A 1,153,433-nucleotide genomic window follows, 5' to 3' on the forward strand; every position below is an offset into this window, starting at 1 on the left:
AATGATTTGTTGTTGCACAGATACTTAAATTTTATTAACATATTGCCATAGAAAATAAGCATGCAATTCAACTTGAGAAATACTTGAGAACCTACTATGTGCTTTCAGGAGTGACGAAGACCAAAAAAAAATGTGCTTTTTCAGCCTTCTAGAAGTATTTAGAACAAGAAAAGTGATTAATAGGTATGCAAATACCTAACACAGAAGGAGGCAAAAGCTAAGAATTAGAAGAAAAAGTACCACGAAAGGGATTAAGATAAAAATCCTTTTGGGTAGTTGTTGTTCCTCTTCCTCCTCCTCCCTCCTCCTCCTAAATCCTTTCGGGTAATTCTTCCTCCTCCTCTCCGTCTTCCCCCTCCCCCTCCTCCTCCTAAATCCTTTTGGGTAATTCTTCCTCCTCCTCCTCCTCCTTCTTTTCTTCTTTCTTCTTCCTTCTCCTTGGATCAAGGTTCTCTGCAACCTCTGCCTCCTGGGCTCACTTTATTAGCTCCACTTACTGAGATCCTGCTTACCGGGTTCCTGCACATAGTAAGTGGAAGATAACAAAACTAATATTGGATATTTGTCCTCCTACCTCAGCTTCCGGAGTAGCTGGGACTACAGGCACTGCGCGCTGCCACATCCAGCTCATTTTTTATTTTCTGTAGAGATGGGGGACTTGCCATGTTGCCCAGGCTGGTCTCGAACGCCTGGGCTCAGGCGATCGTCCACCTCTGCCTCCCAATGTGCTGGGAGTTCGAGACCAGCCTGGCCAATATGGTGAAACCTCGTCTCTACTAAAAATACAAAAATTAGCCGGGCGTGGTGGCGCGCGCCTGTAGTCCCAGGTACTCGGGAAGCTGAAGCAGAAGAATCGCTTGAACCTGGGAGGCGGAGGTTTCAGTGAGCCGAGATGGGGTCACTGAACTCCAGCCTGGGCGACAGAGCGAGTATAGAAAAGTTCTCGTAGAACACTGTTAAACAGATTAACGTTAAACTTCAATACTTGCTCTTCTCTGCTTGATTTCATTCAGTGTGGTGAGTAAAAATTTAAATTCCAAATATTATTTAAACGCAATTATATCCAGTAGAATTCCTGTTTGCTCAAATGGGGAGTCCCTAGCCGTTACTCATGTTGTCTTATGTCTGTATTGAACTCTTACTAGGTTGTAAAAGCTTTGGCAGTACTTTAAAATCAGATGGTATAGATTTTGCAAAGCCACTTCCTCTTACTACCACTGACTGGTCATCTGTCATTTATTGGGCTGCCGTAAAGCAGGAGTCCCCTCAAATCAAATTAAATTGGAATCACTTGAGTAAGGCTCAGGCACTAGTATTTTTTTTTTTTTTTTTTTTTGAGACGGGAGTCTGGCTGTGTCGCCCAGGCTGGAGTGCAGTGGCGCGATCTCGGCTCACTGCAAGCTCCCCCTCCCGGGGTTCACGCCATTCTCCTGCCTCAGCCTGCAGAATAGCTGGGACTACAGGCGCCCGCCACCACGCCCGGCTAATTTTTTGTATTTTTAGTAGAGACAGGGTTTCACCGTGTTAGCCAGGTTGGTCTCGATCTTCTGACCTCATGATCCGCCCGCCTCGGCCCCACAAAGTGCTGGGATTACAGGCGTGAGCCACCGCGCCCAGCCAGGCACTAGTATTTAAAAAAAAATTCTCCAAGTAATTTTAATGTGCAGCCGGAATTGCAACTCACCAGGCTAAATTCCAGTTGCGCAATTTTGGTCTTTTTGATACCTGATTTCTTTGCCTCTTCTCTTTTCTGGTTCAATGCATAATACGAATTTTCCAATATTAGTTTTATTAGCTTCCACTTACTAAATTCTGCTTACCGGGGGTTCCTGCTTAGTCTAGATAGTAAGCAGGAACTTACAAACTATGTAAGCTTATAGACTACATAAGCAGGAACCCTGTAAGCAAGAACTCAGTAAGTGGAAGCTAATTAAAACTATGTGCCAGGCAGGGTGCCAAGCATTTTTTGTGCATTATCTCATTTAACTTTCATAGCAACCCCGAAGTAGGTGCCATTTCTATGAAATCTGCCCAGTTACTGCCCCACTCCGCGGAACAAGCTCTTACCCACCGCTCCTCTTCTTCAATTCACTCCTGTTATGGAACTGTCGCGGCACTCCAAAGTCTCTATGTAGTTATAAATAAACGTTATCTGGAAGAGCAGCCGACCACAACTTTCAAGATCTCCAATTCCCCGACCCCACACTCCAACTGACGCCTTCAACCACAACTACTGAGCCCCACTTTCAAAGCTCACTCACTAATATTGGATAATATTTGTCTGCCTACCTCAGCCTCCGGAGTAGCTGGGACTACAGCGTCTTACTAGCCAGCTTCAGGGCTAGAATAGCCTTTATGTGCAAGTGGAAAAAACCTCAGGTATTTCCCAAATCGGTAGCTGCAGAGGGGCTCGATCCTTACTGGAGATGGAGAAAAGCCCTCTCGCGCCTTTTATGTCAACCAAAGCGACTCGTTAAGAGAGCGAAGGCTAGGGGCTGCCCAGGTCGCATCCCGAGAGCCTGAGGTCAGAGACCCTGCCCCTGGGGCAAACCGCGAGGGGTGGGACTGGTGGGTGCAGGCGGGGCGGAGGGTAGGAGCCGCCCTAGTGGCGGCCCCTCCGAGTGTCCTGTTCTTCGCCTTAAAGGAGGGCGCCAACGCAATTTCAGTATCTGGGAGACGGGCTGCCCCACCCCCGCGCGCAAAACCCTGATTTAGCTTAAGGGATGGAGGCGGGGACCCCTGCGCAGGCTTGCGGCGCGGGAGGCGGCCGCCCGCGCCCAACGACGCCACGCGCCTTGGAGGCTGAGAGTTCGGCCCCGGGAGGATCCCGGGGGCCGAGGAGCGCCTCGCCCGGTTGCCAAGGCAACCCCACGCGGCTGGAGAAGCGGGCGCTCGCAGCCCGGCCCTGGCCGCTGCCGGAAGTGACGCGAGTTCACCTGCCGAGCGGGGGCGGGGAGGAGGGGCGGAGGGTGCAGAGGTGCCGCCGCCGCCGCGAGCCAGTCGGGAGCGCGCGAGGCGCGGGGAGCCTGGGACCCCGAGCGAGAGCCGCCTACCTGCAGCCGCCGCCCACGGCACGGCAGCCACCATGGCGCTCCTGCTGCGCTTCGTGCTCCTGTGCGGAGTCGCGGGTGAGTGGGGGCCATGGGGTCCTCAGCACCCGCCCAGCCCGGGGGCGCTCGCTGCCCGCGGCCACCCAGGAACAATGGGGCGTGGGGGAGGGGGCGGGCGCGATTTGGGGGCGCTGCTGCAGGGGCGGCGGGGCGGGCAGAATTGCACAGGGGCGCTTTTGCTGGGCCGGGCGCACCAGCCTGGCCGGGTGGAGCCGTCCCGTAGGGCGCAGTGCAGGGCGCGCGGAGTGCCCGGGTACCGAGCCCCCGGCGGCGGGTGGAGGCGGGGGGGCTCGGGCGCGGCGTGTCGGGTGCGCCTCGCAGCTCTCCCACAGCATTCTCTGCCCGGGTGCGGGCTTGCCTTTCTTTGCTCTCGCCGTCTCCCTTGTCAGCCTTCGTGTCGGTTCTCTCCAGCGTTACCCGATTTCAAAAGCCTTGGGCGGCGAGTTTCAGGTGTCGAGTCGCCCAGGCGGGGAGGCTGAATTGCAAACGCCATTATTCAATGGACATGGAGCTGCCCCGTGCCTCGGATCGGCCAGGCTACCTCTAGGAAAGAGGCGCTGAGCGAACGCCAGCCTGGACGGTGTTAGTCTCCTGGAAGCAGCTCGCCCAGGCAGGAGCTGCTAACCAGACGCACATTGTGAAGGAGACCGTGGGAAATCAAAAGTGGGTTCCTGCAAAAATGTAGCATTGGTTTCTGCAGTCCTTGGGCAAAGTGCAAAGGAGAATTCAGTGACCTCGTTTTTGAGTTTGTAATGAGTCCTTCATTTTGGAGATAAGACGGGCTGAGTTGTACAGGGTAATTGCTAGAGGATTTGCCAAGTACGTTTGTCGACTGCTCCTTTCTCTGGGAGGGGAAAAAAGGCATGTGAAAAATGCGTGGACCATTAGGAGGCGTAATCATTTTGACACTTTAAAAAACGGATTTTCCATGTCAGTGTTTTAACCAACTGATCTTGTTTGTCAAACTAAGCACTTGCTGCGTTTTATAACCAAATAATTCATTTTAAAAAATCCGTAGATGGGATCCTAGGAGGCGCACTTAGTATAGCCTCTGGAAGGGTAATTTTTTGTTGTTAGGTGCTTTGAAGCAGGATCTAGTGGCCCTTTCAGTTGGGATGGCTCTCTGCTTCCTGTTGAAATGTTAATTCCATTGTTGGATGCCACAGATGTGAGCATTACTCATGGGATCAACATTCTATTAGCAAGTCTAATCTTCGATCTGAGCCTATAGCACTACCTCCACCTTTTATATATATATAATTTAGACTTGGCGGGCTGAAATGTCCAAAGTAACCCTTCCGGAGAAGATGAAGGGTCATAGAACCAGTTTACAGGTACATTCCTATCTTTTTTTTTTTTTTTTTTTTTGTCTAGGCCGAACCTGAAGATGAAGTTGAGAACACAGTGTGTTCTCTGGAAAAAAAAAAAAAAAAAGTTTTAGACCACATCTAAAGCAGAAAAATGGAAGAACATAAATTATGTGGAGGAACTATTTTTTTTTTTTAAATGGAGTTTCGCTCTTGTTGCCCAGGCTGGAGTGCAATGGCACGATCTTGCCTCACCACAACCTCCGCCTCCCGCGTTTAAGGGATTCTCCTGCCTCAGCCTCCTGAGTAGCTGGGATTACAGGCACCCCCGACCATGCCCGGCTAATTTTTTTATTTTTAGTAGAGACCATGTTGGTCAGGCTGGTCTCAAACTCCCGACCTCAGGTGATCCACCTGCCTCAGCCTCCCAGAGTGCTGAGATTACAAGCGTGAGCCACCATGCCTGGCAGGGACTAGTTGTTGTTGTTGTTTTAACGGGAATATTTAGATAATTGGATTTAATTTTTTTTTTTTTTGTAATGCCTCACTTTGATAGGCACAATTCTAAGAAATAATATTTTGATGCATAGAGTCATTGTGCTCATAAGCTATACACACGGGTACAGTGAACATCTACTCGAAGGGCCAGTGTCTCAGCTAAACAGGGCAACTGTTTTTATTCTAATTTTCCAGTTTAAGAAATAGCTGAGGCCAGGCATGGTGCTTGTAATCCCAGCAATTTGGGACGTTGAGACGGGAGGGTCATTTGAGTTTAGGAGTTTGAGACCAGCCTGGGCAACATGGCGAGACCCCATTTCTAGAAAAAATACAACAAAATAAAACCCCAAAAGAACTAGCTAGGTGCAATGATGCTTGTCATAGTCCCAGCTACTCGGGAGGCTGAGATGGGAGGATTGCTGGAGCCTGGGAGGTCGAAGCTGCAGTGAGCCACGATCATGACACTGCTCTCGAGCCTGGGCAACAGAGTGAGACCCTGTCTCAAAAAAAAAAAGGAAAAAAAGAAACAGGTCATACTAATTGATATATGGCTTTATTTCTTCAGATATTTCTGACCATTTAGAAATGCATTGGTATGGGCCGGGCGCGGTGGCTCACGCCTGTAATCCCAGCACTTTGGGAGGCCGACGCGGGCGGATCATGAGGTCAGGAGATTGAGACCATCCTGGCTAACACGGTGAAACCCCGTCTCTACTAAAAATACAAAAAAATTAGCCGAGCGTGGTGGCAGGTGCCTGTAGTACCAGCTGAGGCAGGAGAATGGCGTGAACCCGGGAGGCGGAGCTTGCAGTGAGCCCACATCGCGCCACTACACTCCAGCTTGGGCGACAGAGCTAGAACTCCGTCTCTGAAACAAATAAACAAAAAAAAGGCATTGTTATGAACTCAAGTTCACTGTTAACATGATTGACTCCTACTTCAGCAAAACAAGGAAAAGACTCATTCAGATTATACCGTCAGTGATAGATATTCCTCCAGCTCTGAAAGAGTTTTGTGGTATACTCTGGCTGCAGATGGGACTCCTTTTGATGCATTTTTATTGGCTGCCTACTAGTGAGTCATACTACTAGTAATCAGTAGTAGCAGCAGTAGTAAGTAGTGGCAGTAGCAGTAGTAGTAAAATTAAACCCTTGATCAGTTATGAAATGCCAGACACTATTCTAAGGGCTTTACATACCTATATACTCAATCCACCAAGCAACCCGAGAGGGTATTTATTGTACTTATCCCTGTTGTACAAATAGAGAAACGGAGGCACAGAGTCGTTATATAATTAACTTGCGAAGGTCACAGATTTGCTCTTGAATCTGTGTTCTCATCACACTACGCTCTTCTGTCCCTACAGCAGCCACTTCCTCTTACTACCACTGGTCATCTGTCATTTATTAAGAACCTACTGTTGGTTTGACTGTGTGTCAAATACTGAAGGCTTTTATTATTAGCTCTTCAATGTCATAGTCTTAATTGAATACTTTGAGGCGTTGTGAGGACGCTAGGATTCTCCAGGGCTTGGGTTGACATTGTAAACTAATGTGGCCTAGGGACCTGCAGCATCAGCATTAGTTAGGGATCTTGTTAAAGTTTGGTGTGGTGTTCTTCAATTGCCAACATGAATGGAACTAAAAAAGTCTGGTCTCCCAACTTCTTGTTAGCTATTTGATGGTGGCCAAGCCTCACTCTGTGTCTGTTGCCTTATGTGTGAAGAATGGGGATCCTGGGGCAGGTAATGGGGGTTGAAGGTGGGAGGGTTGGGTAGATGTTGGTCAAGGGTTACAAAATTAAATCCATATCCAACATGGTGACTATAGTTAATAACAATGTATTATGTTTTTGAAAATTGCTGTGAGTGGATTTTAAGTGTTCTCACCACAAAAAGTATGTGAGGTAATGCATATGTTAATTACCTTGATTTAGCCATTTCACAAGGCACACATTTCAAAATAATGTGTTCTGTGTAGATAAACATACACAATTTTTGTTAATGAAAAATAGAAAAAAAAACAGAAAAATACCAAATTTATGAAATAAATTGAGGTGTTTCGATGAAAAAAAAATACAAGAGCTTTGCCTTCATGTCTGTAGATCTCTTAATATATTATTGGTCTTGTACCTCAGATATCAAATAAAGATACCTAGCTGAACACAAAAGTTGGTAGCTGCAAGGTTAAGCTGTATTAGTTTGATGATGGGCCAGGAAATGATATATTTTCTAAATTTTATCCTTAAATATTGGCTGTAACAAATGCTGATATAACAAAACGTAAGCTTCTGTTAGACAGCTCAAGAGGGAAACTTGAGTGAATGAATGCAACTTACCTCCAAGTCCTCTTAAAGGAGGTAAAAAAATAAATGCTGTGTTTTACCAGTGCTCCCCGCAAAGCATTATTCTAAGCATGCAGGAGGGTATAGTGAGCAGCTACGATAGTAAGATCCAACCCAGAGATAGGTTCAAGGCCAAGAGTAGGAGAGTGGTTGAGGAAATCCTCCTAGGGCCAGTACCATTTCATAGAATGCCCATTTGTGCTGGGGGATGAGTCTATGGCCTATTTTCTTCTGATTCAAAAGGACATTCCCAATTTCAACCTTGCTGAAAAAGAGGCATTTTTGTACCTGCTATTAAGAACAGCTAGGATACAGGATAAGGCTGGCATAAAATTATTTAGCAAGCACATGCTAGCTATTCCAGTTTGAAATCTACCAAACTGTAAAATCAGGGAGAAATAAAAAGTTGAAGATGAAGTTGTTGTTCCTCAAGATGAGGGAACAAAATCTTACAAAAGGAGGGATTAGGCACTCGCTTAACTGTATATGGAGAACATCCTTCTCAAGCTAGGTGGAAGATGAGGAAGAATATTAGCAAAAGCTGACCAGGCCATTTGGAGACCAAAAGGAGAGGAAAAAAGGCATTTAGGAAGCAAGCTAGTAAATGAAGTTCTTCTGGGTCTGACTAGGTAAGTGAATCTAAGGGAACCATACCAAAGATATGTTACCCATTACTCCAGCATGAAGCCAGTGGCAAAATACCTCAAGACATTTTAAACCCAGAGAAGTGTATGAAAAATATGATAGTTAACCAAGCAAATTAAAATCAAACCACTAATGGTGAAAATCTCTTCAGATCTGAAATCCAAGATACTCACTTTCCATTAATTCTGTATCTTATGGAGGGAAAAGAAAAGTAACAAATATAAAGATTTTTTTTAATTTCTACTGGGAGGGAGGAGGATAAATAGAACTGTTTTCCAATTTGCTCTCCACTATATACACACATACCCACACACATACATAAGCAAACATACACCAAAAATACCCCAAACAAAAAACAAAAAAAACCTAGAATCAAAAACCAAAACACCGTCAAACTGCACCAGTACTTCATATTTTGACCAAAAAAATATCCTGGGAGGAAGTGCAAAATGCAAAATCAAATGACCGAAAAATGCTGAACAAACAGCATTAATATTACTGAACTAGTAACAGGTGATGTTCTCTGTGTCTGTAAAACTTTGGAACCACATAGCTGGTTTGTTAAATCTAGTCCATGCCAGTTTCCAAAAACCAAACTTTTAGTTAGCTTCATTCTTAGATGCCTCATCAAAATTTTCTACAAGATCAGGAACATCATCATCCTCCTCATCAATGTCTTCTGGTTTTGGTGCTTTACTGTCCAAAACTTGCTGTAGGAACTGTTCAGCTGACTTCCTACGGCTTGTTAAACTGTCAGCACCAATATCCCAGGTGGGACTTAATATCCCAGGAAGCATTTCTGTGATTGGTTTGGCTTCTGCATGACCAGTAATTGCAAAGGTGTTAGCAGAAAGGGAAGCTTGGACTTGGGATTGTTGAAGTGAATAACTGTCCCATCATCTTTAATCATGTTCACCTCTTCAATACCAGCTATATTATTCACAGCCAGTTTTTTTTAGAGAACTCTGAAGCTTTTTGTCATCAGCTGTGGCTGTTCTATGTACCACCTTCTTTCTGCGAGCTGTACCCTTGCTCCCTATCTGGACCTGAGCCTGAAGTTTGGCTAACTTTTCTTGATTCATGCTGTTGGTAAATCTGAAGCAGGGAGGGTCCTCCAACACCAGCACGAGGCAAGAGCAAGATGGCTGCCCGATATGCCCCCTCTTAATCTTTTCATTCCTGCAATTATACCACCGTCAGAGGAAAAGATGCCTCCCCTCCAAGGCAAGCCTCCCTACATTGGCTCCTTATCCTGTCTGTTGTGGGGTCTCCATCGATTACCAACTTAGCTCACTGCACTAGATCAGAGGACAGGGCCATTACCTATATTCATTGTTGCAGTCCCTGCATGGTCTTGTGGCTCCTGGCAGACAGCTAGTGGTCAGCAAGTCATTTTTGCATGACTAAAAGTTTTCAACTTCTTTGCCACTAGGCCTGTGTGTATGATAGAGCTCTCTTCAGTTCATCACTCTCTACCTTCTCATCTAATAAAGATGGTCCTTACAGTGATTATTCCACTAGTCATGTCTGAGTCAGTTTTTAATCTAAAGAAGCTGAACTTCTGCTTTATCTTCGACCTCGTTCTATTTTTTCTCCTGCTTCAGTTGCCAAAGGTTACAGTAATGCATGTGCCAAATTGGTTTATCTCTTTGGAACTCCTTGACACCTATTTTGGTTCTTTCCCACCCTGTTGACCTGCCCTTTACTGCCTTCTAAAATAGGTCCCTTGAATGTCAGCCTTCCTTATGGTTTAGCCCATAGTCAATCTTGATCTTAAACCTGGGTGACCTCTTGTTTCCATCATGGTAATCTCCCAAGTATTGGTAGTAAATTAAAAATATCAGCTCCCACCCTGGTCAACATGGTGAAACCCTGTCTGTACTAAAAATACAAAAATTAGCCAGGCGTGGTGATGTGCGTCTGTAATCCCAGCTACTCAGGAGGCTGAAGCAGGAGAATTGCTTGAACCTGGGAGGCTGAGGTTTCAGTGAACTGAGATCGCACCACTGCACTCCAGCTGGGGTGACAGAGCAAGACTCCATCTCAAAATAAATTAAATAAATAAATATACACACACACACACACACGTAAAATATATATTTGCGCCTCAGCCCCCACTATTTCCAACTGACTAACTATTCAACTTCCATTTGAATACCTAACACTCTTCACTCTCCAACTACACTCACCTGTTAATTAAGTGATACTTAATGTACTGATACTACTATGTGCAAAGCCGTGTGCTAGGTGCCCCTACAATAGAATATGACATTGCAAGTTGCAAAAGCTTTGGCAGAATTTTCCAATCAGGTGGTACAGCTTTTGCAAAGACATAGAGATCTGAAGGGTTTGATATGTCTTGGGAGTTGAGTAGTTCAGTGCATGTGAGGCATCTAACCAATGCTTCTCAAACTTTGTGCATCTGAATGATTCTTCCAAGGAAGTCTGGTGGGGCTTGTGAGTTTGCATTTTAACAAGTTTTACATGATGTCACTGCTGACCATGTTTTGTGTGGGCAAAAAGATCTAAAGGCCATACTGAGAGCTTGGTGGGAACTGACAGGTCTGTCAGGTTATGCACCGTAACCCCACAGTACTAAGACATTTGTGGAAGTGTCGAGAAGTAAGGTTATACACTGAGATTTATTTTATTGAATGGAAGCTATGTAGCAGTTCTCAAGGAAGGTAGAACTGATAGAGCTAACACAGGAATCCTCTGGGATGATCTGGACGTAAGCAGTCCCTATTGAAACACAGCAGAACAGTGTTGGGCTTCCGCTTTGATCTGGAAAGCTTTTCTGAAGAAGATAGTAGTGGAACCTGATGTCTGGTTGCTTGAATGAGTAGCACGAAAAAGTTGGAGAGATTTCTGGCTTGAGTGTATTATGATGTCACTAACCTACAGGAAATAAAAAGGAGCAGGTTTTAGGGAGATGACGATGAGCTTAAGTTTGGACAGGTAGTATTTGAGGTGCCTGAGAGGGAAGGAGGTAAAAAAATATTTGGTAGGAAGATTGCAACACAGAACTGGATTTCAGGAAAGAGACAGACATTGATGATACAGACTTGAGAATTCACTGCTGTTAGGTGGCGTCTGTGTAAAGTTAAGGAGGAAATGCAGGTAGGACTAGAAGAGAAGGTGAAATGTGAGGCGGGGGAAACATCAACTTCTAATAAGTACATGAGGAAGCAGCTGGGAGTAAGAAGGAGTGATAGGTGATATAAGAGACCTAGAGGATGAAGGTGTCCTAGAGAATGATGCAAAAGTGAGGCTAGTGGGTTTTAGCACTGGTAGACTGTTGAGAACATTAAGAAAGTTCCCATGGGGAAGACAGTTCTGCAGAGGTGAGAGTGAAGCCAGATTTTATTATTATTATCATTATTATTTTGAGACGGAGTCTTGTTCTGTTACCCAGGCTGGAGTGCAGTGGCACAATCTCGGCACACTGCAACTTCCACCTCCTGGGTTCAAGCGATTCTCCTGCCTCAGCCTCCTGAGTAGCTGGTACTACAGGCGCCCGCCACCACGCCTGGCTAATTTTTGCATTTTTAGTAGAGATGGGACTTCGCCATGTTGGCCAGGCTGGTCTCGAACTCCTGACCTCAGGTGATCCACTCGCCTTGGCTTCCCAAAGTGCTGGGATTATAGGTGTGAGCCACCGCACCTGGCCAGGCACCAAATTGTAATAGTGGAGTGGGCATCAGGTAAGTGGAGAGTGAAAAATAAACTTCGCATTTGCAGGTGGTTTGACAGTGAAGCTTTACATGTGTGGCCTTAATTCCAGAGGGCAGTAGCATATCCCAGGGGAGAGGGTAGAAGCCAGCAGGTAAAGACTCTCTTAACTTCCCTCCATCTAGGCCTACAATCTTGTCCACATCATCATTGCACAAAACATGGTATTTCTCCTTAAGGACGATTCCTGAACTTTGAACCTTTTGGCTTCTTAGAGATGTCACTCTGTTATCCCATCTATTATATCTGGATTCCATCAACTTTAACCAAGCTTATTTATCCCTCTTTATATCCCTTCGGTACTGTTGTCGCTTTGCCTTTATTTTTTATTTTTAAATTATTTATTTTTTTGGGACGGTGTCTCTCTCTGTTGCCCAGGCTGGAGTGCAGTGGGCTCAGGTGATTCTTCTATCTCAGCCTCCCAAGTAGCTGGGACTACAGGCGCCCAGCCTTATTTTTCTTTCTTTCTTTCTTTTTTTTTGAGACGGAGTTTTGCTCTTGTTGCCCAGGCTGGAGTGCAATGGCGCGATCTCGACTCACCACAACCTCTGCCTCCCGGGTTCAAGTGATTCTCCTGCCTCAGCCTCCTGAGTCGCTGCAGGCATGTACCACCATGCCCGGCTAATTTTGTATTTTTAGTAGAGCGGGGGTTTCTCCATGTTAGCCAGGCTGGTTGTGAACTCCCGACCTCAGGTGATCCGCCCGCCTTGGCCTCCCAAAGTGCTGGGATTACAGGTGTGAGCCACTGCGCTCAGCCTTTATTTTTCTTTATTAACCAGATTTCTGGAAAAAATGGCCTGCATGTACTGACTGCATTATTTTCTTTCATGCCCACTAATTCTTCCATCCTTTGCAATCTGATTTTCATCCCCTTCTACTTCTATGAAACTGCAGTTGCTGTAGATTGCAGTTAACACTATGGCTACATCTGGTGGTCACATCATACCTTCAGCCTCTTAAACCTCAGCACAAATAGCTCTATTGAACAGTTTCTTTCTGCTCTTGAGCTTATTCCTCATTTCCCTTTGTATAGTCCATTTCCTTCTTGTACCGTAAATGCCAACATTTCTCAGTTTATGGGTGCAGTTACTGTTTATTTGCCTACAGTCTCCAGCACATTTCTAGTCTCCCTTCTCCAGCTTTACCCGTATCAAACCATCCACTTAACATCTCTACACAGACTTCCCACAGGCATCTCCAGCTGATTCTGTTTCACACTCTTCTCTCTCATATTAATTGGCATTTTCAGCCACCAAAATGCCCAGGCGAAAATATGAATGTCTTACTTGGCCCTTCCTGTTTTCCCACCTGCTCATATCCAATTTCGAAGTCATTGTGTCCCTCCAGCCACTACCTGTAATCTGGGTTATACCATTATCTCTTCAGCTTGTTGAGATGCTTTCATAATTGGCCTCCTGTTGAGTGAACTTTACCCTGTCCTCCAGGCACATCCTGTTACTTACTGCAGCATGTTCTAACCTTTATCAAGCATGACGATATTGTCATTGTTTTCTCTTGCCAGAATGTACATTTCATAGGTCAGGGACTGTTTACATTGTATTCCCAGTATATGGCACAGGGCATGTTCATTGCATAAACGGGGAAAGTTATGCTAGACAGTAATTCATGTTTGTAGGCTTGGGAAGGACCTAGAGGAGAAAGAGCATTTGAAGATCAAGAATGGGTACCTCTTGGAAGAGGTGAGCAGGGTTGGGCTCTGTGTCCTGCACAAGTCAGCTTCGTGTCAGCTTTGCCAGGTGTTCAGGAGTGGAGTTTATATCACCACTCACATTTAGTTCTCCTACTTGCAGCCAGTTCTCTCCCCTTTCCTTGTTTCCACCTTTCATCTGTCATAGAAGTCATCATCAGATGAGAGTTGATGCTTTGTGTCATTAAATAAAGGAAATAATTGAGGCTGGGAACTTTGGATTCGGTTTATTTGGTGGCTAGCAAGTAGTTGATGTGAAGATAATTATTAAATTAATTATTAAAATAAGATAATTATTAAAATAATGCAGAAAACAATTAAAAATTATCCAACCAGAATGACCTGATGAGTTTATCTTACTGTCTTTCATCTAACTTTTGTTTCTTAAGAAAACAAACCTAGTAATCTAGAATAATAATTTTTCAATTGGGTTTGGATTTAGGTTGGTTCTTTTTCTTTTTTTTTTTTTTTTCTGAGACAGAGTCTTGCTCCATCGCCCAGGCTGGAGTGCAGTGGTGCGATCTCGCTTCACTGCGACCTCCGCCTCCCGGGTTCAAGCAATTCTCCTGCCTCAGCCTCCCAAGTAGCCGGGATTACAGGCGCTCACCACCATGCCCAGCTGAGTGTGTGTGTGTGTGTGTGTGTGTGTGTGTTTTTAGTAGAGTTGGGGTTTCCCCATGTTGGCCAGCCTGGTCTTGAACTTCTGACTCAGGTGATCCACCCGCCTCAGCCTCCCAAAGTGCTGGGATTACACATGTGAGCCACTGTGCCTGGCCTACATTGATCTCTTCCGTGCCTTCCCACTTGTCTTTCTTCCCTCACTTTATTGCCTCACCCGTTCTTTTTTTCAATAGTTACCCAGGGCCAGGCATGGTGGCTCATGCCTCTAATCCCAGCACTTTGGGAGGCCGAGGCAGGCGGATCACCTGAGGTCAGGCATTCGAGACCAGCCTGACCAACATAGTGAAACCCTGTCTCTACTAAAAATACAAAAATTAGCTGAGCGTGGTGGTGTGCGCCTGCAATCCCAGCTACCCAGGAGGCTGAGGCAGGAGAATCGCTGGAACCCGGGAGGCAGAGGCTGCAGTGAGCCGAGATCATGCCACTGCACTCCAGCCTGGGCGACGGAGCAAGACTCTATCTCAAAAAAAAAAAAAAAAAAAAAAGTTAGTCAGTTAGAGGCTGGGAGTGGTGGTGCGCGCCTCTAATTCCAGCACTTTGGAAGGCTGAGGTGGGAGAATCACCTGAGCTCAAGATTAACCTGTGCAACATGACAAGACCTCGTCTGTACAAAAAATACAAAAATTAGCCGCATGTGATACAAAAATTAGCCGGGTGTCATGGCACGTTCCTGTAGTCCCAGCTATTCGGGAGGCTGAGGTAGGAGAATCACTTGAGCCCAGGAGGTCAAGGCTGCAGTGAGCTATGATTGCACCACTGCACTCCAGCCTGGGCGACAGAGTGAAACCCTGTGTCCAAAAAAAGTTAGCCAATTAGACTTAAATTAAGCCTTTGAGTTTAACTTGACTCAGCAGTATTTGTCGTTTATTTCAATTGGTGGGGTGTTTGCAGAAGAAAAGACTGTTTCTTGATCTATTGATAAAAAAAGGAAGATAGGAAAAGGGAAGGAGATAATAATAGTAACAATATTTTTAGGGTAGGTGTGAGATCAGTGGTATGGTTCAGTTTGTCCTTTGGTACTTGGTGAGAAAAAGGATTAACAATTAAGTTAACCAACATTTATGCGTACTAAGGAAATGCAAATTTCTTTGGAAATGTTAAAAATCATTTTCATTCTTTCAAAGATGTTCTTACAAAGTGGAATGGGAATGGTTTTAATTTCATTTACTTCTTAGAAATAAAAGTATGTTAAGATTTTAAGAAGAAACAACATAACTAATTGCAGTTATTTTTTCACTTTCCCATCGTTAGATGTGTGTTCTATGTGAGTTTTAGACATTTTCAGAGGAAGTGTGGATTGACTATACGTTTGAAATTCTCTCAAGGAATCTCAAGGGACATACAATGAACCAAATTTGTTTAGCCCCCACCTTTGTTCAGTTGTTGGAGTGACTATCACTTATTCTCTTCAGTCTCTCACAAGTGTTTTAAACACTTGAATACTGGACAGTTCCCATGGGAGATTTCTCTCAAGGACCAGATACAAACTTTTGACTTTGTTTTGTGCCAGGGTAATTCTGCGGGAAGAATTGAGAAGACTCTTAACTTACTCAGTTGCACAGTGGAAATCTGATACTTCTAGAATGAACTTGTAAATCTGGACGAGCAAAGTGATCATATCTTATTTTTAAAGACAATTGCACATACATCTCATTTAGAGCCACTGTCTTAACCTTGGGATAGAAAGGACACATCATATTATTCTCATGTATAGGAAACAAGTCCTAAAGCCGAGGCAATTGTGGCATTGGTGTAGAACAGTGCCGTCCAACAGAAATATAATGCAAGCCATATATGTAATTTAAAATCTGCTAGTAGCCACAATAAAAGGCAAAAAGAAAGATGTGAAATGAAACAATATATTTCGTTTAACACAATACATACAAAATATGCTTTTTTCCATATGTAATCAAATGAAAAATATTGAGATATTAAAATGTTTTTCGTACTTTGCCAGAATCTGGTCTATGTTTGACCTACAGCACATCTCATTTGCACTAGCCATGTTTCAAGTGCCAGCAGCTACTGTGTTGGTCAGCACTGGGAGTTTTAGTTCCAGTCACCTTCCACCATAGTCCTCGAACATTTAACCTGAAAAAGCATGGGGGCAGTGTGCCATTGAAACAGCTTTCTCAAATGGAACATGCCTTTGGAATAGTTCTCATGAGATTTTACCTCTAAGATTGTTATTTTTTTTTTTGTCACATAGTATTTATTTCCTATTAGCGATGAGCTAAAATAAAGTTTCTTATTTCTTAATCTCTTGTAATCATCAAAATGTTTGTTACAGGCACACAAAATTGTATCAGCTCTCCTTATTCCATAGTTGAAGGCAATCACATCTTGAGTATAAAGCAGAGAAGTATATGCATAAGAATTATATTTTTAATTTGCCTATGGGGGAAATAAATGCATTTATGGAAAGGTACAAAAGAAGCAGGATAGAATGGCCCTAGGTAATGGTTGCTGGGGAAATTTGAATTCACTTAGAGATACTAAAAAGGAATCTATACCAAGATTGGGGCAATCAGGTTAGACATGCTCACAACAGGGATAATTTTCTTATTGGAGTTAACTCTTTCTTCGTTAACTTCAGGACTTTTCTATAAGGAAATACACTGTTTGCTCATTTTGCTAATAACATCTGTGTCTATTTCTTGGATTTCTTATTTTCTGTGATCACATCTTTATAAGACACTTCATCTGGGTGGGTTTTGGTGTTTTGTTTTTGTTTTTGTTTTGCTAGTCACTTTTCCTGTCTCATGTTAATTGAAGAGGAAGAGAAGCGAGCTGCAAGTTTTATATGAGCAAGGAGGCAAAGGAAGATTTCCTTATATGGAGTGATACATATTATTCTATGAAGGTGATGAAAATATTCACCATGGCAACTGATCTGCCTTACCCATAATGCAAAATACCCTATTTACATTTATTTTGCCGGAGAATTCTGAAATTAGGATCTATGTAGTAGAGAATATGGGGAAGGTAATATACTATTTCGGTTGAAAAGGAGAATAATTTTTCTTTTGACTAGTCAAGTGCAGTAGTAAGAAGGGAGGAAAGAGAAGAACAAAGAGTTGGATCTGTAACTGTGAACAATTGATTGAAATAATTCACTACTTTTAGACCGACCAAGAAGAAGAATAATTTTGACTAGAATTGGAATTTGAACGCTCCCCCAAGTTGAGTATGTCTGTGTGAGAGGGGAGTGGGGAAGGGTTGAGTCACAATCCAGTTCAGCAAATCTCTGCCAGGATGTTTACTTTTTAGCTCCCCTTATCTGATTTTCCATTGTAAATTTGTATTAAATATTTCTGATAAGCAGCCTCAATTCCTGTGGAAGTTTGAGGGCAAATAAATAATATAATATGTACTTATGGGCAAGGCATTGTAATAGTTGCTTCAGGAGATTTAAATGAGTAACACACCATTCTAGTACTCTTGGCAAGCTTAAATCCAGAGGGAGGAGTCAGACAATTATTCATGCAGCTATGGTACCAGGCAGAGCAAGGCAGGGATCATAGCAGATATGCTATCTGAAAATGTAAGGTATTCTGGTTATTCCTTCCATGCCTTAACTGGCATCTCTAAACCATTTTTCCCTCCACCTTGGGAACCCCTTATCCTTTGAGACTTCTGCCCTTTGCTTATATCTAACTTATAGTTGCTGCTCCATTTTTTTTTTTTTTTTTTTTTTTAATGAGACGGAGTCTCTCTCTGTCGCCCAGGCTGGAATGCAGCCTGCTTCTCCTTGTTGACAAGAAATGCTCAGCTTCATATTCACCCCCTCCCCCAGCATTATCTGGCATTTTAGTATTTACATTTTACAATGCACTTTTTTAACGTCCTTACACCACATTTCCTTGACCTTTCAAATACAGTGATTTTTTTTTTTTTAAGCAATTTTACTTAGGCAGTGCTCTCCTTATGCTTAGTTCTTTCTTTCTTCTTCTTTTTTTTTTTTTTTTTTTTTTTTTTTTAAGACAGAGTCTGGCTCTGTCGCCCAGGCTGGATTGCAGTGGTGAGATCACGGCTCACTGCAAGCTCCGCCTCCTGGGTTCACACCATTCTCCTGCCTCAGCCTCTCGAGTAGCTGGGACTACAGGTGCCCGCCACCTCGCCCGACTAATTTTTTTGTATTTTTAGTAAAGACGGGGTTTCACCATGTTGGCCAGGATGTTCTCGATTTCCTGACCTCGTGATCCGCCTGCCTTGGCCTCCCAAAGTGCTGGGATTACAGGCGTGAGCCACCGCGCCTGGCATGCTTAGTTCTTTTTTCTTTTTTCCCACGCTAAACCAGCGACCCTTTGTTTGAAACGGAGTTTCGCTCTTGTTACCCAGGCTGGAGTGCAGTGGCGCGATCTTGGCTCACCGCAACCTCCACCTCCCGGGTTCAAGCGATTCTCCTACCTCAGCCTCCCGAGTAGCTGGGACTACAGGCATGCGCCACCACGCCCAGCTAATTTTTTGTATTTTTTAGTAGAGACGGGGTTTCTTCATGTTGGTCAGGCTGGTCTTGAACTCCCGACCTCAGGTGATCCGCCCACCTTGGCCTCCCAAAGTGCTGGGATTACAAGTGTGAGGCACCACGCCTGGCCAACCAGAGACCCGTTAATGCTTAGATCTTCACTTCTACAATCTTGAACTCTAATATCATGCCTCCCAGCTTTCTCACTCTGCATCACACCTTCTTAATATCAGTGAGGCCTCCAGACCCTTCCCCAACTCTCACACCCCTACTGGTCTTCTGGCTACTTTAAAACCAGAATTTCATCACTAGTCCTGGTCAGACTCCAGCTCCCATTCCTGATGTGGATCAGTTCTACGGGGCAGTTTCTTTGCTCCTACTCACAGACCGTGATGCACCGCTGTGTGGATTGGGGAGGTACTTTTTATTGTCTAATTTGACTGGACTTTTTGTCTTTTTTTTTTTTTTTGAGACAGAGTCTCACTCTGTCACCTAGGCTGGAGTGCAGTGGCGCAATCTAGGCTCACTGCAACCTCTGCCTCCCTGGTTCAAGTGATTCTCCTGCCTCAGCCTCCTGAGTAGCTGGGATTACAGGAGCTCGCCACCATGCCTGGCTAATTTTTATAGTAGAGAAGTGGTTTCACCATGTTGGTCAAGCTGGTCTTGAACTCCTGACTTCGTGATCCACCTGCCTCAGCCTCCCAAAGTGCTGGGATTACCGGCTTGAGCCACTGCACCTGGCTTTTTTTTTGAGACACAGTTTCATTTTCCCTCCCAGGCTGCAGTGCAGTGGCATGATCTTAGCTCACTACAACCTCTGCCTCCCAGGTTCAGGTGATTCTCATGCCTCAACCTGTTGAATAGCTGGGATTACAGGCATGTGCCACCACGCCCTGCTAATTTTTGTATTTTTAATAGAGATAGGGTTTTTCCATGTTGGCCAGGCTAATCTCGAACTCCTGACCTCAAGTGATCCACCCACCTTGGTCTCCCAAAGTGCTAGGATTACAGGTGTGAGCCACTGCGCCTGGCTGCCTTTTTGAATTAGTTTTAAGTACATTAATAAAGCATTAGAACAGTACGTATTTAACACAAAGGCAATTTAAATTTGCTTTTTTGTTGCTTATTCCTTCAGGTATTCTAAAATTTGTTTTTAAGTAAAGCTTTTAATTGAAGTTATGACATGCACAGAATACCACACAGTTTAGAGCATTAATTTTTATAAACGTACAGGGTAGAGCATTGTCATAAAGTGGCCACACCTACATACCTAGCAACCTGATCCAGAAATAGAACCCAACCCACGTCTCAGAAGCCCTGTCATGCCCCTTCCATTCCCTTCCTTTACTATTTTTCTTTTTCTTTTTTTCTTTTTTTTTTTTTTTAATTTGAGATAGAGTCTTGCTCTGTTGCTCATGCTGGAGTGTAGTGGCTTGATCTCTGCTCACTGCAACCTACACCTCCTGGGTTCAAGCGATTCTCCTCCCTCAGCCTCCCGAGTAGCTGGGACTACAGGCGCATGCCACCATGCCAGGCTATTTTTTTTTTGCATTTTTTAGTAGAGACAGGGCTTTACCATACTGGCCAGGCTGGTCTCCAACTCTTGACCTCAAGTAAACACCCGCCTCGGCCTCCCAAAGTGCTGAGATTACAGGCGTGAGCCACTGGGCCCAGCCTCCTTCACTCTTTTTTCCATTCTTTTCTGATTTCTAACAATGTAGATTAGTGTTAACATTTTATATAAATAGAATTTTACAGTTTGTGTTTTTTGTCTTGTTTTACTTCTCATGTTTGTAAGATTATTCATGTTGTGTAGCTTTGTTTTATTCATTTGCATTGCTGTGTGATATTCTATTATGTGACTGTATCACAATTGATTTATTTATTCTACTGATGGACCCTTTTTCCCAGCTTTTTTGCCATTATGAAATAACTACTGTGAAGGCCGGGCGCGGTGGCTCACGCCTGTAATCCCAGCACTTTGGGAGGCCAAGGTGGGCCTATCACTTGAGGTTAGGAGTTCGAGACCAACCTGGCCAACATGGTGAAACCCCATCTCTACTAAAAATACAAAAATTAGCCGGGCGTGGTAGCGCACTCCTGTAATCCCAGCTACTAGGGAGGCTGAAGCAGGAGAATCACTTGAGCCCGGGAGGTGGAGGTTGCGGTGAGCCGAGATTGCGCCATTGCACCACAGCCTAGGCAACAGAGCGAGACTCAGTCTCAAAAAAAAGAAAAAGAAAATACTACTGTGACATTATCCTACATGTGTTTTCATGCATGTGCACATAAATTTCTCCCTATCAATGGAATTTCTGAGTCCTGTAGGTTATGCATAAGTTTTGCTGTGGTTCCAGTTAGTTTTCTAAAGCTAATTGTACCAGTTGACACTTTGATCAAAGAGTATGAACGTTCTAGTTGCGGTCAGGCGTGGTGGCTCACGACTGTAATCCCAGCACTTTGGGAGGTCGAGGCGGGCGGATCACGAGGTCAGGAGTTCAAGACCAGCCTGGCCATCGTGGTGAAACTCCATCTTTACTAAAAATACAAAGCTTAGTTGGTCGTGGTGGCAGGCGCCTATAATCCCAGCTATTCAGGAGGCTGAGGCAGGAGAATTGGTTGAACCAGGGAGGCGGAGGTTGCAGTGAGCTGAGATTGTGCTGTTGCACTCCAGCCTGGGTGACGGAACGAGACTGTGTCTCAAAAAAAAAAAAAAAAAAGAAAAGGAAGTTAAGAAAGTTCCAGTTGCTCTACATCCTTATCATGGCCTTCGTTCATTTTGACTATTCTGGTGGATGTGTTAGTGCCATCTCATTGTAATTTTCTTTTCTTATTTTTGTTATGGAAAATTTCAAATATATGTAAAACTAGAGAAAATTATATGGCACATCCCAGTATATCTTTGCTCAGCTTTATCAACTCTCAGCTCATATCGGACTTTTCTGCTGCTCTGTTGACTTTGATTTGTTTCCCCATTCCTCTTCACAGATGTCTCAGACTTGGACCAGTCTCTAAAATTCTCTACCTACAAAATTTTCAGCCTCTTGTATTCTAAGTTAATATTGTAGTCCCCCTTTGTCACAGAGGATATCAGGTACAAATTCTTGTAATTTCTTGTACTCTGATGTGTAAACTTAACGATAAGTGTGCCAATGCTTACATCTTTCCTCTAATCTCTTTTTGGTTTTTTAGAGGTAAGGTCTCACTGTGTTGTCCAGGCTAGTCGAGCAAGTGATGCTCCCTTCTTGTCTCCCAAAGTGTTGAGATTACAGGCCTGAGCTACGGTGCCTAAGGTCTAATAAAAGGTGTGTCTTATTCCCGATATTTGTTTGTTTTTTTTTTTTTTTTTTTGGTGGTGGGGGACAGGGTCTTTCTCTGTCACCCAAGCTGGAATGCAGTGATGCAGTCACAACTCACTGCAGCCTCGACCTCCCAGGCTCCCACCTCAGCCTTTTTAGTAGCTGGGACTGCAGGCATGCACCACCGCGTGCAACTAACTTAAAAATTTTTTTTTTTAGAGATGGTGCCTTCCTACGTTGCCCAGGTTGGTCTCAAACTCCTGGGCCTAAGCAGTCTTCCCGCTTCAACCTCCCAAAGTGTTGCTATTACAGGTGTAGCAAACAGGTCCTTATCCACAGTTTTCTAGGTCTCATTCTTTTTTGAGGGCTTATCTTTTAGTCTCTGGTGTTTGGCTATAAGATTTTTAACGTCTCCTATTCCATTTGCTTTTTCCTTTTGACTTATAAATGTACTCAATGTTTCTCATTTCAAAAAGAACCTTTCCTTGACCACATATCATACACTGTCTATTTTCTCCCCTCATCGAGAACAAATTTCTCAAACTACTAGTCATTTCTGTCTTTGCTCACATCTCTCAAGCACTGTGGTCAGATAATATCCTGTTGCAGCTCCCCAAAACCTTCACTAAATCTGATTTGGCCTAGGACACCGATGATGTTCTAATTGCCAAATCTAGTGGATACATTTCAGTGTCATTCTTTTTACATAATAAATTGTGAGTTCTTCCTAGTGGAAGGCACTGCTAAATGCCTTTTAAAAATAAAAGATGACAAGACATAGGGTTGTGTATCATAGTAGTATTAGCCTTATCAGATGACAGTGGATTTTAAAAATAAAAGACGACAAGACATAGGGTTGTGTATCATAGTAGAAGTATTAGGCTTATCAGATGACAGTGAATTGCCTACTAGCTACTGTTTATTGAAGAGTGAACACCAGGATGTGCTGCAGCTGTTCTAAGAGGCTTACATGTGTTATTTAATTTCTCCAATGAAGTAGGCATTATTATTCTTAATCTTCATTTTAAAGAGGAAAACATCTAGTCACGGAGAGGCTAGAAATTGCCTGTGGCCAAGCATTTAGTGAGATAAATTTGAATCTGAACCCAGATCTAACTTTAGAACTCCTACTGTTTGAGAAATGTCTGCATTTGTTGGGAGCTGGACTCAGAGAACTGCTAATGCCTTTGAGTTGTGGATACAGGGGATGGGAAGAAATGATTGTCAGGGAAGGCTTCTTGTCGGTTGATTGATCGATGGGCTAGAATTAGAACATACTTAGTTAGGTCTGAAATAAGATAATTTAGTTCAACACTCCTAATTTACATTTGAGCCCTAGGGAAGCAACTTGTCCAAAATGATACAGAGCTTTTTTGTGTAATAAATTTGGCAACAGTCAGATAACCTAGTCTGACATTTATTTTTCTGTTTTTCCAGAAAAGAAAAAGTTTCACCCAAACTCCTGAACCATGTGCTACCTAAAATGCTACTAGAAATGTAGCATAGAAGAAGAGTATAAATTCCAAACATTTCTCTACCATGGTGATTGGAATAGGATTTCTAATAATGCACCCACTGTATTTTATAGTGACTTCAGAAATGAAATCTTTATTACTGTTGTATGATGTTCGTGGATTGACTTCTACATACAGAGTGAGTGTGGCTCCAGAATCAGTCGGCCTAGATTTGAATCTTGCTCCTTCAGTAGCTTAGATGTATCTCAGTGTGTTTGTTTCTTCATTGCAAAACACAGATGGATAATATTAGTACCTTTTTCTTGGAGTTGTTGTGAGAATGGAAAGAATTAATATGTGTAGGGCATTTTGAAAAGTGCTTGGTCTGTCATAAGCACTCAGTAACTGTTTAGTTGCTGTTTATTGTTAAGGTGATGGTTTCCCCATTTCTATTCCAGTTTACTTCCTGGGGGCCTGCTTTTTGATTTCTCATTGGGGATAGGGAGCTGGGAATTGATGTTTGAAAAGTACAAAGAAGAGCAAGTGTGTATACTTATGCCATTTCTCATTGTTATTAATTTATCTTGCTGTATTAATTTCCTTAGCTCTGAGTACATATTAACAATCTATACTGAGTAACACTCATGGGAATTAAAGAACTAAAACTCCTAGACAATGAAGAGCATAATTTCTACCTCCCTGTATTTTCTTCTCTTTCTCAGCAATATATATATATATATATTTTTTCTTTTGAGATGGAGTCTCGCTGTGTTACCCAGGCTGGAGTGCAGTGGCGCGATCTTGGCTCACTGCAACCTCTGCCTCCGGGTTTCAAGCAATTCTTCTGCCTCTAGCTGGGACTACAGGCGCCTGCCACCACACCCAGCTAGTTTCTGTATTTTTAGTAGAGACGGGGTTTCGCCATGTTGGCCAGGCTGGTCTTGATGTCCTGACCTCATGATCTGCCTGTCGCAGCCTCCCAAAGTGCTGGGATTACAGGCGTGAGCCATGGCACCCGGCCACAGCAGTATTTAGAGGCTTAGTTGGTAGAGTTAATTAGTGTTAACATATTTAAAGTGTTTTTCCCTTCTAGAAACTGGGATACATTTAGATGACTTTCAAATATTGCTAATCTCAAAGCAACTTCCTGGGAAGAAGAAAGGCAAAGGTTGGAGTTAGGGTCTGGCAGAGGGGGAAAGGAAATGGGGCAAATAGCATGGTGGTCACCTTTTTGTATAGAGTTTAGAATATCTCAGTGACTTGCTAACCTAGACATCTATAGTATTTGTAATTAAATGCACAAAATTACACTTGTCTTTATCAATCTTCTTCTTCATTTTCTTGAACCTCTAAGTCTACTTATAAATCTTTTAACATACTAGTTCCTGATTTGTCTAACTTATTTCTTTTCTTTCTTTTTTTTTTTTTTTTTTTTTTTTTTTTTTTTTGAGAAGGACTCTTGCTCTGTCGCCAGGCTGGAGAGCAATGGTGCGATCTTGGCTCACTGCAGCCTCTGCCTCCCAGGTTCCAGTGATTCTCCTGCCTCAGCCTCCTGGGTAGCTGGGATTACAGGCACATGCCACCACGCCAAGCTAATTTTTGTGTTTTTAATACAGATGGGGTTTCACCATCCTGGCCAGGCTGGTCTCGAACTCTTGATTTCAGGTGATCCGCCTGCCTTGGCCTCCCAAAGTGCTGGGATTATAGGCATGAGCCACCGCGCCCGGCCTCTAACTTATTTCTTAAAGTTGCTGCAGTTTATCATTTTTTGACTATTATTGAGTGTGTGTTTTGACACAGTGTCTTGCTCTGTCGCCCCAGCTGGAGGGCAGAGGTGCAGTCATGGCTCATTACAGCCTCAGCTTCCCAGGCTCAAGTGATTCTCCTATTCAGCCTTCCTAGTAGCTGGGACCACAGGCGTGCACTACCACACTTGGCTGATGTTTTGATTTTTTGTAAATATGAGCTCTCACTATGATGTACCCTGCTTAGATCTACCATGCCTGGCTAATTTTTTTATTTTTTTGTAGGTATGAATTCTCACTATGTTGCCCAGGTTGGTCTTGAACTCCTGGACTCAAGTGATCTTTCCTTCTCGGCGCCTCCCAAAGTGCTGGGATGGTTACAGGGGTGAGCCATATTATTGTGTTTTTATAGTAAGTCTTCTGATTTCTATGATTCGAATTCAGCATTCACATTCAGAATGTGTTCTCCCTTTAAAATAGTAACCCTTATGACGTGTTTTGACATTTTTCACAAAGCTCAATATTAAATAAATTATTCATAACATTTGATATTAAGGTCATATCCCCTTTCCAAGCAACCGAACAAGCATGTAAGACTTTGGAATATAAATTTAAATTCCTCTTATTGGCTGGGCACGTTGGCTTACACCTGTACTCCCAGCACTTTGATAGCCCCAGGCAGTTGGATCGCCCGAGTTGGGAGTTCAAGACCAGCCTGAATAACACAGTAAGACCCCATCTCTACAAAAAAATACAAAAATTAGTGGGGCATGGTGGCGTGCACCTGTAGTCCCAGCTACTCTAGATGCTAAGGTGGGAGGATGGCTTGAGCCCAGGAGGTGGAGGCTGCAGTGAGCCAAGATTGTGTTACTGCACTCTAGCCTGGGTGACAGAGCCAGACTCTGTCTCCAAAAAAAAGAAAACTCCTCCTGTTTTTATTTGTAAAACTTTTCATTTTTTGTTAATTTCTTTGGAATGGAGGTAGATATTTTGAGAAGAATTATGTATCAGTGTGTAATTTTTTTTCCTTTATTTCGTCCTAGAGATAGCTGAAAGATAACAACTCTTTTCATCTATAGAATGAAGAATCCGTAGTTGGGATTTTTAGAGTATCCACAATGAAAGTTTTTCTTAACATACTTCTTTTATGTCAGCAACTATACATAAAGTAACATCAGTGTTAGTTTCTTCTCAGATTTGCTAACATTTCTCATCAAAAAATAAGTATCCTGTCTTTCCTTCCATCAGCATGTGACCAGGCTTGCTCAATTCCCTGAGCTGTCTCTCCCATCTAGGCTTCATTGTTCAGGTTCTTTGCTTCTCTGGATGCAGTCACCCCAGGGCTCCCTTCTCATGCCTTATGGTCCTCTCTCCCATCACCGTTCTGCTTTCAGATAGCTCCTTCATCTCATTTTCCCTCTACTCTGAGCTCCCTCCTTCTGCTCGTCCAAGGCTGGAAGGGAGAAGGCTGACTGAATAAATCTTGGGACACACCCTCCAGAGAGGAAGCACGGACACTTACAGTTAGGTTAGTATGTGCTTCAGAATAGGGACATGTAAATACCTAGAGGAAATGTATAAAACAGAGGAGGAAGCAATTAACACTGCCTGTGGGGATCAGGGGAACTTCTGAGATGAGCTGACAAGTAAAGTGCATTATTTATTTTTTTTTCTTTTTGAGACGGAGTCTCACTCTGTCTTCTAGGCTGAAGTGCAGTGGTGTGATGTCAGCTCACTGCAACCTCTGCCCCCCTGGTTCAAGCAATTCTCCTGCCTCAGCCTCCCGAGTAACTGGGACTACAGGCGCCCACCACCATGCCCAGCTAATTTTTTGTATTTTTAGTAGAGACGGGGTTTCACCATGTTGGCTAGGCTAGTCTCAAACTCTTGACCTTAAATGATCCGCCCGCCTCAGCCTCCCAAAGTGCTGAGATTACAGGCGTGAGCCACCATGCCCGACCTAAAATGTATTTTGATAAATGGGTAGAGGTGCTCTCTGGGGAGAAGGTGGAGCAAGAGAGAAAAGGGACCTTTCCACATAGAAGGAAAAGCATATACCAACAGTGTTCCACACATGTGGACTGATTTGTCTTTTTCCCCTTGGTGCCTCCTCTGGTTTGTTGTTTTTATTATTGGTCCCAGACCAAAACAGTCTCACTGTTGTGGTTAATTTTGTTGTCAATTTTTTTTCACTATTTGTAAATGTCATCGTCATTCATTCCTAGTGCAATTTCCCTTCTCTTATACAAAGGTGCTTGTGCCTGTGAACATTGTTTTGCCCGCCACTTCCCTCAGAGATCCCAAAATTGTTATCTGCTTACCTCCAGGCATCCAGACTTGCCTGATTGCTGTTTTATTGTTACAACAAAGTGCTTTGTTGACTGCTTAGATGTCAAGACAGATTATGCAGTTATGCAGTTGCCTAACACATAATTCATAGCTCTTCTCTGTCCCTGCTTGAATTCTACAGTGAGTCATGATCTTTAAAATCCCTGTGCATGTGCCATCACTCATCAGGGTTTACATCTAGCATCTTTCTGGGATAGGTTAAAAACACAGAAAATATGTTTCAAAGTTTTCCTTTGGTTTTGTTTCCTCAGTGATAGAAAAAAGAAAACCTTCATTCAACAAATGTTTGTTGAATGCCAAGTGCCCCAAATTTTGCTCTGCTAAAGAAAACCAGTGATGATCGAGAACAGCATGAGCTTTGCCACCAAAGTCAAATATGAAATAGTCCCTGGAGGCAGAGGGTGAGAGAAGTACACAGAGTAAAGCGCAGTTTCAGTAAAGTGAGGAAAGTGCCTGTGATGAAAGCATTGTTAGTGCTAGCCCAAGGAGTAATTAGAGGACATACGTTCTGGAGGAAGGCGCTGAACTGAGACCGTAGTAAGCCTAAAAGGTGGGATGGAGCAGAAGAGGAGGTATCTTTTTTTTTTTTTTTTTAAAGATGGAGTCTCTCTCTGTTGCCCAGGCTGGAGTGTAGTGGCGCGATCTCGGCTCACTGCAACCTCCACCTCCCGGGTTCAAGCGATTCTCCTGCTTCAGCCTCCCGAGCAGCTGAGACCGTAGGCATGTGCCACCACCTCCAGCTAATTTTTGTATTGTAGTAGAGACGGGGTTTCACCGTGTTAGCCAGGATGGTCTCGATCTCCTGACCTCGTGATCCGCCTGCCTTGGCCTCCCACAGTGCTGGGATTACAGGCGTGAGCCACCGCACCCAGCAAGAGGAGGTATCTTACACTGTGCTCGTGCTGAGTGAGGCGAGATGATGATGGAGACGATGATGGCTGTATTATAGTGTGGGAGTGGGAAGTGGTAAGAAGCTAAAGGTGCTAGAGGGCCTCTAGTCATAAAGGACCTTGAGGGAGAATTAAGGTGTCTGAATCAATGAGGAGCGACCAGAGATTGTCAGACATGTCAGTGACGTCTTTTTTACAAAAGGAGTTATAGGCTGGATGCAGTGACTCATGCCTGTAATTCCAGCATTTTGGGAGGCCGAGGTGGGAGGATTACTTGAGCCCTGGAGTTCAAGACCAGCTTGGGCAACATAACGAGACTGCATCTCCACTGGGAAAATAAAAATAAAAATAAAATTAGTGGGCATGGTGGCACACACCTGTAGTCCCAGCTCCTTGGGAGGCTGAGGCAGGAGAGGATCCCTTGAGCCCAGGGGTTTGAGGCCACAGTGAGCCTTGGTTGTGCCACAGCACTTCAGCCTGGGCAACAGAGTGAGACCCTGTTTCAAAAAAATAGATAAATAAAAGCAATTATATAGAGAACACTCTGGGTGAAGTATGGAGAACAAGTTAGAATGAGAAAGTGTGGATGCAGGGAAGCCAGTTAGCAAGCTACATCCAGGCCACGTGAAAGATAATAGTGGCCTGGATATAGGTAAAAATGGTTGGATTTGGAATGTATTAAAGAGGCAGAATTAATAGGACATAGTATGCTTTGAATGAGTTAACATCGATACCCTGCTGCCTTTCATTTTGTCTCCAGGTTTGTGCAGATGACTGGTGATGCAGCTATTTCTTGCATCTGTGATCTTATGCAGGGATTGATTGCCAGAAGTGTTGGTGGTAGGGTCATGTCACTGAGATAAGGAGCTCAAAGGAGAAATTTAGCATTGTGCTGGGGAAACAAACAGTTTGAACAAACATCATCTCAGCTTGCTGCCACTGGTCCCCCTGCCTCCAAATCAAGTATGTGGGTTGAATTATAAAATTACCCTCATATTTTCTTGTGTTATTAGAAGTCTTCCAGCCCAGCTTTAAAACTGTCACTGGTTTGTGCTTTCCTTATTTTAGATTCTCAGGGGATCTACAAGGATATCCCTATTACCTAAAGAGACTTCTTCCTGCTCTTGAATTTTCTTGTTTCATATCCTCATTTTTCTTATTTCAGTGCCTTTATGATCTTTCACTTCCCTCTTCTCCTTCCACATTAGTCTGGATTAAGTAACTGGTGTTATTCAACATTTACTTGGATTTTGCATAAGAAGCAGTTCTTTGATGTCATTGTCTGTAATGCCTGTTCCACAGGTTTTGTAAGGATCAAATGAAATAATCAAAGCCCTTTGCATGATGCTTGACTTACAGGTAAGCAATAAATTTAAATTCCTGTGCACTTCTATATATTAATGTACATAATTTTTTTTTCTCCTGAGAAGGACCATCCAGGCAGTTCCCTCGTGTCTTTATTGGCTGTGGATTGAAAAGTACATTTTTCCATCATTTTGCGAATTCCCAATATGTTTAAATCTTCTTGAGAATTTCTGCTGAATTCATTAACTTCATGTCCAGTTGAACAGTATACCCTGTGCATGATGAGAAACTTCGTTGCTCTGTATGCAGTCTGTATTAGTGTGCTCAGGCTGCCATAACAAAATGCCATAGACAAAATACCAGTACAAAATACCATAGATGCCTTAAACAATAGAAACTTGGTTTTTCACAGCTGTGGAGTCTGGGCAGTCCAAGATTAAGATGCCAGCAAGTTTGGTTTCTGGTGAGGGCCCTCTTCCTGGCTGGTAGACAGCTGCTGTCTCCCTTTGTCCTCACGTGGCAGAGAGAGTGCTCTGGTGTTTCCTTCTCTTAAGCAGGGTCAGTTCCATCTGTTCTGGGCTCTATGCTATGGCCTCATTTAATCTTAATCACTTCCTTAAAAGCCCTACCTCTAATACGGTCACATAGGAGGTTAGGGATTCAACATATGAATTTTGGGGGGGACATGATTTGCTCTACCACCGTCCCCCAAAAGTATTTTTATTCTATTAATATATTTATTAGTATACATTATTATATGTTTAATGTTATGTTCCTTTTGAAAGACCTAATTTGATTCGATGATTGTATACGCTGTTGGGTGAATGGAACCAAAGCTGAAGGTGGCAATATTTAGTCATACTTCTATTTATATGAGTGAAAGTCAGCGTTACTCCCCAGAAGCAATTTTAGTAGCATCTTTTTCCTGGAGGGGACTGGTTCTACCTGATCTGTTTGTCCTTGCTCTTTGTCTGAGGTAGATGAGCTTGAATTTCTTACTCTGATTTTCCTGCCTGTTGTTGGACATTTAGGTTGTTTTCAGATGTTTTTCTGTTTCAGAGAGCATCAGTGAGTAATATCCTTGTACATATGAGCTGTTCAGTTATCAGAGTTCAGCTGCAGTTCCTAAAAGTGGGTTAGCACACTGACATTTCACACGTCTTCTACTCTGTTGACAGTAGGTTGTACTGATTTACTTTCTGTGTTGCCACAGTTTCCAACACTTTTGCCAAGATTGGCCTTACTGAATTTTTTTAATCAATTTTATATTTGAAATATGTTACATTATTCTAATATATATTTATTTAATTATAAATATGGTTGTGTGCTCTCTTGTTAATCTTCTTTAAAAATAGATTTTATTTTATACAGCAGTTTTAGATTTACAGCAAAATCGAGCAGAAAGTACAGAGTTCCCCTGTATCCCCTTCCCCCAAGCACCACCATCTCCCTCGCTTGTCAGCACGCCCCCCACCAGAGTGTACCTTGTTAGGATTGATGAACCCGTACTGACATAACGTTACCACCTAGAGTCCATAGTTTACATCGGGGTTCACTCTTGGTTTTGTACATTCTACGGGTTTGGACAAATGGATGACATGCAGCCACCAGTATAGTATTACACAGAAGCATTTCCCTGCCCTAAAAATCCTATGTTCCGGCCGGGCGCAGTGGCTCACGCCTGTAATCCCAGCACTTTGGAAGGCCGAGGCGGGCGGATCATGAGGTCAGGAGATTGAGACCATCCTGGCTAACACGGTGAAACCCCGTCTCTATTAAAAATACAAAAAAAAATTTAGCTGGGTGTCGTGGCGGGCACCTGTAGTCCCAGCTACCCAGGAGGCTGAGACAGGAGAAATGATGTGAACCTGGGAGGCTGAGCTTGCAGTGAGCCGAGATCGCGCCACTGCACTTCAGCCTGGGCGACAGAGCAAGACTCCGTCTCAAAAAAAAAAAAAAGTCCTATGTTCCACCTATTCTCCTCTTCCCTCTTTCCCCTGCATCCATTGATTTTTTTTTTTTTTTTTTTTTTTTACTCTCTGTAGTTTTGCCTTTTCCAGAATGTCATATAGTTGTAATCATACAGTGGCTTTTTTCACTTAGTAATATGCATTTGTGTTTAAGTTTACTCCATGTCTTTTCATGGCTAGAGTATGCATTTTTGACTTGGTATGCAATACTACAGAAGTAATACTATGTTCTTTTCTAATCAGGAGGTACATAATGTCCATTTGTTCTAGTGAAGGTAAATTTGATCGTTTGATTAAGGTGATGTATACCAGATTTCTTCACTGTAAAGTTGCTACTTTTTCCTCTGTAATTAAAGTGTTTTGTGGGAAGATACTTTGACATTATGTAACAAATGCTGTTTCTCATCATACCTTTCAGCACCAATTTTCAATATTTTGCCTGAAACAATTATTACTCTGTTTTTGCCAAATGGTGATTTTCTAATAAGATTTTTAGTATAGTTAAATTTTTGTCTTCTTCCATAGCTTTTGTGTTTTTCTCTTCTACTTTTCTCTAAGGCTTTCCTCACTCAAAACATTATTAAAAATTCTCATGTTTACTTCTCTTTTTAAAAAACTAATGATAACATTTCGTGAGCACTTTCTAATGTTTATGATTTTAAGGTTGCCAGAAGGAAAAGATCACTGAAGACCATCTAGGTTAACAAACAGCTTAAATTTGAAAAAGCAAATGAAAGAAGCCAACGCATGTTATCAGTTCATAACATTACCTCCCTTCTAGAAGAACAGCTTCTTCCATTCTCTCCAGTTTGCTTCCAATCTTATAGTGGAACCAGATCTTCTAAGGCCTTAGTAGGAGATGACATCAAGGGCTAAAAAAATACTCTTTGATGAACTCATGTCACTTCGATGCTCAGATATAAGTCAGACTGTGCAGAAGAGAAGCTCTAAAGATCCAAGTGATTTAGAAACTGGAGATAAGAAAAGCAAGCAGAAAACTGGGAAATGTTATTTCAGTCACTGCTAATATGGGTTGTGGTTCTGTCTGTTTATTTATATAATATGATCTAGTGCTGTGCACTTATTAACTGGACTGCAAATACTTGCAGCTTAATAATGTGCCGCATATTTTATCACATCCTGAATATAAATTTGAATAAAATTGTAAGAAGATTTGATATTTGATTTACCTTTTAAACCGTGTTTCAACCTGCAAGTAGTTTGCAAGTTAAATTGTTAATCTACTTGCTGCATAAATAAAATTGGGCAGTATTAGGAAAAATGCCCAGGGCCGCTGCGTGAGACCAAGTGTCTGTCTTTTGTCTTATATAATTTGTGTCTGTTGCATACTTCAGCACTTGAAAAACTATGCCTCTGAAAAGAGGCCCTTCAGTGTTGCTAGGAAACCCAGGAACTGCTTTATATGATCTCAAGATTTTAATTCATTTCTAGTGCAACACAATGAAGAGGAATTGAAGGCTTTAACCATTTTTTGAAAGAAAAACAACAAAAAAATCTAAAAGTCATTAAAAAATCATTTTAAAATACCATAAGCAGCATACTCATTTTAAAAAATCTCAGAATAAAGCAGAAATGGACAGTCGTCTTCCTTAAAATCCTAATTCTCAAAAGTAATTGCTGTTAACAATTTGACATATATCTTTTCAGATTATTTTGTTACACATATATAACTTTTAAGGCAGTTTTTTAAAATTAATTTTTATGTATCAAACAAGAAAGAAAGATAATATAAAAACTAAGTTGTATTTTACTTTGATCACTTTGTGTAGTGTAAGTACTGAGAGCATGAATTTGGGGGATTTCAACTTTTACAAATGTAGGTGTCTAATTGAAGTTATTTAATATTTTTATTTGATTTCTACAAAATGAAAACTCTAAAAACACACAGTAACCAGGAAGTTTTTATTGTTATTGATAGCAGTTTTTCATTCTCACTTATATATTCTTAGCTCCATATTTGAACTATTTCTTGATTCGTTTTGGAATGAGATTTTTATTTTTAAGTGTACTTAGATTACTCTTATATTATTTGATGCATGATGTGTTAATAACCAAACTAAATTTCTAAAATTGATCAAATTTATAATTCACTCATTAATTCTTTTCTATTATGTGCAAAGAACTACAGCAGGAGATAGAGGTAGCCACAATTACAATTTCTTTTAGCCCTAATAGAGCTAATGATTTAATAGTAAATCAGAGCATGCATTTTAAAAGTTCGCAAAAATACAAGGTAGCATGGGAAGAATATAAGTTTCTCAACATCTAGGAAGATGTGACAGGCCAGGCACAGTGGCTGAAGCCTGTAATCCCAGCACTTTTGAAGGCAAAGGCAGGAGGATTACTTGAGCCTCAGGAGTTAGAGACCAGCCTGGGTAACATAGTGACACCTCATCTCTTAAAAAAATAAAAAATAGAAGATGTGACACAACTCTGGATGCCACCTAAGTCAGTTTCACCACAAAATTTATAGAGGAAAAAAAATTCCAAGGCAACATATGCTAAGTGCCGAGTAAGTGATGCCGATGGTAGAAAGTAAAGTACAATCAGCATTCACAGAGAAAGAAAGAAAAATCATTGTAGGGTGGAGAGGTAGAAATGCCTTAGTGAATGAGATAGGAATGGAACTGAGTTTATTAGAAATAATAGAGTATATTTAGGTTAAATAGGAACACTTGAGATTATGTACATAAATACCAAATCATATGATTTTAAATAGAAACATGGGCATGAAATGGAGGCCAGAGTAGTTGGACTTTTGGGCTGGATCAGTGGGTTTGGATGACGTCTAATCAATATTTGCTGTATAACAAAACAACTCAAACTCTAGAGGCTTAAAACAAAAATCATATATTCATGATCCTGTGGGTTGCTATTTAGACTAGGCTAGGATGGAAAATTATGGTCTCAACAGTGGGGCTGCAGAGAGCTGGTCTAGACTAAGGCTGAGTGTTCTAGGGTTGGCCAGACACGTCCGTTGTCCCTTCTGTGGTTTGTTCACACAGTGGCCGGTGACCAAGGAGGCAAGAGTGGGTGCAGCAAGGGTTTTTGAGGCCTAACCTCAGAACTACACAGGTCATTCCTGGCACATCCTGTTGGTCAAAGCTGGGTGGGCCTCAGGTTTAAGGGAGCAGGTGCAGATAATTTGAATCCCAATTTAAATTTATTTCAGGAGTGCATTTACATGTGATCGAAAGCTTACGATGGTGCCTAAACATAAATGGTGTTGAATGTAACCAGGATTTTCTTTAATTCTCAGTCTATTGGCTTTGACTTCATTAAAATTTTATTAGAATTGATAGTCTGTGTATATTAAGCTTATTTTAGGACTAATGGAAAGAATCATGCAGTTACTAACTCCTCTTCATTTTGGTTTGTTCTATCAAAATTTATTTGAAAAACAACATCAAGATAGTCACATGGAGAATTAGGACTTTGGATTGATTTACTCCTAATTTTGCTCTAATGTGTTTATTTTTTTGGTGGGAGCAGGGGAAAAGGGAGAGGAAGAGAGAGGCAGGCCCTGTGCACCATACCATATCTTAGTGCTTAGGGCCTCTTCCAGGTCATCGTCCAGCTCTGAAGGTTGTCAGAGTCAGGTAACATAGGTCCAAATAGAGTTGCTCTTCAACAGAAAGTAGTGAAACTTAATGGTTATGCATACTTTAGATGTTTGAATTTATACTCAAGAAAATGTTGGGTAATCACAAGTAAATGATAGATGTGACAAACTAGTGCTATGCATACTTTTATAGTGTGAATAGGAAAAAAAGTTTTATGTGATTGTTCACTTACAGACTAAATTTGCATTTAATTTTTTAATTTTTTGAGACAGCGTCTTGCTTTGTCACGCAGGCTGGAGGGCAGTGGCACGATCTTGGCTCACTGCAGCCTCTACCTCCCCAGTTCAGGCGATCCTCCTGCCTCAGCCTCCTGAGTAGCTGGGATTACAGGTGCACACCACCACACCCAGCTAGGCTAATTTTTGTATTTTTGGTAGAGATGGGGTTTCACCACATTGGTGAAATTAAGTTATGTAATTTTAAGATGTCTTTTATAAAATAAAGTAAATGTGATTATTGGCTTTTTTAGAAGGGAAATAAAAAGGGATGAACAGTAAGAAGTGTCTCAAAAATAATATGAGTCAACTATTTGGTAATTTTTTTTTTTTTTTGAGACAGAGTTTCGCTCTTATTGCAATGTTGGCTCACTGCAACCTCCGCCTCCCAGGTTCAAGCAGTTCTTCTGCCTCAGCCTCCCAAGTAGCTGGGATTACAGTCATGTGCCACCATGCCCAGCCAATTTTGTATTTTTAGTAGAGACGGGGTTTCACCATGTTGGTCAGGCTGATCTTGAACTCCTGACTTCAGATGATTCACCTACCTTGGCCTCCCCAAGTGCTGGGATTACAGGCGTGAGCCACCGTGCCTGGCTGTACATTTTTAAAAGATAAGTAAATTGACAGTGTTCCTTTTCTTTTTGAATTATCCTCATCAAAGCTTATTGCTTAGAAATATTTTTAAGCATTCAATAGAAGGTTATAGAATTAAATCTAATAAAAATTTAAAGAAGCCTTGGCAGAAACTGTGTCACAGTTGATCAGCATATACCCTACTGACAGTGACTTAGTTACCTGTGTGTTTGTGGTGAGCATGAATTAATGTAGCCTTGAATTTGTATGACATGACTGACCGTATTAGTCCATTCTCACACCGCTATAGAGAAATACCTAAAACTGGGTAATTTATAAAGAAAAGAGGTTTAATTGGCTCTGCAGGCTGTACAGAAAGCATGGCTGGGGAGACCTCAGGAAACTTACAATCATGGCAGAAGGCAAAGGGGAGGCAGGCACGTCTTACGTGGCCAGAGCAGAGAAGGGGGAGGTGCTACACACTTTTAAACAACCAGATCTCCTGAGAACTCACTCACTGTCAGCAATGGGGAAATCCACCCCCAAGATCCAGTCACCTCCCACCAGGCCTCTCTTCTAACACTGGGGATTACAGTTCAACATGAGATTTGGGCGGGGTCACAAATCCAAACTATGTCACTCACCTTTCAGAGATTCTAGCCAAATTCAGTTTTAAACATCTGCTTGCATATAGAAACCCTCTACCAGTAGAAACTTATATAATGTCAGGAAGTTCACAGCGTTCCTTAAGGGAATTGTATCAAATAAGATGATACTACTTGTGTCATTCTACTTTTACAAAGGCACAAATTAAAAACTGGGCATCTCTGAGTTTAGACTCCATTCCTCGGGACCCAAACCCCGTCCTGTATCCCTCGCATCAATGTGCTGCTTCTCGATGGCTGCGGGGCACTGTGTGGGCTGTCAGCGTAATAGCAAATGCTTAGTCCCATGTACATTTCTTTCTCTAGATTTTGCCAGAAGTTTGAGTATCACTACTCCTGAAGAGATGATTGAAAAAGCCAAAGGGGAAACTGCCTATCTGCCATGCAAATTTACGCTTAGTCCCGAAGACCAGGGACCGCTGGACATCGAGTGGCTGATATCACCAGCGGATAATCAGAAGGTGGATCAAGTGGTAAGTTTGATATGTCCTTGCTCACTTAGCAGCTGTCTGTGCAACTGTCTGATGTGTCCATCACCTTGCCAGTCACATGGATGGGCTGCAGGGAGCTAGGAAGGAAGCCCCCCAACTTCTCAGGCTTTATGGTCTGGGTGAGGAAGGCAATTGCTCTGGTGGAAATTGAGGACACATGTAATGGAGGGAAATAGATAATGAGTGTGACCTAAGGTTACAGAAGAGGAAAAGATCACTGGAGTTCTTAGAGACACTTCAGGGAAGAAGAGGAACTTATGAAAGTTCTGACAATCTGGATTTGAGGTGGGGAATAGCAGAGGCCTAGGTGGAGCAGGCATGACGTTGAGACAGGAGTGTGTGTCGTGTTAAGAGATGGCACATAACTGTGCTTTGTTAAACGTTAGACAGAATGGAAATTTTTAAGTTTTACCCAAGGATTCTGTCAGCAGTAGAAGTGTCATTAGCTATGGTGTAAAAACTACATAGTATTACAGTCTATTTTCCTTATTTTTTCAAGTTAAATATCCTGTCCAATGAATTTTTTAAAAAACGAAATCAAGTCTTTTTAAATTAATTTTTTTTTACTTTGACTTTAAAACTTCCCAGTGTAAAAATGAAGTCTTTGGAGCAAAAAACAATCTATAAAATATTTAGTCTTAAATTAATAAAATCTTAAAACATTATTTCAGTATTTTTTCTAATCAAAGTAATAAGAGTCTAATGTAGAAAACTTGGAAAGCCAAAAATAGCACAGAGGAGGAAACATGCCTAATAATCTCATCTCCAAATATATGTCATGTTTTACCTTTTCAGTGGTTCCAGAATACTTTATTTAGAATGTTGCATATTGGCTTTGTCTGACACATTTAATTTTTTAAAAAGTTAATAAATTATATTAGATCAGGGAGAGGAAAATGAGTCCAAATATTTAGGTAAATATAGTAATCTATATATTTGGAAGAGAAATTTTGTTTTTACTTCATTTGTTCATGTAAAAGAAGGGGATATTTAAAAGTTACAAGTAACATTCTTCCATATAGTGGCTGAATCAGTGCAGTTAGGTAATTAATATTTTTGGCAAATCCAGTCAGTTTGCCCTTCATGTTTATGTTGAGGAAATAATTAAGGTGCTTTCCCAAGTTGTGAGTGACTAGAGCCACCCCCTCCAAAGATGTAACCTCTGCCCTGATTCTGTTACCAGAACTTCTTTCTGTTTCCCTGAGCAAAATAAATCGGGCCTGACTCATTTTATCTCCTCAGCCTCATTGCCCTGTTCCCTGTCACTCTTACCTCCCCCTTCTCTCCCTTCTCTCTCTCTGGAGGTGCTGGCACCTAGAGTACAGGCTCCTGTCTGAGGTCCTTCAGTTCCCCCTTCCTGTGACAGTGCAGTGCCTGTCCCGCTTTAGAGCCCAGGACTCTGATCCTGTGCATAAGATAGGGGAAGCCTAAGATGCATGTGGAGAGCGTGGGTCTTCAGTGCTTCTGCTGAGTGAAGCTTGTGACCAGGTACATGTAGAGACCAAGAAGCACTGTGCCCTGAGCCACTAGCGTGTCTGTTAATGGGAAGAAGACTCCAAGTCGTCCATGCTGAGTGAGAGGCATGGCTTTGCTGTCTACAGGAGTTGTAAGATAATGTGAAACTGGGACTTGAATCTGAGTGACGGTTTCTGGGTTAAAAACCTAGCTTCTAACCTAAAACACAGTCACATCAGACCAAAAGAAAGAAGGGTTAGGAAGAGATTGATGCAGAAGAGGATGCATACATGGAATTTAAGCTACAGATGTTAACTGAACCCCTATTTTAATATATTTCAGCTAGTAGACAGAATGGTTAAAAACTAGGAATTGGAGGACTGAGCTGGAGAAACTTGCATTCTTATTCCTTGTGTGATGTCTTTAGTCAGCAGTTACTGTAAACAGTGTGCTTGGGCAGTGTTTTATATACTTTAATTGTATATACTTAAGTCTTAAAACAACATAGTAAGGTGAGAATTATTATACATATGGCAAGGAGGAAACAGAGGCCCAGAGATTTTCATGCCCAGAGTAACAAATGCAGTTGGAATTTGAACCCAGGTCCCTCTGACTCTCACAGCTGCTCTATTATCCTTTGCACTGTCCTGTGCTGCCTCCCGTGTTTCATAAACCTGTTTCCTCATGTGTAAAGTAGGAACAGCTATACCTAGCATCTCAGGGTCATTATAAGAATTCAGCAAAATACTGTATTCACAAGCATTCTGTAAGCTTGTAAATGATATTGCAGTGATAATCATATACTGTGCCAAGTTAAATGGATCTGGTCTGCATCTTTGTTGTATGACTTGGCAAAAGCTGATCAGTGAGAGCCACTTCTTTCCTCAGCCTAAATGTCAGTGTGGACAATGCCATCGTCCTTGCAGGGTTGTGAAGGGGAATCAGTGAAGACATGTAAAATTTCATGGTAAATTTCCCATTCCTTAACTAATATTTAGAACATTGTTTTCTGGGAAGACACTAAGCTAGCTTATAAAATAACCAACAGCGGGAATGCATCTTATTTCTCAAGCCCCCCTTTAAAGACTACTAAGGTGTGTGTGGAGCATAACGAGCTATTGGAAGTACAAGAGATTGAACTCTACGACCTTTAGAGTTAGATTCCACAGGCAAATTATGATAAGCCTTTTAATCAAAGGAAATTAATCAAAGGAAGATAAGAGTAGCCAGATTTGTGGAGTAGTCAGTGTTGCTCTTGACAAGTGGGTATGTCAAGAAGATTGAGCAAATAAAGTAATGGCTTGTGTTTACAGAGTAAGTCAGCTGTGGACCCTTCGACGACTACTTTTATTTATTTAGCAAACTGGTATTGAGTGCAACCTAGATGCACACAGCTCATATATAAATAAAAGATCTAGCTGGGTACGGTAGCTCATGCCTGTAGTCCCAGCACTTTGGGAGGCCGAGGCAGGTGGATCACAAGGTCAGGAGTTCGAGACCAACCAGGCCAATGTGGTAAAACCCTGTCTCTACTAAAAATACAAAAATTAGCAGGCGCGGTGGTGGGCACTCGTAGTCCCAGCTCCTCAGGAGGCTGAGGCAGGAGAATCGCTTTAACCCAGGAGGTGGAGGTTGCATTGAGCCAAGATCGCACCACTGCACTCCTGCCTGGGCGATAGAACAAGACTGTCTCAAAAAAAAAAAAAAAAAATCTTTGGTGGATTAGGGTGGGGTCAGTGTGGTTGGGAAGGAGATAATACAGAAGAGAACCCAAGTTCCTCCATTCAAGAAGTTTCTGCAGAATAAACCTGGAAAACAGTGTTCTTAGATGACATTTATTCTGATTATACTGCCCATAATTAGCACTCAGGTAAAAGAAATTAATTGCAGGATACAGGCCGTAGTTGTGTTTCCTGATTATTATTTGAGTTTTGGCATCACTGCTCGTTGGCCCATGGGTCTCATATAACCAGAATGAAGAGATTTCATCAGCAAAAAAGAAAAATTATAAAATGTGTTAAATTAATGTTAGAGATTGTTAGAGATGACTACTACAGTTCTCTTCCAAGAAAATATTCCAAACATGGATTTTATTTTCCCTCTAAAGCATCCAGCCTTTAGTAATTGCCTTCAAAGGCTATGTGTGGTTCAGAAAACTCACTGGATTAGGCACAGGTCTTTGCTTTAGTTACAGAAGATTCATTCAAAGGATTTCTTAACCTGGGTACACATATCTTAAGAGGTTTATTTTATTATTTTATCTGTTAGAGTCTAGAGCCCTCAAGTAACTCCAACTTAGTATTAAGACCAAACAAAGTTATCTTTTTGTTAGATTCCACAGGCAAATTATGATAAGCCTTTTATAGGGGCAAGGGGCAGTAGGTACTTGATTTTGTTACACTTGGTTGGCAAACTACAGCCTCAGAGGCAGTTGAAAAATAGAGTATATAAGAATGAGCAGGCCAGGCACGGTGACTCACACCTATAATCACAGCACTTTGGGAAGCCGAGGCGGGTGGATCCCCTGAGGTCAGAAGTTCGAGACCAGCCTGGCCAACGTGGTGAAATCCCTTGTCTACTAAAAATACAAAAATTAGCTGGCCGTGGTGGCACGTGCCTGAAGTCTCAGCTACTGGGGAGGCAGAGGCGAGAGAATTGCTTGAACCCGGGAGGCAGAGGGAGCCGAGATCTCACCATTGCACTCCAGCCTGGGCCACAGACACAGACTCCGTCTCAAAAAGAAAAGAAAAGGAAAAGAAAAGACAACGAACGAGCAAATCTGTGTTCTTGCCCAATCTTACTAGATTGCTCTCTAGGACAGTATAGGGCTTTACTATTTTATCATGTTGCATCTTGGTTTCCCCATTAAAAATAGAAATCTGGGACTATACCCAAGGATCACATTGATTCCTTTCCATTTTCTCATTCTGTGGTTTGGATAGTTTTAGGTTTCCCCATAATACTGTGTTCTTTTTCTTTTCTGGCGGAGGGTGGGGGGTGGTTCTGTAGCAGCAGGTGTATCCAGGGCTCCTTTAAGAGACAGTTTTTTGTGTGTGTGTTTGTTTTTCCTCCTGTCTAATTTTGGCTTTCTTTTAGATTATTTTATATTCTGGAGACAAAATTTATGATGACTACTATCCAGATCTGAAAGGCCGAGTACATTTTACGAGTAATGATCTCAAATCTGGTGATGCATCAATAAATGTAACGAATTTACAGCTGTCAGATATTGGCACATATCAGTGCAAAGTGAAAAAAGCTCCTGGTGTTGCAAATAAGAAGATTCATCTGGTAGTTCTTGGTAAGTTATTTTTATTTGTGTTAATGGGTTACTGAGTAAGAGAATGATTAGTCATAGTACTGTAGTAGCAGCACTTGTATAAGACAAAGCTTAATTTTTTAGAATAACAATTTTAAACACTTGAAGTACTTCTATGTTGGATAGCATCAAATATAAAACTAGCTTTTGGTTTTGGATAGGAAAAGTAAGAAGTGATCAACTTCTTCGTGAAATACATAAGAGTTTGAAAATAAGTGAACGAGTATTACCGTATGGAGAAAGAACCCTAAGCTAGGAGTTAGGAGATCTAGGGTTTTTGCATTGTCCTCAGAATTTGCCCTGAGAATTATGTAGAACCATGTTTCTATGATGAATAATTTAAGCATTTAGAATGGAGGTGAAGAAATATGGAAGAAGAAATATTGAATTCAAGTAAGGCCATTAGGCATCACATAGTATTTAAGCTTCTTGGCATCACTGTTTTTCATCATTAAAGTGAGGAGATGAGACATTCACTGATATCTTATAGCCCTCTCTATAATAGTTAAGAGGGAGGTAGTGTAAACTGCTTTATAAATTGCCAGACTACAGAGTTTATTATCCTTCTCTAGATTCTGTGATAATGTCTACAAGCACTCTTAATCCCTTCAAATTGAGAAACTGAAAGATAATAGTTCATAAATATACTTCTAAAACCATACTGTGGTAAGCTTTACACAAAATGTACATTGGCTACCATGTAGAAAAACATAGCTGTCTAGCTCTCTATTTAATGACAGTAAATTCCCCTGTCCTCATGTTTTAGGGGACACTTGGGGATTGACTTTCTTAGGAAAAGCTGATGCTAGAATTGTCTAGCATGACTGGAAATAACTGATCAGGGCAGGCCTCCCACATGAACATTTACCTCATTCCTTCTGTTTAGAGAACTGATTAGGGGTGGGGTAGAATATTCTAAAGAATACTCTTTATTTTAATTTTAATTTAATTTTATTTTATTTTATTTGAGATGGAGTCTCACTCTGTTGCCCAGGCTAGAGTGCAGTGGCACAATCTCTGCTCACTACAGCCTCTGCTTCCCAAGTTCAAGTGATTCTCTTGCCTCAGCCTCCCAAGTAGCTGGGATTACAGGCATGCACCACCACGCCTGGCTAATTTTTGTATTTTTAGTAGAAACAGGGTTTCACCAGGCTGGTCTCACTCCTGACCTCAGGTGATCCACCCACCTCGGCCACCCAAAGTGCTGAGATTACAAGAATACTCTTTAGGAGAGCAATGTTCAAGATGACTTGGGCACCCAACACTTAACTACTCCTACAAGTAGACCCAGCACTTAACTATTACTCCTAGAGACTAGGAACAAGAGTGGGGATTTTTGTGTACCTTCATGGCAAATTCATGCATTGTCTTGGTAGATAGAATCTGCTGGCAGCCTCATTGAATGGGGACCTGAAGAGGTCCTGGTGAAAAGCATCATTCTGAATTGCACTAACTAAAAATGTTTCTTCTGGTGTGAAAGTAAGTCAGTCTAAAAAAGGAACCAGGAAAAGGAATATGGTAATGTTGGAAATTTGAATTTTCTGTGTCTTCATTGAGTAAACATGGAGTAACTTTTCTTTGTTATAAATGTATAAGGAAGTGAAAGATTAACACCTGGTCCGAATTCTTTTTTTTTTTTTTTTTTTTTTGAGACTGAGTCTCACTGTCACCCAAGCTGGAGTGCAGTGGCGCCATCTCGGCTCACAGCAACCTCCGCCTCCCGGGTTCAAGCAATTCTCTTGTCTTGCCCTCCCGAGTAGTTGGGACTACAGGCGCCCGCCACCACACCTGGCTGATTTTTTTAATTTTTAGTAGAGACGGGGTTTCACCATGTTAGCCAGGATGGTCTCAATCTCCTGACCTCGTGATCTGCATGCCTTGGCCTCCCAAAGTGCTGGGATTACAGGTGTGAGCCACCGCATCCGGCTGCCTGGTCCGAATTCTTATCACAGACCCAGGAATTCCTGAGATTAACCCTGACTTTACTTTCTTCCAACACTGCTCTCTAGGAAGTATTAAGTTGGAAGATGTATACGGAATATTAACTAATTCATGATATGCGAAGCAGAAGATATTTGATTATCAGAATTATTTATTGTGAAACCCCTGTTTGATGGGACAGGTACACTGGGATTAATGGGGTTGGCACATATTCCCAGAAGAGTTGTGGACAAGCATGTTTGTGTGTTTGTGTATTGTCTGGATCCTGTGGGACCAGGTTCACGGTCACATTTGCAGTTCTCAACTGAAGAGAACATTACAGCAGAACATTTCCCAAAAAGGAACCTGAGTTGGGTGGTAGGGATGGCACATAATGTGGCTCAGTTCACTTATGCCAGGAGCCAGCTGTGACTGCCTGGCAGTAGGAATGGCCTTTTTATATTAAACTTTGAACCCCAGCATGTCCTAAGAATGGGTAAGTGGGAAGCATTGACACAGTTCACCCTGAGTTACTCCTGGGGAGAATTTTATAGCCAAGTCAGCCTTCAGTTCAAACCAAGGAGGGGGAGAGGGGATAAACTGGGGATGAGAGGAGAAAGCAGGGAAGTGATTGCCGAAGAGAAGTAGGGACGACTGGTACTCTGATCTGGATGAGGTGGCGTCAGAGCCAGAGAATTCCTTGTAGCTCTTTCTTCCATGTTTTTAGGTAAGTCATGACTGCTGCTGGGAGAACCACCAGAATTGTATTCTCTTGAAGGTGAAAATTAATTCGATTGAAGCTTATCTGTTAGTTTTACCTGGAAATTCTGCCTGGATTATCTGGGGCAAAAGATAAGATGAAGTGCCCCCTAGTGACCCAACTAAGTGGTGGTCACTGGAGCTCATTTGATTGACTGACAGTGGCTCTGCCTAATGCTTTGGTTCTTTTGTGGGAAATCTGAAGTAGTTGCCATCATGGCATTCACAGGGTAATGGCAGTGCATTCATTGAGCTTGTGTGTTATGTGGCCATTAACCCAGAGAGATGATTGATAGTCGTCTGGATGTGAGGGGCAGCATGTTGCTGTAGCTTGCTCCATTGTCGTGCCTGCCTTGTTCTTTCAGACACAGCAAAGCTCGTGTGGATGCAGCTCAGTAAAGAAGCGGAAGTGGGAAATGATAACAAAGAGAACTGATAGAAGGTTACTGTTGTGGCCATATATCACGGGCACCTTCCCCTGGAGCTCTGGAAGGGCCTGTTTATTGAAACCTTTTGATATAAAGAGACAGAGTTGTTTTGAAGAGCAGAACATGCACAGTTAACAATTCCTGGACATGTATGGTATACTCCCGCTGCACCATGCCACCAGATCACAGTGGCAACAGCAAGTGTAGTGGCTGAGTCATCACTGGCCTTAAAGGTCGTAAGGGATTTGCAGACCATTGATACTGGGCACGGCCCCTCACTACTTTTTATTTTAAAATAATTTTTAGTTTTATAGAAAAGTTGCAAAAATACGAGGAAGTTTCTAAGCGTGGACTCATCATCTAATTTCCCCTAATGTTAACATCTTACAAAATCATATTATAATTATCAAAACCAAGAAATTAACATTGATACAATACTATTAACTACATTACAGACCCAATTTGAATTTTACTGTTTTCCGGTAATGTCCTTTTTCTACTAGGATTGCATCTAGAATCCACATTGCATTTATATCTCCTTAATCTCCTCCAGTCACGTCCAGGGGCACATGATGTCATGTCTTATTGCTAATCGTGATCACTTGGTTTAAGTTTTATTTGATGGGCTTCTCCACTCTAGAGTTATTATTTTTCCCTCTATAATTAAAAAATGTCTTGGGGGAGCTACTTCGAGACTATGCAGATATACTGTTTCTTATTTAACTTTTGCCTATTGATTTTAGCATCTATTGATAGATTTTGCCTGGAGTCAGGGTATTTTTGAACCAATAAGAAATTATATTTCTTGGAAGGATGACATCATGATTAAAGTATCCCCTGTCTCATGTAGGGATTTAGAGAGTATTTCCCGTAGCCACTAGCAGGGAAAGATGATGAAGTAATACATGTATGGAGCAGAGCATTACTAAATTGGTGGGATACCATGTCCAGCTACAACTTGATGGTCACATACCCTTATCTGAGAAGGACTATTGTTTGTGTTAGTGATCATGGAGGCAGATGTTCTGAGGACAGTGGCCAGTATGTGGGAAGTCCAGACCAAAGAAACATTTAGGAGACAAGACTTTATTCGTGCTCTCTTTGTGGTTTTCTTCTGTTCCAGCAGAGTATCATGGGTTAAGAATTAATCTTCCTCGTAGTATAATGGTTGGATGTTGGCATGTAAAAGACTTGTACTTTCTCTTCCCAGTGGAAAGCAGGTGGGCCGCTCCAAAGTGTCATTCAGAAACCTGTGTTGGTAGAATCTTGTTTTATTGTGAACGGGTTGTAGTGAGGCCCTGAATTTCCTAGCAGCAATTTTAAATAACTATCCGTTATTAGATATATTTAGATTGCTGGTTATATGGGAGAAAATGGATATAGAAAGGAGGAGCATTAGAGTTAGAATACCATATTACCCATAGATGTTTGATGCACAAAGCATTGCATCAGTTATTTATTCTAATAAAGGATTTATTGGTAGTTTGAAGAAATGGAAGAGAACAAGGCTCATTTCATTGAAGACTCCCAGGATGAAATAATTTGCAAAACTTATTTAAAAGTCCAATTGATGTAGTCTCCAGAGCACCTGGTCAGATTGAAAAATAAACAGATTTGCTTGGAAAAATCAACAGTGCAGTTAAATATGTGTTGACCCTTATTTTAAAAATGTAAGTAGGAGCAGATGAAGGGGAATACAATTAAATTTGTTAAGGAGTTACTAAGAAGGAATAAGGTCATGGTTGATAACCTTAGTTGAAGATACCCCACTGAATATGATAAATCGTGTTGAGCCAGTTTTGGGAAACAATTTGACAATTTCTTACTGTGTTAAAATATGTACAGTCACCATATGATCCAGCAATTACTAAGACAAAGGAAAGCATACGCCAGTGTTTACATGAGTGTTCAAGCAGCGTTGTTCATAATACTGCAAAACAAAAATGCATTTACCTTTATTCATAGTAGTGAAAGAATAAAAACCCATTCATGACTGAAAAAATGAAAATCAGCTTAAACTAAAAAAGAAAAAAACAGTCTTGACGTTTATCAGCCGGAGGGACAGATACAGATTAAAGTCAGCCACAGAGTTTATAGAAAACATTATATCTCCCAAGGTTATAGAGCAGTAGTAAAGCATAGACTATTGCTGTCTTCTCTAATGTTGCCCCCAGACCCACATTTCTCTACCCATCCTTTACTGGAATAGTCAATTACTAAATGGCCCCACCTCCTCACAGCTCCCACTTCTTGTTTAATCCCCATTTTTCCTAATCTCAGAAACAGCTGATTGAGAGCTGATGGCTACTTCCTTACAACCTCCTGAGAATCCTTCAGCATCCCTGCTCTTGTCCAGTGGCATTCCGTGGTTCCTTGTAATGCCGTCCTCACTGGTCAGTCTGGATTTTGATAGACTACACACTTGCTCCTTGTCAATTTGGCTAACTAGGCTTTGACAGTAGCCCCAAACTGGAAACACAGTATTCATTAACAGGTGACTGGATAAGCAAACTTGGGTTATAGTCCATTGAAATACTAAAATAACTATATATACAATAACATGGCTCAATCTCAGAAATGTTATGCTGAATAAAAGAAGACAAAAAAATACATACTGTAGTATTCTATTCATGTGATTCCAGAAGAGCTAATCTACAGTGGTAGAAATCTGATCAGTGGCTTCCTGGGTCCAGGGTTTTGGAGTCACATCTACTGTAACCAGCATGAGGGAACTTTCTTGGGAGAGGGTTGGAGTGGTGCTTAATGGATATAGACACATTTATTAAAAGTAATCAGCCCACGTGATTAACATGTTAACTTTATTGTGTGAATATTATACCTTATTAAAATTCAGCAGAAGAGTATGCAATGCCAAGATGTTAATCCAGGATTGGGGTGAGTTGCAGGTAATGGAGTTAGTAGCTGTTCTAAACAGTTAACCAGAAACACCTGGAATATAACCTCAGATTTCCTTTTTTTTAATTAAATATTCTTTTTTACACATGAATTTCCAGGCTGTGAATATCTTTTTGATTCAGGGTCTGGTTCTGTCACCTAGGCTGGAGTGCAGTGACATGATCAAAGCTTCACTGCAGCCTCAAAATCCTGGTCTCAAGCCATCCTCCTACCCCAGCCTCCCAAGTAGCTACGACCACAGGCACACATCACCACACCCAGCTAATTTTTCGAAGTTTTTATAATGACAGAGTCTCGCTATGTTACCCAGGCTGGTCTCAAACCCCTGACCTCAAGTGATCCCGCCACGGCCTTGGCCTCCCAAAGTGCTGAGATTACACTATGCCCAGCCCAGGTTTTCTTTTTTGTAGCCTGCTCTTTGGATGGATTTGAGTTGATGTAAATGCAGAATGCTGGTTGTTCCTTGCTACACTAAGTGTTGTTAGTATTGTTGATGATAAACTGCCTGATTGTCAGGCTTATGACACCTAGAGGGATGTGACTTAGTACATACTGCCAGAGGGCTACGTGTCAAGCATGGGGAAGAATAGCTAAGGAATGGAAGGGAGAGCTTCCTTGACTCTCAAGTGGTCTTGCTGAAAAAAGCAAGTGTATCATTCTTGCTTTTTTTCAGGTGTGCCCCATGAAATGGACAGGCACCGAGCTATGCCTGAGATATTGCCATATCTACTAATGCAGTGGCTGCTTGTCTGAGCTTATTCTTTGCTGTTTTGTGTCAGATAAAGCTGAATAAACTGATGTTGATCACTTACTGTGGTCTTTCATTGTTTTGTGAATTCTGAACCCAGAACCAACTGATAATGAGTCAGTGGTTGTGTACAATGCTGTATTCATAAAAGTAAGTTCCATCCTCGTATGTAAATTTATAATTTGTTTTCTTTTTCAGTTAAGCCTTCAGGTGCAAGATGTTACGTTGATGGATCAGAAGAAATTGGAAGTGACTTTAAACTAAAATGTGAACCAAAAGAAGGTTCACTTCCATTACAGTATGAGTGGCAAAAATTGTCTGACTCACAGAAAATGCCCACTTTGTGGTTAGCAGGTACTGCTGATAATAGTATTTGTACCATATGCCATTGATTTGGACTAAGATCTAGTAGGGGTGTGTGTGTGATTTGAGATAGGGATTTGCTGTGTCACCCAGGCTCACTGCAATCACGGCTCAGTGAAGCTTCAACCTCCTAGGCTCAAGTCATCCTCCCACCTCAGCCTCCCAAGTAGCTGGAACTACAGGTGCATGCCATTGCACCCTGCTAATTAAAAAAAAAAAAAAAAATTTGTAGAGACAGGATCTCCCTGCGTTGCCTGTGCTGGTCTCAAACTCCTGGGCTCAAGGAGTCCTCTTTCCTTGGCCTCCCAAAGTGCTGGGATTACAGGCATGAGCCCAGGCATGTGCCCAGCCTGCTTATATATTGTAGATTCCCAAATGCTTTCTTTCCCTTTTCTACATAGAATAATCAGGATTTCCATGGGAATTATTCAGTGTTTTATAATATCAATTTAGTGTCATATATTATAAATGAAGAGCTATTCTATTATTTCTTTTTTTTAGGGTATTAGTTACTTTGGTATTTTTTTTTGTTTTTTTGTTTTTTTTCCGATACAAGGGGTCTCGCTCTGTCACCCAGACTGGGCGTGCAGTGGTAGCATCTCGGCTCCCTGCAGTCTTTACCTCCCAGGCTCAAGTGAGCCTCCCACTTCAGCCTCCCGAGTAGCTGAGACTACAGGCATGTGTCACCACACCCTGCTAATTTTTGTATTTTTTGTAGAGATGGAGTTTCTGCATGTTGCCCACACTGGTCTCAAACTCCTGGGCTCAAGCTCTCCACCCACCTCAGCCTCCCACAGTATAGGTGTGAGCCATTGCGCCTGGCCAATTTTTTTTTTTTTAATTGATGAAACATGTTCATGATTATAACTTAGATAGTGGCTAAAGTATAATAAGAGTTGGATCTTTAGTGTTTTGCCTAGATTGAAAATATAGTAATTTACCCATGGTGTGTCTAAAAATTAAAAGAAAACCTGTGTGACACTAACTAGAAAGTTACAAATTGTCCAAATCTGCTCACCTATGTGTTATAATTGACTTCTTAGTTCAAACTGATGACCAGGCTCCACCCCGCCATCCACTGTATCCTGGTCTTTAGTAGGTTTTCTCTCTGCCTCTCTTTTTTTCAAACTAAGAGACCAATCTGGGAGTCCTCTTCTGACTTCCTTTTGTATGTTTCTTCCATCTAGGGAGGAATAAAATAGGTTTTGTATATTTTCCTGCTGCATGAAAGATCCTTTGTGGAATGCAGTAGTGTTTATAGTCTGATATGCCCCAAAATGGGTTTGCAGCAGCTACACAGTGGACCAACACCCCTGCTCCAGCTGAGGCTGTGTGGTGCAGGGGATCATGGTTACTTTCACCTTGATACACGTGAACTGGAAGCATGATTGAATTCTGGAAACATCTGTGTGGCTCAATGCCAGTTTGCTTGCATCCACTCTTGGTCTGTCTTGCTTTTAACTGGATTGTTAAATTTGGAGAGGGCTATGTTTACTAACACCTGATAACAATACATACTATAAAAATGAGTTTGTTTTCTTTTTCCTCCTTCCATAGAAATGACTTCATCTGTTATATCTGTAAAAAATGCCTCTTCAGAGTACTCTGGGACATACAGCTGTACAGTCAGAAACAGAGTGGGCTCTGATCAGTGCCTGTTGCGTCTAAACGTTGTCCCTCGTAAGTATCTTCTTTCTGTTGGTGATTTTGTTTCTGTTATCTTTATACCACCTCCTTTAGTTCAGTCAGCAAGTGTGTATTAAGGGCAAAGGGACACTGACTTTGATCAGAACACTGTGGTTTGATTATTAGCTTTTCTAGAAAAATATATTTTATTAAAAAAACTTCGTAATGGCAATGATATATTAAGAAGGTAAGAGTTGTCAAATCAACCCTTGTACCATATTTAGCTATTATAAGTATGAGTAGCTTAGAACATTCTTATATGTTAACCAAGATAGCGTTGAATATTAAAATCTTTCAGACAGGTTTTATCATTTTAATGCTTGAAATAGATTATACAGTTCAAAGACAGTTCTTTTTATGAATTTTTCCCCCAGATCAAAAAGACTAAATAATTTGTCTCTTAAAGTTAATACATGTGATGAAATCAATCTCAAAATGTATAGCCTACCTTCAATATCTATACATGTATATATATATTTTTTTACTATTAATTCTTCTTATTTTAGCTTCAAATAAAGCTGGACTAATTGCAGGAGCCATTATAGGAACTTTGCTTGCTCTGGCGCTCATTGGTCTTATCATCTTTTGCTGTCGTAAAAAGCGCAGAGAAGAAAAATACGAAAAGGAAGTTCATCACGATATCAGGTAATTAAGTGAGACAGGAGTTGACTGATGTATACCAAATATATGTCATGTCTCTAAAGCATTAGTTCTCTTATTAACCACCCGAAGCATCTTTCTTAGGAGAATGGATGAAAGCTTTGGCCCCCTTCTTCTCAATACATTTGAAAGCATTTACTTCTAACTGCAAGTGCAGAGCTCCAACCACCATTCATTGTACCCCGCTCCCCAACCTTCTCGTACCCCATTTTAAGAACCACTGCGAAATGATTATCTCAAGGCTGCCTGCTTCTTGAGAAGAATCCCTGCCTGCAGTGGTAGGGATGAAGTGGATATTGAGGTTTGAAAAAAAAACTGACCTGATTGTATCAAGTAATCTGGAAGTTTGTAGAACAATTGGTAGTATAATTTTTATTTTCCTTAAATATTCTAAATCAGTAGGTCTTAACGAGAAGTGTGCATATTAGATAATAGAATTTTAGAAAGTAATAACACATGACTTCACACCCTAGAAATTGACATTTGGCAGGTCTAGGGTGGGGGTCTGGACACTTGTACAGGCACACTTCAAAGTTATCGCACACTGCAATAAATCGCATGAATTTTTTTGTTTTTCCAGTGCATAAAAGGTTATGTTTATACTATATTGTAGTCTAAAATGTGCAGTAGCATTATGTGTAAAAAAACAGTGTAGATACCCCAATTAAAAAAATACTTTATTGCTAAAAAATGCTAATGATTATATGAGCCTTCAGTGAGTCTTAATCTCTCTGCTGGTGGAAGGTCGTGCCTCAGTGTTGATGAATGGTGGCTGATCAGGATGGTAGTTGCTGAAGGTTGCAGTGGCTATGGCAATTTCTTTCTTTGGTTGCTGGGTTTTTTGTTGTTTGTTTTCTGAGACAAGGTCTCGCTCTCTGTTGCCCAGGCTGGAGTGGAGTGGTGCAGTTATGGCCCACTGCAGCCTCTGCCCCCTGGGTTCAAGTGATCCTCCCACCTCAGCTTCCCAAGTATCTGGGACTACAGGCATGAGCCACCACACCTGACTAATTCTCATATTTTTTTGTAGAGATGGGGTTTCACCATGTTGCCAAGGCTGGTCTCGAACTCCTGGGCTGCATTAGCTCCTGCCAAGATGTCAACCTGTCCTTTAAAGCTTTGAAGCCAGGCACTGACATCTTTAGCCATTAAAGGCCTAGATGGTGTCTTCTTCCAGTAGAAGTCTGTTTTGTCTCTATTGAAAATCTGTTACTTAGTGTAGTTACCTTCATCAACGATCTTTTAACTAGATCTTCTGGATAACTTTCTGTAGCTTCTTCATCAGCACTTTGTTGCTTCACTTTGTATTTTTATGTTATGGAAACAGCCATTTTCCCTAAACTCATTAACCAGCCTCTGTTAACTTCCAACTTTTCTTCTGCAGCTGCTTTAGCTCTCTCAGCCTTGATAGAATTGAATAGAATAGAGTTAGGGTCTTGCTCTGGATTGGGCTTTGGTGTAAGGGAATGTTGTGACTATTTTGATCCTCTATCCAGACCACTAAATTTTCTCCATATCAGCAATAAGACTGCTTCACTTTCTTATCAGTCACGTGTTCACTGGAGTAACACTTTGACTTCACTTTAAGAACTTTTTCTTTGCATTTACAATTTTGTTTGGCTGTTTGGTGCAAGATACTAGCTTTCAACCACTCTTGGTTTTCAACATGCTGTCCTCACTAAGGTTAATTATTTCTGGGTTTTGATTTAAAGAGAGCCTTGCTGATGATTGCTTGACTCCAGGAGTTTGAGCTTGCAGTGAGCTAGGATCGCAGCACTTGCACCCTAGCCTGGTTGACAGATCGAGACTGTCTCAAAATACATAAAATAATTTTTTAAAAAGTAGAGCCATGATAACTATTCCTTTTACTTGAACACTTAGAGGTCATTGTAGGGTTATTAAGTGGCCTAATTTCAGTATTATTGTGTCTCAGGAAATAGGGAGGCCTGAGGGAGGGGTGAGAGATGGGGAGGATGTTGGGGGGGATGGCCAGAACACACACAACATTTATTAAGTTGGCTGTCTCTTATGGGCATCGTTCATGGTGCCCCAAAACAATTAAAATAGTAACATCAAAGATCACTGATCACAGATCACCCTAACAGGTATGATTATGAGAAAGTTTGAACTGTTGTGAGAATTTCCAAAATGCAACACAGACATGAAGTGAGCACATGCTGTTGGAAAAATGATACTGGTGGCCGGGCACGGTGGCTCACACCTGTAATCCCAGCACTTTGGGAGGCCGAGGCAGGCTGATCACGAGGTCAGGAGATAGAGACCATCCTGGCTAACACGGTGAAACCCCGTCTCTACTAAAAATACAAAAATTAGCTGGGCGCGGTGGCGGGCGCCTGTAGTCCCAGCTACTGGGGAGGCTGAGGCAAGAGAATGGCGTGAACCTGGGAGGTGGAGCTTGCAGTGAGCCGAGATCATGCCACTGCACTCCAGCCTGGGTAACAGAGCAAGACTCTGTCTCAAAAAAAAAAAAAAAAAAAAAAGGCACTGGTACATTTGCTTGACACAAGGTTACCACAAACCTTCAATTTGTAAAAAAAAAAAAAAACAAATGCAGTAAGTATCTATGAAGTGTAATAAAAGCAAGGCACAATGAAACGAGTATGGCTGTATTTTTTAAATGCACCAAAGATAACTCATATACACAGTTATTCTTTGGTATCCGTGGAGGACCTCCTGCAGATACCAAAATCCAAGGATGCTCAAGTCCCTGATATAAAATGGCGGCCAGGCGCAGTGACTCACGCCTGTAATCCCAGCACTTTGGGAGGCGGAGATGGGAGGATCATTTGAGCCCAGGAGTTCAAGACACCAACCTGAGCAAGATGTCTCTATTTAAAAAAAAGGAAAAAGAAAAAGATACAATGTATATAACCTGCACACATTCTTCTGTATACTTGGAGTCATCTCTAGATCACTTATAATACCTAATATAATGTAAATACTATGTAAATAATTGTTATAATGTATTGTTTAGGGAATAATGACAAGAAAAAAATGTACATGTTAGGTATTTTAAAAATATTAAAACAAAATTTTCTATACGTGGTTTGTTGGCTTCACAGATGTGGAACCCGTGGATATGGAGGGCCAATTGAGCTCTCTGTCAGTGTTTGGTATGAAAATTCTTATGCCTAAATTCCCAGCAAACTTAAATCTATAGTGGTTTCAGCTAAGGTTTTAGATAACTTTAATAGAAAAAGAATTTTTTCCTTTTTTTAAAAATTTTAAAATTTATTATTTATTTCTCTTTTTTTGAGACAGAGTCTCACTCTGGCGCCCAGGCTGGAGTGCCGTGGCGTGATCTTGGCTCACTGCAACTTCTGCCTCCTGGGTTCAAGAGAGTCTCCTGCCTCACCCTCCAGAGTAGCTGGGATTACAGGCACCTGCCACCAAGCCCGGCTAATTTTTGTATTTTTGGTAGTGATGGGGTTTTGCCATATTGGCCAGGCTAGTCTTGAACTCCTGACCTCAAGTGATCTGCCCACCTCAGCTTCCCAAAGTGCCAGGATTACGGGTGTGATTAAGATAGAAATATATCTGTAGGTGTTAGTGTTTTCTCAACTATAAAGTGTTACATGGCTTTAACTAGATTATCTTGACCAGTGATACTAGAATATGAAACTATTTGAGATTTGTATTTTGTAAGACAACATTCTAGAATCATCTACATTTGTGTAAATACCATATTTCATTAAGTGTGAAGTTATAACTCTTTAATCAAAATGACAGATTGGAGACAGATACACAATTTATGACGTTATGGCTTGTAATTTTTGCTTTTTTGTGACACACACACACACTTTTATATGTTTAGTACCTAAATACAGGCTCTTATCCATGATTCTATAGCTTGCATAATTGTAGGTTTTTAGAAACTTATTCTCTTGACATGTATTGGGGATTTTGCTTTCCAGGGAAGATGTGCCACCTCCAAAGAGCCGTACGTCCACTGCCAGAAGCTACATCGGCAGTAATCATTCATCCCTGGGATCCATGTCTCCTTCCAACATGGAAGGATATTCCAAGACTCAGTATAACCAAGTACCAAGTGAAGACTTTGAACGCACTCCTCAGAGTCCGACTCTCCCACCTGCTAAGGTAGCTGCCCCTAATCTAAGTCGAATGGGCGCGATTCCTGTGATGATTCCAGCACAGAGCAAGGATGGGTCTATAGTATAGAGCTTCCATACGTCTCATCTGTGCTCTCCGTGTTCCTTTCCTTTTTTTGATATATCAAAACCTATTCTGGTCTAAATTTTGTAACTAGCCTCAAAATACATCAAAAAATAAGTTAATCAGGAACTGTACGGAATATATTTTTAAAAATTTTTGTTTGGTTATATTGAAATAGTTACAGGCATTAAAGTTAGTAAAGACAAGTTTACCATCTGAAAAAGCTAGATTTTCTTTAAGAGGTTGATTATAAAGGTTTCTAAATTTATCAGTACCAAAGTAAGATGTAGCACTTTGAATATGAAATCATAGGTGAAGACATTGGTGAACTTACTTGCATACCAAGTTGATACTTGAATAACCATCTGAAAGTGGTACTTGATAATTTTTACCATTATTTTTAGGATGTGTATTTCATTTATTTATGGCCCATCAGTCTCCCCCAAATTAGTACAGAAATATCCATGACAAAATTACTTATGTATGTTTGTACTTGTTTTTACAGCTCCTTTGAAAACTCTGTGTTTGTAATATCTCTAAAAATATAGAAAACACTACAGTGGTTTAGAAATTACTAATTTTACTTCTAAGTCATTCATAAACCTTGTCTATGAAATGACTTCTTAAATATTTAGTTGATAGACTGCTACAGGTAATAGGGACTTAGCAAGCTCTTTTATATGCTAAAGGAGCATCTATCAGATTAAGTTAGAACATTTGCTGTCAGCCACATACTGAGATGACACTAGGTGCAATAGCAGGGATAGATTTTGTTGGTGAGTAGTCTCATGCCTTGAGATCTGTGGTGGTCTTCAAAATGGTGGCCAGCCAGACCAAGGATGTAGTATCTCATAGTTCGCAGGTGATATTTTTCTTATTAGAAAAATATTATAACTCATTTATTGTTTGACAATTATAGATTGAAATTTCCTAATTTATTCTAAATTTTAAGTGGTTCTTCCGTCTCAGTGCTTTATGTTGTTGTTTTTGGATGGTGTTACATATTATATGTTCTAGAAACATGTAATCCTAAATTTACCCTCTTGAATATAATCCCTGGATGATATTTTTTATCATAAATGCAGAATAATCAAATACATTTTAAGCAAGTTAAGTGTCCTCCATCAATTCTGTATTCCAGACTTGGGAGGATGTACAGTGGCTGTTGTGTGATCAAACATGTCTCTGTGTAGTTCCAGCAAATCAAGCTGAGCTTTGAAAAAGTTTGAGTCTTAGTTTTGTGAAAGTGATTTATTCTTAAAAAAAAAAGAAAGAAAGAAAAAGAAAAAAAGATAAGAAAAAGGAGTAAAGGGACTACTCCTCCTTGCCAAATGTGCTAAATATCATTTTAGGAGAAGAAAGTGGATTTATTGTATTTCCCTTAAGATTGTGAGGGAGTGTGGATATAGTGGAATGAGCCAACAGTTTCTTTATAATAAATACGGTCTGCAATAAGTTATTTCACTAGCTCTAAAACCTTTCCCTAGATTTTAGTAGGGAGTTGGTTTCTGTTAATATCTTTGGGTGCTGTGGTGGTAAATGCTACATTATAAACGGTGGCATGTATTTACAGGTAGAGTATTGTGTGTACACTTTTTAATGGTAAACTTAAGCTGAATGTGTAATGGATTTGTGTATAGTTTTACATATTTGGAAGCATTTTAAAAACAGGTTTTAACCTTACGTAAAATTACTTTTATACTCGTGTTAACATTTTCATCTGTGCCTTTTGGGTAATTTAATTTCTGTTATGAATTTCTGGTGCCTATGATCTAGCTATCACCTACCTGAAAGGTGCTTAGAGGTGAAGGTACTGTTTCTAAAAACACATCACTGTGATACCTTTCTATCCTCACATTTTCAAGCTTGCCTCTTTTCTGTTCTTTGTGGATATAACTTAAGCGATTGTGTTATTCATAAAGATTTAGAAATTTCAATATTCCCAACACTCTGACTATGTTTCTGATTTTATAACAGTAGCCATTTTTGAATGTCAGATGTTTGGCCTGTTTTATATGAATAAAGTTTATTTATAAAATATTATAAAAATAAGTAAATAAACAGAACATTAATAATAAAATTTTGGTTCTTCCTATTCCTGACTTTCATATAATGAACATTATCCTATTGATCTAAGTAGAAGTTATCATAGAAAGTGGACACGTATAAGACTTTCCTTCCTTTTTTTGTTTTTAATAATATATGAGGAACAAGATTTTCTTCCCGAGGACATTGTTTTAAAGGCTTATGTCTCACTGTAAAATTCTGCCAGCCAAATAGTACCAATACATTTTCAAGTAGTTCTCACTGATAATTTAGTTGAACCAGAGATCAAATATTTGCTCCCGAATTACTACTGGTAATCAAGTAGTTGAACAAAAAATTACTAAAGCATTTCAGTTAGATCAGTCAAGGACAGTACTGCATCTGTTTTTTTTTTTGTTTTTTTTTTTAAGACGGAGTCTCGCTCTGTCGCTCAGGCTGGAGTGCAGTGGCGTGATCTCGGCTCACTGCAAGCTCTGCCTCCCAGGTTCATGCCATTCTCCTGCCTCAGCCTCCCGAGCAGCTGGGACTACAGGCACCCACCACCATGCCCGGCTAAGTTTTTGTATTTTTAGTAGAGACAGGGTTTCACCGTGTTAGCCAGGATGGTCTCAATCTCCTGACCTCATGATCCGCCTGCCTCGGCCTCCCAAAGTGCTGGGATTACAGGCGTGAACCACTGCGCCCGGCCCAGTACTACATCTTAACAGCAAAGCCATTTTATTCTACTTTATAACTGAGAGACTTGATACCATCCATCTCTTTAGGTTACAGAGGATAATTTGAAGAGAAATGATACTGTAGAATATATAGTTCTGTACTTTTTTTTTTTTTTTTTAAGAGATGGGGTTTCACTATTGCTCAGGCTGGTCTCAAACTGCTGCGCTCAAGAGATCCTCCTGCCTTGGCCTCCCAAATTGCTGGGATTACAGGTGTGAGCCGCAGCATCCAGCCAGTTCTGTACTTTGAATATGGAGTAGTTTACAGCTATTTTTTTTTCTTACTGGCAATCTTAACTAATATGATTCCCTTATTAGAGAGCCTCTCATTCCCCCACCCCCAAAAATGTCTGTTATTCATGACAGTAACCAATTATTCTGAACTAATTGCTTCTTTTTAATTTGAGCTATCTGCCATGGACTTTCTAAAATGGAAACACAGCCTGAGTGTATCTTAGGGAGAGTTTGATTGAAAAAATCCAAATCACTATCCATATAGATCATGGATATAAAGAGATACCTGATTTTTATTAAAAGGATACCTTTTCAAATTTAAGAGTTAATCTTGGAAATTTGGAATAAGTAAAGGGGCAAGTAAACCTTTTGATTAAATATAAAAGGAACTCATTGCATGAAGTCGACTATCAAATTCTGTGATGTGTGGCTTCTTAAAAATATTCTCAGTGTCTTTTGTGTGCGTGCAGCATGTACATTTGATGTTATGTGAATGTTAAGAGTTTTTTCTTCTAATTTTCACTTCAGCAGTGTTTAGGGCTTTCAGATGCCTTATTCCAGTGTGAACAGAAAAAGTTCATATTTTATGTGGTTAATGCTTTGATGTGTCACGTAAAGAGTAGTTTGTAGAAAATGTTGGCACAATTTTAACTTCTTAGTGGCTTGTGACATTATATATTATATATATATGTACATATATCTTTATAACATTCCTGTGTTTAGTGTAAATGTTCTGGGCAAGTTTTAAAATTTTGAATGCCTTTGGATATTCCAGCAATAAAGGCATCATGTTCTGCAATAGGATTTCTTACTCATTTACCTATTTTAACACTAAAATAGACCACAACTGAGCACAAATTCCTTTTATAAATGTTATAGAAGCAGGGAAGAATAATAAACACATTTGTGAATTGTGGTTCAGTTTATTTATCTTTAGGGAAGGCTGATCATTTATCTTATAGCAGATAACCCAGCCTCTTATTCATTAAGGTTAACTTTTATAATTTATCTTATTTTATAATTTAAGAATATAGTACATATCAGTTGGGTTTGGTTTTAGTCATCGAGACTAAAAGCTCCATCCAAACAGAACTTTGTGTTTTCTGCTAACTTATTTAATGACACAAGTTTTAAGAGAACCACAATTCATTGATTCACTTATTCTTTTCCCTAATTGTGAATTTTAATGATAAATACACCTGTACTACTGAGGAAAGTATTCTGACACTTCACATGTGCAAAGTATAGGACTGACAGTGTCAGTTTCAGATTTTGTATGTACGATTTCTGGCTTATATATCCAATGGTGCAGATTTTGAAATTTGTAAGAACAAAATTTGTTAAGAAAAACAACTTGCTCTAGTTTTGTGACCTTGTGTACTTTTGAAATAAAATCAAGAAAGCAGTTCTCTGCCTCATGGTGTGGCTTTATTGTGCCTTTTATATGATGTCCACTAAAGCTTTAATATTTTATTCCTCCCTGCTTGCTGTGTCATGGTTTCCTTTCCCCCCGTGTATCCTCTAAACAGAAAGAATAAAGATTGCAACAATCATATTAATACATTATTGAAAACATGTCAAGCATACAGACCATTATCTCCCCATTCCTGTGTGCTTATATAACAGTATATACTATTTGGGATGGAAACCGCCAACGTTCTGTGATCATTTCAGAATTTACAGTATAAACTCAAACATTTTTCAGATATATTGCCCAATGTGTGTATATATACACAGATATGAGGCTGGGAAGTCAAAGATCAAGGCACTGGCAGATTTGGTGTCTGGTGAGAGCTTACCTTCTATTTCAAAGATGGCGCGTCTTGCTGTATTCTCACATGACAGAAAGGAGGAAAGCTTCCTCTAGCCTCTTTCATAAGGCCGTTAATGCTATGCATGAGAGTGGAGTCCTCCTGACTTGATCACTTCCCAAAGGGGCCCCCACATCTGAGTGCTATCACGTTGGGTATTAAGATTTCAACATAATGGTGAGATTTGGGCTTCTGGCTAATAAAATGTATATATCAACATGAGAATTTTAGGGAGGCACAGATATTCGAACCAAAGTAACATCTCATTATGGCTTAAAGTATTTTCATTGACTGTAAATGTTGATTTCAGGAAAACCCAGAATGTGCCATTGATGCTACTGTAAGAAGCACGTTGAAGAATATTTTGTTTATACTAGGGTTTCTCAACCTCAGCACTATTAACATTTTGGGCTGGATAATTCTTTGTTGCAGGGGACTGTCCTGTGCATTGCAAGATGTTTGGCAGCACCCCTGGCTTCCACCCACTGGATATCAGTAGCACCCTGGTCCACCCCACCACAGCATCCCCACCACAGTTGTGACGATAAAAAGCATTTCCAAACATTACCAAATATCTCCCCTGGGGTTGAAGCCAAATCGCCTCCTTTTGAGAACCACTGATTTATACGATGTGAAATTTTCTACTCGGGGATTAAAAGGTGAAGGGCATAGGACTTAGAGTCAGGCATGTTTAAATACCACTTATTACTAGTTGCTTCACTTTGCTTCAGTTTCCTAGTGCTTAAAATGGTACAAAATACCTACTTCACAGGGGATGTTGGAAGATTTCAAAGAGATAGAATTGATATAATAATGAAAGTTCTTTGTATTTATCCTTGATAGCTGGGATGCTGATAATGATAAAAACTTTCAAAGAATTGAGATTACAGTACAATATGCTAAGTGGAACTGAGAATAATTAAATGCCTTTCATTTAGACCATATTTTAATCTTATAGCTCTAATGGCTGGATCATATTTCTGGTTAACAAATGGCAAAGCTGATTAAACTGAGACAACATTGGGTATGAAGTAACTTATTATTCAGTAAAAATAGTGTAAGTCTAAGGCATAATCAAAGATAATTTCAAGATGCAATGATACCAACAGTGAAAAAATCAAGAAGCTAGTCCAAGAAACTAAGCTCAGTTTTTCTGCTGGTATTTCCAAAATATAAGTCAAACATACTTTGTTACTTAGATGATTTTTAAATTGTGTTAAATATTTATAGGGGGAAAAGTTGCTACTCTAAGGTAACTATACAAAAAGAAGCTATTAGGTTTTCCAAATTAGGGATACTTCTGGACCCTCCTCAATGTCAGCACAGGTCTTTTATGGCACAAAACCTTTGCATTCTAATTGTTTCACATGCTTGATATACCTCCTTCAGTAACCTGAAGGTGATTTACCCACCTCAGTCCCCACTGCATAAGTCTGTGACTTCCAAATTGCTCAGTAAATGCTGAGTGGATATTTAGTAAGAAACCTATGGACACTAGGGACAAATACGTGTTCATTAAATATGCATCATATACTCTGCAAGGCACCTGGCCTGGTCTTTTCAAAAAGGCAGTATTGGCCAGGTTCGGTGGCTCACGTCTGTAATCCCAGCACTTTGGGAGGCCAAGGCAGGTGGATCACTTGAGGTCAGGAGTTCGAGACCAGCCTGTCCAATATGGTGAAACCCCATCTCTACTAAAAATACAAAAAAAAAAAAAAAAATTAGGCAGGCATGGTGGTGCATGCCTGTAATCCTAACTACCTGGGAGGCTGAAGTGGGAGGGTTGCTTGAACCTGGGAGGCAGAGGTTGCAGTGAGCCGAGATCGCGCCACTGCACACTCCAGCCTGGGTGACAGGGCGAGACTCCGTCTCAAAAAAAAAAGGGCAGTATCATGAGAAAAAGGATGAGTATGTACAATGAGGGGAAAGGCTGCACTTGGCTTAAAGAGTTAACTTGCCCAAATACAGCATGGGGTTACCTGACTCAGTAGTAGCGAACATGGAAACAAAACTCATTATAAGAAGCATTTTAGAAATATATTTCTAAAGCCCTTCTGACGGTTGCCCGCTGAGTAGGTCTAGGGTGAAATCAGTGACTCTTCTCTCCCAGATTATTTCAATAATTAACCAACTTAGGGAGCCTCTGAGTGCTTAGGAAACCCTTTGCAGATGACTGATTTCCATGCTGAGGCACTAACTAATGTTAAGTTTTTTTCCCTTGGGCTTCACAAAATTGCAGACTCTTAGTGTGGTTGAAAAAAAAAATACCTGCTTAAAAATTGTTGTTTAATTTTGGTATACTAATGATATATCTTAGTATCAGAATTTGAGGTGATCTGCTAAAATACCGAAAACAATTTCTTAGAAGATTTTAGCTTTCCAAAAGACCTAAAGAGTATTCTGTCAGTCTTTTTAAACGGATAGTCTTCTGAAATGCCTAGTCATTTACAGGTAATTTCTATGTGTGATTGTATTAGCTGTAACAAATGGCTACAAATTGCTTGAAGAACAGAAATGTGTTATAGTTCTGGAGCTGGAAGTCCAAAATCAAGGTGTTGGCAAGATTGGTTCCTTCTGAGGGCTGTGAGGGAAGGATCTGCTCCAGACCCGTGTCTTTGGCTTGTAGGTGACCATTTTCTCCATCTCTCTTCCCTCTATGCATGTCTGTCACCGTGTGTACATTTCCATTTTTTTAAGGACACCAGTCACTGAATTAGGACCTACCCATATAACCGCATCTCAACTAATGGCATCCGTAGCAAATCTGTTTCCAAACAAGGTCACATTCTGAGATTCTGGGGAATCTGACTTCAACATAGGAATTTAGAGGATGGGGACACTTCAACCCATAACAGTAATGATGACTGCACATTATGAGAGAGACTAATAAGATAGTGTGCATTGGTATAAAACATGTACCCAGAGGGTTCTCTGTTTAACTTTCAATGGCATAATAACAGCATCAACACCTAAATAACTATGCCAACATAGTTATTTCATGATCCTGAACTGCCTCCGCCTGCCCCAGGAATATACTATCTTTATTTCAAATATGGGTGACTTTGTTGACTTCACATCGCTTGTCAAGTGAAAAAGTAGTTGATGAAACGGTTATGAGGCTGGGCACGGTGGCTCACACCTGTAATCTTTGCACTTTGGGAGGCCGAGGTGAGTGGATCACTTGAGGCCAGCAGTTCGAGACCAGCCTGTCCAACATGGTGAAACCGCATGTCTACTAAAAATAGAAAAATTAGCTGGGTGGTGGCGCATGCCTGTAATCCCAGTTACTCGGGAGGCTGAGGCAAGAGGATTGCTTGAACCCAGGAGGCGGAGGCTGCAGTGAGCCGAGATCGTGCCTCTGCACTCCAGCCTGGGCAACAGAGCAGATCCTGTAAAAGAGAAAAAAAGATTATGAATTTGTCTTTTTAAGTGAATCTTGCTGACAAGATAAAACTACTTTTTGAGGGAAGTAAAGCTTAGAGGAACTTCTACATTTCACACTTGATCTTAGCCAAAAGGCCAGGAAGTGATAAGAACTTCTACATTTTAAGTTATTCACAAGATAACTATTAATGAACCTGAAATAGTTTGTAAAGTATTTCAGAAAGGTAATGCACAAAGTATGGAGTGAAATCTAACCCTCTCACCCGTATTTCCCAGTTTCTGTCCCCACTTCCCCTTCAAAAGGCATTAACTGATTGCTTCAATTTTGGTAATTTTTGAATAGGTCATCTGTTTCATAGAATAAAATTCAAAAGGTCTGAGTATATAGTGAAAAATATGATCAGTTTTTATTTACCCTTCTAGGAATGCTCTAAACATATTCCAGTACTTGTGTATGTGTGTTTGTGAGTTTATCCTGAATATTTATTTAAAAAAGTTATCAGTGAATGGATTGGTCATGATGGGTGAGTGGATATTAGGTTTTCGGTTGGAGCAGCTGTGTGGGAAATTATGATACTAAACTAGGAAAGACAGAAGGATTAGCAAATTTGAAAGCAGAATCCTGTTTTAGCCATGCAACATATAAAATGTCTGTTAGAATCCAGGCATGATGATAGGAGGCAGGTGAATTACCAACTTGGACCTGAGTAGAAAATTCCGAAATGGAGAGAAAATTTGGCAGTTTTAAGCCTTAAGGCAGATTTTAGACAGGAATAGATGAAGTCATCATCTCAGAGAATGCAGAGAGAAGCAAAGGCAGTGGCCAGAGCGCTAATTCTTTGAATGTTCGGAAGTGAAGCTAAGGAAATCAGTTTTGAGCATGTTGAGTTTGAGAAGTTTGTTAGATATGCAAATGGAGATGTCGAATAGATACCTAGATGTATCTGGAGTAGGAGAGAGGACTGGAGATAGAAAAATGTTGATTACCAAGAATGAGTGTGATATAAACAAGTGCCCAAACTATGGGCACTTCACTCAAATAGGAAGTAAGGAAATGGAAAAATATGGAATATATATATATTACACACACACACACACACACACACACAGTAGGGAAATGGAAAAATATGGAATATATATATTACATATACACACACACACACACACACACCCACACACCCACACACACACATACATACCTAAGGGTTGATATTTAGGGGTCCAATGCTGTCAGCCAGTGAGAAAGATAATATTCCTGGCAATCTTGAATAAAGTGTCTCATTCTATCTGCTGCTCCTCCTGTTGGGAAGGCTTTTCTGTTTTTTGTTTTGTTTTGTTTTTTTGAGACAGGGTCCTGCTCTATTGCCCAGGTCGGAGTGCAGTGGTGCGATTATAGCTCACTGCAGCCTCGATCTTCTTTGCTCAGCAATACTCCTGCCTCAGCCTCTCAAGTAGCTGGGATAACAGGTGTGCCAACATGCCTGGCTAATTTTTTTGATTTTTGGTAGAGAGAGGTCTTGCTGTGTTGCCCGGGCTGGTTTTGAACTCCTGAACTCAAGTGATACCCCTGCCTCGGCCTCCTAAGTCCTGGGATTACAGGTGTGAGCCACCATGCCTGTCCTCAATTGTAAAAAAATTTTTTTTTTTTTTTTTTTGAGACGGAGTCTTGCTCGCCCAGGCTGGAGTGCAGTGGCGCGATCTCTGCTCACTGCAAGCTCCACCACCCGGGTTCACGCCATTCTCCTGCCTCAGCCTCCCAAGTAGCTGGGACTACAGGCGTCCACCACCAAGCCCGGCTAATTTTTTTTTGTATTTTTAGTAGAAACGGGGTTCACTGTGTTAGTCAGGATGGTCTCGATCTCCTGACCTCGTGATCCACCCGCCTCAGCCTCCCAAAGTGCTGGGATTAATTTGTAAAATTTTTAAAGTTAAAAAAAAATGATTTTAGGCTGGGCGCAGTGGCTCACGCCTGTAATCCCAGCACTTTGGGAGGCCGGAGGCTGGTGGATCACCTGAGGTCAGGAGTTCAAGACCAGCCTGACCAACATGGTGAAACCCTGTCTCTACTAAAAATACAAAAATTAGCCAGGCGTGGTGGTGGGTGCCTGTAGTCCCAGCTACTTGGGAGGCTGAGGCAGGAGAATCACTTGAACCTGGGAGGCAGAGGTTGCAGTGAGCCGAGATCATGCCACTGCACTCCAGCCTGGGTGACAGACCATGACTCCATCTCAAAAAAAAAAAAAAAGTTTTTAAGGGCTTTGAAAAGGAGGAAAAAGAAACATTCCCAACAGGGTTCCATTGATTGAACAAATTTAATTTGGTACAAATGCAGTAAGTGCTTAATAGGCTGTTGGCAAGGAGATAGGGAATCCTCCAAAAATACTTTGGTCAGGATAACACCATAAAAGGAGCTTGGGAGATAGCCAGCTCTGGTTCCATCTCTGGCTTCACTACTTACTAGCTGGATGACCTTAGACAAACCACTTAACCTCTCTATACTCCTTTACCTCACGAATAAAATAGGATAATAGTATCTACCTTGTAGTATCTATCCCAATTTTTATGGGATTGCTGTTTACATATGTCAAGTATACAGGCTGGCACCTGGTCAGTGCTCAGTTAAGTGTTTTAGCTTTTAGCATCGTTATTATTCTTGTATTATACTAGTAATATTTGTCTCATATCTCACTAATATAAGGTGACTGTATCCCACTTTTCCGGGGGTAGATTTATGTCTGTTACTTCGGTGTAATTGATAACAGCAATAAATCATTTGCTCTCAAAAGTATGTTGGATTGGGCAGTAAGATTTATGGTTACCCTGCCTTTGGGATTTTTACAGTAACTCGGAAGTAGTCCCTTGGTGTTATGTACTAACCATGAGAAAAATAAATGTCTCTATTCACACTTTCTCTGTCACTGTTCAATCAAAGGCAGAACCAGCAGGTCCAAAGATAGTGAGTTATCTCCATTAAATGTTCACAGTTACAGGTCAAGCTCTTTGTTCTACTCTTTGCCCCTTCTCACTTCTGCACTTGACTAGTCTTTATTTTAAAACAAAAAAGCACTATATTTATAGTTAAATATGTTACATTTCCATGCTGTTTAGACTATCTCCAAAACTCTAGGATATACACCAGTACTGCTATAATGTGTGACATCATTTACTGTGTTATATCAAAATACCTGCCAGTAACGAGAACTATTGAAATAATTTCTCTATAAGCCAGCATGTGTTTAATTCATTTATTATCCAAATTCAAATTTGATTTTCATCTGACTTGATTGTGAAATATTTAAAAAATTGTTTTCCAGCCTGGCGCAGTAGCTCACACCTGTAATCCCAGCACTTTGGGAGGCCAAGGAGGGTGGATTGCTTGAGCCTAGGCGTTCAAAACCAGCCTAGGCAACATTAGCGAAACCCCGTCTCTACAGAAAATACAAAAATTAGCTGGATGTGGTGGCACATGCCTGTAGTCCCAGCTATTTGCCAGGCTGAGGTGAGAGAATCACTTGAGCTCAGGAGGTCAAGGCTGCAGTGAGCTGTGAGTGTGCCTCTGCACTTCAGTCTGGGCTACAGAGTGAGAAGCTGTCTCGAAAAAAAAAAAAAATTGTTTCCTTGTTAAGATAACACTGTGACCAATAGTAAATGAATTTTAAAATATTTTACCTGACATCATCATCAAAACCTGTCTGTCCTATTTCACTTCTGGCATATCTAAATATATATGTTTTATTTTTAAAGTGCATGTTCTCTGATTTTTTTTCTACTTAATATTATTGTATCATAAACATCTGTTGTTGGAAGTATTTCATATATATCCATTTTAATGAAGCATGATGTTTCATTAAGTTGATGTTCTATAACTCATCATTTTCTTATTTGTGGACCTAGAGATTGTTTTTAATTTTATATCATATGTAATGTTGCATTCCTGGAGTCTTTTTCATTCTTTTGAGCATTCAGAGCACAGGTATTAAGACAATGGGTTGTTGGGAAAAATGAAATGAAATTTAAGTGAAACCACTTTTTCTCACACGTCAGACCATTCTGCAAGCTTTTTTTTTTTTTTTTTAATTGATGCATTGGTCTCTAGAACACAATTTAAGAAACCTTGGTAAGGAAAAAAAGTGAACTTCTGGCCTTTTTTTTTTTTAATTGTGGTAAAAATATTTAACATGAGAACTTAATCATCTTGCATAATTAAAACTTTTTACCTGTTGAATAGCAATTCCCCATTTCTCCCTCCCCGTTTCTCTCTATTTTATATACCTCATAAAAGTGGTTTTATGCAATATTTGTCCTCCTGAGACTGCCTTATTTTACTTGGCAAAATGTCCTCCAGGTTCATTCATGTTGGATATAGGAGGACTTTTTTTTGAAGGCCGAGTAATATTCCATTGTATTTAGATACCATTTTCTTAATCTATTCATCCATCTATTAACATCTAGGTTGTTTCCACATCTTGACTATTGTGAATAATGCTGCAGAGAACATAGGAGTGCAAATAGCTCTTCAGTATCTCGATTTCAGTTCTTCTGAAAATACCAAAAGATTGGTAGGATTGCTGGATCATAGGGTAGTTCTATTTTTAATTTTTTGAGGAACCTCCATACTGTTTTCTATAATGGCTGTACCAATTTACATTACCAACAGCAGTGTACAGGAGTTCCAATTTCTCCACATTTTCACCAGCACTTACCTTTGATTTGTTTTTGTCTGTTTGTTTAATAGCTAAACTAACAGGTGTGAGGTGAGAAGTTCTGGCCTTTCTAAGTGAAAGGCATATGGGGAAATCACCAGGTAAGAGTGTATAGAGTGAGAAGAAGCCCAAGTCAGCGCCCTGGGGCACGCAGGAACTAAGAAAACCCTACTGTGAAAATGAAATCATACATGATGATGGACCAGTTCTGGTAGGATGGTTGGGTTAACACTTAGAACAGTGGATTAAAGAAATCTAAGGAAGCAGGGCTGGGCTCAGTGGCTCACGCCTGTAATCCTAGCACTTTGGGAGGCCGAGGCAGGCAGAGCCCAGGAGTTCGAGACCAGTCTGGCCAACATGGCAAAGCCCCGTCTCTGCAAAAAATACAAAAATTAGCCGGGCATGGTGGCACGTGCCTGTTGTCCCAGCTACTCAGGAGGCTGAAGTGGGAGGATTGCTTGAGCCCCAAGGGTGCAGTGAGCCATGATAGCACCACTGCACTCCAGCCTGGGTGACAGAGCAAAAGACCTTGTCTTCAAAAAAAAATTAAGAAATCTAAGGAAGCAGTACATTTTGCATATACCTGTCTCAAATGAAATCCTATGTAAGGTTCAAATCATATCAGATGAAATGGTTATTGTTTATCTTCTCTTTGCCTCTCCACATCCCCCCTTCACCAGATCCCCCACTAGTTCCAGAGATAACTGATTCATAAGACCCAATATAAAAGCTAATAGACTATTCTTTCAAAGTCCTTGGTGGTGAAGGGAAGGAAAAAGCAAGAGGGCACAGTAACTAGAGGCAGGGCAAAGGTTAGTTTAAGATAGGAGAGATGCAAGCATAATTAATGTAGGCTGTGGAAAGAGAGCCTGGAAAGAAGGGGCCAAGATGAAATGAAGAACTTCAGAAAGTGAGTTGGATGCAGATTTAATACATTTGTGACTGTGTGGATAGGATGTTATTAGATGGTCTTACTTTTCTTTTTCCTTTCTTCTCTTTTTTCTTTTCTTCTTCTTTTTTTTTTTTTTTTGAGATGGAATCTCACTCTGTTGCCCAGGTTGGAGTGCAGTGGTGCAATCTTGGCTCACTGCAACCTCCGCCTCCCAGGTTCCAGTGATTCTCCTGCCTCAGCCTCCCAAGTAGCTGGGACTACAGGTGCACGCCACCACACCCGGCTAATTTTTTGTGTTTTTAGTAGAGACGGGGTTTCACCGTGTTAGCCAGGATGGTCTCAATCTCCTGACCTCATGATCTGCCCGCCTTGGCCTCCCAAAGTGTTGGGATTACAGGCGTGATCCACTGTGCCCTGCCGGTCTCACTTTTCTTTATGACGTATAGGTGAGGCCATTCCCTGGGCGGGTTGCCAGTTGTAGGGTAGGGTAAGAAGACAGAAAAGAGATGAAATTTAGGAAATTTGGGATGAAGAATGGGAGAGAGAAGAGGCTTAGAACACAGAAAGCAGTCCTTGAGTGGTGATGGTGCTGGTGAGGTTTGAATCACAAACTTGTTACACTGGCCATTTAGGGCCTGGATATTAGCTGGCAGAGTAAGTGTTCAATAAAAGTGTGTTTGTATGAAGGCATGATTTGTTCCATTCCTGTTGTATTTTATAAAAAGAAACAACCTTTCCTATTCATTTACTATTGCATATAGAGGATTTGGATGCATCTAACCTCAGGAAGACATGAAGAGGTGATGGACTACTTTATTTATTTACTTATATTTTTTATAGAGATGGGATCTTGCTACGTTATCTAAGCTGGTCTCAAACTCCTGGCCTCAAGCAGTCTTTAGCCTTTGCCTCCCAAAGTGCTGGGATTATAGGCATGAGTCACCGTACCTGGCCCTGGACCACTTTAGAAAGAAATATGAATCCACTTGATTATGAAAACCACCATTTATTAAATTTATGAATTTATTAAACAGCCTCTGCAGTTAAGTATGTTCTCCTAGATAAGCGTTGACGAAAACTCTCGCTTCTAGGTTAACTTTCTTAAAACACTTATGTTCATTCTCTTGCTCAAAAGCTTTCCTAGACAACTTCCAATATAAAGAATTGTAGGCCAGGCATGTAGGCTAACACCTATAATCCCAGCACTTTGGGAGGCCGAGGCAGGCAGATATCTTGAACCCAGGAGTTGGAGACCAGCCTGGCCAACATGGTGAAACCTGTCTCTAGTAAAAATACAAAAGTTAGCTGGGTGTGGTGGTGGGCACCAGATACTTGGGAGGCTGAAGTAGGAGGATCACCTGAGCCTGAGGAGGTCAAGGCTGCAGTGAATTGTGATTGCACCACTGAACTCCGGCCTGGGTGACAGAGTGAGACCTTGTCTCAAAACCAAGAACACGTAAATAAAGACTAAAGTCTAAACCATAGGTTTAGTGGCTTCAGACTTTTACATCTGACCTCCACTATTATACTTACTCTATCCTTATACTGGCATATACATGTATTTTTTAAAAAATAAAAGTTTATACAATGTTTCTTTTTTGAGACAGAGTCTTGCTCTGTCACCCAGGCTGGAGTGCAGAGGTGTGATCATGGCTCACTGCAGCCTCAACCTCCAGGGCTCAAGCAGTTCTCCCACCTCATCCTCCCAAGTAACTGTAACTGTGGGCACGCACCAGTACACCTGGCCAATCTTTAATTCTTTTGTAGTAAGGAGGTCTCACTATGTTGTCCAGGCTGGTCTCAAACTCTTGGGCTCAAGTGATCCTCCTGCCTTAGCCTCCCAAAGAGCTGGGATTATAGGCATGAACCACCTTGCTAGGCCACAAACTTGTTTTTAATTTAACAATTGCTCTCAGGTCATTCTGTATTTCCCTTTGTATCTACTATCTTTGGTACAAAGAAAGCTTTTTTTTCTCCCGAAACTGTGTAGTATTACATCAGAGTGATACACTATAATGTATATAATCAGTTTCCAATTGATGGTCATTTAAATTAATCCCATCCTTTTGGTATAACAAATAAAATTACAATCAATATACATGTATGTATGTCATTTTGTGTACGTATAAATATATCTTTAAAATAAATTTCTAAAAGAGGAGCAACTGAGTAAAGAATATTTTGATAGATATTATTAAAACAGCATCCTAAGTGTTGTGGCAGCTTATGCTTTCAATATATGAGAGTGTTTATCCCCTGCAAATCTTCACCATACTTTTATCCAACTTCTTGATCTTTCCTGACCTCAGGAGAAAATTATCACATGGTTTAAAAGTCTACTTCTCTTTCAATTTGCTCCATTGAGCATCTTTTTCTATGTTTAAAAACCATTTGTAGGACCAGACATGGTGGCTCATACCGGTAATCTCAGCACTTTGGGAGGCTGAGGTGGGAGGATCACTTGAGGCCAGGAGTTCAAGACCAGCCGGGGCAACATAGTTGAGACCCTATCTCTACAAAAAATAAAAAATTAGCTGGATGTGGTGGCATGTGCCTGTACTCCCAGCTACTCAGGAGGCTGAGGTGGGAGGATCACTTGAGCCCAGAAGATTGAGGCTGCAGTGAGCTCTGACACCACTGCACTCCAGCCTGGGTGACAAAGCTAGACTCTGTCTCAAAAAAAAATTATATTTTTGAGAATTCCATTGATATCCTTTGCCATTTTTCCTTTGTACTACTATTCTGCTAATTTGGAGGAGTTTTTTGTTTTTTTTGATGGAGTTTCACTCTTTGTTGCCTAGGCTGGAGTGCAGTGGCACAATCTCGGTCCACTGCAACCTCTGCCCTCCCGGGTTCAAGTGATTCTCCTGTCTCAGCCTCCTGAGTGGCTGGGATTACAGGCACCCGCCACCATTTCCTAAGGCCACATAGCTAGGAATGGAATCTAGGTCTCCTGATTCCTGGTCTAGCCAAACAATGCCCAGCTAATTTTTGTATTTTTAGTAGAGACAAGGTTTCACCATGTAGGCCAGGCTGGTCTTGAACTCCTAACCGCAGGTGATGCACCCACCTTGGCCTCCCAAAGTGCTAGGATTACAGGCATGAGCCACCGCACCCCGCTGGAGGAGCTTTTAAATATTAATAATATTAGTTATTTGTGATTTGACCCACAACTTTTCCCCTCAAGTTATCTTTGACTGTTTATATTTGCCCTTTTATGGCTATGTAATCTTAATCCTTTCTAAGTCCCACAGAGAAGCCATTTCCAAACCATTCTGGTTCAGCCTGACTTATCTCTCCCTCCTTGAAATTGTGCCCTCACTGGCAGCTCAGGGTCACCTGTCTTTTCATGTGTTTATCTCCTATCTCTAAGCAGATGTCAGAGTTCTGAAAGGCAGAAACATCTTTACATCTAACTGTTCAACACATAAACTCTCAGTAATCTTTGCTGATGATAATAATTGCAGCAGCTCTGGCTATGTTCGTATCAAGTCATTGCCGCATGTATCCCCATAACAGTGTGTCTCCTTGATTTATCTTTGGTTTCTTCAAGTTGTCGGAATTTTTGCCAAGAGCAGTTTTATGGAATCAGCACAAACTAATGAAGAAAATGAGTTATCTTGCATTTGAAAAGATGTGTCTAGGTTACATCTTAGGTCAGCTGTCACACACTATCCCAAGTTCAATGTTGGCTGCTGGCACTGTGCTCTTTTAATGTTGCTAAGTAAGACATCTTCTTACATAGTTCCAGAACTGTCAACAATGAGATAATTTTTTGGGAACAGGAGAATGACCTTGCGATTCTGGGAGGAGAGAACGTGATAGAAAAGATATCAGTGACTGCAATTTGCAACCTGTTGGGAAATCATAGTCCTCTAACATTCACCAGTCTTTTAATCTGACAAGGAGGGGACATTTTACGTGTTCACAGAAACGAGAGAACACAAAGTAAAATTAAACAATTACATGAGAGGAACCGTAATCTCTGCCTTGTCCAGTAAAAGATACTATCTGCTATGTTCGGGACACGATAAAGATGCGCTATATAGTAGACAAGGAGAGCTTTATGAAAGTGTGTATATATAGATTCGATTTAAACTTCTTGTAATGTTATGGGCAAAAGATTTGTGGTACAGTTAAGTGAAGAAATTTACATAGCAGTTAAATTTCTGCGAAAAACAGAAATGTCCATAGGCTATTTTAAATGTTAAGAAAAACCTTTAAATGTCTATAGTAGTCATAGGAAAGATATACCAAATTTTAAGAGATTAACTTGGGGTGGTTGTTTTTCAAATTTTCTCCAACATATATGTATAACTTTTGTACATCATCCATTTTAGTATCAGAGCAATACTTGAAATACGCTACCATCTCATCAAAATAGCCATCAGATGATTTGGCCATGCTGACACACACTCGAAAATCCACTCTGCTCCCCCTGGTATCAGTGAACAGACATATTTTAATGATTAAATACACAAATGTTAACTAAGAAATACATGTATAGTCCTGTCTTTGAGTTTGCTCAAAGGCTGAGGAAGAAGAGAGAAGTATCTTAAAGAGATTTTTAAAATTCAGCACTATCCTAATGATCGCATGGGATTCCTTTTTGGACCCTTTCTTTGAGGACAGTTTACCAGGAAGACGTCATTATGATCTGGTCCCATCTCTGTTAAAATTACCTTGTAATGGATCTACAGGGCTGCTCACGGGTGTAGTACCTCACACAGAATGGATGTTAACCTCCTTCCTTCCTTTTGTTGCTGTGTTAGAAAGGGATCCATTATAGCCACAAGTTAGTGCTTTCCAGGCTTGCATACATAGCACATGCTTATTCCTGGGGGTGTGTGTGTGTGTGTGTGTGTGTGTGTATGCAATCAACTCAGTTGGGAAAGATTTGTGCTTACTCATGATTTAAGATAAATGGAAGGATTCTGTTAGAAGAAGTAAATGTAATGGTTAAGAGTTTGGACTCTGGAGTTAGAGGTTATCCTGGCTCAGCCACTGAACAAATGAAGAACAAACTATAGACCTCAAGAACATACATGAGATAGTCCATGTAAAGCACCTAGCCCAGCATTTGGCTGATATGAAGCCATCAATAAGTGATGATTTTTAATTAAAGACGTAGCTTTGGCTTTTTATTTTATTTATTTTGGTCTGTAACAGCGATGTGAAGATCATCTTCTAAGGAAAGAGAGTATTGTAGCACAGGGTGGTTAACGTACACATCATTGTGCCATCCTGCATTCACAAGTTTGGTTATTCTGTCTTGCAAACGTTCAAATGGTTCCTAATGTATTTGGACATCTTACTATTATTAAGGTCTTGCGAATCTGAAAGTTTTAAAAAGTCCTGCCCCTAGGCCGGGCGTGATGGCTCACGCCTGTAATCCCAGCACTTTGGGAGGCCGAGGAGGGCGGATCACAAGGTCAGGAGTTTGAGACCAGCCTGGCCAACATAGTGAAACCCTGTCTCTACTAAAAATACAAAAAATTAGCGGGACATGGTGGCGGGCGCCTGTAATCCCAGCTACTCTGGAGGCTGAGGCAGGAGAATCACTTGAACCCAGGAGGCGGAGGTTGCAGTGAGCCGAGATTGCACCACTGCACTCCACGACAGAGAGAGACTCCGTCTCAAAAAACAAACAAACAAAAACTAAAATAACAAAACTGACTTTATATTTTCATGTTATAGTCACTTGAAACAAAGTTCAAAAATTTTAAATACATTTTCAATCAGTAATATTTTATCACTTCTTCTTTAGAAGTGGTTGATGGATGATTTATAAGATGCAAAAACAATGTTTGTTTTTTTCCATAGAGTTTAGTAAAACAAAATCACACTGACTGTTTTTCCATTGAATTTTGTGGCTTTACTTATTAAATTAACTCTGAAAAATATATTGTCTATATTTTTTATGTGTGAATTCATAAAGTTGGTAGTTCTGAGATTAACTTGTCCGTCTATTTCTGGACTTTAAATGAATACTCCTGACCAACATCTGACATCGAGATATATGATCGGTATGCATCGAGATATATGATTGAAAAGATATTTCTGAAAGAGATTTGTAGCTTAAAATCTAGTAACAAAGATTTGTTAAATCAATTACAGCACATACATATGAGTACCATGAAACTATAAAAAATCATGTTTTAGGAAAAAAAACAATGGCGTAAGAAAACATTCCATGTTTTTGAATTGTGACCATAAAATGAATATATTTCATATCATATACAACAGTATAGGAGTATATAAAGTAAAAGCTCCCCCATCCATTAAACTATTAATAGTGGTTTTCGATTCTGATGATCTGTCTTTGTGCTTCTGGGTGTTTAATTATTATTATTTTTTGAGACTGAGTCTCGCTCTGTCGTCACGCTGGAGTACAGTGGCGCGATCTCGGCTCACTGCAACCTCCGCCTCCCAGGTTCAAGCGATTTTCCTGCCTCAGCCTCCTGAGTAGCTGGGATTACAGGTGCGTGCCACTACACCCAGCTAATTTTTCTGTATTTTTAGTACAGACGGGGTTTCACCATGTTGGCCAGGATAGTCTCTATCTTTTGAGCTCATGATCCGCCCGCCTTGGCCTCCCAAAGTGCTGGGATTACAGGCATGAGCCACCGCGCCCGGTTTTAATTCTTTTCTTAAATGAACAATACTACTTTTATTAACAGAAAAATGATTATAGTAAAGAAATGTTTTGTATAATAACTATGACATAATTCATTAAAATTCTCCATTACCAGTGACAATTTTTACATGTAGACCCATAGGAAAAGAAGTGATTTAAGCTATAACCACTAACACTTTTCATGTAGAAGCTAGAAGCTAGAATATAGTATTTAGCTAAGTTGGAAAGGGAAATCTGATGCCCTCTTGTGGCCAGTAATTTTTATAGGCGATTTATTCCTTTTCATCTAGTCTAAATATGGTCTCAATTTATAGTTCCCTCGTCATTAGTGTGCCATTGCCTCATCTTCTAATGTTTTTAGCCATTTGTGTTTCTTTATTGATTTGGCCCTACTAAATGATTTACTTTAATTATATGCAGACCCTTTTTGTATATAGTGACATTAATTCATTTTCTTTTACACATTTTGTGAAAATTTAAAATTTTTTCCCCATTCCAAATGGCCTGTCTTCCAATTTTGGGAATATTGGAATATTTTGGGAATATTTACCAAAGCTAAAGTTTTTATATATATATATTTTTATATATATATAAAAAATATAGTTTATATGTATAATATATATATAATATATATAAATGAAGGATGTATATATCCTTTATATATATCCTATATATATCTCCTATATATATATATCTTATATATATATATCCTCTCTATATATATCTCCTATATATCTCCTATATATATCTCCTATATATATATCTCATATATATATCTCCTATATATATATATGTCTCCTATATATATATCTCCTATATATATATATCTCCTATATATATATATCTCCTATATATATATCTCCTATATATATATATCTCCTATATATATATCTCCTATATATATATATCTCCTATATATATATCTCCTATATATATATATCTCCTATATATATATCTCCTATATATATATCTATCTCCTATATATATATATATCTCCTATATATATATATATATAAAGGAAGGATATATATATATATATATATCCTTCCGTATTTCCTCTCAGTTCTTTTATTTATTTTTATTCTTGGCAGAGATGGGGTCTCACTTTGTTGCCGAAGTTGGTCTCAAACTTCTGGCCTCAAACAGTTCTCCTACCTTGGCCTCCCAAAGTGCTGAGATTACAGGTGTGAGTCAGCCTCTTCTCAGTACTCCTATAGTTTTATAACTTACGTGATTTCTTTAATATATTTGGAATCTATTTTTATGGTTTGAAGTAGGGGTTTAATTTTTGAAAATGGATAGCCAATTACCTATTAATTTTTGTTTTGTTTTTGTTTCTGTTTTTTTATTTTTATTTTTTATTATTATTATACTTTAAGTTTTAGGATACATGTGCACAACGTGCAGATTTGTTACATATGTATACATGTGCCATGTTGGTGTGCTGCACTCATTAACTCGTCATTTAGCATTAGGTGTATCCCCTAATGCTATCCCTCCTCCCTCCCCTCACCCCACAACAGTCCCCGGTGTGTGATGTTCCCCTTCCTGTGTCCATGTGTTCTCGTTGTTCAATTCCCACCTATGAGTGAGAACATGCGGTGTTTGGTTTTTTGTCCTTGCGATAGTTTGCTGAGAATGATGGTTTCCAGCTTCATCCAAGTCCCTACAAAGGACATGAACTCATCATTTTTTATGGCTGCATAGTATTCCATGGTGTATATGTGCCACATTTTCTTAATCCAGTCTATCATTGTTGGACATTTGGGTTGGTTCCAAGTCTTTGCTATTGTGAATAGTGCCGCAATAAACATACATGTGCATGTGTTTTTATAGCAGCATGATATATAATCCTTTGGGTATATACCCAGTAATAGGATGGCTGGGTCAAATGGTATTTCTAGTTCTAGATCCCTGAGGAATCGCCACACTGACTTCCACAAGGGTTGAACTAGTTTACAGTCCCACCAACAGCACATAAGTGTTCCTATTTCTCCACATCCTCTCCAGCACCTGTTGTTTCCTGACTTTTTAATGATTGCCATTCTAACTGGTGTGAGATGGTATCTCATTGTGGTTTTGATTTGCATTTCTCTGATGGCCAGTGATGATGAGCATTTTTTCATGTGTCTTTTGGCTGCATAAATGTCTTCTTTTGAGAAGTGTCTGTTCATGTCCTTTGCCCACTTTTTGATGGGGTTGTTTTTTTCTTGTAAATTTGTTGGAGTTCATTGTAGATTCTGGATATTAGCCCTTTGTCAGATGAGTAGGTTGCAAAAATTTTCTCCCATTCTGTAGGTTGCCTGTTCACTCTGATGGTAGTTTCTTTTGCTGTGCAGAAGCTCTTTAGTTTAATTAGATCCCATTTGTCAATTTTGGCTTTTGTTGCCATTGCTTTTGGTGTTTTAGACATGAAGTCCTTGCCCATGCCTGTGTCCTGAATGGTATTGCCTAGGTTTTCTTCTAGGGTTTTTATGGTTTTAGGTCTAACATGTAAGTCTTTAATCCATCTTGAATTAATTTTTGTATAAGGTGTAAGGAACGGATCCAGTTTCAGCTTTCTACATGTGGCTAGCCAGTTTTCCCAGCACCATTTATTAAATAGGGAATCCTTTCCCCATTGCTTGTTTTTGTCAGGTTTGTCAAAGATCAGATAGTTGTAGATATGCGGCATTATTTCTGAGGGCTCTGTTCTGTTCCATTGATCTATATCTCTGTTTTGGTACCAGTACCATGCTGTTTTGGTTACTGTAGCCTTGTAGTATAGTTTGAAGTCAGGTAGCATGATGCCTCCAGCTTTGTTCTTTTGGCTTAGGATTGACTTGGCGATGCGGGCTCTTTTTTGGTTCCATATGAACTTTAAAGTAGTTTTTTCCAATTCTGTGAAGAAAGTCATTTGTAGCTTGATGGGGATGGCATTGAATCTATAAATTACCTTGGGCAGTATGGCCATTTTCATGATATTGATTCTTCCTACCCATGACTATGGAATGTTCTTCCATTTGTTTGTATCCTCTTTTATTTCATTGACAGTGGTTTGTAGTTCTCCTTGAAGAGGTCCTTCACATCCCTTGTAAGTTGGATTCCTAGGTATTTTATTCTCTTTGAAGCAATTGTGAATGGGAGTTCACTCACGATTTGGCTCTCTGTTTGTCTGTTATTGATGTATAAGAATACCTATTAATTTTTGATTAGTGGATTCTTCATCTTTAATTTGAAAAGCCCCATTCACCAAACTTCTGTATATAAATGTTTCTGGTTCTGGAGCTGTAATGCTGTTTCACTGGTGAATTAGTTTATTCCTGTGTTATACTTCAGAGTATATATTAATAAATAATGTAAAAGGAAAAATACTCTCTGCTCATTGTTTTACGTAAAACAATTCTTGGTAATTCTTGAAATTTATTCTTCCATGTAAACTTAAAATCAGGCTTTCTAGTTACATAAAATTTTGCTGCGATTTTAAAATTATGATTTATATTGACTATATATTAATTTGTAGAAAAGTAAAGCTTATATAATGTCGAGCCCATTTAAAAATGATATATTCTTCTATTTAGTTTTTGTCTTTCACCAAATTTTAATAATTTTCTTCTCTATAGGACTCACTCCTTTTTGTTGTTGTTAATTTCCAGGTATTTAATAAATTTTCTTTCTCTTTTCTTTTTTGCATCCCTCTACTCTCTAATACTTTTTCTTAATAATGGGGTTTTCTCCCACCAAGTACTATATTTAACATTTTTCTCATGAATATTATCATATTATATATAATGGGAACACTGGAGGAAACTATGTACTATCGCTGCCCCATTATAAGTATTTACTATTTCAGAATATTTCCTTGTAGACACAGTATGATTACAAACATAAAACTGTAGCCACATTGCAATTGTTTAATTCAGAAATATAACAGATTGTCCACGAAACATACAATTTGATTATCACTGATGGCAGCATTTGCATTTGCTAAAAATAAACCCATTGAACTTGTCTTAAAGCCCTTTGAGAAAGTGTCTTTTTACCCTCCAGTTACAAAGTAATAATGCTCAATATAAAAATTTAAAGATCAAAATGTTCAAAGTAGAAAAATAATATTCTCTGTATTTGTTCCATTCCCCGCCTCTGAGAACACTAACTACCATGAACAATTTTTTGCCCCCCACAATACTAGCACCATTCTAGGCATACCATTTTTTTTTTATTCTACTCTTTTTTAATGGCTATATGGTATTTTCCACAGCATTTCCTTGAACAGATGTTCAAATTTTGTTAAACTGTTCATCTATTGGTGGTTACTTGGGCTTTTGTTATTTTTGCCACCCAAAACAATTTTGCAGTGAACACATTACGTAGGTAATGGTCCTCTTGTTTGAGTACTTCTGTAGATTAATTTCTAGAAGTACGTACAATTGCTTGATCAAGGGATATATACTTCAAGGTGTAACTGCCCTCCTCTTTAAGCCTCTACTAACACTGTAAGAGACTGCTTCCCCTACACCCTCACCAATATTGGGCATTATTAATTTTGATCCCCAAAATAAATGTTTTAATTTGTATTTAGTGTTCATATATTTATTGGTCATAACACTAATATTATACACAGAAATGATCCATTAAACCTCTAGTCTAGATAGAAATGTGTTTCACCCATATTCCCTATAGATTTATATTTTATAAATTTTATGTATGTATATGTATACACACAAATAAACGTTTTTTAGCCATGGCATTGCTGTCTAAATCATAATTAGTATTTTTAAGTCCTATGAAATTTAAGCACAAAGTCTCCCATGATTATGTTTCTTAACTTTTATGGAAGTAATTTTTGTAGCTAGGTATTTCTTTTTTGATAGGAGAAACAAATTCAGTACTTTTATTTGTGCTGATTTTGTGCTTTACAGAATAAACATCAAACTACCCTAACTGCAGTGATGTATCTGCTACAAGTCTTAATGGTGAATTTGTTTTTGATAAGGGTTAAACATGCTTCCACTTTTGTCCTTATGTTATCCTTAAAAGTATATGTGAAAGAACAAAGGAACATAGAAGATGGCCTAATGCTATTAAATTTGGAAGCAGGTGATGGTTTCTGCAATGAATAAAGTGCACGTATTTTAAAGAGGAATTGCATGAGCCTTCCCTTGTGCTCATGAGTGCTTGTGTGACAACTTCGCAGTATGAGTCAATGCCATGAAGTGCCATATGCAATGCAGGGATATTGCTGTGTTTCCGTAAGAGCCTCACAATGTTATTGCTTCATCCACTGGAATAGATTCCAGAGTATATGAAGAAATTTGGCACAAAGTTTACTAACGTTGTACACTCTGTTAAACTGCCAAATAACTGATAAGAAAAAAAAGTTAAAGACTATGAGACTTGGGAATTACTACTCATTATGTGTGATCTTTCCATGTAACAAGCCATTGGTACAGTTTGCCTTGTCATCTGTCTTCAGTCTACTGGGTTGTACTGTTTATTGCAATTTAATTTCCATTTCCAGCAAATAAAACTATCAGATGATCAGCCAGCTCCCTCTTCAGATATATCTGAGTAGTTTGTAACAAGAAACTTGGCCAAAGATTTATTAGTGGTTAATCAATAGATACTTTAATGTCTTATATATTCTCATTCATTTACCTTCGCACTGGTTCCTTTTTTAAAAAAAATCTTGGTCTGATAATGAACCTTCTTACAAGTTTCAAAATTTGGTAGATTTTACAGGTAACAAAATGAATCTGGTGGCAAGGTACCATGGCATGGGCCTGGAAAAAGCCCAGCTGGGGTTTAAGTCAGAGCTTCATTATTTAATTTTCTGTGATCTTGGGCATTTTTAACTTCTCTGGAATCCTTATCTAAACTGGGATGATAATGGTACCTACCCCCTGAGGCTGTGATAATTAAATAAGTTGTTGCCATGTGGTAATAAAAATTTAAAACATTATTTACTATTATGTGTAAAATGGACAGAATGGCTGCACAATAAACTGTACATGGTAGGTGTTTGTATTTTTCCCTCTTCCTAATCATAAAATAACAAATTAACACATACCTCTGTTAGCTGAGAAGTTAACATAAATGCTTTATTATCTTAGCTTGGAACCATAGAAGTTTACTAAAAAGTTAAATACTTTGAGATGAACATTATACTAATAAACCAGAAATAAGCACTTCTTTAGTATTAATGTGATAGAACTTACCAAAAAAATTTTTTTTCAAATATCCAAGTTTAACCTATAAAATTTAGAGCTTTGCAGTTATGCCTACAAATATAAAAATAAAATGGAGAATTTAAACAAATTATTGTTCAGTGATAAACCACTCCTGCTTGAAATAGCCCGATAAGGCTTTCAAGCTGAAATTATGTAGCCATGTTTTAAGAGTCCCCTTGGAGTTGTCTAAGGGAGACAAACTTAAGAGACCAAAGCACCTAGTCATAATTACTACTAAAAAAGGGTTTGGCAAACTTTTGTACCCCATGCTTGCTAGAGCTTAAGACCCAGTTCCTGAGTGACAGTTTTATTTCATTGGGAATAGATTGGAAAAGCCATATTTATGAGAGCTTTCTTTTGCTCTAAGTAAGTTTCAGGACAAGGTGGAGGATGGGTAGTCGAAACACTGGCAGAATCTTCTATGCGTAAGTAATACATCTACCTGTATGCAGCTGAATTCAAAACTAGTGGTTTCCCCAAGAGGCCCTGTCATTTACTCATCAGAACTAATTAAGGAGATTTTGTAGTAACATGCAATGTTCTGGCTACTAGGTATGTGCCAAAAATAACACTTCCTTCTTGACACTATTATGCTTCTGATTTTCCCAACAAGCCTATATAGTCATCCCTCAGTATCCTTGGAGGATTGGTTCCAGGACCCTCCTGGATACCAAAATCCTCAGATGCTCAAGTGCCTTATATAAAATGGCTTCATATTTGCATATAACCTATGTGCATCCTTTAAATCTAGATAATACCTAATGCAATGTAAATAGTTACATTTTAAAATTTGTATTTTTTAATTTTTATTTTGAATATTTTCCATACATGGTTAAATACACAGATGAAAAACCTACAGATGAGGACCAATTTGCTCATAAGCAAAGCAACAAATAAATTCTATCTGCTAACTTCATGATAAAAATACTTGAAACTTTCCAACTTTACACCAATCACCTACAAATCTGCCATTATCACCACAAAACTCTCAAGGACCCATAAGGAAGCAGTGTGATAACTTTGAGAATAATTTTTTTTTCCTTTCTTTCAATAACTTTGGTTAAAAAAAATTGATAAAACACATCTCCCTTGTGACACTAATAAACATGCTCACGTTTAAATAGGCAGTCACTAGATTTCAGGAAAAGAGTAGATATGGTTTAGAGAGATGTTAAAATTGTGTATGGCTTAACAGAGTACAATATTAAAACTAGAAAAGTCTCTAAGGTTTAAAAATGAGTTTTCTGAAGTTGCAAACTTTAAAAACTGACTTTACATTTTCATACTATTGAGCTATACCTTTATGATTTGTGCAGTTTTGTATTTCAATAGAATTTATCTTCCTAAAAAATAACAATTTGTGGAATAGCCATGGCCATCCAATGATTTATTAGCAAGTTGTGATTTTTCTGGTAAGTCAAATAATTTAAGACTGCAAATTTAAAGATGAAGGTGATGGAAAAAGTATTGCTGATCTTAGTTTTTAAAAATTTACCTTTGGAGAAAAATCAAAACTCTTATAGAGATATCTCTTTTTTTCTTTTTGTAGTTCAAGTACCCTTACAAGACTGATGGAATTACAGTTGTATAAATATGAAGGACTACTGAAGAATCTGAAGTATTGTATTATTTGACTTTATTTCAGGCCTCTAGTAAAGACTTAAATTTTTTTTTAAAAAAAGCACAAGGCACAGAGATTACAGCAGCTGTAAGAACACATCCACTTTATGCAATGGCATTAGACATGTAAGTCAGATGTCATGTCAAAATTAGTACGAGCCAAATTCTTGGTTAAAAAAAACCCTATGCATAGTGACACTGATAGTTAAAAGATGTTTTATTATATTTTCAATAACTACCACTAACAAATTTTTAACTTTTCATATGCATATTTTGATATGTGGTCTTTTAGGAAAAGTATGGTTAATAGTTGATTTTTCAAAGGAAATTTTAAAATTCTTACATTTTAATGTTTTTGCTATTTTAATGTTTTTGCTATTTAGTTTAATGTTTTTGCTATTTAGTTAAATACATTGAAGGGAAATACCCGTTCTTTTTCCCTTTTTTATGCACACAACAGAAACACGCGTTGTCATGCCTCAAACTATTTTTTATTTGCAACTACATGATTTCACACAATTCTTTTAAACAACGACATAAAATAGATTTCCTTGTATATAAATAACTTACATACGCTCCATAAAGTAAATGCTCAAAGGTGCTAGAACAGATCGTCCACTTCTACAGTGTTCTCGTATCCAACAGAGTTGATGCACAATATATAAATACTCAAGTCCAATATTAAAAACTTAGGCACTTGACTAACTTTAATAAAATTTCTCAAACTATATCAATATATCTAAAGTGCATATATTTTTTAAGAAAGATTATTCTCAATAACTTCTATAAAAATAAGTTTGATGGTTTGGCCCATCTAACTTCACTACTATTAGTAAGAACTTTTAACTTTTAATGTGTAGTAAGGTTTATTCTACCTTTATCTCAACATGACACCAACACAATCAAAAAACGAAGTTAGTGAGGTGCTAACATGTGAGGATTAATCCAGTGATTCCGGTCACAATGCATTCCAGGAGGAGGTACCCATGTCACTGGAATTGGGCGATATGGTTTATTTTTCCTTCCCTGATTTGGATAACCAAATGGAACAGGAGGAGGATAGTGATTCTGATGGCCATTCCCTCGATACATTCCTGGCTTTTTTCTGGGCAAAGGGTGCCACATTGGAAGAGGTGGAAATATAAGTTCTGAAATCTGTAAGGAAGAGAACACATTAAGTTAATTCAAAGGAAAAATTCATCATCTATGTTCCAGATTTCTCATTAAAGACAAACAAAGTTACCCACAACCCTAAGATCACATCTAAGTGACATTCCTATTGTCAGGTCTAAATACATTAAAAACCTCATTTGTAATAGGCGTATAATGTATAACAGTTGACCAATGTTTTCTGAATGCATAAAGAAATGAATAAACTCAAACACAGTACTTCCTAAACAACTTCAACCAGAAAAGACCAAAACATGGAACGAATGGGTAAGGACATACTTGTTTTAGTCCAGTGGTTTCCACAGCTGGCTAAGCCAGGAGTCACTTGGAGGCTTTTAAATACAAAACATTGGAGGTGGAGGCCATTATCCTTAGCAAACTAATGCAGAAACAGAAAATCAACTACCACATGTTCTCACTTATAAGTGGGAGGTAATGATAAGAACTTATGAACACAAAGAAGGAAACAATAGACACTGGAGTCTATTTGAGAGGGGAGGGTGGGAGAAGGAAAAGGAGCAGAAAAGATAACTATTGAGTACTGGGCTTCACACCTGGGTGATGAAATAATATGTGCAACAAATCCCTGTGACCCATGTTTACCTATGGAACAAACCTTCATGTGTATCCCTAAACCTAAAATAAAAGTTAAAAAAAAAAAAAAAAGATAAACACAAAACATTCATGCCCTAGCACTGGTCTAATGAACAATAATAAAATCTCAGAACTAGAGACCAGGTATTTTGACAAAGCTCCCCAGGTGATTCTTATGTAGCCAGTTTAGTATTTGGGAATAATAGCTTTAGATTATCCCATAAATCAGGTGGGCACATCAAGTTCACATTATTCAAAATGTTCTTATCAGCAGTTTTAGTCCTCTCTGCTTAGAATGCCACATCTTCTTAAATTTCTGATTTTGCTGATCTCTAATCTGCATTTCTAAGTATAGGATTTTTAAAAAAAAAATATATTGTGTATAGCATTGCATTCATGATAGAAAATTCAAAAGGTACAAAAGGGTAAACTGTGGAAAGTCCCTCTTTTTTTATCTCACCCTTTATCTTCTTTATCTTAACCCTTCTCAAGGGCAACTAACACCAAACATTTTTTTAAATATACCTTTAGAGATATTCTATCCACATCTATACACATTTTAAAAATATATATGTATACTGGATTGCATCCTGCTTTTTACATTTCATAATAATTCATTTCAGAAACATATCAATACATAAAGATCTCTCTCATTTTTCTACAGCTAGATAGTATAGCAATGACTATAAATTAAATGGTTTCCTAGTAATGGGACATTGAGGCTGTTTTCAGTCTCTTACTATTAAAACAACGATACACAATGAACAAAACAATGCTGCAATGAATAACAGCACAGTAAATTCTAATATAAGGCTTTACAGGCATATTTTCGTTTCTTTTGGTAAATATTTAATACTTAGGAGTGGAACTGCTGAGTAATAGAAGAGTTACACATTTATCCTTAAAAAGTGCCAGTTTTCCGAAGTAGTGGCACTATTTTACATGGCTACCAAGTTTATGAATCTAGCTGCTTCACATCCTTGCTAACATTTCATGCTGTTAGACTTTTAAATTGTGCAGTTCTGGAAGAACTAGTGTTTCATATGGATTTAATTTGCATTCCTCTGATGATAAATGAAGCCACTCATAGAACTCCTTTTGTAAAGTGTTTATTCACATCTTTTGCTCCTCCCGCCCTTTTTTTGAGATTACAGCAGGATATGCCCATTATTTTTCATTGAGTCATTTACCTTTTACTAGAGATTTGTGAGCGATTTTTTAAAAAGTATATTCTGGAAATAAGTCCTTTACAGATATATGTAATGAGAATATTCTGTCCTAGTCTATGGTTTGCCCATTTTCTTAATGGTTTCTTTGATGAACAAAAAGATGATTAATTTTGATGAAGTCCAGTTTGTCAATTTTTTTCCCTTATTAGTTACTGTTTGTCACCCACTAGAAGAAATATTTGCCGTCACAAAATAAAGATGATATTTCCCTATGTTTTCTTCTAAAAGTGTCAGGGATTTATCTTTTATATCTAGGTACATGATCCATCTCAAATCAATATTTTTGTGTATGGTGTCAGCTAAGTTAGGTTCGTTTTTTTTCCTACACAGATCATCCAGTTGTTTCAGCACAAGTTCTTGAAGACTTTCCCCATTGAATTGCTTTGGCACTTTTGTTAAAAGGGAGAAAAAATACTAACTGTATGTATGTGGGTCTACTTCTGGACTCTCTATCCTGTGCCATCAATATATTTGTATGTTTTTAAACCATTACCACACTGTCTTGATGAATATATAATAGCTTTGAATTAGTGTGAGCCCTCCAACTGATCCTTTTTAAAAATTTTGAATCAATTTGACACTTCCCAGAAAAAAACCTTTTAAGATGTTCATTGATACTGAATTGGATCTACAGATCTATTTCAGAAGAACTGACACAATCTTCATTTCTTCGTTTTTTAAGATATGAATAATTCTTTATCCCCTCTCTTGGGATACCTTTTAGGAAACAGTAGAGAACAAAAATTCCAAGCTAGAAATTTTTTTGTCCTTATTTGATAAAACTTTTTTAAAGCTTGTGGCAATGCCAGATTCAAGATACTAGAAAGAAAAAATAAAAGTGGGCCATTTGCACTAGCTTTCACACAAGGACTCACAGTAGTAGTGTTTCTCTATTATAAAATGTTTTGCTAATGAGTATTATGCCAAGGAGAAATGTTTTCCTTAAAAAGCACGTAAGAGACACCTCAATTTCCATAACTTTCTGTTATCCTAAGTCTTTCAACATGAGGGAAAATAAGTGCAATTTAATTTTAAAAGAAATCCTAAAAATTAAAGGTTAATTTGCTTGTAAAAAATTAGCAGCAATCAATTTAATTTGAGACTTACATTCTTGCTTAACAACAAATAAAATTCTGAGGTAAAATTGCCACACATTTGGATGAATTCCAGAAAATTCAATATACCTAATTTGCAATATATAATCCATCACACAGAGAAAAAAAAATGCCTCAAATATTTATGGCAAGGGTTTTAAAAATGATCCTGAAGTACAAATACTATGTTTACTTATTTATATAGGGAATCTCTCTGGAAGGATACTAAAAAAAAAAAGAAAAAAAAACCTGGTAATGAATGTCTCTGTGGAAATGCATAGGACTGGTGGTTGGGGAGAAAGAGGACGTCTCACTATTATACTGTCTTGTACTGTTTGAAGTTTCATAAAGCCAGGTACATGTTATATACATATACATATACATATATTCCTAAATTATGATAATCTTCAGAAATAATCTTCCCCTCAAGTCTAGGAAGAATAATTCAACTGAGAAAAAAATGAGAAACCAAAAATTAAGTTACACTGAAATAATGTTCATTATGTAAATGTATGCTGAATTTAAAAGTTTAGTTTATCATACTAAAAGCTCCAATATTCTGCTTCTTACTCATTAGTTCTGAATTTTCATTTTTAGCTCAACCTTACCACAAACCTAGTATGTTTCATTACATTTAATCAAAGCAAGTAAGTAAAAATAGATACCTTTAAAAATTAGTAATAAGTATATTTACAGAATAAGGCTCAACTCAAAAAATCTCTTTAAATTGTTCTGACTTTAAAATATCTTTCCTGTTGAAGAATGCTGTTTGGTCAACAATTTTTTAAAGTCGATTAAATGTTCTTTGGTATGTAGATATAAGTAGTAAATCAGTCAATGGATCTGTAAGTGCAGGCACACTAGCTATATGACTTTTCAACTAGTAAAGCAAAAAGGGAGACAATGTTTCAGCTTGAGTAAAATATTAATTATAATATAATAAATTTAGAGAGGTTTCTCTTTAATCATGGAACGGGAGAGAACAGAAAGTTAAACCCAAAGGTACAAAACAAAGTGTTACATACTACAAAAAAATAAGTGGTAACTTTTGAATGAGATTTTAAAATATCGGGAATGTTTTACCATCATGAATTTTCTACTTTTTGCCAATTTTTCTGAAATATATTTATCCTAGTTATCGTATAGTGAAGCTGACCTTTGATAAAATGACTCAGGATGCCTATTTACGTGCCAGAGAAACAGCTTTCCCTTAGCATGGGGGAAGGCAAGAACTATTATCCAGAATCTCAAATCAGAAACCTTGGGCAATGCCAAGAAGGACTACCTGAAAGGTCCTGGCAATCCCTGCACATCCCTTTAAAACTGAGCTGTTTTCGTGGTTACCTGGTACACAGGACTTGCGGCTGCAGTCACCGAATTGGGTTTCACTTCCATTTCCTTACTTGTTTCTTCATCTGAAGAAGAGGATCCTGAATGATAATCAGAGGTAACCTTATCAAGGGCCCTGGTAACTTTCCTGGAGATCTCATCCTTGTTCTCATCTTCATTTTCAAAGCTGGCAACAATGAATGCATTGTTTTTCTCTCCGTACCTAAGAATAAAATTAAAAACTTACAAATCTTGAAGTCACATCAGCAAAGCAAAAAATGTCCATAAAAACAAAGAGAGATCTCTTGTTGATGGACATGCCATCAATACAAGGCAAAGATCAAATCATCATAGAACTTGACCCTACACATTTAATATCCTGATACAGTTCAATGCCAGCAAGCAAACCAGTTTTCTACTTCTGGTCTATTTAAGTATTCATAAACATAACCCCATTTTCTTTCCTTATTTTCTTTCTACTAATTCCTTAAAAAAAATTGTTTAAAACATCAAAAAAGTCCATTGTTTTGATTACATTTTTGCATGTGCTAATGAAATTGGTTGTACAATAAAACATTCTGATGTATTTTTATTTTTTTGAGATGGGTTTCACTCTGTTGCCCAGGCTGGAGTGCAGTGGCACAATCACAGCTCACTGCAGACTCTACCTCCTGGGCTCAGGTGATCGATCCTCCAACCTCAAACCTCCCAAGAGGCTGGGACTACAGGAGTGTACCACCATGCCCAGCTAATTTATATACATTTTTAGAGACAGGGTTTCACCATGTTGCTGAGGCTGGCCCCGAACTCCTAGGCTCAAGAGATCCACCCACTTCAGCCACCCAAAGTGCTAGAATTACAGGCATGCGCCACTGGCTGATTTTTTTTTTTTTTTTTTGAGACGGAGTCTCACTCTGTTGCCCAGGCTGGAGTGCAATGGGTGCAATCTCGGCCCACTACAACCTCCACCTCCCAGGTGTTCAAGTGATTCTCCTGCCTCAGCCTCCTAAATAGCTGGGATTACAGGTGTCCGCCACCACGCCCAGCTAATTTTTGTATTTTTAGTAGAGATGAGGTTTCACCATGCTGGCCAGGCTGGTCTTGAACTCCTGACCTCAGGTGATCCACCCGCCTCGGCATCCCAAAGTGCTGGGATTATAGGCGTGAGCCATCACGCCCAGCCCCAGCTGTACTTATAAATGTAACGTATATGCTAGTAAGTCAAGTCACAGATCGACTAGAAATTTCCTATAAAATTGACTTTAACCCCAATTAAATAAAAAAGGGGGCCTGTTATTTATACTCACAAAAATGAGAACTGAGGCAGTTATTGAGATTAAAGAGAAAAGATCGTTGTTAAAGAACATAGAGGTTTTGCTTAAATTATATTGCTTACTTCAGAGTTTCCTAGGATAACTACTCACCTCTCATCTTTATTTTTTTTAAGGTAAGATGAAAAAATCTTGTTATTCTTCCAAAACATTTTTGAGACTTTTGATTTTTTTTTTAAGTTGTCAAAATATGTAACCTATGCTGCTGGTTACTTAAAAAAAAAATTCTGAACTGTAGGAAAATAGTGTAATAAACTCAAGTAAAACCAAGAGTTTTTATTCAGTGGACATAGGAGAAATCCACAAATCTATTTAAATAGATTGCACAACGTCAACACTATCAAACAATTTCTAGCATCAGGACAAAGGATATTGTTAAGCAGTTCTTACAAAACACATACAGTTAGAAATGCAATTAAAGTGATTCTAAGTTTGAAAAAAGATAAAAATAAGTAACTAAGTAGAAATAATGTCAAGCTTTTGATTCAATAGTTAGCTGATGTTAATTCATTTCAAGATAGCACTTGTCTCAAATCATTTTTGAATCAGAATGGTTATCTATTATAAAGTAAAAGGCTTAACTGCTATAAAGCCTTTGAAAATGTACATGAGGCTGGGTGCAGTGGCTTACACCTGTAATCCCAGCACTTCAGGAGGCCTAGGTGGGCAGATTGCTTGAGCCCAGGAATTTGAGACCAGTCTAGGTAACATGGTGAGACCCTGTCTCTCAAAAAAAATAAAAAAACAAAAAGAAAATGTATGTGGAAATCTAGTAGTCTCAGAGATCACAGATAGATGAGTTCTATTTCTTCAGATAGCTATGCTGTCTTCCATTCCTATAGGCCAAATGAAACTATAAATACTACTTAAATATAGTACATAACCTCGCTTTTCTATTCTTTTTTAGTTTACCTCATAAAAGTTGCTACAGGGGCCGGGCGCGGTGGCTCATGCCTGTAATCCCAGCACTTTGGGAGGCCAAGGCGGGCGGATCATGAGGTCAGGCGTTCGAGGCCAGCCTGGCCAACATGGTAAAACCCTGTCTCTACTAAAAATACAAAAAATAGCCGGGCATGGTGGTGTGCGCCTGTAATCCCAGCTACTCAGGAGGCTGAGGCAGGAGAATTGCTTGAACCTGGGAGGCAGAGGTTGCAGTGAGCTGAGATCGCGCCACTGCACTCCAGCCTGGGCGACAGAGCGAGACTCCATCTCAAAAAAAAAAAAAAAAAGTTGCTACGGGATGGTGGAATGGTGGAAGGGGCATTAGACTAGTTTCTCATCTCATTCTGGCTCTGCCACTGACTAGCTCTGGTCACCAGAGGCAAGTCACTTAATTTCCCTAGGCCTTAGTTTCCTATATGCTGGACGAGGAAGCTGGAGCTGGCTAGATAGTGGTTGATCTACGGCTGGTGACTCTTCGTAGTGTAAAATACCTAAACAGAAGCTGGACATGGTAGCTTACATCTGTAATTCTAGTACTTTGGAAGGTCAAGGCAGGAGGATTGCTTGAGCCCAGGAGTTCACGATTACAGTGAGCTATGATCATGCCACCGCATTCCAGCCTGGACAACAGAGCAAGATCCTCTCTCTAAAACAAAACAAAACAAACAAAAAATAAAATTCCTAAACAATTGAGTTCCTCACAACATAAAATTTGTGTTCTCTAATTTCAAGTTTACTTAGCATAAGGTTTTAGCAATACACATTTACTCCATGTCCTCTCCACAGCTGGAAGACTCAACAAATTTCAAGACAATCAAGGGTTAATTCATGTGTTAATGACACTAATATAACAATGGCTTAGGCCTATCTTCAGTTTTGCCCATTAATGGAATCAAAATTCAAAAATGGAAAGGCAAGACATTTGAGAAAAATTCCTGCCTTTGTAGAAAGAAACCTTAACCAAGGGCAAATATCTAATGATTGAAGGATGAGCATTATTAACTCAGATTTCTTTGACACCCAATTCGGTTCTGCATTTTTCCCTTTGTACTATTTTGGTATGAGGGCTCTCTCTTCATGGTAAGAGAAGCTGCTGACTATACTACTATAACATTACAATGTGCAGTCGATCCCTTAGGAGAATTAGTAAACACCTGGACAACTTTTAAACTTTCCATTTTTCAATGATCACTGGTAAAACATCAAGGCTAATTTAGTTATTTAGAAACAATCAATAGTATTTAACACTCTATTGGGGAAAAAAAAGGATTGCAGAAATCACCAAAAAAAAAAAAAAGTTGTAAAATATGTTGAGTAGATAATGAAGCTGGCATCTATTCTCAGAACTTCTCATCACAGGCAAGATTTATTTTCTAATCTGTATCACTAAGTGATAACCTTCCTAACTATATGGCACTCTTTGTACTCTTGCAGCATTTTATTCTGTCAGAGTAAGTGAAGACTATGAAGAATGTTCTCAGTGCATCTCAATTTTTTTTACAATCTTAGTCTCTAGTATACCAATGAGTTATTATTTTTAAAGATTCTCAGATATTTGATCAATTGTATACTTGCTAGATCAGCTTTAATTTTCAAAATATCTATGTTTCCAGTTTTGGTGAAAAAATATTTCTCAATGTCTTTTTCCTCTGTTAACTTGTATCAACCACCTCTACTCAATGGTTAATACGTCTTTCTTTTTGGGGTTCTGTTATTGAATGAACACCTGACACTCGCAGGTGATTTCTATTAGCTGTGAAAAAAATCACATCAGAGCCAATTTTTGGCAAAATTTTACATATAAATTAGAAGCCTACTAAATGCAAAGGTTTTCTAAGATTAATAAGATGAAAGCAAAGTAGCAGTTTTTTCCTACCAGGCATCATCAAGTAATGAAATGTCTACTGAAGTAGAATGTCCATATAACTAAAGTTTTTATGTTCAGGTACTGAGACTTATTTTAAGCATTTTAAATACATAGGTCCAAAATGTTTATATAATTATGTAACCTGTTAAACATCCTTGGACATAAAAACTTTCCCCTGATGGTTTAGGATCATTATATTGAACATAAACTATTTGATTGTGTGATAACATAATTGTGCTGATTTTTTAGCTTTTTCATTTTTGCCTCTATGTCAGACCACATGACATTTTTTGGTAGCATCTGACTGATCAACCCTCTTTCAAATGCTGCTTCTCATATTTCATGGGTTAAGAAACCACACAACTAACTTAACTGTGTGTTAAATAGGAGCCAAGTAGGATCTAAGTGCAGGTCAAATTAAAAAGTAAACAATTCAATATAGTAGCTTTTTGACAGCTATTTCTTATAAAGGGAGGTCTTCTGCACAGGTTCAGTGGCCAAAGTTTTCCAAGTCTGAAACTAGCCTAAAGTAAGTCCTTAATTAGTCCCAGAATCTAAAAATGTTTATTTTCTCAGACCTAAATTTGAGATAGCTTGCTCCCCTTTTCTACCCGAGAAAGAAGTATTGGAGAATGTTTATCACAAACCTCTACCACCTACACCTGGTTTCCAAAAGCAGTTAAACTTACACCAACCACTGGCAAATCAGGTAGTAACCTCAAGCGGTGGTCCTGACAAAATTTAATGGAAGAATAATTATGTAATTCAGCTCTCCTGTCTTCACCTCCACCTTCATTGCTGGAATCAGGTCAGTCTGCGACCACCTTAGGAGTACATAGTTAGGGTTCCTTCAAAAAGCAACTTTACTACGATCAATAAAGAGGCCAGGTGGTCAGGTGAATTGTACCTCAAAACCAAATACAAACATCCTAAAGGTAGAGCCACAGGAAAATTCTTGCAAGAATTCCATGCCTCTGTTCATCTTCTTCCTGCTAGTTAGAACATCCTTCCCACCTTGTCACCTGGTCAACCATGGCTCATCCTTCACCTCCCAGCTCAAGTATCACCTACTCAGTAGTCTCCTGACTCCTCACCAGATGCAGCAACTTTCTACTTTGTGCAACCTACCATTGCATTTTGTACACACTTCTAACATAAATCAGATAACAATGTAATTTGCTTACTTTTCTTCTCCTTAATTTCAAACTGAACTACCTAAAAGCAGAATGTTGCTTTCGTTTTTGAAAACCCTACAACTGACAGTGCCCGGTCCGCAAATAATGGTTTTTGAGCAAGTGGAGTTCAAAAAGATTTCATACCTAGCACTGATCTTTCACAACTCTATTCATTAGGAGATGTGAAAAATAACCTCCATTATAAAAATAAAACCACGAACGTATCAGTCACTTACATAATCAAAAAGGAGGAGGCCGGGCGCAGTGGCTCACGCCTGTAATCCCAGCGCTTTGGGAGGCCAAGGCGGGCGGATCACGAGGTCAGGAGTTTGAGACCAGTCTGACCAACACAGTGAAACCCCATCTCTACTAAAAATACAAAAAAAAAATTAGCCAGGCACAGTGGTGGGCGCCTGTAATTCCAGCTACTCAGGAGGCTGAGGCAGGAGAATCACTTTAACCCAGCAGGCAGAGGTTGCAGACAGCCAAGAATGCACCATTGCGCTCCAGCCTGGGCAACAAGAGTGAAACTCCGTCCCAAAAAAAAAGAGGAGAGAGGGAGAATAAACAGAAACAGAAACAAACCAAAAGTGGTTATCCAGTATTATTTGGGATTAGCTTCTTAATTTGAAGACAGACAAGTGCACCACCAATTAAAGATAATAGACACCTAGCGGAATCTAGGTGTCTACTTCTTGGTCTACAATAAGCTTCTTGGCAAAGCACTACTAGAAAACCCCCGCCTAATCAGTTTCTTTTTTCAGCTATAAAGCAGGAATGTAACTAGTCCTTCAACATCACCTCCAGAAAAGTATTTCATAAAATTTACATCTGAGAGAGTTAAACCACCAGCTCCTGGCCATAGACAGGCAGGCCGTACATGACAGAATGTCATAAAATTAGTTCCAGCATGGTCATCAGTTCAGCCTCTAAACTTGAGAACTCACCGACAGCACACCTCACATGGGTCCACCCAGAGAGTGAGCTCCTTTGGCAAGCCCAGGTCACTATACAAGATGCAGCTGTTTTCACAGGCTTTCAGGACATCAGGATCAACTCTCTGAAATTTATTGACACGAATACATCTACAACAAAGTGGAGTTATGTTAATGGATTTAAATGAATTTAATCATAAACACCGTAATATCTATTCATACTTGCCAAGGTGAGTAATAAAATAGTAATAAAAAAATACCCTGGTAGAGAACCTAGGAGCATATCTATCCTAAACAGATAATAAATGTGAACTACAGGCACAGAGGCAGCCTGAAAAAAAGATGGCACCTATGTGAGCCCAAGGAAATCACTAGTACTGGGTCTACCTCAGTCTACCCAGAGACTTGACCACCCATGTACATTAAATGAGCAAGGAGTATGAAAGTTGCACGAAATTTTAGAACTCTGAAGGTAAAAGTTTCTATAGGCCAAGTTCCTATACAAAAAAATCTCTAACAAAAGGCCCCATCTAATGTTTCAGATGGTATTTGGAAATGCTTATGACAAGTTCTGATCTGTCATTAACTTGCTTTTATATCTCAGATAGTAAAGTGGTAAGAGGACACACTTGCTTTACCTATAATTGTTCTATAAATAAAGGATAAGTGAAGGACACAGATTCATTCATATCATGTACTTATGATTAAAATACCTAACTAACATGTTATTGGCTTATTTCATTTAACTTCTATTTACCCAAGGACTTTTATTTAAATAGCTGTCAAAATTAAGTGAGGAAAATTTCTAAACCAATAGAGCCTCTGTCCCATCTTTTTTTAACCTATTATACGACATCTACCTAATGGACTGTTCAATAAATACAAAAATATGCATTCCGTTAAATGATAAGCATTCTGATTAAGTAGGGAAATAGGGCCTATGAAGGAAAAGTATTTACTGCCTACAATGAAGAATCAATCAAGAGAACTTGGATTTCAGCACTAATCCTAGTATTTATCAGGTAAGCTTAGTTAAATCACTGTACCTCTTTCTCAGACCTGTAACTATAAAACATGGAAATACAAGTTAATTGATAAATAGTAATTACGCTGTAAAATACAATGATATAAAAACTAATATGCTATTTAAAGTTTTTGTAAGAGTTAAATTATTAGTTGGTTTTAATTTCTATTTAAAAAATGAAAAAGTTCTCAATAGGTAATAGGAATAAGTGTTTCTACATAATAATATTAACAATAATAACCATTTTTAAAAATTTATTATGCAATGGACAATTTCCTAAATGCTTTGCATGTATTAACTCTTTAATTCTCATGATCGTCCTGTGAGTTAGATACTTTTTTCCTCAGCATAAAGAAAAAAGGAGGCAGAGAGAGTTTGAGTAACTTCCCAACATTACACAGCTAGTAAGTGATGGATCTAGGGTTCAAATCCAGGCCACTAGACTCCAAAGAGCAAGTTATTTCCTTAATACTCAACCCTGTATATATGTACCTATCTTAGCATCACCATTAACAATATAACAAAGGCAAAGTGAGAAAAATTATTTTCTAGTATGTAAAATACTGCTTAGTCCTTTTAAAAACATGGTCTTATGCTATAGATTCTAATATTGTATAGGGTAATTTGAAAGATTCCATGTGCTCTGGGACCAAAAGCGGTTAAGGATAAAAAGATATATCTTAGATGTATGTGTTTTTCTTATCTACAATGAAGGTGATACAGGCTCTAAGCTTACAAATTATATATAAATACAGATGCTTAAACAGAGACTATACTTCAACAAAATCTGCATACCTTACATGTTTTGTACTGTTTTTTTCACTCTACATACTGACTACTTATCCATTAACTACTCTTCAAAAACAAAATTTTAAAAGTTGCATAAAAATATTCTATCATTTACTTAATGTTGACAGTTTAGTTCTTTCTATTTTTGCAATTACAAAGTATAAGAAACATCCATATTCATACATGTTCGTCTGCATTTCTAATTATACTTCTAGAATAGATTCTTGGGAGACTTACTGTTCAAAAGGTATGAATATTTTTACAGATCTTGATAATATTGCCAAATTGCTCTCCACAAGTATCTTATTTTTATTGCAGAAAAACAATTTCAACTTACAAACATTTTGTAAGAGAAAGAACACTCCACCTACTCTATCGACTGAAGAGTCTCCACCTATTCTATGGACTGAAGTCTCTACTAACTTGGTTAATCTTATATTCTATTCATTTTTATAATAGTAACAACTCACTATTTTTTCTACTTCAAATACAGCTTTAATATGACTCAGTAATGATACTTCCGATCACATGCCAATTTAATCTTGTTTCAGTTTTTTTCTCAAGTTTTTAGAATTAATAGAAGTGAAATTGTACACTGTCTGACCTTTAAGTATTTACTTGACAGTGCCTCCTTTTTCAGTAATAGTATGGTGGCTTGGCACTTCCAAAAAGACTTCATCCAATGTCAGTTAAATCAGAATAAAAAGCCTCAACGGTTCTAACTTACGAAAGCTGTTCACTCTATCGGAAATGAAAATATGCAAAAAAAAAATTAAGATAATCAAGTGATAAGATAAAAAATGACTTGCGCCTGTGTTAGCATGCACATTTCTATTTTAATTCACATTTTCCAATTTACTGGAACCTCTTTGGATTACAAATGAAAAGGAAAATATACTATTTTGATTTTCTTCTTGTCAATAGAACACAAGCTCACTTGACTTTCAGTACATGAGAAATTAGCAAATAATATGTTTGCCTCCTTTTTAGACTCCTTGAATAGTGCTGTACTTGCAAGAGCTCAGTGGCAGAAAGGAAGTCCTTCTGACATCAAAGCACAAAGTGTTGATTTGTGTAGGAAACTTTGGGGACATCAATATATACAAATAAAAGAGAATTTCTGTAGTTATTACTATAGTCACTGTTCCACTTTTATTTCTTGTGGCCACATCCACAAAATGGGACAATGTTTGACAGCTGAGTTTAGCAGAACATGCTCAACTGAGGTTCCTGAGCAGTCACATAAATACTACAGTGAGCATGCCAGGGCATGTTTTATAGGAGTCTGCTCTTCTTTACTTTAAGCTGTAAATGTACCTTACAAAGCAGAGTACAAAAGACAGCTGCAAGTGAGAATTACCTTCCTTCTCAGTGCCAAAACAGTGGTAGCACTGTGGTGTGCAGAAAGCCCATGAAAACATGGGGTCATGTAGACCTGAGTTCAAATCCCAGAACCTTGGCCAGGCATGGTGGCTCACGCCTGTAATCCTAACATTCTGGGAGGCAAAGGTAGAAGATCGCGTGAGGCCACGAGTTTGAGACTCACCTGGGTAACACAGCGAGATCCCATTTATACAAAAAAAAAATTTTTTTTTTAATTAGCCTGGTGTGTTGGCACATGTCTATAATCCTAGCTACTTCGGACTCTGAGGCAGTAGGATTGCTTGAGCCCAGGAGTCTGAGGCTGCAGTGAGCTATGGTTACACCACTGCACTCTAGACTGGGTGACAGAGCAAAAACAATACCACACAAAAAAAAAAAAAAAAAAAAAAAAAAAGGCCCCCAAAAAAGCAAATCCCAGAGCCATTATTTACTAGTCGTGGATCACAGGTCAGTCACATTCATCTAGAAAATAGTTATACTGACTTCTACCACAAATATATAAATGAGATTATTCCTGTATTAACGACATATCAGGTTAATCTTAGTTCCCTTTTTCCATACTTTTTCTCAAAGAACATATAACATGTAATTTACTTTTCGATGCAAGATTCACTTCTTTCAACTCCTACCATGCCCATTAACGTGTTATTAGGGGTCCTCTAGAATTGTGAAAATCCCTAAGTATGTGTGATAAACAGAAATGCACTGTTAGGAGCCAGGCTATAACCACAAAAGACTAACTCCTATAACCCCATAGCATTGGCCTCCTGTGTCCAGGCAGTGGGACTCCACCACTCCACCAACAAATACTTGTTTTAAAATGAGTAAGGAGAAAATATACAAACACCCCAGAGTTCTATATTTTGCAGATGAAATATCTGTAGACATGGTCTGCACACCCTTCAATCATCTGGCCTTGAACCCACCTCAGGGGTTGATCAGCCTCTGCTTAATCCAATCTAATCCTTTACCTGTAGGCCTGTCCTTTTGATGGTTTTTCTGGATACCAGTGATTTTTATATTTTTCTTGAAGTATTAGGGTCAATTTCTCAGCAAACCTCTCAACTGCCTCTTTTTTCAACTTATCATGTTTTCGAACTAGCCTTGTGAAAAAGAAGACAACGGCAGCAATTTCGTTCTTCATTTTTTTCCCTGCAAAGATAAAACATGTTTTCTCAAAAAACCAAAATATAAAAACTGGGAAGATGAAGCTCTGTAAGATATACCTTCTTTACAGCTCTCCCCTTCCTCCTTCCAATTTTATCTTGTATTTCTTTGGCTCATACCTGGAGTAGAGAACAATCTACTTATCTTTATGCCATAAAGGCCTTATTATAAAATACTACTTAAAAATCTTACCACTTAGCTTCATGAAGAAATTCCGTAAAGAGAGCACATTGCTCCTGTTGGCTACAATAAAACCAGACCTATCAGTAAAAGAGAAGCACTACAATAAACGATATGACATAGATGTTACTGTGTGTGTCAATATTTAGCTGCAATAATCTAAGTATAAAATTCTGTGAAATGATTTGAACTTTAAAACATAAAAAATGTCTACTTTAAAATCTAGAACTGTAGAGCTATTTTATAACAGAAAAGTTCGGCAGTTCCTAGAAAGGTTAAATACAGACTTATCATATGACACGGCCAATTCTACTTCTAACTATTTGCCCAAGAGAAATGAAAACATATGTCCACACCAAAACCTTGTACAGAAATGCCCATAGCAGTATTCATAATAGCTAAAAAGTGAAAACAATCAGTATGTTTACCAACTAAAGAATGGATAAATACTGTGGTATACACATGTACGGAATATTATTCAGCGATGAAAAGGAATGAGTACTAATACAAGCTACAATATGGGTGAACCTTGAATACAGAAATGCCCATAGCAGTATTCATAATGGCTAAAAAGTAAAAACAATCTATATGTTTACCAACTAAGGAATGGACAAATACTGTGGTATACACATGTAATGGAATACTATTCAGCAATTAAAAAGAATGAGTACTAATATAAGCTACGACATGGGTGAACCTTGAATACATCACACTAAGGGAAAGAAGCCATTCACAAATGACCACATATTGTACGATTCCATTGATATGAAATATCCAGAATAAGCAAATCTATATAGACAGAAAACAGATTAGTGGCCTACGGGGAAGTGGGAAGCCAAGAAAAGGAGCATTGCTAATAAGTACAGGGTTACTTTTCGGGGTGATAAAAATATTTACTAAATTTCACTATAGTAATGGTTGTACAACTTTGTGAATATACTAAAACCGTTGAACTGTACATTTTAAATGGGTGAATTACATGGTATATAAATTAAATCCCAAAACTGTTCTACATAAAAAATTTCAGCATTGACTTTCCGAAAGTACTCTTTCAGGAAGAGAGATACATTTATCCACAAGTTAAGAGACACAAAAGCTAGTGGCTCTATCAGGACATATTTAAGAAATGGGAATTCAGGTCACCCACAGAAAAACAAACTAAAAGAAATAATCAGAGATTTAGCTACATTTTGGATTGCCTCAAAGGACTTTAAAAATGGTATATCTGATTTATCATTGATGAATCCTTAAAGGCAAACCCTTGTCCTAAGATTGTTTTGATGTATGTTGTCTCTACTCAGTGAGCTCATTCATCTGGCTGCTGTAACCTGGAGTTATTAAGATGCTGCATTTAGTAAGCAACATCACCTTTTTGGGAGCCAATTACGTATTAAAAACATACAGCCTCTGCTATGTTTAGAATAAAAACAACTAACCTAGCAGTAGTTTGTGTTCCCACATTTCCAAAAAAAAAAAGCTGATTGTTAGCTTTCTTTTCTCAAACTGCTCTTTAAGTCTCTCTTCAGAATGTGACTCTCCTTTATTCCAAGTGCAAATTCAAACAAGGAACCTCACGGTGAAATAAATTCTACACAGTTATCTGAGAGGTGTGCTGGCAGCCACAGATAGCCTGATCCTGGAGGGGAAGGCACACAAATCTTCCTCCCAGAACCCTAGAATGAGAAATTCACCTTCTACAGCCAGCTACCAGGCACTGGGCATGGGTCCACACACGAGTGTTCAAGTATACATAACCCCAGCCCACCACGACTGCTGTGCAGCCTCCTCCTGAAAAATGTAAGCCATTTCCACTTTGTAAAGCTACATTTATATTCCACCACGATACGATGGAAAAGAAAACCCAAGGCAATTTAATATACGGGTTGGGAAGAAGTTTTGCTGATGGAACTACCTTAGCCTCCACTCCAGCAAAGCAAACAAGGAACCACACTGAAGAAATTTACTGAATCTTTAACTAGATCATTCTCCTCATTCATTACATTTGCCAACTATGTGCCACATATCTGAGTTCTGGATTTGTTTTTGTTTGCTCTGCTTCATATAAAAAAAATAGAAAAGAAGGAAAGAACCACTTAGTGGTTGCTTTTGGTTGTAACACAAGATGACTCATTTGGACTTTTGTTTTCCCCATCTGAAGAAATGATAGCTGGAACAGCTGAAAAATAAGCCCACTCCCACCAGTATTCTAGGAGTACCAAAAGGTGAAAGAGGGAGAGTTACAGTGAGGGCGAGAACCACCAGAGGCAAGCAGGGCCAAGAAGACCTCAGGCGTCTTGAGTAAGTAGGCGTCCTCCACCCACACTCAGAGCAAAAGGCTCCCATTTTAAATATCGCACAGTGACGTCATCCTGGGACCTCGTCACCGCGGCGGCTGCTCCTCAAGTTCTACTTTGTTCCACAAGGCTCCTCTGCTCACGGTTGCGTGGATAAAACCCAAACGGAATCCAGAATCAAGCTCGGCCTCGCAGGAGTTTATAACTTTGTACTTTTCCCTCCCTTGTAACGAAAAGCTAATCGCAAACGTTTCTAGGAACACATTTTTCTCCTGATAGACGTTCCCAAGGTGGAGGGCGCGACAAGACTGGCCCGTGGGGTGAGGAGCCCCAGCCCGGCCTCAGCGGCGCCACAAAGCGGGCTCCAAACCATGAAGAGGGGAAATAATTTTCCAAGGGGCTAGGAGTTGGACTTTTTGAAGCCATCGAAACCTGCTGCTAGGCTCTCCCCCTGGGGTTTTGAGAGGTAGGTGAGGAGGGATCAAACATCTTCACCCACTCTTGAAAGAACCGCCTTGAGCTGCGCCCAACTTCTGCAATCCCGGTTTTCCCCAAGTTCAAGGGGAAGGGCCCTGGCGCCCAATGCCCAGCCTCCCCGACAACATCCTCGCCAGGGTGCGCCTGCCCCGCCGGCCCGCGGGTCCGCTGTCCCCGGCGGGCGGCCCTGGTTTCGAGGACCCGGCTTCCCGGAGGCGCGACTCTCCGGCAAACAAGCGGGGCTCCAGAAAACCCACCGACGCGAAGCGGGTGGGCAGAGGGTGGGAAGCCGCGGGGCTGTCGCCCACCCGGAGGCGGAAGGTAACGCGCTGTGGGAAACGTGGCAGGAGCCCTGAGGCGGCGTCTTTTTCCTCAGGCGCCCGCCGAGGGTCCCGCGGAAAGCCTCCCGGGCCGCCCTCGCGGCCCGCAGCCCTGCTCTGGCGCCGAGCCGGAGCCCATGCAACCTGGTTCCATCCCCTGCCCCTCCCCTGTCCCCGGTGCGCCGCCCGCCAGCGAGCCTTCGACGTGGCCGCAGGGGCGCCGGGACCACCCTCCCCCGATACCCACAGCCCCGCCATGTCTGCCTTTCCCCGGCCCGGTCTCCTCACCGCCGCTGCCGCCGCCGCTCTCCGGCCGGAGATTCGGCGGCCCAGACCGTGTCCTGGCCGGGAACTGAGGGCTCCGCCTCAACCGGCCCGCGCTGGGCAACAGGGAGCGCAGCGAGCCTCGTCCGGCGCGTGCGGCTCCCGCGTCGTCGGGCGGCCAAGCGCGCGTTGAGAGGACTGGCGGGCGGGCGAGCGCGCACACGAGCGAGCGCAGCCCCAAAGCGGCGCGCAGGGGGCTCGCGGCCCGGAAGAGAGGAGGGGCGATGACCCGGGAAAGGGTTGGCGCCGCGCGGGATCGGCTCGCGCGCCTGAGGGGCGGTGCCGGGGGCGGGGCTTCGCCGCGAGGCCGCCACCGAGCCTCGGGCCTAGCCGCACCGGAGGCGACACACCCTCGCCCTGCCCTGAGCCTGGCGCAGACCCTCGACCGCGACGGCGCGGTCCGCAGAACCGCGGGCTTCCCTCCCCGGCAAAAAGCGGCGCTGAGGGCCTGTAGGACCCCCGCCCGGCCGCCCTACGTGCGTCAGCGCCTTCGGGGATCGCGCGGGCTTGGTCCTTTCGGCTGTCTCGGCCTTTTTGTTTCCTCCTCAGGTCTCTCCACGCTGCACTTGACACCTTCAGGGCGGGATGGCGAGTTCTAGACCCAGCTCTCTAGACCTGGGGCTTCATGGGGGACACGGACTCGACGGGAAGGGGAACTTGGCATTTATGGACAGATCCTCATCCTTCTTGCTGTAGTCAATTACACGCACGTTAACCGTGCAGCCGCCCTGCTGTATTTTAGGCGGTTGTTGGCACTCCTAGTTGGGCCCTTCCCTGGCCCCTCACAGCAGGGACTGCCTCCTGTGGACGCTTGTGTGCTGCCCTGGCACCGGCCACTGTGTTTTGCACAAAGGAGAGGCTCCAAAGATGTTGGCCAAAGGAATGAAGCCTTGAGAGTCCAGGCTTTCTATTTCTGAGACACTCTACTCAAGGACTTCCCAGATGCAAAGCTTCATCTTTGAGCAAATACAAATATGGAGAGGGAACATTAACTTTCTGAAGAAAAGAAGGAACATCTTTTTCAACCTTTTATCCTGAGTTAGCACCATGGTCTTAGTTTTGTGAAAGCACTTTAATACATCCAACTAGCGGGAGGAATACAAGATATTCCTACCTTTTTATTATTATTATTAAAAGAGGGCTAAAACATGTTGTAAATTACTTAAGAACTGAATGTTCAAGTTATACAGTATACTGGCCAGATTCCTTACTACCCACTAGGCCTGGGAGCATGTTTTCAGCTCAGTTTTATGAATGTTTTAAATTTTTATTACTGATGTTTGTTATTATAGCCTATTAGCAATTCAAAATGATAATTTTTTTAGCAGTAATAAATATACCATCCCCCAAACAGTACAATAAACTTTATTTGTAAAAAAAAAAATTATACTGTTCTAGGACTTAGTCTACTTACTGGTACATTTAAAGAGGATATTTACACCTTGGAGTCTTCTAGGAGGTGTGAAGGTGTTTTTATTTTAAAATCATAACAATCTGATGAGGTTATTTTTACAGATAAAAGCCTTTAATTCTGCAGTTTCATAAAATAGCTAGGTAACCACCCACATTACTCAAAATTTGTCCAGAAATTTCTATAGTTTAGGATTAGTATTTTGCGTAGTATTTATAAATCTATCGTCCACATTTTCCAGTCTTAGAGTAGTACCATATTCAAAAAACACAGGCAAGAACCTGAAACCCAATTTCAAAATGACTTTTAAAAAATTCTCAGGCTGAGCACTGTAGCTCATGCCTGTAATTCCAGTACTTTGGGAGGTCAAGAAGAGAGGATCATTTGAGTCCAGGAGTTCAAGACCAACCTGGCCAACATCATGAAACCCAATCTCTACAAAAAATACACAAATTAGCCAGGTGTGGTTGCATGCAGCTGTAGTCTCAGATACTCTGAAGGCTGGGGTGAGAGGATCACGAGCCCAGGAAATTGAGGCTGCAGTGAGCTATGATGACATCGTGGCACTCCAGCCTGGAAGACAGAGCAAGACTCTGTCTAAAAAAAGAAAAAAAAAATTCTCATAGCTGAACACTGTGAAATAGACACATAGCAAACAATGTATCTTTAACACTTTTTCTCTCATCCACTTCCCTTGCACACACAGTATTTGTTTTTATGTCTCTTTCAAAACTTGCCCTACTCTTGTGTGCTTCAGATGCTTTGCCCCAGCTGTCTTTCCTTCTGAGTTGGAATCACAAAATCACAAATGAATTGGTCTGGCAAGGCAGAGCCCTCCTCTTTATGGGACTGAAAGAGGAGAGCTGCTGTAAACTAAATGTTTGTGTCCCTCGCAATATTCATATGTTGGAGACTAAATCCCCAATGTGATGGTATTTGGAGGTGGGGCCTTTGGGAGACACTTAGGTCATGAGGGTGGAACCTTCATGAATGGGATTAGTGCCATTGTAAGTGGAAACATGAGAGAGATGATCACTCTGTCTGCTCTCTTGCCAAGTGAGGATGCAAGGAGAAGACAGCAAACCAGAAAGCATACCTTCACCAGACACCGGATCTGCTGGCACCTTGATCTTTAACTTCCCTGCCTCGAAACTGTGAGAAATTTCTGTTGTTTAAGCCACACAGTCTATTCTGTTATAGCATCCTGGAACAAGACAAGAGCAGAGCTGATGTAAATAATTAGAGTAGTTCCCCCTTATTCACGGTAGGATATGTTCCAGGATCCCCAGTGGATGTCTGAAACTGCACATGGTACCAAACCCTATGTATAATTTATAAATTAGGAACAGTAAGAGATTAACAATAATAATAATAACATAGAACAATTATTATAGTATACTGTAATAAAAGTTATGTGAATGTATGCTCGCTGTCTCTCAAAATATCTTATTGTACTGTACCACTGGTAACTAAAACTGGTGAAAATGAAACCAGGGATAAGAGGAAACTACTATACTCATTAATATGTATTTCCATTTCACAGCTAACTTTAAGATATTCACTTCTATTGTGTGTTAATGGTGTAGTTTGCTTTTAGCACAAGTGGTTTCTTATGAAAATGAGCCACTCTAATAGGTCTAGGGCTTTATAATCACAGGAATCATCACACACATCCTGTGGTTGTATCTCAGAGTTGCAGAGAATGCAACTTAGAATCAACAAAATCTGTGAAATAGCTTTCAAAATTAGGACTTATTTTCACTAAATATGTGAGTCTTTAAAATCCTCTGGACTCAAGAGTTCAGCATTAAAAACAAAACAGTCGGCGGGGCATGGTGGCTCACACCTGTAATCCCAGAATTTTGGGAGGCTGAGGCAGGTGGATCACCTGAGGTCAGGAGTTCGAGACCAGCCTGGCCAACGTGGTGAAACCCCATCTCTGCTAAAAATACAAAAATTATCTAGGCATGGTGGCATGCCCCTGTAATCCCAGCTGCTCAGGAGGCTGAGGCAGGAGAATGGCTTGAACCTGGGAGGCGGAGGTTGCAGCGAACTGAGATCATCGTGCTCTGCACTGCAGCCTGAGCAACAGAGCAAGACACTATCTAAAAAAGAAAAGAAGAAAAAAAAAAAAAACAGTCTTGGGTACCATCTTCTCAATTCACTTGTCAAGTTTGAATCTGAATACAAAACAGTCTTTTTTTTTTTTTTTTTTTTTGAGACAGAGTCTCGCTCTGTTGCCCAGGCTGGAGTGCAGTGGTGCGATCTCAGCTCACTGCAAGCTCCACCTCCCGGGTTCACGCCATTCTCCTGCCTCAGCCTCCTGAGTAGCTGGGACTACAGGCGCCCACCATCACACATGGCTAATTTTTTATATTTTTAGTAAAGACAAGGTTTCACTGTGTTACCTAGGATGGTCTCGATCTCCTAACCTCGTGATCTGCCAAAACAGTCACTTTTTTAATGGACATGGAGGATTTTGTGTTATGCTAGTTGCATTAGCTATGTAGAGAAACTGGTATGTAACATAGAGGATGTTACGTTACATAGCATATGTTACATTATGCTATGTAACATCAAGGAAAAGTGTGTGCAGCCTTCTGGGGCCTTTGGAGGTCCAGCAAGTAGGATCTGAGACTATAATTTTAAGAACACTTCAGCACATTTCTTCAGAAATTTCCAGAACTTAGCCATGTAACTAAATTAAAAAAGACTAAATCTACTTCACTTGCGTTAGCTTCTTAAATATCCATAAAGCAGCAGTGATTAAAGTATAAGCATAAAGAAAATTTGCAATCTTCATTATTTTCTCCATTACATCATGCCATAAAACTGACTTCCAAAAGTCAAAACACAAACTCTCTTGATGAATGAGGCAATGGAAACTGGGCACACCAACCTCCTATTCTGAGTTGCATTAACTGTGGAAACTTTCCTCCCTACCTCAAAGAGGCCTCAAACTTGGCTCATCTTTTTCAGAAGAAAATGTTTTGATCAAACTTTTCATATTATTGTTTGATAATTGGTTAGGATTTATGTGAACTAGGTTAGGGTGATGTATAAGTTATGACACTCAAGTGGGCCAGACACTCTATGCTTAGGTAGAGCTTCATATTGGAAATACCTGGTGTAAAATTTCCCAGCTTGGCAGGAGAGGTGCCATTATTGTTGTTGTTGTTGTTTGGCAATACTCTCCTATTCTCCATGCCAGCAGAGAAACTGACTTTTATTAGTGAGTAATGCATAAACTCCTATCTTTATTTTAGTATATGTGCTGCCGAAGCGAGCACAACTCCTATCTTTATTTTAGTGCAACAAAATTAAGAATATAAGAATATAGGTATTCAGGCATACCTCAGAGATATTGCGGGTTCAGTTCCAAACCACCACAATTAAGTGAATATTGCAATAATGCAAGTCACATACTTTTTGATTTCCTGTGCATATTAAAGTTATGTTTACACTATTTGTAGTCTATTAAGTGTGCAGTAGCATTGTGTCTAAAAAGTACTTAATTAAAAAATATTTTATTGCTAAAAATGCTAATGATCATCTGAGCCTTCAGGGAGTCCTAATCTCTCCGCAGGTGGAGGTCTTGCCTCAATGCTGGTGACTGCTAACTGGTCAGTGTGGCGGGTGATGAAGGTCGGGGTGGCTGTGGCAATTTAAAAAAATAAGACAGTAATGAAGTTTGCTCCATTGGTTGACTCTTCTTTTCATGAAAGATTTCTCTGGTAGCTTGTGATGTTGTTTGGTAGCATTTTACTCACGGTAGTACTTCTTTCAAAATGCAAGTCCATCTTCTCAAACCCTGCTGCTGCTTTATCACTAAGTTTATGTAATATTCTAAATTCTATGTTGTCATTTCAACAATGTTCGTAGCATCTTCACTAAGAGTAGATTCTATCTCAAAACACCATTTTGTAGCCAGGCACCGTGGCTCACACTTGTAATCCTAGCAACTTGGGAGGGATCGCTTGAGTCCAGGGAGTTAAAGGCTACAGTAAGCCATGATCGCACCGCTGCACTTCAGCCTGGGCAACAGGAGACACTCCTCATTCATTCAAATTTTATCATTAAATTACACCAATTCAGCCACATCTTCAGGGTCCACTTCTAATTCTAATTCTCTTGCTATTTCTACCGCATCTGCAGTTACTTCCTCCACTGAATTCTTGAATCCCTCAAAGTCATTCATGATAGTTGGAATCGGCTTCTTCCAAACTCCTATTAATGTTGATATTTTACCTTTCTCCTGTGAATTGTGAATGTTTCTAATGGCATCTACAATAGTAAATCCTTTCCATAGGTTTTCAGTTTACTTTGCTCAGAGCCATCAGAGAAATCACTACCTATGGCAGCTATAGCCTTATAAATATATTTCTTTTTCTTTTCTTTTTTTTTGGGAGGAGGGGATGGAATCTTGCTCTGTCGCCCAGGCTGGAGTGCAATGACACAATCTTGGCTCACTGCAACCTCCGCCTCCTGGTTAAAGCAATTCTCTGGCCTCAGCCTCCCGAGTAGCTAGGATTACAGGCATGCACCACCACGCCTGGCTAATTTTTGTATTTTTAGTAGAGACAGGGTTTCACTATGTTAGCCAGGCTGGTCTTGAACTCCTGACCTCGTGATCCGCCCGCCTTGGCCTCACAAAGTGCTAGGATTACAAGCGTGAGCCACCGCTCCCAGCCATGAATGTATTTCTTAAATAATAAGACTTGAAATTCTAAATTATCCCTTGATCCATGGGCTGCACAATGGATGTTGTGTTAGAGGGCATGAAACAACATTAATCTCCTTGTAGATATCCATCAGAGCTCTTGGGTGACTAGGTAAATTGTCAATGAGCAGTAATATTTTAAGAGGAATACTTTTTTCTGAGCAATAAGTCACTTAAGTAGGCTTATTTTAAGTAGGCTTAAAATATTCAGTAAACCGTGCTGTAAACAGATGTGCTGTCATCTAGGCTTTGTTGTTTTATTTCTAGAACATAAGCAGAGAAGATTTGGCATAATTCGTAAGGGCCCTAGGGTTTTCAGAATGGTAAATGACCACTGACTTCAACTTAAAGTCACCAGCTGCATTATCCCCTATTAAGAGAGTCAGCCAGGCTGGGCGCAATGCCTCAAGGCTGTAATCTCAACACTTGGGAAAGTCGAGGTGGGTGGATCACGTAAAACCAGGAGTTCAAGACCCACATGGCACTCAAGGAGTTCAAGACCAGGAGTTCAAGACCAAAGGAGTTCACGGCCAACATGGCAAAACCCTGTCTCTACTAAAAATAAAAAATACAAAATTAAAATACAAAATTTAGCTGGGCATGGTGGTGCATGCCTGTAATCCCAGCTACATAGAGGGCTGAGGCAGGAGAATCGCTTGAGCCTGGGAGGCAGAGGTTTCAGTGAGCCAAGATGGTGCCGTTGTACTCCAGTCTGGCAGCCTGGGCAACAGAGCAAGGCTCTGTTTCAAAAAAAAAAAAAAAAGAGAGAGAGAGAGATTCAGGCTATACTTTGAAGATCTGAAGCTAGGTACTGACTTCTCTCCAGTTATGAAGGCCTAGATGGCATCTGCTTCCATTATAAGGTTGCTTTGTCTCCATTGAAAATCTGCTGTTTAGTGTAGTCACCTTCAACCATGTTCTTAGCTAGATCTTCGGATAAATTGCTTCAGTTTCTCTATCAGCATTTACTGCTTTGCCTTGCACTTTTATGTTACGGAGATGGCTTTTTTCCATAAACCTCATGGACCAACCTCTGATAGCTTCCAACTTTTCATCTGCAGCTGCCTCACCTCTCTCAGCCTGGTAGAATTGAAGAGAGTTAGGGGCTTGCTCTTGATTAGGCTTTGGCTTAAGGGAATGTTGTGGCTGGTTTGATCTTCCATCCAGAGACTAAAACTTTCTCCATATCAGCAATATCATGCTATCTTATCATTCATGTATTCCCTGGAGCAGCACTTTTAATTTCCTTCAAGAACTTTTCTTTTGTATTCACAACTTGGCTGACGGGTTGGCACAAGAGCCCTACCTTTCAGCCTGTCTCGACTGACTTTTGCCATCCACACTAAACTTAATCATCTCTAGCTCTTGATTTAAAATGAGATATGTGTGACTCTTTTTTTCACTTGAACATTTGGAGGCCATTGTAGGGTTATCAGTTGGCCTAATTTCAATGTTGTTGTGTTTCAGAAATGGAGAAGCCCAAGGAGAGAGAGACAGTGGAATGGCAAAGGTCGGTAGAGCAGTCAGAACACATGTAACATTTATCCATTAAGTTAACTGTCTTATATGGGTGTGGTTCATGGCACCTCATAACAATCAAAATAGTAACATCAAAGATCACTGATCACAAATCACCTTAACAGATATATTAATTTTGAAAAAGTTTGAAATATTGTGAGAATTACCAAAATGTGACACAGAGACACAAAGTGATCACAAGCTGTTGGAAAAATGATGCTTATACACTTACTTGACACAAGGTTGCCAAAATCTTCAATTTGTAAAAAAACATGCAATATCTGCAAGTTCCAATTAAGTGAAGGGCAATAAAACTAGATATGCCTGCATTCAATTAGCAAAAGGTTCAGAAATAATGTAAAAAACATAACTGCTTGAAATACAACTGCATTAATCAGGGTCCTCTAGAGTCAGAACCAATAGGAGGCATAGAGAGAAAATAAATAAATAATTTTAAAAGAAAAAAGACAGAGAGGAGAGATTTATTTTAAACAATTGGCTCATGCAACTGTGGGAGCTAGCAAGTTCGAAATCTATAGGGCAAGCTGGCAGGCTGGTAACTCAGGCAAGAGTTGAAGTTACAGTCTTAAACCCAAAATCCACTGGCAAGATTTTTATGTTATGGTTTTGAGGCAGAATTTCTTCTCTAAGAAACCTCAGTTTTTGCTCTTAAAGTGTTCAACTGGTTGATATCCACCCACATTATTTATTCAGGATAATCTTCTTTACTTAAAGTCAACTGAGTCTAAATATTAAGCACATTCACATCTACCAATCTGGATGTGGGCACCATAGCTTAGCCAAGTTGACACATACAATCAACCATCACAACAACCTTCATTCAATAGCATTTTCTTACAGGCATGATGATAAATAGGTTTTAAAACATAAATCCCCTAGTGAACGACATAAAGCATGCTTTTATTAAGAAAACAAATTACCTTGCTTTTATTTTTCTTTGCTCTTTTCAGTCCATTGTGTGGTAGTGAGGATGGGGTGGGGACAGGGGAAGGAGGATTGGATGTCTGTTTTCAGGAGCATCTGCAGCATAACCATGTCAAATATTTGTGCTAGAGCATTGGGAACAGTGCCCACATTAGAAAGGATCAAAAGGAAATAATAAATCGCTCACAATCCAGTCAAAGATACTGCTATAAATTAATGTCACCCCTGCAAAATTCAGGTGTTGCTGATGCTATCAACAGTACCAAGAGGTGGGACCTTTAGAAGGTAATTAGGCCATGAGGGCTCCTCTCTCATGAACAGGATTAGATGCCCTTATAAAAGGGCTTGATGGAGGCTCTTCATCCCACTTGCCTTCAGCCATGTGAGGGCACATCATTCCTCTTCTCTAGAGGATGCACCTCTCACCAGATAGTAGAACCTGCTGGTAACTTGATTTTGGACTTCCCAGTCTCCAGAACTGTGAGAAATAAATTTCTGTTGTTTATAAATTACCCAGTTCCAAGTATTTTGTTGTAGCAGCACAAACAGACTAAGACATACGTGAGCAGTCTACTTTACACATTGCAAGTTGTATTATGAATTAAATACCACATAAACGTATAAAGACAATAATGGTGTAGATATATAAAGGGGTTTGTATGTGGTTGGGCTCCCAGCTGAAAGGAAGTTTCACAGACTTATGAGGGCATCATTGCAAACCTTCTTTGTAATTTTCTGATACAGACTGGTGGAAAGGGAGAAGGCATAAACATAAAGAAATTGCCTCTGAGGCAGAGTCACTCCTTTAATACAGGCAACATCAGTTGCACCACAGAGATGGCTAGAATTAATCAGATTCACACAGCAAGTCCTGACACTTGATGGCTTAATTAGGGTGATTACGGGTAGGCTTTTAAAATTCTGCTTTGTCAGCAGATGACCCAATAAAATGTTACCATAAAGAGCTTGTTCCCACACCACCCCAGCCCAGGAGGAGCTCAAAACTTGGACTATAGTTAGTACATTAATAATGTTTGTGATGTGGTTGGCAAAATATTTTGTAATGATGTGCTTATAAAAGTGCTTTAGGAGGTAATTGCAGCAGGTCAGGTTTTTCTTTACCTTGTAGGAAGTTACAACTAACTCTTTTTGTGATACAAAAGGACATGTCTGTACCTATATATAATGCATATATGTATATGCTTTATTTCAGGGAGGCATGAAAAGAGATTTATGACAGAACATTTTTTGTCAGTGTTTTTATCCTAGCGTAATGTGCTCACAAATAACTGTTTTTTTTTTGAAGGAAAGTTGGTGAGACTAATAAACTATGACGTGTATCATTAGCAATGACCAAAACACAATGGAGGTATTATGTATAGAAGGAAAGAGAGTAGAACGAAGTTGTTAGATTGGTGACTCTGTTTTGTTTTGTTTTTGTTTGTAATTGTAGACTTGTAAATATTGAACTATCATGGAGCTGAGGAACGAATAGGAGAGAATAATTCTTCTCACTGAATGTTCAACGTAAATATAATATAAAAAGGTGCACCATTCTAAGACGCTAAAATGTTTCAGAGCAACAACTATTGGGAGAATATATTCACTGGTCCTTCAATATGGGTGTGTAGCTTATGCTAATTTCACTGGGGATCCTCAAGTATATAATCTGTTTAATTTGGAATATCTAAAATTAAGTGATGACTCTTTTTTTTTTTTTTTTTTGAGACAGGGTCTTGCTGTGTCGCCCACCTCAAGCAATCCTCCCACCTCAGCCTCCTGAGTTGCTGGGACAACATGCATGTGCCATCATGCGCAGCTAATTTTTGTAGTTTTTTGTAGAGATGGGGTTTCACCATGTTGCCCAGGCTGTTCCTGAACTCCTGGGCTCAAGCCATCCACCCACCTTGGCCTCTCAAAGTACTGAGATTACAGGTGTGAGCCACTACACCCAGCCAAAGTGATGACTCTTCATTTTGGAAGTATTTATTTATTCTGGACCCTTTATTTCTTTGATGTATTTTTTAATTCAATTTTATTATCTTATAGACAGATAATTCATTAAATACATAACTAAATGTTTTAAACAGTGTTTTGGTGTGTGTGCTTACTGATATATTTGTATTCACAAATCAGAAAAAAAAATTGTAATGTAAGAGAGACTTTCGAAAACAATTAAGCCCAAATGCAGCATCACTCCTCTCTTTACATTCATTTCCTCTGTGTTTGAACTCACCTCATGGTTTTGAGTACTGCCTGTGTGAGAGGACTCCCTAATTAATCATTCCAGCTCTTGATAATCCTCTGAATTTCAAACTTGTGTATCTAACAATGTGATGGACACCTCCACTTGGATACCTGATAGGCATTTCATACATAACATGTCCCAAGATAAACCCTTGTTTGCCCTTGTCCCACAACTCCCACTAAACTTGCCACTCCTCTTTGTTATCTCATTATGTCTTTTTTCTCCATGGCTGGGACCAAAAATTTTGGAGTCAACAATGACACCCCTCTTTCCCCAACACCCCATAAGCTATCCCTGAGCAAATCCTCTTGATTCAACCTAATTTTCAACTCTTTTTGAGACACTCAAGTAGCAGTTTTAAATAGTTCAATCCAACATATCCAGAATCTGACCATTCCTATGTCGATTGTAATTTCCCTAGTTCAAGCTGTTGCATGAACGATGGCAACATTTGTCTAATTGCATTCTACACAGGGTAGTTCACAGTGATCCTTTTATCGTGTAAGGCTGATCGTGTCATGCCTCTGCCCCAAACCCCCATAGGCTCTCCATTTCACCCACAGTAAAAGACAAAGGTCTCACAATGTTCTACTAAGCCCCACAGTAGCTGACCCCTCATTTCCTTTCTTCCCCCAGCCCATGTTTTCTCCCTCTCTTGCTTCATCTCCTGCTATACTCCCCTCCCATTTCAATCAAGTCTCATAGCATTAGTTTTCTATTACTTCCACAACAAATGACCACAAATTGCCACACACTTAGCAGTTTAAAGCAACATAAATTTATTATCTCACAGTTCTGTAGTTTGGAAGTCCGAACTGTCTTGGCTGTTTCCTGTGTTGGTAGAATCCAGTGCCTTCAGTCTGCAAGACTGAGGTCCCCGTTTCCTCACTGGTGTCAGCTAGGGCCCACCCTTATCTCCCAGAGGACAATCCTTGCTCATGGGTCTCCATATCTCAGAGCCAGAAACAGTGCATGCTATCCTCATGTTTGGAATCTCTCTGATTTTTCCCTTCTGCTGAATCTCTCTTGCTGCAACCAGAAAACGTTTTTTGCTTTTAAGAGCTCATGTGACTCTATTGGACCCACCTGGATAATCTAGGATAATCTCTTTATCTTAAGGTCTGAAATGCCATTTCCATCTGCAATTTCTTTGCCACATAATGTAACAAATTTACAGGTGCCAGGCATGTGGGCATGGACATCTTTGGGGCACCACTATCTGCCTACCATATGGTCTCTTAGCCATGCATGCTTCCATCTCTGGGCCCATATGCTTGCTGTCCTGCTACCTGGAATATTGTTCCCTTGGTTAATTACGAAGCTCATTACACAGCAGGTCCTTGCCCAGGTATCACCAGATCCTATCAGCCTCTCTGACCAGCCTGTAAAAGAAACATCCCCCATTACACTTTTTTTTACCTCTTAACCTGCTTTTTGTTTTCTTTCTCTAACCACCATCTGACAGAATATATTTGTGTATCTATTATATGTCTCCCTCTACTCAGACCTTTGGGAGCAGAAACTTTGATTTATTCACTCCTGGATTTGCCCTACCTAGACCTGTTTCTTGTACTTGGTAAAATGTTCAATAAATATTTGTTGAATCACCAAAAAAAGCCCCAGAGGCCCCACTGCATTAATCATGTTTGGGCAAAAACATGAGTCCACGAACTCTGAATTTTACCTAAGGAACCATTTGTTTTTTAAAAAAAACTTATTCATAGGAATACCATTAGTTTGTCAAATGCCTTGCTGAGGTCATTATAGCAACTTCTATAGGTATCTCCTGAAGCTCTGAAAGAAAAAAATTTATCGCAGATTTCAAAATAGACAGAAAAGGAGAATTCTAATGTTGCCAACACAAAGAAAAGTGTTTGAGGTGATAAATATCCCAATTACCCTGATTTGATCATTACACATTGTATATATGTATCAAAATAATGATGTACCCCAAAATATGTACAACTGTGATATATAATTGATATATTAATTTTAAAAAAGAAAAGAAGTAGCTTGGCATTACTGTCCTTGGTATACCTAAACTAGCTCAAAGTGTTCATCTCTTTCATCTCTAATTGCTGATAAACTTTTTATTAATCTGTGCTAAAATCTTTAAAGAGCTCGAGATCAAGTCTGTAGTTTTCGAATCACTTTTCATCTTCTTTCAAAATCAGGACATATACCATTTGCAAATTCTTGATATTTCTCTTATATTATACATTTCCTCATTTAATTACTTATCAACAGCATACCCTAAATCTACAAATGATTCTAGCACCAGAGATATTACTCCCCTCAAAGTTACTATTTCTTCTTTTTCTTTAACTCCTCACCTTAGGACGTTAGCTCTGTTCTTTTTTATTTAAGGTTGCTTTTCTTGGAATAAAGAATGAAACAAAATGAGATTCTGAAGATTTTACTTTTGCCTCCATCTGCACTGAGCGGGAGTCTGAAGACTTTCTCTGAACTTAGCAAAACAGCTTTTTGAGAACCATCAGCCCATTTTTGACATTTAGCCTTCCCTTCCCCATTGTTATGGGTTTCAGCCAATGACTTTTTCATTTGCAGCTGGTCTACTTTATGCAGTCTTTTTGGTTTCCTATGCATTTCCCCCTTTTCTTTCTTCGTGGGTATTATTTTTCATATACGGACAGACTATTTTAGAGTTACCCATTTCTCATGAGCCATTTTCTGTTTTAGATCTTTGTCAATGCAAACATACCTATCCCCTTGGAATTAAAACAGGTTTTTTAAAAAATAATTTTTGAGCACATGCTAAATGTAAGCAAGAAAATGTGCTATATACTGCAGAGCAGTTTCTTCTCAAAGTTGGTTCCTGGACCATCTGAATCTGAATCATGGGGTGGCGATAATGGTATTTATTACCATGTAAATTACCAATTACTCAATCAGAATTAGAAGGGGATAGATGGGAGACTTGGGAATCAACATTTTTTTTTCTTTATTTCTTACCTGATGAAAAGTTTCCCAAGGAATCAGCATTTTTTTAGCAAGTTTCTCAGGTTATACTTTTCAAAGCCTGACAACTTTATCTGTCAAGGATATGCAGAAGCATAAGTCCCTGCTGATAAGGAGCTAATACTATATTTAAGATGATATGGCACAAAAATAACATAAATAATGAGTGGCATAGACAATCAGCGCTCTTGAGTCAGCAAGTGCAGCTGCTGGGAATGGGGGAGTGGGTGTTAAGACTGGCTTCATAGAGCAGGTGTTTATTGCTCATAAAAAGCACTCAAGAACTGTTTGTTGAATTAATGACAAAAGCTGTGCTGAAAGGTAAAGAAACCATAATATTTTTTTAGTTGAGAAAGAACTTAGAACCCTTTTGTTTTCCCCCATTATCATATAGATAAAGAAATTGAGTTCCAGAAGAGTAATTGACACAATTGCCCCATGTCACACAACATGGTGGTATTGAAACAGACAAGAAGCAAGGTTTCCCAACTTCAAACTTTGTGCTTTCTCCACTATCCCATGAGAGAATTTGGACTGGCTACAAGCAAGGGGTAAGGCATTTTGAGAACTGGAGTAGGCCAGGTGCAGTGTCTCATGCCTGTAATCCCAGCACTTTGGGAGGCTGAGGCGGGCAGATCACCTGAGGTCGGGAGTTCGAGACCAGACTGACCAACATGCAGAAACCCCGTCTCTACTAAAATACAAAATTAGCCAGGCGTGGTGGCTCATGCCTGTAATCCCCACTACTCAGGAGGCTGAGGCAAGAGAATCACTTCAACCTAGGAGGCAGAGGTTGCGGTGAGCCAAGATTACACCATTGCACTCCAGCCTGGGCAACAAGAGCGAAACTTCACCTCAAAAAGAAAAAGAGAACTGGAGTAAATTTAGTTAGATGTGTAATAAATGGGTTGTCATTAACCAACAAGGAAGGACAAAGGACTTCATTGAGAGATTGATGAAAGACAGGCTGGAAAAGGCAAGTTAAGACTGTGAGGCTGCATGTGGCACCTCACGCACCTGATCTCACCATCCTGTAATCCCAACACTTTGGGAGGCCAAGGCAGGAGAATTGCTTGAGCCCAAGAGTTCAAGACCATCGGGAAACATGGTCTCTACAAAATATTTAAAAGTAAATAGAAGATAAGATTGTGAGTCACTTGAATACCAGAGCAAAAGGAGTAGATATTAGAGAGCTGCTAAAAATTTTGAGACAAGATAAAAGCAATGTTAGGAAAATTAACTTGTAGTTGCTACTCGGAAAGATGAGAGAGACAAAAGTCCAGAGCCAGTGAGATGCCAGATTAGGATCCAGCTTTGTGGACCATGATGAGAAAATTAAGACCCAGATTGGTAAAAGTATGGATGTGTGAACAAATTTAAAGTTTGGGTCAACACAATATGGAAACAAGTCCAATTCTGGTCTAGTTCAGTAGTTTCTTTCTTTTAGTTGATTAAGTTTTTAGATGATTTTTTCTAAAAGCAAGTAATTCTCTTTTCTTCACACTAATGTAGAACACAACTTTTCCTCTTCTCAAAGCCCAACTTTTTTTATACACAAACAAATCAATAATCACAAAAAAGTTATATACTTAAGAGACTATAAAAGCACCATTTCATTCAGCAAACCTTTAAAAGAAGCATCTACTCTTTGTTAGGCACTGTTCCAAGTTCTGGGCCTTTAGAAATGCATAAGATATGGTCTCTGTTTTAGTCAGGGTTCTCCAGAGAAACAGAACCAATAAGATGTGTATAAATATATATAAAGAGATTTATTTTAAGGAATTGGCTCACACGATTATGAAAGCGGGCAAGTCCCAAGATCTGTAAGATAAGTTGGGAAGCTGGAGACCCAGGGGAGCCAATGGTGTAGTTCTAGCCTGCGTCTGAAAGCCTGGGAACCAGGAGAGTCCACGGTGTAATTCCAGTCCCATTGCCGGCGGGCTTGAGACCCAGGAAGAGCTGACGTTTCAGTTGGAGTCCGAAGGCAGAAAAACGTCAATGTCCCAGTTCTTTTTTTTTTGAGACGGAGTCTCCCTCTGTCACCCAGGCTGGAGTGCAATGGCGTGATTTCGGCTCACTGCAACCTCTGCCTTCTGGGTCCAAGCGATTCTCCTGTCTCAGCCTCCCGAGTAGCTGGAATTACAGGCACACACCACCACGCCCAGCTAATTTTTTTGCATTTTTAGTAGAGATGGTGTTTCACCATGTTGGCCAGACTGGTCTCGAACTCCTGACCTCAGGCAATCCACCCGCCTTGGCCTCCCAAAGTGCTGGGATTACAGGCGTGAGCTACAGTGCCCGGCCAGTGTCCCAGTTCTTAGAAAGTAATCAGGCAGCAAGAATTCTCTCTCACTTGGGAGGTCAGCCTTTTTGTTCTGTTGAGGCCTTCAACTGATTAGAGGAGTCACATCCACAGCATGGAGGGCAATCTGCTTTACTAGGTCTACTGATTTAAATGTTGATCTCACCCAAAAACACCCTCACAGACACACTGAATGATGCTGGGCTAAATAGATGGGCATCCTATGGCCAGTCAAGTTGACATATACAATTAACCATCACAGTCTCTGTCTTCAAGGAGCTTACAACTTACTGGGGGTAAGAGACAAGGAGGCCAATGAATCACAGCACTTTGGGAGGCCGAGGTGGGCCAATCACTTGAACCCAGGAATTTGAGACCAGTCTGGCCAACATAGCAAAACCCCATTTCTACTAAAAATACAAAAATTAGCTGGGTATGGTGATGCAGGCCTGTAGTCTCAGCTACTCAGGAGGCAGAAGTGGGAGGATCGCTTGAACCTGGGAGGCGGAGATTGTAGTGAGCTGAGATGGCACCACTGTACTCCAGCCTGGGCGACAGAGAGAGCTAGACTGTGTCTCAAAAAAAAAAAAAAAATTAAAATTAAAAAATCAGCCATGTATATTGGTATATGCCTGTAGTCCCGGCTACTTAGGAGGCTGATGTCAGAGGATTACCTGAGTCCAGGAGGTTGAGGCTGTGGTTAGCTGTGATTGTGCCACTGCGCTCCAGCCTGGAAACAGAGTGAGACCCTGTCTCAAACAAAACAAAACCAAACCCAAAAAGAGGCAAAAAACAAAACAGACAAATAAAATTATAACTTGTAATTAATACTCTAATATAGGTCTTTATTTTAATTCTATGAAAACACCAAATGGAGGAGCTGGGCATGGTAGTGGATGCCTGTAATGCCAGCTACTCGGAGGCTGAGGCAGGAAGATCACTTGAGCCCAGGAGTTTGAGACCAGCTTGGGCAACACAGTGAGACCCTGGTGCTATAAAAAAACAAACAAATAAGCAAATAAATAAATAAAACAAAGTGGAGAGTGATAAACTCTGCCTGTGGAGAAAGGTGAAGTCAATAAAGTTACAGGGAAAATAGTTTCTGTTTAGGAAAACACCAAGATGGGCCATTTTATTTATGGCTATCAAGCTGTCTGAGCATTGCCAGAATAACCCAGGATGTCTCCAAACTGCCCCAGGTAGGAGATAAATGGGCTTCTGGGGGTTGGATGTAGTTGGGAGATTAAGAGTGAGATTCTAAGAAATCAAGGCTACCCAAAAATATATTGGGCTCTTTTTGAATTAAAAAAAGACACTCAAATGAAAGTTTCTAAGATTCAGGATTTATCAAGAGACCTAAGAACAGGAATATGTTATTTTTTACTTCTAAATTAGAAAATTGTATGAAGTGAAAAATTTTAAACATATCCAAAAATAGAGAGCAAAGCACAATGCAGCCCAATATCCATCGAGATTTAAAATTATCAAGATTGTGTCACACTTGCGTAATTGCTTTTTCTTTCTTTGCTAAATATTTGAAAACAAATCTCAGAAATCCTGTCATTTCACTCCTACATACTTCAAGATGCATCCCTAAAAAATATGGTCTTTTAAAAATTCATAATGCCATTTTTACATCTAACAAAATTAATAGTAATTCCTGGTATTTTTGGTATTATGGAATACCCAGCGATATTAAAATATCCCTGTCTAAAAAATTTCTGTATACTGTTGGTTAGTTAAATGGTAACGCAAAGTCCACATATTTAAATGTTTTGACTCTCCTGTCTTTTAAATGTAGAGAAGACTTCCTACTTCCTTTTTTTTTTTTTTTTTTTGGTTTCTCATGGTATTGATTTGTTGAAGAAAATGCATCTATTGTCTTTAAAAATGTTCCATATATTGAATTTGTTTTAATATTCATTTTAAGTTATTTTTTCTGCAATATAATCTACATTTCACTGTATTCTTTCAGAAATTCTGCTTCCTACTCAGCTTTAAGTCAAAGGTAATTATGGGAGCAAAGGAACTTAGGAGATGCTTTCCAGGAAGGTAATGGATTACAGAAAAGAGGAAGGAAGTGCAGAATTCGAAATGCAGGTTGTCGAACAAAAAGACAAAGAAAGCAGCAATGGAGAAAGAGAGATGACGCAGAGAGAGGTAAGGCAACTCCCTGGCTCCCTTGTACTTACCAAAAAAAGTGAACCAAATTTGAGACTCTCTAAGATAGTTGTAAAAAGATCAGTATTATATTAAAAGAATGATGGAAATCTGAATAGTAAAATGTATTGAACCTACTAAATAGATTGTCACATTAGCACTGTGGGTTCTTTAGCCTAAATATAGAACTTACCATTTTTTTCTTGAGGAAAAGATAGATTATGACACTTACGGTAGAATCATGTAAAATTCAGTGGTAAATAGGTTCGTGTAGTTTTACAGTTCGTTGCTTTTATAGTCTTAGACTATAAAATAAAACAGTTGAACTGAAAATGTCTGCTCTTACCCAGTTTTATCATCCCACTGCTTTTCACGCTCTTTTGCTTTTTGTTGGCCAGCACACTAGTTCGTTTTTAGCCAAGTATTTCAAAGTGTCAAATAAAAGTACTGCTGCAGCCAGGCAGCAGCTGACTTCATTTTTACTCAAGTGTGAGATAGCACTCACAGATGTCAACTTGTATTCTTTTTTAATGAAATAATTTTGATGAATTCTAAATATACTAAAGCATTGTCAGAATCAGCTTTGAAAACTCAGGGTTTAGTAATCAGTGCAAACTCCAGCGACACCTCAAACATACCAAATATTCGTTCTCATAGAGACCTGGTGAGATTAACATGACAGTATTAATGATTTTAGCTTTCTATATTCACTCTTGGTATTGCTGTCATTTTATACATTTCTCCACATTACTGCCATCTAAGATAGACTCTAAGCTAAAGACATTTATTTGTTTTGCTCAGCTACCCCTAAGTGTGGTAGACTAGATACCACTTGATTATGATGACAATGAAAAGAAGATGAGGCTTAAAAAATGTTTGAATTTGCATCATGGCTCACTGCAGCCTCTATCTCCTAGGCTCAATAGATCCTTCCACCTCAGCCTCCTGAGCAGCTGGGACCACAGGCATGCACCACCACACCTGGCTAATTTTTCAATTTTTTTATAGAGACAGGATTTTGTCATGTTACCCAGGCTGGTCTCGAACTCCAGGGTTCAAGCAATCCACCAGCCTTGGCCTCCCAAAGTGCTTGGGACCACAGGCATGAGCCACCACACCCGGCCTGAATTTGGAAATTTTAACAGAAAGCAGCAAACATGTTTGAGAATTTGAGTATAAACAACTTATTTATTTATGTATTTCCAGTTTCAGTACCACATAGTGAAAGATTCAGAGTGGACCATTTGCAGTTGACAAAATTCACACTTCTCCCCAAGAGTTTGAAGGGTTTTACAGTCTAGGTTAAGATTGAAGCCTGAGTGAAAATGTCTGTGAAAAACAAAGTTTAAGAGCTCAGAGGGAAACTTAAGAGAACACCATGTAAGTGAACAGCCTATTAAGAAAGATCAAGGATAAGAAGAACTATAAAAAGAACGGATAAGGAAAGCACTCAGAATAACAGTTGCATATTGATGTGGAGGCTCCACTCAAAGGGGGTTAGAACAAGCTGGTCAAGGTTTCCAAAGGGCGACATTTAGGAGACACAAACAAACTTGGCAAGTCATGTGGTCATTAACCTGTACTTAAAACTGAAGAGAGGCCGGGCGCGGTGACTCACGCCTGTAATCCCAGCATTTTGGGAGGCCGAGGCGGGCGGATCACGAGGTCAGAAGATTGGGACCATCCTGGCTAACACGGTGAAACCCCATCTCTACTAAAAATACAAAAAACATTAGCCGGGCGTGGCGGCAGGCGCCTGTAGTCCCAGCTACTCGGGAGGCTGAGGCAGGAGAATGGCGTGAACCCGGGAGGCAGAGCTTGAGAATGACGTGAACGCGGGAGGCAGAGCTTGCAGTGAGCCGAGATCGCCACTGCACTCCAGCCTGGGCGACAGAGTGAGACTCTGTTTCAAAAAAATAAAAAAATCAAAAAAAAAAACTCTGAAGAGAAGGGTGTGAAGAGTTTGAAGGAGGGTGCTCAGATTTGGCTAGGTATATAATCACAGTGGTCCCAAGGTTTAGGTGGTCTTATTCTCTAAACCTGTGCTAAGATAATTGGATAATGTTGGGGCTCAGAAAATGATGTCTCATAGTGTGGCTCTATAGCATGTTGAACACAGTGAATTAAAGAAAATTGGAAGGCCTGAGAAGCTGCCTCAGAATCAAGGTCTCTCTGATCTTCCTTTATTTTCCTTCCCCAGGCACAGGGAGAGCTCTCCCTGAAGTTCTGACTGAGGGAATTCCTTCCAAAAGAAACACAATTGTCTTCAATCTCCTGTCTGAAATCTCACTAACCAGGGAAGATTAATCACCAAAGAAGAAATTAAAGATTATCAGCTGGGCACGGTGGCTCATGCCTATAAGCTCAGCACTTTGAGAGGCCAAGGCGGGAGGATGGCTTGAGCCTAGGAGTCGGAGACCAGCCTGGGCAATATAGTGAGACTCCATCTCTACAAAAAATAATAGCTGGGTGAGTTGGTGCACATCTGTACTCCCAGCTACTCAGGAGGCTGCGACAGGAGAGTCACTTGAGCTGGGTGGAGGCTGCAGTGAGCTGTGATCGTGCCACTGCACTTCAGCCAGAGCAACAAAGCAAGACCCCTCAAAAAAAATTAAAAGAAAAGATTGTCCCCACATAGTCCCAGACACACTTTTTATCTATTCTTCTGAGGAATGGTGCCTGAGAGACTTTATATGCGTAATTAGACAGCCTTTGTTCACAGTGCAGTTCTGCCACTAAACTTCTCATAAATTGTCACCATCTCTCTCAGAGCCCAGACTAACTTTGTCCCAGGCTATTGTCTGTTCTTTGAGCCAATTCATCTCCCCTAAAAATTATCTATTCTTCCCCTAAAATTACCTACATCCCTTCCTTCCCTCTGCCTTATGAAGAAGGTATTTAACCTTCAATAATCTGGCCCTTCTTTGAGTTTTATACTTTGTCTGACTCCCATGTGCTTGTACATTTATAAATTTGTATGCCTGTTCTCCCATTAATCTGTCTATTGTAAGTTTGTTTATAGATTCGAATTCTCAAACCTTCAGGAGGTGAAAAGAAAGCTCCTTTTGCCCTTAAAACAACGTGAGACTAGCCCTGAAGTTTTCATTAGCTATGTGAAGCTTATATCTCAGAATAGCCTCACATACACTAATAAAGATTAGCAGGTCATTTGGACTGATGGCATAGTCTGGAATAACAGAGGAGGAAATAAAATTTTAAAAGCTCATGAACCCAATAGTATGATCTTCAGAGGAGAAATTTCCTATCTCTTAAATTCTACGTAAATAGTGAAGTCCTATATGGGGGGATCCTTCATCTGGGGCCTACCTTGGGCAGAATCATGTAGTTGTACCTCATTCTATCATAGTTAAAAGACAAAGTACTTTTCAAGACTTTGCAAAATTTTGTTCATGTTGCGTATCTTTTTAAAGTCTGACTCTCTGCACTAAAATAAGATAGCCTAAACAGGGCTCTTTTCGGAGTAAAATTATTATGAGCCCAGTAGTTTTCCCAGTAAGTAAGCAATCAGAACTTACAAAAATATGAGACAGAGCTTTGCAGATGTAGCTAGAGAAAGGTCAGTTGGTGGACTTGAACTTGTTTTTAGTTTATTTATGTATTCTTCAATACTCTAGACTGTTCTAGAAATCACTAGAGAGAAATAATGGTGGTATTCCATGCCTATGATATATCATAGACTACATTTGGAGGACTGCAGAAAGAAGCAAAAACAGAAGTTTCCATAACGAGTGGTAGAGACATGCTAAATGTCTTCTTTTTCAAACTTTAATTTGTAATTTTTAATTTTTTTTAGAGATGGGATATTGCTATATTGCCCAGGCTATAGTGCAGTGACTATTCACAGGTGCAGTCATAGTACACTGCAACACTGAACTCCTGGGTTCAAGCAATCCTCCTGCCTAAGCATCCTGGGTAGTTAGAACTACAGGTGCATGCCACCATGCTGGGCTTAAATGCCTTCTTTACTGATCCTTGATGGCAAAGGGGAAGACCATTTTAGAACCTTTGATTCGTTGGACATAATCCCATGGTACTGCTCTTTAATAAAGATAAATTATAAGGAATCGGATTCTATAGGGAAGAAATGGATGGAAGTTGTATCAAAATGTAATAGTAATGAAATATTAATAGAAAGGCCTAAATAGAATCTGTGGTATAACTCTCAAAATAGTCCTTTAATAACCTCCTTTTGAAAATGTCAAGGTTAAGAACTAGAGATGTAAAGTCCTGCCCAAAGTCAATTGTCTGGTTAGTGGCACACAGAGCACTAAAGTTTACATCAGCAGGTTCCCAGTTCAGTACATTTTCTAGAGCTTCCAAAATTAATGTTAAGATAGTCTTTGCTCTATTGAAGCATGATTATAAACATCAAATATTTGTAAAATATCTTCTATATAGTAGGATGTTTTTCCTTTTATTTATTAGTAAATTTACCACAATATTAATTTAGTTAGTAAATTAGAATTTTTCTTTCCCATTCATCATTTATGTCACCAGCAGTTAATCCTACTCCATCCTCCCACCACATCCCATTTCATTATCACCTGGCCTCCAAAGGGTGGAATCACCTGGGCACTGCTCAAGCTCATGAGATCTTCAAATTTATTTTTAAAATATTTCAAATCAAAAAGTTTATGAGCTATGAAATTTATTTTAATAATATATTGAGCTTTCTTCTAGCCTTTTATCCACTAATTCTACTCTTAGAAATCACTTCTTAAAAAAATACTTTTTAAAAAAACCACACACACACAAAATGTCCTCTAAATTTGTTCTTCTTTCTTCCAAGTTGTTTTGTCTGTTCTAGATCTTTTGCACTTTAATTTAAACTTTAGAGTCAGCTTGCTACTTCTACAAAGTAGCTGGCTGGGATTTCTATTAGAATGCCTTGAATATACAGATCAATTTGGAAGAACTGACGTCTTAACAATATACAGTCATCTAATCTAGGAATATGGTATATTTCTTAATTGACTTAGGTCTTCTTTAATATTTAATTTTACTCAGCAATGTTTTATAGTTTTCAGTGTACAGGTCTTGAACATCTTTTGTCGGATTTATCCTTAAGCATTTTACAGTTTTGATTCCACCGTACATGGCAAATTTTAATTTTAATTTCTGATTGTTTATTGCTAATATAAAGAAATACAATTGGTTTTTGATATTGACTTTGTACCCTGCCACCTAAGTAAACTCACTTTCAGTTCTAACAGCTTATTTGCAGATTCTTTAGGGTTTTTTGATAGATAATATCGTCCGTGAATAAACAGAGATTTATGTCTCCCTTTCCAGTCTATTTGCTTTTTATTATTTCTCTTTCCTTATTATAGTGTTAGAACCTCCAGGATAATGTTGAATAAAAATAGTGGGAGTGGCCATCTGCAATGGTTAATTTTTAAAATTAATTAATTAAGTTGCTTCCAAAGGATGCAGCGTTGCAAGATGGCTCCAGACTTTGAATCCTGTTTTTGGGCAGTAAGATCAAAAGCTGAAGGCAAAAGGTATATACTAACTGATTCTGTCCCTTTTCGTTAGGAATAAAATGGCTTTCCTGGAAGATCTAACCAGTAAATGTTCATTTACATTTAATTAATCAGAAATGAATTACATGTCAACTAACATGTCACATTGTGAGGTATCTGGGGAAATAAGTTTTTGTAACTGGGTATTTTGCTGCGTCAAAGAAAATTGAGGTTTAGAAGGTAGGAGAGAGGTTATTGGGTAATTAGCAGACATGATATTGATACTAACAGTTGCTGTTTCATTTATCTAATGCTGTGCAACAAAATATGGCAAAGTCTAGTGACTTAAACAATGACGACATTTAATATGCTCAGGTCTGGATTGCGGCAGGGATCAGCTGCAGTAGCTCAAGGACTAAGGCTGGAAGAATCTGAAATCTTGCTTCCTCACATGTCTGGGAGTTGATTTTGGCTGTTAGCTGATGCCTCCACTGGGGCAGTGCCTGGAACAGCTTCACCGGCTCCTCCATGCAGCTGCTTGGCATCTGCACAGAAGGGTGGCTGAGTTGCTTTTTATGACTCAGCCTTGGATATCACATGGTGTTACTATTGCTGTAGTCATAGGCTTACCTCTCTATTCAAGGGAAGAGGACCTGACCCCACATTCTTTTCTTTAAGTCTCCCATCACTTCACTACTTTTTTTTTTTTTTTTTTTTTGAGACAAGTCTCACTTTGTCACCCAGGCTGGAGTGCAGTGGTGAAATCTTGGCTCAATGCAACCTCCACCTCCCAGGTTCAAGTGATTCTCCCGCCTCAGCTTCCCGAGTAGCTGGATTACAGGCTCCTGCCACCACGCCAGGCTAATTTGTGTTTGTTTTTTTTTTTTGTATTTTTAGTAGAGACGGGGTTTCACCATGTTGGCCAGGCTGGTCCCAGACTTCTGACCTCAGGTGATCTACCTGCCTGGGCTTCCCTGAAGGCAGGGATTACAGGCCTGAACAACTCCCCGCGGCCAGACCCCACTTCTTGACAGTAGAATGCCAGATATAATTTGCCCGAAAGTGCTTACATGCCCATGTGCTAATGTCTGAACAAGGTTGTTTCCCTGCTACAAATGTTAGCCAAAACACTCTTTTTCCCTCCCTCCCTCCCTCCATTCGTTCCTTCCTTCCTTCCTTCCCTTTTCCCAGATAATTTTTTTAAAAAGAAAAACTGGGCCATGTTGTTTGCTCACTTAAAATGTTTCAATACTTCTCATTATAAATCAAATACAGCCAGGCGTGGTGACTCATGCCTGTAATCCCAACACTTTGGAAGGCCAAGGCAGGTGGCTTGATACCTGAGGTCAGGAGTTCAAAAACAGCCTGGCCAACATGGTGAAACCCTGTCTCTACTAAAAAATACAAAATTTAGCCGGGTGTGGTGGCACGGTCCTGTAGTTCAAGCAACTCAGCAACTCAGGAGGCTGAGGCGGGAGAATTGCTTGAACCTGGAGATGGAGGTTGCAGTGAGCCGAGTGAGAGCTCACCACTGCACTCCAGCCTAGACGACAGAGTGAGACTCTGTTTCAAAAATAAATAAATAACTAAAAAGAAATAAATCAAATACAATGAATTTTTTTTTTTTTTTTGCTACAGTTTATGAGGCCTGGTTTATCACTCCAATTTCATCTCATTTTATTCTGCCCTCTCCTTGCTGTGCTGTTACTGGACATGTCAGCTCCGCAAACATATCTGCCTCTTTTATTCTAGTGCTTTGCACATGCTCTTTGTTCCTCCTGGGACACTTCCTCCAGCACATTGAATGGGCCAGCCCCTGCTCATTCTTCACTTCTCAGGGGACCTTTTAATAGATTACCAGCTAAGACATTACACATCAACGTTTATGTTTACTAATTTATTGTTTATTTCCCCCGTGATATAAAGTTTCACAGCCACAGAAACCTTGCCAGTTTGGTCACTACTGTATATCTGTTAGTAGTATGTTTGGCATGTCATCATAATCTGATGAACTAGATACTCTTATCATTCCTATTTTATCAATAGGAACTGAAGCCCAAGGCTCAGAAATGGCACAGCCACACTGGAATCCAGGTTCTCGGACTCCAGAAGCAATATTCTTATTTGCCCTGCTCTGGATGATTTAGCAAAAGAGGGAAAGGATGCATTGGTTGGGTATGTCATAGTTAATTGAGAAAGGACTCCATAAAGGCAAGGCCACTTGCACAGGGCCTTGAGTGATGCATATGCATACAATTTTGTCAGATGGTGATTGAAAAAAAGGGTATTACAGGTGGTGGGAACAGTGTGAACAGAAATAGAGTTGAGAAAGCACTTGTACAGCCTAAGAATAGTGAGTAATTGTAGAATAGGTTGTGGAGGATTTAAAACTGGAAAGGTAGGTTGCATCATTCTGTAGGTAATTAGAGGACATTAACATTGTTTTGTTAAGAGGAGACTCCATCTGTGCTTAGAAAGCTGAAGCTGCACAGGCAAAGTGTAAGGAGTCAGATGTGGGTCTTGAACAAATCATATATATACCTAGAATACCATTTTACTTATTTATAAAATGGAAGCTGAGTGCAATGGCTCACAACTGTGATCCCAACACTTTGGGGGCTGACATGGGAGGATTGCTTGAGGCTAGGATTTTAAGACCAGCCTAGGCAACAGAGTGAGCCCCTTTCTCATAAAAAGTAAAAAATAAATACAATTTAAAAGATGAGAATATGAATAACATCATGTTCATAGTTTTTGGTGAGAGTTAAATAAGATGATTATGTGAAAGTACTTTGCAAACTATAAAGCACTACACAAATATTAACATTTTCATCATAAGTGTTCTGGGGTAGGGAGAGTGTACAAGTAGGCACATAACCAGAGTAGTTGGGCAATGGCAGAGATCCAGGTAAAATGTGACCAAAGTCTAAAAGAGGATAAGATAATAAGATAACATTGTCCTCAAAGTCAAATTTAAGTAGGTTGTATTAGTCCATTCTTGCACTGCTGTAAAGAAACATCTGAGGCTAGGTAATTTATAAATAAAAGAGGTTTAACTGGCACAGTTTTGCAGGCTGTACAGGAACCATAGCAACTTTTCCTTCTGGAGAGGCCTCAAGAAATTCACAATCATGGCAGAAGGTGAAAGAGAAGCAGGCACATCTTACATGACCTGAGTAGGAGGAAGAGAGAAGGGGGAGGTGCTACCCACATTTAAACAACCAGATCTCATGAGAACTCACTATCATGAGAACAGCACTAGGGGGATGGTGCTAAACCACTCATGAGAAACCATCCCCATGATTCAATCACCTCCCACCACACCCCACCTCCAACATTGGAGATTACAATTTGACATGAGATTTAGGCGGGGACACAGATCCAAACCATATCATTCCCCCCTTGGCCCCTCCCAAACCTCATGTTCTTTTCACATTGCAAAATATGATCATGGCTTCCCCACAGGCTCTCCAAAGTTTTAATTCATTTCAGCATTGACTCAAAAGTCTCAAGTCCAAAGTCTCATCTGGAACCAGGCAAACTCCTTCCACATATGAGCTTGTAAAATAAAAAACAAGTTAGTTACTTCCACTATACAATAAAGGTACAGGTATTGGGTAAATACTCCTGTTCCAAAAGGGAGAAATAGGCCAAAAGAAAGGGGCTACAGGCCTCACAGAATTCCAAAACCCAGCAGAGCAGTAATTAAACCTCAGAGGTCCAAAATAATCTTTTTGACTCCATGTCTCACATTCAGGTTATTACTGGTGCAAGGGGTGGGCTCCCAAAGCCTTGGGCATCCCTGCCCCTGTGGTTTTACAGGGTTCAGCACCTGCAGCTGCTTTCATGGGCTGGCATTGAGTGCCTGAGCTTTTCCAGGCACACAGTGCAAGCTGTTGATGACTCTACCATTCTGGGCTCTGGAGGATAATGGCCCTCTTGTCACAGCTCCACTAGGCAGTGCTCCAGTGGGGACACTGTCTGGGGGGGCTACAACCCCACATTTCCCCTCTGCACTGCTCTAGTAGAGGATCTCTGTGAGGGCTCCACCCTGGCTACAGGCTTCAGCCCGGACATCCAGGCTTTTTTGTACATCCTCTGAAATCTAGGCAGAGGATCCCAAGCCTCAATTCCTGCACTCTGTGCACCCGTAGGCTTAGCACCATGTGGAAGCCACCAAACCTTATGGTTTCCACCCTCTGAAGCAGTGACCCAAGCTGTACCTTAGTCCCTTTTAGCTATGGCTGGAGCTGGAGAAGTTGGGATGCAAGGGGAGCAGGGTCCTGAGGCTGTGCAGGGTAGTGGGGCCTTGGGCCCAGCCCAGAAAATCATTCTTCCCTCCTAGGCCTCTAGGCTTGTGATGGGAGGATCTGCTGTGAAGGTCTTTAAAATGCCTTTGAGGCCTTTTCCCCAGTGTTTTGGCTAACAGCACTTGGCTCTTTTTCACTTATGCAAATTTCTGCAGCCTGCTTGAATTCCTTCCCTAAAAATGAGCTTTTCTTTTCTACCACATGGTCAGGCTCCAAATTTTCCAAACTTTTATGCTCTGCTTCCCTTTTAAATATAAGTTCTGATTTCAGGTTATTTCTTTGCTCACAAATATAAACAAAGGCTACTAGAAGCAACCAGGTCACATCGTGAATGCTTTGCTGTTTAGAAATTTCTTCTACCAGATACACTAAATCATCACTCTCAAGTTCAAAGTCCTGCAGATCCCCAGGGCACTGGCACAATCCAACCGAGCTCTTTACTAAAGTGTAGCAAGAGTGACCTTTACTCCAGCTCCCAATAAGTTCGTTATTTCCATCTGAGACCTCCTTAGCCTGGACTTCATGTCCATATCACTACTGGCATTTTGGTCGCAACAATTTAACAAGTCTCTAGGAAGTTCCAAACTTTCCCTCATCTTCCTGTCTTCTTCTGATCCCTGCAAACTGTTCCAACCTCTGCGCATTACCCGATTCCAAAGCTGCTTCCACATTTTCAGGTATCTTTATAGCAATGGCCCACTCCTTAGTACCAATTTTCTGTATTAGTCTGTTCTTGCGCTGCTATAAAGAAGTACCTGAGGGTGGATAATTTATAAAGAAAAGAGGTTTACTTGGCTCACAGTTCTGCAGGCTGTCTGGGAAGCCTAGTGGCTTATGCTTCTGAGGAGGCCTCAGGAAATTTACAATCATGGCAGAAAGTGAAGGGGAAGCAGGCACATCTTACATCTTACAGAGCCCAGCAGAAGGAGGCTAGAGAGGTGGGAGGTGCTACACACTTTTAAACAATCAGATCTCATGAGAACTCAGTCACTGTCATGAGAACAGCACCAGTAGGATGGTACAAAACCATTCATGAAAAACCACCCCCATGATCCAATCACCTCCCAACAGGCCCCACCTGGGAGGGCCCTCAATTTGACATGAGATTTGGGCAGCCACACAGACCCAAATCATATCAGGTTTATATTCACAAAGCTCTTAGAAGATCACCTGGATGATAACTCAAAATAAGTGATTATATATACACATCAATCTGTCTACCTATCCATCTATGTTTGCCAAGTAATAGAAATGCAAAAGACATTTAATGATGAAACCAATCAAGATTATATGCTTTATTATATGAAGGCCATTTACAGAGAGGAAAGAATCAAGGTTAACAAGAAATTGTTACACAGAGTGCCTGGGAGAATGTTCATTAATTGAGATAGGGAAGAAACAACAGTTTTTAGAGAAGATTAAGACTTACTTTGAAGATGATAGCTTGTCTATAAAAAACACATATCAAGTGTTCAAAAGCTTGTTGAAAATGGAGACATAATATACAGGATGGAAGGAGCTCACGGTCAGAAGAATAGATCTTGGGATTTTTGCTTGTAATTAAAGCATTTTGTAGTTGTTGTTCAGTTTTGTTTTGTTTGAGACAGGACCTCGCTCTGTCACCCAGGCTGGAGTGCAGTGGAACCATCAGGGCTCACTATAGCCTGAATTTCCCAGGCTCAACTGATTCTTTCATCTCAGCCTCCCCAGTAGCTGAGACTATGTGTGCACCACCACACCCAGCTAACTGTTTTTTTGTTTTTTTGTTTTTTTTTGGTAGAGATAACAGCTCCCTACGTTGCCCAAGCTAGTCTCAAACTCCTGGGCTCAAGTGATCCTCCCACCTTGGCCTTTCAAAGTGCTGGAATTACAGGTGTGGGCCGCCACGCTCAGCCTGGTTAGTAGAAGTTTTGGATCAGACTATCAAGAATAGAAAGAAAGCAGGTTAGAGAAAATGTCCAAGGGCAGACCCTTAGAGCTATGCTTCTCAAGCTTTACATGTGCATGAATCATCTGAGCAGGTACTTAAAATTCAGATCCTGGGATTCTGATTCAGCAGGTCTTAGAAGGGGCCTGAGATGCCATATTTCTGACAAGCTTGCAGATCACTGCTATATTGTTAGTCCATGGCCACAGAGTAGCAAGGCCCTCCAACATGGTGTACTGAGGCATGACTAGAAAATTCAGGGCCAGGGTGGAGTAGGAGTAAATGGAAATTGAGAATGCAATATAATTAATAAATGGAGAAGAAAGTTTCCAAAAAAAAAAAAAAAGAGAGAGAGAGAGCGAGCAAGAGAGAGAGAGAGTTTCTTAGTGCAAGGACAATAATTGGAGTTGTTAATTTTGGCAATTAAGCCAAAAGTTATAAATGGGAGAATAGTTTAAGTAGATGAATGATGGAGGTCAGATTACAGATAGCAGGTAGAAAAACTGAGCAGTGATTGTAAACCATCCAGTGGAAAATTCAGCAGAGAAAGAAAGATGGGTGGTGGCTGGTAGCTTAATAGGGTAGTAACTTTATGAGAAGTATTGCTTTTAGGAGCAAAAATACTCTAGTGGAGAAGAAAAGAGAAAGAAGAGAGGAGGACAGACAGAATATGGCCTAGAGAACAAAAGGAGGACTTAAATCTGATCACAGGCAAAAATTAGACTTGGGAAGAGGATAGGTGAAAAATACAGAGATGATTTCAAGCAGAGGAGAGGCTAGGAAATAGATGCATTAATTTTCAATAATTTTATCTGCTGAGAGTGGAGTACAGAACTAAGACAGGTGATTCAAGGAGCATAGAAAATATTTCTAATAGTCTTTCTGGGTGACATGACAAAAAACAAAGAGGAGTGAAATAAAGATGGCCCTGCAGAATGAGGACACATTGAGGCTAGATAGCATGAATTCATAGTGATGCCAAATGGCACCACTATGTGACTTTCTCAAGCAATACACAGATGCTTACAAATGAAACAGAAGTAGATGGCTGGGCTTATACAGGTGTTGGGAGATGGACAACACGAGAAAGTCATGCTGCTCACATTTTAATATCTTTGATTGTTGCTTCACATTTGGGTAAAGAGCTAAGTGAAACCAGGAGAGAGGGCAGAGTCAGTGGGTCGAAGCAACATGATACAGAGGAATGAACACCAGACTGACAGACTGAGAACCAGGAGACTTGGGTTCCAATTCTAGTTCCACTTTCTAGATGGCTGACTTTGTCCCTTCACCTTCATAACAAAAGTATTGACGTAAATCAGTTCACAACCTTGGCTATGCGTAGAATTGCCTGGGGATGTTTACACAGTATTATTCCTGGTCCCTATTTTAGAACAACAAATCAGATTAGGAGATGTCAACTGGATATTTATGTTTTTAAAGCATGTCGGGTGATTTCGATTAAACAGCCAGGGTTGAGGACAGCTAGGAAAGATGATCTCTAAAGTTTATTTTTCTTTCTAGTCTTTTTTAGATTCTCAAAGAAAGATAATGGTAAAAGACCAGAGGCAAAATCAAATTCAGTAATAGTGGATATGCTTAGTCCGTTAAGGCTGCTATAACAGAATACTCTAAACTGATTGCCTTATAAACAACATAAATTTATTTCTCACAGTTCTGGAGCCTGAGAAGTTCAAGAGGAAGGTGCTGGCAGATTTGATGTCTAGTGAGAGCCCACTTCCTGGTTCATAGATGCCACCTTTTTGCTGTGTCCTCACGTGGTAGAAGAGGTCAGGAAGCTCTCTAGGGTCCCTTTTATAAGGTCACTAATCCCATTCATGAGGGCTTTTCCCTATGGTCTCATCACCTCCCAAATGTACCACCTCTAAATACTACCACATTGGGGATTAGGCTTCAACATATGAATTCTGGGGGACATAAACATTCAGTCAAGTGCAGTGAGTGATAAGAAATGTTGAAAAAATAGATCAGAAAGTGAAATGTCAGGGCGATGATGAGGTTGGGGGAAAGGCCTTCCATGTGGGTGGCAAACACTACCAAAGGTTAAATGCTGTGGCAGCACAGAAATAGTTTTTTATTCTTTTTCCATGAAGAACTTACAGAGTTTGGATGTCCCTTCCAAATCTCATGCTGGGATGTAATCCCCAGTGTTGGAAATGGGGCCTGGTGAGAAGTGTTTGGCTCATGGGGGTGGATTTCTCATGAATGGCTTGAGCCATCTTCTTGGTAATGAGTGAGCTCTCACTCTGAGCTCACACAAAATCTGGTCGTTTAAAAATGTGTGGCACCTCCCCCCACACATTGCTCTTGCTCTCTTGCTCTCTCTCTCTCTTGCTCCTGATTCTGCCATGTGGGATGCTTGTTCCCCCTTTGCCTTCTGCCATGACAGGAAGCTTCATGAGACCTCCCCGGAAGCAGATGCCACTATGCTTCCTCTACAGCCTGTAGAACCATGAGACAATTAAACTTCTTTTCTTATAAATTATCCAGTCTCAGGTATGTCTTTATAGCACTGTAAGAATGGCCTAATACAGGGATATTGTGCAAAGAATCTGTAGAACAAAGCCCATGGTCAAAACAGTTGACAGCATATGGGATCTAGCCAGAGTGAATCTGAGCACTTAGGCTGGGCCAAAGACTAACATAATTGGTCACCTGGCAGCCGAGCCCGGGGTGAAATGACAAAACCACAGAAACTTACTGGCTATTAATTCGTTTCATGTCTCTCAAAGCTCTCACCCTCAGGTCTAGAATGCAGCCTCCTCAGCGGTCTCTCTCCTTCGTATTTTCTTCTCCATCCTGCTCTGTGATTCGTTTCTCTGGGTCATCTTCCTATCACTTCCAATGGCTGACCTCTCTCACAATTCTTCTACTGCTCTCTAGAAATTTCATTCTATTTTCTATGACATCCGCAGTGTCTTTGCAGAACTCATTATGTTCTTGTCCTAATGGAAACTTGGCTTTTCCTTGATGTCATCACTTCTCTGGCAGTTTTCTCTGAAGAAGCTGGCCATTCTTCCTTTCTGTATCTCTGGGCCAGGAGATGATAGTGACTTAGACCTTCATGGCCACTTCCAAAGTTTAACTCTACAATCTTATCCAAAAAGCCCTCTTTCCTTCGTTGTATGACATCTAAGTCTAACATGCACTACCCTGCATCAACTAATGTGGTCACTTCCACAATCAATTAGAACTATGACAATTGGTTCCTCATCAAAAAGAATATGAAAAGAAAATGGCCTTGCCCCTATGTCTTCCAGTCTCTTATTACTTTACTTTGGAAGCAACTTTTATCACCAGTTTTTGGATATCCTTCAAAGGTATTTTGTGCAAATATAATCATATGCATAGATATGCACATATAAATGCATATGTCTATATAAATTTTTGGTTTCTTAAAGATAAACAAATGGTAGAAAATTATATATCCTGTTCTAAAACCTTTCTTTTTTTAAACAAAATATTTTAAAGACTTTTTCTTATCAGTGCATACAAATTTTTCTTTTAGAAATATTACTGCATAGTATTTTATCTGGATGTTCAATAATTTATTTAACCTGTCCCCTACTGATGAGCAACTAGATTCATTCTAGTGTTTCTAGTCTTCTGCTATTGCAAACAAGACTTCTATAAACAACATTCTACTGATGTCACCTTTTACTTTTACAAGTTATTTGGGTCAAAAGTTATTTGCTTTTTAAAAGTTTTGATAGATACTGAAAAAATTGTACTGCATGAGCTGTGCACTAATTTATATACCCATTAACTACGTTTAAAAGAACCAGTTTCCCATTAGCCTTGCTAACATAATATTTTACACTTTTTTTTTTACTTTGCCAAGAACATAATTGAAAATATTTCATTGAAATTTTAATTTACGTTTTTCCTATGTTGAGTGAAGTTGAGCATCTTTGCAAATGTTTAACACTGTACTTTCTTTCCTGGGCATCTCCTCTGCCTATTTTCCTATCGTTTTATTGCAAGTCTTTCCATAGTAAGGAAAGTAGACTTCTACTAAAATATGAGTTGCAATATTTTTTTCTTAGTTTGTTGAATTGTCATTTTGGTGTTTGTCATGCAGAACAATTTTATTTGCATGTTGTTTAGTTTATAAATCTCTTCATTTTGCTATCTATATTTTATATCATACTTCATACTTGTTCTATTTTGGATAATTTTTTAAAAATTATTTTAACACTTCCATCTTTTTTTATTTTTTATTTTTTAACACAAATCATCGGGCCATCTGAAATCCTAGTCTTCTTTCCAATTCTTGCCTCGATCGTGGATCACTTCAGTGTTGACGTCACCTACACAAACCCCACCCACCATGTTCCTGGATCTCCTCTGCTCAGACAACCACCTCCCTTTTCACCTCTCATGACAACATCCTGGAGTGTCTTATCCCTTGTGTGATGCTTCTCCATTTCTAAAACTGTAAAACTCTCACATTCTATTATTCTCACTCCCTCAACATAATCTCTTATCCTTCTTGGTCTCTTGCTCTCTTAGTTCTGTTACATATTTGTAATAGTTTCATTTAAACCTCAGGTGTTTCAAATCTCCCTTTTCTCTCATATGTCTGCCCTTGCTAGGCAGGGCCACATCATGACTTAAGCACTTTTGCCTTTTGGGGCCCCTTCCTCCATAAAAGAATATTAAAAGGTACATTTTATGATTACCTTATAAAGATAAATATATCACTATGCATAAAAACATTTTTTTGGTCTGAAAGTTTTTCTTTATTCTGATTCTAAAAATAAAATAAAACATTTTTGTGGGCCCCAGAAGCCTAGTGAACCCCAGGTTCCATTCTTACTATGCGTAAAGTATCAGTCAGCTCTGATCCTAGGCACTGATTTACTACTACCTTTTTAAAATTGAGACAGGGTCTCACTCTGTCTGGAGTGCAGTAGTGCGATCTCAGCTCATTGTAACCTCTGCCTCCAGGGCTCAAGCAATCCTCCCACGTCAGCCAGCCTCCCAAGTAGTAATTTTTTTTGTATTTTTGGTAGAGAAAGGGTTGCCCAGGCTGGTCTCAAACTCCAGGACTCAAGCTGTACGCCTGCCTTGGCCTCCCAGAATACTGGGATTACAGGCGTGAGCCACTGTGCCTGGCCCGAACCACTTTTCTCCCTTGGCCCTTGTTTTCCCTGTGTATCTGCATTGCCCACCTCCAACCCTAGATACATCTGTTGAGCTCTACTAGAGAAAATTATAAAGAGGGCTGATGCTATCAAAGGTTTAGGGTCTATGACATAAATTGGGCCCTCAACACTGCTTAACCATTTTTCTACGTGTCCCTGATGAATTTTTTGTTTCATTCCTCAAATTAACCATTCCATATCATTTAGCAGTCTCCCAAACTAAGAGAAAATAGTGTGAATTATCTTAATTCCCTGTCCTTTCATATTCTGATTAGCCCTGGCTAAGTAGCAAAATAACCCGAGATGTAGTGGCTTAAAGCAAAATTTATTTTTCTCTCAAGAGTCTATGTACTGATGGCACGGCGGGGCAGTTCTCATTGTGGGTCTCTTATGTGACCTCCATCACCATATTGAAACTATTCTTTTTTGGTCACTAAAGACTTCTCAATTGTCTAATCTAATAGGTACTTTAAAACCTTTATCTTAACCTTTTCATAATATTTAAAGGTATTGATTACTCCCCTGTTCTTGAAACTATTTGTGGGCTTTTCTGAATCTTAGTTTTTCATATGACTTCTTGGTAAAATATAGATGCTGAAGTCTTAGAGAATGAAAATAAAGAATAGGATAGTGTATTAGTTTCCCATGGTTACTAGAACAAATTACCACAAACTTGGTTTAAAACAACAGAAATTTGTTCTTTCACACTTCTGGAGGCCAGAGGTCAAAAGTTAGCATCAGTGGGCTGCAATCAAGGTGTTGGCAGGGCCATGTTTCCTCCAGAAGTTCCAGAAAACAATCCGTTTCTTGCCACTTCCAGCTGCTGGTAGCTGTCAGAATCCCTTGGCTTGTGGGTACATCACTCCAATCTTCAAAGCTAGCATCTTAAATCTCTCTGTCTTCCATCTTCATATTGCTTTCTCTCCGTGTGTGTCAAATCTCCTCTTGCCTCTTTCTTATAAAGACACACGTGACAACATTTAGGGACCACACAGATAATCCAAGACAATCTCTTCAAATTGACATCCTTTATTTAATCACATCTGCAAAGACATTTTTTCAAATAAGGTGACATTTACAGACTTCAGGGATTAGATCACGAATATCTTTCAGAGAACCATTTTTCAGTGTCATATTGGAGAAGAAAACTGACCTAGGAATTCCAAACTATTTTGAAAGTCATGGATAATCGGCTGAGGTGAATCTAGCTAGTGTAAACAAATACATGAATTTCAAAAGTTCAGTACAAATCATTCAGAGTGTTTTTTGTTTGTTTGTTTTAAGAAAAGACTGGAAGCTATACTCTGGAAGAGGAAAATGCTGACTCTCTTGCAGGTTTAAGACTAGTAGAAGGAAGTGGCTGTCACTGAAATGGGCTTCAAGGGAAGAAATCAGGAGAAAGCTAAATTTCAGTTAGGACAGGAAGGTAGTGTGGGGGGCTTGGAGCACTACTGTAGTCCCAGCTACTTGAGAGGCTGAGGCAGAAGGACCATTTGAGCCCTGGAGTTCAAAGATCTAGCGTGCGATGATTCGTGAATAGCCACTGCACTCCAGGCAACAAAGTGAGACCCTGCCTCTGAAAAACAAAAATAACAAAGGTAGAAGTAGCATTAAGTGAATATCGACTTTGATATAACAGTTATGATAAAGTGAAATCTTGTTAGTGTAGGGAGAGACTATCATAAGTTAATTTGAAACAGTATTTATTTCAAATTTATATAGTGGTAGCAGAAACCACTAGAATAGATACTGTATAGTTAATGCATCAGTAATTAATTACTGTTGATATGGAAAGACTATTCAAATTCCAAACAATAGTGCTTAACTGTGCACTTATTCAATAACTTTAATTAAACAGAATTAATTGAATTGATCATTTAATGAACATAGTGATCTTTAGAAGTCTGGCATCACATAGCTGTAGAACAATTGTCCCAGGAGACTCTTTTGAGCCCTGACCTGTCATGGGGTAAGCATACTTCCTCATGTTATCAAGTAGTCATTTACATATACAGCTCCTTAAATCCAATTTTTATACTGTTTTCTTCTTCTTTACTTTCAATCTAAAACAGTAAAAATTTTAAAAGCAGTTAATTGTTAATGGTAATAAAATCATATTTTAAATTACCATGAATTTGCTTTGAAGTGTAGAGACAGTTTTTAGTGTTGAACACGGTAGACTGAAATTCAAAAAGAACAAAGTCAAAAATGCACCATAATTGCTCCTGAAGCAGAGGCTATTGATTTCTTGCCCATTATCTCATCACACAGAAAGTGAAGGGAGAAAAATACAAGTTCAAAGACACCGACTACTCAGGTAACAGGCAGGAGCTTCAAGTGAAAATTTCTGCCTCATTAAAAACATTTAAAGGAAGCAGCTTTTCTTTATGTAGGAATCATTATTCCCAGTTTGAGTTCATCCTCTGGAGTTTTCACCTCTTCAGAAGGGCACATTCTGTGCAATTTCTAAGAGGTGCTTCTTTAATGGGAGGGATTTATGTTAAGTTGGTTCAGGGGAGGTAGACCATTGTGGAGCCTTTTTAATGGACTACAAAAGACTGTCGAGTAATTAAATAGATTTCCTTTCCCTTAGACTGTTCCATGGTTCTAAAAACACTCAGCTGAGCATGTAAAATCAATTTCCATTACTGGCCTTGACCTTTGCAGTTTTATAAACATGTTTTTTCCCTGGCTTTGGAATGTGGTTCAAAGGCAATAGCAGAAGACTAGAGGATGAGACAGGTTCTCTTAATGAAAGTTAACTTTTTTTTACAGTGAAAATCTCCTTTTCTCACAGACATTCATTCAACTGCATATGTTTTAAATGTAATTATATACACACCTGCTTATTTATGTTTATATACATATGTATATGTGTATTTATATTGGAGTATATAAATATATGTATTTATTTTTTTAATTGACAAATCATAATTGTGTACATTCATGGGGCACCATGTTATGTTTTATGTATCTATACAATATGAAGTGACTAAATCTAGCTAATTAACATATCCATCACCTCACTCACTTATAATTTTTTTTTTTGTGGTGAGACATTTGAAATTTACTCTAAGTTATTTTGGAATATACTATACAATATTGACTATGGTTACTCTGCTGTGCAATAGATTTCAAAACTTATTCCTCCTAATCATACATTTGTGCCCTTTGACCACCAACTCCCCATTCCCTGCCCCCACAAAATATAGGAATTTATACATCTTTTTGTTTTCCTCCACAGATACGTGTTTTGTTTTCACTGCTCAAAGGTATTTTCCCCCTTCCCATTCCAAGAAAATAGCCAAGCCATTGTGTTCCAGGGGCTTTGGATGGTCGAATGGAAAGCAGATATTCCCCAAGAACAGCTTCATTCCATTTTCGTTTTGTTTTGTTTGGATGATTAGACCTACTGCGGGGATTATGCCACATCACACAGAGTGGAAGAAAAGAAAGATGAGGTCTTCTAGGGGGTGCTGGGAGGTGGAGGCAGAATTGATTTCAGGTAGCAAATTCCTCGAGACAAGAAGGAAGGGAGTTTGGGTGGTTTTCAAAGAGGGTAGCCCAGGTCCTGCTTGTTAACTCCTAGTTGGGTGGATTGCCTCAGGACACAGGGAAGACCTCTAGGAGCCCTGGTCTCAGGAATTGCCTTGATAGAGAAGTGAGAGACCTTTGTCCAAGCTTATCGGTGAGTACCGCTTCCCTCAGGGACTAGATCATGAAAGCCTGGACAATAAGCATATCAGTGAGGACCAGTGGAGGCCATACACCTTTCTTTCAGGATTTAGGACCTAAGAAGACATCCCCACTCCCGATTTCTGTGTCACCTGGAAGTGAGATTGGAAGAGGGACGTCCAGAAATGATTGAAATGCAATTTCCTACTTGCTGACGCAGCTCAATTTGATTTAAACAAAATTTGTGATACTTCTTTTACTCAGAGCTAAGGTGAAATTTTCACTGCTTTTTCTTTCCCTTACCATTTGTTCATCTGCAAAATGGTGATTATTGTACTCACCTTGCAGAGTTGTTTTTAGCATTAAATCAAATGACCTGTGTAGAGTGACTATATCACCACCGTAATAGAAGATGCTCAATAAATTGTCACTAGGAAATATTTACATTATATGTGTTCATAGTGTTGCAAAAATGGAATCAGGTGCTACATTTTTAAAGCACAAGACATACTTCTAGTTTTCAAGAATTTTATATTATAATTATAAAGCTATCTAGAAGTACTAGGTTCATATCTCTAAGCAAGAAATACAGGCAGGTGAATCATGGGAAATTGAATTCCATTCCATTTCATAAGTAAATTGAATGGAAGAATTTGGAGGCAGAAGTCATTATATAAGACAGAAAACCTATGGGAAGCTTAGGAGAGAAGATAGCAACACTAAAGGTGAAAGGAATTTGTCTGTGATGCTATCATTAGAAAATCTCATAAACAGAGAGAAAGAAAATCTTCTCCAACACACAACATTTGGACAGCAGATTTAGATTTTCTTCATATTTTTTCTCTTCAATTTTTTTCCACTGCAAGGATAAGCTAAGAGATTGATTTTATTTCAAGAATAACTAAGGGTATACTAATATGCATATCTCAAAATAACATTGAATTATTGAAGACATACTGTTCCAATAGTCAAACAGTTAACTGAGAGGGGACAAGAACCAACAAACTGGAAAAACACCCCTGTATTATACATAAAAATCAGTGGTCAATATTTCTCCAGTTATTCTCAAAAGAAAAATACCCAACAAGTTAAAAACTGAAAAGCTTTGCTTAAAAGCTAAACAAAACAAAACAAACCTTCCATGTAAAAGATAAGCTCAGCCCCTTAAAAACCAGACTGTTGGTGGGAGTGTAAAATAGTTTAACCATTGTGGAAGACAGTGTGGTAATTCCTCAAGGATCTAGAACCAGAAATACCATTTGACCCAGAAATCCCATTACCAGGTATATACCCAAAGGATTATAAATCATTCTACTATAAAGACACATGCACACGTATGTTTATTGCAGCACTATTCACAATAGCAAAGACTTGGAACCAACCCAAATGCCCATGAATGATAGACTGGATAAAGAAAATGTGGCACATATACACCATGGAATATTATGCAGCCATAAAAAGGATGTGTTCATGTCCTTTGAAGGGACATGGATAAAGCTTAGCATCATCCTTAGCGAACTAACACAGGAATAGAAAACCAAACGCTGCATGTTGTCACTCATAAGTGGGAGTTGAACAATGAGAGCACATGGACGCAGGGAGGGGAACATCCCACACCGGGGCCTGTCAGGGGCTTGGGGGAAAGGGGAGGGATAGCATTAGGAGAAATACCTAATGTATATGATGGGTTGATGGGTGCAGCAAACCACCATGGCACGTGTATACCTATATAACAAACCTGCACATTCTGCACATGTGCCCCAGAACTTAAAGTATAATAAAAAAGATTTAAAAAAAACAAAACAAACAAACAAAAACCAGATAGACATCCATAAAGTAAAACAAATGAGAAAAACTGGCTAAACTTCTCAAACTAAATTATATCAAATATATATATGCATTTTTGCAAAATAAAGCACTAAACTATACTTTGTAGACATATTCATTACATTTATTTTAATCACTACTTTGATATAGGTTGACTGGCTCTACTCTATTTGTTAAAGAAGGCAAATGTTCCCAGCCATATTTTGCATTAACATGAATTATACTGCCTTTTTTGTTTTTTTGTTTTGTTTTGTTTTGTTTTGTTTTTAAAGCGGATTTCACTCTTGTTGCCCAGGCTGGAGTGCAATGGTGTGATCTCTGCTCACCACAACTTCCACCTCCTGGGTTCAAGCGATTCTCCTGCCTCAGCCTCCGAGTAGCTGGGATTACAGGCATGCGCCACCACGCCCGGCTAATTTTTGTATCTTTTAGTAGAGATGGGGTTTCTCCATGTTGGTCAGGCTGGTCTCGAACTCCTGACCTCAGGTGATCCGCCCACCTCAGCCTCCCAAAGTGCTGGGATTATAGGAGCGAGCCACCGTGCCCAGCCTGAATTATACTGCTTAATGAAGACCCAGCTTTTCATTTGTTTTAAATCAAAGTTATACGTGCACAAAGTTTAAAAAATAAAATAATTCAACAGAATATTCCAAATACTCCTTAGCTCCTGTGATCCATTTTTTTCTACCCAGGATCAACCACTTTCAACTCTTACCTGTTTTGTTTCTTTCTCAGGTATATGACCTTGATGTTTCTAAATAATGTGCTAATATTTCCAGTCTTGTTTTTTTCCCAGCCATTATCTATTAATATTTACATCCCATTTTGTTTTGTTAAAATTTTTTATTCTTAATTACGGATACAAAATAGTGGTATAGCTTCCCATTTTGGAAAATGGTGACTCCTTTACTTCTCATATCTATACTCCACCCCCATCCCATCACATGAATTCTTCTTTGCTCCCCATCTTTCTAATGTAGTTATATCATTATTTAAGTTATAACAAATTATTGTATGATGATGATGATGATGCAAATGCTATTCACAACTATGCCTTGTAGAATACAATGATTTATACAAATATGATTATTCTTCCTATTTAAAGCTTGGTTTTTTCTGAATTAAATAGCTGTCCTTAAATATTTTTATATTAGTTTTCTATATAATCCTAATTCATACTGTCTGCCAATTGCCTAAATCTCTTCTGGTGTTGCATACCCCTGATGCACTCCTTCTCGAAGATGATAATTTGTTTTAATCTGGAAAGGCTGATCTCAGAGCTGGTCACACAGTTATATTCATGGAATTGACTATGACCACATTCCTGCCATTTCATTCACCTCTCTCCCCTGTCTCCAGGGTTTCATGTCTTCCTTTTTCTTGATTTACCCACTGACTTTACTTAAGCACATTCTCCAGGTGGTTATCTTAGAGAGGGTGCAGGTGACGTAAGATTCTTGATACCTGAATGTCTGAAAACATTCTTATTCTTCTCTCACACTCAATTGATAGCTTGGCTAGATATAGATGTCTATATTGAGAAATGCTTTCTTTCAGAATTTTTAAGATGTTGCTTTTCCAACTTCCAGTGTGCTGCTGAAAAATCCAAGGCTATTCAGATTCTAGGTCTTTTTAGGTGACCATTTCCCCTCCTCTTTGGAAGCTTGCCTTTGTCCCCAGTTTTAAGACTTTGTGATGATGTGACTTCAGTATGGTTTACTCTTAGCCATCATCTGCGCACTATGAATTCTCTTTTAATCGGAATACTTAGGTCATTCTGTTCTGAGAAACTCACTTGAAATACTTCTTAAATAATTTTATCAGCCTTATTTTCTCTGTTCTATTTCTTGAGAACTCTTATTTGAATATTGAACTTATGAACTTGTCCTTTAAGTTTCTGATTTTTTCCTTCTCTTTTTTATTTTTATTTTTGGTTCTGCTTTCTGGAAGATTTCTCCAATTTTATTTTGTGAAACTTCTATTGAGTTTTTCATTTATGCCATTACACATATTTTTCTTTTCACTTAGCACATTCTAGTCTCACCACTATATTTTTAAAGAATCTAATATTTTATATTTTTATTTATTGGATATTCCTTTTCTTATGGCAGGCTATACTTGTTTCATGGAAACAATATCTTCTCATAGTTCCCTGAGGATATTAATGATAATACGTTTTCTTCCCTCTGTGTCATCTCTGGTTCTTTTGGTTTGCTTAAACTTTAACTTTGTTTTCTATTTTTTGTATTAGATGTCTTCAGTATCTAGTGATCCTTCATTGTTTGCATATATTTAAGAATATGGCTCATTTAGAGTGTGTAAGTGGAGATTGTGAACTTTGTTGTGGGGATATTTGTGTAGGTCAGTGCCACGTAATATTGTTAGCAGTGGTAAATCTGTACAGGTCTGCAGTGACTCAATTCTTTCCTCCTCCGAGGAAAGAATTTGGCTAAGGGGCATAAGATAGACTGAGAGACTGAGGCAAGTTTTAGAGCAGGAGTGAAAGTTTATTAAAAAGTTTCAGAGCAGGAATGAAAGGAAGTAAAATGCACTTGAAAGAGGGCCAAGTGGGCAACTTGAGAGCTCCAAGTGCCCTGTCTGACCCTTAACTTGGGATTTTATACATTGCTGTGATTCTGGGATTTGCATTTCTTTTTCCCTAACTCTTCCTTTGGGGTGGGCCCTCCGCATGTGCAGTGGCTTGCCAGCACTTGGGCTGGGCTGCATGCACAGTGAGTTTACTGAAGTTGTACACATGTTCACTTGAAGTGTTTTTCCCTTACCAATCGAGCGTTCTTAGAGACAAGTCATATACCATTTACGTCCTGCCATTTTGCCTCAGTCCACGTGCTTGAGCCCATTTGCCCAACCCCTGATATTTTATTGAGAACCTGCTGATAAACAGCTTCAGCTATTTTCTGGCTACTTCCTTGGCACCAGCTGCAACCAATTATTATTTTAGAGAGACAGTTTTAACAACTGCCTGACCATCACCTGATGGTCATCTGACATTCCTGGGGGTTGGGGGGCAACCCTCTTCTGCCCTGCTCATGTCTGCCTGGCTACCTGCTCTAACAATATAACTTTATGTGATGTTGGACATGTTCTATATTTGCACTGTGCGATACTATAGCTACTAGCCACACGTGCCTATTGATCCCTTGAAATGTGACTAGTGTGACTGAGGAACTGGTGTTTTAATTTTACTTGATTTTATTACTTTAAGTTTTAGAATAAATTGCCACAAGTGGCTACTTCCTACTTCATCGGACAACACAGATCTAGGCTGTCTCTGAATTTTTTCTATAGTCAGTTTGGTGGATTCATTAGAGAAAGAGTTTTTAACTTCTTTCTGGAAGATTTAGGCCTGATTGCTAGCATGAATGAATTTTAGTTTTTAATATGTCAACATCTACCTAATCCTAATTTTCTGTTCAGTATTGCAGTTCTCACTTCTCCCAGCACCCTCTGTGTTAGCTTTGCCCAAAAAATAAATTTCCAGGCTTTTCTTGAAAGTAGATAGGAGACTTGAGGCTCTAATTGTTTGTTTTTTGCTCTTTACGATTTTACTTTCAGAGCCACCCAACACCACCAGCTCCTAAGACTTGTGTTGTAATCAATGGCTTCTTAGCTTTTCTCCTACCATCTTGGCAGCCAGCACTTTTTCTGTATGCTACATCAGTTTTCTTTCATTTATGTCCTTTCCAACTTCCTTTTTCTTTTTTTTTTTGAGATGGAGTCTTGCCCTGTCACCAGGCTGGAATGCAGTGGTGCAATCTCAGCTCACTGCAACCTCTGCCTCCCAGGTTCAAGTGATTCTCCTGCCTCAGCCTCTTGAGTAGCTGGGACTACAAGTGCGCGCCACCACGCCCAGCTAATTTTTGTATTTTTAGAGATGGGGTTTCACCATGTTGGCCAGGATGGTCTTGATCTTTTGACCTCGTGATCCATCCGCCTCAGCCTCCCAAAGGGCTGGGATTACAGGCGTGAGCTACCACGCCTGGCCTTCTTTTTCTTTTTTCTGTCACATGGGCTGGAGTGAAGTGGCACGATCACACTCACTGCAACCTTGAATTCTCAAGCTCAAGCAATCCTCCTGCTTCAGCCTCCAGAGTGGCTGGGACTACAGGTGCGAGCCACCATGCCTGACTAATTTATTTTTGCTTTTATCTTTTGTAGAGACAAGGGTCTCACTATGTTGCCCAGGCTGGTCTCGAACTCCTGAGCTCAAGCAATCTTGCCCCAGCCTCCCAAAGTGCTCAGATTATAGGCATGAGCCACCACATCTGGCCCCAACTTCCAAATTTTGATGCTGTTGTCTCTTCCCTCATTTTTGCTCCCTATAATTTTATGTTCTGGAAAAAAAAAACACCTCTTTATCATGTTTTAGTGGGGGTTCAAAACACAAATGAATATGTTCATTTAGCCATCTTTACTCCAGCATTGGTTTATTTCATATGTGAATCTGTATTTATAATCTTTCCAATATAATCACTTAGTCTACTGTTTTTTAAGTTGTCCTTTAAATGGAACATTTACAGTGTTACCCAACTGTTATAATTTAGAATTCATACCTCCAGGAATCATTACAAATCTGTGTAAAATATTTTTGCCTTCTTTTTTTACCAATGCCATCAGCTGACCCCTATAAGCATTTTAAACTTGCACTGATTGAGACTGAATCAGAACATCGTGTCTCCTCACAATGAGCTTTTCAAAATAATTGGAAAGGCCTCTCATAACAGGAAAGATTTTGTACAGATTAAAATATAAGGTGAATTCTTGTATCTCTAAGAAAAAAAATGGGAAAAACTACACTTTATATTCATATCTGTATAATTAGCTGTTCAAAATAATTGAATAGGACTCCTATAACTGCATAGATTTTATAAAGACTCCAATATAAGGGAATTCATTTTATTTGTATGAAAAAATGTTCAGGGGAAAATGTCATCTTACATTGAAGTATTTACGGTATTTAGGCAAATCCGCACAAAATAAAAAGCATGAGTGTGACTTAAATACATAATCATTGCTACTGTGTTTTCTTTTCTCTTCTCCCACTATAGGGGTGGTCATCAATAATGACTACAGTTGTATATTTTCCTGGGCATAAAGATTCTGATTAGCTATAAAAGTGCCATTGATTGTACCTCCATGTTCACGGGATTGGGCATAAGCCCATTATATTTAAGGGAATATCTGACAAGGGGGATAAGCAGAGTCATAGGAAGAAGAGTAAGCCATTCTAATCTTACAAGGCACTACATTTTGAAACTTACATTTCAGCTTGTACCTTTTCTGGAATGGTATGATTTATTTCTGCTCCTTGTTTTCTAACTGTAAACTGACTTTTCTTGCAAAATAAAGATGGTGGCTCATCTCTTAAACACCACGGGTGGACCCAGTCAAGGCCCACGCTTAGAACCTTCAAAGCTCACCAGTCTTCGAGAATGTTACTTTGGGGAGCAAGTAACTAGAGCTAGCTGCTTTTGCTTGCATGCCCTTTGGGTGCTAAAAATGAGCCTTAGTGTATTGGTCTTCTGTTTTTGTTAGACCTACTGTATGACTTCTGTGCAAATCTTGACAGTTGGCAAATCACGCTTATGTTTGTTTTTCTGTTCAGTGGTTGAAGCTATTGCTGCACCCTCATTGTTCTTTCTTTTCCCTGAATTCCTACCCCACCCAGAATTTGTAACACACAATTTTCTATCTAATTATATAGTGTCGTTTTGTTGCTACTTGCTTCAGGTAGTCCCACTCTCCCTACCTCCTTCCTTCCCGCCTCCATCTAACTAAACGGTGGTGGTTCAGAAGACAAAAGTCATGCATTGTCTGTCTTTGTAACCCCCACGTGCTGCTTGCAGAGACACTCGGATAATAAGACTCTTGCAGGGAGAAAATTTCCCCTTTGCCCCCTAAAGACTCACTGAAAATCAACAGACAAAAAGCACATTAATAAAAGAAAACGCATAAAGAATTTATTTGATGTGTACAAGACGGGAGAATCGCTGGAGAATGATTACCCAATAACCCAGGGTGGTATAGAAGCTTATATATGCTTTGTCCCGGGGAGGGGAGAGATGAGGAACGTGGAAAATTCTTTTGAGGGGCAGCAAATCATTTGAGAGAATGAATGGACCCAGAAGATGGGAGGCAGACATTTTGGGAAGGTGAGAGGTGGGGCTGCACAGGAATGAAGGTTGACTTATTACGAAGCAAAGTCCTCTAGGTAATCACTTGGAGCTGTCCTCAGAAGAACAGATGAAAAGTCTGTTGGGGACATGGTGATGACTCCCAGTCTCTTCTTTTCTCTGGTGGTTGATCTTCCCTGGTTGTTTGATGAGATTCCCTAGAAAAGGGGTTTAAGACAATTACAATTCTTTTGGAAAGAAACTTTCTTGGTCAGATAAGGACATTCCAGAAAGAATCACTCCCTGTGCTTGAGGTGGAGGAACAAGTCAAGGTTAGAAGGACCTTGATTCTGAGGCAGTTTTTAAGTCCTCTCTGCATTTCAAAGCACCAGCCTTTGGGGTATCGCTTTCTGAGCCCCAACACTCTCATAGTGAGAGACATGACTATCGCATGTGTTACCATTTATAGTGTACATCCTCTGTCCCAAGTGCTGTGAAAGCACTTCATGTATTATTTCTCATTCTTACATAGATCCTTCAAGGGAAATGATATTTTTACTTCCTTTGCCAGTTGAATCTAAGACTCAGAGAAGGCCAATAAATTCTATACAGCTAGAAAGCATCAGTCAGGATTTGAAGCCAGGTTGAACCCAGCATTTGAATCCATGCTCTTTCTACACTTGTAGTATACCAACTCCTTTCATTCTCAGAACTCACATAAGGTCTGCATATTACAGATAAGCTTCTTCTACAAGCATATTCTAGCAGCATTATTGAATTTTCATCTAGAGCTGTAATGTGGACTACTAACCTAGATGGAATCGAAATCCATCTAGGATGGACTCAATGCTGAGACATACAATGTTAGCTCTGTCCTTTTGGGAATTAGGTGACCAGTTTTCCAAGCAAATGTACGTGTCTCCTTAGGGCCATTGGATCCTGGTGAGAACCTGGGAGAGTCAAGATATCGTCAATGAGCAGCCTGGTTCTGAAATTCAGAACCCCTCCTGAGTCTAACAATGGCAGAAAGCTCTTAACTTATTCTTCATTTCCTTCTCTGCATTTCCTTACTCCCCAGATTTAAAAACGACACTCTCTCTATGATATAATTATGGGCAAGCACTCTGAGTTTTCAAGTGATAAGTGAGTGTCAGAGGTATTTTATTTGTCTTGGGAAGATGTAAATTCCTGGGTCTATGCAGATTCCAGTGGCTTTCCGAGGGAAAGAGCATGCTGCTTTTCTTAAGAAAGGCCACCAATGGGAATGATTTCTGGTGATGCAATGTTGATATTTTAGTACCATTCTAGAAAAGGGAAGAGGTGGGGTTTCTCTGGAGCCAGATTAACTCATAATTAGTTCTCACGCAGGCTGCTTAAGTAATTATGGTGAAACCAAATCACATTACTTTTTTCTCCTGTTCCTGATAAAAGCTTCAACCCCACTCCTTCTGCCCCATAGGGCACTTGGCTGGCCATTGTACCCTACACTACAGGCACTATTCTTCAGTTCTGTTTCCAGGCTACAACTGTCACTGTGTAAAATAAGAAGTGTGGGGGAAAAATGTACACCTCTCGGTCTCACTACTTCAGAGGCACCTAGCAACCCTGTCTCCAGGCAGGCAGCACGCATCTCCCTGGTAGTTTACTGCCCACTCACAGCAGAGGCGGCATGCTCTCTGCAAATAGCCTACGTCTTTGCTGGTGCCAGCTTGGCAGTGGGGTGGTGGTGTCATTTGGTGTCCTCAGGGACGTTTGGTTCTTCTTCTGGGAAGACTAGGGCAAAGCAATGACTATTTCACCAAAACTGCCTGAGGGATTAGAAATTAGGTCAAGCAGTTCTGTACTTGGGGTTGCATTGTCTAAAATCAAAAGCAATGGTTTTTAATCTTTGTTTTTCTCCAGTCTTCGGGACATTTCTGTCATAAACCTTCCAGTATGTTTGGGAAGATAGAAAAGGATGTTTCTGGCAGGGCGCAGTGGCTCATGCCTGTAATCCCAGCACTTTGGAAGGCCGAGGCGGGCAGATCATGAGGTCAGGAGATCGAGACCATCCTGGCTAACATGGTGAAACCCCGTCTCTACTAAAAATAAAAATTAGCCAGGCATGGTGGCGGGCACCTGTAATCCTAGCTACTTAGGAGGCTGAGGCAGGAGAATTGCTTGAACCCAGGAGGCGGAGGTTACAGTGAGTCAAGATCGCGCCACTGCACTCCAGCCTGGCGACAGAGTGAGACCTCACCTCAAAAAAAAAAAAAAAAAAAGTTGTTTCTAAAAGGTATATTGGCCAGGCGTGGTGGCTCATACGTGTAATCCCAGCACTTTGGGAGGCCGAGGCGGGTGGATCACCTGAGGTCAGGAGTTTGCGAACAGCCTGACCAACATGGTGAAAGCCTGTCTCTACTAAAATCCAAAAAGTTAGCCAGGCATGGTGGTGCATGCCTTTAATCCCACCTACTCGGGAGACTAAGGCAGGAGAATCGCTTGAACCTGGGAGGTGGAGGTTGCAGTGAGCCAAGATCACACCATTGCAGTCCAGCCTGGACAACAAGAGCAAAACTGTCTCTCAAGAATAATAAATAAATAATAAACATAGAAGGTGTATTTATGCAATGAGCAACTCCGCTGGCCACTTTGTCTATCTGCCAGCCCACTAACAATGATACACATCAGCCATTCTCACATCCATCCTCTGCTTCCAGAATGTCAGCTGGGCTGAAGAGCATCTTGCACTGGTTTACCAACAAGCCCACATGAACATTCCATTTCAGGCTCAAGTACCACAGGATATTATACATAGATACTGTGACTTTAAATTAGATTTCTGTACCTGAGGGAATTTGTAAAGATTCTTTGTTTCTTAACTTCTTGCATTTGACTTCATTTTAAGCTCCCCCTGGAAGAAGGGCCCTGGAGAATGAAAGTTGTATCTCTTTGGGAGGCACACAAAGCTTTTCCTCTGCAGTAATTGATTAAAGAATGGAAGGATGCAGGCTTTTAGGAAAATAAGGCCTGGGAAACTGAGTCCTGCTTGGTAGAGAGATGATCTGAAGACATCAGGAAGGGGCCAGGCGCGGTGGCTCACGCCTGTAATCCCAGCACTTTGGGAGGCCGAGGTGGGCGGATCACGAGGTCAGGAGATCGAGACCATTCTGGCTAACACGGTGAAACCCCGTCTCTACTAAAAATACAAAAACTTAGCTGGGCGTGGTGGCGGGCACCTGTAGTCCCAGTTGCTCAGGAGGCTGAGGCAGGAGAATGGCGTGAACCCGGGAGGCGGAGCTTGCAGTGAGCCGAGACCGCGCCACTGCACTCCAGCCTGGGCGACAGAGCGAGACTCCGTCTCAAAAAAAAAAAAAAAAAAAAAAAAGATATCACGAGGGAACAAGGTTTTATCCTGCAAGAGTCATTCACTCACTCATAGAACAGTTATTGAATTCCTACCATGCGCCAGGCCCTCTGCTAGCAAGGGAAACAAATATGAATGACAAGTGTAAACCACAAGCTCATAGTCTACAGGATATTTTAGTAAAAGCAATAATTAGAAACAATGTCAGATTTGTTGTAATGCAAGGAAGTGCATAGCCCTTTGGAATCTCAGACAGTAATGGGAGACCTCTCTAGGGAGATGAAAGGGAGGGAGGAAGAGAGGGCTATATAATTTAAATTTTGATAATAGCCACGTTTAACAATTGGCTGCAAAATTTCTGAAAATTTAACACTCCACTCTCATGAGCTGATAAAAACTGGCTCCACAACACCGTGGGATGAAGGTGAAATTGGGAAGTGTAGACATGTCTTGTTGCCACGCTTAAGGAGGTTGGACTCATTCCACAAGGCAGGATGATTTGAAATACTAATTAGTGCTTTTATTTTTCTTGTTTTATATGTTTTTACTTTCCCTCACCAAAGAAGTTACCTAACTTCTGTTTTTCCTTGTCTCAGGGTCTTCTGTACTGCTAGGCAGAAACCAAATATTTTAAAGAAATAAGGCTGTTATTACCTGTCTTCATAGCACCTTGTAGATATTGTAGAGGTGAAGAACAGTAGACAGCATTGTAGGCAAAGACCAGAGGGCCTATTTCTGAATATTCTGGATGACAGTCCTGTAAATTTCAAAAGATCTTTGATAGAAAAGGAAGGAGCACAATAAAAAGACTGAAATTGAATTTCTCACTGGCTGAGTGGAAGAGGTTTGAATATAATTTAACAACTGCAGAGAATTTAAGGGAAGTGAACTTCCTTGCACTCTAGTGTTACAGAGTAAGACTGATACCTGCTAGTCATACACATGTTTTAACCAGACTTATGACCTGATTTTATCTAAATTTTGAAAGGATAACTCTGCCACCTGCATACAGAAGGAATTGGAAAGGGGAGAACCGGATGAGCTTGTTGCAATCATCTATGATGATAAGGAGAGTAGCCAGGGTAGTCTAGATAAAAAAGAGGAGGGGATAGACTCCAGAATATTTCAGAGGATAAATCACAATTGATGTCAATATAACTTTGAGGATTTAAAATACGAGTGGTGTGATTTAGAGGCAAATGCAAACTCCATGCCTATTTTGGTTATATCTCTATTTTCTGCCTGGCACAAGGCCTGGCAGTTAGCAGGTGCTCAATAAATATATGTTGAATGAATGAAAGAGCAAATACATGAGTAAGTCAAATGCACAAACAACTAGGCATGTTTTCATTACATTAAAAGACTAGTCAAAAGAATAAGACAAATCATAGATTAAGAAAAAAATCTTGGCAAAAGACAGATCTGACAAAGGTCTGCTATCCAAAATATACAAAAACCTTTTAAAACTCAATAATTAAAAAGCATCCCAATTAAAAAGGAGGCAAAAGACTTGAACAGAGACCTCACCAAAGAAGTTACACAGATGGCAAATAAGCATATGAAGAGATGCTCTAGTTCATATGTCATTAGGGAACTAAAATCAAAGTAACAGTAATCCCTGTCCACTAGATGCCTAATCACTAGATGCCTGCTAGAATGACCAAAATCCAGAACACTGACAGCACCAAATGCTTATGGAAATGAGGAGCAACAAGAACTCTCATTCATTGCTGGTGGGAATGCAGAATGGCACAGTAACTTTGGAAGGCAGGTTGGCAGTTTCTCACAAGGCTATATATACTCTTACCATATGATCCAGCAATCATATTCCTTGATGTTTACCCAAATGAGTTGAAAACTGCTGTCCACACAAAAACCTGCACAGATGTTTTTAGCAGCTTTATTCATAATTGCCAAAACTTGGAAGCAACCAAAATGTCTTTCAGCTGGGTGAATGGATAAACAAACTGTGGCACATCCAGACAATGGAATGCTATTCAACATCAAAAAGAAATGAGCTGGCTGGGCACAGTGGCTCATACCTGTAATCCTAGCACTTTGGGAGCTTAAGGAAGAGGATCCCTTAAGGTTGAGACCAGTCTAGGCAATGTGGCGAAACCCTGTCTCTACAAAAAATACAAAAATTAACCAGGCATGGTGGTGTGCGCCTGTGGTCCCAGCTACTTCGAAGGCTAAGGTGGGAGGATTCCTTGACCCTGGGAGGTGGAGGCTGCAGTGAGCTGTGACTGGGCCACTGCACTCTAGCCTGGGTGACAGAGGAAGACCCTGTCTCAAAAAAAAAAAAAAAAAAGAAAGAAAGAAAAGAAAAAGAAAAGAGCTATGAAAAGACATGGAGGAAACTGAAATGAAAACTACTAAGAGAAATAAGCTAATCTGAAAAGGCACACACTTTACAATTCCAACATGTAACATTCTGAAAAAGCCAAAACTACGGGTATGGTAAAAAGATTGGAGCTTGCTGGAGCTGGAGGAAAGGAAGGGATGAATAGGCAGAGCACATAGGATTTTTAGGGTAGTGAAACTATTCTGTATGATATTGTCATGGTGGATACATGTCATCATATACTTATCAAAACCCATACAATATGTAACACCCAGAGTGAATCCTAATGTAAACTATAGACTTTGAGTGATAAACACAATTTATGGGAGGCCATTGTTTTGAGCTAGCTTTCCACATGAGGCTCCAGCAGACCAGACCAAACTAGGATGGAGTCACTTATGTTCCACATTATCAAACTGAACCTTAAAACGGGCCAGTTTAAAAAAAAACAGCCCAGGACATTCCAGGCAATCTGAGTCAATGTAATAAGGGAGTGCCCTCTGTTTCAACCTTACAAAGAAAGTAACTTTGAAACCACCAATACACTTTTTGTTCTCTGTTTCTGCTTTCTTCAACACTTTCCTGTCTATAAAGCCAATCTCCTCTGTTCAGCTTATCAGAACACTCATTCTGTTTTATAGAATGTGGTATTGCCTGATTCTAGAATCTCAAATAGAAGCCAGTTAAATTTTTAAACTAAATTTGGGGTAATTTGATCTTTTGACAGTGATGGTGATTTGTTAATGTAGGTTCATCAGTTTTAACAAATGTACCACTGTGAGGCAGGATGTTGATTGCAGGCAAGGCTGTGTGTGTGTGTGTGTGTGTGTGTTGGCGGGTGGGGGAGGTGCATGTGGCAGTTATAGGACCTCTTTGGACATTACGCCCAGTTTTTCTCTGAACCTTAAAGTGCTCTAAAAATAAAAGTCTAGGCCAGCTGCAGTGGCTCACGCCTGTAATCCCAGCACTTTGGGAGGCCGAGGCGGGCGGATCACGAGGTCAGGAGATCGAGACCATCCTGGCTAACATGGTGAAACCTCGTCTCTACTAAAAATACAAAAAATTAGCCGGGCATGGTGGTGTGCACCTGTAATCCCAGCTACTCGGGAGGCTGACGCAGGGGAATCACTTGAACCCAGGAGGTGGAGGTTGCACTGAGCCAAGATCACACGACTGCACTCCAGTCTGGGCAACAGAGCGAGACTCCATCTCAAAAAAAAAAAAAAAAGTCTATTTAAAATGAACAAAATATGAGTCTCAAAGTGACATGAGAATTTGTGACTCGGTATCGGAATAGTGGTTATGGAAACTTCACTTCTAAGTCACCTGCAGATGATATTCTGACCAGTAGACTGTACTTGTGTAAAGATCAATGAACATGATCAGAAAAACAAATGCTAGTGTGGCAGAAGGAAACTGAGATATAACGGATCATTATGAGGTCTGTGTTGAAGAAGAGGGTATGAGAATTTGAACCAAGAGTTCTATGAATGTCAAATGACTTTGGGCTTCATTGGAACTCTCTACTCGTTAGAAGGGGTGAATTTCCAATGCACTAGCTTACTACCGGGCAGTTGTAGCTATTAACATACGACCATGAGATCTATGGAAGAAGGAAAAAGGAAAAAACTTTATTTTCTGAGAAACAATTTGCAGATTAGGGAAATGTGCTTTCAAGGAAACCAAAACCACGCAGAAGGGAAGGAAACAGTGGAATTTAGGTCTTCCAGGGTCTGTCTTACGTGCATATTCATCAGGCTTGGGAAATAGCTATTAATATTTATGGGAAAAGTCAAGCTCATGTCCAGTGAGTTAACATGTATGTAACATACATTCCATGTTCACTTTGGGGTGGGGTTTTATCGTTAAAGTGAGGTGGAATTTGACTTTTTACCTCAAAAAGTGAATTATAGGGCACAAAGACATTTGTGCACAGTCTCTGAAAGCTGGCTGGGACTGGATTAGGGTCTGTAGCTGCTTATCAGGAAACAATGTTTGTAAGGCAGGTCTCTTGTACAATGGGTGCTGCTGGCAGGATCCCCAAGGTAGGGGTCCACCCAAATGAGTCTGGCAATGTTTTCCTAGAACAGGTTTCAGTCTAACTGCAGAAAGAAAACTTTATAGCAGTTAACAAGCCTTTTAGTAGTGATGCAGGATTTTTTGCTCCTTTTCTCAGCTAAAATCCAAGTTCTTGTCTCACAACCAGGAAAAATCAGGTACACGGACACATTGAAAGGTGAGGAGAGCGGAATTTATTAAAACAAAGCTCTCAGCAAAAAGAGGGGGTCCTGCCAATAGGCTCCCACCTCACAGACTGAATACCAGGCCACCACACACGAGCTGAAGAAGCCAGACTCTTTCCCCTGATTAGGCAGAATTCCTGGTGGCTCCATCCCATTCCCCCAGTGCTCACATGAGCCCCCAGTCCATTGCAGGCATGCCCAGGTAAGATCCTGGGCAAATTCCCTTATCTGTCTCCTGGATCTATCGGTAGTTAACAATGTACAGGTACATGACCAAACCCTTTTCTCTGTTATGGCCGCTTAATTTTCTCTTGAGGGTCTCAGCCACAGAGAGTTCATCTCATCTGTCAGCTGGGGGTATGTTAATGTTAATATACTAAATGTCATTTCAGACCATATTGTTCTAAGCAAACAAATATTTGCTTGTAAGCAGGCACAACACAATTTTACAGCCCGTAGAGACTTGGAATATTTTCACTTTCAACCCTTGAACATCACCTTCATGAAAAGATTTCTGCATGATGGAGGCAGGTAGGTTCTGATCGATGAAAGGGCAGCCCTTTTGGTCAGATCTGATGACAGGATTGTCTGCTAAGAGGAGGAGCACACGACCACTGGGGCCTTCGATCTAGAAGCTGCTCTTTGGTATGAAAGACTGGCCCACACAGGTATTTATTTATATGTAACTCCTGCAAATATGGAGATGTCTAACTTCCAACAATCACACAACTTAAACCCCATTAATTTCGCCAATGAAAAATTCTAACATGCTAAATAATAAACCTTCTGTATGTTGACTTCATACATATACTTTTTAATGCCACCTGGCCAATTCTTTTTTTTTTTTTTTGTGATGTAGTTTTGCTCTTGTCTTCCAGGCTGGAGTGCAATGACCCGATCTCGGCTCACTGCAACCTTTGCCTCTTGGGTTCAAGTGATTCTCCAGCCTCAGCCTCCCGAGTAGCTGAGATTACAGGCACCTGCCACCATGCCTGGCTAATTTTTGTATTTTTAGTACAGATGGGGTTTCACCATGTTTCCCAGGCTGCTCTCAAACTCCTGACCTCAGGTAATCTGCCCACCTCAGCAACCCAAAGTGCTGGGATTACAGGCCACGCACCTGGCCCCGCTTGGCCAATTCTTAGGGTGTTAATTCTATTAGGTTACTTCATGCGCTAATTGATCCCTAGAGTACAAATTAGAGTTAATTGCTGCACGCAGAGTTCCCACTGTTTACATACCATAGTATTGTAAAGTGAATTACAACACACAATGAAATCAAAAGAAACATCAAAAAGAAAATTTTAAGAAGTCCCCAACATCAAAATGACTGTATGTCTGCTTTACATTGTATCAGTTATAGCTGCCTAATAACTGAGATTCAATTGTGCAAGCCACCAATTATTGTGTTGGAGGGCATGAGCATATATGGGGCTTTGTAACATTTTAATAAAACAGTTTGAAATAATTTACTGTCTTGATTGTTGTAGCATCATGGCTCTTTTAGAGATTCCCCATTAACAAAAGGTAGCCCTTTACTTATAATTGCATGTAATTTTTTTTTTTTTCGATTAACAGGAAGAACCGTGAGTACTATGGATGTCTGGGGAGAGCAGTCAGATATCCCAGGGAGAGGTTGTCATAGAAACTGTGCTGGAGAGCAGCTATACACAGGGTAAAATGCACCCTCCAAAGAAGAGAGGATGGACATGATTGTGAAGCTGCCCTTTCTATCAGTTTCAGAGTGTAAATCTCTTAATGAATGTCTTTGTGGAAATCATCCTCAGTGATAGCAAGTGTAGGTAGAATAGAAGGATGCTGGGGCTAATGATATATGCCTCAGCTGGGTGCAGTGGCTCATGTCTATAATCCCAGCACTTTGGGAGGCCAAGGCGGGAGGATTACTTGAGGCCAGGAGTTTGAGACCAGCCTGGGCAACAAACATAACAAGACCCCCGTCTACAAAAACAAAAACCTTCATAGGATTGTTATAGAAAATAAAATAGATAACAATCATAAAACACCCACTATGTATAGTCCTTGGAAAATATTAATAGAAATGATAATAATTTTTACATTTATTATCTCATATAATTCTCACTAGAGCAATCTGAGGAAGGCACAGTCATTATTTCCAACAATTTTTGGATACAAAAATTTATTTTCAATCATTTTTGGACATGGGGAAGGAAGAGGTATATTCTAGAATTCTATCAGAAGATTAACATCACTTGAGCAACTGCTCAGTCATACCTCTGAGAATAGTCATTTTAAATAAAATAATAACTTTTTTTTTTTTTTTTTTTTTTTGAGATGGAGTCTCACACTGTTTCCCAGGCTGCAATGGCGTGATCTCAGCTCACCGCAACCTCCGCCTCCCAGGTTCAAGTGATTCTCCTACCTCAGCCTCCCAAGTAGCTGAGATTACAGGCGCCTGCCACCACGCCTGGCTAATTTTTTGTACTTTTAGTAGAGACGGGGTTTCACTATGTTGGCCAGGCTGGTCTCGAACTCCTGACCTCGTGATCCGCCCACCTCAGCCTCTCAAAATGCTGGGATTACATGCGTGAGGCACCATGCCTAGCCAAAATATTTCCGTTTTTCCAATGAGAAAATGAGGATCAGAGAAGTTGAGTTGCTCAAGGTCACATCGAAAGTAGCAGAGCTGGAACCCAAACGCAAGGTTGTCCAGCTCTAGGGCCCTTGCCCTTAACATCTCTGCTGGACTGAACTAGTAGGCAATCAATAACTGGTAATGATTACAAGAATGGTGGTAGAATAATAAATAGTGGAAGTTTTGATTGCCATGCTATATGTATGGCAGAATGTCATAGCATTTGTTGATTTTGTTCATTTCCTAAGTTTATTTTTCCCAATGGACGTGGAGGAAAGTGTCATCCTATAGGATGACAACCAAATTGTTCTGTTCTCTCCTCCTGACTCCCTAATGCAGAGCTCCAGGCTGCTCCAACCAATCTATGGCAGATAGCACTTAAGTTAAAACCTGTTGGTCATCTCCACCTAATCTTAGTCCTTCTTCAAAACTCTAGGAAAACCAGGAATTTTCTCTCTCTCTCTCTCTCTCCATCTCCCAAAGGAGCAATTTATAGCTGGAACTTCCTTACCATAGTTTCCCCAATGTTTTAAGACCCTATGTTTTGGGCTGAATTGTGTTCCACTTCTCTCAATTTATATGTTGAAATTTTAACCCTTAGTACCTCAGAATGTGACTGTGTTTGGAGACAGGACTTGTAAAGAGAGGATTAAGGTAAAATGAGGTCATAGGGTTGGACCCTAATACAATATGACTGAGGTCCCCATTAGAAGAGATTAGGACGCCGACATACACAAAGGAAATACCATGTGAAGACATTACAAGACAACAGTGTTGGGGCTCAGGACAAAATACTGCAAGGTATGGCCCCTTGGCATGTTGAGTAGTTTGAACTGAAAGAGATAGGGAGGGCTCAGAAGCAAGGTCTCTCTGACCTCTTACCTTCCTTTCTCTCTCTCTCCTTTTCCCTCCAAGGCAGGTCATAGAAACTAGAACTCCTCTCCCCACAGCTGTAAAACCTAAAATTGTCACTCTCTGACCCTCTCACTTTTCCCTTGAAGGCTTTCATGTGACAGGTGTCCTGACCTGTACCCGGAGAAAGGAATGCTACACAGAGAGGCCAAAAAGAATTTGAACAAACAGGCCTCGCTAAGTTGCCTCCTCAGTTAATTACCATTAGAGCATACCATATTTGTCCAATCACATTTCTATTCTTCATTGAACCTAAGCATAAAAATACATAGGGTGATACACAAGTTCTCTGGGCCTTCATTTCTTTTTTTCTTTCTTTTTTTTTTTTTTTTTCTGAGATGGAGTCTCTCTCTGTTGCCCAGGCTGGAGTGCAGTAGTGTGATGTCTGCTCACTGCAACCTCTGCCTCCCAGATTCAAACAATTCTCCTGCCTCAGCCTCCCGGGTAGCTGAGATTACAGGTGGCTGCCATCACACATGGGTCATTTTTGTATTTTTAGCAGAGATGGGGCTTCACCATGTTGGTCAGGCTGGTCTCAAACTCCTGACCTCAAGGGATTTGCCCACCACAGCCTCCCAAAGTGCTGGGATTACAGGAGTGAGCCACCGCGCCCAGCCTGGGTCTTCATTTCTGAAAACTTCCATGTCACATAAAACACTGATTAAATACATTTGTTACACTTTTCTCTTGCTAACCTATCTTTTGTTTAGGAGTGTTGGCTGTGACCCTTGTGATGGGTGAGGAAGAGGTATTATAGCTTTTTGCCCCTACAACAACCATCTACAAGCCAAGGAGAGAGGGGTCTCCAAAGGAACCAATCATGCTGAAGTCTTATCTTAGACTTCTAGCCTCCAGAACTCTAAGGCAATAAAATTGTGTTATTTAAGCCCCCCTGTGACACTTTGCTATGGAAGCCCTAGAAAATGAATGCACTGCACAGCGGCCTGAGCACCATGGCTCTGTTCAAACCCGCACCTTTTCCTCCAGTCCTCTTCACTTTTGACATTTTGTCACTGTGTTGGTTTCCCCAGTAGTTAAGCGCCAGGTGTGCAATGAGAACCCATTGTGTAAAATGGCACAGGTCCACATTGCAATTGGCTCTGGGGAGGCTAAGTCCAAGGAAAATTAGTCAAGATGTGTACTTTCCTTTGTGTTCTTGTGCCTGACTCCCACTTGCTCATGCTCTCCCAGGGCATGGTGCCTTCCTCAGAGCTAACACAACACTGCGTTCATATCTAGATGAAAGTTCTCACAGGACTGTGACACCATTAATTTTTTTCTGTGCCTGTTTGCCACCTCAACCCTATCTCCAGTTAAATTCTGAATTCACAGACACTGAGATTATGGCTATGAATTATTCATTTTGGTACCCCAGCATCTGCTACAATTCTAGTGGTTCAAAGAAGGCATAAATTTATATTTGGATTTTTTGAGTGGATATCTTTTTTTCTGATTTCTTTCTTCTATACCTCTGTGAAGGGAGTTTTATAATACAGATGTAAGGGAAAGAAATTTTAAATACATTAAATATGTTGGTCAGGCATGGTGGCTCACGCCTGTAATCCCAGCACTTTGGGAAGCTAAGGTGGAAGGATCGCTTGAGCCCTAGGAATTTGAGACCAGCCTGGGCAGACCCTGTCTCTATGAAAAAATTTAAAAATGAGCTGAGTGTGGTGGCACACACCTGTAGTCCCATCTACTTGGAAGGCTGAGGTGGGAGGATCATTGAGCTCAGGAGTTGGAGACTGCAGTAAGGCATGATTGTACCACTGCACTCCAGTCTGGGTGACAAGCAAGACTCTGTCTCAAAAATAAACAAACAAATGAATAAATATGTTATGCTATCAGCAGTGGTCAATGTTTTAAGAAAAAGTGTTCTTCTTTATCTTAAATGCTCTAATCAGAAGATTCTAAAATGTCTAAGCTTCTTCTTAGGAGGGAAAATCCAAGCACAGGGAAGGTTGAGCTGTCCAGGAAAAACAGTCCTCAGGACCTCAAGGATCTTACTGCTCCCTCCACCTGCAAGATGGAGCCAGAGCCCAGGGAGAGGAGATGGTTCTAAAATAGGTACTTTTCAGCTGGAGCTGCCCTAGAAAGTCACTCTTAATGCTTGATGAAGCTGTAGACAAGGAATTACCCTCAAGTAGTTGAAGCTTCTGTTCCATTGTTGAGGAGACAGGGAGAGAAGGGAGACTGCAGAAGAAAGAGACTCCCTCGTGCCCACCCAAGACAGACTCTGTAAGGACTGTCAGGCAGTGGGTTGGAAAATAAATGCTTTGCCTCTAGACTCCTCTGAACTCTTTGTGCGTTTGGATCAGTTACTAGTAGGATTGCTTCTTTTTTGGCAATGAATTGTCTCTCAACCGCCTTGAACTTTTTGGACAGAACAGAGGAAGATAGTAATATATTTAGATTGTTATGAACTGTATCTAGCTTGTCATATTGAAACATGGAAACACTACCCTCATCCACTCCTTAGTGAATCTCCTGTTTTATCATGGGATCTGGTTGGAAAGAAAGTATGGTCTTTCTGCCCTTCACCCGTCTCTCCTAGAGACACAATCCAAGGATGGTCAACTTCTTTTTACAGCTGGGTCATGAGCTTTGGTTATTTTTAGACAACAATAGGCGATGGATGAAGCAAGTTTGTAAATAGGAATGCGTGGTTTGCACTGCTTGGAATGCAGTTTGCCTTCGGGGGTTTACTGTTTGTAAGACAATTGGCAACACCCCACAGATTTGTGTCAGGAACACCAAAGAATTAGAATCAATCATTTGTGAAGAAGCAGAACAGTCTTCCATTAGACTTTACATATTAATAAAAATGAGCACAAGTGAAGGTCAGATCTGTTCACCAGGTCCCTAATTATAATTCAGAGAGCGGGGGGAGGAAAGAGAAAAAAGTAAAAAAAAAAGAAGACTGCCTGACGTTTGGGAACACTAAACAGAGACAGAAGATTTTTCTGTCTTTCACATCAAACATCCAGCCACATGGTCACTTTTTTTCCTTGAAAGGCATTTAATGTTGTGGTATTATATTTTTCTTTCTGACTCCTAGAAAAATATAAATGTCATCAACTGTTTGATCTCATCTGGGTAGTTTGAAGGCTCTTTGTTTGTGGGTAGGAAAGTTAATGCCACAAAATGTACTAAAATTCAAAAACATTCCAACTTAAAATGATTCACAGCAAAGTCAGAATGCAGGTCAGATGCTGTATTTCTGATATTTAAAAAATACAAAAAGAATTCTTTGAAAGTATGTTTCCAAAAGACAGTAGACATTTGTACTATTTGTCATTCAGCAAGAGCTAAATAGCATAGGAACATGGTTATTCTAAGTTACATTTTGAAAAAAGAGAAACAAAACAATTATTTCTGAAAACAGCAAAAACATCAAGCTTGCTAATTTGAACAGTTTTGACAGTTGACACAAAGGAGAGAAAAGGGCCTTTTATGTGTTGTATAAGGAAGATCTGTTGAAGAAAATTAGCTCCTACAGGAATAGGATTGATAATGTGACATATACTCACTCTGATCTAAATTTAACATCTTCCCACATTCTCATTGCTCCAATGCCCTTCCAGTTACTATAGTGATCCTACCTTGCCACTCAACATTTAATTCCTAGGTAACAGACAACAATCATGGCGACCAGGGAAGGAATAGGCAAAAATCTATTTATTAAATATTATCTGGAATTACTTGCTTGAAAAAACATCTCCCCCACAACCCCAGCAGATTTTGGGCTTGGTTACATCGAATGAGTAGACTGAAACCCCTCCAAATATAAATTGTACGAGAAGAACCAAGAAGAATTTTCAGGCTCCAATTTTGAGTGTTAGAATCTTGACATAATGGCACAGACCCCCAAAATAAAGATTCTGAAATAAGCACTTTTCATCTGGAGCTGGCCTAGAAAGTCTCTCTTAATGCTTGATGGAGCTGTAGGCAAGGAAATACCCTCAACGAGTTGCGGCTTCTGTTCCATCCACTGATGTTGTACCATATGCTTATCCTTCCTCTAAAATGGGCAGATACATGATGTGAGAGTTTTTTCTCACAAAATTAGCTTGCATTAGAAACTTCCAAATGAAAAGACTCTTCTGACCACTGGAAAAAGAGAGTAAGTACTTACTAGGTTCGTGCAAAAGTAATTGAGGTTTTTGCATCACTTTAATGGCAAAACGGCAATTAACTTTTGCACTAAACCTAATACATACATCATGTAAGTATACTTATATACATACTTTAAAAATATCTTCTCAGTAGCCTTCTCTTTCAGCTCTCCAGTAAAAGGGTGTCCAAAGATGGTAGGCTTCTCTTTCAGCTCTTCAATAAAAGGGTGTCCAAAAATGCATACCTGAGGTGCACAAAAATACCCCGCTATTTCCAGGTATTGGTCCTGTGGCAGGCCAGGTCTCACTAATGCAGGCTTCCGTAACACCTGCTTCAGTACTGACTGAGTGGCTAAGTGTTAAAAGCCAGTGCCCTTATACAAAGACTGGAATGTCACAAAAGCCCACCAAGAGTTTTGCCTAGGCTTTTCCTGAGCCTTATAGCATAACAAAATAATGAAGGAATCCTTAACAGGACCCATTTAGGATTAAACAAGTTTTACTGGGAGTCTGAAGAAACTCCCCAGGCTTCACAAACAAGCTTATTGGGGTTCTGAAGGAACTCCCCAAACCTCCATGATTTAGCAGCAGACAAGATAAGGGTAATCACCCCAGCACTTGGACCCATTTAGATTAAGTAAATTTATTGAGGTTCCAGGGGAAGGTCTCAGGACTCAGACCTTAGTTATAGATTAAAAGAAGTTAATCACGGCCAGGCATGGTGGCTCAAGCCTGTAATCTCAGCAGTTTGGGAGGCCGAGGCAGGTGGATTGCCTGAGGTCAGGAGTTCGAGACAGCCTGGCCAACATGGTGAAACCCCATCTCTACTAAAAATACAAAAATTAGCTGGGTGTGGTGGCAGGTGCCTGTAATCCCAGCTACTTGGGAGGATGAGCCAGGAGAATCGCTTAGAACCTGGGAGGTGGAGATTGCAGTGAGCCAAGATTTCACCACTGCATTCCTGCCTGGGTGACAGAGTGAGATTCTGCCTCAAAAAAAAAAAAAAGGAAAAAAGTTAATCACATGTGTCTTTAGATGAATGCACACTTACATGTAGACATATAGCTTACAAGGTATATAAGCGCTAGAAAACTTTGTAATTTTGAGTTGGTCTGGTGATAATTTCCAGGCCTTCTCCCTGTAAATGGTTGCAGAAATAAAAACTCTCTTTCTCCCCAGTTCATCTGCATCTCGTTATTGGGCCATGAGAAATAGCAGCCTGATAGTCAGTTTCGTCTGGGAACAGTCCTACAATGCAGTTTTCTGTGTTAGAAATAGCATTAAATCCATTCGAATGCAGGGTCCTGAAATAAGAACCCGTATTTTAAAATCTTTTTCATTGCCATGAAGTAAGCAAAGGGGAACACAAACAAAAAATTAATAAAAGCAGACCAAAAGTACACTAGAAAAGTAGACCGTGAAAAAAGGAAAGGAGAGATAGATATGACGAAAATAAAGTGTTATATTCAGAAATCAGAAAGTAATACTGATTGTAACATTTGTTAAACTCTTCCTTTATCCCCAGGCTCATGCTAAGCACCTTACCTTCATTATTGTATGAAGTCCTCATGGCAGCTATGTGGGCTTGCCACTATTAATATTTCAATATTACAGACATATGGGGTCCAGCCCTACGGAGCTTGGCGGGTGTTCTCCTCGTGTGCAGAGACGAGAGATTGTAATAAATAAAGACACAAGACAAAGCGATAAAGAGAAAACAGCTGGGCCTGGGGACCACTACCATCAAGACGTGTAGACTGGTAGTGGCCCCGAACAGCTAGACGCACTGATATTTATTGCATACAAGACAAAGGAGCAGGGTAAGGAGGGTGAATCTTCTAAGTGATTGACAAGGTGAAGCCAGTCACATGATCACAGGACAGGGGGCCCTTCCTTCTTAGGTAGCCAAAGCACAGACGGGGCAGCGTAGGTCAGTGTTTTCTTCTATGCACTTATAAGAAAGATCAAAGACTTTAAGACTGTCACTATTTCTGCTACCGCTATCTACTACGAACTTCAAAGAGGAACTAGGAGTACGGGAGGAACATCAAAGTGGACAAGGAGCATGACTATTGAAGCACAGCACCACAGGGAGGGGTTTAGGCCTCCGGATGACTGCGCGCAGGCCTGGATAATATCCAGCCTTCCACAAGAAGCTGCTGGAGCAGAGTGTTCCCTGACTCCGCCGAGGAAAGGAGACTCCCTTTCACAGTCTGCTAAGTAATGGGTGCCTTCCCAGAGACTAGCGTTACCACTTGACCAAGGAGCCCTCAAGCAGCCCTTATGCAGGCGTGACAGAAGGCTCACATCTTGCCTTCTAGGTCACTTCTCGCAATGTCCCTTCAGCACCTGACCCTATGCCCACCGGTTATTCCTAGGTTATATTAGTAATGCAACAAAGAGTAATATTGAAAGCTAATGATTAATAATGTTTATAATAATGATTGATAATTGTCCATGATCATCTCTATATCTAATTTGTATTATGACTATTCTTATTCTAACTATTTTCTTTATTATACTGAAACAGTTTGTGCCTTCAGTCTCTTGCCTCGGCACCTGGGTAATCCTCCGCCCTCACAGACAACGAATCAAGGATGAGTCCATTAAAGCAATTTGCACAAGAAATCCCCAGTAAGAAAGTAAGTGGGCGGGGCTGGGTGGCTCATGCCTGTAATCCCAGCACTTTGGGAGGCCTAGGCAGGCGGAACACGAGGTCAGGAGATCAAGACCACCCTGGCTAACACAGTGAAACCCTGTCTCTACTAAAAATACAAAAAAAAAAAAAAAAAAATTAGCTGGTCATGGTGGCAGGTGCCTGTAGTCCCAGCTACTCAGGAGGCTGAGGCAGGAGAATGGCGTCAACCTGGGAGGCAGAGCTTGCAGTGAGCCGAGATCGCGCTACTGCACTCCAGCCTAGGCAACAGAGCGAGACTCCATCTCAAAAAAAAAAGTAAGTGGTAGAACTTGCATATATTAAAAAAAAAAAAAAAAAAGCCCAAGCTGTCTGGACTCCAGAATCTGAACTCATAGTGGGTATCATGGAGAGAGGGAAAAGTATAAATATAAAAAAGAGAAAATATGTAACAAAAGAGAAATTAATTCCTGCCGTATGTGGAGGAGACATTACAGGTAATTGGTCTCACAAGTGCCAAAATATATGCTACAGCAGGTGTCCCCAGCTACTGGGCCAGGGACTGGTGCTTGTCTGTAGCCTATTAGGAGCCGGTTCACACAGCAGGAGGTGAGCGGTGGACGAGTCAGCATTACCACCTGAGCTCTGCCTCCTGTCAGATGAGCAGCAGCGTTAGATTCTCATAAGATTGCAAACCCTGTTGTGGACTGCACATGCAATGGATCTAGGCTGCATGCTCTTTTTGAGAATCTAATGCCTGATGATCTGTCACTGTCTCCCAGCACCCCCAGATGGGACTGTCTAGTTGCAGGAAAACAAGCTCAGGGCTCCCACTGATTCTACATGATGGTGAGTTGTATAATTATTTCATTATATATTACAATGTAACATAATAGAAATAAACTGCGCAATAAATGTAATGCGCTTGAATAATCTTGAAACCATCCCCCCACCCAGTCCGTGGAAAAATTGTTTTCCATGAAACTGGTCCCTGGTGCCAAAAAGATTGGAGACCACTGCTCTATGGGATCCATGAGCCTTGTACTTTACCCTAAACCAATGAATTCACAAAGTCAAGGAGTCAGAATGGGTTTCCAAAGCTCCCCTCGAATGGAAGCAACCAGAAACTGTGGTGTAGATTTTACTTTTACAAAAGTGAAATAATTCTTTTGAATAGAATAACTTTTTATTCTCCTGCTTAGGAGAATGTTCATGTGTCCTTTGATAAAAATATTTACACTTATGTATGTATTCACATCTCCGAGTTGGAAAGCAGAATAGGTGGAAGTTCTTTATAACACCTGATATGCAAGAATATGATAATTTTAGACTTTTTGTCCTACAGAGTAGTCCTACAGACCAAAAGTGGATGGCAGATTTATTACTGTTCTTGGGAATTCAGGATGGGTGTCAAACAGCGATAATCATATTTCATTATGGTCTAGAGTAATTTTAGAAGTTCATTCTGAAAGTTCCAGCATATATTATTGATTATTGTTCTATATGAATTAATCACAGATGAAATGTAAGATAGAGTGGTGTCTTGTACAATGAGTTACATAAAATTTAACGGGTCTATACAAAACTTCTTAGTGGTAGAAAAGAACAGTAACTGCAATACACCACAAGAGGGCAAACTGGTACTGTTGAATATCAGTAACTTGGCTGCAAAGAGTGTGCATGTCAGATCCAAGCCAGTTTACTTTTCTGCAATCATTCAAAGATCAAATCAGAAAGCTTTTCTTTAGTAACTTTTGTGGTATTTGAGAAAAGCAATAAGGTCTTACTAGTTAATAAATAAAGCACACTGCTTTTTACTTTCATTGAAAAAAATAAGATTTGTCTCTAAAAATAAATTTTCCTGGGTTAATATTGTATTAGATGCATACTTTGTATCATCACCAATTATCAAGAAAGTTTGGGGAAAATTAAAAGAAAAAATTGTTTTCTTTTTTATCAGCAATGTACAGCAATATAGCAAAACAAGTTACAAATAGGTGAAATTGGGGTTCACTTTAGCAGACAGGAGAAAGGTTAACAAGGTTAAGGTTAACATGATAAATAAATTATGGTAGAGAATTGAGGCAAGCGAATAGAGATTCAGACAATTCTCCCTGACGCTTCCCCTTACACATGTAACTAGGTAATTCATTGTATATTAAAGAATGCTGTTCGACTGGGCATGGTGGCTCACGTCTGTAATCCCAGCACTTTGGGAGGCCGAGGCGGGCAGATCACGAGGTCAGGAGATTGAGACCATCCTGGCCGACATGGTGAAACTCCATCTCTACTAAAATACAAAAATTAGCCAGGTGTGGTTGCGGGCACCTGTAATCCCAGCTACTCAGGAGGCTGAGGCAGGAGAATCGCTTGAACCCGAGAGGTGGAGGCTGCAGTGAGCCGAGATCCCACCACTGCACTCCAGCCTGGGTGACAGAGCAAGACCCTGTCTCAAAAAAAAAAAAAAAAAAAAAGCATTTATAAACAAGACTGTCCATTAATTTTTAGGCCCTAAATTGTCTTCTTAATAATGAGTGCAATCTGAAAATGAGGTTCTTTGTATGTTGTGGCCTGAAGATAACGATAAAAAATAAAGAAACATTGGCAAAATCCTCACAGCACATGCAGTTTGGAGTGATGCTAGAAGTAATGTGATGTTTCCCTATTGAAAGAAAACTTATAAATATTTTCACTAGGAATGTTCCATTAGTCCAGGGGTTGGCAACTTTTCCTTTAAAGAGCCAGATAGGGCCAGGCGCGGTGGCTCACGCCTGTAATCCCAGCACTTTGGGAGGCCGAGGTGGGAGGATCACAAGGTCAGGAGTTCGAGACCATCCTGGCTAACACAGTGAAACCCCGTCTCTACTGAAAATAGAAAAAAATTAGCCAGGCGTGGTGGCGGGCGCCTGTCATCTCAGCTACTCGGGAGGCTGAGGCAGGAGAATGGAGTGAACCCAGGAGGCAGAGGTTGCAGTGAGCCGAGATCACGCCACTGCACTCCAGCCTGGGCGACAGAGCGAGACTCCGTCTCAAAAAAAACAACAAGAACAACAAAAAAGAGCCAGATAATAAATACTTCTGGTTTTGCAGGCCATCTGGTCTCTGTCTACTTCTGGCTACTCCTTTTTGCCACTGTAGTGTAAAAACAGTCAGAGACAAGCAAATGAATGGACATCATTGTGTTCCAATAAAACTTTGGTTAACAAAAATAGATGTCAGGCTAGAATTGGCCCCTGGGTTGCAGTTCGTTAAACCCCAGTTTAGTCTAGCTGTGGACCCCTTCATAGTAAGGGAGTAAATGAGAAGGAGAAATAAACTTGAGACTTGGACATAGGGACACAAATGACCTATAACTGGAGAGCAGGTTATAAAAGTCTCCACCTCAGGTCCCAAGAGATGTTCAACACTCAGAGTCTTAACAAGAAGCAAAAATTGTCTTAGGAAAAAGCGTCTTTTAGAAAATTGGTTGAAACACATCCATAGCCTCATGCCTCAAATATGTAAATCCCGAAAGTGAAATAAATCTAAAAATGTATGAGCTGGGGAGTCTGTCCTGAGCATCAGAAGCCGTCAAGAAGTAAGGAAATGCTTGAATCTTGCAGGAAACAGTAGGGTTTTGCAGCAAGACCATTGTGGGTGACAAATTGGCTCCAAAAAGCACCCTCATTTTCTGAACGTAAGGAAATATCCCATAAATTACACCTCACAGACATTTCTAAAAGACCATTAGAAATTTAAAAGTTTTGAAAACTTATTTCGTCGTTTGTATAAAGAACAAATTTTCAAAGAGTGACACATGCATTCTACTTTGATTTGAAAGATGAGCTAAGTTTTTCATGAAATCAACTAATTAATTGCTGGGGGACAAAATGGCTTAAAAGAGTATATACTGCAATGGTGCCCAAGTCTGGCTGTAGGAAAATGTCAAGGAGACTTTTGTCAATGAAAAGTGGCAAACTGTGAAATATTTGAAGAGATATATTCTCAGGTAAATATGAGTGACCAACTGCCTCTGACACAGCCCTCAGAAGATTTTGAGAACATGCACCCAAGGTGTTTGGCGTACAGCTTGGTTTTATACATTTTTGGGAGACATGAGACATCAATGAATACATGTAAGATGTTTATTGGTTTGGTCCAGAAAGGTGGGACAACTCAAAGCAGGAGAACTTCCAGGTTATATGTAGATTTAAAGATTTTCTGATTGGCAATTTGTTGAAAGAGTTATTATCAATAGAAAGGAAGGTCTGGTTACAATAAGGGGTTGTAGAAACCAAGGTTTTATCATGCAGATGAAGTCTCCTGGTAGCAGCCTTCAGAGAATAGATTGTAAATGTTTCTTATCAGATTTAAAGAGTCTGTTCTGTGAATGATTCCAAAATAGAGGAGGGTATAATGAGGCATGTCCGGCTCCCCACTCCCATTGTGGCCTGAACTAGTTTTTTCAGGTTAACTTTGAAATGCCCTTGGCTGAGAGGAGGGGTCCATTCTGTTGGTTGGGGGGGCCTTAGAATTTTATTTTTTGATTTACTTTTTTTTTAAAAAAAAGCAACACAGCTTCCCAGATTTTACTCCGAACACTGAATTGGATTTTCTGGAGCCTATGTGTGACCCAGACATTTTTATGACACTTCCCAGGTGAGTCTTGGTAGAAACCAGGCTAGCACCAGTCCAGGGACTGGTATTTAGGAAAGAAAACGACAAAGGATAAAACCTAGGTTTGATTTTGACCATTGTTGGGGCCAAGGAAAAACTATTTCACCCTCTGAAGGTTTGGTGAAAAATCAACTCACAAAAGGCATAAACATTTATTAATGTGCACACAGGGGAGAATCACAGAGTGCATGCAAGGACAAAGCTGAACTGCAATAGGAATTTGGAATTGAAAGCCAGTTCCAGTCCCTAATGGGGTGCAGAAGCTTATATACCATCCTGAAGTACAGAAAGGATAGAGGCTCAGAGCATGGCCAATAAAAGGTTATGGTGGTAAATCAGGTTATAGTGATAAGACAGGCTACAAGAGGGAGAGAAGAGGAGGCCTGGCTAGCAAAGGTGGTCTTGTTATGTAGCAGACCTCAGACTGAATAGATGATGAATGTTTCTTTCAGGCCTTTAAAGGTGTCAAACTTTCAGTTTATCTTTCCTAGATCCAGACAAGAAAGGGCCTGGGTGCACCAATGCAGATCCTCTACAGATGTGAATCTTCCTCACAAAAGACAGCTTTGCAGGACAACTTCTGTTTACTGGCTCTGTAAGAGCCATCTCAAAATACGTCAACTAAATATATTTGCATTAAAATATTTTGACTTCCTTCACTATGCTGAGTTCAAAGCTGCACCCTGCCTTGTATTAGTCATTTGTCCCTGAGCTGGTGATGTACTCTTTTAAGGCTTCAGTTACCATCCCCATGACATGAAGCCAATGTTTGTCCCTAAGATAAGGATGGAAAATCTGAGAATGTGACTCTGTGTGGGCCTCAAGTATACATGCTTTATCTCTTTCACACCCTTCTCCTCTTTCTTCTTGGGAACAATATAACTGGATTTGCTTCACTCAGCAATACACAGAATTTTACTGAAAATGAGAGCCTTTGGAGAAAATATATTATTTTAGCTTTGTTCCATTGAAGCATGTCTTCCTGAATTTCCTGAGAACTCTGGGTTTATTTATTTTTTAGACTTTTTATTTTATTTATTTATTTATTTTAACTCTTTTTTTCCAATAAGTTATTGGGGTTCAGGTGGTATTTGGTTACATGGGTAGGTTCTTTAGTGGTGATTCGTGAGATTTTGGTGCACCCATCACCCAGGCAGTATACACTGCACCATATTTGTAGTCTTTTATCCCTCATCCCCCTCTCACTCTTCCCCCTAAGTCCCCAAAGTCCATTGTATCATTCTTATGCCTGTGTCCTCATAGCTTAACTCCCACCCATCAGTGAGAACATATGACGTTTGGTTTTCCATTCCTGAGTTACTTCACTTAGAATAATAGTCTCCAATCTCATACAGGTAACTGCAAATGCTGTTAATTCATTCCTTTTTATGCCTGTGTAGTATTCCAATGTGTGTATATATATATATATATATATACACATTGTGATATATATATATATATACACACTGTGATATATATATATACACACTGTGATATATATATATACACACTGTGATATATATATATACACACTGTGATATATATATATACACACTGTGATATATATATACACACTGTGATATATATATATACACACTGTGATATATATATATACACACTGTGATATATATATATACACACTGTGATATATATATACACATTGTGATATATATATACACACTGTGTATATATATACACATTGTGAATATATATATACACATTGTGATATATATATACACGTTGTGATATATATATACACGTTGTGATATATATATATACACGTTGTGATATATATATATACACGTTGTGATATATATATATATACACGTTGTGATATATATATATATACACGTTGTGATATATATATATATACACGTTGTGATATATATATATATACACGTTGTGATATATATATATATATATATACACCTCTCACAGTTTCTTTATACACTTGTTGATTGATGGGCATTTGGACTGGTTCCATGATTTTGCAATTGTGAATTGTGCTGCTATAAACATGCATGTGCAAGTATCTTTTTTGAATAATGACTTCTTTGCCTCTGGGTAGTAGTGGGACTGCTGAATCAAATGGTAGTTCTTCTTTTAGTTCTTTAAGGAATCTCCACACTGTTTTCCATAGTGGCTGTTCTAGTTTCCATTCCCACCAGCAGTGTAGAAGTGTTCCCTGTTCATCATATCCATGCCAAACATCTACTGTGTTTTGATTTTTTGATTATGGCCATTCTTGCAAGAGTAAGGTGGTATTGCATTGTGGTTTTGATTTGCATTTCCCTGATCATTAGTGATGTTGAGCATTTTTCCATATGTTTGTTGGCCATTTGTATATCTTCTTTTGAGAATTGTCTATTCATATCTTTAGCCCAGCTTTGATGGGATTGTTAGTTTTTTTCTTACTGATTTGTTTGAGTTCATTGTAGATTCTGGATATTAGTCCTCTGTCAGATGTGTAGATTGTGAAGATTTTCTCCCACTCTGTCTGTTTACTCTGCTGACTGTTCCTTTTACCGTGCAAAAGCTCTTTAGTTTAATTAGGTCCCAACTATTTATCTTTGTTTTTGCTCCATTTGCTTTTGGGTTCTTGGTCATGAAATTCTTGCCTCAGCCAGTGTCTAGAAGGGTGTTTCCAATGTTATCTTCTAGAATTTTTTTATAGTTTCTGGTCTTAGGTTTAAGTCCTTAATCCATCTTGAGTTAATTTTTTATAAGGTGAGAGATGAGGATCCAGTTTCATTCTCCTACATGTGTCTAGCCAATTATCCCAGGATCACTTCTTGAAAATGGTGTCCTTTCCCCACTTTATGTTTTCATTAGCTTTGTTGAAAATCAGTTGGCTGAAAGTATTGGGTTTATTTCTAGATTCTTTTTTCCATTGGTCTATGTGCCTATTTTTATACCAGTACCATGCTGTTTTGGTGACTATGGCCTTATAGTATGAGTTCTGCTCTGATCTTGGTTATTTCCTATCTGCTGCTGGGTTTGCATTTGAAATCAAGTAGTGTGATGCCTCCAGATTTGTTCTTTTTGCTAAGTCTTGCTTTGGCTATGTGGGCTTTTTTTTTGGTGCCATATGAATTTTAGAATTGTTTTTTCTAATTCTGTGAAGAAAGATGGTGGTATTTTGATGGGGATTGCATTGGATTTGTAGATTGCTTTTGGCAGTATGGTCATTTTCAAACAATATTGATTCCACCCATCCATGAGCATGAGATATGTTTCCATTTGTGCCGTCTATGATTTCTTTCAGTAGTGTTTTTTAGTTTTCCTTGTAGAAGTCTTTTGACTCCGTTGTTAGGTATAATCCTAAGGTTTTTGTTTGTTTGTTTGTTGTTGTTGTTTTTCAGCTATCATAAAAGGGGTTGAGTTCTTGATTTGATTCTCTGCTTGGTTGCTGCTGGTGTTTAGAAAAGGTACTGATTTGTATACATTAATCTTGTCTCTGGAAACTTTGCTGAATTCTTCTATCAGTTCTAGGAGCTTTCTGGAGGAATCCTTAGGGTTTTCAAGGTAAACAGTCAGCGTTGTCTGATTGCTCTGGCTAGGATTTCCAGTACTATGTTGAAGAGGAGTGGTGAGAGTGGACATCCTTGTCTTGTTCCCATTCTCAGAGGAAATGCTTTCAACTTTTCCCCATTCATTATTATGTTGATTGTGGGTTTTTCATAGATGGCTTTTATTACATTAAGGTATGTCCCTTATATGCCGATTTTGCTGAGAGTTTTAACCATAAAGGGATGCTGGATTTTGTCAAATTGTTTTTCTGCATCTATTGAGATGATCATGTGATTTTTGTTTTTAATTCTGTTTATGTGGTGTATCACATTTATTGACTTGCATATGTTAAACCATCCCTGCATTCCTGGTATTAAACCCACTCGCTCATGATGGATTATCTTTTTGATATGTTGCTGGATTCAATTAGCTAGTATTTTGTTAAGGATTTTAGAATCTATGTTCTTCAAGGATATTGGTCTGTAGTTTTCTTTTTTTGGTTATGTGCTTTTCTGGTTTAGGTATTAGGGTGATATTGGCTTCACAGAATGAATTAGGGAGGGTTCCTTCTTTCTCTATCTTGTGGAATAGTGTCAATAGGATTGGTATCAATTCTTCTTTGAATGTCTGGTAGAATTCTGCTGTGATTCTGTCTGGTCCTGGACTTTTTTTTGTTGGTGATTTTTAAATTACAATTTCAATCTCACTGCTTGTTACTGGTCTGTTCAGGGTATCTAATTCTTCCTGATTTAAGCTAGGAGGGTTGTATTTTTCAAGGAGTTTATCCATCTATTTTAGGTTTTCTAGTTTATATGCATAAGGGTGTTCATAGTAGCCTTGAATGATCTTTTGTATTTCAGTGGAGTCAGTTGTAATATCTCCTGTTTCCTTTCTTAGTGAGGTTATTTAGATTTTCTTTCTTCTTTTTGTGGTTATCTTGATAATGGTCTATCAATTTTACTTATCTCTCAAAGAACCAGCTGTTTGTTTCATTTATCTTCTGTCTTGTCTTTTTGTTTCAATTTCATTTAGTTCTGCTCTGACCTTGGTTATTTCCTCTCTTCTGCTGGGTTTGGGTTTGGTTTGTTCATGTTTCTCTAGTTCCTTGAGATGTAACCATAGATTGTCTATTTGTGATCTTTCAGACTTTTTGATGTAGGCATTTATGACTATGCAGTTTCCTCTTAGCACTGCCTTTGTTGTATCCCAGAGGTTTTGATAGATTGTGTCGTTATTTCATTCAGTTTGAAGAATTTTTAAAATTCCATCTTGATTTCCTTTTTGACCCAATGCTCATTGAGGAGCCAGTTATTTAATTTCCATGTATTTGCATGGTTTTGAAGATTCCTTTTGGAGTTGGTTCCCAGTTATATTCCACTGTGGTCTGATAGAGTGCTTGATATAATTTTGATTTTCTTAAAATTTTTGAGGCTCATTTTATGGCCTATCATATTGTGTATCCTGGAGAAAGTTCCATGTGCTGTTGAATAGAATGTGTATTCTGTGGCTGTTGGATGAAATGTTCTGTGTATATCTGTTAAGTCCATTTGTTCCAAGATATAGTTTAAGTCCATTGTTTCTTTGTTGAATTTCTGTCTTGATGACCTGTCTAGTGCTGTCTGTGGAGTATTGAAGTCCCCCACTATTATTATGTTGCTGTCTATCTCATCTCTTAGGTCTATTAGCAATCGTTTTATAAATTTGAGACCTCCAGTGTTAGGTGCATATATGTTTAGGGCTGTGATATTTTCCCATTGGACAAGGCCTTGTACCTCTTTGTCTCTTAACTGCTGTTGCTTTAAAATTTGTTTTGTCTGGTATAAGAATAGCTACCCCTGCTTGCTTTTGGTGTTCATTTGCATGAAATACCTTTTTACACCCCTTTACTTTAAACTAATGTGAGTGCTTATGTGTTAGTTGAGTCTCTTCAAGGCAGCATATAGTCGGTGAGTTCTTATCCATTCCGTGGTTCTCTATCTTTTAAGTGCAGCATTTAGGCCATTTACAGTCAATGTTAGGTACCATTGCTTTCATCATGCTCTTTGTTGCCTGTGTACTTTGGTGGTTTTTTTTTTGTTTTTGCTTTTTAACTTGTATTTTTGTTTTATAGGTTCTTTGTGATTTATGTTTTAAAGAGGTTCTATTTTGATGTGTTTCCAGGATTTGTTTCAAGATTTAGAGCTCCTTTAAGCAGTTCTTGTAGTGGTGGCTTGGAAGTGGTAAATTCCCTCTACATTTGTTTGTCTGAAAAAGACTGTATTTTTTCTTCATGTATGATGCTTAGTTTCACTGCATACCAAATTCTTGGCTCATAATTGTTTTGTTTGAGGAGGCTGAAGATATGTCCCCAATCCCTTCTAGCTTGTAGGGTTTCTGCTGAGAAATATGCTGTTAATCTGATAGGTGTTCCTTTGTGGGTTACTTGGTGCTACTGTCTTATGGTTCTTAAGATTCTTTCCCTTGTCTTAACTTTGGATAACCTGATGACAATGTGGCTAGGCAAAGATCTTTTTGCAATGAATTTCCCAGGTGTCCTTTGTGCTTCTTGTATTTGGCTCTCTAGATCTCTCACAAGGCCAGGGAAGTTTTCCTGAATTATTCCCTCAAACATGTTTTCCAGGCTTTTAGAATTCTCTTCTTCCTCAGGTACACCAATTTTTCTTAGGTTTGGTTGTTTAACATAATCCCAGACTTCTTGGAGGCTTTGTTTATATTTTCTTATTCTTTTCTCTTTGTCTTTGTTAGATTGGGTTAATTCAAAGACCTTGTCTTTGAGTTCTGAATTTCTTCCTTCTACTTGTTCAATTGTATTGCTGTGACTTTCCAGAGCATTTCAGATTTCTAGAAGTGTGTCCAAAGTTTCCTGAATTTTTTATTGTTTTTTCTTTAAGCGATCTATATCCATGAATATTTCTCCCTTCACTTCTTGTATCGTTTTTTGGATTTCTTTGCATTGTGCTTCACCTTTCTCTGGTCCCTCCCTGATTAGCTTAATAACTAACCTCCTGAATTCTTTTTTCAGGTAAATCAGGGATTTCTTCTTGGTTTGGATCCATTGCTGGTGAACGAGCGTGATTTTTTGGGGGTATTGAAGAACCTTGTTTTTGTCATATTACCAGGATTGTTTTTCTTGTTCTTTCTCATTTGGGTAGGCTCTGTCAGAGGGAAGGTCTAGGGCTGAAGGCTGTTGTTCAGATTCTTTTGTCCCATGGGGTGTTCTCTTGATGTAGTACTGTCTCCCTTTTCCTATAGATGTGGCTTCCTGTGAGCTGAACTGCAGTGATTGTTGTCTCTCTTCTGGGTCTAGCCACCCAGCGAGTTTCCCAGCCCTGGGCTGGTACTGGGGGTTGTCTGCACAGAGTCCTGTGATGTGAACCATCTATGGGTCTCTCAGCCGTGGATACCAGCACCTTTTCGGGTGGAACTGGCAGAGGGTGCAATGGGCTCTGTGAGGGTCCTTAGCTTTGGTGGTTTAATGCTCTATTTTTGTGCTGTTTGGCCTCCTGCCAGGAGGTGGTGCTTTCCAGAAAGCATCAGCTGCAGTAGTGTGGAGAGGGACTGGCAGTGGGTGTGGCCCTAGAACTCCCAAGATTATATGCCCTTTGTCTTGCACTACCAGGGTGGATAGGCAAGGACCACCAGGTGGCGGCAGGGCTGGGTGTGTCTGAGCTCAGACTCTCCATGGGCGTGTCTTGCTGCTGCTGCTGCTGTGGGGGATAGGGTTGAGGTTCCCAGGTCACTGGACTTGTGTACCTAGGAGGATGATGGCTGCCTCTGCTGAGTCATGCAGGTTGTCAGGAAAGTAGGGGAAAGCCAGCAGTCACAGACCTCACCAGCTCCCATGCAAACTGAAGGGCTGGTCTCACTCCCACCATGCCCTGGCCAACAGCCCGGAATCTGTTTCCAGGAGGAGGGTGAGATGGGCTTAAAAATTTCCCTGAGGCTATTCACCTCCCAGCTGGGAGAGAAAAACGCTTTAATTCTTCTCCTGCCTGTGAAGTCTGCAAGCCTGGTTCGTGCCCTCCCGAGTTCTTGCCCAGAGGCTTCTTGCCCTGTTCAAATTGTTACAAAGTTCAGCTAGAGAATTCCTTCTGCCTGTAGAGTTTCACCCCCTGCTTCTCTGGCCACCATCCTGATGTGTGGTCCCAGGCAGGAATGGGCTGCTTAGGGACCCAGCGAGCTCCCAGGGCCTTTCTGCTGCTTCCTCTACCCCGTATTTCACTCAGCTCTCTAACTGGGCTCAGCACCAGGTAAAGTCGAAAACTTCTCCCTCAAACAGACCTTCGGTTTCTCCAGTGGGTGTGTGTGTCCGGGACAGGTGGGTCTTCCTTTCTCACTTCCATGGTTGGGACACTCACAGTATTTGGGGTGTCTCCCAGGTCCTGCAGGAGCAGTCTGCTTCCTTCAGAGGATCTGTAGGTCCTCTCGGTGTTGCTGGTTTGTTTTTGCAGTTGATGTATTTGACTTTTTAAAATTCTGGTCCAACTTATTTTAAATCCCCAATTCATGGGTTATAACCACAAAAGACATGAGGATGAATTTGAGGCTCTGGAACTGAGCTCCTGGGTCTCTGTCTTGCCTGATCTTCTTAGCTGGAGGCAGAGTCAGAGCTCTGGGTTTAGGTCACTTGAGCAGGTACAGAATAGTATGAGTGATGGATGGGTTAATATGCCTACCATCTCTTCTCTTAAGCACCAGCTGGGGAGAAGACCAGGCAGGGAGATGTCAAGTCCTCATGTCAGGGGCATTTGAACCAGAGTGACTCCATCTTGAATGGGGGCTGGGTAAAATAAGGCTGAGACTTGCTGGGCTGCATTCCCAGGAGGTTAAGGCATTCTTAGTCACGGGATGAGACAGGAGGTCAGTACAAGATACAGGTAACAAAGACCTTGCTGATAAAACAGCATGTGGTAAAGAAGCTGGCCAAATCCCACCAATACCAAGATGGCGACAAAAGTGACTTCTGATCACTTTCATTATATGCTAATTGATCATTATACACTAATTAGAATGTATTAACATCCTAAAAGACATACCCACCAGCACAACAATTTACAAATGCCATGGCAATGTCAGGACAGTCTAAAAAACAGGGGTAACCCTCAGTTCCAGGAATTGCCCACCTTTTCCTGGGAAATTCATGAATAATCCACCCCTTCTTTAGCAGATAATCAAGAAATAAACATAAAAATAGGCAACCGGAAGCCCTTGGGGGTGCTCTGCCTATGGAGTAGCCATTCTTTTATTCCCTTACTTTCTTAATAAACTTGCTTTCACTTTATGGACTTGCCCTGGATTCTCTTACACAAGGTCCAAGAACCCTCTCTTGGAGTGTGGATCAAGACCCTTTTCTGTTAACGCTCAGATATCCCTTCAAGTCTTAGCTTGTGCTGACTTTCTTGGCTTAAGGCAATTCCAAACTTATTGCTCAGAAACTGGCTTTCAATTCCAAATTCCTGATGCACTTGAGCTGTGTTCTTACATGCAGGTGTAGGAGGTTTTTGCTCCTTTGTTAGAGGTTAAAGCAGCAGTGAAGTAAGCCACCCCTGCTGCTCCTTAATTTATTTATTTTTTCATTTTCTCTCTGGTTTATTTGAAGGAAGAAGAACAGAACAATGTTAGCCCCTCTGAATCTTGAATGTGGAAAATTACGGGGCAGCCTACCAATTGTTATGGCAGGAGACGTGATAGAGAGCCAGGAGCTGACAAACTCTCATTCCTCTGGCCAGGAGTTTTCTTCTTACTCGTTAGCAATTATTTATCTGCTCTTTGGAAGGAGGAGTTGTTCCTCCTTCTTGCACGTGCTATGCTGAATGAACTCACCAGAAGGAAAATAATTTCATAGTGCATTTTTTTTTTTTTTTTTTTTTTGAGACAGAGTCTCGCTGTCACCCAGGCTGGAGTGCAGTGGCATGATCTCGGCTCACTGCAGGCTCCGCACCCCCGGGTTCACGCCATTCTCTTGCCTCAGCCTCCCGCGTAGCTGGGACTACAGGCGCCTGCCACCTCGCCCGGCTAATTTTTTGTATTTTTAGTAGAGACGGGGTTTCACCGTGTTAGCCAGGATGGTCTTGATCTCCTGACCTCGTGATCCGCCCGCCTCGGCCTCCCAAAGTGCTGGGATTACAGGCGTGAGCTACCGCACCCGGCCTCATAGTGCATGTTTCTAAAGCTCCCTCCATGGTAGGAAAGTTTTTGTGGAACAGAAGAAAATTGGAGGTTAGCAATCATTTTATTATTTTGTTAAATGAAGAAAGCCAGGAAAAATAAAATTCCTGGTAAAGAAAGAGTTGCTTCAGTTTACTGGTCTGGGGTGGCTTCTCCAGTGATTCTGGCTGGTGCATTAGGAAGCCAAGTTTGCGTTTTGGAGGTTGTGGACTCAGCATATGAGTCAAGTTTCTTTGCAAAGAAAACCTGAGGGTTTTGTTGTATGCTAATTTATAATTAGGCATTAGGCAAAGTAGCAATGAAGGCTCTTACTTCAGCAGGTTTACTGCTTAATTTTGCTTTTGGTTCTACTTAGCAACTTTAAGTAGAGTAAAGGAAGCAGCTATACTCCTTCAGGGAATCAAGATATGACAATTGGACATTTGGATATTCATGTGTTTTTTTAGGATGGAACCTCTATAAATGGAATGACACTTCTAAGGTCCAAAAGTAAATATAAATTTTAAATTGTTCTTTTAAATCTATGCACATTTCTCAGAATCTCAGAAAAAATAAACATTCCAAGAATAAAATGTGATTTGTATTATTTCTACTAAAAAAAAAATCTCCCAAGCCAAATACCAAAGCAATGCACATCTGTTGAAATTAGGAATACAGTTATTAAATAAAGCTAAAAAATACACATATGAAAAATAAAAGGCAACACAAAGATTAGTGACTTGCTACTATTTTTTTATTTTATTTTATTTTCACGTTAGCAATCCTGAAATGAAAAACAGTCTCACCTTGAAAGATAAACTAAGTATTCATGGTTTTTATTTTTTATTTTATTTGTTTATTTTTTTGAGACAGAGTCTCACTCTGTCGCCCAGGCTGGAGTACAGTGGCGCAATCTTAGCTCACTGCAACCTCCGCCTCCTGGATTCAAGCAATTCTCTGCCTCAGCCTCCTGAGTAACTGGAATTACAGGCGCCCACCACCACGCCCAGCTAATTTTTGTATTTTTAGTAGAGACGGGGTTTCACCCTCTTGGCCTGGCTGGTCTTGAACTTCGGACTTCGTGATCCACCTGCCTCGGCCTCCCAAAGTGCTGGGATTGTAGGCGTGAGCCACTGCACTCGGCCTCTTGGTTTTTATTTTTACAAGATAGCAGTTCAAGGGATTATTTTGAAGTGAAAATAATAGTGTTACTTTTAGTGGTTAAATGATTGCTTTACCATTTCCAAGCACTTTTGACATCCGTGGTGGAGGAACTTTGTTTAAGCCAGAAGAAAGGTTTTCGATGCTGCTCTCCTTACAGTGCTTTCTAGAGATGGGCTATGACACACAGTGATGTTGGTTAATAATAGTACTTCTCTATGAGTGAACATTTTGAGTATGGTTAAAAAAATAGGTAACAAATGATGCAAAAGCAATATAGCTGATCTAGCTAAAATGTTGCTTTATAAAAACTAGATATCTTGGCGCCATCTTTGCCTTTGTCCCGTCTGCCTCTAATCTGTGACCAAGTTCTCAGTCCCTTCCTCTCCATTCTCTCTGCCACTACTTTGAGAAGTTCTTCCTTCACTGTCTTTTTCCCTAAACCATGACACCAGTTTCTTTCTTTTTTTTTTTTTTTTTTTTTTTTTAGACAGAGTCTTGCTCTTTCGCCCAGGCTGGAGTGCAGTGGTGCGATCTCGGCTCACTGCAAGCTCCGCCTCCTGGGTTCACGCCATTGTCCTGCCTCAGCCTCCCGAGTAGCTGGGACTACAGGCGCCCACCACTGCGCCCGGCTAATTTTTGTATTTTTTTTAGTAGAAACGGGGTTTCACCGTGTTAGCCAGGATGGTCTCAATCTCCTGACCTCGTGATCCACCCGCCTCGGCCTCCCAAAGTGTTGGGATTACAGGCGTGAGCCACCGCACCCGGCTGACACCAGTTTCTAAACGCTTTGCTGCATTTCCCCTATTTTTTTTTTAATAATTCATCCTCCTGAAACATAAACCCCAAAATGTCATCCACCTGCTGAAAACCTTTGTTTGCATAACTTTGTTTGCAAGAACTGTTTTCTCTGGGGTTCTCTCTATTTTGGGTTAAGACCTTCACTAACGGCCAGGACTCAGCCCACAGAAAAGGGAGTGTCAGGGTGTGGCAGATTGTTAGGCCCCAGTCAAGTAATTTAAGAGTTCTTCCTGCAGCTGCCAGCTTTGGGGAAGACTGGGTTGCTGCTGATGATGTTGAGTCAGGATCCCAGCTATGTACACTGGGCACATGTGGGTAAGGATGGGAGAAGGCTGGAGCCCCAGTGGCCATTAATTGCCCAAGCACTCAGGCAATGCACAGTAATAGCAGGACTAAATCCAGACCCTGCACTCTGATGGATACGAGAAAACCAACCCACTTCCTGCCTTGTTCAGGAACTCTACAAGGCCAAACCTATTCATTTTATTTATTTATTTATTTAGAGATGGAGTCTCACTCACTTTGTCGTCCAGGCTGCAGTGCAGTGGTGCAACCTCGGTTTACTGCAACCTCTGCCTCCCGGATTCAAGCGATTCTTCTGCTGAAGGGGTGGGTTGCCCCTCCACACCTGTGGGTGTTTCTCGTTAGGTGGAACAAGAGACTTGGAAAAGAAAGAGACACGAAGGCAAAGTATAGAGAAAGAAATAAGGGGGCCCAGGGGACCAGCATTCAGCATACGGAGGATCCTGCCGGCTTCTGAGTTCCCTCAGTATTTATTGATCACTCTCGGGTGTTTCTCAGAGAGGGGGATGTGGCAGGGTCATAGGATAATAGTGGAGAGAAGGTGAGCAGATAAGCAGGTGAACAAAGGTCTCTGCATCATACACAAGGTAAAGAATTAAGTGCTGTGCTATAGATATGTGTACACATAAACATCTCGATGCCTTAAAGAGCAGTATTGCTGCGTGCATGTCCCACCTCCAGCCCTAAGGCGGTTTTCCCGTATCCCAGTAGATGGAATATACAATCCCGGTTTTACACCGAGACATTCCATTGCCCAGGGACAGGCAGGAGACAGAAGCCTTTCTCTTATCTCAACTGCAAAGAGGCATTCCTTCCTCTTTTACTAATCCTCCTCAGCACAGACCCTTTACGGGTGTCTGGCTGGGGGACGGTCAGGTCTTTCCCTTCCCACGAGGCCATATTTCAGACTATCACATGGGGAGAAACCTTGTGTCCCTGGGTACTTGAGATTAGGGAGTGGTGATGACTCTTAATGAGCATGCTACCTTCAAGCATCTGTTTAACAAAGCTCATCTTGCACAGCCCTTAATCCATTTAACCCTGAGTTGACACAGCACATGTTTCAGGGAGCACAGGGTTGGGGGTAAGATTACAGATTAACAGCATCTCAAGGCAGAATAATTTTTCTTAGTACAGAACAAAATGGAGTCTCCTATATCTACTTCTTTCTACACAGACACAGTAACAATCTTATCTCTCTTTCTTTTCCCCACATTCTGCTTCAGCCTCTTGAGCGGCTGGGACAACAGGTGTGCATCACCATGCCCGGCTAATTTTCTTATTTTTAGTAGACATGGGTTTTCACCATGTTGGCCAGGCTGGTCTTGAGCTCCTGACCTCAAGTGATCTGCCTGCTTTGGCCTCCCAAAGTTCTGGGATTACAGGCATGAGCCACTGTGCCCGGCTCCCATTTTAGATATTGGTAACGCAAGCGGATAAAGACTAAGAATGACTTACTCCATTCTCTAAAGTAGTAGTTCCTAACATGGGCTAATCATATGAATTTCTTGGGAAGATTCCAGGGACCCATTATGAATGGTCTGAATCAGATTACCCAAGCAGATCTGACCCCAGGAATATGAATTTTAATGCAGTTTTCCAGGTGATTCCCACATAGTCGGTTTGACAAGGCCTGGGGAACCAGTGAATAAGAGGGGGAAAATCAACATTCCTCACCATGACACCCAAGGCTGTTTACCACCAAGGTCTTATCATTCTGTAGCCATTCAGCTTTGCAGGTATTTTTTAATTTATTTTTTGCTCCTCTCCTCTCTGGTATGTGATAATCCTGTGCACTTCTGTACATTTGCTCATATTTTTTGCTTTGATTTGAATGCTGTTTCCTATCTTCTTCATTTGGGAAGAAAAATCTTGTATTTATTTCAAGATGCAACAACTGATTCATTGTGAGGATTCCCTTGATCCTACCAGCAGAATGAATTGCTTCTTTTATGCTTTCAAAAAGCTTTGTTCATACCATTGGTAAGTATTTATCACACAGATTTATAGTTATAAGGTCAAGACATTCTGAGTCACAAACCAGGACACATAATCCTGCAACCAGAATTGCCCCAGATAATGTAAGATCCTTGATTACCACAGTTACAGTTGCTTTTGTCTTCCCTGATAAAAGTATGAACTCTTATAGGCCAGAGATAGTCCTGTATTCACCAGTGTAACTCACACAACCTTCAATATGGTACAATGGAAATAGAAGGTGTCTAATAAACGTTGGGTGTCCATGTGAGCATGGTGCTGCCATTTTGAGTGTCAAGATACACTTAGCACCACTCAGAACTGGGAGCACGACTCCTCTTAGAAGGTGAATGGAAAGAATGTTTTGTCTTTCTTTTTATTTGCCATATTTCAGTTAAGATCAGGCATAAAGTGTCATGCGTGTCTGTGTGAAGAGATACCACCAAACAGGCTTTGTGTGAGCAACAGGGCTGTTTATTTCACCTGATGCAGGTGGGCTGAGTCCGTAAAAGGAGTCAGCAAAGGGTGGTGGGATTATCATTAGTTCTTATAGGTTTGGGATAGGCAGTGGAGTTAGGAGCAATTTGTTGTGGGCAGGGCAGAGAGAATATCACAAAGTACCTTCTTAAGGGCAGGGGAATATTACGAAGTACCTTCTTAAGGGCGGGGGAATATCACAAAGTACCTTCTTAAGGGCAGGGGAATATTACCAAGTACCTTCTTAAGGGCAGGGGAAAATCACAAGTACCTTTTTAAGGGTGGGGAAATATCACAAGTACCTTCTTAAGGGCAGCGGAATATCACAAAGTACCTTCTTAAGGGTGGGGGAATATCACAAAGTACCTTCTTAAGGGTGGGGGAATATCAGAAAGTACATCATCGCAAGGGCAGGGAGGGTGTATTGTCATAAGGTCAATTGATCAGTTAGGATGGGGCAGGAACAGGTCACAATGGTGGAATGTCACCTTTTGTGGATCTTCAGTTGCTTCAGGCCATCTGGATGTATACATTCTGGTCACAGGGGATATGATGGCTTAGCTTGGGCTCAGAGGCTTGACATAAAGCATGTTGGGATGTTAGTAGTACTGGGCCTGGAGGGTGAGGGAGGGAGGAATCCATGACCAGCTAGAATGGGGACAGGAGTTGGATGTATAAGATATATACAAGATCCCTGTTCTCATAAGACTTACATTCTAGCAGGGGAGATGGGCCAAACCAATTAGAACAAATACAGTATTTCCAAAATGATAAGTTCTTAATTTAGCAGAGGAAACAGAGAATAAGTAAATACCCAAATCAGATGATTCAAACAGTGATAAGAGCTATGAAGAAAATGAGAGATAATATCTCCAAAGGGGTCTACTTGTTAAGGGGTGGGGGTGCAAAGGGGTAGGATTAGATGGGGTGAAGGGCTCTCAGAGATGACTTTTGTTGAGAGCAGACATAAGGAAGGAACTAGCTATGCAAAGAGTTGGCAAGAGGCAGTTCTAGGAAGAGGAAACCTCAAGTGTCACAACCTTGAGATATGAATGAACTGGAGCATTTGGGGAGCAGAAAGAGACATAATGTGGCAAGAGCCAAGTAAGCGAGGAGCCAAGCTGTGGGGAGTGTGGGTGAGATAGACACAGGGCAGACTATGTGGGGTCTTGGAATATTCCTTTTATGCCAAGAGCAGTGGAAAGACCTTGGAGTGTTTTTATTTTTTATTTTTATTTTATTTTATGTTATTTCATTTTATCTTATTTTATTTTATTTTATTTGAGGCAGAGTTTTGCTCTTGTTGCCCAAGCTAGAGTGCAATGGTGTGATCTCAGCTCACTGCAATCTCCACCTCCTGGGTTCAAGCGATTCTCCTGCCTTAGCCTCCCAAGTAGCTGGGATTACAGGTGCATGCCACCACACCTGGCTAATTTTTTGTATTTTTAGTACAGACAGGGTTTCACCATGTTGGTCAGGCTGGTCTCGAATACCTCAGGTGATCTGCTCACCTTGGCCTCCCAAAGTGCTGGGATTACAGGCTTGAACCACCGTACCCAGCCGCTATTGGTGTTTTAAGCAGGGAGTGGCATAATCAATTCTGAGAAATCTTAAAGAGGTAACATTCTCAGAATTAGGTAATTTCTAAAAATACATTTAAAGGAGAGACGTTCAAAGATTCAAAGGTGAGGGCCAGGCGCGGTGGCTCACGCCTGTAATCCCAGCACTTTGGGAGGCTGAGGCAGGCGGATCATAAGGTCAAGAGTTTGAGACTGGCCTGACCAATATGGTGAAACCCCATCTCTACTAAAAATACAAGAATTACCCGGGCGTGGTGGCGGGTGCCTGTGGTCCTAGCTACTCAAGAGGCTGAGGCAGGAAGATCGCTTGAACCCAGGAGGTGGAGGTTGCAGTGAGCCGAAATCATGCCACTGCACTCCAGTCTGGGCAACAGAGTATGCTCAGGTTTTCAATTTAGCTAATTGGGTGGATATGGGTGCTACAGAAGGAGAAGGCTTTGCATAGAAATTGATGTTTTATTTTAGACACGCTGAATCTGAGATTTCCATGGGGCATCTGGTTGCAAACTGTGTGTATGTTTCAGACAGGATCTTGTTCTGTCACCCAGGCTAGAGTGCAGTGGCGGGATCTCGGCTCACTGCAATCTCCGCCTCCTGGGTTCAAGCAATCCTCCCACTTCAGCCTCCCTAGTAGCTGGGACTACCGATGTGTGCCACCACACCCAGCTAATTTTTATATTTTCAGTAGAGGTGGGTTTCACCATGTTGGCCAGGCTGGTCTCGAACTCTTGACCTCAGGTAGTCCTCCCACCTCAGCCTCCCAAAGTGCTGGGATTACAGGCGTGAGCCACCGTGCCTGGCCCAAATGTGTTTTTTGTTTTTTAAGATGGTATCTCACTCTGTTGCCCAGGCTGGAGTGCAGTGGTATGATCGTGGCTCACTGCAGCCTCAACCTACCGGACTCAAGCAATCCTCCCACCTCGGCCTCCTGGGTAGCTGGGACTACAGGTGTGTGCTACTAAGCCCAGCTGATTTTTTAAAAAAAATTTTGGTAGAGATGGTGGGGTCTTACTATGTTGCCCAGGCTGGTCTCAAACTCCTGAGCTCATGTCATTCTCCCACCTTGGCCTCCTAAAGTTTTGGGATTACAGGTGTGAGCCACTGTGCCCTGCTGCAGGTGGAAATGTTAAGTGAGAAATTGGATATATGTGTCTGAAGTTTTGGGGAAACATCTCGTTCTAGGATATAGACTAGAGATTCATCATCCTATAGGTCATTGTTAGAATGACAAGAGTGGCTAAAATTACACAGAGTGTGAAGCATGAATGGGTTGAGGATGGGCTCTTGGGAAGACAAATATTTCAAGAGTGGATGGAGATGACAGTACCAACACAGGATATGTGGAAACAAATCAAAGGATTTGTCTGTGGACAAAAAAATGCAAAGGGCTTTCTCTACTCTCTCATTCAGCAACGATCAACACAGAAAACCACATTCTGTGACCAATTGTGGGTGCGCTTTTCCCCACACAAGTGAGCAATCAAGTTCTCCAGTGGACCGCAGCTGGATGGCTCCAATTCAGTTCAATTCTGACACTGTGTACCTGAGATAGTGTCAGATCCCACAGGTTGAGGACTTGGTCCCACAAGAATGGCCCTTCTTCCAATGTCAATCCCAAGCCCCTGGTTGTTCTGCCAGGGCTTCTAACTGCCTGTAAACATTGTGGAAACTGCCAGAGTTTCCACAATATTGTGTCAGGTTCGAATCAGCCTAGTTGTGCTAACTCTGACTTAGGAGCTGGGAGGTATCAGGATGACTCAGTGGCCAATTAAATGCTTTTGAATTCACGGTTTATTGTGAGGTTTTCACACATCAACAATCATGCAAATATATTCAACACACACACAAGCAGCAATAAGAGAGAGAGGGGACCAGCATGCTGAGGAGGGATGAACAGGACAGGTCTGGATTTCCCTGGAAACGCCAACCAGCAGAGTGAGTGGGAGGCTGCCGCTTTTCTCCCCACAGCTTCTGGTGGCCACTGCCAATGGAGAAGAGGCTTCAGAATTCTGAGGCAGAGCTTCTGCAGGCATCTTGGCCATGGTCAGTTTCTTTGCTGTTTTTATGTCCCTCCTCAGGTATGTCCATGGTCAATATCACAGCTGCCTTTTGGCTTCCTTTTTTTTTTTTTTTTTTTTTTTTTGTGAAACAGAATGTCACTCTGTCGCCAGGCTGGAGTGCAGTGCTGTGATCTTGGCTCACTGCAACCTCCACCTCCTGGGTTCAAGTGATTCTCCTGCCTAGCCTCCCGAGTAGCTGGGACTACAGGTGTGCGGCACCATGTCCAGCTAATTTTTGTATTTTTAGTAGAGATGGGGTTTCACCATGTTGGCCAGAATGGTCTCGATCTCTTGACCTCATGATCCACCCACCTCGGCCTCCCAAAGTGTTGGGATTACAGGTGTGAGCCACTGCACCCGATGTGGCTTCACTTTCTTGTTGGGTCTTGGGGGTGCCTGGCCAAGCAAGTGTTATCTTATCACCTCAGTTCACCATACATATGCTTATCACTTTGAGGGGTCAGCAATTTCCGATTTCACTCTGGGCTCTCACTTGTCACAAGTGAGTCCATTTTGAGACATGTTAAATCACATTATACTAATGTGTACAGTATAATTAGTATAATGTGATTTAACTAAAATGTGTCAATGAAGAGTCTAACTCTGTAAAATAGTTGAAGACATTTATTCTGAGCTAAATATGAGTGACCATGGCCCATGGCATGGCCCTCAGGAGGTCCTGCGAACACGTGCCCAAGGTAGTCAAGGTGCAGCTTGGTTTTATGCATTTTAGGGAGGCATGAGACATCAATCAAATACATTTAGGAAATACATTGGTTTGGTCCATTGGTTTGGTCTAGAAAGGCAAGACAACTCAAAGTGGGAACTTCCAGGCTATAGGTAAATGTAAACATTTTCTGCTTGACAATTTGTTAAGTTTGTCTAAATACCTTAGATCTATAGAAAGCAAATGCTCACGTTAAGATAAAAGACAAACGAATGCTGAAAGAATTCGCCACTACCAAGCCACCACTACAAGAACAGCTAAAAGGAGCTCCAAATCTTGAAACAAATCCTGGAAACACATGAAAACAGACCCCTTTAAAGCATAAATCTCACAGGACCTATAAAACAAAAATACAATATAAAAAAAACCCTCAAATAACAAAAAAACCAAGGTATACAGGCAACAAATAGTATGATGAATGAAATGGTAACTCCCATCTCAATACTAATGTTGAATGTAAATGGCCTAAATGCTCCACTTAAAAGATACAGAATTGCAGAATGGATAAGAACTCACCAACCATCTGCTGCTTTTGAGACTCACCTAACACATAAGGACTCACATAAACTTAAAGGGATGGAAAAAGACATTCCGTGCAAATGGACACCAAAAGTGAGCAAGAGTGGCTATTCCTATATCAGACAGAACAAACTTTAAAGCAACAGCAGTTAAAAAAGACAAAGAGGGACATTATATAAATGATAAAATATCTTGTTCAACAGGAAAATATTACAATCCTAAATATATATGCACCTAACACTGGAGGTCCCTAATTTATAAAACAATTACTAATAGACTCAAGAAATGAGATAGCAACACAATAATAGTTGGGGACTTCAGTACTCCACTGACAGCACTAGACAGGTCATCAAGACAGAAATTCAGCAAAGAAACCATCAATTTAAACTATACCCTGGAACAAATGGATTTGACAGATATATACAGAACATTCTACCCAACAACCACAGAATATACATTTTATTCAACAGCATATGTAACTTTCTCCAAGATAGACCATATAATAGGCCATAAAATCAGCCTCAATAAATTTAAGAAAAACACTCTCTCAGACCATAGTGGAATAAAACTAGAAATCAACTCCAAAAGGAACCACCTTCAAAACCATGCAAATACATGGAAATTAAATAACCTGTTCCTGAATGATCATTGGGTCAAAAATGAAATCTAGATGGACATTAGAAAATTCTTCAAGCTGAACGGCAAGAGTGACACAAATTATCAAAGCCCCTGGGATACAGCAAAGGCGGTGCTAAGAGTAAAACTTCATAGCCATAAATGCCTCCATCAAGAAGTCTGAAAGAACACAAACAATCTAAGGTCACACCTCAAGGAACTAAAGAAACAAGAACAAACCAAACCCAAACCTAGCAGAAGAAAGGAAATAACCAAGATCAGAACAGAACTAAATGAAATTGAAACAATCAATACAAAAGATAAATAAAACAAAAAGCTGGTTCTTTGAAAAGATAAATAAAATTGATAGACCATTAGCAAGCAAAGACTCTTTTTTTAATGTCCAACTTTTATTTTAAGTTCAGGGGTACAAGCGCAGGATGTGCAAATTTGTTACATAGTTAAATGTGTGCCATGGTGATTGGCTGCACAGATCATCCCATCACCTAGGTATTAGCCTAGTGTTCCATTATTGGAACACTAAGCATGTGGGACTTATTTATATCCTACTGCTCAAGGTCATTGCCAAGGTCTGATTGATTGCAAAAAATCAAAAAATTTCAACCTCAGGCATAAATAGGTTAAGCCCAGTACCCTTTACCTATTCTTCCTGATGCTCTGCCTCTCCCCTCCCCTTCCCCCAACCCTCCAACAGGCCCCAGTGTGTGTTGTTTCCCCCACGTGTCCATGCATTCTCATCATTCAGCTCCCACTTATAAGTGAGAATATGCAATATTTGATTTTCTGTAGAACAGACTCTTCAAGTTGGGTAAGAAACAGTTACAATCTATTCTCCCTGGAGGCTGCTACTTGAAGGTTTCACCTGCATGATGAAACCTTGGTCTCCACAACCTCTTATCATAATCCAGAAATTCCTTTCGACTGATTCCAGGTCTTTAGATAATAACCAATTGCCAATCAGAAAATCTTTGAATCTGGCTATGACCTGGAATCCCTCCCCACCGGCAACTGCCACTTCCAGTTGTACCGCCTTTTCAAACAGAGTCATTGTACATCTTACATGTATTGATTGATGTCTTATGTTTCCCTAAAATTTATAAAACCAAGTTGTAGCCCAACCACGTTGGGCACATGTCATCAGGATCTCCTGAGGCTGTCCTTAGGACAGGCATGTCACGGGCATGTCCTTAATCTTGTCCTGAGGCATGTCATGGGCATATCCTTAACCTTGGCAAAATAAACTTCTAAATTGATTGAGACGGTTTCAGATACTTTTTAGTTTACAGTACATTCACAATTGCTATGCAACTGCCATGTGTATTCAGTGCTAAAATATTTTCATCTTTAATTGGCTGTGGTAGCACATGCCTGTAGTTCTAGCTACTCAGGAGGATGAGGCAGCAGGATCACTTGAGCCCAGGATTTAGAGGCTGCAGTGAGCTGTGATTGCACCACTGCACTCCAGCCTGGGTGACAGAGTGAGACCCCATCTCTAAAAACAAAAACCAAAAAACCCCACCCCACACATTATTCTCACCCCCAAAGAAAAACCCGTATCTTCCCTTCAGCTCCTAGAAGCCACTAATATATGTTCCGTCTTTATGGACTTATCTATTCTGATATTTTCTATAAATGGAGTCACATAATATATGACCTATTATGTCTGGTTTCCTTCACTTTGAATAGTTTCAAGGGTTACCTTCATTGCAGCATGTATCAGAACTGCATTCCTTTTTATGGCTGAGTAATATATCCCATATTTGTTTATCTGTTCATTTGTTGATGGACCTTTGAGCTGTTTCCCATATCATCTTAACTATTTTTAAGTGTACAGTACAGTAGCATTAACTATATGCATATTGTTGTACAGCAGATCTCTAGAACTTTTCATCTTGCAAAACTGAAAGTCTATACTCCATTGAGCAATGACTACTTATTTCCCCTTCCCTCCAGCCTCTAGTGACCACATTAACGTTCTGTTTCTGTGAGTCTGACTACTTTAGATACCTTATATACATGGAATCATGCAGTATTTGTCTTTTTTTGTGACTGGCTTATTTCACTTAGCATAATGTCCTCAAGGTTCATGCACTTCTAGTATATGACAGGATTTCCTTCTTTTTAAAAACTGAATAGTATTCCATTGTATGTATATACCACATTTTCTTTATCTATTTAACTGTCAATGGACATTTAGGTTGTTTGCTCCCACCTCGTGGCTATTGTGAATATTATTGCAATTAATATGAGTGTGTGCATATTCTCTTGCAGATCCTGTTTTCATTTGTTTTGGGTAAATACCCAGGAGTGGGATTGCTGAATCACATAATAATTCTACTTTTATTGTTTTGAGAAATCTCCATACTGTTTTCCATAGCAGCTGCACTATTTTACATTCCCACCATCAGTGCACAGGGTTTCCAATTTTTCCACATTCTCACCAGCATTTGTTATTTTCTAATTTTTGGATAATGGCCATTCTAATAGTTAGGAGGTGATACGTCATTGTGGTTTTGATTTGCATTTCTCCAATGATTAGTGACATTGAGCATCTTTTCATTTGCTTGTTGGTCCTTTGTATATCTTCTTTAGAGAAATGTCTATTCAGGTCCTTTGCTCACTTTTAAATCAGGTTTTTGTGTTTTTTTGATGTTGAGTTGTAGGAGTTCTTTATATATTCTAGATATTAACCGCTTATCAGATATATTGTTTGCAAATATTTTCTCCCGTTCTTTAGGATACCTTTTTACTTTACTGGTTGTTTCCTTTGCTGCTCAGGAGTTTTTAAACTTGATATAGTCCCATTTGTCTATTTTTCCTTTTATCGCTTGGGGTTATCAGGTCATATCCAAGAAATCGTTGCCAAATACATTATCACAAAGCTTCTGCCTTATGTTTTCTTATAGTTAGTAGTTTTATAGTTTCAGATCTTATGGTTAGGTGCCACTTCGAGTTGATTTTTATATATGGTATAGGGTATCCAACGTTTTTTTTTGCAATTGGATATCTGGGTTTCCCAACACCATTTGTTGAAGAGACTACAATTTCCCCATTGTGTAGTCTTGGTGCTCTTGTCGCAGATCATTCGACCACACATGTGAGGGTTTATTTCTGGGCTCTCTATTCTGTTCCATTAATATATATGCTTGTCTTTATGCCAGAATTATACTGTTTTGATTAATGTGACTTTGTAATATATTTTGAAATTATAAAGTGTGAGGCCTTTAGCTTTGTTTTTGTTTGTTTGTTTGTTTCAGGATTGGCTTGGCTACTCAGAGTTCTTTGAGATTTCCATATAAATTTTAGCATTTTTGTTCTATTTCTTAAAAAAATACCATTGGGATTTTGATAGGAACTGCATTGAATCCGTAGATAGCTTTAGGTAGTATAGACATTTTGACAATATTGTCTTCCAGTCCATGAACAGAAGAGGCTTTTTTATTTGTGTCCTTTTAATTCTTTTCAGGAATATTTTGCAGTTTTCAGTGTACACGTCTTTTGCCTCCTTGGTTAAGTTTATTCCTTAGTACTTTATTTATTTATTTATTTTTTTTGATGCTATTGTATACTCAGTCTTAGCCAAAGGCCAAAAGGCCAAATCATCCTATTGTAAATAGGATGATTTTCTAAATTTCCTTTTCATATTGTTTATTGTTATTATATAGAAATATAGCTGATTTTTTGTGTTAATTTTGTGTTCTGCAGCTTTTCCAAATTTGTTTATTATTTCTAGCAGTTATTTTTAGTCTTTAGTGTTTTCTACATATGGAATCATATCATCTTCAGAAAGAGATCATTCTATTCTTCCTTTCCAATTTGAATGCCTTTTATTTCTTTTTCTTCCTTATTCTGGCTAGGACTTGTAGGATTATGTTGAATAGAAGTGATAGTGGTCATCCTTACCTTGCTCCAGATCTTATCAAAAAAACTTTCAGCTTTTCACCATTGAGTATGATGTTAGCTGGGAGCTTTTTGTATATGGCTTTTATAAAGTTCAGGTAATTTTCTTATATTCCTAGTTTATTAAGTGTTTTTATCACAGTTTTGAATTTTGTTGAAGGTTTTTCATGCATCAATTAAGATAATCATGTGATTTTTTTCATTTATTCTGATAATGTAGTGGTCACATTGATTGATTTTAATATGTTGAACGATCCTTGCATCCTAAATAAATCCCATTTGGCCATGGTATGTGATTCTTTCAATGTGCTGTGCTGTTAAACTTGGTTTATTAGTATTTTGTTGAGGATTTCATTTGTGTTTTTGAGACCCAACACAGAAGGACAGATGACAGGAACAGGATGAGAACTGGATGGAGGAAGGATGGAGATTCTAGTCCTTGGGTGGGAGTTGGAGATGGCAGGTTTAGAAGAAGGAGCTGGAGAATTAGGAAAATAGCCAGTCAGAAATGATTGACAGTCAGGAAAAAGCTGGCAACTGGATCAAAATATTTGGTACAAAAACAAACCATACTAAGTCCAGGGGTGGTTTAGTAGCCGAAGAATCTTAAACAGTCAGCAACTGTGGAGTTAATTTGTCACCAGGCCCTGTTGTAGCAGTCTGAGTTAATTCTGACATGTATCTGCAGGGAGGCTATGATTAAGTAACCTCCTTTCTCTGACTATAAAATGGGGTTGAGCAAGAGCTTGCAGTGGGAGATAATCATCAGAGACTTCAGATGCAGAGAGCAGATCCAGGGGCTGGGAAAGCCAGGCAGGGGTTCAGCATTCACTCTCAAAACCTCATAACTTTTCTCATCACTCACCTCACCCTCTTCTACCACCCTCCACTTTTATCTTCCTTCCTTCTCCCTTCTCCTCCTCCTCCTCTTCCTTCTCTCTTTCTTCCCCTCCCCCTCTTTCTCTTTCATCCTTTTTCTTCCTTCTTGCTGCTATTTTTCTTAAATCCTCATGGACACTGTGTACAGAAAATAGATAGGGAGGAGATAACATTATTTGTCTTTGCTACACTCTTGTTATCTTTATACTCTCAGTTCCCTGCACATTCACATCCCCTCCCCAGTATAGATCACTTGAGCTGAGAGGCTGTAACCGGACAGAAGTTTGTTGATTTTTAAAAATAATTTATATTGTATATATATTAAAGGTAGACAACATGATGTTATAAGATACATACAGATGGCAAAATGGTTAATGTAGTAAAGCAAATGAACATATTCATTATCTCACTTAGTAACCTGCTTTTTTAAATGTGTTTTGTTTTTCTTGAGCAAAAGCAGCTAAAATCTATTAATTTCACAAAATTGGTGAATACAATACAATATTATTAACTATTGTCCTCATATTTTATATTAGATCTCTAGGCTTGTTTATCCTCTATATCTGCCACTTTATATCCTTTGACCTACATCTCCTTGTTTTCTCCTTTCTCAACTTCCAACCTCCACTTTCTATCCCTAGTAACCATTGTTTTATTCTCTCTCATATGTATTTGCCTTTTTTTTTTTAATTTCACAAAATAAATGAGATCATGCAATATTTGTCTTTCTGTGTCTGGATTATTTTTTTTCTTTTCCAACTCTGACTTTAGGCTGCACACAGCATGAGGACCCTGGGCCCAGCTATGAAACCACTTTTTCCTTCTAGGCCTCTGGACCTGTGATGGGGGGTTTTGACATGAAGACCTCTGGCATGCCCTGGAAAAATTTTCCACATTGTCTTGGGTGGAAATTTGGCTTCTCATTACTTATGCAAATTTCTGCTTGAATTTCTCCTCAGAAAATGGGATTTTATTTTCTATTGCATTGTCCGTCTACAAATTGTTTGAACTTTTATGCTGTGCTTCCCTTATAAAACTGACTGCCTTTAACAGCACCTAAGTCACCTCTTGAATGCTTTTCTGCTTAGAAATTTATTCTGCAAGATACCCGAAATCATCTCCCTCAAGTTCAAAGTTCCACAAATCTCTAGGGCAGGAGCAAAATACCACCAGTGTCTTCGGTAAAACCTAGCAAGAGTCACCTTTGCTCTGGTTCCCAACAAGTTCTTCATTTCCATCTGAGACCTCCTCAGCCTGGACTTTACTGTCCAGATTGCTATCAGCATTTTGGGCAAAGCCATTCAACAAGTCCCTAGGAAGTTCCAAACTTTCCCATATTTTCCCGTCTTCTTCTGAACCCTCTAAACTCTTCCAACTTCTGCCTGTTACCCAGTTCCAGAGTCGCTTCCACATTTTCAGGTATCTTTTCAGCCACACCCCACTGTGGTACCAATTTACTGTATTAGTCCGTTTTCATGGTGCTGATAAAGACATACCCGAGGCTGGGTAATCTATACAGGAAAAAGGGTTTAATGGACTTACATTTCCACATGGCTGGGGAGGCCTCACAATCATGGTGGAGGGCAAGGAGGAGCAAGTCACATCTTATGTGGATGGCAGCAGGCAAAGAGAGAGCTCGTGCAGGGAAACTCTCATTTTTAAAACCATCAGATCTTGTGAGACTCATTCACTATCATTATAATTCAATCACCTCCACAGGGTTCCTCTGATGACACATGGAAATTGTGGGAGTTACATATCCCATATAGCCAAATCATATCAGGCAGGGTATGTTAACTGAACATTTACTCATGCTTTTGTACTTTCTTATATTCACTTTTTTGTTGTTGCTAAAGTTTCCTTATATAAATATTCATCTTTCTTTGCCTTTGCCAGGGGAAGAGGAAAAAAGAAGGTTTTGGTTCATGTCTAGGCCTGGAGAGGGGAGCCATTTATCACAAAAATTAAGTTAGCACTTAGCATTAAGAGTAGCCTAGAAGAGAGGTGAGAATTCAGCGGGTGAGGGAGGTCTGGCCAGAGACCTCTTGAGCAGTTCTTCCTGACCATCTGGAGTTGTCTAGGCACAAGCTCATCTTTGTGTATTGCTTTGAGAATTTGTATTTGATGTGTCTTAGAGTGGTGAAAATACTTCCAAATTGCACAGCTGGTGGGTGAGGTAGGTTCAGGAGGAGGGGGAGAGGACGCTTAGATTTGGTTTGCCAGTCTGTATGTTCCAAGAATCCCAAGAGGGAGCTTTGGATAAGGTTTCATATAGTAGTCATTTATCAGGTATACTTGCATTCAGTGAGTTTGTTTACCTTAGGTGAACTAAGTTGGCACCCCTTAGCACCACCCACCCCTGAATTCTGTCTAAAAAGATACGATTTCACATCTTGGACAACTGTACTTGATGTGAACTCCTGATGCGCTGGTCAATCGAAACTATCTGCACGTAAAACAGCTTTGTTGTTCCTTGCCCTGTAATGGATCATATTAATACATAGTCCTGCTCAAGACCAAAACTGTTTAGGACCAGCCTAGTGTAATTCCTCTTGGCCAGCTCTGGAGAGGACTGGGCTATGAATCATGCACAAAAGCCTAAGTGAAATGAACATGGACATCTTCATTCCTGGGTAGTCTGAGTTTCCAGTCAGTTAATCTTTTCTATGTTCAAGGCTCATTTATACTGGAGGTTGTGCTGGGTAGAGAAAAACACTGATGATGAACCTATTGCAACAATTTGGTTGACCTGGGAGGTAGACTGGCCCATGATAAATTAGGATGACCTTTAGATTCTTACAGGCAATTGATAATGATGTTTACATTCCAGAAAAGGCCTAAAAGGTTATCTTCCAGACCTTGTTAAAAAGTGATGACTGAATTAGAGGAAATCTCTAAGAGACTTCTGAGCAGCTACAATAGTCAGGTGGTTAAATAACACACCAATCTCAAACATAATAAAAGCTTCTCTGCCCTTTGAAGCAGAATTTGGAGTGCTCTGGTAAAACAACTTTCTCAATGCTCCCTATCATATCTTGTTTGCTTTTTAACATCTCTTAATTTTATCTCTTTCTTTTCTCAATTCTCAGATTGCCAAAGAGAATATTTGAGATCTCATAGACTATTTTTTTTTGAGACAGAGACTTCCTCTGTCACCCAGACTAGAAAGCAGTGGCATGATCTCGGCTCACTGCAACGTCCACCTCCTGGGTTCAAGCAATTTCCTGCCTCATCCTCCCAAGTAGCTGGGACTACAGGCACAAGACGCCCAGCTAATTTTTGTATTTTTAGTAGAGACATGTTTCACCATGTTGGCCAGGCCAGTCTCGAATTCCTGATTTCAAGTGATCCACCTGCCTCGGCCTCCCAAAGTGCTGGGATTATAGGTGTGAGCCACCGTGCCTGGCCTCATAGACTACCCTCGACAACAAATGTGTATACCCATATTTTCTAGGGGATGATGGTTGGGAGGGATATAATCAAGGATATTTATCCTAACCATAACAGGTTCTGGCTAAGAGCCTTTACTAGAGTAATTCCTCAGTTTCAGATCAAAATTTTAAACTAATTATTGGCATTGCTTTTTGGATATTGGAAGGGCTTTCCCTTATGAGCTTCCTAGGGCCACCATAACAAAATACCACAAAACTGGGTGGCTTAAAGCAACAGAAATTTATTCTTTCATAGTTCTAGAGGCTGGAAGTCTGAAATCCAGGTGTTAGTAGGATTGGTTCATTCTGGAGGATGTGAGAAAGAATTTGCTTTATGCCTGTCTTTTAGCTTCTGATAGCTTCTGGCAATCCTTGGCGTTTATGACTTATAGACACATCTCTTCAATCTCTGCCTCCAACTTCACATGGCCGTCTCCATTTATGTGTGTCTGTGTGTGTCTTCAACTCCCTTTCTCCTTATGAGGACATCAATCATAAGATTTAGGGCCTATTGAAGTTTATAGCCTTGAATGTCTACACAAAAAACACACAAAAATAGAAAGATCACAAATTAACAACCTAATGTCACATCTCAAGCAACTAGAAAAACAAGAACAAACCAAACCCAAAGCTAGCAGAAGAAAAGAAATAACAACGATCAGAGGAGAACTAAATGAAATTGAGACCAAAAACAAAACCCAGTGGATCAATGAAACAAAAAGTTTGTTCTTTGAAAAGATAAAATTGATAAACCACTAGCTAGACTAAGAAAAGAAGAAAAGAAGAGGGCAGATCCAAATAAACACAATCAGAAATAAAAAAGAAATTACCGCTGAGACCACAGAAATACAAAAGATCATCAGAGATTTATAAACAACTGTGTGCTCACAAACTAGAACACCTAAAGAAATTGGATAAATTCCTGGAACATACAACCTTCCAAGATTGAACGAGGAAGAAATAGAAATTATGAACAGACCAATAATGAGTAGTGAGATCAGTAATGAAAAAACCTCCCAGCAACAATAAAAAAAGCCCAGGACTGAATGGATTCACAGGCGAATTCTACCAAATGTACAAAGAACTGGTACCAGTCCTCCAGAAACTGTTCCAAAAAATCAAGGTGGAGGAAATTATCCCTAACTCATTCTTTTTAATTTTTTTTCTTTTCCTTGAGATAGAGTCTCACTCTGTCACCCAGGCTGGTGTGTAGTGGTGCAATCTTGGCTCACTGCAACCTCCACCTCCTTGGTTCAAGCAATTCTCATGTCTCTGCCACCCAAGTAGCTGGGATTACAGGTATGTACCACCACGCCCGGCTAATTTTTGCATTTTTTTCCTTTGGAAGAGACAGGGTTTCGCCACGTTGTCCAAGCTAGTCTTGAACTCCTGGCCTCAAGTGATCCCCCTGCCTTGGCCTCCCAAAGTTCTGGGATTATTTAAGTGAGCCACCATGCCTGGCCCAATTCCCTAACTCATTCTATGAGGCCAGTATCACCCTGATACTGAAGCCAGACAAGGACACAACAACAAAAGAACCTACAGACCAATATCCCTGATGAACGTAGATGCAAAAGTCCTCAACAAAATACTAGCAAACCCAACCCAACAATATATAAAAAAGATAATACACCATGATGAAGCGAGTTTTATTCCAGGGGTACAAAGACAGTTCAACACACACACTCAATAAATGTGATTCATCACATAAACAGAATTAAGGATGAAAACCAGATGATTATCTCAATATATGCAAAAAAAAAAAGCATTTGATAAAATTCAACATCCCTTCATAATAAAAACACTTGACAAACTAGATACAGAAGGAGTATACCTCAAAATAATAAAGGCAGTATATGACAAACCTACAATCAATATTACACTAAATGGGGAGAAGTTGAAAGCATTCCCCCTAAGAACTGGAAGAGACAAGGATGCACACTTTTACCTCTCCTATATGTCATAGTACTGGAAGCCTTAGCCAGAGACGTCAGGTGAGAAAAAAAAAAAAAGAAAACATTTTTTGCAAAAGAAGTCAAATTATTTCTGTTCAGTGATGATATGATCTTAGAACATCCAAAAGATTCCACCAATATCTCTTACATTTGGTAAATGAATTCAATAAGTATATTGGTCCATTCTCATGCTACTATAAAGGACTACCGGGCCGAGCGCAGTGGCTCACGCCTGTAATCCCAGCACTTTGGGAGGCCAAGGCGGATGGATTACGAGGTCAGGAGATTGAGACTATCCTGACTAACACGGTGAAACCCCGTCTCTACTGAAAAATACAAAAAAATTAGCAGGGCGTGGTGGCGGGCGCCTGTAGTCCCAGCTACTCCGGAGGCTGAGGAGATTGGCTTGAACCTGGGAGGCAGAGCTTGCAGTGTAGCTGAGACTACGCCACTGCACTCCAGCCTGGGCGACAGAGCAAGACTCCGTCTCAAAAAAACAAACTAACAAACAAACAAACAAACAAAAACCAAAAAGGGACTACCCAAGATTCGGTAATTTATAAAGGGAAGAGCTTTAATTGACTCACAGTTCAGTAAGGCTGGGGAGGCCTCAGGAAACTTAACATTCATGGCAGAAGGGGAAGCAAACACAATCTTCTCCACATGATGGCAGGAAGGAGAAGTGCCGAGCAAAAGGGGGAAAAGCCCCTTACAAAACCATCAGATCCCATGAGAACTCACTCACTATCACAACAACAGCAGCATGGGGGTAACCACACCCGTGATTCAATTACCTCCCCCCAAGTCCCTCTCACAACACGTGGGGATTATGGGAACTACAATTCAAGATGTAATTTAGGTGGGGACACAGCCAAACCATATCAGTAAGGTTTCAGGATACAAAATCAATGTGTGAAAATCACTAGTATTTCTATATACCAATTATGATCATGCTGACAACCAAATTAAGAAGGCAATCCCATTTACAGTAGCTACAAAAAAAAAATACCTAGGAATATATTTAACTGAGGAGGTGAAATATTTCTACAAGGAAAACTATAAAATATTGATGAAAGAAATTGTAGATGACACAAACAAATGGAAAACTATCTTATTTAATGGATCAGAAGAATTAGTGTCATTAAAATGACCATAATGCCCAAAACAATCTACAGATTTAATGCAATTTCCATCAAAATGCCAACATCGAGTTTCACAGAATTGGGGAAAAAAATCTTAAAATGTATATGGAACCAAAAAAAAGCCCAAATAGTGAAAGCAATCCTAAGCAAAAAGAACAAAGCTGGAGGCATCACATTAACTGACTTCAAGCTACACTACAAAATAGCAAGGTACTGATACAAAAATAGACACATAGACAAGTGGAACAGAATAGAGAAGGCAGAAATAAAGCAGCATACCTATAACCAATTGATCTTCAACAAAGTCAACAAAAACAAGCTAATGGAAAAAGGATCCCTATTCAATAAATGATGCCGGGAAAACTGGCTAGCCATATGCAGAAGAGTGAAACAGGACCCCTATCTCTCATCATAAACAAAAAGCAACTCAAGATGAATTAAAGACTTATATGTAAGACTTGAAACTATAAAAATATTAGAAGAAAACCTCGTAAAAACTCTTCTGGACATTAGGCAAATAATTCGTTACTAAGACCTCAAAAGCACAAGCGACAACAACAAAAATAGACAAATGGGACTTAATTAACCTAAAAAGCTGCTGCACAGCAAAATAAATAATCAACAGAATGAACAATCTTCAGAATGGGAGAAAATATTCGCAAACTATGCATCCAACAGGGGACTAATATCCAAAATTTACGAGGAATTCAAATGACTCAAGAACAACAAAAAATCCAAGTAATCCCATTAAAAAGTGGGCAAAAACCATAAATAGACATGTCTTCTCGAAAGAAGACATACAAATGGCTAACAAACATGTGAAAGAATGCTCATTATATCACTAATCATCAGACAAATGCAGATTAAAACCACAATGAGATATCATCTCACACCAGTTGGAATAACTATTATTAAAAAGTCAAAAAAAAAACAAACAGATGTTGGTGAAAATGTGAAGAAAAGGGAATGCTTATACACTTCTGGTGGCAATATAAATTAGTATAACAATTACGGAAAATAGTATGAAGAGTTCGCAAAGAACTAAAAATAGAACTAACATTTGATCCAGCAATCACACTACTGGATGTATAACCAAAGGTAAAGAAATAATTATATCAAAAGATACCTACACTCATACTTATCTTAGCACTATTCACAATAACAAACATATGAAATCAACCTACGTGTCCATCAATGGATAATTAGATAAAGAAAATATGGTATATACTCACAGCATAATATTATTCAGTCATAAAAAGAATGAAATCATGTCTCTTACAGCAACAGGGATGGGACTGGAGGCCATTATCCTAAGTGAAGCAATTCACTAATAGAAAGTCAAGGCCGGGTATGGTGGCTCAAGCATGTAATCCCAGCACTTTGGGAGGCCGAGATGGGAGGATCATGAGGTCAGGGGTTCGAGACCAGCCTGGCTAATATGGTGAAACCCCATCTGTACTAAAAATACAAAAAAAAAAAAAAAATTAGCTGCACATAGGGGCAGGCGCCTGTAATCCCAGCTACTCAGGAGGCTGAGGGAGGAGAATTGCTTGAATCAGGGAGGCAGAGGTTGCAGTGAGCCAAGACTGCGCCGTTGCACTCCAGCCTGGGCAACAGAGTGAGACTCCATCTCAAAAAAAAAAAAAGGTCAAACACCAAATGTTCTCAGTTATAAGTGGGAGCTAAATAATATGTATACATGGACATGTAGTGTGGAACAATAGACACTGGAGACTTGGAGTGGTGGGGGGTGGTGGTGACAGATGAGAAATTACTTATGTACATTATTCAGGTGATGGCTATATTAAAAGCCCAGACTTCAACACTATGTAATATATTCACGTAACAAAACTGCACTTATACCCCTTAAATTTATAAAAAGAAAAAAATTAGGGCCTACCCTAATCCAATATGACCTCATCATAACTTGATTACATCTATTGTCTGTTACGTTTCGAAATAAGGTCACATTCACACGTACCGGGGTTAGACTTCAACATATGTTTTTGGGAGGCCCACTTCAACTCACAGTAGTCCCCATCAACAATTCCAAAGCCCAAATCATGATCTCACCCTTAAAACTCTGCGTCAAACTTTCCATTTAGTTCAGTCATTCATTTATTCAGCATTGCTAGGCTTAATTGTTGGTGCCAAAATAAGACAGTGAAAATCAAGAAAAACCATGAAAATCATTTGTGCAAGTCTGAAAGCATTTTATATGTTATCACATCCGCCCATTCCCAAATCCAAACAATTATCAAGTCTTGCTGACTTTATTTTTTGAATATGTCTCACATCCATTCCTTTTTTTTTTTCCAATTCCACCTCTACCTTCATCTCTGGAGTCCAAATTCTCATATTCTCCTGCCTGGACATCTGTAATAGCCTTCTAAGTGCAAATCACATTTAATTCTCATTCTGTCTAATGAGTTACCACTCTAAGGTTAGATTTCCTCCTACAACCTCCTCCCTGCCCAGACTTAAAACACTTCAATGACTTTCCAATATTTTTAGAATAAAGCCAGAGTTGAGTTGGGCGCAGTGGCACGTGCCTGTAGTCCCAACTACTTGTGAGGCTGAGGCAGGAGCATCTTTTGAGCCCATTCACTTGAGCCCAGGAGTTTCAGGCCATCCTGGGCAACATAACTCATCTCTTTAAAAAAAAAAAGAATAAAGCCAAACTCCACAACATGGCTGATGAAACTGTGGGTGGTGGACTTTCCCCACCTGTCTAGCTTCCGCTCACACCATGCCCCACCCCTCACTTCCTTAGCTCCAAACACATTGGTCTTCTTTCAGTCTCTCAAATTTTAAAATGTGTACAGATTGCTAGGGAATCTTGTTAAAATGCAGATTCTGGTTAAGTCAATCTGGAATTGTGCCTGAGAGTCTGCGTTTCTGATTAGCTCCCACGTGCTACAAAGGTTGATGGTCCAAAACTCTGTTTGAATCCAAAGGTTTGCCAGTTTCCATGCTCCCTTGGCATATGCTTTTGCACATGTTCCTGGCTTTCCTCAACACTCTTTCCTCCTCTCTTCACTTGAACCCGTTGTTCAGATCTCAATTATTATCTTTTCTCGGGGAAGTCTTCTCTGACTTCCCTGACTAGGCCAAATCCCCCCAATCCCAGTGCGAAGTCTCAGGGAACTCTGTGTCTCTCCTTAGCACTTAGCATAGTTAGAGTTCTATGTTTTCTGTGCACATTTTTAAAATCATATATTTGTCTCCCCCAAGACCATTGGTTCCATGATGGAGTGTCTGACTGTTTCTGATTGCCATTGCATCCCCAGAACCCACATAGCATGGGGTTTTCAGATGAGACACTTAATAAATATTTGTGGAGGCACTTGGATCTCTCAAGTCGCGCACTTGGCCCTCTTCCAATTGTACGTTACTTCCTGCCATTTGGGGTCAAAAACTTTTTTTTTTTTTTTTTTTTGAGACGGGGTCTCGCTCTGTCGCCCAGGCTGGAGTGCAGTGGCGCCATCTCGGCTCACTGCAAGCTCCGCCTCCCGGGTTCACGCCATTCTCCTGCCTCAGCCTCCCGAGTAGCTGGGACTACAGGCGCCCGTCATCATTCACTCCTGCTCTAAAATTTGCCTTGGTCTCTTCCTCTGTTTTATGCCCCTCTGCCGAATTCTTTCCTCTTAGGAGGCAAGAATCGAGTTTGTTGCAGACTCTTTGGATTCGCTGCTGCCACATGACTTGGATAGTTCCCTAGTGGTAAGACACCTCTAATCCCTTGCCTTCTTTGGCTGGAGGCATTTCACCCCGTGTGTGGTTTCCTTAAAAATAAATGGATGAATAAATAAATAAATAAATAAATAAATAAATAAATAAATAAAAAATAAATATTTGTTGAATGAATGAATCAGTGGTACCGAGTTCTTAACAGCATTTTCCTTTACTAACAGGGTAAAAGGATGATTTAATTAAGTTGCCCTGTGGATGTTTAGACTCTCTATAAGAAAATGGCTTTGGTTTCCCCTGACTGTTCAGCAGAGATTCTGCTCCTTCTATTCTGGGTTGCTTCTGATGTTAACAACCTTTGCACACACTCTGGGTTTGTTTCTGCCTTGTGGCTGCTGAGCTCAGATGGTGACCTGGGGTTAATAAAATCATGTCTCTGCAAGCAAGAGAGAGCCTCTCTCGTTATTTCAAATAGTGGGGGCTTGATTGTAAGGTTGTATGTGGAAATTAGGTAGATGGGATCTTAGCTGGGTAGGCAGTCCTCTCAGACAACAGAGCACTACAAGGTTGCCTGGAGTTAAATGCAGCTCTTGAGGCAGCTCTTGTCACTGTGTCAATATTGCAAGTTGATTGCTCTCTGCTGTATGGCTCCACCACTAAGACAGCTCAGCTGTTCTTCCTATCCCTGCATTACTTGGAGTATCTTTCAATTTCTGTTTTTGCCACTGCTTGTTCTCTCCCACTATGAAGTGCTAGCTCACAGTTTCCATCGCTTTCTGGTTTCTGTGGCATCACTGCATCTGCTGGCTGCCTTCTTAGCTTTTACTCCCTGGTGTCTGCTGCTCGTATTCTCCAAATACCTTGCATTCAAATTTTATTGCTTTGTTTAATCACAATGTTGTCTTTTTCTGATTCTCACACCACAAGCCTAGGCCACTAACAGGCCCATATCATCATATTTGCTGCCTGTGAGCTTGATGCTCTCCTGGTCCAAGCAGGTCTGAAAAGGACAGTATGCTTACATGCAGCAGCGTGCTGGAGATCTCCAAGAGCTGATTGTTAAATATTTAGGAAATTGATGAGCCCAGTTAAACAGCTGGTAGCTTGAAATCAGCCAAAGTAGGAAAATTTACACCACAGAAATTGGCAAAGGATATATATATACATATATATATATATGTCAGGGCCCCATTTTTCCCTATAGAGCCAGTTTGCCAACACATGAATAGAATAAAGAACAAGGCTCCACTCCAAGGAAGCATTCAGAGCCATTTCCCTTGGTTATGTGGTTGCTATTCCAAGGCTTCCCTAATGGGGCAGTATAATCAGCAAATCCCTTATGTAGCTAGTTCAGTCTAACCTGGTCACTCCCAGGACTTCCAAAGTAGACACAGATACCTTTCATTGCTGTTGCTACCCAATTGCTGCTATACTTATGTTTTAGAATGAGTTTCTTAGGAAACAAAGTCCAAGATGAGAATTTTTGTGCAGAATCTTATTAGGGAGCGCTCTTGGGTTCAACTCTTAGAGTGGAAAGGAGGTACGATTATACAAAGGGAGGAGTTAAACTGCGATGCAGTCATCAAAAAAGGCATCAGGCAATTCCATCAGGAGGACCAGTCATTAGATGAGGGCTGCCTGTCAGAGCAGCTCTCTTCAGAATACAGTGAGTCCCGGGGAGAAACTCTGGGCTGAGAACCATCAGCCACCAACACTCCCGGTGCCTGGGGGAATGAGTGCCTCAATTTTGAAGGGGAATCTGTACGGCTCATGCATATTCACTTATATGAAGGGAAAAAAGTGTAAGAGTTATTAAAGTTTCTTTAGAACATATTAAAGTTGTTTTCATTAAGTTCTTGAGCAGGAAATCTTTGATAATTTGATAGCAAATCTCTAATGGTTGTAACTCTACTTCTGTATCTTTCTGTTTTTCAGAGCCTTCATCTCCTGAAAACAATTGTGACCCCAGTTTCCTCACCAGGAGGATCAGAGGACAAAATCACTGACATTTCATAGTATCACACTTACCTATCTTAATCTTCTGTGCTTAACTCTGCCCTTCTCTCCACTCAGGGCATTCCTGCCTCCAGCATTAGGTGTAACAGACTCAGGATTACATAGTGCTTATGCTGCAGACTTTTTCCCTTTACCTTCACACCCCTCCATCCTGGCATTGGTTTTAATGTTTCCCACCCCTCCCTTTCTGGCAGGCCTCTTGTACTTTTTTGTAAGTTGACTTGCCGAATTACAGATTTGGTCCTTCCAAGAAGTGTGACCTTGGAGGAACCTTGGCAGATATGGCACTTTAAGGATGGTTACAAGTTTTTTGACTTTCTTTCCATCAGGAGATTATATGGGGGTGGGACGTCTACGGCCTTTTGCCTTGAAAATGTGTGGCTCAGTGACTGCTTTGATAGTAGAAAATGGCGGAACTAATATCGTACTACCTGTCGAGCCCAGCCTTTAAGAAATTAGCAGGTTCTATTCTGGTTCTTAGAAAACTTTAAGAGCCCTAAGCCATGTAAGAAGTGCAACTACCTGAGGCCTCATGCCGGAGAGGCCAGCATGGGTGCTCTGGTCTGTGGCCCCAGCTGAGCCTAGCCAGCCAGTCATCCCTGCCAGGGTGCCAGACATGGGCATGAAGCCACATTGGATCCTCCGCGCAACATATCTGCCAGCCAAATACCTGAGCAACCTCAGTCAATGCTGCACGGAGTGGAAAAATCACCCAGGTGAGTCCTGCCTGAATTCCTGATACACAAGATCTTATAAATACACAAGATATAATAAAACAAGTACTGCTTTAAGCTGTTAACGTTTGAATTGATCTATTACATAGCAATAAATCATGGAAACACCAGGTATGTAGCATTCTAAATCACTGACCAAGATGATGGTGGTTTTTTTTTTTCCTTTTTCTTTTTTTTTGGAGACAAAGTCGTGTTTTGTCACCCAGGTTGGAGTGGCATAATCACGGCTCACTGCAGCCTCAACTTCCCAGGTTCAAGTGATCCTCCCACCTCAGCCTCCTAAGTAGCTGAGACTACAGGCACGCACCACTACACCCAGCTAATTTTTGTATTTTTTGCAGAGACAGCGTTTCACCATGTTTCCCAGGCTGGTCTTGATCTCCTGAACTCAAGTGATCCACCTGCCTTGGCCTCCCAACGTGGTAGTATTTTCTTCATAATTGTTTAAAAAATGCTACAACTAAGTGTCCCAAAATGTATTGCCAATTTAAATATGTAGTTCAAATTTCACTGAGAAACTAAGAGGCTAAGTTCTCTTTCTGTTATCTGCCTGGACATAAAGACGTATGTTTGGAGTTGGCAGCCTTTTTTTCTGTTAGATGAGTAGATATGGAGAGTGCCAGGTACTTGTCTTTATGTTTTCTCCTTTCTTTTCCCTTTCCCATGGATTATAGTCCTTTTGATCCAACTTACATATAGAAAGGAATAGAGGGTTAAAAGCTATGGTGTTTGGGGCCTCCTTCCTTCCTTTCAGAATACAGTGTAATCCTAGGACTTATGCCATTTACCCTTTGGGAGATGTATCTCTCCACAAGGACAGAGGGTTAGATTTTCAATTCTTGGGGACAATAAGTTTATTCATTTGAAGCGAAGCTCCAAAAGTCTGACCTTGCTAAGAAGATGCTATTATCTGATCTCCTTCCACTGGGGAGAAACCACTTTTCAATGAAAAATTGCTATTGTTTTTACAAAGAGAGAATATAATTTTTACTAAATTGCAATGAACATGATGTAGACCTTATGGAAGGAAATAGGATTGAGAAATTATCTCTAAATGAAATCAGACAGTGCACAAAGAGAACATAACTTGTGCATACAGAGGCTTTGTTCCTATGAGCCTTGCTATTGTAAAATCTCACATAGTCAAAGAAGAAAAGATACTTCACGCAGAATCCTGAGAATTCTTGTAATTTGCTTCCTAATTCTGCATTCTCTGCCCTTCCCTGGTGTGCTTTTAGGTAAGCATGGAGAAGATGAATGAACACACAGGGAAATAGAACAGAAATGTTAACTACATTGTTCACAAGAGTAACTCAATCACACTTTCTTATGTGCATTAGAATTATAGAGATGAAGACGGATTTGATTCCAATCCCCTCTTTTACTCATTAGGTAAAAGGAGGCACAGAGAATTTAAATGGCTTGTTCAGAATCACATAGCCAGTTTTTGTTAAATTGGGATTAGAAAACCAGCATTGTTTGTACTATGACTACATCAATTCCTACTTTAATAACAATATTTATCCTTTCCAGAGTATTTATTGACCTCTATCTCATATAGAGGACTGTGCCAGTCATTGGTTATGAGGAGCTGAATAAGACAGAGACAGCCTTGGCGTCATGGAACTTACTCAAAGCAAGCTGGTGGGACAGTAAAAAATGGTACCATTCAATGCGGTATGGTGCTAATAAGATGACAATCAAATTAAACCTTTCTTAGCATAGTCTTACTTATTGAACTGATGGGAGAGCCAGCATAGTTTCCTTTAGGATACTCTGATTCCCAAACATTCTAAGGGGAGAAAATTTACTCTTGGATCCTGCTTTTATTAAAGAAATTAGATATTAACTTTACAGACTTTTTTCTGTTACTTTGCTGCAAGATCTGTCCTTGTTCTCACAGAATCTTGGAGGCTGGTTAGTCAATCTCAGTTCTTCCTGCTAAGGGGAAGTCCTATAAAGGCTTATTAGTCTAATTTAGTTGTCAAGGAGGGCCACTTTTTACCCAGCCTCTTTTGGTTTAAACTCCTTGTCAAGCAGAACTGATTGAAACAAATGGAAAGAAAGACAAGTTGCTATTTTAATATAGAACATTTTGGTTTGTTAGAATTAGTATCTGGAAAAAGATTCCAGAGCAACAGAAAGATAAGACTCAGTTATACTTCCTGCATAAACATCTGAGCAGCAACAATTAAGTAAGAAACACATGTAAAGACAAGATGGGATGGGAATGTATTAGGATAAGCCACATGGAATTCCCTATATGCAACAATTTTGGCCTACAAAAATGCCAATGTCCTATAATTCAAATATGTTCTATTGCATGTATCAAAATCAGTTCGATTTAGTAAATGTTCATGTTTATTTTTGAGCAAGGGCTGTGGGTAATTTTATCTCTGCATGATTCAGTTTCCTTATTTGAAAAGTTGGTACAATAGATGTTGTTTATTTATTTATTTACTGTTAAAATCAATTCGGCCAGGCGCGGTGACTCACGCCTGTAATCCTAGCACTTTGGGAGGCTCAGGCGGGTGGATCCCAAGGTCGGGAGATCGAGACCATCCTGGCTAACACGGTGAAATCCCGTCTCTACTAAAAATACAAAAAATTAGCCGGGCGTAGTGGCAGGCACCTGTAGTCCCAGCTACTCGGGAGGCTGAGGCAGGAGAATGGCGTGAACCTGGGAGGTGGAGCTGGCAGTGAGCCGAGACGGCGCCACTGCACTCCAGCCTGGAATTCCAACAAACTTAAATGTGGCAGTGAGAACTGCTTAGGAGATACATGTGGCCTTCTGAAATATGCTGAGTGGGGAACACTGAGCTGTATCACCACTGTGCTATAGTTGATTCACTTATTTTGTCCTCTGGGTGCAATCTGCAGTTCTGAACACAAGCCCTTGTACCATTGTCAATATCTTTGCTGGCCCAGTTCCCTGTTACGTATCGTGCTGGCTGAAATTTTATCCATACTTTAAAGGTGATTCCAAATACTACCTGCTCCATAAAACCTTTCTTAAATCCACCCCCTGCCAGCCTTGCATGTTGTTTCGAGGTTTGATAACATATTGCAGCAAGCAAAGTAGAAATAGCAATGGGCTGGGGACTACACCAAGCTCCAGTTCTGTGCAAACCAATAGCATCGGAGCATGTATACTCATAATCAGTTTTTGTTGAATGGCTGCATGACTGACTAAATGGATGAATCGGTTGCCTTGGGTGAGAAACTTTTGGAGCCTTAATATCTTTATCTGTGGAATAAGGTCATTATAAAGAATTTCCTTTCCCTAAAAGTGGTCCTTTAAATACCTGGTTCTTGTTTAATGGTGAGTCCCATCCTTCTATTGGAACCAGAATCACTGGGGGCCTGAGAATCTGTGTTTGACATATACCCTTGGTGATCATTATACTCAATAAAATTGGAAAAGCATTGAACTGGTGGTTATCTGTTCAATCAAAGCAATGTGATGGCAGTTGCAAATGTATGACCTTGGTATTTATAAAGATGAGAAATTCCTTTTTTTTTTTGAGATGGAGTCTCACTGTTTTGCCCAGGCTGGAATGCAGTGGTGCAATCTCAGCTCAATGCAACCTCTGCCTCCCAGGTTCAAGTGATTCTCCTGCCTTACCCTCCTGAGCAGCTGGGATTATAGGTGTGTGCCACCACGCCCAGCTAATTTTTGTATTTTTAGTAGAGACGAGGTTTCATCATGTTGGCCAGGCTGGTCTCGAACTCCTGACCTCAGGTGATCCGTCCACCTTGGCCTCCCAAAGAGCTGGGATTACAGGCGTGAGCCACCACACCCAACCAGAGAAATTCTTTTTGTTGAAAGAAGGTGGAAGAAATCTGGTTGAAAAAACATTTAAGTAGTGGAAAAAACCTGAAATACTCCAGGAATATTAGGATTGTCTCCAGGTGGAGTTAAGTTGGGGCCGAGTGAGAATGACACATATGAATATCATTAATTATTCACATATCCTTCCCCTTTACAGTCAATGATTATGCATTAATTACCTGGTCATCTGGCTAAGCCAAGCACTGAGGAATGATTTTTGCCATAACCTTTTTATGTAGATGTGGCCTTTATTATTATTCATCCTTGATGATGTCAGCTCCAGAACCAGGAACAGAAGCCCTAGGATGTAATTGAGTCCTATTTCCAAAATACTCCACTGTCCCACGGTCTTCTTACAGAGTCTGGAACTATGAATTGGAACTTCTTGCCTGCCTGCCTGCCTGCCTTCTTTCCTTCCTTCCTTCTTTCCTTCCTTCCTCCCTTCCTTCCTTTCTTCCTTTTTTTTTTCTGATGAGGTCTTGCTCTGTTGCCCAGGCTAGAGTGCAGTGGTGTGATCATAGCTCATTGTAGCCTTGAACTTCTGGGCTGAAGAGATCCTCCCAGCCCAGCCTCCCAGGTAGCTAGAGCTATAGGTGCATGCCACCATACCAGCTAGCTACGTACTTTTTTATTGGGATCTATGGATTCTGTTTTCCATAGGAACGACTCTCTGAATTTTATAAATGAGATAGGTGGGGAAGGATAAGATATTCTTTATAGGGTGTTTTTTTTTTTTAGCTATCTTTGCTGTAACGTACCAGATCTAAGTGAGGATTACAAGTTATGTTACAGGTTTTTGGATTGAAAATCTTCTAAGGATAATAAGTCACCAGCCGTGAAGACTTTATTCCTTCCCAAATCAGTATTCAACTTCAGACGAATTTTCTAGTCATCAAAGAAAGAGTGGACTTGCTGTGTTTCTGATTAATTTTCAGTGACCTTCTTGTTAGAAAAACTAGCTTCTATTTCTGACTGTATCACTGAGCCACTGTGTGACCTTAAGTATATTAAAATGCTTTGGGATATCTTGGTTTCACATTCTGTAAAGTGGAGATAAAATATATTGCATACATCTTTCAGAAACAACATGAGGATTAATGAGATAATGTTATTAGGCATATTAAAGTCACCCAACTTTTTCCATACTAAGATTTCGAATTCATTTCCTAATACTAAAATAGGGTCATGTATTAAAATAGAAAGCAAACGACTATGCAGGATTAAGATTATAGTGAGCTGTCATAGTTATTTCCCAAAAAGAACGAACAGATGACAAATAGGATTATGAAGCTTCTATATATAAATCCTATATATAAATCTTTCATTTTACTTTAATTCTGTGTTTCACTAATACTTTGGAAGAGAGAATCTTTTACAGTTCTAGGAATCTTGATCCATATGCCAGGCTGTCTGCTTAATTTAAAAATTACCGAAATGAACTAAAACCTTACATTGTCAATAATAATTTGCTTTACTGAGTAATGAGGGTGTTATCCCTAAGCAAGCATTCAGCCCAGAGCCCAGCCCCTGGTAGAGTGTTATCTCTGGGACAACTCAGTCCTTGCTGGAGGAAACCCACGAACCAAAATTCAGAGGGGCTATCCATCACTGCTGGCCCATCCATCATGCTGTTGCTCCACCTTGAACAGGTCATTTGCCTGCCATGAATTTCATCATTGGCTGTATTTCGTAAGTCGAGTCTGGTCATCAGACAGGGTCACCCTGCAATCCCTTCTGGTGAGTGAGGCATCACGTGGCTGCATTTCTCTTCTGGATTGATGGCATTTCCCAGCCTCTGGAGGTTTTAAAGGTATGAAAAGCAGCTCAGAAAAGGCCAAGGGAGCAGCTCTGCTAGCACATAAGTGGACACAAACAATAGGAATTGGAGGTTGGGTGGGAGGAGAGGGCCTGGAGGGTGGAAAGAAGAGGGAAGAGAAAAAGCGGAAAAACAAAAAGAAAAAAATATAAGCTGGGTCGGAGGATGGACATCACAGAACTCTACATAAAAGTGGGGATAAAGGCCGGGCACGGTGGCTCGTGCCTGTAATCCCAGCACTTTGGGGCCAAGGCGGGGGATCAAGAAGTCAGGAGATTGAGACTATTTTGGCCAACATGGTGAAACCCTGTCTCTACTAAAAATACAAAAATTAGCCTGGCAGCAGTGGCACGTGCCTGTAATCCCAGCTACTCAGGAGGCTGAGGCAGGAGAATCGCTTGAACCCGGGAAGCGGAGGTTGCAGTGAGCCGAGATCACGCCACTGCACTCCAGCCTGGGCAACAGAGCAAGACTCTGTCTCAAAAAAAAAATAATAATAATAAATAAATTAAATAAGTGGGGATAAAAGGAAAAGAGCACAGATAGTGTGATAAACCAGAAAGTTACAGAAAGTTACTTATGTTTACATTTACTGAGATGATAGGTTTGGGAGCTGGCAAGTCGACCTATACCTATTTTCCCAAGAGTGTTTCATTTTCAAACTGTTTACTTATATGTACCCCACTGGAGCCCTTCCATAAGATAGGCCAATATTATCCCTTTTTCATATGTTAAAAAAAAAAAGAGGCCGGGCGCGGTGGCTCACACCTGTAATCCCAGCACTTTGGGAGGCCAATATGGGCGGATCACGAGGTCAGGAGATCGAGACCATCCTGGCTAACACGGTGAAACCCCGTCTCTACTAAAAAATACAAAAAATTAGCCGAGCATGGTGGCAGGCGCCTGTAGTCCCAGCTACTCGGGAGGCCGAGGCAGGAGAATGGTGTGAACCTGGGAGGCTGGAGCTTGTAGTGAGCCGAGATCGCGTCACTGCACTCCAGCCTGGGCAATAGAGCAAGACTCCGTCCCCAAAAAAAAAAAAAAAAAAGAAGAGAGAAAAAAAAGCTTAAGCTCGTAAATTTGATGCAATCCCATTTGTCTGTTTCTGCTTTTGTTGCCTCTGTGTATCCAATGAATCATTGCCCAGATCAATGTGGTAGAGCTTTTCCCTTATGTTTCCTTCTAGTAGCTTTATAGTTTCAGGTCTTATATTTAAGTCTTTAATCCATTCTGAGTTGATTTTTGTATGTGGTGTAAGACAAGGGTCCAATTTCGTTTTTCTCCATATGAGTGTCCAGTTTTCTCAATGTCATTTATTGAAGAGACTATCCTTTTTCCATTGGGTGTTCTTGGCACCTTTGTTGAAAATCAGTTGACTATAAATGCATAGGTTTATTTCTGTGCTCTCTGTCCTGTTCCATTGGTCAATGTGTCTATTTTTATATTAGTACCATGCTGTTTTCAGTAGCACAGGATCCAGCTAAGACTCTGGGAGGGGCCCTAAGAATGTGATTACATCATCACATATTGTTGTAAACTTTACAAGAGAAACTACAATCTTCAGACTGGTGCAGTCTCTTTCCTTTCTGACTTGCCCTTCATCATGGTTCACCTCATGCTGGGTGACATTGGGCATTTTTGGCAATTGGCTGAGGGAAGTTGAGTTGCGGATGCATTTAGACAGAGCAGAATACATTTGGGGGCTTCTGGTTACTTCCATGTATAGTTAAGTTGTGGCTAGTTGTTCCGAGGTGGGAGTAATTCCCAGATGTGTCTCATGGAATCTGGTTCTGTTAGCAGAAGAGAAAGAAAGCTTGGAATGGAGGGCATTAGAAACAAGTTTGGGGAAAATTTTTCCGGTCATCAAATGTGCAAAATTGCAAGCAAAGAATTCACTTGTTTTTGAAGCCTCATTAAAGTGGAGCTTCCCTTTTGCAGCACATTGTAATGATAAGTACCCCAGTTTTCTTTTTTTGATGGGGATCCGACCAAACAGAATTTACTATAATTCTTGTGTTTATAAAGTAAAACGAGTCGTAGAAATACAAGTACATCTAAATGTGAAGTTACTTTTTAAAAATAAAACCCAACTATAATATTAGAAAAGCAATTTCAGTCAGTCATGTTAAAACAAATTTTTTAACTCCTTTTAGAAAATATTATGAAACTGTTACCATATAAATATATCAATGAATATGTAGCAAAAAAATGTAGCATGAAAAGTATTATGTCAGGCAGAATAAAAACATCTTATTTTTCAGAATTTCTTGGTATCTGTGGCTTTTATCAACTTCTAAATATTTTTATTCTAAAATATTTTATTTATTTATTTATTTATTTATCTTGAGACCGGGTCTCACTCTGACACCCAGGCAGGGGTGCAGTGGCATGATTTTGGCTCACTGCAGCCTTGATCTCGGGGGCTCAAGTGATTTCCCACCTCAGCCTCCTGAGTAGCTGGAGCTATAGGCCCATCACCACCACATCCGGCTAATTTTTTTTTTTTTTTTTTGAGATGGAGTCTTGCTCTGTTGCCCAGGCTGGAGTGCAGTGGCACGATCTCGGCTTACTGCAAGCTCCGCCTCCCGGGTTCACACCATTCTCCTGCCTCAGCCTCCCGAGTAGCTGGGAATACAGGCGCCCGCCACCATGCCTAGCTAATTTTTTGTATTTTTAGTAGAGACAGGGTTGCACTGTGTTAGCCAGGATGGTCTCGATCTCCTGACCTCGTGGTCTGCCTGCCTCGGCCTCCAAAAGTGCTGGGATTACAGGCGTGAGCCACCGCGCCCAGCCACACCTGGCTAGTTTTTTGTATTTAATTTTTTTAATTGCTCTGATTTTATTTATCATATAAGTATTTCCCTTTATACTTAATTTTAGATTAACAATTGGGTAATTTTCTTAAAGAGGGTCTCTGAATCATGTATAATGTTTACTTCCTACAAAACCTGGATTGAATCCTGAAAAGATCAGATACATAGTTTTTCTAAGGTCACGTAGCAATTGACAAAAGAAGCCAACAGAGCACAGAGCAGCTGTGCCCTCTTTGGCCTTCTGCCCAGTAATTTAGTCTTTCTCTAGCTTTAAGAGAAATGTTAAACACAGTGCTACATTGGATATGCATTCCAGAAGGTATTCACATATTTAAATTGCTGTTACAAAATACATGAACATCAGAAGGATGTGACCCAAAAAGTAATGATTAATAATTCAATATTTTTATTAAGTGGCAAATTTAGTTATCAAAAGATATTAAGTAAAATAAAAAATTAGCTGCATTTACTGTTTGTTTTACTTTTACATGTAGATAAGTAGAGTACAAATGTATATTCAACAGGCAAGAGGAAATAGCATCAAACCTGAAATCAGAAGGTCTTGATTAAAGGCTCCCTTCCACTTCTAAGATGCCCGGAAATGTGGTAGATTTGGATAATTGTCCCCATAATTATCTCTCTTTTTCTTCTTGAGTTGTAGCCCCCCAGCTGGACTACATTCCCCAGCCTTCTTTAGGTTAGGAGTAGCCATGTGGCTAAGTTTGGTTAACGGGTTGCAAATTAAAATGATGTGGGCAATTGTGTACAATGTCCTTAACTATAAGACGCTGCTTCCTAATCTTCTTTCCTCTTCTCTCTGGGCTGGCGTGCAGATGTGGTGGATCCTGTTTTTACCTAATGACAGGGGCAAACCCAAGAACAGCAAGATAGCAGCCTGGGCCCTCAATTTCATGACATCTTTTGACTGTTTCAGGAGAAAAATAAGAAATAATTTTTTTGAGCTGTTGCATTTTCAAAATCTTCTTGTAAAAATAGCTTAGCTTGTGCCCTAACCAACACAGTGAAATATGGGCAAGTCACCACCTCTCAAAACGTCCATTTCCTCACATGTAAAATAAGGGCAATAATATCAAGCCTGGCAACACATGTAACTGCTTGGAGTATTAAATAAAATCGTATGGATCAGAGATGAATACATTGCATAATATAAAATGTTATTTTATATTTTACTATTGCAGCTGCCAGAGGGGAGAAAATAAGATGAAGGTTTTATTTCTTATTTTGTACATAAACTTTTTATTCTGGAATAAGCTAAGATTAACAGAGAATTAGCAAAATAAGTACTGAGTTTCCATATACCCCTCAATCAGTTTCTCTAATGTTAACCATTTACATTCTCATGACAGATTTGTCAAAACTAAAACCCAGCACTGGTACTTTACTACTACTTAGGTTATTTGGATGTCACTAGTTTTTCCATGAATGTCCTTTTTCTCTTCCAGGATCCAATGCAGGAGGTAATATTGCATTTGTTGCCATGTCTTTTAGTCTGTTCTGTTCCGAATACTTCCTCAGTCTTTCTTTATTTGTCATGATCTCGACAAATTCAGGGAGTACTGGCCAGGTATTTTGTAGAAGGTTCCTCTGCTTGAGTTTGTGTTTTCATGATTAGATTGGGGTGATCGAGGTAGGGGGAGGTGTATTAGTCTGTTCTCACATTGCTGTAAAGAAATACCTGAGACTGGGTAATTTATAAAGAAAAGAGGTTTAATTGGCTCATGGTTCTGCAGACTGTCCAGGAAGCATGGCAGCTTCTGCTTCTGGGGAGGCCTCTGGAAGATTCCTGTCATGGCAGAAGGCAAAGGGGAGCCAGTGCTTCACATGGTCAGAGCAGGAGGAAGAGAGAGAGGAGGGAGGTGCCACACACTTTTAAACAAGCAGATCTCACTGTTGCAATGACAGCTCCAATGGGGATGGCAATAAACCATGAGCTAATCACCTCTCACCAGGCCCCACCTCCAGCATTGGGGATTACATTTCAACATGAGATTTAGACGGGGACACAGATCCAACCCATACTGGGGGAGGATTTTATTTTTAATAAAAAGGGTAATTCGGAATAAAAATGCAGTGTGTGTGAGAGAATAAACCTCGTTTTTCAATTTGATTGCCTTATCAAGTCTAACTGCTGTTCTAGGTAGTGTGCCCCTGTTGTGGAGTAGAATTGCTTACTCAAGTTCTATGAGGTACCTTTGAGAATCACAACAATGCATTCAGCCTCCTGTTTTTCTCCTGGTACCTCTGGAGAAGACTGAGCTGCTCTCTGCTGCTTCTTTGTCACATTCATTCTGGAAAGATGTCTAAAAAGCACTGGGTTGTGAGTCTGGAACTTGATAACAGGTAGACCAGTGTCTAGTCCAGTTGAACAGAAAAGAGTATATTTTAGAAAAACTGTCCATTGACAGCTTCATACCACAGTGAACTGATCAGCAAATTCTCAACACATTGGGACGGTTTTATTGTTATTGTTTTGTTTTTTTAGAGTGAGGGAGGGAGGTAAGAAGGAAGGGTGAGAGGGAAAGAGGAACAGAGGACTATTAAAGCAAATGTGAATTATAGATGAGAAAAGAGATGGGACTTGGTGAATTTAGAATCTTAAGGAAAAGTCTAGGTGAAGAGGGAGACTAAAATCTTTTCTTGGATGCTGACCTATAGTTTGACTCCCCAGATACAATAAGGAGAAAGCAGTATTTTGATTGGGACAGGAGTTAACCTATTTCTTTCTATATTTACTTTTCGAGTTGAGCAAGATCTGGGAAAGGGCCTGCTAGCTAATTTTGTTTTTACTATTTCAAACAAAGATATCCATCTTGAATGGTGTTAGACTTTCAAAAAAATTTAGTGTGTTATTTCTTTCTGGCTATCCAAGGTCTTGATTATACAAAATTCCCATCAGAACACACACACACGCTCTCTCTCTCTCTCCTATACTTAAGAAAAAAATCTAAATAGAGAAAACTATGACTGAAGAGAGCTTAATTTTGATTAAATTTCAGGGTCCATTCTTTCAAGAGCTCTTTCAGCTAAATGCTCAAATCCAATCTGTGGGTAGCTCTTAGTATCTGTCTTTCTTTAAAGGTCCAGCTCTGCAAATCTTGTCCTGGCCTCCAAAGACAACATCTCAGAGGCCACTTGGTGTATTTCAACTTGATCTTTGTCCACACACTCCTTTCTCTACACTTGGCTTTCCTCTGACCATGTATCTTTTTACTGACCATTATTTCTCTATTTCTCTACTTCTCAATAATCCCCCCGCCCAACTCTCTCTTCCTTCAGCCTCACAGCCCAGTCTTTACCACACTCTGCTGAACCTTTTTTTTTGTTTGTTTGTTTGTTTTTGAGACAGAGTCTTGCTCAATTGCCCAGGCTGGAGTGCAGTGGCTCGATCTCTGCTCACTACAAGCTCCGCCTCCTGGGTTCACACCATTCTCCTGCCTCAGCCTCCCGAGTAGCTGGGACTACAGGCGCCTACCACCACGCCCGGCTATTATTTTTTGTATTTTTAGTAGAGACGGGGTTTCACTGTGTTAGCCAGGATGGTCTCGATCTCCTGACCTCGTGATCCACCCTCCTCGGCCTCCCAAAGTGCTGGGATTACAGGCGTGAGCCACCGCGCCGGGCCTGAACCTTCTTAAATGCATGTCTATTCCATCCATTTCTTTCTATCTCTATTGGCTGGGTCTGGTACAAGCTACTTCTGCTTTTCTCCTGGACTAATTCATAATCCCAACAAAGCTAGAGTGATATTTCTGAGACATAATTCTCTTTGTATCAGTTCTACATGCTTTAAGCTTTTCATTGGCTTCATTTTTCTTTCCTTGAGGGCAGTCAAAATTCTGGAGAAAATTGCTGATAATAGATGTAGCCCTGCTAGATCTGGTTCACCCTAATTTCCCCGGTCAGCTCTCCTTGCATTCCCTCCTGCTGTCCTTATTCGCCGTCTCTCCACCTGCTTTCCCCCCTTGTCCTTCCCATCTCTCTCCATCGTTGACACTGCAGTCACTCCTTTTAGTCCCTGGAGGATTCCCTGGTTTTGCTTTCTCTTCTCAAGGCCTTTAGTCAACACTCTCCAAATCCCCCTCCTTTTCCTCCTTTAGGACACTATGCTCTCGTTCAACCCCCAGGAGAATCTTCCTGACCTCCTCTTCTACTAATTTAGGTTGGTTTTCTCCACTGTGTGTCCATAGAACTCTAACTTTCCCTTTAGTAAATCATCCTTTTTTGTGATTGTTCATGCGCTTGTTTGTATTTCCCTTGGTATTTAACTCCTTGTTAAATAGTTTGTAAATAAATTTCTTGACCATTTCAAAGATGTACACATCCTAGAACCTCTCATGAACCACATTACAGAGGAACAGAAGATTCATTTGAGTTACAAAATATGGCAAGTAAATGGTGGAAGGATCTATTACCTGTTGTTGTTGTTTTTGAGACGGGGGTCTCTCTCTGTTGTCCAGGCTGGAGTGCAGTGGTGTGATCATGGCTCACTGAAGCCTCCAACTCTTGAAGTGATTCTCTCACTTCAGCTTCCTGAATAGCTAGTACTATAGGTATACACCACCAGGCCCAGCTAATTTTTAATGCTTTGTAGAGATTGGGTCTCACTATGTTGCCCAGGCTGGTCTTGAACTCCTAGATCAAGTGATCCTCCCATCTCAGCCTCCCTAAGTGCTGGGACTATAGGTGTGAGCCACTGCGTTTGGCCCTGGTTTTTCTTCTTAGTGCGCAAGTTTTCTTTTACTATACACATATTATTGATGACTGCTCTATATTGCACTGTAAAATAGCTGCAACCTATAGGAAAATGTAGCAGTTTCTTTTTGATAGTATACTCGGAATTTAATTTTCTCTATTCCTCTTATCTACCCTAAGCGAGGGCCCATAGTAGAAGGCACTGGGTGTTGTAGTTTAACAAGTTATGATACTTATGTAGAGAATTAAGCATGCCTGGGATTACTCACAGAAAAATGACTGGCTGTAACCGACAACCTTGATTTTGTTACATGCCTGCATAAGTAGTTATATTCTTTTTTTTTTTTTTTTTTTTGAGACAGAGTCTCACACTGTCGCCCAGGCTGGAGTGTAGTGGCGCGATCTCAGCTCACTGCAACCTCCACCTCCTGGGTTCAAGCGTTTCTCCTGCCTCAACCTCCCAAGTAGCTGGGACTACAGGTGCGCGCCACCATGCCCACCTACTTTTTGTATTTTTAGTAGAGATGGTGTTTCACAATGTTGGCCAGGATGGTCTGAATTTCTTGCCTTTATGATCCGCCCACCTCGGCCTCCCAAATTGCTGGGATTACAGGCATGAGCCACCAGTGCCAGGCCAGTAGTTATATTCTTAAATTGATATCCAAATGCAGTTAACTGTAACAACTGTGAGAAGGGTTGCATGCTTCCAGAACGATGAATTATACATGAAGAGAAAAGTACAATTGTCAATTTTGGTAGAAATTTTAAAAAGATTTAGAATCTCTGATTTAGATGCGATAAAGGTTTCTTCTAAACACTTCACTCTTATGTGGAAGCATCCAATGTGTCTACACTTAACATTTCTATTCCTTTGCCTTCCATGTTCGTGAATGTTGATATGTTTGATTATGAGTCTCTCCCCTTTGAAAACATTATGTATTTTCCCTTGACAATTTCTAGAGGAATAGTTTTCATTTTAAGTTATAAAACTGGTTTTAAGTTTAATCTTGACAAATTTCCTTTTGGAGCTAGAAATCTAGATGTTGTTCTTTGGAAGCTATTGAATATAACGAACACATTTCTGTCATCTCTACTTATATCTACTCACATTTAGAGATAAAGTGCAATTTTACCTATTTATAGTGTTATGTAACTAGGAGCCTGAGTTTTATCCCAACTGAACATAGTGAATTGTGGAAAAACGCCTAAGAATGTTTCTGTGTTTTTATTACGGCTACGATTGACTTGCTGTGACAGTCTATCCTCCTAATAAATGCAATATTACTGCTAAAATGTCCCCATTTGGCAGAAATGCATAAACAAGGAAGGGAAGTAATGTAATTTTAGCTTATATTTACCTTTGACTTGTGGTTCCCAGTTTTGGATGGCGGCCACAAAAAGCCAAGCAAATTCCCAGGACGCCAGGCCACAAGGCAGTTTCCAGCAACAGCAAGTGATTGCAGCTTTCTTAGAACTTTCCAAATATAACTTCTTCATAACAAGTATTTAAAGGCAAATAGAGTTACATTCTCTTGCTTATGAACATCTATCTTATAAACATCTGTTAAAAGAAAACCTTTAGACAAATTAAATGTAACAGCATTTAATCGAGCAAAGAACTATTTGTGCGTCGGGCAAGCCTCAGAACCAGAACAGTTAATGAAAGACTCCTGAGGCTGCCACATGGCCGGTTAATGTTTACGGACAAAAAAAGGTAATTGAAGAACAGAAGATGGAAGGAGGTATACAGACAGCTCAACTAGTTAAAGCTTGGTATTTGCCTATTGAACCTGGTTTGAATAGCTGGCCACCTGTGATTGACTGAAGCTCGGCTGCTGTGATTGGCCAAGACTCAGCTATTTGTTACAAAGGCAAATTCCTAAGTGAGGTTTTCAGTTTGTTTCCCTACTAAGTTAAGTCGCAGGTTGTCATGCAGGGCTCATATAGAGACTTCTAAAGCTTAAATTTAGTTTGATTTAAACATCTCTTTTGTGCACTTTCCTGTTGCTCCTGCCATGGTGCTCCCCTCCCTCCCTGGTGTTGGGGACTTTCTTATTCTGTTGGTCCAGGTGACAAAACCCTGTGGCTGTTCATACCCTTCACACATGCCTGCCACCTCCCCCTTTCCTAGTGCCACTGCTGGCGCTAACTGCTCTTGTCATCCCTCTTTTCTTGATGCTGGAGCAGAGTTGAGTTTCGTAACTCTGGGCTTATGGACATTCCAGATAGAGCATGAACTGGAACTCTAAATGTGTTTTCCTTTAGGAATTCACATGGTAAACCACCTTATTCATTGTGGAGGGTTGAATGGGTTTTTTCCTCTGCCTTAGAACTAAATTGTCACACGATAATGGTTGTGTGGAAAGTGTGTTAAACACTGACTTAGGAAGGGTGGATAGTAATTTGTGAAAAACTGGAATTGCCTTGGCCTCCAGCACTATTCATATTTATGTAGTATCTATATTAATTTAGTAACAAAATGGATTATGATTTTAAGAAACGTATCAGTTTTGAAACAAGTGAAACTACTATTGTATGAGTAGTTTAGGGGCAGAAAGATGCGATCCCTTTTTTTAAAAATCCATTATAAGGGTAACAATCAACACTCCTATAACAAAAACAGGTTAACAAGAGAAAAGCATAACAAATTTATTTAACCAAAGTTTTATATGAACAGGACACTTCAGAAGTGATGACTCAATGAGCTGGGGAAAATGGCCTACTTTTATGCTTAGGTTTGATGAAGCATGGACAGCCATGTAAAAATGTGATTGAACAAAAAGAGTACAATCTAGTGGTAATAGACTGAGGGGGGAAACATAGCAAGGTCTATCTGTTCAGATTCTTCTAGATGTCTCTGGGTAGCATTTCCCCTGAACCCCACTGTATGGGGCAGAACTCCTCTGGAATGAGGGTCTTCAAGGAAGAAAGGAGAAGGCAGAGAGTAACCTTTCTGGATTTTATGGTTTGCTTTGAAGAGAGGTTCTAGTTTCTATGACACACCTTAAGTAAGAGAAAAATCCTGGGGTTGGTGTGATGGCTCATGCTTGTAATCCCAACACTTTAGGAGGCTAAGGCAGGAGGATCACTTGAGGCCAATAGTTCAGAACCAGCCTGAGCAACATGGTGAGATCCTTTCTCTATTTAAGTATATTTTTTAAAATAAAAAATTTAAAAAAGGAAAGAGGAATTCTGGTTTCTATTACTTGCTTTGAAGCAGAAAGAGGGATGGGAGACAGGAGAAGGTCAGAGAGATTTTTGGTTTTGCACTGCTTCTGAGGTCTTTCCATTTTCTTTAGTTCAAAGTACTGAGCATACCACAATGCCATACTTTGGGGCATCATTTTCTGAGTTTGCAAAATAGTATAGCAATCAACTCAAAAGTAAAACACAAGGTTCGGTCGACTGGCATTTGAGTAGCCCTGTCCCATGTTTACAAAAGTGTTGGAATTCTAGAATTTTGCCAAAGGATACTCATGTGACAAATGCAGAATCAAGATGACTGGGAATAATTTTCAGTTTGACTTTTCCCTTTTACCACTCCCATCTCTAAAACACATACACTTGGAAAGCAGATTTAGAAATATTCAATGCTTTGTCAGGTTATCTATGCTTAAAAATTTAGTTTTAAAGGAAATGTTGTCTATTGAGCCTGAATCACTATGCTCTTCCGGAATTTAGTAAGAAGTAATTGGATGTGAAACAGAAGGTGCAGGTGGTTGGGGAGGTCCTGTCACTTCAGGAATGAAGATGAATTTCATTAATTAAAATGAAATACTCAAAGTGGAAATCACACAGGAAATAAATTGTTAGAGGAAATAGAGAGAAAATTCTTTGGTAAGAATTAAGTGATTAAGTGACTGAAAATGGTCTAGCATATAACCATATAATTATATGGATGTTTTTTCTTTGATGAAAGGAAAACTGGTGATTTGGGGACTAAAAATGGGGGAACAGAGTGGAGAGAACAAGCTAGGTATAGGAAGGATTTTTATTCTGCAGCCAAAATATTCCAATTGATGCCTTATCCTTTTGAAAGAATTATGAGGATTACATTTTCTCTAAAAGGTGAAGTTTCAGTACATGATTCATATCTTTTACTATTCGACTTTTACACTCTAAATTTCTTCACTTAATAAAAGTAGCTCTACGGAAGGGTACCTTCAAAAGTATCAGGAGAATTATGAGTAGCAAGAAGATGGGACAAACTGAGAAGAAGCAGGGCAGGGAGGGAACGAGAGGAGCTGAGTGCGGAAAAGAAATTACTTCTTAGTACAGAAACGTCCGTTCACAGAAGAGAAAAAAGCAGGAGGGGCACCAAGCTTACAGAAAGGAAATCAAAGTCAAAATACCATGCCAAGCTAAAGAGAAGGCACGATTCAGAATCCAGGAAACTAGGTCTGAATTTAATGAATTTGATTTTCAAAGATTCAAGTGTATATCAAGAGACTCACACAGAAAAAGGCCAGGAAGGGTAACCTGAATTCCAGGCCAGCAGAACTCAGTTCCAATTATGGAGTGCATGAAAAACACACCATGGGCCAGAAACTCTTCTGGGTTCATAGTGCAGAAGACACAGTCAGAGAGGTAAGTTGGCATGTGTGAGTATCTAAAGGTTTAAGTGACAGAAGGGACGAACAGGGTAAGGTGTGAGTAGGCGGAGGGGAAGAAAATATCTCTTTTTCTACTCATCTTAGGTTCATGGGTGAGGCCCCTATAAAGCCCTTGGCTCCAAAAAGTTTTGCTGAAAATTACCAACATAAGGCAGATTGGTTAATAAAACAAAAGGTATACAGATTTATTTAACATGTATACATGAGAGGTTTCAGAATGAAGACCAAAAGATATAGAAGAAATTGTCCATTTTTACGCTTAGGTTTAACAAAGTATGGACAGCCATATAGAAACACGATTGAACAAAAAGAGTAGGCTCTAATTTTAATAGACAGAATGGAAAACCCAGCAAGCCCTGTATAGATTCTTCACAGCCTCTCTGAGCAAGCATTCATTTCTTCTCAGTAGGGGGAAGAGCCCTCTCTGGAATGGGATCTTATGACCTACAGTCAAACAAGGTAGGTCAGATAGTTTCTTTATGGCTAGTTTTACATAGAAAGGTGGAGGGAATATTAGAATAATAGTTTTAGGTTTTATGACTAATTTGGGGGAGAAGGGTTCTGGTTCTAAGACCCACCAGAAGGAAGAAGGATTCTAGTTTCTATGGCTAGCCTTGGGAAAGAATGGGACTGAGAGATAGCAGGGCAGGAGAAGGTCAGAGAAAAACTTGCTTCTGAGGCTGCTGCTGAGGCCTTCATTTTGGGCTGTTGTTTTCTGATTCACAACATTCCCCATTGTGAAACTTTCCCAAGAAGTTTCATAGGCCAGAAATAGAGTTGCTGGATTGTCTTATAAGCTATTAAACCAGTTTTTCAGCCCAGAGAATAGGCCAGTCCAGTTAAATAGTTAACAGTGAATCAGGCAGTGCTGTTGTTGATGGGCTTCCCCCAAAGTCAGTCCTCTACGTGATTTGAGCAACTGGATATTTAGTAAGAGGAACTTCTATGCATATCAAAGAAAAACCAGAGTTAATGGTTAGAACAAACTATAAACTCAGTTTTTTAGTCCAGAGTTCAGCCAGTTGAGAGGATTTTTAGATGTTGAGCTTGAAGCATGTTCAGATGAAGTCAGAGAAGATAGTGGCAATCTAGTTTGCAGTTTACATCGGATATTCCAGGAAACTTTCTGCGTAGTCAATACATCAACAAGCATGAAGACTGTTCAGATATTTAGTTGCTATAGTGATTTCTCTTAAAATTTATATCAAGTTGTCTAGCTTCAGCTCGTGGGGCTTTAGGAAAAAGCAGTTTTAATTTCAGTGATTCCAAGTCAGACATATGGGGAAAAATGAGAAACATTAGTTATAGACTTATAACTACAGGAGAGTTCAGGATTGAGTCCAAATTGTAGATAAACAATAAAAACTGAAAAGCAATAGATGAGGTTATAATCTAATAATAGCTGTACTATAGTTTTTTTCTGAAACATAATTTCTTTCTCTCTGGTTTCCCATTTTTATTAAGGATGAATCATAGTACAACCAACTTATTTGCGAAACAAGTTTTACTCTTATTATACTTGGCTTGATGATTTGCATAAAGTGCAGCAAGCATAGTGATTGGTCATATAGGCTCCTTTAAATTGGCTTTGCTGAAACTTTTAAAATATGAAACCTCAAATTAGACTTTTAAAAGACTCTCTAGGTTAGCCAAGCTGATAATTTATTTGTGCCTGCAGATACCTGTATAAATTGGGTAAATTCTTCTCTTCTTGAGTTCCCAAAATAACTTGAGGTTCCTGGGCCTGTCAAGAAAGTGACATTCTTTACTTACCACAGGTCAGAAATTTTGTAAAGAAATTGCTTAGGCAAGGTATGAGGCCAGTATTTTGAAGGGGCTTTTTATCAGTTCTATTAATTCACTTCAGTTCCTCAAAGCAGTCTGGTCATACGCCACTCCAGTCAAACCCTTGGTAAAATAACCAGTGTTTCCAGTTGTGTCCTGTTACAAAAGAAAACAGATTCTTACTGAATTTATGCAAATAACTATATTGCCATAAATTAAGAATACTCACAAATCATTTCAAATTCTGGAGAAATCCGGTAGAGAGAAAGAAAAATGCTTTCATTTTGCTTGCAAAAGTGTATTTTACCCAATTTGTTGTAAGTTATAAATAGCTTCAAAGAAAAAAAAGTTCTCTTTACCCTGGAAAACCAAACATTAAAAGAATCAGCAATGTTTCTAACAAAAAAAGTCATTAAATTTATTTCAGACAATATGAATAATCATACCACAAAATACCGAAAGGTACACCAGAGTCACTATACCAAGACCAGTCATACACAAATGTTTTTCTTCCACTAATGAAAACTTTGCAGAGGAGACAAGTGGTCATTTTCATTGGCTGCTCAACCAGATCATACATAGAGAGAGGCTGGGAGTCTGACTGGTAGAAAAATTCTTATCCTTTTGCTGGTGTGTCAGGTACTCAGGTTCTCATCTTTGTAGCTTCTAGAACAGCAGAGCAGGTTGGGTGATCCCGTTTGTAACACCAAACTACAGGAGCCAAGGCCGTTGACCCCCTAAATTTTTGCTTGAAATCTCTGACGTGAGGCAGATTGATTAATAAAATAAAAATTTATTTATCTTTTAAGACAGTGTCTTGCTCTGTTGTCCAGGTTGGAGTGCAATGGCGTGATCTTGGCTCACTGCAGCATCAACCTCCTGGGCTTCAGTGATCCTCTCACCTCAGCCTCCCAAGTAGCTCAGGCCACAGGGACCATGCCTGACTAATTGTTTATATTTTTTCTAGATATGGGGTCTCCCTATGCTGCCCAGGCTAGTCTTGAACTTCTGGGCTCAAGGGATCCTCCTGCTTCGGCCTCCCAAAAGTGGTGGCAATACAGGTGTGACCCACTGTGCCCAGCTTCAAATTTACGTAATGTGCATACATGAATCTTCAGAATGAAGAGCCAAAGATAGAGGAGAAATTGTCCATTTTTATGTTTAGATTTAACAAAGTTAGATAGCCATGTAGAAATGTGATTGGATGGCCGGGCATGGTGGCTCACGCCTGTAATCCCAGAACTTTGGGAGGCTGAGGCCGGCGGATCACTTGAGGTCAGGAATTCAGGGCCAGGCACTGTGGCTCACGCCTGTAATCCCAGCACTTTGGGAGGCCAAGGCGGGTGGATCACGAGGTCAGGGGATCAAGACCATCCTGGCTAACACGGTGAAACTCCGTCTCTACTAAAAATACAAAAAAAAAAAAAAAATTAGCCGGGTGTGGCAGTGTGTACCTGCAGTAACAGCCGCTGGGGAGGCTGAGGCAGGAGAATGGCGTGAACCCGGGAGGTGGAGCTTGCAGTGAGCTGAGATTGCACCACTGCACTCCAGCCTGGGCGACAGAGCGAGACTCCGTCTCAAAAAAAAAAAAAAAAAAGGAGTTCGGGACCAGGTGTGGTGGTGGGCGCCTATAATCCCTGCTACTTGGGAGGCTGAGGCAGGAGGATCGCTTGAACCTGGGAGGCAGAGGTTGCAGTGAGCTGAGATTGTGCCACTGCACTACAGCCTGGGTGACAGAGTGAGAGTTTGTCTCAAAAAAAAAAAAAAAAGAGATGTGACTCGACAAAAAGGGTAGAATCTAATGTAAATAGGCTGAGTGGGGAAACCCAGCCAGCCCCGTCTGTCTAGATTCTTCTCAGCCTGTCCGAGCACACATTCCTTTCTTCTGGGTATGGGGCAGGATCCTTTCTGGAATGGGGGTCTTATGACCTGTAGTCAAACAAGGTAGGTCAGATAATTTCTTTGTGGTCAGTTTTTACACAGAAAGGCAGAGGGAAAATTAGAATAATCGTTTGAGGCTTTGTGACTAACTTTGGGGAGAAGGGGTTCTGGTTTCTTTTCTTTTCTTTTCTTTTTTTTTTTTTTTTTGAGACGGAGTCTCACTCTGTCACCCAGGCTGGAGTGCAGTGGCGTGATCTTGGCTCACTGCAAGCTCCACCTCCCGGGTGCACGCCATTCTCCTGCCTCAGCCTCCCAAGTAGCTGGGGCTACAGGCGCCCGCCACTATGCCCGGGTAATTATTTTGTATTTTTAGTAGAGACGGGGTTTCTCCGTGTTAGCCAGGATGGTCTCGATCTCCCGACCTCGTGATCCACCCGCCTCGGCCTCCCAAAGTGCTGGGATTACAGGCGTGAGCTACTGCGCCTGGCCAGGGTTTCTGGTTTCTAAGACCCACCGTGGGGAAGAGGGATTCTAGTTTCTATGGCCAGTCTCCAGGGAAAATGGGACTGGGTGATAGTAGGGCAGGGAAAAACTTTTGCTTCTGAGGCTGCTGTTGAGGCCCTCATTTGGGGGTGTTGTATTCTGAGCCCTAACATTAATAAGAGAAAAGCCATACCAATTAAAGTTTTACATGACGTGGGAGCTGGGAGCCTTCATAAGGAAATGAAGACCCGAAGAAACAAACCTGAATGCTTTTTACAGTAGGTTTGATCAAGAGTAGACAGTCATGGAGAAATAAGATAGGACAAAGAGGGTTTAAACTAAATGTAATCAATGGAGGAAAACTTAGTAAAGTCTATTTGTTCAAATTCTTTTTTGTGTCTCTGTGTCTTCAGATATAAGGATGTTCCTTTCCTGTGGGTATGGGGAGGGTGTTATGACCTGCTCCAGGGAACAAGGGTAGGGCAAGATCAGAGTGACCTTTCTACTTCTGTGGTGTTCTTAAATTCCTTCGGCTTTGGGGTAACATGTGTTTAACCCCACCATGGGAAAGCGGACAACAGTATCAACGGCTTCTAATTCTTACAGTAAAAATGTCTCATAAATATTACATAAAATCTGGCTTTAAAGAAGGTAAAATTGGATTTATCCAACACTGTTACAGGGAAGCATTTCTAATGATTCAAGGGGACAGAAAACTGAACAAATGATGTTGGCAATGTTGAATATGTGTACAGGAGCTCACTGAGGAGGGAACTTGGCTTAGTCCTCTCGGGGTCTTTAGGACCTACAGCTTAGACCTGACTTATAGCTTAATAAAGTGTTTACTGTTCCTTATAAGATCCTTTAAAATTCTTCCTTAGTGACCATGGGAAGGCAGTTTTTATCTTCCCAGAAACAGATTTGAATAATTTAAAACCGGTTGTAGCCACAGTGGGGTTGTAGAGTATCGAAGTTAACAGTTGAGGGGCTGAATTCAAGCCGCAGACAAATTAATTTTTTTGTCTTTATCAGCTCAGATTGTAAAACATTAAATTTAGATTCCCTTGGAAGAGAAGTACACTCTCCAGTTTTAAACTTTCTCTGTACTCTCTTAAGGTTCAATAATTTGTGTCTCTGGAACAAACTGATAGTAGGCAGATTCACAGAAGGAAAAGCATACAATTCATTACTTGCAATTGAACAGAAGCCTCACAAAATATAAGAGTCAAAGAAAGACCAGATGACTAAAGTTGTTATGCCACATGGAAAGGAATTGAAGCTAGGGTGCCCTGGAGGGTGGTGGCAACAAGCTATGGAGGCAAGAGGAGGAACTGTACAGTGAGTAAAAGCTGTCTTATTATGCGGATCAAGTCTCTATGGCAGCAGCCCTCAGAAGAATAGATGATAGCCGGTGGTACAAGTTTCTCTGAAGGAGGTATCAGACTATTATTCTCTTTCTGTGAGTTAATCTTTCGTGGTTGCTATTTTTCTGGGGAACTTCCCTCAGTCAGATAGGCAAGATCAGAGAAAGCCCTTACCTGCATTTGCTGCTTTCCAGGTGCTCTCGGTTTGAAGTGTAAAGCAGCATATTTGAGGGTATCAGTGTCTGAGCTGCAACACAAGTGTTTCTTATTATATGACGATTGTTTTGCTAGCCTCATGCCTGAAGGCACTGGAGTTTGACCCTTTCTCAATACCTGAGAAACAAAGAAGCGCAGCTAGCTGAGTGAGCTGATGTAAAAAACCCAAAATCAATGTTTTCAAGCTTGCATTGCTACATCAAGTGACTTCCTAAACCAGGGAAAGATACTTGCATCTTCTTATTTGTTCAATTTGCCTCTCTGGTTTCCAGTTGCCCTATTAGCAGGCAATCTAGAACCTCCTTTTTAATGACCCGCTCCAGCCAGGTAGGTCCTATTTGCAAACACCAGATTTTCCAGGCACCATTAGACACTGATGGCACCACTGGCTTACAAAATTCTTTTGGTGCACCTCCCAGGCTTAGGGCTTATTTTCCAAACACAACTGCTGAGGTCAGATTCTGGGCCTGGCCTGTGTGTCTAGCATCAATTTCCCACTGTGCTCAAACCAGTGTTTCCCTCTCACCCAACAACAACTTCCTACACCTTTATCTGGGAAGCTCAGACTTGGCGTATATCAGGAAGGGAACAGGCATATGATTTGGATGCAGCACCAAATTGTTTCTTGAACCCTGGTCCCCAGCTAGACTGACCTCCCCTCCAGGTGGCTGTTTTTTTTTTTCTTTTTCTTTTCTTTTTTATTTTATTTATTTATTTTTTATTATACTTTAAGTTTTAGGGTACATGTGCACAACGTGCAGGTTAGTTACATATGTATACATGTGCCATGCTGGTGTGCTGCACCCAGTAACTCGTCATTTAGCATTAGGCATATCTCCTAATGCTATCCCTTCCCCCTCCCCCCACCCCACAACAGGCCCCGGTGTGTGATGTTCCCCTTCCTGTGTCCATGTGTTCTCATTGTTCAATTCCCACCTATGAGTGAGAACATGCAGTGTTTGGTTTTTTGTCCTTGTGATAGTTTGCTGAGAATGATGGTTTCCAGCTTCATCCATGTCCCTACAAAGGACATTAACTCATCATTTTTTATGGCTGCATGGTATTCCATGGTGTATATGTGCCACATTTTCTTAATCCAGTCTATCATTGTTGGACATTTGGCTTGGTTCCAAGTCTTTGCTATTGTGAATAGTGCCGCAATAAACTTACGTGTGCATGTGTCTTTATAGCAGCATGATTTATAGTCCTTTGGGTATATACCCAGTAATGGGATGGCTGGGTCAAATGGTATTTCTAGTTCTAGATCCCTGAAGAATCGCCACACTGACTTCCACAATGGTTGAACTAGTTTACAGTCCCACCAACAGTGTAAGAGTGTTCCTATTTCTCCATATCCTCTCCAGCACTTGTTTCCTGACTTTTTAACGATTGCCATTCTAACTGGTGTGAGATGGTATCTCATTGTGGTTTTGATTTGCATTTCTCTGATGGCCAGTGGTGATGAGCATTTTTTCATGTGTCTTTTGGCTGCATGAATGTCTTCTTTTGAGAAGTGTCTGTTCATATCCTTTGCCCACTTTTTGATGGGGTTGTTTGTTTTTTTCTTGTAAATTTGTTGGGATTCATTGTAGATTCTGGATATTAGCTCTTTGTCAGATGAGTAGATTGCAAAAATTTTCTCCCATTCTGTAGGTTGCCTGTTCACTCTGATGGTAGTTTCTTTTGCTTTGCAGAAGCTCTTTAGTTTAATTAGATCCCATTTATCAATTTTGGCTTTTGTTCCCATTGCTTTTGGTGTTTTAGACATGAAGTCCTTGCCCATGCCTATGTCCTGAATGGTATTGCCTAGGTTTTCTTCTAGGGTTTTTATGATTTTAGGTCTAATATTTACGTCTTTAATCCATCTTGAATTAATTTTTGTATAAGGTGTAAGGAAGGGATCCAGTTTCAGCTTTCTACATATTGCTAGCCAGTTTTCCCAGCACCATTTATTAAATAGGGAATCCTTTCCCCATTGCTTGTTTTTGTCAGGTTTGTCAAAGATCAGATGGTTGTAGATACACAGCATTATTTCTGAGGGCTCTGTTCTGTTCCATTGGTCTATATCTCTGTTTTGGTACCAGTACCATGCTGTTTTGGTTACTGTAGCCTTGTAGTATAGTTTGAAGTCAGGTAGTGTGATGCCTCCAGCTTTGTTCTTTTGCTTTAGGATTGACTTGGCAATGTGGGCTCTTTTTTTTGGTTCCATATGAACTTTAAAGTAGTTTTTTCCAATTCTGTGAAGAAAGTCATTTGTAGCTTGATGGGGATGGCATTGAATCTATAAATTACCTTGGGCAATATGGCCATTTTCACGATACTGATTCCATGAGCATGGAATGTTCTTCCATTTGTTTGTATCCTCTTTTATTTCATTGAGCAGTGGTTTGTAGTTCTCCTTGAGGAGGTCCTTCACCTCCCTTGTAAGTTGGATTCCTAGGTATTTTATTCTCTTTGAAGCATTTGTGAATGGGAGTTCACTCATGATTTGGCTGTTTGTCTGTTATTGGTGTATAAGAATGCTTGTGATTTTTGCACATTGATTTTGTATCCTGAGACTTTGCTGAAGTTGCCTATCAGCTTAAGGAGATTTTGGGCTGAGATGATGAGATTTTATAGATATACAATCATGTCATCTGCAAACAGGGATAATTTGACTTCCTCTTTTCCTAATTGAGTACCCTTTATTTCCTTTTCCTGCCTGATTGCCCTGGCCAGAACTTCCAACACCATGTTGAATAGGAGTGGTGAGAGAGGGCATCCCTGTCTTGTGCCAGTTCTCAAAGTGAATGCTTCCAGTTTTTGCCCATGCGGTATCATGTTGGCTGTGGGTTTGTCCTAGATAGCTCTTATTATTTTGAGATATGTCCCATCAATACCTAATTTATTGAGAGTTTTTAGCATGAATGGTTGTTGAATTTTGTCAAAGGCCTTTTCTGCATCTATTGAGATAATTGTATGGTTTTTGTCACTGGTTCTGTTTATATGCTGGATTATGTTTATTGATTTGCATATGTTGAACCAGGCTTGCATCCCAGGGATGAAGCCCACTTGATCATGGTGGATAAGCTTTTTGATGTGCTGCTGGATTCTGCTTGCCAGTATTTTATTGAGGATTTTTGCATCGATGTTCATCAGGGATATTGGTCTAAAATTCTCTTTTTTTGTTGTGTCTCTGCCAGGCTTTGGTATCAGAATGATGCTGGCCCCATAAAATGAGTTAGGGAGGATTCCCTCTTTTTCTATTGATTGGAATACTTTCAGAAGGAATGGTACCAGTTCCTCCTTGTACCTCTGGTAGAATTCGGCTGTGAATCCATCTGGTCCTGGACTTTTTTTGGTTGGTAAGCTATTAATTATTGCCTCAATTTCAGATCCTGTTATTGGTCTATTCAGAGATTCAACTTCTTCCTGATTTAGTCTTGGGAGGGTGTATATGTCAAGGAATTTATCCATTTCTTCTAGATTTTCTAGTTTATTTGCATAGAGGTGCTTGTAGTATTCTCTGATGGTAGTTTGTATTTCTGTGGGATCGGTGGTGATATGCACTTTATCATTTTTTATTGTGTCTATTTGATTCTTCTTTCTTTTCTTCTTTATTAGTCTTGCTACTGGTCTATCAATTTTGTTGATCTTTTCAAAAAACCAGCTCCTGGATTCATTGATTTTTTGAAGGGTTTTTTGTGTCTCCATGTCCTTCAGTTCTGCTCTGATCTTAGTTATTTCTTGCCTTCTGCTAGCTTTTGAATGTATTTGCTCTTGCTTCTCTAGTTCTTTTAAATGTGATGTTAGGGTGTCAATTTTAGATCTTTCCTGCTTTCTCTTGTGGGCATTTAGTGCTATAAATTTCCCTCTACACACTACTTTGAATGTGTCCCAGAGATTCTGGTATGTTGTGTCTTTGTTCTCGTTGGTTTCAAAGAACATCTTTATTTCTGCCTTCATTTCGTTATGTACCCAGTAGTCATTCAGGAGCAGGTTGTTCAGTTTCCATGTAGTTGAGCGGTTTTGAGTGAGTTTCTTAATCCTGGGTTCTAGTTTGATTGCACTGTGATCTGAGAGACAGTTTGTTATAATTTCTGTTCTTTTACATATGCTGAGGAGTGCTTTACTTCCAACTATGTGGTCAATTTTGGAATAAGTGCGGTGTGGTGCTGAGAAGAATGTATATTCTGTTGATTTGGGGTGGAGAGTTCTATAGATGTCTATTAGGTCTGCTTGGTGCATAGCTGAGTTCATTTCCTGGATATCCTTGTTAACTTTCTGTCTCGTTGATCTGTCTAATGTTGACAGTGGGGTGTTAAAGTCTCCCATTATTATTGGGAGTCTAAGTCTCTTTGTAGGTCTCTAAGGACTTGCTTTATGAATCTGGGTGCTCCTGTATTGGGTGCATATATATTTAGGATAGTTAGCTCTTCTTGTTGAATTGATCCCTTTACCATTATATAATGACCTTGTCTCTTTTGATCTTTGTTGGTTTAAAGTCTGTTTTATCAGAGACTAGGATTGCAACCCCTGCCTTTTTTTGTTTTCCATTGGCTTGGTAGATCTTCCTCCATCCCTTTATTTTGAGCCTATGTGTGTCTGTGCATGTGAGATGGGTTTCCTGAATACAGCACACTGATGGGTCTTGACTCTTTATCCAATTTGCCAGTCTGTGTCTTTTAATTGGACCATTTAGCCCATTGACATTTAAGGTTAATATTGTTATGTGTGAATTTGATCCTGTCATTATGATGTTAGCTGGTTATTTTGCTGGTGAGTTGATGCAGTTTCTTCCTAGCCTCGACAGTCTTTACAATTTGGCATGTTTTTGCAGTGGCTGGTACTGGTTGTTCCTTTCCATGTTTAGTGCTTCCTTCAGGAGCTCTTGCAGGGCAGGCCTCCCTCCAGGTGACTGTTGACCCTGACAGAATTTTCCTAACTTCAAGGTTCTGGGAACAGAGTTGGACTGTTGATATCCTCCTTCCCAGAAGGCTCTAGATTCTTTATGTGAGCAGATCCATTTCCTCCCAAGTGACAGCTTTGGTTACCTTGTGTTTCCTTGAAACACTAGACCTTTGCTGGAATAACAAAAACTCTTTTTCACGGTCTGGAGCTCTGCACCCATGCCATCAGGTCTATTCTCTCCACATTTACTAATTAAGAAAGATCACTCAAATCCTTCCTGCAATAGAGAAGACTTGCTTGCTTCCTGGTGACTTTCCCTAATTTATTTTTAAACCACGTCAAGCATCCTGTTGGCTCCTGCACAGGGATCCTACTGCATTCACATTTTTCACATGGAACTTTGTGTTGACTTAGAAAACAGAAACTCGTATATAAATAATTCACAAAGAAAGATGATAGGATCTAGTAATGTGGGCAAATTCTGTGAAATGGTTACCTGAATTATAAATTATAAGGGTCTATAAAGTCTCAGTTTTCAGAAGGCTTTTACCAAATACAATAATTAAGTGCATTGCCAGAACTTTCTAGATTCTGAGCTGCTTTCCGACAGGGTCCCATTTATGCTCCTTTCTATTTCATACATAATTTAAAAATCTCAAAGAATGTACCGTGGGAATATTCTAAATACGAGTGGCCAGATCCTGTCCAATAATAAAAAAAAGACTTTAAGATCAGTTCTACCAATGTGACTCCATCTGATTGAATTGAGAAAGTAATTGATCACATTTGGTAGTAAGGCAGCCCTTTTACTAAATTATAAATGTGTTAACTAAATGGTACTGCATCCAAATCATATGCCTGTTCCCTTCCTGATATACTCCAAGTCTGAGCTTCCCAGATAAATATTCAATGAAAAGGCTTTAGGCACAGAGCTTCTCCTACTGGGCATTGAAACAATGAGGTGTAGGAATGTTTCAGGAGAAATGTAGGCATTTATGATTTTAATTGACTATTTTTCAATTTTAACTCATAACAGACTTAATTGTAGCCTAAGTTGCATGTGCCCACTAGAGACACTTCCGGTTTTTAAAAATTTTTGTTACTTTAAAAATATTAATGAATCCACCTGGTTAGAAACACCTATACAATCTATCCAGTGAGTAGGCTCGTTTCCACCCCTGTCCTACGCTGCCTTAGTTGTCACCATCTTTCCAATAGGGTAACATTTATTCCATTAACTTAGAGATTTTAAATTTATGTGTGTGTATATGCATGCATGTATGTATATACAGATTGTTGGAGTTCAAAACACAATACCCCGAAGTATGGTGCTTTGGCATGCTCAGTACTTTAAAATGAAGGACATTGGAAAGGCCTCAGAACCAAGGTCTCTCTGACCCTCTGCTGCTTTCCTGTCTTCCACCCCCTTCCTCCTCCAAACTGAGTTATAGTAACTAGAATTTCTCTTGCCCCAGGTGGATCATAGAAACTAGAACCCCTCTCTTCCAAATCAAGCCATAAAACCTAGGAAGATCACTTTATCCCTTCTCTCCTGAAGACCCTCATTCCAGAGAGGTCCTGCCCCATACCCGGGAGGATGGATTGCTACATGGAGAAGTCAAGAAGAATCTGAACAGACAGGCCGGGCTGGGTTTCCTGCCTCCATCTACTACCATTAAATCATACCCTTTTGTGCAGTCACATTTCCACACTGCTGTCCACGCTTCATCAAAACTGAGCATAAAAAGAAACAGTTTTCTGTGGGTCTTTGGGTTTTCATTTCTGAAGACTCTCATGTCATATAAACTTTGATTAATGCACTTGTTATGCCTTTTCCTTATTAACTTGTCTTTTGTTATAGAAGTGTCAGCCTGATAATTGGTGAGAAAATGTATCATACCTTTCTGCTCCTACAACATACACATATGTGAACATATATACATGTGCCTTGTATGTATGTAGGTACATATGTTGTGTGTGTGTGTCTGGAGGAGGCTGGAGGTGAGGGAGGGAGACAGGAATACAAATAGGGAGTGGGAGAGAAATAGAAATGAACTCGGTTAATATATAAGCGGTCACTAATGTTACTTTCCTGTCCTTTTTACGCAAATGGCAGGCAGCATCCTATACTGATTGTTCTACATCTTGTTTTATTTCATATTTATTACTATATCTTGAAGATAATTATATAACAGTATATAAATAGCCTCTGTATTCTTTTTATAGCTGCGTAGAATTTTGAGTTGTTTCCAATTTTATGTAATTACAAATAATGCTTTATATGACATAATAACTGTGACATATATTATTTGACATATGCCCAAGTACTTCTGTAGAATAAAATTTTGAAATTGGAATTGCTAATTCCAAAGGTATATTATGAACGTTTTTATTCTTGTAGATGTCTAATTACATTCCATTAGTAAATATGCCAAGTTACAGCCCCACTAGCATTGTGGGAGTGTTGACTTTTTCCACAGTTTAATCAACACAATGTATTTTCAAACTTTTGAGTTTTTATCCATTTAACAGGAAAAAATGAGCAACCTAATGTAGTTTTAATCTGTATCACTTATGGTTGAGATTATACATGTTTTTCATATAGTTAAGATCCTTTTATATTTCCTTCTTTGTGAATTATTCTTTATCATTTATTTATCACTTTAAATAGCATTTTTCTTATTTGTTGAAACATACTTTAGATTTTAGAGATATTGATTCTTTGTCTACAATATAAACTTGCAGTATCCTTTCCAATTTGTCATTTAGTTTTATTTTTGCTTATAGGTGTTTATTTTTTATTTTTTGGTTTGTTTTAGTTTTTACACCAAAGTTTTGATTATAGAGTTGAGTTTATCCACTTTGTATAGCTTCTCGATAATGGATTCACTGTTGGAAATGTCTGCCTATTTTTATTTTTTAGTACGTTGATGGCCTCCTTTTTTTTTTTTTTTTTTTTTTTTTGATACAGGATCTTGCTGTGTCACTCAGGCTGGAGGGCAGTGGCACAATCACGGCTCATTGTAACTCGACTAGCCGGGCTCAAGCAATCCTCCCACCTCAACCTCCAAAGTAGCTATGATACAGGTGTGGCCATGCCTAGCTAACTTTTAAAATTTGTTCTAGAGATGGGGTCTCACTCTATTGCCCAGGCTGGTCTTGAACTCCTGAGCTCAAATGTCCCACCAACCTCGTGCTCCCAAAGTACTGGGATTATGAGTGTGAGCCACTGCATGTGGTGGCTTCCTTTTTTTAATCTCAATTTTTTATTCCTTAAAAATTTTTCCAGGTGTATATTGTAAAGTTTGTTTTCTATTTTACCATTTTTCCAGATGGCTACCCAGTTGTCCCAACAGCATATATTAAATATTCTGTCTTCCCTATTGATGTGAATTGCCATCCTTAACATTTACTAAATTTGCTTATTATTGATTGATTGATTTTTGAGAAGGGTCTCACTTTGTCATCCAGGCTGAAGTGCAGAGGTGTAATTACAGCTCACTGCAGCCTCTACCTTCTGGGCTCAAGTGATCCTCCCCACTCAGCCTCCTGAGTAGCTGGGACCACAGGCATGTGCCACCATGACTGGCTAATTTTTACATTTTTTGTAGCGATAGGGTCTCTCTATGTTGCCCCAGCTGGTCTCCAACTCCTGGGTTCAAGGAATGCTCCCACCTCTGCCTCCCAAAGTGCTGGGATTACAGACATGACCCACTGTGCCCAGGCTGCTTATTTTTATTTTTATTTTTTTGAGACAAGATTTTGCTCTGTCACCTAGCCTGGAGTATGCAGTGGCACGATCTCGGCTCACTGCAACCTCGACTTTCTGAGCTCAGGTGATTCTCCCACCTCAGCCTTCCAAGTAGCTGGGACTACAGGCCCACATCACCATGCCAGGCTAACTTTTGTATTTTTAATAGAGACAGGGTTTCAGCGTGTTGCCCAGGCTGGTCTCAAACTCCTGGGCTCAAGCAATCCTCCCACCTTGGGCTCCAAAAGTGCTGGGATTACAGGCGTGAGCCACCCAGCCTGGCCTGCTTATGAATTTTGGTCTAGTTTTAGACATCCTATTCTACGACTTGGCTTGTCTTTTTATTCATGTGTCAGCTGTTTAACTGTTAAGGTGTCGTTATATGTCCATATCTAGAAGGGCCGATCCTGCGTTGCTCTTTGTTGTTATATTTCCTGGTTGTTTTTGCTTATTTATCTTTTCAAATGAATGTCAGTGTTAACTTGTCTAGTTTAAAAAACCTTATTTTATTGAAGTTGTATTAACAGAATAAAAAACTGTGGATAATTAAAATTTTTATGGTGTCATTTTTTCTCTCATTCTAACACAAAGTATGACTTTCCTTTTTTTTTTTTTTGTCTTGAGATGGAGTCTTGCTGTGTCGCCCAGGCTGGAGTGCAGTGGCTCGATCTCAGCTCACTGCAGCCTCTGCCTCCCAGGTACAAGTGATTCTCCTGCCTCAGCCTCCTGAGTAGCTGGGATTACAGGTACGTACCATGATGCCTAGTTTTGATCGATCCTTCTTTTGTGTCCTTGAAAGGGTTTTAAAATTGTCTACCTTTAGCTCTTGTTCATTTCTTATTAAGATAATTTCTAAGTATTCTATAATTTTTGTTGCTATTGCTGGGGCTTGGAACACAATACCCCATAGTATGGCACCTTGGCAGGCTGAATACTTTGGACTGAAGGAAATTGGAAAGGCCTCAGAAGCAAGCTCTTTCTGACCTTCTCCCATCCTCCTGTTCCTCTGTCTCCCCTAAATCTAAGTGAGTCTTAAAAACCAGAATTCCTCTTCCCCAAGGTAGGTCATAAAAACTTGAACCCCTCTACCCCAAATCAAATCGTAAAACCTATAAATGTCACTCTCTCCCTTCTCCCTTAAGACCCTTATTAGATGCAGGTCCTCCCCTATATCTGGGAAAAAGGCATCCCTCACAGAGAAATCAAGAAGTATCTGAACAGAGAGGCCTGCTGGTTTCCCCACTGCTGTGGTTTGGATATAGTTTGTTTGGCCCCACTGAGTCTCATGTTGAAATCTGATTCCAATGTTGAAAGTGGGGTGTGGTAAGAGATGTTTGGGCCGTGAGGGTGGATCCTTCATGAATGACTTGGTGCCATTCTCATAGGAGTGGGTGAGTTCTCACTCTTAGCTCCCAAAACAACTGTTTGTTGAAAAGAGCCTGATACTGCCTCCTCTTTTCCTCTTGCCTCCTGTCCTGCTGTGTGACCTGTGTACACTTCGGGTCTCCTTTGCCTTCTGCCATGAGTGGAAGCAGCCTGACACTCTTGCCAGAGCAGATACTAGTGCTATGCTTCTGGCACGGCCAGCAGAACTGTGAGCCACATTTTCTTTTTAAATTACCCAGCCTCAGGTATTTCTTTATTGCAACACAAATAAGTTAAGGCACCCTCTCAGTCTATTACCATTAGATTGTGTCCATTGTCTAATCACATTTCTCCACAGCTGTCCACTCTTCATTGGACCTAAGCCCTGGGTCTTTGGGTCTTCATTTCTGAAGGTTCCTGTGTTACCTAAAACTTCAGTTAAATGCATTTGTTATGCTTTTCTCTTGTTAACCTGCCTTTTGTTAGAGGAGTGTCAGCTGTGATCCTTATGATGGGTGAGAAAATGTATCACATCTTTCTGCCCCTACAGTATTGTAAATGGGACGATCACTCGTTACTAATGTCAATAGAAATGACTCCTATGTAGTGCAGCAGTAAGAATGGCTTCTTACTGGGTCAGCTGATACCACAGAGTGGATTAAAACAAGTTCATTTCTAGGAAAACATTCTCTCCATCACATTAAAAAATTTATTTTTTAAAATTCGCAGATAAAATTATATATATTTATCATGTATTATATATATATTTTTATGATATATATGATATTATATATATTTATCATGTCTTGAAATATATAATTCCAAAGGGCTGGGATTACAGATGTGAGCCACCGTGCCTGGCCCAAAGGGAAATTTTTATGTGAGGTTTCTAAAAATGTTCCTTAAAGGGAATTGACTCATCTTAGACAAATACAGACTAAAGAGTCTTAGCTTCTCCCTCTTAAAAGTAAGAGAAGATATCACTCTCCTCCTTTTTCTTAGAGTGTTTACTTTGGAACCTTATAACTGCAAGTACTTTCTGCTCTCTTAGAAATGTATGTAAATTGTTTTGAAAAGTAGATATGCCCTTTGTCAACTTGACCCTAGAATGCCTTTCTCAAGAACTCAGGAAGGAACCATCTTTGAATGTAAACATTCAAGGAAGATAGCTTCCTATCTCCTAGTTTCAGTAGGAGAGTAGGGGAGTAATTTTAGCCTGACTCCAAGTTGTAAAACTACCTCTTGTCCAAACAATATGAGAAGTTTATTTTTCCTTTGTATAAAGTCAGTTAACTTACGCAGATGGTCACCGCAATTACCAGGTAAATTTAGGATAAACTAAGTGTAATGAAATGGTGCTGTCAAGACCTCTCACTTGAAGACTAGTTATGATTTATCTTGAGAACGTGTATGCAACAGGTTGTATGTGCTTGGGTGTATGAAGGGTGAGATTTCTCTCTGTGCAATCTCTTATCAAATTGCCTGTGATGTGCATTACATTCTGGTTTCATGCTTATTCAAAAATAAAAGGGCTTTCTTCCTCTATCACTTTTGTGGAGAGGATTTCTGGATTGAGAGAATATTTGTTTTTTAAATTATAGTTCCCCAACACTCAGTTGAGAGTCGTGCCCACTTTCTTCTCCCCTCTTCATACTTGTGAGGCAGGCATGTTTGCAAAGGCCATGGCTGCCATCTTGGACCATGTAGATGACCTTGAAGATGGAAACCAACCAGCACGTTCAGAAAAAGGGAAGGACGAACCTTGGTCCCTGATAATTATGGAGCCATTGCACCAGTCCTGAATTGCCTATCTTTAGACTTCTTTTATATAAGAGAGAAATAAAATTCTCTTGTTTCAGCCACTGTTATTTTGGTTCTTCTGTTAAATGAGGGTGAAGCTTATTCTAACTGATATATTGCCAGAAAGAATAACTTCAGCTAAAATATAGCCAAATCAGCTTTCTTATTTAAGCATCCACTAACATTCAACTGTTTTTTTGCTTACACCCATGTACTGCAAGTCAACTGATTTAGTTATCAAGACATACATTTTGTGACCAGTTTATTTTTAGTCCTTCACCATAAAGTCATTTGCTCAAATCTAAATGTTCTCTGGGTGCTGTTCTGGCTTTAAAAAGGTGACTAAGATGGACTTTTGATAACACTTGCTTGGCTTTATTTATTTCAGGCAAAAATATTAAAATTTGGTCAAATTTTGATCAATTTCTCATTTATGCATATGTTGAAATGAGCCTAAAATGTTCTTAAGGGAAAGCTTGGCCCTCTCATCAGTTCACTTTTATGCAGAAGTAGCTACATCTTCTATTCCCATGTCAGACGGAAAGGCTCTTCAGCTTTTGTTAAAGGATGTTAATTCAGTGCTAACTTTGTTGATGATTAAAACCCATCATTCTGTCCCACAGCAACACCTGATAATACCTCCAGGCACTTGTCGGGAAGTAGAACATTAATTCACAGCCACTCAGTGTCATGCAAAAGTCTGCTGAGAAGAGTAATATTTATGGAGGACAGTTTAAAAGAATACGTAGTCCTTTATTTTCTCAGATGATCTGAAATCCATCCTTAAACAGATAATCACAGGGCTGTTCATTTAAATTCCTTTGTTTTGGTCCCTTGTACAACGGCTTTTACTCAGTTATGTTCGGTTATTATGACCTCTGCCTACATTTAAATATACTCTAAGTAACCTCTCTGGGAACTTATAATCATTAGTGTGAAGATGTTGTTTATTCATTACAGGGCATGTGTCTTCTTTACGAGGTCACATGTGCTGATTTTCTCTTTGATTTCATTATAAAAATATTGTGTATCCACTTAGTGAATAGTTAATTTTTATTGAGCAACTGGTTTATTTTTATAGACATTGCATTTTTGTGTTGCATATAATTTACTAAGTCCAATGACTATTTTTCTGAAACAAGGGAAATAAAAATAAATAACTGGGCTTAATGTACCCTTCCCTTTCACACTTTTACGTATTGTCCTCCTTTTTCATGATCGCTATGTCAGTGATTTTCTACCTTGACTGCTGTGGTCTAAAAGTTTGTGTTCCCCTAAAATTCATATGTCAATCTTAACCTCCAAGGTATTTGAAGTTGGGACCTTTGGGAGGTGATTAGGTCATGGGGGTGGAGACCTCACAAATGGAATTGATGCTCATATAAAAAGAGTCCGAAAGAGATTCTTCACCCCTTCCACCATGTGAGGATGCTGTAAAAAGATGCAGTTTCTGAACCAGGAAGCAGACCCCCATCAATACAAAATATGCCAACATCTCGCTTTCGGACTGGCCAGCCTCCGGAACTGTGAGAAATACATTTCTGTAGTTTAAAAGCCACAGAGTTGATTGTATTTTGTTGTAGCAGCCCAAATGAACTAAGGAACTGGCTTATGGCTTTGTCTCTTTGGGGTAAAGGTAAAGAAGGATATTTGGATCATCCCATTTTTCTTAGCAGGATCATCCCATTTTTTTTTTTTTTCTTTTTAGAATGTAAAAGTTATGCTGAGCTTTTAGGAAAAACAACTTCGAAACTGAAGTCCTTCAGGATGATTAAGAGAAATCAGAATTTCTAGTTTATATTTTAGGCAATTTATTTAGAGTTGGGGTCTTGTTCTGTTGCCCAGGTTATTTTAAAAAATCTGTTTAAAATTCTCATTTTAATACACTTATCTTTTAATAGATAATACATTTATGCAGCTCTAAGTCTAAAAGAATAAAAAAGGTATGCAATGAAGTCTCTCCCAGCTCATGTCCTAGCCCCTTAGTTGTCTTCCTTGGAAGCTGCCAAGGTTATGTTTTTTTTGTAGCCATATATTTTGGTGTATTTTTTTGTAAATAAAAATACATATAAACTCTTTTTTTTCTGATTTGTCTTCTTTTTGAGATAGGGTCTCACTCTGTCACCCAGGCTGGAGTGCAGTGGCGCAGTCATAGCTCATTGTAGCTTCGAACTCCTGGACTCAAGTGATCCTCCCACCTTAGCCTCCCAGAGTACTGAGATTACAGACATTTTTTTCTGATTTTTTAATTGTAAAATACTGATCACATTGTGCTGTCATTTTCATTTGTCACAAACTGTATATTATGAAGCTTTCTGCATATTGAAGGGGATAAAGTGCTTCCTTATTCTTTGCTCTGATCACCAAGTACTCTATGGCTATACTTTACTTAACCAGTTCCCTATTCACGTCATTCTTGTTGCTTCTAATTCTTTTTAAAAATTGTTATTACAAACAATACTTTATTGGCTAACCTTTTACAGAGCCAAGTTTCCAGTACGATAAAGCCCTATAAGTATAACTTTTGGCTCACATTTTACTGGATTTTAGGTTTTGATGGGTATTGCCAACTTGCTGTCCATAGAAGTAGCACTATTTTACATTCCCCTGGCTATTTTTGTATTGCTTTTTAAATGAGGCCTTCAAAGCTTCAAATTAGTTTATGTCATTTGAGTGCTGTACAGCATCATAGATGGTTTTGCCCTCAAGAACTAACATTCAAAAGAAATCAATTTTTTGCCAAGCACATACATATTTTTTAATGGGCTGTTTTGCTTATTGTAATCTGTGCATATTTCTTTGTGAAAGAGTGAGTGTAATGAATCAGGCAGAAATAGCTAGAAAGGTAGTTTAACAAATGACATTCCTCCCTTGCCTCAGGGCCCATCGTGTTGTCATAGATGGCTCTTGTCCCTGGATTTAGACAGGCTGGCAGCTGCCTATTACCCCATCCATAACACCGTGCAGGAGATGAGGGTGGAGAGAGATGAGCTGGAAGTCTGGTGGCTAAAAGCGGAAGATTAAACACACCCTTGCTCAGGAAAACTTTCCAAACTACAAATTACTCTTGACTTAAAAAAAAAATGAACAAAATATATCACCCAAAAAAACCTGTCCTCAAGAAGGAGTCTGATGTGAAAGAATAAAAAGTCGATTTACGAACAGCATGCTATTCATCACCTGGCAAGGGCCTGAAGAATCCTCTAGTTTCACAAGGTGGGCCAGCAACGTGGCTCTGTTTCCAAATGACTGTAAACTTGTTTCTGCCTATCTCACTTTACCTGTGAAATAAATGGACAAATACATTTTTCTCTTTGTCAGAATGGCATCACAGATCACTTAGATGCTTTTCCCTGGAATCACACAGTGGCCAAAACTGAACAGGAAGCTGAGACCCCCCTTCAAACAGGGCTCAGAACGCAGCTCTTAGTCTCATTCTGGGAAGTCCAAATTCTGCCTCACACTCAAGGCCCTTACTCCAGAAGCTGGCCCCATACTGTTATTCTGGTTTATTCCCGGATTAATCCTTCCCACAGAATCCACAATCCAAGGCAATGGAATTATATGCTTATCTGGAAACACACTCTATTCTTTTCCACCTCATGCCTTTATGCTCTTTCTGTGCTTGTACGTTTCTCTTCCCCATGTCTATTCATCAAAATCCTAGTTGTAGAATAACTAGAATTGTAGAATAATCAGTAGTTGTAGAAGAAAACTTTCCTTAAGTTTTCCCTAACTATGCTTCAACAAGTTCTATGTAATCTCTTCCCTGGGTCAAACACATATTATATTTTCTGGTACTTCTCACCCAGAATTCCGGGCAGTTATTCATGTTTATGAATTTGACTCTTTCATTCCGCTGCATTGGATTATAAACCCTTTTATGACACATACCGTTAACCTTATATCCATTGCAGTGCCTGGCTCACTTCAGAGGCTTAAACACACACACACACACACACACACTCTCACACACACACTCCTACATGTATTTAATATATGGATAAAAAGAATTTTGATGGAAGTAAATGACAGAATGAATCAATATGTGTTTCCTCAGTAGGTCAAATGGTGAAGGACATTAATCGTAATTGATACTACGTATTTGCAGCTGGAAACTCTTGTCTCTTTCATGCCTAAGCCAGTGGTTCTTAGTGACATCAGAATCACCTTGGTAGCTTGGTAAAACACATGTTGTTAGGCCCCATCCCCAGAATTTGATTTGATAGATCTGAGATTGTACTTTTCTAACAAATTCCCAGTGGGTGTTGATGCTGCAGGTTCAGCCGCCAGATTTTGAGAGCCGTTGTGATTGTATAGCAGTCTATTGTAATTGTGTGTGTGCTAACAGGATTGTTGCCAAGTCACTTTTGTTTAATTAGCTCTGATCTGTTTACCCAGGAGGATGTTTGATAGTCCTCAGGAACAGATCCGACTCTGCCAATGTATTAATGGACTGTGATTGACAGGAAGACCAACGTTCATGGCTGGCATTGTTTGGAAATTGTTGCTCCCTTGAACCTGTGATGCAATCCAAAAAAAATTCTTTCATCATGGTCCTTAACTCTCAGAGGAAGAACAGTAGCACCTGCAGCTCAGCCGCTATTTGGACTTCAGTACTCTGCTGTGATAATGCCTGGGATAGTGAAAACCACATACAGCTCAGGCGCTGTGCCGATATAAAACCTGTGCAGTCCCGATGCCTAGATTTCAAAAGGCTGGGGTCATTAGAACATACTTTGTGGGACATCATGGAAAATAAAAATGAGGGGAAAATAATACTTATAATTAAATTATAAATAATTTAAAAATATAATCTAATTTATAAATACATTATAACTAAAATAATAATAAAAACATGATTAAGGATTTCAAGATGGCAAAAGGAGAACATTAAACATGGGGTCTACTGGGCATAGGACTCTGTGTGACTGCCCAGGTTGCATGTCCATGAATTTGCTCTGAACTTGGCTGTGTAGCGCTTTCAGCCATTCTGGAAGAGAGAGTAGATGGCAGGAAAAGGGACTGGATAAGGCAGGAGGAGTTGGATGGTGCATGAGTAGACAGAGAAGTAGGAAGATGGTGTTAGAGATGGCTTTCCTGGCTCTTCTTTCTCTCCACATTGTGAGAGTGTTGCTTTTTTGGGTGGGGTAGGAGGGTGCCTCAACATCTGGTGTCTGAACCTGTAGCATCAGCATCAGCTGGGAATTTGGGAGTTCCCTGGAACACAAAGCAGGAAACTCCCCGTGAAGTTTTGGCATGTTGCTCAGCACATGGGGGATATGATGGATTAAGAAAGAATGACAAGGACAAGGACACCAACAACACCCCCATTTGTCCCAAAGCAATGAAGAACACTGACAAGTTCCAGGCTGCCCGAGAGCAGCAAGGCCCCCCTAGGTAGGGTACCAGAACTTGGAATCACTCTTGTTCTCTTCCTTTAGTGTGTCTTCCTCTTCAACTTCTCTTTAACTTTTCAAAAAATAAATTATATCGGCCGGGTGTGGTGGCTCACGGCTGTAATCTCAGCACTTTGGGAGGCCAAGGCGGGAGGATCACAAGGTCAGGAGATCAAGACCATCCTGGCTAACACGGTGAAACCCCATCTCTACTAAAAATACAAAAAATTAGCCGGGCGTGGTGGCGGGCGGCTCTAGTCCCAGCTACTCAGGAGGCTGAGGCAGGAGAATGGCGTGAACCCAGGAGGTGGAGCTTGCAGTGAGCTGAGATCACACCACTGCACTCCAGCCTGGGCGACAGAGTGAGACTCTGTCTCAAAAAAAAAAAAAAAAAGAAAGAAAGAAAGAAAAGAAAAGAAAAAAAAGAAAAAACGAATAAATTATATCTACTATTTTTCTGTGGAAAATTTTTTTCTTGAAAAATTGTATTTATTTAAAAAAATAAAGGAATCCCTGGCTTCTGCATTAAGTGCTCAGTAGATGACAAGCTCCTCAGGGGCCAAGATCCACCTCATTCATCTTTGTGTCCTCGTTCACAGGACCCAAAGTGGTATACACATGTTGAAACACTGAATGGAATTGCTTTTTGCATTTGCTCAGAAGCTTCAAATTCTCTCCACATTGTTGAGCACAGTGAGCACAGGGTTATTGTTTAAATATTAAAAGAGAACACAGCTAATTTGAAGCACACATTTGGGTTCTGGACTATGGTTATGCCAGCTTCATTATGAAGTTTTTCATCACTTTTTGGCCTTTTGGCTAAGATTGAGTATATTATGTTGTTTTTCTTGTTAGGATAAAACCCTTTGCTGGATTATATATCCAGAAATTTTTTAAGGCTTTTGAGGAGATTTAATTTGATACACAGCTGCATGATCTGGGTAAGTCAATTAACACATCTGGATCTTATTTTCCTCATGCATTAATGTAACATCTAATTGAGCAATCCATTTACTGACACCCATTTATGAGTCAGGATCATAACACCCACTATTTTAGCTTGAACAGCTGTAACCAAGTACCATAGACTGGGAGGGGGCTTCTAAACAACAAATTTATGTCCCACAGTTCTGGAGGCTGGAAGTTGAGATCACGGTGCCATCATGGCGGCGTTCCAGTGAGGATGCTCTTCTGGGTTACAGACTGCCAACTTCTGGCTGTATCCTCACATGGCAGAAAGAGGAGAGAGCTCTCTGGGGTCATTTTTATAAGGGCACTATTCTTATTCATAAGGGCTCCACCCTCATGACCTAATCACCTCCCAAAGGCCCTACCTCCTAATACAACCATATCAAGGATTAGGATTTCAACATAAGAATTTTGGAGAGTGGGTCACAAACATTCAGTCCATTGCAATACATTGGCAAACGGTTCTTATCGTCTTATCAACTAGTGCTCATGGACATGTAAAAAATAATAATGCAATTGCGGCACATAGCAAAAGAGCGCTGGGAAGAAGGGCTCTGGAACATAGAGGAGAAGTCCCTGCTCTCTGCCTGGGGAGCTGAGACAGACTCCACAAAGAGAGTGCACCTGAAAAGCGAGTGTCTCCAGAAGTGGTGGATGGGCTCCCTGAAAACAGCTTCACACTGCTCCTTCTGAGCGTGTTGGTCAGAATGGAAGAATCTCTAACATTCCCTCCAGACCTGGCGAATGAAAATACTGGGATTTAGGAGATGGCCTAAGAAATGTTTGGGAGCAGCACATGTTTCTATTTCCCTGCTTTGTTTTTTTTCCTTTCAGATGCTTGGTTGTCTCCCATTTCAAGACATGTCTGTTTTGACTGCGTAGTTACATTTGTTGTGGTGAGCAGACTGCTCATTAATATTTTAGTTAAGGAACACAATTTCTGTCCTCACTGTCCCCATATACTAGTTCTGCTTTTTTCCACTTTCTTTAAAAAAAAAATCCTTGGAAAAGCTTTGTTTTATAGAACTCTCTTGAGCAACAGCAAATTTGTTTTCTCCGCAAAATTAAAGGTGAGCTATCTTGGAAATATATAGACCTTTCCATATCCCTGATTTCCTGAATTTCTAGTGAGATTCCCTTGTCTTCTGATGAAAATATTTGCTGGCAGTCATTTGTAATGCAAACAGCTTCCCTAACCATCTCTCTAGAGGGTGGAAGGGAATCTGTTTCTAAAGAAACCATGTGACATTGAGGACTTCTATGACTGTTACAATTTTAGGAAAATTTTAATTTGACCTTTTTTAAAGAAAAAAATTAGATGTAAAGTTTAATCCTTCCAATTCTTCAGAGTCTGAGAACTTGTTAAAGAGGGAGGCTCCCTGAGATCTAGAGTTCTTGAAATGAATGTCCCTAACCTTGAACAACTTTTCTATGTTCTCAAAATCGCTACAATAGAACCCCTGAAGGACTTGAACTTCTGTGAACTTGAAAACAGCAAGTTCTTAGAACCTCAAGTTCTCTATCTACCAAATTAAAACAATTCCCATCTCATGATGACATTGCTTCCATTTTATTCCCTCAATATTATTTTGAATATTAGGGAGTGGGTGGGTAGGTCTGGGAATATCACAGGCATGGGTTTATCGTTTGTTTCCATAACGTGACACATGCAATGGTGGATAGCTTGTGTCATTATCAAAGAAAGCAAGAAAACTACTGAGTTCTGTGCTTTCCTATTTGGTACAAAGATGCTGTGGACTTCGTCTGCCAAATTCTGCTCCCATTTTGGGAGAAGGAGTGGGTTGGAAAAACCATAGAAATAAGTTTGATGGGAGGCAAACACTCTCAGTGTCCCCAAGAACCATCATTGGTCACCCCCCAAAATGGGCAAAGACTGATTTTTGTCTATTTTATAGCATTGCTCTGCCTCCCTCCTTCCTCACTGCCTCCCCCTGAAAAATTTGAAGCACATGTTGCTGAAGAGACGATGCTGCCAACACTCCATAGTCTCAGGAACACTGAGAATGTTGAAATATTTGAGTTTGATTCTCTCCTCTGCATGTTTGTCCATGGATTTAAAAAAAAAAACCGTAGTTACTGAAACAGGTTTCATTTGGCAACTCTTACAACTCCTAGGCTACTATTGTCCTGTTAACTTACTTTCCCCCATGTGGAAACTATTTCTTTCAAATACTCCTTTTATTGCTAAACTAAAGGCAAAATAAAAATGAATTAGGATGACAAATTCTTAAGAAATGTTTCACTATTTTATTTGCTCACTCAGAATAAGGTACAATCATTCACATAAAGAAAATCTTCCCACTCAGCAGAATTTGCTTTTGTTTTCCTCCCTGTAATTTACTGCCTGGTTAGGGTTTAATAGCACAATATACTCTCATTCACTGTCCCCATAAAATCTGCAGGCAGAGAAACAGCTACAGTCGGATATGTTCCCACTCTGGGTTAAGAAATGGGATCCTGAAGTTGAATCTTGGTGGAAGTGGAGCTGTGAAATTATAAGGCAAATTGACTTTACAGGCATTTTTGCTGAGAATAGGGTGCTAGACACTCAAGCTCTGCGAACCTCCTGGGGCCTGTCTCATTCAGCACACTCCACTGCTTTCACTCGGTTTAATTTCTGAATATTATTTGTGTTGATTGTTAATGTCACGTGATACAATATTGCAAGAGTTATGATTGAGTTGAACAGTGTTTCTAGAGCTTACTCAAAGAAGAGAAAACACTCTTGGATACCAGTGGGGTTAAGTATACAGTGATTTCAGCATAGTTTTTGTTGTTGTTGTTGTTGTTGTTTTTTAAATTATACTTTTAGTTCTGGAACACATGTGCAGAACGTGCAGGTTTGTTACATAGGTATACACATGCCATGGTGGTTTGCTGCACTCATCGACCTCATCATCTACATTAGCTATTTCTCCTAATGCTATCCCTCCCATAGCCCCCTACCCGCTGACAGGCCCTGGTGTGTGATGTTCCCCTCTCTGTGTCTATGTGTTCTCATTGTTCAACTCCCACTTATGAGTGAGAACATGCAGTGTTTGGTTTTCTGTTCCTGTGTTAGTTTGCTGAGAATGGTGGTTTCCAGCTTCATCAATGTCCCTGCAAAGGACATGAACTCATCCTTTTATATAGCTGCATAGTATTCACATATACACATAGTGTATATGTGCCACATTTTCTTTATCCAGTCTGTCATTGATGGGCATTTGGGTTGGTTCCATGTCTTTGCTATTGTGAATAGTGCCGCTGTAAACATACGTGTGCATGTGTCTTTATAGTAGAATGATTTATAATTCTTTGAGTATATACCCAGTAATGGGATTCCTGGGTCAAATGGTATTTCTGGTTCTAGATCCTTGAGGAATCACCACACTGTCTTCCACAATGGTTGAACGAATTTACACTCCCACCAACAATGTAAAAGTGTCCCTATTTCTCCACATCCTCTCCAGCATCTGTTATTTCCTTTTTAATGATTGTCATTCTAATTTGAGTGAGATGGTATCTCATTGTGGTTTTGATTTGCATTTCTCTAATGACCAGTGATGATGTGCTTTTTTTATATGTTTATTGGCTGCATAAATATGTTCTTTTGAGAAGCATCTGTTCATATCCTTCACCCACATTTTGATGGGGTTGTTTTTTTCTTAAAATTTGTTTAAATTCTTTGTAGATTCTGGATATTAGCCCTTTGTCAGATGGATAGATTGCAAAAATTTTCTCCCATTCTGTAGGTTGCCTGTTCACTCTGATGATAGTTTCTTTTGCTATGCAGAAGCTCTTTAGTTTAATTAGATCTCATTTGTCTGTTTTGGCTTTTGTTGCCATTGCTTTTGGTGTTTTAGTCATGAAGTCTTTGCCCATGCTTATGTCCTGAATGGTATTGCCTAGGTTTTCTTCTAGGGTTTTTATGGTTTTTAGGTCTTATGTTTAAGTCTTTAATCCATCTTGAGTTAATTTTTGTATAATGTGTAAGGAAGGGGTCCAGTTTCAGCTTTCTGCATATGGCTAGCCAGTTTCCCAATGCCATTTATTAAATAGGGGATCCTTTCCCCATTGCTTGTTTTCATCAGCTTTGTCAAAGATCAGATGATTGTAGATGTGTGGCATCTACTTTTGAGGCCTCTGTTCTGTTCCATTGGTCTATATATCTGTTTTGGTACCAGTACCATGCTGTTTTGGTTACTGTAGCCTTGTAGTATAGTTTGAAGTCAGGTAGTGTGATGCCTCCAACTTTGTTCTTTTTGCCTAGGATTGTCTAGGCTATGTGGGCTCTTTTTTGGTTCCGTATGAAATTTAAAGTAGCTTTTTCTAATTCTGTGAAGAAAGTTAATGGTAGCTTGATGGGGATGGCATTAAATCTATAAATTACTTTGGGCAGTACGGCCATTTTCACAATACTGATTCTTCCTATCCATGAGCATGCAATGTTTTTCCATTTGTTTGTGTCCTCTCTTATTTCCTTGAGCAGTGGTTCATCGTTCTCCTTGAAGAGGTCCTTCACATCCCTTGTAAGTTGTATTCTCAGGTATTTTATTCACTTTGTAGCAATTTTGAATGGGAGTTCACTCATGATTTGGCTCTCTGTTTTTCTATTATTGGTGTATAGGAATGCTTGTGATTTTTGATTTTTGCATGCTGATTTTGTATCCTGAGACTTTGCTGAAGTTGCTTATCAGCTTCAGGAGATTTTGGGCTGAGACGATGGGGTTTTCTAAACAGACAATCATGTCATCTGCAAACAGAGACAATTTGACTTTCTTTCTTCCTATTTGAATACCTTTTATTTCTTTCTCTTGCCTGATTGCCCTGGCCAGAACTTCCAATACTATGTTGAATAGGAGTGGTGAGAGAGGGCATCCTTGTCTTGTGCCACTTTTCAGAGGGAATGCTTCCAGCTTCTGCCCATTCAGTATGATATTGTCTGTGGATTTGTCATAAATAGCTCTTATTATTTTGAGATTCTTTTCATCAATACCTAAGTTTTTAGCAAGAACGGGTGTTGAATTTTATCAAAGGTCTTTTCTGCATCTATTGAGATCATCATGTGGTTTTTGTCATTGGTTCTGTTTATGTGATGGATTACATTGATTCATTTGCAGATGTTGAACCAGCCTTGCATTCCAGGGATGAAGCCGATTCGATCACGGTGGATAAGCTTTTTGATCTGTTGCTGGATTCAGTTTGCCAGTATTTTATTGAGGATTTTTGTGTCGATGTTCATCAGGGATATTGGCCTGAAATTTTCTTTTTTTGTTGTGTCTCTGTCAGGTTTTGGTATCAGGATGACACTTACCTCATAAAATTAGTTAGGGAGGAGTCCCTCTTTTTCTATTGTTTGGAATAGTTTCAGAAGGAATGGTACGAGCTCCTCTTTGTACCTCTGGTAGAATTTGGCTGTGAATCCGTCTGGTTGGTCCTGGACTTGTTTTGGTTGGTAGGCTATTAATTACTGCCTCAATTTCAGAACTTGTTATTGGTCTGTTCAGGGATTTGACTTCTTCTTGGTTTTAGTCTTGGGAGGGTGTATTTGTCCAGGAATTTATCCATTTCTTCTAAATTTCCTAGTTTATTTGCATAGAGTTGTTTATAGTATTCTCTGATGGTAGTTTGTATTTCTGTGGGATCAGTGGTGATATCCCCTTTATCATTTTTTATTGTGTCTATTTGATTCTTCTGTCTTTTCTTCTTTGTCTGGCTAGCAGTCTATTTTGTTAATCTTTTCAAAAAAACAGCTCCTGGATTCATTGATTTTTTGAAGGGCTTTTCGTGTATCTATCTCCTTCAGTTCTGCTCTGATCTTAGTTATTTCTTGTCTTCTGCTAGCTTTTGAATTTGTTTGCTCTTGCTTCTCTAGTTCTTTTAATTGCAATGTTAGGGTGTTGATTTTAGTTCTTTCCTGCTTTCTCCTGTGGGCATTTGGTGCTATAAATTCCCTTCTAAACAGTGCTTTAGCTGTGTCCCAGAGATTCTGGTACATTGTGTCTTCGTTCTCGTTGGTTTCAAAGAACTTATTTATTTCTGCCTTAATTTTGTTATTTACCCAGTAGTCATTCAGGAGCTGGTGGTTCAGTTTCCATGTAGTTGTGTGGTTTTGAGTGAGTTTCTTAATCCTGAGTTCTAATTTGATTGCACTGTGGTCTGAGAGACTATTTGTTATGATTTCTGTTCTTCTGCATTTCCTGAGGAGGGTTTTACTTCCAATTATGTGGTCAATTTTAGAATAAATGCGATGTGGTGCTGAGAAGAATGTATATTCTGTTGATTTAGGGTGGAGAATTCTGTAGATGTCTATTAGGTCTGCTTGGTCCAGGGCTGAGTTCAAGTCCTGAATATCCTTGTTAATTTTCTGTCTCGTTGATCTAATATTGACAGTGTGGTGTTAAAGTCTCCCACCATTATTATGTGGGTGTCGAAGTCTCTTTGTATTTCTTTAAGAAGCTGCTTTATGAACCTGAATGCTTCTGTATTGGGTGCCTATATATTTAGGATAGTTACTTCTTGTTGTTGCATTGATGTGTTTACCATTATGTAATGCCCTTCTTTGTCATTTTTTTTAATCTTTGTTGGTTTAAAGTCTGTTTTGTCAGAGACTAGGATTGCAACCTCTGCTGTTTTTTTTTTTTCTTTTCATTTGCTTGGTAAATATTCCTCCATCCCTTTATTTTGAGCCTATGTGCATCTTTGCACATGAGATGGGTCTCCTGAATACACCACATCGATGGGTCTTGACTTTTTATCCAATTTGTCAGTCTGTGTCTTTTAATTGGGGCATTTAGCCTGTTTACATTTAAGGTCAATATTGTTGTGTATGAATTTGATCTTGTCATTATGATGCTAGCTGGTTATTTTGCCTGTTAGCTGATGCAGTTTCTTCATAGTGTCAATGGTCTGTACAATTTGGTATGTTTTTGCAGTGGCTGGTACTGGTTTTTCCTTTCCATATTTAGTGCTTCCTTCAGGAGCTCCTGTAAGGCAGGCCAGGTAGTGACAAAATATTTCAGCATTTGCTTGTCTGTAAAGGATTTTATTTCTCCTTCACTTATGAAGCTTAGTTTGGCTGGATATGAAATTCTGTGTTGAAAATTCTTTTCTTTAAGAATGTTGAATATTGGCCCCCACTCTCTTCTGGTTTGTAGCGTTTCTGCAGAGAGATCCGCTGTTAGTCTGATGGGCTTCCCTTTGTGGGCAACCTGACCTTTCTCTCTGGCTACCCTTAACATTTTTTCCTCCATCTCAACCTTGGTGAATCTGATAATTATGTGTCTTGAGGTTGCTCTTCTCGAGGAGTATCTTTGTGTGGTGTTCTCTGTATATCCTGAATTTGAATGTTGGCCTGCCTTGCAAGGATAATATCCTGAAGAGTGTTTTCCAACTTGGTTCCGTTTTCCCCATCACTTTCAGGTCCACCAATCAAATGTAGGTTTGCTCTTTTCACATAGTCCCATATTTCTTGGAGTCTTTGTTTGTTCCTTTTCATTCCTTTTTCTCTAATCTTGTCTTCACACTTTATTTCATTAAGCTGATCTTCGGTCTCATATCTTTTCTTCTGCTTGATGGATTCGGCTATTGATACTTGTGTATGCTCACAAAGTTCTTGTGCTGTGTTTTTCAGTTCCATCAGGTCATTTATGTTCTTCTCCTAACTGGTTATTCTAGTTAGCAATTCCTCTAACCTTTTTTTAAGGTTCTTAGCTTCCTTGCATTGGGTTAGAACATGCTTCTTTAGCTCGGAGGAGTTTGTTATAACCCACCTTCTGAAGCCTACTTCTGTCAATTCGTCAAACTCATTCTCTGTCCAGTTTTGTTCCTTTGCTAGAGAGGAGTTGTGATCCTTTGGAGGAGAAGAGGCGTTCTGGTTTTTGGAATTTTTAGCCTTTTTGCACTGGTTTTTCCTCATCTTCATGGATTTATCTACCTTTAGTCTTTAATGTCGGTGACCTGCAGATGGGGTTTCCGTGTGGATGTCCTTTTTGTTGATGCTATTCCTTTCTGTTTGTTAGTTTTCCTTCTAACAGTCAGCCCCTCTGCTGCAGGTCTGCTGGAGTTTGCTGGGGTGCACTCTAGACCCTGTTTGCCTGGGTATCACCAGCAGAGGCTGCAGAAGAGCAAAGATTGCTGCCTGCTTCTTCCTCTGGAAGCATTGTCCCAGAGGGGCACCCGCCAGATACCAGCCGTAGCTCTCCTGTACGAGGTGTCTGTTGACCCCTGCAGGGAGATGACTCCCAGTCAGGAGGCACAGGGGTCAGGGACCCACTTGAGGAGGGCATCTGTTCCTTAGCAGAGCTCGAGCACTGTGCTGAGACGTCCACTGCTCTCTTGAGAGCCAGCAGGCAGGAAGGTTTAAGTCTGCTGAAGCTGTGCGCACAGCCACCCCTTCCCCCAGGTGCTCTGTCCCAGGGAGATGGGAGTTTTATTTATAAGCTCCTGACTGGGGCTGCTGCCTTTCTTTCAAGATGCCCTGACCAGAGGGGAAGAATCTAGAGAGGCAGGCTGGCTATATAGCAGCTTTGCTGAGCTGTGGTGGGCTCCACCCAGTTTGAACTTCTGAGAGGCCTTGTTTACACTATGAGGGGGAAACCACCTACTGAACCCTCAGTAATGGCGGATGCCCCTCCCTTCACCAAGCTCGAGTGTCCCAGGTCGACTTCAGACTGCCGTGCTGCCAGCGAGAATTTCAAGCCAGTGGATCTTAGCTTGCTGGGCTCTGTGGAAGTGGGATCTGCTGAACTAGACCACTTGGCTCCCTGGCTTCAGCCCCCTTTCCAGGGGAGTGAATGGTTCTGTCTCGCTGGCATTCCAGGTGCCACTGGTGTATGAAAAAAATTCCTGCAGCTAGCTTGGTGTCTGCCCAACGGCCGCCCAGTTTTGTGCTTGAAACCCTGGGCCCTGGTGGTATAGGTACCAGAGGGAATCTCCTGGTCTTCGGGTTGCAAAGATCATGGGAAAAGCGTAGTATCTGGGTCAGAGTGCGCCGTTCCTCATGGTACAGTCCTTCATGACTTCCCGTGGCTAGGGGAGGGAGTTCCCTGACCCATTGCACTTCCCAGCTGAGGTGACGCCCCACCCTGCTTCAGCTCGCCCTCTGTGGGCTGCACCCACTGTCTAACCAGTCTTAATGAGAGGAGCCGGGTACCTCAGTTGGAAATGCAGAAATCACCTGCCTTCTGCACTGATCTCTCTGGGAGCTGCAGACCAGAGCTGTTCCTGTTTGGCCATCTTGCCAGCCACTCCTGTTGTCTGTTTTTTAAGAGAAGCATTTTACACTTTGTTGGTAATGAATAGAATGGGGTGCAGAATCATTGAATTATGGGAGGCATCTGTTTATGTGCCTGTTATAAAATAGGAGTTTTTATGACCCAGGGACAGACTGATGAATAGGCCTTTGAATGATAGCTGAAGAAACAGCAATTTTATAGTCTCCTACTTTTTAAACTAAAAGATCATCTATGAACAGCAAATTCGATCTATGATCTGGTTCATTTAATTAATATCACATGACTATTTGAATGTATAAATTCTCCTTTCATATAGATAACTCTTTAGCACAAGAGCAGCTTGCAAGGCAAATTTGCTGATGCTTAAAAACCCAAACAAATGGGGTAAGTCATAAGAGGCGATAAGAACAGTACATTTTGTCAATAGATACTAGACTTACTGGAAGTTGGAGCTAGACTCTGTTAGCCAGAAGGGCTGTCTCAAATCCCAGCTCCACCCCTTATAATAGAACAATTTCGTCAATGCAAATGTGCGCCTTTGTTTCCCATCTGTAAAGTAATAGTTCCCACTTTTTAGGTTTGTTAAGAGGATGAACTCATTTAATGATTGTAAAGTATTAGAACAACTCATGGCACTTGGTGGTTTTTGTATAGCATTTTATTATTATGTATTATTATTATTTACTCCCATGTCCTTTGGACTTTTAGTCTAGTCGCTCCTTCTTTTGTACTACTGCCACCCAGAAAAACAAAAAAAGAACCTAATATGCTGGCTCAAATACATCATTTTGGCAAATGTATGTATGTATGTATGTGTGTATGTCTACATATGGGCAGTCTCACTTCACAGAAATGTCTCTGCCCCCCTTCATTGAGGAGGGGCCATTTAGACCATCGTAGGTGGCTCCCAAGTAATCTCTCCTTAGCGACCACTCTCACCACACTGTCCCAGAGTGACCTCTCATTCAAATGTTGAAGCCTCTACTAGTGAAAGTTTTAAGATCACTGGTGCTATAGTTAGCAGTTAAAAACCTTCTCAAAGAAATGTCTCTACAGGATAGCTTATTAGAGGCTCTGTTTACACAAGCCATCTGTGGGGGACTTTGGAATTTGGTAACTCATCAGTAGTTATAATGATCACAATCACCAGCCCCAAGACCAGGAAAACACCTCCAGAAGCTGTACATTTTCATAAGTGACACAAGGTATTCATCATTGATCACAATCAGCATTGGATTTATTGTTTCAGTTTTCAAGAATCTCACTCTGTTCTGAAAACCATGAAGTTTCCTCACTTAAAAGCCAAAATGTAAATGTGTGACATGTATATTTCCCCAAGGCAAGTGAGTCACTGCAGATGCAGTGACAAGCTATCCTTCAGTTTGATAGTTGATCAGTGAACTGGATGTAAAACTGCAGCAAGTCTGCAATATGAGGAAATTAGATAAGCAAGATTATCTCTAAAATAAACCTCTACTTTTAAAAATATCTATTACTCCAGCCAAAGTACACAGGGACTGAGGTCCCAGAGATGATTTGGGGGACAACATTAATAGATCATAGATGATTGATTCAATGTGAGAAGGAATAGAACTAAAGGTTAGAATTAAGGATTAAAACAGTCAGTGTAATGATTAAATACACAGGCATAAGAGTTAAACTACCTGGGTTCACCCCTCTAATAGTATGATGGGCTAGGTTCTTAAATTCTCTGCACCTGTTTCCTCATCTGTAGGATGGAGATAATTGTACCTACCTCGTAAAGAAATTGTGAAAACCAAATGTGATGATGTCTATAAAACATTAAGAACAATGCTTGCGTTTGAGTAAAACTCCACAAATGCTAGATAGTATTTTATCACTTATAATAACTAAAGATTTCAAACTGCTAACATTTGAAACTTTGATGATCAAGGATCAAGAATTTGTGAATACTAATGATAGTATTTATTTTAGCAATTTAAAGTAGCTTCTTTCAACTTGCTAACATTTGAAACTCTAAGGATCAATGATTTGATGAAGGATGAAGGATTTCTCAATTTGGGAGCCATTATATCATTTTTTTCATAGTAAAAGCTTTTCCATTTATATTTTGTTTCAAGCACTGTGTTATGATTGGATAGTCTTAATTGATAATATTTGTTATTTGTTTTCTTTCAATGAGTAAGCTTTCAATGAGTAAGACCTAAGAATAACAAAGATTTTTAAAAAATTTTCACTATTTTATGTATATATATATATTTTTACCACAGTTATACATTCATATTGTCTTTAAAGGTCAAATTGTATTTTCTTTTTTTTGGTTGTTTCTTTTTTTTTTTTTGAGATGGAGTTTCGCTCTTGTCGCCCAGGCTGGAGTGCAATGGCTCAATCTTGGCTCACTACAACCTCCCTCTCCTGGGTTCAAGCGATTCTCCTGCCTCAGCCTTCCAAGTAGCTGGGATTACAGGCGCCTACTACCACGCCCAGCTAATTTTGTATTTTTAGTAAAGACGGAGTTTCACTATGTTGGCCAGGCTGGTCTTGAACTTCTGACCTCAGGTGATCTGCCTGCCTTGGCCTCCCAAAGTGCTGGGATTACAGGCATGAGCCACCATGCCCAGCCCAAATTGTATTTTCTTAAGGAAAATATTTAGCAGTCTCACATCTTTTCTTACCCCGTCCTCATCCTCACTGCCTAACATCAACTTTGATCACTTGATTAGAGTCGAGTCTGTTAGGCTTCTCCACCAAAAAGTAATTCTTTCCCTTTTGTAATTAATAATTATTTGGAAGGATGTATTTTGAGATTATGTAAATAGTTCATCTCTTATGAAAAACTCAATTTATGTATTCATTTCATCACACAGATTTTCCTATTTTATTCAATGGATTCACTAAGTATTTGGGTGCTTACATTGCCTCTGATTTGGCTAGTGGGGACTCCTTCAATATAGTTCTCTGTTATTTTGACATGTCCCCATCTTTTTTTAGTATTTCTGTACTTTCTGGAACAAAAATATATTCAACTTATCTTGTACCCCAAAGTCAATCGTTTCTCCAAAAGGGGCCCTGATTTAGTGGAGAACAGTTTTGAGAAAGCAGTATTTGGGTTCTAGTTGTTACTCATCACTTTTGTTGGGGGTCACTCTCCCAGACCCCCTTCTCAATGGCCAAGCACAAAGGTGCATTTACATCTGTGTGTATCTAGATTTGTATCTTATCTATGTATTGAAAATCATGCATTTACCCCATTATCTTCAATTGCAACCAGACTCATAGGGTTCATTCTGGTTCTCTTCTTTCATATTTGTAACTCTTTGAGGAATGAGAAACCGAACTGCCCAAATTCTTAATATATTTACTTATTTAAATTCCTTCCTATATAACCAACCCTGTGTTGCCACTTTGTCCCTATAAAAGAAATCAGAATCTTGGGACCTCAAACCCACTATGCCAAAAGGAAAGTAAGCCTGGGAACTGAGTCATGCAAATATTGCCTTCCTTCTTCCTCAAACAGATAGCTGTCATTTCACAATTCTGTGTCATAACATTGTATGTAAGCCAGGTTCCCAACATGGCAAAAGGCCATATACATCCCCAGATGGCCCCCTTCACAGATTGCTCTCAAGGAAATTCCGTTAGCTCCAAAATCTTTCAGGATACATATTCCCCTATAAAATCAACACATGCCAATTGTAACCTTGGTTCTGCCACCTAAGTTTAACTCCTAAAACCGAGTTCTGTTAAATCTCACCCTGACCATGTCAATTACGAGCTTATCTTCCAAGGTACAGAACAAGTACAAGACATGAACCACTCCTGTGCCTACTCTGAGATGGATGCATAATTGACTCTTTACTTTCTCTTTTCAAATGTTCACCTTCTTTTATGTAAAACATAGATTCCTTTAGTGCTAGTTTAGGCCTCACAAGGATGTAACTATTTGTTTCACTGCCTACCCTCCTTCCCTTCCCCCCGCCCCACCGCTTGCTTTTTCCCCTTAAGTAATGAGTTCCCCAAACCCTCTTCGGAAAGCCCAGGTTACAGATGCTCCTGTGACTTGTGTTTTTCCTGGGTCATCCTCAAACTTTGGCTTAATAAACCTCTACTAATTGAGACATCTGCCTCGTTTTTGTTTATAACCTTTCCCCCTGCTGATGCTTCCTCCGCCCACTGAGACTCTGGCACCCCACCCCCAATCTCCTGCTCCCTGCTGTCCCCATGGGTGCCCTCCTCCTCCCACTCTAGATCTGACAGCCTGCGTCAGACCTCCCCACCCACCCCATGCTAGGCCCTCCTGGTTTGCTCCAGCTCAAACACACCTCACCATGCCCCTGTGAATGAGGATTAACCCTAACCTTGCTTGTTGCACCTGATAGCTCTAGGATGGAATTGTTCCAGAAGGAAAGGGGAAGGAATAGCATAAACTCCATTCTGGGGTTTTCTTAGGGGATTTTGCTGGTGCTATTTCTGGCATCTACCAGTAATGAGATTTTACCCAAGTTGACTGATCAGAACAATTCAGCATACCCAGAACATGTGGCTAAGCCGCAGGCTGCTCACAGGCATGAATTCTTTCTTAGCGGTAGTCTGTTTTCCTGTTCATTAGCACAACAGGAAACCAAGCACTGGTAATTGGATAAGTCCTCCTTTTACTTGTAATGAGCACCAAGTTAGTGGTGATGACTAAGAGGGCTACTTAACTGAGTTTCAGATCTTGTTCTAAAATTCTTTGTATCTAAGTGAGCTTCCATTTCAAATTCGTTCAGGTATGAGATTGGAATTTGGCTTCTTATGAGCTTATCTGCCATTCCATTTACCGTAGCCTTCTCTTTGGTTCCAGGATATGGTGCCAAAAAATATATTTCTGCACAAGAGATGCTAATATGATAAGGGACATCTGGGGGCTTTTGTACACATTGCTGTGATTTTCTTTTGTTGACAAGAAAATCCTAGCCACACAGTATCCACAGGCCCTTGAACGTATGACTACAATATATAATTTGAGCTGCTTTACTTTGAAGATCTAGTCAGGAGCAGGAGGGTAAGCGATTTCCCCCACCCCGCACCAGGTAATCGCAATAGACGTGTGTAAGCTTTGAAATTTCCTATAAACAAATTTTGCTGAAACTGGCTTTTTGACGTGAAGCAGCATTTGTTATGCAAGTTCTACTGCTATTACTCTTCCCACAGTCTATCTTGGTTGACTTTCAGGATGAAGACATCTAAGCTACTTCTGGATTCCCTAGAAAACTTGTGCTGCCTATTCTTTTCCAACTGTGTAGTCCTCTCCTGGCTGTTTCTGTGGTCCAGCAGACTGTGGAGAAATAGCTTACTATTCCATTAGAAAGAAGATCTTGTGTAATAAAAATAAGAAGTGGTATCAGGTCATGGGAGCTTTGGAAATGGAATCAGGAGATTTGGTGCTTGTTTTTGCCTCTGTGGCTAACAAGGTATAGAATGTTTGGAAGTTTCTTAACTGACTTAGGCCACCTAAAGGTATTAGAGTAGACAAGCAGTTTCTAAAAGGTGCTTTGCAGGTAGCCAGGGGCCTGCTGGTCTCTCATAGCTGCCTCAGAGGCTCATGATAGAAGGTTTGGGAAACTAGGGGATTGTGACTGAGAGGGATACAAAGGGGACTTTGGTCGAATAATCTTCATTGTCTTTCGAGCAGAACAGCAGCAGCTCTATTTCCTATACATTTCACATAATTCTTGAAGGATTTTTTTTTAAAACAAAGACCTCTGCTAAAACCAAACCAAACCAAATCAAATCAAATAAAAGCTACAAGACTCCTGAAGGTCCCTCTAGCTCTACATTTTTAGTACTTTCCTGTGATATTTATATATCTCACATGCTGGTTCACTTTGTCATCTGAGATGAGACCAATCTGTGTCCATCTGGGATAGAAATTTCTTCCGTACTTTGATGAAAAGCAGTGTAGTCCTGCAAGATGTGAGTCTATTTCCCCATACTTTATTCACACAGGTATGAAGATGAGAAGAGATGGAGGCAGCAAAGGAAATGTGGTTTTGCATGTCACTAGCTCAAGTCCCTCTGCATTTTCTTTTAAGCAAGGGAGGTGCCCCATTGTCTCTATAAGGCAACAGCAGTTCACTGGGTCCCCACATTTTTCTGGGGCTTTTGTGAGAAGCAGTAGGCAGGAACAGTGAAGAGAAACTTAGCAGGAGGCCCAGGTGCTGTCTTTTCTAGTTTCAGAGCTATCTGATCAGGACAAAAAGGAACAAGCTTGTCCACAGCAAGATGGCCAGCAACTTGGTTATTTACCCAGTTAGTCTTGGGGAACGCTAGAGCTCTTCCAATAGCTGGGCTATTTAAATTTTTTCAAGGAAACATATGCTGTGGGTTGGTGGTAGATGGGATTCAGGAGGATCCTTCTCTTATACAAGATGACTTTCTGGGTAGGTGTTTGTGGGGTACAGAGGGAGAGAGCAAGGAGAATAAGAGAGGAACAAACCAAATATTCAACATTCTAACACTCTCTTTAATAATTTATCTAAAATTATTGGATATTGAATTATTAGAGGCATTGAATCTTTTACTTTTTGTATGACACTCAGTCTTCAAATAATTTGATTGAACACTAGATTAAGAGGAAAAAATAACACCACAAATGAAATAACTTGTATTTTTGTTACGCAAAGGATTATTCTAAAAAATAATACGCTGTTCCTTTAACCCTTTTAGAATACATGGAAAACTTCAGAATAGTTTAAGAGCTTCTTACATGCACTTCTTTCTTTGGCGATTGTGATGACCCAAGTAGAGGATTTAGGATTGGATTGTGCTGCTCAGAGACAACTGTTTGGATAAAATAATGCCAGATTCATGGTTTCCAGACTTGTCAAATTCATGGAGTATTAAAATAAAATTGAAATAAAATGGAAAATACGATGCCCAGTTGTTTTGTCAAAACCAGTCTAGGTGTTGCTTTGAAAGTAGTTTTTAGATATGATTAACATTTAAATCAGTAGGCTTTGAGTAAAGCAGATTACTCTCTGTAATGTGGGTGGGCCTTGTCCTATCAGTCGAAGGTCTGAAAAGACTGAAGTCCCCTGAAGAGCAAGGAATTCTGCCTCTGATCTGCCTTCAGACTCAAGACTGCAGCATCAACTCTCAGAGTTTCCACCCATCCAGCCTGCCCTGCAGGTTTCAGACTTGTCAGCCCCCAGAGCTGGTTTAGGGAATTAAACCAATCTTTCTCTCTCCACATATATACATACTTTGTTTTGTGTCTCTGGAGAACCCTGACTAATAGACCAATACAAGATTGTGGTTTTAATTTCACCAAGTAAGGACTGAAAACTAAACAAATAAACAAAAATGAAAATCTACCATCTATTGTCATCACTTCATGAAAGAAAGAAAAATTTACTATTCCCATAGGAAAGACATAATCTCAGAACAAAGAACAATTTTATTGATGAATAAATTCTATCCTATTAACTAGCTTACCACATTGCCTTTACGTGTCTCATTTTCCACACACAGGAGCCAGCCTTCAGGAACTGTACTGGAGGTGACCCAACTTCTGATTGTGTGGGAGAACTATCCCACTGTTACTCCTAAGAGAACATTCTCTCCCAATAGTTCCCCCTGATATGGAATGTGAGAGAGTAACAAGATGCCAAAATATATAGGCCTCTTTTTCTTTCTACAACATAGATGCTCTTAAACAGTATGCAGACGACTGTGTAGCTGCTTATAATAGGAGCCAGGCTGACTCAGCTCTCTTTTCTCTTTTGTCACAGGTGATCACAGAAATAGCTTGCTATAACAGCACCTCACAGTTTCCTCTTAAAATGAAACCACATTTTCTTTGTGCCCTTTCAGCTCAGTTCTGCTGTTCATACAGGGGCTTGGGAGATTTTCCATTGTAGGTTTCTTAAAATTCATTACACTTGTAGAATGTCAGAGCTGGAAGGTTCCCTAAAGATCATAAAGTTCAATTTCATTTTTTACAGATGAGAAAACAGAGGCTAAGAGAGGTAAAGAGGTGCTTAGTTGTAGCAGATTAGAAGAGAAGTTCCTGCATGTCGGTTTAGCAATCATCTTGCTCATTACAACTTCCTCTTGTGCCTTAATCACTTTTCAGTTCAGTTGCCTCTTTCCTCTAGACTAGCCTTTCTCTATTCACACTGCATTTTCTTTGCTTTGAAGTTACAGATCTGAAACTCTTGCGTTAGCTATGCTATGGTTTTCTTCTACATTCTGTACCTTGTACTGACCATCCTCTTATAAGCCTCTTCTCATCTAGGTTAAAGATTTCTTGACTTCCCTCTGGTGAAGCTTGATACCAACTGACCTATAAGGGCTTGGTTTTCACAACAGAGTCTTAGTCCACCCTTGCCATCGCACCAAATACTGAGAGAACAAATAAAATTATTGCTTGAAAAAACTAAGTAAAGACTATAGTATTCATATTTTTCCCACATGCCATTTGCAGTAGCTTTTCATATTTCTCATCTATCCCACACCAGAAATTTCATCTACTGGTTTTGTAAATTTTCTTTTTGAGCCATAAATTTATCTCAGTTTCAGATTCTAATCTATTTTCAGTAGTGCTTTCAGTTTAGTTTACTCCCATTTCAAAAATACTCCCTCTTGTTCTTTACAGCAATAAAATCCAAATGCAAATTCTGACCACCTCAGCCAATGGTGAGTCATGGTCCCTCATTTCCACCTCTTCTAAACGGTCATGGTCGCTCATTTTCACTCTTCTAAGCACCTCTTCTTTACAGCAACAAAATCAGAAAGCAAATTCAGGCAACCTTATCCAATGGTGAGTCATGGTTCCTCATTTCCACCTCTTCTAAACCCCTCCTCTGATGGTCAGGACCCTTCTCATTCCTCAAGTAGTAGCTATTCAGCACTTTACCACTTCCCTTGAGTCTCTGACCCCATTATCTTTTTCGTCTTTCTCATAGAAAATACAGGCAGCCATTTAAGTACTTTCTCAACTTACTCTCCAACAAATCTGATTCAAATACGTTCATCTGTAGTTTTACCTTCTCTCTAGTGTCAAAACCTGAGGTAATCCTAAACCTTTTCAAAGACAAGTCATTCTCGGTGTGATACTCTGTTCTGTGTCTTCAAACTGGGCTCCTTTGATTATTGCTAACTCTCTATCATTAGCCTTTCTACTGGCTCTGTCCTCTTAGTATTTATTCATGTTCAAGTACTTCCCAACCTTAAAAAAAAACCTTGGACCCAACATCCTCTTTGCCTCAACTTCACTTCATAAAATTTTAAAGACATCATACCTCAAATCCACTATCCTACCTGTCTTAGTCTATTTTATGTTGCTATAACAGAGTACTACAGAATGGATAATTAATAATAGTTATTGATTTGGCTTATAGTCCTGGAGGTTGGGAAGTCCAAGGGCATGGTGATAGCATCTGGCAAGACAGCAAGACTTCATGCAAAAGAGGATGTGAGCAAGCAAACAAGAGGGGGCTGAACTTGCTTTTATAACAAAGGTACTCTCATGATAACTAACCCACTCTGTCCATAACATTAATTCATCCGTGAGGACAGAGTCTTCATGACTTAATCACCTCTTAGTAGACTCCACCTCTCGATGCTGTTGCTTTTGGGATTAAGTTTCCAACACATGAACTTCAGGGAACACATGAACTTCAGGGAACACATTCAAATCATGGTACTACCTTGCATCCATGTAACAATCTGTTGTGACCTACTTTTGTCCCCACAGGTCCATTAAAACTGTACTCCATGAATTTCTGGTTGCTAAATACAATGAACATTATTCAATCCTTATTCTTTCAATCTCTTGGCAGAATACTTTCCATTTGACCAACAGAGTCTTGTTGGCTTTTATATCCCTTAGACCCAAAGACTTACAGGGCTTGGTGGAGTTTCTGGCAACATAACGAAATCTGAAAATTGATGAAAGATTTAAAATGGAAAATAAGTGGATGCCAAATGGTGAAGGCTTTAAATGCTAAACTGTGGGGACTGGCTTTTATTTTGTAGGCAGTGATAATCTAGAAAGGTCTCTTAGCAGGAAGGTAGCATTACCACATCTTTTGGTAAGTAAATTCTGGGGCAGTTTATGGTTTGGAGCAGTGGTTTCCTTTTTTTCTCTTTTTTTTTTTTTTTTTTTTTTTTGAGACAAGGTCTTGCTCTGTCACTCAGGCTAGACTGCAGTGGCACAATCACGGCTCACTGCAGCCTTGACCTCCCGGGCTCAAGCAATCCTCCCACCTCAGTCTCTGCCCCACCAAGTAGCTGGGACTACAGGCCTATGCCACCATGCCAGGCTAATTTTTATATTTTTTGTACATACAGAGTCTTGCTACATCGCCCAGGCTGGTCTCAAACTCCTGGACTGAAGCAATCTACCGGCCTTGGCCTCCCAAAGTGCTGGGATTATAGGCATGCGCCAACGTGCCTATCCTAAAGCACATTCTTAACAGGAAAACTGACATCTGCATTACCAAGAGGTTTAATTTCTCTTCAGAATCTTCCCATCAGATTCACTTGACTCAAAAGGCAGCCCATGTGGCTGAGGGTTAGTTTAGATATGCATTGGCTCTTAGCAGTTCACCTCTGGAAATGAATTTCATAAGATCTCAGAGTAGAACACAGGACATAGACCCAGTGGAAGAGGTTAGGTTTAACAAGAGTTCTGAGTTGCAAGCTAGAGAAAGCAACTAGTTGACTTAGGCTATAAAGGAATTTATTCAATGGGGAGAGATCACCCAGAAGGCTGGGAAACCACGCAGGAACAACGGTGATGTAATCAACTACTAGGATCACAGTCTAATGTACACAAGGCAATGGCTATTCAAACACCAGATGTCAGGAACTTACCTGTTGTACTTACTGGATATGGGATAATGGCTGTTGTCCCTGCTGACAGTTAGCCATTGATGCCCTCAACACAGGCCTTCTCCTATCCAGTTTTCTTTGCTTTACCAGTCAAGGCAAGGTGCCTCAGATACACAGGAGGTTGAAGTTTTTGCTTCTAGAGGTGGTGACTTGTGCCATCCAAACACTAGAAAGGGATTCAGATGTGGAAGAACAGCAAAAAACCACAAAACCAAAATCAAAAATAGAAAATAAAACCCAAAGACATAAACTTGCAAGGATCCAATGCATCACTTTTATCAGATTCTAAAAGCAAAACCTTTCGAACAGCTTTTTATGAATTTAGAGTATCAATATATAAAACAGGCCTTGTTCTGCCTGCAGCTCCCCTTCCTATTCTATCCATCATCCACGTATGACTTGGCAGCCTCTAAGACACCTGCAAAGAATTTCTGGTCCTATGATGACATTAAAAATTAGGGGAGAGCAAACCATTTTACAAATAGTTTGAAAATTCCCAAGAAGGCTGGGAAACTGAGCATGAGCAAAGCCTAACAAATTCAGGCTTAGAAAAGTTACAATTTCTCTTAATGTCACTTAGTTAAAGCTAAACAGGAGAACTTCATTTGTAGTCTGGTACTCTTTCCAAACCAGACTCTTGGTCTCCATTTCCTCTCCTGAAAAACAAAGCAGTATGACTATTAGACTTTGAAGAAACTTTCAAAATGACAGATTCTTCTAGTACCCCACGAAATGTTTCAATTCTCCAGCAATCCTTATTTTGTAATTTGCCTCTGATCTTTTGTAAAATCATCTGTTTCCTAGTTTTAAACTGCTTGTTGCCATAAAAGCATCATATAAATGACTTTAAAAATCATTTGTGGAAAAAAAACTGGTAATGTAGTATTCAGATTCATCATGCTAACTAAAAGTGACCTTGAATATTTTGTTGTATTCCTATTCTAATATTTTTTAAAGCCGATTTAAAAATATTCATATTCATATAAGCCCCAAACTAAAAACAACTCAAATGTCCATCAACAGGTGTATAATTAAATTATGATATATTCATACAAAGGAGCAGTAGTCAGCCAAAAAAAAAAAAAAAAGGAAATGAACTATGAACTATTACTGATCTTTGAGCTAACATGGATGAATTTTAAGAACATCCAGTGGAATGAAAAAAGCCTGGAGCAAAAGAACATATGCTGTATCACTACATTTATGTAAAGTTTTTAATGCAGGCAAATGCAAAGTACAGTAATAAAGACAGAACAATCAGGCCAGGTGCAGTGGCTCACACCTGTAATCCCAGCACTTTGGGAGGCTGAGGCAGGCAGATCACCTGAGGTCGGGAGTTCAAGACCAGCCTGGGCAACAAGGCAAAACCCCGTCTCTAGTAAAAATGCAAAAGTTAGCCGGGCATGGTGGTCTGCACCTGTAATCCTAGCTACTCAGGAGGATGAGGCAGGAGAATCGCTTGAACATGGGAGGTGGAGGTTGCAGTGAGTTGAAATCGTGCCACTGCACTCCAGCCTGGACAAGAGTGAGACTCTCATCTCAAAAAAAAAAGGATCAGGACAATCAGTGGAAGGGAAATGGAAAGTGAAGTGACTGTGAAGGGAACCAAAGGGAATGATGGTTCTACAGCTGCATATATTTGTTAAAACTCAAACAATACAGTAAAATGCTTGTGTGCTTACTATATATATATTAATTACACCCCAATTAAAAAAATTGCATACACATCTAGTAAGTCACAGGCATCTTATTTCCTGCTTCTGTATTGTTGGGAGACAGAGAATATTAAGTATCAGAGATAAGGTAAGATTATTACAAGAAATTGTCAGATAAGATCATTTATAGACTCCCTAAACCTGCAAAGCAAAACCCTTCATATAGACCCACTATTTAAAAAAATATAGCTACTTTTCAAAGCATCCACTCAAGCTAGCAGATAACAAAATACTTATTTTATTGTTGTAAAATTAAAAATAGTAGACAAGCATATATACACTTCCCAAGCAGAGCAATACAAATATATAAATTATTGCAGTTTTCAAAGAAAATATAACAGCCAAATAATTGTCTAAATACTTTTTTGAAACAAACTTGGTTTTTACCACAGCAGTTTCATTTTCTTTTTCCAAAAGTCTTAACACAATTTTGTAAAGTAAATTTCTAACACCAGAGAGACTAAGTTCAATGACCAAAGTATATGCTACTGTTTTAAAGCAAGGTTAACACACACACACACACACACACACACACACACACACACACAAAAAATGGAATTGAACAAAAGTTACTACTTAATACTTTCTAAATTGCCTCTTTTGGAGGTATGGTGAAAGAAAAACATACTAGATGTGTCTGAAAGAAACAAGGTACACACACTTACTAAAATTCCCCTTTGCTTTAGGTGTAGTTGAGGGAAGTTCAACTCATCTTTAAACCTTTTTTGGGAGAGGGCAATACTCATCTTCATGATTTTTTGTTTACTTTGGTAAACTTAAAATTGTGAAATAATTAAATATTATTAAAATGTATTAGTAATGTGGACTCAAACTAAAAAGAACGGGGAAAGTGCATGTTACAAACTAGATGTTTTGGAGACTTGATATAATATGGTTCATATCAATGTTACTATAGCCAAAAGTTGCTTAATAGGTTAGACTGCACCATAATATGGGCAATTATGAAAGGATGAAGTGAAATGAAAATACTGAGATGCAAGCATTATAACCCTCCTCCAAGTTACCTTTATTTTGTGTGAGGGCTCTGGTATTCTGGTAAATAAACTCTTCCCTGCCCCATGACCACAAAACTTTACTTGGTAAGAATAAACTGTTGGGGGTTCTATCTCTTACTAATTTTCACCACAAATTTCCTCAAATAGTTACTCCCACCAACGTAAAGTTAAAAATACAATCATACACTGAAACGGCCTCAATTATCTTTGCTTTACATCTGAACAAAAAGTATTAACATTTTTTTATAGCGTATTACACTTCTTAATAAGCACTTAGTAACAACATTTGTCAGTAAATGAACTGGCAAACATCAGAAAGAGTGACGATACAAGAATTTTACATGGTACCATTTAAAATTTTCATGTACAAGTAACCCACTTTATTTATGGTCACTAACCTGAACCTCCTAATAAGCTACACAAATAATTTACTCTTTAAAAATTCCTACTTTAGAGCATTTACATTTTATAATTTAATAATGAAAGCAGATTCTTCCAAAACAAAACAAAACCCAAACTGGGAAACATTAAAACACAAATAGATCTAAAAGCTTACTTTAAAAAAACTACAAAAATGGACTAACAAGCCTTACCAGTGTAAACACTAAGGTAAAAAAATATATAAACAACATAAAGAAAACACAAAACTATTTTCAGTCATAAAGAATATGGTAAAATGAAAAACCAAATCTCAAGATACCTGTCAAGATGTATTTGACTATATATTTTGACTATATTTCTGAAATCACTAACATGAACTTGACATTAAAAAAAAATCCTTAAATGTATATAAAAATGGGCACTTTGTGGTAAAATGAACATGTATTTTGAAAAACTAAGAACGTGTCTTTGCTCCACCATTGTGCATAGTCAACGACACAACAAAACACTATTCTGCTGCCTGAATCATCTATTACTGGAGTCTCAAGTGCATGCCTTTTAAAAAAGACTAATTTAGATATTAATATGAGGATCAAAGGATAAGATGATAATCTCAAAGTAAAATATAATTGATTTTTAGCTTCATTATAAGGCTGAACTTTAAAGAGAACAACCTGTGTGGTCAAAAACACTTTTCTAATTTTTAAAACTCAATTTAACGTGTCAAATTATAAAACTGAACGTGAAAAAGATTAGTCTTATCTCACTCCCCTTAATCATATAAGCTCTGAAAATCTAGTAATGGATGACTGGCAGTCTGTTTTGCCACTTTTTAAACAGTATTACATGAGATATGCTTCAAAACATTCTCAAAAATTACTAACAACTGTAGAGAATAGCCAAGTGTGGAAAACAATATTTGTGATATTTCATGTTCTCGTTAGAACTCAACTCTGTACCTGATACTTATATTTGCATATACAGTAATTGCATATTTGATTAAGAAAACTAACAAAACTAACATAGGACTAAATTATAAGTTTACCAAATATTTGGATAAACTGCTGTGCAAAATACTTCAACAAAAATTTTTTTACTAGGAACTCATCCAAATAAAGTAGTGTGAGTACCAGCACCACAAAGTTTTTAAGAGCACCTCTCCTTTTTAGAGCTTAAGTAGAAATATCTAAATGGAATAAATCAGAGTCCCACTTAAGACCTTAGCACATGCACACTTTCATCCACTTGTTCCATACCCATTAGTAAAGCTATGTATTTGTCAGAAAACTCCTTTCTTTGGATAACACTGTTGTATTCAGGACTGCAACTTATGGCTCATATCCTGGAAATATGCTACTACTGATATCAAATGCAACATATCCCCAACTTTTATGACTGTCCCTAACTCATCTAAACACAAACCCAAATGTGTGCAAACACACTGGCTGGTAACAATCTTACTGAATTACGCCAAAAAAGAGTAAAGTCAAATTTGAAAATGTGGGAACAATTAAGCACTAAGATATTAATCAGGAAATGTATTTACCCAACTTGTAAGTTTGAATATTTTGATATTGCACACATTTAATTTAAAGCTCATCAAAACTAAGGCAATGCATCCATACTCCCTGGATTTTAAATTCATTTTGCATGACTTAAAGAATTGAGAGAAATCAAAAGCATCTTTCAAAAATTCCCTCCAAAAAGTAATGTTATACTTCAAAGAAAAACAAAACAAAATCAACAGATATCAATTAATACCCTCAGGCCAATTTAACACGTCAGCATTACAAAAAGTTGTTTTCAATTAAATTGAAGTGTTTATTTGCTTAAATACTTTCTTGTGTTCAAGAACAAAATCTGACCCAAGCCAGGGTAGGCTGCCAAATTTAAGGCAAATGTCATTTATATCTTTATGCATGAAGCTGCCACGTTACTGGGCTTTTCTGCAGATACTTTCAAGCAAGGATCTACCTCATAAGTACATTCTAAACACGAGTTAAAAACAAACAGAATTTAGAGCCCATTTTAATTCTACATTGGTTATAGCTTTTACTATAATACATTATTGAAACTTATCTAGCTATTAGGGACAATCTGTTAGATAAAAACTCTTTGGAAGCATCATAGGCAACTTACGAGAACATTCTCTTAATACATAGGCTTATTTTTTTTTAATTAGGAGTTCTGCTTTTCTTCTGTCAAGCAATCCTATATTTCTCCATAGAGTCTAAAGTTTAGAAAAATACCTCACAATGCTTTCTTTGAGCACTAAGTTCAATGATGGTGATAATACAATTTGGACAGTTTAAGTATTTTTGAAACTTTACCCAAAGCGGCACACAAAATAATCTTACTTTTTTTTTCAAAGACAGAACAATTTCACAGCACATTCAATTTGAAGACAGACATTATATTTGAATTGGAAGTGAGGCTTGACTTACTCTGTCCAAATTCTAATGCATCACAGTCATTGGTGTGAAGCTAATAATGAAAGAAGCAGAGGAGGCTTTCATTTCTACGGAGACAAACTGACATAGAAGCCAGATTAGTCTTTTCTTCCTGAACTAAGAACTGCTTTTGTTAGAAAACAAAATAATGTATTTTATTTACTTGAATACTGCTTTAAAAAGTTATTAATTCCTCTTTTATAAGAGGTATTAGAAATTAAAACAACTCAACTAGATTTCTAATCCAAAATACATTTATCTTTGGAAAGCAAGGTAACCATTGTAAAAACATTGTATTAAGAGAATAAAATGCAGTGACCTGAAATATGGGTGAACATATTCACACGATAGTGTAAATAAATATACAGAACCACTCAAATACACATTTATAAAGAGAATGGCAAAGTACCTAAAATAGCATTTTTACATATAAAATTTTTATATTAAAATATTGCTCATAATAAATAAGAGGTGATATGAATTCCATTTCCCTCTTAAAAATTATCTCTAGTAGTTTAGACTAAGGAGTTAATCTGTTGTTTTGACAGGTGAATTACATTAAAATGTTTAATAAAATGACACTGTAACAGTATATTTAAGTAGTCACATGTGATAAAATTTGTTTAGTAATTCTGGGAAAAAAGAGTCCCCAAATGAGCCAAAATGATTAGCCCTTGAAGACTAGAGTATAATGATCTGCTTTATTTGACAAAGATGTTAAATACTGCCTTCTGTTTAGCAAATTTAATGACCATAAAAAAAAGGACCAAAACTTTCTTCAAACCTCTTCAAAGTTTGCATGTCTGGGAGACCAATAAAGGGCAGGGCATACATAGTAAGTCTGTTTAGGTCAGTTGTTTATGGGTAGGTGTGACTTCATTCCTGTTCGCCCTACTTGCAAACATGGTAACTTAGAATAGTTCTTCAGAAGCTGTTCGATGGCAACGTGGCGGACATGGAGCTGTGAGGCCAAAGAATCTTTTTCTTGCACTTGGTGTGTTAACTCTTCAAAAACTTCTGTAAAAGATTTAAAAACTTTCATTTTTAGTATGCAGAAAGCCAGTGCTATGATTTATATTTCAAGAACTCTAACTGAAATCTATGCATTGGGCAAAGTGTCACAGTGAAACTGATTTGATACCAAGGAAACAGTTCTGTTCTCTACAAAGCATATCAGTTCTGATCATCCTAGGCATCTGTATACTTTACATAGCCAAATGGAATTTGGCTCTTCTCCATCAAGTGACTACAGAGATACACAGCAAAAATGGTGGTTGCTACTGTAGCTGAGCTACTTTTCTCAATTAGAATCTATAAACAGATTCAATTAGTATATAATGTGACTTATGGACAAGAAGTGCCTGTTAGTATTCAGGTCTGGAACCCCTTCTAAGAGGCTTTGGAATCAGACTACCAAGAGTTTTGAATCCTTGTTCCTACTCTTACGTGCCTTAGGCAAGCAACTTTTGGTTTCAATTTCCTTTTCTGTGTAACATTAATAATGATAGTAAGCACTTCACCAGGCTACTGTAAAAATTAAATGAGATCATATTTGTAAAGTACTCATACATTTCTACTACAACTATTATTGTGATTATTTTTATTACTCTGAGAAGCTGTGTGGTTAAGCTTTGGAGTTTAAATCCTTGATCTGCTACTGATTGGATGCATGATCTCTGTAAGCAACATCTCTGAAGTACAATTTTCTCATCTAAAAGGAAATAAACTGAAAAGGAGACAACTGGGGAATCTGAACATTAATTGTTAGTGTTAGCATTATACTTGATGATGTTAAGGAATTATTAACTTTAAATGGTGTGATAATGAGACTGTGACTATTTTTTAAAAAGTTATCTTTTAGAGGAAATCCTAAACTATCTATGGACAAAAAACAATGTGTTAGCTAGGATTTGTTTGAAAATAATCCATGCTACGGGTAGTGCAATGGGAATGGATGCAAGTAGAGATTATTATTATGCCTTTGGTAACAGTTGAAGCTGGTGAAGATGGCTTAAAGGGTTCACTATACTAGTCTCACTACTTTTATATATGTTTGAAATTGTTTATAATTTAACAAAAAAGACTAATATCACACGCCTTAAAGAACTCTTTGGGAGGACTCCCACATAGTGCCTGGTGCAATGGTGGGTAGTCAATAAAATGTTAGTAAGAGGTTGGAGTTTCCATTTTCACTTAGAAAAGAAAAATGTGGCCGGGCACAGTGGCTCACACCTATAATGCCAGCTCTTTGGGAGGTTGAGGCAGGAGGGCTGTTTCAGCCCAGGAGCTCAAGATCAGCCTGGACAATATGATGAAACCCCGTCCCTATAAAAAATAGAAAATTAGCTGGGTGTAATGGCGCACCATGACAGTTAAGTCCCAGCTACTCGGGAGGATCACCACTGCACTCCAGCTAGGGTGATAAAGCAAGATTCTGTTGCAAAAAAAAAAAAAAGGAAAAATGTATTTCTTCTGCAACTGAAAGTTGTTTCTTTCTTATTCTTTTTGCTCTGAAAACTCTAACAGGTTTGAATATCTCATTTCCAAATTTAAATGTAGATAAAGCCAATGGTGTCCTATCATAGGTGATTTTCTATGTCAAAATTTTTCACACACAAAAAAGCATTGACAGTGATTCTTACCCTGGATTTGCTGTAGGAGCTTTGCATTCAGTTGCTCTACCTCACCAAGAGTCATCGAATTCACTGAAACATGAAAATGTATTCACTATTACCACAACAACCTAGAAAAACATGCTGCTTACATCACCAACACAATATCCTATTTTTAAAAATCAGCACTTAACTGCCAACACAACATTCAGCAGTACTCCAGTATTCAACCATTAACGCTCTTAAATGTGGAGTAGAAGCTTTCAAACCCTGACCACAACCCATGGTAAGAAAATTTTATTTTTATTCTTTTTTGAGACAGGGTCTCACTTTGTCACCCAGGTGGGAGTGCAGTGGTGCGATCAATGGCTCACTGTTGCCTCAACCTCCCTGGGCTCAAGTGATTCCTCCCACCTCAGCCTCCCTAGGAGCTGGAACCATAGGCGTGTGCCACCACACCTAATTTTTTTATTTTTTGTAGAGATGGGGTCTCCCTGTGTTGTTTAGGCTGGTCTTGAACTCCTGGGCTCCAGTGATCCTCCCACCTTGGCCTCCCAAAGTGCTGGGATTATAGGTGTGAGCCATTGTGCCTGGCCAGAAACATATTTTTTATCACTCCCAGTATATCACCACCCTCCAATGAAACAAAAGTTTCACCAAAAAATAGTAGCAGGTCCAATGAATTCTGATATCTCCTATTCTGTTTCAGTTTTTAAAAAGTGTTAGTCACTACCCATTAAGCTTATTTTGTTAAGCATTACACAGTTTATAACCTGCAGTTTGAAAAATCAATTTGTCTATCTAGATATACAATCTTAAATAATTCACATTTAGAATCAAGAAGTTGTATAACAAGATACCAGAGGTCCCTTCTGACTCTGAAAACATGATTTCAAGACAATTAAAATCACCTCAGCTTCTGTAAATTTTTGTAGAAATAGATGTAGAGAGAATGAGTCACCCTTTCTAACTTTACAATAAGTGCACACATTACCTTTGGCCTTTAGTAAAATGTCAGATTTTTGCTTATGAAATGCCACCACCAGTCAATTAGTCTTGCAGGGATCAGCAACATGACAATGTGTATTAGCCAATAGACGAAGCTGTACTTCTAAACTATACGAGTCCTAGATGTTCCAATTCAGTTTGTTGATTCCATTTAGTGTAATCATTTTAAATGGCAAAACAAACATGGAAATTGCTTACCTTCAATGCTTAGAAGACAGAATCCCAGTAAATGAAAAATTTTAAGATGTCTCATTTTTGCTAAGGTGAACCTGTTAAATAAAATGTTTCCCAAATCTACCATTCCACAGCAAAATTCTTGACCCATTACACATCTGTACAAATGTACAAAAATCCCAAACCACCCAACTTTTACTCTTCTCCCCATTTTACTTACATTCCTCTCTGCTGTAATGTGGATGCTGGGTCTGGACATTAGCCTCTGGACTAGAGATTGTCTCTTCTTTTTTCTGTGCCTGGTTGTGACTATGAGGCCACAAAACACTGTTATGACATAAAGTGGCACCTGAATCTTGTAACATAGCAAGTCCAAAGTCTGTATTTTCCCTCTGCTCCAAAATTCTTTGTGTACAGTTAGAGATGCCACCTGCACTTCCATCTATCCATTTTGCAGAATATTTTGGTACTTGGGAGTCAAACTGTGGGAGTAATTTTTCTTCTGGCTTATGCCTGAAATTAAACAGATGATGCTGAGGGTTTTTAGAACATTCAGAATCTGAATCCAGATCCTTATTTTGTGCATACTGCACAATCCAGTTTAACTTCTTACTCAAAATGGTTTTAACTTCTTCATAAGTACTTTTTGAAAGCTTAGATCGAGGACAACCCTGGTTTGCAATTAAATGGTATTTTTCAAAGCAGTCTTTATGGCCCCTTAATGATTTGGTGTGCAAGAGATCAGACTTTGGTACCCCTATGGAAAAAAAAGAGAAACAAAAGACTTGAGAAATTTTGTTTTCTATAAGTCACTTTAAGAACATACAAATCTTAGTAAAATCACAGAGTCCCTGATAGTCTGTGAATTAGAGGAAAAATGCTAAAGAATATTAGTATTAATATACAATGTGGCCTAATAATTTCTGCTTCAATTTAATATTCAGTAATATTAAATTCTTATGGATAGCAAAATCTTTCTAAGAACCTAATTATTCAATTTTAATCCTAGTCCAGAGATGTTACTGCACAATATAAAAAAATACTACTGAACCCAGCAATTTACCTTTACAGATTCTTGGCCTTTACATTATAGTGCTTTCTTCATGAAACCTTCTGAAGTACACACTTGCAAAAATATCTATAATATTATGAGGTTCAATAACAGAAATACTCAACAAGTTTTCCTCCCTAAAACACAGTAAATCATGTTCTTAAACTATGTTGTGTTTATTGAAAAAAAAAACCAGAACCAGAAAAATGCAAATAAATAAAAGTCAAAAATTCAATAAACTATTTAGATTTATTTTTTAAGAAAATCAAAGCATCTAACATTTTTCACATCTCCATTTTATAGTTACTAAAACCTTATCAAGATCATTTTATTTTCTAGAAGAAATGCATTATACATAATCATTTTCCATACAGCAGTAAATTCAATCTGCCAAGATTCAACAGCCAGTAATTCCTCAACTCACAAATGTTCATTATATACCATAAATAACAGAAATACTACTTTTATATCTCTCAACTTAGTAGAGTGTAAGGAGGCTACCTCAATTGTTTAAAAATATAAAAATTATAAAAATATAAAACATTTTCAAATACTTAATACATTTCAAAATACAGACTATATTCACACATTTTTATAAGTTCAAGCCATATTATTAAACTCAAACAGCGCTACTTTTATACTGAAGGTGAATTAGGAATGTGGACCTGAAAATTTATGTCTGCCAGAACTAACCAGTTTAAATCTGCTTAGCTTTTTAAATGCAGTAAGCAGAGAGCCACTCAGGAGCTAGTTTAAAAAAAAGTTTTAGCTGATTCATCAGAAAAAAATACATTTTGTAATTCCTCCTTTGCTTTGAAAATTGAACTCATAGTTATTTTATTTGAACTCCAAAGTCTGGCTAAAAGAAAGATAATGAAGCATTTGCACTTTAATGGTATGAAATAAAGTATTAGCATACTTGTGAATATTAATGTTTTTAAAAATATATATAATATCAGCCAATGGTGGGACTTGATGAGACTGTCAAAACCAAGTGTTAAATTGGTTATCAGTTCCCTCAACAGTTACTGTAAGCTATGTGAACACACCTCTAAAACACATTAATATTATAAGCACATGTAAACAACTGCTCTCATGAGGTAAACTCAAATATCTGAGCCTTGTTTTTTCCAATGGGTACAAAAATTGCTAGAAATGTAAACGGAATTTAATATACATTTTATTTATCACTTTGCTCCTTGTACTGCAATTGTGAGCACGTATACATTTCTACCAGTTATTATCTGATTACGTCAAATTTCCAGCAACATTAGAATATGTAAATTATAAATCTCAAAGCTTTATTTGATAATAGAGTATACATCTTTAAAAATGGGAAACTGACATAAAAAGGAAGCTCACAAGCCCTGCTTTATTAAAAGTTTTATTATTACGCATTTTAGATAATACGACAAAACAGTAGTTATCACAAGTTATACACCAAAGGAAGAATGGTTCCATTCTGCTATCTGATTCCAATGCTTAGTTTTCTGGGAAACACTGGTATGCAGAGAGAACCTGAAGCTTGCCTATTACTAACTGGAACATTTATTAAAGAGCTCCCCTACCCTCTGCAAACTCTTTTAGGTCTTGTTGCCAACAGATGGTTAGCTAATCCCTCAAAACCATAAATGGTCTCATTCTCAGTATACTGCCTCAGCTCTATGTAGCAATGAAATTCTTTAGCATATAAAAAAGGTTGTGAACCAGGCTATGGAAAGTAATATTTATTGTTAAATTTTGTGGGTTTTTTAGTATTTATACAGAAACTCCAATGAAAAAGTAATTACATTAAATAACTAATTTTCTGATGTACTCTAGAGCTTCAACAACAGGTCAATATAATAGATATCTATTTGCAGAATAATGAGGACTTGTAAAGTTTATCTACTGTTTCTTAATAATTCATGTAATATAATTTCCACTTAGATGTACCTATTAGCTCCTCGAACTCATCTTACTGAACATTTAACTCCTTTATCTCTCTCACCACACACCTCCAAAGCTGATCCCCTTACTGAATGTGGCATCACCAACTGCTCAAGGAAGAAACCTGGGTGTCCTCCTTGAAAGCTCTTCACTCCCCCCAATCCCAGAGGTTTTGCTGACTGTCGTTAACAGATTTCTCCCCCATAAAATCTAGCACCTGCAACATCTGAAATCCTTCTGCTTCACTCAAGCACCACTCCCACTACAAATGTGGGTCATGATCATCATCACCTCCTGTCTAGTTCTCATTTCCCCTAAGAAGCGTCGTCTAACCCAAACATCTGGGTTAGTTTATCACACTAGATTTTACAATTGCCTCTTTCGTGGCCTGTATCTCCTGACAAAATGTAGGTTCTGTGAAAAATACGGACCATGTCTATCTTACTCATATATTCTCAGTGTCAAAATGCCTGGCACATAGTAGGTACTCAAAAGTAGTTAAATGCATAAAAGAAAATTAAAAATATATTTTAAAACACCAAAAACAAATCAATTATCACTCAAGGTCCCTTGCAAGGTCCCTCCTAGGAAGGGAACTAGAATTTGCAGTTCTGCCAGGCTGCTCAGCGGGTAATTAAAGGCATCTTTCAGTGAAGTTACTCCTATATTTAGTCTAATGGGCTATTAGTCTAAAGAACATATCAGTGGCACTGATACAGAAATGGCATTCCTGTGGCATCATTCAATCTGTCAAAGAAAATAATGAATTTCTACTTGAATATATATTTTTAAATAGAAATTTACATACAGAAAATATACAAGAAGATGGTTTTATGTTAACTGTAGCTCATTCATCTAGATACATACCTCTAATTTCTTTAGTTACATCAGTCATACTAAAATTTAAAAACCTGACTGAGTTTTAAAGTTCAATTAGAAACATTTGTTTTATAAACATATTTTAAAATATCCTGTGCGGCAGTAGCATAGGAAACAAAAACTTCTATAATACACTGACTACTTCATATACTTGAAAAAAATTACTTTTTAATCTAGAAAATAATGTGAGTAGCTCACTTAATTTGCATCAGTAATACACATATCATTTTATAAACTCTTGAAGTGATTTGTTTTTTCTACCTCATCAGTTCAAATTATTATAGCAGAAACAACCATTGCTATTTCAAGAGATCCCAGTGGGTTTCCCAACTGACTTTTCAATTTTAACTGCATTTACAAGCGTAAACAGCCCTGAGCACTAATTTGTTTCCTAAGCAGCTTTTGAAAGGGAATAAATCTAAATGCAACACAATCAGTTGATACTTTTGAGGAGCTGAGTTATAATAATTTCCAAACCAGTCTAACCAAGATTGTACTACAACTTGCTTGCTAATAAAAATTTTGAAGGCCAACGTAATTGACTTCCTATTATAAAAACATCTTTAAGATACTTCAAAGATATCCATGTCACTTTTTTAAAAATCATAAAGTCATTATTAGAGAACCAAGACCTTAATTGGCAACCAAAAGTCTTAATCTTTTTTTAAAGTATGGGTTTCTTAACAGATGCTGGAGAGGATGTGGAGAAATAGGAATGCTTTTACACTGTTGGTGGCATTGTAAATTAGTCCAACCATTGTGGAAGACAGTGTTATGATTCCTCAAGGATCTAGAACCAGAAATACCATTTGACCCAGCAAGCTCATTACTGGGTATATACCCAAAGGATTAAAAATCATTCTACTATAAAGACACATGTACATGTATGTTTACTGCAGCACTAGTCACATAGCAAAGACATGGAACCAATACAAATGCCCATGAAAGATAGACTGGATAAAGAAAATGTGGCACATATACACCATGGAATGTTATGCAGCCATAAAAAAGGATGAGTTCATGTCTAACACAGGAACAGAAAACTAAACACTGTATGTTCTTTTTTTTTTTTTTTTTTTGAGACGGAGTCTCACTCTGTTGCCCAGGCTGGAGTGCAGTGGTGCGATCTCGGCTCACTGCAAGCTCCGCCTCCCAGGTTCATGTCATTCTCCTGCCTCAGCCTCCTGAGTAGCTGGGACTACAGGCACCCGCCATCACGCCTGGCTAATTTTTTGTATTTTTAGTAGAGATGGGGTTTCACCGTGTTAGCCAGGATGGTCTCGATCTCCTTGTGATCCGCCCGCCTGGGCCTCCCAAAGTGCTGGGATTATAGGCTTGAGCCACCGCGCCCGGCCCGTATGTTCTTATTCAAAAGTGGGAGTTGAACAATGAGAACACATGGACACATGGAAGGGAACATCACACACTGGGGCCTGTTGGGAAGGAGGGGGCTAGGGACATCACAAACTGGGGCCTGTCGGGGGGTGGGGGGCTAGGGGAGGGATAGCATTAGGAGAAATACCTAATGTAGGTGACGGGTTGATAGGTGCAGCAAACCACCACGGCATGTGTACACCTATGTAACGAACCTGCACGTTCTGCACATGTATCCCAGAACTTAAAGTATTAAAATATATATATATATATGGGTTTCTTCTCACTAGAGGCTATTTAGAAATGTATATAGGCCGTATTTCTGAATGAATAGTAGTATTTTAAAAAGCTGTTCCTATTCAATAATTTTATTTTTCTTTTATCTTTTCCCATTTTATCTGAGTTTTTATACTATTATTCTGTACTCTGAAACCCTCCCTCTAACCCATCTGGCATGCTAGCCCCACCTCTATCCTTTAAGTTCCTCTTTAGAATAAATTGCTTTAAGAAAACTTGGTTAAATCCATCCTAAAAGTGCAAAGGCTACTCAAATGTTTAGATGTTTAGCTCTAGTTACGATCATTACTCTTATTTTTTTGAGACGGAGTCTCGCCTTGTTGCCCAGGCTGGAGTGCAGTGGTACAATCTCAGCTCACCGCAACCTCTGCCTTCTGGGTTCAAGCAATCATCATACCCCAGCCCCCCAAGTAGCTGGGACTACAGGCACGCATCACCACACGTGGTTAATTTTTGTGTTTTTAGTAGACATGGAGTTTCACCATGTCAGCCAGGCTGGTCTCAAACTCCCCACCTCAGGTGATCCACCTGCCTCAACCTAGCAAAGTGCTGGGATTACATGTGGCATGTAATTCTGGGATCACAGTGGCGTGAGCCACTGTGCCTGGCCCACTGTTACCCTTTTAAAAGAATGATTAGATTGTATTTAATTCGCCAATTGTAGGAACAATTTTTTTCGTAACAAAAATACTCCTCCAAATGGCACTAAAAAAACCCCACAAATATCAAAATGCTTAAAGTTCTACCACATGTCCCATGATCCTCTGCTTTTACCCCTAGCCTCTTGAAGAAGAATTGATTTATAACTTGGTAGTAATAAGTAAGCTAGGCAATCTTTTCCTGATGATTCACCAGCTGGTCCTGTCAAATAGCACTGTCTCTCAGCTGTCTACACTGATGCTGAATGCCTTTATACTTCACACATTCTTGAATCATGTCATCTGACTCTCTTACACTTTTTGTGGTCAATTAGACTATATGTTGAATTTGATTACATATTCCATTTCCCAACCAAAGGACTGGCTTTACATAACTTGGTGCTCCACAAGGAGAGCAAATATAATACAACCATCAGTGGATGTGAAGTTGTAATATGCAGTATCACATCAGTAGGAGATTGGAAAGCACTAAGAAAGCAGGCACTCCAACTTTTACCTCAAACTTAGAGCAGAATTAGGGAACTGGGAGTATGGGTTTGCTAAATGGTGGGGTTATGTGTTCTTTCTTAATGTTTAAATAAGGCAAAAAAATTAAGTATCCAGTTGTTAACATGCTGTGAAAAAATTTTAAGCACATTGCCTTAAAACATGATAAATGTATTTGTGCAACAATACATGCAGTATTGCTTCAAAATATTTTTTGGCCAGGTGTGGTGGCTCATGCCTATAATCCCAGCACTTTGGGAGGTCAAGCCAGGTGGACTGCCTGACCCCAGGAATTCGAGAGTTGTCTGGGCAACACTGTGAAACCTGGTCTCTAGAAAAAATACAAAAATTAGCCCAGCACGGTGCATGCACCTATAGTCCCAGCTACTTAAGTGGGAGGATTGCTTGGGCCAGAGAGGCGCAGGCTGCGATGAGCCGCGACTGCACCTCTACACTCTATCTAGCCTGGGCAACAGAGTGAGACCGTGTGTCTTAAAAAAAAGAAAAAAAAGTTTTTTATGGAGGCTCACATTTAGCGCAGCCTAAGTAATTTTCCAAGATTAAAGGTGTTTTTCTTTTTGTGATGATGTTATCTTGGATGCTAAGAAACGGAGTACAGGTACTCGAATATGTATGTGTTGTCCATATTAAGTAACAATAATCTTGTGCTTCTTTAAGCAAGTGTTCACTGTAAAAATGGGAGGGTAGCCAAATTGCATGTTATTAGGAAAGACAACGGATTAAAATGTTACTTGTTTCTGAGGCGCAGACAACCATTCCTGATAAAAGGAATAAAGGAAAAGCCCCGTGGGTAGAAGTGGCACTCCCACGGACTGAAAGCTGGATCCATACTGCAGGTAAGTTTTGTTTAGCCCACAAATATTTTAAAGAGAAAAATTAAAAACAAAATGAGAGGATCTGGCAGGAACTGGCTGCTGAACTGGGTATGTGCTCTTCAATTCCAAATAGTTATTATTATTTCCTTAATGAAAGCACTTGTACCTGTGAGCCTGCAGGCTCCACATCCATGTCCGGTCACCTGTACTGTACTGAGACTAGGCTGGATTGCTGCAGTGTAAATACTACTTGCCCCAGCGATGGTTTTGCGCTCAATTCGACTAGACTACCATGCATTTGATGAGCAAGCAGTGGCCAAGCCATCATTCAAGAAGTTATTACCATGATTATCTATTGTCAAGCACTGCCACTGAGTGGGAGGGTGCTCAGTTTGTCTATCCTGTCATGTGACCAAGGCAGAAGATTAGACTAAAAGTGGGATGGCAAGGATGAATAGCTGGAGTACCTACTTCCCACAAAAGGACAGGCTTCTGCCTCTTAAAATTTTTATCAGTTGTCCTAGGTGTCTTAGAAAGTACTGTGATAAAGAGTACCTCATTTCCTCACCCTCATGCCTTTAGCTAACTCAGGAGCCACTTAAATGACTAAATAGTCTGCCATATTCAAGTACCCGACATACCGTTTAAAAGGTAACTGCTTATCTCTGCCTTGGTAGCAGATGAAATATTGGCAACCACATGAAGCCAACACACAGATGGGTTCAGAAACTTGCTTCCCCACATTTTGAGAATTACTGCCCTAAAGAAAGATTTATCAACAGGTGGCCTTTAGATGGCAGATTTCAGCTTAAGAGATGTGCATGCCATTTTAAAGTTCCTGTGTGTGCTAAGGATTAGAGCAGTTAATCAAAGCAGCTTAATCTAATAAATGAATTGTAAAGGAAAATTTCAATGAGCTAAGAGTTCAGAGAGACAATGATAAACCTCACCCTCAACCAAGGAGGCCAGAGCAGAACTGAGATCTTTTATTGATAGATGTATACATTGCAAATGACTTGTTAAAAATAAAACCTCTCTCAGTGAATTCTACTTTTTCACTCTAACAGTTGGAAAGTTGGGGAAACACATCTACATAACAACTATTTATTACTAAAAAGGCACAAAACTAATCCAAACTCAATTCTACTCCCTAATGTAGCTACCTGTTTTTTAACAGCAATGCCCAACAGAACTTTCTGTGATGATGGACAAGTTGTATGTATAACTGAGTTATGCAATAAGGTAGCCAGTAGCCACAAATGGCTATTTAGCATCTGAAATGTAGCTAGTCTGACTGAAGAACTGAAGTTTTAATTTTAATTTAAATGAATTCAATGTGGCTAGGCTACTGAATTGGACAAGGCAGCTTGTCCATAGGTAACTAAGCAAAAGGGTACTTGCAAAGAGAACATGGATAGAAGCTATCACCATTTCTTTTAAAACCATACTGACTGATTGATCGATTTTAGATGGAGTTTTGCTTTTGTCACCTAGGCTGGAGTGCAATGGCGCAATCTTGGCTCACTGCAACCTCTGCCTCCCAGGTTCAAGCGATTCTCCTGCCTCAGCCTCCCGTGTAGCCAGGATTACAGGCGCCCACCACCACACCTGGGTAGTTTTTGTATTTTTAGTAAAGACAGGGTTTCACCATGTTGGCCAGGGTGGTCTCGAACTCCTGATCTCAGGTGACCCACCCACCTCGGCCTCCCAAAGTGCTGGGATTACAGGCGTGAGCCACCACACCCGGCTAGTGTACTGATATATTAATATGGGATATTACACTCACAACAGCACGATATAGAAAGGTAAATTTGTTTTTCTGGTAAAGTAAATCAAATTTGGACTATAAGGTTTAATTAACATTATGTTACAAAAAATTTTAAGCCAATAGTCCAGTGGACCCAAGTAACCCTCTACTTGTTCCATATTCCCCTCAAGGATTTAAGTGAATGTACTGACATTTATTCTAAAAAAATTTTTCTGCATAAAATTGTCATAAGACATCTAAAAAGCTATTCAAATTAACTGTAACTGAATTACTAGTTTTAAATATCCAGTTACATGGGGCATATGGAGACACCAACTTACAGCAAAACAAAAACACAACAAAGTTTCCTAATGATAGACAAGATTAAAAAGATGTTACTTAAACAAATGATAGCCTTAAAAATGCCTTCATAATAATAACCAGATGAATGAGGGCACACTATTATGACAAAGCAAATTTAGGGTTTGAAAGCAAGAAATGTGATAACTCTGTCTCTTTGCCTTTCATCTCCTCAACTGCCACCTGCTCAACTTAAGTTCTAACTGAGAAAGTGATCTATTTTCTTACAAACATCAGACTTTCAAAATTACAATAACACGAACCTGTTTATTGCCTAGATAGCTAGGTGATCACTGGTGAGAGCAAAAGAGGGTGGCAAATTAGAGGGCACGAAGAATAGTTGGGAGGAGAAATAAGAGACCCTAAATGAACTGCTCTTTAAAGAACTATGGCTTAAGGAAAAAAGGGAAAAGTTTTTTCCTTGACTTTTTCTTTTAAAATGGGAGACATGAACATTTCTGATATGCTAATCATTCTTTTGGCCAATCTGCCAGGTTACATAGAAAATAACTGTAGGTTGCCAAGCTGATGAGTTAGTAAAAAAAATGGAGGAGAGGGTAAATAGATGAATTAAGAGGGGGAGGCTGGGCACAGTGGCTCATGCCTGTAATCCCAACACTTTGGGAGGCCAAGGCAGGTGGATCATCCTGAGGTCAGAAGTTTGAGATCAGCCTGGCCAACATGGTGAAATCCCATCTCCACTAAAAATACAAAAATTAGCTGGGCATGGTGGCAGGTACCTGTAATCCCAGCTACTCGGGAGGCTGAGGCAGAAAAACCACTCGAACCTGGGAGGCAGAGGTTGCAGTGAGCCAAGATCCTGTCACTGCACTCCAGCCTGGGCAACAAAGCAAGGCTCCATCCAAAAAAAAAGAGTGGGAGGTAGAAAAGACAGAGGCTGTAAGAAGTGTAAAAGAAATTAAATTGGTCTATATTCACTCTCAATTGAGAATTGAGATTTCCCAGAATATCTATGACTGATATTTATCCAATACACTTTGTTAATAAATAACCTGGTAATCTAAAACTGACTTTTCTGGAGAACTTTCTAATACATAGGAATTATATTTTATCTATACTGTATTTATTCTACTGTGTAGTAGAAATAAAATTGATATGGTTTCCATTTGTGTTCCCACCCAAATATCATGTCAAATTGTAATACGCAATGTTGGAGGAGGGCGCTGGTAGGAGGTGACTGGATCATGGGAGCAAACTTCCCCCTTGCTGTTCTCATGATAGTCAATCTCACAAAATCTGGTTGTTCAAAAGTGTTAACACCTCCCCCTTCTCTCTTCCTCCTTCTCCAGCCATGTAAGATGTGCCTGCTTCCCCTTCACCTTCTGTCATGATTATAAGTTTTCTGAGGCCTCCCCAGCTATGAATCCTAGCTATGAATCCTATACAGCCTGTGGAACCGTGACCCAATCTCAGGTAGTTCTTTATAGCAATGCAAGAATCAATACAGAAAATCGGTACTGGGAATGGGGCATTGCTATAAAGATACCTGAAAATGTAGAAGCGACTTTGGAACTGGATAATGCGCAGAGGTTGGAACAGTTTGGAGGGCTCAGAAAAAGATAGGCTGATAAGGGAAAGTTCGGAACTTCCTAGACCCTTGTTAAATTATTGTGCCCAAAATGCTGACGGTGATATGGACAATGAAGTCCAGGAGTAGGTGGTCTCAGATGGAGATGATAAATTTATTGGGAACTGGAGTAAAGGTCACTCTTGCTATGCTTTACCAAAGAGACTGATTGCATTGTACCCCTGGTGAAGGGATCTGTGGACCTTTGAACTTGAGAGTGATGATTGCTATCTGGTGGAAGAAATTTCTAAGCAGTAAAGTGTTCAAGATGTGGCCTGGCTGCTTCTAACAGACTATGGTCATATATGTGAACAAAGAGATGATCTGAAACTGGAACTTATATTTACAAGGGAAGTAGAGTATAAGACTTCAGAAAATTTGCAGCCTGACCATGTGGTAGAAAAGAAAAGCCCATTTTCTGGGGGAGGAATTCAAGCCAGCTGCAGTAAAGAGGAGCTGAATAGCCAAGACAATGGGAAAATGCCTTGAAGGCATTTCAGAGACCTTTGTTGCAGCCGTTCCCATCACAGGCCCAGAGGCCTAGGAGGAAAGAATGGTTTCATGGCCTAGGCCCAGGGCCCTGCCGCCCTGCACAACCTTGAGACACTGCTCATGTCCCAGCCACTTCAGCTCCAGCCATGGCTAAAAGGGCCCAGGATATGTCTCAGGCCTCTGCTCCAGAGAGTGCAAGCTGTAAGCCTTGGGGGCTTCCACGTGGTGTTAACCCTGCAGGTGTGCAGAGGGCAAGAGTTGAGGCTTGGGAGCCTCTACCTAGATTTCAGAGGATGTATGGAAATGCCTGGATGTCCAGGCAGAAGGCTGCTGCAGAGGGGGAGCCCTCATGGAGAACCTCTAAGGCAGTGCAGATGGGAAATGTGGGGTTGGAGCCCCCACAAAGAGTCCCCACTGCGGCACTGCCTAGTGGAGCTGTGGGAAGAGGGTCACCGTACTCCAGACTCCAAAATGCTAGATTCACTGACAGCTTTCACTGCACGCCTGGAAAAGCTGCAGGCACATAACCCCAGTCTGTGATGTCACCTCACTGTATCTTGGAAGTAACTAACTTGTTTTTTAGAGGCTTATAGACGGAAAGGACTTAATTTGTCTCATATGAGACTTTGGACTGTGGACTTTTGAGTTAATGCCAAAATGAGTTAAGTCTATGAGGGACTGTTGATAAGGGATGATTGCGTTTTCCAATGCAAGAGAGACATGAGATTTGGGAGGGGACAGGGACAGAATGATATGGTTTGGATTTGTGTCCCCACTCAAATCTCAGGTTAAACTGTAATCCCCAATATTGGAGGAGGGGCTTGGTGGGAGGTGATTAGATCATGGGGGCAGACGTCCCCCTTGCAGTTCTCATGATAGTGAGTTCTCACAAGATATGGTTGTTTAAAAGTATGTAGCACCTTCTTCTTCTCTCTCTCTTCCTCCTTCTTTGGCCATTAAGACATTCCTTCACCTTCTGGTATAATTGTTAAGTTTTCTGTGGCCTCCCCAGCCATGCTTCCTGTAGAGCCTGCAGAGCTGTGAGAAAATTAAACCTTTTTCTTCATAAATTACCCAGTCTCAGGTAGTTCTTTATAGCAGTGTGAGAACTAATACAATAATGAAAATGTTGATTTATCAGGATAAATGGAAAATAATTTGTTCAGCCAAATTAACATGGTCAAAATTATGAAGGATATTAAGTAAAAGAAATGTCCTCAGAGTAAACAGTAATATAAAAACTTTATTTTCTACTGTCCAAAATACTTAAAGATACTGAAGATCCTCTTTAATATTTGAAGATAGCAGTATAAAAGTATGAATGAAGGAGTATTCCATGTTAATCTTGAAACACTCCTCCCAAATAACACAACCAGATTTTCTCAATGTATGGGCTCTAATTTTCAAAACAGAGTAGCAATTATCATTAATTAAGTTCATGGTAGATATTATTCCACCAGTAATACGTTTAGGACAGATATTAAAAAATGTCATTAAGTATATTTGTATAGCACTTCAGAAACTGGAAGGTGCTTTTAGTGTCTATTATACTTCATAGTGGCAAATAATCCTGTATTACATTCCAATATGCCATATAATTTATTGATTCTATTGTCTTTTTCCTCCTCTCATGTAAGCCTCATGATGTTGGGGATTTGTTTATTTTTGCTAACTCCATTATCTCTAGCTACTAGAGAATTTCTGACACTTAGTAGTTGCTCAATTAGTATTTATTGAAGGAATATGTTTAAAATTATGGTGAAATCAACCATAGAGCTTTCATTTTGAGATTCAGATTTATGGGTACACACAAATCATTATTTTGCCTTACTGTTGTACAACTCAGACAGTAACAGCAAAGAGCTACCAGAAATAGATATATTAATTGAAAATTATTTAGAAAGAACAGACACTGTCCCCTTGTTAAAATGATAAATCCAAAGCTCAGAGTTTAATGGGTTTATTCTCCTTATCAAATTCCTAACAGATGGCATGACAAATTGAATTAGAATAATTTAAATTCACTCCAACCAGAACTGTGGTTAACAGTTTGATAACTCTGCAACTTTACTTAGCTACTTTGATTTCAATCACTCATACATTTTTCATGTCTTGCCTTATTTAAAATTCACATTTAATGCTCATTTCCCATAATATGGTGATTAAATGTAACAGCAAAATCACCTTCCAACCTCTAAAGTGCTATACAAATATAATTATATTGTTTTTAATTTATATTCAGTAATAAACATTGAAAAAATTTTGTTTTAATTTTGAACTGTAAACAGAGGAACAGTATTTCTAAATATGTTCTACATATTTCTAAAATGTTCTATTGACATAGTTAAGTTTAATGCTGATTATCTTCTAAAATTCAGAAACTAGGAAGCTCAACATTAATGAACACTTTCTTTTCTCTCTGGTTGTCCCAGCATCAGCTATTGAGGCTGATAAGCAAAAGGGAGCTGCTGTGCAATTTCAGGATTGGTGCTGACATCTTCACCTGTGCTCACACCGTCTGCTTCCACTCACTCATAATCCTGTTCTCTCTCTTGAAAGAAAGGCTAATCAGGATAAATATGCTAGTCTGCCTTACTTGGATGGTGGAAGGACAGAGAGCAGTGTTAGAATCACTGTTTCACTACCAGCTGACATCTGCATGGTTCTTCTGGGTAAGGACCAGCAACAAGACTGTCTTGTGTGTCCTTTTTCTTCCTAGTTCCTCCCATCTCTCTGATTAACACTAATCCAATAAAAATTTCTCAAAACTATATTATGTTGGCATATTATTGTTTGTTTAGATTACAATCTATATGGAAATTGCATCACTCCACTCTCTTAGGTCATCAGAAATGAGTATTTTTGGCTATTCCACAGAATGTGTATTCATTAAATATCATGAGTAGAAATTATTTAAAAATTAAGCATGTCTTAGGACCCAAACTTTAGTCCTTGCTTGAATATTCACATTTGTGTAATTCATTTCCAATCTTGCCTAAAAGTTACTTAATAGCTCCTAAATTCCTAAGAGTCTATGTCATTTTCTTTGGAAGCAGAAATTTAGGCACCTGGACATTTTGGAATCAGAGACCCTGGGTCTCTAACCTTTGTGATTTTTGGAACAGTTACCCAGACTCTCTACTCACTTTCCTTATTCATCAAACTGGGATAACACAGAACCTACTTCATATAGTTGTATTAAGAATAAAATCAAAAACTGCAAGTAAAGTGTACAATACCTGGTAAATAACATCCAACTATTATTTAGATAAGAGACTTACCTAAAAGTATAAATTCCCTAAATATTTACTGAGCATAAGGTGGACTAGTTTCTTCCAACTAGAGGGTGACACTTCACTTCCTCTAGAGTAGAGATAAATCTATCTTTGTCTTCTTTCTTCACAGGCCATTATTATTTGCATGTAATAAGAAAAATTACACTTTTAGTCTCTATTATACTTCATAAAGGCAAATAATCCCTTCTGGACAGGTGATGTCTCTTTATCAGTTTTCCAGTAACAGTTATCGTAAGTTATTTCAACATAAAAACTGTATCTTTGAGAATATTTTTGATCCAAGTAGTAAAGACATTCAATTTAGATTTAAGTTGTTTTCATATATCTCATAAAACATTTCTTTTCATCTCTATCAGACTACTGGGATAAATGAATTATGACTCTGAACCAGAAAGTCATTTCTATGTATCCTAATAAATCATTTTAATTTATAATTATGATATTCTTATTAGTAGGATATTCTGGGTTATACAGTCTGCCTGTTTTCAACTTTAAATCACTGATTTAAAAGAACATATTTTTATCACTGACTTAAAAAGCACTCAAGATCATCACTATGAACATATATACTCGTCTGTTGCAGAGGAAATATCTTCACAACCAAAATTTAAGTGTGATCTAAATTTTAAACGCACCCTAGACACCCTAATAAAGTTAGGCAGGAGGAAAAAAAAAATGAGGCTACCATCAATAGGACAAGGATAAAAGTCTGGAAACTGGCTCCTCATATATGAGTTGTTAGTTAAATCACAAATCTTTACCAGATATTGTTAGCCTAGTTTCAATGATTTTTCTTTAAAAATATTCTATTATTTAAACTTATCACCAATTAAGCCTACTTTTACTCTCACCCATCCCTACTCCTGTTCAAATAAAGTATTACTACCAGAGCTATTTTTAAAGTGTTCAAACTAAGTGATATTAAAAGGAAGTTAAGAAAAAAAAAATAACCTTGAGCCTTTATTTTCAAGTTGCTATGGTGTGAACGTGTCCCTCAAAGTTCATGTTTTGGAAACAATCCTTAAAGCAACAGTGTTGGGAGGTGGGGTCTAATAGGTGATTAGGTAATGAGGGCTCTGACCAAATGAATGAAGCAATGTCATTATCGTCGGAGTGGGTTAGTTATCTTGAGATAACTTTTGTAAGAAACCACTGTTGGCCCGGCATGGTGGCTCACGCCTGTAATCCCAGCACTTCGGGAGGCCGAGGTGGGCGCAATACGAGGTCAGGAGATCGAGACCATCCTGGCTAACCTGGTGAAACCCCGTCTCTACTAAAAATACAAAAAATTAGCCAGGCATGGTGGCGGGTGCCTGTAGTCCCAGCTACTCAGGAGGCTGAAGCAGGAGAATGGTGTGAACCTGGGAGGCGGAGCTTGCAGTGAGCCGAGATTGCACCACTGCACTCCAGCCTGGGTGACAGAGCGAGACTCCATCTTGGAAAAAAACAAAAGAAAACCAAAAAAACCCACTTTTGTTATAAAAGTGAGTTTAACTCTCTCGACTTCCTGCCTTCTGCCATGGGATGATGCAGCATGAAGACCCTTGTCCAAATGCAGGGCCTTCAACCTCCAGAACTAAGAAATAAATCTGTGTTCTTTATAAATTACCCAGTCTCAGCTATCCTGTTATAGCAGCTCAAAATAGACTAAGATAAGAATATTAAAGATCACCAAGCTAAAGTTCAGAATTCCCATTAGGCTTTATACTTCAAAGTGCAACTTTTAGTTAATACATGATGTTTGCCATTACAGGATGGGAAATGAGAAAGAGGCTAATGCCAGATTGAATTAGCTCTTTACAGCTTCCTGATCACAAGTGGTGGGGCCCCTTACTTAAGTGGAAAAAAGTTAGTGTGTCAGAAGCACGACACAGAGGAACAGTTTATGTCCTCTCCGAGTAATAAACAACAAGTTCTGACTTCCAAACCAAATCAAGAATTTCATATTGAGATTCAAATTGGTCCCTGACTACTGACCACAAACAGTATATAAAAGACACGGAGAATCAAGGAACAGTAAGATTAAACGTAGGCACTAATTCACCTACGACTTAACCAAGATTACAGATTTTTCTTGCTGGAAAGATTGCTAAGGAGCTGACTTTGGGTCTCCTTCTAGAATGGTTCTAGAAAGAACTAATTGAAAGTAGTCCAAGAGGCACTACACAGAGAGCAGCCAGATACATACTTACTCATAACTGGCAAGGTCAACTTACACTGAAAACTTCGTTTGGTACAGATTGAGTATCTCTTATCTGAAATACTTGAGACCAGAACTGTTTCAAATTTCAGATTTTGGAATATTTGTATTATACTTACTGGTTGAGGATTCCAAATAACAAAAATCTAAAATCCGAAATGCTCCAATGAGCATCTCCTTTGAGCATCATGTAGGTTTTCAAAAAGTTTTAGATTTTCGATTTTGAATGCTCAACCTGTATAACAGGAATTGGTCCAATCTTATAAAAAAAGTTTTAGCCAGGTGTAAGGTGATGCACACCTGTAATCTCAGCTTCCTGAGAGACTGAGGTGGGAGAATTGCTCGAGGTCAGCCTAAGCAACATAGTGACACCCTTATTTTAATAAAATAAAGAAAAGAAAAAAAGCTAAACTAAGCTAAGCTAGCTTAAAAAAAGGGGGGGTTTTCTCTATGGAAAAGAAAGCAGGCCAATTATAGGAAGAGAGAAATGCTCTAAGAATTATTTGTACACTATTTTGGTACAAGATGAAAACTGATAGTATGAACCAACAGTACTGAAACCCCGGATCTTTTCCTGCTCAGGTCTCACTTTGGGCTTTGTTACCTTGCAGTTGAGTTTCATTACTAGCTCCTAACTACCCTGGGCTGCCTTCCTCTTTGCCATTCCTTAGGGAATGGTAGTGAGTTGGTCATTAAATATCTTTAGAGATTTTAGCAATTTGAACTATGATGCATATTAGAGTATGTGATCACTAATATGTATGAAAAAGTTCATAGTGTCTTAGGGTCAAGGCTGTAAGTATTTAGGAAGTTTATGCATCTGTCTCCTAATCTGAGAAGCAGACAATTTATTTTAATGGTGTATCAGTCCATTCTTGCATTGCTATAAAGAAATACCTGAGACAGGGTAATTTATAAAGAAAAGAGGTTTAACTGGCTCACAATTCCGCAGGCTGTACAAGAAGCACGGTAGCATCAGCTTCTGCGGAGGCCTCAGGGAACTTACAATCAGGGCAGAAGGCAAAGAGGGAGCCAGCACCTGAATTGGCTAGAGTAGGAGGAAGAGAGTGAGGGGGGGAGGTGCTACACACTTTTGAGCAACCAGATCTCACGATAACTCACTCACTGACTATCATGAGAACAGCACTGAGGGGATGGTGCTAACCCATTCATGTGAATTCCGCCTCTAGTCTCTGCCTAGAACACTGGGGATTACATTTCAACATGAGATTTGGGTGGGGACACAGATCCAAACCATTATCAAATGGTGAAGCATAGGTTAAAAAAGAAAATCAATCTTGTGAACATTTAAAAATATCTGAGTCCTCAAAGTGTGTTTCTCAGGTCCTTAAAGCATATCACCTGTGGCTTGGAAGTATATAAAATGTAGGCTCCCCTTTCTTTTTCATTATTGTAAAGTCAGAGAAAAAGCCAACTTAGAGCCATGCCCACAATACAAAATCTGTTCAACAAGATTAGATTGTCTTTTGTTATTTCTTCCTTCCTTTGTCTTCATTTTATAAACGTATGCATGCACACAGCTTTTAAACAAGAGGCTAGTTGATTAGGAAACCAGTGTTGATTTGATGTAAGCAACAATCCAAAAATTAGAAAATATTATTATTGTTTACTACAAATGTAAGGACTCAAAACTAGCTTGTTATTATTCCTCAAGAGGAATATTTTTACTCAGCCTCTTCTCGGAGAAGAGTGCTTTAGACCAAAGTTAGCAATTATAAAGCTAAGAAATCAGGCAACTGCAATACTACCAAACTACAAAAAAATTTACACTAAACTAGTAAAGTTAAATATCATTTTTAAAAAGACCCTCTTACATTCTATTGACAGGCATTGTGTTGGGAACTTGGTAGAGGAAAGAAAACTTCAAAAACATTTAAAACGATTTACTGACAACAAATACACCTTGTTATTTTTCTAGTACGTAATTATTATGACTTTTTCCCCCCACTAATTTCTAAAGACCTGTATACTGATATAAAAACTAAAATTTTGTGCAATTCAAGATGCTCATTTCCCTCCTCTTTTCTAAACTAATTTTTTTTTTTTTTGAGATGGAGTTTCGCTCTTGTTGTCCAGGATGGAGTGCGATGGCACAATCTCAGCTCACTGCAACCTCCACCTCCTGGGTTCAAGCAATTCTCTTGCCTCAGCCTCCCGAGTAGCTGAGATTACAGGCATGTGCCACCACGCCTGGTTAATTTTGTATTTTTAGTAGAGATGGGGTTTTTCCATGTTGGTCAGGCTGGTCCCAAACTCCCGACCTCAGGTGATCCACCTGCCTTGGCCTCCCAAAGTGTTGGGATTACAGGAATGAGCTACTGTGCTGGCCTACGATAATCTTAAACAAAAAAGTTGTAATACACTAGCTGATCACTGTAGTGAAAATGAAAATGTGTATTTGTGAGAGCTGAGAACTGACACCAGATAGAGAAGAAATTATTTGATTCTAATTTATCTTACAAAGATTAAATTGGGATTTTAATATATAAAACCTTTAATATACATAGAGTATTAAACGAAATAGTTCTAATTCAAATTGAGAATTGTCTTTTACACTGAAGGGAACTATGATTTCAAAAACAAAGGACTTATTCCATGCTTACATGCTGAGATATTATCAGAGCTGAAATGTTAAGAGATGGTACCTAAGGTAATATTTGTATATTCTCTATATAATGACTGAGAACCAGTTAAAAGCTTATTTTAAAAAGCTAGAAAAGCAATTATGAAAATTTAGGGTTCTGTGGAAAAATTCGATCATGGCATGAACTCCGTTAATGATGATTTGCCAGCAAACACTGGTTAGAAAAAGCTGGCTGAGAGAATAGCAAGGATAACCAATTAGGATTAGAACATCAGCCCTACTGTTATAAAATAACTATCGACAGTAGATCAATGGTATTAAGATCACATATACTAGAACCAGACTGCCAGGCTTTACAGTCCAGGACCGTCAATTATGAGCTGTGTGACTTCAAACTGTATTTCTTAGGTCTCCAAGGTTCAGTTCTATCACATTTAAAATAGAAAATGACAGTAGTCATTCCAAAGCTATCTTGAGTTAAATAAGATAATCCACATAAGGGGTTTAGCACAGTGCCTGGCACATAACAACAGCTTGCCATCACCACTACAGCAACCCTGGGCAGTCCAACTTTTTGGCTGTTTCCTTAAATGTAAAATACAGGGTTTGGACTAGATAATTTCTAATGTCTTTACCCATCTAAAATTAAAATTCTACAATGTATCAACAATATATAAGCCAAGTCTATTTCAAAAGAACATAAATTTGGATTTTCACCCTAGCATGATTTAAGTACTGTAAAAGAAACTTATTTTTAAGATATCCTTTTATTTTTATTTTTTTTTTAGAGATGGGGTCTTGCTATGTAGCCCAAACTGGACTTGAACTCCTAAGCTCAAGCAATCCTCTCACCTTAACCTCTGGAGTAGCTGAGATTGTAGGAATACACCACTGTTCCTGTTATGTCATCTTTTGAAATTAGCTATAATCACTACATTTATTAAAGCCAAAGTTATAGATATTCTATGTAATCCACAAGAAATCCATAATCTTCCATCACATACTGTTTGGTGACCATAATAATTTCTGAATAACAAGTCCTAACAGGAATTTCAAGGTATATAATCTCCCACTGTTTTTTTTAAACAATAAGAACATTTCATACCCCATACTTAGTAAACAGAAAATAAAGATCATGAACAATTTCAAATATATAATACAGAAAAAAGGAAAGAACCATTTTGAAACTGTCCAAAATCTAGAGGTTTAATAAAGTCTCTCTACTGATATGTTACAACTCAAAACTCAAATTACAGGCCAAATTTTTTTTGCAGGAATATTAAGTTTTTTTTTTAGTATGACTCATAAATATCTAAACCAAAAATCAATTTTAATATGACAACACTAACTGCACCAACCCAAATAAATCCTTCCAATAGGGCTTCTTTTTGGGTTTCTTTTTGGATTTGGAGAATTTTTCTTCATATATCTTAGGGACATTATTAAAAAATTTTTAAAAACCTTTTCAGTTTTTAAAAATTACTGTGTGTGTGATCACTGAAAAGAGGTTAATCTAAAAATTTTAAAATATTTTTCCAGATAATAAGATCATACTGGTGAGAAAAGAGTCGGGCTCATCTCACTCAAATACTTGCATAATAGGCTCGAAAGAATAAAAAAATTGTTATGTTACTTCTTAATATGAAAAACACACACGTCTGTTAAAATCTGACAATTCAATAAGCTCTCAAACCAGAAAACACGTTTCCCAGTCAACACTCATACTTATTTCTGTATTAGGAAAAATGGGGTTGTTGCAGGGGTCTTTAAAAAAAAAAAAAAAAGATTTCTCGTTCAACCAATCTACAGAGCTAAGTAAAGTCTTCAGTGATGCTACAACCAAAAAAAAAAAAAAAAAAAAAAAAAAAAGATTTCTCTTAAATTCGTAACTCTGTTAACTGCACCTTCATTTCCAGAAACCTTATCTTTAATAAATCTCTACCGTATTCATACTTAGCACAATTTCCAATCATTGAAGATATTTTAGTTTTACCTTACAGTCAGTATAAAGCAGCTGTGTTAAATTCATGCCATAAAATCAAAACTATACTCTGTCCTTACCCTCAATATTTAGCTCAAAACAAATGTGGCAGAAGGAGAGTGTTTCTTTGTCTGTTCCCAGTTTACAAACACTGCAAACGTTGTCATCATTCAAATCAATGTTTACAAACTGCTCCTCTTCGTTCATAGTGCCCCTATTAAGAAACAGAAAAGGAAAGTTACACAATTTCAAGAACCTGCCTTTGGGGTAGTTCCCTTTACTAGGAACTTCTAGGAAATAAGGATGCTGTTCAGCTCATCTAAAGCAAAAGCTTCATCAAACAAGCATCGCCATACTTGCACTTCAACATTGCACTTTTCCTGTGGAATGACACAAAGCTACTAAAACTTAAAGCCAGGCCATAGGTGACACTATGTCCGTGTCTTTTTTGTCCTATAGTTCACTGGGTTAAGGGGACCTGAAGGAAAGAGGTTTGCGGGCATTCTAGTCCTCTTCCTTCTTCCCCCAACCTCGAAGAATCAGAGAGAGGGCTTAGCAGCGAGGCCTTTTCAGCTACCAGGTTCTGCCAACCTAGTTAACGCTGTGAGAAACAGGAAAAACGACCTGCACGGGACACTGCTTTGCTAACTTTATTGGGGGAACCTCAGATGCGCCTCGCGAACTCGGAGTTGCGAAGCTTCGCATCGAACGGAGGTCGGCGGCAGCAAAATGCACGTGGGTACCGAACACCCGGGGAGGGCGTCCCGCCGTGTCCGGGGTAACTACACCGAAGGCCGAGCGGCGGCTTCAGGGTACCGGCCGGGCACCGCCGGAGGGGCCCAAGTCGGAGCTGGGAGAGCCGCAGCATCCTGGAGCCCGGCGGGCGGGAGAGCCTCGTCCCATCGCTCCGCGATTCCTCCCAGAGGGAAGAAAGCGTCCGAGGGCCACGGCGGCCGGTCCGCCCAGCCTCAGCGTCTCGGGGAGCCGGGTCCTGGCCCGGCCTTCAGCGTAGGGGGCGCGCGGCCGCCCCCAGGGAGTCGCGGACCCAAGTCCGTCTCTCCGTCGGTCTGTCCGTCGGGGATCCTGGCGCGCAGCAGCGCGAGGGGCCACGGGGCTCGGAACTCGAAGGAGGCGGGACGATGGGACTGGGGGTGGGGGCTCAGGTGGGATGGGAGCAGGGGTGCGGGGTCTTTACCGTCCGGCTCCGCGGGCCACCACCGCCGTTCCGCGCGGCTCGGGTTCCTCCACTATTGTTTCCGGCCGCAGCGGAGGCGGCCGCCGCGCGCCTGGCCCCGCCCTCTCCCGCCGGCGCCATCCCGTAAACGCTGCGGGGGGGTGGCGCGGCCGCGGGCACACCTGCGCGCTCGCAGGGCTGCTACAAGCCCGCGCCTCCGCTCCTGTACCGACGCCGCACCTTAGCCTCGAGTTCTCCTGTGATCCCGTGCGTCCTGGCCGGAGTTTCTTACCGTTCCCTGAGACGTAGCTCCTCACACCCCCCTGGTCGAGGTGCGTAGATAGACGAATCCGTTCCACCTCTCCCTTCAGCATAGTGCAAACTACTGCCCCGGGGCGGGGGCCGAGGCGGCGGGGGTAGGAAAGCCGCGGGTGGATGACAGAACGGGAGAGGTGCGTGGGTGGCACTTTGACTTCAGGAGAAAGAAGCAGAATACTGTCACTGAACTTACAGTTAAGTGCCAGTTGAAGTATCCAACGAAGGAAAAGTTCATATTCAGGTGTCATGATAGAGGCATAATTTCAAATACAGAAGCTTTTTAAATAGATTATTTGTTGTGGGGCGCCCCTGCCCCCAATATGGTACATCCCTCAACGCCCACGGGGAAAATCCCAAAGCCGCACCTCTTATTTTTAGTCCTGCTTGGTTCTCAGATTCTTTGCTTGACTTTTGTTTAAGCTGTTCTGGTTTTTTTAGGGTTGGTTCATGCAGTACTTTCACTTACATTTTCTACTGTAGTCCTCACAGTAACCTACAGAGGAGAGACAGGAACTGTTCTCTCATGTTGCAGCCTACAAGTAATTGACCCAGGTTATCACAGTTGGTTAGAAAAAGGCTGGGACTTGAACCCAAGGCTACTGACCTAAGATCAATGTTATTTTCTACAGCATCATATGTATGTGTTCTGGTTGCACTCACATAGAAAGAGGGCTGGCCTGTCAATCTACATGTAGGTATTCTTGAACTGATGGTTAAGAATGGACTCTCTAGATCTTGGAAACTTCTGGGCCAAATTAGCACTCCAAGTATGGCATTTGTGCCTCGCAGTAGCGATCTGTGTCCTTGCCACCTAAATTGTAGTAGATGAACAAGCAACGTTGACATTACCTGGTTTCCTGTTAGAAATGTAGAATCTCAGGCCCCACTTGAGATTTCCTAAATCAATACTTGCACTTTAACAAGACCCCCAGGAGATTCCTATGTTCATCGAAGTTTGAGATGCACTAATTGAAATGAAAAGCCTGCGCTTTTTCTCTTCGAATTTCTCATTCTAGGTAACTACGACTAAAATTCTTGCATCTTGGATTCTACCCGTCTTTTCAATAAAAAGGATTCTTTTAAAAAGGACTCTTTTGAAGTGATTCAATAAAAGTGTTCTAAAATCACTAAAATTTAAAAATTGAAACAAGTTCTTTTCAATTCTCAGAATCGTCTTCCTTCCTATGGCATTTCACATTGTTTACTTGCTGTTCTTAAAACTCTTCTCTCTTGTTGTTGGCTTTTTTAAAAAAATCAAGGAATAATTTACAGAAATAAAATGCTCCCATTTTAAAAGCATTATTTGATGAGTTTTGGCAAATATATACACCTGAGTAACCACCACCCCAGTGAGGATACAGAACATTTCCACAGCCCCAACATTTCTTTCTGTTCCTTCTTGGTCAAGCTCCTTCAACATGGGATCTAATTTATATGACTAAGTGTTTTAATTTTGTCTGTTATAGGAATTCATATACATAGAATTAAGCAGTGTGTGTTCATTTGTGATGAGCTATTGTCATTCAGCATGTTTTTGAGATTCACGATGGTATTTTGTAACAGTGCTTTCTTTTTACTGCTTGTCTTAGTCAGTTTGTGTTCCTATAAAGGAATACCCAAGGCTGGATAATTTATATAGAAAAGAGGTTTATTTGGCTGATGGTTCTGGAGGCTGTACAAGAAGCATGGTGCCAGCATCTGCTTCTGGTGATGGCCTCAGGCTGATTCTATTCATGATAAGAGGCAAAGGGGAGCCAGTGTGCGCAGAGATCATGTGGCCAGAGGGCAAGCAAGAGAGAGAGGGGAGGAAATTCCAAGCTTGCTCTCTCTTTATTTTTTTATTTTTTATTTTATTTTATTTAAAAACTAGTTCCATTGGGAATTAAGAGTGGGAATTGATTCACACCCTAGAGAATGGCACCAAGCCATTCATCAGGGATCCATAACTAAGCTCCAACCCCTTGCTCCCCGCTCCCCAACCAAGCTTCACCTCCAACGCTAGGGAATCAGTGGGGCCTGGGGGCTCATACCTGTAATCTTAGCACTTTGGGAGGCTGAGGTGGGCTGATCGTTTGAGTCTAGGTGTTCGAGACCAGCTTGGGCAACATTGTGAAACCCCATCTCTACCAAAAAAACCCCACAAAAATTAGCCAGGCATGGTGGTGCATGCCTGTATTCCCATCTACTCAGAAGGCTGAGGTGGGAGACTGGCTTGAGTCCTAGAGGTAGATGTTGTGTGAGCTGAGATTGTGCCACTTCACTCCAGCTTGGGTGAGAGAGTAAGACTCTGTCTCAAAAAAAAAAAAAAAAAAAAAAAGAGAAAAAGTAAAAGAAAAAGATGTCCACACCCTAATTGTTGGATCTTTTGAATATGTATGTAACATAGCAAAAGAGACTTTGTAGATACAATTAAGGTTATAAACTTTAAAATAGGTTTTCCTGGATTATTGGGGTGAGCCCAGTCTAATCACATGAGCCCTTATAACCAGAGATCTTTCTCCGAGTAAGCTCAGAGAAATGTAGCAAAGAGAAAGTCAAAGTGATTGGAAGCATGAGAGGGACTTGACCCACCATTGCTCTAGGAGCAAACACTGGTCTCCAGCTGGTAGCCAGCAAGGAAATGGGAGCCACAGTCTTTAAACTGCAAGGAACAGAATTCAGCCAACAGCCTGCATGGATTGGGAAGCTCATTTGAACAATCTCCCAACATTTTGATTTTAGCCTTATGAGATTCTAAATAGAGGATTCAACTGAATCATGCTGTACTGGAATTTTTACCTACAGAACTGTGAGATAATAAATGGGTGTTGTTTCAAGCCATTAAACTTGTGTTAGTTATGCCAGCATTAAAAAGATTGCATGTCAAAATTTTTAAAGAAGGTTGAGATTTATTTTGGGAAGATGTTACTCAGTGGCTGATCAGCTTGCTTCTTTAGAGACTTGTTTGTAAACCTTGTGAAAGTCTACACTATCATTTTGTAATATGGATATCTTAGTCCAGTCCTTGAAGAGTGGCTTCTTAGACGCTCTATTGTATGTCATGGGTATTTAATAAAGATTCTGCACTCTAGTTGATTAAAACTCAAATGACTCCTGTCCCTGTGAGTTCCAGCAGGTGTTCAGTTTGTAGTTCCCCAGTAATTGTTCTTTCGGTGATAGTTATTTTTTTGCCCTGGTATTTAAATTTTCTGTAAAGTCTCGCCCCATACATGCACAGCTTAGTATTCAGCCAAAGACTTAAAGAGTATTCTGAAACTTTCTATGTATAGTTTTTCCTTTCTGCCACTTTTTATTGCAAATTCCAGCCCGTCTTAGACTTCCCAAACTCAAATCTTTTTCTCCCCAGAGCAACTTTGCTTGGATTTCCTTATGTGGACCATGGTCTGAAAGTATTTCCAGGTGTAAAATCAGGGTAATCATAGGTCTCCTCTCATTTGTTTCTTTCCTATTATGGATCACATGTTTGTACTGTCTGTGTTTCAGTGTCCTAGAATTCATATTTTCTAGATTTTGGTTGTCTGCCGCCATGTGAGATGCGCTTTTCACCTTCCACCATGATTGTGAGGCCTCCCTAGCCAATTGGAACTGTAAGTCCATTAAACCTCTTTCTTTTGTAAATTGCCCAGTCTTGGGTATGTCTTTATTAGCAGTGTGAGAACAGATTAATACAGATTCCTAACTAAGCCTAAAGTCAAAGTAATGTCTGTTTTAGGCCAAGAGCTAATTACAAAACTAGTCATTGTATATCACTTTATAGTTTATAACACATTTTTGCACACTTCACTGAGTTACTAAATTAGTAAGAATTGTAGTTAGTTAAAGGTAAAATCCTTGACTATTCAAAGACCTAGGCTTTGAACCTGTACAGCATGTGACTATACTGAATACTATAGGCAATTATAAGGCAATGGTAAGTATTTGTGTATCTAGACATACTAAAGGTATGGTAAAAACACTGTATAAAATAAAAAAATGGTATATCAGGCACTGATTATGAATGGAGGCTGCAGGAGTAAAAGTTGCTCTGAGTGGGTCAGTGAGTAAATGGTGACTGAATGTGAAGGGCTAGGACATTACTAAAAATCACTGTAGACTTTATAAACACTGTACATGTATACTACACTGTTTATTTTATAAATTTTTCTTTTATCAATAATTAACCTTAACTTGCTATAAAGTTTTTACTCAATAAACTTTAATTTTTTAAATATTTTGACTATTTTGTAATAACAGCTATATTAGTCCATTTTCACACTGCTCTAAAGAACTACCTGACATTAGATAATTTATGAAGAAAAGGTTTATTTGATTCACAGTTCCACAGGCTGCACAGGAAGCATGGAGGCCTTAGGAAACTACAACCATGGCGGAAGGCAAAGGGGAAAAAAGCATGTCTTACCATGGTGGAGAAGGGGAGAGAGACAGAGCAAAGGAGGAAGTGCCACCCACTTTCAAACAACCAGATCTCATGAGAACTCACTCACTATAACGAGAACGGCAAGGGAAAAGTCTACCCTCATGATTCAGTCACCTCCCACCAGGCCCCTCCCCTGACATGTGAAGATTACAATTCAAGATGCAATTTGTGTGGGGACACAGAGCCAAGCCATATCATTCCACCCTGGCCCCTCCCAAATCTCATGTCCTTTTCACATGTAAAATCACAACCATGCCTTCCCAACAGTCCCCCAAATTCTTAACTCATTCCAGCATTAATTCAAAAGCCCAAGTCCAAAGTTTCATCTGAGACAAGTCCCTTCTACCTATGAGCCTGTAAAATCAAAAGCAAGTTAGTTGTTTCCAACATACAATGTGGATATAGACTTTGGGTAAATAGTCCCATTCCAAAAGGGAGAAATTGGCCAAAATAAAGGGGTTACAGGCCCCATGCAAGTCTGAAATCTAGCGGGGCAGCCATTAAATCTTAAAGTTCCAAAATAAACTCCTTTGACTCCATGTCTCACATCCAAGGCATGCTGATGCAAGGGGTGGGCTCCCAAGGTCTTGGGCAGCTCTGCCTACATGGCTCTGCAAGGTACAGCCCCTGAGGCTGCTTTCATGAGCTGGCTTTGAGTGCCTACAGCTTTTCCAGGTGCAAGGTGAAAGCCGTCAGTGGATCTACCATTCTGGGATCTGGAGGACAGTGACCCTCTTATCACAACTCCACTAGGCAGTATCACAGAGGGCACTCTGTGTGGGGGCTCCAACCCCACATCTCCCATCTGCACTGCCCTAGTAGGTCTCCATGAGGGAGACCAACAATATCTGTTAGAGAGATCGTATAATGTTTTTTTCTGAAAATCATTGCACTACCTCTACAATGGTGAAAATTTTTCTCATCATTTAAAGTCCAATTCAAATGAATGTCTGCTACAAAAATATCTCTAATCCTTTTACTTTCTTGAATTCCCACAATGCTTGCCCATACCACTACTATTGTTAGTATGTTTTTCTGACATGGCCCCATTTTTAAAATAAAGGATTTAGTATATTAGATATAGTCATCCACCCATCTCTCACCTATTTGTTTCTCCTCCTATGTTATCTAATTCTCTCCAGTTAGAGAGGTGCTTTTTCCATTTAGCCAGGAAGGTTGGCATATGTAGCCCCAGGCTCAAAGCCTTCTGGTACCATGATCCTGAAGGTACTAGAAATTCAAGATGGTGTGACCGATTGATTGAATTATTATTTCCACTTCTTCACCCCCTTTCTCTTACATGTGACCTTATAGTTCACTGTAGTGAGCAGAATATATTTCCCCATCCCAATGAGATATTAATGAACATGACAATGAGCAGAGACCTTAAATGTGGTTGTATGCCTTAGCTTGGCTTCTTTATCTCTGTCCTATGTCCCAAGAAGACCTTCATCCAGGTATTTGCTGGTCCAAGAAAGATGAGAGAGATGTAGAGATCAAACAGATTGAAGGGTCCAACTTGCAGCCTAATGCTGGGTTGCCCCAGCTGACCTATAGATCCATGATGTTTGTTATTAAAGTACTGATATGGTTTGGCTGTGTCCCCACCCAAATCTCATGTTGAATTCTAATCCCCAATGTTGGGGAAAGGAGCTTGTGGGAGGTGATTAGATCACGGAGGTGGATTTCCCCCTTGCTGTTCTCGTGATAGTGAGTTCTCATGATATATGGTTGAAAGTGTGTAGCATTTTCCCCTTTGCACTCTCTTTCTCCTGTCACTGTGTGAAGATGTGCTTGCTTCCCCTTCACCTTCCACCATGATTTTAAGTTTCTTGTGGCTTCTCCAGCCATGCTTGCTGTACAGCCTGTGGTACTGTGAGTCAATTAAACATCTTTTCTTTAAAAACTACCCAGTCTCAGGTAGTTTTTAATAGCAATGTGAGAACAGATTAATACAAGTACTGAGTTGGGGGTTGTACAATTATGCAACATTTTGCAGTGATAGCTGATTAATACAGCGGGATTCTGAATGGCCAAATGTGATTCATATGCTTGTCTCTGAATCAATCACAATTGCTAGTACTTTAATTGGCCAGGCTCTATTACATTTCCAGCTCTTCCTCCATTCCCAAATAATTGAAGTTGGCTCAAGTGTGGGGGTATAGGAATTAAAATTTGATCTCAAGATATGGAAGACAAGTTTCCCAAAAGGAAAGTGATTGCTGTCACCAGAGGAAGGGAATTGGTTTGAAACCTATTAAACAGGAAAAATCTGTCATAATCCAGTCTGGTACTCTTTCTGCATCATTATTTATTGCTAAATTTTAAGCTGATTTGTATGCAGAAACTCTGCCTTACTCATCTTGTATTTAACACTTACAAATTATAATATCTTGTAATTTGTGTTTGAATCCAGTAGGATTAAGTTTCACTGCAAGTAATATAAAAATCCCCAAGTAACAGTGACATAAAAAGTTAGACATGGGCAGACATGCTGGCTCTTGCCTGTAATCCCAGCACTTTGGAAGGCTGAGGCAGGAGGGTCACTTGAGCCCAAGAATTCATGACCAGCCTGGGCAACATGGTGAAACCCCATCTCTACAAAAAAATTAGCCGGGTGTGGTGGCGCAGGCCTGTAGTACCAGCTACTCAGGAAGCTGAGGTGGGAGGATTGCTTGAGTATGGGAGGTCAAGGCTGCAGTTAGCTGGGATCGTGCCACTGAACTCCAGCCTGGGCAACAGAGTGAGACCTTGTCTCAAAAAAAAAAAAAAAAAAAAAAAAGTTGGACTTTATTATTTTCTCTTGTGTTGAAGTCTAGAATTGAGCAGCTAGGGTGAGTGTGGTGACTCTGATCTTCAAAGTTCTTAGGCATGCATTTTGCTTTGTTTTTTTTTTCCATGAGACAGAGTTGCTCTGTCACCCAGGCTTGAGTTCAGTGGTGCAATCTTGATTTATTGCAATCTCCGTCTCCTAGACTCAAACTGAGGTGGGGGCTTGGGGACCACATCTTTATTCCAGGTGACCATATGGCCAGCTAAAAGTCAGGGCTTCTAAAAGAGGGAGCATAGATACTGCAACTTACAGCAAGCAATCTCTACTGCAGTGCTCAATATTTATTAAATGAATGAATCACATTAAAAATTAAAATTGATTAATAAACACTGACAATTAAATTTTTAATCTTAGATGAAATGCTGGATTAAAGAATATATTTGAGTCTGGGGGTGTTGGCTCACACCTGTAATCCTAGTACTTTGGGAGGCTCAGCCAGGTAGATCACCAGGTCAGGAGATGGAGACCATCTTGGCCAACATGGTGAAACCCCGTCTCAATTTGGCAGGCTTATTTCAGTTTTATTCATCCATTTTCTAAAAGTGTAATTCTTATAAGATTCTACACAGGGAGTCTAGCGCTGCTCTCTTGGAATCTTTAACCCTGAAGAAAATATCACTCTTAAAATTATGGCTCCTCTTAAGCTTAGACAAGCATCCCTCTGAAAATTTGAGATACAGATATTTGCATTAAAGGGATTTATTACCTATAGTTTTAGTAATGCTGACATTATGGGTAAGCTGGTTGCTGATCCATTGTCTTGTTTTGCAAGCAGAACAACGCAAACCTGTTTCTAGTCTGTGGATAAATTCTGTGCTGGCATTTCTGGGAGAAGATTGGGAGTTAACTACCAAGCTATTGATTTTTTTTTGTTTCTGCTGTGAGCCAAATCCAGTCTTCAGTAATGTGCACAGTTCCCCCTGTTAAATTCAAGGTGATAAAAGGAAAGTTTAGTATTGATGTCTGAAGTTAGAAAAGTCTGTTTCATAATTTACCAGAGGTTTATTTTTATATTCCATTGTATAAGTATCAGTCTTTGGGTATAGAATACTCAAGCTAGAAATTAAAATCCAGACATGTTTCTGAGTTTACTATTGGTGTACCCATTGAATGAGATACAATTTTGAAGTTTGATGATGAGAGAATTATAGCATTGTTAAAAGAAAAACTTTAGACAAATTAAATTTAATGGAGTTTAATTGAGCAAGAAAAAAATGATTCACAAATCAGGCAGCCTCCAGAATCATAGCAGATTCATAGAGATTCCAGGGATGCCTCGTGGTCAGAGCAATTTATAGAAAAAAAAAAAAAAAAGGAAAAAAAAGAAAGTAACACACAGAAAATGGAAGCGAGGTACAGAAACAGCTGGATTGGTTACAGCTTGGCATTTGCCTTATTTGAACACAGTTGGAACATTGAGCAGTGTGTGAGTGGCCAAAGTATGGCTCCTGGGATTGGCTGAGATTCAGCTATTGCCACAGAAGCATTCTCCTAAGTTAGGTGTTCAGTCTTGTCTACCTACTGTGTTAGGTTATGGTTTGTCCAATAGGACTCAAGTATGGAAATAGAGAGGCTTTCTCAGGCCATATTTACTTCCATTTATCAGCATTAAGGGTAGCAAAAAAAAGTACAACTTTTTTGCTTTTCTGCTTTTTGAATTTCTACTAAACTTTTTTTTTCACAAAAGTTAAAACCAATGAAAAATGAAATTCCTTCATTCAATCAATCATTGAGTTATTCATTCAGTAATTATTTATTAAATGCACATTATATGTGAGATACTGTGCCGGATATTAGTTACACAGTAGAGAGCAAAACAAAGTCCTTCCTCTTGAGAAATTTACTGCTTAGTATAAGTGAAAGGCATTAAGTAATTGCATTTGGAAAGAGTTTTTAATGGCAATGGAATACATTTGCATTTCAATTGCTGTAGCACCATGAAGATGTCTAAGTACCACATTGGCAAATAACTTTTATTTCTTGCTTTTTTCACTATTTTGCTAAATCTTGTATGTTAAGCATATTAATAATTCATTATCTATAGTCTGTAATAAGGGATCCCACCGTAGTATTTGTTTTCAAAATAATTGGAAAATGTAGGTTTCAAAACTGAAAACATTTTAGCTATTTTGAAAGAAAGGCTTCCAAAGTGTATTATATTCTTTTTTGCCATCTTAAAATATATAGGAGATAATTTATACATTAGCAAAATATGTGTGTTAGTGGAGGATAAATTCTTATAAACCCTGACTTAGAAATTCAGTGACTTAATAAACAAGAAAATGGTTTTCCCTCATGCAACAACTGAAGGTAGGTACCCCAGGTTGGTAGTAGCTCTCCTTCACATGGTGATTTAAGGACTCAGGTTTCTTCCAACCCCTAGGACCTTGTCATCTGATGCAAGGTCAGGATTGCATCCAGATTTCAGCCACTGGAAAGGGGGATAGTGTGGAGGAAGCACACCTCTTTTAAAAGGCCCGTTCCTGAAGAGGCAGGCACATACCACATCTACTCGTATTTCACATTTCATTATTGAGAACTTAGTCACGTGGTTACATCGGTCTGTGAGGGAGACGGGGAAATGTAACCTATTTTTGTGCCTAGGAATAACGAGTGGATAATTTTTAGTAGATGACTAGCTGTCTCTCCCACAGCCTGAAACTCTGGCTGTCAAGTTTCTGTGTATATCCTTCTCATACTCATCCTCTCTCTGGGCAAGCCCCAAGGAGCACATTCACCCCTTCCCCCAGGGAGACAATTCAAGGTTATATTCAGCTGCTGCATCCAGCTCAGCATCCATAGGTATGTTGATTGGTGATGATCAGTCCTCTCACTCACATCCATAGGTAGCTCCTAGTTATCTGGTGACCTATAAGTTGAAGGTAAAATACTTTTCCTCTCTTTCTGTCACCCCTTCCTCCCACCAGAATAAATGGTGGACCAGAGACAGGATAACTGCAATTAAAACTCCTATTCAGAAAAGGGAAGAAGGAGAAACACAGCAGTCACTGGTCCATAGCACTGATAGAAACCAGCTTGACAGGGTGGGGGTCAAAGACCTCTGTCTTAGTAGTGAAGGAACTTCCTTGATTGGGCCTTATTTCTGCTTTATGGGAGTAAATTCTTGTCCATTGGTCTCTGGCCCCCTGCTGTGCTCTCTGGAAGTAACTTCTTTGCCTATTATTCTTCTTGATCAGATCTAAGAGGGCTTTGGGGAATTTGTTCCTCTTGAAAGCTGCATATATTTTACAGCTTAGTTTGTAGGCCCATAGAGTCACAAGGCTATTTAGTTCTTAGGCTCATAGATTCTTTAGCAACACAGTTTCCTCAATCTCAGTAAATTCTAAGTTTATTTGCTTCCAAGGTGCCTGTAAGCACAACCAAAACATTTTCTGGATGTTTTCTAAATAGTACTTCAGCGTTTGCTTTCTTGCTCTTTCTCTGACATATTCTTTCACATTAATAGCAGCCATCTCGAGGCTATCTGAATAATTAGGCTTTACTGGGAAGGCAATAATCTGAACTTTTGCCATTTAGAATGCAGAAATCAGCTTTTCAGGTGAGAGGGTGTCTTAATTTTTGGCCCCTTCTCCTTGAAATTATTGTCACTTTTCAAGGAGGTCTTCTCTGATCACCCTATTTGAAACTTCCACCTGGACCCATCTTAGTGTGATTTTTTTTTAAACACTACTTGTCACTTTCATATATGTGTGTATATATATATATATAAAATATAATTATTTATTATACTAATTGTTTATCATCTGTCTTCCTCCTTTGGCATGTAAACTCCATGAGGTTTAGAAGTTACATTATATTCTCTGATGTCTCTCAGGTATAGAGAACAGTGCCTGCTGCATGGTAGGTGCTCAACAAATCTATGTTATGTGAGTGAATGAATAATTTGAGAGTATGTTTATTTTTCAGGATCTGCTATATATCGTGCTATATGTCAGCTATGCAAATACTGCAGGTTACAGTTATTCTTTCCTATTGCACATAGATAGAATTTTTACTTTGCTCATTTGGCAGTGTAGGGCAGGATGAGTGCATCTGTTTTTTCTCTGTTCCCTCCATAGAGACCTATTCTATGCCAATTATGGAAATTCCATTATTCTTGTTGGTGATCCATCTAACAATGGACCAGTGAAGCATGTTGGCCCGTGAGGGATAAGCAAAAGTATGGTAGCATGAAGGATCTCTAGAAAAAATTTTGTTTTCCTTTCACTTCCTTCCTTTCTGCTGTGGGTTTTGTTTTTGTTTTTGTTTTTGGTAGAGACAGGGTCTCACTCTGTCACCCAGGCTGGAGTGCAGTGGCACATCACTGTAGCTCACTGTAGCCCCAAAATCTTGGGCTAAAGTGATCCTCCTGCCTCAACCTCCCGAGTAGCTGGGACCACAGGTGTGCATCACCACACCCAGCTAATTTTTGTATTTTGTGTAGAGATGGGGTGTCGCCACATTGCCTAGGCTGGTCTCGAACTCCTGAGCTCAGGCAATTCACCCACCTCAGCCTCCCAAAGTGCTGGGATTCTGTGAGTATTTTTTATTCTCACGATGATACGATGTTGGAACTTCAGCACCTGTCTTATGATCATGAAGGCAGACATTGCTAACATTCCGAGGTTTAATGACGGGAAAGACAGAAAGAATCTCAACCCATATAACATAATTGAATCCCTGTTCCGATGTTGGAATAATTTTCTTTTTAAATGAGATAATACGCTTCTACTTTATTTAACCCATTTTGGTCTACTGTTCTGTCATGTGTTGATGTACCTGAAAACATCCTAACTGATACAGCAGCTGTATCTTCAGTAGCTACTGAGACTAATTTGCTACCACACTGCAACTCATTCAACCGTTTGTCCATTCATTCATTTATTGAGTAAATTTTCTATATACTAGGCTCTATGCAAAACCTAGAGGTAAAAAGATAAAGATGCAGTTTGTGCATGTCCTCATGGAACTGACAATAGTGGAACAATTACAAATTCAGTAAACAAGTAGTAGTTGTACAAGAGTTCCACTAGTTCTACTGAATTTGAATAATGGTAAGCATTTGCTCTGTGATAAGTGTCCTAGACAGATAATTTGTCTTCTAGGCATATGAAGATGGATTTCACCTATCCATCCTTCACCATTTGAGGGATGTTCTCTTCTGTTGCCACAGAAGAAGTGGCACCAATGTAGGCAATTGTGACCATATTATTTAGTTCCTATCTATTGAGACATAAACTCATAGGTGGAGAAGATTATATAGAGTTAAACGCAAGATAGCTTGCTAGTTTGCTTCTTTCTTCTCTATGCCCACTTATAGGTTTTTCTTAAATACTTAGAAAAATAGAACTCTGACTGTGGTTAGAATGCATACATCGAATTGTAGCTGTTTAAATATGCTCCTATAGGCTCTTGGTCAATTTTGCGTGTATGCCTGGAAAATAAATTAGAATTGCAGATTGTTAAATATTTTAGTTTTATCCTCTGGGAAACTACAGTTTTGTGTGTGTATGTCTTTTTAAAAAAAACAAAACCCTACAGCTTTATCAATCCAAGCCAGCTATCTAGTCATTGATATACTGAACAATTTTATTTGCAAAGCTGTTCAATATCTGCAAATGGTAATGCTAGTGGCCAAATGAGTATATGGGCTTTATAACTCAAACTCAGTAAGAGATGTTGTGTATTCCCCACCCCTTTTTGATAATTTGAATTCAAATGACAAATACATGTATGCTTAGGATGAAAAAGTATGTCATAAAATACTAGGTTCACTGGACTACTTTTCATATTAGGCTCATTGAAAGTTTATCTAGAGAAGTCTAGGCGCAGTGGCTCATGCCTGTAATCCCAGCACTTTGGGAGGCGGAGGCAGGTAGATCACTTGGGGTCAGGAGTTTGAGACCAGCCTGGCCAACATGGTGAAACTCCGTCTCTACTCAAAATACAAAAATTATCTGGGCATGGTAGCACACACCTGTAGTCCCAGCTACTTGGGAGGCCGAGGCAGGAGAATCCCTTGAACTTGGGAGGTGGAGATGGCAGTGAGCTGAGATCGTGCCATATAATTGGCTATAATTTATAAGAATGTTGTCATCGAGTGTGTCACTTAAGGTCTTAGACTGTGAACCTAACCATATTTAATGAAATGGTTTACTGTACAAAAAGTCTAAACCAAAGGTTCTCAGGGAACAAAGCACATGTGCAGTTTTAAAACAAAGCAGTGTTTTGTCCCATTGCTGTGATTTGTGGTAATACTTTACTCACTCTGAAATCCAATTAACACTAAAGGATTAAGTGTGAGATTTTGGCTTATGCTATTTCTGTATCTCATACTACTCCCTCTTTTTTTTTTTGAGACGGAGTCTCGCTCTGTCGCCCAGGCTGGAGTGCAGTGGCGCGATCTCGGCTCACTGTAAGCTCCGCCTCCCGGGTTCACGCCATTCTCCTGCCTCAGCCTCCCGAGTGGCTGGGACTACAGGTGCCCGCCACCATGCCTGGCTAATTTTTTGTATTTTTAGTAGAGATGGGGTTTCACCGTGTTTGCCAGGATGGTCTTGATCTTCTGACTTCATGATCCGCCCTCCTCGGCCTCCCAAAGTGCTGGATTACAGGCATGAGCCACAACGCCCGGCCCCCATACTACTCCCTCTTAATAAACAAGTTTCCACTGATGATGTAAAGGGCTGGTATAAAAATGTCTTTAAATGAGTAAGCTTTCTTTGGTAACATTAAATCATACAAATTATTTTTAAAACCTTCTGATATATACAATATTTAGCCCAGTTTTCTAATTTTCTGGATGTAAAACAAAAGGTTTAACATACATTCCTTGAGCTGTTAGTGCTATTGAAATCTTTTGTCCCATTTAAGTCCTAAACACTTTTGGTTTGTTGAGTAGGATGTGAGTTTTTTTGGGTCTCATAGCATGCTTTTTGGCTTAATTTGAGGTTTATATATATAAATAAAGGAATTAAGTAAAAATAAAGTTTCAGTTACTTTTTGAAAGCACCTGAAATCTTGGACTGGAATAGGTTGTCTATTTCAAGTCTAAAGCTGTGGTTTTCCCTTTCTGCTTTACCCTTCTTCAAATGTTGTTTTAATGTAATTCTTTCCTGAGCTTTCCCTATTTCCTTAATAATGCATAGGATGGCAATAAAAATAGTTTTAAATCTCATCCCTCCATGAGAGGTTAGCTCCCCAAGTGTAGGCTCCTTTTGTATTGTACTTGTAATTGCTCATTCAATGTTGGTATTGCCCGGTAGACTGTAAGTTTCCTGAGGGCCAAGAATGCTTCTGCCTCTTCCATTGTTGTTTCCCCAGTACCTTCTGTATATTTCATAACCAAATAATGAAAATGATTTATTCCATTTAAAGGGTCAAAAAAAGTTTAGAAAGAAAGTTTATGTGGGAAGAAAAGGTAATATACTGTTTTCCCACAGACATAACAGGTAGATTAATTTATATGCATGTGGAAGCTGTTCAGGAGCTACTCTTAGTTTGCTTTATGTATTTAAAGTTTGTTTTAAGTATCTTTAATTCTTAAGTATCCCTATTTTTTTCCTCTTTTCTAGAATGATTTTGGAATTTCCACTTTTTATTCTTGTCTACTTTGTGATTACCAAGTTCTCTAATGGTATTTGACAGTTCCCTTTGTTTTGATTTGTGACATATGATGGATACGTATAGTTAACAGATATAGAGGGGAAATTGTCACATTTAATACATGTAAACCTGTAATTTTAAAAAGAGGAACTACTAATATATATGTCTGTGATAAAACAAAAAATAGATTATCTCATATCTAGAAATAAAAAAAGGTTATTAAAATTCAGAGGAAATAAAGCTAGCAACCCTGACAATACCAAAGAATATTTTGATTTTCATAGTGCCTTTTGTCAACTAAAGAAAGAAACTGAGGCAAATTAACATAAGTCGAGAATTTATTTGGGCCAAATTTGGGGACTGCAACCAAGGAGACACAGATTCAAGTTGCCATGAATATATGCTTTGATTAGCAGAGTTACAAGTGGGCTTTCAATACTCATGTCTCTCTGGATCTGATACATTTTGCATACCTCACATAGCTCAGACATCTCTGAGCTACTTTTCTTCTCATTTCCCCCTTTTGATTGAGATCTTCCTCTTCTGAAAGCATTGATAATCAACATTTTAAATGTAGCTTTTCCCCACATTGCTAGGAAGGCTCATTCCCGGGTAATCTCTCTCTACATTGGAGGGAAAGAGGAGAGGCACTACAGCTTAAGAATTTAGTAAAGTCTTAGGCTAAATTAACTGGCAACACAAAGGGACAGAGGAATTGGGTCTCAGTTAGGATTTCATCCACTTACAAAGGAAGTATGGTGTGTTGATTAATTTCTATGCATCTAGCTATCGTGAGTTTAGTTTCTGTCAAACACTTTAGATAGAGAAATGCAAAGCATAATCGATTTAAGAATCAAAAATATGACACAAATAAGGACAATTACTAATTAAACAATTTGAAACCCAAATGTGAGAAATATTCCTATACCTGAAGGTAACCAGTCAAATAAATCATATAAGGGGTCTGTCTTTCCAACCATGGGTTGTCTTGTAGCCATTTAGCCTTTTGAGTGATCTTTTTAAACTGAGTTTCAATTTCTCGTTCTGGTCTGAAGAACCAGGTGACTGGCTGCAGGTCAGCTTCAGTTGGAGATCTCTGATGATGGAAGATGCCTACTCACGCAGGGCTACCTTTTTAAAATGAGAAATGTAAATCCATGAGTCAATGCCTTTGAGTTTAGCTGCACAAGTATTGATAAACAATACTTGATATAGCTTCTTCCAACATGATTAGAGGGAATCCAAAACTCTCAAAGTTGGAAGCCATGAGATTTGATATCATAAACTCCCAAGAGCTTCCTGTTAAAAGAATCCTCAATTAATTTAGAATTTTTAATGAAATGCTTTTTAATGCCTTGGCAATAATGAAGAATATCATCTTTAAGGAGAGCTGGTTTGTAGACTCCTTCTTGCTCTTGCAGGCACATGGGGCTTCCTGGTATCATTTTAAAGGGAAAAAGCTGATGTTTTGCAATTGGGTAGAATGTAAGTTAAGCAATAACAATGGAAGAGCCTTAGGCCAGGGAAAGTTAAATGTTTCTATAAGCTTTGTCAATTTATTTTCTTATTATCCCATTTGTGTGTTCTACTAGTCTGGAAGATGGAGGGGGGTATGCCCAGTGGAAATGCTGAAAAATTGACCATATGTTACAAATGGACTGAGTTATTTGTCTAGTGAAATAGGTTCCTTGGTCACTGGGAAGACTGGAAGGAACTTTCCAAGAAAGAATAAGACAAGTATTAAAATGGCCATGGTTAAAGATGCAATTGACAAGGAAATTTGTGCATTTTCTTTTTTTGTTGCCTACAATTCAACATACTAATCATAATTATGACTGATAACATATACCAAGATATATTAGATTTTTAGTAATCTCATACAATTTTGGGACACACTAACACATTTATATATATATACCACAAAGCTAAATGCCATTTCTTATTTGACGGTGTTTTCTGTATGATTTTTTACATACTGAATAAGCCTAGTATCTCTCTTTGGAACTTCCAGGGGTTCTTTTTGGGATGTCCAAAAGTTAGTTCCTGATGAAAAGACTTAATTTAGAATTTGAAATTTGATTTTGAGAAGTTTATTAAATATTAAAGGTTTAAAACCCTGGATCAAAATGGAATCATTTATTTAGCCAAAGTGATGATTAAAATATTTCAAAAAGCAAAAAAACAAAATGAAACAAAAATCTCTTATCTTTGATAGAGGAGATTCAGTTTTTTAAACATCAAGACTTAATAAAGACAGCATGAGACCAATAGAATCTCTCTCTCCTTCTCTCCCTATTTTTTTTTTGCAGTTTACTCAAAAGATGAAATCCTTTTACTACTTCTTATTAATATTATACAAAAATCTTATTCACAAGAGAAAACCAAATTCTACCTTTGTATTATTAATGGTGAAAGTAATTTTAATAAAACCTTACAAATAGATCTATCCAATCTCAATCAGCTTTAACCACACAAGATAAGATTTCTATAAAACTTTTATAACCTCTTACAATTTAATTCTTTCTTTCCCAAACTTTCTATATCCATTTGGTTTTTTTATTCCTTTAATTTAAAATAACCTTCAAATAACCTCTAAGCTAAATTACTTTTCCTTTAATCAAAACCATATTCTTATAACCTTCTTATAACCTTCTTTCTTATAACCTTCTTTACCAAAAAACATATCCTTCTTTTCTTATGTACTCTGTATACAAAAGTATTCTTTTGCATCTAGTAGTTTTAGTTACATATTAACTATAATTTTACCTCCTAGTGACTCTAATTTTCATTGAAAAACCTAGTAAGTAAGAAATTTTAATTATGTATCAGGTGCAGAAGCTAGGACAAAGGGCATAGCTGTGAAGACAATACCTAGAGACCCTTACCCTGCTCAAGCATGGTTATAAGACATAACTGGGCCAGAGAAGACACATTGGGTTTGGCTCTGACATGCAGCTGGTGGACTAAGTGCTGTCAACATACACATGTTTTCGGGCATCACCATGGCCACCTGTCTAGATTTCAGAATCTAAAGGCTCAAAACCAAAGACATAGGCTCACAAACAATTAAGCAGGTATAAAAAAAAATCATGGAAGCAACCACTGTAGGATGTTTAAAACATCTAGCAAAGACAGTATAAATTTGTCTTACCTGTAGACCCAGGTAAAAATATCTAAAGTTAAATTTAATTTCGTCAATCTTGAAGACATTTCTATTCTGTTTTGCCAACAATTTAAAGACTAGTTTTGTTTACAAAGATTACTAAAGTCTTACGAATTTGAAAAGTGTTTAGTCTTATTTACTTAATTTATGAACACTCATTTCTTTATAAGTCAGTTTGGTACCATGTGGACAACATGCAAACACAGACACGTGCACATGTACACATAAAAATACAGATACACACAAATAAAATCTTATAACTTTGATTTTAAAATTCCAGCCATGAGACTGGTAAAATTCTCTAGTTTAAAAGGACAGTTGGATTAAACTATACCTCTGTAAATGGAGCAAGTTAATCAGTCCCCAGGGTAGCAAGTTTACATCTCAAAGCACAGGGAGAGAATTTAAGCTTTATTACTATTATTTAAGGAGTTTGGATATATTACTTGGAGGAAGATTAAAAATGGATACCAAGGTAACACAAAAGCATAAGCATTCACCACAGGACTTTATAAGAGAACAATTTCATTTAGATAGGTAGCTTCTAATTTAGTCTCCATTTTCTAACTGGACCTCTGAGCTCCAGGAGGAGCCCATTAACAAACAGTCCTAACAAAAAATTAGCAGTTTGCAGGAGGCAGAGCATCAAGGTCTTTAAAAATCAAGGATCTCATCTTTACACGAAATCCTGGGTCCCCCTAAAGAGGGAAATGCCTTGGGATGGGGCTACACAATGTTTCCGCAGTGCTACTCACTACAAAGACATTCCCCTGGGGCTGGGGCGGTGGGTGACCCAATGCCATCAGCCCCCTCTGTGATCAGCCCATTTCCCGAGAGAGTTTTATCCCTTGGTGATGAGGGTTTCTATATCCTCCAAATGTTCAAACTGCGCCTTTCTTATCTAAAGACACAAAGAAATGAGTGGCCCTCTGCAGTAGTAACCATTCATTGTAACTGCTGTCAGCCACTTCCAAAACTGCAGTTCTTGCCAGTGACTTGCCAGCTGCAAAGAGGTTACAGAAAGATCAAGTTTCGTCTGATAGTACAAGGTAATCCTTGTTACTTCAAAAGCCAAAAAAAAATCAGGTAACTCAATGCAGAAGAGAACAAAGCTTTAGACCTGAGAGGAGCCTTCAAATGACTCTCAGAACTCCACAAGGATGACAGAAAACCTCCAAGCGAGGGGTGTGCATGGCACCTTTTTCTGTGTTTCTCAAGGGGTATCGGGATGTTAGAAGGCTCTTCTAGATTTCTTCATGTGGCACTGAAGATGGTAAAGGGAAGGAGGAGCAGAGTAGAAGGAAATGGAAGAGCGAGTCTTAGAGGAGCAAATTTGGGGAGAACTTTCTAAAAGGCCAGTGAAGTTTTATATTTTTCTCAGCAAAAATCATGCCAACAAGAAAGGAAGCAAACAGAGGGAGCAAGCATACAACTAAAAAGGAGTTTTAGGAGTTTTAGTTGACTGGAAAAATTCCTGGAAGTGGATCTAAAAGGGAGCAGAAATGCCTTGCTTTTAAAGCATAGATGTTTAACAAACAAAAACCTTCAAATCCCTTATAATCAGATTTCAGCCAGGACAAACAGAAAGTAGGCCTCTCATTCAATTTGTTTGGTTCTAAAATGTGATTTGTTTTTCAATTGTGTGTGCAAATATATTAATTTAGGAATTTTAAATCACCCTCATTTTTGCCATTGTGATGGCCATTTGGGGGTCATCTTGAGTCATGTGGGTCCATTTACGTAAGTATTTGCCAGATGGAGCTTCATAGGTATTACATGAAAACCCAGCTAGTGTTTCCAAGGGAGATTGTCCCTTCAGGGAAAGCTCAGTTTTGATGAGCAGTTTCCCATAATTTTAGAAATTCCTTTTCAAATGTGACCAAGGCCAGGACAGTGTATCAGGTTGAAGTGTGCTGTTTTGTGAGTGTTACTTCTCAAAGAGTCACCAGAGAGTCATGACTTGCTTTTCATGTGTCTTGTAATCTCTGATCACCTTATGGTGGCAGAGTGTTCAAGATGCCAGGCAACTAGCCCTCGCACATACCTTCTGGCTGAGCTGAAAGTCATCACAAGTGTTCTTGCAGACAGGACCTATGATACTATGATACATCTTGAACAAATGTTCTGTATCTTCATAAAGTCTTTAGTCACCTACAGCACTCAATTGAGTTTGGAGGTAGCAAGTTTCTCTCAAATTTCAGGGTGAGAGAGTTCAACCTCATGCATCTTTTGGCTTAAAACTAGCAGAAACTAGTCACAAATAAAATGACAATTGTGAATCACAAGCAGTAAGAAGCAGCTACAATTTTAAAAGAATGTAATTTATGTAATTTCAGGCCAAAAAGAGGGAAAATGGCAGTGCCATAACCTGAACCTCTTGCCATGAGGTGGAGGCAGAGAAGGCAGAAATTTTCTGCAGAGTGGTGTGCTGCACCATGACCTGAACCTCCTACCATGGGGCAGAGGTAGGGAAAGTAGTTCTCTGCAGAGGTTTTCACCTGAAGCTCCCATTCAGAGACGGAGACCAAAGCCTTCAGTCTTTAAAAACAACAACAACAACAACAACAAAAAAAACCCAGCCCAAATAAAGCCTAGACCTCAACTGAGAAGAAAGAAGTTCAGATTCAGTAGGACTTGCCTTTTGTACTCAGGGAAAGATGTGGAGACAGAGAAACACAGTAGGTTTGTGCTGGTGCTGAGTGCTGAGTCCAGGAGAGGTCACTAGGTGATCCAGGGTGTGAGGAGGTTGCTCTGAATCCTGACAGCTGCATCAGATATGTTGACCTAAAGAAAGAAACTGGGGCAAAATTAATATTAGTAGAGAATTTATTTGGGCCAAATTTGGGGACCATAACCCAGGAGTCACAGATTCAAGCTGCCCTGATGGTATGCTTTCATTAGTAGCAGTTACAAGTGGATTTTAAAGGAAAAAAGGAGTGGTTCTTACATTGGTTCATTAAAATATCATAAGCTAGTGATTGGCTATACATATTGTTCTTTGTATCACAAATTCTAGAACCATAAAGATAATGAGTGAGGGTCACATTGTGCAACTTGTGATAACATTTTAGGTAATTTATCAGCTAGTCTGGAAACTACAGAGAAGCAAAGAAAGAACAAAATGCCTTCAAATAATTGCCCCTGGGAATGGGTGCACCAGGAGTATGCTGAAGTTTCATACTCATGTCTCTCTGGGCCTGATTAATTTTACATACCTCACATAGCACAGACTGCTCTGAGCTACTTTTCTTTCTCACTTTCTTCTAAGGAGATCACAAGTATTTCATGTATTACCTTATGTTCATGACATTCTTACTATTGTATATCTGCTTTATGTTGTGGCATTGAAGGTTCATCTCCATGGTGGCAGAGATGAACATGACTCTGAGAGCAATGACTTTCCCATCAATCATGAAACACATACTTATTCACCACCATTCTGTATTAGGGATCCTATTGTGTACTGAGTTACTGCAATACCCACAAGGGAGTCTCTGAAAATTCTGACCCACAGGACCTCTATAGGGCATACTTCGCATCAGATTTAATTGGAAAAGCAGAAGGCAAGCCATGCGGCATGCCAGAATGACAGCATCAGGTGTCCCTTTTTAATAAGACTTCTTGCGGAAGTCCTCACACCAATCAAAAAGCAAATCTCTGGCTTTTAAGTTGACAGTTAAGGTGCGAGGAGATGAGACATGTACATATGGTCCATCTTGGCTTAGAAGCCTCATGTCTCCAATAAGATCCTATATTTCTTACAATGTTTGAGGCATTAATTCCAGAGTCCCTGCAGTGAGCCTGCCCAGCTGTGAGAGTCATCACACCCATGGATCCCAAAGCTATGGTTTCCCACTAGGTATTTATAGTTTATATATAGTTTCTCTCCTGTCAGATGCAATTTGTCATTTTTTTATCATAAGAAATATTGCCTAGTAGCAAGCAATATTTTCATCCTACCCTTTTCAGATCTCCAGGGAAACAGTGCTATAAAGTTAACTCAAGGTCAAGTTTGTTCATATAGGACAGAAGATTTTGTTAATGCTTTAACCACAGATAATGCAGTCTTTTTTATACTATTAGGACTAGGTCACAGGTTTAGCGGATCTTATTAGTTACTGATCAGTTGACACATTTTCTTTGGTTCTTGGTAAAATGAAGTCAGTTACGTTTAATTTACTAGCTAACAAAAATATTTTCCAACCTTTTTGTCTTATAAACAAAATCCTGTTGTACTGTATTTTGTATTTACGACTATAGGAAGAGATAGAATTAGCTCTTGGCATTTGTCTAATAGAACAGATCAAATGTAGGGCAGAATGCAGCCCCACTGTTAGGAATTCCTAGTGAGTTAAAATGTAATCCAGAGTGGAACAACCTCCAATGTATAATCTTGACCCTCCATTTACATCTAAAAAGGTGCAGATGAGGCCAGATCTTTCCAGGCATACAGAAAATACAGGCATACCCCAACAGTATTTCTCCCAGTTTAACATTTTTCCATCAGAATGCCCTGTGACTTTTAATATCTGAACTTCATAAAGCATACACATCTCTTAGCCAATGCACATTTAGGACAAATTTATATTTGTGCCTATAAAATGTGATATGGTATGTATTTTTTAATGTATAATTTTCATGTGATAAAATGCATAGATTTTAAGTATATTGTTCAATAACAAAATGAATATACCATAACATTATAATAGCAACATAACCCCACACCATTGTCAATAACAATGTAAGCTACATCATTGTTGAGATATAAAACATTTCCAACACTTTATAGTAAATTCCCTCATGCCCCTTCCTGGGCTCTTTTCTCCTCATCCTGAGATAACGACTCTTAATTTCCATCAATATCAATTAGTTTTACCTATTCTGAGCTTCATGTAAATGGAATCATAAAGTGTATGGTCTTTTCTGTGTCTGTCTTCTTTTGCTCAACATGTTTTTGTGATTGATCTATTATATACATCAGTAGTTCATTCATCAATGTATGAATATACCACAATTTGTTAATCTCCTACCTATTGTTGGACCATTATGCTATTTCCAGTTTTAAGCTATTATGAATATGGCTGTGATAAATATTTTTGTGTGAGCTTTTTGTGGACATGTTTTCACTTCTCTTGAGTAAATACCTAGAGTGAAATTTCTGGGTCATAGAGTAGGTACATGATTAACATTGTAAGAACCTTCCAAACAATTTTCCAAAGTAATTTCCATTTAACTGTATCATTTTGTGCACTAATACACACATCTTTGCTTGCATTAGGTGTTGTCAAACTATTTTTAGCCATTCTAGTATGTAAAGCTTCAGAAGAAAGAAACACGGCGATAACTTTGTGACCTTGAGGTAGGAAAATATTTCTTAAACAGGACATAGAAATCACTAACCGTGAAAGAAACAATTGAATTATTGGATTATAAAAATCAAAACTTCTCTTCCTTGAAACCCATGGTTAAAATAATGAAGAGCAAATCACAAACTGAAGAAAAATGTTCACAATACATGTGCTTGACAAAGGACTTGTATCCAGTGTCTAGAAAGAACTCATCTCTCAGTAATAAAAGTACATACAATTGGGCTGGGTGCGGTGGCTCATGCCTGTAATCCCAGCACTGTGGGAGGCCGAGGTGGGTGGATCACAAGGTCAGGAGATCGAGACCATCCCGGCTAACATGGTGAAACCCCGTCTCTACTAAAAATACAAAAAATTAGCTGGGCGTGGTGGCGGGCACCTGTAGTCCCAGCTACTGGGGAGGCTGAGGCAGGAGAATGGCGTGAACCCGGGAGGCGGAGCTTGCAGTGAGCCGAGATCGAGCCACTGTACTCCAGCCTGGGCGACAGAGCGAGACTCCGTCTCAAAAAACAAAAAAAACAAAAAAAACCCCATGCAATTGAATTTAAAAAATGTTCAAATTACTTTAATAGACATTTAACAAAAGATGATATACAAATACATGGCAGGCACATAAAACGATGTGTGACATTATTATCAGTGAAGTTAACAATAATAAAAGAATTTCAGTGAAACAATGGGAGTTTTAAAGTAATTTCAACCACAGCATCCAAGTCACATGTTGATATTTTGAAAAATTCTTGAGGCTTCAAAAAGAAGATGTTTAGTATTTTGCTATATACCACATAACCGATTATGAGGTATATTAATTTATTGGTTATTAAGAAGTAATGTTCCTCTTGAGCATTTTACCCCCAACAAGACAGTTTTTTATTTATTTATAGATGTTTTATTGAGTTTTAATTATGTTTGAGGAAATTGGCTGTGGGTTGTGGTTGACATATTCTGCATTATAATTTTTCCCATGTAAAATCATGATAATTAGGCTCCCGGTTAGCATTTTTTTCAATAGAACTAACCAAGAACAGATTATTGAAATTAAGACAGAGATGACGTATTGATTGATTGATTAATTGAATTCTACGTTTTAAAGGAAGAAAGTATTTAAAGAATTTCAATTTTTTTTTGGGTGTTAAATATTTCTTAAAATAATTTAATAAACAATCTAAGTTTTGTCTAAGGCTTCTCCAGAAAAAAAAGAGCCTATGTACACCAAATGTCTTATATTAACTAAAAGTGGTTGGTCAACTTGAAGAGGCTGCTGGGATTCTGAAGTGGGTAGGCTTCTAACTCACCTCTAGAGTAGATTTCTCAATCCTGGTATTAATGACATTTTGGCCCACATAATTCCTTGTTGTGGGGGTTGTCTGTGCATCAAGTGTTGTTTAGCAGCATCTTTGGCTTCTACCTACTAGTTGCTGGTTGTGACACCCTCACTTGTGACAACCAAAACTATCTCCAGACTTTGCTAACTGTCCTATGGGGAGGAGACCCCCTATACCCAAACCCCGTTGAGTAAAACTACTCTAGATTTTATCTTAACTATAGGTCCATTTTGTATTAATCCATTCTCACACTGCTATAAAGAGCTACCCGAGGCTGGATAATCCATAAAGAAAAGAGGTTTAATTGACTCACTGCTCTGCAGGCTGTACAGGAAGCATGACTGGGAGGCCTCAGGAAACTTACAATTTTAAACCATCAGATCTTGTGAGAACTCACTATCACAAGAAGAGCAAGGGGGAAATCTGCCCCCATGATCCAGTTACCTCCTACCAGGTCCCTCCTTCAACACTGGGAATTACAATTCAACATGAGATTTGAGGGGGAACACAGAGCCAAACCATATCACATGTCAATGGCTAATATATCTGTTCTGAGTCTTCTAGACTTTGATTGACTCATGAATGGACTAGAAATATTTGGATTGTACTGAAGAATATTGACTGGAATCACCCTGGTGACCCAAACCAATTAGGATTAAATTTAATCTAATTTAATTAGAATTAAATTAGAATCAGAACATGCCTTAGAGGGAGAGCCAGGCATGGGGAAAATAGCAATTCACTTTAATTTCAACTTACAGTTGAACCATTTCAGCCAATAATTTATTTTTTTTAATGAAACCTGTTATAGTTCCACAAAAAGAACTCTTAATCCTCTTACAAATGGAGTAAGCTCCTTTGTACCTATTGTAAGTATAATTTTCATAGGCCTTAAAGTCATACATACAAACTAGGTAATATTTTATTTTTGGGTAATTGAACTTAGTTTCTATTATATGCCCTATTTCCCCTGATATTATAATGCAAAATCTAGTCATTTCTAGATGGATTTAGCCTTTGTCTTTCTTTTGTCATGTCATCCTTTGTCGTGTAACTTCAAGTTTAAAATCATGTCATTTCTGGACTTTGCCTTTGCCTCCTGCTCTTCGGGGTGGTATTCCTGTTCCCTAGTTTATTCTAGACGGGATAGAGATAGGGAGTCAGGGAAAAGGGACCTGTTCTTCAGTGGTCATGGTATTTGTCAGTCTTCCAGAAGGCCACCTCCTGAAATCTCTGCAACTGTGAGTGCCTCAGCTGCATAATGCACACTTGCATTTGGGTTAAAAATTCTAGACCCTTGGGTCCTAAGCTGTCTCTTTCAAGTACCTTCTGAGCCCTGCTTGGGGAAGTGGAAGGTTTCTTTGTCCACTTCTAACGGGTGACCTTAAGGTAGGATCAGAGCCATCATCAGAATCTCTTTGCCCCTTGATGTCACACTGAGCCACATCTAACTGTTGGCCCAATGTAACTGACCATTTTTGTTCTGATGTTGGGGTACTAAGTTGATGTGGTAGATCTAGAACACGCTTTTTCCAACCTTCTCTCTCCTCAAACTATACACCTAGGAAAGAGTAAGTCTTCAGTCTTCTCTCATGTGCATTTAACCCTTTTGCTGCTCCTCCATGAATTATTTTCATCCTATCAGGAGGCTTTCACCTATTGGACACCTAAACCTGCATGGAGATGAAGGGTGTAACCTTTCTGTTAGTACTCTTCCAAAGTCTTTGCTGTTCTACAACATTGCTTTTTGAAGCTAAAAGCAAAAAACGACATCCCTTTTATTCTGTTCTGCAGTAATTTTTCCTTTCCTGAGTTTGAAAATACCTTAGAATAAACAGGATGAAGGAAAGGTCTTTGGGAAACAAGAAAATTACCATAATTTAAAAAAAAATTCATTTTTTTGTCATGATATATGAACGTACTCCTTCCTCTCCCTCCATCCCAGAACCAGTCAGATTCCAACATCTTCTTAATTTCATTTCATGCATCTGGCTCTTCTCTTCCATTAGTGTGGCTAGCCCTTTCCACTCTCAGCCTACTACATTTTGCAGTAGGTTGCTGGCTAGGCTCTGGCCTCACTCTCTTATTTGCATCCTACACACTGAATATAGGTGAATCTTTCTAATAAATAGTACAAAAACCTTTAATGACATTATGTTGCCTATGAGATAGGCTGCATTTATATCCTGCATAATCTGACACCAACCTATTTTATGAGTGACCTCTCATTTCATGAATCTCTAGTTTATTTATGTAGAAATAAACACTGAGGTCTTGATATGTTTCAGACACCATGCCAGGCACTGGGGAATGAATGAAAGATTTCAGTCACTCAGGTCAAAAGATGCTTGATGATAAGAACCAATGAGGAACTGAGTAAACAATGGGAATCCTAATTACTTTGCTAGGTTTCAGGCCTCTGTGCATTTTTCTAATATAACCAGGGCTGGGGAAGGCAGAAGTCAGAGAAAATTTCCCAAGGAAGATGAAGAGGAATTATTAAAATAGAGAAAGATAAGGAGTGTGTTTAGGCATGGTTCTCAGCAACAGTAAAGAATGAAGGTATGAAATATTATAGTATACATAATAGCATTTGTTTTTTGGTTTGATGACCCAGCATCTGAACACCCTTCCTGCACTGGAGAATTCTCTATTTTATTAAAGGGAAATGATTTCCATTGTAGAAACCAAAGATACCAATGTGAAACTAGGGCATGAGCACACAACTTAGGTTCCATTAATTAGATGGAGACTCCCTAGACTTTGAATTGAGTGTAGTGATACCAAAAAAATCAAAACAAAACACAATCCATTCTGGTGAGCTTGGCAGCCATGGTAGGAGGTACATGCCCTTTCCAGAGACCCTAGTAGTGGTGCCATGTTCAGTATCAGTAGGTCAGCCATGCAAGCTGCAGTTTCTGGGTCTAGCAGGAGGGGTGGTGGGGTTTCCAATGCACTAGTTCTGTGGTGTGATTTGAAAAATGATATTATTTAGATTTTGTTGCATAACTGATCATCCCATAACTCAGTGATAAGTCGCAAAGACTCTCTTCTTGACTGAACTTTAGATAAGCTCTTCTGAGTTCTCTTTTTGACCATGCCCCAGTGTAGGCTTATAAAAACTGCAGACTCTCGGCATACGTGATTTTTGTCTATTTTCCGTACTCCACTCCCACACTAAAATATTTGAGCAAAAACTCATATAGTTTCTAGCAGCTCAAAGCTACATTCCTAGAATGACCCTAGCCCCTTAAACTGCTCACCTTGGAAAGCTCAAGACTGATCCAGTCCAAACCAGTAATAAACAGGCCCCTGAACCTTCCCCTCTTAGAGCAGTTGTAGTTTAGGAAGCTTGCAGTTGTAATTCCTTTCTCTTCCCCTTTGAGATGTAGATCTTCTACCACCCAAAATGAACATTCAGGGAAATAATTCCCCCTCTGGTGCCTAGCCCCATGGCACCTTGCCTCTAATTTACACCACTGCCTTCTGCCATATAAATATAAGAACTTTGCTTCTCCTTTAGATAAGCACCAATTAACAAGACCAGTTTCTGCTTAAGCCCCTGCTCATTCCCCCTTCCTTACTCCCTCATTGTCCCTTTAACATGCCAAGTCACCTCTGCACAAATCAGAGTTCAGTTCATGTTGGAACCTCTTTCCCTTTGCCATGATAATTACTGAATAAAGTTTATCCTTAGTGCTTTAACCAGTGTCTAACCAGTGTCTGGATTTATCTTTGACACGAGTCATCTCAGAACTTAGTAACTTATATTTAGCTTATTTATGATCTTGTGAAAACAGCAGTTTGAATTGGGTTTAACTGAACAGCTCTGGGCTCATTCATGTGTTTGGTGTTGGCTGCTGGTCAATGAGGCAGCTCTGTTGCTGTGGTTTGGCTGACTGTCAGCTGAGGCTATGGGGATGACCGGACCACATGTCCCTATCACCAAACAGTCCAGCCCGGGGTTGTTCACATGACCGGTCAGCAGGGTTCCAAGAAGTAGAGCTCCTGTGAAGTCTACATTCAGAACTGATATAACCATCACTTCTGCCACATTCTTTTGGCCAAAGCAAGTCACAAGGCCAGCACCAAATCAAAGGGTAAAGAAACACACCCTACCTCCTGATGGGAGGAACTTCAAAGTCACATTGTTAAGGGATGTGGATACAGGAAGAAAAATGATGGCAGGTATTTTGCAGACTGTCTCTATACAATTGTACCCGCTGTGCAGCCTCCAAGCTTGATTCTTTGGTCCAGGTTTTGGAGCCTCCTTTAATCTTTAATGAAGTCTTTCTTACATCCGCCTAAATTGTTTCTGTGGCTTGCAATTAAACATTTTGTTGAATATTCTGAGTCACACATACATTCTCTCTCTCTCTCTTCACACCATGACTTTTTCCTATAATGTTCAGAGCAGCACTGTCCAATAGATGTACACAAGCCTTAATATAACTTAAAAAATTTGGGTAGCCATATTTTAAAACATGAGAAGAAACAAGTGGAATTAATGTTAATACTATATTTTATTTCACCCAATATATCCACAGTGTTATTTCAACTAATCAATCTACAAATTATTATATCATGAGATACTTTACTTTTTTTATTCTAAGTTTTTGAAATCTCTTGTAAAGCTTACACTGTCAGCAACTCTCAATTTGAATTGGCCTCATTTCAAGTCCTCAGTGGCCTCACGAGGCTACCATATTTAGGACATTGTTTTTTCCCAGAGTGAGTCATTGCTTAGATCTGGATATCTGATTCACAAGTAAAGAATGACACTACTGAAGAGGCATAGGAAAGGAAACCATCATGTACTAACCATGAATTTTATACTGGACTCTTTTTTTTTTTTTTGAGACAGAGTCTTGCTCTGTCACCAGGCTGGAAGGCTGGAGTGCAGTGGCGCGATCTCAGCTCACTGCAACCTCTGCCTCCCGAGTTCAAGTGATTCTCCTGCCTCAGCCTCCCAAGTAGCTGGGACTACAGGTGTGTACCACCACGCCCAGCTAATTTTTGTATTTTTAGTAGAGATGGGGTTTGACCATGTTGGCCAAGATTGTTTCAATCTCTTGACCTCGTGATCTACCTGCCTTAGCCTCCCAAAGTGCTGGGATTACAGGCGTGAGCCACTACACCTGGCCACAGGGCGCTATTAAAAGCACTTTAACTAATATCTTAGTTTGGGTTCTCCCCCTAGCAAAGCTTGAGACACACATTTGGGTGAAAATAATTTATTTGAGGAATGATTCCAGGAGCCAATTAAAGATATATTATTGAGACAGTTATTGCTATGGAGAACTGGCTCAATTCCGTGGACCCCTTAGGGAGCCATATAGAATGAGTTTCAGAATTGTTCCTCTGAAGAACAGAAGACTGAGGCATTTATTTACTGACTCCCATTTCTCACTGGCTGAGGGTTGTGCCCATGGATGTTAGTGCCCCAACATTTCTGGACTGTCCTATATAAGGCTGAGGAATCTTATAGCTTCAGAACGAGTCCTGAGGCAGAAAAGCTGAGCCATAATGCAAAATTCTGGCATAAGGTTTTTCCAGTATGTATGGGAATTGTCTGCCACCAGTTGGAACTGGAATCAGTGATGGGCCAGGTACATGGCAAAGCCTCTGCTATGCATACATTGTACAATTGTCTTCTTTTGTTAAGGCTGCTATAACAGAATCCCATAAATTGGGTGGTTTATAAACAACATGAATTCATTTTTTACAGTTGTAGAGGCTGGGAAGTCCAAGACCAAGGCACCAGCATATTTGATATATGGTGAAGGCTCATTTCCTGGTTCATAGAATGGTACCTTCTTGCTGTTTTCTCACATGGTGGAAGGGAAGAACTCTGGTCTCTTCAGACTCTTAAAAGGGCATAATCTCCCTATGAGGGCTCCAACCTTATGACCTAATCACTTTCCAAAGGCCCCACATCCTAATGCCTTCACATTGGGAATTACTTTTTAACATATAAATTTTGGGGGAACCCAAATATATTTTTCAACAACACTTGCAAAACAGACATTATGATTTCCAATTTAAAGAGGAAACTGAGTATAATAAAAATTCCAATAGTATTCAAGATGATATACTCTTAAGTGACGGAGTGTGTTTCTTCACAAATATGACTTATTACAAGGTCCACAAAGAACATATTTTTTGGGATTTTTTTTCCTTTTGGGGGAAATGTCCAGAGATTTTTTTTTTGGCTTGTGTATTTATTTATTATTTCAGAAATTTAGACAAATCTACAAAGTAGGTTTTGTTTGAGTTATCTTTAATCAGTTTTTTTTTTGAAAGAGTACTGCCATAAAACAGAGTCTCATAAGAATGTGGTATATATATTTAAAAAATACACATTTGCTATTGTGCTTGTTATATTTTCTGACCTTCAGAAAGAAATTCCAATAAATTTTGTAACCTCACTTATTTCCATCATTCACTGCTGAATTTCTAGTGCAGAGCTCATTTTCAAGTCTATATTAGTACAGCAGATTCTCCCTAAATGAAAGGGACTGAACACATCACAGACTGGACAGCTCCCATTATCTGAAATAGCCATAAGCGGCTTTAATGCTGGAGATTTAGTTTAAAGGATTGTCCTCCTGGAAGACTGGCTGCAGTTGTTTGTGAGGCAGAACAAATTATAAAATGATTATGGCTTCAGAGAGGTATGTTTCTAAACGATTGCTTCACCAGTCCATAAAATGTCTGCTTTAAAAAAACAGGTGAAATATGAGAGCCTTAAGAGATTGGATCTTTGGGATATTATTAAAAATGTCTTTATAGGGTCTGGATGCAAGGCCACCGGAGTATATAACTTACCAAGAATACTGACAGGAAGTCATCAGCATAAAGAAAGAAAGGCAAATTTAAAGATGAAAAAGAAAAACCTTAAGAATGAGCTTAGAATATAAACCTAAGCTAGAAAAACAGTTGGAAAAGTTCAGCCCAAATGTTAACCATATTTTCCTCTGCAAAGTCTTTAGAATTTGAGGATAGTCATGGGTGTTTGCTTCTGTATTTACTTGAATTTTTCAATACACAAACATGTATCGTGTACAATTCGTGCAATTAAAAATAATGTTAAAAGAAAATGCCAGCCAGGTATGTGGCTCATGCCTGTAATCTCAGCATTTTGGGAGGCCAAGGTGGGCAGATCACTTGAGCTCAGGAATTCAAGACCAGCCTGGGGCAACATGGTGAAACCCTGTCTCTACAAAAAATACAAAAATTAGCCAGGCTTGGTGGTGCACACCTGTAGTCCCAGCTACTTGGGAGGCTGAGGTAGGAGGATTGCTTAAGCCTGGGAGGCAGATGTTGCAGTGAGCCAAGATCATGCCACTGCACTCCAGCCTGGGTGACACAGTGACACTCTGTCTCAATAAAAAAATAAAAATAAAAAAAAAAAAAAAAAAATAAATAAATAAATATAAAGAAAGAGCCATTAATAGACTGAGTTTTCAGTTTTATCCTGTTATTTTGCCTCCAATCTGACTTACAAGTCTAATAACACACAGTAAGTATTCACTAGACATTCACTGAAGAGGGACTCCTCAGATTTTTTGATGTCATCAACAGTTTCATTTTGCAGTCAGGGATATATTTCAGCTACTCCGTGTTTTCTAATAATGTAAATTTTACTGTTAAGTATGATTTTATGCCTGCCAGACTCCTTCTATGCAATGAAAGATATGGTGCCTTATACTAACAGTCCCTCCTCAGAAGCTTTCTAGAAATCACAATTATGAAAAGCTACCTGAAACAGAGAATAAATATTTGACCAGAGGAAACTAAGTTTTTAATATTTTGTTATCTCCCCTGATCTATTCATGTATTTAAAAATACTTGTTCTTATTATGAAAGTCATAATAAGACATTTTTTGGGGTCTTGCTTGGCCTGTTTTATTGGAATTGCCTCTCTTCTCAGTATTTGGCTGACATAATGGGGTTGGGTGGCCAGTGGCTGCCATATTTTGATTAGTTGACTTCTACTCCTGTTTCCAGCTAATTGAACAAAACAGGGAATCTTGATCCAAGCTGAGCCAACTAGCTTGTCTCTTGTGGATTCTATCTAAGAAGAATAAAGATTCAGTCAGGCGATGGTGGTTTCTGGGAATATGGGCTAAGACAAGAGCAGCTATGTTGGAGGCCATGTGTTGTTTGTCAAGCACAAAGACTCAAGGGAATGCAGATGCTCAGAAGGAAACATACACAGGAGACAACACACTCAGTGAGAGAAAAGATGAAGAGAATTGCCATGTTTTATTGCTTTCAGATTTAAATTTCTTGTGGGACCTGGCTCTACTACTTTCTCTTTAGTTATATGGGATAGTCCTGAATACTAATTGACTTAAGATAGGTTAATTTTGAGTTTTGCAAAAAAATTTAGAGAATATGGAAGAAAATAAAAACTGCCTGTAAAACCATAGCCATCCATACATGTCTTTAGTGTGTTTTTATTCTATGGGAATGCTATAATATGCTTCTATGTAAAATTTCCTATCTTTTTAAAATAAAATTATGAACATGTTCATATTTTGTTAATTCCAATCTTGGTAGATCTCGCTCTTAGTTTATTAAGGTCTGTCTCTGTGTGGCTAAATGTGCCTGGGAAAAAATAGTACCTTGCCGACTGGTTGAATTTTGAATTCATTGTTATTAATCACAAGTGGATGCCTGGCACCATACTGCATTTTCCTAGTCCTCCACTTGCCCATCTCCCAGAGACTATTTTCTTTTCTTTTCTTCTTATTTTTTTTGAGACAGAGTCACACTCTGTCACCCAGGCTGGCATGCAGTGGTGCGATCTGAGCTCACTGCAACTTCTCCCTCCCAGGCTCAAGCAATTCTCGTGCCTCAGCCTCCCCAATAGTTGTGACTACAGGCATGTGCCACCATGCCTGGCTAATTTTTGTATTTTTAGTAGAGACAGGGTCTCACCATGTTGGCCAAGCTGGCTTCGATCTCTTGGTCTCAAGTGATCTGCCCACCTTGACCTTCCAAAGTGCTGGGATTGCAAGCATGAGCCATTGCGCCCAGCCGGAGGCTATTTTCTTCTTGTTCCTCTTTCCTCAGTACCTCCTCCCTGTTCCTTATTCTTTGCTGTGACCTTGTTTCCCATTTTACTGGGATAATAAAAGCCACTAGAAAACATGTCCTGCATTTTGCTGCCAGCATAGCTACCCACCCGCTTGCTCTGTGCCCACATACTCTGCTTTTCACTAGCAGCAAGCTCTCTACACTCCAGCCCTCTCCACTCCTTCACCAGTTTCTATTCTCTCTCATGTATTCGAGGACATCACATCAGCAGCAGGCATCTCTCTTCTTGTAACATCATGTTTTTTTTATTGCTTGATCATTTCCATGAGCTTATAAATGCTATTAATTTTCCTATCTTAAGAGAGAAGACAATTTTCCAGACTCTTTTTCCCCTGCAGTTACTGGATCACTTCTCTGCTCCTGTAAAAGGCAACTCTTCTCAATAGTTATGTCTACTTGATATCTACAATTTGCTTGTCTCTCATTTTCTAATCAGGCATTCATTCTCGTGCCTCTTACAAAACAGCTCTTGTCAAATTGCTATTGACTTCCACATAGCTAAAACCAATGATGGTTGTTAGTTTTCATCTTACTTGAACTGTTGGCAGCATTTGACAGAGGTGATCTCTGTCAAGGTCTTGCTTTACTGGCCCTCTCCTTTTAAGGCTTATTTGCTTGTCCTTTTATCTATTTCTAACCTCTAATCATTGGTGTGCCCCGAACAATGTCTCAGGTCTCTTCTATTTATTTTCTACACTCACTTTCTAGGTGATGTCAGCTAGTACAATGGTTTTAAATACTATTCATATATTAAGGACTCTCAAATTGATTTCTTATGCCCAGACCTCTCTCCTGAACTTCAAATTTACATACTCAAACTCCTATTCAGAATTTCATCTTGGATGTTTAATAAGTATCACAAATCTCTAAATAGTCAATGGCCCTAGGACTCAAATCTTAGAACTTTCCTCTTTACAATGATATTATTGAGATATAATTCACATGGCATGCAAATCAACCATTTGAAGTGTACAATTCAAGGGCTTTTAGTGCATTTCAGAGTTATTCAACCATTACCATAATCAATTTTAGAACATTCTCATTATCCCCCTTAAACCCATCTTGGACATTTCATATAAATGTAATCATATAATATGTGGTCTTTTGTGTAAAGACTTTAGAGTGTTCTAATTTGTTTTATGCAATTTTTTTTGCAAATTTGACTGCATGAAAGTGCATTATCACAATGTTGACCTTGTGTGTGACGTTGCACATGTGCATAAAAACGAAAATGTTGAAACTTCCTCAATAAATGAAGAGATGTCCTTTTTGTACACCTGCATTTGTGAAAGGTAAAACTTCTTGAGATCTCAACTCTCTAGGCGATTACATATGTAGTTGTAACACATTGTGGTTTCTTATCGATCTCATCAAAAGACATAGGTCATCTGTCATGTTATTTCAGATGACCACAGTTATAAAACTGGATGAGCACAATTACCAACCATAGTGATAAGTGTTTATACATTTTCTTTTGGACCGATTTATGAATATGGTTCATCTGCTTATAACTGTTATACCCATGTTTCTGTTGTTAGTATATCTGAGTTCTTATGCTTATAAAAATGTTATTGTTGCCTATTTTATTGTATAAAGTGGCAACTTTATACAACTTTATCATGTATTTTATTGTATACTATGAAATATTCTGTCATGTTTTTATATGTTGCTCAAATAAATCTTTTTTACAAATATAAATAAATGTCTTTTAAAGAATTAAATTTTTTTCCAGAATTATATTTTTAGAATTTTCAATTTTTAGGATTGTGATTTCTGATATTATGGTGTTTAGAATTATGTCTTTTGGTATTATGGCCCAACTCTAGTTTTTGTGACTGGCTTCTTTTGTTTAACATGTTTTCAAGGTTCATCCACATTGTAGTATGTACAAGTACTTCATTCCTTTCAATTACCAAATAATATTCTATTGAACAGCTATGCCATACTTTATCCATTCACCAGTTGATGATAATTTGGATTGTTTCCATCTTTTAGCTACTGTGAATTCTTCTTCTGTAAACATTCATACACAAGATTTTGTGTGGACACAAGTTTTCACTTGTCTTGGATATATACCTAGGAGGGGAATTGCCAAATCATATGGTAACTCTACGTATAGAGGAATTGCCAGACTATTTTCCAAAGTGGCTTGGAATTCTTCTATTGGTGCTCACTGCATTGGTGCATGGCATCTAGGCCATGGTTTTAAATATCATCTCTATACTGAAGTCTCACAAACTTGCCTCTGAACTCCAGATCCACATGACCCATTCATTGCCTGCCCACATGTCCATCACCTAACTCCTGACTTTCCCCTTCACTTCACACCCCTAACCTCAAGCCTGCTTTTCCTCTTATCTTCTTCTCAATTAATGGATTCCCTTCTTCCAGTTGCTCAGGACAAAAACCTCAGAGTTGCTCTTGACTCCTCTCTTTCTATCCCATCCCATATCTAATCTGTCAGCAAATCCTATTTGCTTTACTTTCAAAATACTGTCCCCACTCCCTGTCTGCAGTGGCTCCTCTGCTGCCACCCTGATCCAAATCACTCTCACTTCTTTATCACATTGTTGCAACAGCCTCCTAACTTGCCTTCCAGCTCCAGCTTGATTAACCTTCAGTCTATTCTCAACAGAGTATTCTGGATGAACTTTAAATAACTCTAATTGCTTTCCATTTGAGACTATTGCATTGGGGAGTGTGTCTTTTGGGATTATTATTGGCTCCAACATGCGCACGCAGGTTGAAAGTGCCAGGAAGTTAACATTCCCAGGATTAACCTTCCCTCTATTATCTTCATCCTCAGGGTAGCACAACACTGAAGTGTCTTGTAAACAGTGTCCCAAAGGTCCCAGAGGGACCGAACCCTAGTTGCTCTCTTCATTAATGCATCTTTGAATGGATTTTCTTTCCTGTTTTGCTTTCCACAACTCCCTACTGATGCTTCTGGGATAATCTCACAAATAAGCTACCTATTTCGGTGTCTACTTTTGGAGGAATCCAGCTAAGATAAAAATCTTTAAAGGAAATCTTGCCTATATTTCTGTTTCTTATAGTCGTGAAAAAGGAAATGCTAGTTCAAAAAGTGATTTTTTTTTTTAAACTGAGATTTGAGTTCTCTGTGTCAAAACCACCATCTGTATCTGGGGAATTCCACTTTATAAGTCTTGGTGGGAGGGAAGAGTTTGTCTCTTTCTTAGAAGATAGAAACACCATATATTCACTCTGTTAGCCTCTCGAAACTATAGTATTAACATATGACTCAGGTTTGGCTAAGCAGATGGATCTTTCCTAGATTATGTTTGGGAGGTAGAAATGCAAAGAAGACAAGATAGGGAAGACTCTTCCCTGTTGGTGTTAGTTGTTTTAACAACTTCCAGTTTTTGGAGACCACATTGGTGGTGGTGACCATGGCAATTACTAGAATCCAGTTCTCACAGGGTTAGCAACACAAGCTGCGGTGTGAAGGGCAGCGCTGCCCAATAGAAATGTAATATAAGGCCAGGAGTGGTGGCTCACGCCTGTAATCCCAGCACTTTGGGAGGCCAAGGCGGGTGGATCACGTGAGGTTAGGAGTTCAAGAGCAGCCTGGCCAATGTGGTGAAACCCCGTCTGTACTAAAAATACAAAAATTAGCCGGGCGTGGTGGCTTATCCCTGTAATCCCAGCTACTGGGGAGGCTGAGGCAGGAGAATCACTTGAAGCCGGGAAGCAGAGGTTGCAGTGAGCCAGGATCGCACCACTGCACTCCAGCCTGGGTGACAAGAGTGAAACTCTGTCTCAATTAAAAAAAAAAAAAGAAATGTAATATAAGCCACACATGCCATTGAAAACTTTCTAGTAGTATAATTTTTTTTTAAAAAAGTAAAAAAAGAAACAAGTAGAATTAATTTTAAGAATGTATTTTTCTTAACCCAAATATCCCAAATGCTATCAGTTTAGCATGTAATCTATTTAATAAATTATTGAGCTATTTTATAATTTTTCCTTTGCACTTTAGTTATCTGGTGTGTATTTTGCACTTAGAGTACATCTGAATTTGGATTAGCCATACTTCAAATGCTCAGTAGCTGATTGTGGCTGGGGACTCCCATATCGGGCAGTGTAGGCCTAGAGCTGAGAGGCAGTGGGCAGCCATGTCTTCACACAAGACTAGATCTGTACTGTGCTGTGATTTATGCACTGTTACTTTTTGAGTCTCTAAGCCTAGTGTTTCAATTCCCTGGTTGCATTTGTTAGCAATTTAACATATTTCCATTTCTACCTAAATCAGCCCTAGTTAAGTTTCTGTTGTTTGCAACTAAGAACCGTATTGTTATAGAAATTTCAATGAGAAGTTTTATAGGCACAGACATTCAAAGAAATGAGGAGATCTGGGACTGTGTATCTGGCCTTGTTAGAAATATGATAGTTTAGATTACTGTTCAGCAAATATTCATTTTCTTTTTCCTCCTCCTGTGGGTAGAATATATTACCCTGCTTCATGATGTTGGAGTTGACCATGTGACTTGCTTTGGCTACTGAGATGTTAGTGGATATAATGTGGGCAAAGTGCTGAGATGTGTTTGTGCAATGGTTTCCTGGCCTCTGCTGTCACCATGAGGAAAATATGCCCCTGCTAGCCGGTGGGTAAAGGAAAATGAAAGGTATGTGAAATAATTTGAAGACCTAGTTAAGTTAGATTAGTTAAACTCAATCTGAAGTTAAAAGAAAAAGCATAAGTGATTATATTAAGCCATCTAGTTATGTTATGTAGCATTATTGTTGGAATGACTGAAACAGAACTAAAGGTAGCAAAAGTTATAGCTAGTAAACAATGATTCTCTAACATATGATATGCAGAGGAGACAGAGTATATTAAATTATTCACCCTGCAATGTAGTGCTAATGAAGCAAACTTTTGAGGAACAAATTAGCTTCTGTTAGAGGATAGTAAAATGAGTTATATAAGACTTGTAGTATATAGTATTTATTGTTAAAATTTCCAAATATTTTAAAGAAATAGATTTATAGTTGTACAATTTGCAATTGTACCATTTTCTGCTTAAGACATTGATTGAAAATCAGTGACTTTTTTTTTTTTTTTTGGCTAAAGAAACATCACATTTCTTTCAGTCACTGCGTTGAGAGAGCCAAAATATATACACACAAAAACTGAGTCTTTGGTTTGCCAAAATTCAATGTCAGTTGAATTTACAGCCTTGCCGTGTGTCTGATACAAAGTTTGGGCATTGATGTTATCCTCAGTAAACTAACACAGGAACAGAAAACCAAATGCCCCATGTTCTGCCTTGTAAGTGGAAGCTGAACAATGAGAACACATGGACAGAGGGAGGGAAACAATGAACACTGGGGCCTGTGGGTCGGAGGAACAACGGAGACAGGGAGAGCATCAGGATAAATAGCTAATGCTTGTGGGGCTTAATAGCTAATGCATGTGGGTGCAGCAAATCACCATGGCACACGTTAACCTATGTAACAAACCTGCACGTCCTGCACATGTATCCTGGAATTCAAAATCCAATTAAATTTAAAAAAATCTATTACTTTTTCTTGTTTAAAAAAATGAGTTACAAGTTACATACAATAAAATATGCCCTTTTGAATGTGTAGTCCTATGAGTTTTGAGAAACATTTGTAGTTATGTAGTGATCGCTACGGCCATGATCAAGATATGGAATATTTTTATCACCTCTCAAAAAAAAAAAAAATAAAGTTTGGGCATTGATCCAGAAGAAATAGAATGCTGAGAATGAAAGTCTTATATGGGAGGAACTTCAACTCCTCGATGAGTTTTATTGGCAACTAAAGCCCCCTTTCTCTTTCTGATGATGCTCTTTCCCCTTGGCTTAAGACTCTTAACAAGCCCTTAAACAGGCTCATCTAAGAGATTTACCTGACCAGAAACCCTAATTTGTCTTTTGTTCCATCCATACCCTCTTCTTTGTCTCTAAGGCCTTAAATGTCAGATCCCAACATGTGCTGGGAGCCAATTTAAAGGCAAATTTGCAAGATGACAGAATACCCACAAAAAATTGCAAAACTTTGTTAATTTATATCAGACTTGTGGGTTTGTGTGTATGTGTGTGTATTCTGAATGAGTAGGCCAAAGAGGGAACTGATGATTTTAGATCAGGCTGATTTTAGCATCATGGGGACAACTCACTGAGATTCTGGATTCAATGTGCCTCTTCGAGCTGAGAGTAATTCTAATTGTTTGTTTGCTTGGTTGACTTGTCGTGGAAACAAAGCCTTACTTTGTGTTTGAATCAGAAACAACCAGTGGCATTATTATTCTAAAAAACAGCAGATGTTGGAAAAGAAGAGCAAATTGAACCAATTTCTCCTCACTCAAAAGTTTTTTGTAGTAGATATAGATTGGAAAGATGTAGAAGTGGAGAAGAAAATAAATTGGGAATGTTCAACAGTGTAAGTGAATAAGATCAGGCATATAATTCATGAAGCAATATTGTTGGTTTTTCACACAATGGAATACTCTTAAATAAAATTTAAGAGGTAGGATGTTGAAGAGAAAATTTCATTTGTTCATTCATTCATTCAAATGTTCATTAAATGTCTAATATGTTCACACATAGTATTTTAGGTACTGGAGATATAGCAATAAACTAGGGAAATTAAAATTTTCTCATGTAACTTATATTCTAGTGGAGAAAGAGGATGAACAAATACATTAAAATATACAGCATTTTAGAAGGTTATCTATGTAATACAAACCCCAAAGTACCTGAGACAGGTCTCAATTTAGCCAAAGTTAGTCATGCACTTGTGACACAGCCTCAGGAGATCCTGATGACATGTACTCAAGGTTATTGGGGGTACAGCTTGCTTTTATACATTTTAGGGAGAAATAATACATCAATCAATGCATTTATGATTTACATTGGTTCGACCTGGAAATGTGGGAAAACTTGGAGCCATGGCTTCCAGGTCATATGTAGATTTAAAAATTTTCTGATTGGCAATTGTTTGAAAGAGTTATTATGAATAAAAAGGAATATCTGGGTTATGATAAGGGATTGTGGAGACCAAGGTTTTATCATGCAGCATGACGTCTCCAGGTAGCAGGCTTCAGAGAGAATCAATTGTATATATTTCTTACCAGACTTAAGATCTGTGTTGATGTTAATTCTGGTTGGCTCTTCCTAAATTCCAAAAGGGAGGAAGAACTAATGAGGAATATTCGACCCCTGCTTCCCATCATGGCCTGAACTAGTTTTTCAGGTTAATTTTGGAATGCCCTTGGCCAAGAGGAGAGGTCTATTCAGATGGTTGGGGGTGGGTCTTAGAATTTTATTTTTGTTTACAGTAATAAGAAAATAAATCTGCTTAAATCAGGATTGCCAGGGTGTAGAAGAGTACAATTTAAAAAACGGTTGTCAGGGATGATGTCAATGAGAATGTCACATTTGAGTAATAGCCTGAAAGGAGGCATTAAAGTAGCCCTGTGCATCTCCAAGGGAAGACTATTCTAGGCAGAAAGGACCAGGGAAAAGATTGGGACCTTAACTGGCCCCATGGAGTGGAGTGAACCAGGGTGATACTAGTAGGAGATGAAGTCAGAGGTATAGAGTGGAGCCTGATTGGATTATTTCCCACAAAGACAAAAGATAGAGAATTATAAGCAGTGGAAAATTAGAAACCAACATTGAAGTTAGACACGGTCAGAAGTGCTTCATCGGCAAGTGGAAGTGGATTCCACTAATATCCAGGATTAGGTCCACGCCAATTGTGAAGGCAGAAATAAGTTGCATAAATAACTTTACGAACACTCTCCTTGCCTCCTCCTGCTGCCATTGTGCTCTTGTGGGGGAATTTCTTCATATCAGTTGACTGAAGAGGAAAACATTTGATTCTTTTAAAAGGATGGCTCTGCTTATTTGTGTACCAACCAAAAATAGATTGCTGAGGCATTACTTTCACCCTCAGGAGTGGTCCTGAAGGACAGTCAAAATGGAAATTCTCCCACTGAAAAGAAATGTATACAATTTATCTTATTGTCCACTTTGTCAGTTAGTAGAAAGCCCGAGGTAGGTATCTGTACTGATTGATGGGCAGTGGTTAATGGTATAATCAGATTGTCAGGGACCTAAAAGAAGCAGAATTGTAAGATCGATCACAAAGTGTTTGGGGAAGACACTTACATATGGACCCCTCTGAACGGGGTTTCTGAGTGTGACTAAATATAGCCTATGCAACTGACCAACAAAAGGCTACAGTGAATGAGGGTTTTAATTATCAGGTGGACAAGATGACTCACTATTTATGTCAGTCTGCTTTTTTCCCATTTCCTTAGTACTTGATTAAAGTGGATATGGTGACAGACATTAACACATGGACTTTTTCTAAAAAATCTGACCTTGTGTACTTTCCAGAAACAGCAATTAACCCTGAGCTTGTAATACAATACCATGCCCTAGGGAGGCCAGCGAGACTTCTATCAAGGAGGAGGTTATGACACTTTCTATTTTAATTTGCCTTTCTTCCTAATTTTGCTTCTTTCAGTACCACTATACATGGAATGGCTATTTTATACACAGTTATGATATTCCACCCAGCCTTTCTCTGATCAAGGAAGTCTATTTTACAGTGAAAAAAAAAGTGAGGCTAAGGGTGATTGACAAGTCTAAGATACCCAAGGCTCAGAAACAGCTATGGCCGATTGGAGTCTCACATATAGGAGAGCTTAGACACAACACCTTGTGAGTAGAGGACTGTCTCGTAATATCCTTTTAGCCAAGGATCAATATACAGTATTATATCTCCCACAGACTGAATACATGCATTTGGAGACAATAGGCTGGAAGTGAGAGTAGAGTTTCTCCCTAACTAGGAGACAGTGAAATCACTTAATAATCTATTTGCAGATGTTTTACCTCCCATCCTCACTCTTTCAGACTTTGAAGATTTTAGTACTGAAGAGTAGAATGTTTCCTTCTGGGATACTTGGCAAATGATTCCTTTAAAGTTGAAGCTTAGACTATAGCTTACCCATTCAGAGTTCTTCATGCCACTGAGTAAATGAGCAAAATGAAGTTATGTTGTTAACTAATTAATCCTGTCAAGGGTTTTACTACACAGTGGGTACAGAGAGAGGCATGATAGAGCTAAAATAATATTCTGAATTTCCTCCTAGTACAGCCATGCCCAATAGTACAATTTAACAAAAGTGAAAACATCACTTTATAAGCAGAATAATCTATGGCTCAGGTATTATACATTAGGACTAAGATTTTGAGTCACCTATTGGTTGAAGGGCCACGACTATCTGGAGTGCTGGTTAAAGACAAAGGCACATGGAATAAGTAATGGAGAAGGGCAGTCATAAGTACCTTATTTTCTCAACTGAAAGCTTTGGAGTTTATCAAAGCATCCAGCCTCCCTTTCTCTGTGTGAGTGTGTGTGTGTGTGTGTGTGTGTGTGTGTATGTGTGTGTGTTTTAATTTTTTTTATTATTTATTTATTTATTTATTTATTTTAGAGATTGTGGGTCACTGCAACCTCCACCTTCTAGGCTCAAGCGATCCTCCACCTCAGCCTCCTGAGTTCCTGGAACTACAGGCACATGCCAACATGACTGGCTAATTCTTGTTTTCTTTTTTTAATAGAGACTAGGTTTTGCCATATTGTCTAGTCTGGTCTCCAACTCCTGGGCTCAAGGGATCCTCCCACCTTGGCCTCCCAAAATGTTGGGATTATAGGGGTGAGCCAGTGTGCCTAGCCACTTCATGAGTCTTTAACTTTTATTCCCCAGCTCTTATCACTCTATAGCAAGCTCTGCTCATCTTCTGAACTTACATCTAGAATTAGCAAATGCCCTAAGAGGAAAAGTCACCCTGACTGTTGGGTTCACCTCTCGGCAATATCCTCCTTTCTTGGATTTTGGCCCATCAAGAGCTCTCAATCTTGGTAGCTTTATGACACATTCAAACATTTTTTTTTTTGAAATCCTTTTTTTTTTTTAGTTTTCTCAGTAAGATGGTTAGTCTAAAACAATCTAGTCTGCATTTAGCAAACTCATAAAACCATATTTCTTTTCTTCATAGCACTTGTCTCAGTTTGCAATTAGAAACTCATTTCTGTGATTATTTGCTAAATATCTCTCTCCCCCACAACACATAATTAGAGACTGTACCCGTTTTTGCTCACTGGATTATATATGGCCTAGCACAGTGCTAGGCACATAGTAGATACTTAATATTTACTGAGCCAATTAATGAATGAACCTTGGGCAAGTTGCTTATTATTAACAATAGCAAGCACCTGTTAAGTGCAAAACACTAGGGTCAAGGTATGGCACTTTGAGTCTAAAGACTTTTGCTCTTATATCCTACCATTTATCCTTAACAATGAAACAACACAAAATGTTTTGCCCTCTGGATCAAGGCTTTTTCAGATATAGATTTTAAATGGCTCAGAAAGGAATGAATATTTGAAGAAAGAATTGTACATAGATTTAACTGGGAGGGAGGAGCCCAAGGAATTTAACACAGAAATGGTTAGTGGCACAGACCCTAAAAAATTCATAGTCACTCAGAGAATGGGCACTGATGATGTGAAAAAGTTAGGGTTGGCCAGGTGTGGTGGTTCACGCCTGTAATCCCAGCACTTTGAGAAGCCAAGGTGGGCGGATCGCTTGAATTTAGGGGTTCAAGACCAGCCTGGGTAACATGGCAAAAACCTCTTCTCTACTAAAAATACAAAAAATTAGCCAGGTGTAGTGGCACACACCTGAAGTCCCAGCTACTTGGGTGGCTGAGGTGGGAGAATTGCTTGAGCCTGGGGAAGTCAAGGCTGCACAAGTGTGCCATGATTGTACCACTGCACTCCAGCTTGGGTCTGGGGACTGAGACCCTGCGTCCAAAAAAAAAAAAAAGTTACCATTAAGTGCCTGGAAAAAAGGCTACATGGTGTCAGTGTCTAAGTATCAACTGAATAGAGTTTAAACTGAGTCAATACAGTGGGAAAATGGCCTGTGATGGCCCTAAAGAGGGGATAAGGTGGCCAGGTGTGGTGGCTCATGCCTGTAATCCTAGCACTTTGGGAGGCCGAGGCGGGCGGATTGCCTGAGCTCAGGAGTTCAAGACCAGCCTAGGCAATACGATGAAACCCTGTCTCTACTAAAATACAAAAAAAAAATCAGCCAGTTGTGGTGGCATACACCTGTAGTCCCAGCTACTCTGGAGGCTGAGACAGAAGAATTGCTTGAACCCGGGAGGCAGAGGTTGCAGTGAGCCGAGATTGTGCCACTGCACTCCAGCCCGGGCAACACAGTGAGACTCCATCTCAAAAAAAAAAAAAAAAAAAAGAGGGGATAAGGTAAACAAGTCAATAGTTAGAAACACAAAATACGAAAACTGTTAAGTCAGAGACCTGAAATCTTGTGTATTCTTGAAATTTGTGCATGTGTATTTTGTTGTTTTTATCATTTTGTTTCATACTTTATAGAGAGACTAACTTAATAATTTATGTTTGCTGTCTTCATAAATATTTATATCTGTGCATACATATAGATACACGTAATTTAGAGTATACATATAGGATGTTTTATTAATGCTTTCTTGGTTGTAAATCCTTGAAAGAATGCTAATTACTCTGTCTTTATTTCTTAATTAGGCACTATGCAGCCTCCATAATAACTACTAGCTGTGAACCAGAGTACTATAAAAGTTACTCAAGTAATTGCCTTACAAACTACAACTCTACTTAAGTGACAAGTCACATGAGTTAAATAAAAATTGTAAAAACAAAGTAGCCTCCTATCTATTAAAAGTCCTTCAGCATTTCAGTTCCTGGATGATGGTGAAAGGAGCTATACATTTAGAAATAGAAGAATATCCATCTTAGATGATCCCAAAGAAGCATCTTTTCATGCTTTTTTTTTTTTTTTCTTAAGATACTGGATCTCACTGTGTTGGCCAGACTGTGTTGGAGTGCAGTGGTGTGATCATAGCTCACTGCAGTCTCTGAACTCCTGGGCTAAAGTGATCCTCCTACCTCAGCTTCCGGAGTAGCTGGGACTACAGGCACGTGACACTATGCCTGACTAATTTTTCAAATTTCTTGTAGAGATAGAGTCTTGTTTTTTTGCCCAGGCTGGTCTCAAACTCCTGCCCTGAAGTGATCCTCCTGCCTCAGCCTCCTAAAGTGTTAGGATTAAAAGTGTGAGCCACCAAGCCCTGCCCATGATCAATTTTAACTTGGAATTGCATCATTTAAGAAGAAAGTTTTATTCAGAGCTAGTAGCTACAGCTAGCAGTACATTCAGTTGCTGGTAACAAAATCCAGACAGACTAAACAAAGTAGGGGTCATATTCTCTCATGTAAAGACAAACTAAAATAAAGCTATCCTGGGCTGGTATGAAAGCTCAAAGGTTAATAGAGAACCAGACTCCCATCTTTCTTTAGGGCATGCCCTTTGCATCTTCAAGCACACATATGATGTTTCCTAGAACTCCAGACATTGTGAACATGTTTTAGGAAGAAAGGGGAAAAATAATGACAAAATTTAGTTAGCCTCCTTTAAAGCAGTTTCCAAAAAGCCATCCGTGACTTCTTTTACCTCATTGGTCTTCAGTCCCGCAAGGGAGGATGGGAAATATAGTCATTGAGCTGGGCACATTATCACTGGAAAAAAATTTGAATTCTGTTAAGAAGAAAGGGCAAAACAGATTGAGTTGTGTCACAGAGATTCAAAATGTTCTAAAAAATTTCAGGGCAAGAAGCTATTTTTAGATACCTAATATATGCCAGGCTGTCTACTGCATCCCAGGGGACAAAGACAAATATGAGATTGGGCCTGCTCTCAAGGAGCTGACTGTTTAGTGGGGGTGGCAGACTGTAAAAAACATATCTCAATTTATGTCTTGATAATGATATTCCAGGACTTTTCCTTAGTTCAGCTAAAGAGGGGGTCTTTGCCCCACAGCCACAAAAATTTAGGCTCGCAGATGATTTGAAGGGTGAGAATAATGGGATTTATAGGGCAAAAAGGAAAAAAGGGGGAACAGGGGCTCTCTGCAAGGACAGAGTTCCTGCTAGTGTGCTCGCCACCTCACAGCTTGAATTCCAGCCACCCAGGAAGCCTGGCTGTCTCAGTGAGAGGTTTGATGGGGTGTTGTGGGAGAGCAGAGATAAATTCAATCAAACCTGGAAGTCTTGGCTTCTGGGAAGTGATATTCTCAGAATCTAATCTTGAAGGATGAGTAAGAGCCAGATGACATTCCAGGCTTAGGAAACATCACAAGGAGAGCCAGGATAAGGAAAACATCATTGTTTACCAAGAATTGCTAGCAGCTAGGGATTATTAGAAGGCAAAATAGAGGGTAGTTGCAGACGACATGATTTTATATTTTAAAAAATCCATCATCTCAGCCCAAAAACTTCCTGAACTGATGAGCAACTTCAGCAAAATTTCAGGATATAAAATCAATGTGTAAAAATCGCAAGCATTCCTTTACACCAACAATAGGCAAGCAGAGAGCCAAATCATGAATGAACTCCCATTCATAATCTCTACAAAGAAAAAAAATATCTAAGGAATACAGCTAACAAGGGATGTGAAGGACCTCTTCAAGAAGAACTACATACAACTGCTCAAGGAAATAAGAGAGGACAAAAACAAATGGGAAAACATTCCATCCTCATGGATAGGAAGAATCAATATTGTGAAAATGGTCATACTGCCCAAAGTAATTTATAGATTCAATGCCATTCCCATCAAACTATCATTGACATTCTTCATAGAGTTAGAAAAAACTATTTAAAACTTCATATGGAATCAGAGAAGACCCCATATAGCCAAGACAATCCTAAGCAAAAAGAACAAAGCTGGAGGAATCAATCTACCTGACTTCAAACTATACTGCAGGGCTACAGTAACCAAAACAGCATGGTACTGGTACCAAAACAGACTTATACACCAATGGAACAGAACAGAGACCTCAGAAATAACACTGCACATCTACAACCATCTGATCTTTGACAAATCTGACAAAAACAAGCAATGGGGAAAGGATCTCCTATTCAGTAAATGGTGCTGGGAAAACTGGCTAGCCATATGCAGAAAACTGAAACTGGACCCCTTCCTTACACATTATACAAAAATTAACTCAAGATGGATTAAAGACTTAAAATCCAAAACCATAAAACCCTGAAAGAAAAGCTAGGCAATACCATTCAGGACACAGGCATGGGCAAAGACTTCATGACAAAAATGCCAAAAGCAATTGCAGCAAAAGCCAAAAATGACAAATGGACCCAATTAAACTAAAGAGCTTCTGTATAGCAAAAGAAACTATCATCAGAGTGAACAGACAACCTACAGAGTGGGAGAAAATTTTCACAATCTATCCATCTGACAAAGGGCTAATATCCAGAATTTACATGGAACTTAAACATATTTATAAGAAAAAAACAACCCCATCAAAAAGTGAGTAAAGGATACGAACATTCTCAAAACAAGACATTTATGTGGCTGACAAACATATGAAAAAAGCTCAATATCATGATCATCAGAGAAATGAAAATCAAAACTACAATGGAATACTATCTCATGCCAGTCAGAATGGCGATTATTAAAGAGTCAGGAAACAATAGATGCTGGCAAGGCTGTGGAGAAATCGGAATGCTTTTACACTGTTGGTGGGAATGTAAATTAGTTCGATCATTGTGGAAGACAGTATGGCGATTCCTCAAGGATCTAGAACCAGAAATACCATTTGACCCAGCAATCCCATTACTGGGTATATACCCAAAGGAGTATAAATCATTCTACTATAAAGATACATGCACAAGTATGTTTACTGCAGCACTGTTTACAGTAGCAAAGACATGGAACCAACCCAAATGCCCATCAATGATAGACTGGATAAAGAAAATGTGGTACATATACATCATGGAATACTACGCAGCCATAAAAAGAAACGAGATCATGTCCTTTGCAGGGACATGGATGAAGCTGGAAGCCATCATCCTCAGCAAACTAACATAGGAACAGAAAACTAAACACCGCATGTTCTCACTCATAAGTGGGAGTCGAACATTGAGAACTCATGTGCACAGAGAGGGGAACAACATGCACCAGGGCCTATTGGGGGGTGGGGGTGAGGGAAGAGAACTCAGAGGATGGGTCAATAGGTGCAGCAAACCACCATGGCACATGTATACCTGTGTAACAAACCTGCACATTCTGCACATGTATCCTTTTTTTTTTAAGAAATTTAAAAAAAAGAAGGTAAAATAGAGGGTAGAGGTGAAGAAGTAAATAGGTTACAAAAGGCCCAGTTTGTTAGTTGAGTAACCAGGCTATGGAAAGCCTTGGAAGAGATTTCAACCTGGTAATTCAACCATCAAACAGAATTTTAGATGTCTCATTCTGGATGTTCTGTGGAGGAAGCATCAAAGGAGGGAAAAATTGAGAGACAGAGAGTCATTAGGAGGCTATTTCAGTAGTCAAGGTAAGAAAGAATGGAATCCTAATTAGGCAGTAGTAGTAGGGATGGGGAGGAAAAAAAGGATTACAGAACCAAGTAGGAGGAATAATTAGTGAATGAAAAGATGTGGGTAGAAGGGGAGAAAGGAATTTAGAATGACTACAAGATTTCTGCTTTAGGAAACTAGGTGGATGATGGCACCATTAATTGTCATTGTAAATGCAAGAGTGGGAGGAGCAGGTGGGATGGGGATGGAGGAGTGGGAGAAATATTAGCTCAGTTGGAACACGTTGAGTTTGAAGTGTCTCTGTGGAAATACTTAGTAGGCAATTAGACATAAAACTCTAAATCTTGTGATTAAGGTGTGTATTAATCAGGATTTGCCAGAGAAACAGAACCAATAGGAGACATATATATGAGGAGATTTCTAATGGGAATTGGTTTAAGTGATTATGAAGGCCAAGGAGTCCCACCATCTGCCATCCGCAAGCTGGGGGACCAGGAAAGCCAGTGGTGTAATTCAGACGGAGTCCAAAGGCATGAGAGCTAGGGGAGCCTACGATAGAAGTCTTGATCTGAGTCTGAAGACCTGAGAACAGTGGGGTTGGGGGCAATGGTGTAAGGTCAGTCTGAGTCCCAAGGCCTGAGAACCAGGAGCACTGATGTCCAAGGGCAGGAAAAGATGGCTATCCTGGCTCAAACAGAAAGAGCGAGTTTGCACTTCACCACTTTTTTGTTCTATTCTGGCTCTCAACAGGTTGGATAATTCATATTCACATTGGTGAGGGTGGATCTTCTTCACTTAGTTTACTGGTTTAAATGTTAATCTCTTCCAGAAACACCCTCACAGACACACCCAGAAATAATGTTCACCAGCTATCTAGGCATCCCTCAGCCCAGTCAAGTTGACACATAAAATTAACCATCACAAGTCCACCCCTTGTCAACTTGGCACCAATACCTATCTCCTTAAACCATACTTAACTTCCAGATAAAGACAATAACAGGGTAATAAGCACCTAACGTGATACAAATATTTTGTGTATAACTCTCATCTCTTCCCCAGATGAGAAATAAAGTCTTTGAGTGATGTTTACTCATCTTCTCATATTCTATAACTTAAATATTATGATGTAAAATTAACAATATTAAAACACTAATACTGTTAACATATATGTTACATAATAAAGGAATAAGAGAGGAAATAAGACAATGATATTTACTTAATATATCTATGTCTACATACAAATGTATTTCTAACAAAATAAGGGGGGACATCTTCATAACAGCCTTTGTTTCTGTAACTGGTCACGTGGTCACAGCAGGTATTTATAATGACCATATTTATTATTTATTCTTTTTTCTCTTTGCTTTCATTGAGCATCTTGACTGGTGCTTCTGCTTAGTAGTCCAGATCAATCACTCCAGCTAATACTACGACTCTGTTATAGACTCAGAGGCATGAGAAGCTCAAAGTGGCCAGATGACAGTCTTAACTTCCAGTTCAATGGGATCATTGTTGTGCTTCTTGGTGGAAGCTGGAACTAAGATTTTTAGGCCAGCAGAGCATAAGGTTGTGGGAACAGGAAGAAAACATTTCGGGTAATATTGAGTAGTGCCACTCCCATTTCCACCCCTTGATTCCTGTAAATCCCAGCTATCAGAGAAACAGAACCATATGTTGTACATGCTCAGTTTTATGACTTAGCAGGTCAGATAACACCTGGTTTATGATGGAAGTCTCAGGTTGTGTAGTAACTTGATAGCCCACAGTCAAGTGTTCGGCTTCTCCTACCTCCCAGTAGCAAAGAGCTGTCTCTCAAAAGGAGAGTACTTATCTGCAAATGATGGCAGAGCTGTGCTCCAAAATCCTAAAGGCCTGTGCTGCAGTTCATCTATTGCAGCTTGCAAATGTCTCCAAATGGCATTCCTATCTGTCACTGAAACTGCAAGCACCACTGGATCTGCTAGATCCTATGTTCCAAGTGGCATAGCAGCCTAGACCTTTTATAGAGCTTTCTTTTATTCCAGAGCCCACCCACAACTAGCAGCTTTTTGGTCACCTGGTAGATGAACTGGAGTAACACACCCAAATGAAGAGATATTGCCTTTAAAATCTTTAGTTTTTAGTTATAACTAAATAGGCTCTTTAGTTATTGTACCTCTTTCTTGATTGGGAGGGGTCAAATGCAACAACTTATCCTCGACCTTAAAAGGGATATCTTGATAGGCCCCACACCACTGGACCCTTAGAAATTTCACTAAGATAGAAAGACTCTGAATTTTAGTTGGCTTTATTTTTTATCCTCTAACGTACACTCTGTTAACAATATGTCTAGAATAGTTGTGACTTTTTGCTCACTAGATCCAATAAGCATAATGTCATTGATGTAATGAACCAGTGTGATATCTTGTTGAAGGGAAAGGCAGTCAAGATGCCTGTTAACTAAATTATGACATAGGGCTGGGGAGTTGATATAATTTTGAGGACAGAGAAGGTATATTGCTGGCCTTGCCAGCTGAGGGAAAACTACTTCTGGTGGGCCTTATAGACAGAGAAAAAGACATGTGCCACATCAATAGCTGAATACCAGCTATCAGAGGACGTGTTAATTTGCTCAGTGAATGAAACCAAATCTTGTACAGCAGCTACAATTGGAGCCATTACATGGCTAAGCTTATGATAATCATACTGTCATTCTCCAAGATCAGTCTGTGTCTTTTGCACAGGCCAAATAAGAGTTTTGAACGGGGATGTGGTGAGAATCACCACCTCTGCATCTTTCAAGTCTTTGATGGTGGCATTAATCTCTGCGATCCCTCTAGGAATGCAGTATTGCTTTTGATTTACTATTTTCCTAGGTAGAGGCAGTTCTAATGGCTTCCATTTGGCCTTTCCTACCATCATAGCCATTATTTTATAGATCAGGGAACTAGTGTGGCAGTTCTGCCAGCTGCTAAGTATGTGTGTTTCAATTATGCATTTGGAAGTGGGAAAATAACCACAGATTGGGCTCAGGAACCCACTGGACCCACTGTGAGACAGACCAGAGCTAAAACCCTATTGATCACCTGAACTTTATAAGCCACTACTCTGATAAAGGGCCACAGTGACATTTTGGGTCTCCTGTAATTACTGTCATTTCAGAGCCAGTGTCCAGTAGTCGCCTAAATGTCTGATTATTTTCTTTTTTCCCAGTGCACAGTTATGATGATAAAAGGCCCTATGTCTCTTTAGGGAAGGTTAGGAGAAAGATTAACAGTATAAGTTTCAGGTAATGTACTGTGTTTTTCCTTGAGGGGAGATTGCCTCCACTTCATTCAAGGAGTTCTAGGTCTGTAAACTGGCCCAAGTCTAGAAATTGATTGAAGGGCAATGTCTCTCTGTTTTTGAAATACACTTGACTTAGAACTTTTCTGCTTGTTCAGATCAAGTAACAATTTGTAGGCTTTCTATTTCATTTGTAGGAACACTGTGATTAGCCAATGTCATTGCTCTGCAAGGGTCGGAATATTCTGACTGCTGCTTTGACTCTACTGACCATTAGGGTAACTACATCCATCTTGCCTTTGGTGGTTGAGTGCCAGACTTGGCCCTGGCCACCCAAGATCGAATTACTCCCATTACATTAAGTGTTGTCAAGGATGCTGGGGCTTCCTTCACAAACTTATTTCTCAAAGTATTGGTGAAGGGTATGTTTTCTGGACCCTCCTAGTGTGGGTGAGTAGGTCTACTCTAATATACTTCAATATTTTGCTCTCTCTAAGCCTTTGAATACCTTCCTCTCCATTAAACCAAGGGCGGTCAAGCATTCCCAATTCATTTATGGTGGGCGGTGGGCCATGGGCCATCTTTTGACTCATGTTTCAGTCAACCAGCCCAACAAACTGTTAAGCCCTTGTTTTTAAATTAAATTAAAATTTTTGATTGTGAATGGTGTAAAACAAAACTCTAAATTCATCAGTCCTACCCTGGTATATAGCCAGGTATTCCTAGAACTCTTTACAGAGTAATCCGTCTTTTCCTCACTATAGTCAGCATTGCAGTATTTGTCATACATCATATTCTATGTAGAGTCAGTTTGGGGGCTCTTTACTCCTCAGTTAGCCTGTTTGCCTGCACTGCACTAATACAATTGCTATAACAATTTTAATTACTGTTATAATGGCTACAATTTAAAAATATTTAAATTTTTTAAATATCTATTTTAAAATTGTAGCCATTATAACAGCTGTATAATTATAATGTAGCAATTATAATTAAAATTATAGCAGTTATAGGACAAATCTGCTATCCCATTTTTCTTCCTTAAAATTGCCTTAGCTATCTTGGATTTTCCTCTTCTTTAGTATGTATAATCTTTTAAACTGGGAAAAAAACCTGTCAAGACTGGGATTAATTGAATTAAAATTATAATCTGGGTGAGAATTAATCTCTATGGAGTCTTCCTAACATGAAGATGGTATGTCTATTCATTTATTTAGATTTTCTTTAATGTTTTTATTTTACATAAGTTTCATAATTTTCTACATAAAAAAGTTCACACAGATCTTTTATTACATTTGTTTTTAGGTACCATTGTTTATCTGTTTCATTTATATATATATATTTTTAAAAGTAAATCTTCACTTATGGCTCCTATCTAGAAATAAAATTGATTTTTATATATTGATCTAATATCTAAAAAATTAAATTAAGCTTTTTATTAAAGGATTTTTTTTGAAGTAGATCTCACTCTGTCACCCAGGTTGGAGTGCAGTGGCATGGTCCTGGCTAACTGCAGCCTCTACTTTCCAAGGTCAACTGATCCTCCCACCTCAGCCTCCTGAGTAGCTGGGACTATATAGCATGCCACCAAGCCTGGCTAATTTAAATTTTTTTTTTTGTAGAGACACTATCTGTCTTGTTATGTTGCTTAGGCTGGTTTCAAGCTCCTGGGCTCAAGCAATTCTCCTGCCTTGGTCTCTCAAAGTGTTGGGATTACGGGTGTAAGCCATGGCGTCTGGCCTAGAGTCCTTTCTGTCACCCTTGGCTGCAACATTAACTGCAGAATTTCTGCCTAGTGAGCTCATATCAATAAATTTAGCCTGATTCAACATTTTGTTCCTTCCACCATTATCCCGCATTCATAAGTGTTCCCACACATGTTCCCCAGATTTCTGCTTGTATAAATTAGAAAGCTCAAGCACTGCTTTTAAATAAGTGTATTGCATCTCCTCTTGGCTCACACTTTGTATATCATCTTTAGGAATCTCCTGGGACTTGAGTCTAGTTATAGGTCTAGAAGCAAAAAGTGGGGGTGGGTCCTGAGGAGAATCAGCATTGTCTTGCATGGCAACTGCCTCAGGGAAGGCCATTACCATTTCTTCAGTCAACAGAAGCTAGCTCCTCAGATGGAGTTGAGAAGGTCGCTATCACTGTGGATGGGAAGGCCACTTTCGCTGCGATGAGGGAGGCTAATTCCACTAAGGATGAGAAGGCTGCTTCCAGTGACACTGGGAAGACCTCTTTCACTAGCAAAGAAGAATCATTAGAATGTAGGGACTTAATGTCTCCAGCTTCATCAGAGTCTTTCCACACAGCCCCATCCCAATTCATAGAATCCCACTTTTTTCCCAAACAATGGCCTCACTTTAACAGTAGACATTCTGTAAGACTGCAAGTTCAACTTGTATTATAATTCAGCCAATTGAAGGATGAGGTCCTATGTTTGATTTTCAGCAATTTCAGCCCTGTGACTACAGGAGATAAGGAACTCCTTCCGAGCACACATAGAAGCTCTTAGGCCATTTATTCAGCACTTGAGTTGGGAACTGGAATCCCTGAGGTCATCCTTTAAAAAACAAAGGAAAGCAAAACAAACCAAAACAAAACACACTTCTTCTAGACATTAGGAGCAAAGAACCAACATCCTTATATTCCTTAGTTTTCAAAAAATGTTGGACGTTATGATGTACAGTCATTTAGCTCTTTGATTCTCATAAATGGTTGATTAGGACTATCTAATGCAGATATTTTGCATATCATAGCCATTTACTATTAGTGCTCTCTTTACTACTAGAAATAGAATTATTATCATTTAAAAACCTGATCAGATTAGTAATCCAATTCCATAAACCCCAGAACAAATTCACAACAATTATTCATAAAATTATGTTCCTCTAGAACTACTCTTAGTACAAAAGTCTGTACTAGTCAGGGTTCTCCAGAGAAATAGAACCAATAGAACTCAAAATATATGAAGAGATTTATTGTGGAAATTGGCTCAAGCAATTATGGAGACCAAGAAAGTCTCACGATTTTCTGTTTGAGAGCTGGAGAACCAGGAAAGCAGGTGGTGTAAGTCCTGGTCTCACTCTGAAGACCTCCAAACTGAGGATAAAAAAGTGGAGAGGTTAAGTCTCTGTCCCAGTCCCAAGGCCCAAGAACCAGGACCATGAATGTCTAAGAGGAAAGAAGGATGGATATCCAGGCTCAAATAAAAAGTGTAAGTTTATCCTTTCTCTGCCTTTTCATTCTATTCAGGCTTTCAGAAGATTGGATCATGTGTACCCACATTGGTGAGCGTCATCTCTACTCAGTCTACTTACTCAAATGTTACTTTCTTCCAGAAATACTCTCACAGACATACCCAGAAATAATGTTTCACCAACTAGCTGGACATCCCTTAGCCCAGTCAAGATAACACATAAAATTAACCATCACAGTGTGAAGAAGTTTATTTTTAAGTTATAGCATATAGCTGGTAGTTAAATGCATGTGAATAGATGAGACTGCCTTTGGGTAGAGGGTAGCCAGAGAAGACCATGAAGTTAAGGCAAAAACTCTGCTAACACCAACATTTAAGGAATAAACACCTGCTAAGGGCAATGAAAAATTATTAAACTGAGTGGTTATTAAGTTAATCAAAATAAAATAAAATAGATTTACTAAAGGCTTCCCATGGACCAGGCACTGTGCTGTGGCTTATAATTCTGCCATGAACAAGGCAGACTTAGTCCTTTTCTTCCTGGAGCTTAGAGTATAGAGATGCATACATTTAAGAGAACTTTAATCGAGAATGGAACAAATGAAAATAATCGGGTTTTTTGGAGCTCAAAAGGTGGTGATTAGAGCTAGTTTGGAAAAGCCTTCTCTACAGAAGTAATACTTAAGCTAATACATAATAGGAAGATAATTTGGTGTGGGGAGGTGGTTAAGAATCAAGACAAAAGTATACAGGGTATACAACAGTACCACATGACTAAACGCTCTGAATTTGGTGAGAACTTGGTGCATTTGAATTATGATATCAACATGGTAGAATACAAAAAAGAGGAGAGAGAAGTATTTGACAAACCTAGAGAGATAGAGGGGGGCTAGGTCACATGAGACCAAATAGTCCATGTTTATTCCATATTCCAAGGGAAATAGAGGCCATGTGCAATGACCATTAAATTTTCTTTTTATCTGCCTAGTTTCCCACTGCTTCATGTTTAAACATTTCCTCTTCTGCCCCATGAGATCTTGGTTGAATTTCCAATTACCTGGATCAGTTTACACCCCAAGATAGCTAATAAGAGGACTCCATCCCTTTGGAGACCAAAGATTAGGTTAGTGGAAATATGTAATTTAAGCAGGGCTAATCATAGTCTAATTTATGTGGATCCTTGGATGAAAAAGTTTTACTTTCCTCTCCTTAGATTTGCCAGCAGCCATCTTGATACAACATGAAGAAAGCTTGTTTGAGACAAAAGCCAAGTGGAGGCAAAGTAGCCAAGAGATGGGGAGACAGTAGTACAGATCCCAGTGATCTCATTTGATTCTTGAATTCATCCAGAGTACCTCTTGGACTTTTCAGTTTCTAAATGCCATTGCATTTATTTTTGATTATCTAATTTAAATTGGGTCTCTGCTGTGTAAAGTTAAAACAACATAGATATCAAAGGATACAATGCAAATATATAGAAATAAATTTTATATCTTAAAGAGATCATTTATAATAACACCAAAAATAAAATACATAGAACAAATCTAATGAGAGATAGGCAGGAACTCAACAAAAAACTATACATTTAAACCAAGAGAAATTAAAGACCTAAATAAATGGAGGACTCCAACAAGTTCAAGGGTTAGAAAAATTATTATTCTAAATATTTCTGTTTTAAAAATTGATCTATAAAAGCCATGCAATCCCAATCAAAATTTCAATCGATGTATGTATGTGTATATTTATACAAAATACATAAAAAATATATATATACACATACACGCACACACACATATATGCACATATATTTGTGTGTGTAGAGCTGATTCTACAATTTATAGAGTTTTTTTTTTAAGCCAAGCATAGCCAAGACAATCTTGAAGAAAAAAGAAGAAGTCATGTTACATAGCTACAGCAAATTAAGGTAGTGTGGTATTGGCACAAGGATATACACATAAACTAATGGAACAAAATAGGGAGTCTAGAAATAGCCTCAGACATATAAGGTCACATGAAATTACAAAAATGTCACACTGTTATGCAATGGGAAAAAATATTGTCTCTTAAATAATGGTTCTGTGTAAATTGGGTAAACATATGGAAAAAGATGGAGGTTGACTACCAATGTACATGATACAGTACAATCAGTTTTAGGTGGATTGCATCTAAATGGAAATGGTAAAATAATAAAACTTTGAGAAAATAACACAGACTTCTTGGCATTCTGGTAGGCAAGTTTTTTTTTTTTCTTTTTTGAGAATATAAAAAGTATTAACCATAAAGGAGAAAATTGATAATTTAGACTACTTTAAGGTTAAGAATTTCAATCATCAAAAGACCTCATTAAGAAGTGGAAAAGACAAGTCAAAGGATGGAAGGAAGGAGATAATTGAAATATATATGTTATCTATATATATGTTTGATAAAGGACTATCAGAAATTAAAAAGAAGGCAGAAACCTAATAGAAAAAAAACAAATGACTTTAACAAACACTTCACAAAAAGTACGTCCAAATAGCAAATAAGCACATGAAAAGGTATCTTATTCATCAGGGAAATGCAAATCAAAACACAGTAAGATACCACTACACAATCATGAGAACAGCTATCATTAAAAAAAACTGACATTATGGCCAGCGCAGTGGCTCACTTCTGTAATCCCAGCACTTTGGGAGACCAAGGCAGGTGGATCATGAGGTCAGGAGTTTGAGACCAGCCTGGCCAAAATACAAAAATTAGCTGAGCATGGTGGCGGGCGCCTGTAGTCCCAGCTACTCGGGAGGGTGAGGCAGATGAATTGCTTGAACCCGGGAGGTGGAGGTTGCAGTGAGCCAAGATCGTGCCACTGTACTCTAGCCTGGGTGACAGAGTGAGACTCTGTCTCAAAAAACAAACAAAACAAAACAAAAACTGACAATATTAAGTGTTAATGCAAACAGGGAGTAATTGGAATTCTCAAATGTTAATGAGAGTTGAAATTGCTAAAACCACTTCAAAAAATTGTGTGGCAGTATCTACTATGTAGCTAAACACATAATCCTATGATTTAGTAGTACTATTCCTAGGTGTATTACTAACAGAAATACAAACATATGCATACCAAAAGGCATGTATAAGAATGTTCTTAGCATCTTTGTTTACAATAGCCTTAAACTGGAAACAATTAAAATGTCCATCAGCAGTAGAATGAGTAAGTAAATTTTATACAGGGGAAATCCACAGAGCAATAAAAATGAATAAGCTATTGCCATGTGCAACACTGAGGGATGAGTCTCGCATATGTAATTTGAGGGAAAAAACCCAGATCCAAAAAAGCACAGTGTGTGATACCACTTTCATGAAGTTAAAAAACTAGTAAAGTTAATGAATAATGATGGAAGTCCGCATAGTAAGTTCTTTTGGGGTGTGGGTGGGAGACTGTTCACATTCTGCTTCCTGACCTATGGCAGTGACAAGGGTATATTTCACTTGGTGAACATTCATCAAGCTGTACATTCATAATCTGTGTGCGTTTCTGTTTGTACGTGATACATCAGTAAAAAGGTTACTTAAAGAGAAATAGTTTCAAGAGGGAATGCATGTATTGGACTGGGTACTTAATTATATTTGAATTTGTTTCCGAATAAAATTTCAAGATAATTAAAACTGAGATTTTTTCTTTTCCGCATTTTTTTCTTAATGTTGCATGGTCTTTACGCTTTCAGTCAGTGGCATCTGGTATTTAAGAGGAAAAACAGATTCAGCCAAGCAAAGAAGACAGTTTATTATTTGGAGATCATGGAAATAATAAAGATCTTAAAAGCCTAAGTTTTGGCTGGGTGCAGTGGCTCATGCCAGTAATCCCAGCACTTTGGGAGGCTGAGGTGGGTGGATCACCTGAGGTCAGAAGTTCGAGACCAGCCTGGCCAACATGGTGAAACCCCATCTCTACTAAAAATACAAAAATCAGCCATGTGTGGTGGCACGTACCTGTAATCTCAGCTACTCAGGAGGCTGAGGCAGGAGAATTGCTTGAACCTGGGAGGCAGAGGTTGCAGTGAGCTGAGATCGTGCCACTGCACTCCAGCCTCCTGGGCGAGAGAGCAAGACTCCATCTCAAAAAAAAAAAAAGGAAGCCTAAAGTTTAAATGAAGAGCCTAATTTTTGAGCCAGAAAAAGTTTTTATAAATCTCCCCAAAGCAAGATTTTTAGCATCAGTTTTCAAAGCTTGCAGAAAGAATACATCAAATTTATCCATAAACAACACAGCAGGGTGAGAATAGATTCAAAGCCAGTTTTTCTGACACACGGAGATTTTTTTTTGTCTTTTTAATTTTTAAAATATTCTTGGCATGTGAGTGGAGCTTCAGAATTAAGAAAAGGAAGCGAGATAGTTAGCAGCTGGTGTGAGTTTCTAAAGCTGGTAGGGCACCATTTTGTCTCTTAAGATTTAGGTCTCGGTAGGGTTGGGGTTGGAGGAATTATAGGAATGTCTGACCCACTGGGTGAATCTGAGAGCAGAGGGGCCCATATCTTGCTCTGTTGGGAGTAGCCTGGGGAGACTACAATTATTGTAGAGAAGCCTTATGCCCGCTGTGATCCTGGAGTGACAGAAGAGCAGTGGTTCAGTGAGATGTTGGGCTGACCCGGTTTATGGGCAGACTGAAAGTTCAGCACATACATGCAGTGTGGTGTGGAAAAAACAACAACATGGAATACAAAAATTAGCCAGGCGTGGTGGCCTGCACTTGTAGTCCCAGCTACACAGGAGGCTGAGGTGGTAGGATTGCTTGAGCCTGGGAGGTTGAGGCTACAGCGGGCTATGGTCATGCCACTGCAGTCCAATCTGGATGAAACCGTGTCTCAAAAAAAAAAAAAAAAAAAAAAGGGAAAAGCAACATAGGCTCTGAACTCTGAATGTCCTAGGAGGGGGAAGAAGGTGTGTGCAAGGGCTAAGAGATGCCAGTCACATCCAAAGGGCTATGAAGGAAATGAACTGATACATGTAAAGGCCTTAGAATAAAAGCCGTTGTTGTTGATGTAGTTTTTCACTTCTGAGTATATATGGGGGCTTTAGAACTAAGTTGTTAATAATAAAGAGTTGAAAACAAGTGCACTCATTAAGAATATAATGAGTGCACTTTTTTTTTCTTTCTTGCTATTTGCTTGCACATACGACAAACAAATAGAGATTGAGAAACTCAGTCATGACCAAAGCAGGCATTAATAAGAGTAGGGAGTCAAGAAAAAACTTTTGGCCCAGCGTGGTGGCTCACACCTGTAATTCCAGCACTTTGGGAGGCCAAGGTGGGTGGATCACTTGAGCTCAGGAGTTCAAGACCAGCCTGGGCACTCTGGCGAAACCCTGTCGCTACAAAAATACAAAAATTAGCCAGACGTGGTGGTGCACACCTGTAGTCCCAGCTACTCGGGAGGCTAAGGTGGGGTGATTGCTTGAGTCCAACAGGTGAGGCTTCAGTGAGCCGAGATGGCACCACTGCACTCCGGCTTGAGTGACAGAGGGAGACCATTCTCAAAAAAAAAAAAAAAGCAAATAGCAAGAAAGAAAAAAAAATCTTTCAGGCCATAAAGGCCTATGTGGTTATTACACTTGTGCTGACATTAAGCTTTGGGTTTCCTGGCAATCAAAGCAAGCAGAAAGATCTATTGCTCCTTTTCATAAAGGAAAGAGGATTTCAGTTACTCAGGGAAGGCAAACTGTTTGTTTTTAGCACTGAGTTCTGAAAAGCATTTTCAATGTGGTGCTTTATATAAGGGGCACTGAACAAGACAATAGACAACATGCTTGACTTCTTCCAAATAGCAAGCACAGGAATGGAATCTATATGACGACTTCTTGTGTTGTCTTTAGATAATAGTGATATAACCTTAAAATGCATCTCAATGGATGCGATTATGTGGGGACTTGGCTCTGACGAAACGAAGCTGCCTAGACAAGATGAATTTTATCCATAGATAAAATTCCAAGAACCAGTCCAAGAAAAAGAGTTGAACAAATCCAGTTTTTCCTTGGGAAAAGTTCATCTTCACTATCAGCAGTGTCTTAGCCATTTCAGTGCCCCTTTCTGGCACCAATACAGTTGTTGGTCTTTTGTTAATTTTGGCATCTTGCTCTCAGCTAGCTGTTATTATAATTCTCACAGCAGTCATAAGCGCCATTGGAGCCATAAGAGTTAAGAGTTTTGGACTTGCTGAGTTTTGAAAAGTTTAAAATTCCTTTAAAAAATAATCGTTGAACTCTTCAGAGTGTTTTATATGCTCATATATATATTGTGACTCTGTAAGAGAGAAAAATAATGTTCAGTATTTCTTCATCATATTTGATCATGGAACCCCTTAGTCATGTACCAGATACCTGTTGGCAAATGCTGTTGAAAGTTATTCTTTGATAATGACTTTTAATGTAGACATTACAAGATCCCTTGCAGGGATATTGGCACTTTAGTATAGGATTAATGATAGTCAACAAATGTTTGAAATTGAAAGCTATGAATTTTCAGTAAAGCATCCTTGGTGCCCTTGCAAGTAGATGAAATATATTTGGGCAGGTGGAACTTTCTAGAATCCTCATGTCATACCACGTATTTATAAGACCAGCCCTCACAATCTTGGTCATGGCCTAAAAGTCTTTCTTTATCTATAAAATCAAGATTGTATTCTTCAGCTTAATCTTTGAATATCAATTGAATAAAATAATCAGTCAAAATACTGTTGAGACATTTGAAATGTAATCATTTTAAACTACCACTTAAAAAGAATACAGCATAATAATCTTTGGGTAAAATTTATAAAGAATACACTAGATAATGGCTTTCTGTTTTTTTTTTTTTTTGAGACGGAGTCTTGCTCTGTCGCCCAGGCTGGAGTGAGTGGTGTGATCTCGGCTCACTGCAACCTCCGCCTCCTGGGTTCAAAAGCGATTCTTCTGCCTCAGCCTTCCGAATAGCTGGAATTACAGGCACACGGATGCCATCACGCCCAGATAATTTTTTTGTGTTTTTAGTAGAGACGGGGTTTCACCAAGTTAGCCAGGATGGTCTCAATCTCCTGACCTTGTGATCTGCCTGCCTCGGCCTCCCAAAGTGCTGGGATTACAGGCATGAGCCACCATGCCCGGCCAATAATGGCTTTCAAAAATGCACATTACTCTCACTATGACACAAAATAATGTGAATACACATTTTAATAGCAAAGGCATTTTAAAACAAAACAGTTAATTAGGGGCGTCATGCATGGTGTAATTCTTTAAAGGTAGACATTGCTTAAGACCTTGAGACTGGATAGAGTGAAAAGATATCTCATCTTTTACATCTTAGAAATAAATATTTGTAACCACCTGGAGTCTATTTTCTTGATTAAAGAGAAGAGCAATAATCACACAAATTTATCTTTGAAATGTCACTTCTAACATTTGCTAGTTGAACAATACTATAGCTTCCCCCCTCCATTACACTATCAAATATATTCTCCCTAAAAATATAATTTTAACATCTTGAAACAAAAGTAGTTTCTATTCTCTAAGCTAAAACATTAGTCACTAGAGAATGGAATTCTGTCTGAAGATTAGGTTTCTCTATCATGCTCCAGTGAGACTAAACTGAACATTCTTAACTCTTCTGCTCTTCTGTGCATTTGGCTGATTATTATGTTTACCTGCAGGGAATTCTTCCCAACACATGATGAACACTTATTCATCTTCCAAAACCCAACATGCTTTCCTTTTCCAAGGACGCTTATCTTCCTCCCATTTTATCCATCTCTCCTGTATGCTACCTGCTGCATATACCTATTTCTATTTTTTCATTTATCATATGGAAAAAATTCCATAAGAACATAAAACTATGTTCTTAGAGTATGAGTTCAAAGGAGGCATGAACTACCTCTAATTTGTTTGCTATAGTTGATTGCATCTAGCTCTGCATACCCCAGTTCTGCTGCCGGTGGAGGCATGAACGTGGTAGAAAACACTTAACTTGTCTATGAGAGGTAACAGCCTTTTCTGGTTTAACAAACGTTTTCTTCTGATTGGTTTAGCATTTGTGATTAATTAGCCTTTAGATGGGTGGTAGAATAAAATATTATTTCAAAGTTCAAACTTCCTATCAAGATTGTCTCCTCACTTCTCACAAGCTCTCTCTTCTCCTCTTCCCCCCAAGATGCCATGTTTTTTCCAAGAGAAGATTGGATTGTTTAATTCAGTATGCAGGAGTCTTCTGGTGTGGGGCTGCCTTCTCGACACTGAGGAATGATTAACCTGTTCAGTGCCTGGTTCCCTTGGGTTGGTGTTCACTAAGGCATAGATAATCCCACCAATCTATCTGGGCTTCTTGCTGGGACCACCTCTTGATGCGATAGTCCTTTCAGTTTGGGTTTTCTAGGGTCCTGTGTTTTATGGTCTCATTCTCCCAGTACCAGATCTTTCAAATTTCTCAACATCAAGTCTCTCAAGTTCCTCATCTTGGGTCAAGAGAACTCCAAGTTCTCCTACATACCAAATGTTGCTTGTGGGGAATATGCTGCTCACTACCGTCTGTTTGTGTCTAATCTTTCACATCCACTTCATGATGGATTCAGTGGAGAAAGAGGGAACAACTCTGGACATTCTGATCCTCTCTCTCAAATAATCTAGAGTCTCTATCAAGGGTTCTGTCATTTTTGTTTTTCTTTATTGGAACTTGAGTTTGGGAAACCAAGTTCCTTCTCAAAGACCCAGGCTATATTCTCATCCTAGTGAAATTCCTTCCAGATACTTCTTTCTTTCTTACTGAATTAGATGAATGTCATTTACATTGAATTCTTACTCTATCTTAGAGCTTTTAGTAAAACTCTGTGATTCAAGTCAAGTCATCTAGGTTTGGCTCCTGACGTGAGAATGAAGCTTTTATAGTTTAGAGACCACCTTTCTTTATCACAATAGGCTGGCTTGCAAGACTAATGCTTCACTGTGGACTCAAGAGTTTCTTTGGGTTTTTCTGGTAGTCAAAAGCTGAATATTAGATATATCCTTCTTTTTTTGCATTCCTACTTTCATATGTAGATTCACACAGCTGGCAAGAGGAAGGTTGATATTTTTTATCACCAGCACCTTAATGTTGACTTGGGTTTTTCTCGTTTGTCAAACCTACTCCTTTTCAGCCTCTCCACAGACTTTGTGGTTCTGCTATATTTGGCCCTATATGATTATGCTGTATTGACCCAGTTGCTCCTAATCATGCTGCTTGTGCTCAGTACCTGCATAAAAGATAAGATATTTCTTTTTCCTCTTCTCTTCAGAGCTAAACAACAGTTTCGAGCTTCCTTGCAGATAGGTGGGACTCTATGTCTAAGTTCTGGCCAGGGAATATGTGTGGAAATGACACACCCTACTTCCAAGGCTGCCTTCTAACACTTCTTTTGCAGTCCTGCATAAACTTTTTTATAGTTTGTGAGTTGGCCAGAGGGAGAGGATTCACTGAAGGAAGGGCCCTGAGGTCCTAGGGTATGACAGGTCTACCAGATCAACTTTCTGGGTCTATTTATTATTCACTGACCTCTAATTAAAATTTAAGATCTCTTTTAATTGTGAATGTAGTCTTAACTTGAAGAGTATTTCCAGTATCTCTTACTTTGTCACTTATAGAATTATAGATATTTTTATATTGCACTACAGATATCTCAAAATATTAATTATACTCATTTCTATTTTGACATTGAACTAGTTATTATTAGACTTGCCACTGAATCTTGTTATTTAATGTATTAAAAACAAGTACATAATTAGCTTATTCGAAGTTTAAAAGATATTTTTAGGGCTGGCCACAATGGCTTACACCTGTAATCCCAGGATTTGGGGAGGCTGAGGGAGGAGGATTGCTTGAGACCAGGAGTTTGAGACTAGCCTGGGTAACATAGTGAGAAACAGTCTCTACAAAAAATTTAAAACCTAGCTGGGCGTGGTGGCATGTGCCTGTAGTCTTAGCTACTCGGGAGGCTAAGGCAGGAGGATCACTTGAGCCCAAGAGTTAGAGGCTGTGGAGAGCAATGATTATGCTACTGTGCCACAGAACAAGACCTTGTCTCTTAAAAAAAATATATATAAAACTGTATTTAAGTATACTTGCTTTCATTTTCATCTTATGTATTTTATCTGTGTTTTTTTTTTTCCTTGATTTTTTGGCCCTTTGTGCTATCTCTCGCCATATCTGGTAATTTTTGATTAAGTGATGGATATTACCATGGTATTTTTGGTTAAATGCAGAAGGAAAGCCATTTAAGAAAGTCACTGGGCCAGGATGTGTATCTTAAATATATTATACTGTTTTACCCCCTTACTCTATCAATGTTTCTCAATTTGGCTTTATTAAAAGGATTAAACCCTAGAGAAAATGAAATCATTGTGTGACCATTTTCCATAGGTGGTCTTTAGCTGGTATAATTTTAGATGCACAGGGACACAGTCAATTCATTATACCTATAGTAGTTGCCTCATGGCATTGAGTTTGATTCTCTCTCAGAACCCTGGTTGAGAAAGGCTGCTCTGGATGACAGGAAAATTTTAAGAGACAGGGCAGCTTCAATTCATCTGATCCCTGCAAAGGAGTGACCAGCCAGAAAATTATTGTCTTAAGACAGTTTAGGGGAATCAGCAAAAATGGAGTAGATTTCGCCATTCTTATTTGTGGAAAGAGGGCATTCAGTTAGCCTCTGTTGGGCCATTAAGCCTCTAGAAAACGGTGGTCTGATCAGCTCAGAGTGTTGATCTAGAATTACTGTAAAAGCAAAAATTAAAGAAAGATAATGTGCTTTCAGCTGTAGGCACTTTGATAACCTTGAGGTTGTTTGGGATTGATGCCTTCAAGAAATATTAGGGAGATATTGTCAGACTTTTGCATAATAATTTCTATTATTAGTTCACAGTAAAAACTGCTGTCAAGGTTGGCCAATGGGATTGCTTACGCACCATTGCCTAATCCTTGGGGGAAGTAAATGAATGTGACATTCTTCTTTGTACCTCTTCCATTAAAACACTATCTGTGAAAGAATAGAATCTGATGGGTAATGCACAGAAACTAAATCATTGAATAATACTCATTACTCTCAGAGATTATTCGGCTTGGCATTATTTGCTTTCCCTCTTCTGATGAAAATCTCTAAAAATTTTTGAGGAGCTATGAATATAAAAATTATAACCTAAGGATTCCCAGCAGGTTGAATTATTTGCTGAAACACTTACGAACAGCAGGTGTTTAGAGAATATGTGGCATCAAAAGCCATTTTATGTCAGCCAAAGCATTCTTTTCACATGGAGGTATAAAATGCTATCAAGATTCAGATTTAAAAATGCTGAGGCAGTCTGTTATTTTTCTCTCCCATCTCTGTATTTGAGTTTTTTTTTTCATTTTTAGGTTATTTTAGGCATTTTGTCTTTTGTATCTTTTGGTAGTAAACAAAATATTATTTATTTATTATTATTTTTTCTGTAATTCTTTGGACTTAATCACTTGTAGACAAATTAAACATATTCATTATACAATTTTTAGTCAGTAGTTCTCTGATTACTCCCTTTCTGAGGTTAATAGGAATTATAGGCATTACCATTTAATTTAGCACTAAATTATATGATTTTGTCATTTTTTACTATTATTTGTTGTTTATCTTATTTCTTCCCTAAATAATTTTTTTAATGTGTATATATGGGTACGATGGTTAGTTTTATGTGTCACTTTGACTGGGGTACAAGTGCCCTGACATTCAGCTAAACATTATTCTGGGTGTGTCTTTGCAGGTGTTTCTGGGTGAGATTAACCACATTGGTAAACTGAGTCAAGCAGATGACCCTCTCTAATGTGGGTGTGACTCAACCAATCAGTTGAAAACCTGAATACAACAAAAGGTTGAGTAAGAGGGAAGTCCTCCTGCCTGACTGCTTTGAGCTGGAACATTGGCTCTCCCCAGGTCTTGAGCTTGCCAACCTTCAGACTGGAACCAGCACTATTGACTCTCCTGGGTCTCCAGCTTACTGACTGAAGAACTTGGGACATAGCCTCCATAATGAAATGAGTCAATTTCTGAGAGAGAGAGTGAGAGGGAAACTTTCATCCTATTGGTTCTGTTTTTCTGTAGAACTCTGACTAATCCAGTGGATCATGTCTTTGATATTAATTTTGTATATCCATAGCACATAGTAGTACATCATGAGTATGTTAGAAACTTAAAATAGACTTTTAGAAGCAGAGTGTTCCTTGATCAAATGATTCATAAAACTTAAAGTCAGTTACTCTGACATAAAAAGTGACTACATATTTGCTAAATCCTTGAGTGCAGGTACTGTTGCACTTGTTCAGTTTGATATAGGTGGAAATAAAGGCAGTGAGAAATGCAGTATTGATCTTAATTAGGTGGTATGCTGAGTCACTATATTTGAATGAGGAATTGTAATTATAGCACATAATACAGCATGATTTTCATAATAAAAGGTATTATTTAAATGACAGGTTAAACTCATTTACCTTCGTCAAAAGCCCGTGTAGATCTTCTGAAAATTCATAATATTGTAAGTGACAGGAGAAAGGTTCTATTTATCAACACTACCATAAGATTTGTAAACCAGTTAAAGCATGTCATCTTTCCTGCAGCGATTAGTGCTTTTGATCCAAGTCAGGGCATGCATTTAGAGTTGTTTTTCAAATTGTGGTGATGAATATCTTGTCTGATTTCACCTATAACCCTTGAAATGGATATGCAGGAAGACTAATCAAGATAAAAGTTTTAATGCGTTATTATAAAACAGAGTGAAATTATGACTGGTTCATGCTCAGTTTTAACTCCACAGCCTTAGCCTCATTGGGTTGTGTAGTAACCGAATTAATGGATTAAAGTTAGAAAATGTGCCAAACCATAAACCAGACATAAGTAAGCAGAAAACTGCACTGTCATGAGTGGACATCGTTCTAGTCACTTCTGAGTGTGATGGCATGAGTATTCTCACATGAAAGACTATTGTAAACTCTTACATTTATTAAAACCAAACACTTACAAACAGTCTTTACGTGAACATTATAAACACAATTTATAAAAATATATAATGTTTCTTTTCTCTTGAGATGTTTCAGCTGAGAAATCTGAGAAGGTAGAAACATTGAATTGCAAAATGCAACTCTCCTCTAAAATACCTGGTAGTCTAGATTTGCTACTGATCTAATTTTTATACACATTTCAGAAAGTAATTTTTTCCCCAATACTTTGCTGGATTGCCGATAGAAATATTAAAAAAACACACATGCTAATGTTGCCCACTTGATATTGAGCAGCATGATAGAGTTAGACTCCTGAGCTGCAACTTCTAGGTCAAAAGTTGATGCTATTTCAGGGTAGTAAGCACAGCATCCCTGTTGCTAGGAGGAAATGTATTTTCAGCTCTGCTCTCATTAGGTGGGTTTTTGTCCTCTTCAAATATGAGGAAAATAAAATCCTCTTCATCACCTCAACACAGTGGGGACTCAAAGTGCATACTCCCCAAGGGACACAGAGGGCTCAGAATAGAGACAAATGGGGATGACATTTTGCAGATATATTGGAGAACAGTGAAGACAACCACTTTAGCAGAATAACTTTTTTTTTTTCTTTTGAGATAGAGTCTTGTTCTGTCACCCAGGCTGGAATACAGCAGTGTGATCTCAGCTCACTGAAACCTCTGTCTCCTGGGTTCAAGCGAGACGGCCACCTGAGTAGCTGGAATTAAAGGCCCACTTAAGTTTTGCATTTTTATTAGAGACGGGGTTTTACCATGTTGGACAGTCTGGTCTCGAACTCCTGGCCTCAAGTGATCCACTGGCCTCGGCCTCCCACAGTGCTGGGATTACAGGCGTGAGCCACTGCACCCAGCCCAGAGTAACTATTAAGAGTGGATATTAAATGGAACATTGCACAATCTCATGAGCAGATAGTAAGAATGACAACTCTGCTAGAAGGTAGTGACCTTTGGTACGTACCTGTAAAACCTGTAAAACCATGAACAGTGTGTGGCTTTCAACAGAAGAGATGCCACAATTGGATAAAGATAGAGACAGAGAAATTGTATCTGGATTAAACTAAAATAGTGATGATTTTCTGAATCATCCTTGATTAAGGATTTTCACCAAAGACTTATTGAGGAATACTGTAAATTAATATGATAATTTATCTGCATGTATGCCATTTATTGTTTGTATTCCATATATAATTATGATTCATTAACTATATAGTAAAATGTATTAGGTGGATGCAAAAGTAATTGTGGTTTTTGCCATGACTTTCAATGGCAAAAACCCCAATTACTTTTGCACCAACCTATGTGTAATTTTCATTTTCCAGTGCAGATCCATTCGGTCTAAATTAATCCTTTTATCGTCACAAAGTTCTTGAGTTTAAGAGTATTTCACATGTTGTTGTAGGTGACTGGACTGGGAAGACACTACCTGAAAACAGCAGTCTACATCTGGGCCCAGAGGATCCAAATCTGGAAATCAGCTCATTGTCTAGAACGCTACCTTTGCCATACTCGTTTCAGTCTAGGATACTAGACGTATCCATTTTTTTTTAGAGATCATCAGGATTTTTGTAAGACGGCTTCTGGGGGCAGGCGTGGGGCGTGATGAGGAGGTGAACGGGATGACAAAGAATGCCTTTAGAACTTCATTCAAAACACTATACTCTATCACTTACTAAGCATGACTAGTCTTTGTGAGAGTATGCCAGAGGAGAATTCAGACATTTATGATTCCCAACTAAGACCATGAATTTGAAGGAGGCGTGCTTCCTATCCAACTTCAGAAATGGAAGCAAATCAAGTAACAAATATTTTTTATCCCTTTTTATGGGCCCATCACTGAGCTAACTGCAAGGTATACTAAATAGAGACTAACTGTACTCATTACCCTTAAATAATTACTCTAATTACATAAAAATACAAAAGAAAGAATTGTCACAGTCTAAAACATTTCATATTAGCTAGAGAGGCAATGGGAGACAAATTGTAAAAAATTAACTGGTTCTTGAACAAATAGGTTTTATAGAAGAAACATACTTAGTGATGTTCCTTCACGGAAGAGAAGGGCGGGGGAGGGGAATGGGTAGGAGATAGGAGAAGCAAGTCCACAGCACTAACAAACCCATTCCTGGACATCCTTGAGCTTCAGCCCAGCTTTTGCAGGCAGCAGTGACCCTGTATTTCGATTGTTAATGCCATGATACCCCTATATAGAAGAAATTCCATGATTGCTTTCTTAAAACTGTTTCTGATATTCAGTTCCTTCCTAATTTCATTTTACTTTATCCTCTTGGCTATTTGTCCTCCTTGAGAAGAAAGAGTCCGAGAGAGAGAGACATGGTCTTTGGTTTCAAGAATTGCATGTATAATTTTCTGAGCTAGCTTTTCTCAGGAGGAGTTATTCCTTCTGTCTATAAGTGTCCCCAAATCTTTATGAAATAAGATACTAATCGCGGCCAAGATGCTGGTGCTCACGAGCACCTGTATTCTCTTCTTTATCCTGAGCCCCAAGGTAGACCACACTTTCTAGGCTCCCTTGCAGATAGGTGTAGCCATGTGAGAGTTCTGGTAAATGGCAAGCAGAAATGATGGGACCATTTTCAGACTGACACATAGAGAACCTCCCATGTGCAATTCTCTAAGCTCTTGGCTGATTAGAGAGGACTCTGGGATACCAAAAGAGAATGGAGCCTCTGGTGGGAAGGACCCTGGGCCCCTAAACTGTGGGTATAAGACAGAGCCTTCCCTTCCTCCCAGTGCCTCATATTGGACTGTGGTGTGATGTAAGCTACAAATAACTCTGATTGCATTAGCTGAATCTCCAGTTGGTTGCTCATTGATTCATTTAACATATATTATTGGACCACTTCTCATGTTCAATACCATAATCCTATTGATTTTCCAAAGCAATGTCACTATCAATTTAAAGCACACGAATAAATTTATTATAATAGAGCATAGCCATTTTGGACAAATGTTTAAAAAACTTTATTTAGAAGAATTTCAAGGTAACAGTTGTGAGAACAGCACAAAGAACACTTGTATGCTCTTCACCCACATTCACCTACATTTTGTTCCATTGGCTTCATCTCTTGTTCTTTCTTCACGTATACACATATTTTTCATATTTTTCTGAACCTGATCCCTGTCTAAAAACAAGGACACTCACCTACACAACAGCAGTACAGTTGTCAAACTAAAGAAAATTTCTCACATCTATTCAATCCACTGTCTGTATTCCAGTTTATGAATTGACCCCAACCTGTCTTTCATAACATTTTTTTGTCACTTATAGAGTAGCCCAGTCTAGGAGCATGCACTGATTTTAATGGTTGTATCTTTTTAGTCTCCCTTAATCTTTGTCTTTACCTTTAATTTCTGTCTTTACCTTTAATTTCTGTCTTTTATGACATTGACATTTTAAAAGAATACAGTCCTATCTTTCTAATAGAATGTTTTTCATTTTGACTTTGTCTCGTTTGTCATCATTGGAGTTGGGATATGGATTCTTTTTAAAAATATTTTTATTGAAGTACAATAAGCAAACATTTTGAACCAAAACTTTGATAGCTCATTGAACAAGGGTGAGGGATTGAGGTATCCGATTGTAGTTGTTTCATTGCTAGGTTATGAGGTAGATGCCGTTTCTTCTTCTTTTAAAATTTTTTTAAAAACCAGAACATTTATTGCGTGACTAATCATTGAAATTCTTAAGATGAACTGGATGCTGCAACAGTTGTCTTTCTGGGTTTAGGTGTTGTTCCTTCACGGAATCTATGGCTGAATATGCAGTACCCAATTTTTAGGTGCCTCACTTTACTGGTCCCAGTGGTATTTTGTCTTTTAGACTTGACACTCGAGTTATACTTCCTCTTGCACTTGGCAGAGTAGCCACATTTGCCACAGGTCACTTCTGAAGGTGGTAGGCCTTAGACCCACAGCAGGGACACAATGTGTGCATCTTATTGTGGGGCTTTCCAAACTATGACATTCCCTTTGTCATCTCGCTTCTGTGGCTAAGACCAAAGAGCAGTAGATGCAAATTCTTGTTTTCTTTTTAATTTTTCCGTAAGTTATTGGGGTACAGGTGGTGTTTGGTTATATGAGTAAGTTCTTTAGTGAGATTTTGATTCACCCATTACCTGAGTAGTATGCACTGCACCCAATTCGTGGTCTTTTATTCCTCATCCCTTTCTCCCAGTCTTTCTCCCTGAGTCCATCGTGTCATTCTTATGCCATTGCATCATCATAACTTAGCTCCCACATATCAGTGAGAACATACAATGTTTGGTTTTCCATTCCTGAGTTACTTCACTTAGAATAATAGTACTCAATCTCATCCAGGTCTCTGGAAATGCCATTAATTCATTCCTTTTTATGGCTGAGTAGTATTCCACTGTATAAATATACCAAACTTTCTTTATCCGCTAGTTGATTAATAGGCATTTGGGTTGGTTCCACGATTTTGCAATTGCAAATTGTGCGGCTATAAATATGCATGTGCAAGTATCTTTTTTGTATAATGACTTCTTTTCCTCAGGGTAGATATCCAGTAGTGGGATTGCTGGATCAAATGGTAGTTCTACTTTTAGTTCTTTAAGGAATCTCCACACTATTTTCCATGGTGGCTGTGCTATACTTTACATTCCCACTTGCAGTATAGAAGTTCCCTGTTCACCACATCCATACCAACATCTACTGTTTTGTTTTTTTTTCTTTAATGGCCATTCTTGCTGGAGTAAGGTGGTATCCTATTGTGGTTTTGATTTGCGTTTCCCTGATCATTAGTGATATTGAGCATTTTTTCATATATTTGTTGGCCATTTGTATATCTTCTTTTTTTTTTTTTTTTTTTTGAGACAGAGCCTTGCTCTGTCGCCCAGGCTGGAGTGCAGTGGTGCAATCTTGGCTCACTGCAACCTCCGCCTCCCAGGTTCACACCATTCTCCTGCCTCAGCCTCCCGAGTACCTGGGACTACAGGCGCCTGCCACCATGCCCGGCTAAGATTTTGTATTTTTAGTAGAGATGTATTTTAGTAGAGATTTTGTATTTTTAGGTTTTACTGTGTTAGCCAGGATGGTCTCGATCTCCTGACCTCATGATCTGCCCGCCTCAGCCTCTCAAAGTGCTGGGATTACAGGCGTGAGCCACCATGCCCGGCCTGTATATCTTCTTTTGAGAATTGTCTATTCATGTCCTTAGCCCACTTTTTGATGGGACTGTTTGTTTTTCTCTTACTGTTTGAGTTTGTTGCAGATTCTGCATATTAGTCCTTTGTCAGATGTATAGATTGTGAAGAACTTCTCCCACTCTGTGAGTTGTCTATGTACTCTGCTGACTGTTCCTTTTGCTGTGCAAAAGCTCTTCAGTTTAATTAAGTTCCAATTATTTATCTTTGTTTTTATTGCATTTACTTTTGGGTTCTTGGTTATGAAATCCTTGCCTAGGCCAATGTCTAGAAGGGTTTTCCAATGTTATCTTATAGAATTTTTGTAGTTTCATGTTTTAGATTTAAGTCCTTAATCCATCTTGAGTTGAGGATCCAGTTTCATTCTCCTATACATGGCTAGCCAGTTATCCCAGCACCATTTGTTGAAAAGGGTGTCCTTTCCCCACTTTATGTTTTTGTTTGCTTTGTGGAAGGTCAGTTGGCTGTGTTTGAATTTATTTGTGGGTTCTCTATTCTGTTCCATTGGTCTATGTGCCTATTTTTATACAAGTACCATGCTGTTTCAGTGACTATGGGCTTATAGTATAGTTTGAAATCAGGTAGTGTGATACCTCCAGATTTGTTCTTTTTGACTAGTGTTGCTTTGGCTATGAGGGCCTTTTTTGGTTCCATATGAATTTTAGAATTGTTTTTTTCTAATTCTGTGAAGAATGATGGTGGTATTTTGATGGGGATTGTGTTGAATTTGTAAACTGCTTTTGGCAGTATGGTCATTTTCACAATGTTGATTATATCCATCTATGAGCATGGGATATATTTCCATTTGTGTTGTCTATGATTTCTTTCAGCAGTGTTTTGAATTTTTCCTTGTAGAGGTCTTTCACCTCATTGGTTAGGTAGATTCCCAAGTATTTTTTTTTTCAGCTATTGTAAAAGGGGTTGAATTCTTGATTTGATTCTCCACTTGGTTTGTGTTGCTGTATAGAAGAGCTACTGATTTGTGTATGTTAATTTTGTATTCAGAAACTTTGCTGAATTATTTTATCAGTTCTAGGAACTTTCTGGAGGAGTCTTTAATGTTTTCTAGGTAAATGATCATACTGTCAGCAAACAGTGACAGTTTGACTTCCTCTTTACTGATTTGGATGCCCTTTATTTCTTTCTCTTGTCTGATTGCTCTGGCTAGGATTTCCAGTACTGTGTTGAAGAGGAGTGGTGAGTGAGAGTGGACATCCTTGTCTTGTTCCAGTTCTCGGAGGGAATCCTTTCATCTTTTCCCCATTCAGTATTATGTTGGCGGTGGGTTTGTCATAGATGGCTTTTATTACATTTAGGTATGTCCCTTGTATGCTGATTTTGCTGAGAGTTTTAATCATAAAGGGATGCTGGATTTTGTGCAATGCTTTTTCTGCATCTATTGAGATGACTTTGTGATTTCTGTTTTTAATTTTGTTTGTGTGGCATATCACATTTATTGACTTGCGTATGTTAAACCATTCCTGTTTCTCTGGTATGAAACCCACTTGATCATAGTGGATTATCTTTCTGATATGTTGTTGGGTTCAGTTAGCTAGTATTTAGTTAAGGATTTTAACATCTAAGTTCATCAAGGATATTGGTCTGTAGTCTTCTTTTTGGTTATGTCCTTTCCTGGTTTTGGTATTAGGGTTATGCTGGCTTCATAGAATGAATTCGGGTGGGTTCCTTCTTTCTTTATCTTGTGGAATAGTGTCAATAGGATTGGAAACAACTCTTCTTTGAGTGTCTGGTAGAATTCTGCTGTGAATCCGTCTGGTCCTGGACTTTTTTGTGTTGGTAATTTTTTAATTACCGTTTCAATCTCACTACTTGTTATTGGTCTGTTCAGGGTATCTAATTCTTCCTGATTTAAGCTAGGGGGTTGTATTTTTTTCAGGATTATCCATCTCTTCTAGGTTTTCTAGTTTATGTGCGTAAGGGTGTTCATAGTAGCCTTGAATAATCTTTTGTATTTCTGTGGTGTCTGTTGTAATATCTCCTGTTTTGTTTCTTAATGAGGTTATTTGGATTTTCTTTCTTCTTTTCTTGGGTTAATCTTGCTAATGGTCTATCAATTTTATTTATCTTTTCAAGGAAGCAGCTTTTTGTTTCATTTATCTTTTGATATTGTTTCTGTTTGTTTCAATTTCATTTAGCTCTGCTCTGATCTTGGTTGTTTCCTTTTCTGCTGGGGTTGGGTTTGGGTTTGGTTTGTTCTTGTTTCTCTTGTTCCTTGAGGTATGGCCTTAGAGTGTCAGTTTGTACTCTTTCAGTCTTTTTGATGTAGGCATATAGGGCTATGAACTTTCCTCTTAGCACTGCCTTTGCCGTATCCCAGAGGTTTTGATAGGTTGTGTCATTATTGTTTTTCAGTTTGAAGAATTTTTTAATTTCCATTTTGATTTTGTTTTTGACCCAAAGTTCATTCGGGAGCAGGTTATTTAATTTCCATGTATTTGCATGGTTTCAAAAGTTCCTTTTGGAGTTGATTTCCAATTTTATATAAGCATTGGTGGTTCAGTGGTAGAATTCTCACCTGCCAATTTTATTACACCGTGGTCTGAGACAGTGACTGATAAAATTTCAAGTTTCTTAATTTTACTGAGGCTCCTTTTTTGGCCTATCATACAGTCTATCTTGGAGAAAGTTCCATGCGCTATTGAATAGAATGTGTATTCTGCAGTTGTTGGATGAAATGTTCTGTATATATCTGTTAAGTCCATTTGTTCCAAGATAAAGTTTAAATCCATTGTTTCTTTGTTGACTTCCTGGCTTGATGCCCTGTCTAGTGCTGTCATTGGAGTATTGAAGTCCCCCACTATTATTGTGTTGCTTTATATCTCATTTCCTAGGTCTATTAGTAATTGTTTTATAAATTTGGGAGCTCCAGTGTTAGGTGCATATATGTTTAGGCTTGTGATATTTTCCCGTTGGACAAGGCCTTTTACCATTATACAATGTCCCTCTTTGTCACTTTTAATTGCTGTTGCTTTAAAGTTTGTTTTGTCTGATATAAGAATAGCTACCCCTACTTGCTTTTGTTGTTCATTTGCATGAAATGCCTTTTTCACCCCTTTAATTTAAGTTTATGTGAGTCCTTATGTCAGGCGAGTCTCTTGAAGGCAGCAGATGGTTGGTGAGTTCTTATCCATTCTGCAGTTCTGTATCTTTTAAGTGGAGCATTTAGGCCATTTACACTCAATGTTAGTATTGAGATGTGAGGTACCATTGCTTTCATCTTGCTATTTGTTGCCTTTGTACCTTGCTTTTTGTTTTTGCTTTTCAACTTGTATTTTTGTTTTATAGGTCCTGTGTGATTTATGCTTTAAAGAGGTTCTGTTTTGATGTGTTTCCACGATTCATTTCAAGATTTAGAGCTCCTTTTAGCAGTTCTTGTAGTGGTGGCTTGAAAGTGGCAAATTCTCTCAGCATTTGTTTGTCTGAAAAAGACTGTATCTTTCCTTCATATATGATGCTTAGTTTTGCTGGATACAAGATTCTTGGCTGATAATTGTTTTGCTTGAGGAGGCTGAAGATAGGGCCCCAACCCCTTCTAGCTTTTAGGGTTTCTGCTGAGAAATCTGCTGTTAATCTGATGGGTTTTCCTTTATAGGTTACCTGGTGCTTCTGTCTCACAGCTCTTAAGATTCTTTCCTTTGTCTTAACTTTAGATAACCTGATGACAATGAGCCTAGGTGATGATCTTTTTGTGATGAAGTTCCCAAGTGTTCTTTGTGCTTCTTGTATTTTGATGTCTAGATCTCTAGCAAGGCTGGGGATGTTTTCCCTGATTATTCCCCCAAATATGTTTTCTAAACTTTTAAATTTCTTGTCTTCCTTAGGAACAGCAACTATTCTTAGGTTTGGTTGTTTAACATAATCCCAAACTTCTTGGAGGCTTTGTTCATATTTTCTTATTCTTTTTTCTTTGGATTTGGTTAATTCAAAGACCTTATTTTCGAGCTCTGAAGTTCAGAGCATTTTGCATTTCTATAAGTGTATCCAATGTTTCCTGAATTTTTTATTGTTTTTTCTTTATGCTATCTAGTTCCTTGGATATGTCTCCCTTCACTTCTTTCACTCGCGTCCATGTGAAGAGACCACCAAACAGGCTTTGTGTGAGCAACAAGGCTGTTTATTTCACCTGGGTGCAGGCGGGCTGAGTCCGAAAAGAGAGTCAGCGAAGGGAGATGGGGTGGGGCTGTTTGATAAGATTTGGGTAGGTAAAGGAAAATTACAGTCAAAGGGGGGTTGTTCTCTGGCGGGCAGGAGTGGGGATCACAAGGTGCTCAGTGGGGGAGCTTTTGAGCCAGATGAGCCAGGAGAAGGAATTTCACAAGATAATGTCATCAGCTAAGGCAAGAACAGGCCATTTTCACTTCTTTTGTGGTGGAATGTCATCAGTTAAGGCAGGAACTGGCCATCTGGATGTGTACGTGAAGGTCAAAGGGGATATGATGGCTTAGCTTGGGCTCAGAGGCCTGACAAATTCTTTTATCAGTTTTTGAATTTCCTTGCATTGGTCTTTCCCTTTCTCTGGTGCCTCCCTGATTAGCTTAATAACTAATCTCCTGAATTCTTTTTCATGTAAATCAGGGATTTCTTCTTGGTTTGGATCCATGGCTGGTAAACTAATGTGATTTTTTAGGGGTGTTAAAGAGCCTTGTTTTGTCATATTACCAGAGTTGATTTTGTGGTTCCTTCTCTTTTGGGTAGGCTCTGTCAGAGGGAAGATCTAGGGCTGAAGGCTGTTGTTCAGATTCTTTTGTCCCACAGGGTGTTCCCTCGATGTAGTACTCTCCCCCTTTTCCTATGCACGTGGCTTCCTGTGAGCCAATCTGCAATGATTGCTGTCTTTCTTTTGTGTCTAGCCAGCCAGTGAGGCTACAGGGCTCCGGGCTGGTACTGGGGGTTGTCTGCACAGAGTCCTGTGATGTGAACTGTTTATGGGTCTCTCAGCCGTGGATCCCAGCACCTGTTCCGGTGGAGGTAGCAGGGGTGTGAAATGGACTCTGTGAGGGTTCTTAGCCTTGGTGGTTTAATGGTCTATTTTTGTGCTGGTTGGCCTCCTGCCAGGAGGTGGCGCTTTCCAGAGAGCATCAGCTGTGGTATTGTGGAGAGGAACTGGCAGTGGCTGCGGCCCTAGAACCCCCAAGATTATATGTCCTTTGTCTTCTGCTACCAGGGTGGGTCGGGAAGGGCCATCAGGTTTGGGTGGGGCTAGGGGTGTCTGAGTTCAGACTCTCTTTGTGTGGGTCTTGCTGCAACTGCTGTGGGGGATGGACATGACGTTCCCATGTCAATGGGGTTGTGTACCTAGGAGAATTATGGCTGCCTCTGCTGAGTCATGCAGGTTGTCAGGGAAGTTGGGGAAAGCTGGCAGTCACAGGCCTCACCAGCTCCCATGCAAACTGAAGGGTCAGTCTCACTCCTACCATTGCCGCCCCAAACAGCCTTGAGTCTGTTTCCAGGTGGTGGGTAAGCTGAGCTTGAGAACTTGCCCCAGGCTACCCACCTCCCAGCTGGGAACGAAAAGGGCTTGGTGCTTCCCCCACCTGTGGAGCATGCGCATGGGATTCATGCCCTCCCCCCAGTTCTGGCCAGGAGGCTTCTCACATGGTTCCAATTGTTAAAAAATTCAGCTGGAGATTTCCTTCTCCCAGTGGCGTTTTTCCCCCGCTCCTCTGGCTGCCTTCCTGATGATCCCTGTAGTCCCAGGCAGGAATGGCCTGCTTGGGGACCCAGCGAGCTCCCAAGGCCTTTCCTGCTGCTTCTTCTATCCCTGTATTTTGCTTGGCTCTCTAAATTGACTCAGCTCCAGGTAAGGTTGGAAACTTCTCCCACAAACAGACTTTCAGTTTCTCCAGTGGGGGCGTGTGTTCGGGAGAGGAGGGTCTCCCTTTCCCACTTTTGCAGTTGGGGCACTCACAGTATTTGAGGTATCTCCCAGGTCCCGCAGGAGCAGTCGGCTTCCTTCAGAGGATCTGTGGGTCCTCTCGGTATTTCTGGTTTGTTCTTGTAGTCGATCTGGGGCTAAAATTCACAGTGCCAGCCTCACCATGCTGCTCTGTCGGAGTCAAAGCTACAACCTAGTCCTGCCTCCCGTCTGCCATGATGTCCTCATTTTCTCAGTAGATGCAATTTCGAACAGCAATAACAACATTGTAGTTTCTTACAACAAGCGTAAATGATTGTACTTTTGGGCAGCGGAAATTTTATGTAAAATGAGGAAATGGGTGGTTTCCAGCCTGCTTGTCTCTTGGTGGTGACTTGCAGCTTTCAGCATTTAGAATCTCTTGCTACTCATTGCTTTCAGGATGCCACAGACCCTCTTTTGTCTGGAGAAATGTATGTGATAACCTGGCACTCACGCCTTGGTGTCTAGGTAGGTATATTAACCTACCAAGGATGTATGCATTTTAGAGATGTTATCTGGAAATATCAGTTCATGACTCAGAGCATGTTTTTCCAACTGCGGCATTTCTAGGATACAGCATCTGGACAGGGAAAATGTTTCTGGGCAGTGGAGTGGTTAATTTTTTTTTTTTTTTTTTGAGGCGAGTCTCGCTGTGTCACCCAGGCTGGAGTGCAGTGGCGCGATCTCGGCTCACTGCAGGCTCCGCCTCCCGGGTTCACGCCATTCTCCTGCCTCAGCCTCCCGAGTAGCTGGGACTACAGGCGCCCGCCACCACGCCTGGCTAATTTTTTGTATTTTTAGTAGAGACGGGGTTTCACCGTGTCAGCCAGGATGGTCTCAGTCTCCTGACCTTATGATCCGCCCGCCTCAGCCTCCCAAAGTGCTGGGATTAAAGGTGTTAGCCACCGTGCCCGGCCTGGAGTGGTTAATTTTATGTGTCAACTTGTCTGGGCTGTAGTACTCAGTTACGTAACCAAACACCAATCCAGGTGTCACTGTGAAGGTATTTCGTAGATGCAATTAATATCTACGGTTGGTTGATTTTAAGTAAAAGATACTAACTTTCATAACGTGGGTGGGCCTCATGCCATCAGAGGAAGTCCTTCAGAGCAAAAAACAGGTTTCACTGAAAAGAAAATCTGCCTGAAGACCATAGCATCCCCTCCTGCCTGCATTTCCAGCCTGCTTGTCTGTCTCTACAAGTTTCAGACTTGCCAGCCCACATAATTTCATAAGCCAATTCCTTAGAATAAATCTTTTAATGTACACACTCACACACACACATCCAAATGCTTCTATGTCTCTGGAGAATCCTGACGGATATATAAACAACTGCACAGGCAGGCAGTTGTTTTTGTATTCCTCGAATCATGCCTCACTGTGGTCATTACTAGCACAACGCTTTGAATATGAGAAGTGGTTAAATAATATATATTAAACGGATCAATGAGTAACTAACTGGAGATTAACCTAATATGAAAGTTAGTATTGAGGCTTTAAAGTAAAAAATAAATTTTAGCCTTGTGATCATATTTCTCCCTAATATTGAAATCCTTTAAATAGAACAGTCATGGTTTTTTAGTCTTAAGAAATACATTGTGCAAGTTTTTTTTTTTTCTCTACGTAAACTTGAAGTAATGTTGCTATCTGGGACTCGTATGGTTTCCTGTTTATCATCAAGTAATGATAGAGGTTTGCTCTTAATTCTGTATTGAGTAAATACATGTCCCATATAAAATTTTTTGCTGCCCTCTGGTGGATATAGTTCAATAAATAAGCATTATACAATTATATATCAAATTCCATATATTAAGCAGTTTCTCATTTGGGTATGTTCCCAAAGTTCCTTTCTAAGTTTGGAAATTGGAATGCATTTTTCACATCAGAAGAGAGGTTAGTATTGAGATCTGCTTATAAATCCCTGTTATAATAAATGGTACTTAAAATATGGCACAAAAAATAGTGTAGAGCCTAACAAGTAGGTAGTTGCAATGATTTCATGAGGAAATGCATTGCAAGTGATCACTTGGGAACCCAGTTAGCCACCTCCTCTGCTGTGTGGCCTTGATTACTGAGCAAGGTGAAGTGGAATTTCCTGGATCCCATCCCTGGGGGTGCTTCTGTGGCCTGCCATGGGGTGTGTGTATTGGGAGGTGGGGGTGGGAGGATGGTGAAGGACAGAATCGAAAGCTTTCCAGGAATGGGGTGAGGCTTGGGGGTATAGTGAAAGGGACTGAGGCAGAGCATTGCCCAGAGGAACAGAAGTAGCTGAGTTTGAAAGAAATGAAAGATCTGGAAATAAAATACATATGGGACTGAAGGGACAAGAGTGACACTAAAGATAGGCAGAGAGGAGTGAAGAACAGTGGTAAAGAGTGTCCTGCACCCGCTCACAAGAGCCGATTGTTAAATTTTCAAGAATTTTGTGAGCCAGTTGTTAAACACAGACATTATTAAAAACTAAGTCAAGGCCGGCCAAAGTGCCTCACACCTATAATCCCAGAGCTTTGGAAGGCCAAAGTGGGATGATTGCCTGAGGTCAGGAGTTTGAGACCAGCCTGGACAACATAGTGAGGCCCCTGTCTCTACAAAAAATAAAAATAAAAATAAATTAGCTGGGCATGATAGTGCATGCCTGCAGTCTCAGCTGCTTGGGAAGCTGAGGTGGGAGGATCACGTGAGCCCAGGAGTTCAGGCTGCAGTGAGCTATGATTGCGCCACTACACTCCAGCCTGGGCAAAAGAGCAAGGCCCTGTCTCAAAAATATTAGTCGTATAAACTTACAATGAAGTAAATTGTCTTTAAAACTAAACTAATATGTACTCAAGACTCACCACTTCCTAAGTATTTTACTATTTAGTAAAGTCACCTATTGAGATGATTTACATGTTTTGCATTCATATGATGGGAATATTCCACAATGATGTGCTGTCCAGCATCTCTCCCCAGCTCTGCATTCTGAGATATCAGTAACTTGTTGTTGGTTACAGTGTGAATACTTTTGCCAGGAAAACTGAAAAATGCTACAAATCAAATCAGCTCGCCTCTATCCCCAAGAGCTGAATGTTAAACAGTTGCCAGCATTCCACTGGGTAAGGACATCTCTTCAGTAACAAAAGAAGGTTTTCTTTCTTTTTTAAAAAATAGTTTCACTACCTGTGCTAGATTGGTGTTCTAGTTCATTTATTCATTAAATAAAAAATATTATTTTTTGATTTTCTACTTGTTAGGAGATAATTTTCCATGGGTTTCTTATGTTTCTGCATACCTTATAAGAAAGGCACAGATTGCCCTTTGTCCCAGAAAATCTTTTCAGTGATGTTCATACAGTGAATGGCCTTGGAAGCTAGGGGTTGGGTCTCCCTTTGGAGCAAAGGGCAGACATGCTTGCTGCCCATTATAAAATTTTTGCATCCCCTAAACTCAGCATTCCTCTTCTGTATCACAACCCACTGTGTATTCAGTTATCTTTCGGTTCTTTTGTGTCACCCTGTAGACTTGGGGCTTGAGATACTGTCCCCAAAATGCCAAAATCCTGGCTATTGCTATTGTTGTGATTAATAAGCTGTTCTTCTCTGACCCTGAGTCTCCTGTCTTCTACTGGCATCAATGAAACTGTAGCAGGCAAACTTGTTGGCTTGTGAGTAGGGCAAAATTCAGTCCCTTCCCAGTTCTTAACAGTATTATGTGTCAGGCAGTGAGCGAGGAACTGAAATGCAGAGGGGAGTATGGCAAAAAGATCCTTGTGGAGCTCAATATGTCTTGTAGGATTATAAACAAAAAGCATTAAAAATAAATGATGAATATTTAAAATTTATATTAGGATAAGAATTAAGAAAGAGTAGAACAGTGGTGCGATAGAGTAATGGAGCCGTCTAGAGGGAAATCTGCAAGAGTTGTTGGGGAAGGTCTCTCTGGTAGGTGGTTAAGCCAGGAGAAAGAAGTTACGGCTGAAGAGTGAAGAGAGGGAGTATGTAAAATAGTAAAGGAGGCTAGCCAGGTGCGAAGGCTCTTACTTGTAATCCCAGCACTTTGGGAGGCCAAAGGCAGGAGGATGGCTTGAGCCCAGGTGTTACAGACCAGCCTGGGTAACATAGTGAGACCCTCTCTCTACAAAAAAAAAAAAAAAGGAGTCATGAAGTAGCATTTTTTGGTTGATTAATAAAGGGGATTTTTTTTTTATGGGAAAAGGTATGTTTTCTTCCATTTTCCTCTTTTCATTAAGGTAAATAAGTGGGAGGGGAGGTCTCCAGATTGTGATAGAAATGGCAGGAGATTGCACTTTTCCTTCATTGGAATCACATGAAATTCCAAATATTGTATAAAGACTTGTGATTTGAGGAAATCCCTGGAAATAATACTTGGGGGCTGAATAAGAGTAGTATTAGTACAGACGGTGGAAGGCAGCGAGGAGGACAGAAAACGTGGCTGTAGTGAGAGGAATGAAATGACTGTCTTTGTACCCGCCCTGCGCAGTACTCCTAAGGTGAGAGCTGATGAACTGGGGATGGATTGCCTGGAGTTTTAAAGTTTTCTTTCAGCGTTAGGTAGCAAAATCCGCGGAGTATGATTCCAACAAACAATTGAGAGAGTGAAGTGAAGCTACCTAAAGGACAGAGAAAAAGGGTTTTGAGACTCAGTTCCTGACTCTTGATTGCTCTATGACCTTTCTGCTATCTTTATTAGATATGGCACTTTCTTATAAGAGGTTGCTGTAACTACCTTACTGAAGATCTGAGATGAGAAAGCAAAGGCAGAACAGTAAACTATAAAACTCCCCTTCTTACATCTTCCACCAATGTGGCGTTTGAGTACTTCTGTGAGTTTTTAGAAATATGGGTTAGAAGTTACACTCAAGGCAATTTAAAAGTAATATTTTTGACACTTCTAGAAGTTACACTCTAGCCAATTTAAAAATAATATTTTTAGGTTGGGTACGGTGGCTCATGCCCGTAATCCCAGCACTCTGGGAGGCCGAGGTGGGCAGATCACTTGAGTCAGGAGTTCGAGACCAGCCTGGCCAACATGGTGAAACCTCGTCTCTAGTAAAAATACAAAAAAAAAAAAGAGAAAAAAAAATACATATGTATATATATTACTTGGGCGTGGTGGCGGATGCCTGTAATCCCAGCTACTCCGGAGGCTGAGGCAGGAGAATTGCTTGAACCTGGGAGGCAGAGGTTGCAGTGAGCTGAGATTGTGCCACTGCACTCCAGCCTGGGTGACACAGCGAGACTCTGTCTCAAAAAAAAAAATTTTTTTATACTTCAGTATTTTTATTGACATAAATGGATATTGTATAACGTCTGTTCTAGATGCAATCTGTAAGTTGGTTTTATTTGCTTTTTTCTTTTAGTACCAGGTATTAGATAACCTAAAGGTATGCACAAAGTTTTGTCCTTGGATAATATAGTGCCGGCCGCTGGGTTTATCGGTTTTCACTGTAAAATGCCAACAAAAAACAATCTAGAAAACATCCAAATTATTTCGCTGTGAAATTTTGTTAAAATGAATATATTGCTATAATCACATACCCTTACATTTTACCAAGCACTTAACGTAGTCCTATAAGAATGCCCAGAAGTAGTTGTTGATATACTGGTTTTTTTTTTTTTTTGCAGATGAAAAAGCAGGATCAGAGTGGTAGCGTGAGCTGCTTCAAGTCACATAGTAACTAGCCAATGTCTTAAATGAGCCCCTGGAGCATCTACACGGTGTTCTGTGATCAAAGGCCTCAGGGAGTTTTTACAGATTTCCTTTCTGTTGCTTCCCTTTTTGTTTATGAGCCTATCCTTGCTGCACGCCTCGATTCTCAGTGTGGGTTTTCTTGCTGGCCCAGGCTTCTTCTACTCATAGCCTGAATGGAAGTCCCAGCACCAGTTCCTGCCCTGTGTGTAAAGCAGGGTCATTTCCTGTCTGAATAAAATTTGCTGGTGGTTTTGCATATCTTAAAGTTTTGGAAAATGTATCCAAAGAGAATGCTCTTTTTTTTTGAGATTGAGCCATCAGAAACACTGGTCCCAGCATCATTTAATTTAACAACCTATTGGAGAGAAGGATAAAACACATCCATTCATATTCAAGGAAATCAGACCTAAATGTATCTACTTCTTAAAAAAATTCGAAGATATTGTCTTTAAAATAATAACCCAGCTGGGCGTAGCGGCTCATGCCTGTGATCCCAGCACTTTGGGAGGTCGAGGCGGGCAGATCACGAGGTCAGGAGATCGAGACCATCCTGGCTAACACGGTGAAACCCCGTCTCTACTAAAAATACAAAAAATTAGCTGGGCATGGTGGTGGGCGCCTGTAGTCCCAGCTACTCAGGAGGCTGAGGCAGGAGAATGGTGTGAACCCGGGGGGCGGAGCTTGCAGTGAGCCGAGATTGTGCCACTGCACTCCAGCCTGGGCGACAGAGCGAGACTCTCAAAAAAAAAAAAAAAAAAAAGGAAAAGAAATGGGCAGATGCTACAAGCCCATCCCCCCACCACATCCGGGAGAGCTGTTGTTAAACATTTACCAGCACCCCACTGGATCTATGCCTCCCCTCCCAGGTGGAGCCTGGAGAAATAGACGGACTGCTGAGGACCCAGTGACTTCTTATATACCACATCAAGTGTAAAATTTGCGGTGTGATGCATCCAGGAGGATAGGCTTCTGTCATCCTTTTAGGGTTCCTGCCTGTCTCTTTGTACTCTGAGGAGGAGTAGAACAATTTCTCATATATCTAAGAGCAGCACAGAGTGGGAGAGTATCTCAGACAACACTGGTAATTGACCTGAAGCCTCACAGTGGTATGCGAGAGCAGATCAGTTTTTCTGAGCTCCTTGAAATGGGCATAGCAGTGATTCAATATGACCAAGTTTGAAGATTCCTGAGGTTGAGGCCAAATGATGTGTCAGCAACCTGTGTGGTTTAGGTTAGGATTTGGATAAAGCAAGTGTGAGTCACCAACCCTGGGTGCAACATTTAATGGTGTGCCAAAAAACTCAATATTCTATTTTATTTATTTAGTTAGTTTTAAAAATTTTTATTTTTATTTCAGTAGTTTTTGGAATACAGGTGGTTTTGGTTACATGAATAAATTCTTTAGTGGTGATTTCTGAGATTTTAGTGCATCTGTCACCCGAGCAGCCTACACTGGACCCAATATGTAGTGCTTTATCCCTTATCCCCCTCCCAACCGGCTCCCACCCCAGTCTCCAGGGTCTGTTATATCATTCTTTTTTTTTTTTTGAGATGGAGTCTCGCTCTGACGCCCAGGTTGGAGTGCAGTGGCGCGATCTCAGCTCACTGCAAGCTATGCCTCCTGGGTTCACACCATTCTCCTGCCTCAGCCTCCCGAGTAGCTGGGACTACAGGCGTCTGCCACCATGCCCGGCTAATTTTTTGTATTTTTAGTAGAGACGGGGTTTCACCGTGTTAGCGAGGATGGTCTCCATCTCCTGACCTCGTGATCCGCCCGCCTTGGCCTCCCAAAGTGCTGGGATTACAGGCGTGAGCCACCGTGCCCGGCCTGTTATATCATTCTTATGCCTTTGTGTTATCATATCTTAGCTTCCACTTATAAGTGAGAATATACCGTATTTGGTTCTCCATTCCTGAAAACTCAATATTTTAATGCCGTATTTGAAATATCAAAATTAAGCAAAAGTACATTATGAATAAAATATTAATATATTAAGTAAAGCCAGTATTGGTATCAGTGAGTTTTTCTTCTGCCTCAGGCTGTGATGGACTACAGGGGGTACTGTTACTCATCCTGCTTCACTTGTTGTTGATCCTGCTTCACTCCTCTCATCCTGGTCTAGGGGAGGGAGTTGGCTGGATCAGGGGTGGGAGGCAGGGTGCCTTGAATAGCTTGCAATTTAGTTCCTGAATGGGAGTTTGAAATGGACAGGCAATGTATTGAATTTCAGAAAAATAAAGCTGTAATTCTTGCACATGTGACTTGTAGGCTCAGATTTGAACTTCCTGCACATGAGTTTGGCTTCAAGTTATTCTTGCATCTATAATGAAATAATTTATAAACGTTATTTTTTATCTTCATGTGGGATTAAATATTTGGTTACTTGTTGGTAACAGCTGTAGTCAGGGATGACTTATAGAAATCATGTTGCCATTTTCTTAGATGGCTTCAAATCTGTAGGGATATCTGTATGTATGTATATATCTCTGTCTATATATATTCTGAACTTCATTACAGTGTGCCATCTTTTCTAGTGCTAATATTAGAGTCGTTGGTATATAGTTCTCAAGATCCTTCCAGTGATTTATCAAAAATGACAGAAAAATATTTTGACCAACAATTTCATAAATTCACCCTTGACTTACTTTCTAATGTCTTGGGTAATGTCAGCTTTCATCTCATCTCCTAGCCTCTGCCATTTCCAATAAAAATAAAACAAAAATAGCTAACATTTTATCAGTCTGACTATGCACCAGAAACTTTGGAAATTGCATTACATGCATTATCTTATTTACTATGACAGCTCTATGAGAGATGGATGATTAAAATGTCTATTTACAGATGAAGAAACTGTACCTTAAGGTAGTCACAGGACTGGTAAATGGCAAACTCAAACCTCTGTCTGCCTGGTTCCAAAGCTTGTTCATATACTCACTGTGCCAAACCACAAAATCCAATGTTCTTAATACCTCAAGATGAGGTCCACTGATCCCCTTACCCCAAGTGGCAACAGTGTTTTCCCTTTTCTTAGAGCTAGAATCTTGTGTAGCATCTGCAGTTTACAGGGGCTGTATTATCTCTGTTTATTCCTAGAACATAATGATTGATGAAGTATTAAGACTATGTTTCTTTATGAAAAATAACTGCGAAAATAATGTCAACAGATAGTACTGGTGATGGAATTGAACAGAAAATTTAGCACAAGATGGAAAATTTATAAAACAAATGACAGACCATGTTGATATTTGTGAATTGGATCAGTATTCTTTTATTTACAAATGACAGAAAACCTTCTCAAGCAAGATCGTGGGAGCTGGGCTGGTGGCTTTGTGAGGGTGGACTGGGATCTGGATTTGGAGTGGAAGGAAGCACTCATGATGTGAGGATGTGAAGGCCACCTTAGCTAAGACCAGAACAGGGAGTCGTCTAAAGGTCAGGGTTTTAGGGCAAGAGTGAGACTGCAGAAAGAAAACAAGACAGCTGTACAGTAATGGAGGTCAGTCCATTCAGGCTGCTGTAACAAAACACCAGAAACCAGGGGGTTTACAAAAGCACACATTTATTTCTCATGGTTCTGGAGACTGGAGAGTTCAAGATCAAGGTGTCAGCTGTGTTTGGTGAGGGCCCGCTTCTTTAATGATGGTATCTCCTCACCCTCCTCTCACATGGCAGAAGAGTAATGGGTCTCTCTAGGGCCTCTTTTATAAGGGCACTAATCCCAAACATGGGGGCTTCACTTGCATGGTCTAATCACTTCTCAAATGCTTGAGTCACCAGAAACACCAAGGCATGATCAGAGGGCTGGAACTTTCACCTTAACACTCAACCTATAGGAAGAGGGGCTGAACTTGAGTTCAGTCACCAATGGTCAGTGATTTAATCAATCATGCCTACATAGTGAAACCTTCATAACAGACCCTAAACAATGGTATTAGAAGAACTTTCTGGCTGGTGTACACATTGAGGTGCTGGGACGGAGGTTGGCCTGGAGGAAGCATGGAAACTCTGTGCTCCTCAGCCCTCTATACCTCGCTCTATGCATAGGGCAAATAGACATATCACAATATTACAGATGTGCAGAGTGTTTTCTGATTCCAGGTTGGAGCCTGACTTACACACTGTGCTGCTCATCTTTGATCTTCATGGGCCTATAATCTAATACTACTTTAGTAATACATATATAGGACAACAAGAACATTTAGCACAACCATTCTCTTCAAGTGCCGTATTTTGGAGAGCTTCAATTCCAAAGCAAAAGTTGTGTATCAAATTTTACAGTTAAAAAAAAAAAAAGAATGAGGTTTTGGTAAAGGCAGGAAGATAAATTGAGAATACACCTGTGGGAGGGGTTGAAAGTAGGTGTAAGACAAGTGGCCTGCACATTTTGGTGTGAGGAGGGGAAGGAGCAGGTAGAGAGGGTGGGTGGGTCATTGACTGAATGGCCCAGTGGTGGCATCATCAGGTGAGGCACATATATGAGGAGGAGAGGAAAGTTCTTCCTAAGGGGCAAGTAAAGAGAAGGTGAATAAAAGGAAGGGTAATTTTTGAGAATGGTGCAGTGGAGAGGAAACAGGAAAAAAAATTGAGGAAGATTTCTCCCATTTAATGAAGTACTTCAGTATGTCTAATTGGAACTATACATTATTAGTGGAAGTCTTTGAAAAGAATTCCTCAGCAAAGCCCAAGGTAGTTTAAGAATTTAATCTCTGTTTTCCCTCTTTCACTCATGGATATGCTTATGTATTATTATCAAGTGGACCAGTTGATTCTCTAGTTGGTTTTGTTGTGACATAAAATACCTTTTTAAGTGATCTTTTTACGTGGTAAATATGGTACTTTATAGATTTTTGAAACCTCAGCGTTTTCTCTCCTGATATTTGCCTTCATCCTTTTTCCCATTCCTCTCCTCAAGAAGCTGTGCTGTTCTGTGGTCATTTCCTATAGAGGAATGTGGAGCATGAAGGTTTGGTGAAAACATATTTGTTTCCATTCTTTCTCAGGCTTTCCTTTTCCAGAATGCTAAGCCTCAAAGATAATAAAAAGCCAGAATTGAGGTTTTGAGGAGGTTAAAGCTTTTCCAGGCAGAGAGAAAAATTCAGATGAATTTGTGAAATTTGTGAGTAAAGGGATCTATGCCTTGCTCCCTAGGAATAACACTGGAGAGATGAGAAGATCCCATCTGCCTCTGTTGCCTGGATGAATCCTGACTTACCTGCTGTGTTGCCTGTCTTTGAGCTTATAAACCTATAATCTAACAATGCTTTAGTCATTAGATATATACATTCCTGTATATAAGACTATTAAGAACACTTAACCATTCTCCTTAAGTGTCATATTTGGGAAGAAATGACCGCATGGCATGTCTAGGTACCCGGCACACCTTAGACAATCATACAGATGTTCTGTACCCCCAGCATGGTATGAATGTAGAGTGAGTCTTAATTGCCAGTAGTCTCCCAGAAGCAGCAGAGATTGTGTTGGACCTGAAGGAGCCATGCAGACAGGGATGAGGCATGTCTCCTTCAGAGGAGGCAATGGGTATACCAGTCAGTGTGTGTCTCCAGGCTCAGATTACACACAGAGCCAGATGGTCTCCTTCTGATGCTTGGATACCGCAAATAGCCCCAGAACTTAAACACAACCTCAGAGGAAAGTGGCAAGGGAGCCCAAATTAACCAAGATTAAGAAAAAGAACCTTATTTTTTTTTCCAGTTTATATCCAGATTGTCTCCAAGTCATTTATTACAAATTCATCTTTTTTTCAACTGATCGAAAACAATATCACATGATATATTAAAAATTATTTTATATATTTAGGTCTATATTTGGACTTTCTTTTCTATCCCAGTGAATTATTTATCTATTTTTGAACAGGCACTGTATTTTCTTAATGTCATAGCTTTATAATGTATTTTATGACTTGTAGAGCTACTTCCTCCTTGTTACTCTTCTTTTTTAGATTTTTAAAAATAATTTTTGCTTATATTTTTATAGAAACTTTAAGATTGGCTTCAGTAGTTCAAATTATTGCTAGTATTTTTACTAGAATCAATTTAAAATTATGAATTAATGGAGGTTTCCAGCTTTATCATGTTGATTTTTCCTATTCAGAAACATGGTATGCTTTTTTTATTTGTTCATATCTATTTTTGTTGTTGTTGTCCATTACTAGTGTTACATAGTTTCTTCACATACATTTTGCACATTTCTTATTAGGTTTCCTGTGTATAAGTCAGAGTCCCAGCAAGAAAGGTATAGCAAATATTCCAATGGGCTAATGGAGGGGAGTTTGATGAAGGGATTATTTTCAAAGGTGAGGAAAGGATTAAGGAGACTCAACAAGGGACGGTGTAAAGGCTAATTTAGTTGTACACTTGGCTGGATTAAGTAATACCCAGAGAGCTAGTAAAGCATTATTTCTGGGTCTATGAGGGCGATTTTGGAAAAGATTCACATTTGAGCCAGCAGACTGCGTAAGGAAGATCCACTCTCACTGAATGTGAGTGAGCACCATCCAATCAGCTGAGGGCCCAGATAGAACAAAAAGGCAGAAGAAAATCAGATTCACTCTCTCTTTTCTGGAGCTGAAACAACTTTCTTTTCCTGCCATAGGACATCAGGACCCCAGGTTCTCTGGTCTTGGGACTCTGAGACTTGCACCAGCAATCCTGCCCAGACTCTCAGGCCTTTGGACTCAGACTGAGCTACTTCGCTGGCTTTCCTGGTTCTCCAGCTTGAAGATGGCAGATCGTGGGACTTCTCAGCCTCCATAATTGAGTGAGCCAATTCCCTAGTAAGTTCCCTCTCATGTATTTATTTCTATATCCATATACTATTCATTCTGTTTCTCTGAAAAACCCTGAAGAACACGGCAGTAAAATATCCTGGGGCTAGCGACCGCAGAGAGTAGCAAGAAGGTGGAAGGAGTGTACCAGACTCTGGAGGGGGCACTTGGAAGAGATTCACGCCTTACCCAAGGGGGGGCCATCTGTAGAGGGATGCAGACAACCCAGGGAAGGGCACACACTGATCTTGCTCTTCTCTTGCCATCTGATTACCTGGCAGTGCCTTCTATTGGCCAAACCCAACAGAAGCCAGAGAAGAAAGGTGACCATTGATGTGGTTCACAAATGTCAATCTGCTGGGACACAGAGAAGAGTAAAGAGTAGATCTACAGGGGGTAAATGAGTGATATTTAGCACACTGCATATTTTATCTTTTTGTTAACAGTGTAAAAATGAAGTCTTTTGTTGTCTCTCTCTGTTATGCGTGTGTGTGTGTGTGTGTGTGTGTGTGTGTGTGTGTGTGGTTCTGCCATCCTTGAAGCCAAACTCTAAAGGAGATGATTAACAATTAGACAAGTAGTTATAATAAATGTGCTACTATATGGGAAATAAAAGATCTCATGAAAGTTTTAGTAGGTAAACCTTGTGAAGTCTGTGGAGTCATAAATGGCTCCTGAAACAAGAGAGGTTTAAATAGATATCCTGAGGATAAGGAAGGTGTTAGGCAGATGGAGAGGCTGATGCTGGTGGGGTATGGCAAAGAGAAACTGGGGGTGGGGGGGGTTTCAAGTTTGATGAGGGGTTTAAATATTTTATTTCATTTATTTTATTTTTTACTGTTTACTTGCTGTCTGACCTTGGGTGAATTACCGAACTTTTGTGTGCCACAATTTTTCCATCTGTAAAGTAGTTATTATACTGTATTAGTCCGTTTTCACACTGCTGATAAAGACATACCTGAGACTGGGCAATTTACAAAAGAAAGAGATTTAATGGACTTACAGTTTCACATGGCGGGGGGTGAGGGGCTCACAATCATGGCGGAAGGCAAGGAGGAGCAAGTCACGTCTTACATGGATGGCAACAGGCAAAGAAAGAGCTTGTGTAGGGAAACTCCCATTTTTAAAAACATCAAATCTCTTGAGATTCAGATCTGCTCCCATAATTTAGTCACCTCCCCCCTGGTTCCTCCTATGACACATGGGAATTGTGGGAGTTACAATTTAAGAGATATGGGTGGGGACACAGACAAACCATATCATTCCACCCCAGCCCCTCCCAAATCTCATGTCCTCACATTTTAAAATCAATCATGCCTTCCCAACAGTCCCCCAAAGGCTTAAATCATTTCAGCATTAACTCAGAAGTCTACAGTCCAAAATCTTATCTGCGGTAAGGCAAGTCACTTCTGCCTATGAGCCTGTAAAATCAAAAGCAAGTTAGTTACTTCCTAGATACAATGGAGGTACAGGAATTGGGTAAATGCAGCCATTCCAAATGGAAGAAACTGACCAAAATGAAGGGGCTACAGGCCCCATGCAAGTCAGAAATCCAGCAGGGCAGTCAAATCTTAAGGCCCCAAAATCATCTCCTTTAACTCCATGCCTCACACCCAGGTCATGCTGATGCGAGAGGTGGGCTCCCATCCCCTTGGGCAGCTCTGCCCCTGTGGCTTTGCAGGGTAAAGTCCTGCTCCTGGCTGCCTTCACGGGCTGGTGTTGAATGTCTGCGGCTTTTACAGGTGTGCAGTGCAAGCTGTCAGTGGATCTACCATTCTGGGGTCTGGAGGATGCTGGCCCTCTTCTCACAGCTGCACTAGGTGGTGCCCCCATAGGGACTCTGTGTGGGAGCTCTGACCCCATATTTCCCTTCTGTACTGCCCTAGCAGAGGTTCTCCATGAGCACTCTGCCCCTGCAGCAAACTTCTGCCTGGGCATCCAGGCATTTCCATACATCCTCTGACATCTAGGCAGAGGTTCTCAAACTTCAATTCTTGACTTCTGTGCACCTGCAGACTCAATACCACGTGGAAGCTACCAAGGTTTGGGATTCCACCCTCTGAAGCAACAGCCCAAGCTGTTACTTTTAGACATGGCTGGAGCAGCTGGGACACAGGGCACCAAGTCCCTAAACTGCACACAGCAGAGGGACCTTAGGTCTGGCCCATGAAACCATTTTTTCCTCCTAAATCTCCAAGCCTGTGATAAGAGGGACTGCTGCAAACTACAAAGGTCTCCGACATGCCCTGGAGACATTTTGTCCACTGTCTTGGGGATTAACATTTGGCTCCTTGTTACTTATGCAAATTATGCAGCCAGCTTGAATTTCTCCTCAGAAAATGGGATTTTCTTTTCTATCGCATTGTTAGGCTGCAAATTTTTCAAACTTTTATGCTCTGTTTCCCTTATAAAACTGAATGATTTTAACAGCACCGAAGTCACCTCTTGAATGCTTTGCTGCTTATAAATTTCTTTTGCCAGATACCCTAAATCATCTTTCTCAAGTTCAGAGTCCTGCAAATCTCTAGGGCAGGGACAAAATGCTGCCAGCTTCTTTGTTAAAACATAACAAGAGTCACCTTTGCTCCAGTTTCCAACAAGTTCCTCATCTTCATCTGAGATCACCTTAGCCTGGATTTCATTGTCCATATCATTATCAGCATTTTATTCAAAGCCATTCAACAAGTCTCTAGGGAGTTCCAAACTTTCCCACATTTTTCTGTTTTCTTCTGAGCCCTCCAGACTGTTCCAACCTCTGTCTGTTACCCAGTTCCAAAGTTGCTTCCACATTTTCAGGTATCTTTTCAGCAGCACCCCACTTTACTGGTACCAATTTACTGTATTAGTCAGTTTTCATGCTTCTGATAAAGACATACCCAAGACTGGGCAATTTACAAAAGAAAGAAGTTTAATGGACTTACAGTTTCACATGGCTGGGGAGGCCTCACAATTATGGCAGAAGGCAAGGAGGAGCAGGTCATGTCTTACATGGATGGCAGCAGGCAAAGAGAGAGCTTGTGCAGGGAGACTCTCATTTTTAAAACCATCAAATCTTGTGAGACTCATTCACTATCACAAGAACAGCCCAGAAAAGATCTGCCCCCATAATTTAATCACCTCCCACTGGGTTCCTCCCATGACATATGAGAATTATGGGAGTTAGAATTCAAGATGAGATTTGGGTGGGGACACAGAAAAACCATATCAAATACTAAACTCACAAGTTGTTGTAAGGATTAAACAAGAAAATGCATTTACATTTCTGAGATGGTGCTTGGCAGATAGCACATGCTCAATAAGTGGTGGCTATTATTATTAACAGTGTATGAGGATGAGCTGGAGTCAATAGAGAGTGAGATCTATCAGAGTAAATACATCTGACTGTATACTGCTAGTGAGGTAGTCAGAGGCCCCACTGAAGACAAAGATAAGGATCTGAAGAACTGACAGCTTGATAATAAGTTTTCATATTGTTCCAAGGACAATAAAAAGATGGATTTAATACAAGGAAGTTATATGATCACTTGTCTATTTTAGAAAGTTTTGCTGCCACTGTTCATGTCTTGCCTCTTCCTCCAAAAGCTACATTTCCAAGCTCCCTTGCAGTTAGGGGCCATACACCTAAGTTTTGGCCAAGGGTTTGTATTAGTCAGGACTCACAAGAGAAACAGGACCAATAGGATGGATGGATAGATAGATAGATAGACAGAAACAGATTTATTATAAGAAATTGTTTCCTGTGATTATAGAAGCTAGGAAGTCCAAAATCTGCATTGTGAACTGGCAGGCAGAGGCTCAGGAGAGTCTATGATGCCAATGAAATGTGAAGGTAGTTTGCTGAAGAATTCCCTCTTGCTTGAGAAGGCTGGTCTTTTTGTGCTATTCAGGCCTTCAACTGATTGGATGAGCCTCATCTATATTATGGAGGGCAATCTTCTTTATGCAAAATTCACTGTTTTAAATGTTAATGCCATTCAAAACATCATCTAAGTTAACACATGAAATTAACCACCAAGGGTGTGTTGGGCAGAAGTGATGTGTGCCCCTTATAGGCAGGGGGTCTAACCTTCTTGTGTACAATCTTCCATGCTTTCTTTCTTTGCTACTTGGCAGGTGGGAGGTACGGTATCTAGAATAGGATGTAAACTCTAGGGGGATGAAGGAGCCACTAGGAAGAAGGAAGCAAGTCCTTAAAAGATTAGGTGGAATAGACATTTATCCACCTTTGTCTCTCATTGAATTGAGACATGTGTGAGAAATAGGCAGATGTTGTGTTAAGCTTTGGGACTTAGGGGTTGTTTATTATAGCAGTTAGTATATCCTGACTGATGAATCATTCTGGCAGCAGGGAGGGCAACGTGTTGACACAGGTTAAGGCTACAGTCAGGAAGGCCAGTTAGGAATTTTTGGTACAAGTCCAGGCAAGAGATAATGCTGAGCTGGACTAGGTTGATGCAGCATGTGGACAGCAGATGTTTAAATTAATCATACTGTGAGTAGTAATAAACATTTAGTGCTTTACCAAATTATCTCAGTGAACACTCCAAATTTCTATTTTTTTCCAAGAAAAAGAATAAATTGACAGATTGTCCAGATTTATTCCACAATAAAGGAAAAGTTATGAAATATGATGCTACTTCTGGTTTCTTATTTACAGTTAAGTTCATGTTCAACTTAACCAAAAGAATCTTAGGCAAAGTTGAAGTGATAATGCTTAATTAGGAGGTACATGGCAGTGCAGTTAGAGTGAAGAAAAGAGGAAGTGAGAGCAGTATAAGAAGCAAATTCAAGGTGATATACCAAGTGGGCCACTGCTGTATGGCTCTAAAAAAAAAAAAAAAAACCTGTACCTCAGAACAACCCATCAGATAGAAAATTGTGGGGGAAATTTATCTGTGAGCTCACTCATGTCTCCTGTCTCCTGTTGGCTAAAGGTCATTCCAGAGAAAATTTACAACATTGTTCCACTGCTTAAGAGGTAGAGCGAGGCCCAGAGATTCTGGATGTTTGGACAGCCTAGTATGACTTGCTGTGGATGCAATTACTACAGAAAAAGCAGCCAATGGCCCACAAAATAGATGAGGCTGAAGAATCAGAGGAGACACTCAAGATGGGTTGATAAATCTGGTTTGGAACTCATCAGTGGTAGCTCTGATAAAGTTGTTAGCACACTTATCTATGAAGTACTTTAATTAAATAAACGGTGATTTAATTGCCCATGTAGTGTGATAGTATTACTGCTATTTATGTGGAAATTAAACACAATAACAACAGCAATGTTTTACATTGGATATCAGGAATGTGGGGTGACATTCCTTATGAGGTCTTAGCTTTTTTTTTTTTATTATTATTATACTTTAAGTTTTAGGGTACATGTGCACAATGTGCAGGTTAGTTACATATGTATACATGTGCCATGCTGGTATGCTGCACCCATTAACTCGCCATTTAGCATTAGGTATATCTCCAAATGCTATCCCTCCCTCCTCCCCCCACCCCACAACAGTCCCCAGAATGTGATGTTCCCCTTCCTGTGTCCATGTGTTCTCGTTGTTCAATTCCCATCTGTGAGTGAGAACATGCAGTGTTTGGTTTTTTGTCCTTGTGATAGTTTACTGAGAATGATGATTTCCAATTTCATCCATGTCCCTACAAAGGACATGAACTCATCATTTTTGATGGCTGCATAGTATTCCATGGTGTATATGTGCCACATTTTCTTAATCCAGTCTATCATTGTTGGACATTTGGGTTGGTTCCAAGTCTTTGCTATTGTGAATAGTGCTGCAATAAACATACGTGTGCATGTGTCTTTATAGCAGCATGATTTATAGTCCTTTGGGTATATACCCAGTAATGGGATGGCTGGGTCAAATGGTATTTCTAGTTCTAGATCCCTGAGGAATCGCCACACTGACTTCCACAATGTTTGAACTAGTTTACAGTCCCACCAACAGTGTAAAAGTGTTCCTATTTTTCCACATCCTCTTAGCTTTAAGTTTATTCTTTTACTGAATGCATTGAGATGTAGCTCCTAAAGGTTGCAAACTCTGAAGATCTGAGACAGGTCTCAGTTAATTTAGAAAGTTTATTTTGCCAAGGTTGAAGACATGCAGCCGTGACAGCCTCAGGAGGTCCTGAAGACACGTGCCCAAGGTGGTCAGAGCACAGCTTGCCTTTATTCATTTTAGGGAGATGGAAGACATCAGTCAACATATGAAAGATGAACATTGGTTCCTTCTGGAAAAGTGTGACAATTGGAAGCAAAGGTGGGACAACTTCAAGCAGGGAGGGGGCTTCCAGCTCATAGGTAGATAAGAAACAAGTGGTTGCATTCTTTTGAGTTTCTGATTAGCCCCTCTGAAGGAGGCAATGAGATTTGCATTTATCTCAGTGAGCAGGGGTGGGGGTGGGGAGGGGGGTGGCTTTGAATAGAATGGGAGGCAGGTTTGCCTTAAGTAGTTCCCAGCTTGACTTTTCCCTTTAGCTTAGTGGTTTGGGGTCCTCAAGATTTATTTTCCTTTCACAAGCTTTTCCATTATTTAAAGCAGACTTTGTCTTTTTATGCCTCTTTTTTTTTCCTGCCAAAGTCTGCATTATCACAATAAATTCTGACAACTGCCCTATGAGGTAGGTGTAAGCATGGGCTCAATTTTACAGACTTGTAAAATAAATTAAAAAAAGGAAAAAGATGTATCAACTTTCCCCCAAGGTTTCAGAGGACATTTTATATAACATTTTCCCTAATTCTTCAGTTTTTTTTTTTTTTCTTTTTTTGAGACGAAGTCTTGGCATTGTTGCCCAGGCTGGAGTGCGGGGTCATGATCTCGGCTCACTGCAAGCTCTGCCTCCCGGGTTCAGGCCATTCTCCTGACTCAGCCTCCGGAGTAGCTGGGACTACAGGTGCCCGCCACTATGTCCAGCTAATTTTTTGTATTTTTAGTAGAGACGGGGTTTCACCATGTTGGTCAGGCTGGTCTCAAACTCCTGAACTCGTGATTCGCCCGCCTCAGCCTCCCAAAGTACTGGGATTACAGGCCTGAGCCACTGTGCCTGGCCAGTTCTTCAGTTTTATACAAGTCCCAAAGGCCAGGAACAAAATACTGGTTCTTAAATAGCCCTGTATTTTAGAAAAGGTGCCAAACTACTCATGTGGAACTAGAAAGATGGAGACACAAAGATAGCTTTAAACAATCACTTACTTGAGTTTCGAAACAAGTTGAAGTCGAAGAAGCTGAGAGTCAGGAATTCTTTGGAGAGTGTTGTTGACATGCTGTTCTTCCCCTCTCCCTTTCTTTGGAAGAGAAGGATGTTGAGGAACGCGAGGGTCTCTTGGAGTTTGAGGGATAGAGGGTCTCATATTTGGCTCATGCCTGAGGAAGCTAAAGGTGAGAGGCTGTGGCTGGAGGTGCCTCTGCCCGGTAGCACCATACAAAGTGCTAAACAGGGAGCAAAGGCATGTACACGAAGGGGAGAATAAAAGTAGCATTTCCTGTGAAAGCTGTGTGAATGCAGAAAAGAGAGCTGGTCTGCATCCTCCGCTGGAGTATAGCTGATGGTGAAGAGACATGAGGAGAGAAACGGGCAGCCAGAAGTCCAGGGGCCAGCAGGAGGGAGCAGTAAGTAGCCTGCGGGAGGAGAGGCAGTTGGTGCACTCTAGTGCGAAGGTGTCTGAGGGCTGTCTCCAAAAACCCTTTAGAAGAAAATCACCCTTGGAGACCGGAGATAAATGATATGAGATCACAACTGTGTCACCGTGGAGCTGCTGTGCACTTTCCTGCCAAATCCTCTTCCCTGGGCCTGACCTAGCAGGAGAGGAGGTGAACGAGGAAGAGATAGGAAGCCAGCTTCATCCTATTTGCCCATTTCAGGCTTCCATGCCTGAAGCTGAGAGAGAGGAGAAGTTTTAACTTGAAATGAAGATTGTCATTACACAATTAGTCTGGACTGTTCTGACCTGGACTTTTTATGATCTGAAATCTCTAGACTGAAGTACTTTTTAGCTGAACATAACAGAAAAATCAATAATACATGCTTGATATTTCATTCAGGGTAGAAATTAATAAGTCTACAGAAATAAGTTTTTCTTTTTTTGTACATTATCATCATATCCACCTTGTAAAACCAAATAGGTGCACTGGTAATCATTCTATTATGTTACCACAAAGCTTGTCCTTATCTGGCTCTGTTAAAAAAATGCTACATGAGAAGACAAAGACATCAATCAATGATCACTCATTAAGCCTGTGGTCTGAATTAGTTAATACAGTTGGGAATCAGGATTAAGACATTCTAAAGGCAAATATTATAAAAAGAATAGTCTGGAACATAAGTTACTGGAAGTTTAGGATAAAGAGTGCATTAGTGAGCAATCTGGGCAGCGAAGCTCAAGGGAGGGGGCACTAGTGGCGATGTGGGGTGGAAGAAAGGAAAGGACACACCCCTGAGGACAATCCATTCTGCGTATGAGCAGCCTCCGTAAATTCCACCTGATGCGACCTCTAGTGGTCACTCTAGTACCATACTACAATGTGCATATCCAAAGTTGTGACTGGTCCATAACATGAAAGTTGACTCTCAGTTTTCACAGGTTTAAAATTTTAGAACTGTGCAGGCAGAGAGCTCTTAATACATATTAATGGTTTGATTGCTCAGGTGGAGAATGGGTGAAGATGTATGCACCTGGGCCAGTTTCCTGATAGCTGACTTTCATGCTGAGTGTAAATTTGGTCACACATTTGAAGTGTCAGAGGGCAAATAGGAAAGAATTAAATAACTCATTGATTTCTCAACTGACCTTTGGCATTCTTCATAAAGAGTACATAGAAGGCTTTGAGTAAATGCTTGTTGAATAAATAAACAAGGAGCTACTCCTTATGGAGTTTGCTTTTTTATCGTCATGAATTGGGAGAAAGATTTAAATTATAGGAACTTAGTGTGTTAACATCCACAAATTTTAAATTCACCTGCGAGTAAAAGAATAAATTTATTTATAATAGATTTGGATGATTCCTGTTTTTGTTATTTTATTCATTACATTCTATATAAGCAATCCAGGACTATAAGTGAGCCACACACTTTCTGAGTTCCTTTGAGTAAATGACTATTCCATGTTGGTTGTCCAGAAAGGTCAAATAGTGGACCCAACACCTTTTATTGGTTATTTTCAAAGTTTAGTAATATAGTGATTATAAGTTTCTTTGAGATGTTTATTCTTTTTCTTTGTTTACTCATGAGGATATAATTTGAGATGTTTAATAGACAATTAGTATTGCAAAACTTATTTTGATTTGTGGTTTAATTAATAGTATTTTAATTAGTTCCAATAAGCATAATGAGAACATAAGAAACTCTAAATTAGTAGGTGTAATGATTCTTATCTTTCCTCAAGAGGGCAGCAAAACCGCATTGCTCAGTTCTCAAAGATCAGGATGAAAATCTTAAAAAGCTGATACACAGACATTCCCATGATCTGATCATTCATATTAGTCCAACTAATTAAACATAACGTGTTGATATTCGTATTGGCATTTTACAAAAGTTTAGCTTTTCCTTTATGAAATGAAAAAAAATCTACTTCTTTGTCTTAGGTTAGACAACAGAATTATACTTGCCTAGGGTCTCAACATGCATTGTTTACACTAGGACAAATGACTAAGTAAGCTACTGAGGGTAACAAATAAATAAGGTGTTTTTTTTTTTTCCGAAGTGTATTAGTCCATTCTCATACTTCTATGAAGAAATACCTAAGACTGGATAATTTATAAAGGAAAGAAGTTTAATTGACTCACAGTTCCTCATTGCTGGGGAGGCCTCAGGAAACTTATAATCATGGCAGAAGGCAAAGGAGAAGCAGGTACCTTCTTCACAGGGCCTCAGGATGGAGAGGTGCAAGCAGGGGAAATGCCAGATGGTGATAAAATTATCAGATCTTGTGATACTCACTGACTATCACGAGAACAACATGACGGAAACCACGCCCATGATTCAGTTACCTCCACCTGGTCCCGCCCTTGACATGTGGATTATAGGGATTACAATTCAAGATGGGATTTTGGGTGGGGACACAGCCAAACCATATCACCAAGTTACTAAAGGGATTGTACTTGAATACAGTTGGTAATCAGGATTAAGACTTTCTAAAGGCAAATGTTATAAAAAGAATAGTCTGGAACATAAGTCACTGGGAAGTTTAGGATGAAGAGTGCATTAGTGGGCAATCTGGGCCATTTTGGAAATTGCCTTTCTATAATCTATCCTAGGTAGAAAGACCTTTTAAATACACAGACACACAGACACACACACACACAGAGACATACATATGTGTATGCATATATGTATATGCATATATGTATGTGTATGCATATATGTGTATGCATATATGTATATGTATGCATATATGTGTATATGTATGTATATGTATATCTGTGTGTATATATATGTATGTATATAAATATGTGTGTGTGTGTATATACATATATATATCCCAGAGTAAAAGAAAACTTGAATATTGGCTCCAGAAAAATAGGGAAATGAGAGGGAGTTGAATATACCCCTGCTCACACGTATAGAATAGAATTTGGGCATTTCCTAGGCAGATTATAGATGAGGTTTGTCTTTAGCACTTATCACATTGTCTTTGGTATCCTCTCTGTTCCTGGCTTGCTGGGTGCTGTTCTTATATTCAGAAGGTGGTCATATGGTCCTGACAGTTGTTGCCTAATAGTGGTTCAAAACATTTCTTTTCTGTGGTATATTTGCATTTAATAGAGGACATGAGAAGACTGGAAGATTTTCAAGGCATAGAGGAATGGACCATAATGGACCCTCAGAGGCCTGCATCCTGCCTTGGGGCTGCTGCTTTCATTTTAATAGCAGCAGCTGTAGGGTGGGAACAGGGAGACCAGCACCTGCATGTGCCACAATGACCAAATCCACCACTGTTCCTGCCAGAGGGAGGTACGAATGGGCCATTCACCTTACAGCTGCCTGCCTCCACTGCTCATGCTGATGGAATATTCTGATGGACCATAGAGTTGGAGCATTTGGTCCATAGTACGTTTATCTTTTATATATAGTAGGCTTCCAATAAATGGTTGTTAAATGAATAAAGACCTCAAATGATAAATGAAAGATGTGGCTGCTCTTCCACCCACTCAACACACAGAATAAAAATCCTCTTTCTTTTTGTGAGGTTAACTAACTTTGATGGAGGAAAATTTATATTGTTACTGGAAAGGGTACAGGTATATTCAGCTGGAAGCATTTGATGATTCTTTGTTCCATTATATTGAATAGGTTGACTAGGGTTCAAAACAGGTTCAATGGCATGGTGGCCATCATAAACAAATTTAAAGTTCGAACTTAAGGGTTGTTCTCATCTTTCCAATATTTAAATATCTTGTAAGAATTAACATTAATATTTATCAAGCACTTATTCTTTGCAAATCCCTATGCTAGTTTTGTTTTGAAATTTACTGCACAGTATAAAAAGAATAAACAATACTCTTGTCTTCAATAAATTTATAGTCTCCCTGGAGTTCCAAGACTAGCACACATGAAAACATCAGTAAAGAAGGTACAGTATAGATCATTAATGCAAATGAGTAAGTGCCATGTCCCAGGATTAAAAGGGTTCTGAAAAGGGAAAGTCAATAAGTGGTAGAGATGCTGGGGGAAGGCTACCCAAAGAAAAAGGACCTTGAGGTAACTCCTAAAGTACAGGTAGAGTTTGGATACAGAGACAAAGGGGGGTGTCCTAGGAATAACAGCTGTATAAAGTTGTAAGAAGTGCTGAGCATGGTACGTTTTAGAAAACAGGTTAGAAAATAACTGCAAATTGGGTAACAGTGGGGGCCAAAGTTGGAAAAGTGATTAGGTTTTTAGAATTGAATCTAAAAAAAGGATGAATTCTATAACATTATTTAGTAGGAGAAGAATGAAAGGATAGTCATGTTTCCAGATAATTAACCTCCTTACTTCCCCTGCTGTGGAAACCAAGTCTGTAGAATAATTGGAAGGGGAGAAATGTTTGGGGTGATTAGAGGATGGTGGGACCAGTTTACTTCTTAACTGTGAATATTGTCCTTATTGAGCTGAATTATATTTTCAAACCTATACAATAACATTTTAATAATTTAGGCTTAGAAATAATAAATCTATATTTCAATTTTTATTCTAGGATAGTATTAGTGATAGACTCCAACCCCTGAACTTCATGCAAGTATCAAAGTCACTAGAAATCCACTTAAGAGCTGAGATCCATTGGTGGTACATTTTTATTTTTAGTAAGGAGCTGTTTCTAACGTCAACACTGGTAAACTAATGGTTTGTTGGAAGAAAATATGCCCTTTAATAGAGAGCCAACACATTCAGTCAAGAACATTTTACTTGTTCCATGTGAAAATCCATTATAGAAACAATTTCTTTTTTTATCCTGAAATAAACATACATTGCAGAAACAGACACAGGATATTTTCATGCATCAAAGTAGTGTCTTTGGCTAGTTGCTATTGAGTACTTTCATGATGTGAATATCATCACTAATAATTCATCAATTCTAAACTAGATTTCACTTAAAGTTGCAAATGTACCATTTTAATGACATATTTAAAAAGTTTTCTGAAAGAAAAAGTACAAGTAAAAGTAAATAAGGGCTTCTGGTTCAAGATGGCTGACTAGAAGCAGCTAGTGGGTTCCTCTTCCATGGAGATGAATCAAAATAGTAAATATTCACACTTTGAATAGATCATCTAAAAGAGAGAGCACAACGGAATTCATCAGAGAAGTGATGGGAATTATGGAAAGCAGAATTATGGGAATTATGGAAAGGTGAAGCCAGGCAGCCTGCTGAGCTGGGATTGGCATGGAGCCAGGAGTAGCTCCCTGACATGGGGAAGGGCTGAGTGAGCAACCCCTGGGGCCCCATTCCCACTGCGGATTTTCACAATCCTAGCGATGGGAGAGCTCCCTGAATCCCCCGGGGCCTCCAGTCTAACACGCGGAACTGCCCGGAGATTGTGCAGAGGCACTGCTTGGGCCCACATGGAATTCACAGGCTTTTGATTCCTGAAACGCTGCAGCCTGGTACCAGCTGCTGTTGCAGTGCCAGGAGGGAGTGGGGAGGAAGTGGGGAGGCCAAGTACTTTTGCACACCCCAAAGATGTATATCACTGCTGCTGCTGCTGCAGGGTAGAGGAGCAAGCACATTGAGCACCCTTGCTTTCACTGTTCCCGCTAAGGGGGACCTGCCTTCCCTAGGCTCACAGTACAGCCACTTTGCTTCTGCCTGAGCATTTTGGCTGTGGCCTGGCACCCTTCTGAGAGCCCAGCCCCCAGAGGCCTGCAATCTGCCCTGGGGATCCTGCTGCTGTTGCTGCAACTGCCACCACCACTGCCAGGCCAAGGAGGGAGTGGGAAGACAGGACACCTTTGCACACCTCAGTGGTGGATACCACCACTGCTTCTGTGGGAGGAAGGTGCAAGTGGGCCATAGGCCCCACAGCTGTTAGCTTTCACTGCTCTCACTGAGCAGGGATACCCCTGCCTGAGCATTCTGCTGTTGCCTAGCACCCTTTTGAAAGCCTAGCCCTCAGCGGCCTGCATTCTGCCCTGGGGCTCCTGCTTTCATCTTATTAGCAGCAGTTGTAGGGAGGGAACAGGGAGACCAGCACCTGCATGTGCCACAATGACCAAATCCACCACTGTTTATGCCAGAGGGAGGTATGAGCGGGCCATGCACCTTGTAGCTGCCTGCCTCCACAGCTCATGCTGATGGAATATTACGCAGCCGCCTGAGTGGTCTGCCTGCCCTTTCCGAAGCATTCTGCCAGCAGCCTGGGGGCCAGCCCACCCCTTCCTATCACAGCCAATACCCGAACTGTGGGAATTTGAAGACATGTTTGCTGGTCCGGTCCTGGTTTAGTCCCTCCAGGACTCATGCACATTGTCCAGGGAGCCATTTAGGAACCTGAGGATTAGGGGATTGCCTAGCCCAGTGATGGCACCTGATCATTCCCTCTGGGGTCTGAGGTTGAGCTGATCCAATCACCTGACACCACCACAGCGGACTCCCACCTGCATGTACTGTAAGGCAGAGCCATTCCCCCTCTCTCTATGAAGCAGCAGTGTTCCTACACTAGAGAACAGGAGAGCCACAAAGCTGTCTGTATTGAGCTGAGGGAAGAGATCCCACGCTGAAGCCACTCCAGTGAAGAATCACGGGACAGGTGTTTTCCCTGGCTTTCAGTGACATTGTGGCCTGGCGTTAGATGACAGTGTCTGCCTGAACTGAGAGTCATCAACCCTGGGACAAGGGTGTGATACAGAAAGAGACTGTGTTCCTGTCTGCCCAGGATGTGGAGCTGGTGGAGCCCCCTCTCCAACTGCAGAAACCTTTGCACATTTCACCAGGAGCTCCCTCAGTCACTCCCGTCAGAGCCGGTGCCTGTGCTCCTTATTGAAGCATTCATGGCTGAGCTTGCTGTTTCTGCTCCTCCCAATAAACCGAGATCAAGCAAATACCCATCTGCTTCTGTGACAGACAGCTTTTTCCCATAAGCACCACCTACTGGTCTGGAGGTTGAACTGCAAGGCCCAATACAAAACATGCTAACAAGAAGTACAAAAGGCTAAAGCATCAAAGCAAAAGGACCCTACTCAACTTATACTATAGTCATACTGTCATGGGGAAAATAATCCCATCTAAATGAAAGTAAATGAAAAACAAGAAGTGACAGCTTCTCCAGATGAGAAGAAACCAGTATAAGAACTCTGGCACCATGAAAAAGCAGTGTTGAGACATCCCCAAAGGATCATACTAGCTTGCTAGCAATGGATTCTAACCAAAATGAAAATTCTGAAATGACAGATAAAGAATTAAAAATATGGATTATAAGGAAGCTCAATGAGGTCCAAGAGAAAGTTGAAAACCAACGAAACAAAATCAGGAAAACAATGTAGCATATGAAAGAAGAGACAGATATCTTAAAAAAAGACAGGCAGAACTTCTGGAAATGAAAAATTCACTGAAGGAATTACAAAATACAGGCATGAATGAAACTGGGCCTCTATCTCTCACCATATACAAAAATTAACTCAATGTGAGTTAAAGACTTAAATATAAGGCATGAAACTATGAAAATCCTCGAAGAAAACATGGGGAAAACTGTTCAGAATATTGGCCTAGGCAAAAAATTTATGACTAAGAACTCAAAAGCAAATGCAACAAGAACAAAAATAGACAAATGGGACTTAATTAAACTAAAAAGCATCTGCCAGCAAAAGAAGTAGTCAGTAGAGTAAGCAGACAGCCTACAGAGTGGGAGAAAATATTTGCAGACTATGCATCTGACAAACAACTAATATCCAGAATCTACAAGGAACTCAAGCAACTCTATAACAACAACAATGACAAACAAACAACCGTATTAAAAAGTGGGTAAGGGACACAAATAGACACTGCTCAAAAGAATATAAGTGACCAACAAAGATATTAAAAAAAGGCTCGACATTACTGATCATCAGAAAAGTGCAAACCAAAACCATAATGAGATACCATCTCACATCAGTCAGAATGGCCGTTATTAAAAAACTGAAAAACAACAGATGTTGGTGAGGATGAAGAGAGAAGGGAACACTTATACAGTTTGTGGGAATGTAAATTAGTACAACCTCTGTGGAACACAGGATGGGTATTTCTCAAAGAACTGAAAATAGGAACTACTATTTGACCCAGCAATCCCACTGCTGAGTATCTACCCAAAGGAAAGGAAATCATTTTATCAAAAAGACACCTGCACTTGTATGTTTATTGTGGCACTATTCACAATAGCAAAGTCATGAAATCAGCCTAAGTGTCAGTGAATGTTTGGATAAAGAAAATGTGGTAAATATACTCCGTGAAATGCTACTCATTCGTAATAAAGAATAAAATCATGTCTTTGCAGCAGCATGGATGGATTTGGAGGCCATTATTCTAAGTGAAAAACTGCAATGGAAAATCAAATACTACATGTTCTCACTTATAAGTGGGAGCTAAACAACAGGTCCACAAGAACATACAGAAAGAAATAGTAGGCTGGGTGCGGTGGCTCATGCCTGTAATCCCAGCACTTTGGGAGGCCGAGGTGGGCGCATCATGAGGTCAAGAGATTGAGACCATCGTGGCCGACATGGTGAAATTCCATCTCTCCTAAAAATACAAAAATTAGCTGGGCATGGTGGCATGCACCTGTAGTACCAGCTACTTGGTAGGCTGAGGCAAGAGAATCACTTGAACCCGGGAGGCAGAAGTTGCAGTGAGCCGAGATCGAGTCACTGCACTCCAGCCTAGGTAACAAGAGTGAAACTTTGTCTCAAAAAAAAAAAAGAAAGAAAGAAATAGTAGTCACTAGAGACTCCAAAAGTTGAGAGAGTAGGAGGAGAGTGAGGGTCCTAACAAGAGTGAAACTTTGTCTCAAAAAAGAAAGAAAGAAAGAAAGAAATAGTCGTCACTGGAGACTCCAAAAGTTGAGAGAGTAGGAGAAGATTGAGGGTTGAAAAATTACCTGTTGGATACAGTGTTCACTGTTTAGGTGATGGGTACATCAGAAGCCCAAACCCCACCACTATGCAATATATCCATGCAGCAAACCTGCACATGTACCCCCTGAATCTATAAAAATAAAACCCCCACATTCTCAAAAAAGAGTAAAATAAAATAGAACACATGAAAGAAAATATATCACAAAGTGCTGAGAATAGAAAAAGTAACATCCTAAAGCTCTAGAATTTGGGGTAGTTCACCACTTAACACAATTTGGTAAATGGCAATGGAGAGCTTTTTAATACTCAGTTCATAGTCTGTCTCTCTTTCACTCTCTCTCTCTCCCTATTAGTATAGAGTGTTTTCATAAATGTTTTAAGCTTGGGCTTATCCTCAGTCAGGGTTCTTTCTTCCTTCTTTCCTCCGTTGTTATTCAAGCCATTGTTATAATCTGATTTTGTTTTCTCTTAGTGTCTTAAAGTGTATTTTTTTTTGCTTTTCCAACTGCAAAAGAATAGTTGCATATTTTTTGGTCCCTTTAAGTTTTTATGATAACTTTTTTTTCATCCCACCTCTTCCTTTTATAATGCTAAATGGCAAAATGTCTATAATATTTAAAAATTTGCTTCCTCTCCTCATCCTAAATGTCTTATTTTTTATTATTATAGACAAATTTTTATTATTATAAATAGACAACAATAATGTTGTGCATATGTTTTGTTTGATTTTGTTTTCTGAAACAAATTAAAATTTGCATGTTTAAAATAATGTTGTGATATGAATACTGCAGGTGTTATATCTATTTTGGGACTGAGAAGTTAGGCCAATAAACACCTATTTATTGAACTTTTTGGAGGATTCCTGGGCAGCCTTCAGTGCTAAGGGGAATAAAAATATAATAAGTACTAGGGATATTTTAGGAATATTTCCTGATACCTTTTTAAATTCTTGTATTTGCAAATATCATGAGAGAATATTAATTTCCTCATATACTTTATTCCTGGCAGCCAGGAGAGTTGAAAACAATAAAGCTCTATTGAGAGACTGGACTGTCCAAATTGTTAGATTTTGGACCTGGCAACACCCACATCACCATCTAGTATTTCTCGAGGGTTTCATATATGGCAGGTACTATTATAAGGACTTTTCATTTATATACTTATTTATTCATTAAAATAGCTATATGATATACACAGATTATCATAACCATTGTCATTTTATAAATAATAGGTAATGTAGGAAAAAATGGTTAAGTAACTGTTAATGCCACTCAGTTGGAAAGTGGTAGAGCCATGAATTTGAATCCAGGTATTCTAGCTTGAGAACCCACAGTCTTAACCACATTTACCTTCCATTCCTCTGTATTTCTTTTCTACAGCTCACAAGTGCACTCTGATTAGGCGATGACTCTCTTCTGGTGTGCATTTAGACAAATTATACATTGTTTCATGGCGGAGACATTTGGGATTGTTTTGAAAAAAAATGAATAATTTAAGTGACAAATGTCAAGAATTACGTTTTTTAACAAAATATATTCAATATAGTTGGATAAATTGGATATATAGATGACATAATTAATGCACAAAGTAGAAATATCTATACCAGCAGTGTATACTGATATATTAAATCTCTAAAGAGTGTAGCATGGAGAATAATTAGGAAAGAAAGGATTGGAGAGAGATTTGGAATATATGCAAAGAAAGATTGTATCTTCTGAGGATGTTGAAGAGTGTGTAGGTTTTGAAGAAGTGGTGGGTGCTGACTGAGGTGATGTAAGGGATAGAGAGAAGAGCACAAAGACAGGAGTGCATGTGCTATTTGAAAGCAATAAAAAGTAATGAATGCCACGTCTAAGCAAGGTGTTAAGCTCTGAATTGCAGTTTGCCATGCTTTCTTTTCCCCTCACTGTGAGCCTGGCAATTTTTTAGACAGGGGCTGCTTTATCAGCTTGAATTGCAGGGTGAAGAAACATGAAGCAGAGTCTTCTGACAACTCATATCATATCGTAGAAATAGAACTTTCTTATTGTTAGCCAGGAAGATTTTTGTGGAACTTATTAATGTAGCATTTTCTATCTTATAACACTGGCTGGCAGGCAATTTCAGTATCCCAGGCATAAAGGGCTAAGGATTCAGGCAATGAAGGACAGGAGAAAAATCTAAAAGTCATTGGGAAGGAAGGCTTGAAAGAACTTGGTGACCGATGGGTTATGAGGTACAAAGATTTAGAAGAAACTGTGACATAACCTTAATGATTTTGGCTTGAGAAAATAAATCATCAAAATGAGGAAGCAAAGGTGGAAACAAGTGTGGAAGGTAGATTTTTAATAGGTGGGAGAGAGACCCTTAAATCCTTTTTATGAAATTAAAGATAGTATAAGATGATGTTAAAAAAAAAAAAAAGAATCATCAGAAAGAGTCCACTTGGAAAAATGTGGTAGTTTAGAGAAATTTCATAGTACTTAGAATGTGAAACAGATCCAATGGAAAGTTGTTGTTTCATTATCTTTTGTTTTAAAGTTTGGCTATACATTTGCATACTTAAAATAATAAAAACATATAGGAATCCAGCAGTTCAGGAAAGATATTGTGGACATAAGTCGTAAAATATGAGTTCTAAGGTCCACAGAAATTAGGAGGGATGTGACTGAGAACGTACACGGAGGGGTAATCTTTGGAGAAGGGAGAGGAAAGATCTATTAAAATTTTAGAAGGAAGGGCCGGGCGTGGTGGCTTACGCCTTTAATCTCAGCAACATGGGAGGCTGACGCAGGCAGATCATGAGGTCAGGAGTTTGAGACCAGCCTGGCCAACATGGTGAAACCCTGTCTCTACTAAAAATACAAAAATTAGCTGGGCGTGGTGGCAGGCTCCTGTAATCCCAGCTACTCAGGAGGCTGAGGCAGGAGAATCACTTGAACCCTGGAGGCAGAGGTTGCAGTGAGCCGAAATCCTGAGATTGTGCCATTGCACTCCAGCCTGGGTGACAGGGTGGGACTCCATCTCAAAAAAAAAAAAATAATTAAGAGGAAGAGGATAAATGTAGAAATGGATATGCACTGAGATGAAATCAGACACTGGTAAAGTTCAAGATCTTGATGATCCCAGAGCATCAGTTTTCCACTAGTGAGAGCAGAGAAAAGAGAAGTTTTGAAATTGCCACAGAGAGGAGAATACCTGGTAGTGATTACAGGATTGCCAAACACAGAGGGCCCGTTTGAAGTTAAACTGTATGAATTCATAGTGCTCCAAGTCTGAATAATCCTCTGTCTTCTCTCAGTAGTGTTCAGTGTCCTGGGAACAGGCAGATCAAGCTCACAGTGAACAGGCAGAGAAAGCTCACATTGAGGGTGATCCAGGTTTGTGATTCTTACAGATTAGGTTATTTGCTCCAGGTCATACTTATAGTTCTCTTTAATCTGTTCTCATTGTTTCTTCATAAAAATACAATGTCTTTTCACAGATACATTTTATATTCCTGTGGTTCTGATAATCTTCACACTAGCTTGAAATTCATCTCTTTAACCACTGGAGCCTAGATTTCTTTTTTACACTTGGCTCTTTATAAACTATGATATTAGTTTTTGGATAATTTTTCTACCTTCTCATTTTTTTTCACTTTGATAGGCTTTTTCAAATAACGTTTATTGGTGAAAAAATTATCTATAGTTTTTAATAAAATTTTGTCATCTCATTGAATTCATCTGTCAGTTACTTAATCATTATTTCATGCTGAATATGTGCCAGGTGCTATGTTAAGGGCCAAGGATACCAAGATAAAGAAAACAAGGTACCTGTCTTTGATGTGTTTATAGAGTTCAAAAGTCTATTGGGCAAGTTCCTAAACTTTGTATAACTTGTGTTACAATGGCTTCCGTTCTCATTTGGTATTGGGCAAGTTCCCCTCACCCCACATACTTTTCATTAAATTTGTAATATTTGTGAATTTGAAAAGTAAATTTTCATTACATTTGGTTTATTAATACATAGTTCCCCACTGCTGGAACTGATATTTATTATTACGACCACCTTATCCCACTAGGCACCACAGTCCCCACTGGGTTTTGCCATGTTTGTGCAGAAACGCTGCCATTTCTGCAGACTGTCCCAATTTCTACTGCTGTACTAGAACGCTTAAATGTTAATGATGATTGCTGACCTATTTGGACACAAAGGCAAGGTTCTGTTTTCCTATTTCAAGTTACACTTATTGAGAGGACAAGCAATGCAGTAGATACAGTTGAATAAAAACAGCTACTGCATATATATATCTATATATATATCTATATATAGTGCTTATGAACTCCAATTTTAAATAAAATTAGTGGAAACCCACATTCTTTTTTTTTTTTTTTTTTTTTTTTTTTTTTTTTTTTTTTGAGAGGGAGTCTCGCTCTGTCGCCCAGGCTGGAGTGCAGTGGCACGATCTGGGCTCACTGCAAGCTCCGCTTCCTGGGTTCGCGCCATTCTCCTGCCTCAGCCTCCTGAGTAGCTGGGACTACAGGCGCCCGCCATCACGCCCGGCTTATTTTTTGTATTTTTAGTAGAGACGGGGTTTCACCGTGTTAGCCAGGATGGTCTCGATCTACTGACCTCGTGATCCACCTGCCTCGGCCTCCCAAAGTGCTGGGATTACAGGTGTGAACCGCGGCGCCCGGCCGAAACCCACATTCTTTGCTCTATAAAGGTCCAAGCTCTTCTGAAAATTCCCAGGGGCATATAAACGTGGGCACTTCTGATTTCAATTTACTGCCTCTGCTGGATTTTTTTTCGTTTCTATCCTGTCTAATCTTGTTTCCACATAGGTATTATTTAAATATTGCTGCTTATCAGTATCTACAAATAAATTATCCCTACACTATTCTGAAAATCTGTTGGTGGGAAATGGGGAGAAATGTTTATAATTTGAAAATGCAAACACATTAAAATTGAAGATTTAAAATTTTATCTTATTTTTTGGTGGTAAAAACACTTAACATGAGATCCACCCTCAACAAATTTCTAGGTGTATAATACATTATTTTGACTATAGGTACAATGTTGTACAGCAGATCTTTAGAGCTTATTTGTCTTGCTTCACTGAAGCTTTATGCCTGCTGATTAGTAACTCCTCATTTCTCCTCCCCCCCCCACCCCTAGTAACCGCCATTCCACTCTCTGATGATATGGATTTGACTATTTTAGACATTGACTATAAGAAGAATCATGCAGTATTTGTCTTTCTGTGGTTGGTTTATTTCATTCAGTATAATGCCCTTAAGTTTCATCCATGTTGTCACATATTGCTGAATTTCCTTCTTTTTAAAGCTAAACAGTATTGTATTATATGTACACAATACATTTTCTTTGTCCATTTCATCTGTCAAAGAACATTAAAAACAATGAAAAATTCACAATTAAATAATTAATAATTAAACAATAAATACAAATATTGATAAATAAAAAATTAAACATTACAAATTCTTATTCATAAAAGTCTGAGAATCGGCATTTCTCACTAACCAAACATCTACCATCCTCTCAATTCCTTTCCTTCTCTGCCTCTTCTCTCTTGCCTCTTATACTCCATTCCAAAGTATTTACACTCCTCACATTGTCCCATGAATAAAATCCAGTATTAATTTGGGTTGCTTTGGATCTTCCTTCAGAATCTTTCCCTTTCTTTACCCTATGAGCTTTATCAAACAAGGTAGTTTCTCACGCAGTTTGCTTCTGAAGTAGAATTCTGGAACCCACTCTTAAGGTAATAAAATGTTCAATTTTATTACGTGTCTTATAATTTCATGAATACAAGTGAAAAACTGGAGGGTGTACATTGATGCAACCACTTTGGGAAACAGTTTGGCAGGACTAGATTCATGGGTGTGTAACCTGTGCTGTCACAGAGGTTTGTGAACTTAGAAGGGCCCACACTTGTTTTAATGTTTTGCTGTTGCTGTCTTGAAATTTTAATAATTTTAAAACAAGGAGCCCTGTGTTTTCATATTTCATTGGCCCAGAAAGTTCTATATGTGGTTCCACAGTCTGGCATTATTTAACACAGCTGAGCAAACTCAATGTTTCAGGGATTTCACTTCTAGATAAAAACCCAACTGCAGCTCATATCTATATTCACCAAAAGATATTACAGAAATATTTATCTCAACATATTGTCTATTATTCATAACAGGCAAAAATCTGGAAACAATCCCATTTTCATCACCAATGAAGAAACAAATGAATTGAGCTATATTCATACAAAGAAATACTACACAGTGAAGAAAATTCATAGTCTAGTGCTATAAATTATAGTGAACTAATATCACCAACATAATATTAGAAAAACAGACAAAAAGAATAGTTTAAGATTCCATTTACCATGAAGTCTGAGAAGAAGCAATCTTATAAAGCTAGAGGAGAGTATAGTGGTAGACTTATAAGAAAGAAAGGCTTATAAAGACTTATAAGAAAGAAAGGCTTATAAGAAAGAAAGGCTTATAAGAAGAAAGGCTTATAAGTAGTAACTGGGAGGAAACATGATGGAGGCCCCTGGGGTTCTGCTAATAGCTTTTCTTGACCTGGAGGGGGGTTACAAGTATGTTAGGTTATAAAGCTATACATTTATATTTTATGCACTTAAAATGTTTCTTATATGCACAAAAATTTAAAAGAATGCATAGCATGATGTTGTCACCAAGGGAAATTAGGGTGTATCTATCTGTTGTGAGCAGGGTAGAAGCTCTTTTAAACAATCTCTGGTTAAGGAACTCACTGCATTAATAGGTGCTCTTCATCCCCTCTGTGAGCACACTGTCAGATTCTTGAGACTCACTGAATCGTTGTATCTGTAAGCTTCTCTCTTATATACCATTTTGATAAACCATCTGATTTCCACTTGGATAAGTGAATATCTATGGTAATAGAAATATATTCATGATACTTAATTTTAAAGTAAACTATTCATAAGAATTTAAGGGAATTTTCAAGGTCCAGAGTGAGACTATGCCTCAGTAGGAGTCTGGTATAAAGAAATAGAAAGCCAACATGAATTGCTTGCCATCTCTTATCTCTAAATCTTTATGTACCCTGTTTCATTCTTGTCAGTCTTACTTTTCTAATACTCATCTACTTGGTAAAATATGGCCATGCCAAAGTTTTCAATCTCTTATGTTCCTTTAGTTCAAAAGACAAGACAGATTGATATATTCTCAAACTTAATTCTAAATTTTGGGAAAGAAAATCCCAAAACTTAACTTGCCTCTTTTTTTTTTTCATCCCTGGGCCACTTTCCAAGGCTAGAAGAGAGTCACACAGCAATAATATATTTATTGCAGTCCACTCTGTATAACCCCCAAAGCTTGTTTCTTAGTGCTTAAAATACACATGCATGCATAAATTCAGGAGCTGGGCTTTTTTTTTTTTTTTCCTGAATATTCAAGTACAACCACCCTGGCTTTCTGGCCAATGAATTGGCCTTGATTTATAGCACAAAGGGAACATTGACTAGTATTTTATTGAAACATAAAAAACAGAGGGATAATGTTCTTATCAAATCTCCACTTATAAGAAACATGACATCAAATGAATGGATAAAATGTTAATTTTTCAAAAAATTATTTCGTGATATTTGGCTATCCATTTTTGGGGAAAATTTATTTTTCTACTACATACCTGTCTTAGTTCGCTCAGGCTGCTATAACAAAATACCATAAACTGGGTAGCTTATAAACAACAGAAATTTATTTCTCACAGTTCTGGAGGCTGGGAAGTGAAGTGAAAGATCAGGGTGCTGGCAGATTTGGTGTATGGTGAGGGCCCTCTTCCGGGTTGTAGACTGCTGACTTCCAGCTGCACCTTTACATTGGTGGAAGGGTGATGCCAGTCTCTGGGGCCACTTTTGTAATGGCACTAAACCCATTCATGATGCCTTCACTCTTATGACCTTATCTTCCAACAGCCCCATTTCCTAAAACCATCACCTTGGGGATTAAGACTTCAACATATACATTTTGGGGGGAATACAAACATTCAGATCATAACAACACTAGCCATTAAAAACTGCAGATAGAAAAAGTATGTAATAGTAAAAAAGTGTAAAAAACAAGCAAAGAAACCCTTATGACCATAAAATATAAGATAATTTGTTTGGAAACATGGCAACAGAAGTGATGTTTAAACATAGTATAATATGGTTTGGCTGTGTCCCCACTCAAATCTCATCTTGAATTGTAACTCCCACAATTCCCACGTGTTGTGGGAGGGACCCAGTGGGAGGTAATTGAATCAGGGGGGTGGGTCTTTTCTGGGCTAAACTCATGATAGTGAATAAGTTTTATGAGATCTGATGGTTGTACAAAGGGGAGTTTCCCTGCACAAGCTCTCTTGTTTGCTGCCATGTGAGATGTGCCTTTCACCTTCCACCAGGATTGTGAGGCCTCCCTGGCCACATGGAACTGTGAGTCCATTAAACTTCTTTCTTTTGTAAATTGCCCAGTCTCAGGTATGTCTTTATCAGTAGTGTGAAAGTGGACTAATAATATATAGTACAAAAGAAAAAAGTAATGGGAAAAATTAATAAATTTGATTATATCAGAATTTAAAACTTAAAGATACCACATAAATTTAAAGGTTAATGTGGTAGTCAGTTTTATATGTCCATGTGGGTAAGTGATGGTTTCCTATTAGTCAATAAAACCCAAATAGGTGTTACTGTGAAGATATTTGGAAGATGATGTGGTTTGGCTCCATGTCCCCACCCAAATCTCATGTTGAATTTTAATTCCCAGTGTTAGAGGAGGGACCTGGTAGAAGGTGATTGGATCATAGGGGTGGATTTCCCTCTTGCTGTTCTTCTTATAGTGAGTGAGTTCCCATGAAATCTGGTTATTTAAAAGGGTGTAGCACTTCTACCTTCACTCTCTGTCATCACCATGTGAAGATGTGCTTCCTTCCTCTTCACTTTTTGCCATGATTGTAAGTTTCCTGAGGCCTCCCCAGCCATGCCCCTGGTACAGCTTGCAGAACTGTGAGTCTATTAAACCTCTTTTCTTTATAAATTACCCAGTTTCAGGTAGTTCTTTTTGGCAGTGCGAGAACAGACTAATATAGAAGATTTGATTAAAGTCCATAGTAAATTGACTTTAGTAATGAAGATTATTCTAGGTAATATAAATGAAGTGGGCCTGCTTTAATCTGTTGAAAGGGCATAAAAGAATAATTTAGGTTTTCCTAGGGGGAAGAAATTCTGCTCTATGGATAGCAGCTTTAGTTTATTTCAAGAGCCCCAGCCTGCTCCTCCTCAAAGCCTGCCCTATGGATTTTGGACTTGCCTAAAAAGTTCCCACAGTTGCATAAGCCAATTACTTGCAATAACTCTTTTAATATGTATCTTCTGGAGGTTACTTTTCTCTTGATGAATATTGAGTGATACAACAAGTGATAGCTTGAAAGAAAATATTTTTGTGTGTTATCAAAAAGGAGTAGATTTCAGACCAGGATGGTGAAGTAAGAAGTCTTGGGCCCCAATTCCCCTTACAGGAAGTTCAACTACCAACTATTCGTGGACTAGAACATTCTTTCAAAAACCTGAACACCTGGAAACAAGTCTGAGACACCAGCATGCTATGTAGAAATGAACAGTATCTGAATTAGAAAGGTAAGAGGACTAGTCTCACTCTGACCATGCTCTCTGTCCCCCAAGCCAGCATAGTGTCAGACGAAGAGGATTTTCCTGGACTCAGTTTCTACAATGGGGAAAGAGGACTGGGGCAAGTCATTCAGCTTCCTTAGCATTCCAAGGTACTTCTAGGAAGCCAAGTCTGATCTCACTCCATGGGGAACACTAAGATAAATAGCATGGCTTGCCTGTCCTTGGATTAAATAGAAACAAAGAAATGTGACCAGTGCACAAATCTTGGTGGTAGCTCGGTGTTCCTGCCAGCTGAAGCACTCAGTCAGAGATATCAGCTAAACTTATAGCACACTGGCAAAGCTGAGCTGCTTGACTTTAGAAGGATGATGGAAATCATAATCTAGCTTGAGCCACTAGACTGTTATTCTTCCTAGCCAGCTTAAGAACCCACCCCAACTACCCTGCCCAATTAGGGAGACTCCCACTTCCATGGATCTCAGCAAAACAAAGGGCTACATTGGCTTTATCCAGGAAGGTAGACAGCAACTCTGCATAGCCAAAAAGCCTGCCCTATAACCCTGCATAGACAGGAAGATTCTCGCCTCTGCAGATCTCAGAAAAGTTAAGTGGCTCTACACCAGCCTAACCCAGAAAGGCAAGCAGTGGCTCTGAGCAGTTAAAAAATCAGCCCAACAGTCCTGCCCAGGTAGAAAGATTCTCACCTCTGTATTTTTTGGAGAAATGTAACAGCTAGTCCTGCTTGATCTGAAATGTCAAACAGCCACTTATCTAAGCCAAAAGCTCACCCTACAGCTCCACCCAGACAGTGGGACAATCCCCAATTACACATTTCTAAGGAGCATAGCCTCAGGTCTCACCTGCCCAGATAAGTGTCTCCATCTAACTTTAGAGCCCAACCTGCAGCCATGCCCAACTGCAGATTCCAAATAGTGGAAATGCCCAAGCAGGGAGTATATCTTGTCTCCAGCCTGACCAGAAGCCATCACAATACCCAGTAGCTCCACCTGATATCAAAGCAACAGCAGTGGCCCAGACAACTAGAGATTGTATAACAAGCTCTGCTTCCCTGAGGTCATCAGCTGGCACTTACAGAATCACAGCTAGACTAAACAGTAAAACATTATCCCTTCCAAAGAACTTGTAAGGACCAGGAGAAGGGGCTGTCTTTTCAGATGCACAGACAACAACATAAGGGAACAAATATTACAAAGAATTAGGAAATCATGACACTTCAGAAAGAAACTAGGCTGGGCGCGGTAGCTCACGCCTGTAATCCCAGCACTTTGGGAGGCCAAGGCAGGTGGATCACGAGGTCCGGAGATCAAGACCATCCTGGCTAACACGGTGAAACCCCGTCTCTACTAAAAATACAAAAAATTAGTTGGGTGTGGTGGCAGGTGCCTGTAGTCCCAGCTACTTGGGAGGCTGAGGTAGGAGAATGGCATGAACCTGGGAGGCGGAGCTTGCAGTGAGCCGAGATGGTGCCACTGCACTCCAGCCTGGGCGACAGAGTGAGACTCCATAAAAAAAAAAAAAAAAAATTACTAAAGCTCCAATAATGGAACCCAAAGAAATGGGGATCTATAAAATGACTAAAAAAAATTTAGAATAATACTCATAAAGAAGTTTATTGAATTACAAAACTACACAGATAGAAAATTTTCTAAAATTTGGAAAATAATACCCAAAAAGTGAAAATATTGACAAGAAAATAGAAACAGTAAAAAAGAACCAGATAGAAATCTTAGAGATGAAGAATACAATGATTAAACAGAAACATTCAATAGAAAGTTTAAACAGCAGAATTAATCAAGTGGAAGAAAGGATCAATGAGCTGGAAGATAGAACATTGAAATTTTTCAGTAAGAGGAGTTAAGAAAAAAAGAATGAAAAAGAATGACAACAGCCTATGAGAATTATGGAATTCCATCAAGAAACTAAACCTTTCAATCACAGGAATTCTAGAGGAAGAACAAAGAGAGAAAGGGCCAGAAAGCATATTTAATAAAATGATGGCTAAAATTTTCCTAATCTAGGAAAGATATCAACACCCAGGTGCAGAAAGCATGGAAGTCCTTGTCAAAATTAATTCAAAGAGGAGTATACTAAGACACCTAATAATCAAACTATCAAAAATTAAAGACAAATAACAAATTCTAAAAGCAGCAAGAGATGAGAAACATATCACACACAGAGGAAGGCTGATACAACTGTCAGTGGATTTCTTAGCAAACTCGACAAGCCTGGAGAGAGTAGGATGATATATTCAAAGTGCTGAATGAAAAAAGTCAACAAAGAGTACTTTATCCAGCAGAGCTGTTCTTTAGAAATGAAGAAAAGACAGAGAGTTAGCAAGGTTGTTGAATTCAAGATCATCTTAAAGAAAGACCTATTAGCATTCCTATACATCAGTAATAACAAATTAGAAAAGGTAATAGGAAAAGAGATTCTAGGCCGGGCACGGTGGCTCACGCCTGTAATCCCAGCACTTTGGGAGGCCGAGGCGGGCGGATCACGAGGGCAGGAGATTGAGACCATCCTGGCTAACATGGTGAAACCCCGTCTCTACTAAAAATACCAAAAAAATTAGCCGGGCGTGGTGGCGGGTGCCTGTAGTCACAGCTACTTGGGAGGCTGAGGCAGGAGAATGGCGTGAACCTGGGAGGCGGAGCTTGCAGTGAGCCAAGATGGCACCACTGCACTCCAGCCTGGGCGACAGAGTGAGACAGAGATTTTCCCAGACAAAGAAAAGCTGAGAGGGTTCATTGCCAGATCTGACTTACAAGAAATGTTAAAAGGAGTTTTCAAGCTGAAAAGAGGTATTGAAGTCCCCTGCTATATTATATTGCAGTTAATTTATTCCTTTAGATTTATTAATATTTGCTTTGTATATTTAGGTTCTTTGATATTGAGTGAATGTGTATTTATGATGATTATATTCTCTTACTGGATTGACTGCTTTATCATTATGTAATGACCTTCTTTGTTTCTTTTAATGGTGTTTAAAGTCTATTTTACCTGGTACAAGTAAAGCTACCCCTGCTCTCTTGATTTCCATTTGTATGAAATATTTTTCCATCCCTTTACTTTCAGTCTGTGTGTGTCCTTACCAGTGAAGTGAGTCTCTTATAGGCAGTATATAGTTGGGTCTGATTATTCTATCCATTCAGCCTTTCAATGTCTTTTAATTAGAGAATTTAATCCATTTATTTTCATTTGTTTTATTTCTATTTGTGTTATAGATCCTTTCTTCCTATCTTACTATCTTCCTTTGTGGTTAAATTATTTTCTCTAGTAGTATGTTGATTTCTTGCTTTTTATTTCTGTATATATATTACAGATTTTTGCTATGTTGTAATTACAGATAAATTATTAATACTAGTAAAAGAGTTAGCAACATTCCAGGATACATCATCTATTAGACCACAAAATAAGTCTTAAGAAATTTAAAATGTTTTAAATCATGTTAAGTACTTGTTCTGATCATAATGGTTTAAAACTAGAAATCAATAACAGGAGGAACTTCAGAAGCTTTACAAATATCTTATAATTAAAGAACATGCTCCTTAACAACCAATAGGTCAATGAAGATATTAAAAAGAAAATTTTAAAAATTCCTGAGACAAATGAAATGGAAACACAGCATACCAAAACCTATGGAATACAGTAAAAGCAGCTCTAATGAGGAAGTTTATAGCAGTAAACACCTAATACAAAGCTCCCAAACAGCAAAAGAAATAATCAACCGACTAAATACACAACCTACAGAAGGGAGAAAATATTTGCAAACTGTGCATCCAACGAAGTGCTAATATCCAGAATCTACAAGAAATTCAACCTAATAAGAAACACATACACACACACACAAATAACTTCATTAAAAAGTAGTCAAAGGAGACAGACATTTTTGAAAAGAAGACATACAAACGGCCAAAAAGCATATGAAAAATAAAAAATAAACAAACACAGATGTTGGCAAGGATTTGGAAAAAAGAGAAAGCTTATACACTCTGGGAATGTACCAGCTCTTTGGAAAACAGGATATGGATTGATCAAAAAGTTAAAAATAGAACTACCGTTTGACCCAGCAATCCCACTACTAGATATCTGTCCAAAGGAAAATAAATCATTATATAAAAGCCGTGCCTCCAGTCATATATTTTTGCAGCACTATTTATAATAGCAAAGTCCTGGAATCAATCTAAGTGTGCATCAGCAGATGATTGGATAAAGAAAATGTGGCGTATATATACTACGGAATACTACTTAGCCATAACAAACAATGAAAATGTGTCCTTTACAGTAACATGGATGAAACTGGAAGCCATTATTTACGTGCAGCAACTCAGAAACAGAAAGTCAAATATGCATGTTCTCACTTATAAGTAGGAGCTAAATAAGGGTAGACACAGACATACAGAGTGGAATAACAAACATTGGAAACTACAAAAGTTTGAAATATGGGAGAGGGATGAGAAATGAGAAATTACCTACTCTGTACAGTTTACATTTTCAGGTAATGGTACTCGAAAAACCCAGACTTCACCTCTACATGATAATCCGTGTAACAAAAATGCACTTGTTCCCCTAAATCTACAAAGATAAAAAGAACAAAAAAGAAAAAAAAGTTTATATTAAAAGAAGAAAGATCTTAAATAAACAAGCTAACATTACACTTCAAGAAATAAAAAAACAAGAACTAATTAAACCCACAATTAATAGAAGGGTGGAAATAATAAAGATCAGAGCAGAAATAAATGAAATAGACACTAAAAATCAACAAAATTAAGAGTTTGTTTTTTTGAAAAGATAAACAAATTGACATTTAGCTAGACTAAATAAGAAAAAAAGAGGAAATAAAATAGCAGGTAAAAAAGAAGACATTACAACTACAGAAATACAAAGGATCATAGGAGTCTATAACAAACAATTATATGCCAACAAATTGAATAACCCTAGAAGAAATGGATAAATTGCTGGACACATACAACCTATCAAGACTGAATCATGAAGAAATAGGAAGTCTGAATGGACCAATAATGAGTAATAAAATTGAATCAGTAATAAAAAAATCTCCAATCAAAGAAAAGCCCCAAATTTGATTGCTTTACTGCTGAACATTTAAAGAGGAGCTAATACCGGTTCTAATCAAACTACTCCAAAAAAATTGAAGAGGCAGAAATTCTTCGAAACTCATTCTACCAGGCCAGCATTATTCTATTACCAAACCCAGACAAGGATGCAAGAAAAATCAGAATCAGGGCAGTCATGGGATGCATATAACTATGGAATGCTAAATTTGGATATGGAGTTAGAATACCTAACTATGCAACACTTTGATTACTTTCAGCTGACCTCCTTTGTTTATACCAGTTTTATGGGCCCCTGAGTGTGGTGTTAGTGGTGGTTGCAATATTGACCCGCTGACTACATGAAGCTGCTCAGCAACTACCCAGTCTTTATGTCCTTTTGTGAATTATTTCTAGAAAGAAATGGATTCCTAGCTCTCAATTGTAATCTAACTGCAGAGTAATGTTGGATAATACATCAGCCTCAAGAAATTTTCCAGATTAAATTGTCTGAGTGAGAAGTATAAAAGCATATCTATCGGAAATGCAAGCTAATTGTGTCACATTCTTGGCTTTTCAGTTTTGTTACATGTTAAATGTGTATTTGAAGAAAGAGCTTCTAGTTAAAGACTGTGGGAAAAAAAGACATTTTTGTCTCCATTTCATTCACTCAGAAATTGCTAAAGAAATAAATTCAGTCAAAAGCTGTGTGTATGTGGGAGGGGGTAAAAAAGTGGGGAAGAGATGAAGTTCCTCTTCACTTTCAATGAAAGAGGAAATGGCTGTGTTCCCATATCCTGAATTTGTCATAAACCTGCCAAATATATGGAATGTGGCCTGGAATGAGAGAGACCATGCTCAGTACTGACCTATCTCCTCTGATCTTTAGCAGGAAATTGTAAAAGTAAATGTTACAGTCTTGAAAGGGCTAGCCAACTATTATTTGATTAAAGTGAAGTGGGCCAGAGACATGGATGGGCAACCAGAGAATATAACAAATATCTAAAGTAAAGGGGGTAAATATGATAGCACATTGTTTCTTATATCTGAGATCTAGCTCCTAGTTAAGGGAAAACGCTTGGGGAGGAGGAAAGTAAAGATGGAATATTTCCAGATAACAACCAAGAGAACTTGTGGATTGAGGAACATCTGCAATTTCTTAAACAGAGAACCTGCAGATACTTTTTCAGACCAAAAATAAAATAGAAAAAAATGCCAAAAACCAAAATCAAAACAAAAAAATAGATTTTGTAGAAGAATGATTAAGACAATACCCTAATCAAAATTCAAAATTCTCAAGTGCTTCACTTCATTCTGTCTTTGCCACAATAATTTTAAACAACCATGTTGAACTTATTAAAACAAAGCTATGAGAAGAAATAGACCGGTTTGAGATACATTTTTAAAAAGGGCACAAATGACATACATCATAAGAAGAAAAACCCAAGGAAAAGCAGACTTGTTAAGGGAAAAGTTTTCTATATTAAAAAATTACAAATAAAAGGAGCTTTTAAGAACTCAAAAAGGCATATAATAATTCAAGGAAGAAATTGTACAAAATAGATGGAGATTAAGACCAAACTAGTAGTGCTTGAGAATAAAATGGGAGAGAGAAAAAAATAGACATATTGCAGAGATGATGCTACTGTCTCTGGTTAGAATGTAGAAAGAAGTAAAAAGCCTATGGTCCCATCATAACAAGAAATCCTAGATACACAACACACACACACACACACACACACACACACACACACGTGCACTTCTTTAAAGCCATCTAAGAACTGTGGACATAAAGTACAATAAAGGAGTCTATAGAAGTCTAAAGATTTCTATGTTCCTATGTCAGGTGGAACTAGAGGATACTTTCATACTTTGCAGCAATTGCAGAGATTGCGGGCTGGGTAGGCAGAGGAGCAAGTCTATCATTGGTTGGAGAGAAACCAATCAGCTTTTGACAAAGTAAAAGGATTAGCATGCCAGACATAAAACTGGAAGAGCCCCAAATGCCAAGTAAGTCCTCTCTGGACAGTCATTTTTTCACATGTAAATTTTGCCAAGTAAGTACAGACTGGAAGAAAGTCTGAAAAAGAGAAACAGATTTACAATCGTGAAATATCACAATTTTGAAGTCTCACTGTCTTGCTTCTCATGGTCTTGCAACCTCACAGTCACAAATTCCTGTGGTCTAAGGTCTTAAAGTATTTCATTGGTTGGAGAGAAACCAATCAAATTTTGATGAACTAAAACATACTTATGTATAACTATATACATATACCTTAATAAGTATATATATTCTTATATAAGAATATGTGTGTATATATATATATTACTCTAATATATACCTGTGTGTATGTGTGTGTGTACAAATCAATGGTTAAGTTGTTTAGTGGCATGATTACTTTGGTGGGGCCTTAGAATTTAAGCACCAAAAGTCTAATAAGACTTCTATTTTCTTTCAGCCTAGGATCCAATTTCCTGTGTTGCCACAGGGCTGATATCTTTGATCTATTAAAATCTGCATTGGTATAGGTAGGTGGCAGCTATGGTTAGATTCTGTTCAACTGTGTCTTTAATCACTTTGAATATAAGGCAAGGCTTTCTCTCTAGGAGGGCTTAAGGACAGAGCACCATCAAACTTCAATACTGAGAGTCTTTAAGACTAAGAGACCATGAGATCTCAATATTGCAAAACTGAGACTGTAAGGCAGCATGCTGCTATGATTTTGAATAACAAAAGACTGTATCCACACAAACAGACACACACACAATCCAGATGTTAGATTTAGCAGGCAGACTTTAAAATAACTTATAGCTATATTAAAAAATTCATAGGGTAAAGAGTCAATTTCAAGAGATATTTGAACGTATAAAATAGAACAAAATTGAAATCTGATTTAGAACTGTAAAGTGAAATATACTTAAAATTAAAAAATTGATAGATTTGCATTAGCTTGGACGTTGCAGAAGAAATTACAAGTAAATAACACATCAAAATAAACTATTCAACATAAAGCACAGAGAGAAATAAATTGATCAAATTGAACAGAGCCTCAATGAGCTGTGGGAAGTTACAAGTAGTCTCACATTCATATGATAGAAATATTGGATAGAAAAGAGAAAATGAGAGAATAATATTTAAAGAGATAATGATTATATGTCTTTAAAAATTTTAAGAAAGGTCAGGTACAGTGGCTTGTGCATGTAATCTCAGCACTTTGGGAGGCTGAGGCAGGAAGACTGCTTGAGCCTAGGAGTTTGAGATAAGCCTGGGCAACATAGGGAGACCCCATCTCTAGCCAGGCACATGGTGGTGCACACGTGTGGTCCCAGCTACTCAGAAGGCTGAGTTGGGAGGATCATTTGCATCTGGGAGGTCAGTGCTTCAGTGAGCCATGATTGTGCAGAGCAATACTATGTCTCAAAAAAAAGAAAAAAAGAGAAATAAACCTACAAATCCAAGAAGGATGACCAACACAGCAAGATAATTACAAGGAAAACTATTTTTAGGTACTTCATGGTCAAAATGCTGACAACCACAGGTTTATAGAAAATTTTCAAAGTATTCAGAAAAATAAGACACTTTACATATAGGGTTACCATGATAAAGATGATGGCTGTCTTTTCATCTTCAATAATGAATGCCAGAAGATAATGGAAAAACATCTTTTAAGTGCTGAACGAAAAATTACTTACCGTTAACCAAAGAAAAATAATCCTTAAAAATGAAGAAAATAGAGTTGAGGATAAATGAAACCCATGCTAATATATTGCCAATAGAACTGCCCTACAAAAAAATTCTAAAGGAATTTTTTCAGGTTGAGGAGAAATGATACCAGATATAAACTTGAACCTAGAGGAGAAGAGATTATATGCATCTGAAAATAGTCAACATGTGGGGGACATAAATAATTATGTTTTTAAAATGTTCTTATTTTCTATTTAAGAAAATTGATTATTTAAAGCAAGGTATTTGTCCATTCTCTCAGTGCTATAAAGACTCTACCCAAGACTGGATAATTTATGAAGAAAAGAGGTTGAATTGCCTCTCAGTCCCGCATGGCTGGGGAGGCCTCAGAAAACTTACAATCATGGTGGAAGGCAAAAGGGAAGCAAGGGACATCTTACATGGCAGCAGGAGAGAAAGACAGTAGGGGTAACTGCCACTTTTAAACCATCAGATCTTGTGAGAACTCCCTCACTGTCATGAGAACAGCTTGGAAAAAATTGCCCCCATGATCCAGTCACCTCCCACCAGGTCCCTCCCTTGACACATGGGGATTACAATTTGAGATGAGATTTGGGTGGGGACACAGAGCCAAACATACCAAGCAATAATAAAATAATGTAACATTTACATACTGAAGTAAAACATTTGACCACAGTGCCCCAGATAATACAAAGTAAATAATGGAATTGTAAATAATATTCACCAAGTATATAATATTAACTCAAAGCAGACTGTAATAAGTTAAGGATGCATATTATAATCCCTAGAGCAAGAATTAGGACATATAAATTAGCATAGCTAGAAATTCAGTTGAAGCCTGGTGTAATGTTGCATGCCTGTAGTCCTAGCTACTCAGGAGGCTGAGGCAAGAGTATTGCACAAGTCCAGGAGTTAGAGACTACAGTGAGCCACGATTGTGCCACTGCACTTCAGCCTGGGTGACAGAATGAGATTCTGTCTCTAAAAAAATAAAAAAGAAAATAATAAAAATGCAATTGAGAAAATGAAATACTTTAAAAACTCAATACTCAAACCAAAAGAAGAGAGGAAATGAGTACAAAATGTAAGAAATACAATGAGCAAGAAAATAAAATTGCAAATGGTAGGCTAAAACCTGACTACATAAATAATTACATTAAAGTAATGTATTCAAATCTGAAATCATAATATAGAGATAGAGATTAAACAAAGTAAAACCACACTATAAACTATTTAAATATAAAGACTAGTCTGGGTGTGGTGGCTCACACCTGTAATTCCAGCACTTTGGGAGGCTGAGGTGGAAGGATCATGAGGTCAGGAGTCCAAGACCAGCCTGACCAACATGGTGAAACCTTGTCTCTACTAAAAATACAAACATTAGCTGGGTGTGGTGGCGCTTGCCTGTAATCCTAGCTACTCATGAGGCTGAGGCAGGACAATCACTTGAACCCGGGAGGTGGAGGTTGCAGTGAGCTGAGACTGTGCCACTGCACTCTAGCCTGGGTGACAGAGCGAGACTCCGTCTCAAAAATATATATATATATGTGTGTGTATATATATATATATATATATATATATATACATACAAATATAAAGACTGAGAAGTTGAAATTAAGGATGAAAGCAGATTTAACACATAAACATTAAGCAAAAGAAGATTTTTTTTGTCATGGCCATAATATCAGAAAAAGTAGATTTTAAGACAAGCAGTATTACAAGAGATAATGAGTGATATTTTGCAATAAGTGGTTAAGTTATTGGGAAGGCATAAGAGTCTTAAGTATATATAAGAAAACTTCAAAATACATGATGTAAAAGCTGTCAGAAATAAAGGGAAGAAGAGATAAACCCAAGAACATAATTGCAAATTTTAACATCCTTGTGATGGTTAATTTTATGTATAAGCTTAACTGGGCCACTAGATATTCAGATATCTAGGTAAACATTATTTCTGGGTGTGTCTGTGAGTGTTTCTGGAATAGATTAGCATTTGAATCAGTGAACTGAGTAAAGAAGTTTGCCCTCTCCAATGTGGGTGGGCAACCAATCTGTTGATGGCCTAACTAGAACAAAGAGACAGAGGAAGGGAGAATTTGTTCTCTGCCTGACTGAGCTTGGACATCAGTCTTCTCCTGCCTTGGACTGTGTTTATACCGTCAATGCAGCTGGTCCTCAGGCCTTTGGACTTGGACTGGAACTTGAACTCTTGGTTCTGTTGTTTCTCAGGCTGGAACTACACCACCCGCTTTCCTGAGTCTCCAGCTTGCAGATACATATTGCAAGACACATGTTACAGCTCAGCCTCCATAATTCATAAGCCAATTCCTCCAATTGTTCATAATTCTCTCTCTCTCTCTCTCTATATATTTATATATATAAATTTAAAATATATAAGAATAATGTATTATATATTTTAAATTAAATCACATATGTTTTGTATTATATATAATCTATAATTTTTATATAATATATAATTTTAAAAAAATATTTATAATCTGGGTCTTTTTAGGCTACTGTCATAAACTTTTACTACCATAAACTGGATAGCTTATAGACAACAGGAATTTATTTCTCACAATTCTGGAGTCTGGAAAGTCCAAGATCAAGGCACAGGCAGATTCAGTGTCTGGTGAGAGCCTGTACATTAAGGTGTTCTAAGCAAACAGCAGTTCTTTTCTAAGAAATTTTTACCTTCAGTGTTGACCAACTGAATAAAAATTCAGCCACCTTAAAAATGACTATAATTTCTTTTTTCGCTGAAATAATCTTACCTGCCTGAAGTCATGGGATTAAATATTATCCTGGAGATTCATCTCATGATTGCAGGTGGCATTAAGTGAATGATTAAATGGCTATTCTTAATCTCCTGTTGTCCATTTCTGAAAAAGTTTTCCTGAGAAAAACCCTGACTTACTTCTTTAGGAGGGGTTGTGCTATTATTGTCATAGATGTAAATGCTGTACAATTGTTCTACTCCTTTCTCTTGAAATCTTACAACCTGACTTTAAGCTCTGCTGTTTTATTACTTTTTTTTTCCTCTTGGAAACACCTTTAGTCTTCAGGAGAGTCCTAGGAATATTCAATTAAAACTCTGCATAATGAATCTTTAGACAGTCACCAGGGGAGTACTAATGCAGAAACCATGAGAACAGCTTAAGAGTTGCCAAATATACCAGAAAATCATATAATGCGTGGATTGATATTGCACATAAGAGTCAGAGTAGCAGGAATTTTGATTTGCCCTCAGAAATGATGTGCTTTAGGGAAAAAAATTACTTGTTTTTTTGGGAATAGACTTTTATAAAAACCTGAAGTGCTGTGACGCAAGTCAGGGGATTTGGGTTCCAGGGCTTGCATGGTCACTTTCTAATTCTGTGGTAGATGTCTTCAATCCTTTATTTGTCAATAATTTGTGAGGCTGTTTTGAGGATTAAACAAGGATGTCTCAGAAAAGAGCTTCAGAAATATATTAAAGCCCATCTATTTGTTTGACTGAATGCCTTTGATCCTGGAAGAGAAAGATTTTGAGGAGTTCATATAACTTCCAGGGAGTCTTTTCATATGTTCAATGGGGATTGCAGGCTAGGAGCAACGAGTCAAAAGAGAAGCATCTCCATCTGATGTAGTTTGAATATTTGTCTGCATCCAAATCTCATGTTGAGATGTAATCCCCAGTGTTGGAGATGGGGCCCAGTGGGAGGTGTTGGAATCATGGGGGTGGGTCCTTCATGAATGATTTGGGTCATCTCCTTGGTGATCAGTGAACTCTTGCTCTGAATTCACATGAGATCTGGTCTTTCAAAAATGTGTGACACTTCCCCTCGCTCTCTCTCTCATGCTTCTTCTCCTGCCATGACATGCCTGCTCCACCTTTATCTTATGCCATAATTGAAAGCCTCCTGAGGCCCCCCAGAAGCAGATGCTAGCACTATGCTTCCTGAACAGCCTGCAGAACTGTGAGCTAATTAAACCTCTTTTCTTATAAATTACCTAGTCTCAGATATTTCTTTATTGCAATGCAAGAACAACCTAAGATACCATCCTTCCAATCTTTATATCAGTTTCTTAGTCTGTTCGGGCTGGCATAACAAAAATATCAAAGACTAGATGGCTTGTAAACAACATACATTTATTTATCACAGTTCTGGAGGCTGAGAAGTCCAAGATCAAGGCACCAGCATATTCAGTGTCTGGTGATGGCCCACTTCTGGTACCTTAGAGAGCTATCTTCTCACTGTGTTTTCATATGGCAGAAGGGGCCAGAAAATTATCTGGAGTTTTTTCTATGAGTGCACCAATCCCATTCATGAGAGCTGTGTCCTTATGACCTTAACCCCTCAAAGGCCTCATCCCAAATATATCACATTGGGGATTAGGTTTCAACATATAAATTAAATCAGATAGTTGATAATTGTCCTGGATTTTTCTCTCTTATTCACCGACTCTGTCTAATCAATCATTGTGCTTTATCAACTGTGCCTCTTAGATATCTCTGGAGTCTACTTGAAATGCTCCACTTTGGCTACCACCACCATGTTTAGGCCATAACCATGTCTCATATCTAGTTTCATGTCAGTCTGTTCTTCGGTTGCAGAATGATTTTAATAAAATAAACATTGGATTATATAACTTTTTTACTTAAAATCTTTTAATGCTCCTTCCCTCCATCAAGATAGAGTTTAAAATTCGTACTCTTCCTACATGTTTCCTGATCTTGCTCTTGCTTCCTTTGTATCTTCACCTCTATTGTCCTCCATGTTTTGTTCATCAGGCACTAGGAAACCACACAGGGTAGGTTGTTGTAATGGTATGAAGAAAATCCATTGTGATGGGACCATGAATAGTAGAAACTGGAGGTCTTTTTTTACCTTTTTTATATAAGCCTTTTGTATTGCTCATATTCTATAAACCAGAATCTTTATCTTCTGTTCAATAACCACAAAGAGCTAAAGGATCCAAGCTATTAAAAGAGATGATGGTTCAAGAAATAGAGACAAAGCCACATTATAAAAATAACAAAATATAAAATAAAATATAAAAATAATAAAAATAATCTCTTAGTGCAAATTAGTTCTCAAATCTAATCAAATAAAACAAGAGGTATCAGAGTCCTAAATATTGTTTATAAAGAAAATGTTTTGGACTTGAGAATGTCTGTTTGACCTTACCTTTTAGGCAGCTTTTTTTTTTCTTTATAAATATGCCTCAGAACTGGAACTTCAAAAAATTATTGATTTAAACTTTTTCTTCAGAGGGAAATGTCTTCATCAATAGTACAGATTGTTATTGATGTTTCCAAGAAATTTTACAACTTTTTTTTGGCTGAATACTCCACAGTCTCAACATCAAGGCCAAGAGTTTTTTTCCTTATGCCTAACCAAGCCCTCCCTCCCTCTTTCTAATTTTAGCACATTTCCTCTCGTTTCCTTGGTCAAGATGAAGAAAAATTTGGTTTATTTTTTTACCCACTGTAACATTTGTCATTAAATTTCCTCATGGGCTTTTCTTCTCCAGAGGAGATGATCCCAGTGCCTTTATTCTTTTCTCCAAATGATAGTTTTCTATTTTTCTCATTATATTTTATGTTTTTTGCCTTTCTGATCCCCTCTCAGATTTCTTCACATTCATATAAACTGCAAAGACAAACACTGGGCACAGTATTCTATTAGGGTCAGACCATTGCCAATAAAGAAGTGGAAGGTTGCTTCCTAGCTCTTGGCAAGTGACACTACTGTTAATATACCCTGGTATCATACTACTTCTCCCAACCGCCTTCTAGTAACATCATCTTAAAAAGCATTTGTTTAATGTCTGTGTGCAGAGCCAGCTTTTAGAAGTATCAAAAGAAATTCAGATGCTCATCTGTTTCCATCAGACACTTGGTAGGAACAGGCATCCAGCGTTGGAAGCCAGAGGGATACAAAGAAGGAAGATTGTAAAACCAAAGTTAAGATTTTCTCAGTGGAAGTTAGTGAGAAAGTAGGAGTCTAAGATGGTAGTTTTGTCTAAAATTTCTGGAAGTATCAGGAGAGAGCAGTACAACAAAGGCAGGTTTACTTTGCAATAAGCCTTTGATAATAGAATTCCATTCATTCTCTGTATGGAGGAGAAATGCACATGATATTTCAATGCAAACTTGATGGCCCTTTCTTGGTCCAGAGTGGTTCAGTGTATTCTTTCTGTTTTGTTGCAAGACTGGGGGACTCAGCCTGATTTCTTTGTCTTCTCTGGCTGACACTACTCTGTCCCATGGATATTTTTCCTCTCCTTAGGTCTCTTCAGCTTGCTCTTTCTTTTTTCCCTCTAAAGACAAAACTACACAAGTTCCTTCTATGTTAAGGATATAATTACCCCCACTAAAAGGAAATAAGGAAAAAGGGAGATTTTTTAGAAAGCAGGAGGAAGGTGCATAGTTCACAAAAAGTGGCCACCGAGAGGAACTATGTGCTACAAAATATTTCTGCCCCCAGCTTCAGTCCTGGGTGTCAAGTACTTTAAACCTATTGAATCTTTCTGACTATGCTCTTAGAAGTGATCAAGGCCAGGTCATTAAGTAAAGATAACACAGTAATGAATCCATCCCTAATGTCTCTGAGGCTTCCCAATCAAGTTTACTCTGTCCACTAAGTTTTTGGTGTTTTAATTTCCTCAGTATTTCTCAATGTCTATTGTGAGTATATAGTTTGATATTGTGAGGACATAGTTTAAAATTAAAATTCTAAATTAAGCCATTTGGGATCCAGAAAAGATCTGGAAATTCTATACTCTGACTTTTGATGAAAATCATGGATTCTGATCATCAATATTAACTTGAGAAAATTCTTATTTTCCAGATACATATGAAGTAAATAAAAAAGGAAATGGGCAGAGAGTGCTCATAGGCTATAACATTTATTACAAGTAAGAAAAACAACTGTTGTTATAAAGAATACATCTAGCTTGCTCCTAGGAAATTAATCTTATTTTTCTTTTTTACTTTCCAAAAGTTCACAGACTGAGTCAGTTGGCATTTATATTTGTAATTTAGAGAAAGTAGGTCTTATCATGAAAAAGAGAAAATTATTTTCCTGCATTTCCGTACTTAGGACAGTTTGGATGTTACTTTAAAATGTTAGTTTAAATTTAAAAAGTGATTCAACGTTCTAACAAATACACACAGTGTAATTATATTTATAATTTTCAGGAAATTAAAATGTAATTACTGCCCTTTAGAAGATATTAGTTGCTGTGCTATGAAATATTATCTAACACTTCAGTGGTATCAGTATTGACATGGGCATTGGTGAACAGTGCGGAGGTGATAGAAGAGCAGATGATTATAAGATGAAGAGTTGACAGAGAAGCCTGTCCTGTGTTGGATGATGTAGCTGGGTATAACGTATGTATTTGCCCCTCAAGATGCCGCAGGTATACACTAGGCTTCTCCATGATACAGCAAATGAGGGGTTAATGCCTAGAAACAGGGTCTTCCTAAGACCCTGCACACCAGGAGCACTACTGGTATCCAAGCTTATTGGATTGAGAGTATTTTCGGCAAGTTGACAGAAACTCCATCTCTTATAGCTGGCCTGAATTTTCTTGTGTAAAAGTTGAGAATAATTATTAAATAAATATCCTGGTTTCTCAGCTAATATGATTTATTAAATCCTTCAGTCAAGGGTATGTTAGATGATAGATTAAATGACTCCTCAAACACCAATATGTCTAGCATGCAGTGTTGCTTTTAAGGCTCTGTTGAGCACCCTGGCCAAATTCAATAACATGTCCCTAATTTTCAGATCCGAGGAAGATTTTTTTTCAGTTCTCATCTTAACTTTCGAGAGACATTTGATACAATTGACTGCTCCTTGTTTTGAAACCTTTCTTGGCATTCCAGAAGCCAAGTTTTGGTCTCTTTGCTGGTGAGCACTGTCATTCCGGTCTCCTTCACCAGATTCTCTTATTCTGTTATCTCCTCAAATTTGGTGTTTTTCAGAATCTGTTCTTGCTCTTTTCCTTTTCTTACAGGATAATGGACTATTATCTGTTTCCATGATTTTAACCCATTCCTACACATTGGTGGCTCCCCGGTCATTCTCTCTTCTCCAGGAGTCTCTTGATCAACGTTCCTCCTCAATTCCCTATTCAGTCCCCCAAACCTGAAAGCTTTTCTCTACATGCCTCCCACATTCAATTAGTCTTCAAAAAATAATACTTGTTTTTATTTCTCAAGTTTGTACTCTCTGCTGTGTTTACTTCTCACTGGAGTTAGTTCAGGTCTTTATCTTTTATGTTTTAGTTTCTTTATTTCAATAACATTCAAACTCAACTACATTATATTTGCTTCTTGGTCTCTCTCCTAAGACATACAAAGACACGCCTTTGTCATCCACCATATTCCTAGTGCCTAATAGTATCTGCTACATAGTAGGTGTTCTATAAATGCTTACTGACTGAACAGTACACTGTATCTGGATGTTCACCTTCTTTGGGGAACATTGTTTTACCTCTCTCCCTATGCATAAGACTTCAGTGTTATTGTAGCATGTTCTCTTACCACTTCTTTTTGCCTGAGAATTAAGCTCATGACCATTGAAGTGTCAATTGCCCATATGCCTATCAGTTCAGCTAGTGCTACCTAAAAGCAAGTTTGGCCCGCAGTGAGCATCTTGTTGTAAATGATCAGTTTTGAAAGGTTCCTCTGGGAATCTAATTAATCTCTGTTAGTAGGGACATCTTGCACTGCTGCTTTCCAAGAAGCTGCCAGATGGCTCAGAGAAAAGCTTCATTATTTAAAATCTTTTCAGAGGCATCCAGGGAAAATGTTGTGGGCAAATATTCAAACAAGATCAGTAAGTGAAGCAGTGGCTAGCGGAAGGATATCATTTAACTTACCTATCCCCAGCTGATGCTTACTTGCTTCTGAGCAGAGAGACAAAGTCTGATTTACTGACTCATCACAGTTCCTGAATGGTGATTGTTAATCCTTAAGAGCCATCTCCAGTGAGCAGGCTGCAAACAAATCCTTTAACAAAACCTTTAAAAGATGTCTTAGAGATGAGATTAAATTGCTAATGTGATTTTTGTTAAAGAAAGACTAATATATGGTAAAAAAGTGGCTCTCAAATATGAACAAGCTTTGGGTGATAAATGCTCAGTACAAGAGAGGTCACAAAAAGAATGGACAACAGTGAATGGGCTCATTTGGAGAAGAAAGGGTCTAGTGTTTGCTCCCCTAAGGTTTTCATTGTTTCTTCTTCAGTCTTTAATGTGACCACATCAAAAAGGCTTGAGATGTTAGAAAGAATTGGAAGCAAGACAAATTCAATTTCATGAACAGAAGTTTCTAAGAATATTCCTTGTCCTGGGTAGATCAAACTACACCAGTAAAATTCAAGTTCTTCCAAATATGCAGCTGGATTACACCAGAAGTCAGTGGCTAAATGTTTAGGGACCTATTTTCAAGGGTGTGGGAAAGCAGGAATACTTGCATTTCTTTATATTTTTCTCAAACATATGGAATCAAGACCATTTATCCTCTTAAAGATGTAACCTAAACTTATCCTAAAAGTTCTGGTTGATGCATTTTGGAGCATATAAATAGCTAAGTAGCTTATTTTTAACCTTGATAAATTGGGCCATTCTCTAATATGAAGCATTGAGGGTGTAATCAATGCTATTTCATTGTGCTGGATGAGAGGTCAGGTTTTAATGTATACACAGTTTTGGTCTGAAAGGCAGTTTTATCATGAGCTGAAGGTAGATTTGGGCAGTGATTCTGAAACAGATTCTCTTGAGTTCTCTTCCAGGAGTCTGATACAGATGGACAAGCTGACCCGGAGGATGTGTCTGTGCTGTCTGGGGTGGGGCGGCTCCCTGACCATCTGTGAGTAATTACACATAATATCCATACCTGGGAACAAGGAGTTATTTTATTACCAGATGTGACCGTTAAAAAGATACTTTTAGAAAAACTGGTGGGAAGCCAGCTAGCTGATAAAGTGATATTCTTTTCCCTACAATATAAAAGGCTTTGAGAAAATAAATTACATTATCACAAATATAGTGAATGGTTAGTACATCTAGTGAGAATTGTTAAGAAGTAATACTTCCAGGCCGGGCACAGTGGCTCATGCCTGTAATCCCAGCACTTTGGGAGGCCGAGGCAGGTGGATCATGAGGTCAGGAGATCGAGACCATCCTGGCTAACACGGTGAAAACCCGTCTCTACTAAAAACACAAAGAAATTAGCCAGGTGTGGTGGCGGGCACCTGTAGTCCCAGCTACTCGGGAGGATGAGGCAGGAGAATGGCATGAACCCGGGAGACGGAGCTTGCAGTGAGCTGAGATCGCACCACCACACTCCAGCCTGGGTGAAAGAGCGAGACTCCGTCTCAAAAAAAAAAAAAAAAAAAAGTAATAACTTCCTTCATGGAAAGATAGTCAAGTAATTCTTCCCAAAAAGGTTGACAGTGAAAAGAGTTTTCTTCATTCTCTTATTCCAGTTGGATACACCAGAGATTCCATTCTAGCCATCCATGGGTGTTCACTTCATAGAACATCTCCCAAAATAGAGTTAGTTGAAACCCTTCTGTTTTGCTGGTAATTACGTAGAAAAATGTTAGATTGGAAAAATGATACTAGAAGAAGGCACCATCATAGTTGTATTAGTCCATTTTCATACTGCTCTGAAGAAATACCTGAGACTGGGTAATTTATAAAGAAAAAGAGGTTTAATAGACTCACAGTTTCACATGGCTGGGGAGGCCTTACAATCGTGGCTGAAGGTGAAGAAGGGGCAAAGGCACGTCTTACATGGTGGCAGGCAAGACAGCATGTGCAGGGGAACTGCCCTTTATTAAACCGTCAGATCTCATGAGACTTATTCACTATCATGAGAACAGATGAGGGTAACTGTGCCCATGATTAAATTACCTCCCACTGGGTCCCTCCCATGACATGTAGGGATTATGGGAACTACAATTCAAGATGAGATTTGGATGGGGATACAGCCAAACCATATCAATTATCATTTTTCTGACAAGAAAACAAACTTTTTTTTTTTTTTTCTGTGCCATTGGTTTCTGTGTCTTTTTAAAGCTTCTCTCTATTATCTAGCTGAAGGCATGCCATGATTCTCCTCTGTCTCTCTTATATTCTTGGAATCATTTTACCCATTTATAACCCTCTACATTAATGATTACAGAAAAGCACAAGAAAAACAAAAGGATTTGGCTAAAATGAAATCACTTATATTTAATCTGTTAATGGCTTTTTTTTTCTTCCATCAATAGAAACAACTGGCCAAAAAATCACAAATATACACAGTTGTGGGAAAATGTATTCAGAGTACATAATCATACCCTATTATTTGTCTTTGACTGTGAAAGTATTTAATCAAGAGACTTGTTAAATCAGAGATTATACAAGTTAACGTAACATTCATGCTTTGAAATTCCTTCAAGAAAGAAAAGCTACCTTTGAAGCTGAAATGAAATAAAATAATTGTCTTTTATGTATCAAATCCATCTTATTTAATGATCGATACATGTGTTTCATATTTTACATGTGAATGACCCACAAAAAGCCATAAAACTTATGTAAGCAGAATAAAAGGAAATTAAAAGTAGAGAAAGAATATTCATAGAATGAATTCATATACATAGAAACAAGCACACAGTCACACACACACACACACACATGCGTGCACGTGCTGAACATGAAAATGCCAAAACGAAGGAGAATTCATTTATTTAAGTTTAAATAATAGAGAAGCCAATTTAATTTGGCAGAGGCTTCAGTGGATGTTACTGTGGCTATGCTGTAAAATACTTTTCTTTTTCAGAGTAAGTGGGTATATATATTTGTGGGTAGTGTTGCCTTTTACTTAAGAATTGGTTCCAGTATATTTCAGTATGTGTTTTAGAAAGGTTTGTTTTGAATCTTTGTTTCTAACAGGTTAAGGATTATTTCCCAGACAAATAATTCCTGGTTTAATGATTCCTGGTTTCCTGAGTGTCCATAAACATTGCCAGATTCTCACTTTACTTTGTGATCCAACATAATCAACATTGACTGTCCATCTGGATGTCTTAGATTACTTTTGGTTTGCTTGATTTATTTCCGGTTTGCTTGATCTATTTTGATCAAGTTAACCAGATAGCTGCCAATAGCCATTTTTAATATGTGTCACAGTGCCACAGATGTGTTAGGGCAGCAACTGCTGGTTTCCCCATGTCCTGTTTAGTACTTTCTTTTGTTGCATATAGACAAATAAAATAGAAGCCAAGAACATCTGGAAACAATCAGTAAAGAACAGTTTGGAAATTTCTGCTTCATTTGGACTTGACATACTTCAGAAAAGACTATTCATAATATAATTAAATTTAAATTTTAATTTCTTCTGGAAAGTTCATCTACTTGATAATCTCTTAAACCGTTTATTTTTAATTTTCATTGTCATCATCCCAGTTTAGCAATAACTGCACTTAACCCTCTCTACCTCCTCAAATGTACACATCTGGTCTCCAGTCATAATAGGTTTCTTCCTAAAACTTAGAATGGAGAATCTTATTCCCTACATTATAAGCCTCTAAAGTCTTCCAATGGTGTATTGAAAAAATATTCAAGCTCATTAGTTATAAATTCAAAATTCACCATATGCTGGTGGAAACTGTTTGGTCTTACCTCTATCTCATCTTTTCACAATATATAGTGCAGTCATATTTTTATATTTCACCATTAGTGCTTTTCCTTTGCTTCCTTCATTCCTTCCATCCTCCTCCTCCTCCTTTTCCTCTTCCTCCTTCTTCTTATTATTGTTTTAATTTTTACTGATGGAGTATTCAACTTTGAAATGCCACCTCTGCCACTGCCTCCTCCATTACAATAAATTGCTACTTCCGTGGGCTTCTGTAAGCGCCTGTTTATACTCTTATAATGCATTTGTTTTAATTCTTGTCTTAAAGATGATTTCACGTCACTTTCTTCTGCTAGATTGTGAGTTTCTTGAGCAGAGGGTCCACATTTCATTCACCATGGTATCTCACAGCATGTATAATAATGGCCTTTTTACTAACACAATAAAAGTTAGTAAAGGGGAAAAAGAATGAATGCATAGATGACTCAGTGTCACCTTGCCATAAAAAGAAAAACTAGAGTTACATGACCAAGATATCTCAAATTTAAAATTGCTTAATTGTTCTATTGAATGATAGAGTTATAAATACCTACCAAGAGAAGGTAAATTTTTTTTTTTTTTTAAACAGGAGACTTCTTTTGGCAATAGAAAACTGAGCTGGATGGATTGTGGTTATGATACAACATGCAAATTCTTATGTTCTTGTATACATCACTATTGAAATATAATTTCTTAAATATTTTAATATTATATGTCTAATGGAATCCACCTCTGCATATGCAGAGGCATCTGTCAGGTTCAGATTTGATAAGAAATGATGGAGAGATGGCATTCATGTTATCAGACAATATATTTAGGATTTCCGCTCAAGAGCCTAATCCTGAATTAAATCTAGGGAATCCCAATGAAGGTTTTGCTTAGTTCTGGCAGTTGTAAACACGGTTTAGAAAAATACAGTTTTTTCTTTCTAACAGATTGTGGATTATTTCCCAGATGAATAATTTCTGGTTTAACGATCAGTTAAAACACAGTTCTACATTTGGGCGGCAATAGGTATTACTAAGAAAACAGAAATCGAAGGGGCATGCAAGAAATGGGTTGTGAAAGATAGAAAGAAAAATTGTTTGCCTTGCAATCTTTTTTTAGAGTTTAAACAGGCTTTTCAATTGGCCCACCTAGATGGAAATGGATTGAGTCCGCACTTGTCTAGTTCTTATTTCCCTGGTCACCTTAACTACAGGAAAACACACTAAAAGCATGGATTGCAATCAAGAAGTACAAGGCAGGGTGTAAGCCTCTGCACTTGTTGCTTTGCTCAGTTGTTTTCATGTATCTGCAGCTACAGAATTGTCTTCCAGGATTTTCCCATCAAATTTTGTAGAGTTGGGGTCATTAACTTCATTGGGAGGAGAAAAGGGCTTAAAGTAGGGTGATTCCTTGGGTACTAGTCTCCCTTTTAGTAATTCCCTTGAATGACTTGCCTGGGTCTCTAGTTACTACTGATTTCCATTAGCTCCAGTGTCTGGTGATACAGAAAGCCTCAATGAAATCTTTGCTTTCAAGAGTGATATGATTTATTTTCCTGAGCTTTTTTTTTTTTTTGAGACGAGTCTTGCTGTTGCCCAGGTTGGAGTGCTGTGGCATGATCTTGGCTCCTTGCAACCTCTGCATCCAGGTTCAAGCGATTCTTCTGCCTCAGCCTCCTGAGTAGCTGGGATTACAGGCACCCACCACCATGCCTGGCTAATTTTTGTATTTTTAGTAGAGATGGAGTTTCTCACCATGTTGACCATGCTAGTCTCGAACTCTTGACCTCTGGTGATGTGCCCACCTCGACCTCCCAAAGTGCTGGGATTATAGGAATGAATCACGCACCCAGCCCCTCTGAGCTTCTTTATGGCCATCAGATAATTGTGTTTTATTTTAACAATAGTTTCATTTCTCTGATTATTGAGGTATTTATGCCAAAAAATTGGACTTAGACACTACTAGTATGCTGCACTTGTTGATGATACAAGTGAGTCTTTTTTCAGTGACTACAAATGGATCATCTAAAGGAGAATCATATGCTTTTGCTTAAAAACGCATTCTTTTTCTTTCTGTCATCGCTGTGATATCCTCTTCTTTGTGAGAAATCTTAATTCTAGCTTCAGAGTGTTTTTATTTTCAGTTTCTCTCTAAGAGCTTGGTTTTTCTTATGCAAATCGGGACTCTAGATTTACCTCAAGCTCTACGATTTCCTGAACTGAATGAGTCCAGTAGGTTCCACTGTGGTCTTCAAAATGCCTCCTATGTAGTAACATGTTACCTCAAAATGTCTTTACTGCTTGCTACTTGGCAATGTACATCTTCTTTCAACAGGAGATACATGGTTGGGATTTGAGGAAAGGAGGAGTGCAAAAAAGTGCAAGGAGAGTGTACATACTTTCCGTAACTAGGGTCTTTTTTCAATCAGTCTCTGACATATTTCTGTTGGTTCAGGGTCAATCGATTAATCAATCAACAGATTCATGAAATGTTTGTTGCATACCTACTATGTGCCCAACAATATCCCTTTCCTTAAAGGGCAGAATCATGTCAGGACCAATGCCTGCCTTGTTGCTTGATACATTGGATGGTCACTTAACCGTGTAGTTCAATCTAGGTCCCTTCAGAACCCATGAGTGGAACAATGGTCTCTATTAAAACAATGTTTATCCTGCATCATTGCAGAAGTTGTGCTGAAACACTCCAAATACTCCAGTATTTGTTAAGCAGCATTCATGGCTTAACAAATGGTTAAGCAGCATTCATGGCTAAATTCCTTCATCCTTAGGCCATCTGCCTTTTGCCTAGGTCTGTTGAGAACCTGCACATTTTCTCTCAAGCTTTGGCAACTGTGTGTCTTGAGTGGGAGAGAATGATAGGGCCTCCTCCTCCATAGTCATGCCAACTATCAAGAACCTCTCCATAGTTTTGTCCTGTCAGTTTCCTGTTACTAAAAGCCAGGGGCTTATCCATGTTTCAGGTCATGCTTGTTTGGTGTTACCAGCATGTCTTTTTCCAATTATTTACTGTTTTCCCTCTGTACCGTGAATGGCTTTGTGTAAAACTCAGAAATACAACACATTGTATTTTCTTGGCACCTGGTTTCCTCATCTTTTGCACAAAAGTGGCTGGAACTGATGTGCTTGTTTGGAGTTGGTTTCTGTTAAAATAAATTTCTTAGTCTCTGATAAATAAAAAATTATTTTACCTCATTTCCCCCTTTAATTAGATTCTGCCCTAATGGTTTCTTTTTTTTCAGAAACAATTTTACTTTTCTTTCACCAAAGAAAGTATAAACCTGATGAAGGAAAGTTCATGCCTTGTTAGACTTCGAATTCCCCTTCCCTCTCCCTAGTCTCTAGCACAGTGACAAACACATGGCGGACACCTGACAAACATTTACCAAATGGTAACCAATGGGATCAATGCAGAGTTCATCTGGAATTTCTCACCATGCAGGGTATTTCTCTTAGTTGGATGGAAGAATCTTTATTTTATTCTTACTGTTGATTCCCCTGTACTTGGAACATATGCCATTTCAGAACTCAGTGGTTGTATTACTGAATATCTTTTAACTGTAGAAATCAAAGGCCCTTGGGAATAAGAATTTTTTTTTTTTTGCTAATTTTTTTTTCTTTTTATTATTATTATTATTAGTATTATTATTATACTTTAGGCTCTATGGTACATGTGCGCAACATGCAGGTAAGTTACATATGTATACATGTGCCATGCTGGTGCGCTGCACCCACCAACTCGTCATCTAGCATTAGGTATATCTCCCAATGCTATCCCTCCCCCCTCCCCCCACCCCACAACAGTCCCCGAAGTGTGATATTCCCCTTCCTATGTCCATGTGTTCTCATTGTTCAATTCCCACCTATGAGTGAGAATATGCGGTATTCTTGCGATAGTTTACTGAGAATGATGATTTCCAATTTCATCCATGTCCCTACAAAGGACGTGAACTCATCATTTTTTATGGCTGCATAGTATTCCATGGTGTATATGTGCCACATTTTCTTAATCCAGTCTATCATTGTTGGACATTTGGGTTGGTTCCAAGTCTTTGCTACTGTGAATAATGCTGCAATAAACATACGTGTGCATGTGTCTTTATAGCAGCATGATTTATAGTCCTTTGGGTATATACCCAGTAATGGGATGGCTAGGTCAAATGGAATTTCTAGTTCTAGATCCCTGAGGAATCACCACACTGACTTCCACAAGGGTTGAACTAGTTTACAGTCCCACCAACAGTGTAAAAGTGTTCCTATTTCTCCACATCCTCTCCAGCACCTGTTGTTTCCTGACTTTTTAATGATTGCCATTCTAACTGGTGTGAGATGGTATCTCATTGTGGTTTTGATTTGCATTTCTCTGATGGCCAGTGATGGTGAGCATTTTTTCATGTGTTTTTTTGGCTGCATAAATGTCTTCTTTTGAGAAGTGTTTATGTCCTTCGCCCACTTTTTGATGGGGTTGTTTGTTTTTTTCTTGTAAATTTGTTGGAGTTCATTGTAGATTCTGGATATTAGCCCTTTGTCAGATGAGTAGGTTGCGAAAATTTTCTCCCATTTTGTAGGTTGCCTGTTCACTCTGATGGTAGTTTCCTTTGCTGTGCAGAAGCTCTTTAGTTTAATTAGATCCCATTTGTCAATTTTGGCTTTTGTTGCCATTGCTTTTGGTGTTTTAGACATGAAGTCCTTGCCCATGCCTATGTCCTGAATGGTATTGCCTAGGTTTTCTTCTAGGGTTTTTATGGTTTTAGGTCTAACATTTAAGTCTTTAATCCATCTTGAATTGATTTTTGTATAAGGTGGAAGGAAGGGATCCAGTTTCAGCTTTCTACATATGGCTAGCCAGTTTTCCCAGCACCATTTATTAAATAGGGAATCCTTTCCCCATTTCTTGTTTTTGTCAGGTTTGTCAAAGATCAGATAGTTGTAGATATGTGGCATTATTTCTGACGGCTCTGTTCTGTTCCATTGATCTATATCTCTGTTTTGGTACCAGTACCATGCTGTTTTGGTTACTGTAGCCTTGTAGTATAGTTTGAAGTCAGGTAGCGTGATGCCTCCAGCTTTGTTCTTTTGGCTTAGGATTGACTTGGCGATGCGGGCTCTTTTTTGGTTCCATATGAACTTTAAAGTAGTTTTTTCCAATTCTGTGAAGAAAGTCATTGGTAACTTGATGGGGAAGGCATTGAATCTGTAAATTACCTTGGGAAGGATGGCCATTTTCATGATATTGATTCTTCCTACCCATGAGCATGGAATGTTCTTCCATTTGTTTGTATCCTCTTTTATTTCCTTGAGCAGTGGTTTGTAGTTCTCCTTGAAGAGGTCCTTCACATCCCTTGTAAGTTGGATTCCTAGGTATTTTATTCTCTTTGAAGCAATTGTGAATGGGAGTTCACTCATGATTTGGCTCTCTGTTTGTCTGTTATTGATGTATAAGAATGCTTGTGATTTTTGTACATTGATTTTGTATCCTGAGACTTTGCTGAAGTTGCTTATCAGCTCAAGGAGATTTTGGGCTGAGACAATGGGGTTTTCTAGATATACTGTCATGTCATCTGCAAACAGGGACAGTTTGACTTCCTCTTTTCCTAATTGAATACCCTTGATTTCCTTCTCTTGCCTAATTGCCCTGGCCAGAACTTCCAACACTATGTTGAATAGAAGTGGTGAGAGAGGGCATCCCTGTCTTGTGCCAGTTTTCAAAGGGAATGCTTCCAGTTTTTGCCCATTCAGTATGATATTGGCTGTAGGTTTGTCATAAATAGCTCTTATTATTTTGAGATACGACCCATCAATACCTAATTTATTGAGAGTTTTTAGCATGAAGGGTTGTTGAATTTTGTCAAAGGCCTTTTCTGCATCTATTGAGATAATCATGTGGTTTTTGACTTTGGTTCTGTTTATATGCTGGATTACATTTATTGATTTGCGTATGTTGAACCAGCCTTGCATCCCAGGGATGAAGCCCACTTGATCATGGTGGATAAGCTTTTTGATGTGCTGCTGGATTCTGTTTGCCAGTATTTTATTGAGGATTTTTGCATCAATGTTCATCAAGGATATTGGTCTAAAATTCTCTTTTTTTGTTGTGTCTCTGCCAGGCTTTGGTATCAGGATGATGCTGGCCTCATAAAATGAGTTAGGGAGGATTCCCTCTTTTTCTATTGATTGGAATAGTTTCAGAAGGAATGGTACCAGCTCCTCTTGTACCTCTGGTAGAATTCGGCTGTGAACCCATCTGGTCCTGGACTTTTTTTGGTTGGTAAGCTATTGATTATTGCCACAATTTCAGCTCCTGTTATTGTTCTATTCAGAGATTCAACTTCTTCCTGGTTTAGTCTTGGGAGGGTGTATGTGTTGAGGAATTTATCCATTTCTTCTAGATTTTCTAGTTTATTTGCGTAGAGGTGTTTGTAGTATTCTCTGATGGTAGTTTGTATTTCTGTGGGATCGGTGGTGATATCCACTTTATCATTTTTTATTGCATCTATTTGATTCTTCTCTCTTTTTTTCTTTATTAATCTTGCTAGCGGTCTATCAATTTTGTTGATCCTTTCAAAAAACCAGCTCCTGGATTCATTTATTTTTTGAAGGGTTTTTTGTGTCTCTATTTCCTTCAGTTCTGCTCTGATTTTAGTTATTTCTTGCCTTCTGCTAGCTTTTGAATGTGTTTGCTCTTGCTTTTCTAGTTCTTTTAATTGTGATGTTAGGGTGTCAATTTTGGATCTTTCCTGCTTTCTCTTGTGGGCATTTAGTGTTATAAATTTCCCTCTACACACTGCTTTGAATGCATCCCAGAGATTCTGGTATGTTGTGTCTTGGTTCTCGTTGGTTTCAAAGAACATCTTTATTTCTGCCTTCATTTCGTTATGTACCCAGTAGTCATTCAGGAGCAGGTTGTTCACTTTCCACGTAGTTGAGCGGTTTTGAGTGAGATTCTTAATCCTGAGTTCTAGCTTGATTGCACTGTGATCTGAGAGATAGTTTGTTATAATTTCTGTTCTTTTACATTTATTGAGGAGAGCTTTACTTCCAAGTATATGGTCAATTTTGGAATAGGTGTGGTGTGGTGCTGAAAAAAATGTATATTCTGTTGATTTGGGGTGGAGAGTTCTGTAGATGTCTATTAGGTCTGCTTGCATGCAGAGCTGAGTTCAATTCCTGGGTATCCTTGTTGATTTTCTGTTTCGTTGATCTGTCTAATGTTGACAGTGGGTTGTTAAAGTCTCCCATTATTAATGTGTGGGAGTCTAAGTCTCTTTGTAGGTCACTCAGGACTTGCTTTATGAATCTGGGTGCTCCTGTATTGGGTGCATATATATTTAGGATAGTTAGCTCTTCTTGTTGAATTAATCCCTTTACCATTATGTAATGGCCTTCTTTGTCTCTTTTGGTCTTTGTTGGTTTAAAGTCTGTTTTATCAGAGACTAGGGGTGCAACCCCTGCCTTTTTTTGTTTTCCATTTGCTTGGTAGATCTTCCTCCATCCTTTTATTTTGAGCGTATGTGTGTCTCTGCACATGAGATGGGTTTCCTGAATACAGCACACTGATGGGTCTTGACTCTTTATCCAATTTGCCAATCTGTGTCTTTTAATTGGAGCATTTAGTCCATTTACATTTAAAGTTAATATTGTTATGTGTGAATCTGATCCTGTCATTATGATGTTAGCTGGTTATTTTGCTCATTAGTTGATGCAGTCTCTTCCTAGTCTCGATGTTCTTTACATTTCGGTATGATTTTGCAGTGGCTGGTACCGGTTGTGCCTTTCCATGTTTAGCGCTTCCTTCAGGAGCTCTTTTAGGGCAGGCCTGGTGGTGACAAAATCTCTCAGCATTTGCTTGTCTGTAAAGTATTTTATTTCTCCTTCACTTATGAAGCTTAGTTTGGCAGGATATGAAATTCTGGGTTGAAAATTCTTTTCTTTAAGAATGTTGAATATTGGCCCCCACTCTCTTCTGGCTTGTAGGGTTTCTGCCGAGAGATCCGCTGTTAGTCTGATGGGCTTCCCTTTGATGGTAACCCGACCTTTCTCTCTGGCTGCCCTTAACATTTTTTCCTTCATTTCAACTTTGGTGAATCTGACAATTATGTGTCTTGGAGTTGCTCTTCTCGAGGAGTATCTTTGTGGCGTTCTCTGTATTTCCTGAATCTGAATGTTGGCCTGCCTTGCTAGATTGGGGAAGTTCTCCTGGATAATATCCTGCAGAGTGTTTTCCAACTTGTTTCCATTCTCCCCGTCACTTTCAGGTACACCAATCAGACGTAGATTTGGTCTTTTCACATAGTCCCACATTTCTTGGAGGCTTTACTCGTTTCTTTTTATTCTTTTTTCTCTAAACTTCCCTTCTCACTTCATTTCATTCATTTCATCTTCCAGGGCTGATACCCTTTCTTCCATTTGATCGCATCGGCTCCTGAGGCTTCTGCATTCTTCACGTAGTTCTCGAGCCTTGGTTTTCAGCTCCATCAGCTCCTTTAAGCACTTCTCTGTATTGGTTATTCTAGTTATACATTCTTCTAAATTTTTTTCAAAGGTTTCAACTTCTTTGCCTTTGGTTTGAATATCCTCCCATAGCTCGGAGTAATTTGATCGTCTGAAGCCTTCTTCTCTCAGCTCGTCAAAGTCGTTCTCCGTCCAGCTTTGTTCCGTAGCTGGTGAGGAACTGCGTTCCTTTGGAGGAGGAGAGGTACTCTGCTTTTTAGAGTTTCCAGTTTTTCTGCTCTGTTTTTTCCCCATCTTTGTGGTTTTATCTACTTTTGGTCTTTGATGATGGTGATGTACAGATGGGTTTTTGGTGTGGATGTCCTTTCTGTTAGTTTTCCTTCTAACAGACAGGACCCTCAGCTGCAGGTCTGTTGGAATACCTGGCCGGCCGTGTGAGATGTCAGTCTGTCCCTGCTGGGGGGTGCCTCCCAGTTAGGCTGCTCGGGGGTCAGGGGTCAGGGACCCACTTGAGGAGGCAGTCAGCCCGTTCTCAGATCTCCAGTTGTGTGCTGGGAGAACCACTGCTCTCCTCAAAGCTGTCAGACAGGGACATTTAAGTCTGCAGAGATTACTGCTGTCTTTTTGTTTGTCTGTGCCCTGCCCCCAGAGGTGGAGCCTACAGAGGCAGGCAGGCCTCCTTGAGCTGTGGTGGGCTCCACCCAGTTCAAGCTTCCTGGCTGCTTTGTTTACCTAAGCGAGCCCGGGCAATGGCGGGCGCCCCTCCCCCAGCCTCGCTGCCGACTTGCTGTTTGATCTCAGACTGCTGTGCTAGCAATCAGGGAGACTCCGTGGGCGTAGGACCCTCTGAGCCAGGTGCGGGCTATACTCTCCTGGGGCACCGTTTCCTAAGCCCGTCGGAAAAGCACAGTATTCGGGTGGGAGTGGCCTGATTTTCCAGGTGCCGTCTATCACCCCTGGAAAGGGAACTCCCTGACCCCTTGCGCCTCCCGAGTGAGGCAATGCCTCGCCCCTGCTTCGGCTGGCGCACGGTGCGCTCACCCACTGACCTGCGCCCACTGTCTGGCACTCCCTAGTGAGATGAACATGGTACTTCAGATGGAAATGCAGAAATCACCCATCTTCTGCGTGGCTCGCGCTGGGAGCTGTAGACCGGAGCTGTTCCTATTCGGCCATCTTGACTCCTCCCTGGGAATAAGAATTTCTTTATGCAAGGGAGTTAGGAGCTTGCTAGGAACCATCAATGGTTTTCTTGTAACTTTTAAGAAAATGATACATTTCAAGAATGTGGACACGGGGTAACTGCTTAAGTTCCTTTTAAGAATATCAATTTATTATTTTACTCAACATGACTAAATGAAGCTGTTGCTCACCTGAATTCTTCCAATTTATGAGTTGAGAGCATAAATAAGTTGCTTCAAATGCCAAAGTCTTGGGTAATTTTCTTCTCATATTCACTTTATATTAAATATTCATTGGTGAGTTTTTCAAGGGTCAACAGCCAAAATAGTTCATTCTGTTGCACAAATTATAGCCATGGAGCATTTTATGTTCATATAGAAATTAAATGGTAAAGATTCATATTGATATCTTGAATTTTGCAATTTGTTTTTGACACAAGGAGGGAATAAATACATAGAAGAAAAGAGAAAGATGTAAGATATAGAGGAGAATAAATGCTAACAATGTAGTATGAATGCCATTTTAAATAACAGGTATCCATATAAAAATGTTGTATGAAACAAATTTGTAAGCAGGTAACATAACTAGTGGCTTTATAGCCTAAATGCTGAATTAAGTTTTCATTAGGAAATGAATATTGGGTTATATTACATTTTGAGAAAGTCATATTTTTCTGTTAGTGACAGTGTATACCATTTTTATGAGAAGGTAAAAGTTAGCTATTTAAAGAAAGCAATTATTTTGTGAGCAGTTTGGAATAAGTGTGAAAGTGGCTTGTCTTTTCTTCTTTCTGAATCCTGGAGTGGTATTTTACAGTGTGGTATTTTAAACAACAGCATATAGTATAATACCTAAGAGAGTACTTTGAGGCGTTACTATGATATTAAATATAGATTATAAGCTTCAATGTCTTAAAGGTGAATATGACTTTAAGGCTTCTTAATATTTTAATACATGGATAATTATTGGGCTCTACTCTTTGGGCCTCAGATAGTAATCTTACTGAATGGGGGAACCATCTTTCTATTTGCTTCATGTTTTAATGTAGAAGAATATCTGTTAGAGTAACACTCCTGGCCTCTTTCCCACCCATTACTCATTTCAAACCGTGAGAAGAAGTATTTCCTGATTGACAGGTGACATCTGGGTGCAGCTTCTCTATTGGATCCTGGGTATTCACTCTCGTTTCTTTCTCACATTGCCCTGGACCAATATTAGTGACGAATGTTGAATAAGTGCATCTATTCTGTGGTATCAAAATTTTCTTTGGTGGACTTCCTGAAGAATACAGTGTGTGTGTTTGGGGATGGGTGGTGGGAGTTTGGGGGCAGGGAAGGTAGTAAGCCCTTTGACCACAGAACTCTATTTACATTTCTTAATCAGCTAACAAAAATAAGGCCACTATTTTTAATTTTTATCTGTCTGTGTTCACCATCTTATTTCTCAATTTGTTCCAAAATTGACAGGCAAAGAAAGGAGTGTTATATCTCTAATTCTGCCAAACCTCAACACTTACTGTAATAAAGAAGGTGTTTGGGGTGCAACCATTCATTTCATGAATGATGTATGGAATAACGCCTTAACTAAAGAGAAGAAGGTTTTTTCTAGAATATTACTCCACCTAGACTGAGACATATCTGCCCAATGGCATCATTGATACTTACCTAGAAGCTTGAGACATCATTACTATGCATTTTTTTGTTTTTTAATTTTTTTATTTTAATAGGTTTTTGGTGAACTAGTGGTATTTGGTTGCATGAATAAGTCCTTTAGTGGTGATTTCTGAGATTTTGCTACACCCATCACTCGAGCAGTGTACACTGTACCCAATGTGTAGTCTTTCTTTAATTTTTTAAAATTATATATAAATTATACTTTAAGTTCTGGGATACATGTGCAGAACGTGTAGGTTTGTTACATAGGTATACACATGCCATGGTGGTTTGCTGCATCCATCAACCCATCCATCATCTACATTAGGTTTTCTCCTAATGCTATCCCTCCCCTAGCCCCAGCCCCCAACAGGCCCTGGTGTGTGATGTTCCCTTCCATGTGTCCATGTGTTTTCATTGTTCAATTCCCACTTATGAGTGAGAAGATGCGCTGTTTGGTTTTCTGTTGCTGTGTTAGTTTGCTGAGAATGATGGTTTCCAGCTTCATCCATGTCCCTGCAAAGGACATGAATGCATCCTTTTTTATGGCTCCATAGTATTCCATGATGTATATGTGTCACATTTTCTTTATCCAGTCTATCACTGATGGGCATTTGGGTTGGTTCCAAGTCTTTGCTCTTGTGAACAGTGCTGCAATAAACATACGTGTGCATATGTCTTTATAGTAGAATGATTTATAATCCTTTGGTATATACCCAGTAATGGGATTGCTGGGTCAAATGGTATTTCTAGTTCTAGATGCTTGAGGAATCAGCATGCTGTCTTCCACAATAGTTGAACTAATTTACACTTCCACCAACAGTGTAAAAGTGTTTCTATTTCTCCACATCCTCTCCAGCATCTGTTGTTTCCTGACTTTTTAATGATCGCTGTTCTAACTGGCATGAGATATTATCTCATTGTGGTTTTGAATTGCATTTCTGTAATGACCAGTGATGATGATCTTTTTTTCATATGTTTGTTGGCCCCATACATGTTTTCTTTTGAGAAGTGTCTGTTCATATCCTTTACCTACTTTTTGATGGGTTGTTTGTTTTTTTCTTGTAAATTTGTTTGAGTTCTTTGTAGATTCTGGATATTAACAAGTTCTGAAATTGAGGCAGTAATTAATAGCCTACCAGCCAAAAAAAGCCCAGGACCAGACGGATTCACAGCCAAATTCTACCAGAGGTACAGAGAGGAGCTGGTACCATTCCTTCTGAAATGGTTCCAAACAATAGAAAAAGAGCAACTCCTCCCCAACACATTTTATGAGGCCAGCATCATCCTGATACCAAAACCTGGCAGAGACACAACAACAACAACAAAAAAGAAAATTTCAGGCCAATATTTCTGATGAACATTGATGTGAAAATCCTCAATAAAATACTGGCAAACTGAATCCAGCAGCTCATCAAAAAGCTTATCCACCATGATCAAGTCGGCTTCATCCCTGGGATGCAAGGCTGGTTCAACATATGCAAATCAAGAAACGTAATCCATCACATAAACAGAACTAGTGACAAAGACCACATGATTATCTCAATAGATGCAGAAAAATTCAACACCCGTTCATGCTAAAAACTCTCAATGAACTAATTGTTGATGGAATGTATCTCAAAATAATAAGAGCTATTTATGACAAACCCATATCATAATGAATGGGCAAAAGCGGGAAAGCATTCCCTTTGAAAACTGGCACAAGACAAGAATGCCCTCTTTCACCACTCCTCTTCAACTTAGCATTGGAAATTCTGGCCAGGGCAATCAGGCAAGAGAAAGAAATAAAGGGTATTCAAATAGGAAAAGAGGAAGTCAAATTGTCTCTCTTTGCAGATGACATGACTGTATATTCAGAAAATCCCATTGTCTCAGCCCAAAATCTCCTTAAGCTGATAAACAACTTCAGCAAAGTCTCAGGATGCAAAATCAATGTGCAAAAGTCACAAGCATTCCTATACACCAATAATAGACAAACAGAGCCAAATCATGAGTGAACTCCCATTCACAATTGCTACAAATAGGATAAAATACCTAGGAATCCAACTTACAAGGGATGTGAAGGACCTCTTCAAGGAGAACTATAAACCACTGCTCAAGGAAATAACAGAGGTCACAAACAAATGGAAAAACATTTCATGCTCATGGATAGGAAGAATCAATATCCTGAAAATGTCCATAATGCCCAAAGTAATTCATAGATTCAATGCTATCCCCATCAAGCTACCATTGACTTTTTTCACAGCATTAGAAAAAACTACTTTAAATTTCATGTGGAACCAAAAAAGAGCCCATCTAGCCAAGACAATCGTAAGCAAAAAGAACAAAGCTGGAGGTATCATACTACCTGACTTCAAACTATAATACAATGTGACAGTAAGCAAAACAACATGATACTGGTACCAAAACAGATATAAAGATCAATGAAACAAAACAGAGACCCCAGAAATAACACCACATATCTACCACCATCTGATTTTTGACAAACCTGACAAAAACAAGCAATGGGGAAAGGATTCCTTATTTAATAAATGGTGTTGGGAAAACTGGCTAGCCATATGTAGAAAACTGAAACTGGACCCCTTACACCTTATACAAAAATTAACTCAAGATGGTTAAAGACTTAAATGTAAGACCTAAAACCATACAAACCCTAGAAGAAAACCTAGGCTATACCATTCATTACATAGGCATGGGGAAGGACTTCATGACTAAAACACCAAAAGCAATGGCAACAAAAGCCAAAATTGACAAATGGGATCTAATTAAACTAAAGAGCTTCTGCACAGCAAAAGAAACTACCATCAGAGAACAGGCAACCTACAGAATGGGAGAAAATTTTTGCAATCTACTATGCATTTTCTTCTCTTTTCTTTTTCTTTCTTTTTTTTTTTTTTTTGAGATGGAGTCTCACTCTGTCACCCAGGCTGGAGTGCAGTGACGCAATCTCGGCTCACTGCAGGCTCTGCCTTCCGAGTTCACACCATTCTCCTGCCTCAGCCTCCCAAGTAGCTGGGACTACAGGTGCCCGCCACCATGCCCAGCTAATTTTTTGTATTTTTTTTAGTAGAGACGGAGTTTCATCGTGTTAGCCAGGATGGTCTCGATCTCCTGACCTCATGATTCGCCCGCCTCAGCCTCCCAATGTGCTGGGATTACAGGTGTGAGCCACTGCCCCAGCCTGCTATGCATTTTCTAAGGATTCTGTTCTAAGAAATCCACAGACTTCTTACTAAGTTGCCTTGTTAGGTTACTATCTTTCAGAAAAAAAAAACCAAAAAGGACCTCAGACAAGGCACTACTTAGGAATTAGTAACACTATTCTTTTTATTTTTAGCCTCTTCTCCTTCTCACTCTTCCCCCTTCCTTCTTGCTCACCTTAACCCATGGAGAGATCAAATAAATGTATGTACTGGGGAAATATATGTAGGGTAGATTAAGATAAAATCCAGATTAAATTAATGTAGTGAAAAATGACAATGGCTTATCTGCTCCTCTGTGCCAGAGTGAGAGTCCTCCAGGAAGGGATGCCCCTTGTTTCTATTTTCACTTCTCATTCTGGTTGCCTTACAATGGGGATTTTGAATCCAACATGAAGTCTTTGGAAACTAAGTAACGTTTTGCAAAACAACACAGATATGATGAAACAAAATGACATTGATAATAAATAACCTGGTTAGTGAGGAATCAAGTGTGTTGGATATTAAATGCCTCTCCGATTTTTAGAATTTTTTGTTTGTTTATTTATTTATTTATTTATTTTGAGATGGAGTCTCACTCTGTTGCCCAGGCTGGAGTGCAATGGCACGGTCTTGGCTCACTGCAACCTCCGCCTCCTGGGTTCAAACACTTCTCCTGCCTCAGCCTTCCGAGTAGCTGGGATTACAGGCTCGTGCCACCACATGCTGCTGATTTTTGTATTTTTAGTGGAGATGGGTTTCACTGTGTTGGCCAGGCTAGCCTTGAACTCCTGACCTCGTGATCCGTCTGCCTTGGCCTCCTGAAGTACTGCGAGTACAGGTGTGAACCACCATGCCCTGCCAGAATTTTTAGTTTAAATACAGTTTTATTCAAATAACCAATGTCTTTTAACTATTGAAAAAGGAAATAAAAAATACTTTTTGATAAAGTTGTCTTTAAAATTGATTTTAAAATCTTGAAATTTGGGTTATTTTATATTGTATAGTATAATTTGAAAATTATTTTAGTGAAACAGTACATCAAAGGGGATAATTCCTTGCAAAACAAAACATCTTTAGTCACTAATAAAAGGCTCATTAATGAATCAATAGATATGGAAAATGAACTCTGTTAGAATAGGGATTGCTAAATGTCAAACAATTTTATAAAAAGACATTAATTCTGAGGCAGTCAAAGTGTCCTTAATATATATATTTATATGTTATATATAAATTTAAAAGATATATAATAGACATATAAGATATTTTATATATAAAGTATATGTAAAACCTATTGTATTAATTGTTCAAGATAGCTATTTGAAGCTGCATTTAAAAAGACCAGTGACAGGCCCGGTGCAGTGGCTCATGCTTGTAATCCCAGCACTTTGGAAGGCCGAGGCGGGTGGAACACGAGCTCAGGAGTTCAAGACCAGCCTGGCCAAGATGGTGAAACCCTGCCTTTACTAAAAATAGAAAAATTAGCCGGGCATGATGGCAGGCACCTGTAATCTTAGCTACTCGGGAGGCTGAGGCAGAGAATTGCTTGAACCTGGGAGGTGGAGGTTGCCGTGAGCCGAGATTACACCACTGCACTCCAGCCCTGGGCGACAGAGGGAGACTCTGTCTCAAAAAAAAAATAAATAAATAAATAAAAGAAAGACCAGTGACATTTACTTCATATTGTTAGTTAAGGTGTAATATGTGTTAATAAATTACAGAAGTTATTATTCTGAAAAATTTATACCCAACTCTTAAAAACAACAATATGGTCATTCAAATAAAAGTATAAACTAAAGAAAAAATTTCAAAGAAATATGTACACCCCAAACCTAGGCTTTCCATTGTACTTAAGAAAATAATCTGTAATCAGGTCCCATTTATCAATTTTTGTTTTTGTTGCAATTGCTTTTGGCATCTTCATTATGAAATCTTTGTCAGGTCCTATGTCCAGAATGGTATTTCCTAGATTGTCTTTCAGGGTTTTTATAGTTTCAGATTTCATATTTAAGTCTTTAATTTGTCTTGGATTGACTTTTGGACTTTTTTATATGGTTTAAGGAAGGGGTCCAGTTTCAATCTTCTGCATATGGCTAGCCAGTTATCTGGCACCATTTATTGAATAGGGAGTCCTTTCCTATTCAGTAAATGGTGCCAGGATAACCTGCTTATTTTTTTTTTTTGACTTTCTCAAAGATCAGATGATTGTAGATGTGTGGCTTGATTTCTGGTCTCAATTCTGTTCCATTGGTCTATGTGTCTGGTTTTGTACCAGTACCATGATGTTTTGGTTACTGTAGCATTGCAGTATAGTTTGAAGTCAGGCAGCATGATGCTTCCAACTTTGGTCTTTCTGCTTAGGATTGCTTTTGCTATTTGGGCTGCTTTTTAGTTTCATATAAATTTTAAAATAGGTTTTTTCTAATTCTGTCAAGAATGTCATTGGTTGTTTGATAGGAATAACATTGAATCTGTAAATTGCTGTGAGCAGTATGGCCATTGTAACAATATTGATTCCTCCTTTTCAAGAATATAAAATGTTTTTCCACTTGTTTGTGTCATTTCTGATTTCTCTGAGCAGTATTTTGTAGTTCTCCTCATAGAGATCTTTCACCTCTCTAGTTAGCTGTATTCCTAGGTATTTTTTTTTCTTTTTGTGGCTGTTGTGAATGGGACTATGTTATTGACTTGGCTGTCAGCTTGGACGTTGTTGGTGTATAGGAATGTTGTTGATTTTTTGTACATGGATTTTGTATCCTGAAACTTTGCTAAAGTTATCAGATCTAGGAGCTTTTGGGCCAAGACTATGGGGTTTTCGTGGCATAGAATCTTATAGTCTGAAAGGAGAGATGTTTTTACTTTCTCTCTTCCTATTTGGATGTCTTCTATTCCCTCCTCTTGCCTGATTGATCTGGATAAGACTTCCAGTACTATGTTGAATAGGAATGCTGAGAGTGGGCATCCTTGTCTTATTCCAGTTCTCAAGAGGAAAGATTCCATCTTTTGCCTGTTCAGTATGATGTTGGCTGTGAGTTTGTCACAGATGGTTCTTATTATTTTGAGGTATGTTCCTTTAATATCTACTTTGTTGAGGGTTTTTCACTTGAAAGGACTTTAAACTTTATCAAAAACCTCTTTTGCATCTGTTGATATGATCATGTGGTTTTTGTTTTTAGTTCTGTTTATGTGATAGGTCACTTTTATTGATTTGTGTGTATTGAACCAAACTTGCATCTCAGGGTTAAAACCTACTTGATCGTGATGGATTAGCTTTTTGATGTGCTGCTGGATTTGGCTCGCTAGTATTTTATTGAGGATATTTCCATGTATCTTCTTCAAAGACATTGGCCTGAAGTTTCAGTTTTTTGTTGTGCCTCTGCCAGGTTTGGGTATCAGGATGATGCTGGCCTCATAGAAGGAGTTAGGGAGGAATCCCTCCTTCTCAATTTTTTTGAAATCGTTTCACTAGGAATGGAACTAGTTCATCTTTATACATCTGGTAGAATTCAGCTGTGAATCTGTCTGGTCCTAGGCATTTTCTGATTGGTAGGCTTTTTATTACTGATTCAATTTTGGAATTTTTTATTGATCAATTCAGAGATTTGATTTTTTTCTGGCTCAATCTTGAAGGGCTGTATGTTTTCAGGAATTTATCCATTTCTTCTGGGTTTAGACAACCTATGGAATGGCAGAAAATATTTGCAAACTATGCCTCCAGTAAAGGTCTAGGCTAGGCGTTGTGGCTTACGACTGTAATCCCAATACTTTGGTAGGCTGAAGAGGGTGGATCACTTGAGCCCAGAAATTCAAGACCAGCCTGATTCAATTTTGGATTTTGTTATTGATCCATTCAGAGATTAAATTTCTTCCTGGTTCAGTCTTTAAGGATTGTATGTTTTCAGGAATTTATCCATTTCTTCTGGGTTTTCCAGTTTGTTTGCATAGAATAGACAACCTACAGAATGGCAGAAAATATTTGCAAACTATGCCTCCAATAAAGATCTAGGCTGGGCATGCGGCTCATGCCTGTAATCCCAGAATTTTGGGAGGCTGAGGAGGGTGGATCTCTTGAGGCTAGGAATTCAAGACTAGCCCAGCTAATGTGGCAAAACCCCATCTCTACTAAAAATATAAAAATTAGCGAAGTGTGGTGGTGCACACCTGTAATCCCAGCTACTTGGGTGGCTGAGGCACGAGAATTGCTTGAACTCAGGAGGCAGAGGTTTCAGTGAGCCAAGATCGTGCCAGTGTATCCAGCCTGTGCAACAGAGCGAGGCTCTGTCTCAAGTAAGTAAATAAGCAAATAAATAAATAAATAAAGATCTAATATCCAGAATCTATAAAGAACTTAAACAAATTAACAAATGAAAAACAACCCTATTAAAAAGTGAGCAAATGACATGAACAGACCTTTTCAAAAGAAAACATACACGTGGCCAACAAGTATATGAAAAAATGCTCAACATCACTAATCACTAAAAAAATGCAGATCAAAACCACAATGAGATACCATCTCACACCAATCAGAATGGTTATTATTAAAAAGTCAAAAAAAAACAGATGCTGGCAAGGTTGTGGAGAAAAGGGAACACTTATACATTACTGGTGGGAATGTAAATTATTATAGTTCCGCCATTGTGGAAAGCAGCCTGGAGATTTCTCAAAGAACTTAAAACAATATTACCATTCAACCCAGCAATCCCATTATTGGGTATGTACCCAAAGGAATATAAATTGTTCTATTATAAAGACATGCACATGTATGTTCACAGCAGTACTATTCAGAATAGCAAAGACATGAAATCAACCTAAATGCCCATCAATAGTAGACTGGATAAAGCAAATGTTTTACATACACACCATGGAATACTACACAACCATAAAAGAGAATGAGATTATGTCCTTTTCAGCAGCATGGAGGAAGCTGGAGGCCATTGTCCTAAGCAAACTAACATAGGAACAGAAAACCTAATAATGCATGTTCTCACAAGTGGGAGCTAAACACTGAGTACATATGGACACATGTACTTGAGAGTGAAGGGCGGGAGGAGGGAGAGGGTTGAAAAACTACTTATTGAGTAGTATATTTATTACCTGGGTGACAAAATAATCTATACATCAAATCCCTGTGACACAAATTTTCTATATAACAAACCTGCACATGTATCCCTGAACCTAAAACAAAAATTTAAAAAAAAGAAAAAATCTAACCAGTTTAAAATGTTTTATAAAGCCTTGCAATGGCTGATTCCTGCCTATTTTTCTACATCATACCATGTTATTTTCTTTCCTCACACATACCACATTCTTGGTACACTAGCCACTTTTTAGTTCCTCAAACCCACTCTTTTTCTTGACCTCAAGGCTTTGAATTCAATGTTGTTTAACAGTATTCTGCCAGAAGTATTCCTTCTGTACTATTTACTGGAAAACTCCCTTTCCTTCAAGGACTGCTGTCCTCTTAAATGTGGTTTCCTCAATAAGACCTTCTATGCCCACACTCATGTCTCCCCACCCCTGCCTACTCTGCAACATCCTAGAATCTATGATACTTATATTGCATTATTGTCAGTCATTAATAAATACAAGGGCCACAAGGGCCCTCAAAATGTATGTTCCTTATTAGAACCCAAAACAACAAACCAAGAAATATTTTAACTATGAAAGTCCAGTACAGATTTTAAAATAGTTTTGAATAATCAAATTTAATATAATGAGTTATAGTTTCACAAGGACTATATGCTATATTTTATCACTTGAAGTTTCTGTGAGAAAGACTTTGTTAATATGACAAAACTCTAAAATTAATGGATTAAAAGACACAATTTCTGTGAAACCCCGTCTCTACCCAAAATCCTAAAATTAGCCAGGCATGGTGGCTCATGCATGTAGTCCTAGCTACTTGGGGGGCTAAGGCAGGAGGATTGCTTGAGCCCAGGAGGCGGATATTGCAGTGAGCCAAGATTGCACCATTGCACTCCAACCTGGGTGACAGAGTGAGACCATCTTAAAAAAAAAAAAAAAAAAGACATTGTTTCTTATTGTTTTTCAAGTTTCTATTCTTTTAGTTGAATGTACAGACAAGGAGTGGGTAGATAATGGATTCTTTTCATTTTAATCATAATGTGTCATTTTAGGAATCTCAGAGCTAAATTTAAGGTCAAACATAATACTTATATTCACCATTCCTTCAAGAAATATCTGTTTGGCATCTTTCATGTGACAATGAGAAGCTGGCTAAGTCTCTGAGAATCAATCAATTCATTTAATAGTTCACCAAATTCAAAATCATTATTGGTAATTATTTTCTAACAGCCCTTTAACTGTAAAATTGTCAGTGTACACTTGACACTATAATCTTCTAAATTAGAATTGGGCAGATTATTGATATTTGTTCAGCTCTTACTGCAGTGCCCTTTGTCCTTAATTATTTTTTGCTTTTTATATTTTGTTTTTAAAATATATTCTTTGTTTCTAATTTATTAAGATAATTTCAAATTTTATTTTTGTTATTCAGGCTGCGAGTAGGTCAGTATCAACCTGAAATAACAAGACACCCTCTTCTTTCAAGTGAGTCATTGGTAAGCACAGTGGTGGTGTGACATCAGTCCTGATTTCTATGGGATGGTTCTTGGAAATGCTTTCCAGATAGATTTAAATAATTGTTGTCAGTTTCATCATATAAACCTTTATTGCTTTCTGCAGCCAACTATCCACACTGTAGTAGAAACAGTGTTTCTCTGAACCTGGGGTTGCAAGCTCCATAACACTTTAAAGGAGGCCATGGCAGAGGGGATTAAGGTGGATTCAGCATTTCCTATGTGCTTTTATATTTATGAAACCATTCATGACTCATAACAATCTTGTCAGAAAGTTAATATTCTTCCCATTTATAGATGAGGAAATTAATGCCTGAAGAGATTAAGGAATTTCTCATGTTGTTTGCACCTTTAGTTCTTTACACTCTGCCATCTTGCCTCTGTCAGAAAAAGCAGGACATGCTTTTCAAGATTAGACATCTGGTACTCTATTCATTGCAGAAATAACATGCTTTGGGATTACATGTTAAGGTGTTGTTGGCTGTTTTAATTTTTTTTTTTTTTGAGATGGAGTCTCTCTCGCTCTGTCACCAGGCTGGAGTGCAGTGGCGTAATCTCGGCTCACTGCAACCTCCACCTCCTGAGTTCAAGTGATTCTCCTGCCTCAGCCTCCCAAGTAGCTGGGACTATGAGCCACCGCGCCCAGCTGATTTTTTTATATTTTTGGTAGAGAGGGGGTTTCACCATGTTGGCCAGGATGGTCTCGATCTCTTGACCTCGTGATTCACCTGCCTTGGCCTCCCAAAGTGCTGGGATGACAGGTGTGAATCACCATGCCAGGCCAGATTTCTTAAAAAGATAAATGGCTGAGGCGGGCAGATCACAAGGTCAAGAGATCGAGACCATCCTGGCCAACATGGTGAAACTCTGTCTCTACTAAAAATACAAAAAAGTTAGCTGGGCATGGTGGCCGGCGCCTGTAGTCCCAGCTACTCAGGAGGCTGAGGCACGAGAATCACTTGAACCTGGGAGGCGGAGGTTGCAGTGAGCCGAGATCGCACCACTGCACTCCAGCTTGGCAACAGAGCAACACTCCCATCTCAAAAAAAAAAGAAAAAAAGTAAGAAAAGAAAAGAAAAGAAAAAGATAAATGGAAGGTAACAGGTGGAGGGAAAACAGGTTTTGACAGGGTTGTTGGCTTAGTAAATTAGCACAAACAGTGGCTTAAATCAAACCCATCTGTTATCCCACAGTTCTGTAGGTCAGAAATTCTAGTTGGTTTGTTTGGGTTCTCTTCACTGGGTATTACCAAGCCAAAAAAACACGTCAGCCAGGCGTGGTGGCTCACGCCTGTGATCCCAGCACTTTGGGAGGCTGAGGCAGGTGCCTTACGAGGTCAGGAGTTTGAGACCAGCCTGGCCAGCAGGTGAAACCCTGTCTCTGCTAAAAATACAAAAATTAGCTGGGTGTGGTGGCGCATGCCTGTAGTCCCAGCTACTGGGGAGGCTGAGGCAGGAGAATGGTGTGAACCAGGGAGGCGGAGCTTGCAATGAACCAAGATGGTGCCACTGCACTCCAGCCTGGGGCACAGAGTGAGACTCCGTATCAAAAAAAAAAAAAAAAAAAAAAAAAAAAGCCGGGCGTGGTGGCTCACGCCTGTAATCCCAGCACTTTGGGAGGCCGAGGTGGGCAGATCATAAGGTCAGGAGATCGAGACGATCCTGGCTAACACGGTGAAACCCCCTCTCTACTAAAAATACAAAAAATTAGCCGGGCGTGGTGACGGGCACCTGTAGTTCCAGCTACTCGGGAGGCTGAGGCAGGAGAATGGCATGAACCCAGAAGGCGGAGCTTGCAGTGAGCCAAGATCATGCCACTGCTCTCCAGCCCGGGTGACAGATGAGACTCCATCTCAAAAAAGGAAAAAAAAAAAAAAAGAAAAAAAAAAGCCAGAAAAAAGATGTCAACCTCTGGACTCTTAATGGGGAGCTCTGGGAAGAATCCACTTCCAGGCCCATTCATATTGTTGACAGAATTAAGTTCCTTGTGGTTGAAATGCTAAGGTTCTTTTTTTTCTTGTTGGCTGTCAGCAAAGGCCTGTCCTTAGCTACAATAGGCCCCTCTCTGTCCATGCACGTGAGTTCCTGCATCTCAGCAGCAGCAAGGGTGTATTGAATCCTTCTCATGCTTGAACTTTCCTTTGCTTTCCTCTTCTTCTTCCAGCTGGAGAACATTCTCTGCGTTTAAGGACTCATGAAATTGGGTTGGGCCCATCTGGATAATTCAGAATACTCTTTCTTATTTAAGGTCCATAACCTCGATTAAATCTGCAAAGTCCCTTTTGCCATGTAATGTAGTATGTTCTTAAATTTCAGAGATTAGCCATGGACATCTTTGGGGGACCATTTTGCCTACCATAGACAGAAAAGAAGTGGAAGAAGGAAAAACTTTTCTCAATTTAGAAGTCTATTTGAGAGAGTTCTTGATAATTTTTGTTAGATCAAATTTGCTATAAGTAAGATTCCCTCTTTAATAATTGTTTATCTGTTTTGTTAAAAATTGTGGGTAAATACATATACAGAATCTTAGTTTAGGGTTTTTAAAAGCTTCCATTTGTGGTGTAGGCTGATTTTATTTTGAATTTTTGGTTCTAATTTATAACTTTTCAAGTATAATTAAATGTAAGTTTTGAAAAATTTTTTGCTTGTTCATTTGGAATGCATTTTCTTGATTACTGCTAATTTTTGGTTTATTGTAGCTTTATTTGGATTACTGTAGTGATTAACATTATGGCTGAGTAAAGAGTGTTGGAAATTCTAAGTATGATTTCTGAAGATCTCAAAATTGAAGGAGCAGACAGCAGTAATGAGTTACAAATGGAAACTTGTATTTTGTTTGGAAAATCATTTCTTTCCTTGAGGAATTATGTTTTGTATTGGTTTCAGAGTGTTTGGTCTTTGGAGAGGTACTTGGGATTTTAGGAAACACAGCAATTGTATCTTCAAATTAAATGTTACTTAGGCCTTTGTGCCATGTTTCCTAAGGTCTTTACATCTGGAATAACTTTACCTCTATTCCAAAGAATCCAAGTAGTTCAAGGTTAAACAGTGTGTCATTGTGATGTCAGGGGTGCCTTAGTTTCATTTCTCCAAAAATGTTCTATTCCATGAGTTTTCTTTTCCTACTTCAATAGAAAAATGTTGACATAAATTAAAAGTGAGCACTGAGTTGTTCTTTTGGGAATTGTCCCCTTCTTTTCTTCCTGTATTGACATTAAATTTATCCTTTTCTTTTTTTTTGGTCTGGAGACAAAAATCTGTTATATCAGTTTTCCATCTACATTTTGCCTGAGAAAAAATGTGGAAGACAGCTGTTTTAATGTTGAAATGGATCCAGTTTCTCCTAAGCATGTCCTCAGAGCTGTATTTTTAACTCTGACAGAATTAATTTGGAATAAGACATAAATGACCATTATTTACCTTAATTTTCTGAAAAAAACAAAAAAAAACAAAAAAACCCAAAAAAACCCACAAAAAACAACAAAAAAACAACGATGTGTGGTTACCTCTGCCATTGATTTAGCAGTAGAAATGTATGCTCTCCAGTGAATGAGAACAATAGGATCACTGGCTAAAATAACTCATTTACTCAGTTCCTCCTGTGGTCATTTGACTTGACTAATATTTTCACCAACTGATTAAGAATTTAAAATAAGTTATTCATTCATTTGAATCAGCAACCTGTGTAATTTATCAGGCCTGTACTTGAAAACATTGTTATAGTTTAAGTGCCAGGTTGTAGTTGGAGGAAAGAGAATGAGGTGTGAAGAGGAAAATGATGTTGCATTGAATTTCACTGAGGGACTGCCACCCTGGGAGACCAGCTTCTGTTCTTGGGTTTCACGGGTACCTGGACATTCTTTATATGACTGCTCTGAGAAAGAACTAACAGTTATTAAATACTTCTGAGGAGTCTGCCTCCCTCACACCTCATCCACTCTATGTGGACTGAGTCCCTGAAATGCACTGTGTGTGCATGTGAGCATGTGTGCACATGCCTGTGTTGGGATGAGGGTAGAGAAAATTGTTCTTTCTCTGTTCCACTCTTCACTTTGAAAAAGATGAGAAAAGAGTCTGGGCTCAAATGTAGGCCAGAACTGGGTTTGAATCACAGCTCCATCCCTTGTTAATACCTGTGTGACCTTCAATGAATCTCAGTTTCCATGAAATGCAGACAATAATGCCAAGGATTGGAGATAATTTATGTAAAGCTTACCCTGCACATTTTGGTCCCATTGTAACCAGTTAATAAATAGTGGTTACTGTCCCTACACAAACCCTGATGTCACTATATTTAGCTAGTGTTATTCCATCTATGGAAAACATATGAATAGAAACAAAGTAGTTATTTTTTGTTATAGTTTAAAAAAACCTGTTTAGAGCCCCAGCTTCATGAGCACGGTAGGCTCTGACGTGTAGGTGCTGCTAGAAGGAACTTTCAGAGCTCAGCTCTGTCTTTGTAGGTTATTAATCTGCTACCATGGAAACAGGTATTTAATCCTTATAAAACAAGAAAACAGCTTTAAACAAAGCCCTGTTTCAAACAATGTGTTGTTGGTGGTCAGCGTTTCTTTTTTTTAAAAAAATATAATTTCTAAGTGACTAACCTCATTTTTGGCAATCTGATTTGAGTTTCCATGGAAACAGAAGTGACTGCTGAGGTCTCCGAACTGTTGTAACTGGTAGGGCTCAGGTTAAGTCTTGCAAATGTCAGTTGTCCCAAGGCACCTAAAAGAGCCAACAGGAATAAGAGTCAGACAATGTCCAGGGAAAAAGAAGGAATAATACATCAAACATTTACAAAATTCACAATGCTGTGGGTTTGTGAAAAAGCATGTGTAATGGATACGCAGAGAGAAACTCATGGATGTAATTCACAGTTAGGAGTTATGTGGCCTGGCCGCATATTAAACGCCTTTTTCTGAGTGGCTAACTCACCTAGTTCCTATATATTTTTGTTACATTTAGTACAAGAGTATAGGGAAAGGGTGAAAGCTTAGAGGATTAATAAAATATCACATAATGGACCTATTAAATATTAGCATGAGAACTAAATGTAAAAGAAGACAAATGAAAACGTATGAAAGCCAAACTTTCAAAGATAGATGTGTTCAATTGGCATAGGCCCAAATATTTATTTGTGGGCTCCCACTATTGGCTTTGTAGAGATTTTTCTAATTCCTAATATTTAACAATGATATTACGTACATCCTATGATTGTTGGTATAAAAGTAGTTTTCATTGTTTTTAGAAAGACTTTCCAGTAATTCTACATCACATCAGAGGGAGAAAAATCAGAATATCACTTGAGTTTCTAACACGGATTCTGAAACAACAGGCCTCTTTTTTCCCCAACTTAAGTATATTGTGAGTATACACATGTTTCTTTGTTAGCTACATCCTTCTGAGAAGAGCTGTACCTCTCAATTGTTTTGTGATTGGTGAAATCATCCAGTCTAGGCCATTCTGACCAGCAGATCTTTGACTAAAAGTTTTACTTGGGTCCTGCAGGTGTTTACAGTTCTTTATAAATATCTAAAGGGGTTTTCATAAATGAAGATTTTATGAATAAAGAGGTTTAGTTGAGGACTGAGTTTGCTTTGGGCATGAACAATATACAGTTTCTCAACATTTAAGCATAATATTGAGAAATGATACCCAGTTAAAAAAGTAACCTCATTTTTATCCCATGAAAAATTATTTTATTATAGGAACATTTCATTAATTATTTTCCTGATTTTGAAAATATTGTGTACTCTTTCAAAAAAATTTTTATAAGCTAAGCAAATGAAAAATAAGTCACCCACAATTTCTCTATCTAGTTAGTATTTACAGATAAAGCATGCGCTATAAAATCCCCTTATGTATATTCTTTTTTTTTTTTTGAGTTGGAGTTTCCCTTACTCTGTCACCCAGGCTGGAGTGCAGTGGCAGGATCTTGGCTCACTGCAACCTCTGTCTCCCAGGTTCATGTGATTCTCCTGCCTCCTCAGCCTTCTGAGTACCTGGGATTACAGCCATGAACCACCCACTCCCTCCAACTCCCCAGCTAATTTTTGTATTTTTAGTAGAGATGGGGTTTCACCGTGTTGGCCAGGCTGGCCTCAAACTCCTGACCTTAAGTGATCTGCCCATCTTGGCCTCCCAAACTTCTGGGATTACAGGTGGGAGCCACCGCACCCACCCCCCTCATATGTAGTGTTATATAATTTTTGACTTAAATGTAATCATAATATCCTTTAACATATGCATTCTTAGGTATAGACTTATGTAAATTTGTAACATTCATCAAAATATGCATACTCTTTCTAATCTACTTTGTTTTTAACCTCAAATATGTCATAAATATCATGCCTATAGCCATAAAATCAGTATTAATTTTAGTAATGGCTTTGCAATAATCCACTGTGTGGATATAGTATATGGCACTTAACAAAGTCCCTATTTTTAGAGCATTTACATTATTTAAAAAATATCATTTGTAGATGTTTTGAAAAATATCCTCATACATACATCTTGTGAGCTTGGTGATTTCTTTGGGATACAGTTCTAAAAATGGTATTTTTCTAATTAGGGGCTATGTATTTATTTTAAGTGTTAAGTAAAAATTGTACACTTTCCTCAAGGATTCTTGTAGTAGTTTTCATCACTTCCTCAGTACTTGAGACAGCCAAATTCCCTATACATTCACCCAAACTAAATCTTGTCATTAGTTTTTCATCTTTGTTAGTCAGGTAGTCAAAACATAGTATCTTAATTATTGCTTAATTTGTATTTCCTTTACTACAGATTGAATTTATTTCATATATTAAATGCAAATTTTTGTTTCATAATTTATGAAATACTAGCTTATTTTATTTGCCTATTTTTTTGGAATTCTTTGTTTTGTATATAAATGTGACATCTCTATTGAGGTATAATTGATATAATAACCGCACATATTTAATGGGTACAATTAGATGAGTTTGGACATAGGCATATGCCCATATCATCACCAAAATTAATCAAATAGACATGTGCAACACCTCCCAGTTTCCTTTATGTTCCTTTCCTGTGTGCAAATGTGTGTGCGGGTAAGAACACTTAACAGGAGATTTACCTTCTTAACAGATTTTAAGGTGCACAAGTCTGGATTGTTAACTATGGGTACTATGTTGTAGAGCAGATCTTTAGAATTTATTTATCTAGCATAAACTAAGACTTTAATCCCATTGAACAATAATCCCCCATTTCTTCCTCTCCCCAGCTCTTCTATGATTTTGACTATTTTAGATACCTGATGTAAGTGGAATCATGCAGTAGTTATCCTTCTGTGACTGGCTTATTTCATTTAGCATAATGGCCTTCGGGATCATCTATGTTGTCAGTTTTAAGGCTGAATAAAATTCCGTTATATGGGTAGACCAAATTTCCTTTATCTATTCATCTGTCAATGGACACTATATCTTGGCTATTATAAATAATGGTACCATGAACATGGGAGTGCAGAAATCTTTTTATGATTCTGATTTTAAATCCTTTGGATCCATACCCAGAATTGGGATTGCGGGATCATATGGCAGTTCTACTTCTAATTTTTTTGAGAACTTCCATTCCATTTTTTATAGCTGTTGCATCATTCTCTTTATATAGGATAGATATTAACCCTTTATGAAAATATAATTAAAATACTTTCTAGTTTAGCGTTTGTCTTTTGTATATGACTTTTTTTTTTTAACTTGCTACTACAAGATTTTATTCAGATAAATACATAGATTAGAAAGGTTAGATTTGGTAAAAAGAGTTTATGTAAAAATTTCAACGTCTGGAATTTGGACCAACAAAAAACATATCAAACAAACAAATAAAACACAAATGTTTAATTTAAGAAATTTATTTTTTAATATAGTCATACCAGTCTTTTTCTTTATGGATTTTGCCTTTTGTATCATGTGTGGAAAGGCTTTCCCCAGCATAAATTTATATCAGTAGACTCAGATTTTCTCCTGGTCTTTTCATTTATACTTTAATCGATTTGTAATTTGTTTTGGTCTAAGATTGGAGGTTTGAATATAACTTTATTTTCTTCACTAATTTGAAATACTTATATTGTCACTTACTGGATTTTTAAATTCTTATATATGGAATCTGTCCCTTCTATTGATAAGTTGTGTAGTTTTGCAGCAATATCACACTATTCTAACTTCATAATACATCTTAATATCTCAATAAGGAAAGTTCCTATTTATTAGTCTTCATTGTCACAAATTTCCAGGTGAAATTGAGTCATTTAATGTAGTTCCAAAGAAAAATTCTTATTCAGATTTTGATTGGGATTGCATTAAGTTTATAGATTATTTTGGAGAAAACGGGCGTATCTATAATATAGATACTTCCTATCCAGAAACATGGATATTACTATATTTTTTCAACTCTTCTTTTATGTCCTTTAGTAAAATCTGTAGTTCTCTTCCCATAAACTTAGCTTTTTACTTTATTGCACTTTTATCAGACTTTCTTCATTGTATCAAGAGTATTAATTTATGGACAATTCCTGTAGCCAACATTGAGTTATCTGCTTCTCAACTCCACCTCTCACATGTATCACTCTAGAATTTACTATTTATTTACCTTTCAATTTCTGCAATTAGTAGTGAATCTGGTAATGTCTGCATTAACTGGAAGTTGTCATAGAGTCACAAGGTCATGGGATAATGACATTTATACAGCAAGAGAGGAAAAATTCTAGTTGGTTTTCCTTCTTTGTATGTCTGCTTTTCAATTAGTTCCTGAGATAACTTGTTCTGGTTTGTGTATTTGCAATTTTATGGTGACTACAGAGTGTGAATTGAGGAACAAAAAGGAAGTCTCTTATGACCTAAAATATACTTTCCACTTGTCTCCCAGGAGAAGCTACATTCCACCATTACAGGTCAATTTTTTTGGGTTAAGGTGCTCTCTTCAACAAAATGAAAATAGCTCTTGGGGAAATAACCACTTAAACTATTGTCTTAGCTCTGGCTGCTATAACAAATGACCTTATTGTGGGTAGCTTAAATAGCAAATATTTATTTCTCATGGTTCTGGAGGCTGGGAGGTCCAAGATCAAGGTACCAGCAGATTCAGTGTCTGATGAGGGCCTACTTTCTGGTTTGAAGATGGTGCCTTCTTGCTGTGTTTTCACATGACACAGCACAAGCCCTCCCACTCATGAGGGTTCTACCTTCATGACCTAATTTTCTTCCAAAAGCCTCACCTTCTAATACCATCACATTGGAGGTTAGGATTTCAACACAGGAATTTTGGAAGGGCACAAATATTTAGATCATAATGAGTATTGTACCCCAGTAGTACTTTATTTTTTTATTTTATTTTTTTCTCTGTTTTTATTTTATTTATTCATTTTTATTATACTTTAAGTTCTGGGTTACATGCGCAGAAAGTGCAGATTTGTTACATAGGTATACACATGCCATGGTGGTTTGCTGCACCCATCAACCCGTCACCTAAATTAGGTATTTCTCCTAATGCTATCCCTCCCCTAGCCCCCCACCCCTGACAGGCCCTGGTGTGTGATGTTCCCCTCCCTGTGTCCATGTGTTCTCATTGTTCAACTCCCACTTAGGAGTGAGAACATGAGGTGTTTGGTTTTCTGATCTTGTGATAGGTTGCTGAGAATGATGGTTTGCAGCTTCATCCATGTCTCTGCAGAGGACACGAACTCATCCTTTTTTATGGGTGCATAGTATTCTACAGCGTATACATGCCACCCTTTCTTAATCCAGTCTATCATTGACGGACATTTGGGTTGGTTCCAACTCTTTGCCATTGTAAATAGTGCCACAGTAAACATATGTGTGCATGTGTCTTTATCATAGAATGATTTATAATCCTTTGTGTATATACCCAGTAATGGAATTGCTGATCAAATGGTATTTCTAGTTCTAGATCCTTGAGGAATCGCCACACTGTCTTCCACGATGGTTGAACTAATTTACACTCGCACCAACAGTGTAAAAGCGTTCTTATTTTTCCCAGCAGTACTTTAATTAATCAGATTATTTCCATCTAGATTGCTATGTAAGGGCAAGACCTTAGCATTATGATATAGATACATACGTTTTAATAGTGGGGTGGTGCCAAAAATAGGTGCCTGGAAGAGCAGACCATGGTAGATGGCCATGGGTGGTGAGAGGACGTCACAAAATGACAAAACTGGAGGAAAACGTGTACTTTGAGAATAGAGAAGAAATTAACAAAAAGTTAGGAGAGCTCAGAAAAGAAACGTTAATTTTTTCTGTGGTTTGTCCTGCCTGGTTGTATAGAAAAATTGCACAAGGAATAGAGAAATAGATGGGGAGGAGGTTATAGCTGCTTTTTTTTTTTTTTTTCTTTTATTGTAATTATTATTATTATTATTATTATTATACTTTAGGTTTTATGGTACATGTGCCCAATGTGCAGGTAAGTTACATACAGTAAGATCCATTAATTTTTCTTCCCACTGGCCCAATCTCAGCCAACAGGAGGCAGGGTTATTATTCCTAAAAACTAAGCCAGGGACAGGGTTTCTACCACAGATAAAATTCTACTGCCATCAATATAATCATTTTTAGTGACATATAGAAACAAATATCCAGGCCAGAATTACTTCTTCAAAGTATCTTTTTCTCAACTGTAATCATCAGAATATTGAATACTTATTCAATACTGCATTTTCTAAAAAATATAGCCACTTATTCTACCTAGTAGTGTGTTTGGCATCATTAGTGATGTGGTAAATAAAAAGAATCACTTTCAAACTGCTATCTTTTATGTGCAGCACTCACAGCTGCCACTTGAAACTCAGTTTGCAATCAATTGGATAAGTCAATCAATTTTCATTTTGTCTTCATCTCCTAGGTAACCAGAGCATTTATCCAGACCCTTGCCAAGGAAGAACATTTAAAAAGTAATATGTATTCATAACCTGTTTTCTTTGAACACTGACTTAATAGAAAAGCAAAGAACTACCCATGCAATATTTTAAATAACAGTAACACAAATTTTATTTGATTCTGGTGAGAAAGTATGAGGGGAAACATACTATAGAATATAACATCATTATATTTCAGTCTCTCATGATCTATCAGGAATGAAAACTGCACCACCTGCTATGTCTATTATGTATTTAATGTGAATAACAAGCATCCCACTGCTGGTTATTAAAACAAATCATAAGCCATCTGACATTATACTTATAACCCATCCCCTGCTTCACGGCTCTGAGAAAGACACAAATTGAGGGTGGGAGCATTGGAGCAGATTTTTTGATGTGAGTACAAGGCATTTGGCCTCAAAGGAAGTCATTTATCTACTTCAAAAAAATCCCATAAAAAAGGCATTATGTAAAATATAATCATAAAACAGTATTATTGGCACAACGTAGAGGATGAAAAATTCCAGCAGTTGCAAAACGCATTAAGTTTTGCCTTACCTGAATCTTCTTGGTGTGTGAAGCCATGAGAAAAATGAAACATTTGGTGTTTGTAGAAATGACTCGCATTGAGGAAGTCATAGATCTTGCTTGCCTTGGTACAGTGTGGCATTCAAATCCCACTGATTACACAGGCTTCAAGTTTAGCTGGGCCAACCTCATCTACCTGGACACAGCTAACTGGTTTATTGGTTATTGTTTCCTGTGGGAAGTTTTAATTCATACCCTGTAAAGGTTCAATGCTAAATATGGCTATACATTGGAGAAAAGTAATGTTTGCCAAATGCTTACTAGAATTGAGATAAGGAATAATTTGGAAATAAAATAGTGTAAATGGGATTCTTAGTCCGTGATGTCCTGTGTTATAAATATTCTTTTGCTGGAATATTTTGAAGGATTTGAAAACTATATCCTGGTTCTGGATCCGTGAACAAGACGTAGGCAAAGACTGGATGCAGAATACTGTTTGGGGGAAGATCACTTACCTGCAAATCATCCCGGCTCTCTTTGAGTCCTTCAGTGGGAACTTGAAGAAATCACTGATTTCAGTTTGGGCCTCATTTGTAAAATAAAAAGTGTTGATAAAGAGGACATTGAGTTTCTTTTAACTCCACAATTTCATAGTTTTATCTAATAGGATATGAGCATCTTAGGCGATTCTTCCTACTCTCACATATATCCACATAGACTATATTCATTTAAAATGCCCCCAAACTCCAGGGAGCACAAAATTAGATATTACTGAAGAAGATTTATATTAGAGTTCTAAAATGTGATTTGACTGGCTGTCTGTAGCCTTTTCTTAATATCAGAATAACCAAAATGTAACAAAACAAAAACGAAGTAATACCATGTGTTTGGATTTAAATCTGCTCAAGACAATTTTATTTTATACCAACCTGCAATTAGAATCCAATCCCAGAGATTCTGGGACCTTTTCAGCTAATGATGAGCCAACTATGTTTCAATTAATGCAAGGCTTGTGAGGTTATTTACAATCCAAGTAAACACATTCCGGTTTTCAAAAATAAATTGGTACTACGGACCAAACAGTATTTGTCAAACTTGTTGATTGAATGTCCCATTTCGAGGAGTTAAACAAGAACTTGGATGTAAACAGTTAAACATTTTTGGAAACTTCTTGATTCTTATTGGTAAACATAACAAGAGACAGAGCTTCTTTGCTTAACATAACAAGAGACAGAGTGCAGATTTAAATTTCACAAGACCTTTGTCTCCTACAGAGCTCTTTGGGGTTCTCCTGTGGTCCTTGCTGAGAAGAATAATAATCAGTATATAGGACTTTGAAAAGTCCTTTGTCACAAGGATTCAGATCTCCTAAAACTCATGAGATGTCATTGTTACCTATAGTTGATTTTAATTTTAAATATAGCCAAACCAAATTGTGTGTATAATATATTAAAATATAAAAACATTATAATATAAAATAATGTTCTATCTGTATACATATCTCCTCTCTTTGCTTTTCTCTCCTCTGAGTCTCTGTTTCTGTCTTTGACTCTCTGACTCTGTCTTCACACTGTACACACACTTCCCAACATTAGCTACAATGTTTGGGAAAAGGCACAGTGAGCATCACAGTAAGTTTCATGTCTTAAAAGCTGAAGATATTTTCCTGTCAATTCTGCCATATAAATCTTTTTTACATCCTCTTCTCCTGTATAGAAAATGAGAGAGTTGCCTTTAGCCAAAATACTGGGATGTTGGAATATTTGGTTACATTGTTATACTATATATACCAACATTTCCACTACAGTTTCAAGTAGTTTAGGCAATTTTCAGTGCTGAATTTAAGCATGTTAGAAATACCAATTAAATACAAAGTTGAGCATTGAAACTAACAATGTTAAGTGTTCGTGTTCTTGAAGGAATAACATTTTTTCCCATGTGTAGAATATTTTTATGTTTTATTAATACATAATAATTGTACATATTTATAGGATACATGTAATATTTTGATATATACATACAATGTATAATAATCAAATCAGTAATTAGGATATCTGTCACCTAAAACATTTATTATTTGTGTTGGTTACAATTTAAAATGACTCTTCCAGCTATTTTGAAATATACAACAAATTATTATTAATTAAAGTCACCCTACTGTGCTATTGAATACTAGAACTTATTCCTTCTATCTAATGATATGTTTGTACCTAATAATTAACCTCTCTTCACCTTCCACCTTTTTTCCGAGGCTCAAGTAACCATCATCTAACTCTCTCCCTTTATGAGATCAACCGTTTAAGCTCCCATGTATGAGTGAGAACATTTGATATTTGTCTGTGTGTAGTTTATTTCATTTAACATAATGACCCCCAGTTCTATCCATGTTGCTACAGATGACAGAACTTCTTTCTTTTGCATGGCTAAATAGTATTCCATTGTGTATATATATCACATTTTCTTTATCCATTCATCATTGATGGACACTGGGATTGATTTCTTGTCTTGGCTTTTGTGAATAATGCAGCAATAAATGCTGGGGTGCGGGTATATCTTTGATATACTGATTTCCTTTTCTTTTGATAAGTACCCAGTAGTGTGATTTCTGTATTATACAGTGGTCTTATTTTTAGTTTTTTGAGAAACTTTCATACCGTTTTCTATAATGGATGTATTAATTTACATTCCCACCAACAATGTATAAGAGTTCCCCTTTCTCCATATTCTCACTAGCATCTGTTATTTTTTGTCTTTTTGATAGTAGCCATTCCAACTATGGTGAGATGGTTTTCATTGTGGCTTTTATTTGTATTCCTCTAATGATTAGTGATTTTGAGCATTTTTAAATATACCTATTGGCCATTTGTATTATCCTTTTGGGAAATGCCTATTCATGTCTTTTGCTCACTTTTAAATGAGATTATTTGATTTTTTTTTTTTGGTGTGGGGGGGTGTTGAGTTGTTTACATTTCTTATATATTCTGAATATCAATCTGTTGTCCAATAAACAGTTTGTGAATATTTGCTCCCATTCAACAGGTTGTCTCTTTATGCTGTTGTATCCTTTGCTTTATAGAGGCTTTATAGTGTAATATAGTATTATTTGTTTATTTGAAGTCATAGCCATTTGCTTTTGAAGTTATAGCCATAAAACCTTTGCCTTAATCAATGTCATGATGCATTTCCCCTATGTTTTCTTTTAGTAGTTTTATAGTTTCAGGTCTTACATTTAAGCATTTAATCCATTTTCAGTTGATGTTTGTATATGGTGAGAGATAGGGGCCTAGTTTCATTCCTCTGCATATTGATATCCAGTTTTGCCAGCACCAGTTGTTGAAGAGACTGTCCTTTCTTCAGTGTATGTTCTTGGTGCCTTTGTTGAAAATAAGTTGGCTGTGAATATATGGATTTATTTCTGGGTTCTCTATTATGTTCCATTGGCCTATAATGTCTGTTTTTTATACCAATACCATGCTGTTTTGGTTACTATAGCTTTGTAATATATTTTGAAGTCATGTAGTGTGATGCCTCCAGTTCTTTTTGTTTAGTATTGCTTTGGCTATTTGGGATATTTCTGTGGTTCTATACAAATTTTCTATTTCTATGAAGACTATCATTGATATTTTGATAGTGATTACATTGAATCTGTAGATTGCTTTGGGCAGTGGTGGTCATTTTAACAATGTTAATTCTTCCAACCCATGAGCATGGGATGTCTTTCCATTTGTTTGTGTTTTCAATTTCTTTCATCAGTGTTTTGTAGTTTTCATTGTAGAGTTATTTCACCTCCTTGTTGAAACTTATCCTAGGTAATTTATTTATTTATTTTTGTACCTACTGTAAATGGGATTGCTTTCTTGATGTCTTTTTTTAGATAGTTTGCTATTGGTGTATAGACATGCTTCTGATTTTTGAACATTGATTTTGTATCCTACAACTTTCTTGAATTTGTTTATCAGTTCTCAGAGTTTCTGGTGGAGTTTTGAGGTTTGTTTTTTCTTTTTCTTTTTTTTTTTTTTAGACAGAGTTTCACTCTTGTTGCCCAGGCTGCAGTGCAATGTTGCGATCTTGGCTCACTGCAACCTTTGCCTCCCAGGTTCAAGCAATTCTCTTGCCTCAGCCTCCCGAGTAGCTGGGATTAAAGGCATGCACCACCACTCCCAACTAATTTTGTATTTTTAGTAGAGATGGGGTTTCTCCATGTTGGTCAGTCTGGTTTCGAACTCCCGACCTCAGGTGATCACCTGCCTCAGCCTCCCAAAGTCCTGGGACCACAGGCGTGAGCCACTGCGCCTGGCCGAGGGTTTTTATTTGTATATAAAATCATGTCATCTGCAAAGAGGGACAATTTTACTTCCTCTTTTGCAATTTGAACACCTTGAATTTCCTTCCATTTCCTCGTCTGGTTAGGACTTCTGGTACCATGTTGAATAAAAGTGGTGAAAGTGGGCATCCTTGTCTTGTTCCAGTTCTTAGTATTTTCATTTTTTTCCCATTCAGTATGATATTAGCTGCAGGTATTTCATATGTGGCTTTTATTATTTTGAGGTATGTTCTTTCTTTTTTTAAAATTTAACTTTTATTTTAAGTTCAGGGATACATGTGCAGGTTTGTTATATGGGTTAACCTGTGTCATGTCATGGGGGTTTGTTGTACAGATTATTTCATCACCCAGGCATTAAGCCTAGTACCCATTTGTTATTTTTCTTGATCTTCTCCCTCTTCTCACCCATCACCCTCTGATAGGCCCCAGTGTCTGTTGTTCCCCTCTGTGTGTCCCTGTGTTCTCATCAATTAGCTCTCACTTGTAAGTGAGGACATGTAATATTTGGTTTTCTGTTCCTGTGCTAGTTTGCTAAGGATAGTGGCCTCCAGCGCCATCATATTCCTGCAAAGGACATGATCTCATTCTTTTTTATGGTTGCATAGTATTCCATGGTGAATATGTACCACATTTTCTTTATCCAGTCTATCATTGATGGGCATTTAGGTTCATTCTATGTCTTTGCTACTGAGAATAGTGCCACAATGAACATACGTGTGCATATGTCTTCATCAGAGAATGATTAATATTCATTTGGGAATATATCCAGTAATGGGATGGATAGGTGGAATAGTATTTCTGTTTTTATGTCTTTGAATAATCTCCACACTGTTTTCCACAGTGATTGAACTAGCTTACACTCCCACCAACAGTGTATGATCATTCCTCTTTCTCCAGAACCTTTTTCTAGGCTTTCCAATTTGTTAGCATATAGCTTTTCATAATAGTTTCTAGTGATCCTTTGCTTTTCTGTGGTATCAGTTATAATGTCTCCTTTTTCAAGGAGTTTCTTTTTTTCTTGGTTAGTTCAGCTATTGCCTTATTGATTTTGATTATTTTTTCAGAACACTAGCTTTTCATTTTGTTAATCCTTTATATTGTGTTTTAGGTCTCTATTGAGTTCTACTCTGATCTTTGCTATTTGTTTTCTTCCTCTAATTTTGGGTTTTGTTTGTTCTTGTTTATCTAGTTCCTTGAGGTGCTTTATTAAATTGTTTACTTGAAATCTTGGGTGCTGGCAGTGTTAGTTCTGTGTGAACCAGTCCTTAGGCCTGCAGGCAGCATGCTTGGGTACAGGTGGTGACAGCGATGGGCTGGAGTGGGCTGCTACTTAGGCCTTCTGGTGGTGTGTATGTCTTCAGTAATGGCAGTAGAGGGAGCAGGCCAATCCTCAAGTCCTCCAGCAGCATGTGTGGTCACCAGTGCAATGTCATGCTAGGAGGACCAATCCCCAGGCACTTGGGTGGGTCATGTGAGAGGGCACTGGTGGCAGTAGAGGCAGGCTTGGTGGGTTAGTCCTTGGGGCTCTGGGAGGCATGCATGTGTGCCCACAGGCCTGTGGATGGCCCACACGTGTCCTGATGGTAGTGGACTGAGAGGTCTAATTTCCAGGCCCATGGATGTTGTGTGTGTGTGCACTGGCAATGGTAGTCAGGGCAGCTTGATTTCTAGGCTTCTGGATGATGTGCATCAGTGACAGCAGTGGCAGTGGCAGGCGGGACAGACCTGTCCTCAGGCTTCCAGATGGTGTGTGTGGGTGCTGGCAGCAGAAGGCAGGGGTCAACCCCCCACGTAATGTGTGTGGTATGTGGGTGCCAGCAGTGGCAGTTAGTAGATTGAGTCTGTTTGTAGGTCCTGGGACAGCACATGTAGGTATGTGAGGACCCTGCCACTGGAGGGGGTGTGGGGTTACTGGAGGGGGTGGGTTTGCTGTCAGTGTCTGTGGACCCAGGCTCTGGGGAGCAAATACTTTGGCTGCTTTTGTTTGTGGGGCAACCTCGCTGGTGCACTACACTGCCCGTTCTCCAGGATGTAGGACACTGCATGGGCCAGAGTGCTAGGTACCTGGTTGCACCCCTTGATCCAGACAGTGTCATGATGCTGCAGCCCTCTGGGTAGCCACAGAGGGATGTCACAAAAGCTCCCAAGATTTGGAAATTCAGGGCCTGTTGGGACGCAGGGCAGGATATGGTCTGGTGGGGACTGGGCTCTCAAAATGGTGCCATGCTGTAGCTGCTTGGGTCAAGGCACAAACTCTTTCTGGAAAAATGTCTTCTCATGGATTCCAGGCAACTCTCTATATTAGTCTCAGGATATGTGAGGGCCATGGGGCTCTCCTGTGGCTAGGATTACAGGAGTCTGCCATGGAAATGTAGACTGCTGGGGCCTTTTTGCTTACATTTTCCCCAAAATGGGGAGTGCTTTCTCACTCTGAGCTTATGCCAGCCAGTCTGGCTACTTCACTTTCCTCTCCTTCTGTGCTTTAAGTACTCCCTGTCACTTCCCTGCTGAATTCCAGTGTTCTCTCTCAGGTGCTCTATTCAGCATGTGGTTATCTACTTGCTGTTTTGGTCCTTTGTGGTGGAGGCAAGTGCCAGATGTCTCTTATCAGCCATCTTGAAGCTGGTCTCCATATTCTTAAATGATACTAAACAACAATCCCATCTCTTGTGCAGTTAGCTTCCTGCCTTTGCTGTCGCCACCACCTTAATTATCTCTAACTGTACCTACATCTTTAGGTCACTTCCTTCATATTTAGAGTCTTGCTGAAGAACACTGGATCAGTCAGAACTGGGTTTAATGCCTGTGGCCTAACTGCTGGAGTATTGGGAGAAGGAATCAGTTCTTTCAACTTCTGGAGTGAAAAGTGTAGCCCCAAATCTCATTTACTTTTGCAGACCTCCAGGTGAGATGAAAGTATCTCATACATCTGTATTTGATCCATTTTGTATTCTGGCTAAGCCTACTTTTTCAATATGATCACTCAATTATCTCACCCATGTATCCTGGGCTTCTGTTGAACAGGATGACTTGCTATTTCTTGTATATGTTATGTGGCATCTGATTGAGTGACTTTTGACTCATCGTTTATTTTTTTTTTTGCAAAGGCTCATTTTACCTATGGTCACATGCTTCCCATCCTTGAGTGTCTAACTCAAATGCAGTCAGTTATATTAAGGTTATCATGTTCCCCAAAACAGAACATTATTCTTTTTGATAAGATCAAATACCTCCTGTTGGTAAATTGAAGTTTCAATGTAAATTATAGTCTAAAGAATAGGGAAAAATGAGGCTACAGTGAAGGTACTCAGCCAAGAGAGAAAGAAAACCTAAATAATAATGTTTCTCCTTCAGAAATCTGCACCTTTCTTAGGTACTTGTGAACATGCTGTATCCTTGTCTCTGGACTTATACAGCTTGAGGGCATGAACTGTGATTATCTTGGAGTCCTTTGCAGGTCTCGGTAGAGTGGGTTAACAACTGCTCAGTCTAGTGAAGAAGGCAGCCAAATATATGAAGATGGAAAACAGTCTGCTAAGTGGCATCACATAAGTAAGAAGCTCAGTGGAGATGCCAAAAAGGGAATCAAATGGACTCTCCAGGACCAGGAAAATCATCTCAGAGGGATTTGACCTGGAAATTAAAGGATAAATGTATTTTTGCCAAGCTGCCAAAGTAGTAGAGGGGCTGAGTGTTTAGATTTTATCTTGAATATGAAAAGGGACTTTTTAATAATAAACACTCTTCAACAAAGACTGAAGTACCTCATGAATTTATAGACCTGAAGGTGTTTAATCAGAGGCTGGTTGACTATTTTTGCAGAATTTATGGAAGAAATTCATAAACTCTTTGGATGAAACACGAGAAACCTGAAAATTTTAAATTTATATGACTCCTATCATAAAATTTTAGGAGGGTTAAGATTAAAAATGATTAGAGAATTTTTATTAGCTAAATACATATTACTTTAAAAATTAACTTAAAACCATTTATTTAACTAGTAGAAAAACATACATTTTATTCTGATTTAAAAAAAAATGAAAAATCACTTTTGTCCCCAGAACATTGAACAAATAAGACTATCAATGATAATTATAAAGCAACTTTAATTTTATTTCCCACCTTTCTTTTAAGTTCATAATATGGGATTGGTTACTCTGCTTCTCCTGGAGAAATTCTCAGGTTGCATTTGTCTTCCAAATAATCTCTTTTGAATATTAGTATGTCTAGATATGTGTAATAATCAAAACTTTAATCTTAATATAAAGTCAAAACTGCAATTCAAAACCTGTATGGAGGGAGACAGGGCATGGCCAGCTTTCCTTCCTCCTCACTTTGGCTTCTGCCTCTTCTCTATCTTCTTGCTGTGTGTGTTTCTGACTCCTCCAGGGACATGCCAAAGATGGGAGCAAGAAAGGCCATACTGGGCTAGTACTGCTACGAGCCGACATCAACATTCTCTGGGCTTGGCAGATGTTGGAAAATGGCTCTTTTGTTGTATTATGTGGAGATGGGTAGTAGGTTCTATGTAGACCTTGTGTATTAGTTCATTTTCATGCTGCTGATAAAGACATACCTGAAACTGAGAAGAAAAAAATGTTTAGTTGAACTTACAGCTCTACATGGCTGGGGATGCCTCAGAATCATAGCGGGAGATGAAAGGCACTTCTTACATGGCGGTGGCAAGAGAAAAATGAGGAAGAAGTGAAAACGGAAACCCCTGATATGCCCGTCAGATCTCGTGAGACTTATTCACTATCCTGAGAATAGCACAGGAAAGACCAGCCTCCATGATTCAATTATCTCCCCCACCCCTGCAGCCCCTCCCACAACACGTGGGAATTCTGGGAGATACAATTCAAGTTGAGATTTGGGTGGGGACACAGCCAAACCATATAATTCCACCCCTGGCCCCTCCAAATCTCATGTCCTCACATTTCAAAACCAATTATGCCTTCCCAACAGTCCCCCAAAGTCTTAACTCATTTCAGCATTAACTTAAAAGTCCATAGTCCAAAGTCTCATCTGAGACAAGGCAAGTCCCTTCCACCTATGAGCCTATCAAATCAAAAGCAAGCTGGTTACTTCCTAGATAAAATGGGGGTACAGGTATTGGGTAAATAGAACTGTTCCAAATGGGAGAAATTGGCCAAAGCAAAGTGGTTACAGGGCCATGCAAGTCTGAAATCCAGTGGGACAGTCAAGTTTTAAAGCTCCAAAATGATCTCCTTTGACTTCAGGTCTCACATCCAGGTCATGCTGATACAAGAGGCGAGTTCTGATGGTCTTGGGCAGCTCCACCCCTGTGGCTTTTCAGGGTACGGTCTCTCTCCTGGCTGCTTTCACGGGCTGGCATTCCAGGTGTATGGTGCAAGCTGTTGGTGGATCTATCATTCTAGGTTCTGGAGGACTGTGGCCCTCTTCTCACACCTCCATCAGGCAGTGCCCCAGTAGGGAACCTGTGTGGGGGCTCTGACCCCATATTTCTCTTCTGCACTGCCCTAGCAGATGTTCTTCATGAGGGCTCCACCCCTGCAGCAAACTTTTGCCTGGGCATCCAGGCATTTCCATACATCTTCTAAAATCTAGCCAGAGGTTCCTAAACCTCAATCCTTTACTTCTGTGCACCCACAGGCTCAACACTACATGGAAGCTGCCAAGGCTTGGGGCTTCCACCCTCTGAAGCCACAGCCCAAGCTCTACATTGGCCCCTTTCAGCCATGGCTGGAGCAGCTTGAACACAGGGCATCAAGCCTCTAGGCTGCATACAGCTTGGGGACCCTGAGCCCAGCCCACAAAACCACTTTTTCCTCCTAGGCCTCCAGGCCTGTAATGCGAGGGGCTGCGGTGAAGGTCTCTGACATGGGCTGGAGATGTTTTCCCCATGGTCTTGGTGATTAACATTAGGCTCCTTGCTACTTATGCAAATTTCTGCAGCCAGCTTGAATTTCTCCTCAAAAAATGGGTTTTTCATTTCTACTGCATTGTCAGGCTGCAAATTTTCTGAACTTTTGTGCTGTTTCCCTTTTAAAACAGAATGCTTTTGACAGCACCCAAGTCACCTTTGAATGTTTTGCTGCTTAGAAATTTATTCTGCCAGGTAGCCTAAATCATCTCTCTCAAGTTCAAAGTTCCACAAATCTTCAGGACAGGGCAAAATGCCACCAGCCTCTTTGCTAAAACATAACAAGAATCACCTTTGCTGCAGTTCCCAGCAAGTTCCTCATCTCCATCTGAGACCACCTCAGCCTGGACCTTATTGTTCATATCATTTTCCGCATTTTTGTCAGAGCCATTCAGCAAGTCTCTAGGAGGTTCCTAACTTTTCCACATTTTTCTGTCTGCTTCTCAGCTCTCCAAACTGTTCCAGCCTCTGCCTGTTACCCAGTTCCAAAGTCACTTCCACAGTTTTGGGTATCTTTTCAGCAACACCCCACTTTACTGTTATCAGTTTACTGTATTAGTTTGTCTTCACACTGCTGATAAACACATACGTGAAACTGTGGAAAAAAAAAAAGGTTTAATTGAACTTACAGTTCCCCATGGCTGGGGATGCCTCACAATCATGGTGGGAGATGAAAGGCACTTCTTACATGATGGCAGCAAGAGAAAAATGAGGAAGAAGCAAAAACAGAAACCCCTGATAAAGCCATCAGATCTCGTGAGACTTATTCACTATCATGAGAATAGCATGGGAAAGACCAGCCCCCATATTCAATTACTTCCCACTGGGTCCCTCCCACAACACATGGGAATTCTGGGAGATACAATTCAAGCTGAGATTTGGATGGGGACACAGCCAAACCATATCACCTTCCTTCAGCCAGAAAATCTCGCATCTGCAGTTTCTTGACATGGTTTGTCAATCTCCAGTTTGGTCATGTCTGAAGATGTACACCAACCTCTCTGAATGAGCCTTTTAAAGTTAATTTTTTTTAATCATTCTCAAGATGAGGAGAGAAATACTCTCCTTTCTCCACAGTAAAGAAGAAATAAACAGCTGCAGCACTCCAACAATATTTTTCCAAAGAAATTCTCTCTCAAATATCTAGTTTCAACTTCTTAAACACTTAAAGTGATTGCTAAAATAAGAGTTGCAAAATTTAGCTTTCACTGTCTGTTTTTCAAATATTGTTATATTTTGATGGTCTGGCAATTCACTTCAGAACATGATTGTAATCAATATTTCTGACTTAGGGCCTCAGTCATAACTGAGGCTGAGTTCTAGTTTAATAGCTGTTTATGTTAGGACCATCCTAACTTTGTAGTGAAAGGATTATCCTTTCACTACAAAGGTGAGATTCCCTAGATGCTTGCTAAATGCAAAGAATAATGTCACAGGCTTGTTCCTTGTCTTGCATAAAATATGTAACTATGATAACACTTTAATGGTGTTATAATTGTAAGGTGTTTTGGAGTTGGGAGTGCTCTTCTGCCTGTCTTCCTAGTTTTCTGAAGTCCTGTATGAGCTTTGATGATGGTAAGTTGCTTAACTGGACCAGTTATCTAATTAGCTATTAATTGCCACTCCTGTTTGTGTCTCTTGTTCCAGTAAGTCACTTTTTTCCCCCACCTATACTTTTACCATGACATTGTTTAAATAATGGAAACACATTAGTTCTTCCTCTCTTGTGAACTTTAAAAACTTCCTTGGGGCATAAGAAAAAAGGCTCACCTGATTTTCCAAAAAGTGTTTCGCCTTGTTCCATGCAGGAAGGGCTTCCTTAGCATCCCCACACTGGTAATAAATTATTAAAGGGGTCTCATGTGGACCCGCTGACAGCACTGTGATACATACTCATATTAATTATAAAAAATAATAGTGGTCAAAAATTCAAAGTTCAACATGACTTTCAGAACAGCCTTTTCTTTTTTTTTCCTGAGATAGGTTTCAAATTTCAACACTGAACTTTCTGAAAAACAGACTGCAACTTGATCCTAAAGATTAGTTTAGCACACTCTACTTTTTACCTTTGTTTTTAAGGAGAAAAAAATGGAAGAAGCTCATCATGATCATGATCATCTAGTGTGAGATATGCTCAGAGTCCAGGAATAGGCCAGGTAGGAAATCAGGGACTATTTCAAACACTGGGCGTGGGCCATCCTATGTAACATGGGATGTGGGTGTGGAACCACAGGACTTGAGGCCAGAGACCACAGAACAACTGCAGGGTTAAGACAGGGCAGCGTCAAAAAAGAAAGCAAGAAAAAGAGCCAAATGACTTCTAGACTATAGCTGAATTGAAAACCAGAAGACATTTTCCGTTAGTGAGGGTGGAGTGTATGAGAACAAGGGTCACCCATTTCAGGGAATTTTGAAAACAAGTTGATAACATGCCAGACTTCGGTTTTATTGGTCTTGCTGCTTCCATGGGGATGTTTCCTGTGAGTGTGTTTAAAGGGCCCACAGGGCTCTAGACAAATGGTCCATAAGGATACCTTTCTTTTTGTTATAAATACAGTGTAATGGCATGCCTCATTTGCCAGTTAAAAGTCATAATGGCTTATTCAGATCCATCATGCTAAGGATTACTCAGGGACTGTTGAATAGACACATATTTCTGCTGCCAGCAAATACATTTAGTCCCCGCTTTACACTATATTACATTGTTATATGTTGCTTCTTTGTGAGTTTTTAAAAAAGCCTAGGTAAGGAAGAGAGAGAATTCATGCATATTACATTGTTATATGTTTCTTCTTCACGAGTTGTTAAAAAGGCCTAGGTAAGGAAGAGAGAGAATTCATGCCATACATTGGCCTCATCCTCTTTTTTTTTTTTTTAATTTCCCACAATCCTATTACCATAGTCCATTTCTTCACAAAAGAAAAGCCTAGGCAAAGTTAGTAAATATAAAATAGGTTACTTTTGAAGAAAATATCTGGATATAGTCTATTTTTCATGAGTAGAATAATAAATTAATGGGTACCAATTTTCACAGTAAAGCTATCTGAATAATTAAAAGTTTAGCTTTTCTAAACTAGGCCACATATCTAATTAGCTGTTTATTGCTGCCCCTATTTGTGTCTGTTCCAGTAACTCACTTTTTATTCACCTGTACTTTTGCCATGGTATTGTTCAAATAAGGGAAAATAAAATTTTAAAAACTTCCTTTGGGTATAAGAAAAAGGCTGGAAAACAATACATCATAAACATAATGTATCAGTTTATGATTCTATCCACTTGTTTTATGGACATGTCAAGTTATGTGAATTAAATGATTAAAACTTAATACTGACCCTAGCTATTTATTCTTCTTTAAAAATTATATTTGCAAGCTGCTACTGAAGCCAGTGTAGAAATGATTCCTAACAGATAGAATCCCAGTCTTAAAAGATGTCACAAAGAACTGGGTTCTAATTTCCTTCCATTTTCTCTTAGTTTTAACCTCATTATAATTTTTATATTTCAAACATACTTCTGTCTTTAATTTTTAAAAAACATTTACTTTTAATGTTAAACCTTTTTGTCACATGCTGGCTTTGAATAGATTCCAGTGAGATAGCTGCTCTGAGACATATGAAGTATATGATTCATCCTGATTTTGAAGCAGGATATTTCCAAGTGGTGTTGAGCTAGTTCTCCATGAGCATATCATGAGTAGTTTAGCGCTCAGGAGTATAGATCTCCACCTTAGCCCTAGCCCTAGTAGACCCCATCAAGCCCCGTAGCCTCATGGAGTGGAAGACGCCTCCTCACTTCCACTCTGAGCTGTTTACAGGGATCATGGAAATATGGTTTGATGGACAGAGAGGGCTTCTGGGAATCAATGACACCAGTGCTTGTAGGATGGATACACTCGTCACCTGGGGACAGAGTCCAAGAGCCTGGCTGGGGGCGGTGGCTTAAGCCTGTAATCCCAGCACTTTGGGAGGCTGAGGCGGGCGGATCATAAGCTCAGGAGATCGAGACCATCCTGGCTAACACGGTGAAACCCCGTCTCTACTAAAAATACAAAAAATTAGCCGGGCGAGGTGGCGGGCGCCTGTAGTCCCAGCTACTCGGGAGGCTGAGGCAGGAGAATGGCGTGAACCCCGGGGGGCGGAGCTTGCAGTGAGCCCAGATCGCACCGCTGCACTCCAACCTGGGCGACAGAGCGAGACTCCATCTCAAAACAAAACAAAACAAAACAAAACAAAACAAAACAAAAAACCCCAAGAGCCCTGGAGGCGTTCAACTTCACTAGCTTTATCTAGTTTCTCATGCATTTCTCTTTTCTCCCTTAATGTTGTCAGGAGAATTGCTGCTCAGTAGATGTCAAACTTTCCCCAAGTGTTGGATCATATAGTGACACACCTCTTAGTAAAAAACCTTTTCACTTAAATTAAGCATTTTTGATATCTTCCACACTGGCAGATTATAAGACTTCGGAAAAATAATATATTATCAATCTAAAATATAATATTAAAAATGAAAACCAATACTGATTGATTGCTAAGTGATAGGCAGACTGTTAAGCACTTCACATGTATTGTTTCACTGAATAATGCATGTTCATTTAACAGTATATTGAAGGGATGTTAATTATTCTATAACTAACTCAAAATGCAGATGCAAAATTTCTTTAATTCTGCCTTGTGGAAGTGCACACACATTAGTGGCTAAGAGAAATGTTCTATTTGTGTCCTTTATTTTTCCTGTTTCTTTCTCTCTCTTTTTTTTTTTTTTGTTGAGATGGAGTCTCGCTCTGTCACCAGGCTAGAGTGCTGTGGCGCGATCTCGGCTCACTGCAACTTCCAGCTCCCTGGTTCAAGGGATTCTTCTGCCTCTGCCTCCTGAGTAGCTGGGATTACAGGCATACGCCACCACGCCCGGCTAATTTTTTTGTATTTTTAGTAGAGATGGAGTTTCACTATGTTGGCCAGGATAGTCTCGATCTCCTGAGCTCATGATCTGCCTGCCTCAGATTTTTTTTAAAGAATTGAAGTTAGTTTTATTCAAAAGTCCTACTGAGGACTGAGACCTAGAACCTGAGAGCAGTTCTGTCAGATCGTTCCAGCACAGGGCTTCAGCTCACTGCTTGGTGACCTGTGTTAGGGGTTCAGTATGTACAAAATCACATCACACTTGCTCAGAAGTTATATTAAAGCAGAATCACATCTAGGTTTGGGTACAGGAATAATTCTCATTATAGATTACAGAGGTATAATCACTAACCCCATCAGACATTATTTTATGTGTAGGAAAAGGCAAAAACAAGGGTCATTCGTCTTTCAAGGAATATAGTGACTCAGGCAAAAGACATGGAGGGCCATATGCTCAGGCCTATTTTGTCTTCAAAGTGTTTGCCTTTTTCTTAGAAACAATAATTAATAAAGTAAAAATTTTTAGTAGCTAAACCTAAGCAAAACATTACTGGCCTTAACAGAGTCAAATGGGTAAAAGTTTTGTTTTCACTAGTTTGAGGAGACTTGTAATTATATATGTTGTTAATTACTTATTGTATTTATTGGATAATGTAATAGACAACACTCTTGCGATCAAGAATAATACGTAAATTGGTTTTTAAAAGAAAGAAGGTTTTAGCCTCTATAAGTGGTGTCAAAGGTCTAAATCAATATGTATTAGCATACTGTACTTATACTACATTAAATCTTTCTCAAGGATTAATAAAGAAAGCATGTACACATCAGTTACAACAGAAATACTCTTGGGAAAATAAAGTGATGTGAATATTTTGCTTGTTGATGTACCTGAAATACGTACCCGTGGCTTTTAGGAAATCAAGCGTACAATCATCTGAATTAAATGGAAAGAGGTCAAATGAGGACAGTTCAATTTTTACAGCTTATTTTTTTGTTTGTTTGCTTCAGCTCACTCACTCACACACGCAGATGCAGCCATGTCCCTGCCCCATGGCTAATATTTTTTCCCACAGAACTCATGCAAATTCTTACATACCCATACACTACTTTATAGATATGAGGTCTCACACTTATTACTTGACTTTGATGTCTTATGTATTTTAAATATGTAAAACAGAAATGATATCTTCCTTGCAACATTGTTGTAAAGATTAAATGAGGTAATAAATTGTAAAAGAAAAAACAGTTAAAGGTCTTAAACATAGTAGCTATTGTTATTTTTATGTGTGTGATGATATCCTGTTACCACTATTGGCAATGATGTGATAAAACTAGCGACAGCCAGTGTGGTATACTTATTAGATGCCAAATACTATGCTGAATGTAGCTTTATATACCTCAGCCCATTTAATTTGAGTAGACAATATTATCCCCATTTTACAGATAGAGAATATGGACTTAAATACAGGTGTGTACGACATTTGTTAAAAAAAGATTCACTTCTGAGAGCTCATAACAGAGTAGTTAAGAGCCTGAACGCTGTGGCCAGATCCTCTGGGTTCTAGCCCTGGGCTCTGCCACTTCCTTGCAGCATGACTTGGGCCAGCTGCCTATTTACTTTGTTGTCTCAATTTCTTTATTTGTGAAGTAGGAATAATATTCTTACCTATAATTCATAAGGCTGTTACAACTATTAAAGGAGGAATGTTTATAACGCACTCTAGAATTGTGTCTGGCACATAGTAAGTGCTATAAAAGTGTTTGCTTAATAAAATAAAGAGGCTTTAAATTACATTTGACTGGTAGGAAAATTTCAAAAGCAATTTTTAATCATCTTGTTTAGGAATTTTTTTTCTTCTTTTTAAAATCAACTTCCAAGCACTTGGAAGGAATTTCTGTGAGTTTGTTATAACCCACAGATCTAAAAAGGTTTGTGTTAAAGTTATTTGGAAGCAATATTAGGTTCAGAAGAGGGCAAATGACCTGACATTCTCAGATCATAAACATCTTTTGTGTAAGTCATGTACACATAATTTACTTGCAAGTTATGTTCCATCCCACTGAAGTTCCTCCAAGAGCTTGACTATCACTGGTTTCAGTTTGAGGAGCTAGGCCCCTTTTGTAGTTAACCAGAATCCATATCCACCTAGAAAACATGTAGCTCCTGAACAATGAGCACACATGGACACATGGGGGGCAACAACACACACTGGGGCCTGTGGGATGGAGGGAAGGAGAGCATCAGGCAGAATAGCTAATGGATGCTGGGTGATATGGTTTGGCTATGTCCCCACCCAAATCTCATCTTGATTTGTAACTCCCACAATTTCCATATGTCATGGGAGGAACCCACTGGGAAGTGACTGAATTATGGGGGCAGGTCTTTCCTGTGCTGTTCTCGAGATAGTGAATGAGTCTCACAGGATCTGATGGTTTGATAAGGGGAAACCCATTTTGCTTGGCTGTCATTCTCTCTGCCTGCCGCCATCCACGCAAGATGTGACTTGCTCCTCCTTGCCTTCCACCATGATTGCTGAGGCTTCTCCAGCCACGTTGAACTGTGAGTTCTCCATTACACCTCTTTCCTTTGTAAATTGCCCAGTCTAGAGTATGTCTTTATCAGCAGCATGAAAATGGACTAATACACTGGGCTTAATACCAAGATGATGGGTTGATAGGTGCAGCAAACCACCATTGCACACGTACCTATGTAAGAAACCTGCACATTCTGCACATGCCTGGAACTTAAAATGAAAGTTAAAGAAAAGAAAAAGAAAAAGAAAAAAATGTAGCTCCTTTCCTGATCCTGTCTTCCACCCCAGATGGAAACTAACAAAGATCTTCCCACCTATCTACATTACTGCCACTTCTGTTGCTTGTGTGTGATACCTTTCCTCCCTCACAGGAGCATTGAGGGACAAATAAACCAAAAGAAGAAAACACAATTATGTTTACACTGATATTTAGATTCCTTACAGGGACTCAGTGTTTATAAGTGATGTAAGTATTATTCTAATGCAAAACATTCTTTTCATTCTGATCTTAGAGTCAGAGCAAGTGGTATTTTGGTTTAAAGTGATGAGATTACCCCTAGACCATCTCACTAAGGGTTATCTTTCTATTGAGAAATATCTTTTAAAGAGATTTCATGCACATCCTTTGTAACTCTTCCCAGTACTTAAAACTTCACTACCAGGAAACTGGTGGCAGAATTATAATGTTGCCTCCGGTCCACTCTGCCACCCTTTTGCAATTTGGCAGCTTCTTGAAGCACTTAAGCAGCTTGGTGCCTTCAGTCTGACACTTCAGATGTGGCCATCAGCTAATGATTCTTGGCTTGATGTTGCAGATGTAACTGTGAGCCTATAAATGAATAACAAAGGACTTTTTTTTTCTAATTTGGGGTTCAGTTGCATCATTAAACATAAGTATATGTGTTGATGAAATGAGATTGAAAAATCAAAACATTCAGGAGATTTCTATAGCAAATGTGTACTTAAGAGAGGTTCAAAGAATACTTGTGGAATTGAATTTTAAAAAAAACTACTTCAAGAAAAAAAAAAAGAACTAACTTATGATGCAGTTTTCTGAAGGGCCAAATGAAGGCAACCTGGTCAGGCAAAACCCAGAAGTGTCCTAAATGTAGAGGTGGGCACAGGGTTTGTTGTACTCTTTTCAATAACTATTTTCTAAGAGCTGACAATGCAAATATGTGCATCTGTTATGAAAAATTGGCACATTTCCCAGTGAACTGTTTTCTGTGTTTATCCAATATGTATTTACTATACATTACTTATGAGCAGACAGAGGAATAAGTACTTGGGATATAAAACTCTCGTCAAACTGATAGTCTGGTATTTGCACTGTTTTTTTCTAAACACTTTGGGTTCAAATCTGCAGCTGTTACATCTTGAGGTTTTGATTAGGTGCGTGCATTATGAGTAATGTTTTATAAATATTGTTGTGAAGAAATACAGGCATTTATTGATTGGACACACAGTCTAAGTTACACAAGGCATTCTGTAATCTCCTCAAAGAACCCCAGGAACTCCCTAAATTGAACTGCTATTTGTTTTCTTCAGACTAAAATACAGCAAATAAATGAACTATGTAACAGAGGTTATATTGAAAAAGAAACTTCCTGGAAGGTTTTTCACTATATGGAAAATATGTTAGAGTAGCAAACATAGGACTGAACTAGAATTTTTAAGTCTGCAAAGTTTTTATATTTTTCATATAGAAATTGTCAGTAAACATACTTTGGGTCAATATTGATTCAGGTAGAATCTTAATATGGAGTTTGGAACAGTTGAAAACTGAGTGAGAAAACAGAGGGATATTTTCTTGAATTTTGAAGGTCAAAATCCATGCATAAATCTATGATTATACTATGTAGCTTTGAATAAGTGCATTTGTTTTTAACAAAACAAAACAATCATGGGAGTTATTGTTTTAGTGAAAGATGCTTTGCTAGAAGTAAAATGTGTTAAGTTGAAAAACATTTACTTTTTTTTTACGGTAGTGAATTTATTTAAATATTTATTTTTCTTCTTTTTTTAAAAAAAAGCTTTATTAAAGTATATACTTGATATACAGAAAAGTGCACACATTGAGTGTATATACATCTTGATGTATTTGTATGTATGCATATACCCATGATACCATCACCACAACCAAGACACTAAATGTTTTTATAATCTCCAAAAATTTCTTTGTTTTCATGTGTATGTGTGTGTGTTGTAACGATACTTAACAATAAATGTACCCTCTTAACATATCATAAAGTGTACAATATTGTTAATTATGGGTACTATACAGTAGATCTCTAGAACTCATTCATTTTGCATAAAGAAATTTTATAGGTGAAGAACAACTCTCCATTTCCCCCTCCCCTCAGCTTCTGGCAACCACCATTTTATTCTCTGCTTCTATGAGTTTGGCTGTTTTAGATATCTCATGTAAGTGGAATCATGCAGTATTTGTCCTTTGTGGCTGACTTATTTTATTTAGCATAATATCCTCTAGGTTTATCCATGTTGTTGCAAATGGCAGAATTTCCTTCTTTTTCAAGGCTGAATAATAAGGAAACATTTACTATTTAAGTATTGTAATTTCCCTTGTGTAAATTGTTCCAATTTTTGTAATGATAGGGACAGACAAATCATATTTAATTTTATGTTACTCCGTTGGCATATTGGTTCCAGATAAATGGCTCAGAATTAGCTGCGTCTAGTTGTTCTTTGAAAAACTTCATTCAAATAGATAAAATGTCCCAGAAATACACTCTGATTACTGATGTTTTAAAGTGGGTTTATTTCAAAAACAATATTGAGTTTCAGACATATTTATTTTAAGACAGTATTGGGTTTCAGACATATTCACCACAAAGAATTCTGTGACAAGTAAAATAGAAAAATATTGGCAAACTATATGGTACATTGATTTTCTAACTTTTAGTATATTGAAGCATTGCATTCTCATCATTCTTCCGTCATAGACAATTGAGTCCAAACTCTACTTATGATTTTCTTCATGAATACAATTCCATTCAGTTGAATAGCTTAGATTCAGTAGTCATTTTTATTCATTCATATACTTTAGCTTATATAGCTAAAAATATAGAAGTTGTATTATGTGTGTGGTGATTGTTACTCTAATCACCTTGATTTTGAATTAGTACTCAACACATATTTTTTTCATTTTTAAAGGAAACTAAAAATAAAACAAAGAAATACGCTTTCCTTTCTGAAAGTACAAACTCAGGAGTTGAAGAATGGTTAATATATGCCTAGTGAGCACAATTAATTGGGCTATAAAATAGAAGTTACACAAAGCACATTTTATTTAGATAATGTTATGTATAATTTAATTATATAGTAAAGCATAAAATGAGGATAATGTTAAAAAGAATCTATAATTGAAGACTCCACATTTTCTCTTAATGCTATACAACCTAATTGAAATTAACAATACATTGAAATTGTTGGCTGACTTGCTTTTCAAAAGAATAACATTTGGTTGGCAGGCCAAGGCGGGAGGATCACGAGGTCAGGAGATTGAGAACACCCTGGCTAACATGGTGAAACCCCGTCTCTAATAAAAATACAAAAAATTAGCCGGGCGTGGTGGCGGGCGCCTGTAGTCCCAGCTACTCGGGAGGCTGAGACAGGAGAATGGCCTGAACCCGGGAGGTGGAGTTTGCAGTGAGCCGAGATCGAGCCACTGCACTGCAGCCTGGGCGACAGAGGGAGACTCCGTCTCAAAAAAAAAAAAAAAAAAAAGAATAACATTTGGGTATCAATCAGGAAGGCTGGAGATATGGACACAGGGCAAATAAAGCCAAACAGACTCAGAGACATGATTTACACTGTTTTGAAATCACTGCCATGTTCAGATTTTCATATGGCCAACTTCTGCTCATAATTAGAATTATTAAAAAGAAAACTGGTTCGATCGAGACCATCCTGGCTAACACGGTGAAACCCCGTCTCTACTAAAATACACACACACAAAAATTAGCCGGGCGTGGTGGCGGGCGCCTGTAGTTCCAGCTGCTTGGGAGGCTGAGGCAGGAGAATGGCGGGAACCCGGGAGGCGGAGCTTGCAGTGAGCTGAGATCGCGCCACTGCACTCCAGCCTGGGCAACAGAGTGAGACTCTGTCTCAAAAAAAAAAAAAAAAAAAAAGAAAAGAAAAAGGAAAAAAAAAAAAGAAAACTGGTTCAACTCAGGAAAGTCTCCTGGTGGGTCAAATATGTCAGCAAATAACTGGAGAAGTTTCACCTGGCTGTGAAGATCTATAGCCAGAACTCTTGACAAATTATCACAGCAACTTACTTGCGGCTTTATCTGTGTCCCATGTTTAAACACTTCATAATAGTCTCATTGATCTTTTCACAAAATCCCAGGCTTCTACATCCTCTTTTACAAGTTTGTTTTATTTAATCAGGGACCCACTTTTCCACAAGTGTGGTTTGCTTGTGCTGTTCTTTGTCTCCCTCATGTAAGGTTTTATAAAATAATGCAACTTATTCATGGGTTATAACTAGAAAAAAAATGTGGCATTCAAATCCCAGCTCTTGTGAGAGACAAAAACAAAACACTTAAAAACAAACGAGTTTTTAGGAAAGTCTGAAATTTCTGCAATTTTCCAGTGATTCCATTTAAGCTTTTTAGCATTGCATTATGAAAGATCCATCAAGTTTTGACAGCTTTGTTTGTTTAAGCAAGGTAAAATGTAAAACATAACAATTTTGTTAAGCTTTCAGGAAGCAAGTTTCTCCCTTGACAGTACAAGAAAAGTATTAACAAGGACCACTTTCTAATACTCTTAGAAGACATACTTACTTCTGAATATTTACTGAAATCTTTCAACAATGGGGTTTTTTGAAGGTGGTTGAATTTTTAGTGTGGCAAATATTTAAATGGTCCGGATTCCCTATATATGCTGTATGTAATACTACCATTTTCCATATTTACTCTGTACTGAGGCAACTGTATGGTAGTAAGGATAAGTAGATGGGTAGAAACACAATATTATATGTCTTTGTCCAAATATTTAATGTTTGTATTAAATATTAATAAAGTGTTAAATATCAGTGTTTTTGGCTAATAACTTAGCTGAGAAAAAAGTCGAACATTGCTTTCAGTTGCCCCCATTTTTTCAAGGAATAAGTACACATAAATAGTTTGTTGTAATCAGTGCTGTGGTCTGAGTAGACAGCAAGGCAAGAAAAGAAATGATCAGTGCATGGGAGATAAATGAGTATTTTAAGGCAAAATCTGAAGCTTGGGTTTTGAAGATGCAGTGATAAAAAGGGGTATTTTCTTCCTTTGTTTTTTAGGGGAAAGAATATAAAGTATAACTTGGCATAAATATTATTTTCTCTTATTGAAAATGTCATCCTCTCTATAACAAAAAGAGAGGAAATGTTTGTCTCAAATAGTTGTAAGTTCACTACAGCCCTTGCTGAAGGGCAATGTTTTTATTTTTAAGGGCCCCACTGTTTTCATTCTCTCAAGCTGAAGTTTAGTCCTTAGCGCTACAGTTTTGCTATGAATAAATCATCTACTTTCTTAGTGTGTGTCAGAAAGTTTTAAAGCTCAGGTAATAATAAAAGGTTATTTTTCTTCTTTCTTTTGAACTGTTGATAGTAGCCAAAGACAATGCAGACTCCATAGACGTTGTGTACTGCAGAGTATTCTGTTCTGCAAAATCATTCTACAGAGCTTCTTAGGGATTTCCTGTTTCTTTTTCAGAGAAGACTACAAATCAACTCAGTTCACTCAACAAATATTGAATGCCTACTATGTGCAGGACATTGTTCTATGTGCGTCTTTAATATTCTGTTTTTAAGTGAAAGTGATGTCTTTTAATCTGACAAGCCCATTTAACTCTGTATTTGAAGTTTATGCATGTTGCATCCCCTCTGTTTTGACATGTAAAAACTTAAAGGACACTGACATGAACCAGGATTGGTGGATGGGCATTTGAAGGCTGATGGTGTGAGTGTTTGGGCATTCAGACAGTGGCATTATGATCTTCCCAGACAACAAAACTAAATGACATGGTGATTTCTGCTCCCTTGCTCTCATTTGTCATCACAATCATTGTTCCTTTAATACATAATTGTCCTCTGTCTTTCACTTTTAAGTTCTACTGACAATCTCCATGTCAGGCCTTTCTTTTGTCCTTAGATTATTGCAAGAGCCTCTGACTTTCTGTCTGAATGGTAATCTAGATTAATATTTCCAACGCATTCCTATGAGTCTGCCCCTTGCCAACTGAAAAATGGTAAAGAATAATCTTAAAGCACTCCAAATTGCTATTATTAATGTATATAGAATTATAAAATAACTGGAATCTTCCAGCAGATAGTTGGACATGTGAGTAAATGGAGACCCAAGAAGCTTAAGTGATTAAGTTTGGGTTTATTAATTATTAGGAAGAAATATTGGCACGAAAACAGAGTTCTATTAAGTTTCAGGTCTGTGTACTCTCTCTTACAAAATATCTTGCATTAAATTTAGTGTTTTCTTCCACCATGTAAGACCTCCCAAGATCAGGGATTATGAAAAGACCCCTAGAAGAAACAGAAGAGAATTCGTGAACATGGTCACCATGCTGAAATATATGGTGAAAATACAAATGTAAAAGAAAATAGTTCAATTATGCTGGTGTATCTGTTGTTTAATCTTAATTACATATAAAATATGGCTGGAGTGGTATTGTTGTCATTCAGTAAATGGATAAATAAATGAGTAAAAAAATAGTATGTAGAACATGATATTTAGCATAAAATTTTAGTGTAAAATCTTGTTGGAAGTTTTAGTAACTGTCTCAAGGATTAGAAACTATCTGGATCATAAACATACCAGTAACTACTGTGGGAATCTGATTGGCTTTTAAAATTTTATTATTTGTTTAATTTTTCCAATTACTTGCCCACATAGGTAACTTGATTAATAATGCACTCTTTATTGACTCATTTTCATTTTGTATCTCATGTTCTCACTCTCTTACCAGTGTTTATTGGGGTCACCTCTCAAATAAACTTTTCACTCAAATCTGTGTTTTAGTTTCTTCTCTGGGAGAACCCAAAATAAGACAATTTTTTTTTTCTAGGATACAACTTTATCTCTAGTTGTCTGCACTGGTCATTCAAAAGGAGGTCTAATGCTCATCTCTAGGAATTTCCCAATTGTACAGTGCTGCCATTTTGGTCATATATCCCTATAACTGCTTCAACTTCTCCCTGTCTCAGGACTTTGTCCTTCCCATCGTAGGTTCTTGCCAAAATTAGGGGTAATCTCTGCCTACTTTGATGAAATTTTTAAGACAATAAGTTTTAGAGACTGGAGGAGTATTATTTTGTTTTCTTTATTGTGTACTGAAGACAATGGTAAGTGATAGACAAGTATTACAGATCATTGATTTTTCTGCTGCTTTTTTTTTTTTTTTTTTGAGATAGAGTCTTGCTCTGTTGCCCAGGCTAGTATGCAGTGGTGTGATCTCGGCTCACTGCAACCTCTGCCGCCTAGGTTCAAGCAATTCTCCTGTCTCAGCCTGCCGAGTAGCTGGGACTACAGGCATTCACCACCACACCCGGCTAATTTTTGTATTTTTAGTAGAGATGGGGTTTCACCATGTTGGTCAGGCTGGTCTCGAACCCCTGACCTCAGGTGATCCACCCGCCTCAGCCTCCCAAAGTGCTGGGATTACAGGCATGAGCCACCGCGCCCAGCCACTTTCTGCTTCTGGTAAGACTGTTAAGACCACTTACTATCATTGGATCTTCATTTAGTTGGCTTTTGGGGATGGCTATGAAGGGATTTGTAGAAAACATACATCTGGGCTTTTTGGGCACAAGCTGGTTGGTTACTACTTCAAAGAAGGGAGGTATCAGTGTTGAGGGTGGCAGAGTCATGTGGAAGAGAGCAAAGGAAACCACATGTAGGGAATGCTAATGGTTGGTTCAACGGGAGATTGTATATCAAAGACATGGAATTAACTTAGGTGCCCATCAATGGTGGAATGCATAAAGAAAATGTGGTACATATGTACCATGGGATACTACACAGACATTAAAAAGGATGAAATCATGTCCTTCACAGCAACACGAATGAAGCTGGAGGCCATAATCCTAAGTGAATTAATGCAGGAACAGAAAATGAAATACCACATGTTCTCACTTATAAGTCATAGCTAAATATTGAGCACACATGCACATAAACATGGAAACAATAGATACTATGGACTACTACACAGAAAGGAGATGATATAGTTTGGATATTTGTCCCTACCCAAATCTCATGTTGAATTGTAATCCCCAGTGCTGGAAGTGGGGCCTGGTGGAGGTATTTGGGTCATCAGGGTGGATCCTTCATGGCTTAGTGCTGTCCTTGCAATAGTGAGTAAGCTCTCACAAGATCTGGTCATTTTGAAGCAGTGGCACTTTCATCTCTACTCTCTCTTGTTCCTGCTGTTGCCATATGATGTGCTTACTCCTGCTTCGTCTTCTGCCATGAATAAAAGCTTCCTGAGGTCTCTTCAGAAGGTGAGCAGAGGCTAATTTCATGCCTCCTGTATGTCCTGTAGAACTATGTGCCAATTAGGCTGGGCGTGGTGGTTCATGCCTGTAATCCCAGCACTTTGGGAGGCTGAGGCGGGCGGATCACGAGGTCAGGAGATCGAGACCATCCTGGCTAACACGGTGAAACCCCGTCTCTACTAAAAATACAAAAAATTAGCTGGGCGAGGTGGCGGGCGCCTGTAGTCCCAGCTACTCAGGGGGCTGAGGCAGGAGAATGGCGTGAAACCCGGGGGGCGGAGCCTGCAGTGAGCCGAGATCGCGCCACTGCACTCCAGCCTGGGCAACAGCAAGACTCCATCTCAAAAAAAAAAAAAAAAAAAAGAACTATGTGCCAATTAAACCACTTTTCTTTATAAATTACCAAGTCTGAGGTATTTATTTATAGCAGTGCAAGAATGGCCTAATACAGAAAATTGGTACAGAGAGTGAGATGTTGCTATAAAGATACCTGAAAATATGGAAACAACTTTGGAACTGGGTAATGGGCAGATGTTGGAAGAGTTCGGAATGCTTAGAAGACAGGAATATGAGGGAAGTTTAAAACTTCTTAGAGACTGGTTAAATGGTTGTATACAAAATGCTGATAGTGACATGCACAATGAAGTCCAGTCTGATGAGATCTCAGATGGTGATATGGTTTGGCTCTGTGTCCCCACCCAAATCTCCCATTGATTTATGATCTTTAGTGTTGGAGGAGGGGTGTGATAGGAGGTGACTGCATCATGGGGGTGGATTTCCCCCTTGCTGTTCCTATGATAGTGAGTGAATTCTCAGGAGATCTGGTTGTTTAAAAGTGTGTAGCACTTCCCCCTTTGCCTTCTCTCTCTCCTGTCACTGTGTGAAGATGTGCTTGCTTCCTCTTTGCCTTCCACCACAATTGTAGGTCTTCTGAGGCCTCCCCAGCCATGCTTCCTGTTTAGGTTGTGGGTCTGTGAGTCAATTGGACCTCTTTTCTTCATAAATTAGCCAGTCTCAGGTAGTTCTTTATAGCAGTGCGAGAATGGACTAATACCGAGAATTGGTACCAGAGGAGTGGGACATTGCTATAAAGATCCCTGAAAATGGGGAAGTGACCTTGGAATTGGGTAATGGGCAGAGGGTGGAACAACTTGAGGGCTCAGAAGAAGACAGGAAGATGAGGGAAAGTTTGGAGCTTCCTAGAGACTTGTTGAATGGTTGTGATCAAAATGATGACAGTGATATGGACAGTGAAGTTCCAGCTGAAAAGGACTCAGATGGAGATAAGGAAGTTACTGGGAACTGGAGCAAAGATCACTGTTGCTATGCTTTAGCAAAGAGACTGGTGGCATTGTGCCCCTGGTCTAAGTATCTGTGGAGCTTTGAACTTGAGAGAGATGATTTAGGGTATCTTGTGGAAGAATTTTCTAAGCAGCAAAGAATTCATGATGTGGCCCAGCTGCTTCTAAAAGCATATGCTCATTTAAACAAACAAAGAAATGACCTGAAACTAGAACTTATATTTAAAAGGGAAGCGGAGCATAAAAGTTTGGAAAATTTGCAGCCTGACTATGGTAGGAAAGAAAAACCCATTTTTCTGGGGAGGAATAAAGGCTGCAGAAATTTGCATAAGTAAAGAAGAGCCGAATATTATTGGCCAAGACAATGGGGAAAATGCCTCCAGGGCATTTAAGAGACCTTTATGGCAGCCCATCCCATAACAGGCCTGGAGGCCTAGGAGGGCAAAATAGTTTTGTGGGCCAGATCCAGGACCTTGCTGCTCTGTGCAGCCCTGGGACATGGCATCCTGCATCCTAGCTGCTTCAGCTATAGCTGTGGCTAAAAGGGGCCAAGGCAAAGCTCAGGTTGTTGCTTTAGAGGATGCAAGCCCCAAGCCTTGGTGGCTTCAATGTGGTTTTGGTCCTGTGGGTGTGAAGAAGGCAAGAGTTGAAGCTTGGAAGCCTCCACCTAGATTTCAGAGGATGTATGAAAATGCCTTGATGTCCAGGCAGAAAAAAAAATGGTTTCATGGGCTAGGACCAGGCCAAAGCCCAGGCCCAATCCCAGGCCCATGACCTTGCTACCCTGCAAAGCCTCAGGACACTGCTACCTGCAGGGGTAGAGCCCTCATGGAGAACCTGTACTAGGGCAGGGCAGAGGGGAAATGTGAGGTTGTAGTCCCCACATAGAGTTTTCACTGGGACACTGCCTAGTGGAGCTATGAAAAGAGGGCCACCATTCTTCAGACCCCAGAATGGTAGATCCACTGACAGCTTGCACTGTGCACTTCAAAAAGCTGCAGGTACTCTACACCAGCCCATGAAAGCAGCCAGGGGATCTGTACCCTGCAGAGCCACAGAGGCACAGCTGCCCAAGACCTTGGAAACCCACCACTTGCATCACTGTGGCTTGGATGTGAGTCATGGAGGTCAAAGGAGATTATTTTGGAGCTTTAAGATTTAATGAGTGCCCTGGCAGGTTTTGGACTTGCATGGGACCTGTGGCCCCATTGTTTTGGCCAATTTATCCCATCTGGAACAGGAGTATTTACTTAATGTCTGTATCCCCATTGTATCTTGGAAGTAACTAACTTGCTTTTGATTTTACAGGCTCGTAGTTGGAAGAGACTTGCCTTGTCTCAGATGAGACTTTGGAATTGGACTTTTGAGTTAATGCTGAAATGAGTTAAGACTTTGGGGGATTGTTGGAAAGGCATGATTGTGTTTTGAAATGTGAGAAGGCCATGAGATTTGGAAGGGGGCAGGGGTGGAGTGATATGGTTTGGCTCTGTGTCCCTACTCAAATCTCATGTTGAATTATGATCTTCTGTGTTGGAGGTGGGGCCTGGTGGGAGGTAATTGGATCATGGGGGTGGATCTTCTCCTTGCTAGTCTTGTGATAGTGAGGGAGTTTTCGCACTAGTTGTTTAAAAGTGTGTAGCACTTCCTCCTTTGCTCTTTCTCCTTTCACCATGTGAAGATGTGCTTGCTTCCCCTTTGCCTTCCAGCCACCCTAGCTTCAGCCTTGGCTCAAAGAACCCCAGAGACATCTCAGGCTGCCGCTTCAGAGGGTATGAGCCATAAGCCTTGGTGGCTTCCATGTGGTGTTAAGCCTGTAAGCATGCAGATTGCAAGAGTGAGTGAGGCTTGAGGCTTGGCAGTCTCCTCATAGATTTCAGAGGACGTATGATAAGCCTAGGTTTTCAGGCAGAAGCTTGTTGCAGAGGCAGAGCCCTCACAGAGAATTTTTACTAGGACAACGCAGAGGGGAAATGTGGGGTTGGAGGCCCCACACAGTGTGCCCACTGGGCCACTCCCTAGTAGAGCTGTGGGAAGGGGGCTGCCACCTTCCAGACCCCAGAATAATAGATCTACTCACAGCTTGCACCCTGCACCTAGAAAATTCACAGGCACTCAACAATCTGTGGGAGAAGCCGTGGAGCCTGAACACTGCAAAGCCAGAGGGGTATTGCTGCTCAAGGCCTTGGGAGCCTGCCCCTTGCACCACTGTGCCCTGGATGTGGGACATGGAGTCAAAGGAGATTACTTTGGAGCTTTGTGATTTAATGGCTGCCCTGCTGGGTTTCAAGCTTGCATATAGGCCCCTTTCTGTTGGCTGATTTCTCCCTTTTGGAGCAGCAGTGTTTATGCAGTGCCTGTACCCACATTGTATCTTGGAAGTAACTAGCTTGTTTTTTATTTTACAGGCTTACGGGTGGAAAGTACTTGCCTTGTCTCAGATGAGACTTGAGACTTTGGACTTTGAACTTTTGGGTTAATAGTTGAATGAGTTAAGACTTTGGGGGACTATTGGGAAGGTATGATTATATTTTGCAGTGTGAGAAGGATATGATTTTTGGGAGAGGTCAAGGGTGGAATTATATAGTATGGATATTTGTCTCTGCTCAAATCTCATATTGAATTGTAATCCCCAGTGCTGGAGGTGGGGCCTAGTGGGAGGCGTTTGGGTCATGGGGGTGAATCCCTCATAGCTTGGTGCTGTCTTTGCAACAGTGAGTGAGTGCTCACAAAATCTGGTCATTTAGAAGTGTGTGGCACCTTCACCCCCACTCTCTCTTGCTCCTGTGTTTGCCATGTGACATGCTTACTCCTGCTTCGTCTTCTGCCATGAGTAAAAGCTTCCTGAGGTCTCCCCACAAGCTGAGCAAATGCTGGCACTAAGTTTCCTGCACAGCCTGTAGAACTGTGAGCCAATTAAACCTATTTTCTTTATAAATTACCCAGTTTCAGGTGTTTCTTTATAGTAACAGGAGAATGGCCTAATACGGGAGGGTGGGGGAGGTGTGGATTGACAAACTGCCATTGAAAGTAATGGGAAAAGCCCCAATTATTTTTCACCAGCCTACAGACCTGCACTTCTGCTCCTTGTATCTAAAATAAAAACTGAAATTTATAAAGCGAGGAATTGCAGTTGTGCCAGATACTCTCAGATTTCCTGGAAGAGTCAATGAATAGGTCACACACCTTGCTTGGTTGATCTATTATTGCAACCTTCTAATACCCTCCATGACTTGATTATTATCGGCCTGTCCAGTCCTAATTACACCACTTGTTAAGTTCATGACTTAGAAAAGCTACTGAGCTATTTCATATGTTAGTAATCTTATGTAAACAATAAAGATAAAAATGATTCTTTGTAGAGTTGTTGTGAGAATGATATAATCTGTGCTCAAGTTCTTAACCCTGCTTGCTACATAGTAAGATATCAAAAATGCTAGTTATTATCACTATTATTTTAAGCTATTTCTAGCTAATGTTCAAAACAAGAATAAAAGCAGATATTCTTGGATGTTACTTGAAATTAGTATTGTGTGCTATGGAAAGACCTATATAGAGAATGCAAAGTTAATATTACAAAAATTTTAAATCTGTCTTTTAAGGATAGTGGGGAGGAAGTGAGGATGGTTAATGGATTTGAAAACATAGATAGAATGAATAAGATCTAATATTTGATAGCACAATAGAGAGATAATATTAAAAATAATTTATTTGTAGATTTTAAAATAATTAAGAGTATAATTGGGTTGTTTGTAATACAAAGAAAGGATAAATGCTTAAGATGATGAGTACCTCCATTTACCCTGATGTGATTATTATACATTGTATGCTTGTATCAAAATATCTCATGTACCTCATAATTATATATAACTACTATATACCCACAAATTTTAAAAAAACTTTAAAATTTCCTCCTAAATCTTTTAAATATCTTTGTTTTTTAAAAAATAATTTTAGTGATGTATTAACTAATTTTTCTCTAGTAACGAACAATCTCTGACTTACAAACAAGAGTTCATCTCTTACGCACATTACATGTATGGGGCAGCTGTAGCCTGTCCTCCATATGTCTCCTGCCATATCACACTGAGGAATCAGCCCCTATGGGGACTTACCCATTCTTGATCAGAGGAAAAGCAATAGAGCAAGGAGAAGCTCATAACACTCTAAAAGCTTCTGCTTGGATACGGTGTATGTCACATTTACCCACATTCTATTGACCAAAACATGTCACATGGCTAAGCCCAAACTCCATGAGTCCAGGGACACTTCTCTCTCTCTACTGGGAGGACTGGCAGGTCATATGGAAATAGATGGCATTGAATGATCCTTTTACAGGGAAGGATGATAGTGAATAATTACAAACAATTACACGATATGAAGCAAATGGACTTCAAAGGTACTTTTTGGTTTTGCCCAAATTTTCTATTTTCCCTGAAGAACCAGTTTTGAAATTGTTTAGTTGGCTCAGACAATTACTCATTTGAAGTTTCACAGAGAATTTAAGAGAAAACTGTGGGTTGCTGGCCATCTAGGGCATCAATCTACATCAGTTTAATTAAATTAATATGAAAAATTGTAGTCTAAGTCAAGGAAATTGAAGAGGTAAAAAGATACCTATAAAATGACTGAAAGCTGCAAGCACATGTCAAATTATTTGTTTTGAAGTCATTTCAAATTGCAGTAGTACCTTCATATATTAAGCATAGTCTATTTGAACCACTATATTTAATTGCTATCCATCATTTACACCAAGTAATATGTGGTAAGGCTGAATTCCTCCTTTTTCTTTTGGCCTTTCTAATTTTGAGAGATGAAAACAATTTAATCTCTCAAAATAAATTTACACCTTTTATTCTTTAAACCCTTCAGTTCTTAGCATAGAAAACTCTGGTTTCCTCTTCAGTTTCAGTTGCCTCGTTTTACTGCATTTGTTATAGACTGAATGTTTGGGTGCCTACAAAATATATATGTTGAGGTCCTAACCCCTAGCTATATTTGGATATGGAGCCTCTAAGGAAATAATTAATGTTAAAGTCATAAGGGTAAGGCCCTGATCTGAAAGAATCATGTCTTTATAAGATAAGATGGCTGGGCATGGTGGCTCATACTTGTAATCCCAGCATTTTGGGAGGCTGAGGCGGGAGGATTGCTTGAATCCAAGAGTTCAAGACCAGCCTGGGCAAGATAGCGAGACCCCCTTCTCTCTATATATATATGATGAGACACCAGAGAGCTTGCTTTCTCTTTCTCTTTGCATTAGGATGGAGAATTATAGAGAACTGTTTGGATCTGTCCGTTTTGAAATACTGACTTCTCCACTATAGACCCCTAGTTGAATATTAAGTGATTGGCTAGAGATATATATTTGGAAGTTGTCAGCATAAAAGAGGCTGTTAATACCATGGCCTTGGATGACATTGGTTAGGTCTGACTACTTAGGGAAGAGTTCTGAACCCACAGATACTCTGAAATGTAGAAGTCAGCCACAGGAAGAAGTTCCGGTAAATGAGACCAAGAAGCAGCAGCCAGGGTAGTAAAGGGAAAATAAGCATGTGTAATTCTTGAGGCTAAGTGACAATCAAGAGAGCTCTCATCCTGGTTTCAGTAACCCAGACATATGCGTCATAATTTGAGCTTTACTGCCCCCATACTCCTGATTATGTATTTTCTGATTCCAACTCTAGTCTACCTTATCCAGCAGACAGTTTCCTTCCAGACTGAGAAAAGGTAACATGGGGCTTGTTCTTCTTTCCCCACTGGAGTGAAGTAGACCAGTTCACCTTAGCTCAAAGGACTTCAGATTTTGGATTGTATGTTAATAAATCATCTATATATTTCTTCACTTTGATCCTCAGTGATATCAACTAAAAGTTTCTTAATATATATTTTATATAGCTTAGCTGAGTGAGTAAATATGTAGATTTCAGAGTGACAGTATTAATAACCACAGTGATAATTAAAAATGTTTAGATGTTATATGGTAAGTCTGTGTTTTTCCTACCACCTCATAGTGGAGAACATTAAAAAACCCTTCATGAGTGGAAAAGTATAGGAAAATGTCTGATATTGGAGGAAAGAGAACCAAGTCATTCCCCCCAAAGGAATTTGTGTTCCTAAAACATCACTGCAAGAGTGTTATTATCTGAATATTTGTGTCCTCTCCACCCTAAATTCATATGTTGAAAAGGTAACTCCTAAGATGATGTTACTTAGAGGTGAGGCCTTTGGGAGGCAATTAGGTTTAGGGGAGGTCATGAGGGTGAAGCCCCCCCCCCACCAATGCCCCAGGAAATTAGTGCTATTATAAGAAGTGATACCAGAGAGCTTGCTTCTCTCAAGATCACTGTATTATTTTCCTGGGACTGCTGTAACAAATTATCACAAACTTGATGGTGTTAAACAGCAGACACTTATTCACTCACATTTTTGCAGGCTAGAATCTAAAATCATGGCGTCAACTGGGTCGTACTTTCTTCAAAGGGTCCGGGAAAGATTTCCTCCCTTGAATCTTTCAGCTTCCAGTAGCTACAGGCTTTCCTTGGCCTGTGGCTGCATCACTCCAGTATCTGCCTCCATGGCCACATTGCCTCCTCTTCTGTCTCATATTTTCTTGTCTTTCTCATATAAGAATATTTTTCTTTGGATTTAGGACACACTTGGATAATCCAGAATGATTTCATCTTGAGATTCTTGATTTAATTACATCTGCAAATGAGACAAGTTTTCAAATAAGATAACATTCACAGGCTCCAGGCATTTGATGTGAATATCTTTGAGGGGCTATTTTTTTGGTCTGCTACATTTCCTCTTTGAGATTTGGGCATCTCGAAATTCATCAATAGGAAGGTTTTAAGGAGAAAAATAGGCATTAGGGAGTCTAATTTTCCATTCCCCCAGCCACAAGTTTCTAGTTACTTTTGAGTAGTTAGATTGGTTGACTTTTCCAAGAAATCCTCCATGCCCATTATTTCACTCTTATTCCTTTATTCTTTTGTCATGGGAATGCTTTTCTAAACTCAATTCAACATTCAGTTAACTCATACAGAGAAACTCCTAGATGTTGTGTATTGTTCTAAACTCCAATGAGCATTACCTTGTTTAGTCTTCACAATAAACAGAGACTCTTAGAGGTTAGTTGCTCGAGTTCCTTTGGAACCCAATCTCTTGATTCCAACTTTAATGCTTTCTCCACTCCTCTTAAGAGATAAGCGTGAAAGGGCAAGGTTTGGGAAGGAGAAAGGCAGGCACATGTTAAGCTGGTAACGGCTGTTGCCTAAATGCCTAATGAAAGATTTCATAGGAATGATCTCATAGTTATGAGAGCAAGAATGGGTCATGGCCAGCACTGGAGTGTCTAAGAACACTTAAAGGAGAGATAACCCACCTACTTCACTAGCGTCCTTGGGTTTGGCCTATGTCAGGATACAGGTGGGTCTGATTGCTTAGCTGTAGCAACTGGCTGACACCAGTTGGGGAGAAGGGGGCGGGGACTGGCTCACTACAAAGAGATTCCCCAGCTGGAGCTGCTCTCAAGGGGAGGCGGTGAGGGGGCTTAGCTGCTGTGAACAACTGGGTGGCCAGTTGGTTGTGGTATGAGCCAGATTGAGAGGGATGTTATTTACGGGAGCCAGTTCCAGCTGGTAGTCATACAGGATGAGGCCACCCTGCAGAGATGGTAGCAGGCAGGGGTGGGAAAAGCGTGGGCCAGGGACCAGTGCTGAGCTTGGGTAACAAAAAGGATGTCGCGAACCCAATCAGGAATGAAGGGCAACTGAGTGTCAAATGTGTGGAGTTGTTGGCTGTGCATCTGGGTCCACTCTTGTTGGTAAAGAGGAACATGGCTGGGGCAGGTACGGTGCCTCATACTGTTCTGAGTTTGTCGCCTGGATTATCTTTGGCACAAATGCTTTAACTTGTTTTCTCCCCTTAACCAATTACATTGGTAGGAAAGTCATAGGCAGGTTTTATAGCAGTATTTACCCTTTACCCTGTATATGATCTTGATATTTTTGATCTACAAAATGTAAATATTTTTACATTCCACCTCTCTTTCTCATACAGAAAATGTGAGGATCAATAAAAGAGTATACATATGGCTTTCCTGGAAAGAATTACTATGGAATATAAACACGTCTTGGAAAGGAGATGAAATGGCACAGAATATCTGATTTTCAAAGCATGCAAAACTAGTGATTAGTTATGGTAAAAGAGAAGGCAAGAGACAGTCCCCCTATGAGAATAACTTTGGTTGTCTTACACTGTTTTTACAATGTATTTGTTTACTATGTTGAAATTATTGGCCAGAGATCTGACATGAGTGTTTTTTATTTCCTGCATTTCCAACTAAAACTCCTCATTTCTTTTTCTTTTTTAAAAATTTTTTGCTGCAAGGACAAAAAAAATGCTACCCATTTCTTTTTTAATTAACTTAGTTGCTAACGAGGAGATTCAAAACCTAAATGTTTAGAATATATTTTGGAAATCCTTCTAACCATGATAATAAAGACGTGGTCTCACTCATTTGCCTATACACTACTGGTATCCTGTTCTTTCTTTGATTTTGAATGTTATATCCTGGTATAGATAGACCCGTGGGCATAACAGTGGTGGAGAAAAGGTAGGGCAAGGCACAAGTACTGAACTTTGACCTAGAAATTCAGATGAAATAAAAATTCTAAACTGGTTTATTTAGGATCATATACATATGAAAACATAAAAATTGAGCATAATGAAATTTCTGCCTGATTCGTGAGCAAATCTAAGGATGTTCTCAAGTGGGAGCATTTTGCTTCTTTGCTTTCCTGCCTGACTGAAAAGAGGAAGTTCTGAAGATGGGAAGTCTATGGATGGCACTTTTCTGGAACTGGCAGGGTGTACCTGACATGGTGGGAAAGAGGGTAAAGAGTAGTGGCCAAATCCGCTGAATCACTCCTTACCTCATTCTTTGATGATATCATGAAGCATTTTGCCAATCTTTAGAAGTCCTATTTTATTGAGTATCATCCTCCTAGAAAAGTCCATGCAGAACTGTAATGTCATGGGAGTTTATTTGGCTAATCCATAGAGGATGGTGGAGTTGCATTCTTTTATCAGAAATATGCCTTCTGCACTCCCATCACTCATCAACCCAGAGAATTTTATATTATTAAATAGAATACTTTACAAGCCAGAACTATTTGCATTTACATTACTTAATTAATGTCGAACAATCACAAGAACTGTGACTATATCTTGGGACTTATACCTGCTTGACCCAGCCTGCACACCAAAGTGATACCTTCCAGAACCAAAAGAACAAAATAATTTGTGTTTCAATAGTTACAGAAAAAAATGATTCTCAGTTTTTAAGTAGCTGTGTTGTTCTTGATTCTGCTAATCAGGTTCAGAAGTACTGAGTTTTAGATTCAAAACACCTAGCAATAAATTTTAAAAAACCAAAGATTTAAAAGCAGACATTTATGTTTCTTCTAAAAATTGATCAAACAAAATGCTAAAATATCAGACAGTCTGTGTCACTACTGGTCACTTGGCTAGCTTAACCTTATATATTAAACACATTAAACAATGTTAGTGGTATAAAACATATGCATACATTGTCATATTTTGCTCTATGATTCTTAAGAAAAATAGAATGATAGAGGAAAATAATTGATGTGGTAGAGTCTTTATGAAAGTATTTCTTTTTCTTCCAAAGCCCCTCTGGCTATCATCTTATTTTTATAGAAATGGCAGGTATCCATATTTTACAATATTTTTCTCAGAGATAGAAGTAAATCAGTGTCCCTTTACTTCTTCGTTCTATTTCAATACATATTTCATAGCATTCTTAATTTTCAAGATATGACATAATTTATTTTTTAATTTTTAGTTATTTTTGTTGCGTTAATTGGCATATTAGATTGCTAGGGCTGCCATAACAAAATACCCCCAGACTGGATGTCTTTAACAACAGAAATTTATTTTCTCACAGATCTGGGAGCTAGAAGGCTGTGATCAAAGTGTAGGCAGGGTTGATTTGATTCTGAGGCTTTCACTCTTTGACTCGAATATGGCTGCCTTCTCCCTTCATCCTCCACGGTCTTTTCTCAGTCTCAGTGTGTGTGTCTGTGTCCAAATTTCCTGTTCTTATAAGGACCCAAGTCATATTGGACTAGGGCCTACCCTACAGACCTCATTTTAACTTAAATACCTCTTTAAATACCTTATCTCTGAATGCTGTTACATTCTGACATACTGGGGACCGGGACTTCAACATATAAATTTTGGGTGACACGATTCAGCCCCTAACAATTGGTTTATTTCCAGCCACTGTAATATAGGTTTGGTGAGGTAAAGAATTTTTGTCTATTTTGTTCAGTTTTATATACTAAGCACCTATATCAGTTCCTGTAACATAATAGACATGAAATTAATATTTGCTGAATGAATAGATAAATGAATCAGTCAATGGATAAAACCAGTAAGTTGAGTGACAAATATGTCAACCTCAGAGCTCTCTACATATAACAGATGCCACATTTGCTACTGAAGATCATTTGAACTTGAATTGAAGATTTAAACAGCCTTACTTTTGCTTATTCTGGCATATGGGCATATCAGTAACATTTGTGGGTAAAGCCTATAATTATAAATAAGTACCAAATAAAATACATTAATAATTTCCAAATGAAGAATAAAAAGCACATCAACTGTGGAGGAGAAACAGAACAGTAGGGGTTCTTTCAAGCCAATAGAACTTTAAGGACAAAGATTTGTAATTAAAAATGAAGTGAATTTAATCTTTGCTGCTAATCACTCCTGCACTGTTAGCCTGTTTTCATCAAACTAATTGATGGCATATGGAACAGATGCATGGTGAGATTACAGTTCCACTTTATGGCAGGGTTATAACAAATGTGACTTTCCCTCTATTATATGCATTAACATTCAGAAAATGCACTCCTTTGCTTTCTTCACATGCCAAAATTGGTTCTTTTGTGCAAAGCTGATTAAAAGGAATCAAAGGATGTTTAATACAAATGGAATCCATTTGATTCTCCTAAGTCGTTTCTGGAATGCTATGTGCACTGTAATGTGGAGGAATGCTATGTGCACTGTAATGTGGAGGACACATATTCTTAACTTCAACTCCACATGAAAGTTTGTAGACAAAGGTTAAACACAATCTTTACTTTTTTTTGACATATTTCAAAATTCATTTTTGAAGTATGTGATAGTTACAATAAAATTTTATAAAATTTGCCTCTTCTGTTTTTAGAAAGATAAGAAAGAAGCAAGTAATATCTTTAAAATTATCTGTCCAGGCTGGGCACAGTGGCTCATGTCTGTGATCCCAGTGCTTTGGGAGGCAGAGGTGGGAGGATTGCTGAAAGCCAGGGGTTTGAAACCAGCCTGGACAACATAGTGAGACCCCTATCACTATGAAAAAAAAGATTAGCTGAGTGTGGTGGCACATGCCTCTCATTCTAGCTACTTGGGAGGCTGAGGTGGAAGGATCACTTGAGCCCAGGAATTTGAGGCTGCAGTGAGCCATGATGGTGCCACTGTACTCCAGCCTCTGTGACAGAGTAAGACCCTGTCTCTAAAAAGCAATAATAACAATAAATAGAAAAAAATCTGTCCAGAAATAACATCTTTTCATTAGTTTTTTAATTGCAATTATTAAACTAAATAGGCATGGATCTAAATAATTCTCTTGTAATTACAGATTTTGCAGTCATTGAAGGAAAGCAAAATACAAATTATTAATGATGATAATATTGCTCTATAGTTACCTAGAAGAATCACATGTGAAGGACTTAAACTTTGGCATGATTCATGTATGTTAGATTTAACATAGGTAATGAGCATTTCACCTTGAAATTAGTGCTAGGAAACAGGAACTTAGGTAAAGTGTGATGCCTTTTAATATTAAACACTTCTGTGTTCTTTTTAGCTTGCTTCTCAATTTTGTACCTTGCTGTGACCCCCAGAGTGATTTCAGTTTGCTATAGACTGAATGCTTGTATCCCTCCTCAAATTCATATGTTGAAATTCTAATGCCTAATGTGGTGGTACTAACAGGTGGGCTTTTGGGAGGTAATTAGATCATGAGAGTAGAGCCCTCATGAATGGGCTTAGTGTCCTTATAAGAAAATGCTTCCTCTCTCTGTTCTCTACCAAAGGAGAATACAAGAAGATGGCCATCTGCAGACCAGGAGGTGGTCCCTCCCCAGAAACTGGATGGGCCAGCACGTTGATTCTGAACTTCTAGCCTCCAGAACTGTAAGAAATAAATTTCTATTGTTTAAGCCACCTTGGTCGTGACATACTGTTATAGCAGCTCAAACTGACTAAGACACAGTTCCTTTAATCAGTATCAATAAAAATACAACAATGAAAGAAACCTCATATTTCAGTATGAACTTAAATGTCATCTCTTTGTTGGGAATTTTTTTGAACAAGTAAATTAGCTACCTCTCCTATTTGTTATTCTCCATCACAGCACCTTATTATTTCCTTTAGCTCTTCCTTTACTTCCCTTCCTTCCTTTCCTTTCCCTCCCTCCCTCCCTCCCTCCCTTCCTTCCTTCCTTCCTTCCTTCCTTCCTTCCTTCCTTCCTTCCTTCCTTCCTTCCTTCCTTCCTTCCTTCCTTCCTTTTTTCTATTTTTACAGGTAAGTTTCATAAGATCAAGAACTAGACTTGTTTTGGCCGGGCACGGTGGCTCATGCCTGTAATCCCAGCACTTTGGGAGGCCAAGATGGGTGGATCACCTGAGGTCAGGAGTTTGAGACCAGCCTGATCAACACGGTGAAACCCTGTCTCTACAAAAAATACAAAAACTTAGCTGGGTGTGGTGGCAGGTGCCTGTAATCCCAGCTACTTGGGAGGCTGAGGCAGGAGAATTGCTTGAACCTGGGAGGCGGAGGTTGCAATGAACCGAGATCATGCCACTGCACTCCACCTGGGCAGCAAGAGCAAAACTCCATCTAAAAAAAAAGAAAAAAAAAAAAGAACTAGGCTTGTTAACTACTTTATCTCCAGTGGATGGACAGTTACTACTACATAATATACATCCAGCAAATATTTGTTGAATATTGTTGAATAAGTGATTTCAAAGTCACTTATTTAGCCCAGCCTGGTTTATAGACAGATATATGTTTTGTCAGTTAAGGTAATTAATAGCTGGGATACCTGTTTTCAATGATAAAAATGAAAGTAGATTTTATAAATTCATTGTCTCTTTTTATTCCCTGAGTGTGGTCTGGTTTACAATTGTACATGAAAAATTATGAAGTGAGCTTAGCATCTTATGTTATCCATTATGCTTTCTCTTTCTCACTTTCTTTAATTTCTTAGAGTTCTTATGGCCTCTTTAATTTTTTTCTAATCAAAGAAAATGAGGTGAGAACTCACTTTCACTTGGGTGTGGATGAACAAATATCATCTCTCCTAAAGCAACAGATCTATTTATAGCAATCTCAGCTTTAAATAACATGAGTGATAATAATTCATAAATCAGTCAGACTCTAGGTAATGTGTTAAACACAGATATTGAGGTGGGGGGGTGTACAAATTCCTACTCTAATTTATGGCATTAGAATCACACCTTGCTTGCAGGCAGACACTTTGGCCACATGTCTGACATTGTTTGAATATATTATGGAGCCAGATTAAACAATCTGGTGTATATTTTAAATTTTTTAGAAACAGAAGAATGAAATGAGTTTCATTGAAGATAGAGAGATGTGTTATGAAAACATAAACATTTTGAAACTTTAATCAAAATAGTAACCTTGTTTTTATGTGCAAAAGGCAACAATTTAGGAAACTTTGTATATATTTAACATGTATCAGGGATATTTTATCTATCTACAAGTTTAGCTAAGTCTCTGTCTGATTGTTTATTTCTAGTCATCTAGAATCTGGAACCTTCCTGTTTAGGGGGGAATCTCAGGGAGGCTCCACTTCCCACAAAGAGACAAAGGAGGCAGATATTCCTGTCTCAATGCCCTAGCAGCTAGGGCTCAGGTAAGTGAGCCTCAAGCAAATGAATGTTCAAGCCCAGGACATTGAATCTTGTAATTAATTAAAAGATTTTCAAGTTAGTGGGAACTATGGAGTAAAGTCCAGGAGTGCAGTAGTGCTAGTGAGAACAGGAAGTGTCCTGTGATAGCATTGCAGCCACATCATCTCTGGGACACGACCTGGCTGTGTTATTAGCTTTTAGCCTCTCTTGGATCCCGGGGCTTTCTGAGAGGCTTCTCTAGTCCCCTTGTCAATTATGTAAGGTACTGGCGATCTGTGGCAGGCAGGCTCTAACATAGCCCCCAGTGATCCCTCCCCACTGATTCTTGTGCCCTCGAGTAATCTTCTGTCTTTGAGTGTGGGCTGGACATAATGGCTCACTTCTAACTAATAGAATATGGCAAAAGTGATGGGATGTTACTCTTGAGATTAGGCTACAAAGAGACTGTGACTTCTGTCATCGGTATACGCATTCCCTTGCCTACTCTGGGGAAAGCCAAATGACAATTTGTAAACGACCTTACAAAGAGACCTGCATGGCAAGGAACTACCTGGTTGCTAGTCCATGTCTGGACAACAAGCAGCATGGACCTGAGGTTTGTTAACTCATGTGAGTGAGCTTGGAAACAGATCCTCCTTCAGTTGAGCCAGTAGGCTGGCTAGACCTGCTTGGAGTCTTGTGAGAGACCTTTTGCCAGAAACACCCAGCTGAGCCATTACCCACAGAAACTGATGTCATTAACCACAGAAACTGTGACATACTATCACTCCTTGTCGTTTTCCATTGTTAAGCATTGGATAATCTGTTACATAGAAATACATAACTAATAAAATGTCCTTCCAGAAAATCCCTCTTCTGTTTAAGTAAACTAGATTAGGTTTCTGTTGGTTGCAATGAAGAATGCAGAAATTGTTACTAGGAATAGAAATGGATGGGATCAGACTGAAGACAGTGGAAATCTCTTTAGGATTCTGGAAAAAAATCCTGAAATTTATTGTATTCAATAATAAAACACTTATTTAAAATTTTAATCTGTGGTCAATTTATAATAAAGTACCGTCTGAAGGCAAAATTTTAGTAAATCCAATGTTTGCTACCTTAGAAAAATAGTAGAGGTATGTGGAATTTAAGGTCATGTAGCGGGATGGCTTTTTCTAATAGTATTGGGCAGATCAGAGGAGAATAACCAAGGGTAAGTTTCTAGATTTTCAGCAAGGCATAGATGTTTTATGACTTTGCCAAAGATTCAATAACTGTTTGAAGCCATAGGGCCGAGTCAGTCAAGAACCAAATGAATAGTTTGATCTGATTAGTTACTAAATTAGAATGCAGTCAAAATTTTGGATCATAATGGCTCTTATATGAAAATGGAAACTCAGAATTGGTCTGGCAATATCTAGGAAGATGCGAAGCCCCTGGTGAAGCTGAAACTGCCAACTCCACTGAACTTCTCATGGCAACCAATGCAGACCCACTTCCCCTATCTGGAAAAGTTGTTCTTTCTTTGCCTAAAGATGTCATAAGTCTTTAACCTGTGGGAGATTCCTTACTAAGGTAACCTGCTTCATTTTCACTCTGAAAATACTTTTAATTGTTTACTTAGTTAGCTGATTGGAACCTATATTTAACAGTGGCCCATATTTAATAAAAGAGATATCAGAAATTCCTTGGTAATAATAGAGAAGAGGCAGCTAAAGAACTTCAGAAGGCTTAAGAAATTGGGGTGATTTTATCTAATATGACCCAGCTGGGGCAGGATAGACTTTATTTGCCAAAATTATGAAAAATAGATTTTTGGGGGGAGGGAGAAAAATGCCATTGCATTTGCCATTGGAAAGGGGCTTTGGAGATTGTTCTCTATAGATCAGCATACTATTAAATGCTACAGGTATAACTGGTTCCTTGGTTGCAGTGGGGATGGTTGAATCCTGGAGAGGCAGAGGCCAGACTTACTTGCATTTTGTATTAGGTAGAGAGGGATGAAATAGCTGGTCAGTTCACTAAGATTCTACTTGAGGCCCAATAAATTACGCTATTAGAGAATCTAGAGCCTTTTTCCTAATTATCAAATGGATTGATCCAATGACTCAGCATCTATGAATGAAGAGAGTTCAAAGTACCTTTGAGAAAAAACAAGCATATGCTGTGAACCTTCATTCTAGGATTCTTCAAATTATTCTATTTCTACTTGCCATCACAATTGTGTCATTTATATGATTTTTTGGCACTGCCTGTGAATAGACACTAATTTACAATGCTACTGCAGATTACCAGTCATAGTATGGGTTTATGGAGAGTTAGCTGATAAACAGAACTCAAACCAGGTAGGGGGAACTTGGGACGATGTTAGCAAAGGATAAAACATTTAGTTAGAGAGGAGAAATAAGGTTAAGATGTATATTGTACAACATGGCAACTGTGGTTAATAACAATGAATTGAATACTTGAAAATTGCTAGGAGAGTAGATCTTAGGTGTTCACACCACAAAAATGATAAGTGTATGAAATAATGCATATTTTAATTAGCTGTATTTATCCATTATTCAATATATACATGTTTCAAAATATGTGTATCATAAATGTATACAATTTTTATGTATCATTTAAAAACATTTTTAAAAATAACATGAAGTTAGGAAAATACTGAATGCATACAATAAAGTTCTGAAGGGGAGAAAATAGATTTTTGACCCAAACAAACCTGAATCACTAGGGAGTCATTAGAGATTAGTGCCACAATACAATATTTGAAAGATTCGGGGGAATTGATTCTTACCCCATTCTCATTTCTCTCTCCAATATGGCTAGTGCTGAAGATAGATGACTTCAGGAAAATGACAGGTGGTTACCTGAATTGAAACTGCTGTTTCAAATGTGATCCCCTTACTGGAACAAATCAATGTACCCTAACATCTGGTGTGCAATTACTTACTTGAAAATATTTTTCTCTTATTTCCTGTTTTTTCCACACTGAACAGAAGATACCAGAACTTTTAAAAGCTAGCACTGTCTCTCCAAACTGTGGCCCAGAATTTCATCGACATGTAGTTTCACTTTATTGTTCACCTTGTGCTGATAGAACCTGGAAAGCAGTTCTCTTAAAGGTGACAGCATGACATTTGCATTGCATTCTTTCACTTGAAAATAGCTATTGAGTGCTTATTTTGTGTTAGTTTCATTTTTAGTGTTTAAAACGTAGCAGTGAACAAAAGGGAACAAATTCCTGTTCTCGTAAGCTTACATCATGGAAGGGAGAGAATAAGTATAAACAAGCATGTGCATGCATCACATATTAAATTCTGGATGAATGCTATACAAAAAACAAAAACGGGAGTAAACAAGGTCAGAGGATGATACTTAATATTGGGGGTTAGGGAAGGCTGAACTGATAGGGTGATATACCAATGGAGACCTGATGGAACAGAGAAAATGCGACACAAAATATTTTGGACAGGAAAGTTCAAAATTTAAGGAATAGGTAATGCAAAGACAATAAAAGCAGTGACCTGCATTTCAATGTGAACACAGCAGCTGGTACACTGTGAGTGAGGTAGGGATAAGGACAGAGGCAGGAGATCATATAGGTCATTGTAGTCTGTTTCTGAGTGCATTGGGAAATGGATGGTTTTGTGCAGAAGTATGACATTATCTGATATATATTTTAAAAGAACCATTTATTTATTGTTTTCTTCAGGTGGTATCAGAAACTGATTCCTCCTATAGCATCCCGCCACAAAATAATATTGCAACTTTAATTAATATCAATGTTTGGATTTATTTATGGTAAGATACCACTGGGTGACAGTCCTGTGACTTCTGACTGCAGGGACCAAATCATTATCACTTAGAGAATGAGTGGGATGTAGTAGTTTACACCCAGCAGCAGAAATGTGGGAGTGACAGCCCATTTGCATTTTTCAGTTGTCAAAGTTATTTTATGGGTATAGTAGGGTATAGCCTTGGATCTGTATAACTCTATGTTTCTGAAGAACTAGTGAGACAGAACCATTGAGAACATATTTACATGAGGGATCATTAAAATATCTGGGAAAGAACTCAGCATAAGGGAAAAGAATCAAGACGCGCACACGCAATGTGACTTCAGAGACCTCTCATTTAAAATAACATAGCTTAAGTTTGGCTGATATAGTCTGTACTATATTCTCACAAAGATACTTTAAAAATAGAAAAAAGAAAAAACCTTATAACATCTTAAGATAAGTTTGAGTATCAACCTGATTTCAGAATCTGAAAGGAATTTCCACTGACTCTAAGGTATATGAAATTGAATTGAGAACCCTATGAGTGGCCCATCTAAACAATGACTTGGCAAGCTTGCCCACTGTTTCTGTTGTTCATATTATGACTGTGCTTTATTCTGGGAATGCCTGTGCTTCTCAGCCATGTGTAGGAAATCATTTTATAAGATGGTTTCTATAATATGTAATAATGGAAATGTTAGGAAACAAAATTTGTTGCATTATGTCATGCAAACTTTGCCTCCTTGGCACTTTGAGATCTGTTAGAAAACATAAAAGTTTCTCTTCTCTGTGCACCAGGTGACCTGAAATACGTAGTAATTGATGTCATCATCTTGAATATAAAAGACAAAGTGTGGTGCAAGTGTAGCCCTTCCAGGTCACCACCACTTGTCAGGCAGCAGGGCTTGGGAAGTCTTCCACAATCCACAGAATATGGACTAAGATTTATGGAATAGGATTTACTGGGGAAAGTCTACAAATTAAGAGCTGATAAGAAGGAAAGAAGCATATAGTACCTGCATTTTCTTCATGTCATGGAGTTAACGCCATGGCCGGGGTGGTCTAATAGAAATGGAATATATTTGCATTAGCATGGAGGGTGTCCATTCTCCTGTGATTCTTTCTTCTATTGGGTAAATGTAAGAACAACAATTGTCAGCGGGCATACAATAGACTACTGGGTCACCAGGCAATCTGAATTTAGAAGAGAGCTTTCTATATAAATTGTCTGGGTAATCTTGAACCCCAGTACTTAGATACTATGTGAGGTCTGTAGGAGACTGAAGTTCTTTCTCCAGGGAGGAAAAAGCCACCAGTAACATGAAAATTTGAGTTTAGGTATATTCTCTTTGACTAGAGAAGGAGAGAAAGCCTCAGGCTGGCCACTTGTTAAGGCAGTTCAGAGAGACCTGGTTGCTGTACCACAGTAGGTCATCTCAGATGAGAGAAACAGTTATCAGACTCCCAATGCATGACTCCAGACAGATCTCTTTTTGTCCACTCCTATTAAGATGGATTGCAGAGAACCTTAAGTTCTGTTTGGACCTTTGCAACATTTCAGGGAGAGAGGTCTTACTAGCAGAAGATTGAAAAATCAGTTTTGTTTTTAGATGAGCCTTTATATATGTCTGTATGTTTACTATTTTCTGTGTTCTTCATTTCCTTGTGTAGACCCATTTTTCCATTTAGTATCACTTTTCCTTCATTCTGAAGGACTTGCTTCATTTTGAAAGATAATTTGGCTGGGTATAGAACACTAGGTTGTGAGTTTTCTTTCTTTCAGTATTTTAAATACGTTTTATCACTTGCATTGTTTTTGATAAGAAAACTGTTTTCATTCTTACCTTTGTTTCCCTGCACATAATGTTTTTTTCTCTGCTTTTAAGACTTCCTCTTTATAACTGGTTTTAAGCAATTCGAATATCATCTGCCTTGGTGTCTTGATATTTCTTGTGCTTGAAGTTTGTTGAATGTTTTGGATCAATAATTTGCAGTGTTCCTCGAATTTGGAAAATTTTAGGCCACTATTTCTTCAAACAGTTTTTTCTTTTCCCTCACTTCTCCTTTGGATACTTCAATTTCATATATAGTAGTCTACTTGAAGTTGTCCCACAGTTTGTTAATGTTGTATTACTTCTTCTTTTTCAGTCTTTTTTTCCGTTGTAGATAGTCTCTAGTGCTATGTTTTCATATTCACTAATCTTTATTCTTCAAAACCTAATCTGCTATTAATTTTGTTCAGTGCATTTTTAATCTCAGATGTTAAAGTTTTATCTTGAAAATTCAATTTGGATCTTCTTTCATGTCTCTGCCTAAAATGCTCAATCTTTTCTTTATTTTCTTGAATATATGAATTATGGTGTGTATTAATGTCCTTATGTACAAATTATAGCATCTGTGACATTTTTGATCTGTTGCTATTGATTGATTTCTTTCTCTTCATCCCACATCATATTTTCCTCCTTTGCATATTTGGTAATTATTACTTGGCTGACAGACATTATACATTTTATCTTGATTATTTTTATATTCCTATAAATATTCTTGAACTTTATTCTGGGATGCAGTTAAGTTACTTGGAGACTGTTTTATCTATTAGAGTCTCGCTGTTGAGCTTTGTTAGGTGAGATCATAGAAGCCTGTAGTCTAGGGCCAATTATCCTTTATTACTAATACAATACCTTTCTGAGTACTCTACCTAATGACCTGTGAATTCTGAGATTTTTTTCAGTCTGGCTAGTAGGAACACAAACTATTCCTGGTTATGTGTCAGCTCTGGGGAATATTACCTGTAATCCTTTTGGCATTTTATCCTTGGCTTTGTGTAGTTTCCTCACACACATGCAAAGATTAACACTCTGCTGAAGGCTCAAGAGGTATCCTCTGCGTATTTCAGGGGCTTGCTTTGTGTATAGGACTCTACGCTCTGGCACTCTACCCTATGAACTCTAGCTACCTTGGCCTCCTTGGACTCCTAACTCAGTTCAACTCAGGAAGACCACCGGGTTCTGCCTGAGCTTCCTTTCCCTGCACTGTGGCCTGGAAACTGCCTAGGCACTAGAGTGGGACAGCGATAGGTCTTCCTTTATTTTCTCTTTATCAGAAATCACAGTCTTCTTTCCATCTTGACTGAAAACAGTTCTATTATATATATTATCATGAAGAAAAATTTAAGACAGTGTTGGAAAGTTTTCTAATTTTTTTCTGTTACTTGATGTTATAATTGTTTCTTTTCCTTGTAAAATTAAACTATTTTTTTGATTTGGCAGATATGAGTGACTTCAGTAAAATTCCCATAAAATAATTAGAACTCTAATATTAGCCAGGAAACTGGGTAGAGTTCTTTCTATTGTAAAGATTTTACTATTTGTGGCAGGTTGAATAGCATTGCCCTGCCATATTCAATCATTAACCAATAATATTTTATCCATGCAGATTTTGTACATATTTTAATATCTAAAACCACACCTGAAAACCAAAACAATTTTGAGGAGACTGATATCTAGAAGGTTAGTATGCCCAATAAAGGTATGAAGAATTCTGGTAGCATTACCTTCTGGAGATTTTAGATTTCCATATATAACATATTTTCACAATATCAGACAATGGGGATGAGTAAGAATTATATTTTAACTCCAACAGACCTACATTGAATTAAATCCTGCTAGTTCTGATATTAATAATTAGAAAACTTATACATCAAGCGATCCTATGTCTTGGAAGGAGATTTAATTGGCATCCAAGTAAATAGAAAGTTGGGCTAAGTAAAACGTATATACTCTGACTTTTGAAAAATTTTAGGTGTGGAAAATTCTTATTTTGTTAGTAGGAGTAGGCAATGTAAATGGAGGAACTCTCAAAAGTCTTCTAAAATGAAGATGGGATAGATCCTAAAATGGTAGAGTAAGAACAGTCTTTTAAAATTATCCATATCAGGAAACAGAAAAAATTAGTAGAATCCTACCATCTTTTATAGCACTATGAAGTTCTGGCCTCTATGAAATAGAGGCAGAAAGTCATTAGGAAGACAGAGGTTGAGATGGAAAGGTAACATAATGATAGAAGTAATAATGAGAAGTGTTAAGTGTGTAGTGAAGGGTAGAGTTGATACCATCAAAGAATTAAATCAGTGATGGAGGATCACTTGCAGAAGCTCTCCAAGATCAGAGAGAATAAAGAGAGACCAATAAAAAGAATAAGTGGGTAAATAATACATATAGAGGAAAAGAACTTGTAGAATGTTTGACGGTTGTAGGGTATCTGACATAAACATTAGAACACTTAGCAGCAATAACGAGTCTTAAGAGAGGGGAATATACAAACTTTAAAAAAAAATCAGCATACAGATTTAACATTTTCCTCTCATTTATGCAGAATCAATTCTACAAGTCTTGCATTGTTTTTGATAAGAAAACTGTTTTCATTCTTACCTTTGTTTCCCTGCACATAATGTTTTTTTCCCTGCTTTTAAGACTTCCTCTTTATAACTGGTTTTAAGCAATTTGATTATCATCTGCCTTACAAATACAGCTTTACAATTTTTTTTTTTAATCAGAAAAACATCTGGTACTTTCTCTTTTGGTGAAAAGTTTAGTAAGTTGCTTCCAAAAGAATGATTTTTTTAGAAAAGACTAGCCTCAGACTTCTCTTTAGTACTAAATGTCATAATGAAATGACAGTAAAATGGAGAATTTTGAGTGAAGAAATTTGAAATGCTAAATTGTGCATTTCCCCAAGTTGTCTTTTATGTTTCTGAGCAATAGACATTCCCAATATATAAGGGCTCAGAAGATATATTTCACATGTAAATCAAACAAAAGTAGACAATAAATTAACCTCAGGCATTTGAATGATCATCAAAAATATAAATTCAAGAGAAGTGGTACTTATGAAAGACATTGATTATGAATGATTTTTTACACAATTTGACACGAATTCAGGAACCCAGTTAAATATAGTTTTAGCTGGACTCCATATCATGATGGTTAAAGTCGTTTCTGAGATAGTTTGCTGAATTTTTATTTTTTTGCTTTCACTGTATTTCCATTGACAATGACAAGTGTTTCTTATGCTTTATTATTGAAACTAAGTTTAGATAGAAGCTCTTCCCATATTTGATGACCACTTAAAGTAAGTGGGAAAATACTTGCCAACAATCACTAAATTACTTGCACTTGGAAAATTACTAAACACATACTTCAGAGTAGAGGTGCATAGAAAACTTAATGACCATGAGATATGAGTGGATAGTTTCTGTATCATTAAAAATCAAGTAAAATGACTTGATGTAAGATTTGGGGTATTTTAGATATTGGGAATGCCTAACAATCTAGTGGCAAACATTAATTGTAAATCCCTTTTCAATGTCATCTTACATGTAGAATTTTTGAGTATTTCATCCATGGTACTTAAGAATCTAAAATATGATCCCAGATATGTAAACAAAATATGCTTGGATAAAAAGAAGATAAGGACTTACCTAGATAAGTCCATGGGGATCGCAAGATGACTTTCTTCTTATGAAGTGATGGTCCAAACTGAAATTTTCATTCCATCCCATTTTGGGAAGGAAGCTATTTAGTTTAGTGATAATTCTGAATTGAGGGATTCTTAATGGTCAGGATTTATGCTGCCTCAATGTCAAGTCTGTACTAACTCCTCTGTATTAACACATTACAAATAAATCTGAGAGATATATAGCTGTTGTTTATCAACTCTTAGATATTAAGCTTGCTATTCTAATATTTTAAGAAGAAATCTATTTTGATTGTTCATGATAATGTAATAGAAAGTGTTAAGTTTGTAGTTTTAGTAGTTAGGGGTAGGGATTGTGGTAGGGAGTGAAGGCCTTAAGGTCAAAGAGTCATATCCCATGCAGTTCTCTAAATCTTGTATGAGATCTTGGACATCAGGGATAAAAACCTTAGACATCATGTGTGAAATGTGTTCCTTGCCTATTGCTACCTCTCTTCAATGTATCTTAGAATATTTGACCTGAATTTCTTATTTGGGAACCCTTTTATACTTTTTTCTATATTCTTAATCTAAATCCAGAAATATCGGCCAACCTTTCATTCGACATCTAAGGAACTCTAGAACCTTGAACTTGCTTTGACAATATGGCTTCTGGTTCTAATTTGGGGCTCCTTAGAGATCCTGAATATAAGTTACTCCCTATCCTCTATTACTTACTGGAAAAACCTAACCCCTAATCCTTCTGTAACTCATCTTGATGCTACCAAAACCTCAACTCTGGCACCATGCCTTTTTTAAAAAAATTAAACAAAAGTTAAAATAACAATTAAAGCCTTTGCAGATCACCCTTTAAGAGATTTATGGATTGCTATTTTTTCTGTTTAACTCCAGTAAAAGGAATTTGACATTTATATAGCTATTAGTTTTCATTTAACACATGTTGAGACTTTAATTAATCCTTATTGGTTCTTGCTGAGACTCCAAACATGGAATAAGTTCACAGGATAGTTTTCTACAGATGGATCACATCACATAAATAAGAATGTAACTTCACTCAGAACATTCTTTCAAAAGAAATGTTATTTATTCAAACCTCTTATAATAATTGAGTCTTATAATTTATTTGTTAAAGGCCCTATTTATCTTTGCTCATGAAATAAAATATTCAAAAACAGATTACAAAGTAGCATGGTCATGCAAACTTTAGTAAAAGACTCAGAACACTTTGTGTCCACTACATGTGGACAATTCTTTCTGCATGTGAACTGCCCTTTCCTGCATCCACAGCTCTTATCCCTTCACTCTGTATTATCTTTACAAAAGAGAAGGAGACGACATACAAAATTAATTTAAGTAAAGGTCTGCATTACAACTGAAAGCCATTAACTGGCAGCGGCTCACCAAAGTACAGGCAAAGATCAATTTTAATTAGTATTTTTGGCTTTAATGAAAAGTGATTACGAAATTGGCATTTTAGCTAATATTGTTGAGATTTATGGTGAGCTGATGCTAATTAATTTTCTGTTGAATTGCTGTGGGCCTTAGTGTCTTCAATAAAATGGTATATTTGCTGATCCTAGGGCTGCATCAGCAGTTCAGTTTTGTAACAAAAGGGTTCTTAATGGTTTACAGGTGTATTTCACACTATTGCTCTAAGCTACAGTGCATTTTTTTTTCCATAAAAAGACTGTTACAGGTAATCAAATTTCATACTATTTTTATTAATTGGGACCATTTTATTTTAGTGTATCTTGAGTGTTATCCACAGAACTCTTTATTTCAAATATAGCTTGCTTTTGTCCACTTGCAGGTGGTAAAAAAATTAGATGATATACTTTAATTAGAGAACATTTCATGACTGATTTCTCTTTATTTCTTCACTTTTCCTCTTCCTTTGATTATATTGGTAATAAATTGGTTTCTGAACCTAGTTACATGCTTTAGATCCATTTTAAGGCAGGAAATAAAAAAAGAATGAAGCTTTACAATTTACTCTTGTCATACGATTTGAGTTTTAAATGCTCTTTAGCTTGCTTTTATTGTGATTATTTCCTCCCTTTTTTAGAAAAGTAAAACAGTTCTTACTGAAGACTAAAAATTATATGATGATTTCTATAAGCTGAAAATTTGTATCCTGGCATTGATTTGATTGGACCTATGAAAGTCATTTTGTTCATTTGTTATTGGCGTTATTGGCCTGTCATAGACAGACACAAGGTGGCGTTATCCACACTCAAAAGGATGGCCTATGGAGAAAGAGAGATAGTGTTGGAGTCTTAACTGACAGTGATTGGCTTTGAGGACTTGGGTAGTTTACTTAACGTCTCTACGCTTCTGTTTACTCAACTGTGTGATGAAAATAACTATGCCCATGTCAAAATATATTTTGAGCATTAAAATTAAAAATGACAAAGCAAAACATTCAACAAACAATAGCCATTTTTATTTTTGAAATGAAAGCCATTTTATTTTGAAACGATGTTTTGTTAAACATCATTTTATTACCTACTGAAATATATATAAAATTGGGTTACAAATTTTTATAATATTTAGGATCCACGTCATGCAAATGCATTTTGTGATCATAAAAGTCTAAGCATAATGTATGATTAAATCATTAATTAGTAAAACCAAAACGATAGAAAATATAAACTAAGAACTATAAGTCTTAGAATTTTATAGTAGACTCAATGGAATAGGCTCAATTTAAAATAACTGAGATGTCTAGTTCAGTTCTTTTTCTTTTAAAATGAGTACATAGAGGCTCATATTAAAAGTTAAATGACTTGATTAATAAATTAGAGGTGAGTCTTAGGAAGGGCTTGATCAGTTCTACTCTAGTGGCAAATTTTATGGCTTTTATATGTGCTAAAGGGAGCCAGCATCAAACTGATCCACTAGAGATTAGCAATAACTATATGAGAAAGCTTTTGTAGTCCAGATTTAGGATGATATAACATGGGAAGCTGAATATATTTTTAAAAAAATTTTTAGGTAGAATTTGGAGAGGTGAAAAAATCTTGCTTCTTCTCATTGTTGCCTAAAACATGAAACAGCTTATCACATGAGCTGATGAACAGTGTCCCATAGGCTTTTAGAAAGTGTACACTTCAAAATCCCATGTAAAATTTGAAAAAAAATGTAACTATTCCACTGAAAAGACTCTGGGAATATTTTCTGTTTAAAAATTTTTGATTTTAATATTTTAGAAGGGGAGACAATTTGTTTTCCAGGAGCACAGCACAGATTTAAATACACATTTGCTAGTCAGGTCTTGGATGAATGGACCCCCTTCTCCCCACCCTCTTCTGCAAACCTTCTTACAGCCTGATTGAGATGGCCCCATTTTGGGGCCCACAAAATGTATAAAATATATCCTCATACCTCAGAGCTATGGCAATAAGAGACATGCTTGATTTTCATTTTCCAGGTACAATAGAATTATAGAAATATAAATCAGAAAGAAGCCTTAGGGAATATTTATTCTGAAATTCTCATTTTATAGATAAGGAACTTAAAGCATAGAGGAGTTATAAAACTCGCCCTTGTCACCCAGCCAGTGTGAAGCAGATCTGGGAACTACAATTCAGGTGCTCTAAATCATAGCTTAGTGATCTCTCCTTTATTCTATATATCCAGCGGTTTAGAAATAAGTTAACCATTTTGTTCAAAATGTGCTTCATTTTATGTTTCTCACATCACTTGATGTGAATAAACTTTCAGGTAAAATATTTTAAGAGAGAAATTCTCTTGCGCAGAAGGTGAAATAATAGAGATACATATCTCGGACATGAATATGCAAAATTGTTGAATTTTCAATGTATCAGCTTTGGTCATTACTTAGTCTTCACCTTTGTATGTCCAGAAAACCTGATTTTGGGGCTGTATTTAGGAATGGTCATGTTCTGGCCATTTTTTTTTTTTTGTTAACTAATTCAAAATACCTTTATGCAAAATGACAATATTGAACTATAGTGAGAAATTTAACTTCTGAGTGAATGAATTATTCTTTGCTGTTCTGGAGAAAAGTCTACATTAGGAAGACAAATTATAACTGCAAGATTGCTAATGAATCATTGACACAGAGAAGGGAAATTGGTTGTATGCTGTTAATGATCCTGGTCAGCAAGATGATTGCCAGATGAATCTATCTCTACTATAGCAGCGTATTGGCCTAGAATATCAGAAAATTCATTGCAGGGCTAGTCTCAAGGGTGTGCAACCTGTGCAATCGCACTGGGCCAACACACAGAAGGAACCCACTCTTGGTTTAATGCTCTGCTGTTGTTGTCCTGATGTTTTCAATAACATTATCTTTGGACTTGTGCTTTGTAAGTGAAGTCTGTTGGGACAAAGGAGCATGCCTGTGAATGAATAGAGGACATATATGTAGTACGTGGATCTGCCATTTCTTGCTACCTTATTTTCATTGAGCATCTTGAACACAATAAGATGCTCCATGAACACAGAATTCCAGTAGACCCAGGATGTGTGGGAGTTCAGAGAGACTCAAAGTGTGTTGCTTGTACTAAGTAAGCACAGAGCTGACAGCCCAAGAGGCCATTCTTTCCATTCTCACTAGAACTTGCTTAGGTTCCAGAAGGATGACATGGTGCTATGAGAAACACTTCTATTCTTTCATACTCATGCTACTTTCCTGTATTAGTTACCCACTTAGGCTGAAAATGATGACATGGGAGGAAAAAGAGAGCAACCTTGTATTTTTATTTATTTTATTTTATTATTATTATACTTTAAGTTTTAGGGTACATGTGCACAATGTGCAGGTTAGTTACATATGTATACATGTGCCATGCTGGTGTGCTGCACCCATTAACTCATCATTTAGCATTAGGTATATCTCCTAAAGCTATCCCTCCCCCCTCCCCCCACCCCACAACAGTCCCCAATGTGTGATGTTTCCCTTCCTGTGTCCATGTGTTCTCATTGTTCAATTCCCACCTATGAGTGAGAATATGTGGTGTTTGGTTTTTTGTTCTTGCGATAGTTTACTGAGAATGATGATTTCTGATTTCATCCATGTCCCTATAAAGGACATGAACTCATCATTTTTGATGGCTGCATAGTATTCCATGGTGTATATGTGCTACATTTTCTTAATCCAGTCTATCATTGTTGGACATTTGGGTTGGTTCCAAGTCTTTGCTATTGTGAATAGTGCCGCAATAAACATACGTATTAGTCCATTTTCACACTGCTGATAAAGGCATACCAGAGACTGTAATTTATAAAGAAAAAGAGGTTTAATGGACCCACAGTTCCACAGGGCTGGAGAGGCCTTACAATCTTGGCAGAAGGCGAAAGGCGTGTCTTCCATGGATGGTGGCAGACAAGAGAACGAGGGCCAAGCAAAAGGGGAAACCCCTTATTAAACCATCAGATCTTGTGAGACTTATTCACTATCACAGAACAGTATGCGGGAAACCATCTCCATGATTCAATTATCTCCCCACCACAACACATGGGGATTATGGGAGCTACAATTCAAGATGAGATTTGGGTAGGGACACGGCCAAGCCATGTCAGACGTATAGTTTCTTTTCCTTTCAGTCCTTTTGAATTCATCAGTAAACTGAAGGTAGAAAGTATTGGTAAAATGTGCACGTAATCAAGAAGTGAAATAAAAACTGTTGATTTAGTTTTGTGCTGTGTTTCTCCTTTGCCGGTAAGAATGAAATATATATGCATGTATGAGCTACAAAATGTGAATTGTGTGATTTCAATAATTTCACATACAAATTAAATGCTCTTGTATTTACATTTAAAACTAACATTGAACAATATAAAGATAAATAGTGAAGTTCATGCTAATAATTTAAAATATTAATTTTTCTTCACTTAGGAAGAGATTAAATAGTGAATAAAAAACACCACATTGTTGAGACTGCAGAAAAAAGAAAAATCTTTATTTTTTAACACTTTTACTGGCACATTTTCCTGCTGTTTTAACTAACAACACTGAATTTTCACTTTGCGCAGTATCCTACAAATTTTGGAGTCAGTACTGACTCACTGTGGTCCATAAGAGAGCATTCTATATCATTCTCCAGACACACTGCCATTTTCTGAATTTCAAGCAGATTATCTTCTCTCTTTTGGTAGAAGGAAAAAGAAATACCTTTTTTTCCTTTAGATCGATTACAATATAGTTGATTATATACTCTTTTATGATATCAATAATAATTCAGTCATGCCTTCTTGAGATTGTATCCTGGTCCTCTTGATTAAATTTTGATTTGATTTGCAAGCTAGCCTAAATTTACTCCAAGTTTACTCTTCAGATGGCTAATTTCATCCTACTTCACAGAGTTGTAAGGGCTTAATTTATGTATTCAATAAATATGTACTGAGCAGCTATTTCCAGCAGGGCACTGTGCGAGGTGTTGGGACTCAGAAGTGAGTAAGACAGACAGGGTCTATGCAGTTATGGAGATGCATGTGGGTGAGGGAGACAGACAATAACAAGTACATAAAAAGGGCAAACTTCCCAGATTTAGATGAATCCGTGATAAGAAAAAAGCAGTGTGATGGAAAAAACAGTAACAAGGAGAGGCCATTTTAAATAGTGTAATCAAGGAAGGACTAAGAACAATGTATAATATCTGATCTGGGACCTGAATAATGAGTCAAAGTTCTAGAAAGAGAACGTTTCAATCAGAGGGAGCTAGAATTATCAGAGCCTAAAGATAAAATACCCTGGGTGTGGTGAGTTGAATGATAGCCTCCAAAAAGATATAAACGTGCCCCAGACCTTGTGAATGTGAGCTTATCTGGAAAAAATTACATTTGCAGATGTAATTAAGGATCTCAAAATGAGATCATCCTTGATTAACCAGGTGAGCCCTAAATCCGGTGAAAACTGTCTTTATAACAGATAGAAGAGAACAAGACAGACACAAAGGAGGAGGCCGTATGAAGGCAGAGGTACAGATTGGAGTTCAGTTGCCATAAGCCAAGGAATACCTGGAACTCCCAGAAGCTAGGAAGAGGCAAGGAAGAATTTTGCCTTAGAGTCTTTGGAGAAAGCATGGCCCTGTGACACCTTATTTCAAGTTTATGTCCTCTAATACTGTGAGAGAATACATTTTTGATGTTTTAATTCACCTTCTATGGTTTTAATATTTGTGTACACTCCAAAGTTCATGTTGAAACTGAATCCCCAATGCATCAGTATTAAGAGGTGTGACCTTTGGGAGGTAATTAGGTCAAGAGCACTTATGAATGAACTAGTAATCTTATAATTGGCTAGAAAGAACTAGCTAGGCCGCCATTTTTTGCCTTTCCCTCCCTTCTGCCACGTGAGGACACAGCATTTGTCTCCTACAGCGGATGCAGTAACAAGGTGCCATCTGAGAAGCAGAGACTAGGCCATCATCAGACACTGAACCTGCCAGTGCTTTGATCTTGAACTTCCCAATCTCCAGAACTATGAAAAATAAATTTCTGTTCTTTATAAATTACTCCATCTTAGGCATCTTGTTATAGCAGCACAAATGAACTAAGCCACCACCCAACCGATGGTAATTTGTTGTGGCATCCTCAGAACACTAATACACTTGATATTTTTTAAAGAAATGAAAGGGGGTCAGTGTGAGTAAGATAAAGTGAGAAGGTGGAGGAGACTGAGAGGATATCAGAAAAGCAGGCCGAAGCCAGATTCCAAAAGGTCAGGTAGACATGGGAAAGAGCTGGGATTTTTATTATGAGTCATGGGAAGTGGTTAATGGATATTAAGCTAGAGAATCATTTGGTGTACATTTAAGCTGCAGTGCAGAGAATGGGCTATCAGAAAGTCAGAGTGCAGCAATACTGTAGCAAAAAGTAGTAAAAATACTATAGTAGTTGACCAACTGAGAGATGATGGTGGCACAGACCCGCCTTGTTGTCTCAGAAATACATTACGGGGACCAGATTGAGATATATTTTGAGATTAGAATTACAGGACCTGGCGAGATTGGATATAAGGAATCAAAGATAACTTCTGACATTTGTAGAGCAAACAAGTAGGTAATGGTAATGTCATTTATTCAAATGGCAATGACTAGTAGAGGAACGGGTACCCGCTGTTGATAGTGGAAATCAGAAGATTCTGTAGAACATAATTAAGGTTTAGAAATCCAAATGGAAATTTTAGATAGCATTACTTGAGATAATGTATGCTAAAAGCATAATTAATTACACATATGTAATTGCTCAAAAAATGAATATATGCTTTAACATTTTATGATGACTTGGTTTTCTTACTTTAGTTCTGACAAAATAGCCATTTTACTGTTTGGGGATATCACTCCATCACTCTGTCACTGCGGTCATTAGTTCTTGCCTTCATTTATTATTAGACCAGAGTAATGGCCTTTGTGGGCAAAGTTCCATAAGCCAAGCTAATTTTCATGTCTCCATATTTGATATTTCTACACCAATCCACAGGTCATAGAGTGTAATGTCAGTTTAGGGCTAAAACTTGCATCACAAATTAGCAAGTGATTCCTCCAAAGTAAGCAGTTCCCTGACACTGGTGATTTGCAAATATTAAATCCACCAAGTAGAAGAAATGCAAGAATCAACTTTTTGTCCAAACTCTACTTTAATCTTTAATCTTGGCTCAAAAAGCCTAAAAATCTGGGCTTATAGATGCTCTTTCTAAGCCTTCTCCATTTAATTATTATGACTCTGGCAGAAAGAGAAAGTATATTTTTTTCCCTAACAAAGGTAATTGAATATTGCCTAATTAGATTAACTGCACTGCTTTGAAGCCACAGTGATAGATGATATATAGGAGGCCTGGCATTGATAATTGTGAGAGAGAAATTATTTAATGTAAAATGAAGACTACAGAGTGCAGAGGCCACAGCTTTGACCTGGGTGTCCCCTTCCCCTCTCAAACTTTGGGTATATATTTTTATATTAAAAAAGGAATCTTTTCAACTATTAAAATATGTTCAATTCCTCTTTATGGCTTGTAACTGTATATGCTGATTTAATAAGTTTAGATTGCCTGAATTATTTCTGGCTGAGCAGAGCACAGCAGTTTAGTTGCTTTCTGATTAGAGAAGGGAGGAACACACCATTGGCACTCCCTACATTCACCGTTGCAATAAATATAAAAACAGCAATACTGGGAAACGCCAGAGTGCCACATACAGTGGTCCTTCTGATCTCATTTTCATTGGATTCAGCCTCAATGTAGTAAGAGTTTAGATAGCTGTCCGCCTTTCAGGGTAAACAGACAGGTATGTTATAGAGAATGACTTGGGAAAAAGCTACCATCTTAGATGTCATACCACCTGCTCTGACCTAAAGCACTTTGGCAAATATTGACTATGAGAAAACCTTGTGACCCTTCAAGTGTGGGTGGTGAGGACAAGAGGCCATTTTTTAATGTTCCATAACCAAAACTTTAACTAACCATCTTGGGAAAATGGCCCCCAACTTTTTCTTTGTATTGCTTGTGCTGTATCTCTACAGTCTACAGAACGTCATACATTTTCCACTTACCCATTCAGGACTTGTCAAGCACCTACTATGTCCTGTGCTTGTGAGAAGTATGTTGCTTTATTTGGTGATATGGAAACTGTTAATGAAGGAAGGAGTTAACATTGGTAACTGACAAATAATGAAAGAGGCCAAACTAAAAATCTCTTTCTTCCTGAGAAAAAGAGGAGGAATTGATTTGCTTTTCTCAAAAATGATGGCGTTCTCATTTGTTTCCCTAAAACTTAAAGTAGAAGAAGTTATGAAGGAATTTCAATGTTTCTTGGTGTCTCTTCAACTCTGAGACTTTTGTGAAAATAATATGGAGTCCCAGTTTAAAAATATTTATTTCTTTGCAAAATGAGATAATTCCTGACTAAGCAATTTGGGTGGAATTAAAAAACAATGAGACATAGTTACAGGAATTAGGTGTGGGTATATAAGACTTTTTATATTTGCATCTTGTTTGGTGCATAGTTTTTACATCCATGAATTTAGAAAATCATTGCATTTAATACTGCGAAATAATAAAGCTGAAAATATGTAGCAGCAAAGGAAAGAAAGAGAAAGAAAAATTCTGAAATCCATTAAACCGTATCGGCAAAAAAACTTGGCAAGATTTCGAAAATTTGTTTATGATCTTTGAACTTCAAAATGAATGGCATGCGAGGTAACTGAATAATGCTTTCAATTGAGGAGTAATTGTAAGCACTGGAACTGCCCAAACATATTGATAATACTATATGCTGAAAATATTTTTTTGGATCTATTTTGCATTTACAGTTGTTAGTACAACAAAACCATGTACAAGCCTCTGTCTGACATCCATCCTTCTGGGGGGCAGAAATGCAACCTACTCTCCAGCCACTTTAGACCTATCGAATATTATTGGTTATAGATTTGTTTTAATGTTCAGAACTTCAAATTTTTTTTTTAAATAGAATTTTGGTTTACAGTGATTTTCAGATGATACTAAAGAACACTTTAGTATTGATTAATCATTTTAAATTTGTAGATTGAGATGAACACAATTACAAAACAACACAAAATTACTATTTTCTGTTTGGGAAATTATTTTTATCTCCTACATTGTTCTTATACAGTGTATTCAATATAAACAGACACAGTGTGTAAGCTTCAGCTTCAATAATGGTTGATGGTGATACATTTGAGTAATTCTATTACCAGTTGAATGAGGGAAGCTGCTGTGAATGTGTTATTGAAGTAGGATATTAGCCAAAATTGTGACTTATGGTGATCAAAATAGATGTTTGACAAATCAATTGATAAATTTTTTAGAAGTTTGCCAAACTCATGGGAAAATTTTGAGAATGTATCTGTATTTACCAGATTAACTATATAATGAACAGATCTGGAATTTGCACTACACTGTTTTATAATTATGAATTCAAGATCAAACATGACTCAGATGTATAACAATACTACTTAGGAAAGTAATGGGATCTGTTTTTCTATTACATTTTAATTTCAATTATGTTAGTTTGCTAGGGTTACCATAACAAAATACCAGAGACTGTGTGGTTTAAACAACAGAAATTGATCTTCTCACAGTTCTGGAGGCTGGTAAGTCTGAGGTCAAGTGAGATTTGGTTTCTTCTGAGGCCTCTCTCCTTGGCTGGCAGATGGCTGCCTCCTCACTGTGTCCTCACACGGCCTTTGCTCTGTGTGCTCTCATCCCTGGTGTCTAAATTTCCTCCTCTTAAAAGAACACCAGTCGGATTGGATTAGGACCAACACTAACAGCCTCATTTTAACGTAATCATCTCATTAAAGACCTTTTCTTCAAATACGGCTGCATTATGAGGTCCTGGGGGTTAGGACTTCAACACATGAATTTTTGGGAAACGTATTTCAGCACATAACACCAATGTAATTTGTCCATCTGCCCGTGTTTGTTGAGCTTCTCTTAGTCATCAGCACTGAGCTAAGCACAGGTGATACCATGGAGGCAGGGTTTCTGCTTTCCTGGAGCTAACAGCCTAATGGAGTAGAAAGTCAGTTAAGAGTTATGCAGACAAACAACGAGGTAATTGCAGATGGTGATAATTGCCATGAAGGCAGTGAAAAGAGTATGTGGTGGAGATCAAAGGAGTGAGGGTGGGAGAAAAAGGGGTGTGAAACCTGCTTCGTGAGATCCTTAGGAAACACTCCACAGAGGGACATTTTCCTCAAGTTGTGACAGGTGGCTGTGTTTAAAAAACTGGAAGAAAGGGAGGCTGAGGCATAGCGGATAAGAAGTCAAATGAGATCCTTGAAGGGGCATCAGGTGTTGGGATTTATATGGCCTTTTAGGCTTAGGGAAAAGTTGGGTATTATTTGAATTGCATTATAAAGTCCTTGAGCACGTTTAAGCAAGAAAGGCATTTCTATTTCACAAATCTTACTCTTAGTGCTGTGCTGTAGCTTGGAAGGGACAGAGTAGATACAGGGATCCCATTTAAAGGGCTGTGGCTGTAGTGCAGGGCAGTAGCAACAGCAGATTGGACGAAGGTGGTAGCAGTACAGATGAGTGACATAGATAAACGTAAGATACATATGAAAGGTAGGAATGACAAGACTTGAAGATAAGTTAGATGTGCGGAGGAAGGAGAGAACAGAACCAACGATGACTCCCAGGTTTGAACACCAGAGATGTTAGTGCTAGTGTGAAGGAGAAAACTGGGAGGGGACAGACTTACATAAGGATCATGATTAAGAAGGGGTGTTGAGATCCAAGAGTGTAGGTTGGGTCATGTTGACTTTGTGGTGCCTATTAGGTTATCCTAGAAAAATTGTAGGCTTGTTGGCATAGGAACATGTTATGAAGGTAAGAAAAGAAAAACTGAAGTTGGAGTAAAAATATATTCATTTACTAATGATTACTAGTGGTCCCCAGTTAAAACAGTATCGGTGAGCTTGAGTAAGTTGCTTTTTTTTATTATTATACTTTAAGTTCTGGGGTACATGTGCAGAACGTGTAGGTTTGTTACATAGGTATACCCGTGCCATGGTGGTTTGCTGCACTCGTCAACCCGTCATTTACATTAGGTATTTCTCCTAATGCTATCCCTTCCCTAGTCCCCCAACCCCTGACAGGACCTAGTGTGATATTCCCCTCCCTGTGTCCATGTTTTCTCATTGTTCAACTCCCACTTATGAGTGAGAACATGGCGGTGTTGGGTTTTCTGTTCCTGTGTTAGTTTGCTGAACATGATGGTTTCCAGCTTCGTCCATGTCACTGCAAAGGACGTGAACTCATCCTTTTTTATGGCTGCATATTATTCCATGGTGTATATGTGCCACATTTTCTTTATCCAGTCTATCATTGATGGGCATTTGGGTTGGTTCCAAGTCTTGCTTTTAAATTAAGGTTTGACTAAAGGTTAGGTACAGCTTTGTCTTTTTTTTTTTTTTTTTCCGTAGATGTTGGAAATTTATATGTGACACATTCTGGGCTTATAGGGTTTCATATTTGTGTTCCTGTCTCATTTGCTGATGCTATTAGTAAAGGTGGGTTAAGGGGGCAATGTCAAGTTATTTGAAACTGAAGACTGTCATGCTAGATTTTTAGAGTGTAATAAAAGAGTAGTTTAGAACTTAAATGAAAGTGCCAAACTAAATGCTTTTAGCGTGGCTTTGCAAATTGTAACTTTGGCAGGAATTTTAAGAAATGTTTGGTTCCTCTAGCTTTAGTAATTTAGTGAGTTTAGTGATTTAGTAAAGACTTCCCTTAACTACTTCTTAAATATTTAATGATCTAGGCAGAATGGTAGGATGATAAAAAGTTTGCTGTTGATGAAGAAAATAAATCATTTGGCCCCAAACTATTGGAACCTGAGAAAGAATCTTGTTTTTATATAAGTTTTTCTTATTTTTAATGAAAATAATTGTTAATGGAAAAGAGAGGTCAGGAAAATAAATTGTGCACATGAAAACACAAAACATATGACAGAGCATCTTATGTAAATTTGATAAAGAATTGAGTATGATTTTAAAGGTAGGAAAAACATCAGATTAGCTGTTGTGTCATTATCCGCCTCTTTAGAAGTTTGTTTTGCAGGAAGGATTCTATTTTCAGTGTTTAAATTGCTCCCAAGAATAAAGGAAGATTTACCAGGAGAAGTTTATTACTAAATAGATCAGGAGAAATCTTGGTATTTTTGTATACTAAAGGCTAATCTTCATTTACTCACATGAGGACAGTGATAAGCAGCAGGGCATACATCTGAACTTTTTTTAAGTAGTGATTAATTTTATAGGGTGCTATGAACGAATCTTAGGCATTAATTTTTTCCAATGTCTTTATTTTACTGATGAGGAAGCTAAGACCTGCACAGGTGAAATGTGACTGGCCACAGCTTGTTGTTGGAAAGCCTGGTTCTAACCCAGAGATTCTGACTTCTAGGCCAGTACCTTTCAACTCCATAAAGCTTCATTTTATAGCCTGGCATCTTCTTTTGTTAAATAACAAAACATTTTGATAGTTCCTTTGTTAAAAGTATGAGTCTGTACTTTGTTAGAAGAAAAGTATTAATTGGGTAAGAAATCAGTTACTTTTTGTTGGGTATTTTTACCATAGCTAGAAAAAGGTTTCCTAGCAAGGATATACTAGGTTTAAAACAGATTGGGTTTCCACGTGCCTCTACTCAAACATATTGGCATCTTTTGAGTAGTACTGACACGTCTTTCCTGTTTAGCAAAGGCTTAGTTGTCCCTTATATCACACAGTTTTGCTACCACTCTCCAGAATGAGGGAAACATCTCTGACCAATATTTGGAAAGACACTTCCTGAAATATGTGAATTGAGTTTGTCACTTTTGATTTTGTTAACATGAGTTTCAGACTAACTACTCTGGCTGACATGTTTAAGCTAAGGGGGTAAATGTTTTAGATCCCTACAAATATATTTATTTTTCTCTAACCTGTGTCTAAATAGGTTTTCAAACTTTGAGGAAATAGAAGCATACTGCGGAGTATATTTAATTTCTCATTAGGTACACTGTATGCATTTCAATAAGTTTAATATTTATTTTCATGTTTGATACAGCAGTTTTCAAGCCCAAGCTCTTTATGGATTGTCTATATGACATAGAAACTACACAGTATTATCAGCTGTGAATGCAGGAAGAGACCAATTCTGAAGGAGTTAGAGCAATTATGCCCAAAAATTTAAGAAAGAGAATAAAGACTATTATGGACAGCTAAAAATGTAAGAGGAAAGATGTAATACTGTAAAGTAAAATTTGGCAAATAAATATTTTTTCTCTTGCCAAAGAACCATAGGATCTTTACATCATTGTAATTGGCATTGCTAGCTTAAAGCACTATTTACTGAAATGCTGATGTAGCATTCTGCATTGACCTCAGAAGACATTTTGTTGCCTGTACAATTGCCAATACCAGAGGTAGCCGAAACAGTTTTTGATTTCCATTAAAATATGGAATTGATCTAGCACGATTAATTTGTCATGGCTGAAAGGACTAAAATTTTACAGTGACTTCATTGCAAATGACATTAATATTTTAGAAATGGAACCTCCATTTGATCATTGATTCTATCAAACTTTCAAGTAGTCTTACAAAGGTAGATCAACAGGAGCATATTTTGGGAGAAAAATGGAAAATCTAGTTGTCTATATTTATTTCCTAATATTTATTTTGAAAAGTTTTTTTCTGCTTCATTTGAAATCAGAGTTAGTGAGAAGTATAAAGAGTTGGTAATAAATTGTACAGGAGGCAATAGATTGCTTTTCAGTTATTGCAGTTCTGAGGACTAAAAAGAAGGCAGCCTCATGTAAGACTGTACCAGGATAACTGTACTAACCACTATACATTTTCAGCACTGATTGTATCTATATTTATCTGTATTTATGTAACATATATAGTATCTGTGATATGACATGATATATGACATAAATGTGTATAATTTATGATCTGTATCACATACAAAATCACATATATCACATCACCTTATATGACATATATGACAAGTATATACATCACATGTGAGAGTAAGATATATATCTGTGATGCAAATGTGTTACTGTGAGTATGGTTTTCCTCGTACAGGCTAATATTAAGGTGTTTTCTTCTTTGTGATTTTCAGTTTTTCAGAATTGCAGTAATTCTGCTATGTTTATACATCCATATATCTTTATCCATATATCCATGTATATATCCATATATCTATATACATATACAGAGAGAGAGGGAGGAAGAGATCACGGAGGTAGAAAACTTAACTAACTGATGTGTGATAGAGAACCTGTTCTAATAAAATATCAAATTCAAGACCACATGCAAATTCTACAAACATTTTTTTCTCCAATTTTTTATATGGCTTATGACTGCCATACCAGCTTGGCCTTAGTAATTAGCCATGTTTAAAGCTGGATGATATAGTAAGTTAGATATAACAAAATACTATACAGCCTTAAGAAAGAAGGAAATCTTGACATGGATGAACCTGGAGGACATTTGCTAAGTAAAATAAGCCAGGCACAGAAGGATAAATACTGTATGATTTCACCTATATGTGGAATCTACAAATATCAAATTCATAGAAGTAGAGAGTAGAATGGTAGTTACCAGGGCATAGGGTGTAAGGATGGATTAAAAGATGTTGGTCAAAGGGTATGAAGTTTCACTGAGACAGGAGGAATATGTTCTTGAGATCTGGAGAGTGGAATTTTAAATGTTCCCATCACAATGCTGAGTGTGTGAGATGCTGGATATATTAATTCATTTGATCTAATCATTCCACAATGTATGTCAAGACATCACATTGTACCCCACAAATATATATATATATATATAATTTTTGTATGTCAATTAAAAAGAGAAAAGAAAACCAGCTACTAATATCAAAACAATACTTGCTATGTCCCTGATTTCTTAAACAATGAATTAGGCAACAAGCCTCTGTTTTTCCAGCTTGTTTGTCCAGGGCTATCACCATGACCATACTCCCAAGTAAGTGAGACTGGTCGTCCATTGATCACTCTTCTTTCACCGTTCATTGACCCTGTTTTTAATTTACTTTCTTCTCTATCTAATTTAGATCCTAAAATCCATCCTTTTTATAACACTCAACAATAATAGACTGATTGTGGCATCTCTCCTCACTTTCCTTCCTTCCCATCCTTCCATTTTATTCATGGTGTTCCCTCCATTTCTTCATTTTGTTCTTGTTAGTTGGCAAATATATAACTGGAACTGAAAAGCTTATATAGAGAATTTAAATAGGAATAAAGAATGAAGAATGATAACAAAATGAACCCACCCTTATGTCCCCCTACTGAGGTTAAGAAACACCAATTCTCTTCCTCAATTGTGTTTCCACTCTACCGTCTCCTGAGATGATCAATATCCTGACTTTGTATAAGTTATTTCTTTGCCTTTTAGTTTTGAAAACTGAGTAGCAAATGTGAACCTGTATAAAGAAGGAGCAGTCTTCCACTATTACAAAAAGCTTCCAAGTAAAAGATAGGTTGAACAGGGTTTGAGGTTCATAGTCTCATGCCTTTAGCTTCCTTGAGAACTACAGCAACCTCTCTTTGGAAAGTTAGCAGACAGATCATGAGTAAACATGATGAGAAACATGGTGAGAAACATGGTGAGAAACATGGTGAGAAAAACAGGGCTCACCACAGTTAGCATATCCAGCAGGGCTAAAGTGTGGACTAGGTTCTATGTCTATGAAAAAAATGTGGTCAGAGAGAGTGGGGCATTATGTTTTCTGCTTTTGAACTTCTGGTGTCATACCTGAAGCTCTCAGGGCTAAGTCAATACCAGATGGGGAAAAATGAACATCTTTATCTGGTCCACAGTGACAGAACATAGGGGGAGAGTAGAAATTTTATAGAATATGTTCATAAGAATTCAAGTACCAAAAGATTCTTGGTCATCATTACCTGAACATTCTATCCTTAGGTTAAAAAGACAGTTTGATGGTGACATGATGATATCGCTCTCTTTCTGTCTCTTTTTGTCATAATGTTTCAACTAGAATGATTGCTTTTTCTGCTGGATGTAGGGCTGGCATCTTAGGACCTTCTTTCCCATCTTCCACAGAACTCTGATTTCTTTCCTGTCTTGAAGCACTATCTTAGATTTTTTTTGGTTGTTTCTTGATAAAGGATTCATGGGAAGTAAAAGTTTTGAGACTCCTCATGTCTGAAGTTGTTTTTATTCAATCTCATACTTTAATGATCATTTGGAGGGATGTAGAAATATGATTGGCAGACCATTAACCTTCAGGATTTTGAAGGCATTTCTCCAGTGTTTATTGTTTCTTGTGTTGCTGTTTATAAAGTGATTTCAAATCTTGTTCATGTAGGTCACTTGATTTATTTATCTTTTAATAAAAGAGAAATATTTTTTATCTTAAAATAAATTTTTATCTTAAAAATAAAAATTATCTTTTAATATCTTTTTGAAATTTGTAGGATCTTTTCTTTGTCCTGTGTTCTGAAAGTTTACAATGATATGCATTGGCATGGGCCTATTTTCCTTCTTTTTTTTTTTGTGGTGAGTGGGGCATTCCCTAAGGTGTTATAATTCAAAAACTTCTGTTCTTCAATTCTGGAAATATTGCTTCAGCTATATCATTAATAAGTTTCTGTTCTTTCCTCGGAGATCTTTTTGTTCCAAATGTGAGACATCCTGCACTGTACTCTTTTTTAAATTCCTCCTATTTTTCATCTCTTTAACTTCTTGTTCTACTTCTGAGAGATTTCTTCAACTTTTATCTCACATATCTGCCGTTGTGTTTTTCCTTTCTGTTATTATGCTTTTAATCATGCTCCATGAATGTAATATCTTCTCTAATTTTTCTGAGGAGATTAATGGTAGATAGTTCATAGTTTGTTTTCTTTTCTCCTCCCCATGGTTTTTTCCTTCAAGCTGCAGGGAGTTGTTTTCCTGTTTGTTAGTTTTGTTTCTAGCTTTCATTTCAGAAGTCTTCCCCAATATCTGGTATTTCTGCTCATGATTTAGAAGGATGAAAAAATCAGGTTTAGTGTTCTAAATGTATAGGTAGGGACTGCAACATAGAGTTTTACTGTAGGATGGTATGGGAGAGTCTTACATTGAGGAACTTCCATGTCATTATCTTCAGATATTTCTGCTTAAGCTAATTACAGTCTCCAGCTAATTGTGTTCCAATTTCATCCTTGAGGGTAAGATCCTGATTCCAGCATTCTGGGAATGGAGTGGGGAAAGACACAGACTTTCTGCCTTTAGCATCTAGCATTCATGTGGCTATTTATTTTCTTTTTTATAAAATACCATACCCACTTTCTCAGGTATATTTAATCTCTCTCTCCCCCATCTCTGTCTCTATCTGAAGTGAATAGTTTTCATCTTTTTTTCTATATTTTTAGAGCAGTTTTAGGTTCATAGCAAAATTGAGCAAAAATGTACATACAGAGAGTTCCCATATACCTCTCGACCTCACACATTCACAGCCTCATTCCATATCAACATTCTTCCCTAGAGTGGTTTTTGTTGCAATCAATGAAACTGACACATCATTATCACCCAGAGTTCATAGTTTACATAGGGTTCACTTTTGATGATGTACGTTTTATGGGTTTTGTCAAATGTATAATGACAGATATCCACTGTTATTATATCATACACAATGGTTTTGCTGCCCTAAAAAATCCTCTGTGCCCTGCCTATTCCATAATCTTCAACACATATTTAAGCTTCCTCCATTAAAAAAAATCTTATATAATCCTGAAAGTCTGCCCCTGGATCTCTTGTCTCTTTCACAGGCAAACTTCTTCTTTTCCTCACTCTCTTATCAACCTGCTTTAGTCTACCATTCAGCACTACTTTTAATTTTTTTCTTTAAAAAAATTAAAAAATTGACATATAATAATTGTACATATTCATGGGGTACAAAATGATATTTTGATATATGTATATAATTAGCAATGATTAAATCGGGTAATTATTACATTATCACCTCAAATATTATTTCAATGTATTGAGAACTTCAAAATCCTCTTGTCTAGCTATTGGGAAAGATTCTATACATTATTGTTAACTGTAGTCATCCTACAGTTCTGTAGAACACTAGAACTTATTCCTCCTATCCATCTGTAACTTTGTATTCATTACCCAACTTCTCATTTTCCTCCCCTATCCACTATCCTTCTCACAATGAGAGATCGTCTCACCAGAGTTAGAATGGCTATTAAAAAAAGACAAAAAATAACAAATACTGGTGATGATAGGGAGAAAAGGGAACTCTTATACACTGTTGATGGGAATATAAATTAGTACAGCCATATGGAAATCAGTATGGAGGTTCCTCAAAAACTAGAAATAGAACTACCCTATGATCCAGCAATCCAACTATTAGGTGTTTAACCGAAAGAAAAAATCAGTGTATCAAAGAGATAGCTGCATCCCTGTGCTTATTGCAGCACTATTCACATGGCCAAGATTTGGAATCCACCTGAGTTCATCAGCAGATGAATGGATAAAGAAAATGTGGCATATATACACAATGACCATAAAAAATAATGAAATCCTGTCATTCTTGGCAACACAGATGAGCTTGGAGGACATTATGTCAAGTGAAATAAGCCAGGCAGAGAAAGATAAATAAATACCACAAGTTCTCACTCATATGTGGGAGAAAAAAAGTTGAAAAGTTGAACTCTTTTGTGAAATATCTCTAGTAAGACCATTTCTGTGTCACAAAATGCAAAATGGACTTTTTTTGGTTATAATCTTTCTTGGCCTTTCATGAGCATCTAACATTCTCTTTCTTTGATTTCAGCCTTATGGTTTTCATTATACCTGCTATACAACTCCCTTTCGCCTCCTTTACAGGATAATTCTCCCATAATCATTCATTAACTCAGAATGGGCAAGATTCAGTGCCTGATTATCTTTTTCCCCTTGTTTTGTACTCTCCCAAGGCAGTCTTATCAGTGCTCCTTGCTTTAATCAGCACCTATATGAAGACAATTTACGAAGTTACATCCCTGACCTGGTGTTATGGACTAAATTTTGTGTCTCCCCCAAATTCATAGGTTAAAGCCCTTATACCCTAGTGTGGCTATATTTCCAGATAGAGCCTTTAAGAAATTAATTAAAGTTAAATGAGGTTTTAAGAGTGAGATCATGATCTGATAGGATTGGTGGTGTTATAAGAAGTGACACCGGAAAGCTGTCCCCCTCTCTCTCTGTACACACACAGAGAAGGGCCACGTGAGGACACATGAAAGTGGCTGTCTACAGGCCAGAAAGGGAGCCTTTATCAGAAACCAAATTTGCCATCAAACCTTGATTATGAACTCCTGGGCTCCAGAGATGTGGGGAAAAATAATGTCTGTTTTTTTAAGCTGTCCAGTCTGTGGTATTTTGTTATGGCAGCCTGAGCAGACCAGCAAACCTGGTCATCAAATGGGGCAAAGAGCCTTTATTCAGATGTCAGCTTTTTCATTTGTATCCTTAAAAGGTCTGTCTAACGCCTAAAACTCAAACTCATGATCTTTTTTTTTTTTCCAACTTTTATTAAGTTCTGGGGTTACATATGCAGGATGTGCAGGTTTGTTACATGGGTAAACGTGCTGCACAGATCAACCCATCACCTTGGTATTAAGCCCAGCATCCATTAGCTATTCTTCCTGATGCTCTCCCTCCCCAGCACCCCCAATAGGCCCCAGTGTGAGTTGTTCCCCACAACGTGTCCGTGTATTCTCATCATTCAGCTCTGTTAGCCTCAGCAAACTGACACAGGAACAGAAAACCAAACACAGCATGTTCTCACTTATAAGCGGGGGGTGAACAATGAGAACAAACTCATGATTTTACGCTTTGCTGTTCATTCTCAATTTGCAGAACCTGGTTTCTTTCCAATATTCTTTTTCTCTGTTAATGACACTCCCTTCTGTAATCTGAGTCAGAGCCCTAGGAGTCATTCTTGACACCTCCCTCTTTTCTTCACCCCACATTCCGTTCATTATTCCACTGACCCATTATCTTTTACTTTCTTAAGATTTTTAAAATCTGTCCACATTTCTCCTTCCCCATTTCAAACACTTTCTTCCAAGGTGCCATCATTTATTTGATGTGGAAGTCCCCCCACTGATCTCTTTGTATCAATTCTTGCCTCCTTCTAACCCGTTCTCTCGTGAAGCCAAGGCGACACCTTTAAAATATCAGACTAGCCAGGCATGGTGGCTCATGCCTGTGATCCCAGAACTTTGGGAGGCCAAAGCAGGCAGATCGCTTGAGTTCAGGAGTTTGAGACCAGCCTGGGCAACATGGCAAAACCTTGTCTATACAAAAAATACAAAAATTGGCCTAGCATGGTGGTGCAAGTCTGTGGTCCCAGCTACTTGGGAGGCTGATGCGGGAGGATCACTTGAAAAGGTCAAGGCTGCAGTGAGCCATGTTTGCACCACTGCACTCCAGCCTGGGCCACAGAGTGAGACTCTGTCTCAAATAAATAAATAAATAAATAAAATTATCAAACTCCTCAAATACCTTAACCCAGAGGTAGTGATGCTCCAGGAAACCGGAAGCCTGGATATAGTACCCATCAGGGCAGTCCACAGACCAAGGCATGGCAGCTGAATTCATGCTGAATCATCATAAATAGGAATATACATTAATCAAAAGCAGAAAAACTGGGAATTTGAAGACCTAGGTACCTCTGAAGCTCAGGCCATACAGTAGTAAATCTTACTCCTTGGACCAAAAAAAAAAGAAAGAAAGCAGAAAAGGGAGTTTGTTGTTACCAAGGTTGATTAAACTGTTTGTTGATGAAGAAACCTCTGAAATGGAGTCAACTTGTTTCTGTGTCTGTGCTTCAGAGACTCACCTGAGGGGTAAGTCTGTGAAAAGAGATAATAGCTTATTCACTCCAGGGTCAAGCGACTAGGAAAGATAGTAAACAACTACCATAAATGAATGTCATATGGAAGAAATCTCTGGAGCTCAGTGTCAGATTTCAGGTGTTCCAGCATTGTATTTCCCACAGTAAGAATTATAATGACCAAAAGAAGTGAGGCCGAAGTTCTTTCAGGTACAAAATGAGATGCAAATAACATTTCTGTGGCTAAGTCAGTCATTTCTTCATTTTGGGTGCTATAACTAGGAGAACAAATAAATTGGCAAAGGAAGCTGCAGGAATGGACTGAGAAGGTAGATAGTAACACTATGCTAGAAAGTGAAAAGCAAATTCCTTTTCAGCAGCAACCATCTCAAAATGTGTATTTGTGGAAATCCAGGGTTCAGACGCTCAGCAAATTTCTGAACTTCGGAAGTTCAGGATGACTTTGATGATAAGTCCTTCAATGGAAACTGACAGGAAATACTAGCTGTACAAATATATATAAGCAGTAATGTAAGGGAAAAAAATCTAAATATTATGTCTCATAGGGAAATAACAAAGTAGTTGAGTTTAGATGAAGAGGCTGAATAACTGATAGATGACAGAGATGAAATGAATCAAAATATTTCTCAAGGAACAGTCATTCTCAAGGGATAGTCACTGTCAATTTCAGAACTGTATCCTTTACAAATAATGTCTCAAAGACAATCAAACTCAAAATAGCAAAATTATGGTAGAGCCCTTAAATATGGGTCTAGAGACTATAATGATACCTTTAGCACAAACAATTGCACTTGTCAACGTGGATGGGAGGAAAACAGAGGGAACACCAACAAAAGACTCTCCACAGTTTCGTGGTGGTGGTGGCAATGACGATGATGAAGATGAATGCAAAAGTAGGCATCAGCAAAGATATTGCCATCTGAGAGATCGAGATTTTGAATGTGATACTCAACTATGCGAGTTTAAACTTGACACATTTTGGGATAAAGGTGATTCTGTTTTATTGGTTCTCAGCAGCTATGTAAGTGAGTTATCTGAAACAATAAAAATGACAAAGATACAGTGTTTTGCAGAAAATAGTCATCAAAAAGTCCTTGAATATAGACTCATCGGATAAGATGCCATGTGACATTGTATTGTTTGCAGTTGATGTAAGGCCTGGATTAAATCTGGTTAGGACACATAGAAGACAAGGCAAGTGAAGTTGCCATAGAGCAACAGATAGAATAGGAGGAAGAATATAAAAAGAACCACCAGACAGTAAAAAGGGATAAAGTAGGTGAGTTCAGTGACAAGACTTACCAAGAAGCACAAAGTTTAAACTTTTGAGAATGACAAGCAACAGCCCAGACCTTAATTTGAGTATTGCTGAGCTTTGAGGTTGGAATATTAATTTTTTTATACAGGCGCCATCTCAGCTCACTGCAACCTCTGCTTCCCGGGTTCAAGTGATTCTCCATGCCTCAGCTTCCTGAGTACCTGGGATTACAGGTACACACCATCACAGCCAGCTAATTTTTGTATTTTTTGTAGAGATGGGGTGTCGCAAGGTTGGCCAGGCTGGTCTCGAATTCCTGGGCTCAAGTGATCCTCCCACCTTGGCCTCTCAAAGTGTAGAGATTGCGGGGCATGGTGGCTCACGACTGTAATCCCAGCTCTTTGGGAAGCGGAGGTGGGCTGATCACTTGAGGTCAGGAGTTTGAGACCAGCCTGGCCAACATGGAGAAACGCCATCTCTACTAAAAATACAAAAATTAGCCCGATGTGGTGGTGCCTGCCTGTAGTCCCAGCTACTCGGGAGGCTGAGGCAGGAGAATTGCTTGAACCCAGGAGACAGAGGTTGCAGTGAGCCGAGATAGCACCACTGCTCTCCAGCCTGGGAAACAGAGCGAGACTTTGTCTCAAACAAAACCAAGTGTGGAGATTACAGACATGAGCCATCACACCTGGCCCTGGAATATTAATTCTGATGCGGGAAAACTACACTGTAAAAGCAAAATTTGTGTCTAGGTCAGAGAAAGAGAGAAAAGGAGAAAGAGAGGGAAAGGACAAAAATGAGCCTTTATTAAAAAGCCATCAATTCTGATTTTGAAAAAGAATACTATCCTATGATATATGAAAACTTCAGAAAAACTCAAAGAAAGATGAGAAAAAAGCAGAATATGGCTGGTTTCATGAGTGTTCCAAAAATGATGGCTGAGCTAAAACATCATTTCAAAGAACTGAAGATCAGAATTAGCATATATCCAAAAAAGTTTACAAGAAAAGTGATAGAGATTGTTTCATAATAGACTTTTGCTGATAATCTCGCTGTGTTTATCATTCATGAATCCCTGAGGAACAAAGGAACAGAACCAATGTAGAAGAACTGCTGGTTGACTTTAAGTTCAGAGAAAAGAATACAGAAAAAATGGCTGAAAATGCTGGAAGGTTGTGGCAATGAACACATTATAAAGAATGAACTTTGTAATTAAGATTCAGTAAGCATACTGCCACACTTTAGTGACTTCCTTTCATTTATTACTGAGGACATATTGAAGACGAACAGCATGACATTAATTATTTAAAGTGGAATGTTCTCATTTGTGTACAGATTTTTCTCTAGGAAAAAAATTGATTGAAGAGAAAATTGGTCATGTGCCCTTGGGGTAAAAATAGGTGTGTTTGCAAAAAACCCACCCAGGCTCATACTGTTTGAGAAAAAAGAAAAATAACTGCAACCATTTTCAAATAAATTAAAATTTTTTGAAGATTTTAGTTCTTCACTGGTTAAAGAATGATGAATTAACAAATATTCAGGAGATTTACAATTTGTAAACATTCAAAGAATTCTTTTTGTATGATTGAATAATTATGTAAAGAATACTATTTAAAAATACTTTAAGGAATTTTCATTGCTTTTAAGATAAAACCAAAATGTTTAACATGGCCTCAATGCCAAACTTAGCTGGTATCTACCTTCTTTCTCTGCATCCTTTCTCTCACTCACTCTGTCTTTTTCTCACATTTCTCACTCCTACTTTCTTCCTGCTTTCTACTCTGTTCCTCAGTGTGACTAGCTGCTTGTCACTAAAGTTCATTCTGTCTTCCTAGATGATGTCCCTGTTTCCCAGCCAAACTTACTTTCACCTCATACATCTATTCTTCCTTGACATTGTAGATAAATCTTCACTTCTAAGAATCCTTTTTTGGCCTCCTCACTTGGGTCAGAGGTTCTTTTAAGAGCCTTTCTTTGTTAGAAGCACTATCACAATTACAATATATTTTAAATTGTGTCATACCCATAAGTCATACCCATCTCTCCCATGTCATAGCCATTTCAATTGTGTCATACCCATTTCAGTTGTGTCACCCATGAGTCATACTCTTAAGTCATACCCATCTCTTCCATGTCAGCTCCAAGAAGACTGGGACTTTGTCAGTGTTTTTACTGAGCAATTTATTTTCAGTGCCTTATACTGTGCCCTACACAAACTATGTACTTAATATTTTTTGCTAAATTAATAAAAATGAATCCAAATTAAACATGTATACTAAGTGTCTGCCCCATTAATATTTCAGTAGTTGTTTATAGTTGTGTTGGTTAAAGGCTGTATAAAAGGAATTCCTGCTGTCTGATTGCTTTGAACTGGGACATTGGTCTTTTCCTGCCTTTGTACTTGAACTGAAATATTGGCTTATGAGCCTGCCAGCTTTCAGACTGGAACTTGCACCATTGGTTCTCCTGTTTCTCAGGCCCTTGGACTTGGCCTGGAACCATACCATCCATGCGCTTGAGTTTCCAGCTTGCCAACTACAGATTTTGTGAGTCCTCAGCTTCTATAATTGCATCAGCCAATTCCTTATACTCTCTCTCTCTCTCTGCACACACACACTCACACACACACACACATATGTAAATATATGTATATATGCACCTCAGTTATATGTTTGTATCTCCTATAGGTTCTGTTTCTCTGGATAACTCTAATACAATAATTAGTTAAATTAAGTTAAAACAGAATAAACAAGAATATTGCTGTTAGCACAAATGGAATCACGGCTTCAAATGATTTGTGTCAGTGGGACTAGTAATTATTCTATCTTTGTGTGTAGTTTAAACGAAGGAAGGCTATTTGTGAATCAGACTCCAATCATGCTTCTGATAATGGTGGTTGCACTACCATCTGAAGGATAGCATTCACAGGTAGGCTCTGTGGAAAGGACTGGTGCTTGTACACACTAATAGTTATTTCACCAGCACTTGCTCTCGAAACACAAATGGCACATACATACACAAATGTACTCACACTCACAGAGATTCTCTCTTTGTAGCCAGTAATGCCTGCTTTTAAATTCAAGCAACAATTAGCAGTCTTGCATTGGAATAGGCATTATAAGGTACTGTATGCCTTCTGTGGATGTAAACCATCTTTTTCATCTTTGTATCTCTAAACCCTAATAGACTGCTTGGACCATAACATGCACCAAAAAATATTGTATGATGAATGGATTTAATGAATAAATGAATGCATAAAATACATGCTCGTCTGTGATTAATATAGAATGCACATAGTTCACTCAAGGAGTTTTGAGCATTGAGAATACTATATGTGTTTGAATACTTGAAACTTGTGCCATTAGTGATATTTCTTCCCTGATAAGTAGAGTATTATTTAATAAGAAGGGAAGGATTTTACCCAAAACATTATAATCCTGGAGATTGCAATCAAGTTGCTGATGAAGCCTCAGAAAAGAACCAGACAGACCATCATCATATTAAAATTTTGAAGAAGTTTTGGAGGAGAACATCAGTGTTTTAGCAAAGCAAGTGATCATTCATCATTCAGAGGCACTCATTAAGTGCAGTATTGGAAACAAATTTGATAGAATATGAAAGACTATGGCACTTTTGGTTTCCTTGGCAGGAAAAGCTCAAATGAAGTTTTGGTTAATTGTTTGAGGATATTAAGAAATGCATCTAAAAAAATACTTTTAACAGGAGTGCTGTGATGGCACATTTGAGAAGGGGAAGCCCACAGCTGATAGTGATGCATGGCTATTTAACATAAACAACCAAATCCAATTTAGCTGCTTCATCAGAAAATTTGAAAGGCAAGTATTTGTTAAGTTTCAATGACCTCCCAATATATAAATCTATAGCAAATTCTACCAGAGAGATTATGGAGGATTTTGGTACTGGTTGCTGATCTAAGATTGAGTTAGAGTTAAATTTCTTGGAATTTCTTTTTCATGGCCCCAAATTATAATTTATGCTACTAAATTATGTTTTCTGTCAAATATAAGGCTATATATTTTACTATGTGTTATTAAAAGCTAGGAAATCATGTACCTGATTTCCAATCTTATTCCATAAATAAGGAACATTTCTTTTCCTGCAAACAGATTTTTCAGACTGGAAATTGCTCAATTTTAATGGATACTCTAGCAATCTATTTTCTCTTAATTACATAGTTTTATATCTGGTTTTTAGACCTCAATATGGGAATGTCTCATGATTGTTTAATTCATATTTGAATATTTTATTTCAGTGATGCTGCAGGTTTGAATGACCGTCTCTAGGAATAAATGGCTGGTGAGAGATCCCACTCCATTTTCTGCATGAATAAGAGATCTTATCACAACTTTGTGGAACAAACCTTGGAACACGGATAGAGAAAATCATGTAGGGAGAAGAGGAAACAAATCGCTGCCATTACCCAAACAGAAATATGCTGGCTTCCTGCTACCACATTTTCTGGAAAGTATAACTTAGGGGGGTGTTATGGCCTGAATTCTCTTCCCCTCCCTCCAAATTCATATATTGGAAATCCTAATCCTTAGTACCTCTGAGTATGACTTTATTTAGAGATAGGGTCTTTAAAGGGGCAATTAAATTGGAATGAGGCTTTTATGGTGGGACCTAATCCAATCTAACTGGTATCCTTATAAGAAGACGAAATTTGGACACACAAATAGGTACCAGGAAAGAATGTGCACAGAGAAATGATTATGGGAAGTGACACAATAGGTTGGCCACCTACAAGCAAGGAGAGAGGCCTCAGAAGAAACCAGACCTAATGACACCTTGATCTTGACCCTCCTAAGCCTCCAGAACTATGAGAAAATAAACTTCTATTATTTAAGTTACCCAGTCTGTGGTATTTTGTTCTGGCAGCTCTAGTGAACTAATACAGGGAGGTAGAAGAATCTTCATGGGTTATGTTTTTTGCCAGATGGTGTGAGAGGCTCCTTGCAGGCATTCGCCTCAGCACATTTTCACAACACTTTCAAGCAGTATAGAAAGATGTCTGAGCTAGTGGGAAAGAGCTTATCTTTGGGAGATGAGTATAAACTTACAGGTTGAATTGTGTTCCTCCAAAAAGGTATGTTGAAATCCAAAAACCCAATGCCTCAGAATGTGATCTTATTTGACAATAGGATCATTGCAGATGTAGTCAAGTTAAGATGAAGTCATTAGTGTGAGTTTTAATCCAATATGACTGGTTTCCTCAAAAAACAAGTAGAAATTTGAATGTAGACATGTACAAAAGAATGTCATGTGAAGATAAAGGGAGAAATCGGGGTGATGTTTCCACCAGCCCAGGGATGTCAGAGATTGGCAGCAAACCACCAGAAGCTTGGAGAGAGACATGGAACAGATTCTTCCTCGCAGCCCTTTGAAAGAACCAATCCTGAAACAGCCCTTTGAAAGAACACCCTGAATTTTTACTTCTAGTCGTTAGACTATTAAACAATCAGTTTCTTCTGTTTAAGCCACTCAGTTTGTGGTACTTAGTTACAGCAGTTCTAGGGAACCAATACTTGCCTTAGTTCCTTTTTCCTTCATATTTGAGAAATAAGGATGCCTGAATCCTAACTGGCAGTCATAGACTGTTTATAAGGTTCTCTGAGCATTACTTACCATGGCTATTCCAAATAATTTTCGTCCTCTCTTTTGTTCTGCTTGTGATATTATCACGCAAGAGTCTAGCCAGAAAGGTCATTTGTGATGGATTCCCCAGCTCGTATTCCTCCATGCCCAAAGAGTTGCTGGGCAGATTAAAAAATATATATGCTCATTTCGGCGTTTACTTAATTTTAATTGTTGCTCTGTTTTATTTTTCCTTCCTCCTAGTCTTCCATCTTTCTCTTTTCATCTAAATACTTTTTTTCTCTTATTGGTTTTTATTATTTTTCTCACTTATTTTTATAAATAAAATAAATGCACAACAATTTTTATTAATTTTGTTCTTCCTTCAAACTATGGCCCCAAATAATTTACTTCCCTTCAAACATAAACTTCTATTCAAGAGCAAACTTCTCTATTCATTTTTATTTTTTTCTTTTTTTTTTGAGATGCAGTCTTGCTTTTGTTGCCCAGGCTGGAGTACAATGGTGCGGTCTCAGCTCACTGCAACCTCCACCTCCCAGGTTCAAGTGATTCTCCTGCCTCAGCCTGCCAAGTAGCTGGGTTTACAGGCACCCACCACTACACCCTGCTAATTTTTGTATTTTTAGTAGGAACATGGTTTCACCCTGTTGGCCAGGCAGGTCTCGAACTCCTGATCTCAGGTGATCCACCCACCTTGGCCTCTCAAAGTGCTGGGATTACAGGTGTGAGCCACTGTGCCCCGCCAAGAGCAAACTTCTTTAAATAGATCTCTAAAATTCTTCTCACCAAGTCCTTCCCTAAACTTTACCGCTTAATCCAACTGGGCCTCATTCTTGCACCCTATTCTCACCTGGAAAGTGCTCTTGTAGATGTTCCCAAGTTGAATCGACCTTTTGAAGTCCTCATCTTACATGCATCTGTGCATTGTTGAAAATTTCCTTCTTACATATCCTCTCCTCTCTTGGTTATGTATGAAGCAACATTTCATTCTGCTTAATTGGCCTAGCTCTTCTCAATATTAAAAGGAAATTTCTTTTTTTTTTTTTTTAACCCTAAACCCTGAGGTTTTCCAGGTGTCAATCAATAACTGTGAAGGGTCTGAGGTTTTACTTTACTTGCAAGTTAATCTGCTACAGTTTCTTATGACTCCTGGGTAAGAGACAAAGAATCATTTTACTCACAACAGTGGCAGCCAGAGAATTTAGCATTTGCATCATTTTCCAAGCTCCAGTTCCCAGAAGGTTACCCGAAGAGAGCCAGGTGAGGCCAACACATTCAGTAAGTTGTGTTATTGAAGAGGAACCTTGAGGTTAGAGTAAGCAAATTTTTTATCTCAATTTTATTAGTAAAAACATGCAGAGAAAAATTTCTAGAAGAATTATAAGAAAATGTTAATATTCATTATCTTTTGGGGGAAACATAATGAAATTTCAGAATAATAATAAAAGGTTTCTAAGACCTACAGATGACAATTCCTTTTGAGCAGTGTTGAATACAACACACCACCAGAAAGGAACTGGACAAACCACAGGAGTGTGCTGCCTAAAAGGGGACCTTTGCATTCAACTTGGTCATTCTTTTACTCGAAAATCCCATTTTCTATTCTGCTATCATTTTATTGCTGTTTTTGCCTATAAATACCACCAAATACACTAGTGGATATCAGCTTTTAAAAAAAGTTTTCCAACAATGTCATTGATAATTGTTATACTTTTATAGTCCATTGATTGAGAATATACATATATATAGTCTGTATAGTGTCCAGAGATATATGTGGATTATATATATATGTGGATTATTTGATCCCTGGACACTGTACCTGCTCTGTGACCCATACTTTCAAGAGTGGTTTGGGAACTGCTGTTCTACAGCTTTTAGTGTTTGATACATAAAGTTGACTTAGTACATTGTGCAATGACAAAGATGGTAAAATTGCTTTTTCCTAAAACAATGACTACTAAAATTTACAACTACAAAATATGTTCTACGGCTTAGAACATACTTTTTATTTTTAAATCTTTTGTAAAGACAGAGTCTTGCTGTGTTGCCCAGGCTGGTCTCAAACTCCTGGGCTCAAGTGATCGTCCCTCCTTAGCCTCCCAAAGTGCTGAGATTACAGACATGAGCCTCTGCACCAGCCCAAACTTTTCTTTTCCTCCCTCTCTCCCTCCCTCACTTCTTCCTCCCTTCCCTTCCTTTTCTTTCCCTCCTTTTCTTTCCCTTCCCTTCCCTTCCCTTCGCTTCCCTTCCCTCCCCTCCCCCCGCCCCCGTTTCCTTCCTTTCCTTTTTGTTCTTTTTGTTCTTTTCTTTTCTTTCTTTCTCTGGCTAGTCTGGAACTCCTGGGCTACAAATTGGGTATACTGCTCAGGTGATGGGTGCACCAAAATCTCACACATCACCACTAAAGAACTTACTCATGTAACCAAACACCACCTGTTCCCCAGAAACCTATGGAAAAAAAACTTTTTTTAAAAAAGTTCTCCTTGTGTTAATTTTAAGTAGAAAAATAACATTAATGTATTGAGTCTACTTTGAGCTGCAACTTTGAAGACAAAAGAGCAACAAGTTCTAAAGCTAATTTCTTTTCTTCTATATTCTCTAGATCCATGTTTTAAAAAGAGGGATTTCACAAAATTCACCAGCAGTCCTTAAGATTACATTGGTACTGAAGTATATAGCTAGGGGGGAAAAAAAAGTAAAATTGGAGATGAGATAAAACTGTACTAAGTCCGAGAGTAAGCAAATATTTCATAATGGGCATTAAGCCTGCCTGCCTTTTGCTTAGCAGGAAGGTATTATTTTAATTACACTGGGCAGTAAACAAATCTTCTTATCTTCTCTAATCTCCAAACTTGTTCACTATACAAACATCATTGAAAAGATCAGAATAAACGCTGTTAGTGCTTCTATGGATATGCAGAAACCAAGACACCCATGTAGAACTGACTCCCAACCAAAGAAGTGTGTTACATCCCCTGTCCTCCACATGTCCTTCCTGGATGACCTCAACTCCCCAACTACTGCTTGTACCCCAGTGACTTCTAAATTTCTCTCTCTCAACTCGAAGTAACTATGGAAACTTGGGTGATGTAACCAAAATAGAATCCTTTTTTTTTTGTTTACTCCAATTATGTTCTCTTCCTGCATTACTCAGTTTAGTAAGTGTTGTCAATATTTATTTGTTATTCTAAACTAGTAAATCGCAGATATTATTTGAATATTTGTTACTTCTTCATACTAAGTCATTAAAGCCCTGTTGATTTTCTTGAATATATATGTTTTTTCAATTGTTACTCCTCTTGCCCATTTCCTTCTTAGTCCAGACCCTCAAAATCCTACTCTGGACTATAACTATAGCTTTTTTTTTTTTTTTTTTTTTTTGAGAGGGAGTCTCACTCTGTCACCCAGGCTGGAGTACAATGGTGCAGTGCAGCTCACTGCAACCTCTGCCTTCCGGGTTCAAATGATTCTCCTGCCACAGCCTCCCGAGTAGCTAGGACTACAGGTGCATGCCGCCACACCGGGCTAATTTTTGTATTTTTAATAGAGATGGTTTTCACTATGTTGGCCAGGCTGGTCTTGAACCCCTGACCTCGTGATCTGCCCATCTCAGCCTCCCAAAGTGCTAGGATTACAGGCATGAGTCACTGCACCTGGCCGGCTACAGCTCTTTTAGTTGGTCTCCCTGTTTCTATGATCACCCCTTCAGTTCTACCCTCTACAAGATTCCCTACGTGATTTTTCTAAGAGACAATTATTTCATTTCAGGCCCAGAAAACTTAATTCTCTTATCAATAGTACTTAGAATTTCCCCTGAACTCCAAGGTGCAGATGGATTCCTAGCCAAGTAGAAAGTAATTATACATTTCTATTTCATTTAGTAAACCATACATGCCTATATTTTATGTAATATTTAATATTCAAATTAAGTTTTACACTTACCAATACATATTACAAATATCACAACCCTCTTCAAATATCAGGTTTACTTTTGTCTTAATCTTTCCACTCTGCTGGTCTGTGCATTGTAAAAATTTTGTTATGGGCTTTATAAATAAAGTTCTTTCAGTTCTTTTGTAGAATAGTGTAGTAACCTATTTAAATAAATCTTTTTTAAATAGTTTGCATTACAGAAGTATATGGCTGAGCTGCTAGCAGATCTTAACGTTCTTAATTCTAAAACTATTAATAGTAATCATAAAAAATATATAATTCTGATTGAAAAACAATTTTAAAGATCCCTCTTTAGTTGAAAGCTCTCCCTCCTTATGGCCTCAGTGTGAATTCTGTCACAATGCACTTAGTGATGAGCATTAAAAAGCCCACTTATAATTTGTCATTAGAAATTACAGTGAGAAATATTTTTTAAGACACAATGCTAGTTACATGGATGAAGCCCTCTCCCATCCCTCCCCTTTGTTATAAAGGAGTTGAGATTATCAAGTGCAAGGGCTTCAGATTTAAGACAGGAATTTAGAAGACTCTAGTAAAAATAAAAGTGTTTGAAGTTATATTGAATGTAGGAATTTCAATGAAGAGAAATTTTGATAAGTTATTGCAATGAGAGTAAAATTAAACTGTAAAGTACAGTCCTAATTTTGTGTATGTGTAGTAACAATTCTGCAAGTATTAAGAGAAATAAATTGTTACTGAAGATAAAAAAAAAAACCCATGGATGAGGTAATACAACCTTTACCGACCATCTAGACACAACCTTGTTACAAGAACATAACCTTGGCAGATGGATCTCCAATTGCTGCATGTCAAAAAGTCAGTCTGCCACCTCACCCAAGGGTGGAGAACCTCTTATACCAAATATACCTATAAAAAAGTTTTCTTTTTTCTATATTCAATGGCCTTTTAATTTCAAACTATGTTATATTAGAGTTCATTACAATGACATTTGAAAAATGTTAATATCTCCATGTATTTTGATGTCTCATTTATTATTAAAGTTTATATTTTGATATATAAAAGCTAAGCCTTTGGAAGACTTCTTATCGATGTGTAACTTCTTCAGTAACTAACATTTAGATAACGAATATTTTGGAGATGGGAAATATTACAAACCATCTCAGTGAATCCTTGTGACATTTATCTCATTTATAATGATTTTAGTGGGTGTTGATAATGAAGTGTCTATTATTAATACTGCTACATAGGAAAACTTTTTGAAATAGAGAAAACGTTAGCAACTTTAATCTGGAATACAAGGTTAGTACTAGCTTAAAGGTTTTTAAATTAAGGTGAAAATCTGAAAGTAATGCCAGGCAACAAGTTTTAAAAATGACTTCCATAAGGTGAATAAAAAATTCAGCAGCAAGTGAAATTGGTTGCATTTTGAGTAGATTTCAGACTAGTCTTACCTTAATAAATACATCAATTGCAGTCCTTCTGAGTGACTAGCTTTAATCATCATCCATCTCTTGCATCAGTAATGTATGGCATGGCATGAAGCCTTTTTATACTTCTAATGATTACATTAAATTGACTTAAACTTTCAGGAAGATTCTATGAGTTTTTCTATTTTAAATTATTAACCTGAAAAAAATTTCCACCTTATCTTTTTACTGCATGAATTCTAATGATTATTCAACCGGCATTATTTATCTGAATTAAAAAGTGCAATATTCACATTGAGATTTCAGTTCATTTTTTTTCTAAATCTTTTAGGAAGGAAAAAAAATAGCTAAGAATAAAAAAATTAGCTTTATATTTTACCTGGCTTACCTCCCAATCTCAGACACCTCAAAATATATAATGTGTTTATTAGTGATTAATTATTAGGTATTCAAAATCATTTATGTAACTTATTACATACTATGTTATTTTCAGACTATATGTAGATTATATTTATCTTGATGTAATTTAATAAAATTTTATTTTAAAAAACAGTTAAAATTCATAACATTTAGCTTGGGATAGAAGGTCATTTTTTTCTTATAATTTTGATTTTGCATCACTTAGACATGGAATTAAACAGATGTGTGAGCTGAAATGTCAAAAGAATACTTTGATTATTTTAGTGTCTGAGACAAATGAATCTAATGGATTACTGCTGAATAAATTGCTGAGCTATTGACCATCATAATGGCTGATGGAATTGATTATATAGAAAATAGCCACTGTTTTTCTAGTGATTGAGTGATGGAAAAGATCTCATTTTGCCTGTCAGCCTTTATGAAATTATCCCTGGAAAGAACAGGCTATGTGCATGTCTGTTAGAACAATGAGAATTGCTAAATAACTTCTGACTTAGACACAAGTCACTTGTCACATGAGCAAAATGTAATAACAGACTTTAAGCAATAGTCTTGGATATGGGGCACTCTAAGAATTTTTAAATTAGACTGTTATTATTTACTGGTGTTTGCTGTTTTGAAGAACATTACACAGGCTTTATGTAAGTTTCTTTTGAAGACAAAGTAGTAATGTATATGAAGTAATAACATACATATTGAGACATTGCTATAAAGAATAGATGATATAGAGAGGGATGGATGCATTGTATTTTCCCCTGTGCTTTTAAAAGTTTTCACTTGACTAATTGATTCAAGTACTTGAAGAGGAACTTGTGGTGGGCTGTCCTTTTTGATATATTTAAAATTTCCCCTAAAATTTTTTTCTTACTTTTTTCTTCCACATTCTGTTATTAGGTTTTCTAAGTTTATTTTCTATGGAAAAAGAATTAAGAGAAAAATTAATCCACTCCTGGGAAAGACTAGAATATGGAAGTCTTCAGGCTGACTCAGAGAAAATTTCTTTTGAAAGTTTAGATTAAAAATGTTGCTGATTGTGGAGACTGAGAAGAAAAGGAGAGAGATTTGAGGAGCCCATAGAAAGAATGGGGAGTTGATACCTTTGCAGGACAATGACTAAGGACCAGATGTAATGAAGGATGTCTGTGCAGGGGCCACAGTAGTTTGATAAAGAGATAGTTATTAATGGCCTATTTCCAAGCCAGCTTCTCAAACTTAAATGTAATCACAAAGAAAAGGGGGTAGTAAATTGATTGAGTTTGAAAAATTAAGATGTCTTTTTTGGTATTTGAATTTTTGAATGTATATTCAGAGTCACTTCCATTTCAGAATGGCAACTTCTATTATCCACACAGATAATGCAGGAAATTCATTCTTTAATTATAACCACATGGACTAAAGAATGCTCTCAGCCTCATGCCACCATCTTTGGGTTGATGGAACTTCTGAGACAATGGGCTATGAGTTATAGAGCATCATGCTTTGCCAACCTCTGAAAACCCCAATATTCATGTCTGTGGTTTCAGGCAAAAATATTCTAGTACTGTAGTTCTAGAAAGAGAACAAATTAGAAAGATTGCTCTGCAAATGTCAAAATAAATTCCAAGACATCTCTTTCCCCATGTTTACCATACAATTCCCTGTGACCATAATTGAAACTATAAAGTCAGACACTCTTGGATTGACCCTTCATCACCACTCCTTACTACCTATGGTAACTTGGGCAAGATATTTAACTTCTCTTGGTCTCAGTTTCATTATATTTAAAATTAGGATTATTATTTGTATCTCACAGGTTGTAGTAAGAATATATGGAAAACTGGTACATGATGTTTAATCAATGGTAGCTATTTTTATAATGATAACTTCCACATTGCTCATTTCCATCATCTGCCTGCTGATAGGCACTGTTCTATTTTGTGTCCATCTGTGCATGATCTCTATGTCTGCCTTAGCTATGGTCTAAATGTTATTGTACCCTCAAAATGCATAGAACAAAATCCTGACCCACAAGATGATGGCATTAGAAGGTGGATATTTGAAAGGTGATTAGGTAACAGGAGCAGGACTGTCGTGAGTAGGATTAGTGCCTTTATAAAAGAGTCTCTAGAGAGATCTCTCCTCTTTTCTACCACCCGAGGACACAGCAAAAAGACAGCTGTTTACAAGTCAGGACATGAGCCCTTCCCAGACACTGAATCTGCAAGCATCTTGATCTTGGACTTCTCAGCTTCCAGAACTGTGAAAGATAAATTTCTGTTGTTTATATGCCACCTAGTTTATGGCATTTTGTTATAGTAGCCTGCATGGACTAAGACAGAGAACTGGTACCAAGAAGTGGGGGCACTGCCATAACAAATACCTAAAAATGTGGAAGTGGCTTTGGAATAGGATAATGGATAGAGATTGGAAGAGTTGTGAAGTGCATGCTAGAACACACTTCTTAGGGAATACCTGAACAGATGTTGGTAGGAATATGGAAGGTAAAGGCCATGCTGATGAGATCTCAAATGGAAATGAGGAACATGTTATTGGAGGAAAGACTGTCTTGTTGTGAGGTGGCAAAAAACTTTGTTCAAATTGTGTTCATGTCCAGGTATTTTGTAGAAGATAGAACTTATGTAAGATGAAACTGGATATTTGAGAAAATGCCTAAGCAAAGTGTTGAAGGTATGGCTTGCCTTCTCTTGATGGCTTTTAGTAAAAGGCAAGAAGAGAAAAATGATTTAAAGATGAAATTGTTTATTAAAAAAGAAGCAGAACTTGAAGATTTGGAATATTCTCAGCCTATTCATTCTGAAAAGAATGAGAGAGCCTATCTGGAGAGAACACAAAGGATGTGGTCAAGATTAACTGATAGGGAGATTAGTTAGTTATTTAAACAGAAGCCAGGAACTACTGTCTAAGACAATAGAAGAAAGACCCAGAGTCAATTTGCATTACAGGTCTAGGGTGCAAGAGCACCAGCAAGGGTGGAGCCACTGGAGAGAGCCCCCGTTAGGGCAATGCCTAGTGGAGTCATGGGGCCAGGGCCACTTTTGTGATCTCAGACAGGAAGAGCCACCAAAGTGAGATTCCATCCCGAGGGAGCTGTGGTCTCCAGATGGAGGAACAGAGCTGCCACACAGATTGGGCCACTGCAGAGAACTGGTACAAGAATGGGACCACCTAAAGTTGTGGGATTAGGGTTGCTTGGAACCTTGGCGGCCTATTTACTGACCTGAAAAGCTGTTGGGGTGCCACCCCAGTGGGGCCAGAATGTGAGACTCCTGGCTCAGTGAGTCTGGAAGGCAGGATTCCTACCTCAGTGTGCATGGAGGGTAGAGCATTAAGTCAAAGATTACCTTCAAACCCTAAGGCTTTGGAGCTACTTGGGATCTGTCACTCATTTCTTCTTTCCTATTTTCCCTTTTGGAATGGGAATGTCTGTCCCATGCCTGTCACACCATTGTTTCTTGGAAATATATAACTTCTTTGATTTCATGAGTTCGCAGGTGAATGGGAATTTGCCTCCTGAGGCAAATCATACCTTAAGTCTCACCCATATCTCATTTAAATAATATTTATATGAGACTTTGGACTTTAGACTTTTGAGTTAATGCTGGAGCAAGTTAAGATTTTGGAGCTATTGGGATGGGATGAATATATTTTGCAGGATTGAAGGACATAAATTTTGGGAGCCAAGGGACAGAGGGCTATGGTCCAAATGTTTGTGTCCCTCTAAAATTTATATGTAGAAATCCTCACCTCTAAGGACTCGAGTCAAACTATTGGGTCTATAATTCAGGGTCTGCCATTTACATGATATTTCTTTCTCTGGATAAGTGGATTATTCTTTCTGTGCCTAGCCTTCTTCATTTGTAAAATGGTGTATTAGTCTGTTCTCATGCTGCTAATAAAGACATACCCAAGACTGGGTAATTTATAAAGGAAAGAGGGTTGATGGACTCACAGTTCCAAATGGCTGGGGAGGGCTCACAATCATGGCAAAAGGCAAAGGAGAAGGAAAGGCACGTCCTATATGGCAGCAGGCAAGAAAGTGTGTGCAGGGGAACTCCTCTTTATAAAACCATCAGATCTTGTGAGACGTATTCACTATCACAAGAACATCGTGGGAAAACCTGTCCCCATGATTAAATTATCTCCCATCAGGTCCCTCCCACGACATGTGGAGATTATGGGAGCTGCAATTCAAGATGAAATTTGAGTGGGGACACAGCTAAACCATGTCAAATGGTGAGGTAATAAATAATATTTATTTTATAGAGTGGTTGTATTAAGTGATTTAATACATATACATTGTTTAGAATATTAAATGTATTAAAAAGCAGTTAACAGATATTATTGCAAATACATCGACTTTTGAATTAATCTTTTCTCATGCTTAGAACTTATTTCATTTCTGTTTATATTTTTATCAGTTAATATTCCCTATATGGCTATGAGTTTCTCAAAGATAAGAATGCCTTATTCATGTAACACAAATTACCATAGATTTCCACTATTCTTTACTACATATTACTTGCTTAGTGGTGTTTTGTTGTTGTTTATGTTCTTTTTATATATTAGGGAGTTTATGGATGTTGTCTCATTTAATTCTCAAAGAGCTTTATGAGCTAGGTAATATTTTCCACAACTCAAGAAGAAATGGAGGCTCAGAAATGTTAGATAACTTGTCTAAGGTCCTGCAGCTCACATGAATCAAACACAAGATTTGCACCCAGTCTGAATCAGAGCCCATGTTCATATCTACTATGCTACATGGCTTCTTTTTATTTGTTTATTTTCATATATTTAGGAGGTATAAGTGCAGATTTCTTACTTGCATATATTGTATAGTGGTAAAGCCTGAGCTTTTAGTATACCCATCACCTGAATAGGGAATATTGTACCCAATAGGTATTTATTTTAACCCTCATTTCCCTCCAAACGTTTTGTAGACTCCAGTATCTATTATTCTTCTCTGTTTGTCCATGTGTACTAATTGTTTAGCTCCCATTTATAAGTGAGAACATGTGGTCTTTAACTTTCTGTCTGAGTTATTTCACTTAAGAGAATGACTTCTAGTTCTAACTTTGTTGCTGCAAAAACACATGATTTTATTTTTCTTATGCCATAAAACACATGATTTTATGGTATATATATGGTATATATATACACCATAGAATATTATATATGTATCACAGATATATACCATAGAATATTATATATATATCACATATATACCATAGAATATTGTATATCACACATATACCATAGAATATTATATATGTATCACATATATATACACCATATTACCATAGAATATATGTGTCACATATATATACCATAGAATATTATATATACCATATATATGTGATAAATATAAAACTTGTATATACACACACATACATATACCATAGAATATTATATATAATCACATATATACCATATGTATATCACATTTTCTTTGTACAATCATCTGTTAATGGACACTTCAGTTGATTCTGTGACTTTACTATTATGAATAGTGCTGTGACAAACCATACAAGGGCAGGTATCTTTCTGATGTAATAATACCTGCTCTTGTATGTTTATCACAGTACTATTCACAATAGCAAAATAATAGAATTTGCTATAATCACAATAGCAAAATAATAGAATTTGCTATAATCCTACACAGTAGTGGGATTCCTAGATTGAATGGCAGTCCTATATTTAGTTCTTTAAGACATAGTCATACTGTTTTTCATAAATTTGCTACTAATTTACATTCCTACCAACAGTGTATAAGCATTCTCTTTTTCTCTGCATCCCTGCCAACATCTATTGTTTTCTGACTTTTTAATGACAGCCATTCTGTCCGGTCTAAGATGGTATCTCTTGTGGTTTTGACTTGCATTTCTCTGTTGATTAGTTATGTTGAGCCCTTTTTCATGTTTGTTGGCTGCTTATATGTCTTCTTTTGAAAATTATTAGTTCATGTTCTTTGCTCCCTTTTTAATTGGGTTATTTGTTTATTTCTTGTTGAACTATTTCTTTGTAGATTCTGAATATTAGCCCTTTGTTGGATGCATAGTTTGTAAATATCTTCTTTCATTCTGTAGCTTTTCTGTTTGTTCTGTTGATTGTTTGTTTTGCTCGTCAGAAGCTTTTAAGTTTAATTAAGTCTCATTTGTTTATCTTCATTTTTGTAGCATTTGTTTTTGAAGACTTGGTTATAAATATTTTGCCAAAGCCAATGTCCAGAAGAGTTTTTCCCAGATTTTCTTCAAGGATATTGATAGTCTCAAGTTCTATATTTAGGTCTTTAATTAATCTTGAGTTGATTTTTGTATATGGTGAGAGGTATGGGTTCAAGTTTATTCTTCTGCAGATGGTTATCCAACTTTCCCAGCATCGTTTATTGAATAGAATGTTCTTTCCTGAGCATATATTTTTGTTGACTTCATCAAAGATCAGTTGGTTGTAGGTATGTGGCTCTATTTCTGAGTTCTCCATTGTGTTCCATTGATCTATGTGACTATTTTTATTTTTATACTAGTACCTTCTGTTTTAGTCACTATAGCTTAGTAGTATAATTTGAAGTCAGGTAATATAATGCCTCCAGCATTGTTCTTTTTGCTTAGGATTGCTTTGACTATTTAAGCTCTTTTTTGGTTCCATATTAATTTTATGATTTATTCCCCTAATTCTGTGAAAAATGACATTGGTAACTTGATAGGGATTGCCTTGAATCTATGAATTGCTTTGGGCAGTACAGTCATTTTAACTACATTTATCCTTGCAATCTATAAGCATGGGATGTTTTCCCATTTGTTTATGTCATCTGCAATTTATTTTACTAGTGTTTTATAGTTCTCCTTATAGAGATTCTTTACCTCCTTGGTTAAATATATTCCTAGCTATTTTATTTGTTTTATAACTAGTGTAAATGGAATTGCCTTCTGATTTTGTCTTTGGCTGGATCATTATTAGTGTATAGAAGTGCCACTGATTTCTGTATATAGTTTCATGTCCTGAAACTACTCAATTCATTTATCAAATCTAAGAGTTTTTTTGGTGGAGTCTCTAGATGTTACTAGATATAAGATCATATATCATCAGTGAACAAGGATCATTTGACTTACTCTTTTCCAATTTGGATGTCTTTTACTTTTATTTTTTTCTTTCTTGATTACTCCAGTGAGAACTTACAGTACTATGTTAAATAAGAGTGGTGAAAGTGGGGCTGGGTGCGGTGGCTCACATCTGTAATCCCAGCAATTTGGGAGGCTGAGATGGGTGGATCACCTGAGGTCAGGAGTTCAAGACCAGCCTGGCCAACATGGTAAAACCCCATCTCAACTAAAAATACAAAAATTAGCCAGGCATGGTGATGCGTGCCTGTAATCCCAGCTACTTGGGAGGCTGAGGCAAGAGAATCACTTGAACCCAGGAGGCGGAGGTTGCAGTGAGCTGAGATTGTACCATTGCACTCCAGCCTGGGCAAGAAGAGAGAAACTCCATCTCAAAAAGAAAAAAAAAAAAAAGAGTGGTGAAAGTGGGCATCTTCTCTTGTTCCAGTTCTTAGAGGGAATGCTTTTAACTTTTCTCTGTTAAGTATGATGTTGGCTGTGGGTTTGTCATATATTGCCTTTCTTACATTGAGATATGTTTCTTCTGTGGCTAGTTTGTTGAGGAATTTTATCACAAAGCGATGCTGAATTTTATTGACTGCTTTTTCTGCATCTATTGAGATGATCATTTGGTTTTTGTCCTTAACTCTGTTTATATAATGGATCATATTTATTGATTTGCACATGTTTAACCATCTGTACATCTCTGGAACAAATCCCACCTGATTCTGGTGATATGTTTTGACTCTGTGTCCCCACCCAAATCTCATCTGAAATTGTAATCCCCATGTGTCAGGGGAGGGCCCTGGCGGGAGGTGATTGAATCATGGAAGCAGACTTCCCCTTTGCTGTTCTTGTATTAGTGAGTTCTCACAAGATCTGGTTGTTTCAAAGTGTGTGGCACTTACCCCTTCACTCCCTCTTTCTCTCCTGCTATGCCGTGGTAAGACATGCTTGCTTCCCCTTCACCTTCTCCCTTGATTGTAAATTTCCTGAGGCTTCCCAGTCATGCTTCCCATTAAGCCTGTGAAACTGTGAGTCAATTAAACCTCTTTTCTTCACAAATTACCCAGTCTCAGGTAGTTCTTTATAGAGGTGCAAAAATGGACTAATACAGAAAATTGGTGCCCAAGTGACCTATTGCTATAAAGATACTTGAAAATGTGGAAGTGACTTTGGAAATGGGTAATGGGTAGAGGTTGGAAGAGTTTAGAGGGTTAAGACAGGAAGATGGGGGAAAGTTTGAAACTTCCTAAAGACTTGTTGAATGGTTGTGACCAAAATGCTGATAGTGATATGGACAGTGAAGTCCAGGCTGAGGTGGTCTCAAATGGAGATAAGAAACCTATTGAGAACTGTAGTAAAGGTCACTCTTGTTATGCTTTAGCAAAGAGACTGGTGGCATTGTGTTCCTGCTGTAGAGATCTATGGAACTTTGAGCTTGAGAGAGATAATTTAAGGTATCCGGCAGAAGAAATTTCTAAGTGGCAAAGCATTCAAGATGTGACCTGGCTGCTCCTAACAGTGTACAGTCCTATGTGTTCACAAAGAGATGGTCTGAAATTGAAACTTATGTTTCAAAAGGAAGCAGAGTATAAAAGTTTGGAAAATTTGCAGCCTGACCATGTAGTAGGAAAAAAAAAAAAACTTTTCTGGAGAGAAATTCAAGCCACTGGCTGCAAAATTTGCGTTAGTAAAAATGAGCCAAATGCTAATTGCCAAGACAATGGATAAAATGTCTCCAGGGCATATCAGAGATCTTGACAGCAGTACGTCTTATCATAGGTCCAGAGGCCTAGGAGGAAAAAATTGTTTCATGGGCTGGGCCCAGGGCCCTGCTGCTCTGTGCAGACTTGGGACATGGCACCCTGTATCCAAGCCACTCCAGCTCCAGCCATGGCTGTTGCTTCAGAGGGTGCAAGCCCCAAGCCTTGGCAGCTTCCATGTGGTGTTGGGCCTGTGGGTGCACAGAAGGCAAGAGTTTGGGAACCTCCACCTACATTTCAGAGGATGTATGGAAAAGCCTGGATGTCCAGGCAGAAGTCTACTGCAGGGGTAGAACCTTCATGGAGAACCTCTGCTAGGGCAGTGTGGAATGAAAGTGTGGGGTTAGAGCCCCCACAGATTTCCCACTGGCGCACTGCCTAGTGGAGCTATGAGAAGAAGGCCACCGTCCTCCAGACCCCAGAATGATAGATCCACCAACAGCTTGCACCACCGGCCTGGAAAAGGCTCAGTCACTCAACACCAACCCATGAAAGCAGCCAGGAGGGGAGCTGTACCCTGAAAAGCCACATGGGCAGAGCTGCCCAAGACCATGAGAACCCACCTGTTACATCAGTGTGCCCTGGATGTGAGACATGGAGTCCAAGGAGATTATTTTGGAGCTTTAATATTTAATGACTGCCCTGATGGGCTTTGGACTTGCATGGGGCATGTGGCACTTTGTTTTGACCAGTTCCTTCTATTTGAAATGCAAGGATTTACCCAATGCCTGTATTCCCATTGTGTCATGGAAGTAACTAACTTGCTTTTGATTTTACAGGCTCATGGACAGAAGGGACTTACCTTGCCTCAGGTTAGACTTTGGACTTGGACATTTAGGTTAATGCTGGAATGAGTTAAGACTTTGGGAGACTGCTGGAAAGGCATGACTGCATTTTGAAATGTGAGAAGAACATGAGATTTGGGAGAAGCAATATGGTTTCGCTCTGTGTCTCCACTCAAATCTCATCTTCAATTGTAATCCCATGTGTCAGGAAAGGGGTTTGGTGCTAGGTGATTAAATCATGGGGGTGGACTTTCCCCTTACTGTTCTTGTGATAATGAGTGAGTTGTCATGAGATATGGTTGTTTGAAAGTGTGTGGCACAGCTCCCTTCTCTAACTTTCTTTTGCTCTCTCATGGTAAAATATACTTCTTTCCCTTTCATCTTCTACCGTGATTGTAAGTTACCTGAGGCTTCCCAGTCATGCTTCCTGTTAAACCTGTGAGTTGCTTAAACCTCTTTTCTTCATAAGTTACCCAGTCTCAGGTAGTTCTTTATAGCAGTGTGAGAACAGACTAATACAATGGTGGATTATCTTTTCAATGTGTGGTTGGATTTTGATTAACTAATATTTTGTGAGAATATTTCCATCCATTTTCATCAGGGATATTGGTTGTAGTTTCCTTTTGTGTGTGTGTCCTGGTATGTTTTTGGTATCAGGGTAACATTGGCCTTGAAAGAGTGAGGGAGAATTCTCTTCTCAATTTTTTTTTTTTGGCATAGTGATATGGCTTGGCTGTGTCCCCACCCAAATCTCATTTTGAATTATAATTCCTATAACCCCTGACATGTCATGGAAGGGACCTGGTGGGAGGTGATTGAATCATGGGGTTGATTTCTCCCATGCTGTTCTCATGATAGTGAGTCAGTTCTTATGATACCTGATGGTTTTATAAGTATCTGGCATTTCCCCTGCTGGCAATCATTCTCCTGCTGCCCTGTGAATAGGTGCCTTCCACCATGATTGTAAGTTTCCTGAGGCCTCCCCAGTCATGCAGAACTGTGTGTCAATTAAACCTCTTTCCTTTATAAATTACCCAGTTTGGGTATTTCTTCATGACAGAATTAGAACTGACTAATACACATAGTCTTAGGATGACTGGTATTAGTTCTTCTTTGTATGTTTGGTAGAATTCACCTGTGACTCCCTCTGGTCCTGGACTGTTTTTGTTGAGAGTTTTTCTTTGTTAAATTACTGATTTGGTCTTACTACTTACCATTGGTCTGTTCAGGAGTTTTATTGCTTCATGGTTCAATCTTGAAAGATTGTATGTTTCCAAGAATTTATTCATTTTGTCTATGTTTTCTAGTTTGTGAGCATATAGTTCTTCTTAGTCTTTGATAATCTTTTGTATTTCTGTGATATCAATTGTAATGTTTTCTTTTTCGTTTCTTACTGTGTTTATCGGGATCTTTTCTTTTTAACTTGGTTAGTGTAGCTAGTGTTTTACCAATTTTGTTTATCTTTTTGAATAACCAACTTTTTATTTAATTGATCCTTTGTATTTTTTGTCTCTATTTCATTTAGTTCTGCTCTGATCTTTGTTATTTTTTTCCCTTCAAACTATAGGTTTAGTTCTTGTTTTTTGTAGTTCATTGACATGTGGTGTTAGGTTTTTAATTACTGATCTTTCTACTTTTTTGATGTAGGTATTTAATGCTAAAAACTTCCCTTTTAGCACTGCTTTTGCTGTATCCCACAGGTTTCGGTATATTGTGTTGTCAATTTAACTCATAGAGAAAAATTTTAAAATTTCCAGCCTAACTTCTTCATTGACCCAGTGATCATTCAGGAAAATAATGCTTAATTTCCATATAGTTGTATAGTTTGTGAAGGTCTTCATTGTATTGATGTCTGGCTTTATTCCACTGTGGTCTGAGAAGATATTTGATATAATTTTGATTTTTTTAAAAAATTTTAAGACCTGTTTTATGGCCTAATACATGGTCTGTCTTGGAGAATGTTCCATGTGCTGATGAGAAGAATGTGTATTCTGTAGTTGTTGGATATAATTTTCTGTAAATGTCTGTTAAGTTTATTTAGTCTAAAATCCAATCTAAGCCTAATGCTTACTTGCTTATTTTCAGTCTTGATGATCTGTCTAGTGCTATGAGAGAGGTGTTAAAGTCCCCCACTATTATTGTATCGCTATCTCTTTTGTTGGGTCTAGTAATAGTGTGTGTGTGTGTGAATCTGAGTGCTCCAATGTTGGGTGCATGTACACTTAGAATTATTAGAATCTGTCTTTGAATTGATCACTTTGTCATTATATAATGATCTTTTTTATTACTATTTTAAATTTAAAATATTCTATTTATTTAAATATAGGTAGTCCTGTTTGCTTTTGGTTTCCATTTGTGTGGAATATCTTTTTCCACCCCTTTACTTTTAGTTTACATGTGTCTTTACAGGTAAGGTAAATTTCTTGTGGGCAGCATATAGTTAGATCATGTTTTTTTGATTCATCTTCCAATCTGTAACTTTTAAGTGGAGAATTTAATCCATTTACATTCAAGGTTAATATTAATAGGTGAGGCTTTGTTTCTGTCATATTGCTAATTATTTTAAAGTTGTTTTATAAATTCATTTCTTTTCTCTGTCTTTTTGTCTTTGTGGTTTGATGAAATTCTATCTTATTGGCGTTTGATTCTTTTCCTTCTTTGTGTGATTGTATTATGAATATTGTGAGTTTTATATTTTCATGTGTTTTTATGATGGTGAATAGCAACCTTTCATTTCCATGTTTAAGATGCCTCTGAGCATTTCTTCTAGGTCTGGTCTAGTGGTGACAAATTCCTTCAGCATTTGTTGGTATGGGAAAGACTTTATTTCATTTATGAAGCTTTATTTGGCAAGATACGCAATTCTTGGTGGACAGTTTTTTACTTCCAACAATTTGAAAATGTCATTCCATTCTCTTCTAGCCTGGAGGTTTTCTGCTAAAAAGTCCACTGTTAGTCTGATGGGATTTCATTTATAGGTGACTATATGCTTTTCTCTTTTTAATTTTAAAAAACTTTTATTCACTTTGACTTTAGACATTTCAAATATAGTATGCTGTGGTGAATTCCTTTTTGTATGTATTTGACTGGGGATTGGTGGGCATTCTATGTCTGGATTTCTGACTCTTGCTAGACATGGGAAGTTTTCATTGATTATTTTCTTAAATAGATTTTCTGAGCTTTTTATTCTCTCTTTCCCCTAGGGAATATCAATAATTTGTGACTCTGATTGTTTTATGTGATTCCAGATGTCTTGAAGACTTTGTTCATTTTTTTTTTTTTTTTTTTGCCTGCTTGGATTAGTTTTAAAAAAACTGTCTTTAAGTTCTGAGATTATTTCTTCTTCTTGCTCTAGTCTATAATTAAAGCTTTTGAAAGTCTTTTGTATTTTCTTCAATGAATTTATTTCCAGAATTTCTGCTTTTGTTTTCCTAAAGTTATTTATCTTCTTGGTAAATTTCTCACTTATATTCTGAATTGATTTTCTGATTTCTTTGTATTGGTTTTCAGATTTCTCTTGCATTTGATTGAGCTCCTTTTAAATCAATATTTTAAATTTTTATCTGGCATTTCAAGGAATTCTTTTTAAATGGAGTATGCTGCGAAATAATCATTGTAGTCCTTTGGTAGTGTCATATTTCTCTTTTTTTCATGTTTTCTGTATTCTTCCATTGATATCTGTTCATCTGGTGTAGCAGTTACAAGTTTTAATTATAGGGCAGAATTTTTTCCTGAAGATGTATGTATGTTGTTGAGTCAGTAGTATACTTTGGCTTTAATTTTGTGTGATTATGATAGTGTAATCTTTGTATGACTACTTTGGTTGTACACAGGGTCAGTGGTATCTGTAATTTCCTCAGTGGCTTAGGGTACAGTTATTAGATGAGGTTGTGGTGAAGTTTTTCTGGGAATTTTATCACCAACTGACCCAGTCTTTTGGCCCCAGTGGTGGAAGCAGTTGGGTGAATGTGTCTGTTTCTGGGCCCCAGAGCAACAACCACTAACACACTGGCTCTGGTGTTAGTGGTTTCTGAAGGGCTGATTCTTGGGCCTCCAGATATCTTGCTTATAAGCCAGTAGTGAGAGTGGTAAGCCAAGTGTGTGGGTGGGTTCTCAGACCCCTGGGCAGCTGGTGTCATGCAGGTGATTGCAGTGGCAGTGGTAGAGCAATCCAGTGGGACCCAAGCAGTCCATATTGGTGTTCCTGGTAGCTGTGATAAGTTGGGTGAGCTAGTCCTCAATCCTACAGTGGCCTGTGGCAGAGCACTGGGTATTTTTCTAAGTGTGCTTAAGAGATCTTGGTCTTCCCTGTCCATCCCTCAGCTGGGTGGTGGCCTCAGCTGCATCACCTTGAACTTGGCCCATGTTAAAATGGTGCCAGTCATGGGCTTGTGGCCAGATAGGGCCCCACACTCAGGTGAGCAGCCTGGGTAAGAAGCTGTATAAGAAGTGTGGTCTGCTCAAATCTCAGTTTCACGGAAGCCCATAGCAGGGAAATGGATATTGTCCTAGGTACTCATAGGAGAGTCCACTTTCCCTGCCCCTCTTTGGCTGGGTGGTGACTGCTGCTGCATCACCCTGAACTCAGTCTGAGGGTGAGGTGCAGCCCACCCTCTAAATCTCTGAAAATAGCATGGTGGTCATGTGACAAGGGATGGAAAGGCCCCTCAAGCAAGCAGGGGGGCAAGAAGCTGTGGGTAATGTAGTCCATTTGCATCTCAGTCTCACAGCAGCCCATTGCAAGGCAGTGAGTATTGTCCTACATATACGGCATAGGAGAGCTGGGCCCCCTGTCCTTCCTTGGCTAAATGGGAGCTGCAGACATGTCAGCTTAAACTCAGCCTGAGGGTGGAGGGCAGCCTGGAATTAAACTCTCAAAATGACAGCTTGAGGGGAAGGGCTCCTCCCAGGTAAGCAGTGTGGGAAGAAGTTTTGTGGAATGTGGCCTGCTCACATCTCAGTCTCACAGCAGCCTATTGCAGAGTATTATCCTAGATGTGTTTAGGAGGGCCTGTGTGTTAATCCATTCTCCTGCTATTATAATAACATACTTGAGACTGGGTAGTTTATGGAGAAAAGAGGTTTAATTGACTCATAGTTCTGCAGGCTGTACAGGAGGCTTGTCTGCAGAGGCCTCAGGAAACTTGCAATCATGGCAGAAGGGGAAGAGGAAGGAGGCACAATCTTCACATGGTAGAGCAGGAGAAAGAGGACAAGCGAAGGGGGAAGGGCTATACACTTTAAACCACTAGATCTTATGAGAACTCACTCACTATCATGAGAACAGTAAGGGGTATGTTCACCCCCAGGATCTAGTCACCTACCAGGCCCCTCCTCCAACAGTGATGATTACAATTTATTATGAGATTTGGGTAGTGACACAGAGCCAAACCGTATCAGCCTGGTTTCCGTGAGGACCAGAGAGGGTGAGGTCTTTTGTGGGTATGCAACATGGGCGAGAAGATGTGGGAAGTGCAGTCTTCTCATGTCTTAGTCTCAACAGCTGCTCAAATCAGGGCAGCAGGGTCACTTCCAGGGGTGTGCGAGAGTCTCACCCTCCCTCCTTGGAGCAGTGCAGTGGTCGCAGCCATGTCTGTAGATCCCGATATCTAGCCTTTCAAACTTGTACCCTGCTGAGGCTGCTCTTGGTCTGGGTGCCCATGGGATTCTCTGTGGGTTCCCTTTCTGGAGCAACATCTGTGTGCAATCTTTAGGCAGCAACATATGTCAGACCCAGTGGGTCAAGGGTTTTTGTTGTACCCAAGATCACAAAAGCCAAGCCCTGGGGTTTTCTCTCTTACTGTTTCGCTGCATCTAGGAATCTCTCCTGGCTATCTGTCAATTTCCAGATGGGCAAGCTGCCTCAAACCCTTTCCTTACTTCTGTTGATTTCCATCTCTTCTCTGGTGAATGTTAGCATTCTCTCATAGACAATCTGTTTGAAATGTGAGTATCTACTTACTATTCTGATTCTTCTCCATGGATGAGGCACATACTACCTGCATTCAGTAAGTCACTTTGATCCAAAATCTGGCTTCTTTTTGCTATTGTACAGGAGGAGCAATGGATTGGTCAAAGTGACTAGAGTGCCAGTGAGTTAAATACGCATGACTAAAAATCAGCACTCCTTACCTAGCCTGTTCTCAGTAAGGTCTTGGTTCTCAGTAGAGTCTGCCAAATGGGTTAATTTATATTAGAGGAGGCTGCACCTGCTCATCCCATCTCATGTGCATTCACCTCCTCCTGATGGGTACTCTTTTTTCCAACTTTCCACGGCCACCTTTGCTTGAAGATTCAGCTATAAATCCTTTTTCAAACTTGACAAGCACAGTCTTTCAAAACATAACCCTAACTTATTTTACCAGTTTTGTTGCTCACATAACTCTGTATTGTGTGCTTTAGCTAGTAGACAATTTGATGCTTCCTTTTCAAATCTTTTGTTTATCCTGTTCTTACTGTTAGCAATTTCCTCTCTCTAGCTATCCTCTCTTCTCTCTTATCTCTTTTTTATTTTCTTGTTATTTTTGAATATATAGATATTATTTATTAATTTATCTGTTTTCATCAGCTTTATAACATTTATTTGTCATTTATAAACTTTAGAACTTTGTTAGAAGCTTAATTTCTCTTCTGTTTTTATAGTGAGTAGAGAGAATTATTTTCACATTTATATTGCTCTAAATCATGCTAGCCAAGGAATAATTTATATCATTAATTTATAACAAAATCTGTTTGTCACAGCATGTGAAACATGAAAACACCATATAGAATGACACAATATATTCTATTCTATTTTCTAAATAAACATATGGATGCATTTTATTTTATAACTTGAATTATATTATCTCTATTACCTATTCAAGGATATGAAATAGTTTTTACTTTCTGCTTCAAGACTACAGATTGAGCTCATGTGGTGCATATCTTTTCTTTCTGAGACACCATTAAAATGACAATAAAGAAACAGAAAGCTTTTAAACTTACAACAAAGAAGAGGATAGGAGAATTCTACAGGAAACAGGATATTTCAACACATTTATTGCAAATAGAAATGAGATAAATGAGTTTATCTTGATGAACCAAAGCATAGGAAGCTTCCACTGTAAATATTTATGAAAAGTTTTACAGTGAAAGAGGGTTACAGACTAACAGATTGCAAGATAAATGAATAGCAAGAGTGAAAAATGAGTCCTAAATTAGTGGCATTAATTGGTGGTTTTCTGGGGTCATCATGAAAGTACTCAACAACTGATACAATAAACAATATGAATTAGTCAGGTGGATATTCACAATAAACATCAAACAATAACCCTATCAGTGCATACTGACTAATTACAACTCTTGTATGCTTACACATGTAACAGTTTACTTGAGCACAGAATGGCTGGAAGCTTAGAAACAGAAAAACAAAAACATAAAACGTGGGCAGAACCCAAAACCAATGTTAGGAGCTGAATAGGGGTACCTAGAGTGGATAATATGTCTTTTGTCTATTTAGAAGACCCTGGTTCTGTGTCAAGGATGCCTATTTATAGTGGAGCCAAGAGCCTGCTGGTCAACAAGCCCTGCCAGGGTGCTAAAAACATTAGGCATTTGAGAAAGGCTTGAAACATAAAAGAGAAAGATGAAGATGATTGAACAGGATAACCATGTCCTAGGGGAAATAGAGATATTTCAGGTAATAGAAGATAACTTAAAAAATATTTCAGTTGAGAAGTTCAAAATAATTGAAATATATTACATCCCTAAAATAACAACAGCGTGCAAAGAAATTCAGAAAAGAATCTAAAATAAAGTGGAGGAAGTCTGCCACAGGGAGAATGAAAGAGGAATATAGAAAACATGAAAAGGAAAATTAAAAAAATGTAGAATATAACTTTGTTTCAGAAACTTGCTGTTATAATTTCCAGGAAAAAAAAAAAAAACTAAGGCAGGTTACAGTATATTCAAGCTATAGGGGCACAGCAAGATGGCAGAGTAGAAGCCTACATCATATGTCCCCACTGATGGAACACCAAATTTTAACAACTATCTGCACACAGTAAAGCACCACCACAAGAACCCCAAATCAGGTGAGCAGTCACAGGACGTGGTTTTAACTTCATATCATTAAAAAAGGCATTGAGGACAAAACAGCCATCTTGAATCACAGACACCACCACTGCCCCATTTCCTGGCAGTGACCATCTGACCTGCAGTGAGACTCTGTGCACTTTGGGGAGGGAAAGCACAGCAACTGGGGGACTTTGCATTGATCTCAATGTTTCCCTGTCACAACAGAGAATAAAACCATGCTTGGCTTAGCCAGTCCCCACATACAGAGGGAACATTTGGACCAGCCCTAGCTAGAGGGAATTGCCCATCCCAGCAATTGGAACTTCAGTTTCTCAGCAAGCCTTGGCACCATGAGCTGAAGTGCTCTGGGATCCCAGGTAAACCTGAAAAGCAGTCTAGGACACAAGGACTGAAATGACTAGGCAACTCACTGCTAGGCTGGGCTTAGAGCCAGTGAACTAAGGTGGCACATGACCTAGGGAGACTCCAGTAGGTATGGTTAAGGAAGGGCTTGCACCATCTTTCCCTCAACCCCAGGCAGTACAGCTTATAGCAATGAAAGTGACTCCCTTGCTTCTGCTTAAGGAGAGAAGAGCAAAGTGTATGGAGGACTTTGTCTTGTCTCTTTAGGTACTGGTGCAACCACAGTAGGATAAGGCACTGAGGACTCATGAGCCCCCCTCTCCAAACCCTAGCTCCCAGACAACATGCATCTTAGATACCACCACAACCACAGTGAGGTAGAGAAACAAGCTGGGCGTTGCGGTCCTCAAATCCAGGCCTAGACTTGTGGACAACATTTCTGATCCTGTCCTGTGCAAGAAAGGAGCCCACTGCCCTGAAGAGTGAGTCACAGGCAGCATTCACCACAAGCTGATGAAAGAGCCCTTGGGCTTTAAGCAAACATTGCCAGTAGCCTGGCGGAATGCCCCGTGGACCAGTAGTGGTGGTGATGGCTGCAGGGAGAGGCTCCTCTGCCTGTGGAAAGGGGAAGGAAAAGTGGGAAGGACTTTGTATTGTGGTTTGAGTGCCAGCTTAGCTACAGTAGAATAGAGCAACTGGTAAATTGCAGAAATTTTCGACTTCAATCTCTGGCTCCCAGGCAGCATCTCTGGACACATTCAGGCCCTGGGGGAATTCACCATCCTGGAGAGAAGGGCCTTGGGCAAGGCCCAGTGCTGTGTTGGTTTCAGGTCTAACCCAGAGCAGTTCCATTGTTGGTGGCCACGGAAATGCTTACATCATCACACCCCCAGTTCCAAGTGGCTCAGTAGATGGAGAATCTATATGTTTGTGAGAAAGTAAGGGGAAAAAAACCCCCCAAAGTCTCTGCCTGGTAATCCAGAGAATTCCTTTGAGTCTTATGCAAGACCACCAAGATGGTACCTCTGTGAATGTGCAAAAACCACAGCATTATTAGGCTTGGGGCCTAAGTCCCATTAAATACCTGGAAAGCCTTCCCAAGAAAGACAGGCACAAACAAGCCCAGACTGTGAAGACTACCATAAATAGCTAACTCTTCAATACCCAGACAATGAAGAATATCTACAAGCATCAAAACCATCCAGGAAAACAAGACCTCACCAAATGATCTAAATAAGGCACCAGGGACTAATTCTGGTAAAACAGAGATATCTGGCCTTTCAGACAGAGAATTCAAAATAGCTGTGTTGAGGAAACTTGAAGATAACACAGAAAATGAATTCAGGATTCTATCAGATACAGTAAAAAAGATTGAAATAATTAAAAAGAATCAAGAAGGAATTCTAGAGTTAAAAAATGCAATTGACATTCCCAAGAAGGCATGCCTTTTAGTAGCAGAATAGATTATGCAGAAGAAAGAGTTAGTGAACTTGAAGACAGGCTATTTGAAAATACAAAGTCAGAGGAGACAAAGAAAAAAGAATACAAAACAGTAAAGCTCACTTATAAGATCTAGAAAATAGCCTCAAAAGGTCAAACCATAGAGTTCTTGGCGTTAAGGCCTCTTCTTCTTTAAAGAAGAGGTAAAGAAAGAGATGGGGTGGGAAATTTATTCAAAGGGATAATAACAGAAAACTCCCCAAACCTAGAGAAAGATATCAACAACATTCAAGTACGAGAAGGTTATAGAACACCAAGCAGATTGATCCCAAAGAAGACTACATATAGGAATTTAATCAAACCCCAAAGGTCAAGTATAAAAAAGGGATCCTAAAAGCAGCAAGAGAAAAGAAACAAATAACATACAATGGTGCTTCAATACATCTGGTAGCAGACTTTTCAATAGAAACCTTACAGGCCAGGAGAGAGTGGCATGACATATTTAAAGTAATGAAAGAAAAAACACTTACCCTAGAATAATGTATTAAGTGAAATATCCTTTAAGCATGAATGAGGTGTAAAGACCTTCCCAGGCAAACAAAAGCTGAAGGATTTTATCAACACCAGACCTGTCCTACAAGAAATCTAAAGGGAGTTCTTTAATCTGAAAGAAAGCAATGATAATGAGTAAGAATAAATCATTTAAAGGTACAAAAGTCAGTGGTAATAATAAACACACAGAAAACCACAGAACAGTATAATACTGTAATTGTGGTATGTAAATTTATCTTAAGTAGAATAAATTATGAACCAATCAAAAAGAATAACTACAACACATTTTCAATAAGTAGTACAATGAGATATAAAGATAAGCAACAACAAAGTTAAAATGCAAGAAAATAAAGTTAGAGTTTTTATTAGTTTTCTTTTTGCATGTTTGTTTATGCAATCAGTGTTAAGTTGTCATCAGTTTAAAATAATAGATTATATGACAGTATTTGGAAGTCTTATAGTAACATCAAATTGAAAAACATACAATGGATACACAAAAATAAAAAGCAAGAAATTAAAGCATACCACCAGAGAAAATCACCTTCACTAAAAGACAGGAAGGAAGGAAAGAAGAAAGAGATGACTGGGAAACAACCTGAAAACACATAACAAATGGCAGGAGTAATTCCCCACTTATCAATAATAACATTGCATGTAAATGGACTAAACTCTCCAATAAAAAGATGTACATTGGCTGAATGGAAGATCCAATGATCTTTGCTTATAGGAAACACACTTCACCTATAAAGATACACATAGACTGAAAATAGAGATGGAAAAAAGATATTCTATTCCAATGGAAATAAAAAAAGCAATAGTGTTATACTTATTCAAACAAAATAGATTTCAAGACAAAAACTGTAAGAAGAGACAAAAAAGGTCACTATATAATGATAAAAGGATCAATTCAGCAACAGAATATAACAACTTTAAATATATATACACCAAATACTGGAGCACCCAGATATATAAAACAAATATTATACCTAAACAGAGAGATATATCTCAATACAATAATAGCTGGAGAGTTCAACACCCTACGTTCCACATTGGACAGACCTAGACAGAAAATAACAAAGAAGCTTTGGACTTAATCTGCACTATAGAAAAAAATTGGCCTAAGAGATATTTACAGAAAATTTTATCCAATGGCTACAGAATACACATTCTTCTCCTCAGCACATAGATTATTCTCAAGGATAAACCATATGTTAGGTCACAAAACAAGTGTCAAAACATTCAAAAATTGAAATAATAAGCATCTTCTCTAACGATAATGGAATAAAACTAGACACCAATAAAGAGGAATTTTGGAAATGATGAAAACACATGAAAATTAAACAATATGCTTCTGAATAACCAGAGAGTCAATGAATAAATTAAGAAGGAAATTGAAAACTTTCTTGAAACAAATCATAATGGAAACATGACATACCAAAACCTATGGGATACAGCAAAAGCAGTACTGAGAGAAATTTATAGCTATAAGTGCCTACATAAAAAAAAAAGCTTAAAAAACCTAATAACACATCTTTTTTAAAATTTTTTTTATTTTTTATTATTATACTTTAGGTTTTATGGTACATGTGCACAATGTGCAGGTTAGTTACATATGTATACGTGTGCCATACTGGTGCGCTGCACCCACCAACTCGTCATCCAGCATTAGGTATATCTCCCAATGCTATCCCTCCCCCCTCCCCCCACCCCACAACAGTCCCCGAAGTGTGATGTTCCCCTTCCTGCGTTCATGTGTTCCCATTGTTCAATTCCCACCTATGAGTGAGAATATGCAGTGTTTGGTTTTTTGTTCTTGCGATAGTTTACTGAGAATGATGATTTCCAATTTCATCCATGTCCCTACAAAGGACATGAACTCATCCTTTTTTATGGCTGCATAGTATTCCATGGTGTATATGTGCCACATTTTCTTAATCCAGTCGTCTATCATTGTTGGACATTTGGGTTGGTTCCAAGTCTTTGCTATTGTGAATAATGCTGCAATAAACATACGTGTGCATGTGTCTTTATAGCAGCATGATTTATAGTCCTTTGGGTATATACACAGTAATGGGATGGCTGGGTCAAATGGAATTTCTAGTTCTAGATCCCTGAGGAATCACCACACTGACTTCCACAAGGGTTGAACTAGTTTACAGTCCCACCAACAGTGTAAAAGTGTTCCTATTTCTCCACATCCTCTCCAGCACCTGTTGTTTCCTGACTTTTTAGTGATTGCCATTCTAACTGGTGTGAGATGGTATCTCATTGTGGTTTTGATTTGCATTTCTCTGATGGCCAGTGATGGTGAGCATTTTTTCATGTGTTTCTTGGCTGCATAAATGTCTTCTTTTGAGAAGTGTCTGTTCATGTCCTTCGCCCACTTTTTGATGGGATTGTTTGTTTTTTTCTTGTAAATTTGTTTGAGTTCATTGTAGATTCTGGATATTAGCCCTTTGTCAGATGAGTAGGTTGCGAAAATTTTCTCCCATTTTGTAGGTTGCCTGTTCACTCTGATGGTAGTTTCTTTTGCTGTGCAGAAGCTCTTTAGTTTAATTAGATCCCATTTGTCAATTTTGGCTTTTGTTGCCATTGCTTTTGGTGTTTTAGACATGAAGTCCTTGCCCATGCCTATGTCCTGAATGGTAATGCCTAGGTTTTCTTCTAGGGTTTTTATGGTTTTAGGTCTAATGTTTAAGTCTTTAATCCATCTTGAATTAATTTTTGTATAAGGTGTAAGGAAGGGATCCAGTTTCAGCTTTCTACATATGGCTAGCCAGTTTTCCCAGCACCATTTATTAAATAGGGAATCCTTTCCCCATTTCTTGTTTTTGTCAGGTTTGTCAAAGATCAGATAGTTATAGATATGTGGCGTTATTTCTGATGGCTCTGTTCTGTTCCATTGATCTATATCTCTGTTTTGGTACCAGTACCATGCTGTTTTGGTTACTGTAGCCTTGTAGTATAGTTTGAAATCAGGTAGTGTGATGCCTCCAGCTTTGTTCTTTTGGCTTAGGATTGACTTGGCGATGTGGGCTCTTTTTTGGTTCCATATGAACTTTAAAGTAGTTTTTTCCAATTCTGTGAAGAAAGTCATTGGTAGCTTGATGGGGATGGCATTGAATCTGTAAATTACCTTGGGCAGTATGGCCATTTTCATGATGTTGATTCTTCCTACCCATGAGTATGGAATGTTCTTCCATTTGTTTGTATCCTCTTTTATTTCCTTGAGCAGTGGTTTGTAGTTCTCCTTGAAGAGGTCCTTCACATCCCTTGTAAGTTGGATTCCTAGGTATTTTATTCTCTTTGAAGCAATTGTGAATGGGCGTTCACTCATGATTTGGCTCTCTGTTTGTCTGTTATTGGTGTTTAAGAATGCTTGTGATTTTTGTACATTGATTTTGTATCCTGAGACTTTGCTGAAGTTGCTTATCAGCTTAAGGAGATTTTGGGCTGAGACAATGGGGTTTTCTAGATATACAATCATGTCATCTGCAAACAGGGACAATTTGAGTTCCTCTTTTCCTAATTGAATACCCTTTATTTCCTTCTCCTGCCTAATTGCCCTGGCCAGAACTTCCAACACTATGTTGAATAGAAGTGGTGAGAGAGGGCATCCCTGTCTTGTGCCAGTTTTCAAAGGGAATGCTTTCAGTTTTTGCCCATTCAGTATGATATTGGCTGTGGGTTTGTCATAGATAGCTCTTATTATTTTGAGATACGTCCCATCAATACCTAATTTATTGAGAGTTTTTAGCATGAAGGGTTGTTGAATTTTGTCAAAGGCCTTTTCTGCATCTATTGAGATAATCATGTGGTTTTTGTCTTTGGTTCTGTTTCTATGCTGGATTACATTTATTGATTTGTGTATGTTGAACCAGCCTTGCATCCCAGGGATGAAGCCCACTTGATCATGGTGGATGAGCTTTTTGATGTGCTGCTGGGTTCTGTTTGCCAGTATTTTATTGAGGATTTTTGCATCAATGTTCATCAAGGATATTGGTCTAAAATTCTCTTTTTCGGTTGTGTCTCTGCCCGGCTTTGGTATCAGGATGATGCTGGCCTCATAAAATGAGTTAGGGAGGATTCCCTCTTTTTCTATTGATTGGAATAGTTTCAGAAGGAATGGTACCAGTTCCTCCTTTTACCTCTGGTAGAATTCGGCTGTGAACCCATCTGGTCCTGGACTTTTTTTGGTTGGTAAGCTATTGATTATTGCCACAATTTCAGCTCCTGTTATTGGTCTATTCAGAGATTCAACTTCTTCCTGGTTTAGTCTTGGGAGGGTGTATGTGTCGAGGAATTTATCCATTTCTTCTAGATTTTCTAGTTTATTTGCATAGAGGTGTTTGTAGTATTCTCTGATAGTAGTTTGTATTTCTGTGGGATCGGTGGTGATATCCCCTTTATCATTTTTTATTGCATCTATTTGATTCTTCTTTTTTTCTTTATTAGTCTTGCTAGCAGTCTATCAATTTTGTTGATCCTTTCAAAAAACCAGCTCCTGGATTCATTAATTTTGTGAAGGGTTTTTTGTGTCTCTATTTCCTTCAGTTCTGCTCTGATTTTAGTTATTTCTTGCCTTCTGCTAGCTTTTGAATGTGTTTGCTCTTGCTTTTCTAGTTCTTTTAATTGTGATGTTAGGGTGTCAAATTTGGATCTTTCCTGCTTTCTCTTATGGGCATTTAGTGCTATAAATTTCCCTCTACACACTGCTTTGAATGCATCCCAGAGATTCTGGTATGTTGTGTCTTGGTTCTCGTTGGTTTCAAAGAACATCTTTATTTCTGCCTTCATTTCGTTATGTACCCAGTAGTCATTCAGGAGCAGGTTGTTCAGTTTCCATGTAGTTGAGCGGTTTTGAGTGAGATTCTTAATCCTGAGTTCTAGCTTGATTGCACTGTGATCTGAGATAGTTTGTTATAATTTCTTTTCTTTTACATTTACTGAGAAGAGCTTTACTTCCAAGTATGCGGTCAATTTTGGAATAGGTGTGGTGTGGTGCTGAAAAAAATGTATATTCTGTTGATTTGGGGTGGAGAGTTCTGTAGATGTCTATTAGGTCCGCTTGGTGCAGAGCTGAGTTCAATTCCTGGGTATCGTTGTTGACTTTCTGTCTCATTGATCTGTCTAATGTTGATAGTGGGGTGTTAAAGTCTCCCATTATTAATGTGTGGGAGTCTAAGTCTCTTTGTAGGTCACTCAGGACTTGCTTTATGAATCTGGGTGCTCCTGTATTGGGTGCATATATATTTAGGATAGTTAGCTCTTCTTGTTGAATTAATCCCTTTAACATTATGTAATGGCCTTCTTTGTCTCTTTTGATCTTTGTTGGTTTAAAGTCTGTTTTATCAGAGACTAGGATTGCAACCCCTGCCTTTTTTTGTTTTCCATTTGCTTGGTATATCTTCCTCCATCCTTTTATTTTGAGCCTATGTGTGTCTCCGCACGTGAGATGGGTTTCCTGAATACAGCACACTGATGGGTCTTGAGTCTTTATCCAATTTGCCAGTCTGTGTGTTTTAATTGGAGCATTTAGTCCATTTACATTTAAAGTTAATATTGTTATGTGTGAATTTGATCCTGTCATTATGATGTTAGCTGGTTATTTTGCTCATTAGTTGATGCAGTCTCTTCCTAGTCTCGATGGTCTTTACATTTTGGCATGATTTTGCAGTGGCTGGTACCGGTTTTGCCTTTCCATGTTTAGCACTTCCTTCAGGAGCTCTTTTAGGGCAGGCCTGGTGGTGACAAAATCTCTCAGTATTTGCTTGTCTGTAAAGTATTTTATTTCTCCTTCACTTATGAAGCTTAGTTTGGCAGGATATGAAATTCTGGGTTGAAAATTCTTTTCTTTAAGAATGTTGAATATTGGCCCCCACTCTCTTCTGGCTTGTAGGGTTTCTGCCGAGAGATCCGCTGTTAGTCTGATGGGCTTCCCTTTGAGGGTATCCCGACCTTTCTCTCTGGCTGCCCTTAACATTTTTTCCTTCATTTCAACTTTGGTGAATCTGACAATTATGTGTCTTGAGTTGCTCCTCTCGAGGAGTATCTTTGTGGCATTCTCTGTATTTCCTGAGTCTGAATGTTGGCCTGCCTTGCTAGATTGGGGAAGTTCTCCTGGATAATATCCTGCAGAGTGTTTTCCAACTTGTTTCCATTCTCCCCGTCACTTTCAGGTACACCAATCAGATGTAGATTTGGTCTTTTCACATAGTCCCACATTTCTTGGAGGCTTTGCTCGTTTCTTTTTATTCTTTTTTCTCTAAACTTCCCTTCTCGCTTCATTTCATTCATTTCATCTTCCAGAGCTGATACTCTTTCTTCCATTTGATTGCATCGGCTCCTGAGGCTTCTGCATTCTTCACATAGTTCTCGAGCCTTGGTTTTCAGCTCCATCAGCTCCTTTAAGCACTTCTCCGTATTGGTTATTCTAGTTAAACATTTTTCTAAATTTTTTTCAAAGTTTTCAACTTTTTTGCCTTTGGTTTGAATATCCTCCCATAGATCAGAGTAATTTGATCATCTGAAGCCTTCTTCTCTCAGCTTGTCAAAGTCATTCTCTGTCCAGCTTTGTTCCATTGCTGGTGAGGAACTGTGTTCCTTTGGAGGATGAGAGGCACTCTGCTTTTTAAAGTTTCCAGTTTTTCTGCTCTGTTTTTTCCCCATCTTTGTGGTTTTATCTACTTTTGGTCTTTGATGATGGTGATGTACAGATGGGTTTTGGTGTGGATGTCCTTTCTGTTAGTTTTCCTTCTAATAGACAGGACCCTCAGCTGCATGTCTGTTGGAGTACCCAGCCGGCCGTGTGAGGTGTCAGTCTGCCCCTGCTGGGAGGTGCCTCCCAGTTAGGCTGCTCAGGGGTCAGAGGTCAGTGGTCAGGGACCCACTTGAGGAGGCAGTCTGCCCGTTCTCAGATCTCCAGCTGCGTGCTGGGAGAACCACTGCTCTCCTCAAAGCTGTCAGAGAGGGACATTTAAGTCTGCAGAGGTTACTGCTGTCTTTTTGTTTGTCTGTGCCCCGCCCCCAGAGGTGGAGCCTACAGAGGCAGGCAGGCCTCCTTGAGCTGTGGTGGGCTCCACCCAGTTCAAGCTTCCCGGCTGCTTTGTTTACCTAAGCGAGCCTGGGCAATGGCAGGCGCCCCTCCCCCAGCCTCGCTGCTGCCTTGCTGTTTGATCTCAGACTGCTGTGTTAGCAATCAGCGAGACTCCGTGGGCGTAGGACCCTCTGAGCTAGGTGCAGGCTATAATCTCCTGGTACACCATTTCCTAAGCCTGTCGCAAAAGCACAGTATTCGGGTGGAAGTGGCCCAATTTTCCAGGTACCGTCTGTCACCCCTGGAAAGTGAATTCCCTGACCCCTTGTGCTTCCTGAGTGAGGCAATGCCTCGCCCCTGCTTTGGCTGGCGCATGGTGCGCTCACCCACTGACCTGCACCCACTGTCTGGCACTCCCTAGTGAGATGAACCCGGTACCTCAGATGGAAATGCGGAAATCACCCGTCTTCTGCGTCGCTCACGCTGGGAGCTGTAGACCGGAGCTGTTCCTATTCGGCCATCTTGGCTCCTCCCCCAACACATCTTAATAAACTGGAAAAACAAGAGGGAACTAAACACAAAATTAGTAACAGAAGAAAAATAATAACCAGGGGTGGTGTCTCACTTCTGTAATCCCAGCACTTTGAGAGGCTGAGGCAGGCAGATCTCCTGAGGTTAGGAGTTCAAGACCAGGCTGGCCAAAATGGTGAAACCCCATCTCTCCTAAAAATAAAATTAGCTGGGTGTAGTCATGCATGCCTGTAGTCCCAGCTACTCAGGAGGCTGAGGCAGGAGAATCACTTGAACCTGGGAGGCAGAGGTTGCAGTGAGCCAAGATCACACCACTGCACTCTAGCCTGGATGACAGAGTGAGACTTTGTTTCAAAAAAAAAAGATGGAAAGAAAAATAATAAAAGAGCATAAATAAATAAATTTGAAATGAAGAAAATAATACAAAAGATCAACGAACCAAAAATTTGGCTTTTTGAAAAGTCAAACAAAATTGACAAACCTTTAGACAGACAAACTGAGAGAAAAGGAAAGAAGATCCAAATATATAAAATCAGAGATTAGAAAGGAGACATTACGGCTGATACTACAGAAATTCAAAGAATCATTAATGGCTACATTGAGCAACTATATGCCAGTATATTTAAAAAAACTAAGAGAAATGGGTAAATTCCCTGACAGCTACAACCTATTAAGATTGAACCATTAAGAAATCCAAAACCTGAACATGCCAATAACAAGTAATGAAATTGAACCCATATTAAAATGTCTTTCAGTAAAGTAAGCCTAGGACCCAATGGCTTCACTGTGAATCCTATCAAACATTTAAAGAAAAGCTAACACCAATCCTACTCAAACATTCTGAAAAATAGAGAAAGAGGGAGTATTTCCAAACTCATTCTACAAGGCCAGTATTATCCTGATACCAAAAGCAGACAAAGACAGAGTCAATAAAGAAAACTGCAGGCCAATATCTCTGAGGAATATTAATGCAATGATTCTCAAGAAAATACTAGCAAACTGAATCCAACGATACTTTGTAAAGATTATTTATCATGACCCAGTGGGATTTATCCCAGGGATGCAAGGATCGTTCAACATATGCAAAACAATGAATGTAATATATCATCTCAAGAGAATGAGGAACAAAAACCATATGATCATTTCAGTTGATACTAAAACAGAATCTGATAAAGTTTGATATCCTTTCATGATAAATGTTTTGGGAAGTCAGGGACCCCAAACGGAGGGACCGGCTGAAGCTGCGGCAGAAGAACATAAATTGTGAAGATTTCTTGGACATTTATTAGTTCCCCAAATTAATACTTTTATAATTTCTTATGACTGTCTTTACTGCAATCTCTGAACATAAATTATGAAGATTTCATGGACATTGATCTCTTCCCCAATCAATACTCTTGTAATTTCCTATCCCTACCTTTACTTTAATCTCTCCTGTCATCTTCATAAGCTGTCTTTAATCTCTCCTGTCATCTTCATGAGCTAAGGATGTATGTCACCTCAGGACCCTGTGATGATTGTGTTATCTGTACAAATTGTTTGTAAAACGTGTGTTTGAACAATATGAAATCTGGGCATTCTAAAAAAGAACAGGATAATACGATTTTCAGGGAACAAGGGAGATAACCATGAGGTCTGACTGCCTGTGGGGCTGGGCAGAACAGAGTCATATTTCTCTTCTTGCAGAAAGCGAATAGGAGAAATATTGCTGAATTCTTTTCCCAGCAAGGAATAACCCTGGGAAAGGAATGTATTCCCAGGGGAGGTCTATAAATGGCACTCTGGGAGTGTCTGTCTTATGCAGTTGAAGATAAGGGATGAAATATGCCCTGGTCTCCTGCAGTGCCCTCAGGCTTGCTAGGATTAGGAAATTCCAGCCTGGTGAATTCTAGTCAGACTGGTTGTCTGCTCTCAAACCCTGTTTCCTGTTAAGATGTTTATCAATGACAATGTATGCCCAGCTGGACATGGAACCTCATCAGTAATTCTAATTTCACCCTGGCCTTGTGATCTTGCTCTGCCATTTGCCTTGTGATCTTTTATTGCCTTTTGAAGCATGTGACCCTCTGTGACCCACTCCCTATTCGTTCACTCCCTCCCCTTCTAAAATCCCTAATAAAAACTCGCTGGTTTTGCAGCTCAAGGTCACCATCAGGGTCCTACCAATATGTGATGGCACCCTCAGAGGCCCAGCTATAAAATTTCTCTGTTTGTGCTCTTTCTCTTTATTTCTCAGACTGGCCAACACTTAGGGAAAATAGAAAAGAACCTACGTTGAAATATTGGGGGCTGGTTCCCCTGATAGATTAAAAACCCTAAAAAAAATGGGCATAGAAGGAATATATCTCAACATAATCAAAGCTGTATATGACAGACCCAAAGCTAGTATCATATTGCAAGAAGAAAAATAAAAAGCCATTTCTTTCAAATCTAGAACATGACAAGGATGCCTTCTTTCATAACTGTCATTTAACATAGTACTGGAAGTCTTAGCTAGAACAATCAGAGAAGAGAAAGGAATACAGGGCACTCAAATTGAAAAGGAAAAAGTCAAATCGTCCTTGTTTGCAGATAATATAATCTTATATTTGGAAAAACCTAAACAATCCACAAGAAAACTATTAAAACTGGTAAAACAAATTTAGTAAAGTTGCAGGATATAAAATCAATACACAAAAATCAGTAGCATTTCTACATGCCAACAGTGAACAAACTGAAAAACAGAAATAAAAAGGTAATCCCATTTACAATAGCCACAAATAAAATTAAATACCTAGGAATTAACCATGGAAGTGAAAGATCTTTACAAAAGAAACGTATAAAACACTGATGAAAGAAATTGAAGAGATACCAAAAATGAAAAGATATTTCATGTTCATGGATTGGAAGAATCAATATTATTAAAATATCCATACTACTCAAAGCAATCTACAGAGTCAATGCAGTCTCGTTCAAAATACCAATGACATTCTTCATATAAATAGGAAAAACCATCATAAAATTTCTATGGAATCACAAAAGACCATAACAGCCAAAGATACCTTGAGCAAAAAGAACAAAACTAGTGGAATCACATTACTTGACTTAAAATTATACTATAGAGGTATAAAGAGTAAAACAGCATGGTGCTGATGTAAAAACATACACATAGACCAAAGGACCAGAATAGAGAACCCAGATACAAATTCACACACCTGCAGTAAACTAATTTTTGACAAACATGCCAAGAAAATTCACTGGGGAAAAGACAGTCACTTCAGTAAATGGTGCTTGGAAAACTGGCTATGCAAAAAATTGAAACTAGACCCCTATGTCTCACCACATACAAAAATAAAATCTAAATGGATTAAAAACTTAGAAATCTAAGACCTCAGACTATAAAAATACTACAAAAAATTGAGGACACTCTCTAGGACTTTGGTCTGGGCAAAAAATTGAGTAATACCCCACAAGCACAGGCAACCAGAGCAAAAAGGAACAAATGGGATCATATCAAGTTAAAAAGCTTTTTTAGAGCAAATTAAACAATTAAGAAAGTGAAGAGACAACCCACAGAATGCGGGAAATATTTACAGACTACCCATATGACAAGGAATTAATAACCAGAATATATAGGGACCTCAATAACTCTATAGGAAAAAAAATTAATAATTCAATTAAAAATGGGCAAAAGATTTAAATAGAAATTTTTCAAAAAAAGACATACAAATGGCAAACAGGCATGTGAAATGGTGCTCAATTTCTTTTTAGAGAAAAGTGCTCACTTATCATCAGAGAAATGTAAATCAAAACTACAATGAGATATCTCACTCAGCTAAAATGGCTTTTATTCAAAATTTAGGCAATAACAAATGCTGGTGAGAATGTGGATAGAAGTAAACCCTAATATACTGTTGGTGGTAATGTAAATTATTTTAACCATTATGGAAAACAGCTTGGAGGTCCCTCAAAAAACTAAAACTAGAAATAACATATAATCCAGCAATCCCACTGCTGAGTATATACCAAAAAGAAAGCAAATCAGTATATCAAAGAGATATTTGTATTCCCATGTTTGTTACAGCACTGCTCACAGTAGCCAAGACTTGGAACCAACCTTATTGTCCATCAAGAGATGAATGGAAAAGGAACACGTGGTACATACACCCAATGGAGTCCTATTCAGCCATAAAAATGAATGAGATTCTGTTATTTGTAGCAACATGGATGGAACTGGAGGTCATTATGTTATGTAAAACAAGTCAGGCATGGAAGACAAACATCATATATTCTCACATATTTGTGGGTTCTAAAAACTAAAACAACTGAACCCATGAAGATAGAGAGTACAAAGATGGTTACCAGCTGCTTGGAAGGGTAGTGGGGTGGAAGGACTGTAGGGGATGGGGATGGTTAATGGATTAAAAAAATGGTTAGGAAGAATGAATAAGAACTAGTATGTGATAGCACAACTGGGAGACTATAGTCAATAATAATTTAATTGTACATTTTAAAATAACTAAGAGTATAATTGGATTGTTGATAACACAAAGGATAAATGCTTGATGAGATGGATACTTAATTTTCCATTATGTGGTTATTATGCATTGCATGCCTTTACCAAAACACCTCATGTACCCTGTAAATATATATACCTACAGAGTACCCACAAGAATTAAAAGGAAAAAAATTTAAAAATAATAATATATATTATATTACAATATAAATCTTGTAACTAAAAAGGAATGTAGTTTATATTTTCCAAAGTCCAGCAAATACCTAATATGATTAAAAAATAAAAAGAACTACCTCTGGCTTATTCTTGTGAAGTTTCAGAAAATAAAAAGATAATCCTAAATCTTTCAAAAAGCCATCCAATAAAGAGATCAAAATCAGTTGGAATCAGAACTTTACCCATAATGCTGAATGCTGGAAGCCGAGCAACAATTTTTAAATTCTAACGGAAAATAGTTTCAAGTCAAAACCTCAATACTGATAAAATTATTCAATAAACATATGTATATTTTTATGCAACCCAGAAAACTACCTCTCCACACTATTTTTTAAAATAGTTACTTTGGATGTGCTTAAATAAAGTGAGTGGGTTAACTAAGAAACAACACATGTATTCCAGGACACTAATTGAGATCCAACTCTGAAGAACAATGACATGAAGCCCCCAGATGATTTCACTGAAGCAGGACTAGAAAGCATTTTTACTTAATGGCACAGGTAGATGGAGGGGTCCAGATGTTATCCACATATAAAGGTGCATTGCACAGTTGGAGTAGTATGCTAGACTGGATAAATCTAAGGATATGACAAAAGCAAAGAAGGAAAGGAAAAAATAAAGATGATTAAACATTCCACGAAAAGTAAAAATAAAAATAAATAAGTTATATAAGAGAAGACAAAAATAACACCCTAAGTAGACAAGTGAAAAATATTTACATAGTTTAAATAAAGTGAATGTTGTTTTTTAAAAAATATCTAACATGTTGAATCAACCTACTGACAAATTGTGGAAAGATACATTGTCAATCTTAAAACTTAAAAATAGTAAAGGTCCTGATAATAGATGTTGAAGGTGGAAGGCAAACAGAAGTGAGCAGGTAGACAGGAGTGATAATGTCTTTATAAGGATAAAGCTAAGATAGACTACATGTGTTTGGTGGAGTAAATAACAGAGGAACTAAAAGTAGGAATATAACTAGACTGGGTGGTTAGCATGGGGAAGGGAAGAAAGGGGATGGTGACTGTTTGGTTTGTGAATGAGCTAAAATATTTTCTTATGTAGTAAGAATTCCATATGCAATTCCTAATGTTCATAAATAGGTATTGGTTTAAGGATGTTATTTAGAGACTCAAGGATACCTGAAGAACTACAAAAAGAAGCAGTTTGAACTTGTTGCCTTTAGAGGAATAGAGGTGGATAGGTAGGAGTAGGGTAGAAATTATTTAACATTTTAATTTTGTGCATGTATTGATTTGATAGGCACAAAAAAGTAAAGTGGAAACAACTGAAAAGAGTCATTCAGGAAAGATTTTATTAAGATTTTTGCTTAAGCTTGTTGAGTGTGTGTACATTCAAATGATCTGTGAGAGTATTTATATACTGTATGTGAGAAAATACTTCTGTGAATTCCATCTCATACAGAGATGCTGGTCTTAAGATTTTTTTCTTCCAATTTGGTAACTTCAGGCAAGTCAATGAGTGTTTCAAAATCTCTGTCTACTCAGCAGTAAATTGGTGGTATCAGACCAGAGATGGTTCTGTAATTTTTGTGTGTGTTTGAAATACTGATATGGTTCAGCTCTGTATCCCCACCCAAATCTCATCTTGTAGCTCCATAATTCCCACGTGTTGTGGGAGGGACCCAGTGGGAGATGATTGAATAATGGGGGCAGGTCTTTCCTTTGCGGTTCTCATGATAGTGAATGGGTCTCATAAGATCTGATGGTTTTAAAAATGGGAGTTTCTCTGCACAAGCTCTCTTTTTACCTGCTGTCTTCCATCTAAGACGTGACTTGCTCCTCCTTGTCTTCTGCCATGATTGTGAGACCTCCCTAGCCATGTGGAACTGTAAGTCCAATAAACGTCTTTCTTTTGTAAATTTCCTGGTCTCGAGTTTGTCTTTATCAGCAGCATGAAAACGGACTAATACAAATAGTAAATCTTTATTGCAGTTTTAAAGGTGTGCTTTATTTCTTAATTAGAATCCCTGTGGTGTCTTAATTTCTACCTTTTTTTCTATTTTCTTATTCCTATCCTTAAGTCAGTTTTAGAAGTTTTTTAATACTAAATGTGTAGAGATATGCATTTAATACTCAAAAAGCTATAAGATAATTTCTTTATTATTATTATTATATGTTAAGTTTTAGGGTACATGTACACAATGTGCAGGTTAGTTACATATGTATACATGTGCCATGCTGGTGTGCTGCTCCCATTAACTCGCCATTTAGCATTAGGCATATCTCCTAATGCTATCCCTCCCCCCTCCCCCCACCCCACAACAGTCCCCAGAGTGTGATGTTCCCCTTCCTGTGTCCATGTGTTCTCATTGTTCAATTTCCATCTATGAGTGAGAACATGCGGTGTTTGGTTTTTTGTCCTTGTGATAGTTTACTGAGAATGATGATTTCCAATTTCATCCATGTCCCTACAAAGGACATGAACTCATCCTTTTTTATGGCTGCATAGTATTCCATGGTGTATATGTGCCACATTTTCTTAATCCAGTCTATCATTGTTGGACATTTGGGTTGGTTCCAAGTCTTTGCTATCGTGAATAGTGCCGCAATAAACATACGTGTGCATGTGTCTTTATAGCAGCATGATTTATAGTCCTTTGGGTATATACCCAGTAATGGGATGGCTGGGTCGAATGGAATTTCTAGTTCTATATCCCTGAGGAATTGCCACACTGACTTCCACAAGGGTTGAACTAGTTTACAGTCCCACCAACAGTGTAAAAGTGTTCCTATTTCTCCACATCCTCTCCAGCACCTGTTGTTTCCTGACTTTTTAATGATTGCCATTCTAACTGGTGTGAGATGGTATCTCATTCTGGTTTTGATTTGCATTTCTCTGATGGCCAGTGATGATGAACATTTTTTCATGTGTTTTTTGGCTGCATAAATGTCTTCTTTTGAGAAGTGTCTGTTCATGTCCTTTGCCCACTTTTTGATGGGGTTGTTTGTTTTTTTCTTGTAAATTTGTTTGAGTTCATTGTAGATTCTGGATATTAGCCCTTTGTCAGATGAGTAGGTTGCAAAAATTTTCTCCCATTTTGTAGGTTGCCTGTTCACTCTGATGGTAGTTTCTTTTGCTGTGCAGAAGCTCTTTAGTTTAATTAGATCCCATTTGTCAATTTTGGCTTTTGTTGCCATTGCTTTTGGTGTTTTAGACATGAAGTCCTTGCCCATGCCTATGTCCTGAATGGTAATGCCTAGGTTTTCTTCTAGGGTTTTGATGGTTTTAGGTCTAACATTTAAGTCTTTAATCCATCTTGAATTAATTTTTGTATAAGGTGTAAGGAAGGGATCCAGTTTCAGCTTTCCCCATATGGCTAGCCAGTTTTCCCAGCACCATTTATTAAATAGGGAATCCTTTCCCCATTTCTTGTTTTTGTCAGGTTTGTCAAAGATCAGATAGTTGTAGATATGTGGCATTATTTCTGATGGCTCTGTTCTGTTCCATTGATCTATATCTCTGTTTTGGTACCAGTACCATGCTGTTTTGGTTACTGTAGCCTTGTAGTATAGTTTGAAATCAGGTAGTGTGATGCCTCCAGCTTTGTTCTTTTGGCTTAGGATTGACTTGGCGATGTGGGCTCTTTTTTGGTTCCATATGAACTTTAAAGTAGTTTTTTCCAATTCTGTGAAGAAAGTCATTGGTAGCTTGATGGGGATGGCATTGAATCTGTAAATTACCTTGGGCAGTATGGCCATTTTCATGATGTTGATTCTTCCTACCCATGAGTATGGAATGTTCTTCCATTTGTTTGTATCCTCTTTTATTTCCTTGAGCAGTGGTTTGTAGTTCTCCTTGAAGAGGTCCTTCACATCCCTTGTAAGTTGGATTCCTAGGTATTTGATTCTCTTTGAAGCAATTGTGAATGGGAGTTCACTCATGATTTGGCTCTCTGTTTGTCTGTTATTGGCGTATAAGAATGCTTGTGATTTTTGTACATTGATTTTGTATCCTGAGACTTTGCTGAAGTTGCTTATCAGCTTAAGGAGATTTTGGGCTGAGACAATGGGGTTTTCTAGATATACAATCATGTCATCTGCAAACAGGGACAACTTGATTTCCTCTTTTCCTAATTGAATACACTTTATTTCCTTCTCCTGCCTAATTGCCCTGGCCAGAACTTCCAACACTATGTTGAATAGAAGTGGTGAGAGAGGGCATCCCTGTCTTGTGCCAGTTTTCAAAGGGAATGCTTCCAGTTTTTGCCCATTCAGTATGATATTGGCTGTGGGTTTGTCATAGATAGCTCTTATTATTTTGAGATATGTCCCATCAATACCTAATTTATTGAGAGTTTTTAGCATGAAGGGTTGTTGAATTTTGTCAAAGGCCTTTTCTGCATCTATTAGATAATCATGTGGTTTTTGACTTTGGTTCTGTTTATATGCTGGATTACATTTATTGATTTGCGTATATTGAACCAGCCTTGCATCCCAGGGATGAAGCCCACTTGATCATGGTGGATGAGCTTTTTGATGTGCTGCTGGATTCTGTTTGCCAGTATTTTATTGAGGATTTTTGCATCAATGTTCATCAAGGATATTGGTCTAAAATTCTCTTTTTTGTTTGTGTCTCTGCCCGGCTTTGGTATCAGGATGATGCTGGCCTCATAAAATGAGTTAGGGAGGATTCCCTCTTTTTCTATTGATTGGAATAGTTTCAGAAGGAATGGTACCAGTTCCTCCTTGTACCTCTGGTAGAATTCGGCTGTGAACCCATCTGGTCCTGGACTTTTTTTGGTTGGTAAGCTATTGATTATTGCTACAATTTCAGCTCCTGTTATTGGTCTATTCAGAGATTCAACTTCTTCCTGGTTTAGTCTTGGGAGGGTGTATGTGTTGAGGAATTTATCCATTTCTTCTAGATTTTCTAGTTTATTTGCATAGAGGTGTTTGTAGTATTCTCTGATGGTAGTTTGTATTTCTGTGGGATCAGTGGTGATATCCCCTTTATCATTTTTTATTGCATCTATTTGATTCCTCTCTCTTTTTTTTCTTTATTAATCTTGCTAGCAGTCTATCAATTTTGTTGATCCTTTCAAAAAACCAGCTCCTGGATTCATTAATTTTGTGAAGGGTTTTTTGTGTCTCCATTTCCTTCAGTTCTGCTCTGATTTTAGTTATTTCTTGCCTTCTGCTAGCTTTTGAATGTGTTTGCTCTTGCTTCTCTAGTTCTTTTAATCGTGATGTTAGGGTGTCAATTTTGGATCTTTCCTGCTTTCTCTTATGGGCATTTAGTGCTATAAATTTCCCTCTACACACTGCTTTGAATGCATCCCAGAGATTCTGGTATGTTGTGTCTTGGTTCTCGTTGGTTTCAAAGAACATCTTTATTTCTGCCTTCATTTCGTTATGTACCCAGTAGTCATTCAGGAGCAGGTTGTTCAGTTTCCATGTAGTTGAGTGGTTTTGAGTGAGTTTCTTAATCCTGAGTTCTAGTATGATTGCACTGTGATCTGAGAGATAGTTTGTTATAATTTCTGTTCTTTTACATTTGCTGAGGAGAGCTTTACTTCCAACTATGTGGTCAATTTTGGAATAGGTGTGGTGTGGTGCTGAAAAAAATGTATATTCTGTTGATTTGGGGTGGAGAGTTCTGTAGATGTCTATTAGGTCCGCTTGGTGCAGAGCTCAGTTCAATTCCTGTGTATCCTTATTAACTTTCTGTCTCATTGATCTGTCTAATGTTGACAGCGGGGTGTTAAAGTCTCCCATTATTAATGTGTGGGAGTCTAAGTCTCTTTGTAGGTCACTCAGGACTTGCTTTATGAATCTGGGTGCTCCTGTATTGGGTGCATATATATTTAGGATAGTTAGCTCTTCTTGTTGAATTGATCCCTTTACCATTATGTAATGGCCTTCTTTGTCTCTCTTGGTCTTTGTTGGTTTAAAGTCTGTTTTATCAGAGACTAGGATTGCAACCCCTGCCTTTTTTTGTTTTCCATTTGCTTGGTATATCTTCCTCCATCCTTTTATTTTGAGCGTATGTGTGACTCTGCACGTGAGATGGGTTTCCTGAATACAGCACACTGATGAGTCTTGATTCTTTATTCAATTTGCCAGTCTGTGTGTTTTAATTGGAGCATTTAGTCCATTTACATTTAAAGTTAATATTGTTATGTGTGAATTTGATCCTGTCATTATGATGTTAGCTGGTTATTTTGCTCATTAGTTGATACAGTTTCCTCCTAGCCTCGATGGTCTTTACATGTTGGCATGATTTTGCATTGGCTTGTACCGGTTTTGCCTTTCCATGTTTAGTGCTTCCTTCAGGAGCTCTTTTAGGGCAGGCCTGGTGGTGACAAAATCTCTCAGCATTTGCTTGTCTGTAAAGTATTTTATTTCTCCTTCACTCATGAAGCTTAGTTTGTCTGGATATGAAATTCTGGGTTGAAAATTCTTTTCTTTAAGAATGTTGAATATTGGCCCCCACTCTCTTCTGGCTTGTAGAGTTTCTGCTGAGAGATCCGCTGTTAGTCTGATGGGCTTCCCTTTGAGGGTATCCCGACCTTTCTCTCTGGCTGCCCTTAACATGTTTTCCTTCATTTCAACTTTGGTGAATCTGACAATTATGTGTCTTGGAGTTGCTCTTCTCGAGCAGTATCTTTGTGGCATTCTCTGTATTTCCTGAATCTGAATGTTGGCCTGCCTTGCTAGATTGGGGAAGTTTTCCTGGATAATATCCTGCAGAGTGTTTTCCAACTTGGTTCCATTCTCCCTGTCACTTTCAGGTACACCAATCAGACGCAGATTTGGTTTTTTCACATAGTCCCATATTTCTTGGAGGCTTTGTTCGTTTCTTTTTATTCTTTTTTCTCTAAACTTCCCTTCTCACTTCATTTCATTCATTTCATCTTCCATCACTGATACCCTTTCTTCCAGTTGGTCACATCAGCTCCTGAGGCTTCTGCATTCTTCACGTAGTTCTCGAGCCTTGGCTTTCAGCTCCATCAGCTCCTTTAAGCACTTCTCTGTATTGGTTATTCTAGTTATACATTCGTCTAAGGTTTTTTCAAAGTTTTCAACTTCTTTTCCTTTGGTTTGAATTTCCTCCTGTAGCTCAGAGTAGTTTGATCGTCTGAAGCCTTCTTCTCTCAACTCATCAAAGTCATTCTCCGTCCAGGTTTGTTCCATTGCTGGTGAGGAACTGCATTCCTTTGGAGGAGGAGAGGCACTCTGGTTTTTAGAGTTTCCAGTTTTTCTGCTCTGTTTTTTCCCCATCTTTGTGGTTTTAACTACTTTTGGTCTTTGATGATCGTGTTGTATATATGGGTTTTTGGTGTGGATGTCCTTTCTGTTTGTTAGTTTTCCTTCTAACAGACAGGACCCTCAGCTGCAGGTCTGTTGGAGTTTGCTAGAGGTCCACTCCAGACCCTGTTTGCCTGGGTATCAGCAGCGGTGTCTGCAGAACCGTGGATTTTTGTGATCTGTGAATGCTGCTGTCTGATCATTCCTCTGGAAGTTTTGTCTCAGAGGAGTACCCAGCCGTGTGAGGTGTCAGTCTGCCCCTACTGGGGGGTGCCTCCCAGTTAGGCTGCTCGGGGTTCAGGGGTCAGGGACCCACTTGAGGAGGCAGTCTGCCCATTCTCAGATCTCTAGCTGTGTGCTGGGAGAACCACTGCTCTCCTCAGAGCTGTCAGACAGGGACATTTAAGTCTGCAGAGGTTACTGTTGTCTTTTTGTTTGTCTGTGCCCTGCCCCCAGAGGTGGAGCCTACAGAGGCAGGCAGGCCTCCTTGAGCTGTGGTGGGCTCCACCCAGTTCAAGGTTCCCGGCTGCTTTGTTTACCTAAGTGAGCCTGGGCAATGGCGGGTGCCTCTCCCCCAACCTCGCTGCCACCTTGCAGTTTGATCTCAGACTGCTGTGCTAGAAATCAGTGAGACTCCATGGGCATAGGACCCTCTGAGCCAGGTGTGGGATATAATCTCCTGGTGCGCCGTTTTCTAAGTCCATCAGAAAAGCACAGTATTCGGGTGGGAGTGGCCCGATTTTCCAGGTGCCGTCTGTCACCCCTTTCCTTGACCAGGAAAGGGAACTCCCTGATACCTTGCACTTCCCGAGAGAAGCAATGCCTCACCCTGCTTTGGCTGGTGCACAGTGGGCTGTACCCACTGTCCTGTGCCCACTCTCTGGCACTCCCTAGTGAGATGAACCCGTTACCTCAGATGGAAATGCAGAAATCACCCATCTTCTGCCTCACTCACACTGGGAGCTGTAGAGCAGAGCTGTTCCTATTCGGCCATCTTGACTCCTCCTCAAGATAATTTCTTGAATTTTTTTGAGACAGTCAGAAAAGATGTCTAACCTGCATTTGAAATGTGTCATTATAACATAATTGAAAATATGACAATACTAAAAAAAAAAGAAAGATAAGTGTTGAAGCCAGTAGCTGCATTTTCAATATGTTAATCTATTTCCATTTACAAAATTTTTTTTTGTTTTTTTGCTGATGTCTGTACTTGTGAGTTTATAAGAAAGTTTCTCATCCATGGTAAAGCGCATTAATGAAATTACTGTGTGACACTCCTTGAAAAATGAGATAAATATATATTTAGTTTCCATAATGAAATCCATATTTGCTTGGTCATGGCCCAAACAGGTTTTGAAAAGTATATATTTAACTGAGGCAGATGAAGTGTCCAAAATTAATAAGGATAAGAAAGAAGAAAAATTTAAGGAGAAAATTTCCAGTTAAAGATGAGTAACTGTTGATTACTCAGGTCCAAGAATTAATACTGAGTAATGTTATGTAATGTAGCAGATCTTGCCAGGATGAAGATATTTGAGTGTAAGCTCAGAATCATAAGCAACAGCTTCTTTGTAACTTGCATTTTATAGCTGCCCTCATCATCCTAGTCTATATCCATAGGGTAGAACTTCAGTCAAACTGACTTTGCCATTCTTGGGACATCTCAGGAGATTATTCCTTACAACATCTTGGTTATCATTTTGTTAATCATCCAGGGAATGCCCAACAGTTCCTTTTGTCATTTTAGGATTCCTACTTATGTCCTTTAACCTGAATACTTTCCAGATCTGCTGTTCCCAGTAAGTTACTACAGTCCCCTGATGACTGAAAGTTAGTAAGTTTTGACTCGATTTTAACTGTACAAGGTGACTGAGCAAATTTGTTAGCTACATCAATATCATGAGGCAGGACATAAGAGGGTAGTCGGCAAGATCAATTCAATTATCTGTATAAAAATATGTCAAAGCCTGCTTTTATTCTGCTTAATTTAGAATTTATTCTTTCACTTATTTTTGAGGAAGTTTTAAAGCAATGAATGATACCTATAAAAGGGCTGTTTAACAAAAAATCACTGATGAGTACAGTGTATGTAATGCATAGCTGTAAAGAAATACCTATTGCTCTTTATAACTGTCTAACCCTTTAATTGATTTCATAAATCAAAGTTTTTAGGCAAGTATGGCCTCTAATAAAAATGAACACTTGAGCCTAATGAATATTTTGTTGATAGAAATAATTTCTGAATTTCTCTGCTGAGTAGCAAGATAGCACTCTTTAGTACAGGGAGGGAAACTTTAGAAAAATGGGATACTATAAAACTTAAAGTAAGAATTGGAACTGAAAGTAACATTAATTTCCTTGGCATAAATTTCTGCTTTATCATCCTGAAGCCTTATTTTGGCACGAAGGTTGCAATAACACTAATCCCTCCTCTGGATTCTAAACCAAAGATAGATTCTTTTGTCTCTAAAAATTTCATTATGAATGACTAAGTAGAGAATAGATGAAAAAGTATTTTAATTTAATGTTACGAATGTGCATTTTAGAGTCAGAGAACCTAAACTTGAGATACAATTTCATTTGTTTGTAGCCTCTTCTCTTATAAAATAGAAATAATAGGATTTAATTCAATGGATGGTTATAAGAATGAAAGAAATGAGAAAATGTGAAATCTTTTTAAACTATGTTTTTCTACAAAAATGAGATGTTAAGATAATAAAGAAACTGACACGTCGTCATTTAAAAAAATAGTTTTAAATATAAACATCCTAGTCTCTCAGTAGAGGTACTAAGAAATAAGGAGAAGATTATAGGCCTTGATATTAAAACAATCTGAGTTTGACTCCTGATTTGAACACACATTACCTAAAGGAGCCAATCAATGTATTTCACATATTTTCTGATTATATACTGCTATATAAGGAATTGCCCTAAAACTCAGTGTCTTAAAACTACCATGATTTCATCACATTTCATGATTTTGTGGGTCAGGAATTCAAATGGCATAGCTCATGTTTCCTCAGCTGTATGTGGCATTGCCTGTCTCTCAGTGTATTCAGGTGATGGATGGGCTGCTATGGGCTGGCTAGGATGACTTCTCTCATGTGTCTGGAGCCATGGTGGAGATGGCTGGAAGGCTGGGCTCAGCTAGAGCTGTGGAATGACATGCCAATTCCTGACATCTCCAGCATGACTATCTCCTCTTCCATAGAAGCTGGCTTTTTTCAGAGTGAACATCCCACTGGACCCAGGCAGGAGTAGCAAGGCTTTGTGTGACTTAGCCTCAGAAGTTCCAAACATCCTTTCTGTCACATTCTTTTTATCAAGAGACATATACAGTCTAGCCAGTATTCCAGAGGAAGGGGATTAGACCTCACCTCTTAATCTGTCACAGTACCTCTGAGCTTCAGTTTTCCCCTTTTATAAAACCTACTCCAGTAGAGTTGTTGTGAAGACACAATGAGACAATGTCTGTTAGGTTCCTCGCATAGAGCCTTGCACAAAATATTTCTCTCCTCTTTTATTTTTCACGTATAAGGAAATCATATTTCCCAATGTCACTAAGACACTGGACAGGTGGCAAACACTGAAGTAAGCACAACTTCTCAGTCTCTGAGCATTCAAAATAGCAGTGAAGTGGGTTTATGCATGGTATGGTTAGGCTTTGTGTCCCTACCCAAAACTCACCTTTAATTGTAATCACCATAGATGTGTCAAGGTAATTGAATCATGGGGGCAGTTTCCCCCATGTTGCTCTCATGATAGTGAGTTCTCATGAAAATCTGATGGTTTTATAAGGGTCCCTTCCCCCTTTGCTTGGCACTTCTCCTTCCTGCTGTCTTGTGAAGAAGATGCCTTGCTTCCCCTTTGCCTTCCGCCATGATTGTAAGTTTCCTGAGGCCTCCCCAGCCATGCTGAACTGTGAGTCAATTAAACCTCACTTTCCTTTATAAATTTCCCAGTCTCAGGCAGTTCTTTACAGTATGAAAACAAACTAATAAAATATACCATAGTCATAGAAAATACCCAAGGCTCAAACCATATGGGATCTTCAACTTATTGTAGGCCAGTATAGGACTGGTCTACTAAAAAGTGACATACCTGAAGAACCTAGACACAAGATGCTAGTACTCTACCACTCTGAGCTTTTAAATGTGATAATAGGAGGGTATCAGCATCTCAGCAACTATTATTTTACAGCCTATTTACCAATTGCTCTTCCTAATGATTCCAGCGACACATGTTTAAATTCTGTTTTGTGTCTCCTGTAAGTATAGAGGATGTAAAATCTATTTGAAAAGATTTCTAACCATAATGGCTACCATTAAGTGTCTTAATGTGAAGCAATAAGTTTCAAGATTTTCTCCTTCCCTAATGGTGCTAATTGATGTGTCCTGTAGAATGCTATGACATGATTTGGAAAATATGTCATTGTTTGGCTGCCCAGCAGCTGACCTCTTGTTTTATGTTTGTGGAATTATTTATCTTGAATCCTGGTAAGACTCAGGGAATATCTTTCAATAGGAAGCTGGAAAGGGTAGATATTTTTTCTCCTTTTTGGCAACTGGAGTAGACCCATGAGATAGGCTTAAATAGTCATGGCTATTTCATATGAGGAATCATGAAGTAGTGATATAAAGAATCAGAGCCTTGAAAAATACAGTCTGGAGACGGGAGGTCACAGCTGCATGCCAGTGTGCAAGAGTAGGGGGGTGAGGCAGAGACTGGGACAGCAGTAGTCTGTAGCATTCAGGACCAGCTGTAGCAGAGCAAGCTGTGGTGTTCATACTAGACTTGCTTTGTTGCAGGATTTTATCCCAATTCTGGCTGACACCTGACTTATGTGCCTTTTCAAAGCCAGGTCCTTCAGTCTTCCCTGCAACTCTGTGATCATTTCACTTGATGTCTTTGTCTGCTTAAGTCAGTCAAAGTTGGATTTTGTTGCTTGAAATTAAGGATCCTGATCATCATGGAGCTTACTATCAAGAGTTCTTACAGGCCATGGACCCACAGGGAAGTGGTAGCAGTGGTTCTTAATTTTGGCTGCACATTCAAGTACCCTAGAAAGTTTGAAAACTGCCAATGCCTCAAGCCAACCCATATCAATCACATTGAATGGCCATAGCTAGGAAACCAGGTACAGATACCTAAAAAGTTCTTTAGGTGATTCTAATGTGAGAATTAATACAGAGAAAGAAATACAATGCCTTCTGAAGATGGGGATGTTGACGTGGATTAATAATATGTAACCTGCTCACCCATTCCCAAGTTATGTTCCCTGAGAGGGTCCAGAATGTACTTTTTTCACCAAGGTTTGGGTGATTCCAATAATCCTGGAAAATCACTTCTGTGGCTGTTCTCTTTAAGCCAGAGACAGTGAAACATTGCCCTTAAAAGTGGCTTCTCTGATGCCAATGGAGACGACAGGACCTCAGGTAGCAGTGGCCAACCAGCCACACCTAACTTCTAGGAGCAAAGGAGGGAACAGTTATTGCAGTAGTCTTCAGGGCTTACCTGATAAGCATGATGATTGGTCCAGTTGGGGTCTTTGGCATTCTGCAATTAACAATGGGTTGCTAGCACTAAAATGGATGAGAAACCCACAAAGCTCTTCTTTATTTGTTTAACTGGAACATTTCCAAGTCTGGCAAATGGAAGTCTGACTTGGTTTAACTTTGGAGAGTCATAAATCCATATAAAATTTTCAGACCTAAGTCATTTCCGACACCCCAGAGCCCTTGAATAAAAAACAGACAGTACCCTTGAGGATGGAACCTGTGAAAACCTAAAATGTACTGACCGAGGCTGTGAGTCCTAGCCTTCCTTGAAGGCCCTTGGTCAGTCAGCAGATAGCTCAGTGGTCCTTCCTTCACTGGCACAGCATAAAGAGCAATATAAATACTTTTGAAATACTTTTTACTACTAGATCTTTCTTTTTTTCTTTTCTCTTTTCTTTTTTTTTTTTTTTTTTGAGATGGAGTCTCTTTCTGTTGCCCAGGCTGGAGTGCAGTGGCGCCATGTCTGCTCACTGCAAGCTCTGCCTCCCGGCTTCCCGCCATTCTCCTGCCTCAGCCTCCCAAGTAGCTGGGACTACAGGCGCCCGCCATCACGCCCGGCTAATTTTTTGTATTTTTTTAGTAGAGACAGGGTTTCACCGTGTTAGCCAGGATGGTCTTGATCTCCTGACCTTGTGACCCGCCCGCCTCGGCCTCCCAAAGTGCTGGGATTACAGGCGTGAGCCACCGTGCCTGGCCTAGATCTTTCTTAATTCTAATTCCTGGGAACTCAGAACACCACTAGGAGTTAGAACACCAAAGGAGTCTTGGTTTATCTGCCATATACCAGGCCTTATGGGACCCTGACACCACCCTGTGGTTGTTATCCCTGCACCCAAGTTTACAGAAGGAAAGAGTATGCTTGAAAACTGACAGAATCTGCCCTTTTATTTCCTGCCCTAGAGAGCCATAGCTATTATGATAAGAAGGACTAAGTGGAGACCTCTGGAGAACCCTCTCCCTAATAAATAGTCCATCTAAGGGAAGTGTGAATAGCAATGCCATTTTCAGACTTGAAAAAAAATAGGGGTAATGAGTTCTTTATATTTCCTTTTAATCTGCCAGTTTGCCTATTGTTTATAGAGATCAGATATGAAGTTTGAGAATGATGATGAATTGCTGGAAGCTTAATCAGATGGTTGTTCTTATAGCAGCTGTAGTTGCAAGATGTGGTCTCTTCATGGGAGCAAATAAACAGAGCACCTAGCTCCCGGTACACAGATAGCAGTCTGGTTGAACTTTTTGTCTCTACTCAAACAGCAGAGAACATCAGATGCATTCTGCTTTTCCCTTGGAAAGACAAATGCACAACAGGGGGCAAAGGCAAATCTCACAAAAATACAGGGGCCTATCAACTCAGTGGCAACCATACCAGGCCATAGCAGGCCTTGAAAGCACTAGTTGTGCAAGAGCTTAGTTCCATCTGTCCATTTTGCTATAATGACGTCCTACCTATGACTTACATCTTTAGCTTTGTGAAGAGTTTCCTAGAAGTGGGCCTAGTATGATCAGGAACATAACTGCTGAAGCATAATAACTAGCATCAGGGTTTGCCCTGCAGGAAATGAAGTTTCCTCCCATTGGGTAGAACCTTGAGCATGATACCCTATTGTCTATAAGACCTGGACAGAGAAATGGCCTGAGCTTAGTAGCTACATTGCTTCCTGAGCATGTAATAGTTCGGTGGTGAAGTTAAAGAAATTAAAGGAATAATTTTTTTTAAAAAAAGTGAGAAGTATAATGAACATGTGTGTGGATGCAAGACTATTGATTCCCACGTGACATCTCATCAGAAGGCTCTTAGTGGAGCAAACTTTCAATAAGCATGTGGAAAAGATAGATAGTTTGCATAGAAAGATAATTACAGGTTATGTTCATACCATCTAGAGTATAGAATAGTTAATTATTCCAGGCTGGGATTTGCTTGCCCTGTCTTTCATGCATTTGCCAATCTGTGAACTTCTTGATTTCCGTTTACACCACTGTGGGATTATACACAATCTTGCTCTTGACCAAGAAACTCACTTTTCAAGGCAGCTGCTCATCAGATTCACTTTTTTTTTTGTTTTTTATCATTTACTGTATGATCTGTTAGCTCTTGGCCTTTGGGAATACTAGAATGGTTAAACAATTATATCTGCTGGAAGGTCACAGTTGCATATTTAGGATATGGTCCTTTAAATGCATAATATGCTCTGAACCGGCAACCAATTTAGGGTATTGGATCTCCCATGAATAGATGGAATTGGGAGTGACATGCCCTCCATGACATCTTACTATATGCTAGAAATATTTTCTTTCTTATACCTAAAACACTAGGCTCTACTAGAGAGAAATGTTTCCATCAGGGAATACAGCAAGTTCTGTGTTGAATTAGAAGGTAAGATTTATGCTTAGCCATTTTGGGCTTCACAAACCACTGAATGATCAGCCCCAGATGAGGGTTATTGTTGACTCTAATGACTGATCTGACAATACAGGTGCAACACATTACAGGATGGGAAGTATATGAAGAGAACACACCTGATACCTTGGTTGCCCCCCAGTACTGCCTTGTCAGGTGGTATACATAAATCCTATACAGATAGGATCCCTTATGAATTAAAATCTGGTCAATTCCACTGGAAAAGCCCTAGCCAGCTAGATAATAGAAAAAGAATTATGAGAATGGAGTGAGAGTAAGGGAGTCACACAAAGATGCCTTTATTAATAGCTGTGGAGACAGGATTATAGTTTTTTCTCAGATTTTCTTCTTTGCAATGTTGTGTGTATGTGTGTGTGTTTCTTCTAACTTTTTCTTTCTCTCACTATTTTGTATCAGGTAGTGTGGTGGTGGTTAAATTTACAATTTAATTCACATATCACAGAATACTGAAATAGGATTATGACAGACTGACAGCTATAAGAGATCCAGAACTTATAGCAGAACGTTGACTAAAATTTGGATCATCTTTTTGTAAGGGAGGACTAAACGTACTTTCAGCATACAGCTTTTGCATTAATTATGTAGCAGCAGTTTTTTAAGCCTTAACAATTTAAATAAAGTTATACGTGAATCTTGCACAGTTGTAGGGATGAATTATTTATTTTTCTTTTTCCTGAAAATCATCTCAATCTCCTTATATTTGGTAATTGCCTACCTCACAAGTTATGGTAGAGGGTAGAGCATCCCTTCCTCTCTCTACAGAATCTGAAAATCAGATGCATAGTAGCTTAGCTTTTCTCCCAGTGAGAATGAGAATATATGACGCAGGTTTGGACTATGGGATCTAATCACTATGGGGCTGCATGAATAATAGATGACTTGAACAAGAGAGAATGGAGACTCCATTTTGAAGGTGATGAGCCATAGAGACAGTAGGACTACCAAGTTTCCAGAGGGCAGCTGTGGCAATGGCTCAGGAGTGGCCTCAGTTGTCCAAGGTTGGCATTATGTTTTGGGGGTACTTAATTTTGGTCAAGACTTCAGTTGTAGTCCTGTCTGCTGTTTTACCTCTTTCATTCTTGTCTTTTTTACATACTTGTTTTTTTTCCCTCACCTTTCTGGAAATTCAGCAAATCTTTATATATGTTCGGGGCTGCATTGTATGCGTTAAATAAATTATTTTTTTAAGTCAGCAAGAGATTATTTCTCTTGCATGCAACAAAAACTGACAGAGAATGGATGAAAAGCAGGGAGGAGGAAGATAAAATAAGTATTCTTTTCCTAAGTAACCGAAGACAGAGTACCTGGAAAGAGCTCAAAATCTAAGCATAAAAAGGTTAGAGGAATAGAACACATTCAGTATCTCAAGGTAGTGTTTTCTAGTAGTCAAGACGACATGTGCTCTCTTACAGGTACAATATAAAAGGAGAAAGGAAAAAACTATAGTTATACCTACAAAGCCAACAAGGAAAAAAAATAATGTGCTTTGCTGACAAGTCCTGCGCTGGGAGTGTCGTGCTGAGGATGGGGACTGAGATGCATGCAGTTGGGCACCGGGGATGCGGTGCAACTTTATGGCATGTTGGAAATAGCTTTGCTATTATTTGAATTTTCCCAGACTTTACTAGCTACAAATATATTTACAACAACAAGAGTATTACAGTTCCACTAACTTTTGCTTCCTCTTTCTAATGTATGGCATTGGCCTCATATCATGTGTTTTTATGAATTTCCAGGAGTCTCTTGGGTTTGTTCAAATCATGGTGATGTAAAGAGGAATATGTGAATTTTTTGCCACACTTTTCATTGAGAGGTGATTCAATTTTCCTTCTCCTTGATTCTGAGTTGGCCCTGGGACTTACTGTCACCAACGGAATGCAGCAAAAGTGGTGTTGTCTAGCATATGAGGCTGGGCCTTAAGAGACTGTAATTTCTGCCTTTGCCTCTTGGAATGCTCCTTTTTGGGACCCAGTGGCTATGCTTAAAGGAAGCCATTTGGAGAGGGAAGAATCCAGCCATTCCACCCATACCTGCCAACACCTAGAGCTGATATCTGCCAGGCACCATCACAGAAGACTGGGGTCTTCATGACAAAAACCACAAAATAGGTTGTTATTTCATAACATACTTTAGAATGAGAGTGGGAAAAGCACTGCATTTGCTCAAAAGCATTTGGAAAAACTTAAAATTTCCCACATTGTAAGTATAAATCACAAGTCACAGTGCACTGGAACATGGGACAGTTCCAAGTAACAGACATGCAATGTGCTCAAGATTCTCCTTCTCCAACCCACTGAGGATTTTCATTTTCATATTTTTCTTTATTGTAGTAAGCTCATTGTGCTTGACTTTTTTTTTTTCTTTTTTAGGGTTTATTCTTCCAAATAAGCCTCCTCAGTTACTCTGTAAATAGAGTTCTGTTGTCCTGCCCTATATGCTCTCCAGACATGTGAAAGAAAGTGCTGTATCTTATGTAGATTCAAACTGGGACAGCTTCCACACTAGGGGAATATTAGAGTGTAATATTCTAGAATTAGAATGAGAGACATCTGTTGAGTTTTCACTCACACTCTCCATGTATGAGAGAGATACCAGAAAGTGAATTTCTGCAACAGGACATAAATGAGCTCCTGGAGATTCTTCAGAGTCACTAATAATATATTCCCGTTTGTGTAAGGAGACCATCACAACTCAGACAGATCTTTTCGTGATAAAATCAAAACACCTGAAGATGGAGGCAGGCGAACTGATACACATTCAATTCACATTTCTTTTTTAATTTAGTGACTTCAACTAACCTCATATCATCATAGAGAAGTTACATATATTGTTCAGGGGTTACCATTTGTTACTTACATGCCAAATCTCTATGATGAGATTGTAGGCTACGCCAGCACGGGGATGGGACTCTGCTAGTGTTTGATGGTACAGATTTTCCTTAGCGAAGAGCTAACTTCTCTTATTTTATGTCACCTGGACCCAGTCCAATTATTGCATCGACTTTCTTAACCTTTACACAATGACAGGTTGGCTATCATTTCCTTAAGCCATATAGTCTGGCTCAGACACTTTAATCACAAAGTGGGTATGCCATTTTCTCCCACTTTTGCTTTTAGGTAGTATGTGATAGTTCATAATACACTTTCTGTCCACTGGCAAATGTTTCTTTATCAATTACTTACTTATACTACAACTTTAGTCGATTTCAAACAACTTGATTTATATTCACAATTATAAAGAAATTTTACCACTGCTACCAATATATCTTAGCTTAGCCTATTCAGTATTTTTCAGATTCTTTGGCTGCAACCAAGGGGTGTGATCTGTTCAACACCGTAGGGGAACTCAGGTGGAAATTCATGTTTACTCTAGGAGCAAAACTCACTCAGCAAAGGTCTGTCCTATCAGTGCTTCTGAAACCTAGAAAATGTGAAAGCCAACAATATAATCATATATTCCTTTATGCAAAACATTTATTGAACATCACTATGATGCAAGCACTGTAATAGATAAATGCAATGGGAAAAATATGTCAGTGCCCTCAACAGATTGGTGAGGACATGTGGACTATGATAGTAATGATAATACATTGAAATAATTGCTAGTCGAGGTATATGTAATGGATTGTGAAAATGCAGAGGATTGGCATGAATAACAGTTGTGAAGAGTCAGTTAAGGCTTTATAAAAAAGTGATGTCTAACACTGATGAAGTAAATTGAAAAGGAAACCAAAAAATTAAAAAATATTCCATGTTCATGGGTTGGAAGAATCAATATTGTTAAAATATCTATACTACTCAAAGCAATATATTTTTTTAATGCAATCTCTATCAAAATACCAATGACATTCTTGACAAAAATAGAAAAAAAAATCCAAAAATTTATATGGAACCACAAAAGACCCAGAATAGCCAAAGCTATCCTGAGCAAGAAGAACAAAATTGGAGGAATCACATTATCTGACTTCAAATTATATTACAGAGCTATAGTAACCAAAACAGCATGCTACTGGCATAAAAATAGACACATAGACCAATGGAACAGAATAGAGAACCCAGAAACAAATTCTCACATCTACAGTGAACTCATTTGCAACAAAAATGCCAAGAACATACATTGGGGAAAAAACACTATCTTTGATAAATGGTGCTGGGAAAACTGGATATCCATATGCAAAAGAATTAAACTAGACCCATATCTCTCCCATATACAAAAATCAAACCTAAATGGACCAAAGACTTAAGTCTAAGACCTCAAACTATGAAACTACGACAAGAAAACATTGGGGAAACTTTCTAGGACATTGGTCTGGGCAAAGGTTTCTTGAACAATACCCTAAGAGCACAGGCAACCAAAGCAAAAATGGACAAATGAGATCACATCAAGTCAAAAAGCCTCTATACAGCAAAGGAAGCAATCAACAAAGTGAAGAGACAACCCACAGAATGAGAGAAAATATTTGCAAACTATCCCCTCTGACAAGGTATAAACAACCAGAGTATATAAGGAGCTCAAACAACTCTATAGGAAAAAAATCTAATAATCTGATCAACCAATGGGCAAAAAATTTGAATGGACATTTCTCAAAAGAAGACATACAGATGGCAAATAGGCATATGAAAAGATGCTCAATAACAATCACCATCAGAGAAAAGCAAATTAAAACTACAGTGAGATATCTCACCTCAGTTATAAAAGACAGGCAATAACAAATGCTGGTGAGGATGTGGAGAGAAGTGAATTCTTACACACTGTTGGTGGGAATGTAAATTAGTACAACCACTATGGAGAACAGTCTGGGGGTACCTCAAAAAACTAAAAATTGAGCTACTATATATGTATTAGTTTGTTCTTACATTGCTAAAAATAACTACCTGAGATTGGGTAATTGATAAAATAAGTTTAATTGGCTCACAGTTCTGCAAGCTGTACAGTAAGCATGACTGAAAAGGCTTCAAGAAACTTACAATCATGGCAGAAGGTGAAGTGGAAGCAGGCACATCCCTCATGGCTGGAGCAAGAGGAAGAGAGAGAGCGGCGAAGTGCTACTGCTATACACACTTTTAAACGAGATCTTGTGAGAACTTACTATCACCAGAATAGCAAGGGGGGAATCCACGCATGATCAAATCACCTCTCACCAGGCCTCTCCTCCAACATTGGGAATTACAATTAAACACGAGATTTGGGTGGGGACGCAAATCTAAACTATATCCACATGATTCAGCAATTCCACTGCAGAGTATATCCTCATAAGAAAGGAAAGCAGTATATTGAAGAGATATCTGTACTCCTGTGTTTGTTGCAGCACTGTTTACAATAGCTAAGACTTGGAAGCAACCTAAGGGTCCATCAACAGATGACTGGATAAACAAAATGTGGTCCATATACACAACAGAATTCTGTTCAGCCATAAAAAGAAAGAGATCCAGTTATTTACAACAACATGGATGGAACTGGAGATCATTATGTTAAGTGAAATAAGCCAGGCACAGAAATACAAACATTGCGTGTTCTCATTTATTTGTGGGATCTAAAAATCAAAGGAATTTAATGGACATAGAAGGTAGAAGGATGGTTACCAGAAGCTGGGAAGAATAGTGGGGAGTTGGGAGGAGGTAGGGATGGTTAATGGATACAAAAATAAAGAAAGAATGAATAAGACCTACTATTTGATAGCACAGTAGGGTGATTATCATCAATGATAACTTAATTGCATATTTTAAAATAAAGAATGTAATTGGATTGTTTGTAACTCAAAGAATAAATGCTTGAGGGGATGGATACCCCATTCACCATAATGTGCTTATTTCATATTGCATGACTGTATCAAAATATCTCATGAACCCCAAAAATACATATACTGACTATGTACCCACAACAGTTTAAAAAATAATTTAAAAAACTTATTTATTTATTTATTTTTTGAGACAGAATTTCACTCTTGTTGCCCAGGCTGGAGTGCAATGGTGCAAACTTGGCTCACTGCAACCTCTGCCTCCTCGGTTTAAGCAATTCTCCTGCCTCAGCTTCCCACGTAGCTTAGTACCCGGCTAATTTTTTTGTATTTTTACTAGGGACAGGGTTTCACCATGTTGGCCAGGCTGGTCTCGACCTCTTGACCTCCGGTGATCCACCTGCCTTGGCCTCCCAGAGTGCTGGGATTACAGGCATGGGCTACCACGGCCGGCATAAAAAACTTTTTTAAAAAGTGATTTCTTACCTTGGTATTGAAGGTACGGCAGGATTTCATGAAGTAAAGCTGGAAGAAGACAAACCCCAGTTGTTCCAGTCATACAGGCAAGGCCAACACAAAGCAGCCAGCTGCAGGCAATAGCCAGACAATTATAGATGTGTGAGTGAGGCCACCAGTGTTCAGCAGACAGCAAATATCTGAGTGAGTTCAGCTGACACTAGCAGAAGAATTGCCAGACTTAACCTAGCCTAAACTGCTTCTTATGTATTTATGAGCTAAATAAATGCTGTTGCTTCAGGCACTAGATTTTAGGGTTGTATGTTACACGGCAACAGATGACTGATGTAATCATATGTACATTTTAGAAAGATTAATAGAAAAGTTGTAGAGAACAGATTACAGCAGATGAGAGTGACTCAGTGAATTTAGGAAACAATTGCAAGATTGCGGGAAACGCCAATTGCTGTAAATCAGGAGCCTATGTGCCGGAATCCTGGAACTCAGCTTCTTCCTGAGGACTTGTGAAAATAATCAGGATCCTGTCTGATTCCAAAGTACAGCATCTCCTCTACCATCAAAGGCTGCTTATTTTTGCAATGTTAAATGACTGTGCAAAATAATCCTACTGCTAGTTTGCTTACCAGGACTAGCATCCTCTTAGAAGAACTCCCCACCAGGCTATGGCAGACTTATTCTGTAACTCCAGGGAATCTCTCTGCCCTCCCTTCTTTTTTCCACACCCCCATCCATTTGAATTTCCCTGTGAATTACTCCTTTGGAAAACTTGTAGACGGCCAAACACACAAAGTCTTTCTTATATGTCATTATTTTCTATTGCTCCAAATTTTAATCCCTGATTCACCATCTCCCATAGTGCTGTTCTTCTGCCTTCATCTCTAATGACTTACCTCTGTCTAAACGTTTTCACTGTGCACTTTATTATCCAGATCCATGGTAAAGGTAAGTCCTCTGTCTCTTTATTGAGTGTTTCTTCTGTTGTCCCAAACTTAAAGCTGATTTTATTGTGTGGACACTCCTTATCCTGCAGATTTCTCAAACGTATCCTGCTTCATCTTCTACACCTCAGAAATCCTAGAATTGGGAGATGATACCTGTGTCTTTTTTCCCACTTTGCTACAACTGCTCTTCAAAGGATCAATGACTTGCTAAATGATCAAATCCAGTGGACACGTTCAGTGGCATTGGATTTTTTTTTTTTTTTTTTTAATGACTGCCTTTTTTGTTGTTGAACTGCTTTTTTGCTTTGGATTTCTTAATATAGTTCCTACTTTTCTTACTTTTCTCCTTGAGAATATTTTGTTTATTCATCTTCTTCAATGTATTTCTTAAATTTTAGTGTTATTTAGGGGTACATGCAAAGTCCTCTTCTTTTTACATAATATACAGAACTTCCTTGAATGATCTAATCTTCTCATGGCTTCAGTGACCAACTCTATGTCAATACCTTAAGTTTTAAAGCAATGTTTTCTCCTGAGATCTGACCCATATGGCCCCTTCTGTTGGAAATCCCAAATTTAAGTCAAGTCAATATGCCCTTTAAACTTATTTCTCTCTCTCTCTCTCTCTCTCTCTCTTTTCTCTTTTATCTCATTTAGAGGTTCTAACACCTAACAGTAACCTAAATGAAGACTTGGCTCCCATACCTCTACCTCCACAAGTCACCAGGTCTTACTGTCTTCTAAATGTCTCTGTGATCTGTTCACTTATCTTTCTCTGTTTGCATTGCTATTATTCTAGTTCAAATCAATGCCATCTCATTTCTATCTTAATTGAAGATTGGGTCGTTTCCTTTTATTTTCTTTTTTGTTTGAGCTTGAAAGGTAGAGAAATGCAGCTGATAGATTAAAGGATCGCTAATCAAGGCCGGATTTTCAGTAAAGGGAAATCGCAGAGAGGAGTCTGAGACTGAACAGCAGGCCCGAGGCCACTGGAGGAAGTGATGATCCCAGCACCATCTAAGTGCCTCCACGCAGTTGACATGGGTACTTCTTAGAAGAGTGTGGGTGAATCAGAAGATGTCACCTACTAGGGAGTTCAAGCATTTGGGGCTCAGACAGTTTTGCTGTGGGACATCTCTGAATGAGTCACCTTGAGAGAAAGATCATCCTTCTCTGCATGTTGGAATCACTGTGGCCTGGATGAATGAGCAAGGATGTTAACAAGTTGGAGCACCAAGGGAAGCCAGGCCAGGTTACTCCATTGCGCCCACATTTTTGTAGATAGCCAGAGCTTCAGCAAGTAGTGACACTGATAGAGCTTTCCAGAAGGGGTCAGCCAGCAAGGCATTAGTTGCCATTGGGAATGGAAACCTGATCAGGTTATAGCGGTGTTCCACTATCAATAGCAAAGCAGGATGTTAAACGGCAGAGTACAGTAGCTGACGCTATTTGGGTTACCTCATGCACTGTCATAATAGTAGAAGCTTTGAGTCCAAACTTCCCAACCTGTGGCAAGCATTTATTAATGGGTTATTAATTCCCTCAGCCCTTGGGATGGCTGGGCAGAAACTTGGACAGCTGGAGCCCCCAGGCCTGTTGTGTTGGATCATTTATCCTAACAGGGTAAACAGTATAATTTTCCACAGTGGTATGGTGAGATAAATATTGGGAAGTACTGTGATTTAAGGTTCTGCTAACCATCTGCTAGATGAAGTGACAGTTCTATTCCCTCTGTGCTACAAACTGACTGAAAGTTCACAGTTCAGAGGCTTCTCCTGCCTCCTTGGTAGTTAGCTTAATATGTACAATGTACAGCTGTGTCTGCTTCAAGTCTGTCCTAAGCCAGTATTTTACTCATTCATAAAAAAATTACTCCCTTCGCCCCTAGGAAATAGATTAATGAACAAGACTGATTAATTTTGTGCCTTCATGTAGCTTATATTTTAGCAGGGGAGAAATACAATAAAAAATGAGTTATTGTCATTGTGACTTTAATTAAATATTCTGTAAAACAATGAAATAGACATTTTAAAAGGGAGATAGTTGTTATTTTAAAATTGAATTGAATTTGGAAAGCTTGATAAAGGTGAATTGTTTAAACATTGCTATTAAATTAGCTTTAAGCAAGCACCCTTAAAAAGTTAAAGAAAAATTCTCATTCTATTTCCACATTTGGCTTGCTGTACAGGGCTCTTTAAGTTTTCTTGTAACTCTAAAGAAACAGAAACTTGAAATCATAAACCATTTTTGTTATGGTGGTGTATACATAAAAGACAACAGGGAAAAATCCTGAGCAGATCTGTGATCAAGTAGACCTCAAGTTGAATTGGGAAATTAATGTACATTTACATGTTTTCAATTAAAACACAATGTTTAAAGTACATTTTAATAATTTTCAGATTTAACTGATTTTTTAAAATTAACAAACTGCATAAATTGCTTTGAATAGGAGAGCTTCTGTCTTAATTCGCTCAATAAATGTTTATTGAGCCTCAATCATGCCATCAAAACTCTGTTTAGGGTACTCTGAGGGATGCAAAAATGAGACAAGAATCTCATTCTTGACGGGCTAGTAGTTTGAATGAGATGAATGCAAAACACTCAAAGGCAGTAGGTAATGAGACAGACAATGCATGCCAACCACTAGTCTCTCCTCAAAAATACTAATTAACAACCTCAAACACTTCTCAAAAGTCTTACTTTTAAGATTTTATTCTAAAAATTATGAACCTCTGTATATTGTCTGAATTAGCTTTATCCATCATTATCATCTAATCATAAATCACTCTTCCAATAAAAGTATAAAGCAGTAGCCAATATTGTAATGTTTCTAAGATGTTAACAAATGCACCTTAAATGGGTCTTATATTTCATGTAATTATCTTGACACTATGTCTGTATGGGACTGACAATTCTATTCTAAATAATTAACTAAGGAAGGAATGGGCCAGCTTCTAAGGCCACTCAACATCAAAACAACTCATTCTGAATTCCCCTAGCCCTTGTCTCATTAATGATACTTCACTCTCCTTAATTACGTGCTTCCTTTCATAGCTCTTCCGTCTTGAAAGGGCAGTTACCATACTTTAAATACAAAAACTCATGACTGCTATAGATTTCTTTTTTTGTTTGTTTTTTGCAGGTTTCAAAATGCTTTCACATACATTTTTCACTTCAAACTTCTGTCTTCCTTCCATCTCCTAGTTCTCCAAGCCAGATGGAAGAGTCAGCCAGCCTTGCTCCACTCCCAGCAGTCAATTTTAACTCATAAATCTCTCTTTCCCCTGTTTCCTTTTATATGATATATGCTTTTATTTTTTTAAAAACCATGACTCTTTAAAAAGAAGCTTTAGTGAAGTGTAATTTGCACATGATAAACTGAGCATGTTTAATGAGTACAATTTGATAAGCTTCAACTGAGTTATATGCTGGTGACAGCATCATCACTCTCAACATAAGGAACATACCCATCATTCTCAAAGTGTCTTTGTGCCCTTTCAACCCCTTCCTCCCACCTCGCATCCCCAGTCACCTGCTGATCTAGCATCTGTTCCAGATCCCAAAGTCAGGCTGAGAGGTAGTAGACAAGGAACTGTGGAATGTTCCATTAACTCCCTGTTTGCTTACCCTATGACGTTATCTAACTAGTTGGGGGCTGAATCAGGGATCAGCTTCCTATTTTCTGTGCAAACCTCACAAACTGCATGCACTGTAATGTTCACAGTGCTAACCATGGGAGAAAGCAACTCCAAGAAAGGGGTTGCTTATCAAATGGTTCAGGAATGTGCCACAAAGGAAGAGGGTACCATTGGCTTAAGAGCTACATGAGGGGACAATGAGGAGCATTTCTGAATGGGTAGGTCAAGCCAGAGGAGCATATGTCTAAGCTTTGGGACTTGAAATAGAGTTCTTTTTAAATTAAGAAATTGCCCTATGAAAGCTGCCAATAACTCAGGGTAGGGAGTTTATGGAGATTATATAATAGCAGTGGAGGAAAGAGAACATAAAGTGGGATGGAAATAAATAGAAATTTATTAGCTTGTAAAGTTATATATGAGCATTGGAAGGAACCTCAAGAATCATCTAGCCGATGCTCTGATTTTAGTGTCATAAAAACAAAGTATGCAGAATCATCCAGTTCACTTGTGGCAGATCTAGAGCTAGGATCCAAGCCTCCTGATTTTGATTTTGTAGGATTATTTTTCCTTGCAGAATTAATATTGCTATAGATAATGCCTAAGAATATTAGGCTCTGCTAAAATTAGCTGCTCTGTTTGGCGGTGAGATCCAGAAATTTGAGTCTTGGGATGGTGGTTGCAAGTCCTTGTGACTAGGTGAAAAATATTCCCCAGTAGCTCTTGATTAGTCCCCATATCACTGGAGCAAGGGGTTAAAGATATATATTTGTAGATCTTTGAGATAAGAATTGTTTCACATTGTGCTGATGATGTTATTAGAAGTATAAATTATTGAGCTATGTCCAACATGAAGTTATTTTCTGACTTGTGCAGACACAGAATTAAATCATAAACCGTATATGTTATAATGGTGCATACATAAAAGATGACAGGGAAAACTGAGCATACCTGGGACCAAGCAGACCTCGAGTTGAACTGGGAAATTAATGTGCATACCCTGTGTATGGGGTAGAAAATGGAGAAATAATATTAATATTGTCTAAGTTTATTTGTTTCCTATGGCCGTTTTTCTGTCCACATCCCTGTCATTTCTAATCTGACCTCATAGGCCTGTGAGCTGAAATTCACAGTTTTATCTTGTTTTACCTTTCCCTTTTCAGCTTAAATTTGTCTCCTTTCCTGACAATAGGTCACACTGATTCACACAAAACATTTATTGGAAACCAAGAGGAACCTGTTTATTGTTTATATCTTTTTGTTTTAAAAATGTGTGTGTACATATATACAAAATATGTGTCTGTAAGTCTGTCTATACATATATACATATTTAAATGTTTTCCTATGCTGTCCATAGCTAATTTTGTTGTTTACTTTGGTATGATAATTATTTGCAAAATACCTCTGTGAATATCCTGATAATGTAATGGGCTTCTCTTGTAACCATTCATTTTAATCCTATCATATGTAGAAAACCAAAGATCCTGTGTTCAAATTGCCTGTGCCTTTCCATGTGTACTCACACTCCAATATAGTCACCACCAAGAATAATGAAGTATAAATCCTACACTTTTTTCAAGCTTAGGGAAGATGGCATGACAAATAGCTACTTTTCTTTCAGTTACCTCTAGTTATAAGGCTCGGATTGCATTTGTAAAGCATTAAAACATTTCCAGGTTTTCCAGATGTTCTCATTTTGTACCCTGGCTTTCTGTTTTCAGTGTTCTCTGGTGACTTTTCATCTCAATCTCATACTTTTCAAGTTCCTCAGGGCTTCTCTTCTTCTACACATTCTCTTGTGATTTCATCTATTTCTATGGTTCTAAATGTGATCTTTTAGACTTAGCAGGGGTGTCCAATCTTTTCACTTCCCTGGGCCACAGTGGAAGAAGAATTGTTTTGGGCCGTACGTAAAATACATTAACACTAACGATAGCTGATGAGCTAAAAAACAAAAATCACAAAACGACCTCATAATGTTTCAAGAAGGTTTACAAATTTATGTTGGCTGCATTCAAAGTCATTCCAGAACACAGGTTGGACAAGCATGTTTTAGAGGATAACTCCAGTACTGACCATGCCTACAATTCCAGCCTGATAGAGCCAACTGGTCACTTGACATTTCTATTTAGATATCAAAGAGGCATCTCAAACTTAACATGGCCCAAACACTTACTTTCTTGTTTTTCAAATCTGCTCCTCACTCCTCTTCATTTCAGTAAATACTATAGTGCATTACTTCCCCAAATAACTTAAACTAAAAATCAAGTTATTGTTTGTGTCTCTACTTTTGTCATAATCACTTATCAAATCCTTTGGACACAACCTCCTGAGGGGTGTTCGTTCTTTGATGCTTACAGTTGTATAATCCTTTTTTCTTGTAGAGCCGGTATGATCATATCACACCTGTTTTTAACTCTCTAACAACTGCTAATCACAATTAGAATAAAATTCCCTCCTTGCCCTGGTTTATCAAGCACCTTTAGATCCAGGCTATCTTTACGTCTTCAACTAATCTCATAGTGCTGGTCACTAGTTAATATTTTTCTTATTTATTGTCCGCTTTTCCCATTTTTCAAAGTGTAAATTCCATGAATGCAGATTTTTATCATCAGTGCCAGGCACTTTGTAAATGCTCTATTTATCTATCTATCCATATTAAATAAATGAATGGTGTGTTAAGCTAAGTGAATTATAGCCCCTAAAGAGCAACTATAATCTTAAATTTTCTAAAAATGATTACCTTGCTTTAATCTCTATTCATGAAGAATTTAGTTTTATGATGATAAAATAACTATAGGATTCTAAAGGCCTAAGTGATTCCAGTTGAAATGATTATGCTTTTTCATTTTTTTATTGATTTGTTTTATTAAACAACTCTGATCAAAATAATATATGTCAGATGGGATAAATTCAAAACTACCAGTGGATGACATACCTTCTTTTTAAAACCTTTTAATATCTTTTAATATTATATACTTTCTTACGGTCACTGGATGAGGTCCATAGACTGCATTAAATTCTTATAAAATATGGCTTTTCTACTGAAGGAGGATAATTAATTTGAGTGGTATAAGGGGAAAGTTAGCATATTGTTGCGCCATTTTCTGGAAGAAATTATCTGTGTGCTCAAATGGCTGATTAAAAGCTGTGACAATGTCTGGCAGCTAAAAAACAAGGAAAAATCCCTACCAACATATTTCTACTCATTTTTTTTTACTATTTTAATGGGCTCTTCCAGTGCCAGAGGGCCCTACCACATCAACGTGGATATAGAAGTAACATCACCAAAGAATAGAACACAGTTGAAAATAGACTTGCCTAGGAATTAAGATGGTTTAGAAAAAAAGATAATACACGTAGATTACAAATAAAGCACTACTAAAGCTAATGGCTGGATATTTAAAAAATGCATTCATCAAATAAATCCTGTCATCTTGAACATGATGTTTCCATTAGACGCTTATTTATTTACCCTAGTTTGTCTGTCAGTTTAAAGTGATTTCATTAATCATTTTATGTTTATCGTTTGATGTAAAGCAACATATTCTTTCCCATAGTTATATGTTAATTTATTCATCAGTTTATGTTTGTGCATGTTTACACAATTCTATTTGGATGGTGATTTTACTTCCTATATGAGATTATTGAGATAAACAAGCAGCTTTCGATGCTAAAGATTTAGGGCTTAACATCAAAACGTCTGACTGAGCGATACAGTAAGTAGCTGAAACTCTTTCATGCACAAGACTGCTTATGGGAGTATATCACAGGCAGCATGGACTTATGCAAAAGAGTGAATGAGAGGTCTCCCCGAGGAGCTTCTTCAGATGTTCCTATCCTCAGGCACATACCCTCACTGGATGCCGTGGTATAAGACCTAAAAGTAAAGCCCAATATTATGTGCTGCTTTGATGTTTGGTGAAATCAGGAATGATCATTTGGCTTAACCCCAAGTTCTACTTCCCACTCTGCTCCTCTAGATACGGTTGCCCAGACAAACAAACCTTCTTATTAAGGAGACTAGGTGCAATTCCTGCTTATTCCTAAGTAGTAGGTTTCAATTCCATACCAGCTATCTTAGTCCATTTGCTGCTATAACAGAATAGTATAGATAGGCTAATTTATAAACAAAATAAACGTATTCCTCATTGTTTTGGAGGCTGGAAGTCCAAGAGCATGGCCCTAGCATCTAGTGAGGGTCATTGTATGGCAGAAGGGCAGGCAGCAGAAATAAGCATGCATGGCAGAGAGAGGAAATGAGGGCTGAATTTCATTCTTTTATCAGGAACTCATTCCCACAATAACTAACCTGCTCCGTAAATAATGGCATTAATTTATTTATAATGGAGGAGCCCTATGCCCTAATAACTTTTCAAGGCCTCACCTCCCAATACTGTTACGTAGGCAATTAAATTTTGGCATGAATTGTTTTTTGTGGGGGGTGGGTGGCATTCAAACCACAGCCCCAGCCCATGGAATTATTATTCAAGCAAGCCATTTCTGTCTCCCCAGCAAGAACCGCAGGGTACCTCACCCTTTTGATACTACAAAGCCTGCAACCGGGTGCGGTGGCTCACGCCTGTAATCCCAGCACTTTGGGAGGCCGAGGCGGGCAGATCATCTGAGGTCAGGAGTTCGAGACCAGCCTGGCCAACATGGTGAAACCCCAGCTCTACTAAAAAATACACAAATTAGCCGGGCATGGTGGCAGGTGCCTTAATCCCAGCTACTTGGGCGGCAGAAAAAAAAAAATACTACAAAGCCTGCTTCCCATAGCCCTAGGCTGTTCACTGTATTCATGAATGACCTTCCATGGCATGTGACGTTCTGTTCCTCCGAACTGTAAGTATTTGTGACTAATAAATGATTGTCATTATCATAAGTCCAGTTTCAGTTATCGTATGTTTGGTCATCTCATCACCCTAAAGTGGGAATCGCTCCTTCATCAGTGGGTGAATAGGAGGTGATTAAAACAGACCCTCCCCTGCCATTCCCACCCACCATGTGCTTGGCCCTACACCAGTATATTGCCAGTCAATGTCTTTGGACATTCTGATAGGTCACTGCTGACCTTGCGCTTAGAAATATGTCTTCTTGTATCTGTGCTCTGAGGGTAAGACATAGCATTCAGAAAATGGCGTAAATCATCTGGTTCCATATGTTCAAATGTATTTTAACTGTGACAATCTATTTGACTATCTACAGAAAAGATAACTACCTTAGTTCTAACACAATAGTAGGTTAAAATTTTAAGATTTAAAAAATTTTCACGGTGAGAATGTTATACTATCAAACAAGTCATTGGTGGAAATCTGGATCACCTGAAAACACACATAAATGGCCTGCTTTGCACATAAATAAACCTCTGAAGAAGTTTAGGATGTTTAAACTGGTAGAAGAAAGGTAGAAAAGAGAAAGTGAATAATGTTCTGAATAAATAACAATAGCTAGTATTTACTAAGCACTTACTATATACTGTGATTTCCATGCGTTTTCTCATTTAGTTCTCACAATAAACTTATGAAACTATTATCATAGATTACAAACAAAGCAAAAACAAAACTCCAAGATGTAGCAAGTTAAATAAGTTAGCCAGGGCTAGAAAGTGGGGAATATAAGGTAGGAGTCTACCAATCTTTCTAAATCTAGGTCTAGGATCTCAAAATCCTTCCTACTTTTCAGTAAATATACATACGTCAGTAGTGAGTCACATAAATCAAGAATGGTACACTAATTTGCAGCTCCAACACTCGCTAGCTGTTTAGTCTTAAGCCAGGTGCCTGATCTCCCTAAAAATTGTTTTCTCTTTTATGATAAACAAAAAGCTGACAAACAAAAAGTACTTTAGAGCACTGCTATAAGGATTTACTGAAATAATGTAACTTAAAACACATGGAATATTTGTTGTGCTTATTTCTAATCACTGTTTTATTCATTTAGTCACACATTCAATAAATATTTTCTGATCTGCTAACATGTGCTAGCTACTGTTATGAATACTTGGATTATGTCAACAAAAAAAGCAAATAATCCTACCTTCATTCACATCTTACTCCATTCATCAGATAAATTCCAGATGAATCAGAGTCAGATATAACATATAAAAGCATACAACAACTAGAAGAAAATATAAGTAAGTAGCTCTAAAACCTAAAAGTGAGAAAAACGTTTCTCACTGTGACTTAATATTCAGAAGCAATGTAGAAAATTGATTACATTATTTTTAAATTAAATTAATTGTATTAATTACATTTAATTATTTTATTTTTTAATTTATTTTTGAGATGGAGTCTCCCTCTGTCGCCCAGGCTGGAGTGCAGTGGTACGATCTCAGCTCACTGCAACCTCTGCCTCCCAGGTTCATGCGATTCTCCTGCCTCAGCCTCCCAAGTAGCTGGGATTACAGTCATGTGCCACCATGCCCGGCTAATTTAAAGATTAAAAAAACCTGAAAACTTTTGTATGGAAAAAGGCACCAAAAACAGCATAAAAGGAAAAACAGCTCACAAAAATATTGGTGTGGAGAATATTATGTATTAAAGCTGATAAAGCAGCAGCAGGTTTAGAGAGGACTCATTCCAATTTTGAAAGAATTTCCAATACAGGTAAAATGCTATCAAACAGTATCACATGCTACAGAGGAATCTTTCATGAAATGAAGAGTAAATTGATGCAACAAACTTCATTGTTGTCTTATTTTTGAAAAATGCAACAGTCTGTAGTCCCAGCTATGCAGGAGGCTAAGGCAGAAAGATTCCTTGAGCCCAAAAGCTTGAAGCTGCAGTGAGCTATAATTATGCCACTGCACAATTCCAGGATTCCGTCTCTTAAAAAAATTGCCACAGCTATTCCAACCTTCAGCAACCACCACTCTGATTAGTCACTAGCCATCTACATCGAGGAAAGACGCTTCACCAGCAAAAGGATTATGACTCAATGAAGGCTTAGATGATTATTAACGGGTTTTAGCAATAAAGTATTTTAAATTATGGCATGTACATTTTTTAAGAAACAATGCTGTTGCACACTTAATAGACTATAGTGTAGTGTAAATATAGCTTTTATATACACTGGGAAAACAAAAAAATTGTGCAACTTGCTTTATTGCTATGTTCACTTTATTGTGGTTGTCTACAACCAAACCCACAATATTTTTGAGATATGCTTGCATTCTGATAGGGATTGCATTGACTCTATGGATTGCTTTGAGTAGTATGGTCATCTTGACAATATTCTTCTAATCCATGAACATGGGATATCTCTTCATTTTTTTTTTTTTGCATCTTCTTCAGGGGCACTTCATTTTTCACACACAATGATATATTACTAGGGCTTAATAACCTCATATGACAGCAGAAAACTCCATTTTGTTTTCTCTTAAAGAGTTGAAAATGGCATGTAAAAAATCTTTCATAAATTAAGAGGATTATTAAATTTGCAGATATTAATGCAAATCATTCTTCGACTCAATGCTAGTAAAAATCCATGATGCTCTGGTGGGAAAATATCAGGTAAGAAAGAAGACTGAATCCTAACAGAAATGACAATAGATTCAGGAACTCTCACTGGACTCTACAGCAATCCTGGAATACTCAGCTCTTACACAACAATGCCCTGTGCAGATAAATTGATGGCCAAATGAACTGTCACAATGCCACTTCTACTCCAATAGACTTCCGTACCATAAACATGTTATCCTTCATGTCAGTCATCAAGTGACTGAGTCACATGTGCCAGGATTTAAATCAAAGATATGTACAGGATATTGAAGAGATACCAAGGGAATGGTTAATTTAAATACAAGTTAACTGGGGAAAGAGAGAATGAGGAATAGTGATGATGGATGTATGTTTTTTTAAGGAATAATGAAAATGTTCTAAAAATACAATATAATGATGATTGAACAACTCTGAATATACTAAACACCACTGAATTGTGTGGCTTTTAATCACATTAAAAGGATGATTCTTATGGTATCTGTGGTGTCTATATACATATGAATAAATCTGTTATCAAAAAAGTAAAGCAGGGATCTATAGGTAAATGTTTGATTTTCTGTCTCGGGCAGAAAAAGTGCAAGATGAGCCTGGATCCATTGGTCATATCAGAAAGTGAGAAATCTATTAAAAATCTCTATGTTGTACCATCAATATTTAGCAACCAGCTTGAATATGCTCACAGTGATCAAAGATGGGGCAACTTACACATCAATAAGAAAATAATTGAAATAAAGTAAAACACATAAAACATATCCAAGAATTGGCAGTGCAACTAAAAAAATTCCTCATCAATCATCGAATAAATTTCCTGTGGTTATATAACCAGTTAGCATTTTTTTTTTTAGCTTAAAACAGCAGTATTTACTACTCCACAGTCTCCATGAGTCAGAAGTTTGGGCACAGCTTATCTTTATCTTCTGCTCAGAGTCTCACAAAACTGCAGTTGAGGTGCCAGTCAGGCCTGGCTCTCATCTATCTTGGTCAGTGCTACTGTCATTTGAGAACTGTGGGACACCATCAAACAGACCAACATAAACCTGATGGGAGTTCCGGAAGGAGAGGAGAGAGAGAAAGTGGTGGAAAGGGTAATTGAAGAAATAATGGCTGAAAACTTTCCAAATTTTGTGAGAGATAAATCTACACATTCAAGAATCTAAACAAGCAGGGCATAGTGGCTCATGCCTGTAATCCCAGCATTTTGGGAGGCCGAGGTGGGCGGATCACAAGGTCAGGAGATCGAGACCATCCTGGCTAACACGGTGAAACCCTGTTTCTACTAAAAATACAAAAAAATTAGCTGGGCGTGGTGGCGGGTGCCTGTAGTCCTGGCTACTAGGGAGGCTGAGGCAGGAGGATGGTGTGAAACTGGGAGGTGGAACTTGCAGTGAGCCCAGATCGCGCCACTGCACTCCAGCCTGGGTGACAGAGCGAGAGTTTCAAAAAAAAAAAAAAAAAAAAAAGAAGAAGAAGAAGAACCTAAACAAACTACAAATAGAATAAACTTAAAGATTTCCACAGCTCAACACTATATGATCAAATTGTTGAAAGTCAAAGCAAAGGTAACCTCGAAAACACAGAGAAAAATGACTCATTCCATTAAGGAAACTTCAATAAAATGAACAGTCTATGGTATATTTGTTATGAAAATCCAAAGAAAGTACAATTGTATACTTATAATTTTAGAAGGGATTAAATGTTCTCGTAAAGGGGATGGTGTATGGTGAGGGTGTGCAGTATTCAGTAAAACGATCAATAAAATGTATAATTTACATATCAGAATACACTCTGGAGCAAGGAGCAAGGAGAAGGAATAGAGAGCAAGTTGATATCTATGTCTTAATCTGTTTTTTTTTCTCCGTTTTGGTTTCTGTTCATGATGGTATATCATCTCTTACACATGTGTCTACTTACATGCGCATATTACATAGTCATAAAACATTTATCTGTAAAATTAATAGTTTCATGTTTAGTAATGGCAATGCTATAGAATTTATTGTAGATGTATGAAACTGTATATAGTCCTTTTATCTCTAAAATCAAAATGAAACCCTTTCTTCATCTAAATAATTATACTCCACTTTGTAGTTTTATGCCGTTTACTTTTTCTATGTGGAGCCAAATATAGCCATATAAGATGTATGTACTAAGATATTTGAAATATATTTAATTTTTTTAAAACCTATTTTATATTTCATTGGATTTTTTGTCACTTGCTGTATATTCTGTAGCAATAATTTCTATTAAAAAGAGTTTAATAATAAAAATGATGATGGGGTTATTTTAATAAAGTTCTACCATATAAAACATACTCAGAATAATTTTTATTTTAATAAGACTAGATCTCTTATTGAAATTCACCACAAACTTGACAAAGAAGAGTTTTTTATTTTAACCATTTACCATTACTTTGTGGGATTGCTTTTGGTTTATTGTCCTGTTATTCAAATACCGAATTGATATTTTGCATGACAAGCCTTATTAATTTGCCAGAATTATTCCTCCTGGCAACATCTATTCAGAATGCATTGTAGAAGCAGGTAGAGGGTTAGTGGGGAAGGGTGGAAGTAAATAATTTAATATATTAAAGAGGAAAATGTGATGCAACAGCAGCAGAGGAAATTCTATCAATTTGAATAACAGACAGTGAAAGTTCTTGAGTTCTTCAAAGCATTAGTATCTTTGTAGTAGGGCTTTGAGAATTAGGGTTGAGTGATCCTAACATCATCTGGCATTGGTTTACCTTCAACAGATCCTCAACTAAAGCAGTTTAGACAGAAGTAGAAATCCATTAAAAATTATTTGCATGAGGATATTTATCAAATTCTCCCTGTGGACCACTTATCCAGGGGAAATCATATTTGGACAAGTTCTGATAGTACAAAAATGGTATGATGTTCCTGGAACGTGGCTGATAAATTGCCTGGCAGTTGCAGTGCAAAAAATATACGCATGGTGTTGGATAATCAAGGCATCTTTAGTATTCTCTCTCTCTGTCTGTCTGTCTCTCTCTCTCTCTGTGTGTGTGTGTCTGTGTGTGTGTGTGTGTGTATGAGCAATTCTAAAAGAGACTATATCTGTATGACAGATAATTTTTTAAGCCAAACATATTTTGGAAGGCCAAGAAGCTGGTTTCTTTCCAGATTTTCACTGGAGCAAGGAGAAGGAATAGGGGACGAGTTGATATCTATGTCTTAATCTGTTTTTTTCCCCCCAGTTTTGGTTTCTGGTTCATGTGGTCATGGCTATGATGATTAGTCAATAATGCAGATATTTACTTAATCTCTGTATATTACAGTTTCTTCATTTGTAAAGTGGTAATAATAGTATCTTTGTTATAGGGTTATTTTGAAGACAAAATTGGATAATTATTACAAATGCTTAATGCCAGCCTGGCAAATAAGAAGTGCTCAATGAATGTTAGGTGTTATTATTATTCCTAGTGTTCATTGTCATCCACATAGGTGGCTGGTAGAACAGACTCTATCTTTTCTCAGCCTTTGTGCATACTTAAAACAATTCTTGGCCAGTGAAATGGATATTAAAATAGCTTGAGGTGTTTTAATACTTTAAATAGAGTATAGAGTGGGTCTGTGTCAATACAAATAGTTTTAGAAAGTCAGAGGGATAAGAGGGCTGATTCCTGGGATGAACAGTGCACCCTTAAATGACAACAAAGTCAAACATTCAGCACTCAGTGGAAATAGCATGAGTAGTCATAACAAATTGGCCAGAGTAACAGGCATTAACCAATATGCTTGAAAAAATCTGTTCTTTAAATCAGCTGAAGGAAGTGCAAAGTCAATGGGTAAAAAGATGTATGATATTACCCCCAAATTTTAGTTCGGCAAATGCTTTTTTCTATTATTCGAAATCGATAGATATGTCATGGTTTCCACTAAATAATGTTATTTATTCAATTACTTACATTCATATTGAATCCTTTCAAATACTGAAACATGTTGAAGTGGTCTTTTTGATATGCTATATCTGTACCCTTATTTATTTTATTAAAGAATCTGAGTCAGCTTGGGCAACCATAAAAAAATACTATAGACTGGGTGGCTTAAACAACAGAAATTTATTGATTGTCTTACAATTCTGGAGGCTGGAAGTCTGAGATCAAGGTGCCAGAATGGTCAGTTTCTGGTGAGGTCCCTTTTCTTGGCTTGCAAATGGTCACCTGGCTTGCATATGGCAGGGGGAAAGAGAGGAAGACAGAGAGAGGAAGAGTAGAGAGAGAGAGAGAGAGACAGATTGAAAACAATCTGTCTGGTGTCTCATCTTGTAAGTGCCTTTATAAGGGGATGGTAAAGGGCCTTACCTTCATGACCTAATTCCTCTCAATGGCCCCAACTTCCTACATACTGGGGGTTAGGGTCTCAACATATAAATTTGGGGGGGACACAAATATTCAGTCCATTCAATATCTTAATGAGGTAGAAAAAGTTTCATAAATAAGCAGTATCACAAATTATTTGAAACATTTCAATATAAATCTATTCTCATAACTTTGGTATGCATTTCAATTTATAAACATTTTGTTTAACGTAACAATAAATTAGAATGTTGAAAGTTGACTTTGGGTAAATATTTAATTTTTCTCACAAGGAAAATTTACTCCTGGCTCCATTTTCCCCAATTATTTTCATCCTATAATTTAAGTATGCAATATTTGATCTTCCCATTATCTTTGCTTTAAAACTTATTGTGGACACTGGTTTTTTAATAATGATGAAAGTCATAGCACCACAGTCCCTATATCATTCCTGGGTATGCCTCCTTGCAGTCATTCATAGCTTGTTATATAGATGACAGAAAGAGCTTTGTAGCTGGTCTTTCTGTTTTCAGTCTGATCCATCTCAAACTTATTACCAACACAACAGTTAAAGTCTCCTTCCCTTTTTCTTTCTCTTCTTTTTTTAAACCTTTTTCCTCCTTTATTTCATTCTTCCATTATTTTTAAAAGAATTATCTTTTTAAAAAAGTTACATGGGGTACAACTTAATTATTTTTCCTAATTCTTTACCTTCCTATTCTGAAAATAAGTTATGTAACTGATTTTACTTGTGATCATAAGACTTGCTTTATATCAATGCAGAAAGAACATTCTTCATTTAAAAGGTTGATTAAAAATATAGCCATTGTTTAATATTTCTGTCTGTCAAAGTTCTTTTTTTTATTATTATACTTTAAGTTTTAGGGTACATGTGCACAACGTGCAGGTTTGTTACATATATGCACATGTGCCATGTGGGGTTTTGACCATTAATTTTAAATTTATGAGTTCATTTTATTCTCTTTAGTTAACAAGAATAGAAAAAAAATGGCACGGGGAAAATTGTGAGGAAAATGTTTTTAAAAAGCTATTGTCAAAGTTCTTCTTACTAGAAAAAAGGATTGTGAATTCTTCCCACTTCTCACTTATCATCTGATTAAGCATTTTGCAGATATGACATCTAGATATGGGAAAACATAAGAAAAATTTTCCAATTACTTAGGTGTCCTCCAATCCCTGGAAGGCACTCAGCCTGATAGAAGTGAGTTCTTTGTCATAATATTTTGCGTAACTAAAGTTCAAACTTTATTGTTTTAACATCTATACATCTATATGTAAGCAATACAATACGACAGGAACAAGTTTCTATTATGGATCTGAATTTGTCCTCCTTTAGCTAGAAAGATCATTTTATTTAGGCCAGATGAGAATTGCTGTTACATTCTTAGCATAGGAGTACCTTACCTGATTCATGAATTATAAGTTGAATTCCATATCCAACTGTATTTGAGTTCTTATCTATTCAGATCTTTGTTGTTTTTGTATATTAACATGTTTTCTCTCACTGTACTAGAAATCTTTTTGCTCCCTTTTATATTAAAGGCATTTGTTGCACTCTCCTTGGCTGGCCCTCCTCCCACCTCCATCCCATCCAATTATGTTTGTAACTTCCTGACATATAAATGTTGATAGTAGTATGAAAAGAGATTATCTAGTATAATAGACTGTCAAATATAAGGTGAGTTTTTTTGCTACTACTTTCTTACAACCTATGACTCTTGAGTCTTTGAAAGCCTAATGAAACTATTGGCAATTCTGTAATTCATTACTTTGTACTCTACAGTGCTTGTTTAACTCTTATGGGGTTTGTTCTATTAAATTACACTCCATAATAAAAAAAAAAAGACTTGCTTTGGCTATTGAAATGTAAGCAAAAGCGGTGTATGTCTATGCAGAAACTTTAAGGGCTATCTGGCAGTTTTCTGATTGTCAAAACAAAATATAAAAGCCCTTTGCGTGCACTCACTTCTGGATTCCTCTCTATTGGTAACCACTGCCAATTGTTTGATGTTCATTATTTCTTGTCTCTTTTCTATGCCTGCGTGTACACCTAGATACATAATTATGTAACTTAAGTGGTCCAATTCTCTGTTTCATTTAGGATGCTTTTGCTATACCTAATAGAAAATTTCTTCTGAGACCTTACGTATAAATAAAGTCCTTATGGATTAAAGAACTAACATGAAAAATTGTGAAATAATTAGAAGAAAATTCACATACCCATGCACACACACATACTATTTGCATGGGTTTCATGCATTTCTGCATATCTTGTATCCACTTTTATTCTGGACAATCTTTACAGGAAGTTTGTATAGCAAACAGAGTTCCCTTGTGGCAGAAAGCAGGTAAATTTGCTGTCCAGGATAATAAAGATAATATCTGCTTACAGGAGAAAGGTTAGGCAGATTTGCTTATAGCCCCCTTTAGAAGGCTGCCATTTCTTAAGCTGAGGGCTCATCAACTCAAACGTAAGCCAACTATATGTGTAACATATATGTGTAAGCATCACACTGTAGGGTACAGGGGTAATAGGAATCTTTATGAACATGAAGCTCACACTCATACTGCCTGTTGTGTGGCTAATAAATTCTTTTGTCACTGAACTGGGAGTCTCATCTCTTCTGCCAGCATCTATAAAACTGTGTCAGAATAACTTAGTTTGCAAGTAGTTCAAAATCTCAGATGTTTCTTAGTTCCTAAATATATCTGTGTCTACTATTATATCATCTGTATCAATTACCTATCTATCTATCTCTCTATCATCTGTCTATCTAGAGATGTATCTGAGCAATTTGCTTTGGCAATAGGAATAATTTTTCTAAGCAAGATATACACATTTACACAACGATGAACAAAAGTCTAGGCAGGGAGGCGGGTATAACTCTCTCATGTCCCTTTTTATATATTCACATCTATGTTCTACTTAAATCTTTCAGTGGTTCTTCAGCACCTTCATGATGAGGTTTGTTATCTAGGTGTGCATATGCCTCTGCCTGATCTTGCCGTTTTTATACTTGGATGATCTCTTTTGCCACTGCTAACTTGTGGATCTCTCTGATGCTGTTGATCAACAGTGGTGACTTCACTTCTTAATCCACTGAGTGAAAGGTGGAGGTGTTTTAAGTCCAGCTGGCATCTCACTCTTGTAGGTGCATCTCTAAGTTTGGTATCATTTCTGTGGATCCTCTTTCTTTGCTCCTTTCCTTCAGACTGAATACACTGAACTGTATACAATATAGGTAATATAGACCTGCAACCGAAGGGCCACAAGCTCTCAGAATGTTAGTACGTGGACTGACGAACAAAGAAAGATGGTATGGACTTAGCGTATTGTGCAAATGAAAGTCTTTTCAAACTGAGTTTAATAAATACTCCTTCTACCATTTCTTCCCTTTTCAGCTATCCACTTAAATCCATCATGCTGAGGCACTTCCTCCCTTACTGAAGGTACTTTCACCTCTCTCACAAAAGGAGGAGATTGCAAATTCAGTTTTGCACATTTGGGTGACACTTTAAGATTCAGCCAAATACTAATAGATCTTTCGTTTGATCAAGCCATAAAGGATTTAGAATGAGAAGTGGCATTAATTCCAATCTATCTGTTACCAGAGAGAGCTATGTTAGTCTTTATTGGTTTACCTACGATGTAAATAAACCACACCAAGGTGAAAGTTCATATAAAAAATTAAGTTAACAAAGATGTGCTTTTTCTTATTAGCCTGACTTTGATCTTGCTCATTGGGAATAGTAAATTTGACCACTGATATGACTATGAAAAGTTTTGCTTTTTCTTGACTCACTTGAGCCGTGTTTGCATTATAAGAAAAACTACACTTACCGTAAGTAAATGGCACTCTCTATCTCTCTTTTTCCTGTTGAAGTGTAATGGTGCCAATCCTGATTGCAGTCTTTTATTATTATATATGAGGAAAATTCTATTTCATCCTGTTACACTTGAGTTTTAATTTAATCAGTTTACAGGTTGCCCTTTGCCAATTCTGTTAATTTAATTTCCTAACATTTTCATTTATGCGCTCTCAATTCCAACTGTTTCAAACTCTTCAGGTTCCCTATTATGAGTTATTGATTTTTTTCATTTTCATGAAGCTTCATTCAAGTAAAATCTTACATGAAACTCAAACATACAGAATACATAAGAACACAGTTGCTTCGATGGAAGCAATTGAGTAGTCTCAGTGTTCCATCCAATTATCTTTTTCCAGCTCCAATCCACAGACTGCCATATTTCTCACAACTTCTGTCCACTGTCTCCCACTCCTTCATCTGGTCAATCCCTTCTCCTGTATCAATTTTTAAATCTTGGAAGTCTTTTCTACCCTGCCATCATCTCTGAGATGTCACAGCAGTCAAATCTACCTCTATCATAGTACATCACATCTATCTCTTAGAGTGGGGTATCTCTCACTGACAAAGGGTCAGATACTGTTTGAAACCAAATATGACTCTTGCATTTTGTGTTCCTCATGCCAATAATAGTACCCAAGCCATGGTAGTTGTTCAATATAAGTGTTTTCTGAGTGAATGTGTGGATAAATAAGAATTTCTGGCCAGGGGCAGTGGCTCACGCCTGTAATCTCAGCACTTTGAGAGGCCAAGGCGGGTGGATCATGAGGTCAGGAGATCAAGACAATCCTGGCCAACATGGTGAAACCCCGTCTCTACTAAAAATACAAAAATTAGCTGGGCATGGTGGCGCGTTCCTGTAGTCCCAGCTACTCGGGAGGCTGAGACAGGAGAATTACTTGAACCCGGGAGGCGGAGGTTGCAGCGAGCTGAGATTGCGCCACTGCACTCTAGCCTAGCAACAGAGCAAGATTACGTCTAAAAAAAAAAAAAAAAAAAGAAAGAAAGAAAAAAAGAATTTCTATAATGACATCTCTGCCTTAAAGCATTTGTTTTTTGTATGTTCATTTTACTCAACAAATATAACCAACTGTTAGTTCTCCAACATCAAGGAAAAAGAGGAATCAAATGCACAATATTAAAATACTTCTGTTTGGAATTAGGATTACTTCTATTTTTAATGGATACTATTTCCTTTGATTTTCTGGGCAGTCTCATGTTTTGCTCAAAATCATTGAGCACCATGATAAAGTTGACTTAGACAGAAATTGAACAGTGCCTAAGTTTGACTGTTTCTATTCCCTTTTAAAATGCTTCCCATGTACCACACAGCCCACGAATGGGGAGCATCATCTCTCAGGTGAATGCAAATTGACATCCTAAAATGAGGCACCACTGAGTGTTTTATAGACCTTGCCACTTCCCTAGGAGAAGTAATTATTTGGTACAAATTACATTTTTACTTAGTAGCTTATCCTGTGGGAGTGTGTGCATGCGTGCATGCACACATATACACGTTGGGGCCAAAAGAATCTTAAGTGTAGACTATTTACAGAGTAGCAGATACTCTCAATGAAGAAGGTAAATCAAAGCATATATATATATATATATGTATACACGTACATACACACACATGCTCACATATATGATATACATCATATATCCATATATATATAAATATATAAATAGCTTTTGTTAGGAGGCATATTATATACTCTGCTTTGGTGTGATAATCCCATAAGATGTGCTTAATTTAAAGTCCAATGCCACTATACCATGAGATACAGAAAAAAGATTACTTTCTGCTCATCTCATTTCACATTTGCAACACACTAAATTATCAGTTTTTACAATGCAGCAGTGGTTTGGGCTTGCCATCTCTATTACTAAAGGTGAATGACGACAGATGTTTTGGGCATCCTGAATAGCCTGAGGTCTTCCTCTTCTATCCACTTAAAATGACTTAAATCCTTGGCCTGTGTGCGATGTAAAACCAACACCCTCTTCCTTATTTCTGAGGGTTTTAAACTAATTGATGTTGTCCAGATACCTCTCATTCTGAATTCCTTCTCCTCCTGATTTCTTATTTATTCACCTTCCTATCATTGCTCCTGGGATTGTTTGCCCTCCTCCAATTTCTTTAAGTGTTAACAACTTTTTTTATGCTCCTCCTTCAAAGAAATCAACTAAACATAACTATCATGATTAGCATTTTTAATGGAAAGATTCAGGATAATGGACGAGAATTACAACACAGTCAACAACTTCAACTTGAATATGTTAAATATCAGGTATTTCCTCATTTACCTACTTAGAGTGTTTTTCAGCAGGTGCCTTTCTCTAAGGATCCCTCCCAGTTGCCAAGATCTTCCTAACTTCTCTTAAGTTACATCTTCCAAACCCCAGATTCTTTAGTCTGCAGAGCAATATCACTCTCAACCTTTATGCTATACCAGGCCATGGAACTAACTTTGAGAAGCTAAAATGTTCATTAATGACTTTCTTAAACAAAATTGTCATTTACCTCTGAAGCAGATGCTGCCTTTGCCTGGAAAGTGAAAATACATTTTATTTTTTAAAAATAACAATGATGGTATATAGATGCATGCGTATGTGTGTATATGCTTTCTTTTATACCTAGAGGTGCTGGCCTTACTGTGAGAAATTGTTCATTCAGGTAGCCATGTCTTTACCATTATGATAGCTTGCATGGATGTATATCTAACTGTATTATGTACACACGTATAACACATGTATATACGGTGTATGTTTTGATGTTTATCCACAGTAAGAACACTTTCTTGCTGAACACAATTTTAAAAACTCAATTTGTCTCTGGAAATTTAGGGACCAAAAAAAACCTCCAAAAATCAGTACTTTTGTCTGAAAATTACCCAGGAATTAAAATATGTATTGTCAGGTTCATTTTGCCCTTCCTATGAAACAGCATTTTGTTACCCAACTTCATTATTAAAACATTATTTTTTCATGTGTCCAACAACTTACATCCTGAATTATCTTTTTTTTTTTTTATGTATAGTAGGTCCAGAGCCCCTTATTCTACTTTCCACTGTAAAATCTTTGTTCATTCCATTTATTCCACATCATTATATATTTTGGAATTTGATCATATTTAAGCCAAAATTGGGGAAAAGTTTCAATGCATCTTTAACTTAAAAATATGGAATCTTAAAAATATTTAAATGAACTTTAATGTAACACTCCAGTTTATTATTTTTATAGTGTTTACAACATTTTCCTAAAGTAAAAGTAGATGACCATGATAGAATTCCTACTCACCTCCTGTTTTCTGGTTTAAATAACTATCAATTAAAATACGACAGCTTTTTCTGTTATCATATTTATAGTCATATTGATGGAGACTCATTTCATTTACAGAATTTTATTGATTTTGCAAGTTCCTAAAAGGTACTTGGAAAGAACAGTAATGGAATGGATGGATGCGTTGCCTTGTAGATCAATCAAAGAGAATTTCACGATTGTAAAGTGAGAACACATTTACTGAGGTCAGCATTTTTGTTCCTGCTGCTCTTTCTGGAACTGCAGCCAGCAACTTATTAGTACTGGTTGCATACTTTCTGGAATAGCAAGCGAATAAGAGCACAATACAGCAGAGTTTCTTGGCAGGGAGTTGCCTTTTCTTAACTGCTTTAATTCTGGTGATTGCATTAGGTGCAGTTCATCTCTGATGAAATGCTCTCAGCCACGACTTAGGAATATATCAAATAGGAGCTGATGCTTCATTTCTTTGAGCAGGGCACTCAGTTGCAGATACAGGCATGGATGAACTCAAGTGCAGTTGCAGTAGAAATGAAAAAGCTAACAAATAGTTTGGGTAATATTTATTTTATTTTCTTCTATGTCATTTCATAAAAGATAATGCTGCAATCAGGTTGGTGTGTGAATGTGCGCATGAGTGTGTGTAAAAGCCTATGAGTATATTTGTGAATTTGTGTATATGTTTATACTCCAATAAAAACCGTGTCTATTTGAGTCATGAATAGACTTTATATAAGCCCAGTTGAATCTCACGTTCAGCAGTGTAGGTAGAAATTTTTACATTGTCTAGAAATTGTAAGCGGAATACTGTGATTTAGGGATGGGATATAAAGAGGTTCAGCAATGAAGGACTAAGTAGAGAGAAGGGCCACTGGAGAACCCATTGGAGGTAAAATTGACCTCATGTTTTAAAAAAGTGATAAAAATAAGCAAACAAATGCCAACCATCAACAAAAATGACACAATTCCCTCCTTTGGAGTGTCATTAGGGAGTTACGTGTTATAAAATTCATTAACGAAATTTGAGGCATGAAAGTTCATGGCCCAAGTAAACTGGGGGCCGAGACTGAGTTAATGGAAAGGCTATGTAACCATTAATGGCTCATCCCAAGTATAGCTGACCATGACCTCCTAGCTGACCATGACCTCCACTGTGTGCAGTGGAATCCTGGGAAATTTAAGAGCTACTCTCTGGTATGCTGAGACTTTGCAGGCCCATTCAGAGAGCTAAATAAAACAACATGGTTGCAGGTAATGGCAACAAGCTAAATAGCTAAAATCACCCAAGACATTTAGATATGTATTCCAGGCTGTTCGTTTAATGTTTGCTGTATGTACTATGTAGTCTTTTCTGTTAATTATATTTCTTAACTAATTTTTTAGAAAGAGTACTCTGAATGTTCATAACTGATAGGGAAAAAGATGGGAATGGGAATGGGGAACTGTACAGATATTTATATTTAATGACTCTAAATATTTGGGAGAACTGAGGAAATATCACATGGATTATGGTGCTAAAAAGGACGGTTATCTAATTGAGTTGTTTGTCCTGATCCATTTCCTGTTCCTTATCTTATTGTACTATTCCATCTTCTGCCACTTAAATTCACAGAAACAAAATGCAAGTAAATGTCTCTTTTTCCTGCCTTCCCAGACTTATTTAATAAAAATGGCTAGATTTCTAGGAAGAGAACATCTTTTTGGAGTCCACTCCCTGAGCTGAGAATAAATGGAAAGCTTACACAGGAATTGAAGAATGTGAAAACATGGATAATTTGCTCCTTGACCTTTGGGCAATTTACTTAACCTCTTTAAATGTCAACTGCTTTCTTACAAAATGGGAGGTAAACTTGATAATCCCTAAAATTTAAAAATGTATAACATTATACAGAGAGGACAGTGGTAAACTTAGGACTGCTGCTCTTTCTATATGATGTAATCTTATATAAGACAAACCTATAACGCGTCTAATGGACCACTGTTTGACTCACCAATGCCTTACCAATATTTCCTTTTAACAACATCTCATAAATTCGTATGAAAAACCCTTATAGACCTATTCCACATAAGGGGAAGGAAAACTAGGAAGCTTGAACAATGAATATTAATTTAATTAAACTTTTCTGTAATGTCTCACTGTCTGTTCCAGAATCTGAAAAGTCCCAGGTACCAGAAAGCTGAAAAAAACTACAGCCAGCAAATGTGACTAAGAAGGACTCTGCTTTCATAGTAAAATACTCAACATCCTGGCTGTTTTTAAGAATGTGGAAAGTTGATAATGGTGGTGGTACTGCTGGTGGGTTTGTGTGTATATGTGTGTGGTGTATATAATTATATACATACAATTACTTTTAGAGCTCTTGCATCTTGAAAAACACCCATCTGTTTGGTAACATTTTATGTTGTGGCACTTTCCTCACATTTGAAAATGCGAATTTTGATACAAAGACATGTATTTGTTTTTTTTTTTCCACACTAAGATTCAGAATGTTCTGGCACAGATATTTATCATTCATGTTAGATATCTACATTCAGTATAACATTAGCTGTTTAGATACCATCAATAAATAGAATTCTTTTTATATGGGAGTTACTGGGTGAGTCCAACTTGAAGTTGAGGATATTTTAGACAAAGATGAAAGCATAATGTAGATAAATGTATCAAGCATAAAAAGGAAAAGATCAAAGTGAAGAAAAGAAAAGTAATGGAGATAAACCCAGAAAGGTGGACTTGGAGTAATCATGGGGACCCTTGAACTTTATTTGGCAAGTAAAGGCTAAACTTACTGGAGGTTTATATGCAGGAAGTTTGCATGATCATTGCTGAGCTTTATAAATAATTTAGTAGAAGTATATAAAATTAAATAAAATATATAAATACTAACAATGGGGAGTAAAATTAGGAAGAGCATTTTCATAGCCTTCTCAAACATGTGAAAAAAGAAAAAATGTGCCACTCCACACACTGGAGTGAAATGAATGGAATGAACAGCAGTAGAGAAAAGACATTCTGAATGTCCAAATCTTAGTGTCTGAGACATAGTATTATCATTAGAAATTGGCAACACAGAAGATGATTGGATTTGCTTAGGTTTTTAAAGGAGGATGATGAAATTTTGCTGGAAACTGAGAATTGGAGTTGACAGCATGCTATACACGTGACACTTCCCTCGAGGCATTTGGAAATGCCTAGAGAAGTTAAAGCTTGAAATAGAGATTTGTGTGGTGGCTTCACAGGTGTGGTGGCTGTAACCCTGGAGGAGATCCCCTTGAGAAAGAATAGGAAAAAAAAAAAAAAGAAAATGATAATGTGTTGTTGGGAGAAACTCCTACATTTGTAGATCATCAGGAGAAATAAGCCAGAGAAACAAACAAGCTGAAGGTAAGAATCAGGAAGCATTTCAAGAAACTACATTGACTCTGACTAGGCAATGTGAAAGTTTTGATGGCAGTCGCCCAGGTATTATTGATTACTGTGAACTGACCGGTGCTTCGCTTAAAACTTGAATTCCTGTCCAAATTTAAATGTTGAACAGATCATACAGTGGAGAATGTTTAGTGAGTGTTACAAGGAGGTGCCCCCAAAGAATTTGGAAATTACAGAAATATGTTTGCTTTTTGTCAATAAAACAAAACAAACAAAAATCAAACCTATTGAAAATAGAGATCATATTCTTTGGCCTACCTAGAAAATTGTAATTAAAGGGGAAATGGATTGGTTTGTACAGAAAAGGTCCTTTTAGAGAAGCAAGCTTTGGAATTTCAGTTCCAGCATTGTCCCAGGAGAGAGATGCAACATTTGAGGGACTCAGCTCATTCATGAGCAAAATGTTCTCTTCTGTGGGCAGAAATACTTCTTTAGCCTTCATCAGAACAAAATACCCCCATTTAAATCCTTGAGCTTTGCTTTAATTCTGTGCCATCGGTCAACCTACTTATCCAATTATTGGCTATGAATATTAAAGAAAACATGGGAATTAGAAGTGGTATTTTCTACAGTGTTGGTGTTCTACAATGTTGGTATTCTTAATTATACATCTATTTTATGAGAATTTAGTTAGAGTCATTTTATCACCTATTTCTGGGTGCAGTGTTAAGTCCCAGTTTCTGGTTTCAAGAAGTTGAAGAGAAGACTGCAGATTATGGTAGACCAGCTTGGGTCACGTTACCCTGAGAGACCACTTCGGATCCATTTCCATTGGACTTACCTTTCTTCTCAACTTTTTACCATTCATTTTCTATTCCAAGAATGTTCAAATCTGGAGTTCCCTGGTGATCAAATGGTCTTTTCTTACAAAATGCATATTCAGATCTGCCAGGAGAACCATCAGGTGTTATACTATTTTCTGACAAATATATGCAGACAATAGTTGGCTGCATGCCTAGATTAGTGTGTGGTAAACACACTTGACTGATTGACTGGGATCTCCTTTGCATTTGATGGTTGCAGAATACTTAAGTGCTTTGTGTATTTCTATCTTTGGGTTGCTTAGAGATAGAAAGCCTTAAGATTTTAGAATCCCAGGATAATTATATTTCAGAATGAAAAGACATAATGAGCTATAGTTTAGATTCTACTAAAACCAGAGTATTCAGTAATTTTTATAGACCAGTTAATTTACTCATCTTCCTTTCTGTATTTGTTTTCTCTTTCAGTGACTGGAACTATTGTTTTCCAGTAAATCCTAGAGGGAAACACTCTGTAAATGAATTGATAGTTACATAAATATAATATTTGTCAAGGCACGAAGTGCTAGCAGCATATTTTCCAGGTGAAGCACCATAAATTAATCCATACATACTGAGAAATTAAGAAGTAGGAATACTATAACCATGTATATACACATATTCTGCTTAAACATTTGTATCAATTGATTGATTTGACTTTTTTTAAATCCAATATTTCTCCAATATCTATTTTTCTAACATCTTTAACACCATAAATAATAAAAATGTTTCATGATTTTAATTATTATGACAAATATGCTTTTTATACAGAGAGATTAATTTCCTTGTCTATTTCTGTGAATGGGTACTATTGAAAATAAATTGTGTTTAAAAATTTTTTGTATGATTATAGGCATGAATTTTGGGGCAAGATGGTCTGAATTTGAACCCTAGTTTCCTCAAATATTAACTGTGTTACTTTGGGCAATTTACTTAAACTCAATGAGTCTCACTTTTCTCATACATAAGATGGGAGAGTAATAGCTCCTAGTCCCTAGTGTTGTTTTGTGAATGATTTAAAATATATAAATCACTTAGCCTAGTGTCCAGAATATATTAATGCTAGGTAATAGTTGGCCATTATTATAACTCAATGTGCATTTATTTAGGTATTCAGATATCTTACAGAGATTTTTCAGACTAATAACATCCTAATTTATGAAAAATTACTTCCTGCTACTGAAAATTAATTAGGCTATCCTTTTATAAAATTTTATATTCAACATTTATTCAATATAATTGAATATTTCTTTCCCCATCCTTCTACATTGGGGTACTATAATTTCATTAACTTTTCTAACAAAACCAAGTGATTATATTGAGACAGTAACATAACCAACATTTTCAGAACTTGCAACATTGGTCTAGTAATTTACAGCTACCCAGATTAATTTGAAAGCTATTTACATGTAATTAGTAGGATTTCTTGTATTTGGTCAATAATATTATCTTTGATTGGAATAATAGTACCCAAGGCTTTATATACATGTTTATACATAAAGCTCATTTTACTTTAAATTTCTGGGATCATTTATTGTAAAGGGAATCATATCAGTTATTTGATATCTGAGAGGATAATTCTTTATATTTGAAAATTATTATATTTTATTGTGGCACTTATAGAACATTTTTTCTGTTAGCCTCTTAGCCTAAAGCACTGAAATATTATGTAGAATATTGTGTTAGAGTACAAAAATAAGGGAATTTGGTTTTACCATTAGGAGAATTTGTACAGCTTGTTCCAATTATCACTCTTCATTTTACATAGACAACTAACCTTAAGGCCTCATTTACATGAAAGTTGGTTCACTTTCAACCGGTGTGCATGTCACTTGTGATGATTTCTAGTCTACTTCATGCAAAGCAATTTCAGTAAGTGCTTACCTTGAAGTGATTTATGTTCACACAAAGACCACAGGGATCCCACTTACTGATTCCATCATACGACAAGCTCTCATAACTCTCTATTTCTCTAGAAATAATATTTTAGATAATTGCGTCAGGTTATATTGTTTAAAATGTTGAATCTGTTTCTCACCTCTTCCCTGGAGGTTATAAAAAAATCACTTTTTTTCCTCCATTGTAAGAAGATTTTAAAATTTTTCTTTCTATGGTATCATTGAATTCAGGAGGGCAGGGCAAGTGAGTTTAGGAAGAAGTAAATACTGATAAATTCTATAAGGTAAACATAAAAAGCCTTAAAGAAAGCAGGTTATATTCAGAATCACATTAACAAAGTAAAGGTTCAAAGCAGTATTATTTTTATATAAAAATTACAACTTTGATGCTTTGAAAATAAATTATTTGTATGTCAATTATACATGACTAATTTCAAATTTGTTATTCTTTGTAGTACAAATCTAGAATATTAATCTTTACCTTGTTAAAAGCCTGCTTTTATTTACTACAAATACATTGTGTAGTAAACAAGATGTTCAAGTCAGTAAAGCAGAACACTTCAACATCTCTGCTCATTAGAAAGCGGCATTCGGGCCGGGCGCGGTGGCTTACGCCTGTAATCCCAGCACTTTGGGAGGCCGAGACTGGCAGATCATGAGGTGAGGAGATCGAGACCATCCTGGCTAACACGGTGAAACCCTGTCTCTACTAAAAATACAAAAAAAAAAAAAAAAAAAAAAAAAAAAAAAAATTAGCCGGGCGTGGTGGCGGGTGCCTGTAGTCCCAGCTACTCAGGAGGCTGAGGCAGGAGAATGGCGTGAACCTGGGAGGCGGAGCTCGCAGTGAGCCGAGATCGCGCCACTGCACTCCAGCCTGGGCGACGAACGAGACTACATCTCAAAAAAAAAAAAAAAAAGGCGGCATTCAATATGATGTTGACTTCATCTTTAACCTATACGTGAAAAGATGGTGTGATAGGCATTTAAAAGTTGTTTTTTCTGAATGCTTTGTTATATAGCACAGAATGGAGGGTGGGCTGTTAAAATGAGGCAATAACCTATATCATTCAGGGTCAATGTGTTCAAGAAAGAAAGCTTGATATCCTGTCAAGTGTTTATGAAATATATTACTGTGTTTCTAAGACTTCGTAAAGAATCTCAGAAGCTTCCAGTTTGAAGCCTGAGAATATGGCTTGAGTTTGTTTAAGGGTCGAAGAAACCAGATTATAGTTATTTTTCCTTTCACTTTGTGATGATTTCACTGATGACTGGGGAAGATTCAAATCTTTTGCATAGATGCATGTATATACTCACACTCACACATGTGCAACAACTTTCTCATGCCTCTAACTCAATATGGAGTTAAATTGTGCACATCAAAAAAGAATCCTCTGCACATCAGGAAAAGTTTATTTTTTTTGTTTTGTTTGTTGTCGTTGTTGTTGTTTTTTGAGATGGAGTCTCACTCTGTCACCCAGGCTGGAGTGCAGTGGAGCAATCTCGGATCATTGCAACCTCCGCCTCCCAGGTTCAAGCAATTCTCCTGCCCCAGCCTCCCAAGTAGCTGAGACTACAGGGGCCCGCCACCACACCCGGTTCATTTTTTTTTTTTTTTTTTTTGTATTTTTAGTAGAGACAGGGTTTCACCGTGTTAGCCAGGATGGTCTCAATCTCCTGACATCGTTATCCGCCCACCTCGGCCTCCCAAAGTGCTGGGATTACAGGCGTGAGCCACACTTTGGCCTGGAAAAGTTTTAAAAATGAGTCTGAAATTTCATTACTGCACTGTACCTGATATGGTTTAGCTTGTGTTTCCGCCCAAATCTCATCTTGAATTGTAATCTGAATTGTAATACCCACATAGTGGGCGCGGGACATTTTGGGAGGTGATTGGATCATGGAGGTGGTTCCCCCATGCTGTTCTCATGAGAATGAGTGAGTTCTCATGAGACCTGATGGCTTCATAATGGCCTCTGACCTCTTTGCTCAGCACTTCTCTCTCCTGCTGCCTTGTGAAGAAGGACGTTGTTTGCTTCCCCTTCCATCATAATTGTAAGTTTCCCAAGGCCTCCCCAGCCGTGTGGAACTTTGGGTCAATTAAACTTCTTCCCTTTATAAATTACCCAGTCTCAGGTATTTCTTTATAGCAGTGTGAAAACAAACTAATACAGTACTTACACATTTTTTACTGATATCTCTCATCTCTTTTATTTCAAGAGAAGTGGCTAATCTGAGCCCTTAGTATCCCCTTGTAACCAGTATTGTAAAGAAGAATATTTTGGCATCCACTCTTTTTTATTTGGCCCCATAAAAACTATTTCTAGCTTGTTGGCTTTTCTAGCGTTTCTGACTAATGTTATTTTGATCAAACCTGAAATGTCTCCCTTCTTCTCTCATTGCTACTGTGTTGAGATCTTGGAAGAGGGTGAAAAGTGACTCATTACTTTTTCCAATTCTCTTTTAATCCTTTTAGCTTTACCTTCTTGGCCTTATATACTCTGCTTGGCAAAGAGAAAGGAGCTTCATGTTCTGACCATTGGAAAAGAGTCTTAATATTTTTTAAATGTGCTACTATTCTCTAGGGCTATTTTGCTAGAAAGGTTTTGACAGTTGTTTGAGTTGCTCCTCCTACTCCTGTGTTTGGGCTTAAAAATCACGTGGAAGAGTACACTTGGTTAGTAATGTTCTGGTTTGATTATGTGCATACAGAGAAGAGGAATGGCCTGCTCTGCAGACTCAGCAAACTATTCTCTGGAAGATTCCTGGTCATTGTGGAAGTAGCTAGAATCTACCACATTCGAAGTAGCACCCTTCCCCTCTCCAAGCACTGGTGGTCCCCCTGCTGCTTCCTGTTCTTTGGTTCTTCCCTATTCTAGTTGTGTTCCCAAGCCTTGTCTCTGTCAAACAACTGCCTAAAATGTGGCTAAATCTGCTAAATAAAAAGACAAGATCTTAGAGAAAGTAATTCTTCTTTTCATGTGTGGCTTATAGACATAATCTCTATTATTTTCTTATACTCATATGGAGTTCTCAACTTTGTCATATAAATTGTGGAAGATAATGTTGATTGTTTTATTTCAGGGATTGGCAATCTTTTTCTGCAAATGGCCAGGTAGCAAATATTTTACGCTTTGTAGGCATCTGGTCTCTGTCACTTCTATTCAACTCTGCTGTTACAGTGTGGAAGGCGCCATAGACAGTATGTAAACAAATTAACAAGTGTGGCTGGAGTGTGCTAACACAGAGCTTATCTAATAGTTTCTCCCTTCATTGTTTTGAAATCCAGTTTTGCTCAGCTAGTAAGTTGATGAACACATGGTCAGGGAAGTGGGTTCCTCCCTAAGCTCAAGGTGATGAATCATGATTGATTTAAACCAGTCACGCCAAGGATAACCAGTTGCCAGTGATTGGTTTAGGGTTAATTGTACATCTCATTTCAGGCTATTAAAACATAAAAGGAAATCCGATGGGTCCTTCTGGTTTATGTTATGTGAGATAAGTCTACATAAGGAAAGCAGGTCTTTAGGCAGCTACATCAAGAGGATGTGACTATATCACATCTATTATTGCAGGATGATAATAGCAATGATTTGTGTGAACTTCAAGTAACTCGTCATGACATCTCTCAAACTGCAGCACACATTGTTACCACCTTTTATTTTTGGTAGAGATTTTTATATTGAAGAATGAATATTTTTTATTTTATAAGCAATCACAACTCACAGCAAAGATAAACCTTATGTCTTTGGAAACCAAATTAAAAATGCCATAAAACCATAAATATTTTAAAATGCTATCTTTTGAAAAGATATCCTTGCAAAATAATTAAACACTTCTTTCAAAATCTCTTGGGAGTATAGCACTTCCATTTAATGTAGTTTATATGTATGATTTTTTTAAGATTGAAGAGAAATGATAGAATACAATTTAATTAAAAAGTTGGGGACTTGGGGAGAATTTGTAGGTTTTATAGAAGTTTAATGTACTTATGCACACACATACAATATTCTTTTTTTATAAATGGATACAGTACAACCCATATTGAGTCATTTATGAGGTGTGAGGTCACATAAGCCAGCCTTCAAATATTCATATTTATGAAAATTATTTCCTTCTCCATGATTCCTTCCTTATATGAAAAGTATTACTATACATTTACACTGTATACATTTACACTGTACACATTTCATTATGTTTTAAAACTCCATACAAGTAGGCAGTTTAGTTGCTGATATAAGAAATCTCTCTATTAACCCAGAAGTATATTTGTCTTTCCACTTATTATCAATATTTAAATGGAAATTTATCTCAAATATACCCCACATTTGAATCTTAATTCAAAATATTGGCTGTCAAAAAAAAATGGTCAGATGGAGCCCTTTTTTAAACTTGTTTGCTAACCATGGGATAAATATACCAGTTTGACTGTTTTGCCTAGAGTAGCTTTGCCCTTAAGAACTGGCCTTCCTGCTTTCTAATTAGAGAACTTATTTTTTCCCTTGCTGAACATTCCGTTTGAATTTGTTTTCCTGTCCTGTTTAAATTCTTCCTGATTTGTAAAAGTAAAACATAATCATCAGAGTTAGGTTTTGGATTAGGCTTTAATGACATTTGAAGGGAAAAACAAAAGGAAAACTGTGCTCTTCAGATGAATTGCTCTCTTGCCTTCTTTTAATATTATTCCATCTGACAATCATTGGCAGGCATGAGCAGTCTCAGGAAAAGGGGGCTCACACTGAATGGACCATCCTCACACACACACTCCTGATGCCTAATCGCTGTTTCTCCATGAGATGAAAGCGACTGACTGTCCTTGAGAAATACACACAATTGCTCTTGTGGCACTGGTAGTCAGGGCAATAGATGTCATAGAGTCCTCATAACCATATCTATCAAATATTTACAAGAAATTTAGGGGGTTCTTTTTTAAAGGAAGGAGTCTCATGGGTCTGTCTATGTGAACATCCTTCTTTTGCATGTAGAGAACACCCAAGGCGAAGTCTTTCAACTTTCCAGAGCTGTTTTAACTCTCTGCAGTCTAAATAGGCAAGAGGAGTCTCCAACTTCTATGTGTCAAGCTACATCTCAATGATAATATCAAATTAATTTCACATATCCAAAAATTTAAAGTTCCTTGAGGAGAATTGCACCTGTCTTGTAAAAGTTAATTTGACTAAGTGGCCTATGTGTCTGTCCAGTAAGTTAAGTTGTCCTTTGCTAGGAAACTGGCTAACTGGGATGCGTCAATGCCTTAGTCGTTTCAGGTTACTATAGCAAACTACTGTAGACTGGACGGTGCATAAACAATAGAAAGGTATTTTGTACTGTCAACAAAAAGAGTCAAACTCTGTGAAATATTTGAAGAGATTTATTCTGAGCCAAATATGAGTGACCATGGCCCATGACACAGCCCTCAGGAGGTCTTGAGAACATGTGCCCAAGGTGGTTGAGATGCAGCTTGATTTTATACATTTTAGGGAGACATGAGACTTCAATCAAATGCATTAAAGAAGTACATTGGTTTGGTCCAGAAAGCTGGGACAACTTGAAGCAGGGGCTTCCAGGTTATAGGTAGATTTAAAAATTTTCTGGCTGACAATTGGTTGAGTTTATCTAAGGACCTGGGATCAATAGAAAGGAAATGTCTGGGTTAAGATAAAAGATTGTGGAGACCAAAGTTCTTATTGTACATAGGAAGCCTTCAGGTAGCAGGCCTCAGAGAGGATAGATTGTAAATGCTTCTTATCAGGCTAAGGTCTGTGTTGCTGTTAATGCTGGAGAGGTATGCTGAGGCATGTCTGACCCCACTCCCCATCATGGCCTGAACCAGTCTCCCAGGTTAAATTTTAAGTCTCCTGGCCAAGGAAAAAGTCCATTCAGATAGTTGGGAAGCCTTAGATTTTCATTTTTGGTTTGCAGTACAGTTCCGGAGGCTGGTATCCCAAGATCACAATGCCATCACAATTGGGTTCTGGAGACGGGCCTTTTCTGGGTTGCAGATTGATGACAACTCATTGCACTTTCATGTGGGAAAAAGGGGGCCAGGGAGCTCTCTGATGTCCCTTGTATAAGCGCACTGCACCTATTCAGGGGAATTCCACCTGCATGACCTAATTACCTCCTATGATACACATACACAGTTCCTGGCTCATAACTGCCACACCCTTGTTATTTCTCCCCAAGACAGGCTATAGAAACTAAAAATGTATTCTAATCATTTTCACCTTTCTGTCTTGGGACTGGCCATAAAGAAATTCTCTGACCTGGTCGGCGTGGTGACTCACTTCTGTAATCCCAGAACTTTGGGAGGCCGAGGCGGGCGGATCACGAGGTCAGGAGTTCAAGACCAGCCTGGCCAAGATGGTGAAACCCCTTCTCTACTAAAAACTCAAAAATTAGCTGGGCGTGATGGCAGGCACCTGTAATCCTAGCTACTCAGGAGGCTGAGGCAGTGAATTGCTTGAACCCGGGAGGTGGAGCTTGCAGTGAGCCGAGATCGTACCACTGCACTCCAGCCTGGGTGAAAGAGCGAGACTCTGTGTCAAAAAAAAAAAAAAAATAGAAATTCTCTGATCTACCTTGTCTTATGGGAGGTCATAAGATTCCCCATTTCAGAAATTCTTCCTCGTATCCAGGAGGAAGAAATGCTGCACAGAGAGGCCAAGAAGAATCACAGACAGGCCTTGCTGGGTTTCCCGCTTAGCCTAGTATTAGATCATACTCTTTTTATCCAGTCACATTTGTACACAGTTGTCCATGCTGCAATCATGCCTATCCAGCGAAGTTTCCCTAACAGGCCCAAAAGATAGTGTTCAAAGGGCTTCTATATAGCTGGACACATAGAGGTTCCTAGAGCATGTCATGCCCAGGGAAGACATGAAAGCTCTCCACCCCTTCCTCCATAACTCACCCTTACATCTCCTCATCTGTATCCTTTGTAATATTCTTTACAGTAAACTGGTAAATGTGTTTCCCTGAGTTATGTGAGACACTTTAGCAATTTAATCAAATCAAAAAAACGGGTTATGAGAACTCCAGTTTTAAAATGGTCGATCAGAAGTTCCGGAGGTCCTAAATTACAACTGGTATCTGCAGACGGGGAATAGTCATGTGGGACTGAGCCCTCAATCTGTGGGATTTGATGCTATTTCTAGGTAGATAGTGTCAAAACTGAATTGGAGGACACCCAGCTGGGGTCCACTACAGAAGTGATTGCTTGCTTGATATGTGGAGAAAATGCTCCATACATTTGGTCACTGAAGTCTTCTGTGTTGACTGCTGTGGTTGAGAGCGGAGGAAAAACAGTTTGAGGTTTTCTTTTCAGCTCACACCTCCAAACGCCTTACCTTCTAATACTATCACATTGAGGGCTAGGATTTTAACCTGTGATTTTGAGGGGATACATTCAGTCCATGGTAGGCAATATGTATATAACTCTGTGTGTGTGTGTGTGTACGTGTGTGTGAATTTGTGTATAACTTATCAGTATTAGAATGTAGGAATTATTTCGGTTGAGTTTGGTAAAAGAGATTGTGGAATAGCTTGGGAAACGTTAACAATTCTTTGAACAGAGAAATGTTATATAATATGCAGTAGCACAAAGCCAAACCAGGGTTTTAGTCTGAACACCGCAGTTCACTGGTGGTTATGCATCTGCAGGGTGATTACTTTCTATAGTGTCATCTGCAAAATAATAGGCTTGGAAGAATTGAATAAATCGATATTTGTTTTATATTGTTGCATATCAAATTAACTATCACATACTTCATGGTTTAAAACACATCTATTCATTTCCACATGGTTCTGAGTTAAGAAGTCTGAGCACTGCTTAGCTGGGTCCTCTCCTCAGGATCTCATGAGGCTCAACTCAAGGTGTTAGCCAGGTCTAGGTTCTCATCTGAAGCTCAGGGTCCTCTTTCAAGCTCATTGAAGTTGTTGGAATAATTTTTTCTTTGCATTTGCAAAACAGAAGTCTTTAGTCTTCCTGGCTACAGGCCAGGAGTTGTTCTCAGCTCTTAGAGGCCTTTTTCAGATCCTGGCCATGTGGCTCTGTCAAAACATGGCAGTTACTTCTTCAAAGCCAACAGGAAAATCCAACTCCAGTTTGCTAAGATGGATCTTACATGATACAACATAACCAAGACAGCAGCTATCCCACCATGTTCAGATCCCTCAAGAGGAAGGATTGTTCATGGTATTTATACCGGGATGGGGATCTTGTGGATCCTCTTAGAATCCTGCCCACTATATGAACATAGTTAGATATGTGTTGCCAGCCTATAACTATTGGACTTCAAATAAATCTTCTGACAAGAAGTTAAGAGAAGGAATAGCCACCATCATCAGCAAAGATGAAAAGCCTTGATTTCGGGCCATCTCGTGGTCTTGACATTTCTTAGAGATTTCTATTATTTGTCATGTTAGGTGTCCTCTTGAATGCAGCAGCCTACACATAACTGATTAATTATCATTATGATCAATACACTCTGTATTAGTTTCTATCGCTGCCATAATAAATTATAACAAACTCCAACAGCTTGAAAAACCCCACCTGTTTATTGTCTAAGAGTTTAGTAGGCCAGAAATCCAGGCACAGCTTAGCTCAGCTGATTTTCTGCTCTGAGTTTCATGCAGCCAAAATCAAGGTGTCAGCAGAGCTGATTTCCTGTCTGGAGGCTCTGGGTATCAGTCCACCTCAGAGCTCATTTAGAATGTTGGCAGGATTCTGTTCCATGTGACTGTAGGACTGAGGGCCCCGTCTCCTTGTTGGCTATAGGCTGAGGGTTTATTTTTAGATCCCAGAAGCTGTCAAATTTCCTGGCTCATGGCCACTTTTCTCCATCTTCAAAACCTGAAATAACAGGATGAGTCATTCACATGCTTCAAATATCTTTGACCTCCCTTTTTGCCTTGTAACTTCTCTATCTTCCTCTCCTGCTGTATCTCTTTTAATGGCTCTTCTGCCTTTTTCCCTGCTTTTAAGGACTTACATGATTATATCGAGTTCATCTGGGTAAATCTATGATAATTTCTCTATTTTAAGGGCATCAGACTATGCCACCCCCAAAATATGCCACTTTGGCATAAGGATTATTTTGAGCTGAAAGCAATTGAAAATCAACAGATACAGAAAGAGTTCTTTGTCCCCCTCTTATCTACCTAAAAGCACGACTATGTTTTAAATATATACATATATATTTACCCTTTTCTATGAATAATATTAGGATACCGTAACTACTAAAACAGATTTCCTCTAAAATATCAGTGGCTTAACATGATAGAATCTTATTTCTCTCTCAGGAGGGGATTGCCAGTGGTGGGATGGGGTTCAGGTGGGGCAGTGCAGTGGCACTCTGCTTCACGTAGTCATTCAGTGCAGTGCCATTAACACCTCTTACTGGAGTTTGTTGGCCATCGACCTCCAGCCAGGAGGAAGAGAGAGAGGGATGGCAAGTGAGATGTTTATGTGTTTCAGACCACAAGATAGTGAATATAATTTCCCTTTATACTAGAATATGTAATTTAGCTACGTGCCCAGCCTGGAGAGGAAGCAGGTTTAATTGCACATAATTTTACTTGGTATAGGAAATATGTATGTAAACAGGCTTATATATTATACATATTTTGTAATATTGTTTATTTACTCAGCAATATATCTCAAAGTTTTACTTCTTATTTATATCATTGTTATTTGACTACATCTTTTTTTTAGGAAGATGTCCCCACTCCTCACACCTGTACCAGGGACACAAGAACTCTTATCATCAAAGATGGGAGCTGACACCAGGATTACTTTGCATGAACAGATCTTATCTTCCTCTAGTTCAAATTTAGTCCTTAGCTTTCATTAGTTTCCCCATATGTTTCCTAGTTGCTTCTCCACAATTTATCTTTCATGTAAATATTAATAAAATGGTGTGCCTTTTCTTTTGCTAATCCATCTAATTTTAGTTTAATTGAAAAGCCCCCAGATACAGCATTCAGAGGATACAGGAAAAATTTTTCTGTCTCAAAAAAAGATTACCTGTTTAATAACCTTAATTCCATCTGCTGTCCTAAATTCTAGAACTTCCCTTCATAGAAATACTCAGATTCACATTTGATTGAATAACTAAAGGAAGGAAATTTTGGGGAAGCAGCATCTTTAGAATTCTTCCTACCACATCTTCCTAAAATTAATGAACAAATGTTTATGGTGTGTTCTGTATAGTGTATTTAATGTTATGTATTAAATATGGGTGACAAAAAATGAGAATGATGGGTTCACTGCTAACAGCTTAAAGTTGGTGGGAGAAAATGTAAAGTCTGTATAAGATGATGGAGATATGTAGAGATCGTATCTGGGAAGGCTGAGAGAAGCAGATGGAATAATAGTAGTGGACAGGCACAAGGTCATCACTATGTAGGGCATAGGTTGGTTGTGACCTGAAAGACAAACTTGAATTAATGCCACAGGGAATTAGGGAATTGAGCGGGGCTTCTAGCAAATCTGTACTGTAAATTAGCTTATAATATAGGGTTAGACAGACATATTTATTCATCCTGTTAGTACTAGAGGTGACTATTTTTTATATATTTGTTTCCCATCATAATTGGGAAACAAATGAGAGATGTGTAAAAGTCAGGTTGAAGAGAGCAAAGTGTCACTGATATTCCTGATAAATCTGATATAAGAAACAGGCTAACAGGTCAGCCTTACCCAATCCCAGTCCCCAACGTTGCCAAGCCCTCAGTTCTCCCTTGAAAGAACCTGTCCTTGCAAACTCAATAGCATGGAGGAACCCAGAATTCACATGCCTTGTGGATTCATTGCTTCCCTCCAAAGTTTCTTACAAATTACCCTCTGGAGAGAAGGAAGTGAATAGATGGTGCAAGAGGCCTACAGTGAAATATGAGCTAGGAAAGAAGAGGTTCTTCCCTCTAATTCTGCAAACTTGTGCCTTCAAGTAGAGAGAACAGTATTCACTCTCAACACATCTTCCAAGAAGAATGTTAATTCAAATATGACAAAACAGAGGGAAGAATTTTGAGGTTGTTAGAGAGACCTTGTGGTAGAAATACAAGGCCATTGAGTTTAGCTAAATCATGTTATTTATATAACACTTTAGTCAGGAAGTGGTTTCTCTTACTGAGGTTATCAGCATTAGAAAGGCAGTCACAGAAGCAATAATCCTGAATGGAATGTTGTTTTCAAAGGGAGCCTTTAGGCAGCAGGTCCTTCAGTCTAGTGAGGAGGCTACTGATTTAATTCTAGTCTTTTGCAGTCTAGCATAAATTGCTAAGCAATGCTAGATGAAGGCCACTTACAGTAAATAGCTTTAAAGTCTCAGGGTCATTATTTTGCTAAAAGGAAATCCTGGAACCAAGCAATTTAAAGGCCCTGTGTACATGGAATACTTATACTCAGGTCAGAAGCCAAGCGCTACTGCTGTTTAACTGTCTGTAGTGTGAGATACTCAACAGCAATGGGAAATTCTCTGCTGAAGTATGACCTGACATATTTCTTTTGACCTTGGACGTGGGTAGAAAGGAAAATCAAAGTGACTCGCCCTACCTGGGATAATTTTTTAATGAAAATTTTTCTAAAGAAATTTTGCACAGGTAAAAAGATACTCTTAAAGGCAACTTATGTTCAATCAATTTATCTTGGAAAGAAAAAAGTAGCTACAGTTAAAAATTAGCATTGGCCTACAGATTCAGGATTTAAAAATTTTATTTTATTTTTTCAGTGTGATTCAATCCCACTTGTTCATTTTTATTTTTGTTGGCTGTTGACTTTTGGAGTCACATCCAAGGAATCTTTGCCCAGCCCAATGTCGTGACGTATACATAAATATAAACATATATATATACACATATATAGTTATTATTTGTCAATTAAAAATAAAATTTAAAAATTAACATTTAAAAAATAATTTTAAAAAATAAAAATGATTATTCATATAACTGTCAATGCAAAATTTGGAGGAACCTGATTTTAAAGTCTACTTTCTGGGTCAATACAGTATCAGTGAAGCTCAATATTGCTTATGGATTTGTTGCTGTTATTCCTGTTAAATTTAATATGAACATCGAATTAAAATATGTTTGTTTATGGTCAGCCTGTTTCTTCCACGACGATTGCCATGAAACAAACCAACCCAAACTTGGGGGCATAAAAAGAGCTTTAATTGCGCTCATTGCTTCTGTGGGTCAGGAGTTTCTGAAAGGCACAGTGGGCATGGCCCTTCTCTGCTCTACATGTCTGGGCCTTCAGTTAGAAGACTTAATAGCTAGGAGGGAAGTCTGGGTCCTAGTGTCATCTGATGCTTGTTCACTCTCATGTTGATCCTTGGCTGGCAAGACCCAAAGTCTGGGAGTGACAGCAAGTATGCCTATCCTTGGCCTCTCTGAGTGGCTTAAGTTCCTCACAGCATGGCAGCTTACATGCAAGTTCAAAGTTCCAAGTTTAAGTGTTGCAGCGAAGAAGGCAGAAGTTACCTTAGAAACTGTGGTACCACTCCCTTCATTGTCACCCCTTCTGTTGATTACAGGCGAGTCACACACCTGCTTACATGCACAGGGACTGTGTTCATATGCACCTCTCAGCTGGAGGAGTGCCAAGTTTAGCTTGTAGAAGCAAGGATCTGTGAGATGGAAGATACGTTGTGGGTATCTTTGGAAACACAATCTGTCATGATGTTTATGGTGTATTTATTTATTATCCAATTGAGAGTATCTTCCTAGCTACCATCAATATTGCCATTATTATCGTTATGCACTTGGTAACTATACAGAAAAACATTTTTATTTGTGGTCAAAAAAGAAATGAGATTACATATTCTGATAACAGCGATGAGAAGAACAAATGTTAAATTGAAAAGTGCAATGACACGGTTGTTATTTAGTTCACTCGTAACATTATAGATATATTCCATTTGTACATATTCTCCATGAAGACTTTATTTCTCTTCATTAAGGCAGGTTGTGTCAGCCAAACAGCAGATGGCCTAACCATAATGCCTTTAGGCAGATGTTCTCATTTGGGTCATAACATGTGAGCAAAAAATGCCATATTCCAAACTGTCTCATCATCTCTAGTAATTACTGGATAACATCCAATGTTTACACAAGTCTTTTATAGCTGTGTATTATATTGGCTAGACCTAAGTACTGAAGGCTTGGTTTATAGTAACACTATTTTGCTAAATTTTGGGATAGATTATGTAACTATTCAATTTGATATATACCAAATGGTCATAATCTATATAATATAATCTAGGCATAGGATTAATACAATTATTATTAATTCTAACTTTCTGGGTTTACCATTTTTAAAGACAATATTGCCAAAATAGATTAGAAAACTGAAAATGAATCTATTCCAGAAGGGAAGTAAAAAAAAAGAGAGAAAAGGAAAGGTAATAATAAATTGGGCAATAAGAAACATTAAGATGGTTTTATAGCGTGCTTTGAGGATTCATTTCAATCTTACAAGATTCCAAAAGTTTTTTTTTTTTTTTTAATTCAGGTGCTTGCCATTAGTGGAACTTCTAGGACATTAGAAGCAAGCTGTTTTGAGTAGTTGTAGTGAAAATGGAAGACAATTACTACATTTCATGAACAAGAAAAATATTCAGAGCCTAGTGTACAATAGGTTTTGTGCAGATCATTTTTTCTCATTCAATCTTGAGTACTATTAAATCATTCATCCTTTCTTTAGTCAAACTTCAGTTTTATGAAGATGGCCCCTTTTAGCATCTGCCTGAAACTTTAAAAGTGGCAACAGAAGGTGCTTCACATAAAAAGTCATTATTGATGTTGCTTTGCGAGGTGTAACACAGAAGCATAGGTTATTCAAAAGACTTAATTAGAAGACAGACCTTCATGTTAATTAGCACCTGCATCTTCCATTTACATTTTCTATTCATTTTACCTATATTCTTAGGAAATATTATTGCTGAGAAAAATGACATTTCAAGAAAAGCATGTAGCCGGGCGCGGTGGCTCACGCCTGTAATCCCAGCACTTTGGGAGGCTGAGGTGGGTGGATCACCTGAGGTCAGGAGTTCAAAACCAGCCTGGCCAACATGGCGAGATCCTGTCTCTACTAAAAATACAAAAATTAGCTGGGCGTGGTGGCAGGTGCCTGTAATCCCAGCTACTCGGGAAGCTGAGGCAGGAGAATTGCTTGAACCTGGGAGGCGGAGGTTGCGGTGAGCTGAGATGCTGCCATTATACTCCAGCCTGGGCAACAAGAGTAAAACTCCGTCTTAAAAAAAAAAAAGAAAAGAAAAGAAAAGAAAAGAAAAGAAAAGCATGCATCAGAATGTATATTTACTCTTCAATTTTCTCTGTATTGTGCATGTAGGCAAATGAAAATGTGCCATATATTGCAAGTAGATTCAGTTTTTACCAACATTTGACAGCATTTTCTGGTTTTTGTTTTCAGTGGAATTCCTTAAATGTGACTCCGTTACCCAGACAGTTAATACATTTTAGTTTGGAGCAGTGGTTCTTCAATGCAGACACTTTTTACCCCCAGGGATATTTGGCACTATTTGGAGACATTTTTGTCACCAGCTTGTGGATAGAGGCCAGGGAGGCTGCCACACACACTGCAATGCACAGGACAAGAAAGGCCTCCCACCAGCAAAGAATTATCCAGCACAAAATGTCAGTATCATCAAGGTTGACAAACCCTGGCATAGGGTAAGAAAACTTTCAGAGTATATTTCAACACAAATGTTTGGCAGAGATTTAACTGGTATATAAAGTTGCAAATAGTGATGATTTAATATGGGAACTATTTTGTTCCCCTCCACCACTATTAATTGAAAAGTTTTCTGCTGTTTGAGATTTTTTTTTCTAAAGATGAAGTATTAAATATTGAAACCCTCAGTTTTATAGGAGAACTTCAAATATTATTGGAGTGAATTTTTTATACGAACTCATGACTTAATTGTCAAAAAAGGAAGGAATTGAAAAACAAGCTGATGATTTTTCAGAGCTTTCTACATTTGCGAATTGCGTTTAGTATTTTGGGAAGCAGAATCATTCCCCAACCTTGCCCATGCCCTAATCCTCAGAACCTGTGAATACTACTTTAAATGGCCAAAGGGGCTTTGCAGGTGTGATTGGGTTTAAGGACTTTGGGATACAAATGATCTATAAGTGGGCCAAATCTAACCATGTGAGTCCTTAAAAATGGAGCACTTTTCCCAGCTGTGGTCAGAGAATCAGATAGATGGGCGCATGAGAAGGACTCGACCTGCTGGTGCTGTTGGCTTTGAAGATAGAGGAAGAGGACCATGAGCCAAGGACTGTGGGCAGCCTCTAGAACACAGAAAAGGCAAGGAACTGGATTCTAAGAGTCTTCAGAAAGGAACACATTTTTGCTAACGCTTTGCTTTTAACCTGAAAAGATCCTCATCAGAATTTAGATCTAGATAGCTGTAAGATAAAAAATGTTTGTGTTCTTTTAAACTATTAAATTTGTGATAGTCTGTTACAGTAGCAACAGTAAACTCATACAAGTATTTATTGCATATCTCATTTAATCCTTTCAACAATCTTAGAAGAAAGGAGCTATCATTTTCTTTAAATCACAGATGGGAAATTAATGTCTGGAGAGATAAAGTGATCTACACAGGGTCACATAACTGGTAAGTTAAGGGACAAGGTCTCAAAGGAAGGAGAATTTAAAAACCAGTGCTCTTAGAACTGATCCCTAAATTATTTTGGGGGTAAAAGAGTATTATTCCTTTTCTTTTTTCTCTTCTTTTTTTTTTTTAACTTTTATTTTAAGTTCAGGGGTACAAGTGCAGGTTTGTTACATAGGCAAACTTGTGTCATGGGGGTTTGTTGTACAGATTATTTCATCACCCAGGTATTAAACCTAGTACTCATCAGTTATTTTTTCTTATCCGCCGCCTCCTCCTACCTTCCACCTTCCAAAAGGCCCCAGTGTACAACCCTCTATGTGTCCAAGTGTTCGCAACATTTAGTGTCCACTTATAAGTAAGAACATTCAGTGTTTGGTTTTCTGTTCCTGTGTTAGTTTGCTAAAGATAATGGCTTCCAGCTCCATCCATGTCCCTGCAAGGACATAATCTCGTCCTGTTTTTATGGATTCATAATATTCCATTGTATATATATACTACATTTTCTTTATCCAGTCTATCATTGATGGACATTTAGGTTGATTCCATGTCTTTCCTATTGTGGATAGTGCTGTAATGAACATACACAGGCATGTGTCTTTATAACAGAATGATTTATATTCATATGGGTAAATACTCAGTAATGGGATTGCTGGGTCGGATGGTATTTCTGTCTTTAGGTCTTTGAGGAATCGCCAAACTGTCTTCCACAATGACTGAACTAATTTACATTCCCACCAACAGTGTATAAGTGTTCCTTTTTCTCCACAACCTTGCCAGCATCTGCTATTTTTTGACTTTTTAATAATAGCCATTCTGATTGGTGTGAGATGGTATCTCATTGTGGTTTTGATTTACATTTCTCAAGTGATGTCGAGCTTTTTTTCATATGCTTGTTGGCTGCATGTATGTTTTCTTTTGAAAAGTGTCTGTTCATGTCCTTTGCCCACTTTTTTATGGGGTAGTTTGTGGGATTTTTTTGGTAAATTTGTTTAAGTTCCTTACAGATGTAAAGGCATAAAACACATACCCTGTCTTTGGTACTGGTTTTTTGTAAAACGTGAACACAATGATTAGCTTGAACAAAGAGTCTTTTCCTGATATTTGTAGAGTTTAATGCCATCTTGTAAAGGGAAAGACATATTCTGATACATTTATACGTATTATTTCATAAGCACCTTAAGATATAATATTTGATTTCCAATTAAGTTATAATCATGCCTACAGTGCTTTGCAGCTTCTTTCTTTCAAAGCTCTCCATTTTCTAGCTGTTGTCCCTTTCTCTCACTTTCTCTTTTCACACTTCACACCTTCCACTCTGAGAGTCAGCCAAATGGAACAACTTTTTGTTCCTTAAATGGGTCATGCTTTCTCTTACTTTTTACTTTTTATTTTTTTCCTTAGTCTTGTGCATGCTGTTTGCTCTGATAGAACACATTCTTCACTTTTCTGTTTCTACTCATTTTTCAAGTCTTAGATTTTTGTCATTAATTTTTCAGGGAATTTTATTCTTCTAATCCTCCCTACACCCCAGCACAGGCTGCGAGTGTTTCTATTGCATTTGTACTGAAACTTTCATCAGAATTTATTTCACTCTTGCCTTTTCTGCCTCTCTCTCTGGGCTGAAAGCTCCTAAGGGTGGGACTGTATTCGTTCACTGGTAAATATTTCCTTTTTAAACAAATGCATGTATTCAAGTATAACCTACAAACTGAAAAGCATGTGAATCCTAAGTGTACAGCTGGTTGAGCTTTCACAAAATGACATACACATGTTATTACCACCCACAAGATATTGTCAGTTCCCTAGAAGCGCACTACCACCCTCCACCCGTAATTTATGCTCTCTACAAGTCACTAACCACTGACCCCTCTTTCTCCTCCCGTATGTACCCAAAGATAGTCACTATCGTGACCTCTAATGCCATGAAATGATTTTGCCTGTTGTGTTAGTTTGTTAAGGCTGTCATAACAAAGCACCACTAAATGGGTGGCATAAACAATAGAAATGTATTGTCTCATGGTTATGGAGGCTAAAAGCCCAACATCAAGGTGTTAGCAGAGATAGTTCCTTCTGAGGGCCGTGAGGAAGAATTTGTTTCATTCCTTTTCTCTAATTCTTGGTGGTTTGCTGACAATTTTGGTATTTGTTGGCTTGTAGAAGTATCAACCTGATCTGTGCCTTCACATTCACATGGTGTTTTCTCTCTCTCTCTCTTTCTCTCTCTCTCTCTCTTTCTCGTTCTCTCTCTCTCTCTCTCTGTGTGTGTGTGTGTGTGTGTGTGTGTGTGTCTGTGTCCAAATTTACCCATTTAATAAGGACAGTGGTCATGTTGGATTAGGATCACACGCTATTCCACTATAACTTCATATTACTTAATTACATCTGCAATGACCCTATTTCCAACAAAGGTCACATTCTGAGGTGCTGGAAGTGAGGTCTTCAACATTTGAATGTGAAGTAGAAGAGATAATTCAACCCATAATAACTATTTTTAAACTTCAATTAAATGAATCATATACTATATATTCTTCTGTGTCATCTTCTTTGATTTGCTATTACATTCATGCAACTTGTACATATTGTGTTATTAGTCATCCATTTCTTTCTTTATTTTTGTTTTTCTTTTCAAGATAGAGCCTCACTATGTTGCTTAGGCTAGACTCAAACTCTTGGGCTCAAGAGACCCTTCTGCCTCAGCCTCCTGAGCAGCCAGGACTGCAGGTGTACACCAACATGCTCAGTCCCATTCTTTCATTTTGATTGTTATACTGTGTTCCATTGAATGTTTATGCCATATATATCTATATATCTATATCTGCATTTGTAGCTATCTATACCTATGTCTATATCATCTATATCTATATAGCCATTCTACTGAAAAGGATACTAGAGTGTTTACAGTTTGGGGCTATTAACATATAGTGCTACTATAAAAATTTTTGTACATGGATTTTGGTACATGTATGTTAAGTGAATATTTATTGAACAATTGAATTATGATAAGGCAGGAAAGTGATTTATTTACACTTTAATAGCATTCCTAAATGAACAAGTGTCAAAGTTTGGGTGGAGGAATCAGGTGTTTCTCTAAACTTGCTTCTTAGAATATTAGTTTTGCAGCATCTTAATGGGTGTCACTTTCTAAAAAATTTACATGACTAAAAGCATTTGGAAATATTGGACTGAACAAATTAAAGCATTTTGTTCGTTCTTCTTATATTGCAGGATTTTTTCAATTGCCTTTTTTTTTTTTTGTCCTAGAGAGTAAATATGAAAGACAGTTCTCATATTTGACAGGGAAGCTCTTTTTGTTTGTTTTGAGGAAGATATAGCTAGGACCAAAGTTCTAGTAGGCTCTATACTTTGTTACTAAATGGGTACTGGGTTATTATCTTTTTAAATGGTATATTACAAAATCTTTGGTAAATTACTTAAACCTAGGAGTGTCAGGAGGATGAAAATATGGTTTGCATTATAGTACCTTTGCTAACTTAAATTTCCACATTTTTGCTTTTTTGGGGGCTAGTTTAAGTTTCTTGAGGTATTGTTTATATTTCATTGATAATCTGCATTTTTAGAGGGGAATCTCTCACATACAGGTTTTCTGTGATTTAAAAAAAGGCTTTCACTATAAAGAGAAGCCTCAAAACTTAGCAAGAGTACTGATCAATCAACCACAGCTAAACACTTATTGTTTTACTGATCCCCAGTGTGATTAATGCTTAAAAAAAGAACAACCCCATTTAAATTCCCTTTGCAACTTCATTTGTTGTAGCACAATGGATTAAAGGCTTGCAAAAGGAGTTGTTTCTATTGTCTATCTTAAAAGAATTAAATTTTAATTACCAAATGCATTAAACTTGTATATTAATTAAGTGGTTTTGGGTTGTAGTCATCCAGGCATCAGCACTATTCCTGATGTCTCATTTTGCTGACTGCAGGCTGAAGGAAAGCTTGCCCCAGACACAGCAACAGGACCCAGGCTGCCAAGCAGCACAGGGCCAAACGAAAGGGCTTGCACCTCAATTAAATTGAAAGTCTCTGAGCTGCTCTTGCAATCCAGATGGCAAGTAAATTCAAATCTTCGGGAGGGATTTAATTAAGATATATTCATTGCAAGCATGAAGCCAGGAATTCAATCTCAAGAAAGCTTAAAAAAATTGCAGTGGCACTTTAAAAATAACTACAATATAAGTAGGATCTAGACCACTCAAAAGTCAAGGGTTCTGTTCTAGACAACTTAGGAGTCTGGTGCTTTTGGCTAGTGTAGTCAACTTCAGTTTTTTTATTGGTGGTTAAAAGCAAAGGCTTTGGAATTAGACAAATTTAGTTTCAAAGGTTAGCCTTGGCAATCACTAATTCTATGACTTAACTTTTCCTGTAGCTTCTGTTTCTTCAACTGTTGGATGAGTATAATACCTACATCATAAGATTTTTGTGAGGATTAAACGAGAAATATCCTAATAATTCTCAAGTTTGTGTCATTAGCCCTGGCCTTTCCTCAGCTCCAAACCTGTCTAACTACTTATTTGACATCTCTACCTGGATTTGTGATAGACATCCCAGACTTAAATTAGCTAAAACAAAACTGTCGATTACCCCAAACCCAGAACCTGTGTGTCCCAGTTCTTCTCACTTAGAATGCTTCCACTATCCAGCCAGCTGCTGAAGCCAAAAAGCCAGGAGTTACTGTTCTTCTCTTTCCATGTTCTCCCTCAAGCAATTCTGTTAACTCCACCTCTGATATATATCTTGAATATCTGGAACATGTCCTCTTTTTTTTCTATCTCTATTGCCATCACATTAGTACAGTGTTTTCCAAGCTTAGTGGTACTGATATTTTGGAATGGATAATTCTTTATCATGGGGCTTGCCTTGTCCATTCTAAGATGTTTAGCAGCATCTCTGACCTCTATTCACTAGATGTCCGTAGTGTTCCCCAAGTTGTGAAACAAAAACGCCTCCAGACATTGACAGTCCTCATTTGGGAGAAACAAGTCTACTCTAGTTGAGAACTGCTGTACTCATACAAGCCATCATCCCCTCTTGACAGAAAAAATCACCATCACAAAACTCACTTGTGGTATTTTATATTTGTTTTTATTTCATTGATCCACTTCAGTTTTTCTGTTTTGTAATCATGTGATTCATCAATTTAAATAAAGATAATTTTGCCTCCTTTTAATCTTTAAGATGTTTTCCTTTGACATTTATTATATATTCTTGTATCTATTGCTACACATAAAAACTCAAACATGTGGTTTGAAACAGCAATAATATTTATTTGGCTCACAAATCTGCAATTTGAGCAGCAGTTGGTAAGGACAGATCACCTCTGCTCTGCTCAGGACAGCAGGGATGGCTAAAACTCTGGACAATGGGCTGCTTTGCAACATGGTAGCTAGCTTCCAAGACAGAGTCCCTCAAGAAGGAGGGAGCCACGTGGAGCCAAATTGCCTAACTTCAGAATTCAAACGGTGTCACTTCTGACGTAGTTTTATTTATCAAGAGAGTCACAAAAATCTCTCATCTTTCAGTGGCAGGGTAAATAATCTCCACCTCTTAATGAGAGAATGACAAAGTCCTAGATGAGTGTATTGAATCTAAATTACTCCTGTGGCCATTTTTAGAAAATACTACCGGCTGTACTATTATTTTAAGATGAATATTAAGTTGGAAGTTTTTGTTTTGTTCTTAACTTAGAATGTATATTGGCTTTCTGTTCTGTATTACAAGTTATTACAGGCTTGGGGCTTAAAACAGTAAAAAATTTATTCTGTGGTTTCTGTAGATCAGAAATCTGGGCTCACCTTAGCTGAATTCTCTGCTCAGGGTTTCGTAAAGCTGGAATCAAGCTGTCAGCCAGGCCGCACCCTTTCTGGAGATAGGAGTCCTTGTTTAAGCTCTCTTGATTAGTGGTAAAAATCAGTTCTCTGTGGCTCTGGGGCTGAGGACCCTGTTCTCTTGCTGTTTGTCAGTTGGTGGCTCTCTTAGTTCCTAGGATCTGCCTATAGCTCCTTGCCACATGTGCCCCACAAGCTCTCCATTAGACCCTCTTACGCTTCAAATGTATCTTCCAGGGAAGTTCTAGGTGCTCTTATGATTAGGACAGCCTCATTTGGAGGATATTCCTTTTGACTAACTTAAAATCAACTGACTAGTAACCTTAATTATACATACAAAATCCCTTTTGCCATGTAACATGGTACAATCAAGGGAGCAATACCCCTTATCATTACAGGTTCTGACTGCACTCAGAGGAAGGCAGTTGTATGAGGTATGAACATTAGGAAGTAGAAATCTTGGGATCCATCTTAGAATTCTGCCTTCCAGAGAATGTTTATAACATTTCTCCATTAAACAATGCTAACTCGGGTTTTGAGATATATGTGAGTGCGTCTGTATGATATAAAGGGTATCTATTTCTATTTCACAATACATCTTTGTCATGTGAATTATTATGTTAAATTATATTAATATATTTTCAAATTTTATAACTTGATATTCTTGAAATGACCTTACTTGATATTACTGAATTCTTTTGTACTATAATTTTATTTAGGAGTTTAAATCATAATTTGTGGATATCCTTGATCCCGTAGATTCCTTTTATTGTCCTGTCTTTTAGTTTGGGGACCAATGTCATGTGGAACTGTGAAGAATTTCCCATCTTATACTTTGAGTGTTTTAAACAGCAAAGGAGTTTTCTGTTCCATGAATGTTTGCTAATATGTACCTATGAAAATATTTCAGCCTAGTAATTCTGTGGAATTTTTTGTAGGCATGGAAGCAGATTTCTTACTTTTTTTTAGATTCTCCTCTGGTAAAACAACTTGTTTTGTTTTTCTATTTCAGAGTCAGTTTGGTAATTCATGTTTTAAAAATATGTTTATTTAATCAGATTTTTAAATATGGTTGTATACAGGTGAGAAAAATATCCAATCTTAGAATTGTTTAATCTTTTAAAATAAAAAGTTATTTCACCATTCCCATTTCTGTGTGTGTGTGTGTGTGTGTGTGTGTGTGTGTGTGTGTTTTGGATGAAGGGGCAGGAAAGAGTTTTTACTGAAGTGTTTTCTATTAAGATTTTTTTTTTTTTTTTTTTTTTTTTTGAGACGGAGTCTTGCTCTGTTGCCCAGGCTGGAGTGCAGTGGTGTGATCTCAGCTCACTGCAAGCTCCACCTCCCGGGTTCACGCCATTCTCCTGCCTCAGCCTCCAGAGTAGCTGGGACTACAGGCGACCACCACCACGCCCGGCGAATTTTTTGTATTTTTAGTAGAGACGGGGTTTCACCGTGTTAGCCAGGATGGTCTCAATCTCCTGACCTCATGATCTGCCCATCTTGGCTTCCCAAAATGCTGGGTTTACAGGCATGAGCCACCGTGCCCGGCCTTTATTAAGATTTTTAAAGGATCAGCTCTTTGATTTATTTCTACCATTTTAAAATTCACCACTTTATCTTTTTATGTGTTTATTTTTTCTTTTCTTTTTGTTATTTAATCTAACATTAAAACAAGCGTATGATATAAGTAGGCTATTTGTACCCTTTTGCAAATGAGAAACCTGAGACCTGGTGTGATGGTTAATATTGAGTGTCAACTTGATCAGATTGAAAAATGCAAAGTATTGTTCCTGGGTTTGTCTGTGTGGGTGTTTCCAAAAAAGATTAACATTTGAGTCAGTGGACTGGGAGAGGCAGACCCACCCTCAATCTGGGCGGGCACCATCTAATCAGCTGCCAGTGTGGCTAGGATAAAAGCAGGCAGAGGAACATGAAAAGACTAGACTGGCTGAGTCTTCTGGCCACCATCTTTCTCCTGTGCTGAATTCTTCCTGCCCTCAAATATCAGACTGCAAGTTCTTCAACTTTTGGACTCCTGGACCTATACCAGTGGTTTGCCAGGGGCTCTCAGACCTTCTGACCACAAACTGAATGCTGCGCTGTTGGTTTCCCTACTTTTGAGGTTTTGGGACTCAGACTGGCTTCCTTGCTCCTCAGCTTGCAGATGCTGGGACTTCACCTTGTGATCGTATGAGTCAATACTCCTTAATAAAGTCTCTTTTATATGTACAACTATCCTATTAGGTCTGTCCCTCTAGAAAACCCTGACTAATACATCTGGGGAGGCTGACTAACGTGTCTATGGTCATAGTCAGTGGGTGGCAGCACTTAAATTTAAATCCAAGCATTTTTGCTCCAGAACTTGAGTTGCCAACACTAATGTCTATCTTTTTTATTTTAGCCATTCTAGTGCCTGTGAAGTGGAATCTCATTGTGGTTTTGATATGCATTTCTGTAATGATTAATGATATTAGGCATCTTATCTTGTGCCTATTGGCCATTTGTATGTCTTCTATGGAGAAATATCTATATTCAAATAATTTTCCTATTTTAAAATGTGGTTGTCTTTTTATTGTTGAATTGTAAGAGTTCTTTATATATTCTGGATACCAGTTCCTTATCAAATGTATGATTTGCAAATATTTTTTTCCATTACATGGGTTGTCTTTTGACTTTCTTGATGTCTTTTGAATCTATGCTTTAATATTGATGAAGTAAATGTTTTGCTTTTTTTCTTTTGTTATTTACACTTTTATGTAATGTCTAAGAAACACTGACTAATACAAGACCACAAATATTTATGTATGTATATTTTTCTAAGAATTCTATAGGTTTAGCTCTTCCATGTAAATCTATGGTTTATTTTGAATTGCTTCTTTTATATGATGTAAGATTGGGGTTCAACTTCTTTCTTTTGCTTGTGGATATCTAGTTGTTATAGTCGTTGATGTTGGAATTCTGGTAATATAGGCCTTAGAGAGTAAGTTGGGAAGTGTTTCCTCTTCACCTTTTTTTGCAAGAGTTTGTGAAGGATTGATCTTACTTCTTTAAATGTTTGACAGAATTCACCAGTGAAACCATCAAAGGCTGTGCTTTTCTTTGTAAGAAAATTTTTGATTACTAATTTAATCCTTACTTGTTATAGGTTGATTCAGATGTTTTATTTTTTCTTGAGTCAGTTTTGGTACATTTTTGTGTCTTTCTAGAAAATTGTCCATTTCATTTAATTCATTAATATATAATTGTGAATTATATTCTTTAATTCTCTTTATTTTTGTAAGGTAACTAGTAATGTTCCCTCTTTCATTACTGGTTTAGTAATTTGAGTCTTCTCTTTCTTGATTAATCTAGCTAAAGTTTTCCATTTTCTTGATCTTTTTTTTTATCTTGATCTATTTATCTATCCTTATGCCAAGACCACATTATCTTGATCACTGTAACTTTGTAGTAAGTTTTGAAGTCAGGAAATGTGAGTCTTTGGAACCACATGATTCAAAATACAACTTCTTCTTTTTTAAAATTATTTCTATTGTTTTTCTATTCTTCATTTATTTCTGCTGTAATCTTTATTTTCTTTTGCTTATTTTTGTTTAGTTTCCACTGATTTATCTAATTTTTTAAAGGGGTAAGTTTAGGTTTTTGATTTTAGGTTTTCTTTTAAAATAGGATTAACATATGATCATTTTTCAGATACCAGTTTCTCTCTAAGCACCACATTAGCTGTATTCCATAAATTTTGCTAGATTAGTTTTTATTTTCACCCATCTCAAAGTTTTTCTGAATTTTCTTGTGATTGATTCTTTGGCTGGTTTGTTATTTGGGAGTGTGTTAATTTTCACATAAATGTAAATTTTCCAAATTTCCTTCTGTTATTGATCTCTAGCTATTAAATCCAGTTATTTTATAGTGTTGTTCGATTCTTGCATGTCAGTTTTGAATTTTGTACTAGTTGTGTTACTCATTATTGAAAATGAGGCATTGGATTTTGCATTTTCTCTAATTGTCTATGTCTCTCTTCAATCCTATCAGTTTTTATTTCTTGCATTTTGGGGCTTTTTTGGTGCATGTGTATTTTAATTTTTTATGTCTTTCTGATGGAACAACTCCTTTGCTGTTATAAAATATCTTTGTTTCTAGAAATAAATTTTTATTTTAAAGTCTATTTTGATATTAGTATACCCACTGCAGTTCTCCTTTGGTTGCTCTTTTTATACTACATAATTTTTCATCTTTTATTTTCAATTAGTTTGTGTCTTTGAATCTAAACTTGTGGACAGAATATAGTTAGATGTCACATTTTTCCTTCTGCCAATCTGTGTGTTGACTGGCGTATTTCAAGCATTTACATTTAATATAATTGCTGATTAAACAGAATCTACATCTGCCACTTTAATTTTTATTTTCTGTAAGTTTTATGTCTGTTTTGTTTTGTACTACTCTATTACTGGCTTATTTGGGGTTCAGTAGGTATTTTCTGTGTACTGTCTTAATTCCTTGTAATTTCCTTATTTTATCTTTTTATTGGTTGCCCTGGGGATTACAATTAACATCTGAATTTATAACACTCTATTTCAGTTAATACCAACTTAATTTCAACTGTATATCAAAATTTCACTCTTACATAACCTCATTTTCTCTCTATCCTCTGGACTATTGTCATTCATGTGAGGCTTTATGTGTTATAAATCCATCAAAATAATTCTCTGTGATGTTTTATGCAGTTGTCTTTTAAATTAGTTAGAAGAAAACAATTACAAACAACAAATACATTTATATTGTCTTTAACCGAGACAGTTAACTTTACTAGTACATTTTATTTTCTTCATTTGGATTTGAGTTATTGTTTAGCACCCTTTTATTTTAGCCTGACACTCTTTCTTTAGTATTTGTCATAGGGCAGTTGTACTAGTGTTAATTCTGTTAATTTATGTTTACCTGGAGATATACACATTTCTTCTTTGTTTTTGAAGGATAGTTTTGCTGAGTATGGTATTTTTCTTTGGCAGTCTTATTTTAGGATTATTATTTCAATTATTTTGGTAATTTATAACTCCAGAATTTCTGTTTTTTTTTTTAATTGATAGTCTCTGTTTTATGAGACATTGTTTTCATTTTTTTTTTTTTGTTCTTCAGACATGGTTTTCTTTAGTTCTTTCAACATGTTTATAAGAGCCAATTTAAAATCTTTGTTTAGCAACTTCAGTGTTTGGATATCATTAGGGACAGTTTCTACTGATTCATTCCTTTTCCTGGTATTGGGCCATTCATCCTATTTCTTTGCATGTCTTACAATTCTTTGGTGGAAAATCGGACATATTAGATAATATGGCATCTCTGAAAATTAGATACTTCTCCCCCATAATCTCTTCAGTTTTTTTGCTCTTGTAGCTGCTGCTGCTGTTACTAGTCTGTATTCTTTCTCATATGTGTCCACTTGGTTCACACTGAGTGAACTCTGAACCAGGTTAAATAAAGACAAGTCCTGTGAGTGGAGGTTTACGGAGAGCAGCCAGATAGGTCCAATAATGATATTTCTCTGAGAACAGGACTTTTATGTTTAAAACAGTTCTAAACCTGTTTTGTCCCAATCAGTGGCTGCTAGGCTAGAGTTCTTATATCTAACTTTATTGTACAACTATTAATTTTTTCAGGGTCACTTCAGAGGTAGAGAGACAGTTATGGGATTAATTCACATTAAAATACAACAAAGACAGCTTTCCTTACCCAGATTCAGCCATTTTTTTAATGGAATAAACATTCTTCAAATTGGTACTATTTTGGTTACTTACAGAGTTTTGAAAAAGTTGATTCTGACAATTTTTACTAGTGTTCTTATCATTTTTACAGAAGAGTGGATCTTCAGAAGTCCTTGTTCCCTCATTGCAGAAGTCCCATCTTCTATTTGATTTTCTATGCTGTGTAACAACCAAAAATTTTGACTTAAAACAACACACATTTATTGCCTCTCAGTTAATAAAGGTCAGAAATGTGAGTACTGCTCAGGAGGTTTCTTTGCTCAGAGTTTCTGAAAGGCTGAAATCAGAGTGTCATCTTGGGGTAGGTTCTCATCTGGAGCTGTGGTCCTCTCCCAAGCCCATTCAGTTTACTGGCAGAATTCAGTTTACGGGCAGAATTCAGTTTATTGGCGGAATTCAGTTCCTTGCAGTTTTAGATCTGAGGCTCTCAGCTGCTAGAGGCCACTCCACGCTATAGGCAGTTAAGAACATGGCTGCTTGCTTCTTTAAAACCAGAAATATAATATCTCTGTAACTTCTTACGTCTCTGACCTCTATACCCTTTGTTAAAAAGCTTATCTGCTTATGCAGCTTCATCCAGGATAATATCTCCATTAGTTAACCTAAATTCAATTGATAGAGACTTTAATTACACCTTCTGAATCTCTTCATCTTTGTCATATAACATGATATGATCACAGGAGGGATGTTTCATCGCCTTTGCCACATTCATTTTTCAGGAGCAAGTTATAGGTCCCGTACATACTCAAGAAGAAGGCTCTATTCAAGGTCACGGGTGATTGAGATTGTCATAGCATCCTGCCTACCTCCTATAGTAAATTCTAAGAAGTTTTTATTTTGTTAATCGGTTCAGTCATTTTAATTTATATTTTTGTATCTTCATAATGTAATAATCACATCAAGCATTACTATAGAATAATAGCATACTGACTATATTCCAAATGACAAATGTAGTCAAAATCTAATGCTCAGTGTGACAAGAGCAAGTTCTTGTAAAGTATGATCTTTTCAAGGCTTGCTTAGGTTGGGGATTTAGTATTGATCACACAAATATATTTTGCTGCTTTCATTCTGCTCTCAATGCCTTAGTCAATAATCAAAAGTCTATGCTATCTACGTTGGTGTTCTTCCAATGTAAATATATTTTCTTGTTAAGGGAGAATGAGAAAATATTTATATAGTTAATACCAAGCTTCCCATGAATGGGTTATTTTCTCAGAGTGTTTTATATGAGGAGCAATGTTGAGCTTCACAGGATAAGTGTATCCCTTTTAGATGTAAGTAAAGGCTGAATTTAAATTTATGCAACCGAATGAAAATTATAATGTACATGTTTGACCCAATCTTCACTTGTTTATAAGGTACTTATAACACTACTATTTATCCCTGATAAGGTTAAAAATTTTAAAAACTAGTTTCTAAATGAAATGCCAAAATACCTTCACACAGAACAAAATCTAAATAACCATCCATACTGTTCATAAATAGTTTTTTGGCAGGGCAGGTAGAATGGAAAACAAATACGAGAGAGAGATATATATATAATCAAGTCTCTCAGAGTAGTGGTGTTCCAGTCATTTTCACTTACATTATCAAAGGAAATCCTGTGTTCAAAAACAAACAATAAAAAATAATGCAACACTAGATATGGAGATTGTATTTGAAAATCATATATACACAGCACACAAAATAATTTTTTCTTGCAATTTTTTTATACTAGGTAAAGTGCTATTCCAAGAATTGGATTCGATATCTACTAGTTTTCTTTGAAATTTAATGCTAAAGTTCGAATTAAATGAAATTTTTATGACATCAATAATTCTAAAATTCTTTAAGGACTACATTGGATTATAAAACACAGTCACTCTTAGCCATTAACTTTCATACTTAAAGCCAAGTTTATAAGCTTTTCTTAATTTGTCATTTTTTGAAGATACAATTATTGCTGACAGGGCTTTTGGAGATAACTAATGGATGAATGTATGAGTGTGCAAAAAATATGTTAAAATCATTAAATTGATTTTTTTTAAATCAGAAAGAACTGGACCAGAAAGTTCCACTTGAATCAATGAGGGAAACATACACTCACTTTCTAACCTGGCAGAGCTTGTTTGTCAGGCCTGGAAAAGGATAAAATTGTACCTTATTTTGTGTCACAGATGTAGTTCTGAGGGTTTACTTGTGCTTTGTAGTTTTGCAGATCAAACCAAATTTAAAATAGTAAGATAGATGCCTAGATATAAAGGCATTTTAGCGACTTCTTAGAGTAAATCATTGTGGTTTAGCATGCAGACTCTGAAAAAGTATCTGTGCTCAAATCCTTGATTTTCCACTTTTAGCTGTGTTTCTTTTAGCAAGACAAACTTCTCCCTTGTTTCTTTATTTGTGAAATGCATATACTACTAGTTGATATCCCATATGTTTGTAGACAGGATTGAGTTAATTCTGTAAAGCATTTAGACTAATGTGAATATTGTATGAACTGGTTATTATCTTCTGTTAAAACATTTACTTTATAGTGTGATTTTTCTGCTTTTTTATATTGAGGCTCTCTAAATTGCAGTGCAGATGCATTAATGATAGCCAGTAAAGGAATCCTCATTTACAATGGTATCTTACATACCCATCCAGTGTCTTTTTGTCTTTTTCATCTATTCATTCATTTGGCAAATATTTTCAGAGATGCCACTGTGTACAAGGTAGTGGTGGCTCATGCCTGTAATCCCAGCACTTTGGGAGGCCAAGGTGGATGGATCACGAGGTCAGGAGTTTGAGATCAGCCTGGCCAACATAGTGAAATCCCATATCTCCTAAAAATACAAAAAATTAGCTGGGTGTGGTGGTGTGCGCCTATAATCCCAGCTACTCGGGAGGCTGAGGCAGGAGAATTGCATGAATCTGGGAGGCGGAGGTTGCAGTGAGCCGAGATGGCGCCATTGCACTCCAGCCCGGCAGACAGTGCGAGACTCTGTCTGGAGAAAAAAAAAGAGAGATATTGTTCCTTCTCTCCTGAAATTTATAATCAGATAAAGGAGACAGATGAAAAAGTAACCGATAAATGGAATACAGCTTGTAACAAATTATATGGAACAAGCAAACAGTACTGAGACAGAGAGTATCAAAAGAGAGGCTGTTACTGGATAATCTGGAAAGGCCTCTTTGAGGAGATGACATTCAAACTAAACTTGAATTTTAAGAGCCAGAGAGTGGCTGGCACAGGATTCTAGACATGTGAAAGAAAGGCATGAAAGACCCTGGCTTGTGGAAAGAGCTAAAGACGACATCATCGTGGCAGTGGAGAAAACAAACCTTTTCTTTTGGTGAAGGGATTAAAAGTTCAGTTTTACAAATACTAATTTTGTTAAGTGTTTTAGACATCCAAAGAGATGTATAGTAGTAATTAAATATACAGATCTAAAACTCAAAAGATTCTGAGGATGGAGAAGTAATTGGAAAATAAAGACATGTCGGTTATATTTAAATCCATATGACTGAATAAGATCACCTAAGGAACAAGTTTACAAAAAGAAGATAAAGGACTGAAAAAACAGGAACAAAAACATTTAGAGACAAATTAGAAGAATTAGCAAAGAAATATGTGAAAAAGAAGCTTAATGAGATTAAGAAAATCTGGAGGGTGTAAGGTCAGCTACTCTAGGTCCATTATTAGGGATACAGTTAAGACTGTCATGTAGTCTGTTAGTTATATCTGTTTCATAAAATCAAAGGCTAGAGCCTGTTAAAACAGTATGGTGAGATTTCATGTTCATTGTGCATATCTATATACTATAGCTAAAGACATCAATAGTTACTATCAACAACAGATATAAATGAACGCATATAAATGGACTTCATAATTTACCCTTGTTCCAAGATACGCATAACAAAATGTACCATTGCCTCCCTAGTGTTGGCAAATACAATTAATTCCTTCAGAGTAGCTAAGTTTTGTTTGAGTTTTTTGAAGCTTGTTTATCTAATGCTATCTATTGTCCTTGAGTTCAAGCAAAATTAGTATTTTTTCCAAAGATTAAAAACTATTGCAGAAAAGTATGCTTGAACTAAATGTATTTTCAGCCCAAGGATAAGTAGATTCAACTTTAGTGGCAATTTGAAACCAAAAAGGGTTTATTGAAATGGAGGAATGTTATGATCAAAGATGTAATTTAGGAAAATTATTTTATAGATAGAATGAAGGAAGGGTAGGAGAAGAGAAATTGGAGGCAAGAGTACAAGGATGACCAAGAGGGGATGAAGATGTGACCCATAAGACAGGCAACATAAGGAAGACAAAAAGAGGAAAATAAACACAACATTCGTTGCAGAAAGAAGATAAAACTTAGTTATAGGTTGTTGGGGTAAGGGATTAGAAGGAATCCATTATTTGCAGAAAGTCTTGAGCTATGAGGTTAATAACAAAATGTTATTAAAATTATATTAAGAGATAAAGAATTTAAATCAAGAATACACCACAATTTCTGATTTCTTCATCAAAAGAGTCCAAAATATGATAATAATTATGCAAATAACAACACTAACAAGGGCAGAAATTCCTATAGCATTCAGTATATACAGAGCACCACATTAAGGGAATTAAATATATTATGGTAAATCCTGCAAATGCAAGGCAGGCATTAGTAAACCTATTTTGTGTTTTAGTAAACTGAGGTTGAAAAGGGTTATGTAAATTGTTTAACATTCTCAAACAGCAAATAAATTGAAGAACTGCGATTTAAATAATCCAGTTTCTTCTTACTCTAGAGTCTAGCTCTTTCCTTTATATAGATATTTATCATTTGCTTCTTCTATATTTTTCTGTGTATGTAGCTTCAGCATAATTCATGACACACAAAATTCACAAAATTATATTTTGACTTTATCTCAATGGAATCCATGATGATCTGCCACATTGGGCAATTTAGTATTAATCTACTTCATAAACAGATTATCTTTTGACCCAAAATTGAAATGCACAGATACTTCATAGACGGAGGGATAATGCCAGAAAACGTGCCAACATTTGTGAACAAAATGGTACCGGTCTAGTCAATGAGTTAGGTTTCTTTAGGTTGAACTAATTATCAAAATTTTGTTCACTTTAAGATTTACTTAACGTTATATTAATTATCTACTTGACAACATTAATGAATTATTTAAGATACACTTTGAAGAAAAATTAACTGAGTTTATTCCATTGGTTTAGAGTGGCACATCACTGGTAAATTATTTATAATACATTTTCAGGAATAAACTTGAGTTTATTCAACTGGTTTAGAATAAACAAATTTGTTAATCTTTGAGAAAGCTATTTACTTGGTCCAAATAAAAATATCTGTTTTCATTGAGAGCACTGCAGTGATGTTTCTCAGTATTTTCATTTCCTCTCCAATTTCCAGAATAGATCTTGAGAAATTCGCTTGGTATAAGTATAGGTACCAATCTCGTGGTTGCTAATACTTAGCTTGGAGATCTCCTAGTTGATTAAGTGTAAAGCCACCATTTTTACAATATAATTTGCTAATATAGTTCAAATTATACTTTGTGATATAAATTTCCTAACTATATACTAGACACAAGTTAATTATTTTCACGAGGCTGTTTGAAAAGTCTGTATTCTACAGTATTTCCTTAGATTATATGAGTTTTAGTGACATGAGGTGATAATGGTAACTACAGGTACTGTTTTCTCTTTTGCAGTAGTTTGCTTTATCTTTTTCCTTTCCATGTCCAAAAGTAAGTTTTTATTTCAGATTATCACAATTCATATCACACTCATAACTACAGTTGACCACTGAACAATGTGGTATCCATTGCTGGCCCCCCTTCCAGTTAATTTGCCTACACAATATTATCTCAGAAGGACTCCTGCCAATGTGGATGAGGCATTGTGTGTTGCTCAAGATCCCAGTGTTCACCCAGTTGGTGCAAATAAATACTGGAGCAAATTCTAAACGTGTGATCAAACAGGGTGTTTTAAAACTAGTTACACATATTTATCAGGCTACTGTAGGAAAGGCCAAATATTGTTTAGGAGTTTGGCATGTGGAATCAGCTAGAATTAGCTTCATCTTTTTTGCTCTTTACTAGACTTATAAATTGGGGCAATTAATCAAAACTTTTTGAGCTTCAGTTTCTCCATACGTAAACAGATTAATAACACTTATTTGTCAGAGGATTGTTAGGAGTATTAAATTAATTTGAATACAAAATGCTAAGCATAGAACATAGTAAATGCTAAATAAATTATAATCAACAGCAACAGATTTGTATTAGTAGTGTTATTACTAGTCAATGTTACTAATATTATTTAGGCATTTAAATAGTACTTAGAGTACTTGTTATTATTTCTTTTATTCCTATTCCTATTTATTCTCAGGTAGGATGAAGTGTTATGAATAGGAATGTGAAGGGAAGGGTGATACGTAATTTAACCTGGCACAAATGAATTGTGAACTGTTATGTATATGTTCATACATTATCATCTTGTGAAAATGTTGCACTGGAATATAACTCACATATAAAAATCACCCATTTGAAGTATATAATTTACTGGTTTTTAGTAGAGTTGTGCAACCATCACCACAATGTAATTTTAGAGCATTACAGTGCATACAAAAGAAGCCCTGTAACTATTAATCACTTTTTTGATTGTTTTTGTTTTTGTTTTTGTTTGAGACGGAGTCTCGCTCTGTCGCCCAGGCTGGAGTGCAGTGGTGCAATCTCGGCTCACTGCAAGCTCCGCCTCCCGGGTTCACGCCATTCTCCTGCCTCAGCCTCCTGAGTGGCTGGGACTACAGGCGCCCGCCACCACGCCCGGCTAATTTTTTGTATTTTTGGTAGAGACGGGGTTTCACCGTGTTAGCCAGGATGGTCTCCATCTCCTGACCTGGTGATCCGCCCGCCTCGGCCTCCCACAGTGCTGGGATTACAGGCGTGAGCCACTGTGCCCGGCCAAGAATCACTTCTTATTCTCCCTCCTCCGAGGCAACCACTAATCTTCATTCTGCCTCTACACATTGACTATTCTGTACATTTTATATGAATGGAATCATATAGTAGATGGTCTTTTGTGGCTGACTTCTTTCACTTAGGCTAATTCATTCCAAGGCTCCTCCATGTTGTAACATGTATCACTACTTTATTTCAACACTTCATTTCTGTTTATTGCTGAATAATATTCCATCATGTGGATATGTCACATTTTGTTTACCCGTTCTTCAGCTGATGGGAATATGAGTTATTTTTACTTTTTGAATATTATTAATAATGCTGCTATGAACATTTGTGAGTACATTTTTGTGTGGAAATATGTTTTCAATCCTTTTGAGCCTATACCCTAGGAATAGAATTGCTGGGTCATATGTTCATGCTGTTTATTTAATCTTTTGAGGAAGTGCTGATGGGAGAGTACTACTTTACCCTCCCATCAGCAACATACAGTATTAATTTGAATTGATATCAGCATTACTTTGAAGACTACTCTTGAAATTTAATATGAATAAAAAATTTGAGGTTCAGACAATTTAAGATGATCATCCATGGCTATATCAAAAGAATAAAGTGAAGGCGGAAGTCAGGGTTTGAGCCTGGGTCTAGCTGGCTCTAAGGCCTGTGGTCTTTCTCCACTGACATAAAAAGTCTTCAAGAAACATTAGCCGGTAACTATGTGAGGTGATGAATGTGTTAACTAACATGATTGTGGTAATCATTTCAGAACGCATGAATGTGTAAAATCATCACACTATACATCTTAAATATGTACAATTTTATTTGTCAGTTCTATCTCAATAAAGCTGGAAAAAAAGGATCTGTTGGTCCTTAATTTTCTGTTTAAAACACACTTTGCTTTTTATGATTTTATGTCCCATAGTTTAATAAAGCCTAATAAAAATACACTTATGGAAAGATATAAAAATTCTATTTTAATAAATCCTGTATCTCAATGGGAAAAAAAATTATGCCCAATTTTATGTAGACTGACTCCAAAGTAAAAGTAAGTGCATTAGTCCTTCCTAGAACTACTTTATTCTTATTTTTTAAAAAAATATAAGGTGAAAAAAAATCCCTGTTTATTCTGTCATTCTGTGGAACTTAGTCCCAATGAAGTATTCTGGGTGCTGCTGCCTGCCACCCACTCTCTCCACATTTGTGCTACAAGAGTTAGTACAACCCAAAGTATATGGAGGTAGGCCAAGACGGTAGCTTCCTGCCACTGTAATTCGGAGGTCATAAAGCCTATATCATACAAGGCTTATCATGCAGAAAAGAAGCAAATTCTCCCTTATTGATTAAATACAAAAGCCACTTTGAAAAGAGGACAGCCACTAAAAACCTCATTCCTTTTAAAATACACTTTAAAAATGTATTTAGAATAGGTGCATTTGGGGATCCATTTCTCCAAGAACACACTTCACTCTCCCCCACATCTGTCATCAGGTTTTTTGGGGGGTGGCCCCTAAAATACGTGTTTATATTATATACCTATGTTTATGTGATGCTATTATCTTCTAATAGGAGATTGAACCAGGGCTTGGCTCAACCTATGCCAAACTGTCCTGCTTTCCAGAAACTTAATATCAGGTTTAAGGGATTCTAGCTATTCTAGCTGCCATTTGGGATAAATTGTGCAAATTAGGAACTGTGGCAAACGGTCTTCTACCATGTCATCTAAGTGCCTCTGCACCTTGTACATGAAGATGTACAAGGTAGAGGATTTGAAGAGATTCCAGTCCTCCTTGAGAAGCCGAATCTCAAAGCTGCCTTTGATGTTTGTGAGATGTCCTTGATTTTTCTTAATAATTTTCTCTTTTTTTCCCTAGGATACCTTGAGTTTCTGTTACTTATAAGCAAAAAACATTGATTCAAGTTGCCTAGATCCAGAAAAAAAAGGAAGCAATGCTTTTCTCCATTTTTTGTGAATTTGCAGATAGATTTATGCCACAAAATGTCATAATTTTATACACACTAATGTAACAAAGAGAAATCTTAATGAGATTAAGTGTTTTTCACGGTTCACTTAAGTAACTGGGGGAAGTGGCCACGGAGTAAGGTTGGAACTCTGTGTTCAATATTAGGAATCTGAAGAAAAAGAAACGATCAGTTGAGTGTTGTGGTGATCTGTATCATTTGAATGTGAACTTTCTTTTGCAACAGCAAAGTTCTAGCTTTTTGAAAGCCTGATTGTTTTTTACCTTGAAAACACATTCCCCATGACTTTTTTCTTTTTTTTTAAAAAAAAAACCTCATTAAAAGTGTAGTATTAAAGGTTTACTTTTCAAAAGCTTATTTTTACTTTGGACTCAAAATGAGATTTAATTATGTGAATTATGATTTGAAATTAGTTTACTCTTTCTAATAATAGACTTACAGATTCACATACTTTTCTAATTTTGTATTGCTAAAAATAGCATACAAAGCATCCTAAGAAAATTAGTAATTTGATGATTTGGGGAAGAAAAGCGATTCTGAGTAAAGTAGGTAACTGGAAATGATTTTTCTGCAGAGGTGACTGATTTCAGTGTTTGAAAGTTTCTTTTATATAAATACATATCTGTAATTTTGAAAATGTTTGAAAAATATTGACCTTATGTTTTTGAAACACAGAATGTATGTAAATTCTTTCAGTATAATACTAAGTGAAATTTAGACTGATGAGGAATTTGAGAAAAATCAAGTTAAAATGCTTACATTATTAATATCATATTTTTGCAGAATTAAATGATGATAGGAATAAGCACATTTGGTTTCAGTTTTACAGAGTCTGAAATAGGCATTGGTTTAAAAATATGTTTTTGATATAAAATTTCTACATAATCCTCAAGTATATAAAACAATAGAACAATGTGGTATTCTAAGTTGAAAGAAGTCTGACTCAAGTTCTAAGTCATCAGGGCTGGACAATGCCCAGTATTGAACATCATGGAGGGAGAAACTTCTGTAAAGTTTGCAAGTCCCCAAATTTGAAGGAATTTTTGGTTTTTAGTACATCAGGGGCAGAGGTGGGCCAACCTTCTTCTATGTCAACTGGAGACAGGGATTTTCACCAAGATTTCTAAAGTCCAGTAACTGGTATACAACAGATTTCCTAGGCACAGCTTGAAAACCATTCCTATCTGGAGAGCTGCAAACAAATGGGACCTAGTTCTTTGTTATTTATGGAAACTTTCAAACCTTTTTTATCACCCCCAAGTTGCAAATACTACTCACAGCCTCTTTTCTTGGTTGAGTCACTTTTCCATTGTTCAGGGGACTGCCAGCAACAGCTTCTCTCTCTCTTTTTTTGTTTTATTTTTATTTTTATTTTCTTTTTATACTTTAAGTTCTGGGATACATGTGCAGAACGTGCAGGTTTGTTACATAGGTATACACATGCCATGGTGGTTTGCTGCACCCATCAACCCATCATCTACATTAGGTATTTCTCCTAATGTTATCCCTCCTCTAGCCCCCTACCCCCTGGCAGGCACCAGTGTGTGATGTTCCCCTCCCTGTGTCTATGTGTTCTCATTGTTCAACTCCCACTTATGCGTGACAACATGCAGTGTTTGCTTTTCTGTTCCTGTGTTAATTTGCTGAGAATGATGGTTTCCAGCTTCGTTCATGTCCCTGAAAAAGACATGAACTCATTCTTTTTTATGGCTGTATAGTATCCCATGGTGTATATGTGCCACATTTTCTTTATCCAGTCTATCATTGATGAGCATCTGGGTTGGGTCCAAGTCTTTGCTACCTGTGAACACTGCTGCAATAAACATACAGGTGCATATGTCTTTATAGTAGAATGACTTATAATCCTTTGGGATCCCTATTTTGTCAGTAAATCTCCACCTTCCAAATAATCCTGGTGGTGGCTTGTGTGGGTCAGGCTCCTTCAGTTGCACAGTACAAGATCAAAACTCAAACTCATTTAGGCACATAAAGGGAGTTTAGGTGTTTCATCTGTTTGGGCTCCTGTAATAAAATATCACAGACTGGATACCTTGTAAATAGCAATTTATTTCTCACAGTCTTGAAGGCTGGGAAGTCCAAGATCAAGGCACCAACAGATTTGGTGTCTGGTGAGGGCTTGCTTCCTGGTTTGTAGATGGCTGTATTTTCACTAACCTTACATGGTAGAAAAAGACTAGCTAGCTGTCTAGGGTGTCTCATAAAATTACTAATCCCATTCATGAGTGTGCAACCCTAATGATCTAATCATCTCCCAAAGGCCCCACCTTCTAATACCATCACCTTAGTGATTAGGTTTTAACATATGAATTTTAAGGGTGAGGAGGACAAGCGCATTCAGACCATAGCAATTGCCTTAATAAAATAGGAGCTCCCTAAGTACCCCTGGCTTTAGGCATGTTTGTAACTAAAAGTTGACACAACATCCATTTCTTTCTGCTTTTTGACCTCATTTTCTCTATGCGGGCTTTTTTCTCAAGCAGAATGACCCTACCGACTGCAGAGGTGGCTCTAGCAGCAGTTAGCTCACTTTACTTTTAGTTTTTGCAAAAGTCTCGGAAAATGTTCTGATTGGTCTAGAATATAAGCTCATTCCTGAAGTGACCACTGAGACCAGGGAGAAAAACATTTGGATTGGCCAGGCCAGGAGACACGGCATAGGACAAATTCCATCAGAATGATCTGAATAAGGAAAGGAGTTGCTCCTTAGGGAAGAAAAGTTTAAAAAAAAAAAAAAAAAAAAAAGTCATGTTCACTGCTGCAGGGCTTTCTTTAGCAGGGCCCCAGAAATATAAATAATCTGCTTATATCCTTTTGCTTAGACCTAAGGCCTTAAATTTAGAACACAAGTGTTTTTGGCTACTTGTGTAGGATATGGAGGGGCAAAATACCACTCATTCTTTGTCTCTTTTAGTAGTAAAATCAAAATACATATTTACATTTCACTTGGTTACCTTGTTGTTTTAAAGTGAAGTGCATACTTTAGGAGTCTCAATAATACCAAACATGAAAAGCATTCTATTTGTTATCATTTTGCTTAGAGTCATATTAAATCCACACAATAATATTTCTAGGTTAGGTTAGAATCTTAATCTCCCCAGGACTTATGAAATCACCTTCTACCTGGTGGATATTTTTCTAGTAACTCATTTTTCAAATTGTATCTGAATGGTTGCTGCTATTTTAGATAAGTCCTAATAATGTCCAGCTTTAATTGTGAATAAAATAAAATTTATCTTGCATCTATTATATTCCAAAAACATTCAATGCTCTAGGGCTATTGGTAGATGGCACAATGCTTTTGAAAAGTTTTCAATCTGTTGAAAACAATAGATTTATGATCATATAACTAACAGTAAAAGTTACTGTACTATAATACAACAAAAGTTAGCAAGTACTGTAAGCAAGGTAAAAATGCAAAGTTTGGGCAGAATATTTTTCTAGTAACTCATTTTTCAAATTTTATCTGAATGGTTGCTGCTATTTTAGATAAGTCCTAATAATGTCCAGCTTTAATTGTGAATAAAGTAAAATTTATCTTGCATTTATTATATTCCAAAAGCATTCAATGCTCTAGGGCTATTGGTAGATGGCACAATGCTTTTGAAAAGTTTTCAATCTGTTGAAAACAATAGATTTATGATCATATAACTAACAGTAAAATTACTGTACTGTAATACAGCAAAAGTTAGCAAGTACTGTAAGCAAGGTAAAAATGCAAAGTTTGGGCAGAATAGAGTGGGGGATTATCTGAGGGTTCTCATTTTCAATTAAATAGTACTCAACATTTTTAAATGACATTTCTAGGCTTCATTCAAATCTTCATTTTGAATTTGCCACTCCTTTGTATACACCCAGTGTTCTAGCCAGATAAGATAGCTGGCATTGAACTACCATCCTAAACTGTACTCCTCCTTGTTCATTCTTCTCTTCATTTTGTTCCTTCATCCTGGACTGTACGTCCCATGTCAAACCCACTCTGATACCTTCCTTTAATATTCAGCTCGAGCACTTTCTCCTCCTTTAAGGTTTCCATTTTACATTTTGGATTTGATTTCTCTCTGTCATGACACCATCACATTTTCTGCTATTTCCCATGGCATTTATCCTGTCATTTTTGCGTTATAATTGTTGTGATATTATAGTTTACTGTTTCCTTCTTCTTCCATCCACTTAGACCTCTTACATGGTTCCTTCTTTAATAATAGCTCTCAAGGTTGCCTCTTTTTATTGAGAAAATAGAAGTTGATGGATGTTTTCTTACATTCCCAGAAGAAAATGGCCATCTATACTCCACCTTTCTTTCTATTACCTGAGATGAAATTATCTCTGTTCTATTGCAAATCTCATTCCTCTATGACTTAAGTGCTCTGATTATAAAATCATCTCTGCTGCCCTTTTACCATTGGTTCCTTCCTCTCTGTATTGTTTTATTTCCATTAGCATATAAACATTTTTGTTATTCTTATCTTGAATAAAAGATGCCTCCTTGACTTGAAGTCTCATTTAAGCTATCATCTTTTTTCTTTGTTTACCTTCAGGCAAAACTTCTTGAAAGGGTTCACCATAATCTTTTTCTGTACTTCCTCATTACCAAACTCAGATTAGTGAGTTTGGAATGACCCCAGCACTACACGAAGATTATGCTTGTCTAGGTTGCCTATGGTTCTAAATCCAACATACTTTTCCCTTTCCTTTTCTTGATATTTTAGCAGCCTTTATTAAAATTGATCTTTTTTTTTCCTTTTGGAAGCATACTTTTCTCTTGGATTTCATCACAATACCCTAAACTGTCTTTCTTATTGGCCACCCCATGTAAGTCTACTTTGATTGTTTCTTGTCCTCATTTCATCCCAAAAAATATTGCAATCCCTTGACCTTAATTCTTGAACATTTTTTTTACCCTGTTTTATTTAATTCATTTTTATACTCATCTATATTCATCTCTGACTTACACTAGAACTCCAGGCTTGCAAATGCATATACCTATTTGATATTTCTACATGGATGTTCAACAGGCGTTTCAAACTTAACAACACCAAAATAAAACATTTAATTTCCTCCAGAATTACCACAAGTGACCAAATTATATTTGAGAGGAAAATAGATGTTTTATAATCTATATGATTCAAACAAAATAGAAATCTTTATTGATGATTAACGAAATATAAAAGAAAGAAGTAGCGCTACATGCCACGTTGCTATCTGGGATGTTTCCCACCATCAGAAGCAACTTCCTGAATAGTGTTTTCAAGTTGGGATATTTTGACATTTTGGTCTTGGATCCCCAAAGAACACAATCTGAATGATTTACGAGTCACTGGGAAAAGCCATTGTGTTATGGACACCCAACTTTCATATTTGTTATAGTGTGTCAACCTAAATAATAGACAGAGAGAGGCTCTCTAAGAGAAAATGACATTTCTTCAGGAATGGGGCACTGCAAGGAATGGGGAATAGGCATGCTGTAGTAAATGATGTGCGTGTTCAGAGAGATAAAGAAAAGTAAGGAGGATTACATAATTGTTTTGAGATAATTGTGCTTGGCTACCAAGACCAATAACGAGGGTGATGCCAGTTCAAGGTTGGACAGACATTGCTGGGCAGATGTCCTTACAGTACTATTTTTTTGTGTAAGGTTGCAATGGCCCTTGTGCACAATAATGGTTTTTGCAAAGTTGTATTTTATAGTTTGTTGTCAGGCATACAAGTGTGAGGACTTTCTCTTTATGGCTTTTCCTGGCTCTATTTGTCAGAATTCTCTCCCTTTTTTTTTGTTTAATTTAACACAAGTGACTCCATTTTGAGTTGCACAATTTTCACACACGACTAACTTTCATTTCTCAGTGTAGTGGAGTCCCTTAAATCCAGAAATTTTACATTTATAAAGTTTTTTCAAAATGATAATCAATTTATATTTTAGCTTCTTAACCAGGGTCTCCAAGAAACTTAGAATTGTACAAGCAAGTGAGATTTAAAAAATCATTTTTTGAATTGTGTATGCCATATGTTGTTTGTGCTCAAATTGCTGGACATGACAATTTCATTGGTGGCCTTTCAGTCCCATATCACAGCATGAAGACTATTTTCATTTAACTTAGTCTAGTCTCAACCTTTGATATAAGATTGGGGAGGACATTGATAATTGTTAAGAGCTGAATTGCATGGGAGGGAGTTTTATGAGATGATAATGTCAGCCTGTCACTCATTAATTACTTTGCACAACCTACCCTATGCACTTCAGATCAACTAATAGAAGTGGACAATTTTTTTTTTTTGAGATGGAGTCTTGCTCTGTCGCCCCAGCTGGAGTGCAGTGGCGAGAACTCAGCTCACTGCATCCTCTGCCTCCCTGATTCAAGTGATTTTCCTATCTCAGCCTCCTGAATAGCTGGGATTTCAGGTGCATGCCACCATGACTGGCTAATTTTTGTATTTTTAGTAGAGATGGGGTTTCACTCTGTTGGCCAGGCTGGTCTTGAACTTGTGACCTCAGAAGATCTGCCTACCTTGGCCTCCCAAAGTGCTGGGATTACAGGCATGAGCCACCGCGCCTGGCTGAAGTGGACAAATTTTAAAGTGCAATAGAAAATAAGAAGGATATTTTCATTCCAATAAGAATTTTTTTCTTCATGACTGAGATGCTCCCATACCACTGTTGTCAAAAACATTGCAAAATATGAATAAGTTAGAAATTATTTGTGTCACGATATTTTCATATAATTGGCATTTTTCTCATTTACGTATTTATTATGCCCTTCTATCTTACATTTTGTTAACTTCTGTATTTTATGTGTCTGGTGGTCCAAGGCAATGATTTTTAAAAATATGTGAGACGAGAGAGGAAGATTCTAGGCCTAGGTATACACACAATCTTAGGAATAATTTTGCTTCACCAGTGCAACAAGGGAAACAACACAAACCTTTTTGAATGAAAGCTACTTATAAGTAGATTTTTTATTGTCTAGAAATCCAATTCCATTGGATTCCATTCCTATTCCATTGTGCTCTGTTTGTGGGAAAAAATTGATGAACATAGCAATGGCTCCTGCACAATTAAAAAAGACACTTCACGGCAAACCCTAATCATCTGAAAAGTAAAAGTGCTAATTATTTTAAGTCATTGGATTCTCAAGAGAGAGTAAAGCTTTTGCTGAAAATGTCTTACTCAGTAAAAAGGCCCAGAAAGCACATTATTTAGTAGCAGAAGCGGAATTTATTTCTTAGAAAACTTTATATTGGTGAGAACCCACTAATGGTAGTGTGTACAATTATAGGGAGTGAAATTCTAGGGAAAGCTGAGACGTTTCCTCTCTGTAGTGGTTTGATATGCCAAATCATCATATCATGTAAGGCTGAAGAGATTTGGTATAGCAATCTGATAAAAACAATAAGAAGTTTTTTATTTAGGTTGTTGTGTCAATAGATTTCACCAATAATTGTCAAAATATAGTATGTAAGATTTGTAATATGATGGTGAAATCCAAGAAAAATTTTTTGCTGAAAAGAGTTACTTGATATTAGTGAAGTCCAAGATAGATTTCATTTTCTTTCACGTCTGGAAACAAAAGGCCTGTTTTGGAGGTTCCTTGCTTACATCAGTATGAATGGTAGGTCATCAATACTGGCTCCATGAGATATTTTTGTCAACCCAGTAATAACCCCTCTAAGAGTTTGTATAAAAACTCTTAGAGATAAAAGTTTTTAAAAGTTTTAGATGAATATACAAAATTATCAACTTCATCAACCATCAAATGGTTGGCTTTATTAATTTGTATGAATTAATTTTATTATCATTCAAGGGTGATTTAAAAACTCTAGAAATCTGAACTCAGAGCACATAAATGTCCTGGTGCTGTAGCAATTTGTTATCTTAGCAGAGGCAGAGGTCTGAAAAGTAAATGTAGGAGTGCTTTCAAGAAAAGGGTAGGCCAAATTTTGCTGAGTCAGTTGAAGATAAAAAATGGTTATAGAACATAACCTACTCAGCTAACACACTTTTCCTCATATGAAACAGTTGCCAGGGCTCTGCAAGGTCCTGGGGAAAACGTTTTGACCTCAAGTGGCAAGAATCTTGCACTTAAAGCTGATAATAGCCATCCTCATAGACGTGAGGTAATATGTCATTGTGATTTTAACTTGTCTTTCTCTGATGATTAATGTTGCTGGGCATCTTTTTGTAGAACCTATTGGTCATTTGTATGTCATCTTTGGAAAAATGTTTACTACAGTCTTTAGCCCAGTGTTTCATCACGTTGTTAGATTTTTGTGATTGAGGTGTAGAAGTACTTAAGTCAAAGAAGTCAGAGTCACAGAAGTATGAATGCTGCATGATTTCACTTATATATGAGGTATCTAAAATAGTCACACTCACAAAATCAGAGAGTAGCATTGTGATTTCCAGGAGGTTGGGGGCAGGGAGAAATAGAGAGTTGTTTTTCAAAGGGTATGAAGTTTCATTTGTGCTACGTTAGTAAGTTCTAGAGATCTGCTGTGTAACACTCTCCCTATAGTTAACAATATTGTATTGTACACTTAAAATTTTGTTGAGTGTTTAAAAAAAGGAAACTTGTGAAAATCATGTTGCAAATGAAAGTCTTTAGATGTTTCCTTGGCTGCTTGGGTTTGAGAAAGAGGAAGGCAAGTATTGAGAGAAGGCATGTGTCATGTGTAAGGTGTCATTGAAACCCTCTGGAAGAAGTACATAACATTGAATACCCCTGTCCCTCCTTCTCAACACAAGCTTATGGCAAGGGAGGATCCTTTCTCTGCTTCTCCCACTCAGCCTTGGAACTTGACTTTAAGAGAAGGACGGCAATCTGATCATACAGTCAGTATGACATATACTGATCTGACTCTAGACAAGTTCTGGATTTTTATGAAGGGTGTCCCGACATTCACAGGACAGTAATGAACTTTTTTTTTGCTGCAGTTTCCAACTTGTTAGATGCATGAGCAAGAGTTTTCTTTATAAGCATCATGAACAAGGAAGAAAATCACTTCATTTCTGTTGAAAAAGAAATGTGTATGCATCCAAGTTTGGTTTCAAATGAATATTTTTGCAGCAAAATAAACATAAGTTTCACATGAAAGACAAAAGTCCTATCTTTAGTTTAAAACACAATACTTGTTACGGTTATATAGCTTAATTCAAAAAGTCACAACATCAACACATTTACATAGGTTTACTAGTACTATATTTTAACTTGGACATATCATTTTGAAAATGTATTTCCAAAGTCTTGTATAAAAAGAGACATTAGGCTATATTTTTGTTTGTATTGCTTTGGCTAAAGGTTTTAGTAACTTTATTATTCAACATGGTCAATAAAATTTTATTTATGTAAATAAAATTATTTAAAACCCATTTTATATCTTTATTAAAATTCAATCTACTCACTTCATCTTTAGAACAAATTAATCCCATTTTGGCTTAAGCTAGTTGTTTTGTTGTCCTCATGAGCCTTTAAAATTTGTGAAAAGAAAAGAAAGAGATAAATTGCAAGAATCATAAAATAAGCTCTACTACTTTTTTAAAAAGAGTAGGCATTAACTTTAAAGCTTTTTAAGTTGGAAGAAAAATTACTTTTATACCATATAGCATTGCTCTTTAGCATCTTGTATAGTAGCAAATTGTGGTAAGACATTTAGGTCTATGTAGATACACTAAAAATATCGTCCAATGTGAACTAAATAAAGGAAAATATGAAGTTGTCTTTGGCTAAATACTAACTAGCATTAGAATTAATAGTAATTGTGAGAAGGGATAACCACGGAAAAAGAGAAGGACGAGTTGGCTAAAGTCAATAAATGAAATTATTATTGAATTATTATACTCATTATGTAATTATACAAGATATTGAAATGACTATATTTATGTAGGGGTTCCCTGAGATCTACAATGTTTTTTAAGGGTTCTTCCAGTGTACAAATTTGAGAAAGGCTGATCTAGGCATATCAGGATTATTTTACTCAAAGCATTTCATAGAAATCACTACACAGCAACCTTAACAAATCCTTTGGCCAGGTGCGGTGGCTCACACCTGTAATCCCAGCATTTTGGGAGGCCGAGGTGGGTGGATCACGAGGTCAGGAGTTTGAGACCATCCTGCCCAACATGGTGAAACCCAGTCTCTACTAAAAAAATACAAAAATTAGCCACATATGGTGGCCCACACCTGTAATCCCAGCTACTTGAGAGGCTGAGGCAGGAGATTTGTTTGAACCCAGGAGGCAGAGATTGCAGTGAGCTGAGATCATGCCACTGCACTCCAGCCTGGGCAACAGAGCAAGACTCTGTCTCAGAAAAAATAAATAAATAAATAAAAAATACACTTAAAAAAAGTCCTTTGTTTATCCTCCAGCTAGTAAACTCATCATTCAAGATTTACAATGGTTCCAAACTTTCTCAGTTTTCTGAGAAGGGAATTCAGTATTCAGACCTACCGATAGTGATTTTCTTTCTCGCCCTAGAAACCTGCCCCCCTTGGTAAATGACACCATTATCCATCGTCATTCAATTTTCAGTTTGAAATGTCTCCTTTCCTCACTCTCTCCTGCCATTTAGTAGAGCAAGTCCAATCCAATCTACCTTTGTAGTATATCCTGAATCTTCACACACCTCTTTCCATTGCCACTGCTACCCCCCTGTGTAAAACACAACGCAACGTTCTTTTCCCCTGATTATGCAAATACATACCTAACTAGCCTCCCTCCATTCACTGTTTCCTTCTGCCTGTCCCATCTTCTCTGTAAAGAAACTGTGAAAAATTATCAAAATCTCAAATTATCATATCCTTTCAGTTTCCCCATCCTTCTCCCCAAATTGAGATTCTTCAGTGGTTTCCAATCATGTTTAAAATAAAATAGATTTCCTATCCCCAAGGCCTGTCATCAGCCCCCTGCCCACATCTGTGGCTTCATCCTGTTTGATTCCCCTGACTCTAGGTCTCCATGCTTCAGCCCCCTTGCCCTTTCCGTTCTCTGAAGGAGCCAAGCTCATCCCCAGCTTTCTCCTTTGCACTAGCTGGTTCACTTTCCTTGAGATGTCTTGCTCCTGATTTTCTCACGGCTATTTATTTTCTTTACATAAATAAAACTTCTTGTGTTTCAAGTCATCTCTTAAAGTCATTTATCAGAGAGCCCTTTCCTGAGCCTCAATTTAAATTAGTCATTGAGTTACTCTTAAAAAAAAAAAAACTAAAGTGTATTTGACAAATAAAAATTGTATGCCTGTATTTACAGTGTATAAGATGACATTTTGATATAGGTATACACTGAAATAGTTAAATCAAGCTAATTGACATATCTATCACCTTACATACTTATCATTTTTCATTGTGGGAACATTTAAGTTCTATTCCTTAGGAATTTTCAAGTATTCAATACATTGTTTTTTCTCTCTTTTTTTAAAGCGACAAAAAATTGCATTTATTTGTTGTGTACAACATGTTGTTTTGAAGTATGTGTATATTGTGGAATGACTACACTGAGCTTAAATTAACATATGCATTACTTCACATGCTTATCATTTTTTGTGGGGAGAAAACCTAAAATCTACTCATTTTGCAATTTTCAAGAATACAATACATTGTTATTAATACAATACATTATTTATTTATTTATTTATTTTTGACATGGAGTCTCACTCTGTCGCCCAGGCTGGAGTGCAGTGGGGTGATCTCCGCTCACTGCAAGCTCTGCCTCCCAGGTTCACGCCATTCTCCTGCCTCAGCCTCCCGAGTAGCTGGGACTACAGGTGCCCGCCACCACACCTGGCTAATTTTTTGTATTTTTAGTAGAGACGGGGTTTCACCATGTTAGCCAGGATGGTCTCAATCTCCTGACCTCGTGATCTGCCTGCCTCAGCTTCCCAAAGTGCTGGGATTACAGGTGTGAGCCACTGCACCCGGCCCAATGCATTATTATTAACTATAGTCGCCATGCTATATAGTAGATCTCCTGAACTTATTTCTCCTTTCTAACTGAAACTTTGTACCCTTTGACCAACATCTCCTCATTTCCTCACCATCACCCCCAGTCCTCAGCAACCGCCATTCTACTCCCTGCTCCTGTGAGTTCAGCTTTTTCTGATTTCACATGTAATTGGGATCATGTGGTATTTGTCTTTCTGTGCCTGGCTTATTCCACTTAGCATAATGTCCTCCACGTTTATCCATGTTTCATATGACAGAATTTCTGTATTATATCTATTTCAATTATCTGCAGGGCATTTGGCATTTTTGCAGGTTTCTGATTTATGTATAATTTATTTACTTGCTTTGGGTTTTTTCCCAATAGAAAGCAAACTTAATGAAAGCAGGGACGTTATATATTATCTGTATTGTTCACCACTGTATCCCCAGCCAATAATACTCCCTGGCACAGAAAAGTATTTAAATAATAAATAAATCAGTCTTTTTTTATGGCCACACTAATGAAAATACAGATTGTTAGTGACTGGCATGTTATCTCCCTTCCAAGTGGGTTCTGAGGAGAAGGTCAGAGGCATGTGACAACCGTTCTGACCATGATAAACATCATGTGACATACACAAGTTATATGGATGTCCTCATCACCTTAGTTTCCTTGTGTGTAATATGAGAGTGTTGGATCAGAATTATGTCCAAGGTGCTTTCCAGCTCTACATATGTACATTTCATAAATAAATGTGAACTGTACCTTAAGATTCCAGTAGCTATAATTACTAAGTATCTGTATCCATCTCTACTTTGAACTGTAACAGCAGGAATATCATGCGTATTAACACAGAGATCCTTCATGTGCCTGAGATATTCTAATCAGCTCTTATAACATGGTATATTATACACTATATCTCAAACAACTCTTGCTATTGCTATAAAATTTTCAATATGGAACTTTGATTAAGATAAAGTGAAGAGATAATAATGTTTCTAAATCTTAGGAAATTTTTTCCTGTTATTGAGGTGGGGGACTTTTCAAAAATGTATTTCTGTCTTTTGCTGGAAATATTTATTTCAGTTTCCTACAGCATTGCTATAGCATTGCTGTAGGAAATTAGCAGTAAGTGGTGACTGGCAGTTCAACTGACAGAAACACATTATTTTGCGGGGAGGCGGAGGAAAAGCATTCGCAAAATCAATATGAATCCATTTGGGAAAGTAGAGTTGTTTAGAGAAATACAAATATCTTCACTCAGTTTTTGCCCACTTACTGAAAACACAGTGTGAAACTAAAATTGAAAAAAAAAATGTTCTTCTGAACATCTTTCCATTAAATATTGCATCATATAAAAATAGGATTTTATGGTTATTATTACACATATTTTCTTCCCTTTCATATGCAGAATCTAAAAAAGTCAAAGTTATAGAAGCAGAGACTAGAATGGTGGTTGCTGGGGTTGGGAGCAATGGGATGATGTTAGTGAAAGGTTACAAAGTTTCAGTTATGCCAATGAATTGTTCTGGAGACCTAATGTACAGCGTAGTGATTGCAGTTAATAATAATGTATACTTGATATTTGCTAAGAGAATAGATCCTATATGTTCTCACAACACACACATACACATGTGCGTGCACACAAGCACACACACAAATAGTAACAATGTGAGGTAATTAATATATTAAGTAGCTTGATCATAGTAATAATTTCACAATGTATATGTACATCAAAATATTACATTTGACCCATGAATTATGTATAGTTTTATTTGTCAATTGCACCTCAATAAAGCTGAAAATATAAATGTGTGTGCTTTTATAAATATAACTAATATACTGAAGTAAATATAAATTTAAGTATATACTTTAATAAAATTTGAGAATGATGTGTTAAATAGCTGTAATATGAAGGATAATGTATGAAACCATTATTCTCAGTTTAATATAGTGCCAATTAGCTTAAAAAATGTATCGTGGCTGAGCGCAGTGGCTCTTGCCTGTAATCCCAGCACTTTGGGAGGCCAAGGTGGACAAATCACTTGAGGTCAGGAGTTCGAGACCAACCTGGCCAACATGGTGAAACCCTGTCTCTAACAAAAAATACAAAAGATTAGCTGGGCGTGATGGTGGTGCATGCCTGTAATCCCAACTAATCTGGAGGCTGCAGTGGGAGAATCGCTTGAACCCGGGAGGCGGAGGTTGCGGTGAGCCAGGATTGCACCACTGCACTCCAACCTGGGCGACAGAGCTAGACTCCAGCTCAAAAAACAAAACAAAACAAAAATTTATTGTAACCCTTTAAGAAACTGTGAAGAGATGAAACAGACAGATGAGGTTTGAAGAGTAAACCGGAGGGAGAAAATAGCCAACTTGATAGCACACTGGGTGCCATTTTGAATTCCAAAATTGGGGTCCCAAGAAAGCCCAGGAAATGATATAGAGGCAAAAGTCACCTGGGCAAAAGACCATCAAATGGGAGGAGGAAGAAGAAGAAACTGTAAAAGCCAAAAGAAAAACTTTGTCAACCTTACAATTACTCACGTGAGCGTATAATTTGCAAATGCAACCAAATAAATATTTCACAATAATCTAAACTTACCTAAGCATTTCAAGTCATCATTAAAGAGAGAGACATACAGTTGAGTTGGCCATCACAAGACATTTAGTTAATGAAAAGCCATTGTTATTAGTAGACTTTATTATTTATTTGAAAACAGCAAGCTGAAAGTTGTCTACAGGTCAGCAAATAGCTTACACAATGGAAAGCACATAGATTCCTTTAGCATCTACAGTTTTACCTAATTAGATTTTTTAATTAGATGCTATACAGTGCATTATACAAAGAACTTCCATATTCCCTAGGTAGATATAATAGTTTATGGATGCTTTACATTCTGTTAAGCTTGGTATAGTAGGAAATCAACAGCAAGATTATACTCTTCATTTCCAAAGATCATGTAAATATTTTTAACCATATTAAAACAGACTGTATTTCCATCAACTATTTGTACTTTTTCCTCCTTTGTGTCTCAAATGGTAACATATAATTTATAAAGTTTTATTGTAAAACAATGATTTTTTACCTAAAAATAGAAGGCAGCATTATAGTTATTCAAAGTAAAGAATAATATAACATCCTGTGATTTAACCCACGTGCTTTGACATGGTTATTTGGGATAATTTGTCTCCATACAAAACAAAATATAATCTCCAAACTCCCAAAGAGCAGAATTTCTCAATGTTTTGCAACTTTTAGATTTCTGGTGGTGTTCTGTGGTAGAATGGTAGAAGGGTAAAGGACATTCCTGAGATAAAATTAATTTTTCTCTGTGACTCCAGGATGTGCCCATTAGATTAACATGTCATATTTTTACTACATAAACATGGAAAGCTTCAAATAAAGGAAGTAATTACATCCTCAAAAGGAAAAGTTACGTTCTGTGGCTCTGGACAGCCATGTTGTATGACCACCCAAAGTGAGAGAGTGGAAATCAAAAATTAAGCATATATTAGAATTTCGATATTGTCATTTAACACAAACAATTGTTCTTAAATATGCAATATTATAAAATTATTAGGAAACAGCATTTTGATTTAAAAGTAAACTTTTCAGTCCCTGTCTACTACCATTTTAAATATATTGAAAGAGATCCTACAGGCCAAGGAATTAAAATAAGTTGATTAAGTAATTTCCTGCTGGATAGAAAACTTAAAATGCTAATAAGCTTACATTCAGAGATTTAGTTCTCAAATAACAGATTTGATTTGTTTGTCAGCTTTTAGATATCATAGTAACAGAACTCCAGAAAATATGTAAAAGAGGAAAATAAAGTGACTGCTCATAAACCAGGCAGCATGGTCTCAGGAGGATAATCCACAGTAAATTTTAAGGGCTGTATTGTTTCAATCAAACTTGATTTAGGATAAAAGAAACACAACTTTTTACTTTTTAATAGACTTATTTTTTAGAACAGTTTTAGATTTATGGAAAATTGAGCAGATAGCACAGAGAGAGTTTCCTTCCCATATACTCCCTCTGCCCAGACAGTTTCCTCTATTATTATTATTTTTTTATTATTTTATTTTATTATTATACTTTAAGTTTTAGGGTACATGTGCACAATGTACAGGTTAGTTACATATGTATACATGTGCCATGCCGGTGTGCTGCACCCATTAACTCGCCATTTAGCATTAGGTATATCTCCTAATGTTATCTTAATTAGTGTGGTAATTTTTTACAATTGACATATCAATACTGATACATTACTATGAACTAAAATCCATAGTTGATGTTAGGATTCACTCTGTATTGTGTAGTTTGTAGTTTTTGATGAATGTATAGTGTCATATATATAATATATCCACCATTACCTAAAAAATCCCCTTTGTTCCACCTATTTATCCATCCTCTCCTATCCTAAATCTCTGCCAATCACTGAAATTTTTACTATATCTATAGTTTTGTCTGTTACTTAATGTCATATAGTTGGAATCCTACAATATGTAGTCTTTTCAGGCTGGCTTCTTTAGCCGTTTAAGTTTCTCCTACATCTTTTCATGGCTTAAGAGCTTGTTTCTTTTTATTACTGAATAATATTCCATCCTATGGATATACAGTTTGTTTGTCCATTCACTGTTTCAAAGGCATCTTGGTTGTTTCCAGCTTGGGGCAGTCATGAATAAAGCCACTGTAATCAATCATTCATACACAGATTTCTATGCAGATGTAAACCTTCAACTCATTTAGGTAAGTATACAGGAAGGAGATCTCTTGATCTTCTGGAAAGACTATGTTTAGCTTTGTAAGAAATTTTCAAACTCTTGAAAAGTGGCTCTACCATTTTTCATCCCCATCAGCAATGAATGATAGTTCTATTTGTTCTGCATTCTTGCAGCATTTGATATTGTACCTTTTTTGGATTTCAGTCATTAGAGATTTGGGCTTAGTGTTGATTTGGGTATTTTTAAAAATCTGTTTTAATTTGCATAGTTATAATATTATGAAGGCAGTGAAATCTATTGACTCAAATACAAAAAGTAAAAATTGTAGACATAGTTATATCTAAAGAATTATACTGACAAAACATATAAAATTTGCAATATATATAAATTCAATAATTTATTAAATTGAACTTTCAAGTAAGTTGTTTACCTCAAGATAATAACCTTAAAGCTGAATTTTTCCACCTGTTTTTTTGTTTCTTTCACGAGGAAAGTACTTTTGTCTGTGGAAGTCAAATATTTTTTTCTCTTTTTATGCCATTAGAAATATAATTTATTTCAGAGAAAGTAATGTGAACATGAGAAGTAATTATAAACAAAGATAACTGGTTTTCCTCTTAATATCTCCTGTCTCATTTCTCACAGATTGCAGACATTTGATATATTTCACAAAATCTTAACAATTCTTAGAATGGAAAAAAAGATTGAAGCAGCTCAATTTTTTATTCCAATTACTTAATTGGAACCTGTAGTTGGTTGAATTGTGCATTCAAGTCCTAACCCCTGGAAACTATGAATGTGATCTTAGTTGGAAATAGTGTCTTTGAAATTTAATTAGTTAAGCATCTTGAGATGGCCTTAAATCCGATGACGTGTATTCTTACAAGAGGAGGACAGGACAATCAAAAAGATAGAGAGAAGCTCATGTGAAGACAGAGGGAGAGATTGGAGTGATGCAGCTACAAGTTAGGGAACTGGAAGGATTGCTGGGAGTCACCAAAAGCTAGGAAGAAACAGGAAGGAATTATTCCCCAGAACCCTCAGAAGGAATAGAGCCCTGCTAACTCCTTGACTGCAGACTTCTGGCCTTCAGAATTGTGAATAAATAAATTTCTATTGTCTTAAGCCACCCAGTTTGTGGCAATATGTTATGCAGTCCTACTAAAAAAAATAGGGAATATTTAATATCTGAATAATATCTGGTTAATATCTTATTCTCAGGAACACAAAGATAGGAACCAGGCTATCAGATTAATGAAGCTGAGTTTATTCCTTAACTGTAAATGTTACTTATTTTTTGTTATTGGCAATTATTTTTTATTTCACTACTGTAAGCATGTTATTGCCTAAAAATTTTAGGGCTTAGATTTTATAAATGGGGAATTGTTAAAATGTTCATATAAATTTTTATTTTAATAAACTCTTATATGGTACAAAATCATTTACTTGCTTCAGAATAGGTAATCAAAATGTAGCCTCATTATATTTAAACTCAGTTCCCATAGGTTACTTTGCTTATTAATTTGGTGTTAATTTAATGACAAAAAAAAGACCTCTAGTTTGAAGGCCAGAAAATAAGTGAATTTCCTTGGCTAGGGAAAAGTACAACCAAACATTTCATAGAGACTTATTTTGAAGGTTTTTTTCTTTCCTTGGTATATTAAACTAGGACAGGAAACATTTATAATTCAGCAGTGAACAACTGACATAATGAATTGTTTGACTTAATCTAAAAGTAGACTTCTTTAAATGCAGAAAATACTTTGGATTTTAGAGGTTGTGTCCTGAAAGAATTTGAGTTATGTGTTGTGACTTATAGACCAGCAAAAGACAGAAGCACAATTGAATAAAGTTCATATTTTTAAAAACTTTTTTTTTTTTTTTTTTTTTTTTGAGGCGGAGTCTCTCTCTCTGTCGCCCAGGCTGGAGTGCGGTGGTGCGATCTCTGCTCGCTGCAAGCTCCGCCTCCCGGGTTCACGCCATTCTCCTGCCTCAGCCTCCCGAGTGGCTGGGACTGCGGGCGCCCGCCACCATGCTGGACTAATTTTTTGTATTTTTTAGTAGAGGCGGGGTTTCACCATGTTAGCCAGGATGATCTTGATCTCCTGACCTTGTGATCCGCCCACCTCGGCCTCCCAAAGTGCAGGGATTACAGGCGTCAGCCACCGCGCCCGGCCTAAAAACATTTTTTATTGAAGTCCACAAGGTTACCATGAAAGCTTCTTTCAATTGGTATAAAAAGAAAATTGTATTCAAATAATTTCTGAAAAAATGAAATGGATAGATTCTGAAATTAATCATTTAATACATTTTAAGTTAGAATGTTTTATTGATAATGTGGATGAAAAAAGGAGAGCATATATTATGGACTGAATGCATGTGTTCCCCAAAATTGAATTCTAGTGTGCTGTATTTGGAGTAAGGAAATCACTAACATTAAGTAAGTTCACAGGGTAGAACCCTAACTCAATAGAATTAGTCTCCTTATGAAAAGAGACACCAGGAAGCTCTCTCACCCCTTCTCCACCCTTGGCACATGCATCAAGGAAAGGTCATGCCTTTCTTCATACATATGTCTTCAGACATAGAAAGAAGGTGGCTGTCTACAAGCCAGGAAGAGAGCCCTCACCAAAAATCAAATTAGTCTGCCTTTTTGTCATGGGCTTCTAGCCTCTAGAACTGTGAGAAAATAAATTCCTGTTGTTTAAGCCATCCAGTCTGTGGTGTCTTGTTACAGCAGCCCAAACAGACTAATACAGCATGTAACCACAAAATTAGTCCTTAACTGATCATGTTTCTTAGTGATTTTATATAAATTTCATTTTTAACCAAATGAACTGAAGATAATGGAAAAACCATTTGATTTTTAATACAGTGACATCAAATTTTCATATTGGTGCATCTTTGACCTTAAAGGTATAATATTCTGCACAGTTTAATATAGACAGTAAATATGCTGGCTATGTCTACATCTACCAAAGCCAGCTTATCGTTCAATGTCAGTTCTTAGCATGAATAATTTAAAAGGTAGATCCATCTCGAAAAATCTTTGTTAGAGAATGCTATGTGATATAAATAAAAAATAACAGTTTAGATGGTAAAGAATGATCCAATTATTAAATGAAACTCTCTTTAATCAGTGTTTTTTTGTGTTTGCAAACCAAACTAATTTTAAAATTGTCAAAATTATTCACTTACATTATTTAGTGTTTCTGGGTTTACAAGAACTTTGTTTTGCTTAAATCTGAGAGGATCCTGGCTCAGATAAAGTTTTCATGATAAGGAAAATAGCTAAGAGACAAGCAAAGATCTGTAGGAACCATTTGAGTATTTACTAGCTTTTGACATGTGAGAAAGATGTCAGCTTAGAGGGCGAATATATAACTTTTTAAATCAAGTTTTGAAAGAATTTCTGCAGTATTCATAAGTGATTAATAAAAAGCTTACATGTAAAAATGTGTGCATAAATAGGCATGCAGTTTGTTCTAAAATTTCAAACACTGTTTGGTCTAAGTTGCATTTAAATCTCCATCGAAACATTATTAATTTATAATTTTAAGTTTTGTTTCTAGCTACACATTCCATTTTCTTGTTATAATTGAAAGTATAAAGAAGCTTTCAGTTATATTAATTTGGGTCTGTAATTATACTTACAACACTGTCATTCCCAAGTTTTTCACTACAAGAGTATTTTTTTACTACTTTCTCTCATTTACCTCATACTCGGTAAGATTTTGTTCACCGAATATATAGCATTTAGAAAATAAAGCCTAACTAATTTGACATTAATCAAAGGAACATATTAATGTGCTTCTGATCAACATAAGATATTCAGTCTGGCCGCTGGGCTGATATAATTTCAGTTAAAAGAAAAGCAGTCTGGTATTTTAGATAACCTGGGTAGTTTGAACCAAAGCAAAGGTAAGCAAATACGTGGCTGTGATTGATAATTATGAAATATTAATCTGTGGACTCCATTCTTATCTTAAGTGATTCCCTCAAGGAAAAATGCCACCTTGAAAACAACTGATACAAATCTTCAAATTCTATTTCTGCTCTTTATATGCTAAAATAACCTACCATAGTGTCCCTTATTACCTAACATCTCATTTTTACTCAAAAGCTGTTATAACATTTGGTATCTTGGAAATGAAGTAAAACACATTTCTATTAAAAGTAACAAATTAATTAAAGTCTGTTGTTACACATTTTTAACACTACTTAACGTGATAGCTAAGAGAACATATTTTGAAATGAAAGAACTCATAGCAATACTTTCAGCAAGGCATAATTATTTAGCGAGTCTGTGACTAAAAAAGTCTTAAATGCATCAGCTTATTGAAAATATCTTTTAAAAAACCTGCATCTTCTTTTTTGTGTTTTATTGACAAATTAATTTTTAAAACTTTAGGATAATATCTCGAAGCATCTCTGCAGCTTACCAATTAAGATGCTGTATATTTTAAGAAACTAGTATAACTATTGAAATGGAACAGAAACCCTTACCGGCAACTATTTAAGATGCCATGATGGATGCTTATCTCTAGGTCATACCATAGGTCATACCATAGACCTATAACCTTGTTTTCAAATGAGTACTGCAGTTATCCGGGAAATAGGTAAATAAATGTCAGTAATGATACTAATACTTCCACAAATGGATTGCAACTACATTAAATGTCAGATTCTGTCATTCTATGATACTTAGCATATTTTTGATATGAAACATAGCTCATGTTACCCACTGTAGTTTCTTATTTCCATCTGAGTTTCTGTATCTGGAAAATCACTTAACACCCCTGAGTATAACCCTGGAGTGAATTTCAAATGATGAAACACTACAGTTTGGCCTACTTAATATAATAACATAGATATTCAATTTTTCAAAATATATACAATATTAAATATTTTTCTTCTTCATTCATTTATGGGTACAAACAAAGGAACCCCTGAAAACAATTTTTCTGGGATCATAACGAGCCTGTAATTTTTAGAAAGAAAACTCTATTGTCACATATATTTTATACCTTCACAAAAGAATTCTGGCTAGAAGTCTGTTGAGAAAACCACATTGCTTAATTCTAGTGAGACTGAAACTTTGTAGAAAGGCTGTAGTTTACCTAACAGGTGCTACTAGGCTGCCCTTTCTTTCTTTCTCTTGTGTGATTGTTCTAGCTAGGACTTCCAGTACTATGTTGAATAATAGCAATGAAAGTGGGCCTCCTTGTGGTGTTCCAGATCTTGGGGAAAAGCTGAAAGCATTTTCCCCATTCAGTATGATACTAGCTGTGGGTCTGTTGTATATGGTTTGTATTATGATGAGGTATGTTCTTTCTATACCCAGTTTTTCAGTTTTTATCATGAAGGGATGTTGAATTTTATCAAACGCCTTTTCAGCATGAATTGAAATGATCATATGGTTTTTTGACCTTCATTCTGTTGATATGATGTATGACACTGACTGATTTGTATATGTTGAACAATCCTTGTATCCCTGGGATAATTCTCACTAGATCGTGATAATGATTTATTTATTTCTGCTCTCATCGTTATTATTTCTTTTCTTCTACTAATTTTGCATTTGGCTTGCTCTTCTTTTTCTAGTTCTTTAAGATGCATTGTTAGGTTGTTTATTTGAATTTTTTCTACTCTTTTAATGTAGATGCTTATAGCTAAAAACTTTTCTCTAAGTACTGATTTTACTATATCCCATCATTTTTGGTCCATTGTTTCCTTCATCATTTGTTTTAAGAATTTTTAAAATTTCCCTCTTAATTTATTCATTGACCTATTAATCATTAAGGAGTATACTTTTTTTTTTTTTTCTTTTTTTGAGACAGAGTCTCACTCTGTTGCCCAGGCTGGAGTGCAGTGGTGCGATCTCAGCTCACTGCAACCTCAGCCTCCTGCGTTCAAGTGATTCTTCTGCCTCAACCTCCCATGTAGCTTGGATTATAGGAATGTGCCACCACGCCCGGCTAATTTAGGAGCATACTTTTAATTTCCATGTGTTTGTATAGTTTTCAAAATTCCTCTTGTCACTGATTTTTAGTTTTATTCCACTCTGGTCAGTTATTTGATATAATTTCAATTTAAAAAATTTTAGCACTTGTTTTGTGACCTAACATGTAGTCTATCCTTGATAATAATACGTATGCTGAAGAGAAAAATGTGTACCCTGGAATCACTGGATAAAATGTTCTGTAAATATCTGCTTGGTCTCTTTTGGTCTGTAGTCCAGATTAAGTCCAATGTTTCTTTGTTGACTTTCTGTCTGGATGATTTGTTCAATGCTAAAAGTAGGGTGTTGAAATATCCAACCATTATTGTATTGAAGTTGATCTCTCTCCTTAGCTTTAATAATATTTGCTTTGTATATCAGAATACTGCAGTAGTAGGTACATATATATTTACAATTCTTGTGTCCTCTTGCTGAATTGACCCTTTTATCATTTTATAGTAACCTTTCTTGTCTCTTTTTATAGTTTTTATCTTGAAATCTATTTTGTCTGATTTAAGTGTATCTACTTCTGCTCTTTTTTGGTTTCCACTTGTGTGAAATACCTTTTTCCATTTCTTTATTTTTAGTCTCTGTGTGTCTTCATAGGTGTTGTGTGTTTCTTTTAGGGAACAGATTGTTGGCTCTTGTGTTTTTTTTCTTTGTATATTTTTTTTAATTCAGTCACTCTCTGTGTTTTGCTTGAGTAATCTAGTCCATTTACATTCAATGTTATTATTGATAAGTAAGAACTTACTCCTGCCATTTTGTTTTTTGTTTTCTGGTTGTTTTGTGGTCTTCTCTTCCTTCTTTACTTCTTTTTAGTAAAGGTATTTTTCTCTGGTGGTGTTCTACTTTCTTACTTTTTAATTTTTTTGTCTATACATTATATGTTTTTTGATTTGAGGTAGTCATGAGGCTTGCAAATAATATCTTATAACCCATTATTATTATTATTTTATTATACTTTAAGTTCTAGGGTACATGTGCACAAGGTGCAGGTTTGTTACATAGGTATACATGTGCCATGTTTGTTTGCTGCACCCATCAACTCGTCATTTACATTAGGTATTTCTCCTAATGCTATCCCTCCTCCAGCCTCCCACCCCTGACAGGCCCCGGTGTGTGATGTTCCCCACCCTGTGTCCAAGTGTTCTCATTGTTCAATTCCCACCTATGCGTGAGAACATGCAGTGTTTGGTTTTCTGTCCTTGTGATACTTTGCTGAGAATGATGGTTTCCAGCTTCATCTATGTCCCTGCAAAGGACATGAACTCATCCTTTTTTATGGCTGCATAGTATTTCATGGTGTATATGTGCCACATTTTCTTAATCCAGTCTATCATATAACCCATTATTTTAAATTGATGACAACTTAACACTGATTGCATAAACAAAGATAAAACGAATAAAAACTCAACATTTTAATTTTATCTACCCACTTTTTAACCTTTTGCTGTTTGTGTCTTATTATACTGTCTATGTTTCAAAAAGTGGTCATACTTCTTATTTTTGATTGGTTCAACTTTTAGTGTTTCTACTGAAGATATGATTAGTTTACGTATCACAATTACAGTGCTATAATATTCTGAGTTTTCCTGTGTACTTACTGGTGAGTTTGATGCCTTCAGATAATTTTTTATTGCTCATTAATGTCATTTTCTCTCGGACTGAAGAACTCCCTTCAGTATTGTAGGACGGGTCTGGTGGTGGTGATGAAATCTCTCAGCCTTTTTTTTTTTTTTTTTTTTTTGTGTGTGGGGAAAGTCTTTGTTTATCTTTCATGTTTAAAGGATATTACCATGTGCCAGAACTCAGGTTCTGATTGCTGGAATGGGTCATTCTCCTCTGGCTAGGGCTGGTCTAAATACTCCCTTTGTGGTCTCTAGCTGAGTTATGCTCCATGTTTCTTTCTGCTGTGACAGAGCAGCACTGAGTTCCAATGCAGTGTCCCACAATCACAGCACTTCCCCTCCCCGATGTGCACAGATTCCCTCTCTGTGCCACATGGCCACTGCCTGGGGGATGGGATGCAAGTGGTGCTGGCAATTTAAGACTCTTTCCTACTCTCTTCAGTGACTCCTTCAGTGATATGAAGTCAAAACCAGGTATGTGATTGCTCACCTAACTTTTGGTTCTTAGGAAGATGCTTTTTTGTGTGGATAGTTGTTCAATGTGATGTTCTTGTGGGGAGGTTGACTGGTGAAGTCTTGTATTCAATCATCTTGCTCTGCCTGCTCAGGTTAAAAACTTTGACTCCTCTTTTCACATCTCCAGTAGACCCATCAGTCTGTCCAATCCATTTATTGTACCTAAAAGCATCTAGAAATTTATTCCTCCTTATCACTTCCACAGCTACTACCTTGGTTAGGCTGCTATCATTTCTTACATGGTCTACTGCAAAGTCTCCTAATCATGAACTACTAAACAGAAGCAAAAGCAACTTTTGCTCTTGACCCCTCACAGTCTTATTTCAACACAGTAGCCAGAATGTCAGAGTAACTCTACCAAAACTCACATTACTCCTCCAAAGTTATTCCATCACATTCAGAATAAAAGTTACAGTCCTTAAAATGGCCTTCAAAGTTTACACTGTTTGGCACTTGTTACCTCTCTGAACCACCTCCTACTATCATCCCTGATTGAATTTTGTTCCAGCTACACATTACTTTTGATTTGCCTCAAAATAACCAGGCATGCCTCTGCCTCAAAGAGTCCCACCCAAGCCTCACCACTCCTGTTCATACACCTGCCTGTTTTCCTTTAAATATTTATATATTTTATTCCCTTGCATCCTACACACACACACACACACACACACACACACACACACTCACACCCTGGCCGCATTCCTGCTATATTTTGTTCCATGGCACTTGTCATTCAGTAGCATACAATGTGTTTTAATTACATAGTCTGTTCACTTACTGTATATTCCTCCTCTCTGGTTTTGAGCTCTAGAAGGCAGGGATTTTCTGTTTTGTTCAGATCTGTACCTGTATTTAGGACACTGAACAGCATATAGGTGATACTCAATAACTATTGAATGAATGAGTTACTTAAGCTAGAGGAAAGCATGTCAAATTAAAAACAATCAATGGCCCAGCAATGAGTCCAAAGGGAAAAAGTTAGCACCAGAATCTGAACAGGTCAGGAAAAAGTTTGGTGGTCTTGGGACATTGTGAGTTAGACTAGGAATTCTGGAAATTTTATGCCTGAGACCCACAGGTTTCAGGATGGGTTGATAAGTCACTGCTTTTCAGTTGCCAACCATATTGGCCATTACTATCTTTCACATTTACTTTACCTTTTTTCCCCCACCTCTGGGGCTCACTAATTAATCATGATGGCAAAAGTCATCAATTTTGAAGAATTCATATATCAAGCGTGCAATAGTCACATATGGTTAGTGGTTCCTGTACTAGACAGAACTGACCTGGAACTTTTCAATCATTGCACAAAGTTTTATTCATTGTGCCTCTCTAGGCTTGTTTTTGCTAGTTGAACTTTTTTTATTTATTTGTCCACCATAAATTTATTCATTTGAAAACAGTTATTCCATGATGAATATATGAGAGCCTATCTATTAAGAGCGGTAGTGAAATTTAAAGAACTTAGAATCCATGCACAAAAATAAATCATAATTGTTAACAATAAATGTTCCATTAGAAGCATATGCAGAGTACTAAATGGACAAAAATAAAGCAGTAATTAATTTTGCCTCAGGAATGGGAATGGTCATTCAATACATGCTTTGAGTCTTTCTTTTTGCTATGGTTATAACTGTCAGAAAGAAATAACTGAACACTGATGTCTAATATGTTTATATTTATTGTTGAAAAAAATCCAATCGATATCAGTCTGAATGTTAACTAATAGCATGACTTTGCCACTGCCCAAACAATATCATAGTTAATAGCAATTTTGATGTCTGAAGCCACCATAATTGCTCTCAGAAATCAATAGATCAATAAGAGACTCCTTTTGGTTTTAGATACACGTATTGAACCACACATCATAGTTTGAAAAGGTTACTTTTGATCATGACAACCTGGACAAATTTAGAATTAGTTTGAAAAACAAATAAAAACAAGTGAATTCTTATTTTAAAGCCTATACATTTAGACTTAAAGCAGTGCAAACATGCATTTACAATTTTGTTATATATTATTTAAATTTCATGAGGCTTTGGGTGTTTTCATTGGATGTACAAATTTATTAAACTACAATAATTAATAAAGCCACAGCTAAACAATTTTCTAAATACACTCAAAATTTATCTACACTATAGTTAAAAAAGTAAATTATAAAAGATTAACTGGGACAATATTTAATACTTGAAATTTAATCAGGAAAAATTTTATAGAAAGCTTTCTGTAAATATTCACTTGAATTGAGAATTTTAAAATTCATCTCTTTCTTTGATTCTTTCTTCATCTACATAAAAATTGTGTGTTGATATTCTTCTATGACAATGTCATGTTTGAAAAATTTCTCTCCAAGAAAAATAATCCCACAATAAGATGTGTAAATACCATGCTTATCTTAGCTGGAACTACAAACAAAGATGAAAGCAAAAAGCCTATGTCCATCATGCTATTTGGAGGAAGTGATGGCATTATCATTTAAAGAGCAATCGCTTATATTGATTGCATTCAGCATTTAGGAAACACTAATAGAGAAGTGATGGTTTGTTTGTTTTCAAAGTAGTTAGGTAATGTCAAACAAATGATCTGGGTCCAAATCTGTTACATGAACATTCTTCTTTCAGCATATGTTACTGGAATTGCAAGTAATGATCTGATCAAAGATACATCTTTTGAGACACTCTTATAATCTAGTCAGCCTTACTGGTTTAGATTGCTATTTGGACATTTTCAACCTTTAATAACTGTAAGGCTTGTACCAGTACAGATTACTTATTGCTAATGAAATGATTATTAGCAATGTTAAAAAGCCTACAATTTTTAAGGAGGTAGAAAAAAGTCTTTCCTGACCTGGAATCCAAACAAAATGTCCCAAAGGTACTGAGCATTTTCTCTTATTTAGTATACACCAACTAAACAACCGAATGCTATTATTGCCCATTTCTGTTTTGCCTGTGTTGGGACACAAAAAACACTTTTCAGTTATTGCAACTAACAGGGTTTGAGTATAGTAGCATTCTTCTAGTCATTCATTGGGATGAAAATAGGGGTGGATGAAATTAATGGAAAGATAGAAGAAAAGAAAATACTCTGAGGTAGACTTGGGTGTAAAGGATGCCCAGCTGAGATTGGAGTATAAACTTGAACAAGGATGGAGAAAATGAGACTAGATACTAAGAACTTGGAGTCATCTGATTGAATTATGGCTGGGTATCTTCAAAGCCACCTAGCATAGTCAATGGAGATTTCAATTAGGACTGTATACCAGTATAGGGGTTTTTATCTATAAAATTGAGGCAGCAGGAAAAAGAGCTGAGACCAGCAAATAGGAAATGAGTCAAGTCAAAATGAGTTAATTTATCAAATGTTAGAGTTCAGGCAGTCACTATCCCCACCAGTTTTTTCCAGTGATCTGGATTGACAAGTGGGAAGGAAGGAGTGATCTGGATTGACAAGTGGGAAAGACCCTTAATAACTTTTTCATCTTAGTAACTATTTCTTCTCTACTGGGAAGGTGCAAGCCAGAAATTCTAAAATATGTGGGGAACAATGCCAAGTCTTTTCTCAAGAAGTTCAATGAGTCTGAAGTCACTTTTTTTCTATCGGTAGACTCTAATAAATTTGCAATGCCAACTTTGTCATCCACCTGTTTCTTCCTTGTATCCAATTTCCTTATTACTGGTTTGAGTTTTGACTTGTATTATTACATTAGCCTGATATTCTCCCCTCTTGACCTTCAAAAGTCTTATTTATCCATTAAGAAATGTTGAAAGTCACCTCAGTTCTAAAGCTTTACATGTCTGTTCATTATATTGGATCACACCTTCCTCTGACCTTTCTCGTTACTTTAAGTAGTACTTATTTTATAATATGGTTCAGTTTGTTCCATATTTTTCCTACTAGATTGCATGCTTAGAATGGATGAGACTAGTGTCTTAATTATCTTTCAATCTCTCTAGCACCTAGCAAAATTCTTCCCATACAGTACATGCCAATAAATGTCTGTTCAATCAGTTTATAACCTATCTACACATATTATAAGCCTGATTCAATCACTTATTGTCTTCAGAGATTTTTTTGCCTATCTTGCCATTAGCTCTTCATTTGCAAATTGAGGAAGCAATCTACTTTCACTGAATATGTAAAATAATTTTAGACTTAAGGAATGCATATATGGAAGAAGCAGGAACAGCAGTTATAGACTCATCACGTACATCTCGAACATCTAAAATTTGCCAAGCACTCTTCTGGGTATTATTAATTACTAGAAGAGTCTTATCAGGGCCAACTTAGTACAGAGAACATTTGAACTGAGCCAGAATCACTTAGGCGATAGTCACCTTATATCCCTAACTTACAGCGTAGACCAACCTCACACACAACTACATTGTTTGAAAGATTCTTTAAAAAATAGTATAGAAATAATAAGAGTGTAAAATTAACAACATACATACATACAGTTAGAGGAAAACATAGCATCCAAAAGGATAAAAATGGTAAACCAAAATGATATTTAACAATAAAATATAAGCAAAGATATTCATGATAAAACAACTATGATAAATCTAAGAAAAATTAAATAAGTAATTTTCACAAAGAAGGTACTTTGTTCTGTGACCGTCCATGGTCGGCAGCCGTCTTGCCTCATAATTGTCTCCCAGTTTGAACTCACTTTAGGTAATCCATAAAGGGAAGAGAGAACTCAGGCTTATTTCCTTTCTCAAACATGAAAAAAATAAAAAAGTTTTTATCAGAATCACCTGCTTTGGGAACTCCTCTTTCATTCTATGATAATCTCGAGCAGTCCAGGTAGGGCTAGTCCTCCTACCTATAAACTTCCACCTCAGGAGATAGGCAATTGATCTTCCTCAGCATGAAAGCAGGAGCAATCAGGTTTGCAGGAATTTATTTTATGTGGAAGGAATACATCTAATAATAAGATCAAACATAGCAGAGAGATATATAAAGAGGCATGGTCTTGACGATATCTTTTGAATCCCTTCTTTCAACATTCTTCAAATTTAGTTCAATTCCTTGACTCCCAGGTATGTTGGGCTACGGTATTGTCTTTGGCCTTAAGTTAGTTTGAGTTGAAATATGTACTTAACATCTGAATAGCAATCCAGATTAATGCTTTTTTTTCCAGTCTTATATTTAGCATATTTAGCTTGTCTTTAAGTCATCAATGATTCAGGGACCAAGTTAATTCTTGAATTTGCCATTTGACTTAGGTTTCCTCCTAATGGTTATTCCGAAGAATTTGGTTGGTTCTGGAATTTGGAGCCCGAACTATTATCAAACACTGGTTAATCCTGAAGAGGCATACATCTGGAGAACTCACTACTTCTATCTATGAGTTTACTCTCAAACTTCTTGGGAAATCTTAACTAAATTGGTCTCTCTGCATGGGGAGGATGCAGTGACATTTTTATCTGGGTGAAATTACCATTAAACTCCATTTAAGCAATTAATGAAGAGGTTTTTAATATTATTTAGCTTTGGAGTCAAATAATTTTTTTCCTTTGGTATTATTTATCTTTTTCCTTTTTTGCAATTCTAAGATATGCAAAACATATATTTACATTATTTCTTCTCTTATATGTTAATTTCTTAGTTGATGTTCCCTTTTCTTTCTTCCTTCCTTTCTTTCTTGTTTTCTTATGGTTTGTTGGATTGATTGATACATAACAATTGTACATATTTATGGGGTACATGTAATATTTTGATACGATGTGTAACGATTAAATCAGGGTAATTGGGATATCCATCACTTCAAATATTTACCATTTCTTTGTGATGAGAACATACCAAATCTTTTCTCCTAGCTATTTTAAAATAGACAATAAATTTTCGATAACTATAGTCCTCCTATTATGCTGTAAACCACTACAACACATTTCTTCTATCTAACTGTGTTTTTGTACCCATTAACAAGCCGCTCTTCATTTATTCCTCTCCATTACACTTCCCACTCATAGGTAACAACCATTCTACTCTCTACTTTTAGGAGATTCATTTTTTAGCTTCCAAATGTGAGTGAGAACATGCTGTATTTGCCTTTTTGTGCCTGGCTTGTTTCATTCAACGTAATGTCCTCCAAGCTCATTCATGTTGTTGCAAATGACAAGCGTATTAGTTAGTTTTCGCACTGCTATAAAAAATACCTGAGACTGGGTAATTTATAAAGGAAAGAGGTTTAATTGACTCGCAGTTCCACATGGCTGGGGAGGAATCAGGAAACTTACAATTATGGTGGAAGGCGAAAAGGAAGCAAGCACCTTCTTCATGAGGTGGCAGGTAAGAGAAAAAGAGAAGCGGGGAAGTGCCAGACACTTATCACACAACTAGATCTCGTGAGAACTCCCTTACTATCATAAGAACAGCATGGGGGAAACCGCCCCCATGATCCCATCACCTCCCAACAGGTTCCTCCCATGACATGTGGAGATTACAATTCAAGATGAGATTTGGGTGGGGACACAGATCCAAACCATATCAACAGGATTTCAATCTTTTTTATGGCTGAATAATATTACAATACATATCACATTTTCTTTATCCATTAGTCTGTTTATAGACAAGTAGTTTAGTTCCATATCTTGGCTATTGTTAACAGTGCTGGCATAAATGTGGAAGTGCATATATCTTTTTGATATACTGATTTTCTTTCTTTTGCATATATACTCAGCAATGGGGGTGCTGGATCACATGGTAGTTTTATTTTTAGTTTTCTAAGGAATCTTTGTGTTAGTCCATTCTCATGCTGCTATAAAAAACTGCCTGAGACTAATTCATGTGGGAAAGAGGTTTAATTGGCTTACAGTTTTGCAGGGCTGGGGAGGCCTCAGGAAACTTACAATCATGTCAGAAGGGGAAGCAAACAGTTCCTTATCCACATGATGGCAGGAAGGAGAAGTGCCGAGCAAAAGGGGGAAAAGCCCCTTACAAAACCATCAGATATCATGAGAACTCACTTATTATGAGAACAGCAGCATGAGGGTAACTGCCCCCCTGACTCAATAACCTCCCATTGGGTCCTTCCCAACAGAGGTGGGAATTATAGGAACTACGATTCAAGGTGAGATTTGGGTGGGGACACAGCCAAACCATATCATGTCACCCTGGCCCCTCTCAAATCTCATATCCTGAAATTTCAAAACCAATTATGCCTTCCCAACAGTCCCCCAAAGTCTTAACTTATTCCAGCATTAGCCCAAAAGTCCAAGTCCAAAGTCTCATCTGAGACAAGTCAAGTCCCTTTCACCTATGAGCCTGCAAGTTAGTTACTTCCTAGATACAATGGGGTACAGGCATTGGGTAAATACACCCATTTAAAATGGGAAATATTGGCCAAAACAAAGGGGCTACAGGCCCCATATAAGTGCAAAATTCAGTGGGGCTGTCACATCATAAAACTCCAAAATTATCTCCTTTGACTCCATGTCCCACATCAAAGTCACACTGATGCAAGAGGTGAGCCCCCAGGGCCTTGGGCAGCTTCACACATGTAGCTTTACCATGTACAGTCCCACTCTGGGCTGCTTTTATAGGTTGGCATTGAGTGTCTGTGGCTTTTCCAGGTACACTGTGCAAGCTGTCAGTGGATCTACCATTTGGGGTCTGGAGGATGGTGGCCCTCTTCTCACAGCTCCAGCAGGCAGTGCCCCAGTGGGGACTCTGTATGGGGGCTGTGATACTACATTTCCCTTCCACACTGCCCTAGCAGGGGTTCTCCATGAGGGTTCTGCCCTGCAGCAGACTTCTGTCTGGACATCCTCTGAAATCTAGGCAGAAGTTCCCAAACCTCAATTCTTGACTTCTGTGTACCTGCAGGCTCAACAGCATGTGGAAGCTTCTAAGGCTTGGGGCTTGCACCCTCTGAAGCCATGGCCTGAACTGTACCTTGTCCACTTTCAGCCACAGCTTGAGTGGCTGGGATGCAGGACACCAAGTCCCTAGGCTGCACACAGTAGGGGGGATTTGGGCCTGGCCCACAAAACCATTTTTTCATCCTAGACCTCTAGGTTCATGATGACAGGGGCTGCCACAAATGCCCCTGACATACCCTGGAGACATTTTCCCCATTGTCTTGGTGATTAACATTGGGCTCCTCATTACTTATGCAAATCTCTGCGGTCAGATTGAATTTCTTCCCACAGAATGGGTTTTTCTTTCCTATTTCATTGCCAGGCTGCAAAATTTCCAAACTTTTGTGCTCTGTTTCCTCTTGAACACTTCACTGCTTAGAAATTTCTTCCACCAGTCAAGTTCAAAATTCCACAGATCTCTAGGGCAGGGACAAAATGCCACCAGTCTCTTTCCATAGCAAGAGTAACCTTTACTTCAGTTCCCAGCAAGTTTCTCATCTCCGTCTGAGACCACCTCAGCCTGAACTTCATTGTCCATATTAGTATCAGCATTTTGGTCAAAGCTAATTTAACAAGTCTCTAGGAAGTTTCAAACTTTCTCACATCTTCCTGTCTTCCTAGTCCTCAAAGTCTCTTAGAAGTTCCAAACTTTCCCACATTTTTGTCTTCTTCTGAGCCCTCTAAACTGTTCCAACCTCTACCTGTTACCCAGTTCCAAGGTCGCTTCCACATTTTTGGGTATCTTTATAGCAACACCCCACTCTGCAGTGTCAATTTACTGTATTAGTCCAATCTCACGCTACTGTAAAGAACTGCCTGAGACTTGGTAATTTATAAGGGAAAGAGGTTTTATTGACTCACAGTTCCACAGGGCTGGGGAGTCCTCAGGAAACTTACAGTCATGGCAGAACTGAAAGCAAACATGTCTTTCACATGATGGCAGGAAGGAGAAGTGCCAAACAAAAGGGAAAATGCCCCTTATAAAACCATCAGATCTCAAGAGATCTCACTAACTATCATGAGAACAGCAGCATGGGGGTAATTGCCCCCATGATTTAATTACCTCCCACAGGGTCCCTCCCAAGACACATGGCTATTATGGGAACTACAATTCAAGATGAGATTTGGGTGGGGACACAGCCAAACCATATCAACCTCCATACTGTTTTATATAGTGGCTATACGAATTTACATTCTCACCAACAAAGTATGAGAGTTCCCCTTACCCCACATCCTCCCAAACTCTGTTTTTTTTTTGTCTTTTTGATAATAGACATTTTAATTGGGATAGTTTATGTCTTATTGTGGTGTTTGTATTTCCATGATTATTAGGGATATCCAGCATTTTTTGTATATCTGTTGGCCATTTGTATTTCTTCTGTGGAGATATTTCTATTCAGTTCATTTGCCCATTTTTAATTGGTTAGTTGTATTTTTTTGCTGATGCATTGTTTGAGTTCCTTATATATTAAAATTATTAGTCCCCGATCAAATAGATAGTTTGCAAATATTTTCTCCCATTCTGTAAGTTGTCTCTTCACTCTGTTGATTGTTGCTTTACTGTGCTGAAGCATTTTAGTTTGATGTAATCCCATTTGTCTATTTTTACTTTTGTATCCTGTGTTTTTGACATCTTAGCCCCCAAAATATTTGTCCAGACTAATGTCCTGAAGTGCTGTCCCAATATTTTCATTTAGTAGTTACAGAGCTTCAGGTCTTACATTTAAGTTATTAATCATTTAAATTTGATTTTTGTATATGATAGTCCATTTCCTTTTATGTAAGCATAACTACTCTTGCATGCTTTTGGTTTCCACTTGCATGGAATGTATTTTTTCCATCCCTTCACTTGCAGTCTATGTGTGTCTTTACAAGTGAAGTGAGATTTTTGTAGGTAGCATATAGTTCAGTCCCTTTTAAGTCCATTCAGCCAGTGTATATCTTTTAATTGAGGAATTTAAACTATTTACATTCAAACTTATTATTGATAGGTAAGGACTTACTCTTGTCATTTAAAAATTGTTTTCTTCTTGTTTTATATACTTTTGTTTGTTTCTTTCTTTCTCTCTTATTTCTTATCTTAGTGATTTGGTGGCTTTCTGTACTAACAATGTTTGATTTCTTTTTCATTTATTTATCTGATCTTCCAGTGATTTTTCTACTTACATGTATTTTACAATGGTAGATGTTGTTCTTTCATTTCCAGATATGGGACTCCCTTAAGCATTTCTTCTAGGCCTGATCTAGTCATGAATTCTCATAATTTTTGTTTGTTCGTGGAAAACTTTATTTCTCTTTCATTTTTGAATAATAGCTTTGATGGATACAGTAATCTTGGCTCACAGTTTTTTCTTTCAGCACTTTGACTGTATCATCCCATTCTCTTTCTGCTGAGATATCTGTGATTAGTCTGATGATAATCCTTTTGTATGTGATTTGATGCTTTTCTTTTGCTGTTTTTAGAATTATCTTTGTCTTTGGTTTTTGACAGTTTGACTATAATGTGCCTTGGAGAGGATCTTTTTGGGTTCAATTGATTTGTGGTTCTTTGAGCTTCTTGTATCTGGATGTCAATATCTCTTGCAAGACTTATGAAATTTTCAGCCATTATTTTGTTAAATAGGTTTTCTATGCTTTTTTTCATCCTTTCTCCTTCTGGAACTACCAAAATTGGAATATTTGTTCACTTGAGGGTGTCCCATATGTTACATAGGTTTTCTTCATGCTTTTTAATTCCTGTTTTTAGTCTAATTGGATTTTTCCAAAACACTTGTCTTCAAGTTTAGAAATTCTTTCTTCTGCTTAATCTAGTCTTTTGTTGAAGCTCTCAATTGCATTTTTTAATTTTGTGTATTGAATTCTACAGTTCTGAGATTTACGTTTGGTCCCTTTTTATATCTTTTATTGGATTTCTCATTGAGATAATTGTTTTCCTGATTTTTAAATATTGTTTATCTGCATTCTCTGATATCTTGCTGAGTTTCTTTAACATCATGATTTTGAATTCCTTCTCAGGCATTTTATGGATTTCCTTTTCTTTAGGATTTCTTACTGAAAAACTACTGTGTTCTCTTGGAGATATCATGTTTCCTTAATTTTTAATGTCTCTTACGTCCTTATGTTGATATGTGCACATCTTGTGTAATTGTCACTTCTTTTAGTTTTATGGAGTAGGTTCTGTAGAGACTTCTCTCTCTCAATCATCTCAATTAGATAGAGTGCTTTCATTTTGTTCCTGGTTGGGTACCATAGTATAGTCTTTTTATGATTTATTTGGCTATAAGCAACATAGGTTATGTCTGTGAATTCTTTAGTGTCTTAGGCTGTGGTTGTTTGGATACTCTGGTAGGGCTTTGCTGTCAATGGGTGTGCCAAATGAGCTGGTCCTCGGGACCCTAGATGGCACTTACAGGTATCCGCATTAGTGGTGGCAGGCCACTGTTGGTCTTGTATTTGAGCCTCTGATCAGGGTGCACAGACACCATTAGGGGCAGCAGGACAGTTGTGCCAGTCCTCAGGATCCAGAGTGATGTGCACAGGTACTGGTAGTGTCAATGGTGGGTCTATCCTTGGGCTCATAAGTGGTATCCATAAGCACTGGTAGTGTTAGCAGTGGGGAAGTGGGGTTGCTCCCTCAGTCTCTGAGTAGAGTGCATCAGCGCCAAGGGGATGGGTGGCAAGGTGGACAGGCTGCTCCTCAAGACCCCAAGTGGGATGCATAAGCCTGCAGTGACTCCAGTGCTGGAGGGAGGTAGGTTTGCTTTTGGTGGTAGTGGCCTCAGGTAGGTGGCTTTCAGGCTTTGAGGAGCTCATGCTTCAGTTTAGTTATCTATGTCCTCAGGAGAGCCTCCCTGATGTGCTGGACTGCCTCTATCCTGGGTTATAGGGCACTGTGTGGGCTCAGGTGCTGGTGGTGTTATTGCAATCCTGAAGCTCTCTGCACGAATATGGGAGGATCTTGGTGGGTCCCTGAGGATTTGGAAATGCAAGAGCTATTTGGCTTCAGGGCAGGATGTAGTCCAGTATGGGCTTTACTCTGAAAATAGTGGTGTGCTACAGCAACTTGGATACTGAAAGGTGGGAAACTGCACTAATTCCTTCTCTGAAACAAGGCAGTTGTGTGATGTCCTGGCAGCTCCTTATACTACCCTCAGGGCCAGAGAGAGCTGAGGGGCTTTTTTGTGGCTTGGGCTGCAGGTGTCTGTGGTGGGAATGTGGACTGCTGAAGACCTCTTACTTACTAATTCCTGCAAGGGGGAGTCTCTCCTGGCTTCGAGTTGATCTGGCCAGCTGCCTTGCTTCCCTCACTGTGCTGCAATCTTAAGCTTCTGCACCTCAGAGGGTCTCTGTTGCTACCCTGCTGGATTCTAGAATTTTCCCATAGAGGCTGTTTGACATTTAGTTATGTACTTGATGTTTAGGTCTTTTTTTGTGGAGGAGGCAAGTCTGCTGTGTGTCTCAAGTCAGTCATCTTGATGATTTCTCGCCCCAAATAATGAATTTTGAATGCAATAAGGCAAGATAAAATTTCTAAGACCATTATAAACACAAGGATGCAAGGAGATTCTCTGCCAGTAAAGTCCCATATTAGAGATATGAAACTATTATAAATTTCACTTGAGGAATTAAATAGGAAAAATATTAAAAAGTAAAAAGAGCCAATGACTGAAAGGTATATAATCACCTAAGTGGGAAAAACTGATCAGAAAATATTAAAAAGTAAAATGATCCAATGACTAGGAGGTATGTAATAACATAAGTGGGAAAAACTGATCAGAAATTATAGAGTGGTAATCAGTAAAAGTCACGGAAATTTAGAACCAAAGTATTTTGTTGGAAGAATTCAATCAGTGTATTTTCCAGGCTACTGTATCTCCAACAGCTATAATATTTTATCACTGGCATCAGAAGAAAATGATAGAAAAGACATTCCCCACTCTCCGAATTATAAAATTAAATTAATTTAAATTACATTAAAGTGTAGCTTTTTTGCAGAAGGTCATGTCCATAGCATTCCCTACAAGAAATACAGCCAGTATAAGAGCTCAGAGGCCTCCTAGGAGAAATGGTCAATGAAATTTGAGACTTACAATTTACTAACCAGAATGCTAAGATCAATACTCCAGAATAAGTAAGGGTAACAGGAATTTCCTTATCTTTTGACGGGTCGGACTGCATGTGGTAGGCAGATACGATTTACTAAATATATGCCTCTATATTTCTCAGCTTAAACTGCAGTTAGGACTTGGAGCACAAGGTGATTTGCAGTAGGTGTGTTTCTTCCGTCGTTCTCTCATTCTTTCGTGGTGATCTCAAACCCACCAAATGGCATAACTAAAAAAAGGAGAAAGGCTGCTTTACCCACATCTGATTCTATGATAATAAAATAAACTTCTGTTGTCTAAAGCCATTGAAACATAAGGGTTCGTTACGCGAACCAACGTTGACTAATACAAGAAGGCAGGGAATGATCTCCTCCAATAGTAAAGGGTATATTCATTAGTCAATTTAGAATAATACTTCAGTAGCAAGAATCATGAAAATAAATGGAGCCGATTATTACCAAGAGGCCAGTGTTAGCAACAGAGTAAGAGAATACTAGTTGCTGGAGGGAAATAGCTTCAATCAGGGAGACTCTCTGTATCTAAAACTACCTTAGAGGGAAATCACAATGGAATAAATGAGGAGGAGCCCAGCACGGCCTTTGCTGAATCTCCTTGGGACTCTGAATACTGATTTGTACTCCAGTTCCCTGAACCCTTCAGTTTGGAGCTCTGTCATAAGCTGCTACCAAATTGACTGAGGTCTCTCATATATTCCACCACTTTTTGTAAGGCTGATTCTTGGAATTTTTAGACCCCCTTGACAGACAGTTTCTGAGCCACTGATCTCTAGAATAAGACTGATTGGTTTTGAATCCTGGCTTTTCCAAGCTGGATGACCCACTTTTAATTGTTTTATAAAACTAGCTCCTCTCTGCCTTACTTTCTTATCTTTAAAATTTGAATAATAATTATTCTTACCTCAAAGAGTTGACACAAAGATTAAATAAGATTATCATGTAAAGTGCTTAAAACAGTTTGTATAAAACTACAATATTCAGTATGGTTAAGTTCCCTTATTATTATTGTTATTTTTGCACAGATGTCCAAAAGATGCTGAGGGATGGTATCCACCAGAAGCCTTGACACTATTGCTGGACCTCTAGTTAGGGTATAGTCTCTGGGATTTAAATTCTGAGCACAAATTAGTATAGAGCTTATTCCTCTTGGGAATGGGAATATGGATTTATGTGTTCTTCCCATATATATTCCATTGTTGAAAATTGCAATTTCCTTGGTTTCAAACATAAATTGTTTTTATAACATTTAGTATGAAAGCTGAGAAGGTAGTAGGGTATAGCCAGAGAATGAAGTATTGGAGTTAATATTTCAGGATTATAGTAGTTTTTTTTTCCTTCAACTTCTTATAAGAAATATTTGTTCTGTTTTCAGTCAGCATTATACCACTGCCTGTTCTTTTCATCAGGGCGGCTTTAAGGAGGCTGGTATTATTCATTCATTTCTTTATTAGAATGCTGGTTATACAGGTGTGCTCACTTTGTGACAATAAATTTATAGACTAGATGTTTATAGACAAAGTGATTTGCAATAGGTGTGTTTCCTGTGTGTACAGTATGTTATAACTCATAAGAAAGTTTGAATGGAAGTGCAGGCTGGTGTTCCTTACATTGTAGTGCTGACTTTTCTTCTAGATTGGAAACTTTAAACACATCTACACATTATTTTATAACTTGTGTTATTAAATAAAATAGCTGTTATCATAAATGTAGTAACCATAAGGATGCAATTGTTAAGAGGTGATAGATTTAATTTGAATAAAACGTAGATTATCTTAGCTGAAAATGTAACCATTCTCGAAAAATAGCCATTATCTTTCGTTTACTTCTGAGTGTGTAACAAAAGTGTTTGGTCTTGCATTTAAGGACAATTGCTTTTCACTTATAGTTGTCACCTTATAGACTCAAATTTGCTCACCATTAGAAAAAAATCTGATAAAACTGTGTAACTTAATTATGTATTATTATTCTATTTGACATTTAAACTAATTTGGAGACATATCCACCTTTTATATTATTAACATAAATAAAGTAAATATGTAGCAATTTAAAAGAAAAATCTATTATGTAGTTCGTTGTAAAATATCCAAAGCATGTTGTGAACTTTTAAGAAAGACAACATAAAAAACTTTATATATGGTACTCTATTATGTCAGTAAAAAATAATGGGTAAGAAGAGAGAATACATATTAATTTTTTTTACATACGCTTATAATATATCTAAAAGAAAACATAAGAGAGTAATAAAAATGAGCTTTTTTTGGTGGGATGGATGGGAACAGGAGAAATTGGGAACAAGATAGAAACCAGACACATAACAGTAAATATCTTTATGATTCCTAGTTATTGAAAAATATAAATAGACTGCCTACTCCAAATTAAATAAAAAACATACAAGTCTATAATAAACCTCTTAAAATATGGATTCTTTAGGACTGGGGGGCCTTTATGCTCAAGACCCATATCAAATCATAGACATGCAGAGATAATATACACCTCCTGGAGGAATGACACTGCAAGCAAAGGAATCTAGCCCGTTGGGGAGAAAAATTGAGGGGAGGAAGGAGGAATCTAAAAAAGATGTCAGACAGGAGCCAAAAGAGAATCTTGTTGCCTTGTAAGGTAGGTCTTTTTACAATAGCTGTGATGGCTACCAACTTTGAGAAAAAACTGAAGTGTATAATTTCCACAGACTTTTCCTTCACACTTGGGTGGATATATTACTTATTTCTCCCAGAGTTCCAAGGAATAGATTTATGATTTTAAGTTATAGATAAAATGAGTCATGATTGAAAAGGAAATGTTTTATTATTTTTTGTTTCTTTTGAGACAGAGTCTCGCTTGCTCTCTCAGGCTGAAGTGCAGTGGCGTGATCTCAGCTCACTGCAGCCTTCACCTCCCAGGTTCAAGGGATTCTCCTGCCTCAGCCTCCCAAGTAGCTGGCATTATAGGTGCATGCCACCATGCCCAGCTAATTTTTCTGTTTAGTAGAGACAGGGTTTCTTCATGTTGACCAGGCTGGTCTTGAGCTTGTGACCTCAATTGATCTGCCTGCCTCAGCTTCCCAAAGTGCTAGGATTACAGGTGTGAGCCACCACACTTGGCCATGTTTTACATTTTATATACTGAGTAGAAAATACTCTTCCTGTCTCTTAGCAATACTCATTGAAGTATTATTATATTATCTTTTATTTTTATATAAATTGATATTTTATAATCATAGCCCCCTAGAACATCATGTTTTCTGTCATTTTGAATAAAGTAAATATATGGATTAATATATTTAAACTAGTTGATTAAAGTAGTAGTAATTTTTTTCTCCAGAAGAGAGAGAGAGAGAGAGAAATGATGGTTACCAACCCAGAAAAAGCTTACATTTTCTGAAACATTGCTAAGCTATTCTGTTTTATTTATCTGCATCTTTCTGCCAAACAAATTTTAAGCAAAATAGCTGTCTTAGTGCATTCCAGCTGCGATAACAAAATACCACAAACTGAGTAGAAACAGAAATTTCTCACAGTTTTAGAGGCTAGAAAGTCCACGACCAAGGCTCCTGCAGATTTGGTGTCTGGTTAGGGCCCATATTCTCATAGACGGCACCTTCAATACTGTGTCCTCACACAGTGGAAGGGGCAAGGCAAGTTTTTGGGGCTTGTTTTATAAGGACATTGATTCTATTTATGAGGGCTTTGGCCTGATGACCTAATCACCTCCAAAAAGACCTCACCTCCTAATACCAAGATCTTGGGGGTTAGGATTTCAACATATGAATTTTGGGGGGACACAGACATTCAGACTGTAGCAATAATTGTCTTAAATACTATAGAATTTTCTAATTGCAATAAGTTTTAACATAAATAGCTCTGCTATGAAACCAAGGTTCTTAACATAAAAACTGTCAAGATTTCCTTTGTCTGATATTTACATTTTTAAACACTGTTTAAACACCTCGTTTAAAACTTTACAACATATATGTTGTGTGTAGTGGGTATTTAATTTTGCCTTGTCTATGTAATACTCATATGAAGAAGACAAACATGATCATTAAACTAGTAAATAAAATCTTCTCTTCATATAGTGGAAAGTCAATTTGATTAGAAAATACATATATTCAAGTTTAGCCTCTTCCAGTTACCATCTATGCAATGACATGGGAGGACAGGGAAATTGATATGTCCAGGTCTTGGGTGCCTCATGGTTAAATGCAGATGATATTATCTAATACACACAAGATAGTTAATGGAATTAAATAATAAAATTGTATAAAACATTTAATAAATTGTAATAATTTATAAAGCATTCACTTGCTTATGGTATAGATAAAATAAATCTCTGCAATACTTTGTTGGGAATATTTTTCTGCAGAGAAAAATTATAGCAACAATATCTAAATGAAAATATTGCTTTGCAATAAATACAAATAAAATTCTAACTTTCTAGAAGAACAAGACTTGTGTTTTGAAGTCACTATTATGAGTATCACTATTATATAACTGACAACTAACAATAATAAGTTGGCTATGGTTGGACCACACTAATTTTTCAGTTTTTTATCTTTTGACTGGATGGGAACCAACCTAGCCATTTGTGTGATACTGCTATTTGTTCACTGTTTTTAAAAACTATTGACATTAATCTAAGATTGACTTTCCTGAAGTCCTCTTACGTACTGCATCAATACTTCACAGTAAAAATTAATTAATTTGATAGCTTACTCATTGCTGCCAATGGTTTAATTTTTTAAGCTACTGGGGTCAAACACAAAAGAGTGTGGATGTTGCAACATGAGACAGCAGAGTGATAGAGAGTTTCAAATTCCTGGACAAGTAGTCATTAGGCCATGTCTACGTACTAATAAGCTTCTCATGTAAATCGCTTTCTCTGTCATTTTTTTTTTTAATGTACATCTATAAGTGACAAAATGGTGAATAAAGAAACCCACAGATGGTTTTATCTTAATGGCTGCATCATGGGATGCATCGTTAGTTTCCTGTCTGTGCTGTGCAAGGAACACTGGCTTTACTGCAGGCATCTGGCTGGCAGTTCCTCGGGGGTTTGTCACACACATAATCCAAGCATCCCAGCTGTGTTTTCAGTTCTCTGCTGTATAATTTGGCATGGAAAGATGCTCTCGGGCCAGCCTGATCCTTTAGGGAATTCTGTGAGCAGCTAGAAGAGAACTTGTACATCCCAAAACTCTATTATCTGCCCTGACTCCCTTCTTTCATTTAGATTGATTGATTTATCAACAATTTTCTCTGTTTAGTTTTGATTAGTGATATTTAGAATTATTGTAAAACAGAAGATGCTTCATCTTAACTAAAAGTGTTGACATAATGAGATAAAATATGTAGTGGAATAATAATTAAATAACGAGATCCCTACTAAATTCAATTACAAGTATTGTTGTTTTGTATTTTAGCTCACCAACTTAAAATAGCAGCTAGTGTGCAGTTTTAACCGATGCCTTCCTAATTTACCATACAAAGACAAATCCTCTCAGACTAAATGTCTATAAAGTATGTCTGGGAGAATTTCTAGGTTGAACTCATGAGGTCAATAATTTATTTATGAATCTTCTGTAGCTTCTTGGATGTTGTAGGGACATATAGTAAAAACAACAGACAATAGCAAAAGTATGCCTTTGCAATATATGATGGAGCATATAAAATATATAAAAATGGAAGAAAGTATAAAGAGGGCAGTATCAGATGAAATCAGGTGAAATACGACTTTTGCCTTCTTAAATGTGCAGATTGCTGATTTGATGCTCATGAACTTGTGTATTCGTAAGATTTTCTGTGATAATTTTGAATAGCAAACAACCCACAATACTTCAATGGCTTACATCAAAAAGTTTTTATTGCTTATTCACAGGTCTGTGGGATGGCAGAGGCATCTCTTCTCCAGGCCCTGAGTGCATTAGGTGTGTTCGATATATCTGGCATTCTGAGATCCAGGCTGAAGAAACACTGGTTAACAGGGTCATATTTTTCTCATGGTAGAAGGGAATAAATAAGAGACCAAACCAAAATGTGTAAGCATGTTTAAAGCTGCTGTGTGTAAAAAAGTGTATGCCATGTCCTGTCTCATTCCCTTGGTCAAAACAAATCACATAATCAAGCCAGTATCAATGGGATGGATGCTCATAATTCTTCAGCGTTAGGGTGGGGGAGAATGGATATTTGTGGAATAATAATACAAATTACCCACAATTTGTTTTCTGGACAACAAATATTAACTCCTTTTTCTTCTGCCCACAGAATGTATTCACCCCTACTCCAAACAACACGTCCCTCCCCTCAAAGTTGTACACTTTTACAGCATCAGACTTAAGTCTTAAATCTTGTGATAATCGCTACATCATGTTTTCTCTTCAGTCCCAGAATTCAATCATGGAACACGAAAGGATAATCTTTGTAAAGAAGTTTCCTGGTCACCTACATTTGGCCCCAAAGCCAATACCATGAATTTTAGATTTTCTTTCAAGCGGCGACTTGACTGTCAAATCAATTTATTGGGGAATTACACTCCTCCCAAAGAAGGTGTGAGGAAAAAGTAAATTTTTTTGAGCTGTCATACAGTGTACCTCAAATGATTAAGTAGGTTGTAGTTGTGGAACTCAGGGGAAAAAAGTTTCTGTACTTACCCTGAGAAAACTATTACCTTTAAAATGGTCTCGTTTCCTTTGATAATTTTCTCAGTGCCATTCAGGGTCCTCTTAGTCCTGGCTCCACATGAAGTTTGCTTTGCTAAAAAATTCCTTGCTGAAAAGAGCTGGGAAGACCTGGAACCACATGATATAAATCATTCAAATTTTAGGCCACAGATAGTTATTCTTTTATTATATAGAAGACATAGAAGAGATGATTTTCAATGAAGCAATCACGCAAGATTCAGGATTACATTCAGAATCACAAAATTAGCATTATTAGTTACTTGTTGTGAAATTGTGATTTTTAAATTAAATATTCTTACATTTCTGTGATTATTAAGAAGGGGAAAGAGGAATAAAAACTAAAAAGAATGTCAGCTATTGAGAGTTGTGATTACTTGGATTTTGTTATTTGTGATGCTTGTTGACACCATATAATATGGTTTCATAATTTTTTATGGAATATTAGAAACAAAGTGAAGGAAATACAGATGCAAAGAAGAACTTAACAGAAAATTTATGTCTAGTGGCATTTCATAAATATAAAAGTTGTTTAAAGAGGATTGTCTGGAGTCAAAAGGTGGGCTAATATGTCTCTTAATAGCAGCATTATGTGTTAAAATACCAATCAAAAGGTAAAATGTATGACTAAGAATCACTAAGCAATCATAGTTATAGTGCTTTTGGCATAATTTTTGTCATTATAGACTAAAATTATTTTTATGCTAATGACTTTCTCAAAAGATAATTATAAAAGAAGTAAATATAAACTGCTAGAAATACAAATGCTTTTCTATTTTATGATTTTTTTCTTTCATTCATACTTAGATGATTTTCATTTATCCCTGCACAGGTGTTTCAACCTTTATAATGAATTTGATTCAATTCAATCAATATTTATGTAGCCCCGACCAAGGGCGGAACACCTTAAGGACAAAAGTGGCCTTTTAATTTAGTGATACTATAGTCCATTGGGGAGAATATGGGCATTGTAGCTTGCTTTTGAAGAAACCATCTTACTCAGCTTCTAAGTTGAAGAAAGAACTAGTCAATGTTATAATAAAGTAGCAGTATTCCAATAAAGATTTTGAAAAGGTAAATTTCAGCTCCTTTCCCTGCCAGCCCACTAAAATGCTCAGGGTTTTGGATCCAACATCATGAAATGACACTGCTCAGAGAGTTTCCTGCAGTCGCCTATTTATTTTATAACCTATTCAGCAGAAATTGTTTCCATGATTGCCAGCCACTGTGCATGTGCTAACTCTGTGACTTGGCACAGCAGTGCTTCCATCTGACTTAATTTAAACATGCCTCTTTTCCAACTATAACTTCCATTAAAGCCTGAAGCCTTTCCAAAAATACCCACAATATTGTGGGCTAGACAGAGAATCGAACTGGCCATTCAGATATCCAGGTTGTAGTTCAGGGTTCATGACTATGTGGCTTGTCTTGCATTGTTTTTTAACCTATTGAAAAGAGTATCTGATACATACCTTTTCAAGGTTCTTTCACCCTTTTTTCATCCACTCTTTATCACTTCCCTTCTTCAGTATCTACTGTAAAGTGCAAAAGTCATCCAGCTTCAGAGTCTTTTCATCTGTCCTTTCTTTTCCCTCTATTTGCTCCTCAGGCCTTAACCAAAGGGCCTGGTTAGGTGTTCTGAGGATGGCAGAGACTAGTCCTACTGTGCTTTGTGTAGGGTTATGGATAATGGCTTCCCAAGCCACGGCACAGTAATGGGGATGACTGTCTTGGTGGTCCTGGGTAGTTACCACTGGAGAAACTTGTATATAGTTTTATATAATAAAATGATGGGGAGGGTTAACCACACTATAACACAGATCTAGTGATCCTGCCCCAGTTTCGCTGGAACACTCCAGGCCTGGTCTATGTGGAAATTTAGCTCAGAGAGAAGAGCACTGTTGAACTTGATGTTTGGCAAACTTCCATCAGACACATGCTGTCTTCAACATTTCTACCATTAATTCTTTACTTAGCATTTGTTCAATTTGTTTACCATTAGTTCTATTATTTACTTAATAGTTTTTCTTTAAAATGATATAAATTATTCACTATTTTATTGTCTTATTCAAGCAGTAATATTTATAAAATCATTATTTTGGATGTGCTAATTACACTGATTTCTTAATATATATAAAATAAATATGTAACTATTTGTCTTATTCCATTTGGCTGTTATAACAAAAATATCATAACCTGGGTCACTGAACGACAGAAATTTATTTCTCACAGTTCTGGAGGCAGGGAAGTCCAAGATCAAGAGGCTGAAAGATTTAGTGTCTAGTGAGGGCCTCTTCCTCATACATGGCACCTTCTGACTGTGTCTCCACACGGTGGAAGGAATGAACAAATGCCTCTTTAACAAGGGCACTAATCCCATTCATGAGAGGGGAGCCCCCGACCTAATCATCTTCCAAAGTCCCCACCTCTTAATACCCACAATATTGTGGATTTGGTTTCAACATGTAAGTTTTGTGGGGAACAAACATTCAGACAATAGCAGTATTAAATTTTTAAAAATATATGTCTAACCTTAAACCATCTCAGTCACCTTTGGGAAACATTGGTTTAGTCTTGGTGATATTTGACTGTGTGATGGCTGAAGAATTAGGTATCTGAAGGAGGAAATAAATAATGGTTAGTGGAGTCTTCAGTCTTACCAGTTCTGTAGCACAGCAGGATATATTATGTTTTTATGCTTTACATTGTTTTTAAATGTTTTTGACAAATTATATAATCAAAATAATTATGGGTTCTGTATAATTATAATGGTCCATATAATTATGGGGTCCACATGATGTTATGATATATATATATATCTCATATATATATATATATATATATATAGGTCATATATATATATATATGACCTATCTATCCATATATATATATATACACACACAGTGTGAAATGATTGAATCAAGCTAATTAACATATCAATAACCTTAAATACTTATAATTTATTCCTCCTGTCTAAGTGCAACTTTGTACCCTCTGACCAACATCTTCCCATTGCTCCCACTCTCCAGCCTCTGATAACCACTGTTCTACTTTCTGCTTCTATGAGATGGATTGCTTTAGATTCCACATAGAAGTGAGAACATATGGTTTTTGTCTTTCCGTGCCTGGCTTATTTCATTCATCATAAAGAAAGGTACATTCTTAAGAGGTGGTTTGACATTGTGTTTAAGAACACAGATGCTAGAGCCAGACTGCCTGGGTTGAAATACCAGCTGTCCATCCTTTTGCTGTGTGTATGACCTTGGGCAATGTACTTAACATCCTTTTGCTGCAGTTTCCTTATCTTTAAAACTGGGGACAGCTATAGTATCATAAGACATTCGTGAGGATGAAACAAGTTAATATATTAAATCTTTCAAAACAGTGCCAGATACATGGTAACTATTAATTGTTGTTATTATTGTTATAGTTACTCTCCTAAGAGCAGGAAGGTCAAATTAAGTCCCAGAGTTTTCGATAACATTATCCAGTGTGAAGATCTAAGTTTAGCTTTAACAGTTCAGCTTTCATTTTACTAAAACACTGGAGCCAGTATTTGGGGCCTTTTTTAAAAAAAATGAGATAATTTGGCCTTATTTCATAATGGTTAGGCTGCTGCTGGTAAGACTTTATGCATTCTCTTTTCTTCTCTAAAGAGCCAATGAAAAGATTTCATATTTGAAATTTTCTCATTTATTACTTTACAGTGTGACTTACAACAATAAATATAATCAAAGTTTAAAAGTTTAAGCCAATAAAATACTGTCTATATTCCAACAGTAACTTTTTAAAACATATAATGCAGAATGCATAATATTTTAATTTTTTGGTGACATACTGAAGAATGATATTCCAGATTATATTATTCACACAATGAATCAATAGAGCATTAACTTCTTAAAATGCTGGAATAAAGAAAGAAATTTACCATGTCCAAGGCTTTTTGGTTAATTGTGCACATATAAGTGCAATAAAACAAATCATACCTTATTCTTTTAACCTTAAAGACAATAAATACTACTCGGCGTGAAAACAAATATGTTCTCTCGTTCGAATGCGCTACTTTTACTCTGTGACTGCCATCAGAGTTCCCTCTGTAAGCGGAAGTGATGTTTGCCAGATGAATGTAGCCTATTCCCCACAGAGCGTTACTTGCTGAGGTAGGCACTCTCTTGGAAGGTTATCAGGTGACTTCCTTAGGTGTGCAGGAAATGAAAGCAGAGTGTGGCCTATTTTCTTGCCCTCTGCTGGTCGTGAAGCCTCAAAATGGCACAGCTGGTGTTTAAGCCAGAAAGAAACACCTGTTTCTCTCTGGTACATGTTTTTTTCCTACCTTTTCAGTCCTCTTCAAAGCTTTCATTATGCATATTTTGAGTGTATGCTAAGGTCTCTTATGGGTAACTCATGAAAGAAGTGGTTCTTTGTAACATTTATGCAATATCTGGGGTAAAAGAGGATAATGCAACTAAAAGGGGAGGCAGGGAACAATCCACCCCTTTACCTTTAATTACCAGAAATGGTCCCATGTGGCTGCTGATGTATGGGCACAAAGTGGGTTATCTACACATGTCACTGGAAGATAAGAAGAGGGTAGAACAAAACTTCTGCACTGAAGGCTCTGCGAAGAAACTTTATTAAATAAAATAGATGTCTTTGGTGTTGAGTTGGAAAATGATGTACCAGACATGGTTCTGGTTCTGGGTTAACTTACCTTCTTGTTGAGAAGGTAAAATAAGTACATGTAAGCAGGTAAGTAATTTGAAAAATTAAATAGTATGAAAAACTCCAGAAGGTAGATTTTCTTCAAGTACTAAATGAATAAGTTTTATCCATCTGGAAAAGGAAAGAAATAAAGTGGCCTGATGTGGCTTATTTGAGAAAAGGAGAGACAATTTTAGGAGAATAATAACATAAAAGCCAGGTATTGCAAAGGCAGAGAAAATTTTAGAGGTGCCCAGTGTGGTAAGATAATATAAGACAGTCTCTTGGTGGTGCTGGCTGATTTGTGAAAGCAGAATGTGGACATGAAGTACAAAAGATAAAGAGGGTCAGAATTTGAAGGGCCACAAATGAGGGACAAAGAAGCCCAAAATTTGTTCTGTAGTCCAGAGTGTAATTAAAAGCTTTAGAGCAGATGAATATGTAAAAGCCTGTGCATGTTTTTTTAACAGGACCTTCTGATGGTAGCATTATGCATTTTTTTTCTAATTTTGTACTAGATTTTCTGCAAGTATATTCATATTAACATTGGAAGAAAATTTTAAAAATTAAAATACTGAATATATGATTAATCTATATTTTAGACAAAACAATGTGCTGATTATGAAGATTGTCTGTACTGGGCTGGAGGAGACTAAACCTAAACCCCAGTTAACTCTTTGGATTGGCTACAGGCATATCTGCAGTGAAGTAATTCCTGTTATTGTCTATAAAATTTAAGGGTTATTTTTGTTATAAAAGAGTTAAGAAGTAGTAGTCACCAAGGATAATATGATCAAATAATTTCTTATAAAATAGAATAATCTGTCACACATGCAGCCAACTGAATGCATTCCACTTATAATAAATTATGTGTTCCAAACAGGTTTTCTACTAAAACTTATTGAAAATAGCATTTGGTTGCTATGACAACCTGGAACAGCAATTGGAAACTAGAACATTAAAGGTGAGACAGAAAAGACAGACAAATAGTTCATATTTGGCTAAATTGTATTCCTTTTTAATTCTTATAAATCCAGGGAGGAATGGAAATTCTTACCATGTTCAAAAATGAATACTTTTCTACCTTAGCATCATATAGATTTAGAATGTCCAGTGTATTTACATCATCTGTTGGTTATTAAGTAAGATGAATCAATTGTCCTCCTTTTTTTTCTGAATCTCAGAAGTCTTTTCATCTATGAGCTTTGTATTAGTACATTATCACACTGCTGTAAAGAACTGCCCAGGACTGGGTAATTTACAAGCGAAAGAGGTTTAATTGATTCACAGTTCCACATGGCTGGGAAGGCCTCAGGAAACTTAACAATCATGGCAAAAGGAGAAGCAAACACGTCCTTTTTCACAGGGCAGCAGAAAGAGAAGAAGGAAAGCCAAGTGAAGTGGGAAGCCCCTTATAAAACCATTAGAGCTTGTGAGAACTTACTTACATCATGAGACTAGCATAAGGGAAAACCGCCTCCATGATTCAATTACGTCCTATAGGGTCCTTTCCACAGCACATGGGGATTATGGGAACTACAATTCAAGATGAGACTTTGGTGGGGACACAATCAAACCATATCAAGCTTTGATTACTTTTTGTAGCTTTTGAGCATTTAGACCCTTAGCTCAGGATATTATAGCTATTTATTGATTGAAACTCTGACTTTCAAAGTCTGTTTTATGAATCCCAAGAGTTTCACAAATTATCTCTAAGGTTTCTTTGGAAGGAAGTATGGTCATATGGCCACTTGACTCCAGTATTTTCCATGTCTTTTAGGTTTTACCTCAACACCACACTAGAAATTATAATCATGCAGCTCAGAAAGTGAGCAGGCAGTTTCATAATTTGAAAAATTTTGCAAAATTTGATTAAAAATCTGTAAAATATTTTAAATCTCAATAATTTTGACATGAATTTCAGATAACCACTTGAACAATACATGACAAGTTTTCTACTTATATTTATAAGATATCCTCAATGAAAATGTGCTTATTTTAACATTCAGATAGATAAAATTTTATTTTGTGTTGTAATTTGTAGTCTTTTTAAAAATCTTAAAAATCAAAAAGTCACTTATTGACTTCCTAGTGTGCAAGACACTGTTAGGCATGGAGGATACAGAATATTTTATAGTATAGTGTTTTTCCTATAGGAGACTCATGTGTCCACATAAAGAGGCATAATTTATACAGCTAACTATTGGAGAAGAAACATGCTGTGATTTTAAAAAATCAGAGCAAGAAAATAATTATTTTTGTGGAAATTAAAAAGTAAGCTTCATGTAGGATGTGAAAATCAACCACACGTTAAATATCAGGATATGAACTGCACTGTTCTGGGCAAATTAGTACTTTGTCAGGCAACACAAGATGTGTGGTTACCATATTCTTGGAAGATGTTACTGGAGGGAGCATATAGCAGTGTGGAAGTAGAAAAGCAAAATTTAGACTATCTATCTAGGAATATACATCTGAATTTTGCATTTATCTCCACTCTGTCTCAGAAAAAATTACATATAGCTAAAGTAAGGGCTACTCAGTGACTTCTGCAGAATAGGAAGCAAACATTAACCTAAGATTCTAGAATGCAAGTTACATGGATTACTCTTGAAAACTTCCCCCTTTGCAAGCCTGACATCCTTGAGTGTTAGCAAAGGAAAGGAAGGTATTTGGGGGCTTTTCAGAATTGCCAAAGCCTTCTTTCATCTCCTTTAGAAGAGTAAGGAAGTATGGAAGAAAGGAGAATATCCTTCCTGTGTTGGTTGCAGTTCTTATTATACATCCCTCTTCTCTCCCACCCTTGTCACTCTAGAGAGTAGAAAGGTGAAAAATCTCTAAAACCTGGATGCAGGTGAAGATTAAAAAACATTAATTCAGAGATTCAGTTTTGGATAAATATTTACCAAATACATAGCAAGTATTCTCCACCTACTGTTTGTTAATTAAAATTAACCCAAATTTCCCACCTACTGTTTATTTATTGAATAAACATAAAAATTTCCCACCTACTGTTTATTTACAGTAGGTGAAGAATAAAACCACCCAGTGGTGGAGAATAAACTAGCTCAGAGCTTACAACCTAGTAGAGACGGACAAACATTAAATAAATATGCCCACAATTTTAACAGAATAAGTGCAATATGTGCTCAATAAATGTTTGTTAAATTATAGATGCAGTCATAGAAAAAACTGGGGGAGGATAAGCAGAGGTGGACTTAGATCATTAGTCAGGGAAAGGCTTTCTGTAGATGGAGGCAAGGACAGAAAGACAGTATCTTCACTTCCTTTTTGATTGTCCTAAAGCTTCTCAGCACTCTGAACTATTAACTTGGGTTAGAGAAAACCAGTATAGAGTCTGGGAAGAGACACCAGAGTTCTAGTGGTCCTTAATATGTTAGAATAAGCTATGTAAACTGATGTGCATATTAGTCCATTTTCATGCTGCTGATAAAGACATACCTGAGACTGGGAAGAAAAAGAGGTTTAATTGGACTTACAGTTCCACATGGCTGGGGAGGCCTCAGAATCATGGTGGGAGATGAAAGGCACTTCTTACATGGTGGTGGCAAGAGAAAATGAGAAAGATGCAAAACAGGAAACCCCAGATAAAACCATCAGATCTCGTGAGACACATTCACTACCATGAGGACAATATGGGGAAACCGCTCCCATGATTCAAGTTATCTCCCAGTGGGTCCCTCCCACAACATGTGGGAATTATGGGAGTACAATTCAAGATGAGATTTGGGTGGGGACACAGAGCCAAACCATACCAACGTGGTTATGTGAAAGTTCAGGGAGGGGTTGCTGTGGATGGGTGGTGGAATTGATTAGAGTATTAAGATTGTGAGGTCTAGTTTTATGCTCCATTTTATTCCCAGTAATTAATATTTTTTCCAGAAGTCTTTACAGTCACAAGTAAATAAGTCTCAGCACAGATGGGCCTGAGTCCACTATGATTATCCAAATCTTGCATGAAGAACTTTATATATATATTTTTGTAATTGTTGTATTATTCAACATCATAAATATTTAAACATCAAAAACATTATTTCTGATTTTTTAGTGCCAGATTATATGACTGTTATCTATTAGAGAAGACAGGAAGTACATGACTAAGACATTCATGATGATTTCATAGCTCTCTGATGTTCTTTAACACTCTAGAAAATTAAGGCTACCTTATGAATTTTTGTGTCCATTCTTTGGAGAGAAATATTGTAGCACCAATTTCCTACTGTAACATGCTCTGTTAAATTTTTCTGGTGTAAAGGATCAAGCAATAAAAATACACTTACTTTTGTTGTTTTTCCCTTTCTGTTCGGGTTTATTTTATAGGAGTTTCTCTGGAATGTAGAATATGTGTATACCTTATTGTAGATGAAGAATAACTTTTCCTTTTTAAAGGGTAATCTAGAGGATAAAGAAATTTTATGGGTGCTGATATCTATGGCTTATCTGACAGAGTATTCCTTATTATTTCCAAAATTTCCATATTGCTGTCCTGCATTATACACATGCATTTGGCATGTGAGCTATTTACGCTTAGAAACAATGTATGAAAGAGCAGCAGAGTGACAGATGTACCTCCAGAAGGATATTTAAATTGATTTTTTTCTTAATACCTTTGGTTTTTTTCTCTTAAATTCCCTCTAACTTTATATGTCAGCCCACATAATACAGTTTATTGCTATTATGGCTGGCTTTGGCACCATTGTTTCCTAGTCATTTGATATATTTGGAGAAACATTTAATATTTATGAATGCCACAAAGGAATATTTTACATTTTTTTAGGTCTTTAGCTATTCCTTTTCTTTACACCCTTTCCCTTTTAGTAAAATAAAACACTTTTATAGAAAATATCTTGCTTTATCAGAAATTCATTTACAGTTTTATGGCCTCTTAGTTGGATTATCTTTTACTCAACTTGGCCCTCAATTTTATTTTGCTTTATTTGGATTTTTCATTTTTGTGGCATCTGTGATATGTTGATTTATTAGTCAAAGGACCATAGAAAATTTTCAGACTCCCATTTTCTGAATAATTTGGAAATTAAATGAGGATATAGCCATTTATTATAAATCAAATGATTGTCATTTTTATAGGAAAAAATAGAAGAGAAAGAAAGAGAGAGGGAGGGAGGAAAGGAAGAAAATAAAAAGAGATGGAAGATGTCAAGCTTTTTTTACTTTAGTGAAACTGTAAAGCTGAAAAAGACTCTAGAAATCATCTAGCATAGCGATTTCCAACTTCTTTGAATATGAAGCCCTATTTTTAACATACGTATTGTTTTTCAAACCTTGCGTAATAGCAATTGTTATTTTGGTAAATATTGATCAGAATATATGGGAAAAGACTTATCAATTAAGTGACATTTTACAATTAAATTTACATTTCATTAGAACCATAGCATCTATATATATTTGGAAAATTAGTGCATATATGCAAATAACATATGACATTCTGGCTGGGGGGAATAAACATGAACATTAGGAAAGTTTATGAAATAACAGTATTTCTGCAGTAGAATCTCATTCTGTCAGAAAACACAGAACTTCTCCAATTCATTCTTTTTATACTTATAAAGTGAAAACAAAATAGATGAGGAAAGTTGCCCAAGATCAGATTAATGAAAAATTTAGATTAATGTTTCTGCTAGCCAAATAATCTTACCATAGTACAATATCACCCCCAATAAGGAGTTAGTCAATTATGTATCTAATAACTCAAATCAGACCCTTGAGGCAAAGATGACTTTAGCTTACACATTTTTTGTTTGATTATCTCAATTTTGTTTGGTTGTATTAATATATATTAAGACCAGATTTAGTAATTAAGCTGTGATTAGAATAAAAGGTATTGGTTTATACTAGATTACCAGCAAGAGAAACAGATTTCATTACTTTAAATTAATAAAGAAGCATTAAAAAGAAATTTTAATTGAGTCAATAGTTAAACATGCACATTTATTTATATGATTCTTTAGATCTGATAGGATATATTACTAGTAATGGAGTTCTATAAATATTTTTAACTAATCACCTGAATGATCAGAGCATGCAACAGACTGAACAGTTACTAAATTTTAACTTCAAGTTATAGAAAATCATGTGTATTAATGTGTATAATTCTTCATTATATTTCTGATATCGTTGTGAACAACGAAGTTCCCCTAGATAGCCCTGGAAAAACTGACTTCTGGGATTACGAGGAAGGTGGAACTGGCTCCTGAATGAGGTAGGTCATGTATTCTACAGCATAGACATGTTTTGAAAAGAACAAGTAAATCTCAGGTGAATTTGGCCAACTGCTTATCCTTACATTTAAGCCAGTTACACACCCACACGGATGCCAAGGTGTCATCTCTAAAATATTGGGAGGGAAAACCTTGGATTCAATGCTGTCTTACTGGAAGTGATAACCAAGCATTACTCAGAAAAAAAAAAAAAAAAAAAACTTTTTGCCTATTGCTGAAGTGGTTATATAGTAATGATTTTACTTTTAAACTTTCAAATGTTTATTTTTCTATATCCTGGCAATACTATTGATAGTGCTCAGGAGAATCGTTAACTGTTATTAAATAAAGTATAATAGAATAAATAATGTTGGTTAGTTAATGTTGGATTCTGAAAAAATCTCAAATGTATTAATGTAAAGTTGTAATAATATTAAACATTGTAACAAATCTCCTTTGAAGATCATATATGTCACAGTTCGATCTGGAGCGCAAATGAATGAAGCCTGCTGTGACTTAGCCTGAAGCCACTGTATTGAGTTGCCCATGTGAAGAGCCACTCAGTGCAGATCAGTGGCTGGAATTTAGGCTGTCTTTCCTTGAGACGTATTAATGGGAGCATGAAGCAGATGCTCACTGGGAATTGCAGACATTTGAAAGTGAATGGGGAGAGTGAAGGAGTTCGTGATATATTTGGGATATTATATAGATTCCATAGTATACCCTTAAGAGTCCTGATATCACTTTTGAAAATGCTGGATTCCAAATAGTGTTTCTCTATTGATGTTTCAGAGCCTCTGGAGATTCAGTGATCGACTTATTCCTGAGATTCCTTTGTGGCCACTTTTACTGAGATCATCCTTCTGTTTGGGGGCTTGAAGAGAGTGATGCATTTTAGGTGTTGAATAGATGCTGAGCTCCTTAGCCTAATCAGTTTGAAGTTCTCATTTGAATCTTTTTTTTTTTTTAATGGACAAAGACCCCTAACTTGTGGGGGACCTCTCTCCTGACTGCCAGTCATATGATCTTGTTTGGTATGAGCTGACCTGGAGCCCAGCTTCAGACATATACAATTCCTCACATAACCCTAAAGTCTCTTCTCTTGCTTGCCCTAGAAAGAGCCCTTAATTTCTGGATCAATTTGCAAACAATTCTTAAACTTCTAATTTTGTTTGGTTAATTTGGAACTAAAATGTGTCATCAGAAAACTATGTGTCTTCTATGACACCTTATGCATATCCACAAGAGGGAAAAATTAAAATCCTTTGTTAATAAAATTATTGAATATTTGTTGCTTTCCCCCAACTCCCAATAACCTTACAACATTTTTCCAAAATACAATTTTGTTGAAAAATTTTAATTTATAGCCCCTACTTTTTCCCATATTGTATGGAAAAAAAAAAAAGGAAGCCAAGAGAAGTTTCCACCAAGGCTCTCCAAAGAGCATGCCTAGTAACACTCAGATTTTACACTTAAGACAACTCAAACTGTGATCTCTGAACTTAGCGATGACCCATCCAGATGTTTTGAAGTGACGGAGACACAAACAAAAAAAGCTGTTCTTGTCAGCCAGTCACCTTAAAAACATCATATCTAAAAAGAACCTGTAATAATTTATTTTCCTGATAAGTCAAACAACATCCAGAATAACTGCTGAATAGCCTTAGTTAATGAATGTGGCCAACCTAAACTGATATAATTCTAGCCTAAAGATAAGAAACTATATGCTAGAAGTCTGTGCAAACACATTGAGGATATAGTTATTATTATAGTTTGGACTTCCTGAATTACTAATACCGTGAAGATCCTTCCTGACCAAAAAATGCCTTCATTCTTGCTAGCTTTTTAGGCATGAGAGACATTTGGGCCTACTGATATGTAGGAATATATATCTAGTGCTTATGTTGTAATTTACTGGTATTCTTTCCCAAAGGACCTGTTTACAGTAGCTCTGGACTGCATGAGTAACTGAGAGTAGGGTGGCCTGCAAGGGGAAAGGAGATCCCCTTCAGAACCCTAGTTCTACAGGTATTTGGAGAAGCCATGGGGGTCACCACCACCAACCTTGACTGCTGGTAAAGAATTCCTGCAAATATGCCTCCAAATGAATTTCTCATCTTCTATGCTAGCCATGACACTTGATTCACCCTTCCATTACAGCATTTATACACAGAGTTATTATTTTATTTCTTTCTCTAAACTGTACTGTGAGCCCCTGGAGGACAGCTCTCCTACTATGGCTATGCCCAGTGATACTCTTTGACGTGGTTTCCGGGGCTGAGCTTTAGCTCTGTTGCCTGGAGGCGTATCAGTTTTCCATTTTTCATTCAGAATCCCAGCAGTGCCTGTTTCTTGTGAATAATTAGCTAGTGTGAAAGTCACAGAATCCATAGCCTCTACAAGGTCCAAATTTATTAACTGCCCGTGGTTCTGCAATGAATTAGTGTTTTTAAAGTGAATATAAGAAAAAGGAAGTGATAGAATAGACATTATTGTAGTTATTTTAGAATTCTATTTTTTTTTTTTTTTTGAGACGGGATTTTGCATGTCCCCAAAACTGGAATGCAGTGGCTGGATTGTAGCTCACTGCAGCGTCAAACTCCTACCTCAGCCTCCGGAATAGCTGGGACTCCAGTCGGAGCTAGAATTCTACTGTCACGAGTAGGGTGCATTTAATAATCTTTAAGGTCTTTCCAAGTACTAAAATTTCTGATTCTGGAAGATTTGTCCTTATTGTATCAGTATTTACTTCCTTTTTCCAATAAAACAGTCCAACAGATGCTTACAGTGTACCCGTGTCTTATGAAACCAAAGACAGCAGGAAGTTAGAGGAAAGTGTACTTCCTATAAGACAAATAATGTTATTTAACACATTCTCATGCGTTTAAAGCAACATAATGAGAAAATACCAATTCTACTGAAGCTCATTATGAGAACATTTTCAGAGATCATACTATGGACTTGATATACATTAAATTCTTATGAACTTCTCTCCAGTACTCCTGGAAACTAGATATCACAGTCCTTGGGTAGACTGTTTTAATAAAGAGAGCAGGTCAGGTTATGAAAAATGCAGGTTTTCCAATGAGCTTTACTTCTAATGTATATCGTAGATCACGGATAGATGATTGCAAAGAAATACATAAATTTCATTTTACCTCCAGGAAATTCCCAAGAATTCAGAATGTCTACTTTGTGTTGACGGTTTTCTCTGGAGTTGCAAACACTGAGAGTGAATTCAGTTTCGAAAACCATGCTTCAAATATTCCTTTCAACTTGCTCCTGTGGCAGTTTTCGTCAAACAACCTGCTTGGAGATAATCTATTTGCAGAACCTAGGTGGGGAAAAACCTGCCACGTTATATAATTCACTGAGCAGGTTTTGGCTCTCACTTCACCAATCCATCTTAAATAGTGGCTAGTGCCCTGCATCTAGCAATACATATGATTAAGCAATTTAGCACAGAAAGAGAAAGGCCACACAACTTGGCAACCCCGTAGACATCTATCTTTGAGAAAACCAAATGGATCCAACTTTTTGCCAGAGCTTAATAGCAAAGCTGTCACATTTTACACAAATGAGTATCCAGTCCGCTAGCGAATGGAAAGAGGGGACAGGGAGGAGGGGACCAGAGGAGGCGGGCTGCTGACTGGACTGTTTTCAAAGTGGCTCCCGTTTTTAGGGGAGGTGCTGGGATGCTCCACATGGCTGGAGAGACGAAGTAGTTAAAAATTATTACTAGCGAGGGGGCCGGAACCTCGGGACGTGGGTATATAAGACGGTGCACTGAGCGCAGAGCGGCCGCTGCTGCTGTGATCCGGGACCAGGGCGCACTGGCTCAGCCTCTCACTTGTCAGAGGCCGGGGAAGAGAAGCAAAGCGCAACGGTGTGGTCCAAGCCGGGGCTTCTGCTTCGCCTCTGGGACATACACGGGACCCCCGAATTTCAGTCCCCCACACGCGCACCCTAGAAGTCTTGAACTCCAGCCCGGCACATCCACGCGCGGCACAGGCGTGGCAGGCGGCAGGTCCCGGCCGAAGGCGATGCGCGCAGGGGGTCGGGCAGCTGGGCTCGGGCGGCGGGAGTAGGGCCCAGCAGGGAGGCAGGGAGGCTGCAGAGTCAGAGTCGCGGGCTGCGCCCTGGGCAGAGGCCGCCCTCGCTCCACGCAACACCTGCTGCTGCCACCGCGCCGCGATGAGCCGCGTGGTCTCGCTTCTGCTGGGCGCCGCACTGCTCTGCGGCCACGGAGCCTTCTGCCGCCGCGTGGTCAGCGGTGAGTCAGGGGCCGTCCCCCCGAAGAACGAGCTGGGAGAGGGGACCACGGGGCGCGGCGGGGAGCCTGTTCTCGGGCGGAGGCTCTCCGGGGCGTTGGAAACCTGCATGGTGTAAGGGCCCGGGAGGAGGCGGGGAGAAATTGATTGTGCTGTTCTCCTCCCTCTCTTCTCTAACACACACGCAGAAAAGTTTAAATTTTTGTGAAGCGCTTGCTTAAGTAGCTGCGGAGCGAGCGTCTGCTTCATTACGAGCGGCATAGCCTTTTTCAGGAGTGATTTCCACTTTCTTTGTGAGAGAGTTGACCACAGGGCCGGGCTCAGCACCTGCCAAAGGGGTGGGGTAGGGCGGAGGCAGAGGGAACCCAGAGACAGAAGAGCCACCGCAGAAATGCCACCCTCTGTCGCTCTGACTGGACTTTGGTCCCAGCACCATGTTCACTCGGATGCTTTCTGTGACCAGATCAGTTCGCTGTGGGTCGCCCTCGGATGCCTGGGCATTCGGTCTTTGTTCTCAGCAGGACTACTGGCAAGGAACTGGAGTGTGGTCATTGCGTGTAGATGCCTTTCCTTTGCACACTTCGTTCCAAGTTGGGGACTTCCCAGAAAATGAAGTCAGCTGGAGTTGGGCCGAGGTATACTTGGTAATGACTGCAGGTTCGGCACACAGTAGGTGCACAATTAAGTCGGTCGAGTCAGTGCATGGGAAATGGATCAAAATTGGCAAGCTTCCCATTTCTTTGATGTTTCTTTTTTTGACTCTCACTGTCCTGTCGTTGAACAATTTATATTGTAACTACTCTCCCTTACTTTTTGGGAAGGTCTCTTCAAAAGGATACAGATTCTCAATAACCTAAGGTGAATGTGCTTAGGGCCTTACATAAAGGCTGATCATAGCTACAGTTTATTGAAATCTCTTACTATGCTCATTGAAACATTGCAATAAGTATTTGTTGGATATATGTGTTTTGAGGGTGAAAAGCTTTTTTAAAACATAAAAAACACAAATAGCCCTTTTCACTTTTGTACACCTATACAACAGGTGTCACTAGATGTAGAAATAGATGACAGATGACAGCAACTAATTCAGTTGTGAAGCCAGACCTTTAGACATTGGCATATTAAGCTTAATTGTCACTGATCTTCCCCTTAGCAATTTGTGATGTTCTACAGCTTCAGAATATAATTCTTACATGTGTAGTTACCGATCACTCTACACTTTTTTCAGAATTTTCTGAATCTGTGACGTTAGATCCTTTTACTCCCTAAGTTAGCTGCAAAGAAAAAGTTCGTTATAGACTCATCTGATTTTGTGAATTACTTATCTGTCTTTGTATTTATCAGAATTATTCATGCAACTGAATGAACAGCAGAGACCATGCTTTGAACATAAGATGTTTTTACTCATTGACCTAAATAATATCCTTTAGATAGGCTCTTGTTCCTAGGCCTCAACATTTTAAAGGGAGGAAAAATAATATCCAAAGTAAAAACAGAGCTTAAAAAATTGTTGAAGAGTTGTGTTTTGTGTTCTGTGAGTACATAATTTTTTCCAAACCTTTTGTTAGGTTTTCTTATTAAGCATTTATAGGCATCTTGTAGGTGACATCTGGAAAATTTCTAATTAACTGAACATGATTTATTTGATTTAGCATAAATGATGATGTGTATTTGATATTAAAATAATTAGTTATGTTTTTCTTATGAATAATTCAATTGTCTTTGGTCATAAAATTCACATTGAAATTTAACCATCTGTAAATTGATTTGTGACTTTTATTCTTTGAAGACTAATTTTTTAAAAAGATATATTTTGACCACAATGGCCAGAGAACAGAGCAGGCTAAAGCCTGACATTTTTGTAGCAATAGTTTCTAATGGATCTATTGTCTACCTGGTCAATGTAAGTTTTGAATTGATGCATCAATTTTTCATGCCACTTGGGACCATTCACCAAATCTTTATTGAAGAGTAAGAGCCCCTTTGGGGCTGTTATTAGGAACATACTTGCAACATATGGAATATATTTCTATTTGTTAAATTTCAGTACAACAATTTATAATTTCTGTGTAGGATACTCAAATAATCACTGACCCCAGAAAAAGAGACACTGACAAAATAATTCTCCACAGAAATTATCTTTAATACTTTAAAATATTCAATAAGATACTTTCCAATACTTTTAAATACATCACCTTTTCTGAAGTTTGGAGCATTACTTAAAGTGGATATAGTTTAGCAAGAAATGACATTTCAAACAACTTCATCATCGTAATCGGACCCATGAGATTTAGTGGCATCTAGTAGTAATAAGAAAGTATTTTTTCTAGGTCAGTGGTCATGCTTATTTTGACGTATGAATATGCAAAACAATATGTGACATGATGATAGTAATCAAAGCCTATTTATTGAATTTATGATGCTAATTTGGAAACTACTTTTAGGAGCTTAGACCTGTACTGATTTCTTACTACACACAGATGTGTAGAGAATATCTATGGGAGCTGCAATCATTTAATTTTGTGAAGTGACTGCTGAGTAATGATGTCTTCTTTAGGACAAAGGTAAAAGGATTTTACTTGTAGGCATAAGGATAAATATGAAGGATTCCAAATTCAGGTCTCTAAGTTGGGAGGGTATGTTTGAAGAGCAAGTGTAAACATTTGAAGTGTTTTGAAGTAATGTGTTTCTTTTTTTTTCCTTTTTCTTTCTAGTGTGCATAGCAGTGATCCCCAACCTATTTTTGCTGCAAAATGACATTAGGAATATTTCATGGTGCTTCCAGATTTCTCCAGGACACTTTAATATATATTAGTTTAGCTTTATTAAAATTGGCACACGTTTTATTTAGGAGACTGGGTGATTTAGAGGCCTCTCTTCTTATCATGCAGATACCATCGAATATTGCAAATTCATGGGTGGTGAACAGTAGCACATACATTAATACAATATAATATAATATATAGCAAGGGAGATACAAGAAAAACTGCTGAGCCTTTCTCAGCCTATGGAACTATTCTGTGACATCATCAAAAGCATAAAATGATGACAGTGCAGTTTTCGGAGATGCAATTACTTTAAGTATCTCTCGGGCATGAAAGGAACAAATTAATCTTATTACCCGTCATTTAATGAACTAACCATTTATCATAGCCATTATTCTTCAACTGCTGTTTGTCATCATTTTGTGGTTTTGTTTTTATAACTCTTTCCCGAAGATGGCAATATCTGTTACATTACCTTTAGAAAAGGTAATGTATTATATATATATATAAAATATATGTATAATACATATATAATATATAATACATGTATTTGTATAATACATATATAATATATATAATACATGTATTTGTATAATACATATATTATATATTATACATATATGTATAATACATATATTATATATTATACATATATGTATAATACATATATTATATATTATATATGTATAATACATTATATATAAATATACGTATATATTATACATATATGTATAATACATATATATAATATATAATACATATATTATATATAATATATAATACATATATTATATATAATATATAATACATATATTATATATAATATAATACATGTATTATATATAATATATAATACATGTATTATATATAATATATAATACATGTATTATATATAATATATAATACATATATGTATTATACATATTACATATATGTATTATACATATTATATATAATACATATATGTATTATACATATTATATATAATACATATATGTATTTTATATATGTATATATGTATTTATATATGTATAAAATACATATATATGTATTTTATATAATATATATATAAAGGAGTCCAAGGTTAAAATTCAGAAGATGCACTCACAAACAATTTTTACTATTTACAACAACTTTCTGTGTCAGGAATTCATATACAAGTAGATGGATGTGTGCAACTCTAGGATGAGAGTGTTTGTTTCTTTTACTATTTTAACATATTCCTAATGATGTAACACAGGATGACAACTTGGCTAAACTTATACTCTTTGTATTGTGGAATGCATTCAATTTGGATCTAGTTTATTTGGAAAATAAAAAGACTAGATAAAAATTTATTAAAGGCATATATGGTTTGAAAATCTGAGAGAGAGGCAACCTTAATTCTTATTTAAATATTTGTAACAGAAAATCTAATTCTGTTTAGAAACAAGCTCTCAATGCACAAGCCTTGCATATATTAGCCGCCCAATAATCAATAACATATTAATGCTAATGATTCTGACATAGATAACATGCACAGCATTTCTATTCATCAATCCCTTTTGTTCATGAAATATTTCACCTTTATATTAGGTTTGAGACGTATGGAAACAGCATAGAAACCTGGTAAAAGCATGGAGTGTAGAGCCAGATGGCCTGATTTCAAAACCCAGCTTCAGCACTTGTGAGCTGTGTGAACTGCCCTCTTTGCCTCATTTTGAAAACAGATAAGAGCACCTATGTCATAGTATTGCTAGGAATATTAAAAAGGTTCAAACACAGTTACGCAGGTTGTGCACTGTGTCGAGGTACATGCCAAAAAGCGAGGAGAAGGAGCTCAGCTTGGCAAGCCCAGTGCCTGTAGCTCAAGCCACCTAGAGGCAAAATCACCTTTTTCTAGTTGAACAGTCTATAAGGGGGACCTTTCTGCCATCTCTCGCCAGGAGAGGTCGTCTTTTCCTAATTTATCCCAAAGCATGGATTGTGGTAGAAATGAGGTGCTGCATTCTAAATTATTGCTAAATTTCAGGCCTTTATTATTAGAATCATTACTTCTATAAAACTCATAACTGGTCTCATTATTTAAGTAAGAAGACTGAGGCCAGGGGCGATTAAATAATCTCAAGTACCCAAAGTTCAAGTGTAGAGTTTGGTTTCAAAGCTAATTCATTTTGATTGGCTACATGAACTCTTAAGTCACAATGATACTTGGTTTACTACTTATTATTCTAATCTCCATTGTAAATATAATTTTTTAAAAACATAGTCTCATCCTCTTCTCAGAAAGCTTATGGCATTTTCCAACTGGAAAAGTAGGGCTTGCTGCTGCTGCCACCATCCAGAAAATGACCACAACCTACATTTATAAACTTAATTTAAAATTATAAATAAAATTATAAATAAATTTGTTTATTAATGTAAGAAAATGGACTCCAGCTATAGTGTACTATGCAATTAAGTACATTATAAAATCTCTGTTGTAAAAATAAAAGTTTATTATAATAAAACTCCTTATAAGAAAAAATTTTGAGAAGTTGGTGTAACATTGAATGCTGAAAGCAGAACACTTGAAATGAACACCAGTCGTTTCCTTTTTAGTTCAAAAGTGTTGGCATTGGTGTCACAGTCCTTGCTGTACTGTGTATGGTAGTATCAACATATTTATCAGTGTGATTGTGAGGGGGATAAGAAGAAATTATGAAAAAGAAAAAAATCTTGTGTAATTCTAATAAAACATTCTAAGTTAATTCAATCTGGTTTGGGGAATATTTACCATGTGGATGCTCTTTTTTACTTTTTTTTGCAACTAATGGTAGATCATAATTGAACAGTAGGAATTTGTAATATGTCTTTTATATTTTTATTGAAAAAGTGATATAAATTCAATATTCATCTAATATTAATAATATATAATTATAGTGTGAGACATAAGAAAATATTTATTATTTTCATAACTGAGCACTCAACTATCAGAAAGTAAACAAATATAAGCAAAAAGAAAACCAAATTATAGATCCTTTCTGCTCAGAAAGAAAAAGCAAACTACCCTGACTTCATGAGTTTGGCCCCACTTTTATATCATTGCCAAGAGCATTTAAACCTCTGCCAATAGTTAGCTCTATGGAAATTTTAATGGCTAAGAAAAAAGACAAAAATCGTCTACTTATTCATGGAAAGAGTGATGAAATCTCGTGACAGTGATAGGAATGTTAATAATAATAACTTTCTCTAAATAAAAAGGCCTGTTTATTTATGTAGCTGTGTGTGAAACTAATAAAGATGAATATTTCTTTTAGATAAAATAAATATTTATTTTATTTATTTTAATATATAAAATAAATATTTATTTTATTTATTTTAATATATATTTATTTTATTTATTTTAATGTATTATATAAATATTTATTTTATTTATTTTAATGTATTATATAAATATTTATTTTATTTATTTTAATGTATTATATAAATATTTATTTTATTTATTTTAATATATTATATATTTATTTTATTTATTTTAATATATTATATAAATATTTATTTTATTTATTTTAATATATTATATAAATATTTATTTTATTTATTTTAATATATTATATAAACATTTATTTTATTTATTTTAATATATTATATAAATATTTATTTTTATGTTAAAATAAATAAAATAAATATATAAATATAAAATAAATATGTATATATTTTATATAAAGAAGCCTCTTTTATGTAAAAGAAATATTCTATAAAATATTTCTATAAAAATTCAGTGCAATCTGTACGACAAACCTCCATGACACACGTTTACCTATGTAATAAACCTGCACATCCTACATATGTACCAATGAACTTAAAATAAATGTTAACAAATCCAGTGCAGAAAAACTTACATATTTAAATGCTTTTTAGATTTAAAAATTAATTAGCTCCTAGTGCACATCTAGCAAATAAATTATCTTGGATTTTATTTTCCCAATATGTTTGTAGAGAAATTATCTTGAATTTTATTTTCTCAATATGTTTGTAGAATCCTGGGCAGATCTTTTCTCTCTCTTGTAGATAAGCCTACAATTAAAGGATGTCTTCAACTGCAGATGCTAGTTGACATTTAGTAATTTATAGTTAGATGGCATAAATGTAACCTTAGTGTAATAGAACCTGTTATATGGTTCTCTGAATCCTTATCTACCCCATAAAATGTTGATGGAAGATTTTATCTGAATATAACATTTGAAAATAAGAGACAGAGAAATTCTCCATGTTATCTCACAGAATGAAACGAGAGGTAATTGCAGTTGTTCTCTAGGAAGATTGGCAGATTGGCTTTTACAGAAGTGGGAAAGTTGCTTCCAGAGGATCTGCATTAACAAAACTTTTCTGGGAATTAGGGCAACATTTGTTTCCCAGCTGTTGGAGTTTCACTGTATTAGTAGCCAAATGTGATCAGCTGAAATAGCGGTGAGACGTTTAATAGCTGCTGCTTCTGCAGATTTTGCTGCAACTTGGACCAAATTTGCACGATAAGGTGGAAATCAGTAATAAAATAGAATTGAATGTAAAGAAATTCAGTGTCAGCTTTAACTGATTGTATATAAACCCATAAAAATTGTGCAATATATTTATCATTTCCTGAAAACTGCCTTGCTAGATCTGATCTGTTAGTGACTTTTCAGTTCAAACTCTGTAGACACAGCTGATGATCAAACTTTAGAGTTAATATATCTGTTCCAGTTGATGATGGACTGCTGTCTTGATGCCCTGAGAGTCTCCCTGCCGTGCAGCCATCACAATCTCCACTCCCTCAAGCAGGACCTGAGGACTCCTCTATTATCCACAACCAGAGACATGGCCTGGCACAGACAGTGTCAAGCTGTCTATTGCCCAGGGCCTGCACAGCATTGATTGTTAATTATTTTAAATATAATCTCTCACCCTAGGTTTTTTCTTTTATTATTATTATATCTGTATAAACTAACATAATGGTGTTAGAAATTTCCACATGAAACCTAAAGCTTTCATGCATTTAATTAGAAGTGCTATGTTAATTTTATAAGTGAGTTAATTTACATCACCATTTTTGTATGCTCATCATGAGTAAATCTGTGCTGCATTTATTTTTTAATATATCAGAGATAATGAACAGTGACTTTTAGCATATGCATCATACCCAGGAATTCCCTGAATGTTTGGGGCTTTGTTACATATAACAAACTTTTTATTCACTGAAAGGTCTGGCTATTCTGGTTTTTTTTTTTAATATGACATTTTTTGACATCTTGCAAAACAATCTTCTTAGGGAAATTTAATATTTCAAAAGTGCTGGGATAAAATCCAGGGCAGAAAGTTCTTGGAGTGAAAAATTGAACAAGTTAAAAACTCAAGGGAATGTAATTAACATATATTTGGACACTTAGAACTATGTAAAGGATGTAGTAGATGAAAATGGAAACAGCATGGTTCTAAATACAGGCATGAAAATACAGGCTTAATAGCATTTGTTAGGCTCTGACTGACAACAACCATTTTAAATGATGAAATCATCACAAAACTTAGTAATACATTAGGAGAAATTTTAAAAGAATACATTAATTTTCAGAGTCAACCTTTGGGACTTTCATGATCATCTCTCAAAGAATATTTATTTTCAGGCGGATTTGTCCTCCTGAAGTCTCTCTAACTTATTTCCCATGGTCATTCATACTAATATGTTCTTTTTCATTAACAATTTGGGCAGCCTGTTAATTTGTTCAGATTTTTTAGTGTGTTGCTGCTGGGTCCAGATCACGGTCACGAAACAGAGGGAACAACCCTTGGCTTGCTCGCATTGCCAGAACTACTATTTTATGATTGGTTGTTCTCAGTTTGTGTCGAGATATTGAATGCCTATCCCTCAAACACTGTTGAGAAGTTAATGACCTTCCACTGATTTCTGTGCCTTTATGCCTCTGAGTGTCATCATAGGTCATTAACTGCTGACTCCAGAAGGGAATGGATATGATACACTGGCTCAGTGTGATGTACTGTAATTAAAGTACAAAGTTTGAATGCTTTTTTTTTTTTTTGCCAGTATTTAAATACAAGAGTTTCCCCCACCCCCACAAATCCCTGACTACTGACAGCTTTTATTGATAGGCTACACAATTAAATACATAATAGAAAAGGCCATAAATACCAACAGGAATAATGTTAATGGAGGTGAATTGTAAGAAAGTAGCGAAACTATTTCCTAATTTCTTAGCATAAAGTAATTTGTCTAAATTTTACATAAAGTAATCGATAGTCTATTTTTCAGGTCCAAATCTAAGCTAAAATAGGGCAAGACTAAGAAAGTAGAAGAGGCTATGGACTATGAAAAGCAGTTTGGGCATAAGAAATGGTAACAGAGAGGGATCCTTGGCAGTTTTAAAAGTTGACAGCAGAGAGCAGAGGTGAACAAAAGCAGAAGCAGTGAAAATCAAAACAAGACAGAATGACCATTCTGGAGATTGTTTATAATCTTGCCATACATTCTTAGTGGTAAACAAGGATGAGTGTAGACAATAGAACAATAGAAAATCCATTGCTGGTAGAGCTAGCTAAATCCTATACACCATAATATCCTTGACATCAATCTATTTATATCTGTCTATCTATCGTCTGTCTATCTATCATCTCTCTATCTATCTATCTATCTATCTATCTATCTATCTATCTATCTATCTAATCTGGCATATATATATGTAAATATAAATATATACGACTTTATTATGACCTGATATCATGCATATTTGCAGTTATTTCACTTGATAATTAGGAAAATTAACACTGCTTAACATGTAGAGGTATGCGAAATTTAATTTTGAGATTTTTTTTTTCAAACTCTTTTTACCTATGTGTTTAAGACTTCACAGATGTTATTAAAGCAGAATTTCATTTTGATGTCTCAAAAATTCTTTTAAGCTTGTTTGTGATTCTGGCCAATATCTTGAAATAAATTGATTTTCAGTATACTACAAATAATGACTTTATTGGGTATAGTATAGACTGTGCATAATCAATAGATGTCAGGATAGGTGGTTAGGTGGTTAAACGGAATGCTGTAACATGAAAACCTTTAAAATACAGGTTTAAGACAAAAAATAGATTTTAAACTTCCCTTCCAAATTCAGAGTATTCTATGTATTTATTTATAGATTTTGGATATTTGGTTGTCCTAATCTTTACTCCTGAAGAAATATGCAATAAAACCACCAGTAGTAAGATTAACTACAGAAAAAGGTGAATTTAAATGAATTTGTATTTAAATTTAACAAAATTCTGAGTTAGGGAAGGTTTAAAAAATGTAATAATATTACTTTCAAATTCATAAACGAATGAATGGAACATTTTTAAGGTCAAATTAAAGGAAGACATTGTTATTTCATATGTGTTTAATATATAAGTAGAGCCTCTAAAGCTGAGAGAAATAATTTGTTTTCAAGTCTGCTAAATGTTTATTACCTTAATTGTTTTGAGCTAATAATTTAACTGTCTTTGAAAGAGCAGTTTGGCCAAATTTCAGCCTACTCAGGTCTCTGTCCAAATTGTAAGAAATCGACAACAGCCATTGATAAGATTTTACTAGCTCCTTTATTTCATGATATATTCGTTCCACTGTTCTCTAAGCCATCATTTTTTTCACATTTAAGGTATATTCTTTTTTTTAAAAAAAAATACTTAATTCTCTAAGTTCATAATTGGGAGATTTTAATTTGCAATTTATCACTTATCAGAGATGTCTCTGTAAAATGAGAGAAGACATTGGCCTAGGAATTGGAGTTTACACACAATATCTCCCCAAAGATCCCAGAAAATACTCAGAAAATTGGTAATGATATTTTTTCAGAGATAGTGAGTACTTTAGAACTCTATCCTGTCACTTCCAATGTAATATTATATTAATTAATTGTTTATTACTACCAATTACCTTCATTCTGTCCCCTTTTAACTTTCAATTTTAATAGATTTGTTTCGGGTATAAAAAATGAAAGCAACTATACCTTAAATCTGCCACTTTGTATCTTCTTCAGAACACCTTATATAAAATTGTTTCATTATACATTACTTGTTTTTGATAATTAATTTGCTTTATGAATTGTTATTCCTCTTTCGTTAAGTTTTAGCTCACTTTACTATACACTCCTGAAATTCCTTTAGCTATTTTCATTTGCTTTGTTAATTGGTTTCTAAAATCTAAGCCAGAAGAGTTATAACTTCACTTAACACACATTGCTTGAAGTACTGGGTTTAAAAGTTTATGTTCCAAGTTTACGAGGGAATCAATTTGCTTTTACAAATTGCAAGCAATAGGCTAGAAAATAAACTTTACGAAATAATTCAGTGGGAGAAGCATTTCTGGTAACGTATTTTCTGCTTTGATTGGTTCTTACATTTTGTTTCTTGGTGTTGTTACAAATAGAGTTCAGATTATCAATGTATGGGCATCTTTTTTTTTTTTCAGGCCAAAAGGTGTGTTTTGCTGACTTCAAGCACCCCTGCTACAAAATGGCCTACTTCCACGAACTGTCCAGCCGAGTGAGCTTTCAGGAGGCACGTCTGGCTTGTGAGAGTGAGGGAGGAGTCCTCCTCAGCCTTGAGAATGAAGCAGAACAGAAGTTAATAGAGAGCATGTTGCAAAACCTGACAAAACCCGGAACAGGGATTTCTGATGGTGATTTCTGGATAGGGCTTTGGAGGAATGGAGATGGGCAAACATCTGGTGCCTGCCCAGATCTCTACCAGTGGTCCGATGGAAGCAATTCCCAGTACCGGTGAGTATGGATCTTGAGAAGTAGACAGGTGCTCTGGGGAACTCCACAAGGTAGAGGGAGGACTCTGTTACCTGTAGAGGATGTCAGAGTAGGACAGGCAGAATCATTTAGTAGGCATGTATCTGAGTGTTCCTGTTACTCTCTGTTTGCAGAAACTGGTATACGGATGAACCTTCCTGCGGAAGTGAAAAGTGTGTTGTGATGTATCACCAACCAACTGCCAATCCTGGCCTTGGGGGTCCCTACCTTTACCAGTGGAATGATGACAGGTGCAACATGAAGCACAATTATATTTGCAAGTATGAACCAGGTAAGCAGTAGCAAAAGAAGGTATAGAAGATTTTGTGCATGTTTCATTGTATTAAGTTTTGTCTTTAATTTTCACTACCTGTGGCTCTTTTTGTTTTTCTGCTGTGAAATAGAAAATTACCTTGCAGCTTGTCATATCACTCGTGTAATGAAGCATATCATATGCTGCAGAGCAAACTGTCCAATGAGCTCAAAGAAGAGAGTAAATAAAAACATCTGGAGAGATGTGTTTAAGAAAAAATAATCATTTCTTACAATAAAACCAAATATTTTTGTAAATAGATTTTATAAACAATAAATATTTTAAAATATTTTAAATGTTACTATAATATGTGGGAAGTAGATGTAAGTTACCAAAGCACCTATAGACTTACACATGTGAGCAGCACTTCTTTATCTGACTTTAAGAGAACAAAGCACTTTCTCCTGGATCATTTGCTTATCATTTTATGGTATAATACTTGACATGTGGTACTCAGTAAAAATAAGACTATCATAGCTCATTGCCCCATAGTGGAAAAAAGTAGGAAATGTGACTCGTTCTCCCTATGATTCCTATTCTTGAAATATGTCTCCTCAGTTAGCTCTCTTTTGAAATCTCCCACTACTTGTCATATGCAGCAAATGGGAATCTTACATTGACTTGAACTATACTGGCATGGGTTCTGGATTTAAAAAAATAGTCAATTTGAATTACTTTGAATAGGACAGATCATCTGAATTCATATTTGACTGAAGGAGGGACTAATACAAACTCTGGGGACTCATTTTTTAAAATCATCTGAGAAAGTCAAGTTTGATCCTTAGGCCTTGAGATTTTTTTGCTGTTTTTCTCCTCCTCAGCGTTTGGAAGTGTCATTTTAACTATTCTGAAGAGGTGTCTGCTTGAACTCATAATACGTGTTCACAGAAGGCAATTATAGTTGAGTACTGCTGCTTCCATTATTCTCCTGAAATTACATGATTCTTTTTCTCATAATACCAGAAAGCACAAAGGATTATTTGAATTAGACTTACCCTTCTCTTACATTTATCCTGCTCTTGAGTGTATTAGCCACCTTTTTTTATCCCTGGTGAGTTTATTCTTTAACCATCTTGGTTGCTAAACCCGTCATTACCCTCCTGGAAGTCTTTGCAAAGCTGAGTCTGTCATGCGCTTATGTCCTCTATTTTTCTCTTGGAGAAATATAAAGTTGAAATCCTCTGATATTTTAAATTTGTGACATTCTATGTACTTAAGACTATTGGATAATACAAGTACAATATTATGCATTATTCTTAATATTACCTTATCGCCTTCGCCTTTCGAGTTCAAAGGTCAATTATTTGACCTTTCATTGTATTATATTTATTTTATTTTTGCATCAAAATTTATGCCATTATTTAGGACAGTATAAATCTTACAATCTTCTTTACTTGTTTATGTATTAGGTAATCTAGGTTTACATTACTCATGCAAGAGCATTTATGATATAAAATTATTCTTTCTTTATCTTCTCCATTCTACCCAAATCTTCAAATAATCTATATTTATTAAAATATTATTTTATGTAGTTTTTGTTTTGAAGCACAGTCACAGGTTTACTGTTGGCCTTATTAATGTGCTCAGGATTTTTATTTTTTATTTCATGATTTAATCTGTTTTGTCTTTTTATTTATATTTAGGTAACCCTCCTTGAGCTTAGTGTCTGCTTTGTAAAGGATGTTGGTTTGATTAAATTCCTTGGTTATGTAATTAGTGCTTGATTTTTAGTGATATTTTGCATAATATTTATATTATTTAAAAATACCAGTTGACTAGACATAGAGTGACTAAGTTCTCTAGAACAGTAGGTATAGTCTAGGACTGAATCTGAAACCCAGAGGAGCCTATTAAAATGGCAGGGTATAATTTGTGTACAAGAGTAACAAATATTACTACAGAATGGTATATGATTAAACTTCCAACAAAGGGGGACTCTGTGACATTTTAAGGCAATGTAAGATTGGTAAACATTAAATTAAAATTCTTCTCTATCCTAAAGACTATTTAAGATGTTAGATGTGTTCTTATTTCAATTGACAAAAGTAAGTAGAGAGTTACACTTTTGGAACAAATGGAAACAAATTTATGTTTTTTAAAAAATAATTCAATTTACTTTCATTGAATTATTGATTTAACAAATAGTTCCTTAAGGAAAAGAAAAATAGAAAATAGAGCAATACCAAATCATGACAAGAAACTTCAACAATTTTAAAGTGTGTGGCAAGAGGAAAAAAAATCAGGAATAATAGTTAATTGATGCTGGGCTTAATACTCAGGTGATGGGATGATCTGTGTGGCAAAGCACCATGGCACACGTTTACCCACGTAACAAACCTGCACATTCTGTACATGTACCCCTGAACTTAAAAGTTAGAAAAACAATAAAAAATAAAGTGTGTGGAAATTGAAGAGACATCTGTAAAACTAGGGAAAGAACTTGCAAGCTTTAATTTAGTGTTATTATTATTATTTTTAAAAGTAGACACTATTGGAAAGCAAATCTAAGGATGGCGTTGCATGTGCAGAACAGAAATGTGGCTTAGAACGTTGTTACTTGAATCATCAATTCCAAATGCAATCCACATACAGTCATCTGTTGATTATTATTTAGGGGAAGCCTAAATGATACACTGATATCAGTAAAGAAATTATCTTGCTTGTCTCTGAATTGCATTTAATATATCACACTCTTCTGTTTGCCAATTCTTGATTATCCTTGCTTAACTTTGTGGCTGGTCCGCCATTATTGCCTGCAGCAGGCTATCATCAGCACAGACACACTGTTGATTGCTAATTGCAGTTTGGAGTTTTAAGGGAGAATGTATCAACTCCATCTTTTTTCAAAGATAATTAAATGTTGACTTTATAGTTAGATAATTTCATGTAAATTTAAATTCAGAATATATTTTATTAGCTGTAAGCTGTTCAGAAATCAAAATTGTGATGTTTTTATTGTTTTATAATATAATTTCATATTTATGTATGTTTTTTAATTCTCTTGTTAAATCATTATATATGATGGTGGTTCTTATTATTTACAGAGATTAATCCAACAGCCCCTGTAGAAAAGCCTTATCTTACAAATCAACCAGGAGACACCCATCAAAATGTGGTTGTTACTGAAGCAGGTAATTACTTCATGTGTCTTTAACTTCATCAAGAACTGAACTGTACTTTCAAATGCTGCTTCATGTTGACCCCAGTGAAACTTGTCTTGCCAGGGGAAGTGGTTCACTAAGTATGGTCCTCTGGAAATTTACTTTTGAACTAGGTTAGAAAAAATTATGCTAAGCTAGTATTTGAATAGAAAAACCTGTTTTGTTTTCTTCAGAGTGGTACTAAACTAAGTGATCCACATTAAAATTTGGATCTGGCCGGGCACAGGGGCTCACACCTGTAATCCCAGCAGTTTGGGAGGCTGAGGCAGGTGGATCACTTGAGCCCAGGAGTTTGAGACCACCCTGAGCAACCTGGCGAGACCCCATCTCTGCAAAAAATACAAAAAACTAGGCTGGCGTGGAGGTACAGACATGTAGTCCCAGCTACTGGGAAGCTAAGGTGGGAGAATCACCTGAGTCTGGGACGTCGAGGCTGCAGTGAGCAGTGATCATGCACTACAGTCCAGTTCGGTCAACAAAGTGAGACCCTGTCTCAAAAAAGCAAACAACAACAACAACAACACACCACCACCACCAACAAAAAAACTTTGGATCTACAAGAAATTTCTCTAACAACACGTAGGCATCATGATGCAAATTGGCACATTCAGTGGAGAGCAAACAGGGGTGTGCTGGTAAATGTTTAGGGATTGGTTGGATCCTTAAATTGCTTGAAGTCAAACAGGAGTAGGAGGAAACATAGCAAATTATCGCTCAGATACCCTATTGCTCATGAGTTTGTCTTCTGTTAACAAATGAAGCGATGCGCAGTTAAGTGGAAAGCTTTATCTACATCTGGTCCACTTTGACCAGAATTATTCAGATTAGTCGTGATGATGACTTTTAATTTACAAGCTAAATGCATAGTTCTTCAATTTGCTTTTTTTGCATAGACATGATATTAAGGCTTAGTGCTTTTCACTTTTCAGGTGCCTGGTTTTAAAACCATTCAGAGCATCTAAACCTAGTTAAAAAGATCAGTAGGCTGGGTGCAGTGGCTCACACCTGTAATCCCAGCACTTTGGGAGGCTGAGGCGGGTGGGTCACCTGAGGTCAGGAGTTCGAGACCAGCTTGGCCAACATGGCAAAACCCTGTCTCTACTAAAAAATACAAAAATTAGCTGGGCATGGTGGCAGGTGCCTGTAATTCCAGCTATTCGGGAGGCTGAGGCAGGAGAATCACTTGAAACTGGGAGGCAGAGGTTACAGTGAGCCGAGATTGCGCCATGCACTCTGGCCTGGGAGACAGAGCAAGACTCTGTCCCCCCACAAAAAAAAAATCAGTAGTCACATTAGAAATTTTTTTTCTTTTTTGAAATTGAGCAGATGTTTATTAATTTTAAGCTGTATGGAATTACAGTGTCACAGTTTCTTAATTTGACTAAGAATACCTAGCATTATCAAATGTGATGGAACAGGATTAAAAAATGATTCATTTTAGAATTTAATTAAGATCAAGTCTTTGTGCCGCTGGAGTACTGTGTCTCTGAGTCGTGACTGTATCATCAGTTAATATTTATATATTTCATTTTAATCCCAGTGACTTGTATGCAATCATGACACTAAGCTTATTGGCTAGGTAATTACTTACCCAATATATTTACAATAATCTTAATAATTATTATTTTTAATAATAAGTACTTATTTTTGTAAGTAATGATTGAGAAGGAGTAATGAAATGAGTTAGTTAAGATTATTAATGAAAGCTAATCCATGTCTGAATTGTAGATTTAATAATAGTTTTGGAAGTATGGATATCAAATTGGAACAGTTTGATATCACTACAAATCAGTACGATTCAATTTTCCGTTCAGTAAAATTTTGTTTTTAACTTTTACCAAAACATGAATACAGTCATGTGCCACTTAACAATGGGGATATGTTCTGAGAAATGCACCATTAGGCGATTTTGTCATTGTGCGAACATCATAGGGTGTACTTGAACCTAGATCATATAGCTTACTACACATCTAGGCTGTTTGATATGGCCTATTACTTCTAGGCTACAAACCCCTGCAGCATGTTACTATACTGAATGCTGTAGACAACTGTAACACAATGGAATTTATATATCAAAACTTATCTAAACATAGAAATGTATAAAATAGGATATCAAATATAAAAGATGGTATACCTATGTAGGGCAGCTCCATTATAATCTTATGGGACCACTGTCATATATGTGATGCATCGTTGACTGAAATGTCACTATGTGGTGCATGACTGTATATTTCATTAGATTTTTCAATATTTTGAGAATAACTTTGGCGTCAATTTATTCAAAATTCTATTTCACCTTAATTTTTGAAACATTCTTACATATTTTTGCATTAGAATTCTTCCTCAACTATCTTTTCACATGAAGACTGTTTTATTTTGTAGGTATAATTCCCAATCTAATTTATGTTGTTATACCAACGATACCCCTGCTCTTACTGATACTGGTTGCTTTTGGAACCTGTTGTTTCCAGATGCTGCATAAAAGGTAAATAACTCATAAAAGGTAAATATGTAGAGACAATTTGAAAAACTTCAAATAGGTTTTCAGAAATGTTTTAAAACTATTAGTATAAAGTTAATTATATTTTAATTTTCCTTAAGAAATCCTCTACATACAATCTAATAAGATATACATTGAGGATAGGATTAATGTAATATATCATTTAATCCTCACAGGACTTATTAAGCAGTTACCCTTCTGTTTGTATTTCTCAGTTGAGAAGATGGTGTCTTAGATGGGCTGCCTAGTCTGCCTTGGGTCCCATAGCTAGTGTCCACAGTGAATCTGAAATTTGGATGTTTGTAAACTTCCAACATATGCACTATATTATACTGCTGTTGTTTATGAATTATAAGAATTAATGCTAAACTTTTCAATCTAGACATCAAGCTATATGTAAGACTTGATATTTGTAGGTTCATTTTGTATTACTTTTGAAAATTCAAGTCACAGGTTTCTGTTTTATTTCAAAAAGATCTTTTAAGAATAGGAAATAAAATACAGTGGTTCAAACAGGTCACTTTTTGCCAGGTATCTTGAAATAAAATCCTATATTTTACCAGCAAGATTTCTGGGGGATTATTATGACTTTTGTATCTGCCTAGAATTAGAGAAGTTTCTCCATGTATGCCAATTTTTTAATAAAAATGAAACAAAATTCAATGAAATGAATATGTATTTCATTTTCAAATAAAAAATGAAATATAAATATGTGTCAAAAGAAAAAAATGAAAAGCTGTTCTGTTTATATGAGAGCATGTTTGCTAGAATAAACTAGACATCTTTGTCTGAGTGGTAAATAAGAACTGATCAAGGGAATGCCTCCATCAGGAAGGACCTGCAAACGAATTCATTTTCTTCTTTTGACTTTACTTCATCTTCTCCTTTTTCTGAAATAAACCCTAAAGAACCCATTAAGTAACAAAAGACCCAGAAAAAAAATAAGTAATTCTTAAATGAAATACTAATTCTACACAAAAGCCACATTAATAATCATTTTTTTTAACCATTTAGACCACTTTTGTGCTTTTTATAAACTTTCTTGGTTTATTTTCCATACATGTTAGATGACTATAGAATAAAGTTGTGTTGATCTTACCTATTTGGATGAAAATCTACAAACCATACAATTTGTACATAATATTTTATTAGTAACCAAAACAGCTAAATCTAAGTGAATTAAGTAATATATTAAAAGGGTAAGGGTAAGGTTCAGGTGTGTTTAGAAATAGTTCTTTTCTCTCTTTGAGGGAATTCTGCAATGTCTGGTAGATGGAGAGGAAGGGATGGGGAGACGCCTGTGAGGACCGAGGCAGATGCTGGGAACTGGGGCTGGGGTGGTCAGGGAGCAAGTAAGTGCACAACACAGGGAACTGGGACAAACACTTTTGGTACAGGCAAGAGATTATCCTGAGGAAACCAGCCCAAAGAAATCTACTTTTGACAGGGCATCCAGTAGAGAATGACTTGGCTGGATCACCTGAGGTCGGGAGTTTGAGACCACCCTGATTAACATGGCAAAACCCCATCTCTACTAAAAATACAAAAAATAGCCAGGCGTGGTGGCGGGCGCCGATAATCCCAGCTACTTGGGAGGCTGAGGCAGGAGAATTGCTTGAACCCGGGAGGCAGAGCTTGCAGTAAGCCAAGATCAGGCCACTGTACTCCAGCCTGGGCGACAGAGTGAGGGTCTGCCTCAAAAAAAAAAAAAAAAAAAAGAAAGAGAGAGAATGACTTGGGTAAACTCAGGAACAGGGAACTTCTGCAGGTGCCTGAAAAGTTTTCAAGTTATGGAAAGACAGAAGATAGCAGAACCCTAGGCACACGCTGGAAATATGGGCCAGAATTCCAAATGTGACAAGGGTGAAGTTGTAGCTCAAATCTGGAGGAACTCAGATACTGTTATGTAACCAAAGCATGAATCTGCTATTGAACCACATTGGTTTCAGAGACTGAGGCACCAGTAAGCTTCCAGAAATCAAGTGACTTAGGTGCAGAGCTGGAGAACTGATGGGAGGAGGGGAATAGGCACATCCATACACGTAGTATAATAGCATTGTTTTGATGATTTGACATTAAATTCAGCAACCATTAGTGACAGGGGACTCAAGGAGCAAATGATTTCCAAAATAATTGATCAAAGAAAATAAAGGTATTTGTTGGTGAATTAAACGGAAATGTTTAATATTGTGTCAGGCACATGTTTGTAGGTGTGGAACCAACCCAAATGCCCATCAATCAATGCACGGATAACGAATATGTGGTGTATATATATATATATATGATGGAATACTACTCATCCATACAAAGGAATGAATTAACGGCATTCACAGCGACCTGGGTAATATTGGAGACTGTTATTCTAAGTGAAATAATACAGGAAGGAAAAACTAAACATTGTATGTTCTCACTCACAAGTGGGAGCTAAGCTATGATGATGCAAAGGCATCAGAATGACACAGTGGACTTTGGGGACTCAGGGGGAAAGGGTAGGAAGGGTGTGAGGGATAAAAGAATACAAATTGGGTACAGTGTATACTACTCAAGTGATGGGTGCACCAAAATTTCACAAATCACCACTAAAGAACTTACTCATATAACCAAACACCACCTGTTCCCCCATAACCTATGGAAATACAAAATTAAAATAACAACAACAACAACAAAAATGAACTCTAAATCAGGAAATGTTAAACAGGAAAAGATTTGTTTTGTTTTCTCTATCATTCATAAGAACTATTTGCCATCTTCACATATTTGAATAATCTAGAAGTTTTTGGAAGAATAGGAGAATATACTGCTGAGAGGGGGAGTCTTTCATAAATAACTGTCTGAGATATCTCCCATTGGACCTAGACATGCTTAGTTTAATAAGAAGTTTTAGGCACTAAACATTTTTTCTTATGTTTTTCAGTAAAGGAAGAACAAAAACTAGTCCAAACCAGTCCACACTGTGGATTTCAAAGAGTACCAGAAAAGAAAGTGGCATGGAAGTATAATAACTCATTGACTTCGTTCCAGATTTTTGTAATTCTGGATCTGTATAAGGAATGGCATCAGAACAATAGCTTGGAATGGCTTGAGATCACAAAGGATCTGCAAGATGAACTGTAAGCTCCCCCTTGAGGCAAATATTAAAGTAATTTTTATATGTCTATTATTTCATTTAAAAAATATGCTGTGCTAATAATGGAGTGAGACATGCTTATTTTGCTAAAGGATGCACCCAAACTTCAAGCAAATGAAATGGACAATGCAGATAAAGTTGTTATCAACACGTCGGGAGTATGTGTGTTAGAAGCAATTCTTTTTATTTCTTTCACCTTTCATAAGTTGTAATCTAGTCAACGTAATGTGTATTGTATTGAAATTTACAGTGTGCAAAAGTATTTTACCTTTGCATAAGTGTTTGATAAAAATGAACTGTTCTAATATTTATTTTTATGGCCATCTCATTTTTCAATACATGCTCTTTTGATTAAAGAAACTTATTATGGTTGTCAACTGAATTCACACACACACAAATATAGTACCATACAAAAAGTTTGTTTTCTAGAAATAATTTGTCTCTCAGTTTCTCTGCTTTTGGTCAATGTCTAGGAAATCTCTTCAGAAATAAGAAGCTATTTCATTAAGTGTGATATAAACCTCCTCAAACATTTTACTTAGAGGCAAGGACTGTCTAATTTCAATTGTGCAAGACATGTGCCTTATAATTATTTTTAGTTGAAAACTAAACAGATTTTGTAATAATTGTAACTTTGTTAATAGGTGCATAAACAGTAATGCAGTCAATTTGAACAAAAGAAGTGGCATACACAATATAAATCATATGTCTTCACACGTTGCCTATATAATGAGAAGCAGCTCTCTGAGGGTTCTGAAATCAATGTGGTCCCTCTCTTGCCCACTAAACAAAGATGGTTGTTCGGGGTTTGGGATTAACACTGGAGGCAGATAGTTGCAAAGTCTGTCTAAGGTTTCCCTAGCTGTATTTAGCCTCTGACTATATTAGTATACAAAGAGGTCACGTGGTTGAGACCAGGTGAATAGTCACTATCAGTGTGGAGACAAGCACAGCACACAGACATTTCAGGAACGAAGGGAACTACGAAATCGTGGGAAAGTGGGTTGGAACCCATCAGTGATCGCATATTCATTGATGAGGGTTTGCTTGAGATAGAAAATGGTGGCTCCGTTCTGTCTTATCTCCTAGTTTCTTCAATGCTTATGCCTTGTTCCTCTCAAGAGAGAGTTGTAACTGTCTGGTCTTCATACGTCCCTATGCTCCTTTTAACCAAATAAAGAGTTCTTGTTTCTGAAGAATGATGACTAGGCCTGTCTAAGCCTCTTATGTGAAAAAAGTACAGATATGTTTGCATCGATATATAAAGTTGAAAACAAATTACTCTTTAAGTGTGGTAATAATGGAAGGCGTGGTTATGTCTAATATTTTCCCTGTCAATTCTTTTCAGTTAAATAATAAAGTATTTTCCTCAACACAGTTCACAACTAGCATTGGTTGGCAAAGCTAGGAAGCAAAAGAGAAATCAGTGGGCATTGCCCATTTTCAGCTGCTCAGAGACCGAGAGAATGAGCAGCTGCATTTGAAGCTGAGATCTGCCAACATGTAGCACTCCTCTTTCTTTTCTTGGCTACCTATCTTTCTGGGTAGAACTGGAGACCAGTTGCTGGGACCTAACCTTTTTCCTCCAAACTACTATCATGTATTTCTCCCTCTAGTGTGGACACAGTGGAGGAAAACAGGGTGTTCCCCCTTGTCTTTGCCACCATGGACTATAACAGCTGCAAGGCAAAAGCAGCAAATCAATGGGGAAACGCCTGGCTTTTGCCTTTGATCTTTATCTAGGTCTGGGTAACTCTTCTGGTATCACCCACTAAACCTATAAGCTACTGGAGGTGGAAAATGAACTTCTCTTTTATTAGAAAATGGTAGTAATCCTATCTTAACAGTTTCCTAAAATTTTAGCTAACCTTTGGGAAATGAAAAGCAATACATGGTGTATCTGTTGCGTTAGCATTTTTAGAATATATTTTTGCTGTGTGTTTTGAAATGCAGATGAAATGTGGAACAATCTTCAGGTACTAAAACAAATACCCTGCTGGTCAGTCTATCTTTCCCAACTGTTAGAATCAGACCATTGGAAAGGTGTTAAAAAGAATCGTGTGTTCAGTGGTGATACGATTTGGCTGTTTCCCCACCCACATCTCACCTTGAATTGTAATAATCCCCATGTGTCAAGGGTGGGGCCAGGTGGAGATAATTGAATCATGGGGGTGGTTTCCCCCATACTGTTCTCATGGTAGTGGATAAGGAAAGTGGAAAGGAAATGGAAGTTCTCCTGCATATGCTCTCTTGCCTGTCTCCATGTAAGACGTGCCTTTGCTCCTCCTTTGCCTTCCAACATGATTGTGAGGCCTCTCCAGCTATGTGGAACTGTGAGTTCATTAAATGTCTTTCCTTTATAAATTACCCAGTCTTAAGTATGTCTTTATTAGCAGCATGAAAATGGACTAAAACAAGTGGCTCCTAATTTTTGTCCAAAGAATGAATTCTACAATTTCTTAACAGGAATTTGCATTTGTCCATCATCTGGCCACACCTTCTTCATATAACATTTTTTCCCCTTTATCTGACTGTTTCCCAGAGAGAGAGTCTTTTGGTATGACAACACATGATTCTCTATTTAACTGACTCTCACCTGCACAGTGGATCCCCAATATCCTCTTCAATGCCTCTGTAATAATTATTCTTTCCAGGTGTAGTTCAAATCTCCTTTCTTCCATAAGGCCAAGCCATACAATTGGTCCCTTCCTTCAACTCCTTTTAACCTTACTCTTTCTTCTATTAAATTGTCCCATGCAAGAATGTGTGTGAAGGTGCGTATGTGTGTGGGTTTTTTATTAACTATGAATTTTTTCTCCCCAAATACATCAAAAGATTCCATGTGGTGAGCTAAATTGAAGTCAGCACTTATTCTGGAAATGATCCAAGAGATTAAACAAGTGAAGCAAATTCATTTATTACACATATTTGACCTTCTCATGGGCGATTCAGCTGTGTCTAAATAAGTTTTTCACATATTAGAAATATCCACTGTAACACACATAAACCAAGACCAGGATTTGTAATAGGTGCATTTCTTTGGTATGTCTGATTATTTTTTTGAGACTTAAAAATACTAACTTGAAATAAATAGGTAAAATTTATCTAATATACAATGACCATATCAGTTAATTTATCTTTTATTTAATTAACTTATTTAAGAGGAATGTAAAATCAATTTAGTCCAGGCCTGTGACATAAGTTTACAATAAATAGTTTCTATTAGTGGGGAAAATACTAAGGTTATGCATATGTTTAAAATTTTGATAGAAAAGACAGAGAAACGATTGAGATTCTGCTAATAGCAGCAAGCTAAACTGGAACTAGAAAATTTCTGGCAGTTTATTTCCAACAGTGACATACTTTGGGAAAAACAATTTATTTTCTTTCTTTTTTAAATTCTGCTCAAATTTCTTAAGTGTACGGTATATGCTTTAAAATAACATCCCTTTAAACAACAGTAAATAATAAAAATAATCATTAAGAATTTTAAAAATGAGATCTGTGAAGAAATACCTGTTCACAATGAAATACAAATGTATTTAATGGTATTTTAAAGTTACTCTGTATTACTAAGGTGAATTTGATTATTTTTAAAATTTTGTTTCCCTGGCCCCCTAGCATTTCATTGGTATAGGTAAGAATTAAAAGTTTTCGTAACTTTTGAAAATTTTTGTACTAAACACTTAATTTCCATGCTTTCTAGAGTAGAATGGGAAAATAATCTGACTTTCATGTTTGGTTTAAGAAGTGCTCTAATGTAGAAAACTTTGTATCCATTCGGTAAACCTTGAGACCCTGGCATACACTCCAGGGCGATTAGGCAGGGCACACTTGTATCCAAATGAGGTCACACCAGCAAGGAACCACCTGTTGTTTTCTTGGCACATTAACGGTCCTCCTGAATCTCCCTAAAGAGTGAATTACAAAACAAAATTGTAGATATGTGGTCAATTGATCTAAACACATAAAATTATTTGTATCAAATAAATTAAAAAATATGATTTAATTGCAAGTCATCTGTATATATTCTCACTTTCACTCTAAGTCAGGAATGAGAACCTCAGTAAGGAGACAGAGAAACTATAATAACTAAGACATAATTTATAATTTTTATAGTGCACCTTTTTAGTAAAAGTTTCGCTACTTTAATTAGGCATTTTGGTGGATACTAAGAAGTTCTTTAAAGCACAGCTATGGAAAGCATCTCAAACAAAATATTTATTAAAAGCCAGTCATTTTATTTAAGGAGATCTGCTGTAAGTGTCACAAAGGACATTGTGAGAAAGACAAATTATTTCACAATATACTTTCTGGAAAAATTAGGAACTCACACATAAAGTAGATTTTAGTTCTCTTGGGTAGTATTATCTTTTTGGGGCTCAACAAACACCATCCGATTTGAAAAACATTTCAACTGAAATAAGGAAGTCTGTGATATAATTTTTAGTGGTAATTACTCATGTTTTCATCTGAGATTTCAAACTAAGAAATATTTTTAATTTTTATGAATATTAATTACAACAGATCCTGGTAAAGTAAATTTCATAGATTTTATTTGCATATGATTCCTGTGTAATGCAATGATAATACAAACATATAATATTGTTATTTAATGACACAAAATTGACAAGTATTTTTCCTGTATTAATTGGGCAAATCTTTTCAATTAATTTATTTTTTATATTTATGAAGACATTTAAAGTTCTATGTGTTTTGAAATCACTGGTATAATAGAATATTTCATTTTTTTCCACATTTCATTCCTTTATTAATAAAATATAAATTCACCCATGTTTTGATCCAGAGGACAATATTTTAATTAAATTTCTTTTTTTAATTCTTTTTTTTTTAAATTATACTTTAAGTTTCAGGGTACATGTACACAATGTGCAGGTTAGTTACATATGTACACATGTGCCATGCTGGTGTGCTGCACCCATTAACTCGCCATTTAGCATTAGGTATATCTCCTAATGCTATCCCTCCCCCCCTCCCCCCACCCCACAACAGTCCCTAGAGTGTGATGTTCCCCTTCCTGTGTCCATGTGTTCTCATTGTTCAATTCCCACCTATGAGTGAGAACATGCGGTGTTTAGTTTTTTGTCCTTGCGATAGTTTGCTGAGAATGATGGCTTCCAGTTTCATCCATGTCCCTACAAAGGACATGAACTCATCATTTTTTATGGCTGCATAGTATTCCATGGTGTATATGTGCCACATTTTCTTAATCCAGTCTATCATTGTTGGACATTTGGGTTGGTTCCAAGTCTTTGCTATTGTGAATAGTGCCGCAATAAACATACGTGTGCATGTGTCTTTCTAGCAGCATGATTTATAGTCCTTTGGGTATATACCCAGTAATGGGATGGCTGGGTCAAATGGTATTTCTAGTTCTAGATCCCTGAGGAATCGCCACACTGACTTCCACAATGGTTGAACTAGTTTACAGTCCCACCAACAGTGTAAAAGTGTTCCTATTTCTCCACATCCTCTCCAGCACCTGTTGTTTCCTGACTTTTTAATGATTGCCATTCTAACTGGTGTGAGATGGTATCTCATTGTGCTTTTGATTTGCATTTCTCTGATGGCCAGTGATGATGAGCATTTTTTTCATAGAATATTTCAATCCCAGCTAGATGCTAGAAATATCCTAAGAGACTTTTTGTCTGATCCTTTATCATCTTTGGGCTCTATGTTTAAAGAAAAAAATGTAGTCTATCAATGCACCTTTTTTCCCCTTCGTACACAGGAACATAAATTGCATTGGTGACCATAGGTTACCAACATTCTAGTGTAACAAATGTGTTCAAGCTGTTTGAAAGCAGGGACTGTGATTTCTATTTCTCCATCCCAAGCCCTTAATCTGTAATATAGGTTCTGAAATATTTATGGAACAGTTTATATTCAAGGATCAAAATACATTTTATATGACTTGGAAATTACTAAAAATAAACTTCAGCTGTTTGGATATTTGTAAAAGGAGTCATTTTTTTTTACATATCTTCTAAAATAATTTAATTTTTTAATAGACAAGAGGATCCAGATAGAACAAGGATTTTTACCCAGAACATACTGGGTCAGTTGCAGTTATTTAAGGATCCTGCGGCAGACTTGTTGCCTATCGGCTGGGTGGTCTATCTGATTGGGAGACCTCAGTCTGTTTCCATTACTTCCTGTCATCTAACTATAACACATCGGTTTAGTTATGTAACTTCTCCTTACCTTAATTTTCTTTTCTTTTAAATTTTACTTTAAGGTCTGGGATACACATCCAGAATGTGCAGGTTTGTTACATAGGTATACGTGTGCCATGGTGGTTTGCTGAACCTATTGACCTGCCCTCTAAGTTCCTTCCCCTCACCCCCCAGTCCCCAACAGGCCCTGGTGTGTGTTGTTCCCTGTCCTGTGTCCATGTGTTCTCATTGTTCAACTCCCACTCATGAGTGAGAACATGCAGTGTTTGGTTTTCTGTTCCTGTGTTAGTTTGCTGAGGATGATGGCTTCCAGCTTCATCCATGTCCCTGCAAATGATGTGATCTCATTCCCTTTTATGGCTGCATAGTATCCCATGGTGTATATGTGCCACATTTTCTTTATTTGGTTTATCATTGATGGGCATTTGGGTTGGTTCCAAGTCTTTGCTATTGTAAATAGTGCTGCAATAAATATAGGTGTACATATGTCTTTACAGTACAATGATTTATATTCCCTTGGGTGTATACCCAGTAATGGGATTGCTGGGTCAAATGGTATTTCTGGTTCTAGATCCTTGAGAAATCGCCACACTGTCTTCCACAATGGTTGAACTCATTTACATTCTCACCAACAGTGTAAAAGTGTTCCTAGTTCCTCACAACCTTGCCAGCATCTATTGTTTCTTGACTTTTTAGTAATTGCCATTCTGACTGGCATGAGATGGTATCTCATTGTGGTTTTGATTTGCATTTCTCTAATGATCAGTGATGCTGAGTTTTTTTTTCATATGTTTGTTGCCTTTCCTTAATTTTCTGATTTGTTCAGTGAAGGTATTAATATTTCATTCTTCCAGTGTCTTGGAGATATATGAGTACTTCAAAAATATGCATGGGGCCTGGCGCGGTGGCTCACACCTGTGATCTCAGCACTTTGGGAGGCTGAGACAGGTGGATCACCTGAGGTCAGGAGTTTGAGATCAGCCTGGCCAACATGGTGAAACCCGGTCTTTACTAAAAATACAAAAAATTAGCCAGGTGTGGTGACGGATGCCTGTAATCCCAGCTACTTGGGAGGCTGAGGCAGGAGAATCACTTGAATCTGGCAGGTGGAGGTTGCAGTGAGTGGAGATTATGCCACTGCACTCCAGCCTGGGCAATAAGAGCAAAACTCTGAATCAAAAATAAATAAATAAATAAATAATAAATAAATAAATAAATATTTTTAAAAATATGCATGAATTTACAGAACATAAAATATTAACCTTAAATTTATGCTTCTAGTGAGATGCTATATTTATAAGTAAAAATAAAAATCAGTACCTTCTTTGAGTGTCTGAGTGCAAGGGTTGGTGACCATTTTTGTTGAGAACAATACTTCTCATACTTCAGTGTGCATCAGAATCTCCTGGAAGATGTGACAAACACACATAGCGGGCCCCACCCTTATAGTTTCTGATTCAGCAGATATGTGATGAGACCTGAGAATTTGCATTTCTAGCAGGTTCTCAGGTGGTGCTGCTGGACTGGAGGCCACGCATTGAAGGCCATTGGAATAGAATATGGCTTGGAATGGTGAGTAGAGCGTCAGTCACTGAATTTTAGGTAGAGGAGATATTCTCCAGCCATTGGTGTTGCCTTTAAATCCAAACTACTACCACTAAAAGGCAAGCCTTTGGTAAGTCAGAAGTTGTGGATGACTAGTAAGGCACGTTCTTTGCCATTGTAAGGCTAAAAAATGATGCTTCAAAGAACTTACTCAAATAATGTATCAGTAATAACATGCTCACAATTTTAAAGAATGCATTCTTATTTAATCAGTTAATCCTGTTAGAAAACATAGTATTAAAATTGAACAAAGAAAATCATGTGACAATCTAGTGTATTAATTACTCAATTACGATAACATTTTATTATACAAGGTATTACCTTATGTGGGAGACTTCTTACTTACCAAGGAATAACATGCTTAGACTGTGTAGAATCAGAGCTAACTATAAGATTTCAGAGACCTGGCATGAGTTAATGACTTAATGTAACCCTAAAATCAACAGCATCAGCCGTCGTATTTTCTGCCTAGTGCGTGAGGTGTCTGCCACACCATCCCCATTAGCTGTAATTGAAGTTCTCCAGCTGATTTCCCTCCTGCACAAGAATTCTATAGATTTCCTTCTAAGTGGCAATATATCTTACCTTTAGCACGCTTTTCATTTTAAAAAAGAAGTATAAGACCCGGAGATAAATTTTAAACAAGAAAAAAGCCATCCTATTTGTCTTGAATTTGCAAGCATTTATCAAAGCAGAATAAATGTAAAACTAAGCTGGAAGTTTAACACAACTAAATACGTTGATTTAACTAGAGGACTTATATACAGATGATCTGAATAAGCGTCAATTTATATGGCTTGTCATGTATTGGTGGTATGACATATATGTTAATATATAAAATAAGTTGCTACACTTTAACACAGGGAAACCATTTTCCTATGAGATAAACGGCTATTTCTTCATTTAGTAATTATTCCTTTGGTCAGTAATGCCAGCAGGTTTAATCCAGCAGACATTAAAGCATTGATATATTATTAATTTTCAAATATAGAAAATACGCCAGAAAATTTATTTCCTAGTTTCATAATAAAAACTTGTTAACATTTTTGAGTAATTGCTTGATGCCTTACATGGGTTATCTCATTTAAACCTCTCCATAAACCCTAAGTCACTTGCCCAAAGTCTCACCAATAAGTGTTACAGCCAGGATCAAACAAGAGTAGTCTGAACGTAGAATCCATGCTCTTCATAACTATCCCATGCTGTACCTAAAAATTAATTACAATTCTAAAATCTAGCAGAACTTCCCTTTTTATTTATTGTGTGTACTTGGATTTCATGGAGCTAATAGACAGGAACATTATTCTTAGGTGGCAAGATATTTCAGTGAAGTTACTATGTGGGTAAGAGTTTTTTTGTAATGTCACACAGGTCAAGAGCTATTGACACTTCAAATTTACTGCAATATTGACATTAGCACTACAGCAAGTTCAAGTTACTACATTTCTAATATAAGGTGTAAACGATAATATAAAAACCAGAGCCAGGGTTATGCCAGTCTATTAAGTTATTTACCTTCCCTTTGGTTAGCTGTAAATTGACTCTAACGAGGCTATGCAGGTTTTCATCAAGAAATTACTTCAGGTTACTGCACGCCTGGATGATATTTTAAATTCAGGGTTGAAATTTAGAGGCCCACAGACTAAACTGGCCCTCAGGCCCTGTTTTTGTTTGTTTGTTTTAATTTTGCAAGGGGTTTAAAATAATTGGAAATTTGAAAAGAAATGCTTTTAGATAAGGTGCACACTTTCTGGCTCAACCCAGGCCCACTGCTCATTTTAGCTGGCTGCCTCACACATTCAAGTATCATGTCTAGTCTCCAAAGACATCGATTTGTAACCTATTTTCTTAAAAAATAATTTTTGTTTCCAATGCTCAGGTCTACCTAAGAGGATTATGCAAATAGGCAAAAAGTAACAGTTTTGTAAAAGAAGAGAAATGAAAGAAGCTTGATTATTTCTTTACTCCCAAATTATTGTTAAGCAATGAAATAACTATAACACCAGTGCTTTCTGAAAATGTACAGTGAGCAGTTTTACATCTTTACCTGACAAGAATCTATTCCTCCTTCTTCATAGCCTGCACATATCATATTTTCAGTAATGTTATATTCTGGCATCTGCTGTTGGCATTTCTCATTTGATAGAAGAGGAACATCAGCTTCTTGCAATATGTTTGCAGTAGTACCTGCTCAAAATGGAGAATGCAGCCAGCCAGTCAGAAGTGATCAACATGCATCCTTGAATGAACTACCATCAGTCTTATTTATTCCAACATTTCACTCTCATTATCAAGTACTGTGTGTATATATAATGGAACTAAATACTAAACCTTGCACACTAAAGCACATAATAAAGCCCATCTGTGGATTTTGCCAAATGGATAACAGGAAAGCTCTTCTTTTTTACCAAAGGGCTAGTAGGGGTGATGGATTAGACTAGATGGTCTTTGGGCATCTTCTGTGATTTTAAACAGTTACAGGATTGCTCATGGGGAAAATGCTCACCAACACAAAGTGTTTCATTCATGGAAATTAGCAACGGCTCAGAAATCCAGAAGCGCTTTTCATTTGGCACCTGAGGAGGTGCTCGCTTCCGTATAATAGCATTCAGCTTCTTTGTGGTGCTGTGTGAGTGAGCAGGTGCACACTGAGCAGAGGACAAAGCTCAGATGAACTATGCCCTGGTCTAGGGGCAATCAGCTTGTCATCCATACCCAGGTGAAGGGAAAGGAGGCATTTTAAAAAATAAAGCAGAGTGTACTTACCTGCTTTTTACAAAATGATTCATCCACTAGAAGTACGAATCTCTGCTGAAATACTAATCCCAAGAGAGATGTGAAACAAGCAGGTGTCTAGTGCCCCAGAAAAGGTACATGATAAGCACTTTCTAATAATTAGCATTTCTATTTGGTTCCTCAAGAGAGGCGGAACGTTGAAGAGAAGTTAGTACATTTGACAGCCATTGAGGCTGAAAAAATTTATGTGACCTCATTTCTAGCTAAATTTAATTCATGCACTAAAAAGATGAAGGAAGCAAAAAAAGTGTGTTCGTGCACCCGTGTACATGTGTGTGTGTAATTTAGATGCAAAACAGATATGTATGACTCAGCAGTGCGTTGGTAAATGTATATCAATTGTCTCTCCAGAAAAATGAAAGCCCCATGGGCCTTCTTCTCATTTTACTGACGTAAACACTTCCACAATGATCAATTTCAAGGTACCAGCATGGCAGTGAACATGGAGTAAACATTACTAGATAACTTTTCAAGTTTGACAATGGACTATAAGTTAAGAAAATGAATTGGAGAGATTAAAATGGAAGAGAAAATTTGGCATCTCACTGTTATCCATTCTATGAGGATCAAGGATGGCTTGGCAGACTTTAATTTTATGATAAAAACCAAGGCCACTTCTGCTGCTTGTCAATGAATTAAAATTTGTTTGGTAGATGATAAAACTGTTTGGTAAAGGAACATTTGAGCAGTGTCTGTTTACTGATTGCCTTGATTTAACTAACTAGTATCACCTCATTTCTTCCTAGTGAACAATATGTTCGTGGTTTTCCTAGCTAATTAATTAGTATAATATACTCAAAAGATTGAAAACTGGGAATTTTTTTTTTTTTTAGACGAAGCCTAGCTCTTGTCCTCCAGGCTGGAGTGCAATGGCACAATCTCAGCTCACTGCAACCTCCGCCTCCCGGGTTCAAGTGATTCTCCTGCCTCAGCCTCCCGAGTAGCTGGGATTACAGGTGCGTACCACCACGCCTGACTAATTTTTTTTTTGTATTTTAAGTAGAGATGGGGTTTCACCATGTTGGCCAGGCTGGTCTCGAACTCCTGACCTCAGGTGATCTGCCCAGCTCGGCCTCCCAAAGCGTGGGGGTTACAGGCATGAGCCACCGCACCCAGCCAGAAAACTGGGATTTTATGGAATTATGTAGATGGAAGTCATAAAGCAAAGTTCATAAACTATGTGAAACTTAACCATTACTCAAGAAATATTTAAACGTGATCTAGCTGTTTATTCCTAAATGAAATTGATCTCAGATACAGTTTATTTCCTGGCTCCATACCACTCTTAGAGACTTTCTTAAGTCAATCAGACATATATCTTTAGTAACAATAAGTAAACGTAAGTCACATTTACTCAGCTTTTAAAAAAAATCCAAAAAACAGAAAAAAATTCCTATGAAGTAAAGAGTTTCAAATTTTGTTATTGGTTAATTTGTTTCTGAAGAGCCCACATTGTGGTCATAAAATGTCTTTTAGCTTGAAGTCTGAAAAGAGAAAATATCTATCTAGGAATCATTTTTACTGTTTAAATTTCAAGTTTAATAAATCCTAATATTTTTCAAGAGGGAGAAATATATGAATATACAGTCTTTGACTTCAATATACTTGATGGACAGCAGACATGAGGCATTTTCAGCAATACAGTGTCATTACTGTGAAGAACTTTTGTAGGAGTTATCAGAAAAGCATTTGACTTAGAACTTTGTGCTTTCTCTTATAATAGGACATTTTAAATGTGAGTACTTTGATTCTGAGACCCTCTACCTTTCCACAAGATTTTCTGCATTTTCATCTTAAATACATTTAGGACTTTTAAACGTCATGGCTATAATTTGTTGTGACTGCAGGGATCAGGTCCTCTTATCAGACTACAGAGCCTTTTCTGGTGCTTTATTATTTATGAGTGGTTAAAACTCTGTCCCAGATAGGGCACTCCTATTAGAAATTCCACAGCCAATGAGCCTTGTGGTTACATTTAAAGGGTATGAAGTACGAGAATACTTTTCAAAAAAAAGTATGATTATTTTTAATATGTATGATTTCTGTGTTTGGAAAACATGCAGTTGATGCTGGGGGTGAATGGTGTATCAACTGCTGGATGCAAATGTAAGATTCATGTCAAATCTGAGCCCTCTTGTCAGTAAGCAGAATTAGCATGTTCAAGTTAGAAGAGATTCCATTCTCATTTTAAGAAAATGTGAGTGTAGAGGCCTTCACATTATAAATAAAGATAGTTTCATTAGTTTGGAAAATGTGACAGGTAACAATTTGGCTTTTCATGAGACTTTATCATATGCTTTACAAAAATTAATTTTTGTAACCCTAGTGTATATTCATTTTAATGAGGTTTTTTTTAAGTTTATCAGTGTTTATAATACTAAAATTAGATATTGAGGTTGGGGGACACTTGAATTCCCCCTCAAAAGAATATAGTTTTATAATATCTTCTATGCAATCCGAAAAAATTTTTAAAAACTCTACAAATATATAGGCTGGGCACGGTGGCTCACGACTATAATCCCAGCACTTTCGGAGGCTGAGGCAGGCAGATCACGAGGTCAGGAGATCGAGACCATCCTGGCCAACATGGTGAAACCCCGTCTCTACTAAAAATACAAAAAAAAAGTTAGCCGGGCGTGGTGGCGGGCGCCTGTAGTCCCAGCTACTCGGGAGGCTGAGGCAGCAGAATGGTGCGAACCCGGGAAGCGGAGTTTGCAGTGAGCCAAGATGGCGCCACCGCACTCCAGCCTGGGCAACATTGCGAGACTCTGTCTCAAAAACAAGCAAACAAACAAAATTCTACAAATACACAAACTCTACAAGTATATCTTTGAAAGCTCTACAGATACACAACTCTAAATATATATGTACATGCTTGACGGTACTTTTAGGAGATACTGAAAAAATTGTTATATAAGATTTGCAAAGATGTTGAAAGTATTCACAGGATATTATGATAGTCCGTTTTTCACTATCAAAACCGTTTTTCAGGGTTTTTTTTTTTTTTTTTTGAGTCTGATAATTTACCGTGATAGACAACCGTCCCCCAGCCAGCAATAGAACAATTCCTTCCTGGAGAAAAAACTTGATTTTCTTCTGGTAAACAAATAGGTTGTATGTAATCTGGAAAAACAAGCAAACAGCAAAATCAACAAACAAAGAAAAAGAAAGAACAGATTTACAAGCATTTCTGACAAGTTTTAAAAATCAATCATTCTCAACATTTAATCTAAAAAACATGTATTTTTGTTTTATCCTACCTGTAAAAATTTTAGACATCGGTCTTAGGGGAAATAGGCATTTCAAAGCAGCACTTTCTGACAACAGATCGGCTACCACTGGTGGCCTTTTAGGGTCTTTTACTAGTCTCCTCATTACTTTTTTTTTTTTTTTTTTTGAGACAGAGTCTCACTCTGTCACCCAGGCTGGAGTGCAGTGGCACGATCTCAGCTCACTGCAAGCTCCGCCTCCTGGGTTCACGCCATTCTCCTGCCTCAGCCTCCCGAGTAAGCTGAGACTACAGGTGCCCGCCACCACGCCCTGCTAATTTTTTGTATTTTTTTTTTTTAGTAGAGACAGGGTTTCGCTGCGTTGGCCAGGATAGTCTCGATCTCCTGACCTCGTGATCCCCCTGCCTCGGCCTCCCAAAGTGCTGGGATTACAGGCGTGAGCCATGGCACCCGGCCCTCATTACTCTTTTATAGTGTAAAAAATGTCTTAGTTCTGGAGGTAATCATTTATATTTTATTTTTAAATAAAATTATGGTGCTTAATAGAAAGTGGTGCCAGTTCTCTGAAAATTATGGTAAGAATGATTTTCAGCATCAATTAATAGAAACTTGGGCAAATGTTCTGAGGCTTTTTTATTTTCCCCAATTATCACCATGTTAAAAAAGCTTTTAGGAGGTTGTTTTACAGGGCAATTATGGAAGCATTGACATTGGTCACCGACTTTTAAAGCCCTTCTTGCATCAATTTACAAGCCAACTGGCACTCTTAAGCACCCACTGCGTGTAAGACCTAGGGCAGACACAAAAATGAATAAGACACAGTGCTTATCCTTAAGGACAGGGATATACAACTAACCGTAGCAATAGTCTGCTTTTGATAAGTGCTATAACGCATGTATAGATCAAACCCCATGAAAACATAGAGATGGCAGCACTTTCTCCTAACTGGGCACTGAAAAAGACTTAGGAATAAAAGTCAGAATTGAGCAGAGCCCTTCATGATAAAGTTCACTTTATCAGGGGATTTCTTGCACATTTTCCAGGCATTTGGAGGAAGTCCTTCATTTGCCACTCAGATAATATTATCGAATCTCCATTAAAAACTTCATCCTATGAAGGCCGGGCATGGTGGCTCACACCTGTAATCCCAGCACTTTGGGAAGCCAAGGCGGGCAGATCATGAGGTCAAGAGATTGAGATCATCCTGGTCAACATGGTGAAACCCCGTCTCTACTAAAAATACAAGAAAAAAAATTAGCTGGGCATCGTGGCATGCACCTGTAGTCCCCTCTACCTGGGAGGCTGAGACAGGAGAATCGCTTGAACCTGGGAGGTGGAGGTTGCAGTGAGCCAAGATCGTGCCACTGCACTCCAGTCTGGGCAACAGAGTGAGACTCTGTCTCAAAACAAAACAAAACAAAACAACACAACAAAACAAAACAAAAAACCAAACTTCCTCGTATGAATAACTTAATTCTTGCTCACTTTCCCCACAGAACATATGTTTTTCTCTCAGTTTATGTCTTGCTCTGCCTTTTTGGTAGATGAACCTGCCTTTCTTTTACATGAAAAATAGAGAGGGCATGCATAATAACATCATCTATTTATCTGAGCTTCTCCTTTGAGTTTACTGGTTATACAGGGCTCAGAGAGTTTTATTCTATGGTCCTTTCCAGAAAGTTGAATTTAAACATCCTGATGATAGAAATTTAATATATTTCTCTCTACTCCCTAATCCCATTTAAGTTCTAATGATTTATGTAACAAATTATCTAACTTTTATGAATTAATGCATTGACATTGATAATATTTGAAATCTAATTTTGAATTAATTTTGGCAGATAATATGACTAAGAGTGAGTTTTTTGTTTTACCTGTGTAATTCACTTTAAATTCCAGATGCATCATGGCAATGTCGTTGTCCTTTCTTCGCCTATTGTAATGAGGGTTTATGACAATTTGATCTATCATTCGAGGGACTGTTTGAGGAGAGGTCAGATTTGATGTCATATGCAGGCCTAGGATTGCTGTCCACTTGGATGGCTCTAAATTTCTCCTGAAAATAGTAATGAAGAAATATGAGACACTCTCCATCCAAAGCAGTTCCCTTCTAGAAGATCTTCATCATGACATTTCAGAATATGTTTCTATCCTGGGATGTTCTTTAATTTCTCTGAAGAATCATCCTTTAAAAATATTCCTCAAATCTTTATTTTCATAACATAAAGAAAGCCCTAATTAGTGCTAATCTCTCTGTTTCCCTCCTCTTAAGTCATATGCTGAGCTCTAGTTCTAGATTGTAGTTCTCAACTGTGGTTGTACATTGCAGTCCCGTGGGGTGCTTTTAAATAATGCTGACACCTACTTCCCCTCCTTCCCCCGATTCTAATGTAGTGGGTCTGGAATAGTCCACCAGACAATTTAAAAAATACTTTTAAAATTAAGTCTCCCAATTTGTGCTAATATATATAATACATGGCTAGGTTGGAGAACCTCTGTCTTAGGTCACATTTCACTGTGGAAATTGTGTCCCTGTTCAGGGCTTTTTCAGACAACTGTAGCAACTGTAGTATAATGGAAGGAAGTTCAGATGCATTTCCCATTTAGAGAGTCATTGAATTCACATATAGTTAAAGTAAACAAGCCGGGCGCAGTGGCTCACGCCTGTAATCCCAGCACTTTGGGAGGCCGAGGCGGGCAGATCACAAGGTCAGGGGATCGAGACCATCTTGGCTAACACGGTGAAACCCCGTCTCTACTAAAAATACAAAAAATTAGCTGGGCGTGGTGGTGGGCGCCTGTAGTCCCAGCTACTCGGGGGGCTGAGGCACCGGAATGGCGTGAACCCGGGGGGCGGAGCTTGCAGTGAGCCGAGATGGCGCCACTGCACTCCAGCCTGGGCGACAGAGCGAGACTCCGCCTCAAAAAAAAAAAAAAAAAAAGTAAACAGTATGCCTTATTATAATTTTTATAATCTAACATATAAACTTGAATAATCTCCATATACAATGTTGGCCATCTATAATAATTGGTAAAGGATAACACTTGTGTTGTAGAACAGATTAAATTGGGTACTATATTATGATTTGAAAGTGTGCAAGGACTTTTAAATGTGCTATTGGCCTGCGATTTCTTCACACAAAGGAATTATCAGCTGGAATTAAGCCAGTTAAGCCATATTCACAATGAAGGTAAAATTCAATGGTTGCAATCCTAGGCAGAGCTATCGATTCAATTCTTAACAGTTGCAAACGCCTTGTTTAATGTGGTATTTAAATATTCAAATCCAAGTCACTTACAGATGTATAAAGGGCATGAAGTTACTTACATCTATCTATCACTTTGTTTTATTTACCAAATTACTATGTTTGGTCAGGTAGCAGTCATCAGTAAAGCCAATGAGCATCCACGCATTCAGTAAAGCATCCACTGACAACCACATTGCATTAAAACTTGAAGAAATACACCTAAGTGCTCTGTAGCAACAAAATGCTACTTGGTGCCAAGTGCAATACCAAGAACTTTTGTATCTCTTCGTTTAATCCTCATCATAATTTTACAATCAGAACAAACTAGGCACTGATTATCTAAATGGTAGGAGGTGACTTTAATTGGAGCTGTCTGACTTTAGAGCCTGCACTTACACCAGTGACTGGGGTGCCTCATACAGCTCTGAGTGGGGTGCCGTGGGAGGGATTGAGAACTAGAAGGAAGGACTGGAGATGTGGGGGGCAAGAGGGAGCGATAAGCTCTGCTGTTGCTTTCCCTGGTTCCTCATAGGGGAAGTTATCTCTGCTCCTAGTGGTTGGTGGCAGCTCCTTAAGTGGCTTAGAGACTGGGCCAGGAGGTCATTATGGTGCTGTAGAGGCTTGACAAGAGGTCTTCTTGCTTTCTCTTCTCCAGGTCAGAGGAAGCTGTACTTCAGCCATGCTTGGCATCTTGATAATTTCAGACAGCACCCCACTTCCACTGTACCCTAGGATTCCCGTGTCTACTTTAGCCTATGTAGGGAGAGTGAACAAAGCCAAATCTCTTCCCTGGTGTTCTATTTCTGAACTTCTTTCTCTATCACATGTTAAGTATATTTCTTAAAGCTCAACTGGTCAGTTTTCACTTGAGTAGCCTGCCTCTTAAGACTGACAGGTATGAAGTAGTTACTTTATTTTAAAAATTGTATGATTTTTTTTTTACTCAACATTTACCTCACACATTCACTCAATATTTACAAAAAATTAATCTCATAATTACTATACCATATGTTTCATATTTGGCATTTTATTAAATTTATTTATACATCATATTTTCTGTTATATTCATATAACCAATGTATTATAATAGTATTTATAATTTATAGTATATGTATATAAATGATCTATATAAATAATATTAGCTATATTAATGAATTAACTATTAATATTTGCTCACAGTGTATGAGATCATTATATGTAAGCTGGAGTTAACAGAGGACATGTCATTATTAAAAGTTATAGGATTGTCTCCTCAGATGTTTTCTACATATTTTATCTTCAGAATTTTTCATATAGAAGTTCAGAGAGGTGTATGCAGTTTATTTGCTATAGACTTAAATAAATGTTAAATTAAGGTATTTCAGAGAAAGAGCATCTAAACTCCCAAATTCTTCTCTTTTGTAAATACTATACTTTATCTGAGAACTAACCAACATAATTACTGATATGAGAGAGCTTGCAGGTAACATAGTTTAGTAATCAACATTTCCTTTCATTATTTTAAGGACTTAAGTAGAAAACCAATATACAAACCAGGAACGTGCAGATTAAATATACATGCTTCAAGCTACTCATCTAACTCAATACAATTTACAACATTAATCTGACACATTCTTGATAATTTCCAAAATTGTTTATTGTGCCACATAGAAAATAGCCTCTCTTGCATGTTTTTATTACTTCAGTATCTATGAGCAGCACCATGGATAGGAAAAATTCCACCACCATGTATCATTTACATCTTTCTCTCAAAGAGAATGGTTGCTCCACAAATCTTTCTGTCATGCACTTAACTTCCCCACCACAAAACCAACACTAGCACAAGCACCACTAGTACTAGTCCATCTGGCAGTAATTTTAGAGCTTTTCCTCAGTGGAAAATGACTGGAGAATACAGAGCTTACAGCCAATAGTTCTTAAGTTCTAGAGCCACTTGAGGAAGTTTCTAAAACTTTAGATTTCTAATTTCCATTTCCAGAAATTCTAATTTGGAAAGTTGGAGTGGCACTCAACAATCTGTACTTTGTAATCACTGTTGGGATATTGAGCAATGCAGAAAACTTCGTAGCTTTTTTATATACCCAAATCTGAGGGGTAGGGGAAGACAGCCTTCAGAAAAATCATTTTAGATGAAGAGATGGGACTTTTTATGCTTTAAAATCTGGTCTCAAAGCATCCCCTTTCTAGTAAAGGAAGGAAGAGCTATAGGACAGAAGATAGATGGGCACAGGAGAAGGTGAGAACCACCTTGAATAGGAAATCCCCAATCTAGTAGAGGATAAAGATGGCAAAGATAGGGCATCTTTAGATAGAAATTGGCTGAATTTACTTTGGGAGACCGAGGCAGGTGGATCACCTGAGGTCAGGAGTTTGAGACCAGCCTGGCCAACACGGTGAAACCCCGTCTCTACCAAAAATACAAAAATTAGCCAGGCATGGTGGTGCATGCCTGTAATCCCAGCTACTCGGGAGGCTGGGGCAGGAGAATCGCTTGAACCCGGGAGGCAGAGTTTCCAGGGAGCCAAAATTGTGCCATTGCGCTCCAGCCTGGGTGACAAGAGCGAAACTCTGCCCCCCACCCCCCAAAAAAAGAAGTTGGCTGAATTTTTGCTGCATTTCACCATCTGTCCTGCACAAGCAAGACATTTGCCACCGTAGCAAGAGAAAGAGAAGCACAGCAGGTTGGAGAGGGCAGAAAAACATACACTCGTGGTCTCTGTAACCCCAAAGATGCTTCTTTGAAAAAAGATGCTTTTTTCCCATTTCCTGAGATGCAGAAGCAGCACCAGATAAGATGAACTAGTGGTACCCCAGATGTATGTGGCTATGTGCGGATGTGAAAATAACTTCACCACTCTAGGCATCAGGATGTCCATTTGTAGGTGGGAATTTCAATGCAGTAGAAAGCAAATATGGTAAGACAGCTATGATAGAGCATCACAACAGGCTGAAAGGAAAAGAAAATCAATGGGAATCCAAAACTGTAAATTAAAACCTTTTTCCTGTTTTACTATTATTAAAGGTGGCACAACAGCAACCTCAACAACTTTGCACCACGCCAACACTGATGTTTACACCAAGCACAGCACTTTTGGTCTCTATTTTTATTCTCCTCTGAATATAACGAGGATTCCTAGATGGCTAGCCAATTCTAATATTTAAGGCAACTGAAAATTAGAATGTTTCTGAAACATAGTGTTGTTGCCAGAGAGTAAGAAAGTTTTCAAGAATATCGGGCAATTCTGAAAGTACAAACAAGCCAGATTAAATGAAATAACATTGGCCAAGTTTTAGCAAGATGACTCTCATATAATGATCATTATAATTACCCTAGTTAAAAGAAATGAGTTGTTTATGAAAGGCCATGTGTCTGCAATGAAACTCAAAAGAGAAAAGTTAACAGGTGCAAAAGGTAGTTTTATTATAAAAGGAGGGTAGACAACAAGGATATGTTTAATTTTTCTTCCTTTTCATGAGTAAGGAAAAGAGTTTCATATATGTGAATATTTTTATTTAATTTTAGGTAGAAATCTGTTTTTAAAATATGGGTATATGCTTATTTGCATAAGTGTAAGAAACAGAAGTAAATACAGGAAACCAGAAATAGGCCAAACACTCCTGAGCATAATTTTACTCAGTAGATTATTCCTGAAACTTAAGGAATCATCTTTGAATTTTTTTCTTCACTTGACTTCCAGGATTCACCATGCACTTGTGATTTGCCTTTCATTTCACTCTCTGTTCTTCCTCAGTCTTTTTATTCCCCCGGGTCTTTTTTGTTCATCTTAAACTCTAAATTTTAGAATACCCCAGGGGTCTGCCTTCGGCCTTCTCTTTTATATTTACACTGGCCTCATACATAATCTTATCCAAGTCATTATTTTAAATACCGACAATATACTGAAAACTTCTAAATTTGTCTAGATTTGTATGTCCCTAGGCTGACATCATTGGCTGATACCAACCTGGATGTCTAATAGGCAGTCCCAAGCTTAATATATACAAATCAGAACTCTCACTCTCTTTCCAATCTGATTTCTTCCTGTTTTCCTCGTCTCAGTAAATGATATCAACACTCACTCCATTCTCTTTTCCTTACTCTATATCTGTGATCGTTAATAAATGCTGATGACTCTAACCATCAGAACTTACTAAAGAGATCCAGCCACTTCCTCAGCTTCTTCAGCTATGGTCCTAACTGGTCTCCCTGATTTCACGTTTGCTCCTCCCAGCAGTCCCATCTTCACACATTAGCCTGATTGGATAATGTCACTCTTTGGTCCTCCACATGGTCCCTCAGCCTATTTACCTATTTAGCCTCCTGAGACCTCTCCAGGGCTTGATCCATAGTTCCAGTCTCATCACTGCCACTCTGCCAATCCCCTTCTGAGCAACAGCAGCAGGGCTTCTTGAGGTGTTTGGAGTAAGTCTACCTCACTTCTACCCCAGAGCATCACAGTTTGCTGTTATCTTCCAAGAAATTTGTGTAACAGTCTCCTTCATTTCTTTAGATTTTCCTTCCGTTTTCAATTAGTATGCGAAGCTTTCTCCAACCACTGGATCGAAAACAACCTTCCTGCTCTTATCATACCTTCTGTTCATACTACTTTTCTTTACTGCATGTATCACTGCTAAAGTATTTATTTAAATGTTTTTCAGCCTTAACATGTCATATAAACCATATCAGAGGAAAGATTTTGTTGGTCTGTACAGCACTATCATCTCCAAACTTAGAAAAATACTTAGCACAGGATAAGTGCTCAGCAAATGTCATCTGATTGAATGGATATATAAAAAACAGTAAGCAATCCACGAGCAGGAAGGAATGAATATTACCAGTGGTTCCTCATAACAGCCAGGTAAAGGGCAGAGTTGCATATCAATCCACATCATTTCACTCTCTGTTCTTCCTCAGTCTTCTCCCACCCCACCCAGCTCTTTTTTCTTTTTAATGTTTAGAGTCTCAAACTTTAACTATTAAAATAATCCGGGGGGAGGAGCCAAGATGGCCGAATAGGAACAGCTCCCAGCGCGAGCGACGCAGAAGACGGCTGATTTCTGCATTTCCATCTGAGGTACCGTGTTCATCTCACTAGGGAGTGCCAGACAGTGGGCGCAGGTCAGTGGGTGAGTGCACCGTGCGCCAGCCGAAGCAGGGGCGAGGCATTGCCTCACTCGGGAAGCGCAAGGGGTCAGGGAGTTCCCTTTCCAGGGGTGACAGACGGCACCTGGAAAATCCGGCCACTCCCACCCGATTACTGTGCTTTTCCGACGGGCTTAGGAAACGGTGCCCCAGGAGAGTATAGCCTGCACCTGGCTCAGAGGGTCCTACGCCCACGGAGTCTCGCTGATTGCTAGCACAGCAGTCTCAGATCAAACAGCAAGTCGGCAGCGAGGCTGGGGGAGGGGCGCCCACCATTGCCCAGGCTCGCTTAGGTAAACAAAGCAGCCAGGAAGCTTGAACTGGGTGGAGCCCACCACAGCTCAAGGAGGCCTGCCTGCCTCTCTAGGCTCCACCTCTGGGGGCAGGGCACAGACAAACAAAAAGACAGCAGTAACCTCTGCAGACTTAAATGTCCCTGTCTGACAGCTGTGAGGAGAGCAGTGGTTCTCCCAGCACGCAGCTGGAGATCTGAGAACGGGCTGACTGCCTCCTCAAGTGGGTCCCTGACCCCTGACCCCCGAGCAGCCTAACTGGGAGGCACCCCCCAGCAGGGGCAGACTGACACCTCACACGGCCGGCCAGGTACTCCAACAGACCTGCAGCTGAGGGTCCTGTCTGTTAGAAGGAAAACTAACAGAAAGGACATCCACACCAAAAACCCATCTGTACATCACCATCATCAAAGACCAAAAGTAGATAAAACCACAAAGATGGGGAAAAAACAGAGCAGAAAAACTGGAAACTCTAAAAAGCAGAGTACCTCTCCTCCTCCAAAGGAACGCAGTTCCTCACCAGCAACGGAACAAAGCTGGACGGAGAACGACTTTGATGAGCTGAGAGAAGAAGGCTTCAGACGATCAAATTACTCCGAGCTACGGGAGGATATTCAATCCAAAGGCAAAGAAGTTGAAAACATTGAAAAAAATTTAGAAGAGTGTATAACTAGAATAACCAATACAGAGAAGTGCTTAAAGGAGCTGATGGAGCTGAAAACCAAGGCTCGAGAACTACGTGAAGAATGCAGAAGCCTCAGGAGCCGATGTGATCAAATGGAAGAAAGGGTATCAGCCCTGGAAGATGAAATGAATGAAATGAAGCGAGAAGGGAAGTTTAGAGAAAAAAGAACAAAAACAAACGAGCAAAGCCTCCAAGAAATGTGGGACTATGTGAAAAGACCAAATCTACGTCTGATTGGTGTACCTGAAAGTGACGGGGAGAATGGAAACAAGTTGGAAAACACTCTGCAGGATATTATCCAGGAGAACTTCCCCAATCTAGCAAGGCAGGCCAACATTCAGATTCAGGAAATACACAGAACGCCACAAAGATACTCCTCGAGAAGAGCAACTCCAAGACACATAATTGTCAGATTCACCAAAGTTGAAATGAAGGAAAACATGTTAAGGGCAGCCAGAGAGAAAGGTCGGTTTACCATCAAAGGGAAGCCCATCAGACTAACAGCGGATCTCTCGGCAGAAACCCTACAAGCCAGAAGAGAGTGGGGGCCAATATTCAACATTCTTAAAGAAAAGAATTTTCAACCCAGAATTTCATATCCTGCCAAACTAAGCTTCATAAGTGAAGGAGAAATAAAATACTTTACAGACAAGCAAATACTGAGAGATTTTGTCACCACCAGGCCTGCCCTAAAAGAGCTCCTGAAGGAAGCACTAAACATGGAAAGGCACAACCGGTACCAGCCACTGCAAAATCATACCGAAATGTAAAGACCATCGAGACTAGGAAGAGACTGCATCAACTAACGAGCAAAATAACCAGCTAACATCATAATGACAGGATCAGATTCACACATAACAATATTAACTTTAAATGTAAATGGACTAAATGCTCCAATTAAAAGACACAGACTGGCAAATTGGATAAAGACTCAAGACCCATCAGTGTGCTGTATTCAGGAAACCCATCTCATGTGCAGAGACACACATAGGCTCAAAATAAAAGGATGGAGGAAGATCTACCAAGCAAATGGAAAACAAAAAAAGGCAGGGGTTGCAATCCTAGTCTCTGATAAAACAGACTTTAAACCAACAAAGATCAAAAGAGACAAAGAAGGCCATTACATAATGGTAAAGGGATTAATTCAACAAGAAGAGCTAACTATCCTAAATATATATGCACCCAATACAGGAGCACCCAGATTCATAAAGCAAGTCCTGAGTGACCTACAAAGAGACTTAGACTCCCACACATTAATAATGGGAGACTTTAACACCCCACTGTCAACATTAGACAGATCAACGAAACAGAAAATCAACAAGGATACCCAGGAATTGAACTCAGCTCTGCATCAAGCAGACCTAATAGACATCTACAGAACTCTCCACCCCAAATCAACAGAATATACATTTTTTTCAGCACCACACCACACCTATTCCAAAATTGACCATATACTTGGAAGTACAGCTCTCCTCAATAAATGTAAAAGAACAGAAATTATAACAAACTATCTCTCAGATCACAGTGCAATCAAGCTAGAACTCAGGATTAAGAATCTCACTCAAAACCGCTCAACTACGTGGAAACTGAACAACCTGCTCCTGAATGACTACTGGGTACATAAAGAAATGAAGGCAGAAATAAAGATGTTCTTTGAAACCAATGAGAACCAAGACACAACATACCAGAATCTCTGGGATGCATTCAAAGCAGTGTGTAGAGGGAAATTTATAGCACTAAATGCCCACAAGAGAAAGCAGGAAAGATCCAAAATTGACACCCTAACATCACAATTAAAAGAACTAGGAAAGCAAGAGCAAACACATTCAAAAGCTAGCAGAAGGCAAGAAATAACTAAAATCAGAGCAGAACTGAAGGAAATAGAGACACAAAAAACCCTTCACAAAATCAATGAATCCAGGAGCTGGTTTTTTGAAAGGATCAACAAAATTGATAGACCGCTAGCAAGATTAATAAAGAAAAAAAGAGAGAAGAATCAAATAGATGCAATAAAAAATGATAAAGGGGATATCACCACTGATCCCACAGAAATACAAACTACCATCAGAGAATATTACAAACACCTCTACGCAAATAAACTAGAAAATCTAGAAGAAATGGATAAATTCCTCAACACATACACCCTCCCAAGACTAAACCAGGAAGAAGTTGAATCTCTGAATAGACCAATAACAGGAGCTGAAATTGTGGCAATAATCAATAGCTTACCAACCAAAAAAAGTCCAGGACCAGATGGGTTCACAGCCGAATTCTACCAGAGGTACAAGGAGGAACTGGTACCATTCCTTCTGAAACTATTCCAATCAATAGAAAAAGAGGGAATCCTCCCTAACTCATTTTATGAGGCCAGCATCATCCTGATACCAAAGCCTGGCAGAGACACAACAAAAAAAGAGAATTTTAGACCAATATCCTTGATGAACATTGATGCAAAAATCCTCAATAAAATACTGGCAAACAGAATCCAGCAGCACATCAAAAAGCTTATCCACCATGATCAAGTGGGCTTCATCCCTGGGATGCAAGGCTGGTTCAATATACGCAAATCAATAAATGTAATCCAGCATATAAACAGAACCAAAGTCAAAAACCACATGATTATCTCAATAGATGCAGAAAAGGCCTTTGACAAAATTCAACAACCCTTCATGCTAAAAACTCTCAATAAATTAGGTATTGATGGGACATATCTCAAAATAATAAGAGCTATCTATGACAAACCCACAGCCAATATCATACTGAATGGGCAAAAACTGGAAGCATTCCCTTTGAAAACTGGCACAAGACAGGGATGCCCTCTCTCACCACTTCTATTCAACATAGTGTTGGAAGTTCTGGCCAGGGCAATTAGGCAAGAGAAGGAAATCAAGGGTATTCAATTAGGAAAAGAGGAAGTCAAATTGTCCCTGTTTGCAGATGACATGATAGTATATCTAGAAAACCCCATTGTCTCAGCCCAAAATCTCCTTGAGCTGATAAGCAACTTCAGCAAAGTCTCAGGATACAAAATCAATGTAGAAAAATCACAAGCATTCTTATACATCAATAACAGACAAACAGAGAGCCAAATCATGAGTGAACTCCCATTCACAATTGCTTCAAAGAGAATAAAATACCTAGGAATCCAACTTACAAGGGATGTGAAGGACCTCTTCAAGGAGAACTACAAACCACTGCTCAAGGAAATAAAAGAGGATACAAACAAATGGAAGAACATTCCATGCTCATGGGTAGGAAGAATCAATATCATGAAAATGGCCATCCTTCCCAAGGTAATTTACAGATTCAATGCCATCCCCATCAAGTTACCAATGACTTTCTTCAGAGAATTGGAAAAAACTACTTTAAAGTTCATATGGAACCAAAAAAGAGCCCGCATTGCCAAGTCAATCCTAAGCCAAAAGAACAAAGCTGGAGGCATCACGCTACCTGACTTCAAACTATACTACAAGGCTACAGTAACCAAAACAGCATGGTACTGGTACCAAAACAGAGATATAGATCAATGGAACAGAACAGAGCCATCAGAAATAATGCCACATATCTACAACTATCTGATCTTTGACAAACCTGACAAAAACAAGAAATGGGGAAAGGATTCCCTATTTAATAAATGGTGCTGGGAAAACTGGCTAGCCATATGTAGAAAGCTGAAACTGGATCCCTTCCTTCCACCTTATACAAAAATCAATTCAAGATGGATTAAAGACTTAAATGTTAGACCTAAAACCATAAAAACCCTAGAAGAAAACCTAGGCAATACCATTCAGGACATAGGCATGGGCAAGGACTTCATGTCTAAAACACCAAAAGCAATGGCAACAAAAGCCAAAATTGACAAATGGGATCTAATTAAACTAAAGAGCTTCTGCACAGCAAAGGAAACTACCATCAGAGTGAACAGGCAACCTACAAAATGGGAGAAAATTTTCGCAACCTACTCATCTGACAAAGGGCTAATATCCAGAATCTACAATGAACTCAAACAAATTTACAAGAAAAAAACAAACAACCCCATCAGAAAGTGGGCGAAGGACATGAACAGACACTTCTCAAAAGAAGACATTTATGCAGCCAAAAAACACATGAAAAAATGCTCACCATCACTGGCCATCAGAGAAATGCAAATCAAAACCACAATGAGATACCATCTCACACCAGTTAGAATGGCAATCATTAAAAAGTCAGGAAACAACAGGTGCTGGAGAGGATGTGGAGAAATAGGAACACTTTTACACTGTTGGTGGGACTGTAAACTAGTTCAACCCTTGTGGAAGTCAGTGTGGCGATTCCTCAGGGATCTAGAACTAGAAATTCCATTTGACCCAGCCATCCCATTACTGGGTATATACCCAAAGGACTATAAATCATGCTGCTATAAAGACACATGCACATGTATGTTTATTGCGGCATTATTCACAATAGCAAAGACTTGGAACCAACCCAAATGTCCAACAATGATAGACTGGATTAAGAAAATATGGCACATATACACCATGGAATACTATGCAGCCATAAAAAATGATGAGTTCACGTCCTTTGTAGGGACATGGATGAAATTGGAAATCATCATTCTCAGTAAACTATTGCAAGAAGAAAAAACCAAACACCGCATATTCTCACTCATAGGTGGGAATTGAACAATGAGAACACATGGACACAGGAAGGGGAACATCACACTTCGGGGACTGCTGTGGGGTGGGGGGAGGGGGGAGGGATAGCATTGGGAGATATACCTAATGCTAGATGAGGAGTTGGTGGGTGCAGTGCACCAGCATGGCACATGTATACATATGTAACTTACCTGCACGTTGCGCACATGTACCATAGAGCCTAAAGTATAATAATAATAATAATAATAATAATAATAATAAAATAAATAAATAAATAAATAATCCTTCTTTGTGTAACAAGTGGTTATGCAAAATAACTAAGAAAAAAGGTGGCTCAACAATGTGATCCAAGATGATGAATTAATTATCAAAGTAGAGGTAACTTCAGAGATACAATAGAAACTTTTAGGAAATAAAATTTCTGAGCGCACTAATAATTATAATGAGATACTTGCCAAAGAGACATATGTTATTAAAATAGTGGTAATAGAATGGTGTCAAGGAAATGGATTGCACGATATGGGTCAAGAGAGACTTACAGGAAACAATTTTACAGGGAAACACAAGATTGGAAGTTGATAAAACCTCTAATAAAGACATAAGTCTAAAAAGTCTTAGTGATACAGTAAGATAATATTAACTTTTAGGAAGATGACTAGCACTCAAACTTGACATATTTTCGAAAAGGATCCAAGACCTAAGCTCTAACCAAAGTCAATATTACTAACCTACCCTTGAAATCTCTACTATCTATGACTATCAAGAATAGAACTACCATTTGATCTAGTAATCCCACTGCTAGGAATCTATCCAAAGGAAAAGAAATCAGTATATCAAAAAGATACCTGCATTTGTGTGTTTATAACAGCACTATTCACAATAGAAAAGACACTGAATCGACATAAGTGTTCATCAACAGACAACTGGATAAAGAAATGTGGTATATATATGCAATGAAATACTATTCAGCCAGGAGAAAGAATAAAATCAGGTCTTTGGCAGCAACATGGATGGAACTGGAGGCCATTATCTTAAGTGAAACAATCACATGCAGAAAGACAAATTTCAAATTTCCCACTTATAAGTGGGAGCCAAATAATGTACAGTGGACATAAAGTGTGGAATGATAGATCAGAGAGAGTTAGAAGGATGGTGCTGTGGGAGGTGGGTGGATATTAAGAAATTAATGGGTAGAGTGTACGTTATTCAGGTGATGGATACCCTAAAAGCCCTGACTTCATCACTACACAATCCACCCATGTAACAAAATTACACTTTGTACCCCATATATTTACACAAATAGCATTTAAAAGAGAAGTCTCTATTGTCCTAAGAAAATGCTCTTCCTGTTTTGTTTTTTGTTTTTTTTTTTTTGAGATGGAGTCTCACTCTGTCGCCCAGGCTGGAGTGCAGTGGCGCGATCTCGGCTCACTGCAAGCTCCGCCTCCCGGGTTCACGCCATTCTCCTGCCTCAGCCTGCAGAATAGCTGGGACTACAGGCGCCCGCCACCACGCCCGGCTAATTTTTTGTATTTTTAGTAGAGACAGGGTTTCACCGTGTTAGCCAAGATGGTCTCGATTTCCTGACCCGCCTCCGCCTCCCAAAGTGCTGAGATTACAGGCGTGAGCCACTGCGCCCGGCTTTTTTTTTTTTTTTTTTTTTTTTTTTTTTTTGTAGAGACAGAGTGTTGTGTTGCTCTGTCGCCCAGGCTGGAGCGCAGCGGTGCGATCTCGGCTCACCACAACCTTCGCCTCCCGGGTTCAAGCAATTCTCCTGCCTCAGCCTCCCGAGTAGCTGGGACTACAGGCACACGCTGCCACACCTGGCTAATTTCTTTTGTATTTTAGTAGAGATGGGGTTCCACCGTGTTGCCCAGGCTGGTCTCAAACTCCCGAGCTCAGGCCCGCCTCGGCCTCCCAAAGTGCTAGGATTACAGGTGTGAGCCACCGCGCCCAGCTGCTCTTCCTCTTTTTTATCTGCAAATATTACCATAATCTTAAAATGATATTATAGTATTTCTGCAATCTGAAGAACATTATGTATTACAAGCCTAACTCCCTAGAGCGATAAGACTAGGGAGATAAACAGAAAAATAAAATTAAACTAATTATTTGTATACTTTAGGATAGGTTTAAGTAGAAATTAAGTATTTAAAAATTATTGAATTGATATATGTTCTGTGTTCTGCTTAAAGCATGAGGCATTCAAAAAAATCCAAATTTTAAATTGTAATTATGGTAACAATTAACGTTATTTTATTATAAATACTTAACTGTTTAAAAAGTTGATTTTCAAAGTTTCATTAGTTATATCAGTTTAATAAATGGAGTACTAAATAAATTATAAATAGGCCGGGCACGGTGACTCACACCTGTAATCCCAGCACTTTGGGAGGCCAAGGTGGGCAGATCACCTGAGGTTGGGCTTTCAAGACCAGCCTGACCAACATGGAGAAACCCTGTCTCTACTAAAAATGCAAAATTAGCCAGGTGTGGTGGTGCACGCTTGTAATCCCAGCTACTCAGGAGGCTGAGGCAGGAGAATCGCTTGAACTCGGGAGGCGGATGTTGTGGTGAGCCGAGATTGTGTCATTGCACTCCAGCCTGGGCAACAAGAGTAAAACTCTGTCTCAATAAATAAATAAATAAATAAAGTATAAATAGTAGTTTGTATTTCTCACCATGCCCCAAATACCTCATATATGAAATTATTTATTTCAGGAGTGTTAACACATATTTTAAGGAATTGTTTCAATAAGAAATCAGGTAATCCCTGTGATGACTCTAGTCTGCTCTGAAAAGCTAAATTAAAGAATGAGATATTGTCAAGAGGCTCCCTGTCACTAATTTCATCTTTAATAGATGTCTGTTCAATGACTGTGATCCAGACTGTAAATCTATATATGATAGCCCACCCACGTGACTCCATATTTGCTTTTGGAAGCTGGGATGTGAGTGACTAGAAAGAGGTAATGGAGAAACTTTTTGGGTGATTGGAATGTTTTATATCTTCAGAGGAATGTCAGTTTAACAGGTGCATGCATTTAAAAAATGCATCAATTTGTATACTTAAGTTTATGCATTTTCCTATATGTCAGCAGGAAAAAAGAATGGAAAACAAATATGAAACCTTGGTTGATGAGTCTGCTTTATGCAGTAGTGTGAGTTAGCAATTCTCAAACTCCTTTTTGTGTTCTAGGCTTTCCAGACTTCAGCAAATACATCAATAGCTTGTGGATAATAGGAACAATGTTTTTTGTTATTGGAATCAAAATGTAAAAATACAGAAGAAGACGAGGTTAGAATTTATCCTGTAGTATTCTATTTGAGTTGGAGTCATTGTTTTGAGTATATATTTGTAGGTATATAATAGAGCTTTGTTCATGGTATAGTTTTAGGAACAGGACACAACAACAGTAGCCATAAGCACACAAGATCATGTTTACCAAAATACAGAAATAACTGAAATTAGTTAAATAGAAATAAGGTTTCTTACAGAAAAGTTGACTTCAGGGCTAGGATAGAAAACACACAAGATTAACCTGGAACATCTTATTTTGACAGAAAATAAAAGAAGTTCTCAAAGAGTAGGACTATATTAAGGCTGATAAAGGAGCAAGCGTGAGGGTTTTTTTTTTTTTTCAAATAGAAGAATTTTCCTACCTAATAACTGGCTTGTATTCAAAAATATTGAAAACAAGAAATACAGAAAGGGGCTAGTCTACACGAAAGGAGATGAAAAAAGTGTAGCATCCAGATGCAATACACTATCCTGAATTGGTCCTAACATGGCAAACATACAAACAAAATAAAGAGCATATTTGTGACAATTAATTAGGATTGTATTTCATTAATGTTAAATTTCCATGATTTGCTGTGATTCTGTAGGAAGTTTTTAGTAAAAACACTCTGAGCACATAAGAGTATAAAAATACATCTAACCTACTATGAAATTGTTCAGAAAAAAAAGTCTCCTGACTTAGAAAGAGATGATAATAAAATATACAGAGGAAAATGTAAGCAATTGGTGAGTCTGAGTAAAGGTATAAAGAGCTCTCTGTACTATTTTTGCAATTTTTATGCATGTTTGAAATTATATCAATATAAAAATTTCAGAAAATATATACGCTGAATATCTGTTGTGCAAGACTTGGCGTCTTCTTTCATAGAGCTTTCCTATGCAGGAACTGCAACACAGTCAACATTTTGTTGCACATTCTTGCATGAATCGCGGTAGGCAAAAGCATTGCAGCATCTTATTGTTGTCCTGACAAGCAAGATAGATATCCTTATGAACTTCCTACAGATGAGGAAATGGAAACTTAGAGATACTAAGTTGCTTGTCCATAATCACACATGTGATTTGTTGGATATACAGGATTAAAATCCTCTCCTTTGGTTCAAAGTCAAATTTGCCCTTTAAACCACGGGAAGGTTGGCCCACACTTTTCCAAATCCTTCTTTTAAGGTTGTAAAAGGACAACACCATGATAGAGAAACCGAACAGGCACAGGGTTATTTAGAATCACTCAGAACTTAGCCTGAGGAATGCAAATGAAGTGTTGATGATAAGATTAAACAGAAGAGCTGTTCAATTAAACCATTTAACCACCCGCAGGTTAAAACACCTGGAACAGGTTTACACTGAGGGCAAGCCACTTGTGTAGCATGAGTTTAATAACTTGCTTGATCTGAGTTATTCTTTTTATTAGGAAATTAAGCTTTCCATAGCACAATTAGGCTTTTAAAGAGACAGATAAGAGCCAGTGTTAACATACTGATAAAACAGTTTTTGATTAAACTATCTAAAACAATATCAGAAACTTTCTTTGTTAGAGACCTGAAGTAGAAAGCAAGAAAACTCCCAGGCACTAGAGAAAAAAATAATTCCATTGAATGACTAAGGAGAGTAAAATGCGTGGTTGGTAAGGATAATTTTGAATTCATCAGAATTCTAGTACAACTTACCTTTGCTTGTGCTTAACTTGAAACTGAAAAGACATTTGATTGTCCTATGTGATTGTGTGAGAGAAGCAGGAGCCTAGGAGAGCCAAAGTAACGCCATTTTAAGTTCAGCCCCATCTTGAGACTAACAAGACACATTCTTTGCTGGTCATGACCCATAGTCATAAAATGTTTATTGTTGGGGAAGCAGCCTAAAGATACCTACAAGGACACATTCCTACAATGGAAAGTCCAAATGTATCAACACCCATAACAATATATGCTTTCAAGATAATTATGCTTTGATGTACTTACCCACTGCAATGTCAAGGATTGTTTTCTCTAAATCAATGGAATAAGACATTTTCTCAAGGTTACTCTCATGCAGACACAGCCTAGTTTAGTCTTTACATAGACAAGACCCCCATAGAAGAAAAACTTAAAGACAGGGCGTTGCTTCTCTTGCTTTCTAAGGATGCCCCTACTTTGTGACTCAGGAGCTTTCAATAAACGATCTCTTTGCACTGCACTCTGCGACTGGCCTTGAATTCCTTCCTGTGTGAGATCCAAGAATCCTCTCTTGGCGCCTGGATCTGGACTCCTTTTCTCTGGTAACAATTGGACATGGGTTTATACTAGGTAAAACTGCCTTTCTATTTTCTACACATATTTGTTGTTTGGAAAGCTATGAGATTGGTATCATTGACCTATTAGAAGTACATCTGTAAAATAGATAATTGAAAGACATCACTAATATTACCGCGAGCCTGATTGACGTTTAGACAGCATATGTTTGGCAAGAACATTAAACAGGAATTCGCCAAATTCAAGGATGATATAGCAAGGTTGCTAACTTATTAAGATCTACCTATGTGCAACAGAAAACACTGACTCTTTAGCTAAAACTAGCTTCAATTTGCATCACAGTTAGGATACAGATGTTACCCTATCCGTGACATGTCCGACGCAAACAATATGTGTAAAGATTAAAACCATGTTTAGAAGGGGATGGAAAAATTGTCTCTACAGACGCTTGTTATAGTATGAAAATAAATTACAATATGATTATTAGGAGGCAGCAAAGTCAAGAGGGTGCACTTTAGTTATGGGAGAGGCTGTAATTTAGTCTCCAGGATGTAACACTCAATGGATAGAATCAGAGAGAGCTTTAGATGTAGATGGGATGGTGCTGTCGGTGGCTCCTTTGGAGACCAGCTATTTGGCAAACCTGAGATCTAGTTGACGGTCCTTTTTCGCCAAAGTCCTGGGATTATGCATTTGAGTCTACTTTCACTCTGATATAATGGGTATTTAGGCATAAGTGCAATCTTTTAATGTTCATTCTACCTGGCTTTCCCTATCTCCTTTAAAATTTTCACAATCTCTGTGTCTGACAGTTCGTCTTTATTTACCCAAGGTAAATATCTATGTGGGTAAGGAAAGTTGAGTCTTGTAACCTGATTAACTATGGCTGCCTCGTCCATGCCTGGTTCTTTCCTCGTCCATGCCTGGTTCTTTCTAACATGGTTCTTTCCTTAGAGGTTCTGGATGCTGGCTACAGAGAGGCTTACTCTAATCCTCATGGGTAAGGTCATTCACTGGATGCCTCACTGACATAGGGACAGGAGATGAGTTCTAGATCAAGCTCATGCATATTCTATAAGGAAGCTCCCTTTTTCCCTGACCAAATTCAGAACCATGTGACTATCTAGAGAGGTGTCATCTTTCATGTGGAAGAGGAGAATGAACCTGTTCTTGGGCCCAGGATCATTTAGTTTTTCCTCCTTTACCACCCCCTTCCATCCACTCTGTTCTCTCCTCTAGGACTGCAAAATAAATGTCAAAATTCAACATGTGTCTTCTCCTATTATAGTATAAAACAGAGTCAGATATGGTTGATATTAGTTCTAAATTTCAGTTAATAGGTAGCAATCAAAATAGATCTGACTTAAGAACTAAGTACTTTTATCTTAATTCACAACAAAGTGCTTATCCACGAATTTCCAGAGCACAGTATAGTTGTAATTTGAGGGCTACCTAAGCATACTTTCTGATATTGACAATTTGCTAGCAATAAATATTGGACAAATTGAATGGTAACCAGTACGATTTATACAATAAATACTAATTTCACACTCTTAAAAATGCTTACCTTCTGAATTGGCAAAAGTTTCCATTTTTATGTATGTAAAGGTGTAAAAAGATCTAATGATGTAATATCTAATGTAGAAGGATTAATATTCATATCTAATGAAGAATAATTTTTTAAAATTTATCTCTATTTTCATACATGACATTAATGGGAAAGTAATTGGAAGGTTTATAATGTCATAAACAGCAGGATTTCCCTGGTGGGTGGTTTTGTGAGGCTGCATGAAATGGGATACTCGGCAGTGTCTGCTGTGGTGACCTAGTTTGGGAAGGGACACTTGACATCACACTCACCCATACACGCAGTGTGCGGCGGACACCAGCCAGTCACTGCTGAGGAGAGATGCGCCACAGAGCAGTCGGCCGCCATAATACAGACCCACAACCCAGGGCCAGGCTCCCTCTTTGGCATTACTTCCTCCAACAATCTTTGGGGTGATGTCTTGAGCCGCCAGTTTTTTTCCACAAGCTATTAAAATAATTGGAGAAAGAGCATCTATTTCATTTTTGTCATTTCTTCTGATGGTGAAAATTGAGTGGTAACAAAATAACTTCAGGTGACATAAAACTCTATTCAGAATTTTAAACAGAATGCTTGAAGTGGGATATGACAACATATTTACTTACATTTATGGCTACACTGTAACCGAATCAAGGAATCCTGTAAACACTGTTGACTGTAATAGAAGAACAATCATATTTTTAAAATTATGCATTTAATAATTTAAAGTCAAACATCGTGTAGGTTATCCTACTTTTGCTTTAGTAAAATGGACATCTTAATGTCTCATATATGAAACGTAGGGAGACTGAATTGTAAGCCGAAGAAGCCCCAGTTTAATGTCAAATAGAGGTGAGTTTGCATCCTTATTCTACGATTTCTATGTAACTTCAGGGAAGTTGCTCCATGTCCCTGAGACCCAGTTTCTTCTTCCACAAAATGGGGGTAATAATACTTTATTGGAGTGTTGTGAGAATAAAAAGCAATATTTGCAATAAAACTATTACAGGGACTTATACACAATGAAATTCTATAAATGATAGATATTGTTATGTTACTTGAACTGACATTGGTTTTCATCATTCTATAACACAGAGTATGCGTCAGTATTGCCAATCCGGCAACTATTCCATGCCCAACACCGTGTATGAGGCTGTGTGCTTCATTCAGGGAACTGAACGATGAATGCGTCACAGGTGCTGCTTTCAAGGAGGGCAGACACGTAACAAGCACATATAAAAGAAAGCATAGGCATAAATTACTGAAAACGCATCACCTGCTTAGAAATTTAAATACCAACTTTTTTCAGTGTCAAGAATTCCATTTTAAACAGAAACTAAGCAAATTTGTTTTACAATGCATTCTACTTAACAGCCACTAGAGATCAGTATAACACAAGAAATTAAAGTACTTGCTCCCACTATTTCCAAATGCAACCACTGCAGATATCGGCTACATTAAAACACACACATTATACATGCAGATACACAAATAATTGTAATGACTTACATTTACATACTTAGCTACAGCTAATTGTGCATGCTGTTTAGATCTTTAAAAATGCAACGTAAATAAGACCTAAGATCCACATGTCTAATCAAAGCAATTCAGTGTTTCAGGAAAATATATGATAAATTTTATTTGAAATCATATGTCTCCATATCGAATGACTGGCATATTCTTTACAACACAGAATGATTTTAGTTGAAATATAGGGAAGTCTATCTTTTTAGTAACTAGTGTGCATGCATGTATATCAATCTAGATATATCGACATGTATTTATAACACCCCAAGGAAGTCTCAGTTAACTCCCCTTTTTTTCACCCTGTGATGGGAAATGGTGGTCTGAGTCTGCATGTATCTCACAATAGGTTAAAGAATCAGAATAGGACGGGCGCGGTGGCTCACGCCTGTAATTCCAGCACTTTGGGAGGCCGAGGCGGGCGCATCACGAGGTCAGGAGATCGAGACCATCCTGGCCAACACGGTGAAACCCCGTCTCTACTAAAAATACACAAAAACTAGCCAGGCGTGGTGGCGGGCACCTGTAGCCCCAGCTACTTGGGAGGCTGAGGCAGGAGAATGGTGGGAACTTGGGAGGTGGAGCTTGCAGTGAGCCGAGATCACGCCACTGCACTCCAGCCTGGGCGACAGAGCGAGACTCCGTCTCAAAAAAAAGAAAAAAGAAAAAGAATCAGTATATAGGTCAGTAGATTTTTATAGTTGGCTGAATCATTTTCCCTGACATCCTCTTGTTTTACTTATTTTTTATTACAACCACTAGCGCAAGGGCATTTCCAAAAACACCAGTTTTCATAGGGATACAAACATAATCATCTATGCAATAAACAATAAATGCATAAATAAATTAACCAAATAAATAAGTAAATGAACATATGTCTGATTTTCTGCCAACCCAATATAATGTGGCAAATCAAGGAAGGGATTAAGGACATTTAATTAACTGGCTTGTTGATGTGATGAAAGGTTAAAATATGTCTATAAATGATGTCTCTTTCAAATAACACACACATACATTATAATAGTGACATCAGTGGAAAATGATACTGGCATTTCGTTGATAAGCGTAGAGTAAGCTAGTTCTGATCTCAAGCATGCATATAATTAACATAAATGATTTTAAATAACTTTTTTCTTACAAATTTTTAAATGCCTCTAAGACATGAAAAGAAGAAATTCTCAATGTTCAAACTGCTTCAGGATCTATATGGTAATATAAATTTAGACATGCCTTATAGGAAAGGAAATCTAGAAGCCTGCTTTCTCATTTGCAGATGCGTTGCTTCATATCCGATGAGACTCATAATATCAGTCAAGGCCCAGCAAACATTGATATGAAACATTCAACTGCAAAGTTCTTTTTTTGGTACTTGAAATACTCCTTTACCATTTTTATTTTTTTACTGGTTAAGCTCACAGAAATGGTAACTTTTCGCGAAAAACTGAATAATTATCTAATTTCATTTTTCACCATTAAACAAAATATACCAGCAAAGCATCTCAAATCCTTGTTTGTAGTTATGGCTTCTTGCAGTTACGTTCTTCCCACCCACAGCTGTTTTTTAATGGAAATGTAGAATTCAGAAGCCAATTTCAACAAAAATTACTATTAACACCCAAATAGGAGAAATGACTTAATCTAAGCCAAAACAGATCTTTGAGTACAGGAAAGATGCTGCTTTTTAATACCTTAGTAAAGGCTATAAAAATAAACCTAATATTAAAAAGTAAAAGAGAATATGTAGACACGACGAAAGGTCTAGACTTCTTCATTTAATATTCATGATCTATTTGCCAAGGAAGAGAAAAGAATATCACGATTTTCCCCTCTTTCTTCTCTTTTAGTGGTAGCTAATTTGTGCTGCCTCCTTTAGTCTGATCAACACTGGACCTGTTTTATCCCAGTTCTCACAGTTTCTTTCCATGTGATTTAATTGTTAATTAATCTGAGGCTAAGGATACAAAAGGGTATAAAATTAAAACATGTCAAATCCCTATGAGAGTGCCAGAAATTTACATATAGAATATTTCTTTTGACCATCTTATATATATTAGGGTTAGAAAATGTTATCAGATATTAAATAGATACTGTTTGAGATTACTTAAATGATAATATAAGTCAAATAACTTTCAAGATTATATGACCAGTATGTAATAGCATTCAAATCTGACTGGCTTCAACAATCTATCTTCTTTCATGTGTATGTACAACTAGCCTAAGAACAGATTTAGGGACCCACCTGGGTGTTAGTATTAAGCGGCCATCAGGTGCTGTGTTTAATTTGACAAATGGTCCACCATCGGTAGAGAAGATTGGCATTGATGAGTTTCCACTCCTAGAGAAAAAAGAAAAAAGCATACAGACAAAACAAGAGCATAAAGAAAAGACCATAAGCTAGACTTTCAGTTCCTTAATGCTGTGGACAGTAAAACAAATTATGGGATTCCAGCCAAAAAAATTAACGTTTTAATATAAAGCTTCAAGTGTTTTCCTATCTAAAGGATGATGCAAATCAGTAGAATTACCCATAATCACATGAAATGTAATTTTAACTTTAATGTAATGTCTTTAGTCTTTGTTTGCATTCTTACATATTATTTTACAAAGTTAAATCATTACATATATCACTTAGTTACCTGGTTTTATAAAGGTGATTTTTTCTATGTTGTCAAATAGTTTCCATAAAAACCGCTTTGAATGCCAATTTCCCAGCATTGCTGCACTGTAATTTATTAAGCTTTTCTCCTGTTGTATAGCTCATCTTTTTTTTTAGCTCGTCTTTTTAAAAGTGCATGTAGAGAACAACACAGACAGAGACTATCTTCAGTGTTTACTTTTGCTTTGTTCTTGATATTTCATTCAATTCAAAGGCTAAGAAGCCCTAATTTAAAGGAAGTCATGTGATTGCACTAAAAGAGAGACTATGCAGCCTTGGTCTGCTCATGTGTCAATTGGCGAGGCACCACAGGGTGGAGAGAGACACCTCTGTGTGATCAAAGACATTTAGGCCCCAGGCTTTCTTTTCCCTGAAAACCTGTAATTCCCATGCTCTCAACTGTGAGCTCTAATTGAAGATTTCTCTTAATTATCCTGACACTCTTTTTTAGACTTAGCTGGAGACTTTTAGCTTTTAATTCTTAATCTTGTTTCTTGCCTTTTATTTCAGATTTTAATCATCATATAAAAATATGCCTTTAGGCTGGAAACATCCTGATTTCTGCTCTCTTCTACTGGTGAGCAGGGAGATGATGTGGTTCTACCTTTTGGAGTACTGTGATGGACCCACCCATTGACTCTTTAAAAGAAGCCCCAATGTCTTCCCCAGGCTATTGCCAACACTGACCCTTTTCTGTCTGTTTCCAGGGAACTTCCAAGTAACATTCAAAGCTTTCCTGATCAATTCGAAGATACGAACTATTTAGAAAGTGGTTCGTCTCTCTTTTAATGCTTTTATCAAGCTGAAAGAATGTTTAGTAACTTTCATCTACTGAACATAGAGCTGGGACAATAGATGTCTATTTAATGTTCCAGAATTTAAATCTTGCACTTTTATTTTGTAAACAGATAAAAGTAACTGAAGCACACAGATCCATTACCATACTTTAATAAAGCCTGAAATGGACTTACTAAGGGAAAGATGAGCCTTGGAATTCCTATTGTTAGAGATTATGCTATTCCACCAAGTGGGCAGAAGGAAAATCTCATTTAAATATTTACATAAAATATATTTGCTATGGCTTAGAAAACAAAACAGGTATGCAGATGTCAAAGGGTAGCTGAGAATGTAGAAAGTCTGGAATGCTCCAGATCATGAAGAAATTCACAGATGCAGAACAGTTGTATTTAAGTACTCACACATTTAGAGCAGACTGAATGTAGATAAAAACAGATGTTAGAGGACCTTGCATTTTACCATTTTTGCAGGTTTTGGTAGAAATCCTCACAGTAATCTCAGCTTTCAAAAATATCAAGGGATGCCGTTTCAAATTAAAGAGGCTTTAGTTGTGTTTTGCTGTCTGCAGGCTCCAGAAACATCATTGGAATTGGTTGGTTCGTGAACATCACTGCTGCCAGAGTAAAGTTGGTTGGTTGGGAGAGTCATTCTCCAACCTCTCTTCTAGACATCTCTCTTCTTTTCCTGTGTTTGATCATTTCTAGTTTCATTTCTAGTTTCCTCATTCTGAGCAGGTGAGCAGCTGAATGCCTGCTGTGTGTTGAACATTCTTCTAGGTAGTTTTCCATGTTCCTGACTCCCCATGACACATTCTCAAAGTGATGCTCTCTCCAGACAAGCAGCATCAGCCTCAGGAGAGAACATAGGTCCAAAGGCAAATTCTCCACCCTCACTCGAGGCCGACTTAGCCAGCAGTCTTAGGCCTGCTCTAGGGTAGGGTCCAGCTATCTGTATTTCACCAAGCCTTCCAGGTGATCCTGGTGCCTGCTATAGTCAGGAAATCATGTTATAGCCAAATATGGCATCCTTTTCTGCTACTGGCACGAGGCTCTGCTTTTTGACATACAAAGTGACTTCTAGATACCCAATAATCTGTTTTAAGGCACTCATGTCTAAATGAGGAAACCTTTGGAAAGGTATATAATTAAAAATAGATGTTAGAGAGGTGGATTTTAGACTCTTCACTTATCTATAGCTATCCTTTTCCCCTGTCCCTTGGATATCTCTTTTAAGACAGAGACTGAAGGTATACATTTCTTTTTCTTTCTTTCTCTTCCTTTCTTTCTTTCTTTCTTTCTTTTTCTTTCACTTTCTTTGTTTCTCTCTCTCTTCTTTCTTTCTCTCTTTCTTTCTCCTTCCTTCCTTCCTTCTTGCCTTCCTGCCTTCTTTCCTTCTTTCTTTTCTTTTCTTTTCTTTTTTTTTTGATACTCTGTTGCCTAGGCTGGAGTGCAGTGGCTCAATCTCGACTCACTGCAACCTCTGCCTCCCAGGTTTAAGTGATTCTTCTGACTCAGCCTCCCGAGTAGCTGGGACTATAGGCGTGTGCCACCACACCTGGCTAATTTTTTTGTATTTTTAGTAGAGAGGGGGTTTCACTATGTTGGCCAGGCTAGTTGTGAACTCCTGACCTCAAGTAATCCACCTGCTTCAGCCTCCCAAAGTGCTGGGATTACAGGTGTGAGCCACCACACCCGGCCAGATACATTAATTTCTCTGGAAATTCACACCAAAATTTGGAGAAAAACTAAATTGAACAAGTATTTAAAAATTATTTGTAAATATTTTTTAAGCAAGCCTATTTATTACACATCTACTTCTGGCATGCATTGGATAGGATTGACAGTGATTTTTTTTTTAAACATATGCCTATTCTAGAAGGAAAGACAACTAGACCCAAATTTTTAAGAATAATGGGTATTCAGTAAATGCCACTTGTTCCACCCTGAGATTTTCAAATGCTGCTCCATGGTGGCACTTTCAGTATCTAGCAGAGAAAACTGGAGATACATATACACATGGATAAAAGATGCGTAATTTTCTGAGATGATATTTTCAACATTTTTAGTCTCAAATTTAACATGAGAAAACAAATATAAATATGTCGTCTTGGGTTATTTAGAGTAGTTGAACAAAATGCTCCTTCAAAAATAGTTACAAAATTATCACATGTTTACATTTTTGTACTAAATATTGTTACCAGCAACATAAGAGTAGGGTATAGGGCCCTCAGTTCATACAAATATTTTTCCAGATGTCTGTTCTACATGTTAAATTTGGGATTTGTGATGGACTACCTGCATTTCAAATCCTGCCAAGTCAAACTCATTCTTTTTCTGACTAAACACAATTTATTTCTTTGTATGCACTGTAAACACATTAAAAAGCAGCAGAAGTTTACAATAAACTATTCCTTATTTTAAGAAATCACGAGGCAATAAATATACATTAAAAATTTTCTTGACAGAATAAAAGATTACCCTATGTGAAGTCACCATTTACTTTTGAAAGACAAAAATCTCAGAACTACTAAAAAATTGAATTCAGAGGGAATGCATTATATTAAGTTCTGTAATTTAATCATGCACCTGAGGCTCTTACTGCCTCATTTTTCTTTTCTTGCAAGGAAATTAGTGTTGATTTTTAGAGAGGCACTCTGTGAAGATTAAAACTAGACTGTACATTTTCTAAATCTTTAAAATGTTCCATATTTGCATATTTAGGTAACTTCATTACACATTCACATAGTTAGTTGAAATCAGAAGTTTTGTATAACATAGAAACTCCATATAACATTACCTTGTTGACATACTAATGCCTCCTGGAAACCTATTTCTAAGCTTTTATCATCATTTTTATGGGTTATATAACCTCAAAGAGCTCTCCTTACTTTAGGAAAACTTTATTTCATGTGAGAAAAGAAGCATATAGATGCAACCATTATTATTTTTGAGGTCATAGATGGAGTATAAAAATATACTCATAGAAGAATTCTAGGGAGGAAAAAAGGATATCTCAAGGATACTTGCATGGTATTAAATCTTCTGCCTCTCTTCTTAGGCCCTGCCTAGGTTTCTTCTCTTTTGTCTCACTTCTCAGGCTGAATTTGCTGTGATAAGAATTCTTCCCTGGAGCAGGAGCTTAGGCGGGGATGTTTTGAGGCCTTTGGACACACTAAAGCTAAAAAGAATAATAATGCATGCCGCAAATACTGCAGCTAGGCACTGTAGCTCATTTCACACCCCAAAAGGTTTAAGTAATGAATAGAGCCAGGTGGGATTAGCCTGTAAAGGCTTTTGGAGAAGGATGGTTGTTTCTTTTAAGATTGGAGGGAAAGAAGGGGATTGATTTAGCAGGACAGAACGCAGGGGGGACCATTTTACAGTCAGGGGCTTGGTGGATAGAAGAGATTCGATGGCAAATCATCCCACTAGGAGAGTAAAGGCACGTGGGCAGGTAGGTAGAAATGCCATTTCTGAGCTGGACACATTTCAATTACAATTATTTAACCATGTATTGCATTTATAACAATACACCTAGCACACACCTAGCCCAGTGATAGCTCTTAGCAAACAGGTAAGTTTAATTAATTTTAGATTTTCTGACTTCCACCCTTAAGAGTTGGTGGCATTTACTCAGAAGTAAAGAAATGTCAATAAAAACGATTATCTTAACCTAATCAATTTCTACTTTTGTGCAAGCTACTGTATTAAGAGCAAGAGATAAATTGATGGGTTAGTCTGGTAGCTATTCTCTGTTATCTTACAGATGTAATGGTGTTACAAAGGAAAGAAACTGCTGGTATCTCCTTCCTACCAAAAATATGTCTGAGAGAAGTGATACTTCTAGGAGATTGTCAAAGAGGCAGGATCTCTTCATGGGCAACATCTTGGAAACCTTGGGCAACGTGAACCACTTTAACATTTTTCCTTAGCTGCTGCTGCTGTTGGAGTTCCTTTTGTTTGTTTGTTTGTTTGTTTGGAGTAGAAGGCATATGACACACACCTCTACATTTCTTATCAAGTTTTCTCAGTGCATTATCACTTTCTAAGTACATATGAGTGAAATTTCCTTTAGAATTTAGTGTCCTTTAGAACTTGTCATCCCTGTGGAACTGTTAGCATTTATCTTATTTCGTGAGGAAAATTACATGGTTTTTAATGTCTTCCTTTTTGTGTGGGTCTCCAGGAATCTCAGACATAAGTGTTAGTAATTACACCAACCTTTCATGTTTTGTAGATTTGCCTGTTTATTTCTTTGGATCTTATTTTTCTGTAGTATTATATTAACCTTACTACATATGTTCTTTGTTATATAGACCTCAGTTCCTTTTTGGAGAAGAGATAATGGAAGAAAATCATGGAGGAAAAAAGAAAGAATAGAAGCACACGAGGAAAGAAGAAAGAAAATGAGGAAAGGAGAAAGAGGAAGGAAAAATTAAAGGGGGGGTGAAAGGGAATATTATTTCATTGGATTTTATTGATTTTATTCAAAAATTGATCTCATAGAATATATAGCGTTAATTACAAGTTGAGCAGTTGGAAGCATTTTTTAGAAGAAAACTAAAATGAATAAGGAAGGTTTTGTTATAAATTTCATAGGGCTAAGGTTTTCTGTCCTTACCTATTTCTGTTTTAGAATATAAAAACCTCCTCTTTTCCAAATAACAGGATCAAAGGAAATGATAAAGGACATTGCCTTGGGGGAAAACATAGTCTCTTGTTTTAATATAACAAAATAAATACCTATACATTACAGATAATTTTTGGCAGATGATTTGTAATTGTGCCAAAACATAAAAGAGATGTTCTCCCTCTTTTGTGTGTATAATCATATTCTTGGTAATTTCCTGACAACAAAGAATCTCTTTGGTGACAAAATACATATTAAAAATTGTAAGCCAAAATAGGAGTGAAAGACAAAGAAGATTCTCCCTGAATGGTAGTGGTGCAAAGAAATGACATTTCACAAAAGTCTCTTGATTTCCAATAAAATATATTCAAATACTTAGTAGGAGAAAGGAATAATGTTTTTCCACGTAAGAAATAATACCAGTCTGTGGGTGGTGAAAACCTTGCTATGGATATTTTTCACTCTGTTGATGATATCCTTCTCAGATTTCTGATGCAGGTTTTAAAAAATTCTCCACTTGATTTCATCTATGCCAGGGTTCGTGGGAGTCTGGGGTGGTTCTAACAAAGTCAAAGTACGCTAGGACAAACTAAGAAATGTCCTGGATTAAGTCAGATGATTCTCAATAGGGTGTTTAAACCTGGTACAGTAGAAAAAAGTTGTTTGATGTGTGTGTGTGTGTCTGTGTGTGTGTGTATCTTTGTTTTGTTTTTATTACCAGGTGAAATCAAACTGTCAAAGCTTGGGGATGCTTTGTGTAACTTCTATGTTGTTTTCTACTGAAATGAGTATATGAAGGAACATGCGTGTCTTGACTACTCTTTCAGAATGACCTCGGGCTTTTAGAGAACTAAGACCTCTGGGTCTCACTCCAGCCAGGGTCCTTCACCTCTTTGGAATCCGTGGAAGTTCATGATAACATGTAGGAGGTTTGTAGTTGGAAAAGAAATAATTACATCTTTATTTTTACTAACTTTAATCTCTTCTTCTGATACAAATGTAGGTGAGTAACCACAAAATTATTAGCAACATCTATAATATGGTCACCAAAACAAACTGCAGATATATTCATACCATATTGCAGTTGCTAGATACATATAAAATATCATTTATGTTCACCTTTAATATTACAGTGGTCATTAGAGCCACCAGTATATCTTGTTAAATATGTTAATAAAGAAATATATATTTCCATGGATTTAAAAATTTTTGATAATTATTTTTAATGTAATAAATTTCCTTTGTAGTTCTGTGTGTTTTATTTTATATACTTAAAAATACTCTTTTTTGTGTGTAATTATATTCTTATTAATTTCCTGGCAACAAAGTCTCACTTGGGTGACAAAATACATATTAAAAAGTGTAAGCCGAAGTAGGAGTGACAGAGAAAGAAGATTCTCCAAATTAAGGTTCCCCAGACTGACAAAAGTACCTATGACACATAAACAAAGGTTGAGAGCGCTTACCCTAGGTGGTGGTTCTCAACTCTAGAATGCATCTGAATTACCTGAAGAGCTTATTAAATCACAGATTGCTGGGCCTTACTCTAGACTTTTGGGTTCAGTAGGCCCGAGGTAGGATTCCAGGATTTGAATTTCTATAAATTTTTTTTTTTTTTTTTTTTTTGAGACGGAGTCTCGCTCTGTCGCCCAGGCTGGAGTGCAGTGGCGTGATCTCGGCTCACTGAAAGCTCCACCTCCCGGGTTCACGCCATTCTCCTGCCTCAGCCTCCTGAGTAGCTGGGACTACAGGTGCCCGTCACCACGCCTGGCTAATTTTTTTGCATTTTTAGTAGAGACGGGGTTTCACCGAGTTAGTCAGGATGGTCTCCACCTCCTGACCTCGTGATCCACCCGCCTCGGCCTCCTAAAGTGCTGGGATTACAGGCGTGAGCCACCACGCCCAGCCCCTTGAATTTCTATAAATTTATCCCAGGTGATTCCATGCTGGGATGGAATTTGGTCCTAAAACCACACGTTGAGATCCACTGACCTAGACCATTCTGAATCTAAGAGTCTGAGGCTGAGACTAGGTGATTCTTATGTATAACCAGGCTGTACCTTCAAGAGCTGATGTAGCTATTGTATTACAAGTCAATGGTACACCTATTGTCACTCCCTTGCCCAGAGCAGACATAATTGTCTTATCACTGTGCTTTCTCCCACCCTGCTAGATATTAAACCTATTAAGTATTAATGTTAAAAAGTATCAAATTATGGTAGTTTGTTATTAATGATTTGCTCTTTAGTTATTTTTAATTAATGCATTTCTAATTTTAAAATGGAGAAAACATCAGAGTTATAATTTGTGCTTCAAGTAAATGATGGAGTTTGTAGTTAAGTCAATTAAACCAAATTAAAATAAGATTTTTTTCCACCATCTTGCCCAAAGCTTTTCTCACCCACCCCACCACAGTAACATAGCTAAGAATAAACGTATCTTCTGTGCTGAAGTTGCAAATCAAAAAATTTTAAAAATGTAAAATATTATTTATTTCTGTGTAAAGTTATCAAATTAAGTAAAAATCATCTAAAGCCAAAGGTTACATTTTTTTTTTACTGTTCCCATATCTGTGTTGTTGTTTTGTGTCCTGAGTTATAATAAGTCAAGGTTTTCCCCACATACTTGAAAATTTTGGGACATTGGCAGAAAATATGAACAAGGGCAGAAGCGCTGTGTGTCTACCACCCACTTAAACTAGGATGAAACATAGGTTCTATTTCCAGTGTTCCGGAACTCAGTGCTAAGTTGTATAAACAAATTCACTGTGGTGGTTACATCAGAATTTGAATGATTATGCTCTATACTTTTGAAAGGCTTATTTAAAAACATTTTAATCTCTTCCCCCAGTATTTTCAAAACACCGCTGCAATGGAAGAACCTTGGGGTAATTCCATTTCTTATTAGCATTTGAGAATGTAAGGCTCAATTTGATGTTCCTGCTATTTAGAAGAATCTTGGACAGGACTAATATGGGATTTAAAAATTAACACCAATTCCTCATAGGCCACCTTATTAGAACACAAATAACTAACTCCACTTTTGAGATATTAGTATTTCCTAAATTCTCTAAAGTTTTACAGAAATGATTTTTTTTCTAGATTTTAATGATTTAGCAGGGTAAATCAGTTATATCATTTATATATTGGGTTAGTAACAGGGAAATGCTATTTCCTAGGAAATACCATTAAAAAAAAACTACCCTAAGTTTTTTTAACCTTTATTGTTGCATCAGTATAAAATGTTTTCTTTCATACTTTGATCAAAGACATGAAAATGTTATTCAAGGTACTTTTTACTTATGCATGTAATGAATGGTAGGAAATGAAAATGTTTAATATAAAAACAGGAAAGTCTAATGAAATAGGCCTCATAGGATTTACTAGAATCTGAGGGGAATTGCATTTTGTACCCTATCTGCATAAATAATCTTGAGAGACTACAGTGGCTTTTTAATAAATTGACTACCAAATTACTTTCCGCTGCAGCAAGCACACATCATTTTAAACTCACTAAGTTTTCTTTCAGTTACCATGCACCAGTCTAGACAAATTCTCATTAAGGATATAACTTTCTTTCAATTACTAGAGCACTATGGAGACTATTTAATAAGCACAGGCTCAAAGATTAAAGTCTTTGCAGAGATTACCTGACTCATTTCTGAAGAAAGCAAGCACCTGACCTTCATCAAAAATATTGTATCTAAGGCAGTGGGATGTACCACTTGTGTTACATACACTAAAAAATCTGGTTATTTGTCTCTGTATCTGGTTAGAAGGACTATGATTCATGGGAAATGGGATCAGTGAACTAGGGAGTAAAATCTGGCTCGGGAAACCACGTAAGTAAATAGAACAGAGCTGTGTGTTATCCACTCAGCTCAGGCCATTTTCTAGAAAGCCTTCCTTGACATGCCTTTATTGACTTAAGTTCTGCTACAGCACATTGCATTTATCACATTATATTGTAATTATCTATTTATGTGTCTATCATCACCACATAAGCATGTAAAGCCATGTCTTATTTATTCATGGAAGAGATACAATATCATCACCAGTGCTTAGATTTCTGATCCAGGAATAATAATAACATATTTACATTATATACTGTTAAAATGTAATAAAGATGTATGTTTCCTTCCAATGCATTGGAAGGAACATAAATGTAGGGATCCACATTTTGCTTTCACCCAACTAACACGTTTCATTCAAATTAATTGAAAAGAAACTTCTGTCAAAGTAAAGTGTTGATCATTTTGACCTTTGTGAATAACTCATCTTAACCCAATACATCCTCCAGGAAACAATGTAGTTAAAATTCACAAACCACAATGGAAAGAACTCCTCTTTTTATAATCACTTGGTGATCTTCGAAAGGTGATGAATTGAGACATAAATCTCCTGGGCAGGGAAAGCCCAGTCATCCGGGGCACTCGGGTGCATCAATTGTGGAAGCAAAGTCAAGTCCCCAATCTCCTTAGCTTAATCTTTAGAAACTAAGTTCCTGAGTCTATACAGAGCTCCCGAGCAATCGAAGCTAACGGCTTCCTAGGACCTCACCTCTTTGAATTCACTATTGAACTAAAATTAGTGTTTAAAGTAGGAACTTGGAATGAATGCCACTTACCCAGTTCTTTACTTGAAATGAAAATAAACAACTGTCAGTTTCTCTTGTTGACTCTTTATCAAAAAAACATTGTTTCTCCTGCAACTTGCCCTCTTCCAAGACTTTATGTCTGAAAGCTCCCCATGTTTAAAGAGTTTTTGTTAAAGTTTATAATGTAGAATAAAAAGAATTACACACACATATTTAAAGTACAGGAAGACTCTGACTAATATACATAAACCAAATTGATTTTTTAACATATACTATTTACAGAAAATATGCTCAATAAAGTAGGAATAGAAAGAAATTACAAAAGAATGTGGTTTGACCCCATTTTATAAAAAGTTTAAAAGTACATGTATGAACAAAGATCTAGAAAACTATACACTGAGTTTTTTTTTTTTTTTTCAGTTCTGGGACACGTGCACATTGTGCAGGTTTGTTACATAGGTATACATGTGCCATGGTAGTTTGCTGCACCCATCAACCCATCATCTACATTAGACATTTCTCCTAATGCTATCCCTCCCCTAGTCCCCCACCAACAGGCCCTGGTGTGTGATGTTCTCCTCCCTGTGTCCATGTGTTCTCATTGTTCAACTCCCACTTATGAGTGAGAATATGCAGTGTTTCGTTTTCTGTTCCTGTGTTAGTTTGCTGAGAATGTTGGTTTTCCAGCTTCATTCATGTGCCTGCAAAGGACATGAACTTATCCTTTTTTATTGCTGCATAGTATTCCATGGTATATATGTGCTACATTTTCTTTATCCAGTCTATCATTGATGGACATTTGGGTTGGTTTCAAGTCTTTGCTGTTGTGAACAGTGCTGCAATAAACATACGTGTGCATGTGTCTTTATAGTAGAATGATTTATAATCCTTTGGGTATATACCCAGTAATGGGATTGCTGGGTCAAATGGTATTTCTGGTCTAGATCCTTGAGGAATTGCCACACTGTCTTCCACAATGTTGGGAAAACTGGCTAGCCATATGCAGAAAACTGAAACTGGACCCCTTCCTTACACCTTATACAAAAATTAACTCAAGATGGATTAAAGACTTAAACGTAAGACCTAAAACCACAAAAACCCTAGGAGAAAACCTAGGCGATATCATTCAGGACATAGGCATGGGCAAAGACTTCATGACTAAAACACCAAAAGCAATGGCAACAAAAGCCAAAATTGACAAATGGGATGTAATTAAACTAAAGATCTTCTGCACAGCAAAAGAAACTATCATTAAAGTGAACAGACAACCTACAGAAAGGGAGAAAATTTTTGCAATCTAGCCATCTGACAAAGGGCTAATATCCAGTATCTACAAAGAAGTTGTAACAAATTTACAAGAAAAACAAACAAATTTACAAGAAAAAAACAAACAACCCCATCAAAAAGTGGGTGAAGGATGCGAACAGACAATTCTCAAAAGAAGACATTTATGCGGCCAACAAATATATGAAAAAAAGCTCATCATCACTGGTCATTGGAGAAATGCAAATCAAAATCACAATGAGATACCATCTCACGCCAGTTAGAATGGTGATCATTAAAAAGTCAGGAAACAACAGATGCTGGAGAGGATGTGGAGAAATAGGAACGCTTTTACACTGTTGGTGGGAGCGTAAATTAGTTCAACTAAACTGATTGTTTATATAATGAATAATCAAATTCATTTCCTCTCTTTGCTCTTGATAGGAATTTCGTTCCTGATGAGGCTGACATCACTTGGATGAGGCTTGGAGCTGGGAAGTTTCCATTCTAAATGCACAGAATTTGTGAATATAACAGGAACTGGAAGCTCTCAGTCCAACTGTAAGAAGCTAAGTTAGGTATAGAAGGAACGTGCCTCAACACAATAAAGATTATATATCACAAAGCCATAGTTAACATTATATTAACAGGAAAAAGTTGAAATCTTTTCTTCTAAGAACTGGAACAAGACAAAGATACCTACTCTCACCACTCTTATCCAGTATAAGACTGAAAGTCCTAGACAAAGCAATTAGAATAAAGAGAGAAATAAAGGGCATCCAAATTGGAAAGAAGGAAGTCAAATTGTCTCTGTTCATAGATGACATGATCTTATCTATAGAAAAACCTAAATACTCCACCAAAAAAGGGAATTAATCATTGAATTTAGTAAAGTTTCAGGATACAAAATGAACAAAACAAAATCATTACAGTTTCTATACATCAACAACCAACTAGCTGAAAAAGAAATCAAGAAAGTAATCCCATCTACAACAATCGCACAAAAAATTAAACACCTAGAAATAAATTTAACCAAGGAGGTGAAAGACCTCTTCAAGGAAAACTGTAAAACACTGATGAAAGAAATTGAAAAGGACACAAACAAATGAAAAAACATCCTATACTCATGGATTGGAAGACTTAATATTGTTAAAATAACAATATTACCCAATCCCTATTTAATGATAGGGATTTAATGCAATCCCTATCAAAACACCAAAGACATTCTTCACTGGAATAGAAAAAAAATCCTAAAATTTGTATGGAACCACAAAACACACCAAATAGCCAAAGCAATCCTGAGCAAAAAGAACAAAACTGGAGGCTTCACACTACCAGATTTCAAAATATTCTACAAAATTATTGTAACCAAGATGACTGGCATAAAAATGGACAACAGACGAATGGAACAGAATTGAGAATAGGATAGAGAACCCTGAAATAAATCTATGTTTACAGCCCACTGATTCTTTTTTTTTTTTTTTTTTTTTTACAAAGGCACCAAGAACATTCACTGCATTCACTGGGGGGAAAAGAACAATCTCTTCAGTAAATGATGCTGGGAAAACTGGATAACTATATGAAGTATGAAACTAGACCCTTACCTCTCACCATATAGAAAAATCATATCAAAATGGATTAAAGAGTTAAATCTAAGACCTAAAATGTTGAAACCACTAGAATAAAACATTGGGGGAAACACTCCAGGACATCGGTCTGGACAAAGATGGCTTGAGTAAGCCCATAAAAGCACAGGCAACCAAAGCCAAAATGGACAAATGGGATCACATCACGCTAAAAAGCTTCTACACAGCAAAGGGAATAACCAACGAAGTGAAGAGCAAATCCACAGAATGGGAGAAAATATCTGCAAACTATCCATTTGACAAGCACATAATAACCAGAATATATAAAGAGCTCAAACAAATCGACAAGAAATAAAAACATAGGTTCTGACTTTAAAAATGGGCAAATTATCTGAATAGATATTTCTCAAAAAAAGACATACAAACAGCCAACAGAATATGAAAAAAATGCTCAACATCACTAATTACTAGAGAAATGCAAATCAAAACCACAGTGAGAAATCTCTCACCCCTGTTAAAATAGCTTTTATCAAAAGAGAGGCAGTAAGGGATGCTGGTGAAGATGTGGAGGAAGAAGAACACTCATAGACTGTTGGGGAAAATATGAATTAGTACAGCCACTATTCAGAACATTATGGAGGTTTCTTAAAAAACTAAAAATAGAACTACCATATAATCCGGCACTTCCACTGCTGGGCATATATTCAAAAGAAAGGAAATCAGTATATCAAAGAGGATATCTGCCCTCCCGTGTTTATTGCAGCACTATTCACAATAGCCAACATTTAGAATCAAACTAAGAGAAAAGCATATGTTTTATAATTAGAAAACTTTTGCCATATGTTTTTATAGATAGGTGTATCTATATTTACATGTACATAGAGTGTATATATAATTTATTGCTTAAGTATTTGGCACTGATTTTTAAAGACAAGGATTAGTCTAGAGTTTAGCATTACAATAATGTACAAAATAGACATGGTTCTTCCCTTTATAGACCTCCTAGTTTAATATGACAAACAAAATTTAAATGATATAGTGTTATAGTTATAAAGATAACCACATGTGAGCCAACATGGTTAGTAATCACTAAATCTTCAAAATCATATATGTTTAAGGATCAGAATGGTGGGTTAGAGTTGCCGGGTTGTAAAATGCAAAATAAGTTTGTTATTACTACTCATTACTTTCATTTTCTACCTAATTACTTTGAAGACTTGATGGGAAGGTAAAAAACAAATGTGAAATTACATATTTGATGCAAGCTATTATGGCATTAGACTGGGAGGTATAATACATCTTTGATAAGTTATTAATTGGAATTTTTACTTGCATCATCCTTGCTGAGAATATCTTTCTTTATCCTTCTATAATATAAAATTTATAGAAATACTGTAGTGGGAGAGGCTATCCAAAATTTTTAATTTTAAAGATATTTTACAAATTTTGCATAACCTCTCCCACTACAATAGTACTTCTATAAATTTTCCAAAAAAACTATTGTAAATGTGTTGCAAAGATATAGCAAAAGCATATTCTCTGTAGTACCCTTGTGATTATTTATGTATATTATGATATAGGATAAAATGAAATATTTCATTAAAAAATCATCAAAAAATATAAAATCATGAGAAATGCTCACACATAAGTATTTTGTATAACAGAGTATATTATATTTTATATAATATTTACATGTACTTATATTTATACAATATTTATACAAAGGTTATTAACAGTGGTTATTATTTGAAAATGGGGTTAATCAAGATTTTTATTTTCTCCCTTTTGCTAATGTGTATTTTCTAAATTCATAACTTTATAAATTTTAAAGCTCTTACTAAACCTAATCTGATAGTAATAAAAAGGTCTGAGAATCTCTTAAAAAGGAACTCAGTAGAATTACCTACCCTAGTCCCAGCAGTTGACAAACATCATTTGAAATCTGGGTGGTCCAGTTCTCAGCACAAGCTGTATGCCATATGCTCTGGATTTTCAATCGCACTAAACCATTGTTGTTCGTTGTGCCATTGAAAAGACGCACTAAAGACAAGAAGAGTATAATGGTAGTTACCAGAGACTGAAGGGTACGGAGAATGGGAAGATATTGTTCAAAGAGTACAGAGCTTCAGTTAGACAGAAGGAATAAGTTTGTGAGATCTCTTGCACAGCACTGTGACTATAGTTAATAATAATGTATTGTATATTTCAAAATTTTTGCAAAATTTCAAATTTTCTCATCATGAAATATGAGAAGTATTTAAGATGATGGATAGGTTGATTAGCATAATTCAATCATTCCTCAATCTCTCTCTCTCTATATATATACACACTTTTAAAAAATATATATACACATTCTCTCTCTATATATTCTCCCTCCATACATTCTATTAATATATATTATATATAATAACATCACATTGTAACCCATAAATATATAGAATTAAATTTTTCAAATATACAGCAAATTTTTTAGAAAAATTAACAAAAAAATACATTAAAGAGATTAGATTACACATGTGGTCATTTTGACCTAAATTGATAAGAGTAAATTATGGCCTCTAAAATGTGCAATGTTCTTATTATTTCAAGTTTAGAGATTGAGTGTAGTTTTTCTTAAGAGCACGATGGAAGGTCTAATTTGAAAAATATAAATTTAGTAGACAGTTTTGCTCTTTTATATAACTATGAAAATGGAAAATGCAGAGATATGCAAGTTTATTACAAATCTATGCAGCAAATAAACAGAAAATAAAGTTATTTGTGAAGAGTATATATAAGAGTATATATAAACTTAGTTTCTGAAAGAAGGAAACTCAAGTTTAGGGATTACTTTAGGAATTCCCTCCCCACCAAAAAAAACCATTTTCTTTGTATTTGCTTTTATACCATTTGATTTCTATCATCTTACTCATCATTTTACAACCATTTTGAACAGAATTTTAAGGCCATTAGTGGCCAAGTAGGGACTGGATCAAGCTAAGCGAGTTCATAAAGGGATGAAAACATCAGTAATTGTAGTCTTACCTACAAACACTATGTTGTAATTCTATAAAATAATGCTACATTGTTTACCTTTTTTTCCTATTATGACAAGAGCTAAGAGCAGTGACTACAGAATTATATAAACTTAGGTTCAAAAACAGCTATGGCCCTTACTGGGTGTGCAACCTTTGGCAGCCACTTATCATTTCCAAGCCATAGTTTCCTCATGGGTAAACTATAGCGAATTTTTTTTCTTTTTTGAGATGGAGTTTCGCTCTTGTTACAAAGGCTGGAGTGCAATGGCACGATCTGGGCTCACTGCAACCTCCGCCTCCCAGGTTCAAGCAAGTCTCCTGCCTCAGCCTCCAGAGTAGCTGGGATTACAGGCACCTACCACCACGTCTGGCAAATTTCGTATTTTTAGTAGAGACAGGGTTTCACCATGTTGGTCAGGCTGGTCATGAACTCCTGACCTCAGATGATCTGCCCACCTCGGCCTCCCAAAGTGCTGGGATTACAGGCGTGAGCCACTGCACCTGGCCAGCTATAGCTAATTCTTATTGTGGATTTTTTTTTTTAACTTAGTTACAGTGCATGGTACATAGTACGTAAGTGTTAAATATTTGCTTAGAAATAAAAAGACATAATAAAAGTATCCATTACTCATAATGTTATTGAGGTGTGGAAGGGGAGCTGGACTGAAAACTTAGCAGGGCAAGGAGAGAAAGTGAATTATAAGTAAGCATACAGGTGCCTCTGAATGTGGGCAACAAACAGAAAACAGTAGCCAATATGAGTGGTGCTAGCCTGCTTGGTTCGGAATATTGTCTCCGTGGTATTCTCAGCTTCCTATATGGATATTTGTTGCTCTAGAATTACAGTTAATAAGTGTGACCAAATTGAAACAAACAATAAACTGAGGCCTGCGTATTAACTTTTCTTCTAACCAGATGGGGACAGAGGTGCTAAAATCATCTCAGAGATGAGATGTTCTCGTTCCAAAGCATCAAAACAGGTCCTAATGAACACACTTATAATCTTTCTTTTACACTGTAGAATCAAAATGCAGAGGCTAAAGTCATAAGAGTATTTTCCTAAGATTAAGACATACCACAGTCTGCTTCATCTGAGCCATCCTCACAGTGCAGATGACCGTCACAGAGATTCACCAGTGGAACACACTCTCCATTTTTACATTGAAAATTGTCTTCCTTGCATGGCTCTATGGGGAAAGAATGTTTGTTGTATAGGATAAAGAAAACACAAATGGGTGATTCTGGAGTACAAATCCCATTTGCTCCCCTTTAAACATGAGTCCTTTGCCACAGCTCAAGGTGGAGCCAGCTTTGATACTGAGTAAATGACAAGTTAATGGGTGCAGCACACCAACATGGCACATGTATACATATGTAACAAATCTGCACGTTGTGCACATGTACCCTAGAACTTAAAGTATAATAATATATATAATATATATACAAAAAATAATAAACATGAGTCCTTTGCCACAGCACAAGGTGGAGCCAGCTTTGATACTGAGCAACACCATCTACTTGGTTTTTCAGAATGCCTCAGAAATAGTTTCCAAGCTGACGTGTATGTAGCTTTAGAAGAGTGTGGATGAAACCTCAGACATCTCTTTTGCAGCAAAACTCAGGGAATTTTGAAGAGGTGGCTGAGAGGTTGTCAACTCACCTCTTCCTCGTAATTTTGTTAGTATCTCTTCAATAAACAAACTCCTCCACCCCAAACGAACATACAAGCAACAACCATTGAACTGTTACTCAAGCACAGAGAGGTCCCCTGGCCTCACCATCCAAATGATACTTCCAAACTTTAGTAAGAAAGAAATGTGGAAGTTGTCTGTTGGTGAGATCAAAGTTGGATTGGGTCGGAAACAGAGGGCTCAATTAAAGCTTGGTCAGGCAGGAAAGAGTAGTCACAAAGAAATGGAAACTTTGCCGTATCGGTAATGTGAAAAGAAGTTGAGGATAGAGCTCCAAAGAAGTACAGCAGTGTTGGAGGCATGGGCATGTGCTTGGCACATGGAGACATAAAAGGAAAATGAAAAGCCTGGGCAAAGAAGAAACTGGGTAGATCTGGAGGCCGTTCATTGGTGGTTGTTTCCAGAGTTTGGGTTGTGCAAAAAGAGGCCTACTGGAAATATTCCTTATTTAGAAGTAGCTGCTGCTGTTTCCTGAGATTGTTTGGTCTTCAAAAGTTTTGTTCTGGGAGAGCCCTCATATCACTGGGAGAGAGGAGTTTGCTTCCCTCTTCCAGTGATTTCTGATTATGGCTTAGTAGGTACAGTTATGTGCTGGAAGGAGAGTAGAAACTCCATGAGGACCTCATGGAATTTGGTTCCCTGACAATGGCAATGGCTGTCAGGTGTGGATGGGCTCAATGTCTTATCCCCTACATGGCACATGAACAATCATATGGGGAAGAAAAGCACTTGATAAAAATAAGAAACAGGGAAGTTTCTATTTTGAAAACTATTAGTGACTATTAGTCAATATAATAACATTACTCTTACATTGCTTTCAAGGAGACTTAGTTCAGGTTAATATGATTTCAGAAACAAATTATAAAAATATCCATGGAGACTTTCTGAATTTATGATGACCAAACATAATGCCACTTGAAAGAAATTATTCCTGTTGTTTTAGAATCTAGGTTGTAGACTCACCTCTGAGAGTACCGATAAATACCGTTACACTTCTAAAGAGAGGGACTCAGTATAGCCATACTACACTTATTGAAAAAAATACCAAAAGTAGTCCAGCAACTATCAATATCCATCAGCTATTCCCAGCTTTTTAATAAAAGGGCATTAGAGTATTTTCCTAAAAAATATATTGAATAGAGTATTTGGGGGGGGGGGTGTTTTTATGGAGGGAAGTGGAGGATGGTGCCATCCAGCAAACCAAGTGTGGGATGCCCTAAGAGAATCAATTCCTAATTGAGTTGCCTGAAAGAAGTAAGGTCAGCATCTCACTCCCTGGCCAAAAGTTGACTACACTGCATAACCACAAGGACCAGGCTTTCATGGGACTAGTGTTAGGGCTTTCAGATTTTTTAAAACTCTGACATTAGTATGAAACAGATTTTAAGTAATAACTCTAGGATACACATCAATGTGTGTGTTTGTGTGTGTGTGTGTAACGAAATTAAAATTTGCCTTTACTCTGTTCTATTATTTCCTATCCTATTCCATCCCATCCCATCCCATCCCATCCCATCCCATCCCATCCCATCCCAGCCCATCCCATCCCATCCCATCCCATCCAATCCCATCCCATTCTATCCCATCCTATTCTATCCTATCCTATCCTATCCTATCCTATCCTATCCTATCCCATCCCATCCCATCCCATCCCATCCCATCCCATCCCATCCCATCCCATCCCATCCCATCCCATCCCATCCCATCCAATCCCATCCCATTCTATCCCATCCTATTCTATCCTATCCTATCCTATCCTATCCTATCCTATCCTATCCTATCCCATCCCATCCCATCCCATCCCATCCCATCCCATCCCATCCCATCCCATCCCATCCCATCCCATCCCATCCCATCCCATCCCATCCCATCCCATCCCATCCTATCCTATCCTATCCTATTCCATCCCATCCCATCCCATCCCATCCCATTCTATCCTATCCTATTCTATCCTATCCTATCCTATTCCATTCCATCCCATCCCATCCCGTCCCATCCCATCCCATCCCATCCCATCCCGTTCTATCCTATCCTATCCTATCCCATCCCATCCCATCCCATCCCATCCCATCCTATTCTATCCTATTCTATCCCATCCCATCTCATCCCATCCCATTCTATCCTATCCTATTCCATTCCATCCCATCCCATCCCATCCCATCCCATCCCATCCCATTCTATCCTATCCTATTCTATCCTATCCTATTCTATCCCATCCCATCCCATCCCAGCCCATTCTATCCTATCCTATTCTATCCTATCCTATACTATTCCATCCCATCCCATCCCATCTCATCCCATCCCATTCTATCCTATCCTATTCCATTCCATCCCATCCCATCCCATCCCATCCCATCCCATCCTATTCTATCCTATCCCATCCCATCCCATTCTATCCTATCCTATTCTATCCTATTCTATTCCATCCCATCCCATCCCATCTGATCCCATCCCATCCCATCCCATCCCATCCCATCCCATCCCATCCCATCCCATCCCATCCCATCCCATCCCATCCCATTCTATCCTATCCTATTCTATCCTATCCTATACCATCCCATCCCATCCCATCCCATCCCATCCCATCCCATCCCATCCCATTCTATCCTATCCTATTCTATCCTATCCCATACTATTCCATCCCATCCCATCCCATCCCATCCCATCCCATCCCATCCCATCCCATTCCATCCCATCCCATTCTATTCCATAACAAAGCATAAAATTTGTTGGGTAGTGAAACCAAATAAATTCATTTCACTACCCTGGTTTTTGATAAATACCAGGATAAACTGAAGTATAGTGAAAAAATTAATGAGACAGTGACATTATTTTCCTGAAGTTTGTGGGCAGATAGCTGTGTAAATAAAGACTGGTATCAATTCCTATGAAATGAAATCAGAAGTTAGGAAATTGGCAAGGTGGACACTGGAAAGATGGTCAGATGACAACTGCCTGGCAGGGAAGGCCGGCTCTAGCACAAAAAGTGGAGGAATGGAACCTGGGGATTAGGGATTTGGAGCCGAGCCGGTTTATAAGAAATTATTGTACTATAAGAGATGTATTGTCTACAGTGCAATAGTCCAGGGCTGGTGGAACAATGCTCTGAAGAGTTCACTAGTCTGTTTCACAACAGAGCTGGCATTTGGCCAGAAGCTGGTGTTTGCCAAATGAAAACTACAATGGTAAAAAAAATAAATAAATAAAAATAAAAACTTCCTATCATCTTCCAACATTGGAACGATGGGAAGATCGGGAAAAAAGGGAAGTGGAAACTAAAACAAAGAGAATATTTCCACCCTCCTCTGCCTTAAGTTATTAGGCCAAGTTCTGTGCCTGAGTTGAGGGATAAAAGAAGCTTTGAATTAGATGATATAAAAGTGTTGATATTATACTTGACTGTTCATTTTAACACTTAAGAGTGAGTGTAAGTTACCCAGATAAAATGATTTAACACCGGAAGTAACTGAAAAAGTGTAGAGATCTGCCTGAAATACCCAGAGCCGAAAAAGGAGATTTGAATTAAAAGAGAGAAAAATGAACCTTTTGTTTTGCTTATATTGTCATTGAGGTCAGTCATTCTGTAAACTGAATATAGAATATGCCAGCTGTAATACCCATAAAGCCATGTTTTCTCATCTTTGTATGTCCAGGGCTTGGTGAAATGTTTTGCACAAAGCAGGGTATAAGTAGATATTTTTAAAACATAAAGTAAATTAATGTATGTTAAAAGATTGATATGCCTCAAAATAAGTATGAAGCTTAGTAATAGAGTCAACATAATATAAAGCAATTTTTAAAACTATGATTTCAAATAAAGTTTAAAATTTAAGATAATTAGCTGATGGTAATTCTAGTGATTTGGAAAAAAGAATCAATTTTATGAATTATGAAGATATAATTTACTTAGTTAAATTTCAATAGTGGTTAAGACATAGGACCTAAAGTAATATGACCCTGGTTGAAGGTGCAATTTAGCCATTTCTCTTAATATTTCTTTGACCTTGGGCAAAGAAATTAGCTTGAGGCTCAGTTTCTTTGACTGTCAATAGGAGCAAATACTACTTTTGTCTTAGGTATGTCAGGAGAACAAATTTTAAATGATAATGAAGTGTATTTTTCATACCAATATATATACAGAGAATATGCAATAGATAGTATTTTTAATAGTAAAAACAGTAACAGTAAAAAAAAAATCTTTTTCACTGATTTTTTTTTTTTGAGACAGTTTTGCTCTTGTTGCCTAGGCTGGAGTACAATGGCACCATCTCGGCTCACTGAAAGGTCCACCTCTCGGGTTCAAATGATTCTCCTGCCTCAGCCTCCCAAGTAGCTGGGATTACAGGCATGTGCCACCACGCTGGGCTAATTTTGTATTTTTAGGCGAGACGGGGTTTCTCCATGTTGGTCAGGCTGGTCTCGAACTCCTGACCTCAGGTGATCGGGCTGCCTTGGCCTTCTAAAGTGCTGGGATTATAGGCATGAGCCACTGTGCCCAGCCTTTTACTGATATTTTTTAAGTTAACATTCTTACTCCATGTGCTAGTTGCGCTGTTTCTCCCTACGAATAATGAAATAAACAAGAAAACATACCTAATACTTTCCTCTTAGTATCTTACAACAATAATTGGAGCTATTTGTGTACTCTAAACTTTGAAGAATTCTGTATTTTTTCAACTGAAATCTAAGTTACCTTATTAAGAAAATATTTTTAGAAAGCCATGCCTTGTTGTTTCTATAAACCTTTATGCCATGAGAAAAGTTGGTTACATATCTCAAAATATAATGCTATTACGGAGGTTCTTGCAAATGTAATTATCAATTTGTTTCACAAACATATTTTTAAACCAGATTAGTGAGATGACAAATGGGCAGGCATAATTACAGATTCTAAAGACAGCGTTAATACTTTGACTATATATTTTATCTTTCTGGTATTAATTTTCCTTTAGAAAATCAGAAGTCTTAAATGTAGGCAGAAGTGTTTGTATTCATATATTCTGTCTTAAATATATATTTTAATATACTTTAAAAAGTTGACAGCATGAATTACATGCCCATGATCAATTATATTAATATACTTACAGAATGTTAGTCACCACTCTTTATTTTTAAATTATCTTATTACTTTTTTCATAGCTTACTGAATCAGTATGTAAAGAATGAGTTCTCAATGACAATAATTTAATCATAGATAAATTTACTGATAATTTTACCCTTTTACTAATATAGATAGGCAATATTTAACTTGAAAATCACATACAAGTTGAATGGAAACAGCCAAATATCTGAATTAAAATTTAAATGATAACATATAAATATTTTAAAAATGTAATTCATTTTTGTGCTATAGCTGAAGCTGTTAGGGTTATATTCTATGAATCCGGAAAAATAATAACTTGTTTCTATAAGCTGAATGAACTGGATGAAAAAATGCTGACTGGGGAAAATTGATCTATTGTTACTGAACTGAACAGAAATTTTAAAATCTGAGAAGTATAAATAAGCTCTTTCAAAATTTTCCTTACATGCATAAATTGGATTCTGATTTTTTGCAACATACAATAGTTCAGCTTCATTAAGCAGTCTTTAATCCAACAGCTTAACTCTCTCTAGACCCTCGAAATCTTATTTCTGATAGTTTTATGCCCATGGTGAGAGAGAGAAAAAGAAATATTGCTAAGAATTGAATTTCCCCATCTCCTTTTTATGAAGTCTCCAGTAGCGTTGCCTCATTTGGTCAACATATTCTTGGTTTAAAATGGAAAAAAATTGATCTATAAGCACATGCAACACAATCTGGAGAGGCCTCAAACCCCCTAAATGTAATCAGCTGCCACTTCCACAGTTGCCTGATAAACACTGTTGAATTCCATCGTTAAGACTCTGAGTATCAGAAAAGAGGAATAAGGGGACATTTATAGGAGACAGATCTTAATAAATCTATTACATATACTTTATTACAATAGAAATGGAAATGTTAGGAACATAGTACAAAGAAAATAAGATACAAAAATACACTATACAATTGTGTTAAATTTCATCTGAATGCTTGGAAGGTGTCCCTAAAATATCTCCAGAAGACAAGTGAAGCAAAAACGATTTTTTCTTTCTTTTTTTTTTTTTTTGAGATGGAGTCTCACACTGTTGCCCAGGCTGGACTGCAGTGGCACGATCTCGGCTTACTGCAAGCTCCGCCTCCCAGGTTCACGCCATTCTCCTGCCTCAGCCTCCCGAGTAGCTGGGACTACAGGCGCCCGCCACCATGCCCGGCTAATTTTTTGTATTTTTAGTAGAGACGGGGTTTCACCGTGTTAGCCAGGATGGTCTCAATCTCCTGACCTCGTGATCCGCCCGTCTCGGCCTCCCAAAGTGCTGGGATTACAGGCGTGAGCCACCGTGCCCGGACGCAAAAACGATTTTTGTTGCCCATTTATACTTTTTTCTAAAAGAACCACCAAAGTAAAGTGCCAGGATGTGTGTCTAATCTCACTTTCCCTTACCAGCTTGATTAGCCTCCACAGCCAAGTCCCTGTTTCTGTAATTGCTTTTCAGTCTTTGTGTATAAAAAATCTCGACGGAAGCAGACGGTGCTGATGACAACTCAATAATTCCATTCCTCACTTCCCAGCAGCATCTGTCCTATGTCTAGGAGGAATGTGAAACTACACTCCCCATGTATTTATCATGCAGTGATGGGCATTGAAGACTACGTTCTAGCTTCAATCGGGGGAATTTTCCCTCGAAAATAACTTCATACATTACATACTAATTTAACAGTGTAAATGAAATCTAGCTATAGGCAAAAGAAATATAAAGAATCTATACACCATAAAATTGGTGTCTTTTGTGTTGAGAGAAATAGATTGTGCTCTGTTTTTGAGTTTGATCTTGAATCAAAGTTGCTTATAATGTTTTTCAAATTCTTTGACATTGTGTTTGTTTCATTATAAGAATCTGAGACAGGAAATAAATGCCGATGAGGATGCAGAGAAAGGGGAACATTTATACACCGTTGGTAGAAATGTAAAATAGTACAGCCATTATGAAAACCAATACAAGGCTCCTCAAAGAACTAAGAAATATAAAAACTAAAAATATAACTACCATATAATTCAGGAGCCCCACTGCTGGATATTTATCCAAAAGAAAGAAAAGCAGTATATCAAAGAGATATCTGCTCATCTATGTTTACTGCAGCACTATTCTTGATAGCCAAGTTATGCAGTCAATCTAAGAGTCCATCAACAGATGAAGAGAGAGAGAGACTATGGTATCTTTGCATAATGGAATATTATGCAGTCATAATAAATAATGAAATCCTGTCATTTGCAACAACATGGAGGAAACTGGAGGACATTATGTTAAGTGAAATTGCCAGGCGCAGAAAGACAAATGTTGCATGTTCTCATTCATATGTGGGAGCTAAATTAATTGATTTCATGAAGATAGTAAATAGAATGGTGGTCACCAGAGGCTGAGAAGGGTAGTGGGGAGGGAGGATAAAGAAGGGTTTCAATGGGTACCAAAATAGAGTTACATATAAGGAAAAGGATCTAGTGTTTGGTAACACAATAAAATGACTATAGTTAACAATAATTTATGGTACATTTCAAAATAACTAGGGAAGACAATTTGGAAAGTTCCTAACACTTAGAAATAATAAATGTTTGAAGTGAAGAATATTTCAGTTTCCCAGATTTGATGATTGTAAATTGTATGCTTGTATTAAAATATTACATATACTCCATAAACATGTGTAATTATTATAAGTCCATAAAACACAATTTAAACAAACAAACTGTAACTATAACTTTTGATGGAAGAGATTTGTCTCTGTTTTCCTTTTGACAATCCATTTTCCTCTTTTCAAGTCTTTTCTCCTTTCTCATTTTCAATTTAAAATAGGGGTTTAAAGACCTACTTTTTCTTCAAAATTTTGTTTCAAGATGCTTTCACTTTTGCAGATGGTGGAATGCCGTGTGCTGTTAGTTTGTTCTCATGCTGCTAATAAAGACATATCTGAGACTAGGTAATTTATATGAAAAAGGAGAATTAATGGACTTGCTGTTCCACAGGGCTGGGAGAGCTTCATAATCATGGCAGGCAAAAGAGGAGAAAGGCACATCTTACATGGCAGCAGGCAAGAGAGAGCATGTGCAGGGAAACTCCTTTTTATAAAACCATCAGATCTCATGAGACTTACTCATTATCATGAGAACAGCACAGGAAAAACCCATCCCCATGACTCAATTACCTCCCACCTGGTCCCTCCCACAACACATGGGGATCATTACAATTCAAGGTGAGATCTGGGTGGGGACACAGCCAAACCAAATCACCTATAATTATTTCAATTGTTTGGATACCTCAATAAATCTAATCCCTTATCTGTTAGAGCACAGTATTTTTAAAAAAAAATCTCAATTACTTCAGGTTTTACTATTTATCTCAATTTCTTTAAAAGTATAATACTTATTTCAAAAATCCTTTCCTTGACAGAATTCTTGAAAAAAATTTAGGATGGCCTGCAGTAGAATAGTATTAGGCATTAGGTATTTACTTGCGCTATTTTATGATATTTTGCAGAATAGAGTACATAATTTTACTGCATTTAAACACAGCAGTTATTGACCCTTGTATATTTTTTAGTTGCAGGATTTTCTCCTTAAAACATGAGAAATATTACTTCATTGTTTTAATGTTCATAATTGAGTGAAATATAAAGATGATCTTATTTTCAACAGTTACAAAAATAGTTTTACTTTTTCTGCTAAGAATTTTCAGAAAAATTTCCCTCTTGAAATTTAAAACTTCACACAGAAAATGTTATAACACTGATTCCTGCTTATTAATTTTTTTTATTGAACACACTAAGACTTCATGATTTTTCAGGTAATTTTATTCAGATCCAGAAAGTGTATGATTTTTCTTTCATTGTATCTTTCACTATTAGTTTTGATCTGCTTTTATGTTTTCAATTTCAGGAATGTTTATTGTTTTCAAATTTGGTTTGGTGTTTTTTCCTGCATGACCATTACAGACTCTCATATGTTTCCATCTCTCTTTACTTATCATTTTTTCATTCTTCATCATGCTTTCCTGCAGCAATTTTTGTGGAAATGGGTGTGTTCTGCACAAGAGGTTTTGAATAGTTGTGCAGTAGACCAGAAAACTAGGTGGTTCACACTGCTAACAAAGGCCTCTAATCAAATCAGAAAGATTTGATTATGGCAGAGTTTCACAGAAAATTGCTCTGGCCAAAGATGGCCATCTTCTTCCAAATTTCTTGAGAGGAGACTTTATTGTAACGTCACTTGTGGGAGCCGGTACTGTGCAAAGACCATTCTATCAGGAGCCAAAAATTATGTAATAATTCACAAAATTAGGGTCATAATTTTACATATAAAAGTATTGGTGGTAATATTTTGTGTTTTTCTGTCATCTAAAGTTTGCTATTAACTAATTTACTTTCTATGTAACAGTAAGAAAGATGTAGCTTTTCTCCAACATTACATAACCAAAGTCTGTTTTATCTTAAATGTGCTCAATATTAACTACCAAAATGTCCTCATCTATGTCCATCACCCATCTATACTTTAAAAGTGTAACTCAAATGTTGAGTTAAATTAAAATAATAGGTACACCACAAAGAGAAGGAAACCGAAATAGCAGATAAAATAATTGGCAAACAAACATGGTTATAGTATAATCGTCAGTAACAAAATAATCAAGAAACAAAATCAGTGATTCAATTCAAGATGACATTTTCAAAATTATCTTGATTAACATTTTCCAAAGCAATGATCCAATTTTCTTCTAAGTTAAATTCTCGCCACACACACACACACACACACACACACGCTTATGTAAATACATATCTATTGATATTTGCGTCTCAATGTATTTTCTTCTTTACCTAACAAAATCATGTCATTTTCTATATTTCTTCTTTTTAGTGTACTCTATTATAAGGTAAATTATAATTTTGTGTAGATCTCAAAGTATTTACTAATTAATTATTTTTTATTGATCCATGTCACTGTTGCTTGTAAGTAAACAGATTGGCTTCTAAAATCAGTCACAAAATCTAGATTAATCGATTGAGCTACCACTTACTTCTACCTAAGTAACATGGATAATATCAGTTGTGGTTCATTTTCAGGGCCAGATGGTAGACCTCTTAATTATTTGCCATAAAGATTAAAGCAGGCAGCTTTCTGGGATGGTGTCAAAAGTCCTGGTCAGTTGTGAGTGGAGGAACAAAGACAAACATAACCTAATAGTAGCTGGATTTTGTATTAGATAATAGGCCAGATGAAGATAAACTATCCAACCCTACCTCTTTTCTAGATATTCAAGTGAAATACATCAATTCCATAAATATTTCTCTTCCTAAGAGAAAGAGAGATGTAGGAAGTAGCATATATTCTGTTTTTCTGACATATTTGCACCTGGAAAGAACCACTGAGTTGCCGGGCAGTTCTATGAGACAAATCATAGTCCAAGTGGAGTATCAAGTTACAAAAATATTCTCTGCAGATTGTTGAATGCAAATATATGCAAATACTAGATATATGAAAAAATATATATCCATATTCACATATATCCATATATATATACACACACATATACATATACCCATGATGAACATGCCGCTATTATTTTGTTTGCTCCTGTTGATTATTTTATGGATATAATAAAACATCCAGTGTCGGAGGGTTGGGCATGCCAGCAAATAGCATTAAATTCCTACATTGTGGCGCTTTACTCTGGTTGTGTCCAATAAGTTAATGATGTTAATTATTTAATTGAATGTTGTTGGCATGCCAACAGCTCTCTTGCCTGTTTCCTTCTTTGCTCTCTGAAAATGTTCTTGACATGGGAAACATGACAGTCTTCTTTCCTTAGAGGGTCAAGTATCCTACTTTTAACATTTAACATGGCCCTCTTCAATGAACAAAATTCAACACTCCTTACACATCAGAGAAATCCAAGTAGGTCTGCTTAAAAACTTGTGGCTGCCTACTTTGAATGAACTCAGGCAATGGTAATACAGATGTAAAGGAGGAAAAATAATCTTCATTAAGATGAGGAAGAATGAGTGTCACAGAAGGAAAGCATTAAAATCATGATTTTGGCCTTGAAATTCTGTATAACTTTGCTGTTTTGCTCCAAAAGTTATGATGCAATGTGTGATTTATGGGCTCTTACCTGGAATCCCCAAGTGATAGCCAGTAGTAAAGTTTGCTTTAAACCCTCCTCTTGCCAACACATCGTTAGTGATGAGAAGCACAGTCATTCTGTTGGTGGTAGAGAACACATCGTTTACTGGGCCAGGCCCTGTGTACACAGCTGTTCCAAAGGAAAACGAGATAATCAATGAGATGATCCTTTGGATCTAGAAGGAAATGTACCCCACATCTCAGTTCCATCTCCCAGAAGTAGGGCTACATGCTACATGGCTCGCTCATAGAGCAGCCACAAGTAAATGAACGCACACATTCTTTTACATTTTGAACACTTTTCAACAAAGCAAACTTCTCTTTAAACTTTTTTGATATTTCTTGAGGTTTGTGCAACTCTATAATGTAATGATAAATTACTTATAATATATCTGACTTAGTACCACTGCTATTCAAAGCTCATGTTATCCCAGACAAATGACTATTTATAAAGACCTTTATAAAACAGTGGAGTTCATAGTCACCGTCACTAAATTTTTGACCAAACATATTCAGTATTTTTTTGTGCGTGGAATCATAAACCTAATCTGAAGGATGGATTATTTAGAGATTGAGGATATTAACTATATGGCGGCTTTTAAACCTTTTCCCCTTAATCCCTCAGCTTTGGGGATTTTATAAACAATAAAACATTCTTTACTATATTTCAGCTAATTAAAAAATACATTTATTAAAAAAAGTTTTATATATTGGAAGTCCTGAAAGTGATTCAGTTTCAAAAGACCTTCCTGCCTACAAATTTTAAAACAATAAATCAGAGATCTTTCTGGAATTCTTATTTACTTTTCAATGATTTGTTTAACTATTAACAGATGAAATGATACATTTTAATTTTTTAGATGATGAGAACTCTGAAGTTTTTATTTGAAGAATAATTTGATCTAAAATAGAAAAACTATTTAATTTTTTTATATGTGTATAAAAGAACCAAATTTCAGATTCCTCAGTTCTTGCCACCCTTCTAGTCCCAACAAAATTTTCTTTATTTGTTCTATGTGTGGCTCCCAAAATCCTCTCCCAGGAAGCTTACACTCTAGAACTTTGTGAGATTTTGCTGTAGAATTCTACATAAGGGTTGACTGATGAAAAGGTTGGGGAACCCTCCCCACCACACTGTCCCTTGATGTGCTCTAGAAAATTTTCTCTGGAGTCTTCATTGATTAGCTGCAGCACTCATGTGATTGTATCCTGACTGCATATCTATTAGATCAGATTTTACAATACATGATGAATACAAGTCCAAAGCACAGTTAGATAAAACACTTTTTTTTTTTTTTTTTGTGGGAGGGCGATAAAACACTTTTTAGTTGTATCATTTCATTCACCAAAATTGATCATTTGAGCATCTTTATTTAATGTGTGACTTATCAAGAGACACCTTTTTCTTAAAAATAACTAGGCTGGCCAACATGGTGAAACCCCATCTCTACTAAAAATACAAAAAATTAGCCAGGCGAGGTGGCGGGCACCTGTAATCCAATCTACTCTGGAGGCTGAGGCAGGAGGATTGCTTAAACCCAGGAGACAGAGGTTTCAGTGAGCTGAGATCGCACCACTGCACTCCAGCCTGGGTGACAGAGCAAGACTCCATCTCAACAACAACAGCAACAACAAAAAATAGTGGTAGTTAGATAACATATTAGCTATTATGTTTGACTGATAGCTTTTTAGTGAGTCAGCATGTATTCCATGATCTATAGAATACCACAAAATTTCCTCTATAATAGCACAAAAATTTCCTCTACAATAGTACACTCTCCCTAGGCTTATTTTAAAATAATCGATAAATAAAAAAGAAAAACAAACTGGTCAATTTTTGAAGCATTCTCAGGTACCTACACAGAAGCAGCTAGTACTAGAGACACAGCCAAAATAATAATAAAATGTAAAGTAAAACTCATTAAAAATTTTGTATAACAGTTTGAATAGTTTGAAGTAAAATAAAAACTGATTTAATAGCTATCTTTGGACATCCGATGTACACATAAAGAGAACTACATAATGGGCGTCCTTAGCTTCTAGTCTCCAATGGGTAGTGCTTGTGGTAGTCAATTAATACCAGCTGGTAGGAACTGATGACTCAAAATATGTCCAAAATAGTTAAACTCATGGAGATAGAGAGTAGAATGATGGTTACAAGTGGCTGGAAAGGGTACTGGGAGGGGTAGGGGAGTGAGGATGATCAATGGATACAAAAATATAGTTAGAATGAATAAGATCTAGTATTTGACAGCACAATAGGGTGACCACAGGCAATAATAAGTTACTGCATATTTAAAAATAACTAAAAGAGTATAATTGGGTTGTAACACAAAGACAGGAAAAATGCTTGAGGTGATGGATACACTATTCACATTGATGTGATTATTATGCATTGTAGGCCTATATCAAAATATCTCATGTATCCCATAAATACATACACCTACTATGTACCCATGAAAATTAAAAATGAATTTAAAAAGTAAAAATAATTAGTCCTGCTTTGTGAAGAATATTCAAGAAAAATATTATGTTGTCACTATTTTAAATATACCCTATATTGTAAGTTCCACATAAACTCATGTCACTTTACTATTGTATTTTCATTTTGCAAGTTGTAAAAGAGTGATTACATTTATTAAGAAATGCTCTTTCCATCAGTACAACATCTTGAGCTTTACAACCTTTACAATATTCAGATTGCAGACTTACCTAAGAGCAAGGAATCAGCTTCTTCACCATCTCGTATTTCAACTACATCGTTAATATTTTCTAAGTCAAATTCTTGAAAATGAAGTTGTATATTCTTTCCTTTTTGTGCATTTAAAATCCAAACACCTTAAAAGTAAGAAGTAACATTTAATTTGGAACACACTTGGTGATTTCTCTTAAAAGCTTCACTCTCTTGAGAATTTCAAATAACTTAAAAAAAAAATCAAATTTTTTTCCACTTCTTGAAAATCAGTATTTCAAGGTGTTTCTTTTTTCTTTTCATTATTTTTTTTTGGTGAGAAAATATATTGGTTTAGTTAATAATATTTATAGTAACATTTCAATTACATTTGAAATTATTTAGTATAATTGATATTTTTGTGAAATGGAATACTTTAATCAAAGTTTACAAATATTATTTTACCTCTACAATATAACATTTATGAATATCAAAAGATACTAAAATTATAGTTTCATTTATTTAATTTTCCATGATCAAATTTAGAAGAAAATTAGGTAATTAAAATGCAGTTTATAGGACAAGTAAGCTTTAATATTTATTTTAAAAGTTTTTGCATTTATTTACATTTAGTTCATTAAAAAAACAAAATAAAACAAGACTACTAGCATCAATAAATACTTCTTGTTTTTATTGATTTCGTAAATAATTCAACCTTTAGATTTTTTTCTAGGCCATTCTTCTCTCATTCTGTATTAGTTTTCTCATTCACTCTTAAGAAATATAATTATATTTATATAGTAACAATTTCTAAGTCTTTATTTTCTGCCCTTTTTTGAGATGCAGGCAAATTTATCGACTTATTTACTGTATATGGCTGTACATATTTCAAATCCAACATGTTCTAAAGAAAAGACAGAATTATCTCTTTTGCAAACTCATTTATCTTATTCTCCCGATCTCAGTGGCACTACTAATCATCCACTCATAGTTCTCTATGCTTGAAACCTCAGCACCCTCCTTGACCTCCTTTCTCCTACCACATCCAGTCAATCACCTAAGCCTGTTAATACTGCCTCCGACATCCTTTCAACCCCATTTACTTCCCAACGTCCCTGGCCACCACGACAAGAGTTCAAATCACTGTAGTTTCTCATCTCCTAATTGGTGATGCTGATGGTTCTCATCCCTTACCATCGATCTCTGATCTAAAATGCAAGCTCGTTTTTATCGCCAGTTTCCTGTAAACCATTCAAAGACTCCCCAGTGCTCTCAGAATGAAATTCAAACTTCATAAGATGGTGTAAGATTCCTTCACACTTCTAATTTTACCCATTACCATTATTTAATTTTTCTTAGAGATTCAAGAAACAGTTGTCTCCTACTTTGGTATGTCAAGGACTCTCCACAGAGTCCTGCCTTTACCCTTATTATAACAGTATTTTGGACATTTTGTGCCTGACAACATATCTGAGTCACCATCTATACCGTGCTACATTTGTGTCTTCTTTACTTACTTCAGATTAAGGAAATAAAGTACTGAATACACATTTGTCAAATAAACAAATATTTTTAAATTTAATAAATTTCTCCAAATTGTTTCAATGTTCCACTGCTTGTTGGATTTTTCAGATTATCACTTTGTTCAAATGATGTTTAAAAGATGTCGTCAGGCCGGGCGCAGTGGCTCAAGCCTGTAATCCCAGCACTTTGGGAGGCCGAGACGGGCGGATCACGAGGTCAGGAGAGCGAGACCATCCTGGCTAACACGGTGAAACCCCGTCTCTACTAAAAATACAAAAAAATTAGCCGGGCGTGGTGGCAGGCACCTGTAGTCCCAGCTACTCGGGAGGCTGAGGCAGGAGAATGGTGTGAACCCGGGAGGCGGAGCTTGCAGTGAGCCGAGATCGCGCCACTGCACTCCAGCCTGGGCGACAGAGCGAGACTCCGTCTCAAAAAAAAAAAAAAAAGGTATCTTTAGTGTGAAGCAGAGATAACTCTGTTTCCCCAAACAAGTTAAATTAGATTAGTTGCTGTTTATTTTTGGGGGATGAGGTATTTGTCTACAATATTGACCCTATATGCACCTATGAAAGTGATGCTCTTTTATCTCTTGATCATCTGAAGGAAGAAGGTTGGCTTTTTCTGAAGACACATTTTTCCCACCATTGGGGCATTTCTTTCATTGACAGAATTCTCCATTTAGCTTAGTGGTCTTAACAAGGTATGGCCATGGAAAGATGTTTGTTTCCCTGTCCAGACTCCTGAAGTGGAACCTTTGTAGGATGGGCTAGGGAATGTGCATCTCCATCACAATCTTTATGTATCTTTATATGAGTTTCTATATTTAGGAACATCGACCTGGAGGTAGTCTTTATGCAGTTTTAGCAAACTATTTTCTCTAGACAAATTTTTTAGTGATCTTTCTTATAATTTTATTTTTTATACTGGAAATAATTACATTACTGTAGCTATCTGCTTTATTGGCTCTAGTGTGTATTTGCAAAAAGTGTGAATGTTACAACTGGTTCGTTACTTTTTAATACTTTCCATTGTGTTTGTCCTATGAAATTGCAAACTTCTTAAACACACTATAGACATTATATGCACAAATAAGGAAAGTGATTTAGAAAGCGGTGTCTGGAGTAACACTGGTTCTCTCACTGTTGTTATTCAACTTCTAAATTTGGAATTATAACAATGACACCTGCTTCAAGAAGTTCTTGTGGGAAATGAATGAAATAATGTATATTGGGCATTAACACAGTGCCTGGCACGAAACAAATGCTATATATATTTAGCAATTATTGTTATTTTTGTTGTTATATTAAGCAATCTTATAGGTAGACATGATAGGTGTACCCATGTTTGACAAATTTGTAATCTACTTGGCTGCATCAAGGGGAGATCTACATTTCATATGGACACTTGTTTCTGATGACCTGGAAAAGAAATGACTCACAGAAAGCCAGATTAGGGTAGCTGTTTGGAAAGTTCATAGAACTGAATGTTGTATTTGGCTCCCACAGTTCAAAAGGTCCTCCACAGTCCGCTGAAAAGGAAAGCAATGGGAAATCATTAGTAACACAATGTTTATTTCAGAGAGATAATACCATATGCCAGTGAATTTTCAATTACATGTCTTAGAATACAAATTTTGACAAGTAAATTTTAGAGTCATGTAAGGGTAAATGTTGCAGTTTAAGTAAAGGAAAAATACAGTTAAATAGATAAGAGCTCTAATGATCAGTGATGTTGAGCTTTTTTTCATGTGATTGTTGGCCGCATGTATGTTACCTTTTGAAAAGCGTCTGTTCATGTCCTTTGCCCACTTTTTTGTGGGGTTGTTTATTCTTTTTCTTATAAATTTAAGTTCTTTATAGAAGCTGAATATTGGACCTTTGTCAGATGCATAATTTGCAAAAGGTGCCATCTGACACCAGTCAGAATGGCTATTAATAAAAAGTCAAAAAATAACAGATATTGGAGAGTTTGTGGGAAAAAAGAAACACTTATAGACTGTTGGTGGGAATGTAAATTAGTTAAACTATGTGGAAGACAGTATGGTAATTTCTCAAAGACCTAAAGACAGAAATACCATTTACCCAGCAATTCTGCTACTCGGTATATACCCAAAGGAATATAAATCATTCTATTATAAAGACACATGCACACGTTTTTTCATTGCAGCGCTATTCAAAATAGGAAAGACATTGAATCAACCTAAATGCCCATCAATGACAGACTGGATAAAGAAAATGTGGTACATATATATCATGGAATACTATGCAGTAATAAAAAATAATAAGATCATGACATTTGCAGGGACATAGATGGAGCTGGAGACCATTATCCTTAGCAAACTGACAAAAGAACAGAAAATCAAATTCTGCATGTTCTCACTTATAAGTGAAAGCTAAATGATGAGAACACGTAGACACACAGAGGGAAACAACACACACTGGGGCCTTACGGAGGGTGGAGAGTGGTAGGAGGGAGGGGAATCAGGAAAAATCACTTGTGAGTACTAGGCTTAATACCTGGGTGATAAAATAATCTGTACAACCAACCTCCATGACACAAATTTACCTGTGTAACAAACCTGCACTTGTTCCCCTGAACTTAAAAGTAAAAAAGAAAATTGGAAAAAAAAATAGATAAGAACTTCTCAAAATTTCTTAAGTATTCTTATGGCCCTTGTGAATCTTCAAGAAAGCATGATAGTGCACAGCACTCCCCTAAAATTATTTGAACAAAGGAAATTTTTTTGTCAAATATCTTTTATAAATAGGTTTCATAAACTAAGATATAAAATCCCTACTGTAGAAAATGTTTACTTAAAATAAAACAAATTCAATATTTACCACTCTCTAAAAAGAAAGGCTAGTAAATAATTTAATTCTGCAATTCTTGATTTTCCTTTTTTTTTCCTTTTATTTATTTTTTGGTAGTCTTAAGGGGAAGCTTCACTATTCTGCACATTGATAGTAAGGAAAGGGAGACAAAGTGAAACTTCATTTACTTAATAAATGCTTAATCAATGCCCTGATCTTGTAGCCAACATTGCGCAGAAGCCAGGTTGAGACGGGTAACTTATTAAGGCAAATTTATTAAAACAATAGAGCACAGATCTTCCAGCTCAGAGTCTGACACTTTAAGTAGGTAGATTAACTTTATAAAATTCTTAACATGCTTTGTTGTTTCATTTATTAGAAACAAATTCTAAAGTAATGTAAAAAATCATCAACTATTTTAAACATTCTAATTGTATCTAATTCTTGTTACCATTATTATGTTTTAAAACAAGACCAAAAGAAGAAAAGTAACCTCATTTGAAGAATGCAGAAAACTGGAATAAATATATTCTTTTCTATTATGAAAGGCATATAATACTGGGATTATTTACCCCCAATAAACTAGAAATCAGATTATGGGAGGGATAATTAAGTGTCTCTACATCTATGACAGTGTTGATAACCATACCCTCTTCCTTAATCTCTCTTTCATATGTCATCTGCCTTATTTATGTAAATCACTTGAAATTCATGTGCATCTTCAAAGTTGATATGTAATACACTGCTTAGATTTGGGTTTCATGATGCATATGATGGGACAGAGAAGGCAATTACTCTTACTCAGTGTTGGGATCCTTGCCAACCTGTCCTGTTCTGTAAAGAGATAGGGCATGGTCCTGTTCTACATGCCTTCCAGGGCCAGGTTTGTCTAGACACAGATGAACTTATCAAAATAATAAAATGTTTTACCAAATCTTGCAAAGTGTTTCCATGCATATTATCCTATAAGAGGAGGATTTGTTGGAGCTGCTGGATGAAAATTGTGGCTCTGAGTTAGTTGTCTTGGAGACAACTAGATATATATTAAGGATTTTTTGGATCGTTGTAAAATTAGAAATAATTTAAGAAATGTTCCTTTGCATTACCTGCCATACCTAGTACTGGTTTTCAAGGCAGCCTTGTGGATTAGGTAATTACTATTATTATTTCTAGTACTGGTTTTCAAGGCCACCTTGTGGATTAGGTAATTACTATTATTATTTCAGTTTTAAATGGAAAATCTGAGAATTACAGATATTCACTTGCTTGTTAATGCCATACACAGCCATCTAGTGTCAAAGTCAAGACCTCATCATGGTTAATCTCAAGCTCATCCCACGGTAATTTACTGTCTCCTATTGGGTTGATTAAACTTTGGATAATTTCCACCATCTGGTTCACACTGCCATAGGCAGGGTTTAAACTGAGTCTCTATAATTGGAACTTGATATGTATATAACAAAAAAATGAGGGCAGTGGATGAAAGCACTGACAAGTAAGGGCAAGGATGGGTAAACCTAGAAGGAAGAAGAGGGTGCTGAGGAACGCATGTGAACCAAAGAAAGGACAACAATGAAGAATAAGGGCAAGTTCTCAACAGGAAATCATGACTAATTTACAAAGATTTCGGAAGAAGGGTCTACCACAATCCTATAACCTCTACATACACATGGCACATTTAATTTCAATAATTCTACATTGCTATGAAACACTTCTTTTAATCCTTAATGAGACCAGTGAAGGAGGGAATGTGTAACTGCAGGGACAGATATTATACTCAGATATAACACTGGGAAAAATTAACTTCCTATTTCACAAATTTAGCAGTGGCCAATAGTGGGTTTTTAAAAAAATGCTTTTGTATTTTTGTTTTTTACCATTATTCTTATTTTATCCTCAAGTAACAGGAAAAATGTAAAACCTTATATTTCTGATACAGTAAATAGCTGAGACTTGGAAAATGCATTGGATTTTGACATAATTGAATACTTAGTGTGCTATACTTAAAGATGAGTAGGTAGGATGTTAATTAGCACATAACAAGAACTAAAATGTTGTCAAGTATAATAGTTAAGTCTGTCAAGGCAGGCAGTTTACTTAGGAATTCTCCACCAAACACAAGTCTTGGAAAATGCATCCCTTTAAAATACTTAAGTACTTTTTGAAATGCATTTAAATTATAATTTATTATCAAATAACTGACCAATAAGACATCTCTGATTCCTGGCCTGATAAAATAGATCAGTTACTCTCTGCATATAAAGGACCGTAAAGAATTGGTAAAAACACTTTAAGTCATTCTAAATATGATGAAACAATTTATTTTAATGGTGATGTTGTTCTAGCGGAGATGCGGCATGTGCTTCTAATAGAAAAACAAAAGATCCACGAAATGTAATTCCAGGTATCACAGTCATGCTGTGCCATTAGGTAAAACATCCTCAGCCAGGGCATGAGAGTAAAATAGCCTGTCTGGGATAGGGAATTATATTCATTTATAGTGTTAAATTCCTTCATGTTTTTTTTTTTCTCTGGGAGCTGTTCTCTCAAACACTTGTGTTCTGATTAATTTCTTACTATGCCAATAGGGATTTTCACTGCATATACTATGTAAATAACATGCAGTATTTGGCAAAGTGGTTGCCAAGGATAGATATTTTCCTTGATGCATGTCATTTTTTACTCCATCCTTAAGCTTCTGAAATGTGCGTTAATGCAGAGGTGTTTACTGAGGGGTGGAAAGGAGAAGAGCCTAGCTTTCATCTATAATAAGAAGGTTTTAATTAAATATATTCATGGCAAAACAAGAAATGAGACTATGGGAAAAATAGATTTTTGATTGATATTTTATGTTACAGAATTAATAGATGTAGCTTGAGAAATAACACCTCCTATTGATCGATGTTTGAATATATAAAAAGTGGCTAATTTTCAAAATTGGCTATTGTTTTTCATCATTATTGTAATAGACACACAAATCTTTCGGTATTACAAATAGCATTTTAAAAGTTTAGGTTGTAATTTAGAGTAAAATATTCCATAAAATTCTGTGTTCATTTTATCAAAATTTATGTTTTCATCAACAAGTTATAGTGATCATTCCTGATATAAATATTTTATTAAATGTGTAACAATAAAGTTCAGATTTTTATTCTCTGTACTCTAAATTTGGTTATTAATAAAAATCCAGACAATGAGAGCTCAAACACATAGGCTATTATTTGTTTTATTTTGTCTTGTTTTGAGATTGAGTCTTACTCTGTTGCCCAGAATGGAGTTCTGTGGCTATTCACAAGAATGATCGTAGCGCACCCGAGCCTTGAACTCCTGGCTTCAAAGCATCATCCTGCCTCAGGCTTCTGAATAGCTTGGACAACAGGTATGTGCCACTGTGCCTGGCTCAGGCTATTAGTTTTAGAGGTAAAATAATTAAAACAAAATAAAACAGCCCAAAACACACTGATACAAGTAAGCAAGCAGTTCTGCTGAATATGGCCATCAATTTCAAGAGAGGTAGAGAGGTAGACAGGTACTGATTGACTCATATCTACATGAAGAACTAAAGTTAGATTATTTAGCTCTAAGTATTAGGTCACATCTACGAAACTTTCCAAATTAACTTTTTTTTTTTCTTTTCCCCAGAGACAGGGTTTCACCATGTTGGCGAGGCTGGTTTTGAATTCCTGGCCTCAAGTGAACTGCCCCCCTCAGCCTCCCAAAGTGCTGGGATTACAGGTGTGAGGTACCGCACCCAGCCATGCCAAATTACCTTTAATTTACATTTGGAAGTAGAAAATGCCTTTAAAAATGGTGAAATAAAGAAAAACTGTGGAAATAAAGAGTGAATATTGAAATATCTAATACTATAGCTAGGTGTTTTGTTTTTGTTTTTGTTTTTAATTAGTTTTAAAAGCCCCAGAAATAAGCCAGGGGCCTGAAATGTGGATTTTGTTTTGTATACACCTATTTTTATTCAGTAGGTATCTTGTCATGAATCATCAACATTGTTTTAAATTGGCATGATCATCATGCAATGGAATGTTTACTCTCTTAAAGTGTACTCAGTACAATCCCCACATTTAAATTCATTTGTACCAACGTCACAGAGCAACAATTGTAGAACTGATGCAACAGAAAGTTATTAAAGTCATGAAATGGAATAATCTGTGTGGTTATGAAAGCCGAACTTACATTTCCTCAAACTAGGCACAATGTGGGTTCCTAGCAAAGGGGGAGGAAACTGAGCTTTATTACTCAGTCACTGATCTGGGATTGTTTTCTTCTTTAAGTGCTCTATACGAAGCCAAAGAAAGGCTATTAGCCAGTCAGCCATGGTTTCCTTTTATTGCTGCTTAAACAAGTCATTGATCTGGAACCAAAAAAGCTCTGCTCAAATAAGAATTTCACTGAACCAATTGCAAATGGCATTAGAATGAAATTGTTCAGAATATATTTGATGGTAATTAACGTTTTCTGCTGTGAAAAAATATTGTCTTGAAGTGAACCATTTGGAAACTGGAACAAATAGACTCCAGGCAGATTCTAAAGTTTATATTTTCAAATCAGATGGGTTATTCTTTCATTATAATTTCCCTATTGTTAAAATAGACAGGGACACCAAGCTTGACATAAAGGTGTTATCTTTTTCTCTTTCTGATTGGAATATAAATATGAAGACTATAAGGGTCATATAGATACATTTTTAACTTAAGAAACCATATTTAAAATTTTATTTCTATATATGGTATGATGTAAAAAAGTTACCTCAAATTTTCTATTTTAGGTAGTGATGAGATGTTGCTACATTTTAAAATATTAGGTCTAAGAAACTATGTTACTTCCTCCTAGAAAATTTTTCTTCTTTATTATTTATGAATAAATAGGGGAACAAACTAGCAGAAAGAATTATCAAGAAAATCTATCATGTTAAATGATTGAAATATCAAAATAGCAAAATGTTGCTGATATTTGGTATCTGTAGGAATAATTAATATTTATCAAGCAAGCCATGATTTTAGTGATGCTGAATGTTGTTCTTGCAAAAAAACTGTTCCATATAATAAATAGGTAGGGGGTGGGTCACCTACACAAAATGAAGTAAGACTATTATTTTGAAACAATGCCACAAATCCAAAATTACCGCATTTATGTGGGTATTTTTTCATACATCCATCCCTACCATCATTTCCAAACTTTAGTTTTGATACCAAAATTTTGTTTAACAAAAGTTTCATGTCACCAAAATAAGAGTATATCCAAAATAGAGAGAGACAGAGACAGACAGAGAAAGAGAGAGAGGCTTAGTCCATCTCTAATAGTATTTACTGATCACCAATTATTGTGATGTTAGGAATCAATCATACAGTGGTAAAGCAAAGGTAAATTTGACCTAGAGTGTGCTGTGAAGGAACTCACTTCTTGTCACAATTTTATGACCAATATTATTCCATGAGAATGTATGGTACTTTCCTGCTTTTGCATCAATTTTCTGAGTATCATTCCGTCTTTTATCCGTATGCTTCCTTAAAGCCTTCTTCTGCTCACATTTTTTTTCTCCAAAGTCCTCTATCACTTACTTCTCTCATGTATTACTTTTAGGGGCACATAATTATACGTTGCTTTAAATATTTATTTATATATTTTTTCATGTATTAATGGTTATTGCTACATCTTACATTTCATCTGTAATGTTTTGCAATTGGCAGATATTTATAAAATTTGAATGAATGATTAAATATTGAGTAACTTATATATATCTCATATAAGCATCTAAACATGTTAATACACAAGATAGTAAAAGCAAACCAATCTTTTGGTGGAATGTCAGTGCTCATTCAATATGGTGGCATGGGATCAATATGACAATATAACTACTGCCTTCAACCTAATGGTAGCTCATTTGTTACATGTTCTCAAATACCCATAATTAACCTTTAGAGCCTTTTCATTGTTAAAGCCACTCATCTGAAAAGTCTGCTTTTTTTCCTTGAAGATTGGAAGCAGAAAAATATATAGTTTTGGAAGTAAACCAAATTTGGACAGGCTCTCCAAACTGATTTGCTGATATAATTTGGTAAAAGTATTAAGTGTGCTTGGAAGAAAATGAGAAATGGAAAAAGTACTGTGTTTGTGGGATCAGATCCATGCAGAACAAAACACACATGAGGTTTAACCCAAGTAAAGCTGTAGAGCTAAGTCAGCTTCCAACCACCACAATCCAAAGAAAAAAGCGTTGTTTTTTTTTTTTTGCATATAAACAACAGTGTAGTGAAAAAATCCCTATAGAAAGTCAGTGGATGTCTGTAATTATTTATTATCATAGGCATTTTTCTTTTTCTTTGTTTTTCTGTCAGACCCCTAATCTGAAAGTAGTATTAAGTGATTGTCTTCTTTGACATGGATAATTTGAATGGTAATGGGTTTTGTTCTGAAATGTCACGCTTCCAATTTGACTTAAGAGCACAAGTAGACACGCGCTCGATTTGGTTCTTTTGAGTTAAAAGATCTTATAGGACATTGTGAATCTTGGTCACTTCTCAGCAGTAACACGAGTGGCTCCACGAAAGGAACATATTCCAAAGCCTTACAAAGGTACTCTGATAGTTAATATTGAATGCCAGCTTGATTGGATTGAAGGATGCGAAGTATTGTTCCTTGGTGTGTCTATGAGCGTGTTGCCAAAGAAGACTAACATTTGAGTCAGGGGACTGGGAAAGGCCGACCCACTCTCAGTCTAGGTGGGCACAATATAATCAGCTGCCAGCACAGCTAGAATAAAAGCAGGCCGAAGAACGTGGAAGGATTAGACTGGCTGAATTTTCCGGCCTTCATCTTCCCCCATGCTGGATGCTTCCTGCCCTCAAACATCGGACTCCAAGTTCTTCAGCTTTCAGGCTCTTGGACCTACACCTGGTTGCCAGAGGCTCTCAGGCCTTTGGCCACAGACTGAAGGCTGCACAATCATCTTCCCTACTTTTGAGGTTTGGGGACTTGGACTGGCTTTTTTGCTCCTCAGCTTGCTGATGGCCTATTATGAAATTTCACCTTGTGATCATGTGAGTCAATACTCCTTAAAAACTCCGTTTCATATATACATCTATCCTATGAGTTCTGTCCCTCTAGAGAACGCTGACTAATACAGCCACTATTTAGGACAAAAAGATTTTAGGTGATCTAGGTCTGTATGTTCAAAGTCCAGGCTTGATTAGTCATTGTTATTAAATTATTTTAAAAATAGACACAGCAGGTTTCAGACTTAACTAAACTCTTAAAATTACTCCTTAAGAAGGCCACAAAAACCTTAAGGCTCCCTCCCCAAAGACTACGGACCATGCCACGTGCCCAGTACAACATTTGTTTGTATTCCAGTGAAAACAAAATGGAAACCAGCTCCTTTATTACTTTCGAATATAAGAAAGATACTAAAATGGTCATTAATATGCTCAATAACGAAGAGTGATTTTCACTGTGGATTTACGTGTAACATGTAATATTTCGCTAGCCTCCATTTGGTTTATATTTTGAAGTCTTTGATTTTCAGGAAAAATAAATAACAGTAGGTTGAGATAATGAGAATAAGCCAAAGGAAGATCTACCTGAAAATAATTATTGTTTTTTGTTTTGTTTTGATTTTCTAGAGACAGAGTCTTACTCTGTTGCCCAGGCTGGAGTGCAGTGACATGATTACAACTCACAACAGCCTCAATCTCTCAGGCTCAAGAGGCCCTCCTGCCTCAGCCTCTCTAGCAGCTGGGACCACAGGTATGCACCACTGTGCCCAGCTAATTTGTGTTTGTTTATTTTGTTTTGTAGAGACAGAGTCTCACTATAATCCTCAGGCTTGTCTCAGACTCCTGGCTTCAAGCAATCCTCCTACTCAGCCTCCCAAAGTCCTAGAATTTTAGCTGTGAGCCTCCACACCTGACATTAATGATTTAATAAGACAAAATATACATGAAGGTTACTCACTGGGAAGTTCTGGTGGAGGAGTTGGCACCAAAGTTGGTTCTGGATAAAGACTCCCATTGCAAATCCCATATGTTAGGCTAATGTCATCCAATGCAATATCACTCAGGATCTTGTTTTTAAAAGCATTAAAAGCAACCTGCAATTCAGAGAGGCATATGAAACGATTTGATTCCATTCTAATCTTCTCTGATTTGATTCTTCTTGTGAGCCCAAGAGATTCAATATTGTCTAGAGATTCAATATTGTCACCTCGAACTGTATGGTGACCAGTTACTGCATAGTGAAATCTTGACAGATCATGCTTTTTAAATTCTTCTGCTGAATCCAACTCCCTTATTACATGTTCACACTGGCTAAATTTCCAATGGTGTCTTCCTTCTGAGTTAGTCAATATTGTTACAGTTTCTATCTCTGTCTGTCTGTGTCTCTCTTATGATATTATCATCCTCCATTGTACTCTGTCATGCGTATATATCATCTGGCAGGAGAAAGCAATTTTCCCCCAAATTTCTTCTTTCAGCAATATTAAACATTCAGGTAGTTTTCTGCCTTCTTAGAGCATGCAAAGCCTGAAGAGAAAACACACTGGAGGTGAAGGGGACGAGAAAAAGTATAAGTGTAAAATGATCATTCAGGGCCAGCTGTTACTGGTCATAGTTCACCCAGGGTGTTGATGTGGGATACTGTGCAAGGGTGGTGCCCGGAGGACACAGAACCAGACTTGGAAGAAAGGTCCAGTGGCCAGAGGTAACATATTAGGTTCTCAAGAACAGTGGGTATTTTAGCTGTACTTTCCTGGATCCTGTGCTATGTAGAAGAAGAAAGACATAAATTGAATGTCTGCTATATGCTATTTGCTATGCTAGACACATGGTATACATTGATCTTATTTAATTTTCAACACTCATTCATTCACTCATTTGTTTATTCATTCCACCTACTTCATGCCAGACATTATTCCAGTATTATTTTCTTCCTTACACATATGACCTAATTAAATTTCAAGGAGACTATGGTGACTTGCTCATGATTTCACAACAAAATGGCAAAGCCAAAGTGCACATAACTGTAGAACTTGACACTCTCGCACCACCTCATGAGCTGTGAGAAACTGGATCCAATTATACTACTTTAGAAAAGATGCTCAGTGAGTGTAGCCACATTCAGCCACTGCAATACTGACTTCCCCTTCTGCTGTCTCTTTTCTCCCTGGCCTTTCCATTTTCCCTTACCCTTCTTTGAATTATCAGAAAACAAAATTGGAGAGGAAACGTCCCATAAAAGGATCAAATAAGAAGAAAAGAAGGAAAAAGGAAGAGAAGGAAAGAAAGAAAGATGGGAGGAAAACAGTTGAGAGTCATTAATTATTGCCTACCTTACACCAAGTCATGGGGAAAATCTGAAGCCTTTGATGATGGCAGTGTCTGTCCAAATATACATCTTCTGAAAGTGATACTCTTGTGTTTGAAATTACCCATTTAAAACATTATTAATTTGGTCAAACTAATAGCCTTTATTATGCCATATTTTAATTGCAAAGACCCTCAGGAAGAGAACACATTAAAGTGTTATTTGAAAAATTAATTCACCTTAATGTGAAATAAATGATCAGAGACTTCCCAATGATACAGCTCATATAATTTGTTTCTAAAGGAAATAACGTGGAGATTAAATCAGAGTGGGGCAGGGTGGGTGGATGCCAATGGGCATAGGCGTAGAAAAGGGCAGGGTTGACCTAGGTGGTATTTGTGAAAAGCTGAAAATTGTAGGTAGCCAGAGGACTTAGAGATAAATGGTTGGCCTATGCTAGAAAGTTGCTGAAGGAAGCTGAAATATTCTAAAAGGCTTCGATGTATTTTATGGACCATTATAAGCTGTATTTTCATTAGTACATTGTTCCTCAATGATGGTTTTTAATAGGCTATTGAATAAATAAAAATAAAATACTAGAAGATAAAATGTGAGGTAGATTGGGCAAGTAGAGAAAGTGACTTGATTATCTTCAGAAAATAAATTAATTTTTTCACTGTATCATTCTAAATATAATTGTACCACCACAAAAAGAATACAAATATAAATAATAATTTTGCAAACCTTAAATTTAACTGTTTCATTTAGGGTTACTTGTCCATAATTCCAATTGTCTCCATAATTTCCTTCCTTTTGGAAAACTGTCTTCTCCATATTTTGGTCATTGCTGATATTAATGCTTAATTTGTGGACATTTTCACCATACATATGATACCTAGTTTGGAAAGAAGCAAGAATGTTTGGATTCCTACAACATTAGAATAAGTCCTTTTCAGAGCCTTTCTAAATTTTTTACTTTCTTTGAAATAACCTTTTTTTTTCCTTCTGGCTTTTGGAGTTGCTGGGGATAGGGAGAGGTGTCTATCAATGTTTTGTTGCTTATCAATTGGGAAAAGTAATAGTATATGCATTAAAACTTTAGCCAACATCTTAGTGAAATATGAGCCTGGTGGCCTGAGCAAGGCAATGTTACCCATTAAAAAAGACAGCATTTAAACAGGTGTCTACAACATACCAGAAACTAAGGCAAGCTGGCTCCAAAGTGGGGTCCAAAGGGAGGCTTAAAAGTCCCACTCGTTCTTGTCTGCTTCCTGGTCCAGTTGGGGTAGAAATGTAAAATCCTGTAAAAATAGCAAAAAAAAATTTATTTCACTTAAATATTGCATTTTCATTGTGTGAGATGTAGACTTTGTAAGCAGGAAAGAAAAACTTTAAGAAGAAAGGTTAAGGAAACATATTTTAATATAGTGGACAGGACAATAGACTCGAGCTCAGAAATCAGTATTTTGCCATAACAGATTGTTATTGACAAAAATAGCTTAACACTGGGCCTCCCACTTTATTAAACAGAGCCTTGAAGTGGAGTACCACCAAGGATGTATAAAATTCTGACTTATTATGAGTCACTAAATTATCCAGTCCAATTCCTGACTTAATTCTAGTTTACTAGATATTTTGATTAATTCACATGAAGATATTTAGAGATGCTGGTGGACTAACTCAGAGTATACACATATATTTAAATACAAATTTGAAGCCAAATTTAAGAGTTTCTAAGACTTTCAGTTTTATATTTCACTGAACACTTCATATCTCTAAGTAAGAACTTGCCTTATTTTAAAACAGTCTTATCTTTCTTTATTCCTATGAACGATAAGTAATCAGATCACCGAGAAGCAGGAACCGTGCTAATCCGTATAAAAGCTTTCAAAATAGCACAAGCCACTGCATAAAGTGCTTTTTGGTCTGAAATTCATTATTCCAACCAATGATTTCAGTCATTTGAAGTTTGCGAAGGGTTGTTGGGATAACATCTTTAACATTTTCTTAGGGGAATTTATGTTATTCTTAGTTTCCTGCTCACATATTATGACAGGAAGCAAGAATCATGTAACAAAATATTATATAAAGCAAATGTAATGTTGGATTAATCTAATTTGATTGGAATGCAATTTTTTTATAAGATGATGAAATTCAGTGTTTACTTGAAATCAAGCATCTTCTCTCTTGTGCTTTGCAACAGAAAAATATAGGCAATGTTGCATATAAACTTTAAACTCATTCATTTATGAGATGCAAACTAAGAACAAGGCATAAAGAAAAGAAGCTAGTAGAACTGCCTGTAGATATATCAATGCATATTTAGACCAGTGAGGCAAAAATTATTCAGAATAAATGAGTGTTTTATCAAGGTGAAATTATGGTCAAGTGGCTTAATAAATGTAATATGTACACATTCATTTGCTTTATATGACAAACTGTTAATAATGTGTTTAACATTTTATATTGTTAACACATTACTCCTATTTTATATAATGCTGTAATATTTCATGAGTACATATCTTAGCTATTTTGTTAGTGTTCTAATTATATGACTGAACGGAGAAGAGTGGCCTAGATACAGAAGAGAGGTCCCAGAATCCACTCTTTAAATGCACAACTCCAAATCGCTTTTGAATTTACCTTACTTTTGATTACTTAGAACATAATTGGGGAAGAAATAATTAAAATACCACTGAATGGCTGGGAGCGGTGGCTCACTTCTGTAATCCCAGCACTTTGGGAGGCCTAGGCGGGCGGATCACGAGGTCAGGAGATCCAGACCATCCTGGCTAACACGGTGAAACCCCGTCTCTACTAAAAATACAAAAAATTAGCTGGGCGTGGTGGCGGGAGCCTGTAGTCCCGGCTACTAGGGAGGCCGAGGCAGGAGAATGACGTGAACCTGGGAGGTAGAGCTTGCAGTGGGCCGAGGTCGTGCCACTGCACTCCAGCCTGGGCGACAGAGCGAGACTCCGTCTCAAAAAAAAAAAAAAAAAAAAAAAAATTCCACTGAGTATCATGAATAAATACTCAAATGGTTAGCCTATTCAGAAAAATTTCTAATTAGCTACAATTATATAAACACACATCATGCTCCTATTTATGTTTGGCCATGTTCATAGTCAATAGTTATAATTAATGTGAAATATTTTGAATCTGTTTTTCACTTATTAAGCAGTGATATATTTGGAGTTTTCAGTATGATCAAAATATGATGCTATGAGTTCTTTTGTCAGTGATCAGGTAAAACATAATTAATTATGTAGACTATAGTACCTTATAAATCTTGCCTAGAGTAAATATATAGAATTGCATATTATTGAATATAGTAAAATCATATATAACATTAAATTGCTATTTTTGTGATATCAGCTACATTCTTTAGTTAACAAATTAGAAGATGAATAAAAGCCTTCATAAAATGCTAAAGTTTAAGAGTAGAGATTTGTAGTTTACATTAAACTGTACTTAGTCTAACCACTAATTGTCCTTAAATTTCATCCATAACATTTTGCCCTAAGGGATCACTTGATCTCCGGTTAACAGATGCCAGATGCAGAAGAAATTATTGTATTCCAAGGCATCCCATTCCGTTTCAACATGATTAGAAAATTATTTTCTTTTTTAAAAAAATAAGCTTATACGTACCTATTATAACTAATTTTGCCTTGTAGGACTATTTACAATATAACATATTTGTTACCTCTACAAAAGTTTAAAGGCCACTATTACATCTCTCCTAAATCTTCTCAAGATTATCCATCACTTTTTTTCCCTTACATAATTATATTAAGGCACAGTTCCAGTTTGCTTCTTTAATTTGAGAAGCTGTCAATTAGTTGTACATTCAGTTGCTTCCACTTAAAGTATGGAAACTCACATTCACACATGTCTGTTGGGCTATCTCACCAGGGAGCAGAGTAGAAACATCCCAACGCATGGAACTATTACTGAAGACAGACCATCATTGTCACGACTTCCAAGTGCATCTCTCTTCTAGCTCTCTGACTCTTCTTGGGAATCATCTCTTACACCATTGCTCAATAATACTTTCTTATGCACAAATTAGCCCCTTATTCAAGATCTTTTATTATCTCTTTATTTCTTATTAAACCAAATACAAATACAGTCTGATATTTGAGGCCCCTGTGTTATGACCTCAATGTCATTTTCCAGCCATTGCACCTATACTTCATCTATTTCCATAGAACACTTCTGCAAAATTAGATAATTTTAATATTTCCAAACACCTAGAAATTTTTTGACACTTTGTGTCTTCTTTTTTTTCTCTTTTACGTCCTTCCACTTCCCCTTCCAATTGTACCTTGTTAAAATCCTATCAATTTTTTGAGGTCATTTAAATCAAACTGTCATCTCCTTCAGAAAGCCTCCCAATTAAAAGTAACCACTTTTTCTTTTGAATTCTCAGTGGCACTTTGTACTTCTCTGATGTCATTCGGTATATTCTGTTGTGTATATATTTTTTTTTCTTGAGATGAAGTTTCACTCCGTCATTCAGGCTGGAGTGCAGTAGCCAGTCTTGGTTCATTGCAACCTCTGCCTCCGGTGGTTCAAGTGAATCTCCTGCCTCAGCCTCCAGAGTAGCTGGGACTACAGGCTCACGCCACCACGGCCGGCTAATTTTTGTATTTTTAGTAGAGATGGAGTTTCGCCATGTTGGCCAGGCTGCTTTCAAACTCCTGATCTCAGGTGATCCGCCTGCCTTGGATGTGTTGGGATTACAGGCATCAGCCCCTGTGCCCAACCTGTTATATATTTTATTTACGTTTATATGTGACTTTTTAAACTTGCTAGAACTTTTGGGAACAAGAAAGACACTTCGTTCATTTTTTTTTCTGTATTGATACGAATTAGCTGTCTGTTGTTTAATATATTTTTGTTACAGATTTGCTTTGCTTTTAAATTTATTAAATTTCTACACAAAAGGAATAATTAAAGAGATTTTTTTCATAACCACATGGGAATTTATATGGTCAAAAATAATTTCTTTTAAAACCCTTTGACTTCCTTGAAATGTCTTCTAGAGCTCTTAGAATCAATTTCAGTCAACTTAAAACCCAGGATATTGGCCAGCCACGGTGGCTCACATCTGTAATCCCAGCAATTTGGGAGTCCAAGGCAGGAAGATCACTTAATTTAAAAAAAGAGGCCACCTTATACTAATAATAATGATAGCTGTGGCTGTTTTTACAAAAAAGAGAAGGGGGAGTTTAACAACATAATGAGGTCCCATCTCTACAAAAAATTTAAAAAAAAATTGCTGGGTGTGGTAGCATGCACCTGTGATCCCAGCTACTCAGGAGGCTGAGGTGGGAGTATCTCTTGAGCCCAGGAGTTTGAGGCTGCAGTGAGTTATGATTATGCCACTGTACTGCAGTCTGGGAGACAGAGTGATCCTGTCTCTAAACAAATAAATAAGCCCCAGAAAATTGAGTACATTTTGTTTACTTAAGCATATAATGATCTCTTTTTTGAACTATTAGCTTTTTCTTAAAACTTATTTCCATCACTTTTTTCCTGCTTATCTCTTCATGAATTGAACCTAACCTCTCTCCACCCAACATCCTAATTAAAAAGCAAAACTTCTGAGCATGTGCTGATCTGATATAGAGATAGCAGAAACTGGAGACATAGTAGAACTTCCTGAGATCCTAGAAATCCCTCTCAAGAAGGAAATAGGCTGATACAAATTGTTTCATGATTTGTAAGTACGTAAGTAAAATTAGCTGGAGCTAGTAGATAAATATTATTAAAAGCTTAAATTGATGCATGGCCTAAATTCAGTCAGATTTTACCAATTTTAGAAAGTAATATTATTTTCTAAAATTCAACATCACAGGAAAGATAAGAAAATAAAAATATTACTTTTAAAACATTAAAGTTACACTTACTTTAGAAAAATTTTATATGCTAAGTTAAATGAAGGTATCTAAAAGAACTAATATAATTTTGAAAATTGAGCAGAGTAACTATTTTCTTCCCCAACATATGACTTAGAACAGTACCACAGCCAGTGTATGTTTCTTGAATACTTTTGCAGTATGAAAAGAAAGTAGTTATAATACCTAACATTTATATAGCACTTCCTATGTGTCAGGCATTTTTCAAAGTTTTTTCCAACACATAGCAATCAATTTAATGTTTATTACATGCCTCTAATGGCAGGTCCTATTGTCCTCAACTTCACTTTCCAGGTAAGCGAATTGGGGCAGAAATAGTAGTTAGGAAACTTGCCTTAATGGCAGGGCTAAGATTTAAACCTGGCTAAGACTCCAGGGTCTGTATCTTAATGGTTTTTACTACTAAACTATACTACCTCCCACAGTATTACAAACAACTGCAATTTCATTGGTAAAGGAAAGGAAAGGAACATTTTATTTGAGCTATGTAGTCCTCTGCGACCCCTACATTTCTGAAGTTTCCACATATTATGAACCTCGTTTTTCCTGAGCCTTCTGAACGAATGGGGCACTTCTGAGCACCTCAAGATGCTGTCCTGCCTCAACACCACCTTCTTGACCAATTCCTTTTGCTTCTAAGAGGTACAGAGAAACCTTGCCTGACGACAGCACAGATTTAGAAGCCATTGCTTCACCAGGAGAGAGTTCTTCAGAAGGACTAGAAAAGTTAAGAGCCTTAGGTGTTCTTACCTAAAGCAGTATTAATTCAAAGTTTATCTGTTTCATTTAGTCTTTTCTGTCACTTAAGGTAAAGGCAAAGAACAAAACAACAACACAAACAACAAACCTGCCTGGATAAGAGGAACATCGAGAAATATTTAATTCTCTTTCATTTCAGAGATAGGATGTTCTGACACATAAAAAAGCAGGCTAGAAGAAAAATGCCCTTCGGAGAGGAATGACTGGTTGATTATGAAATCACAGGTATGGGAGTTGGAGAGGACCTATTAAACCCTATCATCTGTCCTCATTATATGACTTGTCTAATTTTAAATAACTCCTGCTACTCTGCTTTCTCCTGAGACTTCATTTCAGACCCGACTATTTCGAACCTCCACTTGACATTCAACCCGTTTCACTTTGGTCAGTTTCATCTTATTTCCTTAGTTATTTAATCTGTTGGCAAGCCGAAATGATTTTCCCCTTTAATGTACTTATACTCTTCAAATATCAGTAGAGTTATTTTATCTCTTATTAGGATGACATAAAAGCAGAAAAATGATAATTTGAACATCAGAGATTTCAACCACATAAAAGGTATCTGTCATAGTCAATAGATATAAATGCTTTTTGCACTTTCCTCTAACTACTCTTGTGCAAGTGTGGTAGAAACTTTTTTTTATTGCAGTAAAGAGAAAAAAAAAAGATCAGATTATTTGACTGTTTTAGGCCAGACCCCTTCAGAGAGTTGGGGTGATTATCACGTAGGGGTTAGTTTTCAGCTGTGCAATTAGTGATTTTTCCATGGAGAATCATGCTCTGGGAAATAACTTATTCAAAGAAGATTAATTATGTATGAGAGTATTCATGTCATCATTTTCAACACTAAACGTTTTTTGTCTTATGGGGTTGGCCATTTACATAAAGAACATTTTTTATGTGAAGGCCCACACTGGTGACTCATTTAACTGGATCCTGTTCGCTTCAGTTAAAAACTATATTCAGAATCTGGCCTTTTCTCACCACATCTGCTCCCACTGATCTGAGTCTCATGACCTCTTCTCTAGTTAGGCAATGGCCTTCCACCAGTCTCTTTTCAACACTGTTGCCGTCGCACAAACTACCTTCAACAGATCAGTCATGTTCCCTCTGCCTGGAATAATCCGTGTGGCTAATTCTTTCAATTCCTTACAGTTTTGATTCAAATGTCACTTTTTCAATGAGACTTACAGATCATCCTCTTTTAATATGTAATAGCATCTTAGCCCCGCCCTCCCCATCCTCTTACAAAGCTTCACATTTTTCCAAAGTACCTATTCACATTTAACACACCAAGAAACAATTAATTATTATATATATATTTCCTATTTTCTGTTTTTTCTTGCTAGAATTTGTGTTTCATGAGAGCAGAAAATTTGGTTTATGTTGTTCACAGATATATTCTGAATGACTTGAATAAGGCCTGAAGCTCAATAAATGCTTCTTAAATAAAAGAACAAAATAATACATTTGAAGGGGCTTTTACTGATGACTTTGAAATATATTAAAAGTAGTCATTTTTTACTAAAATCTATTTTTATTAAGTTGAAATAGTGTGATGAACCATATTTTGATGTTCTAGGGATATCATTCTCTAAAGAAGTAGGATTAGTCAGATATATTTCTATTTTGAAAAAAATTAACTCTTTAAAGTCCTTTAACTAAATGTCACTCACAATTGATATTAAATCAACCACTTAATTTTCAGGTCTTAAAATCAGGAATATTGATCTTTGTATTTGGTCATTAATACCAAATTGCAATGCCAATGTGCTTAGAATTTTTGTTAACTTTAGAAACTATTTTATTCAGTCAATAACTTCTTCAGAAATTACTTGAGTCAAAGTTGTAGATATTTATTTATATATTCAAAAATAATTTTGCATGTTAATTAGATTTATGCACTGAGAATACCTATGGTTTGGCTCTGTGTCCCCACCCAAATCTCATCTCCAATTGTAATCTACATAGTCCCCATGTGTTGAGGGCGGGACTTGGTGAGAGTGATGAGATCATGAGTGCAATTTTTCCAATGCTATTCTCATAATGGTGAGTTCCCACAAGATCTGGTGGTTTTATATGTGTTTGACATTTCTTCCTAAACACACTCACTGTCTCTTGCCTGCAGCCATGTAAGATGTGTCTGCTTTGCCTTCTGCCATGATTGTAAGTTTCCTGAGACCTCCCCAGCCATGCAAAACTGTGAGTCAATGAAACCTCTTTCCTTTATAAATTACCCAGTCTTGGGTATTTCTTTATGGCAGTGTGGAAATGGACTAATACATGCCCTATTAATTCAAAGTTAAAAGAGACTAGGTTTTTGTTCCTGAAAAGAATACTGTGGTAAAAAGAAACAAATAAGTGAGTAAATATAATGCTATATAATAGGAAAAATGGAAGAGGTGCTTAGAATATTTAAGGGAAAAAAAACATTTCAACTTGGAGGTTTTGGACAGACTTTGTGGAAGTTACTGTATATGACCTGTATCCTTAATTCCTAGAACCATAGCTGGTTAGAGGTGGCTTTTAACGTTTATTTGTTTGAATGGGATAGTATTCTCATTAGTAACTTATCAGCAAGTCATATTATAGGATGAATTTTGACTAAGAAAGTTATATAAATTTACAACTTTTCACTGTTTTTTTTTGTAATTTTTCTTATACATTCCTTCTAAGATTTGTAACTCTCACTTCAGTGATTATATTTGGTATTATGTATATGTGTTCCAAGACTTTCATGATTGATCTTCCCACTGCAAGTTCCTCAGCTTCTAATATTTCACCATGATTTCTGGTTTCTCAGCAAAATATTATTGTCTCTAATATTTCCACCTGGCATCAATTCTAATATCTCATTCAGATGAAAAATGTACTTAGAAATCAAAACCCTGCCCTATTAGCGTGCATTAGAATCAGACTTCCATAGGCTTCTCGGAAGAAGCAAATCTATCTTTGTTTCAAGATTATGCAATCTTGTATGTTGAAAATGCTAAGGAATTCTTTAAAGGAACATCAGAGATAACAAACAAATTCAGCAGGACTGCTGTTGGGTCTAAGATCAATATGCAAAAATCCATTTTATTTCTGTGCACTAGCAATGTACAATCAGAAAACGAAATTAAGACAACATAGACCAAACTTCAGAAAAGCTAATTGCCTCTCAAGTCTACTTAGTTAATAATAAGTGGCAAGTCTAGGATGACAACCTAGTAGTCTTGTCTCTATTGGCCTCTGTGTACTTTTCAACATTTTGCAAATATATAGGTTTAACCAATATATTTCTTGAAATACACTCACTTTTACTTGCCTGTTTGAATACCATTTTTCATTTAATTAATTTAATTTTTAAAAAAATCCAAAAAGACTTTTGCATTTAATACTGCTCACTTTACACTGCAGTACAACACATACCTCTTTCCTTTTGATTTATGAATTAAAATCCTTTTGACTTCTGAATTAAATGAATTATACCTGAAGCATTGCCAAAAGTGTGGTCAAAATTGGGTCCAGTAAAAGGAGGAAAGGTGCTTCCCTGAATCCTTTCCCATTCATTATCATCATTTAGATCCTGGACCCAGAAACAAAAGCCATCCTCGAAGTCACAATTAATTTTCTCATAATCTGTGAATGAAAAAAAGAAGGAATAAAAAAAATTTTAGTCCACAATATGAGTAGTTATATTAGATTTTACTGAAAATAATCTAACCTTATACAGCTTATACTTCAGTGGTATGTACAAAATCATTTTTTTAATTGATCTTAACTCTGTTGCATTCTATTTAATTATTTTAAAAACAGCTTTTTGTTGCCAACTGTGTTAAATTAATACATTTCCTATACTCTGTCAGGGTATTAGCAAATATAAGTTTCTCATTTTTTAAGTTTTACATCTTGTTTCCATTGGTTCAACCACATAAACTTTGTTCCATATTTTTCTCTCTCCTGTTACTAAATTTAATACCTTGATCCAAATTAAGTTTATGTAGAATTTTATCTGAATTAGTTTTATGCTAGTATTTTGTAGCTTGCAATGCTTGCAGCAAATAAAATTTTAATTTGATTTTATTGTTATTTATAAGTTTTCTCAAATTGGTTATTTGATTCCTTTGAAAAATGTAAACCATTGTCCAATTTCTCATTTCTTTTTAAGTTCTAAGAAGAGAAAGATGCACATACAAGATACTCATTATAAAATTACATCATGAAAATTTTAGATTCTGCTACCTTTAAAATTCCATTATAACATTAAAGCATCTAAAAATTAAAAAGCCAAAAAATAAATAATACTTACTGTTAAGCTCACTGCTGTTAAATGCAGTATATGTTGCATTAAAGCCAACATAATCACTTTCATCAGATTCTATAAGAAAGGTGGCAGTAACTTGGTTGGAAAAAATTCTTATTGTGCCAGGATTAGTTTCCCAAATAGAAGCTACAAAATAAAATAAACAACTGTTATATGTACATATCTATCTGTTCATCTATCTATCCATCCATCAATCCATCTACTGAACTATCAGTTTATCAGTGGATCTATACAAATATCTATCTGATACCACTTAGTTAACTAAAAACATTCGTCTTACATTTGTTTTAATTAAAATATCTCTTCTCTCAAACATTAGAAAGCCTTAAATTATTATACATATTTATGGTTTGATAAAAAAGGTATTTTTAATTTTTAATTGTTAGCTTTATGCACTATATATACATAGAAAAGATGCATTCATTTACTGGCAAAGTTCATCTAAGAAACATCAGTTAAGCAGTTTTGAAAATTAAAGTCAACTTAGCTTTATCAGGTACTTACTGTGTCACACTCACAGGGGCTTAATCTGGGTAAAATAATAGAAACAAAAGAGTATTCTTCGGCTCTTTACTCTTGTAACTATACGACCTCAAAATAATACCAGGTGACTTAAGATTGTTTCTACAGCATTTTATATTGATTGTAACATTTGTCTGTCTTGAGTATAAACTACTTAGGGGATTTTTTTTTCATTTTTGATTGTCAAGAGTTAGTATAATATTGGGTTATAAACAGCTTTCATATGATGCTTTACAAAATCATTGTTATATAAAATTTGCTTTTATGAAAATGTACAGCACATACATTTTCAAAGGGGGTGATCTTGCCTTTAGCAGAGTGAAAATTGGTTTTGAGGGAGAAAAACAGTTTTAATTTTTAAATGTGTAAAGCTCAGATATACCCACAGCCCATGAACAGATACACAGAATGTAGTGTATATGAAATATTAGACTTTCAAGAGGAGTTGTTAGAAAAAAACAAGGCCTGAAATGGTTTCTTAGTGGAGGTGATAATGAAAAAAAGTGTTAACAAACAATGCATTAGCATTTTAGTTTGACAATCTGAACATGGCATCAGATTCAGGCCTATAAAAAAATACCATACTTGCAGATGATAAATAACAGTGAGTTATTTAACATTGAGTTCTGAAAAGAGATCCTTTTATGAACTATTAGATATCCTGTGATTAGGTAGTAATTAGGAAACAATGTGATACATATAATGTAATTTCAATATAATCTAATAGAAAGGACATCATGAACAAGCATTGATTCACATCTTAATGTTTTCCCCCAAAATGTGTGTCATGCATTCAATGTTTTTTATGAAGAACTATTATTTAGACTGCTGCTATGGCAGCATGCATACCTGTGTAATTTTAATACTTCTCATATTGAAAACCTTTGGAGTTCATAAGTGTTAGTTACTTAAGGGATGTGAACATTCTAGAAACTTTAAACCTAACTGCCTCTTTTTTGCTTTTTATTCCATGGTAATGGAATTCTCTTGGACAATGGCCTCTGGCTGGCTTTGAATGTGGTTGGTGGTTCAACCACACCCTTAGTGTGCTGGATTTCATAGTGTGTTGGATTCTCATGATATCTAATAGAATTGTGCTAGTCTAAAAAGTCCAGGAGCTTACCTTGAATTCCATTAACCTGCTTCAGAGATACATGAAAACCTCCTAAAATGGTGTAGAGTATGTGTCTGTAGAGATTTTATAAAACTTTCATCAGATAGTCTTAAAGTCTCCTTGCCTAATAAGAGTCCCAGGACTACAGATCCAGTGAAAGCCATGTATTTTACAAATCCGGGGAGTAGTGGAGGGTAGTGGTTAAGAGCAGGGGCTCCAGTATCAGTATTTGACTGAGTCTTGGTTCCATGTCTTACTAGACTTCTCTGTGCCTTTCTTCTGTAGTGTTACAACTTTTTCCCATAAAGATTTGTGATAAGGAGTAAAAGTAATTCTCACGTAAGACAGTGACTGGTATATACTAAATGCTCAGTGAATTCTATCTTTTGCTTCTCCATCTCACCAACTAGGTTGTAAACCTTGAAAAGGATGAGATCATGACTTAATGCTTTCTGTACCTCTGTCATTGTACCAAAGCATAGAAGATTTTTAATCAATATTTGAGGGCATATATCATGATGTGAGTAAACAGAGTAATAGAATTTGCCTACATAAATGAGGCAGGGTTTGTGCTGAAAGAAAAAGAAAACAATTACCTAATATCTTTTAAAGGATGACTTTTTTCCTATTATATCATAACTGATAAAATAAAATTTTAGACATTCCTTAAGAAAAGTCAATGTCTTCTACTAAAAATCTAAAACTTTTATGGATGTTAATTTTCATAGACTGATCAAGCAGTCACTCTTAAATGTGAATTAACTCATGATTTGTCTACTAACAGCAAAGGCTCTGGTGAATAGGTTTTGTGAAAGAAGAAAGAAGTATGATACAGATGTGGGGAATTTGGAAAGAGGGCAATGGACAGGGAGGACCAACTTTCTACAGAATAGGATTCAACAGATGTAGTTCAAACTACTTATATTATCCAATTTATAAAAGTGAAAATGCAGCAACTAGAGTACCATCTTTATTATAAAAGAATTTCTAATATATTCAACACATCTTAGTGAGTGCCCACTATGAATTTAGTCTGGGGCCAAGTGCTGATGACATAGAAAAGAAGTAACCAGTTTCCTCTATTAGAAGAATTTATATTGGTGAGTTATTAAAAATAACCATAAAATTATTATATAAGGGAAAAATGCTATGGGGGTACTGAAGAAGGAATCTTTAATTTTGCCAGGCACTATGATTGGGGAATCTTTGAGAATTTCTGGAAGGGATGACTTAAGCAAACCTAGTGCTTGCTAAAATAAACTTTTCCACATAATGTACCCCTACCAACAGAAGTGAGTTAATGGGTACTTCCAAGTATACATAAAAGTGTCCTCATAAAAGCACAAAATGTATTGAAAATGCTTTGCTTTGAATAATAATTGCCTATATTAATTCCATAATGCAGTGTGATTATTTTTGTTGTAGGATAAGTTGACAATTCAGGAATATACACTATGTTTATTACATAGCTTTGGCTATAGCTGCACACTTCTGTGTGCCTCAGGATAAGCATGGCCTTACACAATGTTAAGCTACAGTATTAGAAATATATTGTCAGCAGTCCTGTGGGAATGGAATACCAGCTAAGCACTTGAGATATAAAGAATGGCATAACAACTATGCACTCAGAGACACAACCCCTGGGCTAAGCATTTTGAAACCGTTTTCAGTGTGCTAACCTAGGCATTTTTGTTGTCTTTCTTTGAAGATGCATAAAAACATTTATAGATTTTTCTGAACACTAAATTAGGTAAGCTCACTCACCATCTTCTACCCCCTTCATATGAAGTATTAATAATTATTATAACCATTGAAATTAATATTATACCTTTATCATTGCAACTTAAAGAAAACACTTTTGAAATAACTTTCCCAGCACTCTATTTTGATTTACTTCAATTTTCATAATTATTTGAAGACTGCACTATCACTTTACACAATGTCTATATTTCTGTGACACTTTTTAGCAGTTAGAGAACTTTTGCATCACAACTGTAGATTAAAATGATGGAAAAAATGCCTTTAGGATTTGTTTATGCTGATTTGCCCCTAATCAGGTATATAACAACTATTTTATAAAGATAATTCCTTATATTGACTCTATATAATCCCACTTACCCTAAGTAAAAAATTTATATATTTCCAATATTGTACAAATAATAACAGTATTTGAGATTGTATATTTTGAATTGAAATTTAATGAAAGCAAACCTTGTAAGCACCTTTCACATAAAGAAATTGCTAAAACATTTAGAAAAGATGAGCTTGTGACTTGAGAATGAAAGTATCTGCATTATTACCATACAAATTAACTTTACACTTACGGGAAATACTGCTTGTTTCCATTGATTATACACTATAATATCATATGATAGAAATGTATCCCAGTTGGTGTAAATTCAAATAAACAAACCTTGAGTTTTTACAGTACACCAGACTTTGTGCTAGATGCCAGTTGTAAGATATTATTAGTTTTCTTAGAAAAAGTTAGAATTTTTAATTTTAAAAATTAACACCCAATACACTTTCTCACATTCTTAGATTATAATTAAAATATTTAATTTTCAAAACTTTAAAATAAATTATTATTCTGAATACCTTAAAATTAAGCAACTACCTGTTATAATGTAACTACATATTCACAGATTTTTCTGCTTGGATATTCAGTTTCTTATTACATTTTTATGGCAATTAATTGTGCATCAGTCACATCACTATGGCTAAACATTTTAAAATTTATTCACAAATTGCTGATACCCTAACCATGTGAAAATAATATTTAGACAGACCATGGCATTTGAAGAGTTAAGAAACATGAAAATATCTTATGCCCACCACTTATTCAGCCCCAACCTCTACAAATTTAGATTTTATCTTTTGTATAATAGGGATGATGATATCACCTACATAATTGGTTTGGAAGAGCATTTATTCAGTCAACTGAAAGTGCTGACAACACTCCTTTACACAATGTAGGTGAAAATACATGGTAAAGTTTATTAATGCCACATTAGTCTTTGGAAATATTTATATGAAGTAACCTATTTGTCCACCTATGTAAATATTTATGTTGATCATAATTTTAAAAAACTGCATTTATCAGCTATAGAAATAGATTATGAAATGGTTGACCCATTTTTTTTTAAGAGCAAATGTGACTTACCATGAGTTCACATGTTTTATATACACTCATTATGATATTTGTACTTGGGCTTTTAAAGCACAAAGAATAATTGTATTATGTTTCAAGTCAGAGAGTTTGGGGTTTGATTTCTGCCTCCAACACTGTGAACTTATGGTAATTTAATATATTATACCTCATTTTACTCTTATTTAAAACATATTTTGCAGGTTTGTCGAAAATATTAAATAAGAAAATGCACATTTATTATTCAGTAGAGTATCACATATCAATACCTAATAAAAATGAGATATTAGCATATACTTAAATATTTCTCAAATCATTAAATCTGTAAAAAATTATTCAATAGGATTCACTTTTCATTACCTATAAATACAATTTGAGAGGCAAGGTTATTAAAATAAAGTTATTATATAAAATTTAATCACAGGTGTCACCAACCTTATCTTAGCTCGACACTTAACTATTTCTCCAACATGCGAGGAAAACTAGTTATTCCCTCGGCTTCATTTCCACATTCTCTGCCTCATCCTCACTGTATTTCCTCCTGGAATTTTGCCCTTAATTTCACTGGTTACTGTGAATAGGTCTGTGCATTTTGGGGCCGGGTGGAACAAAGGGGCATGAACAGAAACATATTACTGGGGCATTCCGTGCCCTCTTTTTAGCTTCCAGCCCCGTCCATGTGTAATGATAAATGGTTATATAGTAACAATACCATCCATCCACATCTATCATTTACTTAGGCTACCTCCTTGGCTAGACAATGTTTTAGCCACTTTATTAGTATTAGCCTGCAGGAGACCGAGGAGCAAGATGAACATAAAAAATGACAGAACCTCTGTGAGTTTATAACCTATGCAATGCAGAGAAAACAAAATAGTAATTTTCAGGGGTTGTCTGAATTTGGTTAATAGGGACTAACATTTAAACAATGTATGGTAACCAAATATGTAATTACAATCCTTTGACAAATTTCACATAATTTTTAAGATATTAATTAGGAGAGGACAATGTTAAAACGTAACTGTTTTATTATGAAGACCACATAGAGCACTAATTTTCTAATTTTTATAACGAGAAGCAATTTTTTTTTTTTAGTTTTATAAGTTTCAAGTCCATATTCACTTCAAAATCAAAGGGAAAATATACCACTCCAAAAATTTACCCACATATTTTCATTTTCAAAAGTCATTGTATATTTGTTTCAACTTACCTCTTAAAATCTTGCTTGATCCTACACCTTCATAAATATCTAATATATCTGTATAATATGTATTAAAATGATCGAAGCTCAGTTTAATGGAAAGTCCTTGGTTTACACTAAATTAAAAGCAAAAAATAGATTACCAAATTTTTAACAGTTGTCATATTTCTTAATGCATTCTAGAATTTGTATGTGTTTTCTTGTGGTGAACACCACATAATACGATATCTACCGTCTTAAATTTTTAAGTGTACAGTGCAGTATTGCCAGTTATGAACACAATGATGTACAGTAGATCTCTAGAACTCTTGAACTTGCAGGACCGAAACTCTGTATCAGTGAATGACAACTCCCCATTGCTTAGTCCTCCCAGCCCCTGGCAACCACCATTCTCCTTTCATTTCCATGAGTTTAACTACTTTTTACGCTTCATGTAAATGAATTCATGCAGTATTTATCTCTCTGTGACTGGCTTATTTCACTTAGCATGATGTTCTCAAGGTTCTTCTATGTTGTATGATATACAAGATTTCCTTCTTTATGACTGAGTAATATTCATATATATATCACATTTTCTTTGTTCAATCATCGGATGATGGGCATTCAGGTTCTTTTAACCTTTTGGTTATTGTAACTAATACTGAAATGAACATGGGAGTGCAGATATTTCATTGAGATAAATATTCAGAATTGGGAATGCTGGATCATATGGGAATTCTATTTTTAATTTTTTGAGGAACCTGCACACTGTTCTCCATAGCAGCTGTACCATTTCAGGTCTTCTCAACATCATTTGTGGAAAAAGACTATCCTTTCCCCTTTGTGTTGTCTTAGCACCCTCGTGGAAGATCATTTGATCATATATGTGAGGCTTTATTGTGGGCTTTCTATTCTGTCTGTCTATGTGTTTGTCTTTTTGCCAGTACGTTACAGTTTTGATTACTACAGCTCTGTAATATATTTTGAAATCAGGAAGTGTGAGACCCCAGGTTTGTTATTTTTTCAAGTTTGTTTTGGCTATTCAGGTTTTGTTGTGATTCCGTACACATTTTTGGATTTTTTTTCTATTTCTGTAAAAACCTCCATTGGTATTTTATAGGGCTTTCATTTGATCTGTACATCACTTTGGGTAGTATGAACATTTTAACTATGTTAAATTTTCCAATTCATGCATATTGTTCATACCATCAAGATGACAGCTATTATATTCTATAATTGTTATTTACATACTTAAATGTCTTTCCTAACAGAATTTATATGACTCAAGGACAGGGATTAATTCATTCATTCCTGTATTATCTAATACTTTGTAGAAACTAGTGCATGCTATTGATATAAAAAATAATGTATCTAGCTGCCGGTATAAGAGTGTAGAAGGAAAAGTGTGACAGATTCATCAGAAAATTTAAATTTGATATTTAAACTATTTTCATTTTCAGATAATAGTTTCAGAGAGGGGAGACTTAGTGAAACCTCTATTTACAACTCCACTGTCTTATTGAAGTGTTATAATCAGAAATGTAAATAACTCCTCCAAGTGCTTTGTAAGTACTAAGTTTCTCTGAACTCCTTGGAAGGGAGATGGCTGAAAGAAATAAAAGTGTGTATGGGTGAAAATGTCTAAGCCTCCTTGGGCATGAGTTTGGCTAGATCATCTGCAAATGGACCCAGGAAAGGATTAAAAAGGCTGGTAATACTTAAGAGATTTAGTTTCCAAGGCCAAGCAGGAGCCCTGAGAAGTGATCTGGCCTCTGACTCTGGCCATGGAGGATACTGAGTGAACAAGGCCTACAGGCAGGGACATGGCAAGATTGGTTTTTAGATTCACCACCAGCAGTAATGTGGCCAATAAGGCAATCAAGGACATTCTTCACAGAGTTAGTTAATTTTTGAAAGTCTAAAAGTCATTGTTGAGAACTGTCCATTTGTGGCAAGACCTCAGGTTGATCAAACACCATACTATAATTATGGCCAGTGGGGTGGAGTTCAGGGCTGAAGTTTATTTAGTCTTCAAGTAGTGGGGTTGGTGTTAGTGAAATGGCAGCTACTAGCAGGGCAGCATTAAAAGACAACTAAGCAGAAACTCAGATTTTTGGACCTGACTAGTGTTTGCTGCAAGGGAGATAAAGTTAGAATGGTGGTGGGTTATTAAAAAAAAAAAACCCAAACCATAAACCCTGAGTATCAGATTGAGCAGTTCCAGAGTATATTCTGGAATGTATATTTTGAGAAGCTCCAAGGGCAATTATGATGAGCGCTTAGGTTTGAGGGCCCTTGAAGTATGATAGGTAAATGCAGGAGATGCTACACTCATGGCTACTCTAAGACATGTCTGGTAACCACAGGCAGAGGTGAGGGGATCAAGGTGAGAGAGCAGAAGATCATCCCAGAGTAGACAGAGAAGGAAAGTAAAGCTAAGTTTGAAGCTGTTTAAATTCTGCCTCTGTTACATCAGTTCAAGGACTGGGGGAGTCAGCCTGCTGGTGAGACCTGTAGGGAATCTGGAGTCAAGCTGAAAAAGACAGAGATGGAAGACATAGGCAGACTTGAGAGATGATTTCTGCCCTTTTAACTAAAGTTCTGGTGTGTCTGGGCAAGAATATGGTGAGTGTTTTTTCATCTGATGTTTTCAAGCTGTCAATCTAAGGAATGCATGCATGAGGAGCTCCGTAGGATGCTTTGCTTTCAGAGGACCTCTGCTTTTCCAAAATAGATATTTGGAGGTAGAAAAGACAAAAAAGTGCAGACGATTTTCCACTTTCTTCTGATTCAGAAAATTCAACTCACTTCCAATAAAACCACACGGATTTATAAAAGTAAGATTAATTGGAGCACATAATCAGATTTTGTTATAATATTAGATATTTCAGTCACCTTCTGATTTTTTGAAGGGATTAAATTAAATTTCCTTAAATTTAATTTATACACTTTGCATTATTGTGTCAGTAGTTAATATTTTTATAGACCACTTTTATTGAGCATTTAATATGTGGCTAAGCACTTTACATTCATTATCATATTTAATAATGACTTCTTTGACCATAGTATTTAGAGATGTGGAATTCTACAGACACAGAAATTTCGAGTCAAAGAGGTTTACTCATTTGCCTGACATCACACATCTTGATCTGATGATGTGTGAAGATCTTGATCTGAAGATCTCAATCTGAAGAAGTTAGATTTGAACCCACACAAACTGTCTCCAATAACTACATTCTTAACTATTGGCTGTATGCTAACTGCGGTTTTAATGTAATTCAAAAGATGAGCTGGCCCTGCCCCAAATATAGTTTAATTGCATCTTAAACATTTCATCTATATTTTATTGATCTTGAACCTTATAGAAAAATTATTGTCTTTAGTCCCATCTGATCACTATTGGGAAAGGAAACAACTATTTGGTACAATGCATAACTAATATAATAATCAGCTTTGAGAAAAAATAGATTATTTGTGTGATTAATTAAATCATAATTTTAGCATGAAGTACACTGTTTTGGGGTAACATCTTAGGTTCTTCAGGTTTTTAAAATAATCCATTTATCAATCATAGATTTCTTAAAATAGTTTCAAAAATTAAGTAATGGAAAGAAACTAAAAACAATAGGACCATACAATTTTTAATTAATATAGGATAATTTTTGCATAAAGGACATTATCATTACAGCAAAAGTTTATTGTGTGTTCTGCTCATAAACCCTCTAAATGTGACCTGTCTTTATTAAGTAGTGAACTTAACAATTAAATTGTTTTTATTTGGTATTAATGAAATTTCAAAGATTGCATAAAAAATAGTTGTGTACCCAATTATGTAGATTAGTTACATTTATATATTCTTTCCATTTTCAGTGAAATATATTTAAGATTTTCTACAGCTTTCTACTGACATTTTAAATAAGTACTAGAATTAATATTTTATTTTCCTAATGAACAATGCTAATAGACATTTATAAATGCTTCTTTTAAGTTTGAAGTGATTATGTGTGTGTGTTTGTTTCTGCATCAGAAAAATACTTTATATAGATATATAGACACATACAAATGTAGGGTGAAAACAATATTTTCCAACTTGGTTAATTTTTCAATTGGCAAGAATTACTTAGAACTGCCATTTTTAATTCATAGTCTCATTTTTGACACACCAATAGCATGTTATCTAGAGCAGGAAACAAAGGAAATTGTGTTTTTAGTTATATTACATATCTTGCAAGGGGCTGCACTCCAAATCGAAATAAAAAATAAAGGGATATTCTTCTTTCCTTGAACAATGCCAAGTAAGTGTGTATAGAACAATCTTTTTCTCACATCTCCTCTCTGGGATATGTCTACCTGGGTGATTAGTTATGGGGCCATTTCATACTGTTTGGCAAGAACCTGAGGCTCTGACTTTTAACTTTCTTTAATCAGCTATTATATATCAATATAATATATCATCAATATAATCATCAATATCAATCATCATCAATATAATATAATCATCACAATGATTAAAATTATACTATAGGTCAGACAGGTAAACCATAATCCCATCTAGCTATTAATAGAAATGAACTAATTAGAATATAATTTTCCATAGTGAATTCTATGGAGCACTTATTCTGCATGCTCTGTTGGGGAAATATTCAGTATTTTAACAAGAAAGTTTTCACTGGAGACTTACATTGCATGTTAACATATTTAAGGCTATAAGAAGTCCTACTTTTAAGAGTTTTAATAAGTTTATTTCAGGACCTCTTATATTTGTGTGAGTACAAATTCTTTTTATCCTTGTAATATCCAGAAGGAACTTAAGGTGTTGCTTGTCTATGAAAATGCTTAGGTAAACATTAAGGTAGATCAGCTATCAGCAGCCTAATTATTTTGATTATCATCATGATTGGATTGGTTAATTGAATTAAGAATGTGGAGGTGAAATACACATGGACTGATCCAAATGTCTTTCAAGATACAGCAAGAAAGACACATATAGAGGCTGTTCCCTGCTCTTAATCTGCTGTAACCGAATCACACCTTTAGAGATTTCTACATGGTAAGTGGCAAAATGAGGGATAAAATATTTTATAGACAAATGCAGATGATGTGAAATTCTACTTCTCATGATACACAGCCATACATGTATGTTGTTTGCCTGGCCGCACATGAAAATAACGGCCAGGTGTTCGCCTGTCCACCACAGAAAAATAAACTTGCTTCAGAACCCAATGAGATGACCCCACTTATTAGACAGTAGTGTTCATAGCACAGAATACCTTTTTAAAAGGTTAAAAATGATAGTATAGTTTTTCGTACAGTTTTTCAGTTGGGAGGTTTTTGCTTCATAGTTAATGAAAACAATGATTCTTTAAAAAACTACTGAAAGCAATAAGATGTTGCATCAGAAAAACACTTTATGACTTAAGAACAGAAAATATAAGATCTTGTTTTACCGTATGATCCACTGGCAGACAACACTTGTTTCAGAAGGTTTTGGATAATGAGTAGCCTGGAAAGACCCAGATGATCCAGTTAACAAAAATCTTCCATCACAAACTGTGGCTGCAAAACGATGCCAATTAATGTTAGACAAAAACAATCTTGGGATTCAAATTGGCTGCAAAACATTTCACAGAATATTCATGGCAGAATCTGTACAAGGCTATTTTATAAAACTGAAATGATAGTAAGATTTCATGTTTGAAACCTATTAGCCATGTTCAAATACTCATACACATCCTATCGTGAAATATTTTAGAAAAATTCTCTTTCTTTCTCTCTCTTTCTTTCTCCTTCCTTTTCTCTTCTTTCCCTCCCTCCCTCCTTCCCTCCCTCCTTCCCTCCTTCCCTCCTTCCCTCCTTCCTTCCTCTCTCTCTCTTTCTCTTTCTCTCTCTTTGTCTCTTTTTCCTTCCTTCCTTCCTTTCTTCTCTCTCTCTCTTTCTTTCTCTTCTTTCTTTCTTTTCCTTCTTTTTTTTTGAGATGGAGTTTCGCTCTTGTTGCGTGTGCTGGAATGCAACGGCGCGATCTCAGCTCACTGCCTCCTGTGCTCAAGTGATTCTCCTGCCCCAGCCTCCTGAGTAGCTGGGATTACAGGCGCGCATCACCACACCCAGATAATTTTTGTATTTTTAGTAGAGACGGGGTTTCACCATGTTGGCCAGGCTGGTCTCGACCTCCTGACCTCAGGTGATCTGCACTCCTAGGACTCCCAAAGTGCTGGGATTACAGGCGTGAGCCACTGCGCCAGGCCCAAAAGCATTGTCTTTCTAAACACACTTCCCTAAGCTGCACTTTAAGTGTATTCTTCCATATTTGCAAGGAAATAAATATATCTGAATTGAAAACTCCAGTTCAGACAAATAACTAGTGATTTTTTGTCTTATTTTTATAATTAAATTGGAGCTAGGTGAATTTCAAATATATGTACAAAGTGCTATGTTTTCTTGAAAAAGATTAGAATAAGGCCAGGAAAATGATAGTACTAGTGGCCTGTACAGAATTCCATCCAACAAATCTGTTAGTCCGTCTTTTAAAGTTCATTACTCTTGCTCCTTTGGGAGATAACTAGTTCAATATTTTCTATATTTTCATTCAATACTCCTGATTAAGCCTTTTGCTTTCCATAACTACTCATTTTCCTCTTTTAGTTTTCATAGTAGATTTATTTAATGAACTTCTCCTTAATGTCATGCATTATTAGTTGCCTTTAATTTATATCTGAATAGATTCCAACTAGATTAAAATCTTCTTGGAGGCATGAACCAGGAGCCATAACTTAGAGATTTTTGTTTTTTTCATACACTTGCTATGTATAGCATATGCAAAAATCCACCTTGATTTTCACAACTTTTAGTCTTTCTTACATTATTTTCCTTCTCGTTAGTTACTTGGTTATGTTGACACAATATTCTAAAATTATGACCCTTACAATGTGTCTTTTTCTCTGCGTAGATTAAAAATTCTTCATACGGAGAAACATTAATGGAGGTTAGAAAAATCAAAGTAATATGTCAAAATTAATTTGCTGTTTTTGGAATCTGAGTGTTTAGAATAAGCTAATTCTAAACCGAGCTATGAAAAGCTCATCGTAAAATTATGAAGTGATTCTATCAAATTACATAATACAAGCTATTTTATGACAAAATGTTTTATGTATATAAAAATCAATACTTTAAAAATTAGATAGCAAATAGAAATCTTGATAAAAATTTCATGTGTTTATTGGGTTTTTGCTATTTTTTTGGTATATATATATTTTCAAGTGCATAAAAATTTACTTTGGTAACTTGTTTATTATTCAAAGTCTGCTTAAAAACAATGGCCTAGGAATTAATTCATTAGCTTATAATTTGGTAACCTGATTCCAAGAAGAAAAAAAGAAAAGAAAAAAAGAACAAAAATAAGAAAAGAAAAGATAATAAGTCAAGAAGCAAGGATTAAATTCTGAACAATCCAGCACAGATCACAGGAAAGAAAGAAAAATAGTGTTTTTTGAGTTAACTGAATTGCCTTATGCATAATAATTACTGCAACAAACAAAGAAAATTAAGGCTAATTTGTCATTCTTTGAAGATAAATAGTAAAATATGTGACTTTTAATGACTTGCTAAATAATTTTCTAGTTGTAAAAGCATATCTCTTTTCTCACTTTCAACTCTCTTTTCCACTGTAAACCATGACAAACAAGTAGGGCAATTAATGCCTTAGATTCAAAGACCATAAAAACAAAAATGGTATTTGCTTGCATTTTATGTGATATATAAAGCTTTTAAATCACAGTTTGTCGACAAATAACATGGACTCAAAGATTGTAGACAGTGTAGTAAAGTCTACTGCTATTGTAAAGTTTATATTTGAGTTACAATACTTAGGAAGCAATGAGGTAGGGTTCTCAGTCTTATCAGTGCTAAAATATAACTGCCAACATTTATAGAGTGTTTACTATGTGCCAGTCATTTTCTAAAGTTATTATATATGTATGAATGTAATTTGCATAACAACTCTATGACGTTATGGGGGAAACTGAGGCACCTATGGGTTAAATAACAACCATAAGGCCTCCTAGCTTACAAGCAACAATTTAAAGCAAGGCAGCCTTATTCTAGAGCATACTGTGGTATATTGCCTAATATCACAATATATATATATACATCTATCACTATCGCAATGACATCACCCACTCTTTGAACTGAAAAGCAGGCGGGAAAGCATAAATAAAAGAAGAAACAGAAAATTTTTTAAAGATTTGCATCTTTTTCAATGTTCTTAAAGTTAGAATACAGATCACATTTGCAATAATATTCCAGAACAAACAGGAGGATGCAAAAGAGACAGAGAGAGAGAGAGAAAGGGAACAAAACAAGATCCCTTTAAGAATTTGTAAAAACCTGTTTGTAAAGCTGATAAAATTTTAGTCACCGTTCCCATCTGTTCACTATGCATTTTTTTGGGAAAGGTATCAACAGCTTTGCGCTGCACATTGTGATTCATAATTTCCAGAAAGCCGTGTTTTGTCTCTAGTTTCAAAGGTGGTTCTATGTTTGACAAACCCTGTTTCAGTTCTTTCCTGCGCACATGATTAAACTACACTTTCCCAAATCCCTTGGAGTCAGATAAGGTCATGTGACTGAGTTGGCCAATAAACGATTGTAAAAGTCACTGTGTCTATTTCCAAATATGGTTTCTGAACATATCTGTAACATTCTTCCTTTGTCAGTCAGCTGGTTGTGAAGGATCCAGTAGAGGACTCTGGGGGCAGAGAGAGTGGCAAGTAAGGAGCAGGCATCCTGAATGCCTAGAGCACAGCCCTTTGCCATCTTTCTTGCACCGTGATATAGGTGATAAATAAACTGTTATTGTTAAGATTGTTTATCATAGTATTTAGCCTGTCCTAAAGAATATGATCAGTTTTCCTGTCCAGTATTCTATCATGTTACTAAGTTTTAGTGGGAATGGATACTCCACAGGTCAAATTCTGCTCTAACGAGGCTCTAGTCAATTCCTGCATTCAAGCAAATATAGAGAATATTCCTAAATGTATTTAAAATAAAATTACAGTAGTATTGAATTATTTCTAATAGCAACGCTCAGAATGCCAAAATATTATCTTTTCAAGATAGAGGCTTGTGTAAGGCACTTTCTTATACATTTTTTTTCATTTAATTTCAGGATGTTTCTGGAGAACCTGATAGTACAAATGACCATGAATGAAGCAGGATAGGTTTTCAGGAAAAAATATATGACCCAGTTGTGGATGAGTAGGATGGCTGGGTGTTTAGGATTGTGACTTACTAGACTGTGCAGTGCTTTCTAGTGTAGCATCAGAAAAAAAAAATTTAAGTAGAAGATAAATGAGCCTGTCAAATTATAGCAGCCATTCGATTGCACTATCAGAAATGTTGCCTGTAATAGCATGGAACACATAAGGGTATGCACTTAGGACCCACGAAGAACTCCCTCTGCTGGCTGAATATTCACTAATTGTGTCTTTGCTCATGGCATTCAAATCTCCAGGATATATAAATCAAACATGATCTATGCTCACCCACCAAGCCACACGTGAGGCATGCAAACTATGAGAACACTTGCCAACTTGCAAAGAGTTAAGCATTGGCTTAAAGACTGTGAATCAGCATCTTTCCTTTTCATAGGTCAGCTAAAAAGTGAACTTTCCTGCTGATGTAATTCTAATCAGAAGACGAAGACAATTTAAAGAAATCTTGTTTCAGCTATAGTCAGCTGTAAGTGTGCAAACCTAAATAACTAAAGACTAAAAGAGGAAGTTGCACGAGGAAGATAATGTTAATATGACTCTATCAATAACACAAACCAGAATTAGAGCTCACAGCTGGAGCAAAAAAGTAAATAAATCAATAAGAGAGAGAGAGTAAAGGTAAACTTCATATTGGAAAAATTCTCTTAAATTAGTTTTATAAAATTTTCTGTGAATATAGATTGATGGACAGCAGCTTTCAGGTAGAAATAATGCTGCTGGAAGTTTGAGCTGGTGCTGAAAGTCCTTAGGCTTGTGGGCTCACCATAATCAATGAATAAAGCAACTTAAAATGAATAAAGCAACTTGTACTCTTAAATTCTCTCCGGATAAAAATAGATTCATTGATTGATTTAAACAAGATTATCCCACAAATAATTCAAATTTATTTACCAAAATAGATACAATACTTATTTTAAACAAAAAATAAAAAGAGAATCAAGAAAATGGAAAGTGACGGTGTGCAAGCTTGAGAGTTAGTTACATGAAAGGCTGGTCACTACTAAGGTTCAATAAACAAAAACTCTTCATGTTACTAAAAAGTAACAATGCAGTTTGACTATATTTTCAAAGCAAATTTAGATACTTACTTCCATTCTGATACTGAGGCTCATCTCCTGAGTTTAGAGTGGCTCATAAAAATGACTCATAGCATTAAAACTTATATTAGGACAAATTATCACACTTACATGATATTCCTATAGTTCATTTTTATACGCATTGATATTAGTTCATCATGAAAATTATGAACTCCATGAGCATAATAACAAAATAATAGGTGCAGTACATTTTTCAATTATTTGATTCATATATTTTGGTAGTTATACCTTTTCCTCAATTTAAGGATATTGATCATCATTATATTGGCTTAAAGTCATGTGTCTAAGTTGATGTACACTATTATTTTTGAAACAGAAATCAGCATCACCTTTGTTACCTCATGATAGCACACTTGTATCATATTCTCCCCGAAAAGATTTTGGAAAATGCCTGAAAGCCATAGCAAAGCAAGAACATTGCTTTCTTCTTCTTTGAGTAACTCAGTTATATAAAATAGATTAAAAATATTCTGTAGCCTGCACTTTCTTCCAATATGTTCTGAGTGCACTTCAAAGTATGTAGTTAAACTTTAAAGGTCTGAATTTTATCCAAGAACATTTGCATCGGGATTGCTTAGTGGAAATCTCTGTAGTAGAGTTGCCTTTCGTTGAGTCGGTACCGGGAAACAGACCAACTGCCTGGCTCTTAAAATGTGTACTAAGTGGATAGGTGGCTTTTAAAACTTTGGTCGTTATTAGAATATTCATCTTTAATTACTATCAAGCAAGATGAGAAAAGTGTAACAATAGAAAAGTGTAGCAAATAGTAACTACAGTCTTTAACACACTTTGGGCACTAACTGTATTTATAGTCAGTTTTAAAACTGATTATAAGCCATACCAAAAAATGTGCAGTTAATACTTTCTGTTAAATAAAACAAAATATCAGTTAGACTTATCCAAAGTCAGCAGTCTCCCCTTATCCACAGGGGATATATTCTAAGACCTCCAGTGGATGCCTGAACCATGGATAGTACTGAACCCTATATCTACTATGTTTTTTCCTATACATACACACCTACCATAGGAGATTAACAGCAATAATCACTAATAAAATAGAACAATTATAACAATACTCAGAATGATGTGCAATTTTATACTTATACATTGTTTATTTCCGGAATTTTCCATTTACTGTTGTGCCCTGTGGTTGACAGCAGGTAGTTGAAACTGTGGAAACCACTAATAAGGGAGAACTACTGTAGTTCTATGTGGAAATCTTCTTAAATGTGTTACACAGAAAAACAAATTACCTATTTAGATGCTGCTTTCTAGCAAACTTTTCTAAGTGGAATCCAGCTATGAAACGAAGAAATAAGTCGAAGAGTAAATATGTTTAAATCAACTAGAGCCATGCTTGGTATATGGTAACTGCTACTTAAGTGTCAAATAGTAATAATAATGGTAAAATAACGTTATTGTCATTAACACTCAAAAAATGCCAAAATATACAAATGAAACACGGAAGTTTTACTTAAGAACATTAAGTTCTCATTCATATCTTATTTCTATTATTTATAGAACTACAAGAGGCAAATAAAAGCAACAGTCAAAATTTTAATATGGTGCTCATTGAGTTAGGTACTGTTAAAATGTTGAAAGAAAAAGACTGATATGATAGTGAAAAAACATGAAAACCATTAGTAAGAAGTGAGAATGTCTATCAAAGAAGTCAAATTAATAATAGTTTGGATTAGTTTAATATAGAGAAGAGATAAAAATTTAGCAACACCCATCCCCACATTTATGACAGACATTGTTAATCACATCTTCCTTTCTATAGTGATCAAATGGAATTCTGTTTAATTAATTAATATGTTTAATATTATTTATAAAGTTTAGGAAAATATTAATACAATTATTTTTAGATTTTGTATTATATTATAAAAATAGCTATTTAAATCGCTCATTCTTCAGTAGTTTCAGGTATTTGAGATTAGAATGTGTGTGTGTGTGTGTGTTTGTGTGTCTACAGTGAGGGAGGATAAAACAGAAGGGGAGAGAGTAGAGGGGAGAACTTACCACACATTTTATTGTCTTCGTCAGAACCATCTGGACAGTTTACTTCTCCATCACAAAATAAATCACCTTTTATACACGTTAGAGCATCAGTACAAGGACTTGAACCAGGCAGGCACTCTATTGAGACATTTCCTTTAAAAAACAACTGAAATTAATTTCCAATTGATGCGATATGTACAATGTTTAAATATTTAATAGGCCTTTTTGCCACTGGGGTTCTTACTTATAAGTATGTTCTTCAACTGCCATAGGAATATTTATTTCATTTGTAAATCAATCATTTGTAAAATTAGAGCATTTAAAATTTTGAAATTTCATGTGGGGCAATTTTGGAAAGCTTATCACATTGTCTACAACATCTAGCGGCCACTTTATTTACTCATAAGCTTATTATTTGAAAATATAGTGGCTTAAGTCAAGGTTTCTATTCTGTAGAGTACATTTACCAACCAAAGTCATTTTAAAGTAAGATAAGCACTTAAAATTCCCAGTGCATTGTGACATTGAACAATGAAGAAACCTAATGGCTATTTCTGTTCAGTATCTCTTTGTTCCTTGGGTCAGAGATTCTTAGGGGGTACACTGTAAACACACCCCTGCAGGGTTTCATGCCATCTTCTGGAGGGGATCCGAACAATTTACACCTCTCAGCCTGCCTTGTCCTTCACTTGCCTCACTTTCATAAACTTAAGTCTAGAGATGCACCAAGAAACACATTTTACTTCTAGAAATTAACTTGGGAAGTTCAAGAACAATTCTGAAAATAAGCCATATTCTTATACGCCTACAAGATAAAGACTTTAAAAAAAAATTTTTAGGCCAGTGTGGAAATTTGAATACTTCTGCCTCTGAATATAATAACAACGATGGTGAAAAGTTTTGGAAATCTTTAACTCATCAGCATTTTTTTTTCTTTTTGGTTGTTGTTCTTAATCTTAAAGCCAGAACTGTACTGCCATCTGCTGGGTTTTCAAAGTATGAAAATCTAAAATTCCTCCTTCTGCTCTATAAAATTAATTGGAAAAGTAAAAATGCCCATGTCAATGAATCTACTAAGTTACTTCTTAATTAAAAACATTTATAGATTTTTGCTGAGTCTACATACAACTAAATTAGACATTTGTAACTGGCTGTAATTAAAATGAATATAAACCAATGGGAAATTCATGGAACACCCAACATCTAAAATTATAGGACAGAGTAAAGATCAAAGCTGTTCTCAAATGACAGAGTACTCCCATGTAGGAGAATAATAAATAATAATAAAAATATTATTTAATAAACTCAAATGCATATATTTGTTGATATTTAAGAGCTATTCATCAAAAGTCCTTAACCATTGAGTTATTAATCCAGAAAATGCATAATATTTCATAGAATCTCATACATGCTTTATAAATACATAAACCAAATAAAGCACTGTACTTAAAACTGTGTCTTATTTTACAAGTAGCTAATAGAATTCCAAGTATTCAGCATTTCAAAGATGAATTTAGGATACAGCTAGGAACATATATCACTTTGGCTGTCCTAATGCTTCTCATGGTTGCTTCACTTCCTGATGTATCACATCTCTGTTCAGTATCTGTTGAACTCTTGATTGGACCCCAAAACCACACCAGCAAGTGATACCACTTGGACTTGATTGATCTCATGAATAATCATTTATTGACCCCACAAGTATTTATTTTGTACACATATTTGTCATGGAATTTTAAGAGACGGAGATAAAAGAATGAGTAAGGCAGAGCCTCTCTCTTTTTATGAAGCTTCAAGTTCAGGGGGGGAATTTGTTTATTTACAAATTATATTTTAAAGAGAGAGATTTAAAAAGTGCTATGGGAGCATCAAAGTTTAAGCAATTAGTTTCCTTCTAAGGCAAGAATTAAAGACATTTTCACAGAAATGGTCATATTTAAATTAGCTGTTGATGTATACCTAGAAATGCACCAGGAGGAGAGAGATATGGAATGTATTTAGTGATGTGTCAAGAGTACATCAATGTATGAGAAACAGATGAGTCTCACTAACCTAGATGGTGGGATGTTTATGGAAGGCATAGTAGGAAGGCAGTTTGATACCAGATTCTAGGGAACCTTTTTATCTTTGTTAAGTGTTAGAAATATTTTTCAATAGGCGATGACATTGGAAGATTTTACATATATCTGCAATATGACCAGTCCATGTTTCATAAAGGCAGTTGTTGGACCGTGTGAAACATCACTTGAATAAGACCACTCGAGAAGCTGTTTCAATGGTCCACATGAAAGATGAGGGCTAGAACTCTCACAATGGCAGAGGAGATGGGACATGGACTCAATTGCTACTTTACAGGTAAAATTGATGAGCTTCAGTGACTACATCTGCTTCTGAACAACATTAGTGGAGGTGAGGAATGGGATGCTAAGGAATTGGCAGTTGAATTACTGAAGAGGCCATTTGGGTTACTAATGGCCATTAGTCACAATAGTGATTATGAGATTAACAAATTTTAGGGGTAGAAACTGAGTCTAGTTTGAAGTATTTTGAATTTAAGTTGGAACATTAGGTACTCTTTTAAGTTGCACTCTGTCTTTCTCCAGACTGTTTCATAAACATTCTTCAACTGACTTGGTCCATGAGGAAACAGAAGTTTCCCATATTAAAACTAGTATGAAAAATATGCATGTAATTCTTATACAATGGTAGTGAGTGTTAAAATTTTTGTCAAATTGTATTTTTACTGAGTCTTCTCTCACTCTTTCATTTCCTACATGAATATATATGATTACAATTTCTAAGAAAAATCATTAGTTAAAACATTAGCTGTTATACCCCAGCCAGATGCCAGTTTAATTTAAATGGTTTTGCACTCTCAAACTAGAGTTCTTGACTTGAGTATTACTTGGTTTGCATTTCATTACTTAATTATTGTTCTAATATTTCTTTTTTTCTAAGAAGTCTGTACCAAATTGTGCTTCCCAACAGACAATTTTTAGGAAAGGAGTTTATCAATTCTAGTTAAAGAAAAGTAAGCAAAGAGAATAATAATTGGTTTCATTTATTAAAAGCTAATCAAATTTCCTTAATATTAGGCATTATTAACTCAGTGGGAAAAAGTGCACTTGTTTTCTGTAATCTATGTGGTATTTTACCTTCAGAACACTAACTTTTGACATATTATGCAAACACACCAGTAGATTAGTATTACTTGGAATTCTGCAAATAGAAGGCTTTAATTATTCATTTGTATTGTAACATGAAGAATTCAATATACACTCAAAGATGATTATTTCAGAGTGATCTAATGTCCAAACAATTTCCAGTGATTTGACATTAGGAACCTCCTGTGCCTACAGAGAGCAGGCTCTGTGCTAGGCATTGTGGAGAGTAAAAAGACTAAAATCCATTATTTTTTGCCTTCCAAATAATTTGTAAGAGATGTTACATACAACATGATAAATTGAAACCATGGTTTGGAAATCATAGATTTTTATCGTCCCTACAATTTGAAAAGGGATAATAGTACTTGGTGGCCAAAACTGGTTAAGACAAATTAAGCTCAAGATCCTGATAGCTTACTCAATAGGAGAAGCAGAATCTTCATCCATGAATGTTTGCCTTTAGAGGCCAATTTTATTTCACTATGCTATACTGGAAAATAGATATCACCTTACAGAAATTCTCATTTATTGTGTAGAACAAATCTAGTTTCTTTTTTAAATTTTATTGTAAGCAAGACTATGGCTTTTCAATCCAAATGAAATTATTGGTAGAAAGATTCTTTAGTAGTCTTGATACCACGTGAGTAGGAATGTCTTAAATTAGAGGAGAGTTGCTTAGCAATATATAAATGTTCTTTTCTCAAGTGCAGAAAAAGAACAATTCTTAAAGTCACAATACATTTGGTATCAGATAAAATCTCTGCATCTCAGTCTTGAAGTAATTAAATCGAAGAACATAATTCTACCTTAGGTTGTTTTGGCCCAATTTCATGTTTTTCACTAAATCAACCAGTTATTCTTTTTCTTCAATCCTCAAACTCTTTCACATAGTGGAATGGTAGCAAGATTACATTTTTTGTGAGATTGAGAAAGCCCATGATAGTGAAACTTTTGTTTTCTGCAGCTATTGCTGTAAGTTACAGTAAGTGACAAAGGACTAGAACATAAGCTGTAGTGTAGAAATCCCTCAAACATGGGAGCAATTGCCAAAACATTCCCTCTAGGCACTCTGTAGCGCTCCAGAAATTAATCTGTATAATGTCACCTCAGTTCCAGTCCTTCTCTAATGTACTAAGTGGGTTAGTAAAACTTAAAGGTAATTGGCAACAAAAGCAGCTGAATGATACAGCATAATCCTCATGGACTTTGTACCGTTATCACAAAAAATTCTCTTTGGCAGAATATATAACAGCACTAATATCAGGTATATGACGCATGCATCTGTTGATTTTTCTCAAACTCTGTCTTCCAAGCATATAAAAATGAAAATAAACTTAACATCCCTGAAAGGCATATTCATAGTAAATTACTGCTTGGAAAATGCGGTTTTCATGTTTAATTGCCTCGTTCCCTTCTATAAATACATAGTATCTTGCCGTATGAGAGGAATAAATGGCAAGGATGACTAGGCACTTATGTAGTACATGGATTCACTAAAAAGAAAAAGAATATGATATTTCACCACCTACTTACCTTATAATAATACTTTGAGAATTGATTAAGGTAATCCAATACAGTCTCTGATAACAGAAAATGTTTAGAAACAAAGTTTTTTTGGAGAAATAAAAGTTCAGATCAAAATAAGCATTACCCAGTATAATAATCTTGTTTTAAATTTAGGGTTTTTATGAATCTTTTAAATAAAGTATCCAAATAGTTGTTTTGTTCGATTCTGTTTCATCAAACTCAGAAGGGGGAAGGAAAGTAGGGATATAATACTGGCATTGTTCCTCCTGCTTCTTCTCTGTGGCAGTCACCATGTTGACCACGGTACAGTGGTATCTGTATTATCTCTCTTTCAATTCTCATGATCGTTCTCCAAGAAATATATTTTAATCTCCTTTTCAGATAATAAATATAAAGTTCAAATAGGCTAGATAGCTTGCCAAATACGTATAGACTGATTGTTGAAATTAGGTAATGTGTGAATTTACCCATGTCTTTTTAGTGATTGAGAATGTATGTTACTTTTTGATCTTTATTTTGACTATCAATTATACAAAATGTGAAAGACAGGGCTAAGTGTACACTGCCCCCCATTTCTGTAGTTTACATGTAGAAAAGAAGATTTCTGCTCCACTCATCAGGAGAGAAAAAGATGGGTGGGATACTTTCCCACGCTCTCTGACCCCTCATTCATCATTTCTTTCTTTGTCCAGAGAAAATTGGGCAGATGTTTCAGCCAATTCTTTATACTTTTAACAGGTATGTCTTCAGAATAGTAAAGGAGAAAACCTTCTTTTAAGTCCAGTGCTTTCTGGCTTTATTTAAAACACTGTTTCTACCTAATTCATTCTACGTACTACTATTAGGACATTTTACACAACTAAGAGGGCCTTAATGACTTTGAATTAGATTAATCATTTGATGAACCATTGAACAAATAGAAAAATGGCATTAATTTGGATACTTGTTACTGGCTTTCAAGGTTTTAGGAGCACATTTTTCAAAATATATTCAACTTACTTATTCAGTTTATTTTTAAACCAAAAGAATTAGCCATTATCAATCCCAAAAGCATTTGTTCAAAAGTGTGTTGGAAGGGGATTTGAGAGGCTGTAAATAATTTTCCACATTATATACAGGAATGTGGGCTCAGTGGCAGGCTTTCTTTTGTTTTTTGTCAATATGTTGTGCTGCTGTTTGGATATAACCTAAATACAACTGCAGAAAGCCTTCTTCTATCATAACAGATCTTTATGGGTTTTAGAATTGTGATGGCTTGTTTCCTAAAGCATTTTGATTGATTCACTTTGCTTTTCAAATATTACACCAACAATTTTTATGCAAGAATTCTTTATCCTTGCCAAGAATGGCTTTTATAATTTTACAATTTTTTCCCTCTATGTATATAATATTTGATGTAAATTTTAATAATAGAACACGGTAGTGATATTGTTGGGAGCTGACTGAATATCTACAATATTGCCTTTATTGAATTTACTTAAAGGGATTAGTGACACACCCAGGACATTTTATATGAAGATTAAGTCATGACCAGAGAAGGTATTTTAGTTGATTGACAGAAGCACAGCAGACAATTCCTAGAAATACAGAGAAATTGGCACACCAAAGATACATACTGAGAGTTGGCACAAAGTAGATACTTAAAAAAAATTCTTGTATGAATGAATGAATCCAAGGCTACTTTGGTTCTGCGTTGGCCACAAGTACTGTGTTAACAGGAGGAAGCAAGCATGTCTAACTTGTATGCAGAGATAATAATCAAAGGAAATAAATCCCTAATATCTGATAAAATCTGCTTCCTTAGTTGAAACCTTTTGATACTACTGGTGACATTCTTATCAATAGGTAATCACAGTTCTGTTAATAATAGACAGAGGATAAAAGTGAAATCTGAGAACTCAGGCATTAGCCCTAAATATATTGTTTACTTTGGTGAAATCCAGGGCTAAAACTGCAGACTTTCATGCTCTTGATTTCTTGTCTATAAAATAGGCACAATATTTATTGCTAAGGCATCAGAGACTTCTCAGGGGCCTAAAATAAAATGTAATAGAAAACTTTCTTTCAAAAAATAATAATAATATTATTAAAACTGACCTGGAGTTGCCAGATGACTGGTGGTTGTTAGCTTGTCTGAAAAATAAATTATATTAAAATAATTATTATCTATTTTAAACTAATTACCAGGAATTTACTGTACGTTCATTCTGTATAATAATTAACCTAATAATTTTAAAAGTTATTATGAATTATTAGTGTCCATTTAGAAGTATGTCATTCGTATTTGGATTTAAAAATAAATCTTTTATGTTTTTGATGATTTTTAGAGTTGTAGCATAGAGGTTTTTAGATTTTTAACTCCTTTTTTATTTTCTAACTAAAGAAGACAAGGTTATTCAATGATCAATAACTAAATACGAGGATTCATTAATCTCATAATGACCACAGACGTAAATGTTCCAGGTTAATTTGATGCTATATGAAAGAGAAGCGTGGGATATGCTTAGACCATGGGCTTTGGAATCAGAAGGAATTGCTTTTGATTTCTGAGTTTGACACTTAGTAGCTGTGTGACCCTGGGCATGTTACTTATTATTTAATTTATTCTTTAAAATAGAAAAATATTACGACCTCTCTACAAAATCATTCTGATAATTGAAATAGGTAATGTTTGTAAAATATAGTACCTGGCTAAAGAGGATGCCTTAAAAAATAAGACTTCAAATATTATAAAAATTGTCATGATTATTATACCAAAAGTAATATCTTCATAGTTTTATAACTATGAAGTTTTGTAATTGTAGCTCAAAAGATGGGATGAAGAAAATGCTGGAATAGAGTAGTTAACATAAAGCCTGAATTCTCCTTTCCAAAGTGAAATATATTCTGAAAGTGATCTTTCTTTATCTCACCCTTAGTGACCTCCCAAGTGCCATAGCTTCATCACCAAGGCACCAGGATTGGAGCCATTTATGGAGATGTCACACACACACAACACACACACACACACACACTCATATATCTCTCATATATAACACACACACTCATATATCTCTCATATATAACACACATACACTCATATATTTCTCCTATATAACACACACACTCATATATCTCTCATATGTAACACACACACACTCATATATCTCTCATATATATTTGTATATAAAGTTTAAAATATGAAAGGAACATTGAAATTGGAAATGTATATACTTGGCATAAGTGATGAGGCATTAGGAACATTGTAATATTATGAATTATGTTATTCCTGACCAATATAAGCTTCTTACAACTTGATATGAGACTAAATGCCTCAGAAATAGCTGCAAGAAAAAAATGTGTATTTTCCTAGGTGATAGAGTTTGATGATCCCTACGTTGTATTTTTAAAAGTGCCATAAACACTGACCTGAAGTTGTTGCAGGGCTTACTGTAGAAAAATTCTCCAAAGATGCTGGAATAAAGTAAAGTTGATTTAACACATGGGTTTATGATATAAATACATTACAAAACATTGAGTACAACTTGAATATTCATTCAAAGGGCATCTGATCCTTTAGAGTTCCTATTTTATCCTCTGCCATGCTAAATCTTCCTATTTATTATTTGATTGTAATGCATTTGATAAATTTCCAGAGTCTGCATATTCTCTCTATGCAATTTACTTATGCAAAAAGTTTGCTTTATTTTATAACTATTTAAGAAATATATCCATTTATTAATCATAGTTCTATAGAATAATTTACATTTTAGCCAACTAATATAACACGATACGCCACATCTTGGTATACCTAGAACCACTGGTTTTACACTAAGATATATGAAGGTAACAATTGCAAAACAATCTTTCACATAATGAATATTTCCTTGGAACTAAGTGGTATATAAGTAAAAAGTGCTTTGCACATAAAAGACAAAAGTTGGCAATTTTCTTCGAACTTTAACATGTTTAATAGTTTTAAAAGGATAGACTAACCTATGCAAGATATAAAGGAAATCAAAGCATATCTCATGAAAAATCATGTGATAGTGAATTTGTTTTTATTCAAAACTATATTGATGATAAGTGGGCTAAGAAGTATATTCATTTCTACTAACTAGGTGGTTTATTTCAGTATTTCATCATTTTTGAATTGTGTTGGTTCTATAAAACCTATTGAAGTTTTGTAAACGATACATGGTAGAGTGTTGACGCTGAAGATAAAATAAAATTTATGTGACTTTTCATAAATAATGTGGTTTAATTTTGTTATGTTTGACAGCATATTATACAAAACTTTAAGATATCTATGTAATTCTTAACTAAATTTAAAACTTTATAAATTTGAAAATTCACATGATACAAATGGATATTAAACTGAAATACATACAATTAACTTGGTACCGTGTTTATAAATGTGTTTGAACACAATTCAACAAATTAAATGTAACTTCTACTTGTTGAGAATATTCTTGGGCTGATGTTGTAAAACAGTTTATTACGCTTGTGATACTAATTCTAAATTAACTCAAAGGATATGGTTTCATTGAATAAACATATAATTTTAAAAATCACAAACTCTATTCCCCCAGATGATCTGAATATAGGAAATCATGAAAAAAAGTTTCAGCAAATCTGTCAATTTGCTTGCTAGAACAGACCATCAGAAACAAATGCACATTCAAATAGAGATAGAAAGATGACAACTTTGGGGCCTATTGGAGGATGGGTGGCGGGAGGAGGCAGAGAATGAGGAGAAATAACTAACGGGTGCTAGGCTTAATACCTGGGTGATAAAATAATCTATACAACAAACTCCCATGACACAAGTTTACCTATATAACAAACCCGTACATGTACCCTGAAAAGTTAAAAAATAAAAAATGAAAATATTCATTTTTCCATGCCAACAAAGAAAAATGACTATGAAAAAAATCAACTAAAATTGTTCAAAGATAAAAACATTACAAACAAACTAGTATAAAGGATAAGAGGACAGACATTAGGATCAGACCACAGAGGTCAGAATGCCTAAGTCTAAATGACTGTGTGAAAAAGGCCATTTACCAAAAGTATCTGTGTTTTGGTCTTCTCCCTGATTGGGGGATAGTAATGACATTACATAAGAGGATTAATGTAGAGAGTAAAAATGTTGATAGATAAACCACCTGTTCTAGCTAATAATAGCCAGTAGTAGTTTTCAGCTCATCTGAATCAAAGATTCAAAATAGACAGCCTCTGCTCAAACAGCTGTGACATGGGTCCAAACCATCAGTAGAGGAAGGACTAAGAATTTATGTTCTTGCTGAACAGGAGCTGCAAGATGTTGCAGGAGACTCAATCAAAGAGGAAGTATGCTTGATGAAACAATGCTCTGAAGAGAAGCAAGTAGAGATCAACAATCTCATATCTACTATTACAAAATAAACAAACAAAACTCCTGGATGTTTTTATGTATTTGATTTAGAGGCAAACATACTGATTGATCTCATTTTGTAGCAAAACTAGTTGAACTAATTGAATAGTTAAGCTATTTAGAGTTTCTCTTTATTCCCCTCGGTGTAGATATTTATGTATTGGCTAACTTTCTAACATCCAAAAATTTCTGAATTCCAAAATGTATTTGGTCCCGAGGTTTACGGGTAAGGGATTGAATCTGGATGACCTTGGCAAATTACTACTGTTCTCAACAACACTCAAGAAGGACACTGTGTTTGTTGAATTGAATTGAATGAAGAATAATTAGAATGGAAAATTTGGAACAATCTAAGCATTTACAAACATTTTTGTTATTTTTGATGTTCCATATTTCTTCTTTTTTGGTTTATTCTTATGTTAAAATTATTTATCATTTAAAAAATTAATATTTAATTTTTATAAATAGGTAACTGGAAGGGATCAAACTCATTGACTCTACTTTTTTCTTCTTTTTTTAGCTTCTCAATTAGAAATTGGACCTTGCCACCGGATTTTACAATCTAACAATGTCTAGAGAGAGTTCCTGAAGTCGGAGTGTGCTTGACCAGTGCAAAGAATGCATAAGACCCACAAACTTCTATGCATGCCAACACTTTCAGAATCTCCTTGATATTTGGTATTTTATAAACTTTTTCTCACTGATAAGTTTCTTCAAATATGGTTTCTTCAGATTCTACTTTTCTCATGTAAATGTGTCACCTCAGGCAATAAGACATGTTCCTGAGGTCAAGCAAGATTCCACTTCCTCCCTGGTATATTGCTAGAATTTTAATTTCATAGCTTAATGATTCAAAGAAATCAAATAATGTTCACAGATACCTAGGATATCAACGCTGTTCAAATCAATATGGAAAGCGACCAGTTGGCTGGATTTATTTGCTTCAATGCCTTGAATCAGTTCTTCTTTTACATTTTCATCTGACACCCACTGGGCAAAGAAAAGGTCAAATATGACTATAATGCTGCCATTTCTGCAAAGCAAAAGATGATAGAAGAGGAAAAAGTCAGCCATCTTCAACTGATTTGTGTTCAATTCATGTTAAATGTCTTTGAAATTCTCTGTAGTTATCATCTTGCTAATTCTCATTATACCTGTGTAAGATAGGCACTTCAAATATTATCTTTATTTCATGAGGGAAAGAAAAAGTGAATTGAAAGACTAAATGCTTTTTTGAGAAGAGAAACTCCAAAGTAGATGCAAAATTGAAATCTGATTTTTTCTGAGTTCCACGTTCAAGTACTCATCCCCAGGCCAGGATGTTCCCGAGACCCTTGCGTTAAAATCACGTGGTCTCTTTGCACTTACTCTGATTTTACTGTTTGGAGAAAAGAAGGGTATGGATTTGTAGTTTTTCATGGATAATTTCTAAGTTGGGGGAAATCTAAGGTAGTTTCACTGGTTTCAAAGAAAATTTTTCTACATAGTTTTAAAAGGCCTGATAGCAAGCTTATGGCAACTAATCTATATCTGCCTCTTCTTCTCTATTTTGCTTAATATAAAATATCAAAATATGCCCTGATTTCAAGGTATAGAAAGAAAACAAGGATATCTGGGTCTATTAGGAATTCACAAAAAATTCAATCTCAGGTCCATGAGTCGGGATAGTCTTGCCTGCATGATCTCCAAACATAGCATTAGAGTTCAGCCATATAGCCCTAATCATCTTCCCCCTTTATTTTATCCCCTGCTCCATACCATGCATTTTAAAAGGTAACTTTTTTCAGTGTAAAGAAAGAGAAAAATGAATAAATTTTTGGTGAATAGGGATACTTGGGGGATTTTTGCACTCCTGCTTACATTTCTATTTGTCATATGCTATCATTTTAGGGTGTGACCACTTTGTAGACAAACTATAGCTCTGATATTTATTCTATACCCCTCAATAAACTCTAGCCACTCAGGGTATACTTGGCTGCTTAAGACACAGACTAGGGCAAACTAAATTTTGCAAGATATGTTTGCTGGTTTCGAATTATGGGAGTTATATATTCTTGTTATATATGTAAGTTTATGAGCTCGTTGAGGGATTTTCTCAAGTCCAGTAGAATTCTTTATCTCTCCATCTATCTATCTTGATAGAAGCTACAGTAAATGTTATTTTTTCTTCCATGACTGGACATAGAACCAGAATATTCATGAAAGATCATAGTAGATCAGCATCTCCACTAGGGGGAGTATATTCCTTCCTCGGGTCCATGGCACTATTCAGTTTCACAGCGATTCATTTCCAGGAAGCTGGTCTTTCATTTTTAAAATGAACAAGATATAATATTTTTGATATAATATTTTTATAATTCACATGTATTAAATAAATTATTTAAAATGTTAGAAGGTTTAACTTTCTAATCATTTGCTTAAATTATAGTAGCCAAATCTTGTAAATGAGAAGGTTCCCTAGTAACTGTTTAGTTCAGGGTTTCCCAAACTTACCCATACATGAAATCACTGTCATCCTTGGTAATGATACATTTCGTCACAGACACTACCTTTCATCTACTTTTCCACACTTGTGCTGGCTGGCTAACCCCTAATTTTACTGGAGAATAAGCCTCCATTTTTTTAGGAAATGTGACATCTTCTTTAACCATTCTTTATACCAAACATGGTTTTATTCACGGGTGTATGAGCTGGCCTTGGTCAACAGAATCTGAAGGGAAGACTAATGGAAACTTCTGGAAAACTTTTTTATATCTAATAAAAGAACAGCTCATAGTAGATTACTACCCTTGGTTGTTGAACATTATTAGGTCTACATAATTTGCCGAAACTGCCACATCTACCTTGAGACCATGAGTCAGGCCATGGTTGATAAGCCGAAGATAGCGTAGTAGAAGAAGGAAAATACCCAAAGCCCTGACTATGTCATTGTCATTGTACTACTGAATTAACCTCCTTTAAAATCACTAGATTTCTTGTGATGTCAGATAATAAACACTTTTATGTTTTTGAGATGGAGTCTCTCTCTGTGGCCAGGCTGGGGTGCAGTGGCACAATCTCCGCTCACCGCAACTTTCGCCCCCCGGGTTCAAGCAATTCTCCTACCTTAGCCTCCTGAGTTGCTGGGACTACAGGCGCCCAACACCATGCCCAGCTAATTTTTTGTATTTTTGATAGAGACGGGGTTTCACCATGTTAGCCAGGATGGTCTCGATCTCCAGACCTCGTGATCCGCCTGCCTCGGCCTCCCAAAGTGCTGGGATTACAGGCGTGAGCCACCGTGCCTGGCCAATAAACACTTATTTTTAAGGCACTTTTAGTCATGCATTCTGTTAATGGGAATTTTGAAAATTCTAACAGGCATACAACTGTCAGCCTCTATCCCATGTTTATACGAACAGAAGGTAATTACTCTATATTTGAAGCTGAATATTGGCCAATATTTTCATTTTAGCAATGAGGACACTGGGGCTTAGAGTAATGTAGGTAACTTTGCCTATGGTTATACAGCTTATTAGTGTCAGAGATAGAAAAGAAACCTAGGGAATCTGTTTCCCTAATGTGTTTTTATATAATTCCCATCCCACCACATTCAACAACACTTCTATCAATTCTACTCTGAACTATTTGTCAGCAGGAAAGAGGCTACAGCACATTTACCCTAAAGGCATGTCCAGGTATTTTTTTCTGTTGCATAGTTAGCAGAACTTCATATACAAATAGATGAAAAAAATAGCTGGTTGGATATTTTTGGGGAGAAGGGAAAGATATTTATTTCTGCAATACTTCCAAAAGATAGAGCACTGTCTTTTTTCCTCCTCCTCTTCTGCCTTCTTCTTTTCCTCCTACTCCTTTTTCTTTTTTACAGTATGTCTTCCTAATCAACCTCAGTTTCCAAGATAGTTTAAATAGACAGGATTGATTGTGGTTAAAATGAAGTGAGAGTGAACAATATTAATTATTTTCTCTCTCTCCAATCCACCATCTTCATTTTATCTTTGGTGGCAGACTAGAAAACTTAAATTCTGATTAAATCTGTTTTATTTCTATGTAATTTCACAGGTTTAATTGGACTGAACACTTGCTTTCATTTTATTTGAGTTATGGAGTAAAAGAGGTAAGGTATTTTGGGCAAAGAAAATACAAATCTGGAATTTTGCTTCCCTGAGTTGAAAGCAACTGGATTAGTTCATCCTCAGGCATAAAACATTTTTCTTTGAAAGGTGTGTTCTCTTAGTTGTGAATTATGCATTACATTTAATAATTTATACTTTGCAAGGATAGGAGTTGCATATCCTATATCCACATAAAGCTGTAGCCTTTAAAATTTATTTTCTTATTTAGTGGAAATGTTGAGATGAGAGAGATATAGTAGAAATAAAAAAGTCATAATAATCCTTTGTGATTCACCTCATAAGAAAGCTGAAGCTGTTTAGTTGTTTAGTAATGAAATGAGAATTCTTCCTTTAGGTCAAAAAAAAATTACCATTTTCATTTCAAAGTACTAGTCCTTGTAAAATAACAGTCTTTCTCTAAGGCAGATAAATCCTACTATTGTACAGAAAGCTTGAGTATAATAGAGCAAAATATTACTTATCTCATATATTCCTTAATGATATTGGTAACTTTTAGGGTTGCTGAGTGAACAAGTCTTTCCTTTCCTAACTTTGTGGCTTATCTGGGCTCAAAGGGCAAAAGAAACTGCAAGTTGCCACAAAGGGTAAATAGTTCTTTATTAAAAGAATCAAATGCTAAAAGTTCTGGTGAAAGCACTTTCCACAAAGCAGAATGAATGAAAGTATTCCCCAAATAGACCAAACCATTTGCTTACCCTGAAGAGTAGCTACACACACACACACACACACACACACACACACCCCCCACAATAATACAAGGTAGTAAGTGGCAGAGATTGGCATTAAATACTGTGAAACTAAGAGAAAATAGTTCAATGACTAGCTCTAGTATTCTGAGTGCTAGAATTTGATCATATACACATACGTGGTGTGAGTTTAATTAAAATCTATAACAAAAATGTAAATAGGTATTTTAAAGAATTTATAGACATACAGTTGATGTAGGTATTGTTAGGTGAGAACTCAGTTATTTCTGTTTTCCGATTTTATCAATTGGATCTTTAAATTAAAGTAATTTATAAAGTTAATAATGAGTCTGCTACTGTTTCCTATGAGTGGAATACGTCTATTTGTAGGTGATTATTTAAGGTAAAGTAATCCTAAGTGTTTCATTGTTACTCTCTCTCCTGCTCCTGATTTCCTTTTTCTATCCTCCTCTTCTAGGTCTCCCAAAATAGCAACATGTGATTTATCTAACAGACGTTTTCATGAAATTCCTTTGCATTGCACTTTTCAAAAACTCACTTCTGATTTAATGGCAGCTCAGCTACCACCAGAGGGAAGTATCTCTACACTGATGAAGTACATTATTTGACAGTCATTACAAAATACTTGTCGAGGTCTGGGCACAGTACTGGCCTCCTGGGTAGCTATAAAGGAGGGGAAACAAACAATCCCTAAACTCAAATAATTTACAGTTTCAAATGGGTGATTTTTTCATCTAGAGAAATAAAAGATTACTTACTAAATATCAAAGAAGAATTTGGGATTTTGGTAGCCCACCAGGCCTATATATAAAAGTCTATATTCATCAAATTTTCCCAACCTAATGTAAGTGAAGTTATCCAGCATGTTGTAGACATGTAAACATAAAGGGTTCCATTAGCAAAACTATTCTGATAAACTCTGCAATGGACACTGCTTTCTGTATGGATTTCACTAGGCAGAGCCCAATTCAAGAGAGGCAGGCACCTAGAATACCTCTCCTTAAAGGAGGTTAAAGCCTTTTGGAAATAAATTTGAATTGATGTTTTACTGCAGCTCTCCAGACTCAATCCTCTACAAAACTAGAAAAGAGAAATTCGTTTCATTCACCACAAAGTAGACAAATAGCTTAAAGTGAACCAACAAAAAATAAAACTTTCCCTTGTAATGTTACACTCACAAAATAAAGACTAAGTACACATTTTTATTTTTATTAGCATTTTGAAAAAGTTAAAATAATTAACCTTTCCTGCATGTCTGTGTTTCTCCTTTTAGTTCTGATATTGGATCAATGAAAGAGGCTAAGAGATTATACACTATGGAAACAGAGGGAAGGGACTATGTACTGTAGGTAGGAATGAAGACAGCAGATGGGTGTAAGGGCAGCTACTGGGATTAAGATGTCAGAAATATGCAATAGAGTAAAGAATGATATGATAGATAAGGAAATAAAGAAAAAGAAAGACAAGAGAAAGAAAGAAGACAGAAAAGAGAAAGAGAAAGAAAGGAAAGAAGGAAGGAAAGAAAGAAAGAGAAAGAAAGAAAAAGAGAAAAGAAAGAAGAAAAAAGAAAGAGGAGGGAGGCAGGGAGGGAAGGAGGAAGTAAATTAAGGAAGGAAGGAAGGGAGGGAGGAAGATTAAACTTTTTTGCATAAAAAGATAAAGCTTTCATTGTGTCTGTATTTGATAAGATTAAAAATTCACCTCTGATTTAATAGTAGCACAGCTACCACCAGGGGAAACTATCTCTACACTGATGAAGTACATTATTTGAGAATCATTATAAAATATTTATCAAGGTTTGAGCACTGTACTGGCCTCCTTGGTAGCTATAAAGAGGGGAAAGAAATAATTCCTAAACTCAAATAATTTACAATTTTAAATATAGTGATTTTGCCACCTAGAGAAATAAAAGATTATTTACTATATATCAAAGAAAAATTCTGCGATTTTCATAGCCTACCAGGCCTATATATAAAAGTCTATATTCATCAAGTTTTGTTCCAACAGGAGATGGGAAGGCACTGAGGTTTCTTTGGACCATTAAATAAGCTTCATTTGACCTTCTGCCATTGTTTTTCTAAGCATAATCTCTTTTACCTTTGATTTGACTTTCCTACCTCTTTTTGGTCACTAAAACTAAGGATTCTGTTACTGATGTCAGAACTTTTGTGATGATCATATATCAATTATTTTGCCCTTAGGATCTTCAATTCAATTTTTCCTTATCTGAGATGTGAGACTAACCTTTCTATAAAGTCAGGCTCACTGTGTTTCTCCAATGTCCTACCAGTCCCCTATGACTTTAATTTGTCACGAGTTCATTGTCACACTCTTAGGTTTATATTTAGCACATTCATGATGTCTCAACATCTTCTTAGTGGCCCTCAGTGCCAGCTCTATTATATCCTCAACATGCTACTTATTTTTTATCTTTATCAGAAATGGCTTTCCTTGTCTTCTCCACTCAAGTAGTCCCTATCTATGCTTTTCAGACACTGTCCCACATTTTTCATAAAACTTTCCATGACCCATCCTTTCAAGTCAAAGGATTCCTTCACACAGTAACATGCCTGTGCTTTTGGAGAACTATTTAAGAATTCTCAAGTTAGTTTATTTCTTGTAACAAAAAGTTAAAGCCATGGTAACTGTATAATTATTTTTATAGCCATAGGATGAAGATTAAATGAAAAGATGCTAATCTCTAACATAATATTAATAGGATGAAGATTAAATGAAAAAATGCTAACCTCTAACATAATATTCATTATGTTAATAACAGCTGCTAAATAATTTTTCATTCATTTGCTAGGACTTTATAGAATACATATGCTGTGGTGGGCATTAGTTAGGTTCTGAAGATACAGGTATCAAAGATACATTCTCTGCCCAAAGAGAGCTCCTAGCCTAGTAAGGAGATAGACAAATCAACAATTATGTTATAGTGTGAGAATCGTACTTTAAATGTAGATACATGGTGCTAAATGTGCAGGGGGAAGAAGTACCTAAACCAGACTAGAGTGTCAGTTAAGTGTCCCGGGGAAGGCAACATGGACTGGTTCTTAATGGGTTGTGAGGATGGAATATAAGAATGGATGCAATAGTAAGGAGAGAAAATGAGAGTGCCAGTATATTAATCCATTTTTACACTACTATAAAGAAATACTGAGACTGGGTAATTTATAAAATAAACAAGTTTAATTGGCTTATAGTTCCACATGGCTGGGGAGGCCTCAGAAACTTACAATCAGGGTGGAAGCCTAAGGGGAAGCAAGGACCTTCTTCACGTGGTGGCAGAAGAGAAAGGAGTGTGAAGGGGGAAGAAGGCCTTATGAAACCATCAGATCTCATAAGAACTCACTCACTGTCATGAGAACAGCATGGGGGAAACCGCCTTCATGACCCAATCACCTCACACCAGGTGCCTCTCTCAACATGTGGGGATTACAACTAGAGATGAGATTTGTGTGGGGACACAGAGCCAAACCATATCATTCTGCTTCAGGCCCCTCCCAAATCTCATGTCCTCACATTTCAGAACACAATCATGCCTTCCCAACAGTCCCTCAAAGTTTTAACTCATTTCAGCATTAATTCAAAAGTCCAAAGTCTCATCTGAGACAAGACAAGGCTCTTCTGCCTATGAGTATGTAAAATAAAAAACAAGTTCATTATTTCCAAGATACAAAGGGGTTACACGCACTGGATAAATGCTACCGTTCCAAACGGAAAAAAAATTGGACAAAACAAAGGGGCTACAGGCCCCATGCAAATCCAAAATCCAGCAGGGCAGTCATTAAATCTTAAAGCTCCAAAATAATCTCCTTTGACTCTGTGTCTCACATTCAGGGCATGCTAATGCAAGGGGTGGGCTGTGACGGTCTTGGGCAGCTCCACCCCAGTGGCTTTGAAGGGTACAGCTCCCCTATCCCCACTGGCTGCTTTCACAGCTGGCATTGAGTGTCTGCAGTTTTTCCAGGCACACAGTGCAAGATGTCAGTGGATCTACCATTCTGTGGTCTGGAGGACAATGGCTGTCTTCTCCAGAGTCAGCTCAGGGGGCACTCTGTGTGGGGGCTCTAGCCACACATTTTCCTTCTGCACTGCTCTAGCAGAAGTTCTCCATGAGGGTTCTCCCCCTGCAGCAGACTTCTGCCTAGATATCCAGATGTTTCCATACATCCTCTGAAATCTAGGCAGAGGTTCCCAAACTTCAATTCTTGACTTCTGTGTACCTGCAGGCCCACATGGGAGTCACCAAAGTGTGGAGCTTGCACCCTCTTAAGCAATGGCCTGAGCTGTACACTGGCCCCTTTTAGCCATGGCTGGAGCTGGAGTGGCTGGGATGCAGGGCACCAAGCCCCAAGGCTGTACACAGCAGTGGGGTCCTGGGCCCTATCCGCAAACCATTTTTTCCTCCTAGGCCTCCAGGCCTGTGATGGGAGGTCCTGCTGTGAAGAACTCTGACATGCCTTGGAGACAAGTTCGCCATTGTCTTGGCAAATAACATTTGACTCCTCATTACTCATGCAAATTTCTGCAGCTGGCTTCAATTCGTCCCCAGGAAATGGGTTTTCCTTTTTGCCACATAGTTAGCCTGCAAGTTTTCCAAACTTTTATACTCTGTCACCTCTTGAAAGTTTTGCTGTTTAGAAATTTCTCCTGCCAGATACCTTAAATCATCACTCTCAAGTTCAAAATTCCACAGATCTCTAGGGCAGGGGCAAAATGCTGCCAATCTCTTTGTTAAAGGATAGTAAGAATAACCTTTGGTCCATTTCCCAATAAGTTTCTGATCTCCATCTGAGATCACCTCAACCCGGACTTTATCATCCTTATCACTCTTAGCATTTTGGTCAAATCCATTCAACAAGTCTCTGGGAAGACTCCTTCCCGTCTTCTTCCGAGTTCTCCAAACTATTCCAACCTCTGCCTGTTACCCAGTTCCAATGTCGCTTCACATTTTCAGTTACCTTTATGGCAGTACCCCATTCCTGGTGCCAATTAGTCTTTTTTCACACTGCTATAAAGATACTACTTAAAACTGGGTAATTCATAAAGGAAAGAAGTTTAATTGACTCACAGTTCTGCATGATTGGGGAGGCCTCAGGAAACTTAAAATCATGGCAGAAGGTGAAGCAGCAGCAAGTACTTTCTTCACAAGGTGGCAGGAAAGAGAGAGAGTGGGGGAAACTGCCACTTATAAAACCATCAGATCTCATGAGAACTCCTCCAGTATCATGAGAACAGCATGGGAGAAACTGCCCCCCTTCCAATCACCTCCCACCAGGTCCCTCCCTCAACACGTGGGGATTACAACTTGAGATGAGATTTGAGTGGGGACACAGAGCCATATCACCCAGTAATGAAAACATAGATAAAAGAGAGAAAGCAGGATGGTTTTGAGGGTGTACAGATGATGTGGCAGGACTGAGGCAGAAGGCTGTGTCGAGTTGGGGAGGAGAAACAGAAGGCCAGAGTGTGTTTTGGTGACAGAACCATGCAGTACACCTGCATTTAGTATGATAGCACTAGAAAAAGTCTTTAGATATTTAAGGAGTGAGATATGAAGATGGAGAGACATTTATTCTCTAAAAAACTAGTAACTACAAGCAGGATCAGTGGATGAAAATAAAAGAAAAAAATAATTTGATGATAATAATAAAGCATGTTCTAGTACCTAAAGTTATAAATAATAAACAAAATATACTAATAATCATGATTATTTAATAGGCTGTTTGTAGGATGTCCACAGCAATATTGAAAAAAGATTCCTAATTTTTGTTAGTCACATTATATGAGAAAATTAAATTTAAGCAGTATGAATCTCTTTCTTTTGTTGGACTAGAATGAATTTTCTTTAGTCTGTGAGCATTCCAGCCCAAAGCAGTCAAGCAATGGCTAGACTACACGAGAAAAGAAAAAAATTTTTCTTGCACTATCACACAAACTGTATATACAACCTGATATGTAATGCCTAATAACGTTAGTAAAAATTTCTTGACTCCGTCATATCTCCCCAACAATATTTTAAATTCCTCACAGCAGAGATTTTATACCTTAATCACCACATAAATTACTCATGCCTAATTTATTATTAATGTCTGTTATATATTAGTCACTTAACCCAGAGGTGCCCTTTGTAAGTCGGCAATTAAAAACCAAATAGCTTATCAAAACAGAGAGAGAGAACCAGTTCTAAATATACCAATACAAATTAAAATGTCTTAATGATGGTGGTTGAATGAGCTCTTTAATAAAAGACTTTCTCTTAATATCTGTATTCTCAGAACCTAGTTAAATGTCTGTTTCTAAGTAAGCCCTGTATGTGTGTTAAATACATAAGCGAGCAAATGAATGGATGACTACCTGAACATTTATTTAACTCTATGTTGACAGGATAAAAATATTTGCTTCAGTTTTCCAGTATCTCTTTAATATATGTTTTGTCTATTTTTTAAAGTACTCTTTTTAGTGATTCTACTCTCCCCTTGTGCAAAGCACGGAACAATATTTTATATTTTTGTCTTTATCTTTATTCCACTATAGGAGGATTTTAAGTTAGCAATTCATGTTGTATTTCAAAGCATGCTGTATCTCTCATAGAATTTTAGGGATATTAACCCTGAATAAACTGAAGATTATTTAGGGAAGATAAGGAAAATTCTGCTTTCTGAAGACTACAGAAACTACAAGGGAACTTAGTTTCTATCATATCACATTTGAAGAACTGATTTTAAAAGCCTCAGATGAAACAAACGAAAATAATATGTCATTTTTCAGGAGGAGGTAAAGAAAAAGTAAATAATGATAATTTTCATTCTAACCAAACAGATGTTTAAATCTTCATGTATGGCATTCTCTCTCTCTGTCTCTCTCTCTGTTTCTCTCACATACACACAAACACACACTTACTTTAATACTTTTGATGTATCTATGAACCATATAAACTGTACAGAGATACTGTAGACTCTACCTCATTCAGCTTGCCTCCAGTTTTTGCTAAAACAACAATGAGGTCATTATGAAAAAAATAACACATTCCTACTAAATTATAACAGTATTACAATTTAAATGATAAAAAAAGCCCCTTATAGACTTCTGGATAGACCAGTACACCTTTAAATCCAGTGACGGATTCTTATGAAGGTTATTTCTCCATTCCTTTAACTCATTCCACTCTGACTTTCTGAGTATTTTTCTACACGCTAACTCCAGCAACTAGCATTGTTAATTCATAGACGAGTAACACATGCATAACCATTAAAAAGGAAAAAAATAAGAGAACAAAAAGATTGTAAACTTAGGTACTGTTTACCCTAGTCTGAGTATAGATTATCCCATCAGTTTTCTCACAAAGTTAATGAACACTTTAACCTACACAAGGTTAAAAATCAGAGTGGAGAACAAGGAAAACTAAAGGTGCAAGCATAGGGCTTGCGTGGATAAAGGTCTATGGCCATTTAGCAGATGAACACAATAAGGCACCCAGAGGGATAGTAGTCACTGAGAAACATACAGCAAACACTGCTTGGACAATTCCTGAATATGTGACTCTTTACCCTTAACTTTCATTGCTTCACTCTGTCTTGAGTACTTTTTTAATATAAAAATTAGTAGTAGAGGACAGCATGAATGTTTTAGACAGACTAATGGCAGCATGACATTGGAAAAGTAACCTAGCCTCTCTGAACCACACATTAATAATTCACGACAGGCTGATAATCTAAAACTTCACAAACCCCTAGTGAGGAATGCATTAGGTGACATACACAAGTACATGGTAGTAATGGTACACAGAAGAACAAATTGACAAGTTTGTGGTGATATTCTGATTAGTACTGAGTATTTAGTTTGCTAAATGAATTGGTACACCAGGAACACCATCAGTCCATATATACTTGCCATTTTTCTTTTTAAAAATAGGGCTAAAGTATCTTAACCTTTTCAAAAATAATGTAATTTTTAGGGAGCAAAATGTAAAACATCTGAATCTTTTTAGTGGTATTATGATGCCTTATTATTTATCTAATTGAAGACATAAACCTTAAATATCAATGGACAATGTAGAAAAGAAAACTGTAATAGTTTCTATCAGACTGTCAGCTGCATAAAAGCACAAAAAATATGTAATTTTAAGGCCCTGGAACATAATAAATAATACATGAATAAAAGTAAAATTAATTAATATTCAGATTTTATAGGTCGCAGTGTCTTGAAAACCTATAGGGAGGCTGTTGTCCTCTGCTATTGAGCTTGTACATTGTGCTTTCATTTCAAATTGTGGGCTTGGAGCTTTCAGCTACCTTCAATTGCAGTGCAGCAGCTGCGTAAAAACTAAGACTTATTTACTCTCACGGTAAAGGAGTATGGAAGATGGCCAGCTGTAACTAAGGAATATTGCCGTCAGTCTAGCTTACTTAGATGTTTTTCTCCATGCTCATCTTGGCTTTCATTGTTTGTTCTCCTTCCTGTTCCACGTTTACTGCCATCCTTCTTATTTCTGTAGAAAAAGATAAATTTCCTTTTCCCTTGCATCTTGAGTCCACCCATCTATGGTGAAAAGCAAACCCACCCTCCCTAGAAGTTGTTATATTCTGTGGGCTCTGCTACTTTAACATTCTCATATGGAAGGGGAGCATATGCTGAATCAGAACAACAAAACTCCATTCAAACACATTCCCCAACACCTACTAGCTGTGTGATTTGAGGCTAGTTAGTTTTTTTCCAAGACTTAGTGTCGTAGCTATTTAAGTCGGAATAATTGCATCTCCCTCACAGTCATTTGGTGAGGAATGAATAAGAAAATACATCTTACGGCCGGGCGCTGTGGCTCACGCCTGTAATCCCAGCACTTTGGGAGGCCAAGGTGGGCGGATCTCGAGGTCAGGAGATCGAGATGATCCTGGCTAACATGGTGAAACAGCATCTCTACTAAAAATACAAAAAATTAGCCGGGTGTAGTGGCGGGCACCTGTAGTACCAGCTACTCGGGAGGCTGAGGCAGGAGAATGGCGTGAACCCGGGAGGCGGAGCTTCAGTGAGCCGAGATCGCGCCACTGCACTCCAGCCTGGGGGACAGAGGGAGACTCCATCTCAAAAAAAAAAAAAAAAAAAAAAAAAATTATATATATCTCTATATATATATATACACATATATATATAGATATAGATATAGATATATAGATATAGATATATATATTTAAGTATATATACTTACTTAAGTCACAAAAGGCTTGGCCTGAAATAGAGATTCAACCAGTGAGTTTCCTTTTTGCTAGCTTGTCATAGGATCTCTGTTTTCCCTAACCTTTTGGAATATCGTCTTTCTTTCTGTGCTTTTTAAATGTGAATTATTGTGAAGGCTTTGCTCCCTTCCCTTTTTCAGCTACCCCAGGTCTTGATCAGTCTTTAACTTTTTTTTTCTTGGAATCCTCTCCCTTTGTCTTTTTATTTTTAACTTAATTTTATAAATTTACATTTTTCTTTCTTTTATATTATACGTATTTTTAACTTTCCAGTTGACTTGTATCTCTATTCCAAAAGCCCTTTGGTAGTTTGTAGTTTAGAAAACTTTAGGTTCAGAGAGTTGTCAGCAAGATTGTCAAACTCTCCTTCATAATACAACAGCAACAACAACACACAGGTCAAATTTTTTTGTGAGAAATACAAAAGCTAATTGTTTAGAAAATAGATCTTACAATAGAAATAAGAAAATAGTTCTTACAATAAGTTCCCTATGTTACAGATTCAAACATTCATAGTGTGGAATTACATCATTACATTATTAATCTAAGAGTTATTAGTTTATTGAGCACCTACTTTACTTTAAGTAATCTTATGCCCTCTGGGTACAACAGTGGACAAGTATCTTCTCTCTTGGTATTTATAGTATAAATGAAGCAGGGTGATACAATATTATTTTATTAAATGATAAGCAAGCTTTTTCCAAATGTTCGTAGCAAGTCAAACACTTTATCTGCATCTGTACCCTCTCCATGTGTCTCTGCAAGATTTTATTGTCAGTAGAGGGACACATATTAACATAAGATCAATTATCAAAAGTTATTATTATTTGCTACTAAAATGAAAGTTTATGCTGTACCACTTTGCTTAATCCTCAAAAAATGTTGAAAAATTTAAATATTCCTCTTTTCCTATATATAGTGATGCTATTTTACAAATATTAGCAAAAAAATCACTAATTTTCTGTCAGTAGAAAATGTTTGAGCTGTACTCACTCAAATCGTAAAACTCTTGAGTTCTTATATTCATTCTTCAGATCGCTTGATAGAAAGATCTCGTCTATCTAGAAAAATATAAAAGGTTGAATGAGTATACTAAATTTAAGATTTTAATTTTGTTGAAAAATTTATACAAAGCAATCTTTATGTTCTGCTTAGAATTGGGGCAATTTTCTTCATAGTAATGGGGCTCATACATTTAAGTATCTTGGGCATATGACATTTATTCTCTAGTTGTTTCACAGTGAGAAAATGGTGTTTTCGGCAAGTAGTTAGTTAAACTATGTTATAAAATTTTAAACCAGCTGTCAGTCTCCTACCATTTGCTGAAGGTCAAAAGCAAGAACTTTGAAATCCACTGAGAGTTTGTCTTGCAAATTAGGATTATTTGTAACTCCGGATGTTATTTTAAATGTCCCTCTGGCTTCATGACTTTGTCCAAGTGCTGCACCTAGATAAATTAATAAGGAAAAAACACTAAGATTTTGGATTATGAGTAGGAGAAAATATGCACATTCTGTTAAGACATAGAAGTAAAGCTCTTGCTTGATGTGTTAGCTCTGTAGTTCTTGCTTTTTCTTTGTAGTCTCATGTTTCAAAATCAGCTGCTTTCTTTCCCCAGCTGTCTGATTGTTTTAAAAGATTGGAAACTAAACTTTTTTCCATTCTTTCAATATTTTTTTTCTTTTCTTTGAAGTCTAACCCACACTCCAAGCTTCCAAGTTTTCATTATTATTGTTATTGAGATTCCTGTTGGAAGATACATGGACTGATGAACTCCCACCAATCATGGGAAGTGACTCAGGGAAACATGGTGAGAAGTGAACCATTAAAAGTTTTGTAGTTGCTTTCAGATACTTCTTGAACACCTCGCATCCAGGGACACCACTGGGTTTTGACATATGAATTGCTGTGAAGATTTCAGTGTTTTGGTTACTTTGAAACATGACTTTGAAGCTACTTCTTTCATTCTAATAATTATAAAAATGGCATGCATGACCTTGTGCCATTAGCTGGTGACTGTCTTTGTTGAAGACGTTATTTAGAATGCTGTAGAAAATAGATAACCTCACTAGGCAAAAAAAATGTAAAAAAAGAAGGTTAACAAATTAAATATAAACATGGATAATAAAATGTGTCATTAAGTCCTGCATAATCCCTTTATCAGCATATTTTCATTGACACTGATTTATGTTTAAAATGAATTGCTTCAACTGAAACTCACAATGATGAACTCATTAGTAAATATAATAATAATGACATATAATTCTCACAATAATCTGGTGTGAAAAGACGTTGTTTCTTCTTTTCTGAGATAGGGTAATTGGAGTTTAGAATGATTAAGAAAATTTCTCAAGGTAGTAAAGGTCTTAAGCAACAGATCTAGAATTTGGTCATTGAAATGACTGACTCTACAACCCAGGATCTCTATATAATACATTGACACCAAACTATCCCATTAAGGGGATAATTAGAAATAATAACTCAAGCAGTGTGTGTGCATATAGTCTAAATAGCTTTAACTGCATAATTGATATAACATATTATTTATACTACTTCATTTGTATTTTAAAGACTCAAAATTACATTGAAGTTTGCATGTTTAAATGTAGAATACAAAGAAGGACTGAGGAACTACAACAGATTAAAGGAGACTAAGGAAGTGTAATAACTAAATCTTATATAGGAATCTGCATTGGATCTTAAGCTGGTAAAGGGCATTAGTGGAAAAACTGGTGAAATTTAAATAAAGTATGTGGTTCAGTTAACAATATTGTAGAAATGTTAATTTTTTGATCGTGACAGTTGTACTGTAGATAAACAAAATATTAACATCCAAGGAAGCTGGGTTATATGAGAACTCTGTACAATTTTTGCAACTTTTAATAAGTCTAAAGTGAAGTAAAAAAAGTATAAAAAATGTTAAAAGTCGTAAGTGCTTTGAAAGCCCAAAAGACTGCAAAAAGGCTCCTGAAACTGATAAATGACTTCAGCAAAGTTTCAGGATACAAAATAAATGTACAATGTCAGTTGCATTTCTATACGCCAATTACATTCAAGCTGAGAGCCAAATCAAGAATTTAATACCATTGTCAGTAGCCATACAAAAGATAAAATACTTAGGAATATCTCTCACCAAGGATATAAAAGAGACCTACAAGGATAACTACAAAAGACTGCTATAAAAGTCATATAACACAAACACATGGAAATAATTCCATGCTAATGGATTGGAAGAATCAATGTTGTTAAAATGGCCATACTGCCCAAAGCAACCTACAGATTCAATGCTATTCCTATTAAACTATCAAACTCATTTTTCATAAAATCATAAAAAATGATTCAAAAATCCTTATGGAACTAGGAAAGAGCCAGAATAGTCAAAGCAATCCTAAGCTAAAAGAACAAAGTCAGAGGCAACACATTACACAACTTCATGCTATACTATAAAGCTATAGTAACTAAAACAGCATGGTAGTAGTGCAAATACAGACACATAGTCCAATGGAACAGAATAGAGAACTCACAGTAAAGTAAAGCTACACATCTACAGCCATCTAATCTTTAACAAAGTTGACAAAAATAAACAATGAAGAAAGGACTCACTAGTTAATAAACAGTGCTGGTATATCTGGCTAGCCATATGCAGAAGAATGAAACTGGATCCCTACCTTTCACCATATACAAAAATTAACTCAAGATAAATTAAAGACTTAAATTAAGACCTCAAACTGTAACAAACCTAGAGGAAAAAAGGAAAACATCATTCTGGAAATTATCCTTGGCAGAGAATTTAGGACTAAATTCTCAAAAGCAGTTGCAATGAAACCAAAAATTGGCAAGTGGGGCCTAATTAAACTAAAGATCTTCTGCACTGCAAAATAAACTATCAAGAAAGTAAACAAACAACCTATGGAATGGGAGGAAATACTTGCAAACTATGCAGCTGACAAGGTCTAATATCCAGAATCTATAAGGATCTTAAATAATTGCACAAACAAAAAACAAGTAAACCCATTAAAAAGTGGGCAAAAAACATGAACAAACACTTCTCAAAAAAAGACATACAAGTGGCCAACAAATATTTTAAAAAATACTCATCACCACTAATCACCAAAGAAATGTAAATCAAAACAACAGTGAGATACCATCTCATGCTGGTCGGAATGGCTATTACCAAAGAATCAAAAAACAACAGATGTTGGCAAGGCTGCAGAGAAACAGGAATACTTATACACTGTTGATAGAAATGTAAATTAGTTCAGCCACTGTGCAAAGCAGTTTGGCTATTTCTCAAAGAACTTAAAACAGAAATACCATTTGACCCAGCAATCCCATTACTGGGTATACATCGAAAACAAAATAAGTCATTCTACCAAACAGACACATGCAGTCACATGTTCATCACAGCACAGTTTACAAGAGCAAAGTTATGGACTCAACTTAGGTGCCCATCAACGGTGTACCGGATAAAGAAAATGTGGTACATATACATTGTGGAATAAGATGCAGCCATAAAAAAGAATGAACTCATGTCCTTTGCAGCAACATGGATGCAGCTAGAGGCCATTATCCTAAGCAAATTAATGCAGGAACAGAAAAAACAAATACCACATGTTCTCAAGCATAAGTGGGAGCTAAACAGCAGGCACTCATGGACGTAAAGATGGCAACAATAGACACTGGGGACTACCAGAAGGGGAAAGTGGGAGAGGGACAAGGGTTGACAAACTAACTTCTGGGTACTATGCTCAGTACCTGGGTGATGGGATCATTCATACCCCAAACCTCAACATATGCAATATACCCAGATAACAAGCCTGCACATGTGCCCCCTGAATCCAAAATAATAGTTTAAAAAGAAAAAAATAGCAGTATGCGTTATGATCTCTGATGTATTGGTAAAGCATTAACTCAAATCCCTTTTTATATTTAGTTGTTCACTGTTAAACAGTATTATCACTTATAAATATTTATTTTCTATTTCACTTGTAAAATAACTAACGTTTGTATGTTTATTGAACAACAGGGATTCCAATGGACTTTCAAATGCTTATAGATCCTTCAAGTTATTCACAGCAATTAAATAAGACCAAAACAGCCATTTTTCTAAAAGTTTAATTCAATCTGTATTATCTTTTAATACTTTGTATAATTTTATAAAATATCCACACTTTTTTTTTCTTTAAAATATAGCCCGTGTGTATGTCTACAGTTTTTAAATAGACCAGGAATTTACTAAAATTATTTAATAAAACTATGGCATGTGCATTACATTCTAATTTAAACTTACTTATTTACTAGAATAAAATAGCTAACCCAACAATTGTGAATTTAATAGGTAAAACTAAAATCACTCACAATAGAAAGATCTGGTGGCTCATGCCTGTAATCCCAGCATTTGGGGAGACCGAGGTGGGCGGATCCGAGGTCAAGAGACCGAGACCATCCTGGCCAACATGGTGAAACCCCACCTCTACTAAAAATACAAAAATTAGCTGGGCGTGATGGCGCGCACCTGCTAGTAGTCCCAGCTACTAGCAAGGCTGAGGCAGGAGAATCACTTGAACCCAGGAGGCGGAGGTTGCAGTGAGCCGAGATCGCGCCACTGCACTCCAGCCTGGTGACAGAGCGAGACTCTCTCTCAAAAAAAAAAAAAAAAAAAAAAAGAGAGAATTTATATGCACATATATATATATAAAGTTCATCATTTTAAAAATGTAAAAAATTGTCTAAGAAAAAATAAACTGTTAATACGTAGGTTATTGCTATGCTTTCAATTTTTTAAATTTACCCTATAAATGAATAAGTGGTAAGATGGACTACAAGTTCTAGAGCTGGATTGTCTAGTTTGGAATCTTACTTCTGCTACCCACTAATAATGGGAACTCAAGCAAATTACTTCTAGTCTCTGTCTCAGATCCCTCATCTGTAAAACGAGCATACCAATAAGCTTTCATATGTTGTAGCTACACAATACATTTGAAGGTATTTTAAAAGCTGTTGGTACAAAGTTAGCTCTAAATAAGAGTTATCATTTCTTATGCTCTTTCTGTTTATCAAAGTTGCTACTCAGTTTGTGACCTTTTTAAGTCTGCATTTATATCCAAGTTATTTTATATTAGTAGAATTAAAATGGTTAGACTGATAAGAGAATGAAGATAGAAATAAACAATATTTTTTGTTAACTTTGCATGTTTATCTACTTACATATTCAACAACATATTAATATGTTTGTGATTTAAATTATATCAAAACAAAATCAGGGGCCATGAAATCTACTTGATTATATGTTGAAACCAAGATACTTATTTAACATTATTTATTTTAAAAACTACTCAGTCTCATGCTTAAATTCTGGGTTAAGTTTCAAATTACATACCAATTAATTTTCCTAATATTCTCTGAAGGGAACTACAGAGAAGTATGTGAATGCAACATAAATATTTTGTCATGAAGATTAGTTTGAAATATTAGATTGAAAGCCCAAAATAATGCATTTAGTTAGCAATGAATAAAATAGACTTACAGAATAACTGACATTAAAGTGTGTACATTCAGCTGAGAGCACCTTCAAGTGCCAACTCCATGTGACTTACCTCGTTGGGATTCCTTGATTGTCAGCCAGGACACTGCAATTAATCCAGCACAGAGCACTACCAATATGGCAAAGAGACCTGCAAACATGATTTCATAGGAGCTGAGAGAATGATGCCTAGAAGATACGCTTCTTTTTGACCCCATTTTTGGTTTTGAAGGCTTGCTAATTTAAGAACTAAAAGAGAATATAAATAACTCTACCAACTGAAGAGTAAAATCTCTCAAATTTTTAAAGATGTGTAAAGCAACAACCAACTGTCTACACGCATACCAGTCAGTGTAGGTGAGTTGTGTATGTCTCTTTGGCAAAATTATGTCTCTATACATTAAGTATCATTAAAAGGGTGGTTAATCTTTAAGAAGATATAAATGAGTAAAGATGCCTAGAGTTGTAAACGTTAACTACCTGAATAGGCCATTTGCCAAGGTGAATCAAATTAAATTCATGTTGTAAACAAAAGACATTCTATCATTTTGAGAACTATTAAGAAAAATGTGAAATTCATGACAGACAAATTAGTCACTAGGCACACGCATTTGATATTCATAGAGAGAGTTCCTAACAGATCAACCTTCTACCCTCTGACTCAGATGATTCTTAAGACACTTCTCTTATATGTTGATATAGACCTTCTAAAAATAACTTTTAGGTGCAGATGTATATAAAACCTAACATATATATCCTCTCTCTGTGTACATATACGTATACATATATTCCTTATGGAAACAATCAAAAGTGTTGCAAACTTTGTTATGTCACCCATGTGAAGTTATGCAATGTAAGGCAGTATTACATAAGGGAAAGCACACTTAAACAAGGCATTATATGGCTACTCTTTATGGCCTTGTGCAGTTATTAATGAATGGGAGTACCTGTCATAAGAGGAATAAAATATGTGTTTCTATTCTAAGAAAATAGTCTGGGTGGGGAAGACATTACTCACTTGCCCTGGACTTTATCTCTTTAAATATGCCAATTAGAACAAGAGAACAGGTTAAGATAATCATAGTTATAGTTGCAGATATACACTTTATGGAAAAATCAAAGTCATTTTCTGATAATTAAATTACAGTTTAGCATTGGGATTATTCACACCATGAATAATGATGAGTTCAGGAACTTTAAAACACAAAAATTAAAACCAAATGAAACCGAATCTATTCTGAAGTAAATCAATGTGACTTTTATTCTGGTAAATAAAACTGGCAGGAGGTAAGGAAGTTTTAGATGGAAACCCCTAACACACAGAAATTGTGGCATATTACAATGGGCTAAGATGAACAGTAGCTGCCTTTCTTCTTCTTTACCCATGAAAGAAAAGAATTGCATGTTGCCCTCAAACTCAAGAATTTTTGCTGATAAAAATAGAATTATGAGTAAACAAATATATGTCATTGAAAATATTTATATTTTTGGCTAATTGACTTAAATAGATATATGAAATATATATATGAAACCACAGACACCACTTATGGACTTGGGAGAAGTTTATTTTATTTATATTCTAGGGGACAATTATAATAGGCCAGACCCTCTGATAAAATTGGAGCCTACAAAAAGTGCCTCTTGAATTTGGAAAGCCAAAGTGAAAGCACAATGACTGTTTTCTTTGTATGGCTAGTGCAGAAGCAAACCCTTTTTAGAATATCATATAGAGCTTTAAGTTACATTTCTTTTGACTTTATAGAAGGAAAGCAGAAGATAGTGAGTTCACATGTCTGCTTCAAGCATAGCATGGATTAATGGGTAAAATATTAGATTGAAAGCCCAAAATAATGCGTTTAGTTTCAGAAACAAAACTTTCACTTTTGGGTAATAAATTCTCCTCAAATAATGTTTTAAATAATTATATTTAGTATCAAGTAAATGAGTGAAAGAATAACTTTTTTAAAGTAGGCAATAATTTATGGAGGACAGACTGAAATTAAACAAACAGATGAATATGAAAAATCAAATCATATATCTTGAAATTTTTTGAAAAGTTATTAAAATAAAACAGGACTTGCCCTATCAAGTAATAAAACTCATTACAAAGCTGTAATATGAAGAGAGTGTTGTATCAGTCCCAGCAAAGAAAACTGTCTCAGTAGAATTAAGTGCCCATAAGTGTGATTTGCATATGGAAACTTCATCTATGGAAACCATAGGGCATTAATAATAGGTTAGAAAAGAGTGGCTCTTCAATACGTAGTGCTGCATTGATTTGTTCTCCATCTTCACATGAAGAACTTTAGATCTTCATCTCACACCATGAAGAGACATAAATTTCAGGTGGATTAAGCATATATAAAAAGCATTGAAAAATTTTAGAAGAAAATATAGGAGAATGTCTTTCTAATGATAAGGTATTGAAGGAATTTTTAGAAAAGGATTAAAAAAAAGGAAAAATCATGAAGAACATTGATAAATTTAGCCAATAGTAACATTGACTTTTCTTTTTTTAATAACAAAATGTATCTAAAAAACAAAAACCCTAAGCCACAGACTTGTGTTTTTTTCTTTACAATTTGTTTTCAAACTGCATATGTTTTCATTCAGCTACAACAGAATTGAACTGAGGCAAAAATTTTGGTATGAGGTACTTATATTTATTTTAAAGGCAGTCCAGGAAAGCTCCACGAGAAGGGTTGGGAAGTGAAGAGATGGAGGGTGATCAAGCCAGTTACCATCGTAGGCATCTGGAACATAATTCTGCTTGGGACCTGTGTGAGACAGTGGGAACACGTGTCCGAGCTATCCCACTTAGGGGGAAATAGAATGGAATATTTATTTGCCAAAAAGCCATGCTCATTGGTTGAGGTTAGCTTCTGGGACGTAGTCTGGCAGTTCGAGTTACTCTGTGTGAGTAGAGCGTCCAGGGAAGCTGACTTCAGTGTGCAGAGATGAATGAAAGGGCCTGTGACTGTAGAATCCTTACAATAGCTGCTATGGTTTACAAATACAAAACACTGTTCAGAAATTAAAGAGATTTTTCTATTGACTAACGGATAAAAGACAAGCAGCAGGCAATTGACAAAAAGGGCAAAACCAAACAAAAAAGAAAGAAAACAGGAGCACAAAAATGTCTATAGGTAGTCAATGTTAGTAGTAGTTATGGAATTCTAATTAAAATAAAAAACTGACCTTAGACATATTAGCAAAAATTAAAAGCCTTAGCAATACTTAGTAGTGTCATTCATTGCTTCTCTGAGTGAAGATTCAAATAACCAAGTTGAATAGCAATTTGGTTAATATCTAGAAAAACTAAATGCACACATACAATTTGACCCCCAAATTCCCTTTCCAGTTAAATCTGGGACAAGTAGACCATGAGATAATATTCATTATAATAAAATTATAATACAATTTTAAGCCCTACAACATATAGGGAAAACTTAAATGTTCACCAATAGGAAAATGAAAAACTGAAGTGTAGTTTTTTATAGAATAACATGTTATACACAAGTTTAAAGTGCATGAACTAAAGTTGCATGTACTAAACTGGAAATAATAAAACAAAATTATATGCAAAGAAACAAGTTTAGAGGGATATATGTGATGTTGCACAGCTTAAAGTAGAAAAGAAAATCATTTGTTTAGTGATGCAATTCTGTGGATAAAAGTGTACCCAGAAACCATAAATAGAAAATCCAGTATGGTGGTTACTTCCGAGCAGAAAATGGGTTGGTTAATATAGAAATAGAACAACAAGGTGTATTTGTATTGCATTACTTCTGTTAAAATATTTGAAATACACCAATGAACCACATAAACTTTGACACAGTTAGAGGATTAGGACATGTGAGTTAATATTCTACATTAAAAAAAATAGATCAAAAGTTACAGGGGAGACATAAGATTGAAGTCCCTGTGGTATGATTAATAATTTTCATCTTACCAAATAATTATTAAAATTGAAAGAAATTTTATGCACTAAACTTCCTTTTTCTTTTTTTTTTTTTTTTTTTAAGACAAAGTCTCATTCTGTCACCAGGGTGGAGTGCAGTGACATGATCTTGGTTTCCTGGGCTCAAGAAATCCTCCCACCTCAGCCTCCTGAGTATATGGGGCTAAAGGTGTGTGCCATCATGCCCAGATAATTTTTTCTTACCCCGCTTTTTCTTTTTTTTTTTTTGTAGAGATGAGGTCTCACTTTGTTGTCGAGTGTAGAAGTTACAAAAATGCCCCCATTAGTCAAGTCATTGAATGCCTATAGGAGGATAAAATAATTATTTTAAACATATACTTGAGACATTTAATCATATAAGATAAAATGCTTTATGTGAAGTGGAAACAAATGAATATATATTTGGGATGGCAAAGAGAATATACAGCTCTAGATGGTAAGATCACTAACTCTTAATGAAAATTTCAGTGAGTAAATTGTTGCGTACCATTTTGGTAATGGGAATGACATATTCTGGTCAGGTGAATAATGAAGTAGAAAGAGATCTAAGGTGGATTATAATTATTTTTTCCTAGAGCAAAGAAAAGGGTAAGAATAGAACAGCTAAGAAAATTAAGAGTCTGATAAGCTCTTGACAATGTTATAGAAGCAAACAGACCATGTGCACAACATACAGTGTTCATTTGTTCAACAATGAATATGTGTGTTTTATACTCTGACTGTATGAAGTAGCAGTAGAAATTGCAGAGTTCCTAAAGATTAAAGCCATGAACACTTCTGTGAAATTTCATTCACTGTTCAACACAAGATGAGAAAACCCAAACAGCTTTCACCTTTAAATAATTTTGTGTGGCTGGGTTGTAATCAGATAAATATCTTTAATACAGTTATATTTTTAAAAACTAATATAAAATAAGAAAATATGTATTCTTCATCAAAAATACTTCTGGACATTTCAGAGACTTCTTTTTTCTCCAAAAATACCAGTGCAATAGTCAATGAACACCCCCAGGATTGATGGTTCCAAGTTGATACGAGCTTAAGAAATACACATTTGCTTTTCTCCAAGACTGGTAATTATTTCTTTGACTTTCTATATAATTTTAACACTTTATTCTGACATCTAATTGGCAAATTCTTCGTATTTTAGGTTTTTAAAGGGGTGGTCATCTTTATTCATACACAATCTGAGGACTATTTAATAAACACTATTTAATAAGCACTTTGTGCTTACTAGGCACAAAGGAGAAGATGGATCTTTAAATGTTCTTAAATGTCTTTATTGTTGAGGATTCTTAAGTACTATAATCTAAGAGATTTGCTTACTGGATATTTTTGTTTATTTTTTGACCCTTGAAAAATTTGGCTGGATATAAAAATTTGGTGCTATTCTCTGGCACTGAGTATTGAAATAGTCCTCTTTTATTGTTATAAAATAAAAGAGTTATAGTTGTAAAAATCAATTCAATTTTAATTGAGGATGTGTCATCATCAGTCAGGCTTTTTTTAAAAAAACCTGTGTTTAGAAGAGCTGCTGGATTCCATATTCCTTGAGTTCATTCATATGTGAGAAATCTTCCTCTTTCTTTTATACTTGACTGATAATCTATTGATGCGTGGGTAAGACACGAGTTTTTTTTTTTTTTCTTGGAATTCTGAAGATTTTTTTAATAGTGTGTTTTTTTTTCTGCCACTGAACATAATTGTGCCAATATTTGATGCTAACCCTTTTTCTTACTTTTGTAAGTGACATGTTTTATATCTGCCTGAATGCTTAGAGAATTGTTTTCACACTTGAAGTTCAAAAGAGAGTAAATTGGCATTGATTATTCTGAATTAATCTTTCTTAGAATGTGATGTACCTTTTTCAGTTTCCCTTTCATCTCAGAAAAAATATTCCTCTATTAAAGCTTCAAATCTTTTTTTGTTTTTGTTGTTCAATTTACTAGAATTCTTAATGGGGTTAGGGTCCAATTTTCCTTAGGATGAATTCTCTTAGTCATTTGTCTGTATTTATACTTTTCTCCTAATTATTTCATTATATCTGTATCTCCCTCATACATTTCAATTATATGCAGTGTTCAACTGTGTATTTCTGTTCTCTGCCATCTCTAATTTACAGATTTGTGTAATGCTGTTGATTTAAGTTGTAATTGATTTTCATAATGATAATCTTTCTCTTTTATTCAAATTCTGGATTTTGTTACTGGGTTCTTATTGTCTTCAACTTGTTTATTAAGTTTTAAAAGTAATAAATAGTACTATTGAAAATTTTTCTTTGATTGAGTTTGCTTCCAAAATCAGTTTTTGGAAATACTTTCTATCCAATCTCCCTCCCTTCCCCCTCTCCCTTCCCCGCTTCCCCCCCTCTCGCTTTCCCCCTTCCCCCCTTCCCCCCTTCCCCTCTTCCCCCCTTCCCCCTTCCTTCCTTCCTTCCTTCCTTCTTAGTTATATTGACATGTCTTCCACACTATTTCTTTCCATCTAGTTCATGCTTGTCATAGTCTTGCCTGTGTTATTTTTCATTGTTTTCCCATAGAGTGGGTTAATGTCCTTACATTTTTATGAGCCACAGTTTTGAAGAAATTAAACTGCATATGCATTTTTTTTTCTGCAATTTAAGTGGTTAGAGAAAGGTTTTGAGGCAGGAGTATAAATTCACATGAGGCTGTATACAGCCTTCTTTTTTTGATGACCCATATTTCCTTCTCTTTTCTGCAGTTTTGTTAAATATCCTGTACAAAGTTTCCTCTGTACTAATGTGAAGTTTATTCTATCTGTGAATGTGTGTGGGATGCCACTGGGCTACATACTATTCTCTACAATTTAATGAGTAGCATTAAGAATTGACAAGCTCCTAATGGTTCCTCCCATCTCCACTGGGATCCTGTAGCAGTCACTGATCCCTAGGGGTTGCTAGTCCTGAGATATTTTCCCTATCTTTATTTCAGGTTGCCTACTTATCAGTTTCACCTGTTTTTCTACAGACTGCAAAATATTAATGAAAATTAGAACTTTTTTTAGTTTCTTTTCAGCAAACTGCTGGGGAGGATGAATAACAGAAAAAATGTTTATAGATGTTTATAGATGAATAATAGAAAATAATATAAAAAATAATAATAATAGAAAATACTAGAAAAAAAAAGAGCCATGTTGAATTCCTTATTATTTTTGTTATTGGATGGAGTGTATGCCTCAACTTTGTTTTTCTGTCTGTTTGTTTTCCTGTTGATGAGTTTTTGTGATTTTTTTTGACTGGTTTGAAACCAGTTTATAAAACTGAATTATATTCTAGAGAAGGAGGTTTTAAGCTTCAGCTCCACTCAAATTTCATTCAGAAGTCCATGAATGTAATTTCTGATCTAAAGAACTAAAGACTATGCTAATTTTATTCAACCTAAGGACTATATCAACTTTATTCAGCCAGAATAATACCTAAATATTGATACAGATGTTATAAAAACTCACTGGCTCTAAGATTGTATGCATGGACAATATCATTAGTTATTTTATCTACACTATTAAAAATACTACCAAATCTAGTATTTAGCTGATTACTACTTTACAGAAGGATACAAGAAAAGTGAAAATTCACAAACTAAAAATGCTTTAAATTAATAATAATCTCTTGTGCTGTTTACAATCCCATTAAACATAAGTTACATTCTTCTGCTACTTCTAGGTTAATCGTGAAGGAAGCCCTTAAGTATGATACATGCTAGAATATTCTTTTTGAAATATTTTAATTGCTAAAAAGTATATTTGCCATTCAAAAGGATGGCGTGTTGTGAAAAATATCACTAGACATGTTGACAGAAGACCCAGCTGTGTATATAAGGATTGACACTTACTAGGTATTCTTAGGCATTTTGTTAAAACTTTTTTGAGCTTCAGTTTTCTACTTTAGAGAACAAAGTTATTGATCTTAAAATCACTTTCCTTTCTAAAATTTTATGACTTCATGATTTTTATGGTTCCTTCCAAAGGAAAGTATATGATTTATGTCTCTTTACATTAAAAAGTCTTTTTTTTCCCTGAGATTTGTTTCAGATATTCAGCTAAAAATCACCTATGTGAGACTATCTTTTAAAACATTTTCTTAAGATCTTTTCCTTCATATCTCCCACTGACCTTTCATTCTCTTTGCAATTCCTTTTTATCCTCCTCTTGTCTGACTACAGTGAAACCATATTTACTTTCCCTTTGCTAATGCAAATTCTTGCTTCCTCTCCCTTCATCCTTTGTTCCCAGTCCACATGTGGCTTTTTACCTTGCCATATGAAAGTCACTCTCACCAAGCATATTTCCCTAATCTACTTTTGTCTGTAAAGTGGATTATGAAACTTTTGAATAAAAGAAATTATACCAGAACATGCTGAACTGCATAGCACTTAACTCTTCCGAAGGAAAGAACTCTATTCGTGGCAGTATTCAAAAATAGACCTGTATTTCGGGAAAGAAACATGAATTAGGCTGGGAAAGATTGCTTTTTCCTCGTAGGGGTTACCACACTTTTAGTAGGAAGCTTTGAAAAAAATGTCAGCATGTTCTTCCCAATCAGCGGCTAGTTTAGATCATTTTCAAAGAAATCCCCTATGTATCCAGAATCCTAACCAATTCACAATTCTATGATTTCAGATTGTCGTGCCAGCCACATCTGTAGCTCAGGCAAGATTTATCTTCTCACCATGTTACTTTTTAACTTTAATAATCCTAGTGCCCAGAGGTCAAAAGATTATTTGATATTGAAAGAGAGTGAGCCTACTTGTCAGATTTTCTCAGTGCTCTTTTATCTAATTTCCCTGCTATCATCACCAAAGTGTTATACCAACCTTTACTTTGTCCACAGAATCAGTTTTCCACATCTGCTTGCTAAGTTCTGTCTTAACACGATTCCAGGAAGCTTGTCCTGTTTTCTTTTCTAACTGAAAGAATAAAAATAAAATCCAATTAAGAGATCACCGAATTAAAGAACTGAAAGTTCCTGACCTGGTCTGGACCTCTAAATTCCCAAGTAAAAATTTGCATTTCATGTTTCTATGTCTTTTTAGCCACCATCCAGATAAATTCATTGGGTAATATTTTGCACAAGGTAAATACATTGCTTCTTTGCTGCTGCTTTATTTTTAACGATGTCAGTTTTGAGAACAAAGTGGACAGGTATGTAGTGTGATTTTGCTTAAATAATTTGTACTGTAGCAAGAATTATGTGTTTGATTAATATGTCTAGTAACCCTGCTGCTGCTGCTGCTGCTGAGTTGGGACCATTAACATTAAAAATAAAATAACTCATAATAACCAGGAAGGTTTTATTATTAAGTCATTTTTTTACAACAGGGAAGTCAATGACAGAAGCATGAGTTTGGTAAAGTTGGTTAGGTGTAAGGAATTAAACAGCATAATAATATGTTCAGTTAAATTCCTTACATTAGATCCTTGGAAATGTTGTGTAAAAATAAGATAAATTTTAAACAAATGTAATTGTGGTGGTGATCATTCTCTATCTGTATTCATTCTTCCCTTTCTCCTTTTAGAGAGAAAACTTCCTGAGTTTTACCTGTGCACCACAAGCTACCTGCCCTAGTTTTCAATCTTTCTTCAGTTTAGATGTGGTCATGTGTAGGTTTCTTTTTCAATAAAATTGTAACTATGAATTTGAATTAGAAATTTAAGTGTAATTCCCCTTCCTTCCTTCCTTCCTTCCTTCCCCTCCCTCCCTCCTTCCTTCCTTCCTTCCTCTTTCTTTCTTTTTCTCTTTCTTTCGGATGCATTATGTGTCTAATTTTTTTTGAGATGGAGTCTTACTCTGTCACCCAGGCTGGAGTGCAGTGGCTTGATCTCGGGTCACTGCTACCTCCACTTTCCAGGTTCAAGCAATTATCTGCCTCAGCCTCCTGAATAGCTGGGGTTACAGGTGCCCACCACCACACCTGGCTAATTTTTTTTTTTTTTTTTTTAGTAGAGAAGGAGTTTCACCATCCTGGCCAGGCTGGTCTTGAACTCCTGACCTCGTGATGCAGCTGCTTCGGCCTCCTAAAGTGCTGAGATTACAGGCGTGAGCCGCCGTGCCCTGAACCCTTTATTTCTTGCTTTAGGACAGGGACTTGCTCTGTCGCCCAGATTGGAGTGCAGCGGTATGATCATAGCTCACTGCAGCCTCAAATTACTGGGCCCAAGTGATCCTCCCACCTCAGCCTCCTGAGTAGTTGGGACCACAGGCACATGCCACCAGTCCTGGTCACCTTTTTTGTTTTTTGTGGAGACAGGCTCATAATGCACTTAAAAAAATATTTAAAAGTAATTTGTTTACAAAATGCTTACTTGTTTATGTGATAGTAGTAATTATTTAGTTATAATATTTTAATGACATGCTTTTTCTTCCAGTAACTATTTCAGCATAGAAATATATAGACTTAAGGAATGCATAGAAACTTAATAGACTGCCATTAGAATGTTAAGATATTATTTCTGCTTTTTATTTCCTTTAATTTTTTAAAATTCTTACAATTTAAGGTATTTATACTCCATTTTTAACAGTTTTATTAAGATACACACCACTGCACATAGTTAATGTATACAATTTGATGAGTTCAGACAAATGCCAACAATGTGAAATCATCACCATAATCAATGAATAGACTTGTCCTGACACCTCCCATTTTCTTTGTGTCCCTTTACTTCTTGTGTGTGTGTGAGTGTGTGATTTTTGAACATAACATGAGCTTTCAACTCTTTCTTACCAAATTTTGAAATGCACAATATCATATTGTTAACTCTAGGCACTATGTAATACAGCAAATCTCTATAACCAGTTTATCTTGCATAATTACAATTTTATGCATATTGAATTCTTCATTTGCCCAACTCTGCAGCCCTTGGCAATCATTATTGTATTGTCTGCTTCTATGAGTTTGACTATTGTAGATACCTCATATAATTAGAATCATGAATTATTTTTTCCTGTGTGAGTGGCTTATTTCACTTAGCATAATGCCTTCCAGGTTCATCCATGTTGTTGCAAAAAGCAGAATTTCCTTCCCTTTTAAGGCTGAATAATAATCCATTTTATGCATACATCACATGCTTCTTTATCCACTTGTCTGTCAAAGGACACTTAAGTTGTTTCTATATCTTGGCTACCGTGAATAATGTTGCAATAAACGTGGGACAGAGATGCAGATATCTCTTTGTGACCCTGATTTCAATTTCTTGGGATATATACCCAGACGTGGGATTTCTAGATCATATGGTAGCTCTACTTAAAAAATTTTAAGGACTTCCATACTATTTTCCATAGCTGTTGCATCATGTTACATTCCTACCAACACTGTATAAGGGTTTCAATTTTTCTACCTTCTTACTAGCGCTTATCTTTTTTTTTTCTGATAGTAGACACCCTAAAGGTGTGAGGTAATATCATTCATTGTAGTTTCGATTTGTATTTCCCTGATGATTAGACATTTTGAGCACTTTTTTATACACCTGCTGGCCATTTCTGTGTCTTCTTTGGAGAAATGTCTATCAGGGTGCATGCCTATTTTTAAATTCAGGTTACTTGTCTTTTTGCTATTGATTTGTGAGTTCCTTGTATAGTTTTGAAATGTATCCCTTATCAGATGTTGGTTTTTCAAATATTTTCTCCTATTCTATAGGTTGTCTTTCAATCCGTTGTTTCCTTTGCTGCACAGGAGCTTTTTAGTTTGACATAGTCTCTCTTCTCTATTTTTGCTTTTATGTTCCATGATTTTAGTGTCATAGTCAAGAAATCTTTGCCAAGACCAATGCCAAGAAGGTATTCCCCTATGTTTTCTTCTTGAAGTTTGACAGTTCAGATCTTTTGTTTAAGTCTTTAGTCCATTTTTGTTTGATTTTTGTGAATGGTGTAAGGTAGAGATATATTTTTGTTTTTTTGAGGGTAGTATCTAGTTTTCCCAGTTCTACTTTTTGAAGAAATTATACTTCCTTACCCATTGTGTATCCTTAGCACTGTCGCTAAAGATGAATTGACCATATATGTATGAGTTTACAGCTGGTCTCTTTATTTTGTTCCATTTAATATATCTGCCTTTATGCTAGTACCATACTGTTTTAATTACTATAGTTTCTACCACTTCTATTCTGTAAAGTCCTGGAAGTCTTAGCCAGAACCATTAGGTAAGAGAAAGAAATAGAAGGAATCCAAATTGTAAAGGAACAGAATAAAATGTTCTCTGTTTGCAGATAACATCATCTTGTGTGCAGAGAACCCTAAAACTCCACCTACACAAAATGTTAGAACTAATAAACAAATTGAGTAAATATGCAGGATACAAAATCAATGTACAAAAAGTCAGTAGTATTTCAAAACATTAACAACGAACCATTCTAAAAATAAGCTTAAAAACAATTCCATTTACAATAGCATAAAAATCATACAATATTTAGAAATAGACTTAAGCATGCGGGTGAAATACTTATACAATGAAAACTGCAAAACATTGACAAAGGAAATTAAAGGAGACACAGATAAATGAAAAAAAAAACATGGCTTTCTATGGATTGGACGACTTAATATTGTTGAAATATAAATATTAGCCAAATTGATCTACAGGTGAAATGCTATATTCATCAAAATCCTAACGGTGTTTTTTACAGAAATAGAGAAAAGAATCCTAAATTTCATTTGGAACCACAAAAGACTCAGAGTAGCTAAAGAGATCTTGAGAAAGAAGAGCAAAGCTGGAGACATCACACTTCTTGACTTTATACTCCATTTTAACCTTTACTTTTTCAGAATATCCTAGAGCAAAACTCATATTATCCTTATATATCTTTTGAACAGTTGAAATTTGTAGACTTACTATTATCATAAGGCATTTGTTTTTACAGCCCAGTGTTCGATCTCCTTGGTTAGTAATATTCTCTTGAAGACATTGGCCCCTTGTGCCTTATCCATACCATTACAGAGTGGGGATGATATTGGTTAATTTTTGAAATTCTAATACTTCGCCAAAATGTGAAACTCTTTGATAAATTCACAAACTATTTGCAGCGTATTGTAAATAATTTTAAATTTAGTTATCTTGTTTATGAGTTTAAATTATCCAGATGACTTTTGACTTTCTTTATCTTTTGCTATTGGACATGATAAACTCATTCATTCAAGAGTACATACATTTCATGCCCTACTAACAGCTTAGATGTACTTATCTATGGATGACACGTTTTCTATGCTCTTTACTTTGTATTAATGAGATTACAAATCATTGATTCTAAAGTAAAGCTGATACATACCAGATTTTGAGATAAACCATGGCAGTCAACTCTCTTCATAAAGATAATGGTAAATTAAGATGTCAACTTACATTTTGACTAATAATACAATTAATTTTTATGTATAAGATAGTAATTTTAACTGTGCTTGAATATCAAACCAACTATAATAAGAAAAAAATCATGTCTATTGTAACATTTCAGCCAATTTTTACATAAAAGGCCTTAGAAAGGTAATTTCAAGATTTTGGAGCATGTGTAACCTAATCATTATTTATTTGGCACTTCTATTTTAAATTGTTTATTACCTTTTCTCACATAAAAAAAGCCATGTTTTTACAAGTTGAATCAGAAGTCTCTACTTTGTGAGGGTGAGAAAGCAACAATTAACCATTCCAGAACTTTACATAATCCTATGATTGTCTCCCTCTCTTATATAAAACCTTCTGCCACAGCAAACAAGCAGGTGCAATTACAGCCAGACTGAGATTTCTGGAGATAAAGAATGAACAAAGATGGCATGAATAGGTCCTAAAACACAGTAATCTAATTAAAATATGCAATTAGAACAGTTAATGCAATTTTCGATGTCAAGATACTACAGAAAAAAGAAGATACGTTTTGAAACATTTTAAGACTCCTACTACATAAGTTAGTATCTATGCTGAACAAGATTTGGTGTGCTCACAATTTAATTAAATTCAGGCTCTCAATAACCCTGTGATAAAAATAGAGCCTAAACCCCTCAGAAGTCTGTATCTGCTAGATGTTTCTGATCTAGAAAATAAAATTAACTCTTCAGTGAAATGATCCAAATAGATTGCCCAGAGCTAATCTTGCTCAATGTGAATTGATCCATATTAAGAAAATAATTAGGAGAACGCTGTTATCAGAGGCAGCAATATGTGTCAGTCAAAAGGGTAGCCTACGCACATATAAACACGTATACACACAATCACACACACACACACACATACACATGCACAAACAAAAACACATATATTCACACACACACACATACTTGGAATATAATTGCCAGAAATGCTATATCCATTTCACAAGGAATTTGTTCAAAAAAATGTAAAAAGCTATGCTATTGGGGGAAGTTGAGCTTGGCTAGCAATTTAAGAAAAGCAATCACTTGGATCCTGGTCTCTTTCTTTAGCTAGAAGGTAACGAAATGCATTGCTCATTTGTTCTTTCTGTCATGTCCAATTAAAACAAAAGAAATGAAACTTCTCTGTCTCTTCCAAACAGGCTCTCTCCTATGATTTCATTTCACCCATTAGATACTTTAATACTTGCTATTAGCTGGAAGACAATACTCAAAATACAGTGTCTAAGGGATACCTTACTTCTGTGGATTAGAGGTGAGAGAGTTAAGAACCTTATTTTAAAAAGTGTTCTGTGGTCTTTCTGCATCTCTTATCATTTTTATCTGTTGTAGCGGTGGCTAACCGGAAAGAGAAGGTCGTTCTGCAGCCAGTACTGTGGAATACTAACAATTTTATAGCCACATATGTAGAAGCGACAGTGGCCATATCTTTGTGGGAATGGTGTTATCTGCCTCTATACATCAGCTGGATGGGCTACAACCTTATACTTGGGGCAACCTTTCTGTCCTTAGGGATTGATCTATACGTGGCCTCTTGCTGAAACAGGGAAAATGTTACCCCCCCAATCATCTTTTACCCTGTAGTCCTGCCCATTCATCTCTTTGATTTGGTCTACGTATTCTTTTGCTCTATAATCTATTAACTATTAAATGTTATAGCTGCTACTTATAGCTGTGTTTTTAGTTCACAGAAGAGAATATTGTGATTTAAATATTTAAAAATAATATTGACCAATCTCTGCTAGAAAACATTGTTAAAATTGGAATCTCCAGAGAAAAAAAGTGGGCACCTCTTTGTGACAATGGCTATTGATTCAGCATATGCTATACATGGTAGATCAATGCAAAAACAACAGAGTTCATACTATTTGCAATATGGGATTGCCTCATTAAAAAATGTTATCTATACTGCTCTGAAAGCTGACCATACAAGTTAGATCATTCTTGTCATACCCAACTAAATCAGCATTGAGCCAGGGGGAAAAATCACTCAGTGAATGTGCAATTGTTCCAAGAATGTAATTCTCTGCAAGCCTGGCAGAAACAGCCAACTTTAACCTGAAACCAGTTTTATTTAATAGCTGCTGAAGCAACTCCAAAAATAGTCTTACTCATTGCTGTCACTTACCGATTAAAACTTGCCAGCTCCCCAAAACTTTCCTAGTGCCAGTGAACTTTCTTGATAAGCAATATGTGACATTTCCTCTTTTTTTTTTTTTTTTTTTGAGACGGAGTCTCATTCTGTCGCCCAGGCTGGAGTGCAGTGGCACGATCTCTGCTCGCTGCAAGCTCGGCCTCCTGGGTTCACGCCATTCTCCTGCCTCAGCCTCCTGAGTAGCTGGGACTACAGGTGCCCGCCACCACGCCCAGCTAATTTTTTGTATTTTTAGTAGAGACGGGGTTTCACCGTGTTAGCCAGGATGGTCTCTATCTCCTGACCTCGTGATCCACCCGCCTCGGCCTCCCAAAGTGCTGAGATTACAGGCGTGAGCCACTGCGCCTGGCCGACATTTCCTCTTTTTCTAAAAACTCTAACCTTCTCTTTCCTCTTTGGACATACCAAAGACCACCTGGTGTGTGTGTATGTCCCAAATTGCAATTCTTGCTTTCCTCCCCGAAATTTTAACTATGGCGATCCACCTCTACATTTTATTTGACTTTGACACCACCCTGGTAGAAAAGTATCCTTCTCTGCTTCACTGACATCAAACTTAGCCATGCCACTGTAGTCCTTCCTGTAGGTGGAAAATACATCCTGCCCTGGTATGTGACTGTTTTTGGATAAAGAAATGGGAACACAAGCAAATCAGAATGTGATTGGTTATGTCTTTTTTCCCCCTTCCACCATGAGAAAAGTAATTTCCCGGATACAATTGTTCTGTCAACATGGGTTGCAAAGTGAAGATATGTGTAGGAGAGTAACAGCTAATCAACAACGGACACAAAAAGTGGACAAGAAATTGACATTTGTTTTTGTTTGCTACTGGGACCTGAAAGTCATTTTTTGAAATGTAGCATAACGTAGCCTAGCCTGAGTGATATGGTAATATTAAAAATATGTATAGGAAAAGGAGGGTTGTAATTTCCTCAGCACTAGACTAGACATCAAAAATGTTAAGTTTTCTTCATATTTTTCTAACAGTGTTAGCTTAAATGGTTATTGAATTCCTCCAATGCTAGCTTCTGCATCTGTGCAATGAATGGTTTGGCTGAGACCACGTTAGCCACCTTTAACATCCTTTGAGTCTGTGATTCGAGTAAACCTCAAAGCATCGCTAAAGTCACCATTATTTAGATTTGCTGAAATCTCCTTCTTTTTATTACTTCCTTATTAGGTAGCTAGGTGGCACTTTGTGGTTGAATAGAACACAAAGTCTATTGAATTTTCTATTTCTATGTGGCTAGGGAAAGATCTTCAATATTTGGAAGGTATAATAAAAATTCTCAAGTTGTAGCGAAGGTTAAATTAACCGCTAGCCATACCTTGGATTTAGTAAAACCTGCATATTACCTAAAACAATTAGTAATTTGCCTTTGACTTAGTGATATTTGTCATTTTTAAAGCTGTCACACTAGGTCGATAGGTGCAACCGATAACAAAAGCACTTGATCTTACTGCTGTATAAAATAAGCTTTTTATCTTGGACTTTCTGTTAAGTTCCTTTAAGAGAGTTTTTCAAGTAGCATGGCCAGGCTTTGGCACTGAGGATGATACTGCCTGCGAGATTCACAATGTAGATGTCACTTTGGCTCTAGTCAGATAAGAGGTATCACTGCACTGAGTCACAGCAATATTGAGTCAGATGGTTTTCTGGTATGTAGGCTTTCTCCACTTCAACCCAAGAAGTATCTAGGGAGGATTTCAAAAGTGTATGGCTTTAACACTTAAAACATCATTCCTAAACATCATCCTGAAGCTTGTTAGAAATGTAGAATCACTCTAGGTTTATTAAATAATGATGGGCATTTTAAGATCTCTAGGTGACTTATATGCACATTACATTTCTAAAAAGGGTGAGCTTGGAGAAACTAAGATATTCTGTTTTGTAGCTGTTATTTTACATATATGACATGGGAGGACTACACCACTAAACACTATACCACTAATATTGGGAAATATCACAGCGCTAATACAGGATCAATGTAACTTGCAATGATGTAAAAATATGCAGCATATTTCAAATGGGCTCTCAATCTTCAAATATTATGTAAGAATCTTGATTTGGTGTTTCAAGATCTTGGTCACAGTTTTCAGTACTCCACTCTGATTGTAATGGGAAGGCAGTTTGCATAGAGGTTGAAAGTATTGGTTCTGGGTCTAATTTTTTGAGCTAAGACCTTGGCATCTTGTTACTGTGTATAAAACTGTGGATAGTTTTTACTTAATTTTCCTGAACTTTATTTTCTCATCAACATTATAGGGATAATAGTTACCTAATAGTTAAGGAAAATCTTTAGAAAAGTTATTTGAGACCAGATGTTTCTATCCCTGGTCAGTTAACAATTTTTTCTTTCTTAGGGTTCATTAATAAAGTTGTAACCAGTGTTTTAATTTAGGAATGCCAAAGGTCAAGATATATTTTTGTAAGATAACTATGTGGTTTCATTAAAGAAAAATATTTGACATATGCATTTTCTATTCCTTTGTTTGAGGATCGTACTCTGTCTTTTGAATGCTCTTCTCCTTAATCTATTTATGGAATGGTTTGCTCCTTTATGTAAGACATGAATAAGATTTTTCTAATATAAAAGTTTCCCCAGGAAGATAATGGATTAAGCCTCATGGAGGCTTTAAGTAGATTTTATTATTTTCTATAACTTCAACAGTCACTGCTCTGAGAAAAATGATTATTGATACACTCCTTCGGTTATGTCCACTGAAAATTACAGTGACGGCTTTGGGCATGGGACAGCTAAAACTACAAGAGTTTCTGTCTTCAGGCAGAGGGCTGAAAGCAAGTATTACTCTTTTTTTTTTTTTTTCTTCAGACTGCGTCTGGCTCTGTCACCCAGGCTGGAGTGCAGTGGTGTGATCTAGGCTCATTGCAACCTCTGCCTCCCGGGTGAAAGCGATTCTTCTGCCTCAGCCTCCTGAGTAGCTGGGATTACAGGTGTGCACCATCATGCTTAAGATAATTTTTTGTATTTTTAATAGAGACGGGGTTTCGCCATGCTGGCAAGATTGGTCTTGAACTCCTGACCTCAGGCGATCCACCCTCCTCAGCCTCCCAAAGTGCTGGGATTACAGGTGTGAGCCACCACCCCCAGCCCTGAAGGCAAGTATTACTCTTAACGAAAAATAAACGGAAGGTGAAACCTTTGGTGACTTGATACTTTGCCTTACTATGTATATTTTTTTTAAAAATCACAATATGCTTTACCTCTGATTGAAGATGCATGTAACTTGAGCAACAGATCCCAAAACATCACTTCATGATGTTATTTTGAAAACAGGATAAAATGATATGAAACATATAATGATAATTACTTGCAGTTAATGATCATTTACTATGTGCTATGTGTAATTCTAGGAATTTTACATGCATTTACCTATTCTCACAATAACCCTATGATGTTAAACAGTAGTAGTGTGGCAGGTGCTACAATTATTCCCATTTATGAGATGTGGAAACTGAGGCACAAAGCATTTAAATAAATAGGCTAAGGTATCAAAGCCGATAACTGCCATTTTCAGAAAATAAATTCAGATAGTCTGGATCTTAACACTAAATTCAATAGTTTTGCATGTGTCAATTTAGCTGAATTCTGATTTCATTCTTCAAATACCCTTTTCTGTATAGCTCTGGGTTAGGTTGGGCAAATAAGAGAAATTTGTGAGGTTTAGCAGGCGGATGGTAAATAGTAGTCAGGAAACTAGGAAGTTGGTGCAAGGGCTCCCGAATTATTGTAGGTCTCAAATGCTGATGCTGATCTGCTAGCTCATCTCATTTGCATGGGGCTCAGCTAGCGAAGATTTCCTTCAGGTTCTTTAAATCTTAGGTCAGGCTTATATGCAGTGCCTGTGTGGAGGCCCTTAGCTTCCTCTGCAGTTCACCAAAGGCAGGTTATTCAAGGCTAGATGTGGATTTACAAATGATAAGAAAAGCAGAGACTGGCAAATATGACTTACAGTTTACTCTTGTCGCGTCTCCTCTCAGGTTTTGCTTTTGATTTCTCTTTCTTTAGGTCCAGATTTTATTCACAATTGCCTGCTCCACCAACTGCCTGCCCACTCCCAAATGCAGAGGCAGCAGCCTGCTATAGATTTCTCTGTCTCTTGTCCTTGATTCCTTGTTAGTGACCTTTCTCTGATCCTCTAACCATACCCTTTTTGTTCTTTGCTTCTGTGTATTCTCTCATAATTGTGGAGAGTTCAGTCTCTAAAATAAATTCCTTTTTATTTATTTATTTATTTATTTATTTATTATTATTATACTTTAGGTTTTAGGGTACATGTGCGCAATGTGCAGGTTAGTTACATATGTATACATGTGCCATGCTGGTGCGCTGCACCCACTAACTCGTCATCTAGCATTAGGTGTATCTCCCAATGCTATCCCTCCCCCCTTCCCCCACCCCACAACAGTCCCCAGAGTGTGATGTTCCCCTTCCTGTGTCCATGTGTTCTCATTATTCAATTCCCACCTATGAGTGAGAATATGCAGTGTTTGGTTTTTTGTTCTTGCGATGGTTTACTGAGAATGATGATTTCCAGTTTCATCCATGTCCCTACAAAGGACATGAACTCATCATTTTTTATGGCTGCATAGTATTCCATGGTGTATATGTGCCACATTTTCTTAATCCTTCAAACTATACTACAAGGCTACAGTAACCAAAACAGCATGGTACTGGTACCAAAACAGAGATATAGATCAATGGAACAGAACAGAGCCCTCAGAAATAACGCCGCATATCTACAACTATCTGATCTTTGACAAACCTGAGAAAAACAAGCAATGGGGAAGGGATTCCCTATTTAATAAATGGTGCTGGGAAAACTGGCTAGCCATATGTAGAAAGCTGAAACTGGATCCCTTCCTTACACCTTACACAAAAATCAATTCAAGATGGATTAAAGACTTAAACGTTAGACCTAAAACTATAAAAACCCTAGAAGAAAACCTAGGCATTACCATTCAGGACATAGGCATGGGCAAGGACTTCATGTCTAAAACACCAAAAGAAATGGCAAGAAAAGCCAAAATTGACAAATGGGATCTAATTAAACTAAAGAGCTTCTGCACAGCAAAAGAAACTACCTTCAGAGTGAACAGGCAATCCTTTTTTTTTTTTTTGAGACAGAGTCTCACTCTGTCGCCCAGGCTGGAGTGCAGTGGCACCATCTCGGCTCACTGCAAGCTCCGCCTCCCAGGTTCACGCCATTCTCCTGCCTCAGCCTCCCAAGTAGCTGGGACTACAGGTGCCCGCCACCACGCCTGGCTAATTTTTTGTATATTTTTTAGTAGAGACGGGGTTTCACCGTGTTGGCCAGGATGGTCTCGACCTCCTGACCTCGTGATCCGCCCACCTCAGCCTCCCAAAGTGCTGAGATTACAGGCATGAGCCACCGCGCCCAGCCTAAAATAAATTCCTAATTCGTATTGCTCACTGGTTCTGCTTCCCTAGTGATACACTCAATTCATATGCATCTCTATGAAACTGAGAAAATACTGATTCTCTAAAAAACAAAATATTCCCTGATATTAACAGATTATAGCTCAAAGTGATTAGCATAATGCCAGGGAGATTATAATCATTTAGTAATGTTCAGTATCATCCTTATCTTCATTTTTTTTCCTCCTTGAAAAATTAACTGAAGTATGATCACAAAGCAAAACATAAAGGAGACATTCAAGTGTGCTTTATTTAAAGAAAGAGAAGTTGAGCCTAGTATCAATAATTTGCCTAAATATTTTAACTGAAAGAGAATGCTTTCACGTGATCTCAAAAGAAAAGCCATTTTCTTTTCATCAGAAAACAAGTGTTTTAAATGTTTTTTTATCAGTAGATTCATAGTGTTATCTGAGGTCCTACATTTATTCTTTAGGCTTACATTTACCTTAACAATAATTTCCAAAAATCATCACCTCTGCTAACTTGAGAGAAGATTCTATTTTCCAGTTACTGAATTGTCCTTTTTCATGCTGTTCAAATCTGAATATCTTGCTTAAACTCCAGTGCCCAGACTGCTCCCAATTGTCTAGTAAAGCTCTCAGCCCAGCCAAACGTTATGGAGAAACTATACAGCAATTCCTTTTTGCAACACTCTTGTTTTGACATCTCAGTGAGTCTATTTACATGTAGTAATTTCCCAGTGCCAGTTAAAGTCAGAAAAAGTGATTCACTGTGGCATTCTTGCAAAATATGACAGATGGGCTCATTAGTCTTTTGATTCATAAAAGTCATCATGTTGTTTTGCTTAAAATAAGAAGCAAAAAATAAGCAAGTCCTTGATAGGTTTAATTCAGATCAGAGCAAAGTAATGCCAACTCTGCAGATTCGTGTAAAGAACCGACAAAAGGAGCCGGGGGAAAAAGGACTGTGCAAATGAATGCATTATTCTTTGTAAAAAAGTTATGAGCCATAAAGCAATGGTTAAAAAAGAGCTAGGCATCTGCAACTAGGCAGAGAGATTAGAAGAAAGCAACAACAACTAGTAAGTTATATGCTATTTGTTGTGTTTTCTTGATGTAAATAGAGCAGTAGAAAGAACGAAGACATTAAATGAGAATGAAGAGAATATATGTATTCATATATATTAATTCATATATATTATATTATACATGAATATTATATATTCATACATGTGTGAATTCATATGTATGAATATATATGATATAATAATTATATGAATATATGAATACATATGAATTAATGTACGTATATATTAATTCAAGATGCCAGAGACTTTAAGAAAAGAGAAATACCTATCAACGGATAAATAATATGATACAGAATAGTATGTGTTAGTAAAGAAGTGAAAATTTAAAAGAATATATATTTGGAGTGTCAACACCAAAATATCTTCCAGAAAACTCTGGTAGAGTAGTTGCATGTCAACAGAAAACTATTCTTATGGAAATTTTCATTTATATTTATTAGCCATTAATGTTTTGTTGCAATCAGCAAACCTGACTACTATAAGGACTCCACAGTCAAATTTGAATTTAAAACTAAGGACAGTAGATTGTCAAATCTTATTTGTTGTCTTGCCTTTAAACAATTCTAAAAGAAAGGCTTCATATCTTGCAGAATTTTTAATTGTTAACTAATATCAATAATTAATAATAACCTAGGAGATTAGTGAAAAGAAGTTTCCTATTATAACTCTTCATTGAGCAAAAGACTTCTGTTGGCCAATTAAAAACATCTCTATTGCTGGAGAAATAATGGTTCTTTCACTTTCTTATGAGTTGTGTCCATTTCTGTGACTGCCTTACATGATATGTGAATGAATCATAAGTTATTCCTCAAACTCTTAACAAGTATTTATATAGCTGTGTAGATCAATAATTTAACTACCTGTGTAGAAATAAGAACTTATCAAAGCTTCAAATGTTGTGAATAATAACATAGTGGAAAATTCTTTTTCCTCATCCACATTTGGGAAAAAAATGTTTAAAAAAATCTCCCAAATGTATCTCTACACATTTTTCACGGATATTTTGATAATTCAGATGCATCAGTATTCTGGGCTTCAAGCACTCTTGGTGTAAAAAACCCTTAATAACCTAAATGCAATACAAGAAAAATACATTATTTGGTGGCAAAAGATAAATAGAAAAACATTAACATTGATTTTATGCTCCGTGCCAGGCTCTGTGCTATGAGTATTAACAAAATGTTAGTAAAATATCTCTTTTTATTCACCTATTTATTTGCTTCCTAAGTATTTGTAAGAACTTTTTAATAGCCTGCATACCTTTCTCTGTAATGATGTCTTCCTTTTCTTTTCCAGCTTCAAGGGCCCACAATTACTTTATTTTACAAACCCTTATTTAGCAACTATACACAACACACACTCACAGTGACAAACAACATAAGTAGTTGTACCATGCAGATAATAACTCACTTAATCCTCATGTATTCTATGAAGTAGGAATTATTATTATCTACTTTTTATGCAAAATACCAAGGAGTAGTATAGTTAATTAACTTATCTATTGTCACTTAGCAAATAAGCGGCAGATTCAGAATTCCAGCTCAGGCACATGATCTGGCTACAAAATGAAGCTCTCACGTGACATATTGTGATATGTAAGGGAAGAGATTTTATAAGGGGTTTAACTCAATATCCTCCACTTTCTGATTTGAAAACTATTTCTTGATTTTACTAAAACTTCATGATATGTCAACAAAATATAAACAAAAGTCAATATGCTGAAGATGAAGAAAGAAAATCCTTACCCGTTTTTATCTTTAAACAGCTCTTCTGAAGCATGCAAACCTTCTTTTTGGTCTACGCTATGTGAATAAAAAGCTATTTGTTTTAGCCACAGTTAATAGAAGACTTTAGCAATGTCAACAAAATTGGTTCCATTTTGAAAGTCTGTTGAACTTAGCCTGTAATATTTCATGGATTGTCAAAGATTTGGTTTATTTCAAAATTATGCGTTTTCATTGATAACATTTGAAAAATAAGAATGTGGAAAAAATGTGTTGCCAGATGGTTTGTCAATTAATAGTTTAGTGATCACATATTTCATTTCTTCCTAGATGACGCAGATGCCATAATCTAACTGACTTCTTTTTGCCACAGGCATTAAAAGAACAAAAAATGTCTCAATTGGATTTTATGAAACAAACACATAAAGCAAGTGTTCGCCTCTGCATTTCTCCCCTCTGCCGTGCCTGGTTTAGAGTGATTAATCCCTTTTGGTATTTGTTAAAAAACATGTTATTGATGTTACTGGAAGCCCATTTCATTGTAATTAATATCACTAGTTATTAGCTGTTCTTACGAAGGACATGATTGGCTCTATGCTTCAACTTATGTAAGTTGTACAAGGCAGCAGCCCTCTGAGAACAGATTCAATTCTCTCTCCTTTGCTAGCTCATTTGTGTCTGTCTGAGGCATGCAGTGTTAATTGCATAGCCCAAAATCTACCCGCTCCTTGCTCTTTGCCAACAGAGCCCCAGTTTTTATCAGACTGTGAAAGTGTACAGCTTTTTTAGAATTATAGTCAGTCTAACCCTCTAAGCCACACACTGATTTTCCATTCTCCTTGCCTTACATTTAAGGGAGTAAAAGTCAACATGCTGAAGACGGATAAATAAAATTCTTAACTGTTTATTTCTTTTAACAACTGTTCTGATGCATGTAAACTCTCCTTTTGGTCTATGCTTTGTGAATAAAAAGTTATTTATTTTAGCCACAGTTAATAGGGGACTTTAGTTGCAGGCAAAAACATTCATTACTAGTTCACCCTCAGAAATAGACCTGCTCAGGACCGACCTAATTCCACAAAGGCTGACCGATCAAAACATGACTGAGGATTTATATTTTATCATTGTTTACCTAAGAAGTATACTTATTCAAATCATTCTTCCAACCAGAAAAGTGTTTCTCTACTTTTTAGAGAAAAAAACACCTCAGTATTTCAAATCTGAATTTGGGAGATCTTTTTAAACATTTTTTTCCCAAATGTGGATAAGGCAAAATAATTTTCCACTATGTTATTATTCACAACATTTGAAGCTTTGATAAGTTCTTATTTCTACACAGGTAGTTAAATTATTGATCTACACAGCTACATAAATATTTGTTAAGAGTTTGAGGAATAACTTATGATTCATTCACATATCATGTAAGGCAGTCACAGAAATGGACACAACTCATAAGAAAGTGAAAGAACCATTATTTCTCCAGCAGTAGAGATGTTTTTAATTGACCGACAGAAGTCTTTTGCTCAATGAAGAGTTACAATAGGAAACTTCTTTTCACTAATCTCCTGGGTTATTATTATTAATATTAGTTAACAATTAAAAATTCTGCAAGATACGAAGCCTTTCTTTTAGAATTGTTTAAAGGCAAGACAACAAATAAGATTTGACCGTCTACTATGCATAATTTTAAATTCAAATTTGACTGTGGAGTCCTTATAGTAGGACTTGGTGACTTGGTGACTTGGGTGCTCTTAAAGGTATTCAGTTTCACAAGGGAAGCTGAGCATAAAAGTTTGGAAAATTTGCAGGCTGACAATTTGATAGAAAGGAAAAACCCATCTTCTGAGAAGAAATTCAAGCAGGCTGCAGAAATTTGCATAAGTAACAAGGAGCCAAATGTTAATCACCAAGACAATGGGAAAATGTCTCCAGGGCATGTCAGAGGTCTTCATGACAGCCCCTCCCACCATAGGTCTGGAGGCCTAGGAGCAAATGATTTTGTGGGCCGGTCCCAGGGCCCCCTTGCTATCTGCAGCTTATGGACTTGGTGCTCTGCATTCCAACCTTGGCTGAAAGGGGCCAATGTAGAGTGCAGGCCATGGCTTCAGAGAGTGGAAGCCCCAAGCCTTTTCAGCTTCCACATGGTGTTGAGCCTGTGAGTGCACAGAAGTCAAGAATTGGGGTTTGGGAACCTCTGCCTAGATTTCAGAATATGTATGGAAATGCCTGGATGTGCAGGCAGAAGTTTGCTGCAGGGTGGGGCACTCATGGAGAACCTCTGCTAGGGCAGTGCAGAAGGAAAATGTGGGGTTGGAGCACACAGAGGCCCTACGGGGGCACCACCTAGTGGAGCTGTGAGAAGAGAGCCACCGTCCTCCAGACCCCAGAATGGTATATCCACCAACAGCTTGCACTGTTCACCTGGAAAAGTTGCAAACCCTCAATGCCAACTCATGAAAGCAGCTGGGAGGGAGGCTCTACCCTGCAAAGCCACAGGACAGAGCTGCCCAAGACCATGGGAACCCACCTCTTGCATCAGCATCAGTGTGACCTGGATGTGAGACCTGGAGTCAAAGGAGATCATTTTGGTGCTATAAAATTTGACTGCCCTGCTGGATTTCAGACTAGCATGGGCCCTCTAACCACTTTGTTTTGGCCAATTTCTCCCATTTAGAATGGCTGTGTTGACTCATTACCTGTACCCCCAGTGTATCTAGGAAGTAACTAACTTGCTTTTGATTTTACAGGCTTATAGGCAGAAGGGACTTGCCTTGTATCAGATGAGACTTTGAACTGTGGACTTTTGAGTTAATGCTATAATGAGCTAAGACTTTGGGGGACTGTTGGGAAGGCATGATTGGTTTCAAAATGTGGGGACATGAGATTTGGAGGGGCTGGGGTGGAATGATATGGTTTGGCTCTGTGTCCCCACCCAAATCTCATCTTGAATTATAGTCCCGTAAATCCCACGTGCTGTGGGAGGGAACCAGTGGGAGATAATTTGAATCACAGGGGCAGTTTCTCCCATACTGTTCTTATGGTAGTGAATAAATTTCATGAGATCTGATGGTTTTATCAGGGGTTTCCACTTTTGTGTCTTCATCATTTTCTCTTTTTGCTGCCATGTAGGAAGTGCCTTTCACCTTCCGCCATGATTCTGAGGTCTCCTCAGCCATGTAGAACTGTAAGTCCAATTAAACCTTGTTTTCTTCCCAGTCTTGGGTATGTCTTTAGCAGCATGAAGACAAACTAATATGCCTACTTAGATGTATGAACCAAGTTTCTAGTTCTAGTGTTTGTAATTTGAGATCGCTTATACTATACTTGCAGCTTTGCCTAGTTTTCTTCCTAAAATGTTCAACTACATGTTACTCTCATTGAGTACCTTAATATACTTCACATCCATTAAGAATTTTAAAGAGATATGTATTTTTGCTCAAATAATTTCTTAATTTAAATATAGTTTTAATTCACCAGAGCATGAATCCAAGTAGTTAAAAATATGTATGTTGTATGTTCAGCTCATGAATCTTCCTATTGTATTTACTATTACTGGTTGATGCATCTTAGCACTTATCACCTCTTCACAATGTTAGTGTCAGTCTTTGTGAAAGCTGTACTTCTTAGTAAATATCTGAAAATATTGCATTAAAATTAAAATTTGGGGTCACAAAAAAGTCACTGTTAGATGTGTATCAATGCTGGTGAATAATCATACTTCACAATTAGTGACACCTTTTTCTATCTGCTTCAAGAAGGTTATATAGCATTCTGTTTTTGATAGTTTAAATGGTTTCTTTCAAAGGATGTGTAGTATCTGTCCAAAACATTTAGTCCCATAAAAAATAAACTATGTTTTGCCTTGGGTAATTTTATGTTGCTTGATCAAAGATCTAGTTACCTATTTTGGCAGCAGAAAATATATTGGTGAAGATGTTCACCTAGAATGAAGCTTCAATTCTATGGGGATAGATTCATTCTTTATCTTGGTGGTGGTTGCTCAATCAAAACTGGGCATTTTTCAGCTTGTCCAACTGGTGTGACAATTGTTATTAGGAAACTTCTTTGATGAAATCATCATTTATGCCATACATATCCAATGAAAGATGAGCAGAATTACTGTAATCTGTTTCTCTGTATGCTTTACATTAGCTTGTCAAATTCATCTCATGCGAGTTTGTGATCAAGGTTTTCCAATCATTTCAGGAGACACAGGGAAAGCAAGGAGAGGTCTGGGCCCACCAGTGTAACTCTGATATTCACTTCTTGCAGCAGTGGAATGCACTCTGGTCCACAGTGTATCAAATGTGTAATAATGTATGCAGCTAGATTATCTACATAGAAGAGAGTTCTTTCGGTCTTAAAAGACATTCTTTTTATTCTTATAAATTATATAGCTTTTGTGACATTTTCCAGACAAAATGTGCTCCAAAACTCTATACATGTTAGTTTGTTTAGCATGTACAGTCTTAGAACAGATAAATCTGACTAAAAGCAATCCATAGGAAGGAACTCTCCAGCTAGCAAGACCATTAGTTCATTTGTTATTAGCAAATTAGCAAATTGTCCAGATCACCATTTTTCTTTGCTGTAAAGTCTCCCAGTGAAAAGAGAAAAAGAATTGTATACTTGCTGTGTTAGTTTATAGAATAAAAATTTGTGCTCCCTCAAGGCTACAGATGTCTTAGGAACCAGCCTAGCCCAAGGATGTTATTGCTTTTATCCTGAAATGTTTTAGATTATAATAAAGACGCTGTGTACTTACTTTCCAGACAGATATTTCCTTTGTAATTGCCGTATTTTATGCAGGTTGACATATTTCTTAATATGGTCTCTCATCGACTATATTATGTAAAGTTTTCTTATGGTCCTATCCCTTGATTCTGGGTCCCTTGGTCCATCCTTTCTGTTTTCCAGTGAAACTTTGGAATTTCTCCTCTGTTTCTTTTCTTTTTTTGGCTTTTCAAAGATGATATTCAAGGAGAGTAGTTAAATATATATATTTTTCTTTCTTTTCTCCAATAAGAACTTTTTTCCAAAGTATACTTGTGTTCAAACTATTAGTCCACTAAAGCAATTATAATTAAATAACTTGAATAATTTAATTTAAAATGATTTCTCATATGTATAAAATTTTTCTTACTAAAATTTCCATTTACTTTTACAAGTTTTTCCACTTTAGAAAATATAGGATTTATCTATGCAATCAAAAATGCCTACTAGAGCCTCTTAGCTTTTCACTTTCTGAAATGAAAATGAAATGTACCAAATTACCTTTGGTAAATGTACTTTCTAATTCTTCTATGCTACTTCCACATATTAATTTCTATAAAAGAAAAAGTATATATGTTTACTAAAGTGTGTCAATGACTTTCTTTTACTTTTAAGAAAATAAGTAAAAATATTGGGTGAATATTCAAGGAATTTTAATAAAGTTTTCTTACATTTGTCTTCATCTTCAGATCCTCACACTGAACTGAAAACTTTAATTCTGAATAATTTGTAGCTTCCTGAATACGTTTTGCTTTTTCGTGAACTCATCCCTTCGTATATTCTCTTACACTTGGCTTTCTGGATTATCATTCCGTCCATTCCTCTTTCCTACTTGGAGGCCTCTTATTTATCCTTTAAGCCATATTCCAAGAGTTTTCTCCTCTGATAATACTTCTCTGAACTCTTCTATTATTTGTAGTTTGAGACACTATGTCTTCATCAATTTCCTGAGCTAGTTATGTAATATTTAGTAACATTATGAAAATAATAGAATCTTACTTTTGTGTCAAGGGTTGAATTGTGCCTCCCCAAAATACACATGTTGAAGTCCTAAATCTCAGTACCTCAGATTGCCACCTTGTTAGGAAACAGGGTCATTGCAGATGTAACTAGTGAAGTTAAGTGGAGGACATAATGGAGTAGGGTGGGCTCCTAATCAAATCTGAAAGGGTATCCTTATAGGAAATAAGGCTATGTGAAGACACAGAAATACAGGACGAATGAACCGTGAAATGGGACACAGAGATTGGAGTTATGCTTCCATATGCTAAAGAAAGCATCGGGCTACCAGGAGTTGGGAGAGTCAAGGTAGCATCCTCCCCTAGGGGCTTCAGAGAGACCACAGCCCGGCCCACGTGGATTTTGGATTTCCAGCCTCAAGGACAAGGAGATAAGAAATTTCTGTTGTTTAAAGCCACCAGCTTGTGGCACTTTGTTTAGGCAACCCTAGGAAACTGATGGATGTCATGAAATTTTAGATGTCTTGGGAAACAGTAAAATTCTTCTCTAGTTTTTATACTCATCAATCATGATGTGATTTTTTTTCTTCTCTAAAAAAGTTGGGACTAATTATTTGTGAGAGTTAACTATTTTTGTCAAGTAAGTAATGCAAAGATTCCTGTGTACCTTTCTCGGAAAGATAACTTTGTATCATGGCAAAAAATTGAACATGTAATAAGTAACATGGTGAAAAATCCCAATTTAGAAAGTGTTTACTTTTTTCATGTTAATACTAACTAGCAGCCAATATGCTGACACTGAACATACCTTAAATGGGGGCAATGGAATCATTGTTGCACCTGACCACTGCTAGAATGTTTGTCCTGGTAAGTTTTTAAAACATTTTAGTGTCTCAAAAGATGGAAAAGAATGGCCTAACCCACGCTGACTGATGAGAATAATTCAGGAACAGCAAATTAAAACCAAATTGGTGTTATACGCATCTTGTGCAATTCTTGTGTTGAAAATAAAGGAGCAGGAAAAACTTTTTGATTAAATTTCTGGAACTTCTGCCTCATTTATCTTAAAAATAACAGAGTTTAGGCCTGGCATGGTGGCTCATGCCTGTAATTCTAGCACTTTGGGTGGCAGAGGAGGGCAGATTGCTTGAGCCCAGGAGTTTGAGACCAGCCTGGGTAACATGGAGAAACCCTGTCTCTACAAAAAATACAAAAGAATTAGCCAGGCATGGTGGCCGAGGTGGGAGAATCACCTGAGCTTGAGAGGTCAAGGCTGCAGTGATCCATGATTGTGCTACTGCACTCCAGTCTGGGTGACAAAGTAAGACCTTGTCTCAAAAAAAAGCAAAAAATGAAAATAACATAGTTTGAGGATATAAAGAACACTCATTTCAGATTTTGGTAAGGGCCAATTATGTTCAGATGTACCTTCTAGCTGTTATTATTAACTTTATACATTTTCCTAAAATGTTATGATGAGTAATTTGTTTTGGAGTTTTGCAGATAAATTGTAATTAACATTATTCTTATTCTGAAAAGTTGAAAAATATCTGTCCTTCAGTTTCTGGAATTTGTCCAGTTTGTTTTTTAAAAAATAAATGATCTGACAATTGGATACTCACTACTTACTCTGAAAAACCATTGTTGCCAATTTGGCAGGTCCAATGCAGAGTTAAGGAGCTCTTTCACATGGATCCATTTGTTATACTACTGCTCTGCGGCGCAAGATTAAATTAATCTCTCCTTTGTTTTTTCTTTCATGTGAAATGGCTTCAAATATTTTATTTTGTCTAGTATCAACCTTCTAAAAAGATAGCATATAAGTGTTCGCACATCCAGCTACTTCAATAAAAGGAAGACTCACCATAATCTATACCTGCAGCTACATCTACATTGCATGTATACTCATATCTATAGCTAATCTCTATCTCTCTCTCTACACACAGAGATACATGCACATATATACACACATTTATATATTACACACATAAGTATAAACATGCATAAATATTTTTATATTATTATTGCTGTTTAATTACATATATGTATTACATATCTTAGATTCAGAGAGCTAAATATTCCATTTTTGTGTCTTTTTCTATTTGTGGTTTTAAGATGCTCTTTTCCTAGGCAATTTAATACCCATTTCTCTTAGAGAAGATAACAAAAGCAGACACATGCCCAGAATAGTGACTTTTTAAAATATCTATATAAATAGTCATAAATCTGGTGTATTTACACAGCTATTTGCAGAACAATTACTGTATTTTGGATTACTACCATACAGGAACATAACTGCTTTGTAAACTTTCTAAAATATTTTTTTCTAATAATCTCTTACTTCTTCTGAATAGGAGGTATATATTAGCTATATCATTGGATAAACATCTTAATCCATCCAATGTTTTAGAAATATTTGAAATAGAAATTACATATTTGGGAGAAAGATTATTAAAAGGCACTATTAGTTACTTTTAAATAAATACATTTAAAAACTTATCTATTGCTCATAAATTAAACATTATGCATAAGTTATCTAGCCTTATATAATTATAATTTGATTGGACAAATTGAGTCTTTCATGTGTACTTAGAACTTATTTGTAAGTACTTTAAAAATAGATATTTTTCTAATCTATTATAAAAATAAATACTTTTCTAAATTTTTGTCATCCTTGATGTTCCTTGAGGAAAGAAGTCCTTGGAGGAAGCAATAACCTCTACCTTGTATTTATATCCATCCTTTTATTTCACTTACTTCAGATAAAAATATTAAAAACACCAATTTTTTCTAAAAGAGATAAACACTACTAATTCCTTTCTAGATCATCTCTTATACCAGAAAATGATAAAATTAAAAGACATCTTTTTAAAAAAGGTTAAGGAACAATAATTAATATTGTTTCATATTTGTATGGTGCTTTATACTCTCTATCGCAAATACCGTCTCATCATTTCACAGCAAGAATAACTGCCAGCACCATAAGCTATACCTGGTCCTGAGTCACAGCAGGAAAATCATCGGCAACAAATACCTGATAACGAACAATAATCTAATTTAATTACATGCAAAGCATATATGCTTGTATGTACTTATTTATATTTAATTACATGCAAAGCATATATGCTTGTATGTACTTATTTATTGTGAAAATTATGAATCAGAAAACTTTTCTGTTAGACATGACTGTACATCAATTTATGTAGATTTAATTAATGACTTCAAATAATTATAAAATAATGCTTTAATGCTGAACGTTGTAGAACATTCATTTGTTTTCCATAAAATCATGAAGCCCAGTAGTCTACATGATTTTCCTCGAAATCTTTTAATTAATCAGGGCTCTGAATTCTTTCTTATAAATCTTCTTTCTTATAGTTAAAAATGTTGAAAACAATCAATTCTAAAAGTCAATTCTCTCTTTATAGTCAGTTCCTGATAATGTCTCCCAAATGATCCTCAGAAATTACTGCTGGCCATTTGAGGTTTACACATATTCATCTCTGTATTTGCTTTTACAAACTTATCCATGGAAAATGATCTTTTTTGTTATAATGCTTTGCATTGAAGTAGTTCATTATATTTAAAAATTTCAATTAATTTTGCTAATACCTCATGTTAAAGGAGCAAGAGTTTCTATGATCATATAATTGATGGAAAAACTGTAGCACAGAGAGTTTAAAAGATTTACCCAGAGATATTCAGCAAGATAACAGTTTAGTTGATGATAACAATGCAGAATAACCTATTTTAAGCAGTTTTTATTCTTTACTCGAAGCAGTCTTTTCTAAGTATATAATGAAGTTTTGAATGAATTATAAAAGTAATGAATGAGTTTTTTAAACAAAACATTTAAGTATTATGGTCATCACAATATAAAATATATAGCACAGAACTCTTATACTAACTGCATTATTTTTCCAATTCAAATAGCATCGGTCATCGTGTTTTATAGAAATAGGGTTTTGAATGTGGGAGTGTTATCTCTTGACACTAGACAATAGAACTTACAAAAGCATCGTGATGAAAGTGACAAGAATCAATAATGGGAAGGAGAGGTATAAATTAAATTGGATTTATGGATGGAAAAAAAGAGACTAGTTAGATTTAGAGTCAGAAAATTATAGCACAAAGAGAGACTAGATATCATCTTTAAAGCTCTTATTGAAATGTAAAATATTTTTAGTAGATAGCAGTGTAACCCAGTTCAGAGAGATTTATCCAAAGCTAGAAATCACTTGAGAACAGAAAGCAGAGATCTTAGATAATGACTTCAAAGGCACAAAATGTTTTCATGAGGGAAACTTGTAAAGGTTGTGGGGTTGTTGTGGATAAGTGTTATAATTACACAGTACCATGGGACCATAGATGACTAGGCAAAATTCTCAAGGAAAGTTGTAGACACAATTTACCTATGTGGAACTCACACAAAACAAAACTGTAGTGATGTGTATTTTCATTGGCATCAATATAAAGAGTCTACGTAACCAGAAATAAGAAAGCTTTGAGATCGTAAATCTTAGAACCTCTATTTCCCTAACTATTTCATAAATCGATGTGTATCAGAATCTTAGTCATATGTGATGATCAGGATGAATTGTAGGATCATATGGCTTATATTTCATATTTATTATCCCATGCTATAAGTAGCACCTATTTTCAAGGTTTGAAATTCTTATAAGCTATTCAATTTTAAAAAAATCAGAAAATACAGAAAATATTCATTGATTTTGTGTACTTTTGAATAATTGTGTATTCAACAAATGGTTTGCTAAATTCTTGTCATGACCTGTTCATGTAAATAAATTCTTATCATGACTTATTTGTATAATTGACATTCATTGTAGTATCTTTTATAACATTCTTTAAAGGTCTGATTTAAAAGAAAATTAGTGTAATATAGTGATTGTTAATAATATAGTTGTTGGAATTTTTCTGCTTAAAGTATAATTACTTCAATGTTACAGAATGATCAACCTACTGACTAACAGCAATTGTTTAGATAAGCTATTTGAACAATTGAACAATCAAGAAATTCTTGTAAAAAAATAGGATTATGAAAGTTGTGCCAGGCGTGGTGGCTCACACCTGTAATCTCAGCACTTTGGGAGACCAAAGCAGGAGGATCACCTGAGGTCAGGAGTTTGAGACCAGCCTGACCAATATGATGAAATCCTATTTCTACTAAAAATACAAAAATGAGCCAGGTGTGGTGGCATGCACCTGTAATCCCAGCTACTCAGGAGGCTGAGACAGGAGAATTGCTTGAACCCGGGAGGTGGAGGTTGCAGTGAGCCTTGCACTCCAGCCTAGGCAACAAGAGTGAAACTCCATCTCAAAACAAACAAACAAACAAACAAAAACCCAAAAAAACAAAGAGACCCGGAGTGGTGGCTCACACCTGTAATCCCAGCACTTTGGGAGGCCGAGGCAGGCAGATCACGAGGTCAGGAGATCAAGACCTTCCTGGCTAACATGGTGAAACCCCATCTCTACTAAAAATACAAAAAATTCACTGGGTGTGGTGGTGTGCACCTTGTAATCCCAGCTACTTGGGAGGCTGAGGCAGAAGAATCACTTGAACCTAGGAGGCAGAGGCTGCAGTGAGCTGAGATCATGCCACTGCACCCCAGCCTGGGTGACAGAGCAAGACTCCATCTCAAAAAAAAAAAAAAAAAAGAAAGAAAAGAAAAGAAGATTGTCAACTTTAGGACACATTATTATTATTATTATTATTATTATTATTATTATTATTATTATTTTCAGACAGAGTCTCACTCTGTTGCCCAGACTGGAGTGCAGTGGCAGGATCTTGGCTCACTGCAACTTCTGGCTCCCAGGTTCAAGCGATTCTCCTGCCTCAGCCTCCTGAGTAGCTGGCACTACAGGCACGTGTCACCGATCTCAGCTAAGTTTTGTATTGTTAGTAGAGACAGGGTTTCACCATGTTGGCCAGGCTAGTCTTGAACTCCTGACCTCAAGTGATTTGCCTGCCTAGGCCTCCCAAAGTGCTGGGATTACAGGCGTGAGACACCGTACCCGGCCCAGGACACATTATTTTAAAGAATCTCTGATGATCAAAGTTGTTCCTTAGTTTAACGTAATCTCCTACTCATTCCTCCTCTTCTTTCATTGCTACTTTACTATAACTGTCCTTTGTGTTGTTAAAATTCCTATCTTTCCTATAATACTGTTTTATTTTAACATCAATGAATTGTTTTTTTCTTAGTTACCTTGAGCCTTATTTTGATTAATTTTATTTTAAAAAATCCTGTACTTCATCTGCTCTCTCCATCAGATATGGCTGTTTCCTAAGAATGATGTTTATCCTACTTTGCTCATTATTAGCTTTTGGCATGGATGGGCTTGACGTATTTGCTAGCAGATTATCTACTATAAGTAATAAAACATTCTGGCACCACATTACTATTTATGTAAACCAGACAAATGTTTTCTGTACTTTTTTCTCCTTACATATATTTTTCATTCACTCTTGCAAACTTTTGCTCCAAATATAAGTTAAGCTATAAAGTAGTTATTTATATTTTTAAATAAATTATTCAAAGTAACCAATGCTAGGTTTTCCTTAATGATACACAACTTCCTAGATGTTCTTAGGAGAGAAAACTCCCTTGCAATCACACAAGACCAAAATATTGCTACCTTGAATATCACATTTCTTATCCTGGTAAGTTTGGGACAGCTTATCTGGCTCTCTGAAGGACATCCAGCTAGTTGATCAGAGTTCAAATACTACTCTGTTTATTTTGTTATACAGATATTCCATGGTAATTTCTTCCAAGCTTAGATAAAATTATTTCCTCAAACTTTTATTATGATGATTTCATTCTATGGTTAATGCAGTGTTCTGAAAGAATAAAATAAATTTTGAAATGAAGTATATTTTAACACGATTCTGATGTATCAATTCTATTTGGCCTGAAAAAATCAGTTCGGGGTACCACAGAGTTAATCACCACAAGGTATTATGAAGTGGTTACTGGATAGATTAAGAACAGGTGATGGGATATAGGTTAATTAGAGTTAAATTCAAATATACCTTGAATTAAGTTCAAATATACTGAACCATCTTCCTCCCCAACCTCCAAATATTCATGGACATTTTGCTTGTGTATATTTACAAATTACAAAGAAATTGGCAAATTAGCCCCAATTAAATAGTGTAGAGAAACAAGACGTGAGGAAAAACGGCAGGGAAGCTACAAAAAGAAAAAATAAAATAAATAAAAGATGGCAGAATAGAAGCAGCTCAGGTGTGCTGCTCTCGTAGAGAACAGAAGGGCTGGTGAACACTGACTCTGCAGGCCGATTGGCTGAGAAACCACGCTGGGATCAATCAAGGCAGCAGGGGACACAGAGAGCAGGGAAGACTGAAGCTGGCACCAGCCTGTCTGGGTTCAGCATGGAGCCAGGAGAACCTCTCCAACACAGGAAACTGAATGAGTGACAGCCCTTTGGGACACTCACACTCTCCACAGGGACCTGTGTAAAACTGTGAATGAGAGAATCCTCTTGGCATCCCCTGTCTCCCCACTGCACTTCTAGACTGAGGCAGAAAGTCACCTGGACATTTTGCCGGGACAACTCTTGATTCCAAGGGGACCTCTACAAGCCTTGTGCACTGGAGCAGACCAGCACTGGTGCCATAGCCCCAGCGGAGGCCACAGTTGTGGTGCCAACAATAAGATTGCTCCACCTCACCTTGCTAGACAAGGCTCAGTGCCAGCTACTGGCCCAATAGTCCCACTTCTGTCTGAACTCAGCCAGTGGCTGCAGCCTCCTCTTGTTCCAGGAAACACCTGAACGGCAGAGCTGGCAACCTCACCCTCTGACACCGGTAGATAAGCAGGCAATGCTTTCTAGAGCTTCCAGCTAGCAGTACCGCTTTTGTGTGAACTCAGCCAGAGGGTGCAGCTTCCTGTTGTGGCAGGAAGCACCTGCACAGCAAAGCAGGCAACTGAATCCACTCCTGCCACTGGTAGCCAGGTGGGCAATTCCTGGCTAGAGCTTCTGGCCAAGTGGTCCTGCTTCTGTTTGAACTTGGCTGGCAGGCACAGCCTCCTCTTATTGCTAGAAACATCCTGATGGCAGGGTGGGTGAATCCACTCACACCACACTCCCTGCCCCTTGTAACCAGGCAAGCCACACCTGCTAGAGCTTCCAGCCTAGTAGTCCTACTTCAGCCTGAATTTGCCGAGGGTTGCGGCAGCCTGTTGCCCCAGAAACACCCAGCAGCACTATTCACAATAGCAAAGATATGGAATCAACAGAAATGCTCATTAACGAAAGACTGGATAAAGAAAATGTTGTATATGTATACCACAGAATACTACATATCCATAAAAAAGGATGAGTTCATGTCCTTTACAGGGACATGGTTGAAGCTGGAAACCATCATTCTCTGCTTGGAAACTATCACAAGGACAGAAAACCAAACACCGCATGTTCTCACTCATAAGTGGGAGTTGGACAATTAGAACACATGGACACAGGGAGGGGAACATCCCACACTGAGGCCTGTTGGGGGGTAGGGGGGCGCTGGGGGAGGGATAGTATTAAGAGAAATACCTAATGTAGATGACGGGTTGATGGGTGCGGCAAACCACCATGGCACGTGTATACCTATGTAAGAAACCTGCACGATGTGCACATGTACCCTAGAACTTAAAGTATAAAAATAAAAAAAAATCACGATGGTGAGCATACCCATCACCTCAAACATGTGTCATTTCTTTTTGGTGAGAACATTCAAAACTTTCTCTTTTAGTTATTTCGAAATACTATACAATATATTATTATTAACTATAATCACCCTACTGTGCAATAGAACGCCAGGACATTTTCCTCCTATTTAACTGTAACTTTGTTGACCAGCTTCTCCCAATCTCCCCCTTATCTCCTCTCCTTCCAAACCTCTGGTAATCACTATTCTACTCTCTCTCTCCATGAGATAAACTTTCGAAATTCCACATGAGTGGGACAATAAAATTAGCTTGGTGCAAAGTAGTTGTGATTTTTGCCATTAAGAGTGGCAAAACTTTTAGTGGCAAAAACCATAATTAGTTTTGCACCAAGCTAATGTTTGTCTTTCTGTGGTAGGCTTACTTCACTTAACATAATGTCTTCTAGGTTCATCCATGTTTTCAGAAATGACCAAATTTCATTTTATTTGGCTGACTAGTACTCCATTGTATATATATAAGACATTTAAAAAAATCCATTCATGCATTGGCATATACCACATTTTTTTTTTTGAGACAGAGTTGAGCTTTGTTGCCCAGACTGGAGTACAACTTTTGCCTCCTGGGTTCAAGTGATTACCCTGCCTCAGCCTCCCAAATAGCTGAGATTACAGTCATGCACCACCACCACTCCTGGCTAATTTTTGTATTTTTAGTGGAGATGAGGTTTCACCATGCTGGCCAGGCTGGTCTTAAACTCCTGACTTCAAGTAATCCACCCATCTCAGCCTCCCAAAGTGCTCGAATTGTAGGCATGAGCTGCCATGCCCAGCCTATACTACATTTTAAAAAATCCATTAACACACTGATGGATGCTTAGATTGATTCCATATCTTCACTATCATGAATATTGCTGCAAAATACTAGCAAACTGAGGGCAATAGCACATCAAAAAGATCATTCACCATGATCTAGTGGGATTCACCTAAGGGATGTCACAATGGTTCAACAGACACAAATGAAAAAATTAGATACATCACATTAACAAAATGTAGAAAATAAATGGGATCATTTTATTAGATGCTAAAAAAGCATTTGGTAAAATCCACCATTCTTTTATGATAAAACCTGCCAACAAACTGGATGTAGAAGACCAAGCCTCAAAATCATAAAGGGCATATATATCAAACCCATAGCTAGCATAATACTGGACAAGGAACTATTGAAAGCCTTTTCTCTAAAATCTGCAACAAGACAAGGATGCCCACTTTCTCCACTTGTATTCAAAATAATACTGGAATTACTGGCCACAGCCACCAGGCAAGAGAAAGAAATAAAGGGCATTCAAATTGGAAAGGAAAAAGTCAAATTAGCCCTGTTTTCAAACCACATGGTCTTATACTTAGCAAAACCTCAAGACTCAACCAAACCACTGTTAGAAGTGATAAGCAAATTCAGTAAAGTTGTAGGATACAGAATCAACATACAAAAATCAGTAGCATTTATATATGCCAGCAGCAAACGATCTGAAAAAAATTAAGAAGACAATCCCATTTATAACAGCTACAAGTAATATAAAATACCTAGGAATCAATTTAACCAAAGGAGTAAAAGAGCTATACAAGGAAAACTATAAAACACTAATGAAAGAAATTGAAGAGGACACAAATCAAAAGATAGTCTATGTTCATCAATTGGAATAATTAATTCTGTAAAAATAACAATACTACTCAAAGTAATATACAGATTCAATGCAATCCCTATCAAAATACCAAGAAAGTTCTGCACAGAAATAGAAAAAAATTGCTAAATTTATATGGAACCACAAAAGACCTCAAATAGCCCAAGCAATTCCAAGCAAAAAGAACAAAGCTAGAAGCAATATACCACCTGACTTTAAAATATACTGCAAAGCTATAGTAACCAAATAAGCATGGTACTGGCATAAAAACAGATACATAGATCAATGGAACAGAATATGGTACCCCAAAATGCATTTACAGCCCACTGATTTTCAACAGGCACGGAAAACACACATTAAGGAAAAAGACAGTCTCTTCAAAAAAATTGCTCTGGAAAAGCTGAATATCCACATGATGAAGAATAAAACTAGACTTCTATCTCTCATCAGTTGCAAAATCAGCTGAAAATGAATTGAAGACCTCAAAGTAAGACCAAAACTGCTAGAGAAAAACATAGGGAGAAAGCTCCAAGACATTGATTTAGGCAATGTTTGTTTGTTTGTTTTTTATAAAACCCCAAAAACATAGGCAACAAATATAGACAAATGAGATTACTTCAAACTACAAAGCTTCTGGACAGTAAAGGAAATAATCAATAGAGTGAAGACACAACTTACAGAACAGGATAAACTATTTGCAATCTGTGCAACTCTCTAGGGGTTAATATACAGCATAAATAAGCAACTCAAATAACATAATAGCAAAAAACAAATAATTAATAATTAAAACATGGACAGAATATCTGAATAGACATTTCTCAAAAGAAGACATACAAATGGGCCAGTTGTGGTGGTTCACGCCTGTAATCCCAGCACTTTGGGAGGCTGAGGCAGGTGGATCATGAGGTCAGGAGTTTGAGACCAGCCTGGCCAATATGGTGAAACCCCATCTCTACTAAAAATAAAAAAGTTAGTCAGGCATGGTGGTGGGTGCCTATAGTCTCAGCTACTCGGGAGGCTGAGACAGGAGAATTGCTTGAACCCGGGAGGCAGATGTAGCAGTGAGCCCAGATCATGCCATTGTATTTCAGCCTGGGCGACAGAGTGAGACTCCAACTCCAAAAAAAAAAAAAAAAAAAAGAAGACATACAAATATGACCAACAAGTATATTAAAAATGGCCAACATCACTAAATGATATGGTTTGGCTGTGTCCCCATCTAAATTTCATCTTGAACTGTAGTTCCCATAATCCCCACGTGTTTGGGAGGGACTTGGTGGGAAGTAATTGAATCATGAAGGCAGTTACCTCCATGCTCTTCTGTTGACAGTGAGTGAGTTCTCATGAGATCTCATAGTTTTATAGGGGCTTTTTCCCTCTTTCATTCTGCACTTGTCTCTTGCTTGTTGCCATGCAAGATGTGGCTTTGCTCTTCCTTTGTCTTCTGCAATGATCGTGAGGCCTCCCTAGCCTTGTTAAAGTGTGAGTCCGTTAAGCCTCTTTTTTTCATAAATTACCTAATGTAGAGTATGTCTTTAGTAGCAGCATGAGAACAGACTAGTACACTAATCATCAGAGATATGTACATCAAAACCACAATGAGATATCACTTCACCCTTGTTAGAATGTCTGTTTTCAAAAAGATAAAAAAGAAATGCTGGTGAGGATGTGGAGAATGAGAATTCTTATACACTCTTGGTGAGAATGTAAATTAGTACAGCCATTATAAACAGTAGTAGCATAAAGGTTCTTCAAAAAATTAAAAATATAAATACCATATGATCCAATAATACCAATAAACATATATCCAAAGGAAATTAAATCAGTATGTTGAAGAGATATCTACATTTCTATGTTTATTGAAACTGTTTTCTTAATAAAGTCACCACAGTGATCTACATGCATTTGGTTCTCTGAGAATGTGTTGAGAATACTTGTTATGCATCAAACAAATGGATTATGACATTGTGTCTAATTGATGTTACAAATCAATACAATTTACTAAAGAAGAGTCACTAAGAATGCAGACTCTGGAGTGAGATTTCTTTAGTTGATAGCTAAATATATTTAATATCCATGAGCTTTGGGAACTTGGGCTAACTAAGGAAACTTTCTGCCACATTTCTTCTACCTTTAAAGTGGAAATAATTATAAGATATTCCTCATGGGGCTGTTATAATGATCAAATCTGACAATAGATGAAACACACTATAAAGATGCATACCATATTTTGAAAAATCAGTAAATTTTAGTTATTTCTTTTTATTTAGTTGGATTTTTTAAAATAGAAATATTCTAAGCACAGAGTGTATGAAACTTGAATTTATTACTCTATGACCTATCAGGGAAACAGCATTAATATGTGATACATTTATATAATTTTAAATATCATATCATACTGTGGTCCTACTCTAATATTCATCTCATAAACTAACATTTTTGTATTTGTTTCACATTTTTAATTTAGAAACATCAAGGACTATTGCTTTGATGAGCTATTGTATATTGCTTTTCTGTTAGGCTTAGTAAGAAAATGTAATACTACAGTAAAAATAATGATAAACTATTTCTTTCAATGATTTGAAAGTTGCCTGATATTTTGAGATAAAGTCTAGTATATCTTTTTTTGAAACAGACAAACTAGGTCTTAAATGAGACAATTATGCTGTTTATATTGGTGAGTTACATGAATCCAGTTAGTAAATAATGAACAGATGTTCTACTAATCAAACTATATAGACACAATTTGCTTTTCTGACCTAAAGGCCACACCCAAGAAAAGCTGTTGCTCATTTTGTTCCTTCACTTGGGAAAAGGAAAGGAGAAGTTTAATATTTCTCAAATGAATTGTGATCTTATTCCAGGAGCTTTTGAAAATGTAGTATTATATAAAATATAGAATTTCTATATAAAATACGGAATTTGACAGTTCACAAAAACCCACCTTGCACATATTCAATCATATTTAATGCATATAGTATGCTGTGAGATGGTGATCTTAAATTTATTTCATAGATAGAGAGGAACCCAGAGTTGAGGTTACATGTCAAGGTGGTACATGTGTCTTCTGACTTCAGAACGGCTAGTGTGTGTTCTCCCAACAAGTAGGAAAAGAGAAAGTGTCTTCCTATTCCCTTTTTTAAATTATGTAACTTAAGAATTAACATTCCTGAGTTTAATATCCAATGCTATTACTTACTGGTTATTTAACTTTGGTTAGAATATTGAACTTTTGTGTTCCTCTGTAAGACAGGATACTAATTGAACCTCCTTCTGTAGGCGTTTGTAACTGCCTACGAGCTAAATAATGTACAGTGTTTAGACGAGACCCCAGTACGATTAGCAGTCAGTACCTACCACATCTTATTATTATCATTTCCTTTTTGAAACCAAACTGTCAAAATTGTGAGTATCTTGGCAATGGAAAATTTTCAGCTCTTCACAGTAATCCTTGAATCACTCTCAGACCATTTCATTAGGGCCTAATGGGAAATGTTCTTTTTCTGAGGCGACTCAGTAAACTCATGAATCTTTTCCTCAAACACACACACACACACACACACACACACACACACACCTATATAAAATGGAAGAATAGCCTTTCAATTAGAAAACACATAAAAAAGAAGATACAAAGAAAATATATGTAGCACTTATGAGATTAAGCCCAGTTTTTCATTAAAACATCTACTCTTCAAGTTTCCATCCCTTGGCTCTCACTTAAGTATTTTATTTTCAACTTATGGAAGCAATTACTTGAATGCAAACTCCAGGGAAATAAATGGCCACAGCATATAGCTCATTCGATATACATTTTTGCATTATCTTATATACAAGGCACATTAGTTTTCAGGTTAGTAAAAATAATCTTAACTTCATATTTTTATTGCTTGTGGAAATTATTCCAAATGAAATAGAATGCACATTTCATTGTTTTACATTTTTTTTTATTCTAGCATATATTTCATCTGGGGTTGCATAATGGAAAGATCTATTTTCTTCTAAAACCTTTTGTCATAGTTTGAAAGGATCAACGGCTCCTCTCTGTGATACAGTTTCACATGGCGATTTCCTATGAGCCCTGAAAACGTGGAACCTCAATGCATTTGTTTCTGCTTAAGAATTATAAATCTTCTTACTCTATTCTGTGATTATGCCATCGCTTGACAATGGTTTTGCTAAAAGATTTTCAAAAGCTGAGTTATGGGAGTAGAAGGAGGTTTCAACTTTGAATGCTATTTTCTGATCAATTGGAGCTTCTTAATCCTCTTCCTTTACTCGACTGTGCTCTGGTAAATAGCTGTCAGCAAGGGAAGGAGTTCAATACCTGTGGGCCATGACCCACTTAAAGGCTCCTTCTTTTGGAAAAAAAATCCAAGACAGCCTTAAATGTCAGTATTCTCCAGGAATGCCCTGGTGTCAGCCTCAAGGGTTCAATTGCCATGCGTATCTATAAATTCCAGCCTTTTCAAATAAAATACTGGAAGTTATTACATCTGTCAGGTGAAGCAGAGGTAAATGCAAGCCTTGAATATAAAGATTTGATTAATATATACACCGTCAACAATAAGAAAGCCAGAGAGGCCTTCTAATATTTGGACATACACGACATATTCTTCAGTTGTGTATGATATTCATTAAAAATTGGCTGATTATTCTTATCCTACCTATTTTAAGATAATCCACAATTAATCACTGGCCAAGCATTACAATGCAATATTCTATCAAATTTATGCAAAAGATTCTCCTTTTTTTTTTAATACACTGAATCCTCCCTTTTTATTTCAGATGTGGTGTTTTGTTAAGGATTTTATTGTACAGTTCTTCAGTTCCCTGAAAGTTTGGACATATGTAAAAACTCATTTCTTAAAAAAGCCCATCATAAACATGAAAAGGGTAGAATGACATAATGTGACAAATGTTGCTATTAGCTTATCTATTGTTATGGAATTATTTTTACTGTTTACAGTTCACCAAAAAATAAAGAACTGTCAAAAAGCTACTGAACTAAATGTCTGTTTTTATTTTAGTGAATTGATCATAGATTTGTCTGCCCTTTTTTTTTTAAGAGTTGTTAATCAAGTATAAAAACCAGTCATGATTTTGTGCAAAACTACAAATACATGCATTTTTAAAATGTAGAGACACTGAAAATAAAAGCCAATTTACTTCTCAGGAGGGATAAATCTTGGTTTCAGCAACATGAAGCATTGAGGTATTTAAGCTGCTTTGGGGACAGCATTACAGAAGGGCAGAAGAGCCCTGTGTGCTTACATGAGCTCTGGTTTGTCTTTCTCTCTACAATTTTCTGCAATTACAAAATATATTTTGAGAAGAGCTTATGCTTTTTTGGACAGCTAACATGTTTCACTTGTTATTAAATTTACTTTTTCTCTCTTCTACTCCGTTTTCTATACTTTCCTGGTGGAAAAGTTTCAGTTTTTGTATGGCTGTCCAAGATGAAAACAGAAGATACTACACATTTTTGACTCAGTGAGTTTAGAGCCAAAGATGATTGTCAATCAATGTCAAAGTTCACAGTCATGGCATGCATAAGACATGCATGACATGCATGCATAATTTTATGCATGCATAATTTTATGTATGCAAATGCAAATTTGTGCATGCATAATTTTATTTTCTCATTGTGATTCTTGCTTCCAGTTGATGTGGTTCAATTCAAAAAAGATTCATTATGATTTTACTTGAGATCAATAGCTACCTCTGAATTTTTTGGAAATCAATGCAGGACTGAGAAACTACCTTCCACATTGTGTTCTTGGGGAGATATTAGCTAGCGGCAGGTGAGCTTATGTTTATGTGATGGCACCTGGAAGTACATAGAGGTTGAATATATTAGTAACATATTTAAGGCATACTCAAAACTTAGTCTACAATTTCATAAGCATGGTTTGTTAAAATTAGCACCACAAAGGTTTAAGGAATAAAAACAACTTTCTCAAGTTATTTTTTACTTATAACTCAATGTATACACACACATAAGCAAACACACAAAGCAAACATAATGTAATATTAAAATTAGGCTGGGTATGGCAGCTCACGCCTGTAATCCCAGCACTTTGGGAGGCCAAGGTGGGCTGATATATTCAGCCCAAAAGCTCTAGACCAGCCTACGCAACATGGCAAAACCATGTCTCTACAAAAAATAAAAAAAAAATCCGGGCATGGTGGTGGGCACCTGTGGTCCCAGCTACTTGATAGGCTGAGGTGGGAGAATCACCCGAGCCCTGGATGGGGTGTTGAGGCTGAAGTGAGCTGTGACAGCATGAGTACACTCCAGCCTGTCTCAAGAAAAAAAAGAGATTCAATATAATATTTTGAATTGGAATGTTACAAATTGAATAGGAATATGGATAAAGATGAACTAATTGATGACAATTTCAATATGAGCCAATAGAAATCATTTTATTTATTTAACAGCTTTATTGAGTTATAATTAATATAGAAAAACTGCACATATTTAATGTGTGCAATTTGATGAGTTTGGACGAAGGTAAATATCTGTGGTAATATTATCAAAATCAAGGTAATAGACATATCCAACATCTCTCAAAATTTCCTTGTGTCCCTTTCATTGTTTTTGAGTATGAACATGTAACATAAGATCTACCATCTTAACGAAGTTTGAAGTGCACAATACTGCATTTTAACTATAAGGACTGTTATACAGCATATTTCTAGAGCTTACTCATCTAGCACAACTGAAACTTTGTACCTTTTGAACAACTGCCACACTGTTTATAAACAACCCCACATTTTTAATTTTGCAACGTCACATGTCAATCCCTTTAAAATTTTTTTTGTATTGATGGTCAGTTTTGTTGTCTTCCCTCTAAGTTGAAAACTACCAGCCTCTAATTTAAATCCAGGCATCTGGATCTCTCAAAAATCGCACAAAATAAATCTGATTATATTTCCATGAAGGCCCTCCAGATATTCATAAACATGTGTCATCCTCTCCACCCTGTATCTCTGCTTTTCTAATGTATTAGTCAGTGTTCTCCAGAGAAACAGAACCAATAGAATGTGTGTGTGTGTGTACATGCATGCATGCGTGCATATACACACATATATACAGAAACATATTTATTTTAAAGCTTGCCTGATTATGGAAGCTGGCAAATCTGCAGGGTACACTGGAAGCCTGGAGAGTCAATGACGCAGTTCACATCTAAAGGCCATCAAGGCTGGAGATTTAGAGATGAGCTTATTTTGCAGTTTATGCAGCTCCCTCAAAAAATTAAAAACAGAACTACTGTATGATTCAGCAATCCCACTTTTAGGTAAATATCCAAAAGAATTGGAATTCAGGTCTCTAAGAGATATCTGCACTCCCATATTCATTGCAACATTATTCACAATGGCTAAGATATGGAAACAATCCAAGGGTCCATCACAGTGAATGAATAAAGAAAATCTGGTATATATGTGTATAATATGAGTAAGACTCAAAAGAGAAGGAAATCCTGCCATTTGAGACAACATGGATGAACTTGAAGGACATAATGCTAAATGAAATTAGCCAATCACAGAAGGACAAATTCTGCAATATTCCACCTGTATGAAGTATCTGTAAGAACTAAACTCATGGGAGCAGAGCATATGATATTTGCCAGGGGCTAAGGGTTACAAGCAAATTCATAGTTATTTTTGCTTTGATCTATTGAGATCTAGTTGTCAAAGGACAGACATGTGAATATTGGAAATTAAATACTAGAAAATTTAAACTTTAATTTTACAACAATGGAGACAATATCACATAAGAAACTCAATTTATAAAGCTCCACAGAGGATACTCATGCTTTTAATATAAACTCTAATTTGAAAGTAGACATTTTGAAAATGATTTTGTAGAAAAATTGCCTGGATGTTGAATGCATCATTTCTTCCTTGCTAATGTGATATTCTTTTGTACACTGATGAGATGTTTCCTTCCATAAGGATTCCAACTAAGTTCTTCAAATAGAAAGAAGTATTTTCTTTTGCCTCGAAGCCAGTTTAATATGTGTATTAGTTAGGGTTCTGCAGAGAAGCAGAACCAATAGGATATATATAGAGATATATAAACGGTGATTCATTATGAAATTGGTTCAAGCAAATACAAAGGCTGAGAAGTCCTGTGATATGCCAGTGAGCAAACTGGAGAACCAGGAAAGCCAGTGGTATAATTCAGTCTTAGTACAAAGGCCTCAGAACAGGAGGAGCCAATGGTATAACTCTTAGTCCCAGTACAAAGCCAAGAGTCTGAGAGCGGAGGGTCTGCTTGTATAAGTGCCAGAGTCTAAAGGCTGGAGGATCACAAGCTCCAATGTCCAAGAGCAGAAGATGGAGAAAATGAATTTGCCCTTCCTCTGCCTTTTTGTGCTATCTTGGGCCTCACAGATTGGATAATGCCTGCTCTCATTGGTAAGGGCAGATCTTCTTTACTCAATCTACTGATTCAAAAGCTAATCTATTCCAGAAACATCCTCACAGACACATCCCAAAATAATATTTTATTAGATATCTGGTGTTCCTTAACCAAGTCAAGTTGACACACAAATTTAACTGTCACAGCATGTGATATAGCTTGGCTGTGTCCCCACCCAAATCTCATCTTGAATTGCGGGTCCCATAATCCCCGTGTGTCACGGGTGGCACCCAGTGGGAAGTAACTGAATCATGGGGGCAGTTACCCTCATGCTGTTCTTGTGATAGTGAGTGAGTTCACACGAGATCTGATGGTTTTATAAGGGTTTTTTTTCCTCCCTTCACTCCTGCCACCATGTGAAGCAGGACCTGTTTGCTTCCCCTTCCACCATGATTGTAAGTTTCATGAGGCCTCCCCAGCCATGTGGGACTATGAGTCAATTAAACCTCTTTCCTTTATAAACTACCCTGTCTTGGGTATGTTCTTATTAGCAGCATGAGAATGGACTAATACAGTATGAAAACACATAGCTTTTCTTAAGGGCATAGGAGATAGATTAATTTTAATGTTCTGATAAAGCTCTGTTATTGTCAATGAAATCACATAATCATAGTCCTTTATGGAAAGCCATTAGACAGGTTCTAGGTATTTTTCATCAACATTAGAGTTACATGAAAAATATATCTGCAGTTAGGAAATATTTAGGCTGATGAAGTTAGGACCTTTACTTGCAAGAAATATCAGGGCTTCAGTTTCTAAATTCCTATAAATAAGCTCTCTAGATGTGGGAATTATATATTTATCAAATTTTACTTTTGAACATTAGCTCTTTGCAGAGGTTTTGAACATTTGCTCTTTGCAAGGAAAATGTCTACTTACCCTTCATTCCTGTTTTCAGGGAGGAGAAGTCCTCCTTGAGTTCCTCAGCAAAGAAATCTAGTTTTAGGTTAGCATTCAACAGTGACAATCAGCGAGTTTGGGGGAAATATGTGTAATAATTAACTTCCTAAAACTATTTTAGAAGAGAGGGGATAACAAGTAATTGTAACTAATTTTAACAATTGAGAGGATGAAACCAAAGCCAAAAGGAAATAGGAGTGAAAATGTCCCTCCTTGCATAGTATTGTATAGCAATCTAGATAACATTTGATTTGGTTTCTTCAGAATAATTAAATTCTGGCACCTTGTAGATTAGTAAGATGACTAAACCAATGCTCTTGCAAATGATTTAAAGTAAAATAAATTCCGTGAGTAAAATTATATGAATCTAATTAACATGGGAAGTAAATCCTTTAATTAGAAAAGTCAAATAATTATTTTTCTTCAAAGAAATGAAATTACTGCAATTACTTTTTGAACAGATAATACAGAATTATTTTATAGATAATTTTAAGGTGCCCACAAGGCAGGAATTTAAGTAGTGAGTAAAATATTTACAGGGGATTCAGGGATTAACTTTCTCCTCTAGGAGATTCCTTAGAACTTCAGCCTTCATTTACAAATCCTAAAATAGAATGATTGTCTAATGTCAGCATTTCACTGAACAACTACATAGGCAAATTTATTTTTATCTAAGAAATGAAATAATTACTTGCATAGGTTCTTAAGTTACTTATTAAAATGATGTTATTTATAATTCATGTTAATTAAACACATACACACAAAGCCCACTTATTTAGCCAGTTACATTTCTCAATATTCAGGACATTTCAATTGAACTACAGGTTTTAGAGGGAATTTGAGACTAGATCTGAAGAGGGCTACCTAGTTTCCTAAATTTCAGTAAGATACTTAAACCGCTAAATTGAGATGATCTAAAAATAGCATGAGGAAACAGTACAAATATTAAGCAAGACTCTTACTATGAAGCTAGTTAGAACTGTTAATTAGAGCTGTATATTATTCATTAATGTAAATCACATATAAATAATTTAATACATAAGTAGTGCTACTACTGATTATAAAAGTAATCAAAGCATACACTTGGAATAAACGTATTATCCTTGATACATATGTTCAAACTCAATAAAGATTTTCAGAAATTTATATCTTCCTTTTACAAAGTTATGAGTAATTATTTCAAATGACAGGTAACTTCCTTTTTAGGTAAGACACGCTGTTCTAGAAAATAAGATGTAGAAAGAGCCTGAATTCAACAGTCAATACCCAAATTAAAATTTTCTATAGTGAATTCCGTAACATTTAGGCAATAGAATATTAGGTTTAAAAAAGTGGGCTCTGTTTTCAGACAGAGAGGCATTTGAGTTTGTTCTTTGCCCCCTACTATGTGACCTTCAATAAAGTACTTGACCTACCTAAGCCTCAATTTCCTATTGTGAAATGCATAGTAATTGTAACTATTTGGTAGATTGTTGAAATAATTGAAATAATTATATGTAACTTGCTCAGCATAGTGCTTACCGAGTATCTTAACATATGCGGTCTGTTATTATCATAGTAACTTTTCATACAGAGTTAGACACAAAAAATGAAAGACAGCATGTGAATGGGGTCAGCCTTAAATTATTTGAGGCTTTCATATTTAATTAGGCCAGAAAAAATATTGGAGACACGTACGTTTCTCACCTACCCCAACTTCCTTGGGAGAAATGAAGTTGTGCTAAACCTCTTTATAAAGGAAAAGCAACTTCTTACATTGAAATGGGTGCTGATGGGGACTTGTCATTAAAAACACTAGATAGCATGCTATGTACAGGAGATCACTTAAGTTTCAATGTGTGATTATCTTTCCAGGAAGTTTAGGAACGCAAAGCGACATATAATGTTTGATTTGTGGAAGTAACAATCTTATACTGGTTATTAATAATGCAATAGAGTTTAAAATCCTGTAGCACAAAATTTTGTTTCTGCAAGAAGATAAAGCAGTTGGGCTAATAAGAAATGGGCTCCCACTTCTAATAGGAAGTCCTTGATTTCAGCAAGAAGGCAACAAAACTAAGCCTTTTACTTCTAGGGGATATTTGTTGGTAAGAAGGAGGTGACGATTTCTTAAAAACCACTAAAAATGGCCGAATCCTTGTCAATAGACGGACATAATTGACATAATCTACTTTTGTTGTTTAAATTCTGTGGCCTGAGCACTTAGATAACTTTTGAATAACAGACTGATTTCGGGAGCCCAGAAACTTTTGAGCATAATTCTAGAAAAATGAACATCAACTCCATCCATTGTTATATCCTTTAGTAAGAGAGATCCTTATTTAGACTGAGCATATACTGCATTGAGACCAAGGCCAGGAGGTTAGTGGAAGTGTGGTTGATGCTACCATTTCCTTCTTTGTCTACTAATCAGAAATAAAATGACATAATTTTTGATAGCCTTATATTAAGGTATAAGGAGGATTGAGGTTAAGGCGTTCTTCACATTTATTTTGTCATTTAGCTAACTCAGACACCATCTGGAAGGAGCTGTTGGAACCTTGTGCATGAATGAAAAAAATAATTGAGGAATTAAGGAGCTCAAGCATTCTTTGGTAAGTCACAAAGTGGTATATTTGGGAAGGCATGACAAAGCTTACTTTTGGCATCTATCTTCAGGGTGGGAAATTTTCGTTCTTTTAGTCTATTATTCAGTCAGTTTAGTCTATTTAGTCATATTGAATGCATACTATGCCAGAACTGTGTTAGGTCTTTGAGGTTTCAAGAATCTCAAGTGGTTCTGAAATAGATGAAATTCAGCAGTGGTTGTTGGATATCTTTTCATCAAAGGCAGAAGTAGAACTCCAGAGGAGTTACCGCTGTTTTCACAGAGTGGTCGGACAAAGTGTTTCCATTCAGGAAATTTCTGACACGGGGTAGCTGCTAGACTTGTGAGAGATGAACCTGTCACTAAGAATAGAAACTCTCAGAATTAACATTTTACTGCAAAAACTATGTATTTCACAGCTACAGAATGGATTAAGCGTCAGTTCTAACAATGTCTCCATAACACCTATAGAAGAGAATCTCAACCCTAACAGACCGATGGTACTTTTCCCAAAGTAAAATTCCTGGTTGAAGAACAAATGCAGACCGCTATACAGCTGCCAAAAATACCATGAGCATCTATTTCTTTTGATCATGTGAGTTTTCTAAAGTGAAAAATATATCTTATGACAATTATATCATTTTAATTTTCATGAAATAAAATTTATCTTTATTTATTTTGTTGTTATTTATTCTTTGTCTTGTTTCTTTGATAGTAAAGATACCCTCATTTGCTGTCTTCTAGGACCTTCATAGTTTAGCATTTACGTTTAAGTCAATGATGTGTCTTTGATTGTGTTTTTGTATATGTATATGCTGTGTATAGGTATATAAAGTGTACAAGGTCAAGTTTACTTTTATTCCATATGGATATTCATTTACTCCAGAATGATGGTTGCAATAAATTTTCCCCCAGTTAATTTGATGCATTTACAAAAATCAACTTATCTTATAAGGGTGCATCCATTTCTGAACTCTTTAATCTGTTCCAGTTATCAACAGGTCTACTCTTTCTTTTTTTTTTTTCTTTTTCTTTTGAGACAGAGTCTTGCTCTGTTGCCCAGTCTGGAGTGCAGTGGCATGATCTTGGCTCATAGCAACCTATGTCTCCCAAGTTCAAGCAATTCTCATGACTCAACCTCTTGAGTAACTGGGACTTCAGAGGCGCACCATCATGCCTGGCTAATTTTTGTATTTTTAGTAGAGAGAGGGTTTCACTATGTTGGCCAGGCTAGTCTCGAACTCCTGGCCTCAAGTGATCCATCTGCCTCATCCTCCCAAAGTGCTGGGATTACAGGCATACGTGTCTACTCTTAAGTCAATATCTCATGTTTTGGTTACTGTTTCTTTAAAGCAAATGCATATGTCTAATAATTAAAATGCTGCAAATGTGTTGATTTATTTTCATAATTTTTGGTCTTATTCTAGAATGTTTATCTTTCATATAAATTTTACAATTGACTTGTCAAAGTATGCTGGTATTTTCATGGGAATTATTTTAAATACATCAATAAATCTAGGAAAAACTATTGATTCTTCAGACTTGCTACTTCTCCATGAACATGATACATCGCTCCATTTATTTTGGTTATCTAAAATTGGCTCAGAAAGGTTTTGTAACTTTCAGTGTAAAGGTCTCACACATAATTAGTTAAATTTATTTCTAGGAATGTTGTTTGATGCTATAATACATGAATTTTTAAAAACCAGTAGTTTATTAATAGCTTATAATAATACTATCGATTTTTATATTTTGATATTTTATTCTGTAATGTTTAATTAAATATTACTCATTACGTAGGTACTTTCTTGGTAATTTCTTTTTTATATGTAGATTATCATGTTCTCTGAGAGAGACATAATTTTGCTACTTTCCTATATTTGTGGCTTATATATATTTTTCTGCCTCATTGCATTGGATTGAACCTCTAGAGCAATATGGAAAATGAGTTGTCAGAGAAAATATTTTCAGTGTTAATGAGAATGAGTTCAATATTTCGCCATTAAATGTAGTCTTAACAGCAGGTTTTTTTTTGGATACCATTTTCTTCTATTCTATCAGTTGCTCATAAGTTTTATTCTGAATTATTAAATTTAGTCATTTTTTCTTTCTCTATTGAGTGGAACACAAGACTTTTCTTTCTCTTTCTATTAATGTAGTACATTCAGCAGTTCATTGAATAAACTCCTATGATAGTACCCATAATATTTTACCTAAGTTATTCGATTATTTATCTATACTGTGCAGTAATCAGAGTGCTGCAAACAAACAGAAACGATAGAATGTGTGTGTCTATAGAAACAGATTTGTTTTAAAGAATTGGCTCACCTGATTGTGGAGGCTAGCAAATGCAAACTCTGCAGGGTTGGGCTGGCAGGTGGGAGACCCAGAGGAGAGTCCATGCTGCAGTTCAAAGGCAAAGACCATCTGCTGCAGAATTCCTCTCACTCATGTGAGATCTATCTATTACTCTATTCAGTCACCTTCAACTGATTGGATGAGACTCATCCACATAATGAAGGACCCAATGCTTCACTCAAAGTTCACTGAGTAAATGTTAATCTCATCTAAAAACACAGAAACATCCATGATAATCTTTGACTGCACATCTGAGCACTGTTGACACCTAAAGTTAACCATCACATATTATTGTTATTTCCTTCAATGGCTGTGCATTCACCATGTTGTACACTTTAATTACATACTATTTTTATTTGACAGTTCACCTTGAAATCAGCCTGATTTCCCCAGAGAACTGATGTTTATGGTTTTCCTTGAATGAACATAGAAATTTACCTTCCTTTTCTTAGAGCTTGAAAAAATTACATTTGTCTTATCTGAGTTCCTTTCTCAGCAAATCAACCATCAGGTTTCCTGACAGTACCAAGGAACTGAAACTTACCAGATCACTGCATTTGGTCAATGAGACGCAAGATCTCCATCCATCACGATTGCCTAACAGACCACCTGCTACCCATTGACTAACTCCTCTTTCGTACACTTCCCTGATTTCTGTTTTTCCACATGTAGTTACATTTCCTCCCTGCTCTATAAACCCTTAATTTTAGTCACTTGAAGAAATGGATTTGAGATTAATCTTCCATTCTCCTTGACTGTAGCACTCACATAAAGCCTTCTTCCTTGGAAACACTCATCGTGTCAGTGATGGCTTTCTGTGTGGTGACAAAACCCCTAGTGTTTCAGTAACAATCTTAATAAAGCAGGATTTAAAAAAAATAAGTGTACTGTATGACTCTTGTAGCACGAATAGCAAGGAATTAAGAAAAACTAAACTCCCCACACATATCCTTTTTCAGGAAGGGAAAATCAATAACTTACAGTACAGTTTTCATTCTAAGAAATACTACACATTTTATGTTATAGGCAAAATTTTATGGAATGGTTTATGAAATAAAATTGAACTTCATAGTTTTAAATTTCTTTGTACAATAATGTTTCCTTTAGACACTTCCCCATCCTCCTTTTAACTATTTACTATATAATTTTTGTCATAACTTAAAGTCGATTTATTTTCAGTGCCTTTTAAAAGTTATCAATTATCTTTGGATACTATAGTTGCCCTGAGTTCAACTTCATGTTTTATAAAATAGGCACAATCTTCCTTTATGGGAGGAGGAGTTTCTTTCTATGTCTTTGGTTATCAGAATTAGAAAAACTGCCTTGATCAGCATATATTAAATTTTTTAAAGTTAAGTTTTTCACCGCTTGTGAGACTAATTTTATTGTATTCTTCACGTGGTGATGATTATGATGTGACTTCAATTTACCCTTCCTAATGTGATTGTAAATTTTCATATAATGAAAGAAGAGGCACAACCAAGATTACTGCACAGCATTGGTAACATGTAGAAAATATATTCCATATTTTGAGAAGAGATAAACTCTTAGCTCTCAAGGTCACAGAATGCTGACAGTTAATTGGTCTTTTGAGAAATAAAATCTTGAAAGAAGACTAAAAATTGCATTCAAGTATTATTCAAGATTGTGTATAATAGCAATATGAAAACACAATGTGGTAAATTATAATTAATTATAATTGCTTGTTTCTACAAATCGTTGCTACATACAAGAAAGTGTGATGTAGACTAGTAATTTATGCTTGGAATTGCTATTTTTTAACTACATGTCCAATAAAGGTTTACTTCAGGAGGATATATTACACCTAGAAGAAAATTTATTTAATTAGATAAATCACTATTAGACATAATCAAGCAAATATTGTGTTTGTAAATGGTCATATATAAGGAAAGAACACCATTATATTTGAATAACATTGTTCAAATAAAATAAAATAAAACTTTTGAAACATTTAGGCAGACTTTATTAAAAATATTTTTAAGATATTGAGAATTTGAACATGGCCTATGAAAAATAAAAAAGCAGAAGTGCAAGCAAGAAAAACAGTTGTACAAGTGGCTTTCAAAAAAAAATTGCTTGCTTAAAGAGTTTGGTTTGTAGAGCATCAAGAAAATCACGCATTTAAGATTCACCAAGGTTGAAATGAAGGAAAAAAAAAATGTTAAGGGCAGCCAGAGAGAAAGGTCAGGTTACCCACAAAGGGAAGCCCATCAGACTAACAATGGATCTCTCAACAGAAACTCTACAAGCCAGAGAGAGTGGGGGCCAATATTCAATATTCTGAAAGAAAAGAATTTTCAATCCAGAATTTCATATCCACCCAAACTAAGCTTCAAAAGAGAAGGAGAAATAAAATCCTTTACAGACAAGCAAATGCTGAGAGACTTTGTCAAATCTCTCACACGATTTTTAAACATATTTAGCATAATTAATTTAACAATATTAAACTTAAATGTAAATGGGCTAATTGCCCCAATTAAAAGACACAGACTGGCAAATTGGATAAAGAGTCAAGACTCATCGGGGGGCTGTATTCAGGAGACCCATTTCATGTGCAAAAACACACATAGGCTCAAAATAAAGGGATGGAGGAATATTTACTAAGGAAATGGAAAGCAAAAAAAAAAAAAAAAAAAAAAAAAAGGGGGGGGGTTGCAATCCTAGTCTCTGATAAAACAGACTTTAAACCAACAAAGATCAAAAAAGACAAAGAAGGGCATTACCTCATGGTAAAGGGATCAATGCATCAAGTAGAGCTAACTATCCTAACTATATATACACCCAATATAGGAGCACCCAGATTCATAAAGCAAGTTCTCAGAGACCTACAAGAGACCTAGACTCCCACACAATAATAGTGGGAGACTTTAACACCCCACTGTCGCTATTAGAGAGATCGAGACAGAAAATTAACAAGAATATTCAGGACTTGAACTCAGCTCAGGACCAAGCAGACCTAACAGACATCTACAGAACTCTCCACCCCAAATCAACAGAATATACATTCCTCTCAGCACCACATCACACTTATTCTAAAATCAACCACATAATTGGAAGTAAAACGCTCCTCAGCAAATGCAAAAGAATGGAAATCATAACAAATAGTCTCTCATACCACAGTGCAATCAAATTAGAACTCAGGATTAAGAAACTCACTCAAAACCACACAACTACATGAAAACTGAACAACCTGCTCCTGAATGGCTACTGCATAAATAACGAAAATAAGGCAGAAATAAAGAAGTTCTTTGAGCCAGGCGCGGTGGCTCACGCCTGTAATCCCAGCACTTTGGGAGGCCGAGGTGAGTGGATCACGAGGTCAGGAGATCAAGACCATCCTGGCTAACACAGTGAAACCCTGTCTCTACTAAAAATACAAAAAAATAGCCAGGCATGTGGTGGGCACCTGTAGTCCCAGCTACTCGGGAGGCTGAGACAGGAGAATGGCATGAACCCGGGAGGCAGAGCTTGCAGTGAGCCGAGATTGTGCCACTGAACTCCAGCCTGGGTGACAGTGTGAGACTCCGTCTCAAAAAAAAAAAAAAGTTCTTTGAAACCCATGAGAACAAAGACACAACGTACCAGAATCTCTGGGACACAGATATACCAGTGTTTAGAGAGAAATTTATAGCACTAAATGCCCAGAGGAGAAAGTGGGAAAGATCTAAAATCAACACCCTAACATCACAATTAAAAGAACTAGAGAAGCAGGAGCAAATGTATTTAAAAGCTAGCAGAAGACAAAAAATAACTAAGATCAGAGCAGAACGGAAAGAGATAGAGACACGAGAAACCCTTCAAAAAAATCAATGAATCCTGGAGCTGGTTTTTTGAAAAGTTTAACAAAATAGAGAGACTGCTAGCCAGATTAATAAAGAAGAGAGAGAAGAATCAAATAAACACAATAAAAAATGATAAAGGGGATATCACCACCAACCCCACAGAAATACAAACTACCATCAGAGAATAGTATAAACATCTCTATGCAAATAAACTAGAAAATCTAGAAGAAATGGATAAATTCCTGGACACATACACCCCTGCAAGACTAAACCAGGAGGAAGTCAAATCCCTGAAGAGACCAATAACAAGTTCTGAAATTGAGGCAGTAATTAATAGCCTACCAACCAAAAAAAGCCCAGGACCAGACGGATTCACAGCCAGTTTCTACCAGAGGTACAAGGAGGAGCTGGTACCGTTCCTTCTGAAACTCTTCCAAACAATAGAAAAAGAGGGTCTCCTCTGTAACTCATTTCTTGAGGCCAGCATCATCCTTATACCAAAACCTGGCAGACACACAAGAAAAAAAGAAAATTTTAGGCTGATATCCCTGATGAACATCGATGCGAAAATCCTCAATAAAATACTGGCAAAATGAATACAGCAGCACATCAAAAAGCTTATCCACCACGATTAATTCGGCTTCATCCTTGGGATGCAAGGCTGGTTCAACATACACAAATCAATAAACGTAATCCATCACATAAACAGAACCAATGACAAAAACCACATGATTATCTCAATAGATGCAGAAAAGGCCTTGAATAAAATTCAACACCCCTTCATGCAAAAAATTCTCAATAAACTAGGTATTGATGAAACGTATCTCAAAATAATAAGAGCTATTTATGACAAACCCACAGCCAATATCATACTGATTGGGAAAAAGCTGGAAATATTCCCTTTGAAAACAGGCACAAGACAGGGATGCCCTCTCTCACCACTCCTATTCAACATAGTGTCGGAAGTTCTTGCCAGGGAAATCAGGCAAGAGAAAGGAATAAAGGGTATTCAAATAGAAAGAGAGGAAGTCAAACTGTCTCTGTTTGCAGATGAAATGATTATGTATTTAGAAAACCCCATTGTCTCGGCCTAAAATCTCCTTAAGGTGATAAGCAACTTCAGCAAAGTCTCAGGATACAAAATCTATGTGCAAAAATCACAAGCATTCCTATACACCAATAATAGACAAACAGAGAGCCAAATCATGAGTGAACTCCCATTCACAATTGTTACAAAGAAAATAAAGTACCTAGGAATACAACTTAAAAGGGATGTGAAGAACCTCTTCAAGGAGAACTACAAACCACTGCTTAAGGAAATAAGAGAGGATACAAACAAATGGAAAAGCCTTCCATGCTCATGGATAGGAAGAATCAATATGGTGAAAATGGCCATACTGCCCAAAGCAATTTATACATATAATGCTATTCCCATCAAGACACCCTTCACTTTCTTCACAGAATTAGAAAAACTACTTTAAATTTCATATGGAACCAAAAAAGAGCACATATAGCCAAGACAATCCTAAGCAAAAAGAACAAAGCTGGAGGCATCACACTAACTGACTTCAAACTATACTACAAGGCTACAGTAACCAAAATAGCATGGTACTGGTACCAAAACAGAGATATAGACCAATGGAACAGAACAGAGGCCTCAGAAATAATGTGACACATCTACAACCATCTGATCTTTGAAAAAGCTGACAAAAACAAGCAATGAGGAAAGGATTCCCTATTTAATAAATGGTGCTGGGAAAACTGGCTAGCCATATGCAGAAAAGTGAAACTGGACCCCTTCCTTATACCTGATACAAAAATTAACTCAAGACGGATTAAAGACTTAAATGTAAGACCTAAAGCCAAAAAAACCCTAGAAGAAAACCTAGGCAATACCATTCAGGACATAGGCATGGGCAAACACTTCATGACCAAAACACCAAAAGCAATGGAAACAAAAGCCAAAATGGACAAATGGGATCTAATTAAACTAAAGAGCTTCTGCACAGCAAAAACAAAACAAAACAAAAACAAAAACAAAAAAAAAAACTGCCATCAGAGTAAACAGGCAACCTACAGAATGGGAGAAAATTTTTGCAGTCTATTCATCTAACAAAGGGCTAGTATCTAGAATCTACAAGGAACTTAAACAAATTTACAAGAAAAAACCAACCCCATCAAAAATTGGGCAAAGGATATGAACAGACACTCCTCAAAAGAAGACATTTATGTGGACCACAAACATGAAAAAAGCTTATCATCACTGGTCACTAAAGAAATGCAAATCAAAACCACAATGAGATACCATCTCACGCCAGTTAGAATGGTGATCATTAAAGTCAGGAAACAACAGAAGCTGGAGAGGATGTGGAGAAACAGTAATGCTTGTACACAGTTGGTGGGAGTGTAAATTAGTTGAACCATTGTGGAAGACAGTCTGGAGATTCCTCTAGGATCTAGAACCAGAAATACCATTTGACCCAGCAATCCCGTTACTGGGTATATACCCAAAGGATTATAAATCATTCTACTATAAAGACACATGCACATGTATGTTTACTGCAGCACTGTTCACAATAGCAAAGACTTGGAGCCAACCCAAATGCCCATCAATGATAGACTGGATAAAGAAAATGTGGCACATGTACACCATGGAATACTATGCAGCCATAAAAAAGGATGGGTTCATGTCCTTTGCAGGGACATGGATGAAGCTGGAAACCATCATTCTCAGCAAACTAACACAGGAACAGAAAACTAAACACTGCATGTTCTCACTCATAAGTGGGAGCTGAACAATAAGAACACATGGACACAGGGAGGGGAACATCACAGCCAGGGCCTGTCTATGGGTAGGGGGCTAGGGGAGTGATAGCATTAGGAGAAATATCTAATATAGATCATGGGTTGATGGTGCAGCAAACCACCATGGCGTGTGTATACCTATGTAACAAACCTGCACGTTCTGCACATGTATCCCAGAATGAAAAGTATAATAATAATAATAATAAACTAAGGTCCTACTTGCCTATCATGGAGCTATAATTTGAGGACAAAAATGCATTCTTCTGAGTAATAAGTCTTGAGAAACCCAATATTGAGAAGAAACTAGCAGATAGAGTAGTTTCCCTTTGATTATTTTATTACAAAATACCTAACATATCAGAGTTTAAAAAATTGTCTGACTTGGAAAAATGTTTTAGGGAAGAGATGAAAAGGGAAGAAATAAAGTAGAATTCCTAAATCTAAAATATACAGATTCAATCAGTGGGGGAAAATTGTGTGTGTCTGTGTAAAGTGGAAGGTGGGGCCCAATCAGGAGCTAGAACCAGGGACCTAAGACTTTTGTTGCGGGAATGATAATATGATAAAGATATTTTATAATACTGTCCTATGGATGCTACCAATAAACGAATCTAAGAAGTTAGTGGAGTGAAAATAAATGGGAGATTATGGTTGCATGACCTGAGAGAAACTGAAAGTATGTCAAAAAGTCTATTTGTGTGGTTTTAGTTATCGTTTTTTAAAACAGAAGAGAAAAAGACAAGAGAGGAGAGACAGACAGTGGAGGAAAAGAGAAAGAGAACTTTTGAAAGTTCCACAAAAAGTTGAAGGACCATATTTACATAAAAATTATAAAATTATAGGATATATAGTTGGTTATTTAAACTCTACAGATTTCTATATTCAAAAGGATTACAACTTTTGAGGTCTTACGTTTGTTTTTAGATCCTTAGAGATTTGGAAGGCTTACAAGGACAATTGACCATCCCTATTTCAACCCACTCATTTTTGGACAAGAAACAGAGAGGCTCCCTTTGTGATATCAGTGAATGATTTAACCTCAGTGCTATAGCTTTTCCACTGTTCTCCCACTACAGCAACACACTGGCAAAATAGACAACTGCTTTATTTCAATTATGGTGACACATCAGCCAATTCAGGTTGGTATAATATTGATATACAATTGCTGGTTACCGAAGAAGATACTTCTCTTGTTTATTCATTATATATGCTGTCTTTCACTGGTTCAGTCTCCTTAGACCTCTCTGGAGACTAATTTTTGGCGCATAAACAGAACAGAGAAATCCAGGAAAGCATCCAGTTTTTCAAACAAAAAAAATCAACAAAAAGTTTTGCCTATTTTTTATTTGCTTCATCAATTATTTCTACAAACTTTGATTATATACATTTAGAAGTCTTATATTTGATTTACAAATTGAGAAATGAACCACAGCTTCAAAAACATAATACAAGAAAAGCTTCAAAGGAGAATAATTGTTTTCTTTACCCACACCCAATGTTTCATTTATTTCATTTAGCAATAAACGAGTAATTGTACTTTGGGTATACACTTTTTCCCTTGCCTTTTAATTTACCCTCTATCATACCTCCAGGTGGTACCATATATAATTCTGCTTTCACGGGGCAAGCTGCACCCTGTTAGGTTTCAAAAATATGTTCTGGTAATAACTTTCAGTTTAGAAAAGCAAAACAAAATGTGGAGTACGCAGGCATAGTCATAAGTTACGACTTCCTCTGAATGAAAGAAATCATTCTGGTGCTAATAAAATTTGCATGTATATAAAGTAGAAAATCACATGCTTTAACATAAATGCCGGAGGAAAAAGCAATTGCAGCTGGCTGTTGAAAGCCTTGGCTCTTATGTCCACCTGGCTAATGTATGCAGCCCTAACTACAGCTGCACTGCCAGCAGTTTTCCTTTATTTTTCAATTACAGTTTGGAGGCAGGAAGAGGGCATGTATATTATAGAATTCTTTTGGATGTAAATAAATGTTTGTAATAAAAGAAGGAGATCACTTCCTTCTTAAGTGCTTGAATGCCTAAATTTAGGCTTTGGGCTTTACAAAGTTATGGTTTATAGTTCCTTATCTAAATTTAATTATGCAGTCTGATACGGTCCATTTTAGAATTTTCCTGAGGTTCTGTTTATTGCCCTTGGCCTTCGGGCAACATTTTTTGTCACAAAAGAATTACCTAAATTATTAATATGCTCTGTTTTTGGGATATAAAAATATTAAATTTTATATTTAGTTTTTGAAAATGATTGGGACAATTTTAGAAGCTTTGTAGTAAATCATCAGATAATTCCCCTCTGGTTTATATTGCCTTGCTCCTCATATAAACTATTATTATAATATTCATTACAATTGTTCAAACTTTGATTTAAATCAGGAAGACAGTATACAATGCAAGAGCCACATATTGTGATAGATTTTAGTGGGGAGTTAATATAATTAAGGAGCAAAGTTATTTTGGGGATCCTCCTGTAAACTGATTTGTAATTTTCTGGGGAAGACAATACAAATATGCAGTAAGTAATTCACCCTATTTCTGTTGGCCATAAAAATAACTGTCTTATTATTGTAGCCTATCTCTGCAAATAGTCTTGTGTCTTTATTAAATAGTCTTGTACCTTTATTAAAGTTAAAAATAGCTCTATCGTTTTCCATGTTTCCAATAAGTAAATGATTCTGAATTTTCTCAATTACCTTGAAAGCAGAAATAGTAATAGAATCATTGTTAACCTTTGGTAAATTTCATAAATTGTCCTAAATGTATTTTACATTGTTATTTACTTGGGTCTAAAACAAAGGAAAGGTAGCCTAGTGTTTCGGTAAATTTTCTGGTGAACAAACCTACTAGAGTCATGAATACTATAGAGTCAGGAATACAGGAACAAGTCAGGATTACTTTGAGAATAGCCTTTGTTCTCTTCTAATGAAGGTGTTACTAAGGCCTTCACATCAAGAAATCTCTACTTCCATCATCTCTCTCCAACTTTTCTTTGGGCCTTCACATCTTCCTTAGTTATCTTTTTTCTTGCATACTATTCCATTCCATGTACTTGACCCTCCTATAATATTCCCTATCAATACAGAAAACAAAAAAATAGTATGCTTTTTAGGAGCCTCCCCATCCTTGCAAACTTTCAAGAATATTGCACAAAGTGTCTATGAACTACAAATTTCTATGCTATTATACTGTATACCTAGGTCTAGATGACACAAAGAACTCTTACCCCAACTGAAAATAAATGAATTATAAGCAAATGCTGAGTTATTTCCCCCTCTGATACTCTGGGTGATGGTAAGTGTGTATAAAAGAAGCAGTATAAGAATATCTGAAAGTTTTAAAATTTATTTTTCAAAATTGTGTTGGCAAGTTCTACCCAGAGATTTCACGTATTTCTCAGGTGAGTTGCACAGACTCTTTATTCTCCTTTGTTGTTGCAATTTTCAATAGATAACTTTATTTTACTTTGCCATTAGAAAGAGAGGAAAGGAAATATGAAAAAATGGGAGATAGAGAGGGCATATGATCTTCTTCTGAATATTCAACATTTCAGAAAACAAGAGAGCCTCAAAATATAGTATAAAAAACTTTAAATTTATACAATGAAGTTTTTCTATGAAGATATATTCCTCTTTGTGGAAAAAAGTATCCATAGAATGATTCTCTGGGGAACTGATTTTTGTATATTTAAAAAGATTAGTCTAGAAATAGAAAAATCACAAGATATGTAAAAATTAGGATGATTTTTTTCAATACTTACATCTCTATTACCCATGATAGTTGATATATGACAGATGTCACTGAAACACCATTTTATACTGTGAAACAAACTCCAAAGTGAACTATCAGAGATAGGACTCATTTTTTCTTGCCAAAGGCAGAAATTTGGGGTTTCAATAGAACTGTATTAAGGTTGCAAGATGTCTCTAAAAGGAAATTAAGCTGGTTTTGATAATAACAACAACAACAACAACAAAAAGAATGTCCTATTCGCAGATTTGTAATTTCATATCTATGATTTTTTTCTATCAATGGTATGTATATATGTTGCTATTGTGTTAGATGCATTATTGTTCCCCTACTTAGCCCTCACTCTCTTGGTTGTCTTAGCTGTTGTGTTTAGTATATAGAACTTTTTACAACCAAATAAAAGTTAATGGTCTAAATCTGTAACTACTTATTGTTGTAATTCCTGGAGGGATTGCTGTCTTCTTAATCTTTCGGTTTTGAAAAAAAACAGCATAATATGGTGTTTTTCCTGGTTCCTAAAGCCCAAGTAATGTTTGCTCAAGCTGCCAAACCTGCAGTGCAGAAATAAGGATACCTCAATGAATGAGTATGTGGGATAGACACCGTGTCTTACACAATCCTATAAATAATCCATATTTTTGAAAACTTAATGATGATTTTTATAGAAACTTTTGCAACCAGCCACTCAAATGGCAAAATCACTTGGAGTGTGAAAATTCTGCATGCCCATACCATATACAAAATCAATGCAAAAAGTTATTTGCTCCTGTAGATCTTTGCTTCCTTTCTCTGCCAGTTAGAAACTAAGAAAGGGGCCGCAGATGAGGGAAAAAAAATGCAGGAGAATTCACCACAGCCAATAACATGAAGGGAATCAGCGAATCAACACTCACTGTGGTTGGCCTGATGAGGTGAGGGCGAAGAGCAAGAGAGTGTGGACATGCCTTTTTGTGTAACAGTTGGCTGAAGCAAACTGATTAAATGGAAAGTAAAAGGAAAATCATAGGGAGAGACAGCATAATCCATTTGTTTCTCAAGATGAAGTGGCTTCAGTCAGAAGTTGCTTTAGAAGAAGTTCTCATTACATAAATAACAAAATCAAGATGGAAAGTTTAGGTTATATAAACATTAAGAAATAATTGTTGCATCAGAAAAACATACACCTTTATGAAGGATTACCTGTGATTTTATTTTCATGTCACCAAAAAGAATTTTTTTTTTGTTCTATGAGAAAAGAGACTGGAGGTAGAAGTAATAAATAAGTCTCATAGTGTGTATGTCATACCTTAACAAAACTAGCCTGAAATTAAATAAACATATGTTCTAAAAATGAACTTCTCCCTTTTAGCCTGTGAGGTTCAACTCAGGTAGCCAATTATTTGAGTGATATTTCTAAAAATACAGGATACATAGTAAGGGTGCAAATTTAAAGCTAAAAGAATTATTTATATATATATATATATATACACACACACACACACACACATACATATATAATCATTTAATTGGCTAGGTTTGTATTAACTTCATGATATTCAAAGAACTAGCTCAAAATAATTTCACAAATCACTACAATAAATAAAGTGCTTGATGAGTCTAAATTATTGGTACAGGTCCAAAGAAAGCAAAAAATGAGGCTATGATAGACAGCAGAATTAGAAAGGAAATATTTGCCCAGCGGTGCAATAAAAATAATACATTAAAATTTTAAGTACAGCAAATCAGTGGGAAAAGAAAAAGAAACCGCGTAGATACTAAGATCAATGAATGGACATATTTGAAGTTAGGGCTATAAGAAAAACTGCAGTATAATTATTTAATGTATCAATGACCTTGTTGAAAATGTGAACAGTAGGTAGTTATTCCAATAAGAAGGCACAATAATAGCACGTAAGATTGATAAGATTCATTTAATAAGGCATGTGATTATAGTGATAACTACTACAAGATGGACGTTATTGTTTGTATCCAAATAAATTCCATTAGAATCACTTTAAAGGACTAGGATAAGAAATCTGTTCAAGCTGTTATCCTAGCTCAATGTTTGAAATCCCAAGGGAGAAAGGTAATAAATGAGTTAAATGCAATAACAAAGCATCCTTATCTAAAGCTGAGTTCCTGGAGTAGCATAAAAATCAGAAGCTCTTTATGCTGGGTTCGATTTTTCAAAGTACAAGTTTCTCCTTGCCTTTTAATAAGTATCTGGATAAAAGACAAGAAAGGTCATTGGCCAAAGGGAAAAATAGTATGATTTATTTTAAAATTTAGTTAGTAGAATGTTATTTTATAAAATCTGCATTTGGTTATTAGAACCCTGAAATTTTTCCTTACATTTATTAATGAAATCTGCAGGTTATATCCATAACCATGACCAAGGCCAGTCAGTTGTATTGATTATAATCAGGAAAACCATGTTAAATAGATTAAAAAAGAACCTCGTAATATATGAATGAACAGGCAACAGGTCCAAATTTGACCTTTCTTAGAACAATCCTATAATGTTTTACTGTACTATCTTTCTTTTTATTTTACCCATTATAAGTTGGTGTGTGTTATTTTAATCATTCACAAGGTTACCTGTTTTCACATAAATATTGGGAATAAAATCTTTATTTAAGAAGGATTCTTATAGCAGCTCTAGGGAATTGGACCTGAGAAGTATTTTTTTCTAAAAGAGAAGGTAAAATTGGTTGTGCAACTGATAATACCACCCATTCACATCCTAAGAATATCAATTTCTAATTTTTCTTTTTTATGTTTTTGCCTGCATATTGTAATTCATTATTAGGTAAGGAGATTTTTAAAAAATACATTGTTATAATCTCCTTGTTAATGCAGTTTTTCTCATTAATGAACAGGAAAATTCACTTTATTTATATAATTTACTATTCACTTTTTCTTAACTGTTTCAACTAGTTTGCCATCAAGGGTTTGTCCTGTCTTGGTCTGTCTCATTGGTATGTGATTGACTACAGATGGTATTAAATAGACAGATGGTATTAAACAAAGACCAGAAGCTAGTGATCATTAAGTTATTCAATGCTTCTACTTTCAAAGGGGCAGTTTTTCACTACACTGTCATCCTTTTTATAATATAAAGTTGCATATATATCCATATATGTTATATATATACCCATATATCTCTGTATGTGTGTATTCCTATATTCACATCTCATATTTCCATCTATATGTATATGTGTATTTCTATACACCCAATAGCCAGAGAGATACATATAGGTAGATAAGTAGGCAGAGATATTAAAAAAGATATACATTTTGCTATTTTTTTTTTTTTGAGATGGAGTTTCACTCTTATTGCCCAGGCTGGAGTGCTATGGCCCAATCTTTGCTCACTGCAACCTCCGCCTCCTGGGTTCAAGTGATTCTCCTGCCTCAGTCTCTCACGTAGCTGGGATTACAGACATGCATCACCATGCCCAGCTAATTTTGTATTTTTAGTAGAGATGGGGTTTCACTATGTTGGTCAGGCTGGTCTCGAACTCCTGACCTCAGGTGATCCACCCACCTCGGCCTCCCAAAGTGCTCAGATTACAGGTGTGAGCCACCGCACCTGGCCTAAATTTTGCCATGTTTATATATGAATAAAGTACATGAAGTGCAAGGTGGCTGTTATGATCAACAAAGAGAATTCTTCAAAGAAGCTAGTAAGAGCTAAATAGCCAAAAGCTGAGAAGATCAGAACAAATAAAAGATTTTATTGGGTTCTAGTACTCTTAAGATCTATGTTTCTCTCTTCCAATTATTTACTTCATAGAAAAGGTGGTCAGATTATCCTAGTCTGACTGAGGCTACACAAACCTGTCTTTATTTTCTGTGTAGAGGGGCAATGGTCATGGAGCTCAGACACAGGTACAAGAGCTCAATCTCAGATTATTAGAATCATGATGAATTTATCAGCCTCCCCAAAGACATTTACTTCATGTGAGTTAGATGAGATTATACAGCTACGTGGTCTAGGAAGATGTGAGACCATAATATAGAGTGCTCCCACTTCAGTATTCTCCCTCATAACGACACTTTTAACATTATTTCTAGGAGAGCTGGGACCTAAGCCCATTGTTTTGTTTTTTCCAATAGAGGCTGTAAATTATTATGCAGTAATGTATCAATCCAATAGAGATTAGATTTTTTATTTGACTTCAGTCATGTATAAATGCCAATCCCAAACTACTACTTTTCAGAGTAGATTCCAATTCTATCAGCTTTTAAAATTGATATAAAGATTGAGCTAAAAAAAGTCTGTCTTTAGAATGTCAGATGTAATGGAACATAAAGAAATAAAACACAAGTCAGGCAACAGTGGCTCACAATTTGGGAAGCCAAGGTGGGAAGATTGCTTGAGCTTACACACGTTTGAGACCAGCCTGGGCAACATGGCAAAACCCCATCTCTACTAAAAATACGAAAATTAGCCAGGTGTGGTGTCGCGGGCCTGTAGTCCCAGCTACTCGGTAGTCTGAGGTGGGAGGATCACTTGAACCCAGGTGTTTGAGGCTGCAGTGAGCCATGATAGTGCCACGGCACTCCAGCCTGGATGACAGAGCGAGACTCTGTCTCAAAAAATTTTTTTCTTTGATTGAAAGTATTATTTTCCTCCCAGTCATTTCAAAAAGAGGGAGAAATAAAAGGAGATTTCAATAAAAATGCTGATTATTTCCTGTTAATTTTGAATAAATGATATAGGTTGTTTTGCTGAAAACTGCCCTTTAAGCTCGCTTCATTAGTCACGACTAGCATGTGCTATAATTTAGAGACAAAACCCACATAGTACAAACAAGGGAGCAATTACTTTGGCTTAAAGCTTGTAGTGCTTTGAACTTTATTTTTTATTTAACAAGATCACTTTTGGACTTTGTACAGATTTTATTTTCTCACATAAAATTATGTCCTTATCTACATTTATTAAATGTAAGATTTAATTTTATTGACAGAAATATAGAAATGCTACATTAATTGCCAAGGGCTGGGTGAGGCAGAATATGGTAAGTTAAGTATTAATGAGAATTGTATTTTACTGTGTTCCAAGAGCCAAAGAAGTGTTTGACATAATATTCATGAGTCTGAATTATAGGAATTTTCTAACAGCAGTAAGAAATTATATATGAAAAAAGAAATTATATGCCATAAAACTATTTTATCTGAATCATATTTCTTAGTATTCTTCTCTATTAAACAGCTGACTTAGGGCTTTAGAATATCCTGAGAAATGATGTCCTTCTAAGTGGGATTTATAAATACTTCTTGACAAGAGAATACACATTTACTCGATATTTTTAGCATGTGTTATTTTATGACCTCAAATTGCAACCCTAGATTTTTTCCCTTATTGAAATATTTTTAGATTTCTGGTAGAAAAATGCATTTCAAATCATTGTGCAAGAGAAATATTTCTCTAAAGGGAAAATGAACTATAATATTAAAAAGAGACAAGCTTTTGGGGGGTTTTTGCAATGTGTTTAACAGGACAAATAAAAAATACATGAAAACATTTTTGTGCTTGAAAAAAACTATTTTATGCTAAAGTGAAACTGTCAAAATCAGCAAATATTTATTGGACATCTCTGTGTTTAAGAAACTCTTCATATATCCATATATGTCATATATATCCATATATGTCATATATATCCATGTAGATAGATGGATTTCCATATACCCATGCCATCACAGCTCCATGCTGTGGGTTTACAGGACCTAAAGAAAAACATTGCTGCATTAAAAATAACTTACAAGAAAATGCTTTCATACCAGTTATAGTAGACCACTTATAAGGATTTCTAGGCACAATAAAGTAGCATAGTACTTGACTAATGGTTAGATAATAATAATGCCATTAATTTGCTTGTTATATCAAGAAAGAAGTCAGTCTCAGGGCTGGTCAGTGCAGTGAGTGGGTACTTCTGCAATTCTCTCTCTTTTTTTTTTATTCCAATAAGGCTGTGCTAACTCCAAATGCCACATTCTCCCGTTACAAGGCATAACACTGGAAGAAAAAAGAGTAGAAAAGGGAAACTCTATTACCCTCTATTTTTCTTTAAACAGTGAAAAGTATTTCTGAAAAGCCCTTATCTGACTTGCAGAGTAATGAGGGCAAAAGTTAATATGATATGCCTTGACCAGTGGCTCTTAAAGTGTCGTCTATGGCAACTTGTTAGAAATCCAAATTTTCAGGTTCCAAACCAATCTTACTGAGTTAAAAACTGGCAGTGGAGCCTGCAGATGATTAACAAGCTCCTCAGAACATTTCGAAGTACTCTAATGTTTGAGAACTACTGCGTTATACCCATGTGATTCACTTCCAGCAGCTGGGTATGAATTGGAGTAAGGTCTCTAATCATACATTTCAGAATTCTCACTGAACTCTAGGCTGTTCTGCATTTTTCGTGTGACTTGAAATAACAATTAGAAGTCATCAAAGGCCATCACATTTATAGATAGAAAGTTCATAGAAATGATAGAGTCCATTATTAAAAGATATCATTTCTCCTTTAGGGCTTTTGGTTGCCAGTAACAAACATGGAAATTTAACTGAAACTGGCTTGAACAGAAAAGGAGTAGAGAAGGGACTCATGTAATTCAGGTCATGTAGGGTCTTATTAAGAAACTCAACTGACAGATACAGTCATAGCTGGGCTTAGATCTTTTCTCTTCCAGGCTGGCTTTACTCATGGCACTGGTTTCTAGGAGGTCCAGGATGGCATTTATCAAAGTGCATATCTAGAGAAAATATAAAGTTTACTTTCACTAACTGAAGAGTCTGATTGAAGATTATATACTATATGTTGTTCATTAACTCCTTCCTGAATTAATCACCCTTAGTGTAGCAATGTTTTAGGCTGTTTATCTCAGATCCAATTATATGCCCATTTTCAGACATGGGAATAGATTTAGACTCCAATCCCATGTTTAAAAATGAGGTTATCACCCACAGTTAGGAAAGGTTCCTTAATCCCAAGAGTGAAGGGACTTGGGGTGGCGAAAGTAAATAATGGCCATTGAAATCTATAAAGTCATCTGTGAGGAATGGAATTCATAAAAGTCAATAACTAATCCTACCTTGGGTCCGTAAATGCCCCTGTGTATATACAAGATGTTGAAATCTCTGAATCATGATTATGGAAAGGCAAATGATGTTTTTTTCCAGAGTAAAGTCAATATACATTGACTACATGATGCAGTAGCTAGAAACGTTAATGCAGCCTTTGGAAATTATTTTTAAAGCATGTTTCCTTTTTAGTACTTAAATCTCAAACGAATTGTTTTCATCTCTCCATCTACACCATCCCTACCCAGTTTGATTATCTCCCATGTTGGTTACACTGTTCGTCCCTTGCTTTAATTTTAATCCTTCTCTATTCTAGCCTCTAGGGTATCAGATTGTTTAAGACAACTTTTTATTTTGGAATTAATTTATACTTACAGAAATAAATAGGGTAATACAGAAAGTTCTGTTGTACCCCTCTTCCAGTTTCACCCTTTATTACCACCTCACAGTACCCTGGTATGTTCATCGAAACTAAGATTTCAACAATGGTGGATTATTTTATGTGAACTCCAGACATTAATTGGATTTCACCAGTTTTTCCACAAACATCCTCTGTTTCAGAACCTGATACAGAGTACCACATGGCATTTACTTGTCATGTCTCTCTAGTCTCCTCTAATCTGTGAGAGTTTCTCAGTCTTCCCTTGTTTCCTCATCATCAGACTTGGATTTGTCTGATGTCTTCCTCATGGTTAGATTGAGGTTATAGATTCTTGGAAAGAACATGTCAGAGGTGAAGCAATCTTCTCACATTTTATGAGGGAACACACAATGTCAACATAAAATTATTGGTGAGATTAACCTTTACAATTTGATTAAGATAGTTTTGACCTTGTGTCTCTATTTCTCTACTATAAAATTCCTATTTCCCCTTTCAATACCCTCCAGACTCTCACAGATACACAGGTGGAATATTCCTTATTCCAAATGCTTGAGAACGGAACTCTTTCATATGTCAGATTTCTTTTGGGTTTTGGATATTTGCATTATACTTACTGGTTGAGCATCCCACATCTGAAAATCTGAAATTGGAAATGCTCCAGTGAGCATTCATTTGATGGTTATATTCCCACTCAAAAAGTTTCAGATGTTTGATTGTTGGATTTGGAATGCTCAATCTGTATATATCAGGTTTAAAAAAATGCGAAGATTTCTTTCTGCATAATACTTTCATATGTCCATGGCCCTTAAAGTTGGAAGTTCGTATATGATTGGAATCTACACATACATGCATGCAAATACATACATTCATAAACAAACGCATATACACTAATTTTAATGTCAAATGTGGCATATTCAGAATTCATCAAAACTTAGGAAATGATAGTATTAATAATCAAGCCAAACTTTTCTCTGTGAAAGATTGTCAGGCCGTTGGTGATTAAAATTTGTTTACTACCTAACTGGGCATCATAGTCAATAGGATAGTTCTGAGTCACAAATGCATCATGGCAATTTTCTTTCATAGTCAATTCCAGCCTTTAGGGACTAAAGAAAAATATGTTATTTACAAGAAAAAAAAAAAAACAAACAACTCCATCAAAAAGTGGGCAAAGGATGTGAACAGACACTTCTCAAAAGACGACATTTATGTGGCCTGCAAACATATGAAAAAAAGCTCATCATCACTGGTCACTAGAGAAATGCAAATCAAAACCACAATGAGATACCATCTTACGCCAGTTAGAATGGTGATCATTAAAAAGTCAGGAAACAACAGATGCTGGAGAGGCTGTGGAGAAATAGGAATGCTTTTAAACTGTTGGTGGGATGGTAAATTGGTTCAGCCATTGTGGAAGACAGTGTGGCAATTCCTGAAGGATGTAGAACCAGAAATACCATTTGACCCAGCAATCCCATTACTGCGTTTATACCCAAAGGATTATAAATCTTTCTACTATAAAGACACATACATGTGTATGTTTATTGCAGCACTGTTCACAATAGCAAAGACTTGGAACCAACCCAAATGCCTATCAATGATAGACTGGATAAAGAAAATGTGGCACATGTACACCATGGAATACTATGCAGCCATGAAAAAGGATGAGTTCATGTCCTCTGTAGGAACATGGAGGAAGCTGGAAACCATCATTCTCAGCAAACCAACACAGGAACAGAAAACAAAACACCACACATTCTCACTCATAAGTGGGAGCTAAATATTTCTTTCAAATATCTGTTCTAATAATACAATGGCCAGTCATCGCAGTTTGCACAGTATTATGCTGGTTTTAGCATCTGAATTCTCTCATCCTGGGAAACCTTTTAGTCTTGTTCATGTACGGATTTTTAAACAACTAGCTCACTTTCTCTTAGGTGGTGCTGCAGGTTGATAAAGACTCTCTTACAATATAGTCTCCAGGAGATTTTAGTAGACTTCTATAATCTACCCAGGCCATGGTTTAGTGAGATTATGTCATGTGAACTGTACATGCACCAATATTGGAAGGCATCTACGAACATATTCTTTATTTAAACCAGCACAAATTCTACCAAAACCGGCAAGTTTAGTTTGTAAGTAAAGATGAAATGACTGGACATTCTAAATGGATGGACTTTGAGTTCTTTTGTCAGGGTACCCATGATGATGCAGACTTACCTATATGCTCTCACCTTGCCTCCCTGGTGCTCTGCATTATTTATTTGTCAGAGAAAATGACTACCTTAAATCTAAGAAATGGGTAGTTATCACATCTAAAAAAAATCTATGTGACTCAAAGGGAATTTAAATTCATGACTCTGCTTCATTAATACTAATCTCAAAGCAAGTGAACAAGATAAAAGATATTAAGTCTTGTCCCATCTTCATGTGGCTCTTGTTGTATTACTAACGGTCATTGGAGGCTGCCTAGCTAGTCACTATTCTTAAAATGAGACTGACATTAATCAAGAAGATAGCAGAATGAAAGAGCAAAAGGGAACAACTTGTTCTAATTAACATTGAGTCATTGATAACTCCACTAATAGAACTCAAACAAGTCTGAAATACTGTGGTCTTGGAATCAAACTTGAAACCAGAGGTTTACAATGGGAGAAAACACAGAGTAATGCCTGATACAATGAAATCCAAGCTCAGATTACAAGGATTTGTATCCTGACTCTACCATTTGGCAACTGTGTCCTCTGGAAAGTTATTTAACTTTTCTGGAACTCCATTTCCCAGTTTATAAAGTACTATTCCTAAGAGTCCCTCCCTCATTTCATCACGCGTACGCCGACATCATCTATTTTCCTGACTCTTCTGAGCTTCTGTTGGCTCATTTGCAAATTACTGGCTTTGACTGCCTCAATTGATTGTTGTCAGGATAAAATAGAATAATGTATGTAAAGACCACAACCCACAGTATTATTATTATTCAGTAGGTTATAGAGGTGTTATACATAATTTGTTTTTCCTTAATAAATAAAAATGTGAACATGTGATTTATTATGTTACACATAATTTTCAGTTGTAAAACAATTTATGTTGCTACGTGATGTATCTTTTGCTGGTGCATGCTTGATATCAGGGGCACGGGGCATTGCCCGTTAAACTTTGTACACAAATTATTAATGTCAAAAATAAAACCTACAGAAGATGGATTAGAAAATAAATATTTTTATCTTGAGATAAACAAAAAATCCAAGTCCTAATCACCTACATATTTTCAGCCACATGCGCAATTCTATGAGTAAAACTCTCTCTCTTAGTAAGGAGTAAAATTAAATTTTACTCCTTTCTCCTATTTTAACCTAAACGATCTCTCCTAATCTTTGCATAGCTATAATGGGTAGGTAAAACATTAAAAGCATCCTTTAATCAAAAGTCTGTTTCAAAGTTTTACAACCACAAGTCAAATTTGTTTTCTGAGGGAATTAATCTTAATTTATATAATCAAAAACAATAGACACAGAAGGAAAACATGAAAGCAAATTCTGAGGAAATGTTGTTTCACAGATTCAGGAAAACATTTTTCTTCAGATATGACTGAATAGTAATAATTTTTGTCTTACAGTTTTTTCACTTGCTTTACTTCAGCAATTACATTAGCATTAATGTAATTTTATCTATGATAGATATTATTTCAATTATTTTATATATATCTTCACTTCTAATTTTTCTAAATATATTTATTGTATTGCTTCACTTTTTTCATTTTCTTCTCCTGATATTCACCAATTAAATTATAATATAAATAATTTTGATAAAGAGAATAGGGACATTATCCAATATGAAAACCAATTTTGATGAAATTCCTGTGAATTAAATCTTCCAAAAGCTTTATACCTTTGAATCAGAATTTTTACACTTCTAAAAATAGTATCTTAAAATATATTCAAATAAGCATGTAATCTTAAAATTATTAGTTTTCTTTAGACAATAGGGTAGGGCGACTATAGTTAGCAACAATATATTATATATTTTAAAGTTGCTAGAAGAGAAGACTTGAATTTTTCACAAATATGCACATGATAAACACTCAAAGTGATGGATGCGTCAAATACCCTAACTGATCATTACACATCTATGCGTGTAACAAAATATCACATGTACCCCATGAATATGTAAAATATTATGTACCAATAAAATTAGTTTTCTCTTAATTTTATTTGTTTAATTTTATATTCCTTCAATTTTTTTTGTAATTGCTATATTGGTTAGGTTATCCATAGGAGAAATGATATAATTTCACATACTGAGGAAAATATTTTGTGTGATTTTTTTTAATTCCAAATGAAGCTTATTTAAATTGTCTGTGCCTCGGTGTGCTTTTTTCCTCATATTAGTCTAGGCAATCTCAATTCAACTGAAACACCTTCTTTCTAACTTATTTTATCTTATCTAACTTATCTAGCTTACTTTCTCTTTCTAACTTACTTTATCCTAGTGCTCTTGAATCTATTAATATGTAACCATTTCCTTACTGAGAGTCAGTTAAACAAGACTTTCTTATAACCTCTTTGTCTCTTTGTTTCCATTCTTTTAGATTATTGTTAAATTACTGGGTCCCAGGCACAAGGCTTATTCTTTCCAAATAGCTGTGATTAGTGGAATACTATTAGCATCTATATTATTCATATGTGATTTAATCATAGAAATTCCAGTTTTACCTCACTAGAATTGTTAGATGAAATTTCTACATTCCCTATCATTTTACTTGTAACAATTTCCTTTTCAATTCTTAAAAATATTTTCTAATGTATATTTTCCTTTGCTTCTTCTAATTTTGATGAAAGCACACTGAGTTCAGATAAAATGTGATTTTTCCAGCAGGGAAAAGGCATGGGTATCCTTTCCTTGCCATTGCTATTTATTATTTTTCCAAACAGCCGTTCGGTTCTCTACACCCTGGGCTATTTCTCAACTAAAATAGATTGTACTCTGAAGTTCAGCAACTGCTTGTGATTCAGCCCTTTGGTTCTAACATTAGAGTTTTGGTTTTAACATTTGCTACTCCATGATATTTTTGAGACCCAGGGCATATCTGTAAAGGTGTTTGCTGTAATTTCTTCCTTTGTAGTTTACATAGCACAACATTTTTATTGGCAAACCTATAAAATTCTTTTAGAAAATTACAAATACAAGCCTTGATTAGAGATTTGTGTATTTGTTTAATATGTCTGTGTGTGTTATTCGTAGCTGTATACATAATAAAAATAATAGAAATATATCTGGATATTATTTCAACATTTTTCCTTGAAGTAATTGTGTGATAATTGACAACTCATCTCACTTTTCTAGACTTTTAAATATATTTTTAAAGTATAGGATTTATACAAAAAAATGCACAAATCATCATGCATATCTTTATGAATTTTCGCAAGGTTACTACACCAATGTAATCAGAATCAAACAGAGAAAATATACCAGCATCACAGAAACTTCTCTTGTGTCCACTTCCAGTAACTGAGAATTATGGATAACCAATATGCCAACACCTAAACAATAGATTAACTGATCTTGTTTAGTAATCCTTATTTTTTATTTTATATGACTGGAATCACACAGAATACATTACTAGGTGCCCTCTTTTCTTTTCCTCAAAAAGTTTTCTTTGTAATATTTATCCATGTTGTTGCATAGTTGTAGTTTATTTATTTTCATTCTTTACAGTATTCCATCGTGTAACCATACCACAATCTATTTAGTTATTCTTAGAATATATTTGCTTTCTGGCGAACTAAGAAATCATTTCCTAAAATAAATGTCAAGTCAGACGATGTATGTATATTTTTAACTCTAGTACTGAATTTACTCACGATTCAGAGGATACAATAGCAAAACAAAAGCTTAGTCTTTAAGGAGGTCCATGATTGTCAATGCTACTCCCACAACGCCTCTTATCTCTTGTATTAGGCCATGTTCTGGTTTAAGTTTAACATAAAAAGTTTAAGCAGTATTTTTGCTAGCGTATTTGTTTAGTAGCATAATTGTAGAAGGATTTAATCAGACTATTTCTTTTTCAAGTGTCCCCATTAAAGGGAGAAAAATAGGCTACAAGTCTCCTTCTAACCTTGATCTTTTCCTTCTCACTAAAAAAAAAAAAGTTTTTATTCATTCATTCATTCATTCATCTGTTCTTTTTTATACCTTCTATTTATATATGCAGACTAGTATACTTTTATATATGTACTGATCAGGACATAATGTTTTTCTAGTTGGATTTCCAGTTGTTACAGTACCATTTATTAAAAAGAATTATCTTTTAATAAAGAATTCATTGTCATAAATAAGGTGATTATATATGGGTGAATCTGCTTCTGTGCTCTATATTCTGTTCCCACTCTCTATTTTCTTCCATAATTACCTAGCATCATTGGTAAATTGTCTTAATTACTACAGGTTTATCCAATATCTGCCACTGTACTTTTTTTCTGTTTTTATCTTTCTTCTGTAAGGTTGCGTTAACTGTCCTTAGCTCCTTGTATTAATTCATAAATTTTATAATCAAATTATCATTTTCCTCATGAATAAAAGATTTAAAAAAATCAGATTGGATAGAACTGTCACCTTTCTGATATTGTTTTAATTCACTGAGTTAAGTCCTTTATTTTTATTTGTGTTTTAATGTTTTAATATAGTTCTTATACATATTTTGTTAAAACTATGATCTTTTTGGTGTTTGTTGCTATTATAAAGAGTATCTTTTAAAATTCTACTCTAATGTCTTTGTAATCGGTAAACAAAATGAATACCATTTACTTTTACATATTTACTTGTATCCAATAAATTGTTAAATTAATAGATATCCTATGTACACAAATAATTTCATCTGTGAATAATGAGTTTTTTCTCTTTATTTCAATCTTTATGTATTTTTTCTTGCCTTATTATATTAGCTAAGACCCTCAGTTCAATGTAAAAAAGACGAGGTGATAGTAAATATTTTTTTCATCCTTGATGTCATCGGGAAATACTCTTAATACTTAATATTTAGTGTAATATTAACTATTGGCCTTTTGTAGATAGATAGCTTTTTATCAGGTTAGAGAAGTTTCACACTATTCATTTTTTGCTAAGTAATCTTTTTTGTTTTGGTTGTTTCTAATCATGAATAGTTATAAAATTTTTTTCAGATGACTTTTCAGCATCTGTCAAAATAATTACATAGTTTCTCTTCTTTATTCTTTTGACATGGTGAATAACATTGGCTTATGAATCTTAACTTCCCTTGAGTTCCTGAAACAAGCCACATTTTGTCATAATTTACTGTAATTCTTTATTGTGTTAGTCTGTTCTCACACTGCTAATAAAGACATACCCAAGACTCGATAATTTATAAAGGAAAGACGTTTAATTGACTCACAGTTCCACATGTCTGGAGAGGCCTCACAATCATGGCAGAAGGCGAATGAGGAGCAAAGTCACGTCTTACATGGTGACAGGCAAGAGAGCTTGTGCAGGAGAACTCACATTTATAAAACCATCAGATCTCGTGAGACTTATTCACTACCACGAGAACACTATGGGGGAAACTGCTCCCATGATTCAATTATCTCCACCTGGCCCTGTCCTTGACATGTGGAGATTATTACAATTCTGGATGAGATTTGTGTGGGAACACAGCCAAATCCTATCATTTATATATATTCTTGTGCCTAATTGAGTAATATTTTGTTTCTAAGACAGATCTGTAACTGTCCTTTTGTCTCACAACTTTTCAGATATTAATCTCAAGATGATAGCTTCATGAACTTTTGTAACTCTGGAAGATCATTCAAAAACATTTGGAAATTCTGTATATCTGTGTTATTTCCATTTCAAGTACTCTAAAGAAATTCCTGGGGAAGCCATTTGATTCTAGGATTGGACTCAAGTTTTTAAAGTATTGCTAGTAGTATTATAGTGTTAAATGTTATAGGCTAACATATAATGAACTCTTATTTTGTTCCAGGAAAAATACTGACATAAGTTATCTTATTTTTTCTGCATAGAAACTCTGTGAGGTATTATCATTATTTTGTAAACTTGAGAATTGAAGTTTAAGGAGGATAAGCAACTTGCCCAAAGTGACACAGGTAGTTATTAAAATAAGTTACTACATGTCTTCTGAGATCCCTCCTTGTTCCACCGTTCATAGAAGAACATGTTTCCATTTTCTTGCTCTCTGGTAACAAACAAAATGCAAGCAAGTCACCAACGGCCTTGGCTGAACGTTACTTTATAATGCACTTCATTCTCTAAAACACTTATCCTTCCATTGTTAACATCCTTCCCAATCATTCCTATTATACTCCCTGGAAGCACATTTTCTGATAAATATAAAAATGAAAGTCAATATAAAAACAAAATACTTCAATTTCTTCCGCATTTTCATAGAGTACTTTCTGAACCATTGTGTATTAGTTGAACTCCAAACGTATCCTGAAAATGGCATTTCCCTTAAACCTTTTTATTGTGGCAACTCATTTTCCTGTCCCATCTTCAATGAAGGGACTAAATCAATTTCCGCATTTTTTTTTTTTTTTTTGCTGGTCTCCTATTTCTACTTTCAAACACTTCGGTGCAACATTTTGCACAATCTCTTGGAAGCTCATGCTCAATAATAATACCACCCGCTGTGGGTATTTGTTGTCATAATATATTGATCATTTCTCCAAACAGATTGAGGACTATCACACTTGGATAACAGTCATTTGATTCTTCCATTTCTTCTTTTCTGAATTCGTATTGGATTACTTCAATATACATAAATAGGATCTACCAAATACTCTATTAGCATAACTCTTGAAATCATCAACTTTCACTTCAGTTTCACTCTGCTTCTAAAATGATCCTAGGTTGGGCCATGCTCCTTTATCTAGGGCTCTTCTACTTATTAACTCAAATTTCAACATCTTGTTTTCGAAATAGAACCTATTTGCCTTTCTGGCTATCATTTGTCCCTTAATCTAGGGCATATTTCCTTTGACAACAGTGTGATCTTCTGTGTCATTTCAACCATTTTCATTAGAGCATCTGCATCCTTTGATTTCCACAACATGAAAAAATCAGAGCTCTGAGTATTGGTTAATAAAAACTGTCTCCTTTTCCACTACAACAACAGAATGCCCACTTTCATAAGGGAAAATACAGAAGAGTCCTTTGAACTGGTACTGTCTACATATATCTTCTGCAGCCTCCTCAGTGGTTCTGAGAAAGAATTTGCTAACTGGGGAACTTTTTTTTTTTCTATTTCCCCAGTGGCAATTTTAATTATTCACCGGTCTTCACAGTTGTTTTCCATGATCTTTCAACTTTCACTTTTAGCTGATTTCTTGCCCAACTACTTCACTTGGAATAAAACAAGATTAGGTTAAAAAGATCTATCAATTTCTTATATTAAAATATGAAGACTCCCATCTGTAGCCACAATTACACTATATTTATTTTTCCATTGTTATTGGTAAAAATGTCTTTCCACTTATGTACCTGAAATTATTCCCTCCCTTACTTGCCTAGGGGACTTTTTCTATCAATTTTCTCCTTCATTATTTATCCAGAATATAATTATTTCTTACTGGGTAATTAACACATCATTAGATGTTTTGGATATATTGGTGAACAAAATACAAAAACAATGTTTTATCTTGATAGGTAAATTATAATGGGAAGGAGAGGATAAATACTAAACAATAAACAATAAATAAATACAGATAATAGAATATTAGAAGCTGGCAGTTTAGGAAATAGAGTAAATCACAGTAAAGAAAATCAGGGGTATTTGAAGAGGGCTGAGAAGGTTACAGTATTTAATAGGGTATTATAATTGACTACATTGAGAATGTAAAGCTTAAGCAAAAAGATGATTTGATAAAGAGTTTATGAAATGATACAGGGATGCATTTCTGGCAGAGGTAACAGCTGGAGAAAAGACACTAAGTTGAAAGCATGCCTGATGAGTTTAAGTAATAGCAACGGGACTGGGAGTTGCTGGTGTGGGCCAGTTAAAGAGAGAATAATAGGAGCTGATGACAGAAAACATTAGCTTGACAGATTATATAAGACCTTGAGGTCCATCGTAAGGACCTAGGGCATTCAAAATTGATAGATTGAGACAAAGAGGAGGAAACAAAAAGATACTAAGGAGTAGCAATCAGTGAGACAAGAGAAAAATGAAGAGAATGTTGTATCTTACAAATCAAGAGAAAAAAACTGTGCCTATGAAGGCTCAGCTGAGTGAAATCCTGATGATTAGTCAAGTAGAATAGGAAACACAAATGTACCATTGCTTTTGGCAATATGAAAGTTGTTAGGGATAGTATCAAAGACAGTTTCAGTGAAATCATGGGCACAGTCTCAGTTAAATTTAAGAGACATTGTGAGAAGAGGACTTAAAAACTGTGAGAGCAGACAATGTTTTTGCAGAGTTTTGCTGCAAAGGATAACAAATAAGTCAGGTAATAGTGGGGAAAGTTTCAAATCAGAGACATATGATCAGCATGTTTGTATTTGAATCAGAATAATTAGAGTGTGGAATATTGAGTACGTAGGAGAAAGCAGAAAGAAAAAAATTCTGGTGTTACATCCCTAAGTTGGCAAGAGAAGATGAGATCTGACTCTAAGAAGTGGGAAAGCAGGGAAGTGAATGCAGACTTATGGGTGAATAAGTGTTGTGACTGGTTATGTGGAAGCTCTTTTCAGATTGCTTCAGTTTTCTCAGTGAAACAGCAAGCACAATCAGCAACTGGAACAAAGGTAAGGGTGTGATACTGGAGGCTGGAGGAGAGAGAACGTGTCAAATAGTATTAAGAATGTGGAGGTGTGAACATACCAACAATATGTGATGTGACGTCTGCCAGCATTAAAGGTTTGCTTAAAGTCTATTGCTATTAATTTATAGTGACAGCAGTCAGTGTATTTTTTTGTTTTTATTCACCGTTACTTTGCTACATAGATGCAGATATGAAGTAGACACAGAAGTTGCTGTATTGTTGAATTTAACCATCATTATGCTTTGCCAAGGAGTTGTGTTCTCATGCTGCTAATAAGACATACCTGAGACTGGGTAATTTAGAAAGGGAAGAGCTTTAATTGACTCACAGTTCCACATGGCTGGAGAGGCTTCACTATCATGGCGAAAGGCAAATGAGGAACAAAGTCACGTCTTACATGGTGGCAGCGAGAGAGCTTGTGTAGGGGAACTCCCATTTATAAAACCATCAGATCTCCTAAAATGTATTCACTACCATGAGAACAGTATGGAGGAAACTGCCCCCATGATTCAGTTAACTCCACCTGGCCCTGCCCTTGACACGTGGGAATTATTACAATTCAAGGTGAGTTTTGGTTGGAGACACAGCCAAACCATATCAAGTACAGTAAAGCAAGAACAGAAAGCAATCAGGGGTACTTCAGGGATTATGACGACTGGCCATGTAATTTGAGAGGGGACATTTTGGGGACAGAAGACCACGAAAAGGAAGGATCTCTGAACCAGAGACTTTAAGGTAGTGGTCGACATTTTTGGCACCAGGGATAGGTTTCGTGGAAGACATTTTTTCCGTGAAGTGGGTAGAGGTGGGGGATGCTTTGGGGATGAAATAGCTCCACCTCAGATCATTAGGCATTAGTTAAATTCTCAGAGGGATGTACAACCTAGATCCCTTGCCTGTGCAGTTCACAATAGAGTTCATTCTCCTATGAGAATCTAATGCTGCCACTGCTCTGACAGGAGGCAGAGCTTAGGTGGGAATGTTCCCTTGCTCTGCAGCTCGGTTCCTAACAGGCCAAGCACAGATACTGACCCATGGCCAGGGTTAGGGACTCCTACTCTAGTTGACTCAAAGGACGGCTAGGATGGAATTACAAGAGGGAGTTATTGCAAAGTCGGTTGTGTCTGTTCTTACTTCTGTCCCATAGTGAAGTGTTTCCTGGCCATTGCCATTTCCTTCATAAGCTTCCACTGATGCCTAGCCCTGTAAGAAAAAAAGTGGATACACATATCTTTCTGTCCTCTGTGTGGTACACTAGGCGTCAATGTCTTACAGCACTTTTAGTGACTCCTTTCAGTTTTTACTTGCTGCCTTCCCATCTTCTTCTCCTGTGATAAATCCAGGAAAGACACATCTAAATGATAGCCCTCTACCAAAGGCCAAGCTTTCTGTCTTTGTATACTTAGGGTACATCGTCTTTGACATATTCAGTATTTGACATACTCAGGGTGTATTGTCTTCCAGGAGGCCTCTTATTTCTATCTGACAATTCACCGTCAGTGTTTTGTTGAATCAGTGTAAATCAATCTTACTCATCTCATGTATATGCTTGTCTATCTCTCCTTTGATGAATTTCTCAAAATCAGGGCCTGTCTCTTAGTCACTGTATCTATGTACAAGACCTAGCCAATGGCTAGCATAAAATAATGTATCCTAATTAATCAAAAGATCTGTTATCACCTGAAATTCAGCTCCATATCTAATTATATACTTGACCTATCATGACTATTTCCCACTCACCACAAGTTTGGAAAATATAACATTGAGCTAATTCATTACTTACCTACCTAGAGAGGCTCACTGCTCTGATGTCCTTCTCCACCACCCTGCTCCCCGCAAGTATTAACAACATTTTCTAAACCACCTGTGTTTGGAACTCGGTCTTTCTTTCATCTCACTTCTGCATTTTTCAGATCCCTTTACCAAACCTTATAAGTAATTTATATTTCTTTCATCTCTCTTTTGCTGTTTCCAGATCCCTTTACCAAGCCCTATAAACAAATATTTTAAAATGTCTCCTTCACTAATTTTTTTCTTTTTATTTCTATTGCAGTCACTTTTTCTTAGATTCAGTCATTTATTAATTCTATAAATTATTTTTAAGCACCTACTAAGAGCCAGAGACCTACTAAGTGCTAGGTGCTGGAGAGAGAGTTTTAAACAAACCACGCAAAGTCTATTCTTTCATGGAGCTTGCATTCTAAATGCCTTAGCAAGAGAGTATAAAATAATGCTTCTGTGCTATCTAAGAATTTAAAACTGAGTTATGGGATAGAAAGTGACCTGGAGTCTACTTTACATTGAGTGATGGAAGGTTCCCTGAGAAAGTCACATGAAAACTGACCTAAATTAATGACATTCACTGACATCTTTGCTGACTATTCCATGTCTCTTGTATCTCACTCTGCCCCACAGATCTTTCTGCCCTCACACTTATTTAGTGTACTATATAATGTAGCCATTGAAAATATGCAACTTGGTATTTTTATCATAGTTGTCTCAGGTATATCAACTATGAACTTAGAGTATAAAATCTCTGAGAGTGAGACTATCACCATCTATACCAACATGCGAAGGAAGGAGCCTCTGAAATGGGAGGTAAAATGTTAGCTTTCCTGTTTTTATACTCAGAATTTTATTTTTATATTTGTTAATAGAAATTTTAAGATTAATTTAAAAATAGATTAACTTATTCCTAAAACTCTTCATATTTATCACCTGAATATAAATTCCTCCAGCAGTGTTTTTTTTCCACTAATATCACCTACATATTGCTGCTCTCTATGACTTTTTGAATGCACATAAACTTATTGTTTCATTTCTGAAACACACTTCAGTCTTTCTGAGGCTATATTCAATAGCAATTAAATTTAACTTGTGTCATACCAATAATACACACAACTCAGTTAAAATGATAATATGAACAGCTTTGAATGGGTTCACAGGTCCACAGCAATAGCATGCTTACCACCTGAGTGACTATGATTGACAGGCACCACACCCAGATTGTAGGATGTACTCTAATTTTACAGATCTTACGTGGAAAGGTTAAAAAAAAAATTTATCTTAGAAATGCTAAAATGAAGTAATCTATCCTCAACTGATGTTCCATGGAAGAGCCCTCTGTAGGAGATTGACAAGTATGCTGAAAAGAGTTTGGGAATGCTGAGTTAAATACAGTTAAATTGGAGTCTCAGGACCTTCCAGAATCTTCAGTATGCAATAGGAACTATACATTCCAAAAGGATTTATTTTTCAGTGTTTAACTAAGAACCCTTGTTTTCACTGTTCTCAGCCTTTGGAGTTAGTGTTCTATGGGATATAATTTGGGCACTGCTCTGGACAGCAGAAATGATATCCAAAGAAATATAGGTTATTACTTGATCCATAGATAAGAAAATGCAGGAGCTGCAAAAGCCTGAAGATCAAGATGTGGACCTGAAGGCCCATCTATTTGAGACATCCACTGGCTGTGGGCCTCTTCCTCTTAAGCTGGCTATAAAATCAATATAGCTCATATCATCTTCCTATTAACGTTTCCCCCTGTAGTTAGCTGCATGTCCTAGATTTTCAACATGGTCCAAGTATAAAATACTTTGTTCCATTATCAACTAAGTATCTCATGTGATTTCTTGCAAAGTCAGGTTATTAGAATATAATGTGGGCATGACACACAGAGGCCGGGCACAACCTCAGAAACCTTTTTCCCCCTGAAATGTTTATTTTCAAAATTATCCAACATACAAAAATTCGAAAGAAAGAACAATAAACATTTTCATAGCTTTCTATTCTCACTTTTACGCTAATTTACTTTGAGTCTAGAGGTAAGGCATTTCAGTGCTCTCATGAATGAAATGATGTAGTTATGTGATCTTTAGGGATTCATTTGCCTTTAAAATTTTGTGAGACCATGTAAGTCAGAAGTAATTATAATAATAAAAAATTTAGAAAATATTATCTTTCATTTCTAGCACTATTATTCAAATCTTAGTAACACCACAATGTTTATCTGTGCCTGACATTTTTCATTTTACATAATTTCTAGTAGCATGAATAAACATTTGACAAGAGATTCCTAGGAGGAAAACTAACCTTCTAAGACTAAAGCCCAAGGGAGTCACAATTAAGGATTTGAAATAATTAGTCTGGTTCTCTAATGTTGTACCTCCTTTTATTCTTACCATTTGGTCTCATTCTGAAAGTTTAACTAACCCTAAGTACGTTTATCATTCCAGGATCGTTATTATACTCTGTGTCTAGCAACATCTTAGGTATCAAATAATTCATCTTGCAAAGTGGAAGCACCTTTTATTTTTCTTCTCTTCCTATATCTCAGTATCTTAATTGCAATGACTCATGAGCTGACTTTTTTTTTTTCCCCGGTTTGCTCACGGTCGTGCTGATGTGTCACAGAATAGTGACTACAACTTCTTCTGTAATTGATGGGAATAAATTCTTCTGGGATGTATTAATACAGCTGCAGGCAGTAAGGCAAGCAGCGAATGGAAAGTAAATGGGTTCAGGAGCTCTAGAGACAATGATGTTGCTGGAGGCAGAGAGGTAGGCAGCCACTAATAACTACAGCTAAACAGTGGGAGGAAATCACACACTAGGTTTGTTTCACCAATCAGTATATATCATATGCATTTGGCAGTTAGGAGCAAATCTTTCTTTCCCAAACCAATTAGCCCTTCACTGTGGTGCTAACTAGTGCATATGTAGCTGCTAGTTAGAATAACCGACTAGCATTAGGAGATATACGTAACGTAAATGACGAGTCAATGGGTGCAGCACACCAACATGGCACATGTATACATATGTAACAAACCTGCACCTTGTGCACATGTACCCTAGTACTTAAAGTATAAAAACAAAAATGTAAAAAAAAAAAAAGCATAATCACTGGGCCTTTCATTTTATGTGCCCATGTTAAAGATACAGATTTTCTTTGGTGTTTTGAAGACAAACTATGTCTTTCTTAATCTTGAATACTTTTTCCAAAGACCATGATTCTATTTAGCTTGAAATTAAGCTAAATTCAAGCCGGGCACTTTGGCTCACGCCTGTAATCTCAGCACTTTGGGAGGCAGACGCGGGCGGATCATGAGGTCAGGAGATCGAGACCATCCTGGCTAACACAGTGAAACCCCGTCTTTACTAAAAATACAAAAATTATCCGGGCGTGGTGGCGGGCGCCTGTAGTCCCAGCTACTTGGGAGGCTGAGGCAGGAGAATGGCGTGAACCCGGGAGGTGGAGCTTGCAGTGAGCCGAGATCACGCCACTGCACTCCAACCTGGGAGACAGAGCGAGACTCCGTCTCAAAAAAAAAAAAAAAAAAAAAAAAAAGATTATTCTTTACATATTCATTTGGTGTTCTAAACTTGGAACCCAATAATTATAGTTTTGGTTCAAACATTTAATTTTGCTGGTTGGGTGTGGTTAATCCCAGCATTTTGGAAGGCCAAGGCAGGAGGATTGCTTGAGACCAGGAGTTTGAGACCAGCCTGGGCAACATAGTAAGACTATGTCTCCAAAATCAATCAATCATTCACCATCATAATTTTGCTGATCAGGAGTTTGGTCTACAAAGAATGAGTTAGTTGCCCAAGATCTCAGCACTGCTTATGGGCAGTGTTCAGGTAAAAGCAAATGATAAGGTTCATCATGGTTAGATTTATTAGCAATTCGGTAAAATATACTGAGAGCTTATAGTGTGTTATGCATAGGACAGGGGTGCAAAGATGAATTTAATTGACACTTGGAAATATACAAACACAAATTATTTCCAGGTATATATTCTTTACCAGTGACACATACAAAATGCTGCATGGGAGAAAAAAAATCTTAATTTGGATTGGAGAGTTGGAAGACAATGAAACACATACAGTCAGTGGCAGATATTATTGGTGGAAAAGCAGAAGTCCTGTTCCAGAGTCCTTGCAGACTGTAGTGGCATTTTGTGAATGTATTTATAATCTGAGTTTCACAAATATGTAAAACTACAATTTTCCTACCAGTAATTTGTATTTGCTTCATAGCACAATGAAGAGAAGCCAGAATGTATTTAGATTTCATGTGGAATCTTTAGATATGAAAATCACCTTATTTTCATTTCTCCAAACAGAAATAAATGTTCTATGGTCTTGTCATGGCCAATTTCACTTACTAAATAACAAAAAAGAAAGGCATACTGTTTTTCACACCCTTGGCTTGACGTTATATGGGTGACTTCCATGGCTGTCTACATATACTTGGTTTTGATACTAAACATGGTTATCGATTACTGTTATTACAAAGATAACTGTATATAAAGGTCCTAGTGTTGTCAAGTCTTTATTCATAATTCCTTAAACAGGCATATTTCTTTGTAAATAAAGAATTGGGCATGAAGTTAACTTACATGTCCAGTTGGGAAGAATTTAATGATTCTACCACCATATGGTGTCTGGCGTCTTCCTAGAGAGCCACAAATCACAGCATAAAAAAATCACTGCACTACAGTGTCAGACATGGATTTCAACCTCCTGCTGAAATACGCAAGGAGTGTTCAATATTTGTGTCAGCTTTCAGCAGGCATTTTGATGAATATGAATATAATAGAAATGTCTGAATCTGTGTATGAATCAAATATAAGCCAAATATTAACTGCCTCCTAAGAGAAAATGCTTTGATTATTTTTTCACTTGTTTTTCTGTCTGCCTGGTCATTTCTTGAGGCATCAGACTTCATACTGGTTTAGTGTTGGAGTCTCATTCTTCTGGGGAGGAAGGACAAATTAAGGGGACATATAAAAGTTTTTTTTCAAAGTATCTTAAATCTGTTACTTTTTGAAAGGACAACTATAAAGTTTGCTATCTTCCAAAGAGGTCTTAAAATTCATAAAGGAGAGTTTAATTGCAGGATTTATGTTATAATCATGCACAGCCAGAAAGTCACGAAGCAATACTAAACATCCCTCACATGCTGTCCAGTCCACTGTCTTCAAAATAATTGTAATGTCAACTGTTATGTCTGACCAAAAGGTAAAGCGTCCTCACCTCTCATGCAAATTAAATGTTTCAGAAGTTAGAGAATGATGAACCTGCTCTTCACCCCCTATTTAGAGAAATAAGGGAAGTTTAAGTTGGGCATAATAATGTAGACAAAGAAGTAATAAAAATAAAACAACACTGTTATCCAGTTATTTTGTTGTGGACATTGTGGCGCCAGAACTTTTATTAACTGCTCATGGGTATACAATGGCTTCATTAAGTGCTATTCTCAGGTGTTAAAAGAGTGTCTTTACAACCTTATGTTATTCAAAAACTTGGGAGAACTTCTTTAGACTGTAAGTCTTCGGGGAGAAATGATTTTTTCAAAAGAAAAATACATGAAAAGTACCTAGGTTTATATTTCTCTGGCCATAACTGACCAGCTACAGTTTTAGAGATCAATTTGTGGCTTGTGTGTTTATATCTGTCCCTTTAGACATTGTAAATTTTTATACAAAAGAGTAGCTGCAAATGTTCTCTTTCCCAACTGACAAAAGAAGAAGAAGAAATAAATAAATAATACAGTTAACATGAAAGAGTTCATAGGTGGTGTGGAATTTGAATAGGAAACCTAAGCCTGGATTAAAAGGCTTGATACATATACACTTGGATTTCTCATATGTAAAATAAAGGATTACATTACATAACCTTCTAATTTTAACTTTCGTTACTGTATGATTCATAATATTGATTCTTAAGAATCATTTCTCTTTTTTTTTGGATAAATAAATACCTTGCATGTAAGTATAAAAAATACTCTGAATCAGTTGCCAGTTGTTCTTCTTCAGTAACTATGGTTTCCTATATACTTGTTAAAATGTTCTATCCTCTTACTATTCCCAATTTCACTTACTAAATAATATAAAAAAGAAAAAAACACTGTTTTTTATACCTTTGTCAATAAATTATTGACTTCCATGGTTGTCTACATATGTGGCTGTCCACATATAGTAAATACATATTTTATGTATTCTAATTAATGCAGTTCACATTTTTATATGCCCCAAGCACTCACGTGCCTTATGTTCAGTTGGGAAGGCAAGTCATGTAGAGTCATGCTACCAAACTCTACTTCTGTATTAAATAGGACCCTATACATTCTAATTATCATACTTTTGCTATCGATGGAGAGAGAGAGAGAGAGAGGGAGGAAGAGAGAGAGATTCTACATTGAATAGAAGACATCATCAGGCAAGATGATATTAAATCCCTTTGAGGATTATTTTTCTATCGGTAGTGGGTTGAGTGGTAGTCCTCTAAGAGATATTTTCATGTGGAACATGCAAATGTGACTTTTTTTTAGAGTAAGGATCTTTGCAGATGTGATTAAGTAAATATATTGAAAGAGAAAATCCTGATTAATTAGAGTGGGCCCTCAATCCAATGTCAAATATCCTAAGAAAAGAAGAGAAGGGGAGAAGATATGTGAGAAAGGACGTTTGACAATGGAAGCAGAAACTTGGGTAATGCAGCCCCAGGAACATCTGGAGCCATCAGAATCTGCAAGAGGCAAGGAAGGATTCTTTCCTAGAACCCTCAGGGGGAGTAAGGGCCCTCTTGACATCTGGGTTTAGGAGTTCTGGTCACCAAATCTATGAGAAGAGAAATTTAGGTTGTTTTAAGCTATCGGTTTGTTACGGCAGCCCCAGTAAACTAATACACTATCATTGTCATAAACTTTCTAAAACCAGGACTAATACATACATGGAAGGGTGAATCCACTTAGGAACTATATAGCACATTCAAACTGGGAAATTCAAGAGAAGGTAACAGAGTGACTCTTTACAAAGGTGAGGTCAGGATACAGGACAGCGAAAGTGGTAGTGTGGTAAGGGTGCTTGCTAGGGCTGTCATAACCAAACATCACAGACTATGTAGCTTAAACAACAGGAATTTATTTTCTCACAGTTCTGGAAGCTGGAAGTCCAAGACCAAGGTGCTGGTAGGGTTTGTGTCTCCTAAGTCCTGCTCCTAGGTTGCAGATGTCCACCTGCTCACTGTGACCTCATATAGCCTTTTCTCTTTGCACTGCATACGTGGTCTCTCATACATGTCCTAATCTTCTCTTCTCGTTAGGTGGGTGCAAAAGTAATTGCGTTTTTTGCCATTGTATAAAGACACCAGTCAGACTGGATTAGGGCCCATAATAAGAGCCTCCTTTTCACGTAATTACCTCTTTGAGGGCTCTATCTCCAAATACAGCCACATTCTAATGCGCTGGGGGAATAGAGCTTTAACATATGAATTTAGAGGAGTTACAATTTAGTTCATAACATTGCTCTTAGCAAGGCTAGGCCCCAAAGGGTGAGGACAGGATGAAATTATTTGAACCCAAAGACACAGAAGGCTTTGTGGAGAGGGTTGCCTTCTAGGAGCTGCCAGCTTTGATGGAGAGATAACAGCAAAACCACAGAGGAAGGCAAGCTAGAGAGTCAATTCTTCTCTTCCTTAATTCATCTCAGGGAAAGAAACACCACCTCAATAAGACATACGCAGCAGCCTTCCAGTGCCCAGAGCAAGGTTGAGAAGGATGGAGACAGAGTCTGAGGTGGTCAATGGAAGACACTTAGCAAAACTGAACATTGAAAATCATTTCATGGAGACCACTTTAGCCAACTCTGCAGCCTGAATGTGTTAGCAAAATGGGTCTAGAATAATAAAATACATCTTAACAACTCTTACTATAACTGAGAAGTTAATGAAAGTGGTCTAGAAGAATAAAGTACATGTTGACAACTCATTATAACTGAGGAGTTAATAAAAACAACATAAATTTGTATAATATGATCTCAAAATTATAGGCATGCCCTGGAAGTTCTAAAAATCTTAATTTTTATGAAATTATTTTTTGTATTTTCAATTAAAGTGTATGTATTTATGTCTTCATAAACACTACGTAGTTTAGAACATCCCAGATGTTGACAGGTATTCTAAGATTTAAGCGCTGAATGCTTAGCAGGGCTGTACTCCTGATACTCAAAATGCACTTACTAACATTTTAACTTTTCTATAGTCTAGGTATCTTCTTTGTTAAGTGGAAAGATTATTAATATCCAAGAATATGACAAACTTATGGGATATGATTTTAATAAAACAATTGCTAGAGAAATGATTTTTGTGAGTGTGGCATAGTTCTTACTGTATCTTCACTACCCGGCACTAATTGATATTTGATAAATATTTACTTAACTGAATTAAACTGCAAATAGACTTGGCTCATTTTCCTACATATATAAATACGCCCCTAGTACATAATTATTATTTGAACATCTTTATGTATTAGAAACTAAGTAATAGGTGGCAAATATTGGGATTTATTACCAGGCTGTTCTTACTGCCTATAACTCCTTAGTCATTTTATATTAAGCTGTTTAATAAATAAAATAAATAAAAATGATTATTTTTAACAAATTGTCTCATATATTGATATGTATTTTTTTAATCATATTTGGCAGGAAAATGAAATTGTTTTGGGTGGAAAGCTGTCAGAAATATTTTTGAGACTTAACTCCTACATGAAAATACTGATTGTTAAATCCCTAAAAATAACTAAATTAATGCTTCTATATGTGTTCATATATCTTCCTAAGAATAGATGATGTGGAAAAAAGAATTGTATCTCATTATAATTTGTGATCAATTTCACTAGAAAATATTTCAGAACAAGAGTCAAAATTGTGAAACTAATTAAAATGTATACAGCATCTGAGAAAAAGTTGCCACTAGAGGGCACTACTGCTCTTTACAAACCAACTTTTAGCACTAACAAATACTGAAGATTTAATAGCTGGGGGTTGACGTGGCAAATTTGGACTGCATATGAAATGCTCCAAAAATAATAAATTCATTAAAGTTAATATTATTTATCAGACAGTTTACAAACTCTGAGCACTGAAACTGCCATTCCCATCAACCCAATTTGACTAGTCTTTGAGATGTACATGTGGGACAAAAAATACACATAAAGGAAAATATATTTATGGCATTTCACAGTTACTTTACTCAGATAAATTATCTCATATATTCATTGTAAAGAAGGATTCTGCACCTCTTAATATAAAATAATAATGTGAATAATAAGCTGGGTACATAGATTAACATCTCTTTGAAGTGCTGTGATGTATTTACACATATGCAATTTATATTCATAACACAGTATAAATTCATGTGTACACATCCACAGTGAGAAGGGAGACAGGTAGTATAATCACCAATTTAAAAGGGAAGAAATTGAGGTGCAGAATGTCATAGCTTATCTAAATCACAGAGCAGCTAGGGTGTAATATGTATTTGTGTATGTGCATACATAGGGGCAAAAATGGGGACAAAATATTATTTCTCTACAATGGAATTATTCACCATTAAATAATGTATAATATACACATATACACATTTTGGAGAGAGACAATAAAAGTTAATTATTATGTTTTGTTAATAGTAATTATTATGTTTGTTAATAGTAACTAATTATTATGTTTTTTCAATAGTTATTAAAAAAACCCTTGCTGTACTTACTATGAACTGAAAATCAAATAACTAACAGAAATGTAAGCCATATTCTTTGATGTAAAACAAGAAAAACAGAATTAAGTGAATATGATGCATATGCCAAAATAACACACATAGCATAGTTTTATGTGAAAAATATGCTGTTATACAGAATTTAGGAGATCACTGTGAGTTGCAGTAAACTGAAAGTGTTCTATGCAGAAGATGGAATTGTAATGTGATCTTTATATTTTAGCAAAATTCAGATAGGTGGTGAGGGCAATTATAGCATGAGAACAGGCTCGGAGATCCTGATGTTCCAGACACATATGGTGGCAGTTCATATTTAAATCTGGCTGGAGAAGGGGTAAGGAGAAATAATTGGAGGAATCTAGAAAGATATATCAGAAACAGATTGTGTGTGATTTTGAACTCCAGTCTTAGTTGCCTTGATGTGATGAAAAGTATTTATATCAGCTGTGTGACATAATCAACGAGCAGTGTTTAGGGTGATTAACCTATTTGCAAGACAAGCAGAAACTTTAGTGAGAGAAGACCTGTGAAGAATCTGTTCCATAGAACAAACTTGAGAGGTATGAGCCTTCGTTAGGATAATGGTGATAGATGTGGAAAGGGAAGGACTAAAATAGACGTCATTTAGAAATACGAAAGAGGATGGATTTTAATCACAGGAAAGGGGGGAAGATAAGAAATGGTCATGAGAATTTAAGCCTAGAGAACATGAAGAGAAAGTAGATTTGCACCAAAAAGACACAAAAAATTCAGTTCAGTTTTAGATATTTTAAGATGTCTTTCATTTGTTTAAATATAATGATTCTCCTTAGAGATGCAAAGCAGAAAAAAGTTAGATTGTCAGTATAGATTTAAAAACTTATATTTAAAAATGTTAATTTAACCAGAAGGAGGAGATTAATTTTTGAGTGAAGAGAAAATGGGAAATAAGGGATTGAGGGCCAAAAATGTGAGTTAATCCACATTTTATGTTAGAGAAAGAATAGTCACCACTGAAATATTTAAAATAATTATCTTAGATGTAAATGGGAGAAGAAATATGAATTCACCAGAGCCAAAGAATAAGGGATTCCCTGAAGTAAAATTCCAAAAACAGGACAAGGGGGTAGGAAAAATATCACGGGATTAATTAAGAGCAGGTCAAGGCCATATTGGAAATTGTCATTTTATCGAAGTTTTGGGGAAACAAGTCAAGTGTTGGTGGGTTTGGAATGGAGAAACAGGCAAACAACTGTTTGAGAATCGAGGCAGTAAAATGAAATCAAATAGGAAATTAGGATTAAAGTGTTCACGATTAGGGTTAAATCTTGTGTTATAATATTTAGAAAACACAGGATGATAGTATTTAGGATACAGCATGGAATGCTTTTAACCAAACAAGAAAAAGAAAGAAGATAAAGGAAATATCCAAAATAAAGAGAATAATTGAAAGACAAAGTGTCAGAGGAGATGGAGGGATGGAGGACGTAGGGCTGAAGGGACAGCCATGGAAAGCTGTGATAATATAATTTGATAGCCCTGAAGAGAAGTGTTATACTAAGGCTTAGATGGGGATGTTCTCAGCCATCTGAAATCTATTGTGAAATTACATGTGGAACAAGCCAATAAAAAAAAACCAAGATAGTTTTCATCACATAAACGGAACCAGTGTCAAAATCCACATGATTATCTCAATAGATGCAGAAAAGGCCTTTGATAAAGTTCAACACTCCATCATGCAAAAAACTCTCATTAAACTAGGTATTGATGGAACATATCTCAAAATAATAAGAGCTATTTATGACAAACCCACAGCCAATATCATACTGAATGGGCAAAAGCTGGAAGCATTCCCTTTGAAAACCGGCACAAGACAAGGATGCTCTCTCTCACCACTCCTATTCAACATAGTATTGGAAGTTCTGACCAGGGAAATCAGGCAAGAGAAAGGAATAAAGGGTATTCAAATAGGAAGAGATTAAGTCAAATTGTTCCTGTTTGCAGATGACATGATTGTATATTTAGAAAACCCCATCGTCTCAGCCCCAAATCTCCTTAAGCTGATCAGCAACTTCAGCAATGTCTCAGGATACAAAATCAATGTGCAAAAACCACAAGCATTCCTATACACCAATAATAGACACAGAGCCAAATCATGAGTGAACTCCCATTCACAACTGATACAAAGAGAGTAAAATACCTAGGAATACAACTTACAAGGGATGTGAAGGACCTCTTCATGGAGAACTACAAACCACCGCTCAAGGAAATAAAAGAGGACACAAACAAATGGAAAAACATTCCATGCTCATGGATAGGAAGAATCAATATTGTGAAAATGGTCACACTGCCCAAAGTGATTTATAGATTTAATGCTATCCCTATCAAGCTATCATTGACTTTTTTCACGGAATTAGAAAAAACTACTTTAAATTTCATATGGAACCAAAGAAGAGCCAGTATAGCCAAGACAATCCTAAGCAAAAGGAACAAAGCTAGAGACATCAGCTACTGGACTTCAAACTATGCTACAAGGTTACAGTAACCAAAACAGCATGGTACTGGTACCAAAACAGATATATAGACCAATGGAACAGAACAGAGGCTTCAGAAATAATGCCCCACCTCTACAACCATCTGATCTTTGACAAACCTGACAAAAAGAGGCAATGGGGAAAGGATTTCCTATTTAATAAATAGTGTTGGGAAAACTGGCTAGCCATACGCTGAAACTGGCTAGCCAAAGTGAAACTGGATCCCTTCCTTACACCTTATACAAAAATTAACTCATGATGAATTAAAGAGTTAAACGTAAGACCTAAAACCATAAAAACTCTAGAAGAAAACCTAGGCAATACCATTCAGGACATAGGCATGGGCAAACACTTCATGACTAAAACACCAAAAGCAATGGAAACAAAAGCCAGAATGGACAAATGGGATCTGATTAAACTAAAGAGCTTCTGCACAGCAAAAGAAACTGTCATCAGAGTGAACAGGCAACCTACAGAATGGGAGAAAATTTTTGCAATCTATACATCTGACTACAGGCTAATATCCAGAATCTATAAGGAACTTAAACATATTTACAAGAAAAAAAAAAAACCATCAAAAAGTGGGCAAAGGATATGAACAGACACTTCTCAAAAGAAGACATTTATGTGGCCAACAAACATGAAAAAAAGCATATCATCACTGGTCATTAGAGAAATGCAAATTAAAACCACAGTGAGATACCATCTCACGCCAGTTAGAATGGCAGTCTTTAAAAAGTCAGAAAACAACAGATGCTGGAGAGGATGTGGACAAATAGGGATGCTTTTACACTGTTGGTGGGAGTGTAAATTAGTTCAACCATTGTGGAAGACAGTGTGGTGATTCCTCAAGGATCTAGAACCAAAAATACCATTTGACCCAGCAATCCCATTACTGCGTATATACCCAAAAGATTATGAATCGTTCTATTATAAAGACACATGCACACATATGTTCACTGCAGCACTATTCACAATAGAAAAGACTTGGAACCAACCCAAATGTCCATCAATGATAGACTGGATGAAGAAAATGTAGCACATACACACCACGGAATACTATACAGCCATGAAAAAGATGAATTTATGTCCTTTGCAGGGACATGGATGAAGCTGGAAACCATCATTCTCAGCAAACTATCACAGGAACAGAAAAACAAACACCGCATGTTCTCACTTATAAGTGGGAGTTGAACAATGAGAACACATGGACACAGGGAGGGGAACATCACACACTGGGGCCTGTCAGAGGGTGGGTGGCTAGGTGAGGGATAGCATTAGGAGAAATATCTAATGTAGATGATGGGTTGATGGGTGCAGCAAACCACCATGGCACGCGTATACCTATGTAACAAACCTGCAAGTTCTGCACATGTATCCCAGAACTTAAAGTATAATAAAATATACATATTATATATATATATATATATATATATGATGTAGATGGAAACATGGATTAGTAAAAAAATTTATATCTTTTATAGTTTAGTCATACTACAAACAAAAACTATTTCCAGAATTTTGACTAATTAAAGGTACTGTGAATAAAATTTCATTTTACTGCAAGAAAAAAAAAAAGAACAGCTACTAACCATGGTGCCAAGGATTTCAATCCAAGGTTTTCAATGATGATATTAAAAGCATAGGAAACAGTGAAGCAGAGAAGCAGCTTGGTTATGGACTTATTTTGTTTAAGGTTATAATACATGTATTAGCCATTTTATATTGGATGCTTACAAGATTTAAGATATATTTACTACTACTTCACTAAATTTTCAGGAAGAAAAATCGATGCCTCATCTTTTAAGGTATTGACTGTTATCTAGGTTTAAATATAATTAAATTCTTTTTATAATTTTTAAGGTTCAAGTAGTAGAATATTATCATGGATTTCTTCTGGTAGTTAAAACAATGCAACTTTTTTAAGACAGAGCCATTTTATATATAATTACGGTTTTAAAAATCTTAATTTTGATCCACCACAGACGTGTATTTTTACCAGTATGAGTTCAATAACACAGGAAGTACCACCAATGTTTCTTTTTTAAAAAACAATGACTGACATGCAATAATTATACATATTTATGGGGCACAGCATGATGTTTTGGTGCATTTATATATTGTGTACTCATAAAACAGGGTAATTAGCATATCTATCATCTTAAACATTTATCATTTCTTTGTGATGAGAACATTCAAAACATCTATTCTCATTATTTTGAAATAGTCAATACATTGTTGTTAACACTAATCATCTTACTATACAATGGAGCACCAGAACTTACTCCTCCTATGTAACTGTAATTTGGTATCCATTGACCAATCTCTCTCTAGCCCTCTGGTAACTACTGTTCTAGTCTTTACTTACATGAGAACTACATTTCAGTTGCCTCATATGAGTGAGATCATATGATATTTGTCTTTCTGTGCCTGTGTTATTTCACTTAATATAATGTCCTTCCAGTTAATCCATGTTTACCACAAATGACAGAATTTCATTTTTTTTTCTATGGCTGAATAGTGTTATATTGTGTATACATACCACATTCTCCTTATTCATTTTTCAATTGAGGGACATTTTGGTTGATTCCATATCTTAGCTATTATGAACAGTGCTGAAATAAACACAGGAGTACAGATATCTTTTTGATATATTCATTTCATTTCATTTGGATATATACCCAGTAGTGGGATTGCTGGATTATAAGGTAGTTTTATTTTTAATTTTTTGAGGGAAATTTAATGTTTTCCACTCACACCAGCAGTGTGTAAAAGTTCTCTTGGCAACTTCATCCACATTTATCTTTTAATGTTTTAATGGTAGCCATTCTAACTTGAGTGAGGTGATATCTCATTATAGTTTTCCCTTAAATTTTTCAGATGATTAGTGATGTTGAATATGTTTTTTTCACATACCTGTTGGCCACTTCTATGTCTTCTTTCAAGAAATGTCTGTTCAGGTCTCTTGATTATTTCTTAATCAAGTTATTTGTTTATTTGTTGTTGAGTTGTTTGAATTCGTTATATATTTTGGATATTAACCCCTTACTAGATGTATGTTTTGCAAATGTTTTCTTCCATTCTGTAGGTTGTCTCTTTTTTCTGTTGATTGTTTCCTTTGTTGTGCAGACACTTTATAAATTGATGTAATCTCATTTGTCCATATTTGCTTTAGTTGCTCACGCTTTTGAGGTTTTCTCCAAAAAGTCCTGTCCGAGACTAATGTCATTAAGATTTTTCCATTTTTTTTTCTTTTTTTGGTTTTAGGTGTTTTATTTAGGTCTTTAATGTATTTTGAGTTAATTTTTATATATGGTGAGAGACAAACAACTAATTTCATTCTTTTGCCTATGGATATCCAGTTTTCACAGCACCATTTATTGAGGAAGCTCTCCTGTCCCCATTGTATGTACTTGGCACATTTGGTAAAAATCAATTGGCTGTAGATGTGTGGATTTATTTCTGGGATCTCTATTCTGTTTCATTGGTCCATATGCCTGTTTTTATGCCAGTACCATTTTGTTTTGGTTATTATAGTTTTGCAGTATTTTTTTTTTTTGAAATCAGGTAATGTGATGCCTCCAGCTTTGTTTTTTTTGTTTGTTTTTGCTCAATATTGCTTTGACTATTTGGGTGTTTTGTGGTTCTATACAAATATTATGAATTGAAAATAATTCCTATGAAGAATGTGTGTAACTGGCATTTTGATATGAATTGTATTAAATCTGTAGATAACTTTGGATAGTATGGACATTTTAACAATATTAATTCTTTCAATGCATGAAAATGAGATATTGTTCCATTCTTATGTGTTCTTCAATTTCTTGCCTCCATATTTTATAGTTTTCATTGGAGAGACATGTCACCTCCTTGGTTAAATGTATTCCTAGTTTTTTCTTTTGAGGGGTTTTGGTAGGTATTATAAGTGGGATTGCTTTCTTGATTCCATTTTTAGGTAATTTGCCATGGGTATGTAGAGATGCTGTTGATTTTTCTTTTTGGAAAGATTTATTGTGGCATGATATTTGGGAAAGTGGTAATTGTTTTATTTATTGCGTCTAAATTTTCCATGAATTTCTTCTTAAACTTTTTCCATGCCACACCATTCATAGAAAGTGAAAATGCAAGGCAGATCAGAAGAAATGTAGCAGGAATTTCAAGACCAGTGGTGACCTATTAAGGGGTTCATTCACCCCAATTACCATCTTGAGAGTTTAGGGTATTCTAATGTATGCTTCATTTTAACTAATTGCCACACTGGATTGTAAGCTGTGCTTGGAATTACCATTGGTCAATGAAACTGGACACATGGGAATTATCCTTAATTCCTCCTCCTTTCTCACTGTCATTCTTAGCAAACCAGCTAGACCTATTTTGAATCTCTTTCCTTCTATACTCTTATCTCTTGTCCTGGTTCATTGTATCCCCAAATACTAATGATATATAATATAATTAAAATGCTATGATTACTATAATACAATTAATATAATAAATATGATTATATAATAAAATATGATTAATATAATGTAATATGATACATTGGAAGTCTCTCTTTGAATGGGGAGATATTTATCAGGAGCTAGGTATAAAGTGGAAAAGTGATTGATAGATTGCTTCTGTACCTTGTGCCAACCTTTGCTATTCCAGGAATTCAGGACTAAATATGATTGAGAAAATGGGCAGATGGGATTATTTCCATTTAATTTAACATTTGACTCAAATTCTTTGCTCATTGCTATAATTGCACTGTTGTATGGTTTAAAATGCTTCATGTGCTTCCCACCTCCCTAGAACTATGAATTCCTGATCTCCAATTCTGTAACTTATTCACATTTATGTATCAAGCACATGCCATAGTTTCTAAGTCAGAGTAAGAGCTTACTTTTTAAGTCATTAAATGAATACATTTTTTGGATCAATAATGTATAAGTTACTTTTAAAATAAACAGTCCCAGGCATGCAAGTATGAGTAAGACACATATTTTTACTCTAACAGTGGAGGACATGAAAAGGGGATAGGTAGGATGTGTATTACACACACACACACAAAACTTGATAAGTGATATGAAAGTAATACATTAAGTAGCATGAGAGGGATTATGGCCATATTTGCAGCTTAATTTAGAATGCCTGTTCACAATGACAGACAAAGCCCTATAGTTAACACCAAATGAGCTTATTTCAGGACACCATGGTGCTCTGGACTCTAGATCTTTCATTCATCATCAAGTTCTAAAAAATATTTTGACATGTTGGATCTATAATAAGGTGAATTTAGTAAGATGGAATTTAATAATGATAAAGGAAAAACTTCATGCACTCAAGTGCAAAAACCAAAGGAGTAAGAAAGCTTTACATGTTTTTTGACACTTAGCTCAATACAAATCAACAGTGGTTCAGTTTTTAAAAAACTTTATAAATATAAAACTTCATTATTTCCAGAGTATCTACAATAAGACAGATAAAATTTCCCTCTCTACCTTGTACATGTAGGAATTCATCAAATGCATGAGTACTTTATTGATTTATTATTTGTTTAATTTATATCCTGCCCAATTTCCAAAATGATTTGAAGCAACTACCTTGGCCTACTTTTTGTGTAAATGTTTCAGACAAAACAAAACTTGTAGAAAGGCATAGAAAAACTAGAAAAAAATCTAATTTGATGCTTTAAATGATCTAAAACACTATTTTCACAGCTGTGTAACATTAGCAGCAACTAATAATTTAGCAATACATTTTATTTTTCACCGAATAAATTCATTAAGCATTTGTTAAATGCCTACTATGTACCAGATACACTATCAGATTTTGGGGATTCAATGGGAAAGGATAAAATAAATAAGAAAAAAAATCTTCCTTTTGTTTATAAAACTCATGATCTAGCTGAGAAAAAGACAATCCAATGATCTCAGCAATAAACGTGTAATTGCAGACACTTATTAATTGCTTTTATGTGTCCTGAGAAGGACAACTATAACTCTGGAACTGTGCTCTGAAGGCACAACCAATGAAAGTATTAGATTAAGCAAAGGTGTGATGTGGTTTGGCTCTGTGTCCCCACCCAAAACTCGCCTTGAATTGTCATAGTCCCCACATGTCAAGGGCAGAACCAGGAGGAGGTAATCAGATCATGGAGGCAGTTTCTCCCATGCTGTTCTCATGATAATGAGTGAGTCTCACAAGATCTGCTGGTTTTATAAGCGTCTGGCATTTCCCTACTTGCACTCATTCTCTCTCTTGCCACTCTGTGAAGAAGTGCCTCCTGCCATGACTGTACGTTTCCTGAGGCCTTCCCAGCCATGGGAAACTGTGAGTCAATTAAAACTCTTTTCTTTATAAATTACCCGGTCACAGGTGTTTCTTCATAGCAGTGTGAGAATGGACTAATAGGAGTGAATTGGTACCGCAGGGAATGGGGTGCTGCTATAACGGTACCTGAAAATGTGGAAGCGACTCTGAAACTGGGTAACAGGCAGAGGTTGGAAGAGTTTGGAGGGCTCAGAAAAAGACAGGAAGATGTGGGAAAGTTTGGAACTTCCTAGGGACTATTGAATGGTTTTGATCAATATGTTGATAGTGATATGGGTAATGAAGTCTAGGCTGAAGTGGTCTCTGATCGAGATTAGGAACTTATTGGGAACTGGAGCAAAGGTGATTCTTGCTATGTTTTAACAAAGAGACTGGCAGTGCTTTGCCCCTGCACTAGAGATTTGTGGAACTTTGAACTTGAGAGATGATTTAGGGTACCTAGCAGAATACATTTCTAAGCAGCAAAGTGTTCAAAGGGGGACTTGGGTGATCTTAAAAGCATTCAGTTTTATTCATTCATAAAGATATGGTTTGGAATTGGAACTTATGTTTAAAAGGGAAGCACAGCAAAAAAGTTCGGAAAATTTGCAGCCTGATGATGCAATAGAAAAGAAAACCCCATTTTCTGAGGAGAAATTCAAGCCAGCTGCAGACATTTGCATAAGTAATGAGGAGCCAAATGTTAATTTTCCAAGACAATGGGGAAAATGTCTCTACTGCATGTCAGAGGTCTTTATAGCAGCCCCTCCCATTACAGGCCTGGAGGCCTAGAAGGAAAAAATGGTTTCCTAGGCTAGGTCCATGGCCTCTCTGCTGTGTGCAGACTTGAGACTTAGTGCTCTGTGTCCAGCTGCTCCAGCCATGGCTAAAAGGGACCAATGTAGAGATCAGGTCTTTGCTTCAGAGAGTGCAAGGCCCAAGACTTGGCAGCTTACACATGGTATTGGGCCTATGGGTGCACAGAAGTCAAGAATTGAGGCTTGGGAACCTCTACCTAGATTTCAAAGGATGTATGGAAATGCCTGGATGGTCAGGCAGAAGTTTGCTCTGGGAGTGGAGCCCTCAAGGATAATGTCTCCTAGGGCAGTGTGGAAGGGAAATGTGGGGTCAAAGCCCGCATACATAGCTTTTGTTTCTCTTTTTTGTATTTATAACTAAAGTTTGCATAGTCTATTTTATCAATGATGTCTAGTAAGACAATGAATGAATACTCTTTCAGGATAAGTACTAACTCCCTACTGGGGCACTACCTAGTGGAGCTGTGAGAAGAGGGCCATTGTCCTCCAGACCCCAGAATGGTATATTCACCAACAGCTGGCACTGTGTGCTTAGAAAAGCCACTGACACTCAACACCAGCCTGTGAAAGCAGCCTGGAGTGTCTGTACCCTGGAAAGCCACACTCGAAGAGCTTCCTAAGGCCTTGGGGGCCATCTCTTGCATCTGCGTGCCCTGTAGGTGAGATATGGAGTCAAAGGAGATCATTTTGGAACCAGATTCTTTAGGCTCACTCCTGATACAGACTGTGTTAGCATGATGCTAATAAAATTTTATTCTGTTATGATATAATTTATGTCCTATGGAGTAGTGTATTTGAAATAGTTCTAAACTAGAACTGAAAATGCCTGGTTTTTAGTCTTGCTTCTGCCATTAAAGAGTAAATGTATCTTGGTACTCATTTTACTATCTCTAGAGATTTTAAAATTAGGTTAATATTCCATTCATTTTTAATATTCCTCTAAGCCATACCTCTCATATTTCAACCCCCTAAGTAAATGGTATGGGGAAAGAAAATTTATGCTAATCCATGTTTCAGTTAGGAAATGCATTTTCTAATATTAGATTAAATATAATTAAAACAATAATAAAATATTTGAAAACAATAAAATGATTCAATAGTAGAATAAGCAAAAATCAGATATAGAATGATAAGACAACCCCAAAACAGGTTGAGTAAAATCAACCTGAACAAAAGCAATAGTGACTTATATACTAACTTGAAAAATTATAATCAGCTACAGAAATCTGAATAAAGTGAATTATAGTAATTAACTTGACAGTATAATCTCAAGAAAATAGAAAAAAACCCATAAGTATAATCAAGTCTAGATGTCAGATAAACAAGTAGCAAAATATTTTTTTAAAAGCTATGTATTTTTCCCTACCAATACTCCCAAATTAATGTCTAAATGAATGCAAATGTTTATATTCCTTGTTGGAGGATTTTTGGTTATCACTGAAATGTAGTCATTTCTACAATGAAACCAAACTTTATTATTCAAAGACACAAATGTAAATGAACTAATTACACCAAACATCAAATCCAAATTGTATATTTTACAAGAGGTTTAGCAATCAACTGAATTCAGTTGGTAGTCAACAGGAGTTAGTACTTATCCTGAAAGAGTATTCATTCATTGTCTTACTAGACATCATTGATAAAATAGACTATGTAAACTTTAGCTATAAATATAAAAGAGAGAAACAAAAGCTATTTAATACTTTCAGCATTTAAGAGTGAAGTCAGGCTTTACTGCAAAGTAGAAACTTGGTCTGGAAAGAGAAACATCGTTCTTGAGTTGAATTGCTAGACATCAAAAAGTACTTACATGTCATGGCTGACCTCGCTGGTTTAGAATAAGAAACATCTCTTGAAGATATTTCCCAAGCATTTCTTCTCCTCCAGTTACTTACTTGACTCCTCCCTCAATCACTCCTGCTGCCCATGAACTTCATTAATAAGAGTAGGAACCACGAGCTTTCTACCTTACAACTTCTCCAGAGACAGTATCAAAACAACAATCCATTTACGTCTCCGATCAACTTGTGTATCACCAAAGAATAGTCCCAGGAATTAAGAGTGTCTGCTGTCAGCTACTTGAAGAGTTAAAAATGACTACTGTTGGCTGGGCACAGTGGCTCACACCTGTAATCCCAACACTTTGGGAGGGTGAGGCAGGCAGATCACTTGAGGTCAGGAGTTCAACACCAGCCTGGCCAACATGTTGAAACCCTCTCTCTAATAAAAAATACAAAAAGTAGCTGGGCATGGTGGTGCACACCTATAATCCCAGCTACCTGGGAGGCTGAGGTGGGAGAATCACTTGAACCCGGGGGGCAGAGGTTGCAGTGAGCTGAGATTATGCCACTCCACTCCAGCCTGGGTGACAGAGTGAGAATCCGTCTCAAAACAAAAAACCAAAAAAAAAAAAACAAAACAAAGACTACTGTTCTTTTAGCATTCATTAATAAGAGTAGGAACTATTATATGGATGAAAATTAACTTAGAATTTGCTGAAAATGAGTATGGGACACCTATTCTCTGCCAACACTTTGCTATAATTGTGTCTGAGTTAGTGAATGAGGTGGATACGGGCCCCGACCTTAGGAAGTTTTAGTCTACTTGGGGAGAGTGACATAGCCTAGGGTGTAACCTGTTATTAAAGGGATGCTTTGTCCCCACTCTTGATGTTTCCATTCTGGTGGAGGGAAGTCCAAAGATATAATGCTTTTAATTTCATTTTGCCTTTAAGAAATGGGGTGATTTTTTTTCAAGTAGGTAAATTAACAACAATAAAAACAAAACAACTGGGCATGCTTGACTTAAAGTACATCTCCTTTATAGAAAGAAACTTACATTCTTGACTTTTCTGCAGTTCCAGGTTGCCTGCCAGGGATACTCACCCCTGCCTAAGGTCAGGTGGCTAAATTTACTCAATCCTGTAGTCTGCTGGTCTCTCATACAATGCTAATACGTCAAACTAGTACTACTGATGATGAAGGTAATACTTTCCCTCTTTTATTATCATTTTGCTTTTTAAATGTTCTCAATTAGTTCAATGCTTGGTCAAGAGAGAAAAAAATTATACATTGAGATCCCTCAGAAACCCACAACACAGCCAAAATGTGAGAATGGGTAAGTGGAAAGAATATGCATTATCCTAACTCTTTTAATACTTGTTACTTCAGTGCACATTGTTCTGATAAGAGGATAAAGTAAACACAGATAAGGTTAAAAATCACAATTTCCCTGAAAAATATTAACTGCATTACCAAAAATCCTATAATCCCTAGAAATTATCATGTTCATTTATGATTCTGGCTTAATTATGAAAAGGGGAGAATGAATAATAGGCTATTCCTACTATAGGATCTTTGTCAATCAACCTATGATAAACTGATAAAAAAATAAATAAATAATATTTAAATGAGACGGGTTACTGTCATTTAGGTCAAGAGCCAGAAGAAGACATGTGGTTATACATGCTTGAGAAATCTAGACAAAATGGCTCTAAGGAATAGTTGATTGAAAACTTAAAATACAAAATCATTCTAGTATTCAGCTTCTGATCAGTTTTAAACTTCATTATTAGGAAGTAACTTATAAAAGCAGGTCTTTCTTTTTGTTTTTGTTGCCACTAAAAAAATGTGGATGTGTGGATATTAAACTCACCTGACTTCATCATCTCTCTATAATCCAGGATACACATAATATATTGAGCTATTAGCAATATCACAATACATGTTTTTGAACTTCACCCACCTATATCATAATAAAGACTTGTAGAGTAGGTGGTGAGATTGGAATCGAAATGCTATAGATACTTTGGTAAAGAAATGATACATGGTTCTAGTATCTGTTAACAGTAAAAGTTTTCCCATACCAAAAATGCCATGTCATATAAAATGCACATTGTACTTTTCATTATGCAGTTCTTCAAAGTGTAATAATTTGCTAATGTTATTTCAACTTTCTGCAGGCCTTTTGGTATGAAAAGACTAAAAATTATAGGATACAAGCATTCATTAAATGGATATATTTTACTCTAGAAAGTAATAAAAGGAATTACAAACATTTACTTTTCTCCTTTTCACTTGCAGCTATTTTTTTAAAGAAATTTAGAACAATATTTTCATTCTATAATTCTTGAAGAAATTGTTTTTTTGAAAAAAATCCACTGTAATACAGAACTAAAGCAAATTTTAGTTGATAAAATAATGTGGGCTCTAGTCCAGATATACATTTTTTTAAAAGTGAAAACTAAGTTAATCTACAAACTTGTTAAGCAAGAAGATCAAGAAGCGCAAGAGCCCGAAATTGAAATGCCTTAACAATCAGTCAGGTGACTTAAATCACTGGGAATTATATTGGACAACTGGTAACCATGGGGATTTTTTTACATCAAAGTAAAGGTCCCGTCTGGAGATATTGCAGGCTGTGTTGCTCTAGCTTCTTGAGTTACTTCAAAATAGCTGAAAACTCAGCTTTTATATCAAGTTTCTTAATTTTTAAAACTGGCTTTGTTTGCTGAATCCAAGAGCAGACAAATGAGTCTGCAGTTTAGTTTATCCCTTGGGTCCACCACTTAGAAACTGTTATGGTAATTGAAGTCAGGAAGGACCCAGCCTCTGAGATCCCTGAGTTGGAGGATGAAGAGAAAGAACCGGGCTACTAGGTAAACTAGGTATCCTGGTAAACGCTAGGCCAAGCTTGTCCAACCCACAGCCTGAGGGCTGCATGAGGCCCAAAACGGCTTTGAATGTGGCCCAACACAAATTTGTAAACTTTCCTAAAACATTATGAGAATTTCTTGCGATTTTTTTTTGTTTTTAGTTCATCAGCTATCGCTAGTGTTACTGTATTTCATGGGTGACTCAAGACAATTCTTCTTCCAATGTGGCCCAGGGAAGCCAAAAGACTGGACACCCCTTGAGAGGGAAGGAAAGCCATCCAGACACAGCCGTGACGGTGTTCCAGCTGAAAAGACTACAGAGAAGGCTTTCAAAACTATTGGCAATTTCTGATCTTTGGGGAAATTTCTGCTACAGTGTAGTAAGTTACTTGTTTGATTCCACCAGGATAGGAGTATTATCAAAATCCACAGCCACCCTCAGTTCTTAGAAACTCAGATGCCCTTGAATGTAGGCATTTACAGAAAAGACAATGAGTCATTTGTATAGATGGAGCTATTTACTGGATGTTATCATTATTAATGCCATAGTACTCTCTGTTTTCTTTCCTCTTACATTCTCATTATCAAGTTTTCCTTTGGCACCTATTTCTCCAGATACTAACAGTGAATACAATTTTCCTACCCAAAAATTTCTTTCAATTTTTGGGTAGGAACAAACAGACATGAATATAAATAACAGCAGGGGTAGTTTGCTCTTAAAAATGTTCCCTAGGTGTTTCTTTCTTGGAGGACGCTATAATTGTCCAATTTAACTCTGTTAGCATTTTGGAGAATAACAGATACATAGAACAGATATCCTTATGGTAGAATTATCTGAGTGCAAATTTGTTTAGTGGCAAACATTTAATCAGTAATCCATGGCACTCAGACACACACAGCCAGTGAACGGAGGGCACCTGCCATTACATTCATTCATTCAAATACATTCTATTTGACCACACTGTCTTCCTTTTGGTGAGGATGTGACTAAGAATAACATTTCTGGTTCCTTTGGAGCACTCAGTAGAGACACATTATTTGTTTGTTTACTTATTTTCCTTTTGGGCAGTTGGATCAATAGGCACATGATTGATTTCTCCCAAGATCGTGCACTCTTGGGTGGAAATGAAATTATATAGAAAGAAAAGATTCAAATAAAAAGCAAGGAAAAGATCCCCTAAGGGTACAGGCGAGGAGAAAACAAATTTTCTGTCTAGAAACCTAAGCATGTTTGACACACAAAAAAACAAAAATAGAGAAAAGAGTGATATGCGGAGAAAAGATGACATCCGTTGCTCATAGTCTATTGAAAAATGTGTGACAAATATCTATGCAACAATTCTCATGGAGGGCAAATTCCCTCTCTCTTCAAAATTCCGTTTCTATGTATCCTTTATCTTATACACTTAGGGAAAGAGTAGTGAGTTCTTATATGATTTTCCTCAGAAGGAACTTCACTTCCGGACATGAGCTTTAATTCTTCTAAAAGCCATCAGGGATTCAGCTATCTCGAAAAGGTCCTCTATCACGCACCTCATTGGGCTTCTTTATATCCTGTTTTTAGGAGAAAGACTTGTAATGTCTTTCTAAATGTGACACTGGCAATGGAAGGAACATAAACTTTGGAAGAGGAGAAGCAAGAATACCACTCATTGGAATATTTTTTCCTCTCTCCACAAATGATTACTTTTTTTTGCCTTCACAAGATCTTTTTTTTAACTATAATTTAGGGATTCTCATTTCATTCAACTTCTAGCCTTTCAGATATATTCCTGTCTGCTTCCATTTCTATTAGCTACCATCTGGCTCTGCTGCTACCAGGATTATTGTCAGTTATATTGGAAATAAATATATTTGTCATTATAATTTTACTATGGCAGCTTTCTGCACCTAAACATTCTGCACACAATTGTGCAGGTGCACACGCACATAGACACACACAGAAACCCCACGTTATCTCCCACCCACCCTTTATGATTTTCTATTATGTAATATACTCTGCTTCCTCCTTCAAGATTTCCTTAAGAAGCGAATCAATTCTGGAAGGCTGAATGATCTAAGTGTCACCACCACTTTCTCTTAATTGAATAGTATCAGCCATAGCCAACTACATGACACATTCTTCTGTAAGAGACAGTAAGTTTAGTTAACGGAATCCTAACATATATGTAAATGAGGGGACAATTCAAAGGATGCCAATTGTTCCACCTGCTGTAAATTTAGTCAGTGGTGCACAGTGCTTCCTCTATTAGGTTGCTGTTAGTTAAAATTCTATTGCCCTTTCCTCACGTTATTTTGAAATTTACTTGCAAATGGATTATAACAGTTCCCAAAATATGAATCCAGGAACATATGCTCATTCACTAATTTGCTCCGGTCTCAGCAGAATTTATCTAATTGTCCTCAGAATCTGGCCTTCTCAGCCTAACTTACATGCAGCTCTGCTTGGCAGTGATGAACTCAGTGTGTGACCCAGTGAACCGAGGGCACCTGCCATTACATTCATGGCAGTGGCCGACTAATGAATATTGCCAGAGCAAAAATCATCTTTAATGATGGATCTCAAAATATGTTTTCATGCTTGCAGTAGCTTCTGTTAAAATTCTTCATTGTCAATTGCAGATGGGGAACAAGGGAACACAAGCCTCAGAAGAGGGTACACTAAGTGGAACTGCAATTAGGAACAAGCACAGCGGACAAAACGAAGAGTCACGGCCACCTGCAGACAGCATGTCAGGAAGAAGCTGCCACTGAAAAAGTTAGGAAGCAAATGCTTAGCTGACATTGCAGTACCAGCAAACGTACACGGATTTTTCCCCTTAACTATCCATCCTTTATTGTAACTATCAAATTAGCAAGTGTGTTAGAGAGAGTGCCATGCTCCCGGAAAGGGGCAATCATTTCTTCTTCTCTCACTCATATTCCTGGTTGACAGTTCCCTAGGGGGACAGTGGAAGTAAATTTAGACCTGCCCTGATGGAGGCGAGTCAGCTCATTAGCAGCTGCCATCACAGCACTTTCCCTTCAGCTCACAGATGGAGACAAGGGCTCTTTGAAGGCGATTCTGAGGCAGCTTCGCATGGAACGACATAAGTGGGAATCCTGTAAAGTGTCGTTTCCCTGGAAACCAAGTGTAACAAATACCCTGTTTTCATCAGTTCAGGATGCGTGTAGCTCACACTTAAATGCTGGGTTTGTGCAGAAATTTGCACAGTGGATGCCTGTGTTATGATACATGTAAGCAAGAGGTCTTAAGGACTGTCAGCTCCTTTATGGAGTCATAAGCCCCCTTTGAAAGAGCAGCGTGTTAAAAGATGAGATATGAATCATTCCAATGGGATGTAAGTGTGATGCAGAGTTTCTGTATAAAATGCAGTATTCCCTTATGCAAGTTAGAGAAAAGTATCAATTTTAATTGAATTAGATCTTGTTTTAACATAAAGGCCTATCGTGTTAATTTCAATCCCCAGATTCTTACTTGTGGGAGCTCCAGTAATGGAATTTTATCTTATTAATAGCCTAAGTAACAACACCATCCCAATTTCATCCATACACATTTGATTCAAAAACACAAGTGGTATTTCCAATCAAATTAAGATATCAGGACATTTTTTTTAAGAGGCCTGGCATGGTTGCTTATGCTTGTAATCCCAGCACTTTGGGAGACCAAGGTGGGAAGGCTGCTTGAGCTCAAGAGTTTGAGACCATCCTGGGCAGCATTGTGAGACTCTGTCTCTACTAACAATAAAACTTAAAAATTTAGCCAGCATGGTGGCACATGCCTGCAGTCCGAGCTACTTGGAAGGCTGAGGCCAAGGGATTGCTTGGGACAAGGTATTTGAGGCTGCAGTGAGCCGTGATTGCACCACTGCACTTCAGCCTAGGCAGCAGAGTGAGACCATCTCTCAAAAAAAAGGAAACAAACAAACAAAAACCAACCAACCAAACAACAACAACAACAGCAACAAAGACAAATGATATTAGGGGAAATTCCTCAGAAAGGAATTAAAATTCAAAGGGTGATTATTCAAGTAGAAAATTTCATAAAAAATAAGTCCCTAAACAAAATATAGACTAGTAACAGTTTTTACAACAGCAACTTAAATATCCATTTGAGAAATTCTCCATTCATACAACGCCTCCACTGTATGAACGCTGAGCCAGAAAGTAGCCTACCACTCCAGCTTAGCTCTTAATTGCTTACCATGTCCTTAATAATAATTCATTGTTGCTAAGTTTATATTTTGGTATTTATGGAAAATATCAGTGACATCATGGACAAGCAGCCTTTACACTGTTTGCACAGTTAGTACTGATTTTTTCCATATTTCCTACTTGAAACTTCACCCATTTTGAGTGGCATAGTCTTTATTAAAATTGTCCTGAAACTCTCAGGTCCAAGGTTGGTATCATACAGAAGGTAAACATAGAGAAATAGAGGTATTAGGAACCTCAGTCACTTATCTGTGTTCACATGACGAGTTATTAATAGAGCCAGTTCTTCAGATTTTCCTTCTTACCATTTAATTACCAGTTTACGATAGATTGAAATTCAACTCTACCTAATTAGTCTGTACAATCGTAATGGTTGATAAGTTAATGCAGACACATGTACTTACTTAACTGCAATTTGATCTACTTAGGTTTGAAATATAGTTTTGTACAGTCTGGACTGTCAGGAGAATGAAACTCTTTTTGTCTCTGGTATATTAAATGTCCCCTTGACTCTGGTGTTACTGGATCATGGCAGAATCTGGTCTATGGATTCTCCATGCAAGTAAGCTCAAGTTTTTGTTTTTCAGCCATTAGTCACATAGTTTTAAATGTATTAGAAAAATATGCTGAAGTTGAGTGTTTTTTACTCCACTGTGTATTACTAATGGGATTTTACCAAAGAGTGTGACCTCTAATCATATTAATATTTAATCAAGCAATAAACATGCCTTGCTGCAAAGCTCAAAGCCAACAGAGTTCTCTCTGGTGATGATTTTTCTATTAAACTAACAAGGATTTCTTTTGCTTTATCTCATTATTATAAAATTGGGATAAACGTCTGAGTATTCAATTCTCAGTAAGTGTCTTAAAGGGCTTCTTTTTCACTCTCCTGTCCAAATAAGCGAAATATCCCACATTGAACTTTAATATGTTTTCTCAAAGCTTTGTTTCTTTGGAAATGGCCTCAAAAACGTGGCCTATGAGATAAAGGTTTTGAAATAAAAGGAAGAAGAAAAGATGGTCAATTGTAAAATGTAGGTGCTAACATCACAAAATATTGAGAAAAAATTGTTAAATGAATGTTTTAAAGAGGAAGCAATGATGATTTATATGATACTAGGGAAAGTGGCCCAAAGTAAACGCAATGTGCTTAGATTGTACTTAGATATTTATACTGTAGAGGAAAATAGGACACGGAACATGTTACACAGTCACCAGATTGTTCCTTCCTCCTGGGGACACAAAAATAAGTAAGAAATTTACCAGCTCACTCCCTAACCCCCTGCAGTCATGATGGGGTGGGTACATCTGGCTGAGTTTTAGTCAATAGTTGGTGGGCAGGGGTAATGTGAAGCAACCTCCAGTTCTAATTCTTACAGATCATCCTGCAATATCCTCCAGACTTCTCGTCCCCATCTACAGTATCCTTGACAGACACCTGTTTCAGATGGTGTAGTTGCAAAACAGAAAAAGTCCCTAATAACTTAGAAATGTGCAGTCTTACACGACAAATACTTATGGGACACAGATAACCTCCTCAAATTTCTTAAAATCAGTTTATAGACTGATTCCAGCAGCCACTGTGAAATCAACTAAAACATACAATTCTTAAGTTATCTTTTTGAAGATGCTTCTAATGGCATACATATTATTCATGGCAGAGTTCAGTTTTTTTTCCCATTGATCAGCTTTCTTGCTGTTTTTGACTTGTTTCTTTTTATAGTTAGGAAATTCTATTTATGGATAATTAATACGCTTCAATATCAAGTAGATTGTGTGTGTGTGTGTGTGTGTGTGTTTTAGTCAACGGGGGTAAAGTAGAACAAGTGTTCCTCTTCCTCCAGGCCCTAGTGTGTCATTTGTGGCTTCAGTCATAAAAAAAAGTAGACTTCATCAAGGACTCCGGGAGCAATGCTGGGCATCAGGATACTCTGCATTGCTGGTCCTCAGGCATGTCCAGGCTCAACCATTGATAGCAGAGCTCTACTGGCCTGCCTTGTGTTTCAATAGCATGTCAGCCCAAGCTGGCCTGCCTTGTGTTTTACATGGCATGTCAGCCCAGCATTTCTGTTGCTAGAAAGCTTTCCTTTTCTTTCATATTTAGAGGGATAAGGTTTTAACTGTTCAACATCTGTTCTTAAAATGACAATATACTCTCTGTGATTATTTTGAGAAAGCCATTTTGATCGAAATATTGGGTTCTCTTTGCTTTCATTTCCCTGATACATCTCTCAGCTCACTCTCCCCAGGACTGACTCTGAAGAACTGACAAAGCAATAACAAGTTGTTACAGAGGAATTTTTCTCTATTGTGGGTGTTATTTATTTATTTGATTTATTCTAGTAATGATTTCTTGTCCACTTCAATTTATTAGTTTCATAAACATAGTGGAGTTTATGTTTATATAGACATAGTGGAATCTTTGCTATCCCTTGGTTAAATTCTATCCCGTGATATCCCTTGAAAGAGTAAGGAGGAGGTCTCTCTATTTCATGAGGAATTTAAGCAAGGTGCTCAGAATGAATCACCTAGAAAAGTATAAATATTGCTGTAGATTTCTTAAGTACTAGTTTCAAACAAATACCATGAAAAAAAGAGTAATTGCCAACATGTGTGCCCTTAACTCAATTTCCTACAGAAAGAACAGCTGAAAAAAACTATTAAAAATCCATTACCTGTTGTTTAAGAACCAAATGGCATTTTTCAGAAGCTTCTTATCAAGCAACTGAATGCAGCAGGATGATGTACAGTGGCAGTGAGGGTTAGGCTGGTATTGACATTTTGCTTCCTAACTTAAATGATTCACTAAATTCACTAAATTAGATCAAGGAATTTAATTTCTTTTTAAGCCTTTATGAATTTTCTCTAATATAGAAATGATCCAAGACAGAACACTCAAGAAAATTAAAGACAGACAATTTAGAGAAAAAATTCTGCATAGTACCCTGTGGAGGGCACTCATGGACCATCAAACAGATGAGGGAGAATTTTTTTGGCCAAATCTCTCAGTACCTTTTTCAAGGCGAACTCAGATTTGTTCGCTATGTATCTGCAATATATTCAGGAAGCAAGACTTGAATGGCAGAGCTAAGACTAAACTGAAGGCAACCACTCTTTATTAAGGTCTTGTAAGCACTTTTATATACTTAGAATCTAGTCTTGGTGTTAGTTATTCGGTACGTTCAGTATCTATAAATTTTTAAGTCTACATCTTACATGAACAGAACTAAATCCTCAAGGAGAAGATCAATATTAAACCTGCCACATTTTAACAGGGGTCATGTTGCATATGACAGAGATAAAAAGGGCTCAGGGCAATGCAGTGTCTTTCAGAACAGTGAGAGACAGGCTGTCCCTGGAGTAATCAAGGTCAGAAAACTGCCAGGTCTTTCCCTTGAAGGCCAGGGCAGAAAGATTTTCTCTAGCCCCTGAAAGGCAAATGAGTGGGACTCACAGGTCAGCACAATCACTGCCAGCCCACAATCCAAACCCTTTTATGACTAAGCAGTAGAGATGCCAAGGGGTGGCTTCGGAGGAGGTTTTAGAGCTACCCTCGAAAGAACAGTAAACGAACATTCAGTTTGTGTCTGAATCTTGTTTTAAGCTATTTAAATAAATGCACAATCTAAATAAAAATTAAAGTGCATTCCAGTAATAATAACTTTAAGACACTCAACGAATTGAGTGCTCTCAAGCTTCACCCCATTTCCAAGCAAACTGTACACATTTAAATCCCTCCTCTAAGCAACTGCCACATGTAGGCATAATATGATTAAAGCCAAGAAATCTATTTTTTTCAGGAAAGAAAAGGAACAAAAATAGGCAGTCCAAAGATCTTATCCTTTTAGACTACTCTAAAGACAAACAAAAACACACTACAGAGATAACAGCATTGAGGCACATACATGTATACCCATAGATGTAAAAATTTAAGGACGATTTCATCTGTAAGGATTATGAGAGAGTTCGTGTTTCTGGGTGGAGTGTCGTGGAGGAAGGAAAGTAGCAATTATAAAGTTATTTTTAACATATGGAAAATTAGCAAAAATTTCATGATCACTTACTGAAATGCCACCGAATTGATAAAATAAGGAAAAAGCAAATTGAAACCCATCTGATGCCTAGAATATTATCTACAAGTGTTTGAAAATTTCAGAAGCCAGTATGTTTTTTTCAGCAATACTCATAAGTACTCTTGTAACTTGCCCCATGGGTGCTGTAACTTGAGAAAATATTAAGAAGAATATTCTTGAAATTTTTATTTCCACATTCTTCTAGTTCTAAAAATTAATAAAAAAATTGGTATTTTAAAAATTGCTAAAGAAAAGCCTATTTAGAGATTTTTATCAAACTATCAGCATCTAAAACTAACTTGTGACAAATGGAGTTGCTCACAGTGAACAAAATGGTCAGTCTCTTGTAGTTATTTTTATATCTGAGTCATAGATTTTAATATACCAAATATATTCTCTCTCTCTCTCTCTTTCTCTATCTAAAGAACATGTAAAATCAATGAAATAATAGACAACCTATGTTGTTATTTATTTCATTAAAATATTATGGTAGTGTGAATTGTTGAAGAATGAATGGGAAAGCCTCATCACTCTCAGGAGTGACACTAAAGAGTTTGATAATTAGTACTTCAAGGTCAAGTGGTAATTGATCAAGCACTGCTTGTTATAATGTTTTTGACAAGAGGATTAAACCGAAGTGCACTTAATTTTCTTGGCTGTTTAAGTGTAGTTACCACAAAATAGACAAAATAAGGATTCATTATGCTTTTTTTAAAAAATGATATGAGATTGTAAAGTGGGATAATGTATTAAGCTTTTATCTTCCATCATTAGTGTGACAGTCAAAGTAAAGGCAAAAAGATGATGCTAAGAGCCAAAGTTATCCTTATGGGACACAGTGATGCCGTTTAGTGTACATTAAAACATACCTGAAACACTTGTCATAGTTGTCAGACTCTGCTTATTGGAGTGCTGAAAACTGAATTGAAGCTGCAAAACTGAATGAAAAACAAATGGCTATATCAGTTTATCATTGAAAAACAAATGGCTATATTTGCTTCTTGGCAGTTCCAAACATGAGCTCAATACAGGAGACTCTAGAGCACCAGAACCCTATAAATCATGACATATATGTCTGTGCCAGCCACTGATAAACTGTGCCTAACTCTCCCAATGAAAGTAACAGATGGACCTCTGAAAAGCACCAAGATGAAAAATCAGACAGGAAAGCCACTTCTTCTAATACCAAACCTTGCCAGGACAGGGAGGTGCCTCTAGCACTGTTGTACCGTTTCCTCCAAGAGAAGGTATGTGCAAAGCTTACATTTTCAAACAATCCTAGGAATGTATCACTTCATATTTTCAAAAGTTTCTTGGAGAAAGATATTTTGCAGTGTCCTACATGAACTTGAGTGTTTGTCTCTGGAACTTTTAAGTTTGATTTCACTTAGCGCTGCTTGCACTTCAGTTGAGTCCATTTTTACTTGAAGCTTAATTAAATCCATTGTCCTCAGGGACTAATATGCATCAATACTCTTTTCCCCAAGGTCCCCAAGTCATATAAGGACACCTTGAATCATTCTCAGTTAATGATACCTGCCACAAGGATATTTTCTCATGATAGAAAAATTCATATTATTTAATGTATCATCTTAGGCACATTACCAAATCGGTTGTAATGTTGCCTTTGCTATTGTTACCAATATCTCTTTTTCCATAGTTTCTGGATATAGAAGCTAAGTGGAAAATATTTTAAAATATGGTTTACTTCTATTTAGAAATTAGCCAATGATTTATTTAGAAATTAGTCACTATTATATAAATTGTCATTAATTTTAAGAATATTATCAAAACATTTAAAACTGTTTTTCAATTTTCTCAAGATAATATAGATTTAAACAGTTAACAGGTCAGTGAAAAGGTTTGAAACTTTGTGCTTAAAAATTAAAAGGATAAAGGAAAATGATGCATAATATTTATATGCAGCTCAGCCAATAAAATCTGATGAATCACGAAATTGCCGTAACAAGCTTATTTCTATGTTGTCTTGTAGCTGCTTTTTAATGCAGTTTTAACCTACATGAATCAAATGCCATATCATTTGTTATTCTTTTAAAAAGAACCTTTTCAAATTATTGCGTATATATTTTAAAATTCCTTCACTTGATATACGGTTATTGTGGAATATACTTTTACATGTATCAGTTAACCGTGTTTCTAGTCACAAGTAATAGAAATTCTAATTCAAACTTTACTTAAACAATAACATGGATGTATTATTCTAGGTAATTACAAAGCCTTTTCTTTTCTGTCTTCGGTGATGGTGTCAGCTTTATCCAAAGCCTGGACTTAAAGGGAAAATGGTAACAGTGTTTCCAGATTTTATGTCTGTGTGCCACACGGCTCAGTAGAATTTGTCCCCCAGAAGCCTCCAGCACTAGCCTTGCTTAGGCTGATTAGCTGAATTAAATCCCATGCTTATCAATATCTGTGGCTCCGATTATGAAATTCAGCTAATTATTTTAGGTCTCAGCCACATGCTCCACTCCTTGTACCAAATGGCGTCAGTTTCTTAAAAAATTAGAGGTTCAACAAGGAAGGCTTCAAGACCTAAGTGAAAAACTAGGGTAGTTGGTAGTCACCTAAGTAACTATTGAGGTAGTCTTTTTGGGGTAGAGACTGCATTTGGGTGAAGCAGCCAAAAAATAAAATAAAATAGCCCAATTAGACTTACCCACTTCTTTATCTCTCTCTCTCTTTCTCTGTCTCCCTCTGTGTATGTGTTTGCGTGTGCGTCCAGAACTCTCTTTTAATGAGAACAAAAATGGCTACAGAAAATTACATGGAAACCTGCTTCTCCCTGTCTCTCAATTGCCCTCCCAGTCATCTCAATCCTTCCTGCTTTTTCTGACAATAAACTTATCTGATAATCGTTTAGATGTATAGAGCAGTTATGAAGATGTTTTAGTTATTTGATATATTTCACATCTAGATTTCTTTACTGTTTATCTGTTACATTACTACGGTATGTTTATCAGGATTAATGAACCATTATAGATACATTATTAGTAATTAAAGCCCAGATTTATTCAGATTTCTTTAGTTTTCACTAATTTTTTTTTTTTTAAATGCAGTCCTTGTGTCTACTTAAGTTCTACTTGGCTCTGACAGTTTCTCAGACTTTTCCTTCTTGAGGTAAACTTGACAGCTTTGAGGAGTCAAGTGTTTTTAGAATGTCCCTCAATTAGAACTTGTCTGATTTTTTTCCTCATGATTAGATTAGGGTTACGGGATTTTAAGAGAAAGATGACAGAGGTAAAGTGACATTGTCGTCACATTATAGCAAGGTTATACACTGTATAACATCACTTTTGATGTTAAAGTTGATCATCCAGCAGAGCTAGTATTTGTTAGTTTTCCCCACTGTAAATTAATGTTTTCCCTCCTATTTTTCACACTGCATTCTTGGGAAGGAAGTCACTGTGTTCAACCCATATTTAAGGAGTGGGGTTATGCTTCATCTCCTCAAGTATAGTGTATCTACATAAATTATTTGGAATACTGCAGAGATTTGTCTATTTTCCTCCAATCATTTTCTTATTTAATCATTCATATCATATGGATTCATTAATATTTATTTTATACTTTGGGTTATAACCCAACACTACTTTATTTATTTTGTTGTATAAATTGTTCTACCTTTGGCCAGTGGCAGCTGGTTCAGTTGACTCCTCTCATCGCCATTTCCCTGGCCCGCTGTTTTCATTTTTAATTTCTAGTCTACCTGGAATTGTAATCATTGCCTTAGAGTGATGATTCTCAAATGTGGTCCCCTGACATTTGACATCTGAGGACTTGTTAGACATACAGGCCTCGTCCCAAATCATCCTACTGAATCAGAATCTCTGGGTATGGTACCTAGAAATCTGTCCTTTAATAAACCCTGACAGTGATCCTTATGCAAGGAAAAGTTCCACGACCAGTGCCCTAAAGCATCATGAGAAGAAAAGAAGAAAAATTTTAAAAACGTAAAAATTGGACACATAATAATTGTATATATTTATGGGGTACACAGTGATTTTTTTTTTGAGGAAGAGTCTCACTTAGTCGCCCAGGCTGAAGTGCAGTGGTGAGATCTCAGCTCACTGCAGCCACCGTCTCCTGGGTTCAAGTGATTATCCCATGTCAGCCTCCCGAGTAGCTGGGATTACAGGCACCTGCCACCACACATGGCTAATTTTTGTATTTTTAGTAGAGACGGGTTTCACCATGTTGGCCAGGCTGGTCTTGAACTCCTGACCTCAGGTGATCCACCCACCTCGGCCTCCCAAATAGCTAGGATTACAGGTGTGAGCCACTGTGCCCGGCCTACATAGTGATATTTTGAGATATACAATGTATAGTGATCAAATCAGGGTTATTAACATATCCATCGCCTCAAATGTTTATCATTTTTTTTGTGTTGGGAACATTCAAAATCCTCTCTTGTAGCTATTTAAAAATATAAATTATACTCTACAGTGCTAGAATATACTAGAACTTATTTCTCCTATCTAGCTGTAACTTTGTAACCTTTAACCAACCTCTCCCTATTCCTCTGCCTCTCCTCCCCTTTCCAGCCTCTAGTTCATTCCACAGCAAATAATTGAAAAATAAAATAAGGAAATAATTCACTCATACGCACTCAGCAAATACATTATATTCTGGATTTAATGTGCTGATTTCTAGTCTGAAGCCATTTATATGATCAATAATCTTGTTTCTTTTCTTTGAAGGACTATCTTTCTTCAGTTTTAAATTAATTATCTGGTTACTTTTTTAGAAGTGGCATTTTAAATCCATTTATGTTTATTCAAAATTCTCTTAACTTTGAACATCATTCTAAAATCTCTAACAATTCTAAATTCTCTCAATCTTGGATATTCAAAATTTAAACATTCAAACTTTTTTTTATCATGGGTTGTATTTCAATTTCATATAATTATTTGTGAGAACGAAGTCAGTAAAATATATCTGAAACCCCATTGAATAAACCAAGTGATCGGACAGCTTCTCTGAAAGTGAATATTAAACTACTATCTTTGTTAACCTTAAACTTACTGGCCGTGTGTGTGTGTGTGTGTGTGTGTGTATGTATGTGGGTGTGTCATTGGTCCCTCACCAAAGCAAATTAATATCACAAGAAAAATATGGAGTTGCATTCAGTTTGGAATAGTGTTGAAAAGAATATCAGCTTATAGGAAAACTTTTCTATTCTGAGTCAGATGAAACTCATGGTCTTGTATATTCTAAGATTCTTTAAAATATTCATTTCAATTACTTATAATATTTGATTTGGAATCACTATATATTTTCAATTTAAGAGACATTTTTAGTGGTTTCTTCATAAACTTTTTCAGCTTTTAAAATATTAATATATAGATATGACAGAAATAATTTACAATGACATTTACTTTAAACTGAAAATATTTTTCCCCATCTCTAAAAAAAGCTTCAAATATGTGTCACCTGCTCCATCTGCAAAGGCCATTGCTAACTTACCACAGTACCAAGATACAATTTACAAAATTATATATGTACACACACACAGACACACACAAAACCGTAATTTTCCAAAACACTGAACCTGTCCTTTAGCCTGTCATTTTTATACTACTATTTTCATATTTCATATGCTAGTTGTAAAGTACAATATAATGGCTTCATGAGGGATTTATATTTCTACAAAGGACAAAATTGGTGGCATTAGGTTAAGTCTTTTGTGTTACCAATATGTGCTTTGACTAGTTTTTTATGTACACATGTTTAAACAAGTGGAATAATACATACTTCAGAAATACATCTTTGAGTTGAGCTTCGTTCTACAAAATCTGTAAGCCTTATGTCATGAAGAAGAGGATCCTAGCATTTATTAGGTCTGTTTCCTATTGTGTGAATCACACCTCCCAACCTCAAAGTATTCCATATGAAAACACAGCTGTCACTGCTAAGGACTTCAGTGCTTCGAGTTTTAGGCTGGATAATGCCTGTCTGCCAAAGCAATACATCAGTCATTACACAAGATGACTCACACCATCCGCATCTTGGCAAGAATATACATATTGCTAACAATTGCATTTATCTGGAAAGCTTTAAGCATTAATGCATCCTTATTTTTATTTCAACCCCAAATTCTCAACCATAGGAATATTGTCAACTTTTCTCATAGCTTTACAATAAATCCTGGGTAGCTTTTTTAAAAACTACAACCAGAGGATAAATGTTATTCTTTAATAATGTTTGTATGATTTGTCCCTCAATATCTAGAATTACTGCCAGAGTGTAATTCTTATCATAGTGTGTCTGTATTTGCATCTCCTTTGGTGTCTATTTGTGATTCAAAACATGTAGAATCCATTATTAGAGTACACATTTTAATTTTAAAAACATGAAATGAACAAAAATAAAACTTGCATGTAAATAATAAATCTGACATACCATGGTAGGCATTATTTTAAAATTAAGAAATTTACAACTTACAAAATTATATAACAATATATATACTGAGCATAATAGATACATTATGTACTACATTTCAAATATTATATCATTTAAAAGATATATAACATTTAAATGATCCCTGCAGTAGTTTAAAATAATACTTAGTTTAAAATGGGAATGAATGATTTCAGAACATAAATTATTCATCAAAGGACATTTAATAGTTTAGTTCATCTGGTATAAAATTGACAAGGTAGTCATCAATGAGCTCAAATTATTCAGTAAATGTTAATGCCTAGAACCAAATAATGGCATTTATTTCTTAAGAATTACTGCCTAACCTACTGGATAATATTTTTAAAGGTGAACTATGTCCTGCTCTTTTCCATGCACACACACTCACACATGCACACATATACAAACACATATGGCTTGAAATAGCTAGAAAAATATGAGCTTAATTATATGTTTTAAATTTTTAAATATGTATTAAATTATTTAGAATAATCACTGTGAGAAGACATGTATGTTGAAGTCTCATACCAATAAACTCTACCAGCAAAATTTGTAATGAGGACATAAACTGTTAATTTTGGGGAAAGAATAAAAAATAAAATAGGAATAAGAAAAAACATTGAAGATTGCCATATATATGAATGTACTAAGAGCACTAACAAACATTAAAGGCTCTCTGTTTAGTGGCCAAGAGATACTGGTTTCATAGAAAGGACAAAACAATACAGAATGGTCAGATATATGCCGATATATGTGGTTAAAATATAAAAACTATTTACTAGTTTTCAAATTTTACAAGTAAGTTATACATTAGAAAAACGATAATGTTATAACAGAAGGGACATGATTATCTCCAGGAAAAACCTGAAGATATAATTTAAAATGTTTTAGAGCGGAAGTGGTGAGAGAAAGTGGTTACATACTCTTCTTTCAAAATGAAAAAGGTTAAGAATGTATTGAGAGTTGATGGAGCAAAAATAGAGGATGCACATATAAGATATCAACGCTATCTCAATAAAAATAACAATGTAAGAATTAATATTACATGGAAAGTAAGGATTTTAAAAGTGAGCCAATTCCCTTTTTGCTAGGAGGTCACAGAGCATATTTGAGATGGAGAACAATATGGAGGTTCCACAAAAAAAATAAAAATAGAACTACTATAGATCCAGCAATCCCACTGTTTGGTATACATTTTAAAAAACAAACAAACAAAGAAACAACAACAAAACAGTGTATCGACCGGGTGCGGTGGCCCATGCCTGTATCCCAGCACTTCGGGAGGCCAAGGTGGGTGTATCACCTGAGGTTGAGAGTATGAGAGCAGCCTGGCTAACATGGTGAAACCCCATCTCTACTAAAAATACAAAAAATTAGCCGGGCATGGTTGCGGGTGCCTGTAATCTCAGCTACTCGGGAGGCTGAGGCAGGAGAATTGCTTGAATCTGGGAGGCAGAGGTTGCAGTGAGCTGAGATCTTGCCACTGCACTCCAGCCTGGGCAACAAGAGTGAAACTTTGTCTAAAAAAAAAACAGAGAGAGAGATATCTGCACTCGCATATTTACTGCAGCACTATTCACAATAGCCAAGATACAGAATCAACTTGAGTGTCTATCAAGAAATTAATGGATAAAGAAAATATGGTGTATATAGACACATTTTATACAAAGGAATATTATTCCACCACAAAAAAGAATGAAATTCTGTCCATTTGGCACAACCTGAATGAAACTGGAGGACATGACATTAGGCGAAATAAACCAGACACAGAGACACAAATATTGCAGATTCTCCCTCATATGTGAGAACTAAAACAACAACAAAATGAACTCATGGAGATAGATAGTGGAATAATGGCTGACAGAGGCTGGGAAGAGAAGTAGGGAGTGGGGTGATAAACTGGAGATAGTTAATAGGTACAAAAATACAGTCGGATGAGATGAACAAGATCTAGTATTCAGTAATGTAATAGAGTGACTATAGTTAGCAATAATTTATTGTATATTTTTAAATAACTAGAAGAGTTGAATTGAAATGATTCTAACATAAAAAAATGATAAAGCCTTAAGGTGATGGATACCCCGGTTTCCCTGATCTGATCATTACACATTGTAGGTCCTTAAAACATTACATGTCCTTCATAAATATATAAAATTACTGTGTTATCATAGTTAAAAATTAAAAAATTAAAAAAATAAAGTGCTGAACAACAAAAACAAAAAGAATGTTTGTAACCACCAGAAGAAACAGAAAAGAAACAATGATAATAGTTGCCCCCTAAGTGTAGGCCTAATGGTTAGAGCATGGGGCCAACCACAGATACTTTTCATCATGAGCTATTTTGAACTTCTCAATTCCTTCATCCATGGGCACGAATAATTGTCTTTACATTTTTAAATGAAACCGAAAATCATTGCAAAACAGAAATAACATGGTACTCATATAATTATTCATCATGGCTGAAACATTGAGAAAAATTAACAAAAAAAAATTGAACTAAAAATAATTAGCAGGGGAGATGGCATTAAAGACAAAGTAATGGATAATAATTAAAAGCTTGGGCTTTGGACTCAATCTTACCTAGCTTCAAATAATTATTTTCTATTAGCTATTGAGAAATACAAATGAAATCCTAAGCCCCGCAAAGACACTGACTCTCTCTTTGCCAAGGAAACCCCAGAGAAACCTTCAAAACTGAGTTGTTGGCCATGACAGGATGGGGGATGTCCGACACAGCTCATTTTAGCTCCTCCCTCGCCACCCACTATTGGCTTTCTTCCCTAAAGGCTAAAAAGAAACCAGCACTTTGGAAAGGCTGGCTCCACTTCTGATATCAACCAAACACCTGATGGTACCCCTTCCTTTTGTGGTTATAATAAAACAACCAACCAGCCTTCCTTCCTTATAAGGCCACGAAGGATGCATGGCCAGAGTGTTCGGGTCCTCTTCTTAAACTTTTGGTAACAGCGGGCCAAAGACTTCACCCTTGGGTAATGCTAACACTGCCAGTTTTTGAACTTGGGACCGGTGGAGAGAGGCATGAAACTCAACTGCGCATGCACGTTTCTCCTTTCATATTCGTAACTCCTCCTATAGCTTAATGAGTATGTATATTTGGTCACCCCATTCAGCATAAATTCTTGTCTTATTCTTTTCACACCTGAAGTGCCTGTGTTCAGATTCTGGCTGGCCCTGTGCTTCTCAGCCTGCCTGCCACCCTGCAGGCTGCAAACCCTTGATGGGAAATAAAGCTTTCCTTTCCAAATGTATGAATCTCATCATTCTTTAGTTGACACTGTGTAACCTTGGGCAAGTTACTTAACCTATGTAGACGAGGGTTCTGATTTGTAAAATCGTAATAATAATACTCCATTCTCATGAAGCTGTTCATGGGGTGATGGGATAATACATACACAGGCCCTTAATAATGTCATAAACAGTACTAAAGAAACTATGAAATAGTAAGTTAAATATAGACTTAATAAGACTTATAACCAGTAATTTAAAAAATTACAACAGAAAAACATCTGTTTTCATTAAATAAGCGAATGCAGAAATCCCAAGAATGCATCTTTATTAATGAGAGCTAAATGTCCTCAGTTACAGATGTAATTTTAAAATTTGGGACAAAACTATGTACCAAGTATTGTTCTTTAAATTAGAAAGATAGATGAAAATAACACATTTGAAATTTATATTGCAAAAATTAACTGAAAAAGAGATAGAAACTTGATATAGTTATAGCCATAGGAAAAACCATGATCTTTAAGACTTGGCTGCAAAAAAGACAGAAGAACAGATAGTTTGCCAGTCAGTTTTACCAAATTTCCAGAGAAGAGTTTATCCCTATGCTATTGAGCATGGAGAATGTTTCAAAAAGTAGCCCATTTATTTTTATAAAAGACTCAAAAATATTTTGTATCTTCATTCACAAGTAAGAATAACAGTTCTCATATCTTTTCCTTTCTTTCCTCTTTTTCTAATTTTTCACCTCTCTCCCATCTTCATGTCCTCCTCCTTCTATTGATTCTTTTCATTTAAATATGTTTAGCAGATTTTTAGAGGATTAATAAAACTTAAAAAAAAATTAACGCTGTTTTTTTAACTTGGTGAACCTTTCCATTTCTTATTTGGTGAAAGGCCTGAACTTCTATTTTGATAGCATGCATACCTTTTTTTTAACTTGATGTTTAATAAAAGTTTTCTTTTTCTTTTTTCTTTAGCTATGCAGAGTATTAAGTTCAGTTCTCAAGAGAGCTGTAATCAAACACAACCTGATGTTTTACTTGATTTTTCTTTCCTCTTTTCCTGATAAAATGTTTAATTTCTATGCGGTAATTATTTTTATGGTTACTATGTTCCATGTTATGTGTTATGTCTTCCCTAAGAATGTGAATAACATGTGATATATTTCCTATTACTTTACTTTTTTATATATAAAATTTTATTATCTGAAATGTTTTACATATAAAATGAGTTAAGAAACTTTTTAAAAATAGTCATTGTCCTAATGACAATTTCTTTTTTTCTTTACTTTTCTTTTTTTTTTTTTTTCTTTTGAGTCAGTGTCTTGCTCTGTTGCCTACACTGGAGTGCAGCAGCGTGATTTGTCTCAGCCCACTGTAGCCTCAACCTTCCAGGCTCAAGTGATCCTTCTACTTCAGCTTCTTGAGTACCTTGGACTTACAGGCATGTAACACCAAGTCCAGCTAATTTTTATTTTTTATAGAAATGAGTTCTTGCCATATGTTCCAGGCTGGTCTCTAACTCCTGGGCTCAAGCAATTCTCCCACATAAGCCTCCCAAAGTGCTAGGATTACAGGCATGAGCCAGGGTGCCTGGTCCCTGATGGCAATTTCTTAAGCAAATAATCCCTTTAGAATGGATTTTAAGTAAGATCCTCATGGCACTCCTGATTCCCATACATGCCTACATTAGGACCTTAATGCTCTTATCTGGTTTCTGTTAGTGTAGTAATGTGTATTATCACAGATTTATCTTCTGCTAAGCTTTCCCTTATTACTTTTCTTTTACAGAATTTAATTAATTTTACAGGTTTTATTCCACATAATTTTTAAATAAGTAGTCAAAGTATTTGAAAACTCCAGTGAATTTTTGATTAAAATATTTTAGAATTATATTATTTTGGGAAAACTTTTAAATTTATAACATACAATCATGTAACCAAAGAACATGACATATCTCTGCATTAAGGTCTTCTTTGATACGAGAGTCACTGTATTTATAGAGTTATAGGTATTGATTGTATCCTGAATGATAGATGCAACAGAGGCGTCTTTGGAGAAATAGCAAGGAGAAAAAGCAAGTGAAACACTATTAGGACATATTCATACCATACATATAATAGAAAGCACCCTAGACTGTTACATGTAGTGCCATGAAATTTCCTTTTTCAAAATTCTTTCTGGATGAATAAGGCAGACTAAGAGTCAAGTTATTCTGTTAGTAGATGATGCGTTAAGTGTTATATACCTTTGGTGGGAAAAGTAAGAGATGCTTAAAACTTGGGTCTATACTAGAGCAGCAGGTACTTCCTTACGTCTACTGTACCTTAAGTCATTTATAGTTTAATAAGCTATGAAAAATTTATTAATAGATATTCTAGAAACACTTATCTGTGCTTCTGCTATCATCAAATGATATTTATGCAATAGGTAACGATGATGCCTTCAAGTTATCCCCATAAATTATATTTACATTTTGGTATCATCCTAATCGGTAGGAGGTAATTCGTATATCTGTGCACCATGATATAAAAATAAAATGTGGTTGTCCCTACTGAACAAAAGCAAGTTTTTCAGATGTGTTTTATAGAATTAATGCATTACAGACAGAAAGGAAAAAATGGATTGGCTAGGTCAATTACTGTAAAACTAAAGTAGTTAAGTTTCATATTTCTCGACAAAGAAACTTTGCTGGGTGCTGGTGGAACAAGGACAGAAATAATTTAATTCAGCTGGCACATTCTGCTTCTGCAAATAAACCAAAACATATTCACAGTGCTCCACATTGTTGCCTGTCGTCCTATTATATGTCTTTATCAACTCTTTCTTGAACTACAATAATCTAGCTGGGTCCTTTGCTTCCACTTGTCCCTTTATAATTCTTCACACAGTGATCTTTTTTAAAACAAATCAGACCATGTTATTTTTTTGCTTACAGTTTTCTATGTCCTTTCAATAAAAACCAACCTCTGATCATGGCCCCAGTTTTCTGCACAAATGTTCTAGTCCACTTGATAATAGTCTTTCTTAACTTCTTTTATCATTCTTGGCTTAAGGATCTTTTTGTATGTTTTTTTTTTTATTCCAACTTGACTTTTTCCTCTAGAACTTTGTCAAGCTGATTTCTTCTAATTATTTAGATTCCTGCTTAAAATATCACCTTCTCAGAGAAATGTTTCTTGTCAGCTATCTAAGTTGCTTCCCCCTTTTTACTGTCATTCGGAAGTAGAACACAATATTTTAGTTTCTTAGTAGCATTTCCTAGGTCATAATTTTTTTATTTATTAATATTTTTATTCTCACTGGAAATATTCACCATGATACTAGAAACCTTGCCTGTATTTTCACCTTCTTACTCTCAGTCTATAGGATGAAATCTAGTCTGTCACACAATCTTTGCTTATTAAATATTTGAAAGAATAAATGCAGAAATCCTCTGTCATCAGAGGTGATCAATTTTTCTAAGTAATCTAAAAGGTGTTAAAAGATCAACAAATTTATTCAATTAACTATTATGTTTTGCACTCTAATGGAATAAATACATTCTTAATCATTCTTTTAACTTTATACTAATGTATATTAAAGTTTTATTAGTCAATGTGTATTTTGGTAGCTTATATTAATATTTAGCATATTACCAATATTTTCTAATTTATCTGGTTCTGTCATCATTTATTCCTGAAAAGCAGCTAATACTTCTCAAGCTGGTTATGAGTCAATGCATTTAAAAGAGGAGACTCTCACATCTCTTTATTCCTGATTTCAAATGTATATACACACATATATTTTTAAAAATTATATTTATTAAAAAATTCAAATGAAATAATTGTTCATTTGAATTTTTTAATATTGTTGATCTTTTTTCAAAATGTTTTTCTTTCCAAATCACTTTTTAATTAGGCTCCATTTATAGTCCCTAATATCCACCCAGACTTCTTTTATAGCTGTGAACCAAAGTCTTCAGAATATCTCAATAATTTTACCATGTTTTTTATTGTAGTCCCTCTTCTTCCTATTGCTCAATCTGTTCTAAATCACAACCTATTTGTACCAGTTTCTTATTCAATCACATTTATGTCTTCCTTTGCTTACAGGGACAATTTTCTATACATAAGGATTATATTCAAAATCTCTTCACCTAATTGGTCTTCTCTACCAAACTAGACATGACTATTTTTCAAACGATTCTCTCCTATTGACCACCGAACACATCATATCTAGAATTACTACAAAACAATCCTAATAAATTGGTCTTCCTTCTTTGAATAGCAATAATCCCAATTACTGGATTGGAAAATTTAAATTATATGTTACAATGCCTTATTATCTCACTCTTTATATGTTTTCTCCCCCAGCTACATGAAAAGCTATTACACAGCTATTATTTTGACTTATACTTGTTTTGCTTTTTTTTTTTTTTTTGAGACGGAGTCTCGCTCCGTCGCCCAGGCTGGAGTGCAGTGGCGTGATCTTAGCTCACTCTTGTTTTGCATTTTTTATGTGACTAGCATGCAATGCTTACAACTCTAGCCACTTAATTCATTTTGCTCCAAAGTGTGAATGAATACAATTTATTACCATGTAAACTGGCTAAATAATCACTCATAATTTTTGTCCTCATAAGGGATAAACAGCTATAATATAAAGTTACAATATTTCCCATATGTCCTTGAAGTGAAGGTGGCCATGTGACTCAACTTGACCCAAAGGAGCAATATGGAGAGATAGTGGAAATAATATGTCCCACCTCAAGGCAAGGCTCACATAAACATATGCATGATTTTCAAACTCTTTTCCTTCCTAGCAAGCTTGATGTTAATGATAATGATAAATTTTTGGAAGCCATACATTAAAGATGAAGAAAAATATGGAAATAGCTCAGGTTACCTCCCCAACATTAAAACAAACAAACAAAAAAACCCTCAGAGAAAACTCACCAGTTAACGAGGAACTAGAATTTTCAACGCACTGTGAAAAAAACAAAAACAAAAGCAAACAAACAAATAAAACTTCTACCAAGTTTGAGCCATTATATGTATTTTGTTGTTGTTGCAACAGGTAACATTATCATAACTAATATACTACATTCCTAACCAGGTTAACCTGTAGCTACCAGTACTTATAAAATTATTTCATTTTACTACTGAATGTTTGAAGGCATTTGCCAAAAGGTGACACTTCCAAGCCTGAATATGTAAATTTTACCTGACTATTGCATTTCTCCATTCAACAAAATTAATTAACATTTAGTATGTGGACAACCCATATCTAAAACAATTTGCATTTAATAAATAAAGTGACATCATTTTAATGTATGAATTCCTTTATAAGTAGTACAAAGCATGTGCTCATAATGCAAACTTAAGAAAATTAATAATTTTTGTACTATAAAAAAAGTTGCACCATGTTTTCCAAAATGAATGACTCCGAAAATTCCCAAAAACAGGGATATATTTTTTCTCACATCTTTTATACATTGTCTTTTTTATGTTTTAAACATTGCAAACAAAAAGAATGATCAGGAAAATTTATTTGGCAGTCTTAGTAACTGACATAATTTAATGTGGATTGAAAAACAATGTATGAAGTCACCAGTGAATGGAGGATTTATCTATGTGGATATACATGGAATCCTTACAGTCCTTCGTGTTTTAAGTGCTATGCAGTAATCTCAAAGAGAGAAACTCATTTATTTTTTGGTGTAATGGAATAATTATTTAAATTTCCTCAGCTACTGCTGAAATTTTGATTAACATTCACCTTTTCCACACATTTTAATATAGAAAACATAGGTATTATTTAAATAGAAAGGACTGGACTCCTGTCACAGACTTTTGCTAAAAACAATCTTTAACCTCCTTTCTACTCTTCTCCCTGCCTCCTGATACCGAGTTTATATAACGAAAGTCAACTAAATAGTTCTAGTATTCAACATCTGCTTTTTTCCATTTGTTTCTTACTATGCATACTTCGTCCACAAGTGTTTCAGACAAACTGTACTCTATTCTTTTCTTCTTTCTGGTCATTTGTTCACAAAGTCCACTTTACCTAGTATACCCTCTATAATGTCTCCTATTTAAAATCTACCAACCCCTTTAAATACGACTAAAATGCAAAAATGCATGAAAAGGCTTTTTCCTTTATATCTGAAGATATCTTATTCTACCCTGTGCACCCAATGTCCTTTGGGTTTCTATTATAGTCTTTAATTCATATTGCCTCATGTGATACACATTTGTGTACATGCATTTCTTAGAATGGCAATCATGAAGGGCTCACCATTTATGTTTTGTAGCATGTGACATATATTCTATTAATAATTATTAGTTTTATATTAGTTTTTTTCCTTTTAATTTATTCCTTAACCAAAGATTAATGTTTTTTTTTCTTCTGCACGTCTTCCTAGCAGTCATAATTTCCAAACTGGATATGGTGATGGACACTTGTGGTCCTAGCTACTCAAGAGGCTGAGACAGGAAGATCACTTGAGCCCAGGAGTCAAGCCTACTGTGAGCTATGACTGCTACACTGCATTCCAGCATGGGTGACAAAGCTAGACCCCATCTTTTAAAAAACAGTTATAATTTTCAAATAAATCTACATTTATGATTTCACTTACCCCAAACTAAAAGAGTATGTATTGAAGTTTCTTAGAGATGAAACACTTCTCATGCTATTTCTTATGATCTCATTCTGGTATGTTTTAGTAATACATGCAATATATATTTTTCAAAAGATGATATTCATATAATCTCAAAATCCTATGATTTTAGTAGTCTGGTAATACTATAAAAAATTTATCCCATTCCTACTCAATTTTACAGTAGGAAAAATAAAAATCAGTCTCATTTTATATAACAAGTATTACATTAGTTTTGGAAGACACAGATAACTAATGAAAGATACTTTAAGATTATATAATTTGTTATAAAGAAGTATTTGTTTTATTTTAAAAGCAACTCATACTTAGGGAAGTCGGAGACGAGAAGCTCCTACTATAGAAGGTGGAATTGTATTAAATTTTTTTGCTGAAGAATCAAATATATACAGAAAAGCTAACAAATCAGTAGTTACATTTTGGTAAAATTTCAGAAAGTCAAGATGCCTTCTGAATCACTGCTCAGGTCCAAAGATTTTTACTGACACCCAACTCCAATGACTGATTACTACCTACCCCCTTCCTTAATAGTAACCACGCTCCTGAACTATCACCACAGACTAGTTTTTTTTTTTTAAATAACTTTATATAAATGAGATGAAATAATACAGATTATTCATCTCCGGTTTGTTTAGCATTAAATTTTGTTTAGTTTGTGCAATTTGCCTATATTTGCATAGAGCGGTAATTGGTTCATTGTGATTGCCACATTAACAGTTGATGAATGTTTAACTTGTTTTCAGTTTGAAGCTGTTATGAATAAAGTGCAATAAACATGTTTTATATGTGTTTTGTAACTATAAGCAAGCATTTATATTGGGTGCGACTTTGAGGGCTTAAGTTTTAGCTCTTCTTTTGTGCATACATTGGTATTCAATTGTATTTTTAATTCACATGTGATCTCTAATGAGTGAGAGTGCATACGTTTTCATGTGTTCAGGTAAAGACCTTAGACAGTCCGAGGCTGACCGTACTAATCACTGAGATTGTTTCTTCTACCTGAAGAATTTGCTGTAGTATTTTGTTTACTGTGGGGATTCTGCTGACTACTTATTTCAGTTATTACTTGCCAAATATAACTGTCTTTGCTCTGTATTATTTTCATTAGACATGTAACTCTATGGCATCAACATTTTTTTCATCTATGCACTTTGAAGATAATTTTCAATGATCATGTGGCTTCTTTTTTCTTTTTTTTTCTTTAAATTTAAAAATTGTTTTCTGTCTTTAGTTAAGTTTTGTTTTTTTGATAACTTAGTGGTCAATTTCACTTTAACCTACAATTTTAAATTTTAGGTATTATAATATGCATTTTTGCTCTGAAAACTTTTAATCTGTTTTCTCCGTCTTTCATTTTCAGCAATAATGTTATGTTATGCTATGTATGTTATGTTCATTTGAGGCTTTTTTCATAGTTATTTGCTTTGTATTGTAATTGCTTGTGAAAACTGTGACTTAACATTTTTCACCAGTTTTGAGAGTCTTTGCCATTTTCTCCTTATAGTGCTTCAGCTCCATTTATTCTTTTTTCTTTTTGCAATTTCAATTACTTATATGTTAAACCCTTCATTATCTTCCGTGTATCTTGTATATTTTTTCTTCTATTTCTATCCTTTATCTGGAGATTTTCACTCACTCTATTACCAAGTTTATAACTCTTTTTAATTCTGTCAAATATGTTGAAACCAGCTCACTTGTTTTATTTTTCAATGGAGAATTTCCATTATGTTCTCTTTAAAGTTTTCATTTCTCTTTCAAAACTCACCACGTTCATATTACTTTCTTGCACATACATACATATAGTTATTTAAAGGTCTATAAAAATAATTTCAATATATGAATTCTCTATAGATATGTTTATATTGCCAAAATGTTTGCATTGTTTTTGATCAATTCTTATCTTCTTTTAATTTTAAAAATCAAATGGCAGATATTTAGTATGAAAAACTATTAATATAGATTTATTCCCTAAATAGTAATATTTTATTCCACAATGGGTTGTTCTGTTTGAGTCTACCATTTAGTCGGAGGGTATATCACCAGATTTTAATCTTGCCTTTACTTCTTGTATTTATTGATCTATACCCAGTTCAGCTTGCCCCTAGGGTTCATACTGTCAGGCACAATTGAAAGTATATGTTAATTACCAGAGACCATCACCCTTGGTAGATCCTTACCTTCAGTTTTTATTTGTCAAGCACTATAAATTTTTCAGTATATCTGTTCAGCTTCCCATCCTTTCCTCTATAGCTTTGGGATTGACAAATACTCTAATGTGGAGAACCTAGAACACTGGTTTGACATCCATAGGCTTCTGTTCTCTCTGGGAACGTGCTTCCCTTCCCCTTCAAGGCCACGTAGCTTTCATAACTCTCCAATGCGTTGAAACAGATTTTACAGATGTATGTGCTTTTTTTTTCGTTTTGTACAGATTTTGTAGCTCCCACGTGGGAATGTGGTTTTAGAAATATAACATCTGCACCATCACTTTGTACAATTTCCTATACACATTAGATACCTGTAAATAAAATAAAAGATAGCACCATTTTTAGAAATAGATAACAAATGAAAAGAGCAGTAATATATTATAATAGATTGATTCTGATTAGGATGTGTTTTATTTATGCTGTCCGTTAACAATTTTGAATTAGATATGCAAAACAATTACCGAAATTATATACAGCATTAGAGAGGACTTTACTTAATATATCTATCTATTTCTTGGTCACTGATCTTAGCATAATAACTTATTATTGATTTTTATTACTACTCACATAAATTTTATTTCATTAATGTGTTAAGTATTGATTTTTCCTAAATAGTTTTTAAGGTAAAGCATTCAGTAAGCAATCTGCTGATACAAAAGAATATTAAATTTTTTATACTCCACTTAATGTTATTTATGTACTATTTTCATACATATTGTAGTTTTTAACCTTAATTATATTCTTTGAGCATTAAAATCTCATGATAATAATTAAAAAAAAATTCTGTCTCTGATTAATTCATCTACTTTGTCATAAAAGTTACTAGATGATTATACAATTGTTTTGACACTTTTGGGATTAGTCCCAAAGGTTATATTCTTTTTCACCTCAAAAAATGCCCAAAGTATAAAAAGGAGATCTTTTTTTTAAATTCAGATCGCTGCTCTCCTTAGTATATCATCTAAATCATTACAGATTTAACAAGTAGTTCTGAGAACAAAATCTATTGAACACCACATAATAAATTTCTGACCATAAATTGTTGATGTAGAGAGAAAAGATGCTTAGCAGACCTTAGTTTAGTATAGTATTTGTGCCAGGAATTGTGCTAAGGTTTTGAAATTGCACTGGTGAAAATACATGATTCTTCTAAGCAAGGAACTCGCTGTCTGGCAGAAGCAAATACCTGTAAACCAATATGTAACATTGTCTTGTGGAGGCTAAAGCAACTCCATCTTGGGTGTTAATCAGCCATGTTGACTTTTTATTAACCCCAGTTCTGGGGAGCCCTCTAAGATCTCCAGTTTATCCAGTTGTTCCTTGTGCAAGAGCAGGTGTTTACAATAATTCTTGGCCTTAAGTCAAACAACCTTGATGTTATTGTACTTTAGTTGTCATACACATCCCTTCGGAATCATGTATACATTTACATATAGTAGATAAACCCTGGGTTTTGGGGGCAGGAGATAATGGCATGGAGATCCACCATCTTGTCTCACCTGCTGCCAGACACAGACGTAACTTCTGTTCATAAGTCCCTGTTAAATGTTTTTGTTTTTTTTTTCTCCTGAGAAACTGGCTATGTCAGCCTTTTTTCTTGCGTTTTTCAGCTTCCTCAGACTTTGGGGTAAGATTTGCCCATCGATGAACAATAATTAAGAAAGTATTATGTGTTATATGGCACCTGTACATTGAAAAGTGAATTCTAAGTATTTTGAGTTCACTAATAAGAGAAAACTCTTGGCAATTGTAGAAGAAATTATGCTGGAAGGGTAAATCTGCTGAGGTCAGATGATAAAGAGTCTTAAATGACACAAAACACAGTATTTTCTTCTACATTTATACCCTTTTCCCTAATAAATGGCTTTACATATCATTTATATGTTTATAACAACCAAATATAGACTTGAAACCTTCATTTTTATTGATGTTTAATAAGTTATATGTCAAGGGAGAGAGTCAACACTATTTTATGAGACTTTGGTTATGATAAGATATTGGAAGAATCCATGAGAACCTGACATTTTTGCTAATATATATGAGTGGATTTGGGAGTCTGCTCATAATAATAATGGTATTAATATTAACATTAACTATCATTTATTGAATCTGAATTTTGATTTATTCAAAACGTGGTCACAGATTTAAACAATACTCTAAGATAGGCAGTATCTTCCCAGTAGTATAGATAAAAATTTGGTAGCACAGAGAAATCCATAGTAAATGAGATTTAAGACTATGAATAACAGAATTGTTACTGGAAAAGTGGTCTCAGTCTGGACTTCAAGAGAGGGTTCTTGGATCTTATGCAGGAAGGAATTCAAGGTGAATCACAGAGAGCAGTGAGAAGAGATATTTTATTGAAAGCAACTCTGTCACAGAGTATGGCATCCTCAGAAAGAAAGTGGAGGAACACATTGACTTTGTTTTTTGTTGTTGTTTGTTTTTTTGTTTTTCTGAAGTTGGGTCTTATCTATGTAAAGACTAAACTAAACTGTAACTATACGAGGATGAGTAGACAGCAGGACAAAATGTACCATTCTATTGATTTAAACAAAACTATCCTTGACATTTTAGTAAGTACATCAAACATAACTGTCATTATTTTGAAAGCATATATTGTTATGGATATTGGGACATCTGGACTTTCTTTTGTTGTAGGTGTCTGTCCTTGTAGGTCTCTTTGGACTGTTTCCTCAACTATAAAAATCTATGACCACGAGTTGTCAAAAGAATGTGGCAAGGAATTTAACTTGCTAGTTTTAAGATGAAGTTGATTTTAAAATGGTGTCACTCTGGTTCGCCTTGGCTTCTGCTTCCCTAGTAGAGTCAGAATTCAAACTTCAGAAACATCTTTCTGAAGTAGGAGCATGTACTGTAAAATGTGGAGAAAATATAATGAATTGACTTTCGAACATTTTGATTTTAAGAAGAATTTCGTACACCCATGTGAGGTAAAGAGGCTATTTTCTGAAGCTCTTTAAAATGATCCAACATAGACATTTGTCCTTAATTTTCACATGAAGGTCAGGTGGAATGCTGTGTGTTTGAGATGGCTGAGGTTAATAGTGTGTAAAGGATAATAAAGAGGGCAAGTATAGAAGCTTGGAAAACAAACATTTTATAAGCAGTTATAGGAAAACAAGCAAATGAAGGAGAAGGAAAGAGTTTAAAATGTAGGAGGAAAATTAAAATCTGCTATGACATGGAAATCAAGAAAAGTGTTCCAAATAATTGGAGATAATAATGTTAGTGCCATAGAAAGGTTAAGGGAGATTTTTAATGTGGGCTATAAAATTCAATGTTATCGGATTCTGCCTTCTCTACACCCTCAGCCAAAGAAAACATCTCTCTCTGGGGCTAAAAAACTTTCACAATTTTCATCCAACCTCATCTCGCTTGGATTACAGCAAGAATAATCTATAATATTGTCATAAATTATTAATAATGTCTCATCTGATTATTACCATTTGGAACTAAATTGGTGAAGTTACAAAATATTTCCAGATATAATTTTACTTTGTTAAGGAAATTTCTAAAAACATTTAGTTATATACTAACTTTACTCTTCTCAATCAAAACTTACTAAAGGTACAACAATAGTGAAAATATTAATATAAACACTCATAGAAATGTATTTTGATGGAATGAGAGGTAACATTTTAACCCTTACTTATCCTGAACCCATATTCCCCTACCTTCTTAAAGATTCTCTGTGTCCTCTTGGAAGCCATAGTCCTCATTAATTACCAATGAATACTTGAAGTCACTCTAACACATATTTATTTTGACAATGTTCTGATATAAATGGGACTGAGGAACTTCGTCAGAAAGCATTTGAACTTTTTTCATATTGAGTTTCACACATCTACAAATGTGTCTGATAGACTGGAAAAGTTCTAATAGAATCCACTCTGCAGGAAGGAAAGCAGGGATACTGAAATGTAAATTATTCAGAAAGAGGCAGGAAACTGACTGAGTCATCCATAGTCAGAAACCAAGGGGAAATGATTCCAGGAGCAATGGGAGTCCATGTGAAAATTGTTTTGTTACCATGTCACAACCATATCAAAACACATAGACTGCGAAGATCTGGCAAAACTTATACTTCCACTTAGAGTAGAAAAAAATTTTCCATGTGTTTTCTAATGTTTTCAAGCCATGTAAATATGCCTAGTCTTTTTGTTTCCTAGAAAGAATAGATTATCTTTAGAGGAGAATAGTTTCCATACAGCACTGAACTCTGTCGATTAATGCAATCATACATTGTTATTACTAAAATCTACACCAATCTATCTGAAAACACTCTGGTTTAATTTTATTCTTTTGAATGCAGTACATGAGCTTCTTCAGATATTGATTTCAATAGCAGATAGATTATACATTGTAAATGAAAATGAAATATCTGATCCACACCCTAATGTAGGCACCTGGTTAGCGTACCTTAGATAGGGTATCTAGAATTTTCCTCAGAAGTATTTCTAGAGCTCCTAAACCTCAGGAAAATTAGCTGAACCATTTCTCATCTCCAATCAAACACAAGTTCTAGAATGACCCGAGTTTTTCTGAATTAAGTAGACTGTAATTTTTTTTCTATGTTTGGTTGTTGACTACTGACTTCTATTATCAGAGTGTTTGCTGGATTGGCCATTTACAATTTCTACTGCTCTTGTTCTTTTGGTCTTCACATTTCTTTTTTAATTCTTTCATCTTCTGGCACTTTGGACTGAAGAAAAAAAAAGTAAAAGAAGAACATAGCCAACTTTCATTGTCTACAAATTCGGACAGCCAAATTTTTACTGCCTAGGTACTGAAAAGAATCTTTCCTTTTACCTGTGGCACAATGAGAATTTCTGCATTATGCTAAAACATTGCATACTGCCAATAGCTCAATTATATATACTTTTATAGTTCATTACCCAAACCATCTCTCTCCCTGAGAAATCCTGAAATTTAGCTATGCCTCATTGATTCACAGTAGATATGCCACTCTGGATGTAGCTTTTTAAAAAGGAAAAAAAAAGTGTACAGAATTAAAAACAACTGCACTCATTTACATATATGCTACTCTGTGATCTTGTCTGTTACTTTATTGCACTGAAGTTTCTGTTAGCCCATTGAGTGCTGTCATATTTGTTTAAAGAGCTTTCTAAAATCAAGTTCAGAATCTGATCCCTGTGTGGAACAACTGACCTTCTTCTAAGCCTACCCTATTCATATCTGCAGTTTGTTGAGCACACAGAAGCTGTAAACCCCCAGGAAAGTTTCCTGAATTTTATGATCATCTTATTTTTAACTACGTGCCCTTGTGCTTGATAGAAGCATGGGGATGTATCAGAACATAATGGTTATCACTAGAGGATACTATCACATTACCCCAATAACGAAGGTTTCTCTTGTATCTTCAATGCATATAAGGACAAACATCGTTCATGTTACTATGATTATTATATTAGGAATTTTACTCAACTGCAACTTGGAGGAGTGATTCACCTATTCTTCACCTTCTTTTGTATTTTACACAGTTGTGTCTGTCATGGCTCCTTTTAAAGGACACACATATAATTCAAAAAACTTTATATCACACATAATCCCTGATGTTTGACTTACCATCCACCAGTGGACACCTGGGGCATCCAATATCCACCTATAATTTTGCTGTAGGAATCATTAATCATCTTCTATCACACAGAATATTCCAACTGGTTTAATGAAAAGTTTGTCATTGATTATTACCCACAACTAGTCACAGAAGTTATCTTTGTTAATACCTCTGTAGCACAGATGAACATATCTCAATGGAGGTATCAGGCATGCAGGAGGAAGCATGTATATAGAAAATCATTCAATGACCACTTAGTTGGTTTTAATTTAATGGAAACTATTTTAAGAAAAATAATTTTGCAAAAATCCCAGTTATCATCTTTGATAGAGCTTTCTGACAGACTATTTCTGTTTCTTAGTATAACCTCTAAAAAATACTGGAAAAAAACTGTCAAAATAATTTCAGGGCTTTTTTTTTTTTTTTTTTTTTTCACAAAATGAGCAAAGCAGTAGTGTAGATTTCTGATAAATATATTTAAATTGTGTTAAAGTCTTCAGTTCGATGAAGATTCATGTTATTAAAATTGGCTTAATATTTGCTAACAGAAGGTTCTGTTAGCAAATTCCATAAAGAAATGGAATTTTTCTTTATTTTATTAACAAAAGCTAAACAATTTGACCAAAGGATTCATTTAAAATGAATAGTGCTCATATTCCTACTCATACTCTGTGGATCGAAATAGTATATTATGTTCTTCATTATATCAAGTTGAAAGTGTGTACTTTAAAAATATTTAAACCAGTACATTTTAAATAATGAAATATTAATTTCCAAATATTGGGCAGATGATGCAATAGTTTTTATGCCATATACTTTTCTTTTTATCTGAAACACTTGAATATTTACATGTTGCTTAAACTGTTTCTTTTCTTATTAAAAGTTAAGTGTTGTTCTGAATAATTATAAATAATTTTAGGTGTGAATAATTATGCTTTGCTTGTTTTATTTGTCTATTTAATTCAATTTAAAATGTATTAAATTAAATTAAATTAAAATCCATTAAAACTAGTTGTATTAAAATTTAAATTTACTAAAATTAAACCTATTCAACATAATATCATAGGAATATGAAACATCAATATGCAAAAACAAACAAACAAAAAACAAGCAATAAACCAGTTTCTCTTGAAATACATGAGTATACAATCTGGGGGCTAGATAATCAAGAAAGCTCACTAATTAAGAAATTGAAATAGGATTTTTGTAGAACTAACAGTGCCATTTAACTCAACCAGGATCCCAATAAAAGATCCAAAAAGTACTCTGTTGTAGGCTAATTATCTTTCTCAATATGAGATGGCACAGGTCTCACTGGAAACAATTAGGCTTAAAAATGTTCATTTGTAAGTTCCTGTTTCTACTCACATATATTTGATACATTTGAATGTACAATTTTTGAAATTTTAGAAAAACTACTACATTTAGAAATATACACTTTTTAATGGGAAACTGAAACAAAATATTAAACATCATCATAATGTATTTTAATATCATAAAAACTTTAAGCTTTCGTGAGGGAGTTTCTGTAGGGAGAAAATTAATCTGCCTTTCTTTTACCTTCCACTTTGTAAACTTCATTACAAGGCTTGTTAATTCAAGGAAAAATGTTCATTATTTTTAGCCTTTAAAGCTTAAAAGTACAATTGAGAATCATTCACTACAGGCACATAATTTTCTACTGACTGATTGCTGTCTGCTTTCAAAGAACAATCATTTGTAATCTTATGATATGATGGTGAGTAAACACCATCTTAAAGCGGTTTCTTTCCTATTAACCTTTCTGTTAACTCCACAATTTGTTTACAACAAAAACAAATCAGTCAACACTTTTGTAATTTTCATTAGCAGCACAGCTTTTCTCTCTGATTCAAAAACAAAATCCTTGGTTGATGTGTTCATGAAATTCTGACTTTTTTTCCTGGAGTCTCTTTGCAGTATTAAAAACAGCATGGGTGAGTCTTTTTAAAAAGAATTGGAATCTGAGACAAATCAAAACGAGAGTTCTATTATTCCTAATATGCTCTTGAGAACAGTGATGAGATTCCTTAGCTGAGTCAGTTTCAGCACTCAAGTTTTACATGTGTGTGGCTGCTCTGAAAACCACACAGATATTTCGTGAAACCTTTTCTACTTTGAGAAAAAAACAGGAGTCATGTGCAATGGCTCCAGAAATTAATAGGTCTTGAACCCATTTTGTTTTAGATAAAAATTGAGTAAATACGGAATAATTTTTTTTCTTTTTTATCTTTTCTTTGTTGTTGTTGCTGTTGCTCCTTATCCTTGGCATAAGAAGTTGGTACATTAATATTGTTTTAACACAAAGATACACAGGTTTATTGTCTGGAAATTATGTATGCAGCTTCAATTTATTTTTTAAAACATCTGTGTATGTGTGATATACAAAGAAGTACAGTTAGCCCTAGTTCACCCAATGCAAACCACATAACATTATTTTTTCCTCTCAATGCATAACCTACCATTAATTTTATTAATGAGTTAAATCTTCAAATACCAGAAAGTCCTTGGATAATGACAAAGGTCAACTCCTCTGTGAGCTGGGCATTTAAAAATATTTTTAAAAGGTCAAACTAATTCAAAACACTAGTCTATAGCCTTCAGCTACGTTGATCCACAACTATTTGTACCATTGTTTGTTGAAGTGCAGAGTACACTCTCTAATAAAAAGATGGAAAAGAAAACAATGACAGTCACAGCGAGAGGTCAATACTGAAAAGATTTTTTAAAATTCTATTAATAAAGCTAACAATATATGATTTGAGTAAATGCTGACAGGCAGTACTTTGTCAGCTGCTCTTGGAATACCTACCAGTTTTATATGACAATTTTCCTTGCTGTGATAATTTGAATTTCCACCATAAAATAGCACTGCTGAGAGGCCGGCATTATATACTGTCACATGTAGTATTATATCTCAAACAGGATGACATGGTTCCCGCTCTCTAAGTACATCAGGAGTGAATGAGGAATATCTGAAGAAAACAAATACAACAATATCCTAACATTACGGCACAGGTAATGGCAAATTTCATCATTTCAATTAAAAATATTAAGTCAACTAGAATTTATTAAACAAGTAAACTGTGGAAGATAACTCATCGTCTAGTATTTTTCTTAACATTCCCTATAAAAAATAAGGTTTATTATAGCACTCTAAATGCAGGTGAATTTATGTAAGTACAATCAAAACATACGTTAATGCCTTTACTACTTAACGTTTTGAACAATACGTGTATAAAAATAAAGTCAAATCCATACGAAATTTAAATTTTTTAAAATTCTCGATGGAAATGGTCATGGCAGAATCTAGGAAGAAGAACAAGAGTTTTAAAAATCTTTATTTTTTTTAGAGCTACTTCAGTGAGTTTATTTTTCTATCCAAACTTTTCTTTTAATCAAATTTATACTTCCAGCTCTTACCTTCTTTATAAATCACTGTAGAATAATCACATAATTTGAAGTAGAAGGGAAAAAAATGTCCTCTTAAAACTGCTCCCTCTTGTTTCCACCCCCAGTCAACCCAGGTTACATTTGCAGTCCTTAAAAATGTGATGAATAGGAAATAGAGTCATTTAAACTTATATATCACCTAGGAAATGTATAGAAAGGAATCTAAAAGCTAAGGGACTTTTTAGTGATAATACACTCAGGATTTCATCAGACTTTTACAACAGTTAACAGGGTGAGAGAAGGCATAGCTTCACAATGCGAGAGATAATGCTCCATTCCCATAAGTAGTTATATAATACCAATCACAGCAGCACTTAGTCTTTAACAAAAGATCAAATGAGTTCTTTCTGGGAGTTACTTAATCCATAGATCAGGACAATAAAGAGACTGGGTATTACTGTACATTATTCAGAGGAAAGGACAGAGGGTAGTGGGTGTTGGGCAAAGGGTAGGTGTATGTGAGAAAGCCTTGCTACCTGGCTACTTTGACACAGTATTTGTACTTACAGGCTTCAGCATGATCTCAATTCCTGCTCAATAAATCTCTAAGATTTAAAGATTTCTGAGATCTAAGAAACTTTGAGGGATTTATTCCACTAGTCCCTTGCCACAGTTCACATTTATAGTTAGAGGGTATAATTCCTTGCATTTGCAAAAGTAACTAGGGCTATTCACAAATAAATATCCGAGCCTATTATAGTTATATAAACGATTGCATTTTGATGCATTCATATAATTAAGTTAAATCCTTTAACCTATAAGAGGATGGCCACTGAATCCGTATCCTTATCTCAGCATATTCAGCTTATTTGACTTAATATCTTAGCAGTTCTTGCCTGAAGTTTACAAGCATTGAAGAACACACTGAAAATGTTTAAACATTAACTATTAGTCCCCTTTGTATTAGTGAGGGTTCTCCAAAGAAATCGAACCAATAGTTAATCTCTCAGGATTATTCTAAGAAATTGCCTCATGCAATCATAGAGGCTGACAAGCACCAAGATCTACAATCAATCTGAAAACCCAAGAGAGCTGATAGTATAGTTCCAGTCCATGTCCAAGGCTTGAGAACCAGGAGAGTGAAAGTGTAGTTCCAGTCTGACACCATGTAGGATTGAGAACCAGGAAGACCCTATGTTTCAGTTTGAGTCTGAATGCAGGAGAAAACCAATGTCCCCACTTGAAGGCACTCAGGCAGGAGAAATTCCCATTACTCACAGGAGGGTCATCTTTTTTGCTCTATTCAGACATTCAACTCATTGAATAAGTCCCAATCACCTTGAAAAAGGCAATCTGTTTTATTTGGTCTACCAACTCAAATGTAAATCTCATCCAGAAACACCCTCACCCCCACATCTAGCACAATGCTTGAACAAATATTTGGGCACTCTGGGTCCCAGTCATGTTGACAGATAAAATAATCATCACATCCTGCAAATGCATTTCCCTATAATTTCAGTATTTTACTCACTCAAACTGTAGTTGTTTTTGAGATAAGAGTTAATAAAGATCATGAAAGGGCATTTAATCAGATATCTTTATTTTAAATAGTTGACAGCCAAAAGAATCATTTCCAATATTTTTTCCCTAGAGATCCACAAATAGTTCTCCATTGTTTTTATAGAGGACTTGAAGATGATTCACTCAATTATCTTCCCAAAAGAACAATGACAGACTTAGTAGCATCATCTAAATTATACCCCTCATATATATATTTTAGTGAGATATTTGTGGAACATCTTATAACAGATGCAGGTTATCAACTAAATTTCTCTTTTGATGTGGTTTTGTCTAGTCTTCTAAACAGTATTTTATAAAACAATTAAGAGTAAAATGCTCAATCCAACAAATTTCATTTGTCCACATGTCTAGGAAGGAATGTGCTTTATTGGTGGGTGGTTGACAATAATTGGAACACGGAGAATGAATGTTTCTAGATGAACAGTGAATACAGAGGGTGGAAAATATTATCATGCTACTCCCAATCACCAGCAAATAATTGACATTAATTTGTCAGTCTGGATTGCAATAAACCAATATACAGTGTTTTATGGTAGAGTTATAAATATTATCTTCTTTAGTAATAAAAAAATATAAAACAACACTATTGCCTGGAGGAGGTATTAAAGAATTGTTATATTAATTGTATGAAACCATAATGTCTCTCTTATTTAAGAGAAGCCATTATACACTCAATGTTAAAATGTGGAAAGGTGCAGAATAAGCAAATACATAAATTTTTAATAGGATTTGTGAATTATTTAGTTTATTTCTGTCTTAGTTACTTTGGACTACTATGGCACATTAGCGTAGACTGGGTGGCTTAAACAAAAATGTATTTGTCTCATTTCTAGTGTCTGGGAAGTCTGAGATCAAGATGCTGGAAGATCCAGTGTCTGATGAGGGCTTACTTCTTGGTTTGCAGAAAACCGGCTTCTTGTTGTATCATCATATGGCAGAAGGAGAGCTAATAAACTCTCTATCCTCTTATAAAAAGTACTAATCCCATTTATGAGGTCTCCACTCTCATGACTTAATCACCTCCCAAGGTCCCCACCTTCAAATACCTTCACATTGGGATTAGAGTTTTAACATATGAATTTCGAGGAAACAGATTCTGTGTATTGCAGTCCCTTATTTTAGCTATCAGCAAGTTTGGCCAAACCAGTATTTTTCTCTTAAATTTAATTTTAGCAGCCAGATTATGATATCACTGACTTTCATCATGCTGCACATATTAAAATGTACAAGTTGACAAGTTATGACCTGTGTATACAACTGCAAAACCATCACCACAACCAAGATAACCAGCATATCCATCATCCCAGATAGTTTGCTTAGGCCTCTTCCTAATTATTTCTCATTGCTTTTCTCTACTCACTCTCACACAGTTTCCAGAAAACTACTAATCTAATTTTGTTCCCTCTACATTAGTTTGCATTTTTGAAAAATGACATAAAGGGAATTACATATTATAGCACATATAATTTTGTCTGGCTTCTGTCATTCAGCATAATTATTGTGAGTTTCATCTGTATCATGTGTCAATAGCTCATTCCATTTGATTGCTCAGTAGCATTTCATTGTATTCATATACCACAATTGTTTATCTATTGACCTGTTGACAGACATTAGAGTTGCTTACCAATAAAACTGTAGAAACATCTGTTTATGAATAATCATACAGATAAATGCTTTTATTTCTCTTGAGTAAATTCCTGGTAACAAGAGATGACTCGTAAGTGTAAGTGTCTATTTAACTTTTTAAGAAACTGCCACTGTTCCCAAAATGGCATTATCATTTTATTTTCTCCACAGCAGTATATGAGAGTTCTAGTTTTTCTGCATTCTCATAAACACTTGGTATGATTGGCCATTTTTGTTTAAAGCCATTCTAATTTGTATATAGTAGTATTTTATGACAGTTTTAATTTGCAGTTTCCTTATGGACAATGATGTTGAGCATATTTTTCCTGTGCTTATTTACCATCTCTCTATATTTTATGGTAGGGTGCCTGTTAAAATATTTTGCCTATTTTTAATTGATAAAATTCAACACCCATTATTACTAAAAACTTTCAGCCAACCAGGAATAGAAGCAATCTTTCTCAATCAGATATAACATCTTGAAACATCTATTGTTAACATCAAGCTTAATGGTGAAAGGCTGAATTTTTTTTTTTTTTTACTAATATCAGGAACAAGACAAAAATGTCCAGTCTTACTATTTCTCTTTAGCGTTGTAGTGGAGCTTTGGCCAGTGCAGTTGGGCAAGAAAAATAAATTAGAAAAAAGTAGAACTTGTTTTTACATAGATGACATGATTATGTACAAATTCTGACCAAACCTACAAAAAAGCTACTGGAACTAATAAATGAGATCAGTAATTAAAGTTACATATGCTAGCAATAATATTTTGGAAATTTTAAAACTGTCATGTATAATAGCATAAAAGTATGAAATATTTAGGAATGAATCTGATAATACATGTGAAATATCTGTATTCTCTACTCTGAGAACTGAAACCTTTATAATATTGCTGAGAGAAATTAAAGAAGACCTAAATAAATGGAAGAGATAAATCATGTTCATACCTCTGGGTACTTAATATTTTTAAGAGGTACATTCATCTTAATTTGCTAAAAATTCAATAATATCCCAATCAAAATCCTAGGGAGCTTTTGTTTGGTGGAATTAACAAATTGGTTCTAAAATTTATATGGGAATCCACAGTATCTACAAGAGCCGAAATACTAGTGAAAATGAACAACAGAGTTGGAAAACTAACATAACTAAGAACTTAACATAATTTCCAGACATATTACAAAGCCATTATAATCAAGACTGTGTTTTGGGTGTTAAAATAGATATACAGATCCATAGAACAGGGTAGAAAATCAAACAAAAAAAAAATATATATATATATAGACATATATGAACAACTGATTTTCAAAAGAGTAAAAGTTTTTCTTCCAGGGTTTTTATGGTTTTGGGTTTTACATTTAAGTCTTTAATCCATCTTGAGTTAATTTTTGTATAAGGCGTAAGAAAGGGGTCCAGTTTTAGTTTTCTGCATATGGCTAGCCAGTGTTCCTAGCTATTTATTGAATAGGAGATCCTTTCCCCATTGCTATTGCTTGTTTTTGTCAGGTTTTTCGAAAATCAGATGGTTGTAGATGTGTGGTGTTATTTCTGAGGTCTCTGTTCCATTCCATTGGTCTATATGTCTGTTTTGATACCAGTAGGTTACTGTAGCCTTGTAGTACAGTTTGAAGCCAGGTAGCATGAGGCTCCAGCTTTGTTCTTTTTGCTTAGCATTCTCTTGGCTATATGGGGTCTTCTTTGATTCCATATGAAATTTAAAGTAGTTTTTTCTAATTCTGTGAAGAATGTAAATAGTAGTTTGTTGGGAATGGCATTGAATCTAGAAATTACTTTGGGCAGTATGGCCATTTTCACAATATTGATTCTTCCTATCCATGAGGATGGAATTTTTTTTATTTGTTTGTGTCCTCTCTTATTTCCTTGAGCAGTGGATTGTAGTTCTCCTTGAAGAGGTCCTTCACATCCCCTGTTAGCTGTATTCCTAGGTATTTTATTCTCTTTGTATCAATTGTGAATGGGAGTTCATTCATGATTTGGCTCTCTGCTTGTCTATTGTTTGTGTAAAGGAATGCTTGTGATTTTTGCACATTGATTTTGTATCTTGAGACTTTGCTGAAGTTGCTTATAAGTTTAAGGAGTTTTGGGGCTCAGGTGATGGGGTTTTCTAAATATGAAATCATGTCTTCTTCAAACAAAGAAAATTTGATTTCGTCTCATCCTATTTGAGTACCCTTTATTTCTTTCTCTTGCCTGATTGCCTTGGCTGGAACTTCCAACACTAAGTTGAATAGGAGTGGCACCATTCAGGATATAGACATGGGCAAAGACTTCATGATGAAAATGCCAATGAAAACCAAAATTGACAAATGGGATCTAATTAAACTAAAGAACTTCTGCATAGAAAAAGAAACTACCAGCTGAGTGAACAGGCAACATACAGAATGGGAGAACATTTTAGCAATCTACCCATCTGACAAAGGTCTAATATTCAGAATCTACAAGGAATTTAAACAAATTTACAAGAAAAAAACAAAGAACCCCATCAAAAAGCAGGCAAACAATATGAACAGACACTTCTCAAAAGAAGGCATTTACATGGCCAACAAACATGTGAAAGAAAGCTCAACATCACTAATTATCAGAGAAATGCAAATCAAAACCACAATGAGATACCATCTTATGCCAGTCACAATGGCGATTATTAAAAAGTCAAGAAACAATAGATGTTGGCAAGGTTGTAGACAAATAGGAATGCTTTTACACTGTTGATGGGAATGTAAATTAGTTCAACCATTGTGGAAGAGAGTATGGCGATTCCTCTAGGATCTAGAACCAGATATACCATTTGACTCAACAATCCCATATCTGGGTATATACCCAAAGGAATACAGATCATTCTACTATAAAGACACATGCACACATATGTTTATTGCAGCACTATTTACAATAGCAAAGACCTGGAACCAACTCAAATGCCCATCAATGATAGACTGGATAGAGAAAATGTGGTATGTATACACCATGGAATACTAAGCAGCCAAAAAAAGGAATGATTGCATTTCCTTTGCAGGGACATAGATGAAGCTGGAAGCCATCATCCTCATCAAACTAACACAGGAACAGAAAACCAAACACCACGTGTTCTCACTCATAAGTGGGAGTTGAACAATGAGAACACATGGAAACAGAGAAGGGATCAATACACACCAAGGCCTGTTGGGGGTTGCGGGGGTGAGAGGAGGGAACTTAGAGGACAGGTCAATAGGTGCAGCAAACCACCATGGCACACATATACCTACATAACAAACCTGCACGTTCTGCACATGTATCCCGTTGTTTGCTGTTGCTGTTGTTGTTGTTTTGCAGAAATAAAGAGAAAAATTAAAAAAAGAAGAAAATTAATTCAATGGAAATAGGAGACTCACTACAACAATGGTGGTATAGCAATTTAATGAACTTTGGCCTGTGCCTCACATCATATACAAAGTGAACTAAAAAAATGAATAAGCATAAATGCTAAAACTTAATAAAAATGATTTTATAGGTTAGTTTTAAGACACACAGAGAAGGTTCTCCACATGTGATAAAGTAATGATAGGTATAAGGCAGGAATCATGAAGAACTATGATTTATTTCTTAAATCTGTAAATATTCATAATCAATGAGAGAGGATGTAGGGGTACACAGTAATATTGATGAGGCAAACAAGTGAATTCTTAATCAATAGTGGTCATTGTCCTACTTCTTCCTAAAAGGAATTAATTTCCAACCAAACCTGGATAATATTTCTTCTGTTTTTATTCTTCACATGAATAGACAGAGTTGCCTCTAAGAGTTATAGAGTTGGGAATTTTGTCCAGTCCTGACATTTATTGAAAAAAATGTTATCTATCAACTCAGTGATATAAATTTTAATTTTCAATAAATGAGAATTTCTTAAAGAAATAGATAATGGTAGTAATAATGATGAAATATCTTTGCAAAAGATATCAAAGTTTCAGATTGTATAATAGTTTGAACATCAAGTTGATCATTTGAAAAATTTCATTCTTAAAGTATTCTACTTTGTCCAAAGGAAGTAGACCTGTATTAGGAGACATAATAAAATATTATCAATAATAAATGTGCCTTATTTGAATACATGAATATTTGAGAGCCTTTCTGACTGACAATATCAGCAGGAAAAATGGAGATGAAACATTTGCATTAGCAGATTCAGTAGTGCTAGAAGAGGTACAAATACGGAAGCTGGGGAATTTCATGGTTCTAACTACTAACAATAGACAAGAATTTTTACACATGCCTTTGGGAGTTAAAATAAGAATTAAACATTGTTTCATATCCTTACATTTATTTTCAGAAATAATTTCACCTATGTTACTGTATTTCGGGAATAGCCTCTATGACTATTCCGAAAATATTTATAATCTCAAAATAAGAGTGATTGAAACACACATAAAAAAATCCAGAGGCAGAAGTTATAGGGCTTCCTCCCTATCGAAGGGTCCAACATTCTTCTGTTTTCTACTCTGTCATTATTGATTCCCGTATCTATTATCAAGTCAAGTCATACATACTCCAAGATGGCTACTGAATCCTGGACCAAATCTGCTCTTTCAATTCAACAGATGGGGAAAAACATCAAAAGGGTACATTGTCAACTGAATAGGCTTTCTTTAAGGAACCTTCCTGAAAGTTGAATACATCCATTCTCTTTACCTTTCATTAATTAGAATCTAGATTATATGGCAGCAACAAGGTACATAGGTTATATCATTTTGTAGCTTGGTTTACCTTATAAATTGTATATGACTTTATATGGGAAGAACATGAGGATAAATGTTGGGTAGGCAACTAGCAAGCTCTGTTGAAGTCTCTATTGTCATTAGGCCACACTAAATTTTCATATTTTTTCTCTATTTTGGGGGGACAGAATACTATCAGTTAGGAACAATCATTCCTAAATGTATAGCTATACACATGACAAGTATGCAGTTACAACAATCATTCTTAAATGTATACATATACACATGACAAGTATGCAATTACAATGCTGGAGACAATCTGAGTTTGCATTTCCACATGTGTGCTCAGAAAGTACTTTTTAAATACTTGCCTTGGTGTCATAATCAAATAGTATTATATAAATTTATATAATTGTACCACTTCGACATTATTCACTGGAGGGCACAAACTGTACTTAATGCACTGTATCAGTCAACTGTTGCTACATTATAAACAATTAATACAGTCTCAGTGATATTTAAAAATAGACATTGTTTTCCTCTCAAGCATCTGTTAAGCAGCGAGGGCAGCTCTTCTGACCTCAGTTAGACAGACTCAGTTATCCGCTTACTAAGCTCAGCAAGTTGATTCTTCTTCAAGTACCTAGTAGTGAATAAAGAGAACAAGCCTAATGCTGTAAGCCCTTGGTTGTGTCAATTGTACAAACCAAGTCACTGAGTCCAAAGTTGAGAGTCAGGGAAGTAGATTCCTTTGTAAGAATTGTACAACTACGTGGAAAGGAGCAATGAAGAATGGGCTGGCAACCCATTTACTTTACCAATAGAATTTAATGTAAACAATTGTTAACCACGTACAAATTTGTTAATTAGCTTATAAAAAAGTCAAGACTAAAACTATAGGGTATCATGGAGGCAACAATTGAAACAATCTACCATTGCTCCCTACGGCTAGAAAAACAAAAGGAAGATGTTAGAATTACTGAAATTTAGAAGCTTGGAGGAGGGGCCCAAGAAAATGAAACACAAACCTTGGAGAAGAGGGTGCTGGTGTGAGTGGTGATGAGGCTGGTATAGTAAATGTTGGAAAAACTGCAACCTGGATTTAGTTGCAACCGCAGGGAGGAACTGCTGCTGCCAGGGTGAAGAAACACTGCTATAGTGGAAGCTGCGGGACCGAGAGAATGTAAGCAAGCCTACAGGAAGAAAACAGGAAGGAGGAAATCACTTCCTCCCCCAGCCTTAGTCTCTCAGTCCCACTTTCTCCTGGCAGAGTAGAAATGTGGTTTTTCAGACGCTAGTCCTAGCATCACAAAGCAAAGGTGAAGTTGGAGTGGAGAGAGAATAGCTTCATAAATAGCCTACTTTTTCACTCCTCTAACTCCATTCATTTTTGCCTCGTATTTTTCCTTCTTACTTTCTATCATTTCTTTTTTCTTCTTTTTGAGTTTTTTCTTTTTTCTTTTTTTTTTTTGTAGACGGAGTCTTGCTCTGTTGCCCAGGCTGGAGTGCAATGGCACAGTCTAGGCTCACTGCTACCTGTTCCTACCGGGTTCAAGTGATTCTCCTGCCTCAGCCTCCTGAGTAGCTGGGACTGCAGGCACGTGCCACCACACCTGGCTAATTTTTGTATTTTTAGTAGAGACGGGGTTTCACCGTGTTGGCCAGGCTGGTCTCGAGCTCCTGACCTCATGATCTGCCCGCCTCGGCCTCCCAAAGTGCTGGGATTATAGGCATGAGCCACCATGCCCGGCCCTCTTTTTGCCTTTCTTTAACTGTATTTTCCTCCTGGCTGGCCTTCCATCCTTCCTTCCTTTTTTGGGGGACAACAATTCTGTGGGCTTGAAAAGATATGTTTTTAAATGTAAGCTATTGTCTTTTATGTAATAAACAGATATCAAAAATTATACATCAGTTCAGGGAATCTATATAATCATTTAAAAGAATCTATGGTGCCAGGCACTTTACATGATTTTAATTCAAATTATTCAATTCTCACAATGAGAGGGATAATGGCAGACCTAAGATTTGAACCCAACATTTTCAGCCTCCAATTATGATGTTTAAATTTTTTTTCTATATCACAGATTCCAGTTCACTTGGATAAGTAGAGATGAATAATTCAGTCATCACTGTCATTTGAACTAGGTAGGCCTCAGAAGAATATGAAAATTTTGATACATTGAGAATGTATATGATACATTATGAACACTGAAAAATTTATAAGCAAATTTGGGATAAGGCAAGACATTCTCCATAAACAATATCCAATAAGACTAATAAACTAAAAAGTTGTAAAATTTCCAATCTAAATTTATGTAATTTGGGAGGAATAAATGTTTCTTTTTCTTATTATATATGTACTAACATTTTTAAGAGAAAATATTTAAAAGTATCATCTTTTACATCCCAGGATACAGTTTGGAAGTTAATTAATTGTACCGGGCAATAAAAAAAAAAACCATTAAGGTAGCTTTCTTAAAAAGTTCACTAACTGCTATGCTGATGGCAATTTCAAAAGCACATCTTATTATCTAATATGAGAAGATTAATATCAACTAATGTATTTCCTGGTAAAGATATAACATGAATTTAGACTTATAAAGATAAAATTATAACTAATCACCAGAGGTGAAAAATAATTACTTACTTTTTTTGAAATTACATTTGAAAACTTTAGAAAAATATATATATTAAAACAAGTTTACTCTGTATGTAACTAAATCATCTAAAATATGCAAGCATAAATATTTAAAATGATTAAAGCTGCATTTTGATGATAATTTACAACTATATGTGTAACTACACAGAAGTCTTCAAATGAAAGTTAAAATATCCAAAAACTCACATTTCATTCTATATTTACCTGTCACTAGGGAACCGTGATCTTCAGTTGGACTGTTTTTATTTGAGATTAGAAGAGGTTTGGAAAATTAGGAAAGTTATAGGTTCCAAATAGAATATACAAATATACTTGCCAAAGTACAGAGAGAGAGAAAGAGGAGAGAGAGAGAGAGTGACAGAAAGAGAGAGAGAAGCAGGAAGAGAAGGAGGATGGGAATGGGAAGAAGGAGGAGGAGGAGGAAGGGGAGGAGGAAGTTGGTGGAAGGGGAAGGGGAGGAGAGACGGAAATAGGAGAATCACCTTGATTGTGCTGGATATTGGCAGAAAGGAATATGTCATAAGCATACAAATTTAATCCCTTAGTCTAATTTTTACATTTTAATTATAGATTCCACTTCTACCTTTTCTTGTTAACAATTTCCAATAGACAATAAATTTGAATTGTTACAATTAGGTGTTTCAAATCCAGTTCATTTTCTAATAGAGATTATGTTCAAGTTACTAATGGAGAAAAATATACCTTAATAGACCTCAATTGTATTAGGGACTCAGGTAATTACTACCAAAAACTAAGGTTCTAATGGGCTACTCATCTTTTTTTATTTCAATAATTTTGGGGGTACAGGTAGTTTTTTGTTACATGGATAAGTTCTTTAGTGTTGATTACTGAGATTTTAGTGCACCTGCGATTTTGCTGCACCTGTCACTGGAGCAGTGTACACTATACCTAATATGTCATCTTTTATTCCTTACTCCCCTTTCACTCTTCTGTCCTGAGTTCCCAAAATTCATTATATCATTCTTACGCTTTTGCATCCTCATAACTTAGCTCCTACTTATATGTCAGAACATATGGTATTTGGTTTTCCATTCCTGGGTTACTTTACTTAGAATAATGGCTTCCTGCTTCATCCAAGTCGCTGCAAAAGACACTGTTTCATTCCTTTTTATGACAGAGTAGTATTCCATAAGGTGAATATACCACATTTTCTTTACCCACTCATTGGTTGATAGGCACTTAGATTGATTCCACATCTTTGCAATTGTGAATAGTGCTGCTATCAACATGTGTGTGCATGTGTATTTTTAATGTAATGACTTCTTTTTCTTTGGGTGGATACTCAGTAGTGAGAAAAAAATCAACAGAGTAAACAGATAACCCACAGTGTGGGAGAAAATATTTGCAAACTATGCATCTGACAAAGGGCTAATAGTCAGAATCTACAAGCAACTCAAACAAATCAGCAAGAAAAAAATTAAATAGGATGTTGGCTGTGGGTTTGTCATATATGGCTTTGAGGTTTATTTTATTACTTTGAGGTAAATTCCTTCTGTGCCTATTTCGTTGAGGGTTTTTATCATAAAATGATGCTGGATTTTATCTAATGCCTTTTTTGTGTTTATTGAGATAATCATATGGTTTTTGTTTCTAATTCTGTTTATGTGATGTTTTACATTTGTTGACTTGTATATGTTAAATCGTCCCTGCATCCCAGATCTGAAACCCACTTGATCAGGTTGTGTTATCTTTTAGATATGCTGTTGGATTCGGTTAGCTAGTATTTTGTTGAGGACTTTTGCGTCTGTGTTCATCAAGCATATTACTCTGTAGCTTTCTTTTTTCTGTTATGTCCTTTTCTGGTTTTCTATTATGGTGGTAGTGGCTTTAACAAATGATTTAGGGAGAATTCTCTCTTTCTCTGTTTTTTATTTTTTAATAGTTTCTGTAGAATTGGTACCAATTCTTCTTTGAATGTCTGATGTAATTCAGCTGTGAATCCATCTGATCCTGGACATTTATTTTTGTTGGCAATTTTTAAAATTACTGATTCAATCTCACTGTTTGTTATTGGTATGTTTGAGATTTCTATTTCTTCTTGATTTAATCTGAGAGGGTTGTATATGGCCAGAAATTTATCCAATTCCTTTAGATTTTCTAGTTTGTGTGTGTAAAGATTTTCATAGTAGCATTGAATGATCTTTTGTATTTTTGTGACATTGTAATATCTCCATTTTCATTTAACACTGAGCTTTTTAAATCTTCTCTCTTCTTTACATGGTTAATCTCACTATTAGTCTATCAATTTTGTTTATCTTATCAAAGAACCACCTTTTGTTTGATTTATCTTTTTTTTTTTTTTTCAATTTCATTTAGTTCTGCTCTAATCTCTGTCATTTCTTTTCTTGTGCTGGTTTGGGGCTCGGTTTGTTCTTGTTTCTCCAGTTCCCTGAGGTGTGACATTAGGTTGTCTATTTGGGCTCTTTCAGACTTTTTGATGAGGAATCTAATGTTATGAACTTTCCTCTTAGCATCACTTTTGCTGTATCCCAGAAGTTTTGATGAGTTGTGTCATTAATATTATTCAATTCAAATAATTTTTTTAAATTTCCATCCTGATTTCATTGTTAATCCCAAAATTTTTCAAGAGCCGACTATTTAGTTTCCATGTATTTGTATAATTTTGAAGATTCCTTTTGGTGTTAATTTCCAGTTTTATTCCACTGTAGTCTGAGAAGATACTTGATATGATTTTGATTTTTATAAATTTATTGAGATTTGTTTTGTGGCCTGGCATCTAGCTAAGCTTGGAGAACGTTCCATGCACTGATGAGAAGAATGTCTCCTCTGCAGTTGTGAAGAACATTTGGTAAATATCTGTTATGTCCATTTGTCTAGGGTATAGTTTAAGTTCACTGTTTCTTTGTTGACTTTCTGTCTTGATGATCTGTCTAGTGCTGTTAGCAGAGTATTGAAGTCTCCCACTATTATTGTGTTGCCATCTGTCTCATTTCTTAGGTCTAATAGTAATTGTTTATATATTTGGCAGCTCCTGTATTAGGTGCATATAAATTTAGGATTATAATATCTTCTTGTTGTGCTAATCCTTTTATCATGATTTGATGCCCTTCTTTGTCTTTTTTGTTTTAACTATTGTTGCATTATAATCTGTTTTGTTTGATATATGAATAGCTACTCCTTCTCACTTTTGGTTTTCATTTGTGTAAAATATATTTTTCTACCCCTTAGACTTAAGTTTATGTGAGTCCTTATGTGTTAGGTGAGTCTCTTGAAGACAGCAGATATTTTGTTGGCAGTTTTTAATTCAATTTGTCATTCTGTATCTTTTTTTTTTTTTTTCTTGAAATGGAGTCTCACTCTGTCACCCAGGCTGGAGTGCAGTGGTGCTATCTCAGCTCACTGCAACCTCCGCCTCCCAGGTTCAAGCAATTCTCCTGCCTCAGCCTTCCGAGTAGCTGGGATTAGACATGTGCCACCACGCCCGGCTAATTTTTTCATGTTTTTAGTAGAGACTGGGCTTCACTGTGTTAGTCAGGATGGTCTCGATCTCCTAACCTCATGATCCTCCCACCTCGGCCTCCCGAAGTGCTGGGATTACAGGTGTGAGCCCCCGCACCCAGCCAATTCTGTATCTTTTTAGTGCAGCATTTAGGCCGCTTACATTCAATGTTAATATTGAGATGTGAGGTATTGTTCTATTCATCATGTTAGTTGTTGCCTAGATACTTTCTTTTTATCATTCTGTTACTGTTTTATAGGCCCTGTGAGTTTTATGCTTTAAGGAGATTCTATTTTGGCATGTACCAAGCTTTTGTTTCAAGATTTAGAACTCCTTTTAACATTTCTTAAAGTTGTGGTTTGGTAGTGGAAAATTCCCTTAGCATTTGATTCTCTGAAAACGCAAGCAAAACCAAGTTTGTCATTCATTTATGAAGCTTGGTTTTTCTAGATATCAAATTATTGACTGACATTTTGTTTGTGGTGGCTAAAGATACAAGCCCAATTCCTTCTGGCTTGTAAGGTTTCTGCTAATAAATCTGTTGTTAGTCTGATAGGTTTTCCTTTATAGGTTACCTGATGCTTTTGTCTCACAGCTCTTAAGATTCTTTACTTCATCTTGACTTCAGATATCTTGACGACTATGTGCCTTGGTGATAATCTCTTTGCAATGAATTTCCCAGGAGTTCTTTGAGCTTCTGTTATTTGGATGTCTAGATCTCTAGCAAGGCCAAGGAAGTTTTTCTCTATTATTCCCTCAAATTAGTTTTCCAAATATTCAGACTTCACTTCTCCCTCAGGAACACCAATTATTTTTAGGTTTGGCTGTTTTATGTACTCCTTTATTTCTTGGAGACTTTGTTTATTTTATCAGTTCTTTTTTCTTTGACTTTGACTGATTGGGTTAATAAAAGCCTTGTGTTTAAGTTCTGAAATTCTTTCTTCTACTTGTTCTAGTCTATTGTGGAAATTTTCCACTGCATTTTGTTTTTTCTTAAGTGTGTATTTCATTTCCAGAAATTATTATTATTTTTTTCTTTATGATATCTATTTCTCTGGAGAAAAATTTATTCATATCCTGAATTTTTTTCTTAATTTCTTTAAGTTGTTTTTCACTTTTCTACAGTATCTCCTTGAGTAGCTTAATAATTAACTTTCTGAATTCTTTGGCATTTCAGAGATTTCTTCTTGATTTGGATCCATTGCTGGGGGGCTAGTGTGATCTTTTGGAGGTGTTATAGAGCTCTGTTTTGTCATATTACCAGAATTAACATTCCGGTTCTTTCTTATTTGGGTAGACTATTTCTTCACATTGTTCTTGAATTTATTTTTGATTGGACTTTTTTTTATTGCTTTTTTTCCCCTCTGAAGGATCTGACTTTAGTGTTTGTAGTTTATTTTAGCCTAATTTGATTCTTGGTGCTTTTAGGGGTGAAGACTCAGTATGAGTTCCTTAGTTATAGAGCATCTTTGTACACTGGGTTTCCCAGATGCTAGTCGTAGTAGTTGTATACTTGGTGTGTGAGAAGGTTCACTGTATCCTATGGGATTGGAATCACACGGATCTCTTGAAGCTTATCTTGTTCTCTTGTGATGTACACTTTATTTATTTATTTATTTTATTTTTCCCAAGTAGTTTATTTACTCAGATGATGATTCAGGCTCCAAGACAATAGGGGAGGTATCTCTGGGTAGGCACCAGTTGTAGCTAAAGCAGGTGGGTAAATGTAATACCCAATGTTGGGCAGAGGTCTTAGCCTTGATGAAGGTGACTCTTGGAGCTCTCAATTAGATGTGCTGAGGTTTTATCAGGGTGAAGGATGGGAGCTACGTCAGCTCCCATGCCAGACCAGCAGGAAAGCTATCCAACTCACAGCCTCACTCTTGTCCCAGTGTTCTGACTATTCAGATCACACAGGAAGTTATTTTCATCTGTAGGAATGTGAATGTTCCAAATAGGGAGGAATTGTTACTCTCACAATTTTGATATTGCTCTTCCTTTCTGGATATGGAATGTATCTACGCATATGAAAGCTTCAAATGTTTTTAATTTGTGATTATCATATTGTTACTAAATGACCATAGAACAGTAAATTGCACAATTAAAATGAATTTTAGCCAGTTTGTGTGACAAACAAGGAGGAGGTAATAAAGAATCAAGTGAAATGCGTTCAAAACTGTTTTACCTCTCTGCACCAAAGCATTGACCTAGAATCACATTCTAAAGAAGATCTTTCTGATCAACTTCTCTAGAAATAAACAAAAACGACTTTCGTTGAATTCTCAAAATAAGAATCCCTGCCTCACAAGGGAACCTGTACCAGTTGCAGCATGTCTGAACTCAGTGATAGAGTGGGATGTTTGGCTAGCACCAATGTGGAGTTACAGAATTCTCCTGCCCATTCTCTTTCTTAGTATTCCTCTCTATACTGAGATCCATAAAGTTCTGGTCTGGATGTCCCAGCTTGGTTTACTATTCTCTTTGTCAAACTTTATTACCATTTTATAAATTCTTCAGTCACCATTACAATAATATCATATACTTTATTTGCCAAGGGACATATAAACCGTGCATGCATGTCAGATTTACTCTTGATATTATGTTGGTGCAAAAGTAATGGTATTTTTGCCATTTGTGTACTTGGTGTGTGAGAGGTTCACTGTATCCTATGGGAATGGAATCGCACGGATCTCTTGAAGCTTATCTTGTTCTCTTATGGTGTACACTTTATTTATTTATTTATTTTATTTTATTTTTCCATTTTGCCATTACTTTTGCACCAACCTAATAGTTTAGCTATCAGTGTATTGCAGCCAGTACCCACCTCTTTTCCTTTGGCCACACCAGAGGTTACCTACATCTTTGGGGGACAGCTACTATACATGCTAATGACTTTCTACGTCATGAAAATTTGTCTTTTCCTGAGGGCTTTCTCTAGCTACAAGAGCAAGATCAACTTGTGCCCAGGATACAGTGGAAGTGCCACAAAGTAGGAATTTAGTGTATTATACTTTAGCTTCCTGTACCTTCAGACTGACTCTTGAGGTATGTTCTACACAGTCTCTCAGAGAGTCTCTAGTAGGGTTGAGCTCAATTTGTCCCCAGCATTAATGTCCTATTTATTGGACTTCCTTCTTTATTATCCCTACTCTTTTGATATACTTCCTGGGATCACTTCCCAAATACACTCTTTTAGAATCTTAAAAGTGGCAGAATATTTATCATTTTATAGGCCCATGTCTTCAATATCTAGAATACAAGTCTCTTAGAACCAAGATATGAAAGGAACAGCCAATCTCACCATCACTCCTAGTGAGTCACTTGAATAGTTAGTGTGTTTCTCTCTGCAACCAGAGGCATATTTGGATTTAAGTCTCTGGTTCTTGAAAGAATATGGTGGTTCTATAAGAGAACATTGTAAGATTTCCATTTAGCATATAACAGTGGCTGCTTGTAAGAGATTTAGACAATAGTTACTATTATCATGTCTGGAATTTTTATATTAATTATTATGGAGAGCTAGAGGCACTATTATATAATGAAAATATGAAAAGAGTATGTTGATCACTCAAGGCATTCACCTGGGTGCCTAATGATGTCTCCATGCCCAATGTTAACATTAAGCAGGAAATTACAGCAACCAGGACCTGGCAAGGGCATGGTAACTAAGGACTCATTTAATTCTTTTGCACTCTGTTGAAGGTCTATGTTATCTGACTAGGCTTGCAGTCTAGGCCAGCACAAGTGTTGCCCAAATATGAAGGGACCTTAAAAGAAGTGGTAGAAGAAAGAGGTAATAAATATCAGTTTTATTCACGAGATTAACTGTACCACATTCAACTTCAGTTTGACTAATTCTTTTGTTATAGTTCTTATCTTCTTAAGAACCATAACTATCTATCATATAGGTGAATCAGTGAAGGGCAGAGTGGATTGAATGTTGGCCATGAGATCTAAATGATGCAAGGTGTAGACTTCAGGTGATACACTTACTGCTTCACTGAAATCTCCTTAGCCCGCTACAGAGAATAATGGCAACTTTGGGGAAGTCCTCCTATATGCCAATGGTTTTCTACTGTGTATTTCTGTATCTCTGTTGAGCAGCTTTCTCTGTCTGTATGATCAAGATCAATCTGCCTGCAGGACAGTTTGGAAGTGCCAAGGGCTTAATGATTGCAGTAGCAAACCTCAACCAATGAGGATGAATGTGAGTGAATAAAAACCACACTTACCCGTCCCTCAGGACCACAGTTCTGAGATATTTTCCACATAGGTTCTCACTGGCATTGAACCCGAGGGATCTGCAGTGGTTCCTGGCTCAGTAATGTACCTTTTGTTGCTGATCCTCCTTTACCTGTCTCCTAGTCTCTCACCAGGCTTCCATATTACTTACAAAATAAACTCTTAGCAAAAGACTGTTTGCTGTATGAACTACATTTTGGGAAATGCAATTTCAGACACCATCATCATACAACTAATTCTTGGACTATTTTTCTACTAAAAATTTAACTTATAGCAATATGTGGTTTTGAATAAATTATATTTTCTATAATGAAAGTAATATGTCTATAATTTAAAGACCTAAGTACTTAATGAATAAAGAGAAACCACCCATGAATGACAACAGAATGAGTATCAGGGCCAGAAATGAAAAGAGGTCAAATCATTAAAATCATGTACTGACATGAACAAGAATCTTGATAAAGAAAATGAGCATTTTAAATGAACCCAGAAATGGAAACTTGCCAAAAAAATGTCTCCCTTTACAGGCATTGAAAAGACTTTGAGGTCACACTGCCAACTTTACATGAAGAGGACATGTTCTTTGAATTATATTTTCAATGAATTTGTAACATTTACATTGTGTATGAAGATAGTTCTCTGCAGTGAATGTAAAAGTCCGTTTGCTATGAGTAGAAAGGAAAACTTTTTCCCAGGGAGACCAGAGTCACAAATTAAATTATTTGGCTTTTGCTCCTGGTATGTCTGCTTTTATCACTTGACCCTTGCTGATATGCTCAGCTCCGCCCGCAGTACAGGATCAAACATGCTTGTCATCTGGACAAATTTAGAAAACCTTAATACACTTGCACAGGATGGTCAGTTCAAACATACACTTGCTGCAGGCCTTTTGTCCCAGAATAGCTTAAATCTACCTCATTGCCATGACTGACCTGGGCCAGTGCACTATGGCTGCTTTCCTGGTTTACTAATGACTCCTAAGATAAAACCCCATGCTTGCCTCTCAGTTCTCATTCACGGATGTCCCTGCAGTATTTGTTCACTCTGCTTTTTGAAACTTGCCTTTCCCTGTCTTGATCTAATTCTAATTCTTTTACCATATCAGTCAATGGCTATTTCCATTTTCTCTACATTTGTTTTATTTATTATCCTACTTTATTGCAGAGTGATAGGAGATGGTGAACAGTAATAAATACATACACATAAATTGTAATCAGTAACAACGAATAAAAGGAAAGAAACATGTATAAAGAGGTAAGAGCACAGTGCAAAAATATCAGGTACTGATGCTTATTACAATCAAGCCCATACAGAGGTCTGAGCATACAGCTGGTCCTAGACTTTATTTTCTGCTATAATTTTACCCAACCCTTTTGTCTCATCGAACCACTATGCAGATGGACCCCAGGATATTCTGCAAATATCAATCTCTGTTACTAACCTCCCACCAAGATTAGATCTGCATTTCCTTATTGGCTATGAAACACGTCCAAATTGATAACTTGACTCATTTCAAACTCAGCTCATTCCATAATTAACTTATAATTTTTATTTTGTTCTTCTCAGCTTCAAATTCTACCATTTATGTACCCCCTATTTAACACTAGTGATCATCATTGCATTGTTCTAGGCCCTGGTGATACAATGATAAACATACTTTTTCTGCTTTCAGGGAATTTAATGTTTAATTTGGCAAGTTGCCTTTATGGATCCACCCAACAGAGTTTCCAGGGAAACTGCAGACACAGCCTTGTCACGCTCAAAGACCTAGATCAGGACGAGCCTTCATATCCTCAGCATGTCCTCCAGCCAGATAAAGAAGGCAGCTCAACCATCAAAGACTGGAAACGAGGAAATTTTATTCAAAACCAAAGGGTCAGAGATGAATGAGGTTTGTTTACAGACGTATTGAAAATGTAGCTAGTGGAGAAGAATATGCAGAACTTGGGCAAATAAACCAGGAATAATAAAAACTTGACCAAGAATGGAACGCACATTTGCTATCCAGTAAAAATTAAAAGGTGATAGTTTATTATTGGTAAAATAACAGCAAGTGCATCCACATAAATTAATATCACTGTTATTTCTAAGCAGCAGAATGTGGATATGATGCTGGAGGGTATTGGAAGGACTCAAAGGAACAAATGACACAGGGATTAGGGCTATGAAAGTACCTGGACAAAGGTAACACTTACGATCTGCAGCCAGTGGGTCATAAGGTGTCTCCAAATGATATTGAGGCAACTGGCTGCCTATGGATGCTGGTGGAATCATGGTGGTGACATCCTCTCCAGGAAGGATGACTGCATGGAGAAATGCTCCACAGACCAAATCTTTGGGTGGCAAGTCCCTGGTGAAAGTCAGGCTGTACCAAACAACACTTTTCCAGGGATCTGTCCAAAGACAGAGAATGAGCCACTGGAAGTGCTGAATGGCAAATTTGGCCTTGTGACTAGATGTATTGTCAGGTAGTTATACTGGAAGAAGTCCGCATACTAGAAGGTGGTATGCTATGACTGTTTTAGGAAATGTGAATTTCCATGAGAAATTTCTAAGTAGCTTGTGTTTTGTGATAGGTGGGAACCAGATTTGGCTTGCATTGAGGACCTGTGCTATCTCCAGAGTCCTTATGCCCCACTCTACACCCTAACTCCAAATTCCTTGTCTCCAGCTCTCAGAAACACAGGCAGCTGAAAGCATTTCTGGAGTCTGCTCTTCCCAGTCCCAGCCACCATCACTTCCCTCTATAGAGTCAAGACTCTTAGCTTATATTGTTTTCATTATGAATTGTAAGATACAGGTGGCTTCCTGGTGCTGGGAGGTAGATGCCCTTGTAAAGACGGCCCTGATAAATCCCTGCTCCTCACAAAAGAGACACAGAATTATAGGAAAAACAATGCCTCTCGCGAGGGAATCTCTTTTCTCATCTTTGCCCACAGCCTGAGCTCTCAGTCCTTCTGTTTATTTTCTCTCAGTTTGTGCTTAAACTTGAATGTCCTACAGATCTTGGGTCTCTTTAAATCCTCTCCTGGTATCTGAGAACCCTTGGCCTGGAAAGGCTGTGTCTCTCCTAGGGCTGGCTTCACAGTGTGTGCTCAGTGAGGTTGCACAGGGCCCAACACTTCAAAGGGCTCAGCATTTGAGATTTAATGCTCTGGAGTGGCTGTCTTGAAATTCTTAATAAATTTGTCTCTGAATTCTGTAAGTAAGTCAAATGGGACAATGGAGCATGCACTTGATCCAGTGGGGGCCTGGAGCCTCAGCTCGCAATGCAGTCCTGTATACTGCCACCTTTCTGCCTTCCCAGGACAGGTTCTCAGCCATCCATTCCCCATTTCCAGGTGCCCCAGGTCTACCTGGCCTTCCCTATCCTATCCACTGCTGTGGCTGCTGTGGCAGTCCACCTATGGCAGTGACAGGATTGTGTCTATGAAGAACACCTATGTTCCACCACTGGCAAGGGGTCTTATGTATGGGAAGGTTCAGAGTTAGAAAAGAGCTGTTCATGGCCTAAGCTGGCTGTGTCAGGACATAATTGGTTAGGTGAATTGGTGAGAGCTCCCACCTACCCCTAATTTTTGGGTTGGGAAGGTGGGCATTTGGTTAGGAGAGGTTGACTTCCCCATGCCTGGCAAAGGCCCTGTATTCTAATTTTGTCCTGGGACCCACAATTTATGAGTCTTTCCTAGTCTTGTCTAGTATGCTATAGACAGTCCCTCTTAGTTGTGACTTTGACAAATCCTGTCCCTGAGACATCTTCTAACAGAGAGGGAGGAATACTGACAAATGTATCTTGAGCTCTTAAAATTTGTGACATCCTGTGCCTAACACTTGCTATTAACAATCTCATTTCATTCTTACACAACCATAGCATAGAAATTCTCCTGTTAGTACCATTTTATAGATGATGAAACTAAAGCATGAACATTCCAGAAATTTCACAAAGTATTATAGCCCAGAGGCTTCATATCTAAAATTCAAACCAAGAATGCTTTTCTCAGAAACCCGTAAAGTTCTGCCTCATGTCAGATGTGAGCTGGACCAACACCAAAACAGAAAAGAAGTTTCACATTTCAGTTTGAAATGAAGATGTGGCTTTTTCAGTAAAGAGACTAGTATTTCTGTGGCTAACTGAATTAACCTGTGGGCTCTAGGTAAGTCCTAAGCACATTTGGGAAAGAATAAAAGGAATATTTAATTGACCTCAGGAGTGCTTTAGAAGATCATCCAGAACTATCAGGACATCTTCTCAGGGAGGCGGGATGAGATTTAGGAACCAAAAAACAGCCATATAATCTTGCCACACCTATTAGTGGTCCTGACATGGCTGGAGACCCTGGGATCTTTCTCCTGACATGGGCGACTAAACCACTTGTTGGCTCTGTTCCCCACCCTGTGCCGCCTGGAGCAGGGGAAGCAGATGGTTTCAATACAGGCAGAAACAGCTGTTCCTCATATGGGGTGAGCTGAATCTTGATTGTTTTAGGTTCTGCTCTTTACAATGACCCCTCAATGGTCCTAGTTCTGAAGTATGTAAGCGGGCCCTTTAAAAGACTTTCCTAAGGCCTGAATGTCAAATGAATCATAATCTAGGTAGCAAGGTTGCTCCTAAATGGACATCACAGTGGCTGAAAACAATCAAGGGATGGCTGATTCAGTAGGGCCATGCTCAAGTAGGGCAAGTCTCTCCCCAATGTAACCAGAGACATCCTCAATGCATCAGCAATCTTGGAAGCTGTACTCATCTGAAATTTCAGGCTTTGTTGGACAACACTCCTGTCTACTGTCACCCTCACACACTCACTGCCATACGACCTTTCTCAGACTGAGTCCCTGTTAGTAGTATCTACCTGCCGTAAGCCACTAGAATCAAAGATGCTATTTGGAAGGCTTGGACCCAAAGAGAGATTTGGAGACTTGGTCTTAGGTGAGCAAGGGTTTAATCTGACTAGGATACCCATGTCAGAGGCCACATCTGGTAAGTGAATGAATTGCATTCCAGGCTCTCAACTTAGCATAGACCTCTTCATCTGATTCTGCCTTGCATGGACACCAAACTGAACAGGTTCCCAACATTCTCTCCTGGGGAGAGCTTCTCCCTCCTTTGCCACAATGCTTAGGGTATTAAAGATGTAGAGATGACCTCACTTTTAGCAATGAATCCCCCAAATGTGTACTTCCCAGCCAACCAGTTTATCACTTATCTATATGGTGATACACCCTTCTGTTATTTTCACCAAAGATCCTTGGCACAAACACTGAAGCCAAATTTCCCATAAAATCCTAGAGTTTAAGTAGGATGTAAAGTCCTGTGTGGTTTCTCCATAGTGCGGTCTGTGATCATGGAAGGCTCAAGTTCCCTTCAGCACAGAGACCCAGGTTTGGGTATGCAGGTAGCTGAGTTTCTCCAGCTCAGACCATAATTGAACTGTGAATTCAGTCAGAACCTATTTGTAATTCACAGATTTATATACTACCCTCAGGGAATCAAGATGTTATTGTTGACATTTCCATAGAAATGTATTTATATGAAATCGTCTTCCTCTCCTTCGAGTTATTTTCCAGACTATTCGCAAAATTTACTCAGAAATAAAAGGCTTATCAATTAGCCGAGCGTGGCTGTGTACACCTGTAATCCCAGCTACTCGGCAGGCCGAGGCAGGAGAATCGCTTGAACCCAGGAGGTGGAGGCAGAGTGAGATTCTGTCTCAATTAAAAAAAAAGAAAAAAAAGGAATATCAATTAACTTCTGAGCAGTGTTCCTGACCATATAGAAAGGAAACCTAATCCTGAGATACAAGGGCAATTACTCAAGAGAAAGTTCCATCAGAGTTGAAGTTTGAATGGAATGAATGAATTAGGTAAATAAAGGGTGAGAAGAAGCTAGCATGTGAAAAGGAGAAATGTTTTTGGCAGAGAAAATGGCTAATGAGAAAGCCTAGAGGAGGGGAAGCATGGTGCATTTGGAAAATGGTAAAAAAGTCATGCTAATAAAAATGGAGGGCATGTCTTCAATTGTGACTGCATTAAGTGGAAGACAGATTGGTCATTTCAATCTCCCAACAGTTTTTATCCAAGAAGTTGTTTTGGTCATTGAGGTCAGGTTTCATTTTAGTTGAAATAATAATCCCAAGTTATAAGGATCCCCAAAACACGGAGTACTGGATTAAGAAATCAGGAAAAAGTCTGTAGGGGTAAAGGTGTACAGAATGGGATTGAGGATTGAGGGAAAGATTTAAATTTTGGGAAGGAATCCCACATAACAATAGATGAGGCATGTTGAGACTTAGCAATTTTTAAAATAGTTAGGTCTAGGAGTTAAGCTCTTAGAGTCAGGCTCTGGACTGGTTGTACTACTAACGAAGTGCTGGTCCAGTTCTGGTTGCACTAGATCTGTCAATTTCTAGGACTTTCATTAGATTTAGATGCAGTTACATGCAGCCTCAGGTGAAAGGGTGACCTCTGGAAATTGAGCCTGGAAATTTGGTGCAGATGTTATACTAATGTTCTCTAACACTCAGACTAAAAACTTTGAATGCACTTCTTGTCACCTGTGGAATGCAATTATCAAGGTATGTTTCCCTTCTTCATTGTCTCTTGGCTTTCTTCCATTACTTTTTTTTTTTTGAGACGGAGTCTTGCTCTGTCGCCCAGGCTGGAGTGCAGTTGCGCCATCTCGGCTCACTGCAAGCTCCGCCTCCCGGGTTCAAGCGATTCTCCTGCCTCAGCCTCCCGAGTAGCTGGGACTACAGGCGCCCGCCACTGCGCCTGGCTAATTTTTTTGTATTTTTTAGTAGAGACGGGGTTTCACCGTGTTAGCCAGGATGGTCTCGATCTCCTGACCTCGTGATCCACCCGCCTCGGCCTCCCAAAGTGCTGGGATTACAGGCGTGAGCCACCGCGCCTGGCCTCTTCCATTACTTTTTATCCTGATTACCATAATTATCATTACAGGAAGTTTGTTATTTGTGGTCTGTTGACCTTAAAATACTGTAGATAAAAGTACAATAAAGCTGTTATTTGATTAAAATTACAGAAAATTTTAAAAAAGCTAGATGAATAGATTTGAAATTCAGTTATCTCATATAACTCCTATTTATAATTACTGTTTTTTTCTCTAAAATATCGTTTCATACACCAGTTAAGGCAAACTAATTTTGTTTTCTCGGTTTTCCTGCTTATTTCCCCTTTATTGCCTTTTCTCATACTATCTACTTAATCAGAAATTCTCTCTGTGATATGTACCCATTGTATTCATGCCTGTTATTCAATGTGCACGAAGCCGTTCCTAATATTTCCATTCATACATTATTTTTCTTTTCATTGACTCTCCATTACACTTTGCATATCTGTTAACATGCTAAAAACATGATGAACCCATGATATACATGATTCACTTGTGTGAGATCCTATGAGGCGTCATCTGGAGTCCCAGGAAGGAATAAAATAGCCCTCATGTCATTCAAATTTAAGCCCTGCTTCATCTGAAAGCAAAGCCTTGCCTAGGGCACGCCCATTCCCTGTTACCTGCATCAGTGACTGATCAGAATGGGGTAAGGCACGCCCATTCCGTTTCCTGCATCAGTGACGGATCAGAATGGGGATATGAACATCCAACCTTCTTACTCCAAATGCAGACAACTTTGAAGCATCATCTGAGCACAAGAGTTCCTTGTAGAGCAACGTCTGAGCACTTCATTGAAACTGTATCACAGCACAACTCTTCCCCCCAAGTAATCCTGCCTCCTTTGTTCTTCTGCAGGTGTTAATGCTAAACATTTCTCCAATAAATGCTCTATGTGTTATCTTTCTCTCATAATGTGCTTCTTGGAGAATCCAAACTGTATTGCTATTCCTTCATTCAAATATATATGGAACTATTTGTAAGGCAAATAATAACTGCTTTGTACCCAAGACATAGTTCTAAATGTGGTTGAATAAACAAAGTAAAAACAAAAATTATCCTGCTCACAGGGATCTAGGATGAGAGATTAGTTAAATCCCTGTAGAGAAGGCACCAAGTGATTTACATGTATACAGATGACTGACAATGGAGGCTTGGATGTGGAAATCTCGTTTATATGTTTCCTATCTCCAAGATAAGAAGCTTTTTCAAGGCATGAGTATGTGCTGCATCTAGTGACCTGAAAACAACTGACACTCAATATGTAATTGTTAAATTGATCTCATGTTGGTTTGCTCAGCAAAAAAAAAAAAAAAAAGAAAAGAAAAGAAAGAAAGAAAGGAAAAACAAAATCCAAAAGAGGCTCCCACAACAGAGGCTCCCTCTCGCAATGACTGAGAATAACCACCAATTAATTTGAATGCCATTTTATCTGTGAGTTTATTTATTAAATACATTGCCTAGATTTATTGAAACAATAATTATAGCTAAATAACTGTGAGGCAGAAATGTCAGTGCTAAAACCTGAAAAAAGTGCTGAGGTTCACACTGAAAGGAACAACATTCATAATTTCAAAGACTCTCAGATTGATTGGTTCAGCTCCCAAGACAGGCAGGCACTGCCCTCCATTTATAATCATGCAGCAGCTATTATATTCTGTATTTTTTCAATTCTAATTTGCTTCATCTCTAACATAACCTCTCTGCAAGGCTATTGCGCAAGACCTTTATTTATCTAGTTTTACAGCAAGTTGTTTAAGAAATTTTGAGATGGTTATATGGGTCACTTAGCACTTAGTCTAAAGGAAAGAGAGTTGTGTGTCAAGTGTCCTGCAGTATCATTTTATTTAAAGAAAAAAATACCTGTTTTTAAGAGAAGCAAATAGTGGTGTGGTTCAATAATCTGTATATGAAAATAAATAATTAAATTGTTAAATGTATTGCTAAACAAATATTATTTAAGTTTTGCTAGATGAATATAAGATAGCCAAAGTAATTTACAAAGAACTCAATTTCACTGAATGTTGGGATTTATTAAATATATTATTCTTTCTTTTAACACCATTCATCAATGTGACAAAGAAGTCGTAGAGATGTTTGTTTCAAGGAAGTAAATGTATGCATTGAAAACTAGAGAAAGAGAGTAATGGTGATTACTATTGATTTTCAGGAAACCGTATTCAGTGGTAGAATCAAAACTGAGCAATTACATGATTAAAATACATTTTGAATCCCCCAACATGAAAGCATGATAATCATAAGTTTGCATCCAGAGCTAACATGTCGTAAACATTTGAATTTTATTCCTACACCTACCACCCCCTGCAAATGACTGAGGAAGGATGTGATGTTTTATTTCTATTCTCTGCTGTTTGTTCAATTCTTTTTTGAATGTCTTAATTAAAGGCAGTTGATTAATGACTCACGAGCAATTCATATATCAAAAATGTCAAAGCACATTATTACAAAGAGATGTTTTTATATGGTTAGATATGGACACCTACGTTTCTCTTTCATTCTGATAGATCTGGCATCTACTTTGTTAAAATAGTTTTTCTTTCCTTATGAAATGCAAAAACAATCTGAAATGAAGACATCATTCCAAAGGCTCAGTGTTTCAAAAATAAAAATAATAATCACATGCACATTACATTAAGCACCCACTTACCCTTTTGTTCTAAGTGAATCTTGGCTCTGCTGAGAATGCTTCTCTTTCAATCCTCTCAAATGCTAATTTGTTTTCTATCTTACATTCTTCATACTGTAGGACTCAGAGAGGAAGAAAAAGTTATTGCTCTTTATTGTACGTTCAGACCTTTCTGTTTTCCTCGTGTTTTGAATCTCAGGTCACCTGACGATTCCAGCCAAAAATCTTTCCTTTTGCAGTCATCTTCCCAATATCTGGTCACCCCCTTTTCCCGACTGAAAAACACGTTCCAAGGCTTTCTTGAAGATTTTTGTACCTAAGTCACTGCCATCTCCTCAATACCACTGATGTTACAATTTCTGTCTTATATGTCCATAACAGTGATCCTTCAAATCAAATGGACTCTTACTATCTTGACTTTTTTTTCTCCAGTGATCTTGATCTCAATTCTAATCAGTCTTTCAGGCTATTCCCATTTCTTACACAGATTTAGGCCTTGCTGTCAGCAATAATGATAACTCTTTCCCCACCCCAGGATCATTTATACATTATACATTATACATTATATATTAACTCTCTAAACATCACCGTTTATCTTTCCAGAACATTTTCCAAAATACCCAGCCTTTCACACCTCGACGGAATCTAACATTCAATTATCCTGGTACATTTTCATTGAGAGTTTGCTTCCCATGCTTTTCTCACAAAAGTTAAATCCCATGGTTCATCCTTAAACACCGTAGCTGAATCATTTAACTGTCTTTGGATCCCTTCTTTTATTTTGCTTCTTTGGCAATAATCTGACACTTTATTTATCTCTATATAGTTGAATGTGGCTGGAGAAAAACACTAAACAAGATAGTCTGGTACCCCATTACTTTCATGCCATTTACCTAAAGTGGACTACAGTGACTCCCAGCCACAGTCCAGCATTTCCCTGGTCCACTCATTCTCCCAGTCTACTAGAGGGCTGCTTCATTACCTTGCCCATTGTCTTCAAACCTCCAACCCTACATGAAATTCTCACATCTGATGATTTTGCTTCCCTTCATACTGAAGAAAGAAAAATACAAAGAAGATTCAAAAATACAAAAGCTTTCACTACTACTTTGACCCAATGAACTGGATCAGTGCATTACATTGTTTTACTCTCTTGTCTCTTTAGATAAAATATCTCAGCTCCTATAAAAAAAGATAAACATTTACCTCCATTTTGAACTGATTCCATTCTCATCTTCTCAATGACATTATCCTGGAAACTCTCTATATATCTCTACATTTTCATGCTCAAGGAAGTATACCCAGTGAGACATAAAAAATACTTTCAATATCTACAACCTGGATCAGTCAAATGAGCTATAATGGAAAATACTTCACTCACAGGAAGAAAGTAACCACTCGATGCTCATTATTTTCACTGATCCAATCAGTTCTCCGGCTGCACTAGTCGAATAGGATAACCTTAATCTTAGACTGGTGAGCAATTTATGGTACTTTGATATCTTCCTTTTAGGTAAGCTTTGGGCATTTTAAATTGATCATATAGTGCATGGCATGCAGCATTAGAACAAAATTAGAATAGATTTGAATATTAAGCAAAGGGACTGGAGCAGAGGCCCAGATATCACCACTGGAGGCATCAAAGGGATAAAACTGTACTTCATCTCCTCCACAGGAGCATGCAAGCGTTTGTGGTTGTAGGTGGGTGCCTCTGTACTCTCTCCCAAACAGCAATCCTTTCTGCTGTTACAAAATGCAACTATTCTTTTTGGGGACTTCCAAGTCCTTTATGGTCAGTCCATATGTTGTGATTGCACTGACCACAAAGGTGATCATAGGAAGGCATATAACTTAGGATAGACCAAATAAATTCAGTCTTATGATTTTATCCGGTATAATCAGAAGAGAAGAACACTTTTTCACTGGAGATGGCAAGATAGTGGAGTACATATATGGTGTTTCCAGTGACTATTTTTACTACTATATGTAAAGAGACATCTGTTAATGAAATCAGTAGATCTAAAAGATAATGAAAGACATTGCTGAGGATATTATTTGAGCATCTGGGCTTGGTGCTTTCTAAGTCATTCTTCCCTGAATTTTCAGTTGATTGTGACAAGAGTTCAAATTTGAGTTAAGTTTCCATCATTTAATCAAGAAAGAGTCTTGATTAATACAGATATAAAGATAAAATAGAAGAGAAATGAACAGTATCCAAACACGCTAAAGTGATAGAATAGTGGCTTCATGGCATTGTTTCTGTAAGTCACAGCTGACAAACAATTGTTATGGTTCTATATTATTTGTGGTTATACACAAGGTAGTTGAAGTTTGGCATTTGGAAAAAGTTTTCCCTTTTACAATTTGAAAAAAGAAAGTATATATCTAAATACCAAATAGTAGACTTTATTAGACCATATGACCAACTCACTCATCAACCTCTTTACCTGACCTTTTTAGATAATTTCCCCCTCCCTAATTTTCAGAGCACCCACATTACTTAAATTGCTGTTGCAAGAACTGATAATTGTGGAGGTTATTGGTTATTGGTTTAGGGAGAGAAACTGAATAAATCTGAGCCGATTATTTTTCCTTTTGGAAAGTTGGTCCTTCTGGTCAATCCTATTTATTCTATAATTGGCTCCCAGCTGAAGTTGAAGATCCTTTCAAAGGAATTTAAAACTTGGAATTAGGGAGAGAAAATTATTTGGGGGGTATAGTTGCACTGAAATATCTACATCTTATGTGTTTTTGGTTGCCTTATTCTAATGTGTAGAGAGATAGGTTGAGAAGAATGGAACAAATTGCAGAGACATCCCAAAGAAAGGCTATGATGACCTCCTTGTTTCTCCACAAGATCTAGGTCTCCAGTTGTATTCCCGAGGCCCTGAATGGGATTTCCTAAACCACTTCATCATCCTTTTAATAAATTTATTTTTCTGCTTAACTTTTAGTTAAGTTTCTTTTATTTCAACCAAAAATAGTCCTAATCGTAGGACAATTTATCATGTGTCAGTAAAGCATAAGATGCAGTAAGCTGATAGATATAAATAGTGGCATAAAAACTGTGTCTCAACAAAAGCATTTGATCAGATTTGTCATGATGTTTTTATAAACAAGAGGAGAAATTGGGATGAGTTAAATCAGGGACTGTTCTTACCATTTCTGTGACAGTGAGTAAACGATGCTGGTTAATGATGCGAACTTTTTGATAGTTTACAGCCTTATGTTACAGGATTGCATTCTCAACTTTGTCTCAACAGTTTTTAACTTAATAACTTGAGTGAGGATATTGATAGCATGTTCATCGAAATCAAACATAACAACAAATGGGAGGTTAGTAGGATTTTTATTTTTTAAAAAAAAATAGCATACTGAACAGTACATTAAAATTTAAGAGATAATTGTAAACCCTTTAATTATAACAAAAAAATCCCAAAGACAAATAAAAGATAGGAATAGATGAATCTAAATAGCAGAATATGTAAAATAGTATTGATTATTGTGAATAAAATTAAGCTCACTTGCTTCAGCAATATGATAAAACTATTAGAAATGCTCAAGCAGTGTTCAGCACTATTGATAAATGTATTGTGCTCAGGACAATGTCATAGTTAGAAGATGAATGAAAAGAGTCTTTAAGTAGTAGCCTAATATAGTGGAATATATGTTGAGAATAATCATCTGGTTTATGAATTTGTAGTAAATATTGCATGTTTAGAACCAACCATTGAAATATTAGGATTGGTTATTGTGATAGTACAAATACTAAAAGAAAGTTGTAGAAGGAAGACCTAAATGTGGGTAAACTTCGTTAGCTGAATTTTTTTATTATACTTTAAGTTCTGGGGTACATATGCAGAACCTGCAGGTTTGTTACATAGGTATACACGTGCCATAGTGGTTTGCTGCACCCATCAACCTGTTTATGTACAAAATGTATAATTACATATCTGGCCTATTTACTCACTTACACCATTGAGCCCTACTATAATGATTGCAAGTTCATTTAAAAAAAATCTAATCTAAAATGACAAAGACAAAGGGAGAAGATATCAGTAAAATAACATAATACAGCTTTGAAAGATGGGGACATTTAATAGAGGGAGTAGTTAAAATCTAAGACCCACAAGAAGGATCTACAGGAAGAGGCTACACATGGTACCCACCCAATTTTCCCCCTAAAACCCTAAGAGGCTCCAGACTCCAACTGTCAGGTGGACCAGGGAGGTGAAATGGAATTAGAATGGAAGACAGACAGGAAAGAAGTGTCAAATTTATGTTAAAAAACAAACCAGTGCATGCCTACGCCTAGCCACCTCTTCCTCACAGTTGGATGATAATCTTTTCATCTAACCTGAAGATTTTTGCTGTTTTCAATTAATGATTAATAAATTAGTTAATTTAATGCACTTGTCAAGCTACGGAGAAGGTGACAGCAGAATGAAAATATAAATCTTGCTGCTGTGGGTCTGGACACAAGGCAATTAAATTCAAGTTTACAAACGAAACTTTGGAAGCTTTTGCCACCTTCTCTGCAAGACAGGTTGATACATACTATCTCCGTTACACAAACTGGAAAAAGGTCTCTCAGATGAAAGAAACCAGAAGAAGCATTCTTGGAAAATAAAGTTATAACATGGAAAAAAAGGAACCATGGTGGTGTGCTATGTGCGTATAAACAATATGTGCATAGTCATGATATTCTAAACGTTAATTCAACCATTGATTATGACATTGGTATAAAAGAACAATGAAAGTTGGGAAATTGAATGGAAAGTACTTTAAGTTTTAGCTTTTTTTACGTCTCCACCTTACCACATACAAATGTTTTCTCTTCCCCATACTTCTAGTATAAACATACTACAAGGTTTGTCCAATACTTATTGTTTAAATAATTATAGCTACCTAAATATGTTTATTACCAAGTTGCTAATGTACTTCCATTCTTATTTATTGCTTTTGTTTTACTGGTGTTATCAATTTTGCTTATTTGTTTGGTTAATTTCTATTTTCTTATTACTAAATCACTTTCAAACTTTCTAATGGAATTCTAAAATGGCTAGCTTTTTTTTTAGTACGGTTCAAAAATTCATATAGTACATAAATCTATAAGGTACTATTGGTTCCATTTTGTCTTCTTTCCTTGGTGGTTTTCTTCTTAAAGTTTATCATGTTCCAGACTGAGCTGGCTGATCTCCAGCTGGCCATACTGCTGTTATTCTGGGACTTCTCTTTCCCATTTATTGCGGAATTCTTTTTGCGTTCCTTCTCTGTTGGATAACCATTTCTTGGCTATCATGTATTTGTCTTTCTTGGCTTTGTCTCTTAATTTGGTGGAGCATAACCTTCAGAATCTTCCTGAGAAAGAGTGCTTAAGAAGTAAACATTCTCAGGACTTACATGCTTAAAAATGTCTGTACTTTGCCCTTTCCCTTAATTGACTTTCTGGATGTGTAAACAGTTCTAGATTGAAAATCATGTAAGCCATTATTTTATTGCCAGCTTCTAGTATTGTTAAAAAACAATCATCCTGGCTTACATATTCTTGCTTTTTCCTTTATAGAGGTTCCAATTTTATTTTTTTCCCATTGATTTTGCTAATTTGATCATTTTTTTCCATTAAACATAAATTTTCTTAGTTCTAGAAAATGTTATTTTATTATTCCCTTACTATCTTTCTCTTCTTAATGTATTCAGTTTCTCTTCCTTTGGTATATCTATAGATATATCTATTGATTTCTCTTCTGTTTATTTCTTTTATTTTCTCTTCAATTTTCAATTTCTATTTTTGGTGAGAGATATTATTTTCTCGAGCTATGCCCCAGATGAAAATATCACCCTGTAGTTGTAAATCTTTGCTTTTCTCTCCATATCCTAACTCTGTTGTTTTTGTTGTTTTTTATCTGATTTCATAAAGTCAGGGGCTTTGTCTCCTTTGTACTTTGCCTGTTATATAATATAACTTCAAGAGCCTCAAGAACCTTTTTTTTAAGTAACATTATCTCTTAAATGTATTTCTAAATTTTCTTGATTAAGAATTCCCATTGTCACATTTTTAATTTCCAGTGGCTTTTTCTTTATTCTTTGAATGTTCCTTTTATAGCAACCTGTTGTTTTCCTATGGATAGAAAAATACCTTTTCTCTTTTAAGGATATTATTAGGTTTTATAAGTTTCCCTTTGCTCACTTTACAGTCTAATTTTTTTCCACTGAGTTTATTTTGCTGCCTATTTGATTGAAGTCAATCTTCGTATTGTGTCCTTTCTCAATATTTGGCAATCTTGGCTTTCTGTTTATATTTAAGAGAAGGGTGAAAAAAATACATATCTGACATGAGACTGGTAGGAATGGGCTGGGATTATGGGCTGATAAGCCTAATGATCATCTGTTGGTAAATGGGCACTCCATTTAGATTCCCTTAAACGTCAGTATCATATGTAATTTCTCTTGTACTAGATGTCCATATTTTTCCTGGGTTCTGAAAGCCTTATTTGGAGCTTTCTAAGGGTTCATTTGGGGAAAAAAAATAAAACAAAATAAAAAATAAAAAAATAAAACCTTAGATTCTCTCTAGTATATATGTAGACATTCTTGAAGTTCCCTTATCTTTAGTAGATACTTCACCCCTGCAGTTACGGGGACCTGGTAGCTCTGAGTTTAAGTCTCTATGACTAAATCTCACCAGAGAGTAAATTTTCTGCCTCAGAATAGACTGACTCAATGAGTTGGCTGAAAGTTTCCAATATTCTATTTGCTCTTTTTGCAGGCTTTTAATCATTAATCTTATTTTTTCCAACCTTGCCAGCACCCATTTCTGCAGAAATACTAGTTCTTTTAGTTCCTAAGTTTCTTCTGGGTTTAGAGGTGCGTCACTTGGCTTTTTATTGGCAGTAATGTTTCAGATTTGCCTCTCTGATAAGTCAGTATCTTCTCATCTACCTAGTTTTCAGCTTCCAAACATTGTTGCTGTAGTTTATTTATTATTATCACTCTATCTCCAATTCGCTCAGTCTTCTTTAATGGCTTACTGGAGCTTTTAGGGGTTTAGTTAAAATGAAATCATGTGTTCTTTTTGCCATTTTTTAATTGTCAGTCTAAGCACAGAAATACCATTTGACCCAGCCATCCCATTACTGGGTATATACCCAAAGGATTATACATCATGCTACTATAAAGACACATGCACACGTATGTTTATTGCAGCACTACTCACAGTAGCAAAGACTTGGAACCAACCCAAATGTCCAACAATGGTAGACTGGATTAAGAAAATGTGGCACATATACACCATGGAATACTATGCAGTCATAAAAAATGATGAGTTCATGTCCTTTGTAGGGACATGGATGAAGCTGGAAACCATCATTCTCAGCAAACTATCACAAGGACAAAAAACCAAACACTGCATGTTCTTGCTCATAGGTGGGAACTGAACAATGAGAACACTTGGACACACACCAGGGCCTGTTGTGGGGTGGGGGGAGAGGGGAGGGATAGCATTAGGAGATATACCTAATGTAAATGACAAGTTAATGGGTGCAGCATGCCAACATGGCACATGTATACATATGTAACAAACCTGCACGTTGTGCACATGTACCCTAGAACTTAAAGTATAATAATAAAAAAATAAATAAATACAAAAATTTGAAAAAAAAAGAAATTAGAAATTAGGCTTAGGAAAAAACAGCTAAAATGCTTCAAAGTAGCTGTTTCTATAGCTAGAGACTGTGGTTATGATATTGTCCTTGATTTTATAGAAGTCTTTTAGTAAAATGTGACAGCTATTTTCAAATAATATGAACGTATTATTTTGATAGAAAAATTAATGATTTAATTAAAAAACTGGTAAAAATTGTATTTTTTGAACTTTGCAAGTTGTTTTTTCGTTGCAATTTTCAGACATGGTTGGACCCCCCAAAAAAAAAACCTTTTAAAAAAAAATTTGCTGGTTACATAAAAATCATTCCCTAATATCAATTTTTGAATAATCACATAAAAAATGAATTAGTTGCAAGGTGGTTCTAACAGAGACAGGGATTTAAGCTTGTCAATTCTTCTTCTCAGAATTATATATAGAATTTAGCAAAGAAAATTTTAATAGAATCAAGTATTTTTATTAATTATTGTGAAGTTTACACCCAGAAAGCTAGATAATAAGAGCTCAAATCAAGCTTTCCTTGAAGTGTCTGCAGAGATATTGATATTGCATGCTTGTAGTCTAATCTGAGTGTTCCAAAGAATGAAGTAACTGACCAGACTTTGGTTTCTGCATTTGAAAATTAGCAACTCACTGTAGGTTCAATACATTTTGACAGATTGGCTTTTGTATTTTTCCCAAATATTAAAACATAGCTTGAAAAATATTGAATGATTGATTCTACTTTTAAAAGCTCAGTTAGTATGAAATGCCAGAGATTGCTGAATGTCTAAAGACATTCAAATATATTGGGGGATGGAAGAAGCCTTATTTGCTTATAAGATAGTATGTCCCTGGCCAGGTGCAGCGGCTCACTCCTGTAATCCCAGCACTTTGGGAGCCCGAGGCAGGTGGATCACTTGAGGCCAGGAGTTCGAAACCAGCCTGGCCAACATGACAAAACCCCGACTCTACTAAAAATACAAAAATTAGCTGGGCATGGCGCCATGTGCCTGTAATCCCAGCTGCTCAGGAGGCTGAGGTGGGAGAATTGCTTGAAAATGGGAGGCAGAGGTGGCAGTTGCAGTGAGCAGTGATCTCGCCACTACACTCTAGCCTGGGTGACAGAGCGAGACTCTGTCTCAGGAAGAAAAAAAAAAATGGTAATGTGTGCCTAAAGGCTTTTTCATTAGCAAACTAATAACTAATAAAATAGACAACCAACCAACCAGACAGTCAAAAGACATACGTGTGTTTTATTATTATTATTATACTTCAAGGTCTGGGGTACATGTGCAGAACGTGCAGGTTTGTCACATAGGTATACATGTGTCATGGTGGTTTGCTGCACCCATCAACCTGTTACCTACATTAGGTATTTCTCCTAATGCTATCCCTCCCCTAGCCCCCAACACCCTGACAGGCCTGGATATGTAATGTTCCCCTCCCTGTGTCCATGTGTTGTCATTGTTCAATTCCCACCTATGATTAAGAACATGTGGTGTTTGGTTTTCTGTTCTTGTGACAGTTTGCTAAGAATGATGGTTTCCAGCTTCATCCATGTCCCTGCAAAGGATATGAACTCATCCTTTTTTATGGCTGCATAGTATTCCATTTTCTTTATCCAGTCTATCATTGGATGGACATTTGCATTGGTTCCGAATCTTTGCTATTGTGAATAGTCCCACAAATAGTCTTTGCATGTGTCTTTATAGTAGAATGATTTATAATCCTTTGGGTATATACCCAGTAATGCGATCACTGGGTCAAATGATATTTCTAGTTCTAGATCCTTGAGGAATCGCCACACTATCTTCCACAGTGGTTGAATTAATTTACCCTCCCACCAACAGTGTAAATTGTTCCTATCACTCCACATCCTCTCCAGCATCTGTTGTTTCCTGACTTTTTAATGATCATTATTCTGACATGAGATGGTATCTCATTGTGGTTTTGATTTGCATTTCTTTAACGACCAGTGATAATGAGCATTTTTTCATATGTTTGTTGGCTGCATAAATGTCTTCTTTTGAGGAGCGTCTGTTCATATTCTTTGCCCACTTTTTGATGGGGTTGTTTTTTTCTTGTATACTTGTTTAAGTTCTATATAGATTCTGGATATTAGCCCTTTGTCAGATGGATAGATTGCGAAAATTTTCTCCCATTCTTTAGGTTGCCTGTTCACTCTGATGATAGTTTCTTTTGCTGTGCAGAAGCTCTTTAGTTTAATTAGATCCCATTTATCAATTTTGGCTTTTGTTTCCAGTGCTTTTGGTGTTTTAGTCATGAAGTCTTTGCCCATGCCTATGTCCTAAATGGTATTGCCTGAGTTTTCTTCTAGTATTTTTATGGTTTTAGGACTTATGTTTAAGTCTTTAACCCATCTTGAGTTGATTTTTGTAGAAGGTGTAAGGAAGGGGTCCAGTTTCAGTTTTCTGTATATGGCTAGCCAGTTTTTCCAACCCCATTTATTAAACGTGTTTTTTTTATTTAAAATTTTATTCCTGTCTCTGGAAACTGTGCTTCACATTGGCAACACGTTTTTCAGTCCAATGTGTTATGTGACTTGGGCAATATTGCCTGGTCATTAGTGAGGTTTGCATTTTCTTTTCTTCCTACTGTTCCTACCCTTCCTTCCTTCCTCTTTCTATTCTACTTCCTGCTCTTTCTGAACATTGCTTCCTTCACTGCCCATCTCTAATATTTAATGGCAAAGCAGAAACAGTGGGGCTTTTATTTATATTCTTTTCAGTGAGGAGAGAAAAAACAATTCCTAACTGAAAACTTAGTAAAATAGGAGGCCCATATAATAAGTCAAGTCTTCAAGGAATCAGAGAGAACCTAACTAATAATCTGGCGTTTCCCTTTGTTGGCGGGACCTTGCAATTTGGAAAATGGTGGCCTATTCTTTCACTCAGCAAGGGTGAATACAGCACATATATAAGGTAGTGATTATTTTAGCATTCATAGCAAATGAATATCTTGATTCCCAATAAATGCCTGGCATCTCATTTCGTATCAGTGAAATATATGTAAGACTACTTCTTGTGAATGATACATGATTGACTTTTTGTATGTGAAAGAGTGTGGACAAGGGATTTTCTGAACACTTTGTGACATGGTTTTTTTTTAAATGGTAAATTTATGGTAATTTTCAAAATTGTGAAGAAGTCTAGAAAAAAGTAGCATTGAAATATAAAAGGATGGTCTTATTAAAACTTTGAGAAGCATATCACATTGATTTAAAATTTAAAATGAATTATTTAAAATATTTCTTCAGACTCACAGACTCTATCCTCTTGCCTAATCTTATTTTAGAATTTCCTGTCTTAAGTAGAAAAAAGCTGTATTTTGAACTCTGTTCAAAGGTTAGGTTTTGAGGACCTATGGTTCTTCAGGTTAAATGTGATTATACATAATATCTATCAACATTAAACAGCACATTACATTTTGGAATTTGACTTATTTTTTAAACTCTACATGGATAGATTTCCTTTTGTATTAGTAAACAAAGAACCTAATTACATGTGCTTTCCCAAGTCTATGGTTTCCATATTTGATTGTTTCATGTGAAAATGCATATTTTAAGATTCATTCTTATGTTCACAGATGTATGTAAAACTATCTTGCTTGAAAATAGTGGGAGTGTCTCAAGGCATAAATGCACTTTTGATCATCATATTTGGTCTCCATTTTAAAGATAGCATTGCTTTGTATTTACTAAGAAAACGCTCTAAGTGTTCAGATTATGAAAGAGACAATTTTAGTTATTTAATTAAATTAACTTCCTTTAAAGAGGAAGTGAACGGTAGATATTTTTTAAATTATTCTTTAAAAATTATAAAACAGATTTATGACTTGTTTAGCATTAGTTTAAAAATTTCTAATTTTCTCAAAATATATAATAACTGAAAATTGTATTAAAAATTGTTTTAATTACTTAGAGTCAGGAGAGAATGCTAATAAACAATTTACAACCTTAGAATAATATATTTAGCATAATTGAGTCTTTTGTTTGTTTATTGATTTGGTAGCTGTAACTTTAAGGTGCAGATGGTGAAATAGACTCTAACAGTGCTTTATTGCTGACACTGTCTCTGGAGTTTTAAGTTCCGATTGCACCTATAAAAAGGGGTAATTAGTCCTTTCTGTTTTATTGCTGTTAAGGGAAAAAAAGCTGTTTCAGTTAACTGCCCATTGGATACTATTCTAGATTAAAATCCTGGAATCAGTAGCTTCTTCTCGTTTTCAAATTCCAAGTCAAGAGTTCAAAACATGTGAGAAATGTCACCTTCTTAAGTATTATGGTCTATTGATTATGTCCTTGTAGTGAAGTTTATTGGTGCAATTAGTCGACAGGTAGGAATATCAGTCTTTATAAAATTATATGTGGTGGGGACAAGGTTAATACTCATTTCATAGGCATTAAGGATATATTTGAGTGTATTTAGAGATAAGAGAACCATTATATTAGTAAAATGACATCTTTTGATTTGTTTAAAAGTTTGAAAATAAGAACATACTCAAACAATATTTTTCTTCACAAATCCAGTAGTGTTGGCAGATTGAAAATGTGTAATTATAATTACTTTCCATTTAGACATGTATTATTTTGATAGCAATTTCTCAGTAATATCAAATATAATTACCCGACTCTAGAAAGTAATTTCATTTCTCCCTACCTACACGTGTGGCTATAATATAAAAAGAATGATAAACATTTTGTTTTAATCAAAAGTACAAAGTAGGTATTCTAGCTTCCAAAATAATTTTCAAGCATGTCAAAAAAATTCGTATCAAGTATTAACTTAATTATTTTTAACTTTAGTGTTTAGTGCCTTATAGGTAACATGGCTTAATTCACAGAGGCTTTGAGATATTTCTGCATAACTTTTACTATTTCAAGATGTGAAAACAAAGAATCCCAAGGAAGATATATAAATTGAAAGGATCAACATGCCACATAACCAGTGATGGCATTAGCATTTGTTTGTGAATTAATTATATTAATGGTTATAATTAGGATAATTTGAGCTTTTACATTAGTATAATGACAGTTTACTTGTAATGTTTTAGTCTATGTTTTAATTCCACCAACTGTGAAATGGAAGAAAATGTCAATACAAAGAACAAAGCAGAATTTGCATAGGAATGGAAACAACTACATCATGACGAATGAATCTTGAATTAGCTCATGAGCTGAATAATGTCATGAGTTTTTGTACTTGTAAATTTATTTTTTAAATCCATATATAACATGAACGATTGATAAAGACAGCTGCATTTTTAATTCAAATAAGATCAGCTGTTTGGCAGAGGAGGCAGAGGCAGGAAAATTGCTACAATGATTTAAGTGAAGTGAGAAAATCAAAGACAAAGTGAAGCACAATGAAATCATCATGTAAAATACACATTAAATGTAACTTCATTCATTTTAGAAAAAAAGTTTGCTTAGTTTGCTTTTCAATGTGTCTAGCATAGTTTATATGTATTAAAAAGTTTTCTCAGCTATCCTTCAATGCGGACATAAGAACATTAGAGGTAAAAACAATTTTTGTTTAATTTCCTGTTTAAGGAATCTTAATGCTGCTTTAGTGTTGGTCAGCATTATGCTATCAGCACAATCTATTTTAGGCTATGTGCTATTTTGCCTTTTTTTAAGAGACAGAGTCTTACTCTGTCACCTGGGCCAGAGAGCAGCGGTGTGATTATAGCTTACTGCAGCCTGAAACTCCTGGGCTCAAATCATCCTCTCACCTCTGCTTTCTTTCTGAGTAGCTAGGACTACAGGTGCATGTCACCACACCTGGCTAATTTTTATTTATTGATTGACTTTTGGTAGAGACTAGGTCTCGCCATGTGGCCCAGGCAAGTCTCAAACTTCTGGCCTCAAGTAATTGTCCCACCTCAGCCTCCCAAAATGCTGGGATTACAAACATGAGACACTGTGCCCAGAGTATTTCACCTTTTATGACAAAATCTCCCCGGCATACTAATTCCTACTTTGTTTGTCTATTCCTCATTCCCTGTTGTGAGTGCTATGCCTAACCCAGCAAACACAGCTCAACTGATCAGATATCTACACTAATTATTAATAGGGGCCATCTACTTACAAGTTGCCTGGATCTTACCTACTATCCATTGACAGATGTCTACAATACCAGCTCATTCACCTACCAGTGTTTCAGCTGGATTGTTTTCACTGAATCTGCTTGTTGTTGTCTTGTCTGAAAGGTCCGCTACAGTTAAGGGCTGCCTGCCAAACTGTTCCTGTAGCCACTGCTGTTAGGTTCATAAATTGCCTTCTCTGTCTTAGTGGGGGGTTTCCCACTCTACTGTTAAAAGCATGCCCCACTCTGTTGCTTGATGAAATTCAATTTTATCGACAATATTCACTGATTCAAAAATAGTTATTGATCTCCTTTCTAAGCAGTTACGGGTGCTAATTATATAATGATGAACAAATAGACATAGTACCTGCTTACCTGAACCTTCTATTTTAGTGAGCTGTATGTTTTATACACACATAAACAGATAAGTACATATGTAATTAAGATCTTAATGTCATAAAAAGATAACAACCTGGATGTTGTAATAAAGAGTATGAGAAATAACTGAATTTGAGAGGGCAGTCTCTGTAATTTAGACTTTTTGAAGAATTATCTATTATTATAATTAATAAAATTAACAATCATAATTATATTATTACTATTATTATTATTACAATATAATAGTTGTAGACATTTTATTGAGATAAAACTCTAACAAGTGACCTTTATTGGGAGCTTAAAATATGCTACATACTCTTCTAAATGTCTTATATACATTAAATCATTTAATACAGCAAACAAATCTATGAGAATGGTGATAATACCTCCATTTTTACAAGTGAAGAAAATGCAATGCAAAGATGATGTCACCTGCCTAAGGCCACATTGCTAGTGAAAGTTTGAGAGGGAATAGAGCAAAGTTCATCCAGTGCCAGTGCCCGTACTTTTACTACAATGCTATACCACCTGTCAAGAGGCTGAGACCCAAACCTCACCTGAGTTGAAATTTGCAAAATAGTAAGAATTCTGCCAGTATACTGTAAATAGAAGGAAAAGCACATGAAATGACAATCACATGGATTAGATCTGGAACGTAGTGACTATGGGTGTGGGCAGAGTAGCTCAAAGTGAGGACTAAGGCATGTTCACAGACAGATCTTGCAGGACTCGGAAAGCAAAGGGAGGTCAAGAAGGTACTCTTAGCAGGCCATTTACTTGATCCACTTTATGTCTTCCTATTTGATTTGCTTTGCTTTATTTAGCTTTGCTTAATCATTCCAAGTGTTTTGCAGAGAATATTAATTGGGATGAAGCAAGGACAAATTGTTCAAGAACAATTAGTGTAGTTTAAGAAAAAAACAGTGATGATCTCCACTAGGGTGGTAGCAGCAGAAATGCTGAAAGTTACGCAGAACAGAATTACATTTGAAAGAACAATATATATGTAGGACTATGTGGGAGGCCCTTATTCTAATAGGTACAGATACATTAAAACTAAAATAGAAATCCTTTAGGAACATTAAATATTCTGAATTTTAAGAAAATGGGCCAATACTTTTGCTAACTGAATAAGTGTGATAGGTAACTAATACAATTATTAATAGAGGTAACTTCTGAACCTGTTGAGAAAAAAATAAGCAATAAAATAATAAAAAAGTAAAGAATTGTAAACATATAGATTAAGGAAAACAATAGTATAAAATATATTTTTGTAAATTTTCCTGCATGCTTATATTATAAAATAAACGTTAAAAATATTAAGAACTTACAGACATAATTAATAGCAAGAGGTTTAAATAATTAATCATTCCAGATTCACTTGACAGATTTAAATATAATCACAGAGTAGTGGAGTAAAGAAATGGAGTAGCTGTCACATACCTGAACACTGAGAAAGCATTTTATACAAACTTTAGAAGTTTTACTTGCACAATTAATGCAATAGACTGAATGTGTACCCCTCATCCCCCATATTCATATGTTGAGCCCTATCCCCCATTGTGATGGTATTTGGAGATAGGGCCTTTGGGAGAATATTAGATTTAGATGAGGTCATGAAAATGGGCCCTCACAATGATAAAGAATGGGTGCCCTTATAAGGGATAAGCACACTTATGACAAGAGGAAGAAACAATATGGCTGGCTGTCTCTGCCATTTGAGGACACAGTGAGAAGGATGTCATCTCCAAGCTGGAAAGGGAGACCTAACCAGAACCCAACCATGATGGCCACCTGATCTCTGACTTCCAGCCTTCAGAATTGTGAGAAAATAAATCTCTGTTGCTAAAGTCATCCAGTCTACAGTATTTTGTTATGACAGGCCAAGCTAATTGAAACCATCAATTTTTTAAAGAGATAAAGTGAGTAACTTTAGATAGAGACAAATGGCCAAGGACTAATCCAATGAAGATTATTTTTGGTAGTTTTAGATCTAAGATTATTTGAATCTAAATTAAACTAATAATAAAAAAATCCATTTGACTTGGAATACTCTAGGCATTATGCTTAAAGGCTTCAAGAGTAACCCATACCAATGTATCTGGGGGGGTCGAACATTTTACTTGTATGAATAGACTAGGTGTCTCTAAGGGAAAGTGAAAGTTGGAATTAATTTGAGAAAACTGCTAGTTTCCAGAGAACAGCAACAATACTTTCAACATAAATATTAATGAGTAGCATAAGTATGGGAAACAACCCTACTGAGTATGGGAATGGATTGAGAATCTTTCTACATAGTAAAACAATTAGTAGTAGTCAGATTGTTGAGAACAGTACACGTAGAGATGTCTGTTTTCCAAGGTGTTAGACTGATATTAGCAAAATATCCATTCTTAAGAACAGCTTACTCCTTGGAAACATGGCATTTTGAGGACTGTCATCCTATACTTGGAAGATGCTAATATTTTAGCATCTTGGCCGTGCTTGATATTCTTGAGGAAATTTTAAATTATATTATTTTCCAGTATTGGAAATTAAAGGCAGATCCGTGTGCTTTGATAATTAATTTAAGAGAGGTTAGGACTGGCAATTTCTGATGGAATTTTAAATCTTCAATTAGGACAGAACCAAATAAAATGTAATAACACAGAAATGTGTCTTAAAATGATCCACAGGGTAGGTCAAAATTTTTCTCAGGAAACAGTGGCCATTGCAGAGAAACGTGGCGTGAAATTTTTAAAATATTATGTGATTCCTTAGAGCATAGCCTCTCTTATATTAGCCAAATTGGTCATAAGGGGACTGAAATCAATTACAAACCATAGTGATTTTATTTTGAGGTCATTTTAATCCTGTTAGAGTAAAACTTTGTTACCTGAATAGAGATGTGTATTCACATAGTATTTACTATCTATACAGAGAGCTGGAGTGAGAACTAGTGAATCTCATTTATATAGAAACATATCAAATTGCACATATTAGTGATAAATTCTTGATTTATCTGATTTAAGATTTTTATAGAATCTGTCAACATAGTACTCATTACTTCCTTATTTCTTAAAATATTTTATAGCCATTAATCTTTTCTTTTTTAAAAAAATATTAAGGTAAACTTACCTCTTTGCCCATAATAGGTGTTATCCATCTCACCGTCCTAAATTAATGTATATTAATAGTTTATATTATTTCTAACTCTTTTATAATTATAATATTTGAAATGAAGTTAATTTTTTAAGAAAATTGCTCTTAGGCTAAGTTGAAAATTATTTTATGTACTGCACATAAATGGCACTGAAAGGTCAATTTTTTGAAGGGAGGCAGATAGAGAACTTCAACTAAATTTAAACTACCTTCAATATTTTCCATATTCATATTCAATCGCAAGTAGGTTAATCACTTGCTTAGGCTGTGAATGACTCACCTTCTACTTTCTTAGGTTCTTAGAATGTGAAAGTAATATGGTATTTGTTTCTTCTATGGTAGACAAGCATATCTACGTAATGATTTGTTTTGTTTATTTTAGACAGAAAGTTTTAAAAATGTATAATTGGTATTAAAGTGAGTAAATTCTATTTTTACTGAAAGTGTATTTCTCATTCTAACATTTTACCTATGTATATAATACATTGAAGTTTAGTCTAAAATGTCACTATGAAGGCCAGTCATAAAATTATAAATAGGCAGCTCATTAAATACCATTCTAAACTCAATGAATACCCTTTTATCTAGAAAAGACATCACGAAATGAACTTTGCATTAATAACAAAGTATAGCAAAAATAAAATCAACTTATTCTAATTATGAGTGGCCTTCAGTTTACTTAACTAAGCATATGCATCACATACAATATCAATATACTTAGCCTTTGGTGACAGTGGCAGGTTCAAAGTCTTTGGGGGCAATTCTTCCTTCTAATGTATTATTGGTCATGATGGTGCAGCCATGTATCTGTAGTAACAATTGACAGAGTAGCAAGGGAACAAACTTATAATAGAAGAAGAATTGGATAGTTAACTGTGAAAATATGCTAACAGAATAAGCATAAATTAGTGTAGAGAAGTAAAACCTTGGGAGAGATGAATTATATTTTATGACCACTGATAATGGATTCTGAGTAAATAGGTTTACATTTCACTGGGGAAGGTTATTGTAAATTGAAAAGATGCAGCAGAAATGCAGTTATATAAGAGGCAGAGGGAAAATCATTTAATCTGATGAGTGTCTTTATGAGAAATTTTGACTCATATAATAATTATTCAGTGTAAGTGGTGAAATATTATCATAGGTATTTGGAATAGGATTTGAAAACTGGCAACAAGTGTATCAGGATAAAATTGAAAATTATGACATGTGGCCTTTTTTGCATCTAAAATTTCAGTAGTAATTGATTCAATTTTGTTATTTAGTGCATTAGAGAAAAACATTATTTCCTAAGGTCTACCAATATATACACAAAATCCTTCTTTTCATTGATATAACAAATATATATGCATAACCTGTCAAATTAAATTTCATTCCTGCTTTATGATGGGCATTATAAAATGAGTTAACTGATTAGCAATTTCCTTTCTTATAATGCTTTCAGCAAACATAAACCTGATACTGCAATTGACAAACTCACCAAATCCCACTCTTCCTCTTCCCTTAGAAGAAAAACGTCAGAGCAGGTGCTACATTATGATCATCAGAAAGCCATTCTGTTTAACATGAATAATGTCATTCAGAGGGTTAGCCATCTGTTTGCTGAGTGTTTTTCAGACCTACACCCACAGCAGCACAAAAGCAATGCATGTGGGTGCCGTAATCATGGATCTTCCAAAAAGCTTTTGTCTCTTGTAAAAATGAAGTGAGATTATTTTAAGAACTAAGTTATATTAGAAATGCAGGCACTTAAATGCTGTCTTTTTTGTTGCTTTGTGGATTCCAGATATGTAAATTAAATACTGTTTGGGTTTCTCTGTGTAATTTATGAGCTTAAAAAGGAGATCTGAGCAAATTAATTATAGTTGAAAAATGTGCATCACTGAGACAAATGCAGTCTGTTGTGCTTATATTTCTTGGACTATATGTCCCATTTTAAAGTGTAATTTTGTCCAGAATATTTATATTGTATTTTTACTTTGTATTCCATGTAAGAAAACTAAGTAAAGAATTTCCTTTCCAAATACAGTAAGCAAACATTGTTCATTAAATATTTTCCCAGAAAATAAAGCATAAGGGAAATTGAACAAAGAGTTAAGTAAAATCAAGAGTTTCTTTGATGTTTCTCATTCTATTGCCATTCAAATGATAATTATAGAATTATCTTTAGTTAGAGTCCACTATTTTATCACTACAACATAGTGATGTTCCCTCCAGGATTAATCCAGGAAACTCCTAAAAAACGAATTAACATAAAATAATATTTGAAAAAAAATACCTGTATAACTTCAGTAAGCACATCATTAAAAACCTTAAATGTGTGTGTATATATATATATAAAAATGTATGTGTGTATGTGTATCTATATATAGACATATATAGCATAATTCTTCATGTTACTCTAGCCACAACCATTATATATTTCTGAAAAATAAAAAACAAAAAAAAAACACTCTTCCTCAAACATGATTGCCATTGTATTTAGGAAATGAGTGATAACAATGTTCAACCTATTTTGATGAAATCCAAACTTATATTAGGCATTGAAATATTTGACAATTAGTTTTGAATATATTTGAAAGTTTAGAAAGTGTTTTGAGCAATTTGAATCTATCCAATGCATTTTAAAAATATTTTTAAAACAATATGAAGTCAAAAAAAAAACAATATGATACAATATCAATGAAATTTCCTTGTACATTAGTAAATCATATGCATTAAATTCAGTAACTGTTGGACAGATAAGCATAAAAATATACAGAATTTCCTGATACTATGACCTACTAGAACCTCATTTTAATACATAAATAAAAAAAACTATTTAAAATCACTTTATATCTACCTGCCTGGATCTAGTAAGAGAGTAACTTCAGGAAGTTCAAGTGCTTGCTGAGGACATTTGGAACCCCAGCATCATAGCAATCATTGAATATGTATGAGTTAGTGTTTACTGGTGTTAGTGACACTCTGCTTATGGGAAATGTAGAGATGCATCAAGGGAAATGTACATAGAAAAGACACGGTCATGATTTGAGACTCTTAAAGGACTACAGGCAAGGAAGAGAAACTCATTCTACAGACATTTCAGAGTATGCTAATACATAGTGAGTTTTTGAATGAATCTAATCTACATGAGTCCAGTCCACTATTTCTATTCTGTGAAACTTAATTTGACCTTGATTAGTGGAAATGAAGGCTTAAAGATGACAGAAAATCAGCACCTGTTAAGTGATGATGTACACAGAAATTTTAACTTCCACGAAGGATACTGATGGGTTTTTATTCTATACCATAAGCTGAGTGAAAAGAAGAGAAAAAGAGGGTCAGAACTAGAGGTTTGAAGGTCATTAGAAACATGATGAAGACTTGTATATATTTACAGGCATGGAAGAAAAAAATCAAAACAAAATTTGTGTTTTCTGCTTTTGGAAAATGATTACTTCAGATGGTGAGAGCATAGGAGGTTACAACTTTCAGTTACCCAAGACTGAGATGTTCTTTCTGAATGCAATGATCTGTTCACTCAGGGGACTAGTATGATGCTGATAAAGGGAGCAATTAATATTATTTTATATTATATGTAAAACAAAGTTTTAGGAAAAGATAAGTCTCAAATTTTGATAACAGCTTTCTTGATTACCCCATATAAAGTTATTCCTTCAATGTTCTTGTATAGATCTTTGTTATAATAGTAACCATGTTGATTCCTATTTATTTATATTTTACATTTCTGATTTCTCTTGCCAGGTTATCTGTTCTCTGAAATCAGAACATATTTTATTTCTTCTTCATATTCCCAGCACCTAGCACACAATCTACTATATAATATACACAATAATATTTATTAAATAGATGAGTAACAATAAAACTATTCTAAATTACATATATTGATACTGTGCATATTGATTTTGATTAATTTAGAAGTCATCTAAAAGTTATGTTATTTCCCTTACTCTGGGAAACAAACATCATTTCAAATAAAATAGTGTTGTACTGATCTTGAGAAGAAAGTCCAGGACTAAATAAATAGATGTGGTAATTAGTTTCTTAAAACATATATTCTGTCAAAATTCAAAGTGAAGTGAATGAGAAATCTGAAGTTTACAGTATATGTGTGACTTATAAATAAATAACTCAATAATCAAAATAACTCATTAGGGGATTGCTACATTTGAACTGGTGGCACAAGGCTATTATTCTCCTAATGATTCTATGCAGTTTAGTAGAAAAATTGAATTTCCTTAATTATATTTATGATCTTCATCTTACATGTTAATTTCATCATTACAATAGCAAACATTCCTTTCAATTTTAGCCAGAGTAATTTTAACCCGAATCAACTATGCCCTATTAGATTCTGATTCTGAAGATGGAGAATGAACTAGGTTGTTTACAGGGACTCAAAAGGAAAGAATTTTAATACAGAATAACTATAGAAAAGAGAAAATGTGGATGTACAATTGGAAGTATTGGTCATAAGGATGAATTATAGCAGTTGCCTATTTTACAGAGATTTTAACATATATTACCACTTTTATAGACAATGTTTGTGTCCCCCTAAAATTCATATGTTGAAATCCTAACCCCAAATCTGTTTGTTTTATAAGGTAGGGGCTTTTGTAGGGGATTAGTTCATGGACTCAGAGCCCTCATGAATAGAATGAGTACCCTCATAAAAGGAATGATAAATTACCTAACTGGTACAATGAACAGTACTCGGGAGATGGTTATACTAAAAGCCCAGGTTTCACCAGTATGCAACATATCCATATAGCAAAATGGCATGTGTATCCCTTAAAATTATACAAATACAAAATAAAGATAAGTAAAAACAAAAATAAAAGAGACCCCAGAGATTGAGCCTCAGCACTTTTTCTAAGTGTTTTGTATATGTTAAGTCATCCACTTCTTATACCTACCTTGAGAGTCCAGTGTACAATTTCATCTCCATTTTATGAATTAGGAGTAGAAGCAAAGATACACACTGAATAATAGGTAAGAATGGGAATTAGGACATATAATTTCTGGTTGTAAAATATTCCGTTTAATCATTCTTCTAAATTGTCCCTCAATAGCAAGGGGAAGCATCAAAGTTAGCATGTAAAATAAAATAAAAGGAACCAGTAGAGTCAGTTGAAAATGCACAGGTCTGCTTGACCTTGTAGAGAGAGAAACAAGGAGAAAAGATTACCAGAGATGTGCAATAGTTTGAAATCTTATAAACAGTGGGATTTCCAGAACAAAATAGGCAGATGCTGGCTTACTTAGTGCTCATTCATTCACAGCTATGAGGTGTCCTCTGGGAGATGGGCCTTAGATTGGACCCATGTCTTAGTCCATTTTGTGCTGCCATAACAGAATAGCACAAACTGGCTAATCCTCAAAGAAAGGAGATTTATTTCTTATAGTTCTGGAGCCTGAGTAGTCCAAGATCAAAGGACTGGTATCTGGTGAGGGCCTTCTTGCTGCATCATCCTATAATGGAAGGTGAAAGGGAAAAAGTCCCTGTAAGAGACAGCAAGAAAGTCAAACTCACTTTTGTAGCAAACCCATGATAAGAATCCCCCTGCCCAGCCTGGCCAATATGGTGAAACCCTGTCTCTATTATAAATACAAAAATTAGCCAGGCATGGTGGTGCATGCCTGTAGCCCCAGCTACTTGGGAGGCTGAGGCAGAATAATCACTTGAACCCAGTAGTTGGAGGTCGCAGTGAGCCGAGATTGCGCCACTGCACTCCAGCCTGGGTAACAGAGTGAGATCCTGTCAAAAAAAAAAAAAGAACAACTACCCTGTTAATGGCATTAATCCTCAAATAAGAGCAAGAGAAACCACAGAGACTTGGATTTGAGTCTGGTGCCATAACTTAATTGCACTTTGGGTTGTCTTCCCTGTAGAATGTGTGAGTATACTTGCATACAGAACAGTGTGCATCGAGTATTTCTGACAAGCAGAGTTGGCTGTATAAGATTGAATTATCATTTGAAAATACCTGCCCCCTTTCCTGAAGAAATATTCTATTTTCTTGACTCTGCTCACATGGGACTTGGCCTGTAGCTTGCTTTGGCCGGCAAATAGAGAGCAGGAATACTACGTATCACCTCTGCACAAAAGCTTTATAAGCAAGTACATTGTTTGACATTATTTATTTTCTTCTGCCATGGTGAGTGGCAAGGTCCAATTAAAGGTGGCTCCATCTAGCTGAGTTTAGGATAAAGCACTATATGGGACAAAGCTACCCTAGAGTCGCTATGAACATATGATTTTCATAAGAAATAAACCCTGGTTTATTAAGCCTCTGAGGTTTGGGAGGGATTATCACAGAGTAGCATATCCTATCTTTTTGCAGTAACTTTATACTGTATCAACTTAGCTATGCTGGAAATACACACACACACACACACACACACACACACATATTTTTTGAGACAGGGTCTCACTCTGTTACCCAGGCGGGAGTGTAGTAGTGTGATCTCAGCTCAATGCAGCCTCCATACCCTGAGCTCAAGAGGTCCTCCCACCTCCACCTCCTGAGTAGCTGAGACTACAGCCATGTGGCACCGTGTCTGGCTAATTTTTGTATTTTTGTTAGAGATGGGTTTTCACCATGTTGCCCAGGCTGGTCTTGAAATCCTGAACTCAAGTGTTCTGCTCATCTAGGCCTCCCACAGTGCTGAGATTACAGGGGTGCGCCACTGCACCGTACTGAACTATATTTATTAGTACACTTTTCCATACATGATTCTGAGTTAGAATTGGACAAAAGAGAAACTTGCATGAGTTGTGGAGACAGAAGGAAAGTAGCAGCTGGCATTGTCTAATGGCAAGAGGGAGGCACTAGGCACTGTTGCTACCTGCATTAGAGAGCTTCAGGGTAAACATAGAGTAGTTAAAAGTCTAACTTGCCCTTGTGAATTCTAATTTGTGCTCATGTGTTTCAGTTTTTCCTTTCTGTCTCTCACTATATACCTGGTGTTCCCAACCTTAGGTTCATAACTAGAACTGCATAGACGTTTTCACCAGTTATCACAATTGTTGAGTCTAATCACCATAATAAATCCATTATTCTATACTACTCTATACAGATTTATTCTGTCTTTCTGATTGAACCCTAATTTATAAACCAGTTAGAGCCTCTTTAGTTGTAACTACCATATGTTATTTGTAAAATGCTTTGCATTCATTATTTATAAACCTTACAATAATTCTTCAGGACAGGCATTACTATTTGTAATTTAGAGATGATAAACTGGAAAAAGAAACATTGCTTTCCAAAGGTAAAAGAGCTAGTGAGCTGTAGCGCTTGCATTTGAATCCATGTTTTGATGATGTTCTTTTACCTATGTCACCGTTCTCATTACAAAAACCTTATTCATTATACATGTGATACTTTGCTGATATACTGCATTTCCATTTGGAAGAAGTCATTTTGCACATTTTTACTGCCAACTTAAAACCATTTTTTGAAGAATGGAATGTAGAAGTGAGCTTGTAGGAGCAAAACTGTGCACCCATTTTAGAGGCCAAATAATGACAGGAGAGAATATGACCCAAAGAATATTACTTTGCATGCTGCAGTGCACTTACACACAGTAATGAAGGCTTTAATATCAGCAGGAGAGAGGAAAGTGACAATGAACATTAAAGCTGAACTCCTGCATTCTCTCTCAATGGAGCATGAAATAAGGCATGTCATCATGTCAGTGTATGCTAGGAAGGATTTGCTTAGACCCCGGTCCTTTTAGTATGGTAAGTCAGCTTCATGGTGAGTCAGATTCTCCAACATTGTGACTTTTTCAGACCTTCTCATTTCTTCCCCTATTCAATCTTCTGCCTTTGCAGATTGACTGTGATACTAAATTGTTACCTTGTCAGGAGTATGTAGAAGACTTTTAAGTTTCTAATATGGTGGTGAAGTTTCATGAAAGGCAGATTATTATAGAGTTGCAAAAATATCATTTTGTAAGAGAGAAAAGATATTAAACCATGTTAAAAATGCATCTTCATCTGCGCTGCTCTTCTCTAACCACGCCATATAAGTAGCGTTATTATGTTAATATTCATCCTAAATTTGACTTCCTATTGTGGTAACAACACTGACTCAAAACTGCTAAAAATGATCATTTCCAAAGTACCTGATGTATATTTTATTTGTATTAAGATTGTTACCAAGTCAGGTTAAGATACTTGAGCTTTCTAGGCCTCACTAGAAAGTGAGATTATCTAGATTATCTAGATATGGATAATTTCGGATCTACATTCCAAGGTTTACATTTTATGAACTTATTTTTCCACACTTTGTCTTAGTCCTTGCATAATTATTTAGCCCCTAAAAGGTCTTATGCTATGTTAATAATAGAGAAAGTATCATTTTATTTTCATTCTGTTTTAAGATTTCACAAATGTTGTATCTGAACAAATCAGCATAAATTCTAAGAAAGCTTATTGCAGATGAAGTTCTATTAAAAAGCAATCATTATCAAAGAAATACAATGTTTGAAGTTGAAGTATTAAAGGATTCCATGTTATTCTTTTATATTCAGCTGGCTAAATTGTTATTTCTATTCCACAGGTCTTTAAAAATCATTTTAAGGCATATTTTAATATTAAGGCTTTATGCCAATTTCAGCCAACTTGGAATGTAGTCTAAATATAGGTAGAACAAGAAAAGACAGAAGAAGAGTATAAATAGGGTCTTAGAGTCTGAAATGTATGTGGTATGTTCAAGAGACAATGAAGAGATAGTTTCTCATATACAGTAGACTTTAGAACCTAATATTCTTCTTCACAAAACATTGAAATCACATGATGTTAATAAGGTGTCTTGATGGGAAGAAAAATGTTCTATGTAAGCTTATGAAACGTCCTTATTCGCATATCTATCTCACAGGCTTACAACAAACTTCAGTAAAAGTTCTAAGGGAGTCTGCTCTAAAGAAACTTGCCTAATTTGTTTAATTACTATGATTTGCATTTGGAACCAGATTATATTGTTGACCATATAATGCCATTTTATACCAAAAAATTAAATATACTTGGTGTCAATGGATTCACCACTATGTATAAAGCTTATTTGTGTAATAAGTCAAATAAGTAAAAAATTATTTGAATTGTGTTTGTGTAACATTCTTATGTTAAGAAATGCATTTTGTTTCTTTAAAAGTTCCATCCTTGAACTGCACTTTGCTTTCTTATCTAATCTATAAATAATGAAGTTAAATAACCTAAATGATTCTCCCATTTAAGCATAGCTATTTGACAGATTTTCTCAAAAAAACATCAAATATATATTACGTTTGAGGCATATAATCCCGTAAGTGGCGGAAATATCAAGCATTTACTAAAATTAAATATCAATGGCAATTATTTTTAAACTTCTCTAAGGGCCAACAAAACAAAACCTAACAAAAAAATCTACAAACATTTAATTCTGAGCCTCAATTCAAGGTATACATTGGCAGTAGTGAGATGAACATTGATTTAGGGTATGCTGTAGAGATGGTGCTTAGTATTTTACTGCTCACCAATTCTGACAAATGCATTCTTCTTTTCTGATTTCTGAAAAAGTACATTGCTAGATATTGAATGCCTGTTTTTTTGCCTTTCAACTATACTGCAAAATGAAGTATAAAAGAAAAAGAAAAGGCTGTTTCTCTTGATACTGCTTTTAAAATTTTATTTTATTTTGAGAATTCAGTGAGTACCCCAAATAGATAGAACACATCAGAAATGTAACAAATATGTCTTTGTTGAGAACAGCTTCGCCAACTAGAGAAGTAATTTCCCCTTTTTTTAAAAAAAGTCTATTTTATGCTACTGAATCTTTAAAATTAATAAAATACATTTCTTTATTAAGTTAGAACATTGAACATTGTCACTGAACTCATAATTCTGCACGAAGTTAAATAAAAGCATGGACGTATAGAAACACATTTCTCTGAACCCAGCTGTTTACTTGAAAGAAAGAAAATGGATCATATAACTTTCTTATCTAGTACTTACAAGGATTAATTCTCTTTTAAAGGTATCCCAATATTTATATTTATAGCAGACTCAAACATCCTGAAATAGAGCTATTCAAACAATCATGAATTCATGATTACTTAGTACAAACAAATAATTGAAGGATAATATGTATTGAAGGATGTATGACATTTTTACATACTTTTTTCCCCACAGTTGAGTATCCAATGCTTAAGAAATATATATTTTCTGAAAGTGACCTGAATGTTTGTGTTTAGACTTGATCATTTCTAGTTTTACTTTGATTTATTTGTTGGAGTTCAGACATGCACTATTCTAGATTTACATTAAGTAGATCTTTCCTTTTTAATGAAATGAAAAATAATTCCCATTCATATTACTATTTGTATTTAGATATGTTCAAAACTCTTTGACACTTTTAAAATATTGCCTTAAAATAAAAGAAAGAGACTTAAAAGCTGTGTTTCAAAGTATCCAAACTTCAGATAGTAGCTTACTAAATTTTGTTTCACCATAAGAGTTATAATTGAATAGCTAATGTGATTTTTTAATAACCAGATTGCCGATATACAGCATTGGAGTGATAAGGGCCAGATGCTATCTGAACAGCAGGTCTTCAGTGAGAAAAATTAGCTCAGCTTCTGTGGTCTTTGTTTTTCAGTCAGTACACATTCACATCACAGCTGGGATTCATACTGGTCTGCTCATTTCTGGTAGTCTTCCTGCCCTTTCTACTTTAAAGAGAGAAACATATTGACCAGAAACCAACATGCTTACAGGGGTTTGACCTTTAAAAGAGAATGAAACCTTGCAAGCACTAGATAAGAAAGTTATATGATCCGTTTTCGTTCTTTGAAGTAAACAGCTGGGTTCAGAGAAATGTGTTTCTATACGTCAAGCAGCACTTAGGACTCATTTTGGACCTCAGAAGTAAATCATAACATTTTGATGTGTTGAAGGACCTTGGACAATTACCTAAAACTTAAAATAAATTACTAACTCTTTTATTAGGAAAAATACTTAACAATCTTTGGATTCGCTGTTTAAGACAAACTTACTCCTCTAATTTTCAATTTAAGAATATAAAGACTTGATTGCAATAACAAAGTTAGGAAAATGTGAATACATATTATACCTCTAAGTATGAAAACTCAGTGAAATCAGTGAACAAAATAGTTTGGTCCATGTTTTTATTTAATTTCGTACAGAATTATGAGTTCAGTGACAATGTTCAATGTTCTAACTTAATGAAGAAAAGTATTTTATTAATTTTAAAGATTCAGTAGCATAAAACAGACTTTTTAAAAAATAAAGTGGAAATTACTTCTCTAGTCAGTGAAGCTGTTCTACATGATCATTGGATATATTTGCTATATAGACTCAAATTAAATTTATTTGGAAATATTTGAATATAGTCTTCCCATATCAGAACATAAAATTGCTAAATTCATTCTAATAACTGTGTATTATTGTGTAAAGAGATTATTGTAAATCCTTTTTTCACTTACAGTAAATGTGTGGAAATGTCTGTCTTCTTTTCTGTTTTAGTGCTTATTATTATCTCCAAATACCAGTAACTTTCAATGAATGACATATATCCCCTCCGTGTTGAAGCATGATTCCCAATGTTGGAAGACGTTCTTGGGATTTTAACACAAAATTGTATTTTAAACCCATACCTAAGTGGAATCTACTTTTGCCTTTGTCCTGTTGTGCTACAATTTGTTACTTCCAATTCTTTCCTCTACAACAGCTAGAATGACATTTTAATGAGGGTGATTTTGATCACATCACATTTTTGTTACTATCTTCTATTGGTTTTTTTAAATATCTAAAATCTCTAAGCGGGTCTACTATGTCTGAAAGAAAACTATCTTTGCACACCATCCTCCTTTACTCCCAGAATAACAATCATGCCAGAATGTCATTTTTTTCCCTTAAAATTTTTCATAGTCCCATTTGGCTTATGGCTTTTTTACATGATTTTTTTCCTCCCTGAAACTCTGTTAAAAAAACATTTTATTTGCCCAAGAGCTAATTGATTTCCCTCAGTTTAAATGCTATTTCCTTCAAAAAGGCTTTGATCCTCACTTCAGTGACTACATGAAAGCATGAATACTTCTTCAAAACCATTTCAGTTTTCTTGCATTTGGGGCACATGGTGAGATAATAGTATTCTCTCTTAAAGAGTATAGGCATCATCATGAAGCTTACTGAGATTTTAGACTTTTACTTCTTACTTGGAATTATTATTTAATTTTATTCAGTTTTACAAGCAAAGAGTTGATCACCACTAGATTCACCTCCATAATGTTTTACTATAATATTATGGCACAATAATTTTTATTATGGCATGATAATTTTTACTTATTGGGTAATTGCTTGTGATATTTGAAGAATGCTGATGTCCAAAATAATCATATTATGTTTTGCAGAGTCCAATAAAATATGGTAGATTGGGTATAAGATGACACAAAATCCTACAGATTCTGAAAGTTGGATGTCTGTCCAATGAAACGGAGTTACTACCAGATAGAATCTAGCTTCTTAGTATACCAGCCTCTCTACCAACAACTGGTCAAAAATATACAAATGTTTAGAGGCTTACATTTGAATTAATCACTAGCATTAGAAAACCGATGACTGCCTGTAATAATAAATTAACCTGCAAAAGCATCTCTAAGGAAAGCGTAGTCAGTGAAGAGAGTAAGAGAAATAAATAAACATCTATGTCTACTGAGATAGCTAATTATTATACTTAGGGGAGAAAGACATTAAAGCAGCTGGCCTATAATCTATTAGCATCCTTGAAATTAGCATCCTTGAAATTACTGGTAAAGATCTCTCTTTAGTGTCATTTTGATTTACTGATCTGATTAGTTGTGTCAGCTGAGCTCCCGTGAAGGAATAAAAGGCTTATAAAATGAGAAAAACATTTTAATGGTAATTTACAGCATGATGACTTAATATAATGAAAAATTTGGAGGATAAAATTGGTAAAATCTCTAAGAAAATAGAAAAACATAAAAATAAGTGATAACAAGTAAAATTAGAGGATTAATACAAGAAGTGTAAAACCTTCCTGGAGATACTTTCTGTACTTCTACTTCCAGTAGAAGTAGATAAAGAGAACCAACAGACAAAAGAGAAAGAATTATCAAAGAAATACTGTATTAAAATTTCAGAACAGAACACATGTATCATCAAATTAAAAGGAGCCTTAATTAATTAATTTTTTTTTATTACGAGCACAACATTTTATTTATTATTTATTATTAGCACACTTTTTTTTAAGTCTGTATGTTACCCTGTTTTTTTAAGTTTCTCATCACAGAGAAAGACAGTGTGCTACTGCTGAGATACATCAATAGTGACCTCAAACCATCTCTCCAGGTACATAAAGTAAAAAATTGAAGGCACTACTCAAACTTGTGCTACCTTGAAGCATCATGGATTTTTGTCTGCTGCTGTATATTCAATTTTGATTAGATAGGCATTAGCATATAACATTCATAGCATCAAAAAATTCATGGAAATGAGTTAAAATGTCAGCCACACAACTATCTAAATGTTAGAACTATAACATCTAGCATGGTTATCTTTGAATGTCAGCATGAATTTTTTACTCTAAAAAGTACTCCAAAAAACTCTCACAATATTAAATTCAACATTTAATGTAAAAGATTTCTGTGTGCAGCAATGCATTGGAATCATCCTGTCAAAAGGGCTTTCTTTCAACCCTTCTGAAGGTGAGAAAGTGAATGGGGCTCACTTTTGGCTACAGCTGGTGCTGCGCTCAGCTCTCTGATATTATTTTGCTCTGTGGTCAAAAAGCAGAATCATGACCCATGCCCAAGCCAGCAATCTGAAGTGCAGTATGAACTGTTTAAACTTCTCTCTTCAGATCTGTCTATTCAACCACCACTTGGATGTCTAGGCTATCAGATACTTTTCTGCGGCTGCCTGTTTGGTTTTGTTGTAAACATTTAGTAGTTCCTGGTAGGTATGGTAGTTTCTGTTAAGCACACTTGCTTTGTTGAGTCCTGGAGAGAATACTGAGTTTGTCCTGCTATGTTGTTTTTAGTGATCCACACACGTTTACGGATGTCTCAGGCAGTTGTCAGAGTTCTACTTTATGCAGCAATATAATTCTAAAGACAGAGAGCCATCTATCTAACAAGTTATAAGATCTTCTGAAGTTTTAGATTTCAGTTTGTCCTAAAATGCTTTAAAAAATTAGTTCATGGCTCATTCTACATCTCTGCATCCTGACCTGCTAGATTGGAAATGATAGCCTTGTTGGAAATTATTAAAAGGAAAAAAGTGACACAATCATTTGCCTCTCCAGTGGGAAGCATGAAATCTTCATATTTTTTCATGTCCTTTTAATTTTGCCCCAAATCACCTTAGATATTGTGATATTTATATCTAACAGAAAATTCCAATACTGATGCCAATCTGAGCTAACACATAGGATTATAATGCCCTGTCAGACTTATGCAAATCAGAGATCTGTTCCAGTCTGAATTAAGCTTCACTAAATATCAAAGAAGTAGGCAATTAACAAGCTGAGGAAAAGCAAAGAGATGTGTAGATATTGAAAAAAAATTTCTACATCTTGCTTCTCATGTTGGGCATATCCCTCTGGTGCAGAATAATTAAGGTCTCTAATGAAGTCTGCAGAATTCCATGCACACTCAGGTATGGTGAAACTATGAAATCTTTCCATGTGTCAGCCAAGAGACTTGTATAGCTTAGGAGACATTTTCCAGGGGGCCACAGCTCACAGATCCTTGGATCTATTTATTATATCTATTCTAAACCGGGACCATTCTTCCAAGGGGTTTTGTGGAAGAGCCATGTATGCAAAGAGATCTCCAACACAGAAGGAACCAAGAAACCAAAAGCAAGGCAGACAAATCCAGTTTGTTGGTAAAAAGCAATTTATTTGGGAAATTGTGAACAGAAGTGTGGTCTTGGAGAGCAAGACCAGTAGATATCTGCACCATTACTTCCCAGACCCAGGGCTTTTTTCCACTGGGAAAGGGTATACGTGCTCTACAGACACAATTGAAGGCAACTTCCTGAACAGGCAAGAATGCTATGTGCATCATGGTCTGCAATTTGTGTGATAACATCAAGATTGCTCTGATCTGAGGACAGAATTTTATAGTTAGTACATGTTTAGACTAAGGACAGTAAACAAAGTTGGAAGCAGAGGGCATTCCCAGGACTGATGTTATTCAGAAGTCAACATGGTGGATTATCATCCAAGATGGAGTCACTTTAGCCACCACATAAGGACTTTGCAGAGATAAGTTTAAAATGTCTTCTGAAGTGATACTATGTACCCATACTACTAGCAGGAATTTTTCTGTACCAATATGGTAATAATTCCAAGATATGTGAACTAAATATAAGTACAAAGAGAATTACTAGTGAAGTCTCAAAAGAAACATTCTTGCTGGTTTTGTAGTCTAGGGAGCAACCTATAGAAATATATATTTTTACTTGCCCTCTAAGTCCATATGTTTATTAAAAATGGTGTAATATAAAAAAGTTATAATCCTTCCTTTGAAATGTCTCAAATTTATTCAATCAAACTCTATGTTAAGTGCAGATAAATCTGTGATCAGGTATTCACTTGTTTGCCTGTCAGATTCTTCTTCACTATCTTATTTTATTTCTATGTCTTACATAAGAAAAAGGGGAATGATAAGCCATACTAGGAAGCAGTGGCTTTTCCTAGTGTTTATACAAATTGCTCAAGATTCTGGTTTCAGATGCTCTATCAAGTTCACCGTGGGGAACCTGATAAGACGGTTATGTCAATGAGAGCAGCCTTTGGCCTCTTCTAATGAGATTCATTCCATCTCCCAGAGCAAATTGACATGAATATTTTCAAATGCTTATATGTTATTTCCTGCTGTAGAATTGCCTACAGGAGCTGGTATTTATAGGTACAAAGGATTTTTTTAAGTGATTTAATTTTTCACTGGAAGTTGTTTCCTCTCATTACCAGTAAGAGACAGAACCACCTCTTAGGTCTCAGGGAAGACTGCAAAATAAAGCAGTAATTTTTAAAAACAAGTTACATAACTGTTTTCATACCTTTCAAAGTATGAAAGCAAAGTTCAAAGGAATTTAAAGCAGGTAAGAAAATCACAACATATAAATTTTCCTGAATCTTTATTTTTCACCGTAATGGCTATGAGAACCACACGGAAATGAACAAAAGACATGGAGCATGTTTACATGTTTAATGAAACAAGAATAGGAAAACCCTGGAGATTACTTGCTTCTGAATCATTGCCTTAAGCAACATAAAGTTACAGAAAGTAAAAAAAAAATCTTTAAGCAACATAAAGTTACAGAAAATTAAAAAAAAATCTAACCACCAATTGTTCTCTTGAGTTATGTTCTGTCTGTTAATTAAGGTCTCTAATGAAGTCTCATAAACAAATCAAGTTGGCCTTCTTTGACAGTTCCTATAAGGCGATCCCCAACTCTAACCTCATGTCTGGATTCTGGAAAGCAACACCTATCACACAAATACTAATGTAATATCGGTGCATCCGTTCAGTGATATTCTTAAACTTCATACTATTATATTGTGCTAAGCCCCAAGAACTTTCATATACATATCCTACAGAGTAGCAAGTTCCTTCACCAGCAACAATCAACAAAATAAAACACTTCCCTTTAATCATCAAAAAGATGTAATATCTCAGCAACAAAAGAGTGCATGCAGCACCTTTATATAAGACCACAAGTTGACCGCCTTTATATAAGACCACAAAAAGCGTTAACATCTTTACATAAAAACCACCTCTGTCTTAGTTTGTGTTCTACACAAACAGTCCCTAAGACAAGAATTTAAGAGCAATTAAATTTTTGGGAGGTAATCTTAGGAAACATTGCTACAGTAAGACCAATTGAAAAAGGAAAAATAAGGAAGACAATAAATAATATATTGTCAAAGAAGTTACCCACTCTGGGCAACTGAAGATTAATCCTATTGGGAAAACTTGAGAGATATTGTAGAACACAGGAGTCACAGACTTTTTTTTTTTTTTGCCTTGGGGACGCATTTGCTATTTATTCACCGCCTTCCATGGACCTTCTTTGAGGGCTGCTGTTGAGAGGTGCTAATTGTGTAACATATTCAGCTTGCCCTATACACAGGCATGGCAGGCTCTGGTGCCTGAAGTAATAACTCAGTGAGAATTTAAAGTAGGGCTGAGATGATCCGAAATGGTAAGAATTGAGGAGTATCAGGTTTGCACAACAGCATCTTCTAAATCACCTCTTGGGAATCTAAGATTTAAAGCATGTATGGCCTAGCGTAAGATTTACAATGTTAATATATGTTTGTTTTCTTTGGACCAAACTTGCACATGAGGATAGAGAATTTATTTACAACTGAATACAAAATTGACATCCACCCTGCCACCGCCAAAAGAGGAGGAAGATGTGGCAGCTCAAAAACGTTATGTGTCTGAGACACACAGGAGGTGGCCAAATTGATTTGCTGACAGAAATTTTAATACCCTTGGTTATATTGAACTCTATTTCAGTATGCTAGCTTAGATCATCATATTTCCCCTTTCCCGAATCTATTTCATCTGCCATAAAAGCTCCCTCAATGGCTTTAACCAAGAGGAATTTAGATGACTGTAATCAGCCCTAATTTTCAAATATAATGCTAGGCCACTTGTTGGCCAAGAATGAATTTGTCCAAAATAAATATTGCTGTAAACATCATAAGTCCAGTTTTAACAGTACTGTCAAACAGCTTACCACTGTGGAGGTACAGGAAGCGCTATTGCCAACATTGCACGCAAAATTTTAGGGCTCTACTTCATCAGTAGCATATACCATTTTAAGTCTTAAGTTTTAAGTATTCTGTAGATAAGTTGCAACATCTTACTTTGGTTTTAATTTATATTTCTCAGCTTAATAAGGAGTTTGAACCCTTTTTATATGTCTGAGTGTTTGTATTAATCTTTTAATAAAGTGTCTATCTAAATTTCTTGTTCATATTTTTTAACTGGGTTGTCTGCCACAATTATTATTAATTGACAATAATTTATTTATACAAATATAATTAAATGTATTAGAAATGATCACCTCCATTCCTTATATTACAGTTTCTCTCAATTATGCCATTTTTAAATTACAAATCCTTATTTCTTTATTTTAATACCGTTTAGTTATTTTTATCATTTATTTTATGGTCAGCACATCTGTATCCTATTTAAGAAATAGTTCCTAACCAATAACAGAAAGCTAATGTCCTACAAAATTATCTAGAAACTATGATGTTTTACCTTTATATTATTTGTCTGGGATTGATTTTGTGTATTGCATAAGGTGGCAAGAGGTCGCTGGTGCCTGTTTCCAAACTTGCTGCATCACTGTCATCCTAGGACTGATATTGATGGCTGATGTTTATTCTTTCATCAATCTCAGGTTTTCTTTCTTAGCTTAAGCCCTTAGTAGATACCTTTAAGTCTCTTCCCAAGAAATAATTCATGGGAAATAAATTTAATGAACTGCTGCCTGGATTAAATACCTAGATTTATTTCTTAAAAACCTGCCCCTTTAGAATATTAAAGTTATTAATCTATGTCTTCTAGAAAGTGATTTAGATATTGGAAAAAATAATTCTATGGAATTTTGTTTCTGTTTGGCTGATATGATTTTAACCCTTTCTAGAAATATACTTATATTCCAAAATTTTACTATTATGAGCTTTATATTTGTTTTTAATTTTCCAGGAAGCTTGGAATGATTTGAAATTTCTGCCCTTTAGTTCTAAGGATTTTATTTATTTATATAGTTTATAATTTATTGTTATTTATTTTCTCTTTCAGTGATCTATAATTGAATAACAAATATCCATTTTTTTCTGAATTTGGGGAATTAAGAGTTCATTCTTCTGATAAAGCAAAATAAATTACAATATACTCATTTCTTTTTTAAGATTTAGACAATGCAAATAAAAGTTAGATGAAATTTATAGCATAAGAAAATAGAAAAAATTAACATGTGTTTATACTGTTGTTCAGCTGTTCAGATTTCTACAGTTTTGTACTATGTATTCTTTATTATCAACATACTAGAATACGATGTAATTCAAGAACATTTCATACATAATCACTTTGATAAAAAAGGAGATTGACAAGAGCATAAAAATATTTAAAACACTAAATTAATGAATTCAAAGCTACATAAAGATCTTATAGTAACAGTAGTAACCATTTGGAGAAATGTGTAGAAACTCCTAAATGCAGGGTTTTATAACCAATATATTATAACTAATATAAAAGCAATATGTTGCTAATAGACAGCCATACTTCACACTAAGTTCTCTAATGGGATAACTTGCAGGATTCGTAATTTAACAACAGATTGAAAAAGGAAAATTTTTAGATTCAGCAGCAAACATTTTGGATTTCTCAACAACATTTTATCCCTAAATTGCTGTGAAATACATTATTCATCAATACCTAGATCCAGAAATATTCACTGAGGGCCTGCAGTGGTAGGTAGTGAACTCATTGAGGCAACCCATGCAAAGTGCACCTGCAGAGCCTGTGATGTGAGGGGGATTTAAACATAAGTTGCCCTCACTCTACTTCTTTAAAATATTTTAAAATGATTCATTAGCATTCTTATTTTATATGATCATTGAATTAGTTAGATGTATATTCCTCAATCTCCAAGTATTTTGAAATTTTTCTATCATTTTGCTATTAATTTTTAGTTAAATTCCTCGTGTTTGAGAACTTATTTTGTATGATTACTGTTATTTTCATTTTATACATGTATGTCCAATGGCCAAGAATGTTCTCTATCTTGGAGAGCATTCCCTGTGAGGTTGAGAAAATGTATATTTTGCTATTGGAACAATAATTCTATAAATGTCAGTTGGATCAAGTTGATTGATAACGCTGTTTAGATTAACTATATTTTTACTCATTGTCTTCTTGCTTAATCTATCAGTTACTGAAATAGAGGCTGAAATCTCTATCTATAATGATAAATTTGTATGTTTCTCCTTGTGGTTATCAGTTTTTGTCACATATTTTGACACTCGATTTTTAAGTGAATACTTCAAGGTTTGCTAATGTCTTTTTGGAGAATTAAACCTTTTATCATTATCATTAGGTAATGTCCCTCTTTATCTGTGATAATTTTCCTTCTTCTGCTCTGTTTTACCTGAAACGAATAAAGGTGCTCCAGCTTTCTTTTGATTAGTGATAGCATCCATGTCTTTCTTCATCTCCTTTACTTTTAGCCTATCTATGTCTTTATATTTAAAATTGGTTTCTTGTAGGGAACAGATAGAGGAGTTTTTCCCCCTGCACTCAGAATTTCTGTTTGTTAACTGATATATTTAGATCATTCACATTTAAAGTGATTATTAATATATTTCAATCAATATCGATTATGTTTGTAGCTATTAAAATTTTCTTGAACATTATTTCTCTTGAACATTATATCTCTTCTCTTTTTATATCTTCTCTGGTTTTCATTGAAGTTTGAATGATTTCATTTTACTTCCTCTCTTAACCTATCAATTATACTTTTTAAAAAATGGTTTTTTTAGAGTTTACCACATATATTTATAACGAATTTAAGTCCATTTTTAAATAACACTATGCCTCCTTACTGGTTTTTCAGGTAACTTATAGAGTATTTCCACTTCCCTTCTCCTATCCCTTGAAAAATTGTCATTTATTTCTCTTATCCATATGGTATAATCAAAGAATAAACTGGTGATATTTGTTCAAAAATCCATGCCTATTAGATTCATTTAGAATATTAAAAAATTTTATTTTATTTTCACTTATTTCTTCTCCACTGATTTTTCTATTTTTATGTAGAGATGAGTTTCTGACATATATTTCTTCTTCCTGAAGTATATATTTTAACATTTCCTGCATGGGTGGTCTCTGGTCATAAATTCCCTTAGTTTTTGTTTGAGCAAATATTTATTTGTTGATGACTTTTCAAGGATAGTTTTGTGGGATACAGAATTCTAGATTGGTGGGTTTTTTTTCCCCCTTTCTACTCTTGATATATTTCATCCCACACTCTTCTTGCTGACAGGACTTCTGCCAAGGACAACTCTCCTGTAATGTTTATCCTTCCTTATTCCTCCATAGGCAAGGTTGTTTTTTTGTTTTTGTTTTTTTCTCAGAATTTCCTTTTTTTTTTTTTCTTTTTCTTTCTGCAGTTTGACTTTGCCATGCATAGGTGTCATTTTTTGTTATTTATCCTATGTCCTGTTTTTAATTTTTTTTTTAATTATAAAAAGGGAGGGTGCTTATTGGCTTCCTGGATCTATGGTTTCTTAATTTTGTCACCAATTTTATAATGTTCTCCACCACTCTTGCTTCAAATATTTTTTCTTTTCTTTTCTTTTTCTCCTCTTGGCATTCCAATTGTGCATATGTTACAACTTTTGAATCTGCCCAGAAGTTTTTGGATATTACGTTTTTCTCTTTTTTTTCTATAAATTTCTGCTTGAAAAGTTTCTACTGATTTATCTTCTGAATCACCAATTCTTTCCTCAGCCAGTTTACTGATGTGTACATCCAAACCATTCTTAATTTTTGTTACAGTGTTTTTTAATTTTAAGAATTTCTATTGATATTTTCATAGAGTTTTTATTTGTCTGCTTTTACTACACTTATGTTATTGCATGTTGTCTACTTTTTTCATTAGAGCTCTCAGCATATTAATCATAGTTATTTTAAAGCCACTGTAAAACTTCTGATATCTGCTTGTGATCTGGCTTTGAAACTTGTTTCTTCTTTTCAGACTGTTTTCCTGCCTTTTCACATGACTTACTATTTGTTTTGTTGTTGTTGTTGAAAGCATAGCATGCTATATCAAGTTATAGAAAATGAGGTAGATAGGCCGTTAGTGTTTTTAATCAAGTTTAGCCTAAAACTGCCTCCTTACATATTTTAAGTTCCACCTAAAGTCTTCTCTATACATTGTGAACTGTAAAAAGTGGAGGTGTAAACAGACCATAGCTTACACTTGTGCCAATCACCAAGTTATGGTCAATCAAATGTAGCCAGCTGTTCAGATAAGTCAAACTCCGAGCTATAACCAATCCATCTATTTCTGTATTTTACTTCCTTTTTCTGTACCTCACTTTCCTTTCTCTGTCCATAAATCACGTGGCTGTGCTGGAGTCTCAAAGAGCCTAGTCTCGCTCGGGAGGTTGCCTGATTCACATATCTTTCATTGTTCAGTTAAACTGTTTTAAATTAAATTTGGCAGAAGTTTCTCTTTTATCAAGTGTGAGGTTTTATGTAAATCTTTCTAGGACTTGAACTGTATTTAATTTTCGCTGTAGCCATGGGTGCCAAGGCCTTCAAATTCCTCTAGTATTCTTACTTGTCTCTCTTCTTTGTTTTTTGTTTCTTTAAGAATTCCTTTTTTAATAGAGCCTGAAGCTCTGTCATTGTGAAAATAAGGAACAGGGTAGGAGAGGCATTTTATAATCTTATACAATTCCAGTCTTTTGGTGGTTCTGCATCCCTGGGTTGTGTCCTTTACAAGCATCTCTTACCTCTCTCCCCTCCTTCAACTTTAGGTGAGATAAGAAAGCACGAGAGTGCTGGAACTAGATAATTGCTTTTCTGCCTATGGAAGACAAATTACTGGCAAGTTCATTTTCAGTGGAAAATAATCCGTTTTTCTGGGTTATGCATAGTTGTATTTCAAAGCGGTCACTTTTGTCCTCTCCCTGGCCAAAGACATGAGCTGAGTTTTCTTGGCTTTCCACCATGAGAACCTGGTAGCCCATAAAGTTCTGGGGGGTCTCTCTAAGATTACAGTCCCCAGAAGTTTTTTATTCTCAGGCTAGTCTACACTGAGCCTCCAACAATTTATCGACTACTGTTGAAATGTCCCAGTTCATAGTTCTATCAGGGCCTCTTCTAAGTAACCTGATCTGAGGTTTGTTTCTTTGTATTCAATTTGTTTTTTTCAGATCCAAAGCAACGCAATTCTCTGATGCATGCCACAAAACTCACTGATTTTTCAATTGCTCATCTTTTTTTTTTTTAAGATGGGAATGATAACTTTCAAACCCTTTTCTCGTTAGAGGTGAAACTGTATACCCTTGTTTTTCACAAATGCAGATTATTGGCCTTGGAGCAAAAAACAAACAAACAAACAAACAACAAATCAGAACCTCATGGAAGTTGATATGGAATGCACATAGGAGCCCCCTTAATACATATTTACAACCTCTTAAGATGCAGAGGTTATGAAATGCAATTTTCTTCAGTTTCTGTACAGAAGAACTTCATATTTCTCTAAAGCAGTAATAGGTTTTCTCATAAATCTTGCAAATTCACTCCAAACACATATACAAGTAGAAAAGGCATAACAATGAAATGGCCTTGGATATAGAACCAATATTCTATAAATATCTAACAGATGTATGAAGCATTACAGGCATTCAGTATGCACAAGAGTTTCATTACTGCCCTGGGGTCTGTGACATTATTTTGCTGAAAATAACCTTAAACAGCTAAGCAATGACAGCCTTTCTTCTTATTACCTGGCACGCTCACCTTAAGTGGCAACTTCAACAGTTCATCTAGGCTCTGCCTTCTTTCCACCATCATTAATGATTTGCAGTGAGTCAGTTTTCATGGATTACCCACATTGCATTTTGATACTGATGACTAATTCTCTAGCGGTTTTCTATACTTAGATGAAATGGAGAAATCTTTCCTTATCCACATATGAAGAACCACTTCAAGTTACTAATATGAAGGTAACCAAACAGGGCTTCTCCTTTAAACTATGCTAATTTTTCTGTCTTGTTTTGTGCTACTTGTGTCATTTAGTGATCAGGTGTGATCTCATACTCAATGAATCATGCTATCAACCATAATAACTCTATTTTAATGAACTGAGCCACAATTAAAACAACCAGGCTATTTCATACTGAAATGCTGATTTGACAATTCTTTTAAACTTGGAAAATTGGCAACCTTATGTATGTATTTCTACATGGAAAAAATTAACTAGTTTGGGATATATGTAATTATTTTTGGATATTTATTACCATTTTTACCATTCCTTTTATTGCATATGCTGAGTGTGTGTGTACGTATATGCATATATTTAGCTCATGGAAAACTAAAGCAATAGGCTCCTTCATTAAATACTATGTATTTGATTGCATGCTATTTTTTCAAATATGCAAGTAAAATTGAGAAAACATTATAAATGATCCAAAATATATAATTTTGGTATATATTAAAGCAATTTTTAGTGCTCATCACAAAAATAAATGACTTTACTTTGCCAAATAAATTATTGTCTAGATAAAATGTCTAGGCCATACTATACAAAATAAACTTGCAAATCCTTCCCTCACTATTTCAGGCATTTTTCCTTTTTATTTTTTTTCATTCTGTGACTCTAGTCAATGACATTTTTTTTCTTTTTAAGTAAACACATTATATTAACATATATTTATCTAGCTTAAAAGAGCAGATATTTCAATTTTATGTCTCTAGGATAGGAAAAATCATTCCTCGAATGAAGCTAACTGAGAAAAAAAGTGTTTTCCATCTAAAGGGTAATTTTATTCTCCCTCACATTCAGTTTTTAAATTTTCAATATTATTTCAAAATTGCCCTTTTCAAACAATTTAAATTTGTGAACTTTTCACTGAGAGCTGGTTGTTATCATGAATTCATACAAATAGTCACTGGCAAAGAGTAATTATCACACTATGATGCTGTTAAAATTGTGTTGACTTATCTGAAAATAGTTGGAGTTGAGTGACAGACTCTCATGGCTGATTTTCAAATATAATAATTCATTCATTTTTTGTTTACTCGTTTTAGTAACTTTTGCCACATATCAGAATATTCCAATACTAAGTAGCTTAAAACAACCTTCATTTAATCATCAATTCCAAGGTCAATAATCAGTACAATGAAAATTACTAGTCCCTGCTCTACAGTGGCTGGGAATTTAGTTGAGGAGACTTAAAGCCTGCATAAGCTTGGCTGCTTGGAGCTAGAATTATCTGAAGGGACATATGCTCACATGTATTTTGGGTATTGCTTACCCTTAGCCTCAGTCTCAGCCAGACTTGAGGTTTGAACCCTTACATATGATCTCTCCACATGACCTGAACTTGCTCTCATCACTGTCGCCCTAGGGCCATTAGATTCCTATGTGACAATTCAGGACTCCAGTGTTAGTGTTCTAGTGCACAAGGTAGAAACTGATCACCTTTATGATCCAGGCTTGAAAGTCGCTGATTGCCACTTCAGCCACTCATTCTTTTGATTAAGAGCAAGCCACAAATACAATTTAAGGGAAATGGAAGTAGCTATGTCTGTTAATAGGGTTGTGGCAATGTTCTAAAAAGTTCTAAGTCGTCTTACTGAATAGGAAGTATTGAAGTGATCTTTAGAAAATATGACCTGCCAACAATTGCTTAAAGCAAAACTGAATTAGACTCTTCTCAAGTGTGAGTGTGTGTGTGTGTGTGTGTGTGTGTGTAATCCCTTGTCATCTTTGTTACACAGAGGAGATTTTAACGTTTGAAAATCCTTTGCATTTTAGCTATTTCCTATCTTTCATGTTTTTCTATATAATCCTGTTGCCTTTGGTTCTAAAATCCTATAGTGCTTATTTCTCTAAGGGTATTTAGCTGCAGGATTTCTGAATGAGAGTAATTGATCTGTGAATACACTGCTATTTCAAACACAAAAGAACTTAAACGAAAGTGTTGAGATTTAGAGATACCAGGATTACAGTGGCATTTGATATTTCTTATCAGAAGTAATAGAAATGTACACTTTATTCCCCTGAACATATATTTTAAAATGTAAACCTATGCTTTAGGAGAAATACTTAAAAGCCAAGTCAATGATTACAAAGACTTCATGAAGAAGGTATTATACATTATTAATCATTGAAATCTATTTAATAATTGCTAGTACCTGCTATCAAATATGTATTTAGTTTTATATCAACGACTACATTGGGTTCAAGTTCTAACAAGCAATTATGATCATAGTTATGACTTTATTCATAATCTCATATTCATGAGAAAAATTTAAGGATTCAAAATCAGATAATATGCAAGAGTGTATACTTTGATTAAAATTTGCTTTTCGTTTTTTGAATAATCATTAACATAACCCTTGAAAATAATGGAATAAAAGTAGGGCGTAGTTTTGCTATATGCTCAATATTATGCTAGGGGATGGTACAGAACTGTGAAAAAAAATAAGCATTATATTTGTTCTGTGACGTCAGATCTTTACTTTTTTAACATTTGCAAGTTTTCCAATACCATTTAATTTATTATTGCTTTCTCAGCCATTTTGCTTTCTGCCTCCAAAATATCTGTCCTTGTTTGACTTAATATTCATATTTTTGTCTACATAACTGTAATTCTTTCTCATAACTCATATTTTTATTCTGCTTCTTATTTAGATAAATAATCTTAAAATAGACTTTAGCACAAATTGATTTTATTTAATAATTATATATTTATAGCAGTACATAAATATATACTACTCAAAAAATTAGGAAAAAGTAAAATATAAATGTTATTTCAGGATATTATCCATGAAAACTTCCCAACATTGTGAGAAAGGCCAAAAGTCAAACTGAGGAAATGCAAAGAACTCCTGCAAGAGTCTACACAAGAAGATTATCCCAAAGACATATAATAATCAGATTTTTCAAGATTGAAATGAAAAAAAGAATGTTAAAGGCAGCTAGACAGAAAGGGCAGGTCACCTACAAAGGGAACCCCATTAGTCTAACAGTGGACCCCTCAGCTGAACCCCTACATATCAGAAGAGATTGGGAGCCTAGATTAAATATTCTTAAAGAAAAATATTTTCAACCAAGAATTTCAAATCCAGCCAAAGTAAGCTTTTTAAGCCAGGAGAAATAAGATCCTTTTCAGATAAGCAAATGCTCAGGAAGTTTCTACCACCAGAACTGTTTTATAAGGGTTCTTGACAGGAGAACTAAACATAGAAAGGAAAGACTGCTTGTGCCTAACTCAAAAAAAGACTTGAGTACACAGACCAGTGACACTATAAAGCAACCACATAAACAAGCCACCATAATTACCAGCTAACAACACAATGACACATATCAATACTAACCTTAAATGTAAATAGACAAAATGCCCCCACTTAAAAGGCACAGAGTGGCAAGCTGGATAAAAAAGCAAGATCCAATGGTAAGCTGTCTTCAAGAAATCCATTTCAAATGTAATGACATCCATTGGCTCAAAATAAAGGGATGGAGAAAAATCCACCAAGCAAATGGAAAACAGAAAAAAAAAGCAGGGGTTGCAATCCTAATTTCAAATGAAACAGACTTTAAACCAACAAAAATAAAAAAGACAAAGGAGGACATTACATATGGTAAAGGATTCAATTCAACAAGATGACCTAACTATCTTAAATATACAGGCACCCAACACAGGAACACCCAGTTTCATAAAGGAAGTTCTTAGAGACCTACAAGAGACATAGATTCTCAGACGATAACAGTGGGAGGTATTCAGGATCTAAACTCAACATTGGACCAAATGGATCTGATCGACATCTACAGATCCCTCCACCCAAAACAACAGAATATACATTCTTCTAATTGCCACATAACACATATTTAAAATCAATCACATAACTGGACATAAAACAAACCTCAGCAAATGCTAAATAACTGAAATCATAACAAACACACAGCTCGATAAAAATAGAAGTCAAGTTACATTGTTTGGCTGTGTCCCCACCCAGATCTCATCTTGAATTGTAATAGCCATAATCCCCACATGTCTAGGGACAGCCCTGGTGGGTGGTGATTGGATCATAGGGAGTGGTTTCCCCCATGCTGTTCTCATGACAGTGAGTGAGTTCTCATGAGATCTGATGGTTTTATAAGGGACTCTTCTCCCTTCCCTCTTCCCTCTCTCTCACCTGCCATCATGTAAGACATGCTCTTTCCCCTCCCATCATGATTGTAAGTTTCCTGAGGCTTCTTCAGCCATGTGGAACTATGAGTCAATTAAACTTTTTTCCTTTATAAATTACCCATTCTCCGGAATTTATAGCAGTATGAAAATGAACATTAAGAATAAGAAAATTGCTCAAAACCATGCAATTATATGGAAATTAAGCAACATGCTCCTGAACAACTTTTGGGTAAACAATGAAATCAAGGCAGAAATCAAGAAGTTATTTGAAACTAAGGAGAACAAGGATATAACATACCAGAATCTCTCGATACAGCTAAGGCAGTGTTAAGAAGGAAATGGATAGCAGTAAATGCCCACACCAAAAAGTTAGAGAGGTCTCAAATTAACTACCTAACATCACAGTGAAAGAATTAGAGAAGCAGGAACAAATCAACTCTAAAGCTATCAGAAGACAAGAAATAACCAAAATCAGAGCTGAACTGAAGGAAATCAAAACACACACACACACACACACACACACACACAAATTCAAAAGATCAACAAATCAAGGAGTTTTACTTTTTGTTTTGAAACAAATAATAAGATATATAGGCCATTAGCTAGAATAATAGAGAAGAAAAGAGAAAATACGCAAATAAACACAATTAGAAATGATGAAGGGAATGTTTCCACTGAAATAAAAACAGCCATCAGACACTACTACAAAAACCTCTATGCACACAAATTAGAAAACCAAGATGAGATGGATAAATTCCTGGACCCATACACCCTTCCAAGAATGAACCAGGAAGAAACTGATTCTCTCAAAAGACTGAGATTGGGCTTCAAAATGGAAATCAGTAATAAATAGCTTACCAATCAAAAAAGGACATAGGATCTAAAGGATTCAAAGCTGAATTCTACCAGATGACAAAGAAGAGCTGATACCATAACTACTGAAATGATTCCAAAAAATTGAGGAGAGACTCCTCCATAACTCATTATATGAGGCCAACATCATCCTGATACCAAAACTTTGCAGAGACGCACACAATAAAGAAAACTTTAGGCCAATATCGTTGATGAACATAGATGTAAAAATCCTCAATGAAATACTTGATAACCAAATCCAGCAGGATATGAAAAAGCCTATCCACCACGATTAAGTAGGCTTTATCCCTGGGATGCAAGTTCAATTCAACATATGCAGATCAATAAATGTGATTCATCACATAAATGGAAGTAAAGAAAAAAACCACATGAATATTTCAATAGATGCAGAAAAGGCTTTTGATAAAATTCAACACAGCTTCATATTAAAAACTTTCAATAAACTAGCTATTAAAGAAATACACTTCAAAATAATAGGAGCCATCTATGATGAACCCACAGTCAATATCATACTAAAAGGGCAAAATCTGGAATCATTCCCTTTGAAAACTCGCACAAGACAAGGATGCCCTCTCTCACCACTCCTATCCAACATAGTATTGGAAGTCCTGGCCAGAGCAATCAGGCAAGAGAAAGAAATAAAGGGCATCCAAATAGGAAGTGAGGAAGTTAAACTATCCCTGCTTGAAGATCACATGATCTTATATTAAGAAAACCCCATAATCTCAGCCCAAAAGCTCCTTCAGCTGAAAAAGAACTTCAGCAAAGTTTCAGGATACAAAATCAACATACAAAAATGACTGTTATTCCTATACACAAACAACAGCCAAGCCAAGAGCCAAATCAGAAGGCGATCTCGTTCACAATTGCCAAAAAATGAATAAAATACCTAGGAATACAGCTAATCATGTAGGGGAAAAGTCTCTACAATGGGAATTATAGAAAACTGCTCAAAGAAATCAGAGAAGACACAAACAAACTGAAAAACCTTCCATGCTCATGGATAGGAAGAAACAATATTGTGAAAATAGCCATATTTCCCAAAGCAATGTATAGATTCAATGCTATTCCCATTAAACTACCATTGACATCCTTCACACAACTAGAAAAAAACTATTTTAAAAATCATATGGAACCAAAAAAGAGCCTGAATAGCCAAGACAATTCTAAGCAAAAAGGACAAAGCTAGAGGCATCATGTTACCCAACTTTAAACTATGCTACAGGGCTACAGTAACCAAAACAACATAGTACTGGTACGAAAACAGGCACATAGACCAATGGAACAGAATGCAGAGACCAAAAGAAGGCTGCACATGTACAACCATCTGATCTTCGGTAAAGCTGACAAAAACAAACAATGAGGAAAATAGTATCTATTCAATAAATGGTGCTGGGATAACTGGCTAGCCATATACAGAAAATTGAATCTGGACCCCTTCCTTACATCTTGTACAAAAATTATCTCAAGATGGATTAAAGATTTAAATGTAAAACCCAAGCAAAAACCCTGGAAGACAACCTAGGCAATGCTATTCAGGACACAGGAGCAGGCTAAGATTTCATGACAAAAACTAAAAAACCAAGTGCAACAAAAGCAAAGAGTGACAACTGAGGTCTAATGAAACTAAAGAGCTTCTGCACAGCAAAGCTAAACTGAGTGAAAACCTACGAAAGGGAGAAAAATTTTGCCTTTGTGCATCTGGCAAAGGTCTAATATCCAGCATCTATAAGGGACTTAAACAAATCCACAAGAAGAAACAAACAAACCAATTAAAAACTTGAAAAAGGACATGAATAGACACTTTTCAGAAGAAGACATACATGCAGCAAAAATCACATGAAGAAAAGCTCACTAGACGTACAGATCAAAACCACGAGATACCATCTCACACCAGTCAGAATGGCTATTAATAAAAAGACAAAAAGTGACAGATGCTGGTGAAGTTGTGGAGAGAAGAGAACCACTGGTACAATGTCAGTGGGAGTGTAAATGAGCTCAACCATTGTGAAAAGCAGTATGGCAATTCCTCAAAGAGCTAAAAGCAGAACTACCATTTGACCCAGCAATCCCATTACTGGGCATATACCCAGAGGAATACAAATGATTCTACCATAGAGACACATGCATGCGTATGTTCATTGCAGCAATATTCATCTTAGGAAAGGCATGAAATCAACCTAGATGTCCATCAATGAGAGATTAAAAGAAGAAAATGTGGCATATGAAATACTGTGAAGTCATAAAAAAGAATGAGATCATGTCTTTTGCAGGAATGTAGATGGAGATGGAGGCTATTATCCTTAGCAAACTAATGCAGGAACAGAAAACCAAATACTGCATGTTCTTACTTATAACTGCGAGCTAAATGATGAGAACTCATGACCACAACAAAGGAAAAAATAGACACTGGGGTCTGCTTGAGGATTGAAGGTGGGAGGAGGTTTAGGAGCAGAAAAGGTAACTATTGCGTACTGAGCTTAATATCTGGGTGGTGAAATAATGTGTACAACAAACCCCCATGACTTGAGTTTACCTACCAAACAAAACTTCACATGTACCCCTGAACCAAAAATAAACATTTTTTTAAAAAAGAAAATATCAAAGTTACCCTTAAGAAAGTTCCAGAAACGCAACGTTATTAGTATCCCCGATTTATATTCCTCTTCTTCCCTGACAATCATATCAACTCCATGATATACATAGCCATTAACACCAAAGGACAGTTTTATTTCCTTTTAAAAGTAGTGTAATTAGGCTGATACAACATGTATTCTTTTGTATCTGGCTTCTTTTGACCAATGTTTTATGATATAAGATTCATCCATATTTTTGGTGTTCATATTAATTGTTTTGTTCCACTGTTTAATATATCAGATACAAGCACACACACCATACACACACACACACACACACACAACTGTGTACACATAATCTACTTTATGCTTGATAGATGCATGCCTTTCATTGTGTATACAGATGGTTAGACAGGAAAAGAGGGAAGGAGAGAGGAAGAGAGAGGAGAAGAGAGAAAAGGAGAAGGGGAGAGAAAATAAATTTGTTGGGTTATAGGATATGCATAAGCTCAATTTTAATATGTAATGAACATTGAAATGTTTCCAAATTGGTTCTAAAATTATGTGTGCTCAGAATAGTAGATACATATTCTAGTTGCACTGCATCCTTGAGAAAATTTAGCCTTGCCAATAATTTTATTTGAGTCATCTGGTGAGTGTGTAATGATATCTCTCTTCTTTTAACTTATATTTTCTTGATTATTAAAGATATTTAGAACATTTTTGATGTTTATCTATCATCCATTTGGATATTATATTATGTGAAGTGCTATTCAAGGCTATTACCTACTTTTTTATTGTGTGGTATTTTTTAACTATCTTAAAGAACGTGTTATGTATTCTTGGTATAGTTTTTTTTTTCTCATTTTATGTGCCACAAACATATTCTCATTCTCTGGTTTTTTTTTCTTTTCACTTATTTTATGTTTAACATTGGTCTTTATTTTAACAGCAAATTTATCACCATTTACTTTTGTTACTAGAGCTTCTTTCCCTACCATAAGACTATGAAAGTACATTTTTATATTATGGTCTAGAAATTTTACTGGTTACCTTTCATCTTACTTTTTACAAAATGTATGAATTAGTGTTTTCTTATGGTGTGAGAAAGGGGACAATATATATCTTTTCCCACTTGAATAACTGGATTACCAAACGTAATATATTTAGAATACTTCTCTTTTTTGCACCTTCATTTTTGTTATGTCAGGTGCCCTATGTGCAAGTGTGCTTTTGAGAATCCTTTTCTGAGCCATTATTCTAGTTTTCATCATTGTGGAAATATCATACAGTTTCAATTGATTTAGGCTTCTCATACATTTTGTTCATATGGCCATCTTCTCTTGTGAAGTGTCTACTAAGTTTGTCATGTTTTATATTAAATGGTTTTAAAGTTTCTTCCTGATTTGTTGTGCTACATTATATAATCAGAATAGGAGTCTGTTGAATATATGAAGTACAGATACCTTCTCCTTCTTTACATTCCTTTTCTTTCATCATTTTATGTTGATGAAAAGCAATTCTTCATTGAATGTATTCAAGTTTATAAATGTTTCACACCTAGTCAATGGTTTTCTTCCTGTTTCCTATCTCTAGCCTGAAGATAAACTCCTATATTTTAGTCTAAAGTCTTTACTGTTTGTCTTTTTTATTTAGATCTCTTATCCATCTGAAAATATATGTTTTAAAATATATTTAAAATATATTGTGAAGCAGAGTTCAATATTTAATTTTTTTATATGTACACATCATTGACCTATGACCACTAATTAAAAAGAATATCTTTTCCTCACACTTATGGGTCACACATATCAGGTATATGTTTATTTCTTAGTGTATTTATCTATCCTCGTGCATATAATCTTTGTATCGAATACTATATATTTCTGATAATTATTGATTTTGGTAACATGAGTCCTTCAGCTTTTAATATTTCACTTCATTTATTGAATAGTTAAGGAAATATTCATATTTTCTACTGCTTTTCATGTCAATTTAGTATTTTCAATGTATTGGTGCAAAGGTGTTTATAATATCTTGTGTTTTAACATCTATATACTCTCAAATCACGTCTTTTTTAATTTTTAGTCTTGCTAATTTGTGCTCGTCCCTTTCTTCTTGGTGAAGCTTATGAGTTCATCGATGTTTTGAGTTGTTTTGGATGACTCTTGTGGCTCATCTCACATCCTATTGTCCTTACCTCTATTTCTAGACGCAGCTATGACATTCAGTCTTCAACTCACATTGTGCTGATGGTGTCCAACTCAAGCCCACACATGATACTTTTCCTTATTCTCCTATAAGTCTCTACACTGCTGAAGTATGGGGTTAAAATAGAAGACTGTTGACAGATAACATACTGGGTATGTACTGCCCCTAGGGAACTCTTCAGTATAGATAAATAGAAGCCTATAATTAAATACTTATTTTCAATCTTCTAGTCAACAATTTTCAGAAGCATTGATAAGCACAAATAAAATACATTGGTGACCAACTTGATAATACACCCTTAACATTAATATTCCTACTCACCTTTTATAATTTTTGATCCCTCATCCCTGCTCCCTGGGATAACCTCCCCAATACACCATCTTTCAAGTGTATTTTCAGAGGAATACAGATTAGGATATTAGCTTTTTCAAATAATCAACTTTCAAACTTCATATATTTAATCTTCTGTATTTTTAAATTTTTCCATAATTTTTTATAACTATGTTAGTAGCTTCCTAAATTTTTTTTCCTATCAAGTTAGCTGTTTTTATTTCGTTTTTTAGATAAATGGTTAGGTCGCTGATTGTCAGCTTTTATTCTTTTCTAATACATGAATTTAGAGCTGCAATGTTCCTAGCAAATTTTAATTAAACTGCATGGTACAAGTTGTGCTTTGTATTTTCTCATTATTTAAATACAAACATTTTATAGTTTCCATTAAGATATTTTCTTTGACCTTAGAGAAATTTAATGCTATTTAACTTCAAAATAATTTTTATTTTCTAGTTATTATTTGGTTATTTATTTTATCTTAATTCTACTATAGTCAGACACCATACATTATATTATTTGAGTCATATACAATATGTTTTTACTTATCGTATTACCTCTCATTCATTTATTGATGTAATATTTCCTTTGCAATTAAATAAGTGTGCATTTTGCCACAGTTGTCTGCTTTGTTATATGCATGTCAATTAGTAGCATTTTGTCAGGCATACTGTTTCAAGTATTCGGTAACATTACCAATTGTCTGACTTTTCCTTCAGTTACAGAGGTAATTTTTTCAGTCTATAAGATCATAGATTTGTCCATTTCTTATTTTAATTCTATTAGCTTTTGATGATCTATTTTGATACCTTTGTTGAGGTATCATTCACATACAAGTAACTGCCCATATTAACAGTGTAAATTTGGGTTACTTCTGACAAAGGTACATGCCCATGAATTCATCACTACAATCAAGATAAAGAACATATCTATCACCTCTAAAGATTCCTAGTGCTTCTTTGTAATCCATTTTTTTCATCCCATTTTTTCAACTTTTATGTCATTCTCAGGCACATGGTGATATATTTTCTGTCAAAATAAATCAATTTCAATTCCCTATATAGATGACCCCACACTTATAATGAGAGTACATCTCAATCAACCCATGGTAAGTTGAAAATATCATAAGTCAAAAATGCATTTAATAAATCTAACCTACTAAACATCATAGCTTATTCTAATCTACAGTAAACATGTTCCAAACACTTACATTAGCCAAGAGCTGGGAAAAATTATCTGGCAACATTGTATACTGTAGCGTATCAGTTGTTTACCCTCAATATCATGAAGCTAACTGGGAGCTGCTGCTCGCTGCCACTGCCAAGCATCAGAGAAGTGTCATATAGCATATTTCTAGCCCAGGAGAAAATCAAAATTCAAAATTTGAAGTATAGTCTCTACTGAAGGCATATCACTTTCTCATCATTGTAGAGTCAAAAAATTGGAGGTCAAAATCATATTGTAAGTTGGGGATGGTCTGTAATTTTATATAAATGAAAACATACACCATGTAAATTTTTTTCTGACTTCATTGACAGTATGTTTATTTTAAGATGTATCCATGTGAATTGATAGATAATTCCTTTTTATTGCTGAGTAGTATTCCATGGCATGAACATTCCACAGTTCGTTTATCCATTCACCTGTTGATAGACATTTGAGCTGTTTCCAGTTTTAGGCCATTACAAATAGATCCACTGCAAATCTTTGTGCAGAGGTTTTGGTCTTCTCATATGCTCTTATTTCTCTTAGATAAATACTAAGGAGATGAATGGATAGATCATATTGTAGGTGTAGGTTTAATTTTTTAAGAAATTGTTGACGGTTTGACAAAGTGGTTGTAGCATTTTACAATCCCCATCAATAGTGTATAAGAGTTCTAGTACGTCCACATCCTCACCTTACAGTAAATGTGCAATTAATGTCAGATTATGCTTGCTTAGAAGAAAAATGTGCTGGTGTTCAAATGTATCTATTCTATTTCTTATCCGGCTTTGGAATTCTCTGTGCCTTAAATATCTGCATCTGCCCTTGCTTTGTCTGTCTACTAATTCCTACTTATCTCTCAAGATCAATCTCTGATCTACCCCAAAATGTGTTTTGCTCCCTACCTTGTACAACGACTTTGTCCTGAAGTTCTGAAGTCCCTATGCCATAGTAACATTCTTATAGTTTAGGCAACCTTATTTGATTAAGGGTTTCTTGCAGGAAGAATCACATATTATTTATCCTTTAACCTGCCTCAGAGCGTGACACATATTAAGAGTTCAATATATTTTGTGTTGCTAAATGAAATAGTAAATGTAATTTTATAATTCTCTATCTTATTGATTATCTGTAAAAGCTTGTGAACGAACATTTCTTGCTAAATTTAAAGACACACGGAATTGTACTGATTGCTTCTAAGACTTGAACCATTCAGAGTGCAATTAACAAATAAAACAAGATATCAAGATACTTCTGAGAACATGATTTTATTTAAAATTTAATCATTGCTCACTAATGGCTGCAATTGGAGTTTAACTTATTAGACACCATCTGCTGCCTAAACACCTAGGGAATATTTTTAAGGAATATCTTTCTAGAGCAAATGATAATCTTGTGCCAACTTGTTTATCACTTATCTGGTTGCTGGCATTTAAACCTTGTAACAACAAAAATTATAGTTGAGTGCATAAGGCAATAAATGAAAACTAAATATGATAAGAGCACAATGAAAATGTAAATGACTTTTTCCCCCAGATTCATTACTTCTGGTATCATAATGAGCTATGTAAATGTGAGACTAGGTTACATGGCAACAGTGGAGTGATTCAGAAGGCAAGCTTTGTTCAGATAAGTGCTAGTTTGAGTATCGGCTATACCTTTAAATACCATTGTGAACTTGGATAATTAAGAAACCATTGTAACCTTAGTTTTTCCATCATAACTAGTGACTAATAATAACAATCTTATAAATTGTGGTAGCAAGTGTGTGCATATTTATATACTTGCTTATTTTATTCATGGTCCACATAATCTGGGCAAGATGATCATTTAGGACTGAAGGAGTCCAAAATAGGCCATCCACTTCACAATATTCCACTTTGGCATAAGGATTACTTTGAACCAAAGGCAGTTCAAAATCAGCAGAGGAAGAAAGATTTATCTGGCCTCCCACATTCTGCCTAAATGGAGGGCAAAATTTCCTTTTGTGAGGGCACTGAAAATTTTCCTTGTTAAGGCATCCCTTTTTCCCATACTGGGAAGAGGAGAGCAACTCTTGTCACCAGAGATGCAGAGTTGACACTAAGATTGGGCGGCATAAACAAACCTTACTAAAGTGGTCCTTATCTTGCATTAGCTTTTCCCCCACAAATGTCCTCATCCCTTCCTGACAATCTATTGTCTCTTAAAGCCCAAACAACATTTCCTTTGTTAAAATGGTACAGAAGCCCAAATCTAACCACTTCTTTGAGTTTCACTTCTTTTCTGTAAAAACCCATGCATGTAAATATTAATAAAATTGTATACCTTTTCTCCTGTTAATCTGTATTTGTTAGTTTAATTTTAAGCCTCCCAGTCATAAAATCAAAAGGGTAGAGGAAAAGCTTTTCTCTCCTGTAGTACCCTTAGATATTAGACATTTTTACTTTAATGGGTACGTATTATAAAAATGAAATATCTTGTAAAAATTGAAAAAAATGACAAATTCTTCAATAGTTACCTGGTTCAAAAATGTTTCTAATTCCTAAGAGTTTTTATCTTTGCATGTCATGTAAATCCTAATAGTTTTGATACACTCTGCTCAATTAATGTATATTTGCAATGTCCCTCTGTTATCACTTAACTATTCTTTTTTAAGCAATTGTATTAATTTCCTAAATCTGCCATATAAATTACCACAAACCTGTTGTCTTAAAACAACAGAAATTTATTATCTGACAGTTCTGGAAGCCAGAGTCCAAATCAAGGTGTTGATAAGCATGCACTCCCACTGGAGGCTCTAGGGAGAATTGCTTTCCCAGAGCTTTGTGCTTCAGATGGCTCCAGACTTTGACCCCAAAAGTATCTGAGACAGGTCTCAATCAATTTAGAAAATTCATTTTGCCAAGGTTAAGGACACACCTGTGACACAGACTCAGGAGGTCCTGATGACATGTGCCCAAGGTGGTAGGAGTACAGCATGGCTTTATACATTCTAGGGAGACATGAGGAACCAATCAGTAGGTGTAAGATTAACATTGGTTTGGTCTGGAAATCTGGGACAACTCAAAGCAGGGGGCTTTCATGTCATAGGTAGATAACGTACAGAAAATTGCATTATTGTGGGTCTTTGATCAATCTTTCACTGAATACACAATTTACATCTGAGAGAGGGGTAGAGGAATAATCATTTATGCTTTAGTCTGGCTCAGTGAATCTACATTTTTACATAAACAACAGGGCAGAGGAATCAATCAAAAATACATTTTTCTCAGGTGACCAGAGGGATGACTTTGAGCTCTGTCCTTTGTCCTGCACCTATGAAAATAGCTATCAATTTACACTGCTGGGTGAAACTCAACAGAACTGTTTTAGGGTAAAGATCTTGAGGCCCACAGGGAATTTCCTTGTGGACAAATTGTGAGAACTTTTCATCTTTGTAGCTATTTTTTTCACATTTTTCATCTTTGTAGCTATTTTATTTAGGAATAAAATGGGAGGCAGGTTTTCCTGACACAGTTCCCAGCTTGACTTTTCCCTTTGGCTTAGTGATTTGTGGGTCCCAATATTTATTTTCCTTTCACAAGATGTTCTTTGGCTTCTAGCTGCAAAACTCCACTCTCCACCTCTGTCTTCACATGGTCTTGTTCTTTTCTCTCAGTGTGTCTCTGTGTCTTTCTTTTTGTGTATTTTATAGGGATACTTGGATTTAGTGTATGATCTGTCTGGTCATCCAGAGATGCTTAATTTAATTGCATTTACAAAACCCTCTTTTTTCCCAAATTAGGTCACATTCACAGGTTCTGGGGATTAGGAAATGAACATAGCTTTCAGGGCTTTAGTTTATCATTTACTTTAACGGATGGGCTCATGCTACTTCTATAATTTTTGCTTTGAGATCTGGTGTTCAAATGAACACATGCATTTACTAAATTGCCACCTGTGACTTTGTTCCATTTGACCACCTTTGTTACTCTAAAACAGTAGCTGCATTGCCTAATCTGATCTAATTTCAGCACCGACCTCAGCCTGATTGTATTATTTTCTATCATTTGAATATCAAAACCATTTTGATGTTTGCCTATGCTCTACAATAGAGGAGGTTTTATATCTGTATCTGCCCTCTCTACTACTGGGAACATTAACCAATTTTCAGAATACAGTTACAAAAATATTCTCCACTTCTCAAACCTATGAGAAACAAAAGCTTCTGTTAAGTTCTTTTTTTCAAAGTATTTTTTTAAAGGTTACAGAATAAGAGTTGAAACTAATGTTTAACATGAAGCTACAGAAGCTCATTATCACTCAGCAGCTGACAGAAAAAAGCTTTTTAGCCATATTATGTAACATTTCTAGGTCCCTTGGCACACAACGACCACATCCTGTTGCCTCTTCGTGGGTAACTCATGTGAACTCACACCAAATGGAAGCTTCTGTTTTAACTAATTCGCTCTGGAAGTTTTGTTTCAATCTCTGCTTTAGATGAAAGCGTTTCTAACTTGTTCTTTAACATTGATTTGGTAAAAAATATGACCCTCTGCAAATTGTTTAGGGCTAATCCTAATACTGAATCAAGTAAGCACAGACTATTAAAGGTGGAGAGAAGTCACTTTGCAGGAGCTATTGACCTTACCAAATCCCGTCATCCATATTACATACAGAAATCATTAGATCTCTTTCCGTATTATCATTTGCAATGATTGCGGTGGAACTGGAAGTGATTATCTTAATGATTTTGATGGTAGCATTTTTGGAACCTACGCAAATAAGATGCCTCTCTGTGAACCATTTCCAGATCATCTATGTATTCATCTTTCAATATGGTAATTTTTTAAAAGTGTGAACAAAATCTTTAAAACAAGTTCATTGTTAATTAGTGTATGGTAAATTTTCATGCATTTTTAAATTTGTTACCATTAAAATCTCTGTTCTTTCTTACTATTGGTTTACAGTAATCAGGGGCCCAACTGTGGAAATCATTTCTTCTTCCAATTCTCCCACGCTCTGCCCTCTCTGAAATATTTCACAATGTGATGCACACATTTTGGTAATTTCCTTTTTTTTTTTTTGAGACGGACTCTTGCTCTGTCGATAGGCTGGAGTGCAGTGGCACAATCTTGGCTCACTGAAATCTCCGCCTCCCAGGTTCAAGTGAGTCTCCTGCCTCAGCCTCCTGAGTAGCTGGAATTACAGGTGTGCGCCACCATGCCCAGCTAATTTTCGTATTTTTAGTAGACACAGGGTTTCACCATCTTGCCAGGCTGGTCTTGAACTCCTGACCTTGTGATCCACCCGCCTCGGCCTCCCAAAGTGCTGGAATTACAGGCGTGAGCCACTTAGACCACGTAACACATTTATCAGTTGTAAGCAAAATATTCTTAAAAATAAGTCTACGTGTTTGGAGTCATGAGATCTGGGCTTTAGTCCTAACTGTGACATTCACCAGCTACCAGAGGAAAGATATGTTGCTTTTTTCTTCAGTATCTCTTCTTCTTTATTGGTAAAATAATGGTTTTGACTGTTTAATAGACATCAGGTTCTTTTCATCTTTGTTCATGTATGCTTAAGCAAGAAAGTCCTAGGTCATATAACTTTCTTCAGAAATAGATCTATATCTATTATTACAGATGATTTAAAAAGTGAATAACTGTACATATCTGGCCAGAAGAGTTTTTTATGAGATAGATACAAGCCCATCAAACTGTCCCTTTATATTTTATGCTACATGAATTGATCTGCCTATACAATTATTCATAGAAATATGATTTATTTATACCGAATCAACTACAGACTTGAGCATATTTTTTCCCACTTCTTGAATTGAAGATTACTGTATCACACACTTCTTGGTTTGTATATTTTGGCATCACTGAATAAACATCATTTATGCTTTTTTCTTGAGGAGTTTATATCAAAATTTTTATATGCCAAGTTTCTTGACAGGATTCCTAACATTTCATAATTCAATGGTAGATATAGTCAGTGACACAGCTCAGTATTACATTAAACACAACATGATAATTTATGTGACTGCTTTGTTTTCCTTTTACTTATAACTGATTAAAATATTTTCATAAAGAGTTATGGTTTTCCAGACATAAGTAAGATTTCAAGAACTACAGAATACATATTAACATTTTCAGTCACAAAGTTAACTTTGCCAACTACTTATATCTAACATCACAACTATGGTATTTTTCAAAAAACTATCTATCTATCTATCTATCTATCTATCTATCTATCTATCTATCATCTATCACCTTGTAATAACAAGAACTTGAGGCAGCTCGTTTTTTAGCTTTAATTAATCAGAATGACTTAAAAGAGGTTTTATAAAATTTAATTATTTTGGCTCTACATTAAGTGTTAATGAGAAATAAATATTTAATAATACACCCTTTGGAAGTATTATTATGGTCTCATTTAATTGAATAATAAACATTCAATTTCTCCTCCTTTTTTTCCCAACCAGAGCAAATATATTTCTACTTTTTCCTGTCTGAAATGAATTTACTAAATATAGGACTTTTCTGTACAATGAGAATCATATCTCAAGATAAACCAAAACAAACTGTATTTTTCTGGAGTACATTTAAGCCAAAAATATATTATATTTTATCAAAAGTAAATATTTCATTAAGAGCGAGTGAAACTCAAAAATTCATTCTCAATGAGGAATGAAGGGAAGTGTTGATATGTCCTTTATTTTTTTTTTTAACATTAGTCCTGTCACCTAAATGAGTGATGAAAGACATTTAATTCTAAACAACTTTGTTTAGAATTGTTTGTAATCTCCTGGAAAAAAAATTTGAGTAATAGCAAGTGTTTAAAAATCTGATATCTATTTTTTTATTATGTGCCAGGTACTCTTCTAAGCAAAACGATGTATTACTGATAAACTGAATGCTCACAGAACCCTAGGAGATAGCTTGTTTTTATGACACAGCTGAAGGAAATTGAGACTTGAGGTATTACATGGCAAGTCCTAGGTCATCAAGAATAGCAAAACTTATGATGAATCCTTCAAGACTCATGCACTTGAACATACATGCAAAACTGCCTCATAAACTAAAGACTGAAAATTCTTTAAGCCACTTTCTAGTTTTAAAATTTAAGATAAAAAGAAGAGCTCAAACACGTATAAGAATGTGTTGCTTAGCTGACTTTAAACCTTTGTATGTTAACAATTTTGATCTATAGCAGGAATCATTGAACTATGGCCCACAGGTGAAATCTCTTTCAGCTGTCACTTTTTTGTATTACCTGCCACTGTTTTTGTATATACCAAGAATATTTTATACATTTTTTCTATGGTTGGAAAAAATCAAAATAAGAATAGTATTTCTTTTCTTTTCTTTTTTCTTTAATCTGTATTTGTCAAACCTTTTAAAGCCAAATGTGATTCAGGCACTATATTTCCATTTACAAGCCTCTCTCTGAGTTATTTTTCAAGAGCTTTACAATACGCCTAGGTAAGCTTATAATTTTGCTCCTTTAATAATACTTTTCTTTGGTAATTAAGCCCTGTGGAGAGTTTAATGCTTCTGTTTAACGTATTTCTAGAGGACTAGTACGTGCAGAGTTGGCAGCTACAGCGGATGCAAAGTTGAAAAAGTAGATCCTAGAAGACGTAAAAAATAATTTTTTTGTAAACATCAAGGTATATCTCAGAGGAAGATCCTCTGAGACCACCACCTCTTTAATGAAGTTCTGATGTTCAGGTATTAGTTCCTCACAGTTTTCCATGACGAAAACTCTACATAAAACTTAATGTTGTTATTTTTCTTTCTGATTTTAAATAGATCTAAAGGAGCACATCTTGGGACAAAAAGAAGAGCTCTGAAGAATAATATTTCTTGACAGATAAAAATTATCTGAAATGCAAGTTTCTGTGTCCATAAATAATGTTTTATTGAAACACAGTCATGCCTCTCCATGTCTATATTGTCTGTGGTTCCCTCTACACTACAACATCAAGTCCAGCAGTTGCAATGGAGATATCTGGCCTGCAAAGTTGAAAGTATTTACTATTTTGTCATGTAAGAAAAAGTTCACTGATCCCTTGCCTACAAAGCTCACCAGGAAAGCATTGTTTATATTGAGTTGGGCATATAAAATTAACACGTTTTTATTTTGCACATAGATAACAATTATTGTCAAAGAATCCTGACGGATGTAAAATATAGGACAGAAATCTGGGCCTTGAATTACACCTTAAAACTAGCAATCATTAACAAATGAGAACAGCTAACAACGAAAATATGAGTATTGATTTTCTATGCAATAGTGTTTAAAAAAAAGGATCAGATCAATGTTGAAATGTATGAGGAAAATTTCATGCAGAGGAAATGGTTGTGCTTTTAAGGCTGGGATCTTTTGGTTAGATGTAGGAAGGGATAGGTGTGATTTCACTGTGTAGCAGGAAACTCAAGGAAAGGCAAAGAGGCTGGGTGCAGTTTCTCACACATGTAGTTCAGGCCTTTTGGGAGGCTGAGGCTGGAGGATGGTTTAAGGACAGAAGTTTGAGGTTACAGTGAACTATGATTACGCCGCTGCAACCCAGCACAGGCAATAGAGCAAGACCTTGTCTCTTAAAAAAAAAAAAAAAAAAAAAGAAAGGCAAAGTGGTGATGAGTAGTATATGAGATATGAGATGACATAAATACATAAATGTAGACTCAGACCCTGGTGAAGAGAAGACAATGATTTACATGGCCAAATATAGTTGTCTTGCCCATGTAGTTCTAGTCCCTCTGTCTCAAAAATAAAATTCTTTAAACTTTAAGACTACTTCCTCATGTGCCTTAAGACCTTACCAATTTGGTTTTATTTTTGTGGTTCAAGAAACATTTTCTTAAATGTACACTACCCACCCACCCCACCACACACACAGTCTGTTTTCTGTAATCTCACAGCCAAATAGCTAAATGCTATTTGAGACAGCTCTGTCATCATGGATATATGATATATGAGGATTTTGACCTTCCCTAAGCCTTCAACATTTCTGGGTCATCCTGTTATATGTTTCTGGAAAGTTCCCTGTCCCTTTAGCCTCACCAACTATTTCACAACTCCTGTGTTCCTAAAGCTTATAATTTCAATTTTTTTCTTCACATTTACCAAATTATTCTGGTCTTCTATTTACAGGAAAATCAAATCTATAAGGCAAAAATTTAGTTGAATTCCTTTTCCTCCATTGATACATATATGTACACCAACAGCTTAGCATGCCTCCTTCCTGCAAATGTCAAAAAAAGAAAAAGAAAAAAAATCCCTGTTTTCCAAATCCAACCCACTTACCTGACTTGGGATTTTGCCGTTGCCCTCCCTCTGGGAATTTGGCTCAATTTCATGTCCTTCAGTCTACCTACTGGCATCTTCCCCTCTGCATGCAAACACATGCATCAAAACATCCTGTGATTACTGACATCTCACAAGGCTCAGACTTAGGTCTTTCCTTATTCTGTGTATCCTATCTGGGCAATTTTATTAATACTTGTGTCTGAGACTCCCATTTATTGGTAGTTTTCTCAAAATCTCTCTCATTCTCACATTTCCTCACTTGGGCTTCCAACAACTTAAAATCTATTAATTTAAAATATAGTAATCTTTTTAATCTGTTTAAATTTAAACAGATTTAAATTAATTTTAAATTAATTTAAAATTTAAGATAAAATTTAATATAAATTTAAATTTAAATTTAAAACAATTTAAAATCCATTAATCTGAATCTAACAATTGCCAACTTCTTCCAGTTTTTATGTACCTTCTGCTGTGGTCTGAATATGTTCCCCAATATTCCTGTGTTTTTCTCTTCACATTTACCAAATTATGTTGCTTCTATTTTTACAAGAAAATCAAATCTATAAGGCAAAAATTTAGTTGAATTCCTGTTCCTCCATTGATACATTTGTCTGTACCAACACCTTAGCATGCCTCCTTCCATGCCTCCAGCATTCCTCCATTCATGTGTTGGATTAATCACCAATGCAATAGTGTTGGGAGGTGGGGCCTAATGGGAGGTATTTAAGTCTTGAGGGCTCTGCTTTCATGAATGAATCAATGCTGTCACTAAAAAGGCTAGTGGCCAGGGGTGGTAGCTCACGCCTGTAATCCCAGTACTTTGGGAGGCCAAGGCCGGCAGATTGCCTGAGGTCAGGAGTTTGAGACCAGCCTGGCCAAAATGGTGAAACCCTGTCTCTACTAATAATTAGCCAGGCATGGTGGCGGGCGCCTGTAGCCCAGCTACTTGGGAGGCTGAGGCAGGAGAATCACTGGAACCCAGAAGGCAGAGGTTGACATGAGCCGAGATTGTGTCACTGCACTCCAGCCTGGGCAACAGAGCAAGACCCCCTCTCCAGAAAAAAAAAGAAAAAAAGAAAAAGGCTAGCAAGCCTGAGTTCTTCTCTAGCTACCTTCCGCCATATGAAGATGCAGCAAGAAGGCCCTCATCAGATGCTAATGCCCTGATCTTGAACTTCCCAGCCTCCAGAATTGTGAGAAATAAAGGTGTCCTTTATTTCTTTACACATTACCCAATCTGTGGTATTCTGCTATAACAGCACAAAACAGACTAAGACAACCTTTTTCATTCCCTATTTCAGAAAATTGAACATCCATTGTGTTTCAAAAACAAGAAACCTCAATTTTACCTTAAATCCCTGGTTCTAAGATTCCATGTTAACATTCCAAAAATATTTTGTTGCTTATTATCCCCCATAACTATCTGTTCTTTACATGCTAATTACTACTATTCTGCATGATATTCTCATTTTTCCCCACTGAATTGTTCCTCTTCTTTCTTACAGTTTTCCCTCCCCGCAGGCACAGGCTTGCCCAATCACCCCTGTTCTATTATTGTCATACTAGCCTCTCAAACCTAAGAATATGATCATGCCATTAACATGGTTTTGGAATTGCCCTGCTTTTACCAATAATTTCCTTTTGTATGTAGGAAAAAAATTTGAAACCTGTAGATGGCTCGAAGCCCTTCATGGACTCTCTCTGTTGAGTCCCCTTCCCTCCCCTCCTTCCCTCACAGTTTATGCTTCACTCTTCCTCATCTCTGGCAATGCCACACTTTCTCATAGTTTTATACAGTTATTGTTGTCTTCCCAGGACAGCAAAGATCCCAGGACCTTTGATTTTCTGTTTTTTCTGAAACTTATTCATCTTCTGGCTTGACTTCAAATCCTGTATTCTCTGTTGAGCCCACTCTGATTTCTCCAGGTAAACCCAAATACAACTGCATCAATGTTTCACACTTATTAAAAATACACATTGTATAGAGCTTTCATGTTAATTTCTAATCTGCTTATTTTGTTTGTCTATTTTTCACCAGATGTAAGCTCTTGAAACTTGTTTGAAAGGTGTATTCTTCCCTCTCTTATGACAATATAGATTGTAGTGCTGCAATTCAGCTTTTAATGTGGTAAAAAGAACATTAGATGATGAGTGTGAGATACTTGGATCCACCAAACTTCATCATTGCCATTATCTTCACCAGGGATATCATCTATCTTAGTGCTTACTATGCCAGTCATTATGTGAAAAACATTTATAAAATTATGTCTTTTAATAATTGTACCATTTTTCAAGTTAGATAATAATATATTCTCTTTTTATAGATGATAAAGTTGAATTAAGAGATTCATCAGGTTGCTTCCAGAGTCTATAGTCTTAATATTGAACTAGTTTTCTGAATCCAAGGATTAATTCACAAATCAATTTCAAGTGCATAACTTCCCCAGTTTTGTTACTGACTAATCTCCATGAATAACAAAACTATTTGCTGGTTTCATTGAAGTTTTAATGCCAATCACACAGTTTCATGATGCAAGAATATGGGCTTTGGTCATCATACGTGAAAGACACATAAGGGTTTTATTTGACAGCATAGTTGGTCCGATTCATCTATGCTGAATTGACAAATTACAATGTGCAATTGTAATTGCAATTCAGCACATTACATAGGCTGAATGTGATCTTATTCTGTGATAACAGAAGCAGCATGACATTCATATTATGAGAGGTGATTGTCTACCTCTAGTTGCTGTGGGTTAGATTCCACATAGAGAACTACTCTCAGTAATGGATGTAATAGATTTAAAGACATCTAGACTGGCCAGGACTGGTGGCTCATGCTTGTAATTCCAGCATTTTGGGAGGCCGAGGCAGGCGGATCACGAGGTCAGGAGTTCAAGACCAGCCTGGCCAACACGGTGAAACCCCGTCTCTACTAAAAATAAAAAAATTAGCTAGGCATGCTGGTGCATGCCTGTAATCCCAGCTTCTTGAGAGGCTGAAGCAGGAGAATTGCTTGAACCAGGACCCAGGAAGTGGAGGTTGTGGTGAGCCGACATCTCACCATTGCACTCCAGCCTGGGCTACAGAGCAAGACTCTAGCTCAAAAAACAAAACAAACAAACAAACAAAAAGTCATGTAGTCTAATTGGGTTAAGTTCAAAGGAAAAGGAAGCTTAACGGAAGAGAGTTTCAAATATACCAAATTTATAATAAAAACAAAAGATGCTGGAACATTTCACTAGAGAGAACAAACAGTTGCTTCCCAAGTATTTTAAGAACATTTATGTGGAAGAGAAAGTGCATTTTGATTTGATTTTTATGTCCCTATAAATTAGAACTAGGCTTAGTTGTTGAAGCAAGGGTGTCCTGAGATGAAGTGATAGCCTGAAGACTCATGGACTTCACCATAGCTGGAAGTGACCAGGCATATCTCAGATGGAGGTTTAGTGGGGATGCTATAGAGTTCAGATATTAGAAGAATGTTTGGACTACAAATTTAAGATCCACCTAGTCCTGTTTTTCTGTGATGTTGAGATCGTATTGCTATTGACTTAGTAAACCTTCACATTTATTAAGCAGTATATGTATATTTCATTTGTAACTACGTACTTCAAAACAGGAATCAAGGCAGTTTGCTGCTTAAAGAAAAGTGAAACGTGTCTTCCAATGTAGAGACTTTGCTAAGTGCAATGCATTGCCATGTCTTGTGAGAGCTCTTCCACATTTTAATGTCAAAACTTGATCTATTGCAAAGCCAAGTGAATTGTTATTCAGAGAAATGGAAGATGTATCTAAAAGTGTCCCCATAAATCTGCTGCCAGATTGTGGTTTACATCAGACTTTAAACATTTAGAATGATGGAAAGTAAACATCATAAAATGATCTGAAATTATACCGAATCTATCAGAAGAATCCTTCATAGTATAACGTGAAATGGACATCCTTTTATAGCACTATCAATTTTGTGCTGAGTTTAAACATAAAAAATACTTTTTGGCAATATTTTCATATAATAAATTATTTTCAGGAGGAACAACATTTTAAAATGAAAGGAAAATGACAAAATAATTTTCAATATCAGAAGATAATTTGATAAATAAAAATAAAATAAAAATAAGAAAGCCATAAAATGAAATATATGGTCATATAATATGCAAGTTGCCAGAAAAAATAGTTTACTTTTAAAAATTATCCCCAGATAAAAATTTCAATCTGAACTAATTTCATTAAATTGAACCTGATTAAAATTCATTTGAGCCCTTGGATGGGGCAATTACTATTAGCAAGACTATGTGGAATTCTATACTTCAAATTCTTTTCACCTGACTCAGCGAATAGACTTTCAAATGAAAATTACATTGTATATAACAGGAGAGGATTTTATGCTTTAAAATGCGACTATATGGGAACTAGAGAATGTTTTTACATTAATCAAATAAAATATTTAATTTATACCCAGTAGTAAAGTTTAAAAATTCTAAAACATTTGCCTCATTCACATTTACTAAACTGCAACTTCCAAGTAGACATCACTGCCTCCTCTGTGTCCTGAGAATTTTACTCCATTTTTTAAAATGTGCATACAGGTTGATAACTGTTGTCTACTATCTTGTAAAAAGTTGTGACTACCCTTGAGAATTAGTTATTCTTTGCTTAGTGACTGAATCCCCATGAGGTCTCTGACTTTCTAGTCGTCTGTACTCACACAGCGCCTTCCACTGTTACACACTGAATACTAAACTCGTAATATTCCAGAGACTGGGATACATTTCTAGATGGTAGAACTGTGGTATACAATTTTTAGGTTATAACAATAAAGAAACTGAAAGCCCATTAACCAGATGCATGATCATCCCTTACATAGAGTATAAACCAAGTGTAGGGCTTGTCAGTAGCTCTTACATAGAGAATTTAGTATCACACAAACAGTCACTTTCTCTCCACAGACACAAAAGTCACTGCGGCTACAGTATCCGTCTCAAGATGCTTTACTGGTAATCTCTATTCATCTATTGTAGTTACTTGAAAAAAATGAAATCTATTACCTATCCCAGCCCTAAAACTTGAAGGTTCAATGAAGCCTAAAAAGAATAGACAACAAAACTTGGAAATAGATTAAGAATTCATAGTGCATAGAAAATACTATTGTTAAACTTTTACACAGCTTTAATATTGATTACCCTCTTTTTTGTAAATTACAGTAGACTTTAGTTAAGGAACAAACACTGGGAAGGAGAAATCAGAAAGTCTCTTACTTTTCAGTGAAGGCGATTTGCTGATTATAAAAAATTGTGGTGATGAACCTATCTTTTTAGCATGATGATCTATTTTTCCTTTAGGTATACACCCTGTAATGGAATTGCTGGGTTGAATGGTAACGGTTTTAAGTTCTTTGAGAAATCTCCAAACTGCTTTCCACAGTGCTGCACTATGCACAATAGCAAAGACATGGAATCAACCTAAGTGCCCATCAATGGGTTGGATATGATACACTGTGGAATACTATGTAGCCATAAAAAAAGATGAAATGATGTCTTTTGTAGCAACATGGATGGAACTGGAGGCTGTAATCCTAACTGAATTGACACAGGAACAAAAAACCAAATACTACATGTTGTCACAAGTAGGTGCAAACATTAAGCACACATGGACATAAACATGGAAACAATGGATACTATGCACTACTAGAGCGGGGAGGGAAAGAGGGGGATTAGGTTGAAAAACTACCTATTGGGCACAATGCTCACTATCCACGTGCAATACACTCATGCAACAAACCTGCACATGATCCCCGTCTCTAAAATAAAAGTTTAAATAATAATAAAAAAAACTTCTTAAGTAGTAATGTTACGTAATTGTAATTGCTAATATTTATTTATTTATCTTTTTTTTTTTTTTTTTTTTTGAGATGGAGTCTCACTCTGTTGCCCAGGCTGGAGTGCAGTGGCGCGATCTCAGCTCACTACGAACTCCGCCTCCTAGGTTCACGCCATTCTCCTGCCTCAGCCTCCCGAGTAGCTAAGACTACAGGCGCCTGCCACCATGCTCGACTAATTTTTTTGTATTTTCAATAGAGACAGGGTTTCACTGTGTTAGCTAGGATGGTCTGGATCTACTGACCTCATGATCCGCCCGCCTCGGCCTCCCAAAGTGCTGGGATACTTATTTATCCCACTGCACCCGGCCCTGTTAATATTTATTTAGGGTTTTCATGAGTATGGAGTGAAGGAAGTGGAAGGTTATAATTACAAAAAAAAATTGATTAAAAAGAGAAAAAAATTTTATGAACACAGTGAAGAGCTCACTCATAACTCAATGAGTGGAGTAATAGAGCATTATGGTGAGTCCCCACATCATATTAATATCATCAGAACAGACATATAAGAAAAATTTAGACTTAGAAGAAGACATACATTAGGCAACAAAAAGTCCTCAAAATGGTGGATATTTATTTCATGTAAATAAAATACTCAATTAGAGAAACAATTTTTTTGTAACTGGAGCTTAGGTCCACTTCAGAAAATAGTTTTAAAATAAACAATATTTCTTTCTTCCTTCAAAAATAGTTTTGAGTATAATAGAATTTATAAAGAATTAGAGTAAACTTTATATATATATCTATTAAAATATTTCATGTTATAAATTGAAAGAAAAATATACTTATGTATAGATGCTAGAAACCTTAAGGGGACTCAAATATGCTACTTTGTGTTTACTTTTTTTCCTATCCTCCTAAGAGCAGTGAACATCTAAATATATGTAGTCTGTGCTTCTACCCTAATGTTTCTGGTAATTTGTAACTGAGAAGCTGACATTTTTAGTGCTAATAATTGTCAACACGACTTCGTAAAAATTAAGCCTTGGAAATGCAATACTTTAGAGAAATCCCTTTGATCTTAAAATAACATTTTTGAGTTCTAAGTTATTTTACATTATACACAGGTACTTATATTTCATTATATGAAACAAACTAGGCACTTGTATGTTTTTTAAAATTGGGAATTAAAAGAATCTATACAAATGTTTTTTTATTAGAATGTCAGAAATACTTTCTAAAATGATATAGTTAGTTAATTCTCTCTGTGAACTATAAAAACCCAGGAATTTTCAAGTTATGTCCAGTTGTATGGAAATGACCAATTCCCAATGTCTCCTTGGCATAATAAATTTAATTCATTAGATGGAAACTCTAAAGTAAAATAATTCTATAGGGCACTATAGACTCTCTAAAGGTGCCCCTTACTCACCACTAAAATATAACTGCCTTTAGAATAAAGCACTTTAATATACTTTGCTGCCATCACCATTCACTAGAGAATTACAGCCATGGAAATGAGGGCATGTTTTAAGTGTTTCTTACTCATAGTCCACCAACAATTTAAAAATTTTGTGTAGCACCATAAAACAGTCAACGGATAATCAAAGCATCATATACCCAAATCTTATTTGCCTACAGTTAAAAAAAATGTGCTTTTACTATAGACAACAAATACTTTCACAGCTAGCATTTCATTCAAAATTACATGGAAGCATCTTGCTTACTAAGTGAGACGTCTAGCTATCTTTCACTGTCATATTTTTTATTGGCTTGATTGGGGTGCAATTGACATACAATTAACTGCACATACTTAAAGTGTTAACAAGAAGATATTTGACAGATGTCAGTCCTATGATAATAAATATATTATATATGTCACTTGCAAAGATTCTTTGTGCCACTAAGTAATCCCATTTTCCTATCCCCATTCCACTCCACCCTTAATCCCAAGCAATTATTGATCAGTTTTCTATAACTATAGATTAGCTTAAATTCTCTAGAATAATTGAAATAAAATGGCACGTACTCTTTGTCTATCTTCCTTCACTCATAGTAATTATTTGAGATCAATATATAGTAATACAGTAATGTGTTATAATAGTTCATTATTTTTTATTAATATGTAGAATTTCATTGCATAAATATATCATAGTATATTTATTTGTTCACCTGTTTATAGACACATCATTGCTTCCACTTTGGGTTATTACAAATGATATTGCTATAAATATCTATGTACATGTGTTTGTACGGCATGTGTTTTCATATATTTTGGGTAAATATTGAAGAGTGGATTAGCTGGATCATATGGTACATATATATTTAACTTTTAAAAAATATGCCAAAATATTTTCCAAAATGGTTTTGCCATTTTGCATTCCATCAGCAGTGTAAAAAATTACAGTTTCTCTACATCCGCAACACTTGGTAGGGTCAGCTATTTTAATTTTAACCATTCTAATTTCTGTGCTTTTGTATCTCATTGTGGTACAAACTGGAATTTCCCTTTAAAAATGTTGTCTTTTGTATTTTGTCCATATGTGTGGTTGTTTCAGTCAGGAAGATATTTCTTGTCCAGTTCCCTCCATCTTGGCCAGAAATAGACGTCCCCATTAGTAGAAAATTTTAAAGGCAAATAAATAAATAAATAATGAATGAAAAAATAAACAATCTAACAGATAACATGAGATGATAACATGCTTGAACATTAGATGATAAAAGCATTGAATTAAAAAAATCACAAAAGGCTAAGAACATAAACCTAATGTATCATCATAGCTCCATAAGCTATTGACTTTTGTTTTACTAGAGAGATGTATGCATTGTAATTATTATACTTTCCTGAATCTAGGGATTTTATGACATAAGTGTAGTTTATTCAACCTTGACTGTATTTTCTTCTCTACCATCTCAATGATATCCTTCTTTGAGTCATTACAATTATAATGTAATCAGACTTTGTGCTTGGAGGCAATGAAAATTAATCCTTAAGTTCCAAGAAAGCAAACACTGCTCTGTTTACCATCATATCTCTTACTCAGAACATTTGCTGTGACAGAGTATCCACAAACACTACATGAATTATTAAATTATAGTGAAATAATACATTGAATAGATGTTCTAATAGTATTTATAAACTTAATTATAATTAATGTATATTATAATTAGTGGCATTTAAAAAATTATAAGGCATATTATTGTATTGAACATATGTACTACCTATGTTCAACGAGGTATGTCTGCATTATTGAAGATACATTTTATCATAAAAAGGATTAGATTGTATATAATAATATAGTAATACTATGATATACAATGCTTTGGGTAGTCACAATGACTTCAAGCTTCTTTTTAAATAACTGCAGAGTTCACTCTAATAACAGGCTTTAGGAGCACAGAGCTTGCATTCACTGAGTCATCATTTAACACTTTTTTTATTTTTAACTTCTTTCATAAATACAATTATTAATAAAAATTCTTTTGGAGTTAAATGATCTTCATTCAATTTTAAGCATCCTGATAAATCTGAAATACAGAAACTATTTTGTGTTATCATTTTAATATAGAGTCAGAATACATACAAGGCAATGCCTATTCCATTGGAAGTAGTAGTTACATCAAATTAATTATATCCAATCATTGTCTAAAGAAGAAAATGGAACACCATTCTGATCTACAATTATTTTCAGATATAAATTGGTGGTTTTCAGCCACAAGGAGTGGGATAGTTTCTGCTTTTCTTTTTAATGAAGTTTTTAGAAGTACTTAGTGTAAAGTAATTTATAAATGGAGAATGTTGTTAGGAACTCCACCAAAACATTGCATCTGTTTCACTTAAGCATTTTTTGTTCTTCTAAAAATTACGTTACACATAGTATGTCAATGAAGAAAAAATATACTTGACCTCAGTGTTAATTATGATCAGTGTAATTTCCAGAAAATATTCCAGAAACAAAGAAAATATTAAACATTACTGAGATCAAGATTACCTCACAGTGGAATCTTTATTTCATACACACACATACTGAAATTGTTTTCTGTTTTCTGTAGAGACAGAGAAAAACAAAAGTCATTTTCCTGAATTCTTTACTGTGCACCCTCAACAATGCCAATCAATGCATAGAACAGAGTGGAGGCCAGCAACAATGGGGCAATACAGGAGAGTATAGGTACACACCAGCCTTCCTGAATGCATAAAGTAAAAAGAGATATGCAAAAGTCAATGGAAAGATATTTCTATTTGTGTGTGTGCATGCACACATACCTACACAATAGTGCAGACACCCAAAAACAATGAGGAAAAAATACCAATCAGTTTCAGTTTCTTGCAGCCTAAAGGGCTGTTTAACATTATGGAATAAAAATTTATGTCCTGATGGGGAATCCGTTTTCATTTAGATTCCTCAGTGCAACAGAGAAAACTAAGCAGAATACACAGGGCCATAAACAGTAGAAATTTTGGTTTCCGAAAGAAACAGTTCTGTGGGGCTTTGTACATAGAAATAGAAATCATTCCAGAAATTATTGGTAAAGGTATTACATATAAGATAAGGCATATTATTTCAGCAAAATTTTTCAATGGTTTTCTAGTCTGCAAAGCCTCCTAATGAACCTTATCAATAAAGATTGTACATATGTAAACCAAAAATAAAATTCTAAGCATCCCCCCCACCACCCAACCATCTGAATGGACTTCCTCCTCAGCCAGGGCCCTCTTTTGTTTGTTTGTTTGTTTGTTGTTAACGAAAATATTTTAATGTTCATGGAAAGTGAATTTTCTTTTTTTCTTTTTTTTTTTTTGCAGCATACTTTATTTATTTATTTATTTTTAAAATTTTTTCCTGGTCAGCAAGGGGCACTCTTAAAATGTAACTGAAGAGACTGTTTCAGGCCATGACGGGAAGTGGGTATTGGACCTGCCTCATTACGTGTCTCCAGCATTAACATCAACACAGACTTTAAGTCTGATAAGAAACATTTTACAATCTATTCTCTCTGAAGCCTGCTATCTGAAGGCTTCCTCTGCAAATAAGAACTTTGTTCCCCCGCAACCTCTTGTCTTAACCCAGATATTCCTTGCTATTGATCCCAGGTCTTTAGAGAAACTCAACCCATTTTCAACTGGAACATTCTTAAGTCTACCTATAGGCTGGAAGTCCCCGCTTTGAGCTGTCCCACCTTTCTGGATCAAACAAACATATTTCTTAAATGTATTTGATTGATGTCTCATGCCTCCCTAAAATGCATAAAACCAAGCTGCGCCCCGACCACCTTGGGCACGTGTTCTCAGGATCTCTTGAGGGCTGTCATGGGCCATGGTCACTCATATTTGGCTCTGAATAAATCTCTTCAAATATTTTACAGAGTTTGACTATTTTCATCAATATATAAAAGGAGCTTTGTTTAATTAATAAACTGATGGTGAAATAAGAAGACTAAATACATGAAAACAGTATGTTGGCACAGACTGAAATGATGTAGTCAATGTGGGGGTTGCAACACGGCTACGGTGATATAAGAATATGAATCAGAACAGACTTTTAGGCATCTATTGCAAAGGACTCTCACTTTTTCTTTGGAGAAGAAAATAGGAAAATGTATTAGCTTGTCTTGAATGCACAATAATTTTATATGTTTATTGTATAAAGTGGAATAAGTCATGCCCTCAGAACTTTTGCATTCTACGCACATGTTGCTGAGGTTCCCTGGGTCACCCTAGGCCTCTCTTTTGACATATTTTCTTCCCCCAGGCCTTGGCACTCGGGGCCTGTGATTAGAGGGGCAGTATGGAGACTCTTCCAAGTGCCTTTGGGATCATTCTTTTATTATCCTGATGAATAGCCTCTGGCTTCATTTAATTCATCCCAATCTCCTTATCAAACGGTCACTTGGCCACACCCTTGATTTTCCCTCTTGAAAATGCTTCTTCAATCTCTATCACATAGCCAGACCGAGAATATTTCACAACCCTAAATTCTGTTATCCTTCTAGTTAAAATTCTGTCTTTAAATCATTTTTTTGACACACTACTATATGCAATTAAAAGCCACACAGCATCCTGAATGCTTTGCTGCTTAGCTATTTCTTCTGCCAAATATCTTACTTTATCACACTT

At 37.2% G+C, this 1,153,433-nt stretch overlaps 5 protein-coding genes and 2 pseudogenes across 16 annotated transcripts; 2 read left to right on the forward strand and 5 right to left on the reverse strand.

Moving 5' to 3' along the window:
- Positions 1–2,914: 2,914 nt before the first annotated feature.
- Positions 2,915–84,151, forward strand: CXADR (CXADR Ig-like cell adhesion molecule). Of its 2 annotated transcripts, XM_054468596.2 has the most exons (8): positions 2,949–3,128; positions 36,908–37,074; positions 41,644–41,848; positions 48,836–48,991; positions 50,558–50,680; positions 51,193–51,331; positions 55,279–55,462; positions 83,719–84,151. In XM_054468596.2, the coding sequence occupies exons 1-8, from the start codon at positions 3,086–3,088 to the stop codon at positions 83,758–83,760; spliced, it is 1,059 nt and encodes a 352-aa protein (XP_054324571.1). In that variant the 5' UTR covers positions 2,949–3,085; the 3' UTR covers positions 83,761–84,151. The 2 variants fall into 2 exon arrangements, with proteins under 2 accessions (XP_054324570.1, XP_054324571.1); XM_054468595.2 differs by lacking the exon at positions 83,719–84,151 and having other exon boundaries at positions 2,915–3,128; positions 55,279–59,938.
- On the reverse strand, positions 8,417–9,047 carry LOC129022442 (transcription factor BTF3 homolog 4-like; annotated as a pseudogene).
- A 113-nt stretch (positions 84,152–84,264) lies between the features above and the next one.
- On the reverse strand, positions 84,265–103,622 carry BTG3 (BTG anti-proliferation factor 3). Of its 2 annotated transcripts, XM_063659758.1 has the most exons (6): positions 100,011–102,159; positions 99,878–99,937; positions 99,623–99,803; positions 95,468–95,605; positions 89,221–89,428; positions 84,265–84,944 (listed from the first exon to the last, which is right to left on the reverse strand). In XM_063659758.1, exons 3-6 carry the CDS (start codon positions 99,793–99,795, stop codon positions 84,705–84,707), a joined length of 759 nt encoding a protein of 252 aa, XP_063515828.1. In that variant the 5' UTR covers positions 99,796–99,803; positions 99,878–99,937; positions 100,011–102,159; the 3' UTR covers positions 84,265–84,704. The 2 variants fall into 2 exon arrangements, with proteins under 2 accessions (XP_063515828.1, XP_054324573.1); XM_054468598.2 differs by lacking the exons at positions 99,878–99,937; positions 100,011–102,159 and adding an exon at positions 103,378–103,622.
- Positions 103,623–274,449: 170,827 nt separating this feature from the next.
- On the reverse strand, positions 274,450–305,215 carry C22H21orf91 (chromosome 22 C21orf91 homolog). Of its 7 annotated transcripts, none has more exons than XM_054468637.2 (5): positions 305,122–305,215; positions 303,736–303,869; positions 282,096–282,632; positions 280,724–280,786; positions 274,450–279,098 (listed from the first exon to the last, which is right to left on the reverse strand). In XM_054468637.2, exons 2-5 carry the CDS (start codon positions 303,860–303,862, stop codon positions 278,932–278,934), a joined length of 894 nt encoding a protein of 297 aa, XP_054324612.1. In that variant the 5' UTR covers positions 303,863–303,869; positions 305,122–305,215; the 3' UTR covers positions 274,450–278,931. The 7 variants fall into 7 exon arrangements, with proteins under 7 accessions (XP_054324612.1, XP_054324610.1, XP_054324608.1 ...); XM_054468635.2 differs by lacking the exon at positions 305,122–305,215 and adding an exon at positions 304,851–304,955; XM_054468633.2 differs by lacking the exon at positions 305,122–305,215 and adding an exon at positions 304,444–304,763.
- On the forward strand, positions 304,298–765,674 carry CHODL (chondrolectin). 4 transcript variants are annotated; one of them, XM_054468643.2, is made up of 8 exons: positions 304,298–304,390; positions 397,305–397,477; positions 517,193–517,292; positions 753,841–754,150; positions 754,303–754,460; positions 757,526–757,612; positions 760,025–760,127; positions 763,057–765,674. In XM_054468643.2, the coding sequence occupies exons 4-8, from the start codon at positions 753,885–753,887 to the stop codon at positions 763,139–763,141; spliced, it is 699 nt and encodes a 232-aa protein (XP_054324618.1). In that variant the 5' UTR covers positions 304,298–304,390; positions 397,305–397,477; positions 517,193–517,292; positions 753,841–753,884; the 3' UTR covers positions 763,142–765,674. The 4 variants fall into 4 exon arrangements, with proteins under 4 accessions (XP_054324618.1, XP_054324617.1, XP_054324619.1 ...); XM_054468642.2 differs by lacking the exon at positions 304,298–304,390 and adding an exon at positions 305,041–305,161 and having other exon boundaries at positions 397,297–397,477; XM_054468644.2 differs by lacking the exons at positions 304,298–304,390; positions 397,305–397,477; positions 517,193–517,292 and adding an exon at positions 691,053–691,072.
- Positions 377,600–377,892, reverse strand: LOC129022466 (large ribosomal subunit protein eL37-like; annotated as a pseudogene).
- Positions 765,675–766,170: 496 nt separating the features above from the next.
- TMPRSS15 (transmembrane serine protease 15) lies at positions 766,171–907,902 on the reverse strand. Its single transcript, XM_054468823.2, has 25 exons — positions 907,595–907,902; positions 902,315–902,445; positions 901,992–902,059; positions 887,792–887,943; positions 883,613–883,648; positions 876,846–876,977; positions 869,905–870,013; positions 864,488–864,594; positions 858,479–858,619; positions 857,659–857,808; positions 848,700–848,805; positions 848,249–848,399; positions 846,155–846,290; positions 836,815–836,904; positions 833,894–834,019; positions 831,171–831,311; positions 819,342–819,452; positions 817,156–817,288; positions 801,960–802,055; positions 798,823–798,872; positions 798,490–798,664; positions 778,972–779,153; positions 776,895–776,990; positions 773,119–773,258; positions 766,171–767,180 (listed from the first exon to the last, which is right to left on the reverse strand). The coding sequence occupies exons 1-25, from the start codon at positions 907,737–907,739 to the stop codon at positions 767,025–767,027; spliced, it is 3,060 nt and encodes a 1,019-aa protein (XP_054324798.2). The 5' UTR covers positions 907,740–907,902; the 3' UTR covers positions 766,171–767,024.
- Between the last annotated feature and the right edge of the window lie 245,531 nt (positions 907,903–1,153,433).

The sequence above is a fragment of the Pongo pygmaeus genome, chromosome 22, assembly GCF_028885625.2.
Source record: "Pongo pygmaeus isolate AG05252 chromosome 22, NHGRI_mPonPyg2-v2.0_pri, whole genome shotgun sequence".
NCBI classification, from domain to species: Eukaryota; Metazoa; Chordata; class Mammalia; order Primates; family Hominidae; genus Pongo; species Pongo pygmaeus.

Bases quoted from the DNA above. Each gene is read 5' to 3' on its own strand.
- CXADR (XM_054468595.2), top strand. From the start codon at position 3,086: ATGGCGCTCCTGCTGCGCTTCGTGCTCCTGTGCGGAGTCGCGG. The intron at 41,849-48,835 runs GTAAGTTATTTT...TTTCTTTTTCAG, and splicing joins GATTCATCTGGTAGTTCTTG to TTAAGCCTTCAGGTGCAAGA. The intron at 50,681-51,192 runs GTAAGTATCTTC...TTCTTATTTTAG, and splicing joins GCGTCTAAACGTTGTCCCTC to CTTCAAATAAAGCTGGACTA.
- BTG3 (XM_054468598.2), bottom strand. From the start codon at position 99,795: ATGAAGAACGAAATTGCTGCCGTTGTCTTCTTTTTCACAAGGCTAGTT. The intron at 95,606-99,622 runs GTAAAGGATTAG...ACTTTGTTGTAG, and splicing joins TCAAAAGGACAGGCCTACAG to ATGTATTCGTGTCAATAAAT. The intron at 84,945-89,220 runs GTAACCACGAAA...TCTTCCTTACAG, and splicing joins CCGCAAGTCCTGTGTACCAG to ATTTCAGAACTTATATTTCC.
- C22H21orf91 (XM_054468632.2), bottom strand. From the start codon at position 304,523: ATGCTGCGGCTCTCCCAGCTCCGACTTGGGCCCCTCCGGCGGTGCCCG. The intron at 282,633-303,735 runs GTAAGGACAGAG...TTTTTTCCATAG, and splicing joins TTTTGAGCTAAATATTGAGG to GGGTACCAAAGTCTGATCTC. The intron at 279,099-280,723 runs GTAAGAATCACT...AATCTTTTACAG, and splicing joins GCTCCTACAGCAAATCCAGG to AAGTTTTTGAAGAGTTAACA.
- CHODL (XM_054468641.2), top strand. From the start codon at position 742,547: ATGAGCCGCGTGGTCTCGCTTCTGCTGGGCGCCGCACTGCTCTGCGGC. The intron at 754,461-757,525 runs GTAAGCAGTAGC...TATTATTTACAG, and splicing joins TATTTGCAAGTATGAACCAG to AGATTAATCCAACAGCCCCT. The intron at 757,613-760,024 runs GTAATTACTTCA...TTTATTTTGTAG, and splicing joins TGTGGTTGTTACTGAAGCAG to GTATAATTCCCAATCTAATT.
- TMPRSS15 (XM_054468823.2), bottom strand. From the start codon at position 907,739: ATGGGGTCAAAAAGAAGCGTATCTTCTAGGCATCATTCTCTCAGCTCC. The intron at 870,014-876,845 runs GTAAGTTCTCCC...ATCGTTTTGCAG, and splicing joins CGAAGACAATAAAATGTGTG to CCACAGTTTGTGATGGAAGA. The intron at 802,056-817,155 runs GTAGGTAATTCT...TTTTTTCTCTAG, and splicing joins TGTCAACTGCTGGGACTAGG to GAGTGGAAACTCATCAATGC.